The sequence below is a fragment of the Schistocerca gregaria genome, chromosome 6 (assembly GCF_023897955.1).
Source record: "Schistocerca gregaria isolate iqSchGreg1 chromosome 6, iqSchGreg1.2, whole genome shotgun sequence".
NCBI lineage: Eukaryota > Metazoa > Arthropoda > Insecta > Orthoptera > Acrididae > Schistocerca > Schistocerca gregaria.
In genome coordinates this window covers 36639237-37791966 of record NC_064925.1, presented here as the reverse complement: position 1 = coordinate 37791966, position 1152730 = coordinate 36639237, and the positions used below count along the sequence as shown (strand labels likewise).

Below are 1152730 nucleotides of genomic sequence, written 5' to 3'. Positions count from 1 at the left end.
AGAAGTAGTAGTAAAAATTATAGAATTCAAAACCAGAACATTTGTTAGGATGAGTGACTTAAAAGTAGATATCTCAGGTGTTGTGAAACAACTCAAATCACTTAAAGGCAAGTCTTCCTGTCCAGATGGTATACCAATCAGGTTCCTTTCAGAGTATGCAGACACAATAGCACCTTTCTTAGCATTCATATACAACTGCTCACTTGATGAAAGGTCTGTTCCCAAAGACTGGAAACTAGCACAGGTCACACCAATATATTGTATTCAAACATTATGAATCACCTTGAAGAAAATGACTTATTGATACATAACCAACACATTCAGAAAGTATTGTTCTTGTGAAAAAAAGTAGCAATTGGCATTAAACAAAGAAGTGTGAGGTCATCAACATGGGTACTAAAATCAATCTGACAAATTTTGGGAGTACAATAAATCGCACAAATCTAAGGGCTGTCAATTCAACTAAATACCTAGGAAGTACAATTATGAGCAACTTAAATTGGGAAGATAACATAGATAATATTGTGGGGAAGGCAAAACAAAGACTGTGCTTTGTTGGCAGAACATTTAGAAGATGTGACAAACCCACTAAAGAGACAGCCTACATTACACTTGCCCATCCTCTGCTGGGATATTGCTGTGAGTTGTGGGATGCTTGCCAGAGCACATCAAAAAAGTGCAAAGGATGGCCCAATTCATATTATTGCACAATAGGGGTCAGAGTGTCACTGATATGATTTGCGAGTTGGGGTGGCACTAACTGAAACAAAGGTGGTTCTCTTTGCGGTGAGATCTATTTACGAAATTTCAATCACCAACTGTCTCTTCCGAATGGGAAAACATTTTGTTGACACCCACCTACGGAGGGAGAAATGATCATCATAATAAAATAAGAGAAATCAGAGCTCAAGAAGAAAGATTTAGGTGTTCCTTTTCCCATGCGGCATCATAGAGTGGAATGGTAGAATGAAAATGGTTCGATGAACCCTCTGCCAGGCACTTAAGTGTGAGTTGCAGAGTAATGATGTAGATGTAGACATGTAACCTATGCAAAGCACAAATATACTATGTTCTGCATAGTAATATTGTAGGAAGTGTAAAAAAGTGATGAAGCGACTGACGTGTACACAGAGCACCTTCTGGCTGTATGAAAAATGTGTAGGAGTCAGCTCTCAATACCTGGATGAACTAAGAACCTCATGATGTGCTTTACACAGCATGGAAATTGCATTTTGGTAAAAATTAGATTTAGAAATGAAAAATAAATACTGGTAACTTAAGATTTTTGGAAACAGCTGATTCTTCAAAACGTAATTATACCAATGGGCATGTATGGAGTGTCAGTGTGAGGAATGTCATCAGATTTGAATGAAAAAAAATTCTCAAAATGGTGAATTTGATTGTGTTTCCTAAAGAATACAGTAGGTAAATCCCAGGAACATGACAACATCTTAGATTCTAATAAATCTGAAGTGCTAGACTTGAAAATGACAAAAAACTGTGAAAGTTCTGTTGCAAAAACTGTACATGTTGTTGTTGCTGTTGTTAATAATTATACAATCTACATATACATATACATATACATATATACTTTGCAAGCTACCCAATGGTGTGTGGCGGAGGGCACTTTACGAGCCACTGTCATCGTCTCCCTTTTCTGTTCCAGTCGCGTATGGTTCGCGGGAAGAACGACTGTCTGAAAGCCTCCGTGCGTGCTCTCATCTCTCTAATTTTACATTTGTGATCTCCTCTGGAGGTATAAGTAGGGGGAAGCAATATATTGTATACCTCATCCAGAAACGCACCCTCTCGAAACTTGGCGAGCAAGCTACATCGCGATGCAGAGCGCCTCTCTTTCAGAGTCTGCCACTTGAGTTTGTTAAACATCTCCGTAATGCTATCACGGTTACCAAATATCCCTGTGACGAAACACGCCGCTTTTCTTTGGATTTTCTCTATCTCCTCCGTCAACTCGATCTGGTACGGATCCCACACTGATGAGCAATACTCAAGCAAAGGTCGAACGAGTGTTTTGTAAGCCACCTCCTTTGTTGATGGACTACATTTTCTAAGGACTCTCCCAATGAATCTCAACCTGGTACCCGCCTTATCAACAATTAATTTTATATGATCATTCCACTTCAAATCGTTCCGCATGCATACTCCCAGATATTTTACAGAAGTAACTGCTACCAGTGTTTGTTCCGCTATCATATAATCATACAATAAAGGATCCTTCTTTCTATGTATTCGCAATACAATACATTTGTCTATGTTAAGGGTCAGTTGCCACTCCCTGCACCAAGTGCCTATCCGCTGCAGATCTTCGTGCATTTCACTAAAATTTCCTAATACTGCAATTTCTCTGTATACTACAGCATCATCCGCGAAAAGCCACATGGAATTTCTGACACTATCTACTAGGTCATTTATATATATTGTGAAAAGCAATGGTCCCATAACACTCCTCTGTGGCATGCCAGAGGTTACTTTAATGTCTGTAGACGTCTCTCCATTGACAACAACATGCTGTGTTCTGTTTGCTAAAAACTCTTCAATCCAGCCGCACAGCTAGTCTGATGTTACGTAGGCTCTTACTTTATCAGACGACAGTGCGGAACTGTGTCGAACGCTTTTCGGAAGTCAAGGAAAATAGCATCTACCTGGGAGCCTGTATCTAATATTTTCTGGGTCTCGTGAACAAATAAAGCGAGTTGGGTCTCACACGATTGCTGTTTGCGGAATCCATGTTGATTCCTACATAGTAGATCCTGGGTTTCCAAAAACGACATGATACTCGAGCAAAAAACATGTTCTAAAATTCTACAACAGATCGACATCAGAGATATAGGTCTATAGTTTTGCACGTCTGCTCGATGACCCTTCTTGAAGTCTGGGAGTACCTGTGCTCTTTTCCAATCATTTGGAACCTTCCGTTCCTCTAGAGACTTGCGGTACACGGCTGTTAGAAGGGGGGCAAGTTCTTTCGCGTACTCTGTGTAGAATCGAATTGGTATCTTGTCAGGTCCAGTGGACTTTCCTCTGTTGAGTGATTCCAGTTGCTTTTCTGTTCCTTGGACACTTATTTCAATGTCAGCCATTTTTTCGTTTGTGCGAGGATTTAGAGAAGGAACTGCAGTGCAGTTTTCCTCTGTGAAACAGCTTTGGAAAAAGGTGTTTAGTATTTCATCTTTACGCATGTCATCCTCTGTTTCAGTGCCATCATCATCCCGGAGTGTCTGGATATGCTGTTTCGAGCCCCTTACTGGTTTAACGCAAGACCAGAATCTCCTAAGATTTTCTGTAAAGTCGGTACATAGAATTTTACTTTAGAATTCACTGAACGCTTCACGCATAGCCCTCCTTACGCTAACTTTGACATCGTTTAGCTTCTGTTTTTCTGAGAGGTTTTGGCTGTGTTTAAACTTGGAGTGAAGCTCTCTTTGCTTTCGCAGTAGTTTCCTAACTTTGTTATTGTACCACAGTGGGTTTTTCCTGTCCCTCACAGTTTTACTCGGCACGTACCTGTCTAATACGTTTTTTATGATTGCCTTGAACTTTTTCCATAAACACTGAACATTGTCAGTGTCGGAACAGAAATTTTCGTTTTGATCTGTTAGGTAGCCTGAAATCTGCCTTCTATTACTCTTGCTAAACAGATAAACCTTCCTCCCTTTTTTATATTCCTATTAACTTCCATATTCAGGAATGCTGCAATGGCCTTATGATCACCAATTCCCTGTTCTGCACTTACAGAGTCGAAAAGTTCGGGTCTGTTTGTTATTAGTAGGTCCAAGATGTTATCTCCACGAGTCGGTTCTCTGTTTAATTGCTCGAGGTAATTTTCGGATAGTGCACTCAGTATAATGTCACTCAATGCTCTGTCCCTACCACCCGTCCTAAACATCTGAGTGTCCCAGTCTATATCTGGTAAATTGAAATCTCCACCTAAGACTATAACATGTTGAGAAAATTTATGTGAAATGTATTACAATTTTTCTCTCAGTTGTTCTGCCACTAATGCTGCTAAGTCGGGAGGTCGGAAAAAGGAGCTAATTATTAACCTAGCTTGGTTGTTGAGTGTAACCTCCACCCATAATAAGTCACGGGAACTATCCACTTCTACCTCACTACAGGATAAACTACTACTAACAGCGACGAACACTCCACCACTGGTTGCATGCAAACTATCCTTTATAAACACCGTCTGTACCTTTGTAAAAATTTCGGCAGAATTTATCTCTGGCTTCAGCCAGCTTTCTGTACCTATAACTTGAAGTTCCAGAACTTTACCAACGCAGCTTCGACAGTTTACAATTACAATACAGATTGCTGCTTGGTCCCCGCATGTCCTGACTTTGCCCCGCACCCTTTCAGGCTGTTGCTTTTTCTGTACTTTCCCCGAGGCCATCTAACCTAAAAAAAAACGCCCAGTCCACGCCACACAACCCCTGCTAACCGTGTAGCTGCTTTCTGCGTGTAGTGAACTCCTGACCTATCCAGTGGAACCCAAAATCCCACCACCCTATGGCGCAAGTCAAGGAATCTGCAGCCCATACGGTCACAGAACCGTCTCGGCCTCTGATTCAGACCCTCCACTCAGCTCTGTAACAAAGGTCGGCAGTCAGTCCTGTCGACGATGCTGCAGATGGTGAGCTCTGCTTTCATCCTGCTAGCGAGACTGGCAGTCTTCACCAAATCAGATAGCTGCTGGAAGCCAGAGAGGATTTCCTTCAATCCATAACAACACACATCATTTGTGCCGACATGAGCAACCACCTGCAGATGGGTGCACCCTGTACCCTTCATGGCATCCGGAAGGACCCTTTCCACATCTGGGATGACCCCCCCCCCCCCCCCCCCCCCCGGTATGCACACGGAGTGCACATTGGTTTTCTTCCCCTCTCTTACTGCCATATCCCTAAGGGGCCCCATTACACACCTGATGTTGTAGCTCCCAACTACCTGTAAGCCCACCCTCTGCGACCGCCCGGATCTTGCAGACTGAGGGGCAACCTCTGGAACAGGACAAGCAGCCATGTCTGGCCAAAGATCAGTATCAGCCTGACACAGAGCTTGAAACCGGTTTGTCAGACAAACTGGAGAGGCCTTCCATTCAGCCCTCATGAATGTCTTTTGCCCCCTGCCTCGCCTTGAGATGACCTCCCACTCTACCACAGGTGAGGGATCAGCCTCAATGCGGGCAGTATCCCGGGAAACCACAGTCGTAGTTCGATCGGGGGATGCATGGGACGAGCTGGCCATCCCTGACAAACCCCCATCCGGACCCCCACAGTGATGCCCACGGCAACAGCCTCAAGCTGTGTGACCGAAGCCAACACTGCCTGAAGCTGGGAGCGGAGGGATGCAGACTCGGCCTGCGTCCGATCACAGCAGTTTGTCTCTATCCATGCTAAAAACTGTTGTGCAAAGAACGTCTGAACTAATCTACAGAGAGTGCAAACAAATCGACACAAAATTTAAACAGTTATTAAAATACAAGATTGCCTAGTAAATGCAGCAATGCTGCTACTTGCGCGCTGCTGACACACTGCTCGGCGGCAGAAGGAGACTACGTGATTTTACACTATTCAGGTACTAAAACGCGATGCTGCAACTCTCAAATACCATAATATGTCCGAAATTTATGAATTAAACAATGCAAGTACCAAAAAAACGCAAAGAAATTATAAATTAAACTATGTAACAAATGAGTGAGCTAGGAGTATGACTTGCTGCTGCAGCTGCTTATCCTACGGCAGCAGGGCGCACACAAGTGTATTATCTAAAAGCAGTATGTATGTTGAGCAGAGGAATGGCATAACTGTAGTGGCAGATGGTCATTGACATGGATCTGCTCCTCTTTTTAACAAATAGCCCATGGTAATTGAAATTGCTTCATAAAGCTTGGCGCATCTATGTCCATAATTTGTAATCGCATGTTGTCTGAAGGTGTAATGGTTTTGTCTCTGTAGGGCATCAAATGGTATAAACAAAAAGGAAACTTACAAAGCAAAACTGGAATTAAAAAACAAAGTTCTTAGAACAGCTGAGACACACACATTTTTTGTGCTGAATATACCAGACATAATGTCATGGCCATGGGTGAACAAGGAAATTGCTGCCACCAATGAACAAATGTCAGTGATTCAAAACATTTGCAAGATGTAAAAATACTGTATGTTAGCAATGTTGGCCATAGATTCCATGCTTCACATAGGTTACACATGTGCATGTACAAGCCTAGGGAAAAAATAGCTTGTTATAAGCATAAACAATATTATCAACAGCAGGACTTAAACATCTAAAAGAGAAATCATTTTAAACTGTCACTTCCACATTACAGCTGAGACAGCACCAACACCTCCATCAACAATGCCAGCAGAAATAACACCACCTATGACATTCACAAGGAAGGAAACAGCATACTTATGGTGAGCCAATGAATGAAGGTGCAGGCTGCTTTCTGATGTGTTTCACTTGGGGCAGCCAGGTGACAGTTGTCATGAATTTTGTATGTACAATCAGCCAGACAAGCAGACAAAAAACATTAAGGGGAAAAATGTATTTTTGAATATTCATGTATGATAACTTAAAACTAAACTTACTGTAATGGAATACAGGTTGAAACAATTAAATTTCAATTTCGCTACTAAAGAAATATTGATGCACACATAGTGAACTTGAATTGAGCATACCTTGTCAATACCAACTAGAAAATTTTTAGTGTGGAACAAATATGAAGCATGGTAGTGGTTGTCTTTATCAAAGAAACAAATAATTTAGAATGTGAAGTGTTAGATGTATGTTATTTATGTATTGTAGCAGTTTTTTAAGATTTAGCAGTGTGGATACCAAATAAGAAACTAATAGGTGTATCAGTATACTACTTCCCTAGTATTAATGATTAATTATTTACAGAAAACATGAAAAACTGATAACTCCTAAAACATAAAAAGTGTGGAGTTGTGATATTTGATAATATTAACATAGTTGTTACGTATAAGACTAAAAAGGTGAGTCACAGTGCCTGCTTAGGTAATTTAACCTGCAACTTCCACCCAAATAAAATTGAATTTGGTATTGTACACTGTAGTAACACTTTCATTATTGTATCTACACCACTTCTAAGGTGGCATGTGTCACAGAATTTGAGTAGCACACAATTTGGCCATTCTGAGCCCACATCAGAGTTTGTAAGATGTGTTTGGAGTCAGAACATAAATATCAGGATTTCAGATCATGCAGGCCTGAGGCTTAGGAACCCCCTGAACAACAAAATGCGGTTCAACTGTTCTAGAAAGGGTAATCAGACCAACCTGTTAACATAAACTGAACCCGTTAAAAAACAAATCTTTACAATATAAATTTTGATAGCATGCTGACTAATGCCCCCATGAACCATAGACCTTGCCATTGTTGGGGAGGCTTGCATGCCTCAGTGATACACATAGCTGTACCCTAGGTGCAACCACAGTGGAGGGGTATTTCTTGAGAGGCCAGACAAACGTATGGTTCCTGAAGAAGGCAGCAGCCTTTTCAGTAGTTGCAGGGGCAACAGTCTGGATTATTGACTGATCTGGCCTTGTAACACTAACAAAAATGGCCTTTATGTGCTGGTACTGCGAACGGCTGAAAGCAAGGAAAAAGTATGGCGGTAATTTTTCCCGAGGACATGCAGCTTTACTGTATGGATAAATGATGATAGCATCCTCTTGGGTAAAATATTCCAGAGGTAAAATAGTTCCCCATTCAGATCTCCGGGTGGGGACTACTCAAGACGATGTCGTTATCAGGAGAAAGAAAACTGGCGTTCTACGAATCTGAGCGTGGAATGTCAGATCGCTTAATCGGGCAGGTAGGTTAGAAAATTTAAAATGGGAAATGGATAGGTTAAAGTTAGATATAGTATGAATTAGTGAAGTTTGGTGGAAGGAGGAACAAGACTTCTGGTCAGGTGAGTACAGGGTTATAAATACAAAATCAAATAGGGGTAATGCAAGAGTAGGTTTCCTAATTAATAGGAAAATAGGTATGCGGGTAAGCTACTACAAACAGCATAGTGAACACATTATTGTCGCCAAGATAGATACGAAGCCCACACCTACCACAGTAGTACATGTTTATATGCCAACTAGCTCTGCAGAGGACTAAGAAATTGAAGAAATGTATGATGAAATAAAAGAAATTATTCAGATAGTGAAGGGAAACGAAAATTTAATAGTCATGGGTGACTGGAATTTGGTAGTAGGAAAAGGAAGAGAAGGAAACGTAGAAGGGGAATATAGGTTAGGGCTAAGAAATGAAAGAGGAAGCCGCCTGGTGGAATTTTGCACAAAGCACAACTTAATCATAGCTAACACTTGGTTGAAGAATCATAAAAGAAGGTTGTATACATGGAAGAATCCTGGAGATACTAAAAGGTATCAGATAGATTATATAATGGTAAGACAGAGATTTAGGAACCAGGTTTTAAATTGTAAGACATTTCCAGGGACATATGTGGACTCTGACCACAATCTGTTGGTTATGAACTGTAGATTAAAACTGAAGAAACTGCAAAAAGGTGTGAATTTAAGAAGATGGGACCTGGATAAACTAAAATAACCAGAGGTTGTACAGAGTTTCAGGGAGAGCATAAGGGAACAATTGACAGGAATGGGGGAAACAAAAACAGTAGAAGAAGAATGGGTAGCTTTGAGGGATGAAGTAGTGAAGGCAGCAAAGGATCCAGTAGGTAAAAAGACGAGGGCTAGTAGAAATCCTTGGGTAACAGAAGAAATATTGAATTTAATTGATGAAAGGAGAAAATATAAAAACGCAGTAAGCGCAGCAGGCAGAAAGGAATACAAATGTCTCAAAAATGAGATTGACAGGAAGTGCAAAATGGCTAAGCAGGGATAGCTAAAGGAAAAATGTAAGGATGTAGAGGCTTATCTCACTAGGGGTAAGATAGATACTGCCTACAGGAAAATTAGAGAGACCTTTGGAGAAAAGAGAACCACTTGTTTGTATATCAAGAGCTCAGATGGAAACCCAGTTCTAAGCAAAGAAGGGAAAGGAGAAAGGTGGAAGGAGTATATAGAGGGTCTATATAAGGGCGATTTACTTGAGGGCAATGTTATAGAAATAGAAGAGGGTGTAGATGAAGATGAAATGGGAGATATGATATTGCGTGAAGAGTTTGATAGAGCACTGGAAGACCTAAGTCGAAACAAGGCCCCGGGAGTAGACAACATTACATTAGAACTACTGACAGCCTTGGGAGAGCCAGTCATGACAAAACTCTACCATCTGGTGAGCAAAATGTATGAGACGGGTGAAATACCCTCAGACTTCAAGAAGAATATAATAATTCCATTCTCAAGGAAAGCAGGTATTGACAGATGTGAAAATTACCGAACTACCAGTTTAAAAAGTCACAGCTGCAAAATACTAATGTGAATTCTTTACAGACGAATGGAAAAACTGGTAGAAGCCAACCTCGGGGAAGATCAATTTGGATTCCATAGAAATATGGGAACATGTGAGGCAATACTGACCCTACAACTTATTTTAGAAGCTAGATTAAGAAAAGGCAAACCTACATTTCTAGCATTTGTAGACTTAGAGAAAGCTTTTGACAATGTTGACTGGAATACTCTCTTTCAAATTCTGAAGGTGGCAGGGGTAAAATACAGGGAGCAAAAGGCTATTTACAATTTGTACAGAAACCAGATGGCAGTCATAAGAGTCGAGGGACATGAAAGGCAAGCAGTGGTTGGGAAGGGAGTGAGACAGGGTTATAGCCTCTCCCCGATGTTATTCAATCCGTATATTAAGCAAGCAGTAAAGGAAACAAAAGAAAAGTTCGGAGTAGGTATTAAAATCCATGGAGAAGAAATAAAAACTTTGAGGTTCGCCAATGACATTGTAATTCTGTCAGAGACAGCAAAGGACTTGGAGGAGCAGTGGAATGGAATGGACAGTGGTTTCAAAGGAGGATATAAGATGAACATCAACAAAAGCAAAATGAGGATAATGGAATGTAGTCCAATTAAGTCGGGTGATTCTGAGGGAACTGTGTTACAAAATGAGACACTTAAAGTAGTAAGAGTTTTGCTATTTAGGAAGTAAAATAACTGATGATGGTCGAAGTAGAGAGGATATAAAATGTAGACTGGCAATGGCAAGGAAAGCGTTTCTGAAGAAGAGAAATTTGTTAATATCGAGTATAGATTTAAGTATCAGGAAGTTGTTTCTGAAAGTATTTGTATGGAGTGTAGCCATGTATGGAAGTGAAACATGGACGATAAATAGCCTTTGAAATGTGGTGCTACAGAATAATGCTGAAGATTAGATGGGTGGATCACATTACTAATGAAGAGGTACTGAATAGAATTGGGGAGAAGAGGAGTTTGTGGCACAACTTGACTAGAAGAAGGGATCGGTTGGTACGACATGTTCTGAGACATCGAGGTATCACCAATTTAGTATTGGAGGGTAAAAATCGAAGAGGGAGACCAAGAGATGAATACACTAAGCAGATTCAGAAGGATGTAGGCTGCAGTATGTACTGGAGATGAAGAGGCTTGCACAGGATAGAGTAACATGGAGAGCTGCATCAAACCAGTCTCAGGTAGTCTCAGGACTGAAGACAACAACAACAACAACAACAACAACATCTACTACTACTACTACTACTAATACTACTACTACTAATGACACATCTGTCAATGAATCATCACAGTAATTTTTAGAATTATTTTTAGGAAACCTTGTCTCATATTGACCCAAGCATCACAGAAAATACACGAAGGAGAATCCATGTAATAAACCTCAATAACTCAGCAAATGCTACACACCACCCCTAAGCAAACTTAGGAAGGAAATATGGGTGCACTATGACATGTCAACAGTCAAAGTAAGAAGAGAACTTGCACAGCAGAGAGAAGGCTGTATAGATCAGAAAATAGAGCAGCCAAAAGGAAAGCTAATGACAACTATATACTCAATTTGACAAGTGTAAAGCAGCTTTGAAAGGTATTGAAACAGGTGTGAGCCCTGAAAATAAGCACAACAGCATTCCAATTCAGCCAGGCACATTAAATGCTAGCAGTGGCTCATATACGAAGCTCATAGAAGATCCAAATGAAGCTGCAATTTTGCTCCAAGCTTTAGATAGTGAGCCACATGATAACTTCTGCTGGTCTTGTTTATCCAACAGAAAATTAGTCAAACAATTTACAAACTTAGCATCTAAAAAGCAGAAAAATTTGTATGGGCTTCCAAATCACATACAATGAAATTCTGCTATCACTAACCAAAATCAGCAGCTAAACACTAAGGAATCTTCCCAGATTCCTCAAAAATTTTTGTTCTAAAAAAGTGTGCATCTGCCGGTCTGGAAACCACAGTTCGCTGTTCGCTACCTATAATGTATTTTCACAGTCCACTGCTATGGCTCCATTTATCAGAAGTCTCACTTCTTTGCTGAAACATTTATCCACACTGTGAATGTCTCTCATGTTTCACATCTACATTATTTTCTGGGAAAGACACACCATTAGAGCTATTAATTTTTATTCTTTTGTTCACTATACTTTCAGGACAGTCTTCGACTGTTAAACACAGTCACACATGTTGTGTTCTTGCACAGTTAACTGTTCACACTTTTATGTCGTTCCAATACATAGTTCAGTTCATCTGTTTTTTCACTATTTTAGCATTTGGATAGTCACTTTTAAATTGGAACATGGTTTATAGCATTTTACTAGAATATATTAAAAAACCAAAGATGATGTGACTTACCCAACAAAAGCCTTTAGCAACCAACGGTTGCTTCATCAGGAAAGAGGGAAGGATGTGGATTTTAAGGGAGAGGGTAAGGGTAAGGAGTCAACAGTCAACACACACACACACACACACACACACACACACACACATTGAATGACAGGTGAGGTATGAGCGGCTCCTACCCTTGTAACTGCCCCCAGTGTAAAACCTGTCCCATGCACCCTCCCACCACCACCTACTCCAGTCCTGTAATGTGTGAAAGCATCCACGTGATTTACCAAATGACCTGCGTACACTGTGAAGCTTTCTATGTGGAAATGACCAGCAACAAACTGTCCATTCGCATGAATGGACACAGGTAGACAGTGTTTGTTGGTAATGAGGGATCACCCTGTGGCTAAACATGTCTTGATGCACGGCCAGCATATCTTGACACAGTGTTACACCATCCGGGTTATCTCGATACTTCCCACTAACACCAACCTTTCAAAACGCCAGAGATGGGAACTTGCCCTTCAGTGTATCCTCTCTTCCTGTTACCCACCAGGCCTCAACCTCCGCTAATTTCAAGTTACCACTACCTCACCTTTCATTCAACAACATCTTTGCCTCTGAACTTGCTTACGTATGGGTGTACCTGCAAGCGCCTTCAAGCTGGAATCATTGTTGAAGTTAAGAGATATTATTCTGTTTGAAATTCTTCATTACATGAATTCTCGCATTTGTACAGTGATTCGCTGTTAATTTGTGCGTCCGACGACCATGCACAATGGTTCTTCCCTTTTCAAGTTTTATCCTGTGCAGAGCGTCCTTATGAATATTCATTTGCTAATCTCTTTTCTGTCATGGCACTTGTTTAAATGCAGTATTCTCCTTCTGTCACAACTCACTCATACATACACTTAGCAACTACTCTATATCTAAAAAGCACAAGTATAATATCAAATAAATGTCAAATAAATCTTACTAACTAGGCATACAACTTACATCAACCTTTACACACTACACATTTTAGACTTAAACTCTTAAGGATCCATGAATATAAACGGTTTTATTGTTTTCCACCACAGCATTCTCAGAATTTCTCTCCCCACAGTTTGTCTTTTTGACCACGGTAATGAATAGGAGGCACAGCAGAAAGTTTAGTGAGGTCTTACTTGCATGTCGAACTCTCACTCTTTTATAATCCCCTGTTTTTCTGAAAACTCTTGTACAAATTGGTTCAGCACTTGGCTCAAATCAGATTGCTGTGACAAGCTGAGGTACGAAGATTCGGCTACTTTTGATGCAATATTTTGCTTAATAATAGCCTTTTCCCATTCCCAAATGGGTTCCGTTTGCTGCTGTCTTGATTTACAACACAGTTGTTGTAGTTCAACGCGTCAAGATCCTGTAAACTTACCCGGACGTTCCAGCAGTAGTTCACATATGCATCCGGAGTCCTCATTAATGCCAGATCAATTTGTCGGTTTATATAGGTTAAGGTGAATCTGGCTCAGGGGAGGTCAATTTTCTGCCTTCAATTTCCTAACCGTGCCAAGGCCCAGTGAGATTTTTGACCACCAGGAATGAGCATAGTATGGCTTCATTTTCCAGGGCAATCTCTGCCTGCACCAGATTCTTTATTAGCTGCATCCTGCCCCGTAGGGCACCTACTATCCTACAATTTTCTACTGGCAGGCTTGGTAACTTTTTCACACGATCCATGCACTTGAATAACTGCTCATCAATACAAGAAGCACTTGCCCCTGTATCAAATATTATTATTACTTCAACCCCATTTATCTTTGCCACAAAGGCAGCTTGCACATGTTCTATTTCTTGTTGGTCTACAGGTTGCGGATCAACTGCCAGTTCATCTTTCATCTCACATCAGTCATTGTAGCGGAGCGTATTCACTCCCACATTCTGTCTGCCCACTCTTTCATATTGCTGACCATCTGGGAAGGGCCTAAAGAGGTTGGCCAGAGTTTGATGGCCTGTCGCACCCTGCCGACACGTCATCAGACACATCAGTTATTCAAACATTATCAGTCACAATTGGTGACGTGCAATCTGTTCCACCGCGCTACCGTGGCGCAGGGCGCGGACGGCGGAGGGAGCGTGCCGCTGGTGGAGGGTATTTAAGTTGGCTACCGCCGTGACCGAACCTAGTTCCCCCTGAGCAGCCATAGCGAACGGATCTCCGTGCTGGCGCGTTCACAGGAGCTCAGTCCGTCAGTTCACCTGATGATGGCGACATGTTTGATCGCCGAAATATTGTGCCCGTTGGACACTATAGACCGGCAGTACACCCGTGGATATTTTGAAAACAAGAGTTATTCACCTACTACATATACTATAAGTGAAGGAGAGTTTGCAGCATGTGGACAGTTAGCAGTATCTTATGTACAGCAGGAAACTATCCATGCATGACACCTGTAACTGTACAGCATATGCCTTCCCTGTCAACAATCTTGACAGACAAAAGCCTAATGAAACATAGATGAGTTCCATGTATTTTCTATAGAAACAAAGAAGGTACATCCTGCAGGTTTCATCAGATCATTTAAAGATATTCTATTTAGCTGGAATGAACAACAAAAGATTTGTTATGATGTAGGGTATACACAAGGATATGACATGCAATGGGTGTTTACATAGAAGAGAGTTGTGAAACCAATGATCAGTTTGCTTTTTTGGTCACCCATAGTACAAGAATGACTCAGATGAGAATTTTTTGACCCAGAACCATTTAATAACAGTTAAGGTAATGAAGAAAATATTTTGAAAATTATTTGAATAACAATCATTATTGTGCTAAATCTATATCACATTTCTTAAAATGTTAAAGTGTAGGCTACCTGCACACACTAAGGAGAAGTTATTCATTATATACCAGAAAATAAATTAGCTTATTTTTCTATCCATAGTTGTGCCATTGCCCTCATTTATGAGGAGGGGCATAATGAAACAAGAAACACAGATTAGCTATATGGTTTTCATAATAGTACTATGGCAGGGCAAAGCAGTAATACTAACTGCCAACATGAATGGCAGCAACTAACACTATATAATAGACCCAATAGTTATAATTTTAAAGCAAATGGAAATGCACAGAAAAGGGAATGGAACAGATGGTTACACCACCAGGCAAGGTAATGGTAATAACCAAAACAGACAAAACTGATATGGTGCACCTTCTAACAGGAATCTAAACAATAACAATGGTTATAATACAAGCTCAAATTGTTACACAAACCCTATATCAAGTAATAACATTACCAGTTCAAATAGTTGAAGCTGTTAATAATAATGAGAGTATACCAATGTCATCACTGAAAAATGATGAATAATGTTAGGGTCATAATGGTTTGGGAGCCTGTCTCTGCAGTAGGGATATTTTTTGAGAATGCACTCCATTAGCTAACAAGGTAAGAAATGTGAGTAAAGTAATCTGATGACAGACATGATTAATGAAAAAGATAACGGCATACAAACAAATGTGGTGTAACTGTCTTGATGATCTATTTTGGAACTAGGCAACCTTTGGTACTGTGTATATTTTGCAATTCATGACATTGCAGCTGGGAATGAGAGATTATCAGGAAGAGCAATATTTTAGTGAGGTACAAGTCATATAACGTTGCATCATTGGATCTATAGGTTATCTGAAAACTTCTATTTGTGTTCTGAGGAGTTATGGTCTTAAAGTGGTAATACTGGAATGAATAACAATAATTTTGCTGATTAAATGATAACTGTGGTACTAGACTGATGTTAATATTCTGACAGGAGTGAGGATTCAATTTTCTGGTTGAATGAGAGTAGTGCTCATAGTTGAGTGGAGAAATAGGGCAATGATTTGGCACAGCTTCTATCCCCTTAATTTTGATTTAAATAGTAATTAAGTTTTGTGATGGTGACTCTACTCTTTTTTCATAATGTAATGATTAGTAAATCTATGCTACTGCATATCTTGAGTTTTTACTAGAGGTAATGCACATCTTGAGTTTTTGCTATTTTTCAAATGCCGAAGAGATCCAAGTGTTTCAAGTTTAGCCAGTTTCAGACAGTTGTGACTTAGAGTAATGTTTTTTAGTGTAATGTACACTTGATTTAAAAATTTTCCTAGTCCACACCTTTCAGACTATAGTCAGATTTAGTGCTAATTCTTGTAATGTTTTGCAAACTATGTATTTACTTATGATGTAATGATTATCTTTTTCATTAGTATTAAACAATTTCTTTTCTTAGACTAAGTTAAAAGTAATAGTAAGTGTACTAAAGTAGGATTCTTTGTCTAATTTTTTCATGTACTGTAGCAGAGGAGAATCACCTCCAAGGGAATTGATAGTGCATTTCCTTATTAACTGCCACTTGGACTTGTTGAAGCTATTGAAAACTTCATGATAAAATGAGTAAAAGCTCATTAAAAGTGTGAAAGTGCATGTGAAAAATACTGAAATCTTCTGTATAAGAAAGTGAATTGTAATGCACAGTGTAATTTAACTTTTTGAAGCCCATGAGGATTCAATTTTTTTAGTAAGATGGATCTTGTATAAAGTGACATGTATTTTGAAATATAATCTTTGTTTACCCAAAAAGGACATCACTAATGATTAAGATGCCTAATTTTTATTAAGTGAATAACTTGTGGATATTTTGTGCAAATGTACAAAACGCTGCATGTATGGGGATTTTCATGTGGCCAGTTCATATAAGTATAAATTTGATATACTGTAGTTTTTTTATAAGATTTCATACGTAATATTTTTTTGTCTGTAGAATTTTAACCCACTTTCTGGGGTACTTGTGGTCATTGAATTGCCCAATTAGCTATTTGCAATATCTATCTGGTCAATCCAATGAGGGGGTGAAGTGATGAAGCAAGCTGGGATAGTTTTACTTTCCCCCTTGTTTTGCTATCTGCTTCCTTAAAATTCATTTTTCATGTCTGCCTTGTATAGTGAGTGAATATAATCTACTTTTTCATAAAAGAGAAAGGTTGGCCCTCAGTTTCAAAAGAATATAACACCTGATCTAATTTTGTACCTAGTTTTATGTATGTGATTGATTTTCTACTTTAGTTAACAATTCATAGTCAGTATCTTTTGTTGTAGGGTGGAATCAGTAATTGATTCATAACTTAAATTCAGTTGCTGACGTACAAACAAATATAAATTCTATAATAATTATAAACATCTGGAGGAACAACTAATAGTATTCTTAAAGGATCTGTTTGGCTCTATTTGAAAACGTGTTAGTAAAGCCAGCCCTTAATTAATTCCAGAGTTTTTGACAGTTTTGTCAAAAGTATTGTTTGCATAATGATATCTGTTAATTTCATAATTTAAACAAATAATACATTTTAACCCTTGTAGTAGAAGAAACTGTTGAAATGAACAAATTTTTTGATGTATTCATTTCACTTAATGAGTTAAGTTTTAATTGTAATTTCTGTAAATTTAACTTCAAACAGTACCTATTATTGTGAGGATATATAAGGGCCAGATTTTTTGGTCATGAAACAGTCAGTGCATGGCCAAGTTTCACACAAGGGACCCGCATTGGTTAGATCAACAACAATGCATTTGTGAAATAAGTGTAACATAATTAGGCCATGTGTTATAAAACAATAACAGTGTCTGTTCCATATGTACCTTGTTATTCTTCAAGAACTGTGTGGTTATGTTTTTACTGCTAGTAGATGTTCAATAGTAAACTATTGTAGCAGTATGTGGATGTCCCTCTGCAAACTATTAATTATTAATTATTGAAAGTTAAACAATAGTGCACTGGCCGTATTAAATGCGTATACGGGTAGATGTGAAGAGTAAAAGTAAACAACTGTGAAATACAAATGTGCACATGTTGGTTACATCATTTAAAGTGGTCCATTTTTGACTTCCACCTCCCATTTTTCAGCCAGTATAGCAACGCAGTACATCAACACCAAAGACAACAAATGAAGGGATAAAGCAGGTGAATGTCAGACATTGATTGGGTATATTGCTTTCGGAATTTAAAAAGGCCAAAAGTAGATATAGTGGGAATTGGTTTAGAGGCAGGAAGAACATAATTCCTTGTCAGGTGAGTGCAGGACTGTCTACACAAAATAAAACAAGAGCAGGAATAATTACGAACACAAAATAAGACATGAGTAGGAATAATGATGAACACAAAATAGAAAATGGGTGAGTTATTATAAACAGTATACTGAATGCAGACTTGTGGCCAAGATGAATACAAGACCAACACCCATTATTACAAACAAAGTTTGTATGCCCACTAGTTCCAGTTATGTAAAGAAAAGTTTGACACAATTTTTCAGCAGCTTACAGGAGACAAAAGTTTAACTGTCTGAAAAATAGAAATCAACAGAAGGATACACAAGCAAAGAAAAATAATAGAACATGGGCTGGTGAAATGAATGAAAGAAAAATCCAACTGGTAGAATTTTGCAGAGGGCACAGTTTCATCTTATCATAGTTAACAGGTTGTTTAAGAATCATGAAAGAACGTTGTATACATGGAAGAGACCTGGAGCCACAGGAAGGTTACAGGTAGATTATGTAATAGTAATACAGGTATTCTGAAACCACATTTTAAACTACAAATATTCCAAGGAGCAGATGATGACTGTGTTCATAGTATACTGGTTATTAACTGCAAATAAAATGTAGATATTGCAGAAATGTAGAAAATGAAACAAACAAGATGCACATAAATTGAGAGGAACAGAGTTTCTTGAAAGTTTCAAAGGCAACAGTTAACCAATACTGGGAAAAGGAATGCAATGGATGGCTTTGATAGATGAAATGGTGAATGTTGCAGAGACTCCAATAGCCAAAAACACAAGCCCCAGTAGAGATCCTACAATATCATAAAGAGATATTGAATTGAATTCACATAATGTAGAGGTATAAAAATGCTGTAAATTAAGCAGCCAAAATGGAATACAGACATCAAAAACTTGTTGTCAACAGAAAGGCAGAATGACAAAGCAGGAATGGCTACAGCAGGAGAAATATGATTCTGTAGAAGCCTGTATGGCTATTGGAAGGATAGGTGCCACCTATGGGAAATTTAAGAATACTTTGCTGGAAAAAGATATGGCGCTGTATAAATATTAAGAACTCAGGTGGCAAGACTGCATTAATCACAGAAGGACAGGCTGAATGGAGATAGGAATATATACAAGAGCAATGCAAAGGGAACAAGCTTGAAGACAATATTACTGAAAGGGAAGGTGAAGAAAACAAAGATGACATGTGGAAATTAATGCTGCAATAGGAATTTAAGTGTGCTGATGAGTGTGAATATTACAGTATCACCAATTTAAGAAATCATGATTGCAAAATACCTCTAAATATTATTTGCAGAAGAATGGAAAGACACAGAAGCTGGTAGGGAAGTTCAGTTTGTGTTCGAAAAAATGTAAGAACACATGACTCATCACAGAAAATTAAATGAAGAAAGGCAAACCTACATTTACAGAATTTGTAGATTTAATGATAAGCTTCAACAGTGTTGACTGAAGTACACTCTTCAATATTCTGAATGTAGCAAGGATGAGATATGGGGAATCAAAGAATATCAACAACTTCCACAGAAAGCAGGCTGCAGTTTTAAGAGTTGAAGGATATAATGGAAGGGAAGTAGCAGTTTAAAATGGAGCGAGACAGGTTTGTACCTATTCCCAGTGTTGTTCAATCTGTACACTGAGCAAGCAACAAAAAAAAACAACATTTGTCTCAAATTTAGCCTTATAAAGAAGTGAAACATGGATGGTTAACAGTAGAAATGCTATGCAAATGTGGTCTAAAAGACCTTGAATTGTGTTGCTACAGATGTATGGAGGTGATTAGGTGAGCAGGTTGGATAAATAATGAAGAGGTACTGCAAAAAATAGGGGAGAATAGAAATTTATAATATAACCTGACTAAGAAAAAGGGTAGGTCGATTGGGCACAAACTGTGGCTTCAAGGTAAAGTTAATTTGGTGTTAAAGGGAAAAACTGTTAATGGAGACTGAATATTGACTACAGTAAACAGGTTGTATTGGATGTAGATTGCAATAGTTATGCAGAGATAAGGAGACTTTCAAGGTACAGTAGTCTGGCAAACTGCATCAAAACAATGGACTGAAGCCCATAAAAACAGTAAGAGCAATCAGTAAGGCAGTGTTGCTGGCATAATGGAGGAGATAGTTTACTCACATTTAGGCAGTGCAAGTGGCTAAAAATCTTTCTGAGAGTGACAGGTACAGAAAAAGATAGGATTATCTTAAAGAAGATGAGAAAATCATAAATGATAGAATTCACCTAGCACAGCACAGTTAGCAGAGAGTGACACAACTGTTGACTTGTGGAAGAGGTCTGTGATGCCTCATGTTGGAAGATGCTCTAGGCTGTTGAGGCTATACACCATATTTGATTACCATGCGAATAATCTCTGTTAGTTTCAAAATATTGCCTTCTACAACTGGCACAGTCTGATCTGATAGCCTATAGCTCCCATTAGCCAAAGAGCATAATTTAATGATGCACTGCACATTGCCTTTTTAAGTATCAATGGAGACAAGTTATATTCTCCAAAGAATTTTGCTTAATTATTACTGCCATTTATGGTAACAACATTATTTCGCACTCTAATAGGAAAATTGTTTTTTATTCAAAACTTAAAAATTAATAACATAAAAACACACAAAATATAGCTAGAGATGTAGATAAGTTGCTTATTTATTCATTAGTATATTAAATACAACACTAAACCTCACTGAACACCAAACAGTGAATAATAATAATATTTTTCATCAGTGAGTGCAGAGCTGTATCTGTGTCTTCTTTAGGTTACTCTTATAGGTAATCCACAAATAGATGTATTCTGGTTCTACATCACATCTTAAGGCCTCATTTCAGATGTGTCTCCCTGCATCAATTAACTCCTTCAGTTATGTGGTTCAGTGCAGTCCATATTATGGTTCTCAGGTTGAAACTCAGAAGTTTTGATGCTACTTTGGAATGAAAGATCATTCACAACCTATTGCACATCACAGACCTGTAGCTCTTCTCTAGGTATAACCAGAGAATTCTAAAATCCATTAATTTTTTAGCATGGAGAGCTGCATCAAACCAGTCTCAGGATGAAGACCACAACAACAACATTAATTTTTTAGTCAGAAAATGATGATGAATGAGGATAGCAGGATCTCCACTATTTATATACACATCTCAACAATGTGCTGAAGTTGTTTGGGATTGGGTGCCTCTATATTTGTTACAAATGAGAACCAGATGTTCATAATAGTAAATATAGGAAAGCATCACTAAAGAAGGAACAGCATTCACTGCAGATACTGGCACTATAATTAAGGAGTAGTGAAGCTCCAATTTTGCCTTTACCGGTAAGTCATATCTTGCTTCTATCATGGGTTTGTAGAGAACATGATGGTATGGAAAGCAGGTTTTGCAACTCCATTTCCTGTGATTTGTAATAAAGTATGCATGGTTCTAATAAGCAGAAAATTATACATATTCACACACACTTTACAGTAAAAACCAAGAGACCTCTGTTTAGGACAAGGGATATTGCAGTTACAGTGTTTACTGCCAGGTACCTTCACTTATATCACATCTGAAGCAATAGAACTGTGTATGTTACTCCAGCAGCCATGACCTATGACACAGAATAAACATAAAGACATTAAGACTGTGGTACAAGTGATATTATTTTTGTACATAGTGAGTGTGGTTATTAGAAATAAATGCAATAATACTTACTGCTGTGAAGAGAGGCATGTCAATGGTGAATAAACCATATGCTGTAAATATTATTTTGTTGCTTGCAAAGTATGCAGAAAACAGCTGAATCTGGAACAATAGTTAACAGTACCATTTAAGAAATACTACTTAATCGCTCTTAATTTATTTTGAAATATGCAGTTCCTTAAAGATTGTTATGAAAAATTTAATAAATGAAATGTGGATCCCTGAAAACAAGTTTGCGTTTAGGTATAATAATGTTACTTCTTTATGTAAATACTGTAGGATTAAATGAGACCACTCACCAAAAACCAGAAACGTTTAGTTGTTGATAGGCACACACAAAAGAAGGAAAACTTGCTAGCTTTTGGAATTACCCTTTGATGAGCTAGAGTAAACCACACACACACACACACACACACACACACACACACACACACACACACACACACACATTATGGTAGGGATAGTTTCAGATGGGGTGGGTAGGTGGAGAGGGGGGCAAGAGGCAGTGAGAGGGGCTGAGGACGGGTGGCTATTGGCTCAGAGGGAGGTCAATTTGCTGGCTAGGAGTGTGGGAGAGAGGGGAGGCAGGTATAGTTGCAGCTGCCAGTTGGAAGCAGCACATGATGGTGACAAGATGTCAACCGGGATGGGGTGACAGGACAGAAGAAGGGGAAACTGTTGGCTGGAGGATATGGGAACAATGGGTTACCTGAGACTGAGGCCAGGAGCATATGATATGTTGTAAGGACAACTGTCCTCAGCATATTTCAGAGAAACTGGTGGTGAGGGGAAGGATCCAGATATCCCAGACTGTGAAGCAGCCATTGAAATTGAGCATGTTGTGATCAGCTACATGTTGTGCCACTGGGTGGTCAACTTCATTTTTGACAACAGTTTGATGGTAGCCACCTTGTTAGTAGCCATACCAACACAAAAAGCTGTGTAGTGTTTCCAGCAGAGTTCATATATCACATGGCTGCTTTCATGGGTGGCCTAGCCTGTGGTGGGGTGGATAAGCCTGTGACAGGGCTGGAGTAGCTTGTCTGAGCTAAGCATCCTCTCCTGCCATAATCATCCTGATCTCAATCTCAGATAACCCATCTTCCCCATACCCTCAACCCAACTGTTTCCCCTTCCTCCATTCTGTTACCACCTCACAATTCATGTTCCCTTGCTGCCTTCATTGTGTGCCACTTCCCATCAGCTGCTACAGCTACATCTGCCATCCTTCCTTTCTACATTCCTGGCCAGCAAACCAGACTCCATCCAAGCAACTAGCCACCCAACCCCAGTCCCTGTTCCTGCCTCTCACTTCCTTCTTCCTCTACCCACACCATGTGCCGTCCCCTCCACTATAACTGGCCCATCTGCTGCAGAATAGTTGACATTTCCAGTGTAGCTGGTACCATGTAGGGGGCAGAGGCATGTGTATGCTTGTGTACTCTAGTTCATCAAAGTATAACTTCAAAAGCTAGTAGGTTTCCTTTCTTTTGTGTGTGCCTATCAACAACTCAATTCTTCTGCTTTTTGCTGATTGGTCTCCTTTAAGCCTAAAATATTTATTTTCTGCATGATCTTATTAAGTTTGTATAGAGTCAGGAAACTGTGCTTGGAGGCAACCTAGGCATGATTCAACCAGTACATAATGAAGAAAATAACACTTGCCCTGCTGAATGTAGCATATAAAATATTACTAGTTATCATCTTCAACAGGTTAGCACTATATGCAGTAGGTATTTTGGGAGAATATCAGTGTTACTTTTTGTCTAACCAGTTAATCATACATCAAACAATGGAAAATTCAAGACAGAATAACAATAGGCCACAGTCCGTGGTGATGTGAGACCTTAAGACCAAAAGCTAAAATGTGTGGCAATCTTTTTGTTGTGCTTGTCTATGACTCATCAGCTCCATCTGTATAGTGAGTAGCACTCTTCAATAATATAGCCATTAACTTTATATCAGATATTTATCCTGAGCCAAATGCATGAAAAACCATATGAATATACAGGGTGCAGTTACATTAATGTGACCACATATCAAAAGCTGGAATAATCACCTCTTGCAGTGTGATGTCCAAGAAGGGAGTTAATAAGTTTCTGCAATGCTGGCTTGAAAATGTCTGCTTGTGTCTGTGTATGTGAGGATGGATATGTGTGTGTGTGTGTGTGTGTGTGTGTGTGTGTGTGTGTGTGTGTGTGTGTGTGAGTGTGTACCTGTCCTTTTTTCCCCCCTAACATAAGTCTTTCCGCTCCCAGGATTGGAATGACTCCCTACCCTCTCCCTTAAAACCCACATCCTTTCGTCTTTCCCTCTCCTTCCCTCTTTCCTGAAGAAACAACCGCTGGTTGCGAAAGCTTGAATTTTGTGTGTATGTGTTTGTATGTTTGTGTTTGTTTGTGTGTCTATTGACTGGCCAGCGCTTTTGTTTGGTAAGTCACATCATCTTTGTTTTTAGATATACACTAAGATCTTTTATTTATTTATTTATTTATTTATTGTTCCATGGGACCAAATTAAGGTGAAGTCTCCATGGTCATGGAATGAGTCAATACATAAAATTAGACACGATATTAGAAACAGATAAAATGAAATATAAAAAAACATATTCAGGAAACAAGTCTTAAGTTTAAATAAAGGAAATCAACAATGTAACACTGGAATTTGCTTAAGGTTTTAGCTCTTCCAGGAGCTCCTCGACAGAATAGAAGGAGTAAGCCATGAGGAAACTCTTCAGTTTACACTTAAAAGAGTTTGGGCTACTGCTAAGACTTTTGAGTTCTTGTGGTAGCTTATTGAAAATGGATGCAGCAGAATACTGCACTCCTTTCTGCACAAGAGCCAAGGAAGTGCATTCCACATGCAGATTGGATTTCTGCCTAGTATTAACTGAGTGAAAGCTGCTAACTCTTGGAAATAGTTAACAACAAATGACATTAAAGAAAATATATACTGTGAGGGCAACGTCAGAATATCCAGACTATTGAATAGGGGTCGACAAGAGGTTCTCGAACTTACACCACATATAGCTCGAACAGCCCGTTTTTGAGCCAAAAATACCCTTTTTGAATTAGAAGAATTATCCCAAAAAATAATGCCATATGACATAAGTGTATGAAAATATGCAAAGTAGACTACTTTTCGTGTTGAAGTGTCACTTATGTCAGAAACTGTTCTAATGGTAAATAAAGTAGCATTTAGTTTCTGAACAAGATCCTGGACATGGGCTTTCCACAACAGCTTACTATCTATCTGAACGCCTAGGACCTTGAACTGTTCCATTTCGCTTATAATATGCCCATTCTGGTTCTTGTTGAATTGTGAGTTAGAAGCTGTAAAAACTGAGTCTTACTGTGATTCAGCATCAAATTATTTTCCACAAGCCATGAACTTATTTCATGAACTACATTATTTGATTCTCTTTCAATATTACACACAAGATCCTTCACTATCAAGCTGGTGTCATCAGCAAACAGAAATATTTTTGAATCACCTGTAATACTAGAAGGCATATCATTTATATAAGTAAGAAACAGCAGTGGCCCCAGCACCGACCCTTGGGGAACGCCACACTGAACAGTGCCCCATTGGGATTTCATTTTATCTGTTTCTAATATCGTGTCTAATTTTATGTATTGACTCATTCCATGACCACTCTCAATATTGTGGAGAATTACCTTGTGCTTTCTGTTCTTAAAGTAAGAGGCGAACCAATTGTAAGCTACTCCTCTTACTCCGTAATGGTCCAACTTCTGCGGTAATATTTTGTGGTCAACACAGTCAAAAGCCTTCGTTAAATCAAAGATAACACCTAGCGTTCGCAAGCTTTTATTTAATCCGTCCAAAACCTCACAGAGAAAAGAGAATATAGCATTCTCAGTTGTTAAACCATTTCTAAAACCAAACTGAACACTTGACGGCAAACTATGTGAATTTAAATGCTCCAGTAACCTTGTATATACAACCTTCTCGATAACTTTAATAAATACCGATGGCATAGAAATAGGTCTAAAATTGTCAACATCATCCATGTCTCCCTTTTTATAAAGTGGCTTCACTACCGAGTACTTTAATCGGTCAGGAAACCGACGACTCCTAAAGGAAAAGTTACAGATATGGCTAAGTACTGTGCTAACATACATAGAACAATATTTCAGTATTCTACTAGATACCCCATCATATCTATGAGAGTTCTTGGTCTTTAGTGATTTAATTATTAACTCAATCTCCCTCTTGTTAGTATCATGGAGGAGCATTTCAGGTAACAGTCTCGGAACACTTTTTTCTAAGAGTGATATATGATTCCATGTTGGGACTAGGTTTCTATGTAGTTCATCTGCTATATTCAGAAAGTGATTATTAAGAACTGTACATATATGTGACTTATCAGTAACACTGACATTCCCACTATGCACTGATTCTATATCCTTGACCTGTCTCTGCAGACCAGCCACTTCCTTTACGATTGATCATATGGTTTTAATTTTATCCTGAAACTTAGCTATTCTATCTGCATACCACATACTTGCCTTCCTAATAATATTTTTAAGCACCTTACAATACTGTTTGTAATGGGCTGCTGCACTGAGATTTTGACTGTTTCTAACGGTTTGATATAATTGCCACTTTGTTCTACAAGATATTCTTATCCCTCTAGTCAGCCACCCAGGCTACCTGTTTGTGCTAGTACCTTGTTTAAAACGTTCTAATGGAAAGCAACTTTCAAAGAGCATGAGAAAAGTCTTGAGAAAAGCATTATATTTATCATCTACTGTATCAGTGCTATAAACATCTTGCCACTCTTGTTCCTTACTAAGGTTTACAAAGGTCTCTACAGCACCTGGATCAGCTTTCCTAAACAGCTGATGACTATATTTAACACGTGTTGCAGCACAAAAATCTTTTTAGAGTTAAAATTTGTGCATCATGAACTGAAAGGCCATTCGCCTTTTTGCTAACAGAATGCCCTTCTAATAACCTTCTGCAACTCCCATTTTGCTATCAATGTGTCAAGACATCATAAAACTTCCACATACTCTGTATTTCATTTAATCTCATGAAAAAAGAAGAAGAAGAAGAAGAAGAAGAAGAAGAAGAAGAAGAAGAAGGACACTGCCACTGGGTGTTGTTATGCCATGCCATTGTAAGTAGGGTCAAGTTATGTATTAGGTATACCCTTGCTGTGTCACTATGAGTGAAACTCTGAGACACTCTGAAGTTTAAAGCACTATAAGCCTCCAAGTTTTCATAACCACTATGTTGTTTAAGCAATGTTCCTTTCATTTCAAGTTTTACTGTTCTCAGATGCTATAGCTCTGCTGAGTTAAGCTCCAACCCTAGTCGAACATGAGGTGTGGGGAAAGAAGGAAGGAGAGTTTTGTTGCCACACTGAGAAGGGATGTAAGAGGGGGTATGCTATCTGTCTGCTATAAAATGATGCCACTTTAGGCATGTGTGTGCACATATAATGAGCAGCTATGGCACATGTTACACACAGAAGTAACAAGATTATGTGAAAGCATGTCATCATAGAGCTGTTCATCTTGAAATACACTTGTTATGCTATTTATTTCTCTGGTGATACATAACACAAGTTTGCCTTGCCACTATAGTGTTACAGCTGCTAGATCACTGAAGTTGGCAGCAGTTGTAAACAAAATAAGTCAACAAGAAGTGTATCAACATGTACCTATGACAAGTAGGGAGTGAAGCTCAACTTGGCATCAAAAACTTATGCCTAGGCAAAATTCCACTTCTTGCTGTTGCTAAAATTTGTACTCTAAGTCATTTTAAGTGTTCAAAAGTCAAAATTTAATCTCATATATATTGTAACAAGTAAGTGTCACATTTTAATCTGAGTGACTTTAAACCCACTTACAAAAAAGAAATCTTCATGGCTCAGGGACCAGGGACACAGAAAGGAGAGGGGGGGGGGGGGGGGAGTGTCACAGCACATCTAGAGCCTCTTCAAAAACCCCTCCCCTCCCCAACCCCTACATCCGTGTACATGCTTATGCACAGGTGACAGGGGTCAACAAGGGCTCTAGAGATGTTATGGGCAAATATATGAGCAAAAATGGAAATGAGCATACAGCACTACGGGCTGGGAGTCCCCCATTCGGGGAAGTTTGGCTGCCAAGGCCAAGTACTTAGTGCATTTGACGCCACATTGGACAACTTGCACTTCGGAGATGGGAATGAAATGATGATGAGGATAACACAACACCCAGCCCCTGAGCAGAGAAAATCACCTGCCTCAGCTGGGAATCAAACCCAGGCCCCTGGGAATGGCATTCTGCCATGCTGATCACTCAGCTGACGGGGGCAGTCATAGATGAGCAACTGCTGAGTAATCGACTGCCTCGGGGAATCAAGGGGTTACCAACAGCAACTCCTCTATGACCATTCAACAATCGTTGATGAGATGGGCCTTTGCAGAAGGGGCCTGGCTCATGCACCCATGCTGACTGTTGTTCATCAACAACAGGGGCTAGAATTTGTACTCCAATATCACAACTGGATGTCCACTGGGTGGCAACAGGTGGACTTTTATGTTTATGACATTTTATGTTCCATTGGACAGATGACCAATGGAATGTGCAGAATGAAACATTTGAAAGCAAACGCCCTGCAAGCAGGAAGTAGCATAGCTAGTAGGCCATCTAGTGCAGTTTTTATAAATTTCCCTGTGTTGTAAATATCAATTCAGATTTTAGGTTTATCTGATCAGCAAAAGTGTGATTGATGTTGTGTTGTGTCACTTGTCTATTTCACCTGAAGTGACATTTCCGGATAGGTTTTTTTTAAATTTATTTTGGAAGAGTGCAGTATTATTAAATTATTTTGTTAATTTAATCACACTAATCTTACATGACAATAAATGTAACTTTTGTATTATACATTCAGAGCATTTCCATTTAAATAAACCCTAAATAGTTTGTTACTAGTGGCCTTATAAATGCATTTAAAAAAAAGGGTAATGATCTGGAAGACAGACCTGTTGGAAAGAAGACACTTTAAAAGTGGAAATGTGACTTCAGAAAGCAACATTGTGTTTCAGAGAAGTCATGGAAGTAGCTGAGATCTGTTACTACAAACCTTTCAGGACTGGTTTTGAGAAAGCAAATGAAATTTTTCAATAGCTGGACATCTCAGTTATTGTTCCGAGGAGGCTAAGATCCAAAATGACAGACCAGGCTACTTGATGCATGATCCTGCTAGTACAGTTGAGGGGCGGTTTTTACTCCACCTTTAAAGTCTTTTATAACAGATTTAATGTTAAAGTGTACAGAACATAAGAAAGTGCTCTCTGGATTTTCTTCACTGTTCCAAATTTGAACTAGTGAAGTAATCTTAAATAGTGAAGAACAAGAAAAGTCCAGGTCTTAATTGAATTATACATCGAAGTTACTGAATGTGGAATTGAAGATATTCTCATTTAATTACACTTATGGAGAAGAAGATCTGTAAAAGAAGATTCCAGACCTTCATCTCCCATGGAAGCACTGTAGTTATGCAACAAAGACATGTATCCAAATGTCAACAGTCTTCTGAAGATACTAGTCACAGCAGAAAGGTCATCTCCACTTTAACAAGAATCAAAACATACCTAAAAAATTCAATGGGACAGGCAAGTTTTGAAGCTTATTTTCTCAAATTAAGTCATGTAACAATTATTAGATTTACAAGCTCTAAATAATATATGCTGCTGTACTAGTTGAATTAAGTTGGTATGTGTATTTTATCCTTTCAGAGAAGACTAAATGGATTGTTTCTCTTCTCCATTCATCATTCAATGTCTTTTACATCATTGGAGGTGATAGACAGCCTTGTCAAGAGAAAAAAAGAAATTTTACTTTTAATTATTTTAATCCACAATTTATTTACTTGTCTGTAGAACAATATATTTGGAATGGATGTCATCAATACTTCTCACAATGATTCTTATATTTAGTCCTAAAACACTTTCAAGAAACATTAATCCTCAGACTGACCCATGATTTGCCCCTTTATTCAGATCCATGCCTATCATTATAAAGTGGTTTCTTTCCAGGTCAACTATGCTGACAAAGAAAGCATTGAAAGTGGACTATCAAATTACATGCAATTGATAGATGCTAAATACCCAGGATTTACATGAACAGCAACACACATCAGAACTTTTCTACTCCAGTGCCTTCATCTCTGTTCATCTGTATCTGTGAAGTTTCAATTCCATCATGTCACCAAGCAAGTTTGAATGTGAACATCGTCTCTGCAGTTGAACTCTCAGTAATAAAACATTGTCTGTCATCACACCGATGGCCCGAGTATTCAGTGTGCTGTGTGCCTTGACCTGGTGAGGAGTCACGAGTGGGATTTGCCAGAGGCATATCACTTTGTCTCAGTTTCAGCACAGTTTGGTTTCTATGCAATAGAGCTCAGGGCTCAAGTGTATTGTATTTTTCACTCACTAGCAACTAGCTGGCTCTCAGGGACACTCAGTTATAGACATCCTATAAACTCTACTATCAACAACTTTACCAGGTGATTCTTTCCTTTATTTGTGCAAATGTTTTTTTGTTCATTACTGACATTATGATTGTTCCATGTTAATTTATGGTGCCATTTGCATGACAGTATTTGCATTTTTTTGGGGGAGGGGGGGGGGGGGGGTGCAGCCCTATTATGAATATTGGAAGCCATCCTATCCTTATTCCCAATGCTTTGTTACTATACTGTGTTTCTTAAACCCTCTGGTGATTACTGTCAGATGATGAATACATATTTTTCTTTTTTAATTGAACTGGATTTGAAATAATGTTTATTATGTAATTTTTAAAAAGGCAAATGTAAATTGTGCCACAGATCTGAGCTAATAATGTTTATTGAGTAGTTTTTGAAAAGGCAAATGTAAATTGTGCCACAGATCTGAGATTCTTAGGAAATTTTCATTGTGACATTGGCAACTGGCTAGTGTGAAAATTCACTTTCATTGATCTCTATCTAAGTAATTCTGTTCTGTGTTTTCTTTAAATACCTGTGTTTTGAGGTCATCCAGCAACAAAATCACTATATACCACTATAGCATCAGGATTTGCTGTAGCTGTAGCCTGTGTCCCAATTCTAAATGCTGAAACAGTTTATGACAGTTTAGCTGTTGACATTCTGCAGTACTGATGTGGATGAACATCTTGTACTTAAACAGAACTGGACCCCCCTCTACGCCCTGCATCTATGGCCTATAGTGAAACACAGTTGTCTCAGCTCCATTTTGGATAGTGCCATTTTGCTTTGCACAGTATACTTTAAACACAGTGCTATGCAAACAATTTACAAACTCAGCCATTTTGGGAATGCTTCCACCCTTGGTCTGAAAATCAGGCTGTGGATGTCAGAAAAAAATTGCTCCACTTCTAAATTACAACAACAACTGAACTGTTTTCTGCTCCCCCCCCCCCCCCCCCCCCCCCCCCCCCCCTGCCATCCGTCTGCAGCTTGCTTTATATAGCTTCCACTGCTAGTAGTGTCTGTCTCCTGCCATCTATGAGCGGTTATTACACATTAACGTCGATCACAGACAGTGGTCACATTAATGTGACTGGGTGGTTTAATATGGAGCATAATAGGCTGTGTGTGGGCTTTGGCAGTCTTAGTAGTGAGTAATGTTAAATTATATGCTAGATGGTATACCAACTAAATGTATGTTACTAACTCAAGAAACCTACATATGTTAGGCATTAGTAAAGAAAGCAGAGGGCTCCCCATCTGCAATGATAATCAACTTAGTTCTTGAAGTTACAATTAGAAGTTGAACTATCTGATTATCTATTCAAAATGACAACAAAGATGTGCATATGTATGGAAGTTATTAGAAGAAGAAAAGATTCACTAGAGAGAACAGCAAGATAGATAGATAAATAGTTAATAAAATAGAAAGAAACTTCCACATGGGAAAAATATTAAAAACAAATATTCCAAGACTTACCAAGCGGGAAAGTGCTGGTAGACAGGCACAATAAAATAACACACAAACACACACACAAAATTTCAAGCTTTTGCAACCGGCGGTTGCTTTGTCAATCACTGACTTGTTTAATTTGGTAGAGAGAAGAGTGAGTCTTTGTAGAATAGTAGTGGAGAACAGTTGTAGAAGGGTGCCCGTACAATAGTTTGAGGGGTGACTCAGACTTGAGGAGATGGAGCATTTTCAATATTGTTGGAGATGAATGGCAACTTTTAATGAGCTACAAAAAAGTTCATGTTCCAACCATGTTCAAAACCTACATAATACTGACATTCACATCATTTTCTTGAAAGAAAAATACCTGACCTATCTCTTTTTTTCGTTTCCGTAAGCTAAGGAAAAGGGGGGGGGGGGGGGTGATTGAGCTGGGGGGGGGGGGGAGTGACACTCTCCCCCCCTTACCACAATGTATGGGCATCTAGTCTCTATACATTTTTAATGACAAGAGAATTGTTGATTACATTGAACCTGTGGATATCCTACAATAACTTCTTCTGAACACATTAATTTCTTTTTAAAAATGTATAAACCCTGGATATCTTCAAGAATTATATCCCAAAATTTATTCGACAGTGATGTGACATGTGAGTTCCATCAAATAATCTGGAGGACTATTTTGATTGTTTTCTGAGTTATGCAACAGTTAACTTTGGAACAGATTCTATAGTGCCTAGTTAACCAGACAAAAGAATGTTACTTTGAAACTTAAATGTAATCATTTTATTAGCTTTTTATTTTTTGATCTGAGGGACTGTGTCTAATTAACAGACACTGTGTCGACATGAAGGGCCCAATAGATTCATTCCAAAATTTTGAAAGTGTTAAATGGGAAACAATGGGTATGATGCAACTTACTTGCCAGGATGAAACAATTCTTGCAATTGGAATAAGAATTTTATTGTCTTGAAACATACATGTTAAATCATTGATTTACCATACAGGAGACTCGCCATGCTTGTAACTATAATAGATTGTACATGAAATACAACATTTACTACACCTATGAAATATTTGAATATATACCATATTAGTTTTTATCCTGCTCATATGGTAAGATCATCATTTAAAAAATCAGCAGTAATGTAATAGCATTTTTGTACCAGAGTGATGCATTTTTGAACCAGACTGCTATGTAACTTTCTTTTTACTGAATCAGTTTAAGCTTTAAAAAAATTGTCTTCTTTAAGTTATTGTATTTTTTCATCTCCATATATTGTGGGGTCTGCATGAAAAGATTGAGTCTATGTGTAGGAAACATGAAACTTTCTTTGTTTCTAGTTTCATATCCATGCCTGAAGTTATTTGCTGCACATAGTTCTGGATTATTACTTGTGAAAAGAGTTATATTGTATAAGTACATTGAGAGAAACATTTTTTATGTTTAAGTCTCTCAATAGTGGCCAACCAGATTCTCTTGACTTTGCACTACACATGTTCTTTTTCTGAAAAGTCAATATTCTGAAAAATTGCTAACATTTCCCCAAAAGACAATGCCATATATTGCTATTGCCTTAAAGTAGCTATGGTACACTGCCTTTTTGTGTTTATAGCAGTGACATTGGCTAAGATTGACACAGCAAATGCCAAGCTGTTCAGTTTATTTATTTTTTAATAGCCTATATGTGAGGACCATGACAGATGTCTGTCCAACTGCATTCCTAAGAATTTAGCACATCATGCTTTGTTTAATACCAGAATTCTGTGTATAGTTTGAAAATGATTTATTTTAGACTGTTTTGTCTTAAACTGCATAATCTGTGTTTTTCAAATTTACAGTTTTAGATCATTTAGATGGAACCACACATCTAGATTTTCTAGAGTTTTTATAACATTTTTGACAATTTCTTCTGTATTTTTATTTTCTATCAGTATTGATGTGTCATAGGTGAATAAAAATGAATGATGATTTATATTTAAGGGTAAGTCATTTATGTAAAAAAGAAAAAGCATTGGGCCTAGAATTGAACCCTGTGCTACTCCCTGTGAGATAGTTCTCGATTTTGAGGAATATTTCCCTTTGTTAGATGTTATGAATACACTTCGCTATCTCTTTATCAAATATGATTTACACCACTGTAAGATACTGCCTGTAATTCCATATTTTTGCATTTTATATAATAATAGTGAGTGGTTAACACTGTCAAATGCTTTAGATAAGTCACAGAAGATTCCTACAGCTTTTTGTGATTTATCTAAGGTGAGACTAACTTCATTTATAAATTGATTGCATAAATTGCACTTTTGCATTTTTTGAAACCAATCGGACTTTTTGAGATTATGTTAAATTTGTGAGGGAAATTTTAAATTTGGATTGCAACAATCATTTCAAATATTTTAGAAAACACAGGAAGAAGGGAAACTAGATAGTAATTTCCCACATCTTCCTTAGAACCTCTTTTTTGAATAATGGTTTCACATCAGCACATTTTAGAACACCTGGAAAGCACCCTTCTTCAAGTGATTGATTAATTATGATTAATTATTTCAGACAGTGCTGCTTTGATGACTATGGCAGGTATTTCTGACATTTGACAGAATTTTTATTTTTAGGCATAATATAGCTTTTTTACATATGTGACTGCTACTTTCTCAAACTTAATCAGACTCTCATTCTTGCTCTGATTTGACAGAAACAAATATACATTACCTTGATAGGAGGCTATATCTACCTTAACATCAGATTTTGCTACTGTTAAAAGAAATTTGTTAAAATTGTCTGATATTTGAGCAGGATTTACAATTATTTTGCCTTGTATCCTTATTTTATAAATTTCCTGGTTGCTAGGGTTGATTCCAAGTTCAGATTTCAAAACAGTGCATACTGCCTTCGACTTATTTCTGTCATTTTCAATAAATTTAGTATTTGCCATTTCCTTTGCTGCTTTTATAACATTCCTAAATATTTTTTATATTATTTAACATAGTTTTATTTATTTATTTATTCATTCATGGAACAATAAATATTGTATGGATGTCGTCAGTTTATAATACATGAGCACACATTTACATTTACAATGAAACAGATTTCTCATATTTTGTGTAGTTTTTATAACTAGTCATACACACATTTATAATTACATAATATTTTAGTGATAATGTCATATGTTGCTAATAATCTACATCTATGTTAAATATTCTTTTACAGTATAACAACTTTTACTTACTAAGAGGTTTTAAGTTTTTGTCTGAAAATGAGGGGCTCATTTATTTCTTTAATTTCCTGTCATAATTTGTTATACAGTTTTATCCCATTATAAAATATACTTTTTTGCATCTTTGCATTGTTCTTTCTATCTAGATGGAGGTGGTGACAAGCTCTTGTTTCATGGTCATGTATTAGGCTGTTTGTGTTGTACATGTTGAGATATTTCTTAAGGAACATTATGTTCTGAAAGATATACTCACAAGAAACTGTTATTTGAATGCCTAGCTTTCTAAATAATTCTAGACAGTGGGCCGTGTTTTTGCTGTTTGTTACTATCCTTATGGCTCTTTTTTGTACTTTGAACACAGTTTGTATGTTACTGGCACTTGTTCCCCAAAACATGATCCCATAGCTGAGAACTGAGTGTAGATATCCGTAATATGTTATTTTAAGACTGGTGTTACTGCATGCCGGTGCAAGGATTCTAAGAGCATAGCATGCTGTGGATAATTTCTTTGCCAAAATGTTGACATGGTTTGTACATTTCAATTGGCTGTCTACATTCATCCAAAAGAATTTGGTACTGGCACATTCTAATTCATTATTATTAACTTTTATTCTAGAGGCATTGTGTTCTTTGTTCAATTGGAAGTTAATATAGTTAACTAACTCAGGACTGTTATTGCATGTCAGGTCAGCATATAGCTGTAGACAGTATTATGTCAGTAGTAATCCACTGTATTACTTGTCTTTCTGTGACAGGCTATGGGTGAAAAGTTTCATTGAAAAAATGCAAAAAGCTGTTTAAAAACTTATCAAAATTTTTGAACATGAGCTTCCATGTTGTAATGACTAGTTTTCCTTGCTCAACAAGTGTATGATTTCTTCACTGAACTGTCTTTTCATGAAATATCTCCTTCTATTTTCTTTACTTATTTTTAGTAATACAATAAGCAAAGCAGAGTGATCTGAGATTTTGTTGTTGTTGAAGTAGTCTTCAATCCAGAGACTGGTTTGTTGCAGCTCTCCTTACCATTCCCTCAGCATCACCTGACTTCATTCAACTAGATTACATTATCCTTGTTTTGAGTGAGCTCCCTGCCACCACTGGATAAGCAGCAGCCAGCAAAAAGTTGCACTATTGGCTCACTTATTTGTTTTATAGTTTAATTCTTAATTTCTTCATGTGTTTTTGGGTACTTGCATAGTTTAATTCACAAATTTCAGGCATATTAGTATTTGAGAGTTATAGCATCACTTTTACTACCCATATAGCGCAAATTTGCATAATCGTCAGTCATCTGTTTGTTTTGAAGTGCTTGTGGGATAAAAGAGAAAAAAAATTGTTAGGGATGGATAGGGACTGCACCTGTAGTGTACAGAATCAGCGGGAACTGGCCACCGTCCGTAAACAGCTTGAAGCTGTGTTGGCCATGGGCCGCAGTGATGTTGGGACACCCGAGATGAGTGGTTTGGTGCCTCTGGAACCTATAGTATCTACTTGGATCTCTGATGCCACTGCACCCTCAGATTCAGACGGTCCTGCCAGATGACACTTGCCTGATGATTGGCAAACTGTGGCGGGGTCGCTAATTACTGGGTGGAAGGCGAAAGTTGGTGCTGGCCACAAGGCTGTACCCTTATGCCTCCATAACAGGTGTGACATACTGCCCACTGCTGAAAGTACTTCTGACCAGCAAGGGCAGCCTCACCTGTTGTGGCAGTGGCCAGTCTCCCTGAGAGGTCCATACAAGTTCAGAGGGTGTGAGCTCCAATGTTAGGCATGTAATGGAGTCCCTTAGGGATGTGGCAGCTAAGGACAGGAAGAAAGCCAATGTGCACTCCATGTGCATACTGGGGGGAGTCATCCAAGATGTGGAATGGGTCCTTCCAGATGCCATGAAGGGCCAGGGTGCAGTCAACTGCAGGTGGTGGCTCATGTCGGTACTAATGATGAGTGTCACTATGGATCGGAAGAGATTCTCTCTGGTTTCCAGTTGCTATCTGAGTTGGTGCAGACTACCAGTCCTGCTAGTGAGATGCAAGCAGAGCTCACCATCTGCAGTGTTGTTGACATGACCGATTGGTGACCTTTGGTAGAGAGCCAAGTGGAGGGTCTGAATGAGAGGCTCAGGTAGTTCTGTGACAGTGTAGGCTGCAGATTCCTCAACTTGCACCATAGGGTAGTGGGGTTTCATGTTCTGCCAAATAGGTCAGGAGGTGGCTGCATAAGTAGTAGGGGCTGGGTGGTGTGGACTGGGTTGTATTTTAGGTTAGACAGTCTTGGGAAAGTTCAAAAAGGGCTCCAGTCTCAAACTGCACACGGCAAAGAAACGATGAGAATTGACCAAGCAGCAGTCGGTATTGTAGTTGTAAATTGTCGAGGCTGTGTTGGAAAAGTACCAGAGCTTCAAGCACTGATAGAAAGCACAGAATAGTAATTGTTACAGGAACAGAAAGCTGGCTAAAGATAGAGATAAATTCTGCCAAAATTTTTACACAGGCACAAACAGTGTTCAAAAATGGATAGATTAAATAAAGTAGTTAGTGGTATGTTTGTGTCTGTTGGTAGTAGTTTATCTTGTAGTGAAGTTGAAATAGATAGTTCTTGAGAATTAGTATGGGTAGAGGTTATACTCAACAGCCATATGAAAATAATAATTATCTCCTTCTACCGACCACCCCCCCCCCCCCCTCCCCATTTCAGATGATATAATAGCTGAAGAGTTCAAAGAAAACATGAATCTTGTTACAAATAAGTACCCCACTCATACAGTTATAATTGGTGGAGACTTATATCTACCCTCGATTTGTTGTTCAAAATACATGTTCAAAGCAGGCCGTTGTGGCGGAGTGGTTCTAGGTGCTATAGTCTAGAACCATACGACCGCTACGGTCGCAGGTTTGAATCCTGCCTCAGGCATGGATGTGTGTGACGTCCTTAGGTTAGTTAGCTTTAAGTAGTTCTAAGTTCTAGGGGACTTATGACCTCAGAAGTTAATTCCCATAGAGCTTAGAGCCATTTGAACCATTTGAACATGTTCAAAGCCAGTGGTAGACAGAAAACATCTTCCAAAATTGTACTAAGTGCTTTCTCTGAAAATTACTTTGAACAATTTGTTCATGAGCCCACATGAGTTGTAAATGGTTGTGAAAACACACGTGACCTCTTAGCCACAAATAACCCTGATCTAAAAGAGAGCGTCATGACGGATACAAGGATTAGTAAACACGAGGTCATTGTAGCAAGGCTCAAAACAATATCAACCAAAACCACTAAAAATAAACAGAAAATACATCTATTTCAAACATCAGATAAAAATTAGTTTGATGCCTTCCTTAGAGAGAGTCTCTATTCCTTCCAGGTTATTATGTAAGTGTAGACCAGAGATACAGTATAAACAGCAGTAGCTAGATTCATAACGCATTAGTTAATAAGAGATGATACTGATACACCATGGTACACAAAACATGCCAGAACACTGTTGCAGAAGCAACAAAAAAAAGCATGTCAAATTCAGAAGAATGCAATGTCCCCAAGACTGGCTAAGTTTCATGGAAGCTCGAAATTTAGTGCAGACACCAATCCTAGATGCTTTTAATAGTATCCACAATGAAACATTGTCTCAAAATATGGTAAAAAACCCAAAGAGATTCTGGTCGTATGTAAAGTACACAAGTGGCAAGAAACAGTCAATACCATCACTGCGTGATAGCAATAGAGATGTTACCGATGATGGTGCCACTAAAGCAGACTTACTAAATACAGTTTTCCATCATTCCTTCATGATAGAAGACTAAGTAAATATTCAAGAATTTGACACCAGAACAGCTGTAAGCATTAGTGACATAAAAGTAGACATCTTAGGTGTTGTGAAACAACTCAAATCACTTAAGAAAGACAAGTCTTCTGGTCCAGATTGTATACCAGTCAGGTTCCTTTCAGGGTATGCAGACACAATAGCAGCTTTCTTAGCAATCATGTACAACTGCTCACTTGACAAAAGGTCTGTTCCTAGAGACTGAAAAGTAGCACAGACAACACCATTATTCAGGAAAGGAAATAGGAGCAACCCATTGAATTACAGCCCCATATCACTGACCTCAATTTGCAGTAGCATTATGGAGCATATACTGTACTCAAACATTATGAATCCCCTTGTAGAAAATGACTTATTAATACATAACCAAGACGGATTTAGAAAATATTGTTCTTGTACAGCTCTTTATTCCTATGAAGTAATGAGTGCTGCCAACAAGGGATCTCAGATTGAGTCCATATTCCTAGATTTCCAGAAGGCTTTTAATACCATTCATTACAAGCAACTATTAATCAAACTGCATGCGTATGGAGTATCCTCTCAGTTGTGTGACTGGATTCAGGATTTCCTCTCAGAGAGGATACAGTTCATAGTGATAGATGATAAATCATCAAGTAGAACAGAAGTGATATCTGGGGTTCCGCAAGGTAGTGTCATAAGCCTTCTGCTCTTCCTGATTTACACAAATGATCTAGGTGATAATCTGTGCAGCCCCCTCAGATTGTTTGAGGATGACACTGTAATTTACCATCTAGTAAAATCATCAGATGATCAATTACAATTACAAAATTATCCAGAGAGGAATTCTGTATGGTGCAAAAAGTGGGAACTGGCACCAAACAAAGAAAAGTGCAAGATCATCCACATGAGTACTACAAAAACATCTGATAAATTTAGGGTATACAATAAATTACACAAATCTAATGGCTGGCAATTTGACTAAATACTTAGGAATTACAATTATAAGCAACTTAAATTGGAAAGCTCACATAGATAATATTGTGGGGAAGGCAAAATAAAGACTGCAGTTTGTTGGCAGAACACTTAGAAGTTGCAACAAACCCACTACAGAGACAGCCTACATTACACTTGTCCATACTGTGATGGAATATTGTTGTGCACTGTGGGATTCTAACCAGGTAGAATTGACGGAGGACATCAAAGAATTGCAAAGAAGGGCAGCTGATTTCGTGATATCACACAATAGGGGTGGAGTGTCACTGATATGATATGTGTGTTGAGGTGATAGTCACTGAAACAAAGGCAGTTTTCTTTGCAGTGGGGTCTATTTACAAAATTTCAATCACCAACTTTCTCTTCCAAATGTGAAAATATTTTGTTGACACCCACCTACATAGGGAGAAATGATCATCATAGTAAAATAAGAGAAATCAGAGCTCAAACAGAAAGATTTAGCTGTTTCTTTTTCCCACATGCCATTTGAGAGTGTAATGATAGAGAAGTAGTATGAAAATGGTTCAACGAACCCTCTGCCAGGCACTTAAGTGTAAATTGCAGAGTAACCATGTAGATGTAGATATAGATGCTTTTGTTGATGTTCATCTAATATCTTCCTTTCAAGACACCTTCAATTCTGTTTAACTGCTCTTCTAGGTTCTTTGCTGTCTCTGATAGAATAACAGTCATCTGCAACCATCAAAGTTTTTATTTCTTCTCCATAGATTTTAATTACTACACCAAATTTTCCTTTTGTTTCCTTCACTGCATGCTCATTAAACAGGTTGAATTATGTTGGGGATAGGCTACAGCCCTGTCTCCCTCCTTTCTCAACCACTGCCTCCCTTTCATGCCCATCTAATCCAATAGCTGCCATCTGGTTACTGAACAAACTGTAAATAGCACTTCACTTCCTGTGATTGACCCCTGCCAACTTCAGAATTTTAAAGAGAGTATTCCACTCAACATTGTCGTAAGCTTTCTCCAAGTCTACAAATGCTAGAAATGTAGGTTTTCCATTCCTTAATCTATCTTCTAAGATAAGTCATAGGGTCAGTATTGCTTCAGATGTTCCAACATTTCTATGGAATCCAGATTGATCTTCCTTGAGTTTGGCTTTTACCAGTTTTTCCAATTTTTTTTTTTTTTTTTTTTTTTTTTTTTTTTTTTTTTTTTAAGCTGAAATGACAGGGTATGAATATATACAATACATCATTTGTTTCTATTAAAAAATTCATCAATGGTGTAAAAGGAGTTGGCCACTAGTAAGTCATTCAGGCTCCTTTTAAACTGATCTTTATTTGTAACTAAATTTTCTTTTATGTTTGCTGGCAAATTATTGAAGATGAGTGTTCCTGAGTAGTGGACCCCTTTTTGAACTACAGTAAGTGCTTTTAAGTCCTTGTGCAGATCATTATTGTTCCTGGTATTGTGTGTATGAACTGAGCTGTTTGTTGGAAAAAAGAGATATATTATTTAGGAAAAATTTCATTAAAGAGCAAATATACTGAGAGACAGTAGTTAGTATACCCACTTCTTTGAAGAGGTTTCTATATGACGTATTACACACTTTTGTTTGACTTGAAGAGTTACCCCAAAATACCATACCATATGACATTATGCCCCCCCATGAACCATGGACCTTGCCGTTGGTGGGGAGGCTTGCGTGCCTCAGCGATACAGATGGCCGTACTGTAGGTGCAACTACAACGGAGGGGTATCTGTTGAGAGGCCAGACAAACATGTGGTTCCTGAAGAGGGGCAGCAGCCTTTTCAGTAGTTGCATGGGCAACAGTCTGGATGATTGACTGTTCTGGCCTTGCAACATTAACCAAAACGGCCTTGCTGTGCTGGTACTGCGAACGGCTGAAAGCAAGGGGAAACTACAGCCGTAATTTTTCCCGAGGACATGCAGCTTTACTGTGCGATTAAATGATGATGGCGTCCTCTTGGGTAAAATATTCTGGAGGTAAAATAGCCCCCCATTTGGATCTCTGGGCGGGGACTACTCAGGAGGACGTCGTTATCAGGAAAAAGAAAACTGGCGCTCTATGGATCGGAGCATGGAATGTCAGATCCCTTAATCGGGCAGGTAGGTTAGAAAATTTAAAAAGGGAAATGGATAGGTTAAAGTTAGATATAGTGGGAATTAGTGAAGTTCGGTGGCAGGAGGACCGAGACTTTTGGTCAGGTGAATACAGGGTTATAAACACAAAATCAAATAGGGGTAATGCAGGAGTAGGTTTAATAATGAATAGGAAATTAGGAATGATGGTAAGCTACAGCAAACAGCATAGTGAACGCAATATTGTGGCCAAGATAGACACGAAGCCCACACCTACTACAGTAGTACAAATTTATATGACAACTAGCTCTGCAGATGTTGAAGAAATTGATGAAATGTATGATGAGATAGAATAAATGATTCAAGTAGTGAAGGGAGATGAAAATTTAATAGTCATGCGTGACTGGAATTCATCAGTAGGAAAAGGAAGAGAAGGAAACATAGTCGGTGATTATGGGTTGGGGCTAAGAAATGAAAGAGGAAGCCGTCTGGTAGAATTTTGCACAGAGCATAACTTAATCATAGCTAACACTTGGTTCAAGAATCATAAAAGAAGGTTGTATACATGGAAGAATCCTGGAGATACTAAAAGGTATCAGATAGATTATATAATGGTAAGACTGAGATTTAGGAATCAGGTCTTAAATTGTAGGACATTTCCAGGGGCAGATGTGGACTCTGACCACAATCTACTGGTTACGACCTGTAGGTTAAAAATGAAGAAACTGCAAAAAGGTGGGAATTTAAGGACATGGGATCTGGATAAGTTGAAGGAACCAGAGGTTGTACAGAGTTTCTAGGAGAGCATAAGGGAACAATTGACAGGAATGGTGGAAAGAAACACAGTTGAAGAAGAATGGGTAGCTTTGAGGGATGAAGTAGCGAAGGCAGCAGAGGATCAAGTAGGTAAAAAGATGAGGGCTACTAGAAATCCTTGGGTAACAGAAGAAATATTGAATTTAATTGATGAAAGGAGAAAATATAAAAATGCAGTAAATGATGCAGGCAAAAAGGAATACAAACGTCTCAAAAATGAGATTGTCAGGAAGTGCAAAATGGCTAAGCAGGGATAGCTAGAGGACAAATGTAAGGATGTAGAAGCTTATCTCACTAGGGGTCAGATAGATACTGCCTACAGGAAAATTAAAGAGACCTTTGGAGAGAAGAGAACGACGTGTATGAATATCAAGAGCACAGATGGCAACCCAGTTCTAAGCAAAGAAGGGAAGGCAGAAAGGTGGAAGGAGTATATAGAAGGTTTATAGAAGGGCGATGTACTTGAGGACAATATTATGGAAATGGAAGAGGATGTAGATGAAGAAGAAATGGGAGATAAGATACTTCGTGAAGAGTTTGACAGAGCACTAAAAGACCTGAGTCGGAACAAGGCCCCAGGAGTAGACAACATTCCATTAAAACTACTGACGGCCTTGGGAGAGCCAGTCATGACAAAACTTTACCAGCTGCTGAGCAAGCAGACTTCAAAAAGAATATAATAATTCCAATCCCAAAGAAAGCAAGTGCTGACAGATGTGAAAATTACCAAACTATCAGTTTAATAAGCCACAGCTTCAAGATACTAACATGAATTCTTTACAGATGAATGGAAAAACTAGTAGAAGCTGACCTCGGGGAAGATCAGTTTGGATTCCATAGAAATGTTGGAACACGTGAGGCAATACTGATCTTATGACTTATCTCAGAAGAAAGATTAAGGAAAGGCCAACCTACGTTTCTAGCATTTGTAGACTTAGAGAAAGCTTTTGACAATGTTGACTGAAATACTCTCTTTCAAATTCTGAAGGTGGCATGGGTAAAATACAGGGAGCGAAAGGCTATTTACAATTTGTACAGAAACCAGATGGCAGTCATAAGAGTCGAGGGGCATGAAAAGAAAGCAGTGGTTGGGAAAGGAGTGAGACAGGGTTGTAGCCTTTCCCCGATGTTATTCAATCTGTATATTGAGTAAGCAGTAAAGGAAACAAAAGAAAAATTCGGGGTAGATATTAAAATCCATGGAGAAGAAATAAAAACTTTGAGGTTCGCCGATGACATTGTAATTCTGTCAGAGACGGCAAAGGACTTGGAAGAGCAGTTGAACGGAATGGACAGTGTCTTGAAAGGAGGATATAAGATGAACATCAACAAAAGCAAAATGAGGATAATGGAATGTAGTCAAATTAAATCAGGTGATGCTGTGGGAATTAAATTAGGAAATGAGACACTTAAAGTAGTAAAGGAGTTTTGCTATTTAGGAAGTAAAATAACTGATGATGGTCAAAGTAGAGAGGATATAAAATGTAGACTGGCAATGGCAAGGAAAGCGTTTCTGAAGAAGAGAAATTTGTTAACATCGAATATAGATTTATGTATCAGGAAGTCGTTTCTGAAAGTATTTGTTTGGAGTGTAACCATGTATAGAAGTGAAACATGGACGATAACTAGTTTGGACAAGAAGAGAATAGAAGCTTTCGAAATGTGGTGCTACAGAAGAATGCTGAAGATAATGTTGATAGATCACGTAACTAATGAGGAGGTATTGAATAGGATTGGGGAGAAGAGAAGTTTGTGGCACAACTTGACTAGAAGAAGGGATTGGTTGGTAGGACATGTTTTGAGGCATCAAGGGATCACAAATTTAGCATTGGAGGGCAGCGTGGAGGGTGAAAATCGTAGAGGGAGACCAAGAGATGAATACACTAAGCAGATTCAGAAGGATGTAGGTTGCAGTAGGTACTGGGAGATGAAGAAGCTTGCACAGCATAGAGTAGCATGGAGAGCTGCATCAAACCAGTCTCAGGACCGAAGACAAGAACAACAACAACATGACATTATGGAATGAAAGTAGGCAAAGTATGCAAGCCTTTTCATTTTTATGTCACCTATGTCAGCTAACACTCGAGTTGCAAATACAGATTTGTTAAGGCATTTCTGCAGTTTTGTGGTGTATTCCTCCCAACTGAATTTATTATCTAAATGGTTCAAATGGTTCAGAGCACTATGGGACTTAACTTCTCAGGTCATCAGTCCCCTAGAACTAAGAATTACTTAAACCTAACTAACCTAAGGACATCACAGACATCCATGCCCGAGGCAGGATTCAAACCTGCAACCATAGCGGTCATGCAATTCCAGACTGCAGCACCTAGAACTGCTCAGCCACCCCAGCTGGCTAATTTATTATCAAGTTGTAATCCCAGGAATTTAAGACTGTCAACCTCTTCTATCTGCTCTTCTTCATACTTTATGCATATGCTGGGTGGAAAGCTCTTACAGGTTCTGAATTGCATGTAGTGAGTCTTTTCAAAGTTTATCAGTGAGTTGGCTTCAAACCATTTATTAATATCCATGAAAATATCATTAGCAGATCTTTCTAGAACTACACTCGACATACTATTTATCGCAATACCTGTGTAATCTGCAAACAAAATGAACTCTGCTTCTGACAGTGTAACTGATGAGAGATTTTTAATGTATACAAGAAAAAGCAATAGCCCTAAGATGGATCCTTGTGGGACACCGCATGTAATTTCTTCCCATTCTGATGATGATTGATGACTTAATACACTTTTCCCTTGCAATGACACCATTTGTTTCCTGTTAGCGAGGGATTTGAACCATTTTGTAGCACTGCCATGACACCATAGAATTCTAATTTATTTAAAAGGATGTTGTAGTTCACACAATCAAATGCCTTTGACAAACCACAGAAAATACCTGCTGCTTGTAGTTTGTTATTTAATGAATTAAGCACATTTTCACTATAGGTGTAAATAGTCTTCTTGATATCAGAACCCTTCAGAAATCCAAACTGTGTTCTTGATAATATGTCCATGGTCAGATGGTTGAGAAGCTGCCTGTACATTACTTTTTCTAAAATTTTTGAGAATGCTGGCAAAAGTGAACTCGGACTGTAGTTTGATGGTATCTCTTTATCCTCTTTCTTGAATAGAGGCTTAACATCTGCATATTTTAGCCAGCCAGGAAATATCCCAGTTATAATTGACTGGTTACACAAGTAACTCAAAATTGTACTAAACTCACAAGAACATGCCTTAATTAACTTCGTTGAAATTTCATTGTAACCACTAGAATGCTTTGTTTTTAAAGATTTTATTATGGAAGTTATTTTTTTTTGGTGAAGTGAGTGACATATTCATGTACATGAAGCTATTTGTAAAGGCTATTTTCAGATATTTAAGGGCATTATTTACTGATCCTGACAATCCCATTCTATCAGTAACAGATATAAAGTACTTGTTAAACAGATTAGCCACACTATGCCCATTGGTTACTAATGTGTCATCTATCCTTAATACTATTTGCTCCTGTTCCTTTCTGGTTCTACCAGTCCCCTTTTTCACTATATCCCATATTGTTTTTATTTTGTTTCCAGACATTGCTATCTTATGTTGTAGTGCATTTGTTTAGATGTCTGAATTACTTTTTTAAATATTTTACAGTATTCTTTGTATTTAGCTAAATCATCATAATTGGAGCTATTCTTGGTCAACAGATACATTTTCCCTTTTGTCTTACAGGAAATCTTTATTCCTTGTGTAATCCATGGTTTTATTATAGACTTCTGTTTAATTTGAGTAATTTTTAGAGGAAAACAGTTTTCAAACATGGTACTGATATTATTCATGAATGTGTTATATTTTTAATTCATGTCATGAGCACTACAAACATCTTTGCAGTTCATATCTTTGAGCAGTTTTCTAAAACACTCAATTTTTGGTTGACTGGCTACTCTCCTGTACTCAGATTTAGCAGTCTTGATAATCTGCTTAGAATTTACATTTAAAACAAAGAGCTGCATGTCATGATCTAATAGTCCATTTGTTACAGGTTTAATGATATGATTTTGTTCCTTTGATTTGTCTATAAAAATGTTATCAATGGCTGTCCTTGAGGATTTAGTGATCCTAGCTGGAAAGTTTACAGTGTTAATCAGATTGAAAGACAACATTACTAACTCCAGTAAATGTTTACTGGAAGATTGCATTAGAAAATCTGTATTAAAGTCACCAGCAATCAAAATTTCTTCGTTTCTTCCTGAAATATAACCCAAAAGAGCTTCTAGATGATTTATGAATAGATTATAATTTCCTGCATTTGCTCGGTAAATAGTTACTATTACATAGGATCTGTTATGGATCTCTACTTCTGTTGCACATGCTTCTAGATGCTGCTCTAAACAGAATTTATTTATTGAATGTTCTTGAATTTATGGCAGTTTTTAATAAATGTGGCAACTCCTCCTCCATCCATATCTACTCTGCAGAAGTAGTTAACTTGATGTTCAGAGAGGCATCTTGTTCACCAGATGGTAACGTTTTGTCATGGATGGCTCTCCCAAGGCTATCAGTAGCTCTAATGGAACATTCTCTATTCCTGGGGCCTTTTTTTGACTTAGGTCTTTTAGGGCTCTGTCAAGTTCTTCACGCAGTATCATATCTCCCACCTCATCTTCACCAACATCCCATTCTATTTCCATAATATTGCCGTCTAGAACATCACCCTTGTATAGACCGTCTATATAATACTTCCATCTTTCTGCTTTCCAGACTTCACTTAGGACTGGTTTTAAAGCTGAGCTCTTGATATTCATACATGTGGTTCTCTTTTCACCAAAGGTCTCTTTAATTTTCCTGTAGGCAGTATCTACCTTACCCCTAGTGATATATGCCTCTACCACCTTATATTTGTCCTCTAGCCATCTTTGCTTAGCCATTTTGCACTTCCTGTTGTTCTCATTTTGGAGATGTTTGTATTCATTTTCACCTGCTTCGTTACTGCATTTTTTTATTTTCTCCTTTCATCAATTAAATTCAGTATTTCCTCTGTTATCCAAGGATTTGCCCTCATCTTTTTACTTACTTCATCCTGTGACCCCTTCACTATTTTGTCTCTTGAAGCTACCCATTCTTCTTCTGCTGAATTTCTTTCTTCTGTATTTGTCAACTGTTCCCTAATGCTCCCTCTGAAACTCTCTACAACCTCTGGTTCTTTCAGTTTATCCACATCCCATCTCCGTAAATTCCCACCTTTTTGCAGTTTCTTCAGTTTTAATCTACAGTTCATAACCAATAGACTGTGGTCAGAGTCCACTTCTGCCCCTGGAAATGTCTTACAATTTAAAACCTGGTTCCTAAATCTCTGTCTTACCATTATATAATCTATCTGAAATCTCCCAGTGTCTCTAGGTCTCTTCCATGTATATAAATTTGTTTCGTGATTCTTACCTATGATTAAAACACACAAACACACACACAGAATTACGAGCTTTCGCAACTGGCAGTTGCTTCGTCAGGAAAGAGGGAAGGAGAGGGAAAAATGAAAGGATGTGGGTTTTAAGGGAGAGGGTAAGGAATCATTCCAATCCCGGGAGCGGAAAGACTTCCCTTAGGGGAAAAAAAGGACAGGTGTACACTCGCACACACACACCCACACACATATCCATCCGCACATACACAGACACAAGCAGACATATTTCAATATGTTTGCTTGTGTGTGCGAGTGTACACCTGTCCTTTTTTTCCCCTAAGGGAAGTCTTTCCGCTCCCGGGATTGCAATGACTCCTTACCCTCTCCCTTAAAACCCACATCCTTTCATTTTTCCCTCTCCTTCCCTCTTTCCTGACGAAGCAACTGCCAGTTGCGAAAGCTCGTAATTCTGTGTGTGTGTTTGTGTGTTTTGTTCATGTGCCTGTCTGCCGGCGCTTTCCCGCTTGGTAAGTCTTGGAATCTTTGTTTTTAATATATTTTTCCCATGTGGAAGTTTCTTTCTATTTTATTTACCTATGATTAAGTTATGCTCAGCACAAAATTCTACCAGGCAGCTTCCTCTTTCATTCCTTGCTCCCAGTCCGTATTCACCTACTACTTTTCCTTCTCTTCCTTTCCCTACTATCATATTCCAGTCCCCCATGACTATTAAATTTTCATTTCCCTTAACTCTCTGAATAATTTACTTTATCATATCATATATTTCTTCAATCTCTTCATCATCTGCAGAGATAGTTAGCATATACACTTGTACAACTGTGGTAGGCATGGGCTTTGTGTCTATTTCGGCTACAGTAATGAATTCACTGTGCTATTCAGCAGCTTATTTATTATTAAACCTATTCCTGCATTACCACAATTTGATTTTATATTTATAACTTTTATTCACCTGACCAGAAGTCTTGTTCCTCCTGCCACTGAACTCACTAATACCCACTATAAATAAATTTAACCTATCCATTTCCCTTTTTAAATTTTCTATCCTACCTGCCCGATTAAGGGATCTTACATTCCATGCTCTGATCTGTAGAACACCAGTTTTCTTTCTCCTGATAACAATGTCCTCCTGACTAGTCCCACATGGATGTGGACTATTTGATCTCTGGAATATTTTACCCAAGAGGACGCTGTCATTATCTAACCATACACTAAAGCTGCATGCCCTCAGGAAAAATTATGGCTTGTAATCTTACCCTCCCACACATCACCATTAAAATTCTCAATCCTTGCACCAATTTTGAAAGCTTCGAGAGGCATGAGATATACAAAAGAATAATTTTTTACTTATCTTCATTATCTCATTGTTGTTGTCAATGGCTCAAAGTCTTGCCTAGGGATACATTCTTGCAGCTGAAATTTAGATTTCGTAGGTTCTTGATGACTAAATAACTGATGAAGATTTGCCTGTATTATACTTGAATATTATTCTTTCTCACATCTTTCAACATAACACCATTTTTACATTTTCCATATTCAAAAAACCAATAATTACATTGTTGTTGACAAGCTTAGAAAATTTCTGCTTTGTCAGAGGCATGTCCACCACCACTTACATTCTGTGGTACCCACATTATTCCAAAGAGTTTACAGAGGAAAAGAGGTAACTAACTTTCTTTATCAAAAAAGAATCTTCACTAAATGATATCATTATTTTGTAAATAAATCCAGAAATAAATTTAATAATTAGAGTTAGACTGTATAATTAATAATATGAATTTTAAGTATACCAGGAATTTTGTAATTTTAAATATATTTTTAAGAAGAGTAATTGTAATTGTTAGTATATATCAATTTTAACACATTAATTTCTTTTTTATATGTTTTGATCTGAAATATAATACATCATATACAAAGTCATATGAATTCTTTTAATGAAACAGGTGAGATAATTTTAACCTATGCAAGAATTGATAGAATCCAGGGTATGAGTTATCTCTATTAAAAAAATAAAAAAAGGTAATCTTAGAGGATGGTGATTCATTATAGGCTGTAGTTTCCCGTTGCTTTCAGCTGTTTGCAGAACCAGCACAGCAAGACTGTTTTGGTTACTATTTCAAGGCCTGGTCAGTCAGTCATCCATACTGTTTCCTCTGCAATTATTGAAAAGGCTGCTGCCCCTCTTCGAGAACCACACATTTCTCTGGCCTCTCAACAGATACCCCTCCATTGTGGCTGCATCTATGGTACGGCTATTTGTATTGCTGAGACACCAAGCCTCCCCACCAATGGCAAGGTCCATGGTTCATGAGGGGTGACCTGAGATACGTAGGTCTAAAGAGAATTTGGCTGTCATTAAATATATAATTCATTAAAATATTATCTATACACATTGCAGTTGACTCATGTACTCTGATGGAAACAATGAAATTTAGTATAAAGCCATATTCTTGAATTAAGTCGATAAACTTAGTTGACAAGTTTCTTTCACTCACTGTATCTTTGTTAAAATCAGCTGCAATTGCATTTTCACCCCCTTCTTTTCTTTTGTCAGTCTATGTAGAAGACATTGGAATTTCTCTAAAAATAATTTAGTCACTTCTCTACCTGGAATCCTATATGCTGAGCTAATAATAATATTATTATGTTCTCGCTCTGTACAGCAATTTTCACATTTAAGTTCTTCTTTAAGAAAATTAAAATTGTCTCTTTCTTTATTTTCTAATGTGTTGTTACCTGGTATACAGGAGCCAACATGGGTTCTGTTTTTTCTAAAGCAACTGTTAACTACTGTAAAGTTTTCTAATTTGTTTAAAACTGCGATTGAAACTTTTGTAACCCAATGTTTGTTTAGGCAAATGACTTTGATATTTCTTTCTTCCTGAAAGGATAATTTGTAGCTCATCAAATTACATGATTGTATCCTGTAGATACGTTGTACTGGGGCTGTTCATGTTGAAATTCATTAAGAATGGAGACACACTCACATACAGTTTTAATCACAGCTTTCCTTCAACATCAGTCTTCCTTCCTTTTATTATTATTATTATTATTATTATTATTATTATTATTATAGGAAAGATAGTTATTGGAACCGTTTTTTTTCTCATCTCATCAAGTTGTGCAGCATTAGTCGAAGTGAGTAGTCGCAGTATGTTTTCTATACATGACCAAGATGGAATCACAACAAGATCAGGTCAGCATCTGCATGCATCGACACCGAATCTAAACACTCAAAGCCACGAGAGTCCATCAAGTAGTATAATTTAACCTTTCCATGGATTTCAACAATCAGAAAATATATTACATCTACTTCCTAAATTATTAGATAGCAAAAAAATAAAAAAAAAGGGAGGACACCAAAAATAATTTTAGAAAAATAGACAATATTCTTGTAAAAATGGACCAGAAACTCAGAAACTAGAAGCAATTGCGGAAGATGTTAATAAGGCAAACAGACAAATAAACAGTTTAAATAAAAGAGTAGACAGCATAGAATCTACAATGGATTGTTTGAAGAACTAAGCTGTTACTGAATCGCAGCTAGTTAACAAATATGTTGCCGTAGTCAATGAACGAGTAAAGAGAACAGAAAACATTGTCAATGATGAACTTGACAGATGAAAATCAGAGTTGCATAACATACAAACTTGTACTGAAACTGAAAATAATTTAATTGATGAGAGACTAAAATGAAATCAGCAAAGTGATGAAGTATAAAATAATCTTCAAACAGTGAACTCTAAAGTTGAAAATCTAGACACTAATATGGTAATAACATGTTTCAAAACAATTGCAATAATGCTATAATGAAAATTTTTCTGGGTGATTTTAAACAACACCCTGTCAATTATTTGTACCAGTGCAAGGACAGCTTTGCACCAGGCATGCCAGAACATGCAAAACTGAAATTTGTCAAACAATATTTAGATGGAGAAGCATTATCCTTGGCTAAACAACATGTTAACCAAGAAATGACATTTGCAGAGTTTGAAAAATTACTTGTAGACAAATTTTGGTCAGAAAATAAGAAGGTGTGAATAAAATTGGAATTTTTGAATGGAGGTAGATTTCACAAAGGAGAGATGAGAATGTGAGAATTTTGTGAAAAGCAGCTTAGGACATCAGCACACTTAGAGAAACCACTAGATGAATTAATCCAAATTGACACACTGAAGTGGTGTTTATCTGGCTATGGCCAGTGGAGTCTTGTTTATGGACCATATGACACTATTGAGGAATTTCTGAAATATGTAGATAAATTATATAGTGCTTGGGAGCACAATTTTCTGAAGGGGGTCATCACACCACCAGAATAACAACAACAGGAACAATAATAATAGATATGACGGTAGTAGACATAATAATAATTTTGGTAACAACTATCACAACCAGAATAGTAATAATAATAATAATAATAATAATAATAATAATGAACAGGATGGAGGCGAAATGGTAACAGATCTTATGGAAATAGTAATCAGGAAAACAGGGAAGCGCTTCATCACTAGCCTGTTAGTTTGATGTGAAGAACAGTTACAGAAATCAGGCTAGAGGTAGGAGAGGAAGTCGAAGTTCAGGTCAGAGAGACCAAAATAGACACAATAATTACAAGATAAACAGAGCTGATTGTGAAAAAGCATTTTATGGGTTCATGCTGACGGAAATGGGTGAAGATACAAGTAAAGTAGAAAATAAATTTAATCTTAGTATGGATGATTCAACTAACTTATTTGATGAGAGTTGTGTGGTTAATAATAGTAACATTGCCTGCCTGTCTAGCCATGTGGTCTAATGCACCACTTCCTGAGCAGGAATGAGTGCCGGTCCGTGCCACAAATCTGCCTGGTGGATTAGTGTTGAGGTCAGGTGTGCCGGCCAGTCTGGTTTATAAGGTGCGAATGCAGGCAGGTTCCTTTTACTCCATCTCAGTTGCACTATCTCTGTGACTGCTGCACAAACACTGTCTCCACGTTTGCAAACATTGGGGCTACACTTGTCTGGAATGAGGCATTCCCAGGGGGCCCACTGGGGGCCGAACTGCACAATAACCTTGTGTTCAGTATGGACTGCTGTAGCATGTTGTGGGGTTGTGTACCATTGAGAGCTATAGTGGGAATGAAGTCTCTCCATCGTTTCTGGTCCCCAGTTCAATACATATATACATACATACAATAGTAACATTTATGATGATGCTGATGAGTATGTTTTAGTTAGCTTATTTTGTGATGATGACTTTTCAGTGTTGTGTGAAAAAGATGTGGAGGAAAGCAATGATCATATATCTAAGTTGGATTATGTTTATATGCCTGCTGACACACGTTCTGGTACTTTTGATAGTGACTGTGATGTAGTTAAAGTTGAGGTTCATGTAGGTGCAGGTGATGTATTTTGTGACCATTGATGATGACTCTGATGTTATATTTTATGATGAATTAGATGTTATAGTTTAAGTGTAAGTACTAGACAATGATATGAGTAATGTACAGATAGGATTGGAGTCAGAAAAACATGTACATGAAATCAGTTGATAGCCATTGAGGTCAATGAGATACTACAATGTTGTTACAGTATGGAGGAACAAGATAAGTTAATTAGTGATAAGATACTGAAAGTACTGGAAGAGAATGAGTCTGTAGGAAAAGGTGATTACTGTGATAGTATTAAACACACGAACTCAAGTTGTAAGCTACCTTTAAGTACTTTACAACCTAAGTTAGGAAATACTGTTCAAGTAAATACTGATTTAAATTGTAGAGTTCAAATGGCTCTAAGCACTATGGGACTTAACATATGAGATCATCAGTTCCCTAGACTTAGAACTACTTAAACCTAACTAACCTAAGGACATCACACACATCCATGCCTGCGGCAGGGTTTGAACCTGTGTCCATAGCAGCAGCATGGTTCCGAAATTGTAGGGCACTAAAGACAATTTATTGGCAGAAGAGGATGGAAGTGATAAGCATGAAATATTTGACAGTCCTTATATTGAAATATCTATAGGCAACTGGAAGGGAGTTTGTCTATTGGACACTGGTAGCCCAGTAAGTGGTGTGTCTGGTAAATTAAGAGATAGATTGAACACTGAATAGTATACTGAATTTCCAGTTACTGGTGTTAAACTAAAATGAGAAGCTGGTAAACTTAGTAAATTAATCAGTAGGAAAGCAATAATTTCATATGCTGTCAGTAATGTATTTGAACATGGATGTCTGGTAATAACTGATGACAAAAAGTATTTACATGAAGATAATGAGTATTTTGATAACCAAGTGGTTAGTGAAGACTTTTCCCAATTAGTACTGGACAAACTTAGTTCAGTGTATAATTTAAGTAGCAGTGAAGAAAGTGACTTGGAGGTATTCCTGTGGGAATATAATAGCATTTTCAGTGACAATCCAGGTGGGTGATAGATTACATGTGTAAGTTAAAACTGAGGCCACATGAACCATTTTTCATTAAGCCTTATGGAGTGCCTATTTGTAAGAGGAAGGTGGTTGTGAAGGAGTTAGAGAATTTGCTGAGTTGAGGGCAATGGAAAGCAACCCTCAACCAGGTACATTCTCTGTGTGTACCATGAGTCTGGCAAGTACAAGGGGCCAGTTAATGTAATTTCTGTTTCAACACTGCTGTACATCAGTAGTACATTCACATACATATTCATATATAAACTTCTCTCCTTTGGTTTTATGCTGACTTTGATTATCTATTTGATTCATTACATTGATTTGCTTAATACACTTTGCTTTCATGATATTTTCTGAGGTTTAATGTGATCAACCCTCAGGGGGGTTCAGTCTCTGTGTGTACTATGTGTCTGGCAAGCACAAGGACCCCAGCTAATGTAGTGTCTGCTTCAACATCTTTATACTTTGGTACTACATTCCTTATTTGCATCATTAATACTTAGTTTCTAGTCACATGTTTAAATCAATTCTTGGTATATGAAGTGCTTCATTGACTTGAAAATAGCATTTTATCTACTCTACACTGATAGGAACTGACAACAATAAGAATTTTGAAGTGAAGTATAGCCAACTGGATAATATACAGGCATTTGCCTACTTAACACTCTAGTAGATCAGCAGAAACTGTGGTATAACCTTGATCACTCATATAACATTTGGTATTATTTCACATATTTATAATTTTACAATTATTCAGTGTCACGTAAATCTGAAATACTTCATACATATATGATTGAATGTTCAGCATGATTATTATGGAGACTTTTAGTGACAATTGACATAAATTACATTGCATACACATAGCCTGTTATTTGAGGTTTATACATGACACAATTCTATGGATTGCAATGATTTACATATTATTTACTTTATCCTGTTATAATGAATCCCATTCTCTGCAGTAAATCTGGTGTTGTCTCTGAAAGCTTTTAATTTATGTGATTTAGCAGTATTTTACTTGCTGTTGTCCTAGGGTGACAATAGTATTATTAGTGGATTTTTGGCTGCATGGTTACAGATGACCACAGTCTTGATGAGATACAAGGGCTATTCGAAAAGTAAGGTGTGATCAATCATGAGATGGAAACCACAGTGAAAATCTGATGAAGTTTTGCATAGATGTGTTGGGCAATGTTTCTAGTACAGCCATCATTTGCATCAAATTGCTCTTTTCAGTTCTGAATGCACAGTGAGCACATAAAGATGCCTAGAACAATAGTGTCTCCCGCCAAGTCCGAGCGCCTGGTGAGAAACTTCCCCTGAAGCTATGTGGCCCACATAACATAACTGTCATGTATTTCCTTCTTCAATGCAATTCTCAGCTGCATTCTGCATGGGCAATGAAGATGCTCCTGCAGCATTTGTGATGGAAATCATTTGAATATCCACACTGCAGCTTGTAATTTGCTCCTTCTGGGTTTCATCTCTGTTCACATAAACTGCTGGCTATGAAGACAATATTTTTGCACAGACAACAAGCTGTATACCAGCATAGAGAATTCGTGGAAAGCACTGGTGGCTGCCTCTACAACCAGGGTACTGGAAAGTTGGTAGAACTGTAAATGTAAAACAACTAATATATGGAATTGCTGTTAATAATACTGTTTATGCATCTAATCTAACATATCATGGAAGAAGTTCTGTTGGTTCAGAATTATACTCATCACACTTGTATAGTATACTACAAATGGTTGCTACTTATTGGTAAGATGGTAGGTGTTACCTCATTCCCTCTGGGTCAAACCCTACACTGGTTCCCAACAACAAGTCCTCGAATAACTCCCAGAACCATGCATTTTTCCGAGCACCCTGATCATTAATCAGGTTGCTGCAGGAATTTTTACGATGGCAGATTTTGAGCTCTTCCAGGAGGTTGAGGGAACTGCCCTTGTCACACTTATGCAGCAACGTCACATTGGGTGTCAAAGTCATCATCTTGTAGGGATCAGATTTCGGACTTGGTCGTACCTCTTTCATCTGACTTTTTTCTCTCCAACCCCTCTCCCCCCTTGATGTGCACTGCTTGACAAATTTATTCATGACTGTGATATCCTGTGTCTTCTGTGAATCCATTCACCAAGAAAGAGGTTTCTTTGGCTTCTCTCATATTCAGATTCATAATGTGGCATAGGGACAAACATTCTGTACTTAAGACTGTGTCATTTGCACATGATGCTAGCACTATTTCTCAATTGTTCTTACTCTAAGAAGATTGGATTGTTTGGGTAAGAGACCAAACAGTGAGGTCATTGGTCTTGTCACATTAGGGAAGAATGGAGAAGGAAGTCAGCTGTGCCCTTTCAAAGGAACCATCCTGGCATTTGCCTGAAGCAATTTAGGGAAATCACACAAAACCTAAATCAGGATTGCCAGACATGGGATTGAACTGTCATCCTCCCAGATGCAAGTCCAGTGTGCTAACCAATGTGCCATCTCACTCAGCACACTAAGAAGAAGTGATGCTGATTTTCATTTACTGTTTTCTCAAGTTTGGCCTAAAATTTGTTCCAGCTTTGGAACTTCTCGCTGTTGTTCTTAAACCACTACTGGGCCATGTCATCCAAGTGAAAGTTCATATTTGATTAACATATAGTATCATCCCACCTGTTGTATTTGGTGGCTTTGTTGAATTCTTTAAAGCCATTTCATCAGGTCAGGGTCATCAACTCTGGAAAACACTGCTTGATGCCTGATGTGCATTTGATTTGTTACTGTTTTGTAATCCATTGCTTTTGTGAGTCTTGGGCACACTGCACTGCTTGTATTCTGGTTCCTGTCCATGTAGGCAACAGTTTTATGTGGTCTAATTTGATCTTTTCTAACATAACTACAAGTGCCAGAATGAAGATGAAGTACACAAGAGAAGAGAAGGGGTTGAAATGATGTCAGCCAGTGGTGCACTGATTTGGATCACACCCCAACAGGAGTGGAGAATATAAGTGCCATTCCTGCCTGCCTTGGCTGCTCAGGACTGGCTCATTATTCGGACAGTATATGGACAGTCCTAGCAGAGAGTGTTATGATAGCACTCATCAGTGATCCACAAAGTGTTTGACAAATGTGCGTGAACAATGTATATAGCAAAGGACTCTGACTTGGTTGCATGTTCCCCGTTGCTTGTGACACCTTTTAAATTCAAGTTAAGTATTGTCAATCTCCTTTATCAAAATAAAACTACTAATGTTATTTTCTTGAGTTGTTGCATAGCATTCTGAGAACACATCATCCTTTAGGGACCCTATATGAGACAAGTGGGTAGGAGTCCACATATGGCAACGAGAATCTGCTGTACCCAGTGCCAGATGGCTATGAACATGAACTTCTGTTTTTTTGCTGGCACCTTAATTTTCTCTTGTCTTTACTTTTGCAGATTTAACAGTTTCTTGATGTTTATGCTTATCACTGTTTTCAGGTGGGCATTGCAGAAAATGTCTTTGACTTTGTCATTATTTAAATTGCCTGCCTTGTGTGTTTGTTGCATTTGTCTCTTCCAAATGCTCACGCCTCCTGTCCTGCCAACTGCTCAGGTGCCACAGCTACAAGCATTAGATGCCACACAGCCAATTCAGACGTTTGAATTCCAGATGCAGTAGATTTCTGCACTACTTAACACAGTGCAGCAGCTACTGGGCAACACTGTGCACCTGACAGAACAAGCACCACCTACAGCAACACCTACTGCTATACTATCTCTTTGCCAATTGCATGATAAGAAGAGGAATGGCTCGATTTTTTGTCGCAGTCTGAAGCCGATACCCTTGCTCACAATGTACAGGGATAGTGTTATCAACCATGGGCAGTGCAGTGTTTAGGCTCCTACAAAAACTTTTTTGTACTGCCACTCTGAGTGAACTTAGTTATGAGCAGGCAATGCAGGCGCTAACTAACTATTATGACCAACAAGTGAATGTGGTGGCAGCTAGGTGTCAATTCTTTAATTGAAAAAAATGATCAGAACAAACTTGTGAGTGGGTAACAGATTTGTAGGAAGGAAATGCAAATTCAAATGTGCTTGCAGTGCTTTATATTCAGATGTTATGTTGCATGTTGTGATCATGTACAATGTACCTAATGTTATACTCAGAGAACAAATTTTGAAATAGTTTGATCCATTATTTCAGCAGGTAGTGCAAATACTGGATCAATACCATACCAGTGTCTTGTCAGCTCATACATTTGAGCAGCCAGCTATTTGTCAGGTTGAATCCCTTAGTTGTGATCAGCCCCTTCAGTGGTGGCAGCTTGTGCTAGCCAAGCTGAATAAACAACATTCCATGCCACTTATGACAATCTCAGTGTTATGCTCGTGGTAGGAATGGATATGTACACTTCATATGTTTTCAATGGAACAGACATAACGATTTGGCCCACTCACAAAAATCTCATCACAAGTCCCATGTTATTAATGTAGTATATTCAAAGTCTGCAACAAGCATTAGCAAAACTTGCAAGTGTGCAGTTTCTTCAGTGACATACCAATGAAACAATTTTTGTTCATGTACTTCTTTGTGGGAAATATGGGAAATTTCACTTGTGTACAGGTGATTCTGTCACATTATTCAATTGTCACTCATATGAACTGTTAGGCTCCCCACACCTATCAAAAACTAACATGCAACTGCTTATAATGGACAAGACATTCCCATTCTCAGAACATGTACTTTGCCTGCCATGTATCACTCACTTACACGAACAGTGATTTTTTACAGTGCTCCAATCACACAAATGTGAGAACATATTTGGTCTTGATTCTTTTGATTTGTTTGGCTTTAACATTCAGGACAAAGTGTTGCCAGTGTCTGCATTCAATGCAAATGACAGTGTAGCTAGTTTGCTAAAAGAATTCCCTGAACTCTATTCTGAAGATTTAGGCAAAGCTAACAATTTTTTGCACATATTACACTGAAAGACAATGCTCAGCTGAAATTTTCCTGGGCCAGAACTGTTCCCATTGCTTTACGGCACAAAATTTCTGCTGAACTTAAAGAGTTACAAGATAGTGGAGTTAGTGCACCAATATCAGCTAGTCAATGGGCAAGTCCAGTGGTTTTGTTCCCCAAACCTTCAGGTCACATTCGCCTCGTTGTTGACTTTATGTCTACAGTCAACCCACAAACTGTCATTGATACTTACCCATTGCCACACCCAGAGGATCTTATAGACAAATTAGGCATTGATTTCAGAGATCACAGAAGCTGGTTCAGATTTGAACATTTTGCTAAGCCACATTTGCACATCTTGGCCCCATTCCATGCATTTCATGAAGAACTCTGTACTGTGTAGATACTTTGGATGTTGGCATAGCCTCACTGTAAAGAATGACAGTGCCAGTCACATATGTTGATCCCAAAAGCTTTGCAAAAAGAAGTGTTACAGTTACTTCACCAAGGACACTGGGGGACTGTTTGTGTGAAACAGCTGGCACATCCATATTGTACTTGGCAGGGTATGGATGCCCAAATAGAACAGATGATGTCACAGTGTCACACATGTGTGGAAAATCAGCCCGCTCCACCACAAGAATTCTCTGTTTGGCCTAAGTCACAATTGCCATGGCAACGTGTGCACATAGACATCACAGGACCTTCTTGGAATTGATTGATTGGTTGATTGTGGTTGACTCGTATAGCAAGTTTCCTTTTGCTGTGTCTTTGACCTCAACGATGTCACATAGCACAATTTAGGTGTTGTCATCAACTTTTTGCCTAGAAAGTTTACCTAAAGTAATAATGTCAGACCCGAACCTCAGTTCGCATCAAATGAGTTTGAAACATTCTGTCAATGCAATGCCATACAGCATCTAACTAGTGCACCATTCCATCCACAGTCAAACAGCAGAGTGGAATGTTTTGTCAGAACCTTCAGGCAGCATATGGCCAAACTTTGCTCTCCATACAGCAAGGGTCAAGCATTGCAACTGTTCTTCACATCCATGAGACAGACCATTGCCGGAGGAATTGCTTCACAGCCACCACCATCGGACAGTGCTCCACCTGCTCCTCCCTCCTCAGCATCCATCGCCAAAGGAAGGTTTCAAGTATCACTTTGTGCCAGATGATATTGTCTTTCACACGGTTTTTAGTGGCAGCAAATGGTGGGTGCAAGACGAGATAGTCTGTCGACTTGGCACCTGCATGCACCTTCTTTCAGGTCGAGATGGCTTGAAACACCACCGTCAAAATCAATATTGCCTCTGTCATGTGCAGAATGATCTTTCAGTTGCATGTTGCAACGTTTTTGTATATTCAAGATAAGTATTGTCAACCTGCTTTATTGAAATAAAACTACTAATGTTATTTGCTTGAATTGTTGTACGGCATTCAGAGTACGCAGCATCTTTTAGGCACCCTATATGAAATGAGTGGGCAGGACCCCCGGATCCATGATGATGCAACTGTTCTGAGCTCCCATGCATTTCCAACAAATAATATCAATCATGATTACAATCAAGTCCAAATCTGAAAGCAGGCTCATCAGTGAAGTACAACACTTAGTTCTGGAAGTACGTTTATTATGAACACAACCATAAAGAGATAACAGAACTGAACTCCTGGACAAGAGTCCTGCTGTTTATACTGATGATCATACAAATCCAAACATTACGCATGTTAGAAATTTTGAGGACTTCCAGAAATGAGAACTACTAAATAACAAATAAGTGCTACTGAATTGGTAATGCTGAGTATGCATCAGTGATGCTAAGTGCTATACAACAATGAATGTGGCAATATTGAACTGTGAAAGAGTGCTGATGCCCATATCACCTCATATCTAATTCTCAAAATCAACATTAGGCCATACAAATATTGTCTTTCTGAAACAAATTATGTGGTTCTTTTGGACATAATCATAAAAATTGAGAAAAATAGTATGCATCACAAACAGTGAGAAACAAATTTAAAACAAGAAAATTCTATAAATATATGAGAACAATATATTTCTGGAAATTTTTCTTGGACTATATGTGTAATGGGGCAGAATCACAGTCTAGTCACAGGAAGGACTAAAGCAACTAACCTCCTCCTTGATATCTGGTGAGAGATGTCTGCTGTTCATTTCTTCAGTTAGTCTCCATGTATGTGCTGCCTGATAAAAATAATACTCTTGTTGTAGCAAAATATGATCACATATAACAAAACACACACACACAGTTTCTACACTCACAGACAGAGAGAGATAGATAGATAGATAGAGAGAGAGAGAGAGAGAGAGAGAGAGAGAGAGAGAGAGAGAGAGAGGGAGGGAGGGAGAGAGAGAGAGAGATCATGAAAATATTCCTGAAAGATCAAAACTGATTATTATCTTGAGAAAACTACAAAGAAGGGACTTTACATAGAGGCGCATATGCCACACTACCAACTATGATTCATTTTCACTAATGGTATGACTAACAACTGGAAGGAATAAAAATATATGAGAAGACTATGAAAAATTTGAAACTGCATTAACAACTCATCTCCTACAGATATTACGTCTTTCCTCTGGATCTACAACGCAGGCTAGAAATCTGAGATCAGTTACAATTATTTATTTATTAATTCATTCATCTTTGACAAATTTCTGTGCATGGATTTCATTGTTCTATGTACATATGAGCATTATTTATAGCAGAGGTGCATAACATAGGAATAATAAAAAAACAGAATACATAATAAATTCATTACACAGACATAATTATGCTATTTCTCGGTAAATTATATAAGATCTATTGATGTTTACTTTGCTTCAGTCAATTTTTTACCTAAGCAGACAGAGTTAATGTTTAGTTTCTGTTTTTGTAGGTACTCTCATGTACCGCAGGGAGACAGTATAGTTGTGTAACATTTTAATTTATGTTTGAATGCTAACAGTACTGTGATACTCTGCATATCACATGGGAGCTTATTGTAAAAGATACACACTGTTTCCACAGTGTCCCTACCTGGTATTTTGTCTTTTACTTGTCATATGGTAATCATTCCTGTTTCTAATGTTATATGTCTGCAGATCTTTATTCAAGGATATGGTGCAATGTTTGAGCATGTACATAATCACTTCATGAAACAATGGGAAATGCAGGATGGAATAATTACAGTTTTATGAAAGGAATAGATTGCTATTCACCTTATGAAGGAGACACTGGGTCCCAGACAGGCACAATAAGAAGACTCCTATACATTTAACCTTTCAGGCAGAAGGACTTCTAAACTAGAAATTGCATACACAATTACACAAACACAGTTCACAAACACATGACCACTACCTCTGGCTGCTGACAGTAGGTTGCATATAGCAACTACATTTGATGGTAGAAGCAATCTGATGGTGGTGGGGCTGAAAAGGAGGCTGGGGCATGGAGAGAGAGCGATAGCAGGATAGTGGTGGGGCAATTTGTACTGCTGCTTGTGGAAGTATGTGCGGTATGGGGGGGACAATGTAGGGATGCTAGGTGCAGTAAGCTGGTTTGCAGAGCAAAGGAGGAAGGGCAGAAGGAGAGTGGAAAAGGAGGGAAGTAGACAAGGGTAAAATGACTAGTGGGTGTTTTGGTGGAATAAAAGGCTGTACAGAGCTGGGTGTGAGCAGGGAAGGGGGGGTAGGAAGCTGAAGGACAGGGATTAGTGGAAATTGAGGCCAGGGGAGTTATGGGAATGTAGGATATATTGCGGGGAGTGTTCCCACATGTGGGATTAAGAAAAGCTGATGTTGGTAGGAGGGATCCAAATGGCACCATCTGTGAAGCAGTCACTGAAATGAAGCATGTTGTTTTGGGCAGCATGTTCAGCAACTGGGAGCTTCAGCCAACTCTAGGCTAGTTTGTCAGTGGTCATTCATGTGGACAGACACCTTTGTGGTTGTCATACACACATAAAAAGCAGCACAATAGGTCCAGGTTATTTTGTAGATCACATGACTGCTTCCACAGCTAGCCCTGTTTTTGATGGGATAGGTGATGCCTGTGACTGGACAGGAGTAGGTGGTGATGGGAGGATGTTTGGGACAGGTCTTGCACCTAGGCCTATTGCAGGGATATGAGCCATGAGGTAAGTGTTTGGGAGCAGGGGTGGATGAAGATACTGTGTAGGTTTGGTACACAATGGAATACTAATGTGAGAAGGGCAGATGGATAGTGGGTGGGATATTCCTCCTTTTGGGACATGATAAGCGGTAGTCAAAACCCTCATGGACAATGTCATTCAGTTGCTACAGTCCTCGGCATTACTGAATCATGAGAGGAATGCTGCTTTCTACCAAGATGATGGAAATGTGGGAGATGGCAGCTGACTGGATAGACAAGATGCAGGAAATCAGTTTTTGTACAAGTTTGGAAGAGTAATTTTGGTCTGTGACAGCTTTAGTGAGACCCTTGGTAGTACATTTGGAGAGGTTCTGCTTGTCATTACAGATGTGACAGTCAGTATGGAAGGGATTCTTGTTATGGAATGGGTGGCAGACGTTGAAGTGGACAATTGCTGCTGGCTGGTACATTTTACGTAGATGAAGGTACAGACGCAGCCTTTCTTGAGGTCAAGGTCAACATCAAGGGAGGTGACATGTTGGGTTGAGGAAGACCAAGTGAAGTGAATGTGGGAGCAACTGTTGTGATTCTGGAGGAAAGTGGATAGGGTGTACTCACCCTCAGTCCGTATCATGAAAATTTCGCTAGTGAATCTCAAACAGATGACAGGTTTTAGAATCTGACTGGTTACAAAGGTCAGGTACATGAATAGGTTAGTGTAGGATGATGACATGTAGATACCCAGGGCTTATCATGGAGTTATTTGTAGATGATACCTTCAAGAGAGAAGTAATTGTGGGTGGAAATACCAGGTAACCAGGAAGGAGGTTGTAGATTTGGAGTCGTTTGGGCACTGGGAAAGTTACTGTTTGACAGGGACAAAATATAGGGGTTAGGGAGGTGGCATCACTAGTGATGAGCAGATGTCATGTGGTAAAGGAACAGGAATTGTGGAGGAAACAGTTGGTCTTTTTATACAGCAGGGCAGCTTATGGATAACAGCCTGAACATGGTCCCAAGAGCAGAGCTTTTCTTAGGGGGGATGCAGTAACTAACCACAATGGGGAAATCCTGGGTGTTTGGGTTTATAGACTTCTAGAAGACAGGAGTGGGTGAGGTCTAGGGGTGAGGAGAGAGATAGACTGAGGGAAGAGGATCTGAGGTGGGCCTAATGATTTGAGGAGAGACTGGAGATCCTGTTGGATTTCTGGAATGGGGTCACTGTGGTAGGGTCTTTAGGTGGACGAATCTTACAGCTGTCAGAGTGTGTCTATGAGATAATCCCCGCAGTTCAAAACCACAGTGGTGAAGCCTTTGTTGACAAGTAGAATTATAAGATGGGGATCAATTTTAGGTGGAGGATTGTGGTTCTTTCTGTGGATGTGAAGTTAGTTTCTTTGTTGAGGGATTTGGGCAATGATGGTGAGGCAGTATTTGAGGTTAAGAAATACTGGAATGAAAACGGGGGAGATTTGTGGGGTAGTGGGGATTGATCACACTTGGATGGAGAAATAAACTGAGTCTGGCATGGTTTGACACTGGTTTTAGATTTAATCTGATTCGTAGGTTTGGTTGTGAATAATTGCTTTCACTGTAGGGACTGAGAGAAGGAGAGGCCTTCAACTGGTCCATCATACTGAATATGGGAGTAGGACAAAAGGTACGGTGTTCAGAAAGGACTGATACTTTTGGGGGACTAATCATAAAAGTAGTAGGTCTGTAAGGGAATGTGGGATAGGTTTGAAGGCTGTTTTAGGGCTGGTAGTTGCTGGTAGTCCAAGAATGGTATAGGAGGTGAACAGGTTGAAGAGTCTTTTGAGGTGGCATTGTGCATACTGTTCTAGTTTCTGGACAGCAATAGTTTCAATGTGAGAGATGAGCCACCTTTCTCAATGTTGACCTCAATCTCAAGAATGGTTACTTCAGTACCAACCACTGACAATACCTCCACTTCAACAACTGCACCCATTCTATACTGGAAGACCCTTCCATAGAGGCAAGCCACCAATCACTGTCATTTCTGCAGTGATAAATAGTCCATCTCCAGATATATCAAAGCTCTCACTGAGGCCTTTACAGATCGAAATTACCCTACCAGACTTGTACAAAAACGTATCTCTCATGCCTTTTTTGCTCAGTCAACTACCATCTCGCACATTCTCATCATCCAACAACAAAGATGACATCCCTCATGACCCAATGCAAACCAGAACTGGAGCACAGAATCACATTCTCCACACAGGTTGTGACTATCTCTCATCATGCTCTGAAATGAGGAATATCATACCCACTATGCTTCTCATCTTACACAGTAGAATTCTGCCACCCATTGAGCCCGCACAATATCTTCGTCCATCCCTATGCCACATCTGCTCTCAACCTTTGCCACATAGGTCATATCCCTGCAGTAGACCTAGCTGCAAGAACTTTCCTAGGCATCTGCCCACCACCACCTACTCCAGTCCAGTCACAGGCAGCACCTATCTTACCAAAAGTAGGGATAGGCATGAAAGCAGTCATGTGATCTACAAAATAAGCTGCAACTACTGTGCTGCTTTTTATGTGAACACACAATCAACAAGCTGTTAGTCTGCATGAATGGCCACCGAGAATGTATGGACAAGAGTCACCTGAGCCACCCAGTTGATGCACATGCTGCCTAGCACGACATGCTTCGCTTCAGTGACTGATTCATAGCCTGTGTCATCTGGATCTTTACAACCAATATCACCTTTTCTGAATTGCACAATGGGAGCTCTCCCTGCAATACATCCTATGTTCCCATAACTCCCCTGGCCTCACCCTTCACTTGTCCCTGCCCTTCACATATGTATCCCCTTCAGTACTCACACACAGCACTATGCAGCCTCCTGTTCCGCCAAAATGCAAAATGCCCACTAGACATTTTCCCATTGTCTGTTTCTCTCCTTTTCCATTCTCTGTCTGGCCTCCTCCCCCCCCCCCCCCCCAAAGCTATCCAGCTGATTGCACCTAGCATCCCTACCCTGTCCCCAACACACCCCAGCACATTCCCACAAGTAGCAGTACACACTGACACACTGCCGCACCCCTACCATCCCTCCTCCATGCCCCAGCCTCCTCTTTATTCCCACGAGCCAGAGATTGTTTTTCCCATCAAACACAGTTGCTGTATGCAGTCTGGCATCAGCGGCCAAGTGTTTGTGAGTTGTTTTTGTGTGGCTGTATACGCATTTTTTTAGTTTAGAAGAAGGCCTTTTGGCTGAAAGATTAAATGTATTGCAGTCTTTTTATTGTGTCTGTTTGTGACTCAGCACCTCCTCTATATGGTGAGTAATAATCTACCCTTTTCCTAATAGTGCCATTATCAATATGTCACTTGAGTTGTTAAGACTTTGGGAAACCTTACTTTTCCTCTGCAAGATTGTGTAGGCCAGAAATCTGCAACATACTTTACATCACTCTTTTGGGCTGGAACAATATCTCTGTATGAATATTGGCACCACTACCCCCTACTAGTACACAGTACAACAATTATGGATGAATGAGACCTCAGTAAATCTTTAGTAGTGTGCTGGGCATCTTTCCCATTACAAATACGTTTGCTCTAATTTTTGGACATACATTGAGTGACCAAAAAGTTCCTATTTGAGAGCATTGCAGCACTGATACGCAATGTAGAATGATTCCCATATGGGTATATAAACACCAAAATTTTCATGGCTGCCAAAGGGACAAACAATGAATCAATCAATTTCTGACAAAATAATTTAATTGGATAGATAAAAAATCTACTCACCAACCGAGGCAGGAGACACACATGAAGGAAAGTGGCACGGGATTCAGAATAGGACCATGCCATCTCCCTCTGTACCAACATCCCCCACCTATGTCGTGTGTCTGCTGCTGAACATTTCCTCAGTCAGTGCCCACTCGATTCCATATCTGTGACACCCTTCCTACTCACCTTAATCAGCTTTATACTTATCAACAACTACTTCACCTTTGATAGGCAGACATCAAAACAGATCAGGGATATGGCCATAGGAACCAGAATGGCTCCTTCCTATACCAACCTTTTCATGGGTCACTTGGAGGGGGCTTTCCTGGGGTCCATAAGTTTTCAGCCTCTGGTTTGGTTTAGATACATTGACGACATCTTTACCATATGAACTCATGGTGAGGCTGACCTGTTAAAATTCCTGGAATCTCTGAATACTTTCTCCCAATTAAATTTCACATGGTCCTATTCTGAATCTCATGCCACTTCCCTTGAAGTTGATCTCATGCTCGCTGGAGACCAGCTACACACTATGTCAACATGAAACCTACTAACAATTAACAATAGTTACATTTTAATAATTGCCATCCTTTCTACATAAAAAGTTCTCACCCACACTGCCTTGGCATTCGAGGCAAACATATCTGTTTGGATGCAGTCTCTTTACAGCAATACACCACCATTCTTGCCTCAGCCTTCATTGTACTGAATTACACCACCATCCTACAAAAAAATCCGATTTCCTGGGCCATCACATCCAATCCTAGTACTGCTGATCCCACCAAAAAGCAAGTGTGGAGCACAATACTGGTCACTCATCTTGAATGTATTAATAAGCTACTTCAACAAGGCCATGACTTTTTAAAATCATGTCTTGAAATGAGTCTGTCTGAAATTTTGTCCATAACACCTAGAATAGCCTTTCGTTGGCCTCCAGCCTCCACAATATTCTTGTCATGCCCTAGGCTGCACCACTCATCCATAAAAGTGTCCCCAGTGTTAACAGTAATAATAGTTAGTTACTTCGACATATCACGTATAATGACTTCTAAACCCTTTTAAATACCAAACTATCATCTCTGGAAAATCTATGATATGCAGTTGCTTGCAGTGTGGCCTCAGCAGCCAGAGACTGCAGTCAAGTGTGTGTGAGTTGCCTTTGCTTGAGAGTTTGTCTTCGTATGTTATATCTCCAACGAAGGCCTTGTTAGCCGAGAGCTCATTTTGTGAGATTCTTTTTGTTGTGCCTATCTGTGTCTCAGTATCTCTGCTATAAGATGAGTGGCAACTGTGCTTTTTGTTATATTGTTACAAGCTGTCATCTCTTAGTGACCATTTTGTATGATTACTTTATCTTTCTTAAAATTTGTCTGATCTGTTACATTTGGCTTAATGAAAAATTTCAATTGTAAACAGCCTGCTTTAGCCACTTGGGTTTGTTTCAGATACTAGGGTCTCAATAAGCCAATAAAATATGTCCAAAAATGAGAACAACAAACATGGAATGCTGCTGCGATATCAGCCACATTACCCCTAGGTAGGGAGCAGTGATCATTATGTAGGCCTTCAGAAACTTGCATGTGGTTTCTATATATTGTTTACTTTCTTGCATAAAAATATTTGGTATGATATTTTATAACATAAGGATTTAAAATATTTTATTTTATTTGAAGTATTATTACAATTTTATGACACATTAGAACTACATGCACTTCTGAAATCAGCCATTCTAAAAATTGCTTGTTTCAGGATTAATCTATATTGTTGAAAAGTTCTTGTTCCAGTCCTTCCTTTTCTGAATTGTCTGTCATTCAAAAGTTCTTCCCAATCAAAATTATTGTATTCCAGAATGTCTGAATGTTAAAATTTTCCCTGTCAATGTACCATTGTGATATTTTTGTGGCCCTATTTTTTCTGACTTCAAAAAAGTATACTTTTGCTGGAAGGACATGTTATATTATGAAATATTTAAATTTAGAAAATTTAGCTATCCAAAAATTTCTTAGTGGCCCTTTATAAATCCAAATGTAGACCAAAGCTTCTTTCTAATAAAATTGTACCAGTCAATTTTACCATTTTAAGAGGATGCAATTTACAGTTAAAAGAGTTTACCTCATTCCAAAATGGGTTTATGTTTCTTTTCCCCTGTCCTTTATGTAAATATGTAGAATACAATAATTTTATATTTTAGCATTAGCACAAAGCCCAACTCAAGTACAGCACATTCAGGGTACAACCATCACTGTGTAACTGAGTCTTGTGCTACAGATTTTCCTGATGTGTTTGCACAATCACCATGAGATTATGACAGCTAATAAATGTTAAAACAATGCTTTCATTCCTTTAATTGAACTGCATCAGAAACCAGCTTGGACAATGAAGTCATTAAACAAAAAGGAAAAATAAGAAAAAATTTGATGAAACTGAAATATTTCTATGATAACATCTCTATCGTGCTGGGTGCAAGGCAGTGCAGTGAAAATGTTTACTGTATACTGGAATGAACTTGCAATGACTGATGATAACTCCTTGAAGAAAAATAAAAAATTAAACTTTTAGAGGGATTTTATATTGTTAAAAAATCACCTTATAGGTAGGAGGGGATGTCATATACAAAATTTATTTTAGTCTTCACCTTGGCAGTGGAAATGTCTAGCAAGAGAAGGGACAGCTTGAACACTCTCCAACCTGTCCCCTTTACAGATGTCACTGAATTGTTTATATATAACATAAATGTGGTTAACTATGACAAAAAAGTGTCAAAATATTATATGATGGTTTTCATTACCTGAATTGTTGTACTGGAAGTGATAATTACCAGAAGTAAAAGACAAATTATGGCTGTGAAGCACCTAAGAATATCATTGGTGAGCAAAAGTGTATTATTCTTTATGTTAAATATCCTATCCAAGCCTGTTGGAATTTGTATAAAAACAACAGCAATCCAAAATATGGCCTGGAGTCCATACATCGAATTCAGTTTCTGGGTACTTTCACAGATCTGTCGATGAGATTTTCTCAGTAGTTCCAGCTTCGCAGCAATAATTTTATGTGACTCATCAGGATGTAGCACTGAAAGGGATCAGGAAAGAATATTTAATAATGAAAAGCTTATGTGAAAATGTGATTACTTACTGAAATAGCACATAGTCTCGTGTTTTATATTATTGTTTAAATGGTATTCTTACTGCAGGGCATACTAAAAAGTTTATAGTCTTGAAAATATTCACAGTTTTGTTATGTGATTACATCCAATTACAGTGGGGACAAATTACTTACTATCTCACTGAAATATTTATAGACATTTTTCATATAAAATATGTCACAGTTCAGTAGCAGAATAAAATTAATGAATCCCAAACACTGACAAAAACGTCTTTCTAGCTTACTTTAAAAAAGTAATGAATGAAATATTGAACCATAATAGTTTTTATCATCAATATTTTTCCAACAAATGAAGGTTATGTGGCAGCATGGGAGTCAAATTTTATAACAAGCTTTTAAAAAATTGATAAGCTCAAATGATCTAGAACTATATCTATATGACAACTTGAACTGGAAGTACATATTGAGCAAATTAATAAAAAATTAAGAACTTTTTGTTTTGTGTTGTGGAAATTAAAAAATTGTACCTACTACAACACTCTTTGGCATGTATATTATACAGTGATACAATCTCACCTCCAGTGTGGGTTAATGTTCTGGAAAAATTCTGGAGATGCCAACAAAACATTCAAAATTAAAAAAAAAAAAAAAAGAAATTAAAAGAATAATGGAGGGGGTAGATAGTGACAAATCATGTAAACCATTGTTTCAAAAAAGGATGATCCTGCCTCTTCTTTGTATAAAAATACTTGAAAATATAATGTATTTAAAATAAAACTTAAACACAAAAAGAACAGTCATCATTCAAAATCATGCAATACACAGCTATGATACAAGACAAAAATTGGATGTACATGTTCAAAGTGCCAACATGAAATTATTTCAAAATCCCAGTATTAAACTATACAATGAATTACCAGATACCATTAAATACATACAGAACATTGGTCACTTCAAATCTAAATTGAAGTCATACTTGGTTGATCACTGTTTTTACAAAATAAATGAATATCTACAATAATAATTTTTTCTATGTTAAACCAATGTCGTCTCATTCAGAAGAACATTTGAATATTATCTCCCTATACATAGCATGTAGTTGTTGTTGTGGTCTTCAGTCCAGAGACTGGTTTGATGCAGCCCTCCATGCTACTCTATCCTGTGCAAGCTTCTTCATCTCCCAGTACCTACTACAACCTACATCCTTCTGAATCTGCTTAGTGTATTCATCTCTTGGTCTCCCTCTATGATTTTTACCCTCCACACTGCCCTCCAATACTAAATTGGTGATCCCTTGATGCCTCACAACATGTCCTACCAACCAATCCCTTCTTCTGGTCAAGTTGTGCCACAAACTTCTCTTCTCCCCACTCCTATTCAATACTTCCTCATTAGTTATGTGATCTACCCATCTAATCTTCAGCATTCTTCTGTAGCACCACATTTCAAAAGCTTCTATTCTCTTCTTGTCCAAACTATGTATCATCCATGTTTCACTTCCATACATGACTACACTCCATACAAATACTTTCATAAATGACTTCCTGACACTTAAATCTATACTCGATGTTAACAAATGTACAGTAAAGCTGCATGCCCTTGGGAAAAATTACGGTCATAGTTTCCCCTTGCTTTCAGCCATTCGCAGTACCAGCACAGCAAGGCCGTTTTGGTTATTGTTACAAGGCCAGATCAGTCAATCATCCAGATTGTTGCCGTTGCAACTAATGAAAAGGCTGCTGCCCCTCTTCAGGATCCACATGTTTGACAGGCCTCTCTATAGATACCCCTCCGTTGTGGTTGCACCTACGGTACGGCTATCTGTATCGCTGAGGCACGCAAGCCTCCCCACCAACGGCAAAGTTCATGGGGGGATATATAGCATGACAACATTTATTTAAGTATTCATCATTAATTGATATATTAATGTGTGACATTTTATGTACAAAGGCATAGTTATATATAAAATTGTTAAAATTAACATAAAAATCCAAAGAACTCTTGTGCATGTGCAGCTGTAGATGAAATGGTTCAGTAAATCAAAGCAGAATTGGTGGAAGTTGATTTGAAACGGTCTTGAAGCCGTTTCTTGCCAATAAATATTTTTATATATTAAGGAATTTCTTTGAGAGGAGTAAAATACTATCATTTGTACAAATGACAAATAGTATTTATGTGTGCCAGTAATCATGTTATCATTATTGTTTGTAATTGTTCCCACAGAGTTATGAAGGAAGTGTAAAATATGGCCACAATCCAAAACAAATCCTGGTACTTCCTTATGGAAAATAAACAATAAAAAAATTTTAAAGCATTTAATTCCTTATCATATGATTGTTCTATGTTCAGTTGCAAACATCTGTAGTGTTTTCCATTGAGCACATGGATGCAGCATTTTTGATGATAATCTATTTGTTAGATGGGAACACTATGCTCTGCAGCAACCACAAATAGATTATTTAATACTTTCAAAGGCTTGTTTGAAGTCAATGACCAGTAGGTGTTAATATTTCTGCTCAAACAGAATTGTTAGTTTAAATATATGATCCACAAAAGATTTGTTTCTGCAAAATTTTGCTTGTGCACAACTGAATATTTCTTCAGCATAGGTTGTTACTCTTGATAATAGTATATTAGTTAAGATTTAGTATGTAGTTATTTATTTATATTATGTTATGATGAAAAAGCAATACAAATATGATATTACTTATGTTGCTATAAAAGAAATATTTAGACATTCCAGATATAAGCAACATATGTAAAGGAGTAGAATAGAATATAAAAACAACAAATTGTAAATAACATTTTGAAGTGTTCACTAACTGTTGTTATAGATTTCAAAATCTCATTTCTCTCACCTTGAAGGACTCAAAGTGCAAACATCCTCACAATATGGTTGAGCAGAGAACTCACCACAGTCACATAAAGATGTCTGGTCAAAGTCTCATTCATGATGAAAATTTGAGCATCTTCTGTAGCAAGTTTGGATTCTGTTCAGTCTAATACATTCCTTCCATGGTAGTTCTGGCCTTCACAGCAGTGTTCCTGTCCCTTGTAGATGAACTTCTGCAAATGTGTTTGATCAGTTGTACCACTGCTCTAATGAGTTGTAAACATTCTGGTTGAGTGTTTCTGCTTGCCAGTTTTGTGGCAGACTTGATTGGAGCTGGACGTGATGCATTTGAAGTTGTAAATCATTGGAATTTCTTCCATTGGGGTAAGTAGCAGTCATGCCATTATAGATCCTAATGGTAACCCAATCTTTAGTCTATGTTCATGGCTAGAATTTTCCTTAACAATCATTTGAAACTTTCTACCACAGCATGTTGTTGTTTGGCAGGAAATCAGTTTTAATATTTTAGGATTTCATCTACTGATTCATCCCATTGGCTCTACTCAGAATTATTCTTTTCAAGGCTTCAAACCGATTGAGTTCATCGAATGGTTTGTTTAAATGAATTACCATCCTAAGTCATTTTTTGTAAAATTAATTTATGCTTTCCTGCCCCTCTCTATAAATTGCCCCATCCAAACTGTTCATACTGTTTCTTCTGCTTGCTCTGTTTCAGATCAAAATTTATTTTTTAAAAAAAATCTCTCAAATGTATCACAAGACTTTTCAGTACTAATAATTTCATTTGTTCATGATAGTGCTTCCCCATCCAAAAACATCTTTACAAATTTGATTTTTAAATTATTAGTGATACTATTTACAAAGTTGCTGCTATGTTGTTGCAAAAAATCAACAGGGTAAGTTATACTGCCACCTGGAAATTGATTAACTGAAGTGACACTCCACAAGTGAGAGCTAGCATAATTATTGCTAAAGCTTTTAGCTAAAAACTTTTCCTGGAACTTAGCAAATTTCTTATCCATATTATACATTTCACTACTACAGGCATCTATATTGGTGGTTACAAGTTCTGCTACATTAGTGACTTTGGAGTCTAACTGCAATACTCTGTTATTCCAATGGTCTTTTCATTTTCAAATTTAAATTGTAAGTCTGATTTATTGCATTTTTAATGTAACACAATTATTTTTTACACATTTCTGAACTACTTTGAAATTGTGTTTGGTATGAGTAATTTCAGTGTTGAGTTCTGTTTTGAGAGTACCAGATTTGCTTTCCACAGACCCATCTTGAACATCAACCTGTTTCCAATCTCTTTCTACCTCATTTTTAAGCTCTGTTATCTCCTCTTTGTTTTTGGGTACTCTTGTGTTACTTTTTTTCAAACTGTGTTTTAAGGTCCATCAAAGCCTTGTTTGTTTCAGCAATTTGGCCACCACAGGTACAAGGCAAAGTGTTTGCTGTTTTGGTAATTCTCCCATCTGAAGTTTCAGTTATATTTTTGGTTTCAGCTAATAGTCCTACAATTCCACCGTTGGAGCCTGCAGTTTCAGTTACGTCAAGACCATTGAATAAGCACTCAAATTAACACTTCCTACTGCTTCATTGTCATGAATCTGGTTTTGTGCTACATCTGGCTCCTACACAGCAATTGAAATAAACCAGGCCAAGGGGATGAAATAGTGTACTGATTTATTTCTGTTTTTGTGGGTGTAACAGTTAGGAGGAAATACTCATTTTCATTTTTTGGCCAGCCCCAATGCTGCAGCATCTTTTAAAAAAATTGAGAGTATCTGTTCCATCAAATTTGCTGAAACTTTCCAAGCTCTTGACAGCATAGATAGCAACTGGGTACACCAAGAGATATTTTAAGTAATTTGGTTGACATGAAGTTTCACTTTTACAATTAGATATTTATTGCTTTAACTGGTACACATTTCGCACACAGAAACTGTTATAAAGTGGCACTCCTGTTACTGATTTGCCACTGCTTGTATATTTGTTTAATAATTACAGGAGATGTCATCCATTATTACAGAGAGAAAATTTGAGGATTACAACTAAAATCACATTGGCATTCACAAATTGTTAACACACCATTAAACACTAATTCATTTTTTATGTGGAATAATAAGTGGTGCTTGGTTCTTCATTTTTGGTAGCAAAATTTACAAAATACAATCACAAAAAAATATGTTTACAAAGTCATTAATATCATGAAAGTTAATGGCTGGGAAGTATTCCTTACATGGGCACAAGTTCTTTACATAAATGCAAATGAAGAGCTACTTCTTGTGAAACGAGAACTGTTTATGAGTTATGTTTAAGTATTGATTAGTACCAGTTGAACCAGAGCAGAGATTTGTTGCACTTGATGAAACTGAAATGATATTAATTACAAAATATGAATCAGATTAATAAATTTAGTTTCAAAATGAACAGATAAATTAAATGAGAATGTTCCAAAATTTATGTAAGTCTGTAAATGTGGCAATCTACACTTCATGTTATACTAACAATCAAATATTGCTACATTTCAACTCCTGTCTATGATCTTTCATGGTAGCTTGCCTCAGTGTGTGTGAGAGAGGCAGTACTTGGTCACTGCAGCTGTGAAAATATCTGAAGGCTGCTTCAGTTATTATGATGGGGCCATGTATTCTGTTGCAAACTATATCTCCAGCAAATGACGACAGCAGCTGAGCAGAGCTATAAGTCTATATCTCACAGACATCAACCGTTTCATGTTTACTTTGTAGTTAAGTGACATTTAATTTTAACATAATTTTGAGGACCAACAACTACAGACCAGTTTCACTGATATCAGGTTTCTCAAAAATCCTAGAAATGCTTATGTATACCAGATTAGTTAACTATTTGGACAAACATAACATTCTCATGCCCACACAACATGGTTTCAGAAAGGGCAAATCTACAGAATCAGCAATTGTCAGTCTAACAGAATACATTTTACAGTCCTTGGATGAGAAAAAGGTTGTCTCTGCAATGTTTCTGGATCTTTCAAAGGCATTTGACACCATTGACCATGAAATGCTGATACAAAAATTAAGCAACTATGGCATTCGAGGGCAACCAGGTGAATGGATAAAATCATACTTGTGCAACCACAAGCAGTATGTATCATTAGGAAACTCATACGAATCAGAAACCAAATCCATCAAATATGGAGTGCCGCAGGGTTTGGTAATGGGGCCATTGTTATTTAATGTATTTGTTAATGATATAGGTGTTGAGGAGGAAGAAAAGAAAATATTGTATGCTGATGACATGACAATACTAAATAGTGACCAAAGTATGGAACAGCTTGAGAGGAGAGCATACATATCTGCAAATGTCACAGCTCAATGGCTGTTGGAAAATGAACTGCTTATAAATCTAAAAAAGACTATGTATGCCGTGTTTAAAAACAAGGAAAAGGCTGTAGACATGGATTTAGAGGTTGATGGGACAAGGCTGGAAGAATTAGAATCTGCTAGATTCTTAGGTATTCTTGTGGATGATGAACTGAAATGGAAAAAAACATATTAATAATGTCTGTAAGAAACTGAGCTCTGTCATATTCTTAATGATGCAGCTATCACAGTATTCAGACAAGAACCTTCTGTGTACAGTGTATCATGGACTTTTTGAACCATACTTACAGTATGGAGTGACTGTGTGGGGAAACTCAAACAGAGACAAAACGAGTGTTCACATAAAAAAAAAAAAAAAAAAAAAAAAAAAAGCAATTAGGACCATTTTAACAAGAAAGACCTTTGAAACATGCAGAAACTGTTTCAAGAATTTACATATCTTAACTTTTTCATTGTTGTATATATACAAAACAATAATGTACATCACAAAAGGTAGTGAGGACTGGATTACAAATGCTAGTGTACACACCCACAATACAAGAAAGAAGAATGAAATATGGAGCATACCCCACCGACTGGCAATGCTAGAAAAAGGACCCCAGTACTTTGGTATTAGACTACTAAGAAGTCTGCCCAAAACCCTGAAAGATAGTGTACTTCACAATGACTTTCCAAAGAGACTATCTCATTGAAAAAGAGTTTTACAGTGTTGCAGATTACTTATGCCATTAAATTTGTATATATTGTTACTCATTATCAGTAATGTAAAAATGTAAGCTAAAGGTGTAGAAAAATAAGTGATAAGGAATGTTAACACTTTGACATGTCCTATATTACATGTACATTTACTGTACACAATGTAATCTTACAGGATCAAATAAAATTCAATTCAATTCAAAAAGGATTGTTATGTGTAATTCCTCAAATGAACATATCTATTTTGTACGTCGTATGCATGGCATGCATAGGTCCTTGAACTGTTGGGGCACATGTTGCATCTTTGTATATCTGTGCTATGTCTTTCTTCTTCTATCTTTACTCCATTAGTTTGTAGCTGAGAGTTAATTACATTGTTGATTCATGCAGTACAATATTTGAATGAATTGTGTTGGAGTAAATACCATTTTTGTGAAAACCTAGCTGTAAGAATGTTGCAGGATGTTAACAATTTACTTATTAAGATGCCTTACAAAATGTGTGCCAGCAGCCTATGTTAAAATTTCTTACTTTGCATTTTTTCAAAGTATTGTGGGAAAACTTGAGCCATGTTCAAAAAATTTACTTCTGCAGAAGAAAGTAGTTAGAGTCATTACATATTCTAACATAAAGCACATTGTTAGCCCAAGAAATAATCTGCATGAACTAAAAAATAGAGATAATACTCACAGTCACAGCCCAAGAAAAAATAAGTCCATACATACCTGATATATAGACTAACAAAGACATTCAATAGCTGTGAGCTAGTGGGACATAAACTATTTAATAAGTTTCTGCAAGCGATACAAGACCTTCCAGAATGTCTATTTAGAAAAATATTAAGTAAATGGCTTGTTGCCAACACTTTTATGAAGTAAAACAGTGTTTTTATGGTGACATGGAATGTAAGCTATCAACTGACAGGCTGTATTGTTCAGATTACTAGTGTAATGATTACACTGTGTAAAACATTTGTCTATTGCTGTGATGGCCAAATGACAATAAAATTATATTATTTTATCATGACACATAGTGGTTAGACAATTTAGAGACATTATGCCTAATTAATGAAAACCAACATGTAGCTTCCGAAATTAATTCCACATACATGTTTTGTTAATTGTTATGTTTCCCATTTAACTGAAACATCCCTTGCACTGTGATTATACTCTGTGTGATTTGAATGTCTTTTGATAATTATAGAGGTTATGCTTAATTTTGTGAAATTATATTTTGATTAAATAAACTAATGAAGAGACAATTCTGTCAGACTAAATGTATCTAAAGCCATCCTGTAATGATCAACTCAGTGTGTAATGGTCATTACTATAGTAGAGCAAAAGAGATTTCACATCTTACTGAAACATTTGGTATTGTAATAAATCAAGACCTGATTGAACTTTTATCAGTTACAGAAATCTACAATACCACCCAAGTTACTAACTAATTTGAGCACAATTTTATCTGTGAATTATGAAATCTGTGACTGTGGATGTTTACTACGTCTTCTAGTTTGAGGGAGCAAATTTGCCAAAAATATTATTCTTCATTTTTATATCTATATCTTTAAAATGTCACAATACTACAATAGAAAATATTAGTTCACAAATACATGACAGCAAATGCTATTAAACTGTTCTAACAAATAGCTAATGCAATTAAGATTTGTGGTATTGTGATCTGTTTTATGGTATTCTGCAATTTATGGTATTATGAAATTTTTATGATATTCTGTGATGGTGATGATGGCAATGATGATGATGTTAAAAATGATGACAATGATTATGTATTAGGCACTTCTTGGTGCTGTGTTTTATAATTTTATTGGCTCTCATTTGTGATGGTATGTTATAAACAATTTTGAAGAATGGTTATGGTGAATTAATGTTATATGTCGAAGTAAAGTTTGCTGAAGACTTCTATGCAATCCTTGAAAATGATCTGATGTCTTTGTGATGCATGAATTTCAGTCAGTAACTTGATTGTAATGAGACAGTTTTGGAAAGAGGAGTTAAGGACATGATTTATGTGAAATAATAAACATAATGTTGCTCCTGACTATCAAATTTTAATACCTGCTGAATAAATATTATCTGACATAATAAACATAGCTGAACAGAAATAAATGTGGAATAGTCATTTGTAAACAAAATTGGGGACTGCTCTTGTTTAAAGATATCAAAAATGTAACATGTTTGTAGGAAAAAATAGATTGCTACATACTGTAACGATAACACATTAAGTTGCAGGCAGGCACAATTAAAAGACACACAAACATTTCAGCCACAGCCTTCACCAGCAAGAGAGAAACACACATCATTCATACACACAAGGAAGCACATCTCATGGAATCATGACCACCAACTCCAGCAGCTTAGGCCAGAAAGTAACTATCACGTGGATTGGAAGCAGTGATCTGGAAGGGGCAGGGAAGAAGAAGGGTGACAGGATAGTAGTGTAAACTTGGGGGGGGGGATAGAGGAACACTCTCCGGCAGAGTGTGTGGGAACTGGAATGCCAACAGGCATAGCAGAAAGAGGTTGTGGGGCAGGGAGGTATGGAAAAAAAAAAGAGCAAAAAAGAGAGGAGAGGGGAAAGATGGGCTGGTGCATTGGCAGGTGAGAAAATAAAGAGGCTGGGAGATGAGAACTGTGTCTGTCTGCAACTTAATATGTCATCTTTACAATAAATAGTAATGTATCTTTTCCTGCATTGTTGATATTTCTACATGAATTTTCCATTGGTTGACTTTGCAGTGTTGACTAGAGTGGAGCACATCAACTGCTGAGAGCACAACACATTGTAGAGAGGAATCACTGGGTGGGCCAATGGATACACTATCATAACTGCACACTACAGTCAGACACAACATTTGACTAACCTGTTCATAGTTCATGTGGATGGGATCCTGTAGTGTGTTGATGTTCTCTGAGGTGGTTGACTTATGATGGGACTGTTGTGGATGTCGTAGGACAATGAGATGTTGCTTGACTGTGTTTAGTGTGGTGGCAGTGCCTGTGATGTACTGCTGGAAGTCTATGTTGTCACATTCTGTGATGTCATTTGCATCATATAGTGAGGAGTAATCCATTGTCAAATGGCAAAGTTCATTGAAGAATGTGGAACAGTTAAGCAGAAGGTCTAGTGGTGTTTCTCCCAGTGATGACCATGTGGGTGGCAGTGGAGCTTCTTCAGGGAGACCATTGACAATAACTCCAACAATGGGCTGCGGATCATTGTGGTGTAACAACAAACCACAGGCAAGGTAATGAAGCAGGTGTTAAGGACATAGAAAGTCCCCTTACAGGACCAATTCAATAGTCACAGTGATGAGGAAGGTCCAAGGCATATGTTTTTATGCTCCAATTATAAAGTAACAGACATAGTGCCAGTGACAGCTATGATAGTGTCATAAGTGGCACATAATTGAAGGTACAATGGAGAGAGAGTAAGTGATGCTCAAGATAGTGGGAGAGTGCTGATATCAGCTCCTGTGTCACTGAGGAAGTTGGTTCATGTGAGACAGTCATAAAAAAATAAGCGGGAGCTGTTGGAGTGGCCACATGAGAGGCAGGGCTGTGCTGGTGTGGTTGGTTAAGGCATCTTGAAATCATAGAGTGATCTCCTGTGTCTATGGCAGGTCATTGCACATGTTTGGTTAAGCACAAAGCATTCTGCAGCTGCTTGCCTCCTGTCCAAATCTGTTATGGAGCCAATAGTATCACTCGACTGCTGAATGAGCGGAGGCGGGCACCAGTGTTTTCTTTCATGTTGTTTGTTTGTAAACATTGCTAGAGAGGTAGTAGGATGTGGTCAAGTCTATTCACTGTAGTATTCAGCATTTGTTGGCTGTCCATACTGTGAAGGTCATGCAGGCAGGTGGCACATGGGAGCTTGGCCCTGTTTAGGAAGATTCACTGTCCTCGGACATTTTTCAGTTGCACAGAGTGAAGGCAGGATAAAGACAGCGCAGATGGGAGCTCGGGCAGGCTCAGCAGGAGACGGCTATCTCTGGTCATGCTTTAGCTAAACAGGGGAATTGGCTTGATGACGTCATACTGGCTGTTAATAAAGCAATGATGCTCAAGATAGTGGGAGAGTGCTGATATCAGTTCCTGTGTCATTGAGGGAGTTGGTTCATGTGAGACAGTCATAAACAAAGAAACGGGGTATGGATTCAGGGTATGGTGTCAATGTGGTCTTCCTCATGAGACAATATTGTAGTCTCGACTTGTGAGAGAAGTTTAAGAAGTCATAGTGTCCAGTGTGTGCAGTCAGGCACCAACATAGGATTGACCAGTGTTCTGAGGTGTTACCTGAGTGTAGAAGGAGAGCTGTCTTTCAGAGTTTCTTTGTGTATAATGAGGTGCAGCTGCTTCTCCAGGGAGCATGAGAGGTGCTAGAGCAACAGGGCCTTCATCATCTTGTACTTATTGTGAACAAGTGTTGCCAGGAAGAGGTCACTGTGATGGCTGAGTTAAGTCACAAATCTCATGAATATTAAAAACAAAGATTCCAAGACTTACCAAGCGGAAAAGTGCCAGTAGTTAGGCACAATAAATAAAACACACAAACACACACACAGAATTTCTAGCTTTTGCAACCGACGGTTGCTTCTTCAGGAAAGAGGGAAGGAGAGGGAAAGACGAAAGGATATGGGTTTTAAGGGAGAGGGTAAGGAGTCATTCCAATCCCGGGAGCGGAAAGACTTCCCTTAGGGGGAAAAAAGGACAGGTGTACACTCGCGCACACACACACATATCCATCCACACATACACAGACACAAGCGGACATTTGTAAAGGCAGAGAGTTCTGGCAGAGATGTCAGTTGAGGCGGAAGTACAGAGGCAAAGAAGTTGTTGAAAGACAAGTGAGGTATGAGCGGCGGCAACTTGAAATTGGCGGAAGTTGAGGCCTGGCGGATATCGAGAAGAGAGGATATATTGAAGGGCAAGTTCCCATCTCCGGAGTTCAGATAGGTTGGTGTTGGTGGGAAGTATCCAGATAACTCGGATAGTGTAACACTGTGCCAAGATGTGCTGGCCATGCACCAAGGCATGTTTAGCCACAGTGTGATCCTCATTACCAACAAACACTGTGTGCCTGTGTCCATTCATGAGAATGGACAGTTTGTTGCTGGTCATTCCCACATAGAAAGCGTCACAGTGTAGGCAGGTCAGTTGGTAAATCACGTGGGTGCTTTCACAAGTGGCTCTTCCTTTAATCGTGTAAACCTTCCGGGTTACAGGACTGATGTAGGTGGTGGTGGGAGGGTGCATAGGACAGGTTTTAGACCGGGGGCGGTTACAAGGGTAGGAGCCAGAGGGTAGGGAAGGTGGTTTGGGGAGTTCATAGGGATGAACCAAGAGGTTACGAAGGTTAGGTGGATGGCGGAAAGACACTCTTGGTGGAGTGGGGAGGATTTCATGAAGGATGGATCTCATTTCGGGGCAGGATTTTAGGAAGTCGTATCCCTACTGGAGAGCCACATTCAGAGTCTGATCCAGTCCCGGGAAGTATCCTGTCACAAGTGGGGCACTTTTGGGATTCTTCTGTGAGACCTTCTGGGTGTGAGGGGATGAGGAAGTGGCTCGGTTATTTGCTTCTGTACCAGGTCGGGAGGGTAGTTGCGGGATGCGAAAACTGTTTTCAGGTTGTTGGTGCAATGGTTCAGGGATTCAGGACTGGAGCAGATTCGTTTGCCACGAAGGCCTAGGCTGTAGGGAAGGGATCGTTTGATATGGAATGGGTGGCAGCTGTCATAATGGAGGTACTGTTGCTTGCTGGTGGGTTTGATGTGGATGGATGTGTGAAGCTGGCCATTGGACAGGTGGAGGTCAACTTCAAGGAAAGTGGCATGGGATTTGGAGTAGGACCAGGTGAATCTGATGGAACCAAAGGAGTTGAGGTTGGAGAGGAAATTCAGGAGTTGTTCTTCACTGTGAGTCCAGATCATGAAGATGTCGTCAATAAATCTGTACCAAACTTTGGGTTGGCAGGCGTGGGTAACCAAGAAGGCTTCCTCTAAGCGACCCATAAATAGGTTGGCATATGAGGGGGCCATCCTGGTACCCATGGATGTTCCCTTTAATTGTTGGTATGTCTGGCCTTCAAAAGTGAAGAGGTTGTGGGTCAGGATGAAGCTGGCTAAGGTGACAAGGAAAGAGGTTTTAGGCAGGGTGGCAGGTGATCGGCGTGAAAGGAAGTGCTCCATTGCAGCAAGGCCCTGGACGTGTGGGATATCTGTGTATAGGGAAGTGGCATCAATAGTTACAAGGATGGTTTCTGGGGGTAACAGACTGGGTAAGGATTCTAGGCGTTCGAGAAAGTGGTTGGTGTCTTTGATGAAGGATGGGAGACTGAATGTAGTGGGTTGAAGGTGTTGATCTACGTAGGCAGAGATACGTTCTGTGGGGGCTTGGTAACCAGCTACAATGGGGCAGCCGGGATGTTTGGGTTTGTGAATTTTAGGAAGTAGGTAGAAGGTAGGAGTGTGAGGTGTCGGTGGGGTCAGGAGTTTGATGGAGTCAGGTGAAAGGTTTTGTAGGGAGCCTAAGGTTCTGAGGATTCCTTGAAGCTTCGCCTGGACATCAGGAATGGGATTACCTTGGGAAACTTTGTATGTAGAGTTGTCTGAAAGCTGACTCAGTCCCTCAGCCACATACTCCCGACGATCAAGTACCACGGTCGTGGAACCCTTGTCAGCTGGAAGAATGATGATGGATCGGTCAGCTTTCAGATCACGGATAGCCTGGGCTTCGGCTGTGGTGATGTTGGGAGTAGGATTAAGGTTTTTCAAGAAAGATTGAGAGGCAAGGCTGGAAGTGAGAAATTCCTGGAAGGTTTAGAGAGGGTGATTTTGAGGAAGAGGAGGTGGGTCCCGCTGTGATGGAGGATGGAACTGTTCCAGGCAGGGTTCAATTTGGATAGTGTCTTGGGGAGTTGGATCACTGGGAGTGGGAGCAGGATTATTTTTCTTCATGCCAAAGTGATATTTCCAGCAGAGACTACGAGTGTAGGACAGTAAATCTTTGACAAGGGCAGTTTGGTTGAACCTGGAAGTGGGGTGAAGGTGAGGCCTTTGGATAGGACAGAGGTTTTGTATTGGGAGAGAGGTTTGGAGGAAAGGTTAACTACTGAATTGGGGTGTTGTGGTTCCAGATTGTGTTGACTAGAACTTTGAGGTGTTGGGGGAAGTGGAGCTGGAAGTGGGAGATTGAGTGGGAGATTGAGTAGATGGGAGTGGAAATGGGAGATTGAGTAGATGGGAGTGGAAGTGGGAGATTGAGTAGATGGGAGTGGAAGTGAGAGATTGAGTAGATGGGAGTGGAAGTGGAAGATTGAGTAGATTCACCTTGTCCTGCTCCAAATCCCATGCCACTTTCCTTGACGTTGACCTCCACCTGTCCAATGGCCAGCTTCACACATCCGTCCACATCAAACCCACCAATAAGCAACAGTACCTCCATTATGACAGCTGCCACCTATTCCATATTAAACGGTCCCTTTCCTACAGCATAGGCCTTCGTGGCAAACGAATCTGCTACAGTCCTGAATCCCTGAACCATTACACCAACAACCTGAAAACAGCTTTCGCATCCTGCAACTACCCTCCCAACCTGATACAGAAGCAAATAACCAGAGCCACTTCCTCATCCCCTCAAACCCAGAACCTCTTACAGAAGAATCCCAAAAGTGCCCCACTTGTGACAGGATACTTCCCGGGACTGGATCAGACTCTGAATGTGGCTCTCCAGCAGGCATACGACTTCCTAAAATCCTGCCCCGAAATGAGATCCATCCTTCATGAAATCCTCCCCACTCCACCAAGAGTTTCTTTTCGCCTTCCACCTAACCTTCGTAACCTCTTGGTTCATCCCTATGAAATCCCAAACCACCTTCCGTACCCTTTGGCTCCTACCCTTGTGACCGCCCCCGGTCTAAAACCTGTCCTATGCACCCTCCCACCACCACCTACATCAGTTCTGTAACCCGGAAGGTGTACACGATCAAGGGAAGAGCCACGTGTGAAGGCACCCATGTGATTTACCAACTGACCTGCCTACACTGTGACGCTTTCTATGTGGGAATGACCAGCAACAAACTGTCCATTCGCATGAATGGACACAGGCAGACAGTGTTTGTTGGTAATGAGGATCACCCTGTGGCTAAACATGCCTTGGTGCATGGCCAGCGCATCTTGGCACAGTGTTACACCATCCAGGTTATCTGGATACTTCCCACCAACACCAACCTATCTGAACTTCGGAGATGGGAACTTGCCCTTCAATACATCCTCTCTTCTCGATATCCGCCAGGCCTCAACCTCCGCTAATTTCAAGTTGCCGCCACTCATACCTCACCTGTCTTTCAACAACTTCTTTGCCTCTGTACTTCCGCCTCAACTGACATCTCTGCCCGAACTCTTTGTCTTTACAAATGTCTGCTTGTGTCTGTGTATGTGCGGATGGATATGTGTGTGTGTGTGTGTGTGTGTGTGTGTGCGAGTGTACACCTGTCCTTTTTTTCCCCTAAGGGAAGTCTTTCCGCTCCCGGGATTGGAATGACTCCTTACCCTCTCCCTTAAAACCCATATCCTTTCGTCTTTCCCTCTCCTTCCCTCTTTCCTGAAGAAGCAACCGTCGGTTGCAAATGCTAGAAATTCTGTGTATGTGTTTGTGTGTTTTATTTATTGTGCCTATCTACTGGCGCTTTCCCACTTGGTAAGTCTTGGAATCTTTGTTTTTAATATATTTTTCCCATGTGGAAGTTTCTTTCTATTTTATTTAAATCTCATGATGTCATTGACAAAGCCATGGGTGAAGATCAAGCACTCACATAAAGTGAACCATACTGCTAGGAAATTGGTATGGAACGGGTGCAGCTTAAAGTGCAGCCTTGTGCCGTTATGAGTGTTTAGAGCTGTGCACAAGGTACCAGCCACAGTGTGGCATAAACAGGCATGATTGACTTGGGAGCAGTGTAGCACATAGTATGCAGTTGCTGTGTTTTGTGGAAGGGTTTGTCAGGTGGAAACAAGAAGTATCACAACACAGTTGGTGTGGATATTACATCCTAAGAAGTTCACACCTGGGGCAATGTACCACAATGTTGAAGTGGTCATGGATGTAGGGTGGCTCAAAAATCAACACAGCAGGCACAGAAGTGATGGTTCACAGTCAATCAAGTGGATGCATCCTGGTTCCATGGGCAGTGTACAAGAGATCAAAAGCATGCAGTATCACTGGCATGGGTGTTACATGAAACACAGACTAGGCCCGCAGAGCTGAAATCTGAAGCAGTGAGGGCCACAAAAGTTCAGGTTTGTGGAGCATGTTTGTACTATACATAGAATGCACGTGAGAGGTGTGAGATTCAATGTGCATGGCAGTGGTGAAGTTGAAAGTGTGGTGTGGGAGGCACAGCTGGAATGGGGCTGAAGTCACTAACTATTGCAATGGTATCACTTTGAGCAGAACAGATGATGCAGAAATAGGTACAACATAAGACTCAGACACCATGTAGGGATGAACCATTTGAATATGCTGTCAATATACTGAATATATTAGAAACAAAGATTCCAAGACTTACCAAGCGGGAAAGCGCCGGCAGACAGGCACAATGAACAAAACACACAAACACACACACAGAATTACTAGCTTTCGCAACCGATGGTTGCTTCTTCAGGAAGGAGAGGGAAAGACGAAAGGATGTGGGTTTTAATGGAGAGGGTAAGGAGTCATTCCAATCCTGGGAGCGGAAAGACTTCCCTTAGGGGGGAAAAAAGGACAGGTGTACACTCGCGCACACACACACATGCACACATATCCATCATGTGCGGATGGATATGTGTGCGTGTGTGTGTGTGTGTGTGTGTGTGTGTGTGTGTGCGTGCGAGTGTACACCTGTCCTTTTTTCCCCCCTAAGGGAAGTCTTTCCACTCCCGGGATTGGAATGACTCCTTACCCTCTCCCTTAAAACCGACATCCTTTCGTCTTTCCCTCTCCTTCCTGAAGAAGCAACCATCGGTTGCGAAAGCTAGTAATTCTGTGTGTGTGTTTGTGTGTTTTTTCATTGTGCCTGTCTGCCGGTGCTTTCCCGCTTGGTAAGTCTTGGAATCTTTGTTTTTAATATATTTTTCCCATGTGGAAGTTTCTTTCTATTTTATTGACAATATACTGAGTAGGTAGATAAGATTATGACAGGATTGTTAGAGACAGCCCATTGTTGATGTGTCATAAAGGCATTGTTAGGAGCATCTGTATATCACTGTGGTCAGAGATTTTCACTCAAAAAGTCACTGGAATGGGCCAGAAGTCCACGAACAGACATGGGAGCTGATTCAGTGGAAAACCTAGGAACATGCAAGGTAGCAGCCCCAGAATACACAGGGTGCCATTGATTGCGATTCCACTCAGCACTGTTCCTGTCAGAATCACTGCACTGAATTTCACTAGGTCCAAGTCAGAAACTGTTTTGCAAATTGTCACACAGAATGTTCATAACACATTGTGGTACTGTATGTGAAATATCCTTGGTGCTGTCATGGAGGCGGTGCAGCAAAATGAGAAAGAGGGCAGGGCAGTTATGTGGAGTCAGGGAGTTAGATGGAGGGAGTGGAGAGGTGGGGCTTGAGGAGGGTGGGTTTCATTCCATCCTTGATTTTCCATTATACCATTTACTATTATTTTACCATGCAATTTTTTATATCTGAGAAATGTATGTTAATATTTGTATTTTTATTGCAATATTATCAATACACGACTGATGTTTCATTGTGACATGAAGTTATCAGCCTTAAGAATATTTTCAATGTTGTAAAAGTTTTAGCATCAGCTATTACCCTCAAACATCTTCACTGGAATTCACACCCTTGATGAAAATTTATTAAATTAACATTGAATTACAATATAAAATTTGAAGTCATACTAGCATTATATTGACTCAAATAACTTTCTGAAAGCATTCAGAATAAGTAGCATGGTTTATATTAACATTGCTTGGTGCATTTTAGTGCCAGACTTATTTCATTGTTGGAAAGGTTAATATCTTGTAAACCTCTCTGCAGATGGTGGTTTCCAGAAAAACATTGAAAATGTTCTCAAACCATTTTTTTGATGTGAATTTGTGTTTTCTTGTGATACTGAACGGTGATTGTGTGTTGGCTTACATATAATGAGTATAAAACCACATACTTGGAAAGTGAATATTATTGGTTCTTGCCCATCACAATAACATTGTGACTTGATCGTTGGAATTAATACAACACAGACACATAGACAAACTAACACTCTCTTGAAGTAAAGTAAATGTTTTTACATTTTGTGTGATGTCACCTTCCTTAAATATGGAAATATATTGCTTGTTTAGAAGTTTATATTATTTTGCAGTGCTGTCTTGAAGGAAAAGATGTGTTTTCTAATTACTATATCAAGGGAGGGGCATAACATTATGTACAACAGTTTGTAATTAATATTCCATTCACACTCTGAGGCATTATGTATTGAGAACTGGAATTGAGAGAAGTTTGCGTAAAGCAAGGCCATGTAATGTAATGAAGGATCATGTTACATGCATTGCTGCTGATGTTGAGAATATTTTGTGTGTGCAAAATTTTGACCAGATCGATACTGATACTATTTTATAATTTTGCAGGCAGGTAAGAGGTAACTTTGAGTCGATGTTGAAACATAGCAAAGTGGAATCAATCCATCTGCTGTTATTCTATTTCTTCTAACTAAATATTTTTTCTTACATATGGGAATCAAACTGAGAGAACCATTCCTGAATAATAAAAAAACTCCTATCTGTATGGCAAATAGATATATTGGACAATGCCAAAACACGCAGCTGGTGATTTCCATTCTCACCATGCAAAATTGCATTACTCAGAATACAACATGGAAGGCAAAAGACTGAATAACTGGGCTGAGAAGAGGACCCAAAAAACTGAGTGGTCTTTCAGTCAGGAGCATGGGGATCATAACAACCCCTGGCTTGACTATCATCACAAGGGGAGCAGCAGGAGATAAGCTTCAAGCACAAAGAAGGGTATTATCACATTTCCCCAAAAGCCAACACCAGCCTGTGATTGTCAATGTGAGACTGCCAATACCTGTTACACAAAGTCCATCAATCTTATGATCGAATCTAAAAAATGCTGATTGAGAGAAATACCAGAGTCCTACTGAGAGATCAGTGAACCATATGCATCCAATACCAGACAGCTATGAGCTGTTCGCATCTCTTATGTAGAAGTCTGTTCTGAAAAGTATTTCCTAAAGTGAGATGAAGGAATACACTCCAACTTGTTAAGAGAATGTGAATAATTATTGGAAGAATAACAAAAAACTGTGAGGTTTCAGAACAACAGCTTCAAACAATAAGTGAAGAACATGGAAGCATACAGATGATAATGTTAGAAAGCATGGACTTTACTCATTCTAGAGCAAGATATGGAGTCAATAATGATGACTGGGAAGAGCTAAAAACCTAGATAGAACTACTATGAGAATAGCACCCAATCAGTTGCCTTTACACATAAAACAGTCCTCAAAAAGCTATTCAAAAACTTCTTAAGATAAAAAAACTTCTAATATGATAAAAATGGTAACACAGAATAAACAAGTGAATATTGTTGTTGTGGTCTTCAGTCTTGAGACTGGTTTGATGCAACTCTCCATGCTACTCTATCCTGTGCAAGCTTCTTCAACTCCCAGTACTTACTGCAACCTACATCCTCCTGAATCTGCTTAATGTATTCATCTCTTGGTCTCCCTCTACGATTTTTACTCTCCACGCTGCCCTCAAATGCTAAATTTGTGATCCCTTGATACCTCAAAACATGTCCTACCAACCGGTCCCTTCTTCTTGTCAAGTTGTGCCACAAACTCCTCTTCTCCCCAATTCTCTTCAATACTTCCTCATTAGTTATGTGGTCTACCCAGAAAATCTTCGGCATTCTTCTGCAGCACCACATTTCAAAAGCTTCTATTCTCTTCTTGTCCGAACTATTTATCGTCCATGTTTCACTTCCATACATGGCTACACTCCACACAAATATTTTCAGAAACGAATTCCTGACACTTAAATCTATACTCGAAGTTAACAAATTTATCTTCTTCAGAAATGCTTTCCTTGCCATTGCCAGTCTGCATTCTATATCTTCTCTACTTCGACCATCATCAGTTATTTTGCTCCCCAAATAGCAAAACTCCTTTACTACTTTAAGTGTCTCATTTCCTAATCTAATTCCCTCAGCATCACCCAACTTAATTCTACTACATTCCATTATCCTTGTTTTGCTTTTGTTGATGTTCATCTTATATCCTCCTTTCAAGACAACTGCTCTTCCAAGTCCTTTGTTGTCTGTGACAGAATTACAATGTCATCAGCAAACCTCAAGGTTTTTATTTCTTCTCCATGGATTTTAATACCTACTAAGAATTTTTCTTTTGTTTCCTTTACTGCTTGCTCAATATATATATTGAATAACATTGGGGAGAGGCTACAACCCTGTCTCACTCCCTTCCCAACAACTGCTTCCCTTTCATGCCCCTCGACTCTTATAACTGCCATATGGTTTCTGTACAAATTGTATATAGCCTTTTGCTCCCTGTAGTTTACCCCTGCCACCTTCAGAATTTGAAAGAGAGTATTCCAGTCAACATTGTCATAAGCTTTCTCTAAGTCTACAAATGCTAGGAACGAAGGTTTGCCTTTCCTTAATCTTTCTTCTAAGATAAGTCATAAGGTCAGTATTGCCTCCCGTGTTCCAACATTTCTACGGAATCCAAACTGATCTTCCCCGAGGTCGGCTTCTACTAGTTTTTCCATTCATCTGTAAAGAATTCGAGTTAGTATTTTGCAGCCATGACTTATTAAACTGATAGTTTGGTAATTTCCACATCTGTCAACATGTGCTTTCTTTGGGATTGGAATTATTATATTCTTCTTGATGTCTGAGGGTATTTCGCCTGTTTCATACATGTTGCTCACCAGATGGTACAGTTTTGTCAGGACTGGCTCTCCCAAGGCCGTCAGTAGTTCCAATGGAATGTTGTCTAATCCGGGGCCCTTGTTTCGACTCAGGTCTTTCAGTGCTCTGTCAAACTCTTCACGCAGTGTCGTATCTCCCATTTCATCTTCATCTACATCCTCTTCTATTTCCATAATATTGTCCTGAAGTACATCACCCTTGTATAGACCCTCTATATATTCCTTCCACCTTTCTGCCTTCCCTTCTTTGCTTAGAACTGGGTTTCCATCTGAGCTCTTGATATTCATACAAGTGGTTCTCTTCTCTCCAAAGGTCTCTTTAATTTTCCTGTAGGCAGTATGTATCTTACCCCTAGTGAGATAAGCCTCTACATCCTTACATTTGTCCTCTAGCCATCCCTGCTTAGCCATTTTGCACTTCCTCTTGATCTCATTTTTGAGATGTTTGTATTCCTTTTTGCCTGCTTCATTTACTGGATTTTTATATAATTTCTCCTTTCATCACTTAAATTCAATATTTCTTCTGTTACCCAAGGATTTCTATTAGCCCTTGTCTATTTACCTACTTGATCATCTGCTGCCATCACTACTTCATCCCTCAAAACTACCCATTCTTCTTCTACTGTATTTCTTTCCCCCATTCCTGTCAATTGTTCCCTTATGCTCTCCCTGAAACATTCTACAACCTCTGGTTCTCTCTGTCTATCCATGTCCCATCTCCTTAATTTAGCACCTTTTTGTAGTTTCTTCAGTTTTAATCTACAGTTCATAACCAATAGATTGTGGTCAGAACCCACATCTGCCCCTGGAAATGTCTTACAATTTAAAACTTGATTCCTAAATCTCTGTCTTACCATTATATAATCTATCTGATACCTTTTAGTATCTCCAGGATTCTTCCATGTATACAACCTTCTTTCATTATTCTTGAATCAAGTATTAGCTATGATTAAGTTATGCTCTGTGCAAAATTCTACCAGATGGCTTCCTCTTTCATTTCTTCCCCCCAATCCATATTCACCTACTATGTTTCCTTCTCTCCCTTTTCCTACTGATGAATTCCAGTAATCCATGTCTTTAAATTTTCGTCTCCCTTCACTACCAGAATAATTTCTTTTATTTCACCATACATTTCCTCAATTTCTTCGTAATCTGCAGAGCTAGTTGGCATATAAACTTGTACTACTGTAGTAGGTGTAAGCTACATATCTATCTTGGCGACAATAATGCGTTCACTATGCTGTTTGTCATAGCTTACCCACATTCCAATTTTCCTATTCATTATTAAACCTACTCCTGCATTACCCCTATTTGGTTTTGTGTTTATAACCCTGTAGTCACCTGACCAGAAGTCTTGTTCCTCCTGCCACCGAACTTCACTAATTCCCACTATATCTAACTTTAACCTATCCATTTCCGTTTTTAAATTTTCTAACCTACCTGCCCGATTAAGGGATCTGACATTCCACGCTCCGATCTGTAGAACGCCAGTTTTCTTTCTCCTGATAACAACATCCCCTTGAGTAGTCCACGCCCGGAGATCCAAATGGGGGACTATTTTACCTCCGGAATATTTTGCCCAAGAGGACACCATCATCATTTAATCATACAGTAAAGCTGCATGCCCTCGGGAAAAATTACGGCCGTAGTTTCCCGTTGCTTTCAGCCGTTTGCAGTACCAGCACAGCAAGGCTGTTTTGGTTAATGTTACAATGCCAGATCAGTCAATCATCCAGACTGTTGCCCCTGCAACTACTGAAAAGGCTGGTGCCCCTCTTCAGGAACCACATGTTTGTCTGGCCTCTCAACAGATACCCCTCCATTGTGGTTGCACCTACAGTACGGCCATCTGTATCGCTGAGGCATGCAAGCCTCCCCACCAACGGCAAGGTCCATGGTTCATGGGGGGGTGAATACAGATCTAATAAAAGATGTGGAATTTTTTTATGTGTTCTGACTTGTTTGATGTGGCCCACCATGTACTCCAGTCTCTCTTTCTGTGCAGGTTTTGCCCTCTACAGCCCCCTCATGTACCATGGAAGTCATTCCCTGATGTCTTAAGAGATGTCCTAACATCCTGTCCCTTCCCCTTGTCATTGTTTTCCACAAATTTCTTTCCTCTCTGATTCTGCACAGAACCTCCTGATTCCTTACCTTATCAGTTCACCTGATTTTCAACATTCATATGTAGTATGACATCTCAAATGCTTCAAGTCTCTTCTGTTCCAGTTTCCCACAGTCCATGTTTCTCTACCATACAATGCCATGCTCCAATTCTCAGATATTTCTTCTTAAAATTTAGGCCTATATTTGATAGCAGCAGATTTCTCTTGGCCAGAAATGCCCTTTTTACCAGTGTTAGTCTACTTTTGATGTCCTCCTTGTTCTATCCATTATTGGTTATTTTGCTGCCTAGGTTACAGAGTTCTTTAACTTCATCTACTTCGTGGCCATCAATACTGATGTTAAGTTTCTCACTGTTCTCATTTCTGCTGCTTCTCATTACTTTCATCTTTCTTCAATTAAGTCTTAACCCCTTCTTTCTTCAATAGCAGAGTCATCAGCCAGTCACATCATTGATATCCTTTCACACTGAATTTTACTTCCACCCCTCAACCTTTCTTTTATTTCCATCATTACTTCTTTGTTGTATAGATTGAATAGTAGGGATGAAAGACTACATCCCTGTCTTACACTCTTTTTAATCCAAGCACCTCCATTCTCTGCCATCCTCTCTTATTATTCCCTATTGGCCCTTTTACATATTGAGTATTATCCATTTCTCCCTATAGCTTACCCCTCTTTTGCTAAGAAATTTCAAATATTTTGCATCATTTTACGTTGTCAATTGCTATTTCCAAGTCATCAAATCCTGTGAATGTGTCTTTATTTTTCTTTAGTCTTAATACTGGATCTCCTATCTCTTGTACACTGACTCCTGTTTCTTCTTATACCACACCAGACAAACCTTCCCTCTCATAGAGGCCTTCAGTGTGCTCTTTCAACCTATCTACTTTCTCTTGCATTTAACAGTGGAATTCAGGTAGCACTCTTAATGTTACCAGCCTCGCTTTTAATTTCACTGATGATAATTTTTACTTTCCTATATGCTGAGTCAGTCCTTCTGACAATCATTTCTTTATGAACTTGTTCACATTTACCATGCAGCCATTTCATCTTAGCTTCCCTGCACTTCCTGCTTATTTCATTCCTCACTGACTCATATTTCTGTATGCCTGAACATTTGTGTACTTCCTTCTTTCATCATTTTCTCCTGTTTCTTCTTCTATCACACCAGAAAAATCTTCCCTTCATAGAGGGGGTCACCCTTTTTAGAGATGTCCATTCCTCTTTAACTGTGCCGCCTACTGAGCAATTCCTTATTGCTGTATCTATGGCCTTTGAGAACTTCATGAATATCTCATCATTCCTTAGTACTTTCATATTCCGCTTCTTTGCATATTGATTCTTCCTGACTAATCTCGTGAATTTTAGCCTACTCTTCATCTTTGCAAGATGGCGGCATGTGTAAAAGTTATTTGTATATCCTCACGAAAAAAAGTAAATTTTGGTAGTTAAAAGAATATGTGTGTAAATTGTAAGGATGAGATCTCAAAGCTAAACGAATTAATATCCAGTTTACAAATTATAATCAGTGCTTTAAAGCTGGACATAAAGAAACTTCATGTGAAAAAAACGTGAGTCACTGAAGAAGCAAAAAGACTCGACCTCTGCAAACAAGTGGCAAACAATAATGAGAGAAAACTGCACTCAGAAAGTACAATCTCAAAGCAGCAGTAAAACTTCAATTTGTATAAACAGTGAAACTTTAATGCATAAAAACTGTCAAACTAGAGTGCATAACTACCTTGTGGGAGTATTCACTACTGAAGATTCAATGAACACGCCAGCCGAAGATGAAAAGTTATGAAATGAACCACAGAAAGTAAACAAACCATTGCTCGATGAGCTTCCGCCTGCTAACATTGTAAAATATGGAAAAATATGTGTGTTAGGTGATAGCCGTGCCATGGAATTGCCGCAGAACTAAAATAAAAATACAATTACATGGCAAACGGTGTCATGAAGCCTGGGGCTCCATTAAGTGAACTGAAAAACCTTACAAAATTACGCTAAGTAACTAGTTTGTGTAAGGATGACTTTGTTGTATTGCTGGGAGGATCAAATGACGTGTATAGAAATGAGTCGCTCAAGGCTAGCACAGAATTAAGAAAATGCCTCAATAATTTATCTCACACGAATGTACTCATTGTAAATATCCTGCACCATCACAATTTACTGAGGTGGTCGTGTGTAAACAGTGAAATTCATGCCGCAAACAAGAGTTTCAGTGAAATAGGTATTCTCTTCATAAATGCAGATGTTATTGACATAAACAGTTTAGAGCGAAGGCTCCATACAGTTCACAGTCTTCATTTGAATGCTTTAGGAAAGGAGGTACTTACAGAAAAATTTTTACTCGTATTTCGCGGTGCAATGAAGTACCCAGGACATCAGTCAGTGTCAAATCATGAAATGGTTTAAAGCCAATAGGCCAGAAAGTAACATTCATGCTGGGAAACAAACTCAAATTATGAAATGGTTCAAGCCAAAAAGAAATGAAGCACAAATTTTGCAAGCTCCAAAAATAATGGAAGACAAACAAGCTGCTGTGTCTTCCAGAACAAGGAAAGCTCCAGACAGGAACAGTGATTTTTTATGGTTGGCACCAGGGAAATCACTTCAGCACCATCCAGATCCAGTGCCATCAAGAACGTAACTACGGATGTAAGTACACAATGTCAAAGTGACAAAGAAATGTACAAGGCAAGTGAGCAAGCTGATGGGCTGCTACAGAAGAATTGAGACCTACCCTTTTGTGAGGATGGCTCATTATTAAATATTAGGTCTTTAAAAAATAAAATTGATGTTCTTAGTAGTAACTATATAATGCATTGTAACATAAATAGTTTAAGTGCTGAATACTCATGTGACAGAAGCTCTAAGTTAGATGAGCTACAAGTTTTTTTATCTGAATTTCACAATTTTAAAGTAATTTGTTTAAATGAATGCTGGCTTAGTAATGATACCATAAAAATCTTAAATAAAATTGAAAACTTCAAGGTAGCTACCAGCTTTTGTAGGATAAATAAGTCACAAGGGGGTACATGCATACTCATTCATTCTGATTTAGATTACCATGTAAGATGTGACTTCAATTGTTTTAATGAAGAGTGTATTTTTGAGGGTTGCTGTGTACAGTTAAAGGATTTAAATGTTGTTATAATATCAATTTATAGAATCCCAGGGAAGGTGAAAACTCAGCATTTCCTATGTAAATTTCAGAGTAAAGAAAAGAGGAAAAAATTATAATTGCTGCTGATTTCGACATCAATGTGTTGAACGAAACATGTGAGGTATCAAAATTTACAGGCTTGATAAAAAAAACGTGGCTTCAAACTAAATTTTTCTGAATCTACAAGAGAAAATGCTCAGTCAGCTCCATGCAATGACAATATTTTAATGAATTACATATTTGAAGATGGATATAAATTTTGTCCACATCTAGGAATTTCTGATCATTCAGCATTATTCATTGAGGTACCCAGAGCAGGTAGAGAAGTCCCATGTAAAAAAGCTTATGTAAAAAGGATCTTCAATCAAAAGACTTTGACTCTATTCCATGATAAGCAGAAGGAGACAGAATGGCACTTTGATAAAAATATTTCATGCACAGCAAATTTTGAAGCATTTCTAAGGGATTTTCTAAGTGTTTTCAATGAAATGTTTCCACAAAAAAATTACTTTAATAAAATGACAAAATTAAAATGGATCGCTAAAGGTATAAGAATCTCCAGTGCTAAGAAAAGGCAGCTACATAGGGAACTAAGACATAATTTAAAAAATTGAATTTATTGAATATGTTAAACAATACAAAAGTACATTTAAGAAAGTTGTCAAAGCAGCAAAGCAAATGACAAATAATAAATTGATAAAAAAATGTGGCTTCAAATTAATTTTTTCTGAATCTACAAGAGAAAATGCTCAGTCATTAGAATAAATCAAAGGCACTGTGGTCAGTTGTAAAACACGGATTAAGTATCAAAGCCTCTAGACATGGAATTGGTACAGCTTTACTGTATGGTTAAATGATGATGGCATCCTCTTGGGTAAAACATTCCGGAGGTAAATTAGGCCCCCATTTGGATTTCCAGGTGGGGACTACTAGAGAGGATGTCGTTATCAGGAGAAAGGAAATGCATTCTATGGATTGGACCATGGAAGGTCAGATCCCTTAATCAGGCAGGTAAGTTAGAAAATTTAAAAAGGGAAATGGATAGGTTAAAGTTAGATACAGTGGGTATTAGTGAAGATCGGTGGCAGGAGGAACAAGACTTCTGGTCAGGTGGCTACAGCGTTATAAACACAAAATCATTAGGGGTAATGCAGGAGTAAATTTAATAATGAATAGGAAAATAGGAATGCAGGTAAGCTAGCAGAAACAGCATAGTGAACTCATTATTGTGGCCAAGATAGATACGAAGCCCATGCCTACTACAGTAGTACAAGTTTATATGCCAACTAGCTCTGCAGATGATGATGAAATTGAAGAAGTGTATGATGAAATAAAAGAAATTATTCAGATAGTAAATTTAATAGTCAAGGGTGACTGGAATTCATCAGTAGGAAAAGGGAGATAAGAAAAAGTAGTAGGTGAATATGCATTGGGGGTAAGAAAATGAAAGAGGAAGCCGCCTGGTAGAATTTTGCACAGAGCACAACCTAATCATAGCTAACACTTGGTTCAAGAATCATAAAAGAAGATTGTATACGTGGAAGAAGCCTGGAGATACTGGCAGGTTTCAGATAGAATATATAATAGTACGGCAGATATTTAGGAACCAAGTTTTAAATTGTAAGACATTTCCAGGGGCAGACGTGGGTTCTGACCACAATCTATTGGTTATGAACTGTAGATTTAAACTGAGGAAACTGCAAAAAGGGGGGAACTTAAGGAGATGGGGCCTGGATAAACTGAAAGAACCAGAGGTAGTACACAGTTTCAGGGCGAGCATAATGGAACAATTGACAAGAATGGGGGAAAGAAATACAGTAGAAGAAAAATGGGTAGCTTTGAGGGATGAAGTGGTGAAGGCAGCAAAGGATCAAGTAGGTAAAAATACGAGGGCTAGTAGAAATTCTTGGGTAACAGAAAAAATATTCAATTTCATTGATGAAAGGAAAAAATATAAAAATGCAGTAAATGAAGCAGGCAAAAAGGAATACAAATGTCTCAAAAATGAGATCAACAGGAAGTGCAAAATGGCTAAGCAGGGATGGCTAGAGGACAAATGTAAGGATGTAGAGGATTATCTCACTAGGGGTAAGATAAATACTGCCTGCACGAAAATTAAAGAGACCTTTGGAGAAAAGAGAACCACTTGTATGAATATCAAGAGCTCAGATGGAAACCCAGTTCTAAGCAAAGAAGGGAAAGCAGAAAGGTGGAAAGAGTAAACAGAGGGTCTATACAAGGGCTATGTTCTTGAGGACAATATTATGGAAATGGAAGAGGATGTAGATGAAGATGAAATGGGAGATATGATACTGTGTGAAGAGTTTGACAGAGCACCGAAAGACCTGAGTTGCAAAAAAGCTCCAGGAGTAGACAACATTCCATTAGAACAACTGACAGCCTTGGGAGAGCCAAGTCTGACAAAACTCTACCAGCTGGTGAGCATGATGTATCAGACAGGCAAAATACCCACAGACTTCAAGAAGAGTATAATAATTCCAATCCCAAAGAAAGCAGGTGTTGACAGATGTGGAAATTACCAAACTGACAACCATGCCTCCATCCTTGCTACCCTCCCTGTTTTCCTTTCCCTGTTGCTTCATAACCTAGGTTGTGAGTAACTAAATCCACTTTCCCTTCTTCCCTTTCTTTCCCCTCTCTCCTCCCTGATGTTGTTATTGTTGTTGTTGTCTTCACTCCTGAGACTGGTTTGATGCAGCTCTCCATGCTACTCTATCCTGTGCAAGCTGCTTCATCTCCCAGTACCTACTGCAACCTACATCCTTCTGAATCTGCTTAGTGTATTCATCTCTCGGTCTCCCTCTACGATTTTTACCCTCCACGCTGCCCTCCAATGCTAAATTTGTGATCCCTTGATGCCTCAAAACATGTCCTACCAACCGATCCCTTCTTCTAGTCAAGTTGTGCCACAAACTTCTCTTCTACCCAATCCTATTCAATACCTCCTCATTAGTTACGTGATCTATCCACCTTATCTTCAGTATTCTTCTGTAGCACCACATTTCGAAAGCTTCTATTCTCTTCTTGTCCAAACTAGTTATCGTCCATGTTTCACTTCCATACATGGCTACACTCCAAACAAATACTTTCAGAAATGACTTCCTGATACATAAATCTATATTCGATGTTAACAAATTTCTCTTCTTCAGAAACGCTTTCCTTGCCATTACCAGTCTACATTTTATATCCTCTCTACTTCGACCATCATCAGTTATTTTACTTCCTAAATAGCAAAACTCCTTTACTACTTTAAGTGTCTCATTTCCTAATCTAATTTCCTCAGCATCACCCGATTTAATTTGACTACATTCCATTATCCTCGTTTTGCTTTTGTTAATGTTCATCTTATATCCTCCTTTCAAGACACTGTCCATTCCGTTCAACTGCTCTTCCAAGTCCTTTGCCGTCTCTGACAGAATTACAATGTCATCGGCGAACCTCAAAGTTTTTACTTCGTCTCCATGAATTTTAATACCTACTCCAAATTTTTCTTTTGTTTCCTTTACTGCTTGCTCAATATACAGATTGAATAACATCGGCCTGATGAAGGAACATTTATTCCGAAAGCTAGGAACTTAAATTTTCAGTTGTTTTTTGTGTTTCTATCGGCTGTACTGAGCTGAGGTAAGTACTGGCCAGCCCCTCTATCTCTTTGTTAGTAATTGTTTCACAAACTATCAGTTTAATAAGTCATGGCTGCAAAATACTAACTCAAATTCTTTACAGATGAATGGAAAAACTTGTAGAAGCCAAGCTCGGGGAAGATCAGTTTGGATTCCGTAGAAATGTTGGAACATGGGAGGCAATACTGACCTTCGACTTATCTTAGAAGAAAGATTAAGGAAAGGCAAACCTATGTTCCTAGCATTTGTAGACTTAGAGAAAGCTTACGACAATGTTGCCTGGAATACTCTCTTTCAAATTCTGAAGGTGGCAGGGGTAAACTACAGGGAGCAAAAGGCTATTTACAATTTGTACAGAAACCATATGGCAGTTATAAGAGTCGAGGGGCATGAAAGGGAAGCAGTTGTTGGGAAGGTAGTGAGACAGTGTTGTAGCCTCTCCTCAATGTTATTCAATACATATATTGAACAAGCAGTAAAGGAAACAAAAGAAAAATTCTTAGTAGGTATTAAAATCCATGGAGAAGAAATAAAAACTTTGAGGTTCGCCGATGACATTGTATTTCTGTCAGAGACAGCAAAGGAATTGGAAGAGCAGTTGAACGGAATGGACAGTGTCTTGAAAGGAGGATATAAGATGAACATCAACAAAAGCAAAACAAGGATAATGGAATGTAGTCCAATTAAGTTGGGTGATGCTGTAGGAATTAGATTAGGAAATGAGACACTTAAAGTAGTAAAGGAGTTCTGCTATTTGGGGAGCAAAATAACTGATGTTGGTAGAAGTAGAGAGGATATAAAATGTAGACTGGCAATGGCAAGGAAACCATTTCTGAAGAAAAGAAATTTGTAAACATCAAGTATAGGTTTAAGTGTCAGGAAGTCGTTTCTGAAAGTATTTGTATGGAGTGTTGCCATGTATGGAAGTGAAACATGGATGATAAATAGTTCGGACAAGAATTGAATAGAAGCTTTCAAAATGTGGTGCTACAGAAGAATGCTGAAGATTAGATGGGTAGATCATATAACTAATACAGAAGTATTGAATAGGATTGGGGAGAAGTGAAGTCTGTGGCACAACTTGACTAGAAGAAGAGATCGGTTGGTAGGAGATGTTCTGAGGCATCAAGGGATCACCAATTTAGTATTGAAGGGCAGCGTGGAGGCTAAAAATCGTAGAGGGAGACCAAGAGATGAATACACTAAGCAGATTCAGAAGGATGTAGGTTGCAGTAGGTACTGGGAGTTGAAGAAGCTTGCACAGGATAGAGTATCATGGAGAGCTGCATCAAACCAGTCTCAGGACTGAAGACCACAACAACAACAACAAGCTTGAAGATGATATCATTGTAAATCCGGGTCAAATTTCAGAATGTTTCAATGAGTTCTTCATTAATGTAGTGAAACCAGAGGTTAATGTTGCAGATTATGAGAACAATATATGTCCCTTTGGACTAAATCATAATTCTGAATGCCTCACAAAATTCAAAACAGTTCCAACAATATGTAGAAAAAACAAAAATTCTGCAGGTTGGGATGGAATACCAGCAAAAGTCCTTAAATCTATGTGTAAAATAATAGGAGACCCACTATCTAAAATAATAAACCAATCCTTTGAACAATGAAGCTTCCCAGACCTGCTGAAGTGTGCAGAAGTAAAACCATTGTTCAAAAACGGGTCAAGGAAGAATATGGAGAATTATCATCCCATCTCCATCCTTACAGTCCTATCAAAAATCTTTGAAAATTCTGCTGCTATGCAGATTCGAAATTGTATGGAGAAATATGATATTATTATGAAAAACCAATTTGGTTTCCAGTGTGGCAAAAATACTATTGATGCAATTAACAAGTTTATCAACAAGATCAGCACATCATTAGATAACCATAATAAATTTGTAGGAATCTTTAGTGATCTCACAAAAGCCTTTGTCTCTGCTCATCTATAAGCTTGACAAGTATGGGATCAAGGGTAATGTTCTAAATTGGTTTACTTCATACTTATTAAATAGGAAACAAAGAGTGATTGTCTCATCAAATACAGCAAATTACTATTCAAAATGGAAAACAGTAGCCCAAGGTGTCCCTCAAGGCTCAATTCTAGGACCTATTTTGTTTTTGTTCTATGTTAATGACTTACCGAACAATATAAATGTTCTATCGATTTTATTTGCAGATGACACATCTGCACATCTGTAGTAATTGAAAACCAGGAGCCAGAAAACATCTCTCTCTCTCTCTCTCTTTCTACATAATAAACGCAATGAACAAACTAGAAACATGTTTCAAACTGAATGGATTAAGATTGAACATCTTCAAAACCCACATGATCGAATTCAGAACAAAACAGTCCAAGCCCCAAGAAATTAAAATAACTCATAAAAATCAGGATATAGAAGAAGTGGATTCTCTGAAGCTTTTAGGGTTAAACGTAGATAAAAATCTAAATTGGAATAAACATGTTGACTACCTGTTAAACAAATTATGTAGCTTTGCATTTGCTATGCAAATATTAGCTGGTGCAACAGACACGAACACTAGGAAAATTGCATACCACAGCTACTTTCAATCAGTTGTAAGGTATGGTATTATTTTTTGGGGAAATTGAAGCAATATATTGTGCATACTAAAGTTACAGAAAAGAATAATAAGGAAAATGTGTACTGCCCCTCCTTATACGTGTATGATATTATCATCTTTCTACACAGCAATTTAGAGTTATTCAAGAAAAACTGTTTCAATCACACGTATAACACAATAAACAAAGACAATTTTATGCTTCCCACTCATTGCTTAAACCTCAGTATATGGCAATGAAAATTCATAACAAGCTAAAAGGAAAGAATGTTCTGAGTATGAACCTAGAGACACTGAAAACAAAGCTATATGATATATTTGCCAACTGCTGCTACTACACTGTTGAGAAGTTCATGAAGGATGAACTGAACATTTGAGCAGGATAAATTTACATATAGGCTTGTGTGTAGAGTAGCTGTCCTTCACAAAGGGAGGAAAGAAAAATAAAGTTTATATTAATGTTAAAACTCTTTGTACCAATTAGGCCTACGTTGTGTTATCCATTTTTTGGCATGTCTCCTGTACACTAAACATATGATTAGAAATTGTATGTTATGATACGAATAAAACACTATTCACTATTCATCACTACTACATTGTGATTTGAGTGTCTATCTGCTCCTGGGTATGACTTACAATCCAACATCTGATTTTGGAATCTCTGTCTGACCATGATGTAATCCAACTGAAACCTTCCTATACGATCTTGCCTTTTCCAAGTATACCTCCTCCTCTTGTGATTCTTGAACAGAGTAATCACTTTTACTAACTGAAATTTATTACAGAACTCAATTAGTCCTTCTCCTCTCTCATCCCTTGCCCCAATCCCACATTCCCCTGCAATGTTTTCTTTTACTCGATCCCCTACAACTGCATTTAAGTCCCATATGGCTATTAGATTTTCATCTCCCTCTACATATTGTATCATCTTTCAGTCTCCTCACATACTTTCTCTATCTCTTCATCTTCAGCTTGCAATGTCAGCATGTATATCTGAACTATCATTGCCAGTGTTGATTTACTGTCAATTCAGATAAGTACAATCCTATCACTGAACTGTTCACAGTAACATAATCTCTGTCCTACTTGCCTATTCATAATGAATCCTACTCCCATTATACCATTTTCTGCTGCTGTTGATATTACCCTATACTCATCTGTTCAGAAATCCTCGTCTTCTTTCCATTTCACTTCACTGACCCCTACTACATCTAGATTGAGCCTTTGCATTTCCCTTTTCAAATTATCTAGCTTCCCTACTACATTCAAGCTTCTGATATTCTGTGCCCAAATTAATAGAGTGTTATCCTTTTGTTCTTTATACAATCTTTTTCTCATGGTCATGTACCCTTTGTCATTCCCCTGCTGGAGATCCAAATGGGGGGCTATTGTGGAATATTTTGCCAATGGAGAGACCATCATGACTCTATTTCAATTACAGGCTGCATGTCCTGTGGATACATATCATGTTTCCTTAATGCAGTAGTTTCCGTTGCCTTCGGCATCCTCATGTTGTTGATCATTGCTGATTCTTCTGCCTTTAGGGGCAGTTTCCCACACCAAGAACAAGAGAGTGCCCTGAACCTCTGTCTGCTCATCCACCCTGTTTGACAAGGCCGTTGGCAGAATGAGGGCGACTTCTTATGCTGGAAGTCTTCAGCTACCGATGCTGATTATCAATCATAATGTAATCAATGATGGGTTTCAAATCTGGGCTGAAGACTTCTGATTACTATTCAAAGATACTGGACCTAGATCACAGGTGTGGAAAGTAGCTAATATAGTTGCTGTCCTGAAAGCAGAGAAAACAAGGGAGAACCCCAAACATTTCAGATAAGATGTCCTATTATGTTCTGTTTATACTTTATTTGAGACAATTTTGATGATCAGTCCCTCTCCATATAATGATTCCTTTCTACCAATGAAGCAAGTGATTTTAGGCCTAAAGAATTTGTTGTGGTCAAGTTCTTGCCCTCACAACTTCTATTGAAATGGGTTCCAGGATAAGAAGGTAACAGGCATTACCCTGATGGACCTAACAGGAACATAGGATAAAAAAACTCAATGCAACCAGATTTCTAAACCAATGAAGAACATTTTAATAGGGTAAAATATTAGAGTATCACTTAACAGCAAGCCCAGCTGATGCCTAGTACTCAGCAATGGACTCCTGCTGGGATTGGTACTGGCCTCCTTATTGTACAACTCATACACTGTGGATATTCCAGTTACAATATTCCATATGTTTATATTGTGGATAATCTGACAATAGCTTATGAAGATAAATCTTCTGAAAAAGAAGAGCAGTAACTGAACAATGATCTAGACCTGCTGCACCAATACACACTAAATGGAATGGACAACCCAGTCCAGACAAGACAGTCAGTTTAAACTTGCATCTTAATAATAAACAATGCAAATGAAATACTAGCTAATAAAGCACCAGCTGAAATCATAAAAATATCAGTGAATATATAAAATACTGTCAAACTGAAATCTCCCTGTACATCAGTGCCTGAAACCAAAACACCAGTTGAAATCAAAGACACCCCTGTGATCCAGGAAAAGATTGTGCAGTATAAGCAAAGTCATGAATAGAAGCCTGATTGATCAGCCAAACATACCAGTAGAGGGCGTTAACCTCTTGAGAAGTGAACAGACTACACTAAACAATATAAGGACAGATGTCACGAGATGTAGGGAGTTGATAACAACATGGGGCCTCTTGAACAACCCACAGTGCAAATGTGGACTCAACCTATTGATGGGTCACCTGATCAAGTGTATTGTTCATAGGTTTAGTGGTGAACTTGTGCACATACACAAACCCAAGAACAATGTCATTGACTGGCTTAAAAATATAAGTGTTATTTTGTAAAATTTAGTATTATGTAATGCTCAATGTGTTTTCTATTATGGTTGAATCTCTTTTTTTAATATTTTTAATATTCACCCTGTAAATGCCAAACCAATAAATAAATGAACAAAATAAACATGCAGTGAGTAATCATATTTGCAAATTTGTTAATTACATAATATTTTAGGTGATATTATTTATACCACAACGTTCAATCCACAGGCACGATACCATTGTAAGTTTTTCTTAAATATTTTTCTTTGCAATAAATTAGTAACTGGAGTTGCCTTATTAACACACAATTCATTAAAATGGTGTGAGTTCATCAGCAGCTTTGAGAGGCTTGAGACATCTTGTTAGAAAGCCCTGAGTCCATTCTTTCCAGTAAATAGTTTTATTCTTCCAAAACCTGCTGCACGTATAAACACTTAATTATTAAGTAACTTAAACAACATTTGTAATTATAGTTTGATCACACTTAAAGTTACTTTTACCAGTTGAGCCATTATGCTATTTTAATTTCCACATGTGTCATTATACTTTTGTATTTCTAGTTTTTGTAAACTTTAGCTATCTAATTAAACCACTAATTATAATAGAGGTAAACATTCCACGTGAGAAAAATATATCTAAAAACAAAGTTGATGTGACTTACCAAACAAAAGCGCTGGCAAGTCGATAGAAACACAAACATACACACAAAATTCAAGCTTTTGCAACCAACGGTTGCATCTTCAGGAAAGAGGGAAGGAGAGGGAAAGACAAAAGGATGTAGGTTTTAAGGGAGAGGGTAAGGAGTCATTTCAATCCTGGGAGTGGAAAGACTTACCTTAAGGGGAAAAAACGACAGGTATACACTCACACACACACACACACACATTTATCCATCCGCACATACACTGACACAAGCAGACATTTTCACTAATTAGGAACTTCATTAATTTCAATCATTAGGAATTTAACTAAATTATCAACATTTTAAATGTGAAAGCATACAATGTATCATTCAGTAAGTCCCCTGAACATTCACACTTTTGTAACTAAGTAGCATTTTGTTAAACCAGGTTATTGTTCAGCTCAATACATTAACTCTAATACTACTTATGAGCTTTAGCATTTTATAAAGTAATGTGTAATTACCAAAATCATATATTATTATGCCAGTCAATATATACTCCATCCCAAACAAAAATCCACAGTTCATGCCAAGTAAGCACACTATTAACATCTCCATGTATGAAATTTATACTCCATCCCAAACAAAAATCCACAGTTCATGCCAAGTAAGCACACTATTAACATCTCCATGTATGTATCCATATTTATGTAAACAAAGTCCTCACCTATCTGTTACATGGTTACCTCTTTGTTAAAGTAAGCATAAAATTCAGCTTATAGCTATCTTCGTCAAATATCTTTCTAACCTGTCTTTGCCAAATATCTTTATAAACAACTTTGATTATTATGACCTCAAACTGAATCAGCCTATCTGCCCTTAATATATGTAGTTTTACTTTGCCTTATTAACTTTTTTGGTGATTTACTTGGAGATGTCAGTGACTATTGTTTTATGAACTGCAAACAATAAAAAGTTGAAGTTTGCAAAATATGTTACCACTGATAATAATTACTAGTTGTAAATGATACCATGATCTTTATAAAATACTGACAGAGGTGATATGAACAAACCACATCATCACTCAGATTGGTTTAAGAGGAACAAAATGTGCATATAAGTCACCTTAAAAACTGTGAGACTACCGTCTAACATACTTTCTGTATATGAGACTTTAGTTTTGATTAAAAGTATTTAGAATTTTTATGTGATGATATGATTATGATGATGTTGGTAATTATATTGCTATGTAGTATTAAGGATGTTTATGAGTTATTATGTGTATTATTGATATATTATGGAGGGTACAATGATGAGGTTATTGTTAGTGATTAGTTTCATGAAATCTAATGCCCATGTTAATTGAAGTAATTGAAGTAATTTTTGTGAGTAATTAAAAGTATGTTCAGTGGGAATATGAATAGTAATAGGATATCTGTAGATCTGTTTGTATTTATGTACGAGAAAGAGTAGACGTTTTGAATTAAACTGTTAACATTCTTACAAGTACATGTCACAATTATTTAATGAAAATTAACTAAATAATTATTGAAGATGAAATGTCATGTTGCTGTTTTTCATTAGTACCATTTAGGGGTGATGTAGAAACAAGTTAAGACAAAAAGATTACAATTAATTATGATTTTAATAAATTAGTCTAAAGTGTTACTGTCACTGGTGTGAGGTGAAAAATTGTGATTATAATAGAATAATTCAGACAGTGAAATTATATTTGACCAATGAACATCTCTTTTTACAGTACATATTGTGAACTTTTTGTTACATCAAGGGGATTTCAATAAGTAAGTAAAACATTTCTTTTCTCAGTCAATTTTGGTTGAAAAAAGCGGAATTTTTTGTGGCACATTTCAGAATACTCCCTCTTCAGCCTCTTTAGTTTGATGAAGTTCTGAAAGGTGGCAGCGCAGTATGTAGCATTCAAAATAGTGTCTGTAATGGAAATGTGTTGCAAGCAGAATGCTGTCATTGAGATTCTTTTGGCAGAAAACCAGTGTGTCACAGATATTCCTATGTGCTTGCAAAATGTCTGCAGAGACCTGATTCATTGGCCGAGACATCTGTCATCGTTACAACAAGGTCATACAAACGTGTCCAATCTCCCACATGCTGGCTGGCCATACACAGATGTGAATTCTGCAATGTTGGATTGTGTGGACACTCTCATTCAGTGTGATCAATGGATCATAATCAAACATCTCAATGCTCAACTGGCTGTTGGTAGTGCTGGCAAGATTGTCCACCAGTTGGGGTACTCGAAGGTGTGGCCCATTGGGATTCTCGCCACCTAACAGGAGATCTTGTAGCTTCCAACTTCCATCTGTTTAGCACCCCATCGGATGCTGTACATGGATGAAGGAGAGGTTACTGATGCAGCAAGATGTCGACCAGTAGAATGATAATATATAGGCATACAGACCCCCCTCCAGTAAGTTGGCATATGGCAATCACATTGAACAGAGATTGTGTTGAAAAGTAGCCAAAAGATTGGGTAATAATATGGTGTACTAGGATTCTGAAAGTAGAAGAAGAATGGGTAGCTTTGAGGGATGAAGTAGTGAAGGCAGCAGAGGATCAAGTAGGTAAAAAGACGAGGGCTAGTAGAAATCCTTGGATAACAGAAGAAATATTGAATTTAATTGATGAAAGGAGAAAGTATAAAAATGCAGTAAATGAAGCAAGCAAAAAGGAATACAAACATCTCAAAAATGAGATCGACAGTAAGTGCAAAATGGCTAAGCAGGGATGACTAGAGGACAAATGTAAGGATGTAGAGGCTTATCTCACTAGGGGCAAGATACATACTGCCTACAGGAAAATTAAAGAGACCTTTGGAGAGAAGAGAACCACTTGTTTGAATATCAAGAGCTCAGATGGAAACCCAGTTCTAAGTAAAGAATGGAAAGCAGAAAGGTGGAAAGAGTATATAGAGGGTCTATACAAGGGTGATGTACTTCAGGACAATATTATGGAAATGGAAGAGGATGTAGATGAAGATGAAATGGGAGATACGACACTGCGTAAAGAGTTTGATAGAGCACTGAAAGACCTGAGTCGAAACAAGGGCCCCGGAGTAGACAACATTCCACTGGAACTACTGACGGCCTTGGGAGAGCCAGCCCTGACAAAACTCTACCATCTGGTGAGCAAGATGTATGAAACAGGCAAAATACCCTCAGACTTCAAGAAGAATATAATAATTCCAATCCCAAAGAAAGCAGGTGTTGACAGATGTGAAAATTACCGAACTATCAGTTTAATAAGCCACAGCTGCAAAATACTAACTCGAATTCTTTACAGGCAAATGGAAAAACTAGTAGAAGCTGACCTCGGGGAAGATCAGTTTGGATTCCGTAGAAATACTGGAACACGTGAGGCAATACTGACCTTACGACTTATCTTAGAAGAAAGATTAAGGAAAGGCAAACCTACATTTCTAGCATTTGTAGACTTAGAGAAAGCTTTTGACAATGTTGACTGGAATACTCTCTTTCAAATTCTAAAGGTGGCAGGGGTAAAATACAGTGAGCGAAAGGCTATTTACAATTTGTACAGAAACCAGATGGCAGTTATAAGAGTCGAGGGGCATGAAAGGGAAGCAGTTGTTGGGAAGGGAGTGAGACAGGGTTGTAGCCTCTCCCCAATGTTATTCAATACATATATTGAGCAAGCAGTAAAGGAAACAAAAGAAAAATTCAGACTAGGTATTAAAATGCGTGGTGAAGAAATAAAAACCTTGAGGTTTGCTGATGACATTGTAATTCTGTCACAGACAACAAAGGACTTGGAAGAGCAGTTGAACAGAATGGACAGTATCTTGAAAGGTGGATATAAGATGAACACCAACAAAAGCAAAACAAGAATAATGGAATGTAGTTGAATTAAGTCGGGTGATGCTGAGGGAATTAGATTAGGAAATGAGACACTTAAAGTAGTAAAGGAGTTTTGCTATTTGGGGAGCAAAATAACTGATGATGGTCGAAGTAGAGAAGATATACAATGCAGACTGGCAATGGCAAGGAAAGCATTTCTGAAGAAGAGAAATCTGTTAACATCGAGTATAGATTTAAGTGTCAGGAAGTCGTTTCTGAAAGTATTTGTATGGAGTGTTGCCATGTATGGAAGTGAAACATGGACGATAAATAGTTTGGACAAGAAGAGAATAGAAGCCTTCGAAATATGGTGCTAAGGAAGAATGCCGAAGATTAGCTGGGTAGATCACATAACTAATGAGGAGGTATTGACGAGAATTGGGGAGAAGAGGAGTTTGTGGCATAACTTGACCAGAAGAAGGGATCGGTTGGTAGGACACGTTCTGAGGCATCAAGGGATCACAAATTTATCATTGGTGGGCAGTGTGGAGGGTAAAAATCGTAGTGGGAGGCCAAGGGATGAATACACTAAGCAGATTGAGAAGGATGTAGGTTGCAGTAGGTACTGGGAGATGAAGTAACTTGCTCAGGATAGGGTATCATGGAGTGTTGCATCAAATCAGTCTCAGGACTGAAGACCACACCAACAATAACATGTGGTGAATAGCTATCTGCCCTTTCATGTTGTTAGTATTCCATTCTGGATTTGTAGAACCCAAGTACTGACAGCTAATTCTTACTGAAATGATATGTAATTTCTCAATATATTGAAAATATCCACAGCTTGTGGTCTCGCGGTAGCATTCTAGCTTCCCGAGTACGGGGTCCCGGGTTCGATTCCTGGTGGAGTTGGGGATATTCACCTGCCTTGAGATGACTGGGTGTTGTTGTGTTGTCTTCATCATCATCATTCATCCCTATTATGGTTGGAGAAACAATGGCAAACCACCTCTGCTAGGACCTTGCCTAATACTGCGGTGCGGGAATCCCGCATCATCCACTATGCTCTGTCAAGGAGTATGGGACTTCATCATTATTATCATATTGAAAATAAAAACTCAAACCTATAGAAATGTATTTGTACAAAGAAGATTAAACAAAATCTTGTGCTAATTTTTTTCATCTTGCAGCACTCATGAAGGTGACATTGTAATAGAATAGCGGAAACTATCTAGTGGTGCTGTTAGTTTATCAGTAGGTTTCATACCTGCTTCTTTTTGTTGGAGAATGAGTGAATTGATGGTTTTAAGCCTAAGGAAAAGTAGTATGCATATTGAAACAAACTGCATCTCATCTAGTTGTATCAAGAAATATGCTATGTCAGCCCACAAAAGAACTTCATGTCCTCTCAAAGAAACCTGTGTGCAAAGATAATAAAATAAGTTTCTTGTGACATTTAATCAGACAATAAAAATATATAGTATAAGATATTAAACAACATTAATTTTTATGGAAAGTATATCAGTCAGAAAGAATATCCAAATTAATTTAAGCACAGAGGATGTACAGGACAATCTAAGCAATAACAGATTGAGGCTGTACAGAGAACAAGAATGAGGTCTGTTCACAAAATTCTTGAACTTTATCCACAAAAATCCCCCCCAAGTGAACCATGGACCTTGCCATTGGTGGGGAGGCTTGCGTGCCTCAGAGGTACAGATAGCCGTACCGTAGGTGCAACCACAATGGAGGAGTATCTGTTGAGAGCCCAGACAAACGTGTGGTTCCTGAAGAGGGGCAGCAGCCTTTTCAGTAGTTGCAAGGGCAACAGTCTGGATGATTGACTGATGTGGCCTTGTAACAATAACCAAAACGGCTTTGTTGTACTGGTACTGTGAATGGCTGAAAGCAAAGGGGAAACTACGGCCGTAATTTTTCCCGAGGGCATGCAGCTTTACTGTATGATTAAATGATGATGGCGTCCACTTGGGTAAAATATTCCGGAGGTAAAATAGTCCCCCATTCGGATCTCCGTGTGGGGACTACTCAAGAAGATGTCATTATCAGGAGAAAGAAAACTGGCATTCTACGGATTGGAGCGTGGAATGTCAGATCCCTTAATCAGGCAGGTAGGTTAGAAAATTTAAAAAGGGAAATGGATAGGTTAAAGTTAGATATAGTGGGTATTAGTGAAGTTCGGTGGCAGGAGGAACAAGACTTCTGGTCAGGTGACTACAGGGTTAACAACACAAAATCAAATAAGGGTAATGCAGGAGTAGGTTTAATAATGAATAGGAAAATTGGAATGCGGGTAAGCTACTAGAAACAGCATAGTGAACGCATTATTGTGGCCAAGATAGATACGAAGCCCACACCTAATACAGTAGTACAAGTTTATATGCCAACTAGCTCTGCAGATGACGAAGAAATTGAAGAAATATATGATGAAATAAAAGAAATTATTCAGATAGTGAAGGGAGATGAAAATTTAATAGTCATGGGTGACTGGAACTCGAGTGTAGGAAAAGGGAGAGTAGGAAACATAGTAGGTGAATATGGATTGGGGCTAAGAAATGAAAGAGGATGCCGCCTGGTAGAATTTTGCACAGAGCACAACTTAATCGTAGCTAACACTTGGTTTAAGAATCATGAAAGAAGGTTGTATACATGGAAGAACCCTGGAGATACTAAAAGGTATCATATAGATTATATAATGGTAAGACAGAGATTTAGGAACCAGGTTTTAAATTGTAAGACATTTCCAGGGGCAGATGTGGACTCTGACCACAATCTATTGGTTATGACCTGTAGATTAAAACTGAAGAAACTGCAAAAAGGTGGGAAATTAAGGAGATAGGACCTGGATAAACTGAAAGAAACAGAGGTTGTACAGAGTTTCAGGAAGAGCATAAGGGAACAATTGACAGGAATGGGGGAAAGAAATACAGTAGAAGAAGAATGGGTAGCTTTGAGGGATGAAGTAGTGCAGGCAGCAGAAGATCAAGTAGATAAAAAGACAAGGGCTAGTAGCAATATAAAAATGCAGTAAATGAAGCACGCAAAAAGGAATACAAACGTCTCAAGAATGAGATCAACAGGAAGTGCAAAATGGCTAAGCAAGGATGGCTAGAGGACAAATGTAAGGAAGTAGAGGCTTATCTCACTAGAGGTAAGATAGATACTGTCTACAGGAAAATTAAAGAGACCTTTGGAGATAAGAGAACCACTTGTATGAACATCAAGACCCCAGATGGAAACCCAGTTCTAAGCAAAGAATGGAAAGCAGAAAGGTGGAAGGAGTATATAGAGGGTCTATACAAGGGCGATGCACTTGAGGACAATATTATGGAAATGGAAGAGGATGTAGATGAAGATGAAATGGGAGATATGATATTTGGTGAAGAGTTTGACAGAGCACTGAAAGACCTGAGTCAAAACAAGGCCCCCAGTGTAGACAACATTCCATTGTACCTACTGACAGCCTTGGGAGAGCCAGTCCTGACAAAACTCTACCATCTGGTGAGCAAGATGTATGAAACAGGCGAAATACCCTCAGACTTCAAGAAAAATATTGTTGTTGTTGTTGTCTTCAGTCCTGAGACTGGTTTGATGCAGCTCTCCATGCTACTCTATCCTGTGCAAGGTTCTTCATCTCCCAGTACCCACTGCAAACTACATCCTTCTGAATCTGCTTAGTGTATTCATCTCTTGGTCTCCCGCTATGATTTTTACCCTCCACGCTGCCCTCCAATACCAAATTGTTGATCCCTTGATGCCTCAGAACATGTCCTACCAACCGATCCCTTCTTCTGGTCAAGTTGTGCCACAAACATCTCTTCTCCCCAATCCTATTCAATACTTCCTCATTAGTTATGTGATCTACCCATCTAATCTTCAGCATTCTTTTGTAGCACCACATTTCGAAAGCTTCTATTCTCTTCTTGTCCAAACTATTTATTGTCCATGTTTCACTTCCATACATGGCTACACTCCATACAAATACTTTCATAAATGACTTCCTGACACTTAAATCTATACTCGATGTTAACAGATTTCTCTTCTTCAGAAACGCTTTCCTTGCCATTGCCAGTCTACATTTTATATCCTCTCTATTTCGACGATCATCAGTTATTTTGCTCATCAAATACAGAACTCCTTTACTACTTTAAGTGTCTCATTTCCTAATCTAATTCCCTCAGCATCACCCGACTTAATTCAACTACATTCCATTATTCTTGTTTTGCTTTTGTTGATGTTCATCTTATATCCTCCTTTCAAGACACTCTCCATTCTGTTCAACTGCTCTTCCAAGTCCTTTGTTGTCTGTGACAGAATTACAATGTCATCAGCAAACCTCAAGGTTTTTATTTCTGCGCCATGGATTTTAATACCTAGTCCAAACTTTTCTTTTGTTTCCTTTACTGCTTGCTCAATATATGTATTGAATAACATTGGGGAGAGGCTACAACCCTGTCTCACTCCTTTCCCAACCACTGCGTCCCTTTCATGCCCCTCGACTCTTATGACTGCCATCTGGTTTCTGTACAAATTGTAAATAGCCTTTCGCTCCCTGTATTTTACCCCTGCCACCTTTAGAATTTGAAGGAGAGTATTCCAGTCAACATTGTCAAAAGCTTTCTCTAAGTCTACAAATGCTAGAAACGTAGGTTTGCCTTTCCTTAATCTTTCTTCTAAGATAAGTCGTAAGGTGAGTACTGCCTCACGTGTTCCAGTATTTCTATGGAATCCAAACTGATCTTCCCCAAGGTCAGCTTCTACTGGTTTTTCGATTCGTCTGTAAAGAATTCGAGGTAGTATTTTGAAGCTGTGGCTTATTAAACTGATAGTTCAGTAATTTTCACATCTGTCAACACCTGCTTTCTTTGGGATTGGAATTATTATATTCTTCTTGAAGTCTGAGGGTATATCACCTGTTTCATACATCTTGCTCACCAGATGGTAGAGTTTTGTCAGGACTGGCTCTCCCAAAACCGTCAGTAGTTCCAATGGAATGTTGTCTACACTGGGGGCCTTATTTCGACTCAGGTCTTTCAGTGCTCTGACAAACTCTTCACGCAATAATATATCCCCCATTTCATCTTCATGTACATCCTCTTCCATTTTCATAACATTGTCCTGAAGTACATCGCCCTTGTATAGACCCTCTATAACCTCCTTCTACCTTTCTGCTTTCCCTTATTTGCTTCGAACTCGGTTTCCGTCTGAGCACTTGATATTCATACAAGTGGTTCTCTTTTCTCTAAAGGTCTCTTTACTTGTCCTGTAGGCAGTATCTATCTTATCCCTAGTGAGATAAGCCTCTACATCCTTACATTTGTCTTCTAGCCATCCCTGCTTAGCCATTTTGCACTTCCTGTCGATCTCATTTTTGAGACGTTTGCATTCCTTTTTGCCTACTGCATTTTTATATTTTCTCCTTTCATCAATTAAATTCAATATTTCTTCTGTTACCCAAGGATTTCTACTTCCCTGGTCTTTTTACCTACTTCATCCTCTGCTGCCTGCACTACTTCATCCCTCAAAGCTACCCATTCTTCTTCTACTGTATTTCTTTCCCCCATTTCTTTCAATTGTTCCCTTATGCTCTCCCTGAAACTTTGTACTACCTCTGGTTCTTTCAGTTTATCCAGGTCCCATCTCCTTAAATTCCCTCCTTTTTGCAGTTTCTTCAGTTTTAATCTACAGTTCATAACCAATAGATTGTGGTCAGAGTCCACATCTGCCCCTGGAAATGTCTTACAATTTAAAACCTGGTTCCTAAATCTCTGTCTTACCATTATATAATCTATCTGATACCTTTTGGTATCTCCAGGGTTCTTCCATGTATACAACCTTCTTTCATGATTCTTAAACCAAGTGTTAGCTATGATTAAGTTGTGCTCTGTGAAAAATTCTACCAGGCAGCATCCTATTTCATTTCTTAGCCCTAATCCATATTCATCTACTATGTTTCCTTCTCTCCCTTTTCCTACACTTGAATTCCAGTCACCCATGACTATTAAATTTTCGTCCCCCTTCACTATCTGAATAATTTCTTTTATTTCACCATACATTTCCTCAATTTCTTCGTAATCTGCAGAGCTAGTTGGCATATAAACTTGTACTACTGTAGTAGGTGTAAGCTACATATCTATCTTGGCCACAATAATGCGTTCACTATGCTGTTTGTAGTAGCTTTCCCACATTCCTATTTTCCTATTCATTATTAAACCTACTCCTGCATTACCCCTATTTGATTTTGTGTTTATAACCCTGTAGTCACCTGACAAGAAATCCTTTTCCTCCTGCCACTGAACTTCACTAATTCCCACTATATCTAACTTTAACCTATCCATTTCCCTTTTTAAATTTTCTAACCTATCTGCCTGATTAAGGAATCTTACATTCCACACTCTGATCCATAGAACGCTAGTTTTCTTTCTCCTGATAACGGCATCCTCTTGAGTAGTCCCCGCCCGGAGATCTGAATGGGGGACTATTTTACCTCCGGAATATTTAACCAAAAGGACGCCATCATCATTTAATCATACAGTAAAGCTGCATGCCCTCGGGAAAAATTATGGCCGTAGTTTCCCCTTGCTTTCAGGTGTTCACAGTACCAGCACAGCAAGGCCGTTTTGGTTATTGTTACAAGGCCAGATCAGTCAATCATCCAGACTGTTGCCCTTGCAACTACTGAAAAGGCTGCTGCCCCTCTTCAGGAACCACACGTTTGTCTGGCCTCTCAACAGATACCCCTCCATTGTGGCTGTACCTACGGTACGGCTATCTGTATCGCTGAGGCACGCAAGCCCACCCACCAACGACAAGTTCATTGGTTCATGGGGGGGGGGGGGGGGGGAGAATATAGTAATTCCAATCCCAAAGAAAGGAGGTGTTGACAGATGTGAAAATTACAGAACAATCAGTTTTAATAAGCCACAGCTGCAAAATACTAACACAAATTCTTTACAGACAAATGGAAAAACTAGTAGAAGCTGACCTCGGGGAAGATCAGTTTGGATTCCGTAGAAATACTGGAACACGTGAGGCAGTACTCACCTTACGACTTATCTTAGAAGAAAGATTAAGGAAAGGCAAACCTACATTTCTAGCATTTGTAGACTTAGAGAAAGCTTTTGACAATGTTGACTGGAATACTCTCTTTCAAATTCTAAAGGTGGCAGGGGTAAAATACAGGGAGCGAAAGGCTATTTACAATTTGTACAGCAACCAGATGGCAGTTATGAGAGTCGAGGGACATGAAAGGGAAGCAGTGGTCGGGAAGGGAGTAAGACAGGGTTGTAGCCTCTCCCTGATGTTATTCAATCTGTATATTGAGCAAGCAGTAAAGGAAACAAAAGAAAAATTCGGAGTAGGTATTAAAATCCACAGAGAAGAAATAAAAACTCTGAGGTTTGCCGATGACATTGTAATACTGTCTGGGACAGCAAAGGAATTGGAAGAGCAGTTAAATGGAATGGACAGTGTCTTGAAAGGAGGATATAAGATGAACATCAACAAAAGCAAAACGACGATAATGGAATGTAGTCAAATTAAGTCAGGTGATGCTGAGGGAATTAGATTAGGAAATGAGACACTTAAAGTAGTAAAGGAGTTTTGCTATTTGGGGAGCAAAATAACTGATGATGGTCGAAGTAGAGAAGATATAGAATGCAGACTGGCAATGGCAAGGAAAGCATTTCTGAAGAAGATAAATTTGTTAACTTCGAGTATAGATTTAAGTGAAACATGGACGATAAATAGTTTGGACAAGAAGAGAATAGAGGCTTTCGAAATGTGGTGCTACAGAAGAATGCTGAAGATTAGATGGGTAGTTCATATAACTAATACAGAGGTATTGAATAGGATTGGGGAGAAGTGAAGTCTGTGGCACAACTTGACTAGAAGAAGAGATCGGTTGGTAGGAGATGTTCTGAGGCATCAAGGGATCACCAATTTAGTATTGGAGGGCAGTGTGGAGGCTAAAAATCGTAGAGGGAGACCAAGAGGTGAATGCACTAAGCAGATTCAGAAGGATGTAGGTTGCAGTAGGTACTGGGAGATGAAGAAGCTTGCACAGGATAGAGTAGCATGGAGAGCTGCATCAAACCAGTCTCAGGACTGAAGACCGCAACAACAACAACTTCCACAAAATTATTTTGTGCTTATCTTTTACTTACTGTACATGGTCTCCTTCAAAATACTCCCCTCCACAACTGATGCAACAATCCCAGTGCTGATTCCACTTCTGGAAGCAGTCCTGGTATGCCTCTTGCTTTATCATGCAGAATGCCATCTGTGAATTTTCTTTTATATCATTTGTCAGTGCACATTTGTTTATCCATTCTGAGATAACTAGAAGCTGTTTTGAATGTCAAAAATGATTCTATATCATATTATGCTTGTAATGTGGTATGGTTTTGGTGTTCCAATATTTGTTATGCACCCCCTGTAGCTCACCTGCTTATCCCCATGTGGAAATCAATTGTGAAATACATTGATTATTTTATTGGTCCATTTCATCATTTTTTTACATAGTTAAAAATTGATATTGAACAAGTCAATTTTTTTGATATGATGATATGAGACAACATGAATTAATGTGATGATTGTATATCTACTACAGTCTAAATAAGTTTACATACGTAGAACACTAAGCAAATATATACACACAGATTACTGTTTCCATGCACTTCTCAAGAACTTGCATCAGTTTTCCAGTTAAAAAGCAGAAGGATTTTTACATCATTGTGGTGATCATAGCTTAATTTTTTTGTAAGAGGCACAGTAGCTTGGTGAGACACAAGCAGTCACAGGGAAGTAACCAATTTTGTGACTTTTATGAGTTCCTAACCCGGGGGCGAATTTTATAATATCATTTGTGTGCTTTAATAGTTTAGTTTCTTGAGTTTCTGCATGTCAATTTAATGTCTAATAGCCACAGTTCTCTCGTTTTTTGTTTGTATTGGAAAGTAAACCAATCTTGTGACACATTACAAGTTCCTAATCAGGGATGAATTATTTAGTTTCACCTGAGTTATGTTTTTGAATCTCTGCGTATTAGTCTAATTTATTAGACACAGTTCATGCATTTTCACCAGAGTCTACAGTAGAGTTGTGCAGCACATGCTGACATTCTGTTTATCTGCATAGTTTAGTTTTCCACCATCTGTAGTATGGACAGGGACTGCAATTGTTGTGTGCAGATGTGAACCGAGTTGTGACACTTCACTCTCAGCTTCAGGCTGTGATGGCTTCAGCTACACAGCTTGAGGCTGCAATGGATGGGCACCACTGTCGTGGGCCAGTCATGGGGATCCAACAGACGTCCAGCACATTTGAGTCCTCCGATCAGTCCTCACTGGTGGCCAGCCCAGTTACTGCTCACACTGAGGTTGACCCCTCACCTGTTGTCACGTGGGAGGTGGCATCTGGGGTGTATCAGGCAGGAAAAGACTTTCCAGACAGCCACATGTAAGGCCTCCCCTATTTGTCTGGCAAAAAGGTTCCAGGTGCTATTTTTGGCTGACACTATCACTGAGCCAGATGCTGTCGCCTGTCCTGTTTCAGAGGAAACCACTCAGCCTGCAAGATCAGAGCAATTGCAGAGGGTGGGATTATTGGTAGTTGGGAGCTCCACCGTTAGGTGCATTATGGGGACCCTTGGCTGACAAGGAGAGTAAGAAATCCAATGTACACTCTGGGTGCATACTGGGTGGAGTCATTCCAGATGTGGAAACGGTCTTCTTGGACGCCATGAAGTGCACAGTGTGCAGTCAACTGCAGCTGGTGGTTCACATCGGTACCAATGATGTGTGTCACTTTGGATCAGAAGAGATTCTCTCTGATTTTGAGCGGCTAACAGAAGTGGTAAATGCTGCCAGTCTTGCTTGGAATATGAAAGCAAAGCTGACGATTTGCACCATAGCCAATAGGACCGATTGCAAACCCCTTTGCAGAGCCAATGGGGGGTCTGAATCAGAGACTCAGATGGTTCTGTGACTGTGTAGGCTACAGATTCCTCCACTTATGCCAAAGGGTGATTGGGTTTCGGGTACTGCTGAATAGGTCATGTGTCCACTACATGCACAAGGTGTCTACATGGGTAGCAGGAGCTGTGTGGTATGCACTGGGCGGTTTTTTAGGATAGGGGGTCTTGGGAAAACACAAGAAGGGCTTCAGTGACAAAGGGTGCAGGCCAAACACGGGCAGAACATAGATACAGGAACCACTGGTATAACAGTTGTAAATTGTCATAGCTGTGTTGGTAAAGTACCAGAGCTCAAAGTGCTAATAGAAGGCACTGATTCTCAAATTGTTATAGGCACTGAAAACTGGCTAAAGCCAAATATAAGCTCAGCAGAAATATTTGTGAAGAATCAAATGCTGTTCTGAAAGGATAGGCTAAACACGGTTGGCGGTGGCATGTTTGTTGCTGTTAGAAGTAGTATATCTTGTCACAGGATTGAAATATATACTTCCTGTGAGTTCTTATGGACAGAGGTCATTGTTGATAACCAGATTAAATAATAATTGGATCCTTTTACTGACCTCCCAGTTTAGGTGATGCAGTTGCTGAAAGTTTCAAAGAAAACTTGAGTTTGATTTCAGACATGTACCCGACTCATACAATTCTAGTTGGTAGTGACTTTAATTTACCATCAATATGTTGGTGAAAACACATGTTTAATTCAGGAGGTATGCATAATACATCATCCCAAATTGTGCTATATGCATTCTCTGAAAATTATTTCAAGCAGTTAGTACATGAGCCGACACAAATAGTAAATGGTTGTGAATACACACTTGACCCCTTAGCAACAAATTGTAATATATTGATTATTCCTTGCTACTGTGGTGTTATCTTGAAGCTGTGAGAAAGGAGGACAGGAGTTCCAAGTCACGGAAGCAGAGACGATGGTGAGGGCAGATGAAACTAGGAGAGATATTGTTACATGAAGTAAACAGTAAAGGAAGAGCCTTGCAAAAATGCAGACGCCCCCAGACACAGTCTCAGGGCACTAGCTACTCTTCAAGGAATTAACATGTAACTTCATATGTCGTATAGATGCTGTAGTAGATTCTCACCATAGAACTTTGTAACCAACAGGCATGTACTAGTGTATAAAGCCAGCGTGATAGCAGCCCTGAGAAGAGCAATATCAGTAGACTCACAAGGGTTAGAAAGAGAGCAAAAATGCCAAAAACTGTTGACCCAGCAGCCCCTAATTCGGAGAGCCCAAGGGGTGGGGCTAAATGACGTATAACAATAATGTTGCAAGCCTTATTTGGCAGAGCAGTTACATTTAGATTTCAGCTGAACAAAGTTAATACCAAATACAGACTTAGTGCAACTGCATTAACATCCCCGCCTTAGGAGCAGTAGATGGGACCTAACTAAACCATGATTGGCAGGCACCTGCAACAGACCTATGGGATTGGCTGGATGGCTCTAAGTGGAAAAAACAGTGCCCCCACGTGACTCTTTAAAACACCTAGATTCCGCATTTTGGCAGAGGTCTCAGTCAGACAATCTGGGCACCAAATCCGCGTCCATCGACTCCAGTCTTGGTTCAGCTCCACGTAAGTCTGCTCTCTCTCACTTGGAGTGCCTCAGTGAACAGTGTCACATTCATTATCTTTTGTTTTGCAACTAAGTTGTTGCCTTAAGATGCTGCTAGTGTTTGCTACTGTGGCTAGCATCCACTCCTGGGACTTCTGCACTGGCTTCTGTTGTAACAGTGTTATTCATGCTTTTTCTAACCCTAGAACTAGCCTCCAGCGTATTAGTTAGTCCCGTCTGATGTAAAAAATTATTTCAAAACCCTGTTTGTCTGAGAGTCTCCACAACGAGTTCCTTACATAGTCTCACCACCTGAACTTCTAGTAAATGCCTGTACCAGTGCTGCCTCAGATAGAAGAAAACAATTAAACGCCTTCACTGTGAATTGTCCTTCCGCCTTCTGCTCTGTACCGCTCCAGAGCGCAGACTGACCAGCAACTCCTTTTTCCATCTCCCTCCTATGTCAGGACAGGACAAAATAATCTTGAGTTAATGAAAAGCATCAAGACAGATAAAGGGATTAGTGAACACAGGGTTGCCATAGGGAGACCAAATATTGTAACCCCCAAATCCTCCAAAAATAAACGAAAAATATATAGTATCAGCAGCAATTGAGAGGTTTATACCAAATAAATTAACATACGACGAAGCTGATACTCCTTGGTACACAAAATGGGTCAGAACACTGTTGCAGAAACAACAAAATAAACAGGCCAAATTTAAAAAGGTGCAAAATCCCCAAGATTGGTGATCTTTTACAGAAGTTTGAAATTTAGCATGGACTTCAATGCAAGATGCTTATAACAGTTTCCACAATGAAACATTATCTCAAAACCTGGCAGAAAATTCAAAGACATTCTGATTGTATGTGAAGTATGTTAGTGGCAAGAAACAATCAATGCCTTTTCTGCATAATAGCAATGGAGATACTATCAAAGACTGTGCTGCCAAAGCAGAGTTACTAAACACAGTCTTCCAAAATGCCTTCACAAGAGAAGACAAAGTAAGTATTCCAGAATTCGAATCAAGAACAGCTGCCAACATGAGTAATGTAGAAGTAATTATCCTCTGAGTAGTGAAGCAACTTAAATCACTTAATAAAAGCGAGTCTTCTGGTCCGACTATATACCAATTAGGTTCCTTTCAGAGTATGCTGATGCATTAGCTCCACACTTAACAATCATATACAACCATTTGCTTGATGAAAGATTGTACCCAAAGACTGGAAAGTTGCAAAGGTCACTCCAATATTCAGGAAAGGTAGTAGTTGAAGGCTACCACCATCAAAGTCCTGTAAAATCAAATTCAAAGAATTTAAAATTTATATGCATATATTTGAAGCTATCATGTCTCTCAGAATAAATTGGACAACAGTGCTAAGCAGAGAATTACATAATTACAGCAAAGAGTCAAAGATAACTATCTCATAAACAGTACCAACTACAACTGGCTGATAAAGATCCTACTAAAGTTGGGTTCTTATAATACAACAGATTACCAAGCAGATTAAAAAATGTAAAACCACTACCAGTTTTCAAGCAAAACTGAGATAGCACTTAAAAACAGTGTGTTTGTACACTATTGAGGAATATTTTGAAACTGTTCCAAAATAAATAGAAACAATTTGCAGTTCTGTAGCAGTACCTTGAGAAATGTACTACATACAAGGGGATACCACATAGAAAATGAACAAATTTTTTTATAGGCAGAACTTTGGTAGTACTGTGTTTTGCCACTAGAAGGACATAGAGGGAACATACCAGAGTCAGTAAGTGAAGTGCTGTCTGCTGTCGCTAAAGAGGGTCAGGACTAGTTTCAGCGGAGTTTATAGTGACAACTGATCATCATTTTTGCAATGGATGATTTATGAGAACAATGTGTGATGGTGAAATTCTACATTTTGCTCAGAGAAAGTGGAACTCGAACTCTTGAAATATTAAAATTGGTGTCCATAGATGATTCTATGAGGAATACTCAAATCTCTATTTGGTTCCCTGTTTCAAAAATGTCAAATGATAACAAACCTGATTCGGGTAGTCCTCCCACAGTCAAAATGCATGACAATGCTGAAGAGATTCCTGCAATCATCAACAAAGGTTGACAACAAACCAAACAAAAAGGCTTCTGAAGCTGATGTCATCGTAATTATGATTGGAACAAATGACATAGAGAAAAACAACAGCACAATCTTAATAAAAGGCTTAAGAAGCACGTTACCAAGTATCACATCAAAAAAGTGTTTGTTGTCAATGTTCCATTTAGATATGATCTTGCAAAACAATCCTGCGTTAATCGCGAGTTATTGGAAGTAAACAAACGGCTATATAACCTGTGTTCAAAATTCAAAAATACCTCAATCATTAAAGCTAGCGAGTTTGACAGAGAGTGTTATACATCACAAGGATTCCGCCTCAACAACCAAGGAAGAAGATTAATCTCGAAACTGATTAGCAAAACTGTGAGTAAAGAAATGGCCACCTTTACAGTAATACCGCTAGACAGGGAAACCTGTAAAGCCTGCTGATATGTTCCAGCAGGACCAAAATAATCTTCAAACCTTTCACTCTGAGCCCAGAAAACTAGGTGTATCCGAACATTGTCAAAATGGGGCCTGGCTACCAGCAGTAGACTTACAAACAACTCAAGATTTCAGCTGTATAGACATGCCCTTAAGAAGACAATCTGAGCCCTCTTCTTTACTGACCAGGGTTAGCAAAAATAGTCTTCTGTTCTTACATATTAATATACAGTCTTTAAGAAAGAAGTTGGGAGAATTGTAGTACTGGTTAGAAACTTCCAACTGTGGTATACTTAGTGTAAATGAGCACTGGCTGTGTTCATCAGAAACTGACCTCAATATTCCATTTGGTTACTCCCTAGCAAGTAGTTACTGCAGATCAACAATTGGACGTGGGGGTGTTGCAATATATATTAAGAATGGACTAAATCTACAATACTTTACTATTGATGTCACAAAACTGTGTATAGACACCATCTTTGAGGCTGCAGTTGTACATATACCTAAACACAATATTATTGTTGCATCTGTATATCGCACACCATCTTCTAGTGAATATGAAGTTATAGTAAATTTTAAAAAAACTGTTAGTCTTACTAACTAAGCCTAAATATAAATACCAAAGAATCTTAATTTTTGGTGATATTAATATGGATATCAGGGTACAGAGCCATATCATATTGGAATTCTTGGATAGCCTAAGAGATTTTGATTGCTATTGTCTAACAAGATATAATGCATGCTTAGGCAATATAATAAGTAATATCCATGAAAATAATGTTGAAATTGGAGTAGTCAAGTTAGGCCTAGCTGACCATGATGACCTATGGATTACAGTTCCAGTCAGCATTCCAGATGAACAACGCAAAACTGTTAGACCCATGAATGAATGCATCATAAGAGAGTTTAGAACTACATTAAGGTCAGTTAACTGGAAAGACATCTTATACAAAGATATGTGTGTGAATAATACAAGCAAATTATTTATAGAGGAAATTGCAAGAATATTTGATGAGTGTTGTCCCAGATTAGTAAAAAGACAGAATAATAACCAAGCTGATAAAACACAGAGACTAAATAATTGGTTTACACCATACCTAAACAACGTCAGGATTATACTTCTTATGTTTAAGGACAGATCTCATAACAGCAGCGAGTACAAAGAGATGTACATTAAAATAAGAAAAATTTGTAGATCTGAAATAAGCTTGGCAAAACATAGGGCAAATGATAACTATATTCTTAAATCCAGAAACAGCTGTAAAGCTGCCTGGGAAGTAATTAAAAGTGAAATAAATAGACCAACAACTCAAGTAGCTATACCCATAGCCCCAGATATCTTAAACTCACACTTTGTTAACTTCAGTTTACAACAAGATTTGTCTCCCCCCAATGCCTTGCTTGATGCCAAAACACTTTTAGGTTCAAATAAGAATGTAGTTCATAAATTCTGCTGGGCAACAGTAACTGAAAATGATGTTAGCAAAGCAATAGGCAAACTAAGTAGGGCAGAGGACTTCTATGGTCTGTCAAACTTTGTCATAAAGCAGATATCAAGTGATCTGTCCCCTCTAACCAGTCTCATTAACCATATGTTACAGGAAGGGATTTTCCCCAACTGTTTGAAAATAGCAGTAACTATTCCCATATTTAAGAAAGGGGAGAAATCAAATCCAAGTAACTATCGCCCTGTCTCATTCATCCCAATAATATCTAAAATAATCGAAGACTGTGTTCACCAACAAATGAATCACTATTTTTGAGAGGAATAACTTGTTAAGTAACTCACAGTATGGATTCAGGTCTAAACTATCCACAGTAAAGCAGTTGAAAATATTGTTAGGGATATATATGATGGCTTTGAAAATAAATTAATCTCTTGTGCTACTCTCTTAGACCTGAGTAAAGCATTTGACACTGTATCTCATAGTACTTGGATCATGAAATTAAGACACTACGGCATGGAAGAGGACATCCTGAAATTATTAGAATCCTACTTAAGCAACAGAGTACAATCTGTCAGTGTAAATGGGCAGCTGTCAAACCCACAAACAGTAAAAAGAGGTGTGCCACAGGGTTCCATACTTGAGCCCTTCTTGTTTGTAGTGTATGTTGATGATATGCCACAGTATTTACCCTGTAAAACAATCCTGTATGATGACGATACAACTTTTATCAATTCAGGACACACTCTTGAGTCTGTATGAGAAAAAATAATATAATATTTGAAAAATCGTTTCATTGGTTTAGTGCAAACTCCCTATACATAAATGAAACGAAAACTGAGGAAATATTCTTTGATTTGAAAGCATCAAACATAGAAAATAAGTCTGTTAAACTGTTAGGAATGATGATTGACCAGAAACTTAACTGGGATAAACATATCACATATGTCAGTTCTAAACTTGCACATGCTATGTCCCTACTTTATAAGCTTAGGAATAATGTCAGCCAAAACTTACTGCTGCATTCATATTTTGCTTATATCCACCCCCATCTTTCATATGGTATTCTGTGCTGGGGAAATTCTCCCTATTCAGTATCAATTTTCAGATGGCAAAAAAAAAGCTCTCCGATGTATAGTGGATTTATCTCCTAGGCATACATGCTGGGAACATTTAAAAAAAACTTAACATCATGACAATTCCTTGTTTGCACATCTATGATTGCTTATTACATGTAAAAGAAAACATAGCTCAATATCCCCTTAGGTCATCAATCCGCACCCATAACACAAGACGAAACCACACAATTAATCTGCCATACTCTAGATTGTCCAAGATACATAATAGCTATAAATATGCAGTCCTCGAACTGTTTAATATGCTCCCTTAAATTGTGCAATCTGTATCGAAAAATAAATTTAACACAACATTGGGTCAATGGCTCAAAGGTAAAGCATTTTACTCAGTTGATGAATGTAAAGACTGTAATATGGCCAATTTTCTGTTTTAACATAGAGAAAGCTACCTCTGCCTGTTGTAGGACCTAAATTTGGAAAAAAAAAAATGTGACATATAGGCATAATAGACATAATCTGAGTGCTTTATATTTGCATCAATATCTTAGGATAATGACAGTGTTATCAACATGTATATGACAATGACATAATGTCATCAACATGAATACCCCCCACTTAATATAAATTTGTATAATGTTTTCTTTTGTATTGTAAAATTAACAATGTATAAAATTCCAAATGTGTGCTATTGTACTACACTAACATTATGATTTATATATACATTTTTATGAGAATATAATCATCTTTATACTGTAATTGAACTTATTGACGAAGCCCATTGTATAAGAAAATACTGAACGGCTAATAAAGATTCTTATTTTTATTGAAGAAATTGTGGAGTTGTCAAGAGTGACTTGGAGTTCAGTGCAATGAATTGTGATGGAAGATTAGTGAATGAAAATGGTTCCAACCAAATTTTCCACAACTGCTGACTGCTGCACAAAAACAAGGTCACATGTAAGCATGTCGTGCTTTGAAAGATGAACGCCATGATAATTTTTTTTCCTTCAAAAATTATCACAGGTGACAAAACTTGGTACTATGCTTATGATCCTGCATCAAAGCAACATTGAAGCCAGTGGGAAGACTTCAAGCTCACCTCACCCCAAGAAAGCTTGTCAGGTGAACTCAAGATAGTTAACCAGGCTTTCTTTTTGGAAGTTTTGATAAGACTGTGCAGCAATATGGGGACTGGATGAGAGGTTCTTCCTTCATGACAATGGCCCAGCTCACAGTTCTTCCTTCATGGCAATGCCCCCCCCCCCATTACACAAACACTTTTTTCCCCCTAGAAAGTATATTGTTGATGTTTATGAGGTAAAGAAGAAAAGATGACAGTGCTGTCAAGAATCAAAAGAGATGAATTTAAACAATGTTTTAAAAAATGGAATAAAAGATCAGACCAGTGTATTAGAGGAAGTGGAGAGTACTTTAAAAGGCATTGAAGGTTTGTGCTTTAAATATGAATAAATAATTTCAAAAAAGAAGTCCAGTTTCTTTTGGGTAGCCCCCCCCCCCCTCCCCCCTCATACACTGGGCACTTCAAAATTAATAACTGGTTTTAAAGCTTTGTAGCATCTATTACATTCAACTTAGAATTATAAATAACACACCAAAGGAAAGAGCAACTCAAACTGTTTTGTAAGTGTACCTGTGAAACTTCTAAGGCCTACACACTACAGTTTACCTGCCAACGTTGCAAACGAAGTGTTGCTGCCTGATGAAAATTTTCTGGTAAGTGTCATCTTCAGTGACAAATTAACATTTAACTTTAGTGAAAATGGGAGTTGGCAAATCCCCATGAAATGGTACAGTTGCAATGAGACTTTCTCAGTGAATCAACGGTAACAGTTGCAACGAGACTGTGAAGAGTTTCAGAACGTTTACCGGCCTTTCTTTCTCACTGAAGCAACTGTAACAGGTGTTTCTTATCTTCAAGCACTAGAATGATGGGTCTATCCCCAACTGGAAGAAGCTGAAGCACAGAACTTTATTTGGCTTTAAGACAATGTGCCAACTCATTGTTGTAACTCTATGAGATTGGTTAAACAACATTGTCCCTGACCGCATGGATGGTAGGTTGGTTTGTGGGATTAAAGGGACAAGACTGCTACGGTCATTAGTCCCTTTTCCAAATACTAAAAACACCCACAGAGAATAAAAACGATTAACAGAATAGATCACAGATGACACAGGACAAGAGAAACTTAGACAAAGACCAGACAAAACAAACTAAAATCACAAAGAGTGTGACGGTGGTTGGCCGACCATAGAAATAAAAAAGGAAAAGCCAACCATTTAGAAACACATCAAAAAATCAGACTAAAATCATATGCCATAGGCCAGAATCAACACAGAAGGACATAACAAATGCTCAGATTAAACGATAAAAAACCCCTGCCCGAATAAAACGTAAAACTAGCCCAGCCACAGCAGGGTCATTAGTTAAAAGGGCAGGGAGCGTATCAGGCAGCGCAAATGTCTGCCTGACCACAGCTAAAAGGGGGCAGGCCAACAAAATGTGGGCCACTGTCAAAGCTGCCCCACAGCGACATAGAGGATGGTCCTCCCGGCTTAATAAATAAATGTGTGTCAACCGGGAGTGGCCAATGCAGAGCTGACAAGGGACTACTGAGTCCCTGCAGTTGGCTCACAGGGATGACCGCCATGCAGCTGTCCTCTCCTTGACAGCATGGAGTTTATTACGCGTGGTCAGTTCGCGCCATTCATCATCCCATAGCGCAAAAACTTCGTGGTGTAAGACTGCCCTCAAATCAGTCTCTGGGAGACCAACATCCAGAGATGGTTGACTGGTAGCCTCTTTTGCCAGGCGGTCAACATTTTCATTGCCGGGTATCCCAACATGGTCCAGGGTCCAAACAAAGACCACAGAGCGGCTGCAGCAGGCAAGAGTATGCAGGGACTCCTGGATAGCCATCACCAGACGAGAACGAGGGAAACACTTGTCAAGAGCTCGTAAAACACTCAGGGAATTGCTACAGATCACGAAGGACTCACCAGAGCAGGAGCAGATATACTCTACGGTATGTAAGATGGCGACCAGCTCAGCAGTGTAAGCTCTGCAGCCAGCCGGCAACGAACGTTGTTCGGAATGGTCCCCTAGAGCTAGCGCACAACCGACACGACCTGCAACCATCGAACCGTCAGTGTAAACAATGCCAGAGCCCTGATACATTGCGAGGATGGAAAGAAAGCAGTGGCGGAAGGTCTCTGGAGGGACTGAGTCCTTCAGGCCCTGTGCCAGTTCCAGCTGAACGTGAGGGCAAGGCACACACCATGGGGGTGTACACAGAGGTGCCCGGAAAGGAGGCGGAAGAGGTAAAGCCCCAAGCCCGGAGAGAAGCTCTCGGAAGCGGACCGCGATCGTACATCCAGCCCTTTGCTGGCATTCTGGAAGATGGACGTGTGACTGTGGAAATAGTAGCTAATAGTTAGGATGCCCAGGCAAGCTGAAAACATGGGCAGCATAACAAGCCAGCAAACGTTGGCGGCGTAATCGCAGTGGAGGGACACCCACAAGTATGCTGTCCACTGAGCTGGTCCGGAAGGCACAGGTGGCAAGGCATATCCCACTTTGTAGGATTGGGTCCAGCACCCGCAACACAGATGGGGATGCTGAGCCATAAGCCAGGCTCCCATAATCCAGACGGGACTGGATTAACACATGGTAGAGCTGTAACAGGGTAGATCGGTCGGTTCCCAGCGGGTGTGGCTCAAGCATCACAGAGCATTTAGATGCCGCCAACACGCCTGTTTAAGCTGCCAGATATGAGGCATCCAAGTCAACCGGCCATCAAAAACTACACACAAAAACCTGTGGGTCTCCACCACAGCAACAGGATGGACTGTTCGGCGCCAGCAGAAATGCATAACGCGGGTCTTGGCAGCCGAAAACTGAAAACCATGCGCTACAGCCCAAGACTGCACCTTGCGGATAGCTCCCTGTAGCTGACGTTCAGCAGCTGCAATGTCAGTAGAGCTGTCACAAAGGCAGAAGTCGTCTGCATACAGGGACACTGAGACAGACGTCCCCACCGCTGCAGCGAGCCCGTTTATGGCTATTAAAAACAGGTGGAAACTTAAAATAGATCCCTGTGGCACACCATTCTCCTGGACTCAGGAGGAACTATGGGAGGCCCCAACTTGCACACGGAAGGTACGATACAACAGAAAATTTCTGATAAAGATTGGCAGAGGGCCCCAAAGACCCCATCCATGAAGTGTAGAAAGGATGTGATGACGCCATGTCGTATCGTACACCTTCCGCATGTCGAAAAAGACAGTGACCAGGTGCTGACGGCGGGCAAAGGCAGTATGGATAGCTGACTCCAGGCTCACCAGATTGTCGGCGGCGGAGCGGCCTTTACGGAATCCACCCGGAGATGGAGCCAGAAGGCCCCGAGACTCCAGTACCCAATTCAAGTGCCGGCTCACCATCCGTTCAAGCCCACCTCCAGTGGGATCTTGCCTGGCTTCAGAATGGGGATATCAATACTTTCCCGCCATTGTGACGGAAACATACCCTCGATCCAGATACGGTTATAAAGGTCGAGGAGCCATCGCTGGCAGTCCACTGAAAGGCGTTTCAGCATCTGACAGTGGACGCGATTTGGCCCAGGAGTGGTATCAGGGCAAGCGGCTAGGGCACTGCGAAATTCCCACTCACTGAATGGAACATTGTATGATTCTGGATGGTGGGTGTGAAACGAAAGGCTCCGATGTTCCATCCGCTCTTTAATAGAGTGGAAGGCCTGGGGGTAATTCGCAGAAGTAGAACTCATAGCAAAATGCTCCGCAATTTCGACGGAGTCCGTACAAACTATTCCATTCTGTGAGAGCGCAGGGAAGCTGACAGGGGTCCGATAGCCATAGAGGCATCAGATCTTGACCCAGATCTGAGATGGAAAGACATGGAGGCCAATGGTGGACACATACGGCTCCCAGCACTCTTGCTTGCTTTGGCGGATAAGGCGGCGTGCTTGCGCACGCAGCCGTTTGAAGGTGATGAGGCATTCAATGCGGGGATGGCGCTTGTGACGCTGGCGCGCCCGCCGGCGATCTTTAATCACTTCAGCGATCTAAGGCGTCCACCAAGGCACAGTCTGCTGCCGAGGGGACCCAGAAGAACGGGGAATGGCAGATTCGGCGGCAGTAACGATGCCGGTGGTGACCGATTGAACCACCGCATCAATGTCATCACTAGAGAGAGGCTCAATAGCGGCAGTGGAGGAAAACAAGTCCCAGTCAGCCTTATTCATAGCCCACCTGCAAGGGCGCAGAGAAGACTGTCGCAGTGGCAGTGACAGAAAGATCGGAAAGTGGTCACTACCACATAGGTCGTCATGCACTCTCCATTGGACAGACGGTAAGAGGCTAGGGCTGCAGATGGAAAGCTCGATGGCGGAGTACGTGCCATACGCCATGCTGAAGTGTGTGAAGGCACCATCATTTAAGATCGAGAGATCGAGCTGCGTCAATAAATGCTCAACGATGGCGCCTCGACCTGTTGCCACTAACCCACCCCACAGAGGGTTACGGGCGTTGAAGTCGCCCAGTAACAAGAAAGGTGGCATCAATTGGGCTATCAGAGCAGCTAGGACATGCTGTAGGACATCACCATCCGGTGTAAGGTAAAGACTGCTGACGGTAACAGCGTGTGGCGTCCACAGCTAAACAGCAACAGCCTCTAAAGCTGTTTGTAGAGGTACAGACTCGCTGTGAAGAGAGTTAAGGATATATATGCAGACGCCCGCAGACACCCTTTCATAAGCTGCCCGGTTCTTATAATAATCCCGATACCCATGGAGGCCAGGGATTCGCATTGCTGGAAACCAAGTTTCCTGAATAGCAATGCAGAAGAAAGGGTGAAGGCTGATAAGTTGTCGGAGCTCAGCTAGATGGTGGAAGAAACTGCTGCAGTTCCACTGGAGAATGGTATTATCCATGTCTGGTGAGACTTGGAAGGCAGATTACGCCGCTGGGTCACCTGCTGCCTCCAATTGAGCACCAGTGCTAGCGCTATCCATGGTGTCTGAGGGACCGGCGAGATCGAGGTCCTCAGCGGACGCCAGAATCTCCACCTCATCCTCAGACACAGAGCTTGTAGGAAGCGGTGGGATGGGTGCCACCGCAATGTTGGTAGCCTTGGGGACTTTCTTCTTCTTCTGTTTCTCTCGCTGTGCCTTTGGTGGTTCAGGCAGGGAGGGCTTCACTGGGTCAGTGTCAGGGACAGAAGACGACCGTGAGGCCCTACGACCAGGAACCAGTGGTTGTTCAAGCCACTTGCAGCTGTCTGCTTTTGTACCGGTCAGAACATGCGAAGTGAGGTCCCCAAGGGACCCCTTCCTGGCGAGAGGAGCCGAAGAAGTCTTACGCTTCTCCGGCTGGGAAGGGGAAACTGATGTCCCCGTTGAGAAGGGGGGGGGGGGATGTGTTGCTCCTGAAGTAGATGGAGCAGGAGCAACAGGGAGTTTAGTGCCCCCCACCATCAAGAGGACAGGTATGGTCCTTCGACTCTGAGAGCTGACTGGAGCTGATGGAACTGTAGCAGGAGTGATAGTTGCGGCATAAGAAGATGTCATACACACCGGATGACGCCGATCATATTTCCGCTTCACCACAGTGTACGTCAGTCGGTCCAGGGTCTTGATTTCCATGATTTTCCGCTCCTTCTGCAGAATCAGACAGTCCGGTGAGCAAGGTGGATGGTGCTCTCCACAGTTCACACAGATGGGAGCCGGGGCACAGGGAGTATCAGGACGGGATGGTCGACCACAATCGCGACATACGACGCCAGAAGCACAGCGTGATGACATATGGCCGAACTTCCAACACTTGAAGCACCACATTGGGGGAGGGATATATGGCTTGACATCACAATGGTACATCATCACCTTGACCTTCTCAGGTAAAGTGTCACCCTCGAAGGCCAAGATGAAGACAACTCGGTGAACCCTCAGACACCAGTGGACGCGCCGGACGAAATGGACACCTCGTCACTCTAAGTTGCTGCGCAGTTCATCATCGGACTGTAAAAGGAGATCCCTGTGGAAGGTAATGCCCTGGACCATATTCAAACTCTTATGGGGCGTGATAGTAACGGAGACATCCCCCAGCTTATTACAAGTGAGCAAGGCTCATGACTGGGCAGAGGATGCTGTTTTTATCAACACCAATCTGGGCTACATTTTGGACAAGCCTTTCAACTCCCCAAACTTGTCCTCTAAATGCTCTGCAAAGAACTGAGGCTTAATGGATACAGCCAAGATACCTGGGCGAATACGTCTCACTTTCATTCAGTGCCTTTCGTTCCTCCCATGATGTGGCAAGGGAGGGGAATGATTTGGGGTCATAAATGTTACCTTTAAAATGGACCCTCGTAGGCTTAGAGACTGCTGGTGGCTGGCCACCAGCAAGAGAAGATGTGCCACGCTTCATTGCGTGTCATCCACCCTGATGGCACCTACTGAGACCAATGGCCCTCCCCACGGGTGCCACCCAGCTACAGCAAAGGCCACCTGGCAGGATGGCCATTGCCGGAAGTCCCGATGCCTCAGGGAGATGGGCACCTACTCCTTGACATACGTGGGGAGTTAACGGTGCAGGCATCAGTAGAGCAAACCCTGTGTGTTCAGGGGGCTACAACCAACAGGGTACATGGCAGTCCCACCACAACAGACTGGCTACTATGCTGGTTGTTAGGTGACATGTGGTCGAAGGTCACTATCAGTGCAGAAAGTGGCCCTGCACATTGCTTGGCAGAAAGTGCACGCAGGAGCATATCCATGCCCAAGAGATGAAGAGCGGGCAGGACTGCAATGCAACGCTGAATAAGCTGGCGAAAGTTCTCAATGCAAGATGGACACAATGCACCAAGTAAGTCGCTCTTCCCCAATTGGCTCGCTCTTCAGAAAAATTTTGAGATATGGATGTCAAACCCGACAGGGGACCATCACATAAGGCCGAAATGTTTGAGACTCCTTTTAGTCACCTCGTACAACAGGCAGGAATACTGCGGACCTATTCTTACCCCCGAACCCAGTGGGGGGCCTGCGTGGGTAGCTTCAAGGGATCAGAAAAGAGAGTTTATATAGCATGGCCTCTACATTTGTCCAGTCTGATGCCAGGATATTTTTACTTTTGGGAGTTCATAAATGATCATATGTATGAGCCTCCACTACCAGCTACACTCCTGGAAATTGAAATAAGAACACCGTGAATTCATTGTCCCAGGAAGGGGAAACTTTATTGACACATTCCTGGGGTCAGATACATCACATGATCACACTGACAGAACCACAGGCACATAGACACAGGCACTAGAGCATGCACAATGTCGGCACTAGTACAGTGTATATCCACCATTCGCAGCAATGCAGGCTGCTATTCTCCCATGGAGACGATCGTAGAGATGCTGGATGTAGTCCTGTGGAACGGCTTGCCATGGCATTTCCACCTGGCGCCTCAGTTGGACCAGCGTTCGTGCTGGACGTGCAGACCGCGTGAGATGACGCTTCAACCAGTCCCAAACATGCTCAATGTGGGACAGATCCGGAGATCTTGCTGGCCAGGGTAGTTGACTTACACCTTCTAGAGCACGTTGGGTGGCACGGGATACATGTGAACATGCATTGTCCTGTTGGAACAGGAAGTTCCCTTGCCGGTCTAGGAATGGTAGAACAATGGGTTCGATGACGGTTTGGATGTACCGTGCACTATTCAGTGTCCCCTCGACGATCACCAGAGGTGTACGGCCAGTGTAGGAGATCGCTCCCCACACCATGATGCCGGGTGTTGGCCCTGTGTGCCTCGGTCGTATGCAGTCCTGATTGTGGCGCTCACCTGCACGGCGCCAAACACGCATACGACCATCATTGGCATCAAGGCAGAAGCGACTCTCATCGCTGAAGATGACACATCTCCATTCGTCCCTCCATTCACGCCTGTCGCGACACCACTGGAGGCGGGCTGCACGATGTTGGGGCGTGAGCAGAAGACGGCCTAACGATGTGCGGGACCGTAGCCCAGCTTCATGGAGACGGTTGCGAAAGGTCCTCGCCGATACCCCAGGAGCAACAGTGTCCCTAAAATGCTGGGAAGAGGCGGTGTGGTCCCCTACGGCACTGCGTAGGATCCTATGGTCTTGGCATGCATCCGTGCATCGCTGCAGTCCGGTCCCAGGTTGACGGGCACGTGCACCTTCTGCCGACCACTGGCGACAACATCGATGTACTGTGGAGACCTCACGCGCCACGTGTTGAGCAATTCGGCGGTACGTCCACCCGGCCTCCCGCATGCCCACTATACGTCCTCGCTCCAAGTCCGTCAACTGCACATACGGTTCACGTCCACGCTGTCGCGGCATGCTACCAGTGTTAAAGACTGCGATGGAGCTCTGTATGCCACTGCAAACTGGCTGACACTGACGGCGGCGGTGCACAAATGCTGCGCAGCTAGCGCCATTCGACGGCCAACACCGCGGTTCCTGGTGTGTCCGCTGCGCCGTGCGTGTGATCATTGCTTGTACAGCCCTCTCGCAGTGTCCGGAGCATTTCCAGGAGTGTAGAATCAGGAGATAAAACCTTCTTGAACATATCTCATCAAATCCAAAATGAATTGATTGAAATTTACTACAATGTTCTAAGAAGCAAAATAATTGAGGAGGTGAAGCATGCTCCAGCTTTTTCAGTTTTGGTTGATGAGAGTGCTGGCATTAGTGGTAATACAGTAGTATTTCAAGAATTTCCATGTAAATTCTAGAACCTCTCGGCCTTCCACCAACTCAAACACATGATATTTTATATGTGAGTGGGAGAAGCGAAACCTATCTAGTGTGCATCACCTGTCTGTAAGTGCAGGTGTGAAATCAGTCGTGAGCAAAAGGTCAATATGGTAGTTGAACGGCACCAAAAAGTACCTGTCAGGTGATCCACATAAGTCATAGTGAAAGCACATAGAAGAACTGAGGAACTTCTGTGTTATTCTGTGCTGTTTGCAATTGTGGCTATTGTTAGTGACAAAAGAATAACTGAGATTCTGAATTGTGAAAAAATTCTCTTACCTTGGCCTTGCTGGGGGCAAGACATATTTTATGATATGTTTGTAGTAGAGACACGGTTGTTAAGCCAACTCTATTTCTAAATTGACTTAAATCTGGTTCTAATGTGAGACAATACGAGTTACTTATGAGAAGTTAAATGTTTATGTGCAAAGTGTGAATTTTGTTTTTATGAAGCTCAAATATACCAATAGTTATCAAAAAGTATTCTTCGAGTACCAAATTATTTTGCAAGTAGTGAGAGGGTCTTTAAGGTTCCCATAACTAGCATCATTCTTCAGAGAAGAAGTTTATAGTGATCCCAGATGCCAGTTATTCAGAGAAGAAGATCGGCCATATTCACCAAGCAAGTCAGCTCGTATAAGAGAAGTGGGGAGTCTGCACATACACGTCACACACTCTTAGTCATCAAAAACATTTGAATGTGGCAACCATGACAGGACCACAGAAAACAGGAATTTTGAGACGAAAAAGAGAGAAAAAGCTATCAAATGTCACCATAGCAACCGTGCATAACAAGACAAGAGAACTGTTAAGAGAAACTGGATTATGCCAGAGTATCCCTGGGAGAAAATTTGTAAAGCATGTAATGGAGTAGACGTAAGAAAGTCACAACATGAGAAACTGGAGATAAGACTCAATGTACTGGACTAAGAAGAGATACGCCTTGAACGATACAACTAAGATGATCTGGTGTGGGGAGTATACAGCTCTCACATGCATTGCAGAGACACAAATGTGGAAACCAGCCTACATCTGCTGCCACCAGCACCAGCTGCTGTTCACCGGTGCTGACCTGCTGTCACATCTGCTCACCTACGCTGCGAGAATTCTATAGTGGGTGAGCGCAAAACACAACTTTAGTACCTTAGCAAGAAGTGATACAAACTATTTATTGAACTTTATAATGTAGTTATTATACTTAAAGTTAATTTTTTAATGCTCACAAGGTCTAAAGCCTGTAAAATTATGGATCACATTCAGCAAATTGATAGACATCAGGACCAGCCGTGACTTTGAGAATTACTAAAGAAGGGCCTGACTGGTCTGAGGTAGTAAATCTAATCAAAGCTCAAAATGCTACTCTAAGTAAGGAACTAAATGCAACTCTAAGTAAACATTCTAGTTTAAATGCTCAGAATGAAACATTAGGACTATTAAATGCCAAAGTCGACTCACAGAGCAAAGAATTTGGTAATCTAAGTAACAGCATGGATGCTTTAAAGACTGAATTTGACACCTTGAATAATAAATTACAGGATTTGAAATTAAACTTAAAGAAATAATTAACCAGTTCATTTGACATTTGTGTAAATCAACTGTTCACTGACTTTAGTCAAAAACAGAATGATGAGTTACTAGATTTAGCATAAAAGTTAGAATTTGATACTGAGAAAAAATGTAATACTGTAGAATCAAGAAATCAATGAAAAGTTAGGATCATTTGAAAATGTATGCAATGTTAAGTTTGATGCCATAAAGCAGGGATTGCATACGTACTTAAACAGAGAGTGTTGAAAAGCAAGATAAGTTTATGCCAATAATCCAATTTCAAATTACAGGTGTAGATGTAGATGAGTGGATAATGTACAAAGAAGATTCCAAGAGAAGATAGTAAACTCTGAGATAGTAAATATAAGTAGTTTGGAGGAACAATTTGAAGGGATTATAGATTGTAAAGTCATTTAGAGAATGTCGATAATGTAGATCCAGGAACACATGAAACTGATTTAAAAGACAAAGTCAGTGAATCCCAAATATTAACCTGAACAAGAAAGACAAGATTTATATAAAATTCTAACTGAATATGAAATAGTGTTTTCCGATCATCCAGGTAACATCAGCAACTACATGTGTAAGTTCAAAATCAAAGATGACACTCCATTTTTTGTAAGCCATACCCATTACCTGTAAGTTTGAAAGAAGCAGTTAGGGATGAAATCAACAAAATGATTGACAATAATATTATAGAGCAGAGTTCTAGTGTAATGAATAATCTGAATATTTTTAGCATGGTGCAGCAGAGTCAGCAACTGTAAAATGTAATTATATTAAATTTCAGTCTCCAGTTGCACAAGCAAAGAAACTTTACCTAGGTTTTGGCTATAATAATGTAGCCTCCTTCAGTAATGCCACAAAATAAAATTAAAATTAAAACATTGCAGATATTGGCCTTATCGAACTTAAAATGTTAGTACTACAGTACACAGTCATAAGACTGCATTGTTTCTACTAATGTTTTGCTGACAGGTCACACAAACAGGTTAGACAGGTGGCCAGATAAGGCCAATATATGGCATATTTTAATTTTAATTTTATATTGCGACATTTCTGAAGAAGGCTACATTATTATAGTTGAAACGTAGGTAAAGTTTCTTTGTTTATGCAACTGGAGGCTGAAATTTAATATAGTTAATGAATAATCCTTTGATCATGGTAAAGAAAGCTACAGGCAGAGTATGCTTGTACACTGAGTAGACATATAAAGACAGAAAGAGACAGACTGATTAACATTGATAAATTGTTGTCCAAATTTGAAAAAAGTAAGGTTCTTTAGCACAATAGATTTGATTATGGGATATTGGCAAATAAAATTACACTTGGAATCCGAAAAATACATAGCATTTTTGTTTGATGGTAAATCATATCATTTTAATGTATTCCCATTTGGACTAAATATCTCAGTGTCCATATTTATATGTGCACTACATGATGCACTAGGGTGAGATCTGCTAAAGGACTTGATAATATATGTAGATGATATCCTAATAATATCAGCTACTTCGGAAGAACATTGTCGAACCTTAAGTAAGACTTTGAAAAGATTTAAAGAGAAAGGTATTATGCCAAAGCTATCTAAATCGTATTTCACATGCCAAGAGCTTAAGGGAATTAGACCGGAGCCTGAATGCATCAAAGCTATTAAAGAATGTCCACGCTCTAGAAATGTAAGACAGTTAAAGGGATTTATAGGTATGGCTGAGTATTACAGATGATACATACGAGGGCAAGAACTAAACAACACAAGAATTTTATGTTTATTAAGAAAGGGAATACCATGGGTTTAGGATCAAGAGGTAAATGATCTGTTTGAAAACGTCAAAAGAGCACTTGTCGAATCATCCATATTACACCATCCAGTTATGGGCAAACCATTTAAATTGTCAAGAGATGCATCCAATTATGGTATTACTGCAGAACTATTCCAAGGAGAGTGGGATCTAAATAATGTAGAATACCGAACCATAGCTTTTGTTAGCCATAGTCTAAATAAGCACGAATTCAATTAAACAGCTACCAAAAAAGAGATTTTGGCAATTGTATGAAGTATTCAGAAATTTCAAACACTGGTATGGGGATCAGAAATCCATGTTTAAGGTGATCATCAAGCTCTATCCTTTCTAATGAGTAGTCAAATGTTGCACAGTAGGTTAATGTGATGGATGCCATTCCTACAGGAATATGACTTTCAAATACAATATGTAAAAGGTTCTGTGAATATTGTACCAGATGCTTTGTCTAGGCTACCAATAGGAATGGAAGATTTAAAATGTATGGAAGGACCCGGCACTATTTTTGCAATTAATTTGATGTCAGTAGACCATCCGAATATCAGGGTAAAAGAGATGGCTCGAAGAACAAAAGAAAATATCCATTATGATCCCTATTTTACAGAAATGTTTTCTATGTGCATCAAAAATCCCTTATCTCCTAATCAAGTAGGAAAATGGAAAATTATAGGTCATAATTTGTTTTGGAGAGACAGTGTAACATCACAACAATGGCACTTATGCATTCCAAAAGCAATGGAAGATGCACTTGTGTGGTATGTTCATACAGGATATGGACACTTTGCAATAAAAAAGTGTATAGCCCATATGATGAAGTTATATTATTTTAAGGAGATAAGGCATAAAGTAGCATCTTTGATAAGAACTTGTGAAATTTGCCAGAAAGTGAAAGAGAATAATACTCATATGTAGAACAAAAAGTATCTGGTTATTCCTAAATCATTTCATGATCTCACAGGAACAGATTTTTTAGGACCAGTTCCAAAAGGAAAGGAAGGAGTGTCATAAATTTTGGTCATCATAGAGTGTTGGTCAAAATGTGTTAAACTATATCCAATCTAAAGAGCCAATATGCAGATAGTTATACACTGTTTACAACAATACTTTCTGGAAGTATGTGAGCCAAAATGGCTTCTTACGGATAATGGCCCACAATTCATGCATAACAAAATTAAAGAATTTCCAGCATGGCAAGTGCTAATATCCAACTATAGCCCGTCCTCAAATACGTGCGAACGAATAATGAAGGAAATTGGAATACTATACCGTAACTAATGCCATGAAAACCATACTTTATGGGCAACGAAAATTAAAGATTTTGAACTTATTCTAAATTAATTACAACATTTGTTGACTGGGTTGACACCATTAGAATTAATAGGCAAACCATTTGTAGGAGAACCTCTGAGTAATTGTTTTAATTGTTCAGAACAACCTATTGTTGATTACAAATTAAATCAGGAAATAGTGTCTAAGAACTTAGTTGAAAAGGCACAAAATGTAATGAAAAGGCTGTGGAACCTCAATACTAAGTTGATGACCTAGTTCTCATAAAACAACATCTTCAAAACTTGACACTAAGGAAAGACTCATAAATTTTTCGAAAAACATGAAGGACCATACCAAGTACAAACACTTCCCAAGACATCATTTTTGGTGGATCCTACAACTGAGTCAGAAAACCGAAAGTATAATGTGATGGACGTACAGTTATATATCCCCCAGGGACGTTAACATTCTGAGTTAACAGGCTTGTTCTCAGTGTTTCTTCTATAATAGTTTTCATGTATCAAATTCCTTCAAAATCTTGAACTATTCCACTATCCCACACTCAGACATACCATGGGGAAAAAAAATCGCACTAAATGGCGTTTGTGATTACGACCTCCCCAATGGTTCCTGGTGGGGGATTTCCTTGTTCCATTCAGTCAGACTACTAACAACCTCTGGCTCCCTATATAATCTCTCAGGGGACTAAAGAAGCTTCTGCATATGTGCTTCAGATACTACTCTTATGTACCTTGCAAAAGCATGCATGAGGTAGGGATTTGCACAGTGCATTCACACCAACCTGTCCCCAGTCTGGACTTATCCCGATTTCACTCAGCTGCAGTATGAGGTGGAAATTTGTACACATGTTGTCTCCAATGCCCATCATTTGGCACAGCTTTGGGACAAGATACATTAAGTCCACCTGGTCAGCTCTTCTCTGCCTAGGTTTCTATTGGCATGGTCTCCACGTATAATTAGGTCATATTTTTGCTTGAAATGGTCTTCATATGTAATCTCTTCACTAGTTTCTTTGCAAACCTGTGTGCAGAGGTCTTGCTAAAATCAACGTCATCAATTTTGTATGTTTTGTTGATATAAGGTGTCATTACAATGACTCAATCACTGGTTTTTTTGAAAGATGCATGGTAATCCCTTTATTTGTCACATCTTTCTGGGTAAATATGGAGAACTGTGTCCTGATGCATAACTTTCAAAATAATTCCTGAATTCGTGAGAATACTATTCTCATACTGAATGTAATATAATTGGACCACAGTTCTAATTTATACTTCCTGATGAATATTTTTCTTAGTGAACTGAAGGAAATATTAAGTTAGCAGAAAATATAGTATTGGATGACTAATTAAACAACTGTGATAACATAGTACATAGATTTTCTACTTTGTATAAAATATTTTATACCTTTTATAAGATGTGATGTAGATGGGAGAGTTTATATCAGTTCTGAAAGGGATGGGTATCGTAGATAAAAGCATGATTTATGAGAACACATAAACCATGACTAACACAAAACACACATCACACCCTTCAAACAACCCTCAAAAACAGGCGTGGCTGAGTCTTCATCATTTTCTGTTTCCATAAGGATACTGACAGGTTTCAGATAGATTATATAATGGTAAGACAGAGATTTAGGAACCAGGTTTTAAATTGTAAGACATTTCCAGGGGCAGATGTGGACTTTGACCACAATCTATTGGTTATCAACTGTAGATTAAAACTGAAGAAACTGCAAAAAGATGGGAATTTAAGGAGATGGGACCTCGATAAACTAAAATAACCAGAGGTTGTACAGAGTTTCAGGGAGAGCATAAGGGAGCAATTGACAGGAATGGGGGAAAGAAATACAGTAGAAGATCAATGGAAGCTTTGAGGGATGAAATAGTGAAGGCAGCAGAGGATCAAGTAGGTAAAAAGACGAGGGCTAGTAGAAATCCTAGGGTAACAGAATAAATATTGAATTTAATTGATGAAAGGAGAAAATATAAAAATGCAGTAAATGAAGCAGACAGAAAGGAATACAGACGTCTCAAAAATGAGATCGACAGGAAGGGCAAAATGGCTAAGCAGGGACGGCTAGAGGACAAATGTAAGGATATAGAGGCTTATCTCACGAGGGGTAAGACAGATACTGCTTACAGAAAAATTAAAGAGGCCTTTGTAGATAAGAGAATCACTTGTATGAACATCAAGAGCTCAGATGGAAACCCAGTTCTAAGCAAAGAAGGGAAAGCAGGAAGGTGGAAGGAGTATATAGAGGGTCTATACAAGGGCAATGTACTTGAGGACAACATTATGGAAATGGAAGAGGATGTAGATGAAGATGAAATGGCAGATACAATACTGCGTGAAGAGTTTGACAAAACACTGAAAGACCTGAGTTGAAACAAGGCCCCCGGAGTAGACAACATTCCATTGGAACTACTGACAGCCTTGGGAGAGCCAGTCCTGACAAAACTCTACCATCTGGTGAGCAAGATGTATGAGACAGGCGAAATACCCTCATACTTAAAGAAGAATATAATAATTCCAATCCCAAAGAAAGCAGGTGTTGACAGATGTGAAAATTACCGAACTAACAGTTTAAGTCACAGCTGCAAAATACTAACGCGAATTATTTACAGACGAATGGAAAAACTAGTAGAAGCCAATCTCGGGGAAGATCAGTTTGGATTCTGTAGAAATGTTGGAACACGTAAGGCAATACTGACCCTACAACTTATCTTAGAAGCTAGACTAAGGAAGGGCAAACCTACGTTTCTAGCATTTGTAGACTTAGAGAAAGCTTTTGACAATGTTGACTGGAATGACACATGCTGTGTATGTGCGGATGGATATGTGTGTGTGTGTGTGTGCGAGTGTACACCTGTCCTTTTTTTCCCCTAAGGGAAGTCTTTCCGCTCCCGGGATTGGAATGACTCCTTACCCTCTCCCTTAAAACCAACACCCTTTCATTTTTCCCTCTCCTTCCTTCCTTCCTGACGAAGCAACTGCCAGTTGCGAAAGCTCGTAATTCTGTGTGTGTGTTTGTGTGTTTTGTTCATGTGCCTGTCTGCCGGCACTTTCCCGCTTGGTAAGTCTTGGAATCTTTATTTTTAATATATTTTTCCCATGTGGAAGTTTCTTTCTGTTTTATTTACAATATGAGTTACTTATGATAAGTTAAATGTTTATGTGAGAAGTGTGAATTTTGTTCTTATGGAGCTCAAATATACCGATAGTTATCGGAAAGTATTTTTCGAGTACCAATTTATTTTGCAAGTAGTGAGAGAGTCTTTAAGGTTCCTGTAACTAGCATCATTCTTCAGAGAAGAAGTTTATAGAGATTCCAGAAGCCAGCTGTCCAGAGAAGAAGATCAGCCGTATGCACCAAGTAAGTCAACTCATATAAGAGAAGTGGGAAGTTTGCACACACACTTCACACACTCTTGTCATTAAAAATGTTAGACTAGCAGTTGGGATTAGCTATCTGCATTTTTATCAAGGTAACAAAAGGCCAGTAATTAATATACAACATGAACACTTCCACGGGACACACTCAACATTAATTTTATAAGGTTCATTCAAATGAAATCTGGTCAGTGCGTCTACCTTTGCCTTACACATAAGGTGGCACCATGTAACTGTGGGTACGATGGCGCCATCTATTGGTAGAGAGACTGATGCCTGCACACCATTTGATGTTGCATAGTGCCAGTGTGGTTTCATACCAAAGAGAGGGTGGTCACACAAGTTATCATCCACTACTGGACATGCAGGTGAGTAAGCAGGAACAATGAGGAGTGATTCGACTTTTGGCAGCAGAGGGAGTTGGAGGCCACGAAATGTATCGATGAATGAAGGCTGTGTGTGATGAGTACAGTCTGAGTCATTCAAGTGTTGTAGAATGGCACAAATAATTCCTTGATGGGTGTGAGTCACTGGAAGATGATGCTCATCCTAGACAGGCTCGTTGTGTCATCCCACTGGAAATGATTGCAGAAGTGAATGCTTTAGTCTTTGACAATCCCAGAATCACTGTAGATGAGATTAATCAACACATGACCTTTCAAAAATTCAGTGTGCAGTGGGTTTCCAACAAACTGACCACCAAAAAGTGAAACACCTAAATTGTGCTATCTTTGAGTCATCTGAAACATTATTATGAGGAGCAATATGGTTTTCTGCCACACACTGTCACAGGTAATGAAACATGGTGTCACCATATTGAACTGGAAAGCAAGCATCAGAGCAAGCAGTGGAAACATGCAACTTCACCACAAGTCTGCGCACACCAGTTCTGGTAAGGTCATGATGTCATTTTCAACCACTAGGGCCACCACCTGTTGAGTTCCTGAAATGGGGAACCACCATCAATGCCCAACATTATCAAGCCACTTTACAGAACCTCAGAGGAAGTATCATGTTGAAACACCATGGCGTGTTGTCCAATATCACTGTCTTCCTGCATGATAGTGCACGCCCTCATACAGACAATGTGGTGAAGATGACATTGCAGCAGTTTCAGTGGGAAATGCTGGAACATCCACTGTACAGCCCCAACCTTTCACCATGTGAGTTTTATGTGTTTGGACCTCTAAAACAAGCTATTTGCAGACATGGACGAAGTGTGTGACAGGGTCCAGGCCTGGATCTGGCAGCAGCCTACTAGCTTAGATGCAAGATGGCACCGACTGAACAGTGCAATGACACATCATTCTCTTACAAAAAGGAAATAAAAATCAGTTCATTGTTCAAGTTATGCATAAAACATGATATAAAAGGCATTTTATGTGCTAAGTGCAAATATTGGCTACATGAAAAGTGCGCAAAAGTGAACGTAAAATACATAAGTGATGACTCTCCCTAGACTTGTTTTGACTGTCTGAAGTGTGAAACAACAGATCTTGTAAGTACAATAAAATTGAAAGATGAAATAATAAAATTGTTACAAAGTGATATTGGTGGTCTCATAAAAGAAATTAAATCACTAAAAGATGCAAATGCTAAACTAGTAAGTGACTCACCATACTGTGTATGTGGAAATCCTTTGTCAAACAAAAGTAAAAACTGTGACGATTCTTGTGTGTGAACTTCAGAAATAAAGAATGCACAAAACGAATCATGTCGTGAAGCTGTAAACAAATATAGCTGGAAAACAGTGACATACGTGAAGAACAAGAAACGTGAAAGTGGTTCGTCTAAACAGGAAGACAAAAATGAATTTCTCGCAGTTGGCGACTCCATACTAAAAAATGTAGTAGTTTTGAACTGTGACATCAATGTTCCCCCTCGCATTTGACCACAACAAATTAATAAGCATTTTAAAAATATTATGTACACAAAACAGACTAACTTTAGGAATAGTAGCAATATGATGACAAACTTCAGAGGTGTGATAATCCATGTTGGGATAAACTCTATTTGAAGCAGCAGTGAAGAAGAAATCATAAACAATGCAAGAAATGTAGTTCATTAGGCAAAAAAATTGTTTACATGCTCCAGAATCATAATCAGTGGAATCATACATAAAAGATCAGTGAGTAACACTTATAAAAACAATATAAACTGCACCTTCAGAGAACAGTGCAATTTTTTCGTTGACCCTAACAAAATTCTGAGTGACAAATGTCTGGGCAGGGAAGGCTTGCATTTGAATAGACTAGGCACAGTGACCTTTAGTAAAATGCTCATGGACATACATAAAATTATTAAAAATAAGGGAAACTGATATGTTCTGAAAGGGGTGATGTTCCAAGGATACCTTTTGAAAATAAAAAATGAGAACGTAAACGAAATAATGAGGTACGGTACTTGAAGTAATTCACAAGGACAAAAAGACATGATAAGTGACAATGCTAATACAGTAATAATAATTTCACAATTGTTCACCAAAATATCGAAAGTTTAAGAAATAAAGTCCAACAGCTAGAAGTCAAGCTGGAGACTGTAAACAGCTCAGTTGTTTGTATCACAGAGCAATGGCTCAATGAAGTGGAAATCAATCCATTAGTCTTAAAATCTTACATTTTGGCATGTGCATACAATAGAAGTTCTATGAAGTGTGGAGGTTGTTGTATTTATCTTAAACAAAATTATCCATATAATTTCGGAAGTGATTAGTGTGAAATCAGTGAAGACAAACATTTTGAGTTGTCAGCAATAGAATTTAAAGACCAGTACAGACGTAGAAAATTAACTATTTTGTGTATATATGGATCTCCTATTGGACACTTAAGTAAGTTTTTGTCTAAACTAAATCAAGTACTTGATATGATATCCACTCCAAAGAGTAACATTTCATATATGGAGACCTAAATACAGAGAAACTGAATCCAGATCCTACCTGGGAATCATTCATAAGTGTCACCCAAAGTTTCAATTTAATGCCACAGGTTAACAGTGCAACAAGAATAACAAACCATTCAAAGACAGCTATTGCTCAGGTTTTAACAAATTTAGATAAAGAAAACTGTAGTGTAGATGTTGTTGAGCTAGGATTATCTGAACATGCTGGTCAAATTATAAATATAAAAATTACTACAGAAAGAATGAAATGGAGGCATGTGGTATCACCGCTTACGGTCATTAATGTGTAGTGAACCAGCTTTATTGCCGTTCCCATGCACTACGTTCAAGGGAGACGCTCGGTGACAGAATATTAGAGCAGTTTTGGTCGTGACTCATTTATTCTTCGGAAGTCTTATACTACGTTACAAATGCAATGCATCATTAACGTCTGTCCATGCAGGCACGTTGCCCTAGGAGTATGGCTTGATCACAGATCCCGGAAGGTATACACTCCAGTGATGACCATGGTCCGACCACGAGGACAGAGTGAGACAGAGGCCATGTAGCCAAATATCCAGCTCCTGGCACCAGCGAAAGCGCCACAATATCGGCAGAAGGGAGGAAGGCACTGTCAAACAGAAGGGTGCACTCCGCAAAACGAGTGACTGCGTTTCAGACTGCACGTACACGTTTGCGGGGAGTCATGCTGACTCGACGCACATGGTCGATGACGGAGAAGTCGGTGGAGTGGAGAAGTGTGTTGCATTGCACCGTTACCAAAATTCGGTGTAGCAGTATAGCTGCACTCGTGAATGCTGGGTGTCGCTTACTCATGTCGGCTGTGCCATGGTTCAGCCCTTCACACATTTGAATGGTGTGGCCGCCACACAGATCCCCCTTGGAGAGCGGAGCTCAATAGCTGCTAAAACGTGGCGATATTTCTGTGGTGCACATGTGTTTAAAGTTCGTGCACTGGGCGATGACAGTGCAGCAGCTTCAGCGGGGGTCGGTCAGCATTGGAAGGGCGGCGGCCCGTGACATGAGTGCGCCAGACCGGCAAGCTTGCGGTGGGTGTGTCCTTGTGCAGTCGGCTAGTGAAAGCGGCGTGAAGCACTGGCTACAACTGTCCGTAGCATGCAGGTCATTTGGTATGACGTCTCAAAGGCACTGACATCTTAATAACAGCACTGAGTATCCACAAGAGATACAGAAAAAGTTCACCTTTTACACTGTTCAGAGTGGCAAGTTCAAGTGTTCATACAATACAATGTTCCACAAGTTCACTGAGTGACTCAGTCGTGGGAACACAGTGCAGCATTCGAACCAACTTCAACACTCAAGACAATGGAGGTCTGGAGAATAAGCGTGGGAGTGGTACCATTGGGACAACAACGTAGGTCTGGGAGCCGTGACGGATGAGGTGTTCAGTGTGGAGTGCGATGTCTGGAGCTCAACAGAGGCATACACAGACGCCTCACTGGCCTCAGTGCCCAAAGCGGCGGAGCCAGAGGGGCGTGAATGCGGGACGGACACGGGAGGCACTGTCTGGGGCTCAGCTGGAGGTACCGGCCAAGGGCACAGCCAGCTGCAGCCGGATCTCTACACTGAATGGCGGCTCATGGACGCCAGATTCTGCCGGCGTTCGGCGACTCCGGTGCACGTCTGCTGTTTTGGGTGGCGCAGCACGTCGGTGATGCAGCACGGCTGTTCGAATCAGACGCAGTGGCTGGTGTGCGTTATGTAGTCTGCTGGCGACTGTGGTGTGGACGGCCGGTGCACTTGTGGTGGGCGCAGTGCAGGCAGCCGTGCCAGCTACCTGGGCATGGTGGTGGGAGGTGCACATGGCGACACGATGACAGCAGGCTGCAGCTGTGCTTCACCGGTGGCTACGTTGGGCACTCCGTCTGACCGCTGGCAGAGGGAGTGTCATCTGTAACCAGATCTTCAGCAGGGTCGAAGAACAGCGTGGTTGCTGGAGTGGGCGAGATGTAAGCTGGCTTGATGTTGTGGATTGACACTGCAGACGGCTTCCCGTTGTACTCGATGACTAGCGTTTTGTCTCTTCAGGCGATCACGGGATGTGGTCTGCTGTAGGGCTGCCGGAGTGGTGGCCGCACTGCGTCGGTAAGTGACACGATGTGCATGCAGCGCTTTAGGTCAGTGTGCACGAATACCTTCCCGGTACTGTGCCACGTTGGTGTGTGCGCTCGGAGGCTGGTCGTGTGAGTGTGCAGACGTTCTGCCAGAGTGGATGCCGCAGTGTTGTGTGGGAGTGGATTGTCAGAGGCTGTCCGTATATGAGGTCGGCAAGTGACGCATCAATCTCCTCCTTCGGCATTACTCACAGGCCGAGCAGCACCAGTGGGAGTGCCTCTGGCCACGAGGTGTCGTGGCAAGTTAGGGTGGTTTTGAGAGTCCTGTGGAGCCATTCTAAGCCGGAAGGTAGCTGGTTGTCCAGTGTAACCGGGTGCCACACAGTCTGGCGACGTGCGTGAACAACGCGCAGTCAAACTGGCGGCTGCGGTCAGTCGTCACGTGACTGGAACATCTGAAGTGTGTCACCCAGGTGTCGACGAATGCGGTCACGACTGTCTCAGTGGTGATGTCTGTGACGGGCGTTACTTCCGGCCAGCGAGTGAAGCAGTCCACCACAGTTACGAGGTACCGCTTGCCTCGAGAGAGAGAGGAAGTGGGCCGAAGAGGTACACATGCACGTGTGCAAATCAGTGTGTCGCGTCCGGGAAGGTGCCCACGGGTGCGTGGGTGTGCCTCCCAACTTTGGCACGCTGACATGCTGTGCAAGAGCGTGTCCATTCACAGCAGTCCTTCCAAAGCCCAGGCCAGATGAAACGCACAGCCACAAGTGTCGCAGTGGTGTCAGTGCCGGGGTGTGACAGTCCGTGGACGCGGTCGAAGGCACTGCACCTAAATTTCTCTGGAAGGAGCGGTCAGTGCGTGCCAGTTGAGATGTCACATCAAATCTTCCGTGGAGAGTCAGGGACAGGCCCCAGTTGAAGTTGCAAGCCGCTGGAAGTGTGGTGATGGAAGCGGTGCACTTCTTCATCACTCTCCTGTACTTGGATGACGTCCTCAAAGTTCACAGGGGGTGAGATGACAGACAAACAATCGGCGACGATATTGTCTATCCCCAAAATGTGTTGGATGTCTGTTGCGAATTGCGGCACATACTCCAATTGCTGGAGTTGGCGCGGTGAACACTTATTGTGGTTGTTCTGGAATGCATGGGTAATTGGTTTGTGGTCGGTGAAAATTTCAAATTGTCGGGCTTCTACAGACAGTCGGAAGTATTTCACTGGCACATGCACCGCAAGCAACTCTCGGTCATAAGCACTCCAAGCGTGTTGAGATATGGACAGTTTTTTAGAGAAAAAACCGAGAGGCTGCCAGCTCCCACTGACACGCTGTTCGGTGCTGTAGTGCCGCACTGATGGCAGCTTGGCTGTTTGTCCATGACTACAGCCAAGTCCACGTCATGGACCAGGTGCGCGAGCAGTGTCACTTCTGCTGTATTTCGTTTTGAGTCCGTGAAGCTCTGCTCCATTGCATCCGTCCAATTTACAGGGGTCTTTCCCTTTGAGATAGGACTGTGTAACGCCTTAGTCAACAGCTCTTTCACAGCAGCAGCGTTGGGGAGGTGTCGACGATATAAGTTCGACATGCCGAGGTAACGGCGTGATTCTTTGTGTGTCTGCAGATGCGGCATGTTCAGTTTCGCTTGCAAATTATTCGGTAAAGGCGTCAACCCAGTGGGGGTAATTAAGTGGCCAATGAACTTGATTTCCGTCACACCAAATTCGCATTTCGCTGGATTAATAATGATGCCGGCTTCACTAAGGCACTGATAGACAGTCGTTAGGTGGCGGCAGTGGAGCTCAGGCGACTCGGAATACACCAGGACACCATCGAGGTATGCGAAGCAAATTGGCAAGCCTCACAAGATGCCATCCAGGAACCACTGCAAAGTCTTACACTACGTTACAAATGCAATGCATCATTAACGTTCATCTGTACAGGTGTGTTGCCCTAGTGGTACAGCTTGATCACAGATCCCGAAGGGTATACACTCCAGTGATGAGCCATGGCATGACCGCGAGGACCAAGTGAGACAAAGGCTGCATCACTGAATGTCCAGCTCCTGGCGCAAGTGGAAGCACCACGGTGTCCTAGGAAGGGAGGAAGGCACTGTCAAATCAAAGGGTGCACTCCATGAAACGAGTGACTACTTTTCGGACTGCATGTATGTGTTTGCGAGGGAGCTGCTCAGACTCGACACATGTGGTCAGTGACAACGAAGTGGAGACGTGTGTCGCATTACATTGACCAGCTCGCACTGTCTACTTGCTTTGTTGCGTGTGTCCGGTGTGCGACGCACCATTGCCAAAATTTGGCGTAGCGGTATAGCTGCACTCGTGAATGCAGGGCATCACTTACTTGTGTCAGCTGTGCCGTAGTTCAGCACATCGCGCTATTGAATGGTGCAGCCGCCACAAGAACGAGGATGAAATTTTTCCAAGGAGGAGGTTGCTAAACATGTGTTTAAAGTTCGTGCACTGGGCGATGACAGTGCAGCAGCTTCAGCGGGGGTCGGTCAGCATTGGAAGGGCGGCGGCCCGTGACATGAGTGCGCCAGACCGGCAAGCTTGCGGTGGGTGTGTCCTTGTGCAGTCGGCTAGTGAAAGCGGCGTGAAGCACTGGCTACAACTGTCCGTAGCATGCAGGTCATTTGGTATGACGTCTCAAAGGCACTGACATCTTAATAACAGCACTGAGTATCCACAAGAGATACAGAAAAAGTTCACCTTTTACACTGTTCAGAGTGGCAAGTTCAAGTGTTCATACAATACAATGTTCCACAAGTTCACTGAGTGACTCAGTCGTGGGAACACAGTGCAGCATTCGAACCAACTTCAACACTCAAGACAATGGAGGTCTGGAGAATAAGCGTGGGAGTGGTACCATTGGGACAACAACGTAGGTCTGGGAGCCGTGACGGATGAGGTGTTCAGTGTGGAGTGCGATGTCTGGAGCTCAACAGAGGCATACACAGACGCCTCACTGGCCTCAGTGCCCAAAGCGGCGGAGCCAGAGGGGCGTGAATGCGGGACGGACACGGGAGGCACTGTCTGGGGCTCAGCTGGAGGTACCGGCCAAGGGCACAGCCAGCTGCAGCCGGATCTCTACACTGAATGGCGGCTCATGGACGCCAGATTCTGCCGGCGTTCGGCGACTCCGGTGCACGTCTGCTGTTTTGGGTGGCGCAGCACGTCGGTGATGCAGCACGGCTGTTCGAATCAGACACAGTGGCTGGTGTGCGTTATGTAGTCTGCTGGCGACTGTGGTGTGGACGGCCGGTGCACTTGTGGTGGGCGCAGTGCAGGCAGCCGTGCCAGCTACCTGGGCATGGTGGTGGGAGGTGCACATGGCGACACGATGACAGCAGGCTGCAGCTGTGCTTCACCGGTGGCTACGTTGGGCACTCCGTCTGACCGCTGGCAGAGGGAGTGTCATCTGTAACCAGATCTTCAGCAGGGTCGAAGAACAGCGTGGTTGCTGGAGTGGGCGAGATGTAAGCTGGCTTGATGTTGTGGATTGACACTGCAGACGGCTTCCCGTTGTACTCGATGACTAGCGTTTTGTCTCTTCAGGCGATCACGGGATGTGGTCTGCTGTAGGGCTGCCGGAGTGGTGGCCGCACTGCGTCGGTAAGTGACACGATGTGCATGCAGCGCTTTAGGTCAGTGTGCACGAATACCTTCCCGGTACTGTGCCACGTTGGTGTGTGCGCTCGGAGGCTGGTCGTGTGAGTGTGCAGACGTTCTGCCAGAGTGGATGCCGCAGTGTTGTGTGGGAGTGGATTGTCAGAGGCTGTCCGTATATGAGGTCGGCAAGTGACGCATCAATCTCCTCCTTCGGCATTACTCACAGGCCGAGCAGCACCAGTGGGAGTGCCTCTGGCCACGAGGTGTCGTGGCAAGTTAGGGTGGTTTTGAGAGTCCTGTGGAGCCATTCTAAGCCGGAAGGTAGCTGGTTGTCCAGTGTAACCGGGTGCCACACAGTCTGGCGACGTGCGTGAACAACGCGCAGTCAAACTGGCGGCTGCGGTCAGTCGTCACGTGACTGGAACATCTGAAGTGTGTCACCCAGGTGTCGACGAATGCGGTCACGACTGTCTCAGTGGTGATGTCTGTGACGGGCGTTACTTCCGGCCAGCGAGTGAAGCAGTCCACCACAGTTACGAGGTACCGCTTGCCTCGAGAGAGAGAGGAAGTGGGCCGAAGAGGTACACATGCACGTGTGCAAATCAGTGTGTCGCGTCCGGGAAGGTGCCCACGGGTGCGTGGGTGTGCCTCCCAACTTTGGCACGCTGACATGCTGTGCAAGAGCGTGTCCATTCACAGCAGTCCTTCCAAAGCCCAGGCCAGATGAAACGCACAGCCACAAGTGTCGCAGTGGTGTCAGTGCCGGGGTGTGACAGTCCGTGGACGCGGTCGAAGGCACTGCACCTAAATTTCTCTGGAAGGAGCGGTCAGTGCGTGCCAGTTGAGATGTCACATCAAATCTTCCGTGGAGAGTCAGGGACAGGCCCCAGTTGAAGTTGCAAGCCGCTGGAAGTGTGGTGATGGAAGCGGTGCACTTCTTCATCACTCTCCTGTACTTGGATGACGTCCTCAAAGTTCACAGGGGGTGAGATGACAGACAAACAATCGGCGACGATATTGTCTATCCCCAAAATGTGTTGGATGTCTGTTGCGAATTGCGGCACATACTCCAATTGCTGGAGTTGGCGCGGTGAACACTTATTGTGGTTGTTCTGGAATGCATGGGTAATTGGTTTGTGGTCGGTGAAAATTTCAAATTGTCGGGCTTCTACAGACAGTCGGAAGTATTTCACTGGCACATGCACCGCAAGCAACTCTCGGTCATAAGCACTCCAAGCGTGTTGAGATATGGACAGTTTTTTAGAGAAAAAACCGAGAGGCTGCCAGCTCCCACTGACACGCTGTTCGGTGCTGTAGTGCCGCACTGATGGCAGCTTGGCTGTTTGTCCATGACTACAGCCAAGTCCACGTCATGGACCAGGTGCGCGAGCAGTGTCACTTCTGCTGTATTTCGTTTTGAGTCCGTGAAGCTCTGCTCCATTGCATCCGTCCAATTTACAGGGGTCTTTCCCTTTGAGATAGGACTGTGTAACGCCTTAGTCAACAGCTCTTTCACAGCAGCAGCGTTGGGGAGGTGTCGACGATATAAGTTCGACATGCCGAGGTAACGGCGTGATTCTTTGTGTGTCTGCAGATGCGGCATGTTCAGTTTCGCTTGCAAATTCTTCGGTAAAGGCGTCAACCCAGTGGGGGTAATTAAGTGGCCAATGAACTTGATTTCCGTCACACCAAATTCGCATTTCGCTGGATTAATAATGATGCCGGCTTCACTAAGGCACTGATAGACAGTCGTTAGGTGGCGGCAGTGGAGCTCAGGCGACTCGGAATACACCAGGACACCATCGAGGTATGCGAAGCAAATTGGCAAGCCTCACAAGATGCCATCCAGGAACCACTGCAAAGTCTTACACTACGTTACAAATGCAATGCATCATTAACGTTCATCTGTACAGGTGTGTTGCCCTAGTGGTACAGCTTGATCACAGATCCCGAAGGGTATACACTCCAGTGATGAGCCATGGCATGACCGCGAGGACCAAGTGAGACAAAGGCTGCATCACTGAATGTCCAGCTCCTGGCGCAAGTGGAAGCACCACGGTGTCCTAGGAAGGGAGGAAGGCACTGTCAAATCAAAGGGTGCACTCCATGAAACGAGTGACTACTTTTCGGACTGCATGTATGTGTTTGCGAGGGAGCTGCTCAGACTCGACACATGTGGTCAGTGACAACGAAGTGGAGACGTGTGTCGCATTACATTGACCAGCTCGCACTGTCTACTTGCTTTGTTGCGTGTGTCCGGTGTGCGACGCACCATTGCCAAAATTTGGCGTAGCGGTATAGCTGCACTCGTGAATGCAGGGCATCACTTACTTGTGTCAGCTGTGCCGTAGTTCAGCACATCGCGCTATTGAATGGTGCAGCCGCCACAAGAACGAGGATGAAATTTTTCCAAGGAGGAGGTTGCTAAACAAATAGCAGATGAAACATGGGAAACAGTATACTCAGAGGTAGACGCAAATGATAAATTCAAGACCTTCATGATACTATTCAAACCAAAATTGGAAGAGATCTTTCTTAAAGTGTTACATCAATTCAACAGCTGAAAAAAGCAAATGGGTGACAAAAGGTATCAAAAAATCATCTCAAACACTGAAGTACCTCAGCTCTATCAAACACAGTCAAACAAATCCATCTTTCTCACTCTTTTATAAAAGGTATAGGAAAACATACAGGAAAGTGTTGTGTGCTGCTAAGAGGGCTCACAACTCCAAACTGGTGCTGAGTGCTGAAAACAAAAACAAAGCAGTCTGGAAGATTGTAAAACAGGAAACTGGCAACAGAAAGATGAATGTGTCAAACATAAAAATAAAAAAAGAAGGGATTATAATAAAAGATCCAAAATATTTGGCAAACTATATAAATTATTATTTCAGCAGTATAGGTACCAAATTACAGTAAAAATTGCTAAAAGTCCCTCAGATCACAAAGCTAAACAAAAGCGTACCACGTTCAATGGTGTTACTGCCCACAAAAAGGAAGAAGTCTACAAAGTAGTTTGCAAACTGAAAAATAAAAATTCAGCTGGTTTAGATGAAGTTGCAATTTTTCGAATTAAAGACTGTATAGAGAGCCTGTTACCACCATTAGTTAATATTATAAACCAACCATTCAAGCAGGGTTACTTCCTGACTACTTAAAATATGCTAAAGTACTGCCTCTCTTCAGAAAAGGATACACAGGAAATATAGAAAATTATAGGCCACTCTCACTGCTCTCATGCATAGCAAAAATAATAGAAGCTATTGTGAAAGATAGACTTATGAGCTACTTAAATAAGCACAACCTTCTAGCCAAGGACCAGTTTGGATTCCAAACAGGGAAAGGCACAGAAGCAGCAACAGAATGTCTCACTAAATATATCCTCGAAGCACTCGATAAAGGAAACTATACAACAGGTTTATTTCTTGATCTAACCAAAGATTTTGACACAATGGATGACAAAACACTGTTGGTTAATCTATATGAACTGGGAATAAGGGGGATTGTAAAAAAAATGGTTCATGTCATATCTGGAAAATAAAACACAGATGACTGAAATAATACATTTATCATGTAACTCCAACTGTATGGAAAACATTTTTCTGACCCCAAACATATAAATATAGGTGTACCGCAGGGTAGTGTCCTAGGTCCAATACTATTTCTAATTTATATTGATGATTTCTCACAAAGTATAAAGCATGGGCATACAATATTGTTCGCAGATGACTAATGTGCTAATCAGTGACACATAACATGTAGATCTAAAAGAGAAAGCTGAAGAAACACTAAAAAGTGTTTATGAGTGGACAGCTAACAACAAATTCATGCTTATATTAAGAAAACAAGTGCTATGAACTTTTACATAAACAAAAAACGTATTATAATAACCTGAAGTTAGGTAGTGAAACCATACAATGAGTGGAAAGCTCAAAATTTCTTGGCATGCAAGTTGATAGTTAGTTGAAGTGGGAAGACCATGTAAAAATACTTTGTAACAGAATCTCTGCAACATGCTATGCCCTCAGAGTTCTTAATTCAGCATGCGATATTTCATGTATTAGATCACTATACTTTGCGTATATCAATTCTTTTATTAGTTATGGGATAATATTCTGGGAAGTGAACAGGAAAAATATCGAAGCTATATTCATATTGCAGAAAAGAGGTGTATGTATAATGACCCATAGTGGCAGCATGGCTCACTTCCTTGAACTTTTTAAAATGCTGGAAATCTTAACTGTCCCATGTGAATATATTTTTCAGAATGTTACGTACATTAAAAAAATATATATATTGGACATTATGTTAACAATGTTTCTGTATGTGGTTACAAAACTAGAAACTGCAATAACTTGCATCTGTATAGAAAAAAATAAAGTTAAAACGCAACAGAATCTACTGTACAATGCCATCAAATTATATAATAAATTACCGCAGAACATAAAAGACATAGAGACAATCTCCTCCTTCAAAGAAAAACTAAAAAATTTTTTACAACATAAAAGTTACTGTACAGTAATGGAGTACTCGAATTAAAAAAGGTTACTTAAAATCTGAAAGTTCTGTGTTAAACTATAGGGAGAAATAATAATTATATAAGACTGAAAAATGTAAATTAGATTATAAGAAAATTTCACTGTCAACTATTGTGTAAGAAACAAATTTAAACTGTTGAATTGTCTATTATTCGATGAAAAAATCCATACAATGTAAATTGTTTCACGGATCAATAAAGAAATGAAATGAAATCAAATAAAATCTTCAGTCGAATGGCTAGTGTTGCAATGGGCTAATGTGTCAAAAGTTTTGGCGACTATTTTTGAGTGTGTATATTGTGTATAACTACATCTTTGAGTTAATAAAATCATTACTGTTACGTTACACTAGTGACCAGATTTCATTTGAATGCCCCTTATAGATTTAATAATGACTCTCTATCCAAGATAACATGTTGCATCCTCCCTACCAAAAAGTCACAAGCTACACTTGATACCCCATATGAGTGTACTTTTGACAGTAAGAGTAGGTGTGCTATTGAGTCAAATGCTGTTTGAAAATCAAGAAATACTGCACCTACTTGGTTGTCTTGATCCAAAGCTTTCAGTATCTCATGTCAGAAAAGTGCAAGATGGGTTTCATGTGATTGATATTTTCGAAATCCATGCTGGTTGGTACTGAGGAGGTCATCCTGTTCAAGACACCTCATTATGTTTGACCTCAGAAAATTTTCTAAGACTTACACCAAATAAATTTCTGTCAAGGATATGGGATGGTAGTTTTGCGGATCATTTCTACTACCCTTCTTGTACAGGCAGGTATGACCTGTGCCTTTCTCCAAGAACTTTGAGTCATAGCACCTTATATTGTGCACATTGAGATCACACGTAACAGTAGCAAATGGGTGTGCAGTATGAGTCACACACGGGACAGGGAGTGTCAGATGCATGAGTGGATGTGGTTTGCAAGCGATCTGGTAGCAGTCAGTAGCTGAGGGACATTGAGCTGCAGACAAAATACTGTCATTTTTATTTGCAGTTCTGTTTGTTAAATTTTCAAATTGTTTGTTATTTACTACTATAATTGTCTTTAGTTACAAGAGTGAGTGAAGGTGTGAATGCAAAATAATGTTTTATACTATACAGTGAAGTAACAGATCAAGAATGACATTTGTGTTAGTTGTTCATACCAGGAAATTTGTTTTAAACTATTTCATCAGTTCATGGTACTGGGGAAATGAGATTATGATTTTGATAAAGTATTTTTGTTAAGACAGAACTAATTTTAAATTTGCAGATTTTAAAAATTTACTTATATTAATTTGTTGTTCTGATTCAGTGAAAAATTTTGATTGATTCCGTATATATGTGCAAGTTTGATGCTGCTTTCTGATTGGCTGTGATGTTTCTCTCCCAGTCAGAAATTAGGATATTCATATGTATTTTGGAAACAAGAAATGTCTTTAGTATAGAGAGGAGTAGAGTCGGGGCTTGGCTCTCCTAGACATCAGACCTACTGATAGGTGCTCCAATGAAAATTATTAATACTGTGATATTTTGCTACTGGAATTGTGAAAAAGAGGTAGATTTAATGTACAGTGTGAAATTGGTGACATTTTTAATGCACAGTGTGAAATTGGTAACATTTTAAATAGCTAAATTCTGCATGGCATGTTGCTTACTCTTGAATGCGAACATTTTGTTACATTAGACCAATTATAACAACATTTGAGCAAGCTATTCTAAAAGAAACAATCCATTTGTAAGCTTTCTGTGAAGGATAACTAATAATTAATGTAAACTGACTATGGTTTGAATGATATATGTGTGTGGACTTTTCAGACTTTGCACAGATTGGTAGTAACTGGTGTATGCAAGGTTATCATAATAGATTGAAATTTTATGCACATAAATGCTTTCATTTGACTATTACTTCCACCAACAAAACAATTTTTTGTACAGCTGTTTTTTCTATAGCTCTTTCCGGCTGAGAACTGCTCTTCAGCAACTTCAAGGAGGCATGTGTGTGAGCTTGAGGTGAGTGGAATTTTGCAATCCACTGTGCTGCTGCAAATCGCTCATCAGCTGGGAAGTATAAAAAGCTGCAGAGAAGAGATCTGTGGTCTGGAATAAATGTGAAAATGAACAGTGTTGAACAAGCTATCTCAACAACTGCACTGATGATGTTGGCAGTAGATGGGAGCCCACAATACTAGTATAGCTGAAGGCAGAAGACAGACTACAGTTCCAATATGCAGATACAACAGTTGTCAAATAGAGGTAAGTTCAGTTTAGTTCATACGGTGTTTTCTTGACCAAAAGACTTTTCAAAATGGAAGGGAGAGATAATTTTGTAGTTGTGAAGGAAGATGATGTGATTCAGTTTGATGGAAGTGCTAGTCAGACAAGTACTACACAGCAGAGAATTTTGGGTGAATTAGAAATTAATGATGTCTTTGTTTCTAACTTACAACAATTACATACAATGGTAGGAGAGAAACAGTGACAAAATGTTTTAACAGATGTAACTTGGGAGAGGGTGTCAGCTCTTTTAATAACAGATAGGGTGATTTTAGTAATTCTGATTTATTTGACAGCCAGGGTGACATAAATGAACAGGAAATAAGAGAGGCAGTTGCCAAACTTGGTATGCTGCAATAAAGCAAATTGAACAGGAAAGTGTGTAAATGACACATTAGCAGCATTTATGCTTAGCATCAATGAAGCAAATAAAGATTTATCTGGGGATCTTAAGCAAGATATTAATAGGAAAATTGATCAAGAGTGTGGTACTATTAATGATTTATCTGGTGAGCTTAAACAATTCAGAGTTGAAATTTATACTAAGTTATAAAACCAGGCTTCTGATCTAAAGGAAATGTGGCAACAAGAATTGAAGGCTTGTGTTGAAAAGGTTGAAGTTAAAGTTTCTCAAGTTGAGGAAAGCTATATGAAATCTTCACATAGTGGAAGAAAGGAATTAACAGAGGCAACAAAAAGGGTAGCTAGTGGAAGCAAGCAAAGAATGGATCAGATTCCAGAAATCCAGCAGGATCTCCACCCACTCCTCAAATTCTTAGGCCCATCCCAGAACCTCTCACCAGAGTCCATTTCTCTGCTTATCCCTGTGACTCCCCACACCCCTACCTTCTACATGCTTCCTAAAGTCTATAAACCCAACCACACAGCCACACAGGACGCTCCATTGTGGCCAGTTAGTGTGCCACCATTAAGAGAATCTCTGCTCTTGTAGATCACCATCATCAACCTATCACTCAGAATCTACCCTCTTATAGAAAAGATACCAATCATTTTGTCCACCGACTATCCACAGTTCCTGACCCTTTACCGCACAGTGCCCTGCTCGTCACTATTGATATCACCTCCCTTTACACTAAATCCCTAATGCCCATTGCCTTACCATTATTGAACACTCCCTATCCCTATGCTCAATGGATTCCAAACCAACAGTCTCCTTCCCAGTTGCCATGACTAACTATACCCTCACTCACAATTACTTCTCCTTAGAAGGCATTACCTACAATCAAATCCAGGTTATGGCTATGGGTACCTGCACAATACCATTGTATGCCAACCTATTCATGGGCTATCTAGAGGAACCTTTCCTAAACACCCAGAATCCTAAACCCCTCACCTGGTACAGATTCATTGAAGACATCTCTGCAATCTCTGCAATCTGGATTGATGGTGAGTACATCATATCCACATTCCTCCAGAACCTTAACAGCTTCTCCCCCACTTGCTTCACTTGGTCCTACTCAACTTAACAAGCCACCTTCCTAGACATTGAGCGCCATCTCAAAGACAGCTACATCACTACTTCTGTCCGTATCAAACCTACTAACCACAACCAATACCTCCACTTTGACAGCTGCCACCCCTTCCATTCCAAAAATTCCCTTCCACACAGCCTAGCCACCCACGGTCATCACATCTGCAGTGATGAGTGGTCCCTTTTGAAATATACTGAGGGTCTCAGTCTTCACAGACCATCATTAACCTCCCAACATTGTTCGAAAACAAATCTCCCATGCCGTATCTTTCCAGCCTTCCGCCACTTTCCAAAGTCTCACCATCTGGCCACAGTGGAGCACTCCCGTCATAGTTCAGTACCACTCAGAACTGGAGCAACTGAATCACATTCTCCATCAGCATTTTGACTACATCTCATCTTGCCCTGAAATGAGAAATGTCCTGCCCACTATCCTTCCCACCCCTCCCACAGTGGTATTCCACCACCTAACAAACCTACACAATATATTCATCCATCCCTACACAACCCCTATTCATAACCCATTATCTCACGGCTGATGTCCCTGTAATAGACCTAGAAGCAATACCTGTCCCATACACCCTTCTGTAACCATCTTCTCCACTCTGATCACAAACATCACCTATCCCATCAAAGGCAGGACTATCCGTGAAGAAAGTAATTTAATCCATAAGCAACCACTGTGCTGCATTCTATGTTGGCATGACAACCGACAAGCTGTCTGTCTGCACAAATAACGATGGACAAACTGTAGCCAAGAAACAAGAGGACCACCCTGTTGCTGAGCATGCTGTCAAACGCAACATCCTTCATTACAATGACTGCTTCAAAACCTGTGCTCTATGGATCCTTCCTGCCAATACTAGTTTCCTGAACTGTGCAGGTGGGAACTCTCCCTGCAATATATCCTATGTTCCAGTAAACCTCCTAGGTTTCAACCTGCATTAGTCATTGCTCTCATCCATACAGCCCCTTCCCTGTTCCCATTACAGTGCTACACATCCCTCATTCCACCAACACGCCTAGTCTTTTTATTTATCTCCTTTTGCACTACCCCCCAGCACTCAATTCCCCTGCCCACCGTCTAACCTACCAACTGCATCTAACTGCCCTACCCTCTCTCCACCTCGTGCCTGTGTGCTCCCCAACAGCGCCTCACTGTCACCTAACCCTACCATACTATCCCTCCCCCTCCCTACCCCAGCCCCCTCCTAACCCTCACCCAGTTGCCAATCCCTTCATGCACTGCTGCTACTGCTCACAGTGTAGCTTCAGCTGCCACAGACTGCAGTTATGTGTGTGTGATTTGCATTTCTCTGTGTGTGTGTGTGTGTGTGTGTGTGTGTGTGTGTGTGTGTGTGCGTTTTGACAAAGGTCTTGTTGACCAAAAGCTTAATTGTGACAGTGTTTTGGTTGTGCTGCTCTGCAACTCAGCATCTCTGCTGTATGGTGAGTGGGAACTTGGTGAGTGGCAACTTTCCTTTTCATAATATTATTACATTCCATCCTGGATTTTCCATTGTTCGATTAACTTGGATTTAATATGAGTAAAATGTAAGGAACAATTCTTTAGTAGAAACAAGAATAGTAATTATGGCATATTGTAAAATATTTGTAAATGTAAAAAAAACATTACGTTGTTTACAATGTCACACATCTAGAATTATGTGTTATGAGCAGAAAATAAATTTAAAAACTGACATACAAATGCCACTCGACTGCCATGCCAGTGGGCCCTCGAGCAGCGCAGTACATTACGGGCAACCTCACTGCTCACTGACCGTCCAGATAACACCTGTCTGGCCACCCCAGCCCACCTCTGCCTGTGGTCACCCAACTGCCTGCGACTGGCTACCTGAGCTAGTGTCGGTTGACCTACAGTAATGCACTAGCAGCAATGGCTATGTTGGAGCTCACGGTGTCACATGTTGGGCTGATACTGGCAAACAATTGTGATCCTCAACATGCTGGTTAGTGCTTCATTACGAAATCTGGATGTAAAGCATGCATTACAGCATGTTCACCATAACCATAGTTCACATTTTTAGTACAAACTTTTTACTGAATTGTGGTGAAATTGATTCCAGTTTTGAATTGATGGAGAGATATTTTTCCAGCAGAGACTTCCAAGACGTTTGATTTTTTAGAGTTTTAATAGTCCTCCAAATTAAGTGACAGCAATACAGGATGGTTTGCATAAATGGACTGAGACACTTTTCAGTAAAATACTTTACACTAAATAAATCTATTCACTGACCTGTGGGATAAACTGAATCACCCTGGTGAACATGAAGGTTGTAGCAGTTCCTATTACAAGAACCATGCAATACTTCTTTGACTCCCTGTGGACACTTGAAGGTGTGTGTAGCTGGTGATCCACTGCAGCAATATTATCAAACAACTCAGGGATTTGTTGCAACTTCAGGAGATTAAGTAACTGTATGACTACCCCTGTTGAAAGAAAAACATAGTTTTTGATACAAAACAAGAGTTACAATGGTTTGTCATGCAAAATAAAAAAAAAAATAGGAACATCCAAGATTGAATGAATTGAAAAGTGATTTTGAAGTAATAGGTAAGGCATAGCAACACAAATATTTCTTCATGAACCTGATAATATTGGGATTTAAACATTCAAATAAAAAATATAATATTTAAATAGTAATTAAAAAGTGGATCCCATTAATGAATGAAATAAGCACAGAATTAGGCAAAAGGAAGTGCTGTACAGGCAAATAGAAAGCATCTAAAAAGTTATTGGGAAGAGTAGACTATTTTCTACAGTTCCCTTGTCATAGGAGACAGCATACGATTCAATTCAGTTACGTCCTCCTGAGTAGTCCCCGCCCGGAGATCCAAATGGGGGGCACTATTTTACCTCTGGAATATTTTACCCAAGAGGAAGCCATCATCATTAAACCATACAGTAAAGCTGCATGCCCTCGGGAAAAATTACGGCTGTAGTTTCCCCTTGCTTTCAGCTCAGCTGTTCGCAGTACCAGCACAGCAAGGCCGTTTTGGTTTGTGTTACAAGGCCAGATCAGTCAATCGTCCAGACTGTTGCCCCTGCAACTACTGAAAAGGAGCCACACATTTGTTTGGCCTCTCAACAGATACCCCTCCATTGTGGTTGCACCTACAGTACGGTCGTCTGTATCACTGAGGCACGCAAGACTCCCCACCAACGGCAAGGTCCATGGTTCGTGGGGAAATGACATTTCCATTTAACAATATTTGGAAATTTGTTCCTCTTTTTGGAGAACTTTTGTCTGCTGAGGCATCTTATCATGTCAAAGTGGGTTTGAGCCAGTTAAGGGATACTGTAGTATGTTTTCCATTTAACAATATTTGGAAATTTGATCCTCTCTTTGGAGCACTTTCTTGGGCCTGAGTATAGGATGTAGGGTAGTTTATGCTGTGCCATCTCTTAACATTATAAAGTTAAGTTGTGAATGCTTTGTGAACAAAGATGTTAGGTGCCAAATATGGGTGTGTGTGTGTAGGGGGGAGGGGGGGGGGATAATGGTATGGCACAGAGATGTATACATTGTGGTCCTTGATAAAAGTCCAGAATGTCTGGGGGTGCAACACTAAATATGCTGCCAGGAATAATGTCTCACCATACATAATTCTGGACAGTAAGACTCCAAGGTTGTGTTGTTGTGCTACAATATTCCCAGACTACCTTCTCTACCCAGCGGTTCCTACCCCTGTAACCGACCCCGCTGCAAAACCTGCCCCATGCATCCCCCCACAACCACCTACTCCAGCCCCGCTACTGGTAAAACATACACTATTCAAGGCACGGCCACGTGTGAAACTACACATGTCATTTATCAGCTGACATGCCTGCACTGCACAGCCTTTTACATTGGTATGACAACAACTAAACTGGCTGAGCGCATGAACGGACACAGACGAACTGTCCGCCTAGGAGATGTCCAATACCCAATAGCGGAGCATGCCCTCCAGCATAATTCTAGGGACCTAGGAACCTGCTACACTGTATGTGCCATTTGGCTTCTCCCACCCAACACCAGTCCCTCTGAACTGCGGAGATGGGAACTTGCACTCCAGCACATCCTTTCATCCCGCCATACCCCTGGACTGAACCTACGTTAAACAACCTCACTCCCATTTACTTTTCAGTCTTCTCCTCTTTTCCTTTCCTCTTTAGCCATTCATGCATCTTTTCATCCTACATCTTTATACTATACACCTCTTTACTTCTGTACGCGTCCTCTTTGGTTTGAAGGTGGCACAGTACCTACAGTAGAATATCTTTGGCTTCCCTCTGACAACCATGCCTCCATCCTTGCTACCCTCCCTGTTTTCCTTTCCCTGTTGCTTCATAACCTGGGTTGTGAGTAACTAAATTCACTTTCCCTTCTCCCCTTTCTTTCCCCTCTCTCCTCCCTGATGAAGGAACATTTATTCCGAAATCTAGTAACTTAAATTTTCGGTTTTTTTTTGTGTTTCTATCGGCTGTACTGAGCTAAGTACTGGCCAGCCCCTCTATCTCTTTGTTAGTAATTGTTTCACATCTTTATATGAGATTTTCCATTAATTAGTTAGGTGTCACTGTTCAAGCAGACCATTATTCTAAGGATGGTATATTGTGGTTCTGAATCACTTAGTGCCTGTCATATTTCAGTCATATTTCACAGTTTGAGGAAGAGTGCAAATTTAAAGTGCTTGCTGGTCAGGTGTGATGGACACAGGACAGTTGAAGTGTTAAATCCATATTTCAATAAATTCTTTGGTGATTCGGACATTATTTTTTCTAGCTGTATCACTTCAGTTCAACACAGGACCCTATTGATTGCTGAGGCAATATAATAGTAGCCATTGGAGACAGATAGTGGGTTAATGAGGTCAACATGTACATGTTGAAAGCACAACACAGTGTTAGTAACTTCAAGCTTGCTGTCGTCTGTGACAGGCTCCCAACTATATATTACAGCACTGGTTGTAGGGTGTACATTCTCCATTATTCAGATTATGCAACTGAAAGATATGACACAACAAACAATAACCAGTTATGTTCCATTAAGTTTTGGATGTGCAGCCACAAGAAATCTCCTTTTTCTTCTAATATTTCGGCTGTATAACGTTCAGCCATCTTCAGAATGAGCCACAAGACTGCCACTCCAGTGCTCACTTCGTCCCTTTATACTGTTGTACCGTGCAACTGCACATGCAGCCACAGATGCAAATGCGCCAGAGACGTTGGTCAGCGGCAGAGATGTGCATAATGCACGAGTTGCATCTATGACACTGCAGTTGATCTGTGTTGGCATATCAATATATCATTGTGAGCTACAGTGTGATGACATCTTTGCGAGTTTATTACAGCAAGTGCCAGATTCCATGATTTATCAAGATTGAAACCACTATCTCTATTAATTAAATTCATCGTCAAGCGAATTTCAATTGCCTCCTTCACTATTGAGTCCCAAAAGGATGATGTAGTTGCCAAAATTTCGACGTCGTCATACAACATACTGTGATCATTATCAATACAGTGCTCTACCACTGCCAACTTGTTAGGTTGTAAAAGTTTTGTGTACCTCTGGTGTTCTGTACATCTTTCTTGGACAGTACGAGTTGTTTGTCCAATGTAAGAAAGGCCGCATTCACATGGAATTTTGTAAACTCCAGATTTTTGGAGCCCACGAGTGCAGCTGTCTTGGGTGGAGGACGAAAACTCACTTTTACTTTGTGTCTGCTGAGAATGCGTCCTATTTTTGATGAGAGGCTACCAACATATGGCAGGAACACCATCGATTTAAAGGTTTCTTCATCTTCAAAGTTTGGAGAACACTCATTGTCTGGACAGGATGGTGGTGGCTATTTGCACGTAAATACAGATCAGTGTGCATTGGCTTCCTATACACTTCATGTCCCAAAGTGCCATCCTCTCTGCGCCGAACGAAAACATGAATGGAAAGTATCCCTCCTTTTGAATTTCCATTGTGAACTTTATTTGATCATGGAGGGAGTTCAGATGTCTTAAGAAGTCTTGCAAGTTGTCTTCACCATGGGGTCAAACTACAAAGGTGTCATCAACATACCTCCACAATACTGTGGGTTTCAAGTCAGCAGGTTCAAGTGCCTTCTCCATAAATAAATTGGCCACCAGAGGGGATAAGGGACTACCCATGGTGACTCCGTCCATATGTTCAAAAATTTCGTTGTTAAATAAGAAATATGTGGAGGTCAGAACATGTTTAAATAAAGCTGAAATCTCTTTGTCAAAACTTCTTTCAATAAGTTGTAGAGATTCTGGAAGGGGAACCTTTGTAAATAAAGCCACCATATGAAAACTAACTAATATATCAGACGGGTTCATTTTCAGTGATTTTAGTTTACTAATGAAGTCAGCCGAGTTTCTTATGTGGTGAGTACATTTTCCCATAAGAGGCCTCAACAATGATGCCAGGTGTTTGGCACTGTCATAGGTTGGAGAGCCTATGTTATTCACTATGGGGCGTAGAGGAACATCTTTCTTGTGGACCCTTGGTAGTCCATAAAGTCTAGGAGGCACCGGACCACTTGGTTTCAATCTCCGAACAAATTCTGGTGGAAAGGAAGAATCATTCAGAAGCGAAACAGTTTTCTTCACCACTTGATTAGTGGGATCTTTGCTGATCTTCTGGTACATACTATCACTCAATAAATTGTACATTTTATCACGGTATTCATCTCGAGACAATAAAACATTAGCATTACCTTTATCTGCTGGGAGTACCACCGTCTGAGTATCCAGGCAAAGCTTGCATAGAGCAGCCCTCTCTGCCACAGATATATTGCTCCTCTGTGGGTGAGCCTTCATAATTGCACGGCATGTTTCACATCTTACTTCCTCTGCTGAATCAGAGGGAAGTGATCAAACAGCTTCTTCAATGGCGCTGATAAATGAAGGCAATGGCAGAATCTGTGGCGTGGGTGCTAATTCAATCCCTTACTCAAAACCATCATCGTAGCATCGTCCAAATCTCTACCTGTCATATTAATTGGATGATGCTACGATGATGGTTTTGTGTAAGGGACAACAAGATCATGCAGAGTTGCCAAAAGTTACATGGTACATGGGATGTGGCATCTACTGTGCATCACCCAAGCTGCTTCACACCCTCCAGTCAGCCACAGGAGAAGAGCGGGAAGTGTGCGCTGGTGGTGTCAGTAGCTCACTGGAGGCATCTGCTGGGTTCACTGGCCACATGCATGACCTTTACCTGCCAGGTGAAGAGCCATCTCGACTGAGGTGAGAGCACTGCCAACCTTCAAATCCATGGGGAAGTTGCTGGAATGAGGAGCTGGTGACGGCAGACAATACTCTGGTCTCAGTCAGCAAGACGGAGTTTCTCTTCTAAAACAGCAGGTATGTGGAACAGGAGATGTAATTGATGATCAGATGGCAATTTAACCAGCCAAAGAGTCCACAGCAAAATGCCAGGTAGCTCTTCAGATGTCACTTGTGAGCAGAGGTGGTGCCACAATTGAGATGGTGTGGTGTCTATCTTGCGTTTGTACTTTGTGAATGACATAATGAATTGCATTGGCAAGGGGTAGACAGGCATTCAATAATGCAGGACTGAGTTGTATATTATTTATGTTGAGATGGCAGATCCAGCAGTAGGTCACCAGTGAGGTCTCGTTCATTGTGAAAGAGGCTAACCAATCATATGAAACGTGCATCATCACCTAGAATTCCACGAACATCCAACAGGTTATCAACTGGGGCAAACTACATTTTGGCATTCTATTTCTGTAGGTGAGGTAGTTTAGGGAAACATTCATTAGGCACCTTTTGTGGGATCAAAGGAAGAAGCAAGCAGCACTATTGTGATGGTAATGGGTGGCCTGTAGCAAGGAAGATGTATGTTGCTTGAGGTCTGCATGGAGGGCATAGTGACACATTGTCCACAAGTTGCCAACAGTGCAATTGTTGTGGACGAGCATGCAGTTGTCATGCATGATGTTACTATAGTCACAAATTAATGAATCAAAATGCTATCAGTATAAGGAATGCACAAAAGTACATGCCCATATCTATTGGAAAGACAGAACAAGTCCACATCATATATGCACATCTGCAGAAGTACCACTGTGATAAGCAAAGATTTCTCTTGTTTGATTTGGCATAGGATAAGTCAGTGTACTGTGGCATGTTGTAGAAGTGGACACGTTGTCTTGTACATGGTTCCCATCAAGGTGGCTGTGAACTGGGGAGGCTAGAGTTCACTATTTCTGGACAGATGTGAGCTGGTAGGCACACTCAATTGTGGGGTCAGTGTAGGTTGGATGCTAGGAGTGTCACTACAAGAATTCTCTGTCTGTACACCCATGGAAGAGTACAGGTCACAAAACTGTAGCTGGTCCATTGTGTAAGTGTAGGTACAAAGACTTAAATGAATCACATGAGAATACAATCTATCAAAAGACTTTAGTGGCCTACAGTGTGGTAGTTCCTATTCTCAAAGTGAATCGTTGGGCAAAGGAGATCAGCAACACACAGTCAAATGTAGAAATTAAGTACTTAAGTACTATTACTAACATACACCCATACAAGTGGGCACACACAATGGGCATTTGTACCAAACCGAGCCAAAGATCATAATATCATGAATCAAAGTAGTTCTTCTAAAGTCAATAATCACCTATTTGAGGTTAGTGGCCACTGCAAGGATGTAAATTGCACAAGGAAAGCTTTTCACTGGTAACTTGGACATGGCAACAGTATTTACACATAAGTGTTTCATACAAAACTTTCCTGAATTTAAAATCACTTTTTTATCTAACACATTCACTTCATTTATAATGTTTTATTGTACTTAATTTATTTTTGAATCTAATGTAGTTTTTTCCCCTCTATTTTAGTGCTTAAATTATTGACCTTCTCTTCTGCTGCTTTTTGTACAGTTTTTAACTCTTCAGTACCCTTTTACTGATCAGAACTTTCTTTAACAAACTAATTTTCTAAGATTAGAACTATTTTCAGCTATATCTATTCTGGAGTTCATACCCTTTAAGTCAGCTTATACGTTATATTTTAGTCCTGAGAGTTTATTGTTGAGTTCATTGATGTCATCCTTATATCTTTTTAATAGGTTACTTATTTTAGATTTGAGTTCTGTTTTCAAAAGAACACTGTTGGATATTACAGATGTTAACTATTGCCTTTCACTGTTGATTCTAATCCTCTACCTCAACTCTGCCCCCCCCCCCCCCCCCTATCCCAACCCAGTTCTGGATTCCACAGTTTCTCATTTAAGCCTACTCCTCTCCCCACTCAACCTAAAACAGTTCTCAGCAGTTCATCTAGATCTGGTTTTGTATCAACTTGCAATCTGTCTAAATCCTGACTCATATCTGATACTCCCTTATTGCTTGATTCACAGTGTCTTCTTTGATGGTCATTTTTGATCATGTAATCACAAACCAATCTAATCAAAAATGAAAGGTCTTGGATTTAGTATACTTATTTTGATTTCTGCTCATGTAAGCTGTTTGCAAATACTTTCTTAGGTTTTTAAATTTCATTCATCATTTCAATTATCCATGAAGTAAGAATTGTCCACAAATTTCACATCAACATTCAAAATTTTTTATGTCTCCTTGATGGAAAATCCCTTTTTTAAATCATATTTCAGAATAAATTATATTTTGTTATCTACAGTACAGAGCAAAAGTAATAGCTTCCCAACAGCAAAGGACCTTGGCATTTTACAGTCTCACCTCCAGTCCAATCAATGAAATATTACTGAAATGATGTTATTTAAGTACGAAAATATCTTCATCAGAAATATCTGACAGTACATACATAACAGTATGTGTTGGGAAACGATACTGTAGAGCAGCCCTTCCACTGATATTTGTTCCGTCAACTAGAAAACAATACTAATACTCATCTTGATTATTCAAAGTAATTTGTGGTTCAGCTCATTATCCACATATATTTTGCCATATAATTCATTAGGAAGCCCAGGTTTCTAGAGTTTCAGTGCAGATCTTAATTTTTGGTTAAAATAGCATCATGGTTTATTGCCAAGTCCAATTCTCTCAACATAATCAACATTTAAATTCACTTTTTTAAGTCCTTGGTAACCAACTAGAGAGTAGAGTATAACTTTTAAATAGACACAGATTCCATAAGTGATAGGATTCCACTGCTTTTCATACTTGTACATTTTTGTTACAAGCCAAGTTCACAGTCATCAGTTCAACAGATAAAACTGCACTCCATGAACATAGAAGTGAGTCCAACATGACTTTTCACAACTTTTCTCTCACTGTTGCTCCACTAAGACTATCCAGATGTTAAGGTGGGCTGTAATGGATTTGGGTAAAAAAAATTAATTTTTCAGAAATGTTATTTTCTTAATTTACAGTATTTAGTTTACGTTGTGTATGAATTTTACCATGATAACAGCGTTAGGAATGCCTTTAAAATATTAAACTGTTTAACTCTGCACTTGCTTCAGTCAAATTTTTGTGGGTGGGAAACATGGAGGGAAAAAAAAGGAGATGGCACTACAGATTTACGCTGTAAATTGATGTGAAGCCAAAGTGGTCAGAGTGTACCACCATTTTAAGTAGCCCAAAACATTAGCAGACTACTGGTTACAATTGCTTCTTCTTCATTATTTTTGTCGTATGCACACGATGGGTGTTTTAAGCAACATAAAAGGCCATTTAGAATGTTTTTCTGTTGCTGAATGAGTATTTCATCTAGTAGTTTGGCCTTGTTAATGTAACTGTTTGTTTTCTGCTTAGTTTTGGATAACCACAAACAGAAGGAAGTGATGTGAAAAGCATTCTTTTGTAATACATTTAATTCACCTTTTATTGTATTTGTCATTGTTGTTGTTGTTGTTGTTGTGGTCTTCAGTCCTGAGACTGGTTACATGCAGCTCTCCATGCTACTCTATCCTGTGCAAGCTTCTTCATCTCCCAGTACCTACTGCAACCTACATCCTTCTGAATCTGCTTAGTGTATTCATCACTTGGTCTCCCTCTATGATTTTTACCCTCCACGCTGCCCTCCAATGCTAAATTTGTGATCCCTTGATGCCTCAAAACATGTCCTACCAACCGATCCCTTCTTTTAGTCAAGTTGTGCCACAAACTCCTCTTCTCCCCAATTCTATTCAATACCTCCTCATTAGTTATGTGATCTACCCATCTAATCTTCAGCATTGTTCTGTAGCACCACATTTCGAAAGCTACTATTCTCTTCTTGTCCAAACTATTTATCATCCATGTTTCACTTCCATACATTGCTACACTCCATACAAATACTTTTAGAAACGACTTTCTGAAACTTAAATCTATACTCGATGTTAACAAATTTCTCTTCTTCAGAAACGCTTTCCTTGCCATTGCCAGTCTACATTTTATATCCTATCTACTTTGACCATCATCAGTTATTTTACTCCCTAAATAGCAAAACTCCTTTACTACTTTAAGTGTCTCATTTCCTAATCTAATTCCCTCAGCGTAACCCGATTTAATTTGACTACATTCCATTATTCTCGTTTTGCTTTTGTTGATGTTCATCTTATATCCTCCTTTCAAGACAGTGTCCATTCCGTTCAATTGTTCTTCCAAGTCCTTTGCTGTCTCTGACAGAATTACAATGTCATCGGCAAACCTCAACATTTTTATTTCTTCTCCATGAATTTTAATACCTACTCCGAATTTATCTTTTGTTTCCTTCACTGCTTGCTCAATATACAGATTGAATAACATCGGGGAGAGACTACAACCCTGTCTCACTCCCTTCCCAACCACTGCTTCCCTTTCATGCCCCTCGACTCTTATAACTGCCATCTGGTTACTGTACAAATTGTAAACAGACTTTCACTCACTGCCATCTTTAGAATTTGAAAGAGAGTATTCCAGTCAACATTGTCAAAAGTTTTCTCTAAGTCTACAAATGCCATCTTTAGAATTTGAAAGAGAGTATTCCAGTCAACATTGTCAAAAGTTTTCTCTAAGTCTACAAATGCTAGAAATGTAGGTTGGCCTTTCCTTAATCTTTCTTCTGAGATAAGTCATAAGATCAGTATTGCCTCACGTGTTCCAACATTTCTATGGAATCCAAACTGATCTTCCCCGAGGTCAGCTTCTACTAGTTTTTCCATTCATCTGTAAAGAATTCATGTTAGTATCTTGAAGCTGTGGCTTATTAAACTGATTGTTTGGTAATTTTCACATCTGTCAACACCGGCTTTTTTTGGGATTGGAATTATTATATTCTTCTTGAAGTCTGAGGGTATTTCGCCTGTCTCATACATCTTACTCACCAGATGGTAGAGTTTTGTCAGGACTGGCTCTCCCAAGGCCGTCAGTAGTTCTAATGGAATGTTGTCTATTCCCAGGGCCTTGTTTCGACTCAGGTCTTTCTGTGCTATGTCAAACTCTTCACACAGTATCTTATCTCCCATTTTGTCTTCATCTACATCCACTTCCATTTCCATAATATTGTCCTCAAGTACATCGCCCTTGTATAAACCCTCTATATACTCCTTCCACCTTTCCGCCTTCCCTTCTTTGCTTAGAACTGGGTTTCCATCTGAGTTCTTGATATTCATACAAGTTGCTCTCTTTTCTCCAAAGGTCTCTTTAATTTTCCTGTAGGCAGTATCTATCTTACCCCTAGTAAGATAAGACTCTACATCCTTACATTTGTCCTCTAGCCATACCTGCTTTGCCATTTTGCACTTCCTGTCAATCTCATTTTTGATATGTTTGTATTCCTTTTTGCCTGCTTCATTTACTGCATTTTTAAATTTTCTCCTTTCATCAATTAAATTGTATTTGTACCAATAGCAAAAGAAGCTGGAGCTCCAAAACCAATGCATATTTGCTTACTGGTATTGGTACTACTTTTTGTTCATTACCTTTTCAGCTTTCAAATTGTATCCACAACATTTGTAGTGTTCACATTTGCAAAAAACGTACCTTAATTATCTTTGCTAGCTCAAAAACATGTACAATGAGGAGAGAAGCAAGGCAAGGTATCAATTATATCTTGTGCATGCCAACAAAGTGAATCATTATTGAAATGTCAAAGAAACAGAATAGCATAGTGGTATACCTCCAAAGAGAATAGAGTTCCTGTTTTGTGAGATTGTCAGTGCATTGGTCTCACTTTGAAATATTACCTATGCTGCATCATTCAGTGTGTGGCTTACATTCTCTGAAAGTCTCAACATGAGTTTATGATGTAAATCCAAGCAAATGTACCCCTGTTTGTGCTACAGACAACCTTAATGTGACCTAATGAAGTCATCATTTTTCTTCTGTAATTATACTTTTTTGCATGATTTATGAAGAAGTGTCTATGGAAAGACAGGATGGAAATTAAAGCCTCGGTAATTTGGTTTAGATGCTCAAAAAGCACATACCATTGACTTTAATTACACAAAATAGTTGTCTGTGATGTAGATCTACATTTTAATGATGAAAATAATGGCAGAATTGAAGTGCTGAAGCGAGCTAGTAAACATCCAGGTGTGTTTGCAATAAAAGTATTTCACACCACCAACAAGAGTAGCATCAAGAAAGCTGACAGATCACACTGTCTTACCTACAAATACAGGTCAGGCAGATTCGAAGGGGAGAGTAGAGAAATTTGAAGATTCAGGAGTATAAGTATGGAGAATTTTAAAATTGAGGTGATCTTGTTACATGTAGAAGTATGAGAACAAATCTTTGAACCCTATTTTCTTGGTTTTACATTTTTTGCATTATTAGAAGCGTCTTATCAAAAAGAATGTGCACTAATGCTATGGAATTTTCTGGTGCCATTTGAAAAATGTTGCTGTCTTATTGGAACTAAAAAAATACAAGATCCTATGATTACATTCTGATTTTATAGGATTATATGTAGAAAAACACTTAATTTTGGATGTGCAACATTCAAAACTCTGCTAATAATACAGTTCCTATCATGAATTAATGATTGTGTTTCAGCTGTCTTCTAAACTTCTTAGAACACTACAATAACATTTTCAAACTCATTGCATGATTAGAATTTGTGTTATGGCTATTTATTAAGAATAGGAACTTCTGGCAAAACATTAATACTGCAGCTTTTATTATATTTTTCTGTTAAAATGAAGCTCTTTCTCTTTATCCATGCAAAACTTTATATCTGTACTGTAATAACTGTGGCTGTAATGATTTTTTTTAATAAATGTTTACATATTTTGTTACACCCACCCTTAAGCAGAGAATGCACAACTCATTATTGCAAAGCATCAAAGATACATTTTTAGAACATTAACATCACAACCTCTCTTGCTGCTTACAAAAAATTATAAAAGTTTTTATTTTTATATATAGTGAAATACTATCACAAATTTTCATAATTAAATATTTTGAAATGTGAAATATCATTATGTGCCAATTACAGTCAAAATAAATAAATTAATTAATTTAAAAAATGAAATTTATAAGACAATTAAAGTTCTTGAAAATCAAAGATAAAAATGGATTTCCAAACCATTACAGAAAATACGGAAAGAAAAGAAATTTCAAATAAATGTTCCCAGGCAAAATATCAACCACAAGGACTCCCTCGTAGAACATCAGATCTGCAGTTTTTGGGGAAAAAAAGAAAAGAAAAAAACATACATATAAAGTGATTGGAATCCAAACTTTCATTAATCATAATATGTATCATAAGCTTCTATTGAGCAGTGTTTGTTGGACTACAGATACATTATGGAGGTAGGATGCTGACAGTTCAGTTTTTGAAGCAGCTACTGAAGATGAGCATGTTGTCTCAGATGCACATTGTGCTTAGAACTTTCTTTGACAAATTCATTTTCTAAAAGTATGACTATTCCCAGCTACATCTATTATGGAATTCACACATTTTAACTGTCTCAACTTTCTCCTGAGTCAACCTCCCTTTTCACGCCAAGTACACCCCGTACACCCACATTCTAGATGCTCCCCAAATCCATAATCCCAACAACTTGAATTCCCCACTGTAGATGGTTATTGCGCTCCTACTAAAAAGATTTCCACTCTTGATGACTAATACCTCCAACCAATGACTGAAAACTCAGTCTCTCACATCAAAGATTCTAACCACTTCCTTCACTGACTCTCCACCATCCCCTCCACTTCACCACCTGAATCCTTACTCATCACTGTTGATGCTCCTTCCTACACACCAACATCAATGATGTCCACAGCCTTGCCCTTATTGAACACTATCTCTCCTACTGTCCTTCGGACTCCACTACCTCAACTGCTGTGCACCTTACCCAGTATATTCTGACACACAACTACTTCTCGTTTAAAGGAAAGGTAGCTAAACAAATATGAGGCACAGCTATGGGCACCAAAATGGCACACTCCTAAGTCAATATTTTATGTGCCATCTAGAGAAAACTTTCCCAGCCCCCAAAATACCAAATACCTTGTTTGGTTCAGCTTCAATATGATTTCTTCATGATCTGTATGCAAGACCAAGACAGTGCACCCTCCTTCCTTCACACCCTGAATATCTTCTCTCTCAACTGCTTCACCTGGTCCTCAACACAGCATGTCACATTCCTGGACCTTAACCTCCACCTCTCTGATGGCTCCATCCAAACCTCTTTCCATATTAAACATGTAACTGCTAACAGTACCTGCATTTGAACAGCTGTCATCCCTTCCACTTCAAAAAGTTCCTTCTATGCAACCTCACTACCTGTGGGTGGCATATCTGCAATGATGAGAATGTCATTGCCCAGTATGCTGAAGGTCTCATGAGGGCTACAACATACAGGCAAGCTTTGATCTTGGCTCCAATCTATGTTAACCCACTGTACCCAAAACCTACACCAACACTTTCCCCATCCTCTGTCCCTCTGTCCTATCCCCCTTCCCCATTCATGTCTTAGTATCACCTTCATTGTGTGCTGCTCTTCACCACTTCTGACACCAGTGCATCACATGCACAGACCATGAATATTTCAGCCCTCCCTCATGATTTCCTAGCCAGGTTTCCATGGCAGAATCAACAGACAGGTCCAATTATAAGGCCAGTATCCTGCAGTAACAACTTACAGACACATGCTTCTAGATTCTGATTACAAAAACAGCTTGTTCCAACTTTTATATATGTTGCACCTTGTCCTTTTTGTGTATTCACTCTAAATGAAAATATTGCTAGTTTATGATCCCATATATTTAACTTTTCTATGCTTCTTATTATATGGTGCTCAGAGGTGTGCAGAACGTCTATCACTTTAGAATTTTTCAAATTTTATAGACATAGAAAGAGCTCATCTACTAAATTTTTGAGACACCTAATGAATCTGGGAGGACATACAATCAGTCAGTCCAAAATTGTCATCAACAGAAATATCTCTCTTGACTACAGACTCAACTACTTTTATGTAACAGCTTTCTCCTTTCTTCTTCCAACCCATTTCTCAATCCTCATGCAGGACGAAACAAAGATTTAGAGTTTATTTGCCTTTTCTTTTTCTGTAATGCCAAAGTGTTCTCATGTTGTACAATTTTCTATAGTTTCATGTTTGTACATTTGTGTGTGTGTGTGTGTGTGTGTGTGTGTGTGTGTGTGTGTGTGTGTGTCCATTAGCTCTGAAGTAGTTCTTGTTCATAAACTTTTGACAACCCATTGCTCCTGCTCGACACTTCTTCATTTAGTAAGTTGCAGTCTGTGCTCACATAATATTATTTTGTATCGATATCAAATTCAGTTATAGTACTACGTTACAGTCCTGAAGATTGGTTGGTGGCTACAAGACAACTGAAGTTACAATCACACGATCAGAGCACTCCACTGCTGATAAAATAGTTGCTTTTATTATAGCAGTAATGTCAAGTTACAGTAAATAAAAATTTTTCTTCTAGCATCCAACCCTACATTACTGAAAATAAAAAGAATTTTACCTGAAATGCATACACAAAGGGGTTCAACTGATCCCTTTGTCATTCGATCAATATTGTGATTCATGCTTGTAACACAGACTATTTCACTGCACACAAAATAACACATTATGAGATTCGTGAAAAGCCATAGACAGCATGCTAGTAATGCAATCTTGCTTCTGCCAATATGTTTTTTGTTCTTCTTTCCAACTGGCAGTAGACCAAAAGCTTTTGACACAATGTACATAATGTTCCAGCATTGCACAACACCTGTTGGCAGAATTTGTCTTTATTACCAGTGCATATGTCATAATCATAATTTTACTATCATATTAATCACAAATGTAACTAATTCATTTGATGTACAGCACACTTATCAACATCGTAATGAAAAAACTTCTTACTGGATTATATGGGAAATGTTCTTAAGGTCTGGATAATAAAATTGAAGTCAAAAAAATAAATTAATATTAATTTAAGGGTTCAGCATAGATTCCTTCCAAACAAAAATGCTGGTGAAGTAGGACACTGAGAACCTAGGTCAAGAAAGAAGAGGGAAGAGGAAATGGATAATGGATAAAGCTAAAGGTGTTATAGGGACAGAAGGGATAAACATAAATATATCACCAATCATTCTACTGTCATTTACACAGATTCTATCTGGTGGAGTGTGCTGGGACTAGAATGCCAATCAGGACATTAAGGGCATGGAGATGAGGAAAAAGGAGAGTGTCAGGGAAAGATGGATGGGTGCATTGGCAGAGAGAGGCAGACATAGAGGGAGGGGAACGAGAATCAGGAGCAGATGATAGGACAGAGGGGATGGAAACTGAGGGTGTGGGTACAGTATCTTACTGTAGGTTGAGGCCAGGATAATTATAGGAGCAAATAATGTTTTGTAAGGATAACTCCATCTGGGCAGTTCAGAAAAGTTGGCAGTGGAGAGGAGGATCGAGATGGCTTGGGTAGTGAAGCAGGATTTGAGATCAAGCAAGTTACATTCAGCAGCATGTTATGTCATAGGGTGACTTCCTTGCTCTTGGCCACAATACGGCGGTGGCCTTTCATCCTGGTGGACAGCTGGTTGGTAGACTAAAAAGCTGTGCAGTGATTGCAGCAGAGCTGTTAAATAACATGTTTGCTTTCATTGGTGGCCCTGCTGTGATCAGGTAAGCTAAACCTGTAGCAGGACTGAAATAGAAAGGGTAGATTTGGAAAGTTTTGCACCTGGGTATGATTCTTGTGGCAAGGCATTGGGATTGGGGGTAGTGCATGGATGGACTAGGATGTTGGTGAGATTGGATGGGTGGTGGATCACCAATTTATGGGGGGTGGGATGGATCTCAAGTAGGATATCCCTCATTTCAGGGCAAGTTCGTCGTTGAGTACACCATTGCAGGTGCTCCTGTGTGTGATGCAGTGTCAAGGGTAGCCACAGCCATAGTCTCCGAGCCAATAGCCCATGCTGTTGCAATTGTTCTAAGTTAGAAACAAAGACATCATTAATTTCTAATTCACCAACAATTCTCTGTATTTATTTCTATAGTTCAGTGTTACAGTGTTGCAGTTTTGACTTTGTATAATGTGTCTTGTGACAATATGATCCACAGATCTGAAAATCTGAATACCATATCCTGATATATGTACAGGTTATGACTTGTATAGTAGATTTTTTCTTATGTTTTCTGCTACTTATCTAAATCTATATTCTACCTTTTTTGGTAACATTTTGTACACCTTTTGGTAAACCCGATAGTCTGTCACAAAATATTGTGTACACATTGTTCCTAAATTCTGTGAGGGGGATATTGTGAAGGGACACCCTCTGCTAACATTACCTTTATTCAACAGAAGTTATCGATACCAAAAATATTTTCAAATCTTGTATAGACTACTATTATATTATGTATTATATTTCAGGCTAAAATGTATGAAAAGAAATTATTTCATTTTATTTTTCACAAATGGTATGTACTAGCTCTATATGTACAGTTAAAATTACTCTTCTTTTAGAAACATTTGAAATTACAAAATATCTGGCACACTTAAAATTCCTAATATTAATTGCACAATATGATGATATGAATTACATTTACTTCTGGATCCATTTATAAAGTAATGATATGAATTGGTGAAAGTTCATTTGTCAATAAAATTTGTAAACTCTTTGGAATATTGTTAGCACTGCAGAATGAGTTACTAGTGGGCATGCCTCTGATGTGATCAGACATGTTATTATATTTGGCCATAACGATGTAATTTTTGATAATTAAGAGGAAACTGCAAAGACGGTGTGATATAGAAAAATGTGAGATAATAAAAAATAATGGAGGAGACATACTTAGACATTATTGCATAATTTCCAACCTACAAAATCAGAAAATTTCAGCCTCAATAACCAGCCCTTAGGCTTGAGCCAACTATGAGAAAAGTAGATGAGTAAAAAAGTTATTTGTACATCTTACTCCTCTAGAAGTTTATTAAAAGATTATATTCAACTGGTGATGTGAGGGAGAGTAAGATTGCAGGGCTTATTGTCCATTTGCCACTCCTGGGTTGCTGTGGTGTCACCAATGGGCAGCTACAAAGGCCTTGTGGTCTCATGAGACAGAGTCTGGGGAAGAAAAGCAGCAGAATTACGGGGCAAATGACATGCACAAATATGGTCTGGTGGCAGTGCTTCCAACCACTGGGATGTGCAATCAAACACATAAAACATCCAATGCGTTCCTGTATCGTGCCTCTTCTCCTGCACCCACGATTGCCATAATTTCTGAAAAGAATAAGATCATGGAGCATAAAGTGGTACTTGTGGACCATTGGCAGCAACAGATGCTGTGCTGAGTTTAGCAAGTGTAGCAGCATCCGATGGCAGCACCCATGCAGAAGTTCTGCCAGTGATTATCCATCTCGTGGGTGGGCGCGATACGTGGTGAGAAAGAGCTGCAGCTCCTGTTCCCATTTGTGGGTGGTGTGAAGCTTGGCCGTCTGCTGTTTGAAAGTGCATACAAAGCATTCTGCTTCTCCATTGGACGGTGAGTGAAATGGAGCTCTTGTTAGATGATGAATGCCATTTTGTTCACAAAACTGTTCAAAATCACCTGAAGTGAACTGTGGTCTGTTGTCTGACACACATACTTCTGGCAAACCTTCTCTGCAAAATGTAGAGGACAATACTTGAATGATGCTATGTGATGTGGCAGAAGCCACAGGCACCACAAATGGGCACTCACTAAAGGAGTCTACCGTTATGAGCCAACTAATATTCGAGAATGGTCCTGAAAAGTCTATGTGCACTCATTGCCATATGGATTGAGTCTTAAGCCAAGCTGGGAATGTCTGAGGCAGAGCAGATCGGTTTTCTGCACATGTGCAACACAGTGACATCATCTGTTCAATGTGGGCATCCAGCACTGCCAAGTACAGTGCCAGTGTGCTAACTGTTCAGTGCGAACAATTCCCCAATGTCCCTGGTGGAGCAATTGCAACACATCATTTTGCAACACTTTGGGAATAAGCACACGTGATCATCCACTGTCATTTTCAACTAGAATCACACCTTGTTGAACTTAAAGGTTATGTGACATGCAAAATACTAGTGCACAGCTGAGTTGTCGATTTGATCGATTGATTAATTTTAACAGGTGACCTGAAACAGCTCAGGTCTGACCCGCCACTGCCTGCACCGAAACTAGGTTTATTGTTGCGGTATCAGTCCCTCTATATCTAGTAAAGGCAACCAGTGCCCTTATATATTGCAAGGAGTCCCTCTACCAGTTTTTTGTTAGACACAATTTCTTCTGGTTTAGTAGTCCCAAAGATTCTGTATCTTTTACTCTCCAATGCCATTCAAAGATTATGAGTGATGCAGTTTCTTCGTCCTCACCACAGGTCCTTCATTTAGGGTCCTCTTTCATTATACCCATTGTGTGTAGGTGTTTTTTGAAGTTCCCATAGCTGCTCATCAGTTCAGTCATGAGTTTGATCTCTTTCCTGTTCAGTTCCAGGATTACAGAGCTTTTTTTAAAACATGGCTTGGGCATCATTACCTTACCATGTTTTTGTTTATGGACCTCGGTCCAATATCCTACGTGCTGTTTCCTAAGACAGTTCCATAATTCTAATTTGATCATAGCCCTGGTGATTGTCAAGACAGGTTCCGGTCCAATAAATGGAGTTGTTGCCCCCATCCTAGACAATCTATCAGCTTGTTCATTGCCACAGATCCCTGAGTGGCCAGAGACCCACACTAGGTACACCCTATTGCTTCCCCCTAGCTCCACCAGAACCCTGTGGCAATCTGCAACAATCTTAGATCTTGTTTCAGGAGCTGCCAATGATTTCTGGGTTGCCTGGCTGTCTGAATAGATGTAGATGCTACGGTCATTGTAGCACGTACTCATATTCTCCTCTACACATGCCCTGATTGCAGTAATTTCAGCTTGGAATACAGAGGCCAGTTTCCCTAGAGAGATGCTGCTCTCCAGTCTTGGCTGTACCCTGTACAACCCTGCCCCAACACCTTCATCTGTTTTTGACCCATTGGTGAACCAAACGATGTCCCCTGTACGGTGCCAAATTGTTTTCTCCCACTGCTCCCTACTTCCAATTATTATGTTGTAAGGCATTTCAAAGCAGTTGGGAGTTATTATATAGGTGAGCATTTCCCCAGCCATACCTATATTTACTTCACTCATTAAGTTAGTGTGTGAGTCTGGATATCCTAATGAGACCCAGTTTTGGGCAGTTTTAAGTTTGTATGCCCCAGCTGCTGCCTCCATCTTAACCAAAAGGTGAACTGGAGGCATATCCAGCATCGCTTCCATTACAGCAGTTGGTGTGCTGATAATTCCAACCATTATGGCTAAGCAGGTCAATCTCTGCAACTTAGCAAGCTCTTTAGCAGCAACCCACTGTTCTACCTTCTTCCACCACACTACGGCCCCATAGGAAATCCTAGGTCTAACCACTGTGGTGTACATCCAGTGCATACCCCTGGGGCTTAGGCCCCATTTTTTGCCACAAGCCCTCCTAGTACTCACTAAAGTACTATTTGCCTTGTAGCAGGTACTCTTAATATGAGGGGTCCAAATTAGTTTCTCATCCAAGGTTACCCCTAGATATTTCAGTCCCCTTCACAGGTAGAATTTCATCGAAGAGCTTTTGATTCCAACTTGCATGCTGAATATCTCTCTTCGTAAATGGCACCACAACAGTCTTCTTAGGATTAACTCTCACATCCTGTTTAATGCACCATTTTTGCACAATGTCCAACCCTCCTTGTGCCACATTCCTGACTGTGTCAGTGAATTTGCCAAGTATTACTATGACAAGGTCATCTGCGTATCTTTGGCTGCAGCATTGTCTGGAATTTAGTTCCTCAATGAGTTCATTCACCAGTAGATTCCACAATAGAGGAGACAAAACTCCTCCTTGTGGGCAGCCTCTAGTGGTCTTAATTACCATCTTTTCGTTCATCATGGTAGCCTCTACCTTCCTTCAACTATGCACGGCTCTGGTCCATCTACATATAGTGGTTCCCAGGTCATGCACCTCTGCTGCCCTTACCATGGAATCAAAGATCGTGTTGCCAAAGACCCCCTCAATATCCTGGAAGATGCAGAGCACTATTTCTTGTAAGTGAAGTGCTTTTTCCACTTTCCCAACGAGTTGGTGGAAAGCTGATTCACATGATTTAGCTGTTGGTATGTGTGTTGGTTCAGGTGTAGAGGGACCCTACTTAGCCTCCTCTCCCCAACGTATACATTAACCAGTTTTTCCAATGTTTTGAGAATGAAGGAGGACAGACTGATTGGTCTCATATCATTGGCCTTGGTATGATCAATTCTCCCTGGCTTTTGAATGAAGACAACCTTCACTGCCCTCCAAACATTGGGAATGATCCCTACTGCTAAGCTAACCCTGAATAGCCTGCATAGTACTCTTATAAGCTTTCCTCTTGCCTATTTCAGGAGAGCTGGAAAAATTAAATCAGTGCCAGGTGACTTGAACAGTTGGAATGTTCCCACCACCCACTGGATTTTTTTGAAGTTCACACATTCCTTGGCCGATTCCCAGTCCTCTCTTCAATTGCCTCAGAACTGTTGTCTCTCTGGGGTCACATACTGGTCTGTGTTATCCAGCAGAGCATATTGAGGAAAGTGAGTTTTGAGGAGCAATTCCAGCATCTCATGTGTTGATCAACACTTGATTTATCAAATAGGATCATAGTAATGATGTGAATGATGATCTGTATCAAAGTAATGAGGGTACACAGGAAAACTTGACAGAGGCCAAGGTACAAGCCACTATTAAAGCCAAAACACTTGACTTTGATGCACACATTGTGCTTGACACAGGTGTTATGACTAATTTGATGTCACAGAGGTTCTTTCAACAACTGAAGAATAATGGGTATACACCCACACAGCCAGTGCAAAATTGCAAGATACAAACTTTCACTGGACAGAAATCGAAATGGGTCAAAATATAAGACTTAATTCCTGTCCCATTGGATAGTTTTCTACATGATGTGATTTTTTTAACAGTAGAGAAATTAATAGTTGATTGTATAATTGGTATGAATAATTGAGAACATGCCAAGTAAATGTAATACATATCATAAGATTGCGCAATTAATATTAGGAATTTTAAGAGTGCCAGGTAGTTTGTAATTTCAAATGTTTCTAAAAGAAGAGTAATTTTAACTGTACATATAGAGCTTGTACATACTGGTTGTGAAAAAGAAAATGAAATAATTTCTTTTCATACATTTTAGCCCGAAATATAGTACATCATATATTATTAGCCTATACAAGATTTGAAAATATTTTTGGTATAGATTTCTTCTGTTGAATAAATTAACAATAGCGGAGGGTGTCCCTTCACTATACCCCACTCACAAAATTTGGGAACAATGTGTTCACAATATTTTGTGACAGACTATTGGGTTTACCGAAAGGTGTACAAAATGTTACCAAAAAAAGGTAGAATATAGATGTACATAAGTACCTTATACATATTACAGAAGACATAAGAAAAATACCAACTATACAAGTCATATATCAGGATACGGTATTCAAATTTTCAGATCCGAGGAGCATATTGTCACAAGACAAATGATACAAAGTGAAAACTGCAACATTGCAACATTGAACTATAGAGATAAATACAGAGACAGGGTAAAGTACTAGAACTAGAAATTGGAAGTTTATGTCCATGAAATCACACCTTCAAAATCATTGAAAGAGAAGAGAAAAAAATTCAGACCCTAAGTGTACAACACGTGAGCTGATTTGAAAATTTCACATCATCAGGAACAGACCAGAAGAATATACTCAACTGTGAGTAGTAACACAGTGCAAAATCAGCCACATAAACCAGAGTATTTAAGGATATGTTGACTTGTAGAAGGAAAAAATGATGAAAAATTGTTAGGATCTAAGTTAACTATGTGGGAATCAACCCATGAATCCAAACCACACTGGCTACAAACCAGCAAAGAAATATTTTGAAACAACAAAATGAATAAAGCTCACAATCAATTCAATACATTCAATCACTTGTAAACAGTAATTGTAGCCTTGACCAGAACCAAAATCAGTGTATGAAGCCAGACAATTCTTGTTTTATAATATCCCAAGCAGCTTTGCTCCTTCTATGTAATTTTCATAGGCAGCTTGTTTGGCAAGTTTAAGGCTGGCTTTGTAATTTTTTTTTAATTTTTTAATTAGTAGCATTTTTCTCTGTCCCACATTTGCCATTCTTTTTATATGTTTTGTATAGTGAATGCATCTTTTCTCAGATACTAGCAAGGTAATCAGTGTACTGTTTTAGCTTTTTACTTTTTCTATTTGATTTAGTACTGTTTCTTTTCATTGATGAACAAGAGTACCATAAGTTAGTATATATCTTACAAAAATTAGTAAATAGTGTTTCAACAGTTGATTGATCTGTGTCATATTCATACACAAAGTCCCAGTATACCTTCCTGAGGGAGTTTGTGATTAACTTAAGATATTCCTCTTTCTGACCTCTAACCCATGTCATGCTTGGTTTTTTATTTGCGACCTTATAATTCTTATCTGACTGTGTATACTAGTATGTTAGGAGTAGGGGATTGTAATCTGCAAAACATCCATCTGCAATACTTACACCATAAAGGTTTCTTGAAAAATTGACAACAATATTGTCCAAACAAGCATTACCACATGCTGGGCTATTGTTAGTATAACATAGATTTAGTGATCTGAATAGGTTTGAGAATGTTTTTGTGTTGAGTTCCTCTGTGTCTAGCAAGTCAATGTTGAAATCACCACATATTGCTACATTTGTTTTGAGTTTTAAGATTTTTCTCATTATCTGTTCAAATTTCTCAAAAAATAAGTTAACTACACCATTTGGAGATCTATACAAGCTAGCAATTCCAATATTTTGGTCTATCAGTCTTACACAAGTAAATTTGCTATCTAATTCTGAGGAGTATGAACTTACATCTATTTTAGAGAATTGTATACATTGTCTGATAAATATTGTGACATCTCCATTTTTCCTCTCGATTCTACAGATTGTAGCTGCCAGAATGTACTCATTAGGTGTGAACAAATCTACTTGATATTCTGTAACCCAATGATTGAGACACACAGTACATCACTTTTTTACTTTATTTTACTTTATTTTACAAAAATGTTCCAACTCTAACAGTTTGTTCCTAATGCAGCAAATGTTGACTTGCACAATGGTAGGTGGATCTACTTTACATCTATTTCGTTCCCTCTTGTAATGTAACGGACTACTGAAGAGTGCGATACCATCCTTATAGCCGCATCTGCCCTTGCAGGGTCAGTGCTCCAATTTCATTTCTATGATTTTTTTATTTAATATTATTGTATGTAGAATTTAATTTTGCCCATATCTTTTTTATTATATTATTCTATAATGTGAACTTTATTTGTTTATTTCTGGAGAATATGTTGGCACCAGTGTGAGCCAAAGACATTCGTGTGTGAAAGGTAGAGAGTCGGACATTGTTAAGGTGACGGTTGGAGTGAGTTAGTTGGACTGTTGTGGGGAGAGCATGGTTTTGTGAGGTGGACTGTTGATGGGGGTACGGAAGAAAGTCTGTCGTCTTATATAGAGAGTATCATAAATAGTATCTGATATGAAGATGGAAATTATTGTGAAAAAGTTAAATTAATAAAAATGAAGAATCAATAGTAAAACAAAAAGCGAGTACCAGTTTTCATTAGCACACAAAGACCCGGACCTAATATTAACAATGTTAGATGGATGGAACGCACCATGGCGAGAATCAAGACAATGAGACCAAATTCAGCATCTGAAGGTAAGGTATTTTAATTAGTTTTAGTATTCTGTGATGTATCATTCTTTTGTCTAAATATTAAGCTTAACATCGTCTGTTGTAGATACAGACCACTCAAGCTGGCGGGGTGTCGTCAATTGATCATCACAATCTCAGGGTTTGAAATAGCATTTAAATGAATTGAAAGTTTGTCGCTTGATATTTGATTTTCACCCTGGACGAAAGAGGGTACATTACACTCTCTGAGCCATTAAGATATTGTTTTTTACTTTTGTGTGTTTTAATTTCCTCTTTAGGAAGCTTGTCATTATTTAATTAGATTAGAAACATTTTTAAATTCTAACAACGTAGTCACATCATCCTAATATGGAGTTCAGAAAAATAGGTCACCACCACATGCATTGTATGCATTTCTAGAAAAGTGCTCAGGTTTCATTGACCATGAACAACCTGTTGTCGGTATATTTCTTGATCAGTCAATGGCATTTGACATGGCTGACCACAAGCTGCTTCTTATGAAACTCCAGAAGTATGATAGATGTGTAGCCCCCAATTGGTTCCATAGTCACCTTAGTGAAAGAAAGGAACTTGTAGAAATAAGAAAATCAAAGACATCCAGACACTGAAGGTCAGATACACTAGATACAACAAATGGTGTCCCTCAAGGCTCTGTTCCTGGCCCTGTTCTTTTCATATTGTTCGTAAATGATCTCCCAGATAACATAGCAAATGCCAGCTCCTTGTGTATGCCGATGACACAAATATCCTGATAACCAGTAGAGGTGACATACTGCAAGATGCAGTCAATGAAATTACTTGTCAGTTACAATCTTGGTTTGAAGCAAATAGACTACTCATAACGTCTCAAAAAGCTGTAAGTATGAACTTCCACACTAGACAAAATCTTACCCTGTTCATTGCATTTATAGATATTGGCAAAGATGACATTACAAACAGGCAGGACACCACATTTCTTGGACTTACTATCAGTAACACCATAAATTGGAAGCCTCATATTGAGGCACTGTCACAAAATTTAAATAAAACCTGTTACCTATTATGATCATTAAAAGACACCGTGAGTGTAGATACCTTGAAGCTGGTGTACCATGCCCTGTTTGAGTCTGTCTTGAGCTATGGCCTAATCTTCTGTGGAAATAACTTTGATTCTCTCATAATTTACAAGTTACAAAAACAAGTGGTAAGAATAATGAAATGTACAAAAGAACTGAACACTGTAAACCACTGTTTCAACAGTTAAAAATCCTGTCAGTTCCATGCTTCTATATAATGGAACTAGCTTGTTTTACAGTACAGCACTTGGAATCCCTCCACAGAAACGCAGACTGCCACACACATGACACTAGAAACAAAATGCAATTACAAATTATAGCTCACAACACAAAATTATATCCAAATGGGGTTAAGTGTATAGGAATTAAAGTATACAACCACCTCCCAACAGACATAAAAACAAGCAAAAACCCGAAAATAATGAGAATTAAATTAAAGGAATTGCCACTAAATCACTGTTTCTATTCCATACATGAATTTCTTGAAACAAAATTTTAATTGATAACAGAATCTTATGTCAGTTCTTGGTAGAACAACATTACAATAAATGGAAAGCACCAGTTAGCTTTTGTTCTACAATATTAATTTTATTGTAATATTGTAGAACAAAAGAAAATTTTAATTACTTGTAATTTGCTGTTTATTCACTTGCAGATATTCTACTTAGTAAGATAATTTAATTATGTATCTTATTTACATTATGTCTGTATCTCATATATGTATTCTGCTATGTGAAGTATGTACCATGAAATTTTAATTACTTGTAATAAGTTGGTTATTCACTTGTAAGTATTTCTACTTAGTAAGATAATTTAATTATTGTATGTTATCCATATTCTGACCTGATCTGTTACACGTATTGTATTGCATTGTATTTTATTGATCCAGGCAATCATAGTATTGTACAGTTGTACATATGATATTGGACAGGTCAAGAGAGCATATTTACAAGTAATTTTTACAAATTGATTTTTACATTATTTTGTAGTGAGAAAATTATCTATCTTTAACAAAACAGTAAATACGAGTGTTGTATAGTTAAATACAAACATCTGATACAAATGTAATAGTAAAACAATCCAGTATATTTCATAGACATGCACAGTATATAATTTTCAGACCTAATTGAACATTTATTATAAAATAGTTTACAATTTTAACCTCTCTCAAAAAAATGTTCAACTACATAAAAGCATTGGTCCAAGAGATATTTTTTTTTACTTATGTGTGAACGCTCTTGGGTTCTTTGTTGCTTTGATGTCTTTTGGTAATTTATTATACATTAGTATCCCAACATTTAAAACACTTTTTTGGTAGTACATAGTTCTGGACTGAATCATACGTAGGTCAGATTGCTGCCTTGTTGCATAGTTATGAATATCTCCATTGAATTTTAATGTGCAGTCATTGTTTAACAGGTATGACTTGACAAATTAGACGATATTATAAATGTAACCAGAGGGCAGTGTCATAATGCCATTTGTTTTGAAATGTTGTCTACATTATTCTTAGGTTACATATTATGCGTATTGCCTTTTTTGCATTTTGAAAATAGATCTAGCCCCAGGTGAGTTCCCCCAAAATATGATTCCATACTGTAATATAGAGAGGAAGTAAGCATAATATACATGCATGAGAACAGATTTTGTGACTGATTTTTTGAGTATCCTTAAAATGTAACACAAAGTTGATAGCTTTTTTGAGATATAATTTGTGTGAGTCTCCCACGTAATATTTTCTTCAAGCCATATGCCAAGAAACTTGACAGAGTCCACACATTTAAGCTCTTGGTTATTTAGAATCACATTGGGAATTTCTTGTTTTTGGGATGAGAGTCTGAAGTTGATGTACATCGTTTTCTGTATATTTATATCAGTTTGCTCTCGTTGAACCATTTGCTGACTGACAACATATGTAGTTTAATTTTTTGGTTGTGGTTCTCTGTATCAGTACCTGTTATCAGTATACTCATGTCATCAGCAAATAGTGTGGTATGTCCTGTAGCAATCTTCGTGTTTATGTCATAAATAGTATATTCGAAATGCTATTGGTCCCAGTATTGAGCCTTGTGGGGCACACCATATCTAATAGCCATTGTGGCAGAGGAGTGGACAGTACATTGATGGGTGGTTGTATTCTTTTTTTCAAAATTCATTTCAACTTTTTGTAATCTGTTTGACAAGTAAGATTCTAACCATATTACATCAAAGGCTTTGGATAAACCTAAAAAGATACCAATAGAGATTTCCTTATTATCCAGTGCTTTTAAGGTTTTGTTGCGATACTCATAAATAACTGTAGTAGTTGTCTTTTGTTTTCTAAAACCATACTGGTGTTTTGTTAATAAGGATAGTTTATTAGTAAAGTCTTCCAATGTGGTGTAAAATAATTTTTCAAATATTTTTGAGAATGAGCTGAATTGTGCTATGGGTCTGTAATTGGCTACATCATTTTTAGGGCCCTTTTTGTGAAGTGGAGTGATTTTAGAAGTCTTTAGTAGGTCAGGGGCTGTACAATGGATTCTCTACATTTCTTTACAATTAATTCAGGAATGTTGTCACTGCCACTGGAGTACTTATTCTTTAGTCCTTTTATAGCTGTAAGTACTTCAGTATTGGAGACTTTGTGAAGAAACATTGATGCCTGTACTGGTATGGTTTTCATTATTGTGTGGTGTTGAGTATTTGGTCTGTGGCAGTTTTCCTTTATCATGTTTTCTGCTATTTTGCTAAAATAGTCATTAAAACCCCCCATGAACCATGGACCTTGCCATTGGTGGGGAGGCTTGCGTGCCTCAGCGATACAGATAGCCGTACCATAGGTGCAACCACAATGGAGGGGTATCTGTTGAGAGGCCAGAAAAATGTGTGGTTCCTGAAGAGGGGCAGCAGCCTTTTCAGCAGTTGCAGGGGCAACAGTCTGGATGATTGACTGATCTGGCCTTGTAACATTAACCAAAACGGCCTTGCTGTGCTTGTACTGCGAACGGCTGAAAGCAAGGGGAAACTACGTCCGTAATCTTTCACGAGGGCATGCAGCTTTACTGTATGATTAAATGATGATGGCGTCCTCTTGGGAAAAATATTCCGAAGGTAAAATAGTCCCCCATTTGGATCTCCGGGCGGGGACTACTCAAGAGGATGTCGTTATCAGGAGAAAGAAAACTGGCATTCTATGGATCGGAGCATGGAATGTCAGATCCCTTAATCGGGCAGGTAGGTTAGAAAATTTAAAAAGGGAAATGGATAAGTTAAAGTTAGATATAGTGGGAATTAGTGAAGGTCGGTGGCAAAAGGAACAAGACTTCTGGTCAGGTGACTACAGGGTTATAAACACAAAATCAAATAGGGGTAATGCAGGAGTAGCTTTAATAATGAATAGGAAAATAGTAATGCGGGTAAGCTACTACAAACAGCATAGTGAACGCATTATTGTGGCAAAGATAGATATGAAGCCCACACCTACTAGAGTGGTACAAGTTTATATGCCAACTAGCTCAGCAGATGATGAAGAAATTGAAGAAATGTATGGTCAAATAAAAGAAATTATTCAGATAGTGAAGGGAGATGAAAATTCAATAGTCATGGGTGACTGGAATTCGGTAGTAGGGAAAGGGAGAGAAGGAAACGTAGTAGGTGCATATGGACTGGGGCAAAGAAATGAAAGAGGAAGCTGCCTGGTAGAATTTTGCACAGAGCACAACTTAATCATAGGTAACACTTGGTTCAAGAATCATAAAAGAAGGCTGTATACATGGAAGAACCCTGGAGATACTAAAAGGTATCAGGTAGATTATATAATGGTAAGACAGAGATTTAGGAACCAGGTTTTAAATTGTAAGACATTTCCAGGAGCAGATGTGGACTCTGACCACAATCTGTTGGTTATGACCTGTAGATTAAAACTGAAGAAACTGCAAAAAGGTGGGAATTTAAGGAGATGGGACCTGGACAAACTGAAAGAACCAGAGGTTGTACAGAGTTTCAGGGAGAGCATAAGGGAGCAATTGATAGGAATGGGGGAATGAAATACAGTAGAAGATCAATGGGTATCTTTGAGGGCCAGTAGAAATCCTTGGGTGACAGAAGAAATATTGAATTTAATTGATGAAAGGAGAAAATATAAAAATGCAGTAAATGAAGCAGGCAAAAAGGAATACAGACATCTCAAAAATGAGATCGACAGGAAGTGCAAAATGGCTAAGCAGGGATGGCTAGAGGACAAATGTAAGGATGTAGAGGCTTATCTCACTAGGGGTAAGATAGATACTGCCTACAGGAAAATTAAAGAGACCTATGGAGATAGGAGAACCACTTGTATGAACATCAAGAGCTCGGATGGAAACCCAGTTCTAAGCAAAGAAGATAAAGCAGAAAGGTGGAAGGAGTATATAGATGGTCTATACAAGGGCGATATACTTGAGGACAATATTATGAAATTGGAAGAGGATGTAGATGAAGATGAAATGGGAGATACGATACGGCATGTAGAGTTTGACAGAGCACTAAAAGAACTGAGACAAAACAAGGCCCCCGGAGTAGACAACATTCCATTGGAACTACTGACGGCCTTGGGAGAGCCAGCCTCGACAAAACTCTACCATCTGGTGAGCAAGATGTATAAGACAGGCGAAATACCCTCAGACTTCAAGAAGAATATAATAATTCCAATCCCAAAGAAAGCAGGTGTTGACAGATGTGAAAATTACCGAACTATCAGTTTAATAAGTCACAGCTGCAAAATACTAACACGAATTCTTTACAGACGAATGGAAAAACTAGTAGAAGCTGACCTCGGGTAAGATCAGTTTGGCTTCCGTAGAAATGTTGGAACACGTGAGGCAATACTGACCCTACAACTTATCTTAGAAGAAAGATTAAGGAAAGGCAAACCTACGTTTCTAGCATTTCTAGACTTAGAGAAAGCTTTTGACAATGTTGACTGGAATACTCTCCTTCAAATTCTGAAGGTTTCAGGGGTAAAATACAGGGAGCGAAAGGCTATTTACAATTTGTACAGAAACCAGATGGCAGTCATAAGAGTCAAGGGGCATGAAAGGGATGCAGTGGTTGGGAAAGGAGTGAGACAGGGTTGTAGCCTCTCCCCAATGTTATTCAATACATATATTGAGCAAGCAGTAAAGGAAACAAAAGAAAAGTTCAGACTAGGTATTAAAATCCATGGCGAAGAAATAAAACCCTTGAGGTTTGCTGATGACATTGTAATTCTGTCACAGACAACAAAGGACTTGGAAGAGCAGTTGAACAGAATGGAGAGTGTCTTGAAAGGAGGATATAAGATGAACATCAACAAAAGCAAAACGAGAATAATGGAATGTAGTCGAATTAAGTCGGGTGGTGCTGAGGGAATTAGATTAGGAAATGAGACACTTAAAGTAGTAAAGGAGTTCTGCTATTTGGGGGGCAAAATAACTGATGATCGTCGAAATAGAGAGGATATAAAATGTAGACTGGCAATGGCAAGGAAAGCGTTTCTGAAGAAGACAAATCTGTTAACATCGAGTATAGATTTAAGTGTCAGGAAGTCATTTCTGAAAGTATTTGTATGGAGTGTAGCCATGTATGGAAGTGAAACATGGACGATAAATAGTTTGGACAAGAAGAGAATAGAAGCTTTCGAAATGTGGTGCTACAGAAGAATGCTGAAGATTAAATGGGTAGATCACATAACTAATGAGGAGGTATTGAATAGAATAGGGGAGAAGAGAAGTTTGTGGCACAACATGACAAGAAGAAGGGATCGGTTGGTAGGACATGTTTTGAGGCATCAAGGGATCACCAATTTAGTATTGGAGGGCAGCGTGGAGGGTAAAAATCGTAGAGGGAGACCAAGAGATGAATACAGTAAGCAGATTCAGAAGGATGTAGGTTGCAGTAGGTACTGGGAGATGAAGAAGCTTGCACAGGATAGAGTAGCATGGAACTGCATCAAACCAGTCTCAGGACTGAAAACCACAACAACAGTCATTAAAACCATTTACTATTTTGTGGGGATCTTATGTGACTTCATCAGGTAGGTTTAGTTTTAATGTTTTGTTTATAACATGCTGCTTACTGTCCACAAGCCTTCCATTTTATTGTTAGATTCCTTTATAAGTTTATAATTGTGTAATTGTTTTTGCTTGTTGGATTACTTTTCTGTAGATTGCTAAATACGTCTTATAATATGACCTAAACTGATCATTGACTTCATGGTGTTTTGTGTGGATTTTTAAGTCATGCTTTTTTTGGCTGCAGATCCTTATCCCTTTTGTTACACATGAGTTTGTGTGTTTGTTTCTGATTTTCCTAAATTTCACTGGAAATGCAGTACTGAAGTGGTGGAGAAATGTTTCATGGGAGGAATTAAATATGTAGTTTACATCATTTTCTTTATAGACCTCTGCCCAGTTTTTTGCTCTTAACAGATAGTTAAAAAGCCTTATATTATCATCATTAAATTGCCTTTGCATTTTAGTTTTTGTGGGATATTGTCTTAGGTAATTATTCACTGTTAGTATTTGGGCTTCATGTTCACTGTAACATGTGCTGATGACTTCGATTGAGTGTTGTAGTTTGTCTGCATTTATGAAAATCTGAATTAGAGCTGTTTTTGAATTTTTTGTGATCCTGGTTGGTGTGTTTACTGTTGGGGATAGGATGAGTGAATTTGTAATATCCAACAATTCATCTTTGTTTTTTCCAGGTGTGAGGAAGTCAATATTAAAATCTCCACTTATTAATAGATTTTTGTTTAGTGAGTGAATTTTTGTGAGTAGTGCTTCGAGGGAGTGATTGAAGGTTTGGATGTTCCCATCAGGGGCTCTATATTCATTCAGTATCAATATGTTATAGTCTGATACGATAATTAAGGAGAATTCAAAGCCTGTTTCTATTTGCATACTATTGTACTTTGTGAAGCTTCTGCAGCTTAAATTTTTTTGACATAGATTGCTGTACCACCTCCCTTACTTTTGTTCCAACAAGAATAACCAGCTAGAGTAAATTCGCCAAGTGGCGTTTTTTAAATTTTGTCTTCTGTTAACCAGTGCTCAGTAATACAGAGAACGTCTAAGTGTGGCTTTGTTTTTTGGAAGAGATCTATTTCTAGTAACTTATTAAACACTCATTGCACATTATGGTGTAATATCTTAAAGGATAATAAGTACTGTTTTCAAATGGAATGATTTTTGACACCACTCACCAGGTTTTCTTGTAGTTTTGGTTCACAAAGATTTTGCTCTGCATCTGTTTTCCTTTGGTTTGCTGCTAGCAGTGAGCTACTGGTGTTCTTGCCCATAAAAAATCCTGGCTGTAGGCTGGAGGTCTGTGTTTTCTTGTTAAAGATCTTGTCACAGTTTCCAGTGGGACTGATTTGACTGGCTGCACATTTTTTGCTGTTTCCACTTGGATGTCCTGGACTGACTTATTTGTGCCACTTGATGAGATTTTTGCACAGGATGTTGGTGGTGACTTTGTGCTGACTGTGGATACCTTCTTCTTTTCTAAGACTGTTTGTGATGTTTTCCTTGATGATTCTGACTGCATATTCACTTTTGTTGTTGTTACTGATGGCTCTTCAGCTCCTGGTGTTGTTGTTGGTTCAGCTGCAGTATTACTCATTCTTCTGAGATTGTCCACCAAATTAGCTACGTTTGATGTATTGGTTTAACACATTTTATGGTACTTCTTATTACCAGTGGATTTTTTATGACATTCAGCAGGTTAACACACAGTTTCTTTTTCCCATTTTTATGTAAGTGAAGCCCAAGTCTAGTGAAGTCTTTCTGTTGGAGGAAGCTATTTACATCTAAAACTCTGATGTGTTCACTGTAAGATGCCTTCTGCATCAAGTGACTGTTCACTTCATAGATTTTGCAGTTTTCTGCTGTGGGTAGTATTTACCACCACTGTCATCTCTCATCACACACCATCTTTTTATATTTTGTCTATATATCCTATATGTATTCTGCTATGTGAGTTATGTACCATTACCATCATCTCTCATTATATACTGTCTTAACATAATTTTCAAATTTACTTGTCCTATATCATGATGTGCTTTGCTGTACAAATTGTATGATCTACAGAACCAATAACAGATAAATTAATAAATAAATTTTCAGACCAAATCCTATAACATTTGGTCCATTTTAGCAGTTTCCCTGTGAAGGAGCACCCAACACAATTATAGGCTTAATTTTGATGATTTTTTTTTCTCAAAATATTTCTGCTATTGCCTGGTTTATATTTGTGATAAGTTTCCTTTTGCATTGCAGATTCAGATGCTTTCCATAGCTAGTGAAACTGTTTCTGTCATAGCCACTAATATCAAATAATTTTACGTTTGTAAATTTAGCACAAAGATATCCCAGTTTACCATTAGTTTGCCTAATTTCTGTATTGACACATGACCAACCAGGCAGGTCATACCTCAGTGGTAGAGTGTCTACAATAATATTGGTGAAGCATAAGTGTTGTATTACTAAGATCAGTTTTCATTAACAACTTTAACTGACACCCTCTTAGAGTGATTAAACATGGTATCCCAAAACTTTTGATCAAAATATAAATGAGAAATCTGATGTTGCTTCTGTTCAACTTCAGATACATGTGCCAAATTATCAAAAGTGATATTATTGTCTAATTGTAAGTGTTAATTAGGTGTTGTGTGCTTGTGTTTCCTCACCCTAAAGCTGTGGACTTTCATTGAGATGGACTGCCATTTCCCAAGTAGTTACCTCTACAATTATTTCTTATATTTAATTGCCCATAGTTATAACCATTATTCCTATTCTGCTTATGTTCAAAAATTTTATCTCTGTTAACATTCTGACACCGATATAAGTTACCATCATCTCTGTTTCTGTAGTTATTCCCATTGTGATCTCTATCATTCCAGTTATTATTGTACATACTTCTTTCTGCTGCCATATGCAGCCTGTCAATGTATCATAAAAATTGTTCAAGGCCATCATTAGGTCCATGTACTAAATCCCACTGCAAACTTTCTGGTAATCACTTTTTAAGTGCATCAATCAATGTCATTTCATTAAATGATTTGCCAAGGTGTGTTAATTTCTTAAGCTGGTTCTTACAAAACTCTTTCAGGGTACCATCACTATTCCTATAATTAGGACCATTCAAAAATTCACTTTTAATTCTCCCCTGTTCAGTTTCTGACCATAATTTATTTAAAAACTTTTTTCAAAACTTTGATATGTTTCTCACTGACTTAAATTTAGATTCACCCGAGACAGATCTTCATCTTCAAGACATCTTTTAACAGATTTAATTTTTTGATTATCTCTCAGGTCTGACACAAAACTATCTCTACAGTGGCACAGAAAATCCACTGGATGTAAATTGTCTGATGGAAAACTTTTGATTGGAATGCTCAACCACATAGTACCATTGTTTGCATACAGATTGTTGTGAATGGAATTTTTGTGAACTACTGAAATTTTTTGATCTAAAACATTTACATTAATTTGCATATTGTTTTCAACATTTAAAAATTTTTGATCTAAACCGCTAATGTTCTGTTCCACTTTTCCTACTATGACCTTCTGTTCAACTCTGACATCATCAACATTCTTTGTCTGTGTTGCATATTTGCAACTAACTCATTTTCCGAAACAATAAATTTATTTTCTGACATCTACTTTTTTATTCACACCTTATAATCCCTCTAACAATCCTTTTTGTAGCTCTGAAACTTGATTCCTAAGTTGGTCTATTTTATTATTGTTTTCAGTTTTTAGATCATTGATAGTGAAGTAAATTTGCTATTGTTATTTGTTCTTATTTCAGTTAACTGTTCATTAACTGCATTAAATTTGCTATTGTTATCTGACTTCATGTCCTCTAATTTTGCCAAAATAGTTTTTATTGTTTCTTTTCTGAATATGCTTTCACTCAGCTCAAACACGTCCTTACTGGATCCCACAGCTTTCGCTTCTACATCACAACTACCCTCGTCTCTATTCATTTTGTTAACTAGCATGAGTCCACTAACAAATTAATTTCACAAATAGTTTGCACTTATATTTCATCTTTTTGATGTCACTCATTGTAGTTGTCCTGTTTCAATTGATCTGGTCCATCATTGTTGGTAGTATCTCATCACTGTTGTCAGACAGCTCTTGGTCTTCTTTCTCTGGGTGATCGGAAATCCAAGTGTGTGTGAATCACTGCCCCTTCTTCTTATGCAATGAACAAAACTTCATTATCAGTCAACTGATCCCAGATGACACCACCAATTGTAATCTTACCCTCCCTTATATCAAATGTTGATTGTCACTCTTCAAAATATAATCTTTTAATAAGCTTCTAGAGGAGTAAGATGTTCAAATAACTTTTTTTTTTTTTTCCAAATTACATGATAGAGTCTAAGTAAGTTGCTCTGTTATTTTTGTTATGTCACATTTTTCTATTCCACATCGTCTTTACAATTTCCTCTTCATTATCAAAAGTTACATTGTTATTACCAAATATAACAACATGTCTGATTACATCAGAGGCACAGCCACTACTAACTCATTCTGTAGTACTAACAATATTACACAGAGTTTACAAATTTTATTGACAAATGAATTTTCACCAATTCATACCATTATTTTATAAATGAATCCAGAAGTAAATGTAATAAATATCATCAGAGTGTGCAATTAATATTGGGAATTTTATGTGTACCAGATATTTTGCAATTTCAAATGTTTCTAAAAGAAGAGTAATTTTAATTGTTTGTATCAGTTGTGACAAAGAAAATGAAATAATTTCTTTTTATACATTTTAGTCTGAAATATAATACATCGAATACAAAATCATATGAAATTCTTTTAGTTAAACAGCTGAAATTAATCATATAGCAGAGATGCTGAATCGCAATAGGCACAACAAAAAGGTTCACACAATTATAGCTTTCAGCCATTAAGACCTTTGTCAGCAATAGACAGACATACACACACGAACACACACACTCACGCAAATGCAACTTGCACACGCATCTGCAGTCTCAGATAACTGAAACCACATTGTTACATTCCATCCTGCATTTTCCATTGATGCAGATAATATTAACCTATACAAGATTCAAAAATAGTTTTGGTATCCATTACTACTGTTAGAGGAGGGTGTCCTTCTGCAGCCCTCATCCCTACTGCCCCCACTCACCGATCCGAGCACACGAACCCGTCATCACCATCACCTCGGGACACACCTCTAGGCCTCAACTTGTGCCCTGGCAGCAGTTTTCCAGAGGACGTTTCTGTTGCCTCGCAAGTCAGATGGTGGAGTATGGTCAGGAAAATGCCATGCCCAACAGTCAGAGCTCCCAGCTCATCTCTACATCCAGCATCCTGCCTCCCTCCCAGTTGTTTGCATCTTCCCTACACAACAATGGTGTAGCATTTCATGGGGAAGGAATGTGCTGGCATAAGCTGTTGCCAGCACAATATAGATATAAATTTTTATTTTATTTTATTTTTTTGTCTTTTTCATATCTGATCTTTACACACACAGAAGAGAGATAACAATACACAATATTAATTATGTTTGATATTTTACAAACTTTGCTTTTTCATGTGCTCGGGCAAGGCATCATTGTCTGTTATGTTAATTATGACTGCGCTTTTGCAGATTCACCTTTTATATATCGGACTTCGTATTTGAGATCAGCGCCCGAAGACGTTGATGGTTTGTGCTGGATGACTATCTTTTCAATTTATGGATCGTTTCTTTGCAAAGCCAAGACACTCGACAATCTTACGAATAACTAGTGACACAAAATAAAACATACAAGGATTAGTAATAATTATATTCTAAGATAGAAACATAGTTTAGAAATACACTTACATCAGGCGATTACGAGTGCCGGTGATTGCAACTCGTGTATGAAATATTGAAATAATGTAATGTTAATGGCGGTGTGTCCCACACGTCCAATCTGTACAGGACCTGTCCAAAAATAAAAGTAACCTATACTTTTATCCTCTGATGATTGTAATTCTTCCTCTGTTTTGCAGCGGCTGCAGGCAATGCTTTCACAGCCATGGATTTCATCTGTGGTTTTTTAATATATCTTTATTTCTCAACTTATAACTATGAATTTTTCCTAAATAACCGCTCAGTGTGCCTTTAAAACACCATTAGGCAAAGATGTAGCGTGAAGATAAATAGTAGGCAGTGGATCAAACACGCCTATTACGAGAGTAGCCAGAGACACACACCAACAGGCGACACGCCGCGAACGCCCTCTGGACAGTCACTGACTCACTGACTCATTCAGGCTACAACAGTACATAGTGAACAGAGTAGCAATCATAGCACGACTACAGTGAGGCAAGAGGACTATTACTGAGGAGCATGTACCACAACTCGTGGGCTCTATTCAAGTTAAGCAGAAGTTATCACTTCCTGTAAATAAAGAACCGTGTTAATTCATGTGTGCATTTGTGTTGTAGAAAGGAGATACCAGCCACCTGTAACAACGTCCTCTCCATTGCTACCTCGGTACAAGATTCTATAGTAGCAACGAGGTTAGAACAGTAAAAGTGTTGCAGGTCAGTCTAGGCTCTGGATTCTGTTGGGTGGAGGAGGAAGTTCTGGTGGTATGGCTAATGTAGCAGATTTGCAAGGCAGGTTTTGGAAGCTACTGAGGGATGTGTGAGTTTTAATGGACACCCTTGTGGTAGTGGTGGTTGTAGTGGAGGGTAGTCGTTTGAGGTGGTGTGGAGGACAAGGGTTTCCACATGGGATGAGTGACCAAAAACCAGGGGGGTTTAATGGGCAGAGCAGAGGTAGTACAGAGCTGCTTGGGCCTACGGTACATGTTTTTGTGAAAATTTGTTTCTGATGGCTACAGAATTATGGAACTTAAACAGATATATGTCATTGTGGAAAGATAGACTGCAGCCAGAGATGAATAATTTGATGGTTGGGACATTGAAAGGATTCCCTGAGCTAAGCTACAATAAAGGATCACCAAGCAGTCCATGCCATACAGCCTATCTACCCATTGTTACCACATCTACAGTGACAAGTAATCCAACTCGAAACATAGCAAGTGCCCTCACCCTCCTCACCTCATTGGGAAAGAGTCTGCTGGCACTTTATCACCCCAGCTACCAACCATCCGCCGCATACCTGACTCAGTACCACATGGGACTGGAGCAACTGAATCAGGATTTCAACTCCCTCTTGTCATGTCCTAAAATGAGAAACATCCATACCATCACATTTATAGTGGTATTCCAGTGCCTCCCCCGCCCCCCCCCCCCCCCCAAAAAAAAAAAAACCTAGCACGGCCATATCCACCCCTGTTCCCAATTCTTTTCTCCAGGGCTCACATCCCTATAAAAGATCTAGATGCAAGACCTGTCCTATACATCATCCCACTATCAAATAATCCAGTCTTGTCACAGGTATTTCCTACCCACCCATGAAAGCAGCCATGTGGTGTACCATCTTAGCTGCAACCACTGTGCACCAAGCTACCTGGACATCATTTCACGTATACCTATCCATGCTGCCTGCCCTCGTGAATGGCCACTACCAAACTGTGGCCAACAGACAGCTAGACTACCACATTGCTGATCATATCACTAAACAACACAGCACAGTGTGCTTGACTCTGATGCCTGCTTTGCAGCCTGTGCCATCTTGATTCTGTCTGCCAACACCAGCTTTTCTGAACTGTGCAAGTGTAACTCTCCCTATAACAATCCTTCACTCCCATAACACTTCTTAGCCTCAACCTTTGCTAATTCCTGCCCTCCACCTACCTGCTCCCTTCCCTGTTCCCTCTCGAGCCTCACGTGGTGTCTTCTATCCCTCCTCCTCACCCCCAACCTCACCCAAACTCAACCTTTTCCTGTTCCTCTCCCTCCCCCCTTATTCCCCCCCATCCCTGCACCACAGCACATCCGCCTACATACTCCCACAGATAATGCTGCAGCATCTTCCTCCACCATCACCTTTGTAAGCCTCCATTTCTCTGTCTCATGCCTTGTTTGTACCCCATTGCCCTCCACTGCCAACATTGCCACTTGCCCCATGGGGGAGCCACAGATCTGAAACTGTTCATGTGTCTGTGTGAGCTTGAGTAATGAATGAATCTCTCTCTCTCTCTCTCTCTATATATATATATATATATATATATATTGTACCCCATTGCCCTCCACTGCCAACATTGCCACTTGCCCCATGGGGGAGCCACAGACCTGAAACTGTTCATGTGTCTGTGTGAGCTATATTAAAAACAAAGATTCCAAGACTTACCAAGCGGGAAAGCGCCGGCAGACAGGCACATGAACAAAACACACAAACACACACACAGAATTACGAGCTTTCGCAACTGGCAGTTGCTTCGTCAGGAAGGAAGGAAGGAAGGAGAGGGAAAAATGAAAGGATGTGGGTTTTAAGGGAGAGGGTAAGGAGTCATTCCAATCCCGGGAGTGGAAAGACTTCCCTTAGGGGAAAAAAAGGACAGGTGTACACTCGCACACACACACACACACTCACACACACATATCCATCCGCACATACACAGACACAAGCAGACATATTTAAAGGCAAAGAGTAAGGGCAGAGATGTCAGTCGAGGCGGAAGTACAGAGGCAAAGGAGTTGTTGAAAGACAGGTGAGGTATGAGTGGCGGCAACTTGAAATTAGCGGAGGTTGAGGCCTGGCGGATATCGAGAAGAGAGGATATACTGAAGGGCGAGTTCCCATCTCCGGAGTTCGGATAGGTTGGTGTTGGTGGGAAGTATCCAGATAACTCGGACGGTGTAACACTGTGCCAAGATGTGCTGGCCGTGCATCAAGGCATGTTTAGCCACAGGGTGATCCTCATTACCAACAAACACTGTCTGCCTGTGTCCATTCATGCAAATGGACAGTTTGTTGCTGGTCATTCCCACATAGAAAGCATCACAGTGCAGGCAGGTCAGTTGGTAAATCACGTGGGTGCTTTCACATGTGGCTCTAACTTTGATCGTGTACACCTTCCGGGTTACAGGACTGGAGTAGGTGGAGGTGGGAGGGTGCATAGGACAGGTTTTACAACGGGGGCGGTTGCAAGGGTAGGAGCCAGAGGGTAGGGGAGGTGGTTTGGGGATTTCATAGGGATGAACCAAGAGGTTACGAAGGTTAGGTGGACGGCGGAAAGACACTCTTGGTGGAGTGGGGAGGATTTCATGAAGGATGGATCTCATTTCGGGGCAGGATTTTAGGAAGTCGTATCCCTGCTGGAGAGCCACATTCAAGGTCTGATCCAGTCCCGGGAAGTATTCTGTTACAAGTGGGGCACTTTTGGGGTTCTTCTGTGAGAGGTTCTGGGTTTGAGGGGATGAGGAAGTGGCTCTGGTTATCTGCTTCTGTACCAGTTTGGGAGGGTAGTTGCGGGATGCGAAACCTGTTTTCAGGTTGTTGGTGTAATGGTCGAGGGATTCAGGACTGGAGCAGATTCGTTTGCCACGAAGGCCTAGGCTGTAGGGAAGGGACCGTTTGATATGGAATGGGTGGCAGCTGTCATAATGGAGGTACTGTTGCTTGTTGGTGGGTTTGATGTGGACGGATGTGTGCAGCTGGCCATTGGACAGATGGAGGTCAACGTCTAGGAAAGTGGCATGGGATTTGGAGTAGGACCAGGTGAATCTGATGGAACCAAAGGAGTTGAGGTTGGAGAGGAAATTCTGGAGTTGTTCTTCACTGTGAGTCCAGATCATGAAGATGTCATCAATAAATCTGTACCAAACTTTGGGTTGGCAGGCTTGGGTCACCAAGAAGGCTTCCTCTAAGCGACCCATAAATAGGTTGGCATACGAGGGGGCCATCCCGGTACCCATGGCTGTTCCCTTTAATTGTTGGTATGTCTGGCCTTCAAAAGTGAAGAAGTTGTGGGTCAGGATGAAGCTGGCTAAGGTGACGAGGAAAGAGGTTTTAGGTAGGGTGGCAGGTGATCGGCATGAAAGGAAGTGCTCCATTGCAGCGAGGCCCTGGACGTGCGGGATATTTGTGTATAGGGAAGTGGCATCAATGGTTACAAGGATGGTTTCCGGGGGTAACAGACTGGGTACGGATTCCAGGCGTTCCAGAAAGTGGTTGGTGTCTTTGATGAAGGATGGGAGACTGCATGTAATGGGTTGAAGGTGTTGATCTACGTAGGCAGAGATACGTTCTGTGGGGGCTTGGTAACCAGCTACAATGGGGCGGCCAGGATGTTTGGATTTGTGAATTTTAGGAAGTAGGTAGAAGGTAGGAGTGCGAGGTGTCGGTGGGGTGAGGAGTTTGATGGAGTCAGGTGAAAGGTTTTGTAGGGGGCCTAAGGTTCTGAGGATTCCTTGAAGCTCCGCCTGGACATCAGGAATGGGATTACCTCGGCAAACTTTGTATGTAGAGTTGTCTGAAAGCTGACGCAGTCCCTCAGCCACATACTCCCGACGATCAAGCACCACGGTCGTGGAACCCTTGTCAGCCGGAAGAATGATGATGGATCGGTCAGCTTTCAGATCACGGATAGCCTGGGATTCAGCTGTGGTGATGTTGGGAGTAGGATTAAGGTTTTTCAAGAAAGATTGAGAGGCAAGGCTGGAAGAGAGGAATTCCTGGAAGGTTTGGGGAGGGTGATTTTGAGGAAGAGGAGGTGGGTCCCGCTGTGATGGAGGACGGAACTGTTGCAGACAGGGTTCAATTTGGATAGTGTCTTGGGGAGTTGGATCATTAGGAGTGGGATCAGGACTGTTTTTCTTCGTGGCAAAGTGATATTTCCAGCAGAGACTACGAGTGTAGGACAGTAAATCCTTGACAAGAGCAGTTTGGTTGAACCTGGGAGTGGGGCTTAATGTGGCTCTCCAGCAGGGATACGACTTCCTAAAATCCTGCCCCGAAATGAGATCCATCCTTCATGAAATCCTCCCCACTCCACCAAGAGTGTCTTTCCGCCGTCCACCTAACCTTCGTAACCTCTTGGTTCATCCCTATGAAATCCCCAAACCACCTCCCCTACCCTCTGGCTCCTACCCTTGCAACCGCCCCCGGTGTAAAACCTGTCCTATGCACCCTCCCACCACCACCTACTCCAGTCCTGTAACCCGGAAGGTGTACACGATCAAAGGGAGAGCCACATGTGAAAGCACCCACGTGATTTACCAACTGACCTGCCTGCACTGTGATGCTTTCTATGTGGGAATGACCAGCAACAAACTGTCCATTCGCATGAATGGACACAGGCAGACAGTGTTTGTTGGTAATGAGGATCACCCTGTGGCTAAACATGCCTTGATGCACGGCCAGCACATCTTGGCACAGTGTTACGCCGTCCGAGTTATCTGGATACTTCCCACCAACACCAACCTATCCGAACTCCGGAGATGGGAACTCGCCCTTCAGTATATCCTCTCTTCTCGATATCCGCCAGGCCTCAACCTCCGCTAATTTCAAGTTGCCGCCACTCATACCTCACCTGTCTTTCAACAACTTCTTTGCCTCTGTACTTCCGCCTCGACTGACATCTCTGCCCTTACTCTTTGCCTTTAAATATGTCTGCTTGTGTCTGTGTATGTGCGGATGGATATGTGTGTGTGTGTGTGTGTGCCAGTGTACACCTGTCCTTTTTTTCCCCTAAGGGAAGTCTTTCCGCTCCCGGGATTGGAATGACTCCTTACCCTCTCCCTTAAAACCCACATCCTTTCATTTTTCCCTCTCCTTCCTTCCTTCCTGACGAAGCAACTGCCAGTTGCGAAAGCTCGTAATTCTGTGTGTGTGTTTGTGTGTTTTGTTCATGTGCTTGTCTGCCGGCGCTTTCCCGCTTGGTAAGTCTTGGAATCTTTGTTTTTAATATATTTTTCCCATGTGGAAGTTTCTTTCTAAGAAACTTCCACTTGGTCTGCTTGTGTCTGTGTATGTGCGGATGGATATGTGTGTGTGCATGTGTGCGAGTGTACACCTGTCCTTTTTTTCCCCTAAGGGAAGTCTTTCCGCTCCCGGGATTGGAATGACTCCTTACCCTCTCCCTTAAAACCCACATCCTTTCATTTTTCCCTCTCCTTCCTTCCTTCCTTCCTGACGAAGCAACTGCCAGTTGCGAAAGCTCGTAATTCTGTGTGTGTGTTTGTGTGTTTTGTTCATGTGCCTGTCTGCCGGCGCTTTCCCGCTTGGTAAGTCTTGGAATCTTTGTTTTTAATATATTTTTCCCATGTGGAAGTTTCTTCATATATATATACTTACCAAGCGGGAAAGCGCACATACACAGACACAAGCAGACATATTTAAAGGCAAAGAGTTAAGGGCAGGCCCTTTTCCCTCTCCTTCCCTCTTTCCTGACGAAGCAACTGCCAGTTGCGAAAGCTCGTAATTCTGTGTGTGTGTTTGTGTGTTTTGTTCATGTGCCTGTCTGCCGGCGCTTTCCCGCTTGGTATATATATATATATATATATATAGTAAATAAAACAGAAAGAAACTTCCACATGGGAAAAATATATTAAAAACAAAGATTCCAAGACTTACCAAGCGGGAAAGCGCCGGCAGACAGACACATGAACAAAACACACAAACACACACACAGAATTACGAGCTTTCGCAACTGGCAGTTGCTTCGTCAGGAAGGAGGGAAGGAGAGGGAAAAATGAAAGGATGTGGGTTTTAAGGGAGAGGGTAAGGAGTCATTCCAATCCCGGGAGCGGAAAGACTTCCCTTAGGGGAAAAAAAGGACAGGTGTACACTCGCACACACACACACATATCCATCCGCACATACACAGACACAAGCAGACATATTTAAAGGCAAAGAGTTAAGGGCAGAGATGTCAGTCGAGGCGGAAGTACAGAGGCAAAGAAGTTGTTGAAAGACAGGTGAGGTATGAGCGGCGGCAACTTGAAATTAGCGGAGGTTGAGGCCTGGCGGATATCGAGAAGAGAGGATATACTGAAGGGCGAGTTCCCATCTCCGGAGTTCGGATAGGTTGGTGTTGGTGGGAAGTATCCAGATAACTCGGACGGTGTAACACTGTGCCAAGATGTGCTGGCCGTGCATCAAGGCATGTTTAGCCACAGGGTGATCCTCATTACCAACAAACACTGTCTGCCTGTGTCCATTCATGCGAATGGACAGTTTGTTGCTGGTCATTCCCACATAGAAAGCATCACAGTGCAGGCAGGTCAGTTGGTAAATCACGTGGGTGCTTTCACATGTGGCTCTCCCTTTGATCGTGTACACCTTCCGGGTTACAGGACTGGAGTAGGTGGTGGTGGGAGGGTGCATAGGACAGGTTTTACACCGGGGGCGGTTGCAAGGGTAGGAGCCAGAGGGTAGGGGAGGTGGTTTGGGGATTTCATAGGGATGAACCAAGAGGTTACGAAGGTTAGGTGGACGGCGGAAAGACACTCTTGGTGGAGTGGGGAGGATTTCATGAAGGATGGATCTCATTTCGGGGCAGGATTTTAGGAAGTCGTATCCCTGCTGGAGAGCCACATTCAAGGTCTGATCCAGTCCCGGGAAAATATATTAAACGGTCCCTTCCCTACAGCCTAGGCCTTCGTGGCAAACGAATCTGCTCCAGTCCTGAATCCCTCGACCATTACACCAACAACCTGAAAACAGCTTTCGGATCCCGCAACTACCCTCCCAACCTGGTACAGAAGCAGATAACCAGAGCCACTTCCTCATCCCCTCAAACCCAGAACCTCTCACAGAAGAACCCCAAAAGTGCCCCACTTGTAACAGAATACTTATGTGCGGATGGATATGTGTGTGTGTGTGTGCGAGTGTATACCTGTCCTTTTTTTTTCCCCTAAGGGAAGTCTTTCCGCTCCCGGGATTGGAATGACTCCTTACCCTCTCCCTTAAAACCCACACCCTTTCATTTTTCCCTCTCCTTCCTTCCTTCCTGACGAAGCAACTGCCAGTTGCGAAAGCTTGTAATTCTGTGTGTGTGTTTGTGTGTTTTATATATATATATATATATATATATATATATATATATATATATATATATATATATATATATATCAAAAATAATGTGTGTGTGTGTGTGTGTGTCTGTGTGTGTGTGTGTGTGTGTGTGTGTGTGTGTGTGTGTGTGTGTGTGGGCGCGCGCGCGCATGTGTGCATTCTTTTCTTTTCCTGACGAAGCAACTGCCAGTTGCGAAAGCTCGTAATTCTGTGTGTGTGTTTGTGTGTTTTGTTCATGTGCCTGTCTGCCGGCGCTTGTGTGTGTTTGTGTGTTTTGTTCATGTGCCTGTCTGCCGGCGCTTTCCCGCTTGGTAAGTCTTGGAATCTTTGTTTTTAATATATTTTCCCATGTGGAAGTTTCTTTCTGTTTTATAACAAAAATAATGTGTGTGTGTGTGTGTGTGTGTGTGTGTGTGTGTGTGTGTGTGTGTGTGTGTGTGTGTGTGGGCGCGCGCGCGCATGTGTGCATTCTTTTCTTTCTCCTCTATATGATCAAGGACTTTATCCAATAGCTCAAATATAATAGTCTTCTATTAAATGTGCCTGTCTACTTCTAGATGCCTAATTATCCTATTATCTTGGTGTAAGTTATATGTATGAGGCTAAGATGACACCACCAACCACAAACTGATACAAACAATTCAGGCTGCTGCCAACAAGTAATCATTTCATGTATACCTATACAAGCTGTCATATGTAATACAAGAAACTGAAATTTTTCCAATGGTAACAGTACAATTAATAACCTATATTAAGACTGCAGATATATACATAAAATTTTCAGCCACAGCCTTCAACAACCAAAGAGAGACACACACCATTCATCACACAAGCAAGCACACCTCATGCCCATATGACTGCCAACTCCAGCAACTTGGGCCAGAATGCCAGAGTGGGCTGTTGTGTGTGCATGAGGTCTGCGTGTTTGTGTATGTGAAAGGTGTGGGTTTCCCTTTTGCTGATGAAGGCTGTGACTGAAAGCTTTATATAAGTGTCTTTTGATTGTGGCTGTCTGCAATGTAACGTGTTTTCTTTATCATAAGTAGCAGTATATTTTTGCCACACGACTGATAGTTCTACCAGAGTTTCCATTGTTTGATTTAACCCATATTAAAGTTTTGGATATTTGATGTAAAAATTAAATACAAATTTCTTTGTGTTGCATGAAAATCTTTTAAGTTCTAATAAACTGATTAATATCTATCTGTATTTACTACAGTAATAAACAAATGTCCAGTACCTGTTGTTGCTACCATTATATAAAACTTAGTGCTACACATCACATTGTCTCTAGATGTCTGCAAAGTAAGGGAATAATACCTTTCACAATACTTCAATGGGCTATTTCACAGTTTGTTTATTATGTTTCTATAAATCATCCAAATACACAAGCACTTTTCTGCCTCATTGCATCCTAATTCTCTATGGAATATTCTCAATGCATTTCATCATAAAATATGAATTTTCATGCTTCAGAGGCAAAACACATACAAATTACTGGAAGTGTTTGGCAACTAGATCAATATATCCAGGAAAAGTATTAATAAGCAACTGGCAGGGTCACACTTTCATCACACAGCACTACACTTGTTCATGCATCTTTTTCAAGTGAAGGATGAGACATCCTTACCCTTCATCATTATTTTCTTTCATGCATATGACACTTTTACCCACCAATGTAGCAATGATGAGTAATAAGGAATGAACTACAAATATTCTGCTTGAAAAAAGATAACTTCTCAGCCAAGATCACATTTGTAAATCTGTTATTTATGGCGTCTTGTTTTGGTAAACAGTGAATAGTGTACATAAAGTGTAAAACATTCAACATTTTGAGTACTAATGTACATGTCATAAATATAATACATAGAGTGAATTATTATGACACATACCTCAATAATGTTAATACATGTGCCTTGTTTGAGCTATAAATGTTCTCTATATCTCAGTTAGCTAGACAAAATCATCACCTACATAAGGGGCTCTGTACTGTGTAGTCTCACCAACTAATTTTCACTGTATAAGCATAACCAGCTATCGAGCTAATTAAGGTGTGGAGTACATTTATAGCACAAATTGATCACATATATTAACCAGTACTGAGGTATGTGTAATAATAATTCAATCTATGTATTATATTTATAACATGTAGACTAATTTTCATATTGTAATATGTTTTATACTTTATGTACGATATTCACAGATGAGATGATGGTAACTCTGTTTCCAAAACAAGTCACCATACATAAGGGTTTTACAAAAGTGATCTTGGCTCAGAAGTCTTTCTTCAAGTTGACTGTTTCACTGTACATTAATGCATTCAGGGTGAAAATTGCCAATGTCAGCAACACAAGATCTATGCAGATTATCTTGTATCCAAGTAGATCTCTCATAGTATTCTGGCCCCATTCAAGTACAATGATATCCTACCAAAACATAACAAGTAAACAATACTCCCCTGGACTATATTAGCTCTTATGCTGATAAGTGGGCATCTGCAAGGGAAGCTCTGAAATGAGAACGATGTTACTGAAAATTCTACCCCCTAATCCTTAAATATCCTTTCCCCTTTCACTGGCTCTCCATAATGAACTTGTTAATACTGGTACCACTTATAATTCATGTGCCTTGTCATAGTATATATGTGATACATCACCTGCCCTGCAACGTTGGTCAACATATTATACTCTAATATTCTATGGAAAATTACCAATCATTCAGAAAGAAAATCCACTGGACAATCAGGTCAGGTGAGTAACCATCAGTTTTCAAACTCTCTCTCTTTCTTCTTTTTTCTTATAACACTTTTTTAAATGTCACATGTTGCTTTCATCTTTAGCTCTTCCTTTGCTGAGCTGATAAACTGATTCAACACTGTGGCTGCAGGCATGAAGCACAGTGTACTGGCTCTTGTTTGGAAAGAAAGAGCTGAGAAGGGTTCCCTGTAGGTACATAATGCATAATATGATATCCAAAATCAAACTACACAAAGAATATGGACTGGGAATTATTTTACGATCCATTCTTTATTCATTAATTCATTCATTCAGTAAATCTCATTATGAAGGAGAATCTTTACATCTACATCTACATGATTACTCTGCAATTCACATTTAAGTGCTTCGCAGAGGGTACATCGAACAACAATCATACTATCTCTCTACCGTTCCACTCCCGAGCAGCGCACGGGAAAAACGAACACCTAAACCTTTCTTTTCGAGCTCTGATTTCTCTTATTTTATTTTGATGATCATTCCTACCTATGTAAGTTGGGCTCAACAAAATATTTTCGCAATTGGAAGAGAAAGTTGGTGACTGAAATTTCGTAAATACATCTTGCAGTGACGAAAAACGTGTTTGCTTTAATGACTTCCATCCCAACTCACGAATCATATCTGCCACACTCTCTCCCCTATTACGTGATAATACAAAACAAGCTGCCCTTTTTGGCACCCTTTTGATGTCCCCCGTCAATCCCACCTGGTAAGGATCCCACACCGCGCAGCAATATTCTAACAGAGGATGAACGAGTGTAGTGTAAGCTGTCTCTTTAGTGGACTTGTTGCATCTTCTAAGTGTCCTGCCAAAGAAACATAACCTTTGGCTTGCTCTCCCCACAATATTTTCTATGAGGTCTTTCCAACTGAAGTTGTACATAATTTTTACACCCAGGTGAATTGACAGCCTTGAGAATTGTACTATTTATCGAGTAATCGGATTCCAGTGGATTTCTTTTGGAACTCATGTGTATCACATCACACTTTTCGTTATTTAGTGTCAACTGCTGCCTGCCACACCATACAGCAATCTTTTCTAAATAGCTTTGCAACTGATACTGGTCTTTGGATGACATTGTTAGATGGTAAATTACAGCATCGTCTGCGAACAACCTAAGAGAACTGCTCAGATTGTCACCCAGGTCATTTATATAGATCAGGAACAGCAGAGGTCCCAGGACACTTCCCTGGGGAACACCTGATATCACTGCAGTTTTACTCAATGATTTGCCATCTATTACTACGAACTGCGACCTACCTGACAGGGAAATCATGAATCCAGTCGCACAACTGAGATGATACCCCATAGGCCCGCAGCTTGATTAGAAGTCGCTTGTGAGGAATGGTGTCAAAAGCTTTCCACAAATCTAGAAATACAGAATCAACTTGAGATCCCCTGTCAATAGCGGGCATTACTTCGTGCGAATAAAGACCAAGCTGATTTGCACAAGAACAATTTTTTCTAAAACCAAGCTGATTACATATCAATAGATCATTCCCTTCAAGGTGATTCATAATGTTTGAATACAGTATGTGCTCCAAAACCCTACTGCAAACTGACGTCAATGATATAGGTCTGTAGTTCGATGGATTACTCCTACTACCCTTCTTAAACATTGGTGTGACCTGACCAATTTTCCAATCTGTAGGTACAGATCTATCAGTGAGTGAGCGGTTGTATATGATTGCTAAATAGGGAGCTATTGTCTCAGCGTAATCTGTAAGGAACCTAATCGGTATACAATCTGGACCTGAAGACTTGCCCGTATCAAGTGATTTGAGTTGCTTCGCAACCCCTAAGGTATCTACTTCTAAGAAACTCATGCTAGCAGCTGTTCATGTTTCAAATTTTGGAATATTCCATTCATCTTCCCTGGTGAAGGAATTTCAGAAAACTGCACTCAATAAATCCGCTTTAGCGGCTCACTCATCGGTAACAGTACCATCCGCAATGAGCAGCGAAGGTATTGACTGCGTCTTGCTGCTTGTGCACTCTACACAACCAGAATTTCTTTGGATTTTCTACCAAATTTCAAGAGAACGATTCGTTGTGGAACCTATTAAAGGCATCTTGCATTAAAGTCTGTGCCCAATTTGGTGCATCTGTAAATTTTAGCCAATCTTCAGGATTTCGCGTTCTTCTGAGCTTTGCATGCTTTTTCCACTGCCTCTGCAACAGCATTCGGGCCTGTTTTGTGTACCATGGGAGATCAGTTCCAGCTCTTACCAATTTATGAGGTATGAAACTCTCAATTGCTGTTGCTACTATATTTTGAATTTGAGCCACATCTCATCTACATTTGCATAGTCAGTTCGGAAGGAATGGAGATTGTTCCTTAGGAAGGCTTCTAGTGACACTTTATCCACTTTTTTAAATAAAATTATTTTGCGTTTGTGTCTGGTTGATTTGGAAGAAATGGTATTGAGCCTAGTTACAACGAACTTGTGTCCACTAATCCCTGTATCAGTCATGATGCTCTCTATCAGCTCTGGATTGTTTGTGGCTAAGAGGTCAAGTGTGTTTTCACAACCATTTACAATTCACGTGGGTTCGTGGACTAACTGCTCAAGATAATTTTCGGAAAAAGCATTTAGGACAATCTCGGAAGATGTTTTCTGCGTACCACCAGTTTTGAACAAGTCTTTTTGCCAACATATCGAGAGAAGGTTGAAGTCCTCACCAACTATAACTGTATGAGTGGGGTATTTATTTGTTACGAGACTCAAATTTTCTCTGAACTGTTCAGCAACTATATCATCGGAGTCTGGAGGTCGGTAGAAGGAGCCAATTATTAACTTAGTTTGGCTGTTAGTACACCCTCCACCCATACCAATTCGCACGGAGTATCTACTTCAACTTCACTACAAGATAAACCACTACTGACAGACACAAACACTCCACCACCAATTCTGCCTAATCGATCTTTCCTGAACACCGTCTGAGACTTCGTAAAAATTTCTGCACAACTTATTTCAGGCTTTAGCCAGCTTTCTGTACCTATAACGATTTCAGCTTTAAGGATCTATCAATATCTATATCTATATCTACACCTACATCTACAATCTGCAAATCATTGTGAAGTGAGTAGAAGAGGGTACATCCCATTGTACCAGTTATTATGGTTTTTACCTACTCCAGTCACATTCGGAGCATGGGTAGAATGATTGTTTGAATGCCTCTGTGTGTGCAGAATTATTCTAATCTTATCTTCACAATTTCTATGTGATTAATATGTAGAGGGCTGTAGTATATTTGTAGAGTAATCATTTACAGACAGTACTTGAAACTCTATTGGTAAACTTTAGCAGGACAGTTTATGGCCATATTCAAGAGTCTTCCAGTTCAGTTCCTTCAGTATACCTGTGACATTCTCCAATTAATTAAACAAACTTGTTACCAATTGTGCAGCCATTCTCTGTTTCAATTCAATATCCCCTGTTAGTCCTATCTGGTACAGGCCCCACACACTTGAGCAATATTCTAGAACCAGTCACATGGGTGATTTGTATGCAATCTCCTTTGTAGATTGATTGCACTTCCCCAGTATTCTATCGATTTCACATTTTTGAACATTTAGTGCAAGTTTCCAAACTCTGTGCCACATTGAAATCTGATCAAGACCTGACTGAATATTTATGCAATTTCTTTGAGATAGTCATTTATTATTGGCAACTGCATCATCTGCAAAAAGAATGATTTTACTATCAATATTGTCTGCAAAGTCATTAACATATAATATGAATGGCAAGGGTCCCAATACGCTTCCCTGGGTCACATCCAAAGCTACTTCTATTACTGACAATAACTCACCATCCAAGATAACAAAGATAATGTATTATGTCCTATCTACCAAAAAGTCCTCAATCCAGTCACAAATTCCAATTGATACCCCATATGATGGTACTTTTGATGATAAGCACAGGAGCAGTACTGAGTCAAATACTTTTTGAAAATCAGGAAGTACCACATCTACCTGATTGTCTTGATACAAAGCTTTCAGTATGTCATATGAGAAAAGTGTGATTTGGCTTTCACATGATCAATGTTTTCGAAATTCATGCTGGTTGGCAATGAGGAGGTCATACTGTTCAAGATACCTCATTATGTTTGAGCTCAGACTATGTTCTAAGATCCTACAACAAATTGATGTCAAGGAATTTCGACTGTAGTTTTATGGGTCACTTCTACTACCCAACTTATAGACGGGTGTGACCTGTGCTTTTTTCCAAGAACTGGGCATGGTTTTTTGTTCAAGAGATCTATGATAGGATTATAGTTAGAAGAGGAGCTAACTCAGCCACAAATTTAGCACAGAATCTGACAAGGATTCCATTGTAGCCTGGAGCTTTGTTCAATTTTAATGATTTCAGCTGTTTCTCAACACACCTAACACTAACACTTATTCCATTCATCTTTTCAATGGTACAAGGATTAAATGGGGGCAATTCTCCTGTGTTTTCCTTTGCAAAGGCACATTTGAAAACGGGGTTAAGCATATCATATTTTGCTTTGCTACCCTTAATTTGAGTTCCTGTCTCATTCGTTAGGAACTGGACACTAACTTTGGTGCCACTACAGGCTTTACGTATGACCAGAATTTCTTTGGGTTCTGTCTAAGATCACTTGACAATAATCTGCTACAGTAACCATTGAAGGTATCAGACATTGCTCTCTTGACAGTCATATGTGTTTCATTCAGCATACCTCTATCTATAGCTCTGTGCTTTTTTTTTTACCCCTATTACGCAGTAATCTATGTTTCTTTACAAGTTTCTTTACAGTGACTGTATACCATGTAGGTTCCCTCCGATTATGAACTGTTCTACTGGGTACATATCTATCCACTCATGGTCAACTACTCTTTTAAACTACTACCATAGTTCCTCTACATGCTCCTGCCCTGAGCTAAAAGTTTCAAGTTCCTTAGTGAGATATGACACTACTGATTCATATCTAGTTTACTGAACACGTATACCTTTCTTCTTGTTTTAGTTGTCCTTTGTACTTCGGTAATCATTGTTGCCATGACCACATCATGGTCGCTGATACCAGTTTCAAGAGATCATGTCTAGCCGGCCAAAATGGCCGTGCGGTTCTAGGTGCTGCAGTCTGGAACCGCAAGACCACTATGGTCAAATCCTGCCTCTGGCATGGATGTGTGTAATGTCCTTAGGTTAGTAAGATTTAACTAGTTCTAAGTTCTAGGGGACAAATGACCTCAGAAGTTGAGTCCCATAGTACTCAGAGCCATTTGAAACAGTTTGATCATGTCTATTTCTTGCAATTAGATCCAGTATAGTTCCATCATGAGTGGGGTTCCTAACCATCTGTTCTAGGTAGTTTTTGGAGAAGGCATTTAGTAAAGTTTCACAGGATGTCCACTAACACAACTGTAATTTTCCCTTTTAATTGATGGTTACAGTATGACTGTTGCACTTACATTCAAGCGAACAGAAGTTTTCTCTTAAGTTTTTGGTTATATTAGGAGATGATGCATCTGGCAGGCAATAGAAGGATCCAATTAGCAATTTATGCCCACCCCTGATAGTGAGTCTTGCCCAAACGATCTGATGAAAAGCTCCAATTTCTACCTCAATGGATTTGAGTTCCTTGTCTACTGTAATAAATACACCCCCTCCACTTCTCATCTGCATATCCTTTTGATATACACTTAAATTTTCCACAAAAATCTCACTATTATCAATTTCAGGTTTCCTTTAAGGATGGGAACAAGTCAACATATGCATTAACATGAGACAAAGGATCACAGAAACTAGGTCTGTATGATGTATTAACAACAAACTATCACTGTCACGCTTAATGCTGTTCATGATGTTGTTGCTGTGGTCTTTAGTCTGTTCAAATCTGGAAACAAGCCTTGGATTACTAAAGGCATCAAAATCTCTTGTAAAACAAGAAGAGAACTATATGCTGCAGCCAGGAGTTCGTCTGATAACAGTAGGATTACACACTATAAAATCTACAATAAAGTTCTGAATAAGACAATTCAGGCAGCAAAGAACATGTGCTTGAAGGCAGAAATTGACAACTCGAGCAATAAAGTAAAAACTATCTGGAAATTTGTAAAGAAGGAAACGGGGAAAAATTCAGTTTGTAGTGAAAATATCCAAATCAAAAGTGAGGGTAATCTTGTTAGCAACCCAAAACCAGTTGCAGACACATTCAACAACAATTTTTTAACAGTAACAGAAAAAATAGGTTTACAAGGGTCCATGAAGCAAGCCATCAATCTTTTGAAAACTAGAGTACCTAGTTCAGTACAACACATGAAGGTAAAAACAGTCATCGTTCAAGAAATTGAAAGAGTTATTAAATCCCTGAAAAGTAAAAACTCTGCTGGAATTGACAACATTTCTCACAAATTATTAAAATACTGCTCCAGCCATGTAAGTAAAGTCCTTTGCCACATTTTTGATGCGTCACTTAAGCAAGGAATAGTTCCTGAGAGGCTTAAGTATGCAGTTGTAAAACCGCTGTATAAGAAGGGGGATAAGACGGATACTGCTAACTATAGGCCGATATCACTACTGACAAGCTTTTCAAAGGTTTTAGAGAAACTAATGTATGCTAGGATAGTTAAGCATCTCAGTGAACACAATAGTTTCAGCAAAAGTCAGTTTGGATTTCAGAAAGGTTTGTCAACAGAAGATGCAATATTTGCATTTACTGGCAAACTCTTGGAATCTATCAACAAAATACTGAAAGTGATTGGCATATTTTGTGACCTAACAAAAGCATTTGACTGTGTAAATCACCAAATTCTTTTACAAAAAGCTGCACATCTCAGTATAAGTGGTGTAGCAGGGAAATGGCTCAACTCATATCTGTCAAACTGAAAACAAAAAGTTGTAGTAGATAGTCAAGATGGTGTCTCAGTATCTTCAGAATGGGGTACCATCACATGTGGAGTGCTGCAGGGCTCAGTTCTGGGCCCCCTTCTTTTTATTATATTTATAAATGATCTTCCTCTCTCTACGGAACATTGTAGATTCACCATTTACGTGGATTACACTACACTACTTATTGACAATTCAGTAGATAAGCTTGAAGTAACGGCAAATAAGGTTTTAAATGAAACGGTGAACTGGTTCAACATTAATGGTCTTATTTTAAATTACTGTAAAACAAACTACATTCAGTTCCACAAAACATCCAAAGATGAGGAAATATTTGTAAAGGTAGGTGAGCAGACAATAACCAGGGTAGATTCCTCAAAATACCTAGGCTTGCATATTGATAGCAAACTGAATTGGTCAAACCACATCGTGGATCTGTGCAAAAGACTAAGTTCAGCAACATATGCATTGCGCATTGTTTCTTCTTATAGAAATATGGAAACCATGAAGTCAGCATATTCAGCATATTATAGTTACTTTCATGCAATTATGGCATTTGGAATTATATTTTGGGGAAATCAGCCACTGGCTAAAAAAGTACTGTGTGTACAAAAAAGAGTCATAAGGATCATGTGTGGAGTCCATCCTAGAGCCACATGCAGGAATCTTTTTAAGAAGCTTGAAATACTTACAGCCACTGCGCAATATATATTCTCATTGATGTGCTTCATAAGAAAAGAAAAATCCATCTTTAAGCTAAATAGTGCATATCACAGTCACAATACTAGAAGGAAACATGATATCCACTATGAACGGCCAAATCTAAGTATGGTGCAGAAAGGAGTCTATTTCAGTGGCTGTAAGATTTTTAATGCCCTCCCTTCAAGAATTAAGTGTTTAGTAGATGATGATCTGTTGTTTAAAAAAACCTTAAGGCAGTTCCTATTGCAAGGATCATTTTATACATTAGAAGAGTTTCTGAACTACAGTGTTTAACATCTCTTGTATTGTAAATTGCAAATGTATGCCCAATTTTTGATTGTAAACATATATTTTGCAATATTTATTTCTCTGTAACACTTATTATTTTGTAATCATTATCTCTCTCTAAAATGTATTTTTGTAGTGGGACCTAAGGAACTGTTTACTGTTTTTTGTTGTGTAATCTCTATCTGTATCTAAAATGTATTTTTTTGTAGTGGGACCTAAGTTACTGTTTACTGTTTTTGTTTTGTTTCATGTATTACCATAAATTCTGGCCAAAAGCTTGTAAAATTGACACGTTCCATATCCTGTGATAGTGTCACAACATGGATAACCGGAACAAGAGATAAATAAATAAATAAATAAATAAAATAGAGACTGGTTTGAAGCAGATCCCCATGCTACTCTAACCTGACGCAAGCTTCTTCATTTTCAAGTACCTACTGCAACCTGCTTGCTGTATGACAGATAATTTAACTGAGTAAATTAAGAGAATAGCTGCTACTCTGAGCAAAGTTGCCGCCTTCTCAGTTATGCTGTTTGTCTACTGTTATCATCACAGTACTACTTGATTATGGTAGTTTTAAAAAAATGATTCCTATTCACAGCACATCATTACTTATAGCTTTCCAACTTCTACTTGCCATGTGTATTGAACTAGAATTATGGGGACCTTTGATCCATACCAGATTACGTTATGAAACATATTTGATGCAATTTGTGATTTCATTATTTGTTCAGCTGTAACTGCAAGTCAGCAGTGCAAAATGGGAGCCTATGGGATAGGTGTACTGTATAGAAACATTTATTTAAATTTTTCACTTTTCTGAGTTTGTCTCTACTTGGAACTTTTTTTTTTAAACAGAAGTTAATTATCCTATAAATTCCATTTGTTCAATTTGACCATATGCCATATACTTCCTGCTTTACAGTATTTTTGCTACCAAATTTCTCATGATTCTTGATTATTCACTGAATCCAGAACTCTTATAATTTTTGAAATGCAAAACTTTTCATTGAAAAGAACAGTCAAATGGAAGAAAATACAAGATGTCCATTGTTTTTGCACTGTGGCACAGGCCATAATTTCCAAAAAGACTCTATTTCAAAATTATGTACAATAATATAAAATTGTTTTTATCTTTATAAATTTTGCTAACAGCAAAAGGTATGCTTTCATTACAACAGCTCACTCGTGTATGTGGAGGACTATGTAAGATAGCAAATTTGACCAATTACCAGTTCGGGAAAAGTCTATAACTTCATGCTATGTTATATCTTTTGGCATATGTGCCAAAACTTATTTAGTCTTTTTTTAAAGCTTGAGGGGCAGACTTTGTCTAAATACAGAGTTGTAAGTCAATATTTGTGCTGTGGATCGAATGTGTGTCATGTAAAGCTTTTACACTGGAAACTGTGATATGGATTGAAAATTCAAAATATTTTACAAACTTGTCACCTGAGGACAGTGACTTGTACAAAATCTGTGTATTCTCACAAGATGACACTTTTTAGTGATCTGCAAAAAAGCAATGCATAAGTCTCATTGTTTGTCATGTCTGAATGAGAAATAAACAAAAATGGGACAAAAATGAGAATAAGTATCTTCACTGATATTCAACAAATCTGGGTCTTTACATAATCCCCTAGAGAAGACAACAACACATGGTGCCACAAATACATCCACAAAATAAAATGAGCATTAAAATTTTTTGTTCATTGCAAAAACCTTTTCTTTTTGTGGATTTACATAGTCATATGACCAGCAGAAGAAATACAATACATTATCATCAAACTATGTAACAATGACTTTTAATTGGAAATAGAGAACAGCATTGTTAGACATATACTTAACAGAAGTTTCCAGCTCCCAAGTCTAGATATTCCAATGATTTTGTAAAGAGAATGGCTGATGAGGTTTGTTTTTCATTTTCTTTTTAATTGGTAGGGATTCCCTATTTCTTGCTTTGTGTTGGATAGGGGCATGATGAATACCTTCCCACAAGAGCATAAAACTCCACAGCAAACCATCCACAAGGATGTAAAATCTACATGAAAGATAATTTTTGTTTCTTGTATTGCTACTGTATAAATAGCAATTCAACATTAACTAATTTTTTACTGTAAGCAATGAAAACCATGAAGGAGTAAATTCAGTGGGAAGTGAGTATAAGAACTGGAAGATTCTTGTAAAGGTTTCTGCAAGGCATACAACATTCTTACTGCTCGCTTTTGATTTTGTTGCACTGACCCAAAATATAATCCATAAGACAACAGGAAGTGAAGATACACAAAATAAGCCAACATTTGTGTGTTTGGTTAAACACAATGGGAGATGCTGAACTGAGCTTCTTTGTTATTTTACCTCTGTGCTAACCATCCTTAACGCATTACTCAGCTGGATGAAAATTAGTTTTACACACAGTGTGTTTAATTTTCAGTATGACCATTAATGCCTATGTCTAGTGTTAATGAATCATCATTTCATTTAAAACTACATAATATGGGTCTTGGTGAGATTGAGACTATAGTGCTACCCATGAACTACTTATAGTCCAGCTCACATATCATTTGAGCTGTGTTTGGACCCTTGATTAGTATGCTTGAATCAACAACAAATATTACAGTTCTTGCACTGCATTAAAAGTCAATTTAAGATCATTTATGTGGGTTAGAAACAAGACTGAGCCCAGTACCAATCTTAAGAGTGTATCACAGGTTGTGTTCCCCCATTCTCAAGTTAGTTTCATGTTTAAGACATTGTATTGTATGTCAGTCCGGGGCCTAGAAACAACAGAGAGGCTCTGTCCCCACCGCAGCTGCAGTGGTGCACAACCCCACGACAAGTGCCGCAATCCACTTCACCCCTCCACCTCCCCACACCGAACAACTCTTTGAGGGTTATATTGCGGTTTGCCCCTCCCCCCCCCCCCCCCCCCCCCAAAGTAACATCTCATCTCACACCAAAAAAATGTAAGTGTAACCCCTATGTTAGCGTGGTAGAGTAACGGTGGTGTACACGTACATGGAGAACTTGTTTGCGCAGCAATCACTGACAGTGTAGCTGAGGCAGAATAAGGGGAACCAGCCCGCAATTGCCAAGGCAGATGGAAAACTGCCTAAAAACCATCCACAGACTGGCCGGCTCACTGTACCTAAACACAAGTCCGCGGGGTGGATTTGTGCTAGGCACCAGGCGCTCTTTCCCAATCGGGAAAGCCATAAAGCCATGTGTTAGACCACACAGCTAACCGGGAGGGCTGTTTGAGACACAGTCTATTTTAAGACCCTCAACTTACTATTGTGAAGGTAAAATTCCACCCACATAAGAAGGATACCATTAATGCAATAGCACTTTTACATTCTGAGTAAATTTTTGTGGTCCAAGGTCATAGAATATACCAACAGGATAATTTTTCTTGTTCATCTGTGCTAGCATATGTGTGAAGTCTTGTATTGCAATCTCAGGTAAATGTGTCAATGTTCTTTCATAGGCCACTTTCTCAGACAAAGATTATAAGCAGTGATACGTGTCTAGTCAGAAGTGGCTTACGTATCTAACATTTTGCAGGTGGATGTTACTTAGAAAAACCATGAGACATGGCAGAATTACAACTTTTTATGATTTGACAAATTCTGTAATCTCCTTAGGTGTTTTATTTTCTAAAATAATGTATGTAGGTGGTGCATTTGGTGCCTGTGTAAGTAAAGGTAATACCTTTGTATTTGTTGTAATCACTATGAGGTGGTAAATACTGAACAGGCTCACTGTTCCAAAACAAGTTTATAAGATACTATAAACAAAAGCAAACCAAGAGTAATGTTGTCAGATTAAACCAGCCAATTTTATGGGAATTACATTGGGAAAGATGCAAATGAGTTTTCCCATTTGGGGATAAAGAGACACAATTAATAATATAATTATTGTTATTGTTGTTGTTTGTTTGTGTGTGTGTGTGTGTGTGTGTGTGTGTGTGTGTGTGTGTGTGTGTGTGTGTGTGTGAGAGAGAGAGAGAGAGAGAGAGAGAGAGAGAGAGAGAGAGAATTATTTTACATGGGCAGTTGTAATGGTTTGCTTCAACATCTCATTTTCTTTTATGGTAAGGAGGAGACACACAATGTATGAACTTGAAATACTGATAACTCTGAGTTGAAAGCTGTGTAAAGGACATGTATTTGTCAAACTTTTTCTTTTTGTCTTTCTTTGTTTCTTCCTTCTGGTGTTACTTTCTTACCTGTTCTCTTCCTAGCATCTGTCTGTACAGAAGTATGTAAATGTATAAGTTATTTATGATAATAATAAATACCATCAAATAGGCATATCACATTGCACTTTTCATTTTTTCTGACACTAATGTCATGTATGTACTTTTAACAGCCCAGCTTTTGGAAGTGTCAGTGAGTGCCGTTTCGTGATCAGAATTGGCTAGCTGGGACATGATCTCTTTAGCTGTCATAGCTGTCTCACAGAGATAGCTACCAACTGTAGTAATTATAAAGAGCCTGATTGTTGGATTACATATGATGTCCAGACCATCAGTATAAACAAGACTGGCCCACTTGAGAAAATTAAAACTCATAGTTGAAGAATAATTAATCGAGCCACATACTTCTAAGTCACAATATTTTGCGTTCCCAATATCTGGTTTGAGCCATCAGCATAAAACATCATAAAAATGTGTTACATTGGCAACACTAAAATGTGCTGTAAATGTAAAGATACTACTGTGCTATATATGTAATTTTATTCAAAAATATGTATATTTCGTATCTGATAGTTTCTTTTTCATGTAATCATGCAATACACATGTTGCTCAAGATAAATGTTAAATGAATGAAGAAAGTGTTATAATAACATCAATAAGTGTTTTGACAAGCAACAAGATACAATACAATAAATTAAATTGGTAAAGTAAAGAATAAAGAAAATTGTACAGATATGGTATTGTCATGTACAACGGCACAACAGAAGGAAATGTTACACTCATTTAGTAGTAAATGGTACTTTAGCATTCTCCAGTGATAAAATCTGTTTATTTAAGTCCCTTGCTAGCTAGAGATTTCATTACCTACAAAACGTATCATTATCATATAATTATTATACATTTTGTAGGAAAACCACAAAGTGGTGGGTATAAATAATTAAGCACCTGCAATTCATGATAGCGATGTGGTGTTGTTTCAAAAGACATATTTTTCATTAATAACTGCTGTGTCCAACATAGTGAGATGCCTAAGAAATAATATGTTTGAAATCAACAAGAGAAATCTTTATTACAAAACAACGGGCCATTGAAAAAACAGAGAGTTACTTCTTAGAAAACTTAAAATCACACTCTCTCAGTCTTCTATTAGTCATTTACCTGTAAAAGAATGAAGTTAATTAAGATGATGGGATGTAGAAATTACTCCAACAAAGTTTCCCACTGGAAGGAAGGGTGTGTACTCAGCAGTAACTGGTCAAAGATACTCCTGGCAGACGATGTCAAAAAGATGTGATGTTGCACAGCAGTGGCTGCAACTGGGCTCTGATTGAAAGACTAGGATTATCTGACACACAAATTAGCACAGAGAATCAGCAAAGGCCTGCCGATGAGTGGAGACAGTGCAGGGTGGTATACTCGTGGATCTATTTCCATGCACATGACTCTGGAGAGGGAAGTGGATCTGCAGTGAGGAGGACCTCTGGTTGCACTTGCCCCCCTGTCTATTAGTTGAAATATGACATTCACTGGCAGCCAATATCCTGGGAGGTACCCAGCCTCGAAGTCAGGGTTGAACTCCACATTGTTGGCAGATGATGACCTAGTGTATGTCAGTCTGGGGCTCTCTGGTCGATTTCCATTGTGGTTCACCCAGGGATGGGTGCTGATCAGTTGCAGTCCACTGTTGAAGCTGCAGATGCTGCCATAAGTAGTGTTTGAGTGATGGTTTCTGGCTGTGCAGGAGATGAATCTGGAAAAGATGAACCATGAATGGCCTGGGAAAGGAGTTGTAAAATCCAGATGGGGTTGTGGCCACTGTGTAGTTACTCTGGCCACAGCAAATAGTGACATCCTTAGGCCGCTCACTCATTTTGGCAGGATGTGCAAGCTGCCATCACAGTGGCAATGGCATCAATCCCTTTCCGATACATATGTTCTTACGACAGGCGTTTCGATGGCATGATGCCTTGTGATCATGGTGAAGCAGGTGTAGGATCTGGTGCTAGAGGGAGTATGGAATGACAACCTGAGCCAGGCCATTTTTCCCCTGGAGCAGTAGGACACCCAATGAAGGCAGAGAATTCATAGTTGTGATGCCAATAACTTTGACCTTCAGGGTTGAACACTTTCTGGTGATGCAATGAGCATCCCTACTGGGCCAGGAGGAGGTGCTCATTAAGATTGGGGTCTTTTCTGAGCACTGAGCCACCATTTCGGCATTGATAGTATGTGAAGTGGTGGCTCCTTCATCAGTGGCATCTGACTGGAAGTGTGCTTCTGGATTACAGTCAAAAGAGGAGTTCTGATTCACAGGCAATCTCAACAATAAGACAGTGTTGGCATGGTGAGATGTAGAATGGTACTGGATAATGCAGGACTAACTGGCAAGAAATAGAGTCCATCATTGAAGGCAGTGAGTCAATTTTGTGGAGAGATCCATATCAGATAAAAATAAGGGTATGTAATTTTCCTTTTGAATAATTAATAAAATATGCCTCCAAAACATTAAATTAATGCTTAAATAAATCAATAATAATTTTTCTCTGTGTAAATAAATCTGTAACTTAAGGAGAAAAGGTCGTAATTTAAAATAAGAAATGTATTTTTTTAACTGTGGATACAAAGAATGTTACAGAGAAATGCTTATGTATCAAAACTTTACAAAAGACACTCTATAAAACAAGTTGAAGGCAGTCACTGTAATTTGTTTTGACTGTATGAAAGCAGGAGTCGCACTCCTGTTCCTCTCTCATTAGTTACTGATTACTTTATCATAAAATGTAAGTGTTGCTCTTATACCAGTAAGTTTTGATTAAATAATTACATTAATATAGTGCTAACAGCCATGTTTGAATCAAGAAACCTACTTTCCTCTTCCATTAACGCCACATCTCAATTTATTACATTGCACTTTAGAATTTTTTCAGGCTGCAGTAAAGGAGAGTTGCTAACAAATTGTTTGATGGCCATAGCTGAAATCTACTAGTGTTCGATCAGTATTTACTTATCTAACTTTTATTTCAGCTTCCCTGTGACCTCTTTTACTGATCTTTTCTATCACTATATGGAAAATGTCTCAAAAATGAGATCGACAGGAAGTGCAAAATGGCTAAGCAGGGATGGTTAGAGGACAAATGTAAGGATGTAGAAGCTTATCTCACTAGGGGTAAGATAGATATTGCCTACAGGAAAATTAAAGAGACCTTTGGAGAGAAGATAACCACGTGTATGAATATCAAGAGCTCAGATGGCAACCCAGTTCTAAGCAAAGAAGGGAAGGCAGAAAGGTGGAAAGAGTATATAGAAGGTTTATACAAGGGCGATGTACTTGAGGACAATATTATGGAAATGGAAGAGGATGTAGATGAAGATGAAATGGGAGATACGATACTACGTGAAGAGTTTGACAGAGCACTGAAAGACCTGAGTCGAAACAAGGCCCCCGGAGTAGACAACATTCCATTGGAACTACTGACGGCCTTGGGAGAGCCAGTCCTTACAAAACTCTACCATCTGGTGAGAAAGATGTATGAGACAGGCGAAATACCCTCAGACTTCAAGAAGAATATAATAATTCCAATCCCAAAGAAAGCAGGTACTGACAGATGTGAAAATTACCGAACTATCAGTTTAATTTGTCACAGCTGCAAAATACTAATGCGAATTCTTCACAGACGAATGGAAAAACTGGTAGATGCGGACCTCGGGGAGGATCAGTTTGGATTCCGTAGAAATGTTGGAACACGTGAGGCGATACTGACCTTACGACTTATCTTAGAAGAAAGATTAAGAAAACTCAAACATACGTTTCTAGCATTTGTAGACTTAGAGAAAGCTTTTGACAATGTTTACTGGAATACTCTCTTCAAAATTTAGCATTGGAGGGAAGCGAGGAGGGTAAAAATCGTAGAGGGAGACCAAGAGATGAATACACTAAGCAGATTCAGAAGGATGTAGGTGGCAGTAGGTACTGGGAGATCAAGAAGCTTGCACAGGATAGAGTAGCATGGAGAGCTGCATCAAACCAGTCTCAGGACTGAAGACAACTACAACAACATGGAAAATGTAATTATACAAACTGCATAATTTTGAGATTGGTCACTGGCCTCTGAATAATGCTTTTGGTCAACATTCTCATTGGTCTAACGGAAGCTTGATTTTGGATAGTGGAATACCAATCAATTAACAAGCAAGTAAATATTTTCTGTGCACTGTTTTACCATTTCAGAATATTTGCCACCAGCATGTGTGATTAAAAGTTCTTTTTAATATTACCAAATAACTGTTTACAACATAGTAAATGTCTTTTGGGTAGTTAAATTAATTTCATTCAGAAATATTTAATGAAGATATCAGAAATTAAATTCCACAGCTAATATTAAAGTAAATATTTAAAAATTAAGTCTTGCACCTCCAAAAATCATAATATAATATTTCAATATAAGTAATATTATAGGTAGCAATGGTTTGTGGCCTGTCAACAGAGTAAAATGGCATACTCATAGTCATGGATTTTTTTTAAAGTGAAGATTATGGCCAGAGCCTCCTTTTTGATAGGTCCACAGTTGCACTGGGACAGTGTCAATGTTTTTGAGATGGAAGTGACTAGCCATTCCATGCCATCAGTGATGTGAGAGAGGACAGCTCCAAATATATAATCAGATGCATCTGCTGTGACAATCGCAGGGAGTGAGGGGTCATAAGCCATCAGACATGTGGGCTGAACCAATGCTTGTTTGAGGTCCCAGGAGGCATGTTCACATGCTGTGTACCAATTCTATGCCACATTTTTATATAACAGATGGTGCAGCAGTTCCAAAGTTGGGCAGAATGGGGGATGAACTTACAATAGTACTTCAGTTGGTCTTAAATGGACTGGAGTAGCTTAACATTAATTTTGTCAGACGTGTCAAGTTATGTATAGCCTGGACATTTGTGGCATCAGTCACATACTTGTGACACTGGGGATATGCCCCAAATATATGATTTGAGGAGTGAAAGAGTAGCACTTGTCCAAGTTAAAGTGAAGATTTGCTGCCTGTAGGGGGGAAGAAAGTCGTCAGTGTTGTCAGTCATGTGTTGGAAGACCATCCTGTAACAGTCATGTCATCCAGGTAATTGGCTGTGCCTGACACTTCCTGTGTAAAGTGTTCTAAATGTCTCTGAAACACCAGTGGGGTGCTTGCAGTCCCAAAGGGCAGGTGATGGTAGCAGAAGAGACCAAAGATGTGTTTATCGCCAGCAGGTCTTCCAGTGCTGAATCTAAAGGAAGCTGCAAACATGTACCCTTGAGATCAATTTTTGCGAAAGTTTTGCCCCCAGCCAGCTGAGTAAGAGTCCTCCTTTGGGACTGAGTGTGATAATCGTGTTCTCGAAGTGACCACATATGCAGCAGAAGGAGCCATTCAATTTGTCAACCAGCACAATGGGTACTGCCCATTGACTGTTGGAAACAAGTATCAAGCAAGCAAACGTCGGAGCTCCACACATGACTTACCCACGGGATAAATGGGACATTCTGAGCCTTGAAAAAATGGGGCACGGATGTCAGTAGAGGGAGATGTGTGCTTCAAATACAATGCTGCCTGCAGTATAAAGCTTGATACTTTGATAATTCAAGTGCAGAGCTCAGTAGCAAGAACTGTCTATGCTGGGCTGGATGCTATTGGTTGCACCATGCACTTCTAGCCCCAAAGCATCATAGAGATCCAATCCCAATAAATCAGTACTCCCCTGGTGTACTGACAACAAGGAGCCACATCTTGCACGTTGTGGCACCATACTGGAAGAGGGGTGTGAACTATCCTATGAGCATCAATGTGTTGTCACTATAATTGCAAAGGTACTGGTCAAATGTTTGGAGTGGAAGAGAGCCCAACCACTGGCAGGTGTCACACACGATAATCAATGAGGTAGAACCAGTGTCCACCTGGAAGTCGACTGGGTAACCATTGACATACAGCCTTGGAGGTACACATGTACATGACACTTCTCCATCTACATGGTTACTGGTCCATTATGCATATTGCCGGTATGTGACAATAACATTTTGCTGTGTAATCAAAAACTTATATTGTTTATACATGCTATATCTGTTGCTCCAATTATTAGGGCCAACACCATATGTAGTTGGTTTACTGCTAATCACAATATGATCAGCTGTAACTTTGATCAGTATGGTTAAAACTAGATGACAAGTTACCATGATGGGATTGTCATCACAGACAGATAATCTGGCTAGTAAGCAAGATGATCTGACTAATGAGGTAGCACAGATTGGTGAACATGTTAAAATCAAATCAAGCAGTTGAAAACCAAAGTTGCTAATCTTGTAACTAGGTTGTGATGAGAAGACCTTGAAAAACATGACAAATGAAATTTCAGTAGTCCAAAATGTTATTAAGGGTATTCCTGAATAGGTAAAACATTACCTGAGAACTTTAATACTCTACAATTAGAATAAATACTTTAAAATCAACACTCAGTAAGTAGTAACACAATCTTTCTACCAAACACAAAAAGAGGGCGGATGAGCTTTTAAGAGAGAAAGATGATAAAATTATGGTAAGGTTAGAGGCAGAGTTACAAAAAATTGTGCAGTAATGAAGTTCACTGAAGCACCAAAGAAACTGGTATAGGCATGGATTTTCAAATACAGAGTTACATAAACAGGTAGATTATGGCACTGCAGTCGGCAATGCATACAAGACAACAAGTGTCTGGTGCAGTTGTTAGATCAGTTACTGCTGCTACAATGGCAGGTTATCAAGATGTAAGTGGGTTTGAATGTGGTGTTACAGTCAGCACATGAATGATGGAAACAGCATCTCTGAAGAAGGAATGAAGTGGAGATTTTCCCATATGACCATTTCACAAGTGTACTGTGAATATCAGGAATCTGGTAAAACATCATATCTCCAACATCGTTGCGGTCGTAAAAAGTTCCTGCAAGAACAGCACCAATAACTGAAGAGAATCATTCAGTGTGACACAAGTGCAACCCTTCCACAATTGCTGCAGATTTCAGTGCTAGACCATCAACAACTGTCAGCATGCAAAACACTCAATGAAACATCATTGCCATAGGCTTTTGTAGCCAAAGGTCCACTCATGTGCCCTTGGTAACTGCATGACTCAAATCTTTTTGACTTGCCTGGGCCTGTCAACACTAACATTGGACTGTTGATGACCAGAAACATGTTGCCTCGTCAGACAAGTCTGATTTCAGATTGTATCATCAATCCATGAACCCTGCATGTCAACAGGAGTGCCCAAGGAAAGTGTAACAGGATCATTATTATTTTCTAATGATCTGGCAGACAAGGTGATTACCATGATGTATGATAAGCTGTCAAAGTTGAGTGACTGTAGGAGAATACAAATGACTTAGGCAAAAATTCTGGTTGGTGTGATGAATGGGAGTTAGCTCTTAATGTAGAAAAAAGGAAAAAATAAGTCAGTTAATGCAGATGAGAAGGAAAAATACACCTGTAATGTCAGATGCAGCATTAGTATTGCCCTGCTTGAGACAGTTATGTCATTTAGGTATCTGGGCATAATGGTGCAAAGCAATATGAAATGGAACAAGCATATGAGTATTTTGGTGGGGAAGGCTAATGATCAACTTTGGTTTATTGAATTAATTTTGGGAAAGAGTAATTCATCTGAAAAGGAGCCCTATTCTTCAGTACTGCTCAAGTGTTTAGAATCTGTAAAAGGGTTGGATTAAAGGTAAACATCAAAGCAGCTCAAAGGCAGGCTGCTAGATTTGTTACCAGTAGCTTTGAACAGCATGCAAGTGTCATGGAGATGTTTTCTGAACTCAAATGGGAATCCCTGGAGGAACAGCAACCTTCTTCTTGAGGAACACCATTGAGAAAATTTACAGAACTGGTATTTGAAGCTGACTTCAGAACAATTCTACTGCCAACAACAAACATTTCACATAAGGGTCATAAAAATAAGATATGCAAAATAAGGCTCATATGGAGGGATATAGACAGTCACTTTAACCTCATTTTATCTGTGAGTGGAACAGCAAAGGAGATAACTAGTAGTACTACAGGGTACCCTCCATCATGCACTGTATGAATATAGATGGAGATGTAGACAAATCTGACCTCAAGGCATAACTGGAACCCGAACCAGAAATATGGTCCTTAAACATAATTTCACAAGTCGTTTCAGCTTGGTCTGTATACAGGGTGATTATAATTAAAGTTAAACTTTCAAACTGCTGTAGAAATAACACCACTGGTCATAATGATGTCAAATTGCAATGGAATATTTTCAGAGAAGGGGAAAATGTATAGCAGAAGAAAAATAAATAGTTACAAAATGTAGCAATAGATAGTGCTGTTAGCATCATAATTTAATAGTGGTCAACTATAAATAACAAACAAATCATACAACAATGCCTAAGGTGTATGTTTGATGTTAAACAAACTGTATCATTCAGTGTGCATGGGTGTACAGGTGTGATACTGTTAGTTACATAAGCCCTTCCACCACAGTAATGTCACACTGGATGGGGACAATTGGTTTTTAATTGTCCCGAGGGCAAAAACCACATAAAAAGCATCACTCCTATCGTTTTTTAATTGTTCTGAGGCCAAAAACAACATAAAAGGCATCAATCACATCAGTTTTTAATTGCCCCGAGGCCAAAAATTGCATAAATAGCATCAATCAAAATCAAATCAGATTATTAATTTCCATGTAATTGCCACAAAACGTGTTCAATATGTTGTCCACCATTTTCTCCAACAAGTTGAAATCGAGAAACAGCATGTTCCACAAGTGTTCGAAGTGTTTCTGGGGTCACGTTCAGGATGTGTTGCACAATGTGTGCATTCATTGCAGCTACGTTTGCAACTGGAACACTGAACATAACATCTTTCAGATAGTCCCAGAGCCAGTATTCACACGGATTAAGGTCAAGGTGATCAGGATGGCCAGGCTGTTGGGAAATTGTGGCTGACAATTCTAGCATTTCCCAAATGGCACTTCAGCAGCTGCTTAACTGGATTTGCAATGTGCGGAGGTGCGCAACCTTGTATAAAAATGATCCCATCCACACATCCATGCCGTTGGAAAGCTGGAATGACGTGGTTGCATAAAAGACACTCATAGCACTTACCAGTGACGGTACAGGTAAGAGGACCGGAAGCACCTGTCTCTTAAAAAAATATGGACCTATGATAAATGATGCCATAAAGCCACACCACACAGTGACTTTTTCAGGATGAAGTGGTACTGTTTGATTTTTGTGTGGGTTTTTCATTGCCCATATTCAACACTTCTGTGAATTGGCATTTCCTGTCAGATGGAAGCAGGCTTTTTTTGTCCACAAAGCCTTCCAAGGCCCATCACTGTTCACTTCCATGTGAGCAAGAAATTCTAAAACTAAGATTTCTCTTGCTGGCACATCAAAAGGAAGCAAATCATGCACATGGGTGATTTTGAACAGATAGCAAAGAAGGATGTTTCATGGGGTTTCACGCACTATACTCATGGGTATGTCCAATGTTCAGACAATTCTCCTTGCAGTGGCTGTGGCCACTGCTTCCACTGACATCGAATCAATTCATTTCCTCCGTCTACCAGGTTGCACACCAAAAGAATCCATCTTTTCGAATTTCTGAATCATTTTCTCCAGGCCCATGGCAGTTATCAGACCAATGCCTTTTTTAAAATCCTTCAGTGTCCAGAACGTCTGCAAAGGGACGTATGCAGAGTCATCATTCTTGTAATACAGTTTTATAAGCAGAGCATGATCTTGCATTGAGACAGTCTTGGCAAATGTCGCACATGTGAAAGGAGGAAAAGCCATGTACCCAGCATGTTTTTACCAACTTCAGTGGGTCGTGAACATGACAGGAGTTTTTGTTTTGAATTATGACACATATTGTATAAATGTAGATGTAGATGTAGATCTATTAATCAATTTTCACACCATTTTTTTTCTTCTGCCATACATTTTCCCCCTTCTCTGATAATATTCTATTACAATTTGATGTCATTCTGACCCGTGGTGTTATTTCTACAGCATTTTGAAAGTTTAACTTTGATTGTAATCACCCTGTATACTTAGATGTATTCACCTCAAGTGGTGATGTAAACACCTGTTGGCTTGTGGGTCTCCCATTTCATCTTCTACCTATGTTTTAAACCTCAGCCTATTATTTGTTGGAATGAAACATTCTGGGACAATATCTTTCATAGCAAATAATACATCTGCTCTATTTGAAAGTGTTCCACAGTATGGAATTCTATGACAAGAAATTATCCTAGGGCCATACTCCATCACAGGTAGCAATGTAGATGCAATATTCTGCTGATCTTGGCTGAAGCACTCCTATGGCTACTTTCCTTTTTCTTTTTTAAAAGGCTAACATTATTACTTAGGACAAAATCAACATGGTACCTATTACAACTTGCTACAACAATATGCTACAAATTGGATGACCTTATATTTGTATCATTCATATACTGCTTTAGATAATGGAGTGCTATGTAATCTATACAGCATTGACCAGAAAGCTACCTTTTTATACTGCAGAGGGTTGGAGGAAGAGCTGTTAATAGCCAAATCTGTGCTTGCAGGTTTCCTGTATATGTCAAAGTCAAAAGAATTCCCTGCATATTGACCATTATGTACAAAAATGCTAAGTTGCATTTACATTACATTCACTTATAAATTCTATATACTCATAGAAACTATTAAGATGATTGAGGAAATCATCACACTCCAAGGTGGGACACATGTATAAAAGAAAGATGTCACTGACATAGTGTGTGCACAGCAGGACTTTAGTATAGTACACAGGTAACACAGTGCAAATCCAATGTTGTACGTTAGTCATACAAGTGTTTGCCAAACAAAATGGCAAAGGGGAAACCATAGCTGGTTCATGGTTCTGAATGTAGATGTCATCAACAAACCTGAAATGGTTGAAATTTGAAACTAAGTCCCGGAGCTGCAGGACATCCTCAATGTACTCTAGCAAGTAGGCCTCATCTGTAGTGCTTGAGACTGTCCCTAACAATATATTTAACCATATCCAGGGGGATAATGGATCACATGTTTTTGACATGTAATGATATCATGGATGCACCTGGAGGCACGTGTAGACCAGAAAGTTGGCTGTTTAATTCATGTCTATTAGAGGTACTAAGATGAACCAGGTGTTTGAAATTTTTAGCTAATATTCAGCTAAAAATTTTTCAAAGAGGTAACATGGTCCACTTCTCACATTGGCAATGACAGCAGACTGGAAACACAGGCTTATGTGTCTTCACAGCACCATATAATCTGGGAGCACAGGTATTCATAGCCCACAACAGATCATAGGTTTTTATCCCTATGTCTATGAGTTATTCACTTGACATTTGCTGTCTTCATTAATATGTTTATTTTTTTATGTCCGAGTCCCAACCAATTCCTTAAATTTTATCATACATTATGTTTCTTCAGATGCATTAATTGCCTCAGGACTATGTTTTGACATCCTATCAGTTCATGTATGGCAGTTGCAGCTTTCCATCCTGGTGCAGCTTCAGCAGAGGTACTGTTTACTCACTACTTTGTCTTTTATCCTCTCCCTCCTCATTCTCCCTGCCCCCTGTTTCCAGTGCTTTTTACCACCTTACCTTTCATCCCATTTGATCATAGGTTCCAATTACAATGCCATGTTATAATCCATGGTTACCACTTACTGCAAAAATTTCCAAATTTTAAAGAAATGGTTGGGATTAGACTGTAAAATTAGCTTCATCATTATAATGTATGTATTCATTCTTAGGACTCTTTTTATCACTGTCATATGTTCTATGTACAATATTGTTTAGGGTGTCTCTGTTTTTTATTCATATTTGCACCTGATGACGTAAATCAAATTATGAAACTGTTTGTGTCTTTAATAAATGATTTACAATAGCTGCCCCAGTTTTTATTCAACACGTACATTTCTTTAATGATATTTTCCCTCCTCCTAGCCTCTATCTGTATGGACATATACAAATATATAAGTTATCTATGATTACAATAAATACCACTGAATAGACATATCATGTTGTACTTCTCATTTTTTGGTACTAATGCCATATATGTATTTTTCACAGCTCACTCTTTGGAAGTGTCAGTGAGTTTTGCTTCATGATCAGAATTAGCCAGCTTTGGTGTGATTTGTTTAGCCACCATTACAGCTATCTCACTGAGATAACTGCTAATTGTGGTAATTATATAGTGCTATGAAGTCCACGTTGCCAGTGGGAACAACTATGGCACACTTGAGATATTTAAAACTCACAGTCACAGAATAATTAACCAAGCCAGTTACTTCTAAATCATAATATTTTGTGTTCCCAATATCTGGTTTGACATGCCAGTGAAAACTGTGTAGTAAAAAATGCATTACAGGAAGCAAAATAACTGGTGATAGCAAAAGAAAAGAGGAGATAAAACGTGGACTGTAACATCTTACATAAGTTTGTTAGGAGGTGTTATCTGGAAGCAAAAGTGGTGCAAAACAGTACTGGCAAGCAGGAGGAGTCAATACCATCAAGATTCAGTAGCAACTGTGTCATGTGTATGGGTATGGGGGTTATGAGCGATGGTGGTGTGAGGGATTAGTGCAGATAATTCTAGGTCGGGCATACAGATATGCATGATCAGAATGGTTGAGGAAGACATTCAGATGTAACTGAGGGAACACATGCAACATGTTGATGAAATTGGGTATGAAAGATACCTGTTCACAATTTGTGAACTTATTGAAGATGCGCTTCATATTTCAAGGATGACTGTGTTTAACGTTTTCACGGAGAGATTAGGTTGCTATATGATTTGTTAATGATGAATACCAAAATATCTAACCCACGTTGACAAAATAGAGACAATTGGTCTGGCATTGATGCTCCTTCAGTGCTACTATGAAAAGAGATAGGAATTTCACAACATAATCCTGATTGGACACGAGACAAAGGTGCTCCTAATGATTTCTGAAATTACAGAACACTCCAAACAATGGAGCCATACTTATTTTCCCAATAAGCAAAAAAATTCAAGCAGATGCTGTCAAACAATAAAATAATGTTGTTTGAGGTCACAAAGGAATTTTGGCAACAGATATCATGAGAATACTGTGCACCAATATTTTGATATTACAGGTTTATTATGAGACTGTTGTTGTTGTTGTTATTGTGGTCTTCAGTCCTGAGACTGGCTTGATGCAGCACTCCATGCTACTCTATCCTGTGCAAGTTTCTTCATCTCCCAGTACTTACTGCAACCTACATCCTTCTGAATCTGCTTAGTGTATTCATCTCTTGGTCTCCCTCTACAATTTTTACCCTCCATGCTGCTCTCCAATGCTAAATTTGTGATCCCTTGATGCCTCAGAAAATGTCCTACCGACCGGTCCCCTCTTCTTGTCAAGTTGTGCCACAAACTCCTCTTCTCCTCTATTCTATTCAATACCTCCTCATTAATTATGTGATCTACCCATCTGATCTTCAGCATTCTTGTGTAGTACCACATTTTGAAAGCTTCTATTCTCTTCTTGTCCAGACTATTTATTGTCCATGTTTCACTTCCATACATGGCTACACTCCACACAAATACTTTCTGAAATGGCTTCCTGACACTTAAATCTATACTTGATTTTAAAAAATTTATCTTCTTCAGAAACTCTTACTGACCTCTAAAGATCAGTCCAAAAGGAAAGGTGCAGAATGATTACAGCCTGTCTCTTCTTCATCAAAATGTGTGACCACATATTGTGAATCAAACAAAGGAAAAATTCAGATTTTTTGGCTGGGAGATTTTTCAGTATCCATTCTATAGTCCTAACTTGGCTCCAAGTAATTTTTCTCTCTTCCCCAAGATGAGGGCCTGGTTGATTAGTAGAGCACATTGTACTTGGCAATGAACTCGTGGCTGCTGTCAAAAGCTGGCTGAAGCACCAAATCATACTATTCTTTGATGAAGGGATAAAGAATCTGGTGCCATGACATGAGAAATGTTTCAATTTTGGCAGAGAATATGTGAAAAATTAGTGTCAACATTTAAGTGAAGACTGTATTATTTTTTTTTAAATTGGTGTTTTAATAGCCAATCGGAGGTTCATTTCTGAGTAGCCTTGTACAACCTTTACAAATGAAAGAGAAATAGTGATGTAAAAAGGATGATTCAGTTATATAATGAGCCAATTTACAGAATGATGAATAAAAAGATAAAGAAACAAACCCTAGTAAAGTTGTATAAAAGAGTGAGACTATCATCCATGCCATATGAAAGTGATACTTTGACAGTAACAGCTGGAACTGAGCACAGATTAAAACCTGTCAAGTGATGTTTTTAAGTAGAGCAGAATAAATAATGCAGGAATCATAGCAGTAAAAACAAACAGGTTTAAATGCACGGAATTAAACTGAGAAACTGTGTCACAAGAATGAAGAAAACAGGGTACACTAAACAATAATAATGTACAGATAAACAGAAAACAGATCATTAGGTAGATCAAGAAAGAGGTGGACTGGAAAGCCACTAATATAACAGGCAAAAGCCAAACTTCTAAGGAAAGACGAAGAAACAAAACTAAATAATGTTTTCAAGTTCAGTCTTGTGAAGGAAATGCTCCTGGTATTGTATATTCATGTTGCACTTGCATCTGAAATCCTGCTGGTATTAAATATTTCTTGGTATTGTGTATTTCACTTGTACTGAAAAGAGGAGTACTACAACTAATACTCTCTAGTTGAAAGAAACAGTAAACACTGAAAGCAACATAACGAAGATGCCAACTTCTAATCGGAGATTCTGTAATGAGCTATTACAGTATATTTGCAAAGAACATTTCTTTTATATAAGAATGTAAGTGAAGGAATATAATACATTTTGAATTGTCTGTAATGAATTGAATTTTTAGGTTTCTTCATTATTTCATACAGTAAATATGTTTATTTGTTTAACTGCAATGTGGAACAAAGGTAAGGTCTTTTATTATTGTTGCAGCCAAAATTTTTGTAGGGAGGACTGTGGCAGGACATATTGAAATAATGTAACACATTGAAAGACAAGTTATAGTCTGGGATTACTGACATGTGTGTTAACTGGTTTTGAAAGTGAACAGTGAAATATTCCATTCTTGTGTACAGTATGATGAATTACTGCACATAACAAACACAGATGTGTTTTTATGCACAAAACAGTACTGCATTGCCCAAGGTGTAAACTGGAACAAATTCTAAGCTAAACAACACACTCTGCCTTTTCTCTGTATCCATAAAAGTCACCACAATTTCTCAGACATATTGTTCTGAATCAGACCGTAGAATATACAAGTTAAACAATGGATCAGTGCTATGAACTGGATGACTGTCTGCACACAAACATTTTGGCACAATTATTGGAAACATTATCAACAAATATCAGTTCATAAATACAACAACCGCACTATGTCATGCTCTGTCTTCCAAGTCTGTCTTCAGTTCTGTAATATTGTGAATGACGAAATCGACTGGCAGGTAAAAGACAAATGTTCCACCTTGTTTGCAGAGGTCACTGTGTATGATTTAAGCACCACAATTCTGATTCCTACTTCTTTGTCTCCTGTGAGTGGAATAATGCACCATTACAATCACCTGCATGAAATTTTTGCTCCTGTATCTTGTACAGCTACTCCATAATTGCATACATGCCCAAGTGGAGCACTGAGGAGAGGTATCGATATCAGATGGTGAGGTCTGGCATGAAGTTGGCATTCCACAACATCCCAAAGGTGTTCTATAGGATTCAGGTCAGACCTCTGTGCAGGCCAGACCATTACACACATGTTATTGTCATGTAACCACTGAGCCACTAGCTGTGCATTATGAACAGGTGCTCGATCATGTTGAAAGATGCAACTGGCATCCAAGAATTGCTCTTCAACAGTGGGATGTAAGAAGTGGCTTAAAACATCAATGTAGGCCAGTGCTGTGATAGTATCACGCAAAACAACATGGCGTGCAAGCCCCCTCCATGGAAACACGACCAAACTATAACACCACCGCCTCTGAATTTTTATGTTGGCTTACGGGAGGTTTTCTAATTTATATCTCTGAATATCTTGTACACTAGTGATGGTTTTATGCTCGTAATTTTCATCTCAAAGAAGTTGATAAACTTTTCCAAGTTGCCAGTTTTACACATATCATTCTGGTTACGACAATAGCATAGATACTCCTCCTATATTGATCATCATTATGTTTAAGTTTTTTCCCCTCTACCTGTGCCTTTGCTGAAACAGTCTGCCAGTCCAGATTTGGTTGTTCCTTGTCATCATGTATCACTCAATATAACACACACTGTGCCAAAGCTAGATTTTGTGGGGGTTTTCAGTATTCATATCAAATGTAAAGCTATAGGGTGGAACAAAAACATCATAAGCTTCTGATACTGGCTATTTCATACAGCTATTTTTCACAATTTATCTCATTTCTTGTTCATTTTAATAATATTTAAACAAAGCTCATAATTCACTTACAAATAACAGTTAAATTATAATGACAGAACAATCAATTATTGACAAAAATCAAACAATGGAAAATCTAGGATGGAATGTAACAATACCAGAGAAGGAAAGTTGCTACTCACCATATAGCAGAGATGCTGAGTCACAATAGGCACAACAAAAAGATGCACACAATTATAGCTTTCGGCCATTAAGGCCTTTTGTCAGTAGTACCACACACACTGTTGCAAATGCAACTTGCACACATGTCTGCAGTCTCAGAGAACTGAAACCACACTGTGAGCAGCAGCACCAGTGCATGACGGGAATGGCTGACTGGGTGAGTGTTATTGACAAAATTATTAAATTTTTATCTAAAATAATCTACTCACTATGCGGGGGCTGTACACACACATAAAAAGGCTCTAGTGACTGGCAAGCTTTCAGAGCCAGTGGTTTCTCCTTCAGGCAGAAGGGTTGAATGGAAAAGAAGAAGGGTGAAGGAAAAGAACTGGAGAGGTCTAGGAAAAGGGATAGATTTTGGGAAAATCATGCAGAACCAAAAGTCAAGGGAGACTTACAGTATGGGACGAGAAGGAAAGACTGATTGTCGGGGACTGCTTCAGACAAGATTTGAAAACCTGGGAGCTTAAAGGTGGAAGACATGGTAATATGTAAGACAGAGATTACTACTAAAACATTATGCTTAACTTAATAAGAGTGAGAAGCTAAGTGCATTGTACGTAACAGAGGTGGGAAGTGGTGGTGAAAAATAGACGTGACAGCCAATGAAAGATGTAGAAAACTAAAACGGAGTGAAGCGAAGAGCAGTTACAGTGAAAAAAAGCTAAGATGGAAGAAATTAAAGTAAATTAAGGTTAGCTGGGTGGTGAGAACTGAGGACACATTGTAGTGCTATAGTTCACATCACGTAAGACAGTGCTTCTGTGCATAGAGGTGGAGTAGTGAAGGATGAGAACTGTATACGCATGGAAGCGGAGAGCGGGCAAACAAAGTCCACACTGCCAAACTGCACTGCTGCAGACAACAGTCAGGCTCATTTGCCTGCAGTGCATTGTATTATACATTCAGATCTGTGAGGGGAATAGTAAGCATTAAAACCAATTTTGATCAGTCATCACAAGAGAAATATTAATTCGTGTCTTGATGACATTGTGTCCCCTGCTCCACAGATTTACTCTGAGTAAAGTTGGGAGGCAAGAACAGCTGACACAGCTTTGTGAAGACGTGAAGTACAATTTTTCTCAAAATGACACTTGTCTAATGACAAGATCATTGAAACTGCTTACAATAATTATCATTTATTGTGATTTGAACTGTATTATAAGTAAAAATTTAATACAACAAAATTAACTTCAAGCCAAACCATAATCATTATATTTGCTTGACGACTGCTTCTACTGAATAGGATTTTTAAAAATATGTATAACGTACATGTGTTGATGTGTCTGACAGTAGTTAAGTGTAATCACTGTGAGTAAAATAGAATTAGTGGTAGAAAAGACTAATGAAAAACCTATCATAAAAATATTCAGTGTGTTGTCATATTTTTCACTGTTAATGGGCATTATGTGTGCAAACTAACACATTTGATATTACAGTGAGAGAACACATTTATAATCCACTGAACAAGCAAACAATTAACCGTCATCTATGAATAACTCCAGGGAATGAACCACCGATATCTTGACAAGAAACAGTTACTGTCATTTTAGGGCCTTGTCGAGTTTGTGGCTCGAAAATGACAGGTGTTTACATGTGGAAATAGCAGACTTCTGACGAATTTACCCAGCTGCATTCTCAGGTGTTATTAGAGCGTACAACATCATGGAATAAACTTAACTTCTCCTTGGGCAATATGAACATTATAGTCTGTGTAGGAAGGATGCATTGGTAAACACACTTTTTACACCACGAGTCTTTAAAACTAAGAAATATTACTACTTTCTTCCAAAGTCTACATCACAATAACACCGTCACTTCTATTTGAATACGTTTTCGAACAATCTGATTGTAAATTTATGATGATAGGTTCAAGGCTTATGTCCATCATCACTTCCCTGTCAAATTATTCTTTCTGAAGCTTTCTGGCATGCCACACAGACTGTACCCACACTGCAGGTGGGATGTTGCCTATTGCCTCACGCACAAGCGATTCAGTGAATGTTATCTTGAATACTAGTTTTTTTTTTTCTTTTGTTTTCCTTCATCTCTTCCACATAGCCTTATCCTTTGCCCAAATTAATTCAATGTCCCTAAACTGACAATGACACGTGGGTATTGGCAAAACTGTGAGACCCCATTTGTGTGCAAGGAAGTCAAGTTTGTACATCCCGTCATGTGACTTGTATGAGTTTATGAACTGCAGGAGATCACCATGAGTCTGGTTTATACTGTGCTTAATAGTTTTATTTCTAAGCCAGGGAAAAATGTCCACTTTTCTGGAGTTTATATTGGGTGTTTTCTCTGTAACAGTTGAATCATAACTGGCAATGACCAGCTTTGAAGCAAGGTATTACAAGAATTGTGAATCATGTCACGAAACTGACAGCATTCATATCCAGATGGTAGTCACTGCTGTTTTTCTTACACATAAACACACGTTTACCCTCAGAAACAAAACCAGAAGAAGAGTCAGCATGCAGAATAAGTATATGAGAACCTATCCCTATGAAAACTTTAAAACCACCAGTACCATCACTCATTTTCCAGCAGATCTTCCTGGAATGATTCTAATTGACCCATGTTTCATCAAGGTAATACACTATTGAACTACCTCCTATTGTATAAAGAATCTTTATATCTTATGTAGTTCATGCTGCACCTATGTCACTTCTCTGAATGAAAAACTCTCCTCTTAAGATATCAGGAATCAATGTCTTTCAAAATTCTTTGTATTGACGAAGTGCATACCATTGAAGCTAATTTTCTCCTGCATAATTGTAACATGTTTTTGTGATGTCAGGCATTCACCAGTCACATGGAGCTCTTTCAAACATTGTTGTTAAAACCATCCATTTGTGTTACAGGCTTCTTGCGATATCGATGCTTCCCAGACAATATGAAACCGACTTTTTCTACTGTTCCTACAGCTCTGACACTTTCATTCACAACTCTCTTTACAGTTCTCTTGCTGACTCCACATGGTTCTGGAGTCCGTTCTTGTGTCTTCAGTTGTCAACAGTTGGAAACCTGCTTTCAAATTCACGTTTGAAAAAGTTATAAATGTGGTAGATAATCCCCCTCACCTGCTTGTGAAGCACTTCACATTTATTGCCATAACCTGGCGCTTTTTTTTATTGCACTAAAACATTTACAGATACACATTCACACATATACTGCTACAAGAGAAAAGAATGAATAATTCAGTTGATGTGAAGTACGCAACAGCGCAGCATGTAGGAGTGAGATTCTCACTGTCTCAACATAGCTAGCTGCTTGGAAAGAGAGTGAACATTATTGGCCGTCAGTGGCTACTGGAGGGGGATGGACAGAATGGCTGAAAACTGGGCAGTCTTCCAACATGACGCAGACTTTAGTTCCCACTTGCGGAGTTCTGAGAAACTGGTGTCTGGGGGAAACATCCAGATGGTGCGTGTGGTGAAAAGGCGCCAAGGTCACAAACGTCATGTTGTAGAGCATGCTCTGCAACAGGATATTGTGAGTTGCTAGGATATGCCGTCTACCTATTCTCATCCATCCTAACTTATAATGTGTTGCTAGTCATGCCAATGCAGGGTGCTGAACAGTGTTTACATATTAGATGGCACATGACATGTCGTTTCGCAGGTGACTCTCTCTTTGATAGTATATGTTTGTACAGTTACAGGGCTATTATAGGTGGTGATATGAGAGTGCAAAGGCAAATCTTTCAGTGGGGGTGGTCACAGGGGTAGGAGCCATAGAGTAGGGACATGGGGGCAGGAGGAGCATAGAGTTTGACAAGAATACTGTGGAAATTGGGAGGGCAACAGAAAGCTATTCTAGGCATAGGGGGAAAATTTTCAGACAGAATTGATCTCATTTCAGGGCATGATTTTAGGAAGTCATGGCCCTATTGAAATAGCTGATTAAAACATTTCAGACCAGGATAATACTGGGTCAGCAATGGCATGCTCTGAAGCTGTTTTGTGGAGGGATCAGCAGTACCAGGATTGGATGTGATGGCCCAGAAAATCTGCTTTTTAACTAGGCTGGTGGGGTAATCATGTGCAGTGAAGGTTGAGGTGAGAATTATGATGTGTTGCTGTTAAGAGTCGGCATGCAAACAAATTTGTTTGCCTCAGATACCATGGCTGTATGGGAGGGAACGCCTGACATGGAAAGGATGGCAGCTGTCAAAATGTAAATACTGTTGTTTGTTGGTAGGTTTAATGTGGATGAAAGTGTGTCGCTGGCCTTTAGTGAGGATGAGATGAACATCAACAAAAGTTGCATCAGATTTGGAATAGGAACAAGTGAAATTTAATTAGGAGAAGGTATTCAGAGATTCCAGGAATTTTAACAGGTCAGCCTCACCATGAGCCCGTATGGTAAAAATATCAGCCATGTATCTAAATCAAACCAGGAGCTGAAGACTTATGGATCCCACAAAAGACCCTTCCAAGCGGCCCATGAAAAGGTTAGCATAGGAAAGAGCCATCCTGGTTCCCATGGATGTACCCCTGATCTGTTTGTATGTCAGGCCCCTCAAAGCTGAAGTAGTTGTTGGTAAGTATAAAGTTGATTAAGATGAGTAGAAGGGGTGTCATAGGTTTGGAAATATTCAGCAGCAGACAGACCATGTACATGGGGATATTGATATAGAGGGAGGTGGCATCAATAGTGACAAGCAAGGTGTGTGGTGGGAGTGGGATGGGCATGGATTTTAAATTATCTTGTAAATGGTTGATATCTTTGATGTAGGAGGGGAGTTTTAGTACTATGGATTGCAGGCGTTTATCAACTAGGACAGATATATGTTTTAACCAGGATGATTTGGTTTGTAGATCTTAGGAAGAAGGTAATAGATGTGGGTGCGTGGTTTGGGTGGGGTGAGAAGTTGTGTGGATTGAGGTGTTAGTCCTTGTGAGGGGCCAAAGGTATTCAGGAGGGACTGCAGGTCAGTTTGAATCAGAGGCATGGAATCCTGATGGCAGACGCTGTATGTAGAGGTGTCAGTCAGGTGGCGTAGAGCTTCACTAACATATTTATATAAGTCAGGTACCACAGTAGTAGATCCTTTGTCTGCTGGGAGGCTAATGATGGAGTCACCAGCTTTTAGGGAATGTAGAACTTGGAGTTGAATTGAATTGAATTTTATTTGATCCTGTAAGATTACATTGTGTACAGTAAATGTACGTGTAATATAGGACATGTCAAAGTGTTAACACTTCTTATCACTTATTTTTCTACACCTTTAGCTTACATTTTTACATTACTGATAATGAGTAACAATATATACAAATTTAATGGCATAAGTATTCTGCAACACTGCAAAACTCTTTTTCAATGAGATAGTCTTTAAGTTTCTTTGGAAAGTCATTGTGAAGTACACTATCTTTCAGGGTTTTGGGCAGACTTCTTAGTAGTCTGATACCAAAGTACTGGGGTCCTTTTTCTAGCATTGCCAGTCGGTGGGGTATGCTCCGTACTTCATTCTTCTTTCTTGTATTGTGGGTGTGTACACTAGCATTTGTAATCCAGCCCTCACTACCTTTTGTGATGTACATTATTGTTTTGTATATATACAACGATGAAAAAGTTAAGCTATTTAAATTCTTGAAACAGTTTCTGCATGTTTCAGAGGTCTTTCTTCTTAAAATGGTCCTAATTGCTTTTTTTGTAATGTGAACACTCGTTATGTCTCTTGTTTGTTTGAGTTTCCCCACACAGTCACTCCATACTGTAAGTATGGTTCGAAAAGTCCATGATACTGTACACAGAAGGTTCTTGTCTGAATACTGTGATAGCTGCATCGTTAAGAATATGACAGAGCTCAGTTTCTTACAGACATTATTAATATGTTTTTTTTTCCATTTCAGTTCATTATCCACAAGAATACCTAAGAATCTAGCAGATTCTACTTCTTCCAGCCTTGTTCCATCAACCTCTAAATCCGTGTCTACAGCCTTTTCCTTGTCTTTAAACACTGCATACATAGTCTTTTTTAGATTTATAACCAGTTCATTTTCCAACAGCCATTGAGCTGTGAGATTTGCAGATATGTATGCTCTTCTCTCAAGCTGCTCCATATTTTGGTCACTATTTAGTATTGTCATGTCATCAGCATACAATATTTTCTTTTCTTCCTCCTCAACACCTATATCATTAACAAATACATTAAATAACAATGGCCCCATTACCAAACCCTTCGGCACTCCATATTTGATGGACTTGGTTTCTGATTGGTATGAGTTTCCTAATGATACATACTGCTTGCGGTTGCACAAGTATGATTTTATCCATTCACCTGGTTGCCCCCGAATGCCATAGTTGCTTAATTTTTGTATCAGCATTTCATGGTCAATGGTGTCAAACGCCTTTGAAAGATCAGGAACATTGCAGAGACAACCTTTTTCTCATCCAAGGACTGTAAAATGTATTCTGTTAGACTGACAATTGCTGATTCTGTAGATTTACCCTTTCTGAAACCGTGTTGTGTGGGCATGAGAATGTTATGTTTGTCCAAATAGTTAACTAATCTGGTATACATAAGCATTTCTAGGATTTTTTAGAAACCTGATATCAGTGAAACTGGTCTGTAGTTGTTGGGATCATCCCTACACCCTTTCTTGTACACTGGCACTACCTTTGTTATCTTCAGTTTTTCAAGAAAAATTGCATATCTGAAAGAACAGTTATCTATGTTCTTCAGTGGTGTTATTATCTCCTCACATACCAGCTTTATTACATGATTTGATATTTCATCATCACCAGCAGATTTCTTGGACTTCAGTTTCTGTATAGTTTTCCATAATTCATCTTCTGTGACTGGTCTTAAGAACATAGTTTGATTTGATTTGATTTCTTTATTAATCCATGTAACAATTTACATTGTGTGGATTTCGTCAGCAAAATCATATACAATACAATATACCTACAAATTATGCACATAAAATTAATATTTACACAAATTTTTAAAGTATGTTACATTAGTTTTATATCCTTATGTAATTTTCTTATAGTACTGTAAAATTTTGGATTTCATATTTTAATTATTTCCTCATGTATTACAATGCAGGCTACTTTAATTTCACTACATGTTTTAATTCAGATAGTCCGTTACTGCATAATAACTTTTATTTAATAAAAATTTTTTTAGTTTTGTTTTGAACTGTCCAATTGTGTCAATATCTTTTATATTTTGGGGTAATTTATTATACAATTTAACAGCATTGTACAACAAGCTCTGCTGCGTTTTAACTTTATTTTTTCTCTCTAGATGCAGATTGTATTTGTTTCTGGTTCCATAGCTGTGTACTAAAGAATTTTTAACATAGCCAGTCAATATTTTTCTTTACATACATAATACTTTGAAAAATGTATTCACAGGGGACAGTTAGGATTTCTAGCTTTTGGAAATGTTCAAGGCAGTGAGCCCTACTGCCATTCTTGGTTATTATACGAATTGCTCTTTTCTGTAATTTGAAAACTATTTGAATATTTTTACTGTTGACTCCCCAAAATATTATTCCATAGGTAATAACAGAGTGGATATAAGAAAAATATACAGATCTGACACATGTAGTATCACACACTGCAGTCAGAATTCTGAGAGCATAGCATGCTGTAGCGATTCTGTTACTAAGTATTTTAATATGTTCCTCCCACTTTAACTGATTATCAACATGCATACCAAGAAATTTTGTGTAGTCTACACATTCTATAGTTTCATCGTTTAACTTAAAGTTGTTATAGTGTGGTTTTTTGCAGACATAGAAGTTTACAGCATTTGTTTTTTTTTAAATTTAGTGTTAGTTTATTATTGGATGCCCACTCACGTACACTGTTTAGTGTTTGTTCGGCTTTTTCTTTCAGTGCATCTGGTGATTTGTCATTGATTAGTACATTTGAGTCATCTGCAAACAATATTGTTTGTCCATGCTTGATGCTCTGTGGGAAGTCATTTATGTAAATGAGGAATAGTATTGGGCCAAGGACACTACCCTGAGGGATACCTATATTTACATAATTTGGGTCTGAAGTATACTTTACAATATAGTTTGAGCGACTTGAAATATGTGAGATTTCAGTTATCTGTCTTCTATTTTTTAGATATGACTGGAACCACTTTTTCACAAGTCCCCTTATTCCCAGTTCATCTAACTTATTTAACAATATGTTGTGGTCTACTCTATCAAACGCTTTAGTTAGATCTTTTTGGTACCTTAATATCCTTCTGTTTTTGACTATTTCTTTCCAATTTTAGGTTTTCTACTACACTGATATAGTTATTATTCAGTATGTTTGCTATTTCCATACCATCTGTGACCACTGTGTTGTCTATTTTAATTGACCTAATACCTTCTTCTTTGTTTGACCCATCTTTCTTCTTTCTTTCTGCAGAGAACAGGTTAGGTTCATGTTGTAGGGACCTGAGGAAGGGTTGTGGGGCAATGCTGGATGTGTGGAATTCTAGGAAGGCTTGTAAGGGATGATTTTGAGATAGTGGTGGTGGATCAGGTTGGGATCTTGGTCTAAACTAATCAAGGCAGGGTTCAATATCAGGTTTGCTGTTGGAAAGGTTTTGGGGTTCGGTTGCAAAGTGATATTTCGAATTGATATTACATGTAAAGGAAAGGAGGTCCTTCACCAAAGCAGCATGATCAAATGCAGGTTTAGGGCTGACAGTGAGATCCTTAGGTAATACAGATAATTCAGGAGGGGAGACAAACATGACAGTGAACCCTGTCTTGAATAGTTCAGACCAAGATTACTGTTCCAATTAATAATTTGCCATCTTATGCTGGGCCTGAGTCACTTATCTGCTATGCAGATGATATGACCTTAATCTGCACAGACCGAGATTTATCAAAGCTACACCTGAAATCACAGGATACTTTCAACTCAACACTAACGTGATTCTCGGTTAACAAACTTCTATGTAATCCATAGAAAACTCAGCGTCTGCAGTTGGGACTGGTTAACAAGATAGAGGCAAAATATGTAAAACTGCTTGGAATAAACATTGATTCCAAACTTTGCTGGCAACCTCTTACCAACCAGGTCTGCACAAAGTTATCTAGAAAATGTCTGATCTAGTAACAAATATCTCAGAACAGCTTACTTTGGACTTTTTCAGTCTCATATATCTTATGGGCTGTTACTATGGGGCCACTCATCTCATGTCAGTGATGTACTACTAATTCAGAAAAAAGAGCAACAAATAATGTGCAAGGTTGGTCCAAGGGAACACTACTGTCCCTCATTTATATATATATATATATATAATAGAAAGAAACTTCCACATGGGAAAAATATATTAAAAACAAAGATTCCAAGACTTACCAAGCGGGAAAGCGCCGGCAGACAGGCACATGAACAAAACACACAAACACACACACAGAATTACGAGCTTTCGCAACTGGCAGTTGCTTCGTCAGGAAAGAGGGAAGGAGAGGGAAAAATGAAAGGATGTGGGTTTTAGGGAGAGGGTAAGGAGTCATTCCAATCCCGGGAGCGGAAAGACTTCCCTTGGGGGAAAAAAAGGACAGGTGTACACTCACACACACACACACACACACACACACACACACACACACATATCCATCCGCACATACACAGACACAAGCAGACATATTTAAAGGCAAAGACTCTTTGCCTTTAAATATGTCTGCTTGTGTCTGTGTATGTGCGGATGGATGTGTGTGTGTGTGTGTGTGTGTGTGTGTGTGCGCGTGCGAGTGTACACCTGTCCTTTTTTTCCCCCTAAGGGAAGTCTTTCCGCTCCCGGGATTGGAATGACTCCTTACCCTCTCCCTTAAAACCCACATCCTTTCGTCTTTCCCTCTCCTTCCTGAAGAAGCAACCATCGGTTGCGAAAGCTAGCAATTCTGTGTGTGTGTTTGTGTGTTTTGTTCATTGTGCCTGTCTGCCGGCGCTTTCCCGCTTGGTAAGTCTTGGAATCTTTGTTTTTAATATATTTTTCCCATGTGGAAGTTTCTTTCTATATATATGCATCACTGATATATGCTAAAAAGAACAGAATAAAATTTAACACCAGAGAGAACATACATTCCATGGCACCAGAAACAAAGAGACTACCGGTATTGCCATTCCTAGACATAGGCTGACAAAAACAGGCAACTCTCACAAAGTGAACTGTTTGAGATTATTTAACATATTACCACATACTGCAGTCAATACGCCATTCAATAATTTTAAAAGTAAACTGCATAAATGGTTAATAGACAATCCACACTACAGTCTTCCAGAATTCTTGGATACTTGTAACATAGAAATTGAGTTTTAAGTCCATGGTTGCAATACTGTACAATTGATTAATTTTTACTTGTAACTTAAACACTAACTAAAATAGTGACTTCTTATGCAGCTGGACATCATTATAAAGCCTATTCCACTGCATGTGGCCAACAGCAAATAAAGAATCTGACTCGGAAACCTCTGTTACGTACAATGCACTTAGCTTCTCACTCTTATTAACTCATGCACAATGTTTTAGTAGTAATCTCGGTCTTGCATCTTTAAGCTCTCAAGTTTTCAAATCTCGTCTGAAGCAGTCCCCAACAATCAGTCTTTCCTTCTCGTCCCATATGGTAAGTCTCCCCTGACCTTTGGTTCTGCATGACTTTCCCAAAATCTATCCCTTTTCCTAGACCTCTCCAGTCCTTTTCCTTCTCCCTTCTTCCTTCCCCTTCAACCCTTCTGCCTGAAGGAGAAGCCATTGACTCTGAAAACTTGTCAATCACAACAGTTTTTATGTGTGTATTCTGCCACCACTTGGTGAGTAGATTTTTTTTATCTATCCAATTAAATAATAGTCAAATTAGTATCATTAGAGCTGTGAATGTGTGCACATATGAGAGTACTGGCATAAATGCCATTGAATTGAAGTATTCACAACAATAATAGAGAAAAGACCCCCTCCACACCCGCCCACACACACAAATACACAACACCGTAATTTTTTATGCAGTTTTATGGTTATGAGCATTGGTACAATTTGTACCAATGATTGTTTAACAACTTTGTATGCATATCATAACTGACAGTAGAAAATTTGACATCTTATTGCTTATGAAAGATGGTAGCTATGTTCAAGCTGAAATGTTGAACATGGGAAACGCCGGTAGGCACTGTGCAAATGGTGGACAAAACAGGAAGGAACAAGAGCAAGGAGGGAATGACAGAGAGGATAAAGAAGATGAAGTCAGCCTTCTGCATGACAAGAGAGATATACAATAAAAATAATATACCCACAGAGGCAAAGCCACTACAAGGCAACGGTGAGGAATGCAGTGTTATATGCTGCTGAGACGATGACACTAGGAAGAAATGGGGCAGAACAGCTAGAGAAAGGAGAGAGAAAAATGGTGAGAAAAATAAAGGTGGAGAGAGGTGGATGCGAAGACCTAGGGAAGAATTATACCAGAACATGAGAACAATATCCGGGGAAATCAGACTCAAAAGGGCAAGGTTGGCTGCTCATGTAGTTAGGATGAGTATGCACAAAATGACAAAGAGAGTGTGGGAAACAACAAGGAGGACAATGGGAAAGACAGGAACCAAGTCGTCGTTGAACTTCAGAAGGACTGGTTGGAATTGGGGATCAAGGTCGAAGGAAAGGAAAATTGGAGTAACGAATATACACCGACCAATATGCCGGAGATCAATAACAGCAAAAATACAGGAAAAGATTAGAGTGGCACCAGTGGAGCCGACAGGAGAAACGGAAACTGAAGATCTTGGAAGAAGAGGAGGAGAGAAGAAGCGAAAGAATGAAGAGGTTCTGGGAGAAGAAGAGGAAAATGCAGTCCACGAAGGGGCTACCCGTGGTCCTACAGAGGCCGTAACACAAGAAGAAGAAGAAGAAGAATAATATATGTTCTTATTAAGTCATCTGAATAAATTAAAGTCTGAAAAGAGAAAGATCCATTCTTGTGATGCAAATTCTGTATAAAATCCATAAAACACTTTAATGGAATTTCTGGTCAAGTCTTATAAAATGACATAATTAAGTGTTCAGGCTGTAAACATTTAACATGTTGCTTGTCTTCAATATAATTCAAAATATTATTCTTTGTATAACATGATACCCTCCCAACGAAGGTTTCAGTTCTCCCTCAGGTGTGTGTGTGTGTTCTTAGCATAAGTTAGTTCAAGTAGTGTGTAAGTCTAGGGCCTGATGACCTCATCAGTTTGGTCCCTTAAGAATTCACACACATTTGAACATTTTTATAACATGATAAATCTTTAGCACTTGGGTCACTACCTCTGATGGGAATACATGAATTGTATTAATAAAATTCACATATTTTAACCCTTATTATTCACGTTAACAATTTTACGTACTGCAGCACAGGAAATATTTGTATTTTACAAAATAATTTATCTAAAATCTGTTATTTGGGTCTGCTGAATATGTTGTCACATTCCAGTTAATCAGAACAAACTTTTTCTCCATTGTGAATAATGTGAAACTACAATTACAACAAAATTATGAGAAGTGCCAATTGTCATTAACATAAGTAAGGTTCAGTGTTGGGCGAAAGGAGTTTGTAGTCATAATTTTTGCAACTGAACTACTTTGGACAAGCAATTGTTCAGTTAATGTTAAATGGAAGTCTGTGATTGTGTATTGGGCACATTTGAAGTGACAATTGTTAGTAAACAAAATAAGTATGGAATTTGAATATCGACATTTTTTGTACAGTTTAAAATTTTTTTCCACATCATGAACATAAAATTCACAAAAACAGAAAATCAAAGACTTTTTCTCCGTGAAAATGATGGTGAATAATTACGATCAACAATTGTCATTTGCATCAGTCCTTCAAGTTAAATACGCAAAATAATGTTCCTGCTGAAATACCTTTAAAATGAAGCAATAATTTTAGTTTACTAATTGAGAAAACTGCTATTTATAGTAAAAATTTTGAATCTGTTTTTGTCTATTTTGAGTGTGCAGCATACAGTATTCATGAGAAATTCTACAGCCCCCAATGAATGGCACCAAACTGCATGTTAACAACCCTATAGCACTTAATGTATTAAATATAACACTTTCACACAAAATTGGTAATGAGCCGTAGCATGCAAATCACTAATTTGATGGGTAAAGATAAAAGTCAACTGTGGACTTTGTCATCTCTTTCAGACAAACATTTGGTCTAACTGGTCACAGAAACAAAAAAAGGTAAGAGGAAATGAAAATGATATGACAAATACGATACTACATGGAGGATTTGACACAGCAGAGGCCTATGTTGAAATAAGATCCCTATAGCAGACGACACTCCCTCACAATTATTGAGGTACTTTGGAGAGCCAGCCACAACAAAACTATTCCACCTAATTTGCAAGACAAGGAAAATACCCTTAGACTCCAAGACGAATGTAAGTTCCAGTTCCAAAGCAAGCAGGTGCTGACATGTGAATATTACAAAATCATCAATTTAAGTTGTCGTGGTAGCAAAATAATGCCATGAATTATTTTGAAAAGAATGGAAAAACTGGTAGAAGCTGACCTTGCAGAAGATCAATTTGGGTTCTGAACAAATGTAGAAATATGCGACTTGTCTTGAAAGACAACTGAATTGGTAGGCATAAAACATCATTTGCGGTGGTAGGTGTAAAACATATTCTGACGTTGTGCTATGCGCTTTCTCCAAAACTTATTTTAAGCAATTATTTCAGGTCACTCAAAGTGTAAATGGTTGTGAAAAAAAATATTTGAACTCTTAGCAGCAAATAATCCCAAGTAAATAGGGAGCACCGTGAATGGATAGAGGACTAGTGATGATAAGGTGATTGTAGCAAGACTGAAATAGCAAGTCAAAATCAATACATGGAATGCATGATGACAGTGCCACTATAGTGGAGTTACTAAGTGCTCAAAAATCCCTTCAAATACGGGAACAATGTAAATATTCCAGAATTCAAATCAATAACTTTTGCCAACATGACTAACTTAGAATTAGATATCATCAATATTGCGAAGTCACTTGAATCACTTATAAAGGCAAGTCTTCCAATCCAGATTTATACCAGTTTAATTCCTTTCAAAGTATGCCGATTTAATAGCTCCATATGTAGCAATATGTACAACCACTCGCTCACCAAAAGATCTGTAACCAAAATTGGGAAAGCTACACAAATCACACCAATACTCAAGAAATGAAACAGGAGTAATGCACTGAATTACAGACGCATATCACTGATGTCGATTTACAATAGGATTATGGAATACAGACTCTGTTTTGATCATTATGAAGTACCTCAAAGAAGACACTATTGACACACATTCGGCACACATTCAGAAAATATCCTTCTTGTGCAACACAACTAGTTCTTTGTTCTCATGGAGTGGTTTCCACAGTGAATGTCAAATTGGGTCCATATTTATATATTTCCAGAAGGTTTTTGATATTGTCCATCACAAGTGACTATTAATAAAATTGTAGGTCTACGGAATATTGTCTCAGTCGAGAGACTGGAATTGTGATTCCCTGTCAGAAAAGTCACAGTTCATAGTAATCGAAAGAAACTTGTAGAGTAAAACAGAAGTGATACCTGGTGTTCTTCAAGTCAATGTTATTGGCCATTTGCTGTTCCTAATGTACATAAATGATGTAAGAGATAGTCTGAGCAGCCTCATAGATTGATTGTAGGTGATGCCATCATTTACCTTCTAGCAAAGTCCGCAAAAGATTAAAATGGCTAACTTTTTTGACAAAATATTTGTACAATTCAAACAGTGGCAATTGCCTCTAAATAATGAAAACTGTGAGACCATTCATATGAGTCTGAAAAGTAATCTGTTAAAATTTGGTTACAAAATAAATCACACACATCTAAATGCTGTCAGTTCAACTAAATTCCAAGGGATAACAATTACAAACAACTTAAATTGGAATGTTGTGAGGAAGGTGGGCTAAAGACTGTTTTATTGGCACAACATGTAACATGTCTACTAAAGAGACTGTCTATACTATGTTTTTCTAAACTCTACTGAGTACTGCTATGCAGTATGGGATTCATAATAGCTAGGGTCGATGGAGGAGACTGAAAAATTTCAACGAAGGGCAGTTTGTTTTGTACGATCGCAGAATATGGGAGATTGTGTCACGGATATGATACATGTGTTGTGGTGGCAATTATTTAAGCAAAAACGTTCTTCAAAAACCTAACCTAACTAAGATCTTTTAACAAAATTTGAATCTCCAACTTTCTCCTCCATAGGTGAAAGTATTTTGTTGAATCCCACCTAAATAGGGAGAAATGATGATAATCATAAAATAAGAAAAATCAGATGGAGAGATGTAAGTGTCCTTTCTCCCCATTTGCTGTTTGAGAGTGAAATGGTAGAAAAATAGTGTGAAAGTGATTCAATGAACTCACGGCCAGTCACTCAAGTGTTAAGTGGTGTAGAAGTAGATGATAAGTTGAGGAACAGCAAACATACTCTTATAGCATTTGAATGTTTAGAGAAATCTTTTGACAATGTGGACTGGTCTCTGCTTTGGAATTTTAAAAGCAGCAGAGATTAAATAAAGGGAGTGAATGATTGTTTATGAATTGTAAAGAAACCAAACTGCATTAAAAGAACTGAAACACATGGGAGGAAAACAGTGGTTGAAAGGGGCGTGAGGCAAGGTTGTTGTCAACTGCCAATATAATTCATTCTGTACAGTGACCACGCAGAAATTTGAGGTCTGTCAATGACATTATAATTTTTTTAGACACAGCAACGGACTTGGAAGATCGGTTGAATGGAATAGTGTCTTGATAAAATATAAGATGAACATCAACAAAAGTATAACAAGTATGATATGAAGCTCTCTGTTTGAGAAACAAAATAACTGATAATGCCTTAAACAGAGAGGATATAAAATGCAGACTGGCAACAGTAAGAAAAGCTTATCTGAAAAAATAAGTCTTTAACACCAAATACAAATTTAAGTGTTAGGAAAATTATTGTGATGGTATTTGTCTGAAGTGTAGCCTTGCACAGAAGTGAAACAGGATGATAAGCAGCTCAGAAAAGACACAACAGAACACATACTGAGGACTCGGAGACTAGTAGGTTTCGTGATTGGGGGAAGCATGGAGGTCAAAAGTGTAGAGGCACACCTAGGCATAAATACACTAAGTAGGTTCAAATTAATGTAAGTTGCACTAATTACTCAGTGATGAAGAGCTTATAAAAGATAGTGTAGCATGGATGTTGTTGTTGTTGTGGTCTTCAGTGCTGAGACTGGTTTGATGCAGCTCTCCATGCTACTCTATCCTGTGCAAGTTTCTATATCTCCCAGTACTTACTGCAACCTACATCCTTCTGAATCTGCTTAGTGTAGTCATCTCTTGGTCTCCATCTACGATTTTTACCATCTACTCAGCCCTCCAATACTAAATTGGTGATCCCTTGATGCCTCAGAACATGTCCTACCAACCGATCCCTTCTTCTGGTCAAGTTGTGCCACAAACTTCTCTTCTCCCCAATCCTATTCAGTACTTCCTCATTATTATGTGATATACCCATCTAATCTTCAGCATTCTTCTGTAGCACCACATTTTGAAAGCTTCTATTCTCTTCTTGTCCAAACTAGTTATTGTCCATGTTTCACTTCCATACATGGCTACAATCCATACAAATACTTTCAGAAAAGACTTCCTGACACTTAAATCTATACTCGATGTTAACAAATTTCTCTTCTTCAGAAACGCTTTCCTTGCCATTGCCAGTGTACATTTTATATCCTCTCTACTTCGACCATCATCAGTTATTTTGCTCCCCAAATAGCAAAACTCCTTTACTACTTTAAGTGTCTCATTTCCTAATCTAATTCCCTCAGCATCACCCGACTTAATTTGACTAAATTCCATTATCCTCATTTTGCTGTTGTTGATGTTCATCTTATATCCTCCTTTCAAGACACTATCCATTCCGTTCAACTGCTCTTCCAACTCCTTTGCTGTCTCTGACAGAATTACAATGTCATTGGTGAACCTCAAAGTTTTTATTTCTTCTCCATGGATTTTAATACCTACTCCGAATATTTTCTTTTGTTTCCTTTATTACTTGCTCAATATACAGATTGCATTACATCGGGGAGAGACTACAACCCTGTCTCACTCCCTTCCCAACCACTACTTTCCTTTCATGTCCCTTGACTCTTATAACTGCCATCTGTTTTCTGTACAAATTGTAAATAGACTTTCGCTCCCTGTATTTTACCCCTGCCATCTTCAGAATTTGAAAGAGAGTATTCCAGTCAACATTGTCAAAAGCTTTCTCTAAGTCTACAAACGCTAGAAACGTAGGTTTGCCCTTCCGTAATCTAGCTTATAAGATAAGTCGTAGGGTCAGTATTGCCTCACGTGTTCCAACATTTCTACAGAATTCAAACTGATCTTCCCCAAGGTCGACTTCTACTAGTTTTTCCATTCGTCTGTAAAGAATTCACATTAGTATTTTGCAGCTGTGACAAATTAAACTGATAGTTCAGTAATTTTCACATCTGTCAACACCTGCTTTCTTTGGGATTGGAATTATTATATTCTTCTTGAAGTCCGAGGGTATTTCGCCTGTCTCATACATCTTGCTCACCAGATGGTAGAGTTTTGTCAGGAGTGGCTCTCCCAAGGCCGTCAGTAGTTCCAATGGAATGTTGTCTACTCCAGGGGACTTGTTTCGACTCAGGTCATTCAGTGCTCTGTCAAACTCTACATGCAGTGTCGTATCTCCCATTTTATCTTCATCTACATCCTCTTCCATTTCCATAATATTGTCCTCAAGTACATTGCCCTTGTATAGACCCTCTATATACTCCTTCCACCTTTTTGCTTTCCCTTCTTTGCTTAGAAGTGGGTTTCCATCTGAGCTTTTGATGTTCATACAAGTGGTTCTCTTATCTCCAAAGGTCTCTTTAATTTTCCTGTAGGTAGTATCTATCTTACCCGTAGTGAAATAAGCCTCTACATCCTTACATTTGTCCTCTAGCCATCCCTGCTTAGGCATTTTGCACTCCCTGTCGATCTCATTTTTGAGATGTCTGTATTTCTTTCTGCCTGCTTCATTTACTGCATTTTTATATTTTCTCCTTTCATCAATTAAATGGAAGTGAAACATGGACGATAAATAGTTTAGACAAGAAGAGAATAGACATAACTAATGATTAAGAATTGAATAGGATTGGGGAGAAGAGAAGTTTGTGGCACAACTTGACCAGAAGAAGGGATCGGTTGGTAGGACATGTTCTGAGGAATCAAGGGATCACTAATTTAGTATTGGAGGGCAGCGTGGAGGGTAAAAATCGTAGAGGGAGACCAAGAGATGAATACACTAAGCAGATTCAGAAGGATGTAGGTTGCAGTAGGAACTGGGAGATGAAGAAGCTTGCACAGGATAGAGTAGCATGGAGAGCTGCATCAAACCAGTCTCGGGACTGAAGACCACAACAACAACAACCCAAGAATTTCTAATAGCCCTTGTCTTTTTACCTACTTCATCCTCTGCTCTCTTCACTACTTCATCCCTCAAAGATACCCATTCTTTTTCTACTGTATTTCTTTCCCCCATTCCTGTCAATTGCTCCCTTATGCTCTCCCTGAAACTCTGTACAATCTCTGGTTCTTTTAGTTTATCCATGTCCCATCTCGTTAAATTCCCACCTTTTTGCAGTTTCTTCAGTTTTAATCTACGTAGCATGGATATCTGCATCAAATCAGATTTAAGACTGAAGACCAAAACAGAAGCAATTACTGTGCACTTGGCTGATTAGAAATAAGTCAGTCAGCTGACTTAATGGCTATTTTCTACAACTTTAGAGCTACAATGAGAAAGCCTTTGACTAATAATGCTGGCTAAAGAGAAAGAAAGTTGTGAGAATCAGTATACTTTTATTCTGTTTACCACTATCTACATATTCGTTGTTTTGGGGAGGGGGAGGGGAGGTATATTGGTGTGTGTATATATATACGGGTGCTCTGTGACTTCAAATACAATAAAAGTAATTTTATGCTGTGACAAGTATAGTGGTTTCTTTAGACATTGTAGCACTGTGACCATCAACTTTCATACATTGCCTGTAAAATGAGGTTTTATGAACTCTGTGTGTTGTGTATAAAATGTCACTCCTTACTTGAACATTCTGTGTATTCTTCAACACACTATTGTATACAAAGGTTTTCTCAGGGACTTCAGAACCTTTACAAATAAATGAAACAAACATTTTATGTATAAAGACTTTCCACAAGGAACATTTATTTAAATACATCAATTACCACAATGACAGAATGTATACATTTTTCTTGGCTATTGAGAGTCACCCTCTAGTGTAATAAACTGCAGTCACATTTTACCCTTCACAGTTTCTCAGTCATTACAATACTGGTCACAGTTATAATTATTGCAAATTTTGTACATTTTGACACTATTACATACAAATATGAAAATGTCTGGAACAAAGGTACTGATCAGATGCTTTTAATCTTACTGTACTGGAACATGCAAGAAAAAGCCAGCAACTGCTATTCAGGATTTAAGCAAGACCTCATTATATGGTAGACAGAGACTGTAGGAGAGGACGAGAAAAATAATATTTTTCACATCATGTACTTAATTTAACATTTTTAGGATTGGATGTTGATGTTTTAACCTTAATACCATAAACAGCCTTGAAGCAAATGAAATGATGAATGTGAGATGTGATGTGACATTTTCAAATACACCAGTTGTTTACATATGCACCTCCTCTAATGACTTAACCCATATGAAATGTATTCTCAGCGAAACTAAAGTGGGATCAATTTAGATGGTAGTAACAAACCAAACTTTTTTCTGCAAGAAAAGGTTGCAACAAATCTGATCAGCAAACAGTCTCTTTATTTTCATCATTCTCACACTGATGTCTAATCATTTTTTGAATGTTTTTAATCTGTTTGTTTTGCTTACATGCTCTTTTATGTAAAACCTCCAAAAACTGAATGAAAGTAAAGTTCACTTATCTTTGTAAAGTTCGTACTAAGAGATTCCATTTAATAATCAACATCTTGGCAACCTGAGACATGTGTTTTCTTATGCCATAAGTTCTGTTCCTTGTGTCGCTGTATCAGAGTACAATAGCGACACAATGAATGGAAGAGTGAGACATCATAATTGTCCTCGACAAATCTGTTCGAAGAAATAACACCACCACATTTATTAAATTAATTACTAATTTATAAATTATAATACTGTCTTCATATACACTGCGGAAACCCCCAGATTTGTTTACCAATCTTACATAAAACATTTTCTTACAAATGTGTTTTTGTATGTACAAGGTCTATCATTTACTGAACTTTGATATGAATTTTCCTGAAAAAATCAGACTGAAGACTAATAATGTTTAAAATTTCCTGACTGATTTATAAATTGTGAGTGCAAAACCAGTACTTTGTATCTTTTAAAGTGTTTTCCTCAATATAATAAAGAAATGAGAATGATTACTAATGTCTGAACACATGACACAGTTGGCATTAAAAAAGGAAAGGATCTGTCCAAGTTTTAGAATTTGTAACAGAAAGATGTACATCATGAATCATTATTTGGAAAAATGCAGAGACCAAAGATCTTACTGAGGACTGGAAAACTCTCACCATACACTTTTACATCTCTCACCAGTCAACAAAGAGAGAGAGAGAGAGAGAGAGAGAGAGAGAGAGAGAGGGGGGGGGGGGTGCCTAGCTTTGATCCTACATGTCAACAGTGTGTGTAATTTTCCTCCACTGAATTGTTCATAAGAATGTGTACTACCATACTGTCATAGTTTCCAAGGAACTATAGGTATGAAACTGAGCCGTCTCATACTTCTTTTATCACACAATGAGAATTTTATAAATAAGATTACAATGGACTACTGAAACAATAAACAAGACCAAACCAGCAAATGGTACAGCTACTATCTGAAATTTTTAAAATCATAGGTACAAAGCAGATGACTGATTTAACAATAGCTGTCTCTAAATGCAGAATTTACCTTCATTAATTGATGCTACAGTGTGAAGCAAAATCTTCCTGTTTCTCTCTCACGTAGTAAATTAATTTACTCTTCATTGATTAAGTCAACAATATTTTAAAAATATGATAGCAAATGAAAGAAGAAGTAGAAAATTCTTTATGTAACAGACGGAGTCTTGTTTGATCACAGTGGAAAAGCAGTTGACTCCTAACTCTCTTGTGAACAAAAACACCTAAGGAGCTCCTACATAAAAGAACCATTCTACTTCCACACACTGCAATGAGTATGTATGGTGACTCACATATAACACTGAAGAGAACACACAAAGAATGAGAAATGTTTACTTCCTGTACTATGTATACACACTACGCATATATAGGCTCTGCAAAACTTGTTTCAGTTTGTACTACAAAATGGTAACTTCACACTGTTTTAAGTATCTTCCACAATCATCCCAAAGAATAAACACAAATGATTATCAGAATATGACACTTTTGGCAAGGCGGACATTGTTCTGTCTCTTGGTTTCACATATGGCATCTTATACGTGAATACTAAGTACTCACCCTTGTCCAAGCTGTGAAGAAAAGCAGTAGTGTTATGATGAAGAGGTTTGTGTTTCGGGAGAATAAATAAGATGACAAAAAAAAAAAAAAAAAATCGAACAATAGAAACTCCATGTTGGAATAACAACAATATTAAAAACAGGATAGATTGCTACTCACCATAAAGATGATGCACCGAGTTGCAGAAAGGCACAACAAAAAGACAGTTACACATGTAGCTATTGGCCAAAGCCTTCCTCAGCAAAGAAAACACACACACACATCCCACAGGCAAGCACACTTAATGCACACTTGGCCATCTCCACTGGCAGCTCTAAGCAGAATTCTGCAACTCAGGGGGTCATCGTTACAGTGAGTAGCAATCTATGCTATTCTTAATATTGTTAATAAAAAAGTAAGATGGAAAATTATTATAGGGGTAAAGACTAAAATGGTTTATATTACATGTAAGTAATATACCCAGCAGTCTTTTAATTCTTTACCATATCTATTTCCAAGTAGCGAATAATGTAATCTACGCTTCTTCTGTAAAAATATTTTTGAAGTATAACATCCAATTTCTGTCAATCAATTTACCCTAACGATGTTTTAAAGATACACCTTATAATTACTTTAAAGTATCAGAAAATTAGAGGCAGAACTGGCATGAAGAAATTGAGCAAAAACAAGAAATTGAAATAAATACATAAAATGTCAACCAAAAGCAGCAAGATGATGATAGTTTGCATCATACTTTTATACTGACACTTTATTATCTTAAATTAACTGCTAAAGTATGTTTATTAAAACATGATTTGAAACTAATGCACAATAAGTGAAGATGCAGAACATATTAAGGCAATTTTAGTATGTAAGTATTAATGTAGGCTAACATTGAAAGAAAAGACATGTTACAGTCCAAAATACTCTAAGGCTTTTGGATGTAAACAGAAATGTTATCTTTTGTTAAAATTTAAAATTGTCTATGCACTGGGCTACAAAGAGTCAAATTTTTCTCATAAAAATATAAACATAATTGTTGGGGATAGTAAACACCAAGTTCATGTCTTGAATGGAAAGAGAGACAAAAAGAGTCACAAATCATGTGTGGCCACATAGTAACATCAATACAAAATACACTCCACATTAAAAACTTCATGTTTCATATACAAACAAAAGTATTTTTAAATGCAATTTGTTTTATAACTGCTCTTAGTTGTCTATGTCTAGAAATAGTTCGAGCACTTGCTAAAAACTCCTCAATCTTATATTCATTAAAAAGTGCATCATCCAAAACATGTCTGTTTAGCACAATGACATTACAGTTTCATTTCACAAAACTACTTAAATGTCTTTGATGACATTAACATTTATGCTCCTGAGAAATAAACTGATTAAATGATAAAGCCACCTCCTCAACATTAACGGTACTTCTCATTTACTTAATTTAATTGTACTGACATAACTGTTGTTAAACATTTGTCACCCACAAATTTACATTTAGCATAACAGATGGAATACGCATAATATCGTTTCTGTTGAAATTTAATTTTCTGTGTTTTGAATTGCTGCTCTTGGCTTCTGCTACAAAGCCCACATTGCATCACAATTTTAGTATTTTGCAATTGTCTATCACATCTGTACTTCTTGAATCTTATTTTTGTACACATCCTGCTAATATTAAAATTGTGTAAGGTGTCCATCAGTTGTTTATATTTAGGGTGAGATCTAGAGAGTAGAGACAGACAAGAGGGTAATGAAAATGGAATCCGAATTGTGCTCTTGGATGCCATAAAGCAACTCAAGAAACACTACATGTTCCTAATACTCAGAGGAAAGAGAAGAATTTTAAATTTCACACTTAAACAACAGTAAGAGAAAGCATATGAAGAAATGCGGAATTATTAAACAGTCACCATGAAGAAAATGATGCTCAAAATGAATCCCAACCATACAGCTGCCACGTCGCAGATAGTTTTAGACTTAAGAGAGAGATAATGAAGGAGCTTTAAAACTTAATGTTATTATGCATATGACCAAAAAAATGCTCTTTTAGTACACCGACAATACATTTTCAGACTTGAAAAACTATTTAAGGCATCTTTGATGATAATGTGTTAATCAAGAGAATTAAAACTGATCAAATAATAAACCCATCGCCTCCAAGTAATTAACTACAAATATTTGCACAATCTCTCACAGAAAAGATTTGTCTCAGTATTTTTCAACACTGTACCAAAATGTAATGTCCTTTCAATCACATTAGAGCGAACAGTGAGTGGTTTCCAAACACTATTTTACAATACCAATATAATTTATTTAAATAGATCTTTTTGGTGACAGACAAAGCCAATTACAAATCCAAGAGGCCCTTAATGATGTGTAAAGAAACTCTTTCTTTGATGTCTGAAGTAAGAGATGTAATTAGTAACCACCAATAACAAATGCAAATTTATTGAAGCTTAAAAATCAACAATTCTCTTTCACACACTTACAAATGGCACTAGTCATTTATAAAATTTTAGGTATACATATCACTACATGCTTCAGTTGATAATAATTAGGCATTTCTAAACACAAGCAACCTAACTAATCCTTTTCAATCTTTGTTCACAAAATGCACAAAATTCTCTTCCATCTATGATCAATCATATTTGTGTGGTACTGAAATGCGAGGGCTATTCAGAAAGTAAGGAGCGTTTCTGTCTGACACCGTTAGGCGCATGCCAATAGCATATATTTTGGTTTGTGTTTGCTCAGCAGTTCAGTCGGCATCCATCCCTCACAGCAGGAACGTCTCTGCACATCTGGTTTTTCTGATATTCGAATTTGAAATGTGTGCTGCAAGCAAAAATCCCACCAGTTGTGAGGTGCAGTCTGTGATATGGTTTTTGTTGGCAAAAAACCTAAAACCTATAGAAATTTATCATGAACTATGTGAAGTGTACAGAAACAAAGTAATGAGTGAATATTCCACACGGAAATGGTGCATTCAGTTTGAAAATGGCCGAACCCATGTTCACGATAAAGAGAGGAGTGGATGCCCAAGCATTGTGACTGATGATCTCGTCGCTAAAGTTGATGAAATGATTCATGAAAACCGTACTTCACAATAATCTTTTCCACAAGTTTCATAGTGTTGTTAGAAATTGTCACTCAAAAGCTAGGCTACCACAGATTTTGTGCACGATGGATGCCCAAAATGCTTACGGAGCAGAATAAAGAACAGCGAATGGGAGCAACATTGACATTTCTGGAGGCCTACCACAAACATGGTGATTCATTACTGGATTGAATCATAACCAGTGACAAGACATGGGTGAAACACATACATTGCGAGACAAAATTACAGTCCATGGAGTGGGGGCGCACAAGGTACACCCAAAAACCAAGAAAATGTTTGCAAACGTTGTCAGCAAGGAAGTTGATGGTGACAGTGTTTTGGGATATGCAAGGTGTGCTTCTTATTGATTTTCTCGAATGTGGAGCAACTATAAATTGTGCCCGGTACTGTCAAACTTTGCACAGCCTTAGAAGATCAGTTCAAAACAATGACGTGGAACTCCAGGCTGGCGTGACTCACTGGCTGAAGTCTCAGCGGGTGGGTGTGTGTGTGTGTGTGTGTGTGTGTGTGTGTGTGTGTGTAACTGAAAACTTTATGTGAGTGTCTTTTAATTGTGCCTTTCTGCAATTTGAGTGTCTTCTTTATGGTAAAAACAACAGAAAACTTTGTCATACACTTTTATCCCACAAATGCATGGCTCTCAGTTCTTGCTCATGATATGAAAATAAATTTTACACCTTAGTAAACTATCATCCTCCATTAAACAAAGACAAGAAAAGGAATCCGGAAAAAGTTTAAAGCTCCTAGGGTTCACTGGAATATAAACTATCAAAGATTCCACAGAAGAATATTAAATTTTAATCAGGGAACTTCAATACACAGACTGCAAAAGAAAGAAAGTTCAGGAAAACTGTTGGAGAGTATCAAATAATAATAATAATAAATAAAAATGGAGAAAGACCAATAAAACTATGCACAGGCATGAACAATACCCACAAATTTTGAGAAACTGATGAGGAAACAAAAAAATTGTAAATTATTTAATACAAATCTAGGAGAATTTCAGATTGACCACGTAGGTGTATCTTTTAACAGTCAAAAAGAAATCATGAATGTGAAAATTAGAAAGTGTGAAAATATAGAATCAGACCACTGTCTAACTGCAATAAAAACAAATTCATTCCATAAACAAAATGAGTCAAAATGGCCCTTGAAATAGCACCACACAAAAGATACAAAAAGCACAGATGATGGAATGAACAGGGTAAAAGCATTATTGGCTAAAAAACAAGCCTATCAAAAGCATTACTCCACCATGACAAATGAAGATCTTATCAACTTCAAAGATCAAAAACTATAAATACAGACAAAAGCAAGCTACCACTAACTGAGGAAAACTTTCGAAAGAGCAATACCAGACACTAGAATAAAACTATTCAACGAAGTCTCCAAACTTTCCAAATACCTAATGTGTGCTTCAGAAATGAAGATTGAAAATTAGCCCTTGGCAACCAGAATACTGTAAAATATTAGCAAGCATATAAAAAAGTTGCTAAATTGAGAGCAACAAAGAGTAAAATTTCTAGAACAAAATCCAACGTGCACTAAAACAAACTCAGAACCTCCGAACATTAATGAAATCCAAAATATCATTAAAGACTTGAAGAATGGTAAGGCCCTCAGGAATGATTCAATAACTGCTGAAATGTGAAAAATACCAGGTGCTAGAACAAGTCAAGAGGCTACATGGAGTCCTTCAAAAAGTCTGAACAGCCAGTAGATTTGTAAACAGCATTAATTCACCAAAGCCACAAAAAATATGAGAAAACTGACCCCCAACAACTACAGATACTTTCCATCTTCCAGTGATTCACAAAGTTCTTTAGAAGCATTATAAAACCGGCTGAAAAGTCAGCTGGATCAGCAATTAGGAGAGTACCAAGGAGGGTATGGGAAAGGACACTCCTGCATAAAACAGATTTCAAATCTTAAATTTATAATCCGGTATAGAAGAATGAGATCCACAAGCATTTATATAGCATTTGTAAACCTCAAAAAGACATATGCTTCAGCTGACAAGGAAACATTATTCAACACCTTAAAAGAGTTTGGAACTGATTACAAATCAGTAGCAATCATAAAAGACACACTAAATAATACAAAATTAAATTTTTAAGTGAATCATCCAAGGATTTAAGAGAGAAAACTAGTATAATGCAAGAAGTCAAAATGGCCCTTGAAATAGCACCACTCCAAAGACACAAAAAGCAAAGATGGTGGAATGAACAGTGGGAAATGGCATTACTGCTTAAAAAATGAGCCTTTCAGAAATGGTACTCCATCAAATCGAATGAAAACTTTATCAGCTTCAAATAACAAAAGGGGTAAAAATCAAAAGGGTAGTCAAAAGGAAGTTTGAAAAAAACTGGTATCACTAATTGAGGAAGACATCCAAGAAGACTGCTGTTCAATTTTGTACTATACAAGGCAATAAGGGAATGAATGAAAAGAACAAAAGGAATTTAAATCATCACAACTGGGAGAAAAGAGCATAATCTGAGTTTTGGCTACCTGGCTTTTGAAAATAATCTTGCCACCTTATGAGAAGCTATAGAACATGCAACAATGTAGTTAAATCTCCTACAAGAGGCACCTGAACAGCAGGCCTACAAATAAGTTTGGAAGAAACAGAGTATATGATAGATGTGAAGAAGGCATCAAAACACATGGAAACTGATTATGGGAAAACAAAAGAGACTACAAATGCTTTGGACAAAGAAGCTATTTTAGTGATGACAATTAAAATGGATCTGGCTTTACAACTAAGAAAAAACCCGCATAACAAGAAATTTATTTTCATAAATGCAAAACTCTGGCACTAAAATGCTGTCAATAAATGAGAATGCCTTTACACTTGAATCTCACTGAATACAGCTAAACAATTATATGAAATAGAAATGAGGGAAAGAAAAATAATTAGGAAAGTCTTGAGAATGGGAAATGGAAATTAGAAAGTAGGAAAGAAGTTAATGAAGAAACAGAACCAATATAAGACACAATGAGAAAGACAAGAGTTGTACAATAAGGAGACCTAAAAAAGGCTAGATAAAAAAAAGAGGACAGCAAAAAGAATTTTTACCTCTTTTGACAGAAGCCCAAAATCACCACTGGCATGGGATAATGGAAGTTAAAGCAGACCTGAGAAAAATAAATAGAATACAGGAAGAAGTAGGACAGAATGGTCACAGCAAAAGAAAAAATGTTTCACAGGCTTCCAAGACAAAAGAAAGAAAAACATAGGTGCAATAAGAACAGAAGAAAGATGAGAAAAACATAGGGAACAAATGAAAAATTACTGAAAAGAAAGAAAGGTGAAAAGAAAGAAGACACAAGTTATTTCATGTTGTTCCTAGTAGCCCAAACCAATTAAAACATGAAATGGTAACACAGTGGGAAGGAACTAGGTTGTAATTGCAAATTCACCTGTCATAGATATTACACTCCGAATATGAAGGCTTAAGTATTTCAAGTACAGTAAGAATTATGAACAGCATACTGGTACTCAAAACTTTCAGTAATTAATGTTATACAATATGATCTCTATAGTATCCACTAATAATGTTCTGCACCCACAATCTTTTGAAAATCTCATTCTCCTGGACAAAAATAAACAAAGCAAAAACTGTATTTCAAGAAGGAAAAAGAGGAATTCCTTAATATATCTGTCAGACAACCCTTTTGGCCTCTAAAAAGTAAATGAGAGATGAAGATCTTACAGGGTCTGTCAATAAAAATATATGATATTAACTGCTGGTTAATTTGCTTGCCTTTATTTACAGATACGTAAACAGAAATAAAATGCTAAAGTAATCACTATGAAGGTTATTGCTGCACAGAACAACTAGTAACAATGTGCTCATAAGGGATTCAAAAGTAGGCTACAATGTGAGTGAGACAGAATTTTGATGAGGACCAGGTCCTCAGCCTTAGTGCAATTATTGAATGAAGTCATTCTGTACATGGCTGTTACAAATATGTATTGTGATTGCAAGTTTGGCACTTGCTCATTGTCAAGCACTCTGAGATATTAAAGCCCAGACTACATCATTAAGTTGTGAAATGCTGGAACATAGTTCCTAGCTCTCTGACACCAAATACGCCTACTTGTGGTGATATATACTGTCCCACATACAATGGGAACAGACACACCATACTTAGTACACTAGCAGTAACCATACACAATGTAGTGCAGTGCTCATGTTGTCAGTGTGACAGCTGGATTACAATAACCTGCTATCAGAATCCAACCGCCACATCGACTACAATGGCACTGCTCTCCAAATGTATACTGTGGATATTTGTTTGATTTCTGATGTACAATGTACTAAGTAATATGTGTGCTCGCATGGTATGTGGAACAGTGGGTCACCTTTATCACCACAAGTGTTTGGTTCCAGCCTGCTGTTCCATAATGTCACAACTTGAAGTTGTAGTGATGGCTATGACTTCTCATAATTCTTGATAATGGCCATGTGTCAAAATTGCATTTGCAATAAATATTTTTCACAGCTACATGTAGAATGGCTTTATTCAAAAAGTGCAATATATGCTACATGTTTTCTTCTCTGAAACAAGTCTAACACTTGCAGGTCTTCAATAAGCATTATTTCTTTGTTCACAGTTCTTGAAGTCTTTAATAATAACTATTTTTCTTTAAAAATAGTGTTCTTAAAATAAACACACATTTTGATGGACCAACGGGTACATGTTTAGCCAGTAACTTATGAAGGTATGGTGCTGAACAGCATTTGATCATTAGCAACAATCAACCAGCATATTATAATAATTCTTCAGGTATATCAGGCTAAAATGAGCACATGTATTGAGTCATTATTATTTTAAGTCCCATTACATAAATTTCCAGATTATCTGCAATGTGTACCTACAAGCTGACTTTACTATGGCAAAATTTATATAATTAGGTACACGATTTTTAAAAAAGCCCTGCAAGTGACTAAGAAGTAAAATCCAAATCAATTGGTGGTTTATAATAAGCAAATATTTATTTAAAAAATAAGTCTCTACCAAAATTCACTATGACATGACTCATTAATAGCGAAGTAATCTGGAACAGGTTACAATTTTAACAGCAAGTCTTCCTTAGAAAAGTACATCAGTTAACTCAATTATAACTACAGTTTGCATCAAATGTATGTAAGTAATTTCTTCCTAACTGTAGCAACCTTCTCTTTGCTCTGTACTAATATTCATGAACATGTAATGACTACCACAATGCAGATCTGGGAGCAGCTAGTACGTTACAGGCTTCACAGTTGCACAACGCATTCTGTGAACACGATGTCAAGACAAGATGAGGATATTGCACCAACTTCACTGGGAAGACATACAAATTATACTGAAAATATACAGTGTATTTATCTTATGTTTCTCAGTCAGGTACAAAATGTCTCCAATAATTAAATACACTCCTTAAAGTTGCAGCCATTTCCCATATAATATGAAGAAACTTTGGATATAGAACATCAAATCAACTTAAATATGGACAGAACATAAATCAATGTGCTTGGTAAAATACATTGACAATCAACCCAAGGTGAGGGGGGGGGGGGGGGGGGCAACAAGAGCCAGTCTGGAAAGACATCTATGACTATTAATGAAAAAATTAAACTGAAATTCTGAAATTAGTACTTTCATTCAGAGGCTGGTACTCAGTAAAGAACAAAATAATGGTTTCAGTTGCAGAATACTTGTTTACAGCCTGCACCAGCAATGAGATAGTGAGGTTCCAGAGCTGTTGGGAGGAAGTTGGCTAAAAGCATGCAGAAATTGTACATAACTGATTATTTTAAAGCACTTGTAGAATTATGACATTAATCTGACAAAAGTCTTCAACCAAAAAGTGAGAACAATACAGATCTGAGTTTCCAAAATATTGACTTAACAATAAGGTAGATTCAAAGTAATTCATATAAGTAAATATAAAGGGAACGTTTAATAGCATTGGTACTGTTATGGACAAATGAAATAATGTGGTCTTTCCTTGAAAATAAAACATTTTACTTTTTAGATTTTTCAACTATTATAAAGTACAATGCTTTTAGTACTTATCTTTTATGTGACTTACAAACAAAAATGATTAGTAGCAGGAAAATGAGTAGTGATATGGGGGCTGCGATGGACAGTGGTCTGAAAATAAACAGCAATTATTTGACATTAAGTAGTTAGGGGAAGCAGTTGTTTTATACACAAGACATGTTACGTGAGAAATGTTTATATGCATTCAGAATTTGATCTGTACAATAAGTAGTTTACATTTCAAAATTGCACATACAAAACAAAAGAAAAAATAGATTTTAAAGTACTATTTTTAACTTTGTTATTGTTCTTGTAAATATTCATTATGTACATCAGTCCTACACTATTGTCACAGGAAACTTGTGATTAAGTAGCACAATGGAGGAAAAAAGGAGAATATGTCATCAGTCACCTAGAACATAACGAGGTGAATGATAGTAGATCACAACACATCAAGGAATACTATTGTGCTCTAAAATCTTTGATTTTTTACACGATAAAGGAATGGTCACAAAGAAAAGGCATAAATGTGTGTATTCCACAAAGGCTTTGTGTGACTATTGCAACAAACACATTTCTTTTTTCCACCCCATCCACTGCTTCGGCAAGGACATTCATACATAGGAAACTCAGGTCATGTACTCTACAATCTATACCAGTAATTTATGTCACTCCCTTCTGTACGTGTCAGATGATAGCTATCTATTTTATGACAAAGATAAACTATATTACAACTTAAGCATGAAACAACCACTTCCCTAAAATTTACAGTGACTTTTCAACATGTCTTTGTATCTCAGATTGGCAATTAAAAATAACATTTGATCTCAAACGCATACAGGCACACATTTCCACTGCTCATATGAGAGACAAAGAATATTTTGAACTGACTGGCTCTAATACCCAAAGGGAAAAACTTATCACAGAAATTTAACATTGTATTAGGTTCTAACATATCACACTACCCTTACCTACTAATACAAAATCTGTCCTATGAATTAATACCACATATGAAAGCACTTTTGTCTGCACACACTCAATAAAAACAAACAATGCAGTATACTAAGTACTGAGTGCTGCTGATCACACACATTTATTTCTGCTCTTCTATTTCAGTTGATGCAAACACACATATACAAAATTGTTTCAAACAAGAATAAAGTACGAAATAATTTATCAGTTCTTGCAAATGTAATATTTTATTTGTATGAATATTAAAAGGAGGTGAGAAAATTTGTTTCTTTGTAACACATAGTGTATCATTAGACTTTTCAACTACTGTCCTGCTCTCTCAATTCATGCACTATTAATGTCACTATGTAGTCGTAACACAAAAATAACAGTTTTATAAAACATGAAAACAGATGTAATCTTGGGTTAATAAAACTCAGCAGTCTATTCTTTGTTGGAATTCTTACTTGTTATGCTCTGCCTGCAGACCTGATACATCAGAAATTCAAGATTGAACAAAATATCACACGTTAAATGAAGGCAGTGCTGTGTAGAGTTGTGAAAAATGGTAAGTGGAGCATAAATGCTGTTTTAAGAGCAATACTTAAGAGCAACGGAGTGGAAAAAAAAAAAAAACTGTGGCAATTACCTCATGTCATCAGGAAAACAGGCTTATTAGTGTAAAGCCCCTTCATTAGCAAATTTTCTGCAAATGCGTGAGATTCCAACTGCTATTAGGGATCTGAGGAGATGGCTGCAGCACCAGTCTAATGTGTATTCAACAGAACTGAGTGCTCTTTTGTCTTCCTCAGATGTCAACAATCCTTTCAGTTCTGGTCAAGGTGAAACAGGAATTTCTACATTCACAAAGAAAATTGCACATGGGGGCTGTGTCTTTTCTTAAAAATTCAAATTTTCATCATTTTCATCAGGATGCCCTACTGAAAGTGATCTATAAATACTATCATACTGAAAAAATACATAGAAGCACACGGACCGGATCTAAGCCTGCAAATAAGAGTTCTTACCACACACTGATGAATACTGTGGCCTACATGTGAAGGATTCACATAGGTAGACACAGTGAAATTAAATATTTAGGGTTTCTATGTTGTTATCAGTACTACATTTTCTAAGAGTCTTTCACAAATGCCCTGTGCTGTAAGTATCCAACATACTTACAGCAAATGTGAATGAATACCAAAGATTTGATCCAGACAAGCAAGCAGGTCTAGCAGAGGCAGTAATCTATGGTAACTCAGTAGCACTCTTAAGAGTAAGACATTTATAGAGGTACAAGGCTTTTCTAACTTTATCCTCTCTGAAGACCACTAAATTTAATTCTAAGCTTAAAATGATTCACTATATGATAATGAAAGGCAGCACACATACAATTCTCTGGTAAGACTGGAAAAATACTTCATATTGAACTATAATCTAATTTAATGAGAGCTTTCAAATAACTAATATAAAAACTCTGCATGACAGTTTGATTTAATGTGCTGCACAAATCTATGACTGTTGACTCAACACAAATTAGAAAAAAAGGTGATGAAGGAGATGGGAGATGGGTTAGGAAGGAATTTGGGATATGGGGGATGGAATTTGGGGTGGGCGAGGGTGGGGGAGGTCAAAGTTACTTCTGTAGTTGATAAAATGTAAATGAATATCACATTCTTTTATGATGGTGAACAAAACCATCAGCAGATACTACTTAATAAACACAGCCTGAGAAAAGGAATAAAGATAACATAACACTGTGTTCTGGAACACTGTATCAGACATCTTCCCTACAGTTTTGTCATAATGTATTTACAACTTTTTGTGGAGCACTAGTGTAAGAAGATACTTTATCTGACAACATAATGTAGCAATGAACTATTTTTCCAATCATCACTCCATTCACCTTAATTAACAAATACTGTTTTTTATTACATAACTACATAAAAATAGTCCTAAGTAGTTGTAATCTCACAATAACTTTTTACTGTGACAAAAATTCTGGAATATAAATCATCATATTAATAAATGTTTTGGTACAATGTTACAGGAAGAGTAATGTCAATGTAAAAGAAACAATAAAACAAATATTTTGAAATTAATAAAAATCCTTAATTTAAAAACTTTTGTACATCAAGCACCTTAAATCACTAAAAAATATTGTACAGTAAAAAGAATGTGTCCAAAAATATGAATTTCAAGCACATTCTTGCAGAACTAAGAGGGAAATGTGGAGTAACTTTTATCTTTCAGTGAACACTCATTGAATAGAATGATGGTCCCTGACACAAAAATATCAACAATTCTTTTTTTTTCTTTCTTTTTGCAATTCGTAGAACATTTATCATCATAAGCATTCTTGGCCAGTTAGTATCAGAACACACCGTGAATACCCCATAAAAATGTATACAGTAAGTAAACAGTTCCGTATGGGATGTTCACACTACAGATACTATGGATTTTAACAAATACTTTCCAAACAAAGAAAGTCATGCAAAGACACTGTTGGGCAATGCTCAAACAAACATTCACTTTGTTATACATATGACATTAATGTAAACAGAAGAAAAACTTCAAAAATTAAACTGTATACAAAACTGTTATCCCAATACAATGTGACATAGTGTACATGTTTTGTCATAACTATTGACATAATTCCAGAAATTTATATTCAAAATAGAAAAATTAACTTCGATCTGCTTTGTAACCGCCATAATCATTAATGATATACAGTTGCAAGATACATCATACAAAGTTTCTTTCATCACCAACTTGCCTTCAGCCGACACATTTATTGATATGTTAGGTGAAAAATGTTTCCTGTGATGGTGGATCCATTAAGTAATCAAATTTACATTTTATGAGAACGTAAACATGACAAAAGTAATAATTTATCTCTAATAACCTAAACAAGCATAAAATAGTTCCAACGTTCATAGCAACTCATTGTATCTGTCTTTAGTACACTGAGATCGAACTAAAATTTAATAATACAATATATATTTTGTGCTCATGCTGCAGGCATACAGAGAGTAAATGTCACAGTATCTAATATTTCCTATTAAGACATATTCAATGCCTATGCTTCATCAAATTAATAAATTAGGAAGCACATACTTCACAGTCAACACTGTAGCATAAATATCAAATATGCAAACTTAAAAGGAATAAAGCCATCTAAAAATAACTGTGACATTATCTCTCATTACACAAAAAATGTACATAGAACATTGCTCACTGAAATGTAAAATGAAATGAAAAATTTAATTGGACATATCATACTACAGTATAGGAGAGGAAATAACACTGTTTATAAAACAAGACTCAACTTATACCTGCCAAAGTGCTAATTAGCTGACATCAAGGAAAGTCATCTTCAATGTCAACCACTATTGCACAAGCTCAAAGCAAACTTTTAGACAACAGACAAGCAACATTAAAAGGGGGCAGTGGTAAGAGGGGTGTGGACAGAGGAACAGGACATGGGGGAATAGGTATAATGCTTGTTAATTCTGTGGTTTACAAATTAAACAAACTTCATAGGATACTTGTTCGCACACATGCTGAAATCACTGTTTATGTAAAAACTTCCATTTCACCTTACATATTCACATTCATTTTTAAAACCTCCTATAGATGAGCAACATGATACCCAAAGGGTTTTATTCATCTGATGACTCAGTCACAGTTACATCTCAGCTATGCAACCACATAGATTCTCAAATACAACTCTAAAAAATCTGTCTGTATGAATACTATCATATACTACATTGATTTTCACATGACGGATGATTTAAGGCTGCACATATAAGAAACTTTGGTAAGAGTTACACTACTTCACGAAAACTGAGGTGAATGGGAAGCTGTAAGAGACAAAGAGGTGTCAGACAGAAGTTGAACATGAAGGTCCAAAGTACACATTATATTTTAAATAACAATCAAAGCAATTTTTGGGAACACAAAACACTTTACCAGTGTTTGAAGTAGTGAAAATTTAAATCTCATTTGAGGAATGGAAGGGCACTATATCTAATTATAATGAATTGTGGTTATAGCAAACATTCCATGCCAATGTCAACTGAATCTACGTTAAAACTAAAGTTTCAAAAATATGGCAGCCTAAGGAGTTGCCTTGCTCAATAAAAGTAAAGCTGCCTCATTCCAGCTTTGTGGGCAGCATGAGATGAAAGACGGGTTCACAGTCTCTGGGGTTGCTTCCGCAAACTGGCAGTGCTTCCTGCAGGAACCACTCTGGGCTGCTGCTACCTGTGCGAGATCAGGCCGTTTGATGAGGGAGGCACAGTTGGGATCATCTCGAGCTCCACCAGCAGTGGAAAGTGATCTGGAATTCATAAAAAGCAAAATGCTAGAAAAGTATTGCCCAGAGAAGCTACGCAGGTGATTTAGTTTTTGCAAAACTGCAGTTTCTGCATTAATGTTGCTAAACTTTTCCCTTACACTTCACTAACTTGTGCCATCCGTCCTCTGTCTCATTTACATGGCATCTAATAGTTGACTTCTACCCTGTACAGCTTACAAGTATGTCCACTCAATCAGCATTTCAATCTGAGGCAGTCTGTAAAATGGTACAGCAGTTCTGCTACAATTTTCGTACCAGGTGTCATTTTTCTTTATAATGACAGGTCATTCGCATGCAGACAACAGTGTAGGAGTTGGGAACATTCTTCCAAGACTGCTTTTAATATTCAATACACAACTTTGTCTTAAATCATGGTCTGTGCTATATATTTCACCCAGGAAATATTTTATAAGTAACTGCAAGTTCAAAGACTCAGAATTAGCTCAGAAAATTGGCTATTGGCATTGACAGCAACCACCGTTTCATTTAGTGCTGGCTCTGCACACTCCTATGGTGACTGGACTGTTACTAAACAATGTAAGGAAAAGATAGATCGCTGCTTACTGTAAAGATGACATGTTAAGTTGCATACAGGTTCTGGTCCGAGGTGCTGGAGTCGGCAGTCAATGTGCATGAGGTGTGCTCGCTTGTGTGAATGAAATGTGTGTGTTTCTCTTTCCTTTTCTGATGAAGGCTGTGGCCAAAAGATAACTTTTAAGTGTCTTTTTAATGTGCCTTTCTGTAACTTAACTTGTCATCTGGCTTATTCCTGGAAGCCATACACAGTGTTTCCAACAGTACTTTTCACAGTTGTTTAAAGTTCTTGAAAGCTGAACCTAATCTGAGGAAAGAAGAGCATAGCAAATAATTTGTGTTAAAATTAAATATTGTCTGATGTAGCCAACAGTTAAATGTTATGTAGCAGGAAAATACGAGGCCCAAATATTCAAAGAGTCATCTGAGGACAAATCATCTGCTGAAAATTAATATGATGCTACCAAGCTTTAATTCGTAAAATAACAGTTAATATCCAAGTGAAGAAATTTGTTGGTACTAGTGCTTCTGGAACAAATCATCATAGATTGGATACCAGAAAAAATCTACAAATGGCAGTCACTCAAATACCCTTACTTAAATGTCTGTTTGTTTTAATGTTGTGATCTTATTTCACTCTAAAATCAGCATTTGCAAAGCACAGGAAAACAAAGAAATGACAACCTCGCCAAAATGACAACAGTTTTCTCCTCAATAGCTAATACTACCCACTTTTCCATTATCACATCATCATACAATGTCAGAAGGCCCTAAATGGAATTACTGAAGATCATGACTCATCATATAAAATAGGCACTGACCAGTAGATAAGCACATAAACAAGAACTAAAACAGTTACAAAGTTGTGTGTGCTCTAAAGAACAACAGAAGCTTTTAAGCTTACCTACCAGGTTCCAGTTTCATTTACCATACCACACTTCTTTACGCAGTGCATGGCATCTTTTGTTTCACTTTTTTTTATTTCACTTTTTCAATCCATATGGGTTAAGATTACACAACTGTTTAACGTTCTTGAGCTTTGTTGTTTTTCATCAATATTCTTCCACCCTCTTATTCACACTTGCCTGTTCTTCTATCAAGAGTGCTCCGTGTTCTTTCTTGTCAGAAAAATCCATCACTCCCAATATTTTTGTCCTGAAGCTCTCTCTGTTTCCTATATCTTCCTTGCTGATCCTGATGTAATTTTTTCACACATAGGGCTCATCTCATAACTCCTCGTAGTTAGTTGACAACTTACTAGAGACATTTTCTGGTTTCATTGTTTAATGTTTACCTGTTAATTCCTGGTTGACACTCAGTCATCCTATCATGTACTACTGTATGGTCTTGTGATTGTTGTTAGGAATAGATTTCACTTCAATTCTCATTAGATAGAGGTCTGAATCAAAGTTGGCTCCTCTTTGTACCTTTATGTCTACACATTTTGAAAACTATTGTAAAGTGTGTAGCAGAGGCTTCTTTTGACTACATGGTCAATTTGAAACTCTTCTAACATGAAGTTTGGTGACTACCATGTCTCCATTTGTTTTGTGTCTTTTTGTTCTTTGTGCAGATAATTTTCACATTGAATAGCTCAGTCATCCCACAGTCTCTCTCTCTCTCTCTCTCTCTCTCTCTCTCTCTCTCTCTCTCTCTCTCTCTCTCTCTCTCTCTCAATTTCAGTTTGTCCTTTTGTGGACTGGACGCATTTCTACACTTTTCTGAACTCTTTTCCTTTCCAAAAAGAGCACTGAAGCCTTCAGTTAGAATTATCATGTACTTATGTGGATCCCTGATCAAAACTTCGATATGTGATTTTAACTGATGTACAACTTCTGTTCTCATCAACTGAGGAATTACCATTAAGAATTATTTATGATTTGTATCCATGTATTATCATCAGTACAGGCAGTCTGTGCGATATATATCTGGCATCTACAACAGATTACACTACAAAGAATACTGTTCCAAGCATTAACATTGATAAAAGAAGGAAACATGTACTAACAATGTGTTTCTTGTTATCTCTTACTTATTGATGGCAGGTTGTCCCTTCACTGCTCTATAACATCACACAATTGTAACTTCATCTGAGGGTGATCTTTCTTACCGCCCCCCTGCAATCCTATGTAAGTGTGGAAGTGTACCATTACCGAAGCCAAGTTCTAAGATAACTTGGCAGACAGCTCCCTTGAAGTGCTGTCTGAAGCCATCTGGGTTCAGTGATATGAACACAGTTACTTGAATCACAAAAAAAAGCTGTTATTACTACTGACATTAGACCAGGTATCTGTTCAGGCCATTCCTGAAGACCACAGTGTTCTAACCATCTTACAGGAAATCTGTTGACAGTCCTTGCACAACATAACATGCAATATCTGCTGTATCCTCATACAGCCTCCAACACCTAGACTAGCATTATTAAGAACAGTGTCTAAACTGTCAATAACAAAAGCGCAATACATATCTCCTGCCCGAGAACCTGTAATGTATCAGGGACTGATGATTTCATCTTCCAGAATTTTGCACTACACATTAACAGACCATCTCCTTTGATGATTGAAATTGCATATTCACAAGATTTTCAGTGGCCCACTAATGCATATCATGACAGTTCACTGTACCATAATTTATGAACACAAATTAAAGAGAAAACATAACACTTGGTACAGCATCTAGAGCAAAACTTTTCATGGTGCATTTGCAGAAAGTAATTTTTCGATTGAAACTGTTTTGATTTAGCTCCTGTGGCAGTGACAGATGGCACAACTGAAACTTGTGATCGTGTACTATTCTCCCTACCAATGTAAGACTGATACTAGAGACTACAGCAACTTCTCATCAGCTGACATGTAGCTGAATCAAACACATCCACAGTCTCACTTTTTGCTGATCTTTGCCTACTACTGCCATGTCTCCTCAAAATACTTGTTTCTCAAAGTTGTCCCTCAGCACATAAAAACTACATGACTGATGGAGCTCTTCAATCATGCTGTCTCCTAGAATACGGCACAGCTGCTTCACAGGCACCCTGTCAGGATTCGCCAAGCATCAGCAATGTGTCAACATATACTGTGAATGTATATGCCACATTCATTCCATGTCAGTACCTGCTCAGTTGCACATTCTGAGCTGCACAGTATATGGCAGTGCACGGATACATATTACAATGTAACCGAACATGACTTCAAACGAAGTATCACGTATCAAGGAAGCTTGACACTCTACAACACCGGTAACTTTACATCTCATCCATAGGTCATACAGATTTGCCCACTCAGGAAAATGGGCACTCATTAGAATACATTTCTTTGTAACGCCCATCTGAACACAACTAGTTATATACGACATCTTGCACCCATCTCTGAAACCAAGAAAAGATAATGTTTCTTACATTTTACAATCTAAACAAATACCCCTTTCACTAATTATTTTGTAGGATGCAGAGAGAGGGACGTTTTAACTGAACTGATGTTGTTTTCAAGAAGAACAAACCACAATAATAGTGAGAATGAACTACAGTAACTACTGTGAAAGTGAATGGAACTGGAGGAGGTAGGGATTAAACGCCTGTCAAGCTAGTAGTAATGTTACACATTTAAGTATTTCACTGATTCTGAATTACTGAAAGTAAATCACCCACATACTAATATCTATTTGAGCAGAGATTAATAATAAACTGCATCAGAGTCAAAACAGGTCCATAGAGGGGGAACCAGGCACACAATCACACCTCTTACCTTCCAGTATTCCTTAAAGGAAATCATTTATGGAGACTGTATGTCCATACATAAAAAGACCTCCCACATTTACCTGCATGTGAGCTCTACCCTTCGACTAAATTAATTCAGATTGCCTTTAATTGAAATTGTGACTGGTAATATCCCTGAAACACAGGTCAGGTTGAAGGTGGAAACTGGCTACCAAACTGATGTTGTAGTCTCTGGGTACTTTAATGAGTACTGTTTGTTTACCAAGTTTCAAAAGTGTGTTTACATAAAGCACTTTAGTCTGCAGGATAATCAATCTTACAAATAATCCAAACATGATGGTGTGACAGTGACAGCCATGAGTTCATGGAAGGGAATTCTTGGCATGGAATGAGTGGCAGGTATCAAAGCGGAAGTACTGCTGGTAATAGGTATGTTTGACATGGATGGAGGTACTGATATAGCCATCTCTGATGTGGAGGTCAATACTGGGGAAGGTGGCTCACTGGACTGAGGCCAGCCAGGCAAAATGAATGGAAGAGAAGGTGTTGAGGTTCTGGAGGAATGTGGATAGGATATCCTCACTATCAGTCCAATCCACTAAAATGGCATCATTAAATCTGAATCAAGTGAGAGGTCTGGATTCTGGGAAGTTAGAAGGGATTACTCTAGATGGCACATGAACAGGTTTGCATAGGATGGTGCCATGAAGATGCCCATTGCTGTTTTGTATTTGCAAGATGCTTTCAAAGGTGAAGTAGTTGTGGGTGATGTAGATGGACATAGAGAGGTAGTGTTCAATAGCAGCAAAGCCATGGGCATTAGGATGTTAGTGTAAAGAGATATGGCATCAGTAGCGACAAGCAAGAGGAACATGGACCACAGAGTGTCAGTGGATGGCGTGGTTGGTGTCTTCTTTTATAGGAGGGTAAGTTCCGGGTAATCAGCTGAAGGTGTTGGTCCACAAGAGCAGATATTCTCTCAGAGGGAGCACAGTCATCTGCCAGAAAGGAGCATCTTGGGTGGTTAGATTTATGGACTTCGGGGAGCACAAGAAGGTAGGAGTACAGGGAATGGTAGGGGTGAGGAGAGAGACAGACTCAGGAAAGGTTCTGGTGTGGGTCTAAGGATCTGAGGAGAGACCAGAAATTCCACTGGATTTCTGGAATGGGGTCCCTATGGCAGCGTTTGTAGGTTGACAAATCTGATAGCTGGTGTAGTCCCTCCACAAGGTAATCCCACTTGTTCAAAACCATAGTGGTAAAACCTTTGTGGGCAGGTAGGATTATACAGTCACGATCAGTTTTTTTAGTGGTGTTAAAAGGTGTGATTAGGTGGCAGTGGGAATGGATAACATTTGGAAGGAGGAGTGACATGAGTGTGCTTGTCTGTGACTCGATGTCTTCTCTGTATGGTAAGTAGCAATCTACCCTCTTCATAATACTGTTGTTATAACATCCTGGATTTTCCACTGTTTTAAACAGTGAAGAAAGAATACGCAGAAATATAAGAAAAAGGAAACATTTGTTAAAGACGCGTAGGGAAAGATCCTAAAGAAAAACACTGAAGTAGAATGACAACAGACAGAATACCCTACAGAAATACTAAACTGTGATAACCTCAATGAGTCTCTTCCATGTGAGGTACCACACAAAGTACACAGCAAAGAAGAAATATAATTACTAATTAAAAAACAAAAAAAGAGTAATGTTTCTGGTGAAGATCAAACAGCAGGAGAGCTAGTAATGAATGTAAAACCAGTACCGGTACTGATAAATATAATTATGAAACTGTTATAGAATTTTTGGGAACAGATGGAATAGATCAGCTATAAATAAGTTTTTTTACACCCAGGCAGGTGACCAAGGAAGTTTTGGGACATAACTTTGATACTCACAAGGTTTTTGTTGACTTAAAAAAAAGCTTATGACAGCTTGTACAAGAGCACAGTCGCCAATGTTCTGAAAGAGTTGCAGTTACCACAAAAGTTAATATGTCTTATACATGTGTTTAAAGGAAACCTATTACAGGGTAACGATCAGTACAAGCACGTAAAAGCATTTTCAAGTCAGGACTTGTCTCTGACGAGTAGACCCATAATCTCCAATATCTTAATTGTAGAAAAGAGAACATGAAAAAATCAAACCCTACTAGAACAAAACTGGGTAATAATACAATAAATTGGCTCATATATGCAGACGACAGTTCCGATAAGCAACAACAAAGAGGAGCTGCAGCTCATGACAAACCAAACAAAAATATTGCATGGAAAGCATGATTATAAATCCAACGGGGAAAACAGAGAATATGGGCTTGACCAATGTACCCAATTATGGTACCCTACTGACAGTCAATGAATTCACTTCTGAAAGAGTAGGCACATATAATATTTGGGAAGCATCTTTAACAAACAGAACAGAATGGAAATTGAGATTAAGGCAAGGACTGCAGAAGCAAATAGAGCATATTTTGTTTACTGGGGTGTGGTGTGCAGTAGAACTGTCCAGAGAAGTTTTAAAATCGGACTACATTGGAGTGTACTCCTCCAGGTATCTCTGTAGGGAACTGAAACATTTACATGAAGGAAAGCAGATGAATACAAGCTGTTAGTGTCCAAGAGAAAGATATTACGGAAAATATAAACATCAAAAAAAGTTTTGTATCGCCCCAGTTCCCAGAACTCCTGAGGATAGACATTGACTGTGGATATTGGATCAAAGATGCAGGCCCTTTGACTGATCAGAGATGTCACCAAACCCGTCCAAAGATGTAAACAACCATGCATGAGCAGTGCCTATTGGACGGAGGGGGTCCAACAGCCGATCAGTTGCAGTCATTCACCAGGAAGGAGGTACATGGCTCGTGTTGTCTGTAGTTCAACCATGCCTAGGTGGTCATTACTGTGGTTCAATCACATCCACATTGTTACTTTGTGCCAGGAAGGGCTCTCAACAAGGGAAGTGTCCAGGCATCTCGGAGTGAACCAACAAGATGTTGTTCGGACATGGAGGAGATAACAGAGAGACAGGTACTGTCAATAACCTGCCTCGCTCAGGCCGCCCAAGGACTACTACTGCAGTGGATGACAGCTACCTACAGATTATGGCTTGGAGGAACCCTGACAGCAATGCCACTATATTGAATAATGCTTTACATGCAGCCACAGGACTTCGTGTTACAACTCAAAATGTGTGCAATAGCCTGTCATCCAAATTTCATTAAAGAGCTGAAGAAGGACCTCCTTCAAAAATCAGCCCAACTGTTTCAACATGCTGTAGCTTATCAGGTCGTTTCCAGGGGTTGTATCAGAAGGTTTCCAGGGGTTGTATCAGAAGCTACTGGCAATGCAGAATCCAGCTCCCATAGAGAGAAAGGATGGTTGTATTCCTCCATATTGGTGGAATAGAAATCAAAATCAGTCTCCTGTGTCTCCCGATATCAACAGAAAGTGGGTTCCTGGCTAGAATCAGCCATAATGGACTTATGTGATTCACCCATTGTCTTAGCTATGACTCTCAACAATATTATGAGAGACCCCTGTATTCGTACAGTTGCTATTGGTGGTCAAAAGTTGCATCTCGAGATCCTCCTAATGGCTTCCCATGCTTTACTTGCGAATGTGGACCTGTGATGCAGTTCAGGAACTTTTGCCAACACCTCTGCTTTCTCTACCGAATTATTTGCTTTGCCTTTGCACATGCCATTCAAAGGTTTGCAAGATTCTCATCTGTAGGCCACTGGTTGGATCTGCACATAGCTGCCCTCTGGTGCCTGACTGCAGAAAGACACTCAGCACTCCACCAAATTACAGGTTGCCTCCTGGGTGTTTCCACTGACTTTGGGATGGATGCATCTGCAGCATGGTGCATCACAGCTGTAATGTGACCTGCCCAGCTCTGGACACCGTCACACTGCTCAAAAACCACTAATTGTCTGTAAAGCATCCAGTTAGCCTTTTTGAACAATTATCTCAGTGGCTTCCTTTTCAGATCTGCTCCATCAAGCAGATGGATCCAGATAGGCTAGTGGTCGCTACCACGAAGGTCACTGATCATTGTCCAGTGTCCACTGAACACTGTCTGCAAGGGCAGGCAATAAGAAGTAGAGGTCTATGGCTTTAGACAAACTCATAACAGTACTAAAATGTGTAGCTTGACCCATGTTCATCAGCATGTTCTTCCTTGAAGATGACCTCATCCTCACCACAGGTCGGTTGTACACTTCTCTTCACATTAAACCTACTAACAAACAACAGTACTTACATTTTGAGGTTTTCCATTCTTTCCATGTCACACATTTCCTCACATATAGCCTTGGCATTTGAGGAAAATGTATTTATTCATATGTAGACACTTAACAGCAATACACAACCATTCTCACCTCATTCTTCACTGGACATAATTACCAAAAGCAGATTTCCCCAGCATCATCACATCCAATTCTGGTACTGATGATTCCTCCAAAGAATAGCTTAGGAGAACACTTCTTGTCACTTAGTGTTATCTGGTCTTGAATGTATTAATCAGCTCCTTTGACAAGTTATGGCTTCCTAAAATTGTAGGTATTATCCTATCATCCACCTATATGCTCTCACATTTTCCAATCTAATCCAGTATAGTCCCCAACAATCAGTCTTTCCTTCTCATCCCATCCTCAAAGTCTCCCCTGACCTGGGGTTCTGGATGACTTTTCCAAACTCACCCCATTTCCTAAACGTATCCAGTCCTTTTACTTCCCCTTAAACCTTTCTGCCAGAAGAAGGAGCCACTAGCTCTGCAAGTTTACAAATCTAAATACCTTTGTATATGTCTCCTCCTGTCACCACTTGGTGAGTGGATTTTTTATCTGCCAATTTTCAATATTTTATCAACAACTGATTACTTTTGTTGATATAAATAAAAATGCCTCCCCCCATGAACCATGGACCTTGCTGTTAGTGGGGAGGCTTGCACGCCTCAGCGATACAAATAGCCGTACCGTAGGTACAACCAAAACGGAGGGCTATATGTTCAGAGGCCAGACAAACGTGTGGTTCCTGAAGAGGGGCAGCAACCTTTTCAGTAGTTGCAAGGGCAACAGTCTGTATGATTGACTGAACTGGCCTTCTAACAATAACCAAAACGGCCTTGCTGTGCTGGTACTGTGAACGGCTGAAAGCAAGGGGGAAACTACGGCCGTAATTTTTCCTCTTGGCATGCAGGTTTACTGTATGATTAAATGATGATGGCGTCCTCTTGGGTAAAATATTCCGGAGGTAAAATAGTCCCCCATTCGGATCTCCGGGTGGGGTCTACTCAAGAGGATGTCGTTATCAGGAGAAAGAAAACTGGCGTTCTACGCATCGGAGCGTGGAATGTCAGATCCCTTAATTGGGCAGGTAGGTTAGAAAATTTGAAAAGGAAAATGGACAGGTTAAGGTTAGATATAGTGGGAATTAGTGAAGTTCGGTGGCAGGAGGAACAAGACCTCTGGTCAAGTGACTACAGGGTTATAAACACAAAATCAAATAGGGGTAATGCAGGAGTAGATTTAATAATGAATAGGAAAATAGGAATGTGGCTAAGCTACTACAAACACAGCATAGTGAATGCATTATTGTGGCAAAGATAGATATGAAGCCCACACCTACTACAGTAGTACAAGTTTATATGCCAACTGGCTCTGCGGATGACGAAGAAAATGAAGAAACGTATGATCAAATAAAAGAAATTATTCAGAAAGTGAAGGGAGATGAAAATTTAATAGTCATGGGTGACTGGAATTCGAGTGTAGGAAAAGGGAGAGAAGGAAACGTAGTAGGGGGATATGGATTGGGGCTAAGAAATGAAAGAGGAAGCCGCCTGGTAGAATTTTGCACAGAGCACAACTTAGTGATAGCTAACACTTGGTTTAAGAATCATGAAAGAAGGTTGTATACATGAAAGAACCCTGGAGATACTAAAAGGTATCAGATTGATTATATAATAGTAAGACAGAGATTTAGGAACCAGGTTTTAAATTGTAAGACATTTCCAGGGGCAGATGTGGACTCTGACCACAATCTACTGGTTATTACCTGTAGATTAAAACTGAAGAAACTGCAAAAAGGTGGGAATTTAAGGAGATGGGACCTGGATAAACTGAAAGAACCTGAGGTTGTAGAGAGTTTCAGGGAGAGCATAAGGGAACAATTGTTAGGAATGGGGGAAATAAATACAGTAGAAGAAGAATGGGTAGCTTTGAGGGATGAAGTAGAGAAGGCAGCACAGGATCAAGTAGGTAAAAAGACGAGGGCTAGTAGAAATCCTTGGGTAACAGAAGAAATATTGAATTTAATTGATGAAAGGAGAAAATATAAAAATGCAATAAATGAAGCACGCTAGACAGGAAGTGCAAAATGGATAAGCAGGGATGGCTAGAGGACAAATGTAAGGATGTAGAGGCTTATCTCCCTAGGGGTGAGATAGATACTGCCTACAGGAAAATTAAAGAGACCTTTGGATATAAGAGAACCACTTGTATGAACATCAAGATCTCAGATGGCAACCCAGTTCTAAGCAAAGAAGGGAAAGCAGAAAGGTGGAAGGAGTATATAGAGGGTCTATACAAGGTCGATGTACTTGAGGACAATATTATGGAAATGGAAGAGGATGTAGATGAAGATGAAATGGGAGATATGATATTGCGTGAAGAGTTTGACAGAGCACTGAAAGACCTGAGTCGCAACAAAGCTCCAGGTGTAGACAACATTCCATTAGAACTAGTTACAGCCTTGGGAGAGCCAGTCCTTACAAAACTCTACCATCTGGTGAGCAAGATGTAAGAGACAGGCGAAATACCCTAACACTTCAAGAAGAATATAATAATTCCAATCCCAAAGAAAGCAGGTGTTGACAGATGTGAAAATTACCAAACAATCAGTTTAATAAGCCGTAACTACAAAATACTAACACGAATTCTTTACAGACGAATAGGAAAACTAGTAGAAGCCGCCTCGGGGAAGATCAGTTTGGATTCCGTAGAAATACTGGAAGACGTGAGGCAATACTGACCTTAGGACTTATCTTAGAAGAAAGGTTAAGGAAAGGCAAACCTACGTTTCTAGCATTTGTAGACTTAGAGAAAGCTTTTGACAATGTTGACTGGAATACTCTCTTCCAAATTCTAAAGGTGGCAGGGGTAAAATACAGAGAGCGAAACACTATTTACAATTTGTACAGAAACCAGGCGGCAGTTACAAGAGTCGAGGAACATGAGGGGGAAGCAGTGGTTGGGAAGGGAGTAAGACAGGGTTGTAGCCTCTCCCCGACGTTATTGAATCTGTATATTGAGCAAGCAGTAAAGGAAACAAAAGAAAAATTCGGAGTAGGTATTAAAATCCATGGAGAAGAAATAAAATCTTTGAGGTTCGCCAATGACATTGTCATCCTGTCAGAGACAGCAAGGGACTTGGACGAGCAGTTGAATGGAATGGACACTGTCTTGAAAGGAGGATATAAGATGAACATCAACAAAAGCAAAATGAGGATAATGGAATTTAGTCGAATTAAGTCGAGTGATGCTGAGGGAATTAGATTAGGAAATGAGACACGTAAAGTAGTAAGGGGTTTTGCTATTTGGGGGGCAAAATAACTGATGATGGTCGAAGTAGAGAGGATATAAAATGTACACTGGCAATGGCAAGGAAAGCGTTTCTGAAGAAGAGAAATTTGTTAACATCGAGTATAGATTTAAGTGTCAGGAAGTCATTTATGAAAGTATTTGTATGGAGTGTAGCCATGTATGGAAGTGAAACATGGACGATAAATAGTTTGGACAAGAAGAGAATAGAAGCTTTCAAAATGTGGTGCTACAGAAGAATGCTGAAGATTAGATGGGTAGATCACATAACTAATGAGGAACTATTGAATAGGATTGGGGAGAAGAGATGTTTGTGGCACAACTTGACCAGAAGAAGGGATCGGTTGGTGGGACATGTTCTGAGGCATCAAGGGATCACCAATTTAATATTGGAGGGCAGCGTGGAGGGTAAAAATCGTAGAGGGAGACCAAGAGATGAATACACTAACCAGATTCAGAAGGATGTAGGTTGCAGTAGGTACTGGGAGATGAAGAAGCTTGCACAGGATAGAGTAGCATGGAGAGCTGCATCAAACCAGTCTCAGGACTGAAGACCACAACTTCCACGTCGAGAAAAGGCAATACCCCATTCTTCAGTCCTGAGACTGGTTTGATGCAGCTCTCCATGCCAATCTATCCTGTGCAAGCTGCTTCATCTCCCAGTACCTACTGCAACCTACATCCTTCTGAATCTGCTTAGTGTATTCATCTCTTGGTCTCCCGGTACGATTTTTACCCTCCACGCTGCCCTCCAATACCAAATTGGTGATCCCTTGATGCCTCAGAACATGTCCTACCAACCGATCCCTTCTTCTGGTCAAGTTGTGCCACAAACATCTCTTCTCCCCAATCCTATTCAATAGTTCCTTATTAGTTATGTGACCTACCCATCTAACCTTCAGCATTCTTCTGTAGCACCACATTTTGAAAGCTTCTATTCCCTTCTTGTCTAAACTATTTATCGACCATGTTTCACTTCCATACATGGCTACACTCCATACAAATACTTTCAGAAATGACTTCCTGACACTTAAATCGATCTTAACAAATTTCTCTTCTTCAGAAACACTTTCCTTGCCATTGCCAGTCTACATTTTATATCCTCTCTACTTTGACTATCATCAGTTATTTTGCTCCCCAAATAGCAAAACTCCTTTACTACTTTAAGTGCCTCATTTCCTAATCTAATTCTATATCTATAAATATGCATCAATTAATTATGGGGAAGAGTCAAAAAAATTCTTCTGGGTTTAGGATCACACTGTCAACTACAAAATTCTGATGTCTTGAGCCTATTGTAAGACACCTTCCTCAGGGTGTATTGCTAACTGCTGAATGGGTGCTCATTTGATTACATACACACTATGGAGGAGTGCTGTGATTGAATATGAGGGTGAGTAGGAAGTGTATTAGGTGTTCATTTACTGTTCTTTGCATTGCTTGATGTCATTGGTGGAAATAGGCACTTTTCACTGAAGTTTCCTTTATTGCTTGACATTGGTGGAAATCGGCGAATAGGAATTTGAGTGGCGACTGCAGCGTGGTGCTGTTTACTAATTGCCTAGTATTGACTAGGGCACATCAGCACTCTGTGTACTCTCCACTGCCTGTCGGTTTGTGAAAGCTGTCCTTCTGCAAAGCTGTGACTGCTGGCAGCCAAGATGCTGGAAGCCTGTGCCTGTCTTCTTTAGTCATGATGTTGGGTCACCTGGCTACTTCTATAGCCCCTCTGATCTTCCTCCTCAAGCTAACCGTTGGTTCACCAGTATATGGGCCTCTTGAAATTCAATTGTTTGAGATGGATATATCTCTAGTGATCAGATAACCTCTTGCTTGTTGGATGCCCAGTCTCACCTACATACACCAGTCCACATTCGCACCCGATTTCATAAACTTTGGCAGCATGAAACTTGTCAATTCTATCTTTCATCAAGCCCAGAATGTCTTATTTTGTTGTTGCTATGTAAAATCAGCTTAATACCTGCTTGATGAAGAATTTTGTTCAGACATTCAGTAACCCCCTGTATGTATGATAGCAGGATGGTGTTCTGTGATTTGTTCTGGATTTCCCTATTGCCCTCCTCCTTTGGCGTCATAGTTTTCTGTTTCATCCTCACGTCATAGCCATTAGCTCTAAAAATGGACATGAGGTTCTGTAGTTCAGCTTTCAGGTTGTGTTCAATGCTGATCCTGTAGGCTCTCTTAGTTAAAGTTTGCAGCATCGATTTATTTTGCATGGGATGGTGATGGGAGGATGCATGCAGGTACATGTCCATGTTGGCGAGATTTCTATAAACTCTGTGTCCAAGCTTCTCATCAGGCTTACGGTAAACTTCCACGTCGAGAAAAGGCAATACCCCATTCTTTTCTATCTCCATGCTGAAGAATCCTCCCACCACTATCCTACTGGGAATCACAAGAGGTGGAGCTGCAGATGCTCTATGACCAGTGCATCACCACTGAGATGATAATGAGGAAAGGGAAAGTTAGCTGTGGATCACTTTTCGAGATACTGCACAAGATTTTGATTGTAACGAAAGATGACCACCCACTTGGTTCCGTGACTGCTGCTGCTCATTCGAAAGTCCCACCCGAACAGGGTCTTGTGGAAATGTTAAAGCTGTGTGAGTTCATTCTGGTCAACTTCTTCACCCACTTAATCATCACAGACAAGTCTAGAGTATATCACTATGACTCTGAGACACAGGAGAAAAGTGAGGAGTGGAAACAAGTGTATTCTCCACTGCTGATAAAGGTGAGATCTTTTCAGAACATTTCTTTGGACTGTCAATGTGAGGTGTTATTTGCACAGGAGAATACTAGGGAAACCCCTACCATGGGCAATGATGGGCTGGATCATTCTGCATCAGGTACCGTCATGTGAGCTGCTACTTTGGGCTATCAAATCCTGCCTCACCATCCATATTCTCCAGACATGGCACCCAATGAATTCTTCTTCTTCTTCTTCTTCTTCTTCTTCTTCCATCAGATGAAGTGACCACTGTCTGGCAGGGATTTCCAGAATGACAGCAAGGTGATTCTCAGGGTGGAACATTTTGTGAGCATCCAAAATGTAGACTTTTATAATCGAGATATCTGCCAAGTCATCCACTGTTGCAGAAAACGTCTCTCATTGAATGGTGAGTAAGCATAGAAGGACTGATAATGTCACAGAGATTCATGGTCACAGTGTCCCCCCCTTTTTTTTTTAAAGATAATAACTGAAAAAATATATATTACCCTTCACACTCTGAGAATGTAATTTGAAACAAAAAACAATAACTCTAAACTGAATTCAAATATGCATAATAAACAAAATACACAAAACTGCAACACTATAACAGAGTCAACAACCAAGGCTGAAACATTCATTTAAAGAGAAGGGGGTATCTTGAAGAAATAGAAGACTGAATGAAAAGGAATAATTTAGATTAAATTTATACTGAAGAAATAACTTACAAACTAAGACTGAATAAAGAAGCTGAAAAGTATACCAACATGTATTGAATATAGGAGAACATGGGCTAAGAGGTAACTATGAGTGTAGGTTAATGTGATGAAGTGGAAGGCACAGTCTGAGGCTACTGGTAAAAGCAGTCATGTGAGCTGCAAACTAAGCTGCAACCACTGTGCTGCTTTTTACACGGGCATGAAAACTACCAAGCTGTTGGACCACATGAATGGCCACTGACACACTGTGGCCAAGAGATAGTTGGGCCACCCAGTTGTTGAATGTGCTGCCCCACAAAGTGTTCTTTTCTTCAATGGCTGCTTCACAACCTGTGCCATGCAGATCCTTACCAGCAACACTAGCTTTTCCGTAATTGTGCACATGGGAACTCTCCCTACAATATATCTTACATTCCCACAACCTCCTTGGTCTCAATATTTTCTGGTCACTGTCACTCACCCACCTATCCCCTTTCCTACTCCCACTCCAGCTCTACACAGCCTTCTATTCCACCAACGCATGTGCTATTCGTATTCCCCTTCTGCTCCTCCTTCCCCCTCCCCCCTTCTAATCTTCCAACTGCACCTAGCAGCCCCACCCCATATCCAATATATCCCTGCACGATCGTACAAGCAGCACTATGCCCGCCCATCCCTGCCCTGCTATCCCACACCCTCCCCGCCCTAGTCTCCTCCTTACCCCCACAACCCAGATTTCTTCTTCTACAATGTGCAGCGGCTCGCAGTCCAACCTTGGTGGGCAGAGATAGTGGTCGTGTGTGTGTGTGTGTGTGTGTGTGTGTGTGTGTGTGTGTGTGTGTGTGTGTGTGTGTGTGCGCGCGCGCGCGCATTTTCTACTTCAGAAGAACGCTTTATGCCTGAAATTTTAAATGCATTGTAGTCTTTTGTTGTGCCTGTCTGCAACTCAAAGTCTCCTCTATATGGTAAGTAGCAATCTATACTTTTCATAATATTGTCCTAAATCTAAAAATGTATCATACAATTTTGGAAAAAAACCTCAAAGTATAAGTTTCACTGAAATTTTGGAACTATTACTTGGAGAACGTCAAGAATAGATAAGATTGTATTTGCTGTTGCAATATACAAATTCACATTAGTAAAGAGGGAAATGTATCTATAAGTCAACATGAAAAGGGCAGCACTTACAAGCATCTAATTAAAATTTATGTACGGGCTACAAACTCTGGTATCATTCTTTTCTAATAAGAATACTAGCAAGAAGTTCTAGTAATTGTATGCAGCAAAATGTCAGAAAACTCTTTACGTCATAACTATGCTTACAGTAGATGATATGTAATGCTTTTTAACAAAGATGTAATGAATTTTGCTAATTTGTGATTTCCGCAATCTGCGCACCACAACTCCAAGAATGTGTATGATTGTACAAGTTATATTACAAAACAATACCTGATGGTACATGTGGATGTGGACAACCAACGACCTTGTTGTCTCTCAACCACTCAGGAGCAAGAGGACCCAGCAGGCCCAACGGTGTCATGCTCTGCTTCGAGTAGAAAATGTAGTCAATGATTCCTTTGAAATCAAACCTATGAATAAGAAAAAAATAAGTAAGTGTTAATAAAGAAATGGCAGAAAATATTACACAGACAATAGCAGCTAATTTCTGCATAAACATAAGGCAAGTTCATCTCAGAATATTTAAAACCTGTTTAAGTATTTTATAGACAATGAAGGTATTTAACATCTTACGTGTAATTTGTAAAGGGCATAATATCTTCACTGTATGCGGAAGCAAGTTTGAAGGAATGTGTGAATTCATTTGGTTTTTCACAGCCAGAAATCTTCTGCAGGCAGGCTTTGTATGCAAGTGACTTGAAATCCTTGTGATCAGCAGGAACTCTCCCAGATGTCAGGAATTCAATCACACCTGCAACAGGAAATACAAATGATTTAAAACTATGAAAAGCAGTTCTCTTTCCTGCGAAGGTTACACACTTTTACTGGTCCAACAAATGTGACAGATGTTTGGAACTACATTATATAATACACAGTTACACTGGTTCTTTACTGTAATTATCAATTTAATTCTACTGGATGATCAAAAAGTCAGTATAAATTTGAAAACTTAATAAACCACAGAATAATGTAGATAGAGAGGTAAAAATTGACACACATGCTTGGAATGACATGGGGTTTTATTAGGGGAAAGAAGAAGAAGAAGAAGAAGAAGAAGAAGAAGAAGAAGTAGTTCACAAAATGTCTGATGGATGGCGCTGGAGCGCAAAACTGCTACTGGGACGGGTGAGAGGTACGCCGATATGTTACAGAATCGCATCATCCCCAGCCTGGCTGATAAACACCTGCTGGAGCGTACGATGTTTATGCAGGATGGCGCTCCACACCATATTGCTAGACGCATGAAAGATCTCTTGTGCGCATCGTTTGTTGATGATCGTGTGCTCAGCCGCCACTTTCGTCATGCTTGGCCTCCCAGGTCCCCAGGTCTCAGTCAGTGCGATTATTGGCTTTGGGGTTACCTGAAGTCGCAAGTGTATAGTGATCGACCAACATCTCTAGGAATACTGAAACACAACATCTGACGCCAATGCCTCACCGTAACTCCGGACATGCTTTACAGTGTTGTTCACAACATTATTCCTCGACTACAGCTATTGTTGAGGAATGATGGTGGACATATGGAGCATTTCCTGTAAAGAACATCATCTTTGCTTTGTCCTACTTTCTTATGCTAATTATTGCTATACTGATCAGATGAAGTGCCATCTGTCGGACATTTTTTGAACTTTTGTATTTTTTTGGTTCTAATAAAACCCCAGGTCATTCCAAGCATGTGTGTCAATTTGTACCTCTCTATCTACATTATTCAGTGATTTATTCAGTTTTCAAATTTATTCTGACTTTTTGATCACCCGGTATATTCAGTCAGAAGAAAACATTTCTAATCTAAAGGATATGACTATACTGTGCACAGTGTCACAGAGAAACAAGCTGAAACATATTTACAAAATACTTACAAATTGCGTATCTTGTAAATGCAACTTCTATGATAATTTCGACGTTCTTGTAAACACATTGTCATAAATTTGAAATTCTCCATTACAATAAAGTCTGCAGAAAATCTGATTATTCAAACTTGACTTCACTACTCCATCTGCAGTGTGAGTTGAACTAAACCAGATGGCCTGTCTCCTGCTCAAAATAGTCCACAGACTCTACCCCACAAGCCACAGACATTCCACACACTATGAATGTTGATGCATATTTTCAAACAAAAATACAACAAAGCTAAGAAAACCTTTAAAAAATAACTTCCAAACCTTAGAAAATAGTTCTACAATAATATCACGGCCCACTAATGTAAGCAAGGCCTTCTGGAAACTGATCAATAAGTACCAAAAAACCTTCACAACTATGGATAGGAAACCCTCATGCATTATTTAGGATGGTAATATTATTTTACAGAAAATAAATTATCAACAGAAATATAGCTTGGCTTTAGGAAAGATTGCTGCACAACAACTGCAGTTACTGAGATCCTCCATAAAGTGTACAGCCTCCTAGATGAAGGAATGTAGACAACAGTGATATTTGTAGATCTTTCCAAAGCCTTCAACTTTGTCAACGAAGGGCTGCTCATGAAGAAACTTAAAGCATACACTGTCTACATACTTAACAAATCGCAAACACTGTACTAAACTTTCATGTAAAGCAGGTAATAAGGTCACGAAGATCCAGTCTTCTAGAGATACAGTAATAATGGGGAAGCTGCATGGGTCAATCCCTCGACCCTTCCTCTTCTTGGTTTGTGTCAATGATGTGACACAACCCTTCCACTCACATCTAGTATGCTATGCTGATGACACTTCCATCTTATATTATGAGAAAGACTTTAAGGCATTACAAAGCCTGTTGCAACAAAGGGTGTAACAGAAGTAACAACATATGCTCTACACTGAGGCCTGCAGCTATTAAAGTTTAAAGCAACTGGCTCCCATGACATTGAAATAAACAATATATGTGGTATTACATCAGTAGAAACAGATAACACTCAATTTCCTGGTGTCCACCTGGGCAAAAATCTTCATTGGGTAAACCAAATTAATTCTGTGTGCGAGAAAATCAGCAGTAGTTTGTTTTCAATATGCCAATTGGCAAAAATTATTCAACTCATACCTTAAAAATTGTATACTATGGGATTATTTATCCAATTCTTAGTCACGGTACTGAACTGTGATGCTGTGCAGCAGACCTACATCCTAACAGAGTACTGGTATTACAGAAGACAGCGATTAGGTTAACACATGGGCTAAGGTCCTGAGACTCCTATCTTAAAACCTCATCGAATGGTAAATATTTAATTATACCAGTATATACCTTGTATTTGTAGAAACTGATTATATTTTTTGTGAATAATAGAAACAAAGCAAATAAGTACAGTGATACATATAACTGTGCTACAAAAGTGAGGGTAACTACTTCAGACAGAACACGAAATTAAACATATCTGATGGTTGTCCTTATGTTAATGGTCAGATATGGTTCAACAAGCTGCTACAGACTTCGAAAATTTGTGAAAAAAAGCTGTTCCACAGGGAGTTAAAAGCTTCCACAGGAGATAATATTTGTGTTCAATCAGCGGATTCTATGCTGAATGTTCTCTATTGCAACATCTAATATATTTAGAATATTAAGATGAATATATGTACAACTACTGTATGTACATTTACATTAATTTATTACTCAACCAAGGTATGCCATTTGCAAAAGTCATCAGCTTGATGGCTAAATGCAAAAAAATGTAAATCAATAAATGTTTCACTACCACTAAGCGAAAGATGTCAAGTCTATCTATCTCATTATACAACACTGCAGAAGCTACACATGACATTAATTGTTTTTTGTAACATAATTGCAAAATTAAATAATTACTAAATTCATCTATAACTATATTTAAAACACAAATATAACCTTTCTAAGGTTCCATGCCTCAATTGGTAAAAATGAAACCATTATAGGATCTTTTTTTTTTGTTTGTCTATCTGTCCGACAGTTATAAACCCTTTTTCTCGTGAATGGGTATATGTATCACATTGAAATTTATGACACACACACACACACACACACACACACACACACACACACACACTTTCTCTCTCTCCCCCCCCCCCCACCCCCCCCCCCCCGCCTCCCTCCCTCCCTCCGAGGTATATGGTCCCTCGGCAATTGAAAAAATTGAAGCTTATTAGTCAATGCAGTCAAAAGATACTGCCATTTATGTCACATACTCTGATATTCCTTAATAACACTGCCCCAAAAGCTGGACGTGCATGCCAATATCTCGGTGTTATTATATAACATGGGGTGACCAGTATCCAAGCAATGTTCAGCAATAGCAGATCTACTTGGCTGCTGTAATCGTGTGTGCCATTTATGCTCAGTACATCCATCCTCCATGGTCCTGATAGTTTGACCATTATATTCCACGCCACAGCTACAAGAAATGTAATATACACCCACCTTATGCAGACTAAGATCATCCTTAACAGAACCCAAAAGCACTCTAATTTTAGATGGAAGTCAAAAAACACATTTCACATCATATTTCCAATTATGTACAAAAGATGCAATATTTACTATCTGATTCAGTGTATCGCAGAATCGACACTGACCCCACAAAAAGTGTTGAGAGGAAGACCAACAGCCTCCTGAAGAAAAGTGATTTGTTGCAGGACACTATCAAGAGTCTTAACAACTATGGTGCTGTTCCCCCTAGGTTATATGGCCTTCTGAAGGTTCACAAGGAAAGAGTTCCTTTCCATCCAATAGTGAGTAATATTGGTGCTCCAACATATCGTGTAGCCAAGCATCTTGCTTCCCTGTTGAGTCCACGAGTAGGTCAGTGTGATCATCATACCAGGTACTAAGCTGATTTTTTACATCGTTTGGAGAGACTGCGTTTGAATGACTCTTATATTTTAGTGAGTTTCGATGTGGTCTCTCTTCACTGGTGTTCCTCTGTCTGATTCATTGCGGTTAATTGAGGCTAGTTTTGCTGCTGAATTAACTAATCTCTTTTGGCACATGTTGACATCCAATTACTTTTTATTCAAGACCAGTACTATGAGCAGACAGATGGAGTTGAGATGGGTAGTCCGTTGTCTCCTGTGATCGCAAATTTGTTTATGGAAGACTTCGAGGAACGTGCATTGGAGTTGGTGCCTTTGAAACCCGCCTGTTTCTTTAGATATGTTGACAATACTTTTGTTGTTTGGCCTCGTGGTAGGAAGAATTTGGATGCCATTCTAAAACATCTGAACTCAATCCACCCGAACATTCGTTTTTCAATGGAAGTGGAAGAGGATGGTTGCCTTCCCTTTCTTGACAAGTTGGTTAGAGGAAAGGATGATGGATCATTGAAACACGCAGTCTACAGGAAACATACTCACACAGACTTGTACTTACAGGCTAATAGTTGTCACCATCCGGCTAAGCGTAAAGGGGTACTTCATACCTTGGTGCACAGGGCACATGTCATTTCCGATGCTGGAAGTTACGTTTCGTCAAAATGGTTATAGTGATAGACAGACTGAACATGCGTTGCGCTATTGACCAACTATACATTGGGTGATTGATGATAATTCTGAGTTGACACCTAAGTCTACTGCCTTTTTGCCTTACGTACGAAACACTTCCAACAGGATCGATTGTGTGAATCTTCAAGTTTTCGCGGCGCAAAGACTGCTCCATTAAGTTTCGGGAATGCAGCCGCATGAATTCTGCTTCTTCTAATATTTCGGCTGTATACCTTTCAGCCATCTTCAGAGAGTGCCGTATGACAGACACTCCAGCGCTCGCTCCATCCTTTTAAACTCTCGGACCGCGCCACTGCGCATGCGGCCACAGATAAACAAGGCGCCAGTGATGTTAATCGGCGGCAAAGATGTACAACATATGCATGAGTTACGTCTGTGGCTGCGCATTCGATCCATGCTGGGAGGTCGATGTATTACTGGGAGCTGAACTGTAGCGACGTCTTTATAAGTTCAATATTGAAAGTGCCGGATTCCATGATTTATCTAATGTGAAACCGCTGTCTCTATTAATTAAATTAATTAAATAGAGACAGAGCGTCAGTCGTACGGCACTCTCTGAAGATGGCTGAAAGGTATACAGCCGAAATATTAGAAGAAGCAGAATTCATGCGGCTGCATTCCCGAAACTTAATGGAGCAAGATCGATTGTATTTTACAGAAATACGGTGTGAAATGCGTTTTTCGACCTCCATCTAAAATTAGAGTGCTTTTGAGTTCTGTTAAGGATGATCTTGGTCTGCATAAGGCACATGTATATCACATTCCTTGTAGCTGCAGCATGGAATATATTGGTAAAACTATCAGGACCACGGAGGATGGATGTACTGAGCATAAATGGCACACACGATTACAGCAGCCAAGTAGATCTGCTATTGCTGAACATTGCTTGGATACTGGTCACCCCATGTTATATAATAACACCGAGATATTGGCATGCACGTCCAGCTATTGGGACAGTTTTATTAATTAGGCAGTTGAGATTAAATTAGAAAGCAACCTCGTTATTTGTCAAAAAACAGAGGGACAATGTCAAAGCTACCTCACCTGCGAATTTGTAGTCTCACTATTGATAGCTCTGACTTTGGTCATCTTTGGTGGCACTAGTGTTCAGTATGTGTTATCTTTCCTGCATCAGTCCGAGAACTGAGGTTTTTAAATTTGCATGTATGTTGCCTGTCCATTGCAGTTGCCTTGAAAATGGCGGGGTGTTCTCCCACCGAAATATCGGCGGTCGCTGAAAGTGTTACCTCGCTGAATTCCCGAAAGTTATTTGAAAGTTGTATACGCCAGGAGACACTCAGGTCTCACAAAATTTGTACATTTTGCATCTGAAGCATGGACTGTAGCATGAACCTTACATCAGACATTGCTCCATTTCTAATAAAGCACATTTGCAGATGTACACATGACATCGCTTAATTTTTGTCTTTCACCCACAACAGTCTCACAAAACACAGCTTCATTAAAGACCTTTTGCTCCTGACATTCAGTCATTTCAACTTGTCAATGCTACTTTTTTAGCACTAAGATTGTGTACACAGCTTCCATACTAAGACGTGACTAACCTTACACTCCTAAAAGCTCCAGTAAAAGAAAACAAGACAATGAGTATGAAGTGAGTGCAGCACCACACTTCTGAGACTCATCATACTCAAAGAACTAGTTTTGCCATACCTAACTGCAGAATTACGGTGAATAGATGTATTTCATAGTAAGGCAGACATCTTTAAAAATAAAGACTGAGAAGAGTGTTACAGTCCATAACCTTTCTCTTGGCTGCTTGGTTCCAGGTTTACGAAGTGATAGAAGTCTTAAGATTTCTAGCCAGTGTGTTTCTTGTTCAACCATAACCAACTCTGGCAATCAAACAATACTGTATGGAGTATCACTGTAACAGCCATTGTTTAATGTTGTTTAACTTGTATGTGCTGACTTCAGGTTGCTTTTATTGCGATAAGTAATGCAGAAGTTCCTGGTCCATCATGCGAGCTATTTACAACTCATCAGACAAAAAATCTGCACTGAGTGAGCATAGTGAGGCCCACCACTCCTCTCTCCAAGGAAGCCCACATGTTAGGCAGATTCTGCTTTCCTTGCTACTTGCACCCCACATCTATCAGCATCCAAGAAAAATTTTAGAAGCTGTGTGTCAGTCCAACTACCACCACTCTCCTTCCAATCCTACTTCATCAAACAAGTGAGGTATGTACTCAGCTCATTAATTACAGCAAAATTATATCATAATAAAGAGCAGAGCTGCTTACCAGAGTCTGGAAGAGAGTTAAAATCTCCACACAACAGTAACTGTATACTGCTTGGATCAGGTTTGTGTCCAGGCCTGAAGCTGTGGCTGGCATCCTCCAGGATACTGCGGAGTTCATTTGACAACATCATTGTCTGGATCAACTTTACATCACAAAATTCAGGATCCCAATGTATGTGGGCTGTGCATACTAATATAGGTTGATGAAACTGACTGGGGTCTGGTGGCAAACCTGAAAAATAAAAAGCGATACAGCTTGCAAATCCTGCCTACAAGTAAGTGAAAACATGTGGGACACACACACACACACACACACACACACACACACACACACACACACACGAGAAAGAGAGAGAATGACTGCAGGGGAGGGGGGGGGGGGTGTCTGATCATATGAACCTCGTGAAACTGCCTCTCCTTGTACATAACTTACAGTTCTTAATAATGATTAATTTTATCATTTGCCAGAAGGCTTTCAATGTCATATATCCTGTTCAGTTCTTGGACAATCACAACAAATCAGAATGTTACTGTTTGAGCCGTGTGCAACAGGTATCTACATTTCTCAGACAGATCACTTGTAGTCCTCCACAAAGAAGTAATCATAACAGGAATGTCAATGGCAAACACTATTTTTGGTTACCACGATAAAATAATGATGGATCAATTTTGAAACACCATGACTGACAACAATCAACAGTTGAAAAATCTGTGCTGAATGTTAGAGTGTTATAGGCTCTTCCCAAAAGATAACATTGTATCAATGAACAAGCAGTGTAATACAAAAAAGTAAATATGTCATCAATTCACAGACACATCACAGTGCTATATCGAGCATGAAGGCATGGTCGCATTGGCGGTGGTATGCCACTGCTTTCCTCCAACCTTCAAACTGTCTTACTCAACCAATTTTGAGGGAATGACACTGAACCAGTGTGTAACTTGACATTTTTCACATTGATAAACATGGTTAGAGGTGAAAGAAGTGAAAAGTGACACATGAAAAACATAGGACTGGCTGGGGATCGAATCTGAGACCTTTGGATTTGTTGTCTAGCACTTTATCACTGAAACACCTATCCAGGGCAACACATTTTCAAAGGCAAGAATCGTACCAAGACCGAAACTAGATTACAAAATTTGGGAGTTGGATTACATTTTTTCCAATCATGACTTTGAAGCTAGGTCACACATTCAGTCATCCCGCCATCTTGTTTGGCAGTAAATGCAATTGGGTGGTAGTGTGACTCAGCATTTTCCAGTTCTACATTAACCCCATAGGAATAATGTAAGGGACTACTATGAAAGGTTAAACACACCCCACTAATAAATATGTAGAAATCTCTGTAACAACATTATTTTTCCTTTTATGTGGAATTTGTGACATTTCAGTCCAAGTGTCACCTCTCTCTGTTTGTCTGAAATCTTTAAGTGTCTTTGCAAAAACAGACACAATATCTGATAGGATAACCGCAATCAGTGCTTTTACAATGTTACTTATAATCCATCTTGATTGCATAAAATGTTTATTCATATGACCGGTTTCAGTTCCTCTAGAACCATCTTCAGATCTGTAATGATAATGATACTAATTTACTATTTCACAAATGCAAACCTTTTTCATCCTATCCAATCACCATCAAATGTACCAGAATGAACCGGCAATTTCGGTTATAGGAGTCACGCTCCACACATAGCAACCTTCACATGCTGCGTCACATAAAATTGGTTGGCAGAATGCACGTCATTTATATTAATTATAACACTATTGCCAACAGGTGGTGTCTGGTACATTTGTTACATTACATATGAACATACTGTATAAAGTAGATTTTTGTAATTAACTTTTATCTTTAAGAATACTTAATTAAAATCTGTAGGTGTCCAGGTTAAAATCTATACTTGTCAAAATTAAAATACACAGTAAAATTATCATTTTTATAAAATCTAAAAACAAAGGGTAATTTCTATATCCATGGCACCAGTGCAGACTTGTTTTCCTCTATGGTCTACTTCCGTGGTTCCTGCCATTTCGGTGTTGTGCCGCGATCCACCCAGTCATCTGACGTCCAACGCCGTGGGCAAGAGGGTCACGCCGGAGGGTCCCATCAATGACTCCTGGAACTGCATGCATCTTCCAGCTTCCCCACCATGCACCATCTGTCATCCCTCGGCCTGGACCTCCTTACGCAACAGCTGTCATCTCAGTAAGTCATCATAAATACTAAAATAGGCTTGTTTGAACTCACTTTGCTTGTTGAGGATTAAATCTGGATCTTTCTTTTTGTGGGTGTATATTTCTATTTCTTCCAAAATGTTAAGAAAACGTCCCTTATGAGCTCTATGCAAGATGTCTAAATTTTGTTCAGTGTTCTTCACTGAATGCTTTAAGGCAGCCATATGTGCCCCAAATGCTGTTTTGTTTTGGGAGTAGGTGTGCTCCCTGAATCTGGTCTCAAAGTTCCTACCAGTCTGCCCTATATATTATTTACAGCAGCCATCACATTTGATCTTACATACAGCTGAATCCTGAAATTTATTACATATTTTATGTTGGAGGTTCAATTTTAGCATGTTATTTGTTCAGAACCCTATTTTAAAATTGGATTTACGAAAGCATCTTTCAATCTTGTCTGTAGTTCTTTCACTGTACGTGAGAACCACATATTTTTTCTTCTTGTTCCTCTTAACTATGACTTGACTTCCTTCTATTTGTTTCATTTGCCTCTTCCTTATCTTATTATAAATATTCATCACCACCTTGCACATAAATCCGTTCACTACGGCCGCTTGTTTTAAAATACTTAGCTCCTTTTCTACTTCCTGTTGGCTTAGTGGCAATCTCAGTAGCCCGTATACCATCGAAGTAAAATATGCCCATTTGTATTGTGGTGGGTGACAAGAGCGCTCATTGATAACTAAATCTGTACACATATGTGTTCTAAATATGCTAAATTCATGCTTCCCATCTTTCTTTATTAGTGTTAAATCTAAGTAATCTATAGGGTTGTCTTCTTTAAAATCCATTGTGAATCTAATTTTCGGGTGTTGAGAGCTCATTTTTTTGTGCTGCGTTTTCAATATCATTTTTATCTCCTTTGTATATTAAAAGAGAGAGGTCAACATATCTCCTGTAATATACAATATACTCGGCGATATCAGGATTTTCATCAAAGAATTTGTTTTCCAAGTGATTTACAAAAATGTCAGCCACCGTCTGTGGTGCTGACAATTTTGGTGGAAAGGTTAACAGCAGTGTTATGGGAACACTTCGGTTCTGGATTTGTTGGAATGTTGACAGGGAGTTTTGGGGGATGTGGCAAGTTGAAAAGTTCAGCTAGGCAGGTTTTAGGTACTATGAGGGGTGGACACGGAGGAACACACTGAAGGTAGTGTAGAGGTTGGACAGTGGTTTCCAAAGGCAGTAGTAGAATGTCCGCAGGCTGGATACCTTATGCAGGTGATGTCTGGAACATCCAAATTCATTCAACAGACATCCACAGCTTAAAACTTCATGTTGGCTGTATGATTACTTTATTTGAAAAGCGTGACAAGTTTCATAATGTAAGTTACATCATCAGGTGAAGTTTATACACGATTGTGTGTGACAACTGATATTAAGGTTTCCTCTGACTTCTACAATTTCACTCTATCGCAAAAATCATGTTGCAGCCTACCATCCCCCATCCCTCTGTCACCCTTCCACATTAGTTTACCATGGGCTGTGACTCAATTTATGGAATTGGCTGAATTACAGACATGAGGAGAAAGTTTAATATCAATTGTACTCCAGTGTCATGTTGTAACTGACTTCATCTGGCGATGTAACTAGTATTATCAAACCACTCGTGCTTTTTAAATAAAGTAACCATATAGTTGCAGCCATGCTTTCTACTCAACTTGGTGTCTGGACTGCTCTTCCAGGTGCTGGAGAGCAGGGGATTCTGATTTGGAGATGTGATATATGAAGTAGGGATAATACAGTGGCAGTATCTTACTGAAAGAGCACAGATGATTCTGGGATGTCTGTGACATGAAGATGTGTTTTTGCACAATCAGGTTTGTGAGGGACTCAGCTCCAGAGAAAGGAATTTTTATGTCTGTCCACTTAAAATGGGGGGGGGGGGGGGGGGGGGGGTTGGGTGTATATAGACAGCATTTAAGGAACAGAACATGGAACTCGGATTTGCCAGGGAAAGGGGTACTTTTACGAACTGTTGTAGAAAGTTGGAGCAGGGGTTGATTGTGACAGGGACAGGGTAGTGGAAGCGGTAAATGATGTAGAAAATGGGCAAATGAAGGTGTTAGGTGGCTTTGAGAGGAGTTGGATAACAGGAAAGAGAGACATGCAATATGTACAGGTATCCAAAAACATGCGCAAATACACACAAAAACGGAAAAACATGCACTTGAACTTGTGAACCTTGACCTAAACAATCCTCCTCCACCTCTCTCTCTTCCCTTATTGCAACACACGCATGCTCCCATTTCTCATATGAGCCTTTTTTCACATTTTTGTACTTCTTTTTAGATATTTTCGAGTATTTGTGCACATTTTTGTGTGTCTGTATGTATATTTTCATGTCTTTTTCTTTTATCCAGCTCCCCTCATAACCATCTAACACCATTTTCCCATTTCCACATCATTCCCATTTCCCCTTTGCCATCTCCATCACAATGGATCCCTGCTCCATCATTCTGCACCAACTAAGACAAGTATCTCTTTCCACGGTTTAAACCCAGTCCCACATCCTGCTCCTTCAACACTGCCTAAACCATCGAATTCCCCCAAATGGCCTAACCATGAAAATTCCTCTCTCTCGGGCCCAACCCCATTTCACAAAGACCTTCACCTCTTCAGATTCTGGCAGTCCATGTTCCTCACAAACCTTGTACTGCAAAAAGCACATCTCCATAGCAAAGGTATTCCAGAACCACCACCTCTGCTTCTTCCACAAGCTACTGCTATTGTGCAAAACATCACATATCTGCAGCAGAATCCCTTGTTCTCCAGCACCTGGAAGAAGATTCCAGACATCACCTCCAACCTGCTGACATCTGTGTCACCACTACCCCACTCCTATGTCACCCACAGTGTTTCTTCTTGTCAACTCCTCACAGCACTCAGAATCTGCCAAGCCTTTTCAGTTTGTCACATGTCCCAAAACTTCCTACCAACACTCCACTAAATCCTAACCTGGAACAGTCGCTGAACACTGTTGTGCCAATGACGATCCCACCAAAATCTTTAGCCCCACAGGAGTTTCAGTCCTATCCAAAGGGCACACCTTAAACCATACTGGACTAGTCAAAGACCTACTCTCCTTCTCCCTACCCCTGCAATGGGAACACTTCTTGACCAACAATCCCAACATTGAACCCTACCTCTTCCAGTTCATGCCACCATGCAACTGTGATCCTCTCCCCTCCCACCTAACCATACCTTAGTCACCTTCCAGGAATTTCTTACCTCCAACTTGGCAGCACCATACATCCCCTTGTCCCTTGCGAAAAACACAAAATGTTCAGCTAAAACAGCTGCAAAGATTCTACAACTGTGATTATAAATCATAGTGACTTCCTGGCAGAAGGCTTCTGCCTATTATCTGACTAATCCAACTATAAATTCTGCAAGAATCACCCCAACCTAGAAGTCAAACACAACCTCCAGATCCCTGCTTATCACTTTAGGCCCTTCCTACGTGGTCTCCCTGGAATTTATTTCCCTCCTCACCCCCGTAACATGCTTCACACACACCTATTACAAGCTCCCCAAAATGCACAAACCTAACAATCATGGATGCCCCACTGTAGCTGGTTATTGTGCATCCACTGAAAGAATTTTGGCCCTCACTGACCAATGCCTCCAACCAATCGCAAAAAAATCCAACTTCCAACATGAAAAACACCAACAAATTCCTTCACTGACTCTCCACCATCCCCACCCACTTTAACTCCTTGATTCCCATTCATAAATGTTGACACCATTTCCATATACACCAAGATCCTTTGTGCCCATGGCCTTGCTGCTATTGAGTACTAATTTTCTCAACATCCTTCAGACTCTAAATCCACTACTTCATTCCTCATACACCTTACTAACTTTATGCTAACGGAAAACTACAACTCCTTTAAAGGGATGATATACAAACAATCTGCATCACAGCAATGAGCATCTGCATGGTATCCTGTTACACATCCTGTTGATGGGCCATCTAGAGGAGACCTTCCTAGCCTTCCAAAACCGAAAATCCTGGTCTGGCTCAGGTTCATTGATGATATCTTCATGATCTGTACTCAGAGACAAGACATGTTGTCCTCATTTCTTACAATCTCAGCACCCACTGTAATAAAATGGAGCATCCACAACCGTCCTTCCGATGTTACTTATTACACGGTGCTTCAGCACAGCATCTTCAGACTTTAACTGATGCTGAGGAGGTTAACTCCAATAGTATACACAATTCATCAGTGGCCCACATCCATGGACAGTTTTCACAAACTACCTGCAACAATGATCTTGTGCCTCCAACCATAAACTACCAACTGTAATCAGTTGGTAATTGATGGCTGGGGCACATCACTGTTACAGGTAGTCTGTCAAAACCAGTTCATAGATGTTGGCCACTGATGAATTGTGTATAAATATGGAGTGAACCCGCTCAGCATCCATTAAGGCCTGAAAATAGTGTACTGAACAACCGAAACTTGTAGCCATTTAATAAACAACATTGTAAGGACAACTGTAAGTGTTCCATTTTATTACTTAAGTGAACGGCCGAGGCCCCTTAAATTTCTAATCAGAAGGATGAAAATATATCAATACCTTTTCTCTCATCTGCTCCACCTGATCCTACTCAACCCAGTGTCCACCTTCCCCAACATTTAGTTCCTCCTCTCTGATTGCTCCATCCACACTGAACATACCAATCACCAACAGTAGCTGTATTTTGACAGTTGCCATCTCTTCCACACCAAAAAAATTCCTCCCATACAGCTTGGCCACCTGGGGATGGTGCATCTGCAGTGACAATAACTCCCTCACCCAGTATACTGGAGTCTCACCAAGACCTTCACAGACACAGTAGCCCCCAAATCTAGTCCGCAAACAATTTCCATGCAAATTAATTTTCTGTCTCATGTCTCCCCACCACACCCAAGAAACAGCTACAAAGGAGTTTTCCCTTCATCACCCAGTACAATTTCAGACTGGAACAACTGAACCACATCCTTCATGAGGGCTCCGAGTATCATTATGCCCTGAAATTGTGGAAATTCTACCCAAGATCCTTCTTAATTATACTTAGGTGCCCATTTAACCTCCACAACATCCTAGTCCCTCCCTATGCCACTCCCAATCCCAACCCCTTGCCATAGGTGTCATATCATTGTTGAACACCTAGGTGCAAGATCGCTGCTTTCATTCTACACGGGAGCTGCAGCAACACGCTGGTCTGAGCTGCTGGAGATAGTGGTCATGGGTGCATGAGGTGTGCTTGTTGTGTGAATATCAAGTCAGTTAACAGAGAGAATAGTATCAGTGATCATAAGGCTGTGATAGCATCTAGGACAATGCATATCACAAAGAATGTTAAGAAAGGTAAGAAAATTTTTTGCTTAGCAAGAATGAGAGGATACAAATTTCAGAGTTTCCGAGCTGTCAGTATCAAATATTTGGTGATGAGGACAAAGATGTGGAAAACAAATGGAAAAAATTCAAAGGAATCATACAATATGTCCTAGACAAATACGTTCCAAGTAAGGCCCTAAGGGATGGCAAAGACACACCATGGTAAAACAGCCATGTTAGAAAACTGCTAGGTAAACAACAAGAACTTCGCCTCAGATTCAAGAGAAGTAAAAAACTAGTTGACAAACAAATGCTGAAGAAAGCAAAAACGAGCATAAAGAGAGCAATCGGTGATGCGTTCAATGACTTTGAAAGTAAAACTTTGTCAACCAACATGAGTAAATATCCTACAAGGTTTTGGTCGTATGTAAAATCAGTAAGTGGGACATTCATTCAGTGACCCTATTGGAACAGTAACAGAAGATGACAGAGAGAAGGCCAAAACACTGAATTCGGTATTCCAAAATTGTTTCACACCTCCTTATGATCATCACAAATGTCAAAATTGCAGATATTGAGATCACCTAGAAGGTTCTACAATGGCTATGCAAAAGATCTTGCTCCCTTTCTTGCAGTAATTTTTCATAGATCACTTGAGCAACAAAGGGCACCTAGTGAGTGGAAGCAAGTGCAGATTATTTCCATTTTTAAGAAGGGCCATAGGACAGATACATATAATTATAGACCTACATTGTTGATGTCTATCTCTTGCATAATTATGGAAAATGTTTTATGCTCCAGAATTATGACGTTCTTCGAGAAGGAAAATCTCCTCTATAAAAATCAACGTGGATTCCGCAGACAGAGATCTGCCAAAACTCAGCTTGCTCTGTTCCTCTATGAAATACACAGTGTCATAGACAATGGCACTCAGGTTGATGCCATGTTCCTTGACTTCAGGAAGGCATTTGACACTGTCCCAGACTGCCATTTAGTGAACAAAATATGAGATTATCTAGTATTGGAGCACATTTGTGACTGGATTCAAGACTTCCTTGCAAACAGAACTCAGCATGTCGCTCTTAATGGAACAAAATCAACAGATGTACAGGTAATTTCTGGTTTATCCCACGGAAGTGCAATAGGACCATTACTATTTACAATATACATAAATTATGTAGTAGAAATCATCAGAAGCTCTCTAAGGCTTCTCACAGATAATGTGGTTGTCTATAACAAAATAGCAATGCCAGAAGGTAGTAATGATTTGCAGAATGAACTGAAGAGAATTGATGAATGGTGCAGGTTCTTGTAGTTGATCCTCAATGTAAATAACTGTAACATATTGCACATACATAGGAAAGGATATCCACTACTGTATAGCTACACTACTGATGACAAATGCCTGGAAACTATGACCAAATAAAACAAACAGACCCTCCACCACACACCATTGGGTGGCTTGCAAAATATGATGTAGATATAGGTATAGGTGTGTGTGTGTGTGTGTGTGTGTGTGTGTGTGTGTGTGTGTGTGTGTGTGTGTGTGTGTGTGTGTGTGTGTGTGAGAGAGAGAGAGAGAGAGAGAGAGAGAGAGAGAGAGAGAGAGAGAGAGAGAGAGAGAGAGAGAGAGACTGACTGTTCTGTAGTTAATGTTAAGCAACACTTGAGCTGGTGTAAAGAGTGATGCCACTAGGCAATGGTCAACTGGTAATGGACGATTAGGGCAATGAATCATGCTGTACTCTGTAGCAACCCAATGGAAGGGTTTAGGTTGGGAGAATGTCTGGAGAAATTTACTTGCCAGTACAAGTAGTGCCAACATTGAAGTACAGAGGAGGTTGTGTCACAGTATTGTGCTCCCTCAATCAAGGCATCTTCCCTCACAGGATGGAACTATTGTGAAGCAGCTCTAAAAAAAAAAAATAGTGATACCTACCACAGATTTTACAAATTATTGCAGACTGTACACGCAGTGAAGGAAAAAAAATTCCCAGATTTACTGGTTAAAAATATACTTTCTCTCAGGTGAGAAAAACACTTTTTCCATGGTAAGTGACAGTACCCTTTCCCTCACAACTGTAAAGCTTATAAATCCTTTGAATGGTTATGGTTTCATACAGTGGCATCGAATTTCCCAGCACTTTAGAAAAATTCTGAACCTCAGCAAAACAAGATACATTTAATTCCATTCTAATCATGAAACCCACAGGAGATTGTTATTGCACATGAGATTCAACGGATGCAGAGGACAAACTGTCTGAAATTCTTAGGCATCCTTATAGACAACATATGCTTGACTACGAATGTTACAATTTGCAAACCTTAAAAAGGCTTATTTCAATGACATTTAACTCAGATTAATCTACAAAATCGGTGACATCAAAATCTAAAAACCTAAATATTTTGCTATTTTCATTCACTGATGTGTTGTGGGGTAATAATCTTTTCATACAATTTTGCCTACGTCGAAAAGAGTCTTTACCATTCAGGGACAAGGTTGCCAAGAGGCTTGCGTCACAATCTTTTTAACCAAATAGGGGGTTAGCCCCTGCCTCATAATATATCTATTGGATCACGATACTCAAGCTTCACAATCCTTCTCAATATAAAACACATAACATTAGAAGGAAATGTGGCATACATTTCAACCTGAAGAATTTGTCTCTGGTGCGAAATAAACTACAAAACGAAACTTTAAGTCAGTTCTAGGTGTTACTGAGTCTCAATGAAGTGGTGATTATTTGAACGTCAGCTACAAGAGTTCCTGTTTGAAAAAGTTTGTACTTTCCAGATGAATCCTTTAACAGGAGCAGATACGACAATTTCCCATATCTTTCTGTGTCTCCCTGTTTAAATGTCTGTTGCTGGTTTAATTACATTTTATAAATCACATTATTTGTATTCTTTCGGTCATGAACATTGTCTTCGTACTTTATAAATCAAACTTTAAATTGAAGTAATATTGAAATTTGTATTTTAACCTCTGTATGTGATTGTTAATGACACAAACATAATAATGAATTAAATAGTTTGATTCATTCCACATCCATTCAATAACACAAAATAATCTACAGAATAAGTATTACAAAATAAATAAATAAATTAGCAATGAAAGACTACAAGTAGGAGATGAGTTTTGCAACTTGGGCAGCAAAATAACTGACAAAAGCCAAATTAGAGGAGAGATTTCATGTGCAAACTTTTATAGGAAGAAAAGTGATTCTGAAAAATATATTTATTAAAATGTAATGTAAATTTGTACAGATGAGAAGAGAATACAAGATTTGAAAATGTGAGTGCTGAATATGAGATAGAGAGATCAAATATAAGGGGCAATCAAAAAGTTTCCACCCGAGGGCATTGGTGCAGTGATACGCAACACAGCAAAACTCCAATGCACATATATAAGCACTAATGTGCAGCAAAGAGATTAGTGTGACATTTGTGTTTCTCCAACATGTGTGTGGTAAATGCAGAGACACAAACTATGCCAACATTATCAAAATGCATCCCAACACAACCAACATGCTGTTTCTCTTTCCACGGCTGCTAAAGGATAAACACTGGTAGATGACCACTGCAGTTTGAAAATTGTGTTTGAGGCAGCATGTCTGTCAAAAACCATTGTTGTGCATTGCTACACCGAGTTCTGTCACCATATCGCAAATGTCATAATGCAGAAGACACACCACACCAACTTAAGTGTGAGAAACTCAAGCACCCACTCTACAGTCCTAATCATTCCCCATGCAGTTATCACACCTTTAAACCGTTAAAAAGGGCCTCAATGAGTCAATGATTCCCCTCAGATGAACATGTGTGATAGGCAGTTATAGATTTCTTCACATAGTAGGTCATGGTGTTTTACCAAATGTGTATTTTCAACATGGTGCATTGGTGGGATGATTGCCTCAATGCTCAAGGCAATTTTGCCTCATTGGCATATCAATTCTGGAATGTACGGCCTTCAAACAGAAACTATTCGACTGCCTCTTATAACTCACAAAAACATACTAAATAACACAGGGGGAAAAGGAAATTTGACTAAAGGAATGGATTGATTGATAAGATACATCCTGAGTCCTCAACGAACAGTGGGTTTGGTGAAGGAGGGAAGTAGGGGAGGGAGTAGAGATGGAAAGGTAAAAATTAGAGAGGGAGATCAACACTCGAATATGTTACGCAAGTCTGAATGGATGTAGGTTACAGTAGCTACGCAGAGATAAAGAGATTTGCACTGAACAGGTAGCAGCTGCAAAGATAAACAACATGCCAGTTACCAGTGTTCAATAATTTTATGACAGTCTCAGAATGTCAGCAGTGTGATCCTTTATAAGATTTTAACTATTCTAATGGACTTTATAGCAATTATTTATTAAGTTTTCTTGTCTGTTCCATGACTATGTTCTAATAGAATAACCATAATTCTGATTACTGTCATTCCTTTTGTTCCTTATTGATCTCTCTGTTATGTCAAATAATGTAGTTTCCACTTTTATGATTGTCTTCATGAATAACAAAGGTCAACAAAAAAAATCAGAATCCCAAAATGAAAATAATTTTTCAGTGCACACAAAAGTTTTAATTTAGTGTAAACGTGAAAACACCTCACTATTAAACAATAGTTATAGGTCAACTGGCTTATATTTCCTCTCTCTCTCTTCTCATTAAGTAATATAATATATGAGGGTAGTTTGATAAGTTTGGTATATAAGCAACGAAAAAATGTATACTTGCTTTGTAAACAGCTCACCTTACTTCTCAACAGTCTCCCTTGAGGGATACACACTTGATCCAGAAATTCTCTAGACTTTTCATCCCATGGGAAAAATAGGTTCTATCAACCTGTGCAAAATACTCATTGACTGCAACAATCACTTCTTCATTTGATAAAATTTCTTCCCAGAAAGCCACAGTTTCTAGTTAGGGAACAGGAAGAAGTCACTTGGGATTAAATCTGGTAAACAGTGAGGATGAGGAAGCACTTCAAAGTCCAGTTTGTGCACTTTTGCCATTGTTATTGCCGATGAATAATGCTGATAAAAGTGCACTTACTTTATGTGCCAACCTCAGACTTCTTTTAACCAAATGATCCAACAATGAAACATAACATGGTCCAGTTATGGTTCTTGCATTTTCCAAATAATTTACAAGAATTATTCCTTGGGTATATGAAAAACAGTGGCCATCATTTTAACAGCTGCCAAAATGCTTGTTGCCTTATTCGCTTCACTTTTCACCATGCTTTGTACAGTGTTTTAACAGCTGTTTTGACTCTGGTGCATGATGATGGATCCAGGTTTCATCATTAGCCACAAAGCCTAGTGGGTTGTGGCTAAACATTGCTGGAAATTGTTTTGAAATGTTGTGACAGACACACTTTTGGTCAACTGTGAGTAACTGTGGCACCCACCTTGCACAAAGCTCCCTCACAGCCAATTCTCCATGCAGGATATTAGGCACTTAGTTGAGATGCCTACAGTAAGCAATCTCGCAATTTTTTATCTGGAGGTCTTCAACTACCTACATGAATTTTGTCAATGATTTCCTTTGTGGTGACCTCGCCCAGACAGCTGGAATGCACTTCATTTTTGGTGATTGTGCAACCAGCTTCAAATTCATTAATCCAAGAGTAAATAGTCTTCAATGATGGTGCAGAGGCAGGTGAACTTCATCCAGTTCTGTTTTGATTTGTGTGGCAGTCCAAGCCTTCAAATGAAATAGTTTAGTAACAGAACAAAAATCGGTTTTCCTCATTCTCAATCACAATCAACACACTGAGCAATGCAGGGACTGTCAACAATGAATTGTGTGTTCTACATTTTGACATTCTTTATATGAAGCTTGGAATAATCAAGTTTACCAACCATGAAGGAACAACAAAAAGTTCCATTATTTCACAAAATTTATTATATTTATCCAACTGCCCTCGTAGGTTTCTGTTATGTATTTTGAAATGACCAACAGCCAACTGTAGCTCCAATCGTATTGGTATTTCCATTACCATGATACCTTATTTCCATCAATTTGATGTCTTAGCAAACTCAAAATGCCAAGTGAGATTGTCTAATTTCAAGCATTTTAACACACATGTTTAAGACCACAGAAATATAAAGTGGGTACTTTTTGTCACCTAAACACTTCCAATGCTGCTTATGTTTCCCTCCCAGTCACAATCATCTTTCTTCAAAGTTGGAATCAAACACTAATGGGACATGCAAACTGATGTCAACCATTTTCCGTTTACTCCTTGTTGTTACTGTTACTCTTTGGTAGTCATGTGTCAGTATATTTGTAGTCACTGTATTGCATTTACTGTTTTCTTCACTTAATAAAGCCTTCACTTGTATACATAAAATGCCTAACAAAAAGGTTATGGATCCAGGATCAAGAGAGAGTGAGCAAAATTTCATAAATGTTAATGACAGAGGTCATATGCAGAAATCTGGAGTTGGTTCTTAAGTCAGTCATGTGCGCTGCATATTTTTTTCTAATTTTCGTTGATTGATCATCTGCATACTGCCAGTTATTTTATACAGCCAAACTTAAAAATGAGTGATACAGCTTCATCTGGGCTTATATTAGTTAAAACATTGACTGGAAACAAAAACTACTCTGTGTGGAAATTTGTCATGAAGCCAAACTCTGGGATGTTTTAGAAATGCTTCCTTCAGATACAATGAAACTGAACAATTCTTAGAACAAAAGAGCCAGAAAAGCACATTCTCTGATCGTAATCTTCATGGACAAGACAAATTATTCCCATATAAGGGATACGAATATTGTACCAGAAGCCTGAATGACAATGGAAACAGCATTTGAAGACTGGACTTAGACCCAGACTTATATTACAATCAAATCATCATGACCTCCCCGTGCAAGATTAACTGATAATAATCAACCTATGATTATGACACTTGTTATCACAGATTCTATTTAAGTAAAAGCACTACAAGCTATCAAATCTGAAGACATGTGTGGAAATGAAGAATCATCATCATAACTAAATAAACAAAGCGATACAAAATGCAATATTAAATGCTACTAGTACAACACACCAAATCATGTTGCTTAATACTGTTCGAACAAGAGCAAAAAAAAGGAGAAAGCTCATCAAAAAATAATAATGAAGGGAACATAACTAAAACAAAACAAAAAAAAAAAAAACAGCATACAAGGGAGCCTTTCTTGCAGAAGATTCTAAACATTCTCACAGTATGGAAATGTGCTATTTAGATTCTTGTGCCTCAATCAGCATCACCAATGCTGGAGGGGAGCTTCTTAATGCCAAACAATGTAATAGCTCAGTAGTCACCATGCGAGGTTATGGGTTAGTAGCAGAGCCTTCTGGAAGTATAATCTGACCTCCTATACTGGTAACAAAACAGAAATACAGGCCTCTGATGCCATTCACATCCCCAACTCAGCCATGAATTTGCTCTCAGTTAACAAAATTGCACTTTAGTTCATATTCTCTATCATAGATGAATACACATTTCAGTTATTAAAGGTTGCTTTCTGGCTTTTGCTGAAAAGGCATAAAGCAACCTTTAATGACTGAAATGTGAATTAGTCCATGATGCACAATATGAACTAAGTGCCAAAGCATTTCTTATGAGTGGCACCTCCAGTCTGAATACAAGTGAAACAAAACAATGTTACTACCCAAAAGGTAGTGGATTAATGTGGCACCACAAGCAAGGACGAAAGAAGTCCAAAACTACACCGAAGTTCGCAAGGTTTCATTAATTGTGGTCAAGGTTCCCTGTGAGTTGTGCATCTTGCGAAAACAATCACATCTTTCATTTGAAACTAGCGAAAGGTCAGACAGTGTCTATTAGTGGAAATCTTTATTTTCTCTCATTTTTTGATGATTTTTGATGATACAAGTTTGTATGCTTTTTGAAAGACAAGTCCAAGGTCACAATGACGTTTAAAAACTTCAAAGTCTTGGTGGAAAAGCAGACAGACAAAAATGTCAAGAAATTGCACTCTGTCAACAGAAAGGACTATCTCAACAATGAACTAAATTTGAGAAAACCAAATTAATCACACACATGAAAGCAGCCCCAAACATAATGAAAACTGAATATGGAAACATTGAGAGAACTAAAAAGTTTAAGAACCTACGAGAAATAACTGAACATGACATTTAATAGAGAATCAAAAGTTAAAAAGATGAAGAGATCACCACCTCACTAAGGACATATATCATAAGAAGTCAATATCTATCAATGTTAAACTCGCATACTAATCTACAGCAATTAACACAGAAGCTCCCTGTGCAGCAGATTATTTAACTCTGAACAAAAAGGTAATGATGGAACACTGGAAATCACAGAAGGAAAAATACTAATGAAAATTTTGGGACCAGTTAAAAATTAAACACAATGCAAAAGACATCTCAATACTTAATACACATATTGAAAAAAATACACTAATGATTAGGATCCGAAGAATAGCTTTCTGTGGCCACATCCAAAGGCCTGATCCCAAGAGACTGGCAAAAAGACTGTTCATTTACTTCGGTCCATAAGGAGTGTTGAGCTGAAGCTGTCTCTGCAGCCACTACTAATCAAATCTTTCTCCACCCACCACACTTGGAGATAAAAGGCCCCATAAAGTCTGGTACAGGAGCGCCCTTGAGAATTTTAAGCTGCAGTGCAATGACTCACATTCTAAACCCCATCACAAGAAGTGGGATAAGAAGTCAAAGAAGCTGAGATTCATAGGCCACTGCCCCACAAACCATTCATCGACAAGACAACTTGACACACAACAGTCGGTAGGGATGTATTCCTGGAGTACGAGAATTTTCCACGTTCAAAGATGCAGGAGCGGAAGGTTACAAACATCACAGATTGGAAAATGATGTAGTTCTTCACAACATCAATACTTCACGTACAGGGGGGTTAGACAACAATGAACATTTTTATGGTTCTTACAGTGGTCCAATGGAAACTGAAGCTCAAGGTAAGGGACATGAGAAACAAAATATTGACCCTACATTTCAACAAGGGGTTAAACTCTAAGATCAGACGGATGTCAAAACGCACGGAGTGACCTGATCATTTAACTTACCACTTGCAAGGACTTCCAATTAAAGATATTGGTATCAAAGAGTTATTAGAAGGGATAAATAAGGAAGGATGGGGAAAGTGCAACAAAGAAAGAATTCTCACCTCTAGTTCGTAATGACAAACCTCAAGAGGTAGAGTTTACCAGGGGACAAAACCCTCGTAAGACTAAGAGGGTATTAAAGATAAAATCTGGAATTGGCACTACACCAAAAGCATTTAAGGCATGCCAAGTGGTAAAAGGCTGCTCTCACATTGTAGGTCCTCAAGTATGAATCCATTAGATATATCTCATCTATGGCTGCTCAAGAGAACTTTTAGATCACCACGCTGATATCACCTCAAACTTTATTTAACAAAAATCATGACATTCAATTGCTTTCCCATCTCACAACAAAACTATCGCCTTACCACCTAACCAACAACTCTTAGTAATACTAGAGTTCTGTCTGTTACCACAAATTCACCAAAATTTAATGCTTATAGGTCTGGCATACTACACAACCTGAAATGGATTGCCATCCTCAGTAGACCACATATATACATTTAGTGGAGATGGCGCCATCCGTTAGACCTACTATGTTCTAGTAAAAACACAATCTAAGCCACCATCCACAAAAAATAAACTGAACATATGAACAACACCTAGAACTTTAACATAGAAGGAAAAAACATTCTGTGTACACAACATATGACCACTCCAAAGAATATAAGGAAAGCACACATTATTCACTAGACCCAAAATTTTATGTTTCCTCGAAAATAAACCATATGACGGAAGTATTTTGACAATCTGTCCATAACACCACTTTCTGCAGGGGAGAGTAAATACTGCACTAATCATAAAAACAGGAATATTAAAACAAAAACAAAAAATGGAGTCAGAAAGAAACAAAATGTTCATATGTACAACAAACCTCTAGTATCTACAGCATATAAGCACAGCTAGATAAAATAAAATATATATAAAATAGTAAAATACAACCATCACGAAACCGTAGCAATCATTCCAAAACATAACTGACTAATAAATTGTTTGTCAGTATTAAGATCCATTCGAAATACAAACTGACTGACAAGCAATTTTAGTGTGAACTTTGTAACAGTATTAAAAGTACAACAATTCATTTCATATCACTTGTGAATTAAAATTATATGATCACACTTTTCATTTTACTTCAACATAGATCAGGGGAGGGGCGAGTAAGGCAATAATTATCTGCACAGCTGTGACTTCTGCTATTTTGGACATTATACTCAATTCTTTTAATCCATATATTGGTATTGAAAAATAAAAAAAAGCATATAACTTATGAATAAATACTGTTTTCTTAGTAGCATGTAGGCCCCCTACTTTAGTTTGTCCCTTCAGTGATACAGATTACCATAACTTTTTCCCCACCCTTGTCAGGTTATCGGCATGTGTGTCCATGTGGGGAGGGAGGAGAGGGAGCAACAGACAAGAGCAATTCTATGTCAACATTTGTAACACAAATTATTGAATGAGGCAGCTGCAATAAGGGTGAGTAACAAAACTGTTAATAGAAAACGATTGAATCTCGAATAAATAAACGTCCTGCAGGTTCCATAATGTCCCCACTAAAGTTAAACTTAAAAATTCTCTGTGATACAGTATAGGATACTCTGATTGTACCTGCCAATTTGGCACTTAGTAAATAAAAACTGTTTCAGTGCCACAAACACATCAAATGGGGGTAAAGGTAAGAGCAATCAGAAAACAAAAAACATAGGGAGGAATATTATTAACTTTATTATGAGTTTAGTACATATTATTGAAACATTTTGCACAGACTCACATTATTCAATACTCACATGTCAATGTTGCACACAACACCTAAAAAATTATTATAAGTGCAAAGGCACCATAAACGAGTGCACAGGGATAAGCAATTAAGGCTCTCTGATCCTGGTCTCCAAGTATAGTAACGAACAAACGTGATGCTGATAGACTACTGTATATAACTGCCAATGTAGCTATTAAAATACCAACAGTGTTTCCAAATAAACCAATGAAGGGTATCGTTAGTACTGGAAGTAAGCAATATCCCAGTACTGAAGCTACAAATGGAAATGGTATATTTGTTTTGGCTGCCATTAGGTTCAATAAGCAGTACATCAAGATGCAACTCGACACTGCTATGCCATAAATGTATCCAAAATGCGCTTTTCCGCCAGTGACGAGAAGCGAAACTGCCATTATAATACAAAATGCTAGTGGCCCAGCCAGGTCAGGATCCTGTAGCAAAAAGGCAGCATCATCCGTAGGTCCATAACGATGAAATGGGTTCAATGCAGCCACTGTTTTTTCCATTATACGAGTAGGGTCAATACCAAGTTCTTCCAGTAAAGGCGGTTCTTCTTCATCTTCGGCGTTGTTCCACGATTTCTGAAATCTCTGCCCAGTATACGATTCTTGATTGTAAAAATTTTGAGATGCTGTGGGGTCGAAGTACATATCTTTCGCGGCTGCATCGTTGCGTTCACCGCTGTCATAACTCTCTGGGAATGTTTGGAACTGGAGCTGATCTTGCACTTCGAAATTTACGTCACCCACATTGTAACCGTATTGGTTCTGAAACTGTTCATCATATGAATTCATGATTGAACTATTTACACACTTAACACAGCTTGTAATAACGTCTTTAAGCCGCAAGCCTTTTCCACAATTACAACATTCACGCCTCAATTCACTGTCTGCGAGCTCCTACGCACCGTTTACATTCTGCAGGGCTCTTGTCAGACACAGAGCGCTACCGCGGAGACACGAGAAACTACTATCGATTCATGACAATTCGGAGCGCTTACAATGGCTTTTTGCTAATCTAATAACAAAAATCGTAAACAGAAAGAAAGTAAATTTTGATACGTCTATGATATTTGAAATATCAAGTAACAGTATTGTGTAGTGACATGCACAAATTGAATATTTTTAGTACGTTTAGTATCTCACAATTCACACTGGCCGTCATGTCATGTCATGTCATGTCTCGTCTCAATGAAATGAAGTAATGAACTGTAACATGGCTGCAACATGAGAAAAAGAATCAACGCCGCCTTTATAGGTGGCGTTAGTAGAATCGGATTGATTAGAAGGTCGAATTTATTTGTATGTTGTAAGGCATTTTTAGTGTTATATACGGAAATGCACTGAAAGATGCAGATACAGCAAGTTCTTTGTTTAAATAAGCACTTGTGGCATGCCTATTTATTGTTAAGCAGCTCTCTGATTGTGTGTGAAATAGTCTAACAAGCATCAGTGATCAATATTTATGTGGTTTCACTAGCTAACCCAAACACTAACAAGGCACCTGAACTATTAAAAGCCAAATACAACATGTAAAGAAATCTATCTTGAAGGAAAATGTATTGAGGGAGATACGACTAACTCTCGAAAATTTGTACTAGATTAGCCCTCAAACCAAATTTTCACGGGATGTGATTGCAGCTGGCAACACTGTGTTCCTTCTAGTAATTCTGGGGGGTAGTTTGACGTAACAAATGAAAAAAAAAACTGAAGCTTCCACTTTCCAAAAAATAAAATGCGATTCCTCTTATTCAAGCTCCTCATATAATGCTTGCAATTCCCCTTATGTGCCACGTAATGACTTTTTCGCACCCACGCACTTTCTCTGTGTTGTTTTGCACTTCGATTTCCCTTCTCTAATATACACGCTATCCCTGCACTTGAATCCAATAAATGTCAATTTTGTACAAATGTTGATTCCAGCATCCATGTATATAAGCTACTGCATTGTGTATGTGCGCTTCGCGCATATAAACGGTAGACTTTCACTTTGCGAAGATCGCAATTCACGCGGAAAGAATAGTTGATGACACCAATGCAAGATGGGATCAAGTGCCTTGACGTGACATGACAGCACGTAACGGACAATATGAGTGTGTGAATCGGCCTTAGCCATTCACATATAGGACCTATCTTGACTATCCATCGTAGTGGGTTGGTAGCAACGCAACCGTTTATTATAGCAGTGACAGAAGAAATGGCCTCAGGCTGCAAGGATGATATTCTAAATTTGTTTTTAATTTCGATTTTTCACGTTACATCTTCAGATGTACGATATCCCTGCACACAGTTAATTTTTTTCCTAAAGTTGCATACGTCAGTACATACATAACAAAATAGTCTCTATAATTCTCATAGGGCATATTTTATAGATATCGTCTCTACCGGTTGTAAGGTTAACTGTTCTTGCGCCTATTTTTTAATTACAGAATTTGGCCACTTACAACCTAAGACAACGGTACATGCTTTGACTCAACGCCTGCCTCTAATCTTTAACATCACCCTCCTAGGTTGTGAATTTCGTTGTTAGACAGGAAACTTTGCAACACTGATCAGTAGCCTTTAACTTTCCGTTTTGTTTGGCGTCTTCTGCGATGTTAAGTTTTCTTACAAGGGAACCACCACATCGCACCCCCCTCAGATTCAGTTATAAGTTGGCACAGTGGATAGCCCTTGAAAAACTGGACATAGATCAATCGAGAAAACAGGAAGAAGTTGTGTGGAACTACGAAAAAAATAAGCAAAATATACAAACTGAGTAGTTCATGCCCAACAGAGGCAACATCAAAGTTAGTGCGAGCTCAGGAGCGCCGTGGTCCCGTGGTTAGCGTGAGCAGCTGCGGAATGAGAGGTCCTTGGTTCAAGTCTACTCACACATAATCAACTTCGCTCTCCAAAATTCCAGGACATGTTCAGATTTACTTGGACAAATGCAGGATTTGACGGTCTACACACGGAAAAATTTGAAAACGTTAAAGACACATATTTTGACAGAGCACAGGGAAAAGTGTGCGACTGTAAAACTGTTGCACTCATTTGTTGCAGTTTATGTGACAAACTCTTATGTTTTCTTCACTTTTTTGGGAGTGATTATCACATCCACAAGAAAACCTAAATCCGGCAAGGTAGAAGAATCTTTACCCATACGCCAAGTGTACAAGTTAGGTAGATCGACAACATATTCCTGTCATGTGACGTACATGCCATCACCAGTGTCATATGGAATATATCAGACGTGTTTTCCTGTGGAGGAATCGGTTGACCTATGACCTTGCGATCAAATGTTTTCGGTTACCATAGGAGAGGCACGTCCTTTCGTCTACTATTCACACGGTTTTGCGGTGCGGTCGCAATACACAGACACTAAACTTATTACAGTGAACAGAGACATCAATGAATGAACGGACAGACCATAACTTTGCGAAAATAAAGAAAGGAATCTTTTCACCCGAGGGAAGACTTGAACCAAGGACCTCTCGTTCCGCAGCTGCTCACGCTAACTACTGGACCACGGAGCTCCTGAGCTCACATTGTCCTTGATGTTGCCTATCTTGTGCATGGCCTTCTCAGTTTGCTTATTATTTTCATAGTTCCACACAACTTCTTCCTCTTTTCTCGATTGATCTGTGTTCAGTTTTTCAAGGCCTATCCACTGTGCCAACTTATAACTAAATCTGAGTGGGGTGCGATCGGGAGGTTCCCTTGTTAGGTATATACTTTCTTGTCTCTTCCAGACATCCTGTTTTTGTTGTTGTTTTTTTTTTTTAATTTTTTTTTACCGGTAATTTGGAAATGAAATTAAAAATTTTCTTTGTTAGCCTATTGTCATTCATTCTGTTCATATGACCATATTTTTTTTTTAATCTCCTCATTCTTATTGTGTCTGTGATACTTTCTATGTTTCTGTATAGATGTTCATTTCTCCTCTTTGTCCTGTTATCTTTGTTCTTTTGTGGACCTAAAATTTATCTGAGTATTTTCCTTTCTTTCTTTCTCACCTCTTTTATTCGGTGTTAGGCATTTGGATCTGTACAGTGTTTCCATTTTAATTACTGTTGCATTGTGTTTATTTTTTTTTTTTTTTTTTTTAATTAATGTATTCCATTTTCTCGTATGATACTAATAATTCAGTTTTAGCTACTGCAATTTTGTGAAATGTTTCTATAATTATCTTTGCATCTGTTTTGACCCTAGAAATTACTGTGATATCATCAGCAAAAGCTTAACATTTCACCTCAAATCTTCCTCTTCCTTTTCCTACGTGGATTCCTATGTTTCTCTATTGTAGTTCTTTGTCTTACTCTCTCATGACCTTGTCTAAGACAAGATTGAAGATAATCGAGCACCTATGCTTATTCTGAAGGATTCCAAAACTTCTCCTAGGCATTTAACTTTTGAAGTCATGTCTGTTCAACTAATTGTTTGGGTTTTTTGATGATATCTGCTTCTCCCAGTGTTAGGAATACTGTCTGATTATCTACAGAATCATATGATTTTTTTGAAATCCATGAGAGCAACAACTGTGTTAAGTTTCCATGTAGTTCTGATCCTGAGAATAATTTTCAATTTAAAAATTTGCTCCGGGCATGATCTGGTTTTTTCTGAACCCTGCTTGGTACTCGCCAATTGTGTATTTTGCTTCATCTTCTATTTTATTCAGTAGAGCTTTGGATATAATTTTGAAGGTGGCTGGAAGCAGAGATATGCCTCAGTAATTGTTGGTATCCATCCTGTAACTGTTTTTATGTTGTGGATGAATTATGGCTTGTTTCCAGCGATCTTTAATAACCTCATAAATGGTTTCAGCTGCCTTCTGCCCTCCCAGTTTCCACATCTCAGCTTATGTCCCATCTCCATCTGGCGCTCCACTGTTTTTCAGCTAGCAAATGTATCGTTCGATTTGATGCAGTGTTGGTGGTTGTGAAGGTGAGTTTTTCCTTTTGAAGCTGCCTGGAAATTAGTCATGTGTTGGTTCCTCACAGATTTTTCAATGTGAAGTATTTTGCTAGTTAACTCACAGTTGTCTTTGTCATTGCTAATCACTTTGCCTGTTGAATTGAAGTGTAGGCTCATTGGTTTGTAATGTGTTATTTCTTCTTTGAAAACTTTGTATGTGTGTGGTGGAGGGGGGGGGGGGGGCAGGGGGGGGGGGGGGGTGGGAGGAAGAAAAAAAAAGAAAAAAGAAAGTAAGTCTGCAAGGTGATCTCAGGTGGGATCCAGCTATCATTCTGATTGCACACTTTTGTGCAATGAATGCTTTTTCTCTTAATAATGAATTAGCCCAAAATATGATGCCATATGAAAGCAGTAACTGAAAATAGGCACAGCAGCCTAATTTACTGATATGTTGATCACCAAATAAGTAGCTTAACCTAATAGTTTCAGAAGATCATTAATGTGTTTCTTCCAGTTCAGTTTCTCATAAATGCACACACCCAGAAATTTTGAATATTCTGCCTTAGCAACAGACTTCCATTCAAAGTCTATATTTATCAATGGTGTTACATCATTTACTGTACAGAGCGGTATATACTGTATTTTCTCAAAATTTAGTGAGAGTCCATTTGCAGAGAACCATTTAATAATTTACTGACAGACATTATTTACAATTTCTCAGCTAATTCTTTTTGTGGGGTGTGATTACTATACTTGCATCATCAGCAAAAAGCTTTGCATCTTCATGAACACAAGAGGAGCAAGTCATTATTATATATTAACAACAACAAGGGAACCAAGACTGAATACTATGAGGTACCATTCTGGATACCTCCCTAACTAGAGGATTTCGCTGACTTTTGCAGACTATCTGTACTGTTAAATTCAACCTTCTACTTTCTTCCAATTAAATATGAATTAAACCATTTGTGCACTGTTCCACTCATACCACAATACTTAAGTTTATCTACAAGAATTTTGTGATTCACACAGTCAAAAGCCTTTGAGACATCACAAAATATGCCAATGGGCGGTGCTTGGTTATTCAGAGCATTTAATATTTGATCAATTGGTTGAACGTGGTTTGTCTTGGGACAGAGTTAAGGGAATTTGTACTGACAGAGTAGCAGCCATGTTAGGTAATGCTCTGGCTCACTAAGTATTGCCAAAGAAAAACTCCAACTAATCTTTATGAGACACAGACAAGCCCTTGAGTCTAAAACTTTATGAAAACTAACACTGCACTTAATGAGGCTATCAGTGTAATTAATAAAATTAAGTCAAGTGCTGTGGCTCTTTATTTCAAGGTCTCAGAGGTAGAACCACTGTATTTCTTTTGAGTCATGTGGGAGTTGAGCATCATCAATTCACTGATGATAGCTTTACAATTTTCCTAGCATATCTTGCAGACTTTTTTTGAAACATTGAATAACCTGAAAGTGGAGCCCACAATAACAGAGGTGAGTGACATCGTAAGTGCTTTCTTAGAAAAGACACAACTATGGAAGTATTGTCTGAATGCTCCCATTACTACATCTACAACATTACTCCACAATCCACTATACAGTGCATGGCAGGGGTACCCTGTACCACAACCAGTCATTTCCTTTCCTGTTACACTGGCAAACAGAATGCGGGAAAAATGATTGCCTATATGCCTCCATATGAGCCCTAATTTCTCGTATCTTATCCTCATGGTCCTTACATACAATATAATTTGGAGGCAACAAGATCGTTCTGCAGTCAAGTTCAAATTGCAGTTCTCTAAATTTTCTCAATAGTGTTCCTCGAAAACAACATCACATTCCATTCCAGGATTCCCACTGACATTCCCAACGCATGTCTGTAACACTTGTGTCACTCCACCTCTGAATTGCTTCGATGTCTTCCTTTAATGTGACCTCGTACGGATCACAAACACCCGAGCCGTACACAAGAATAGGTTGCACTACCGTCCCACATGTGGTCTCCTTTACAGATGAACCACATTTTCGTAGAATTTCCCAAAAAAACTGAAGTCAACCATTCACCAACTAACTTTGCATTATTCGCTCAGTTCAATGAACTTCTACAAAGGCAACACGATTTTGGGCCAGTTTCCTTCCAATTTATCCAGAAATGTCAAAGGAAGCCTTAAAAGTCCTTGTACAGTCCTTGTTTACATACCTATGTGAGGCCAGATTCTTGATAGTAGCCATCATGAAAACAAAAAACCACAATCACCTGAATGCAGAGAGTGAGCTGAGATGTGTTTTAACTAATTCACAACTGAACATTCAAGAGCTGCTTAAAGGAAAACAATTTCAACCCTGTTATTGATGTTCTGAATTTTTTTGAGAGTTTGATCACATAAAAAAATGGTATATGTGAAAAGTGTTGTTCAAGTGAAAACAATACCATTAGTTATGTAAGAAAGACAGAATGAGATTTAATTTTTGCTACCAATTTCTTTGAAATATTATAGTTTTGCATTGCTCTATGTTTGGTAACCCTCTTTTGTTTCATTAAGTGTAGATTGCAGATTACTGTCTGATAAACTTTTTCAAAAAAAGCAAACAAATTAATAAATAAACATATGTAGGAGGCATGAGAGAGTTTGGGGTTGCAAGGGGAGGCACCAGGTGTGTGTGTGTGTGTGTGTGTGTGTGTGTGTGTGTGTGTGTGTGTGTGTAAAAAACAATGCACAGGATTTCTGAGAGAAAGAAAATGTGGTTTTGTTTCCTTTCTTGCAGATTTAACTATGACAGCAGGGCACTTAAACTATTAGACCAACTGTTTCTCTCATGTATAGGGAGCCCATAAAAGAATGTCTCAGTGTCAACAATTTAATTTAGGCTATTTAGAACAAATCATACATTAAATTAAAGATAAACTACACTAGTTTTCCTTACAAATGTTCAATACGTGCACCTTCAGTTATATGCCCCGCATCAACCTAAACTCCAATTCTTCCCACACTTTGGTTAACAAGTCCAGAGTAACGAAAGCAATAACCTAATCAGTTCTGCATCTCACCTCTAGCAAGTCACTAGGTTGCACCAAAACATCAAGATGATATTTTATAAAGGCCCAAAGGGAAAAAAATGCATGACGTGATGTCAGCTAAACATGAAAGCCAGCAGAAAAGAACTCTGTTATATTGACCCTCTACGACCAATCCAACTGACAGGAACCTCAATACTCAACCACATTCATACAAAGAGATGTCAATGGGGAGGGGTTCCATCTTGTTGACAAAGTTTCCAAGTTCACCTTCTAATTGGGACAAGAGCAATTCTTGCAACATATCCAGATAAGCCACCCCCATAATGGTAACTGCAGTGAAAAAAAAAAAGATCTGACACAGCACAGTAAATATTTAGTTTTTGGGAATCTTTTTGATATTGTATAGGTTCATGAAGATGTACTGACCCCCAGATACAAACATTATGAGTATTTACATTCCTGCTTAGATGAAAGGTTGCCTCACCACTAAACAACGCATAATCAAGAAAGTCACATTCCTGCTGCAACACTTCACTTGGAAAGTTATATTGTACACGACAGTCATCTGGTTTTAAGCCATGTACCAACTATAACAGGTACGGATGTATGTGTAAATGTTTTGTTAAACCTTTCACATTGTCATCTTTGGCAACTGAAGTTTAAGACTTGCTTTCCAAACAGATTTCTTAGGGCTGTTTAGGAAAGATGTTGTGAAAGTGTCCACATCCTCTTCAGACATTTTTATTTTTGGTCATCCCATGCCTTTGTCTTTACACATGCATCCTGTCATTTCGAATTGACTATACCATTGAGAGATGTTTTTGCCACATGGGGATCACAAACTTTAAACAAAACATATCCTGAACTGAAGTTACAGATCTGCTCTTAGGAAACTGCTGAACACAAAATGCTTTACACTCAGAAATCACCAACAAGGCAGTATTTGCACATGTGCTTATCTGAAACTGAGAGATATACAATTGTAAACAAAAGTTGTATCCACACAAGTATACTTTTTGTTTTTTTTCATCACAGTCAGTTTTATCTTGATAGCAGGCATTTAAACAATTAGGCAATTTTTTTGCAGTGTCAGTTGTGCGTTATGTTTAGCAACCCAGTAATTCAGAAAACTAGTTCATGAAAAATACTGTACATTCTAAAATTCTGTAATTTTTCTGTGTAAAAAAATTTAAAAAATCTTAAAAACAATCAAAAATGAAAACAAAGGCATTTTCTTCACTTATATTATGCAATATAATTTTGAGTTACATAATTTAAAAATAGGTGAATTCACAATTAGGATTCGAAATTTACATCCTGATATAATTCCCAGGGATACTCCAGATTATGATATGTATCCACTTCCTACACATATTTAGCAATTATGAAGCATTGTAGCAATTACAAAGAATTGCCAGTTCACTAGTTGAGACATAATGAAAACTATTTTATGTCCCGTAGTTCATATGATCACAACATGAAATTAGTCTAATGCCCATCTGTTAGATCATCATATGATAAAGTAGAAGTTGTTCAAGTCACTATAATTATCTAGTCTGACCCATGGTGTCATCATTTATACACAAAAGTATTTTCTACCTTATGAATTACACTTTAACATATAATGTTTGCATCCACCATTTTGTTTACAATGAACATTTTAATCTCATTATGCAGGTGACCAGCCACAAAGAGTTAATTGTTAACAGTGCATACTAATTTTTAAGGAAAAATTTTTTTTTATATTTTCTCAGTATATAGGCACTATAAAAAACATGGTAAGTTTATAGTTTAAAATAAAGTGTTGCATTAAAGGGTTAAAAAATCTTTACAGTGGGATTATCTCTAAATACATAAGCCATTCATGTAATAGAAACCAGAATGAAAAGAGTAGGAAGGACTATAGTACAATAAAGTACTAATCTGGGCCACTTAATTATATTCCCACAGGTATGTAATAGTGAGAATGTCACAGGTAGACACAGATCAGTGAGTATTGTACGCCAGACTTGTGTAAGATATATTGTAAACTTGAACCATGCTAATATTTATTCACATTCTTACAGTGCACATCTGCAGTTCACTTGATAGCCTGCTGTGATTTGGGAGATTAATGTTTAACATAGCCCCCCATGAACCATGGACCTTGCCGTTGGTGGGGAGGCTTGCGTGCCTCAGCGATACAGATGGCCGTAACGCAGGTGCAACCACAACGGAGGGGTATCTGTTGAGAGGCCAGACAAACATATGGTTCCTGAAGAGGGGCAGCAGCCTTTTCAATACTTGCAGGAGCAACAGTCTGGATGATTGACTGATCTGGCCTTGCAACATTAACTACAACGGCCTTGCTGTGCTGGTACTGCAAACGGCTGAAAGCAAGGGGAAACTACAGCTGTAATTTTTCATGCAGCTTTACTGTATGATTAAATGATGATGGCGTCCTCTTGGGTAAAATATTCCGGAGGTAAAATAGTCCCCCACTCGGATCTCCGAGCGGGGACTACTCAAGAGGATGTTGTTATTAGGAGACAGAAAACTGGCGTTCTACGGATAGGAGCATGGAATGTCAGATCCCTTAATCGGGTAGATAGGTTAGAAAATTTAAAAAGGGAAATGGATAGGTTAAAGTTAGATATAGTGGGAATTAGTGATGTCGGTGACAGGAGGAACAAGACTTTTGGTCAGGTGAATACAGGATTATAAATACAAAATCAAATAGGGGTAATGCAGGAGTAGGTTTAATAATGAATTAAAAAATAGGAGTGTGGGTAAGCTACTACAAATAGCATAGTGAACACATTATTGTGGCCAAGATAGACACAAAGCCCATGCCTACTACAGTAGTACAAGTTTATATGCCAACTAGCTCTGGAGATGACGAAGAAATTGATGAAATATATGATGAGATAAAAGAAATTATTCAGGAAGTGAAGGGAGACGAAAATTTAATACTCATGGGTGACTGGAATTCGGTAGTAGGAAAAGGCAGAGAAGGAAACATAGTAGGTGAATATGGATTGGGGAAAAGAAATGAAAGAGGAAGCCGCCTGGTAGAATTTTGCACAGAGCACAACTTAATCATAGCTAACACTTGGTTCAAGAATCATAACAGAAGGTTGTATACATGGAAGAATCCTGGAGATACTAAAAGGTATCAGACAGATTATATAATGGTAAGACAGAGATTTAGGAATCAGGTTCTAAATTGTAGGACATTTCCAGGGGCAGATGTGGACTCTGACCACAATCTATTAGTTATGACCTGTAGATTAAAACTGAAGAAACTGCAAAAAGATGGGAATTTAAGGACATGGGCTCTGGATAAGCTGAAAGAACCAGAGGTTGTACAGAGTTTCAGGGAGAACATAAGGGAGCAATAGGCAGGAATGGGGGAAAGATATACAGTAGAAGAAGAATGGGTAGTTTTGAGGGATGAAGTAGTGAAGGCAGCAGAGGTTCCAGTAGGTAAAAAGACGAGGGCTAGTAGAAATTCTTGGGTAACAGAAGAAATATTGAATTTAATTGATGAAAGGAGAAAATATAAAAATGCAGTAAATGAAGCAGGCAAAAAGGAATACAAACATCTCAAAAATGAGATCGACAGGAAGTGCAAAATGGCTAAGAAGGGAAGGCTAGAGAAATAATGTAAGGATGTAGAAGCTTATCTCACTAGGAGGGAATATAGATACTGCCTACAGGAAAATTAAAGAGACTTTTGGAGAGAAGAGAACCACTTGTATGAATATCAAGAGCTCAGATGGCAACCCAGTTCTAAGCAAAGAATGGAAGGCAGAGAGGTGGAAGGAGTATATAGAGGATTTATACAAGGGCGATGTATTTGAGGACAATATTATGGGAATGGAAGAGGACGTAGATGAAGACAAAATGGGAGATAAGATACTGCGTGAAGAGTTTGACAGAGCACTGAAAAAACTGAGTCGAAACAAGGCCCTGGGAGTACACAACATTCCATTAGAACTACTTACAGCCTTGGGAGAGCCAATCTTGACAAAACTCTACCAGCTGGTGAGCAAGATGTATGAGACAGGCGAAATACCCTCAGACTTCAAGAAGAATATAATAATTCCAATCCCAAAGAAAGCAGGTGCTGACAGATGTGAAAATTACCGAACTATCAGTTTAATAAGTCACAGCTGCAAAATGCTAACGCAAATTCTTTACAGACGAATGAAAAAACTGGTAGATGCGGACCTCGGGGAGGATCAGTTTGGATTCCGTCAAAATGTTGGAACACGTGAGGCAATACTGACCTTATGACTTACCTTAGAAGAAAGATTAAGGAAAGGCAAACCTACATTTCTAGCATTTGTAGACTTGGAGAAAGCTTTTGACAATGTTGACTGGAATACTCTCTTTCAAATTCTGAAGGTGGCAGGGGTAAAATACAGGGAGCAAAAGGCTATTTACAATTTGTACAGAAACCAGATGGCAGTAATAAGAGTCGAGGGGCATGAAAGGGAAGCAGTTGTTGGGAAAGGAGTGAGAGACAGGGTTGTAGCCTCTCCCCGATGTTACTCAATCTGTATATTGAGCAAGCAGTAAAGGAAACAAAAGAAAAATTCGGAGTAGGTATAAAAATTCATGGAGAAGAAGTAAAAACTTTGAGGTTTGCTGATGACATTGTAATTCTGTCTGAGATAGCAAATGACCTGGAAGAGCAGCTGAACGCAATGGACAGTGTCTTGAAAGGAGGATATAAGATGAACATCAACAAAAGCAAAACGAGGATAATGGAATGTAGTCAAATTAAATCGGGTGATGCGGAGGGAATTAGTTTAGGAAATGAGACACTTAAAGTAGTAAAGGAGTTTTGCTATTTAGGAAGTGAAATAACTGATGATGGTTGAAGTAGAGAGGATATAAAATGTAGACTGGCAATGGCAAGGAAAGCGTTTCTGAAGAAGAGAAATTTGTTAACATCGAATATAGATTTATGTATCAGGAAGTCGTTTCTGAAAGTATTTGTATGGAGTGTAGCCATGTATGGAAGTGAAACATGGACGATAACTAGTTTGGAGAAGAAGAGAATAGGATTGGGGAGAAGAGAAGTTTGTGGCACAACTTGACTAGAAGAAGGGATCGGTTGGTAGGACATGTTTTGAGGCATCAAGGGATCACAAATTTAGCATTGGAGGGCAGCGTGGGGGGTAAAAATCGTAGAGGGAGACCAAGAGATGAATACACTAAGCAGATTCAGAAGGATGTAGGTTGCAGTAGGTACTGGGAGATGAAGAAGCTTGCATAGGACAGAGTAGCATGGAGAGCTGCACCAAACCAGTCTCAGGACTGAAGACCACAACAACAACAACATAGCATACATATGCACTAACGTCTTTTTTTTTTAAATTTCAATTGTAATTAATAGAACTTCACCATTTACATTCTACTCACTAATAATATCACCCCCATATGATTCACATTACACAGTGAACATACACAGTGAACATTATGTTCTATCAACTACTGACCAATAGACATTTAGTACACGGAGTGTATGTACTGTTCAGACATTTATGCTTCACCTAACTAATCTGGGATGCATAAATTGTCAGTAGGATACCAGATGTCTCTCCTCCTCCTCCTCCTCCTCCTCCTCCTCTTGGATAGTATCTGTACCACATGATTCAGTTGGTCACCAAACAGGTGTAGTAAGAGTAGGTATAATACTATGGGTATTTGCATCCATTTGTTTCCAAATTCCAGTCTTTCCATTGTAACACAATACTTACTGTTTTTGAGTTATTAACTCAATTCCTGTGCTTGCAGAAAAATAGTGTTGTTACAAATATACTGAAAAAAGCACCTTGATAATGCCTTAATGGAGTAATGTAATGTCACCTTCCTGACCCACGATCATCTAAGTGAACACCCACCTATGACAGACTGGATTGAGCATCTGGTGTGGGACGACTATACTGGTTACTCACAATTTCTTACAATCCTAGTAACTATACACATTCTTTCAATTACATATCTCTGAGAATATGATTATGTGGCCAATTGTAACAGTCCTCTCTAGTTTTGTCACATTAATTTCAACTGTGTGAATGTTTTTATGTGTTTAGAGATATTAGCCCAGTCAATTAAGGCCGCAAAGGTAAATAGAAGAAGTCATGCGGCCACAATTTTTTATACAATGGTCGGAGGGAGTGTCATAAAAACATAGTAAAAATCTTGACCAGTGAGGTGCATGTGTGTGGGTGGAAACAGTCTCATTTAAAGGTTGATTTTTTATTTTTTTCTTGAGTAACTAAAAAACCACTGCTTCTAGCAAAAATGTTTCCCAGCGCAAAATGAAACAACACTAACTTTTCCATAAGAAAGGTCCTATTTATTTTAGCTCTAGGACTAATAGCTTCCGTGTGCAGGGAATGGAAAAAAATTGCAGATTATTAAGGGTATGAAATTAATGTTGTCGTTGGGTTGTGGTCATGCACTTACCTCCTTTACACATATGCAAACTGAAAAGGGAGCAGGTGATTCCTCATGCTCTCTACCTGACTATGTAATATGAAACTACCACAGGGTGATTCACACAGTTATACTGACCCTTTGCTGTGCACCTTATGTAATCACTGGCAGAGCAGTGTGCAGACATGCCCAGGGTGGTTATTTTGCACAGAATGCATTAACGTTACATAGAATATATATAGGAGTTCCTAATAATATTAACACAAGAAATAGATAAGGACAGAATCTAAGTAAATCTTTGAACATTGTTCCTCACTGCTAGAGGGGAACTTTATTCTTAGTCATACAGTAATGCGGTGTATAAGGACAAGGATAGACTGCTACTAACACAAAAGATAACACACTGTGTTGCAGACAGGCACACCGAAAAGGTTGTTACACATTTACCCATTCCACGAATCCTTCTGCAAAAAAGGTACCACAAAACCCTTCTTCAAAAAAGGTAACACAAAAACCTTCTTCAAAAAAGGAAACACACACATGCATTCAGCCACATAAGTAAGCACACCTCACACATGTATGATCATCATCTCCTGCAGCTAGGAATGAAATGCAAGTGTCACACTGAAAAGAATCAGCAATCTGGAGGGAGTGGGGGAAGAGGAAGGGATAGCAGGGGATGGGTGGAGGGAGAGAAAAGCGTTGTCTTGCAGACACTGGAAGGAGGCATGATGAGATGCCCACCATGAGAGGAAAGGGAAAGGGGAAAGAAGGGGTGGGTGTACTGTCAGAAGGGGCTCACAAGGAGGGTGAATAGGGAGGATGCAAATGGGCAGAGAGGGCAGAAACTACTGGGTGCAGGGTTTGGTGAAAGTAGGTTACCATGGGTTAAGGCCAGGATAATTTCAGAAGTAGAGAATGTGTTGTATCCTTACTCTCTTCTGCACAGTTCAGGACAGCTGATGGAGGGGAGGATCCAGACAAGCCACATTGTGAAGCAGCCACTGAAACCAAGCATGTTACATTCAACTCTATATTTATGCCACAGGGTGGTTTACTTAGTTTTGGTCACAGTTTGACAGTAGCCATTCATCTTGGTGGACAGGTAGTTGGTAGTCACACCCACATAAAAAGCTGTACAATGATTACAGCAGAGCTGGTATACAACATGGCTGTTTTCATACACGGCCCAGCCTCTGACGAGATAGGATAAGCCTGTGATAGGGCTGGAATAGAAACTGCTGAGTCGGTGGATTGGACAGGTTGTGCACCTGGGTTTTCCATAGGGCTACGGTCCCTGCGGCAAGGACTTGGGACCGGTAGTGGCATAGGGATGGACTAGGATGTTGTGGAGGTTGGGTGGGTGATGGAACACCACTTTAAAAGAGGTAGGGTCAATCTTGGGTAGGATGTCAATCATTTCAGGTCATGATGAAGGATGTGGTTCAGATGTTACAGTCCAGAGTGGTATTGGTTGACAGCTTTTGTAGCTGATTCTTGGGGTGGTGGAAGGATTGGTAATTCCACAAACCGATCTTCCATTCCATTTCCCCAGAGACCCCCAATCCTCCCACCAACCCAAAGAACCAGCTACAAAGGAATGCCCCCTTCATCACCCAACACCATCTGGACTGGAACAACTGAACCACATCCTTCATTAGGACTGTGATTATTATCATGCCTTAAAATTAGATACATACTACCCAAGATCCTTCCCACTCCTCGTAAAATGGTGATCTGTCACCCACCTGACCTCTACAATGTCCTAGTCCATCCCTATGCTGCTCCCAATCCCACAGGGGAAGACCCAGGTGCAAGGCCTGCCCAATCCACCCATGCAGCGCTTTCTATCCCAGTCCTGTCACAGGCTTATCCTAAACCATCAGAGGCTGGGCCACCTGTGAAACCAGCTGTGTCATAGACTAGCTCTGCTGCAATTGTTGTACATCTTTTGGTACGACTACCAACCACCCGTCCACCAAACCTGTGGCCAAAAGCAAAGAATACCACACTGTGGCACAACATACAGCTGAACAAAGTATGCTCAATTTCAATGGCTGCTTCACAACACAGACCATCTGGATTCTCCCCTGTATCACCAGTTTTTCTGAAATGTGAATATTGGAGTTATACTTACACCACATTCTCTGCTCCATAAATAATCCCAGACTTAACCTACAGTAGCCTACGTTAAAAGTTTGAACAGGCCAGGAACATTCCAGACATTATTAGACGAATTAGATAGATACGATGTAGACATTACATCTATTCAAGAAACTCAGTGGCAGGGGGACGGTAGTATAAAGAGGGGTAACTATACATTTTTCTATGGAGGTGCGGAAGCTCACAGTTTCGGAACAAGTTTCGCAGTACAGAGAAAAGTACTTCATGCAATCAGAGATATAAGGTTCATCCGTGACCAACTATCAGTTATAGTGTTGTCCGGCAGGTGGAATAGACTAGTAGTAATTAATGTGCACGCACCAACTGAGGACACTGAAGAGGTTGTTAAAGACGGCTTTTATGAAAAACTAGATCAACTGTGGGATGAGTTCTCTGCATATGATACAAAATTAACCATAGGTGATTTTAATGCAAAGATAGGAAAGGAGGAAGCATTCCGACCTACAATTGGGAAAGAAAGTTTGCATAACATTTCGAATAATAATGGCACAAGGGTGGTTAATTTTGCTGTTTCAAAAGACAAGATCATTGAGAGCACATATTTCAAAAGGAAGGACATTCATAAAGCAACTTAGGTCTCTCCGAATGGACACACCCGAAACCAAATTGATCATGTTGGTTGGTTGGTTGGTTTGGGGAAGGAGACCAGACAGCATGGTCATCGGTCTCATCGGATTAGGGAAGTATGGGGAAGGAAGGTGCCCTGTGAGAGGAACCATCCCGGCATTTGGCTGGAGTGATTTAGGGAAATCACGGAAAACCTAAATCAGGATGGCCGGACGCGGAATTGAACCAAGATGGCACACTAGTATAGAAAATATGAGGACTTTTAGGGGAGCAGACTGCAATCTGGTCATTTTCTTGTAGTTGCCAAAGTTGACCAACAGTTATCTACAGCAACATCAAGGTGTCACAATGCAGAACTTGTTAGGTTCGACACTGACAAGCTAAATGATGAAAACTTTAGAAGACGGTACATGATAGAAATTTCAAATAGGTTTGATGCTCTCACGACACATGAAGATCAAGACGAGGATATAAATAAACAGTGGATCACTGTGAAGAATAATATCAAAGAGGCAGCGAAGGTCACAATAGGTACAATTAAGAACCACAGGAGGAAACCATGATTTGATGAGGAATGCAAGAAATTGGTAGAGGAAAGGAGAAAAGCGCGATTAGATTGGGATAGAATGGGAGACAGAAAACGAGAGTTCTTGAACTTGAGAAGGGAAGTTGATTGTAGGCTATGGGCAAAGAAGAGGGATTATTTGAACAATCAAATTACAAAAATGGAAACAAACAGTAAAACAAAAAACATTAGGGAACTCTACCTAGACATAAATGGGTATAGGAAGGGTTTCAAGGCTAGGACAAATGCACTCAAGGGGATGCTGGGGGAATACTGACAGACCCCAGTGCTGTATATCAAGTAAATGGAGGGCGTATTTTGAGCATCTATTAAATGTACACCAGGAAGCAGGAAATGAGCAGGTGTATGAAATACATACAGCAGAACACCACATACCTGAGCCAATGTTAAAGGAAGTAAGAGATGCAATCAACAAATTGAAAAACCATAAAGCACCAAGATCAGATTGCATAACTGCAGAATTAGTTAAAAATGGGGCACAGAAATTGGTGGAAGTAGTTCACATAGTGATAGCTAAAGTATGGAACTCAGAGATGATGCCAGAAGAGTGGCAGGAGTCGATTCTGATCCCCATTTTTTAAGAGAGGTGACAAAATGAATCTTAGTAATTTTAGAAGGATATCGCTATTACCAGTATGTACCAAAATTTTCTTGAATATTCTGCTAAGTAGGCTTACACCATATGCAGATGAAATTGTGGGGAATTACCAAGCCGTCTTTTGGAGGAACAGATCAACTATTGACCAAATATTCACCCTGCATCAAATTTTGGAAAAGAAATACGAATACAATAAACCAGTTCATAATCTTTTCATAGATTTTACAAAAGCATATGATTCAGTATTGCAGTCAAAATTGTACAGAATTCTTTTGGAACTTGGAATACCGAAGAAGCATGTTAGACTTATAGAAGCGAGTCGGAAAAACACAAAAGGTAGAGTACGCGTGGGGAAATTGGAGTCAGAAGAATTTCTAATAAAGAATGGACTTAAGCAGGGAGATGCCATGTCTCTGCTACTTTTTAAATTAGTCCTAGAATATATTGTACGAATGGCAGCAGATAATTCAGAGGGTGTGGAGTTAAATTGAAATATTAAAATATTAGGGTATGCAGATGATCTAAACATCATTAGCAATAGGAAAGAATCTGTAACAGCAAATGCGAATGCATTAATCAAGGCTAGTGGAGATTTAAGTCTAAGGATAAGTGAACAGCAGTAGATCAGGAAATTTTACGAGTTGGAGACATGCAGTTTGAAAAACTGAAGACATGTGAGTATCTAGGTGTGGACATCACTCCGAGAAATGAGATTGAATCCGCACTGAAGAAGAGATTACGAGCGGAAATGTGTGCTATTTCTTACTGAATAGATTACTTTCATCATGGATATTGTCTAGGAATTTAAAGATTAGAATATACAAAACTATTATTCTACCAGTTATGCTGCATGGGTGTCAGACTTGGTCTCTCACTGTGCAAAATGAAAAGCCATTTTGAGTATTTGAAAACAAAATTTTGAGGAAAATTTTTGGAGCAAAAATGGATGACATTGGCGGAGAGTGGCAAAAACTGCATAACGAAGAGGTTCACGTACTCTATTCAAGCCCTGACATAATCAGTATTATTAAATCATGTAGGCTGCAATGGGCAGGTCACGTAGCTCAATGGATGATGGCAGGGCACCTAGAAGGAAAATGTCCTGAGGCGTAGATGGGAGAACAATGTGAAGGCTGATTTGAGGAGCCTAAGTATTGAAAGTGAATGGAAGGAAATAGCCCAAGACAGGGACAGATGGCAAAAATACGTTGCTGCGGTAATGGACTCTCGAGTCCGGTATGACCAGTAACCTACTTTCTCCTCACCGTCCAAGTAACGTACTTTCCCCATGCCGTCCACCCAACAGTGCCCTATCACCCCTTCTCCCTATTCATGTCCCTTCAACCTCTTTGTGTGCCACTCTGTCAGCACACCCATCCCATCTTTCCCCTTCCCTATTCCTTTCCTATTCTGCTCCCCATTTTCTCCCCCCGTACCCACTACTCTCCCCACCTCCCTGCCCCAGAGCCTCCCAATGCTGCACCTAGTGGCAGTCTTGTCATGACCCTGCACACTCCACTGGACAGGACTCTTCTCTCCCTCCATTCACACCCTTCTATCTGTTCCCCACCCCCTTCATATTGCTTTCTGGTGCAAGCTGCTGGTGGCAGCGGTTGTGTGTGTGTGTGTGTGTGTGTGTGTGTGTGTGTGTGTGTGTGTGTGTGTCCCATTCCATCAGAAATACTGATACCCGTCTAGCAAGGCATACTGTGAATGAGTGGTAAGTATGTCTATTCAGTGCAGCCCACCTACAAGTGCCAGGAATTCCTGAATGCAACAGATTTATGCAATTAATGGTGAGAGAAGTTCAGTAACTTTCAGATCATTAATTAATTCACCACCAAGTGACTAGAACAAGGTTACATGGCTTTACAATATGATGTCAATGATAAACAGCTGCCAGGCACCGCGTTTATCAATCCATTTCCTACCAACATTACGTAGAGCATGGATAACATCACACAAATTAAACACTTCTTAACCATTGTGTACACAAATGTATTCTACATTAAAGCTCACTTAACAACTGGAACTACGTACTCATACAATAAAATGAAAATAACTCCACTATATAAACACAAGCTCAGTAAAGGAATTTTGTCTACTTGCATAAGAGAAATGGACAGTAAATGCTGGGGAATGCAAGCAGTATTCCTAGAAAGACACAACAGCTGCTGTACAGGATCGTTAAGAATCAATCTGTCTTTAGCACTGTTCAACAGTGTGCAGAGATTCACATAGATTTTGTCCACATGCATTTGTTATGTCAATACTGTTAGCGATTCGTATCTGTATTCCATGTAATGTTAATGCAGTTTGTAAAAAAATATACACCCTTGACCATATCTGTGCACTGTCTCACGAGTGATCCTTAAAACACACTGCAGAAGGTCAGTATAACTTTGTGAAACACCCTGTAGTTTTTCTGCTGGTTACACTGTGGGGCAGATAGAGTAGGGAATCGCCTGCTCACTCTTCAGCTTGCAGACCTATGAAGCACAGAAGGGCATGACCACAGTCCAGGAACCTACCTTCCATCACACCTCTAATCTTCAGCTGCCATCTTTCCATTGTTTTACACCCCTGTGGTGTAATAGAGTGGAAAGATGGCGGCTGCAGTTTAGAAGTGTGATGGAAGATAGGTTGCCGGAAAGTATTAAGGGATAAGTACTGTCTTACTGCATTTAGATGCAACACGAACTTTAATATTTGTTCTTAGCCCATGTAGTTTAATAACAAACATTAATTTTATGCCATTCACACACTACTTTAAAACTATTACTCCTAGAGGAAAAATGAGTATGATTTTTGTGTAGAACATTTTGTGCTGGGAAACATTATCTCTATAAGCACCAGTTTCCAAGTTATTCTATATAAACACGAAAAAGCAACCTTTAAACTACCCACACCGGTGGGAATTTTTAGTATGTTGTTCATAACATGACCTACTACCATTGTACAGAAATTTGAAACTATATGATTTTTTTCCTTTAACTTTTTTCTGAGTTGGCCATATTCCCACTGTAAAGGTTCTTAATATGAAACAAAAAAGTTGGATGCCAACATCAGCTGATCCACATCTACATTTATACTCTGCAAAGGTTTCTTCCTGTTCCATTCAGGTACAGAGCATGGGAAGAATGGTTATTTGAATGCCTCTGTGTGTGATATAATTTTTCTGATCTTATCCTCACAGTCCCTGTGCAAATGATAGTAGGGGATTGTACTGTAATCCTAAAATCATCATTTATAGCCAGTTCTTGAAACTTTGTTAATAGATTTTCTAGGGATGTTTAGATTTATCTTCGAGGATCTTCCAGTTCAGTTCCTTCAGTATACCTGTAACACTCTTCCACAGATTAAATAAACCTATGACTTTCCACACTCGCCCTTCTCTGTACATGTTCAATATTCCCTGATAGTCCTATTTTGTACGGCTCCCACACACTTGAGTAACATTCTAGAACCAGTCACATGAGTGATTTGTAAGCAATCTCCTTTGAAGGCTGATTCCAATTCCCCAGTATTCTACCAATAAGCCAAAGTTTACCACATGCTTTACCCGCAGCAGAGCCTATGTGATCATTAGGGCCTGGATTTCAATGACAAGTCATTTTTTTCTGAACTATAGGTTAAATTTTAGAACAATTTATACACAAATCTAGGCATTTTATTGTCGAAAAATGTCGAAATGATTGTGTGTATAAAGTCATATTTCAACAAATTTTAGTAATATGTCATATTGCGGCTAACTTTTAATATCATAGGTCATATTTCCGTCAACTTTTGTCTAAAATGCATATACCGTTTTTCTCGTATCTTACGGGACACATAAATAAGAAAATTAATATATTGCTCATGAGACAATATTTAACATGCTATTATGAAAGATAAACAGATAAATTAGAACACAGCTTTATTTCTCAGGACTGTAGCAGAAAATCGGTGTACCACAACAGTCGTTTTGCGAACATAAAACATTGTTGCGCAGAGTTGACAATACACTCTCAGAGCCAACAAAGGCGACTTCTGCTGTAATAATCATCGCAGTCACACAGGAGTTCCCAGTAACCAGTTTGAATACAGCCTTTGCCTTGTTCAACATGCCTAAAGCAAAGTGCCCCGACAGTGTGAAGTTGCGAGGATATGTTCGAGAATTTGGGGAGAAGTTCTTTAGTACTGATGGGAAAATATTATTTTGTAAACTGTAAAGTTAAAGTTAGTGCAGAAAAACACTTTAATGTGCAACAACACTGTAATACTGCTAAACACAGCAGCTATGTGAAACAAAGTGCTGAAAATAACAGCAGGCAAATGCTGTTATTTGAACAGACAGGTCAATCGTCAACCGTGCAATCATTCTGCAAGGGTTTGTGTGAGATGATGGTATCCTGCAACATCCCATTGGAAAAGCTGAAGAATCCACACTTCAGACGGTTCTTGGAGAAGTACACAACACATCCAGTTCCAGATGAATCTACACTGAGAAAGAACTATTTATCTGTATGCTACAATGATGTGCTCAACAAAATACAAATTCCTATTGCTGAGCAAAAGATCTGGCTGTCGATAGATGAAACTATGGATATTAGTGGGCGATATGTATTGCAAATAATGTGGTTGGTGTTCTAAAAGTTGATGGCCCTGGAGATATGTTCCTACTAATGTATGAAGCTCTCGATAGAGTAAACAATTCAACGATTGCTATTTTGTTTGACAACTCTCTGAAGTTACTCTGGCCAGCTGGTGTGAAAAGAGACAACATTTTGCTGCTTGTAACAGATGGTGCTTTATATATGGCTAAAGCAGCCAAAGGGCTTCAGATTTTCTACCCCAGTATGGTGTACACCTCTTGCCTTGCACATTCGTTGCACAGAGTTGCCGAAGAGGTGCGATCAAATGACCCTGACATGGAAAAATTAATTTCCTGTGGCAAGAAAATCTATGTGAAGGCTCCAATACGGGCGCAGAAATTCAAGGAACAAGCACCTTCAACGTCCCCCCCCCCCCCCCCCCCCCCCACCTAAACCTGTTCTTACATGATGGAGTTCTTGGGTTAATGCTGCACCAACTACACCCAAATAACGACAATCTTCAGTGAACTTGGTAGTGATGAATGAAGTGCTATCAAAATTGTGAAAGAAGTTTTTACAGATACATTGTCTTGCAACTTGGCATACATCAACACCAATTTTTCAGTGATATCAAAAGCCACCATCGACTGGAAGCTGTTGGAACTCAGCTACGTGAGGCCCTGAGTATTGTGCAACATTTGCAGAGTAAGTTGGGTTGAGCTCATGGCCATGTAGCTGACAAAGTGAAAACCAAATTGCAAAGTGTTCTCCAATGGAATCCTGGATATTCTACACTGTGCAGAATCAGTGACAGTCTTCCAAGGAATGCCACAATATTTGAAGATACTGAAACAAAGCTGAACTCAAGTGACCTGGCGGCCTTCAAATACGCTCCAGTGATGTCATGTGAAGGAGAGGAGCTTTTCCAGGTACAAAACTATCCTCAGTGACAACCATAGGTCTTTGACAATGGAAAACCTGAAAATGCACCTTGTGATCCAGTGCAACTTTGCACACACTGAAGATTGACCTGTGGTATTAAATAATGTGAAATGCTTTAAATATTATGTAGAAATAAAAACATTGTTTTACTGTTTTGATAGATGATCTTTTCACTGTAATTTGTGTTTAGAAAATAAAACATTCAGACATTCAAAAAATAGCTGCAAATTAGCCACAAACCCTATAGAAAGAAAGAACTATACTTACAATATTTTGAGAAGTGAATTTTGTATTACTTTATAGTGAATAAAAAAATTAAATAAACAAACAAGAATGCTTTAAATAAACTTCTATTAAGTCATATCTTATTTTTAATGTCATATTTATGTAAATTTTAGGTCATATATGCTTGCATATTTCACTGTTTTCTGGCCCTAGTGATCATTCCATTTCATATTCCTGTAAAGTGTTACAGCCAGGTATTTGTATGAGTTGGCCAATTCCAAAAGTGACTTACAGATATTATAGTCATACGATACTAATGTTTTTCATTTTATGAGGTGCAAAAGTGTACATTTCTGAACACATAAAGCAAGTTGCCAATCTTTGCACCACTTTGAAATTTTATCAAGATCTAATTGAATATTTATACAGGCTCTTTCAGATAGCACTTCATTATAGATAACTGCATCATCAGCAAAAAGCCTGATTTTACTATTAATGCAAGGTCATTAATATACATTAACAGCAAGGGTCCCAACACACTTCGTTGGGACACATCTAAAGTTACTTCTGCATTTGACAATGACTCTGCATTCAAGATAACATGCTGTGTCCTTCCTGCCTAAAGTCCTCAATCTAGTCACAAATTTCACTTAGATGGCACATGTGATAGTACTGTTGACAATAAGTGTAGGTATGACAATGAGTCAAATGCTTTTTGAAAATCAAGAAATACTGCCTATGCCTGACACCTTGAGCCAAAGCTTTCAGTCATGTGAGAAAAGTGCAAGTTAAGTTCCACATAAGTTGACATTAAGGAGGTCATTCTGTTCAAGATATATCATTGTGTTTGAGCTAAGAACATATTCTGAGATTCTACAACAAACCGATGTCAAGGATATTTGACAATAGTTTTGTGTATCACTTCTACCATCCTTCTTGTAGAAAGGTGTGACCTGTGTGCTTTTCTCCAGAAGCTGGGCACGGTTTTTTGTTCAGCAGATCTATAATAGATTACAGTCAGAAGAGGGGCTAACTCAGCTGCTAACTGAGTATTGAATTTGACAGGGATGCCTTCAGGCCCTAGAGATTTGTTCAATTTTAACAATTTCAGCTGTTTTTCAGCACCAGTGACACTAATATTTATTTCATTCACCCTTTCGGTGGCACATGGATTTAATTGGGACAATTCTTCTGGGTTTTCCTTTGTAAAGGAACATTTGAAAATGGAGTTAAGCATTTCAGCTTTCACTTTACTACCCTCAATATCAGTTCTTGTCTCATTTGGTAGGGACTGGACAGTAACTTTGGCACCACTAACAGCCTTTACGTATCACCAAAATTTATTTGGGTTTTGTGAAATATGATTTGACAAGACTCTGCCACAGTAGTCACTGAAGACACCACACACTGCTCACTTCACAGCCAAACAAATTTCATTCAGCACATCTTTATCTACAGTCATATGCTTTGTTTTTACCTATTGTGCAGCAGTCTCTGTTTCTTTAGAAGTTTCTTTACAGTGACTGTACACCACAGAGGTTCGCTACCATTATGAACTGTTCTACTTGGGTACACATATCTGTCCAGAGTATTATCAACTATTCTTCTAAACTTGAGCCATAGTTCTTCTACAAGCTCCTGCCCTGTGCTGAAAGTTTTAAGTTCCTCATTGAGATATGACACTAATGATTTTTTATCTAGTATCATAATGTGTAACATGTAAGACAGAAAATGCTTTTGCATCGGTATTTTTACTTTATCTGTGAATGATGACACAGGTCAAATGAGATAATTATAGTGCTTCTTGCAAGTTGTAACTTATCATGCAGGTCATAAAATAGTTTTCATTATATTTCATTGTACCTCTCACATTAATATCCAATCGTGTTCAGTATAGAGTTTGATGTAAATGGCCTAAATGTTTTTGCTTGTGGAGAGCAGTTATACACTGCAATTATAACTAGGTCCAACTCAATTGGAAGTGCCCCAGGGATCAGTGTGGGGACCATTCGTGTTCCTTATTTATGTAGATGATACGGCCTCTAGTATTACAGGTAATTCTAAAATATTTCTGTCTGCCGACGACAATAGCTTGGTAGTAAAGGATGTTGTGTGGAACATTGGTTCTGTTTCAAATAGTGCAGTTCATGACATAAGTTCTTGGCTTTTAGAAAATAAACTAATGCTAAATCAAAGTGAGACTCCGTTTTTACAATTTCTAACACACAACTCAACAAAACCCGACCTTTTAATGTCACAGAATGGGCAATTGATCAGTGAAACTGAACAGTTCAAATCTCTAGGTTTTCAGATAGACAGTAAACTGTTGTGCAAAGCCCACCTTCAGAATCTTGTTCAAAGACTTAATGCTGCCATTTTTACTATTTGAATGGTATCTGAAGTAAGTGATCGTTCAGACAAGAAAATTAGTCTACTTTGCTTATTATCATTCGTTTATGTCATATGGTATTATATATTCGGGTAACTCTTTCCATTCTAAAAGGATATTTTTGGCTCCGAAACAGGCAGTTTGGGCAATAAATGATGTAAGTTCGCAAATCTCTTGTCGCCCTTGTTCACTAGTCTGCGTATTTTGACATTGGCCTCTTAATATATATAGTCTTTACTGAGTGAAATTTTCACTCTGCAGTGGCGTGCGCACTGATATGAAACTTCCTGGTAGATTAAAACTGTGTGTTGGACCAGGACTCGAACTCGAGACTTTTGCCTTTCACGGGCAAGTGCTCTTCCAACTGAACTACCCAAGCAAGACTCACGACCCGTCCTCACAGCTTCAATTCTGCCAGTACTTCATCAGCTACCTTCTGAACTTCACAGAAGCTCTTCTGTGAACCTTGCAGAACAAGCACTCCTGGAAGAAAGGATATTGTGGAGTCATGGCTTAGCCACAGCCTAGGGGATGCTTCCAGAATGAAATTTTCACTCTGCAGTGGAGTACACGCTGATATGAAACTTACTGGCAGATTAAAACTGTGTGCTGGACTGAGACTCGAACTCCGGGACCTTTGCCTTTTGTTGGCAAGTGCTCCACCAACTGAGCTACCCAAGCACAACTCACAACCCATCCTCACAGCTTTAATCTATCAGGAAGTTTCATATCACCACACTCTGCAGTGCAGAGTGAAAATATCATTCTGGAAGCATCCCCTAGGTTATCGCTAAACTATGTCTCCGCAATATCCTTTCTTCCAAGAGTGCTAGTTCTGCAAGGTTCGCAGAAGAGTTCTGTGAAGTTTGGAAGGTAGGAGACAAGGTACTGGTGAAATTGAAGCTGTGAGGACAGGTCGTGAGGCGTGGTAGGGTAGCTTAGTTGGTAGATCACTTGCCCGCAAAAGGCAAAGGTCCCGAGTTCAAATCTCGGTCCAGCACACAATTTTAATGTGCCAGGAAGTTTCATATTCTTTACTGTCATTTCTTTTTAACAATATCAGCTTATTCCCAAGAATTAGTAGCTTTCATTCAGTTAATACTTGGCAGAAATCAAACCTGCATTTGGAACAGACTTCCTTAATTTTGTTTTTTAGCAGAGAGGTGTGTAGTATACTGCTGCATCCATTTTTGACAAGCTACCACAAGAATTCAAAAATCTTTGCAGTAATCCATGCGCTGTTATATTGTTGATTGCATTTATTTAAAATTATGGCTTCACATTTTTTAGATTCATAAACATTTTACTTTTTCTATGCTGTAATTTCATGCACTGACACTTTCCATTACCTTTGTGATTTGCTCCTCAATTTGGTCCTACAAAATAGAGGTGTAAATAAATAAATAAAAAAATGAATAATAGTTGCACGTTCCAGCTTTTAGCAATGTACTTGATAATCATATAACAACTGAAATCTAGATATTACAGAACATAAATATAGAACAATTTAATTGGATAGATAAAAAGTCTACTCACCAGGCAGCAGCAGAACACACACACTCAAAAGAAGGTTGTAGCAAGGCAAGCTTTCGGAGCCAACAGCTCCTTCTTCAGGCAGAAGGGTTGAAGAGGAAGGAAGAGGGGTGAGGGAAAAGACTGAAGAGGTCTAGGACAAGGGGTAGTTTTCAAGAAAGTCACCGAACACCATGGGTCAGTGGAGCTATTCTAGGTGTGGTGAGCAAAATTTCAGACACAATGGATCTCATTTCAGGGCATGATTCTAGGAAATTATGGTCCTGTTGAAGTAGCTGGTTAATACTTTCCAGATCAGATAATAGTAAGTCAGAAGTGGTGCTCCGAAGTTGTTTCTTGGTGGGGTCAGCAGTACCAGGATTGGATGTGATGGCCTGAAAAATTTGCTTTTGAACAAGGCTGGTGGGGTAATTACGCGCAGTAGAGGCTGATGTGAGAATGGTGTTGTATTGCTGTACAGAGTCTGCATCTGAACAAATACATTTGCCTCGGATGCCAAGGTTGTATAGGAGGAAACGTCTGACATGGAAAGGATGGCAACTGTCAAAAAGCAAGTACTGGTGTTTGTTGGTAGGTTCAATGTGGATGGACGTGTGCAGTTGGCCCTTGCTGAGGACGAGATCAATATCAAGGAAAGTGGCATCGATTCAGAATAAGACCACGTGAAATTTAACTGCGAGAAGATATTCAGAGTTTCCAGGAATTTTAACATGTCAGTGAGTTCCAAGTACAGAAATCTCTTGCTCTCACCCACTTATCTGTGACATGTATGGCTCATCAGCCACTTTCCACACCACCAGACTCCTCTCCTTCTACAAAATACTGCAGTTATCTGCCCCTCATGTTTCCTTGGATGGTATCATCCACCAAACCGACTTCAAACTGCAACAACATGCCATATTTCACCTCAAGAAGCTATCCCACCTTCTCCTAAACTACCTGAACACAGGTGTATTCCTTCTTGCCCTCTGTGGCTCCCTAAACAGCCACACCGCCAATCACTTCTCTTCTCCTACAAGCCGAGCTTGGCTAATCTCCTTAACATCCCACAGCCATCACCACTGCCACCCAGACCAAGAATAACCCATAATCACAAGAACCAGCCATAACAGTACAGTATCCTTAACCTCTGATCTAAAAAACTCTTCTCTTCTGAATTATCTGTATTATATCAGGGTCTCATTTTCAACCCTAAACCTGCATTTGAGCATGCTGCTTTCATGAAGGATTTACTTCCCTTCACATGTAATATCAATTGGAAATATCAATTTGCAGCACCCAATCCCAAAACCTTTCCAACAGCAAATCTGACATTTAACCCTGCCTTGAACATTTCAGGCCATGATCCCAACTTGATCCACCTCCACTATCTCAAAATCATCCCTCACAAGCCTTCCAAGAATTCCTGATATCTAGCATTGCTTCACAATTCTTCCTCAGGTCCCTACAACATGAACCTAACCTGTCCTCTGCAGAACTCCAGGCTCTACATTCCCTAAAAGCTGATGACCTCATCATTATCCTCTCAGTAGACAAAGGACCTACCACTGTAGTACTAGCAAAAACTATTAACAACTGTATGTACATGGCAATCAAAATACATAAGAAATTGTCTAAACATGCCCCAAGCATTCCAATCAAATTATTTAGGAACAGCTTCTCACTAGCTAACACATATTTTCATCAGAATTTTTTTTGGAAACGTCCAAAATGAAAATAAAAATGTAAAAAGCTTTTGGATCGCACAAATGAGAATGAGACATTCCTCAAGAGAATCATAACTGGTGACGAGATGTGGGTCTATGATTATAATGTTGAGACCAAGGTTCAATCTTCACAATACGTTGGGAAAGGCTCTCCACAACCAAAAAAAGCTCATCAGATCAAATGTCAAAGTCGTGCTGATAGTTTTCTTTGACTCTGAATCATTAGTGCATCATGAGTTTTTGCCAAGAGACAAACTGTTAATCGATGGTACTATCGGGATGTGTTGCAACACCTGTGAGAAAATGTGATATGGAAAATGACCTGAAATGTGGTGAGACAATTCACAGGTATCGCATCACGATAACACAGCCACACATTCATCCCTGTTCGTGCATGACTATTGCACAAGAAATGAAATTACTGTGCTGCTTCATCCTCTGTACTCTCGAGACCGATGCATTCCAAAGTTAAAACCCCATTGACAGGAAGAAGATTTACAATGATACAAGAGCTAAAAGAAAATTCGCAGACGGTGTTCCCTCCTTTCCAGCAAGAGGCATACCGAGACTTCTTCCAGAAGTGGAAAAACGGTGTTCAGAGCAGTGTATCAATTGTGCTCTTTTTCAAAGGAGATAACGAACAATACGTAAAAAGTACGAACAGAAAAATTTTGTGGACAATGTTCCAAATTTTTCTGAACGGAGCTCATATATTACCAGCCAAAGAATACCATTTCATGAAAAGGATATTCAATAATTCAGGCTCAAAATTAGCCAATGCACTGCCAAGTATAGTTAAGTGCCAACACCATAATCTAAATAGTACAGCAACTTAAGTGGAAAGGTCATAACTGGCACAGAACCAAAAGAAACAGAGAGAAAAGAACAGTGCATATAATAATTTACAGAGGCACAATACATTGCAAAAGAAAATGGAGACAAGCAACAGGTAATACCAATATAAAATCTATATTGGTAGGCATTAGTAATACACATAAATATCTTGAATATGAAGTTATTTGACTGGATAAAACAGAAGGCATGAGATACCAAATACAGCAAAATGAATTAGGTAGGATTCATATGGAAACTAATATTACTCAGGACTCTCAGCATTTTTGTAGACAACTGATTAGTGAATACAATTTTTTATCATTGTTCACAAGACTATATGTATAAGACATCCTCTGAATATTCTCCAACAACCACCCTTCAACTTCCACTGCAATGCCCAGTTCTTATGACACAGCAGTAAAACATACCATTTGATCCAGCACCATCACTTGCAGATTGATTGCTGTGTGGAAAAAAAATATATACTTTATTTGTAACTATCTTCACAAACAGTGTTTACAAAGCTACACTGGCAGCGACACAACCGAGTTCCTGACACAGAGTAGTAACAATGAATGCTCTACACAGCTACCCATGAACACCTTTCAAGAGGTGAAAATTAACAAAACCAACAAACTGCAGAGATAGATTCCTGACTGGAAATGGAGGAAAAATGTCCTGTGAATGTGTGTCCTGAAATAGATGGTGCAATGACAACAAATTGTCCCAAAACATAGTACGGAGCTGTATAGCATTCATGTCACAATTGGAAGTGCACACATCAGGAAATCAAAAATCCTATCTCACAACTGAGACAATACTTCACTAGCACACAATTTAATTAGAAGTCACTTGTGAGTAACAGTGTCAAAAGTCTTCTGTAAATGTAACAATATGGAATCAATTTGATGTCCACTGTCAGTAGCACTCATTACTTCATGGAATTAAGAGCTAGTTGTGCTTTACTAGAAAAATATTTTCTAAGTTTGTGTTGCCTATTTGTCAATAAATAATTTTCTTGAAGGCAATTCACAACATTCAGGCACACACACATTCCAAACTCCTGCTGCAAATCAACGTAGTGATACGGACCTGTTACTATTCTCGGCTGGTGGTGCGACTTGTGCAACTTTCCAGCCTCTGGGTACGGATCATCCTACATGTGAGGGTGGTTACGTACGACTGCTAAGTATGGAGCTATTGTAACAGCATATTCTGAAAGGAACCTGACAGGTAAGCAATCTGAACTGGAAGCCAAGCATTTCTTAAGAGTTTTAAGCAGCTTTGCTACACCAAGGATATCTGCTTCTAAGTTACTCATGTTGGTAGTTGTTCAAATTCTGGAATATTTGCTTTGTCTTCTTTTGTACACGAATTCTGAAAAACCATGTTTAGCAATACTGCTTTAGTGGCACTATGGTCAATAACATCACCACTGTTATCGCACAGTGAAGGTATTGATTGGGTATTGACACTGGTGTTCTTTGGAAACTATCAAACGCGTCTCACTTTGAACTTCGTGCTAAATTTTGAGATTCTGTAAAGCTTCGACAATCTTGGCGATTTGTTGCAGTGAGAAAAGAACTTTTACTTAGGTTGTAACTTTGAACAAACTTTGTTAGCTGTTCTAATACTTGTATCAAATTATTATGAAATATCACATTTTACCGCTTCAGTTTACAGTGATAAGAACTCAAAACATGTTTCATCTTGTGCAGTAGTATTTTTGAGTTTTCTGAATTATCTCCGTGTCTGGGAGCAAGCAGTTCTCCAGAAGAGGCATTTTTGTTCACCCTAGAATCACATTGTGTTCTTCATGTAGAAAGATACAGGGGTAAGTTTTACTGCAGCAAGACTATGTGCACCTCTACCATCCTTGACATATCTTCCAACTTGATAGAATGAGATTTTCACTCTGCAGCAGAGTGTGTGCTGATATGAAACTTCCTGGCAGATTAAAACTGTGTGATGGACCGAGACTCAAACGTGGGACCTTTGCCTTTTGTGGGCATATGCTCTACCGACAGAGCTACCCGAGCACAACTCACGGCCCATCCTCACAGCTTCAATTCTGCCAGTACCTCATCACCTACCTTTCAAACTTCACAAAGCTCTTCCAACTTGTTTGTCACTATTACCAATCTGTGCATCCAATCACTGTAAATTTCATCATTGTTATATCTCTGTACAAACCCATTCTACTTGTACATAAATTTGGCAACATTTTCCGAGTACTGTAAGCACGTCACATGCCTCTTTTTTTAGAATATGCCATACATGAACTGTTACCATAAACCCATACCACAGAAAACTTGACAATATACTACAGAAACACCTCTTGTTAGAAACAGGTAATGGAACTAACAGCCAAGAACCACAAGTAGTATCTTGTGCCAGCAGTCCACACCTGTTCCAAGTGAGAGATGCTGCATTGCCAGGAAGAGAATTCTGATGACAGCAAAAAACAAAGAAACTTCTTAGACAAAAGTGTTCTGGTCTGTGACCTTTTTGCAGAAGTACTATTTTTTCCCATATTCCCATTTGGAATGCTGAAGTTGAGTTTCTTTTCTCAATTTTCCAGCATCTTTCAAGGAAGATAAGGTTTACAATTCTGTTAACTGTTAGACTTTTCACACCAGTGAATGGAAGGGGCAGAAATGAAACTCACCATTGTCCCAGGCAGCCTCCTTGGTGTGCAGAAGGGCTGCTAGTCCAATGTTGTCTTTTGGCATGACACGGTTCAGCATGTTGTCTGAGCCCTCTGCATTGGCCATCGCCAGCTGCGTGAATTCCACCAAGTGCTCCTTTATCAAGGTGAATCTGAAAGAAGTCAGTAATATATTTTAGTTTGCTTACACTTGGAAGGGGAAAATGTGTGTGTAAATGAAAGATCAGGTATTATGGCACATACATGTCAGATAACTATTCTCATCTGCATAAGCGTTACATCAAATTACAGTGTGGCATATAAAGACACCTGCCATCAATGAAGCCAAGTCACCTGCAAATAACTGCTACTCAACAGACCACCAGCACAATGGCCCACACTTAATCCAAATCAGGGGATCTAGCGACCACCCCAGTCATCCCGGTCACACCAGACAATGGCTATCAGGAACAGACCCGATTACTTTGTGTGTGTCATCTGTGCAAAATTTTCATGTACTGACTGACCTATTTATCTTATAAAGAAGGAACAGTTCCTAATTTTCTGAAAAATTTTGCAGAACCTAGGAACTGTTTTTCCTTTTCAATATTATTATCATGTTCTGACAAGCACCAATGTAAAATTCAGTAAATGTCCTATTTATTATACTAACTTGTGCAACTCTCATACTGGATTCAGGTATCTGGGCTTCACTGTTCTAAAATCCAGTGCAGTGTAAATGCCTCATTACAACTTTCGACCTCACAGCACTTCTGCATAAATGTCCATTTGAAATAAATACCCCCACGGTAATTTACTCACAGGTATTACAATGGATGAAGGAAACACAGATTAACATAGTGTCGACGATACACAAATGCTTACCAAGAGGAGATAACACTGTCGACTAATGACTAATCATCCTGTCACATAGTTCTTTGAAATTTCAGAGAAAACTTCAAATATCGATGACATCCAGTATCAGGGACAAGTCTCAGCACTCGAAATGCGAAAATTATATGCGATTTTTGTGCAAGGACAGTCTGACAAGTTTCTGTAACAAAGCAAGAAATTTTGCTGAGAGATGTGCTAGATGAAGGGAATTGACTAGATCAGTTGTACCATGACACTAAACTGCAGTAATTGGGCCATGGCAAGTGCAGCAGTCAGAAAACACTTTGCTAGGCTCAGACTGCATGTCACTCAGTCTACATTCCCAGGCTTGCCTTGGCACCTAGGACTGCAGCACACTGGTTGTGCTGTGCCTCCAGAAAATTACTTCATGAGAGAATACAAATTATTTTTAAATATGGTTATGTGCCTGTTCCACTAGTCACGAATGTAATTGATCTGTAAAAGTCTGCATTAGTGTACAGTTGATGTTTGAAGATGAACAAATCTACAGACTTCACAAGTACAAGTTGCTGGAGAAACAGTCACAAGTGTCACATAAGGGAGGCATTGTTCAGCTAACAAGCTAATCATTTACTTGGAATGATATATATTAACACATGCAGTATCACATATTCCCCAAAAGAGACACTGCACTGTCTCTGTGGGTGCAACTGTGGATTTCCAATGAAGTAACTGAAACAAAGCAGCCAGGAACAGCACGCACACCTGACAAGGGCAACACACGGACACAGTACATCATACTCAGTGTATATATGCTGCCATAGTCTGACATTAAAAGCCACAGTGATCACATTAGACCATTGCCACGAGCTGTTCCATTCCACTGTGTTCTAACCAATTCACTGAAACTCTCATTTGCACCTCAATAGCAAGTAAAGGAGGAACATACGACAACACACCAACTTGTATGCTTCGAAATATGACACTACATGCTGCTGCTTATGTTAAGATATATATTAACTTCCTGTTGTAAGTGTTCGCAGCAGTTGTTTAAAAGATGTCACTTCCAAAGAAGAAAATGTCTAGAGACATATATGAATAGTGACATCATCTGGTACAAGGTATCATTTCTTCAGCATCTGACACTGCTGTAATCTTTACATTTGCTGACCATCAAACATCAACTGCAGGACATTGCAGTGTGTTACAGCTAAATTACTTGATGATCATTTGAATAATGGGTTGTGCAATAAGCATATTTCTGTATTTTACAGTCGTTTCTAACATGTTTCAGCCATTCAGACTGAGAGACCTCCTGTACCGAGCGGAGCCGTGCCAGGTGAAATGTCTGTAGGCTCGATCTCACTGTCACAGGACTGGGCTGCGAGGCAACGAGCACTTTGCCACTCCAGCTGCCACCCTGCCCAGCCGTTTGCATGCCAGTGTATAGCTAGGTAATAGCTGCAGCTAGTAGGTAGTACACGGTAAACACTCACTTGGCAGTGCGGTAGAAGATGGCGCAGCCGTCGACGAACTTGCGTTCGTTCTCCGTCATGGTCTTGGCACGCGACTTGGGTGAGAAGATGCCGTCATAGCCATCCATCTTGAGTTGTGGTAGGAAGAAACTGTAGAACTGGTTTGTCTCCACTTCCTGCAGATAAGTATGCAGGGATCAGTGACACACATATACATAACATACGGAAATTTCATCTTTTGTCTACCTAGAAACAGCAGGCAACCAAGATTGCGATTTGGATTGATGATGCCATTAAAGATGGAGAACGAGATTCAAATTGGGGAATGACAGGTGAGGTAATCGATGGTGTCCTTTTGAAGGAATCATTCCTGTATTTGCTCTGAAATTTAGGGAAATCGTGGAAAGCCTAAATCGAGATGGCCATATGGGAACTTGAACTGATGTCCTCGTGAGTGTGAGTCCCATGCCTTATTAGCACTTACCACTGTCTCAGTCAACTCGCTCGGTGTTTGTCTTGCCATGTCACACACTGTCCACTGTAGAGAAGATTTCTCCTGGAGATACTTTATTTCACCTCATATGAAGAAGACTGTCACAGACAGATTGGAATTATTTGTTCACAGGCAGAAGACATCTGGCTCGGATATACAAATGGTGGGTAATGGGACCTTAGAATAATGACCCTCACTAACTGGAAGGCTTTCAACATGTGAGATACAAGTTTGGTCAAAACATAAACTGTCACAAGTGAGTTTGTACCATGTGTGCATAATGCCTACCATTCACCAGCACAGCCACAGAAGGGCAGTCAGCCAGGACGACACATTCCGAGTTCCTTACATAAGCTCTGGCTATCTGGAGCTGTGACTGAGTTCAACCACCACAGTCAAAATCAACACTGTCACACTTTTTGAAATACATCTACAACTACTTCACTCAGTTGATACCATGAAAAATCCATAGTTCTGTGCTTGATCAGTTGTGAACTGCAATATTTGTCACAATGAACAGCCAAGAATATAAATAAAACAAAGTTGTATTAAAAACAAAGATTCCAAGACTTACCAAGCGGGAAAGTGCTGGTAGACAGGCACAATAAAATAACACACAAACACACACACAAAATTTCTAGCTTTCGCAACCAATGGTTGCTTCTTCAGGAAAGAGGGAAGGAGAGGGAAAGACAAAAGGATGTGGCGCGCACCATACATATACAGACACAAGCAGACATATTTAAAGGCAAAGAGTTTGGGCAGAGATGTCAGTCGAGGCGGAAGTGCAGAGGCAAAGATGATGTTGAATGACAGGTGAGGTATGAGTGGCGGGAACTTGAAATTAGCGGAGATTGAGGCCTGGTGGATAACGAGAAGAGAGGATATATTGAAGGGCAAGTTCCCATCTCTGGAGTTCGGATAGGTTGGTGTTGGTGGGAAGTATCCAGATAACCTGGACAGTGTAACACTGTGCAAAGATGTGCTGGTCGTGCACCAAGGCATGTTTAGCCACAGGGTGATCCTCATTACCAACAAACACTGTCTGCCTGTGTCCATTCATGCGAATGGACAGTTTGTTGCTGGTCATTCCCACATAGAAAGCGTCACAGTGTAGGCAGGTCAATTGGTAAATCATGTGGGTGCTTTCACACGTGGCTCTGCCTTTGATCGTGTACACTTTCCAGGTTACAGGACTGGAGTAGGTGGTGGTGGGAGGGTGCATAGGACAGGTTTTACACTGGGGGCGGTTACAAGGGTAGGAGCCAGAGGGTAGGGAAGGTGGTTTGGGGATTTCATAGGAATGAACCAAGAGGTTACGAAGGTTAGGTAGACGGTAGAAAGACACTCTTGGTGGAGTGGGGAGGATTTCATGAAGGATGCATCTCATTTCGGGGCAGGATTTTAGGAAGTCGTATCCCTGCTGGAGAGCCACATTTAGAGTCTGATCCAGTCCCGGGAAGTATCCTGTCACAAGTGCGGCACTTTTGGGGTTCTTCTGTGAGAGGTTCTGGGTTTGAGGTAAGTCTTTCTCCTCCCGGGACTGGAATGACTCCTTACCCTCTCCCTTAAAACCCACATCCTTTCGTCTTTCCCTCTCCTTCCCACTTTCCTGAAGAAGCAACTGTTGGTTGCAAAAGCTAGAAATTTTGTGTCTGTGTTTGTGTGTTATTTTATTGTGCCTGTCTACCAGCGCTTTCCCGCTTGGTAAGTCTTGGAATCTTTGTTTTTAATATATTTTTCCCATGTGGAAGTTTCTTTCTATTTTAAAAACAAAGTTGATGTGACTTCCCAAACAAAAGCGCTGGCAGGTCGATAGATACACAAACAAACACAAACATGTGTGTTTGTGTTTGTGTATCTATCGACCTGCCACCTCTTTTGTTTGGTAAGTCACGTCTATATATATATAGGGTGAGTCACCTAACGTTACCGCTCAATATATTTCATAAACCACATCAAATACTGACGAACTGATTCCACAGACAAAACGTGAGGAGAGGGGCTATTGTAATTGTTTAATACAAACCATACAAAAATGCACGGAAGTCTGTTTTTTAACACAAACCTACTTTTTTTTAAAAATGGAATGACATTAGTTTTGTTAGCACATCTGAACATATAAACAAATACGTAATCAGTGCCGTTTGTTGCATTGTAAAATGTTAATTACATCCGGAGATATTGTAACCTAAAGTTGACGCTTGAAACCTCCGACGTTCAGTTGCATGTTGTAACAAACATGGCCCACGGTCAGCGAGGAGCATCTGCAGGGACATGTTTACGATGATGACTGTGTTTACGAGTGTGGCTGTAGTGCACTGTTGTGGTTTGGTCTAGCTGTCGCAGTGTCCGCATGTAGCGCTTGGTGCTATTGTTATTCTGCATTTGTCGCCACACGCAGACCAACTGTAGTACACCGTGTTACCAGACATCTGTGATAGTGTAGTGCTGTAGAAACTGTGACCATAGTGTATTTGAACTCTGAAAAGGCGGAGAGTGTCGACGAAATGCAGCTCAAGCCTGCAGGGTGTATCCACAACGGTACCCAGACAGAGAGCATCCAACATACCGCACATTGCAAAACATCTACCGCCAACTGTATGCAACAGGTATGGTCGTAGCACGCCAACGGGTCCGTAACAGGCCCGTCACAGGAGAAGCGGGTGCAGTTGGTGTGTTAGCTGCTGTTGCCATGAACCCACACATGAGTACACGGGACATTGTGAGAGCCGGCGGACTGAGTCAAAGTAGTGTCATGCACACACTGCATCGTCACCACTTTCACCCGTTTCATGTGTCGCTACATCAGCAATTACATGGTGATGACTTTAATCATCGAGTGCAATTCTGTCAATGGGCATTAACAGAGAATGCGTTGCAGTTCTACCTGTTTACCGATGAAGCGAGTTTCACAAACCATGGGCCAGTGAATCTACGGAACATGCATTACTGGACCGTGGACAACCCTCGCTGGCTCAGACAGGTAGAGCGACAGCGACCGTGGACTGTAAATGTATGGTGCGGAATCAGTGGCGACCACCTCATTGGTCCTCACTTCATTGGAGGGGGCCCAAACAGCTGCAACATACATCATGTTTCTACAGACGTTGCTCAAAAATGTCCCAATGGAAACACGACGACGTATGTGGTATCAGCATGATGGTGCACCTGCACATTCCACAATTAACACTAGTCTGACCCTTGACAGGATGTTCGACGGGCGTTTCATAGGACGTGGAGGACGCATAAATTGTCCAGACCGTTCTCCTGATCTTCCACCTCTGGACTTCTTTCTGTGGGGTATGTTAAAGGAGAATGTGTACCTTGATGTGCCTACAACCCCAGAGGATATGAAACAACGTATTGTGGCAGCCTGCGGCGACATTACACCAGATGTACTGTGGCGTGTACGACATTCATTACGGCAGAGATTGCAATTGTGTGCAGCAAATGATGGCCACCACATTGAACATCTATTGGCCTGACATGTCGGAACACACTCTATTCCACTCCGTAATTGAAAACGGAAACCATGTGTGTACGTGTACCTCACCCCTCAGGGTAATGTACATGTACGTCAGTGAAAAAGACCAATAAAAAGGTGTTAGCATGTGGACATAATGTGCTGTTCCAGACTTTTCTGTTCCCTTTGGATCCCTACATAATTCGGTGCTCTCTGATACACACGATCGAACAGCGGAGGAGTGGTACTCAAGCGCCAACTTTAGGTTACAATATCTCCAGATATAATTAACATTTTACAAGGCAACAAACGGCACTGATTACGTATTTGTTCTTATTTCCAATGTGCTAACAAAACTAACGTGGTTCCATTTTTTAAAAAAATTTTGTGTTAAAAAAACATACTTCCATGCATTTTTTATGGTTTGTATTAACCAATTACACTAGCCCCTCTCCTCACGTTCGGTCTGTGGAATCGATTCGTCAGTATCTGATGTGGTTTACGAAATATATCCACCGGTAATGTTAGGTGACTCACCCTGTGTGTGTGTATTTATATATATATACCGTGTGTGTGTGTGTGTGTGTGTGTGTGTGTGTATAATAAAGAAACTTCCACATGGGAAAAATATATTAAAAACAAAGATTCCAAGACTTACCAAGCGGGAAAGCGCCGGTAGACAGGCACAATAAATAAAACACACACACACACACACACACACACACACACACACACACACACACACACAATGTTTGCTTGTGTCTGTGTATGTGCGGATGGATGTGTGTGTGTGTGTGTGTGTGTGTGTGTGTGTGTGTGTGTGTGCGCGCGTGCGTGCGTGCGTGTGCGCGAGTGTACACCTGTCCTTTTTTTCCCCTAAGGGAAGTCTTTCCGCTACCGGGATTGGAATGACTCCATAAAACCCACAACCTTTCGTCTTTCCCTCTTTCCTGAAGAAGCAACCGTCGGGCGCGAAAGCTAGAAATTCTGTGTGTGTGTTTGTGTGTTTTATTTATCGTGCCTATCTACCGGCGCTTTCCTGCTTGGTAAGTCTTGGAATCTTTGTTTTTAATATATTTTTCCCATGTGGAAGTCTTACCAAGTGGGAAAGCGCCGGTAGACAGGCACAATAAAATAACACACAAACACACACACAAAATTACGAGCTTTCGCAACCGGTGGTTGCTTTGTCAGGAAAGAGGGAAGAAAAAGGAAAGATGAAAGGATGTGGGTTTTAAGGGAGAGGGTAAGGAGTCATTCCAATCCCGGGAGAGGAAAGACTTACCTTAGGGGGAAAAAAGGATAGGTATATACTCGCACACACACATATCCATCCATTGATGGAATCTTTGTTTTTAATATATTTTTCCCATGTGGAAGTTTCTTTATATATGGCTTTCAACTATTTTGCTCAGTGCACAGGAATTCTGTAGTTAGTTTACTTGCTTCTGTGCTGCTGAGTACATTCCGACACAGTGTGAAGGCTTGCAATTATACTATACAAAGAAAATGAACTGGCTCAACATTTTTTGTCCATTCTCACCATCACATTCCCTTAAGAAAGATGATATTGCTGCAACAAAAACATGTTGCAGATACAGCAAAGCTGAGAAATAACAAAATGATAGTCATGGCTCAGAAGCCACTGACAGCCATAACTACTGAGGTAAACAAACAAGAAGCAGGTTACAATGCCCACCAAGATGACAGGAGAACACTAGAAGATATACTTACCCCAGGCAGACAAAGGGAACATTGCATAAAATGGAGGAAGAAGAATTTTAAGGAAAACATTGGATTTATTCACAGAGAACATTACTGAAATACAAAAAGATGCCCCAAAAATATTTCAGACAAAGCTCAAATCACAGCTGAAGAACAAACATTGCTTCCTAAATTACTGTAAGAGAAAGTATAGCAATATTATGATTTCTCAGGCATCAAAGACAAAATCACCACCAAAAATACACAAAGGAGATTGCATCACTAGATCCACTGTGGACCCAGGAAGCAAATAATAGCCAAGACATATAAGAGTAAAAACAGATGAAACAAATCAGTAAAAAATAGTCAGCAGCTAACTGGGGAAATTAAAGACATCAAGAGTTCCATTATATCCAATTAATATTATGTGACATTACAAACCTAAACACAACATACCCTTCCCAGTATCATTCAAAATCATTATGTCAAATTTCCTGAGACATAAAAGCTCTCACTGTCACAAACTGTTGAATTCAGAGACCTACTTGAACTAGTACTGTAAACAACTATTTCACATTTAATAGTAAAATTTACATACCATATAAGGTCGAGCAATAGGAACAAATATAGTAGGTGCAATTATCAATAAACAGTTAAGTAGTAAACAATACTATATCAGACTAGGCAAATTCTTGAAAGATCAGGAATAAACGTTAACTGTGAAAAAATTCTACTAGAATCTAGATAGCTAAAACAAGAAAATTTACATAAATTGCAAACATTACTAAAGATAGAAGACGGGAAGGAAACACACTCAATACATTATGTCGAGGAAAGATGGGAATATTTTGCTCAACACTAAGTTATTAAATAAATATTGCTTGTCCCGTTGTATCCAGAAGTCTAAATATCGGAGTTACTAAGAAATGGATCACCTTAGATATTATAAAACTGAGGGAGGATCTAAAACTAGCATTGAAAATTGTTGGATAAACACAACTATGACTAACATTGGCACATATAACAAGAAGGAGAGAGTCTATAGTACAGTTATAAGAGAAACTAACTCCAGATTTTACCAGAAACAAATTTCAGCTTCTAAAAACATTTCCAAGACTGTATGGTCACACGTAAAAGGGTCTGTTAGGGAAGATAGCAGTAATATAATTTTAGAGAAAGATGTAGGGATCCAAATTACATCACGAATATTTTTATGTTGAAGTTGCAGAAACACTTTTTAACAACAGGTCTCGAAAGCCAAGTAATATGTATAACATATCCAACACTGCAGATTGCATTTTTCTGACAAGTGGAACAGAAGTAGCATGTGAAAGCAAAACAGGGTGCGGCAGAACTGACTGCTTCTGTCGATTGCCGCTGGAGCTGTGGTGGGGGTAGGCAGTTGCACATGGTCTGCCTTTGTTCAGTTGTTGACCCCATTTCTGGACCGGTGCACATCGTAGTTTTGCCTTTCGTGCTTATTATGAAAATAGCAGATCTGTGATCGCAACACAATGAGCTTTTCAGCAACAGTTCAACATTCCACACAACAATGCCATTCCTAATGCAAACACAATTCGGTCCTGGGTTCAGCAGATGGAGGAAACTGGCAGCACACTAAGAATAGATACACATGGCCAATGCAGGTCCTTCAGAATGCCAGAAAATGTGGAGCGGGTGAGAACAGCAGTTCGATAATCGTCGCAACGATCTGCTCGACGACATGCTGTTGCATTGGGGATTTCAGACCGCAGTCTGAGAAGGATTCTGCAATGTGATTTGAAGTTTCATCCTTTCAAATAATGATTACTCAAGAATTACGTCCAGTACACTACACTAACAGTCAAAATCTGTGTGAGCAAATGCTTGCTCAGATCCCTCCAAATGCAGATTTCTTCAGTAGTGATTGGACACCTTTTCATCTTAGTGGGTGTGTGCATAAGTAAAACTTTCGCTACTGGGCTGAAAATAACCCCCAAATTATTGATGAAAGACCGCAACATTCTCCTAAAGTGACAGTGTGGTGTGCCGTATCACAATCTGATGCGGTAGGCCCCTACTTTTATGAGGAGAAATGTTTCTGGGAGAATGTCGGGTGGCCTGCGCAATCACCACACTTGAGCATTTGTGACTACTTTCTTTGGGGATATCTGAAGGAAAAGGTTTTCAGAAGCCACTCTCACACCCTACCAGAGTTAAAAGAGCGGATTTTTGATAAAGTGAATGCCATACCCTGCGATATGGATGCGAGAGCTGCTAGAAATTTCAGGAATTGTCTATAACAATGTATTGATGCTAATGGCCACCACCTCGAGGACATTATTTTCAAAATTAAATGAATATAAAACGGTATATTGTACTAATTTAGAAAAATAAGAACTTTTTTCCTATACATCCAGATTTACTTTTTATTGCTCCTTAAAACTGCTTAGTCGGTTCTGCTGCACCCTGTACTATCCGCTTGAATAGAGAAACAGATAATTATTGTACAAGAAATAGGGATGATTATCATCTTCACAGGAAGCCAGTCAAGTTATCCAAAAAAGATCCTATAACTGCTGGACACATTTTACAAGCACACAATAAATTGCAACCCAGAATAAGAAGCATTGAAAAGACATGTCTTCACAAACAAATTGAAAGGTTATTTAGTTTCCTTAGCCTTTTCTAGTTTAAAAGAATACCTAAAAGCTAAACAGTAGGAGGAGGATCTTGTTCAAGTAAGGAGGCCACCATAAAACGTGTTGTAAACAGAAATGGAAAACTAATGTACTGTCTTACATAACAAGAATGATCCTGCTGTTGATTGCCCTTTTTTGTTTGTTTCAGGGGCCTTGAAACACATGCTGCTATAAAGAGTGGCTTCCAGAGTGTAAGATGGGGGAAATTATTCAGTGCATAGTTTACACTACTGAAGTGTGATAGCACAAGCATAATATTGTGTAAAGGTGAAAATGAGCATGTAATTATCGTGCCGTCACGAAAGTTTTTATATCCTTGTTATCATCTCTTTTAGATTATGTAATGTACTCTTTATTTTACTTGGGGGGGGGGGGGGGGGGGGGGGGAGACATCGTAGAGTCATAATTTACTTTTGTTAATTTTGTGTGTGTGTGTGTGTGTGTGTGTGTGTGTGTGTGCGTGTGTGTGTGTGCGCGCGCGCAGCTCACATTGCCATCCTACAACACACAAAATATGTTGCCTCCAGAGCACTAGTTAACAGAGTCATTAACATACCAGCAGATAAATATGTGAAGCACGAAAACTCAGCATGATAAAATAAATAGTTGCAGAAAATGGCAACCATGACACATTTATTGGCATCACACAGAAAAGAATAATCATGGTGGTGGTGGTGGTGGTGGTGATGATGATGATGATGATGATGATAATAATAATAATAATAATAATTCCCCGTGGAGGCCTAGGAAAAGAATAGGCCTTCGGTATGTTCTGCCAGTCGTAAAAGGCGACGAAAAGAACAAACCACTAATAGGGCTAACCCCCCTTTTAGTGTAATTAGTTGGTTCAGGACACAACTAAAGAAGCCTCGGACAAGCGCCATCATGGTCGGGGACGACGCTTGAACCCTATGCCCGCCCACAATGGTAACGACACTGCTGGCCAACTGGAAAATGATTTAAATCCAAATAGAGGTAAATGCAGACTTTGCAAACAACAAATAGAAACAGTAGATCACATCACAAGTGGATGTACAATACTAGCAAATACAGAATACCCCAGAAGACATGACAATGTAGCAAAAATAATACGTCAACAGTTTGCCTTACAACATAAACTTATAAAACAACACGTTCCCACATACAAGTATGCACCACAAAATGTACTGTAGAATGATGAATACAAATTATACTGGAACAGAACCATTATAACAGATAAAACAACACCACATAACAAACCTGACATCATACTCACCAATAAAAAGAAGAAATTAACACAACTATCGAAATATCCATACCCAATACAGCAAATTTACAGAAGAAAACAGGAGGAAAAAATTGAAAAATACATCCAACTGGCTGAGGAAGTCAAGGATATGTGGCATCAGGATAAAATTGACATTATACCAATTATACTGTCAACTACAGGAGTCATACCACACAATATCCACCAGTACATCAATGCAATACAGCTACATCCAAACTTATATATACAACTACAGAAATCCGTAATTATTGATACATGTTCAATTACCCAAAAGTTCCTAAATACAATATAACATATACCATACAGTTAAAAGGAAGTCACGCTTGATCAAGGTCCGCGTCACTTTCCACTTTTGACCAGACATAACGTCTGAGATAAGAAAGAAATAACAATAATAATAATAAAGCAACAGCTACACAGAAAATAAAAAAAGAAATCCACTTTCTACATTCACAGGCAAACACTCTTGAAGGACAGCAACAATTTTCGAACCACACAACACTGGCATCGCTTTCACTCCATATTAAGTGCTACGTACACTGTGACACAACTGAGCACACATGCATATAAACACACACAATCAGACAGTCACAAAATGGTATGCAGTACTTGAAAAGCTCTATATGTAGCAGAAACTGGGAGATCTCCAACACAAATGTAATAAACACGGAAATGCCCAACACACAAACAACTACACTAAATCAGTAAGAGACACCTGCATAAGGGACACTGGATACTCATTCTCTCTATTGCATCCTCAATTACCTTCATGTATTACATAAAATGAACAAATTTTCATTCATGACACAGCACATGGAAACCACTGACTCAATTAAATGTGAAAGTAGATTTGTCTGCCATGATTTCATGGCAAAACTGCTGATCGATTTCAATGAAATTTCGTACGGAGATAGCCTGAACCCCAAGGAAGAACATAGACTACTTTAACAACTTAAAAAAAAGAAAAAAGAAACATGGAGGATGGAACATCTTTTTTGACATCAGTCAACTGAACAATGTTAAAAGATTATTAAATTTATTGCAAAACACTCTCGTCATATAACACATACATACTTGTGGACAGATGAATGCTGCTGCACATACACTGCTTGGCAACAATGCTGCATTGTCATGTTGTGCATTGTGGCAGTTGGCTGCTTGGCAACAATGCTGCATTGTCATGTTGTGCATTGTGGCAGTTGACGGTGGCTTTGCTTACCCAGATGGGGAGACACGTGAGAGTTATTGGACACACAATAGCTTACTTGCTGACTTTCATTCATCATAACAGACTTATTGGTATGAGAGTGCAGCCGCAGCTACACCTTTACAGAAAATTTTCATCTTAATTGTTTGTACACCTTAGAACTTGAAATTATTCTACAGCCTCTGACTTCGGTTAATGAAGTCAGGACGGTCGATTGGGTAACACTGGTCACTCACAACACTGTACGTGCGAAGTGGCCAGTGTTGACAACCTGCCCCCACTGTAGTTCAGTCGAGCATCATGTGTGTTCAATGTTAGACCTGCTGGATGAAGTGCTTGTTGAGTGTGTTGGTTCTGAACTGAGAACAGACAATGAACGAGCAAAGGATCAATTTAAAGTTTTGTTTTAAGCTTGGCAGGACACCAACAGAAACACGTGCAATGCTGATGCATGTTTACGGGGCTCAAGCACTGTCCATGAAGTGTGTGTACAAGTGGTTCACCCATTTTTGAGGAGGCCGGGAAAGTGTTTCTGACAATCACCATAGTGAACAACCAGTGATCGCCGTCAGTGATGAAAAAATTGAGAAAGTGAAGACATTAATCACAAACAACCATCGATTAACTGTGTGTGTGATAGCAGATGAACTGTGAATCCATATGACAAATCCTTACCCAGGAGTTAAGGAAAAGGAAAACGTGTTGTCGTGTTGTGCCACATCACTTGACTGACAATTAGAGGCTTCACAGGATTTAGTCGAAATGATGGATGCAACACAAAATTTCTTGAACCGTACTGTCACTGATGATTAAACCTGGTGTCTCTGTTACAACCCTGAAATGCAACAGCAAAGCATGGAATGGCATTCTTCGACATAACCTCATCGGAAGAAGGTCAGAGCCAAAAAATCACGCATCTAAACGATGCTCATCACCTTTTACGATAGTCAAGTCATTATCCACAAGGAATTTCTACTTGTGGAAACAACATTGAACGCTGCATGGTACGTTGAAATTTTGACCCGTTTCAAACGTCTATGCAGGATATGAACCAAGTATACACAACAAGGTTTCTGGTTTTTGGTTCACAACAACACTCACCCACACACAGCCAATATCTTCAAACAGTTCCTGGCAAAAAAGGTGTGGTGCAACTTGAACATCCACCATACTCACCGGATCACAATCCTCTTGATCTCTTCCTATTCCCATTACTCAAACTCGCTTTGAAAGGAAAGATATTTGATGCTATTCCTGACGTCCAACGAAATGCGATGCGGCTTTTGAACACCATCCCAAAGGAAGACTTTGTGCAAAGTTTACAGGACATGTAACGCAGAGCACAGCAGTGCATAGTTATGGGAGGTGACTATTTCGAAGGACAGTAAGGAAACTGTAGTTCATAGTTCATCCACATTAATGTTACAGGACTATTCACTGAATTTTATTGTCAGAGGTTGTATATTAACAATTAAGAGTCTCTGGAATGATGTAAATATCTTAATGTGATAGTGTTAAGTAAAAATGCATTTGTTACAGTGCTCTGTATCCCAGATAAATAAATTTCCAGCAACAATGTAAATAACAGTACTAATGATTTAATTGTGCAACTCACTTAAGGTACACACTAAAATAAATTTATCTTTGCGTATGGGGTAATGTTTCATTACATAACCTGACTGGCAGACCTAGCAAATGAACCTCATCAAACTTCAGATTAATGTACATGTAACTCAATGTTGTCAAAGTGTCTCATGACACTAAATGTTAGTAAAAATGAATTGACACAGTAGGATTTATTTCATAAATTCATTCCAATGTAACTCATAAGAAAGGGGCTAAGTGTCTATTGTTTCATTTCCAAAATAAGTGAGGTCACAGGTCAAGAAATGGAATAAGTTTCCAAACAGGTACATTTGTTAGAACAATATCTTTTGTATATACTGGTACTGTGAATTGAACAGCTGCTATGAAACAGCATATACAAAAAGCTACTGATGATTACCTTATGAGGTACTGGGTAACGGGATCAAGCACCTAAGCACCTTCAAGCAAATCGTTAGAACACTTGAAAATAAGGAAATTTTGCTTCTACATTTCAGGCCCACAGCCTAACAGTGTCCGAATAATCAGAGTCGGTGATTTTAATCCAGTGTGGGTTTCCTGAACCTAACTTATCAGAGCTATAGGACCAGCGTTCAGATCACAATCGACTACTGTCTCATTTTTCCTGGACTCCATGCTGTGTCTTCAAGTCGGAAATGTCAGTGGTGATAAAGAGTGGTTGGATCTTGACCCTCCCTTCACTGGATGGAATGTGTGTATGCCATGCCCCAGGTGTCTGTGCGTAGTGTGGGTACCATAACATCCCGTATTCACAAAGTCAGGTGCAGGAAGCTGCCTAAAAACCCCAACAACGGTGGCTAGCACACCACTCCTCATCGTTTAACTGCCACATGGACCTGACTGAGGGTAGATGAGCCTCCCTGAGTCCTGAAATTGGTGTGTTAACACACGCAACTCTCCAGGCGAGACACAATCAACAGCAGTGTGTCATCAAATTGAAAGTCTTGCCATACTTTTCACTCTTTGGAATTCATATAGTCTTATTGCAAACAAATTAAATTTTATCACAACAAAGGGAAGGGAGTATACAGCATGCATTTGTAGAAACTTTGGTGAAAAGTGTTTGTCAGTAGCTCATTAGCCCCTCCTCCCCTTTTTTAAGGTGATGTGATGGTGAGAACAGACAAAAAGTGTTGAGCCAGTGCATTTTCTTTTCACAATGTCCTTGCAAGCCTTCACTCTACGTCAGAGAGTAGTCAGCAACACAGAAACAGGAAGACTAGGAAATTCATGTGCACCGAACAAAATAGTTGAAAGCCATTTTGCTGCATGTAATATGCCATAGGCTGATGAAAAAAATTTTCTCAGCTATTCATCATATCAAATGTAGCAGCTCACTATGGAACATGCACAAAGCTATGAATTTTGGTGATATCAGCTGGATGAAGTAGTTTCGAAAAGCATGTGACAGTGTTACAGTTTCATAATGAAGATCGGAAATTGGCTAAAGAAATAAACATCAGAGGACTGTAAAGTGCGTACACAGTAAAATTTATTTTATTTAAAATAACAATATAAAATAATTTGGTATCAGTTTTCATTCTGTTTTGAAAGAGAAAGAAGTATCACAAGAAGGGTGATTTGAACTCATGCTCATGGATTTTGATTGTGCTGGTTGGACTTTGTCCCAACTCCAGTTAGCCAGAGCTTATGTCAGAACATCTGGAGCTGACTGAAATCATTAGTTCTTGTATATTTGGGAAACTAGTAAGTTCTGAGCATCATAAACATAAATTGCCATTTCCTTATTTTTAAGTGTTTTAATGATACTGTCTGGCCCAAAACAAATACTGCACCATGATGTCTGACCTTGAATTTTTTTCTAAAAATGAAAGCAAAGTGAGCTAAGCTGTTTGACAACAGTTAATTAGTGGTTCCTAGTAAGATTTACAAGTCTGTGAAAACGTAATCCAGTTAAGAAGCAAGCGGTTTGCCAAATTGTTGCTCAACCAATTCTCGAGCATTGACTGTAAGTGTGGGGCTGGACCATTAGCCCTGAGCATCAATCGTCAGTCTGGGACCCTTACTCGGCTCAACTAATGGCATGGCTAGAGCAGGGGTGACGGTCAGTTCTGCCAACGTAACGGTGTTATTGTATTAACAAGTGTGGAGTTTGAATGAAGTGACTAAAACACTGGAGTGTGAAACATCTCGAAGTGCCAACTCATTCCAACTTGTTTGCAAGGCCACTATTATTTTGGCTGTTCTGTTCTGAACTGAAGCCAACCACCCCCTGCAACAGTGTCGCGTCCAAGTAACAGGCTGCAGCGCACTGCAGAATGCAAGGTGAGGCACTCGCGTTCCATGTGAGACTCACTGTCTGCTTCCAGAATGAATCCTATCATTTTTAAAACTATGTGACTGTGCGCTGGACGGACTCAAACTGGGGAATTCACCTTCCGTTGTTAGCATTGTTACTGCTCCAACCATCCCAACTTCCAACACCTAGCAGCTCAAATGGCTCTAAGCACTATGGGACACACCTTGCAGCACTACAGCTCCTGGACGAAACTATATTGGGGACAAATGTCTTCAACACAGCACAGATTCCCTGCAGAATAAGAAACTTTCGCCAGAGCTGGGGAAAAGTAATTTTTCTGCAGCTTTGTTCCTTCCCACAAGGTATGCATGAGAACTTCTGTCAAGTTTCAAAGGTGTGAGTGGTACTACAAGAACTGTAGCCAAAAGAGTGGGTTATGGCCTTTTTTTCCCTTCCCGCAAGGTACCATAACATTACGTTGCAATTTTTGGAGTTTTGCTCTTTAATTTCTCTACTTTATATCTAAAATTAGTTCAAGTTACATATCAACATAACACAGAGAGACTGTTTGGCATAAAAAATTAAAACTAATTTATGATGATGTAAATAAAATAGAAAGAAACTTCCACATGGGAAAAATATATTAAAAACAAAGATTCCAAGACTTACCAAGCGGGAAAGCGCCGGCAGACAGGCACATGAACAAAACACACAAACACACACACAGAATTACGAGCTTTCGCAACTGGCAGTTGCTTCGTCAGGAAAGAGGGAAGGAGAGGGAAAAATGAAAGGATGTGGGTTTTAAGGGAGAGGGTAAGGAGTCATTCCAATCCCGGGAGCGGAAAGACTTCCCTTAGGGGAAAAAAAGGACAGGTGTACACTCGTGCACACACACACACACACACACACACACACACACACACACACACACACACACACACACACATATCCATCCGCACATACACAGACACAAGCAGACCTGTCTGCTTGTGGATATGTGTGTGTGCGAGTGTACACCTGTCCTTTTTTTCCCCTAAGGGAAGTCTTTCCGCTCCCGGGATTGGAATGACTCCTTACCCTCTCCCTTAAAACCCACATCCTTTCATTTTTCCCTCTCCTTCCCTCTTTCCTGACGAAGCAACTGCCAGTTGCAAAAGCTCGTAATTCTGTGTGTGTGTTTGTGTGTTTTCTTCATGTGCCTGTCTGCCGGCGCTTTCCCGCTTGGTAAGTCTTGGAATCTTTGTTTTTAATATAAAACTAATTTATGTTATTTAATAAAACTTATATTATTGCAGATACAAGAATGTACATTGCTACTGTCACTTTTTTCTTTTCTTTTTGACCGCTTTATCTATTTAATGAAAACAGCATTACAGATGTGTTGATAACGGTTGAGCTTTGTATCAACACCATCTAAGCACCTGGCATTGCCCAGTCTTCAACTAGTCTGCATTCTTCTCGTCCCTTCACTGTCCAACTCTTCCTCGGCCAAGTCTCTGTCTACCTATGCCTGCCCTGTCTGTTTGTCCATCTCCTACTGCTCTCTATCGCTGTCCCTTTACTCCTCCCCACTCGCTCTCTATCTCCCCCTCTCCCCCTTTCCTATCCATGTTATCACCCCCACCCTAATGGACACTGTTGGTTCTCACCCCTCCCATCCACTGTGTTTCTTTCAGGCAGTAAGAGACATGTGTATTGAGTTTGGTTGAAACCAATCCAGGGTTTTGGGAGAAGATATTTTTAACCCACGAGTTCACCCACATACGCACTTGTTACATGTATAACGAATGTTTGGAAAGTATCTGGCTTTGTTCTGTATTGCCAGAACCAACAATGGTATCGAGTCTACGTTCTAAAGCATACAAAGTGGGCATGTCTGACTTTCTTCACCGGTGTGAGAGCACCAGTTACTGGCCAGCCACTGCAAACTGACAGAATAAGTGCAACAACGTTATTGCCTCAAATTTTGTTTTAAGCTTGGCGATTCTCAAGTTGAAACAATAACCAAGATTCAACAAGTGTCTGAGGATGAAGCAATGGAGACTACATGGATAAGTACAATCACTTCAAAGATGGCCCCTCATCAGCAAATAATGAAACACATTCAGGTAGGCTCTCAAATCTGCAAATGAATTTGTTCTTAATCACCTAAGGACCACAGTGATTCAGGATGGATCAATCACGATCCAAGAACTTGCACACAAGATTAAAATTAGTATTGGATCGATTCATTCTACTTTAACAGAACATTTTAACCTGACCAGGGTCTCAGCAAAATTTATGCCCTAACTGCTAACAACTGAACAGATGCAACGTCATTCTGAGATCACACAGGACACGTTGGATACTGCAAACAGTAATCCCAAGTTTCTTAGCACAGTGATCACTGGTGACGAATCCTGGGTTTATAGACTTGACCCAGATACAAAGTTCCACTCATCACAATGGAAGTATCTAGCATCTTCGAGACCCAAAAAAAGCGAGGCAGGTCCACAGCAATGTAAGAGTCATTCTGACCCTGTTTTTTGACTCAAATGATGTGATCCACGACGATACGCCCGGAAGGTACTAACTTCAATAACGATTACTGGTAACAGCTTCTGCATCGTGCTTGTGAAGCAGTAAGACGTAAACAGCGCAGCTTGTTGGCAGCGGATAGTTGGCACCTTCACCACGATAACACACTCTCTCATCATTCTCAATTAATTCAGAGTTTTTTGGCCAGACACAAGGCAGCTGTGGTTTTTCACCCTGCTATTCCCCTAACCTACCACCAAGTGACTTCTGGTTTTTGCCTAAACTGAAAAAGACTCTGAAATGGATCAGATTTCAGATCCAAATTCTACAGAGCACCCGCACACCATACATAAAGAGGCTTTCCAGCGATGCTTCTTCCTGCAGTAACAGCAAAAATGGTTCAAATGGCTCTGAGCACTATGGGACTTAACTTCTGAGTCACCAGTCCCCTCGAACTTAGAACTACTTAAACCTAATAACCTAAGCACGTCACACACATCCGTGCCCGAGGCAGGATTCGAACCTGCGACTGCAGCGGTCGCACGGTTCCAGACTGTAGGGCCTAGAACTGCTCGGCCACCCCGGCCGGCCAGAGACAGCAATGTTGGAGGAGATGTGTAAAAGCGGAAGGGGGCTACTTTGAAGATGACTAGTGTCAAACAGTTGTATCTGAAGAAGGATAGATTTTATTTTTAAAAGTAGGATATTTTTAGCACAGCCTCCATACTTAACCTCTATATCTGTTGAATTTCCCCCAGGAGTTTCGTTTCTAAGCAGCTCAATGTTTATGATGTCATATTTCGTGAACTGTGTGAGTACAACGACTTACTTTTTGCAAGTACATTCTCTGGTACATGTGAATACTCTCTGTAAAATGTGCTACAAATAGAAATAAAAATTAAGAAATAATAAAATGAAACATCATGCCTGATACGGCAGTTTTACTGCACGGGCAGCGAAAATGCAGGAATATGTTCACCTTTTGTGTGAGGTGTCAGAAATGCGTGATAGAGGTTCGAAATCACGTGTGAAGTCAGTTGCAAGGAGGCTATTCGCGTAGTGTGAGGTTCGCTTGCGACCACCACCCCTTCGAGTAGCAGGTGGTTCTTAGCCACTGAACAATTCTTTACAGACAGTAACCGGTATGTGTACCATATTTGACTGGAATCGATCCAGTGGTTTAGGAGATGTAACACATACGTACGTACGTATGTACACACACACACACACACACTTTTGTAATATATATGTATTTGTGCAACGGTGGAACTCATTGTAATTCAGTAGAATAAAACACTTTTGCGAATAAAAAATAGGTCAGTTAATACGAGTACTGACCGCTAAAGGTAAGGTACTGTCCAGTACAAAGTTTTAATCTCCAGGTAAATTTTAGCTGGGATATTGGGTACACATAGGCTTCGAATTCGATGCGGCCACGGCGACTAATATTGTATTTTGTGTTCCATATAATTAGATCAATGAAACGCCACAGCCTTGTGTTGCTTTCCTCCCGCCCCTTCCGTTCCGTCCGCTTGTCGTCACTGCGTCCACACGGAGCTCCCTCCACAAATGACTTCGGCCACTAACTTACCTCGGAACAGATAGACAGGCGCATCCACAGCCAGTCCCATCCGCGAAGACAACAGGCCGACAATGGACTCGGAAATTACGCAGCGCGGGCTGACGCGAAAGTGGTGCATTATTGAGGCTCAGCTAGGCAGTGCGAGTGAGGGTCGGAAAGCAGTGAGCGAGTGAACGGCGTTCTGCGTCTTCGTGGGCGCGCGCTCCCGTCCCGCGCTCTGACGTGTTTCGACGAGCCAGCGCGTCAACAGACCTTGCGGCTAGGCAGTTGGGAGCCGCCGCACAGCTGGCACAGTCGTCCCGTGTACTGCTCCATAAGGTCGTCGAGCAGAGGTCTGTTAAGGTCGGAATATCCGCTCGGGTGCGGGCTCCTACCCGCAGAGCAGTTATCAGTTCGTGACTAAAAGTTAACAGTGTCAGTATTAGTCTACCATTTTCATCTATTAGTGTTACACACGATCGACGAACACGATTGCACGAAGCAGCACCACATGTCGATTGTGAGAGAGCTGAAAACATACTCTGAAGCCATTCTCGGAATGTTCTTCGTGTCCAATTTCTGCAGAACTCCTTTATCTTGTGGCTACTTTAGATGCACCTATTGACAGTGTGCTGCCGAGAACTCGTCTACCGTATGCATCTAAAGGAAGATAACGCTCACTGCTGGCTGCCAGTGACACTCGAGTTACTGCTATCCTTACTCAGTTAACGCAGTGTAACGAAGCAAGTGACACAGTTAGCTCCCTCTGCGCGCCCACTGCAGGGGCAGCGGCGCGTCACTCGAGACGCACAGTCAATGCCGCGACTCACCGTCCAGCCTCAGCCGATCACAATCACCCTGCCAGCGGACAGGTGGCAGCCCCCTACATACTTCTCAATCTGCTTAGTGTATTCGTCTCTTGGTGTCCGCGCTGCCCTCCAATACCACACTGGTGATCCCTTGATGCCTCAGAACATGTCCTACCAATCCATCCCTTCTTCTAGTCAAGTTGTGCCACAAACTAGTCTTCTCCCCAATCCTATTCAATACCTCCTCATTAGTTATGTCATCTACCCATCTAATCTTCAGCATTCTTCTGTAGCACCACATTTCGAAAGCTTCTATTCTCTTCTTGTCCAAACTATTTATCGTCCACGTTTCACTTCCATACATGTCTACGCTCCATACAAATACTTTCAGATACGACTTCCTGACACTTAAATCTATACTCGATGTTAACAAATTTTTCTTCTTCAGAAACGCGTTCCTTGTCTTTGCCAACCTACATTTTATATCCTCTCTACTTCGACCATCATCAGTTATTTTGCTCCCCAAACAGCAAAACCCCTTACTACTTTAAGTGTCTCATTTCCTAATCTAATTCCCTCAGCATCACCCGACTTAATTCGACTACATTCCATTATCCTCGTTCTGTTTTTGTTGATGTTCATCTTATACCCTCCTTTCAAGACACTGTCCATTCCGTTCAACCGCTCTTCCAAGTCCTTTGCTGCATCTGACAGAATTACAATGTCATCGACGAACCTCAAAGATTTTATTTCTTCTCCATGGATTTTAATACCTACTCCGGATTTTTCTTTTGTTTCCTTTACTGCCTGCTCAGTATACGTATTGAATAACATCGGGGATAAGCTACAACTCTGTCTCACTCCCTTCCGGACCACTGCTCGTCTTTCATGCCACTCAACTCTTATAACTGCCATCTGATTTCCGTACAAATTGTAAATAGCCTTTCACTCCCTGTATTTTACCCCCGCTACCTTCAGAATTTGAAAGAGAGTATTCCAGTCAACATTGTCAAAAGCTTTCTCTAAGTCTACAGATGCTAGGAACGTAGGTTTCCCTTTCCTTAATCTTTCTTCTAAGATAAATCGTGGAGCCACTATTGCCTCAAGTGTTCCAACATTGTTACGGAATCCAAACTGATCTTCCATTAGGTTGGCTTCTACAGTTTTTCCATTCGTCTGTAAAGAATTCGTGTCAGTACTTTGCAGCCGTGACTTATTAAACTGATAGATGTCAACACCTTCTTTCTTTGGGATTGGAATTACTATATTCATCTTGAAGTCTGACGGTATTTCGCCTGTCTCATACATCTTGCTCACTAGATGGTAGAGTTTTGTCGGGGCTGGCTCTCCCAAGGCTATCACTAGTTCTAATGGAATGTTGTCTACTCCCGTGGTCTTGTTTCGATTAAGGTCTTTCAGTGCTCTGTCAAATTCTTCACGAAGTATCATATCTTCCATTTCATCTTCACCTACTTCCTCTTCCATTTCCAAAATATTGCCATCCAGTACGTCGCCCTTCTATAGACCCTCTATATACTCCTTCTACCTTTCTGCTTCCCCTTCTTTGCTTAGAACTAGTTTTCCATCTGAGCTCTTGATATTCATACAAGTGGTTCTCCATTCTACAGGGGCCTCTTTAATTTTCCTGTAGGTAGTATCTATCTTACCCCTAGTCATATATGCCTCTACATCCTTACATTTGTCCTCAAGCCTTCACTGCTTAGCCATTTAGCCATTTTGCACTTCCTGTCGATCTCATTTTTGAGACGTTTGCATTCCTTCTTGTCTGCTTCATTTACTGCTACACCACGACAGAAATCAATGGGGGGGGGGGGGGGGGTATATGGTTCACAAATTTCCTATCTGGCTCAATGGAAGGAAATACTGACGATGATGTAAAAATGATGGATGCGCGAAGCAAACGACGACCTCTACAGTCTTGCATTAGCGCAAGTTTTTCAAACGGTACGTCGCTGTGGTTGCACATAAACAGTTATTCGGTTCATTTGCTTTCTGAGCAGAGGAAAAACATGTGCGCTCGTAATTATACCTAACGGGCAGTCGAGTTGTACTGTGTGGTTCATTTGGTTTTATTCAGTAAGTCATTATGGAAGTTAGTTTTTGTCAAATGTAGATCGTTTTTAATTGTGATTTGCATTCTCTGATTTGTGTTTATCTGTCGTCACAGACAAAGTTTTAAGTGTTACTTATAAACCGTCATATTTCATATGTATCACGCACTTCTAAAGAAACGAGTAGGCGAAAATGTAGTAAACATGAGCAGATACTCGAATTTCAGTTTTAGTTAGATTGCTGTGGGAAATAAAGAACAACCACAATGTGTCACTTGTTTCAAATTCCTAGCTTCCTAATTAAATGTAACGACATTTTGAGTCAAATCACGACAATTTTATAAACCAAATCACGAGAATCATTTCCCCACAAGTTAAAAACAATGACAGAACAAAAAGTCTTTTACTAAACAGGTTACGCTTCCAACAAATAATTTTCTTTCATCTTACAAACATACATTCCTACCGTGTAGCACAGTGCAACGAATCTCAGACCATAGCTGGGGAAGACATTATTTCACCAGCTACTCTGGACATAGTACCTATTATGAAAAGTGAGTCAGCTGCCAAGTCACTAGCAAGTGTGCCTTTATCAGAGAAGTCTACTACAGTCGTCAAATACTCTATAAATCTGACGACATTAATAGTCAGTTGACCTAAAAACTCAAAGATAATGATGATTTCAGTATTAAGTTGGGTGAAGCTACAGATAACCATAACGATGCGCTTGTAATTTGTTACATGTAGTTTATATATGACAATAATACTCAAGAAGGTGATCTTTATCCGCACTGAAAGAACCCTTGTAACAAAAGCAGTAGACCTGTTTGAAACGCTGCACTATCTTCTGGAAAAAAACGACACCAATTGGGTACACACATGGACGTCGCGATATTAAGCCCGATACGTACTGGACACACTTTTTTTCAGAAGAGGCACTGACCTCAAAAAGCACGACCCCTCCCATCATTAGGTTCTTCAGTCATTAAAAGCTGGCCGCTTAATTTGAGATTTTCAAACAATTGGGAGCTGCACGCATTCCTTATTCCATGACAATTAACTTTCGCTGGTTCCCACGTGGGAATGTCTTGAAAAGGGTGTATGAACTCAGGAATGAAGTTTTACTTTGTTCAAGAAAAACATTTTAATTCCGAGAAGTTCGTAGACGGTGACCTTATTTTCAAGTTGGCGTATCTTTGTGATATCTCTGATAATTTCAAGTCATTGAATGTGTCCCTTCACGGTAAGGAGGACACCTTCTGCAACTGTCAGACAAAACTTCATCCAGCAAAGAAAACAATTATTGTGGAAGAAAAAGTTCGATAATAAAGATATACATTACGTTTTCCCCGCTCTTCACACAGTTTTACCAGACAATGACTACCTGCTATAAACGAAGGACTGAAGTCTATGTGAGGGGGTAGTTTTAACTGAATTCTGTAATTACTTTCTGAATTGCTGTCCAGAATAAGTTAAAGAACACAACTGGCTCAAAGTATCTTTTGTACATCAACACTTACCACTCAGGAACAGGAACAAACTCTATATAAGGCAATGTCCGACTAATGGACTCATCGCTCAGCCCAAACTGCTATGGACACGAACTTGAAATTTGTAGAAGATGTTGATCTTACACTGTAAGCGTCATTTAAGAAGGAATTTTTCAAAATTCCACGCCTAAAGCGGTGAAACAGGGGATGAAAGGTTTTTTGAAAATATGTCTATATTCAGGAAATTTTGAAGCCAGACCTTCGAAAATTGGTATTTGGTTTTTTGGCAAGAAATAAAGAATTATTTGTTTCAGCATTTCTGGAAATTTAACCGCTATGATGAAATAATGGATGATAATGTCTTTAAAAATAAATCTTCATTAAAGAACTACAAAAGTATTTTCAAAGCAACATCTATGAAAACTGCTATTTGGCTTCTCAGTCATATATATCACTGTTTTTGGAAATTCAACCCGTAAGAGGGTGAAACATTTCATTGTGAAAACATTTTTAAAGCTAAATCTATGACATTTAGAATTTGGCTTCTCAGCTGTAAATAAAAAATACGTGTTTCACTGTTTTTTGAAATTTATCCCCTTCAGGGTGAAAGAGGGGATGAAACTTTATATGCAAATATTTCATTCTGCAAGTATTTTTAAGGTAAATTTACGAAAATTTGAATTTGGCTTCTCTGTTCGAAATAAAAAAAACACGAATTTCACTGTTTATGGAAACTAAACCCCTAAGAGAGTGAAACAGGGCTAGAATGATTCACTGGTTCATCATCGCCCAACACAAACTGCGAAGGACAGAAACATGAAATTTGAAGAGGGTGCGGATCTTATATAGCATAGATCGTTTAACACCTAGAGATCGTTCGAAATACCATTCCTGACGGGTGTCATAGGGGATGAGAGGCATTTTAAAAATACGTCGCTATAAGGCAGTTTTGAAGCTAGAACACGAAAATTAGTATTTGCTTTGTCAGTTATAAACAGAAAATTTTGCGTTTCAGCAATTCAGTCACTAAGGAGGTAAAATAGAGGGTGGAAGTGTTTTTGAAAATAAATCACTAACAAAGAACTACTACAGCAATACTGAAGCTAGTTACATAAAAACTGGTATTTAACTTTTCATTTGAAATAAAAAATACAAGTTTCAGTATTTTTAGAAATTCAACCCGCCAAGAGATTGAAATAGGAGAAGAAAAGTTTTATGAAATTATTTCATTATGAAAGCATTTTAAAAGCTAAACCTATAGGAATTTGTATTTGACTTCTAGGTTAAAAATAAAAACATACGTTTTCCACTGTTTTTGGAAATTCTACATACAATGGGGTAAATAGAGGGTGAAAATTTCTAAGAAACTATTTCCTTATATTGAAATAAATTTTAAGCTAAATCTATGAAATCTGGTATTTCACTTCTCCGTTAGATATAAAGAAATGTGTATTGGGAGATGAAAGTTGATACGGAAACATCACCACAAGAACGCAGAAGGTAAGGTGATAAAAAAAAGTCTTGGAGTAGACCTAACAGATTCGCTTTTTGGTCAGAAGTACATTCGTAAAAAACGATGCTTCTGTGGTCTTAGCGTGGAAAGTTTAGAAGGTGTTGCAATCTGTGAACAACATAAAAATTCGATTAAAGAAAAACAAAGAGAAATCTATGCAGACCACACATCATACAATCCATAATATTATGTTTCTTCCGACGTCACAATGAAATCGAGGTTTATTTCCTCGTCACTGCTTAAGTTTTGGGGCTTGGTAGAGGAGTATCTGCAAGTAGGAAACAAGGTCGTACCAGTTTTGATACCTTTTGCACGGCGTACTTACGTGTGGTAGATATTTCAGCACTAGTAGTCACCTACTTGAAATACGAATCGCGAATGAATGTTGAGAAAGACATGTGAAAGCAATATTCAATTCTGTGGTAAAATTTGTAAACTGATTATGAAGAAACAAGCTCATCGTTACCACTGGTTTCGTTACACGAACAGGATGTAATGACATTAAAAGTTGGTTAAAATGTGTTTGTCAACAGTTAATAAAGAAATAATCACTCTTATTCATTTTTTCAAAACTTACGTTTATTTACCCCACAATTCGAGTCGGGTGTTATGTGCGAAAAGAGCCGCCAGTGTTTACGTCCAGGTCAAGGGAGCCGCGGATCCAAGAAGATTGAAAACCAATGTCGTAGAGAAAGATCTGGCCGGGAACGCGAGAAAATTCTAGTCCCACGCGAGTCCACCATGCGGGTCGAACACAACCATTCAGCCATCCGTCGCCCAGTCTGGTGACAGCTAAAGGAAAGCTCAAGTTTGAAATTTCACGCGTAAGAAATTGTTCACGCAGGAGTATCGTACAAATATACCGTCATCTGACCATCGCACAGAATCCTGTATGGAGGACATGGGAAATAGGCACCCCAGGTCCGGATGGAAACCCAATTCTTTTTTTACAACGACTACTCTACGGCATTGGCCCCTTACTTCGCCTGCATTTATAGTAAATCTCTCAATCAGTACGTGAAATCGCAAAAAAAGCACCGGTGACTCGAATATATAAGATGAGTAGAAAAACGAACTCGTAAAATTACAGACCAATAGCCATAACATCCGTTTGCTGCAGAATTCTTGAACATATTCTCAGTTCCAATACAATAAATTTCCTTGTCTCCACAAATCAGCTTGAATTTAGAAAGCATCGCTTGTGCGGAACTCGGCTTGCCCTTTTCTCACACGATGTACCGTGAACCAAGGATGAAGGGTAACAGGCAGATTCCAAAGTCTAACATTCTCGGAAAGCGCTTGAGCATACAGAATAGGTTCCCAGATATTTGAGTGGCTCGAAGAATTCTTAAGTAATAGAACACAGTACGTTGTCCTCGACGGCGATTGTTCATCAGAGACAAGAGTAACGTGAGGAGTGCCCCAGGAAAGTGTGGCAGGTCCTTTCTTGTCTTCTGTAGTCACAGTAAACGATCGGATAGGCTGTTTTCTGACGGTACTGTGGTGTTTGGGAAGGGTACAAGGTGACTTTATCAGAATTTCTAGTTGGCGTGATGAATATCAGTTTGCTCTAGAGGTAGAAACAATGTAAGCGAAAGCGTATGAGTAGGAAAAGCAATGCCGTAACGAGCAGTAGTGTTATGATCGACTTGGTTTCACTGAAGAATTTTGGAAAAGTCTGGCTGATCGGTCAAGGAAACCTCATATGAGACGCTAGTGCGACCCATCCTTGGATACCGCTCAAGTGTTTGCGGTCCCTAGCAAGATTTGATAAAAGGAAGTAGTCGAAGGAAGTCAGAGGCGGGCTGCTAGAACTGTTGGCGGTAGGTTAGCTCAACAGGCAACTATTAAGGAGATGATTTTTTTTTTAATTTTTGTGGACTCAAATGGGATTCCCTGGAGCGAAGACGACCTTCATTTTGCGAAACATTATCGACAAACTACAGAGAATGTAAGGATCACGAAGACATACAGGCAGTCGCTTTTCTTTCGCTCCACTTGTGAGTTGAACAGGAAAATAAATGACTAGCAGTCGTACAAGGTACCCTCCGCCATGCACGATATGGTGGCTTGCTGAGTATGCACGTAGATGTGCTTCCGCGACCAGCTGAATTCTGCATCGAGTTCAAATTACTGAGAGTGCATTTATGTTATTAGCAACATTGATTTAATTTTTGGTAAAAACAAGGTGACTGCTCACTGATACAAGAAATCAAATTGATATTGATGACTGAACAGAAATTCGGCTACGTTTTTAATAGCGAGCAGAAAAATATAGAGTGGGCTGCTTTATATGTGTGTAAAAAAAAAAACAAAAAAAAACTCAAAGTTTGAAGACTGACTGCTCTAGTCCACAATACCACCACCACCACCACTACTACTACCAGAATGTGTTCGAACCTGTCCTACAGTCACACCCACATGCTGCTACTTCCTACTACTTAGTGCCCCCGCTTTTGCCAACCGCATGTGTGCATATTTTCACTGTGGTGTGCACCCTATCCGCGATTGAGACTGATATTTTGTGGGATATGGCCTCCTCGCGACAAAACTTTAGACGGCTCCATGGAAGTGACTTTCATCACTGGCCACCTGCTCCAATGGACCAATATGTGTATATTTAATAGCATTATTAAAAATGTTCGATGTCAGCATGTGGACGGCATTTGTTTTCGACGTATCAGAAGAGAGAGACATGTAAAAGCTCTCCAGGTGACTTTAGCAATGTTTTACTCTGTCTGACGTTACAAAATAACTTGCTATTAACGTAAAAATGACAGTGTTTTTCTTTTTCCGAATGGTATCTCTCCCACTTTCTGTACCGATATTTCTTGCATCTGAAATTCTTGTAAAACCCACATGCATGACAATTTATTATCGAGACTTCCACAGACACAAATTCTGAGTGCTCGGAGTCTACGAGAGTGCGCCGGCCTACGGGAGGCGACCGGCTGCAGCAGGGGTCGTCAGCGCTGGCACACTGGTCAGAGTACTCAATGTAAGGGACACCACTAGCTACAGGTGGATCCAGTTGCAGTCTGAAAATAGTATATAATTGTCAATCCAACACTGACCAAAGCAGAGCACTGGTAATGGATGGACCTGTTTATGTATCATCAGTGACGGGTTAGAACAGGCCTGTAAAACCAGTATGCCTCCCTACGCAGGAGGAGAGGAAGTGAGGAGGGGAGGTAAGATTGGTTCTAAGTTGCTTAGTCTGTATCCAAGCATCGAGGTAACCACATGTGCAGGAACCACCATTCTCTCCTGGCAAGATCTTTTGGGGTCAGTTTTTGCGGTAGTTGTGTTATTACAACGATTCTTCTCAATTCCCAGTGGATATGTTGCATTATGATCAATTGCTTACGAGTGCTGTTTTTTCGTGGCAATTTTGATGTATGATTAGAGCAGTGAAGCATTTTTCGTCAATTGTGAAGGATGTTCCTTCCTACATTGCCCTATCCCTTCTTATCATGTATCTGTGTACAAGCTCCTCAACAGCTATTTCAGTTGTGTATCAATAGGAGACAACTATTCATACACTTCAGTGATATTTTGCTGCCGTATACCTTCTTTGGTTGGCTGGTTGGTGGGTTGGTTGGTATGGGGGAGGGAACGAAACAGCGAGGTCATTGGTCCCATCAGATTAGGGAACGTTTAGGAAGCAAATCAGTCATGCCCTTTCAATGGAAAGATTCCAGCGTTTGCCTGAAGCGAATTAGGGAAATGACAGAAAACCTAAATCTAGATGGCCAGATGCGGTTTTGAATTATTGTCTTCTGAATGAGTGTCCGGTGTGCTTAACAGTCATGCCACCTCGCTCGGTTCGCCCTTCTTTACTTTGTATGTTTGTACAAGTTCCTCATGAGCTATACACTTGTAGATCGGTAGGAGGCAACTCTTCCTATATTTCAGTGATAGTCTGTTGACCTGCCCTTCACACAACTTATCTGTGTACAACTTCCTCTGCAGTTATACACTTGTAGGCCAATAGGAGGCAATTCTTCTGGCAGCAGTTGCACGGCAGTTTCCCGCCAATTTCGAGTGGTACTGTGGACTATGGCACATAGCAAGGTGAACATATACATAGACACGACTGGCAAAAGCTGGGGCGAGCGGTTACGGAAATAGGGGGTGGGGGCAACGGAGACTGGAGGCAGCTGTAGGACAATCCAGCACCGGGATCACACCCTCAAAAATAAATAAAGACAGTAACTTACATCACTCCTCTCCAGCAACTCGGCACAGCCTGTGTTCTTTTGCCACCAATTCCCAAGTGGGGAAGGGCAAGTGGCTGGAGGACAATCAAGATATAAATAAATACAGACAGTACCTTATGTCCTTCCTCTCCAGCAGCTCATTACAGAATGTCTCTTTTTTCCCACCAATACACAAATGGAGGATAGAGAACAGGGGGGGGGGGGGGGGGGGGACGCTCAGAGAGAGCCACCAGTTGAATAAATTTGGAAACAATGCAGAGTGCACTCACTTCGGCTTTCTCCCCCTCCTAAACACACCAGTTCTCACCCGAAGCGCTCCAGGAAAACCTAAACACGGTTGGCCAAATGGGGACGAGAAACCCAGCGTACCATAATTCCTACAAAGTACCGTCACCTCCATCAGCGATGAGCTAGTAGGTGCCTCTTTTAAAAATACAAAGAAAACTCTGTAATATATTTGTAGTTCGATAATTTTCTAGGCCACAGTGTGACACACCACACCTCGGAGTCAGCGTCAGATTACAAATCGAAAGACTGGATGAAAAATAAAAATAAACTTTTCAGATACGCCTGTCAAGCTTGAAAGCTGCGCACAGGTGGAGTGGCGCGGCTCGGCGCTGCGTACCTGCAGGCTGACGATGTCGGCAGAGTAGTGGCGGATCTCGTCCAGGATGCCCTTCTTGCGGTACTCCCACTCCAGCGCCCAGCTGGGGCAGTAGCCGTACATCTGGCGCGTCGCGTACTTGTCGCACAGCACGTTGTAGCACATCACCGTGAAGATGCCTGCAACACGCACACGCACGTAACACCTCACCACAGCCCATTCACATCGCTGCGAGGGACGTCGCTCTCGGGCAACGCTATGGAGTAAACTCACACAAACGGAATTCATGCATAATGACGCTCATTCTCACTTCATCCTTACGCAAATACTACAGGAGATGTCAAATATTGCTTCTACACTGTACAGTAGCTTTCGGAATACGCATACAGACATATAGATGTGTACTGAACGTACTGTGACTACAGAAATGTTAGGTACCCCTAAAGGAAAATTAATGAAAGCTTTTCTAAAAGATAAGCTGATGTATGAATACCAACAGCTAGCAGTACTAAACAGGGAAGGGGAGAATGAACGGTACAAGGAATGTACAAAACTGCTATATAAGGAAAATAAAACTGAATATAATATGTTGGAAAGGAAACAGGATTTGTGTGTACGTGAGAGGCATGATACGACACTATCACAAGATTTTAAAAGAAAGTAGAAACATATGAGAGAGCCAACTATGACGAATCTGTTTCACTCTGCAGGCTGTATGACACAGGAGATATGCCGCAGACTTTAGCACCATGTACCAAGAGCACATAAGCGAAAAACATTAAACAGCATTTTCAAAAAGTGAAAAACCTTAACAATAAATTGTCCAGAGAGATTAAAGAGAAAGCAAAAATCAAAGTGTTTAAAAAGTGAGTTGTACGATAGCTATGAAATAATTCACACTACAAAGTAACAAAGAATATAAATAGACCACAGGGAAAATAAACGTTACTTGACAACAAGCAAGAGTTATTCTGCACTAAGCTCTCATAGTTTAATGAATTTTACTGTGCCCTGTCTTGGATCTGTGATGGCTAATTTTAACCTCTTTCCAATTTCTTACGCTCAACATCTCATTTTTTTGTGGCGAGATGCTGGTTCAACGTTTTTCAGATGGATCAACTAAAATAGAGTGTGTGTGTAATCAAGACCTACATGAAATAACACTATATTTTAAAAGATTGCTTCCTTTTTAAGTTAGGATGACATGTTTGATTTCACTTTGTAAGAAATGTGACGTTCCGTACAATACTGCAGTGGCCGTGTTCTTAGGAAGAGCGACGCAGTGTTCCTTCGGACGTGCATGTGATGACAGTGAAAATATGTGCTGCACCGAGACTCGAACCCAAATCTCCCGCTTTACACGACCAGTCGCAGTCGCCTTGGCCATCCGTGCACGACTCACGGCCAGACGCAGGCTTCCGCATGTCGTCCTTTCAACCTCACAACCTGTACCTCTTTTTTTTGTGGTAAAGTCTTAAGGGGCTAAACTGCTGAGGTCATCGGTCTCTAAGCTTGCGCACTACTTAAACTAACTTACACTAAGGACAACACATACACCCATGCCCGCGGGAGGACTCGGACCTCCGACGGGTGGCGGAGCCGCGCTAACCGTGACAAGGCGCCTCACACCTCGCGGCCAACCTGTACTCGTACACACAGCATGTAATTCCCGTACAGGGGAAGACACTTTTAACTGAAGGTCGATGCGTGATGTCACTGGATGTCCCGGTCTGACACAAATTTTAACTGTTGTCATTCCCTTACACAGCTGGCGGTTATTCGTATTTGCAACTACGAATACATTTCATGTATTTGCGGCTTTATTTGTGTGTAATTTAACATGTTCATTTTAGGGTATGGTTGACAGAATCGGATCGGGACAACAAAAATCGAGTCAGTTTTACAAATTTCCGCCCGGTCCGTCACGAACGAAGTGATATAGAAAGTGCTGCTACATAGCGGTGACTGTTCGAACTCTGAGTTGGAAAGTGGAAAACATTGTCAGGTGTGATCTACTGTGTAAAAAAATGTGTTGCTTGTGTTAAGTTCTGAAAATATTCCACTTTGTAAAATAGTTTTGGATCCAAATTTCTGTATCCCTGATAATCCGTTTACTAATTTGTTAAGTATTCGTTACACAAAAAGTTTATGCACTGGAGAAGAGGTTATGGTGTTACCGGCGTGTAAATAGGCTTGCACAGGACTACCAATGTAGGGAAAACATATTCTGCATTTTCGGCGAATCTCGTCAATACTTTTATTTCCATTCATTGCAGATAATACATATTTTTGATCTTGTATTATTTTGTTTTGTTTTTAATAGCAGATGCGAAAATATAAAAGGAAAACTGTTACTTTGCGGACCGAGGATGACACGCAACATTCAATTAAAGCTTTCCGAGAGGGTAGAATCAGCGCCATGCAGCGGAATTCTTTGGAGTGCCGCATTCCTGGCTACGAAGATGACTGCAAAGTGGGAAAGAAAGAAAGAAAGGTAAAAGGTGGTCAAACAATATTTAATAAGGGGCAAGAAAAAGAACTCGTTTCAAGAATCCTGAGATTACGTGCATGTGGCTTCCCGTTGGATTCAGATAAAAAATTTAAAAAAGCATACATTTTTAGACGTCAGCAAAATGACAGGTTAAGATTAACTAAGAGGGCTCAGGGAACGAAACCAAAATTTGTCATAGAGAAAAGCGAAAGAGCTTTGCCTAACCAGATGCAGTAGCTTCTTTTTCTTGTGCAGAAAAATTATGGAGGATCTTGATTTACTGGACAAACCTCAGTTGATTTATAACACAGATGAATCAGGCTGCCAAATGAACAAGCCCACAAGAAAAGTTTTTACTGAAAAAGGGAGCAAAGCTGTTTATGCATGGACTTCCCTAGAAAGAGGAGAGCTTGTCACCATCTTAGCTTGTGCTAAGGCTGCAGGTCACTTTATCCCACCTATGGTCATACTTAAAAGATCTCTACCTGAATTTCGTGACGGTTTCCGAAATGGGTCCGCGATAACAATGACAGATTCGGAATGGATTAATGAAGAAGGATTCCTCAAATGGCTGAAACGTTTTCAATCGCTCTGGGTTCCTGAGCACTGCATTTTACTTGTCGATACTCATGCGTCTCGCAAAACTTTACAAGCGCTCCAGTTTAGCGAAGAAAACAACGTAGGTATGATATGACTACCAAGCCACAAAACTCACCGCCTGCAGCCACAAGACATGTCATTTTTAACCAACTAAAACCGTTATTACGACAGTGAACCTATGAACTTCATTCGTAACACAGGAGGAACAAGAAAGACCAACAAACTTACATTTGGAAACATTTTCAAGGCTGTACGGATGAAAGTGTCAACACCAACGATTGTAGAAAACGGATTTCATTCAACCAGCTTTTTCCCGATGGACGAAAACGCAGTGGCCGAACACGAGTTCTTACCGGATAGTATATCGTCGAGCAAAGAAAACACACCAAAGGAAACTGAACTTCAGTCTGTGTCTCCTGCCGCGAGTCCAGTTCATGACGGGCCAAACAGTGGCACGCCACAGCCTTCGTTTCATTCCCACGACTTACTGCCATCTTCAAACAAGACTACAGCAGAATCTTATGCCAGTGAACAGAAAGCACTAATTTTACACCCCCATAAAATATAAATGCAACAAAAAATGATCGAAAACAAAGGAAAATTCGTCCCAGGTCGACAGTTTGAAGAAACGCTAGCTTAAGTACAGACAACACCTGCAAGCATGAATCATCAGTGTCAGGTTCATCAGAATCCTCGAAAGAAACATATGACGGTAATGACACGTCTCGTAAACTCTGCATGATTAAATACAGCGATCCAGTATCGGCGAAACCTGGTGACTGGTTTCAGTGTCAAGGCAATGGCAGTGAATAGTACCATGAGAACTGCTTTGGTGTGGTGGGGAAGAAGAGGTTTATTCGCGGAAAATGTGTTGCTACTTTAAAGTGATGCATACATTCTGACTGACCCTATATACGCCAGATTTACAGCCCTTACTTGAAGAAGGAGAACAGGGTCACGCAGCTCATCCTTCAAATCAGTTTTGAGAAAAATGTTCAAATGTGTGTAAATTGCTAAGGGACCAAAGTGCTGACGTCATCGGTCCCTAGTCTTACACACTAATTAAACTAACTTATACTGACAACAACACACACACACACACACCCATGCCCGAGGGAGAACTCGAACCTCCGGCGGGGGAGTGGGGGGGGGGGGGGGGGGCGCAGTCCGTGACATGGCGCCTCATATCACGCGACCACTTCACGCGGCAGTTTTGTGAAAGTATAAACAACATTTACGTAGTGTTATATATTACAATTTTTAGGCAAAAGGACATAGTTCTTAAGTATTTACAATGAAAATTTGTTCACGTGAAAACCTGTTTCCTTTGCTCAAGTCGCCTATGTCTATGGATTTCCCCATCTACGGCCCGTCTCATTGCTAGAATGATTCCCAGTTTTTATCTGTCATGCTAGTTCTAAGGTATGAGACCATAACAATCTTTCCTTTGTTCAAGTGGCCTATGTCCATGAATTCCCCCATCTGCGTGCGGTCCATCTCATGGCTAGAATGATTCCCAATTTGTCCCTGCTCTGCTTATACACTTTCTTTGCCACATCAAGTGCTCACAACGCCACCATGTGGTATTCAGTTTTGCAATGGGCAGTGGTCGTAAGGTTTTTGCTCGAGAATATAGACAGCTGTCAAGGTGCTTTCAGGGGTACTCTAAGGGAATGGTACATAGCCATTATTGTTTACAATGTCTCTTACCCAACGATGAGAATATGTATGCATGTTCAGTAACTCCTCCCAGTTGACTAAATGTGGCACACAAACTCCTTGCCCAAAGATGACCAACACAGAGTTTATAATGCTCTAGCTCTAGTATTTATAGAGATACAGACATGCAAAGTTGTTTAAGCCCCTACCATACAGGCTGCCCCATGTGACAGGTGCGTTGTGTGGGAATAATATTGACTTGCATATTCAACCTCCTCCGCAGGGCAGCCTACAGGTCAGGACCATTAAGTCCAATTGCAATCAGATAGGCATACAGCTGTGTTACCTCTGCCATGCACACACCCATACTTCTGCATACAATGTGTCATTTCATTTCACAGGTGATGACCTACAGTACATCACAGCAAACACGTTGCGTGGATTGCATTTACACACCCAGAGTGCCATGTCATGAGGTCACCGAAGTATGCCCGGCTCTTACTGCAGGTGTGGACCACTGCATTTATCCAATTATAAATACCTACATGTTTCCATCCCCACATGACATATATTCACAGAGTTTGCAAATACATAATTCTACATACACCCTCCCCCCACCCCCCATGAACCATGGACCTTGCTATTGGTGGGGAGGCTTGCGTGCCTCAGCGATACAGATGGCCGTTCCGTAGGTGCAACCACAACGGAGGGGTATCTGTTGAGAGGCCAGACAAACGTATGGTTCCTCAAGAGGGCAACAACCTTTTCAGTAGTGGCAGGGGCAACAGTCTGGATGATTGACTGATCTGGCCTTGCAACATTAACCAAAACGGCCTTTGTGCAGTGGTACTGCGAACGGCTGAAAGCAAGGGGAAACTGCGGCCGTAATTTTTCCCGGGGGCATGCAGCTTTACTGTATGATTAAATGATGATGGCATCCTCTTGCGTAAAATGTTCGGGAGAACTGTAGATTAAAACTGAAGAAACTGCAAAAAGGTGGGAATTTAAGGAGATGGGACCTGGACAAACTGATTAAACCAAAGGTTGTACAGAGTCTCAGGGAGAGCATAAGGGAACCATTGTGACAAATTGGGGAAAGAAATACAGTAGAACAAGAATGGGTAGCTCTGAGGGATGAAGTAGTGAAGGCAGCAGAGCATCAAGTAGGTAAAAAGACGAGGGCTAGTAGAAATTCTTGGGTAACAGAAGAAATATTGAATTTAATTGATGAAAGGAGAAAATATAAAAATGCAGTAAATGAAGCAGGCAGAAAGGAATACAAACGTCTCAAAAATGAGATCGACAGGAAGTGCAAAATGGCTAAGCAGGGATGGCTAGAGGACAAATGTAAGGATGTAGAGGCTTATCTCACTAGGGGTAAGATAGATACTGCCTACAGAAAAATTAAAGTGACCTTTGGAGAAAAGAGAACCTCTTGTTTGTATATCAAGAGCTGAAATGGAAACCCAGTTCTAAGCAATGAAGAGAAAGCAGAAAGGTGGAAGTAGTATATAGAGGGTCTATACAAAGGCGATGTACTTGAGGACAATATTCTGGAAATGGAAGAGAATGTAGATGAAGACGAAATGGGAGATATGATACTGCGCGAAGAGTTTGACAGAGCACTGAAAGACCTGAGACGAAACAAAGCCCCCGGAGTAGACAACATTCCATTAGAGCTACTGACTGCCTTGGGAGAGCCAGTCCTGACAAAACTCTCCCATCTGGTGAGCAAGATGTATGAGACAGGCGAAATACCCTCAGACTTCAAGTTGAATATAATCATTCCAATCACAAAGAAAGCAGGTGTTGACAGATGCGAAAATTACCGAACTATCAGTTTAATAAGTCACAGCTGCAAAATACTAACACGAATTCTTTACAGAAGAATGGTAAAACTAGTAGAAGCCGACCTCGGGGAAGATCGGTATGGATTCCGTGGAAATGTTGGAACACGTGAGGCAATACTGACCCTGCGACTTATCTTAGAAGCTAGATTAAGGAAGGGCAAACCTGCGTTTTTAGCATTTGTAGACTTAGAGAAAGCTTTTGACAATGTTGACTGGAATACTCTCTTTTTAATTCTGAAAGTGGCAGGGGTAAAATACAGGGAGCGAAAGACTATTTACAATTTGTACAGAAACCAGGCGGCAGTTACAAGAGTCGAGGAACATGAGGGGGAAGCAGTGGTTGGGAAGGGAGTAAGACAGGTTTGTAGCCTCTCCCCGACGTTATTGAATCTGTATATTGAGCAAGCAGTAAAGGAAACAAAAGAAAAGTTTGGAGTAGGTATTAAAATCCATGGAGAAGAAATAAAATCTTTGAAGTTCGCGAATGACATTGTCATTCTGTCAGAGACAGCAAGGGACTTGGACGAGCAGTTGAATGGAATGGACACTGTCTTGAAAGGAGGATATAAGATGAACATCAACAAAAGCAAAACGAGAATAATGGAATGTAGTCGAATTAAGTCGGGTGATGCTGAGGGAATTAGATTAGGAAATGATACACTTAAAGTAGTAAACGAGTTTTGCTATTTGGAGAGCAAAATAACTGATGTAGTCGAAGTAGAGAGGATATAAAATGTACACTGGCAATGGCAAGGAAAGCGTTTCTGAAGAAGAGAAATTTGTTAACATCGAATATAGATTTAAGTGTCAGGAAGTCATTTCTGAAAGTATTTGTATGGAGTGTAGCCATGTATGGAAGTGAAATATGGACCATAAATAGTTTGGACAAGAAGAGGATAGAAGCTTTCGAAATGTGGTGCTACAGTAGAATACTGAAGATCAGATGGGTAGATCACATAACTAATGAAGTATTGAATAGGATTGGGGAGAAGAGAAGTTTGTGGCACAACTTGACCAGAAAAAGGGATCGGTTTGTAGGACATGTTCTGAGGCATCAAGGGATCGCCAATTTAGTATTGGAGGGCAGCGTGGAGGGTAAAAACCGTAGAGGGAGACCAAGAGATGAATACACTAGGCAGAATCAGAAGGATGTAGGTTGCAGTAGGTACTGGGAGATGAAGGAGCTTGCACAGGATAGATTAGCAAGGAGAGCTGCCTCAAAACAGTCTCAGGACTAAAGACTACTACAACAACAGCAACGTACACCCTGCATGCGAGGCAGTGCGTGTTCTATGAAACGTCCAAGACCACTGCTCATGGGTATTACTTGTGGATATGATGGCAGACAGATGCTGTAGCCCCCAAAAATAGTGATTTCACTACTACATGCAGTACACATATATCGCAAATTGCTCAAACAGACCGCCATTCGATTTTCCATATTTTCCTTTAATGTTATCGACACTATGAATTATTTGTGTAAGTACGCTAATAAGGGTAATGACATGGCCACTTTTCGTATGTCTAATGGGTGACATGAAGAAGAGACCTAGCTGCATGACATCAGTAGATATATTTAAGCAATAAAGATGGTTTAATGCTGGGGTTTCCCATAAATGAGCACTACCTCTCTGTGACAAATCTGAGTGTCCACTAAGAGAATGGTCTATGTGCGAACATCTCAAGAGATACCCAGGCTGTGGTCAACATTCCACTGCAAACAAATTTAACAGCATTCTTCAGCTTATATTGGACACAACCATGGACATTGGCGAGTGTGTCTCGGGCACTAATGCAGTGAGAAGTGATATGTTAGGAAGAGTGTACACAGCACACACTACTCAACATGAATGTTACATCCTATGCATGTTATTGCAATTGGTTCATGGACCACTTAGCAACAAAGACATCTACACAACCAACAAAGCAGTATGCACCAACTCAGGGGTTCGTGTTACAATTTGGGATCACTGAAGGATGAGCAGTACTGAGAGGATGCCTCCTGAGATGCCAAATATGCGGCCATCCCATGGCAAATGAGACACTTATTCTCTATGTTTACCACTCCGGCAAGGCCATTGGCATCCAATACAGAAGTCACATTTAAAATCTTTCCAGGTAACACCGTCGATACCTGTACAAAGCTCAAAACACCAGTGAAAGCAACCAATGCACTAAATCCAGGTCTTTTTATAAATAACAGTTGACCACAGTTTTTGATCCTCTTCACACTCAAATAATGTGTGTTTCAGCATGGTCTCATCAAATACTTGGACTTTCCCTCACCATGATCCTTCTGCTTCATAACTCTCTAGTTCTTTCTTATGAAGAGATTCCTTTTTGTATCCCCAGGTGATGAAGATGTACTATAGGGATCAAATGAAGCTCCTGGAAAAGGTGTTGTTGAAGGTAATGACTTTCTTGTAGCCTTGGTTCCTGCTTTCTTTGTCCCCTTTGGCCAGGGCTTGTTCGAATACCTTTTTGAAAGGATATTGCATTAACAATGTTGCTTTGCCAGCTCTTGGTGTTGGGCGTTGGGTTTGATGGTGGGAGTTGAGGAGGTGAGCTGGTTTCAAAAGCAGAAGCCGCTATTTCTTTAATTTCCGTAACTGTAGTCCATAATGCTCCTGCTGTAGCTCATGCTACAGACTGTCGAGGAGGAAAACTCACAAATGGGAATCACATGGATAGATCCCATATTTGTTAAAACCACTTCTATTGTTTTGAGTCAGCAATATGTCCAACCTATTAATAGCCCGTCTCAAATATTGCAAAGGTAACACCTGGAATAAACTACAGAGCATCTGTTTGTATAAAATCATGCCAAATCCCAGGTACACAACATCATACAACCTATTACTGCCTCCTATGACTATCTCTTACATCCATAACCTAACCCTTAAGTGAGTAATGGATGAAACTTTTATTTATTAGCTAAGGAACAACATGTTTCTAATTACTGTCTCATATCAAATACTTTGAAACTACATATTGTGTGGTTTGAGGAGGGACTTTCAGCTGAGCTCTGTAGAAAATGTTTAGCTTGATCACAAACAGCACCAGCACCCAACTCACAATGGCCCCTCAGAATGAGCCCCACAACAGGTTGTTGGAATGAGCTACGGAGTGCACCACCAAGCAAGGGAGACATCGAGCTACACAGGATTAGGCACCCTCCTGAAACACACGGGCAATTTATCTTATGCATACATCGCAAACACTTAATCACTTCGTAGATTACAGATCACAGTAAAATTGCAATTTGCCATCATAATGAATAAAGCACCAAGCCAAACCATGGAGACATGAAGCAACAACTGTACGACATTATGTTTCACACAGTGCCAGCTATACATGGCATGTAGTAGAGTGACCTCATTAGTAATTCATGCACCATGGCACCTGGGCATAGTACACCTAATATTGTACTCGTGTATAAGAGTGTATGATCATGAGTAAATATATCTTCACATACCATCTGTTATATCTGCATTTCATACCTATATCGATTTCTGACAATTGCTAGAGGCTGGTAAAGTTTGGGACATGAAGATGGCTGTGTTGGAGTGTCAGCACACAAGTGCAGATGTGATATTTATGGAGGGAGGAGGAGATTGACAGATAGGGGGGTGAGGGTGCGATGGGCAGAGGGGTGGGGGTGGGGGCGTCCAAATCTGACATATGAATTCTTTGCCCGAAGACCAACATACGGGGGTTCATAACAACACTCTGGATCTAATATTATGGACAGACAAATATGCGTGCTTTTTAAAGGTTTCAGAGTCCACGACATATAGACTGTGCTGCACGAGCAGTGTGTCATGGGAACAGTACCAGTCTGCAGTATATGTGACACATTTACACAGGCAAAGCTGCACGAAAAGATATAATGTGTGTGTGTGTGTGTGTGTGCATGTCCAGGAACACCTCCCAGGCCCCCGTAGTGAAGTGGACCAAGTTTCTCGACACAAAATCCTTGCCTCAAAAGGACGAACATAGTTGGGTTTATAATGCTCTACCTCTTAATATTTACAGCAATACAGACATCAGAATTTTTAAGCCCCTTCCTAATAGACTCCCTGCACAACATTTGTGCTGTTTAGAAATACTATCAACCTCTATCTCAGCAGGAAAGCCTACATGTCAGGCCCTTATGGGCAACTGGATAAGCAACCTGCCATATTGCCTTCCCCCCTAGAATACGCCGATCCATTACTGGCCACCTGCAGACAACAATGTGTCATTCCTGAAATGATGACCATCAGAACATTACAGCAGGCATACTACAAGCATTGTGATTTCACACCCATCGGACACCACAAGTCATTAGGTCGCCAGATGTATGGCCCGGTCTTAGTGCAGGTATGTACAACTGTATTCGTCTACAGTCAAACAATTATTCTGGTATCTCAGTCTGACAATTTTGACAGCCCACCGAAGGGATGATCATAAACGACAGCCGATACATGGGAATCCTATAATCTGCGAGTGCTGCTGTTGCAGCCACGGCGTTACGTGCATACCACATCCGCAGTACTGGCCAATTGGCGCTCATGGCGGTCTTCCAAAGGCAACTTTGCAGGGACTCAGATCACAGTCGTGCTCCGACAGCACCGCCAATCATTTTATCTATTCAACATTGCACTAGTCGCTGTTAGTTGTTGTGTCTTATTATCCAATTTGGTTCTGATCTCTGGCCTTGGTATTTCGCCATATGGCCTGCATTGCCAGTCACCCCTCTTGTGTGTGTCTCTACATTGTACCGCTGATTCAATGTTGACGACATCGGCCTGTCGTCCGGTGCACTCTGGTCTCACTCGACTTCAGTCACTAGAGCTGATGATGAGATAAAAGATTAGCAGTGCACTATGGATGCAAAACTTCTACAGCTAGTGAAACAGCAACGGCAACCACTGCTCCCACAGAAGCAATTGCAGCAGCATTTCCAGCAGCAAATGGACCATTTGCGTCAGAAAATTCAGTTTATGTCAGAGCAGTTACACGTACAAGGTTCACAACCCATCCAGAATGTGGTCACCTCCCAGTCCCACTCACCCTCATTTCTAGCATTTAACGATACCAAGGAGGATTGGGACGCTTATTTGCAACGACTGAAACAGTAGTTCCCCAATTTTATGGTGTCTGTTGATGCTCTGTAAAGGTTGCTCTTCGTTACTTGGGCTTCCCCACAGACATTGCTTACTAAAGAACTTGGCTCCCCTCACAAACCTGGTTGCACTCACTTTCCAGGAAATATGTTCGTTATTGTTGAACTATTATCCGCAACAGTTTCACATGGTAACATAATGCTTCGAGTTCCATCAGTACCACAAGCAACTAGGCCAGTCTTATCACTCGTCGGTGACGGATTCACAAGGTCCGAGTCATCGTCGTGATTCTACCTGTGTCAACCCGTCTTGCAAAACGTCATATGCCGACTCCCTGATTTCTGACACAATGGTCCAACTGTCTTCTAATCCAGTAGTTCTCACTGCATCCCTCAAACTAGACAATCTTTTCTTGGACGACATACTGAAAGGCACACACGTTTTCGAGATCACGCAGGCTGGAAACGAACGTCTTATGGGCCAACCCCAGTTTACAGCAGCTCAACCACCACCATGAGAACGGAACTCGCTCAAGCCTTCTTGCCGATGGTGGCGTCATGATTCATCACTTTTGGACATATCAATGACCTCTGTGCAGCCAGTCCAGCCGCATTAGCACAACAGCGGGGTCTGCCTACTTGTCCCAACTGTTTTGCGATGCACCAACGTAGAGACTCCATTTTGAGGAACATATTTCTTTACATCCAGATGCAGTGTTCTGTTTCTGTCGAGTATGTCCTTAGCCAGTCTCCTTAAGGAAGGCTGTTAAGCTCTAATTCGATCGCCTTCACGACGCTGGGGACTTAAACTAGGGCGTGGGCCACACGTGTGGTCATGGTCCAGAAGCCAAATGGCTCCCTCTGGCGTTGTGGAGATTTTAAGTCGATGATCAAGCCCAAGCTCTAGTGCAAAGCTACCCTATATCATGTCAAGAGGCCCTCCTCTCAAAGCTTGTTGGATGTGAATTTTTTCTCAAATAGACCTTGCTGATGCTTATTTACAGATTCCACTAGATGAGGAATCTTAACTTATCGTTGTCATAATGCGCTTTTTGACTTATACAAATACAAGTGTTTTTCTTTTGGGATATCTTCTGCTCCAGTGATCTTGCAGACATACCTGGAACAGTTAACCATGTCCATACCAGATTGTACTGATTACTTTAATGACTTAATTGTTAGAGGTACTATGATGTAACATCACCTGCATAGCCTGTATACCGTCTGTCCTACACTGCATACTGTAGAACTCAAGTGCCATCTCCACAAATGTCATTTTTTCCCAGAACAAGGACTACCTTTTCCACTTGCTCACAAAAGATAGGATTCAGCCCACTGACCATAATGTTTCTGTTATTGACTCTCTCTCACATTCCAAAACCTTCAGGAGTTGCAGGCTTATTTCAGGAAAGTGAATTATTATTCGAAGTTTCTTCCGCAGCACACATTATGCATCCCCTCAAACAGCTGTAGAAAAAAGATGTTCCATTTCAGTGGTCGCCATCCTGTGATCAGGCCTTCACACAGCTGAAGCACATGTTACATTCCGCACACTGCCTTATCCCCATTTCCCCATAACGCCCCCTTTCGGCTAGTGATGCTTCTCCCCATGACAATGGTGCAGTGCTGGTACACAGTAATTATGACAGTACGGTGCAACCAATCGCCTATGCATCCAAAACGCTAACAGCTCCCCAATGCAATTACTCCCAGATCGAGAAAGAGGCGTTGGCGATCGATCATCTTTGCAATGAAAATATTCCATGTGCACCTATTTGGAACCTGGTTTACCCCCATTACAGACCATAAACCGGGTGTAGCACTCTTTAGGCCACACTCTTGGCTTCCAGAGCGGATAGCCCCAAAGGCTCCAGCATTGGGCTATGCTCCTTAGCTCCCACATAATCAAGTACAAGCCTAAGGCACAACATGTAAATGCGGATGCCCTCTCATGTTTATCCTCAAAATAAGACCCGGAATTTGTCCAACTGGTGAGCTCCTGTTTTCACATCGACATAGAATGACAACACACCTTGGATGGGTTTCCCATTACTTCCACTCACGTTGTGGTTGACATATGCTAAGACCTTATCTTGTGGCACGTCATACTCTATGTACTCCGTGGGCGGCACACTTATGTTTCGTTGTCAGCGGCTCCCAAGCTCCAAGCCTGGTCTTGCCTCTCTCATAATTTATCCATTATCTCCTGCTGGATATGGAGGTGGGTACCCACTGTGTTCTCATCCGAACTACCTTACACACTTGTGTCAGGCGACATGTCTACTGGCGAGGACTGAATAAGTATGCTGAGGTTATGGTGCGCTGCTGTTATGTATGTGTTCACCCTCAGGCTGCTCCACCTCAGTCTTTCGCCTCCTGGCCCACTCTCTGTCAGACTTGAGACTGCATTGATCTCGACTTTGGTGGCCCCTTCCTCAGCTCTATGTAGTTCAGTGTCATGGACGCTTATTCACACCAACCTTTTGTGGTCCTCATGGCATCGACCACCACAGCTGCCACACTCAATGCCCTTCTGTACATTCTCTCCACTGAAGGGCTACACCAGCCCATAATAACTGGCAATGGGCCCCAATTCACAGCTATGGCCTTTGAAAAGCTCTACAAGACCAATGGCATCAAATACCTTCGTAGCTCTCCATTTGATCCCTCCTCCCATGGCGAAGAGGAGTGGATCATGTGCACATTTAAGCAGCAAATGTTGAAGGCCATGGGTGCATCGACCACAACAGTGGCACTCAAAATGTTCCTGAGCACCTACAGGTCCACCCCTGTCCATGACCAAAGTCCAGCACAACTCATCCATGGTCAACAGCGGCATACCCTCCTCCATCTCACGGCACCCCAACCCAAGGAACACCAGGCCCGACATGCTGGTTTAGCTGTTTGGAGACATTCCTATAGAGCCAAACCCTCATGGATGCCAGCTACACAATGGCCACTCATGGGTGGTACCTTACTACCAGTGTACCCCTCTGGGTTGGAGTCCCCAGCCTCACATGTCCCTGAATGTCACAAGTACCATTTGCACTCCAGGACACCGTCAGCACCTACCAGAGGCACAGGTAGGAAGGTCGAGATATCATCACAGCCTCCATCTGCTTTGCAGTTATCTTCCACATTGCAGTTCCCCAGCACAGTGCCCAAAGCCCTTCATTTCTTCTACCAGCTGGCGGCCTCCACTGACATGACAGCACCTGTCCACCTCCCAAAACATTTTTAGTGCGCTTCAGGCCCTGCACGCCCATTTCGGGGGTTAGAGGGATTTGTTACTTCAGTCTGCCAATTTTGGAAGCCCACCAGAAGGCACGGACAGAAGCGACAGCCGCTAGGTGGCACCCCTACAATCTGCGAGTGCTGCTGTCACTGCCGCAGTGCTACGTGTGCGCCACACGTACCGTGCCAGCCTATCGGCGCTCACGGTGGTTCTATAAAGCTGACAGTGCAGGGGATCGGACTGCAGTCATGCTCCAACAGGGCTTGTGATCATATCTCTATTAATCGTTGCTCTGGTTGCTGATAGTTGCTACATTCTGGTATCCGGTTGGGGTTTTGCTCTCTGGCCATGGTATTTCGCCGTGTGGTCTGAGTTGTCAGTCACCCCTGTTGTGTGTATCTACACCGTATCAGCGATTCCCCGTTGACACCGTTGCCCAATGCGCTCTGGTCGCACTTGATTTCAATTACTAGAGCTACATGTTACCATCCCCATTACACTCACATAAAAGAGCTTCCTTCTCATTTCTTATCCGACAAGAATGTCTTTGTACAATGTGTGACATGGCATTAACATATCATGTCACTGGATCTGAAAACCCTTCGCTACTCCTCTACTGCATACACACAATGTACGAGGCGAGACGAGGACATATGCCAAAAGGTCAAGTGCGCCCCTGTGACAAACGAAAAAAAAAATTACATGCGCAGGAATGTCTTGAAGACACTGAACAAAAAGGTCGTGAATACATGTGATCAACTGTAGCAAACACGCAGTGACCATACTGTGAAGTTTCAATGGCTAAGACAGTATACCTGCCAATCATGAGAACATGAGACTCTGCTACAGTGTGAGACATGCCTCGAAAACATGAGACATTGTCAGGCAGAGGCACATACCTTGTGAGATATATGGAGTGGTTCCAATTATCTGTGTGGGTGAAATGTCGAAATTCTGTTCATATATCAGCGCAAACCAGTGCCTGCTGAACCATCTGGAATGTGTTGTAGGAACGGCCAAGCTAAACTGCCACAATCCAGTCAACCACCAGCCAAATTACACTAATTAACACAAGGCGACATGCCACAGCAGGAACATTTCTTCTGGCACCAACGAAAATATAAGGGAGTGTTTCCAATGACATCGTTCAGAACAACACACCATATACTCACCCCACAGTGAGCAACACATTCAAGATCTCGGGGCAGACATATCACCTGGTAGAGACCACTAGAATGTAATGCACCCAAATACCTACAACAGCTTTTTTTTACTTATCTGGGTCCGTTGCTTCATATAACGTCATATAAGGAATTATTACAGTATGCTGTGGGACTAAAGACGCTACTGTGTTTGTTTATATTGTTTATCACTGTCGGTGTATTTCAGCGTAATTGCTATCTTCAGGTTATCTGTTTAAAGTGCACAGTCTGGTACAATATTTCAAACTTTTAAGTATATAATTTAGACTATTACAGAATTATGGCTTGCTACATACATAAGGTGGTCTTGATATCCATATGACAATGACGTCCTAGAAGCTTTCACACCATTTTATACGGTTCCTCCTTTGATGCTGTTGGAGCTACAGTAGACGTTAAATTATTGTTTGAATTGTTATTTATGTAACTATGGAATTATTAAAGTTTATTTCACAATGCTGTTTCGTATAGCTTTGTTGATGGCTGAGTCAGCGACGTCACTTGGTTACAGGCAGTTTCCTTCTTTGGTATTCCCATCAGCTATATTATACAGGATGTACGGAAATTCCCATTATAAACTATTAGGACTTGAAGAGAGGAGTGAGTAGACAATATTTTGAATTGGAACCCATTTCCATTCTACAACCATTCAAAAAAATGGTTCAAATGGCTCTGAGCACTATGGGACTTAACATCTGTGGTCATCAGTCCCCTAGACTTCGAACTACTTAAACCTAACTAACCTAAGGACATCACACACATCCATGCCCGAGGCAGGATTCGAACCAGCGACCGTAGCAGTACAACCATTCGAAAACATTTTGGTAAGGTGACTGCTTTCACAAGTAACTGATTAGGCGTGACCCAGTACATCGCTTCTTTTACAGTTCCACACATTAACAGACAAAGAAATTGCCCGTATACGCGTTGACGCATTCTCTTCAACATGATGCAGCACGGCCTCATCAAAGTCGGGTTAATGGTGTCTCCTTGGACCACAACAGTCATGACTGCTGATAGGTTCCCTTCGTCAAAACCGTTGCGTTACTGTGGTGAAAAATGTATGCGATGCAGCAGGACATTGTCGAGACCGGTCTTGATAAAGGCAACAGGCAACTCTTCCATCACCGTGAGCTTAGCCATTCAGAAGGATCAGATTCATGTATTCTGCAAACGTGTACTCTAACACTCAGAGACACGTGACTGAGATCACAGAGGAAGGGCAGACGTCAAATGACATCAGCCCATCTAATGTAATCCCCCCACCGTGACTACGCTGTTGAATACCTACCTAGGAAACATGTTTACAAACAGCTGCACCACACAAACGTTAGATTTCCACACATGGGTTCCTATTCAAAGTATTATCTACTCACTCCCATCTATATAAGTCCTAGAAGTTCGTAACAGGAATTTCTGAACACCATTTATTGCTAGTATGATTCATGTTTATGTAGTTCTGCCATCATAATTATGTAATTTAATCCTATTGTTGTTTATAAAATTGGTTACGCCATATAACGTTGTGGTGCGCAATTTCCCAATGTCGTTTACGTAAAGGCATGCTTTCCAGAGCTTACTTTTAATTTTGTGATAATACGATATTTGTAGATTTTGATTGATTACACAAATCCTTTTTAGAATGATAATTTCAATAGAATTCTCTATGTGTTGTGAAAAGACAGCGGGTCATTTCATCACCTTCACTTTTTCCAATCGAACGGACAATCACAGGCTGTATGGTCAGTGGTCAGTGAGAGGGTTGACAGTGGTTGTGTTGCTAGACTCGGCCTCAGCCACAGGGGGTCACCGGCCGTAGGAAGCGTAGGGCACGGAACGGGAAGACACTGTATTGTCCCCGAGATCACAGACAAAAGTTTTTATGACTGCTTTCACTAAGCCGTGACGGACGTGAAATGAGTGAAAATTACTCCCGGCCGAGGCAAAGTTAATTCTGCCGTTTCGAGAGGGGTCCTCACGTTGCTTTATTTGAGGCTTGTAAGATCAGTATCAGCTAGACCAGTGAAAACGTTTCTCCAGAATAGATAAAATGGGGCGACACTGCAGGAAACTGGAGAGCCGTGTGGCTTTTTTTTTCTTCTCCTTGAGATCACATAGTCAAACGAGCCACAATGTTTACTGTGCAGACAAAATAACAGTGCGATCAAAAAAATTTTCAAATGTGCGTGAAATCTTGTTGTTGTTGTTGTTGTTGTTGTTGTGGTCTTCAGTCATGAGACTGGTTTGATGCAGCTCTCCATGCTACTCCATCCTGTGCAAGCTTCTTCATCTCACACTACCTACTGCAACCTACATCCTTCAGAATCTGCTTAGTGTCTTCATCTCTTGGTCTCCCTCTACCATTTTTATCCTCCACTCTGCCCTCCAATACCACACTGGTGATCCCTTGATGTCTCAGAACATGTCCTACCAACCGATCCCTTGTTCTGGTCAAGTTGTACCACAAACTTCTCTTCTCCCCAATCCTATTCAATACTTCCTCATTAGTTATGTATCTACCCATCTAATCTTCAGCATTCTTCTGTAGCACCACATTTCGAAAACTTCTATTCCCTTCTTGTCCAAACTATTTATCGTCCATGTTTGTCTTCCATACATGGCTACACTCCATACAAATACATTCGGAAATGACTTCCTGACACTTAAATCTACACTTGATGTTAACAAATTTCTCTTCTTCAGAAACGCTTTCCTTGCCATTGCCAGTGTACATTTTATATCCTCTCTACTTCGACCATCATCAGTTATTTTGCTCCCCAAATAGCAAAACTCCTCTACTACTTTAATTGTCTCATTTCCTAATCTAATTCAATCAGCATCACCTGACTTAACTCGACTACATCCCATTATCCTCTTTTTGCTTTTGTTGTCCATTCCGTTCAACAGCTCTTCCAAGTCCTTTGCTGTCTCTGACAGAATTACAATATCATCGGCGAACCTCAAAGTTTTTATTTTTTCTCCACGGATTTTAATACCTACTCCGGATTTTTCTTTTGTTTCCTTTATTGCTTGCTCAATATACAGATTGCATTACATCGGGGAGAGACTACAACCCTGTCTCACTCCCTTCCCAACCACTGCTTCCCCTTCATGTCCCTCGACTCTTATGACTGCCATCTGGTTTCTGTACAAATTGTAAATAGCCTTTCGCTCCCTGTATTTTACCCCTGCCATCTTCAGAATTTGAAAGAGAGTATTCCAGTCAACATTGTCAAAAGCTTTCTCTAAGTCTACAAATGCTAGAAATGTAGGTTTGCCCTTCCTTAATCTAGTTTCTAAGGTAAGTCGTAGGGTCAGTATTGCCTCACGTGTTCCAACATTTCTACGGAATCCATACCGATCTTCCCCGAGGTCGGCTTCTACTACTTTTACCATTCGTCTGTAAGGAATTCGTGTTAGTATTTTGCAGCTGTGACTTATTAAACTGATAGTTCGGTAATTTTCACATCTGTCAACACCTGCTTTCTATGGGATTGGAATGATTATATTCAACTTGAAGTCTGAGGGTATTTCGCCTGTTTTATACACCTTGTTCACCAGATGGTAGAGTTTTGTCAGGACTGGCTCTCCCAGGGCCGTCAGTAGTTCTAATGGAATGTTGTCTACTCCGGGGGCCTTGTTTCGACTCAGATCTTTCAGTGCCCTGTCAAACTCTTCACGCAGTATCGTATCTCCCATTTCGTCTTCATCTACATCCTCTTCCATTTCCAGAATATTGTCCTCAAGTACATCGCCCTTGTATAGACCCTCTATATATTTCTTCCACCTTTCTGCTTTCCCTTCATTGCTTAGAACTGGGTTTCCATTTGAGCTCTTGATATACAAACAAGAGGTTCTCTTTTCTCCAAAGGTCACTTTAATTTTTCTGTAGGCAGTATCTATCTTACCCCCAGTGAGATAAGCCTCTAAATCCTTACATTTGTCCTCTAGCCATCCCTGCTTAGGCATTTTGCACTCCCTGTCGATCTCATTTTTGAGACGTCTGTATTCCTTTTTGCCTGCTTCATTTACTGCATTTTTATATTTTCTCCTTTCATCAATTAAATTCAATATTTCTTCTGTTACCCAAGAATTTCTACTACCCCTCGTCTTTTTACCTACTTGATCCTCTGCTGCCTTCACTACTTCATCCCTCAAAGCTACCCATTCTTCTTCTACTGTATTTCTTTCCCCCATTCCTGTCAATTGCTCCCTTATGCTCTCCCTGAAACACTGTATAACCTCTGGTTCTTTTAGTTTATCCAGGTCCCATCGCCTTAAATTCCCACCTTTTTGGAGTTTCTTCAGTTTTAATCTACAGGTCATAACCAATAGATTGTGGCCAGAGTCCACATCAGCCCCTGGAAATGTCTTACCGCCGGCCGCGGTGGTCTCGAGGTTCTAGGCGCGCAGTCCGGAACCGTGTGACTGCTACGGTCGCAGGTTCGAATCCTGCCTCGGGCATGGATGTGTGTGTTGTCCTTAGGTTAGTTAGGTTTAAGTAGTTCTAAGTTCTAGGGGACTGATGACCACAGCAGTTGAGTCCCATAGTGCTCAGAGCCATTTGAACCATTTGAAATGTCTTACAATTTAAAACCTGGTTCCTAAATCTCTGTCTTACCATTATATAATCTATCTGAAACCTGCCAGTATCTCCAGGCTTCTTCCATGTATATAGCCTTCCTTTATGACTCTTAAACCAAGTGTTAGCTACGATTAAGTTGTGCTCTGTGCAAAATTCTACCAGGCGGCTTCCTCTTTCATTTTTTAGTCCCAATCCATATCCACCTACTACGTTTCCTTCTCTCCCTTTTCCTATTACCGAATTCCAGTCACCCATGACTATTAAATTTTCGTCACCCTTCACTGTCTTAATAATTTCTTTTATTTCATCATACATTTCTTCAATTTCTTCGTCATCTGCAGAGCTAGTTGGCATATAAACTTGTACTACTGTAGTAGGTGTGGGCTTCGTATCTATCTTGGCCACAATAATGCGTTCACTATGCTGTTTGTAGTAGCTTACCCGCATTCCTATTTTCCTATTCATTATTAAAGCTACTCCTGCATTACCCCTATTTGATTTTGTGTTTATAACCCTGTAATCACATGACCAGAAGTCTTGTTCCTCCTGCCACCGAACTTCACTAATTCCCACTATATCTAACTTTAACCTAACCTTTTCCCTTTCTAACCTACCTGCCCGATTAAGGGATCTGACATTCCACGCTCCGATCCGTAGAACGCCAGTTTTCTTTCTCCTGATAACGACATCCTCCTGAGTAGTCCCCGCCCGGAGATCCGAATGGGGGACTATTTTACCTCCGGAATATTTTACCCAAGAGGACGCCATCATCATTTAATCATACAGTAAAGCTGCATGCCCTCGGGAAAGATTACGGCCGTAGTTTCCCCTTGCTTTCAGCCGTTCGCAGTACCAGCACAGCAAGGCCGTTTTGGTTAGTGTTAGAAGGCCAGTTCAGCCAATCACCCAGACTGTTGCCCTTGCAACTACTGAAAAGGCTGCTGCCCCTCTTCAGGAACCACACGTTTGTCTGGCCTCTCAACAGATACCCCTCCGTTGTGGTTGCACCTACGGTACGTCTATCTGTATCGCTGAGGTACGCAAGCCTCCCCACCAACGGCAAGCGCCATGGATCATGGTGGGAGGTGTGACATCTTATGGGACTTAACTGCTAAGGTCATCAGTCCCTTAACCTAAATTATCCTAAGGACAAACACACATACCCATTCCCGGGGGAGGAATGGAACCTCCGCCGGGATCGGCCGTACAGTCCATGACTGCAGCGCCTTAGACCGATCGAACAGTGTGTTCAATGGGCTATACGGCACATGGGACATGCCTGGTCTGCTAGCTTTCAGTTGGTTGTTTTAGCTCTTTGGCGCAATCTTCATGCGGACCTTTTGGCAACTACGAGACAGGATCTTGAAGTGTGGAGCGGAGTAGTTGATTCAGTATGTAGACTGGGCGTGGGGCGCACAGGTGGGTCCGAAAGAGAGGGGGAGACGTCCCACTGTGCACGGCAGCTTGCTGGGGATCTTCGGAGCGGCATCTCCTTAGTTCACGGCGCATTCACAGCAGCCACGGTCGCTGTCCAGCTTAAGCACGGCGTGGTAGTTTGTTTCAGGATACAGTCAACAGTCACTACCATTTGTATTAACCCGAGTCGGACCGCGTTATCCGTTTTTTAAAGTCAGAATTAGAGATCCAGTCACCACCCTTTGTTCAATTTTGTCAACTGTCTATCACAACATTTTACTTTAATTCACGTCTTTTAGAAATAAACCTGTCGTGATATTGAATTGCATCCTATTTTCTAGTAATCTAGATCCCTTGATTACCTTTAATAATTTTAGTTAACTATGTGGGAAGTGATAGGAGTCACCTTGGAATAAAAATACAATTTGTCATCTTCAGTTTCTCGATACAGGGCTACTTCTTTTCATTTGAGTTTAAAATCCGTTGCGCATAATTTTTACCGTACTGTGACTGAAGGTGTGGTCTGTATTAAAAATACCGAGACACTGAAGTTCATTATAGGTACTCACAAATCTACCCGCCAGGGAGTCGTTTTGTAATGTTAATGTTTCAAATCGATCTGTTGATTTAGAATTTCTTAAGGGTAACTTTGTGTGTGGGAATATATGCCCATTTCTTCAAGATTACTCATTAGCTGTCCTCCTTGTGCAATGTCTAGGACGTCCACAGGCTGTTATATGTCGTTTACCGTACGTCGTAATGTTTTCATGTAGTGGAAGAAAGTTGGCGGTTTACTGCCGCTATTTCTAAAGTGTTCTCGGCATCGAATACTGAAATTCCGTTTGAGGATTGAATATTAATGTTTAAGAAAAGTCTACAGTGAAAGAACAGATGTAAAGACGTTTTATATCTACTGCAGTCTCTACTTTTACAACATCACGGTTTAAAAAAAGATAATTTTCTGAACTCGGCGACTAGTTCCTTCAAACAATTATGTTGCAGATTACAAACTATCTGATGAATTAATGAACATCATATAAAAGCTAACCTTCGAGGATATAAGGTAACGGTTACAGCAGGTAAAACATTTTTAGCCGTAAATTTTCACACAGGAATATCTGTAATGCATTTATATTTTTAGTCTTCAGTGAAATATGACCCGTTAACGATGGCAGTAAGACTTCCCGATTTCCGTAGTAAGCCTGAACCCAATTCACGCCGTTTGCATTTCTTACCGCCAAGGCAACGCCACTGAATACATCCGTTCAGCCAGTCCACCTTCAAGATACAAAATCTCGATCAAAACTATCAGGCAGGGTGTCACTCACTGAATATAGACAGTAACGTTGCAACGGGAACAAGCGAATGAAGATGGAAGCAGCGCACAATACGCCTTCCGTGGGTCGAGAACACACAAGTCGGTGTTGCTCTCAATTGGAATACTACTCCTTTTTCCTCCGACAGGATGAGGTTATCGATGCGGAGCGCACTTGGAACTACGACACATGGGAAGCAGATACGGAACTGTCTGGACTGAAAGACAGACATACGCAAAGAGCTACAACGATTTTAAGCTGGCAAATCCGCCAGTACACGAAGTGCGATGTAGCCCTTCTTTGCCCGTCGGTTCTGCTCGAGATGCCGCAGGGCTGGTGAGGGGGAAGAGGCCGTGAGGGAGGGGGGGGGGAAGCAGTTGGTAGTACCCGCCGGCGCGGTCGCGCCAGGTTTACTAACGTTAAGTCGGCGTGACAGTTAATCATGAGGTGATAGACGAAATGGTATCACGTGCGACTTAAGCAGAATGTTAGCTTACGTGAATATTTCACGTAACTTGAAGGTATTTAACCTGTATGAAAGGTAACGCTGGTAAAAGTAACTTGCGCTGTTATTATCTAGTAACATGTCAGTCAGTGGCAGCAAATACTAATGATAATGACTTGAGCCGTGGACTTACTGGTTAGGACATACGGTCAGGATTATTAATAAATTAATACGACCACGTGATACGAGCTGTAGTACTAATTAAGCAGCCCGACTGCGTTCACTGGCAGAGAGAGGTGTGTGTACTCACACGTCGGCCTGTTGCGGTTTGGCCTCGTAAGCGGGATCCACGGCCTCTGCGGTGGCTGCGTCGCTGTCACTGCAACAGAACAAAGCAGAACGGGAGGCGTCAGAAAGCACGGACACAAACACAAACACACACACACACACACACACACACACAGACGCTGCCTTCACACCGCACCCACCGCCTCACCCGTGACTTGTCTGGCCAACACGTCGCCAGCAGAGCAGCCCGCTGGGCCGCCGCCCTAGACCCTCGGGAGCCGCACCTTGTCGCGCTGTGGTCGTGCAGCGCCACTACGTATTATCAACGAATACTGCGAGTAAATGCGTCACGGATCCTTTCAGAACCAACTGCAGCGAACATTACCCAAAAGAAAGCCATTCCTTAAGCGCGGCACGTAAAGTGAGTTATCGTTTCCTTTTCTCCATGCTCTGAGTTATCGCCGACCATCCTCTATATTTGGTCCCTACTGTGTGCGTTTCTGCAATCTTCTACGCAGCTATACAGGGTGGAGAAAAATTCTGTCGCGAAATTTTAACCGTGGATAGCTGATGCCAGTATGAACCAAAATTACTAATGTCGTGTATGTCGACAGCGCACAATTTTTAAACTACGCAAACTTGGCGCCACGCGCTCCGATTGGCCGTGCGACTGCCCTCTTGCCAGATGCTCTGGATGACGCGTGACCGGGAATGCTTTGCCTGCCGGCGATTCCGATGTATCCGAGGCGGCCCGCACGCTCGGTGGTACCGCGCCAGCCTTCCACTCTCGGGGGCCTGGAGGAGAATCCGCCGAGGTCCCGAAACATTCACTGTAGTTTCACGATGAGGCATACCGGGAAAGTATTTTACAAATTTTTGTAGTTAGAACATTGTTTACTTAAAACAGGTGCTCGAATTGGCGACACTCTGAGGCGGCACGAGCTACGTAACATCGAACGGTCTTTTGCCGAACTCTTTCAAAGATTCCTGGCATCACCCTGACGTGGTTGGCGGCATGTTGAATGCGATCCATTAATTCTTCTTCGTTTGTAGGTGGTTCGCATCCAGGTGGGTGAACTAGAAGCTTGAATAATCCCCAAAGGAAAAAGTCCCGTGGCGTCAGGTGTGGTGATCGCGGGCGCCATGTCCAATTACTCGGCCGTCGAAGAGTTCACTCAGATATCCGCGCACAACGTGACTGTTATGTGCGGCGGCCCACCATGCTGCAACCACATGCGTAGGGGAACATCTTCCAGCAGGGCGGGTACAGTTTCTTGCAAAAAGTGAAGGTAATTTACCCCGGTAAGTCGAGGCCGTAGACGGACTGACCCGATAAAGATGGTCACCCACAATGCCTGCCGAAATGTTGAGCGAAAATCGTTCCTGGTGTCCGTGGAGGTACGTGACGCGAACATTTCCCCTTGTCCAGTAATGAACGTTTCGAGTGTTGTAAAGGTCATCCCAATGAAAGGTGCACTCGTCGGTAAGCAACACAATGGCGGGGAAGTCGGGATCTCGTGCAACGCGTCGCAGAAACCGCAAGCCTGTGTTCATAGTCCACCACAGGATTTAGATCTTGCACAGGGTGGAAACTAAATGGATGCTGGCCGTCGTCCCAGACTAACCGCTGAGTGATCCCCATGTCGTGCCCAACCGCTAGAGTACTTGTCATAGGTGCCTCCTCGAAGCTCTCGAGAATAGTCCCTTCAAATGCAGCATCCCGTCATGTTCGTGGTCTTCCAGCACCACCGTGATATCCCGCTAACGAGCCTGTTTCGCCAAGTCGCCGATGACTTGCTGCAAACGTTTGCGGGTGTGGGTGGCGTCTTGCTGGGTACCGTTCCTCATACAACCGTCGAGCTTCATGCGCATTACCGTCGGCTAGTCCATAAACAAAAACCATATTTCGTTGTTCTTCGAACGAATACTGCGCCGCCGTGCTTTCTGTGTTACTAAACGTAGTACCAACGTCGTCCGAGTTAAATGAACTTCAGACATCGTGGTTTGCAGCGCTGACTGAGAGGCAGGCAGGGGACGCGAGAGCGAACGCCACCATCAGATGTGCTCGTGTAGCTTCCATATGGATGCTAACGTGCGTATTCTACCTGAAAAATTATGTTATCGTCGTAAATTAGTAACAATCTGTGATTTTGATGTATAAGCCCTAGAATTCACAACTGCTTTGTATCTCATTAGTAATGCGTTAGTGAATCGTCTACAAAGCAAAAGACGCTTAAGCAACTGTGACAGGTTTTCAGTTTCTTCAGATAATAATTAGCGCTGATGCTGTCGTCGATGTTACTGATTAATAAAGAAGCTGAGAACTGTGACTCTTTAATACAATTTTGAGTTTTGGTTATTGCACATAATCTATACAATTCGACGGAGAAGTATAGTTTCATGAACACGAGAGGAAAATTTGATCTGGTGGTATTACACAGTTTTTGAAAGTCGTGAATAATCCGTGTGATAACGACGCCACGTGAATATATATTTCTCCTCATTTAAAAGTATAGATGATCATAATTTTGTAAACCGCTCTGTCGCAGTGTGGTAACGACCCAGTGGATAAAGGACCACTGTATATTAGTCAAACTATTATAATATCTCTGCAATTTAACACCTTTTATAATGTCCACTCTTGAAGTTGGGGCTGAAATCACTTTCCGGAGCGGTCTTTCTGTTTTTGAGTTGTGACTACTAACTAGCAGTATTATGACATAACTGCGCAAGAAGAAGGGTGAAAGTTGCTCGATGTGTGTGTTGGTAGCACCTGTTGCGGCACTCATGGCAAAGCAAAATGGTGGAACAGCTCATTTCTCTACCCAATTGTGTTGTTTGCTCGGTCGCGGGACAAATATTAGGTACTTTATTTAACGTGACAACAGTCTGAACATACCAGATGCTAGAATCCCATCAAACTGAAACTCTGAAGGAAAAAATAACTTTTTCCAGAGGGACTTGTAAGACATAATATAACAATCAGTTTTCATTGTCTAGCTTTGCCCAACGTAGTGTTTAAATTAACTGCAAGTAAACTGAATGTAACGGAAAATGAACCATCACCTTCCAAACTAAGACGGACAGATTAGTCTGCGAGCACAACCTAAATTTCACATCCACATTCGTTGGCTTCACCAAATCACCATCAAATTGCTACCTATCTACATAAACTAGACATCTGGATATGCTACAGGTCCGTCAGTCACAACAGGGCAGTTCCCGCGTTTGGAAAGAAATCATCAATAACACAGGGTGTACATTAAGTCCGGGAACACTTTCAATTATTTACTGCACAAGAACCGAACATTGTACAGATATCATACATATATCATTTTGAAGAGAAACCCCGAAAGGTTTTTTTCCCCCATGTATACCGCCACAGCGTAGTTTGGTAATTTGCCGATAGTCGGCGCTAGTCGCACACATGTCGAGTTCAGGTGCGCAGCGAGCTGTCTGTGTGCTGGATTTCGACAAAAACGAGTGTTGCAGCAATGGCTGATGCCTCAAATGCATCGGACACTCTGTTCATCTTTCATTAGGATGGAGCTCCACCCCAATTTCATCACGAAGTTTATAGGTACCGGAACACGGAGCTGCCAGCTTCTGCATCGATGGATCGGCCGTGCTACAGAAGGGGGACAGCTGTTTCATGAAATGGCCTCCCCAATCACCAGATCTCACTCTGTGTGACTTTTTTCTGTAGGGATACATTAAAGGTCTGGTGTATATAGCGCCTATACCACGTGATGTAGCAGAGCTCCAAGAGAAAATACGGTAAGCTACTGCCACAGCTGACGATGCCACGATGGGACGGATATGGCAACAATTCTATTACCGTATTGACGTCTGCCGGATCACGCATGGTTCGCATATCGAATGTTTGTAGAAACAACTTCCAGAGTTTCTCTCCAAAATGCAATATGTATGACATCTGTACAATGTTTAGTTCTTGTGCAATAAATAATTGAAAGTGTTCCCGGATTTTATATACACCTTGTATTTCGACACAGAGCGCTTGAAACTACTGTAAATATCAGTAAAAGAAACGGCTGCCAGCCACACTGGCCCGTGGCTTGCTGCGCCACGCTCTGCATGGTCCAGTATTTTACTTCGCTTTTTTCGCTCTAACAAACACGGGCGGGCTACCAGTGACCACAAAGAGTGCTGCGTACTACGGCGCCAGTTAATATCTTTCCTTTGCCTCCAGCCTCATACAGTATCCAGACAGGTATTTCATTACGATCAGAAAAGTACACGTTGCTGTGTGAACCACGGACCTTGCCGAGGTGTGACGGCTTCCGTGTTGCGACTACACAAATAGCCGGACCGTACGAGAAAACACAGCGGAGTGGTCTCTCAGAAGAGGAGATATTTCACACACAGAAGACGTGTGCTCTATAATTTTCATCGCTATCAAGATTTTAATACCTTGACCTTGTGGATAACATCGGAAGTTCATTGAGGCTATCTGCGGATGAAGCTGTAGCATATCGAGAGGTTGTAACAATCGAAAACTGTATTGAAATGCAGGAGGATCTGCACGAATTGACGCATGGTGGAGTGAACGGCAACTGAATCTCAATATAGACGAGTATAATGTGCTACGAATACATATAAAGAAAGATCCTTTATTATTTAGAGACAATATAGCAGGTCAGCAACTTAAAGCAGTTAATTTCATAAATTATCTGGCAGTAGGCATTAGGAGTGATTTAAAATGAAATGACCATATAAAATTAATCTTCGGTAAAGCAGATGCCAGACTGAGATTCATTGGAAGAATCCTAAGGAAATGCAGTCCGAAAATAAAGGAAGCAGGTTACAGCACACTTGTTCGCCCACTGCTAGAATACTGCTCACCGGTGTGGGATCCGTACCAGATAGGGTTGATAGAAGATATAGAGAAGATCCAACGGAGAGCAGCGCGCTTCGTTACACGATCATTTAGTAATCGTGAAAGCGTTACGGATATGATAAACTCCAGTGGAAGAATCTGCAAGAGTGACACTCGGTAGCTCGGAACGGGCTTCTGTTGAAGTTTCGAGAACATACCTTCACCGAAGAGTCAAGCAGTATATTGCTCCCTCCTACGTATATCTCGCGAGGAGACAATGAGGATACAATCAGAGATTAGAGCCCACACAGAGGCATACCGACAATCTTTCTTTCCACGAACAATACGAGACTGGAATAGAAGGGAGAACCGATAGAGGTTCTCAAAGTACCCTCCGCCACACACCGTCAGGTGGCTTGCGGAGTATGGATGTAGATGTAGATACTTATGTCGACGTCTGTGCATTAAGTTTTCTCCTAAAGTTTACGAACATGCATACATAAAGAGATAGATTAACCATCCACCCATCAGTCGATGTTCAGATGCAGTGCCGTATATTCTGACTTTAAAACAACAATCGTCAGTGTTACGCGCGAATTACTTCCCATCAACTGATTTAAGCAACATGGAGTGAAGTGTTGTGCTGATAGGGCTGGAGACATAAGAGCATTCATAATATCACAGAGGCTAGCAGTGAACTTGATCTGGAAATTAATGGTGGAAAAGAAATTGTGAAAATAGAACGTGGTACATACGATATTGACGGCTTAAACGAAGTTTTAAAACGGCCTGAAAAACTGATTGCACTATCTGTAAACATCAATACAGTTAAATGTGAAATAAAGACAATGAGTGAAACGATTGACCTTAACCAGAAAGATGATGATGATGATGTTTGGTTTGTGGGGGACTCAACCGCGCGCTCATCAGCGCCCGTTAGCCAGAAAGAGTCTACAGGACGGCTATTGGGTTTCACAAAAGGACGGGTTTTGAAGAAGGATGTTAATAATTCTACAGATCCGACCAGTCAGTGGATACACTCCCTGTCAGTACAATCCGTGTCGAGTGTAGCATTGCAACAAAACTCTCATCTCAACAACAGATTGATTCATGCGTTTGTAGATTCTTCCCATCAGTGGAAGAAGTGTGTAAGACCGCTGAGACCCCTACCGACGCTATTTGCCTGCCAGTAACAGTTCAAGCTTTGAACTGCCTGAAGCTGCTGGGAAGTCGTCGTACGGCTACACCTAGAGCGAAACCAGCAGTGACCTTGAACGTACACACACCCAGATGTGGTGGCGACCTTCAGCCGGCCGAGACCTGTTGCAGGAAAAATCGACAACGTTTGACTTGCCGGGTTGGAAGCATCGGTAGCGAGGTTCGACCAGTCTGGGATCGCAGCAGCCCCGTATTGTCAACGAAGACATTGTGGAAGTGAGGTCTAAGGCCCAAGTGCGCAACAGAACAGCAACATGTGCGAACTAATACGAGTCCCTTAAATCAGGGACTCTGAAGCACACAGTGATGCCGTTCGATATAACTAGCCTAGTGTAAATTGGTAACGGCATCCCAGGAATAATTCTCGCATAAACCTTACGAATCAACCACATTTAACAAGAATTTGACTGTCATCCGACACCAACATGCTTTAATCCTCGCCTCGAGTTTCATACATACTGATCGAACATTATTAATCGGTAGATGTCATACGCTAAATAAAATAACACTGAACGTTTACGAAAAGAGACAGTACTGCTACACTGGCATCAAACCATACACCTAATGCTTTAATGTTCCTGTTTCAAGACATAATATAAATTTAACGCACTCGAGACTGACCATACACGCAATCTTGGTATAACACTAACTCTTACGTATGTCTCTGCTTCTCCCTCGGATTTGAACGATTTGGGAAATGCTGGATGGTTCACTAACGAGCCAGTGGAAAGAACAGCGGAAGAGTACAAGAGTTTACTGCATGTAAACCATTAGAACTACTTATGGGATACTTTGAGGACATAAGGCGAACACTAAACTGAACTTATTCTGGTACGGAGTGCAGCCGATGCCAACTCATACATTCGAGGTGAAGTATGCTAGAACACGAAAGACTGCAAAGCAGTTAACACATTTCTACCGTGGAATTCACTGGGATAATCCTGGCATACTCTATAAAGATATGGTGACATTCCTTCGATTATTCGACCACACAGATATCATCAACTACGTGAACGGGAAGGGGAAGATCCCATGGATGCTTCGAACCTTAAAGTTTGGTGTTACTCAAGCCTGCGAGTCCTACAGGTGTCCTGTTCTACACTAATTCATAGAGAATATGTGAGGAAATAGTGTTGCTCTGTCTGCTTATGAAAATGTAAAATTATTTTTAAGTCGGATGGGAAATAAATGAATTTTTACCTCACAATACGTGTGCGCTTCTGTTACTGATTTCACCCTGTCCCCCCTTTGACAGTATACAGTTTTACCCAGTTACTACGCTGTGCTTTTCTTCAAGTACATGAGATACAATTTTAGACATGTTTGCTACATGTCTTTGAAAGTGTTCACAGTTACGTGCTTCCTGCTCTCGTGAGCCAATTCGTGCTGCGTGACAGGCATAATCTCATGCAACCACCCTACATATCCCTATATATATTTTGTTATCTTCCATCTAAAACTTCACCTCCTCAATAGTAATCCCATCTTCAGAGAAACTAATGTCATTTGTGTCCTTTACATACGCACTGCAATAACGGATAGGGGTTTTTGTAAATAGCAGCAAAAAAATACATATGGTAACCAATTTTTTCATTTATTCAATTCGCACAGATACAATTTGATTTTTGAGATACAGCTCAGTTCCTGAGATATAATCTGACTCTGATATTTCACTGCAGAGATATTTTTAACTTATACGCTGTTACCAATAACTAGGGGGGAAAAAAAGAACCTACCACAGGGAGACTGGTTGAGAATGCTTTTATACTGTTTTCCATTCGCACTGATTACAATATATTTACATTTTTTTTCCAGTAGTACTGTATGAGCAACTACAATAATTCTGATGGAATATGTACACTTTCAAACCAGTCAGTCTAGTGGCAGATGAAACTTAAAAACTAATGACACACATGATGCACAGATAGATATTTACAGAGTACACACATACTGTGTAAGAATAAATAAATATACACATTTTTTGTTCGTTTATGCTTTCCTTTACATTTTAAACTTTACTTTTTTCACACACATTTTTCATTTTTATATTTTTTCCACACATTGGATGCATATATAACATACACAGTACACCGCCCTCCCCTCAGACTCCCGTACCCCTTCTCTAGCTACAACTGAATAGTGTGAGTATAGGAGACTTGCAGCAGAGTATTGCCCTCATGTCCTCTCGATCAAATATTACATTGCCGAACCACATGCGGAAGCTGCGGTGCAACACTAGGGGCACCGCTGCACAGACACCGCAAATAGCCTTCGATAGAGAGGTCTCTCGATGTCATACGACCACACCCTTAGTTCGCCTCTGGGTCGCACCTTCCAATGTGCGATACACATACACTGTTGCTCGCAGACCTACAAACTCCACGATCGGCTATCCATTCACCTCGTCTTTCATAAGGTCGACAACCTTCTTGTTCTCTGGTACAGTACCATAAGGATTATCAGCCGTGTATGAGGACGTGTCGAATTCATTATCATGCTACCTCATTACTTAATATGGATCACAGTTCTTCACCCAATAAATGAAGCTATCTGTATCCATATAAAGTAATTTAAAATCTGAGAAATGAGTTTTCGCAAACTCATAGTGGAATTGGTATATGTGGACTTTGGATAGGCTTAGTGTGCTCATCCCCACATAAAAAAGCTTCATAAACACTACTGTAGTCTTCCCCATTAAAAAGCAACGAAGTTCTAATTGAATATGGTGAACCACTTAAATTATTGTCTGTGAATTCATTTTCTTGAGCCATAACGCCCGTCCCATTCGATTCTAACCAAAATATCACGCCCTTCCTTCAAATTGTCAATTGGTTTATCAAAAACTGAATTATTCATTAATTTAAAAATCTATCTGAAAATCACATGTCGCAGAAGCCGTCAGGTCATATTCAAATCAATATATTCCTTCAATCAGGGAGTTGCTTGAAGGAGATAGCCCGGGTGATTCTAGCCAGTTGCGTCCCCAAGCTGATACACTGCTGAAGATTATGATAACTCTGCTTACTCCCCAGCTCAAAAATGGCTCAAATGGCTCTGATCACTACGGGACTGGTCATCAGTCCCCTAGAACTTAGAACTACTTAAACCTAACTAACCTAAGGACATCACACACATCCATGCCCGATGCAGGATTCGAACCTGAGACCGTAGTGGTCACGCGGTTCCAGAGTGAAGCACCTAGAACCGCTCGGCCACACCGGCCGGCTATTCCCCAGCACTGTCATCAGTTTTTGAGTGGATCCTCCTCACAAAACTACTTGTTCTGGACACAGGAGCAAATCGGCATGCACATCACGCAGACTAATAGTATATGTGAGTTCTGCCTCCACCACACATCCCACATCAGAATCAGCCGCCATACTCCCCTTGATTTTTCCGCCTAATCTCTTGCATTCGTCTTCAGGCACCCATCGATACTCTTCAAGTGGCAGTGATTATTGCATGACATGCCCATATACGTTATTTACATCCAAATACACGAAGTTGACCCAAACCGAGGGACTTGTTGAACCTGGTACCCATCCATGGGTTACTTGGCTCGGCGTGCAAATCAATGCATCGGCAAAGTCTCCCACATATCCCTCGCTCAAGTTGATTCCGTATTTCTAGATTTCCGGGAAGCTTTTGACACCATTCCTCACAAGCGACTTCTAATCAAGCTGCGGACCTATGGGGTATCGCCTCAGTTGTGCGACTGGATTCGTGATTTCTTGTCAGGAAGGTCGCAGTTCAAAATAATAGACGGCAAATCATCGAGTAAAACTGAAGTGATATCAGGTGTTCCCCAGGGAAGCGTCCTGGGACCTCTGCTGTTCCTGATCTATATAAATGACCTGGGTGACAATCTGAGCAGTTCTCTTAGGTTGTTCGCAGATTATGCTATAATTTACCGTCTAGTAAGGTCATCCGAAGACCAATATCAGTTGCAAAGAGATTTAGAAAAGATTGCTGTATGGTGTGGCAGGTGGCAGTTGACGTTAAATAACGAAAAGTGTGAGATGATCCACATGAGTTCCAAAAGAAATCCGTTGGAATTCGATTACTCGATAAATAGTACAATTCTCAAGGCTGTTAATTCAACTAAGTACCTGGGTGTTAAAATTACGAACAACTCCAGTTGGAAGGAACACATAGATAATATTGTGGGGAAGGCAAGCTAAAGGTTGCGTTCCATTGTCAGGACACTTAGAAGATGCAACAAGTCCACTAAAGATACAGCTTACACTACTCTCGTTCGTCCTCTGTTAGAATATTGCTGCGCGGTGTGGGATCCTTAGCAGGTGGGATTGACGGAGGACATCGAAAGGGTGCAAAAAAAAAAAAAGGGCAGCTCGTTTTGTATTATCACGTAATAGGGGAGAGAGTGTGGCAGATATGATACGCGAGTTGAGATGGAAGTCATTGCAGCAAAGACGTTTTTCGTCGCGGCGAGACCTTTTTACGAAATTTCAGTCACCAACTTTCTCTTCCGAAAGCGAAAATATTTTGTTGAGCCCAACCTACATAGGTAGGAATGATCATCAAAATAAAATAAGAGAAATCAGAGCTCGAACAGAAAGGTTTAGGTGTTCGTTTTTCCCGCGCGCTGTTGGGGGGGTGGAATAGTAGAGAGATAGTATGATTGTGGTTCGATGAACCCTCTGGCAAGCAGTTAAATGTGAATTGCAGAGTAGTCATGTAGATGTAGAAGAAAAGAAACACGTCAAGGTCGGTCAACACTTCGATGCTGCACTCTCTTTTATTGATTGTAGCATCCAAAGACAACCCAGGTGCTGTGTAACAAAAGGCAGATCCAGAGAATACGTTGTCATGCACAGACTCTGGAATTTCTTGTAAACAGCCGCAACCAAGTGCATGTTTGTGTCCATGTAAAGTCGTGAATCTTCCCTAAAGTGGAGAAGTGGAATTACCGCCAAACTTTCATGGCATGCTCATACTCTCCATCCGTTATGGCGTCGCCTGTAATGTTGCTGGAGAATGCCGCTATGACGGGTAGCCTGGTTTCATAGTGTTTTGCAATACTATTCGGATACTCGTAATGGAAAACCACCTTCCCAGTCACAAATTGAACCTTCCCGTCGTCGACAGGTGCAGCTTGAGTGGTGTGCGTATCCTCCCGAGGTTTCAACGAGCTTCTGGAGCGGTGCCTGCATAAAATGTAGCGAGTCAAGGAAGTAAACTGTGATTCTTGACGCCCTTCATTTGGAGAATGAAATACATTTTCGATGCTCTCGGGTTCAGTAGTCACCTGATTTTTCTCCCAGCCGAAATCAGCCAAACGCTCACCAAGAAAGTGAGCATCATAGCCGCTTAAATTATGGAAGAAAAAGGGTATGTGCCTTGGCAGCCATTACTTCAAACTGTACATATTGTGAGCTGCGCCACGGAACTTCCTCGTTGATGACAGTGATCCCGACGAGGTGTTTCCACTTTTCTGTCTAACAGCAGCCCACAAATGCGACAGTCAAACGCATTTTTGTACAAATCTTCAATTTCCTTCGATTTGGTTGGACGGTCTGTAAAGTCTTTCTCTGTGAATGATAGAGGATCAAATGCTGAAGATTCGCCAAGAACATTTTCCGAAATAACTTTATCCCTACAGCATCAGGTGACGTGAAGGACTACAAAAATATGTTTCCAAACAAACACTGTATTAACAATGCGGAGATTCACAGCTCTGTTCTGAAAGATAAATTCGGTGCACTATAAGACAAAAGGGGAATTGCGAACTGCATAAAAAATATCCCGAAGAAAGAATTCGTCACGTCAGAAATCGTGTTAATTCATTTCCTTGCTACAGGACCCACTATTATCGGAAAGACAGTCCCGTAGGAAGTATTCGCCCTGCATGTTGTGACCGTGGAAAATTTTAACTTTTATCTTGCTTTTGTGACCATAATAAGAGTCCAGGATCCATAGGCAAACAGCCAGCTGACATTAAGAAATAGTCCACCAGGACGTAGGGACAAGATAAGCGGCGGAGGCTGTCAAGTGTGGCTTGTTGATCAAATAACTTAGAGTTTGACTTCCTACCAGAGGAAGCAGCACGAATCAAACTTCCGCAATGGAAGACGCAAACACCAAAGCGATAATACAGCAAGAGAGAGTATCAGTCACGTGCGGATAAGACTCAGGTGGAACCAAATTAAGTTGTGTGCAGCTAGGAACGAAAGTGTCGTGTGGAACTGAAGGCATTCTTGCGCAAGCCGACCAATTAGAAACGAGAGTGTCGTGTGGAACTGAAGGCATTCTTGTGCAATCCGATCACTTAGAAATGAAAGGGTCGTGTGAAACAAATTAAATCGTGTGCACCCAAGTACATGAGAAACGAAAAAAAAGGCTAGGCAGCGGAATAGCTAGAGGCAGAGATTCAGATGCAGATTCAGAGCCAGTGCCGGCAGTTTGGAGATTCCGCAGCGAGACGCCAGCGGGGCTGAGTAGGCCCATAGCAGCCGATACAGCGGATAAAGACTTCAACTATGAGAAGACGGTGACAGACTCTAGTGGACTCTCAGGAACTGCAGGTCAAGTAGGATGTTTAGAGTTTCATTGAAATAGTGTTGAACAGGGGCTGTCAGTCTTTGTCTCAATTACTTAGAGAGATTTCAGTGCTAACCAAGAACAAGTGATTGCTTTGTACTTGTTTCTTATATGTACCGGCAATTAGCTTTGAAGTAGCAAGTCCGAATAAATAGACTGAATCTCATTAAGGGCTTTATGGTCCAACACCTCACATAAGTATATGTGAGAATAAACTTGATAGAAACTAACCAATCTTTTCTGCCTATTGCTATTATGTAACTTGTTTTCAGGAAACATATTTGCTTCAAACCAAGGAGATTCTTTCCCTCTCATCTCCGATATAAAGGTTGACAGCAATCTGTAACCAACCCATCGTCGTTAACGTCCCGATTGCGCCACGCAGTTCGCACTTACTACATTCTGGTATAATGAGGCTGTGCCGGGACGCGACATGCAATCTCAATTTAAGCATGATGTGCAAGCTGTATAAAGAGCAAATGACAGCAGAAAATGCAGAGTCTGAAACTGTGTCACAATTGCTGTAGGAAAAAGTTTGCAAAAATTGAGGTCAACCTACATTTAAATCACTACAAAAAGGCATAGCAATAAATGTATCAGCCAAATTGAAACCCACTCAGTGCACTAGACAAAACGTCGAAAAATGTGAAAGATCTGGAAGTTGTCAACTTGGAAAGAGAGCGACATCATCTACAGGCTGACCTTGGATTGGCAACATCGCGAAAATACTAAGGAAAAATAAATAAATAAATAATTGTGAGGGCCCAGTACTTCCTCGTATCTAAAAAACGTTTCACTTCCGAAAATTCTTGCTGATTTGATTTTGTGTATTACAAACGCCAACTTTCTTGCTTCATTTTAGGTATCCATGTCATTTCAAAAGGAACTATGCACCTAAAGCACCATGAAACACTTACTTGTTATTCCTACAAAAGAAACTGCTGAGCTTTGGTTAGATTCGTGTGGTGGCAAAAATAGAAATTTCAAACTTGTAACGATTCTAAAGCGTATTCCCAAAAGTAAGGTCTCCTATTTTTTTACAAGTACACAGACCTATTTATTTCTACAATGGTTTACATCAGTTTACAGCTTGAACATTGAGCTAATTCGCACTTGACGGTAACATCCAACGGGAGCTCCATTCTCAAAGGCTGCCAAGCCAAGACTGAGCGTCTCTGCTCAGCGGGCGCAAGTTTACACACAATGCGTGAAGCACTCTTCATAACAGTGTGACCAACTGCCATACAAACATAGTTCTGTACATATAAAAAAATAGGAGACCTTACTTTTGGGATTATCCTCGTAATTTAGGATCCTGCTCAGCACGCAAAACAGATCATTCAAAAAATTTTCATCTGAGGCCACGGTTATCTGTCTAATGACACTGAATTCAGTCACAATGAGAGCAGTATGACATGCAACCAAAACATTACACGTAATCCAGAACATAAAACACAGAGAATCAAGAAATAAAAGTTCTCTGTGTTGGAAATGAAAAATGACGATTTTTTCAGCTCTGAAAGTTGAATATCAGAAGAAAATTTATGGACTGACTGCATATCGGATGAACATAAGAGGCACCGGGTTAAGCAAAGAGAAGGCCACTGTAAATCAGTTTTAAAGTTTTAAGTACGGACGCTCACGATGATGTAGTATACTGTGGAGTGGCTCTGTAAATGAGCTAGACTTGCCTCGCTGACCTTCACAATATTGCCCTGGAACTCAAGTACCTCAGAGGAAGACCACTTATCACGCCAAAAAAGAAAGAACTTCAGTCAATGCTATGTTTCATCCCCCGCATTGACCATGATATTTACAAGAACTTACCAGGAGCTGCACAGATAGCTGGAAATTGCAGTGAAGCTAGGTTGTCAGAGGATGGATGAGACAGCCTACAATTCTGTTTAAAAGACATGGCATTTTCCATTGATGAATGAAGACTGTTATACAAGTAGCATCTGCGACACCACAGTATAGTTGTTCAAATTTTATTCCACTTCCTCGCAATCTCCAACTTTTTGTTGCTTGTAATTTGAACATTCAGTTTGAAAAGCCAATAAATAAGATTCAGCATATGTTATGACTGTGTGGAATATATGTTACTAGCCTCAATATTTCAATCCTTTTTTTCTCCGAAATATATCGTAACATTTTGTTTTTAGCTGGTTCACACAGAACACGGAATAGGAATTGTCAAACCAAGTGAGCATATTACAAACGATAACGTGTTAAAGGATTTATTTACGTTACATTCGCGATGCTGGCGTATGTCTGATTTTCCAGTGGTAAATGTATCTTTATGTGAAAACTCTTGTGGCACTCAATGCGAATACCGTAATCTTTTTATCTCTGCACGCAACCCATTACACAAGCATATGGAAAACTGTTAAGGAAGTCCCTTCATTGTTTAGAAACGTGTCTAAACAATACTCATCCTTTGTATACGAAAGAGCATGCTGAACAAACGGCGACTGATCCTAAACGAAAGTTTCGAGTTCGTATTTTTTCCTTGTGAACGTCATTAGGGTTGATTGGGTTGTTTTGTTTTGAGGGAGGGGACCAGACAGAGAGGTCATCGGTTTCATCGGATTAGGGAAGGACGGGGAAGGAAGTCGGCCGTGCCCTTTCAAAGGAACCATCCCGGCATTAGCCTGGAGCGACTTAGGGAAATCACGGAAAACCTAAATCAGGGTGGCCGGACGCGGGATTGAAGCGTCGTGCTCGCGAATGCGAGTCCAGTGTGCTGGCCACTGTGCCACCTCGCTCCGTTGTCATTAGGGACTTGGTGTATTTATGTACATATTACGAACTTGTAAGAGTGGAAGTATGTCAAATACTTGGCCAGTCTAATACAGAATAGTTTAGTTCAGTAATTATTAAACACCACCAGATGAGTGTTACTTGTTCGCTGTTTAGAGTGCAGCTGCTGCAGACCATCTTACAGCTGTGAAGCGCGGGTGGTCTACCAGCCAGGCGGCGCCGCGGACACGAGGCGCTGTGGAGCAGGGGAGCTTGCGGTTCGTAACCGCCCGCCGAGAAACCAAAATGTAGGTGACGGAACACTGTCGAAGCGCGGTTTACTCGCGTCTGGATTTCTCCCTTTCTGTGTCTCCCCCCCCCCCCCCCCCCCTTCTCTCGGGTCTGTTTCCCATTAAGTTCACACGTGGCACAACTTGCGGAAGAGAAAAATTGAATTTCGGAAATATTTTCACGGTTGTATTCTCATGTTAGGCGAGATTTTATTTTATCAGCCCGATCAAATATCAATACTGTAGACGGCATTTGTTGTATACGAATTGTGTGTGTAAATTACGATGAAGTGAGGTCATCAGTGCCTTCTCAACCTATTTTGACGGAGAGACAGCAAGATCTCAGTGAACTCGTGTCAAGGACGAGGAAACTATCCGACTAAAGATGTCTAACAAACTTACACACGGTAATAAATGAGAAACTTTTAGAACACCCGTGTAACTCGCGCGTTTTGTACAAGTTCAAAATGATCACAAGTGTAACTCAAACGTTTTGACGACTGTAAATGGTTAGAAGCTTTCGTAACGAATATATCAATATTCCTATTCATGTGCGCAGAATTAGACACGACTGTAGCTTCTGTCTGTCAGAGAGAGAGAGAGAGAGAGAGAGAGAGAGAGAGAGAGAGAGAGAGAGAGAGAGGTTTACAGATCACACAAGGTTGTAGTGCAGCATTTCTATCTTTTACTAATTCGACAAATTCATCAACATTTCTGTATATTTCCCGTGTAATAACAGTAGAATGCAATCGAATAAATGCAATGAACAGTGCGGTGATCAGTTCAGTACTACTAGTTTTCTGTGACAAAATCTGTCCAGGCTCAGAACCGCAAGCAGCAAGCTGAAAACAGCGACGACGACACAGCCAGTGCAGGTGAGCGGAAGCCACGGTGGGAGGTGAGGCTGGCTGCTGTGCCCGCCGCTGACCTCAGACCACAGGCAGCTCTCCGGGCAGGCCTCCCTCGCTGTGCACTCACCCTCCTCGCGATAGTCGGACACCGGTACCGACGTCGGCTGTAAATCACTTCACTCGAAGACACACAAATGATCTTTTGTTTCAAATTTGACTCCTTCGGATGCGCGTTTAAGACTTGCGGCAGACTTCGACTATCTTCAAACAGGAACACGCTTATCGTCAGTTGACACAGCCTGCAGCATTTAAAACAGAAACGGCAAACCGGCGGTAAACATCTGACCGTATAGAGTGAATGGGATGTGGCCAAAGTCACCAAAAAATAGCATCAGCTGCAGAGTAAGGCCGACTGCAGCGAGTGACACAATTATACCTTTGTACGGCGCCTTTCCCCGCTCGCCTGCCACGGCCCGCCCTCACAGTCTCACAATCACAGTACGGGCCTCGCTCTATGCCTCGCCGTGTTGCCCGACCCTTTTCTTAGGGAGTTTACAGCTTCCAGAAGTGTCCGATACACCGTGAGGAGGCAATCGGGCACTTTATCAGCTTTCGGACAATACAAGTGCGAGCGTGCAGCTACCGATTTTCTGCGCTGCAGAACGCACAAGTTCAGTGCTGGAAAAAATGCAGTCGTGGTGAGATTACTACTACTACCACCACCACCACCGAAAACTTTACTTACGCGCAAGAAATGTAACGTCTTCGAAGGCCTAAGTGAGTGTAAGGAGAATCAGAAATCGTGGAAAGAAAATGTCCTGTTATTAGGCACAGCAACCTGCGAACGTCCCTCGGTAGGATGCGAGCGCAGTGGGTCGGCGACGGGTGGAGAAAACAGGAGAGCGTGTCAGAGCGACAACGGCGGGACGCCGCTCGCAGCTGGTGCCCCCGTCCAGGCGAACGGCAGCAGCAGCCGCACTGCAAAACGCGACCTGGGACAGAGCAAGGTCGGCGCGAGCTCTACCACCGGCTTCATCTTGCATTCCTGTCCCCTAGCTCCGCGTTACCCTACAGCTTTTTTTTCTCTCTCTTCCTACTACGGAATTCCAGTTACCGATCGAAATTAAATTTTCGCCTCCCACAACTATCTGCATAATTTTCATCATCTCATCACGCATTCTTTCTCTCGTCATCATTTGCAGAGGGTATATAAATTAGTACTACTGCGGTGCGTCTTGTCTTCGTGTCTATCTCGGCTACCATAACGCTGCTCATACCAGCTTCCCCGCACTGCTGTTTTTATTCTTTATCAGACCACCTCTTCCATTACCCTTATTTGACACTGTATGATTATAACCCCCATACTCAGGTGACCAGAAGCCCTGTTCATATTGCCACTGACAACAACTCCCCTTCTCCATTAAAAATTCACCTCGCGGCATGGGGACGCTTTCGCCTGTCAACGATACCACAGCTACACCGCAGGAGCAACCACAACGGAGCGCTACCTGCCGAGAAGGCAGACTAACTTATGGTTCCTGAAGAGGGGCGGCGGCCTTTCCAATAGCTGCAGAGGCGACACTGTGGATAATTGCTTGACTGATCTAGGCCTGCGCCACGGTCTCCCTGTGCCGGCACTGGGAACGCCTGATACCGAGGGCAAACTGCAGACCCCCAAAACATGCAGCTCTACTTAATGGCTTCCTGATGACGCCAAACTCTCGACTAAAATATTGCGGAGGTCAAACAGTCCTCCATTCCCATTTTCCCTCCCGAACCACGACTATTAACAAGAATTATTTCGTGAAGAACGGAGGAACTGGCAGAAGCCGACCTCTCGGAAGATCAGTTTCGGTTCTGGATAAATGTAGCAACATGTGAGGCAATACTGACCCTACGACATTTTGTAGAAGATTGGCTGAAGGAAGGCAAACCTAAGTTTCTAGCATTTATGTATTAGCGGGAACCTTTTGGTTGAGTTCACTACAGTAAACTCTTTCAAATTCTGAAGTTAGAAGCGACAAAAATGCACGGACGCAAATTATAGTTCAGGGAGAACAATGAAAACTTCCTGGTTTGCCGATGACATTGTTAATTCTTTCAGAGGCACCAAAGGTTTTGGCAGAGCAATTGAAAAGAACTGAATAATGTCTTCAAACGAGATTATAAAGTGAACATCAATAATATTTTTTAAAAAAAGGGTAACAGACTGTAATGGAATTAAATCATTTATTGCTGAGCGAATTAGATGACGACATGAAACACTAGTAGTAGTTCACTAGTTTTACTGCTGAAACGTGGACAATACTCTGTTCACACAAGAAGAGAACACAAACTTTTGAAATGTGGTGCTACAAAGGAATAATGATGATTAGCTGGATAGATCGAATAACAAATGAGGGGCTATGGGGCAGCAAGTAATTTGGTAATGGAAGGAAGTAGTTACGCAGGGAGAAAGATGATAGAGGAGCATGTGAATTACTTGAAAAGACTGAAAACCACAACAGGGATACATCTACATCTACATCCATACTCCGCAAGCCACCTGACGGTGTGTGGCGGAGGCTAAATAACAGGAGCACTGGTTTTTATGTTATACACAATGGTTTGGCTGTAATCTCTGGTTTTCCCGAAAGATGCAGTTATATATGACGACATTATACCGCAAAAATTGCATTAATTTGCAGTTAGATTCCAAGAAGATATTAATATGTCTCAGGACCTTTGACTGCCGGGCTAGAGAGTAACAACCGCATTCAGTCATGATACCCCAACATTTCGGATTGACAAATTGTAAACTGAACTGGAATGATAACGACGGCAAATGCCAGGTACGGCTCTGGCCAACTGCGGCACTTGTACAGAGGATACTGTTCACAACACGACTGCACGTGAAGTAGATGAATACTGCTCGAGCGGTGCACCCCGGACCAGCTACGACTGACAGGGGAAATACGAGAACGAAGGGCGTTCAATGAACAATGTAACACTTTTTGTTTCGGGCCAATTTCGGTTGTAACAAAAGTGGACGTTGTTGAGGGACAAAGTGGAGGTTCAAAAATGGTTCAAATGGCTCTGAGCACTATGGGACTTAACAGCCGTGGTCATCAGTCCCCTAGAACTTAGAACTACTTAAACCTAACTAACCTAAGGACATCACACACATCCATGCTCGAGTCAGGATTCGAACCTGCGACCGTAGCATCCGCGCGGTTCCGGACTGAGCGCCTAGAACCGCTAGACCACCGCGGCCGGCCAAAGTGGAGGCGCTATAAGTAGCCTTCAAAATGGCGTCTGTGACAAAGTTAATAGAGCCGCGACTGAGTCTTTTGTTGGAAAACCGGAGCTTCACAAATATTCACAGGCGCTTGCGTAATGTCTATGGAGACCTGGCAGTTAACAAAACCACGGTGGGGCGTGTGTCGTCATCGCAAACCTGTCCCATCTCCCGCGTGCGGGCCGGCCGCACACAGCTGTGACTCCTGCAGAGTTGGAATGTGCGGACACACTCATTCGAGGTGAGCGACGGAACACAATCCCACACCTCGCTGCACAACTGGACGTCTGTCGGTACTGCGTTCCGAGCTCACAAAACTGCATTAGATTGTTCCTCCTCATCTACCCAGACTTCCGTTAGGGCCGATAAAGGATGCACTCCGCGGGAAGCAGTAGGTGGACAATGCTAGGGCAAGACGTTGGCTCAGTCGTCGACCAGTATAGTGGTTCCGTGGGGGTGCACAGGCCCTGCTGGCAAGGCAGCGTAGGGCCGTCGCATTGAATGAAGATTATGTCGCAAACAGGGCTCTATACACACACAAAAAAGGAGAATAATGTGGTGTATTGGAATACTGAATAAAACAAACCTGCTTCCAGAAAAACAAAATGTGTTGCATTACTCACTGATCGCTCCTCGCACACAGTACACGAAAAAGAGCGGTGGCAATGGCCACATGTGCGAGTTTGACTGCCGGCTGAGCGCAGCAGAAAAGCTGACAAATCCTAACTAACAGAGACTCGAAAGAAAGACGCTGCCAATGTTCCGAGAAGCTGCTCGGAAAATTTAAGGAACAGAATTTCGGAGAGGAAATTAGGCGTCAGCTGGCTGCACTCTAGCCCGTAAAGGGCGCCGCCGCCGAATGGGGAGCTTGAGGCCCGTGGCGGGGAGCGCCCGCTGCGGCTGCCGCTGCGGCTGTGGCTGCCTGCTACTCGCAGCTCACGCCACGCTGCAGCGCACCCTGGCTGACGAGGCTCTGCTGCCCTGCGGCACTGCTCCCTACCCTGGAGGGCCACGCACGTCGCGCCTCGCCCAGCACCCGGTTCCCAGCTATAAAAATGTGAACGACCGCTCACACCTCTCACTTGTCGTACTGGGAGAGGAACACTCTGCGTCGGTTATCAGCGACTAATAGTGATTTCCCGACGGTGCATTCTGCACCTACAAACGTGTCGGGGAGGGTACGAGGTGAAAAAATAAACTCGGCAGGCCCACGTCTCTGTATGAGCGAGTGTCCAACCTTGCATCTCTTCCAAGAGAGTTCTCTGCTCCTTCCGTTAATTCAATTTGTCTAGGCTCTGAACAGACCAAGAATACTCTAAAATTGGGCGGAGAAAGGTTCTAAGTAATGCGTTCAGTGTGTGACTTAGACTTCATTACATCTCCTCGACGGTTACAAACCGAACTACAGTTGTCCGGACTCCACCGTCAGGAGGTACTACAATCACGCTACACGGTTCCTCCTACCTACACATTTCGTAACTAATCCTTACAGTTAAAAATGACATCTCGCATCGTTGTTCCGAGTCTAACGTAACGCCTAACAAGGGTACTCTGCCTGGTGCGAGTCAGAGCAGTAGTTGTGGTCGGTAGCGCTGCGCGCTTACTGTTACAGCTGCCCACATCAACTATTCCATTATTTCTTACTCGAAAAACGATGGATAAATGGACTCTTCTCTTGTCGTTTGATTATAAAAAGACATATACGAAAACACGATAATCGAGGACTGACCGAGGACACACTTCAAAATTCTGAAGGTAGTAGGGGTAAAAAATAGGGGACGAAAGGTTATATACAACTAGTGCAAAAACCAGACGGCAGTAGAAATAGTCGATGGGCTTGAAACGAAAACAGGGGTTTACAAGGGAGTGAGGGAGGCTTTGTAGTCTATCCCCGATGTTAAGCTAGTCTGTACATACAGCAGGCAACATGGTAAACCAGGAAGAAATGCGGTGTAGAAATTAAAGTTCGGAGAGAAGAAATATAATGAGATTGTAATTCTGTGAGGGATAGAGAAGAACTCGAAAGAGCAGTCGAACGAAATGGAAGATGTAAGATTAACTGTAACAAAAGCAAACCAAGAATAAAGCAATGTAATCGAATTAAATGAGGCAATGCTGCGGAAATTCGATTACGTAATCAGAAACTAAGAGTAATAAATGAGTTTTGGTATTTGGGCAGTAAAAAACTGATCATGCACAGTCGAGAGGAGATAACATGTAGACTGACAAATGGCACGCAAAGCGATTCTGGAGAAGAGAAATTTCTTGGCATCGGATATAAACTAAAATGTTAGGAAGCCTTTTCTGGAAACATAGTGTTCCATAGTCGTGGACCATAAGCAATGTAGAAAAGAAGAGACTATAAATTTTGGAAGTATGGTGTTAAAGAAGAATGATGAAGATTGTAGGGCTAGATTGGCTAAAGAAGTACTGAGCAGGATTGGGGAGAAAACGAATCTGTGGCATAAACTGACTTTTAGACGGGCTCAACTGAAAGACCAGATTGTGAGCCATCGATGACTCATCAATTTAGCGTCTGGGGAAGTGTGAAGAGAGCTGTAGATGGAGGCTAGGAGATTTGATAGGAGAAACAGATTGATAAGGATGTAGAGTGCGGTATTTATTCGGAGATGAAGACGTTTGCGGAGGCTTGAGTAGCATGGAGAGCTGCACCAAAGCAGTTTTCACAATGAAGACTACAACAACAAGAACAGTTTCTTCAGAATCGTTTGAGAGAGACTGCAAGCAACAGCTGGGCGCGCGAGAGCTGTCTTGGCTCGCGGGTTACCCAGTGTTTTCAGAGGTACCGCGGCTGCCAGGCTGCTACAGAGCTCCTGTCCACGACAGCTAGCGTTCAGGAAACATATCAGCGGGGCTATCACGGCAAGCAGACTGGTAGTCGGCGCAGGGGTGAACTTACTGCCGCAGCGACCTCTAGTCCCCTAAACACTAGCAATAAGAACCACGTACACCTCTCGATAGTTAGCGTAGACTCCCTCATCCACTCTTTTTCTTACGCGGATTCTGAATATTCCCTGCAGCATTTCTGCTTAGCATTTCCTGACACAGTTGTGTTCTGTGTATAAAAGACGAGAAGTTGGTGATTAAAATTACTTGTGCGCCTATTTCAGTCCGGTTTCGCGATTGCGTAACATTATGTAGGACTTAGGTTGTCACTGCTGTCAAAAACGCATAGAAAACGTAACAGGATAGGCGAATAGTGTGTAGGTATTAACCTACAGCCCTAAGTGGTTGCTTTTCGACACTGACTTTGTTAACGTTGAGGAAAACGTTTTAAAACATTTTACAAGTCAAAATTGGTTCACAAATCACTGCCTGTTTCTATGTGCGTATATGCAGAAAGAGATCGGTGGGAGAGAGGGATGACTGGTGGGAGGGAGGGAGAGTTGGAGGGAAGGGGGGGAGAGGGAGGGGGAAGTGGATTTCTTACTACCAAGATTGTAACCCCTCTACCTGAAACGCTATGCTGAACTGAAATCCAATTCCAAACCGCTGCTACGTTAAGCAGCGCTGTGTCGTACGGTCGTACGAGTGACTGAAAGCCGGTCTACCACAGCACCACCCTACACCACATCGAACGCAAGCAACACAGTGCCAGGGCAACGGTAACGAATGTACACCAGTACTTGACACACGCCAAGAATATCGCGGCGTGCATGTGGGTTTCCTCAGCACGCTGGAGTCGCCTTTGAGGGGAGCGGTGGAGTGGCAGAAGGGAGGGAGTACACACCCCTGCCGGGACACGCTCCCTCGAGAGGTCCGTGGCTCCCGTGAATCTACTGCGGACAACGCCGGCTCAGGACCCATCTCCTGCGTCATCCCATTTACTGCACCGTATTTTATGATCTGTTGTCCACAGAACACTTAATCTTGAATCTGCTGTCTCTCCCGCGTCACAGAGAAATAGCACGCAGCTGGTATACACACACACACACACACACACACACACACACACACACACACACACACACACAAAAACGCGCGCGCATATTACACACAGCCTGATTCTAAATACGGGGTCTCGTTCTAAAACTCTTTCCACGTTTCGGAAACGCCTCTGAAAATGTGCTCATAACATTGTATACGCAGAATACTACCAATGCTTAAAGGAATGATGTCCACCCTTTCAGCTTACCTGAGCCGCACTGGAAGAAGAGGAGTATTTCAGGCAGACATAATATACTCAACAATAACAAAAGCCGTCGAGGAAAAACTGTGTAGTTGAGAGACGTAAGTGATTTAGAATTTGACTCTTTATCCAAAAAAAGTAAGATGGAATTAATTTGACATTTTATTTATGAGATTCCATTAACAATTTTAAAAATAAGTAATCACGAATCACAGAATTAATGTGACATTTGATTTTGAATTTGGGAAACTAATGTATCAGTATCAAGTTCGACTGAAGTGGTTACAATTCTCAGGGTATTCTGAAGCCGTTATCTGAGAGTTTATTTCCAGTTTTAGTCTTTCTTGCATGACTGTACGGTAAGAAAATTTGTGTGTTGGCAGGCATGATTTATGAAAGTCCAACGACGATAAATGATGAAATTTTTCTTTTAGTTGGGTTTTAGACTGCAACTCCATGCATTCCATCTGAAAATGTTCTGGCAACATATCTACGCTATTTGTTAAAGGTGCCACACAAACACAAAAATTCTCATTATTTTTTGAAAATCCTGAAATCGATTCTAAAACTACTGCATCAAATCGAAGAGGTACCTGTGCGCATTATTTTTCTACATTTCCATATTCGCAGTTGCAGCTGATGTAGCCGTGGGGTAACAGAGCAGCGCGTCTGACGAACTGGCCGACTATAAGAGTGATACTCTAGAGGTTCAAGTACATCACGGGCGGCGACGGGACGAATGACGGAGTATCACAATGAAAATATTCAATTTATCGTAGCTTTACATAAAAGGAATTTTATGTTTTTTGGTCTTCTTTTTACCGATCGTGTGAAGAAAGGCCGCATTTATACTTACTTTGCGCCGTCCCTGGATTAAACGTTAGGGGTACCGTGAGATACCGTTTGGAGAATGACTGTTGCGTTTTACTGAAAATTTAAATAAACCTTTTGTGGAAGTACATGGGAATTTCCGACGAATGGACTAACGCGCGTTCTAAATCGTGTGGATTGCAGTGAGGAATTAGTTTTGACCTTCGGAGCGCCAGAGTTCGCAGTGCCACCGTCCCTGTCCGACAGTACAGTCCGTATCGCTAAACGGCTAAAACGGTCAGTCGATCGCAAATGGAGCTGGCCTGTCTAATCGTTTCCCGAGGTAACAAAAATTTGATTTACAGCGTTCCATATAATTATTCACCGCATTTGGAAATTTAACATGCTGTCATAATCTGTTGATCGGTAGGTATAATCGTACGTCACAGATTAGCCTCAGTAAGTTAGGGATTTAAGTTAGAAATGCTTTGTGTGTCTCGAGGCAGCGCAGGTGGAGACGCGCAGATTACCCAGGCTGTATTCTAACGACAGCGCTTAGGGACTTACAGCGTGCTTCGCGCATAATTTCAAACCTTTTCGCAACTACTCGTCGCCGAAGCTCCCTACAAAATGAAGTGAGGGGAAAAAGCTTTTAGCGCTTACTACATTTCCGGTGTCCGTGCAGCCGAACAGACACGACGGCTTCTCTGCTGCGCCGGCCTGCCTGCCTGCTTCTGCCCGGGTCCCGCCACACCTCGCCTCCGCTCGCCGGCAGCGCAGCGCGACTGCGGCCCACCCGCCAGCGCCCTCTGGCCCTGGACTTCACTCCAGTTCCGGAAAAAGATTCCAGCTGCTGCCGTCATTCTCAACCGTGACCGCAGACCACGGGTCACAGGTCGTCCGACGTCTTCTACGAAAACGCTACAGGCCGTTTCAATGTTCAATACCGTTCTGTATCTTCTTCAGCATTCCACACAAACCACTTTCACGTTTATCACGCTTCACTACATTACCAAATTAATTATATCTTGGTGTCTCAGGGTACGTCCCACCATCTTTTACCCAAGTTCTGCTGAAAGTAGCTTTTCTCCTCGCCTCCATACACTTATCTCCCATCTACCCATATGATCTTCGGCATTCTTCTGTAACGCCACACTTCGACACTCTATGTGTTTCAGTCTCCTACAGTGTTCCACTCTACGCAAATACCTTCAGAAATATATTAACACATTTCTCTTTTTCAACATAGATGTTTCTCCCTACTATCAACATTTATACAGAAGTGAAAAAAGACATGGGACAGCGATATAGATGGCACTAGTTTCGTGTACACAAGTTATTAAAGGCCAGCGCATTGGCGCAGCGGCCGGCCGCGGTGGTCCCGCGGTTCTAGGCGCACAGTCCGGAACCGTGCGACTGCTACGGTCGCAGGTTCGAATCCTGCCTCGGACATGGATGTCTGTGTGATGTCCTTAGGTTAGTTAGGTTTAAGTAGTTCTAAGTTCTAGGGGACTAATGACCACAGCAGTTGAGTCCCATAGTGCTCAGAGCCATTTGAACCATTGGCGCAGCTGTCGTTTGTACTCAGGTGACTCGCGTGAAAATGGTTGCAACGCGGTTATTGCCACGCGACATGAATTAACAGAGTTTGACTGCGAACGGTAGTCAGAGCTAGACGCACGGGACATTCCATTCCAGAAATCGTTATAGAATTACATATTCCGAGATACACAGTGACTGTAGTGTGCCGATAACAACAGATCTGTGGCATTACCTCTCACCGTGGACAACGCTCTCGCCGACGGCCTTGAGTTGTCAGTGCTAACAGACATGCAACACTGCACGAAATAAACGCAGATCAATGTTGGGCTATGGCAGTAGAAGATTGAAAATGGTTCAAATGGCTCTGAGCACTAAGGGACTTAACTTCTGAGGTCATCAGCCCCGTAGAACTTAGAACTACTTAAACGTAACTAACCTAAGGACATCACACACATCCATGGCCGAGGCAGGATTCGAACCTGCGACCGTAGCAGTCGTGCGGCTCCAGACTGTAGCGGCTAGAACCGCTCGGCCACTGCAGCCGGCGCAGAAGACTGATGCGAATGCTTTTGCTAACAGCGCGACATCGGCTGCAGCGCCTCTCCTGGGCTCGTGACCGTATCGGCTGGACCCTATACGACTGCAAAACCGCGATGTCGTCATGTGGGAACCGAGTTGAGTTGGTAAGAGCTGAAGGTAGGGTTCGAGTGTGGCACAGATCCCATCAAGTCATGAACCCAAGTCGTCAAGAAGGCACTATGCAAGCTGACGGTAGCTCCATAATGCTGTGGGCTGTGTTTACACGTAACGGAATGCGTCCTCTGGCGATTGGTATAAAGAACATTCTGGACAACTGGAGCAAATGGACAACTGGAGCGACTGATTTGGCCACCCACATTGCCCGACACTAATCTCAGCGAACATTTACAAGGCATAATCGAGAGGTCAGTTCGTGCACAAAATTGTGAACCGGCAACTCTCGCAATCATGGACGGTATACAGGAGCAGCATGGCTCAGTATCTCTGCAACGGACTTCCAACGACTTTTTGAGTCCATGCGACGTCCAACTGCTGCACTACGCATGACAAATGGAGGTCCAACGTGATATCCGATCATTTTTGTCACCTCAGTGCACTTCGTGAATTGTTTTGCTCCTCAAATAGCAAAGCTTCCCTCTCACTCATTTTCTAATCAAACTACCTGCCTTCCCCTGATTTAATTCCACCGCAATTAATTACAAACGGTTCTCCTCAAACGCTGCTTTCGTCCCTCCCTTCACGCGGTTTCCTCCCGTACGCACAAACACTTTGCGATATGCGGCGCGCTAGACAATCAGGCGATATATTCCTCTGCAGATATACTCGGTCGACATCGATTAATTACAAAATGAGGCTGAGTAATGGTCGTCAGCATCACTTTGACACGCGAGTTAACTTCTCACAATTCCGAACTCAACCATTAAAGGGTCCGGAGCCATCTAACTGCTCTCAAGGTAGGGTGTAAAGAGTAGTCGGCCTGTCCAAGTACCAACCTCACCGGCCCATGGTGCACATTGCTCTGTATCAGAGTTTCCCAAAATGAGTCCCGCAGAATACCGGTGTTTCGCGGGAAATGGATAAGTGCTCTGCAAAAATTATTAATAATTAACATTTTGGAGATACTGTTTTTTAATTTCATTGTGGTTTCTGTATTATTAATTACTATTTAAACTGAAGTAATCACTGAATAAAACAAGTTTTCCTCATTTTTTAAAAATATTCTTTTACCTTCGAAACAAACGAAGAGTTCCATCCAAGTACGGGACTGTCAAAGTGTTGGGTCAGAGGAGAAGTTTAGGAAGCCTTGTTCTAGACAAACGAGGCTGCGCTGAAGGCGATATCTATTCCTTCGCTACAGTGCCAGCAGCTCTCGAGGAAGGAGAAAGGGTTGGTGTCATCTAGACAATCTCCTGCCCTCGCGGTGGCCAACTTGCCCTATGGATAGACGAAGCGCTCAACAGCACGTCGAGTGCCCAACATCTGACCGACGTTGGGACAGTAAGTCCCACCTCGGCTGGAACTGGGGTTGGATGCTGCACTCACTAGGAAGCGTTCAGCTGTCTTGCACCTGCTTGCCACAGACTATCGTTCCTAAGTTATCACGGAAGTTGCATTTGGCGAGGTGCGGCAAATCTGTCACCCTGAAAGAAGTTGCGTCCAGCTGTCTTCCGACACAGTAGTCACTCTTTTGCAGCATTCCTCCGACGATTGAGAAGGTACGGCGAGGGCAGGAGCGTCATGTCTCAAAGCCTATAGTGACAGTTTTGCACGCAGGCGGCACGTCTGTTATCGGTCATCCGCGTTAGGGTTGTGGCTGCAGAGCAACTGAACTGCTCATTACGACTCAGCAGTCCCACTTACGATTCACACTGTTCACTTCACATGTGGTAGGGGAATAAACACAGGCAGCGTTTACTGCTGACTGGATAGCAACATCTAATGGTGTCATATCAGTGCGGTCGAACAATAAGAAATATTTTGCGCAACACAATATAAGAACACTTGCTGAGGAGGACAGCTGTTATGGATCGAGGATATCGGAACATCTAACACTGACACAGCAAGATTCACTCAAGGATATTCGTCTTCTAGATGAAGGCGAACTGAATGGTCTAGGTGCAGCATACAGCTTCTGCTGAAAGAGAAAGCTACCACTGAGCTTTGCCATCAAGAACGAGCTTCTCAGGGAAGTGTGCAGCCTCCCCATTCGGCATAACGAACGCCTCGTGACATGTTTCTGCGCAAGCTTTCATTTCTCCTATTTTATTAAGGTGATTATTTCTCCCTACATAGGTTGGTGACAATAAAATATTTTCACATTCAGGGAAGGACTATGGTGTTTGAAGTTTCGTGAAAAACACATTTGTTTTATTGATGGTCATCTCACTTTGCTTATCATATCAGTGACACCCTTCCCCATATTCCGCGATAATACAAAACCAGTTGCCTTTCTCTGACAGTTTCAGATGTCTTCCGTCAGTCCTGTCAAGCAGGACGGTCAGACACAGTGGAGGCAGTATCTCTAGTAGACCTGTTGCATCTTCCGTTCTGGCAATGAAGCGCAGTCTCTGGTTTCCTTTCCACATAGGATTATATATCGTTCCAATCAAAATAGTTTCTAACTCTTATCCGTAGATATTTAGTTGAACTGACAGCCTTTGGATTTGTATGATTTATCGTGCAACCGAAATTTAACGCATTCCTTTTAGTACTAATGTAGATGACCACACACTTTTCATTATTTAGCGTGAATTGTCACTTTTTGGACCATACCGATATTTCGGCTTCATCACTTAGCAACTGGTTTTGATATTCTGAAGACTTTACTAGACGACAAATGATAGCATCACCTGCAAACAATCTACGACAACTGCTTACACAGTCTCCTAAATCGTTTATACAGATTCCTTGGGGAACGCCAGATATCAGTTCTGCTTTAATCGATGGCTCTCCGTCAATTACTACGAAATTTAACCTTTCTGACAGCAAATCACGAATCCATTCGCAAAACTGAGATACTATTCCATAGCCACACAATTTGATTAAAAGCTGCTTTTGAGGAACAGTATCTAACGTCTTCTGGAACTCAAAGAAATACGGAATTAATTTCGTATACCTCGTCGATAGAACTCATTGCTTCATCAGAATGAAGACCTAGTTGTGCTGCGCCGGAAAGATTATACCGAATCCGTTATTACTAAGTGTCAAAGGATACTTTTGTTTGAAGGTACTTAATAATTTTCGAATACAGTATAATTGTGTTCCAGAGTCCTAATGTAAATCGACGTCAGTGAGAAAAAGTAGATGTTATAAATGAGATTAAAACACAAATAAAACAACAAAGGAGATAAAAGAAAGACACAGGGAAATGTGACTGGCTGACAATCTACAAAAAAAAAGGGGATGAGCCAGACATCCTGTTAACACATTAAAATGTAGGACAAATCACAAAACTTTGAAACTGTAAGCACATTCGGTTGAATGTTACCTAAAACAGAAAGCAAATCTGCCGTGGCCCGCTAGTCGGAAAACAAAAGGCAGTCCAATAAAATGCAGCGCACAGAAGACTGTGCACCACAAGCACCGCTCACTGGAGAGTCCTCTCGCCGGAACAACAAGTTAGGTCTATGGCCTATGCGAAGACGAGTAACGAGGACCTCTTCCCGTGGACGTGGCTGGAAAGAGGAATTCCATGGCCGCGTTATGGACTTTACTAGACGAAGCTTATTACCATTCACTCCCAGCCACATATCATCCCACAGACGTAAGACTCTGGGTCTCAACACCGGGGCTACAGCATGCATCGGGATGGCACACTGAAATAACTGAGGATCATGCCACGCTTCCTTGGCTTCTCGATTCCCTTTTTCGTTCCCCTCAATACCCATGTGCCCTGGAACCCAGCAGAAAGACACCTCCTTTCCCATTCGTTGTTGCTGGAGGAGGGCATCCAGGATATTCTGGACTACTTTATCTGCTGGGTAGAGACGTTGTAGAGAGCGAAGAGGAAGGAATCTCATCTGCTCCAGTGCCCGCAACATTGCATACAACTCTGCGTCGAAGACAGTAAAGGCTTGAGGCAGTCGGACCTTGAGGACACGAGTAGCCAACGGAGTCCCACTGTTTAGACCCATCCGTAAAAAGCTACATAGCTGCGGTACTCATATAAAATATCAGAAAATATCGCATTAAAAACAAAAGCAAGACTTCAGTCTCTCCTGTACTGCACCAAATTTAAAATCACACTGGGTCTCTGCAGTAACCAGGATGGCAGGCAGTTAAAACCCTGGATTGAGTTTTGTATGTGCTCCACGCCATGTGACTCCAGCATACGCTGCACGCGGATCCCAGACGGCATTGTTTCTAGTGGACAATTGGAGAAGAGGCGCTCCAGAGGCGGAAGAGCGACAGTATGGTATGCGAGAGAATTCGGAGCATACTTACATGCCTGACGAACCATGAGCAGCCGTCGCCGTATGGCTAGTGGCGGTTCGCCCGCCTCAGCGCAGAGGCTGGGTATGTGGGTGGTGCTATGAGCACTCGTGGCCAGCCTGACGCCCTCACTGTGGATACCGTCGACAATGTTCAGGTTAGAAGGCCTCGCTGTGCATCCATACTGTAGCCGTGCAGGACGAAAGCCCTATATAACTGGAGCAGACGCACCCTGTCCGCTCTACTAGATCTGTCGCCAAGGCACTTTGCGATATTCAGTGCCTTCTGGTTTCTGGCTTTCAGGTCTCTCAGGTGTGATAAACAGGACACTTCGAGTAAAAATAAGTCCCAGAAGCCTCACTGGGTCTTTGAAATGTATAATACTGTCGTGCAAGTCAGATAAATTAAAAATACGGCAAGAACGATTGAAATGAGCACACACACACTTATACACTTATCTGCAGAAAACTGGACTACAGTATCAACGAGTTCACAACTGGAATCGGCCAACTCATACGAATACCTGAGTGTAACACCTTGCAGGGATATGAAATGAAAGAGCACAGAAGTTGAGTCGTACGGAAACCAGGGGTTGACATTGGTTCACTGTTAGGATACCAGGGACATAGAATTAGTACACGGAGGAGACTCCACACAAAACACTCGTCCGACCCACCCTAAGATATAACTGTATACACCCCGTACCAAATAGGATGAATAGGGAATATTGACTGTCCGGAGAAAGAAAGTAGCTATTAAGTTTCAACAACCAGTTTTAAACTATGAATCTATGAATATATTACAACCAGCAGCCTGACGGTGTCGTAGGGATCGTAGGAACAGTTTAGAGTAATTACAGCCGCTACTGAAACGTTTAAGCAATCACTCCTTCTCCGCTTCATACGTGAATGGAAGGGGGAGAGATCTTAATAACTGGTGCAGTGGGAAGTACTCTCTACCATGTAATTTACACTGTTTTGCACAGCGCGGATGCAGATGTAGAATTATTCTTACAAAGAAAATTGTAAGTCACATATAGAGGATGCAGACACGCAGCGCTAAGAGTGGGAGAAGTAGCCACAACAAGAACTCCACCGACGGATGCGTTCTGTGTATCTGGTTACAAAGACCCGTAATCTCCGGTGGCACGTTAAAAAGTAATAATTATGAGATAATAGGCTTTGTCAGTACAATTATGTTTGTTTCTGAGGGAATACTTTGACAACATTGAAGAAGGCTGTACTGTGCAATCATCATCGGGACGTAATGACGCTATTCGTCGGCGCCTGCGTGCAGCTGCAGAGCAGCTGAGCAGCTGAGCAGATCGTCGTCGTGCCGTTGCTCCGCTGTGTTCAGTGAGCTCTTCAAGACTCAACCCGTCCACAGCGTCGTGTCACCGTCAATGCATAACTAACTCGACGCTGAACCGAGCAGTACCGAATGCATGCTTGAGGAGAAAGAGTGTAGTAGGCCTTACTGTTGTCTACAGTAAATACCATGAGGGAATGTAATACGTTAGTCTCCAAGCACGAGACAGACAGGGCATTCCGTCAACAATGTCACTGTTGTGCAGATACGAGGGTAAGACTATTATTATCCGAAATTTAGTTATACTTTTGTTTATTTTGGTAGTACTGTCGTTTTATGTTCATGACGCACGCTTTGTTTATTTGTTGTTATATCTTTGCAGTTTTCAAGCTGTTAGGTTAGTTACGTTATCGCTGTCGTACTGTTAATCACGGCTGCTCCGCTGTCTATTTGCACCAAAGAACAGCAACGTCTAGTGATCCGTTTTTTGTGCTCGGAAGGCGTATCAGGGGCCGATATTCATCGAAGACTTTCGGTACAGTACGGGAACAGTGTTTTGTCACAACGCAATGTCTACGAATGGATTGAAAAATTCCACAACGTTCTCACAAGTGTTACGCACGATGACGAAGCCGGACGGCCGTTTACCGCCACAAATGAAGAAACCATTGAGCGTTCACGTGAAATTATTCTCTTAGACAGACGATTAACTCTTCAAGTGGCACATCGTCTGCAAATTAGTCACGGTTCTGCCGACGAAATCATCCACAACAGACTTGACTTTCATAAAGTCGCAAAACAACTCACACAGTTGCATAAATAAACGCGTTTGGATATTTGCAAAACACATTTCGATCGCTATGGTAACGAAGGGGACAACTTCTTAGAAAGGATCATTACTGGTGACGACACATGGATCCATTATTACGAGCCGGAGAATAAACGGCAGAGTATGGAATGGAAACATTTAAATTCGCCGTGCAAGAAAAAGTTCAAGACCCAATCGTCCGGAGGAAAACTGATGCTTACGTTTTTTTGAAACGCACAAGGTCCAGTACTGGAACATTATGGAGAAAGGGGACAACAATAAACAATGTACGTTACAGTGAGATGCTTACTGCCAGGCTAAGGCCTGCAATTCGAAGCAAACCCCGAGGATTGCTGCCAAAAGGCGTTGTGTTGTTGCACGACAATGCCCGTCCGCATACTGCTGCCCACACTGCTGAAACGCTCCAGCAACTCTAATTTGAAGTACTGGATCATCCTCCATGTAGCCCCCATCTTACCCATGCTATCAATTGTTTGGTCCACTCAGACAGGTTTTAAGGGGCCGTCGATTTGCCTCGGGCGAAGCAGTGAAAGAAGCGGTACGTTCCTTCTTTTATGAGGCCATCAGGAAGCTTGTAAAACGATTGACCAAGTGCGTGGAAACGCAAGGAGACAACGTCGAAAAATGATGTTCTTGAAAGTTTACTATTTGATTATAATAAAATTTTATAACTACTTTGCAGATAATAGTTGACTTACCCTCGTATTTTGAACGCTATACCGCTAGAAGGGGTAAGAAAACAAACGAAATGTAATTACACTGTAATGAACCACTGGAGATCACCCTCATACCAAAATAGTGGGATAAATATAGCTGGAAAACCTGCAAAATTTTGTCGGTGAAGTTCTGGTTCACACTGTGTACATGCAAAATGGCCTTTTTGTTAGAACGACAACGCATGTTATGCACATTACATGTAGCATGGGAGCAGATCACATTTCATTTTAAAGTACGCTTTGTCGAGTAGAAGAGATAAGATTTTTAAAATCAGTGTTTGTAACTCGGGTTTAATCTTTTATACCGAATATCAGCTAGTAAGTAAAAAATTTATTATTGGGTGCGACAGAAAATAAAAAATCTATAGTCGGTTCCGACTCTAAAAATTTAGGCATTACAGTTCTCGTTCGATCTTCGCAGTCGTGTTCGTGAAGACGCCGCCTAAGGGATGGCCGGCGCGGGCGCTCGGCCCTTCTGTGAGCCGTGGAAGTCGCGGAGTTGGGACGGGCGGATTAATGGACCCTTCCTCGACCTTCTACGGGTGCAAATTTCGGTGGGCGTAAATCACAGGACGCAGACGAGACACCTGCAAGCGACGTACTCGGCGGCCGCCGTCCGTTGAGCAGGCAGCAGGGGGCTCGGCCGGCCCGGTCCTGGTCGGAACCTCACGCCACAGACCGTGGCGGCAGGCAGTGACCGCGCGGGCGACGCCCCGCTGCCCGCTGCCCGCTGCTGAATAATTCACGAGTCGGCGCGGCCCACGTAATAATCAGCGGCCATTGCCGACGAGGCGGGTGCGTGACACCTCGACAGCGCGAGCAGAGCGCGGGACGAGTGCAGCGGGCGGGCACCTGCGTCCGGCAGGCGGAGCCTACCGGGGGTGGGCTACCTGCCGCATCGTGTGCTGTGCGAGACGCTTCCGAATAGTCACAGTGTAGTGCAAACACTGACAGCTATACTAGGTGATCAAAAGTATCCGGACACCCCGCGTTTTTCATATCAGGTCCATTGTACTGCCACCTACTGCCAGGTACTCCATATCACGGACCACAGTAATCATTAGACATCGTGAGAGAACAGAACTGGTCGCTCCACGGAACTCACTGACTTCCAACGTGGTCAGCTGACTGGGTATCACTTGTGGCATACGTCTGTACGGGACACTTCCACACCCCTAAACGTCCCTAGGTCCACTGTTTGCGCTGTCATAGTAAATCGGAAACGTGAAGGGACACGCACAGCACAAAAGCGCACAGGCCGACCTCGTCTGTTGACTGACAGAGACCGCCGACAGTTGAAGGGGGTCTTAATGTGCAATAGGCAGACATCTATCCAGACCATCACACAGGAATACCAAATTGCATCAGGATCCACTACAAGTAATATGACAGTTAGGCGGTCGAGCAGCTGCTCAGAATCCACACATCAAGTCGCTAAGTGTCAAACAATGCATCAGTTGGTGTAAGGAGCATTAACTTTGGAAGATTGAACAGTGAAGAAAAGTTTTCTGGAGTGACGAATCACGGTAGACCATGTGACGATCCGATGGCAGGGTGTGGGTATGGCGAATGCCTGGTGAACGTCATCTGCCAGTGTGTGTAGTGCCAACAGAAAAATTCGGAGACGGTGCTGTAATGGTGTGGACGTGTTTTTGATGGAGGTGGCTTCCACCCTTTGTAGTTTTTGCGTGGCACTGTCACAGAACAGGCCTACATTGATGCTTTAAGAACCTTCTTGCTTCCCACTCTTGAAGAGGAATTCGGGGATGGTGATTGCCTCTTTCAACATGGTCGATCACCTGTCCATAATGCACGGTCTGTGGCGCAGTCGTTACACGACAATAACATCCCTGTAATGGACTGGTCTGCACAGAGTCCTGACCTGAATCCTACAGAACACCTTTGGGATGTTTTGGAACGCCAACTTTGTGCCAGGCCTCACCGACCGACATCGATACCTCTCCTCAGTGCCATTCCCCAAAAAACCTTGCAGCACGTGATTGAACGTATGCCTGCGAGAGTGGAAGCTGTGATCAAGGCTAAGGGTGGGTCAATACCATACTGAATTCCAGCATTACCGATGGAGGGCTCCACGTACTTGAAAGTCATTTTCAGCCAGGTGTCCAGATACTTTTGATCACATAGTGTACATCACAAACGTACCTTCCTCTAAAGTAAAATAATGAAGACAAATTACGTCACAGAAGAGGCAGACGAGGTACACAAAGAACTTAAGTAAAAAGTGTTGCGAGTGACGGAGAAATGTAAAGAGTAAGGACCGTAACAGGCACAAGGTGGATTCATTGTTTTACACATTGTGCGTTAATTTCCGGAAATTTTTCAAGCTGTAAACAGCAAGTGTTTCGGTTTATTTTTGAACACAGCACGATAGTTCGTTGCGAGGGCGAGCAGCAGCGATGGAGAATAAGTTCAGAAATGCTTCTGTTTATGGGATCGGCACAGCTAGTGAGGCTTTAGGCTGCAATGCGAGAAAACTGGTTCCGTGCACTGTGACGAGCCCCCTCAGACACGACGTCTCATATTCACGTAACATATTTAGCCGCAAGCGACCTGACCAGCCGTATAAAGCGATAACACGGTCAAACAGAATGATGACGTAACGCACACACGAATTCGACGTTAACTATAACCGTCTAGGGTTTTCACCGCTGCGCCGTAGTCCGTGACACCGCAACAGCTGAGGAACAGCGGCCGAGTAAGTGCACAAATTTCCGTTTCACATCCCCTGGAAATGAGGCACGAAACCTTTGGAGGGCGTAAAGTCAAGTAGCAGTCTTACTCGACGCAGCGAATGTATTTTCTGCCCAGTTGGTGTCCTCATCCAAAGTTACACGAAATTTATTTAACGTTTTGTAGTGAAAAATTGGGGTACTGTTCAGAGCAGTACGGGGTAATTGTCCGCGAAACACAGATCCCAGTATCAGCATGCTTCCATATTAAATGTATTTCCTATCGCTTTATCTCGGAAATGCGTAATGGCTCTGAGCACTATTGGACTCAACTTCTAAGGTCATCAGTTCCCTAGAACTTAGAACTACTTAAACCTAACCTAAGGACATCACACACATCCATGCCCGAGGTAGGATTCGAACCCGCGACCGTAGCGGTCGCGCGTTTCCAGACTGTAGCGCCTAGAACCGTTCGGCCACCCCGGCCGGCCACGGCCTGAATGAAACTCAAAATGAGACTATCAGGAAGCGTCTTTTACATCGGAAATCTCTAGCCCTTATATTGATTAAAATCGCTCTATTATGAAATGTGGTCTAGAGGAACTGCCTACCTAATGGATCAGAAAGCAGAGCGATAAATCAAGCGCATACGCTCAGACTCGACCTGCGGCAGGAGTAATTTCACGAGTTGGAGCTCAGAAAAGGTGTTAGTCTCGATCATTAGAATGAATCTACAGCGTGATAGCTTTACGAAGCACTCGCACAGACGAAAATTTGGGCATGGTCTGTATTGCTCTGAAGCACCTCGTATGCAAAATTTTCAGAATGGAGCAAAAGGACTACCACTTTTACAAAGCAGTAATAACAACAATAACAACGACAACACGGAAAATTTTATCTTTACTCTGAGGTAAACAATGTTTGTAAATTAAAATATCCGTCCCGAGACCAGTTACAACCAATTACGTCAAACTGATGCAAAGAAAATCAGCTGATTCACATTTTAATGGTATCTTAGCAGATTCCCATAAACCAACAGTTCACTAAGAGTTGTTATTGCGTAACTACTTGCCCTCTGCGGAGTTACCTGCGGTTAAACACTACTTTATTATAAACGTTAATGCCGAAAACCACTGTCCATGCCTATGCGCATGGCGGCGCAGCAAATAGCAGGACATCGGAAAGAAACACCAAATTTTGAGACGATGGGAAAGCTGGACGAACTCATGTCGCTCGCAATTCACTAGTTTCCTTCACGGAAAATCTTTTTACACGGTCGATGCCATACGTTAATACTTCATTTCATTTTTCATGGGAAAGATCGTAACTGTCTCGGTGTGTGTGGAGAGACAGAATTCTACTGCGATACGTCTGTGTGAACAACGTTCCGACACTTCTCGTTCTCGGCGTATCTATCGAGTACCTGGGCAACGCCAGGTACGTATTTATTCTATCATCTTTTAGTCAATCTCCTCCTCGCCCTCTCTCTGCTCGTCTCCTCCTCCGCCTCTCTTCCTGTCCGCCTTCTCTTCTCCTTGTCTTTGTAAAATATGTCGCGAATACAGTTAGCAGTAAAGAAGTACTAAACTGAAACGTCAAGCTTCATGTGGCAATTTTAGTGCGTGAACAGCGAAAATGTAAAACTTCCTGGCAGATTAAAAGTGTATGCCGGACCGAGATTCGAACTCGGGAGCTCTGCATTTCGCCGGCAAGTGCTCTACGATCTGAGCTACCACTGTGTGCGGTGTGCTCAATAACTGCAGAGTGGCAGCTCGTGAGTCGTCACTAATCTCTGGAGGATGGCTGGTACTTTGCTAGTTTATTTCTTAAGTGAGAACATGGTGCTCCTTCCCGATCTACCAGTTAATTTCTTGCAGTAACGAAAACGGAGAGAATCCGAATGTGGGTTTTGTATGTCTAGCTGAACCTTTTCAGTTTTCAGACCTCGAGTTAGTTAGCGCAGCCAAGCAGCTTCCTGGAGCGCGGTCGTCACTAAACGAGATTCAGTTTACCAAGTTTTCATTTTAACTCTGTTTCACGCAATTCGCACTTAAGTGCTTGACAGAGGGTTCCTGAACCACCTTCAAGTTATATCTATCACCAGCAAAATATTTTCAGATTCGAAGGAAAAAGCTGACGAGTGAAATTTCGTGCCGAAACGGAAATCGCCCTCGTTTTTAATGGTTACCACCAAAACTCATGTATCGTATCCGTGACACTGTCTGTGCAGGCAGTCTTTAGTAGATTTGTTGTATCTTCTAAACAGGCCTTTCGTTCGCTTTCGGCACAACATTTTCTACGTGATCGTTTTAATTTAAGTTCTTCGTAGATGTAAACCCTAGGTATAGAACTAAATCGACACTATTTCTATTTGTGTGATTTATCATTTTCCGTACGTGGATGATCCTACATTTTTATTGTTAGGGCCTGTTGCCATTTTCGGCTCGTTAGTGATGTCTTCTCCAAATCATTTTCCAATTAATTTTGATTTTCTGATTACTATACTAGACGGTATACGGCTGTATCATCTGCAAACAGAGGGCTGCTCCCATTGCCTCCTAAATCGTTTACATGCATTAAGAACAGCCCACAGCCTATGAGACCTCAGTGGGGAACTCTTCACGCAACTTGTGATTACTTCCCGTCAAACAGTAGGAACTGTGATCTCTTCGACAGAAAATCGTGAATGCAGTCGCACAACTGAGATGATACCCGAAAGCTCTGGTTTCACGACTCTCCTCGTCGTCGTCGTCATTCCGCTAGCGGTATGCGGGTGGAGGTAGCATGTTATGCTCTCTCCAAATGTCGATAGCTTACCTCTCCGCGGTGCACAACGCCTCTCTTGTAGGGCCTGCCGTCAAGAGTCCGTTCAGCACCTCTGTCACGCTCTCGCGTCGATTAAAGAAATCCGTGACGAAATGCGCCGCTCTTCGTCGGGCTTCATCTGTTCCATCACTTTTACCTTATGATGACGAACAGTACTCAAGAATCCGTCGAAGAAGAGCCTTGCAAGCCGCTTCTTTAGTGGACGAATTACATGTCCTTAACATTATTCCTATTAATCTCAGTCTGGCACTTGCTTTTCGACTTAGGGTCGACAGGGATCGTTACTCCTTGATATTTTATGGTCGATACTGCTTGTAACGCCGGAAATGCATATCCTCCTATTTCCATTTATTGTACTATAAATTTTTTCCTTATTTTGCTGCCTGAATATATGACATTTCTGTGCCTTTATATATTGTAATTGTTTTATAATTGGTTTGTGTTGTGAATATTATTTGTCTTTTACGCTGGGTCTTGCCTAGGGGAAACTATGCTATCGCACGAATACATCGATAGGTGGTGTGGAGAACCAAAGTGTTTAGGATCGTTGGTAGTGTTAACTGTGCCGCGTGGAGCGCGGGCAGAGCAGGGGGAGTCTGGCTGGAGGAGGGCGGTGGGGCAGGTGTGTTGTGTGACGCTCCCGCGAGCGCTTTCGGGGTTTGGCAGCATGTAATTGCGCTCGACTTGCTATCACAGTTTATGACACGGTGTCGCGGACGGGAAGCATTAGCTGGCGCACATCAACAGCCCGTTTCGCCTGGTGACCGTGTCGAGAAGAAGGCGCACCAACATCCAGCTTCTGCAACAGCGACGGCCGACAATGAGTGACTGTCGCCACCTCGATCGAACCTTCAAACAACCAACAAGGAAAACTGGTAGCACGTAAAGTTTTAGAACTGTATGGCAGACCTCAGCTTTTCAAACTCTTACATTTTTCTCACTAAATTACAGCAACGTAGCATGAACCTTTGTTGCTCATTGTCCCAATTGCATTACCAAGCAGGGTCCCTTCCTTTTCCGGAATGAAGCCGAGTGTCGTTGAAATTCAAACGCCAGCATTAAAGTAATATTATTCCATTTCGCTGCTTTAATTTCAAAGTTTAGTTAAAGTATTCATAGCTGGCTACAATATTTAGATTACACAAGCACAAATGAAGAGTGCGAGTTTTGTTACCGTATTTTAGCTTACCTGTGACTGCAGCTCAGCTTCGCACGTACTAAATTTTACTATTGTTAATTGTTCAGAATCATTTAATGAAAGTTCAAAGTTAAATCTCTTATTTCTAAATTGCATAGATTCAAGTAGCTTTTGAAATGATTGTGGAGGTAGCGCAAGACTTACTGTATTTTACTGAATTTCGATGTGCTTCAGAAACAAAGCTCACTATTAATTTCAGTCACTAAATTAAATTTCAATCTTCCGGTTTTATTAATTCTTTTGCTAAATTAAGTCAGAGCGTAGCGAAATTTATTACTTCTGACAAACTTTCAGTTTTCACTCTACACGTGTCAACCTTCAGTTGCCATGCTTCTAGTGCTGATTATATGTGCAATAACCTTTGTTTTTCGGTTACTATAGTAATTGTCCATAGGACTGGCGACCGTAATTTCCCCCAAATCTCAAATATCTAATTACCGCTAGTTAATTGTTAACGTAACGGCCGCACATTTACTTTCTTTATTAACTTTACCCATTTTCAAAATTAATTTCCACCAGTTTCATATGCATATTTCCTTTCATTTAGATGTAACCCTTTCCTCCCTCTTTCCCGACAGATTAACTTCGGTGACGATTGCTTTTCCCAAATTTCTATTAGGTGCACGCGGTTTAATTTTTCACTGTCATTAAGGTCGATAAGTGAGGGGGAGGTTACATGCTCCAACAATCTGTCGTCAACAGCGTAGTAGTAGCGGATTTCTTTTGCTACGTATGCACAACAGGTTACATTTATTGACGTTCACGATGAAGCGCCAGCCCCGACATTTGTTGCAGCGCAGTGGAGGTACTGACTGCGTCTTGTTGTTGCTACAAGGTCTCCGTGGATATGCGGGTATGAGGTATCTGTGTGACAGCGGCGGAAGTTGGTAGAAGGCAGCTGGAAGCGCTGTGCGTACAGTCGGTGTCGTCGTGGCATCGGTCGGAAGGGCGGCTTCAGAGCTGTCATCTTTTGACTCCGTCTCCCGGCTCACACCGGCACTGGTTTTGTTAGTGGGGCAGAGCAGACGGTTAAACGGGGTCCGCCAGTACGAACCGGCCGGGTCCGAGCCGCCGGCCATCGCCTTCTACGGAGGGGACGTCCGCCTCAGCCCGTCGGCGATCCGCCGGCCGGCAGTTACGCTGTGGCGTCCATACACGCGCGGACCGCACCACTTCCAGTTGAGAGCCATTGAGCCCGCAGTAAGAGAAGAAAGGGAGTGCACACGTGTACATGTGTCTGTAGTGAGTGCCCCGAGATGATATCTAGCCGAAATATAATAGCACGTTACGTACGACTTATACGTTTGCTAGTTAAACAACGAGATGAGACTCAATACGAGAATTAGGACTAATTTATTAGAGCTGTGCGATACGTCACACATGTTTTCTTCCTGAACCTATTAATCGTTTTTAACACGCCATGTATTATTACTGTACCTTTTGTGCGCTCGCAGGAAGAGCGGCAAGTGTAGGCACTTGACGTCTTGTGGAGAATGTTTCCGAACAAACACTCGGAGCGCTACGCCTGGATGCGGACCGCGCACGCCGCCTCGCCTCTTCGTTCCGCCGGCCTCTCCCGCGCACCCGGCTGCGCTCAGACACTACGGCCGATCGCATCCGACGAGCAACTTGTGAGCGGTTTCTGCCAGAGTACTTCCGGAGTCTTACAGACGGTCAGTGCAAACGGCTGCCTGGGGCGTTTTTCGAGGGAGCAGCCTCGGCCGTTTAATTTCCGTCATCTGTCTCACTGAGAAAAGCGTCGCTGGCGACATCGAGAGGCTATACTTGTGGTCGCGGTAAGACACTGCAGTCGCATTCTGGAGAACGGCGGTTCAAACTGCCATCGCGCCAGAGAGTTTTACATTTCGCGAGCTCTTCTCTAAATCGGTTGAGAGAAGTGCCCGGACCGTTCTTTTGAAAAACACACGGCCGATTGCCTGCCCAACCGAGAGTGTGTCTGTTGTGTCTTTCATCTCGTTTCCTGCCTCTGCCCCTCCGTGTCCGAGAAGTGCGGCGTTCAGATCCCATTCGAGCCACCGTCACTCGCCTTCGCCGTCATTCCTGTGAGTAACGTCAGACGGTCGCCGAGTGGTGTCGTCGAGGTGGTCTCTCCCTAATCGTTGCGCCCGTTGCGCGTTTCGGAATCTGCCGCACAATTGCAACTTTCCCTCCGTTGTTGCTGCATATAAGCGTACCTCACTCGGGACAACCTAAGCACAGCAAATGGACTGCGTAACGCAGCCTCGAGCGTCTAGTGTCACCCGCACTGGTGTTGTTCCTCAGACGGGATCTTGCTGCTGCTACTCGGAGCGAAAGGCGGAACATCTGCACGGTCTTCTCGCGGGCACCACACTGCCACGCTGGTGCTGGAGACGGCCAGAGCTGCGAGCCGTGCCCGCTGGCCCGGTTCGCGTGCCGCGCTTCCCCGGCGTTACGCAAGCGCTGCCCAAGCCGGGCTTCCTGTTGCACAACGAGACACTCCGGCCTCCACGGCGGGGTCACCTTGCCGGCCCGCCGCGCCGTATCGCAGTACTAGCGCCTAGCGCCTAGCGCGCTCTCGCCTGCCGAGATTTGTTCCACCGAGCCTACGGCTACATTTCCATCAGATCGATCCTTCTGGCGCCTTACGTCTCTTGCCGCTGCCCGGCACTGGCTTCAGATATCTGATGAGCGAGTCTGAAACGTGTCCACGATTTGTGTAGCTGTGCCTTTCCCGGTAAGACAGAGCAACTGACGGCAGATGATGCGGCGTATGTGTTAGCCGCGTTCACTGGAAGGCGAGCGATGTTCCTGGCGCGGTGCGCCGCCAGCAAGTGCGCTGAGACGGCGACAGCGACAGCTCGAGGCGGCAGGCGTGCAGAGGCGAGCCGCGCTGCGCTGCGCCGCAGGCCCAGGCACCGGCGACGGCGCGTTCTGCCGGGCTGACTCGAGAAGCGTGGCAGCTGGCGGCTGGTCGACGTTACGCCATCCACCCTGTCTTCGGGACGAGCGTCCCAGTATTGCGTCGTTTCCATCAGCTAATTCCGCTCCTATTTCATCCGTCTACTTTCCCATAAATGACACATATATATACCCGATACTCGACGAATATATATTGCTTCATCTTACGTGCATCCCGCAGAAAGACCGCGAAGACAAAATCAGAGAGATCGCGGCCTGCACGCACATTTACTGCCAATCGTTTTTAACGCGAGCCGCAAACGAGTGGAACACGAATTGTTACACAAAGTGTTCAGCGACGAACAGTGTAATGTGTCTTCAACCAAAAGCTCAGCTCACAGAATCAACAGAAGGAACAAAAACGATCTTCACAGAGTTTGTCACTATCGTGTAGGAAGCTGTCTACTACTTACCAAAACACATTTTCACTAGTTTCGCAACAATCGTAAAACCTTTAGTTACTAATAAGGTAAGGGTTAAGAGGACCGAAGGGCAACTTGTCCAGTGTAATTGATGAATTTCTTAGCACAACCAGCTTTCGCTGAAGAGCCAAGCAAACTCGTACACCTGCCTAACATCGTGTAGGGCCCCCGCGAGCACGCAGAAGTGCCGCAGCAAGACGTCGCACGGACTGGACTAATGTCGAAGTAGTAGTGCAAGCAACTGACACCGTGAATCCTGCACGGCAGGCCATAAATCCGAAACACTAAGAGCGGGTCGAGATCTCTTATCTCTTCTGAACAGCACGTTGCAAGGCATCACAGATACGCTCAACGATGTTCATGTTTGGGGAGTTTCGTGGCCAGCGGGGTTAAACTCAGAAGAGTGTTCCTGGAGCCACTCTGTAGCAATTCTCAACGTGTGCTTTGTCGCATTCTCCTCCTGCCATTGCCCCCATCCGTCGGAATCCACAATGGACATAAATGGATGCAGGTGATCAGACAGGATGCTTATGTACGTGTCGGCTATCACACTCGTATCTAGACGTATCAGGGGTCTGACATCACTCCAACTGCACACACCTCACGCCATGCAGAGCCTCCAGCAGCTTGAACAGTCACCTGCCGACATGCAGAGTCCGTGGATTCATGAGGTTGTCACCATATCAGTACACGTCCATCCACTCCATACAATTTGAAACGAGACTCGTACGGCCAGGCAACATCTTTCCAGTCATCAGCAATCCAGTGATGGGCCCATACGAGGCGTAGTGTCCGTGTTGAGGGGTCCAGACGAGGCGTAAAGCTTTGTGTCGCGCAGTCATCAAGGGTACACGAGTGGGCCTTCATCGGCGAAAACACAAATCGATGACGTTTCGCTGAATTGTTCTCACGCTGACAGTTGTTGATGGCCTTGCATTGAAATCTGCAGCAATTTGCAGAGGACTTGCACTTCTGTCAAGTCGAACGATTCTCTTCAGTCGTCATTGCTCTCGTCCTTGCAGGATTTCTTTCCAGCCGCAGCGATATCGGGAATTTGATGTTTTACCGGACTCCTGATTTCACGGTACACTCGTGAAATGGTCGTACACGAAAAGTCCCCGCGTCATCGCTACGTCGGAGATGCTGTGTCCCATCGCTCGTGCGCCGACTATAACATCACGTTCGAACTCACTTAAATCTTCATAACCTGTCATTGTAATTGCAGTGACTGATCTAACAACTGCACTAGACACCTGTTGCCATATATAGGCGTTACAGACCGCACACCGTATTCTGCCTGTTTACATATCTCTGTATTTGAATACGCATGCCTATACCATTTTCTTTGGCGCTTCGGTGTATTTACTTTGAAACTGACTTATGAGCCGTGGCTCCCTCGACTTACGCTTGTCTACGGTTGAACCTTGGTTGCACTCCTCTGGTTTTATTTCTCCTGCGGTTACTGCGTTAACGTTCGTGTCCTCTCCGTGAGTGGCAGCAGCAGCGTGTATCGATACTAGTACTGCTGTACTATCTTTGGTGTGGCGGATATAGTTTCCGGCTGCGCAGTGTGTGACCAGGCGGTCGGTTGTCGTGGAGCAGCGAGGAAGTCTCCGTCGCGCGTGCTCTGGCCGGGGCCACTGGCGACGTGCACGCGCGGTTGGAGTGTGAGGTCCTGCTTGCAGGTGCTACCAATTTCGTCACCCGCCCATCTTCGACATTAAAGTTGAGTCCTCAATTAACCTACTATCGAGCCTCACCTGTTTACATTTCTTCATTTGATCCTGGTTGTCGCTTTTGAGACATAACCCACGAACAACAACGTGTGTGTATTCGTGTTGGCTAAAATTCCAGACGTCTTCCTACGGACTTCAACTTAATTTATTCCCTGTTATTGAAGTTGACCAGCGGTATCTTCTGCCTTGTGGCCGTTGACGATCCGGTTACCTGCCCTTGTCGTTGACGAAATTTTCGGCAGTGTATTCTCCTCGTCATGTTGTTGCTGTCCAGTACGGCATGTACTTCGACAGCTGAGGTGTTACTGGTCGTTGTGGGTGCCAATATTCTCTGTGTCGTCGTATTGAAATCTTGTTCTCGTTTTGCTGGTTGCGTGAAGCGGAACTGATTTGGTTGATTGGTCGGTCGGCTGTCTGTCGGTTGGGTTGCCTCCACATTAAGAAGTCGTGGGACAGGCTGCCTGTCTCACCTAAACTGGCGTTAATGTTACAATCCCAGGCCAACGCTTGGAAACTTCTGAACGCCGTTCCTTGTGTGTTATGTATAATTTCCCCGTTTGGATTTTAGTTATTTCATTGATGTGTGGTTTTCAGCAGAGTGTCAGTATCTCTTAAATTAATTTTCTTGTCTTGCCCTTAAGGCATGAGATTGTTATTCTTTATTTTATATGAACTGTTGTAAGATACGGCCTTCTGTCTTTTAAAATTGAAACTCTTCTTTCTAGGGCTTAGACGGTTAAATTATTTGTTGATGTGCGGCCTGCAGCCAAGTTTTAATACTTCTTCAGTTAGTGTTCTTGTCTTGGCCTTAAGGCATAAGATTTTAATGCTTTTGTAAGGGGCCTTCAGCCGAATTTTGCGTGAAATGTTTTAAGATAAAGCCTTCTGCCTTTGATTGAAACTCTTCTTATTGCTTAATATGCGGCCTCCAGCCAAGTTCCATTAAAATCAAGTTGCTAAGGCCTTCAGCCTGTTTTGATTGAAGATTTAGAAAATATTTTGAGTGGAACCTCCAGAAGAATCTTGTATTTTAATTTCTTGCTTAGGCCTCGTGTCTTGGGTTTTGAGTGTGGCCTTCAGCCGATCTAAAGTTAATTAAAGGAGGTCGATTAAAGTTTTGAGTGTTTTGCATTCTTGTTGTAATATTGTCTGCTGATAAATAAAGTTTGTATGTTGAATGCAACTGACAGCAACTTATTTTGGTCCCTTCCCACAACCTAATCCGCTCTGTCCTGCTAGCCCAGGCATTCACCCTAACTGTTCAACTGTGTGTGAACTCCCAAGGGACCAAACTGCTGAGGACATCGGTCCCTATAATTACTTGAAGTAATTTAAACTAACTTATGCTAAGAACAACACACACACCTCTGTTCGAGGGAGGACTCGAACCTCCGGCGGGAGGGGCCGCGCAATCCGTGACATGGCGCCTCAAACCACGCGGCCACTCCGCACGGCTCATACTACCTAACTCACATCACAGTGATGCAACGTAATGTACATTTTGACACAGCATTCTTGCAAACTCCTTTGTTTTATTAATGCTCGACTACAATATAAAGGAATTATCTGGCGGAATACACTATACAGCGTATACCAGGAACTTTCTGGTGTGAGCTTTAATGTGTACACGCAAGAGTCTATAACGTTTTTCACTTTTTCCATATCCCTGAGGGCCATTCCACTTAGGATACGGGAAATCAGTATTTGCGCATCAGTTTCTCTTTAAATATGAATTAGATGCCTATTTCCCTGCCTAGCACGTTCCACTTGTTCTGAGACGATATCTCAGTGGATCTTCCGAACCAGCCGCGTACGTGCAGAACGGAATGTATGGAGTGAGCCAAAAATAATAAATCGATGTGTGGGTCCGGTCTGTCACGTTTTCTGCCAGAAACGTTCGCTGCATGACACACAATCGTCGCGCAGTCCCCCTAGGACAACCATCCGCCCCCCCCCCCCCCCCAACCACGCACACAATGGATGTTCTCCAGACTGCCATCACTTATAACCACACGCTGATAATATAGCATCACAGAAAAAAATTGCGAACGTATTTTATTTGACACAAGCTGCACAGGATCGCTCGGACATTCAAAGCAAACAACGAAATGGCCAAACGAACGGCAGCAAACGGAACGAGGGAAGCAAAAGAAGCCAGTAACACAATATTGGAACGAGAACTTTACTGCAGAACGGAGCAGAAATTTGGAGAAGTAATTAAGACTGAGGGACAAGTTACAAAAATGCTTGCTAATGGCACTGTGACTCCGTCATTGTCAGTAAAGGATATGCAACACACATGTTGAACGGTATAAACAGCGTCTCAAAAATAGGTTATACGTGTAAGGAGGACGTGAACAAACTTAAAACTAGAGCTGTAGAGAGTAATTTTTTTGATGAGCTGATAGCAAGAGCCGTAAATTAGGAACTGTGACGTGATAGACCTACAAAAGTTTTGCTCTTTGGGCAGCCAAAACTTGGCGGGAACAGAAAAAAAGAGGGCGTAAAATGCAGACTGCCAAAAGAAAGAAAAATTTCTTCAGAAAAAGAGAAATATATTAACGTAGAATTCAAATTTAAATATTAGGAATTATTTTCTGAAGGTGCTTGTGTAAAGGGTAGCGTCATGCGAAACAGAAACGTGGACGATAAACAGTGAAAACAAGAACCGAAAAGAATCATTTGAAGCGCCTCTGCTACAGAAGACATAATGAATCGACTTTAGAAGAAAAGAAATTTATGGCTAAAACCACAGTTGGACTGATAGATCACACCAGGATAGGTCAACTTGGTTATGGAGGAAAGTGTGGGGGTGGACGATCATAGAGGGAAATCAAGGTTTGTCTACAACAGCGTTTCATAAACTGTGTACCACGGAACACTTGCGTCCCGCGGGAAACGAATAACAGCTCCGATATCTTTTCCTAACTTTAAGAAAAATTATTCTGGTTTCTGCGTTATTAGTTATGATGTAAAAATTATTCTGGTTTCTGCGTTATTAGTTATGATGTAAATTTAAGTTATCATTTAGTAAAACGAGTTTTTTTTCATTTTCTTAAAGTTTCGTCAATTTTATTAGCTTTCAAAATAAACGAGGTGTTCCATCAAAGTGCCAGGACTCTCAAAGTGCTCCGTCATATGACCCGGCTGCAGTAACCAGATTTGAGTGACCCGCGTTACAGTAGCTAAAGAGGAGACAAACAGGCTTGCAAAGGATAAGCTAGCCTCGAGCGCTACGTCAAACCAGTCTCGGCACCGCAGGCTACAACGATCCTGGTAACAAGTTGGAACACTTGTCCTCGAGCTAAATCGCATTGTAATCCGCGTCTGTTGGCTGGAACAATAATAGCGGTTTACAATGACGCACGTGTTTACTGCCTTTCCTACGAAGTACATAACCTGACAACGATGCCAAAGTTCACATGAAACCTATTGGGTAGCACCAACGTCTCAATGCACGACTTCGGGCACTGTTCAGAAATAAGTGCCTCGTTTACGAATGGGGTGGCGAACAGAGTGCGGCAAAGTGATGACCGTTGTGTCAGCCAGCAGTCGAGGGAGACTGTCAGACGTGATACTGCACGTTCATTCCTTTAGTGCTGGAGGAAACTGCTCGCTTCCGGAAACGGGTTCCTGCTGAAATCGTTCTGCAGCGAAACCTCCGTACACGTACAGCCGACGCCCACACTGTGTGCCGTAGAACAGCGCCCGGTAGGAGGTGAAGCGCTGCAGCTATAACGGAAACTGCTGTAATGATGAAAGCTCAATGTGTCGATGAAAATTTAATTATATCACACCTATTATATCAGATCTAAATTAAAATATTTGAATTCGAAGACAAGCAGAGAGGAAGGTGACGACCAGGTCTGACATGGAAGCTTCAGGCAAACCAACTCCTGGCAGTTCCGTCCTCCAGACAGAGAAAATATTGGGGGGAGGCCAAGTGCCTTCTTAAACACAATGCAAACAAGTCTTATCAGAGCAGTGTCCCACGCACAATGCGGATCTTACCAAATTCCAAAATATACAACGTACCACACATGTTCGACTTGTGTACGAGAGTAATAACAATATGAAGAGACCGTCGAAAGGATATCACCTCTCGTTCACCTACGTGGCAGGTACAAGTGCACGCCGCAGCGCTTTCCCGCAGGCTCGTGTGGGCGCCATGCAGTGCAGAGCACTTTTCGCTGTCGCGAATACCGACAGGTAATGTGTTGTGGCAATTCCTCCTCCTGGTTTGAGGCTAACTCCTCCGATGACCACTTGGAGACGATCCTGTCCTTGTACTCTCATACAAACGCATTCCTACGACCTTCCACAGTTATCGGTTTAACGCAATGTTCGCTGCCACGCCTCGCCGATTGCTGCAACAACTGCATATATAAAAAAAAATTCCGGACCTGGGTGGCAGGGAGTGTGAGTAGCACCGGCCGGCCCATCCTGGACACGAGGAACGGCAGCGTGGACCGCGCTGGGCCACGAGTCGAGGTCCCGTCACCTCACTTCGGCGACGCTAAAGCGTGACAGTTTAGTTTCACCGACATTTCCACGCCACCCGAGCGTAGGAAAAATGTGAAAGAAACAGAAACACGACTTCCAATGGTAACAGGTAACTCAGACGGCCGCCAATACGCCTACATTTTATCTTGTGCAAGGCTCGTGGAAGGTTTCCATTTGCAGAATAATTCTAATAAATACTTACCATCAGCAACTAGCTGTTAGTCAGCACCGGTACCCACCTGAAAAAGAATGAAAATTTATTAGTTTATAAAAACAAAACACACACACAGAGTTCATCAAATTACTTCTACAGGCGGCACTCATTTAAGGCAATAGCACTTGATCACAACTAAAACTATGTACTTAGAACAACTCTCAGACGAAGGAATAAAATTTAACTAGAATTTTTTCTTCTCACACGTAAACCCTTCCGGCGTGGCGTCGAATCTTCTCTTGCAAGCTGGGACGTGTCGCAACGGTCTCTTACGAATCGAATACCTCTAGCGCGTGACATCTGGACGGCTCCAACCAGCCGAACGTGGGGAAGTGGAAACCTTCATGTCGCAGCATAAGAAGCCCTGCCATGTCGCCCCATCAACTGCACAGGCTGCTTCTTTTTACACCAACGGCTTTCTCAAAGGAAGACTGCACGCCCCACGAGTCTCTTCCAGCGGTATTACCCCCGGAGCACTGGATAACCGACCTAACGGCGTGCGATAATTGCTCTGGCAGTGGGGAGGGATGTCGACAAATAGCGCAGGACTGCGGCCACACAGACGACGCTTCTGACGACCCGCCCACCGCCGGCTGGCTTCCAGCGTCTCGTTCACCTGCACCGGGGGTCTGGTCACCGTCACCCAGACACTGCCCGCACAGGCCGGTACGCATTAGTAGCCTGAGTAATGGAAATAATTACAGTAACGAAAGGGAAGCCGTTTCTTTTCGAGTATACGAACTGGTAGTGCGTAAATGACGGACGGAGTAACTTTCGAAGCTGTTAACAAACTGCGAATGACAAAATCGTGGCTCAACGGGAGACGCTAGATTGACCCCGGTGAAACTTCACCGTAACGTCACTATCATGCGTACCTGTCCCGTTTCAACTGTCGAATATGTCTATCACCTTTCGGGGTAGTATCGAGTGTAAACGCTGTGAGCCTCCCATATCACAAAGCCCACGTCTGCTATATTTGCTGCCGTAACTTAATTATTCTTAGAAATAATGTCGCTGGTCGCTGTTTTCAATACATAATTACTTCCAATCATGACAGTAATGTGTGTGTAACCAGGAGATGTTCATTTCAAAAATGCTATCTGGAAATGCACAATCACCTCTGTGCCTCATTAGTATTACTTGGCTTGGCTTGTTTTAGGGAAGGAGACCAGACAGCGAGGTCATCGGTCTCATCGGATTAGGGAAGGACGGGGAAGGAAATCGGCCGTGCCCTTTCAAAGGAACCATCCCGGCATTTGCCTGGAGCGATATAGGGAAATCACGGAAAACCTAAATCAGGATGGCCGGACGCGGGATTGAACCGTCGTCCTCCCGAATGCGAGTCCAGTGTGCTAACCACTGCGCCACCTCGCTCGGTATTAGTATTACTAAATAGAATCATATTTATAGGCTGCGCTTCAGTGGATAAATCACATCTTTCCTCATCTTGTTCCATTTGACCTGTGTCATTTAGTTTTAATTGATCGTTTATTCATTGGAGAACCATATACATATTATATCGTCTAATAACATATATAAAATTGAACATGCTTTGCACACCGGAATAATGAACATATACTACTGGCCATTAAAATTGGTACACCACGAAGATGTGCTACAGACACGAAATTTAACCGACAGGAAGAAGATGCTGTGATACGCAAATGATTAGCTTTTCAGAGCATTCACACAAGGTTGACGCCGGTGGCGGCACCTACAACGTGCTGACATGAGAAAAGTTTCCAACCGATTTGTAATACACAAACAGCAGCTGACCGGAGTTGCCTTGTGAAACGTTGTTGTGATGCCTCGTGTAAGGAGGAGAAACGCGTACCATCACGTTTCCGACTTTGATACAGGTCGGATTCTAGCCTATCGCGATTGCGGTTTATCGTATCGCGACATTGCTGCTCGCGTTGGTCGAGAGCCAATGACTGCTAGCAGAATATGGAATCGGTGGGTTTATGAGGGTAATACGGAACGCCGTCCTTGATCCCAACGGCCTCGTATCACTGGCAGTCGAGATGACTGGCATGTTATCCACATGGCTCTAACAGATCGTGAAGCCAAATCGCGATCGCTGAGTGGACGTTAAATTTCAGATGTGTTACGACCCGTGGCTCTACCTTTCATTCGATCCCTGTGAAACCCTAAATTTCAACAGTATAATGCACGACCGCATGTTGCAGGTCCTGCACGGGCCTTTCTGGATACAGAAAATGTTCGACTGGTGCCCTGGCCAGCACATTCTCCAGATCTGGCACTAATTGAAAACGTCTGGTCAATGGTGGCCGAGCAACTGGCTCGTCACAATACGCCAGGCACTACACTTGATTAACTGTCGTATCGTGTTGAAGCTGCATGGGCATATCTACCTGTACACGCGATCCAAGTTCTGTTTGACTCAATGCCCAGGCGTATCAAGGCCGTTATTACGGCCAGAAGTGGTTGTTCTGGGTACTGATTTCTCAGGATCTATGCACCCAAATTGCGTGAAAATGTAATACGCCTGGATTTCCACAGAAAAAGGCGATGCTAAACTTTGAAACCGCAACAATTAAAGCTATGAAAACAGTGCACGCCTCCCCGTCATAATTTTCGAACCAATATCTGTGGAAGAAAACACAAGAACTTGGATTAACAGATGAATTCAGGGACAGAGACTGTATTGTAGCATGTGTGCTGCAGAGCCACATCTTCCCCCAATCACTGTGGGTGGTAACAATGCGGGAAAGACCCAGTGGAGAAAGGGTCGGGAAATTTGCACACTGTGATGTAGTCACTAAATAGTTTGAAACCCCAAGTACACCAGCTGAAATGTGGAATGTCGTTAACCGCCGCACAGGACTACGATTCGTACCGTCGAAGGCTGACATAGGAACCTAAACAACTGAAAAAAATAAAAACAACCGATCGTATACTTTCTGATAAAGAAGCTGAAGGAGGAAGCAGTAAACGCTATATTTCAAATTAACAGGGAGACCACTGGCCTGCCTTTCAGAAAGAAAGATAGATCTTGAGAAAAGGTTAGAAGATATTATAAGAACACACAACGACTAGGGGGATTCTTTCGTTGTGTCGTCCTTCGGTCTCAACACCTCACCACGAGGGAGAAGCAACGAACTTTGTCCTACAAACATAACGAAGAATGAAGGAAAGGTGCAGTGGCGGCGGCACCGAACTCTTCATACAGTTCCTTCTCTAGATTGTCGGACAGATGACAGAGGGATAGAGAAACAATTAAAATCGCTCAAAAGAGGAAAGGCCGCTGGACCTGATGGGATATCAGTTCCATTTTACACAGAGTACGCGAAGGAACTTGCCCCCCCCTTCTTGCAGCGGTGTACCGTAGGTCTCTACAAGAGCGAAGCGTTTCAAAGGATTGGAAAAGGGCACAGGTCATCCCCGTTTTCAAGAAGGGACGTCGAACAGATGTGCAGAACTATAGACCTATATCTCTAACGTCGATCAGTTGTAGAATTTTGGAACACGTATTATGTTCGAGTATAATGACTTTCCTGGAGACTAGAAATCTACTCTGTAGGAATCAGCATGGATTTAGAAAAAGACGATTGTGTGAAACCCAGCTCGCACTATTCATCCACGAGACTCAGAGGGCCATAGACACGGGTTCCCAGGTAGATGCCATGTTTCTTGACTTCCGCAAGGCGTTCGATACAGTTCCCCACAGTCGTTTAATGAGCAAAGTAAGAGCATATGGTCTATCAGACCAATTGTGTCATTGGGTTGAAGAGTTCCTAGATAACAGAATGCAGCATGTCATTCTCAATGGAAAGAAGTCTTCCGAAGTAAGAGTGATTTCAGGTGTGCCGCAGGGGAGTGTCATAGGACCGTTGCTATTCACAATATACATAAATGACCTGGTGGATGACATCGGAAGTTCACTGAGGCTTTTTGCAGATGATGCTGTGGTGTATTGTGAGGTTGCAACAATGGAAAATTGTACTGAAATGCAGGAGGATCTGCAGCGAATTGACGCATGGTGCACGGAATGGCAATTGAATCTCAATGTAGACAAGTGTAATGTGCTGCGAATACATAGAAAGATAGATCCCTTATCATTTAGCTACAAAATAGCTGGTCAGCAACTGGAAGCAGTTAATTCCATAAATTATCTGGGAGTACGCATTAGGAGTGATTTAAAATGGAATGATCATATAAAGTTGATCGTCGGTAAAGCAGATGCCAGACTGAGATTCATTGGAAGAATCCCAAGGAAATGCAATCCGAAAACAAAGGAAGTATGTTACAGTACGCTTGTTTGCCCACTGCTTGAATACTGGTCAGCAGTGTGGGATCAGCACCAGATAGGGTTGATAGAAGAGATAGAGAAGATCCAACGGAGAGCAGGATCATTTAGTAATCGCGAAAGCGTTACGGAGAGGATAGAAAACTCCAGTGGAAGACTCTGCAGGAGAGACGCTCAGTAGCTCGGTACGGGCTTTTGTTAAAGTTTCGAGAACATACCTTCACCGAAGAGTGAAGTAGTATATTGCTCCCTCCTAGGTATATCTCGCGAAGAGACCATGAGGATAAAATCAGAGAGATTAGAGCCCACACAGAAGCATACCGACAATCCTTCTTTCCACGAACAATACGAGACTGGAATCGAAGGGAGAACCGATAGAGGTACTCAGGGTACCCTCCGACACACACCGTCAGGTGGCTTTAGGAGTATGAATGTATTTGTAGATGTAAAGGTAGATATCAGCGCATGTAGGCGTGCGACAAGAGCGTTCGCCGACTTCCTTGCAAAGGTCTCAGCGAACAACGGGCAACTGCTAATCCCCATCATATCCCTGAACTTAGACCGTAGGCATATATCGTGGTGAGTGAAGAGTGGGAAGGCACAATCTGCAACTTGCTTCCCCCACAAGAGATTGCTTTACGAGTGGCAGCTAAGGTCCACATTAAGGGCGTCTTTTCCAGAAAGTAAACGTTCAGTCCCCCAACTCGTTTGTCCCAAAGGACATCATTGGTGTCGGTTAGCGCAGTTCTAGCTACTATGTGCAGTAATATGCTCGTGTGAACAGCTTAACAGCTGGATTGTGTAACGAGACAAAGTGCTACAGTGTCTGCCCGGTGTGCACGCATCTGCTGGCCAGTCTGGGCTCGATCGAGCAGCCTCACCTCGGTTGTGTTTCGAAGTGAAGCTGTGTCGACAACTTAACACGATCTGGCAGCTTCTCGCACGTATGGAGGAACACAAGTTGTGCCTGTCTGCGAACTGTGGAGCCGAGCCACCTGCTGCAGCAGGAGGAGTTATCACCAGACTCGGGACACCAAATGAGTGGGCAGCTGCGCACAGGCCATCGTGCACACGCCCGTCTCCAGCTCACTGTCCCTGAGCAACAAAACGCTGCACTAAGAACATGGCTGTTAGATGAACATCTGAGAATTAAAGTCTGCCTGATGCGGTTTTACGATAATAAGTAGCTACCTACTTTGATCATGCATCGCTACGATATTAATAAACTACTTCAATAGTGCTTTTAGACATATTAGCTAGTGCACGAGTCTTGGAGGAAGTCTTGTGTGTGGTCTCGTGTTTGTGGCCATTGGAATGCGAGCAGGCAGCATTTCAGATTGGTAGTGCTTTAGCAATCGGCAGTTAGATGCTGGTCTCCTGACCTCGATTTCAAATCCGCGGGCACAGTGTATTCCAAATACAGAGCAGACGACACACTGGCATAATTCTTTCCGTCAGTGACTGTACAGGCACACGGTGAACCGGTTCCGAAAGCTCCGCATTACGAGCCGTGAAGTCAGCAAGCTACCAGTATTCCACCAGAGCACCTTGTTGGCATGTTTCTCTCATTTATGTCGGCAGGAACCCGAGAATCACATCCAAGTCTGGTTATGGTGCCATCTACTGTCTCTCTCTCTCTCTCTCTCGCTCGCTCGCTCTCTTTCTCTCTCTCTCTCTCTCTCTGTGGTGTGTGTGTGTGTGTGTGTGTGTGTGTGTGTGTGTGTGTGTGTGCGCGCTAAATGGGCGGAAGCCGGCGGCAGAAAAGTCGTTACAAAGAGATAACCGCAGCAAGTCAGCGAAGACACGCTCTGGCCGCCATGCTCCGACCTCATGACGGCGATCGTAAGCATTTGTATGACGTTATTTTACGTCATAGGACAATGTTCTCGCAGGAACTTGCTCGTTTGTCGTCATACCAATTGCCATTCGCCGCATTTGAAATTTGTTTAGAACACGAAATATTACGAACCATAATCTCTTCTTATCTCACAACTCTTTGTACTGTCACAGTCAACGCTGGTTTACTGTGTTTTACAACAACACTGGTGCAGTTATTCCAATACTTCTTTCACTTTTGCCGTATTCTGCTTCTATCGTGGCATAACTAGATTCATCACCGCGGGCAAATTCGTAAAACCACAGGAGAAATGATTCACGAATTTTTTTGTCGCATCAGATTTGAATGTACGTCGTCGTAGTCAGGAGTTACACGTAAGCTATGTGGTATTTTATTAAGTTGGTGGAATTACGTATGAACATGCCACGAAGTCAGTGAGCTTGCGAATACTACCAGATGTTATTTCGATGTCTCTGATGGAGAAACACTGGTAGCGATGTTGATTTCGTTAGGAAGTACATAATTCATTTTATTTGTCTGTAACGTTTCAGCACCAAGCGCCTGTTCCCGTGCACCACTACCGCTGTAGAAGCTGTTCAGAATAATTTTTTTGTTGTTCATTCGATCTCAATGGCTTCTGTCGTGACACAATGCCTGAGGCAGAGGCACAGGATAGTATTTTCGTTTCACCAAACAAAATCGTATGCTTGTTCCTAAGACATCAGATGTCAAAATAGCGATATTTAATGTGGAGGCGCGTCCCGAATTAGTTCGCACTGACTAACCAATTTGAGTAGTACCCCTTTACCTAGCAATTTGATACTTTCCTGGTACGGTGGGACGGAGCCTGGCTGTTACTGGACGCACAAACTCTCTAATTTTCTTAGGTTCTAAGAAAATATATTGAATACTTACCGCACTGTGGTTGCTATACAGAAAGTAAGGTGTGCTCTACGGTGATCATGTGATGACCGAGTATGTTTTTGTTACTTACGGCTAACTTAAGATTTCGTTGGCTAGAGCTATACTTCCGGTACACATTTTTCGATATCTGACCTTAGAATGCATGTATTCCTCGTCACAAACCGTTTTAGTTACATGTATCAGCGTGTTTAGAAATTCTTTCTTTTGAGCTGGATGATCGGTGAGTGTACCGTCTTCAAAGATTTGGAAGTTGGCACAGGGGCACGCTTGCCTCCCCATAGCGTAACACCTGGACCATCAGAGGGATCAAGTACGACCATGTTGCTGGGTTCGTTCCGCACTGTCAGCAGGGATTGTCGCAGGCATTGGTTTGCTATTGTGGGCCAAATATGGTTGCCCCGAATTCCGTTTGTGTTTCTTCGCATTCCTCTTCCATTCACTATTCTTAATTTTCCGTTTCAGGCCCCTATTTATATCTTCGCAAATGCTCTGACTTAACGTCACATGACGTTCCTGCTCCATGTTTACAACGTTTAGCCTCGCGACAAATAGGAAACAAACTAAAAATGGCGCTTCATGTACATGTTTGCCAACATAACTTCATACACGCCTTTCTCTTGGCACATACAATGTTTATACGTGACAAACCGGTTTCTAAGAAAAGTGAGGGTTACAACGTTTTTGGCGGCAGGAATTCATTTGTCCATTTCCTTTGACACTCCACAAGTGGTACACCAACTGTATGCGAAACTTGTTTCAACGAATCTTTCCTTGCAGAATCAGAAGGATCCTACAGAGGTTCTCTCATTTCCATTTAAAACAAAAACCGAATTGTTGGATCTGTAGACGACTAGTGAGTTGTCACTGTGGAAGGAAACACAGCAGACGAAGAAACACACAGCAGATGATGCGGCAAATGTGCATGCGCAAGTCACACAGCTCTGCCGTGTTTTTCTGACCATAAAGTAAAAATTCGAGACATCCCTCAACTAGTTGTTCAGACTGGCGACTTCAAAGGACTGTTGACAATAGTTGAAAACCAAGTCAAACTTTGAGTTGAAAACGGTTGTCAACAGAGGCAAATGGCTGGCTCTGAGCACTATGGGACTTAACATCCGTGGTCATCAGTCCCCTAAAACTTAGAACTACTTAAACCTAACTAACCTAAGGACATCACACACATCCATGCCCGAGGCAGGATTCGAACCTCTGACCGTAGCAGTCGGGCGGTTCCGGACTGAACGCCTAGAACCGCTAGACCACCGCGGCCTTGTCAACCAAGTCTGTTGGTATTCGTTTTCAGTGTGAAGGTACCTTAACGCGCTGTTACACAGTTTTCACAATTTATCAACAGCGCAAATAACTCCGCGAACAGTTACAGCCGCCACGGTCTTTCCAGAACGAGAAAGCTTCGTTATCTGAGGCACTACAAAAACATAGCCATTCACTTTACTGCCACACACACACACACACACACACACAGACACACACACACACACACACACACACACACACACACACACACACACACCTCTATTTTCTATCTTCGCGCAAACAGTGTAAAATGGTTTGTCGCGAACAGTGGTTGTACGGAGGTTTCCGTTTGTCGTAACAATGCCTAAAGCCACTGGAAACCCCCTGTGCCACGTTGCCAACTCGCTGGGCGGGCCTTAAACCGGACGTTGTGAACATGCATAGCTGTTTCCCCGCGCGTAACTCAACATAAGCACGCCACTCAAAAAATGGTTCAACGTAACTAACCTAAGAACATCACACATATCCATGCCCGAGGCAGGATTCGAACCTGTGACCGTAGCAGTCGCGCGGTTCCGGTCGCGCGGTTCCGGACTGAAGCGCCTAGAACCGCTCGGCCACCGCGGCCGGCCACGCCACTCAACGTCTTAAAAGTGCGTTGCGACGAATTCTTTCTCGAAATTAACCATAGCAACTGAAACACCGACAGATAAGAACGCAGATTTAAAAAAAAAAAAAGGACCAAGTTGGGTGCTCCGCAACTAAAAGGGTAACTCGCGCCACAGCCCCAGATGATGGTTGACTATCTAATGGCTTATAGGGCAACAAAACTTTTGACTTTTAACATTTCACATAGTTATGGATCTAATATAAAAATTAAAATGGTGCCGTAACCTGCTATGATCATAAGGTAAGTATCTAACAGGACGAATTAAGTACTACAGTTACAAACTAGGTTGTACGTCTCGAAGCAGCGTAACTTGGGGCGCGCCGGTGGTGCAGACTGTAACGTCCACCCAGTATATGACATGGACACCACTGAGGGACTTCTAAAAATCTTCACACATAGTTTGAGAACTTTATGAAACCTTTTCTCGCAACCCCCCCTCCCCCCCAAGCCAAAGAAAAATGATGAAACGAATGGATTTACTACACTTCCACTGTTCAGGCAGTAATCTTTACTACTAACTGTATTCGCAAAAAGTTTCGGGACGGTATTTAGACCTAAAAGTGAAAGAACTCGCAAAATTTGTAAGTAGGCTGTTTAGGTTTTCTTATTGGTAACGCCACGTAGCGCTCTGTATAAAAAACAATGGCTGTGCTGTGTGCAGTCAGTGGCTGGTTGGCATTGTTGTAATGCTCGCAATTGTAGTGTTGGGCAGCTGGATGCTAACAGCGCGTAGCGTTGCGCAGTTGGAGGTGAGCCGCCAGCAGTGGTGGACGTGGGGAGAGAGATGGCGGAGTTTTGTAATTTGTAAGACTGGATGTCATGAGCTATCATATATATTTTGACTATTAAGGTAAATACACTGTTTGTTCTCTATTAAAATCTTTCATTTGCTAACTATACCTATCAGTAGTTAGTGCCTTCCGTAGTTAGAATCTTTTATTTAGCTGGCAGTAGTGGTGCTCGCTGTATTGCAGTAGTTTGAGTAACGAAGATTTTTGTGAGGTAAGTGATTTGTGAAACGTATAGGTTAATGTTAGTCAGGGCCATTCTTTCGTAGGGATTTTTGAAAGTCAGATTGCGTTGCGCTAAAAATATTGTGTGTCAGCTTAACCACAGTCGTGTATAAATTGTTCTAAGGGGACGTTTCATATGTCGACCCTTAGCCAAGGATACCTCACTGGAATCTTCTGATTTTTCTTGTAGTTTGTGTAGTTAGTGTAGCCTTTGTTTATTGCTAGCGCGTAATCATAGAGAGAATTTCCTTTGTAGTTGCAGTCTTTCATTGTTATACAGTAAAACAGTTGTGGCATGCTTATAGATTTGCACCAAGTATTTCGCAGCTTCGCTTGCAATTAACTAGATATTATTTTCAGTGCTATGTTAATGTGTTCTCTTATTTTTGCTCTTCAAATTGTGCTTTTATGTGTTATCGTGTGAAATATTGTGACAATAATGGCGTGTGAAAAACGTAACACTAGGCTCCAAAGTAAACTGAGAAATAATAGTTACGACGAGCGTCGCTTATCAGCACCACTGTGTAGTGAATTAACAGACATTCGAAGTAGTAATTTGGTAATTGTGCATAGGGAAATGGAGCGGGCGGCAAACAATGGTGTAGACAATGAAACAAGTAGTGAACAGAGAACAATTATCGATCGATCAGTCGGCAACAGCTCGCCTCAGGTATCCGAAATGACAGAACACAATACTGCAAATACTGTAGACTTAGGTTATGGGTCCTCACCGTTTTCTCAAATGACTCAAGACACATTTTCTGCTTGTCAAAATGTGAATGTTGCCGGTGAAAATTCACTGCCAGAAAGCATAGAAAAACAGATTCCAGACACTAATACATTATTATTGCAATTAATGCAACAAATGGAACAAAATCAGAAACAAATGGGGCAAAATCTTCAAAAGTTAGACACAATGGAACAAAATCAGAGACAAACACAGCAAAAGCTTCAAAAGTTAGACACAATGGAACAAAAGCTTCAAAAGGTAGACACCACGCTTGAACAAACACGTGAAGATTTAACTACTGAATTACATAAAATCGAATCGAAATGTCAAAAAGTCTGTAATGACGTAAAAACACAAATTTGTGAGCATTTCCAACCTATTTTTTCGCGGCATGAAAATGCATTACAGAATCACGAAGCAGCCATAAAAGAACTGCGAACTATTGTTCATGAAAAGCATGAGACCTTGCAAGCTAAAACTGACTCAGTTGCATCTACCGATTCGGTTATGCAACTTGCAAAAACTCAAGAAAACTTAAAGGACACAGTAGATAATCTAAAAATTGGTGCAGAAAGGACATTAGTTCATTATCAGAGAAAGTAGTTGCACTTTCGGATCAGCTAAATAATTTGTTTACGAAGGTAGATGACAATCTGAATGACACAAAACCGGTAGTCTTTAATGACACAGAGGAGTTCGAACAAATTAGGAAATTCAAACAAAATCAGAATCAAATTAATACGCAAAAGAGAAATCTGGGAAGTACAAGATCAGCTGACACAGGTAATACAAGAATTACATATTTCAGGACACTCGCGCCCCAGTACGGGAAGAGGGACATAAAAATACGGAACTGCCACAAAATAATAACACAGGGCACTTCGGAGATTATGAAAGAAATTGGCAAAGTACACCGAATTTTGAGATGGAACCGCCGAAACGACGTAACAATGACCAACATGCGACTCGCCGACATGATGATTTTGACTATAAGCTGTTCATTACTACACGTAAATTCAAAACATTTAAGCATTCTGGCAACGATATTCATCCACAAGCGTGGCTTCATCAATTCTCTCAGTGTTTCCTCCCCAACTGGTCATTAGAGCACAGATTATAATTTATGTGTGGCTACTTAGAGAATGAACCAGCTGTAAGAATACGATCGGTCATTCACGATTGCCACAGTGAAGGAGAATTTTACCATGCCTTCCTCTCAGCATATTGGTCCCAAGCCACACAAGACCGAGTAAAACATGGCATCATGATGATGAAACATTTCGAACAATCTGAATTTTCCAGTCTTGTGAAATATTTTGAAGACATGTTGCACAAGAATCAGTAACTGTCAAACCCATACAGCCCCTCAGAACTCATCCGCATTTGCTTAATCAAATTACCGGAACATTTACGGCATATTATTTTGGCAGGCCGTTGCAACGACGACATTGAAGCTTTTCAGGGACTCTTACAAGAATTAGAAATTGACACTGACAATCGCGGAACGCGAAAACATGAACACAACAATTACAGGTCACATCCGTCGCAATTCCGCGACGAAAGAAATAATAACTGGACACGACAAGGCTATTCTCACAATACAAATCGTGACCAAAACAGACACCACCCGTATGACAACCGTTGGCAGAGTAGTAATAATTACAGGGAAAGATCGCATTTCCGTAGTAATAAATATCACAGACACAATCAGAGAAACAGACAATACGGGAACCAAGGGAGACGGAGTAACTTCAGAAGCAACGGTCCAGCGCGCAGTTACGATTCAGGGAGAAATTCTCCACCACGTGACCAACAAGAAATTAATTACAGAAATTACCGACATGACGACAGACGATATGATCTTAACGACAGACCTGAATTGCAGCAGAACTGGCGGGATTCAAACAGATCAGGGCCCTCTCGACAAGGTGAATTTGTAGAAGTTAGGTCTCCTAATCCCAATAACGACGCGCGCCAACAAAGAAACAGACAATGACTCTCACCGCAGGCAGCCGCGTGCGCCGGCGGGCTCAGAGAAAAATAACATAAGCTGACCTTGAGCAAAATTCCAGTGTTCCTTACCGACGTAACCACATGATAATTGTTTTTCAGTTGACAATCTGCGTACTAGGAAGAGTAAAGGTTTACACCACATTTTACATGTAAAACCGTTTATTAAGAGATAATCTGCTTTTTAAGTTTGTCTTTGCCATAAAACATTTCACTTCACATTTGTAGTATGTTTTGTCACACTGAGAAACTGTTAACATGCAACAATGTTTTGTAGTTAACTATCCAGTCTACAACCTAGGGAACATTTTTAAACAGAAATTACGAATGCATTGTTATAGTGTTGTTATTTGTACATTCTTGTTGTTAGTTGCACGATTACGTAACGACTATAAGGCTCACATACTTAGAACATATACTGTTAATGAGGTTTTAATGCAACATTTTGGTTTACTTGGGAACACATTCTGGATTTAAAGTACTTTCTGTGAGATTAAAGATGACTTAGCATTTGGTTTCTTTGATAGCTACACGATTATATCACGATGCTACTAATGTGTGACACAATTTACATTGTGCTTTTGCGGTGTATCTGTTTTATATCTGCACAGTTTTTCTGAATTCTTCTGGAAAGGAAAACATGTTTTAGTATTAACTTTGTGGTATAGCTACAATGAGACAGCCTTTTCTGTAGCACAACAATACGTTACAGTACAGTACTTACTTCATCACAGCAATAAGCGTAGTAACTACGATATCTATACGCAAAGCATTTCACTTTTGTTTATCATGAGGTCAGTACATTGACTTCTGCAGAACTTAGCTTTCGGAGGACGATAACTACGACACTTCCACAGCACAGAGATTATCTTACAACAAGACACACAGTTTAGCGCTACAGTACACGTATTTGAGTGATTAATTTTGTACTTAAAACATTTATTTTTCAACATATTTGAATTACAAAGAAAGTTATCCGTGATACGTTTCATTCCATTGCTGTAATCTGTAACACCTGAGGGTATAATTACATTAATCCTCAGGGGGGTACACGCTTACTTTGTGTACCATGTGTTTGGCAAGCACAAGGAGCCCTAGCTAATATGGTATTTGCTTATACAACTTTACACATCGGTACCATATTTCTTTAACACATAAATTACACAGCTATCTGATCATTTAACTGAGAGGGACAAATATTTCTTTTACTACAACAGTGACAGATGTTTACGTAATTACACCGTTGGATAAATTCAAACTTATGAAATTGTATTTTGTCTGTACTTTGTGAAATGTTCATATTTTTTCAGAACCATTGTGATACTATGAGAGCTTTGAATGATGTATTTGGTATGGGATCATGATTTTTAAAGTACATTTGAGGCAGATGACACTTGACATGAGCAGAGAATTTTTTTTTAGGTTTTGAAATTATTGGAGGAAGCTACGACGATTTTGAGAGTTGACTGAGGTGTTATGATGTTATTATTACGATGACTATGTGTATTATGCTGTTGTGGTATGTTTATGGTCAAATGATATTAATACGATGACTATGTGTATTATGCTGTTGTGGTATGTTTATGGTCAATAAGCCGATGCTGTATGAGTTATTTGATTATGCTATGTATCTGTTATCATGAAATATTGAAGAAGTGTCAACGAATAAGGTAAGGAATAAAGAGTAGTGGTTAGGGACTCTGGTTTGTGAAAAAGGATGTTGGAAACCGAGAATCGTACTTTAAGAGTTATGAAATGTGTGTATATGCGTGAATGTATCACTATGCTGGCGAAAATTTTTTGGACACTGTTATATCAATAGGATTTTGTTTCTACAGATTTGAAACGCAAATTCTTGACCTGTGAATTTTTTTATATGAGACTGCCACTGCAGCGGAAACTGGTGTCGTAAATATTTCGGTATGGAAGTTAAGTGACCACCTGTGCGTAATGCGTCGTGGGCACCCAGCTGCGCGACAGCCACCTGGAAACAAGCCATTAGTGTGTGCCTTTCAGAGGCACAAGAAAAAAAAAGAGAGGCCATAATCCTAGCTATTGACAGTCTTTTGTAGAAAGCACCGCAAATACGATACTTTTTTACGATACGATACGAATTTGTACTAACTTATGAAATGTCGCATGACTACTGAATGATATTTTTATGCTTTGTACATAGTTGCTTATTTCATCTGATATCTGTTTTCCAGCTGTGTTGCAGCATTGGTTTTATAAAATAAAATTAAATGCATTTGCTAATGTGAACACTTTCTGTCAACAGATCTATTAAATAATTATTTTATGATCCACATTCTTTGAAAAAGGAGCTCTTGGAATGGAAAGAGCAATAAGAAGCGTAATTTATTGTAGCATTAGTTTTCGTGGTGCACCACTTTAATTACATAGACATTAAGATGTGAATAGACATTGTCCTTATCTGCATTGTTGTCTTTAGTGTAACATTTTTTCTGCTTGAGCTTTGTCATGTTTCGGTATAAGTTATAGCATTTGCTGCTGCTGTTTGCCATGCATAGTGCTACTGAATGTCACTTTGTTTTACTAGGTTAAGCCAATTTTATTACTGATTTATTTTTCTTGTTTGCTGCGCATTGCCTTATATTAGTTGTAATATTGCTGCCTTTTTTGCCAATTTCCATTTTTTTATCATTGCTGTTTGTGTTAATTGTTTTGTGCTGCTGCATTTCCTCGTCCCTTAGTTTAGCATCTGAGCTCAGTAGATTTAAGTTAGCTTAAGAGGGGGTAGCCTATATAAAAGAATGAGTTGCGACGAATTGGAAGAAATGCACTGAGAGGATATACGAAAAATGTACAGAAAGCAGGTATAGGTAGGATTCTCTTGGAAATAAATAATGAGGTAAGATACTGGAAAATAAATGATGAGGTAAGATATATGTAAACATACAAATACAGAAAGCATGCTTTGATAGGATTTTTTTGGTGGAAACAAATGTTGAGATATGACGAAAGATTTACAGAATGAAGTTTTGGGTTGGACTACAGTACCAAATGTTACACTGAAAACAAACCCTGTCCTTTCCTTGTGTTATCCCACTATGTGTTTGTGTATTTATGTTCTACCGGTCTTTATATGTTTATCTGATAAGACTTATGTTGCAGAATATTTATAATACTAAGCTACATTCACTATGATGAGGAATACTGTTATCCTCAAATATAATTTGCATTAATAACATGTTATTTACTTTGTAAAGATGTTTACACATTATTTATTCTGTTTTGTTGTAATGCTCATGTGTGAAGTTGATGTTTCAAAAGTTATTCTGATCTTTTATGTATGTACTTATGTCGTAACTTTTGTAACACTGATGTATTTGCTATTTAGATTCTTTTGTAAAGCCTGTACTACTGCAAATGTTATCTGTATTGTTATGTTCTTTAATGATATATTTTGAACCTTTGTTATTGTATTCTTATGTTATAATATTGTAATTGACACCAGTTCATCAAATTAAGTAACTTGTAAATTACATTTCACTGCACACATTTCTGTTGGCCATAGTATATGGACAATATGTGAGAAGCAGGGACTGATAGTGTTTGCATGTGTGTTAATAATTCAGTAAGGGACTGGATAACAGCATTGCTGGTTCTAAGGACATTTCAAAAACAATTTTTGTGAGTGCACAAGTGGTGGTTATGGACTTGCTGTATTATCCTATATTATCTGCAAGACTCTTCAATGGTGATTGTGCGCCTGCACAGTCAAACAGATGGCTGCTGGCCATCTCTACAAGGACTACAGTGGGTCTACACCTTTGATGACCCACCAAAACCATTATCTCTACAAGGACTGCAGTGGGTCTGCACCTCTGGTGGCCCACCAATACCATAATCTCTACCAGGACTACAATGGGTCTACTCTGTGTTGACCTACCTACCAATATTCTTCAAAACTTCGACTGACTCTGCTGTGGGTTTGCTCTGTTGTGGCCCATTACCTGTCTGCATGTCAAGAGTCAGCACTGTCTTTTCGTTGGAAGGACAACACTACTTCTTCAAGACTGCATGGAAATCCACTACTTCCGTGTGCATTTTCTTTTATTGCTCAGTCTTTGAGAAAAACACTGCTATTTTACTGTGATGAATTATAAGGACTGTGAGAAAATTTTAGCTTTTGACCAACATTGTATCAATAAGTGTGTGCATTTGATTTCTTTGCTATTGTAATCATAATTATGAAAAAAAATTTCAAATCTGTATTGGCCACTGCCCAAAACAATTTGTAAATTTTTTTGTGGGGAGCATGGGGGCTATGTAAGTAGGCTCTTTAGGTTTTCTTATTGGTAACGCCACACAGCGCTCTGTATAAAAAAAAAACAATGGCTGTGTTGTGTGCAGTCAGTGGCTGGTTGGCATTGTTCTAATACTCGCCATTGTAGTGTTGGGCAGCTGGATGCTAACAGCGCGTAGCGTTGCGCAGTTGGAGGTGAGGCGCCAGTAGTGGTGGACGTGGGGAGAGAGATGGCGGAGTTTTGAAATTTGTAAGAATTGGTGTCATGAACTGATATATATATTATGACTATAAAGGTAAATACATTGTTTGTTCTCTATTAAAATCTCTCATTTGCTAACTGTGCCTATCCTATCAGTAGTTAGTGACTTCTGTAGTTTTATTTAGCTGGCAGTAGTGGTGCTCGCTGTATTGCAGTAGTTCTAGTAACCAAGATTTTTGTGAGGTAAGTGATTTGTGAAACGTATAGATTAATGTTAGTCAGGGCCATTCTTTTATAGGGATTTTTGAAAGTCAGATTGCGTTGCGCTAAAAATATTGTGTGTCAGTTTAAGCACAGTCTTGTATAATTTTTCTAAGGGCGTTTCAAATTATATCGACGTGCGAATGCAGGAAAGGAGGATTCCGTTCATGGTGCTGGAAGCACGCTCCGCCACACACAGTTAGGTGGCGTAGGTGTGTGTACACACACACACACACACACACACACACACACACACACACACACACACACACACAGTTCCGTAGATATTACTTTTCTACAAGGCAGTGCTATTCGTCAAAGATTAAGAAGTGGGCATTTACTGACTGATCAGTAATCAAGCAGGAAGACGCCAGAAGTGCTTAGGGAGGTACCTAATTACTTACCAGTTTGCGTATGTTCCCGGTTTCTGACTGAACCACAGTTTTCATTTGGCAATCGTCACCATTCTGCCACGGTTAACATGTGAATTTTCTTCCACCGTCTCACGAACCACCAGCCATAGCGCATAGCGTCCGCAACCAACTAGTAGGTGTCCGTCTGCCTTATTCCCTATTATGATCTCTCTACTGGAAAGGAATTCGCCCGTAGTCTTCCATTCGGATCCCGTGAAACGAATTTCGAGAGGTGGCCATGAGAAAACGATTCAATAATCAACAAAAGAGAAGCTAGAAAATCTGAAAACGGAAATGCATAGGCTCAGTCTAGCTACAGCGGGACTAAGTGAAATGAAACATAAAAAATGCGATAATTCATAGTCAGGCAAATACAGGGTATTATCAATAGCAGCAGCATAAGGAGCAACACCAGCAGGATTATCAAGAACAGGAGGGTACAGAAGACATCTAGTTACTGTGGACAGTTCAGTACTAGTATTGTTCGTACCATCATTGATATCAAACCAAGAGCAGGAAAAATAATTAGGTATAGATTCTCACGTCACACGCAGAAGGTAAAGAGAGAGAAAAGTATATGAGGATACTGAACGTGTAATCCGTTATGCGTCTGACTGGAACGCTGAAGTAAGGGCTGGAATGCGAGACAGATTTGTGGGACGATTTGAGCTCGGTAGGAGAAATGAGGGACGAGAAAGCTTAACCATGTTGTGCAATGGGCTTTCTGCTAGAAGTAATGAAATGTTCAGAAATCACAAGATGACACGATTTACATGGGAAACTCCAAGAGGCACCGATAGATTCCAACTGGATTACATCTTGGTCAGACAGACATTCTGAAATCTGATACTGGTTGTAATACGTACATAAATGCAGAGACAGAGTCTGATAACAATTTTGGAATGATGAAATTAGGCCTCTGTTTCAGCAGACTACTTCGGAAGAACGAATGAGCAAAGACGTGGGATGCTGAAGTGTGAGGAATGACCTGGTGCTTCCTGAAGTTCTCTAACGTTGCACATACTGCGATATGAACACCACAGCTCACCTGGAAAGCAGTAGATATATCTGAAGCTGCGGCGCGGAGTATAGTTACACGAAAGGTAACAGAACTGATCGAACGAGTAAGTACAAAAACGTCCAAGAAAAGAAAGATATACAGAAATATAAGTGACTTAGGAATGAAATAAATGGAAGTGCAGGGACGTCAACTCGAAATGGACGCAGCAAAAATAACAAAGAAATAGCTGTCGGAGTACGTCATCACACAGAGAAGTAAAAACAACATTCGATCAAAGGCGAGGCGTCAACATTAAAAGCGCAAGAGGAACTCTGCTGTTAAACGCAAAGAGTACACTGAAAGTCTGTGGGAGGGACAGGAACTGTCTAATGACGTGATAGGAGATATGAGAGTTAATGTGGATGACTAGTGGATCTGGTATTAGTCAGAAGTTAATATAGCTTTGGAAGACTTTACAATCAGAGAAGGGGTAGGCAACACAAATAAGGGGGAAGGCATAGATAACATTCGTTTGGATTTCTGAAATCATTTGGAGACGTGGCAACCGAACGACTACTCAAATCAATTTGCATAATAAGTACCGGCTTCGAATCCCGGTAAAGCAAAATTTTTTCGTATAGTCATTTCGGTTTGTCATATCACTCCTGATGAAAACATTCGGTATGTAATATTTGAATGTGGTCAGTTAACAATTCGATAACGTTCTCGTGCAACACAAAATTTACGTAAAGTAAAGTTTGTGGTGGTTGATTTGTGGGATTAAAGAGACCAGACTGCTGCGGTCATCGGTCCAAAGTAAAGTTTGGAAGGTAGGTGAAGTTTGGAAGGTAGGAGACGAGGTACTGGCAGAAATAAATCTGTGAAGATGGGGCTGAGTCGTGCTTGGGTAGCTCGGTGGTAGAGCACCTGCCCGCGAAAGGCAAAGGTCCCGAGTTCGAGTCTCGGTCCGGCACACAGTTTTAATCTGCCAGGAAGTTTCACAAAGTTTACGTTTCTTCATTTCATATTTGAACACATGCACACATTGCTACTTGACATACAAATCTTATTTGAGACCCTACATGCTTTGATAAGAGGAACAATGATTGCTGGGAAGGAGACCTGGATCTTGGTGCAGTACAAAAATTTTCGTCACGCAAATTCAAGATGAAACTTGAATTCTCAAATGTCAGTTATTGTAATAAATTAGGATTTACAAGCGTTATAGTGTGTGTCATCTCTAATAACGTGTTTCTTGTTATTTGCATAATCACGCTATTAATTTGTATCTGGATTAATAAACACGCGGGAGCAGTGTTTTCTACTAATCTCTTGTAGTACCAATTTTGTATAGTCAAACGACGGTTCCGGAAAGGGGTTAGGACCTGTAAGAGGGTTACGGTATCTGGGCTGCATACAGATGAGGCGGGACGTACCTAAGGTCGTTCGGATACTTTTGTGAACGATAGGACACGTTCACTGCGTGACTAAATTACGTCACATCAGTATTGTTCCACAGAAAAACCTGCGGTGTTGTAACTTACAAGACGGTGCTGGACCCGGCACGAATCGGACGCGACCGCTGGTGTGCCGTTCTTCGTATTCATAATGCTACCCCTACACCCCATTTTTTCCAGTTACGAAAGAGTATTCGCTACGAGACAGGTGCTCGATAAATAAGAACTAAAACAGACTAATTACATTGTGTACTCGATACAACGTCTAACTTGATTTGCACCACGGCTTAGCACATTCTTCACTCTAAATAGTTACAGCGTGTGATCGTTCTAGTAACACCTATTAACAATTTACTGGTATCAAGCACAACAAATACATACAAATGAATCACTCCTTTTACCAGTGTACTCAACTCTCATACTACGCAAGAGTCAACTTGAAAGGGCATAAAATTAACGCTCAGATTTCTCGGTTTACATAACATTCCACCACATTTCATAAATAAAGTTACGGGCCACTGCCACAAAAAATACTGTTACGTATATAAATATACGTGAATAAAATGCTGCACCACGCACTCAAAATGGTCTTATTTTGCTAACAGGTGACAGAATTGCATCCTAGAGGTTCACTGTACGAGGCAGCACGGCAGAGCGAGAGAGAGCCCAGCAGAAAGCTGCTTACACAGCAGATGCCGCTGTTTCGTGAAAGCCACGTAGGAACGCCCGCCAAGTACGCACCTATTTAGGAAACCCAGTTCACTGCGACACCGTAACTACCATGTAACTTCTCATCTGCTGTCGAGATGGTTGGAGATAATACTGATTTACAAGGCGACTGGAGAAAGGGGATTTTACGAGCAGAGTGAATTTAAATGAATGGCTTACAAGCAATAATGTCAAACAAAATTGAAACACGTTTTTCAGAATTTCAAAGACAATACTCCGGAAAATATGTAAGTTTCAATGTAGGATTGAATGTTGACATTCATAGGTTCGAGCCCGTAAGCATTGGAGCAAGTCTATCTCCTTTACCACATAAGATAGCGACTACGCGCCCTACAGTGAACTTTCAAACTCCTATAGACACTGATAACCTCCAGGCAAAGGAGTGTCAAAATCCCCAGTCTACGAGATGTTAACAAGATACCACCGGTGTTACAAAGGAGTTTACATGGATGTGGCAGGCACCACCTTTACAATTAAATCATTTCCATTCACCAATTTGTTGCATTTTATTTTATTACCGCAAGAACTAGTAACAGATTTTAGTCCCAGAATAGCTTTTAATCTAATTTTATGTTTTTCACCAAACTGTACGTACGTCCTACACATGTACAGTAGGACACTTGTCACGCGTACGCAACGACCAGGTTTCGCGAGTCGCAACCGCTGCCCAGTTCGTCGAGAACAGTAGTAACGTTAGTTCACATTATGACCTGCTCTGTGCAACCACACCTCTTCGACGCTGTGCAAGTTAGCTTCGTTTATGTCTATTGACGGTATTAAGGTTTTAATCTGGCCTGTTTCATAACATTTTTAACCTTGTGTTCTTTATCTACAGAGTGTTTAACAAATCCTGTTACAGTTTCCAAGATATGTAGTGGGGACTTAGTAGGTACACTATGTGGTCAAAAGTATCCGGACACCTGGCTTAAAATTACTTAAAAGTTCGTAGTGCCCTCCATCGGTGATGCTGGAATTCAATATGGCGTTGGCCTTGATGACAGCTTCCACTCTCGCAGGCATACGTTCAATCAGGTGCTCGAAGGTTTCTTGGGGAATGGCAGCCCATTCTTCACAGAGAACTGCACTGGGGAGAGGTATCCATCTCGGTCATTGAGGCCTGGTACGAAGTCGGCGTTCCAAAACGTCCCAAAGGTGTTCTGTAGGATTCAGGTCAGGAATCTGTGAAGGCCAGTCCATTACAGGGATGTTATTGTCATGTAAACAATCCGCCACAGGCCGTGCATTATGAACAGGTGCTCGATCGTGTTGAAAGATGCAATCGGCATCCCCGAATTGCTCTTAAACAGTGGGAAGCAAGAATGTGCTTAAAACACCAATGTAGGCCTGTTTTGTGACAGTGCCACGCAAAACCACAAAGGGTGCAAGGCCCTTCCATGAAAATCACTATCATACCATAACATACAGCCTCCGAATTTTACTCTTGTCGCTACACACGCTAGCAGATGATGTTCACCGGGCATTCGCCATACCAACATCCTGCCATCGGATCGCTACAATGTGTAGTGTGATTCCTCACTCCACACAACGTTTTTCCACTGTTCAATCGTCCAATGTTTACGCTCCTTACACCGAGGGAGACGTCGTTTGGCATTTACCAACGTGATATGTCGCTTATGAGCTACCGCTCGACGGGGATAACCAAGTCTTCTCAACTCCCGCCTTAATGTCACAGTACTTGTAGTGGATCCTGATGCAAATTGGTATTACTGTGTGATTGTATAGATGTCTGCCTATTGCACATTACGACCCTCTTCAACTGTCGGCGGTCTCTGTCAGTCAACAGACGAGGTCAGCCTGTATGCTTTTGTGCTGTACATATCCCTTCACGTTTGCACTTCACTATCACATCGGAAACAGTGGATCTAGGCATGGTTAGGTGTATGGAAATTTCACGTACAGATGTATGACACGTATGACAGCGAATCACCAGACCACTTTCGAAGTCCGCGAGTTTCGCGAAGCACCCCATTCTGCTCTCTCACGATGTCTAATGACTACTGAGGCCGCCGATATGGAGTACCTGGAAGTAGGTGGCAACACAATGCACCTAAACATGTTTCTTGGTGGTGTCCGGATACTTTTGATCGCATAATGTAAAGATCTGGTAAGGGAACCGTGACCAGAAATTTATAATTCATATGTAAAATAAGTTAAAGATCGGACCACTTTGAAATCTGTAGGCGTACAAATTGAGATGAGATGAACAGGTTCTATTAGGATAACCGAAGTTTTCCCACAGCCACTGGATCAGCAAATGTAGTTCCAATATAATGGCACTGCCAAGGGTTTAGCACGTCATGGCAAAAATGAAAAACATATGGAGAGAGGGTAATATATACAAATGTGTGATAAACTCCTTTGCTTGAAAATTATCTCCATCGTACCTCCTCTGTGTAACCACAGATGACGTGTCCCCGATCTCGTTTGTACTACATTGCAGTACACGGAAGGTACCTATTTGCTTCAGCCACCCTGTACTGAATGCGCTACTGTGGTTGTTCTCTGAGCAGAAAATAGCACGTAGGTCGTCAATCCGTCATCGTGATGCTGTAATAAACTCGTAGCGAGGAACTAATACTTTATTAACAATAAAATTTTGAATTAGTTTGTTTATACGGGATGTCACTCGCTTTTTATTAACAGTGTACGAGAAACTGCACAATTATATTCCAGTTCAATTTTTCACACGTTCATAAAAAATAAAGAAAACATCAACTGCCTATTTACGTAGTTACCATCAAATTGTTTTCAGTTACATACCCAAAAAACCAGAGATTGCTAACAAAATTCTCAACCGATATCGTCCAAGTCAGACGACATGTTTGTCTTCCAAGAACACGGAACCAGCTATGATCTTACAGCTGGGCCATTTAGCCCCCCATCCAAGTTAGGCGCGATCCGAAGGTATCTGAAAATGCTTCGTCTGCCTTTTGGTTTAGCAACTGTTCACTATACTGCTAGTAAGTAACACTTTCGAAATAACGGAATGATAGCCTGCTATTGAGTGATGCTTTAACATTAAATGCACGTATATGCACTGTTTAATTTTTATGATTCAACAGAAGATTATCATTTTGGGGCTATACTCGAAAACGCACCAGCCAATCGCGGAGGGCCATAGTTTAGGCGGTCTCAGTCACGATGCCCGAACCGAACAAACCTTGGATCATCGGTACCTCACACCACATTACGCCACCTTGCAGCTGCAGCCTTCTCAACTGCTCTAAGAAGAGCTTGTTGTAGCCGAATATGATGGCTGTGAAGCGTGGCAGCGACGACCAGGCCTGCCAAACACAAGGTGGAAGATGGGCAGGGCGAGGCGGACCGCTTCCTCCTGTGGGGTCACACGAAGAGCCTAATGTACGAGACTCCGGGAGCAGCAGCCGTGCGACAGTCGTGGTGGTCTGTGGCCGCAGATTACGGGAGCAGACACAGCTGGTGCAGCCACCAGCAGGGTGGCCACGCAGCGCTGCTGTAGTGTGCGGCGTGAGCGTGCCGAGAGGCGCCACATTTCACAATGATCCCATTTCCAAACTTATTTTACATCTAAATCAGAAATTTCTGGGGATGAGAGACTTACCAAAATTTTATGTCCCGTCCGCGGCCTGTAGAAGACTGTACATAGGGATGCTGAAACGCCTTTTACCAACTTAGTACCTTTTTCTTACTTTGTTTAGAATACCTGTATTATCCAGCAGTTGTATTTCGTTTTCCTTTTCTTGACAGATATGAAGATGGCTATTATTAACCACAAACGACAGTCGGAAGGAAATGTGTTTATCATTATTAAATGTAACTCCTGTTGTTGTTGTTGTTGTGGTCTTCAGTCCTGAGAGTGGTTTGATGAAGCTCTTCATGCTACTCCATCCTGTGCAAGCCTCTTCATCTCTCAGTACCTACTGCAACCTACATCCTTCTGAATCTGCTTAGTGTATTCATCTCTTGGTCTCCCTCTACGATTTTTACCCTCCACGCTGCCCTCCAATGCTAAATTTGTGATCCCTTGATGCCTCAAAACATGTCCTACAAACCGATCCCTTCTTCTGGTCAAGTTGTGCCATAAACTTCTCCCCAATCCTATTCAACACTTCCTCATTAGTTATGTAATCTACCCATCTAATCTTCAGCATTCTTCTGTAGCACCACATTTCGAAAGCTTCTATTCTCTTCTTCTCCAAACTATTTATCGTCCACATTTCACTTCTATACATGGCTACACTTCATGCAAATACTTTCAGAAACAACTTCTAATACTCAAACCAATACTCGATGTTACCAAATTTCTCTTCTTCAGAAACGTTTTCCTTGCCATTGACAGTGTACATTTTATATCCTCTCTACTTCGACCATCATCAGTTATTTTGCTCCCCAAATAGCAAAATTCCTTTACTACTTTAAGTGTCTCATTTCCTAATCTAATTCCCTCAGCATCACCCGACTTAATTCGACTACATTCAATTATCATCGTTTTGCTTTTGTTGATGTTCATCTTATATCCTCCTTTCAAGACTCTGTCCATTCCGTTCAACTGCTCTTCCAAGTGCTTTGCTGTTTCTGACAGAATTGCAATGTCATCGGCAAACCTCAAAATTTTTATGTCTTTTCCATGGATATTAATACCTACTCCAAACTTTTCTTTTGTTTCTTTTACTGCTTGCTCAATATACAGATAGAATAACATCGGGGAGAGGCTACAACCCTGTCTCACTCCCTTCCCAACCACTGCTTCCCCTTCATGACCCTTGACTCTTATGACTGCCATCTGGTTTCTGTACAAATTGTAAATAGCCTTTTGCTCCCTGTATTGTACCCCTGCCACCTTCAAAATTTGAAAGAGAGTATTCCAGTCAACATTATCAAAAGCTTTCTCTAAGTCTACAAATGCTAGAAATGTAGGTTTGCTCTTCCTTAATCTAGCTTCTAAGATAAGTCGTAGAGACAGTATTGCCTCACGTGTTCCAACATCTGTGAATTCGTGTTAGTATTTTGCAGCTGTGACTTATTAAACTGATAGTTCGGTAATTTTCACATCTGTCAACACCTGCTTTCTTTCGCATTGGAATTATTATATTCTTCTTGAAGTCTGAGGGTATTTCGCCTGTCTCATACATCTTGCTCACCAGATTGTAGAGTTTTGTCAGGACTGGCTCTCCCGAGGCTGTTAGTAGTTCCAATGGAATGTTGTCTACTCCGGGGGCTTTGTTTCGACTCGGGTCTTTCAGTGCTCTGTCAAACTCTTCACGCAGTATCGTATATCCCATTTCGTCTTCATCTACATCCTCTTCCATTTCCATAATATTGTCCTCAAGTACATCGCCCTTGTATAGACCCTCTGTATACTCCTTCCACGTTTCTGCTTTCCCTTCATTGCTTAGAACTGTGTTTCCATTTGAGCTCTTGATATACAAACAAGAGGTTCTCTTTTCTCCAAAGGTCACTTTAATTTTTCTGTAGGCAGTATCTATCTTACCCCTAGTGAGATAAGCCTCTACATCCTTACAATTGTCCTCTAGCCATCTCTGCTTAGCCATTTTGCACTTCCTGTCAATCTCATTTTTGAGACGTTTGTATTCCTTTTTGCCTGCTTCATTTACTGCATTTTTATATTTTCTCCTTTCATCAATTAAATTCAATATTTCTTCTGTTACCCAAGGATTTCTACTAGCCCTCGTCTTTTTACCTACTTGATCCTCTGCTGCCTTCACTACTTCATCCCTCAAAGCTACCCATTCTTCTTCTACCGTATTTCTTTCCCCCATTTCTGTCAATTGGTCCTTTATGCTCTCCCTGAAACTCTGTAAAACTTCTGGTTCTTTCAGTTTATCCAGATCCCATGGCCTTAAATTTCCACCTTTTTGCAGCTTCTTCAGTTTTAATCTACAGGTCATAACCAATACATTGTGGTCAGAGTCCACATCTGCCCCTGAATATGTCTTACAATTTAAAAACTGGTTCCTAAATCTCTGTCTTACCATTATATAATCTATCTGAAACCTGTCAGTATCTCCAGGCTTCTTCCATGTATACAGCCTTCTTTTATGATTCTTGAACCAAGTGTTACCTATGATTATGTTATGCTCTGTGCAAAATTCTACAAGGCGGCTTCCTCTTTCATTTTTTTGTCCCAATCCATATCCACCTACTACGTTTCCTTCTCTCCCTTTTCCTACACTCGAATTCCAGTCACCCATGGCTATTAAATTTTCATCTCCCTTCACTATCTGAATAATTTCTTTTATTTCATCATACATTTCTTCAATTTCTTCATCATCTGCAGAGCTAGTTGGCATATAAACTTGTACTAAAGTAGTAGGTGTGGGCCTCGTATCTATCTTGGCCACAATAATACGTTCACTATGCTATTTGTAGTAGCTTACCCGCATTCCTATTTTCCTATTCATTATTAAACCTACTCCTGCATTACCCCTATTTGATTTTGTGTTTATAACCCTGTAGTCACCTGACCAGAAGTCTTTTTCCTCCTGCCATCGAACTTCACTAATTCCCACTATATCTAACTTTAACCTATCCATTTCCCTTTTTAAATTTTCAAACCTACCTGCCCGATTAAGGGATATGACATTGCACGCTCCGATCCGTAGAACGCCAGTTTTCTTTCTCCTGATAACGACATCCTCTTGAGTAGTCCCCGCCCGGAGATCCGAGTGGGGGACTATTTTACCTCCGGAATATTTTACCCAAGAGGACGCCATCATCATTTAATCATACAGTAAAGCTGCATGAAAAATTACAGCTGTAGTTTCCCCTTGCTTTCAGCCATTTGCAGTACCAGCACAGAAGGCCGTTGTAGTTAATGTTGCAAGGCCAGATCAGTCAATCATCCAGACTGTTGCCCCTGCAACTACTGAAAAGGCTGCTGCCCCTCTTCAGGAACCACACGTTTGTCTGGCCTCTCAACAGATACCCTCCGTTGTGGTTGCACCTACGGTACGGCTATCTGTATCGCTGAGGCACGCAAGCCTCCCCACCAACGGCAAGTTCCATGGTTCATGGGGGGAGGAAACTAAGGAAAGGAATTCTCTAAGAGACGGAGCAGGAAGATCACGACATTTCTATTGATGTTTTCAGACTAGAATAAGTTGGAGAAGGAGAGAAGCAACGAGACGCTGCAGTCTGCAGTTACGGACAGAGGGTACCACGCAAATTTGACAGCTGGCTGTCGATGAGACCCTCGCTTGCCTGAGAGCCGCGGCGCCGCCCGCCGCCCCGGTGACCCAGAGGAGCGGCTGGTCGGCGCGTGTAGCAGTGGCGGCAACCCGCTCGTTCACTCAGCTCGGCTGAACCTGTTGACTCGCATCTGGGCGTGTACGTCGAGTACCGATAGTTACACCTTCTACTGGAATCTGCTATTAGGAAATCTTACTTGAACAGTACTACAACAAAATTTAATTGAAGGTCAGTACTCCATATAAATGGTATAACGGCTTGTCTGTAGCATTTAGTCTCTTCTGCCTACCAGTCCTCATTTCATACAAGAAGTGGTCCCTTATGGAAATGATAATCATTTTTGCGAGATTTTAATTATGTTGTACTCCAGTACAGCCGTAACAAATTATAAGTAGGCCTATGGACTTCCGATCATTGTAGGACTAAGAATCCTTATTAGCATATTCAGTAGAAGATGCAATTCTCGTTTGTACTTACGCACCTAGTTACGAGTGAACAGGAGTAAGAACGTGGTTTGTCTGCTGAGTTGAGCGAGTGAGCGGAGACCTATCTTCGTGACAAGGCGCCGCGACTCGTCTTTCTTGTAGGCCTCGTGGCGGATGGATATGACGTTATAGGCGGCCAGCGCTGGGCTCTGCTGCTTGTCGAAGGAAAATAGAAAATCCACAGACACCACGTCAATTTTGCCAACAAAGAATCGAGCTGAGGACGTGACCTATTTCGGCTAAACTATTGACTTAGTACGATATGCTCTCGATATGCAATATGAACGTCACGTGTGTTTTGTGCCGGAGAGGCAATGTTGCTAACAGAGAACGTCTAGCTTTGCCCTAATTTTTTCAGCATTTGACGGAATGTATATGTATTTGTGATACGTATTACGTAGTGGTTACGCACAGCCACGTCTGAGGTGGCAATGTCTGGATGCTGAGACGCTGCACAGGAATCCGTCGAGTTGCATAAGTACCGACGGCGGCCACTGACGTCGCAGACGACACGAAATGTGGCAGCACGAAGAGAGTCTGGACGTTTTCGTCAAAAGCGCAGTACGACGCGGCAACAACAGCGACGGTGTCTTCTACGAGGAAGCCGTCGCGAGATACTGGCAGTTTCGAAACTGTGTGTGGTGAGGCAGTGTTTCAGCTGAGACACCGGCCGCTCCCCGGGGCCCGGCCTTGACTTTGGCCGCCGTCATTTGCGCAGCGCAGCGCGGCACGCCTCGCCAAGAGCTGCGTACGGCTCGTTTGCGCAACGGCCGCCTGCCGGCCCAGCCAGTCACGTGGCGAAGCGAAGCCCGGCCGCCCGCCCGCCCAGAGGCTCAATGTCAAGCGCTCACCCACTACTAACCGAACACTGACGGCCGCGCCGTACGTGGCTGCCCGGTCACGCCCGCTGACGTCACGCCGCACGTGCTACCTCGTCACTTTTTGACGCGCTACCCGCTGCCCGCCTGCCTTGCTTACTGCGCAGGTGTAGCGTCTATATCCACAACGGCGTCCCGACAGGAAGAAGGCGTCCCGATCTGTGCTTACAGTCGAAGTAGAGTTTCTTGCACGCTTTACGAAAGATCCACCACACAAGAGTAATGATAGTGGTACCGATAGTTCGTGGAAACCGAAGGCCTTTCTAAGGGGAAGAGAGTCCCGGTCGACTTCCTCTTTCTCGTGCAAATGTCCGAAGAATGAGCGAGGCAGTTATACGAGTCCTCGCAAATCACTTAGTAAAGCGAGCAGGGAACTGTTCGAGTCGACGATTACGGTGTGCATGGTCTCGCGTATGTGGGTACATTTTTAAGTCTCTCAAACTGGGATTGTGAAGCCCCTTGCGCCAGCAAAGTGAAAAGGCGCGACTTCTGTGAAGAGCTGAGCTTAAAAATAGAGCACTCTGGTTTTGTAGAAAGCTCATCCTCAGCGATAAAGCCAATTTCAATCCAACTGGCAGAGTGAACATACACAATACCTTGCACATCACCAGGACGGCACGCTACGTCGGGTTTCGGAAGCACTTGGCTATTGCGTACATCTGCCTCGTATCGTAAAGGGATCATATCCTGCGCGATTGTGATTAATGTACCAAAAAATTGCACAGTTACCGCCATTACATATGGGTCCCTTCTCACGTAAGTCCAATAAACATCGATCCGGAAATGGATACTTTTTGCTATTAAAAAAGTGCTTAAAGTGTTCAACGTGGTGCCCATTTATGACAGTGCATCCCTCTGCCTTCCGACGTAGGGAATGGCATACCCCTTTAAGTATACGCACGCACTGATGATGCGACTGTGTAGTGTACGCTCATCCTTGATTTGCGTGACGAAGACCAATTCCATCGAGTATAACCAGGTTTGGGGAACGAGCAGGCCAAGGTGTGCCCTATCCCTCTCCCCCGACCAATTCAGCGGTCCTCAAATATCTGCGTCATATGTTCGCGCACCAAAGTGTGCTGGTGCGCCATCGTGCATCAATCACATTTGTGTTCGTTGCTGCAGTGGCACAGTGTCTAGCAAGGTAGGCAATACATTAAAGAGAAAGTCCAGTTAATGCGCGCCAGTTAACCTTCGTGGCAGTTCGTATGGCGCTATTACTTTATCTCCAAGTACGCCTGCCCCATACGATGATTGAGAGTCGGTGTTGATGTCCTCTTTCCTGAATTGCTTGGGAACTTATATCTGCACATACCAGCTGGTTATGGAAATTAACAACACTATCGCTTGTGAACCCTGCCTCATAGGTAAATAAAATCTTGGATGTGAACAGTGGATCTGCGTCACACTTCTGCAACAACCACCGACAGAACGGCCGCCGCCTGCCACTATGATCCTGTGACCTTATGGCCTGAAGGAGCTGTAGATGATGTCGGTGCATCAATTGTTCATGAAATACCCCCCCCCCCCCTCCCCCCCCAAGGCCAGACAAGAGAGTGAGACACGCCTTCTACTGCCGCTAATCGTCGCACACTGGTCCCAGGGGTTTCTTTGCGCCGAACGTAGAACACGCTCCTCCGTGTCAGGCGTGCAGACTTTGCGACAATCTTTCCAGGTGGAAGGTATCTGTGTCCCTCAGAAGCTGCAAAAGTCTGCTGAAAAGCTTATCGGACGGCACCCTGCACCATGGATTATTTTTAGCGTAGAGGGCACGGGATCGCAGGCTACGCCCATTTGCTAAACGACAGCAGACTATCATATCCGCCATTTCACTTGTCGAATAGTAGGCTTCAGATTCTAACAAGTGGCGGAAGAGAGGAAGTGTAAATGCACTACACAATGTGTACGTACAAACAGCGTAGTAACAGTAACCGCATCGCATCAGTGAATGCACATTTGGAAGAAGATAAGACACCACGATACGTACCCAGAGTTCACAGTACTGTACAACAAGGCACAGCTGGCTGCTGTGACCGAGCGGTTCTACGCGCTTTAGTCCGGAACCGCCCTGGTGCTACGGCCGCAGGTTCGAATCCTGCCTCGGGCATGGGTGTGTGTGATGTCCTTAGATTAGTTAGGTTTAAATAGTTCTACGTATAGGGGACTGATGACTTCAGATGTTAAGTCCCATAGTGCTTGGAGACATTTTAATTTGGACAAGGCACACAAACACAACGAAAACTAAAGTAGCCAACAACACGACTCGGACCACACAACTGACTGCAGACCACCTAATGGTAGGTAGAGTAGCGTGCGTAAGACGACATAACATCTGACAGAATGCCAATGCAACGAAGCGCAGCCCTTACTATAAACACGGGTTTATTTCGGAAAGTATGCTTTTCTGGAACCATGTTTATTGGACTTCTTTTCCTTTTGGATAAGTACTATCACCTCTCAAAGTGTTTGATTTTTTATTTGACATATATATAAAAGGTCATGAGGAATTTGTTCAATCTCTTAGAAAAACGGGGACTCGACCCAGAAACACTACGATTAATCAGACAGGCATTAGCTGATACAACATCGAAAGTTAAATTGATTGGTGAAATCTGTGATCCCTTCATTGTCAAAGCTGGAGTGCGGCGAGGCGACGGACTGTCCCCACTATTACTATTATTCAACCTAGTTCTGCACAGAGTAATGAGGCAATGAGAAAAATAACTGGAAACTCAGGGACACTGGAAACCAACACGACTACGAAGATGTCGGGACAAAATAGAAATATCAAAGCTAGCTTTCACAGACGACCTGGCCTATCAGGCAACGAAGCATCAGCAACGAAACACACAGAGGCACTAAAAGAATGCGGGGAAAAAGTTGCGCTGCAAATCTCTTTCGAGAAGGCTGAAGTTTTCTGCTCAAAATGAAACATAAGAGAATTAGACACAAAATACGGCAAAATAAACAGAGTTGCTGACTTGAAGTATCTAGGTGAAATACTCGAACCTATAGGAGTAGAAAAGATCGCACAGAACACTCGACTACAAAAAATGAAGACAGCGTACGGCAAGTCAGATTACGTATATAATAAAAAATGCGTGTCTATTCACACAGAAGTCAGACACTACAACACAGTAGCCGAGCCTGAAATACTATACGCAAGTGAGACGCTGACACTGCATGTGAAAAGTGACATGGAAAACATACTGCAGGAAGAAATGAAAATCGCGAGGAAAATTATCGGCCCAAAGCCGACAGAAGAGGGATACAGATTGCACTCTAAGGAAATCTACATATTAGATGTCAAACATAGCAGCAGATGTGAGAAAAGGAAGGTTGTAGTTCTATGGGCACATCATCAGGCTATCAGGAAAACGACTCACCAAGAGAATTCTAACATACATTCAAGGGTTGATATCAACAATACCACGGATCACACAAGTCAAACTGGACCTAGAAGCAGCAAAAATGGATGCAATACAAATTGAAGACAGAAATGTATACTGGGACAAGATACACAATTGGAATGTGAAGTTGAACGTTCTGGTTTGTACATTCTTCAAAGCTCGGCAACAGTCCGCAAAGGGCGGACAGCAGCAAGTGTGCAACTCGTGTCGATAGCCACACGCCTTCTGCTGCGTGCTCGACTGGTGCACCAAACGTCACCGAGTAACTGTCGCCGTCCAAAAACCACAACCGCCGCAAATTTCAATGAGCACTCAGAGCCCGGTCGCTGGCAAAATGTGCCGCTTCCTGATGCGGTGCGCGCGCCGTCAGTGGAGGCGGTGCCGGTCGGGCGATCACTGTGCGCCGTTTCTGAACTCGCTAGCCGTCCACCCGGTGACAGGCACGACAATCAGTGTGCGACACCCGGCAGAGTGCTGAGGAAAGCCCGGTGGCCACCACTGTGGCTCCACTCGGGTCGGACGTGTCCTGGACGCCGCGGCTGCTCGTTAATCACGCGACGCCGTCCTTGGCGCGGGCCGAAGACCCCGGCGCTCGGCATCGCAGCCGCCTCGGGCGGCGGTGACGGATGTGCCGACGTGTTTCTGGTCATCCCCCCCTCTCTCCCCCCCCCCCCTCGTCGCCACTCACCAACTACTGCCTTTGTGCGTGCGTTACTACTCTCTCGGCTTACCCTTCTCCCATTTCTAATAGGCTCTCGCGCCATTACCGGAAAGCTGATTCACCGACGTCGCGCTTATTGCGTTCCGAGTGAGATTACGAATGTGTGCATACGAATGAATAGTGAACGCTTGGAAGCCATTATGTTCAGAGATAATCTTAAAACCTATATTGAGATTAAGCTAGTGACTTTTTTTATGTGACTTGCAATTTTACAGTCCACAAAACAATCGGCATCATCAGCTATTTAATTCCTTCGACCTTTTGTTTTTGAATAAATAACAGTAATAAACGTAAAAGAAAATATTATCAGCGTTATTGGCAAGCAGCTGAGTAGAAATGGGTACACCGAGTCTTTAGAGCTGAGGCGACACTGCGGCAGCAGTAGGACGTGCGCCGTGCTTCTGGTCTCTAGTTTACTCGTGTTGCTGTTTGGTCGAGGGCTGCGGGCCGTTTAAGAGGGACCAGAGGTTTTACTAGCACTGGAAAGCTCCGACTGCGGCTCGTGCATCGTGTCTGGAGAGCTCAGTTGGCTGGAAGGCGAAGCTCTGGGTCGAACCGCAGTGTTGAAGACATTCCATAGTTGTCAACAAAGTCTCTCTCACATCGCAAACTCCTCTGCAGGGTAAACGATCATTTTCTCAATTATGGGTGTTTTATGCGTATTTGATGAAGTCCTTACATTTACGAAGCAAAGCACGATTTACCTATCACGAACGCTGAGCAGTATGAGTAACTGTTCATTGAGAGAGACAGAGAGAGAGAGAGAGAGAGAGAGAGAGAGAGAGAGAGAGAGAGAGAGAGAGAGAGAGGGGGGGGGGGGGGGTTACCGAATTCGTGTTATAGTTATCAATGACAGTGTGTGTGTGTGTGTGTTGAAAATTCTGACTATAGAGATATCCTTTGACAATCCATTGCGGCCTGCGGTAATATCGGCAGGGTAATATTGAGGGCAGAGGAAAGATCTTCGTATATTCTATAAAGCGATAAGGCCTACAGCAATTACGCACGATCCAACCATGTTCGATGCAAAGTCGAGGGTCGATACGTGTGAGCTATGGAGGTCGGTAGGAACACCGACCTACCAGAGCGAGCGAACCTTGACGCAGCTGGTTTCTACCAGAGAAAATGTCTGAAGACAGAAGGAATCACATCTTGTTAACGAGAACCACTGCGTTCCGTCTCCCGTCTGGTAAAGTCTTTTAGAAATACGTGGTACGGTCCGACGGAAATGTAATTTTCTTTAATTCTTTTTCTTTTGGGCGACGATATCAGATGGTCTTCACGGTGACAGGTAAAACCCGTCATTTCGCAAACGACATCGTCGCCATAGTAGACTTTGAAAGCATAAGGTTGGCTACGTGGGATCGGATGACTGCAGTACTAATGGCAGAATCTACTGAAATTATCCAGGGTGGTCTCTGAGGCAGATAAATTTTATAAGTAAGTTCGCAGCCGACAGTTGTGTGTCTTTCTGCACGACCGTGTACTTATCAAAGACGACAGCAGCATGCACGTATCCAAAACGAGGAGCGAAAGGCTGAAGAGACCTCACGAAAATTCCGCGTCAGAAAGGGATGCAAAGGATACATACTTTAATGCAGTCGACCATGTTTGGGCATTTATGGTTCGAGACCGAAGGATGCGTTCAGGAACGTGCCGGAGATGCTCCCGGTGTTCTAGTTTTTAACAAACGGGAGAGCAATGGGAGAGGTGAGGTCCTGTGCAGGTTTCGTGAAGAGTGGTTGCCGACAAAGGCGCGGCGGCTTTCGTCGAAAGCGTCGTCCGGCTGTGGTCCGCCCCACGGCGTGCCGAACCTGCGGTGAGAACTTGTATGAACGGGTGCGCACGTTCTGCAGGAAATGGGCGCGTGAGAGAGGGGGATGCCGTCCCAGCAGCAGCGCGGTGCACAATTGCACTGGCAGCAGCGCTTTGCGAAAGCACTTAGCGCGGCGGTGAGAGCCAGCCGGAGATGGCGCAAGGCGTGGGACACCGGCCGCCGGCACCCAACGAGGAGTCCAGGGGAACAGACTGCTCACTGCGCTCATTTACCCCAAACAGGTTTCACCACTCGGCTGCTTTCCTCACTCACTCTTGTTTTTCTTTCCCATTTCGCATTGTTTCAACATGCTTTCGAAGAAAACGATAATACACCTACCTATAAGGTGTACGGTCAAAGCGAGCACGTAGAAGTGCCGCAACACGACGTGGCATGGACTCCATTAATGTCTGAAGTAGTGCTGCAGCGAATTCACACCCTCAATTTTGCAGGACTGTCCATAAATCCGTAAGAGTGCGAGGGAGTGGAGATCTCTTCTGAGCAGCACGTTGCAAGGCATCCCACATTGGCTCAATAATGTTCATGTCGGGGATGTTTGGTGGCCAGCGGAAGTGTTTAAACTCTAGAATAGTGTTCCTGGAGCCACTCTGTAGCAATTCTGGATGTGTGGGGTATCGCATTGTCCTGCTGGAATTGTCCCAGGACTATCGGGATGCACAATGGACACGATAGTCTTATCTAGATGTATCAGGGATGCCATATCACTCCAACTGCACACATTCCACACCGTTGCAGAACCTCCACCAGCTTGAACAGTTCCCTGCTGACACCCGGGGCCCGTGGATTCCTGAAGTTGTCTCCATACCCGTACACGTCCATCCGCTCGATACAATTTCAAACGAGACTTGTCTGTCCAGGCAACATTTTTCGAGTCATGAACAATCCAATGTCGCTGTTGACGGGCCCAGGCGAGGCGGAAAGCTTTGTATCGTGCAGTCATCAACGGTACAGGAATGGGACTTCGGTTCCGAAAGTCCATATAGATGATGTTTCTTTGAACGGCTTGAACGCTGACTGTTGCTGATGGCCCAGCATTAACATCTGCAGCAATTTGTGGAAGGGTTGTATTTCTGTCACGCTGAACGATTCTCTTCAGTCGTTGTTGGTCCCGTTGTTGCAGGTTCTTTTTCCGGCCGCAGCGATGTGTAAGATTTGATGTTCTACCGGATTCCTGATATTCACGGTACACTCGTAAAATGGGCGTACGAGAAAATCCCCACTTCATCGCTACCTGCGAGATGTTGAGTCCCATCGCTCGTGCGCCGACTCTAACACCACGTTCAAACTCACTGAAACCTCGATAACCTGCCATTGTAGCAGCAGTAACCGGCGTAACAACTGCGCCAGACACTTGGCTTGTATAGCCGATGACGACCGCAGCGCCGTATTCAGTCTGCTTACATATGTCTGTATTTGAATACGCAAGCCTGTACCAGTTTCTTTCGCGCTTCAGTGAAGTACAGACATTCACACCACACGCTATTCTATTACTACTGTGCGCGGCGAAGAGCTACAGTGCTGCACTACGCTGTGCAAGAGCGTTCTGGTCGCTCATCTCCCGCACACCCTGCGGTCACTTCCTGCCCTCGCTGCGAGTACCGTCGTTAGAACTGCTCGCTCTTACGTTTACACTTCAAAAATGACACGTACACACGCCGACGGATATTCGCTTTAAACGTTTTCTCTACCACGGGGCGTTTTTCTACTTTCTTCACGAATTTCGTACCGTTATAAATTTACTTCGTCATTTTCGGAGTCAGGTAACAGGAGTGCTAGTGAATGACGGGGGGAACATGGTGGGCCAGATGTTTCCACAGTTTCGTGTTTTCGGCTACACACAAACTGAGACGCGTACGTCCTGCGCATGCTCAGCGTGTAGATTTCTTCGCACGCGCCGGTTGGCGAAGCGCTCCGCTGACAGAACAGAAACGCACACCTTGTAACTTTTCCTGAAACTATTCAGTAAAAATGTTTCATTTTTGCGATACTTGTGGCGTTGTGTGTCAGCTTCGTGCTGATGTGTCCATCATCTCGCTAATGGTCATACTTATTGTGATACACGCATTTCAGTAAGACACGGCGCAAAATTCGTAAAGTTTACAGTGAAAAAAAGGGGTTCTTATGATTTTGCGTTTGGTACATATTACACCAAACATTGCTGCGTTTGAAATTTAGCGAACACATTGAATTTTTCTTTAGACGTGGGAGGAAGTCTCTATCTGACTCCGATCGCGAGAAAATGGATCGGATGTTGCACGGCCACGCCCGATTGGGCACCCGCGAAAATGAAATACTCCCGACACCCCTCATATCTCCTAAAACACTCGAGGCATCGAAACGGGATTTTGGCGAGTGATAAAAACACACAAGGACAAGAGTACTTTGCCAGTGAAGTTTCTTATCTACGCGGGACGCAGTTCTAGGCGCTTCAGTCCGGAACCGCGCACCGCTACGGTCGCAGCTTCGAATGCTGCCTCGGACATGGACGTGCGTGATATCCTTAGGTTAGTAAGGTTTAAGTAGTTCTAAGTTCTAGGGCACTGATGACCTTAGAAGTCCCATACTGCTCAGAGCCATTTGAATCATCATCAGTACAGAGTACAAACAGCTAGACTCGTGCAATCGTTCAAGAGGAGGAGTTGTAATTATTATGCTGCTACAAATTGTAAGTGTTGGAATATGAAGACCTACACTTATAAGTCACGCAGCTAACTACTTACTATGTGTAGTTACATGTGGACTGCAAGTTTATTTTCTCCAAGAATGGATGCACTTAGACATCAATTTACGATACGCAGATACACATCAGCATATGGAGTTCAATGTTTTGAGCAGGTACACCTGCATTTTGACCTACCTAACTATCAATATGCCATTTGTACCAATTTCATGCCAATTTTTACAACTTATTTTAGAGCTTATCCTGACAATTTTCCAGCCAATTCGCAAATTAACAGCGTTAATTATGATCCTCTCACTACAGAGAAAGGACTTGGAATGATCTTTAGTAGCTGAAAGCAATGGGGCACCACAGCTATTGGCCGAGAGCATCGTGACGGAATCGGCCAAGAGCAAAATGAGGAAGGGAGGGAGGGGAGGGGAGAGCGTGGTGTGGGGTGACCTTTCATATAGGAAGAAGCCTCGGGTGTAATTTGACACAGGATGCAAAAAGTGTTCACATGAGCGATTTTAGCCAGTACTCTCCTCGCTTTCTTACTAGGTCGTATGTACTGATGTGTTGACTTTGGAATTTGTCAAAATCTCTCCCGTTCGTCAGCTACCAGTAGACCGTTATTTTTCGAAGAATCGAACTACCGTATCCAAAATAGCTTCAAAGTTCTAATTAGTTTCTAAATGAGTTAATGCGTCAAATATTTGGCGTGAATAATGTAAGCGAGAAAAAGTTCAGAAAAGGTTTGGAATTATGTTTAACGTTTGTTGGAAGTCGCTAAGTCCTCCCATTCTCAAACACTGGAGAAATACAGTTTGGTTATCTGTGTGACGCGACTACGCTGCCTCAAGATATGTAAACAGTTTGTAACTTAAATACTGAACTTCTTGTGGTACGTGTCTGACGTTAGATTGTACCTCTTCAGATTACATTTTAAATTCACCCAATATTATGTCAAATACTGTAAGGGGAATTTCTGTTATTCCTGTAAGGCGTTAGACACCGTGGCCCACGAACCAGCAATCGAGTTAACTCACTTACCTTTAGATATAACATTTAAGGCATATGTAAATGAACAGAATAAAGTACAATGTTTTTTCCCCCCTGAAGAAAAGTAGAAACAGAGTGTATCCTACTTCGACGCAGTCTCCCTGTCGTTCAACAGACTTCCTCCGGGAACTGCGTGGAGTTCTCTAAAAAAGAATCATTTGCTGGTGTGTGCAGCCACTCGTGCACCGCCTGCTGCATCTCTTCATTACACCGGAATTTCTTTCCTTCCGTCGCCTCTCCGAGTGGGGGAAACATATGGTAATCGCTCGGTGTGAGCGGTCAGTATGACGGATTTGGCACAGTGTTCTGGAGTGAGCTGCCGAGGCAAAAATCCTGCAGGCACACTGCGAAACTTGAGCGAGTGATGTCACGCGCTGAGTAGAGACCAATGCTCAGATCTGCGGCTCCGCAGCTGCCGCAGCGGACTCCGGTGTCACAAACAGGCGTGCCCGAAGCGAGCGTGAGTGGCTATCAGAGTAGGCACGCCCTTCTGCTCCGTTCGTACGCCTGCCGCAATGATACACATGCATCACCATACCGGACCTTCATTCGCCGCTGGATTTCAATAGGTTTCCTATCTTCACGGCTCAGAAAACGAACGCAATTCTTTCTCAGTGCATATCGCAAGCAGGGCAGCGATTATCAACAGGTTCTGTGGCGGCGTTTCGACTTTAGTATGCTGGGTTTCTAGGGCATTCCTTACATCAGACTTTTAAGATTCCCTCTCGAATGCAATAAGTCGCAAAAATATTCGGACAGCACGTAACGGCGCATAATTTTGCAGCTTGCAGCATGAACAAATACCGAAATTGCACTTTGTAATGTATTTGGGGCTCTGGGTACGATGTCGCAACGTGAAACACGCGTTAAATACGAATTGCTGTTGGACACGTGTCTGTTACGTAATATTTCCTGAAAACGGCATGGGAAGGTGCAACAAAAGTATTCGGACAAAGGCGGACAACGTGAGAGAATAGTTCATTCCGAGACGCACAGAGGGTGAAGCGACAGCAGTGTCTCCGACATTGCCGCGAGACCATAGCGATTATTAGTAAACACGTACCGCGAGCCTGTGCAGGTCGACGAAGGGACGCAGAGGGAAGTAAGTGTTCTACGTTCGAGCAAAGGCAAGTTGTCGTTTATCATCACGCGAAGGGGAAAACCTTCAGGGAAATTGCCGCAATAGTGAACATGAAGAAAAGTACAGTTCACGACATTACTAAACGGTTCGAGAAAGAAGACCGATTGGAATTCCGTTGCAGTACAGGACGGCCATGGACATTTTCACAGAGAGATTAATGTGTGATTGTGTGAGAGGTACAACAGAATCCGAAAATATCTGCCACACGAATTGCAAGTGAGGTGGAGGGAGGCCTCGGTGTAAAAGTTCATCCCGAAACAGTGGTCGAGTGGCACGGCGAAAGCCCTTCATAAACGCAGTGAACCAGGAGAAAGTATGCAGTTTGCGAGGGAATACGCCGAGGACTACCAGGCTTGCTGGAATCGGGTGATATTTTGCGACGAATGTAAATTTACATTATGTCAAAGCGACGGAAAGGCAAACGTGTGGCGAAAGACCAATGAAGAGCTGAATCCCAGGAACCTCAAACCAACAGTAAAGTTTGGAGGTGGGAGCACCATGGTGTGGGGATGTATGTCCGACGATGGTGTGGGTGATTTAGAGTTCATTGATGATACGATGAACAAGGAAGCGTATTTGAATATACTGTGAGGACATTTGAAGCAGAGTGCACGACATCTAGGTATTGCGAACAACTTTCATTTTTTATCAGCATAGTGATCCCAAGCATACCGCGCATATTGTACAAATGTGGTTGCTCTTCAATTCCCCTCCCCAATCACCAGACCTTAACCCAATCGAACATTTGTGGGATAAATTGAAACGGAGCCCCCGCGCGGACAACATCCACTCCTGGAAATGGAAAAAAGAACACATTGACACCGGTGTGTCAGACCCACCATACTTGCTCCGGACACTGCGAGAGGGCTGTACAAGCAATGATCACACGCACGGCATAGCGGACACACCAGGAACCGCGGTGTTGGCCGTCGAATGGCGCTAGCTGCGCAGCATTTGTGCACCGCCGCCGTCAGTGTCAGCCAGTTTGCCGTGGCATACGGAGCTCCATCGCAGTCTTTACCACTGGTAGCATGCCGCGACAGCGTGGACGTGAACCGTATGTGCAGTTGACGCACTTTGAGCGAGGCCGTATAGTGGGCATGCGGGAGGCCGGGTGGACGTACCGCCGAATTGCTCAACACGTGGGGCGTGAGGTCTCCACAGTACATCGATGTTGTCGCCAGTGGTCGGCGGAAGGTGCACGTGCCCGTCGACCTGGGACCGGACCGCAGCGACGCACGGATGCACGCCAAGACCGTAGGATCCTATGCAGTGCCGTAGGGGACCGCACCGCCACTTCCCAGCAAATTAGGGACACTGTTGCTCCTGGGGTATCGGCGAGGACCATTCGCAACCGTCTCCATGAAGCTGGGCTACAGTCCCGCACACCGTTAGGCCGTCTTCCGCTCACGCCCCAACATCGTGCAGCCCGCCTCCAGTGGTGTCGCGACAGGCGTGAATGGAGGGACGAATGGAGACGTGTCGTCTTCAGCGATGAGAGTCGCTTCTGCCTTGGTGCCAATGATGGTCGTATGCGTGTTTGGCACCTTGCAGGTGAGCGCCACAATCAGGACTGTATACTACCGAGGCACACAGGGCCAACACCCGGCATAATGGTGTGGGGAGCGATCTCCTACACTGGTCGTACACCTCTGGTGATCGTCGAGGGGACACTGAATAGTGCACGGTACATCCAAACCGTCATCGAACCCATCGTTCTACCATTCCTAGACCGGCAAGGGAACTTGCTGTTCCAACAGGACAATGCACGTCCGCATGTATCCCGTGCCACCCAACGTGCTCTAGAAGGTGTAAGTCAACTACCCTGGCCAGCAAGATCTCCGGATCTGTCCCCCATTGAGCATGTTTGGGACTGGATGAAGCGTCGTCTCACGCGGTCTGCACGTCCAGCACGAACGCTGGTCCAACTGAGGCGCCAGGTGGAAATGGCATGGCAAGCCGTTCCACAGGACTACATCCAGCATCTCTACGATCGTCTCCATGGGAGAATAGCAGCCTGCAATGCTGCGAAAGGTGGATATACACTGTACTAGTGCCGACATTGTGCATGCTCTGTTGCCTGTGTCCTTGTGCCTGTGGTTCTGTCAGTGTGATCATGTGATGTATCTGACCCCAGGAATGTGTCAATAGTTTCCCCTTCCTGGGACAATGAATTCACGGTGTTCTTATTTCAATTTCCAGGAGTGTATATACGAAGGAGACCTTGAAAGGAAACTGCGCCAAGAATGGGCAAATATAGGCCCAGATTTCACGAAAAAACTCGTGGAAAGTATGACTAGCAGATTGGAGGCGGTATTAAAAATGAAAGGTGGACCCACAAGGTATTGAAATTTTCGTCGTACAACTTATGAACATTTATTGGACAAGGTCCGAATACTTTTGTAACAGCAGGGTGTGCAAGATGTTTCATTTTTCTTGTTAATTTTTCTGTTATTTATGTTTTGGAAACGAAATAATACAATAATTCTTTGCTAATTAATGTTGTTACGCATTCATATTGCTAATAAATATGTTTATGGTTTCATAGTCAAGAGTTTCTCGAGTACTCATTGTGAAACTTCCCACTGTCCGAACACTTTTGCGACTGAGTGTAGCTCGCGCAGCACACTGTGGCCGAAGCGCAGTGGCCAGTTTTCGTCCAAAGGGCTGGGCAACTCCATTCGTTTGTTCCGCAGGGGAGGCCGACAAGGCGTTTGCTACCTTTCAACCGGTCGGCCATCACACAATCGATGCGCGTGCCCTGCAATCTTTCTCAAGCGATTTTCCACAGAAACTGTTCGGTTGTAGATTTATATGCCAGGTTCATTATCATGTGCTCATCATTTCATTAGTGGTCATAGTTATTGTGATATTTACGTAGAAGGAAGACACTGCAAGAAATTCGAAAAAGTTTGTAATGAATAATAGGGGTATCTATGACTTTGCGTCTGGTACATATTGCAAAATATGTTACTGCGTAGGAAAGTTAGCAAACATATTGAATTTTTCTTTACACTCGATTGGAGTTATATATCTGCCACCAATCTCGAGAAAACTAACCTGACGTAGCGCGCTCATTCAAGATCGCACCGCGCCAGCGATAAAACCAGAGTGAAATATCCACAACATTCCTCATATCTCGTAAACGGTTTGAGATATCGAAATGAGATTTTGGCAAATGATAGTACACAAAGAAAAGAGTATTTTGTCGTATGGTCGTTATGCAAAACTTCATTATCTATCGTGTTATTCAACTAATTACTGTAATTTTTAGTAACATCGATAGCTGGTGAAATGAGAATTGCTACAGTTTTGGAACAACGTACGTGAAATCATTATACGTTTATTTTTTACCGAGGATGTGCTTTTTCATAAGATGCTGACCTTACTTTACCTCAGTACCTCACTTAATACATTTAATAAACCACTGTTGCAGAATTGACTCGAAATTGTGCCTGCACAACCTGTTAGTGACGTGATGTGTGTTAACTCGGCTGCTTTCGCAAAAGAAGCAAATTTTGACATGTCGACCAGAGAAATGTGTAGGTTTTAATTAAAACTCGTCACTCACGACTCTTCTCTGAAAGTAACGAATGGTTAACAAGCCAGGCGAAAATAAATCGCCGCATTTCCGGGGAAATTCATTTAGATGCAAACCAAAGAAGAGGTAACATGTCTTTCTGAATGGTCAATAGGTAAGTGTTGGCGAGGAGGCGCCCCGCTTAATATTTCACTTCAGAACGGCAGTTCCCATACAGCGCAGCGTGCGAACCCCACCACTGCCGCTGTCCTCGGATCAAGCGGCCACGTCATTTTTCATATGGGTACCTGATAATACCCCCCATGAACTATGGACCTTGCCGTTGGTGGGGAGGCTTGCGTGCCTCAGCGATAAAGATGGCTGTACCGTAGGTGCAACCACAACGGAAGGGTATCTGTTGAGAGGTCAGACAAACGTGTGGTTCCTGAAGAGGGGCAGCAGCCTTTTCAGTAGTTGCAGGGGCAACAGTCTGGATGATTGACTGATCTGGCCTTGCAACATTAACCAAAACGGCGTTGCTGTTCTGGTACTGCGAACGGCTGAAAGCAAGGGGAAACTACGGCCGTAATCTTTCCCGAGAGCATGCAGCTTTACTGTATGATTAAATGATGATGGCGTCCTCTTGGGTAAAATATTCCGGAGATAAAGTAGTCCCCCATTCGGATCTCCGGGCGTGGACTACTCAAAAGGACGTCGCTATCAGGAGAAAGAAAACTGGCGTTCTACGGATCGGAGCGTGGAATGTCAGATCCCTTAATCGGGCAGGTAGGTTAGAAAATTTAAAAAGGGAAATGGATAGGTTAAAGTTAGATATAGTGGGAATTAGTGAAGTTCGGTGGCAGGAGGAACAAGACTTCTGGTCAGGTGACTACAGGGTTACAAACACAAAATCAAATAGGGGTAATGCAGGAGTAGGTTTAATAATGAATAGGAAAATAGGAGTGCGGGTAAGCTACTACAAACGGCATAGTGAACGTATTATAGTGGCCAAGATAGACACGAAGCCCATGCCTACCACAGTAGTACAAGTTTATATGACAACGAGCTCTGCAGATGACGAAGAAATTAAAGAAATGTATGATTAAATAAAAGAAATTATTCAGGTAGTGAAGGGAGATGAAAATTTAATAGCCATGAGTGACTGGAATTCGAGTGTAGGAAAAGGGAGAGAAGGAAACGTAGTAGGGGGATATCGATTGGGGCTAAGAAATGAAAGAGGAAGCCGTCTGGTAGAATTTTGCAGAGCACAACTTAATCATAGCTAACACTTGGTTTAAGAATCATAAAAGAAGGTTGTATACATGGAAGAACCCTGGAGATACTAAAAGGTATCTGATAGATTATATAATGGTAAAACAGAGATTTAGGAACCAGGTTTTAAATTGTAAGACATTTCCAGGGCAGATGTGGACTCTGACCACAATCTATTGGTTATGAACTGTAGATTAAAACTGAAGAAACAGCAAAAAGGTGGGAACTTAAGGAGATGGGACCTGGATAAACTAAAAGAACCAGAGGTTGTACAGAGTTTCAGGGAGAGCATAAGAGAACAATTGACAGGAATGGAGGAAAGAAATACAGTAGAAGAAGAATGGGTAGCTTTGAGGGATGAAGTAGTGAAGGCAGCAGAGGATCAAGTAGGAAAAAAGACGAGGGCTAGTAGAAAGACTTGGGTAACAGAAGAAATATTGAATTTAATTGATGAAAGGAGAAAATATAAAAATGCAGTAAATGAAGCAGACAAAAAGGAATACACACGTCTCAAAAATGAGATTGACAGGAAGTGCAAAATGGCTGAGCAGGGATGGCTAGAGGACAATTGTAAGGATGTAGAGGCTTATCTTACTAGGGGTAAGATAGATACTGCCTACAGAAAAATTAAAGTTACCTTTGGAGAAAAGAGAACCTCTTGTTTGTATATCAAGAGCTCAAATGGAAACACAGTTCTAAGCAATGAAGGGAAATCAGAAAGGTGGAAGGACTATATAGAGGGTCTATACAAGGGCGATGTACTTGAGGACAATATTATGGAAATGGAAGAGGATGTAGATGAAGATGAAATGGGAGATACGATACTGCGTGAAGAGTTTGACAGAGCACTGAAAGACCCGAGTCGAAACAAAGCCCCCGGAGTAGACAACATTCCATTGGAACTACTAACAGCCTCGGGAGAGCCAGTCCTGACAAAACTCTACCATCTGGTGAGCAAGATGTATGAGACAGGCGAAATACCCTCAGACTTCAAGAAGAATATAATAATTCCAATCCCAAAGAAAGCAGGTGTTGACAGATGTGAAAATTACCGAACAATCAGTTTAATAAGCCACAGCTGCAAGATACTAACACGAATTCTTTACAGACGAATGGAAAAACTAGTAGAAGCCGACCTCGGGGAAGATCAGTCTGGATTCCGTAGAAATGTTGGAACACATGAGGCAATACTGACCTTACGACTTATCTTAGAAGAAAGATGAAGAAAAGGCAAACCTACGTTTCTAGCATTTGTAGACATAGAGAAAGCTTTTGAGAATTATTACTGAAATACTCTCTTTCAAATTCTGAAGGTGGCAGGGGTAAAATATATGGAGCGAAAGGCTATTTACAATTTGTACAGAAACCAGATGGCAGTTATAAGAGTCGAGGGACATGAAAGGGAAGCAGTGGTTGGGAAGGGAGTGAGACAGTTGTTGTAGCATCTCCCCGATGCTATTCTATCTGTATATTGAGCAAGCAGTGAAGGAAACAAAAGAAAAATTCGGAGTAGGTATTAAAATACATGAAGAAGTAATAAAAACTTTGAGGTTCGCCGATGACATTGCAATTCTGTCAGAAACAGCAAAGCACTTGGAAGAGCACTTGAATGGAATGGACAGTGTCTTGAAAGGAGGACATAAGATGAACATCAACAAAAGCAAAAAGATAATAATGGAATGTAGTCGAATTAAGTCGGGTGATGCTGAGCGTATTAGATTAGGAAATGAGACACTTAAAGTAGTAAAGGAGTTTTGCTATTTGGGTAGCAAAATAACTGATGACGGCCGAAGTAGAGAGGATATAAAATGTAAACTAGGAATGGCAAGGAAAGCGTTTCTGAAGAGGAGACATTTGTTAACATCGAGTATAGATTTAAGTGTCAGGAAGTCATTTCTGAAAGAATTTGTATGGAGTGTAGCCATGTATGGAAGTGAAACATGGACGATGAATAGTTTGGACAAGAAGAGAATAGACGCTTTCGAAATGTGGTGCTACAGAAGAATGCTGCAGATTAGATGGGTAGATCACATAACTAATGAGGAAGCATTGAATAGGATTGGGGAGAAGAGAAGTTTGTGACACAACTTGACCAGAAGAAGGGATCGGTTGGTAGGACATGTTCTGAGGCATCAAGGTATCACCAGTTTAGTATTGGAGGGCAGCGCGGAGGGTAAAAATGGTAGAGGGAGACCAAGCGATGAATACACTAAGCAGATTCAGAAGGATGTAGGTCGCAGTAGGTACAGGGAGATGAAGAAGCTTGCACAGGACAGAGTAGCATGGAGAGCTGCATCAAACCAGTCTCTTGACTGAAGACCACAACAACAACAGCAACAACAACCTGATAATAGCACTACCCCGCTTAGCGTCAGTTAACTTGACTGGGACAAAATGGTGTCTTTTAGAAAATGTGTAGAGCGTGGGCGAGGCTCGTGGAGTTCCACGGGTTCGAGACGAGACACAGGTTAGGAGGCGGACGCCGTTCGCACGCCGCTGCCGCTGGCCTGCCTGCAACTGTCCGGCAACCGGCGTCCGAGCGCACCGTTAGCGCCGCGGCTGCGGCTGCGGCCGCGCTCGCGGAAGTCCCGCGTTTGACCCCCGATCGTGACCACGGCGCACGGCGCACTCGCTTCCGGAGGCACGCTCCCGCGCAGCCTGAGCGCTTCTCTCGCTGCCGCTGCCGCTTCCGCTGCGCCGTCACTCACTGAACTCCAAACGGTCCACACGGGCAGCGCTCAGGCACCAAACAGAGCTCACTATCTCCCTGAACGAGTCACAGTGAGGTCCGTATCAGCGGGCAGTGTCCTGACTGTGCCTCCTGCCCCGGCTTGCGCATGTCTGAGCACGCGAGCCACCGCACGGTGGGTGAAGGAGTGCACTTCCTGCGAAAAGCAGCCGTTTCGTCCCCAATTACATTAACTGATTATAGAGCCTTTGTACATATGCATGTGTGCGCACGCTAGTATGTCTCGTCTTACACCAACCATCTCTGACTACAGACGCTAGCAACAGAACTTTCGCGTGGTCTACGCTGAACAACGCCTAACCAAGTCTACGATTTAGCGACAACCACGACGTAATGGTTCCCAGCATTGCCATTTAATTCCCTGAGCATCTCTCTCACACTTCCGTATGGGCTGTACCGACATGTCAGCATCCGAGCAGCACGTGTCATAGCTCTATATCTTTTCATATGCCTAACTAATAATGTTTCTGCTTTTAATTTTACAATAAACGAAACGATTGTTTTCAAGCGCATTTCGTAACAAATCAGATAAAAGTACCTGATAATGACTGTAACCGCAAGAATGCCTCACACTGCGCTCGTGAACACAGCCTCCTCTACTTTCCCAGACGCAAGTATTCCATTTCCTTCCTTAGCACGATTCTACGTCATCTTTCTATTTCATACTGCTTCTTAGTGTTACGCCAAAATATTAAGTACTCTTAGCAAAGAATGCAGAACTACGAAATAAGTTGTTGTGAGTAAGAGCACTGACGTTCTCCGCATCTGTTATTTTATTTCCGTATGGAGAACCGTGGAGCCAGATGGCGTGTGTGCTGGAGATGGGGCGGTGGTCGCAGTAACTCCGCGACAGGGACTACCAGTGCGGACGTGAACAAGAGAATTCAAAGTATCGCCGGCCTACTTCAGAGAACCGCCAACTCCTCACACGATATGTAATTTTGACAACAGTTGTGCTCCTGATCAGATAAATTAAATATTACATTCAACCGAAATTCCTTGATACAGTAACAGTCAGAATAAAGGAAAGGCAAACACTCAACTCGTGTGTGGTGCATGGGAACACACGGAAAGGAACAGTACGCACAGTATCTTTCCACATATTTGTCTTTCTCTAGAAGCAGCACACCAATTCACAACCAAATTCCCCAGCGGTTGGGTGTCTGTGTGGTTGTGTGCGAACCGTCTACTTCTGCTGCAGAACGAGAAGAGAGCGCGAAACATAGTGTGGAATGCCGTGTTGTGCTCCGCACGCCACGCCTCGGTGAGCTGCAGGTGAGTGCACGTTAACATTCAGATTTATTTTCGCTATACTTGCTGAAAATGACGCAGCACCCTCCACGACTGTGTTCGGCGGCCACACCTCGGGACTGCTGCGCCGGCCATCGACGAGAACACGGTGCTCAGCAGGTCCGTCCGTTCCGACTCTGCACGCAGTAACTGTGGTCGTGGTTAGTGCTTAACGTCCCGTCGACAACGAGGTCATTAGAGACGGAGCGCAAGCTCGGGTTAGGGAAGGACGGGGAAGGAAATCGGCCGTGCCCTTTCAAAGGAACCATCCCGGCATTTGCCTGAAACGATTTAGGGAAATCACGGAAAACCTAAATCAGGATGGCTGGACGCGGGGTTGAACCGTTGTCCTCCCGAATGCAGTAACTGTCCTCAGCTCCGTGATGAACAGTGTTTGCAACACTCGTACAAGGGTACAAACAACCTCAGCTATTTTTCCTTTTTTCTCCTTAAAGAAATTTAATTTTAATTAACAACGTTCAAAAATATAGTGCATAGTGAATTACAATAAAAAAAATGAACATTCCGAATTATAATACATCTGGGCTGCAAGATGTATGAGACACTCGAAATACCCTTGGACTTCATGCCGAACATAATAATTCCAATTCCAAAGAGCGCAATTGCTGACAGGCGTGAAAATTACCAAACTATCAGTTGAATAAGTTATGGTTGCAAAATACTAACACTAATTTTTTACGGAACAATTGAAAAACTAGTAGAAGCCGACAACGGGAAGGGTAGGTTAGTGTACTTTATTTATTTTAGGTAGGAAACTGAAGTACAGATCGGTCCTCATTATAGAATTAATCGTAAAGATCGGACCTGATTACACTTCTGCGATATATTCATAGCGCTACACAAGCAGCTGCTAAAATCGCAATACCGATCAAAAATTGACGATGTCATACAACTGATGTTGTCCTGTTGGGGAAAAAATTATCAATACCACTCGAAACTAGTGGCAAACGTACTCAATCTCTACACAGGGTGACCCCTTCACCTATAACCTGGCGGGAAAGAGGTTGGAGTGAAAGGCACTATCTTTATTTTTGGTGGTTAATGTGATCAACTGATGACACGCTGATGTTGAACAGAGAGGAGTTTAATAAGTGTATTACCTACAAGCAAACAGGTGAGGACTGTATCTGTCACTGCGACGTCGGAGTTCGCTACAGACGCCTTCCACTGCGCTGCTCAATACCCCGGTGCTCGAAATTCAAATAAACAGTGTTGCCTTTATTTCGGCACCTTTGTCCAAATTCCACTGTCCCCGAGAGGTTTCCTCGGTATAGATGCAACGTAACTTGTACATGGTAAGAAAGGATAGAGCAGCAAACCATCATTCAAGTGTTAGGGAGGCCACTAAATGCTACAACAACCGATAGAAAATGATTCATTGCTCTATTTACACGTCGAAATTGTCGCGAAAAAAAAGCAGCAGTCACAAACAATATTTCAAAATGCAACACATGCACTGGGGACTGGGAAATATCATCGTAATAACAAAATTACAGCAAAAAACGACCCCAAAAGATCGCACCAGGAGAGAGGGGAGGGGCAGCTGCACTATTCTCCTCGCTGTGCAATCTCGCACTAACAAACTTAGCGCCAGTCTTACCCCTCATCCCCCCCCCCCCATCCTCATCCTAAGCACGGATACAGGCCAGTTCTATCCTGTCGCTGATGTTTCAGAAAGAGATCCATCTGGTGGCAATGGTATACTGTCTCCGGTCTGCGGACATCAGCCACAGATGTACAGAAGACTCAAGAAGCCCATGCATCCTGCAAGATGTTCTCGGAAAGCCCCCCACCCCCACCCCGGAACATCACCAAAACTCCGGAGGGCTCACCAGAATGTTTTTCCTAATGCCCGCTGATTGGGAAACAGGCAGCTGCCTTCGCCTTTGCTTCCGGCAGCCCCGCCCCGCCCTTTCTGGGAGCACGGTCTTATCCAGACGTAGCTCGGGGATGTGCCTCTCCAGCCGAGAAGGTGGTCGGTCCGACCGGTCAGCGCTATCGATGTCGACAACAGGCCGCGACGCCAGCGGGCCACAGTACAAAGCTAGATAAATGACAGGCTACCCCGACAGTGCAGCTGCTCCAGCAATACCTCTGCGCGCCCAACTCCTCATGTTGGTGCCCACCATTCTGCGAGAAACAATTCACTGTAATAATCGTATTTCACATCAACACACCTCTTATAAGTGAGCATCTACGATAAAAATAATTACAATCGCGGCGACTACAAAAAGCAGTATTGTTTCCACGAAAATAGGTGCCGTCCATTTTCTTTTAGGTTTTTGAGCAAAATCGGTATTGTTTGTGAGCATTATTCGCGAACAAATTATAAATTGACACGTACGAGAGCATTACATTAATTCCAGACAACTGATTTATGAATATACTCATTCTTTTACATTCGACTGAAGGTTACAATTCACATCTCTCTCTCTCTCTCTCTCTCTCTCTCTCTCTCTCTCTCTCTCTCTCTCTGTGTGTGTGTGTGTGTGTGTGTGTGTGTGTGTGTGTGTGTGTATGTTGGGACATACAGCGATATCAATAAGAAAACTACAGTACTGCCTGCGATTACAGATGACCAAAGCGTAGAGGACGCAGCTCTATAGCGATACAACTAACAGATGCATTAGCTTATCTCACATATTCTATTCATTTCCATCCAACGTAAAATCGAAAAAACCTCCACTATTTTGATGCAAAAACTACCGATCATTGCAGAATGTCGTCGTTCTTTCAAAACTTTCATCGTAGTAAAGAAAAGGTGACAATTTAAACTATTAAGGACTAAAAACTACGTTAAACGATTTCTTTTTATGGACAAAATTACATGGTTTTTGAGCGCCCCTGTCGTTCATATCAGAGTACATAAATCGTCATGTTCGTCGGTATTATAAAAATTTAAAACACTTGAAATAACATTACACAATAGAGGTTGTCACGCTTTCTGTACATATATCGAAAAAAATTTTTTATATACGGTGATCCATTGATATTGACCGGGCCAAATATCTCATGAAATAAGCGTCAAACGAAAAAAACTACAAAGAACGAAACTTGTCTAGCTCGAAGGGGGAAACCGGATGGCGCTATCGTTTGGCCCCTCTAGATGGCGCTGCCATAGGTCAAACGCATATCAACTGCGTTTTTATTAAAATAGGAACCCTCATTTTTATTACGTATACGCGTAGTACGTAAATAAATATGAATGTTTTAGTTGGACCACTTTTTTCGCTTTGTGATAGATGGCGCTCTAATAGTCACAAACGTATAAGGACGTGGTATCACCTAACATTTGCTTCGCGAGACATTACCCGTGTTAAAATGGGCCGTTTACCAATTGCGCAAAAGGTCAATATCGTGTTGACGTGTGGCTATTGTGATCAAAATGCCCAGCGGGCATGTGCTACGTATGCTGCTCGATATCCCGAACGACAACATCCAAGTGTCCGGAGCGTTCGTCGGATAGTTACGTTATTTAAGGAAACAGGAAGTGTTCAGCCACATGTGAAGCGTCAACCACGACCTGCAACAAATCATGATGCCCAAGTATGTGTCATCCACCGGTGGGAAGATTGTACAATGCAGAGAAATCGCGTGGCGTATTTTCTAAGCAGCAGACGCTTGAAAAAGTCATCTGGAGGATTCTCCGGAATTTCAGTGAAGTTACAGGGAGTCCAGTCTTTCCAAAAAGCATGTTTAAGCGATTGCATGAAGCGTCCTGTCGTTACCTTTTGTGTATCAATGACTGATTTATACAGACTGGAGACAGTATATCAATGCCACCAGAAGGATCTCTCAGTGGACCATCAGCGACAAGACAGAACAGGCCTCTATCCCAAGCTATAGTGAGGAGAGGGAGTGATGAAAGGTAGTAGGAGAGGAAGGGGAGGGTAAGGCTGCCTCTAAGATGGTTACTTCGTGACTGCCCATTGAGGAGCGCACAGCTGCAACTGACACCACTCTCTCCTGATGCAATCTTCTGGGGTCGGTTGTTGTGGTAGCTGGGTTATTACGGTGGTTTTTTTCAATCCCCCGTACATATGCTGGATTAGGACCCATTGTTTACAAGTGCTGGATCTTTTTTTTTCTTCAGGACGATTTCGATGTGTAATTAGAACTGTTAAGCATTTTCCATCATTTATTGTCGCGTGTATTGGCTTCCTGAATTTATAGCACCTCCCTTGCAGCGTGATTATCGAGCAAAACATCAGGAGACATCTGTAGCGAACTCTGACGTCAAACAGCGATGGAAACAGTCCTCAACTGTACCCTTACAGTTAATACTCCTCTCTGCCCATCACCACCATCTCATCAGATGAACATATTTCCCACTGTTCCTGATAGTCCACTTGAGCACAGGTTCTACTATCTCGAAACAGTTCTGTAATAGGTGTATGCACATTTTCGTTGTTCTCGCTAAGTACTTTACCATTTTCGGTACCTTGCAAATGTCAGTAGCCAGATTATTCCCGTTCTGCTGTAATAACCACGACCGAAGTGTTGTTCTTGTCTTTCTCCCTAATAGCTGAGGGATGTTTAGTACTTTGGAAGAATCCATGTTGACACTTTCAGTTACCATGGAAGACTGATCAGACCTTCTTTTATACTCCAAAGGTCCAAGATGGTGGCACTTCCGGACACGAGATTTCCAGTCATGCACTCTACGTAACTCCTAGCCCAGCGGTGATATCTTGTGTACAAGGTGTGTCTGGCACTGAGGGAGACTACCCTTCGCGAGCACCATCCTTATGTATGGGACAGAGCCAGCATATTCGTAGAATGGTATAATATAGCACTGTACTCGAATGCACGCCAGTCACCTTCAACCACACATGCTACAAATGCAGTGTATTTGTTCTTACCACCCTATCCCACGCCGCATAGCGAAGATACAGAAATAGGGACGCATTCTGATGGAGCTCTGGCTGGAGTTGGAATTACACAAAACTGGTAAAATTGCTACAATTGATCTCGCTATCAAGTGAGGTACTTACTACAGTACATTGCCCCACATTGATGTGTCTTTTCCATCCCATCCATCCACTGGTACGCTGTTTATTACCACCCCACAGCTGAATAACAGCACTTGTTTCAGCTCGATAGAGTCTTGGAGAAATATTACACACCTGCTACTTGTCAATGTGCAAAATGTCCGCCCCCGGTAGCGAGAGAATGTCAATGCTAAGACCCGGGTTCGATTCCCGGCGGGGTCGGAGATTTTCTCCGCTCTGGGACTGGTTGTCGTGTTGTCCTAATCATTATCATTTCATCCCCATCGGTGTGCAAGTCGCCGAAGTGGCGTGAAATCGAAAGACTTGCTCCCGGCGAACGGTCTACCCGACGGGAGGCCCTAGTCATACGACATTTACATTTTTACTGTGGAACATGGGATTAATTATACAGATCGTCTTCTTCGGACAGCTGTTTGAGAACGTTCCACAATGGCGCAAACTCTTCCAGTTTCCACATGTTATCTTCCAGGTTTTAGTCAATAAGAAACATCGCTTCTGTGTTTCATTTCTACCACTAAGTTGGGCAGGTTGTTATCACCGCTTCTATAGGATGGTGAAGTGCTTTTTGAGCAGGAAACGGTTCTAGGCGCTCTAGTTCGGGACCGCGCGACTGCTACGGTCGCAGGTTCGAATCCTCCCTCGGGCATGGATGTTTGTGATGTCCTTTGATTAGTTAGGTTTATGTAGTTCTAAGGTCTAGGGGACTGATGACCTCAGATGTTAAGCCCCATACTGCTCAGAGCCATTTGAATCATGATCAGGAAACTGCACATCCACATATGGGCGCTGCAGTGGAAAACACAGCGCACAGTAGGGCTGAGTCCCCAGGCTAGAAGGATCACCAGGTCTCTCGCCAACTGTACACGTATGGGTCAGGGTCAAGGGAGAAGTAACTTGTTCTCCAGAGCCTGCAAGAATCAGAATTTCGGCAAAGGTTGCAAGATTCTTGGGAAATTCTATCCCAAGATGGCAATCGACACCTTTACGATCGTTTGGATGTGAATATTACATGCCTGTGTTGCAGCGGGAAGGGGCACACTGTTTGCTGATGCGACGGTTCGGACACCCTTTACGGTGACATGCTTGTTTCATTTGATCTGAAACTGTTATTGTGTACTCCTACAACGATATACTAGATGTCACTAGTTGTCAGTGAAATGATCTTATTCCTGATGGTGTTGCATTTGTTCCGCTATGTGCAGAGATTTCGTGTTGGACGTTGATGGAAGTTTTATTTTGCCCGTTCAATAGCGTGTATCTTTACAGATAATATATGGGTTATAAGTACGAATGGTCTTCACTTAATAATCAAGAACTGTCAGACAAGTACTTCAAAATGGTTCAAATGAGTCTGAGCACTATGGGACTTAACATCTACGGTCATCAGTCCCCGAGAACTTAGAGCTACTTAAACCTAACTAACCTAAGGACATCACACAACACCCAGTCATCACGAGGCAGAGAAAATCCCTGACCCCGCCGGGAATCGAACCCGGGAACCCGGGCGTGGGAAGCGAGAACGCTGCCGCACGACCACGAGCCTCGGAGAGACAAGTACTATTGAGTCGTCGGCCCGCTGCAGCCGAACGCTCTAACCCGCTGCTTCCCCGGCGCGAATCCGCCCGGCGGATTAGTGTCGAGGTCCGGTGTGCCGGCCAGCCTGTGGGTGGTTTTTCAGGCGGTTTTCCATCTGCCTCGGCGAATGCGGGCTGGTTACCCCGCCATGATGGCGACTTAACGTTTGCGTCCACAGTGTAGAACAGTGGTTTCCTTTGGGCGAGGTGATGACTGTCTTTGAACTGCTGGCCGTACTCATCTATGATGTCACTAAACTGGAAGTACGTCGAAACAAGAAAACTTCTGTGGCTATCAGTAAATCGACGCAAGTCACGTGCTCATTACAGTATTCCGCTGCTTTTACAGCTGAGATTTTCTTGTTGAGTAATGCAATTGTTGCCATCGGTTTTTGACCGTGTGTGAGGGCCCCAGCTGCGACCGGGGTTCAAGGGATTGTTACAATTCGCGTGTATGGTTCCTGTAAACACAGACTATCGAATTTCGTTTCCTCGGCTGCCCTGCGAATTGTTACTATCAACATTCGAAGGCTGGTAATTACGAGGGAGAAACGTCGCAGAGGCTCGGCTGGAGGGCAGAAGTGTGACCGGCCCCCCCTGACCGTCTTCCTCTCCGCGCTTTCCAGCGCCGCCGTTAACCAGGCCGCGGCCCACTTGCTCCGTCGCCCTGACAGTCGGCTTTCCCTCGTCACCGACGCAGTCTCCGCTGTCATTCAGACCTCGTTGTACAACCTGGACGGAACCGTTCAGAACGCAGAATATGAACCCTCTGCAATGTCCTCCAAGCAACACGGTCCGGCACCGCTTTTCGGCGCATACTTCGTCCGGCTCACGAGAGCTCGGTTACTTCACGTTAACGAAGCGGGAGAAATTAAACACACTATACAAGAATTTTCGTACCTTTGACTTGCGTCATTTCCGGGTGACCAGAAACTACTTCGGCGTATTGTTTTTCGTCCATTTTACTCTACAGAACATGAAACAGCGTATTACAAGCGATACGTGATTTTCATTTTCTTCCAAAGTGTATAAATCTACAAACACGAATATACTCGACAAACCAGAGAACACAGCAAAGTGGAAGGTACATCGAACAATACGGATTTTTTGTCGCTTTCCGTCTGCCAGCTGAGTGAGAAGTAAATGGCTGTCTAAATGCCCCTTACTCTCTCTCACGTTTTCCGATGAGCCTGCGGCAGCAGAATTTTATTGCAGCCTTCCTCGTTTCCTTGAGCACAACTTAGCCTTTCTTCCACCATTTCTAATCAAGTTTCCCCGAGTACAAACGTTACACTTTCGTATCAGCTGTACCAAGATGCCACTATCTTAGGAGCACTCTGTGAATTCATTCCATCTCCGTTACCACGCCTAAAGGAAAAGGTATCCAAACACTAGAGCAGTATTCTAGAATTGGTCGCACGTAGCTTCCCGCATGTGATTTCCTCTACATCTGCATCTGTACTCCGCAAGCCAGATTACGGTGAGCGGTGGTACGTATCTCGTGTTCCACAGTCACTTTCATCATTTTCTGTTCCCGTCGCGGATGGTTCTAGAGAAGATCTATTGTCGGCAAGCTTTGGTGTGAGCTCCAATTTTACTTTCGTGGACTTTTCGCAACATATACGTAGGAGGAAGCAATGCATTAGTTGATTCTTCTAGGAAAGTACACTCTCGGAATTATAACAATAAATCACAGCACTGTGTAGGTCGCTCCTCCCGCAGCGTCTGCCACTGCAGTTGGTTCATCACACCCGTGACATTTTCGCGCTTGCCGGAATGCACTGCGGCTCTTTGGATCTTCTCTATTTCTGTATCTATTCTGTATCGTACGGATCCCAGACCGACGAGCAATATTCACGTATCGGTCGAACAAGTACCAACCCTCCGACATCTCTGCGGCCGGAAAAAGATCCTGCAAGAAGGGGACCAACGAAGACTGAAGAGAATCGTTCAGTGTTACAAAAGTCCAACCCTTCAGCATTTGCTGCAGATTTCATGCTGGGCCTTCCACAAGTGTCAGCGATCGAACCATTCAACGAAACATCATCGATGTGGACTTTTGGAGGCGAAGGCCCACGCTTGTAGCCTTGATGACTGCACGACACAAAGCTTTACGCCTCGCCTTGGCCCGTCAACACCGACACTGCACTGTTGATGACTGGAAACATGTTCCCTTGTCAGACGAGTCTAGTTCCATACTGTATCAAGTGGATGGACGTGTACGGGTATTGAGATGACATCATAAATACATGGACCCTGCATATCAGCAGGGGACTGTTCAAGCTCTGTAATGTGTGGGACGTGTGCCGTTGGAGTTATACGGGACCCCTGATACAATGAGATATGACTGTGACAGGTGACACGTACGTCAGCATTCTGTCTGATCACCTGCATCATTCCATGCCCATTGTTCATTCCGACGGACTTGTGCAATTCCAGCAGCCCCACACGTCCTGAGTTGCTACAGAGTGCCTCCATAAACACTCTTCTGAGTTTAAACACTTCTGCTAGCCACCAAACTCCCCAGACATCAACATTACCGAGCATATCTGTCATGCCTTGAAACGAACTGTCCATCAGAGATTTCCACCCCCTCGTAGTCCTACGGATTTATGGACAGCCCTGCAGGATTCATTGTGTCAGTTCCCTCCAGCACTACTTCAGACGTTAGTCGAGTCCATGCCACGTCGTGTTGCGGCACTTCTGCGTGCTACACGATATTAGGCAGGTGTACCAGTTTTTTTTTTGGCTCTTCAGTGTATATAGTCTGAAAAGTAATTGTACTGTAACATTCCCTTGAGGTACACCCGAGCAGCTACAGCAAGCAGTAAGACCCACAGTATTTTGACAGAACCGATGGAACAAATCTAGGTCTTCCATTACCCTTCCCTAATCAGTTTGTGCACGACAGTTAACGGTACCAATAAGTTCCAAAATGCCGTGCTCGAAAACGCGATTTTTCACGGGGTCATGTCTAGGATTCTATTGACGACAGAGATAAGGGTTCAACTACTCTGAATAGCCCATGTCATAGCGAACATATGTATTCCTACCCGAAGAATGGGCATTCTATAGCTTTCTTACAGTACACGGTCAAAATTTAAACATTACACACTTCCTGCAGCCCACGCAAATTGAGCAAATGGCTGATTATTTTGCATGGTGTGTGGTTTAGGGTGAACCTTAGGCGGCTTATAAAAGCACTATTGGTTCGTGGACGGTTCCTGAGAAACCATGATTCTTAGGCATGAAAAGTGGCAATTATGGGGATGGCCATTTATGTAATTTGTATCCATGGTAATTCGTCGAAATTTTTACCGTACGTTCTTAAGATGGTGTTCTGGGGAATCTTGAAATAATCCGTTACTAAGATACAGAGCTTCAAAGTTAAGCTACTTACGGACTAAAATAGGCATGTAACATCCGGTCTGAGGCGTAAATGCTGTTTTAACTAAGGAAGTGAATAAATGGGAAGGGTGTTGGGGTTATCGGAAGCACTCTGAGGTCATCAGACTATGTTTTAGTCAAGAAGACTTCATGAAGCGCCTTCTCTCTTATAACGGGCACTTCACACCTACAAAGGCTGTCTTCACCTGGCAATTATTCGATGCTGACACCTGACACCGTATGCACGTTAAAAAAATTATTCTGTCACAAGAAATTTTTTTGTACCTGAAAACCAAACACCGAACTTTTTGTAAACTGTAGAGGTAGACTAGTAAAGCGAAGTAGTATAAAGTGAACTTGCGTTGGATGGAAGGTGATTTTCTGTTAACCTTATTCGACTTATTTGTTGTTTATACGTGTCGACGTATGTAAATGTGTCTGTGTACAAATAAACTGTCACAACTTTACTGACCATAGAATTCGTTTTGTGTAAGCAGCACACCTCTCTTTCCCTTTCACTGGCACTGCCTCCTGTTTCGTCCACCGTCACTGTCTCTCAGCACAATAAACCGCGAATATGTTTGCATCCTAAAAATTTTGACGGAGAAGACGGAACGAGGATTGACGCAACTTGTTCGGCACTTTTATGTTAAATACGTTGAAAGAGGAGCATATTCGCCTTTTGTCTGCATATTTCAGCTGGGTTACTGATTATATGTGATCTTCCCGTGGTATGTCGCTTCTTTGCATTGTTCCGAAACCCTTATTTGCTGTGACGTGCTTGTGAAGTTCGCCATTAATCTCGAAATCGGGTCTATCTGGTTCTCTCCCAATTACATTTATCCACATTTTAAGACACCTGTCATTCGTTACACCAAGTGGGAATTTTGGGCAAGAGCATTCAGTTGTTTCTGTGACTACTTGTTGCATAACGAACACATAGCTCTGGCTTCTCTCATAAGGTGAATGTGCAACGTCCTTATCATCGGCAGTTAAAACGTACGGTGAATAATGATACTCCAGAGGGACTGGCTGGAAGGGATGTGAATACTCATCTTGTGTACACCGTGAGTATGCTTGGAAGCCTCATCCAGCACGTTGCAAGACGCTGTTATGGCAGCCACTGATAAAATAGGTTGCAGCCAACTGTAGGTTGTGCTGGACGGTGGACCGAATTAAGCTTGTCTTGTCGCCTGGGGCTTGAGATTATTCTCGGGTCATTCCAGCGACTGGCAGAGAGGGCTAACAAGACCAGCAAAGCTCCCCATCTGCCGCACTGACCCCAGAACAGATCAGCCCTCTGGCTCTAAGACGCGTAGAAGGCCTGAACTAGGGACTTGGAAGGTTCTGTGACAACGCGGGCTGCGCCTTCCTGGACTTCCATCACACCGTTGAGAATTGTAAAATTCCCTAAAAGTGTAGCGGTGCAGAGGCTTACTGTGTAAGGAGTACACACAGGGCATTTTCGCTTAGACGATTCTCCACTCATTCCAGACAATGATAGCTGTATGAGACCCCAAACTGTCAGTAAGATGAAAAGATTGGTTCAAATGGCTCTGAGCACTATGCGACTTAACATCTGTGGTCATCAGTCGCCTACAACTTAGAACTAATTAAACCTAACTAACCTAAGGACATCACACACATCCATGCCCGAGGCACGATCCGAACCTGCGACCGTAGCAGTCGCGCGGTTCCGGACTGAGCGCCTAGAACCGCGAGACCACCGGGGCCGGCAAGATGAAAAGAGATCCCCCCGCAGACGTAACGATTAATGTCCTACAGATCAACTGTCGAACAATGTCCTAAAAAGAACTGGATCTCAAATAACAATAGGTACGCAAACAGAATCTGACAGTAATATATATTTTGAATTAAATATAAATGTCAATCGAAAGGATGGGATACTAGGAAATGGAAGTCGTCTATGTATTGCAGAAGACAACTTCAAATACACCAACATGCAAATAGAAAGTGCTTACCAGATGGTTTGGCGAAACTCGGTATCTACGATGGGCATAAATTTATAACTGTATATTTCTATTTATTCCTGGATGCAAACCAGATGTAAACGAAAACATTAAAGAAAGCCCCAGTTTGCTAGAGCTTGCGTTGCCCGGCCATACTGCCATAACGGGAGGAAACTTTAATAACGTAACAGTCGAATCGGATAGCTACACATTTGTAAGTGGCGGACCTGACAAGGCATCCTGCGAAACGCACACTTCAGAAGACCACTCAAGACGAACGTACATGAGACCTAATAGCAACAGAAAAACTGGACTTTTTTGAATAAGCCCTTGTTAAAACTGGTGTCGTGTCCGTGAGATAGTTGTAACAGCAGTGATCATTAGAGTACAAAGAGCAGCTAATACAAGCAGGAAGATTTACATCCTTGAGAAGTTAGATAACGAGGGTGTAGTGTGGTATCTCAAAGAGGAAATAAAAACATTTGCCTCTCGGCAGGAGCATGTAGAAGAACTGGACCATGTAACAGATGTATACGTAAGTAGGAGGTCAGCTCATGATGGAACTGACTGTCCACGGTATATAGTTAATGTAAAGAGAATACTAAATAAACAGAGAATGCTGCATAGGCATACAATAAAGCACAAGGCCAGAAAACGAGGAATACTGAATGAAACACGATATCTGTCAAGAGCCTTCAGTGAATACCGTAGCAGAAAGTTATCGACGGATGTCTCTGAAACTCCAACGACATTACCGTCATACGTAAATGATGCCAGTGGCATCACAGTTGGTGTACTGACAGGTGGATGACACAATATTTGCAACTGACTGCAGCAAAGGGAAGCTGAAATGCTGAACTCCGTTTTCAAATGTTCCTTTATTAAGGAAAATACAGAATTATGGCCAGAGTTTAATTCTCGCTGCTCTTCGGTACGTGTTAGTGTCATTCTCGTTGAGAAACAGTTAAAATAAGTAAGAAGAGACAACAAGGCTCCAGGACACGATACAATCCCTATCAATTTTTACACACACCTTACAATTGAGTTTGCTTCCATTTCAACCACAACACACGATATATTCCTCTAACAAAAAACTGAACCCAATATATGGAACGAAGCACAGACGGATCCTTCTACATGAAGACTACAGATAGCGATTCATTAAACAAGCTCAATCTCAATCACGTCTGTCTCTTGATGAATACTACTGTAACTATGATCTATCTTTTTTTTTCTCTGGTCTACATAAAGGCAATTTAAATTCTATATTATCACAACTATGTGTAGCTGGCTACTGGTTGGTGCTGGTTTCGGTTGCGGTCTCTGCGGTGGTGCTAGATGGATTGTGGTTTGGTTTTGGCCGGTGATTGGGAGACATTTGAACATGTTTCCGGGTAGCCACCCGGTTACACTGTATTTTTTTCACCTTTTCACTGTATTTTTTTACCTTCACAGGTCTTTCACTGGTGTTGGTGGTGCTTTCTGGTATAGTATTAGCGATGGTGGTGATTTGTGTTTAACTGACTGTATGTGTCGTGGAGTCTTGGTTGATGTTTTCGGTACTGGTATTTCTATATACACGTTGACATCGTTGAAAAGGTCACGTGTGTCTCCCTCAAATTCTTATTCGTCTAATTTGTCTACTTTTATAAGTCCGGGTTCGGTGGTTCTGGATTCTGGTTGTTTCGGCTACTCCTACTTGCTTTTGTTCGTGACAGAGATTGCCGCCGAAGACAAATGTGATTGGGTTAAGACAAATTTGATTGGGTTGTTGTATTATCCACATTTAGACCTGAGTGTGTAGCAGGGTTCTCCACGTGATCGTGATTCCGTGTAATTGTGATGTGATGTACTTCGGTTGGGTGAAATTTTGAATGTTTGTATCGGTTGTGTTTGTACATTTTGTCGTGTGCAATATATGTAAGCTCGTCTAGCACGTTATCTATCCTTTGTGTACATACTGTTTGGAAGTTTATCCTGTAGTGTAGGAGAAAAGAAAGACGTATCGTCCTCGTGTCTGGAAGTCAGCCCCGTAACCTCCGTCCACCCCGGCACATCACCTCAACCTGTTCGTAATGAGCCACTTAATGTTAGATGGGGAAGGTAGGCAGCACTACAGTGCGGGCTAATTAACCAACTTGCGCTTAGTCGGGAAATGCCCGCCGCAGCTCGTGCATCCGTCGTAGTGATGGGTTGTGTCGGGCACACCCCGGCTCATCGCAACAGCCGCACTTGGTTTGTAACCTGTGTTCGCACTACACGATCCGCCCACACGGATTTATTTATTCGTTCTGGATTCGTTTAACATAACTTTTGCCACCTTTCGTTTTAATCCAAGTTTACACATTAATCTTTAATGTTTCACAAAGTAATTTCTATTCAGCTTCAGTAAGCTTCAGTCGCGAAATTCGACGAGTTATTCACATCGTGAAACGAAGTATTTGCCGACATCGTGTCTTCATTCTTAGGCAAACTTCATATACAAATACTTACACCTTCTCGTAATAAAACAGAAGGCCTCTTACAGTATAAAATATCGTAGCAGTGCCCCTTAGGATGACTTAGTAGTAAAATATTCGCATGTCGGGAATTCCCACACCGTGTTTTCTGCTTACGCTTTCCGAGTAAACATGTCGTGCTTGCAGTTTGAAGCGCAGTGTATGAAACCTAATTAAGACCGCAAACGTTTCGCTGTTACGTTCCCTGTGAACTAAAAGGAATTCACCTGAGTCCTCTGCGCAGCACCATTCTGGCCCACGACAAAAATGTTCGTGCAACGAACAGCCTCATTAATGCTCATACTCGTAGTCCGCGTTTACCTCTCTAATACTTGAGAAAGATTGCAGCGGAATGCATCAGTTAGTGAGGCGACAACCGAAATGGTATAAAGGGGCCGAAAGAAAAGTACACGTGGAAAAACAACGATGATTTTGATAGGACGGCGGCGTACGCTGATTGGCGGATAGTAGGTGTAGTCGCGGTCGCGACGTCGTCCGCCGCAGCACAGACAGCAGAGCGCCACCGGCGCCTACCTTTCAATAGGGACTGCTCACAGGCAGCAGCTGAGTGCGACGCGAGCAGGCAAATGTGCTACGGAGGCGCAGTCGTGCTTCCTGCAGCCGGCTGGGCGGGTCTGGAAGGGCTTCCGGGTGACGGGACGGTCGTTTCCCGACAACTGCCGTGGAAGAGGGACGTCCTGCGACAGTGCCGCAATCGTGCTAGTATCAGTGGTCCCGTAAATACTCTCACGTCTGTAAACGAGGTTCTGGATGTCCGTCCGGCACAAGCACTCCCCAGGATCTTCGTGTTGTAAGCGCAGCAGTAGCACATCGTACAGCTGCCGCAGCACAGATAAGAGCAGCTGTGAGCTCAGATGTGTCAAAATGTGTTATTAGCAGTGGGCCAACAAATACGCTGGCCCGTCTTCCACTCACGCCACATCATCTACTTGCATTGCTCGACTGGTGCCGTCAGAGGATCACTTGGAAGATGGAATGGCGCGCAGAGGTCTTCCGCGATGAAAGCAGATTCTGCCTGAACGCAACTGATGGTCGTTTTAGCGTAGACGCGGCAAATGCTGCCTCGTAGAGTGCATTCTTCAGAGACACACTGGCCCACACCAGGCGTTATGGTCTCAGGTGCGGTAAGCTACAACTCTGGTTCACCTTCGGTGTTTGTGGAGGAAACGGTAGTCAGTGCTCGGGACGTGCAGAATGTTTAGACCCGTTCTTTTGCTGTTATTGCAACAGGGAGGTGATGTACCGACAGGATAATGCTCGCCCACACACAGCCCGTGACACTCAATGTGCTCTGCAAGACGTAAAGCATCTCCCGTAGCCAGCGAAACATCCGGACTTGTCTCCGGCAGAGCACGTGTGGGACGAGATGCGACAGAAAGTGACTCGTGCGAGTCGCCCGACAACAGCTCTCGGAGAACTAAGTGGACAAGTAGAGCAGGCGTAGCGTAACGTACCGCAGGGCAGTATTCGCCACCTGTACGGTCGCGTCCGTGCCAGTCAGCTCCTGCACTGCCACCTGTGCAGACTACACCACTTACTAATATGGATGTTACACCTAGTATCGCAGAAGCACTTGTGCTACTGATCTGTAAGTGCAATCACTTCCTGTGCTCCATATGCACTTTCGCAACAATAAATTTGAGTGAACTGGAAACCTGCAAAAGGGGTCTACTATTTTTTTCGATAGTGTATATACACAAACTTTAAATTTTTTTAAAAAAGGAATTATCTCAATTCGACCTAATTCGTTAGGTTTGATGAACACATACAGGGAAACAAATGATGACAATTTCAGCAAAAAATGGGTGATTTATTCGAGAGAGAGTCAGCCAATAACGGGTTGGTGCGCCTCTGCCTATTACGCAAGCAATTATTTCGCTTGGGATTGATTAATAGAGTTCTTTGATGGAGGCAAATTATGACCAAATGGTGCATTACTTCGTCAAAGTCCCTGTTGCAGAGTCCTCCCCACAATGCTCTACACGTTCTCAGTTAGGGACAGATCCATCGAACTTGGTGGCAAAGTGAGGGTTTGGCAAGCACGAAAACAAACAGTAGAAACTCTCGCCGTGTGCGGGAGGGCATTATCTTCCTCAAATGGAAGCTCAGGATTGCTTGCCACGCGGGACAGCAAAACGGACCGCAATATATTGTCGACGTACCGGTCTGTGTAACTGTGCGACGCATGGCAACCGAAGGAGTGCGAGCTGTACGCCCGGCAACACTGAGGTCGGTATGCCAGCGCTGGCTCGCCCTCTCCAGACGCGTCTTCGCTTCAAAGCGGAACTGACCACTGAAGACAATTCTACACCAGTCAAAGAGATTCCAAGCTGTCTCACGGCCAGATAACCAAGAGTGGTGGTGTGGGCTGCCATATATTTTCATACGAGAAACTCTTGGGTTATCATCAGTGCCACCCTTACATGACAGAACAGAAATTCTATGTCCTAGGTTGTTACCCTCGATGGGAAGCCATCCCGGGCTTACATTTCAGCACGATAACGCCCGACCGCACACGGCGAGAGCGGAAAGTTAGGTGATGTGGGCTGCATACAAATCAGGCTGAAAGCAACTATAGGTCGCTGGCATAGTACAGAGCAGAATAATATTTATCTGCGAAGCGACCACGACGGGAACACTGCAGAAATTAGGAGCTCATACGAAGCCTTACCGGCGTCATCGTCTCGACGTGCTACTCAGGAATGGAACAGGGAAGAGTCGGAATTGATAGTGGCAGTGAATACACGTCGTAGGGCCGCTTGCAGAGTGTGTGTCAGACGTAGACGGCGAGAGGCGCCGTCGGAACGGCAGCACCGTCGACACAGCCTGCTGGCGCTAGACACGCCAGTGCTGTTCCGGGTGCTGACGAGCCACAAGCAAAGAGGCCGGCTTCGATTACCGCCCCAGGCTGGATCGGCGTGGCCGCGGCCGAGCCCTACGCCAAAATTGTGAACAGAAGACGAGGAGAACGCCGATCTGGGTGAGGGGGCGGCCGCGGCCGACCCCGTGACGCGCAGGCCTTCAGGGCAGAGCGCAAACCTACGCCGGCAGTTTCACTCTTCAATCAGAGCTACAGTAGCAAATTACTAGTATCGTGTGGAAGCCGCTCGGTGAAGTTGACTATCTCCGGACTACTTAAGAATTCATTGAACGCCCAACGTTCGGAGAAGCCTCCTCTATTCACTAAGATAATTACACCAGGCTTCAGATTTTTTGTTGCCGAAAATTGACCCCCAGCGCCCCACAGAAAAATGTGTGCCGTCTGACGGGGCGGCCTGGCGAACGGGTGCGAGGAATCAGTTATCTGCGACCAATCTGTACACTCGGAAAAGTATCGGCACGTTATCCCAACTGCAAAATTTCATTTCCTCGCATTTAGCATAAAAGGGGAAGGCGTGCACTTCTGGCTCCTCCAGTGAACGCGACCGTTCGCACACAGTTACACGAGAGCGTGCATCACATATTTAGTTCTGAGATGTTTCTGGTAAATTCTCGATCGACGTGAACGATTGCGTAACCCCAAACTGGGCTCCTTACCGTGCCGCACACAATGAAAGTTGCCACGCGGCATTTCCGTGCCTCCCTGTCAGCTCGTTCGCCACACGGGCACTTGCGGCTGCTGGATGACTGGGACGAGCCCCACTGCCGGCCTGCTAGCGCAACCTCGGCCGCCACGTGAGCCGCTCTTCTGTGGGGTGTCTCGGTGGAGCAGGCTCAATGGCCTACGGGCCACAGCTGCCTCTTCACCGTGTACAACGACCAGCTGCTGCAGGTGGCGAGCCGGTGCTACGCTAACGCCGCCACCACACAAGGAAGAACGCTACACACGCGGTCAATGCCCGACTGGACAGCGACAAGTGGTATCCGTTTCGGAGGATCGGGAAGTGCCGCGCAGCCTTCAGCGAGTGGGCGGCGACTCCAACACATCACTGATTCGGCGCGACTAATGCGGGGCGCCGCTGCAGACGCTGTGGCCGGGTGTCCGTCACGATCCACAGGGCGAGCACAACAGTGCGGGCCGGACCACAGCACGCGCCGGCGCCCCCACCCGTCCTCCTCCTCTCCTCCGCCGCGCGCCGTCCACCGGACATGAAACATGCGTGTGGTATCGTCTTGCCTGCCACCTCAAACACTAACCTTACCGCAGGCTATCGTCTGTGTACGAGCCTCTCCACAGTACTCCCGAGTGTAATAAATCCGCCTGTTCCCACCTCAAAAGCGCGTCTGCGTTTTCCTAACGACTACTTCTACAGACCGACCTCATCGAACCTGTACAATACAGTAACAGATAGCGTCAGAATGGCATCGGCCACTTCCGATAAAGACCAACATCTTCCACCACAATTATTATATCAAGATTTTTGCATTAGCTCACGCTGCCCCTTCATTACCACATGCTCGTTGCACTGAGCAACAATCTTCCTGCCCTTCCAGAGTAACCGACTTGTGACAGCCCACATGTGTATCGACTACTGCGTTCTACAATATCTTGGAATTTATTATCTTGTTATACAGTCCTAAGAGATTAAAAGATGACATGCTGCTACTCTTCATACACGGAAAAGATCTCAAAGAACGCCTGAAAAATTAAATCTGCCGCGAAGATTATGGAATGAAAATAAAGGCAAAGAGAGCCTAAATAATTACTTTAGCAGGACATAGAAGGGCTAAAGATAATGCTCAGAGTAGACAGACTGGATTATCTCCTTATTTCAAGCACACTATTTGATAAAAAGTATTCGGACACCTAGTTGAAAATCACTTGGTGCCCTCCACTGCTAATGCTGGAACTCAATATGGTGTTGGCCCACCCCTAGCCTTGATGACAGCTTCCACTCTCGCATGTTCAATCAGGTGCTGGAAGGTTTCTTGGGGAATGGCAGCCCATTCTTCACGGAGTGCTGCACTCAGGAGAGGTATCGATGTCGGTCGGTGCGGCCTCGCACGAAGTCGGCGTTCCAAAACATCCCAATGATGTTCTATAGGATTCAGGTAAGGACTCTACATCTACATTTATACTCCGCAAGCCACCCAACGGTGTGTGGCGGAGGGCACCTTACGTGCCACTGTCATTACCTCCCTTTTCCTGTTCCAGTGGCGTATGGTTCGCGTGCCGGAAAGCCTCTGTGCGCGCTCGAATATCTCTAATTTTACACTCGTGATCTCCTCGGGAGGTATAAGTAGGGCGAAGCAATATACTCGATACCTCATCCAGAAACGCACCCTCTCGAAACATGGGCAGCAAGCTACACCTTGATGCAGAGCGCCTCTGCCACTTGAATTTGCTAAACATCTCCGTAACGCTATCACGTTTACCAAATAACCCTGTGATGATCGCGCCGCTCTTGTTTGGATCTTCCTTATCTCCTCTGTCAACCCGACCTGGTACGGATCCCACACTGACGAGCAATGCTCAAGTATAGGTAGAATGAGTGTTTTGTAAGCCACCTCCTTTGTCGATGGATTACAATTTCTAAGGGCTCCCCCAATGAATCACAACCTGGCACCCGGCTTACCAACAATTAATTTTATGTGATCATTCCATTTCAAAAATCGTTCCGTATGCATACTCCCAGATATTTCACAGAAGTAACTGCTATCAGTGTTTGTTCCGCTATCATATAATCATACAATAAAGGATCCTTCTTTCTATCTTTTCGCAATACATTACACTTGTCTATGTTAAGGTCAGTTGCCACTCCCTGCACCAAGTGCCTATCCGCTGCAGATCTTCCCGCATTTCGCTGCAATTTTCTAATGCTGCAACTTTTCTGTATACTAAAGCATCACCCACGAAAAGCCGCATGGAACCGCATCCGAATTTTACTGTTGGTACTATACACGCTGGAAGTTGACGTTTACCTGGCATTCGCCATACCCACACCCTGCCATCGGATCGCCGTATTGTGTACCGTGGTTCGTCACTCCACACAACGTTTTTTCACTGTTCAATCGTCCATTGTTTATGCTTCTTACACCAAGCGAGACGTCGTTTGGCATTTACCAGCGTGATGTGTGGCTCACGAGCAGCCGCTCGATGATGAAAATCTACGTTTTCTCGCCTCCCGCCTAACTTTCGTAGTACCTGCTGTGGATCCTGATGCAGTCTGGTATTCCTGTGTGATGGTCTCAACAGATGTCTGCTTATTACATACTACGACCCTCTTCAACTTTCGGTGGTCTCTGTCAGTCGACAGAGCCTGTCGCTTTTTGCTGTACGTGTCCCTTCACGTCTCCGCTTCACTATCACATAGGAAAGAGTGGAACTAGGAATGTTTATGATTGTGCAAATCTCGCGTGCAGACGTATGACACAAGTGACACCCGATTACCTGACAAGGTTCGCAGTCCTCGAGTTCGGCGGAGCGCGCCGTTCTGCTCTGTCAAGATGTTTAATGACTACTGAGGTCGCTCATATGGAGTACCTGGCAGTAGGCGGCAGCACAATGGATCTAATACGAAAAACGTATGATTTAGGGGAGGGGGTGTCCGGTTCCTTTTGATCACATAGTGTACGTACGAAGTAGAAACGAGACGAATTGCACGCACAGTAGCGACACCGAACCGACAACAGTAATGGCAAAGTAGGCATAGTCCAAGAAAGGTGATCTTCGGCCCTACGGAAATACGGAAATGGGATTAAGCAAAAGGTGGACGAATTCTTTTTGTGTTCTTTTCGTTGTTTTATTGGGACGTCCTAAGGTAAGATGCCAAAATGATGAAGACCGAAGTTAGGTAGCGGCTGATCGCTTTTGCAATGTGGATGTGGTGGGGAAAGAAGCGTAAGACAGTTGAACACACGGGTAAATTTTTGTGAGGTGCTGACGGAAAAGAAGGGCAATGGCCTTACGCAGGTGAGCATAGGAAAAGGAGCTGTATAGGCCACAGACAAGACACGGGGGGCAGTATAAGGACGGGAGAGGAGACAGATCCAGAGCGACCTGCTTAACGGATTTAAACATAGCGGTCCGGAGGAGGACGCGATCAGCTCCTAGGCCCCGCGCACTCAGCGGAACACCGCGACCGCCTCACCGCCCCCTGGGAGTCGCAGCGTACCGGCGGCGTTCCACGTAACTGACCAGACCAGCGCCTGGTCTAACAGGCCGTAAAGACACGGCAGCTCCGGGCCGTCTACTGCCTCCACGTTTCGACGCGATACTCGGTTCCCGCCTAGTATGGCCCTACGACCACAGAAAGAACCGGCGTGGAGAAACCGTGGCGACGAATATACTCCCACTGTGCAATTGTGCCCCACAATTTCGTTTATAGTGCGGCGAGTTAAGGGGCACCGCATATTACAGGAAAGCAGTTGCAGCAGCACCCATCCTGCAGCTTCGAGAAGCCGCTGCCGACTCTGAGACGAGGACGACCGTGGACGCAGTTGCCCGCAGGACTCGTGCCAGTGGCTACGGCCGCGGGACGTTGGCAGGACAAACCATAAAACAGAAGCGTTCCAAAAAAAGTACCTAGCTTGCCTGTGCGGAAGCTACTCGCAAACCACGCTGGGATTTGCTGTCAGTGTAACGCATAAAATGTTCAGTGAGCAGTTCTGTTATCGCAAAGTGTTTTGAGTTTGGTCTGAAATAGTGACAAAAATACATCTGAAAGGAGAAACTCAACTGTGAAGTCAACTTCCACAAGTTGAGATGTGGGTGATATAGTATTATACATTGCCATACGTCGGGCGATCAGTAACTTACACGCCTTTGCGATGCACGCCTGCTCACCGAACTCTCTCTCTCTCTCTCTCTCTCTCTCTCTCTCTCTCTCTCCTTCTCTCTCTCTCTCTCCAGCCATCTGCAGTTCCCCGCAACAATCACTCCTCTTTTGAAAGAGGAGACCTGGAATGGCACCTTCGTTGTTCGAAAAGAAGCCGCCAAGAATGAAGTACACAGACCAAGAAAATACAGATTCTGTCACGGACACGTGAGTAAGGTGCAGGCTGCCGATGTTGTGTTTCTCACTAGCGTGACTTGTATTAACTTCTCAGTTCCACGTGTCTGCGGCAAACTGTACACAGGATACGGCCACTATTTCGCTCACGTTCCCCAGCCTGTTCACACAACTCACGCTTTTAGGTCACGCGTGGACGACGGATTCACAACTAGCCTGAGAGTACAGAGGTGCTACAAGAAAACCTTAAGTTGGTCTTGCCAGTGACAACTACGCAATGACGTGAACACCGTCGCTTCCGAGAAAGTAGCGACGGCAATTCTACAAGGAGACATTTGAACAGCTCACCGATGAAGCAATACTAACGAATTTCATTCTCGACTCAATAAATGTAGTACAACTGGTTAACGTCTCAGCCCCGGGAATTTTATGAGACTGCGGAACTTGCTTGTAAAAATCAGACGAAATCAGCGGAAAGAATCACTTGCGAGTTGTAGAGTGGCAAGAGCAGTCCAGCTAGCACGATGGGTGTGTGAAGAGAGTTAAAAAGAATTGAGTACAATGGTTGAGCAACGCCTCACAAGCCGCACACTTCTAAGAGACGGTTGAGCTGGTGTAAAAGAGTGACGCCAGTGGACAGTGAATACCTGGAAACGGGTGATTTGGCGTCATGAATCACAATACACATTTTAGCAACCCAATGCGAGGGTTTGGGTTAGGAGAAAGCCTGGAGAATTATAGGTACCATTATGTGTTGTGCCAGCAGCGAAATATGCAGTGGTGGTGCTGCTGCTGCGGTACGGAGGTGTTTTTCGTGGCTACGGTCTCGTCTCCGTATTACAGCAGAATAGGAACACATTTTGCAGATCTGTGTACTGCGTTCAGTGAACGAAGAGTCTAGAAACGACGACTGATTCTACCAGCATGGCGATGCAGCGTGTCACTGAGCAGCATCTGTGAGGTTTGAAGACACTGACATTCCTGAAATGGATGCGCCTGCCAAGAGAGCCGACCGAAAACCGAGGAAGACCTTTGTGACGAATCAGAACGTCGGCTCTGTTCGAGACGCCAGCCTCCGACATCGCCGCCTTCTTCGGTTTCGCCTCTCGGGGAAGAATCGGATGCCATTTCTTCAGACACCTCGTCGAATGTGTCCCCACTAGGGTTCGAGCGCCATAAAAGACGAAGGGTGGACCACCCCACATTACTGACCACGAATAGGAATTCGGATTGTTCCGATCATATACTGTGTCAGTCAATCCTGGACAGTCAAAAAAAGAGAGGAAAAGTGCTTTCGTAGTTTTGAGACGAGGTTGAGGTGAAAAATACTCGATGGCAGATGTGCTGACTGAATATGAGACGAAGAGTGCTCGACGAACAGGACAGAGAAGAAAGCTAGTAGAAGAAATAACAACGAGATGTACGCTGCGAAGAAACTGCTCTGAAAGATTTCAGGGCAGAGAGTAAAAGGAAGAAGACGGTTCGAAATGCTGGATAGCATTGAAAATGGAATTAGTCGCGGATCGAGGAAGAGACACAAAGCAAAGTGAACAGCGTCCAGTTGATGGCTGTGGAGAGATATGTTTACCAAATACCGAGCAGAGCCTCTTATTGGAGGTAATTCCAGAAACGCGGCGTACTCGAATAGACAGTCCCGACAGGAGCGCAAGGCGTACAGCTCTTGGCGGGAAAGGCGAGAAGACGCGAACACGCCGGTGCATTTGCAGACGGGTTGTCGAGGGCAACGCTAGACGGTGCAGTGGCAACTGTGCCCGAGCCAGGCAGAGGAGCGCATCCGGAGCCAGCGAGGAGGCGATGCACTCGACCCCGTTATAGGGAGAGAGGGAGAGAGAGAGAGAGAGAGAGAGAGAGAGAGAGAGAGAGAGAGAGCGAGCGGCTGTGGGTCAGGAAAGTAAGGCAGCGTCGTGTCCCGTTAGCCGCCACCGCCGCACTTTCACGAAGCAATGCCAAGTTCACACCGCAGCCCGCGCTCATCCCGAGGCGTCGCCGGCGCTCACCACTCGACCCTAAGAAAGGCGCCGCACGCACAACGCTCGTACCTTCACGCCGTGTTTCGATTAGTCTTTTGTTTTCCGCTTTCCATCAGGTATAAGCCCACACTTCTAGGGACGTTCACACGTTTCCGGTACGAATGTGTCGACACTTTTGTTTCGGTTCCGATACCGAACACTGCTGTTAGTATCGTCGAAAGTACTAGTGTATAAGCATCGTGAGTACTGAATAGTGTGGGTGTAGATAATAACCGTTCACTGCAAGTTTAAGAAGTGTTACAATGCATGCAGTATCTACGTATACAGTCTGAAAAGCTTGAAAGGGTGTTGCAGCGTAGCTTATGCTGAGAAGGAATTAGTATCTGTTGTTCTCACGGCACAGGTGATGGCGCACGACACTGCTCAAGCTGTGGCTCTGGTTCGATCCGTACTACTAACTCGTGTCCAATTTCAGTATCGCTCTCCTGTTTGGTATTAGCAAACCAAACGAAGTGCACGTTTGGCGACACCGTCTTTCGGGCGGATCGCTCGAATCTGCGCACAATCGTCTGATTGGCTAACTTCAATGCTAATTAACTTCGAAACGCCGAAACATACCTATTTTTTCCCTTAAGAATTCTTATCTCAGCAGAATCTTCCGTGCAACACCTTACAAGTTCTTCAGGTTGTTTCTGATCACACTCCATAACTCCTGTAGCAAAAAGTACATACGTCGGGTCCTGTGCAATCAAGGTACCAGTGTCCAGTATCAGTAGCACATCAAGGTAAAATCGAGCGTACTTTGTTTACACTGCTCATTCTGGCGCACTTTGTTTACACCACGTGATCTACGTAATCCACGGCGGCAGCAATTCCCTTCATGTTGTGACAACAACGCGCCTCCCTCCTCAGTAAAGTCATCGAGTCACCGCCCCTCTTCCCCCCCCCCCCCCCTCCCCACCTATCACCAATCACTCGAAGGAAATTATGAGAAATGGAAGGGTCAATTAAAAAAATTCAAGAGGGTCAAATTAACCGAAATCTGTTAGTCGGAAATTAGGGACCACCTCTTCTTCCCATTCCCCCCTTCTCCCCCCCCCCTCCCTCTTTCCAGCCAAGCTGGGCGTGACATTAAAATCATGCATACACATGACGCCAAATTACGTTATTTCTATGCCAGTCAACGATAGTAGTCTGCATAAACATATCACCGGCATAATATCAAAATCATTCCGAGGTCGAATATACGCACTATTTACAACTGGATGCACATACATAGCTCAGCCGTAATATTAAATGTTAACAACACATTCTCAAGGAAGGAGGTCTCCCGCCTAGAGACTTCCCTACAACACTACAGACGAGCAGGTGTTCAGTCGCTTGGAAACAGCGGGAAACAGATCGTGTGGACCTCGCTTCTCTGTGCCGCAGTTTTGCACGGAAGTAACTGCATTACCCATTGTCTAGCACACATAAATGGTAGTCGCGCGCACGTCTTACGAGCGACGGTGACGCAAGCCCACGCCGCGGCCAACTGAGTCTGCGAGACAACACACTAACTCACAATCAAGTGCCTGACGGAGGTTTCATCGAACCACCTCCAGGCTATTTCTGTAGCGCGCCCGGAGAAACTAACACATAAATCTTCCCGTGTGACCTCTCATTTCTCCTATTTCACTGCTATGGTCATTGCTACGTACGAGAACGCCAAAAAAATATTTTGCATTCGGAGGAGAAAGTTGGTGGCTGACATTTCGTGGTGAACATATCGTGCCACAATGATGTTCGCCGCTCTCTCAATGACTGCCGCCCCAACTTGAGACTTTCTGCCCTAGTTCGCGTTAATACGATGAAACGAGCTGCCCTTCTTTGAACTTTTTTGATGTCCTCTGTCAATCCTATCTGATGCGAATCCCACAGCGCACAGCAATACTCCAGAAGAGGGCAGACAAGCGTGGTGTACGCTGTCTCTTTAGCACCCTTGTTGGATGCTCTTAAATTTTCTGCGAATAAATCGCTGTGTTTTGTTAGCTTTCCACACATCATCATCTATGCGATTATTTCAATTTAAGTTATCCGTAATAGTAATCCCTAAGTATTTATTTAGTTGAATTCACAGCCTTTAGATTTGTGTGATTTATCCTGCAACCGAAACTTAGAGGATTCCTTTTAGTACTCATGTGGAAGACTTTACGCTTTTCCTTATTCAGAAACAATTGCCACTTAACGTACCGTACATATGTCTCGTCTAAATCGTTTTACAATTGGTTTTGACGATCTGACTACTTTACAAAATGAAAAATGACACCATCATGTGCAAACAATCTACTACTCATATTTCTCGAAAATCATTCATGCAGATTACGAACAACAGAGACCCTGTAACACTTCCTCGGGGAACGTCAAACATCACTTCTGTTTGATTCGATGACTTTTCTTCAATTAGTATGAACTGTGACCTTTCGGAGAGGAAATCATTAATTGAGTCACACAACTGAGATGATACTCCGGAGGCTCGTAATTTCATTAGAAGGTGCCTGTGAGTAACGGTGTGAAAAGCCTTCCGAAAATCTAAAACTTTGGTACCGATATGACATTACCTGTCCTTAACACTCCCTACTTTGTTTGAAAACTGAGCTAGGTGTGTTTCAAAACAACGATATTTTCTGAATCCATGCCGGCCGCGGTGGTCTCGCGGTTCTAGGCGCGCAGTCCGGAACCGTGCGACTGCTACGGTCGCAGGTTCGAATCCTGCCTCGGGCATGGATGTGTGTGATGTCCTTAGGTTAGTTAGGTTTAAGTAGTTCTAAGTTCTAGGGGACTAATGACCACAGCAGTTGAGTCCCATAGTGCTCAGAGCCATTTGAACCATTTTTCTGAATCCATGTTGCCTGTGTGTCAATAAATCGGTTTCTTCGAGGAAATTCATAACGTTCGAACAGAGCATATATTCCAAAATTCTATTGCCAATTGTCGTTAGTGTAATGGGTCTGCAATTCAGAGGTTGACTCCTATTTTCCTTCTTGAGTACTGGTGTGACCTGTGCACCTTTCCTGTGTTTGGGCACGGACGTTCTGTTAAGTGAGCGATGAAATATGGTCGCTAAATAAGGAGCTATTGTGTCAGCATACTCTGAAGGATACATAAAGTGATTTAAGCTGCTTCGCTACACGGCGGATATCTACTTCTAAGTTACTCATGTTGGCAGCTATGTTCGATTTGAATTCAGGAATGTTTACTTTGTCATCTTTGGTGAAGGAATTTTGAAAAACCGAATTTAGTAGGTCGTCTTTACTGGCACCGTCATCGTTGCGTTAGCAGTGTTATTGCGCAGTGAAGGTCACGACTGTGTCTTGCCCCCTGGCATCTCTGTGGATTTTCTTCCAGACTTCCAGACAGAGTTTCGTGGTGGAAACTACTGAGAGCCTAGCGACGGATCGGTCACAGCTTTCTGTCACGCGGAGCGCGCTCCGCTTCCCACGTTCCACACCCTGGGCGGGATTATTTGGTCAATATTTTCAATTCGTCTGCGGAAGCGAGTACTATCGCCCAGAGGGGACAAATATTTCAAACTGACAAATATAATTCGTAAGACTAAACAGAGATCTAACCCAAGGCGTACAGTCCGGCACTCTACCACGCGATTTTTTTAAAGAATCCACATTTATTTACTTAGTTAATAAAGGACACATATAGACTTTATTAGAACTACAAATATTTTATATAGTAAAGGTTCCAACTTGAGAGAAACTGTCTGTTCTTGAGTTATGTACAGGTTCAATACGAACTGAAATACAGACAGACCACAAACATTTGAAATATACTGCATGTATGTTGAAAGGAGGATATAAGATGAACATCAACAAAAGCAAAACGAGCATAATGGAATGTAGTCGAATTGAGTCGGGTGATGTTGAGGGAATTAGATTAGGAAATGAGACACTTAAAGTAGTAAAGGAGTTTTGCTATTTGGAGAGCAAAATAACTTATGATGGCCGAAGTAGAGAAGATATAAAATGTAGTCTGGCAATGGCAAGGAAAGCATTTCTGAAGAAGATAAATTTGTTAACTTCGAGTATAGATTTAAGTGTCAGGAAGTCATTTCTGAAAGTATTTGTATGGAGTGTAACCATGTATGGAAGTGAAACATGGACGATAAATAGTTTGGACAAGAAGAGAATAGAAGCTTTCAATATGTGGTGCTACATAAGAATGCTGAAGATTAGATGTGTAGATCACATAACTAATGAGGAGGTATTGAACAGAATTGGGGAGAAGAGGAGTTTGTGGCACAACTTTACAAGAAGGAGGGATCGGTTAGTAGGACATGTTCTGAGGCATCAAGGGATCACCAATTTAGTATTGGAGGGCAGCGTGGAGGGTAAAAACCGTAGAGGGAGACCAAGAGATGACTACACTAAGCAGATTCAGAAGGATGTAGGTTGCAGTAGGTACTGGGAGATGAAGAAGCTTGCACAGGACAGAGTAGCATGGAGAGCTGCATCAAACCAGTTTCAGGACTGAAGACATCAACAACAACAATATTCTTCTTGAAGTCTGAGGGTATTTCGCCTGTTTCATACATCTTGCTCACCAGATGGTAGACTTTTGTCAGGACTGGCTCTCCCAAGGCCGTCAGTAGTTCCAATGGAATGTTGTCTACTCGGGGGGGCCTTGTTTCGACTCAGGTCTTTCAGTGCTCTGTCAAACTCTACACGCAGTATCGTATCTCCCATTTCATCTTCATCTACATCCTCTTCCATTTCCATAATATTGTCCTCAAGTACATCGCCCTTGTATAGATCCTCTATATACTCCTTCCACCTTTCGGCATTCCCTTCTTTGCTTAGAACTGGGTTTCCATCTGAGCTCTTGATATTCATACACGTGGCTCTCTTTTCTCCAAAGGTCTCTTTAATTTCCTGTAGGCTGTATCTATCTTACCCCTAGTGAGATAAGCCTATACATCCTTACATTTGTACATTTTCATAGGAGTACAGTTTTCTTGGATTCTCTGCCAGATCTTTTGATAAGGTAATGACGGTGGTAGCTGTTGTATGCTGCGCGCATAGACCTTTTCACAGAGTCCCGAATCTCTGATAACCATTGCCTGCTGTCATTTGAACCGAGAGTGCAACAGTCTCTACTTCCTCAATATTTTCAGAGTTAAACTACGGTGGGTGTTTTCCGTCCGTAATCCACTTACTAGCCACATATTTATCCAGTGCACTATTTACAGTCTGTTTAAATTTTGTCCGTAATTCATCATACTGGAATTAACTTCCCCCCCTCCCCCCGGCGGAGGTTCGAGTCCTCATCGGGCGTTAGTTAAATTAGATAGTATGCAAGCTTACGGACCGTCTACCTAAGCAGCATGGTCCCATAAGATCTTAAAAAAAAATTAAGTGATGTCAGTTTATTGTCGAAGTGAAACGCTAACAACTGCGTATTTACTCCTTCTAACAAAAACACTCTCCCAGCCTTCTTGGCTGTTTTATTAACTTTCGTAACCGTAGTCGCTGTGACGACATCCTGACCACTAATCCAAAACGTTAACATCAAAAGCACAGAGGAAGAGACGAGGGTATTTCCTGTTTTATCTGCTTTTTACCCAGACAAAAATCAAAATACATTTTACAGACGTTCTTCTGGGTTCTAAAATAAGATGCCTGCATCGTCACAGGAAACTGTAGTGACAGACTTTGAAATGGCTAAAATTAATGTTACGAGAACAGTGTTCTCCGATACATCCATTTCAAGCTGGCATTTTGACTTTAACCAGTGTATGTGGAAGAAAGTACAATAACTGGGTTTAAGGGAGGAACAGAATGGTAGACAAAAAGTGCGACTGTTTTGCCGCATGTGTGCTGCAGTGGCACCACAGTGCCGTTGAAGCGTAGATCACACTGGCCAGTAGGTTAAAGGTCAAGAAATTCGCAGAATGTAAGGTCAACCAATGGATCCAAAATCCTGGTTTACCAGCTGGTATGTGGAATGTTTTTCACCCAGCGGCACACAACTAGGAATAGTGACTATAGTTAGCATTTACCAATAAATAAAAAACATCCGAACGTATACTTACTGGTAAAGAAGCTGAAGGAAGAATCAATAATGCTGTATCTGAAGTTAAAAATGATTCCATTCATCTGAAGAAAAAGATATACACATCTTGACAGAAAGGTAAAAGACATTATAATAATAACGTCTCGTGTGATTTAAGGCGATGCTCAAAATCTCTAGTTTTCTTACTCAAAACTAAGAAATTAAAATAAACAAAATAAGTCAAGAATTTTAATCAACTGTTGCAGTAATGCCGCAGAGAAAAAAAATTAAAAATAAAAACCTAAAAGTAAAACATTAAGACATGCCTATTTACTACGAGCATAGCCAGTCTTAAACCTGGGTAAGATGTGAATGGATGTTCTTAGCTCTTTAAAGGTCGGGGAACCCACAGATGAAACGTCCGACGTCGGAAACAACGTCGATGTCAAGGGTCACGAAACTCACGACACCAGGAAGAACAACCGCCCCAACACTACACTCTCTCCACGTCCACCCCCGTTCTCGTTTCCCAGAGACACCTGCACGAAAATCAAAACACCTTCCTCGACGAATTATTTTACGAAACCTCCCCTCATATCTTACTTTAACTTTCCTTTGCAAGTTGGCTGACTTATTACAGGGTCATTTGCCAGTGACAAGTCTTCAGTCGTACAGGATATTCACGAACGACGTGTAAGAAACGGCCGCAACCCGAATCGCAGTTTGGGGGGAGAGAGGGGGTACCTTGGAGCTCGCTTCTTATTTGAGCTAAGGTTTTTCGTTCGGACCGGACCACCGACCATTTGTGTAGCCGTTGTAACATCTGCCTTACTATGTCTATGTTACAGTGTATGAAGCAAGGTTTGAACAACGAACCGGTGCTGGCGCTCAGGCTAATTGTGAGAATAGATTAATTCCTTTTGAAAAAGATTTTAGTTGAGCTGAAATTAATGCTCAGCTAGTGGCAACATTTGTATGTGCACCGTTCGCATTTTACGTGCAAAAACAGACACCCTAATGTAACTCCAGACTGGAGCGACACTGGTGGTTTGAGGAGCAGGATAGTGACCTAACGCTGATAATTTGGCCACGTAATTCGCCTGCTCTGAATCCGATGGAATTCGTCTGTGGCGTTATTGGGCACCCCTTCTCCGCGTACACAAACAAATTGCTCGTAATGTACACGCACTGCACACCTGATGCGGCATACCTCCGGAAGTCTAGCAGCGTGGACCTGGCGGACCTAAACCACAGGTGGTCTGACGCGCTCTTAAGGGGCCTGCCACAGTATTTTGGTTCATCACTGAACACAAACCTGGCGAGTTTTGTATACAACTCTCAAGGACATGAGAAATGTTCACAAGTACCACATCTGATGATGAGACTAGGAGCCTCGAAACTGACCAATGCTCAACAGAAGTTTGGAATACTATCGCAAAATGTAGTGTACGATACTAGAGGCCTCACTGATTTAGGCACTTCATACATCATCCAGTTACAGCCCATATATTGGACGGTGTTTATTGCTGGCATGTTTTGTGACAGTTTCCTAGTCATGTAAGCATACCGCTGCCACAGAAGCACACCGCGAGTAGTCCAGTATCAACAACAGCTTCATTCAGTTTGCACAGCAGTAACATGTCATACACAGCCGCCCGCATCTCGTGGTCGTGCGGTAGCGTTCTCGTTTCCCACGCCCGGGTTCCCGGGTTCGATTCCTGGCGGGGTCAGGGATTTTCTCTGCCTCGTGATTGCTGGGTGTTGTGTGCTGTCCTTAGGTTAGTTAGGTTTAAGTAGTTCTAAGTTCTAGGGAACTGATGACCACAGTAGTTAAGTCCCATAGTGCTCAGAGCCATTTGAACCATACAGAGGCATACAACACTTTGACAGAGTCAGGATAGTGGCTTCATTTCAGCAGGTGATACACAGCAAAATGTTGCCGATCGCTTACATATCACTCAAAGTGGAGTGTCTAAGGTGTGGAGAAAGTACGGAGGAGCGGAAAACGTAAACAACAGAGCTGGCAGTGGTCGCCCTCGTTTGACCACCAATGCAGGATCGTTTTCGCCAGCTGTCGGCAAATGCCAGAAACAATGGAAATGAATCTCTGGGTAACAGGGATTCGTATCTCAAACCGAAAAGTGCGTAAAGATTGCATCATGGTGTTCTTCATTTCAGAACACCAGTGAGAAGTTTTGCACTGAACCAACGGAACGGACACAATCGAAGGACCTGGGCGGCTCTTACACATCAAAGTTGGACCATTTGCAGAATGGAGTTATGTCACGATTGCTGACGAGACCAGTACTGGTTTGCGACTGCACACTAGACGTGTTAGGATTTGGTGAAGTGCTAGACGACACCAGGAACTCCGAGACGTTCAGGAAGTCCACCGTTTGCAGGTGGAAGCGTAACGTTCTGGGCGGTCGTAATGATGGGACAACGGACCCCTCTCATTCCCATCTACACCCTGGTAGGAGTCATAAGAGTGAATTAAAGAGATTTATCAGGGTACAGTGTCGCAGTAGCTTTCACGTGACGCCAAATGAGCACGTAATAGTGCTACGCTAGTAGAAAGTCACCCTCTGCCAGTGGCTTGCACGACAAAATACCGGAGCAGGTACGGACAAAGTGCAGCGCGCGGCTAGCCGACTGGACCAGGCCGTGAGCGCAGTGCACGGCAGACACAGGTGGTGAGGGTCGGGACAGGTGGCCAGCGGCACCGGCCGTTACCCCAATTAAAACGGCCGGCGGCGCGCGCTCTTCCGCGAACCGTCCGAGAGTCGTCTCCGCCTCACGTTCTGCGGACTCGGCCCCTCTCTCGGCTTTACCCCACCAAGGCAGCCCGAGCGCCACGGTAGGTTTTACACCGAGTCTAATGCAAGCTTGTTTCACCACTAAGAGAAAGGGCAATTGACACAAAGTCAACACCGATTCGAAAACGTCGTTCTTTTGAAATACAACTAGCTCTTTACACAGAACAAGTGTTACTTATTATTTAATTATTCGTACGGCTCTGATGCAGATTGAAAGTACAGGTACCTAACATTAGTAATACTACACACAGTGTAACAGGAATATGACAATACAAAACTACATATAAAAACCAACTAAACGTCAAATTCTAGGTTCCTAATTCATAAAAGATCCGCATCATCAGCTTTCGTGAGGTTACTCCAACTTTACTAGTATGAACACAAGAACCATTCATTTCTATTGTGCTTCAGTGTCTGGTTCGGAGCCCCACACTGACAAATCGGAGACCCAGTAGCCTGCGCATCGTCAGTACCCAGAACGAACTCTGTTCAGTTTGACCCACAGTTTCCTGTCACGTTCTGTGTCAGCATTATCGCAGATATACAGTATATGATCAAAAATATCTCGACAGCAACAAAAAACATACCTTTTTCATATTAGGTGCATTGTGCTGCTACCTACCATCAGGTACTACACACCACCGACCTCAGTAGTCATTAGACATCGTGAGAGGACAGAATGGGTCGCTCTGCGGAACTCACGGGCTTCGAACGTGGTCAGGTGACTGGGTGTCACTTGTGTCGTACGTCTGCACGCGAGATTTCCACACGCCTAAACGTCCCTAGGTCCACTGCTTCCGATGTCATAGTGAAGTGGAAACGTGAAGGGACACGTGCAGCAGCACAAAAGCGTACCGGCCGACGTCGTAACGTGAAATAGGCAGACATCTATCGACACCATCACACAGGAATTCCAATCTGTATCAGGATCCACTAGAAGTACTATGGCAGTTAGGCAGGAGGTGAGAAAAATAGGATTTAATCCCCAAGCGACTGCTCAAAAACCATACATGACGCCGGTAATTGCCAAACACGTCGTCTCGCTTGGTATAAGGAGCATAAACACTGGACGATTGAACAGTGGAAAAACGTTGTGTGGAGTGACAAATCACGGTAAACAATGCGACGATCCGATGGCAGGGTGAGGGAACGCCGAATGCCCGGTGAACGTCATCTGCCAGCGTGTGTACAGCCAACAGTAAAATTCGGTGGTGGTCGTGTTATGGTGTTGTCGTGCTTTCCATGGAGGGAGCTTGCACGCGTTATTGTTTTGCGTGGCACTATCACAGCACGGGCCAACTTTGTTATTTTAAGCACCTTCTTGCTTCCTACTGTTGAAAAGCAATTTAGGGATGGCGATTGCATCTTTCAACACGACAGAGCACTTGTTCCTAATGCACGGCCTGTGGCGGAGTGGTTACACGACAATAACATCCCTGTGATGGACTGGCCTGCACAGAATCGTGACCTGAATCGCATAGAACACCTTTGGGATGTTTTGGAATCACGACTTCGTGCCAGCCCTCCTGACCGACATCGATATCTCTCTTCTGTGCAGCACCGCGTGAAAAATCGGCTGCCATTCCCCACGAAACCTTCCAGCACATGATTGAACGAATGTCTGCGAGAGTGATAACTATCATTACCGATAGAAAGCGTCAAGAACTTGTAAGTCATTTTCAGCCAGGTGTCCGGATACCTTTGATCACATAGTGTACCTTCGGGACCACTAATGCTCTTCAGGATTTTCAATAAGTTGATACGTCTGGTTCACAGGTATCTCACCCCCGTATTACTGGCATCTAGCTGTTCTTCTTGCCGTAATGACGGGTTTCTTAAACGGCGTCTATTTCGTCGTAAGGGTAATTCCAGGTTCGCCTTTATCTTGCGGTATTCCCTAAGCAAGGCCTCACTTCTGCGGGTTGCAGGTGGACAGATGCTGCTGAGCGCAGGGAGCCAACAAAGCGGTGTTGGTCGGACTATTAACAGCACAGTGCGGCTCGACTTGGCGTCGATCAAGCTGGTGTGGCGTCTGTTTCAACCACACCAGAGCACAATACTCGGCTGCCGAGAACACCAGCACAACGGGTGATGTGCGAAGGTATCTGCTGCCCCTCCCCATGTCATTCCACACAGTTCTGAATAATACAGCTACGAGTGCGGTCGAGGATGACATTAAGGTACCTAGGGTCCTTGTTATGGCAAAGAGTGTTTCCGCTAAGTTTAACTCTGAGCTCCGCATTAGCTTGTTTGTCTCTCAGATGGAATGTACATACTTCAGTTTTACTTGTCCTGGGTTGATGTCGCCACTTGCTAAATAGGCGCTCATAACAACTAGATCTTCTGTCAGAATTGTCTCCACACGTCCTAGGTCCTTGGTTTTACAAGCAGAAGTGATATCGTCCGCGCAACAGAATTTTGTTGACCTAGTACTGGGGAGATCGGAGACATGTAGGTTGAATAATAGGAGGGGGCTAAGACGGAGACCTGTGGTAGACCATTACTTAATTTCTTCTCGTTGCTCACATTTTCTCCCACGTAAACACGGAAATATCTATTATTTATCACGGTATGGATGAGAGTTATAGTTTTTCGGTATCGGATTGTTTTTAGCAATTTGAATACCATCCCTTCTCTCCAGACATTGTCATATGCCGCGGCTAAGTCTACGAGCGCGACAGGTGCCTCCACGTTTTCTTGGAAACCAGTCTCTATAAGAGTTGTTAGGGCCAGATGTGAGTTCCTGTTTTAGTTTGGAAGTATGTTGTTTGTCACGGGGATGATCTACATGTTTCCAACTATATGGCTAGCTATTTCGTTACCTGAAATACAGGTTTCTGCCCGTGTATACTGGAGGCTCCGAGCCGGCCGCGGAGGCCGTGCGGTTCTAGGCGCTTCAGTCCGGAGCCCCGCGACTGCTACGGTCGCAGGTTCGAATTCTGCCTCGGGCATGGATGTGTGTGATGTCCTTAGGTTAGTTCGGTTAAGTAGATCTAAGTTCTAGGGGACTGATGACCTAAGAAGTTAAGTTCCATAGTGCTCAAAGCCATTATTTTTTATTGGAGGCTCCGACAAGCTTACACAGAAGGCTCCGTGCCTTTCTGCTTCAATGAGTGAAGTTTACATTTTATACCATCTCATACCATCGTACTCTTTTAGCAGAGCGAACACTTTCAAGGAGCTCGTCTACAATATCGCCGCCGTCAGTTTCGCTATACTGTTCATACAGTTGTCCATAATGTTCATTCCAGCCAGGTATATATTCCTTGCTGTACTCACCAAGAATCAACATAGCAGCAAAAGACCAGCCTCGACGAATCGAGGGTAGTTTATTTGCCTCTGGTGGAATAAAACATTTATTTATCTAGGTGGACAATAAGATTCCGCCAATCAGCCCTGCGGAAATTCCATCTGGGTCGCGGTACAGATCTCGCCATTGCGACAGAGAGCTCCATATCGAGGATTACTGTCCTGTGCTGGCTGAGTGGGCAATTAGGTATGACTTCTTTGGATATAGGCACTGAGTGCCCTCTGCAGTCCCGGGACACAAAGCAGTGATCCGGGTTGTAACCTCTTCGGCAAGCGGCCGATTACAAAATTCCCAAATCCTTTGCATCATAGATCAGGCGTAGTTTTCCATCTTCAGGCCGGTCGTTAAGCGCAACACCACTCACTGGCACGCGCACAGCTCCAGTGGCTGTGGTGACTGTTAAAAATCTTCAACATAAATCGATGAGTGGGTAACTGGCAGTACATCCAGCCGCCGCGACATACACTCCTGGAAATGGAAAAAAGAACACTTTGACACCGGTGTGTCAGACCCACCATACTTGCTCCGGACACTGCGAGAGGGCTGTACAAGCAATGATCACACGCACGGCACAGAGGACACACCAGGAACCGCGGTGTTGGCCGTCGAATGGCACTAGCTGCGCAGCATTTATGCACCGCCGCCGTCAGTGTCAGCCAGTTTGCGGTGGCATACGGAGCTCCATCGCAGTCTTTAACACTGGTAGCATGCCGCGACAGCGTGGACGCGAACCGTATGTGCAGTTGACGGACTTTGAGCGAGGGCGTATAGTGGGCATGCGGGAGGCCGGGTGGACGTACCGCCGAATTGCTCAACACGTGGGGCGTGAGCTCTCCACAGTACATCGATGTTGTCGCCAGTGGTCGGCGGAAGGTGCACGTGCCCGTCGACCTGGGACCGGACCGCAGCGACGCACGGATGCACGCCAAGACCGTAGGATCCTATGCAGTGCCGTAGGGGACCGCACCGCCACTTCCCAGCAAATTAGGGACACTGTTGCTCCTGGGGTATCGGCGAGGACCATTCGCAACCGTCTCCATGAAGCTGGGCTACAGTCCCGCACACCGTTAGGCCGTCTTCCGCTCACGCCCCAACATCGTGCAGCCCGCCTCCAGTGGTGTCGCGACAGGCGTGAATGGAGGGACGAATGGAGACGTGTCGTCTTCAGCGATGAGAGTCGCTTCTGCCTTGGTGCCAATGATGGTCGTATGCGTGTTTGGCACCTTGCAGGTGAGCGCCACAATCATGACTGTATACTACCGAGGCACACAGGGCCAACACCCGGCATAATGGTGTGGGGAGCGATCTCCTACACTGGTCGTACACCTCTGGTGATCGTCGAGGGGACACTGAATAGTGCACGGTACATCCAAACCGTCATCGAACCCATCGTTCTACCATTCCTAGACCGGCAAGGGAACTTGCTGTTCCAACAGGACAATGCATGTCCACATGTATCCCGTGCCACCCAACGTGCTCTAGAAGGTGTATGTCAACTATCCTGGCCACAAGCTCTCCGGATCTGTCCCCCATTGAGCATGTTTGGGACTGGATGAAGCGTCGTCTCACGCGGTCTGCACGTCCAGCACGAACGCTGGTCCAACTGAGGCGCCAGGTGGATATGGCATGGCAAGCCGTTCCACAGGACTACATCCAGCATCTCTACGATCGTCTCCATGGGAGAATAGCAGCCTGCATTGCTGCGAAAGGTGGATATACACTGTACTAGTGCCGACATTGTGCATGCTCTGTTGCCTGTGTCTATGTGCCTGTGGTTCTGTCAGTGTGATCATGTGATGTATCTGACCCCAGGAATATGTCAATAAAGTTTCCCCTTCCTGGGACAATGAATTCACGGTGTTCTTATTTCAATTTCCAGGAGTGTATTTGGTGGCTTGTAAATAGTACCTACAAAGGTCTCCTCCTTTTTTGTAGACATAATGGATCTCATTTTCTGTATTTGTCGAAATGAGATTAGCATGCTCGATACTGTTCTTTATATAGGTGGCTACACAATATGCACTGTGACATGTAGCACCCATAAGTTCGTTGCCATGGATACTTCCTCTTTTGAGCAGGTCTTCCAAAGTTGGAGCATGTGTTCCCTGGATTAGAACTACGTCACTATCATTATCTACAAGTAGTTTAGATAGGTAGTCGCTTTAACTCGGCTAATTCTTTCTATGTTTAAATGGTAAACCCGGATTGAAGGGTTAAGTCTTTAATCAACTGATTCTGAAAGGTCCATTTTTTAAAGCACTTTGATTTTGATTTGTCTGCATGTTTCTAGCCAGGACATCCAGTATCTGGTCTGGATGCCTATTCGTTCTATCTTACTTAGCGTTACCCGGGGTGCACGTGTAGTAGTTGTATTACAACACTACGGACACGAGCTAGTTTACACCCCAGGTGTTGAGTGCTATTGTCAAGGCATTTCTAATTGACTCCGTATTTATGTACTTCCAAAAGTCTTGAGAGTGTATCACACGAGCGGGTTGTAGTGAAATTACGATATTCCATGGGAATATTGTCTCAGTCATGTTACTGGATTCGTGAGTTCCTGCCAGAGGGGTCACAGTTCGTAGTAATTGACGGAAAGTTATGGAGTAAGACAGAAGTTATCTCTGGCGGTCCCCAAGATAATGTTATAGGCCCGCCTGTTCCTTATCTAACGACTCAGGAGACAATCTGAGCAGCCGTCTCACGTTGTTTTCAGATGACGCTGTCGTTCATCGCCTCGTAAACTCATCAGAAGATCAAAACAAATTGCGAAACGATTTGAAAAGATATCTGTATGGTGCGAAAATTGTCAGTTGACACTAAATAATGAGAAGTATGAGGTCATTCAAATGAGTGCTAAAAGTAATCCGTTAAACTTCGGATACACGGTAAATCAAACAAATCTAAAGGCCACAAATTCAACTAAATATCTAGGAATTAGAGTTACGAACAAGATAAATTGCAACACCACATACAAAATGTTGTGGAGAAGGCAAACCAAAGACTGCGTTTTTTTGGCAGAACACTCAGGAAATGAAACAGACTGTCCAGACTACGCTTGTCCGTCCTCTTTTGGAGTAGAGCTGCGCAGTCTGGGATCCTTACCAGATACGATAAACGGAGTTCAAAGAACAACACCACGTTTTGTATTATAGCGAAAAGGAGAGAGAGAGAGGGTCACTGGGATGATACAGGATTCGGGATAGACATCATTAAAACAGAAGCGATTTTCGTTGCGACGGAATCTTCTTAGGAAATTTCAGTCACCAACTTCCTCCTCTGAAGATGTTACATTTCGTCTCGATCTCCTTCAGTGACTGTCTGTCACGACCAGTCGACCCACACTTTCGTTCGCGTTGTAACTTGCCAAACGACGTTTTTCCACTTTTCCTATATGCGGTACAAATTGTCGATACGGTGCCTGTGAAACATCGAGCACTTCACCTTCCTCAGCACCCACCACACTGGCACCCACAATTTGCCCACGTGCTCCTCACGTAACACTGTTCTGACGACGGCCGACACGTGGGACGTACTAAAGGCGTGGCTCAGGTGGCCACAGCAGCGCCGCCAGCGGCCGTGGCTAGCATGTCCATTTGTCGCGGGGTGTGCGCATTCTCGTCCAACGGCAGCGTGTCGCGCCCAGTGAAGGGCCCAAGTTGGTGGAAAGTGCGGCGCTGCACTCGGCCCGATGTGCTGTGGAGCAGGTGTTTCGGCGAGGAGCGCACTGCCGGCTCGTAACAGCGGCCACTCGCGACAGACGGCCAGCGCGGCGCTCACGAGAGCTCACCGCCTCGCTGAGGGTCCTACTGGCCGGACCTGCAGCAGCACCATGTACTACGCCCAGAAATTTCGAGACAAACGAAACCAATGGATGTTCTCCGAGGAAGGCAGTTGGTCGGCCAATGCTTTCAGCATATGGACACGTGTTACCAAGTAGTGGCATCAGTACTGTAACGATGCTCTGACGAGGAACCCATTGAGTGTGAGGTCACAAGTTCAATCTTTATTAGGGCTCATTTGAAAGCGTTGTGTTAGCAACGACACGACAGAATTACAATGTCATCAGCGAACTTCAAAGTTTTTATTTCTTCCCCCTGGACTTTAATTGCTACACCAAAATTTTCTTTTGTTTCCTTTACTGCTTGCTCAATGTGCAGATTGAATAGCATCGGGGGAGACTACAACCCTGTCTTACTCCCTTCCCAACCACTGCTTCCCTTTCATGTCCCTCGACTCTTATAACTGCCATCTGGTTTCTGTACAAATTGTAAATAGCCTTTCGCTCCCTGTATTTCACCCCTGCCACCTTCAGAATTTGAAAGAGAGTATTCCAGTCAACATTGTCAAAAGCTTCCTCTGAGTCTACAAATGCTAGAAATGTAGGTTTGCCTTTCCTTGACCTTTCTTCTAAGATAAGTCGTAAGGTCAGTATTCTCTCACGTGTTCCTACATTTCTCCAGAATCCAAACTTATCTTCCCTGAGAGTTTTTTCCATTTTTCTGTAGAAAATTCGTGTTACTATTTTTCAACCGTGACTTATTAAACTGATAGTTTGGTAATTTTCACATCTTTCAACTCCTGCTTCCTTTGGGATTGGAATTGTTATATTCTTCTCGAAGTCTGACGGTATTTCGCCTGTCTCATACATGTTGCTCACCAGATGGAAGAGCGGGGCTGACTCTCCCAAGGCTATCAGTAGCTCTAATTTGAATGTTGTCGACTCCCGGAGCCTTGATTCGACTTAAGTTTTTCAGTGCTTTGTCAAATTCTTCACGCAGTATAATATTTCCTATCTCATCTTCGTCTACGTCCTCTTCCATTTCCATAATACTGTCCTCAAGTACATCATTCTTGTATAGACCCTCTATATACTCCTTCCATCTTTCTGCTTTCACTTATTTGCTTTAGATTGAATTTCCATCTGGTCTCTTGATATTCATGCTGATTGTTCTCTATTCTCCGAAGATCTCTTTAACTTGCCTATAGGCAGCATCTGTTTTGCCTCTTCACCCTTACATTTGTCTTCTTGTCATTCCCGTACGTATACAACCTTCTTTCATGATCTTAAATCAAGCGTTAGCTGTGATTAAAATATCCTCTGTGCGAAATTCTGCCATGTGGCTTCATGTTTCATTTCTCTCTCTCTCTCTCTCTCTCTCTCTCTCTCTCTCTCTCTCTCTCTCTCTCTCTCTCCCACCCGCCTCAGTCCATATTCACCTACTATTTTTTCTTCCCTTCATTTTCCAGTCTCCCATGACTATCATATTTTCGAATCCATTAAATATCTGAACAATTTCTTTTATCCCATCATACATTAATTCAGTCTCTTCATCATCTGAAGACTCCATATAGAATCATTCATATTGGTGTAATGGGGTGGTGGTAACTGGTGGAATGTGATGGCATGAAACCGAATGCGAACCGATATGTCGCAGAGCTTGTCGAGGAAGTGGCTATCCACTCAGACGTAGCTTCAGATAATGCGATAATAAGTTGTGTAAGCACGGGAAAAAACAAACATTCAGAGGCTGAATTTATCCAATAGTTCCAGGTGGTATGGGTTACAATGTCACACACTTTTCGAGAGGGATAGTTTGCTCTAAACTTCTCGGAACAGAACAGCTAATTTTCCAAATAATTTACCATCCAGATAAACATTTGGGATAATTATATATGTTAAAGCATTGATGTCAGTTGATCTTTATACAGTTCTCTTGATCCCTCTAATTTCCAGTGTTTCTTTACATGCATTTCCTCTCCAAATCCCGATTGGTCGTAATTCAAAACAAATTCCTTACTGAACGATGATATAAGTTTCTTTATTTTATCTACAAAGTTTCGGGACTTGGTGGAAAAAATTTGCAGTTGCCTCGTCTAAAGCATAAAGACGGCCACGAATGTGTCTCCCCATAGCTCCAAAAATATGTAAATCACAAGGGGAGAGATTGGGGCTGAATGAAGGTTGTGCAAGGGCTTCCCACCCAAACTTCCGTAGCTTAGTCGAAGCAATAGTGGCAACATGTAACATGTGGGCCGCACCATTCATAACAACACAATATTCCCACAAACTTTTAAACACCTACGAGATTGCTTATGGAGGAATACAAGCGCGTGCGTAATTCTGATACCACATGCTCGCTCGCTGACGGAATGCGCGCTGATGGAGCTAATATTCCTCCCTTATGTTGGTAATATTTCGTCGAAATTACGCAGAATCTTGCGCCCACCTAAATAGACCGTGCTCTCCTCTGTTCCACAAAGGACGATCTGGAATCGCGAAGGGTCCGAATCTATAGAATATATTGCCACTATGGAAAGCCTACATTGGTCAGACAACACGCACAGGTGAGAGATACGTTTAACTTGACGCCACACTCGCCTATAGCCCAGTAAGACGGGCGTAGTCGGGAGCTTTGTATCTCGACAGGAGACTCCAAAGGTTTTCCTGCCACAGTAATCCTGGCCACGACGAGACCCTTCTGAGACTGAATTATTACGGAATGAGTGGAAATACGTCTGGCGGAAGGTCTCAAACATGATGGCGGCTTTCTACTTAATAAGGCGAGGGACCCCGTAATTTCTTTAATTTCTGCAGGGAGAAAACATTTATGGCTAATGACACGTCTAACGACAGTTACTTTTATTAGTTGTGGCATCTGAATTTGAGCTTCGTGAGTGCGCATTATGAAAGAGAGCGAGCATTTAGTACCGCCATTAAGCAAGCGCTTATGCGCCATAGCTGGAGCAATATTCGAAGGGGACGCAAAACTCGACAGAAGTCGCCCATGTAGTGGCTACCTTTGCGCACGAGTCTCCGCGCCAATTTTTGGTATAAACGTAGCGATGTGATTGCCTGGCCAAAACACTCACCTCTAGATGGCTGAATGGTTCTCAGCAGAAACATCGTGACAAGAAGTCGACGTAATCCGGCTGCAATTCCAAAACTTGATAGAATATCTTTACGCCGGGAAAATTTCAGGAATGACGTGTTTATTGCACTGTTGGATAGCGGATATAACGTTAGCATTACTTTGCACAATGGATGTGTGTGCATACATTCTGAGACGACTGAAAGTTGTTTGGAATACCAACGGATTTCCTCCACCGTTTGGCAATACGTCGTGTCCGGGGTTTGCACGTTTCTGTCCCGCCTCTTCACTTCCACCTGCGAGTGCCACGTCGGTGAGTGTACCCAATGCTTCCGCCCAACGACGCGAGACAGGCGGCGTTCGCGACAGCGAGCCGAGCGGGGCCCGGAGCCGCACACGGCCTGCCCGCGGAGCCGCGCGCTTCCTCGCTGTGCGGAGACACTCGGCGCCTCTACTGCGACTTCGTCCGACGCAGCCTGCGCAGCATCCGAACGAACGCGGGAAGGGCCCACAGCTGTGCTCTCAATTACTGTGGCCACATCCTGAAACACGACTACGAAACGAACCAAGTATCGTCCTGCACGTTGTACTCATGCAAAAGATTCACGAAATATCCGACGCACTTTCCTGACCAAAGTCGGAGCGAGGTAACAAATTACTCTACACTACTGGTCTGTGGGGGTGCGTAGTGACTAAGAGACACAAAAATTGCGGCAGGAAGAAGAAATTTTATGGTTTAATGTACCATCGGCGGGGGGGACAGATCATCACACACGGATCACAGGATTGAGCTGGTCGAGGATGGCGGACGAAATGGGCACAAAACAACAAAGGAAAATATAAATTATGAGCAAAATCATATCTTAAACGAAACTAACAATAAAAGAGTCCTTTTGAAGGAACCATCGCGCCATTTGCGTAACCACAAGTCTACGATTTTCTGGAAGCAATAGTCTAAAGCTGTCAAGTAATTTGTCACAAGTTGCTGTAATGATTAGCAAATACTGGAAAAGCCAAAAATGGTTTTAATGGCTCTGAGCACTATGGGACTTAACATCTGGGGTCATCAGTCCCCTAGAACTTAGAACTACTTAAACCCAACTAACGCAAGGACAGCACACACATCCACGCCCGAGGCACGATTCGAACATGCGATCCGTAGGAGCAGCGCGGTTCCGGACTGAAGGCGCGTAGACCCACTCGCCCACAGCGGCCCGCTAAAGTCAAAACAGAAGCAAGTTTAAAGTAAAGTGCCATTGTACCGATGCGTACGTGTAAACCACCAATTTCCGGCTAAGTTTCCAATGATGATGGTTTTATGAACCGAAACCTGGTACAGATGATGGTTTGTAATGCATTATATAAAAATCTAAATCTAGTTGGTGAGTCAGGGATCTGAACCGACGTCCTCAAGAATTAAGAATGCAGTGTCTTTCCATTCCGCCAACCAGCTCGATCCGAAAATGACGGAAAGTATAAAGAGACAAGAACATATTCATTTTCATACCGCAAACATTGGTCTAGCGTGAAAGTGTGTTGCGTATTATTAATAACGGATAAATATGGACCTTGTTTTCAAACCTTCGCGATATATCTCTCTTATTTGTCGTGATAAATCTTCACAGATTTAAGTATCACTTAGGTTAGAAAAATAAAATGCGTATGGCGAAGAATACAAGGGGAGCACACTTAGCTCTCACGAAAAACCATTCTTTCGAGTACATAAGTGTACGGTCAGAAGACTAAGACTTGAACGTGAGTTCAGTTCGTATTTCGGGTAATTTGCCAGCCCGCACTTGGGACAACTTTACCACACATGAGTATTTCCCAAAGAGTTCAGTCTTTTGCGTGTGATAGTTACAAACCTAAGTCTAAGAATCGTCTTTCGTGTCATCTCTCTAAGTAATTTATTTAATGACGAAAGGAGCCGCAGCCGGTTTTGTACGCGCATGTCTTCCTCGCCTTTGAGAAGTACGACGTTTGAGTAATGTGCCTTACAAAGCCTCCGAAACGACGGAGTTTCCGTATTAACGAAGAACACCGCTCGACGTTTGGAAAAGCAATTAAGATTCTATTAGCGATTAGCAAGGAACAGGTGGGATTCGTGTTCACCGAGTTGCAGTGCGGCTCGCGTCGTCTGGCTCGCCGAAGGCATTCTGAAACACTTGTTCCGTTTAGTAAGTCGGGCGTCTCCGGCAGGACTGCGCGCTATGTCGACGTCGCCGATAGGACAGAGACGTAACCGTGAAGGCTGCGGCGGTGAGTCAGCCCGCCAGCTCTGCCACCTTACTGTCGTCTAGACCGCGCTAACTGGTGGCGTCAGCTTTTGTCAAATCGAGGTGTACCTGTTGCAGAAAAACTGGCAAAGTCAGTCGGCTTAGCAGAAACCTAATCGAATTTGTGCTGTGGCAGGTACGCTTCACATAATTGGTAAGAACAACCCGGGACTTCCTGTTCCTCATTCACGCCAGCATGCCGCGCAACCACAGCCACGCACCGTGCCTTCATTGTCGAGCACAATTAGAGAACTGTCTCCCTTGCGCCTTTGACTGTTCCACGCACAAACTGATATTTATCTAATAAATTCTTCATTTTCTTGTCCTTTCTTCCGTATATTATTTTTGACAGTAACTGGGATCTACGAGATCTTAAGATGCGTTTACTATCTTCGGTATTCCATGCACGATTTTCTTTCAGAAGTCCGACGGTACGTCTCCTGACTTATATTTTCTATACCGCAAATTGCATAACCATATAAATAATAATTGGTTGGCCCTGCCACCAATGATTTTAGACATTCGGAAGGAATGCTCGCTGTCCCTTTCCCTGCTCCCATCGTACTTGACCGAAAGTTGTCTTCGCTCGAGTGTGTCGTCACTGACCGCCCTGGCGTGCATTAGAGTTGCACGAGCAGATACGGCGGAGCGACTCGTGGAGTTCGCTTAGTCACCAGCGTCCTCGGAATCAATGAGAAGCGGAGCTTGCAGCAACCGAAACTTGTATGTAGTGAGGAAATTAGAAATGACGAGTGTGCGCAGCTTACTGCAACAATTAAATTTGCAGTTCTTTGCACAAATCGACTGACGCCACACATTTTGCGCAGCCGCACTCATATCTCAGGTTCTAATGTGCTGAGGTTGTGGACACGGACTATTTCGTCACTAATTAGTGGGCGATATAGAAACTAATAACATTTTTCGAAGAGTTAACTACTTTTTCAATTAAATTGCCTCGAAATGGAATAAATTTGTCGAAATATGTACAGACAGTGCGCCGGCCGCCGTGGTCTCGCGGTTCTAGGCCGCGCAGTCCGGAACCGTGCGACTGCTACGGTCGCAGGTTCGAATCCTGCCTCGGGCATGGATGTGTGTGATGTCCTTAGGTTAGTTAGGTTTAAGTAGTTCTAAGTTCTAGGGGACTGATGACCACAGCAGTTAAGTCCCATAGTGCTCAGAGCCATTTTTGTACAGACAGTGCAACGTTAATGAGGAAAAGAATTTCTATATTCTACGTCTACGACCAATTTCCAAGCAGCGGTCCAAGTACTTTCACTCATTGCGTCGTTCATTCAGAAAATTTACTGGCTAAGAAAATTCGCAAATACTGTATAACAGGAAGTTAACAATCCCGTTAAAAATCGCCCACTTAACAGTAATATTTTCTTAAATTTCTAAGATATGGTATCGAATTTCAGCACACTTTCAGAACTTTTGGAAGAGCGATGGCTATTAAGATGAGTCGGCAGGGAGAGACCGCTGTCTTCAGGTTTTTATGAAGAAATTCATATTTGCAAGTATAAGGGGGAAGATAGTTCATTTCAAATATTTTTATATACAGTCGTCTTTCTTGCTTATAATAAGTTTCTTTTTGCTTTCGTTAACCGTACCATAATCGATGATTCCGTATCGTTACGAAATATTTTCAGAAGTATTTTCTACCATAACTAATTAATCAGTTGAACTGTTTTCTCGAATACTGTTTGTGCGTAACAATTTAACTCATCAGCACTTCAGCAGACACAATAGATGGGGCAGTTAATGGAGAGAAATACACATAGCAACTGGCATCTGTGTTGTTCTTATACACTGTTGGTACTAATAGCATGTGAAACAGCAAGAAATCGACGAAATGCGCCGGTACAAAAGGTGGTTTTCTGACGAAAACCCGCCATTCTGGTGCTCTTTGCTGTCTCTTGGGCCACATGTTCGTTGTGGTGAGCTGGAATGTAAGGGGAGGGGAGGGGAGGGGAGGCGATGTAAAGCAAGTTCTCGCGCGCAGTACGGTTTGCCGCAGGGCTGCTCAGTTGCCCGTCTGGCTGTTGGAGGGGCAAGGGCTATCTCGCCGCCCTGGCTCTCACGCGGTTTAAGATCCGCCGAGGAACGGCTGTGTGACTAGCAACGTGCTCTATTCTGCAGTCTTTCTGAAAATATTGTAAAGAAACTATTCGGTTAGAAATATGATTCTTGTATTTCTCACAGCTTCATTTGTTCATCTTTTACTTCCTATACCTCTACAGAGAGGAGATTGTACTTTACCACCACAAACATCTTTTAGTTCGTCAAAAATATTGATAATCTGTTTACGTATTAACAGGTAATTGACAGGAGTCTGCAAACTGAAATGTTATGATGTTTCTCAGATCGCTGACATACAGAAATTAAATCTTTTGGCAAATATGCATGCCAATCATTCACTATTAAGAATAAACTTAGGTACAGCATTCCATCAAAATTTCATCAGAGGTAGCAGTTTATCTTCCCCAGACTTCTTATTGCCTTCTATTCATTAGGGAGCCGTTATCAGTCACGAGCTTTGTCTAATAAGTAACTTCTTTCATGCTAAAATTGGTTTCTTTTACGAAAACATAGAATAAATCACAAACATTCTTCTCAGTAATATTATAATGAAGTTGAAATTGCGACAGACCCCTGAAACAGTGTATTATTAAACCAGCAATTGAGGGCAAGAAAGGTTACCAAAAGCCTCATTCTCGGTATAAAACTTCTTCACTTAAACTGTTGCAAAACTCACAGTAACTCTCGTTTCATAAGCTACCAACTGCCCTTAAAAATTAAATTATTCCATTGTTCAGCTCGAAATAGTGGTAGATTTTCAAGTCTCGCATATTAATCATGTGGAAAATTACTCTTCTAATTGCACGCTATCATTTGCCAAAATCTTCTTTCTGTAAGTCAAACCGTTTATCAGATACAACGAATTTACGAATGCTTCATTCTAGCTTTTTCGCCGGAATGCAGTGCTGTACGTACACTGTATATTCTAGAGATTGGCGACAGATACCGACATCTTTCCCCCTTTACAGACTAATTCAATATGTTACGTGCATCTTATACACTGCAATGTATGTCATAACATGCACCAAATGCAAATTCATTGTGACTCGTATGTTTCGAGGAAATTTTTTAAATTTCTTGCAGTGGCTTACTTAACTTCAAAATACCACAATAATTACGACCTTTAAGGAAATGACAGGCATTTCCCACGAAGCTGACAAACGAAATTTCGATACGTACCATCCGGCCGCACACCGTCAGGCAGCTTGCCGAGTGTCGATGTCGACGTGCGAGAATCTTTTTTTTTCCGGAAAGTTCCTTTAAAATCGTTTGAGGAAGACTGCAGGTCGGCCGGTGGGTGCTTCAGATTCTTGTTTCGTCTCGTGTGTTAAAGGGCTCTGCAGGCGGCGGCGTCAGATGCCAGACAGGGCCCCCTGCTCGGCCGGTGCAGAGAACCTTACAGGGAGTTACGAGAAAGACAGGGTAGCAGGGCAGGAGCTGTCACGGAAAACGCGCGCAGTTTCCTGTAGGGCAGCCGGTTGGCAGAGAACGAGGCTGCGGAAGGGCCGTCGCGCGAACCGACAGGCGGGCTTACGGCGAACTTTACTCCAGGAAGGTCCCCGCCGTTCCTGCCCCGAACCGAGACGCACAGCTCGTAAAGCAGCAGTGTCGCAGCAGAAGAGCAGAAGCTTTCCGTACTGGCTCAACTGACGCGAGTAAGTGAGAGTGAGGAGGTGACGTATTTTGTAAGCGAGAACAAACGTTCAAAACAGTTGACGTCCCTTCTATCATTTGAACAGGAAAAACACTTTAGGCATCGAAAAGTAACCTGTGCGGTAAACTTCAGCTCGACGTTTTTGGGCTACTTTAATGTTACGTGTAACAATTGCAATGGATAACGTGCCCTTTCGTATGTTATTTTCTTTTACGAAAGTCGTCAGCACAGTGTGTCGCAAAAGACTCTGCCGCCGCCTCCCTGCCATCACGAGTCGGACGGACTTCCCACGTTGCCGTAGCGCACCGCAGCTCGCCTCATTTGTGGGAACAGGCTCAAGGCCGCGCGCCGCTCCGCTACGCAGTACCTGCCAGTCCTGCGTGCCCAGTGCCACCGACTACGGTCCTCAGTCACACAACGCCGCCAGAGGTCGCCCGACACTGTCGTCATAGTGCGTCCGACTTCCTCCGTCATTTTGTGGCAGGGTCGACGACATTAGGTTAGGTTAACATCTATTCTATGTATCAAGTAGGTTACTTGTAGCCTCTCGAGATGGGACCGATATCACGACGCCTCCGTGCTCGGATACGAGTGCTGCACAGCGTCTTCTGCGATTAAAGAGATGCCGAATCCGTGTGAATGAACCTTCCTGTCTCGTAAAGAACGTACCATACTGTCCTCAGTTATCGGAATAACCAGACAACTTTTACGAATATATGAGATGACGGGAGAAACGTTGTGTTACACACTCGAGATAATTCCTGGTGAGCTTGAAAAGCCAGTTATAAACACTCTGTTTCGATGTATTTGTTTAGAGTTGTGTCGACGTACGTCAATTAACCCTCAGTGGTGGTGGTAAGTTCCTATGGGGGCAAACTACTAAGGTCATCGGTCACTAGGCCTACACACTACTTAATCTAACTTAAACTAAACTACGCTAAGGACAACACACATACCCCTGCCCGAGAGAGGACTCCAACTTCCGACGGCGGCAGCCGCGCGAACCGTGGCAAGGCGCCCTAGACCGCACAGCTACCCCGCGCAGCTAACCTTCAATGACTGTCATTTAGTACGCGAGTGAATGACGAGCATAAAGTGTAGCGTAAGATCCTTTGGAAACCTAAAGCATTTAAAAGTGGAAATTCACACCGTACGCCACGTTTCAAATCACTTTATATTAACGGTATCACTACTCTACCGGCATAAAACGCCAGTAAGCAGTAATAATAATGTGTAGCCAACTAATCAGAACCTACCACAAAAAAAGGATACAGTACAGCAGCATATAGGATACGCCACACTCTTCACTTGAACAAGTTAATTCTCGAGATTATAATCTATGCCTAAACTTTCCAGTAAAGATTTCACTTATTTGAGGTTTCGAATAAACCTGCTACTTCATTCCAGAGATTCCGAACTATATCCCGATGATGACATTTTCACCCTCAAAATGCCACAAAGTCACTCTTTGTTGAACAAAACTTGTTTCTCACACTCCATATTTCGTGTACGAGAATGTCGGTCGATTTAACCAAAGAATACAAACTTATCTGAATTTCACGGAGCCACGTCTGTACGTTCCGGAGATAGGATGGGCTTTAGTGTGAGCGCACACGTCGGCGGGATCCGCAGCCTTCCCCGAATGCGCTCCTCCTGCCCTACGCACCGCTTCAGCTTCAGCCTCGGATCTCGCGGGCCTCGCCATTGCTACGCCTCACTCACTATCCTCAGTATCAGCAGATGAGGAAACCGTGGGTTTGCCATTCTGTCCTACACGTAGTTAATAGGAAGACAACGGAAGCGTACTGAAGGGTGTCCCTAGCGTATAAAGCGATTCGTCGTTTCAGGTTTCTGGGATATCGACCTTCCAAACACCACTAGCGACTCAAACAAATAACTTTTGTTGTAGCTCGTTTATTCTGAAGTAATGAATTGGAAACGTAGTTTACACAAAAAAAAAGTCACGGATGATGGGCGCAGAAATATTTATTTCTGTGGATAGTTGTGTTTGGATAGCATAGCAACAGTGACCCCTAAATGGGCTGCTTTGTAGAGGAACTTATGCCGAGCGCAAAACCGTTACTGACGCGGAACGTTTCTCAGCCGATCGACGACAAGTTACAAAAATTCCCACCCAGTACGACAGCGGCGACGAAACTGATTACAATCGGGAATCGTGGCGCCAGGTAATGACGACGACACGTTTGCAGCCAAAAGCGGTCACACGATAAAAACGGAAAAAATAGTTATTTGGTGACCAATCCTGATGCGGACACATTCCGAGCTTTCCCCCTGGATGTGCGCTACAGCTCCTAATTGTTCACTCACTCCGACGCGGTTCGGTAAAAGAGATTGCCGTGCCCGCGCGATTCAGTTGCAGTGAGTCGGTTGGATAGTGTCACATTTGAGGAAGTGGAGAAAATGGTCAATAGATTGCAGTGCAATGAAGCAGCTTGGGTGGATGAAATTAAGTCGGAACTCATCAAATACAGTGCAACGTCAGGTCTTAAATGGCTACACAGGATAATTGAAATGGCGTGGGAGTCGGGAAAGGTTCCATCAGACTGGACAAAAGCAGTAATCACACCAATCTTTAAACATGGAAACAGAAAAGATTGTAACAACTACAGAGGTATCTCTTTAATCAGCGTTGTGGGTAAAATCTTCTCAGGTATTGTTGAAAGTAAAGTGCGAGTATTAGTTGAGGACAAATTGGATGAAAACCAGTGTGGGTTTAGGCCTCTTAGAGGTTGTCAGGACCAGATCTTTAGCTTACGGCAAATAATGGAGAAGTGTTATGAGTGGAACAGGGAAGTGTATCTATGCATTATAGATCTAGAAAAGGCATATGACCGGGTTCCTAGGAGGAAGTTATTGTCTGTTCTATGAGATTATGGAATAGGAGGCAAACTTTTGCAAGCAATTAAAGGTATTTACAAGGATAGTCAGGCAGCAGTGAGAGTTGACGGTAAATTGAGTTCATGGTTCAGAGTAGTTGCAGGGTAAGACAAGGCTGCAACCTGTCTCCACTGTTGTTCATATTATTTATGGATCATATGTTGAAAACAATAGATTGGCTGGGTGAGATTAAGATTTGTGAACACAGAATAAGCAGTCTTGCATATGCGGATGACTTAGTTGTGATGTCAGGTTCGATTGAAAGTTTGCAAAGTAATATTACAGAGCTAGATCAGAAATGTTAGGACTATGGTATGAAGATTAGCATCTCCAAACCGAAAATAATGTCAGTGGGAAAGAGTTATAAACGGACTGAGTGCCAAATAGGAGGAACAAAGTTAGAACAGGTGGACAGTTTCAAGTACTTAGGATGCATATTCTCACAGGATGGCAACATAGTGAAAGAACTGGAAGCGAGGTGTAGCAAAGCTAATGCAGTGAGCGCTCAGCTACGATCTACTCTCTTCTGCAAGAAGGAAGTCAGTACCAATACTAAGTTATCTGTGCACCGTTCAATCCTCGACCATCTTTGCTGTGTGGGAGCGAAAGCTGGGTGGATTCAGGTTACCTTATCAATAAGGTTGAGGTTACGTATATGAAAGTAGCTAGGATGATTGCAGGTACTAGTAGATGGGAACAATGGCAGGAGGGTGTCGACAATGAGGAAATCAAAGAAAAACTGGGAATGAACTCTATAGATGCAGCATTCAGGGCGAACAGGCTTAGATGGTGGGGTCATGTTACACGCATGGGAGAAGCAAGGTTATCCAAGAGACTCGTGGGTTCAGCAGTAGAGGGTAGGAGGAGTCGGGGCAGACCAAGGAGAAGATACCTGGATTCGGTTAAGAATGATTTTGAAGTAATAGGCTTAACAGCAGAAGAGTCACCAATGTTAGCACTGAATAGGGGATCATGGAGGAATTTTATAAGGGGGGCTATGCTCCAGACTGAACGCTGAAAGGCATAATCAGTCTTAAATGATGATGATGTATGGCAAACTACAGAAAACGTGACATGTAAAACAGAAAAAATACAGAAAATGAGCGAAAATGTTACCGAAGTAGTACAAAATAATGAGGTTATTAATATTGCACGTCCGCCAGCGCCTTGTGTCTAGGGAAACGATAGCAATACCCTTTAGAAAGGCGTGATAGTCCTCTCGTAACGTGCTAGCTGGGTTTTCAGTAACAACGTTACCCCATTAATGAGAGGACGTTTTGCCTCTCGGATCCACGTCTAGATTTGGCTGTCAGGTATGAACATTTCTCGCTGCAGCCGCACGTCTTAGGCAGTATAGTCGCGCGAATGTACAGTTACATCACTAGCGGTCTTCTAAATCACAAGGTTATGGGTTGCCAGAGGGTACTGATGATCCTTAAAGGGTCCAAAAATGGTTCAAATGGCTCTGAGCACTATGGGACTTAACTTCTAAGGTCATCAGTCTCGTAGAACTTAGAACTACTTAAACCTAACTAACGTCAGGGCATCACACACATACATGCCCGAAGCAGGATTCGAACCTGCGGTCGGCTAAAGGTTCCAGATTTTAGGATTGTTGTATCGTCTGAGATCAGGTGGAGCTACATTTGATACGACGTTAAGCCATGAAATTGGTGTAGATCTGCACACGCCACTGACAATCGCGTGTCGCTTAGCTGGACAGTGATATGCCCGGAGATGATGCTGCCCGCACGTTGACTGCGTATGAGTTAAAGAAACCGATCCTTGGGGTAGCTTATATCATACAACTCTCTTCTACATTCACGTTCTGTGACCCTGAAAGAGCTGTTTATAAGATGTGTCCTGCAATTTACTTAGTACCGCGTATGGTCCGTTTCTCTTTAGGCGGTAGTCCATCTAGCCGTACACTATCCTTTTTGCAGTTAAGGCAACATAAGTTTTCTGGCGTCTTTAGAAGCTCGTTTCAATAATGAAGTTACGTCTAAGAACGGTAAAAACTACTGCAGTTTGATGTAAAAGCAGCTCGGCTAGCGGGTACAGTGATGTTAATCACGGTACAGATTCCGTTGTAATTTAAACTTCCTACTTGTTGCTAGTGTACATGAGCAAAGTAATGACCTGTGACAACAGAACGGTTGAGTGTGTACGCACGCTGCGGCAGCGTCTCTCCGGCCCAAAGGCCCAGAAACGAGGTAGCTCGACAGGCAGCTAGATACTTGGGCGACTGCTAGTGTTACGCTATGTCCAGCAGACCTTCCGTGAGGATCAGAAGCTACTGGCGGTGTTCTTCCGCGTCTTGCCCTGCGGCAGCTCGTTCCCCAGGGCCTGCCTGCCTGCCACAGTCCACGAGCTGAGCGCTGCGTGCGCCACCTGCTGCTGACGCTCTGTTCTGCAGGACTCGGTGAAGCCGGCAGCGGGCCCCGCCCACCACGTCCGGGCTCCCTCACACCCCTACTTAACTCCTCAGCCTCCTACACTCTGCCGTCACTGTCCGTCGAGTATTACGCCACTAATGTCGCCTCTCTCCACTAACAGCACCGTACGGGAGACCGAGTGAACCGAAGACTTAGATTTGGTGCAGCAGTGAACCTGTGAAGCAAGCCGCACACGAGACACTAGTACGACCGACTGTAGAGCATTGAACCAGTTATAAAAACATTTCCTCTTACTGGCTGACAAAAACCATTTTAGCATGTGGATGCGACACAGAATGGAGAAACAACACAACGACCTAACCTCCACAGATTCATCCACCACGAACCTTGCCTCGACGATGCACGTAGCCCTACTGTAAGTGCGTGCAGAGGCCACACAAACATAATGGTTCCTGAAGACGGGCAGCGGCCCTTAAGCTCCTTTTACATGATCGACTTTCTTGTCTCCACTGACTTCTCGTGACAAGTGTGCAGCGCCCCTGGTGTTCTATTTCCGTACTGAGTCTCGTCTGTTTGGAGTGGTCATTTTCGTTTACACGTCATCGTCAAAATTGCTGGAGTCGAGACAGCTGTCTGCCGTGCAGTTTGGCATCCGAACAGTGCAGGTGAGGTTTTTCCTTCTTAGGAAAAACTGGAAATATATATATAGAAATAAAATGCAGGAACAAGCAATGAGAGTAATTAATGACCAAAGCAAAATTCATAGTGCAAGTTCTTCTCAAGGTCGTGTGGCGAATTCCCTACACCTCCTGAGAACTGAAAATGCTTTTTCCTCTCAGATATTTCCTCTCTGGTAGGAGAAAACTTGAAGGTAAAAATACCAGGACCTTAAGTAACTTTCCATTGTGCCGTGAAAACAAAGTAAACAATATAATAAAAATTAAGAAAATACGAAAGCACAAAATCAATTTCTATAATACGACTGAGTGAGCTCCAACACGTCGATACAGTCGCCTGTCTCTGCGCATGCGCAGTATGCAGCGTACTCGGAAATTTAAATCTTTACACTCGGCACAATCTAGAGATCAGTGAGGTCACAGACACACTCACTTTTGCTAATTTACACGCAGGCATGAAAGGCGCAAGCACTTTCAGTAGTCCGTTTAGAACAGAACGTCGCTCGTGTTAAACGGGCCGTACAGTAGCTCCAGGGGCAACAGCTCGGATGACTGACTTGGCTACAAAACCAACGGAGCCTTGCAGCTACGTTGCTATTGCGAACGGGTCAGAGCGGGGCGAAATTACAGCCGTTATTTTTCCTGAAGGCTTGCAACTCTACTGAATGGCTTCTCGATGACTCCATCCTGCTTGGCAAAATGTTCCGAAGCTAAAACAGTCTCTCATTCGGATCTCTCAGCGTCACTACTCAAAAGCATGACGTCATCAGAAAAAACACGAACTGTCGTTCTATGGGTCGGAATGTGTAATGTTAGATCCCCTAATACGGTAAGTCGGTTACAGAGACTAGAAAGGCAAAAAGGAAAACTAGATAGCTGATAATGTATTAAAAACGAAAATTTCTCATTTTATATGCCTAAATTAATTTTGAACCACAGAGTGTGTTTCATCTTCTGTTCCTCTGTTTTGCACAGCCGTCACTATTTTACCTTTATTATCATTATGTTTACAGTAGTAAAACCCAAAGCAATATTCATTTGAATTTTTATGTAAAATTAATATGTTTCTTTTAAATAATTGTTTATTTTAAAACTATATAATTCAATATAGTAGACATCATAAAGAATGCCACGTACTGTCCTGTGTTTCACTATTTGAAACTATATACCATCCACATGCACGACATACGAACTGCTAAGTTGAATGTTTAGAATAGACTGCTTAACCTGGATGACTTCTAATTGTACAGCAAAAACATATTATAAATTTATACACACTTGCGGTGCAGACAGACTTACCACAGAGCACTTTTACATTGAGCACTGGGCACAAGTGATATGTGTACACATTGTACCTACATTGCTCATCGACATTACAGAAATGTGCGTTGTAGTTTTTCAGGTTTGTTATAACGCAGTTGTTAAGGACAGCTTTCCTTTTATATTTGCTGCAACACGTATAAATAGAGCTAATGCCGAAACTGCATCCACAAACAGTGATAATTTTTGCCGAAGCTTATAGTGACTGATAACATGAAGCAAGAGACCGGAGTTGTCAATAACAAAGACGAAAAGTAATGTCAAAGACGAATAAAAGGATCCTGCTTTTTGGAAAACAGTACATCGAGGGAGGAAAAACTTGTTGACTGCTTCGGTGTAGAGGACAATACGACGCCAAATCTACGCGAGTGGGAAAAAATGGTTCAAATGGCTCTGAGCACTATGGGACTTAACTCGAGTGGAAACAAACGGCAGGGAATACAAAGTGTATATAATAGGAGGTCCACCGTATGACACCAGAAAAGAAAAAGAAACGAACAAAAAAAATTTTTAGAGACTTTATGGAAACAAGGAGAGCGTTTAGGTAAAAATCATCAAGAGAAATCCACGAAATTACAATACGATTTAGGAAACTAGAGCGGCATGACGTTAACCAAGCATAATAAACGTACAAAAATATATCATCCAAGAGAAAAATGAGAGAATTCCACTAGTAAAAGGACAATTAACAGCAAATACCATGGACCAGATTAAATTCCTCGCAACCATAAATGATGCACAAAAACGTGTACAAGTAACACAATCAAAAATAGAGGAAACACTCTGGGAAAACGACGCAAACATAGTGCAGTAGAAAAAAACACTCAACATGTCCACAACTGAAGTGGCAATAATACAAAGCACGAACAAAGACGATATAGTAGTCATGGCACTTGACTATGTATAAAAGAAAGGGCCTGAACTGAATAATAAGCATGTAGGAACGTTATGCGAACCATAGGTGGAATTTTTATACAGGATATTTCACTAAAGAAATTTAACTCTGATAATCGCTTACACCTACAAGTATTCACTTTTGTGTCTGCAGTAAGCGCTACAGTCTGGAACCGCGCGACCGTTAAGGTCGCAGGTTCGAATCCTTCCTCGGGCATGGCTGCGTGTGATGTCATTAGGTTAGTTAGGTTTAAGTAGTTCCAAGTTCTAGGGGACTGATGACCTCAGAAGTCAATTCCCATAGTGCTCAGAGCCATTTGAACCATTCTGCTCTAAGCTTCCAGCATGTGTAAACCGTAGCAAAAATTGCATATTTTGTGCTCTTTTAAATCTGGAATGCCTTCTTCGTTGCTTCTGCAATAGTAAACTGACCTGCTTTTTGTACCAAGTGGATTATGTTAGGTATCTGAAAATTTTCCGGTATAATACTATCAATTAATTTCTCTTAGGAAGGTGCAACCGAATTATTACATGCTTTTTAAAAGATTGTTCATAACTTTTTAGTGCTACGAGATCTAGTACATTATCGCAACCACTTACACTTCATGTAAGCTCCTGAATTAACTCTTCAAAATAATTTCCGCAGAAAGAATTTGGTACAGTTTTGGATGACTTTTAATGTTTGCAACCGACTTTGGCCATACATTTCCACTAAGATACCGCGGGCTGACTGAAGTCTCCACGACCTGTAACTGTACTCGTACGAGTCGGGTACCGTCCGAAATGATAGAGCAGTTGTCTTTGAACCTTTCAGCAGATATGTGATCTGAGTAGGGGGTCGGTGCAATGAACCAATTATTAATTCATTTCCGGCGAGAATAACCCCTACCCATAGTAGCTCATAGCTAATTATGTGCTTCAAATTGACTAGAAGATAAACTAGCCCTACCAGCAAAAAGTACGCCACTACCAACTGAATTTAGTCTATCCTCTGTACACGCTTTTAAGTGCTCAGTAAAAAGTTGGCTGAACTTATATGTGTTTTTGGCCATCTTTCAATAGAAATACGACTTCATCTTCAGTGCTGTCTGTGTGTGCATGGTGCTCTGGTTCTTTGCCAACACATCTAGGACAATTAGCACCAATAATACCGATATTTCCTAGGTCTAACGTCGTCCTAGGATCGAACTGTTCCCTTTGCGACTAAACCCCCGTTTGCACTTCTTCGAGAGCCTCTAATCCAAGAAAACTGCCCAGTCCTCTCGATACCGCCCCTTGTACCCGCGAAGCCGCCTATTGTGTGTAATGAACCCTGATCTATTTAGCGGATCCCGAAACATGTCAACCCAATGACGGAAGTCAAGGAATCTTTAGTCTGTTCAGACCCTCCACTCAGTTCCGTACCGAGGGTCCGCAATCGGCCCTTTTCGAAATAGGTCTTGTCGACGGTGCTACGGACTGTGAGCCCCGCCGTCACGTTGACAGCACATCTGCTATTCAGATAGCCGGCGGCATCTGGAAGGACCAGTTCCACCGCTGTGGTGTTTCCCCTCGGTATGCACACACAGCGCACACTAGAATTCTTCCCCTCCTCGACAGCCGTGTGCCTAAGGAAGTACATCTCGCGCCTAGCATCGGAGCTCCCAGCTACCAATGACCTCGCCCTTTGTGAGTGCCCGGACCCTGCAAGCTGCGAGGCATCCTCCGGGACAGGGCAGACGACTGCAACCGGCTCAGGCTCCCTGTGTCCGTGAAACGTTTTTGTCGGACAAAACGGATAGGCCTTTTGACCGAATTCCACTGAAAGTCTTTCACTGCAATTCACACTACGAAACGACCTCGCACTGGACCGCAAGTGAGGGGCCAATCTCAAAGCGCCCATAGACCGGTGAGCAAAGGGATTGCAACACAGCATGGCAGTCTCTAGCCACACAAAATGCTATGGAAATGTGTACTTACAGGACGTAACACATTTAAGATTAAACTTAAAAAGGACACATACAAAAGTAAATAAGTAACTCGTGCCTCCTTTTAAGAATGAAATATAATGAAGAATGAAAGAGTGTTGACTGATGGTGTAGTCGGCGCCGCTGCGCGGCTGTCGTGTGCAGCGCCCCCTCAGTGGGCCTCGCGGTTGACGTGAACATGACGCGAACACGCGGGTAGGCACCCTCTTCCCCTTAATTTCCTTCCCACCCCCCACCTGTCTCCGCAGCGGCATTCGTTATACTCGCGGGGCACACAGCGCAGGGAATTGCCTTCCACAGAGAGGACTGCTGGCTGCCGTTCAACTATTTGGCACTATCTTTGCAGACGGCCTCCTGCTTCATTTGCCATTCTCCGGCCGTCGCGATCTCGCGGCAGACACTGCACCAGCGGCGGCGTGGTACGCGCCTCCGTACACTTGTACACGAGATACAGGGGCCCTGCAACGAACTGGGAACGTCACACTACTAAGCTCGTCTGCTACACTTCGCGAACACTTGTCTCCGTGCAGGGCCCATCGGAAACCAGTGTTTAATTGGAAACGCACCCACTAAAAGTCTCAATTTACTTGTGTTGTCGAGAACCTGCACGCATTAAACACGCAGTCAAACAGAATAATTAAACTCGTCTGAAATAGTTACTCGCTCCCCGCCGGAGACGGCTGCTGGCGCTCGTAAGAGCTACAGTGTCACTTGCTGTGACCTACGCGCCGTGGCCGGGAAATAACGCAGCGCACGTGACGTATACATTCCACCGACGCTCTGCTGTTTGCACTCGCGAGTTGATACTAGTACATTAGGGCGGCTCTTAAGTTCCAAGTTTCACTCTTTCCATTGCACTCCACTTTGGTTCCACTGCTTGAAAGCGAGAATTGTGTATAATTTGGGCGCCACAGAACCAAGGAAAGTTGTGTCCACAGATACCTGCATCTGAAAAACAGCGAACAATCACATAAAAATCTCATTTGCATGTACGTATGTATGTACGGAACTGGGGACCTAGAAACGACGGAGAGGCTTCGTCCCCGCCGTAGCCCTCAGTGGTACACAACCCCACAGCAGTCCGCTCACCCCACCGCCGCCCCACACCGAACCCAGGATCACTGTGCTGTCCGGCCCCCACACGAGCGGACTTCCCGGTCGGGCCAGAAGCACAGGTCTCCCTGGCGTGTCTGGCCCGTCGACAAGAGACCCGTCGCTTCCCTCTGACGTTCAGTCCCCGCCCGTCGGATCTAGCTGTCAGATCTGCCGGCAGACCGGGTCCGTTCGTGTGTACGGGTAAGACTGGAGGATTTTCCTGACTTATCCGCGGACCCAGGACTGCTGTGCAAGCATAACAAGCCAGAGGCCATTGGCGACACGTTTCAGGAGTTGCGACGGTGTCTAACCGCAAGTATGTCGTAACGTGCGACGGTTTAAAGGCATTCTATTTACCGTAGCACATTTTATTGGCGCTCAGTCCAGTGTCGGTTTCTAGAACTCATTATCCCCCACCAATCCTTTTACGGTACCTTATAGAGACCTAGACCTTCCTGAGATTATTTCTGAAATCACTGAAGGTATTTTAAATCAGTCTTTGCAACTACAACAAAATAACGTTTTTGTCACCCAATGAGTTTCGTTTGATTGAAATAAAGCATTATCAGGGGTCTGTAATGCAACATATTTAGAATATGGCATGGTTTCTTCGGCTAGAAATACTTCTTTACATAAGGCATTGATGTTCCTTGCTATATATTGTGTCCAGTTTTCGTCGTCTGCTTGTATGTGTTTGACGTATTCCCTCGGTAGGCACTGTTGTTAGTTTATACATCACTTTGGTCCACAGTTGGAATACTGTCCAGAAATGCTTCAACCATCTCTCTGTACGCCCTATTTTTTGCATTGTTGTTTGTATAGTGTTCATGCCTCAGTCTTCAGAAGCAAGGTCTTTCGCGGTATAAGTTTTTCGAAGTGGTCACTGATCAACTCCCTGCACAGTATTTCTAGCGACTAAAACTTGTTGTCACCTGGTAACTACTCATTCGTCAGTGGCAATTTGGAGTATAACTTAGACTTCCCTGATTCCCATGTTAAAATTTGCTCTGTTTGGTTAAATAAAGAGGAATTTGTACAACAGCACTTCAGAAACATCCTAACGCAGCTGCAACTGCGACAGAATCCTCGAACAGTGATTTATTAAACGACGAAATGAGGTCAGATCAGCCCAAAAGTTAATGAAACTCGACATTCTCCGTATGAATGTAGTCTCATACAAACGTAACGGCGCAGTATGAAGGATTATCCGGATGGGACTGAAATTGGTAGATGGGATGTACATGTACAGACAAACAAAGAATTACAATTTGATAAAAATGGATTATTTATTCAAGAGAAGGAGCCTCAGAAACTGAGCAAGTTAATAACGCTTTGGTGCACCTCTGGCCATTACGCAATTAATTATTTAGCTCGGTATTGAGTAGCAGAGCAGTAGGATGCCAAATTCAGGCGAAATGCTACGTTACATCGTCAAAATCTGGAGATGGTTGTAGGGCCCCGCCCATAATGCTCCAAATCTTCTCAACTGGGGAGACAACCGGCGATCTCGCAGGGCAAGGTAGGTTTGGCAAGTAGGAAGACAGGCAGTAGAAACTGTCGTCGTGTGTACGCGGACATTGTCTTGCTGAAGTGGGTTGGGACGAAGGACGACAGAGCAGGGGTGGAACACGGCCGACGCCCCGCTGTGACGACCAGAGGGGCCCCACAGCCCAACTGGGGGACGCGTCCAGGGACGACTTGGCCGGTCGTGGGGCTAACTCTACTCCAGTCAATAAGGTTTCAGGCGCAGAAGCCGCCGCAAATGTCCGTGACCCGTCGCTAAAGTCCGCTCGTATGTGGCGATCTGCGACGTAAGAACGCGTCCAGTTAACGAGGCTCAGGCAAAACAAACGCCTTTATTGAGTAATACACGAGTTTATCGGCAGAAATCGATGGTTTTAAGACCCTACCCACCGATTTGCCTCATCCCAATTAGTCCAAAATTCACGAATTTCAGTTCTACACGAGATGCAATCGAAGAGGGGGAAGAGGAGGAGAGCAGATCAAATCTTGAAAAGTGCACTAATAAGGGCCGTCGTACAGAACTTGGCGCATAGAGTGGCGCTCGTTCAGAACAAGACGACAGCAAAGCAGGGCCTACTGGTGGGGGGGGGGGGGGGGGCGAGAAGGGCGCTCCCCTCCCCCCTTTACCCCAGAGGATCAGCCCCCTTGTACCTTGTGCCTACGATATTAATGATTCAAGAGTCAGTCAACACGCAGGAAAACGTCGTTGTGAAATGACGACACAGGCTCTCTCACAGGTAAATCTCCGGTCACTGGCAGGGTACTGGGACAATACAGTCACCGTACCAAGGGGACTCCTTCTGTATCACCTGTCTACACCATCTTAGAACATTGCTCACGTGTGTGGGAGGCATAAGAAATAGGAGTTACAGTGGGTACTAGACATATACTAAGAAGGGAGACCACGAACGGTCAGGTTTGTGTCACAAAAATGGAGAACAAGCTAAATCGGCAGACACTTGCAGATAGACGAAAATTATCCCACGAAAAAGTACTTGGAAACTATCAAAACCCAATACGGAGTGCCGGTCGTTGTGGCCGAGCGGTTCTAGGCGCTACAGTCTGGGACCGTGCTGCCGCTACGGTCGCAGGTTGGAATCCTGCCTCGGGCATGGATGTGTGTGATGTCTTTAGGTTAGTTAGGTTTAAGTAGTTCTAAGTTCTAGGGGACTGATAACCTGAGATGTTAAGTTCCATAGTGCTCAGACCCATTTGAACCATTAGCCAGTATGGAGTGCGAAATCTACAGGTGTACTTCACACTCCTACGTATCGCCCACGTTAGGAACAGCAAAAATATAAACAGGTTAACTACAGCACGCAGTGGGAAGTCATTCTCGAAGCGCTCTACGCGCGTTTGCAGAGGGAAGAAACCGTAGCACGTCGTCGCATGCCAAGCACCCTGTGACACACACACCGTGAAGTAGACCTGCTCTGTTGCAGGGGGCGACGTGCTCCAGGCAATAACACTAGTCTGTATTCGGGGACAGCTAAACAACGTCTGATGTCGGCTATTGGCAAGTGCGCAGACCAGCATCACGGAAGGGAATGCCCGTCTCCAAGAGCGCGCACACAAATCGCGACATTCGCAGCCACCTGAGGCACAAACAGAGCTGCAGTACTTAATCAAATGCCCGATGACCACGTACAGCCCGTCATCTGAGAGTGGCACTTACTCTCAACGTCCTCAATAATTTGCTGTAAGTTTCCAATCTCTTCTTGGCTTGCAATTTTTAGCCTAAGCGACCCGCTCTACAGGGGTGGAAATCATTCGCCGATGTCTCAACGACAGCTGTATAGTTGGTGTTCTGTCAAATATTGATTCTCTTGACGATTCTGGAGAGAAATGACACGGTTCTCAGCTAATCGGACAAATTTTAAGTAGTCTTCTGAAAGTCGACATCTCTAAGGCCCCGATTCTCTTCTTTTCCCCGTTTTCCCACAGTCCGAGGCCACTTCTAGACAAAGATGTAGTCTAAACGCAAATGAAAGCCTTTCTTCGATACTGGTACATTTTGGCGAGTAAAAGTCTCGTTGTCAGCTTCTCTCGTACCTTCTTCGGTCAGTCGTGCGTTACTTTGCAGAACTCGTTCGTTTCGCTACAGTGCGTAGTTGGAGTACAACTCGGGACACACAATGGGGGTTTTCTTATCGGCGACGAGTGCGAGTCTGCGACGAAGCCTGCCGGCGACAGCTGCTTACAGTGATGTTGCGGGGAAGCTCGCACGTTTACGACACGGCCGGCAGAGTGCAAGTTGAAAGACGTAACGGGCGCCTGCACACAACGAGCGCATTCGAGCCAGCATAATGCGTAGGCCCCACCACATCCAGCACGCAGAGAAACTCTGTTCAGGTGTAGACACCGGCAAGTGGCTGGGAAACACCGCGGCGCGGAATCTGAAGTGGAAGCTAGGCACGGCTGAGCGCGGCCAGGCTGCTGCCGTGACGGCTCACACCTCACCAGACCGCAGCCCACGCGCAGCCTTCCGAACAGTGATAGTTCACACATGTCCCTTTCGAGCACACATCACACAGAAGGCGAGCAATTTTCAAGTTGCTACTACGTCATAAAATCGACTAAATGCGCGATGCCGCGTCTCACACGTTACAATGGCCCATCGTTTGCGAGGTCAGTAACCTTGGCGGCACGATCCCTGGTGAGGGCGGGTTTCGCACTCTAGCTCACCTCTCCTCATTGGCATTATCAGCCGTAACACGGTACAGTGCACGAGTAGTGCGGACGACACGGTAAGAGGTCCTCGGAAGTCAAGTGCAAACCAATTGCATTACAATCACACAAAGACAATAATGATCCCCCTTCTTATGACACTGGGTAATGAATAATTTACTAGAATTCTCTATAAAGTTTCAAACCACAGAAGTGTATCGTAAAAGAAGTCACGCATTCACAACTTTGGCCATTAAGAAGGAATATTTTACTTATTTACTTCAGAGATCTATCTGTAATCTGTGAGCTGGGTACATGGAAACTGCGCCCAGCGAAATTTTCCGCCATACAAAAGTATGTGAGGTGTATCCACAACACTCCTGTTGAGTACGTCGCGGCCTGCGCGCACTCCCAGGGTCCTCCCCGGCCACCGGAAACGCCCTGTCCGCCGGCCATCAGGTGCTGCACCGCCGTGCAAATGACCAGCAGGGCAAACGTCACACCCCTCTGCCACAGGGAGGGCGCCAACAGTGCTCGGCAGGCGCACACTGCACTAGTTCCAGGGTTTTTTTTCTTCCTTCTTTTGTGATGATTACTTAATCTTAATATGGGAAATCGTTACGCACTGTCTTATTAATTTTTGTTTGTTTCTTATTATCTGAGTTATATCCGAATCAAAAAGCCTCATTTAAGGTGAGAGGAGGAAGTACAAACTGGATTGCACTAGGAAAAGGAGTGAGACAAGGGTGCTGCCTACCACCTACCCTTTCCAACCTTCACTTGGAAAACATGACTCACCAATGGTCATTAGTTGACAAAGGAGTAGAAATTGGAGGAAGAAGAGTAGGATGCTTGAGGTTTGCTGATGACATGGTCCTTCTAGCCACAGGAGAAAAAGAATTACCGGATTTAGTGGACACCATTCAAGCTAACGGAAAAAATTGTGGAATGAAAATTAACACAAAGAAAACAAAAGTATTCTACTAGGAGGAAATAAAGAAATAAAAATTATGGTGAATGGAGAAAAATTAGAGCAGGTGCAAAATTTTAAGTATCTTGGAAGCAGTATAGACACCGACGGGAAGTACAATGGAGGATGGAAAGAATAAGCTGGATTGACACAGTAAAAAAAAAAAAAATGAAGACGTACCGAGCAGAGAGGGAGAGAAAAGACAGCTACTAGATGTAATAAAAAGAGCCTTAACAAGGAAGCAATGGATCGCACAAAATGGAGAGCCAAAGGACCTGCTAATATAGCAGAAAACTGATGATGATGATTGTTACGTAAGTCATTTTATGACGCATAGATTATTCTTTTAAAGTATATCTCGCTTTCTACGTAAATTTATAGAGCATTCGGCTTAATAATGATAATGTCAATGATATGCAGAATTACAATAATAAACAAAACTGTTTTCAAGTTTTGAAGTCCAATATTCAAGGTGACTCCGTGATGATGGTTTAAGCTTTGAAGGATGACGCACAAGCGTAAATGTGCGAAAATGAGGTAACGCACCCTGGTCCTTAAACGACAGTGTCGAAAGCTATAAGCGACAACCGTTGTCATACCTCTGACAGTGGATCTCTTCCAGTGCAAGCTCTTTGTTGTCAGCGTCTTGGGAGAAGGTAGTATCTCGAGTAAAAGCGTGCTCTTAAATGCATACTTTACGAGTTATGCGCACTCGTTCACCTTCGCTATTATCAAAAAACACTTTTCTTCTGAACAAGTCCTCGTAGGTCTTGAGGTATGCATTTTACAGCCCATTTTTCCTTGTTTTCGTCCAGACTACATCCCGTGGAAGTTGCCTACCCTACAATCTAAGCAACAACAGTAACAGTGGAGCTATTCCACTGTTAAGAGCATCAGAACGATTTTAACTTACAACTTCCTGTTCGGTTGTTTCTGGGCCAGAACCCTTATCTCAAATTTATAGACAGTATTTATCCCTCTGCTTCATTCCTGAAAGTTTGTAACTTCATCACGGAATCACCCTGCAGAACAAGAGAATCTGCATTGGTAAGAGTGGGAGGATAAGCTTTGTACAACCTATGTGACCTGTCTACGACGCATAGTACTGACTCATAAGTTACTATGACAACGCATCTTATATACATTTTACGTGCCATACGCTGATCCACGCGTATGGACCATATGTCAAGTTGTAAGTAGGCTGTTTAGGATTTTTTTATTGGTAACGCCGCCGCCACGTAGCGCTCTGTATGAAAATCACTGGCTGTGCTGTGCGCAGTCTGTGTTTAGTTTGCATTGTTGTCTACCATTGTAGTGTTGAGCTGCGGCAGCTGGATGCTAACAGCGCGTAGCGTTGCGCAGTTGGAGGTGAGCCGCCAGCAGTGGTGGACGTGGGGAGAAAGATGGTGGAGTTTTGTAATTTGTAAGAATTGAAGTCATGAACTGATATATATACATTATGACTATTAAGGTAAATATATTGTTTGTTCTGTATTAAAATCTTTCATTTGCTGACTCTGCTTATCAGTAGTTAGTGCCTTCAGTAGTTTGAATCTTTCATTTAGCTGGCAGTAGTGGCGCTCGCTGTATTGCAGTAGCTTGAGTAACGAAGATTTTTGTGAGGTAAGTGATTTGTGAAACGTATAGGTTAATGTTAGTCAGGGCCATTCTTTTGTAGGGATTATTGGAAGTCAGATTGCGTTGCGCCAAAAATATTGTGTTTCAGTTTAAGCACAGTCGTGTATAAATTGTTCTAAGGGGACGTTTCATAAAGTCATATTTGTTTTAAAGTGTAAATTGTGAAATAGAAGATTTAAAATTCATATTTTTCATTTGGTTTTTTTATCTTGCTTTGTAGTTTTTGAAGATCCAGTCATAAGCAGAAATATTATCATTGCGTCAGACAGAAAATAAATTACGATCGCTGCTGACTGTAAGAATTTTGACATCACAGGTCTCAATCGATCATCTCCACTCCTCTTCATCAGAACACCACGTACGACCCTCTACTCTTCTACCGGCTAAGCAAATTGCGGAGTTGCAATGGGGGGATTAGTGGACCTTCCCTAGACGTTTCCTGCACACAAATTTCACCGAGTCCACTGCAAATGACTGAAGAATTGCCTCTGCCCAGCAGTTGATACGACTTCCTCTGTCCAACAGTTGATACTCGGTGAACAATTGCTTAGCAGTGTTACGGACAACCACCTCTCCAGGGACCACTGGCGTGCTCTTTTGCCAAAGCTAACCTGCGCTCTGTGACGTGTGCACGCCTTAGTGAGATTGTCAGTAGGCACCACTAACAGACCTGCCGGCCTCGGCCAGTCCTCCACGCCGGTCTTTCCTGTGAACTTCCTGTATTTTCATCTATACACTCAGCAAATCGCTGCGACATGTGTGACAGAGGGTACACGTCACCAAGTATCGAGGTTTACGGCTGCTGAAATGCCTCTGTGCACACTGTAACTATTCTTGTTTCGCGGTACGCGTTCCCTGCGAGAGTGACACGTAGACATCTGCATCACATTCTACATTCTCGAGACTTTGTAAGCTGACTTTCACGGAGGAATTGGCGTATACCTACAAGCACCCGACACTTGAGATATTTCGGCATTTCAGTCACGCCCTCCCTAGGATCAGGTAAAATTGGTGGGTTGCGTAGCACACGAGGACACTTCTTTAAATGCTTGCAGAGGTAACCTGGTTCAGTTATTAATGTAACAAACATTACAGTGCGGGTAAATGTTTCACTCGGAGCAATTTAAGCTGTCGTTTTTAGGCTTCCTACCGACACCCTTTGACATCGCAACATATTGGGAAATAAACAGACAAATGTGTGTGACAAGCAGAACATAAATGTCTTCGTTTCCTGATCAGAGACAAGTCACAAAACCGGAGAAAATAATTCATCTTACCGCTGTTTCATTATTAGGATATAGCGGGACGCGAACTTACTTCTTTTGACACAATAACCGCGTCGTTAACTAATGTGCAACAAGTGCGAGGTGGAAGTTTGAACTTGAGTGTTGTACGACGTATTATGTCTTCAAACTTTTTACCGCCCATGCGTCATAACTGGCGCCTAATTATACGAAACCGTACTAAGAGTGACGCCTTTGTGGTAAATCTTCAAACTTCCGACGTCTGGAAACGACATACGGCATGTTAGAACACAAAAGGACCATACGGCGCTCGCCTGCCCACACGGCCGCCACCAGCCAGCCACTGCGGATTCCACGACGCGTCGCGTCCCTCCCTCCCGCCCTGCTGCTGCTGCCGCCACAGCCGCCGCCACACGCCGTCCAGTTCGCTGTGGGAGTCTCTGAGAAGGGATCGGACCGCACTGTGTATTTGATACCAGACATTACGGCCGCTGCGTTACAGAGGCTCTGTGAGCATCGGAAAGAAACATACCCGCCCGCTCTGAAACCGTCCTCAAGTGCTACAAACATACGGTAGGAATGAGCCAAAGTATTGCCTCTGCAGGTACTTACTCTTTGAGGGCGGGATGCGTGCAGCATTCGGCTTACCTGTAAAACAGAAATGGAACAATTAGTTCAAATACAGCCCGTACACAGATGAGGGCAATGCTGCTCATACCAAACACGAACCAGCAGCACCACTGACACAGCACATACGAGCAAGCGAGCAATTTCTTTCTTACGTTATTTCAACAGTTAAAAATCTCAATATGGTGGTCTTACGGGGTTATGTCGATAAAACCACGGCCACGTAAAATAATGTATAAAATCCGACGACACGCATCATTATCAGTTGCCAACTAAATTCTTTGCAGGAGGGCTCTCGTCGAAGACACTTGGACAATTTGAACAGTATCACTACCGCATGCACTTGTCTGCCAAATTCCATATTGACCACGTAGTAATCAGTAGAGATGTTGCTTTCTGAATAATTAGTGTAATATGCTCCAAACGTTTAACTAGGGGGGAAAAAAGGTCATGATTTAATAAAGGGGATCTAATTTTGTGCTGTTCCGATAAAGAATGTTCCAGAGAAATGTTTATATATCGAAACTTTACGCTCTGTAAAGCAAGCTAAAGGCAGTCGCCGTAATTTTTGGACTATATAAAAACAGGAGCTGTGATATCTCTCTCTCTCTCTCTCTCTCTCTCTCTCTCTCTCTCTCTCTCTATTTTCTTTTCTATGGCAATTGTCGAAAAATGTGAGCGTCGCTCTCGTAACTGTAATTTTTAATTAAATAATTCCGTTAATTTAATTACACTACACTATGTGATCAAAAGTATCCGGACACCCCAAAAAATACGTTTTTAACATTAGGTGCATTGTGGTGCCACCTACTGCGAGGTACTCCGTGTCAGCGACCTCGGTAGTCATTAGACATCGTGAGAGAGCAAAATGGTGCTCTCCGCGGAACTCGCGCACTTCGAACGTGGTCAGGTGACTGGGTGTCACTTGTGTCATACGTCTGTACGCGAGATTTGCACACTCCTAAACATCCCTAGGTCCACTGTTTCCGATGTGATGGTGAAGTGGAAACGTGAAGGGCCACGTACAGCACAAAAGCGTACAGGCCGTATTCGTCTGTTGACTGACACAGACCGCCGATAGTTGAAGAGGGTCGTAATGTGTAATAGGGAGACATCTGTTCAGACCACAGACCATTACGCAGCGATTCCAAACTCCATCACGATCCATTACAGGTACTATGACAGGCGGGAGGTGAAAAAACTTGGATTTTATGGTCAAGCGTCTGCTCAGAAGCCACACATCACGCCGGTAAATGCCAAATGACGCCTCGCTTGGTGTAAGGAGGGTAAACATTGCACGATGGAACAGTGGAGAGAAGTTGTGTGGAGTGACGAATCACGCTGCCCAATGTGGCGATCCGATGGCAGGGTGTGCGTATGGCGAATGCCCAGACAACTTCATCATCCAGCGTATCTAGTGCCAACAGTGAAATTCGGAGGCGGTGGTCGTGTTTTTCAGAGGGGGCTTGCACTCCTTTTTGTTTTTCGTGGCACTATCACAGCACTGGGCTACATTGATGTTTTAAGTACCTTCTTGCTTCCCGCTGTTGGAGAGCAATGCGGGGATGGCGATGGCATCTTTCTACACGATCGAGCACCTCTTCATAATGCACGGCCTGTGGCGGAGTGGTTAGACGACAATGGTTAGACGACAATAATATTCCGGTAATGGACTGGCCTGCACAGAGTCCTGACCTGAATCGTATAGAACACATTTGGTTTGTTTTGGAACGCCGACTTCGTGACAGGCCTCACCGACCGACATCGATACCTATCCTCAGTGCAGCACTCCGTGAAGAATGGGCTGCCATTCCCCCAAGAAACCTCCCAGCACCTGATTGAACGTTTGCCTGCGAGAGTGGAAGCTGGCAACAAGACTAGCGGTGGGCCAACACCATACTGAATTCGAGTATTACCGATGGAGGGAGCCATGAACTTGAAAGTAAGTTTGAGCCAGGTGTCTGGATACTTTTGATGACATACTGTAGCTGTGTTTGAATCAAGAAATCTACTTTCCTCTTCCATTAATGTCAGATCTCAATTAATTATGTTGTATTTTAGAACCTTTTCCGGCTGCAGCAAAGGAAACTTGCGGAAGAATTGTCTCGTGGTCTCAATCGAACGTTACTAGTGTTCAACTGGCACTTACTTTATCAAACTATTATTTCACCGTTCCTGAGATCTCTTTTAACGACCTTTCATGTCAGTATCCGGGCCACGTAATTACACAAACTGCGTAATTTTGAGATCTGTCTTTGGCCTCTAAACAATGCCGTCGGCCAACGTTCTCGGATGCCTCATGAGAATCTGATGCTGGATGCCGGAATGAAATTTCATTATTAATAAGAAAAAATTTTCTACGCACCATTCCATCATTTCAGCAGTTTGCCACCAGCTCAAGTGATTAAAAACAGATTTATAATACTATTGCTTTTTCTTAAAAATATCAGTTATATTATGCAGTCGGTTAAACATTACAGAGATCAACACCAGTGCCAGAAAAAAAGGTAAGAATACAATCGGATCACTATCTTAGAAAAGCGAAGTGTCACTGGTTTCCAAAAATGGGTAGACAGCCAAAGACGAATAGAGGACCCGCAAACATGAATATAATCATAGACTAATAAAACGAAATCGACTGAAACGCGGGAATGTAACTGAATCATAAATGAATCGAAAGACATGAAGCTGAAGGAGGGTAAGAAGGTGTAACTATGGGGAAAAGAAGACAAGAAAAAGAAGCACTGGTGGTGGAAGGAGGACTGTGAGCCCGTAATGGAGAAGCGAGAGAAAGCCTGGACCTACTGCAGCAGTAAAAACCAAGTGGGAAAAAAATGAGACGTTTTCCTAAGAACAAGGAGGGAAATGGCTAGAACAGTAATTTGGAGCAGAAGATGTAGGATGGAGCAGAAAGTGGACAACATTCAGAAACAACAGAAGTTCTCAATGGATACAATGGCAAAGAACTGAGTACAATAGATAAGGAAGGGGGACTGGCCGTCAGTGCGGAGGCGGACTGCAGGAGACTTGCAGAGGACGCGACCCGCTGAGGTGCAGACCACGTGAAGACGAACTGCACGCCAATCACAAACGGCACTGTCGCCGGGCGACGAGTGGCAGGCAGTTACCCTCCCGGCAGCAGCACAGACGCTGGGTGTGGGGCTGGTCAGACTCATTCTCTCACGGTGGTCAGCGGCGGTAATCTTCTGGTAAGGCGGCCACACTCTACCCGTGAACACACAAAACCCCTACAGATCTCGAACACACGCACCCTGACCTGTGGCTACGGCACTTTATGCTATTCAGTGCATACGAGGTTTCGACTTTCAGGTCTCTCAAATGTGATAACTTTCGAGCCAAAAACGAGTCCCAGAAACCTCACTGAGTCTTTAAATTATAGAATACTGAGATGCAAGTCAGATAAATTAAAAATTACGGCAAGAACAATTAATACGCGTGCAAACACACACACACACACACACACACACACACACACAAACTTATCTGAAGAAAACTGGACTACAATATCAACGAGTTCAAAATTGGAATCGGCCCAACACATACGAATAACTGAGTGTAAAACTTTACAGGGATATGAGACGGAAAGATCACGTAAGCTGAATCGTAGGTAAGGCAGGGATAAACACTGGTTCATGGTTAGGATATTAGGGAAATATAATCAGTACACACAGAAGAATTGTTCAAATGCCTCTGAGCACTATGGGACTTAACTGCTGAGGTCATCAGTCGCGTAGAACTTAGAATTACTTAAACCTAACTAACATAAGGACAACACACACATCCATGCCTGAAGCAGGATTCGAACCTGAGACCGTAGCGGTCGCGCAGCTCCAGACTGTAGCGCCTAGAACCGCTCGGACACTCCGGCCGGTCACAGAGGAGACTCCACACGAAACACTCCTCCGACCCATCCTACAATATTGGTCAGGTGTGTACGACTCGTACCAAATAGGATTAACAGCGAATATTCAAAGAAAATGAGAAAGACAGCATCAATGGTCACAGATTTGTTTGACCAGAGGAAGATTGCGACGGAGATGGTGATGAAACTCTACTGAGAGAAGTTTTAAGATGGAGGCAAACTGTCCCGACAAAAATAGCTATTAAGTTTAAAGTAACAGTTTTAAACTATGATTCTATGAATAGACTACAATCAGCAACGTATCGGAACCGTAGGGATTGTGAGGACTGTTTAGAGTAATTGCAGCAGCCACATACGTGAGTGGAACGGGGAGAAATTTTAATAAGTGATACCTTGGAAAGTACCCTCTGCCATTCACTTCACCATGTTTTGATATAAGGAAAATTGTTGTCATGTTTTAAGTCCCATATAGAGGACGCTGATACGTAGCGCTAGGAGTGGAAGACGAAGCTACAGAGGATAAAGCAGAACACCGACAGAATTTCACAGTTTGTTCAGGGATATTTCTAGTATTTATGTATAAAGACCAGTCGTCTTCGGTGGCGCGTTACGAACTAATATTGTAATTGTGATGTAACAGCTTTTGCTACTTCAATTACCTCTGTTTGTGAGAAAACACTTTCACAACAGTGAGAAAGGCTGTAATATGCCATCACCAAGGTGTAACAGAACTAAAGGATCAAGTTATTCGTGGCTCTATGTCCAGTTGCAGAACTGCTGTTACGGGGTCGCCGCCGCTGCGGATACAACTGGCCAAATCGCCGTCATGCCCTTTCTCCACTGTGTTCAGCGAACCCGTACGCGAGATGAATATCGCCTGATTTTTCACGACTAAACCTGTCCATACCGTTGTGTATCACTGTTAACGTACTAATACTAGTGGAAAAACCGAGTCAGGACTGCACCGAGGAGTAACGAATGCATGCTTGAGGACCAAGTGTACAGTAGGCCTCGATGTTGTCAACAGTAAGTACCATAAAAAAATGCAGCAAGTTTGGAGACAAACAAAAGACACAGCTCATATCGTCAACAATGTCACTGTTGTGCAGATGCACTGAAGCGCCAAAGAAACTGGTGTAGGTATGCGTATCCAAATACAGATATGTAAACAGGCAAAAGACGACGCTGCGGTCAGAAACACAGTTGTTAGATCAAATACTGCAGCTACAATGATAGGTTATCAAGATTTAAGTGAGTTTGAATGTGGTGTTATAGTTGGCGCACGAGCAATGAGACATAGCACCTCAGAGATGGTGATGAAGTGGGGATTTTCCCGTACTACCATTTCACGACTGTACCGTGGATATCAGAAATCCGGGAAAACATCAAATCTCCGACGTCGCCGTGGCCGGAAAAAGATCCTAAAAGAACGGGACCAACGAGGACTGAAGAGAATTGTTCAACGTGACACATGTGAAACCCTCCCGCAAATTGCTGCAGATTTCAATGCTGGGCCATCAAAAAATGTCAGCGTGCGAATCATTCAACGAAGCGTCATCGATATGGGCTTTGGAAGCCGAAGGCCAAGAAGTGTTACATCTCGTCTAGGCCGGTCAACACCAACATTGGACTTGCTGGTTACTGGAAATATGTTACCTGGCCGGACGAGTGTCGTTTCAAATTTTATCGATCGGATGGACATGTACGGGTATGGAGACAACCTCATAAATCCATGGGCCGTGGATGTCGGCAGGGGACTGTTCAAGCTGGTGGAGACTTTGTAATGGTTTGGGGAGTGTGCAGTTGGATTGATATCGGACCCCTGATACGTCTAGATACGGCTCTGACAGGTGACACGTGCTTAAGCATCCTGTCTGATCAAATACATCCATACATGACCATTCTACATTCCGACGGACTTGGGCAATTCCAGCAGGACAATGCGACAGGCCACACATCCACAATAGCTACATAGTGGCTCCAGGAACACTCTTCTGAGTTTAAACACTCTCACTGGCCACCAAACTCCCCAGACATGAACATTATTGAACGTATCTAGGATACCTTGCAACGTGCTGTTCAGTCCTCTTGGGGATTTATGGGCCGCCCTGCTGGGTTCATGGTGTCAATTGCCTCTGTCATTAGTCCAGCATTAGTCGAGTCCATGCCACGTCGTGTAGCGGCACTTCTGCGTGCTCGGCTGGCCGTGTGACCGAGCGGTTCCAGGCACTACAGTCTGGAGCCGCGAGAACGCTATGGTCGCAGGTTCGAATCCTGCCTCGGGCATGGATGTGTCCTTAGGTTAGTTAGGTTTAAGTAGTTCTAAGTTCTAGGGCACTGATAATCTCAGATGTTAAGTCCCATAGTGCTCAGAACCATTTGATCTGCGTGCTCGCCGGGCGCTACACAATATTAGGCAGGTGTGCCAGTTTCTTTGGCTCTTCAGTTTATTTTGAACGGAATACCGGTACAAGGGGTAAGAAAACAAGCGAAATGTATTTACATTGTAGTGAACCGCTGGAGACCACCCACATACTAACACAGCGGGAAAGTATCCGTCAACAACCTGCACAATTTTGTCGGTGAAGTTCTGGTTCACACTGTGTACAAGCAAGGCGGCCTTTTCGTTAGAACGACAACGCATCTCATGCAAATTTCATGTATTATGTGCTGATCCACGGGAACAGACCATATTTTATTTTCAAGTATGCCTTGTCGATTAGAAGTGATACGATTTTAAAATCGTGTTTGCAATAAGGGTTTAATGTTTTCCATTATATTTTCTGAACATTTGGTCGTAGGCGAAAAAAAATATTATTGGGTGCGACAGATTCTAAAAAAATTAGGGACTGGTGTTCTATTTCGAGCATCTCCAATCCTCTTCAACCGGACACCACGTAAGGACCGGTTGGCGCTGGCCCTCGGCCCTTCTATAAGGGGAGTTGAGACGGGCGGATTAGTGGACCCTTCCTCGACATTTTCTAAGTGCAAATTTCACTGGATGCAATTCATAGCACGCCACAAGTAAATGATTCAGGATGTTGTGTGTGATATTTCTTTCCTAGGATAATAAGAAATACGTGCTTGCCGCATGAAATGCACTGAGTTAAAGGAACATTAGTTGACAAACTTTTCTTTCCAAAAAAGGTGCAGAATGAGTCTGTGGCTCTGCTGTATTGTATAAAACTTTGGATGGTGATACAGAGGTGAAGACAGAACGGAAGCTATGGGGGCGGGTTACGGGTCTCGCCCCGCCTTCTGGGCTCGGCTCAGACAGTTACGAGCGTTCTCAGTAACAGGAAACAGTTACAGCAGAGCTCACAGCTTTAACGTGGACGTAATTATCAGATCCATTCAGTCGCCTCTGGGCTCTCATTATACAGTACTGCCTTACACACTAACTCCTTTAGAGAATGTTGACTGGTTTCTTTGGTATCCCGCTATTCCGACCCAGCAAGCTAGTTATTTTCTACAAAGCTTTTATTGTTTTCTATTTTATCTGTACTGAACTCTTACTTCTCCCTATCTTTGTGTCCTTATTCCAAAAAATGGTTCAAATGGCTCTGAGCACTATGGGACTTAACATCTATGGTCATCAGTCCCCTAGAACTTAGAACTACTTAAACCTAACTAACCTAAGGACATCACGCAACACCCAGTCATCACGAAGCAGAGAAAATCCCTCACTCAGCCGGGAATTGAACCCGGAAACTCGGGCGTGGGAAGCGAGAGCGCTACCGCACATGTCCTTATTCTACACATGGACTCCCGTCTGTGTGTTCTCTTTGATTACGAATACCTCATTTGACCTCTTATGTGCCCATTGAAAAGCAACCTCCTTTTCTTCATTGTGGACGAGATACCTTACATCATTTCTTGTTATTCGTAATTGCAACCCACGTGAAGCACAAACTTTACTTCGAGTTTTTTTTTTTCAGCTCCAGGATCTCCCTTAGGAATTTCCTTCTTCTTTTGTTTGTGCTGTAGTTCCGCAGTTTTCGCAGGGTCGGCATTTTTACAATCATATGAGGGAAGGTTGTCAGATGCCCTTCCTGCCGCCGCCCCATACCCCCCGGGACACAATCAGTGTACCCCAGCTGTCTGCGTCTAGTGTAAACCATGAAATAGTGCGTACGTGTTTCAAATGTCAGCGAGTCGGGTAACGGAGGCGGGATGTGGAACCAGTCTGGTATTCGCCTAATGGGACGTGGAAAACCGCATAAAAACCACATCCAGGTTGGCCGGTACATCGGCCCACATCGTTAATTCGCCGGGGCCGGCACGCCTAGCCGAATCCAGGAAGCAGAATATTAGCGCTCTCGGCTAATCTGGCGGGTCGATCTCACTTAGAAATCTCGTTTCTTTTTTCTGTATTTCCGTTGCAATATGGCAATAAACAAACTGCCTTCAATTATTTGCATAGACGGAACACACCTCCACGAATTTAAAGTAACTAAGGAAAGACGGAACACAGAAAAATATTACTGTGAATAATATTGTTATTAATCAATTATACTATTACACAAATTTAATACCCCTCATGATTTTCCAGATGTAGTTTGCACGATGACGTTTCGCTGTCCTTCGTATACCATCGTCATCATAAAGAACAAAACATTATGAACGTGGTAGAGAAAGAAGTATTTCAAGTTAAGAAAATAAGTGTTCAAACAATTTGAACAGTTTCATTCATGTTGTCATATTATCCAAAAGGAATGATACATGTGAAGCATATTGCAATTGGCTTATACAGAATAATAAAAACCAGTTCCATTTGGCTCTTCCTCGAGAAAGGCATCCAATACTTCTCAATTTTCTATCATGTATTAATTGATAATCACTTGGTTAGTGATTAAGGATGATTAAGTGCGAGCAAAGAGCGTGGAAAAGATACTCTATGTTCAAAAGTATCCGACACCTAGCTGAAAATGGCTTACAAGTCCGTGGCGCCCTCCATCGGTAATGCTGGAAATCCGTATGGTATTGGCCCACTTTAAGCCTTGATGACAGTTCCCACACTTGCAGGCATACGTTCGACCAGGTGCCGGAAGGTTTCTTCGGGAATGGCAGCCCATTCTTCATAGAGTGCTGCACTGAGGAGGTGTGTCGATGTCGGTCGGTGAGATCTGGCACGAAGTCGACGTTCCAAAACAAACCAAAGGTGTTCTATACGATTCAGATCAAGACTGTGTGTAGGCCAGTTCATTACAGGGATGTTATTGTGTAACTACTCCACCAGATGCCGTGCATTATTAACAGGTGCTCAATCCCGTTGAAAGATGCAATAACCATCCCCAAATTGCTCTTCAAGAGTGGGAACTAAGAAGGTTCTTAAAACATCAATGCATGCCTGTAATGTGATAGTGACACACAAACAAACAAGGGGTGCAAGCCCCCTCCATGGAAAACACGACCACACTATGACACCACCGCCTCCGACTTTTACTGTTGGCACTACACACGCTGGCAGATGACGTTCACTGAGCATTCGCCATACCCACACCCTGCCATCGGATCGCCACATTGTGTACCGTGATTCTTCACTCCACAGCCCGCATCTCGTGGTCGTGCGGTAGCGTTCTCGCTTCCCACGCCCGGGTTCCCGGGTTCGATTCCCGGCGGGGTCAGGCATTTTCTCTGCCTCGTGATGGCTGGGTGTTGTGTGATGTCCTTAGGTTAGTTAGGTTTAAGTAGTTCTAAGTTCTAGGGGACTGATGACCATAGATGTTAAGTCCCATAGTGCTCAGAGCCATTTGAACCATTTCACTCCACAAAACGTTTCTCCACTTTTCAGTGGTCCAACGTTTACGCTCCTTACACCAAGTGAGGCGTCATTTGGCATTGACCAACGTGATATGTAGCTTCTGAGCAGACGCTCGACCATAAAATCCAAGTTTTCTCACCTCCCGCCTGTAATAGTACCTGCAATGGATCGTGATGGAGTTTGGAATTCCTGTGTAATGGTCTGGATAGTTGTCTGGCTACTATACATTACGACCCTCAGCCGGCCGGAGTGGCCGTGCGGTTCTAGGCGGTAGAGTCTGGAACCGCGAGACGGCTACGGTCGTAGGTTCGAATCCTGCCTCGGGCATGGATGTGTGTGATGTCCTTAGGTTAATTAGGTTTAAGTAGCTCTAAGTTCTAGGGGACTGATGACCTCAGAAGTTAAGTCCCATAGTGCTCAGAGCCATTTGAACCATTACGACTCTCTTCAACTGTCGGCGGTCTCTGTCAGTCAACAGACGAGGACGGCCTGTACGCTTTTGTACTGTGCGTGTCCCTTCACGTTTCCGCTTCACCATCACGTCGGAAAAAATGGACCTAGGAATGTTTAGGAGTGTGGAAATCTCGCGTACAGACTATGACACAAGTGACACCCAATCACCTGACCACGTTCGAAGTGCGTGAGTTCCGAGGAGTGCACCATTCTGCTGTCTCACTATGTCTAATGACTACTCAGGTCGCTGACACGGAGTACCCTGCAGTAGGTGGCACCAAAATGCAGCTAATGTTAAAAACGTATGTTTTTGGGGTGTCCGGATACTTTTGATCACATAGTGTAGATCTTCTTGTTAAGGAGTTTTCAGAGAAGCGGACCATCCGGGTTTGGGTCCCGGCAGAAATGTCCTGTGTGACTGAAATTAACAGGTTTGCACCCATACTTGCCGTTTTCTTCTCCACTCTCTGTTATATTAAGAAAGGTTTTGGCTATCCTACTTCTCTTTCTACACGTAGTGTATTGTGCAGCGTGATGGTTATTTGGAGGTGGAGAAAATGCTATGGGTGGTGAGCTAATTAATGACTATTAACTCAAAGTGCATATAACTTGCGCTACATATGTAAATGCATGTATTACTTACAGAAAGTGCAAACGTAGGAAAACGATTAAATGACTTTTCTCTGAAGGGAATGTCAAAATCCTAAAATCTTGGATGTAACAAGGGCATTGCCTCCATGTCAAAATGGTTTTCGCGGAGATAGTCACTCTAAAACAGGTGCACAGAGTGGCAATTTCTTAAAAACAACACAGTTCCTCTACAGATACGATGCTACTCCGAGGGCACGTCTTGGAAATGAACACACTATAACAAAATATTTGGGTTCACAAGTTCAAAATTACATAACTGTTAAATAGAGAGTATCGTTGGTGAAATTAAACAGCATTCATTCTTTTCATTTATTTTTCCCGATGTATCAAGAAAGCACCAACTTAGTGTTGTTGCAACTTATTTGCATTTAAATTAAAGCAAACCAGATAAAATAATCTCTCGATCTGATTGAATTACGTTTTGGTTGAGACATATGAGTCCCGATTTTAGTGCAGGATTTAGTGGGGATTCCGTACAAAGATGGGTTGCGATTCCAACAACGGAGACCGTCGGCAATACTGACGACCTAAGGAGGAGAAAATGGACTAAATATGCGAACTGAAGTCTGTGTTAGCGAGCTGGGCAGTTCGTGCAACCGTACTACCACTGACAACACACCTGCCTAGTACGCACGGGGCGTGTATTCAAGTCCTGGACGTATCACAAATTTTAATCCATTTCTTCAGTTTCTATCGTTATCGAATATAAATAGGAATATGAAATAAAAGAATCGTTTTTAGCGTTCCGTGGGGTAAGGTCGAGGCTGCGATGGTGCTGCACGTACGAGTGGCAGATACTAATAGATAAGTTAGAAAACGAACACTAAGGGAAGAAGTGCAGGAAAGCTGGTTAGGAAGTATGATTGAGATTTTACGATAAATACTTAACACGAAGTTATTAGCTAAAAAACGTCGAATGCATTGGGAAGGAAAGGAAACATGTTGTCAATTAAATCTGTCTCAAAATATTTGTTTCTTGAAAATATGTTTCTAGCAAGTAGTCTCCCTCATGAATACGCACCTCTTCAGCCTTACTTGCTTCTGTCAGTCAATTCTGCTACGGCAGAGAGATCATTTTCTAAACCTAAACTAATCGTGACTCAGTGTCTGAGTCCAAACTAAGTGTTTTAGCAGTTCTAAGTGCTGAACATGAAACATGTTATCGTGACTTTGACGACGTTGCCAAATTTTTTTCACATAAGTAACGACATTTGTTGTTCTACAAGCAGTGCATCAACAGGTGAGTTTATTTCACTTTTAACCTGAATTAAAGTGTTTGAATTTATAATATTTTCGTGTTTATTAGTAAACAAAATCCCCAAATTTTAGCTGCGGGGGGTCCTCAAAACGTTAGTTAGGCCACCGTAAATAACCACAGTGTAAACTCAGTTTATAATGGTCTGTGAATATTTTAATGAACAGTTATAGAAATTAAGTGAACGACGTATTAGAAGTTGTGTGTAACTGTCAAATAGTCAAAAGGTAATTTCGTATCTGAAACAGAAACTAGAGATATATTCTGATTCCTGTTGGCAACAACCTAAAATGCTTCCTCTATAGGTTTTACAGTGTGAACTTTTTTATTGCGTAAAACCTCAAAAATTTACTGCGCAGTTTGTATTTGTAACGGGCTGCAGTTTGATGAAGGAAACCTGTTCTGGAAGCCCACCACCGCCGTCTGCCGGAGCGCCCCTGGGCGGGCGTGTGACCTCTGGCCGTGCACCACTGCAGCTCTACTGTTACGCATTTAAGGCGTTACGACCGGTTTCGTTCTTTGAACATCTTCCCGCTGGCTGCAGTTAAACGAGACAGGAAATCAGGTCAAAGCTACAGCATCTTAACGAATGAAACAGCCAAGTGGTACTCATAACACCTTTGCAGTAAATCCTCGCCGAGTCATGACGCAAATGGTCTGGTTGTGGCACGTAATGTCAAAGACGAAATGCAACAGCAGTGGCGACCGGGTGGCCGAAGTACGGCGAGCAGACGCGCCGCATCGCGTACAGTAAGACTGACTGCCCGGGCAGGACCGCTCCGCGATACGACTAGACGTGTGAGAGCAGTGTTTGGCGTCCGTCGAGTGAGGCGGTCCACTGACCGATCGTTATAGGCAGCGACGAAACCTCAGGTACAGCACTTGTAGTAAACAGTGGACAGTTCATCGAATAGTCAAACCGAACAAAATTTAACAACAGCATTGCGCACAATCACAAAGAAACACCAAACTACATCGTCACTTGTCTGCTATGTTAGTAAGTAAATAATTATTAAGTACAGTTGCAATATAATTATGTGCCGGCCGCGGTGGTCTCGCGGTTCTAGGCGCGCATAACGGAACCGTGAGACTGCTACGGTCGCAGGTTCGAATCCTGCCTCGGGCATGGATGTGGGTGACGTCCTTAGGTTAGTTAGGTTTAAGTAGTTCTAAGTTCTAGGGGACTAATGACCACAGCAGTTGAGTCCCATTGTGCTCAGAGCCATTTTTTGAATAATTATGTAAAACGTATCAGGAAAGACAGTTATTATCTCACACAATGATCGTAAGTTATTAATACCGCAGTTGCAAAAGAGTCATTGTCTTTCAAAACGTGAAGGTGCTAAGACAACCAAACTTTGTGATTATCGTCTGCTATTAATAGAGTTACAAGATAGCTTAACTATGTAGAAAGGAAGAGAACACATGCCAGTGGTTACATAAACCTGTATTATCATTTGGTTGACAACGCCATTCGACTTACTATAAAATCGACTGTGAGGTAATTACACATAATGCAACAGAATCCTGGTATATTTTACATAATTATTTTGCACCTGTAATTAATAATTATTCACCTTTCTACGTTGTGCAAAGCAGCCAAATACAAAAAAAATATATTATCCAAGTGTCTTGAGCTCCTCAGAAGTAATGTCAACACACTCCATCCCGCACAACTGCCACAAACCCTCGTGTGGCTTTTTGATGCTTTCCCTAAATCGTTCGACGAACGTCTGAATGCTCCCTTTGAAAACAATAACCTTATTCCCATCCCCAGTCGCTACTTTCACTTTGCGCCTAGTCATCTGTACCCCGAGAAGACACTACACGCTCATCTCATTTCTGTTTCTCGACGTCTCCGCTGCACCTACAGCTAACAACGTCCGCAGTAAGCAGGAGGCCTCGAGAACGCTGGTGACTTGTCGTCCGCAAGGCACATCGGCTCTTCCCCAGTCGACGATCGCGTAGCTGCACGCGTCAGACGCACAAGTTACAGCTGGGTCCCTGCTCTTCTCACAGGCGGCTCATTTCCGTTTCCACCTATTATACTACACAGTATTAGTCTCCTTCGGCAGTATTCCCTTCCTCACAATTGATGGAAAAAAAAACACGGAATACGACGGGGTAGTTAACTTAAGGAAGAGCAAGCCTGATGAGGTGGGCGATTCAGTTATTAGTATAAAAGGTACAGAGAGCAGCTACGGAAAGCTACTACACAGTGATGCTTTATAAAATCCCGTGTAGCGCCCTTCTTATGTCCGTTACGCCCATTAAATGTTTTATTACTGCTAAACTGAAATAAGACACTCTCTCTAATGTTGCTTGACAACAGCAGTGAGAAGAAAGGCTACCGTCGTAACTAGCCCACTCTTAAACTTGCGGCTGTGTATAGTTCCCACATGTATGCAGCAACGCTGGGAGATTTCATAGAGGCGCTACCTTCTTTCTGTTGATATTAATGTTAATCCGCGAACAGCGCCTGTCCGACTGTACACCTCTTTCACCTTAAGCAGGAGCGCAGCAGGCAGAATTTACACAGGCACTGCGAGCCTCCGGCACGCTCTTCCACGCACACACATAAAAAAAAAAGTTTTGCATCACCCCGGTTCCCAGAACTCCTGAAGATAGAAGTTCACTGTGGATACTATATCACAGACACAGTCCCTTTGACTTTTCACAGATGTCACTAAACCCGTGCAAACATGTAAACAACCATGCATGAGCAGCGCCTATTGGACGGAGGGGGTCTGACAGCCGATCACTTCCTGCCATTCCACCAGGAAGGAGGTACACGGCTCGTGCTGTCTGTAGTTCAACCATGCCTAGGTGGCCAATACCGCGGTTCGATCGCGTCCGCATGGTTACTTTGTGTCAGGAAGGGCTCTCAACAAGGGAAATGTCCAGGCGTCTCGGAGTCAACGAAAACCATGTTGTTCGGACATGGAGGAGAGACAGAGAGACAGGAACTGTCGATGACATGCCTCACCCAGGCCGCCCACTGGATACTACTGCAGTGGATGACTGCTACCTACGGATTATGGCTCGGAGGAACCCTGACAGCAACGCCACCATGTTGAACAATGCTTTCCGTGCAGCCGCAGGACGTCGTGTTATGACTCAAACTGTGCACGATAGGCTGCGTGATGCGCAACTTGACACCCGACGTCCATGGCGAGGTCCATCTTTACAACCACGACACCGTGCAGCGCGGTACAGATAGGCCCAACAACATGCCGGATGGACCGCTCAGGATTGGCATCACGTTCTCTTCAATGATGAGTGTCGCATTTGCCTTAAACCAGACATCCTCCGACCGATAGTGCAACCGTATCTTCAGCATTTTGGCGAGGCATTCGTCTTTACCGATGAGTGTCGCATATGCCTTAAACCAGAAATCCTCCGACCGATAATGCAACCATATCTGCAGCATTTTGGCGAGGCATTCGTCTTCATGGACGACAATTCGAGACCACATCGTGCACATCTTTTCAAAGACTTCCTTCAGGATAACGACATCGCTCGACTAGAGTGGCCAGCACGTTCTCCAGACATGAACCCTATCGAACATGCCTGCGATAGATTGAAAAGGACAGTTTATGCACGACGTGACACACCAACGTCTCTGAGGGATCTAGGCCGCATCGCCGTTGAGGAGTGGGACAATCTGGACCAACAGTGCCTTCATGAACTTGTGGATAGTATGCCACGACGAACACAGGAGTACATCAATTTAATGCTACTGGCTATTAGAGATACCGGTGTGTACAGCAATCTGGACCACCACCTCTGAAGGTCTCGCTGTATGGTGGTACAACAAACCATGTGTGGTTTCCATGAGCAATAGAAAGGGCGGAAATGATGTTTATGTTGATCTCTGTTCCAATTTTCTGTACAGTTTCCGGAACTCTCGGTACCGAGGGGATGCAAAACTTTGAGCTGTATAGTGTATATGGCGGCGCTGCGGACGGTAGGTCAGTGCACAGTGGGCCGTTCCCCAGTTCCCCAGCGTCCTCTGCACAGCCTCGGCGCGCCGTGGGAGGCTGCGGGAGCAAAAAGCGGACAGTCGGCCGCCCCGGGCCCTCGGCCAACGACTTGCGTGAAGCACACAATTATCCACTATCCCAATGGAAAAGAATACAGGATTCTTCTTTCACCTCGAGTCCTTATTTTTAAACGACATTCGAAATTATCATTAAATTACTGTACAATATTATGTACAGCACCAATCTTTCACAAACATTTACAGAGAAAAATCCGACTGTTTTAGTCAAGAGTTGATCTCCTTAAGGGAATCTTTTCCCGAACTCTTGTCTTCATTACCAAATTAACTGAAGTATTACTTGATGCCACAATTTGTGAGTAGTTGGGTTTGGGACACTTATGACGCTAAATATATATGCTATTTAATTAAACTGATCAATTACACCACCCGCTCCCCATAACCTGTTGTTCTGTTAAGTGGTTTGTAATTCCTGAGGGTTGATTTCGACTCACTGGGAACAGCCAGTCATTCTGAGAAACCCTCCAGTCCTCCCTTCCCCCTCCTCCTCTCACCACCTGGAAACTGACGGTAAAAAGACCTAATCTGTGCTCGAGACGAACGAACGCATCACACGAAATTCAGATCCATTTACTGCTGCATATTCTTTACTTAATCTGTTTGCGGGAGGCAAGGCTCCTCTCTGGTGGGAACTAACTCAACTGCAGTACCTCAACTTGTATGACATCACCTCACATCCTATTGGCGCATACTGGTGCCATCAGGTCAAAATCCTAACTGCATTCATTCCACAATGCATCGGTTTCCTGGAAATACTGAGGTGCTTATGATTGATTGCTTGCATAATTGGTGGGAAATATCTCAACAAATTGACTGACTGTGTGGAATATTAAAATGGGAAAAATAAACAGTCATCCTATATCCGAGGTCTTACATGCACCGACACAAAATTACACAAACCCGATCCTCCTCCACCACAACCAATATCCTGTGAAAAAAAAGGGAGAGCAATTGTGATAAAAATGGGGGTGGGGGGGGGGGGGGAATAGTCCATTTGCACTACCATATGACATTAACTGTTTAATAATTTACAGGAGTCGAACAGATCACAAATCACTCACCACCACCTTATGTTGATCCTTCTTCGTAATAAAACATATTTTCAACGTTTGAGAATCACACACAAATATTATCCAAATAAAGCAATTAAATTTCCACCACAAATACATCTTAGCAATAAATATGACTGAGGTCTCGTACACATCGACATCTGAGAACACAGGCACCTTCCTCCACAACAATGTTTCCACTAGTCGTATCTAGTAAAAACAACCCTCCGATCACAGACACTCGCGACCGCAAAGCGCGCATCATCGGACGACTTCCTTTACGGCTATTGTCGCACTGAAATCGCAATTTTCCATGTCAAATCTATACCTCCCTTATGACCGGACATAGTCCCACCCACATCAATTTCCTTGCACATGTTGGACACTAACTACAGTAACTTTACGCTCGAAAACATAAATATTTCAGTAGCAGTGTAAATATTGTTTATATGTGTACAGACCACGAACAAATTATATAATGTCCACACAAACGCTGGCTAGGTGTCTCGCTTATCCTCATTGACATTTAGGTCTTCCAGCCAATCAGATTCCAGAACAATGTTGTAAGGTACAGGCGCCCAGTACTAAGTGATAATCAATAGCACTGCTGTGTATGAAAGGGTTGAAAACGCAGCACCGGTATGGGAAGATGTACTGTAAAAAACATAGCAGTCAGCAGTGCGACAAAGGACATGTGAGAATATGCGTAGGGGAGTCGATGAGAGGAAGTTCTGCATATCCACTATGTTACAACTGTATTGCCTGCCCTTTTTGTATACCATAGCGGATCCAGTTGAACTCCTGCATTACCATGTTGTACAGCTGTTTGCAAAATGAATCTTTAACCCCTCGCAGTTGGATATTCTCATCAATACGTCGAAATCACAATTCCTCGGGTGAAATCTGTCCCCCTCCCCCATTATGGCTAGACATACGTAATTTGACTTTCCAAGAACATAACATTCCCAACACGTGCTCTGATTATCATTTACACGTGTAGAGCTTCCGGAAAATTATAGCATGTCCTCACTCAGACCAGTTGGGCATCATTTTACACGGCCTACGGTAGCTTCCCAGCAAGTAAACCCTCTTGCTCACTTCGTAAGTTATCACATATATGTCGAGGGATAAACGACTCAATCACAGTTAAAAAGGCCTCTAGTCTTTTATTTATGTTATGTACATTCTTGCACAATAGTCAGCATTTGCAAGAGCAGGAAGAACTTATAACACCAGCCAAGTGACAGACCCCTGATAATTCTCTCGAAATCCCTTCACATTCTCAAGCACTGTTCAATAATTAGAAGGCTGTCTACTCATCCACGTATCATCACTGATTACACAGAGAGCTATCACAATGAGAAAAAATAGCACACTAAATTATAGGAGAAAATTCACAACTATGCAGAGTACACATGGACTGCAGAGAAAAAAATCAGGAACAGGATATTGAATGACAGTCTATAAATATCCCTCTGTACATGTCCTAATCTCCTTTCTTATATTGCTATGAATCTCACGCTAGAAAAGCGCTCTCTCTCTCTCTCTCTCTCTCTCTCTCTCTCTCTCTCTCTCTTTCTCTCTCTCTCTCTCTCGTTATTTTTGTAACATCCAACATCCAACAAAAACGTTCACTAACGTCACCTGGTAGAGAACTCAATATGATTTCACAGTGTCTCTCTCTTCCGATACATCGCAAATAAATACTGTATGGGAGTACCTGGCTACTGATCGAAATCAATACTATGGACATGTGTAATGTTTTGTCGCCTGTACTGAAGGAAGACCATACCCACAGACTATCAGTGACAAGAGAGGGTTCTTGTGTTGTTTCATAAGCAGTTTGATACAACACATCGAAGCAATGTACGACTACAGCTACGTTTTGTTTTTCTACCATGACTGAGGTCTATGTCAGATGCTAAACCAACATTAACACGTTTCGACCCATTGCCTCTAACCAAATGCTGGACATTGCATGGTAAATTGCTACCACATCACTCAGACAGAGACGGTGTCTCTTACTGATAAAAATGTGGAAGAGATTGCAACATGCAGAAACTGAAAGGGTTTGAGACACCGTGGAACGTTTCCAAACAGCTGTCCGAAGGTGATGGCCTCTACATTTAATCGTATCTTCCACAGTGACGGGATGCCAGATGTCACGGTGTTCTATTTTTAAGGAGACGAAGAGAAGTGATTCCTCGTATTGGTGGTGCATAATGCACCCAGGTAGACGATCACAGTTTCAGTGTTTTAGGTAGTATTCATCCTGGCCTCCAAATCTTTGAACATTGTGTATTTCATTTGTATGACTTACATGTGGCAAAAGCGGCCGTTCTGCAGGACCTACACCTACAGAGCAGGGATACTGTGCGCCATCAGTTGTCAGTCCCCCCTGTGGAGGAATGGAATGATTGTCACACACCCAGGCGAGGATGTAAGTATCTTCAGCCCTCCATATATTTAATTTATTTTCATCAATTTTACATACACTCCTGGAAATGGAAAAAAGAACACACTGACACCGATGTGTCAGACCCACCATACTTGCTCCGGACACTGCGAGAGGGCTGTACAAGCAATGATCACACGCACGGCACAGCGGACACACCAGGAACCGCGGTGTTGGCCGTCGAATGGCGCTAGCTGCGCAGCATTTGTGCACCGCCGCCGTCAGTGTCAGCCAGTTTGCCGTGGCATACGGAGCTCCATCGCAGTCTTTAACACTGGTAGCATGCCGCGACAGCGTGGACGTGAACCGTATGTGCAGTTGACGGACTTTGAGCGAGGGCGTATAGTGGGCATGCGGGAGGCCGGTGGACGTACCGCCGAATTGCTCAACACGTGGGGCGTGAGGTCTCCACACTACATCGATGTTGTCGCCAGTGGTCGGCGGAAGGTGCACGTGCCCGTCGACCTGGGACCGGACCGCAGCGACGCACGGATGCACGCCAAGACCGTAGGATCCTACGCAGTGCCGTAGGGGACCGCACCGCCACTTCCCAGCAAATTAGGGACACTGTTGCTCCTGGGGTATCGGCGAGGACCATTCGCAACCGTCTACATGAAGCTGGGCTACGGTCCCGCACACCGTTAGGCCGTCTTCCGCTCACGCCCCAACATCGTGCAGCCCGCCTCCATTGGTGTCGCGACAGGCGTGAATGGAGGGACGAATGGAGACGTGTCGTCTTCAGCGATGAGAGTCGCTTCTGCCTTGGTGCCAATGATGATCGTATGCGTGTTTGGCGCCGTGCAGGTGAACGCCACAATCAGGACTGCATACGACCGAGGCACACAGGGCCAACACCCGGCATCATGGTGTGGGGAGCGATCTCCTACACTGGCCGTACACCTCTGGTGATCGTCGAGAGGACACTGAATAGTGCACGGTACATCCAAACCGTCATCGAACCCATCGTTCTACCATTCCTAGACCAGCAAGGGACCTTGCTGTTCCAACAAGACAATGCACGTCCGCATGTATCCCGTGCCACCCAACGTGCTCTAGAAGGTGTATGTCAACTATCCTGGCCAGCAAGATCTCCGGATCTGTCCCCCATTGAGCATGTTTGGGACTGGATGAAGCGTCGTCTCACGCGGTCTGCACGTCCAGCACGAACGCTGGTCCAACTGAGGCGCCAGGTGGAAATGGCATGGCAAGCCGTTCCACAGGACTACATCCAGCATCTCTACGATCGTCTCCATGGGAGAATAGCAGCCTGCATTGCTGCGAAAGGTGGATATACACTGTACTAGTGCCGACATTGTGCATGCTCTGTTGCCTGTGTCTATGTGCCTGTGGTTCTGTCAGTGTGATCATGTGATGTATCTGACCCCAGGAATGTGTCAATAAAGTTTCCCCTTCCTGGCACAATGAATTTACGGTGTTCTTATTTCAATTTCCAGGAGTGTATTTTTCATTAATGTTCGTAATTTTGACTGGTTTTCCATAATTTGAACACATTTTACCCAAATCCTTCGGTCCAAGCCACCACTCTCGACGAGTTGCCAGTCAAGAAAACGCCGCACTGAGTTGACCTCGTGACGCTGTCAGCCAATGACATTGCAGCATGGTTCTCAATTTCCATTGCTTTGTGAGGGTCATATACATGTGGGGTATCACGAAACCTGTTACACTGCCTACATCACATAACACATATATTGTTTCTTCGAGTAGGAAATAGCCATCACCATCACCAGAGAGGAGGTACAAGAACTACGTTCCTTAGCCGAGACACACTATAAATTTGGAAAGATATTATTTTGCCATCTATCCCTATGTGGATGGGAGTGACAAAATAGGATGAAGTCGTAGATTGAAAGATCTCACCAACACCTTTGATGATTATCAACCCCAAGAAACGAATCACTCTGCTCTCTATTCGGAAATGAGATGGGCTTGGGCTTTCACCATGACTGCTGTATCACACACGATCTCTCTAGATGCATGCGTGCTGGTGATATTAGCGCTCCTTACTGGTGTATAGTAGATATGGGCCTCATACATTTGAGAGTGTTATGGAGATGAAGAAGAAGAAGAATAAGAATAAGAAGAAGAAGAAACGTATGGTTTATGCATGATGCAGCTCCAGAAGGAATTTGAAACATTTTACGTAAACCACTTGTTTTATCAATTCTGGAGTATTGTTCTGGTGTTTTAAGTCCATAACGAGAAGGTATTAGAAAGAGAGAAATTATTGCAGGATGTAAACGCACACTCCTAAGGCTACACGGTTCTGAACTTAAACATTCTATAAGGTTAAAACGGTGTGGTTTCCGATATATTAGTCGCGTGGAAGAAATGCTGTTAACACTCCAATGCAGGAAATATATTCCCAACACCTGACGTACGTTAACAGAGCAAGTTTTCTACCCCACTCACCACGGTGACAACCTTTAAGACGATACGACTACTAAGAGAGAGGAAAAAAAAAATTCTTTGTGATACATTCGTAAATACGCGGGTGTGGGGACCGAACGACGTTGAAATAGTGGGAGCTCGTTGAAATAGTGGGAGCTCACAAGTTCTGTATGAGAATGGAAAGAATGCAATCAATATATAGGACTCGACGCCGAAAAAGCATAATAATACATTACAATAGATTAGCGTAACCCACGAATGAAAATCAGAGACGGTGTAACACACATCTCGTAAAGCTAATGGGTCTAAAGCCTCTTTAAAAGAAAAGTAGCAGCTTGCGTCGTAACTAAAATGAACCACGTAAAATTGACCACCGTAATTACCTGACGAAAGAGAACTTTAACCAAGTTCGAGAAACGAGTGCCGAGAACAACTTTAGCAGGAACTGGAACAGCGTGTTCCTTTCCTTCGAAGGAAAACAATACGGAAGACAAAAGGTCGGGTGCCGGGTGTAGCTGTGGCTGTGTAGCGACCTGGGCGCACCGCTCCCCTGAATTGTGAGAGAATGCAGATTCGAGAGGGCGGGGTGGTCCGCCGGTACTCAGGGTCCGTAACGGCCAATCGCAGAGGTGTGAGGGCTGCGAGTGACCGGTCGCTGGCGGACGCGGACGAGCCCTCCACAGTTCTGGGCTCTCGCGGCGCGCTCCCTGCGACGCTACGGGGTGCCACACGTTGCCAATTGCGTGTCTGCTCGCGAATGCAAATGGAGTGATCTGGAATGTAGCGAGTAAGACCGCAGCGTGTCATTTCCCATACGAAGGCAGGCACCTGCGTGACCCCGGAGCGGCCTACTGCGCGATGGCCACCGCAGCCGGTGAACGCCTGCCGGCGCCTTATACGGCACGCCGTCATCGAGCGGCCTTGCGTAACGAGACGCCTAAAGACCCGGCGCGAAGGCCGGGCGGTGCGTGCGCTACCCACCACGCATAAAACGCGCGCCGTACCTGCGGCAAACACAAACAGCTGCAGACGGAGCAAAAAAGCAGTTCATGGGTGCACTCCGGAGAGAGGCACACTGCTGCACGTGTTGATTAAAATGAGGCGAAGAGAGGAACAGGTGAAACTCGCTGCTCGTAGCTGACCCACTTCCAGCGCCTGAGCCCGCTCCACAGACGACGGTCCTTAGATGCCTCAGGTCTCAACTGCACTCCAAATGACATCCTGGTGTTAATGTACTCTCTGTCATTTCTCGATGATAAACAACGTAAAGAAAATGTAGACCAACGTCTTTATGATTAGGTAGAAATGAGTCGGCATTACGGTTCACACCGGGATTTACTACTAGGGACACGCTGTTGCGTTTACGCCATATCATTGCCCACGTTTATTACATTTCTGTTACTATGTTTTCATTGACAGCGTGGGAAGATCTTGCTACGGGAGGCTAGAGAGTAGGTAGGGTCACAAGGCAGGTCGATCGACGCGCCTTATGGTCACGCAGCGCGAGAATGGCCGGGCGAGCAAGGGGGGTATTGTAGTGGCTCATGTAGAGACAGGAGTTATTCGTTGAAAAATTGCCTCGGATAATGGACTCGTGCTACGTGGTGTTAACATGTGCAAGACGGCTCAACGGCGCCAACGCTCCTATCTTCGCCCGGGCTTGCAGGCTGAAAGGGACACTCTGGCCAGGCCCTCACTTAGGCTGATTCGCCAGTGAGTTGTAGTGCGAAGTGAATTGATCCATCTGACGAAGATTCATCTTTATTACTCCAGCATTTGTATATTTTTCTCTTTGTTCTCAAGCTAATGATTTAATTAATTTCACGAAACCAGTTTCTCAATAACATATCCAAGAAAATTGAGCGGGGAGGAGGGGGGACATCTTTTGGCTACGTCTTCGTCTCTTTCAGATATTTTACAAAACATACTGCGATTTCATGTCAGTCTTTTCACTTTTAAGAATGCTTTCCGAAGCGAATTGAGTTCTTAGCGCTTGGCCCGTTATAGGACTAAAATTTTGTCAAAAATAAATAAAACTGTTATTTCTCACAGTAGCTAACAAATGTACACTAACGGCATTACTTTTCTCTCTATGACAACATAATAACGGTGTACTAATTCACACTGCAGACGAAGTCCTTAGCCGGTGAGTTTGTGGAAACTGGACGGACGATGAGTCACAACTTTTGTCGCACGAATCGAGTTCAGATAAGGGTAAGAGGAGCCCGCTAACTTTCAATATGCATCCGGTGCTACAGAAGTACCCGGCGCTACTGAAGAACCAGGTGCTACATCAGACATGGCAATGGCACGGCCGGGTAATGAGGCTTCGGAACCCGGCACAGTTTCTCACCCCTACCATGACCCTTCCGTTATTCTTCCTGAGACAAGTGGAGTGAGGAACCACCTGGTTCTCCAGGACTTTTGTCGATTCCCTCTCCTGTTAAATACCATTTTTCTTCTTGTTATTTACACAAAACTTCGTGGAACTAATCGTGAAAGAGACTAACGCTTTTGCCTTGGAAGCGGTTTTTTTTTTTTCAGCGAAAACGAATGTGCCAATATAACTTCTTGAAAAATACCCCATCGGAGACATAAAAACATTTTTGGACATAATATTTTATATTGCACTCGTGTGGAAGAATATGTTCAAGGACTATTCGTAAACACACTACCTAGTTAGATTGACCACCACTAAGTATATGAGCAGCGATAGGTATTTTTCACTGACGACATGCCTACATTAAGAGAGAAATTCTGCTGGAATGCCATCAACAGATAAAATTATGCCAGTGGTAAACATTTTCAATAACATCATGGGGAAAAACGTCTCCATAAGTCAGTCAATGGTCGGTTGCAGGGGAAGGCTGAAGTTTCGCCAATACTTACAGGGAAAGTGCCAAAAATCTGAGACGAAATTATATTTGTTTGAAAACAAGGAGAGTCAGTTACTCGTTTCAATGGATGTGGCGTTAGTGTTTGTGAATGGAAGCACAGGGAAGTGCGATCATAACTAGGAAATTCGGAGGCGAAGTGGTGCAGACGAGAATTCGCCGTTGGAGATCAGTAAAAAAAACCAAACATGACTACATAATACAATAAACGTACACTACGTGATCAAAAGTCTCCGAACACCTGGCTGAAAATGACTTATAAGTTCGTGACGCCCTCCATCGGTAATGCTGGAATTCAGTATGGTGTTCGCCCACCTTAAGCCTTGATGACAGCTTCCACTCTCGCAGGCAAACGTTGAATCAGGTGCTGGCAGGTTTCTTGGGGGAATGGCATCCCACTATTCACGGACTGCTGCACTGACGAGAGGTATCGATGTCGGTCGGTGAGGTGTGGCACGAAGTCGGCGTTGCAAAACATCCCAAAGGTGTTCTGTAGGATTCAGGTAAGGACTCTGTGCAGGCCAGTCCATTACAGGGATGTTATTGTCGTTTAAACAGTCCGCCACAGGCACTGCATTATGAACAAGTGCTCGATCGTGTTGAAAGATGCAATCCCCATCCCTGAATTGCTCGTCAACAGAGGGAAGCAAGAAGGCGCTTCAAACATCAATGTAGGCCTGTGCAGTGATAGAGCCACGCAAAACAACTAGGCATGCAAGCCCTCTCTATGAAAAACACGACCACTTTATAACACCACCGACTCCGAATTTTCCTGTTGGCACTACACACGCTGACAGGTGACGTTCTCCGAGCATTCGCCATACCCACACAGTGCCATCGGACCGCTTCTGTACCGTGATTCGTTACTCCACACAATGCTTTTCCACTGTTCAATCGTCCGGATACTTTTGATCACATAGTGTATGAAAGCCGTTGACAGTAACGATCAAATGCCCATTAACTACAGGAGGTTGAGATTGAATAAGAAGGCCGGACTTCATGCATTCGATCTCATGTCTGTAAATGCGCTTTATTTATATCTGGAGTGTGAGAGAGAAAAAATGATCTTCAGGATTTCCAGTTGGTCACAGTTTCAAATTTTCTGCCACAGTAATATGATCAGCAAACGGACCAACCACGCAAATTCACCTCTCACAACAGATGAAAAAACTCCAGGTGAAAGAATACGTCTTAAAAGGTGTAAAAATTGAATGGAGAGGAAGAAGAAACGGGTGGACTCCATTTTTTCCCTCAATGTTCAGAACAAACAGGATTTTATCTTTCTCCGTCCTTCAGGGGGTACCGTAAGTACTAGCTTCTTTTCATTGCTGCTATCACATGTGTTATTTTTATTATTAAAACTTTACTGTTGATTCATTTAGTTAAGTCTAAAAAAAGGCAGACCGAGTGGAAATAAATCACCAGTAGATCTTTACGAACGTGTTAATCCACGGCAGTGTGTGACGGTCAGTAATCGAGTTTGTGCTAAGTGCGGCTCCCCGTAAAGACGGAATTAATTGTCGAAGTTGCCTCGGTAAACATATTCTTGCGGTGCTCAGGAAATAATGACCATTGACCGTGAATCTCGTTATGAATGTTAACGAAAGACTGGCTGTAGCAATAGTTTTAGAAATGTTGCGATCGGACAAATAATACAAAATTAGTTGTCACTCTAACATTTTACGATTCTCACTATGGTTAAGCATTTAAACCTACACATTTGCCACATTCTTTGAAACTATTTATTACAGAAGCCTTAGAACTCGCGACCGACGGAAAAGAAACCAACTGGGACAAAGTCTACAAGACGCGAGGTAAGCAAATTGACTGCAATTCATTACGAAAAATGGGGAGCGGACGCAGTGGACTTACATATGTATATCACACGTGGCATCATAATACATACTGTGGCAGACGATATTTCGAACATTCATTCCCCTGTTTGCTGTGGTAGCGTTACAACGCACAGGTTCATATAACAACTGCTCACTGCTGTCTCTTCGCGATGAACGCGGTACCACTTGGAATACAAACGTCACTAAGATGCCAGGTAAAACGAGAGAGAGAAATCATTAGAAACATTGTTAAGCCCAAAAAGAGAGGATAATGGTGAGAGTAAAGATAATGACAAAACTTTACTCGTCTTCGGGACGATACCACACGAAACTAAATTGAAAACGCGTTGTAATCTGGGTCATCAGGAGAGTACAGGGCATAATACATGAATATAGTGAGACAAGTGGACTGACCTGGGGAGGGGAGGGAGGGAGAAGAGCAGGAATGGGTCAGGAATCGAGGTGTGAAAGGGAAGACGAACTGGAGGAATAAGCAGAGACACAGGATTGGACGGCTAAAGGGCAGAGTAGAGGGCGACGACCGCAGAAGACGCAACAAGACTGTGTAAAACACTGACGTAGGCTACTTGTTATTGCAACTGAATCCAGTTTTTAGTACCATTTGCTTACCTATTTTATTAATTAGTATGGGCATATGTAGTGCCATTTGTGCGTAGCATCCAGACATCAGGTTAAAACAGTATGTAACTTTCAGCTATTCGCTGCTTTTGTATGAGGTATTATGCTTTTAAGTGTTGGGATGTATTTTCTCAAAATATTTGTATGGAGTGCAGCCATGTATGGAAGTGAATCGTGGACGATAAATAGTTTAGACAAGAAGACAATAGAAACTTTCGAAATGTGGTGCTGCAGAAGATTAGGTGGGTAGATCACGTAACTAATAAGGAAATACTGAATAGAAGTGTGGAGAAGAAGACTTTGTGGCACAACTTGACTAGGGATCGATTGGTAGGACACATTCTGAGACTCAAGGAATCACCAATTTAGTATTAGAGGGAAGCGTGGAGGATAAAGGTCGTAGAGAGATGAAAACACTGAACAGATTCAGAAGGAGTAGGTTGCAATAGTTATTCGGAGATGAAGAAGCTTGCACAGGCTAGAGTAGCACGGAGAGCTGCATCAAACCAGTCTCTGGACTGAAAACAACAACAACAACATATGAGGTATAGATCCTAAATGGTTCAAATGGCTCTGAGCGCTATGGGACTTAACATCTGAGGTCATCAGTCCCCTAGGACTTAGAACTACTTAAACCTAACTAACCTAAGGACATCACACACATCGAACCTGCTACCATAGCGGTCCCGAAGTTCCAGACTGAAGCGGTTAGAACCGCTCGGCCACAACGGCCGGCGTATAGATCGTAGAAGTACCTTACACGGTATTCAATATATGAAACATCTAGATCATAAGCTAGATGTGTATTATATACGTACTTTACGGCTTCTGGATTTCGGTCTTTGAATGTGATTGGTGTCACGAACATGTTACAAAGCAACATTATTATTCATTGGCTTATTGTATCATGACATATGTTGTACATGTCTGCAGTTCACGCTATGTTCTATAACAAACAACTAAGTATAAGGTTCCTTAAATAAAATCCTTGTCTTTCGAGATCGTATGCTATCTTCGATATTACACAATGACTCAACTGTACCACTCTTTGTCAGACACACAGACATAAATTCATAATACTGAATCTCAGAAGGAAGTATTGTCTTAACCCGACGTTCAGGAGCCAAATGCTACCAGATCGATCAGTGGCTGACAACCAACCAGTATGTTTTTGATTAGTAATATTGACGTATTTTATGCATTTAAAATAATGTTCTATCTACACTCGTAATTCCATGACATTCAGTAGCTCCTGTTTGTTTATTATTTTTATTATTTAATGAACAGTGTTTATTTACTACAAATTTACTGATCTGAATATAATATCTCACATTTATGTAATATAAATTTATATAAAAAATCATTGCATTAACATCCTTCATATTACTGGAGTCACATCTGCATTAAACTAGTTGGATGGTAACGGCTGGTCGGTGTGGCCGAGCGGTTCTAGGCGCTACAGTCTCGAACCACGCGACCGCTACGGGCGTAGGTTCGAATCCTGCCTCGGGCGTGGGTGTGTGTGACGTCCTTCGGTTAGTTAGATTTAAGTAGTTCTAAGTTCTAGGGGACTGATGACCACAGATGTTAAGTCCCATAGTGCTGAGAGCCATTTTTTTTTATTAACGTTGTAAATGTACATAACGTTTCACTTTAGGTAAGGTACTTCATATTACTCACCATATATTTTGCATTTTTTATTGTGTCACGTTTTAATATTTTCCCGTTACGTTTAAATATTTTTTTATTTAACTGGGGCGTCTTAGCTCTAAAAAATACGACGATTTGTAATGAGTGTCACACACTCAACATCATTTCAGACTGGTATGTACTGCATGATGGAAATATAATTTTTTGTTGTTCACCTTTTATACGCAATTTTCTCTATTTTTAGTACCTAAGATGGCTCGGTAATAAGCGTAAACGGATACTCTGTAAAGATACTTTGCGATCTTAATGTAGGATTTTTATCCAGACATATTACTTGAAATGACGAAACGTCGAGTATCAGTAAAAACGGCTGCGTTAGTATATTGCAAAGACTCGAGAAGCAGATTGCAAATGAAGTCTTTGCTTGGAAACAGGTACGAGGACGGTTACCTGATGTAACATATGTGGTCAAAGAGGTTTAGCCTTTAGAGGTTTGTGTCAGGAATTCGGAGGTCCAGATAATGGAAATTTCCTCGAAATATTAAGAGTTCTTGAATCATTATGATCAATTTCTTGAAGAAACTCGTTAGCAACGTCAAAGAGCGATAAGACGCTGGAAAGAGTTTACAAGTGCATTAACTATCTAGTTATGCTCACAATGAACTTATGTCCAACTGTGTCCATCAAGTCAGAAGCGCAATCTTGAAACAGAGAGAAAATGCGAAGTATTACTCAATCTTTGTTGACACAATTCTGATTCAAACAGTACTGGGCGGACAACATTCAGTCTCTAGTTATATTTATGTTATGTTAACCGGGGACCTGGAACCGACGGAGAGGCTCCGACCACTCCGGAATCGCAGTGGTCCGCAACCTCACGACGACTACCGCAGTCCACTTCACTTCTCCGCCGCCAACACCGAACCCAGGGTCATTGTGCGGTTCGGCCCCCGGTGGACCCCCTCCCCCCCAAGAAAAGTCTCACACCAGACGAGTGTAACCTCTTTGTTTGCATGGTAGAGTAATGGTGGTACGTGCGTACGTAGAGAACTTGTTTGCGCAGCAATCGCCGACGTAGTGTAGCTGAAGCGGAATAACGGGAACTAGCCCGCATTCGCCGAGGTAGATGGAAAACCGCCTAAAAAACATCCACAGACTGGCCGGCTTTCCGGACCTAGACACAAATCCGTCGGGTGGATTCGTGCCGCGGACCGGCGCTCCTTCCCGCCCGGAAAGCCGTGAGTTAGACCGCACGGCCAACCGGGCGGGCTGCGTTATATTTACTTCAGTAAGGAATTTTATAAATATAAAGTAAATGAACGTATTTTTCTGGACTTGGTAGATTGTAATCCGAAAATAGGAGTTACTATTGCACATTTAATTCGATCAGTGCTAGTGCAACACGCAATTCCTATCACTGCATGCCGCGGACAAGAATGTGATAACGGAAGTAATAAGTGGGGCTTATAAAGGAGCTCAGGCACATTGTATTTAGTGGAACCCCTTGCAAAAGTTTCTCCGTGTGCTCATCATGGCCTTAATTTATGTAGAGTACATGCAGCTGAGCGTTATCATGAAGCGAGTACTTTTTTTGGGAGTGGTTCAACAGCTACACAAAATCTTTAATTCCACTACAGAACGATGAGAAAGTCTGAAACAGAGTGCTGAAATTTCTTTGTATTACATGTCTGATGCCTGTTGGCGTTCACAGGTTGTCGCTGTAAGACCAGTTGCAGCTCACTTCGTAAGTTAAATCTCTCATTTGAAACAAGTTCCGCGGTACGGGGCCCAAATTTCGGAGTTGGGCACTAACAGAACATTTCTTAATGAAACAAGGAATGAGACAGTTGTGAATTCAGAAGGTTCATTCACGATAAATGCTATTTACGTCATTATTGACAACCCGGTGTCTAACTCGAAGACCCTACATGAAGCAGTTAAGATCTTCGCTCACAGACGACTGACGAGCAGGCCGCTCAGTCACGCACGTTATTTGTTAGTTAATACCATGACGATCGCTGAACAGATTTTGAAGAAGAAATTAAATATTTGAAGATAATTCATGTTTCAAACTTTGGAGACATTACTTCAGAAACATTAGGCCAGTCGAATAAGAGGCACGGACTTAAAATTTCTCATTAATTTCCGAATGTATCCATACCTTTGCATACCCTTTGCATTCTGAAGAAGAAAGGTCGTATAGCACTCTCGTTGGTATTAAAAAATGTTTCAAATCAACTATAAGGTAACAATGTCTCACGGATTTGGGGACACTGCTAACTGAATTGTAATTTGCAACGCAACTACACTTTGGTGATGATACTCAAACATTTGCTGAACATAACGTCATTGGTGGTGTTATAGGCAAATAGGCTATAATACACAGGGACATTCAAAAAGAAGGAACGGATTTCAAACATTTATTGCTTCCATACTACAAAAGATAGAAACACAATTCCAAAGTTCCTGGAAAGAGAAAAGTTCAAATTTTTATGCACTCAAACGTGTTACACGACAAAAGGTGGCTCATTTCCTGCCACACGCGAAGCATCTGGTCTTTCGTTATAAAATTCACCACTTCGATAATCCGATGTCGCAGACTTTCGAGAGTGGCAGGCATAGAGAGGATAAAAACGCAGACTTTTATGCAACCCCACAGTAAATGTCACAATGTGTGAGGTCTGGAGACCTCCCAGGTCACCGGCAATAACTCTCCAGATATCACACCTTGTGATTATTCTGTTTTACTACGTTCCAAATGATTTTGACTGGAAAAGAATATTTTACAAGATGTATCATAATAACTGCTCCTAGTATTCTGACATAACAGTGAGAGTGAAATTAAACCTTTATCTTAATAAAGGAATGTCCAGAAACGCGTCGTTTTCGACTTATACGGGGATGAAGGAAACTGTTTATTGTAATAACAGTGGTGGAAGGCCTTCACTGTGAAATTGTTGTGAAATTTAGAGCACGACCTAAGCAATGGCACATGACGCAAGTGTGCTGTCACAAACTGCATTCCTTCTACGAAATTATTACAGCTAGATACAATGAAAATTGCAAATGTGTCTATAAATGTAACTTAAATTTGTAGCTATCACAGTCTATTCAAATTGTGACAGAAAATTTGCGTGGAAATCAGAAACGTGAATGAAGAAAATGGATTAGGAAAGAACCTAAGTACTGAAGGGAGTAAGTCTAAGTTCCACTCCCAGTTTTGTAAGTAGGGAGCTAGCCTTAAGAACTTTCGTAGGAGCACAGTGGAATGGATCATAACACTTGAAACTAACTAAAGAAATTTCACAGAAGTTACTCCTGTTGCTTACAATAGTAAACTAACTTGAGCAGTTAGTTATTTCCGTGGTAAGAATACCAGCGGTAACAAAAGCTTCCAAAATCTGGGTGATGAGAACTGGCTTTTGTGCTGAAAATGAAGTATTATTGATAAGTGGGGTTTATGTTCATGTCCTCTACGATATCTGAAAATTAGGATTTGTTACTCTGATGCATCTGTATATAAACTTTCTGCTGTCTCGCAAAACTTGAGGAGTTTTCTACGGATGCGTCTGCCTTCTAAATACAGTGACATATCACAGTGTGTATAATTTCCTTAGATATTAGTTAAGTTGTTTAATATTTTCTTGGTAATCCAGTCTTACAGAATGGGGACACGCCACTATTATGATGTTATATATTTCTTCCGAAGACCAATCCGAAGATGCCTAAATAAAAATGAAACCCGTCATTGGGAAATTAAAATAAATAAATAATAAAAACTGCAATCAAGACTGCTTGCTTCTTCTTGTCACATCGTTCGATCCAAACGAGTATTTTTCTTGTATTCACAATATTCCCCGAATTATATTATGTTAAAATCATGTGAAACCTTCTTTAAAATAACAGTGAAATTGGAGTGCTACATTTGTAAACGGGGCCCAACCGCACATCCTGCTCCGGGGAAGCAGTAGTTATAAGCCCATGTTTCTTAAATTCGCTTCTGTAGGACGCTCGTAAGTTGAGGCCACAAATTATTGTTATCTCGGATGTAGAATTCTCTGCAGCATGCCTCACACGAATGCGACGGCCTGTTCGACTCGGCACACGTAGTCACCTCTGCCAAACCCACACACGTGTTCTCGTGTCATTACACGTCCTCCGTAAACTTCCACGTGCTGGCGTTGAGTTGAAGTAAGCGACTTTTTTATTTAAACGCAAAAAAATGTTATTACCGTTCGCACTTTCATCGCCGATAGTTTATACGTCAACGGCTCAATTGTTAAAACTATTTTTCGAAGCACAACGACACAGGTAACCCATCCAGCAAAGGCGTCTGAAATCTTGACGTCTCTGCTATCTAGACATGAGACATATTGTTAGCACCGTCGCATCCTCACGCGTGAACGTTCTGCAGTCTGGTTTCCCAAGTCAATTTCACTTCCTGTAACCTGAAGTGAGCCTAAAAGTCACCGGCTGAGTTCGCTTACTCCGGCACGGTCAGCATTCTTCGGCGCGGACTGGGTCAGCTGTTGCCACGGCCGCACCAGCGCCAGCAGTTCTCGATGCCCACAAGGTCGACCCGTATCTACCTTAAGGTGGCATTCTGCTGGTCTTTACTTACGCAACGGTAATCTCCGGCGGACACAGGATTATTCCGAGGTGGTCGTCGATCGCAATGGTTTTAGGAAAGTCGGTCTTCCCAATTAATAAAATAAATGACTAAACAACAAAATATTGGTAGAAAGTTACAAATACGGCATTCTGTCCAACTGGACACAGCAAAAAGTAGACTGTCCGTCACTAATAGTCACGGATCACTCATTAGCACGTACCGTGGTTGAGAACTGTTAGTATCCGTAGAGCCTCATGCTCTGTCGCGTTTTAAGGCAAATACGGTCTTTTCCAGTTACATATTAAAAAAACTTATATCTACTCAGTTTTCTTTTGTGAAACCAGAGACAGGGCGAAAAGCGAAGAGTCTCTTAAAGGTAGACCTCAACGCCAATTTGGTAATGGAGACAATTTTATATTTGGGGGAGGGGCAGGGGAGAGGGAGATTGTAGTGGGCAGGCCAAGATGTGATCACAGTAAACACGTTCACACGGATGCAGCCTACAGTAGTTAAGTTATGCAGAAATGAAGAGAGTTGCAACAGATACAGTAAGTAGTGTTGACAGCTGAATCAAACCAGTATTCGAAATGGACAAGCCATAACAACAGACCTCAAAGTTGCATACTAGTGAGATTTCAAGAAAATCATGCGTGATCATGAACAGTAAATCTTAAGGTATCAATTCAAATAATGGAGTCGAAGGTATAGGCCTATAATTATTTTGTAGGTGTACTTATTACCATATCTCAAGTTTCAGAGATTTATGTTGCTATGTTTTCCAGTGTTTTTTATTGGCAGAGAGCACACGTAGGGGATTCCAATACAGCGCGCTTCACGTCTGGGCAGTCTATGGTATGTGCAGTGGACGCTGAACTGAACCCTTTTTTCTGTTATGCTGTTTGCCAGGGGTGTTCCATTTCCAGCTGTGTCGTTTCTTCAAATGTTGCGAAAATCGTAATACGAAAAACGCTATAGTAGTTCGTTGGCTCAACTAAGTGAATTGTCGTTTCACCACAGTGAATCGTGTGTGTACTGGAGAGGAACAGTTGTATCTGTAGGGCAGTGGGCGGGTCATATCTCTTTTGGACAGCTGCTGGTGACAAAATTGTTCTTACATCATCGAGTGGCTGCTTCTTCCAGAACCGTTAACCAAGTACGAACTGTGAGTCGCAGGTTCGTTAGGACAGAGAGTCGTGTAATAGGGTACGCTCTTTTGCTTTCAATCGTACAGGGAGTGACAGCTTTCTCGATATCGTGCGGAACAACGAATGTTCAAAGCTGATGCGCCCTGCCTGAAACAGTTTAGAAACTGACAAACGTTACTAAAAAGGGAAAGAAATACTTTTGTGTTTGACAGTCAGAATTGTAGTACCCTTTACAAGAACTGCGACAGCAAAAATACACGAGCAACTCGAACCGAATAACTTTACCAGGACCACCACTATGTCCACAAATCTGCGTAGACGACAACTATTCCTGCATCAATTCTTTACGACGAGTCGCTGTCCGATGACTGTCAAGAGAGCACGTGTCGAGTTTCCTCCTACCGGAAAGAGCGTCAGCGGAAACGCAGTTACCGTAGTACGAGTCACGTTGCAGGTAGCGGAAAAATGTCTATTCTGTTAAGAAACGCTTGTGCTGCCAGGTAGTCTCGCGCTTTACTATTACATTCGAGTAGTGCGGTGACGTACTGAAGTGCACGGCAGACGGATACTGGTTAAACGACATTGTTTTCCTTTAGACAGACACACAGAAATGAGTTACCGGAGAAATGGACAAACGAAAAAACGGCAACCAAACTTGGAGCGAAAGCGAAAAATAAAATCGCATTAGAAACGGTCGACGTTTTTGCTCTTGTGGCTAGAACGGCAACTTGGAGAGAACGCTATTCAGAGACTGAGACGGCAGATATCCGTGTCTACAGCGTTCGAGTCCTCCCCCGGGCATGGGTGTGTGTGTTTGTCCTTAGGCTAATTTAGGTTAGTGTGTAGGCTTAGGGACTGATGACCTTAGCAGTCATAAGATTTGATTTCACGAGTACGGCAAACGACCGCAGGCGCCACGCCGTCCGGCCCGACCGCAGAGGTGTAGGCCGGTGCGTTCCGTCCCATCCCCGCACCAAACTTGCCTCCCGCCTCGCACCGGGCGGTCTGGAGAAGCTCCGTAGGAGAGGCGGAGAGCAGCCGAGGCGAGCCAAGAGCCAGGGCGAACGGTCCGCGGTTTCACGCGACACCGGCGACTGAGCCCCGGTCCAGGCCGTCCTCAACTGTTCTCTCCAGCGCAGCTTCAGCCTACACCGCGCCGACGCTCCTTGACTTCTCGCAGATTTGGGTCTATTTCGCGAACGATCTCTACTTGTGTCGACATTCGTCTTTTATGACCGCCAGTACGCTGGAAACAGGTCATTATTTTAGAATCAGTGTACGCCAGTTCTTATGCATAACGCAAACACCACACACAAAAATCGATAAATGCGACACCAGGCGAGCTGCGAGGTTCCACCGGAACAGTGTCTGCGATGCTGCACACACGGCGCGGCACCACTTCCCACACCACGAGGCCTGCCACTCGACCACCCACGTCGGACGTTCATTCTCAGTCATTCCCACTACTGTCTATTCATCGTAAGAGCAAGCCTGATGTAAACATTACGCTGCGTATCCTGCGGCGTCTCTAGTTACGCGCTGGGTTTTATTTTCCGTAGAGCTTCAGCTGTGTGCACGTTTTGTGCGGCAGTGCAGTCCGCCTGCACTACTTAGCTAAGGTAACCCGTAGCACAACTCTTTAGTGCCGCACCTACACAGGGAAGCCGGTCCGTCGAGCCCGCAGTGACGTGAACGGCTGCAGATAATCGTCTGGAAGCTTCAACTCTATAATGTTTCGTTTAACACGTTTCCAATTGCTTTAACAATTCTCAAAACTAGGTATTTAAAAATGCTGGAACACTGAAATCATTCGCCAAAAGTATTAAAACAAAACAATCTGAAGCGGATTGAAATGCAATTCAAATTTTAAAACAGATAAATTAATGTACAGCAATACTATGGCAATATGGTTTTGAAGGCAATAGGTGCAAACCATATTTTACCTTAGAAAAATAGCGACAAAAATACTTTCGTACACACACTATAATATATCTGTGAGAGCTGAAGCCACTTAATATATTAATTCCCTCTGTTGTGTGGTTACCTCTGAACTCCATCCACCTCTGAGTCTGAATGAGACATTTCATCACTAGAACTGCCATCTTCAGTACTGATGGGTAGCCGATCAGAAACGCAATCTTCAAAACCACCCGACTGCTACATTTTGGCTTCTTTTATTACATGCTGCTCTGCTGCACACCAGTGTTTGGCAGTCCGACAGAACTTCGAGTATTAACTTAAGCACGTCGGTCAGGTTAAATGTCGTATCATTTCTACCGCTATGTCCTTTAATTTGGCTACAGATAGCTCCTACGAGGTTCATCTTGCACTGGTACAACGGTAACCAAACGCGGACTGCGCTGTTCCATCAATAAAGCACTGACCTACAACATCAGCATCTCCCTGTTTCACTAAATCAGGGTTGACCGGAATAGGATCGACGTGTGCTCCCTTTCCCGCAACCCAATTTAGAATGTCTTCCTTCCTCCAAAACTTCTGCCCTCTCCAGTCAACCCTAGCACTTTGATACGAAGCGGTGTCCATAATTATACCACTGTTGGGCTCTAATGTGCTTGAAATATCTTTGAACCATTTTAGGAGCAATTCACCATTCATGTCTTCAGCATTATATCCAGTCTTTGATTCTGAAAACAATTTAGCACCTTCTTCAAAATCATAGTTACTTCCTACATGAACAGATGCTCGATCGTGTTGAAAGATGCAATCCCCATCCCCAAATTGCTCTTCAACAGTGGGAAGCAAAAAGGCGCTTAAAACATCAATGTAGACCTGTGCTGTGATAGTGCGTCGCAACATAGCAAGGGGTGCAAGCCCCTCCAAGAAAAACACGACCACATTATAACGCCACCGCCTCCGAATTTTACTGTTGGCACTACACACGCCGGCAGTCGACGTTCAGCGGGCATTCGCCATACCACCCCCCGGTGCCATCGGATCGCTTGTGTACAGTGATTCATCACTCCACACAACGTTTTTCCACTGTTCAATCATCCAATGTTTACGCTCCTTACACCAAGCGAGGCGTCGTTTGGCGTTTACCGGTGTGATGTGTGGCTTATGAGCCGCCGCTCGACCATGAAATTCAAGTTTCCTCACCTCCCGCCTAACTGTCATAGCACTTGCAGTGGATCATGATGCAGTTTGGAATTCCTGTGTGATGGTCGGAACAGATGTCTCCCTATTACACATTACGAGCGTCTTCAACTTTCGGCAGTCTCTCGGAGTCAACAGACGACGTCGGCCTGTACGCTTTTGAGCTGCACGTGTCCCTTCACGTTTCCACTTCACTATCACATTGCAAACAGTGGACCGAAGGATGTTTAGGGGTGTGGAAATATCGCGTACAGACGTACAAGTGACACCCTGTCACCTGACCACGTTCGAAGTCCGTGAGTTCCGCGGAGCGCCCCATTCTGCTATCTCACGATGTCTAATCAGTACTAACGTCGCTGATATGGAGTATCCGGCAGTAGGTGGCAGCAAAATGCACCTAATACGACAAACGTATGTTTTTGGGGATGTCCGATACTTTTGATCACATAGTGCATTAACTTGTCACACAAACACTGGCAAACTCGGATGTCACTGTTGCAGAGTCCCTTTATGGGTAGCGACGGACATTTTTCCGGTAACTTGGGAAAACAGTGAGAACTATCGATATTTACCGTTTTTAACGATGTTCGTCTTCTAGGTTTCACACCGTGCACGTGGGAAACAAACGAGTGAGGAGCACCGCAACGACTGACAAGCGAGACGGGGGAGGGGGAACTTTAGGCAGGGGTTGTTTACACCCTCCTACCCTCCGAATGTTTTTTTCAGAATCGTGTATATAACTGAGCGCTCATGTACAGGTCACTATTTACAAACTGAGGAATGGTGAGAAGTGAGTAGTCACATTCGAATGTTGATTTTCCTCCACACATTCCATTTACTCTCAAGTGTACAACACAGCATGTCATTTCGATACAAATTAAAAAGTAACAGGGTGGGAACGACCCTACAACCTTGCGTATACAAGTCAGTTTAATCCACGCTACACCTGTGTAGGTTTGGTGATATTTTTATAATGATAGTGTACCATGTTTCTAAAACTTATTAAAAAGGTGAAAACTTAGGCGCTTCTGCATTTCATGTTCACAGAAGAAAGTGAGGGAGTACTTACAAACCAAGCTGACACGTACCGATCAGAACTAGTCATTATGTCGTGCAGAGGACAGTTCAGAGAAGCGACTGTACATTGGAATTTGAAATAAGAAATACATGACGTAAGCATTTAGCTTACTGATCAGGAAAACCACTGTTGTCTGTTAATACATTAGAACGTGTTATAGTTTCATTAGCGGCAGTATAACATAATTAGGATCCACTTCCAGTGACGTATCAACAGCCACGAACATGTGCTACGGCCGCCGACCAATCGCCGCACACGTATTCGCCTGACGATCAACAAAGTACACACACAGTGCAGTACACTTGTCACAGAAACGCTAGTAAACTCTTTTCCTCCTCACATCCTGCAAAGTGCTTCTGCACGAGACGCTGCATACTCGTTGAACGGCGCCACGTACCGCCTTGCATTGTTACCTGACGTAAGCGGAAGACGTGCTTCGTTATTGCTCCACATTTTTCGCCTTTTTGACTGAAATAAACTGACACTGCAATGTTCATTTTCGGCATTCCAGTGTAAAAGTTGTCACAGATCCAGCTAAGTACAAGAATCATGCGATTCGCAACTTTATTTGCATATAAAAGGCGCCTTAACGAATTTTCCTATGTGTGGGGCCGCTTGTGCCAGGTACAAGGGTTGCCCAGAATGAACTGCACGCCATTTTTTTTTTCAACAATTCTTTACTGAACAAAATGAGAATCACACGAACGAAAGAATGGTGTTTTTTCATCTACACACCCTATTTTTCCACGTAGTCTCCATCCCGCTCTATGGCCTGCCTCCAGCTCTAAACAAGGGCGTGTACGCCCCGTCGGTACCAACCCTTGTCCTGGTGGGGGAGCCAGTGCTTCACTGTGTGAATCACCTCCTCATCCTCCTCAAAATGTGTTCCACGAATGGCATTCTTTAGTGGGAGTCCGAGGGAGCTAGGTCAGAGCTGTCAGGTGTCAGCCGTGGATGGTCCCCCTGGAGCGCTGCGAGGAGCTCCGCCGAACCGCTTTCTGAAGACCTCAACGTCCGTGCACAGCGACTAACCGTACTTCTGTCGACAGCAGATATTTCATAGACTTTGCGCAAGCGTTTGCTTGTATTCCCCACAGTTTCCTTCTCTGCAGTAAGAAATTCAATGACGGCACGTTGCTTGTAATGTACATCACCTACAGACGCCATTTTGAAACAGTCCTGCAGCTACGCTGTCTGTCAGAAGTGACGGTAACTTGACGCGCTCACTCATGAGACTTCAAGTAATACATACGCAACATATAGCATTCGTAGCATTGTTCTCGGCCTAGAAAAAAAAAAAAAAATGCGGCGCTTTACTTTCTGGGCAACCCTCTAAGTCCGGTTCGAAATACTAGATTCTAATAGTCTACAATCCTGTTCGTGACGCTTTCACATTACCTTTCACTGATTGTGACATTTCTCTCGTGTTTCGTAATGTATTGTTTGTTTCCAAACGTTTGCGAGTGCCGCGAAAAACTCTTATCGCATCGTCAATTGTAAACTTAACTTGTGCATTTTAGAAACTATTGGGTACAGCAGTCTATTTTAGAACTACCACTTCCCCAATTTCATTATATCTTTACGTGAAAAAGAGGTATATTTCTGATAAACTTGAAAACTTATATTTTAGACAATTTTCGTAAGTTACGAGTGTTGTGAATAATATATTTCGTAGCAAATCGGTGTTTGTGATTAACAGTTACTGTAAATAACTGACGTATCGTGTCACATTGCTTGTCTCTTTTAATGGGAATGTACAGGTCTATTATCTGTATTTATCGTAAATTAACAGTATTTTTACTTACCATAACCCGACAAACGTGTCACAGAAACAGCAATTTCTTTTTCATCTGGTTTCTCTGTTATTATAAGATATTAATCGCTTCAGTTCTAAATGGCTGCTGGTAATATTTGTAACATACCGAGCCCATAAATTATCAGCAAACCTATTTACTTTTCTGTAAAATATTGCTCTTCGTAAGCGGTTGGAAACAGTCGTAACTCCTGTCAAGCCATTAAGAGCAGCTGCGAATGGATGCGCTGGAAGGGTTACCACGAGTTATGCACCAGAGAAACCAAATGTACTGAACTAATAACTTCTTGTATAGCTACTGTCTCTGCTTGCCACTTACCGCGTATGGCGTGCTGGTACCTATCCAGATGCCGTGTACAAGGGAAACTACTCAGAGTAATAGCCCCATCCTCCCAACCCAGCAACGTCGAGTGCTGACTTCCACTGAAACCAAACTCAACCACAGAACTCACTTCGCCGGTTGGCAAACGTCAAGACCGGGCAAACACAAATGGGTAAGGATATATTACTCGTCGGCAGCACAAACTTACGGCAAATAATGGTACGCATTCGGGAAATGGCAGCAGTGAAGGGAAGAAATTGTTGCCCATGAAAGTGTGATAGGATCGCTATTATTTTCTACATACATAAATGATCTGGTGGAAAGCGTGGGCATCGATCTGCGGTTGCTTTCTGATGATGCTGTGGTGTACGGCAAGGTGGTGCGACCTATACTCGGGTAGTGCTCAAGTGTTTGGGATCCGTACCAAGTCGGATTAAAGGAAGAAGTCGAATCAGTTTAGAGGCGGACTGCTAGATTTGTTACCAATGAGTTCGAACAACACACAAGTGTTACGAAGATGCTTCGGGAAGTTAAATGGGAATCCCTGAAGAGAAGGCGACGTTCTTTTCGAGTAACGCTATCGGGAAAGTTTATAGAACCGGCATTTGAAGCTGACTGCAGAACGATTCTACTCCTGTCAACAAACATTTCGCGTAAGGCTCTATTTGCGAGTGGAACACGAATTCTATTAGTGGTACGGGGTACCCTTAGCCATACACCGTACGGTGGCTTGCGGAATATGTGTGTAGAACACCATGTGCACTCCATGTGTATGCCTTGCGGCCTCAATCAATATGCTGAAGAAGCTGTTCCGGCAGCCACTGGAACTACACGATACAACCAACTGTGCACTGTCGTGTATGGTGGCACACACGATGCTTGTCGTCTGGGCTCGCAGGCCAAACTTGAAATGGCTTCAGGAACTGGCAGAGAGAGCTCAGAATATCAGCCTTGCTCTCCGAGTTTCGACAAAGCTCACAATCTGCTGCATTGCCCCGAGAACAGATTGTGGCCATCTGGTGCTGAGTCGAGTGGAAAGCGTGAACCAGACTTCGAAGGTTCTTTGGTAAGATAGGTTGTCACTTCCTAGGCTAGGACATAAGGTAGAGAATTTTAAGGTTCCTGTAAATGGGTCAGGTTTGCACCAAATGGTAATATTGCTTTTAGATTAGGCGATACTTCATCCGTTCCAGATAATAATTTCTGTAGGAGATCAGAAAGTATCAGTGTAAGATAGTAAGAAATGCGAAATGCCCCCCTCCCCCACCCAAATGGAAGAGTGTATTGAAATTCTAGTGGTTAACTATGAAAGTATTCGAGACAAAGTGGCAGAGGTTGAAGCTCTCCTAAGAAGCGATGAAGCTCGCGTAACACTAGGCACAGGAAGCTAGTTAAAACACGAAATTGAGAAAAGCAAAAAGTACAGGCAAGTGAAGTGTTGTCACAGTAGAAAAGAAACTCTCACTCACCGACAAGTAAAGTGCACGCGAGACTGGGAAACCGATTCACCTGCCGATGCAACCAATAACTTTAGAGAGAACCTCAGTTCGCTTGTAACCATTAGAGATGACTTTAGTCGTGCAACAATCAACTTGGATAATTAGAGTTTTGTCAGTGGTGGGTATGAAAAGACACACTGTGGAACATGCCTTCTCTGCATGCATAACAGCAATGAACATCAAAGTATAAATGGCAATCAAAACAAGTAGTAAGAATTATATGTTAGGTGAGCCAGACAAAGAAGCAGTGATCTTGTATCTCAATGAGGAACTTGATGCTTTTAGGTAAGGACAGGAGCATATAAAGGATGTGCGGCTAAAGTTTAAAGAATAGTTTACCGGGCAATGGACAGATTCTACCCAGTAGAACAGTTCGTGATGGGAGACATCCTCCACGGCATACGGTCATTGTAACGAAACTCCTCAACAAACAGAGACTACTCCATAATAGCTATAAAAGAAAGCCTAGGACTACAGACAGAGAGATGCTAAAGGAAAACTCACGAGTATTGCCCAAATTTAACACTCGTGCCACATAAGAGATGAGTGAAATAAATGTCATTGCCGATGAGACGCATGTGAAATCATTAAAACTGAACGAAGGTCCAGCGTCCAATGGAATTCCTAGCAGAATCTATACCGAATTTGTAGCTGAGTTGACGCTGTTTTAATTGCAATCTACCGTACATCCATCGGGGGGAAAAAAACCACGCGCTGCAGTTGGGCGTCCGCATACAACAATGGAGGCGCAAGTGACTCCCGAAACTACTGCCCAGCCTCCCTGACATTCGACTGCTGTAGAATACTATAACATATTCGAAGCTCAAACATGATCAGACATGTAGGTATGCATGCTTTCGCGGCGATATCCATTAATTATTCTGGGGTTGCAAGCTGCGTCAAGTGGTTAATTGCCCGCGAGCTTTCGGCAGAGCTCTCTTTTGCCGTTGTGAAGTGGTTGACTTTCAACGACTTGACAATGGCAGAGGAGATCTCTGCCGAACGCTCGTGGGCAATTAACCACTTGACACGGCTTGCAACCCGAGAATACATTATTAATAATCAGATATCTCAAACAGAATGACATCATCCGCAACGAGCACGGATGTCGAAAACGTCGACCATGTGAAGCCAAACTCCCAAATTCCTCACACCACACACTGAAGGACATCGATGGAACCAGTCGGGTAGACGCGGTATGTATTTGACCCAGTACCACATAACGCTTATTATCATGAAGAGTCATCGAGAACTGTAGAAGTAACTTTAGATATACGTCCAGGGAAGTGTGTTGGGCTCCTTGCTATTCATGTTGCGATTAATGACCTCGCGGACAATAATAATTGTAAGCTGAGACTTTTTGCAGATGATGCAGTCATCTGTAATGAAGTACCATCTGAAAGAAGCTCCATAAATATTTAGTCAGATCTTGATAAGATATCGAAGTGATGAAAAGATTTTCCAACTTCCTTTAAATATTCAGAAATCTAAAATTGTGCACCTCACACAACGAAAACTCGGTCAATTCTCATTAGTCCCTGGGAGTAGCAGTGTGCAGGGAAATAAAATCGATCACATAGTCTCATTTTGTTCCATCCGTCACAGACATGCTGAAGAAACTGAACTGGTAGTCTGTTGAAGATAGACGTGAACTATCCCGAGATGCCTAATGATTCAAGCGCCGAGTTTAAATGACGACACTAGGAACATACTACAACCCACTAGTTATCGCTGTCCTAGGGCTCGTGAGGACAAGATTAGATTTATTATAGCACACACAGAGACTTTTAAGCAGTCATTCTTCCGCCAGGCATACGTGAATGGAACGAGAAGCCCTAATAACTGTTAGGGCTTCTCGTGGGACGTACGCTCTGTGATGCACATCACAGTGATTTGCGGAGTACGGATCTGGATGCTGATGTTGATGTGGATGTAGATGCAGGTAAGACGCTCAAATGCGGATTGACGAAATATTACATCTACAAACAGCTGCTGCACTCTATATGAGCAGAAATTAGAAACGAGGAAAATGCTTTTCTAAGTGTAACGTTGACCATGTTAGAACGCATATTATTTGATCTAAAACAGATGACGGCGACGGCGACAGCGAAATCACTGGATGGCACACAGAATAGAAGAGATGTGCGACTGAGGTAAAATAGTGTTGATTGTGTTGTAAGGGAGCGCAAATAAATATAAATATAAATGAGTTCTGGATTGTCGAGAGAAAAGTGAGGGGCCAGAAGCTCGAATGAAAGAGAGAGAGGAAGCGCTCGGAACGAGAGTGTAGGCTAGCCGGCGGACGCGCTGTGACTCAGCTGCACCGCACCGGTGCGCCACACACTGCCCCGAGCTGAGGTCACGACGCTCGCTGCCCTCACTGCCTTTCCCTCCACAGCACAGCTATCCGCCGTTGTCTAAGAAAAAAGGGCTCAGCGGCGAAGCAGTTTCCCCGACTTTTACCCAGTTTCAGACCCACATCATACAGCCAACTCACTGTATCTCTAAAACTGTGACGAAATATTTATTTCTTTCGTTTCCCTTCCACCTGTATAGACTGAACAACGTGGGTTACAGGCTACAACCTGTCTCATTATCTTGTCAACTTGCGCTTCTCCTAACTGTCTGGTTTCTGTACAAGACCCAGATATCCTTTCATATAATCCCTGCCACCTTCAAAATTTCAAAGAATGTTTTCCCGTAAAAGCTTTCTGTAAGTCTACAAAACACACAAACGTAGTACATCGTCATGTTTTCGCGGCGTAGACTGTTCCATAAAGTTTCGGGCATGCAGCCGCATAAATTCAGCTTCTTCTAATATTTCGGCTGAATACCGTCCAGCCCTCTTCAGAGGGAGCCGAGGTGACTGACGCCCCAGCACTTGCTCCGTCCCTTCGTATTTCTGTCAAGTCAGAGCGCTCGGCAGTCTCCCACAGTTCCAAATGCCCAGGACCGAGTGTCCACTATGCATCGTAGGGATGTTTATCCTTTTCTGTGGAAATGACGAGCTTTCGACATCTAGTATACGAAGCCGCATTCGAGCTGAAGAGTGCCTGTTGTGTCACTCCATTCCTGGCATTCCTCCAAAGGAGACGCGAGCTTTGTTCCTATCTGTGTCCCTAGTCATCCCCTCGCAATACCTTTAACGTCTCTCACTGCTACACCACATGCAAATATGAGATAAAAATAAGAGAACAGCAAGAATACATCAAGTGTCAACGGACAATCATTAGTACTGTGGTATATCAATTTTAACGAAGTATATTAAGTAATCCCATTAAATGGAAGATTGAAACTTCCTGGCAGATTAAAACTGTGTGCCCGACCGAGACTCGAACTCGGGACCTTTGCCTTTCGCGGGCAAGTGCTCTACCATCTGAACTACCGAAGCACGACTCACGCCCGGTACTCACAGCTTTTCAGTTCTGCAAGGTTCGCAAGAGAGCTTCTGTAAAGTTTGGAAGATAGGAGATGGATACTGGCAGTAGTAAAGCTGTGAGTACCGGGAGAAAATCTGAGGGCCCAATTACAGGTGAATAAGGTGGGTGCGGAATGACTTTCCAACCCAACTCACGCATAGTGTTTTTTGTCAGTCTAGCAGAATGCGGGCGGTCGTTATGGTGGAATAGCACCACTCCACTCACGTCGCTGTTCCTGGACTGCGTCTGCAAGACGTCTCAATATAGGTCAGCAGTGACGGTTACACCTCAGGGAAAGCAACTCGTAATACACCGCACCGTCACCGTTCCACCACAGCCATCACATTATGTTTTGTGGATCCGCGCAGATCGTTTGGGATCAACTATTCCTTTCTTTTCCTTATGTTAGCACAAAGGAACTATTTCTCGTCACCGGTAACGATACAGTACAGGAATAATCGGCACTGTTGACGAGCCAACTGATGGCGGGGAAGCTGAGTTGCAGATATAGCCACCTGCTGATTTGTATGATTTTGGCTTAGAGCATGTGGATTCCATTCGTCTGATTTTTGAACCTTCCACATTGCATGCAAATGTTGCACGATGTTGGAATGACCACAATTCATCACATTTGTCAATTGTCGAGTACACTGACTAAGATTAGTGTCGATTAATGCCTTTAAATGATCTCCATCAAACCCCGAAGGTGTTCCTGAACGCGGAGAATCATTAATGTCAAAACTATCAACCTCGGAAAGAGAAAACCATTTTCTTGCACTGCTCTGTCCAATAGCATTACCCCGTGCACGGCGCGGATGTTTCTGCCTACCTCCGCTGCTGTCACCCCTCTATCGAACAGAGGTAGAAGAATATGTCGGAAATGTTCCGATTTGCCCGGTCAGCACTGCATTTTCTAACGTCCACACCTCGACTCCCTATCTCCAAATGACAAAATGATAACAGCACAGCAACACGCTAAAGAAAAGCGCTACCAAATTATGAAGGAACCTAATAATTATTTACATTAAACGAGATCTGCCATTTATTACACCAAGTAAAATTTTTGTCCGTGTCTTTCAAAACCTCCATACCATGATCCGACGAAGATAGTATCCATGACAATAGCATCGTCAGCGAACGGTCTTACACTGCTACTAATCGTTACTGATAATACTTGCACGCCGGCCAGTGTGGCCGAGCGGTTCTAGGCGCTTCAGTCTACGGTCGCAGGTTCGAACCCCGCCTCGGGCATGGATGTGTGTGATCTCCTTAGGTTAGTGAGGTTTAAGTAGTTCCAAGTTCTTGGGGACTGATGACCTCAGAAGTTAAGTCCCATAGTGCTCAGAGCCATTTGAAGCAATACTTGCGAATGTTTAGAATATTCGCGTTTCTAAACCGCTTCCTTGCGGCGCTTTGTTTCTGTTGAAGCTTACTTGTGCAGTTAAACATACTGCGTTCTATCATTCAAATACTCGCCAGCCAGTTACTTAACTGTGTGGACGCTCCGTACAAGTGGATCGCGGTGATTTGAACACGATGTGCTAAATGTTGAACGGACTTTGGAAATGCAGTGAGACGGAATCTACCTGATCACTGGCATATGGCGTGCGCAGGAAGGCCTTTTCTTAACGAGCAATCCGTGTTTCTCGCGAGTGTTTTCTGCCGAGTCCGTGCCGCTTGGATTTTCTGCAAGAACGTTATCAATTTAGAGACTGAATTACGTTCTAAGATCCTGCAACATATCACCTCGAACATGAACTGTGACGTCGAGGCCAGCTCTGCCCAGCTACGTATAGCCACCGTCGTGGCTCACTGACGCCACCATCAGCGCGGCTGCAACCGTCGCCTCAAAAGATGAGCGGTGACGTCAGCCACGAGCAGTCAACACATTCTGCGGCAACTGTGGCAGAGTCGTCAACACTCGTGGCTGCTACAGCATAGGAGCGTCGCCTTAAGCCGCCCATTCACACCCCGACCGGTCCGTCGAACCGCTCGCTTACGCTAGCCCCGACAAGTCGGGCTGTGTGTGTCCACCCCCGACCGCCGGGCGGCCTCTAGCTGCAAGCGCACAGTCGTGTGGCAGTGTTCGCCATGCCAAAACAAAAAGGAAAACTTGCTGTGGCTGCAGCAGTCATGTGTAGATAAAGACAAGAAAAAGAAACGTTTATGGATGAAAGAATGGTTGAGAGATAAATTCAAGTTTTCTCACACAAATGTTAAATACCCTCCACGTTCAAGAGCCTACAGACTATAAAAACTTCTTACGTATGCATGACAATACGTTTTGTGAATTACTGGGTCTCATACGGCCTAAAATCGAGAAGAAAGAAACGCATATAAGAGCTACCAACACTGCTGAGGAGCGACCTATTACTATAATTACAAAGGTACTTTCAGTTGTCCTTTTCGCTGTTGTAGCCGGCCGGTGTGGCTGTGCGGTTCTAGGCGCTTCAGTCTGGAACCGCGTGACCGCTCCGGTCGCAGGTTCGAATCATGCCTCTGGCATGGATGTGTGTGATGCCCTTCGTTTAGTTAGGTTTAAGTAGTTCTAAGTTCTAGGGGACTGATGACCACAGATGTTAAGTCCCATAGTGCTCCGAGTCATTTGAAACTTTTTTTTTTCGCTGTTGTAAATGCAAACTATGAGTTTATATATGTTCACACCAGTACGAATGGTCGAGTGTCAGATGGTGGTATTCTAAAGCTTACAGATTTCTACACTTCACTAGTATCTAGAACTCTAAATTTACCAGATCCCGTTTATCTGGAAGGAGTGGATTCTACAGTGCCATTTGTGTTTGTAGGTGATGAAGCTTTCCCTTTGATGCCGAATTTAATGAAACCGTATCCTCAAAGGAACTTACCAAGGGAGAAAATTCAATTACAGGCTTAGCAGAGCTCGGCGGGTAGTTGAGAATGCTTCTGGAATAATGGCAAACAGATTTAAAGTGTTATTAACGCCAATAACGGTTGACGTAAAAACTGTTGATGGAATCGTTCTTGCATGTACAGTTTTGCACACCTTTTTAAGGAAGAAAATCTCTCTAATTACATTCATACTGCCGGTGATTGCAATAACTCACGAACTCTAAACCTTACTGATAAAAACTTGCAGTCAGGTAGCCAACAAATGTTAAGACTCGATACGACACGACAAATCAGCACAGTTACTGCAGAGGAAGTGCGACGAAAATACAAGCAATTTTTCAGTGACGTGAATGAATTAGAATTGCAAGAAACTTTGATCATTTAGAGTTTATGTGCAGTGCAACATTTATTTATACTTTGTATACTTAATAAACAAAACATCTGACTCATCATTTACTTCCTCAGTCTGGTCATCCTCCAGAGTCCTCCCCTGTGTTAGTCAAGATATCCCACATCGCACCTCTTCTCGATCCAGGGTGAAGTGCAGGAGATCGTAGTACCAAAGCGTCGGTTCTGGCACGTTTTCAGCAGCACTTCTAGGTGGTCATTCTCTGTACATTATTAATGAAACACGCCCAAAAGGCTTTGTTTTCCTCGAACGACGTTATCATAAAAGCAGCGGAAAAGAGTGACAACGAACGAAGTAGTGAATATCAGAGAGTAGGACACCGTGGGCTAGGAGGAAGCGGCCGGCCTGAGCTGTGGCCCGGCTCAGCAGGTGGCGGTCGGGGAAGCAGGCAGCGGCTCGCCGGTGGAGGCGACGCACCCCAACTTCGGACACGAGCGCGAGCCCATCGCTCACACACAGGCGAGCCGGTCGGGGCCAACCCTCTCAACGGGTCGGTGGGCGGACCGGTCCGGCTGTGTGTGGGCTGCTTTACATACGTGTGTGGAATGTAGGGAGAGCAGCCACAGCTGCCTGCAACACGACCTGGGCAGCGGGCGACCACGACGGGTCGCTGTGGCAATTGGCCGCGTACGTTCGCCAAACACGAGTCAGGTAAAGGTGCTACGCGGATTTAACTGTACAAGGGTTCCGCGAGTTATGAGCACTTAGATCGACGTTCCGGGCGCCAACAGCTTAGGAGTATCTTGGAGTACGAAATAGATGCTACTGTAGCTGGGAAACTGTGCATTGTTGTTGTTGTTGTTGTTGTTGTCTTCAGTCCTGAGACTGGTTTGATGCAGCTCTCCATGCTACTCTATCCTGAGCAAGCTTCTTCATCTCCCAGTACCTACTGCAACCTACATCCTTCTGAATCTGCTTAGTGTATTCATCTCTTGGTCTCCTTCTACGATTTTTACCCTCCACGCTGCCCTCCAATGCTAAATTTGTGATCCCTTGATGCCTCAAAACATGTCCTACTAACCGATCCTTTCTTCTAGTCAAGTCGTGCCACAAACTTCTCTTCTCCCCAATCCTACTCAATACCTCCTCATTAGTTACGTGATCTATCCACCTTATCTTCAGCATTCTTCTGTAGCACCACATTTCGAAAGCTTCTATTCTCTACTTGTCCAAACTAGTTATCGTCCATTTACACTTCCATACATGGCTACACTCCAAACAAATACTTTCAGAAAGGACTTCCTGATACATAAATCTACATTCGATGTTAACAAATTTCTCTTCTTCAGAAACGCTTTCCTTGCCATAGCCAGTCTACATTTTATATCCTCTCTACTTCGACCATCAACAGTATTTTACTTCCTAAATAGCAAAACTCCTTTACTTCTTTAAGTGTCTCATTTCCTAATCTAATTCCCTCAGCATCACCCGATTTAATTTGACTACATTCCATTATCCTCATTTTGCTTTTGTTGATGTTCATCTTATATCCTACATTCAAGACACAATCCATTCCGTTCAACTGCTCTTCCAAGTCCTTTGCCGTCTCTGACAGAATTACCATGTCATCGGCGAACCTCGAAGTTTTTATTTCTTCTCCATGGATTTTAATACCTATTCCTAATTTTTCTTTTGTTTCCTTTACTGCTTGCTCAATATACAGATAGAATAACATCGGGGAGAGACTACAACCCTGTCTCACTCCCTTCCCAACCACTGCTTCCCTTTCATGTCCCTCGACTCTTATTACTGCCATCTGGTTTCTGTACAAATTGTAAATAGCCATTCGCTCCCTGTATTTTACCCCTGCCACTTTCCGAATTTGAAAGAGAGTATTCCAGTCAACATTGTCAAAAAGCTTTCTCTAAGTCTACAAATGCTAGAAACGTAGTTTTCCCTTTTCTTAATCTTTCTTCTAAGATAAGTCGTAAGGTCAGTATTGCCTCACGTGTTCCAAAATTTCTAGGGAATCCAAACTGATCCTCCCCGAGGTCCACATCTACCAGTTTTTCCATTCGTCTGTAAAGAATTCGCGTTAGTATTTTGCAGCTGTGACTTATTAAACTGATAGTTCGGTAATTTTCACATCTGTCAGCACCTGCTTTCTTTGGGATTGGAATTATTATATTCTTCTTGAAGTCTGAGGATATTTCACCTGTCTCATACATCTTGCTCACCAGCTGGTAGAGTTTTGTCATGACTGGCTCTCCCAAGGCCGTCAGTAGTTCTCATGGAATGTTGTCTACTCCGGGCGCCTTGTTTCGACTCAGGTCTTTCAGTGCTCTGTCAAACTCTTCACGCAGTATCTTATCTCCCATTTCGTCTTCATCTACATCCTCTTCCATTTCCATAATATTGCTTTCCCATCTTTGCTTAGAACTGGGTTGCCATCTGAGCTCTTGATGTTCATAAAAGTGGTTCTCTGTTCTCCAAAGGTCTCTTTAATTTTCCTGTAGCCAGTATCTATCTTACCCCCAGTGGGATAAGCTTCTACATCCTTACATTTGTCCTCTAGCCATCCCTGCTTAGCCATTTTGCACTTCCTGTCGATCTCATTTTTGAGACGTTTGTATTCCTTTTTGCCTGCATCATTTACTGCATTTTTATATTTTCTCCTTTCATCAATTAAATTCAATATTTCTTCTGTTACCAAAGGATTTCTAGCAGCCCTCGTCTTTTTACCTACTTGATCCTCAGAGGAAGGTAGGCAGGCGCAGAGGCCTACTTCATCCCCCAGAGCTACCCATTCTTCTTTTACTGTGTTTCTTTCCCCCGTTCCTGTCAATTGTTCCCTTATGCTCTCCTTGAAACTCTGTACAACATCTGGTTCTTTCAGCTTATCCAGATCCCAAGTCCTTAAATTCCCACCTTTTTGCAGTTTCTTCAGTTTTAACCTACAGGTCATAACCAATAGATTGTGGTCAGAGTCCACATCTGCCCCTGGAAATGTCCTACAATTTAAAACCTGATTCCTAAATCTCTGTCTTACCATTATATAATCTATCTGATACCTTTTAGTATCTCCAGGATTCTTCCATGTATACAACCTTCTTTTATGATTCTTAAACCAAGTGTTAGCTATGATTAAATTATGCTCTGTGCAAAATTCTACCAGGCGGCTTCCTCTTTTATTTTTTAGCCCCACTCAGATCCCTTAATCGGGCAGGTAGGTTAGAAAATTTAAAAAGGGAAATGGATAGGTTAAAGTTAGATATAGTGGGAATTAGTGAAGTTCGGTGGCAGGAGGAACAAGACTTCTGGTCAGGTGATTACAGGGTTATAAACACAAAATCAAATAGGGGTAATGCAGGAGTAGGTTTAATAATGAATAGGAAAATAGGAATGCGGGTAAGCTACTACAAACAACATAGTGAACGCATTATTGTGGCCAAGATAGATACGAAGCCCACACCTACTACAGTAGCACAAGTTTATATGCCAACTAGCTCTGCAGATGACGAAGAAATTGAAGAAATGTACGATGAAATAAAAGAAATTATTCAGATAGTGAAGGGAGACGAAAATTTAATAGTAATGGGTGACTGGAATTCGAGTGTAGGAAAAGGGAGAGAAGGAAACATAGTAGGTGAATATGGATTGGGGCTAAGAAATGAAAGAGGAAGCCGCCTAGTAGAATTCTGTACAGAGCACAACTTAGTCATAGGTAACACTTGGTTTAAGAATCATGAAAGAAGGTTGTATACGTGGAAGAACCCTGGAGATACTAAAAGGTATCAGATAGATTATATAATGGTAAGACAGAGATTTAGGAACCAGGTTTTAAGTTGTAAGACATTTCCAGGGGCAGATGTGGACTCTGACCACAATCTATTGGTTATGACCTGTAGATTAAAACTGAAGAAACTGCAAAAATGTGGGAAATTAAGGAGATGGGACCTGGATAAACTGAAAGAACCAGAGGTTGTACAGAGTTTCAGGGAGAGCACAAGGGAACAATTGACAGGAATAGGGGAAAGAAATACAGTAGAAGAAGAATGGGTAGCTCTGAGGGATGAAGTAGTGAAGGCAGCAGAAGATAAAGTAGGTAAAAAGTTGAGGGCTGCTAGAAATCCTTGGGTAACAGAAGAAATAATGAATTTAATTGATGAAAGGAGAAAATATAAAAATGCAGTAAATGAAGCAGGCAAAAAGGAATACAAACGTCTCAAAAATGAGATCGAAAGGAAGTGCAAAATGGCTAAGCAGGGATGGCTAGAGGACAAATGTAAGGATGTAGAAGGTTATCTCACTACGGGTAAGATAGATACTGCCTACAGGAAAATTAAAGAGACCTTTGGAGAGAAGAGAACCACGTGTATGAATATCAAGAGCTCAGATGGCAACCCAGTTCTAAGCAATGAAGGGAAGGCAGAAAGGTGGAAGGAGTATATAGAAGGTTTATACAAGGGTGATGTACTTGAGGACAATATTATGGAAATGGAAGAGGATGTAGATGAAGACGAAATGGGTGATACGATACTGCGTGAAGAGTATGACAGAGCACTGAAAGACCTGAGTCGAAACAAGGCCCCGGCAGTAGACAAGACAACATTCCATTAGAACTACTGACAGCCTTGGGAGAGCCAGTCATGACAAAACTCTACCAGCTGGTGAGCAAGATGTATGAGACAGGCGAAATACCCTCAGACTTCAAGAAGAATATAATAATTCCAATCCCAAAGAAAGCAGGTGCTGACAGATGTGAAAATTACCGAACTATCAGTTTAATAAGTCACAGCTGCAAAATACTAACGCGAATTCTTTACAGACGAATGGAAAAACTGGTAGATGCGGACCTCGGGGAGGATCAGTTTGGATTCCCTAGAAATGTTGGAACACGTGAGGCAATACTGACCTTACGACTTATCTTAGAAGAAAGGTTAAGAAAAGGCAAACCTACGTTTCTAGCATTTGTAGACTTGGAGAAGGCTTTTGACAATGCTGACTGGAATACTCTTTTTCAAATTCTAAAGGTGGCAGGGGTAAAATACAGGGAGCGAAAGGCTATTTACAATTTGTACAGAAACCAGATGGCAGTCATAAGAGTCGAGGGGCATGAAAGGGAAGCAGTGGTTGGGAAAGGAGTGAGACAGGGTTGTAGCCTCTCCCCGATGTTATTCAATCTGTATATTGAGCAAGCAGTAAAGGAAACAAAAGAAAAATTTGGAGTAGGTATTAAAATTCATGGAGACGAAGTAAAAACTTTGAGGTTCGCCGATGACATTGTAATTCTGTCAGAGACGGCAAAGGACTTGGAAGAGCAGTTGAACGGAATGGACAGTGTCTTGAAAGGAGGATATAAGATGAACATCAACAAAAGCAAAATGAGGATAATGGAATGTAGTCAAATTAAATCGGGTGATGCTGAGGGAATTAGATTAGGAAATGAGACACTTAAAGTAGTAAAGGAGTTTTGCTATTTAGGAAGTAAAATAACTGATGATGGTCGAAGTAGAGAGGATGTAAAATGTAGACTGGCAATGGCAAGGAAAGCGTTTCTGAAGAAGAGAAATTTGTTAACATCGAATATAGATTTAAGTGTCAGGAAGTCCTTTCTGAAAATATTTTTTTGGAGTGTAGCCATGTATGGAAGTGAAACATGGACGATAACTAGTTTGGACAAGAAGAGAATAGAAGCTTTCGAAATGTGGTGCTACAGAAGAATACTGAAGATAAAGTGGATAGATCACGTAACTAATAAGGAGGTATTGAATAGGATTGGGGAAAAGAGAAGTTTGTGGCACAACTTGACTAGAAAAAGGGATCGGTTGGTAGGACATGTTTTGAGGCATCAAGGGATCACAAATTTAGCATTGGAGGGCAGTGTGGAGGGTAAAAATCGTAGAGGGAGACCGAGAGATGAGTACACTAAGCAGATTCAGAAGGATGTAGGTTGCAGTAGGTACTGGGAGATGAAGAAGCTTGCACAGGATAGAGTAGCATGGAGAGCTGCACCAAACCAGTCTCAGGACTGAAGACAACAACAACAACAACATGTTTCCTTCTCTCCGTTTTCCTACTCTCGAATTCCAGTCACCCATGACTATTAAATTTTCGTCTCCCTTCACTACCTGAATAATTTCTTTTATCTCATCATACATTTCATCAATTTCTTCATCATCTGCAAAGCTAGTTGGCATTTAAACTTGTACTACTGTAGTAGGCATGGGCTTTGTGTCTATCTTGGCCACAATAATGCGTTCAGTATGCTGTCTGTAGTAGCTTACCCACACTCCTATTTTCCTATTCATTATTAAACCCACTCCTGCATTACCCCTATTTGATTTTGTATTTATAACCCTGTATTCACCTGACCGAAAGTCTTGTTCCTCCTGCCATCGAACTTCACTAATTCCCACTATATCTAACTTTAACCTATCCATTTCCCTTTTTAAATTTTCTAACCTACCTGCCTGATTAAGGGATGTGACATTCCACGCTCGGATCCGTAGAACGCCAGTTTTCTTTTTTCCTGATAACGACGTCCTCCTGAGTAGTCCCCGCCCGGAGATCCGAATGGGGGACTATTTTACCTCCGGAATATTTTACCTAAGAGGACGCCATCATCATTTAATCATACAGTAAAGCTGCATGTCCTCGGGAAAAATTACGGCTGTAGTTTCCCCTTGCTTTCAGCCGTTCGCAGTACCAGCACAGCAAGGCCGTTTTGGTTAATGTTGCAAGGCCAGATCAGTCAATCATCCAGACTGTTGCCCCTGCAACTACTGGAAAGGCTGCTGCCCCTCTTCAGGAACCACATGTTTGTCTGGCCTCTCAACAGATACCCCTCCGTCGTGGTTGCGCCTACGGTACGGCCATCTGTATCGCTGAGGCACGCAAGCCTCCCCACCAACTGCAAGGTCCATGGTTCATTGCATTAAGCAACATTATTCGGCCCTCGTACCCAGTTGTAGCTATTTTACCATTATTATATTATGGGCTTTAGAAGATAGCCGATATGACAGCTGGGCTGTGTAACCTTTCGAGGGCAGCTTTCACGCATACGGGAGCTCTTCCGTGAGCTGCTTATTGCGGTAGCCCACCGGCAACAGTTTAGGAAGTTCGAGTGAATCGTATATATAATCGTTTGGTGCTTCTGAGGGCAGCAGAGCAGGGACGCATAGGGCAACAACAGCACGTGGCGGCCGTTTCGACGCTGGTGGCAGCTGCAGTCGTGGCAGCCACAAGCGTCCCATCAGCCGGAGCGGGGCGGAAGTCGCTGCCAGGAACCGCCTGCTTCCAGTCCCCCGGCAGACTGCCCGTCTCCTCGAGCAGGTGGCCCCAGGTCTCTCCCCCGGACTCGGCCGGCGCCCGCTCCGGGGTCACCGGCAACAGCGGCGCACGGCGCCCCGCGCCTCGCCATCGCCCGCTGGTTGCCAGCCATGGCCAACGGCCTCTGCGCCTGCCTACCTTCCTCTGTACCGAGGACATCACAGGGCCGTGTTCCACATTCAAGTTCATCGAACCACCTTCACAATTCTCCATTATTCCAATCTCGTATAGCGCGCGGAAAGAACGAACGCCTATATCTTTCCGTACCAGCTCTGATTTCCCTTATTTTATGCTGGTAATCGTTTCTCCCTATGTATTTCGATGTCAACAAAATCCTTTCGCATTCGAAGGACAAAGTTGGTGATTGGAATTTCGTGAGTATCTTCTGTCGCAACGGAAAACGCCTTCTTTTAATGGTTTTCAGCCCAAATCCCCTATAATTTCTGTGACACTCTCTCCCATATTTCGCGATAACACAAAACGTGCTGCCCTTCTTTGAACTTTTTCGATGTACTCCGTCATTCCTACCTGGTGAGGATCCTACACCGCGCACCAGTATTCTAAAAGAGGACGGACAAGCGTGGTGTAGGCAGTCTCCTTAGTACATCTGTTACTTTGGTTAGCCTTCTCCACAATATTTTCTGTGTGTTTTACAATTTAAATTGTTCCTGATGGTGATTCCTAGGTATTTAGTTGAAATTACGGCCTTCAGATTCCATTGCTTTATTGTGTAACTGAAGGTTTACAGATTCCTTTTAGCACTCATGTGGATGACCTCACACTTTCAGTTAATTAGGCGATTTAAAAAAAGAAACCTCCGAAAACCATTTGCAGCGGAAGTCGACGTGTAATTTTAACGATGGCCTAACAGGCGTTATGGAAGTTATGAATGTGCTCCACCTTGAGATCGGACCAAACTCCTGCAGCTCCTGAACAAAGACGGACGAAAGGCGCGCCCGGCGAGCAGAGCAGTGGGCAGAAGGAACACGGCAGCGCCTTGGCCACCGAGGAGGAGGAGGAGGAGGAGGACCTCCTGTTGGGTCACCAGCGATTGCTGTATGGTATGTTTAACCTAACTACAAAAATATAATCGTCAGCTTTAAATGCGTTTTTCTCCAAACTGTACTTTTCAAATCGGTGGAAACCTAACTTCAGAACCGTGCATACCATTTGACCGTAATTTGATGCCGACATTCTAATTCGAACTCTCAATTAGTGCACATAGCCGTTTTCCCATATGTACAAAAGTCTAGTTTTGTTACGCGCCTTTGTCCCTATTTTTTGGGGCAAGACAATGATACCTGACTCAACACATCACCGTCTTGTTAGAACTTGATATTTTTGAATCATCTTATTTATGGTGATAGAAAATATATTGCAAATGAAGTGTACAAAATTATTTTGTCATAGATCCAACGGGGGGCCTTAGGTAATTCCCGCCTTTGAAACACGATCTGGCTACAAGGGCTTTTTCCACCTTGCAGAGCTGTAACTGGGAGCGTTCGACACGAAAATGATTTCTTAAACACAAAGGTATAACGAATAAAAATCTGTCATCACATTCAGCATTACTTTCTATTTTACTAGTAAGAAAAGATCTCCAAAATCTCCAATTTCTCATGCCCTCAAAGAAGGGTACCTCCTTCACTGTGTAAAACGGACGTTCCTACAATTATCTTTCTAATTAATGTACACTGAAGAACCAAAAAACCTGGTGCAGTAGTGCGTATTCAAATACAGTGATATAGAAAGAGGCAGAATACGACGCTGTGGTCGGCAACGCATATACAGGGTGGTCCATTCGTTGTGACCAGGCCAAATATCTCACGAAATAAGCGTCAAACGAAAAAACTACAAAGAACGAAACTTGTCTAGCTTGAAGGGGGAAGCCAGATGGCGCTATGGTTCTCCCGCTACATGGCGTTGCCATAGGTCAAATGGATATCAACAGCGATTTTTTAATATAGGAACCTGCATTTTTTATTACATATTCGTGTAGTACACAAAGAAATATGAATGTTTTACTTGGACCACTTTTTTCGCTTTGTGATAATCACAAACATATGGCTCACAATTTTAGACGATTACAGAACGTAGGTACGTTTGAACATTTTATTTCGGTTGTTCCAATTTGATACATGCACCTTGGTGAACTTATCATTTCTGAGAACGCATGCTGTTACAGCGTGCTTATCTGTAATTACCACATTAATCTAATAAATGCTCAAAATGATGTCCCTCAACCTCAATACATTTGCCAATACGTGTAACGACATTCCTCTCAACAGCGAGTAGATCGCCTTCCGTAATGTTCGCACATGCATTGACAATGCTCTGACGCATGTTGTCAGGCGTTGTCGGTGGATCACGATAGCAAATATCCTTCAACTTTCCCCACAGAAAGAAATCGGGGGCATCAGTTCCGGTGAACGTGCGGACCACGGTATGGTGTTTAGATGACCAATCCACCTGTCATGAAATATGCTATTCAATACCGCTTCAACCGCACGCGAGCTATGTGCCGGACACATCTATCATGTTGGAAGTACATTGCCATTCTGTCATACAGTTAAACATCTTATAGTAACATCGGTAGAACATTACGTAGGAAATCAGCATACATTGCACCATTTAGATTGCCAACGATTAAATTGGGGCCAGTTATCCTTCCTCCCATAATGCCGCGCCATACATTAACCCACCAAGGTCGCTGATATTCCACTTGTCGCACCCATCGTGGATTTTCCGTTGCCCAATAGTGCTTATTATGCTGGTTTACGTTACAGCTGTTGGTGAATAAAGCTTCGTCGCTAAATAGAACGCGGGCAAAAAATCTGTCATCGTCCCGTAATTTCTCTTGTGTCCTGTGGCAGACCTGTACACGACGTTCAAAGTCGTCGCCATGCAATTCCTGGTGCATAGAAATATGGTACGGGTGCAATCGATGTTGATGTAGCATTCCCAACACCGACGTTTTTGAGATTCCCGATTCTCGCGCAATTTGTCTGCTACTGATGTTGTGATATACCTTTTGCATTTCTTACTTTTATGTTTTCATCCTCTTTAAAAGCAAAGAGAAAAGATGAGGTGGTAGTAGCCCAGCGTAGAGCCTGTGCCTACCGTCAGGTATTTTTGACTTTCAGATGTTAAAAGACAGAGTAGTTTTTGTTCTGGTACGAGTTGTTGGAAGGAAGGTTTCACTCAGTGAGTGAACGAGTGAAAACCGTCATTTTTTAGCGAGTAATTGCAGACCGCCATTGTGTGTATTTTCTATGTGCATCGAACAGAAATATAGTAGTGTTTTATTAACAGAATATTTGTGAGAGTTATTATTATTTCAAGTAGTAATGCAATAAGAAGAACGGAAGCCCACCTGTGTACTTCGGAAAATTTACGAAGATCCGAATATAACAACACGGCCACAGTCAAGGAGACGGCGATCGGACATAATATTAATAATTGGTACGCATAAAATACTATGAAGACGATTTATTTATATAAATATAAACTAAAATGATTCCTTTCCCGTTACAGGCAATGCCTAGCTTATTGTGCTTGTCCTTCATGCCAAAGAATTAATCTCTTTAATTCATCCATTTTAAAAAAGCCACACATTCCAACATTTTATCATCATTCATTCCTTATCCTATTATATTATCATTTTATTATATTATAATGTGCAGATTAGCTGCGACAGCAGCTAAAACACCTACTGGGGCATCATCATTTGTTGCAGGTCGTGGTTGACGTTTCACATTGGCTGACCACTTCCTGTTCCCTTAAATAACGTAACTATCCGGCGAAGGGTCCGGACACTTGATTGATGTCGTCCAGGATACCGAGCAGCATACATAGCACACGCACGTTGGGCATTTTGATCACAATAGCCATATATCAACACGATATCGACCTTTTCCGTAATTGGTAAACGGTCCATTTAACACGAGTAATGTATCACGAAGCAAATACCGTCCGCACTGGCGGAATGTTACGTGATACCACGTACTTATACGTTTGTGACTATTAGAGCACCATCTATCACAAAGCGAAAAAAGTGGTCCAACTAAAGCATTCATATTTCTTTACGTACTACAGGAATATGTAATAAAAAATAAAAAATGGGGATCTCTGTTTAAAAAAAAGTTGTTACCCGTTTGAGCTATGGCAGCGCCATCTAGCGGGCCGAACATAGCGTCACCTGGTTTCCCCCTTCAAGCTAGACGAGTTTCGTTCTATGCAGTGTTTTCGTTTGACGCTTATTTCGCCCGGTCACGATCAATGGACCACCCTGTATAAGACAACAAGTATCTCCCGCAGTTGGTAGATCGGTTACTGCTGTTGCAATAATGATGATGATGATCATGATCATTGGTTTGTGGAGCGCTCAAATGCGCTGTCATCAGCGCCCGTAAAAAGTCCCCTTTTTTTTTTTTTTACACAGTCCAACTTTTCACACAGTCAAATCCAGCCACTGTCATGAATGATGATGAAATGATGAGGACAACACGAACACCCAGTCCACGGGCAGCAGAGAAAATCCCCCACCCGTGCTGCTACAATGACAGGTTATCGAGATATAAGTGAGTTTAAATGTAGTGTTAATAGTCGGTGCACAAGCGATGGGACACAGATCCCCGAGGTAGCGATCAAGTGGGGATTTTCTCGGACGAGTGTACCGTGAATATCAGCAATCAGGTAAAACATCAAATCTCCCACATCGCTGCGGCCGGAAAAACATCATGCAAGAACGGGACCAACGACGACTTAAGAGACCCTTCCCCAAATTGTTGCACATTTAAATGCTGGGCCATCAGCAAGTGTCGGCGTGCGAACCACTCAACGAAACATCATCGATATGGGCTTTCGGAGCCGAAAGCCCACTCGTGTGCCCTTTGCTGGACGACACAAAGCTTGACGTCTCGTCTGGGCTCGTCAGCACCGACATTAGACTGTTAACGACTAGAAACATGTTGGCAGGTCGGATGAGTCTCATTTCAGATTATATAGAGCAGATGGACGTGTACGGGTATGGAGACAACCTCATGAATCCAAGGACCCTGGACATCAGCAGGGGACTGTCCAAGCTGGTGGAAGTAATGTAATGGTGTGGGACGTGTGCAGCTGGAGTGATATGGGACCCCTTAAACGTATAGATATTACTCTGACACGTACGTAAGCATCCTGTCTCATCACCTGCATCCATTCGTGTCCATTGTGCATTTCGACGGACTTTGGCAATTCCACCAGGACAATGGGACACCCCCCACGTCCAGAATGGCTACAGAGTGCCTCCAGGACCACTATTCTAAGTATAAACACTTCCGCTGGCCACCAAACTCCCCAGACATAACGTTATTGAGCCTATCTGGGATGCCTTGCAACGCACTGTTCAGAAGAGATCTCCAACCCCTGGACCTCTTATGGATTTACGGATAGCCGTGCAGGATTCATGGTGTCATTTCCCTCTAGCACTACTTCAAACATTAGTCGAGGCCGTGTCACGTCGTGTTGTTGCACTTTAGCGTGCTGGCCCTACACTATATAAGGCAGATGTACTAGTTTCTTTGGCTCTTCAGTGTAGCTATGAAATCAGAGTATTCTTCATTTAGTGAGGACTTTTTCACTGTTAATTTGGTTGAAAACAGAATTAGGATAGGTTAAATGGTTCCCGACATACCGGACCTGAGCAGCTTCGGTGAATCACCGCGTAGTTTCCAGTGTGTGTCGGCTCCCGCGTCCTCTAGCCTGAAGATGGGCGTCGTTTCATCGAAACAGATAACACTTGGGCTAGTAAACAATGAGTGGCTAACCGGTGTGCAAGCAATTGTTCGCGAAGGAAGTTGTCGGTAGTGGTGGCTTACGTAAGGCAGCTGACAGGTGGTGTCGTCTGTGAAAGTGAGCGCCGCCGTGTCCTTGGGCAGGTGCGGCCTTACGTGACGGGCGCGGGAAGTAGCCCGGACTGCCTGCATGTCTGCCTGCCTGCTGTCCCTGCCGCGGCGCGGCGCGGATGTCTCGCAGCCGGCCACAGCGGGGACCACTTCAGAGGCAGCGCGAGGGCCCCAACCCGGTGCAAGAAGCGTCTAGCCTCTCAGCTGTTTATACACCGGAGCCGACTGGGCGCACAATGCACTCCCTCAATTTGCAACTCGAATCACGCTGTACTCCCCTGAAGTCACAGCCGAGTGATCCAGTACAATGCTTACTTCCCTACGACGCAACGAAGAGAACTCAAAACCATTGAGTACCGGTGGCGCACGTGAGAGCTGAATATTGAAATGTAAGAAAGGACCGCAATCAGCCGCAGAAGCCGTAATTTACTGCAGGTACAGATTTCGTCTATAGCATAATCATCATCGGCGCTAGAACGCGAAAATAAAAAGCATAAAGGACAGGCAAACATTTTGTATATGACGCAGCCATACGAGTTCATGTAAGGGGGAATATAGCCATAACATACAATTACCGGAACAGTCATACGGACATAAGCACGTAGAGCATAGACATTTGACAACAGGTTGTTTTCCTACATTGAAAATACGGTTAGAAATGTTTTTATTCTATTTGATTATAAGATTCGAATAGCATTTTCGGTAAATATTCTTACAAAACATGTGTTCTTTTTATGTAGTTAAAGCTTAAAAATCACTAATTTGGTCACGTGACGGAAAACGCGGGGTTATTTACTGGCAGATGCTCAGTTGATGTCAGGGGCTAGGCGTAAGACGAAGCTGTACTTGTGTTGTACAAGTGTCAGGACAACTTATTATTTTTTTGTATTTTTTCTACAATCAATGTAGTTATTTAGTAATGGAAAACGCATTTACAACTTTTAAGTACCAACTGAAAGAGATTTTGTTAAGGTTGACAATGGAACCTTCCGAAAGTTGATGCATTTATGGTCTTTTCGTTCTGCAAAGACAACCCAGGAGCCGGCCGCTGTGGTCGAGCGCTTCAGTCTGGAACAGCGCGACCGCTACGGTCGCAGGTTCGAATCCTGCCTCGGGCATGGATGTGTGTGATGTCCTTACGTTAGTTAGGTTTATTTATTTATTTATTTTACCTGGCAAGATTAGGGCCATCAGGTCCTCTCTTACATCTAACCAGGCATTCTACTTATTTTACATTCATATGTTTTTAGTAGGCATGTTAAACTACATCTAGTACAAAAAGTGAAATAAACAATTAGAAGGGTACACTTGGAAAAATACATTATTGAAAAGAAAGATTTTAGATAGGAGTGCTGGCAGCAGGTAGTATGAGGGAGACTCATGGTGAAGGGAGGAGGAGAATAAAGAGACATGATGAAACAAAATTAAGGAAATATAAAGTAAAAGAAGATTGCGTGGCTAATAGAGATAGATGAAAAGGAAGGCATGTCAGGAGCAAGATAGGAGACGCTAACTTTGCTATTTGACAGATGAGAGGATTGGCCTTGTACATTAATTTTGTGGTGAACTTTATGAGGATGATAGTAGGAAATGCTTCAACTTCTTCTTAAAAGCAGCAGGAGATTGAATTTTCCTCAAGGTAAGGGGCAGTTTGTTCCAGAGACGGACAGCGGCAACTGAGAAGGAGTTTGCAAAAGTTTTTGTTTTGTGAGTGGGCACAGTTAGGATACCAGATAAGAGTGACCTCGTGTTTCGATTATGATGGCATGACAGGTTTTTAATCTCTGAAGCAAGGTACTGGGGTGCTTGCCCGACGAGGAGTCGGTGAAGTAGACATAGAGTGTGGTAGTCACGCAATTTGTACGGCCGCAGCCACCCTAGCTCGGAGTATGAAGCACTAACATGATCATAACGACGAATTTTGCAGGTGTAACGTACACAGGCATTCATGGTTAGCTCTAGCCGTCTCTTGTTTTCACTACTCATGCCTTGTTGAATCACATCACAATAGTGGAGGTTCGGTAGAACGAGTGCTTGCACGAGTTGGCGTTTCAAGTCCTGCGGAAATATGTTCCGAAACTTTTTGAGAGCATAGAGACAAGCAGACGTCTTTCGGCACACTGCGACTGTATTCTCCGCCCAGTTGAGACGCTCATCCAAAGTTACACCTAAGTTCTTCACTGTTTTCTGATATGGTATTGGAGTACCGTCGAGCAGAATAGGAGGTAGCCGTTCGCGGAAATCTGAACTTATTAATTTCTGATGGGCTATTAAGATTACTTGCGTCTTTTTTGCATTTAGTTTAAGCCCCAGGTTTTTCGCCCATGTCACTACTGAAGACAGATCATCATTCATCAGAGCGCTTGCAGTGTTTACATCTTCAGGTCTGACGCTTAGGTAGAGCTGGAGGTCGTCGGCATAGAAATGATATTTACAGGAGGACAGAACCGATGAAATATCGTTGACATATAACGAAAACAAAAGTGGTCCCAAGACTGATCCTTGTGGCACTCCCGAAGAAACCTGTTTCCAGGAAGATTTTTCATTTACGCAGACAATACATTGCTGTCTGTCTTTTAAGTAGCTTTCAAACCATCTCACTGCACTATCAGAGAAATTAAGCTGTTGCATTTTTCTGAGCAACATTTCAAAGTTAACAGTGTCAAAAGCTTTGCTGAAGTCCAGTAGCGTCAATATTGTTGCCTTTCGATTGTCGATGGCATATTTCAGGTCATCAGTTACTTTAATTACAGCAGTGTTTGTGCTGTGATGTTTACGGAAACCGGATTGAAAATTGTCATATAGACTGAATTTATGCAAATGTTCAGTGATTTGGTCATGAACAATATATTCAAGTGCTTTGGAAACAGCAGGCAGTATGCTAATTGGTCGGTAATCACTAGGCAGTTGCGGGTTTTCGATCTTAGGGATGGGTCGAATTAAGCTTCTTTTCCATGCAGTGGGGTATATTCCGTTCACGAGGGAAAAATTAAATATGTCAGTTAAGACAGGTACTAAGATATCGGCAACATTCTTAATCATGGTTATACCGATACTGTCGTTGCCTATTGCATCAGAAGAGATTCTCATTATTGCTTTTCTTGCCGTATTTGTTGTTACATGTTTTAGATGGAAGGTATCGTTGTTAGTTATCCTGTTTGGGGATTCTTGTGGACGGTAATTATCAGCCGTGCTGGTATTCAGAGGTGCACAGAAGAATTCATTTAATTCGTTAGCTGACACATGAAAAGTAGTTTCCGATTTTGCCTTTCCGACCCCCAAGCTACGGATATTCTTCCATAGAGTCGTGGGTGTCAAATCGCTGCATACAAGGGAGCGAGCTTGCCTGATTTTGGCATTGCGAATGCATTGTTTCACTCTGTTCCGTAGCTTTCTATATTCTTCGAAACGCTCGGGTTTTGGATCTGCCTTGAAACGACTGTGGGCAGAATCCCTATTAGTCATCATTTGACGTAATTCAGCTGTCAGCCATGGACCAGGAGATTTTCTTACATGGACTGTGCGCACAGGTGCATGTTTGTCATAGAGGGCAGTGAGTTTATCACCAAGTTCATTAATTTTGCCGTCGATTGTAGGTTCTCTGATTATTTGATGCCATGAGATTTCTGAGTAATCGGCTGTTAGTGCGCCAAGGTCAATATGTTTCATGTTCCTACAAGTTATGTAACGCGATTTGATCCTTGGGGGCTGCACAGAGTAGGCCAGGAAGGTTTAGGTAGTTCTAAGTTCTAGGGGACTGATGACCTCAGCTGTTAAGTCGCATAGTGCTCAGAGCCATTTGAACCATTTTTGAACAACCCAGATTTTTATGCTCCGGATATAAGAAACGTGAGAACGGCATTGCGTTGCGGCCGTGGCGAAAGCAAAAATTAGGGAATCTGGAACTGGATTGTTTGCTCGGACGATGCTGAAAAAGTTTTTCTGGGAACCTTGTGAAAGCTTGCACAATAAAACACAGTTGCAACTTTCTCATTCAGCGGCCGGAAATTTATGTCTATAAAATATACAGCTAACTCAGCAGAACCTCACAATGCCTGTTGCTCTACTGTGTACTTAACTGCTGTTGCTGCTCAAAAACTATGATTTGTAACTGCTTAACCAGGACCAACTTTCATTTTATCATAATGCTCTGGTCTTACTACATTTCCTAGTACGTTCTAATCAATGTTCAAATTTTCTCTTTGTCAAAGTAGTACAGCTTTACAAAACACAACGACTTGTTTGGGAGGAATTATGTGGTCAGAGATTGTTAAGGGGTTTCTGAGTTTCTTCATAGTACGAGCTGCATCAGGCATAAAATACGGTTCATTAACACTATCATAGAATTCACCTCAAATTGGAAAATTGGCATTAAAATGTAATGTGATAAAGAATTTAGTGGTCTTATACGACTGTATTTAAGAATAAAGTAAACTTAAAACGACATACACTTTAAGCGAAGAGAGCGAAGGAAAAAGATCTTTCTCGGAATGAGCATCGATCTTCGGAACACTGCATTAGAAGCCCAGCACGCCACCTACTATACTACAAGCGGCGTGTGGATTTGGAGTCTCTACTTACATCGCTATGATCCTCACAGAAATAAACAAAAGTGGTGACCACTACCTCATTTGCATCCCTACGAGTAAGTTGTAACGGGGTTTTACTCGTGTTCTCATTCTCTGAAACACTCAAAAACAACTTTTCAGGAGTTTTTATTGATGAATTTGCACAATGTGGTACCATTTGTAAACCATTTTACGAAACGTGAATCCCAAACCAAGATACAACTGTGAATAAACTTTACAGCAGTAGGGGCAGGGTTCTAGCCAGCGACGTCACAGGTATCACGTGATTCAAAAGGAGCGTTACTGATATTTACGAGGAAAAAAGGCATGCTGTGTGAGTAAAACGATAATCAGCGTTTTAAGTCTATTTCCAGAAAACAGTAAAATACACTACTGACGCTAACATTTATGTGGTCGAAACAAAACTGCAGCCGTTGGTTACAGCCTGCACAGATAGTGAGAACACAACCTGCACAGACAGTGAAAATATGAGTCATTGAGGACGTGTAGTGCCTACGCTCTATTGGAAGTATACATCGTAGAAGCTACAGCTCCACTTCATTGAAGACCATAGCCGTTAAATGAATCTTAAAATACAACATATCTGGAATAAGCAAATTACATAATGAATATACACTCTATCCACTAACATTAATGTGACCACCTGTTAGAAACCTGAATAGCCGCCTCCCGGACCGCAGCGAGACGCGCAGGAAGAGCCTCACTGAGGCCCTGGGAAGCAAGCCGTGCCGTGCCGTGTCGTGGCGCGGGTAGCCCACGGAGTTGGCTTCACACATTCTGGTTTTGGGTTTAAATCCAGGGAGTTTAGTGGCCAGCGTAGTACAGTGAACTCATCCTGATGCTCTACGAACCACACTGATACAATGTGAGTTCGGTGACACGTTACCGTGCCCCGCTGGTAAAAAAAACCAGCGTGTGGGGGTTGACATGGTCCCAAGCACACATACGTACTTGTGATGGTCCTTAATGCCTTCGAAAATGTCGAGTTCCCCCAGGCAATGGAACTAAAACATTCTCCAGACCATAACGCTTCCTTCTCGTTTGCTTCAGACGTCCGCTAGAGCATAAAACCGTGATTCACAGGGAAAGGTCACCTTTCGCCACTAAGTGGATATCCCGTCGCTCTGCTGGCGTTCAGAATCCAGTCATCGCCGCCGATGAAAAGCAACTAGCGCGGGTACAAGAAACGGCGCCTGCTTCAGAGACCCGTACGCAGCAATGTTCACTGAGCGGTCGATAAGGAGACACAATTAGTGGCGTCCTTCTCGCATCTGGCCCGTCAGTCGCTCGACAGTTGCACGTCTGTTCACCCGTACACATCTCCGGAGCCCTGGTTCGCCCCTGTAATGTATGGGCTGTCGTGCATCACAGTTGCCTCTGCGCCGGTTCGAGACACAATATTTTCGTGCACGGTGTACTTTAACCGAGGCCGCACGCCAACAGTTTACAATGCTTCCACCCGTGCCCTTTTGAACGTCAGATAAATTGCTCCGTTTCCACATTACGAGAGTCCTGCACCTGCAACAAGCCAGGCAACGGTGCTGCTCCATCCAGCCCCTGCTAGCTGGCAGGCGGAATCGAAGGAGTGCCAATGAGGAGCCCGTTTGTGATAGCCGTGCACTCGGTCACAATTTGTCTCTATACGGATGCAAATTTTAAGTGCTGAACAAAAAGGACAGGTGGCGTCAAGTCTGTTGTAGAACTGAGTGGTCTTACAGCGCGCCCTTGCCACTATATTTGCGCACACGTGTATGCCGCATCCCCCTGTTATCACGCCACAGGAGAGCTGAGAAAACATAAACACCTTTTGCTGCTTCGGATCAAGTTGAGATTTCGTCGTATGTCTCAGAGCGGTCCCTAGTGGTTCCAGCCTCCATACCGTAGCAAAAATTGCAGCCACACTGTACTCCAAAGATGGTTAGAAAACATCCGATTAGGTTGATACCCCTCGATGTCCTTAGAGTAGGGCTGAATCGTCCGGGGGTGTTAGCAATGTCAAAGGCTTTTAAGAAGTCGTCTTGTTGCTCACTACAGACACAACTGTCGTCTTCGACTGCGAAATGTGTGGCAATCAGCGCCCCCGAGGATAGGGCTGGTTTCAATGACGCCCTTTATGCCACCACCTAAGGTGGGTGTCCAATTCTGAGCGACAGTGTGTCAGAAATGTTTTCCTTGGCCACTCGTAAGAAAACGGCCGTCGCTGTTCTGGCCTATGTCGCAGGGACGTCAAAAGACAGGGCGAAATGTGGGTAAAATGGGATGTGATGATCTTACCATCGAGTGACACGTTAACGTCGACGTTCAGCACAGTTGCGGTGAAACTTTGCGACAATGTGACATTATTAACCCACTTTACACGTCGCACAAATTTCCGGGTTCTGGCCCTTTTTTCACATGCGCCGACACCTCGATGAGTCCGAGGGCGACGTCGTAGGGCGGCAAGCTTCTCCACCATTAAGGGGCACCTTCGGGCCAAATTTCAAACTTGTGTGTCACAATGGGAGACAATTATGTAGTTTAGACAAAGCTATTCTTTAATTGTGTTGCACAGTGTACGTGAAATGACACAGTAGAAAGGGTTGTACGCAGTCAGGCCATTGAGTTCATATCTTCTATTTTGAGAAATAACTTGAAAATCTTTGACAGTAAACAACAGAATTGGAGTAACAATACGGAAAGCACAGTGACCGGCCACTGTGGCCGAGCGGTTCTAAACGCTTCAGTCCGGAACCGCGCTCCTGCTACGGTCGCAGGTTCGAATCCTGCCTCTGGCATCGATGTCCTTGATGTCCTTAGGTTAGTTAGGGGACTGATGACCCCGTATGTTAAGTCCCACAGTGCTCAGAGCCATTTGAACCATTTGAAAGCACAGTGCAGTATAGTTTATACTTGTCACGAGCAGTCACTTGTGTTAAGTAGAGGCTGTCTGAGGTGAACCAGTAGCGGTGGAGTGAAGGAGGCCTGGGCTGTGATCGCCGCCTGTGCTTCGGCCCGTTGCTCGGACGCGTTGGAAAATGGATCAGCTTTAGCTCAACCACACACGTTAGGTGTGGTCTTGGAAAAAAAGTCCCAGAGAATCATTCCACCATTTAGCACTTTACTTCAATCTGTCGCCAACATCTGCCAACACAACAGCACGAAAACTCGGACTGAAATACTACAAAGTAACTGAAGAGCACTGACTAACAAATTCAGACACTGTTACCGACTTAACTAGAAATTGCAATCTGTCCAAGATGAAGCGCTCGATCCTCAAATGGGATGTGAAAAGATGCTGAGCAATGCAAGAGCGCACACCGTTGGTCTCCACCTGCCTCTGTCGACAGCTGTGTTAGCAGATACTGCGCAGCACTGCTCCCGCAATTGTTTCCACGTCCGCTACCCACCAGTCAGCTGCTACAGTACGCTCTCGCCACTACGGACCCTGTAGAAGCAGCGGCTTCAAGCCACCACTACAAATCTCCACTGCTGTGCACGCACATTTTCTTACGTGTGTGTGTGCAAGAACTGGTGCCAGCACCCGTACCACTGGATGACCGCTACAGAATGGACCGAGTGTTTATTCCCTCTGCGAGGCTAGGTACTCGATGACTTGTATCTTTCTTTTCGACTACATTGTTATGAAATATAAGTACACTATTTTTGGCAATTATTAGCATTGCCCCACTGTCCCCTGCTACTGTAATCACATTATTTCGTCTCTCTTTTCCGTGTATTACGACGTCGATACTTTCGTCTTTGCTAACCAGTATTGTCATGTTGTTACGCTGCAATGTAATATTTAAACCCATTTCGTTTAGCATTGGAGGGTAATCATAGTAAGTCCTGCGTTAGGCTTATTTGATGGCTCCTTGTATTTTGAGTTATATTACGATAAACATGTGAGTTACACACACAATTTAGATGTGGCAATATTTAATTTGTGTTGGAGAGTCAGACATCATGTAATGTATTATGATAACCCATATTTTCTGAGATATTGACTCTGATATTGTCTTTGGATACCTTACATTTTTCAGTGTTACTGTCTTTGGTCACATGTTTATAAGCTGTAGGCTACATGTTGTTCTGTAATTTAAATAATATTTTTGGTAATAAAATCACCTTGTTCTTTCCTTCCTTCCATAATAACACGTACGTGTGTGTGTGTGTGTGTGTGTGTGTGTGTGTGTGTGTGTGTGTGTGTGTGTGTGTGTGTGTGTTTTTGTTGTAGTGGGCTACAGGTCCATCTAAAATGGTGCTTGAGAACTTTTCTAAATCATTCATTATATACTGTGACGGTGTGTTGTGGGTAAACCTAATTAATTAAATTTAGCCTTTCTGTCTGTCAGTCTGCTTACCTAACACTTATTTTTCCGCAATTATAAACTACGTCTGGGTAGTTTCACAACATTGAATACTAGCCCTACGTTCTCACATGTTAACTGTTGTTACTTGCTGAAATCTATTTTTTGAAAACATACCTTAGGATTTTTACCCCTAATTTGTTGAATATGCTTATATGTGGAAATTAACGTGCGCAATCTTTTACAATGAAGGCATTTTTTCTTGTAATACTATGACATTAAACACTTTTTTTATGTTTTTGCAATACTCTGACATCAAACAGCGATTTTCATAAATTAACCTCAACCAGAAATGTAAAGCTCGCACTTTTTCGCGCTGCTGACATATTATGCAGATATTTTAGATTTTTTCAACATCGTAAATGTGGAAAAATAATTCATTTACTACGCTGATACGTTTCTTAATTGTGCAGCAATATACTGGAGGCAGTATGAAATCGTGCTCTAAAAATTGAACTTCCCCTCAAAGAGCTGTGTAAAAATCACACTTTCCACTTTGCTCAAGTATTCTGCCGACTGTTTGGAATTTCTTCTACATCTTAGATGCGGGAAATAATAAATTTAGATCTATGTTGCATTTTTAATTGCAATATTGTGACATCTTATTAACTGATTTGATTCTACAGCGTTTTCTCATGTATTAAGCCGTCAATGCTCGGTGAAAACCTAGCACTTTTTGCGTTTCTGACGTATTTTGTCGATGTTTTAGAATATCGTAACATTCTAGCTGTGGAAAATAATTAAATTAAGACTCAGACGTGTCTTTACTGTACAGCTATCTGTCTGTAGCAGTGAGAACTACTTACTCGTGGTACAGCGAACGACCTAAAGACGATTTTCAACAGTGGGGACATCGATTGGCGTGGTAGAGAGATGAAAGTAGGGAGGCCGGCCGGAGTGGCCGAGCGGTTCTAGGCGCTACAGTCTGGAACCGCGCGACCGCAGGTTCGAAGCCTGCCTCGGGCATGTATGTGTGTGATGTCCTTAGGTTAGTTAGGTTTAACTAGTACCAAGTTCTAGGGGACTGATGACCTCAGAAGTTAAGTCCCATAGTGTTCAGAGCCATTTGAACCATTCTGAAACTCTGGTCACAATTTTTCAGTGCAGCCATCGATTAGTGACAGCAGGAACTCGGATGCGAAACTGTAATTGCTAATATTTCGAGTTTTCTGGGTTTGCGGAATGCTATTTGCCTCTCCTAACTCGTTATTTTCACTTTATAAGCAATTGTTATTTTTTAATTATTTATAGATAATTATGCTATCTTCCAGTATTTAATCGCGAAAAATATATAGCTTCAAATGGAAGTACCCACGTGAAGATAGGTGAGCCAGTCCTTAAACGAATTTTTGTAGTGAGCAATGCAAACATAGTTGACGAATTTTTCGTCAGTTCAGCTACGTAGTAACCATATTTGGCTGCAGAGCATGGTAGTGTGGGCGTACAGGACGCGATGGGCGGAGGGCGGGGGGTACTTCAAGCAAACTTCGCAGAAGTGCAGGGGAGTAGGGGGGGGGGGGGGGGCGCCTCCTTGACCTTGGGATGAGGCAGGATGTCACGATTGCTGGAATGAGCTTGGAGATAAGGAAGTACAGATGCTGGCGACAACAAAATATGACAACAGAACGACCATGGGGACACGGATACTGATATCAGTGAGATACGACACGTGCAACGGAATGACTTTGAAGGTAAGGAAGTACTGATGATGGCATCCGCGAAATGTGTTGTGTGCAACTACCTCAGCTGCAATACGACGCCACTGACAAACAAGAACTAATACACAGTCATTTTTGGCCAGAAAATACCCTGCCCTAATGTTCAGATTGCAAAAAGTGTTTTTTTTTTTCTCGAAGAGACACTGTATCAAAATTTTCATGCTGGTAATAAGAATTAAGGGTAGAGATGTGACTGGGTGTGTTGCATGACCCAAAAAAAAAAAAACTTTTCAAAAATGTCTGACGAGAGACGGGAGTAAGGGTGACTTTGAATCTACTTCACAACACTTCTAAACGTAATTGGTGGCCCTGGCTGCAAACACGAGTATTGCTAACATTGTGGTAAATAATTATCACGATTGTGTTTCGTTCCTCGGGATGAATCCTATTGAAGCGACATGGGCTACATTATATTTTCTCTAGATTAATGTCGATTTATTCCTAATATTTGGCCGATATTTCTTGCTAACGAAAACAACAGCATCTGTGTATATTGTCATCAACTGTGTGTATTGTTTGAAGGAGGTTCGAGTCAAAGAATAAGCTCTAGGGCAACACTTATCTACGTGCCTTCAGGAGAAGGGGATTCTAGTCCCCGTTCGAACATGCGGTGGTTGCCACGTATCCCGATTTAGGCGACGTTCTTTCTATTTTCCCGTTGACAACCGGACTCCGGATTAAACTGTGTCGAGATACGTAAAAATAGCAGTTACACGAAAATGGATAATTTTCACGCAACACAATCTGTTCTTCAGTATGCCATTTTCTCATGCGTCGTATCCTTAAATGTGGACACACAATTTTTGGCTTATCTCTCTCCTCTTTGAAATCTAATGTGGCAGTAAAAACGCAGAATCCTTATGCAAAGACAAATAATAATTTTAACGATGTCTGCAAGTCGTTGGCGCTCAGGAGGGTTACTTTTGTCGCTGCATTCTTGGCGTAGCCACGAAATCTTACTGTGAAATTTTACATTAATTTCCGGATGAAGTACTGCAGCCTTCGCTTAGGTAGGTATTGTAATTCGCTTGTTGCTACTTACGGATTAATTATTTAATAATGTTTGCGGGTATCTGAATCGTATGAAGATTGATTTTTGTTATAGTTACTACTGTCCTCACATGGGGCCTTTATCACAAGATAACTTCCCGTTACTGTGTTCAGCTTACGTGGAATTTTGTCTTTCACATTATGCTTTTTCAATACTGTATTTTATTATACGCAGCACTCAGTCATTTCTGATAATACTATATGTAGCTAGGGGTTGCAGCAAAACCACAAAAACTTAATTGCATACAACCATGGAAAGAATCGTAAGCTGTACGCTGGCACTCTCTTTAGTAGCATTCCCATGGTACTAAAACTGAAGAGTCAAAGAAATTGTATGTTGCTAACATTCGCAGTAATAGACTTCTGAGAGAAGAAAGTAAACTGCACTGAGCGGAACTGCAGAAGGAGAGACGTGGCAGTTCAACAGCTGCAACGGAAAGCGTTATTGTCACAAGATGGATCGGGCAACTATCATTTAACTGTTGTACTATACTATCCTGTAATACCATTTTCAGGGATCGCTAGCCATATTAGTTGAAAGCGAAGAAATTTACTGACATCGGAATACCACAGTGCATTGGAATTTACGGTTAGCACATGGGAGAGGTTGACCTGACCTGATGCATTCTCTAGTTGCCCTCTACAGAAGTTGAGGCGTTTATGCTCGAGCTATGCGTACACTTTCTCGCATTTTGTCGTTACGCTTTAACGTATAGTGTTGAAAGATTCACGTCGCTGTGAGCTACCAAGATGTTAAGATCACCGGGTCTGTGCATCCGACTAAGCGACGGGCAGTCTGAGGGCGCGAGCAGCAGCACCCGCATCGTGCAGGCAGCGGCCGACGAGAAATCGCTTTTAAATGCGGATTATACAATCACAGCTGGAGTAATTAACAAGCGCTTTACACCATGCACCGCTCACATCACAGGCCAACAGCAGACTTGTGCTTTTAGAAGGACGATTTTACAAACTACGGCTTTGTATCGCGATATCATTGCGCTGCAGGCAAGTGACATAAAATGTGGACTGCTTTTCATAGGCTTCCATAAGGCATTTGATCAATTTAATCGCAAATACCTAATAGAGACAGTGCGCCGAATGGACTTCGCGCCAAAACCCATCGACATCATCAAGAACATGGCAATGGCAATGGATGTTACTGCACAAATCTCCGTGAACTGTCAACTGACAAAACAAATTGAAATAAAAACGGGTGTTATCCACCCAAGGAAGCCCCTTAATAGTGCTCCTGTTCGTTATAGCGCTGGAACCTTCCCTGAAACAGCTACAGCACAGGCTGACACGCATTGCCATTCAAGAAACAAAGACGGTGGAAGGTGCTTACACGGACGATGTAGGCGTAATCATCAGAGACCAAGCAGATGCGACACAGCTAGAGATGGTACTTGCAAAACGCTAACTTGCGCACCGAGTGAGCGAAGCATGTTAATGAAAACAAAGCTCTTGGAATAGCACTGACAACTTCCCTTTTAAAAATGATAGGAATTAATAGGTGGGATGTGACAAGAAATATCAAGGGAGCTTTGATTGAAAACTGTTAACGTAGCATACAATAGTTCCAGAGAGTACTGTTTATCAACACGTATATTTTATCCGAGGCCTACTACATAGCACAGGTTCTCCCTATTCCGCCAATGGTGGCGAAGACGATCATGTCCACCTTAGCAAAGTTTTTTTGTGGAAAGGGGAATTGTTTGGAGTGCCGGTGAAGACAGCAGTGTTGGATCCAAGCTATGGAGGAATGGGGCTAACCGACATCACGTCTAAACGAACATGGAGCATAATGTGTAACGATCCAGGGTGCATTACACCAAAACTATACGACATTGTCAGGCCAGAAAGTGTAGAGCCGCCGATAAATATACAAAAAATAAGTTTTAAACTAAAACATATTAGGGACTATTACCTTGAACTAAGGAACATCAGTAAAAAGCTTTTAAACTCCAAAAACGTTACAGCAAAGGAGATTTTAGCTGAAAGGCGGAAACATGAAAGGAAAAATAACATAGAATCAAATATGCTGGAATAACATGGAATGGCAGGCCGGTGTGGCCGTTCGTTTCTAGGCGCTACAGTCTGGAACCGCGTAACCGCTACGGTCGCAGGTTCGAATCCTGCCCCGGGCATGCATGTGTGTGATGTCCTTAGGTTAGTTACGTTTAAGTGGTTCTAAGTTCTAGGGGACTGATGACCGCAGATGTTAAGTCCCATAGTGTTCAGAGACATTTGAACCATTTAACATGGAATGCGGTCCGGAAAAACATCAGTAATGATGTTCATTCGTCTGACTTGAAACGGCGTGGAACAAGGTAGTCAGTAACATCATCAGCACTAATGTGCGCCTCTTTTGCCATCGGTTTAAGTGACACTAACCTCTGCAGCAAATGCAACCTCGTTGATAGTGTGCCTCATCGTTAGATATGTGGAGATCGGATTATCAACTGCAGGTGGACAAGGGAGAAAATTGCTCAAATAACAAGAATTTCAGCAAAAAATGTACCGACTAACATTTTCTTCATACCAGAAGAAAGTTACTACCCTCAGGCAAAAGATAACGCAGTGATTTGGTTAATGGGCAAATATACAAGTTACATTTTTAACCATATTGAGAGTGATGAACATATTGAATACAAGTGTATATGGAAAATGAATTCGAGAAAACACTTAAGTATCTGAATCACAATAAGAAATTGGTAACATGCTACGAATTGTCTTCGACAGAATGGGTATAGGTTAGGAACTGGATTCCTCGTGGAGAGGGGATGGGTTGTGTCACGTTCCCGACCCTAACCTCACCTGCAAGTCACGCATGAAAAATAAATCAGTGGTACAGAAGATATAAGAATATGACGACAAACATCTGGTGTCTGTCATAAAGGAAGGTCTTGAACTCTCTAAGGATGCGTTTAGAAGGCTGGAACGGACAAAAACAACAAGGCAGTGAAGGTATTTGCGATGTCACTGTTCGGGACTGCTCTTCTGTCCACGTAAATTACCCTGCAAGGAACACACATCAAGGATTTACTGAGTGATTAATTTGGGTCTGGGAAATGATGACGAGGAATCTCAGGCTGTACAAGAAGAAAATGTGCATGCTGAACTGCCACCAGCTGAAGGTGACAGTGGAGGTGCTAAATGTGTGCTACTGCTAAAGACTGCACATCATTCCTCATTCTCTGAATGCTGTAATTTATACTGAATTTATCTGTCACATTATTCATGTCATTTCATTGTAAGCTAGCCATTTTTGTTACTGTTTTGTGGAATATAAAAAAGAAGCATATACTCCTCCTTTTTCATTTTCTGTTTCAACACTGATATTCTATACAACCGTGGTGCTCAGTTGTCCGCAGTAAAATTTAAATTAATGTCGATATCACCACGCCCTGAGCGGACATGTTCCAAACAGTTCAGAGGGCTCGCTAGCAGTCTACGACTACTTCCGAAGAGGCAGCACGTGATCCGCTGTTAACGAACAATTTGTTAAAAGTTGTCTCCGAAAACGTACGTGCCCGATCTCTGATAATAGTGTGAAGTACTTTTTATGACTTCTGCGGCGTTAGAGAAATGATGATTAATATTTGGGAACATCGCGGCGAACATTAACGTAAAAACTGGCTTTAGAAATCTTTTTACTGATTTTGTAACTTTATGGTTAAAAGAAAATCAGTTAACATCGTATTATTTCGCAATTGTCATTTTATTGACATTAAGACTTCCACTTTTAGTATTCGGGCAACGGCCTTACCGCAGTGGTTACACCGATTCCCGTCAGATCACCGAAGTTAAGCGCTGTTGGGTGTGGCCGGCTCTCGGATGGGTGACCATCCGGGCCGCCATGCGCAGTTGCCTCGTGATGCCAACTGAGGACCTACTCGATCGAACACTAGCGGTTCCGGTCAAAGAAAACCATCGTAACGAGCGGGAGAGCGTTGTGCTGACCACACGCCGCTCCTACCCGCATCCTCAGTGAGGATGACACGGCGGTCAGATGGTCCCGATAGGCCAGTTGTGGCCTGCCGACAGAGTACTTTTACTATTCCGTTACGCACTGGTTATTGCATGCACGTCAGAGTAAGCAGCCGGCGCACAGGGGAGCATGCGCAACAAAGACAACGACTCGTCATTACAAGACAAGAGGCATGCAAAACGCCTCCAGTGGTGCTCGTAGAAGTGGATGTTGATGTTACATTCAGAATCCAGCGTGGATCTTGCACCTGGCATTCGCCTTTCTGAAAAATTTTACAATGAAACACCCGCCGTGTAGCATAGTACTGTTACATTTCGCATTCCTTGTGTACGAATATTATACTTGGCAGTGCTTATGTAGCAAAGTGCCACAAGAAATCTTAGGTGGTACACGATCATTTCCTACCACATTCTAAACGTAGCTGTAGTAAACGGCTAGATATTCTGGAAGGTGGTCGCACAAGAAAACATGGATGTGTTATTGTTTAGAAGTAGAGAGGCCTCCCGGCTAATACGAATATACAAGGTGAAGCACAGATTACACGGAAGGATAGAGGTCGACGTTCAGGTCAAAATACAATGAGACGACAAAAGTCGTGGGATAGCGAAATGCACATACACAGATGCAGGTACTATCGTGTATACAAGGCATTTGTACTTAGGTTACTCCTGTGAAATGGTACCCGACGTTATATGAGGATGCAGGCTTTCTCAGCGAATCTCAATGATAAAATGTTCTCGGGTTGACAGTCGAGTCAATGTGTTGTTCTCCAGCAACGTTTTAGCAAGTTTCTTACTTGCCATCTTCAGGTGAAGTGTCGGGTTCACGCCAATGAGAATGCAGGCGACACTTCGCCTGAAGATGGCAAGCAAGAAACTTGCTGAAACGTTGCTGGAGAACAACACATTGACTGGGCTGTCGACCCGAGAAGATTTTATCATCAGGTACCCGAAGTGATTATGGTCGCACGGCGGGAATTAACAGTCTCTGAACGTGAATGGCCATTGGAGATAGACGCATGGGATATTCCACTTCGGAAACCATTTGGGAATTCAGTATTCTGAGATCCGCAGCGTCAAGAGTGTGCCGAGAACGCCACATTTCAGGCGGTACCTCTCACCACGCACAATGCGAGCGCCGACGGGCTCTACTTACCGACCGAGAGCAGCGGCATCTCCGCAGAGTTGCCAGCGCTAACAGACAATAGATAATGCGTGAAACAATCGCAGAAATCAATCTGACACGTACAACGGACATATCTGCTCGGAAAGTGCGGCGGAATCTGGCGTTAATGGGCTATGGCAGCACACGATCGATGGGAATGGTTCTGCTGGCAGCACGACACGCCTGCAGCGTCTCTGCTGGGCTCGTGGCCGTATCAACTGGACCCGTGACCTGGTCAGGTGAGTCCCGATTTCAGCTGACAGAAGGTGACGATACGGTTCGAGTGTGGCGCAAACCCCACAAAGACATGGACCCAAGCTGTCAACAAGCCATTCAGCAAACTGTTGGTGCTCCGTAAGAGTGTGGGCTGCTTTTTCATGGAATGGAGTGGGTCCTCTGGTCCAGTGGAACCGATCATTGACTGGAAACGGTTATGTTCGGCTGCCTGCAGTCATACAAGAACTTCATTTTCCCACACTGTGATGTCATCTAATGCGGCCACAATTGTTCGCGATTGACACGAATATACCGGACAATTCGAGAGAGTGATTCGGCCACCCAGAACGCCGAACATGGATCTCATCCAACAGTTATGGGACATAATCGAGAACCAGTTCGTGCACAGAATCATGCACCGGCATCACTTTCTTAATTATGGACGGCAATAGCTCAATATTTCTGAAAGGGACTTCCAACGACTTGTTGAATTCATGCCACGTCAAATTATTGCAGTACGTCGCGCATAAGGAGATCAGAAACGATATTAGGATGTATCCCATGACTTTTGTCGCCTCATTGTACACTGTTGTCTGGATACTCAAAAAAAGAAAACGTGTAATTCGAAATCCCTTGAACAAGCTTCGAAGGTAGATCACATGGGTGCGCCAATTCCAGTTGTGCAACTACCAACACACGTGATGATCCGTAAAAAACGTGTCTGTGAGGAGTGTAATGTTAGTGCGGACCGTGAGAGAGTGAAACAATTTCATTCCATAAAATAAAATTGAAAACTCACTCAATGCAATTTTTGATATTGCAACTAGATGTTTTCTGTAACCTGTAATCCATTTGCTCCTTCTCACTGTCCTCATAATTATCAGGAGAACTTCACTGTCTTCTGCCTTTGTCCCGCATCGGCTCAGGATCGGAATTTTAAGGAGCGATCGGATGCACGTCACCACCCTGTTACCCCCGGGACGGAATGGAGTGTTATTCGTGGGAAAGTAAAAGGTTGTCCAAGTTCGCTGAGGTGGGACTTCACCTACTGGATGTGGGAGACCGACTACAAAGCACATGCATGCTGGCCGGCACACCAACAAGCGTCGTTGATCGACCGGGAGGGCGAATACGATCCGTAGCGGGCGCACCTCTCCGACCCGGAAGCGGCGCTTTTACGGCCACGGCTATCCGGCGGCTATGCTTTCTTATCACGCCTTTCTTCTGGCCTACAAATATTTATCTTTCAGTTAACTGTAACGAATTATGTATAAGACAGGTCTTACGGCACAAAAAACGTATCAGACACTATTTTTAAAAATTGATATTTCGTACGTTAGGGGGTTTCATGACGAGGAAATCTTGCGAGAGAAATTAAAAATTCCGCTTTTAATCGAAAGAAAGTGAAGCTGGAAAATCTGCAGTCAACAGCTGTTTCATTACTCGCATTCCCTGTCGAGTGAGAAGTCGATCAAAATAATTGGTTGTTTTGTCTGTGCATTTTACAGTTCGTGAATAATGTTTACACACTGATTCGTCATGTGACTGCGAAACAATTGGTGTGGCAGTGGCGAAACTGAAGATGATGGGCAAATTGAAACCCAAGTCTAATAATGAGTGGTAGCTTAGCAGACGTACAGAGGATTATATTGCTTTGTGGCTTTATATTTCATTGTGTCTCGAGGAGACGAGAACGATACTAACAAACTCGCAAGCACAGAAGCACAAAGAAACTGTGCAACGCATTTTCACTTCGTTCACGTCGGTAGCGTTCCTTCGCGAAAAGTGGAGTGTCCCGCGCTAAACGTACATGTTGGGGGTATAATACAGTACTGGGGTATTTTTTGTTTGCAAAAACGAGAGAAGATTTATTTTTTTATCTTGTGCACATAGTTGAGAGTATGTTGACTCCAAGTTTTCGACCTCCAAAACCCTCGGGACAACTTTTTGTGGCCAAAAGAACACTAAATTTTGGCACTTATTTCAGGTTTTCGTCTATAACTAGGAAAGTATGCATCCTACTGAAAATTTTACCACTCCCAAAATGAAAGAGCATTCAATTTTGTGCCGAAAGATGTACTTAAATGTCAAAATCGGTGCAGCCGTCTGGCCGGAATAAGTTGTCGAAGTACGTTCATTTTTATCAACTTGCCTAAAATGTCGGCTGCACGCCTGTGACTGAAGAACGGCTACTGCAAATGAAAAAATTTCTTGTTATCAAAAATGTAGAGCTGAAATTTCATGTTACAAAAAAATCTAGTTTTTCAGTTTTAGGCACTACTAAGCGGTCATACACTTTAAAGAAAAAATAATTCCATTGTGATGTTTTCTGTACGTTTATGTTATGCAATGAAATGGAATTTCGAATAGGAAGACATAAATCTGCCCCACGGATATCTATAGATCTGCCTCGACTGACATGCCACAAAAAGCTGAGGCTGCCATCGCCTCCGTTCCTTTGATACTGTTTACATTATTAGCCGCGCCCACTCTTCCTGCGTCGTGCGACAAAAGTACGTAAGCGGAGCAGGCTAGGACGGGGGATTGCCCTAGCGAAGATATGAGCTGCATATGGGGAAATCCATTGAGATAAGCGACTCTGACAAAGGGCAGATCGTTATTACGCGGAGCCTGTGGACGATTATCTCGAAAACGGAGAAGCTGGTCGTATGTCCAAGTGCTGCCACCGTGGGCGTCTACAGAAAGGGGAACAAGTCCCAGTGAACTGTGACTAGGTGCTAAATGGTTGGGCGTCCACGGCTCTTCACAGAATGTGGGGTTCCGAAGTTTGGAAGCTTTTATGTTCTGTACAGTAGGACAGATGCTGGTCTGTAGAGCACAATGCTGGTAATGTGGGGTTCCGAAGTTTGGAGGCTTTTATGTTCTGTACAGTAGGACAGATGCTGGTCTGTAGAGCACAATGCTGGTGCAGTCACAAATGTTTATGAGCACACCATTCATCGTATATTGTTGAACACGGACCTCTGAAGCAGACCACCCCTACGTGTTCACATGTTGACCCAACGAAGTAGTCAGTTACGATTGCAGTGGGTACGGAACCATCGGACTGGATCGTAGATGAGTGGAAAGGTGACAGCTCTTCGGGCAAGTCACATTTTTGCTATAGCAGCTCGATGTCCGTCTCGAGAAGCGCCGTCATCGATTTGACCGGCGGCTCGAATCGTGCGGACGCAAGCTTATGGCAGCAGTATTACGCTAGGGCAGACTTTCTCGTGCGCTTGCGTGGGACCTTTCGTAGTAACCGAAGACACGATGACAACTGCGAACCAGCTGTATCCCTTCGTACTTGACCGCAATGTCATCTTTCAGCAGTGTAACTGTCCACGTCTCGGAGCCAGAACCGTACTAGAGTCGTAGCAGGATGCTTAGCTTTCGAGTAACAGGCTAAATTCCAAAACAGTGCGATAATTTCGTGGTTTTTTGCCCTTTAAAAATTGTCGCAATGGTTTTGGTGGTAGAAAACTTGGATTCAACATACTCTCAACTGTGTGCATAAGATAAAACAACTAAAATCTTGTACTCGAATTGCTGCAAGCAACGAACCTTTTTTGCGACGCCGTCACTGGACTCGTAGGTGAAGCGAGAGTGTCGAGTGTGCGACAGTGAGGGGAAAGGGGCAGCGTGAAAGCCGCTGCCGGCCCAACTCTGCGTTCCCATTCTGCGGGCGGATCACCTAATACAGGACGTACCGATTAGGAAGAGCACGCCACAGGCGCTCCGTCCCGCTTTGCCCCCTTTCAAAACAGATCTGCCGCCTCTTTCGCCGACCCCTGCTGGAGCCACTCAATAGAACAAAGGCGGACCGCCTGCCCTCCAGAGGAGACCGGAGGCAGCGAGACTGAGCGCCGCTGCCGCCGCCGCCGCCGCTTTCGCTTTCGGCCGGCAGGAATAGCGTCACGTAGAGAGAGCGGCGCGCCCAAGGCCGCGGGCTTGGCGGCGCGCTAACGGGACGACAGCACAGCTGGCGGCGTCACCGTGCCCTGTCCGGCCGCGTCGCAACGTCTGCTCCCCCGACACGGAACAGTGCACGAGTCCCGACAGCCGGGGCGATTTGCCCGACTCCATATAGTGCACCCGACTTCGTGCGCGTTACATTCTATCAGATTTGTTGGCGACATATTCTGAAAAACTAAGGCCTGCGCAGAATGCAGCACGCTGTGAAACGAAACTACTCGTCATGTAAGTAAGCAAAAAGTATCGATACGAGAGATTGTATTGTTACATTCCATCCTGGATTTTCCATTTTTCGATTTAAGGAAAAAGTATGGGAGACATTAAAACCGACATAAAAACTGATGGCGTCTGAACCGATCAGTTGAAACAATTTCGTTTTCTCGGTACTATAATCATATGCTTAATGTAAATCAAAAGAACGACTACACTAGCAAAACAACCATGTACGACGAAGAAAAACATTTTAACGCGCAAACATGTGCATATAGGTGTCAGAAAATCATTTGTATGGAGTACAGTGCTCTATGTGTAACAACAACAACGCTGTACTATTGTACATATAAGTAAACTTTTTTCCATCTGATTTTTCTATAAACTAGTGTACCTGATGTCCTGATTTCATTTGTTTTTTGTTTCCTGTCATTGTGTTAAGAAAACTGTAAACAAGTTTCAATGTGAAGATCAATGATTATGTCAAATGTCAAGCAATATTGTAATAGAATTGAAATGCAACAAATGTTGAACCTATTGTAAGATGTTCAAAATTGTAACTGTGCGTTTGGTCAATACGTAGGCAATGTGTTAGGATATGTAGAATGCAAAACCTCGGGTGAATACCCTGTCTGTAAGGGAGCGGTAAAGGGTGGATGGCAGGCGAGCGCGGGAAAATGCGCACGGCACTGTACGGCACAACGGGCTCAGCAGTAGTAGTTGGAGTTGGGCATTGGTCTGAGCAACACCTTCTGGAGCGAGGAGGCTCTCCTGCAAGACGTAGCTGCACTCAGCCTCGAGTATGCCGTTTCAACGCCCACACAGCATAGCAAAAATCCACAGGCACTAAATAGAAAAGTATTGCGACGCTAAGAAGAATTACAGTGCCGATGCGTCAAAAGCCATAGCTGTGGTTGTATGTGCGCTCTGTGCCTCGCCATCTCGCCGCCCGCCAACCGCCGCATCGATACAAGCAGATTGAAACTTTTAGTACTGTATTTGTATGGACCAGAAAGGGAACTGTTCAATAATAACCTAAATTTTACCACAACTTTCCCTTCATTTAATTATTCACACAACTAACCTAGACAGGATCCTTTCCAAATGTTGTGATATCCGAGTGTCCCGAAATGCAAAATTAAATTTTGTGTTAATAATAATTACTTGTAGACCTATTTATGTTAGAATGGTGTTTAAAGAACTGTTTTGCTAATGAACCAGTAAATGAATAACGAAGGTCTGACGAAGTTGAAGATAACTTTAATATTGATATAGTTTGTTGTTGTTGTGGTCTTCAGTCCTGAGACTGGTTTGATGCAGCTCTCCATGCCACTCTATCCTGTGCAAGCTTCAACACCCAGTACCTACTGCAACCTACATCATTCTGAATCTGCTTAGTGTATCATCTCTTAGTCTCCCTCTACGATTTTTACCCTCCACGCTGCCTTCCAATACTAAATTGGTGATCCCTTGATGCCTCAGGACATGTCCTACCAACCGATCCCTTCTTCTAGTCAAGTTGTGCCACAAACTTCTCTTCTCCCCAATCCTATTCAATACCTCCTCATTAGTTACGTGATCTACCCATCTAATCTTCAGCATTCTTCTGTAGCACCACATTTCGAAAGCTTCTATTTTCTTCTTGTCTAAACTATTTATTGTCCACGTTTCACTTCCATGCATGGCTACACTCCACACAAATACTTTCAGAAAAGATATCCTGACACTTAAATCTATACTCGATGTTAACAAATTTCTCTTCTTCAGAAACGCTTTCCTGGCCATTGCCAGTCTACATTTTATATCCTCTCTACTTCGACCATCATCAGTTATTTTGCTCACCAAATAGCAAAACTCCTTTACTACTTCAAGTGTCTCATTTCCTAATCTAATTCCCTTAGCATCACCCGACTTAATACGACTACATTCCATTATCCTCGTTTTGCTTTTGTTGATGTTCATCTTATATATTCCTCTCAAGACACTGTCCATTCCATTCAACTGCTCTTCCAAGTCCTTTGCCGTCTCTGACAGAATTACAATGTCATCAGCGAACCTCAAAGTTTTTATTTCTTCTCCACCGATTTTAATACCTACTCAGAAATTTTCTTTTGTTTCCTTTACTGCTTGCTCAATATACAGATAGAATAACATCGGGGAGAGGCTACATCCCTGTCTTACTCCCTTCCCAATCACTACTTCCCTTTCATGCCCCTCGACTCTTATAACTGCCATCTGGTTTCTGTAAAAATTGCAAATAGCCTTTCGCTCCCTCTATTTTACCCCTGTCACCTTCAGAATTTGAAAGAGAGTATTCCAGTCAACATTGTCAAAAAATGGATAGTGTCTTGAAAGGAGGATATAAAATGAACATCAACAAAAGCAAAACGAGGATACTGGAATGTAGTCGAATTAAGTCGGATGATGCTGAAGGAATTGGATTAGGAAATGAGATACTTAAAGTAGTAAACGTGGATTTGCCTTTCCTTAATCCCAAGATATGTCGTAAGGTCAGTATTGCCTCACGTGTTCCAGTATTTCTACGGAATCCAAACTGATCTTACCCGAGGTCGGCTTCTACTAGTTTTTCCATTCGTCTGTCAAGAATTCGTGTTAGTATATTGCAGCTATGGCTTATTAAACTGATTGTTCGGTAATTTTCGCGTCTGTCAACACCTGCTTTCTTTGGGATTGGAATTATTATATTCTTCTTGAAGTCTGAGGGTATGTCGCCTGTTTCATACATCTTGCTCACCAGATGGTAGAGTTCTGTCACGACTGGCTCTCCCAAGCCCGTCAGTAGTTCCAATGGACTGTTGTCTACTACGGGTGCCTTGTTTCGACTCAGGTCTTTCAGGGTTCTGTCAAACTCTTCACGCAGTATCGTATCTCCCATGTCATCTTCATCTACATCCTCTTCCATTTCCATAATATTGTCCTGAAGTACATCGCCCTTGTATAGACCCTCTATATACTCCTTCCACCTTTCTGCTTTCCCTTCATTGCTTAAAACTGTGTTTCCATTTGAGCTTTTGATATACAAACAAGAGGTTCTCTTTTCTCCAAAGGTCACTTTCATTATTCTGTAGGCAGTATCTATCTTACCCCTAGTGAGAAAAGCCTCTACATCCTTACATTTGTCCTCTAGCCATCCCTGCTTAGCCATTTTGGACTTCTTGTCGATCTCATTTTTGAGACGTTTGTATTCGTTGTTGCCTGCTTCATTTATTGCATTTTTATATTTTCTCCCTTTATCAATTAAATTCAATATTTCGTCTGTTCCCCAAGGATTTCTACTAACCCTCGTCTTTTTACCTACTTGATCCTTTGCTGCCTTCACTACTTCATCACTCAAAGCTACCCATTCTTCTTCTACTGTATTTCTTTCCCCCATTCCTGTCAATTGTTCCCTTGTGCTCTCCCTGAAACACTGTACAACCTCTGGTTCTTTCAGTTTATCCAGGTCCCATCTCCTTAAATTCCCACCTGTTTGCGGTTTCTTCAGTTTTAATCTACAGGTCATAACCAATAGATTGTGGTCAGAGTCCACATCTGCCCCTGGATATGTCTTACAATTTAAAAACTGGTTCTTAAATCTCTGTCTTACCATTATATAATCTATCTGAAACCAGTCAGTATCTCCAGGCTTCTTCCATGTATACAGCCTTCTTTTATGATTCTTGAACCAAGTGTTACCTATGATTAAGTTATGCTCTGTGCAAAATTCTACAAGGGGGCTTCCTCTTTCATTTCTTAGCCCCAATCCATATTCACCTACCACGTTTCCTTCTCTCCCTTTTCCTACACTCGAATTCCAGTCGCCCATGGCTATTAAATTTTCATCTCCCTTCACTATCTGAATAATTTCTTTTATTTCATCAACATTTCTTCAATTTCTTCGTGATCTGCAGAGCTAGTTGGCATATAAACTTGTACTACTGTAGTAGGTGTGGGCTTCGTATCTATCTTGGCCACAATAATGCGTTCACTATGCTGTTTGTAGTAGCTTACCCGCATTCCTAATTTCCTATTCATTATTAAACCTAGGCCTGCATTACCCCTATTTGATTTTGTGTTTATAACCCTGTAGTCACCTGACCAGAAGTCTTTTTCCTCGTGCCATCGAACTTCACTACTTCCCACTATATCTAACTTTATCCTATCCATTTCCCTTTTTAAATTTTCTAACCTACCTGCCCGATTAAGGGATCTGACAGTCCACGCTCCGATCCGTAGAACGCCAGTTTTCTTTCTCCTGATAACGACATCCTCTTGAGTAGTCCCCGCCCGGAGATCCGAATGGGGGACTATTTTACCTCCGGAATATTTTACCCAAGAGGACGCCATAATCACTTAGTCATACAGTAAAGCTGCATGCCCCCGGGAAAAATTACGGCCGTAGTTTCCCCTTGCTTTCAGCCGTTCGCAGTACCAGCACAGCAAGCCCGTTTTGGTTATTGTTACAAGGCCAGATCAGTCAATCATCCAGACTGTTGCCCTTGCAACTACTGAAAAGGCTGCTGCCCCTCTTCAAGAACCACACGTTTGTCTGGCCTCTCAACATATATCCCTCCGTTGTGGTTACACCTACGGTACGGCTATCTGTATCGCTGAGGCAGGCAAGCCTCCCCACCAACGGCAAGGTCCGTGGTTCATGGGGGTAGGATTCATATAGTAATAAAGTAACCTCGAGGTCTCGAGAGAACCCGAGGAAGAGAGATTATTAACGCAAATTCTAACGAGAAAAATAAAATTTATTGAACACGCCACTAGTCGCAACACTTTCACCGTTAACATTCTTGAAGGGAAATTGCTGGCAAAGAAACGAAGAGGACAGCCTAGGGAGAAGTTTTCGGGAGACATAGGGATGAGAATAGGATATGATCATTCTATGCAATTGGAACCAACGGCCAGTGACAGAAGACAGTGATTACATCGACAAGGCAATGGCCTTTACAATGTATGTCCGTATATGTGTATATTGGAAAGAGGGAGGAGGATCAAGAATTTCCGTGTCATTTTTTCACCACTGGCGTACCATTCCTTCATCAACTTATATTGGCTGTAATACAGCAGTGTATAAATATAAATGAAAAGCTTATTTTTTTGGCTTGTCCTCAGTCTGTCAGAGCTTTTATTCCGTCTCTAATGGCCTCGTCTTCGACGGGGGCCTCAACCACAATTTACCTTTTAGGTTCAGAGTCTGGACATCACACGAATGACTGGTTTTCATTGAGAACTTTCAATCGCCTTAGACGTCGCGCACCATGCCTATATGGCTGTATTATTTTCGACAGTACAACTGGCTATACAAATCACATAATTACAGTCTCTCCCACAGTCTCAAAGTAATCCAACTTACAAAATCAGCAAGAAACTGAATGAGATTGTCAACAAAACTTTGAAATTTGAAGACAGAGTAATTATGAACTAATTAATTGTATGAACGATATTCACATTCCTAAGACAGCTTCGTTCGCGTTATCTGAGATTACAAACTTCTACAAAAACATAGCATTGAAGGAAACAATAGAAATTATTAAAGATAACTTGCTAAAGCATAAACACTTGACTTTCCCAGAAATATGTGAATTCATTGATTCGTCATTACTAGCATATCATACAATTACTTTTCCTCTAATAATAAAATGTACCAGCAGAAAGATGGCATAGCTATGGGCAGCTGTCTTGCCAGTTTACTTCCTGATATCTTCATCAACAATTTACAATCTAAATTCTTTACAGGAAAACTCAGATAGTTAACAAAGTACTATATTATAAAAGATACTTAGATGATATATTAATCTCACTTGACCGTACGACGAACAAATAGAGGATCTTTAAGAAGTAATGAATACAATGCATCAAAATATCGTCTTCGCTGCTGAACACGAGATGCCCAAAGGTTGAAATTTCCTGGATCTGTCCATATGTACCTCCAAGAACAGATATAAATGTCGAGTATACAGGAAGCAAACGTACACAGATGTCAATATCAATAACACCTCACGCCAACCAGACAAACACAAAATGGCTTCATACAGAGCAATGCTCAACAGAATGCACAAAATCCCACCAGAAACAGCTGACGAAACTGATGACTTAAACGTCATTCAAGCAACAGCTGACGATAGCGCCTACAGTCCAAAATCAATGACTGAGCTAACCAGTAAAATGAATTCATGTACAGCTAACAACAAAGACAAACCAACACAAAATAACACCACATCACAGATAACAGAAAAATTTGTGGACATGTCATGTTTTACAGAAACAGTTATATGAAGTAGCGAACTTGTTTCAAGGAACAAATGTCAGAATCATTTTTTACAGAAATACTAAAATAAAAATATTAGCAAGCCACACAACCGATACAGTACATACAAATGCAACTGTAATTAATACTCGAATATATACATTGGAACTTCAATATCCGTTTTTGGAAAAAAACTTCATTTAAAAATTAGGAATATCCACATTTGTTTTTTATGCAGCTGAAGATGAACACCAAGCGACATAGTTCACAGCTCACAAATGTTCCGACTGGCCAAAAGAAAAAAAATAATAATAATACTGGAACAAATTGACATTTATTTTAGAAAATTTACATCGCCAAGTGGCACTCTAAATGACTAAACAGAGTTACCGAACAAATTTTTTGTAGGAAATTTTCGTAATTTACTTACACAGTCATGCGCTAAGTGCACTCATGCAAAAACAATACAATATGAGCCCCTCTAAGGCATACAGTAGTTGTTCTACCTTTATTGTTTATAAATTTTACTTGATGTGCGAATAAAACGTGTAATATCAACACTTTTATGGAAAATCTGCTACTATTTTTTGTAGTAGTAGATATAGTGTAATTAGCCAGTGACAACTGGATTTATTAAGCAGCCATAAACAGCACTCGGCACATTGACGCAAAACTTATAGCAGAGACAGTACTTTCAAAACCTGTAGCTGAAATATAACTTTGACCACTGATGTAGCCAGCCGGCGTGGCCGAGCGGTTCTAGGCGCTTCAGTCTGGAACCGCGCGCCCGCCACAGTCGCAGGTTCGAATCCTGCCTCGGACATGGATGTGTGTGATGTCCTTAGGTTTAAGTAGCCCTAAGTTCTATGTGACTGATGACCTCAGCAGTTAAGTCCCATAGTGCTCAGAGCCATTCGACCCATTTCAACCACTGATGTAACTTTGCGAAGTAAACAAATGTGTTAATGGGGAACATGGCGCATACGGCACTATTTTTGTACAGTGCACATTGGAAAACTGTTTCTGCCACAATTATAAATGAGAAAATCAGAACAAAAGCAATAAGGAGAGTAGAATGTAAGAAATAAACAAGTCGCGAAGTGTAGCAGTTAAACAAAATTCTTAATTTGCACGGCCAGCTGCAGCTTTGAAATTGCTGTCGATGTTTTCATAACGTACTACCTGAAGATTGAAATACGTATTCAGCCAATCTAGGACGTGTTAAAGACCAAAATGCAAATGGCATAAACAAAAATGCATAGAAAAGTGACCGATACGTGTATTGCTCACGGTAGTCTCAATACGCCACCCTCACAAATTCTGAACTGGCGCGCGTTTTCCATCTTCCTCCATCGCCAACTTGACTACGGCCGCGGAGCCAGACGTTCCCTAGGGGCGGTGGCGGTTTGATGAACGCCGAGCACGGGGTCATTAGAGGCGAGACTGGAAGAAGCCGTGGCCTTGTCAAGTGGCATCATCCCGGCGTTTGCTACAAGCTATTTGGAGAAGCTCCGACGGCCGGGTGTTGTGCAACTGGAGCAGACGGCGACCCGGACAGCAGACAGGTTGTGCAGACAGCGCGGCTGCGGCTGGCACGGTGACCGAGTGGCCGCGCGCGGCGGGAAGGCGGCCGCCCCACTTGTGGCCGTGACTCCCCCCCGCCCCCCCCCCCCCCCGCACACGCCCGGCATCCTTACACTCCGGATCAGCTGTCGCCCCTATTCTCTCCGAGGCGGGATAGAGTGGCTCCCGCTCCCAGTACCAACTCGTATACGGATACGCACCGTCTGGACGCTGCACGAACAACGTGCGGAGCCGTACCTTCCGCTCTCCCACGCTTGCTGGCTGGAGTATCGATAGTGTCGGGCTCGCATCGAGAAACGTGCTATATTACACATTTCGCAAAAAATATTTACAAGATCCCAATAATCCGCCGCGATGTCGCTTCCGTAGACGCGGGCGTGGTAAAGCAATGACTCTTGCCACGGTCCGTCAATGTACGAAAAGCTAAGATTGTCCGAATAAAAAGTGCCTTCTGCCAGTTACTGTGTTTATTCTTACTAATCAACATTATTTACGTTATCTCAAATACGCGGATTTTATATGCGTATAAATATTATAATTGTATGTGTGTTGTGATGTAAGTACTACGTCCAATGAAATTAATGTAAATGTCCACTCAGACGAACGACGGCGCCGAGACTGATGGAGGCTGGAATGTGCTAGAGAGCTGACTATTCGCATTGCACACTTTCCTAGTGCGATACGTGACAACTAGAAAAAGGTGGTTACTAAGAATTAATTATGCGCGTAAAATAAAGAATACCAGCACGAACAGCTGCAGTGATACAAAGAAAAGAGTAATGGCGTTTGTGACATTAGTTGGTGACATATTGAAGAAGAAATACCTAAAGCTACACAATTTTTAACTTGATCTATGTAGAAAGTGGTTTAAAGCGAGCCTAGACTGTACCGGTTCAAAGGCTAACATACAACAGGGCAGACCAAACTCCGCGTACATGCAGTGCGCTACTCGTAAACAAGGAACAATATTGCTTCACAACTCTGTTGTGGAAGGAAGGACATGTGCGCGTCATTACACTGTTAGCGTTTAGTGAGCTTTATAAACCATTAAACGCTCGCCGATACCATGGTAACGAAAACTGAATGTGAGGACTATGCTAATGGGACCGGTATTAGTCACAATATTAAACTGATGCAAATTAGTATAAACGGATAATATATATTATTTTTGTTTAAGTTTTGGCACAGTTAACTTACACAATTCCTTTCAATTCTTCTGTTTTTCTTTTCAACAAGGTAAGAACAGCGTGTCCATTCAATGTTACGTCCACGTTTACGGCAAGTAGCGTAAATCTAAAGTGTTTTGATTTAGAAACTTTTGAACTTGTAGTTCGTTCACATACAGTTTCCATGCATTAAAGTTGCATTAAAGTTAAATACTATTGTGATTAATTTAATTAACAGATACCGCAGTTAAGAGACTGCCGAGTTCTCATTGCAAGTGGAAATAATCAACTTTTTATATCGTCTCATAGATCTGAAGTGCTAATGTTTTGGCCTTATTTTTCTGGATAGCGAATAACGAAAATTAGTGTAGCGTAAAACGTGTTAAGTGAATTTATTCTATTTTTAAGTATCTGATCTACTTTTCAAGCAGTGGTAAGTGTGGATGTTGCTGTAGGATAGTCAAAGACGGAGTGGTATGTGTAGCCTGTGGGTTGGAACTTCATTTGCGGTAACAGAGGTTCGGAACTCAATGCGGAACTCAATCAGGCTCTCCCATGGAATTGTAGTCTCTGCAGATAAAGACAAGACACTCGCTGATCACGAGGATCACGAGGCAAAGATGTTTGCCTTTCAGGCAGAAGCAGGACACGTGAGATTTGAGCTGGACAGGTTGAAGGGGGAAAATATCGACGGAACAATGGGAGAAAGGAGAACAGGTTTTAAACTTCATCTATATTTAAACATAGGGTATCGATAAAACTTGACTTGTTATCAGGAGTATGTGGGGAAGAGCCTTGTCCATATCTAGGTCATAGTATAGTACAACAGACTTTTAGCAAAGGAGATCAGTGTAGGTTAGTAACAAAAGACTATAGGAACAAAAGTGTCTTGCTGCCACCTAGCAGCCGTAGGAGGGGGTGTATACCAGATGGTACGGGACAAATCAGGAACAGTATTCCATGTCAGAAACATTGTGAAGCCCAGCGCTAACATTAATCATGTATTAGAGGACACATGGAATTTGAGCAAAGGTTTTGGCAAAGACGATCAGGTTCTTGTAATGCCTCGAGTGGGGAACAGCCTGGCTAAGGCGCGTTAGGGGCGACTTGAATGAAACAGGAGTAGCCGTGACCATCCCTGGATTAACACTGTTGTGAGCCGTCCGATCACTGAGTCGACCAGGCTCCTGCTGACTGAAATGAAATCTCACACGAGTCCAGTGACGCGATACAATTGGCGGATGGTTCACACCAGCGTAGGAGAGAGGAAGATAGGTTGGCTGAGCTTTTTGACGATGTTACACAGGGGGTCACCATCACACAAAGCCAAATACCTGTGGTTACTGGCGTCAGAGAGGCACCTTTTTCAGGTAAGAATCAGGACCCAGGCACCCTGTTTTTAAAGCAATCAAAATAACAGAAGATCTCCATAAAATTATTAAGAACGCACAGCACAGTGAGGCTAGCTGATTTCATCAGACTATTTATCGAGTAATAAGACAGAAGAGCTTCTTGTCTATCTGGAAAATTTAGAGACATCCCGTGCCTATCTGAAAATCACGTAACCTGAGGGTTACTTCAGTTACATATAAAACATTACACTGAAGCATTTTGGTCATGTGCAACTAATACAGGAAAACAAGGAGTTATTACGTACATTAAGAAAGAACCAAGTTCAAAAACTTTGAAATACAGTAGGGCTCAAAAGTATTTTGATACATAAATTTCGTTATTATTTCTCTTAAAATAAAACACTATCAAACAGTGCCTCGAGTGTAGTCGACAGCAGTGTAACTTGTTTGTTTACACTTTGCGCTGCCGGCCGAATGCGACTTTCAGCGAGCTCAAAAGTATTTCGACACGCAGTTTGCTCCGTGAATTCGTGGACGTTACTTGCTTCTTAGTTCTAATTTCTACTGATGTTTACTTACAGTGATTCTTTCAATATGCCGAAACGTAAGGAATATCCCAGTGACTTTAGAAACGCTGTGATAAATGTACAAAAACCGAAGTTTCTCGTATTTTTAAAGTTACTCGTCAACTCGTTAGTACACGGAAAATATTGTATAATAAACGAAAGACTGTCGAAAATAAACCTCTCAATGTCCATTGTATCATAAAAAATTTATCAACACGTCATGTTCGCAAATCAGCTGTAAAGATACAAAGAGAATTGAAAGAAAAATATAATGTCGACATTCACGTTTCCACTGTCAAACGACGCTTGAAACTCTTTGGAGCCTTTAGTATCTACGAAAAATAGGAAGGGTCGACTTGCGTTTGCAAAACGGCACACATCGTGATGAAGTTCAGACTGCTCTAAAGTTCTCTGGAGTGCCGAGAGCAAATTTAATTTGATGTCATCTGATGGTATCAAGTATGTTCGACGTCCTCCAAATAAAAGGTATGACTTTATGGAGGTACCAATGTGATGTTTTTCACGCTCTGTGGTTGGACCGTTAGTTTGAACTGAAAGTAATATGGACCGGTTCGTTTACGAAAAAGTACTGAAGGCTCAAATACTACCATACACTAAACACCATATGCCAGCTGCACGGTATTTTCAACAAGATAACGATCCCAAGGAGAATTCCAAGTACATTCTGATTTTTTGAAACGCAAAAAAGTCAATCTTTTAGATTGGCCAAGTCAATGTCCGGATTTGAATCCTATAGAACATCTGTGGGAGGAGTTGGATCGCAGAATAAGAATAAAAAATTATTCGAACAAAAACTATTTTTTTAAGCTCTCAAAACTGAGTGGGACGAAACTGCGTAGGATCGATTCCAAAAATTGGTGGACTCGATGCCGGCGCGGTCATGAACGCCAAGGGGTGTCCCACTGAATATTCATTTTCTTATTACGGTAGATGATAATTATGTATTAAAAATGTATTTCAATACTTTCACAATACTTTTCCTCTACTGTTATCCTCATTAAAAACAATTACATTCTATTACGTTGTAACAAGGGCTCCTTCATCACTATTCTCTAGAACATTGAATATTCATCAATGAAATAATTTACTGATTTTCATGTTTCACATTTGTGTAAAATTAATCCGATTAATATGTTGGTCAAAATAATTTATAGGGCTACTGCATGTAGATTTTGTAGTCATCGGCACATAGAAATGTGTGCTTGTGAATTAATACCGAAAAATAGTAATCTTTTAATTAAAACACTTTTAATTAAACACTTTTAATTGAAACTGACTACAGGCCCCCACTGGGAAATCTTGAACTCTTTACCAGGAATTTGGATTCCTTTCTGTTCTATCTGTCAGGCAGCAGCAAGCATTTGATAGTATGTCGGGGGAGTTTCTAAGATACTCTGATAGGCAAAATGGTCTGCAAATCTTATCTGGCTTCTGCAATTCGTTCTCAGTAATTAATTTTCCAACATGGGTAGGACCGCAACTGTTTTGTTTGGTGAAGCTCAAAGCACGGAAACAATTGTTTACGCACTAACAAAGGCTCTCTCTGATAACGATGCACAGCCAGGATAAAAAAAAGGGATAGTACTATGCAGTATGGATATCAATGGACACCAGTTACAATATCTACTGACTACAGGACCCATGTTTTAAGAATATTTTACAAGAAATGATCGGGGATTAAACCATACATCACTAGAGGGATTAAAGCATATTTTGCAAAAAGAAAAGGGAAATATATCTGTTGGCAAGAACAAGTAGACACAGTACGAAAACTACTCAAAATTAATAATAAATGTTATTAAAAATATTAAGGAACATGCACATAATATCAGAAAGAAGACTTAAGGTTAAACGCAATGTAGTGAAACGAGACACAGAACAACCAGACACAGATCAGGATAACATCACTATTGAACTGAATGGTCTATGTAGCAAGCGTTTAACAAACGTTTCAGAAATGTACTGGGAAGTATAGAGACGAACAATTAAAGAGACGAATCACAACAGTATGTTGAAAAAGTAAATCTCATAAAATTCATTATGACCCTGTATCACCAAATTCTACTTCTGAAATTAAGAAAATTATATATTCTCTCAAAAATAAAAGCTCATCTGGTTTTGATGCTGATTCCAATACAGTACTAAAGATTTGTTCCCATATAATAAGCTGGTCTTATCTGAAACTTGTAGTGCATTACTAACTCAAGGCATTTTACCAGAGATACTGGAAATGCTGTTGTTAAACCCCTCATTAAGAAAGGTGATAAGAGAGATGTCAATAGCTACAGACTTGTTTCGCTTCTGCGGGCATCATTTTCCAAAATTTTTGATGTGGTAATATGTATTCTAGAACAGTGTCTTACCTTAGCACCAATAACCCCCTCAGCAAATCGGAGTGTGGATTTCACAAGAGTTGCTCTAAGGAGAATACCATTTACATATTCACTCACCAAATTTTACACGTATTACAGAATAAAATAGCGCCAATTGGTATTGTCTGCGACCTATCAAAGTCATTTGACTGTGACAATTACAGTATTTGCTAGTTAAATTGTTTATTGTGTTGATGGTGTAGCCAACCAATGGATGACGTCATACCTGACCAAACGAATGCAGAAAGTTGTACATAGTAATTCAACTAAATATAATTCGGGGCCGTAATTCTGATTGGAAAGAAATAACACATTGGGTTCCAGAAGACTGAATTTCAGTTGCACTACTGCTGCTCCTATTTACAAACAACCTCCCGTCTAATTTACAACCATCAGAATTAGTTCTTTTTGCAGATGGCACTAGTCCATGCACATATACAGAAGCAGAAGAAATGGTAAATGATGTTCTTAAAAGTATAATATACTGGTTTTCTGCGAATAGTCTCACACACAATTTTCGGTTGGTAGGACATGTTTTCGGTTGGTAGGACATGTTTTGAGGCATCAAGGGGTCACAAATTTAGCATTGGAGGGCAGCGTGGAGGGTAAAAATCGTAGAGGGAGACCAAGAGATGAATACACTAAGCAGATTCAGAAGGATGTAGGTTGCAGTAAGTACTGGGAGATGAAGAAGCTTGCACAGGATAGAGTAGCATGGAGAGCTGCATAAAACCAGTCTCAGGACTGAAGACCACAACTAAACAATATATTTAGTTCGACACATCTAGGGGTGCTGCACCGATGATAAGTGTAACACATGGTGAGCAAATGATATATTGTGGAGAAACTTCAAAATTCTTAGGTGTCCATATCGATGAGAATGTAAACTGAAAAGAGAAGTCAAGGGAAGTGTCCCATTCTAATTTTTGTTGTCTTGGGTGTTGGTTTTGTGGTATCGATAGCTGTGGTGTGATTATAATTTTTGGAGTAGTTGGTAATTTTGTGGTGTTTTTATGTTGTCGTTTTGTGTGGTTTGGGATCGTAGCGTGTGGCTGTATGTGTTTTTATTTAGTTTGTCCCCACTCAAAAACCCACAATTTCTCGCGCTGGTCCCGTTAGTTTGATTATATTTTTGGAGAGAGATGTGTGTGTTGGTTTTATATGTATTGTCGTTAATGTAATGACGTCATAGGCGCCATATTGGAAACGTTGAGAATGGTCGTTTCCACTATATTGGTGACGTATGGGTCAAAGCAGACGGATAGAATCGTACGATTCTGTATTCCCGAAAAAAGCACATTTTGGGACTGTTATAACAACTTAGTTCAGCCACATTTGCACTTACAATCACTGCAAATGTTGGGGAGAGACATATCGGTAAGCTGCCATATTTCGCTTATTTTCATTCAATAACGTTATGTGGAATAACGTTCTGCGCTAACACGTATGTAACAAAGAAAGTCTTCATTGCTCTAAAAGGTGCCGTAAGAATGTATGTGGTGCTCACCCACGATCATCTTGTAGGCATCTAAGTAAGGACTAAGGCATTCTGACTGTTGCTTCACAGCACATTCATTCCCTCATGACGTTTGTTGTAAATGACCCACTGCACTTCAAAAGAAGCAATGATGTACCTGATTACACTACCAGACGGAAAAACGGACATTCAGTACTTCACATCAATGTCGCCTTTAGCACAAAAAGTGATACACTACGATGCTACTAAAATTTTTGATCACATGTCCAGTGATATAAAGTGCCTGACAAACAGCAAAGTAAAAAATTTGAAAACAAAATGAAAACGTTTATCCTCGACAGCTCCTTCTACTCCGTAGGATGATTTCAATTTTTGTGATATGTAAAAGATGGTGAGAATGAATTAGTACCACACATCTGTATATCTACGAAATAAAAGAACCTTATAAATGTTCAGCATGTAGTCACATTCACAAATTAATTTGCGATGTGAATGTAAAATGACTCCTCATTAGCCGCGCGGGATTATTCGAGCGGTCTCGGGCGCTGCAGTCATGGACTGTGCGGCTCGTCCCGGGGGAGGTTAGAGTCCTCCCTCGGTCGTTCGTGTGTGTGTGTGTGTGTGTGTGTGTGTGTGTGTGTGTGTGTTTGTTTTTGTCCTGAGGATAATTTAGGTTACGTAGTGTGTAAGCTTAGGGACTGAGGACCTTAGCAGTTAAGTCCCATAAGATTTCACACACATTTGAACTCATCATTACGATTTGTTGTGCAAAACGATCAAAGGATATGAAATTAACTAATTAATTTTCATTCGACAGTATCGTTTCATCTAATATATGATTTGACGATTACTGGTTCGGAATTCACTGAATACGTCCGCTGTTCGTTACAGAGTCATCATTATTCCGATGTCGTTCTTTAGACAGGCAACTGCTAATTTCGAATCTGATTGAACGATTATCATAAAAAGTTTTGTTGTGGATATAGATTTTCTTATATCGTTCACGGGAATAAAGAGTACAAGCTGGTTGAGGAGGGCGTTAGATGAGGGGGGCAAACGAAGGTGCTGACTGTCATCTCGTTAGGCATCCGACCGAATCTGCAGAGGCAACGTACAGTCCGCCACCGGTAACGGCACGCCACCCGCGGTACTCCACCTTGTCGAAATCATAATGGTCGACAATGATTGGACATGCGCTTATTCTCGTGCAGTGGACTTCCTTCGCAGCTGTCTCTGCAATGTTCCCTGCGTGTCAGTACCAGGGAGGAAGTCCTACAGTTTGTAAGCCGGAACATAGGTTCGTAGTTCTTCTAATGCCGAGCACAGAAGTGGTCTTCCTCCTCAACATCTGTGTTTTACTTTGTATTTCGCCGTGGGTCGCACGCTACTGGAAGATGACTAGCTACGGTCCTGCCACAAACAGCAGGTTTTCCACTACTCGGCGTCGAAAGTCACTCGGACGCCAAAGCGACGAAATACCCAACAGCTGCCAAGCGCACCTCCCGCTCGCCCACGTGCCACGAGTGCTGCAGACAAGTTACCGCTACGCTTAGACCAGCTAACGTCATCCTAAAGTGCACACCTTGTTTCCTGCCAGAGGGAACCTGCACTTTCACGAGCATGTTAATTCTCTACGTGGTACTGCTAACTGATGATTCTGAAACTAGAGTCCGAAGCCGCTAACTTCTTCAAATGTTGTGTGACCCTATTCCCGGACAGCGTCTTGCAACTACGTGACGATCGAAAGCATCATCAGAGTTTTACACACCCCATATCGGCTGCCGAGTGCATTCCGCCCCACACAGACCTATCTTCAAGTTCCTCAGGTTTCACCTTTCCTTTCCTGACGTTTGTGCGTGTTCTGGCGAGCGACGATGTTCTAGCAGCTAACCATTCATAACAAAGAATAACATCCCCCCCCCCCCCCCCATACGAAAGATCAGGTGTATATAAACTCAGATGCCAAAATTTCCCCTCCTCCTATATCAGACAGACTGGGAGAAACTTTGGGATTCGATTCAAAGAACATTTAGATGCCATACGTTGGAACAATCAATTGCAATGCACACAACTCTCAGTAAATATGGAGTAAAAAACATTGAAGGCCACATCCAAATATTGCATCATGCAGAGAAAGGTAGCCTCATGAATCTGCTTGAAGAGACAGAAATATATACACGTAAAAGCAAATCATCACACCATATATTCAGTGAACAGACAGAGTTAGCCAATGCAATATTTCTACAAAATTTCGCTCACCTATCTTCCAATTAATAGCATAAACAAACACTACTCCTTTTTGAACAACATGCAATCAATAATTTAAACAAAAAATGGCTGCCTGCCTTATCACACATTACTGCAAATGTAAAACTGATATAAAAAAATTGGTGAGCCATACTATATTAATATAATTTCTACTGTCACATTATTTATTTTACCTCACCTGTATGTTGTTGCTTGTTTATGGCACAGTATTTACACAATACCATACAAGCAACTTTCACACTAACTGGTTACTACATTTTTCGAATTTATTTGTAATTAATGCCCACTGAATATTGCATGCTCACAATGTAACGTTTATTCTTTGTAATCTGAATACTTATTATGTTACATTAATTCTTTGTAAAAAATTCCACAGTCAGATCACAGCAATGTATATATTGTAATACATGAACTTCTTTGGCACTGTTTTACACCAAAATATAGCTGCCTGCTCAGTCACACATTATTGCAACTGTAAAATTGATTCAAAATTTCAGTGCACCATAATATGTTAATACAAATTCTAATGTCATATTATTCATTTTATCTGACCCCTATGTTGTTCCTTGTATATAGCACAGTATTTAAGTAATACCATGTACGTAGCATTCACACAAACTGGTTATTACATCTGTCAACTTCGTCTGTAATGTTATATGCTCACAATGTAAGGTTTAACTATGTATTTTAATTGTTCATGATGTTACGTTTCTTCTTGAAAAACATTCATACTGTGAAATCAAAGTAAACTACACTCCTGGAAATGGAAAAAAGAACACATTGACACCGGTGTGTCAGACCCACCATACTTGCTCCGGACACTGCGAGAGGGCTGTACAAGCAATGATCACACGCACGGCACAGCGGACACACCAGGAACCGCGGTGTTGGCCGTCGAATGGCGCTAGCTGCGCAGCATTTGTGCACCGTCGCCGTCAGTGTCAGCCAGTTTGCCGTGGCTTACGGAGCTCCATCGCAGTCTTTAACACTGGTAGCATGCCGCGACAGCGTGGACGTGAACCGTATGTGCAGTTGACAGACTTTGAGCGAGGGCGTATAGTGGGCATGCGGGAGGCCGGGTGGACGTACCGCCGAATTGCTCAACACGTGGGGCGTGCGGTCTCCACAGTACATCGATGTTGTCGCCAGTGGTCGGCGGAAGGTGCACGTGCCCGTCGACCTGGGACCGGACCGCAGCGACGCACGGATGCACGCCAACACCGTAGGATCCTACGCAGTGCCGTAGGGGACCGCACCGCCACTTCCCACCAAATTAGGGACACTGTTGCTCCTGGGGTATCGGCGAAGACCATTCGCAACCGTCTCCATGAAGCTGGGCTACGGTCCCGCACACCGTTAGGCCGTCTTCCGCTCACGCCCCAACATCGTGCTGTCCGCCTCCAGTGGTGTCGCGACAGGCGTGAATGGAGGGACGAATGGAGACGTGTCGTCTTCAGCGATGAGAGTCGCTTCAGCCTTGGTGCCAATGATGGTCGTATGCGTGTTTGGCGCCGTGCAGGTGAGCGCCACAATCAGGACTACATACGACCGAGGCACACAGGGCCAACACCCGGCATCATGGTGTGGGGAGCGATCTCCTACACTGGCCGTACACCTCTGGTGATCGTCGAGAGGACACTGAATAGTGCACGGTACATCCAAACCGTCATCGAACCCATCGTTCTACCATTCCTAGACCGGCAAGGGAACTTGCTGTGTCAACAGGACAATGCACGTCCGCATGTATCCCGTGCCACCCAACGTGCTCTAGAAGGTCAACTACCCGGGCCAGCAAGATCTCCGGATCTGTCCCCCATTGAGCATGTTTGGGACTGGATGAAGCGTCGTCTCACGCGGTCTGCACGTCCAGCACGAACGCTGGTCCAACTGAGGCGCCAGGTGGAAATGGCATGGCAAGCCATTCCACAGGACTACATCCAGCATCTCTACGATCGTCTCCATGGGAGAATAGCAGCCTGCATTGCTGCGAAAGGTGGATATACACTGTACTAGTGCCGACATTGTGCATGCTCTGTTGCCTGTGTCTATGTGCCTGTGGTTCTGTCAGTGTGATCATATGATGTATCTGACCCCAGGAATGTGTCAATAAAGTTTCCCCTTCCTGGAACAATGAATTCACGGTGTTCTTATTTCAATTTCCAGGAGTGTATATATTATTGTATCTCAGAGAGAACATCTCTGGCACTCTTGAATTTGGCCGTCCGGGGTGGCGGAGCGGTTCTAGGCGCTACAGTCTGGAACCGCGCGACCGCTACGGTCGCAGGTTCGAATCCTGCCTCGGGCATGGATGTGTGTGATGTCCTTAGGTTAGCTAGGTTTAAGTAGTTCTAAGTTATAAGGGACTGATGACCACAGATGTTAAGTCCCATAGTGCTCAGAGCCATTTGAACTGTTGAATTTGTGAAACCGCACTCTTTGTGTCAACTTATGCGGCAAATACTTTTTGGTGTGTGTGTGTGTGTGTGTGTGTGTGTGTGTGTGTGTGTGTGTGTGTGTGTTGTTTACTCTGTATTACATGGATCGGAGCTCAGCTATGTGGATACAGGGCGCTTCTAACATTGTTTTCCACCGTAGTGCACCACACACCAACAATATTTCGCTACAATGGGAGAATAAAAATCGAAAACTTATGTAACGTGCAAAATCTTGTGATCTGATGATGATGAACCTGTCAGTTCGAAACCGGTTACAGCGATATTTTCTTAAATAGATAGCATTATTAATAGTGGCTGGTTGCTGTCTTCTTCTTTGTAAGAATAAACCTACATTCAAGGTGCACTTATTACCAAAACTGTTTTTTGCGCATTTCAAGGATACTTAATACAATTTACATGATGTGTATGATAGCGACCTACTATGTTACGCACATGAAAGTGCACGTGTCACAGGTTACAGTGATCTCAAACGAAGCTATGGATAGTTGCATAATTCCAAACAACGCTACAGAATTGGATGACGTAAGATATAAAAATTTCAAACAAAGCATCAATTTCACGATGCACTTCAGAGTGTGGATGGTTCAAATGGCTCTGATCACTATGGGACTTAACATCTGTGGTCATCAGTCCCCTAGAACTTAGAACTACTTAAACCTAACTAACCTCAGGGCATCACACACATCCATGCCCGAGGCAGGATTCGCACCTGCGACCGTAGCAGTCGGGCGGTTCCGGACTGAGCGCCTAGAACCGCTAGACCACCGCGGCCGGCGCTCAGAGTGTGGAATCTCATCGTTCATTAAGGAATTTGAAAAAAAAAAACATGCCTATAAAAGAAACCGTGGAAATTAAAGGTACCAAGAGAGTTGTATCGAGATCAACTGATGTCAATGCTTAAGTCAGTCATATAGAGTCATGCCGACTTTTAATTTGGGTGGCAAATTGGCTGGAAAGTTATTTATTGTGCTGCGAGATGTTGAAGGTACTCTGCCCTCTAAGATTCATCCTCGTGTGCGTGATCTGCAGAGGCAGTAGGGAATATTTACTTCAGTGCAAGGAACAATGGGAAAATGGTTGTAACGGAACAATGGTTTGAGCACTCCTTTTGGTCTAAACAACTCGCTTTTGCTTGAGTGCTGGTCTGTGTATAAAAATCATACTCCTTTACAGCAAACTATCCCTCCTGAAAAATGTGTCATTGTAATTCATACGGTCTGGAACCACTGGACAAATTCAGCCTCTGAACGTCTGTTCTTCGAGTGCCCATACAACCTGCTTTCGCAGTATCTGCAGCTACGACTCAGACGACAGCCAGTGTCTCGGTAAGCTGCACGACACGACAGGCTGTTGCTCTCTTTACGTTCCGTGCCATCGCTTTCCGTCAGTTCTCATCACCTCGTTACACCAATACGATTATAAACGCGTTCTTTAAGAGCGGATGCCTAGCTGGACGTCCTGGACGGATTATTTGCGTTCGATCTTGAGGGTGCTCACCTTTGTGATCAGTGTGAAGCGGCATTTTTCATTCAGTGTTCAGGGTGCAAGTTATGGTTTGTCTTAAACATTTCTTGGATGTCGACGATGTAATTTTTGTGAAGTGTACTACACACAGCCCACAGAAGGTCGATCTATGCGCCTCCCGGACACTCATTTCCTGTCGTCCTACTGATGCACACGGTGAGTCACTACAGCTAATTTTTTCCTGTCACATTTGTTAACACAACACTTTTGAGATGAGCTTCACTAAGTATCGAACTTGCTACCGACACTAGAAAACTATCGCGGTGGATACTTCAGCGTGCTTCTAAAAGTAAAACCTATAGCGTAATACATGTTTCAGACATTGCGCACCCGTGTACACGATTCGCGTAATCGCTTATGTCATACTACGCTGAGAAATGATAATTTTACTTTACTGTGTCAAATGGCGTGCCATTAGGTTTTGTGTGGGTATTGCCACATACAAATAATGATTCCAAATAAATCGTGCTGAAACTAATAGCATAAGTTTGCTTGCGAATGATTACTGCCATTGCTAAGCAACACGCCCTTCTGTAACTATACGATTGGCGAAATTTGAAGATACAGGCCGACGTTCTCCGGCGTCACACTCACCTGATTTGGAGTGTGCGTCGCCCGATCGTCCCAGCACTACGCGAGCTGACTCACCTGCAACAGCAAAGAACGAAAGAGGACCGTTAATATAGCAAATACATTGGCGGTGCACTAATGGTTTCCGTATGCAAATAATTCAAATGCGCAGTTCACAACGAACTAGGTTCTATCTACCCCAAAGAGCTGTCTGAGCCAGTTACTAATCTAACGGATAACCTGAGAATAAAGTTGTAACACACGAGTGCTTCGGTAAACATGTCATTCTAATAGAAAATAAAGTTCCTGCTGTGCCTCGATGTAGTTTGTGGTCTCAACGGTGCCAAGTTTTTTGGTGCCACAGGTCAAGTAAAACTGAAAACTGCCAGTTTAAGCTTTGTCACAGGTTGTGAATCTGCAGGATAAAATCCTACATGATGGAAGGTTGGCCCTGCAATAGCGGTAGCGTTTCATAAAGGAAAAATGAGGAAGCGGTCAGCTTTTATGTACGGTAATTAATAACTGCAACGAACAAATGCATAACAACGAAACCGTAGTCAATCGACGGGAGAGAGCCTCGTCGTGGTGCTCCAAGTTCACTCCAGAGACTCCTCCAGCGCGGAAGGCACTGCCGTCGACTCGCGTCCCCGGCCGGCGCCAACACGCCTGTGACGAGGCTGCGAACGACGACTTGCGAATCGAGATTCAACTGCCACACCTGTGACGCGATACCAATTGGAAGCTGCACTTCCAGTTGCCTCGTCCCTATTTCACGCGCTACACTATCCGCTATAAGGCGAATTTGTCTGTGCTCTGGCTATTACTGCGTACTCGCACATTCTAACTACGTGCCAGATCCGACAGCTAGAAATGCGCTTGTACTATTTCGTTGTTGAACAAACATTGTAATGCACGAGGATCGTAAAATAAGTAATGCCCCACTTTTTTTAATAAAAAAGACGTTAATATACGTAGACAAACGTCCTTGTCGAAGCTTCACATTTGATGTCTGTTCTGTGCGCCGGTCAAGATTCGAACCTTTGTGGCAAGATGGCAGTGCCGTAGTACAGCGTCAAAATGGAGACTACGTAGAAATATAGAACACGAACAAGAGACGTTGATTTATATTGGTCAGCAACTTCTGACTCACGTTACAAGCACCGTGCTGTTATTGAATTCTTGTGTGCACAAAAAGAAACCGTGGTGAACATCCATAAACGTTTGTGTGCAGTGTATGGCGATGCTGCTGTTGATAAGAGTGAAGTTGGGCGATGGGTAATGAAAGTTACAGCCCCAGGAAAGGCAGAAACAGTCCTCCATGATCAGCCACGCTCGGGACGTCCTGTCACAGCCACTGCTCCACGCGTGCCGAATCATACACCCTACAGTCCGGACCTGCCACCCTCGGACGTCCATCTCTTTGGGCCACTTCGAGATTCTCTACGGGAAATGCACTTTGAAGATAACGAGTGTATCACTCGTGCAGTAAAAACATAGCTACGCTTTTACCAGCAGGGAATATATGCTCTTCCACAACGTAGGCTAACGTGATGGAGACTACGTAGAAAAATAGAACACGGACAAGGCATGTTGATGTATATTGCTCACCAACTTCTGACTCTCAACATTAATCATTTTTCTGAGAAAAAAAAAGTGAGGCATTACTTAGTGAACGCCAAATCTGTCACTCAAGTTCACAAATCCTCTTTTTTTTTTGTTAAAAACGAACGATAACTGATATATTTTCTTTTAGGCGATTTTTCCCGCCGCTGCGTTTCTCACTAGAACTTGAAAGAAATATTTGTTAAGACATTTGACTTTTTAACATGTGACACAGTAAAGTCTTATCTTCGTAACAAACGCTTTACTTTATAATTGTTCATCACGATTATTCTGAAATTTCACTACAAGTGAAGTAAGTGCGCATCATTTACACACATGGTATTGTGAAAGTGTGATTGCGTGTAACTATCTCTTCCCTACGTCTTAGACATACCCGTACAAACATACGCATACAAGACGCAAACAAACGCATTCAAAATGTAAGTATGCGTTCGAAACTTTTTTTTTAAATTTGTAACACACTGATATGTCACGAGTAACGGGAGATAATGTAAAAGCGATAGCGTCGCGCTAGCTCCTTGTTTGGTGCTGAAAAGCACGGTCAATTACCCTAGCCCAGAGCCCACAGATACGTGGAATACACTTTTGGTATTTAGGGTGACAAAGGCTCGAGTAGTTATTAACAAATATTTTCGTGGCAGAAATGGATCTTCATAGAAATTAACAAATATTTTTTAAGAACGGTAGATGTATGTAGTAATGAAATAATACAAGGGCGCCTACCAGAAACCCGCATTAGAAACGTTACAGCCCATCACTTGTCGGTCCGAGGCGGAGCTGTCAAATGGTCAATGCAGAAATAATTTTCAGAAATTTTTATAAGATAATTAGATTTTTGTATTACGTTATTTCTGTTTGTATCTTGCACCTGTGGAACACGTGTAAGAACTCAGCTTTGCGTCTGAATAGTTTTGTCGCCAGTGCTTCTAAGGAAATATTAAAACGGCAGATTATTAACTGTCTGTACACTGATTATAATGTAATGCACAGTGCTGTTGTGAATCACTAAGAAATCGACGTAGGCGTTTGCGAAAGAGAAGCTGGAAAAGGAGAGCCTATGCAGTAAGTCTCTACGTAGTACCTTTCCTACATCGAACCCTTAGATCAACAGTATCATTCCTCGCCGCCCTTCTCCGCACCTCACATAATACTTAACTAATGTTTTAGATATAATCTGCGATGAGGAACAATATGCAGCACGGTATGAGAAGCAGAACAACTTGATATATTAGATTACATGTCCTGAATCGAATGAAAAAATACGACGAGCCTTACAAGATGGCGATGCTAATGAGTTTGCAACTATTTCCTGCTTCCCTGTCGTTCATCATGGCAGTTTATATACGCATACGCCTGAAGAGATTTACCTAGGGCACAGATATTCCGCTAGGACGACAGTTAATTCACATTTCCTGCACTGGTATTTGTGTTGCTTTCAATACAGTGCTACCTTTCTTTGTTGCATCCAGCACTGGACGTGCGCCAGTAACGTGTATGACCAGGAATGAAACTCGACATTTTTTGCAAGGGAAAAAAATACTTAGGGCTTCGCACTTCCTGATAATACGTTTAACTCTCTGTGGGCAGTCGTTTGATTGTAGGCATCTGCATCTGACCGGGATGCTATTCTTGAATAGTTGGGAGCACTTTGATAGAGAGAGAGAGAGAGAGAGAGAGAGAGAGAGAGAGAGGCGACTGGTGGAGGAAGAGAGAGAGAGGAGGGAGAGGGGAAGAGGGGGCGGAAGCGCTGAGAGAGCGGGGACGCAAGCTGGGAGAGCAGAGAAGGGACCGCTAAGGTAATGACGCACTGCGGACGTTTAATTTGAATAGAAGCGGGGCCGGCAGCGGCAGCGGCAGCCACACATCGGGCGCGTGTGCCAGTTGGCGGGCCTCGCTCGCTCCTCTCGCCGCGGCTGTCGGTGGGCCCCCACGCGAGCCGACGTCCTACCATCATCACTGCACTTTTTCAAATCGCCAAACGAGAAGTCGTTGCAGGAGTAATCTGCTTTTTTCCAAGTTGATCACCATTCCACGATCACGAGAGCGTATGTTCTCGAACGCGATACGAGCTGCTTCGAGGTGGAGGATCGAGCGGTTCAACGCAGGGTTATTCGAGAGGTAACGTCAAGTTTTAGTTATTATCCCGAAAAAAAAAAAATACGTCCCGTATTTGGTTTTTCTTCGTTTAACAGGCATACGTCCGCAGTGCTGGCACCGCCGCACACTGCAACTACCGCACTCCATCGATAAAGCCAAGTACGGAGCAGATAATCATTTTTCTTAACAGCGGAGAGAAACTGAACAGAAATTTCGAGTGTGTCCCAACATAGTGTCATACGGCCTTCACTGTTTACAATATACGGTGCTACGTCAATCACCGCTGGGTAAGATCGGGAGTCTCACGAGGCTTTTCGTAGACGATGCTGTCGTCTGCACGAAGGCTGCAACGCTAAGGCTGTTGCTAAATGCAGGAATACCTAGGGCAGAGGGGAGACTGCTGTGGGGACTGGTAGTTGAAGCTGAACGCAAATAAGCGTAACTTGGTGCACGAAAACAGGTGGAGAGGTGCGCGAATCAGTGGAAACAGCAGAGAAAATGTAATCTAACAAAGAAACTTGTGGCTAAAATGGCAATCGTTCGACCGATTCTTGAATACTGTCATCAGCAAGTTGGGTTATTAAGAGAGAGAGAGAAGATCCACCGAAGAGCGGCACATGTCGCCGCGGGATCGTTTCGCCGGTACGCCAGCTTTACGGAGATTCTCTAAAAGCGGAAGTGATTACGGAGACGTGTGCTGTTGAAACTCTGAGGGTGTACGTTCCAAGAAGCGTCTGCAAACACATCGTATCCTGGCACACACGTCTCGCGAAACGGCTACCACCAGGAAATTCGAGAAATTAGAGCTAAGACGAAAGTTCGTCCACAATCGTCCTTCCCAAACAAAAACAGGGATCCAAAGGGTGAAAATGGTTGTGGACTGGGGTAAGAGCAACGATAGTTGGAAAAGTACCTTCAGTCGCACACTCTAAGGTGCCTTGCGGAGCATACATATGCATATTGAGGGGGGACAAAGTAAAATGGGTCCGGAAAATATTACCAATAAACCGTTGAAGAGACAGGAATTGGTCACGAATGACGCCGATGAGTGCTCGCTCACTGTTTATGAAACTGTTAAGACACGCGTAGCAGCTTCGCCTCTGGGGTAGAAGCGCTTTTAGCGTTGCGTTGTAGCTCTTGCAGCGTGTTCGGGTTATCTGAGTAGATCTCACCCGTCAGTTTGCTGCGAGGTAAAAATCGAAGGGCGCGAAATCAATCCGCCCCACGGGAGCCTGCCACCAACTGCTTCTGGCAGTTCGCCGTCGACCATTGCTTTTATAGACAAAAACGTGTAATCTCGCGTAAAACACGTGTCCAGTGACCCAGGCAAGCCTCCCTGCAGAACCAATAAACTGCTGTATTTCTTTTTCTTGGCCAATCATTCAAATGTTAAAATTTCTTTCTGGAATGTTTCTTTTATTTCAATACATGTTTATATGACGTGATATGAAAATCCATGTCAGATTCCTAAGCTACGTACATGTATACTTTTTTATGTGTGTATATCAGAAAAAGTTTTGTATCATCCCAGTTCCCAGAACTCCTGAAGATGGACGTTGACTGTGGATATTGCATCACAGACACAGTCCTTTTGACTGTTCAGATGTGTCAATAAACCCACCCAAAGATGTAAACAACGAACATGAGAAGCGCCTACTAGACGGAGGGGGTCCGACAGCAAATTCAAATGGTTCAAATGGCTCTGAGCACTATGGGACTCAACTGCTGTGGTCATCAGTCCCCTAGAACTTAGAACTACTTAAACCTAACTAACCTAAGGACATCACACACATCCATGCCCGAGGCAGGATTCGAACCTGCGACCGTAGCAGACGCACGGTTCCGGACTGCGCACCTAGAACCGCGAGACCACCGCGGCCGGCTCCGACAGCAATCTCGACCACCACCTCTGACGGTCTCGCTGTATGGTGGTACAACATGCAATGTGTGGTTTTCATGATCCATAAAAGGGGTCAAAATGAGGTTTATGTTGATCTCTATTCCAAATTTTCTGTACAGGTGTACCAACACTTGCATCTGATTTCTTTCACTCTAGGCGTGCGCGGTGGACTCTGCCAGCATTTTGTGGGCTGGCTCTTCTCTCAGCTGCAGTGACGCCACCGGCGTACGCAAACAGAAACGCTAACAACTCGCCTTCCGGCCATTCCTACACCGGTGACCGCTTCTACCGATCGCAGCATTGACTACAGTCTATGTCTAGGGCCATGAAAGTCACAAACACTCTTACGAAACGAGTCCAACTTTCACATCACGTCATTATTTGCAGCCACTTTCCTTCTAAAGGCCTCAGCAACAAAAGCGAAGCAGCCGACCGGTAGATTCTAACAGAAAAACGCTGCACCAAAACCCATCAACTTTCAACACCATTTGCGTCGGGAATGTTGTCAAGCTGCAATTAGATATCTTCCAGAGCTATAAGCTGATCATTACCAAGGCAATCCGCCTCCGGCCACGTCTCTGATCTTCGCCGTAAAACTTTGCTTCGAACTAGATCGATATCCGCCATTCGCTGTACAACTAGGTATCTAAATAATAATAATAATAATAATTGGGTCTTCTGTGTGAGCGGCGATGAACTACGCCATGAGGGTCAAACAGCAAACGTCATTATTGAAGTTATCTGACTTCTACTTTTTATTGGTGACTTCGCTGGAGGAGAATCAATCATCAAAAACCGCGAATAACTGTATGGCACGACACTATGGAACAATCCACATTTAACCTGTAAGAAACTACGTAATGCGAGAAAATAAGAATCACCTACTGAAACGAACGTTACGTGCTCATCGACAACTCCCGAGCGGCTACAACAGAAGAATCCAGAGCGGGTAGCTCTGCGCAGTGCCAACCCAGAACATGTTGTAGGGGAGTAGACATTTAATTCACTTGTTCTCCCTCCACATGGCGACATCCTATTTGTCGATCTGTGGCACATGTGGAGGTCGAAGGCGACAGCGAAACAGCCACAGCCACGAGAAAGCTCAGTACAGTTCCTCAACAGCCGTATGCCATATAGTAGGTAAAAATGGCTCTGAGCACTATGGGACTTAACATCTATGGTCATCAGTCCCCTAGAACTTAAAACTACGGAAACCTAACTAACCTAAGGACATCACACAACACCCAGCCACACGAGGCAGGGAAAATCCCTGACCCCGCCGTGAATCGTACCCGGGACATATAGTGGGTACCTGCATTCCGCAGGCACGAGGCGACGGTCTCACCAGAACACGAACTCCTTCACCCTCCCGTCCCTGCACAAACTGTGACCAATTTGCGGCAACAGCTTCGGGCAGAACATTCAGCTCGCTTTACGGCTGAGTTTGAGAAATCTGAAATAGTAAACGGTTTTCCAGCTAAAGGAAAGGTGGAATATATAGCTCGAGACTTAAAATAATCGTCAAAGTCGAACAACTGAATCGACGTTCGAGGCCACATCGATTGTGACCGTGCGTGCGGAAGAAGAGCTGAAGGTGAGTGTGTGAGCGACCCCCGTGTCTACAGGAGAGCAGAAAATGGAGACATGTCGCGAGTCGCCTCACATCTATCTTCGCTGTCGTGATGAAAAAACGAAAAACAATGTGTGTTTGTTAACACCGTTTTAAAAATGCAGTGTAATTCTACGCTTATAATTTGTTGTTATTCGTGTAGGTTACAGGTGTCAGCCAGCGAGCAACTTGAGAACGAGACCAAATACATCGAACGACACTTCATATCAGCTGCGCTTTCGCGTACGTGTGTTATCTCTAACATCTAGTACAAACTCGAAAAAGTGACTAAATTGTGGAATACGGATTGTACGAGAACTGATATTGTGAGTGGTCACTAAAACGATTCAAATGGCCTTGCGTCGAATGTGAACAGTGTGGTCGCAAGGTACGTAATAATTCACTTTAAAGTGCGCTATTGTAAATTAATATTACGTCACCAAGACTGGCTTTATTTTAATTTCAATAGGCTGGTCATTGTTGACACCTAAAAACCCAGAGATATTTCGTGCTGGTAACGTTCTTTTGTTTGGACATGTAGTACTGAGCACAACGTATGAACTAACGTGATTAAGGACAGTGTGATGGAAATAGACGTCGAATGCAAAACCAGCTTAAAATGCTAAAGAAAAACGTTTTTCGAAGGCATACTTCTCGCCAGCTGCTTAAGACATTTAGTGATGGACAGAGTGGTGAACTTCCGTACGTTCTGTGGTCGGCTGATTTAGGGGTGGGGACCAAACAGCGAATGATCGGCCCCAACGGATTAGGGGAGGATGGGAAAGGAAATCGGCCGTGCCCTTTCAAAGAATCCATCCCGGTATCTGCCTAATGCGATTTAGGGAAATCACGAAAAACCTAAATCAGTATGGCCGGACGCAGGTCAAACCGTCACCCTCCCGCATGCTTCTCCAGTATGCTAACGTTCTGTGAGACAGAGTATTTAGCGACAGAAGGACGTTTTTCGAATAACGTACTATTACTAACACTTTGGGCTCGCAGTCATACTAAGAAAGGTAGCGTCGAAAGACATACTCGGCAGTACTGCAAAAGGATGATGATGATGATGATGACGATGATTGGTTTGTGGGGCGCTCAACTGCGCAGTTATCAGCGCCCGTACAAAGTCCTAAATTTGACGCACTCCAATTTTTTCGCAATCCAATCTAGCCACGGTGACGAATGATGATGATGATGATGATGAAATGATGAAGACAATGCAAACACCCAAATCCCGCGGAGAGAAAATCACCAACCCGGCCTGGAACCGAACCCGGGACCTCACGATGCAGATGTAGCAACGCTAGCCACTAGAGAACGAGCTGCGGACTTCTTCAAAAGGAAAGACATATTTTTAATTGCTTGACATGAAATGGGTAATGGTGTATAACTACTGCGACATCATAGTTATTCCGCTTGAAGAGAACCATCACATCTAACTACTAGAGATTTCGCAGGTAAGTGATGTGGTGAAAAGCATACATATGACTTTCCTTGCAACGAAACTTTTACTGTGTGTGAATTTGTATCGTTAGAATGACTTTATATCTGTCCCACATGTGTATGGCCCTGTATTTACCAAGCTTTATTAAACAACAAATATTTACGTAAACTACTCAAGACCTTTTCTATTTAAAGTTTTTGTGTAAGGTGAGTAAGGAAAGCTCTAACAGAATATAATCATTAGTTACCTATATAAATCTCAATGGCTACTTGAGAAATTTACGTAAGAAAATGGGAACAGAATAATGTAGGAAATGTCTTTACTGCTTGAAATGTAGAATAAATTTTGCGAAGAAACTTACTTTACAGCCGTATCTTTTCACTGAATAGTCAAAATAAGAAATAAGTCATTTTGTTGGAGTACTGTATAATTAGTAATTGAAAGCTTATTTGTATTAAACATTCAAATCATTATTAGCTTTCGTACTTTTTCGTAAAAAATGAAGTTACTCGACAGTAACGAATTTTGTTACTTAAATTAGTTTCTAGTAAAAGATTGCTTTCACAGTGGATTTACTGGCACAGTATTTAATATTTTGCAATACCTTTATGCAGTAACAACTCTCATATGGTGATATTTGGTGAACTTAGTGTGTGGCAATGAGTATTTATCCGCAAGGTTGCAAAACGGCTCCAGAACTGAGTACTGTAACTCCATTTAGTCTCTGTTTCACGCCAATACGTCGTATTCCACTGTCTGCGCTTCGGTTATTTCAAACTTTCAATTCCTTTTCAACACCATTTGCAAAATAAACATCTACTTTTAGATCAATTTATTTTCTGAGCCAACATTCCGCATTATTTCAGGAGTGATAGGGATTTGTGACAAGAGTGCCACTTTGTCGGACAGTTAAGATTTCCTCCCCGATTAATTACAGACAAGTCGTAACTGGGAAACCTCGTGACGACAGCAACTTTTCAGGCCCGCGAGATGTGTGAACCAGACCACGGAGAGCAGTCACACCGCGCGCCTACACAAAGTTCAAATTCCTCACCGGCGCGTCTTCTTTCACATCATCAGGCACTGTCTCCGGCCGGTCTCGCGTACAGTCGCATTTCATACCAGCAGTACTGCTAATCTCATCCCGGGCGAACGGCTAACAACCGCAGCGAAGGCGTTTCCGTGGCGCAGGCTGGCGGCAACCAGTATGAATATGCATACGCCATTGTTCACGGGGGCTAATGTCCCGCATAATACGACGAGAGGCGGCAGGATGCGTGCCGCCGCGCCGGTGAAAGTCCGACCACAACACAGGCGAGCGGCTGGGGCCGTGTGTGTGTGTCGTGTAGTAACGAACTAGCATCGCTACGGCTCGGAAAGTCGTCGGCTCCAGACAGAGGCTGCCGCCGGCACACGTCTGAGCTGAGGCCAGCGGCTTCAGGACGGCTCGGGAATCTCAGACGGTCACAGCACCGGCAACCCGAGACTGCCACAACGGTACCGTGTAAGTGGCGTCAGCTCAACCACTGCAGTCATCGCTTGGCACGGCTCACACATTAATTTATCAACAATTTCAGCGTTCACGACTTACCTTCAAGTATGGCAAGTCGCAGGCATGTTATGTCCGTCATATTCCGTATCTCGATTTGTCTTGAAGAACAAGATGTGAACTTAGCGTAGTCTTGCGCGGCGCTGACAGATTTGCTACGGTGTTGAAACGACAGTCTTGTAAATTACTGCATCGGAAAAAAAAAAAAATTCGCACCATGTGCTACAGACATGTGCCACGTGGCGTGGTATTTGTCTGCCACTGAATTTTCGACCGAGACAGGATTACAAAGATGTGAATCGACAAACACATCGACGTCGAGACGCAATGACTAACAACAGTGATTTAGTATTTTTCCTTTAATTAGGGTCACAACCCTGCAGTATTTTATAAATGACAACACTTTCCACCGGAGCTGTTGTAAAATGTACTTATTTACAACGGCGATTTCGGATATTGTAAGGAAGAAAACAGTGAACATTTTTTTGAGAAAAAAATGTCTTTTACAAATTCTTCAGTACAAAATCTGTTCTCGGAGCTTCCTTTCTTTTCACCTACTTTTCGGGTCGTGCTCAAACAGCCATCTCGAAATTGGAAAGGCGGCACAACATTGTGTGATGATGGTTCAGAATATTCATTAGGGTCAGGCCGTACTCTGGTACGAACTTACGGAGGCTTCGGCTCGTCCCTGATGCGACGCGGCCAGACGAGTCCCGTCCTGGGTTTGACCATTGTCCTGCAAAATGATGGTCAGCTCCTCCAGAAAGAGTCATCACTTCTGTCTCTAAGCTGGTCGTAGGTTCTGTTCCAAAAATGAACAGCACAGAGACAGAAGTGATGACACTTTCTGGAGGACCTGACCATCATTTAGCAGGACGATGATAAAACACGTACAGTGCAAGCTGTTACTGATTTGTTTCACTGGTGGGGCTGCTAAGTCCTATACCACCTACTGCAATCCCCTCGTGAGTTCAACTCGATTTCTAAACTGAAGGAAACTCTTCACTGCATTCGCTTCAGAAACGCTATAGATTCGTCGGGCAATAGACGGCGCCGCTCGAAATGTCAACACAGCTTGGCTCTGCTGAGAGTATCCTACGACTTCCACATCGCTGACAAAGGGTTTGCACAATTAGTAGACGGAGCCCGCGTGACCAGAACTCTTGCTCTTTCCTCCTTCAGAACACTCATTCATCCACATGACCAGAAGGCTGCTGGCGCAAATTTGTAGCTAAATACTTTCTTCTTCTTCTTTCCTTTTATGTCCGTAGGGTAATTCATTTCTGTTGCCAATTTTGAATTTAGCTTTATATTTTTCGCCATTCCTTCGTATTATAATTTATTAAAGAACAGTTCGATGTAAGTGAATTGAAATGACGAAATAACTTTTGTGACGTACACATTTCGAGCACTATACGTAGAACATAATCCGTTGTAGCTAAATAGGGGGTAAATAAATACACCAACATGTACCACGCCTGCGCACGCCAGAATGTCGACCATTTCCTAGAGTCACGTACGTAGTGTAATTATCACCCCCTTTCAAGTGAAACAACGACAAACATGTTACACAAAGAGTTTGGGATTTGCAGATAACGTCGCTTTCACAACGGTATACATCTTAATTTTGCATTAATCACTGAAAATGGTTCGTCCTTTTTAAAGCTATAGTAACATATCAGTGAAAACTGAATTATGTTGCTTTGGGATTGCCTTGCTATATAACTGAGAAAAAATCTTACACATGGGGATAGAAATTCTATTAAAACAACGTTGAAAATCTTAAACGTTCGTAACGAATGATACACCATGAGGGAGAACTTAAGGTCTAAAAACATAAGTGTCGGGCCACATCACGATAAACGTAGTTATCACATAAATCTTTCCGAACTGTGTGTTACAAAATACATAGCATAAAGTAATGATTGTTTTTTAGTTGATATCGGCGTTGAAAACCCAAGTCTACAATCGGACTGAATGAGTCAAGCCACATAGATGGTACTCTTTACACACATGCAATGATGATGAAAAGCGCATGTACCAGTAGAGTACTTAATGTCTGAAGGATGTCAACTCACCTTGTTTCGCTGCGCAACATTATCATCGCCATCAGCAGTATGTCAAAGAACTTTACAGTGATTCCTCTTTTGTTTTTTCAAATACAGCTGACACCGACAAAATATTAGCTGAAGCATGCAACATGCCATACAAGACAGTCACGAACACTCACCAGCTCTTTCGTATGGTAGAGTGGTGAACCTGTTTCCTGGGGAGCAGACGAGGCGTCTTCTTGTTAGAAAACGCCACTCCCCCCTGCGCAGAGGTGACGCCCCTAACGGACGGTGTTTGCTCTAACGCGGGTTTAAGTAAAGAATACGCATGCAGTGCTCACCGGTGTCCCGTGCTGAAGCGGTGTCGATGACGTCGACTGCTGGCTCTCCTCTGTGGTCCAATGGTGGGCTTGAGTTGTATAAAATTGTTTCCAACGGCAGCCGCTGAAGTGCTCAACTCAAACCCACCATTGGACCAGAGACGACGAGCGAAAACGGGTCACGTCACCTCCTGGAGTCACATATCACTAACTCTACATATCAACTCTCACCGACCACCTGAGAGCTGCCTTAGTACTTCTGTGGGTGTTCTTTGTAACTTGCAGCTCATAAGCGACATTCTTCCGTACTCTAATGATAGAAGCAAAATCTCTCTTCTGCCTGCAATGCTCTTGATGCGAAACTCATTGCCCCCATCGAACTACGGACGAGTGCACAAAATACTGAAGCAAATGTAGGCAACGTTAGTTAATCTCACCATCAACATCCTACGTTCTGTACAAGTACTTTTGGAAAAACACTGGCAGCCATGCAGTTTTCAAAGTGCAGTTCATGCCAGCACCGCGCCAGGAATAAGCAGAATAAATCTTTTAACTGGGATATGAGGAAACAACTTTTTTTTTGCTATGAAGAAGCGCAGGTAACTCACCAGTGTTGGCACTGCAGTTCACAGAAGTGCTTCATTACTGTCCAATGGTGGGCATACCTCGCTTCTGTGGTCCAATGGTGGGCTTGAGTTCCATCCTCCACTACCACGCAGACTCGCTTGCGCTGAACTCAGTACCACCATTGGACCGCAGATGACGAACGGTGTAGAAGGCCTCCACTTTGCATTTATGGATTATATGTAGAAAATAGATAAAATTCTCACCAGAGCGACCAGGACGCTGCATAGCAGCGAGCGACTTCCTTCTGCGGTCTGATGTTCTGTCGAATATTAGCTCGCTTCTGTGGTCCAATGGTGGGCTTGAGTTTCATCCACTCCCAAGCAGACTTTATTGAGCTCAACTCAGTTCCACCATTGGGCCATAGATGACGAACGGTGCAGAAGCTCTCAGGCGTGTATTTGATGTAGAAAATAGTTAAAACTCTCCCAGAACGACCGGGACTGCAGCGCTGTAGCAAGTGACCTCCTGTTGGGGTCCGATGTGCTGTCGACTGTTAACTCGCTTATGTGGTCCAATGGTGGGCTTGAGCTCCATTCTCCACTCCCATGGAGCTTTCTTGGGCTGAACTCACTCCCACCATTGGGCCACAGACGACGAGCAGTGTAGAAGCTCTCCACAATGGTTTTTTACGTAGAAAGTAGATAATACTCTGACCAGTACAGCCACGACTGCAGTGTAGCAGCGAGCGACCTTCTTCTGTGCTCCAATCTGTTGTCGAATGTTACTTCGCTTCCGTGGTCCAATGGTGGGCTTGAGTTCCATCCTCCATTCCCAAGCAGAATTTCTTACGCTGAACTCTGTCCCACCATTGGGCCACAGACGACGAGCACTGCAGAAGCTCTCCAGATTGGATTAGATGGATTATATGTAGAAAATGTATAAAACTCTCACCAGGGCAACCAGGATGTTGCGCAGCAGCAGACGACTTACTTCTGCAGTCCGATATGTTGTCGAACGTTTGCTCGCTTCTGTGGTCCAATGGTGGGCTTGAGTTCCATCCTCCACTCCCACGCAGACTCGCTTGCGCTGAACTCGGTCCCACCATTGGACCACAGATGACGAACGGTGTAGAAGGCCTCCACGATGGATTTTATGTAGAAAATATGTAAAATTCTCACCAGAGCGTCCAGGACTGCTGCGTAGCAGTGAGGGATCTTTCTTGTGGTCCGAGTATCGTCGAATATTAGTTCGCTTCTGTGGTCCAATGGTGGGCTTGAGTTCCATCCTCCACTCCCACGCAGACTCGCTTGCGCTGAACTCAGTCCCACCATTGGACCACAGATGACGAACGGTGTAAAAGGCCTCTACGATGGATTTTATGTGAAAAATATGTCAAATTCTCACCAGAGCGTCCAGGACTGCTGCTTTTTACGTAGCATGGAGGCACCTTTCCTGTGGTCCGATGTGCCGTCGAATTTTAGTTCGCTTCTGTGGTCCAATGGTGGGCTTGAGTTCCATCCTCCACTCCCACGCAGACTCGCTTGCGCTGAACTCAGTCCCACCATTGGACCACAGATGACGAACGGTGTAGAAGCCCTCCACGACGGATTTTATGTAGAAAATATGTAAAATTCTCACCAGAGCGTCCAGGACTGCTGCGTAGCAGTGAGGGATCTTTCCTGTGGCCCGAGTGTCGTCGAATATTAGTTCGCTTCTGTGGTCCAATGGTGGGCTTGAGTTCCATCCTCCACTCCCACGCAGACTCGCTTGCGCTGAACTCAGTCCCACCATTGGACCATAGATGACGAACGGTGTAGAAGACTTCCAAGATGGATTTTATGTAGAAAATATGTAAAATTCTCACCAGAGCGTCCAGGACTGCTGCGTAGCAGTGAGGGATCATTCCTGTGGTCCGAGTGTCGTCGAATATTAGTTCGCTTCTGTGGTCCAATGGTGGGCTTGAGTTCCATCCTCCACTCCCACGCAGACTCGCTTGCGCTGAACTCAGTCCCACCATTGGACCACAGATGACGAACGGTGTAGAAGGCCTCCACGATGGATTTTATGTGGAAAATATGTCAAATTCTCACCAGAGCGTCCAGGACTGCTGCTTTTTGCGTAGCACTGAGGCACCTTTCCTGTGGTCCGATGTGCCGTCGAATTTTAGTTCGCTTCTGTGGTCCAATGGTGGGCTTGAGTTCCATCCTCCACTCCCACGCAGACTCGCTTGCGCTGAACTCAGTCCCACCATTGGACCACAGATGACGAACGGTGTAGAAGCCCTCCACGATGGATTTTATGTAGAAAATATGTAAAATTCTCACCAGAGCGTCCAGGACTGCTGCGTAGCAGTGAGGGATCTTTCCTGTGGCCCGAGTGTCGTCGAATATTAGTTCGCTTCTGTGGTCCAATGGTGGGCTTGAGTTCCATCCTCCACTCCCACGCAGACTCGCTTGCGCTGAACTCAGTCCCACCATTGGACCATAGATGACGAACGGTGTAGAAGACTTCCAAGATGGATTTTATGTAGAAAATATGTAAAATTCTCACCAGAGCGTCCAGGACTGCTGCGTAGCAGTGAGGGATCTTTCTTGTGGTCCGAGTATCGTCGAATATTAGTTCGCTTCTGTGGTCCAATGGTGGGCTTGAGTTCCATCCTCCACTCCCACGCAGACTCGCTTGCGCTGAACTCAGTCCCACCATTGGACCACAGATGACGAACGGTGTAGAAGGCCTCCACGATGGATTTTATGTTGAAAATATGTAAAATTCTCACCAGAGAGTCCAGGACTGCTGCTTTTTACGTAGCATGGAGGCACCTTTCCTGTGGTCCGATGTGCCGTCGAATTTTAGTTCGCTTCTGTGGTCCAATGGTGGGCTTGAGTTCCATCCTCCACTCCCACGCAGACTCGCTTGCGCTGAACTCAGTCCCACCATTGGACCATAGATGACGAACGGTGTAGAAGACTTCCAAGATGGATTTTATGTAGAAAATATGTAAAATTCTCACCAGAGCGTCCAGGACTGCTGCGTAGCAGTGAGGGATCTTTCTTGTGGTCCGAGTATCGTCGAATATTAGTTCGCTTCTGTGGTCCAATGGTGGGCTTGAGTTCCATCCTCCACTCCCACGCAGACTCGCTTGCGCTGAACTCAGTCCCACCATTGGACCATAGATGACGAACGGTGTAGAAGACTTCCAAGATGGATTTTATGTAGAAAATATGTAAAATTCTCACCAGAGCGTCCAGGACTGCTGCGTAGCAGTGAGGGATCTTTCTTGTGGTCCGAGTATCGTCGAATATTAGTTCGCTTCTGTGGTCCAATGGTGGGCTTGAGTTCCATCCTCCACTCCCACGCAGACTCGCTTGCGCTGAACTCAGTCCCACCATTGGACCACAGATGACGAATGGTGTAGAAGCCCTCCACGATGGATTTTATGTAGAAAATATGTAAAATTCTCACCAGAGCGTCCAGGACTGCTGCGTAGCAGTGAGGGATCTTTCCTGTGGCCCGAGTGTCGTCGAATATTAGTTCGCTTCTGTGGTCCAATGGTGGGCTTGAGTTCCATCCTCCACTCCCACGCAGACTCGCTTGCGCTGAACTCAGTCCCACCATTGGACCACAGATGACGAACGGTGTAGAAGGCCTCCACGATGGATTTTATGTGGAAAATATGTCAAATTCTCACCAGTGCGGCCAGGACCGCAGCATAGAAGCGAGCGATGGTCCGATGGTGGACTAGAGGTTTATGTAGCGCGAAATTCTGGCGCCCAACTCATTACCATCATCGGATAGTAGGTGACGGTCGAAGCAGTCTTCTAAGCGGCCACGGCCATAGAGGCTACTACTGTACCAGAAATCGTTTCGCTCACTTACCACCTGGAGAAGAAACTTTGTGAAGCTGTGTGTCCTCTCCAGTACTGCAGGGTTCTATTCTGTGGTCCAATGGTGGGCTTAAGTTTTGCAAATGGTAGGAAAGCACTTCTTTCCGCAAGCAGTCAAGCTACTGCCGAACGCAATCCCACCATCGGACCCCAGATGACGAACCACGGAAATAGTCAACCACCTACAACAACGTAAAAGTTCCACAGGTGCTTCTGTGTCTGAGTCGTGTACACACTGGTTTTTGCGATTTGGCGAATAAGCAATATAAGTATAGTCGGTCGAGAGAAGCAGACGTGCGGCAGGGCACAACAGCCAAACAAAATGCTAGGAAGACCATAGAGAAAGTAATGGAAAAGTAGTCACAATGTGTTTCCTAAGTGAAGTCAATGAATCAAAAATGAAAGTTACGTGAGTACCTCTTCCTCTACATAAATATTCGTCCAACCGGCACCTTTCATGTAGAAAAGGATAGGAAGCAGAAGCAGTGTGGTGTCACTGAATTCTTGAAGAAGGATGGTTGCAACATAGAAACAAGACTTGACGAATTCTGTGGTGACTCCCCTGATCGGATTTATAAACTTTCCACTCGAGGAAAAGCGGCGTTGAATATAAGCTGAGCTGACAGGCAGGTGTGCATAACCGTTGATGTAGAACTGCTGTAGGATTGTGGGTCGTGTACTGGCTTTTTTGGGAAGCGATAATACTCTCTGCCACAGTTAACACAGGTGTGGCAAAGAGTGATCTTGTGAGGCTAAGGTCGATCGGTTATGTCAGGAAACCCAAAAGCCATAAGTTGATGTCCAAGTTAAAGCTGGTTTCCCTTCATTCCGAAAGGTGTTTGATATATTCTGCACTGTCGCCTAACGCAACATGAGAGAGTATCGCGCGCGCGCTGTGTGTGTGTGTGTGTGTGTGTGTGTGTGTGTGTGTGTGTGTGGTGTGTGTGTAACATCAGACAAAAATGAGCAGAAATATTTGGAAAGGTCCATCACTAATTTATTTCCCAATTCACAATCAGTCATTGCAAATAATCACAGCGGTAGCACATCCACAAGTTCGTGTCCGGAATGGAAATACCGTACAAAATTAGTTACTGAAAAAAAAGGCCACGTAATTTCATTGGAAGAAGCGGACACGGGAATACGTTAGCTTAAAATGCGTCTCTGACTGATTGCTGAGCAGTGCTCACGAACCTGGGATCCTGAACAGGTAAATTAAAAGAGGAGATGCAAAAGATCAGTAAGCGCGACAGCTTCACCGAGACCCGCTCAAACTCGAGGAGCAGCCGCTGCCAGACCCACGGAGAGGTCTGCTGAACTAGCCACATGACGGCGAGGGGAGGACGAGATGAGCCGCCGCCTGGCGGGGGCCGGAGCCGCTTGCTTACGCCGAGCACACACGCGCACCGCCAGCACAACTTCGCACGTGGCGCCACCTCCTCGGCATGTGCAACTTTCACTCGCCGCTCTGTGCACGTTATCCCACCGTTACTATCGAACACGCTCTTCGCTCCAAACCGGCATCCGATACAGCCTTACCGACAAACTATGAGTCAACAGTTTATGCACACGAGTACGGTTAAAAGTCATCGTATGCAACGTAAACGATTTGAGGTAAACTCTTCCAGGTTGTTCCGGAACTAGACATGCCAAAAATTATTGTTCGTGTACACATATAAAAGTCTCTCTTCCCGCTCTTTTTCGAAATAATAACAGTTAGTGCGTACAGATCTTCAGAATACCACTGGAAGGCAATGGTCAATGGTAAATACTGGAACAGAAAGGGAAGGGGGTGATGATGTATACCGCCTTCGTAATAGTCGACTGCGTTTCTCGCGCGCCGTAGCCACGTAGTAGTTAAGTGACACAGCGAGCCGCAGCGGCCGTAGCACCAAGTGATCCCCTGTCGTGACTATGTGAGACATCATCTCCGTGTACTCCACTGTCATCGCTCAACATCTGAAGCTGTTTACGGGCACTTGCGTACCTTACTAGGTACGGCTTATCCCGTAGGAGGTTCGAATCCTCCCTAGCGCATGGGTGGGTGTGTATTGTCCTTCGCGTAAGTTAGATTAATTAGTGTGTAGGATTAGGTAGTGTGTAGGTCTAGGGACCGATGACCTCAGCACACAATTTCTCTCTCTCTCTCTTTGGTCGAAAGCGGTACATAAGAAAACGCCGTCTTAGGTGCTTCAAACCTAATGTTCGTTCTCCGCTTGTGCGAACAATGGCAGAGACGTAGTGAACCATCAAAATTGCGTCTACAGAAGATACTCATTATAACAGCGTACTGTAACTGAGTTGTCGGTTGCGATAAGTGCGCGTGCAGTGATTGAGATTCTCGGATATTCAAAGATGTGCTAGTGGTCGCTTCCGTGAATGCAACAGGTAGCGAGCTTCGAAGAAAAGCCATTTCGTATTAACTGCCGGAACACTTTGAAGCAAATAGAGAGGCCTTTCTGCACAGATGTTTACACGTTAGAAAACGTGGGTGCATCATTTTTGATCCGGAAACAAAAAGCAGTCACTGGAGTGGCTTGAGCCACAAGCACCAAAATGAAGGACATCGAGACAGCTCATTCTCCCCGCTAAGGTATGATGACAGTCTTTTTGGGATACTGGGTGTGTTGTCAAAGTAGTCGACCATTAATTCAGTCATACATATGAAAGAGTTAAACTTAAGAACTTTCGGCATGTTCGGTCTGACAAGAATCGAAGAGAAATTTTGACTCGTGCTAATTCAAAGCCTATGACCTCGCCTCTCTAATAGTCAGGTTCAAATTTAATCGTGGATGTTTCTGTAAACATTTTTGCAGGTTTGCCATCATAGGGACACCTTCCCGTTCTTGGGGTAAGAACGGGATCACAGACTTTTCTACTCGCTGTACAAACTAAATAATGCCGCCGTATCACCATCTAAGAGCAGCCTATCACTGACAACAGACTGCACAAATGTGTTATGTAACATTTGATTTTACAGTTATCACACGGCATTGATCTGAACTACGTACGTTCTGTCTACAAAGTGAGTGTGGATGGAAAACAAACAAATATTCTGACACCAGTTCTCTGTTAATACCGCCATATTTTATGAAAGAGTGAGCGGCCCGTATGAAGTAAGCTAAAGGCGCCCGCCCGGTTAGCCGTTCGGTCTAACGCACCGCTTCCCGAGCGGGGAGACTTGCCGGTCGCCGCCACGAATCCCTGCGGCGGATCAGTGTACGGTGTGCCGGCCAGCCTGTGGGTGGTTTTTAAGGCGGTTTTCCATCTGCCTCGGTGAATGCGGGCTAGTTCCCCTTATTCCGCCTGTTACCCTATGTCCGCGATTTCTGCGCTGACACTGCCTCCACGTACGCATACACCGGAATCACTCTACCACGCAAACATTTGGGGTTACACTAGTGTGGTGCGAGTCGTTCCGGTGAGGGGGGCGGGGTCCACTAGGGGCCGAACCGCACAACAGCCCTGGGTTCGGTGTGAGGGGTGGACTGCTGTGGGCTGTTGTGGGGTTCCGACCCACTGAGGGCTGTGTCCGGGACGAAGTCCGTCGTTTCTAGGTCCCCAGTTCAATAAAACATAATACAATACAAGCTGTAGGACAATAATATCGCTTTAAAAAATAACCAAATCTGGTTGGACACAATCGCTCCACGTGCTCTATAGGGCGCACCCGGCGTCCTCGTACTTTCATCTATTTGGACCACTTAAGGATTTGAAAATATGGCTGCGAGCACTGGGCAAGAGCTTCACCAAAGTGGAACACTTTCTCTTACACAATCATGGTGTAAGGCCATAGAACGTGCGTCTTAAGAACAAATACATTCTGAGGGAAACATAGTAGTAGGACTTTATTTATTGAACGATCTTCGCAGAACTCGACTGCTTCTCTGACAGTTACTATAAATATTACTTTCAATCAATGGATTCTACTCTTTGTTGTAAGAATTCACTTGGGTGCTCCGTTACCGGATATTTTGGGATTAGCCGAGCGGTCTAAGGCTCTGCAGTCATGGACTCTGCGGCTGGTCCCGGCAGAGGTTCGAGTCCTCCCTCCGCCATGGGTGTGTGTGGTTGTCCTTAAGATAATTTAGAGTTCGTAGTGTGTAACCTTAGGGACTGATGACCTTAGTAGTTAGGTCCCATTAAGATTTCACACACATTCGAACATACCAGATATTTTACACTTTGTTTTGCACGTGTGCAGTGGTGTAGCTGGGGGTGCAACGTGTGGAGGAGAGCAATTGCACAAATGAAAGTGATTCAAACTGGAGCTGTAAGAAATGCTGTAAACAATTATATTGTAAACTAGGGTTACTCGAATCCTAGCGATTATCTTCAGCCCAAAAAGGAAAAAAGTTTCGGTCTATCGTCAGACGCAACAGTTACTGACGAGACTGTTCGAACTATGATAGGTAGCAGGAGGGTCTTCAGAGTGGGTAGATTTGTTTGTTCATATATTGGCCTCCGGCAGCTTTATTCCGTCAACGTGAAAAATTATTGTCTCGTTTACTCCTAATTTTTTGTCTCCACAGGCACAATCAAAGGATACAGATTGTTGGTAAGCGATTTTTTTTTTCAAATTTCATACCTTTCACAGCTTTATCAGCACTCATTTTAATAATTTTACAAAGTACACCATTTAAACACGTTGATTTAAAAACTTGTCAATACAACGGACAAAAGTAGGCTAGTTTGGCACATTCTTTCAGTTATATGATTGGGGCTTAAGTCACATTAATCACTTTCTAATCGTCAAAACCTCACTGCTGTTTGTAAAACGAAATTTATTCAAGGGTTTTCGAGTAATTTCCGAACACTATACGAGACTTTTGTAATCAAATGCATGATGCCCACCAACAAGTTCTGGAAAAGGCTACAATCAAAGGCTATTTTGCTCTTCAAATGGGAAGCCATTGATGGAAAAATAAAACTTCAAAGCTTGTGAAGAAATTTCTTTCGACAGTCATTCTGAAGCAGAACGTATCAGGCCCAGCGGTTCATGTTAGTCGATTTTCTACATTTACACGGATACTCTGCAAATCACATTTAAGTGCCTGGCAGAGGGTTCATCGAACCACCAAAATTGTTGGTATTTAATAACAGTTTAATGGAAGTAAGAAAGAAAAAGTTATTCAATAAAACAGGTAGCAAATGAATTGAAATAAGCAAACCACAAAGTGCCCAAACTCTTGGAATCAGCCGCCTTGTCCATTCACATTTTTTTAAAGAACTCAACAACTTCCCTAAAGTTCTTTTCCTGCCCTTTTTGTGTCGTCAAAAGTTGCAAAAACCTTTGTCTATGGCTTATCAGCCTCTCGTCATCAAAATCATTTGGATAATATTTTACGATTTTATCGCCACCCGTAGGATGCCAAACAGTAACTTTTTTTCGAAGAATCTAAAAATTTGCACAATGACTGTCGAATCTACTCTTGAGTGGCGAAATCGTCTGTTTGAAACCGCCAACATACGATTTCCTGAAAAATTCTTGAAGCGTTTTAAATTTAATATATTCTTTATTACCTTGAAGTTGTTCGTCAAGATTAAGATCAGTGAGATTTCCCCAAACGCAAATTAAGATATAAACACTCACACTCGAATATCAGAGCTGCAAAAAATAAATAAAATAAAAGAAGATTAAATCCATCGCCTGTTCCACACACGCCGCAGGATGCCTACCTGCGCTCTGGACTCCCCAAGGGTTTCTTACTGGGCCTTCTAAATCTCTAGTCTGGAGAACATCCATTTCCGCTTAAAAGGTCCTGCCAGTAAGTGACTGATTGTTTTACGCTCTGGCGTTTAAAGAGGATTCAGGACAGACGTTGGAACGCAAGAGGCGATGCAGTAAACTTGACACAAAATGATTAGAAAGAAATTTCGACAATCTAGAGAACGAATGGACGCAAGCTTGAGCACAAGAATGAACGCAGAAGTCCAGTTAGTCGGGAAACAATCACTTTTGTTTCTTGAGTCTGTGGCAACCGGTGCTGCATGAATTGACTGATGTTTAAAATTATTTGCAAAGAGGGCGGGGGGGGGGGGGGCGGAGGATATCACGTAGGTCGGTGTGCTGAGGAAATAAGTGCCTTACAGATAGTGTAGGAAAATGCAAAAAAGAATTGCGTGATGGCATTCCTACCGAATTTCCAATACGTATTAGGATGCGTCATATTTCTAGCTATGGATTAGAGATGCCGGCTTGTCGCATGAAGACGATGTAAAACGAAAAATGTTTTCTTCATTAGGTAGAAAAATTGGTGAAATTAGAGAACGTCCCCAGCAGCAACAGAATTTTTGCCGAAAAATATGCCTTCCGTAAGGCCTGTAGTAACACTGGGCACTGATGATGAGGAATTGAGCGTTGACCATGTTTATGCAGATGCTGACAGAAGAGCTTACGCTTGCGTGCGTCTACGAGTTTTGGCAGCTACAACAGATTATAAAAAATAATTTACTGATTTCGGTCCAGTGGGTTTAAATTTGAGTCCAGATTTGAAGAAAGGTTTCGTAATTTAAAGCTAAGCCACAAATATATCTAGCTGTGAGAGAAGCTTCTCTAAATTTGAAACTGAGTAAAAATTATTCAAGATCTACGATGTCCACGCTGAGATTAACAAATTTATTCTGGAAATCGAACAAGAGAAACTGGGACTGACAAATGTATTAGAGAGTTTGCATCGAGAAAAAAAAGAAGCCCAGAACCAAAATATAAGAAATACCGTACGTTTGATTCAGAACTCAACCGAAATAATCGCAGAGCATCATACATTCTTTTTATCTCCAATTCTTCACATGCATTTTACACTCAGTATAAGGTAAGTTAATGCTTTCGATGTTTGAAAAGATAAAAGATTACTGTGTTTGTGAATACATTCTAATGCTTACACGTTTAGGTCTTACGTCCTCGTGTCACGTGACCTTTCTACAAAGAGGGAAAAAAAAAGACAGACAGATTTGGCAGGAAATTACAAGGGGTAAGCATAATGTTGCATTCTGTTAAATTTAGTTACTTTCAAGCTCCCTTTATATTTATCGTTGGTCTATGAACACACTTGCTACACCTGCCGTATATCGACCACATCGAAGTCAGATCAAATTGGTGTAAAAAGGAAATATTTTCAGGACAATTTGATTGAGGTCTTCGCTATTATGAAATCAGTTTTGTTAAAAAATGAGAAGGCTTTCGGACTATAAAACGCATTTGTGAAATATAAACTGAAAATTTGTACACAACACATTCAGTATCAATGAAAAATTTAATGTATTTTCTAAGGTAGCCTGCAGTTTCCTGTAAAAGCGTTCCAAAACAAAGTTAATGTATTTAATACGGTTATTATTATTATTAATATTATTATTTGCAATTACTGGTCAATATACGGAAATCAACGCCACTGCTGCTAAACAAAGTAGTTCATTCTCCAAGGCACTAGTGAAAGACACAGTGAGATTGGAAATAATTGTTGAAATTGCTTGCCGAATAACTCTTGAGTGACAGGATCAAGGAAAGCGGCCGACTGCAGGAAACACTGGTCGATGTGTTTCTATAAAGCTGACAGATGTTACAAATGATCTAAGTCATTAAGTACTTATAAATACAATATAGACAGTTTTGATGTCAGTAGCACAACTATGACTTGGTTGTTCTCTGCTGGATAAGATACCTAGGACATTAGATGCGAACGAATCCAAAACGTAGAGGAACTTGTGTCTTTGCCCCGTCCGTGAGAACCTCCTCTGCCCTCGTCCCTTTGCTCCGACGTGAGACGCCGTCTACTCCGTTACCCAAAGTAATCTTAACTCCAATACGACCGTTAAAGAAGAAGTTCATTACATTTTATCGACCGCTCTAAAAAATGCACAAAGATTCGCTTTATATATATATATCTGTACAAGGATATTTCGTCACAAATACTATGCGACTGATTTTAGCCCTAAGTGTACATATGAAAAGTCTTCTTTAACAACTATTACGTCTACAGCCTAGAAAATAGTTGCCAACGAATAGTTGCTTAAGGTAGCACGTAAGCAGTCATCCTCGAAAATCTGAGCTGCGAATTAAAAAAACACTATGACGTGCAGGATGTCTGCGCGTGTTCTAGGCTGCTCACCGGCTTCTCGTTAGGTGCTCTGATCCCTAGTCTCGACAAGTGCTGCCTGCCTTCTGCCACAGACTCCTCCCCCACCCCCCTCCCTCTCGCCGGTGTCGCTTATTATTACTTTCAGTCTACCGTTACGAAAAGTTTATACGGGAGTGCGAGCAATTGTGAGTGGCGATATTCTCCTGAACCTTACAAAGCCTCGTTTAACTGAAATGATCCTGCCAGCTAGTGATAAGCCGACGAAGTGGAGCATGCCTGTCCTCACAGAGACCGGTTGCAGTTCGTGTGATGGGCGGCGGATGTGCCTACAGAGGTCTTACTGACTTGTTATACATAAAGATACTCCCCAAACTAAAATCACAACAGCGTAATTTATTGCTATGAAAAGCCATTCCTTATATGTTAACATGCAGCAAATTATTTACTTCATAATGCGTCAATAAACAGATTTTCTTAGTTGAAACTTCTCTCTCTCTCTCTCTCTCTCTCTCTCTCTCTCTCTCTCTCTCTTAACGATTTGTTCAGAGTAACGAAAAGTGTAGAAAACATTAAAAATTATGCAGGAAAAATCGATTTTTAACATCGCTATCATTTCATGCTGCGCCACTGTGCTTTACAATACTCGCGTGTTTGAACGCGTTGTTCTACCGTCGTGCCACATTCGTCTACATACATTTTGCCACAAATCGCTGCACGGGCTTCCGCAACCAAGTTGGAGGGATGTAGGTAGACAGGACAAGGCGTTATTTTACGAGTGCTCGGTGTTGGCACCTGGTACGACTGCTGGAGGCTCTTCAGCCGCAACACGCAGATTGGCCGCCGCGCTCGGTAAGACAACAGGCGTAGCGCTCGGGAACAAAGGCGGCAGCCAGCGCCTCGCCCTACACACCGCGAGCTCTGGCCCCTTAACTCGACAAATACCAGAGAACTAAGAAATTTATAAAATTAAGTCGAACAGTGTTCAGTAGCATTTTATTATTCTTAATTGCTAACGTCGCACACTGTTGCTTATGTGCGCCTTACCTTTGTAAATCCAGCGAATAAGAAAATGAGGTAGGCTGACATTCTCAACATAAAACTCTATGAGGGGAACGAAGGATGTGGAGAGGTGGTGTCTCATCTATTACTATCAGTTTTCGAAATCCTTCGCTTGTAAGTGGCGCTTCTGACACAGGCGAGAAGTGAAAGCCAGTCGAGTAGAGTCTTCATCTCGTCAACATTACAGGCGATCTAAGATATCCGAAATGGGAACGCGAAGCAGGAGTACCAGTTAAGGCTGTAAGTATCAACTACCTATGTTTTGGAAATTAGGTCGAACTGTTCACGCCAATTGCAGATACATTTTAACGAGAATTTAATGTAGGTGCTTTCAAAGAAGACATGAAAATAAATTGCTGTAAGATAAAATAACGTACGACGTCCATATACATAAGAAAACAGTTACGAAATAATAATGAAGTCGCAAAATCAACTGTTATACACTGCTGTCTGTATTTCCAGCATCTGCAGCGAACCTTCAGGTACTAAGAGCTTCTTTCATGGGGTTACAAATGTGATAATTGAAGGTGGCAGATCTGGAGAACACAGGGGAGGGGGGTGGGGGTGGGTGGAGTAGGAGGGAGGCAAGCAGACTAACTCTTCAGGCCTATCTGCTCACATCCACGAGCTGTTTTTTTGTTTGTTTGTTTTTATTTCTGATGTCAAATATTGGGAACTCACCACATACACCCTTTCCCGAAGATCGGCACGCCACGAACAGTATGGTGACCTGATCCGACACTAACGTTCACCGTTGCTGCAGTATCATTCACCGTTTGCCGTAGCACTGCGAACTGTCGTTTTCGACCGCGACATCAACGTCCCCCTATACACTCCCTGAGGCGTTTTCGTTTCGATTCCGAGAGGCGGCGTGTCTGACACGTTGTCTCCAGCCACCCGCAAGGAAACCGCACTATTTCCACGCCGGAGGCTGCGCTTCTGATCTCTGCCGTACAGCAGTGTGGGCGAGAGCGGCGGTTTCTCACTGTGTGACACGTCCACGATGGCGTCAGGCACAACTGTGCTGAAGTTTTGTGCCAATGTGACGTCACTAATCAACCTTACACACCATACCAACTCGTGAGCTCTGGAGTTTCCGCCGCACGAGGCAACGCCCTACTGTCTGGACTGTGTACGAGACGGAACCTGACACTTTGGCACCATTACGCAGGAAGACTGTAAGCACCTCTGGGACAAACTTCAGAGTTAGGCGTCGGAATGGGAGACAATTTTGGAGTTTCGAAAAAACGATCATTTAATTCTGTTGCGCAGTGTAGTTCCTGGAAGTCACGAGCGAATGCAGAATAATGATATCGACACTGGGATAACTGAAGCTAAGCAAGAGATTTTAGCAAGATGGATATTGAAGCGCAGACAAATTGGTCGGTCGATTGATAGATTCGGGTGAGGGGCTAAACAGCGAGGTCATCGCAATAGGGAGGGACGGAGAAGGAAATCGGCCGTGCCCTTTAACAGGAAGCATCCCTGGCATTTGCTTGAAGCGATTTAGGGATATCACGGAAAACCCAAATCGGAACGGTCGGACGCGGGTTTGAACAGCCGTCCTCGCATTCGCGCGTGGAGTCCAGTGTGAGAGCAGAAAACCCTGCAGGACAGAAGAGATATAAATCTATTTCAGCGCAAGAATAAGCTCAGGGAGGAAAGGAGTCGACTAGAAGCTGCTGAAATGTGGCACGGCGGAAAATGATACGAACGAGCTGCGTGGAGACGAAAACCGACCTGAGATTTTTCAGAGAAATCAATGAAGAGAGGAATTATTACAAGAAGTGGAAAAGAAAAAAATAATAATATTCGATGTTTAACATTCTGGAAAGGAGAGTGGTAATAAGAAAGCCGTTGCCGCCGCAGCTGAGGCACGCGCCAGGAACGTGGGTGGCTGGTTACTTTGAGGAGGGCGCGTGGCGCGGAGAAAGCCGCGGCCGGCTGGCGGCCGCGCGCTGCTCGGGCTTCCGCGTGCTACAGCGAAGTAGTGGCGGGCCGGACAACTCGTGCCAGCTCCGTCACTGCGTAATGCCGGGCACAGATACAGCTCTAGCCGGCGGATCCGCATCGACCTGTTACGCCTCAGGCAATTACTGCTCCCGCAACGCTCGCAGCCCTGGCATTGGTCACAAAAACTAGGTATATTGTTCAAATGGCTCTGAGCACTACGGGACTCAACTGCTGAGAGTTGAACTTAGAACTACTTAAACCTAACTAACCTAAGGACATCACACATATCCACGCCCGAGGCAGGATTCGAACCTGCGACCGTAGCGGTCCCGCGGCTCCAGACTCAAGCGCCTAGAACCGCTCGGCCACAACGGCCGGCTGGTATACTGTCTGCAACTCGTACAGTCGACACTTAACCTGCCAACTAGTTTCCCACATATTCCCACCAAAGATAAATCCTTGGGGCACAAACTGAAAGACACAGAAGTTTAATAACTGCGCAAAACACTACACAAAACTTTATTTACACTTTAAAATATCTCCAGAGGTGCATTCCAGCGTAACGGTCTCGAGAACCAATAAAAAATGATCAAACAAACCCGTCACAACGAGCTACAAATTAATACAGGGCTGCAACTAAAGAATGGTCCCTGCCTGAGCTAATAACAAACCGCACAAAAATATATCTGCTCCTCCCTGTTCTGCCTCCAAAACAGACGTCACAGTTTTCGGAGCCGGAAATTATGGTACATTTGCCTTTCAATCAATGAGCACTTTGGATGGTGATGTGATAAGGTTTATACTCTGTTACGGGTAGCCGCTTGCTGCCACCCGGTCTCCCGTTTACTGAGTTTCTCTGTGCCCTTACAGCATCTCATTTACATTCTATAAAGTTCTACAGATCAGAACACAACTGACACTTAGGCCAGCTCGGAAAACTGTAGCCGCAGACCAATTATATCTACTTTTCAGCTACACGGTACGCCGAAAAAGGAGCAGAAACCCGGCAACTGCGCCTCAGTCTGATACCTCTCGGCTTCCGGACTGGACCGTTTGATGATACCTAAGCTGGGAGGACGCTTGTGGCAGGGTTGCCAGTGGCAGAGTAGTGGAGTTGGCATTGCAGAACACGGCGATTCAAATCCTGCTATACTGATTTAGGTTTCAAGTGGATCGGCAAAATTTAATCGAACCAAATGCGACAACGGTAACTTCGAAATGAGGCGGCCAGTTTTCTTGTGCATTCTTTCCATTCCGTGTCTCCTGTACCCCGAGTGTCGGGGAAGAGCTAATACACACGATGATGGGATGCTACTCCCTTCCAAAGGCTAACGGAGACTCTGCTACGACTAACGTTTACTGCTAGCGGATGCTACCGTGAGGCCCACACTCAAATACGCCTGCCCAGTCTGGGCAGACAGTGGTGCTGCAGAGGGTCCAGACCAGGGCGCACGTCCCCACCTCCCTCCGACACACACGACGCCGCGGAAACAAAGACGCTGACAGATAACCAGCGGTAGAATTTTACGACACCTCTATTAACTCGACCAAAGCACACACAAACTCATTAAGGAATTGCACCCAGCAACCAGAACTGTACGAATCATCAAGGGGATTTGTGTCTTACATAGAGCCGACAGTGTTCAAACCGCATAAAAGTTAGGTTGTGTTGCGTTGATTTGGGGGCAGAACCACACAGCGAGGTCTTCGGTCTCATCGGATTAGGGAAGGATAAGGAAGGAAGTCAGCCGTGCCCTATCCCGGCATTTGCCTGAATCGATTTAGCGCAATCACTGAAAACCTAATTCATGATGGCCGGACGGGGGATCGAACCGTCGTCCTGCCGAATGCGAGTCCACTTCGCCACATCGCTCCGTATAAAAGGAAGAGAATGCCAAAAAATTAAGAGCATACCCAGTATGCACGAAAAGTAAAATCACCAAGTTCCTCTCACGGAAATGTCAGCTGACAACAACCTTGTGGAAGGAAATGATCACGGGCTGTCACCAGGAGCCACAGCAGCCTCGCGACGGCGACTGCCCTGCCACAAAAGCGCGGCGCTACCCAGCCACCTCCTGCTCCTCCTCGGGCCGGCGCAGAACAGGTTCTAATCAAACGAGACAGGGCGCACACTACACTCAAAAGTCAGCTAACTAATACGGCAGACAAATATAGTTACAGAAGGATACACATCCACTCATTAGAAAAACGTCGTGTATTGTGTTAAAGGCAAGTTCTGAAACACAAAACCAAAGGTGAGGAATTTTACAAGACTTAGTCCGTGGTGCAGGTTTTAATGATGGAGAACACTGAACTGAAGAAATACAAAGTTCTACAACTTCTTTTGTTCTCCTGTCGCCATCCGATGCGCGTAATGTTATGCTAACAATTGCCACTTTGGGTTCGTCTTATTACAACTGAATGAAGCCAATTTTTCGTGCCGTACGGGTTTCACTATCATTTGAAAGGAATTATCAGTAGGATGAAATATCCACATATTTGGGTTTGCACTATTTTGTTTGAAGTTTCTGATATTACACATTGTGGTTAGGAACAGATCTCATTACCTACGACGTCATAATCGTTTAAATTTCTATTAAACAAATTCGTAGATGCTGCTCTGCATTTGTTCCTGTTCGGCTACTCTGCTTATTGCCACCTGCTCCATATATTGTACCAGTGTTGCCTTCAGAATTTGAAACAGTGTGTTCCAGTCTACAGGTATACTGTCAAACGTTTTCGCTAAATCTACAAGTGCTATAAAGATAGCTTTGCCTTTCTTCAGTCTGTGGTCTAAGACAAGCCGCAATGTCAGTGTTACCTCGCACTTTCCTATATTTCCCCTGAAGTTGCCTTTGACCTCATCCTCCACTTTTCTATAAAAAGGTCCTGCTGGTATTTTGCAAACATAAGTGATTGAGAAGTAAAAAGAATTTCGTGTGGCTCGACATTCTGAAGCAAGACTTTCAAACGGATGCCACTTCGATGACCAGTGTGTGGCTAACGTAGCTCAGTTGTCCAACAACAGCAAGGACACAACATTTAACGTGGAATCATAATCACATGTTGTTCCTGACGAGTCTCTACATCACAGAGAGGTGAATGCTCTGTCACAATGCCGATCGAAAAACGCCTGCTTCGACTGGCATTCGATCGCCTGTCCTTTCGGTTTTCAGGCATTCCCTTTGCCACAGATCGCCACCAGTCCCAAGACTGATGGTTCGATAATACGCACACCTGTCAGCAACTGCCTTCTTTGGAACTGAAATTATATGAAATATGAAGATTGAACATTCAAACTTCAATATACAGTGTGTCCCAAAGTAATGTATACACTATTTCAAACAGAATATCTTTTTAAGTAAGGGAGACAGAAATACAATTTTTATGGGTATTAATTTAGAAGGCGGTGAAAAACGTAACAATGCTTTCTTTTGTTTCAGGATTGTCACCAAACATGAAGATATCCTTTGAACACCGGAAATGGGTGCTAAAGTGCTACTGGAAAACAGAGAATGGGAGTGCTGTACGCCGACGTTGGAGAGTTGAATTTGGAACACCACCACCGACAAGAGTAACAATTACATGAATCAGAGATAAGTCTGAAGTCGAAGGAACGGTACACGAAATGAAGAAGGGACATAGCGGACGAAAGGAAAGTTCAACAGACAATGAGAGTGTCGATGCAGAAATCCAGGCACACTCACGATCCCTGAAGAAATGTGTGAGGCAATGCTCTCGTGAGACTGGGATCTGCACAAGCAGTGTTCATAGAATTTTGCAGTCTCAGAACTTTAAGCCTTACATTCCAGGACTTCACCATGCTCTTAACGAGGATGATCCTGATTGTTGCTGCTGTGGTCTTCAGTCCTGAAACTGGTTTGATGCAGCTCTCCTTGCTACTCTATCCTGTGCAAGCTTCTTCATCTCCCAGTACCTACTGCAACCTACATCCTTCTGAATCTGCTTAGTGTATTCACCTCTCGGTCTCCCTCTACGATTTTTACCCTCCACGCTGCCCTCCAATACCAAATTGGTGATCCCTTCATGCCTCACAACATGTCCTACCAACCGATCCCTTCTTCTTGTCAAGTTGTGCCACAAACTTCTCTTCTCCCCAATCCTATTCAATACTTCCTCATTAGTTATGTGATCTACCCATCTGATCTTCAGCATTCTTCTGTAGCACCACATTTCGAAAGCGTCTATTCTCTTCTTGTCCAAACTATTTATCGTCCATGTTTCACTTCCATACATGGCTACACTCCATACAAATACTTTTAGAAAAGACTTCCTGACACTTAAATCTACACTCGATGTTAACAAATTTCTCTTCTTCAGAAACGATCTCCTTGTCATTGGCAGTCTACATTTTATATCCTCTCTACTTCGGCCATCATCAGTTATTTTGCTCCCCAAATAGCAAAACTCCTTTACTACTTTAAGTGTCTCATTTCCTAATCTAATTCCCTTAGCATCACCCGACTTAATTCGACTACATTCCATTATCCTCGTTTTGCTTTTGTTGTAGTTCATCTTATATCCTCCTTTATACACACTGTCCATTCCATTCAACTGCTCTTCCAAGTCCCTTGCTGTCTTTGACAGAATGACAATGTCATCGGCAAACCTCAAAGTTTTTATTTATTCTCCATGGATTTTAATACCTACTCCGAATTTTTCTTTTGTTTCCTTTACTGCTTGCTCAAGATACAGATTGAATAACACCGGGGAGAGGCTACAACCCTGTCTTACTCCCTTCCCAACCACTGCTTCCCTTTCATGTCCCTTGACTCTTGTAACTGGCATCTGGTTTCTGTACAAATTGTAAATAGCCTTTCGCTCCCTATATTTTACCACTGCCACCTTTAGAATTTGAAAGAGAGTATTCCAATCAACATTGTCAAAAGCTTTCTCTAAGTCTACAAATGCTAGAAACGTAGGTTTGCCTTTTCTTAATCTTTCTTCTAAGATAAGTCGTAAGGTCAGTATTGCCTCACGTGTTCCAGTATTTCTACGGAATCCAAACTGATCTTCCCCGAGGTCGGCTTCTACTAGTTTTTCCATTCGTCTGTAAAGAATTCGTGTTAGTATTTTGCAGATATGGCTTATTAAACTGATAGTTCGGTAATTTTCGCATCTGTCAACACCTGCTTTCTTTGGGATTGGAATTATTATATTCTTCTTGAAGTCTGAGGGTATTTCGCCTGTCTCATACATCTTGCTCACCAGATGGTAGAGTTTTGTCAGGACTGGCTCTGCCGAGGCTGTTAGTAGTTCCAATGGAATGTTGTCTACTCCGGGGCCCTTGTTTCGACTCAGGTTTTTCAGTGCTCTGTCAAACTCTTCACGCAGTATCGTATCTCCCATGTCATCTTCATCTACATCCTCTTCCATTTCCGTAATATTGTCCTCAAGTACATCGTCCTTGTATAGACCCTCTATATACTCCTTCCACCTTTCTGCTTTCCCTTCTTTGCTTAGGACTGTCTTTCCATCTGAGCTCTCGATGTTCATACAAGTGGCTCTCTTTTCTGCAAAGGTCTCTTTAATTATTCTGTAGGCAGTATCTATCTTACCCCTAGTGAGGTAAGCCTCTACATCCTTACATTTGTCCTCTAGCCATCCCTGCTTAGCCATTTTGCACTTCCTGTCGATCTCATTTTTGAGTCGTTTGTATTCCTTTTTGCCTGCTTCATTTATTGCATTTTTATATTTTCTCCTTTCATCAATTAAATTCAATATTTCTTCTGTTACCCAAGGATTTCTACTAGCCCTCGTCTTTTTACCTACTTGATCCTCTGCTGCCTTCACTACTTCGTCCCTCAGAGCTACCCATTCTTCTTCTACTGTATTTCGTTCCCCAATTTGTGACATTGGTTCCCTTATGCTCTCACTGAAACTCTGTACAACCTCTTGTTCTTTCAGTTACCCAGGTCCCATCTCCTTAAATTCCCGCCTTTGTGCAGTTTCTTCAGTTTCAATCTACAGGTCATAACCAATAGATTGTGGTCAGAGTCCACATCTGCCCCTGGATATGTTTTACAATTTAAAACCTGGTTCCTAAATCTCTGTCTTACCATTATATAATCTATCTGATACCTTTTAGTATTTCCAGGGTTCTTCCATGTATACAACCTTCTTTCATGATTCTTAAACCAAGTGTTATCTATGACTAAGTTATGCTTTGTGCAAAATTCTACCAGGCGGCTTCCTCTTTCATTTCTTTGCCCCAATCCATATCCACCTACTACGTTTCCTTCTCTCCCTTTTCCTACTGACGAATTCCAGTCACCCATGACTATTAAATTTTCATCTCCCTTCACTATCTGAATAATTTCATTTATTTCATCATACATTTCTTCAATTTCTTCGTCATCTGCAGAGCTAGTTGGCATATAAACTTGTACTACTGTAGTAGGTGTGGGCTTCGTATCTATCTTGGCCACAATAATGCGTTCACTATGCTGTTTGTAGTGGCTTACCCGCATTCCTATTTATTATTAAACCTACTCTTGCATTACTCCTATTTGATTTTGTGTTTATAACCCTGTAGTCACCTGACCACAAGTCTTGTTCCTCCTGCCACCGGACTTCACTAATTCCCACTATCTCTAACTTTAACCTATCCATGTCCCTTTTTAAATTTTCTAACCTACCTGCCCGATTAAGGGATCTGACATTCCACGCTCCGATCCGTAGAACGCCAGTTTTCTTTCTCCTGATAACGACATCCTCTTGAGTAGTCCCCGCCCGGAGATCCGAATGGGGGACTATTTTACCTCCGGAATATTTTACCCAAGAGGACGCCATAATCATTTAGTCATACAGTAAAGCTGCATGCCCCCGGGAAAAATTACGGCCGTAGTTTCCCCTTGCTTTCAGCCGTTCGCAGTACCAGCACAGCAAGACCGTTTTGGTTATTGTTACAAGGCCAGATCAGTCAATAATCCAGACTGTTGCCCTGCAACTACTGAAAAGGCTGCTGCCCCTCTTCAGGAACCACACGTTTGTCTGGCCTCTCAACAGATACCCCTCCGTTGTGGTTGCACCTACGGTACGGCTATCTGTATCGCTGAGGCACGCAAGCCACCCCACCACGGCAAGGTCCATGGTTCATGGGGGGGGGATGATCCTGATAGGTGAAGCGAATTTTGTGTGTGGTTCATTAACAGATGTGAAGAAGAGCAACGTTTCCAAGATCGAATTCTTTGTCAGATGAAGAGACGCTCAATCTTGATGGAACAATTAACCGCCATAATTGCGTGCACTGGGCCGGGGAGAAACCATATGTAACCGAGCAAAGGAGTAACAGTGTGGTGTGGTCTGTCTTATAGAGGGTTAAACGGGCCGTACGTCTTTGACAAAACTGTCACGGGCGACACGGAAGACTCCTGGTGTTAGCGTTGTGTTTGGAAATGAAGATTATTACTTGCAACAGGATGGGGCGCCACCACACTTTCACCTGGATGTGAGGGCATTTCTCAATCGTACATTCCCTGCCGGATGGATAGGACGAGGAGGGAGTGTGGAGTATCCCGCTCCATCTCCAGATTTAACTCCTCTAGACTTCTTTCCGTGGGGTACTGTCAAGAACACAGTTCACGCTGCGGAACCCCGCACACTGGATGATCTTAGAGAGCAAATTCCGTTGTCGACGGTGTATTGCGATGGACAGACACCAGTTCGAACATTTACAGCCTTAAGTTAGATCATGAGGCATCCAGCACAACTAAAATTGTATTTCTAATCCCTTTCATTAAATAGATGTTCAGTTTCAAAGAGTGCATACATTATTTTGGGACACCCTGTAATTGCGCCAGACACGTATTTCGCATACCAAGTGGAGCACTTTTGTGCTGACAAGGAGCTCAATACCTGTGAGACGACGTCGCGTACTCCAAGGGCCTTGCCTCGCTCAGGCCTTTCAGTGTTCTCTCAGTCCTCGCCGTATCAAGTCTGTCACGTCACTTGTCCCACTAACATTTCGTCCGCCTGGCTATTCGCTGAAAGGAACTGCGATCCCGCAATGGTCCCGATCTCAAACAAACCCGTCCTACTCATTGGAATGGAGAGAGAGAAAAGTAACAAACAAGAGCGACGTTTAAGGATTTCGCGGCTTGACGGACTAGCGGTGTACTTTCGTGTATTCAGCCAAGCTCCTATTTCCTTTTACGCGACGATGGAAAAACACACTCGGATTAAAACCTGGAAGTATACCGTTAAATAAATATCTGTAATGCTATGAAGTTACTTTCCCTTGTATGGCTCTTGTATGTATTCCTTCCACCTGTCAGCCTTCTGTTCTTCGGTTAGTATTGTCTTTGGATCTGAGCACACAATATTCATAAATGAGCTTCTATTTTCTTCAAAGGGCCCCTAACTTTCCTACATGCGGCAGATATCTTCCCTCTAGGAGTGTTTGTTTCTACTGCCCTGAATTTAACCTCTAGGCCATTCCTACTTGGCAATATATCTAGTGCTATCCAAAGATTTCTACTGTTCCATGCCCTTTAGTCTATTTGACGCTGTCCTGCCTTCATTACTTCCTCTCTCAAAGTTGTCGATTCGCTTTCTACTGCTGTTCTGCAAAACATAAAGGCAAGGTAGATGAAGTACCACATTGACAACCCTGTGGAAATAAATGAAAGTGTTGGATTATGTTGCCGCACGTCTCACAGCCATTCACAGAAAACTGGACGTCACATGGCGAGACGACATCGTGACTACAGAGCCAAATGCGACTGCCCCACATGACGTGGCTATTGAACGAACGGGAAAAGATAGTATGTGGCAATCGCCGAGCAGTTACAGGCCACTGTGGTGCTGTTCTTCGTTACGGCACGTCCCGGAAACAACAGCTGATTACTTCACATGAGGAAGAATCACCGGGAGTAGGAAGAAAGACGAAGTGCGACGGGTGTGGCCGACGAGTCTGGCGTTGCTCGTGGCTTTGCTTCACGTGCGTGTGGGGCGTTCCGAGTCACAGGCACTGCTGGCCGTGCACGAGGCCGCTACACTGTCAGACAAGCTGGCAGGAGGAAAGAGCGCGTGCAGTTGCAACCGCATTTAAAAGGACTGGAAAGCACGCAATCTCTCGATCCGGAGTAGTACGGTGACTGTATGAGGGAGCGGTCTCTCTCCTTTGACACCTGCATATCGGCGGCACCGTTTGCGATGGTGCCGTGAATATACGAATTGGACCAGCGAGGAATAGCGGGAGAACAGATTCAGTCAGAATAGTGTTTCTGCAGGTCCCCTCGTATGACGAGAGGAGGGGACACAAAATGCACGCAGGAACACTGTCGCTTTGGTGGTCCTGTTGTTACGGGGCGCGCACGTGTCGAATTGTACAGGCAGAGGAGCTCTTGGGGAGAATGGATATTTGTCGAAGTAACTAGCCTGTTCGTTGCCCAACTGACGGGCACGTACGTAGGACGTCGACAGCCACCCGGGAGGTGCGGACAGTGCTGGTGGAGGAATGGTACAAACCTCGTGGCCAGCACGGGAGCACCTGGCGACCACACACGCTGTTACGAACCATCTGCCTTCTTTTTTATTGTCCAGTGGGTCATCGTGAGATCCGGTGACTTCGAACAGAAGCGACATTTCTGTCCGTCGCATTACGCATTTTTGTCAGTAAACGTCTGTAGTATGCTGTAGCAGTCACACATCGTGGGAAATTTACTTTTATCATTAAGTTTTGCAGACCAGTGTATTTCTCGCCCTCGTTTCCTGAATCGTGTCTAATGCCGCCTCTGGAATTGTCAGAAAACTCTGCTACTTTCAGCTTTTGCACGTCCCACCGTCTTAATTTCCTGGCTTTACGAAATTTCTCCTATTTCCGTCTGGAGTTCGAAACGAGTAAATTACGGTGATAGTCCGGGATGGCCGACCGAGTGTTCTAGGCGCAACAGTCTGGAACCGCGCGACCGCTACTGTCGCAGGTTCGAACCCTACCTCAAGCATGTATGTGTGTGACTTCCTTAGGTTGGTTAGGTTTAAGTAGTTCTAAGTTCTAGGGGACCGATGACCTGAGAAGTTAAGTCCCATAATCCTGAGAGCCATTTTTTTGTCTTGACTAACCATTATCATCAGGTGTCAAGCGTGCTGCTGTACCTTACGGATTACTCTTAACTGTTTGTGCATGTTATTTACTGAGTGTTATTAACGGTTAGTACTGTGTGGAAGGAAGAGAGGCGGAGCAAACAGAGAGATGGCGGCGTATGGGACAATTCCGTGGAATGTCGACAAGAAACGCGGTCACCACGTAACTGACGTCTCTCAGTCGGGGAGACGACGCAGAGAGAACTGGACGCAGGAGTGTCTGAGGAGTTCGGTCGACGTGTCGGACATGAGTAGCTCCGAAACAACGGCGACGGAAGTCTCCGCTACTAGGGCACAGCGGGCCGGGCCGGTCTGTACCGGCTGGCTGCGAGAGCGCCGACGCGGACAGCCTACTTGGTCGCGGCAGCGGCTGCGGCAGCTTTCTAGCCGGCGAAGCGCCTCCTGCCCGCCCCGCCGCGCCGCGCCGCGCCTCGCAGCACCGCGTCGTCACGTGTGCCCCTTTCCGTCCCCTTCCCGGTGCTGGCTGCTGCTGCTACTGCTGCTGCTCAGCTTACAAACACACTTTCTCCCCGGTATCAGTGCCGATGCGGAGAACGGGCGCACGAAGCCTTTCTAGGGAGGCCGCACTGCCTGTTTGGCGCACCGTTTACTTCCTAGAGTCATGCACGGAGCTTTGAGGGCGCCTCTAACTCGCAGCTTCTGTCGTAGAACGAAGCAAAATGTCAACGCGGGAAAACGACATCTGCTTGACCTAAAACTTTTCATTCGCTAGTGCAACGGTATTCGAGATTCGAAATCCGCGTAGTCCACGTCCTAACCAGGTGGACGATTGGCACAACGAAAGTGCATTATTTGCAAACACTTTCTATACTAGCTATGCACGCACCTGTAGCAAATTACTAACGTAGCAGTGACAAGCTCCTCCCCCCTCATCCATTCTCTGCACAAATTTCTGATCCTAGGCGGGCTGCACGGCAACCGAGCTCACAGACTAATGGACTGTAGGTTCTGTCCAGTCAATTTCAGGAAAGCTATCTGACTATCGCAATTTAAAAAGATGACGTTCAAAATGGTTCAAATGGCTCTGAGCACTATGGGACTTAACATGTATGGTCATCAGTCAATTGAACTTAGAACTATTTAAACCTAACTAACCTAATGACATCATACAACACCCAAAGATGGCATCAAATAAGGAACAAACACGACGTGTTTTTTAATGGATCCGACGCATTAGCACCAAACATGCACGCTGACTGACCCCTCTCCGGGACGACGCAACACTAGCCGGCTCTGTGCGAAGAGGAGATAAGCGCCGCGCACGACTGGTCGCGACTCCGCCACCGAGAAACTCGGCGACTAGCCACCTCAACCGAACCGTCAACTCTATTACTTCGCTTGTATTAGGAATTCTAAGTACTGAGGGAAGCTTCTTTATTCTGTTTCTCGCCCTTTGCTTGCGATACATCTATGCCATTCTCAAAGTTATGTACTGTCATTTACTTTTTGTAATGAAACTCATTAATACGATTTGCTTGAGTTACTGTCTACCGATCCGAGAAAGCATGCTTCTACCGACTAGCCTTGGGAGAGCCAGCCCGGTCAAATTCTACCATCTGGTGAGCAACATCTATGAGACAGGCGAAATTCTCTCACACTTCAAAAAGAATATAATAATTCCAATCCCACATAAAGCAGGTCTTGACAGATGCGAAAATTATCGAACTATCAGTTTAATAAGTCACAGCTGCAAAATACGAACACGAATTCTTTACAGACGAATGCAAAAACTGGTAGAAGCCGACCTCTGGGAACATCAGTTGAATTCCGTAATGGAAAAACTGCCGACCTCTGGGAAGATCAGTTGGATTCCGTAACAATGTTGCAACACGTGTGCCAATACTGATCCAACCACTTATCTTAGAAGGTAGATTAACGGTAGGCAAATACTGGAACACGTGAGGCAATACTGACCTTACGACTTATCTTAGAAGAAAGATTAAGAAAAGGCAAACCTACGTTTCTAGCATTTGTAGACTAACAGAAAGCTTTTGACAATGTTGACTGGAATACTCTCTTTCAAATTCTAAAGGAGGCAAGGATAATATACAAGTAGCAAAAGACTATTTACAATTTGTATAGATACCAAATGGCAGTTATAAGAGTCGAGGGGCATGAAAGGGAAGCAGTGGTTGGGAAGGGAGTGAGACAGGGTTGTAGCCTCTCCCCAATATTATTCAATCTGTATATTGAGCAAGCAGTAAAGGAAACAAAAGAAAAATACGGAGTAGGTATTAAAATCAATGCAGATGAATTAAAAACTTTGAGGTTCGCCAATGACATTGTAATTCTGTCAGAGACGGCAAAAGACTTGGAAGAGCAGTTGAACGGAATGGACAGTGTCTTGAAAGGAGGATATACGATGAACATCAACAAAAGCAAAACGAGGATAATGGAATGTTGTCAAATTAACTCGGGTGATGCTGAGGGAATTAGATTAGGAAATGAGACACTTGAAGTAGTAAAGGAGTTTTGCTATTTTGGGAGCAAAATAACTGATGATGGTCGTAGTAGAGAGGATATAAAATGTAGGCTGGCAATGGCAAGGAAAGCGTTTCTGAAGAAGATAAATTTGTTAACTTCGAGTATAGATTTAAGTGTCAGGAAGTCGTTTCTGAAAATATTTGTATGGAGTGTATCCATGTACGGAAGTGAAAAATGGACGCTAAATAGTTTGGACAAGAAGAGAATAGAAGCTTTCGAAATGTGCTGCTACAGAAGAATGTTGAAGATTAGATGGGTAGATCACATAACTAATGAGGAGATATTGAATAGAATTGGGGAGAAGAGGAGCTTGTGGCACAACTTGACTAGAAGAAGGGATCGCTTGGTAGGACATGTTCTGATGCATCAGGGGATCACAAATTTAGCATTGGAGGGCAGCGTGGAGGGTAAAAATCGTAGATGGAAGCCAAGCAGATTCAGAAGGATGTAGGCTGCAGTACGTACTGGGAGATGAAGAGGATTGCACAGGATAGAGTAGCATGGACAGCTGCATCAAACCAGTCTCAAGACTGAAGACCACAACAACAACAACAACGAGTCTCTCTCTTCTGTTCATCGCATTCCTGCTCTACAAGAATAAATTGGGCATCTCGATAACCTTACTCCCGTAGCTTATTCTAATATTAACTACTAAATTTGATTTTCCTTAGTTTTCTAAATCGGGTCAAAGATAGCAACAATTACTGACCTTTTAGATTTTTTCCCCTATATGTACAATTCATCCAGGCCATTGGTAACATATTCTCTTCTTCATACATAATTAATCTGGAAACATCAGTTTCTATATTCCATTGTTAGTGGGGTACATATGCAATTCGCATTCTCTTTATCTTGCCCTAAACGATTTCGTTATCAGCAAACAGTAACTTATGATTATATATGTACTAGCATACTGTCCACCTTGTGCTATGACGACTTGGTCATCAGCAAAATGGTTCAAATGGCTCTGAGCACTATGGGAACTTCTGAGGTCATCGGTCCCCTAGAATTTAGAACTACTTAAACCTAACTAACCTAACGACATCACATACATACATGCCCGAGGCAGGATTCGAGCCTGCGACCGTAGCAGCAGCGCGGTTCGAGAATGTAGATCATCAGCACAAACGTAAAATGGTACAGGTATACTCCATCTCCAGTCCCTACGCCATTCTCCTCCTTTTACGGGGCTATGTCCTGAGATTACTATCTATGCGCATTTTGAACAGCACTGGTGAAGTTGGGTACCCTTATACTAAGTGTCTAACTGTTCAAAATTTTCCTCAAGGTATATTACCAGATTTTATTTGGCATGTATCATCTTTATATAGTTCTTGCATTATTTTAACTAAGTGATCCTCTTTGTCTGCCTCTCCAAAGCATTCTCCACGGAACAGGGTCATCTCTATTCTATGAAAACTATCCAACGTCTCTCTATTTTTCTGTACATTTTTTCCGGTGTCTGTCGTAATGTGAAAATATGGTCTACAGTTTGAAACCGAATACCTATGGAAATGAAGCCATTATTCGTTACCTGTTTATTGTATCTCACAGCACTAATACTATGTACTTACCATAAGATGGTCACCTACTGCTACAGAATTTATTTTGACCTTAGATGGCGACTATTTATGAATCTATGGATTTCAATAGCGAGGCTGTTAGACAGCCAAGCGACTTGTAACACGAACTGAGTTCCACAAAACTTAATGTGGCTTATCTACTAAGAAAAAGAAAATCGTGTTTAATTCAGTATCTTGTATTGCAGTTGCCTGGCCTGCAGAGAGGTTGAGGAGTAATCGCTGTATTTTAGATAAGGAGAAGTTATGAGTGCTGCCACTCTCCCGCTTCTCCTAATACGCCTTTCATTTACTCGCTTGCTGCACCGTGGCAATTTTGGGCCTTTGTGTTTTCTCCTTGAGGAGACAGCAGAACACATCCGTATTAACTTCAACATAACAAAAACATGTCTATGAAGAAAACCCAAGCACCGGTATTATGATAACAGAAAGAAACCGAAGAGAATAAAGAATAGAATTTAGGGTCTCTCTACTGGAAATCTGGAGCAGGGGCCGCAGGAGCCAAGCGTTTCACGGCCTCAAAAACGGGACCCATGCCTCCAGGACCCTCAAAGGTCCCTTGGGACACAGGACCGAAGCCTTTTGCGGTCTTAAAAGGAACCCTGTCCTCCCATTCAAAGCAGTCACAAGTGATCTATGCAAAAACGACTCTGATTATTCTGGTTTTGCTTAAATATGAATTAGTGATTTCTGTGCCAGTTTGATTAGCGTTACCGTTGGTGCACTGCGAAGAGGTAAACTGTCTGGCACAGGCGGCTCAATTCAAAGAGGGAATTATCACTGAAAACAATTCTAATGCAATAAATGACATACTAGGCCGACGCCCCAGACAACTGTGCGATGCTAGCGTCTGTCACCCAGCCACGATGCGGCCCCACAACCAGGAGGGATGGTCCGCGGTGCCATTTGTGTTCCCTTCGGTGTTGTCCGCGGGGCACCCTTACAACACGGCGGTACCTTTACGACAGTCTACACCCCGTTTTGCTGCTCTTCGTGGCAAGCCATCCTGAGCTTAAATTCCAGCAAGATAACGCCGCTTGTAGACCGTGAGAGTTTCTACTACTTCCTTCTTGGTTGACAAGCAATGTCGCCTGATCTCCCCCGACTGAGAAGTCTGCTGCATTATGGGAAGGGCCCTTCAACCATCTCCGGATTTTCACGAACTAAGGTGCCAATTGGACAGAATTTGGCACGGCCCCTCAGGAGGACGTCCAACAACTCTATAAATCAATGTCAAGCATAATAACTGCTTGCATAAGGATCGCAAGTGGACCAACGCGTAATTGACTAGCTCAATTTCTGAAACTTTTTCTTAAATAAATCGTCAGTTTTTCTTAAATTGTTATCATTTTTATCTCTACATGTACATCACATGTACGGACTTCGTCCCATTCGGATAATTCCTTCGCGGTGTTTTTTTTTTTTTTAATTTTTTTATTTTTGTGTCAGACTGTATTTTCTGTAGCTTTCCTCTTCAGATTAGAAATTATTTTCCACCGTCAAATTTTATCGCCAGCTATTGCTCGCAGCCGTCTTAACTTTCTATCGCGCGAGAGTTTTCGAAGGAGGCAGTTTATTAAAACTTTGGCAACTCTTAATGATGCACATTCATTGCACTACATAAAATTTCAACAATATTTGGAATGCGAAAGCGTAATCCCCCTAAAGTAGCATTTTCTTGCCTGTCGTATTGATAGCAATTGCAACGGGGCTGGAGGAGAACTTGAGTACCGAGCGAGGTGGCGCAGTGGTTAGCACACTGGACTCGCATTCGGGAGGACGACGGTTCAATCCCATCTCCGGCCATCCTGATTTCGGTTTTCCGTGATTTCCCTAAATCGTTTCAGGCAAATGCCGGGATGGTTCCTTTGAAAGGGCACGGCCGATTTCCTTCCCAATCCTTCCCTAACCCGAGCTTGCGCTCCGTCTCTAATGACCTCGTTGTCGACGGGACGTTAAGCACTAACCACCACCACCACCACCACCACCAGAACTTGAGTAGGAAGCGACCTGCTGTGGACAGAAACTACCACTCCGAGGCAGCACGGGAGGCCTCGGGGCTGCTGCTGCTACGTGTTGGCAATCAGATATGTTCGGGAGGCACAAGTCCTCGTAACCGCCAGGCCAACCTGCATAGGAGAGGCTCGGGTTCTGCGCACGGAAGAGGACGCCACGGGTAGAAAAGGAGACCAGGAAGGAAGGGAGCAGATGCAAGAAAAACGAGAAAGGAAGGAAAAATAGGAAATGTTGTTGCACGGTGACCCGAGTCGGTCAGAAGGGAAAGAACTCTTGTCTAACACATGACATAATCTCGAGAGCGTTGACTGTGGTTTACATGGGCGCAATTGGGCAAGATGCAGCTGTGACAGGCCGGCAGTGTGTCCGTAGCACAGCACTTTGATGAAGTGGCGCAGCTGAGCTGCTGAGCCCCACCGTCCCGTGGCTGCCGCGGACGCCTGCCAACCGACCGGTTCCTGCTGCAAGTATGCGGGGACGCTGGCCACACGGCAGCTAACAAACAGGTAGCCGACTGACGCTGGCCGAAACGCCAGCCACCTCGATTCTTCCCAATCCCTCACCAGGCAGGGCCTCTTTCAGTCAAATGTGGCAGGATGCTCTGGCTGTAAAAGTTCCACTCTCGGGTAGATGGGAAAACTAATTAACCGATACCGAATGGAATAGCGGTTAAAAGAAATTTATAGCAGAACTTGGTTTATTCACACTTTCGTCTCCTCCTAAAATTTTTAAACTGGTTCAATTAGATGTAGGCTGCAGTAGATATGCAGTGATGAGGCTTTCACAGAACAGATTACCGTGGAGTGTTCGTCCAAACGAGCCTACCACTGAAGACAGAGACTGACAAGAGAGCACAGTAGTGCACAAAACGGAAGAGGCAAGAAAATTTGCACACAGCGAAATAAGGCTTGTGCAATACGTTATACTGATGTGTTTTGGAAGAAATAATTGCCGAAACTATGAGACGGATGTGTTATATGGGAGAGAAATTTGGTCCGTCCAAAAAGTGGCGCTACGGTAGCAGGTTGGAATCCTGCCTCGGGCATGGATGTGTGTGATGTTCTTAGGTTGGTTAGCTTTAAGTAGTTCTAAGTTCTAGGGGACTGATGACTTCCGATGTTAAGTCCCATAGTGCTCAGAGCCATCTGAACCATTTGAACCAAAAAGTGGAGAGGAGAAAATTGTTAAGAGTTTCAGTTCTGTTACAAAATGAGTACTTTATAAAATACACTGGACAATATACATATGAAAGGATGAGCAAACCACTGCCGTGTCCGAGGATTATTGTTGTCTAAAATTATTGACAGTTTCAGAGCGAATGGGGCGGAGCTACAGACCACTGTTAACACAGCAATTTCTCTCTCTCTCTGATTCTACATTAAACACTTAGCTTTGTTTAGTTCTCTTATAAATCAATGTTTTGCCTTTACCTACACTCACGATTGCACTGCAAGTTTGTTGTTGGTGGTGGTGTGGTCTTCAGCCCGAAGATCCGTTTGATGCAGCTCTCCCAGCTTGTGCACCCTCTGCAGACCTGCTTGGTCTCCTCCTAACACTCTGCAGCCGAGTTGCGAGACACCAGCCCCCCCTCAAAATGCCCCCCGAACCGTGGTAGCAATGGGAAAGTCAAGCAGATTAGTTCCTCATCAACATCGACAGCAATACAATGCCAACAACACAAGTCGTAGAGAGAGAGAGAGAGAGAGAGAGAGAGAGAGAGAGAGAGAATATGAAGATACAGAAAGAGTAACTCAGTATGTAAGTGATTATAACACTGTAGTGGGAGAAGAAGTCGACAGAGTTACGGAACAATATAGGCTCGATAGTAGGAATGAGCGAGAAGAAAGACTAATACGGCTCTGCGATAAATTTCAGCAAGTAATACAGGTCACTTGGCAACATCACGCTCACATAACATCGAAATGAGATGTTAATTGTAAGACATACTTATGCGCATATATAGACTCGGATTACAATTTAGTAATGACGAAGAAGATGATGATGTTTAGTGTGTGGGGCGCTCTACTGCGCGGTTATCAGCGCCCATACAAATTCCCAACCGTTTACTCAGTCCAATCTCGCCACTTCCACGAATGATGATGAAATGATGAGGACAACACAAACACCCAGTGATCACGAGGCCAGTGAAAATCCCTGACACCGCCGGGAATCGAATCCGGGACCCCGTGCTCGGGAAGCGAGAATGCGACCGCGAAACCATGAGCTGTGGACAGTAATGACGAAGAACAGACATTAAGTTTGAGATAAGCTGCAACAATCAATATTGAAAGAATACTGAAGTACTGAGGAATCACGGGATGCGTTTGAAGGTCTCTCCGGCTGTAGAGACTGCGATAATGAGTACCACAGTAGGCAGTTCAGTTGAAGAGAAATCGATAGCTCTAAAATCGGCAATCACACTTGTGGGGCATGCATACATACATACATACATACATACATACATAAGTGCGGAGAAGCCTCGGTAACACAAGAAATACTTGAGCTGACCGACGAAAGAAGAAATTTCAAAACTGCTCGAATAAATATAGGACTACCGTAATGTAAGTCACTTAAGAGTGAAAGAAATACGAAAGCGTAGGGAAACTAAGTCAAAATGGCTGCAGGAAAATCCTAAGAAATTAAAAAGTAATCGTCGTTAAAAGAACAGGTTCAGCATGTAGAAAACTCGAAACAACGTTACAAGCAAAGGCGCCAACGTAAAGAGCGCAAGAAGACTTGCAATGTTCAACGCAGAGGTGATAGCCGATAGTTGGAAAGAATACGCTGAAGGCCTCTACGAAGAAGAGGAACTGTCTCATGACATGACAAAATAGGAAATGGAAGTCGGTATGAAAGACAGAGGATTTCCAGAATTGTCAAACATTAAAAAAAGCTCTAGAAGAGATGAGATGAAACAAAGGCAAACAGATGGAAAACAACTCTTCGCACTTGTAAAATCATGACTATTACAGTTGATTTGTGGAATCGGTGAGTCTGAAAAGATACCATCAGATTTTCGGAAAAACATCATCAACATTGTTCCGAAGATAAGAGCTGACGAACGAGAGAACTATCGCAGAAAGATATTAACATCTCATGCCTCCAAGTTGCTTAGAATAACAACATACAGAAGTACCAAAAAAATTGAGGAGAGAGGCAAGAGTGAAAAATCGAGACATATTCATAGGATTTGTACATCAGGAAATGGTAAGACATCCTAATTTAAGTGTAAATTCTACGATATGAAAGGGAGGTGTAAAATCTGTTGCGGAAGACACAGACCGGTATATATCCAACAAATGTTTTAAGGTGTTCTGTGGAAGTACTCGTCTGAGATGAAGAGGATGGCACAGGAGAGGAATTCGTGGCCGGCCGTATCGAAGGACTCAGAAGTCTGACGACTTAAAAGTCTAAGCAGCGCTGCTTTATCGACTGTAAGCGTCAATAATCAAAACCTCCTTCGCGAACAGATTAAAAGTGTTTACGATGTGAATGTAGCGCCATATGTTACGATTCTCGACGACAGTTCACGTAACCATCGACAAAGGACTACACAGTGCTGGTAAAAATAGCTTCGAAATCGTAAGTATCATCTAAGGCAGGAAAGTAACATATTTTGGAGATACTTTTCGAAGTGGAAAGTGCAGCTTCGTGCAATCTTTATATTGAAAGAAAGCTTCGTGCAATCTTATATTGAAAGAGAGGCAGAATGGAAACGTGGGACTGGAGAAAAGTTGGTTAGAACAGCTGAGAAGCTAAAAGAATACTAGACGGTGGGCGACAGTCTAATATAAGAAGTGTACACACACACACACAAAATATGTACACTCCTGAGGTCACTTTACGGTGTGTGGTAGGGAGGGGGTATTTACAACAGCACTACCGCCATCCTCTCCCCTTTTCCGTTCCATTTACGAATAACGCGTAGGTTGAGCAAACTGGTGGGATGCAGCACGCGGTCTTTCCTGTCGAGATGTGGGCTGGCAGCACGATTAATTAATGCACAGCACGGGAACCTCGGACCGTTAGCCTGCGTAACGCGCCGCGCTGCGTCCCGCGACTGGGGCAGCGGCGGCAAGAAGCTGGCTGGCCGGCCCGTCCCTGTAACGGTGGCGGCTGCGGCTGCGGCTGGGTCACTGTGCATCCAGGTAAAGCCGTGGGGCCGGGGCCGGTTCCAGCTCCAGCTGCCGCCGCTTTTTGCGTCCACCTGCCGCAGCCGGGCAGGCCAGGCCACTGCACAGCGGCTGCGGGGACTGTCACAACTGGTCGAGGAAGACCCGTCGATGCGTGTGCACCACAGCAGTACCACGTGTGCTTACGAGTCAGTCCAAGTTTCCGACCCACCTTAGGCAGGCAAGTTGGGGCACCTGCTCAGTGGGGCACGAAAGTGGTGACCACGGCTCGTTCTCTAACGTCATATATAAAATATGTGGACAACGTCGAAGCGAAATGGATGAAAAATATGACAATCACACCTTGGCGTTGCCTTCGGATGACGCAACAAGTTGCTATCCCCATTTCGATGCTCAAACTGGACGGCCGCCAGGTCCAGGTAGAGTCTACGCTGAGATCGGGAGGGCGGTAGGTCCAGTACCTTATTTCACACAATCACTTAGCGAGCCGTTCCGAACACGTAGCAACACGTAACGTGGAAAGCAGCTTGCGCAGTGCTGATTAAAAGTGGAAACCATAAAGAGCCTGCACCACGGGAAACTACATCCTTGTACTTATTAAACATCTCGGCCGAGGTCCACGGCCGTCTACTTTGTGACCTTTTGCGAGAGCCTGAGCTCTTCGGGCTGGGCTAGTACCAATATACGTTGAAAATAGGGAATTTTACAGACGACGTGGGTGAAGAAAATTCGACTCCGAAGCATACGAGAGCACTCGTGACTGACACGTACAGCATTCGAAATTCTTTGATAGCCGTTTGCAGGTCTCTGAGATCTCCGAGATTATTGGAGTAAGCGTCCTGTCCAGTGGCTTCCAGGGTAGAGCAAGGTCTTCAAACATAGCCGAGGGCCGTCATAAGGAGTCTATAAGTGTCTGTTGTTCTGGAATCTTTGTATTGAACCCCTATTTGCAGTAGACGAGTGAGATACTGTTGCGTACGTGGATGATGTCCACGTAGTTGTGAGTGCGGACTCTAGAGCGAGAGTTAAGGACATGACGAATGGCGTGCTCGTTCAGATGCACGGACGACGAACTGGCTATAGCTGTCCATAAAACCTCTCGAGGGAAGACCTTTTCTCAACAGAAATCCGTCTTTCACGCTTGACGGCACCCTTTGCATGTATCTAGGTGCTCTTCTAGATCAGAAAAGGAACACCGCAGAACATGTAAAATCTGTTACTCGGGCACCGACCAAAATTACGCATTAAAGCTGCCCGTGCTGCCTCTGACAGCTGCACTATGTGCGATCGTATCGTGAAACCACTGTTGACTTCACTGCCAGCGTCTGGGCATATCGTTTTTGATTACACTGCTGTAGAAGAACATTGAAACGAATATAATGCAACACACTCCTGATGCTCACAGATGCCTTTCAAACTGCACCTGTCGGGGTTTTACTGGTGCTTCTGGGGATGCGTCCGTTTGATATCGAGGTCAGCCGTAGGGCAGATCGTATTTGTTGAGACGCCAACAATGGGTTCGAGTACGCGAGATAACGTAAGCTCATACTTGTAATAAAAGACGCCTACGGCAGCAGGTCGACTGTACATCACACGTATTGCCAAGCACTGGCAACACGGTGAGTAAGCGCAACACTGAATCTGCTCTAGGTAGACGCATAATGGCTATACCCGACATGTTTTCATCGATTGGGATGTAGACCAATCTCATTAAGTGGAGATGATACCACCGATCATGTTGTTTTTAATTCTCCCCGTTTCTACGTAGAGACAGAAAGCAGAAAATTATATTTTGGTTTGGAATAATAATGTCCTATTCATATATTACAAATACATCTATAGGAACACAAATGTTTCGTTCCATCTTTACATTTCTGTGTACAAGAGGGCCTGTTTGGACTATCGAAAACGAACAATGGAGAACTTTAGGTCGGTAAGGACGAGGCGTACTATGTTTACGTAAGCGCACGACTGTTGGGACGTCTTTCCGCGTGTCAGCACAAGAACAAGACATTTAAACTGATACGTGAATCGGAGAAATGTGAACTGCAAAAAGATAGCCATTGCTAGTGAGTGAACTGTGCGCCGCAGTTTCATTCCCGGATGAATTAAAGACAGGGATTAATATCGGTTGGAGAATGGCGGATCAATGCATGTCCATGATATCAGATTTGAATATTACTAAAACTGTGCTGTGATCTAAGTTTATGAACAAACTGTTTGGCAAGTGCCACGGAGTACATAAGAAAACATACTCCGTAAATGCCGTATGGTCGCAGCTATGCGCGGAGGTTCAGTGTGGCCTGTAATTATCGTATGGCAGCGAGACTTGGTAGGTACCTAACGCGCTAGTGCGAAACCGATTTACGCTGGAAGAAAATTAATACCAATTTTGGCCACCACGTACAAATGTAGCGCTGTTCAGCATCTCATCGACGTCTCCGGTGCTGATATTCAACAAATTGTGTAAGCAGCGGTTAATAATAAAATCAACATTTTGATTTTCTCATTTGTTTGGCCTTTTTTGCCCACGTCCCGTTGCTAAACCATTAACTTTTTTAAAAAAATATCGACATAATTTCATAAAAGTTTCCATCCCCTACTTCACTTCCTTAGAAGCTGACTACATAAACACTGAAACAATTATTTTTTTATCTCTGACTGAGAAAGCTAATGCCAATTTTCGTATTCTATCTTCAAAATTGCCTTAATAGCGATATATTTTGAAAACATGCCATAAAGGGTGATTCGCGAAGATATGAAAATATTTTAATATGTTATTCTACAAGTAAAGGCAACGGCCTTTGCATCCAAACAATTTTTTTAACTCTTTGCTATTCTGGCAACGGCCTTGCCGCAGTGGATACACCGGTTCCCGTGAGATCACCGAATTTAAGCGCTGTCGGGCGTTGTCGGCACTTGGATGGGTGACCATCCAGGCCACCATGCGGTGTTGCCATTTTTCGGGGTGCACTCAGCCTCGTGATGCCAATTGAGGAGCTACTCGTCCGAATAGTAGAGGCTTCGGTCAAGAATACCATCATAACGACCGGGAGAGCGGTGTGCTGACCCCACGCCCCTCCTATCCACGTCCTTCATGAGCATGACACGGCGGTCGGATGGTCGCGGTAGGCCACTCGTGGCCTGAAGACGGAGTGCTTTTTACAAAAAAACCTACAACTAAAACTAAAGCAAAAAGTTCATATAAACGCAGGTGCGCAAATTTTTAGTTACAGAGTAACGGTTAATAAAAGATTTTCCCGGAAATTTAGCAACTTCGCTAATATGAAACTATCGTAAACCTGTACTAGTTTAAAGTAAAGCACGATTCCTATTTATTTTGTTGTTATTGCCTGGTGAATCTAATAAAGTACGTCCCAGATGGGTCTCTGCAGTCGTTTTCGAGAACGGTAGGTGGAGAAACTATCTCCCGTAACATTCGAAGTACTCCCCTAATGGTTTGTGCATTCGGAATCCTCCGAGTTGGATAACGTACGCGATATTCGTTAACTGCAGCCATAGGATTACTATCACATTTGCCATAAATGAACACCAAGTCGGCGTATTCCTCTGTCGTAAATTTGAAAGGCATCCCTATTTCTTAAATAATCTAAAAACTGCAACAGATGCTATGTGGTTTCATTTAAATATACTGTTGTTATTGTTCCTTTCATGGAAGAAGACAGATAATAATCTTTGCTTTTCTGCACGTTCTCGGAAACTACTGCAGACGCACGTCAGCGACATGCTTTACTAGATTCACCAGACCGGTAACAGCAAAATAAATAGGAATAGTGTTTTACTTTAAAGTAGTCCAGTTTTGCGATAGCTTCATATGAGCGAAGTTTTTAAATGTCAGGCAATATCTTTCATTAGCGGTAACTCCGTAACTAAACATTTGCGGACCTATGTTTACATGAACGTTTTTCTTTAGATTTACTTGCAGGAAAAAATATTAAAATATATGCACATCTTCGTGAGTTATATATATACACGAAGTGGCCGAGCGGTTGTAGGCGCTGCAGTCTAGAACCGCACGACAGCTGCGACCGCAGGTTCGAATCCTGCCTCGGGCACGGATGTGTGTGATGTCCTTAGGTTAGTTAGGTTTAAGTAGCTTTAAGATTTAGGGGACTGATGACCTCAGAAGTTAAGTCCTATTGTGTTCAGAACCGTTTGAACTATCTGACAGAAAATCACGAATCCAGCCGCACAACTGCGACGAAAATAACAAAAAATATATTGCCAGAGGGGAATAACTGGTTAATCCGCGGCTTTTTCCTACTGCCGCATTTACTCTGATAACAGCCACCTGCCAGAGGACTGCGACAACAACGCCGGCCGGCATTGACCCACTTGCGCGGGCCCTTGGCGGCTGCCTCCCTCATTAGCCAGCCCACAGCCCACGGCCGACCTTCCGCCGCGGTGTTCAGCCTGCGTCACTCAATTGCACAGCTGCTGGCCGCGTGGCGAAGCGAGCCAGGCCTCGAGGTCTGTACGGCCTGACATCCCTCCAACGACGAGTGTTACGCAGCAGAATTGGCCAATTCGAAATATGAGTCACAGACAAATTAGGAAAAAAAAAAGCTCTCCGTCTTCAATTCACGAGTGCCCTACCGCGACCATCCGACCGCCGTGTCATCCTCATAGAGGTTGCAGATAAGAGGGGCGTGCGGTCAGCACACCGCTCTCCCGGCCTTAAGATGGTATTCTTGACCGAAGCCGCTACTATTCGGCCGAGTAGCTCCTCAATTGGCATCACGAGGCTGAGTGCACCCCCAAAAAATGGCAACAGCCCATGGCGGCGTGTATGGTCACCCATCCAAGTGCCGACCACGCCCGACAGAGCTTAACTTCGGCGATCTCACGGGAACCGGTGTATCCACTGCGGCAAGGCCGTTGCCAGAATAGCAAAGAGTTAAAAAAATTGTTTGGATGCAAATCTTTCATAGCAGCTGTTACGTAAGTAATATTATTTTCCCATTCTTGTCTGAACCGTATTCCATCTAAGAGTATTTTCCACCGGTGCGTTTCTTTTCAGTAGTGATCTATCATCAGCGATGATTCTGTAAATATTTTTGCGTACCTAATACTTCCTTAACACAGAGAGAAATACACCCAAGCCCCGAAGAAACTGGTATAGGCATGTGTATTCAAATAAAAACATATGTAAACAGGCATAATACGGCACTGCGGTCGGCAACGCCTATATAAGGCACCAAGTATCTGGTGCAGTTGTTAGATCTGTTACTCCTGCTACAGTGGCGGGTTATCAAGATTTAAGTGCGTTCGACCTTTGTGTTAGAGTCGGCGCACGAGCGATTCGACACAGCATCTCCGAGGTAACGATGAAGTGGGGATTTTCCCGCACGTCCATTTCACGAGTATAGCGTGAAATCAGGAATCTGGGAAAACATCAGATCTTGGACATCGCTGCGGCCGGAAAAAATATCTTGCAAGAACGGAATCAACGACAACTGAAGAGAATCGTTCAACGTGACAGAAGTGCTACCATTCCGCATATTGCAGCAGATTTCAGTGCTGGACCTTCAACAAGTGTCAGCGTGCGAACCATTCGACGAAACATCATCGATATGGGCTTTCGGAGCCGAAGGCCCACTCTTGTATCCTCGATGACTGGACGACACAAAGCTTTACGAGTCACCTGGGCCCGTCAACACCCACATTGGACTGTTGATGACTGGAAACATGTTGTCTGGTCGGACGAGTTTCGTTTCGAATTGTATCGAGCGGATCGACGTGTACGGGTATGGAAATAACCTCACAAATCCGTAGACCCTGCATGCCAGCAAGGGACTGTTCAAGCTGGTGGGGGCTCTCTAATTGTGTGGCGCGTGTAGTGTTGGAGTGATATGGCACCCCTGAGACTTCTAGATACGTCTCTGACAGGTGACGCGTATGTAAGCATTTTGTCTGATCACCAGTATCCAATCACGTCCACCGTGCATTCCGACGGACTTGTGCAATTCCATAAGGACAATGCGACACCCCACACGTCCACAACTGCAATAGAGTGGCTTCAGGAACACTCTTCTCAGTTTAGACACTTCCGCTGGCCGCCAAACTCCCCACACATGAAGATTTTTGAGCATATCTGGGATGCCGTGCAACGTGCTGCTCAGAAGAGATCTCCAGTCCCTCGTACTCTTACGGATTCATGGACAGCCGTGCAGGATTCACGGTGTTAATTCCCTCCAGCACGCACTACTTCAGACATCAGTTGAGCCCATGCCACGTCGTGTTGCGGCACTTCTGCGTGCTCTCGGGGGTCCTACACAGTATTAGGCAGGTGTACCAGTTTCTTTGGCTCTTCAGTGTAGCTCTGCATTCAAATGTTACGTGCACGTACTGACTAGCTTCCAGTGATCTGCACGTGCACCCCTCGTGCCTTCACCAAATCAGACGCCCGCCATTCGTATCGACGTAAGCAACGACCTGCAGCCGGGCGTACCGAGTGCGCTGGACGGCCGCCAGCAGGGCTTCCCCCACATCCCGGACGAGACCTTCCGGCGAACATACCGAATGCACACTGGCGTTCTTTCCCGATTTGCCTGCTGCTTCTCTGTGGGACACCATTACGCGCCTGCCGTTGAACTTAGCAATGACTAGCACAACGGCCCTCTTCAATTGCCCGCACTTGGCAGAAAAATGTATCACTGGAACAGCAGGCGAGGCATCCCATGCTGGCTCATGTGTGTCATCAATTCTACGTAGCACCCCGTACCTGTTACTAACGCGTCACGGGAAAGCGGTGTGGCCAGCTACCATTGTCGCCCTCCGCTAAGAAACACGCGAACCCACCACTGTCTGCTATTAAACCTCGTACGAAGACACGTTCATCAGTAAACGCTGCCATTGCAACAGCAGCGAAGATGTCGTTGCTTTCGCTGCTGTTGCTCCAATGATTATATATATATATATATATATATATATATATATATATATATATATATATATATATATATATTCCTGGAAATTGAAATAAGAACACCGTGAATTCATTGTCCCAGGAAGGGGAAACTTTATTGACACATTCCTGGGGTCAGTTACATCACATGATCACACTGACAGAACCACAGGCACATAGACACAGGCAACAGAGCATGCACAATGTCGGCACTAGTACAGTGTATATCCACCTTTCGCAGCAATGCAGGCTGCTATTCTCCCATGGAGACGATCGTAGAGATGCTGGATGTAGTCCTGTGGAACGGCTTGCCATGCCATTTCCACCTGGGGCCTCAGTTGGACCAGCGTTCGTGCTGGACGTGCAGACTGCGTGAGACGACGCTTCATCCAATCCCAAACATGCTCAATGGGGGACAGATCCGGAGATCTTGCTGGCCAGGGTAGTTGACTTACACCTTCTAGAGCACGTTGGGTGGCACGGGATACATGCGGACGTGCATTGTCCTGTTGGAACAGCAAGTTCCCTTGCCGGTCTAGGAATGGTAGAACGATGGGTTCGATGACGGTTTGGATGTACCGTGCTCTATTCAGTGTCCCCTCGACGATCACCAGAGGTGTACGGCCAGTGTAGGAGATCGCTCCCCACACCATGATGCCGGGTGTTGGCCCTGTGTGCCTCGGTCGTATGCAGTCCTGATTGTGGCGCTCACCTGCACGGCGCCAAACACGCATACGATCATCATTGGCACCAAGGCAGAAGCGACTCTCATCGCTGAAGACGACACGTCTCCATTCGTCCCTCCATTCACGCCTGTCGCGACACCACTGGAGGCGGGCTGCACGATGTTGGGGCGTGGGCGGAAGACGGCTTAACGGTGTGCGGGACCGTACCCCAGCTTCATGGAGACGGTTGCGAATGGTCCTCGCCGATACCCCAGGAGCAACAGTGTCCCTAATTTGGTGGGAAGTGGCGGTGCGGTCCCCTACGGCACTGCGTAGGATCCTACGGTCTTGGCGTGCATCCGTGCGTCGCTGCGGTCCGGTCCCAGGTCGACGGGCACGTGCACCTTCCGCCAACCACTGGCGACAACATCGATGTACTGTGGAGACCGCACGCCCCACGTGTTGAGCAATTCGGCGGTACGTCCACCCGGCCTCCCGCATGCCCACTATACGCCCTCGCTCAAAGTCCGTCAACTGCACATACGGTTCACGTCCACGCTGTCGCGGCATGCTACCAGTGTTATAGACTCCGATGGAGCTCCGTAAGCCACGGCAAACTGGCTGACACTGACGGCGGCGGTGCACAAATGCTGCGCAGCTAGCGCCATTCGACGGCAAACACCGCGGTTCCTGGTGTGTCCGCTGTGCCGTGCGTGTGATTATTGCTTGTACAGCCCTCTCGCAGTGTCCGGAGCAAGTATGCTGGGTCTGACACACCGGTGTCAATGTGTTCTTTTTTCCATTTCCAGGAGTGTATAATGTGTGTGTGTGTGTGTGTGTGTGTGTGTCTATATTTATTATCTCTCATATTTATGGACAGTCTGCGTTGTCTGTTTCGTATTATTGCTTTAACGGGGTGCCTCTTTGGATATAGTGTTGTAGTTGTTCATAATCTGTTTTCCTTCTGCTATTGAATTCAGTATTCCTATGCTAAGTTTTTGCTGCAGGTCGTGGCTAGATTTTAGTACAGCATTTTTAAATGTGTGTCTGTATCAGTTGGATGAAGGCTGTAGGCCATTAATTTATCAGCACATGTTCTATGCGAGATATTACTTTTTAAAGATCCGAGGTAACTCTGAATATCTTGCCTCAAAAGATTTTTCTCTGTCGTCCCGTTATGATGTACTATTTCTCTGAATTAACAGCTGGTTTAAAATGTTTTTTACTCTGTGAACTATCTTATAGGTAGGTGTCATTTTCTTCCGTGTCCAGTGCGATCTCATTCACTGCGTTTTGGGTTTTTCTTTGGTGTTCTCTTGGGTTTAGTTTAGTTTACCATCCCCCATTGCTATCCCTTTCATTATACATATTGTCTCTTATGAATGTTGTTCCTGTCCGTGGAGCATCAATGGATCTGAACGTAACTGAATATCCTTTTGGCAACAGTGTTCCTGTTGCTTTGCTTACAGCACAGCATTTAAAACCGTTAACATCTGTGCGTACCGTTTTCAGAAATTGGCGATGCTTGACTACGGTGTATTCGTTCTACACTCAAGGACCAATGGTAATGGTAGGTGGTTGGCGGGAGAAGCACAAGCACCTCTAAGAAGACTTCTTCCGCTGATGACGTACAATTCTCCAGAAAGAGGCGCGCCATTACGTCCTCGTGCTATTTAGCCTACTTCACCACTTCGTTCTGCTATTTCCCACGAGCTATCTGATCGCCAAAGCAGATCCAACGGCGATTCGCCGATGCAGTAGTCTAACGTAATACTATATTGGCAGGACAAAAATAGCCCCATAGATAGGATCGTGAAATGTTGGATCCGGTAGGTAGGTTGGAGAATTTAAAAAAGGTAAACGAATTGGTTGATAATGTCTGTGTGTCTTCTGGATGCGTAGAGAATCATGAGTTTGAAACAATGTATACAGAGGTAAAAGAAATTATTCAGATGCCGGAGGAATACGAAGATTTAGTTGTGATGAGAGACTGGAATTCGACAGCTGTAAAAGGAAGGGAAGGAATAATGGCAGGGCAACATGGACTAGCAGAAAGGAATGAAACTGCACGCCGCCTGGTAAAATTTTGTATAGAGCATAATTTAATTAATGCAAAAACTTGGTTTAAGAATCCTGGTAAGAGATGGTATAGGCTGAAGAGAGTGGAGACACCGAAATATTTCAGATGGACTACATAATTGCGCTACAAAGATTTTGAATCCAGATTTAAAACTACAAAAAATTTCCAGGAACAGACGTGGACTCTGGCTATAATTTATTGGTTATAGACAGCAGATCAAAAGCGAAGAAATTGCGGAAGGTGGGAAATTGACAAGATGGGACCTGGGTAAGCTGAATATATCAAAGACGATGATGTTTAGAAGGTAACATTATGTAACAACCGACGGAAACGGAAGAAAGGAATCAATAGAAGAACAACACGCACTTTTGGGAAATGAAATAGTTAAGACAGCAGAGGATCAACACTTGGATAACATACGAGACACTGAATGTAACTGACGAAAACATAAAAATGCAACAAATGAAACACATAAAACGTGATATAGACGTATAACATATGTGACTGACAGAAAGTGTAAATGTTTATTTAGGAATGGCTAGAGGACCAATGCACGCTTATAGACGCTAGAAAGAATACGAAAAAGATACATGCTACCTTTAGGAAAATTATAGAGGACTTTGGAGGAAAGAGATGCAACTCTAGGAATATTAACACCTCAGATGGCAACACAATGCTAAGCGAAGAAAGGAAGTCTATATAATGGATGGAATATACAGAGCTATACAATGAATGTGATGGCAGCATTACAGAAAAGGAAGCGGAAGTAGATGAAGATGAGGTGGGAGATATGATAATGTACGAAAAATTAACCATGGAATTAAAAGACCTAAGCCGCATCAAGAGCCCTGGAAGGAACAATATCCCCCCAGAATTATGGAAATCTCTCCGAAGCCAGTCAGCCAGCCATGACAAATGTAATGTACCTAGAACGAAGGATACGCAAGTCTCTAAATTCTCTCAGATTTCAAGCAGAATGTAATAATTCAGATTCCAAAAAAAGGTGGTTGCTGACAAGGGCGAATATTACCAAACCAATAAATTAATATGTCATGGATGCAAAAGACACGAATTATTTGTATACGATTGGAAAAACTGGTACAAACCGAATATAAGAATATTCGTTTGAGTTCCAGAGTACGTAGAAACACCCAAATAACAAACAATACTGACTCTAGAAGTGATCATAGAATATAGGATGAAGACAAACAGAACTATGTTTTCAGCATTTACTAATTTACATAAAGCTTTCGACAATGCTGACAGGAACATACTTTTGGAATTCTGAAGGTACTAGTGATAACAAACGCGCAGTAGATCTTTTACAGAAAGCAGAGGGCAGTTAAAGCAGTCGAAGAGCCTGAAAAGGAAGTAGTGGTTACGGGAGTGAGAAAGACTGTAGTCCATCTCCAATGTTATTCAATCTGTACGCTGACTAAGCAGTAAAGGAAACCACAGAAAAGTTTCCAGACATAACTGAAGTTCAGGACGATGGAGCAAAATATGCCATTCTCTAACGGATAGCACAGGGCTTGTACGGCAGTTTGAACGGAATGGAGTCTTGAAAAGTGGTTAGAAGATGAGCATCAACAAGCAAAACGAGGGTAATGAAATGTAGTCGAATTAAATCAGTCGACACAGAGAGTTAGACTGACACATTGCAAGTAGTAGACGAGTTGTGCTATTAGGGTCGGAAAATGACATATGATGGCCGAAGTAGAGAGGATATATGTCGAATGGCAATAGCAATAAGAGCATTTCTGAAAAAGAGCCATTTGTTCATACCGAATATAACTTCGTGGGAAAAGTATTTTACTGATGTGTAGCGCTGTATGGAAGTCAAACGTTCACGTTTAACAATTTAAACAAGAACATAGAAGCTACTGAAGTATGGTGCTACGGAAGAATGTTGAAGATTAGATCAGTAGATCGAATAACTAATACGAAAGCGAACTGGCGGAAAAAAATTTATGACACAACATGACTAGAGGAAGGATTCGGTTGATAGGACACATCCTGCGGCAGGAAGGAACCTTGAGTATGGTTATGGGGGGGAGGGGGGGGGTCAATAGAGGGAGGGGGAAAGATTGAGTGAGAGAGAGAGGGGAAGGGGGGGAGGCGGAGGTGAGGAACATGAGATAAATACAGTGAGATTAGGAAATGAAAAGGCTTGCACAGGATGGTATAGGGTGGAGAGGCGTGTCGAACTATCCTTCTGAAGAGAGGAAGGAAGATTAGTGTTTGACGTCCCGTCGATATCAAGGTCATTAGAGACGGAGCACAAGCTCGGAATGTTGTGCGAATTGGGAAGGAAACATCCAGGCCATTTGCCTAGAACGATTTCGGGAAATCAATTCTAATGGCTTTTTAGAACTCTTGCACATTCGATTTTAGCTACAAATAGCCATCTTCAGGTCTAAAATACAAGGAAATTACAGAACCAGAACAGCTTTACATGAAACAATAAGTAAAGCACAATGTTATCCAGTAGCAATGATTCATTATACTAAACATACCATTTCGGTGAGCTATAATTCAACCAACTCGCACCATTACATGCCATCATATGACTTAACTTGTGTGTAGTTAGAAGAAAAACGGAAGCGGTTGTTTAGAACTACAGCAGCTTCAATTTGCGTCAGACAGTGTAGGTAACGCCCCTCTGTATTACAAACAACGTAACGTTATGGGTAGAAGGAAACTGGGACGGTTCGTTAAAATTACAGTAGCCTCAATTTCCGTCAAGCTGTGAAGGTAACGTTCCCTACATTACAAATTAAGTAAAATTGCTTCTTTCAGACGAACTAGTTTATTATCTTTTCATAATAAAATGAAATCATCAAATATTCCTATTTAAAAAAGGAGTTTAAAACTACTTCAGTGGAAGGAATCACAGTCAGTTTGTAGAGGGCGTTACTTACACCGAACGACGCAAACTGAGGCAGCTGTGCTTGTTGTAAAGAACAACGTGAGTCTCCTTCTGCGTATACACTAGTAAAGTCATGTGGTGACGTGTGTTGCTGGAGTTTGTTGGATTTTTAAAAATTCCGCCCCTACGAGAGTGAAATAGAGGGTGAAAAGCTATTAACGCAAGTTTGAAGCCAGACCTGGTATTTGGTTTCTCGGCTATAAATAAAGAAATACATGTTCGAGTATTCTTGGAAATTTAACGCCTTTGGGGCTGAAATAGTGGGTGAAAGATTTTTGAAAATAATCTTTATTAAGGAACTACTGATGCAATTATAAAGCTACATCTATTTTTTTGTTTCTTTTGTTTTAGGGCGCAGAAACAACTGGGGTCATACGCGCCCATGTCAGAGCCGTAGAACACAAAGATGAAAAAGCAGTTAAAAGCGACTATACCTTACGACTAATCCACGGAAGGAAAGACAGTTAAAACCAGGGACTTTCTCTTGAAGAGAGGGCCATAAACTACGCCACATCAACAACGGAAGTCCTGACCTAAAGGTTAAGTGTCCTTCACCATACTGCTACAAGGCATAAAAAGTAAAACGCGGTCGACAGACCGCGCGTTGTTTGCTAAAGCGGCCGATAACTCAAGACGGCAAACATAAAATAGAACGTCAATGGTTAGAAAAAGAGCATTCCGTCATGACATGGCGAAACGTCAAAGGTTGACGACATCGATCACAAAGTGGTGGGGGGATCACTATTTAGCAAATGGCGATGGCTAGACAGTGCCAAGTACGCGATCTCGCGGCGAGAGGGCCAAGACAAGGCCGGCCGAGCCGCAGGGAGAGGTTTAATTCCCCGGAGCTTGTTCCCATCGAGGGTACACCAGTGGAGATGCCAAAGTGACACTACCTACCGACAGACGACAACACAGAGGTCATCGAAGGGAATGGACGAACTGGCTGGCCGAGGTACGAGGACTGCAGCCTTGGCAGCAGTGTCGCCGGCCTCGTTTTCCGTCACACCGACGTGACCAGGGACTCACATCAACATCAAAGTGGCTCCATCGACAGTGAGAAAGTGACAGCTTTCCTGCAATCGTTGCACTACGGGACGGACGGTGTACAGAATACACAGAAGCTCTGAAGTCGGAGCAGATGATGCAATTGAGCCTGTGTCTCCGGATATAGTGCGTGACCTGAGACAGGGAGAATAGCTCTGCTGTAAATACTGAGCAGTGTTCAGGAAGCCACACCGTGAAACGTCGGTGCCGGTGACGGTGGCACGCCCGACACCACGGTCAGTCCGAGAGCCATCAATGTACGCAAAGGTACTACCGCGACGTTCGTTGCGATTGTCGTGAGACTGAAGGCGAGAGGGCAAAGCTGGAGTAGTGTCCTTCAGACGCGAATCAAGGCCAAGGCGAGAACGGGCCGCCACAAGAAGCCGAGGCGGTGAATGGTTCACACCCACCGGGAAAGTTGCAGGTAGCGTCAATTTAAGCTGCCGGGGCGAGAACCGAAATCCAACGCCAGGAGGTAACAGAGAAGAGGGACGCGACCCGTACTGGCAATCAGAGGAGTCATAGAAAAAGGAGGCATAGGATGGGTTGCCACGCATGGCACACAAACGGCATGCATACCTGCTGAGGAGAAAGTCACGGCGGTAGGATAGCCGTGGTTCGCCAGCTTCTGCATACAGACTCTCAACAGGGCGCCAGTGGCCCAACAGATGCCACGATGTTGGATAGTATTGGGACGGCGTACGAGGAACGGCCGTGCAGATGCATCCGTAGTCTAGGGATCGGTACAAAAGGAGGAGGGTGGTTCGATCTGCTCCCCAGGAAGTAATACTGAGGACACGTCGGACATTGAGGGACCGCATACATCAGGCTGCCAGGTAGGAGACGTGGGAGGACCAAGAAAGTTTCCTGTCGAGCAATGAGCCCGGCAATTTTGTAGTTTCAACGAACGGAAGAGCAAGAGGGCCAAGATGTAAAGACGGTGGAACAAACGGTTTTGTACGTGGAAAAACGATAGCCACTGTCGACGCTCCATGAGTGAAGACGATCGAGACATCGCTGAAGACGTCGCTTAATGTGACAAGTCCGCGGAGAACTGAAACAGATGGCAAAATCGTCGACGAAAAGGGTGTCGGAGACGTTCAGCGGGAGAGGGGCCATAATAGGGTTAATGACCGTAGAAGAGACGACGACCCTCAGGACGGAGCCCTGAGGCACACCGTTTTCCTGGATAAAGGTGTCCGAAAAGGCAGAACCCACGGAAGCCCCACGTATACAGAGCGCGGAGGATACCAGACCTCGAGCAGGTGCAGGGGGCCTTCCTCCAAATCGAAAAACACGGCCACAGTCTGGGATTTCCGCAGAAAACCATTCGTGACATGGGTTGGCAAAGTGACGAGATAGCCAACCGCAAAACGGCGCGCTGCAAATCCACGTTGTGCAATGGTTAGTAAATTGCGAGACTCGAGCCACCATACCAGCCGGGAATGAATCATACGTTCCATGTTCCACCACCTTGCAAACACAGCTGGTGAGAGGGGTTTGACGGAGGCTTCAGGCCAACATCCGGGAAACGTGCCCTCCGCTCTGATGCTGTTGTACGTATTAAGCAGAAAGTGCTTGTCCCCAAGAGAAAGGTGCTGCAACATCTGAATGTGGACAGCGTCTGGCTCTGGGGTGGAGGATCGGGATGAACTGAGAGCACGATCTAGCTCCCTCATAGTGAAGGCGGCATTGTAGCGCTGAGAAGGGAAGGGTATCGCCCGAGCCTCCTCCACTCGTTTGCGATGGAGCAAGACAGGGTGATAGTGGGTAGAGTTCGAAATCTCTGCGAAACAGCGGCCCAAGGTGTTGGAGATAGCAATGGGGCCCACGATGACATCATAAAGTTATAGTTAGAAATAAAAAAACATACTTGTTTCTTTGTTTTTGTACATTCAATTACCTAGCGAATGAAAAGGGGGACGAAAACTTTATGACTTTATTTCATCACGAAAGCTTTTTCAAAGCTACATCTATAAAAATTTGTATTGGCTTCTCTGTCAGAAAGAAAACAATGCGTGTTGAATTGCTACTGAAAATTCAGTTCCTAATGGGTGAAGTAGGTGATCAAAATTTTTAAGAAAATGTTTCATTACATTAAGAAAATTTTAAAGCTAAGTCTATGACACCTGGTACTTCACTTCTCGGTTGGATATAAGGAAATGGGTGTTAGCTAAGGCATGAAAGATTCTACGGAAATACCACCACAAGAGCGCAAAAGCTATCATTAACAAAAATCTTGGACTCTAGCAACCACAATTGCTTTCTGATCCGTAGTATATTCGGAAAAGACGTGAACGTCTATAAGGTGTAGCAATTCGATTAAGAAGATAAATCCCTGCAGACCATACGGAATACGCGAGCGAAGCAAGGGGTGCTGGTCTAGTATGTCTACATGTTACACAAAATCATACTAATCTTATTAAATGTGAGTGTTAAGAGGAGAAAAACTTTTCACAACGTGAAAGACATGGTTTTGTACGACTAATTCTATGAGCAGGTTTAAATGTAAACTTTTATATACGTTTCGTAACGTATTCTTTAGAGAGAGTTGGGTGGTATACCGATGAAAGTACTTGTTAAAACATAGGTACAGCAATCATCTCGCTAACCCAATTCTATAGGTAAGAGATATTATTCTGCCACTTGAAGATCTGGATAGTTCCTCAACAGTGTTCGAGCAAAGAAAATAATTCGTACGATGACGATTACGAGTTATTTGGTTGAAATTTTGCATTGCCGAGTGTTCCAGAACGAAGTTGAAGAAATTACTGACTGGGAAAAATTGTTTTCGAATATTTCTTTTTTATAATCGTAAAGCAGGTAACGGGTGTTTTTGTTCATTGACTAGCTACTGGAGTAAAATGGAAAAACTCTGTAAGAGGTGTTTTTTTCTATAAATTATTAGCATTTCTTGTATTAGTGTGATAAGAAATGTGAATTTCTTCTGTGGTAATACCTGTGAGTGCTGGAAGCACAAAATGGGAAGATGGATAAGGCTGCAGGTTACCCTGCAAACCCACCAATAGTTGGTTGGCTGCGTGAGCTGGTTCTTCGAACGGCAGCCAGAACACAGGCGGACGTCATATTTGCAGTCTAGTATTATAAATGTGAAACTAACTGTGTCTGTTATGCTTTCACGACTGAAATGCTGAACTGATTTTAATCATATTTGGTATGGAGATCGCCTCTTCAAATGGCTCTGAGCGCTATGTCCATCAGTCCCCTAGGACTTAGAACTACTTAAACCTAACTAACCTAAGGACATCACACACATCCATGCCCGAAGCAGGATTCGAACCTGCGACCGTAGCGGTAGCGCGGCTCCAGACTGAAGCGCCTAGAACCGCTCGGCTACTTTGGCCGGCGGAGATAGCCTGTACGATGAGAAAGAACATAGGCTACTTTACAACACGTGTAGTACAACATATTTATTGATTTGAAGAGTATAACGAGACATAAAACTACTTACTCTTTGACTTTAGCATATTTGAAGAAATGCATTTATCGTTTGATATATTCTACGTTATACGATTCAACATAATGAATGCAATGCTTATACAACCCTTTACGCGTTTAATCCATGTGTCTCCACTACTCTAGCGCCATCCACGTCCGTGCACTGACCGACCAAGTGCAATAGGCGGTGATGCGCCACTGCGCAAACTGACACCCGGCACCTGTGCCAAACAATGTATGCAGTTGCATGCTCGCATCAACATTCCGGCGGCTACACCGGTTACTGAAATAACGATATTTCGCACTTGCAATGGCTTAACCTGTGATCTTGCAGTGTTAAATATGTTACCTAGACAAATGGATTCCCGAAATTTCATTACTTTGCGTTAATTATTTTTTGGTGTTGCGACTTATCTACTATTGGGAATGTGTGTTATAGCTAAATTTCAAAATTTTTGGTTGCTTAGTTCCATACAGCGAATACTATTTGTATGAACGCTTCCCGAAAGCAAATTACGGTCATGAAATTAGAAATTAACTAATTTTTTCAGAATAATAAAAATATGAACGTTCTTAACTTAACCCCGCCCCCTCACCCAGTGACAAGGCTGTCACATTTTAGCCGCCCCGCGTCTCGACTCTGTCATTACTTCTAATACGCGAACCTGCTCGCTCAAACGGGTCGATGATCATGTGGTTAGCGGTGTAAAATGCCAATCGTGGGGCCTCGGTTTCAAATCCCTGCGAGCACGGATTATTTTCGGCTCACGATTGTTATACGTGTGTTGTCCACATAAATTTATCACCACCGACGCTCAAACCGCCGAAGTGGTGTCAAATAAAAAGACTTGCACCAAGCGCCCCGGAAGAACTGATAAGAACTTTCCTTTAAATTTGTTCTCAGGCCAAATTCGGCTGCTACTGCTCCTGCAACAGTAGCGTCCTCTCAACAGCTACCACGCTTTTCAATGCTGGCCGACCGGCGCACTCAGTACTTAGGCTGCCGTTAAATTTACCTGGCGCAGATATAGCTGTTCGTAACATCAATAAAATAGCAATCGTGGGCGGAAGTTGCAGCAATCTAAGCTGTCGCTTTGGGGCAAACGTACTGTGTCTTGACAGGCTCTACCCGTAATAACTAAAGGAACACCAGCAGATGAAGTAAATGCACGTTGACAGACAACACGTTACAAACTTTAGTTTAACAACGAATACGCACATGTAACTCCATAATATGCGGGATGTTCTTACGAGAATCGGCGAAGATCGTCCTGATACAGATGCTAAGGGGATTATTACATTACATCGTGAAATCCGTAATACTGTTCACAGTACATAAGAGTTAGTGAGCAAAGTTTATCACGAACTACAGGCAAATATGGGAACTAACGAATGGTTCTGTGAAAGGGCAATTATGGCGGTGACAAATGTTTTTGTAGGACAGCTAAATGAACAATTTGTGACACAAGTAGGAGGAGATACTATAGCGTACGTCTATGCCGACAATATTATTGACTCTGAACAGGTCACCTATTATACTGTAGAGTTGCCTAACTCTTTGGAATTGTCAGGACTGCCGTCTCATAAACTGGAGTTAATGGTTAGTGTTCCAGTCCTATTAATCTCGACGCGGCCAGAAAATTACTCTCCTGGTCCAAATTATTCTTAGGGCTAAAATAATTAGCAGCTCAACTGCAATTCCCACTAAAAATTGGTTTTAGAATGACTATAAAAATGGCCCCAGAGCACGAACTCATAAGTCGCCGGTGTGCTTTCAGAAAAATATATTTTTTTTCTCATGGACAGCTCTGTGTGGCGTGGTTATGTTTACCCAGTATAAACACAGATATTTACAAATTACTAACCTATTTCCTCGGCATCACTCATCACAACAGAACTACTGATGTGCGAGCGCAGCTGCGGGTGACAGCTAGTATTTAACAGAACAGCGAACGTTGTGGTGGTGACAGAAAGAAATTCTTAAATGACTGCTAGACTCCAATGCAGTGTGTTGAACACGAATAATAAGTGTATTATATTAGTAGTAGTAAGTATTTATTCTTCCCGATGTAGCCTGTAGGAGATTTCCCTTTCATTTTTGTAAGCCTCAGGGAAATGAGACTGGGAATAGCACAATAAGTGAAAGGTGAGTATTTGGATGTTGCCAATGCAAACGCAGACGGCTGTCACCAGTGAGAGTGGACGTAGCGGTGCTGTTGGGCGCCGGACGTGCTGCAGCGCGTGTCCCGCCAACAGAGCGGCCACCGCACTGGTCAGCTGCGCCACGCCTCGCGCTATCGGACGTCCTCAACCTCAGACATAAGTACCCTATAAAAAAACACTGCTGCTACGATTGTCCTGTAGGGCTTTACGAGTTTTCACCGTGCTGCGAGTGCGAACTAAAACTGTGTGCAAGGTTCGGAGCTGCCGGCTCACGTGTGACAGCGCTCGAGAAACGGCTGCTTCCGCTACGCTGTGCGGACGGCAGAGTCAGTGTCGGCAGTCGTGCGTGAGCTCCACCAACCGGTACACCGGAAAGCTACGTCCGAGTACCTGCCCGTGCAACTCGTGCCAACGACGTTTGTTTCGCCTGTCGTCTCAGTGCAGAAGCATTTCGGCAAAAACTGGAACGAGTTGATAAGAGTAAAGTGGGTTTGAAAATAAGTTACAATAAGACGACAATACGGTTACGCTTAATCGACATATTGGGAGAAAGGCTAAAAATAACAACAATGTCATAGTACCGACACAGGTAATTTTTATATTTTGACCGGATGAAGAGAAAGCGTGTTTGTACAAGAAAGGAAATAAACATAAGCGTAAAAATGGCCTGGAAAGGGGAGATTAGAGTCTTCGACGTCCTGTCAACGAGTTGTGATGGACACTGAGCACGGGCTCGGACTGCGAAGCCGGAAAGGAGTGAATATGACCGTTTGTTCTTTACAGGAATTATCGCGATATTTACCTTAAGCTATTTTGGGGAGATACGGAATATGTAAATGTAGTTAGCCGGACGGGACTCGAGTCACTGCAACCCCAATCGGGATCGAATGCTCAGAGTACTACGCTTGCTTGCTCGGTAAACAACCTGGAGCGCTTTTGCTAACGCAAACAGGGTTTTCGTTGTTTGTTTTCCGATACGGCCGGAAAAAAGAGGTAGGAATTAAGGCGTACAAACATTGTCGATTGTGGCACAGAGGTACAGACTTGTAATGGAAACACAATGAAGGAGGCGACGAAACTGAAATGCAGCCAGGTGAATGGAGGACAAAGGACGCAGTGGTGGAAGGCGGGATGCGCCGGCCGCAACTTTCTCCGGCCGCGTGGCCGACATCCGGCGCGCCGCCTAACGGGACTGCGGGAGGCGCGCTATCTGGGCCACCGGGACCCGGAACCGCGCAGCTGCCTGCCGCCTGCCCGCTGCTCGCTGCTCCTCCGCCCGCCCTTCCTTTGTCGTCGACAGCAGCGACCGAGACCGGTTCTGTGCCTCGACGTTTCATTCCGCTGTCCTACACTCACCACCAGTCTTCAGCCGACGGGGTGCCGCTCTGGCGAGCCACTATACTCGCAGGTTGCAGTACGGCGGTTCGAGCACAAGATGAGGTCTTTCCCCGAGTTTCCCAAGTTGCTAACGTCAATAGCAGGATAGTTCCTTCGTAAGGTCACGGCCCACTTCTCCCCGTCGGAGCTGTCGATCAGAGAGGCAGAGTACTGTGGCCCACACTACGCACATATTCTTCCTCTCTACAGCATCTACGAGGGTTCTAGTGGTGTAGAACGACAATAATAAATTTGTAAGTTACACAACTTCCGGATGAAAGAAACTAGTAAAAATGTGTTTTTTAATTAGTATGCCACACCCCATAGTAGAATTGTCCAGGCATGCCGACACTTCTGTAATTGTTGGTATCGTTCCAGAGATGGATCACAACACACACACATTATATATATACTGCGAGACGAAACATAAGAATCGCCCGCCCGATGTCTGATGCTAATGCGTGCACGGAAAGTGGTGAGAAAAGACAACGGCCTAAATCCACGTCCGACAATCGCGTGTTTCAGAACACATTCTTGAACACGGGATCCGCTGCTGACGACCCTCACATACTCCCAACGACGCAGTGCGTAAGGGGACACGCAGACTGCACCGTGGGTGAATCGAAACCTGTCGCCCGGTCGAATGCGTCATTTACACGGTTTCAGTGGTCGTGTTCGGGAACGCTGCCTTACAGATCGACGGCTACAGCGCGCCACAGACACACGCTCGTGCTATGAGACAAGTCCTGCCGGCCTAACTTGTAATTTGCGGCAGTAATGGAAGGCACCACACGGCTCTCGACTACATGAACTTAATTGCTGACCACCAACATGCCTTCATCCCCCGTCGGCGACGTTATCTTCCAGCAGGGAAACTATCTGTGTAACAATAGTTTGAGGAACATGACAGAGCACTCACGGTGATAAATTGGCTACCAAATCGATCGAACACATCTGGAATATCATCCGTGTGTCACACGCATCTGGAAACTTACCGACGAGATGACTCTAAGCCACGTGGAACGCTACTGTATTGCGTCCTGGTGGACAAACAGCCTATCAAGCAGGTGGTCCTAATGTTTTCGCTCATCAGTGTAGACAGACAGACAGACAGACAGTAACTAGCATCACAGCATTCAGGAACCATTGCCAGATGAGACAAACACCCATTCGCTCTTCGAATAAATGAAAGGCGGACAAAATTATGCTACTGTTTTTAATACAACAGTTCGTAGAAGATGAGAAACAATGAGTCTAACAACATCTTCAAGTCTTCTGCTATCAAGGCTACATTCTGCTTATCCCAACACTAGTAGGCAGTTTGTGCAGCCAATTGTTGGCCACCACGCAAGCATGTTTTTATCTGAAATATTACAATAATGTATTTCTAAAAATTTTACAGCGTTAAACAAGTATTAACTTTATTAGGAACCGTTTTTAAAAATTAGTTGTTTCGCTACACCTATGCAATTAACATACATTCTTGAGGAAATCCGATGATACGTTTAGATTCTCATTAAGCAATAATGCAGAGTTGAGGCCAACACCTGAAAACAAGTTTGTTTGCGTGTCCATCCTCCGCAGCAAGCACAGAAATATTTGTTTCGTATATATAGCCGCATTTTCTTGCTGCAACTGTAATTTATTTCTCCGAGACGACAAAACAAACGAAAAACAAGTTGTGTCGATTCCCTGGCGTTCGTGACTTTCTCGCCTGGTGGGTAGAAACGGACACATATTTCGCTATTACGCGTCCTTCATTCACAAGTTGGTCTAAGAACTGCTCGCTGCCGTTAATAAACCACACAAATCACATACGGCAGGAGCCTCCATTAATCGGAAGAAACGCGAAGCTACCAGTACTATATGGCTGCAACAAGCTCACAAACAACAGATTGCAGACAAAACTGCGATACTTCTACAAACGAGTTTTTCAATGTACTGAATTCCAAAAGTATGCTGTCCACGATAGCTTTACCCTCAACTCAAAAAAAGAGTGTATAACTTGCGTATATCTGGAAAAGGCACTGGAAAATCACGAGGAACAACTACCTCAAGTGACTGGTAGTATACAAATATTGCGGTTTCTCGGAACAATTTTTTTTCCTGGTTACGTTTCTCTTTAATGGTTGCGGGGAGCAGCAGCAGCTGCTGCTATCACCACCACCGCCACCACCACCATGCAGTCGACAGTCCTGTACCAACATCTTCGGTTCGAATCCCTTAACGACTCCCGATCTTAGTTCCCGTTGCTGCCGATCTGTTATAAAAATTACCAGGTTAGCGGTTTAACTTCGATACGAAATTATCAGTGTTTCAATTATCGTTGTCCGGCCACTGAACCATCGTTCCAGCCGGTGTTTGCGTTGAACGCTCATGCAGTTTTACTTTCACACGTCCAGTTGCGGAGTTTCGGCAGAAAGATGCCAGGTGGTCGTCGAAAATGAGGGTCAACTAATGCACGAAAACAAGAAGAGGGGAATGCCTCAAATAAACGGAGGAAAATATGTCTTTGTCTGTGGTATGTTTTTGAAGGGTTGTCGACTGGAAGGGTTGTAACATAAGCGAGTGAAATAACGCAGAAACTGCCTCGTAATGGTAACACTGGATGGGAATTTAATAGACACGAAACCATTTGTATTAAAAGCTAAAGTAAACGGGAACATTTATAATAAGGCTACCGCCATCTACTCAGATTAAACGTCGGCGCCGACAAAGAGAACAGGAGGCCATCACTCCGTGTGCGTCACACAATGCGCGAGCGCTTTCCGTTACGAGACGTGACTCAGGGAGAGTGAGAGCCCACAGCGTGCACTGTTTTTTGTTACTGCAGTTTCCGGAGCGGCTGTTCGCCGCGGGCACCGCCTCACAGCTCGTCCGGACTGCGGTCGACACTACGGATGTTGACAAAATATCGATGCTTTCCGAAAGATGTCGACGTAAATCGACCAAGTTTCCTCCCGCGATATATCGCATCTAAATGGCAGTATCCAGTGCCGATATTTTCATTTTGTATTAAAATATTAACGCAGTTCTCGGTAAAAATTTGTTCTTTTTAAATTTTAATAGAACATAATTTTACTTTTACTGTGTGAAGGAGCCTTACTACTTTTTGAGCTTTCATCACTTCCAGTAGAAGTCCGATCCCACTTGGAAAGGGGTGGGGGGATGGTGGCGGCGGCATGACTGGAATAAAATAATTTTCAATGTGAAGAAATAACATACCACTTTCGTTAAAAAGCGATACTTAACGCAACTAGTGTGCTATTACTTCACATAGACATTTTTTCAAAAACAACTGCAAAAAATGACGAACAAAAATCTAAATAGCAAGACTGTCCTTTGCCGCGGGCCGGAAAATGCTGGTGCAATTGGCGCTACTAAAAGCACAAAATTCGTTAGGCAGTAAACAGGTAACATTAAAGTCGCTTAACCTCCCAATATTAGCACACGAAGCCACTGCATCCCGCTTCCGCGCATGCACCATCTTCAACACACTCACGATTTCAGAGCTCCGAACTCGGCACAGTCAGTTAATGATTCACATCTCCGACCCTCACACGATGTGCTGGAGCCTGATTTACAAGCTGGTACGGGAGGCGCCAGAAACTGCAACGTTTAGCCTCACCACGCAATGTTGACACATCGACTGTTACGTCGCTAGCGTTGGCAGAAATGAAATAACAGGCAAGTCGACATGAACTGTTCCGGAAAAATTCAGTATGTGACGAAACCGGACGAAGGACCCATCGGACGCGTTCTATTGTGCCACTTACATGTAGTGACAAGGGAAAATTCAGAATGGAATGTAACAATATTACGAGAAGGAAAGTTGTTACCACATAGCAGAGATGCTGAGTCTCAGACAGGCACAACAAAAAGATTCTCACAATTAAAAACCTTGCGGACATTAAGGCTTCGTCAACAACAACAGACACACACACACACACACACACACACACACACACACACACACACACACACACAGAGTCGTGTGTGTGTGAGTTACATTTGCGTGAGAGTGGACTATCTGCTTAAAGTGAAGCATTCTGATTTTACGAAAAAGCTGTTCACTACGTCACGTTCGAGTAACGCCTGGTGAAAAATATTTGCTGGTGCCTCCGATAACTGTCAAGGCGGCGCTGGGCTGTGTTTCGCTCTTAGGCTGTGTTTCGCTCTTAAACCAGTCAACCGTCATGCATGTCCTTTGGGCTACTTCACTCTTTTTGTAAGTCGCTTACTTTGTTGTAGTGCGCTCCAGCACTATGTGAACAGCACTTCTGGGAAACTAAACCTACATTGGCGCAGTGGCAGAGTGTCGCATGATCTGATGGATCCCGCTACCTTTTTCATCATGTCGACGGGAGAACAGCTCCTTGACACCTGTACTGTGGGACGGAGGCGAGCTGGCGGCAGCTCCACTATGTCCTGGGGAACATTCAAGTCGGAATCCATGAGATTCGTGTTTGCCCATAAAGTACTTGCCGATGCATGATACAATGATATGTAAAGAAAGGAGAAAAAGATTCGTCGTTGGCACACTAGGTGACAAAACATCTGGGTCTGGCTACCAATCAAAGCGCTTTATCAGCTGTAATACACACAAGTTTCTGAACTGGAAAATCATATTGAGAAACGAACTTTTCAATGCAGTGCGAAAAACCATGTCCTTATGTAGTGTCTTTCAAGGTCGAAATTGTAAGCAAGATGTCTTTTACACTGAAATCCCAAAATATCAATATCACAAAAACCTTGTGCCCCTTAGGGGGCTCCCTGCTAGGGAGTATGTGGGTGGCAATCTCACGGGCCCTTAGCTAAGTCGATGTTACTTCCACTTGCTTGTGTCAGGCTGCTTCTGTTTTGTTTTCTATCGTCCTTCCTAGGCCAACTCTTGTTTCTTCGACCCTGAAGAGGCCTGAGGATGTCTTTCCTTTTCCATTTTTATCCCTAACGTCGGAGGCGGCGGAGAAGATGGACTTCGGTACAGTGACGAGGACGGAAGAGGGAAACTTTAGCGTCTGTTCTCGGAAATGCGGCTAGAACCACATCCTGACTCATACTGAGCGGTTGAATTCGGCTGAACAACCCTCTGCCTATGAGGAAAGGAACGGGATACTACCACATTACTTTTTCCCCAGGAAACAAATGGTATTGCTCTCTTTGTAAAAGAATCCGGAGGTAAAACTTTCCCCTCAATCGGATCTCCGGTAGGGGATTATAATGAGATCAAACACGCAAGCACCGGAGGAGGGTGAAGAAGGAAAGAGGAAACTGAGTAGGGAGAGGGAAAGGAAGTTAAGGACTGGAAGACGGAATGTGCTCAACTCTATTACAAGCTGACAAGCTGGAAAATTCCAAACAGGAAATGAGGAAGAATAGACACGGTGTAACAGGTGTGTGAAGTGAGATGGGGGAGATTTGGACAGCGGAGAGTACAAATTGTTTTACTCAGGCAGGGAGAAGAGAGGCAGCTATGGTGTGACAGCTATGACACGAAAGCAGATGATGAAAAATGTATTGAGAGCTCACTACATAGATGAAACACTGATGATGATGAGATTAAGAATTGAGAAGAAGGATGTCGTTTTAATACAAATATACATGCCAACATGTCAACACACTGATAAGGAAGTAGAGGAATATTACGAAAAGATTGAATAAATTATGGATAAAGAAGAAAGAAACGCCTGTATCATCGTAATAGAGGATTTGAATGCAGTGATAGTATTATGTTAGAACAAGTAAGTCCTCGGTCACAAATATTAAGTCAAAATTGACCAGATTTCGACGCTAGTATGAGCGTCGTCTTCAGAATTAGACTAACTGTTCTGAAACATTTTAAGTATATAATACATTAATAAAATTAAAGTTTGTACTGACTGGAAAAAGATGCAGTAGTTGTTAAGTGAACAAGAGTCTTGTTGTAACCCTTGTTCACTAAAGTACGAGCACCCCTTAGCGGCTCGCCATCTTTCTTAGAACTATTCATGACGTCGCCTTTCCGGCTTAGATATTTTTTAATATGTGACTTGTAAGTACTGCATCTTTTTCCAGTCAGTACAAACTTTAATTTTATTGATGTATTATATTCTTAATATGTTTTAAAACAGTTAGTCTAATTCTGAAGACGACGCTCATAGTAGCGTCGAAACCTGGTCAATTTTGACTTAATATTTGTGACCGAGAGCTTATTTGTTCTAATATAATTCTGACACGGTCACTGAACCTTAGCAGCTATGTTCAAAGCAGTGATAGGATTTGCTAAGGAGGGCTTTAGTAAAGGAAGAGACTGGCAAAGTGCTTCATACAGAGCGTGGCATTGTACGGAGTTCAGACATGGACACGGAGGAAAGAGGGAAAAAGGAGAACAAAAGAATTTGACATCTGGATTTGGAGACGGCCTGGGAGGTAGAAAAAGTGAGAAATGAAAAGATGTTTAGAAGAGTGGGGGAGGGGAGAGAAATTTTAAAGGTAATCAGGAAGAGGAAACAACTGTTTGGGACACTGGCTGAGGACAGATTATTTACTGATGGCTGCTATGGAAGAAACGGTGAATGAAGTAAGAAGAACAAAAAGAAGAAGAAAAGGAGGAGGACGCAGAAGATACCAGTTGGTGGATTATATAAGGATAGGAAATGATTATAAGGAAATGAAGAATGTAGCAAATGGCAGGCTTGAATGGAGAGCTGCACTAGGGCAGAACACTGATGATGTAAATCGACGCTACCTATTGAGTCGTCTAACTGCAGTGAGAAACACAAGCTGGACTGCAAATCTGTTGTATAAAAATCATTCATATTTTCCGCCATTAATTCTATTTTACGTGCTACAGTAGGTCTTGACAGCGGCATGTCTCCGATGGCTGACACTATCTCTTACTTATTTTTAAACGTGGAAAGCAAGGACTCACCAGTGGCTCGAAAGCACTCCTTGACAACTGTGCTATCTTGAAGTGGTGTCGAGTAGTTCATCAGTACTTGCATGTTTCTCTGCGTCATTTCACAAACACGTTACTAAGTGAGAACCGTAGCCTGGCACACGGACACACTTAGTTTGAGCCGTAGCACTCGGCAGCGGTCGGGAGACGTAGCGCCGTAGCGGTTTGGAGACGTTCGATGACAACATCGAGTTGACTGCATTGTCGCTGAGCTGTGCTGTCGCTGCGTTGTCTATTGTTTGGCTATTTTGATCGCGATTGTTTTGAAAATGAGCGATGAGGCGATTATCTGACACGTCAATGCAAACAGCAATCCCGGTTTCGGTTACACGAAGTATTTAACTGATTACTACCTCGGTTGTGCACATTGTTCTTTCGTGGAGGCTCGACAACAGAGATTTGTGCTGCTTAAGGAGGCGGAGGTCGCCTGATTCCACAGCAATCCCAGAGTGCTCTCCTCGATCGCTGCATCCCACGACGCAATGCGCCGCGTTAAAACAGGTAACGAGTAGCAGTCTCACCGTGCACGAGGAAAGACTGTTGCTTGAAGCGAATGTTAAAGGTGGTGAAAAGCAGACGGAGTCGAAAGAGACGGACACACTGTCGTCATATTTACTACCTACAAATAAGGCGCGATACACGTCAGTCAACAAGCTGGTATTTTACAAAAACAACTCATTTAAACAGTTTTCGGACGAAGGTTTAGGAAGGTCGACTCACGAAGGCTGTGTGGTCGACCGGTCGATCACGAGCGACGGGCTGAGAACTCCTGATGCACATCTAATCCAATGCTCCGCGTGTCACTTACTGAGAGTAGTACTGGTGCCACTAACTCATCTCCCCTTCCCTGTTCCACTCTTTTTTTCCATCGAGGTCATTTCGCGAGATGTATGTGGGAGAGAATTAATATGTTGCCCGACTCTTCCCGAGGATGAGCTCTCTCGAAATTTCAGAGATAAACCTCTCTGATTCATAACGCCTTTTTTGTAGCGTCTGCAACTGGAGTCGAAAGCATCTACCGAGAGGTGTAATAGAGAGAGAGTCGGCAATCTGCGTGGCGAGTCACCACGCAGGAAATTTGTGGTAAATTTCTATGGGACCAAACTGCTGACGTCATCTGTCTATAGACTTACACACTACCTAATCTGACTTTAACTTACGCTAAGGACAACAAGGAATTTCTAAAATCATTCGGGGAAGTGGAAACAAAATGATTATTCACGTTGGTGTGTAGAATGTATCAGTCTGGCGACATACCATCTGACTTTCGGAAAAGCATCATCCACACAATTCCGAAGACGGCAAGAGCTGACAAGTGCAAGAATTATCGCACAATCAGCTTAACAGCTCATGCATCCAAGTTGCTTACAACAATAATATACATAAGAATGGAAAAGAAAATTGAGAATGCGTCAGATAACGATCAGTTTGGCTTTAGGAAAGGTAGAGACATGGGAGGCAATTCTGACGTTGCAGTTAATAATGGAAGCAACACTAAAGAAAACTCAAGACACGTTCATAGGATTAGTCAACCTGGAAAAAGCGTTCGACAATGTAAAACGGTACAAGATGTTCGAAATTATGAAAAAAGTAGTCGTAATCTATAGGGAGAGACGGGTCGTATACAACATATACAACGGCCAAGAGGGAATAATAAGAGTGGACGACCATGAACGAAGTGCTCGTATTAAGAAGGGAGTAAGACAAGGCTGTAGCCTTTCGCCCCTACTCTTCAATCTGTACATCGAGGAAGCAATGATGGAAATAAAAGAAAGGTTCAGGAGTGGAATTAAAATACAAAGGGAAAGGATATCAATGATACGATTCGCTGAAGACATTGCTATCCTGAGTGAAAGTGAAGAAGAATTACATGATCTGCTAAACGGAATGAACAGTCTAATGAGCACACAGTATGGATTGAGAGTAAATCGAAGGAAGACGAAGATAATGAGAAGTAGTAGAAATGAGAGAAGCGAGAAACTTCACATCAGGATGGATAGTGACGAAGTAGATGAAGTTAAGGGATTCTGCTACCTAGGCAGTAAAATAACCACTGACGGACGGAGCAAGGAGGACATCAAAAGCAGACTCGCTATGGCAAAAAAGGCATTTCTGGCCAAGAGAAGTCTACTAATATCAAATATCGGCCTTAATTTCGGGAATAAATTTCTGAGGATGTACGTCTGGAGTACAGCATTGTCTGGTAGTGAAACATGGACTGTGGGAAAACCGGAACAGAAGAGAATCGAAGCATTTGAGATGTGGTGCTATAGGCGAATGTTGAAAATTAGGTGGACTGATAAGGTAAGGAATGAGGAAGTTCTACGCAGAATCGGAGAGAAAAGGTATATGTGGAAAACACTGATAAGGAGAAGGGACAGGATGATAGGACATCTGCTAAGACATGAGGGAATAACTTCCATGGTACTAGAGGGAGCTGTAGACGGCAAAAACTGTAGAGGAAGACAGAGATAGGAATATGTCAAGCAAATAATTGAGGACGTAGGTTGCAGGTGCTTCTCTGGTATGAAGAGGTTAGCATAGGAGAGGAATTGGTGGCGGGCCGCATCAAACCAGATGACAAAAAAAGTACAGCACACACGTAGCCATCACGGAAGGAGGAAGCCGCGCTAGCCGTGACAAAGCGGTCCAGCCGCGCACTACGCCGCGCCGCGCTGTCCAGCACAGCTATATCACCTACGCACAGAACGCAAGATAGTCAATGACCTCCAGTCCTATTCAAACTCCAAATCAGGAATTTGATGAAATGGACAGGAACATTCCTATCATTAATGTTGATAGGAAGAGAAGTAGTGCTGTTACGACTAGAACGTCGTCTCCATGCGCGCTCCCTTAACTCTGCACTCCCTCTCACATGATTTAAAGCAAACTATTCACGAAAAAAATTTGATTTTTACGGTATTTACAGTTTTATATGTCAATTTCATGGTGAAGTGCCCATCACTCGCTAACGGTCACGCATACTGTGATTTTCCCATTAAAATAAGACGCTGCGGGAGATTCGAAGAAGTTTGCAGTGAAAAAAATGGGTCGTTACGATTTTGCGTTTGGTGTACACTACACCATATGACGCTGTGAATGAAATTTAGCCTATATATTGAATTTTTCATTCGTCTTGGGAGGCGGTCTCTGTGTGTCTCCAGTCTCGGGGAATTGGGATTTCTGTAGCAAGTTCACTTCCGACCGTAAGCGAGCGAGAATGAAATATTCCTGACATACCTCATAGGCCTTAAACCGTTCGAGATATTCGTAAACGACAGCACACAACGAGGAGAATATTTTTGCAGTAGGTGAACATGCGGAACTTTCTTAACTACGTCAATGCAGCCGAAGATAAAGTTTCTGTTTCACTTTTTTTGCTGAACCAGTACTATAATTTTTAAAAAGTCAGTGATATAGTGCAAAGAGAATTTGCTAGTACGAAAATAAACGTGAAATATGTTGTCTTATGCTACAGCAAACCGACACAATGAAGTTTTCCGTAAGGTAATTAACCTATCCGACAGCCTTGTACTTCTTTAATAAGGCACTCTATTTCAAAATGATGTCGCAATAGCTGGTGCAAAGCGAATTTGTGTAATTTATACTGTGTTTTGGTAAAAAAAAAGGCAAAATTTAACCTGCCAACACGAGAAATGTAACCGTTCCTCGCAAGTGATGATGTTTCTTCAAATGAGAAACGGTTAACAATTTAGACAAAAATTCTAGTGCAATTTCAGAGGAAACCTATCACCCCGTATATCTTTAATGTTGTTGTTGTGGTCTTCAGTCCTGAGACTGGTTTGATGCAGCTCTCCATGCTACTCTATCCTGTGCAAGCTTCTTCATCTCCCAGTACTTACTGCAACCTACGTCCTTCAGAATCTGCTTGGTGTATTCATCTCTTAGTCTCCCTCTACGATTTTCACCCTCCACACTGCCGTCCAATGCTAAATTTGTGATCTCTTGATGCCTCAGAACATGTCCTACCAACCGGCCCCTTCTTCTTGTTAACTCCTCCCCAAATTCTGTTCAATACTTCTTCATTAGTTATGTGATCTACCCATCTAATCGTCAGCAATCTTCTGTAGCACCACATTTCGAAAGCGTCTATTCTCTTCTTGTCCAAACTATTTATCGTCCACATTTCAGTTCTATACATGGCTACACTCCATACAAATACTTTCAGAAACGACTTCTAATACTCAAATCAATACTCGATGTTAACAAATTTCCCTTCTTCAGAAACGCTTTCCTAGCCATTGCTATTTACATTTTATATCCTCTCTACTTCGACCAACATCAGTTATTTTGCTCCCCAAATAGCAAAACTCCTTTACTACTTTAAGTGTCTCATTTCCTAATCTAATTCCCTCAGCATCACCCGACTTAATTCGACTACATTCCATTATCCTCGTTTTGTTTTTGTTGATGTTCATCTTATACCCTCCTTTCAAGACACTGTCCATTCCGTTCAACCGCTCTACCAAGTCCTTTGCTGTCTCTGACAGAATTACAATGTCATCGACGAACCTCAAAGTTTTTATTTCTTCTCCATGGATTTTAATACATACTCCGATTTTTTCTTTTGTTTCCTTTACTGCTTGCTCAATATACAGATTGAATAACATCGGGGAGAGACTAAAACCCTGTCTCACTCCCTTCCCAACCACTGCTTCCCTTTCATGCCCCTCGACTCTTGTAACTGGCATCTGGTTTCTGTACAAATTGTAAATAGCCTTTCGCTCCCTGTATTTTACCCCTGCCACCTTTAGAATTTGAAAAAGAGTATTCCAGTCAACATTGTCAAAAGCTTTCTCTAAGTCTACAAATGCTAGAAACGTAGGTTTGCCTTTTCTTAATCTTTCTTCTAAGATAAGTCTTAAGGTCAGTATTGCCTCACGTGGTCCAACATTTCTACGGAATCCAAACTGATCTTCCCCAAGGTTGGCTTCAACTAGTTTTTCCATTCCTCTGTAAAGACTTCGTGTTAGTATTTTGCAGCTGTTGCTTATTAAACTGATTGTTCGGTAATTTTCACATCTGTCAACACCTGCTTTCTTTGGGATTGGAATTATTATATTCTTCTTGAAGTCTGAGGGTATTTCTTGCTCACCAGATGGTAGAGTTTTGTCAGGACTGGCTCTCCCAAGGCCGTCAGTAGTTCTAATGGAATGTTGTCTACTCCCGGGGCCTTGTATCTTTAATAATTAACATCAAGGACTGAAGCTTGGCAGAGGATTTTCTTTCCACACTTCAGTTGTGACACACGAAAAAGTTCAGTCAAAAGCATGCCATCTTTCCGCTCCTATCCTGCATAGAGTGAGAGAGTGAATCTTCTTACCACTAATATCTATTAATTCCATCAGTGATACTGAATTTTACAAACAGCTGGTAAGGTACTGCAAGTCGTCAGTATGTTCACAGAGCCAGAGTTACGGAAGAGTTTTATTGGGTCAGTTCTATTCTGCAGCAAAAATGCTGCATTGTTGTACTAAAAATAACATATTTGATGCCTGCCTATATGTGGATAACAAGATTCCGAAAAGATGATAGTCATTACTTTACGAAACGCTTGAGACTACTCACTAAGGTAAAAATAGATAATAAATATATATAAATTATCTTTCATACTTCAAAAAACAATTCTGGTGAAGAAGATCACCACTTCACTCGCAATATCGGATAGGAAAAAGAAGATGGTGTACTATTCGCTGCGAATTACTTTCATACTTATCAAATAAAAAAACAGGGAGAAAATGCTTTGCTAAGTTTCCATTCGAGTTATTCACTATGAAAAATACGATGAGTTACGTGATCCCGCCACAATTACAACACAACTGCCGAGTTACTTTTGTCTGAAATGTTAAACTTTTACCATATGAAGAAGAGCCATCAATTATGAGGAACGATTACGTTTCTCTTGACAGGTTTTATGTTGTCTCTGTTGCACATACTCACCTTGCAACAGCTATTGTGACGGAATTCTGAAACAGTGTGTCTCTTTAAACAAGCAACTGGCGACCAGAGAGGTCGATAGCTTTACGGAAAACCTCATTGATTCGGTTTGCAGTAACATAACAGGACAAACCTGGTGTTTATTTCCACACTAGCAAATTCTCTTTTCAATAGACTCTTCAAGAATTATAGTACTGGATTGAAAAAATTAAATAAAAACGACAGCTTCTCTGTATCGCAGAGGATAAGAAAGTTCCGAATGTTAACCATGTGCCAAAACACACTCCTCTTTACATACTATCACTAGAGTCCTGTAGCGATGTCTCGAATAGTTTAGGATATATGTTGGATACTACAATAAATATTTCATTCTTTCGCGCATGAGGTCGGAAGTGAACATGCTACATAAATTCCGTTTTCTTGAGATAGGAGAGAAAGACAGATTAGTTTCCGTAAAAAAGTATGAGGGAAGACTCTAGGACTCTGTCAGCGTAGCGCGTCGCCCAAGGGTGAGCCGAAAGCGGGTAAAGAAGAATGTCTCGTTCATTCCGGGGCCAACAGGGCCGGGTCATTGTGCGCTGCCCCGTCTGATAATGGGATATCTTCCACGCTGGGTACGCCGGTTTGGGCTTCCCCCCGTCCCCCACCCTTCCCCCACTGCACAGGTAGCCCGCTTTCTTCCTGTGCGCACGCTAACGCTCTCGCGCCGAATAACTCATCCTGTTACCTGTGACGAAACTCGTTGAATCATCTTCTTCTTCTTCTTCTTCTCCTCCTCCTCCTCTCTCTCTCATATATATATATATATATATATATATATATATATATATATATATATATAATGGTTCCAGATTGATGCACAATCCTAGAGAATCGGTCGGACAAGCGCCTTTAAACCACTTCTTTCGTGGAAGACTTGTGTTTTTTTCTTTCTTTTTTTTACATTCTTCTGAGTAATCTCAGTCTGGCGCCTGGTTTTCCCACTATCTATTCTGTGTGGCCATTCCAATTAAAGTCGCTCTGGATAGTTAGTCCTAGATATTATACAGTAGATTCTGTTTCCAGAAATTTGCCTTCAATAGTGTAGTTGCACAGCAGTAGATTTCTTTTCTTATCTATGAGCAATGAGTTACATTTATTCACGTTCAGGGTCAACCAACAGAGCCCGCACCATTCACGTATCTTCTGCACGCTCATTAGGCCAATCTTCTGGCGTTGCTGGTTTCTTGCAGACAATCGAATCATCTGCGAACAGTTTTAAAGACCTTCCGACGCTTTCTACTAGATCATTTATACACAGTGAAACAATAACGGTCCTAAAACACTTCCTTGGGTTATACCGTAAATTACCTTTACATTTGCAGATTTTATTCCCTTAAGAGGGCAATTTAAGTTCTATCTGCAAGGAAGTCGTGAATGCAGTCGCCAATCTCGTCCGATACAAGGTAAGTATGTATTTTTTCACTGATTGGCAGTGCAGGATGGTATCAAGTGCCTCCCTGAAATCAAGGAACGCGGCATCAACCCGAGCGCCTTTGTCTACAGCGATATCGATCTCACTGAGGAATTAACGGAGCTGCATTTTGCAAGATCTCTGTCTGAGGAAATGTTGATTTTTATAGAGATTTTCGTTCCCAAAAAACGTTCTAATTTTCCAGTGTAAAACATATTCCAAAAGTATGCAACAGACTGGTGTCGATATATAAGCAACTAATTATATCCATCTACTCTACGATCTTTAACGGGAAAGACGCTGCGCTTTTTTCCAGTCGCTAGGTACCCTTCGTTGCTCCGGCGACTACGATAAACTGCCGTTAGAAGGGAAGGAAGTTGTTTCGCATAATTTTTGTAGAATCTTACAGGTATCTCATCTGGTCCTGATGCCTGTCCACTTCTAACCGACTGTAGTTGCTTTTGTACTCCGCGATCGGATACGTCAATATGCGCCATTTCGGCGTTCGCACGATGAATGGAAGGCGGGGCTGTATTATCAAGGAGGAAGTGTTACAGCTAGCGGGAATATGGCTATGACCCTTGCAATTCTACTTCCACTAAACGCTTCAACTGCACACACAAAAAGTTGTGTGCATGCTTTCTACCCGCCCCAACCTCACCTTCCTTTGCCGTAATTATACACATTGCAAGTCACGAAAACTCAATTATTGCACTTTCTCTTATACGTTTCAGTGTTGGTTGATAATATCACTTATTACGTATTGTTTGTGGAAACTGTGGTCGTGCAGTTGGCTTCTTTCCTCGTTAAATTTGAAGGATTTCGAATTCAGCCTGAGATTTCCCGTTCTCTGTCAGAGACGTTAATCCAGATCCGCCTCATCAAATACAAGCACCGACTACACATCTCACCGTAGTACTGTTGGAAATTATGTCGGAATACTCATTCTTTGGTTTTTTAATACGGGGTTCAAATTCCGTGTCGCTGGTGGCAGTACCCGCCATCCCGATACCTTCGGCAAAGAATGGAGCGTTGCGTAGTGAACGATCGCCATACAGTCTGGAGCAGTTTGTCCTCTCCCGCTCTGACAGCGCAGCGCGCCCGGCCGGCCGGCAGACAAAGCGCGCTTTATCGGCGCTGGCTGCGCAGAGCACACAAAAGGCGCGCCCACAGCCTCACACACTGGCTGCCGGATAACTACTGCACCTGACGCTTACGGCCTCCACACACTACGTGCGCTGCATTCTCTGCACAGTCCCATCAGCGAGGTAGGTCACAGCGAGGACAAGTCAAGGCACTCGTTTACCATAACCGTGGCGGAATTCCTACGTAAGATCGTATAATTAGACGGATATACACAAGTTAAGTACTATTCCGCCGACAGTATTTCAATGGCACATATCTCTTACGTATGAATATCAAAAGCTCGGATGGCAAGCCAGTAGTAAGCAAAAAAGGGAACGCTTGAAGGTGGAAGGAGTACATAGAGGGTTCTATGTAAGTGGTGTCCAACCTTTTACCTTACCCGGGCCACACTGGAAGAAGGCGAGTATTTTTGCTCACTACTAACAATAACTGCTGGCAAAAAAAAGGAAAAGGATGGACCAATGAGTGAATAGCGGTAGGTTGAGATCAAAATATTCAATTTATCGTAACTTTACACAAATGGAATTTTATGGGTTATTTTCTACAGGTCGTATGACGGATGCTCGCTCCTTGGACCGCACTGATACTTGGTGACTGGATACCCGTGGTCTATATAATGGAAAAAAAATATGAGCACTGTACGTCACAGAGAGAGAAGCGTAGATCAAGATGATACTCCGGGAAGAATGTGACACGGTGCTGAAAGGTCTAAGCAGAAACCACGCCGCTGTAGTAGACGACAAACTGTCATAATTTCTGTTACCTTAGCGGGAGCCTGTCACTACAATCTTATTTCAGTTTGTATGCAAGATATATGGGACAGACATAATACTCTCAGACTTCAAGATGAATGCAATTATTCCAGTTTCAAAGAAAGCAATTGCAGAAAGGTGCGGACATTAACGAACTATGTGTTCATAAGTCACGGTTGCAAAATACTGAGACCAATTTTTTGCAGAAGAACGGAAAAGTAGTGGTAGAAGCCTTCGTAGGGGAAGATCAGTTTGGGTTCCAGAGAAAAGTACAATCTGACCCAGCGACGCCTCTTAAAGGCAAGGTTAAGATAAGTGAAATATACGTTTATTGCATTTGTAGACTTCGATTAACCTTTGACAATGTTGAGTGGAATACAGTCTTTGGAACTCTGAAGATAGCAGAGGTTAAACACAGGATGCGAAATATTACATACAAGTTCTATAGAAACCAGACGGCGGTGATAAAGAGGCGAAGGACAGGAAAGGAGACCAGTGGTTGAGAAGTGAGACCAAGTCATAGCCTACTCCCGATGTTTTTATCTATCTCTATACTGAGCAGGCAGTAAAACAAACAAAAGAAAAATTCGTTGTCGAAATTAAAGTTCAGCCGATGACATTTTAATTCCGTCACAGGCGGAAAAGGAATTGGAAGAACAGTTGAACGGAATGGTCAGTTTCGTGAAAGGAGGATACAAGATGAACATCAACAAAAGCAAAGAGGTACAATGAAATGTAGCCTCATTAAATCAGGCGATGATGTGGGACTTAGATTAGGAAATGAGACATTTTAGTTCTGCTATTTGGGCAGTAAAACAACTGGCTATAAGCGAAGTACAGAGGATATAAAATGAAGACTCGCAATGGTAAGATTAGCAGAAAACTTCGTGTTACTTTATCATTGCCTTTGTATTGTGTGTGATTTGCACTCCTTCATAACGTTTATTAAGAATTTACGTAAGAAGAGAGTGGAATACGTTATTTCTAAAAATAACTTCTTATTCAATTTTCCTCATCAATGAGTAATTCACTTCGGAAACGATTGCCTTAAATATTCTGATACAATTTGGGTCATGTAATCACTGTATTTTTTGCATAACCTGTTGCAGAGGGGAAAGGGAATAAGAGCATCGCCATATACTATATCCAACCCTGTCAGATGCTCCTAGTTTGCAAGTACAATAATTACTTAAATCGAGAAATAAAGGACAGGCCGAACACCAGACTTTTACTGTTGCGGTACATTACAATTGAGAACGATAGCTAATTTACGAAAATTGTTGTTCGGAAGCAGCCGCATTCTTGGGAAAATTTATTTGTCTCGCCAACTGCCACAACGTTAATTATAGTCGTATTGGCTCTCAGAAAATTTTGTATCGTATCCGTAGGTTACACAGAGTAAAGATTCTATTTAAACTAATGATACTGTGTCACCCACCGGCTGTGGACAGTTTTATTCCGGGTAAATTCAGTGTTTTGTAAGTCACTGGGCGCCAGCCGGTTGCTTCGCACAGTGAGAAATGTACCGAGGGAGTCAGCCAAATGACGAACAAAATAAACAGTCATATGGCAGTCCACGGAATCTGCTGATTAACTTTTCACTGACGTTATTCCTCCAAACTCAATGGATCGTCTGAGTTTAGTACAACACTTTTATCCACGAGGGGATGTCAACTGCTTGAAGCATGACGTCGTAACTGAATTTAAAAGGCGTCTAAACACTTTCTTACAAAGGTTATTCATACTGAAATAAATGTGAGAAAATGTTTGACGATGGGCCCAACACGAACAACGAACAGAGCACGACGTTACTAGTTTCTGACTATGTTCAAAACTGTTATTAAGTGATGTGCGACTGATACACACTACTAGAACAGTGTCAGAACTTCGAAGTTCACACATTTCAATTTCTGTACATAATGTACGAGGGTTGACTGAAAAGTAATGCCTCCACCTTCGTAACTCTTCAACAGTTGGCAGCATTGGTATGCGGCACGTACTGGCTTGTTCCATAGCCTCTTCTCTACAGCTCCAGTTGGTGGGAAGCCTTAGCATTGAAATGTTGTGCCGGCCGGAGTGGCCGAGCGGTTCTAGGCGCTACAGTCTTAAGGCTTTCGTGGCCACTTGTTGACAAACTGCCTATTGGCTTCTGTCTCGGGTTCTTCGGCCGACATTCATCTAATGATTTTACTGACGTTTCGCCAGCACGAGGACGTTGGCGCGCCAGGTACATGTAGTCTGCTGCCGCGAGCTCGGCTCCAGTTCACCACCGGCAATGGAGGGTGAGGCTTTGATAATGCCAGCCACTCGTGCTGGCGAAACGTCAGAAAAATCATTAGATGAACGTCGGCTGAAGAACCCGAGGCAGAAGCCAATAGGCAGTTTATCCTCCGTACAGTCTAGATTTAGCACCGTCAGACTTCCATTTGTTCCAGATATTGAAAGACGATCTGCGGAGACATCATATTGCTTCTGATGAAGACGTTGAGAGAACTGCGAGACTGTGGTTGCGGAAACTAAGTATCGACTTCTTCCGTGACGGCTACAGAAAACTTGTCCATCGTTGACAGAAATGTATCCGACTGGCTGGTGATTATGGGGAAAAGTGAAATTTGTACTTAAAGATCACACTCTAAGGATTATTTCTGCGTTTAATTTATTAAAATATTCCCATCGAAACCCAATTACTTTTCATTCAACCCTCGTAAATAAAACTGACTATATTTTGCTCATATGCTAAATTGTTTGGAGTGTTCATACTTGGGCAATCCACCAGGTACAAACTACGGACACAATACATCCTCACACACGTTTTATAAAGAGTAATTCTCTGCGGTCTTTCTCAGTTCCATCGGAGTATTTTCTGTACCAGAAACGGTATTTGCTGGTGCTAATATCAATGTGATTTCTCCGGAGATGAAAAAAAAATATAATAGTGGGCAAGAACTGTGTGGGTGTTTTGGGTACGCCCCTTATGGATCCCAAAGGATACCACCATCCAGTACACACCGTAGCGCGACAGACCGGCCGATTTTAACTTAGTCGAGGAACAGTCATTCGTGTATGAGTAAAGAATGCGGTTTATGTTTTATGTCCCATCAATGCTAACTGGACACTGTGTGTTGGTGTGCGAATCGTATGGGAATTAAGTTCGGAAACATTATCTTGTGCGGCGAAGTATCACAGTTAAGTGACAGGCTAAATCACGCGAATAGGCAAATTAAACTATGTTTTTGTATGCATTTGATAATCTAATCCGGTTACCGTCACTGCCGACTAAGCTCTAGGGTTCTAACGTTTCATCTAGCCATATTGCTTTCCTACCGCACGGACACAATTGCCCGAATCAGTCTTAGTACAATTATACCACTAACCTTAAAATCCAAATCTGAAATAATTACTAGGAACAAATTTGTTACTACAAAAGGTATTACTGTTTTAATGGCTTCATTTGTGTCTCTATCCTAGGCCCACCCGCTAAATGGTGGCTAGAAAATGTATCCCGAAAAAGGGATACTTTTGCGGTCTTACGGTTATATCTCGTTAAGGACTCAGAGTATCAAAAATATGGGCCTATTAAAATTTGTAGGGCATTGAATTCCGCATTAACTTGAGACCAGACGTACATTTTTTTTCACCATACTGGTGGCCATCAAAGTTGGAACGTTTTACGTACGAGGGCTATTCGGAAAGCAGGTTCCGATCTGCTGCAAACTACTGTGAAAATGAAAAATGTTTTATTTGCAACAGTTAGCTACAACTTGCAGCTATTTATATAGTTGCCGATTCGACGTAGACTTTTGTCGCAGAGTTGTACCAACTTTCATAGCCTCGTCACAGAATGCAGCCGCCTGTGCTTTTCGCGAATTCTCTTCACAGGTCAACAGCTCGTTGTCGGTGCCAAAATGTTGTCTTCATAGCCAACAGTTCATAAGAGCAGAGATGAAACTCAGAGAGAGCCACTGAAGGGCTGTGTTTTGGAAGATCAAACACTTCACACTGAAAACGTTACAGGAGCATCTTCTTTGCCGATGCCGGAGGAGCATCTTCACTGCCCCTGCACAATGCGACTGAGAGTCAACTTTCATAAGCGTTTGTATTGGAAGGGATCTTAAAAAAATAAATGAAAAATAAAATAAAAATAAAAAATAAAAGAATGCGCCTGGTTAGTGTCCTATAACTTTTTAATAGGACCATGTTCTCGACATTGTGAGTCGTTCGAGAAAATATTGCCTTTGGGGGTACATTTTTAGCCTCATTACTTACGCACAATTACGCCAGCGGGTGGAGTGCACACTGGACCACGAATGACGCCATTAAAACAATAAAACCTTTTGTAGGAATTATTTCTGATTTGTCTAGTTTTCTGGTTTAACACTGTCGGCCTGAACGGCGAAATACGAGTATAAACATGTCATGGATGTTGATATCGGACAGAAAAGTGGAATTTTCTTGTAAGTATGAAGAAAACGGTTTAATTATAGTTTAGTCACTTAAGTAAATTATTTCAAAATCTTTCTTCTATTATTAACGATTTATTATCTAGACTCTAATATTATTAATTACATACATACGCAACAACTACTCACCGTTTCAAAGTAGGAGCAACAGCGAATGGAGCGATGTGACAGGGAGCAGAGCTGAGCTCAACGTAATTAAGAAAATCAACCACTACGAAACGCTTGCGTGTCGATGCAAAATTGAGACCTTCCCCTGGCGCAGATAAGTCTGCGAAGTCAAAAGCTTCCTCCGTGAGATCACAGCACGTCGAGATGTGGTCTTAGATTCCGAGTCACAGAAACATTCATACTTCGGCAAATACCTGCCACTTACAGAATGAAACACCCATTCAGTCTGCGACCACGAAGCACTGTTCAGCCGATGTCAAGAAAAAGCCGACATTTTGAAGCGGTTATTACATGAAGTTAGGGTGAAAAATCCTGTGAGAGGCACTGGGTCACGAACCTAGAACACCTGGCCGTAAGAGGGCGGGTCGTGAGCCGTGCCACAGCAAGCAGGTTTTCATTTACACGCTGGACACCGGCAGTCTGCTAGTCCTGCGTCAGTGTCGGCGTTTTCACGGAGGACGCCCAGCGTGGCGCTTCAGCCACGAATGAAACAGGAAGAAAGCCCTAATATATGGTACAATGCAAACTGCCTCTTGTTGTTCGCTTTACAGTGATACTAGACGTATACGTGTTTTCGCTGAAAATTGAAACGAATTTCCTGCGTCGTTCGTAATTAATGGCCCACACGAATCATTCCTCTGCCGCAAAAGCCAAATGGGTAGCAGCCGAGTTGATGCCAGTTATCCGGCACGCCTCATTGGGCAGCGAGTTTCTCCGTGGCTTCTCTCGTCAGGAAAGCGAGCGGATAGAATTGAGCGAGGTGAATGAATTTGTTCTTCCTGCGGGGCTTTCCACTTTCCGCTCAGCACAGCATTCACGGCTCAGACCCACCTCCTCCTCGCAGTACGGTTAGTGCCATGGGGCAGCTTCCAGTGAGACGTGCAAGGTTCTATTCTCACTACGCGTCCCTAACTTCTAGTGTGCTGGATACATCATGTAACAACACTCCCACTATACTGTGAGTTTGGAGTTCGATCGTGTTGAAGGAGCTACTATATATAAGGGGCAATGAGAAAGTTTCTGTTAGAGGACGTTGCTGCAGCGTGTATGCAACATAGCGCGACTCTGATGCATTATATAAGCACCGAAGCACCGACATGTAGGCATTAGTGTAGCCTTCGTGTCTTTCCGACGTGCATGCGGCCAAAGTGGAAACATGAAACTATAGCGATGTTATTATCAATGAGTCCAAACAGGATCAACGTGCTGTTATGCCTTTCTTGGCTGCCGAAGAAGCCATCGGAGAATGAAGAATGTGTATGCAGAAGCTTGTCTATCGAAAACAACAGTTGTTCAAGAAACCCGAAAAAAAAAAGTTGCTGCTTCATGATAGCAGAAGTTACGCCAACTCAAGCGGGACACACTTCAGCACCCGCCCTAAAGCCCTTGGTCAACTTTCATCCGACTATCACGCCGAAGGTCCCTTATAAAAGGCCTTGAAGGATCGACTATTCTTGTCGGACGAGGATGTGTAACACGCAGTTACGGACTTCTTCACGCAGGACAGTGTTTTGGCATACCAATTCTGATCGCCCCTTCTACTTGACAACGTACATAACTACATTGTTAAAACAGGTAGGAAAATGATACGCGCAGAAAGTCAAAGGCGATTTAGAGTTCAGAAGATAATACATCTTATGTGCCATCACAAACCTTTTCCACACGTTTCTCTCTTCAGATGTCTGCAGCCATATTGCTCCCGCATGGTATCTACATCGTCTGACAATCGCTAAAGACCAGAGACATTATGAGGCAGGAATAATCACAAGCAATCATGGACGGCATGGAACACCGTACGGACGTAACAGAGGTGAGTTGGTCTATTTATAACGAAAACTGGAAAAGATTTCACCACATTAGAAAGCAGGATAACACATATCAGTGACGATCACACACCCGGTAAAAATATTCATAAAATTCCCTTTTTGAAAAGCTATGATAAATCGAATATTTTGATCTGAAACTCCTGCCACACGACGCTGTTCGCTCGTTGGTGCATTCTTTTCTTTCTTTTGTCAGTAGTGAGTACTGCTAAGTACATTATGTGCGGCCCAAGAATACTCGCTTTCTACAAATTTGTCCCAGGTAAGTGATCACACCGGCGATGCTCACGAATATTCTGTGATGTCTAACTCGTCCCTCCCTCTCACCACACCAACTTGAGACCAGGATCGCTCTGGAGAACTATTGCTGACCCCAACCAACATGCTCCCTACACTTACGACCTCTTTTTCACGATACTGTGGTTGAAGTGGGACACATTTAAGAGGCTTCCGATCATACAAATCAGCTTGATTTGAATCGCCACGAAATGGTTCTGGCAGGGACACGTGTACCGCCAGCGATTGCAAGGTATATAGCGATCTGCCTCGGAGTGAGATGTGTGTTTTTCTTTCGCCACTAGCGTTACGTATCGACCTTCTAGCGGTGTGGTGCTCCGCGCATGGCCAACGCAATGTTTTTCCATAGCGTTTTCGTATTCAGCGCCGTTTATTAATCGCGGGATGAAACGTTTGGACACATCCATTACTGTGGCCACAGTAATGACAATCAGACCATCTCCGAGCCATCCAACCACTCGTCCACGATCGTAAGCAATCAAACAATATCGTGCAGACATGCTGCTGTACCACACGGAATGTCGCAATAACATATTCCACAACAACCTACGTCAAACACAGCATTGCATGAAGTGCATGTGTAGTGTGTTTGTGCACAAGCTTCGCTGCAGTTAACACATCCTATCTTCTATATTTCCTTTTATTATCATTGGTCTGGTGTTCTACAGCAATTGACGGTTGTTCCGTAGCAACTGGCAGCTGTTGGTTAGCAAGTTTTAAGCAGTATATATAATGTTGCTTATCCATCTGCCATTAGGATGTTCCCTTATCTCTTGCCATTCTTCAGTATAAGGCCAAAGATAGAACTAGATGATCTTCAAAACTCCTTTGTTGTCATATTATAACTGAGACAATTGCACCTGTCACCTTCCGCTGACGTCACCATCAGGAATGATGACATACCGGCATGTGCCAAGGTCAAGGAGGAGAGGGCCATATGCCAAGGTCAACGAGCAGAGCACCTCCCCATCCCCCACCCCCATCGCCCATCCAACCTGCTTTTGTAGCAGCGAGACTCTACTGCAGTTCGCATGCATCTCATATTTCGCTGAAATCAGCACCCACCCACCCCTGGCACGTTCACAGATTTTGCACGGAGCACCCTCACTCTGCGATCACTCCTTCGCTCTGCAACTACGTTAGCATTACTGTTTCTTAAAAAACTGCTTTAAGTACTGGCTCACCGCTCCTCATATTGGTAACTTTTATTTGTAGCTATATATCATTCGGTACGGAATATTGGAACGAGTAAATAGCATATTTCTATATAAAATATTAATAACGAAATATGAATTCTTATTTGTTGATATGTTCAGACATACTTGTACTCTGCCCAGTATTAAAATCTGATGTTATTTCCACCACAGTTGCCGCCTATGCTGTTTCACAGCCTGTCCAACCCAGACGTGTGGAAGTGTTTTCACTTTGTCGAAGACACTAACCACAGCACTCCACGAACACAAGCAAGCCACGCAGTTGCCGAAATGGTCGTGCCGAGCCTCTGGTCCATCAAAATCTGCCCTCGGTCAAACTCGGATAAATCGCGCGCCTTCCCAGTTCTACAACGGACCGCACGCTCACCGATACTCCGTGCGCCGTGCGTGTGCCTGGCCAGCAGTCATTCCTCTCCGGGTGCCCGGCCCCCGGTAGCTGAATGTTCAGCGTGACGGACTTCAGTCCTCTGGGCTCGGGTTCGATTCCCGCCCAGGGACAGGCTGTTGTGCTGTCCTCATTCCCATCGACTGCAGGTCGCCGAAGTGGCGTCATGCTGAAAGACCAGCACGCGGCGAACGGTCTTCCCGACGGGGGTCCTAGCCGTACGATTAAATTAAAAATTTCTCGCCAGGGGACACTGCTGTCACTGGAAGGGTTTATATCGATAGTAGGTCGGTGGATATAACGTTCTGGCTGATCAGTATATTTTAGGGGACATCAACGATACAAAGCCCGGATAGAGAGTGTGGCAACACTTAGTACCACTTAACTGTAGTTCCCAGTCAAGGATGTTATTGCATTGCACAACATTCTAGTTGGGTTCAGCCAACAGTTGTCACGAGGTTCAAGTTGGCGTTATCTTCCGACACAAAGTATTTTGTCAGGTGCACGAGCAAGTGCTACAGTCAAGTCACCACCACCATCAACAAACACTGTTAGCCGAGAAGATGTCACTTTCGATCAGCTCTGAGTCCGGAGGTGACTGTACAGTCCGATGAGTGACGTACACTGTCTGACGCAGTGATGACAGCTAATACCGCATGGAACAACTTCTATCCTTCCATTTTGTCTCAGCAGTACCTGTTCTTTTCTCCACTGCCTGTTACCAGTCGCTGTTTTCTTCAGAAAGAAATGCCCCACTATGGACTAGTCACCACCAAGATGAATGGTCAAGGGCTGAGGGCTCCTAGTCGTTATCATTAATGTCACGCATCTTCGTATTAGCCTTAATTGCATCTTTAAATCGTTGCCTCTACCCTCCTATACACCGTTTGACCGCTGTTAACTCAGAGTAAAACATTTGTTTGGAAATGTGATTACTGACCAAGTAGACTACATGCCCTGCCCATCGTAACTGGTGTCTTAAAATCAAACCTTTTATACGGGTTGCATGTGTCTCTTTCAATGAAGAATGCTGGACATTTGTGCGCCTATCTTGTCATGTTACTCCTCTTCAGGCATCGCCGGTGATACTGTTCCAGGTTTTCGAGGTACCGTCTGTAACGTGTTCAGCATTCAGACCCATAAAAGACAGTGGGAATTACAAATGAATTGTATGAGGATATTTGTTGCACCATTGACATCGTGGTTGTCAAATAGTCGAGATCTTTGTCTGGCAAAGGATACTCCAGCACGGTTAATTCTGTACCGAATTTCCGAATCTACACTTTCAGTTCACGAGATGATGTTGCCAAGGTAATGAGTTAGCTACTTGAACACTCACTTCTTCCATGGTGGCACTGATATTTTGTTCTTCCCGGGATGCTGGTTGGTTTGGTCGGTAAAGAATGTGTGTTTTTCCGATACACAGTATGAGACCAATCTTTTTCTATGCTGCAGAGAAGGCATTCAGGATTAACACTAGTTCTTTAGACGGAGCTACAAGTGCATCATCACCAGGATAATTTAATTCAACTAGTGTTGCAGGAAATATTAGAGTCTTTGCTTTTAGATGACGCCAGTTAAACACTTCTCATCCATTCCGTAAGTTAGCTGTATATCTGGAAGAAGATTATCTTTGGCTAACTGCATGACAGTGGCAACATACAAGGAAAATAATGAGGGGCAATGGCACCTCCTTGCTTAACACCATTATTGATATGGAATGGCTCCCCAACGCAATCATTACCAATGACAGCTGCTATCATTTCTGTGTAGAGCAAAGACTTAACAATTTACGAAGTCGAATACCTTAGATAAACAAAGGCAAGCCGCGCGGCTCCCCCCGTCGGAGGTTCGACTCCTCCCTCGTGCATGGGTGTACGTGTTTCCTTCGTGTAAGTTACATTAAGTAGTGTGTAAGCTTAGGGACCGATGGCCTCAGCAGTTTTCTCCCATAAGATCTTACCCAAACTTTCCAAATAAAGGCAATGTAAGGAGTTTTGTTTCCATCTGTGGTTCCTCTAGAAGGCCAGAAGTCACAATGACTGACTGGTGGTAATTCTACAACTAATGGCATGACACGATTTGCGAGAATTGGAGTAATTAGCTTTCCTAAACAAGGCAGCAACGATATTCCGTGGTAGTTATTGCAGACTGTGCGATCTCCTTTGTGAAATATGGGAATCACCAGTCTGTATCTGAAATCTGGAGGCATTTATTCAGTTTCCCACATTATGTGCCTTTTGAGTTCCTCACTACATTCTTTGAGAGCTTTCGCTGAGGTACCATTAGGACTAGCGTCCTTTGTTGCTTCGCTTGGTTGAGAACACATTCACTTCATCTAATGTTGGTGGGTAGTCAAGTTGTTCTTTAATGGGTGCTCACTTTATTATGACGTACACTTCCCATGACTAACTCATTCCTGATTGAGGTCTTCAAACTTTTCTTCCTACTACTAATGCTTGAGCAATGGCCCTTTAGAAGTCTACGATTGCCAGTGGACCAAAGTGGATTTCTACAAAAGAAGGTTCGACCATAATTGCTTTTGTGGTTTGGAAGAGTTGTCGCGTATCTTTGTCTGCAAAATATTCTAAATCTTTAGCTTTTGTTCTTCACCACACATTCTTCAGCATACAGTTGGATTACGTGCTCTTGCTTTGGCAAGACGAAGGAAAGGCTTCTTTCTTAGCGATGGCGTTCCCGTCCCTTACACATGTTTGCATCTTCTCTGAGAGCAATCCATCAACTGCTTCATTGTTTTCATCAAACCACTCCTGATGCTGCCTGGTCTTATGTCCTAAAGTTTCTTTTTGCAGGCATCTAGAATAGTGGTCTCCAGCTCTCCCAGTGTTGTGTTACATCACGACGTAATTCCTTTGATAGCGTTTGATGAAGCCGTTTCTTCTGCCGTGAGGCATTTTCGGTCTGGCCAAAATCCTCAGCATCAAATTCGTGTCTACAGTTCTTTTGTTTCCTCCTCTAAGTGGAGATTGACAAATGCACAGCGGATCTAATAAGTAGGTGGCCTATCCAACAACCATGGGCTCCTGTCATAGCTTTAGCGATGAAAAGATCGTGTAGATGTCTTGCGGACAATTACATAGTTGACGCGACGTAGTAAGTAAGTGCTTTGATCTAGGGTGCTCTCATGATGTTTTGAAGCGACCTTTCTGATGAAAGATGATGTGCTAATTGTTAATTCCTGTTCATTAAATTCTGAGAGGAGTGTAATACCTTTAACTGCCGACACCTTTCTTGCCAATAAGATAACTGCACACTTTGTGCTCCATACCTAATATGGCATTAAAATCTCCAAGAAAGATTATTATATATGATGTTTGAGAGGATGTCATCTAGATGCGAAAAGAATGTTTCTTTAACATCGTGAGAGTCAACAGTGGGGGCATACGCGCTGATCACTGTGACATGCCGACAGTCATTCAGTCGAAGTCTTGTATACGAAGCGGTCGTTACGCTGAGTTTGCAAGCTCCGCCATGTCCCTAGGAAGCAAAGCCGCTGCTTGTGGTCGATGCTCACGAGGACCTGCCTCTTCCAGAAGAAACCGTATCCTGCACCCAGTTCGTTCTGTTGACCTACACTATGTGATCAACAATATCCAAACACACGTTTTTCACATTAGTCGAATTGTGCTCCCACCTACTGCCAGATACTCTCTATCAGCGACCTCAGTAGTCATTAGCCATCGTCAGAGAGCAGAACGGGGCGCTCCGCGGAACTCACGGATTTCGAACGTGGTCAGGCGATTGGGTGTCACTTGTGTCATGCAACTGTGCGCAACATTTCCACATTCTAAAACATTCCCAGGTCCACTGTGTCCGATGTGGAAACGTCAAGGGACACGTACAGCATAAAAGCGTACAATCCGACCTCGTCTGTTAACTGACAGAGGCTACAGGAATTCCAAACTGCATCAGGATCCACGACAAGTGCTAGGACAGTCAGGCGGGAGGTGAGACAACTTGGATGTCATGGTCGAGCGGCTGCTTAGAAGCCACATATCACGCCAGTAAATGCCAAAGGGCATATCGCTCGCTGTAAGGAGCGTAATCATTGGACGACTGGACAGTGGTAAAACGTGTGGCGATCCGATGGCAGGGTGTGAGTACGGCGAATGCCCGGTCAACTCATCTACCAGCGTGTGTAGTCCCAACAGTAAAATTCGGAGGCGGTGGTGGTACGGTGTCGTCGTGTTTTTCATGGAAGGTTCTTGCACCCCTTGTTGTTTTGCGTGGCACTATTACAGCACTGGTCTACATTGATGTTTTAAGCACCTTCTTGCTTCCCACTGTTGAAGAGCAATTCGGGGATGGCAATTGCATCTTTCAACACGATCTAGTACCTGTTCATAATGCATGGCCATTGGCGAGAGGGTTACACGACTATAACATCCCTGTAATGGAAGTTGTTTAGTAGAGATCGGAAAATATTTTTTATATTGTAACGTGCACCGAGTTGTGACCTGAATCCTATAGAACACCTTTGGGTTGTTTCGGTACGCCGACTTGGTGCCAGGCCTCACCGACCAACATACATACCTTTCCTCAGTGCAGCACTCCGTCAAGAATGGGCTGCCATTCGCCAGGAAACCTTCCAGCACCTGACTGAACGCATGCCTGCGACAATGGAAGCTGTCATCAATAGGCCCGGATTTTAATGACAAGTCATATTTTTTTCTGAACTATAGGGTGAATTTTATAACAATTTATACACAAATCTGGGTATTTTATTGTCGAAAAATGTATTTCGATTGTGCATATAAAGTCATATTTCAACAAATTTTAGTAATAGGTCATATTTCCGTCAACTTTTGCCACAAATACATATACCGTTTTCTCGTATCTTACGGGACACATGAATAAGAAAATTAATACACTCCTGGAAATGGAAAAAAGAACACATTGACACCGGTGTGTCAGACCCACCATACTTGCTTCGGACACTGCGAGAGGGCTGTACAAGCAATGATCACACGCACGGCACAGCGGACACACCAGGAACCGCGGTGTTGGCCGTCGAATGGCGCTAGCTGCGCAGCATTTGTGCACCGCCGCCGTCAGTGTCAGCCAGTTTGCCGTGGCATACGGAGCTCCATCGCAGTCTTTAACACTGGTAGCATGCCGCGACAGCGTGGACGTGAACCGTATGTGCAGTTGACGGACTTTGAGCGAGGGCGTATGTGAGTAGTAAAAAGTGACTATTTTAGAGCACCTTTTCTGGGCTCTTCCCCAAATGATGTTACAGAGTAGTCCCTAAATAGCACAACTGAGTCGTAAATCAGCAACAGGATTGCTGGACGGCCAAACTTTAAGGAAGACGACCGATGGTACGCCTCCCGCCTACATGCCAAGCTATCACTAGAATCTTCCCGTCCCCCTCGCAACTTTTTGATCGGCATAACAGGACTTTTGGCAGAGAGTAGGTTATCGGAAGACTGCTGTGCGGCTCTTCTTTTAGGGTGAAAGTGTAGCTGCACTTTATTGACGAATCAGACAATGGTAAGTAGGTGCAAGACAACTCAAGGACTGCACGTCAGTTTAGCCTTTATGCGCCATTCCAGCCGAGGCAGGACTTAAAAGTTCTCACGTCTGGTCCGCCTGGGGACTTTCTACGGCGTTGATCACAGGTACTCAAGTATTAAATATCTGTTTCAGCCGTTGTTCTGTGTAGTATTTAACACGGTGCAGATGTGGCTTTCGAAGTACACTGTAGGAGTGTCATTTAGAGATGATGATGGGTTTGATGGCGAACACAGTGCGACGAACTGAGTGACTGTATGTAACTCGCCCGCTGTGGAGACGAGGGCAGCGACCAGGGGTCAGTGCCCTCCCGCCGGCACGGCCCACTTGTCTTATCTGCCGCTCGTCCTGGCCCACAAAAAACATCACGCAGCTGCTTGAGCCGGGGCCGGCCCCCTGCCGCAGCACGCACGTACAGCACGCACCACCACCGTAGTCTGCAGCGACACTCATGCCCGTTCCACGACTCGTTGGACGCATACTGACTCACCCCCCCCCCCTTTCCTGTCTATCTTTCCAATGTCGTAAAACAATTGTACAGTTTTCTCTCTTTACTTATTCATAAAACACATTTTTTGTGACACTTTAGTGTCCCAGTGCATTTCTCTACTTATCTCCACAGTATAAACATACTGAACAATCCAAGATAGGACGGTAGGCAGATCGATTTCATCTTCTCTACAGCTATCTTTAATGCAGTTGTATTCAAGTCACGATAACACATCGTTAATTAATTCGCACAGGGTACCAAATTGCCATTATAGATATAAACAACAGTAATTTAGTTGTTTGCTGTTTGTTATTTGTAATGGGAATGTGGTGCCATGTGCGATTTTATTTACGATGAATCATCGTCAATTGACTGTAACTGCACTGCAGATACCTACCCGGCAGCTGAAATCGATCTGCAATAAACAGATTTAAAATTTACAACCGATGGTGCCATTCCTTCTACCTTGCATCTCACCAGTACGGTCGTGGGCACGCTTTTTCTAATGGAAACGTGCCTGAAGAATATTTAATCATTGAATTCGATGTATTTTCTGCGTTTTGCAGACTTTACTGATATTTGCAGTGTTTTTACAAATGCTGGGGTGCATACCACCGTTTTAACTGCCAAAAGTTATATCTGTCCACCGTCTTTGAGTGGGTGCCCTTCACAGCTTGCACTTAATCTTCACTCTCAAGGTTACTTAATTTTCAACTCCCGTGCTGTGTCGCTTACGAGCAATGCGCTAGTGGTTCTGTCCGAGCATTACCGGCAGTAATGTCACTGAGGTCCATAATGCAGCAGGGGGCTGCAGAGAGCTGAACAAAGAAACAACATACGAAAGCCTCTTTCAATATGCGGCAGGACGGTCACGAGATGGAATTTAGTAGGTACTGTTTACAGCCACATTGAAACTAATCCCAATTCCGTATAAGTTTTCTCCACCAACTCACGTAATGAAACTGTTCGTATAGCAAACGTAACAATCGCGATTTGATGAAATGGCAATACTTACAAGCAACAATCGTTTTCACTATGGAACGGCATACGCCACTTGTTCCAGTGTAAAAGAAGTGTTGTCCGACAGAACATCGAACTACACAGACAGGAAGAACTCAGAATATGTGCCTGGCAGCACGACGTACGCCGGTTTTCCTCTGTTCCTTCCAGTACTGCGGGAAATTCCTCTTCAGTAACCTATTACAAACGGCTACCTCTGTGACTTGCGCCCCCTAATCCTTGCATTCCACGGTGCGCCCGAGTCTGGCACAGCCATGCGGACAGTCTTTTCCGACTGTTGGCAAAACTTACTACAACCACCAGTGCAGCGTCGAAATTACAAAATGAGGCTACTCGTCGCTAGTGTGGCTTAAAGAGGAAATGCAAAACACTAGCCGCTGGGCTCGTCTGTCCTCGGACCCACCGTGCCGCAGCAGCGCCCAGCCACAGACCAGTCCAGAAAATTGAAGGATCCGACGAATAGGTCGGAAATTGAGCACCGCCAATAGTCGCTATATCGTCTCAACTGGTTTCTAGCAAATTCTACTGATAATCTGTACAACAAAAATTTAAAAAATAAAATAAAAACGGAACAGGACGACAGTCTACAGGCAAAAAAAGGACACACACATGCTGCCATTGTAACAAACTGAACCTTTCAACTCGTATTACACGTCGGCAAGTCCGCCACGTTCGTTACACACCTCCAGCCAGCTAACGGCTCCGCGCACTCTCAGGCTGCGCCTTCCTATTGAGTGCGTGTAGGTCCGGTGAACTGCAACAGTCAGCCATAAGACCGGCAAATGACAAGGGAACGCACTTGCAAAATTTTGTGAAGTTTTCGGCGTAGTCAGAGCGGCTTTATTTTAAAACACCAGTTCCGCTCCACACGGCCTATTACTCGCGAGGGCCAGCCGTCTGTCTTTGCCTTTCGCGAGCTACAAGCAACTGCTCTACGAAACTGTTCTTAACATTCATCGCTTTTAGTAACACTCCCCTTGAGAGCAGAATGTAGACATTTTCAGTGGCCATGCCAATGCAACCTTTCCCTAAAATTGACTCAGACTACAACTCAGCCCCCCATCTCCAGGTCGGAGAAAAGCTCCCGTCCCAAGATACCTGAAATCTGCGCCGTCGTCGTGGCCGGGAATGACACGTTACAAATTGGTAAACAGCAGCAGGCGGCAAAACGGATAGCAGCAGCCGAAGCCGAGACCAAATAGGCATACGGCGAGGTTCAGATTCGACCATCTGCGTCAACACATTGCCACTGACCTAGTACAATTAGTCAATAATCAGAAACCACGCTTTCATAAGAACACAACGGATCCAAATTAGTAGCGCTGCACTGTTAACTCTTGTCTTCCCGCCTAAATTATTTTCTCGGAGACAGGCACCGAAGAGAAACCATTTGTGGCTTGTTTTCATAACCTGTACATGCCAGCCAATTCGGATTAGAAATTGCCTCACTGCAGGAAAGTCCCACTATGTTCCTGACTCAGGAACACCACAGCCATTTAGAGACGTACTTACCGACCTGTGTCTGCAAACTTTGCACCAACCGGCACTCACCTGAAACAGATAATACATTATGTAGCTCTCAACATGATGTAGAGAAACACGGCTTATTAAACACCGCACTTTTACAACTGGTGTCGGAGAAAAATAATGCAAGCATATTGGGGGGAAATAAAAGGAGGTTCAGTTATACACAGCAAAGGTAGCACGATCGACGAACAACGATGGCGTAAGAGTTGTGATTGGCAGATTTGTCTCCTCCTTCACGGTACGAGTATATGAGAACGACACTGACAACAGCTCTAGCAGCATCTTACAACTTAACGCACTTTGTGTTTACTATCTTTAAGGCTGAGACCTACACTGAAGAGCCAAAGAAACTCGTATACCTGACTAATATCGTGTAGGGCTCCCGCGAGTACGCAGAAGAGCCGCAACACGACGTGACATGTACTCGATTAATGTCTGAAGTTGTGCTGGAGGTAATTAACACCATGAATCCTTAGAGGCTGTCCATAAATCCGTAACAACTCGAGGGGGTGGACATCCCTTCTCAACAGCACATTGCAAGGCATCCCAGACAGCCTCAATAATGTTAATGTCTCAAAAGTTTGGTGGCCAGCGGATATGTTTAAACTCAGAAGAGTGTTCCTGGAGCCACTCTGTAGCAATTCTGGACTTGAGGGGTGTCGCAACGTTCTGCTCGAATTGCCCAAATCCGTCGGAATGCACAATGGCCACGAATGCAGGTGAACAGACAGGATGGTTACTTACGTGTTATCCGCCAGAGTCGTATCTATACGTATCAGAGATCCCGTATCACTCCAACTGCTCGAATTGCCCAAATCCGTCGGAATGCACAATGGCCACGAATGCAGGTGAACAGACAGGATGGTTACTTACGTGTCATCCGCCAGAGTCGTATCTATACGTATCAGAGATCCCGTATCACTCCAACTGCACACGCCACACACCATTACACAGCCTCCGCTAGCTTCAATAGTGACCTGCCGAATGCACGGTCCATGGATTCATACCGGTACATGTTCAACCGCTCGATAAAATTTGAAACGAGACTCGTTCGACCAGGCATCATGTTTCCAGTCATCAACAGTCCAACAGTTAACGGGCCAGGCGAAGCGTAAAGCTCTGTGTTGTGCAGTCATCAAGGATACACGAATAGGCTTTCGGCTCCGTAAGCCCATATCGATTATGCTTCATTCAATCGTTCGCACACTGACACTTGTTGATGGCCCAGCACTGAAATCGGCAGCAATTTGCGGAAGCGTAGCGCTTCCGTCACGATGAACGATTCTCTTCAGTCGTCGTTGTTCCCGTTCTAGCAGGATCTTTTTCCCGCCGCAGCGATTTCGGAGATTTGATGTTTTCTCGGATTACTGATATACACGGTACACTCGTGAAATTGTTGTACGGGAAAATCCCCACTTCATCGCTACCTCAGAGATGCCGTGTGCAATCGCTCGTGCGCCGACTATAACACCACGGTCAAACTCACTTAAATCTTGATAACCTGCCATTGTAGCAGCAGTAACCGAAATAAAAACTGTGCCAGACACTTGTTGTCTTATATAGGTGTTGCCTACCGCAGTGCCGTATTCTGTTTACACATCTGTGTACTTGAACGCCCACGTCTATATCAGTTTCTTCGGATCTTGAGTGCATTATTAGGTTCTCGAGGTTGGTAAACGTGCGACAGATCCGGTGTGACCTGGAGGATACCCTTGAGTCGCATGGCAGAGATGGTGAGACGTGTCAAGGTCCCATACTTGAGGAACGTGGGAAGCATGATCAGTAGTCTATGGGGCACGCATCCTCGTCCATAAATATCACACTCCTATATTTATTACAGCATTCCGGATGGATATGATCTGGTTATTCTCAAACATTGCAAAACGGCGTAGAGGACTAGAAATCCTAAGAAGCCTGATGAGAAATGAGACCTTACAGGAAGAACAATTATTTTACATACATAGTGCCATATTTTCCTACTGGGGAGCAGGTTGTACCATCAAGAGTACCTGTGCTATCAATTAATTCTCTCGTCGCTGCTTGGTACAACTACTTCACAATTATGGACAGTGACAAGACAGTGAGTGTTATTGTTTACATCCAATGGGACTCATACACCAACCAGCTAAAACTTCAAAAGTTTATTCAAACCTTTACCTTGGTTTTGGCACATATAAACCAGTGTTCCTAAGAAGAATTAATTAAATGTAAAATTAGGATATGTTACCACCAGTACATGAAAGTCAGCGAATATGGAAATTTTCTAGGTGCAGAATTCAGGAATAGAATATCGGCTGTAAAACTTAATGTATGGAATATCGGTGGAACAGCGAGGTCAGAGAGTGGACACACATCTTCATCGCCACAGTAAATACACTCCTGGAAATTGAAATAAGAACACCGTGAATTCATTGTCCCAGGAAGGGGAAACTTTATGGACACATTCCTGGGGTCAGATACATCACATGATCACACTGACAGAACCACAGGCACATAGACACAGGCAACAGAGCATGCACAATGTCGGCACTAGTACAGTGTATATCCACCTTTCGCAGCAATGCAGGCTGCTATTCTCCCATGGAGACGATCGTAGAGATGCTGGATGTAGTCCTGTGGAACGGCTTGCCATGCTATTTCCACCTGGCGCCTCAGTTGGACCAGCGTTCGTGCTGGACGTGCAGACCGCGTGAGACGACGCTTCATCCAGTCCCAAACATGCTCAATGGGGGACAGATCCGGAGATCTTGCTGGCCAGGGTAGTTGACTTACACCTTCTAGAGCACGTTGGGTGGCACGGGATACATGCGGACGTGCATTGTCCTGTTGGAACAGCAAGTTCCCTTGCCGGTCTAGGAATGGTAGAACGATGGGTTCGATGACGGTTTGGATGTACCGTGCTCTATTCAGTGTCCCCTCGACGATCACCAGAGGTGTACGGCCAGTGTAGGAGATCGCTCCCCACACCATGATGCCAGGTGTTGGCCCTGTGTGCCTCGGTCGTATGCAGTCCTGATTGTGGCGCTCACCTGCACGGCGCCAAACACGCATACGACCATCATTGGCACCAAGGCAGAAGCGACTCTCATCGCTGAAGACGACACGTCTCCATTCGTCCCTCCATTCACGCCTGTCGCGACACCACTGGAGGCGGGCTGCACGATGTTGGGGCGTGAGCGGAAGACGGCCTGACGGTGTGCGGGACCGTACCCCAGCTTCATGGAAACGGTTGCGAATGGTCCTCGCCGATACCCCAGGAGCAACAGTGTCCCTAATTTGCTGGGAAGTGGCGGTGCGGTCCCCTACGGCACTGCGTAGGATCCTACGGTCTTGGTGTGCATCTGTGCGTCGCTGCGGTCCGGTCCCAGGTCGACGGGCACGTGCACCTTCCGCCGACCCCTGGCGACAACATCGATGTACTGTGGAGATTTCACGCCCCACGTGTTGAGCAATTCGGCGGTACGTCCACCCGGCCTCCCGCATGCCCACTATATGCCCTCGCTCAAAGTCCGTCAACTGCACATACGGTTCAAGTCCACGCTGTCGCGGCATGCTACCAGTGTTAAAGACTGCGATGGAGCTCCGTATGCCACGGCAAACTGGCTGACACTGACAGCGGCGGTGCACAAATGCTGCGCAGCTAGCGCCATTCGACGGCCAACACCGCGGTTCCTGGTGTGTCCGCTGTGCCGTGCGTGTGATCATTGCTTGTACAGCCCTCTCGCAGTGTCCGGAGCAAGTATGGTGGGTCTGACACACCGGTGTCAATGTATTCTTTTTTCCATTTCCAGGAGTGTAGATACGACGAAAAGAATCTTGTGCGACGATAACGTTTTTCCTCCGATTAGCTAATTTCAGGGAGACTCCGACAAGAACATTTGAAAAACGGGTGAGAGGAATTAGGTCACATATACGATTACGAGAGACGCGCCCAGTAATAAAATATGACCGAACCTACGTAGTGTACACGCGAATAGAGTTTGCAATGCAGTAGCACACAGCCGCGGAAGAGCGTGAAACAGAGAACGATTCCGGTGGCTTGTGCAGACCAGGGGCGGGATCTCGCCGTCTGTTTGAGTGCGGTCGAGCTGCCTCACAGTGATCACCACTGGCAGGGGCACGTGATCCGGGAGCGGCTTGCAGTAAGTGGCACGGCAGAGTCACCTGTTGTTTGCTGAGGAATCGCCTATCGCGAAGTAAGTACCTACAATCGTGCTGTAAGTGGAGAAGGTAGTGGACAGAGACAAAAGCTGCCAGAGCCACGCCGACGCCCTGTCTAGAGAAAAGGCTCCTCGCCTTAAGAGACCGCTGACAAACCTCGCACAAGGAGGCCGACGCTTAACTGAAATGCCTGCTCGGCGACTACTGTTCGGTACATCGAGAGGACATCTGGGGAACAGAGTGTAATATGATTTCGCAACCAGTTGAAGAGGTGACACTTTACGCTACTCGCGGCGATGCGCGGCCCGTAACTTGGAGTACTGCAGCCTCGGTATTAGTGTCGTGTCATATCGGAACGGCATTTGGAGACATTTCAGTGCCGGGAGTGGGCGCCGAACGCCGGAGAGAGCGCTGCCGAGTCATTTCGTGCGGCCGTCGCCTCCACGGGTGAGTCAATGCCGCGGGCCGCCAACTTTCCCCGCTCGGGCACCGGGACTGGCCGTCGCATTGTCTTCGCCGTCATTTCCCACTCGTCGACACGCACGAGCCGCGGACTCGCACAGGGCGAGCGCACACTTTCCTGGGGTCGGCTGCCCCGCTCCCTCTGTTAGCGAACCTTCGGCGTCGGCTACGTTTCCCCTCAGCCCGACAAAGGCGGCCACCAGAGAGCGGCTGCTCTCCAACCGGGCACTTTCCCTAGGCACCTTTAACAATTTTTGCAGACGGTGCCACGTAAATAACAGTAACAATAACAAGATGTCCGCACGCATCTCGTGGTTGTGCGGTAGCGTTCTCGCTTCCCACGCCCGGGTTCCCGGGTTCGATTCCCGGCGGGGTCAGGGATTTTCTCTGCCTCGTGATGGCTGGGTGTTGTGTGATGTCCTTAGGTTAGTTAGGTTTAAATAGTTCTAAGTTCTATGGGACTGATGACCATAGATGTTAAGTCCCATAGTGCTCAGAGCCATTTGAACCATTTTTTTTAACAACACGTCCAGCGGGGAGACGGAGCTGCGACCGACGGAATCGAGAACAAAATATTTTTTTCTTTTCTGAGGCAACTATTGGTTGAAGGCATAAAGGTTCCGCGCTCTTCCTGAAGCGCTTGAGAAGTGACTTCAGCTGTTTACTCACACAGCGCATCGGAACAGTCAGACATCCGTAGACACCGAAAAAAAAAAAAAAAAAAAAACCAATAATTAGTGACATAGTTTGCTTGCGCTTAAAAATTTTTTTTCTCGATGCTTCTGTGACAACCTATAGCCCACAGGAGTTATGCTTGAACGATACGTACATGAAAATAATAAAATATTCAGTCTGAACGCGTGGAATTGAGGTGGCGGGACCCGACGGGCACTGAGCCGCAGGGCGGAACTCTAGAGACTTTCAGCCAGAGGCGACCTCTCCCGCACGGATCTGGTATCATCACGGCCCCGTTCCGCCGTAACTGAATACAAAGACCGTCGCGTCGGGTAACGTTACCGGCTCCAAGGACACCTTCAAATCGGCATCCCAGATTCACGGCAGGTACAAGTTCTCCTCGCGCATTAAGCCGCGCCTAATTCGTTTCATTGTGTGACGCAGTACTCCCTAATGACATAAGGCAACGAAAGACCCGTCTATCGACTGTGAAGTGTGGCGGGCTCTGACGAACACGCAAAAACTACTACTATACCGCGCACGTTCTTTGAAGTCGCTGCACGTGAAACACTATTATTGGAATCATCTCGACACCACAGCGGAGAACGCAAAAAGAAAGAAAATGCCGGCTGCGGTTTTCTTCGAATTCACTGGATGCAGGTGCCAGCTCTACGCAGCACTCATCTAGAAACAAACACCGTATCATTTTGATTCGACACGGAAAGACAAATTGATGTTTCTCTGAAAGCGCTTTGACGACAGTGGTAAATTAGCATGTGTTACTGAGAGCCTATTAGCTCGATCGTGCGCGAAAGCAAATGTAAATTATGGAGCCGCTAGATAGGTGTGGAGAAGTATGAAAAAACCGCGTTCTGCCACGGCCTTCACCCTGCTAGGATGGCCGTCAATAATAAACTGTTGGCCAGGCACTCGCGTAACAGGTTATCACAGGCTGCCCCTCACCGGCCCCACGTGGGGATCCACGCTCTGCAACTAGCTCGACGGCTCGCTCCGAGACTCCGTACTTGTCCAGGCGGGCACTACACGGCGCTTACGATGGCAGCCCCGCACCTCATCCAACTGCCTAATTCGGCCATCACCGTTCAACCTCCCTTTCTTTTATATTGCAGTAGCTGACAAACACGACACTGCATTCTTCCAATCTTCTATTAGAAACTGAAATAAAAATAAACTGTGTTTGTAGCGTAATACCGAAGAAATTTCATTTCCATGTATTCGTTAAAAAAACCTTTGAATTTATGAAAAGGTCGTGTAAAGAAATAAACATGATGGACAAACGTATAAGAAGGGCTGCTTCGCGTGTCTACAACGCGATTTTGTGAACGTCTCTACGGCAACGTCACTTCATTGCTTTACAGATGCCTACGCTTTTTGTCTACATCGCTTTGCGCTTCGCAGTTGGAAGCTGTCAAAAACCTTGAGCAGTGTCAGGGATTTCTGTACGTTCACTCGACTGTAGGACTGTCTTATTGCTAAAGAATAAATGTATTAAAACTTCATGAACGACACGGCAATTTTTCACGCATGTCAGTGGTTATGACGTGCTATCTCAACTGTGTGGGGCACCATGATATAATTTTTTAGGTGCATTAGCGCTAAATATGGACACAGTTATCTGTAGCGCTGTAACTTTTTAAAGAGACTCGAGAAACAAATGAGAATTTTATTTTACGTAGCACGTGTAAACACGGTCTCACCCGGGCATACACTTTAAGAGATAGCTTATACACTCAAGAGCCAGAGAAACTGGTACACCAGCCTAATATCGTGTAGGGCCCCCAAGAGCATGCGTAAGTGCCGCAACACGACGCGCCGTGGACTCGACTAATGTATTAAGTAGTGCTGGAGGCAAATGACATTATGAATCGGGCGTGGCTCTCCATAAAGATCTCTTTGAACAGCACGTTGCAAGGCACGTTCATGTCTCACCAGTTTGGTGGCAAGTAACTGTGTTTAAACTCAGAAGTGTGTTCCTGAAGCCACTGTCGCTATCGCAATTCTGGATGTGTGGGGTGTCGTATTGTCCTGTTGGAATTGCCCAAGTCCGTCAGAATGCACAATGGACATGAATGGATGCAGGTGATCAGACAGGATGCTTGTGTACGTGTCACCTGTCAGAGTCGTATCTAGACGTACCAGCGGGTCTCATATCACTCGAACTGCACACGCGCTCCACATCATTACAGAGCCTCAGCCAGCTTAACAGTCCTTTGCTGACATGCAGGGTCCATGGATTCAAGAGGTAGTCTCAAAACGCGTACACGTCCATCAGCTCGATAAAATTTGAAACGACACTCGTTCGACCAGGCAACATTTTCCCATTCATCAACAGTCCAATGTGGGTGCTGACCGGCTCAGGCAAGGCGTAAAGCTTTGCATCGTGCAGTCATCATGGGTACACGAGTGGGCCTTCGGCTTCGAAAGCATATATCGATTATGTTTCGTTGAATGTTTCGCACGCTGACACTTGTTGACGGTCCAGCACTGAAATATGAAGCAATTTGCGGAAGGCTTGCACTTCTGTCTCGTTGAACGATTCTCTTCAGTCGCCGTTGGTTCCGCTCTTGCAGGGTCTTTCCCGAGCAGCACCGATGTTGGAGATTTGAAGTTTTACGGGATTCCTTATATTCACGGTACACTCATGAAATGGTCGTACGGGAAAATCCCCATTTCATGGCTACGACCTCGGAGATGCTGTGTTCCATCGCTCGATAGCCGACTATTACACCAAGTTCACATTCTCTTAAATCTTGATACCATGCAAATTTAGCAGCAGTAACCGATCTAACAACTGCGCTAGCCTTATTATGCCTGTTTACGCATCCCTGTATTTGAATACACATGCCTATACCAGCTTCTTCGGCGCTTCGGTGTATATAAATATGGTAATAAAATATACGAATAAAAAAAAGGAATACCCAGTTAGTCCACAGCGTCGAGTACTGACACTGCGCCTTCCCACTCCAGCAGGCACGCTGCAGATGAGTCTCCAGCGGCATGACAGGATGACCAACGTAACGCGGTTTCCTTCACGAGCAATTCATTTCGCTGCAGCGCCAAGTCTGAGTGTGTGTCCGAATCCCCTCTGGTCCTTATTTCCTTACACATCGGAGGCGTACAGGGGGTGAATAAACATGTGGACACATTGCGTTTCAACACAAATGCACATGCTACCCAAGCCTGCAGGCTACGCTGTTAAATTTGACCACATACAGCGTCTGTGCTAAAAATACATAATCCGCTAAGACAAAATGGAGACGAAATTATGTGTCTAATGATCGTCACTGACGAGGATTGTGATTAAAAAATAAGGTGGCGACTACAGCAGAATTCACTCCTGCCCGAATGTCACACCCGCGAACTGTGTCGTACCAAAGCAACACGGCCGCAGCACCACGTGCAGGGAACTGCACGGCGGGCTGGAGCTCCAGGGACGTAGGTGCCCGTAGCAGGAAAACGTGGTGCGGACGCCACAAAATCTGAACTTCATTTGGTCGAACGAGTGTTGTTTCACACTGTTTCCAACTTCTGGCCGAGATAACGTTCCAAGAGTGAAACGTGGCGGGGTTTCGGTGATTCCACGGGCTCCACGTTTACTCTGAAAGGTCGCATTACTACCAAGTACCCTACGACCATTCTGGCTGATCAGGTTCATACCACGTTCCCAAATGTTTTCAAAGACGACAGGGCCCCTGTTAACACAGCTCACGCCGTGCAGGACTAGTTTTGCGACCACCATGTATTGTCTCATCTCCCCTGGCCAACGCAAGTCACCAGCTGTCAGTATTACTGACCCTTTATGGAGTAGTTCGGACAGAAGGGTGCGTGACCGCTGTCCACCCGAACTTGCCACTATTTTGCAGACAGAATGGCTTATATGAGATTCCCTCGAAAGGCACGCAGAGGCTGCATTCATCCATTCCAAGATAACGGGAAGCTGTTTTTAATTACTGCGGGTTTCCTGCGCCGTTTTAGGCACGGCAATGTCTCGTGTTTTTCTGTTTCCATATTTTGGCTATCCCCCGTACATATTACGAAGCAGGGCAACGACCGCAGTGTTAGGTTTCGTGGATTCGGCTCCAGATCCACCATACTGAGTTCACTTTATGAATGTTCTGCGCGGTGCATAGTGAGCTATGTACAGTTCGCTGCACTGATACGGTCCTGTATTTTATCACTTAGCAGATTTGTAACAACAGAGCTTTACGATCGACTCTTTATGGCGTCAGAAGGCAGTAATGACGGTAACGTTACAATTTAAATGGAACGAAAGTAACATCGAGAATTATTTTTGCTATTCTGTCAGGAATTCCCTCATTATTTTTCACGACAGAGAAACATTTTAAAATTCACGTTGTGTGTCATCCTTGTGAAATCCAGTTTATTTATTATTACCTTGAATCTATACGACGCGCCTCGACACACCAAAACATACAACACAGCACTAGCTATGGTTCTAGTTTGCCTTTAGAGAGTGACGAAACGCTAAAACCACGTTCGTCGTTAGTCTTAGGTTCGTTCGAAGACAATGTTTGCTAAAACTAGTTAGTAAAAAATAAATAAAAAACTAAAAAACTGCAACATAAGAAGTTGCTAACAGTACTTCAGTATGGACGTTTATTGCGCTGGGAAGCAAACTCTGGGAGATTTACTCTCTCGCCCCAACATTAACAATCTGTCCGCATGACATGACAAACGAAATCACGGTTGGCAGTCTAAAAAGCGGAAATGTATTGTTACAGTCAGACATTAACGGCACCGCAGAAATCTGTAGACGTTTGGCTACTAAAGTGCACAAATGCCGTCATTGTTGAACGGACAATTTTTTACAAGCACCGCTATCTGGATGCTTCACATGTTTCTGTACAACAATACTGTTAAATATTTCTTGCTCAATGACTTCACAAGCTATCTTTGTGACATGTGAGGATGTGAGCTGAACTGTAGACACTGGTTCTATATTAAATTCGTGGCATAACTGTAGCTCTTTCGAGGTATCCAATACCCAGAAATGAATATTTTTTGACATCGTAGTCTTCCGTGGCGACATTTTTGAATAAATTATTCACTCTAGTTGGCCCAAATTACTAAAGTACCTAGCGGCCTACTGAAACAGTCTCCTGGGTACGACGACGGAGGAAGTAGCCCAAAGCTCGACACTGACAAATGTGATGCAGCAAGGACTCCGTGAAGAAGGGGTTCATGAGTATCTCCTCTCTCTTCCACCGTCGCTGTCTCTCAGCTACTCTCTTTCGGCACAAGGAAGTGCGAATGTGTTCGAATGCCAAAATGTTTGGTGAGAAAGGTAGAACGAGGATTGTAGCAGTTGGTTCCTCACTTTTCAGTCAGGGTCATTTAAGGAGGAGGCTGTTCGTATTTTTTGTGCTCCAACAGCAGCATTTTTCTGCTGGTTCTCTCCTTTTTTTCTATTACAACAAACCGTGCTGCTTATACACAACAAATTCTGTAGGTCAGTGAAGTTTTGACAGTTTATTTGTACACTTACACACTTTTGCATACTTTGACACACACAAACAACGAATAAGTACGCAAAATAAAAGGTTAACATACAATAATTTGCTTTACATGTTTTCTGGATACTTTGCTCGTCGATCAAAATTCATCGCAAAAGCCCAGCTTGTGATTTGCATCCTACAAGAGTAAAAATGTTATTTGAAATAATTTACTGAACCTGCAGACTTTCCAGTTTTACATAATTTTGATAGTTATTTTAACTTATTTTCAGACATGTATCACTTTGGGCATGTTAGTACAAACGTGAAGAGCCTATTATTCAGAGACGGAACGTCATTAAGTTTTACTAGTGAAAAAGTGGACATTATGTGCATTTTTACGTGCGTGACTACGGTAACTTTGAACCTCTGCATATCGGTAAAGAATAATGATATCGAAAAAGTTTCACGCTTCACCGAGATCACCATCTTAACAACTTCTGGATAAAATTTCGAAGATTTGCCATGAATAGAAATTATGCAAGTGTTCATCCCATCAATTGCTAAAAATCTTGGTTTTTCGTGTGTATCTTGATAACGGATACACACTTGACAAATCAGGAAAATGGCGTTTCCAGATTAACGTCTATACAATTTACAGTTAAAATTTGAGTCATTTGGTACCGTTATTTATACAAACGCGAGTCACGGTGCAAAGACGGCTAAAATGAGATTTTGCGGTTTTCTGTATAAATACGGTAAATTTGAACACCTGGATCTGAGTAATGGATAATGATGTTGAAAGAAGTTTCGAAGTTCCTCGAGATCATTATGCAAAATTCCGGATATCTGCAATGAATAGAAATCATGGAAGTGGTCATCCCCATAGCTGCTACTCTTGATACAGAAAAATCTTGGTTTTCGGGGTTTTCCCAAAATTTCCATCAACAAACGGTACTTTTATAAGCCGCCAAAGGTCCACTCCAGATCATACCAAATGCAAAAGAACCAGCCTATTAGCTCAATCTGCTTGAGGTGGGGAATTGCGTAATGGTCGCCAGGCCTTGGACTATCCAAAAAGTTTCGTGCGCGGAACCGAACAAAGTCGCACACGAACCGAAAATACGGCCAGGCGGGGAGTCGAACCTCTCTCTTCCCAGCTGTGACGTCCGTGCGTTGACCGCATATCCGCACTGAGCAGGTCACAGGAGGATTACTCACCTGGAGGAACTACCCGTGTGAGGGCCGTTACGCAAACAGTCTCGCATGTCGACAGGAACCCACAGGAAATATGAAGCCGCGTGTGAAAGCGAAACCTGTGCTTTCTGTCCCAGGAAGCCAACTTAGTGACAGCAACTTCCCTCCTTTCTCTTCGTCTTTCCGTTATTGCTACAAACCTCAAAACAAGTACTTTGGCTTATCTGAGTAGGTAGCAGTTAGTCACTATCCACTCGACCTAAGTTACGTACAATGAATAACTACAGTTGCCAGTAAAACAAAAAGATATCAGATTTGTAGCTGTTAGCTAAATGAAATAAAGACTATCAGTATGCCTATCCTACTGACAAGAAACAGAACGTGCTGTTGTTTAAAACCGAGCTGTGTGGTGTAGGCTCTAGCTGTCCCCGGCACTGGACGTCCCCAGTCATGTCTTATCTGCTGCTTCCACAACAACAACCTACACACAATGGTGTGGCGCCAGATTCTTTCCTCCAGTCTCGCCTGATGAACAATGTCAGAACAAACGGGGATGGCCTTTATACAGCTGCAACCTTAGCGAACAACAGAAAACACCGAAGACCTAAATCCAAGCGGATTTTAATCCTTCATCCTGCGAAACCGAGTCCACGGCTTTCAGCAGAAGCCAATGCGATCACTACGTGATGCACAAAAAAGCTTTCACATGCTGCCTCACATAAAAATATTATGTGACGCAGCATATGAAAGTTGCTGGATTTGGAAAAGTTACTCCAGTAACTGAAATATCAGATCTGAAGATGGTTCTGGATGAACCGAAACCGGTCATATGAATAAACGAATTTTTGCAGTCAAGACGGATTATAAGTAACATGATGCTGAGGGAGTTACATTAGGCAATGATATAGTTCAAGTAGTAGATGAATTTTTCTATATGGGAAGCATAATAACTGATGGTAGAAGTAGAGAGGATATAAAATGTAGACTGGAAAAGGCAAGGAAAGCGTTTCTGAAGAAGAGAGATTTGTTAACATCGAGTATAGATCTAAGTGTCGGAAAGTTCTTTCTAAAAGTATTTGTATGGAGTGTAGCCATGTTTTGAAGTGAAACTTGAATGATAAATAGTTTAGACAAGAAGAGAACAGAGCTTTCGAAATGTGGTGGTACAGACAAATGGAGAAGATTAGATCACGAACTAACGAGGAGGTACTGAATAGAATTGGGTGAGAAGAGGAATTTATGGCACAACTTGACTAGGAGAAGGGATCGGTTGGTAGGGCGCGTTCTGGGGCATCAATAAATGGTTCAAATGGCTCTGAGCACTGTGGGACTTAACTTCTGAGGTGATCACTGCCCTAAAGCTTACAACTACTTAAACCTAACCAACCTAAGGACATCACATACATCCATGCCAGAGGCAGGATTCGAACCTGTGACCGTAGGGGTTGCAGACTGAAGCGCGTAGAACCGCTCGGCCACTCCGGCCGGCTCTGGGGCATCAAGGGATCTCTATTTAGTATTGGAGGGAAGCGTGGAGGGTAAAAATCGTAGAGGAAGACCAAGAGATGAATACACTAAGCAGATTCACATGGATATAGGTTGCAGTAATTAGTCGGAGATGAAGGAGCTTGCCAGGATAGAGTAGCATGGAGAGCTGCATCAAACCTGTTCTCTTCCTTTTTCCTCGTTTCATTTGTGAGTGGAAGAGTGGTACAAGTTAACCTCCGTCATCCACCGTGTGGTGACAGGCGAAGTTCGTATGTCGATGTACATTAAGATCCCTAGCCTCTCGGCCTCGAGTTGTGTGAGCATCATCTTCGACTCGCGGTTCTTAAAGCAAACGCGTTAAGAAACGCGCGGAGCTTGTCTGGATCTTCTACATGTCTTTTACTAACTTTATGTTGAGTAGGTTCCATTTTGACGAACAATACTCCTGAACTTGTGGAAAGCAGGTTACGTAACGCACTTTCGTAGGTAAATATTCTCCAGCGTGAAAACAGGTTTTTAGCCGTTTGATTTTAGGTCGTTGATGGCGGATCACCCTAGCTGTTTTATGTTTGTTACTGTTTGTAGTGTTTAGTTGCCTATGACACAACCAAACAGTGATTTTTCTCTGATTCCATTGACGCGATATAAGTTACATTTATTGACGTTCCTGGTGAATTGCCAGGCACGATACAAGCGTCTATCCTCTCCAGTCCTTGCGTTTTGCGACGCAGTTCTCAGTGTTGTGACTTTCCTACATGAAGTGTTCAAGAAGGGCGTTTCACAATCCTAACGACTCGCACAGTTACTGTTTCTTTTCTTTTTTTATTTTCCTTGTTCGGAAACCTTTTTTCAGTACTCTTGTGACCGCAAGGTAAAAGTGAACCTGCACTTTGAGCGGAGCACGCTGTGCGTCCAGTTGTGAACGGGACGCCGAGGTGAGTGTGCACCGTGCGGTCTGCCTGTGTGTGTCTAATGCTCACTTCGAACTCAGGTCCATTACTGCGAGGAGCACTGCCAGCACGGCAAGTTGCCTGCCCACTGCGTGTACACCGCACTGGCCCCACTGTTAAGACACAAAACACTCAACATCGGCATAGCAATGGCCGCCGACCGTCAACAAGCACCACCCGCTGACCGCTACCTGCAAAATAACAGTCTTGGGTACGCCGAGAGAACGCAACACCACTGCGCTCAGATTCTTTCCTTTTCGTTGGGGAGTTTGCGTCGCCTGTACGCCATCAATTTGACATTCAGGCTCCCACTGATGTCAACGGTATAGAACCCACGGTATTTACACCTTCGGCGATCAGCGCCCTGCCGTTATCTGCCTGACCAGCAGGCGGCCCGCAGGCGCCGTCGCGCCGGACCGCGGCGCTCGCACGCCCACTTTCTAACCGCGACCTTTGCCGCACGCCCTACGCGTTTGATATTCCACTGCACCGCTTCGCCTCCAATTTCGAGACACTTTCTACCCGCGAGCACTGGCGTACCTGCTCCGGCAATTCCGACTACGCACTAGCTCTCACTGATAGGAATGGGCACTCCACGTCAGAGTTATACACAATCGTTCACCTGCCACTACAACAGCAACTGATAAAGAATATATTTTATGGCCATTTGCTTGTCATATGACAGTACAACACTTTAATTACCTCATATTTCTTGTGTGAGCACTTAGCTTAAGGTAAAAAGGAAATGGCGTCACAAACCAAACACTACTGTACTTCAGTAGGCACGATATGTCCTTTGGCCTCCTGAATTGCTCAATTACAAGAGAACCGACATTATAACGTGAACTCTAAGCCATGGCACATCTCGCCATTTTCCTCATTAACTAACCACTGAAAGATCTGGAAGAACTGAGACGTAACACAAATTGCTCGTGTTTGGGCTGACAAGCACTTAACCACTGACCCCGGCTTAGTCTAACGAATTCGGTATTAATTTTTCCAGTTTATGTTCTTTTCAGTAGACAGACTGAAAAATTGTTACTTCATTATCCGATTACTTTTTGTTGTGTTTTACACAAATGGCATATGCGGATATTTGGCTGAGTGAAAAAACGATGACTGCAAAGCTAAAGCAATTTCTGAGAAATTGCTAAGTAGCTTGGTAATATAATAAACTATTTAGTCTGTTGACACTTCTTTCTCCGTTCTGACAATAACGGTCTCTGAAACCCTGATTAAAATAAAACGGTTGATCTATAACGTACGACAAGAACAGCAATGGCCCCACAGTCACCCCAGTGAACTCCGCAATGTAAATACAGCCCCTATCCACGCGGACAAGACATCGCTTCCCTATCTCAGTTATCCTACTGCACTCAACGAGTCAGATAAGCAGAAAACTAGATATGTGATGAATCACATGTCCCCTAAAATCAGGGGAAACAGTAGAAGACAAATAGGTAGCAGGTAATGAAATTGGTAAGAAAACATGACCTACTAGAAATCCTCGCATATCAGGCGAGATTTTTTAATTTAATTGACACAAGGAGACATATAAAAATGCAGCAAATGAAGCAAGTGAAAGTGGATACAAACGTCTGAAAATGAGGTGGACAGAAAGTGTAAAATGGCTAAGCTGGAATGGCTAGAGAAAAAATGCAAGTGTAAGGAAGCATGCATGGAGGTATGTTCTGTCTGTACAACTAAATTAAAGGCAGTTTGTTTTTTGCCATACGCGTTTCCCTTCTTATATTTAGGAAGCATCTTCAGTTTACTGTAATACACGTTTCTTTTTATACATGTAAAAATGTATTACGTAGTAGTTGCAATATGTTACTATGTTACGTTTTGTCGTGCTTTTCTCTCGTTTTACAGATTAGAAACAACTTTTGTAGCACGAATTTCGAGAGGTGATCCTTCGCTTAGCATGCTCCAGCTGGCCGATATCCGGCATTTTTTCAGCAACTTTTATTAGAACACATCACCTGCATTTCATTCTGTGATCAACATGTGTGTGTTTACAGTGCGTATACTTAAGATTACTGTTTGTTAGGTTTTAGTGGCTAACATGGACAGTGAGATATTGATTTGATCATTAGTTAGTTTCTTTTTCATTGCAAGGGCTCTTTGTATGTGAAAGTTTTCTTGTTATTTCACGAGTTTTTTGTTGTGATTGTTCACTCTGGTACAGTGTCTTGCTCCATGGTGGATGGTTCATGTCCATGTTTTATCAGGTGTTCAGCGAAGAAAGAATGGTTAATTTCATACTTACAGCTTCTTATTTATAACTAGTTTCGAAATTCATGCCTCTCATCCCCAGATACACCTGCTCCTTGGTATCTACCCAAACATTCTCATTATCCTTATTATTTTGTACCATCCAACAAAGAAAAACTATGACCTATAAAAACAACGCTAACATCGCACACAAGAGTACTTTACAAGATATTAACGCATGCCTCTCTTCTAATATATCAGAAACAAATACCGTCTGCGTGCTGATATCGAGCACATGTGGCGATATACAGGTATTGGTCCACTGGAGCAAGTGGCCAGTCATGGAATTCGCTTGCACAGACTGGTGTAAAGTTATGTCACCCATACTGTAGGAATACCATATACCCCAGACTATCAATGGCAAGAGAGGGTCCCAGTGTTGTTCTTTCACACACTGTTTTTCTGCCGTAACACATCCAAGCACTGTATGACTATGGCTTTCTACAATGCCATACTTTTTTTTTTCACTTTGAAGTCTGTGTCAGGTGCTAGACTGACATTAACACGTTTCGGCCCACTGCCTCCTAGAGAAGGCTGGACATCTCAAAGTGTCAACTATGCTGCTCCCACAACACACAAAATGGTTGAAATAAAAGACTCAGGCAGTGTTTCTTAGTTACAAAAAATGAAGACATTGCAACACACGAAAAATGAACGAGTTTCTGTCACTGTCGAGTGTTTCCAAAAAACTGTCTGAAGGTAATCACCTCTATATTTAATCACATTTTCCACAGTGATGGGGTAGTAGATGTCCCTGTGTTCCATTTCGATTGATTCCTTATATCGCAATCACGTATACGATCACTATTTTCATGCTGGCCAACCCCAGAAGGTATTGCTCCAATCGAGACTCTCACAATCTCAAACAAGTGGTATCAGTCAATCATGTGGTGATCAACAGCATACCAGTGGATAGACGGGATAGAAAAGACATGGTTGATATCAGGCAATGTACTATGACTGTAGTTGAGAGTTTTCGCAATTTCAAAACCAACTGATGACAAGACACCATCCTTCCCAATTTCCGTATCTTCACTAAATCACTCCTCTACTGCTTTGCATGTATCATTTACTAGATTGCAAATGTAAACAGATGACCGTGCGGTATACTTACATTCATTGTTACTTCTCGAACATATACACTGATGTATGCAAGACAGTGTCCTATACCGATGCATTTAGGTTATTTACATATTTCCAAAACTTCGATAATAGAGCGTAATTTACGATTACCACTACCCATCTTTCCCTATCTGGTTGGGAATCACACACCATTATTGCATTCTTAGGATAATGTTGGAGATTGAAAGATTTTCCCTCATTGTTTTTGACCAACCCTCCCTACGACACTGTCACCAATTTAATTTGCAACTGATTAGAAGCAGGAGGGTACTATACCTGTTACAGAGCGACCCGAGTCCCCAACCGCTGTTCAGCGAAGAACGTTCCGCACCAGTCTTACTCATACCATCCGGCAAAAGATTCCTCCAGGTGCCTGAATGTTGCGGAAGTTAGAACCCTTTGACAGTGTACAATAGATATGAGAGTGTTGTGATGATGCAATAGACGGTTAAGAAGAAAGATGTGGCTTATGCTTAATGGAGGTCCAGACAGATGGAGTTTGAAGAATTTTACATCAATCACTTGCGCTATCAATTCTAATGCATTGTTCTAGTACCTGGGGTCAGTACCAAGAAGGTAGTAGCAAGACAGAAAAGATCGTAGAACATAAACACATGCACTCCCAAGGCTACACGGTTCTTCACTAAAACACGCTATATAATGTTGAAGTCAGGTCATTTCCGAAACATTAGTCATGCACAGTGGAACACACTTAATATTCTATTGCAGGACATACATGTCTAACATCTAACACAATCCACCCTGCAAGTTTTCTATCCCACTACTCACTATGGCGACAGGCTGTAAGATGATCAATCTACTTCCTTCTACAGTAAAGAGAAACAGAGTGTTTCTGATACTAGCACAATATAGCTTACCAGAGGTGTATAGTGCCCACTGTTAACATCTAATCATGGTTCAAAAATTATACTATGCTCGCATCAGTCCTATAAAATGATCATTATCAACGGAGAATACCTCGTACAAGGAAACAGACAAATGCACAGCAGCGGTGTTTGACAATTGAAATTACATACCATGCTGTTCTAACTCCAAGAGCTGAAGACAGTCTCTGCCACACACGTCATCTGTCAAGCAAATTATATACAGGGATTGCAGTAACTTACAGGTACCTGCCACTAACTTAGAACCACGCAGTTATGAAACTAAAGACTCAATTTATGTCCAAGATGCAGCAGGGGAATGGAGTACATCACATAAATCTTCGTTCATCAAGGGAGGTGTTGGATAGGTTTTCCATTGATGGACATGTTTCATCGCACATTCATTGGAAGTTGTCTGCTGACTGTGGTATGAGACATTTCCTGTCAACGATCGCAGGTTGATGATTCTCTAAGTCACACACAGAACACGCAATTGTATATGAATGCACGTTATACCACATTGTTATTTGTATAGAAATAAAGGACAAAGCTATCCATACCATTAAAAATAATACCAAACCGCACAATCAATCAGGAATATAGAAACTTAACTGCAAATCATGTCCAAAAACATACATAGGTCAAACAGGGAGAAACTTCAGCATACGGTTTCGAGAACACATGGATGCTCTTCGTTTCAAAAACTTAAATAAATCCACATTCGCCCAACATGTAGCAGAAGAAGAACATCAAGTAACAGACATATCCCATAACCTACAAGTTCTCCACTTAGCCAACAAAGGAAAAAGAATGAACCTCCTAGAAGAAATCGAAATTTATTCACATAAACATGCATCTCCTTCTGACATACTTAACGACCAAACAGAGCTGCCAAACCGAATATTTCTAAAAAAACTTCCACACTCTAGTTGTCAAACCACTTAACTAAGCACAATCAAGAAATAACAATCTATTATAAACCCAACAAATGCATGTAATAATATAAAACATAAAAATCTTAATTCTAAAATCTTAACTCTATCTTTGTTAAATTGGAAATGTATGAATTACTGCTTTGTATAAATGTGTTATGTTAGTTTATTATCTTCAACACTACAAAAAAAAATTGTATACATCATACTTAGAATATTTCTATCAGCCAAGTCAATATTTAGAAAACAGTAGCTTATCTTAGAACCTCAAAACTTTCGTAAAAATATAACTCTGTCCATAGATAAACCATTTGTACGTGAACAAAAACTGTCAGTCGATAACATGGCAGATAACGCGATAAAAAGTGTTTCTGTTGTTGAAAAAAAGAAGAAAAGCCAAGAAAAAACAAGGAGAGGAGAATGTAAGTAAAATGAACAACCGATAGTGTGTGACTTTAAGCTCGCAAAATTGAAGTAAATGATTGGAATCGTTGCTTTTGCACAGGCCTGCTGCAGCATCCAAACTGCTGTCGAGATTGTACTACTGTAGTAACTGAAGATCCATGTAATTTGCCAGCTGAAGATGGGTGCAAACCCGAAATGCATATTGGCATAAATAAAAACTCATTAAAAAGTGGCTGGTTGCCGTATTTTTTCAGTGAAATATCATTATCCACGGCCACGGAGCTCAACAGTCCAAATAAAATGGACAAATTGTTATTGATACAGAGAATGTTTTGGTGACGGACATGGACACACCCTGAGGGATGTAGATCATCTTCGAACAGCAATACCTGTATATCGTTTAGGGGCACACTGCAGTGCAGTAGCAAAATCCTAGTCCTGCATACAGTTCCCTATGACTTGGAGTCTTCCTAATTTTTCCAATAAGAAACCTCACCATAACAGCTCATACTCTCTTCTATACTACCTCAAGTTGCAAGAGAAAGCTTCATTTGGTGCTTGTCTTACACAATGTACATAGCTGGCGCAGCTGTGACGAAATTTCCCATTTTCACAGAGTGGTCAAAATACGGTTTCTCACATTAGCTCAGCTCACCCTGCTTCTCTCTGGGATGCAGAAGGTGATGGCTATAGTGCTGTCTAACTTGTGATAAGTTTCAACTTAAACTGGAACGCTCACATGGACAAAGCTGCAAAGACTGAGGAGCAGTTACAAAGATGCTGAGAGACAGTCTAAAATAACGCTGGAGTTCCACAGCAAGGGGCTCTTAGCAGATTTCGAGATAGGAGAGCGCCACGAATATGATTCACCAGTGACTGTAATCATTAAAGGACATCTCCATAGGATTCAATGCAAGTGTGTGGTTGAATGGAGAGATTTGCTTCAAAACCGTAAAAAGCGTTTCAACCAGAAAGGGTAACACTATAGATCTGAAAAGCCAGTGTATTGGTCAAAGGATTTTGTACATTTGACAGTCAATATGGTCTTCCTCCAGTATAGGAAACAAAATTTGACACGAGTCCATGCAGAGACTTCGATCACTGGCCGCCTACTACAGTGAACCAATGCACGTGTGTACTTAACGGGATCACCACATATGGTTGGTGCCAACACGCAGGTGGTGTTTGGTTCCTGATATATCGCAAGAGAGAGATGCGGCAAAATCTGATTGTTCTCTATGAGGTGACGTCATAGTTTTCTTCAGGTGTGTAGTACAAAAATAGCACGGAGATCATTACTGTGCTGTCAACAAAGTTTCTGACACCATCCATTGTCGTACTTCTAGCATGGAAATAATAATACAACAAAGTTTCTGACACCATTCCATTGTCGTATTTCTAGCATGGAAATAATAAGAATACAACAAAGGACATTAGGTAACGTAGGGGGCAGATATTTTTAGTCAGCCATTCAATATTGATCAATTGTAGGGTGTTACGCTACTAAATGTCTTTGCGCATTCCACGGCTACTCTCCATGGTTATGAATTTCCTCCTGTATGTTAGTGTGCTTTTTACTCACTCTGATAGCTCTCTACTTATCAGCCTTCTAACTAATGGAACAGTGCTGTCGGAATGTGATGGGATTCTGAGAGAATTAGTAGGGTCTGTAATCTGGCTCATGGGACATCTCTTACTCATCGAAAATAAGTGGATCAAATGCTATACAGGGTGAAGCGAAATTCGCGCACTCGGCCTCTGCAGCACAACTCCTCACATGCCAATGATAAAAAAATGTCTTACTCGAAATTTCGTCTGGTGGGTACATCCGGCAGAAAAAGAAGGTTAATGAGTGGCAACCTGGAAACACTGTAGCTACACGTATGATAAATACCTCTGGTAGTGCACAGTTGGTGCAGTGGATAGAGTTTTGGTTTAGCACGCAGGAGGTTGATGGTTCAATCCTATGTTGAGGCATAAATTTTATTTGGTAAATATAGTTCAGGTGGTACCGTATCTGGCATCTTAATCGTCAACAGCAATTGCAGCAGGTACTCTAGAAAACATATGCACTTACATACTACAGTCGTAGAAATGGAAGATTGCTCAACTTTGAAAGAAGCCCCTTCCACATCATGGGCGTGAAATTATTCGCACCACTTCACCTACTAGATGCAAAACGTGTTTTCTTTGTACCCTCTTCCACTGGTTCTACAGATGAGTTCCAACTATTATTCTTGCCTTGTTCAGGTCCATTACATTTAGTTAGGGCCTTATGTTACAAGTAGGACTAGCAACGTGCTTTGCAAATAATCTACAAACTCGATTACTTTTTGCATGTGTTATCAGCTTGGTTTGCACGAACTCGAGTAAGGTATGCGAGCAGCACCTGACTTGGTTCGCACGATGGGACTGCTACCCGGTAATAGAAATGATGATGATGATGAACCATGGACCTTGCCGTTGGTGGGGAGGCTTGCGAGCCTCAGCGATACAGATAGCTGTACCGTAGGAGCAACCACAACGGACGGGTATCTGTTGAGAGGCCAGACAAACGTGTGGGTTCCTGAAAGGGGGAGAGGGGGGGGGGGGGCGTCCTCTTGGGTAAAATATTCCGGAGGTAAATAGTCCCCCATTCGGATCTCCGGGCGGGGACTACTCAGGAGGACGTCGTTATCAGGAGAAAGAAAACTGGCATTCTACGGATCGGAGCGTGGAATGTCAGATTCCTTAATCGGGCAGGCACGTTATAAAATTTAAAAAGGGAAATGGATAGGTTAAAGTTAGATGTAGTGGGAATTTGTGAAGTTCGGTGGCAGGAGGAACAAGACTTTTGGTCAGTTGACTACAGGGTTATAAACACAAAATCAAATAGGGGTAATGCAGGAGTAGGTTTAATAATGAATGAAAAAATAGGAGAGCGTGTAAGCTACCACCAACAACACAGTGAACGCATTATTGTGGCAAAGATAGACACGAAGCCCACGCCTACTACAGTAGTACAAGTTTAATGCTAACTAGCTCTGCAGATGACGAAGAAATGTATCATGAAATAAAAAATTATTCAGTTAATGAAGGGAGACGAAAATTTAATAGTCGTGGGTGACTGGAATTCGAGTGTAGGAAAAGGGAGAGAAGGAAACGTAGTAGATGAATATGGATTGGGGCTAAGAAATGAAAGAGGAAGCCGTCTGGTAGAATTTTTGCACAGAGCACAACTTAATCATAGCTAACACTTGGTTCAAGAATCATAAAAGAAGGTTGTATACATGGAAGAATCCTGGAGATACTAGAAGGTATCAGATTACATAAAGGAAAGACAGAGATTTAGGAACCAGGTTTTAAATTGTAAGACATTTCCAGGGGCAGATGTGGACTCTGACCTGTAGATTAAAACTGAAGAAACTGCAAAAAGGTGGGAATTTAAGGAGATGGGACCTGGATAAGCTGAAAGAGCCAGAGGTTTACAGACTTTCAGGGAGAGCATAAGGGAACAATTGACGGGAATGGGGGAGAGAAATACAGTAGAAGAAGAATGGGTAGCTTTGAGGGATGAAGTAGTGAAGGCAGCAAAGGATCAAGTAGGTAAAAAGACGAGGGCTAGTAGAAATCCTTGGGTAACAGAAGAAATATTGAATTTAATTGATGAAAGGAGAAAATATAAAAATGCAGTAAATAAAGCAGGCAAAAAGAAATACAAACGTCTCAAAAATGAGATCGACAGGAAGTGCAAAATGGCTACGCAGGGATGGCTAGAGGACAAATGTAAGGATGTAGAGGCTTATCTCACTAGGGGTAAGATAGATACTGCCTACAGGAAAATTAAAGAGACGTTTGGAGAAAAGACAGCCACTTATATGAATATCAAGAGCTAAGATGGAAACCCACTTAAAGCAAAGAAGGGAAAGCAGGAAGGTGGAAGGAGTATATAGAGGGTCTATACAAGGGCGATGTACTTGAGGACAATATTATGGAAATGGAAGAGGATGTAGATGAAGATGAAATGGGAGATATGATACTGCGTGAAGAGTTTGACAGAGCACTGAAAGACCTGAGTCGAAACAAGGCCCCCGGAGTAGAAAACATTCCATTGGAACTACTGTCGGCCTTGGGAGAGCCAGTCCTGAAAAAACACTACCATCTGGTGAGTAAGATATATGAGACAGGCGAAATACCCTCAGTCTTCAAAAAGAATATATTAATTCCAATCCCAAAGAAAGCAGGTGTTGACAGATGTGAAAATTACCGAACTATAAGTTTAATAAGACACAGCTGCAAAATACTAACACGAATTCTTTACAGATGAATGGAAAAACGGGTAGAAGCCGACCTCGGAGAAGATCAGTTTGGATTCCGCATAAATGTTGGAACACGTGAGGCAATACTGACCCTACGACTTATCTTTTAAGCTAGATTAAGGAAGGGCAAACCTACGCTTCTAGCATTTGTAGACTTAGAGAAAGCTTTTCGACAATGTTTACTGAAATACTCAGTTTCAAATTTTAAAGGTGGCAGGGGTAAAATACAGGGAGCGAAAGGCTATTTACAATTTGTACAGAAACCAGATGGCAGTTATAAGAGTCGAGGGACATGAAAGGGAAGCAGTGGTTGGGAAGGGAGTGAGACAGGGTTGTAGCCTCTCCCCGATGTTATTCATGTATATTGAGCAAGCAGAAAAGGAAACAAAAGAAAAATTCGGAGTAGGTATTAAAATCCATGGAGAAGAAATAAAATCTTTGAGGTTCGCCGATGACATGGTAATTCTGTCAGAGACAGCAAAGGACTTGGAAGAGCAGTTGAGCGGAATGGACAGTGCCTTGAAAGGAGGATATAAGATGAACATCAACAAAAGCAAAACGAGAATAATGGAATGCAGTCGAATAAAGTCGGGTGATGCTGAGGGAATTAGATTAGGAAATGAGACACTTAAAGTAGTAAAGGAGTTTTGCTATTTGGGGAGCAAAATAACTGATGATGGTCGAAGTAGAGAGGATATAAAATGTACACTGGTAATGGCAAGGAAAGCGTTTCTGAAGAAGAGAAATTTGTTAACATCGAGTATTGATTTAAGTGTCAGGAAGTCGTTTCTGAAAGTATGGAGTGTAGCCATGTATGCAAGTGAAACATGGACGATAAATAGTTTGGACAAGAAGAGAATAGAAGCTTTCGAAATGCGGTGCGACAGAAGAATGCTGAATATTAGATGGGTAGGTCACATAACTGATGAGGAGGTATTGAATAGAATTGGGGAGACGAGGAGTTTGTGGCACAGCTTGACTACAAGAAGGGATCGGTCGGTAGGACATGTTCTGAGGCATCAGGGGATCACAAATTTAGCGAAATGGTTCAAATTTCTCTTTGAGCACTATGGGACTTAACTGCTATGGTCATTAGTCCCCTAGAACTTACAAATTTAGCATTGGAGGGCAGCGTGGAGGGTAAAAATCGTAGAGGTAGGCCAAGAGATGAACACACTAAGCAGATTCAGAAGGATGTAGGCTGCAGTAGGTACTGGGAGATGAAGCAGCTTGCACAGGATAGAGTAGCATGGAGAGCTGCATCAAACCAGTCTCAGGACTGGAGACCACAACAACGACAATCACATTGGTCCCACTAATTATGGCTTTCAACACTGAGTCTGGTAACCACATACTGTTTAGTACGTATCTCAATGCATTATTATTATTATTATTATTATTATGAACATTTCACAATTAGCAGTGTTGGGATGAATCACGCATAACAATACGTGCCAAAGCGGTAATGCACGTTAGGTGGAACAGCACACAGGACTGACGACGTGTTTATACTGCGTGCGCTGTCCACCAGACAGAGACTAGTTGCGAGAGGAGTAACAGCCTGTGACAGACTCCAATGTACATTCGTACACGTATCGAATTTTCTGATTGTAAATCTCTAAACCAGTGTGGCAGACGCATGTCATACAGAAACGATGAATATGGTGATATGCTTCTAGTCCTCGGTGCATCTGATAACAGGGTTGGTATTGCCGCTATGTTAGATATCCTCATCGACGCCATTGAGATAAAAATGTGTTTCGTCATCTGGAGCTGCGCCTTCACGTATCAGGTTCTCTCCTTCGACCATTGCGTGACAAGAGGTTGTCCACGAACTCGCCGTACGCCAGCTACTGAGGAAGCCCTTCTGGAGGTCATACACCAAGAACCTCAGCAAAGTACATCTAGTGTAGCAAGACAGCTGCGTGTCTCGCAACGCACGGTCGTTAACACGCCACATGAGCACGGGCTACAACCCTATCATTATGCTTTCATACAACACCTGCATCCTGCAGATCGCCACCAGCGGATGCAATTCTGTGAATGGTTCCAACAACAGGAAGCCAACGATGACTTCGTGAAGACCGTAATATGGTCGGACGAAGCAGCATTCACTCGTAAGGGTGTCTTCAATATGCATAATGTCCGTCATAGGTGCGAGGTTAACCCGCACGTCACGACTGTGGATATTAAGTTCACTTTGGTATCAACGTCTGGGCCGGAATATTGGGTGACAGGTGGTTGGGGCCCTATATGTTGCCCGTCGGTTGGCCTCATGAATGTATCATTTATTCCTCTCAAACTATGTGTCTGATGCGCTGGATATTATTCCACCACATGTTCCGCAGAGGATAAGGTTCCAGCAAATAGTGCACCTCCACACTCTGGAATTAATGTTCGACAGTATTTGGACAGAACATTTCCGGAGAAATGGCTCGGACGATCCAGTTGTATGACCACAGTGTTTACGTGACCTAAATGCCCTGGACGTATTCCTGTATGGACACCTGAAGGAGCACGTGTAATATACTCTGCTGACGAATGTGGAAGAATTGGTAGCGCGTGTCATGCTGCTCTTGATACTGTGGACGCAGCTTTGCTGCGAAGGGTCCGGAGCTGTATGATCTGGCGGGTTGTGCAATGTTTGGACGTGCAGGGAAGTTGCTTTGAGCATCTGTTGTTCTGAGGACAACGAATTCTGTTCTGAAGGTCATGTGGTCATTAAGATGGACATTATTATTGCCACCGGTTGCTAATGTGCGACATCTGAGCGCTCATATTACATGTAGTATAAATGACACATAGATGTCGTGTTATTGTAATGTGCTATCATCCTTACCATCTCGAAATTGATATTGTTCTTGTAGTTATTCTGTCCTACGACAGGTGATTTGTTTCAACAATGTTATAAATTTAGGATACATGGGACCCAAGAAACAGTGTACATTATAGTATGAAATGTCAGAATGAAATAAGCAAATTAAAAAAACGCGTCCAAACCCAGGATCGGACCCTCGACCATGCTAACCCAAAACTCTAACCACTGCATCAACTTTGGTGCTGACAGACGTATTTACCGTACAAGTGGTTACAGACTGCCACCCTTTAACGGCCTTTTTCTGTCGGATGTACTCTCTAGACGAAATTCTGTGATACATTTACCAAGTGCGTAAATTTCGCATTACCCTGTATATCGTAGACTGGAAGAGTATTGACAATACGGCAGGTAAGCAACACAGTGTCCACTGGAGGAGTTGGGGGGTGCACTCTATACAGTTTCTTGTAAGAACAGCATTCTTCCATGAATCTTGCGTGCCTATAAACTGGTGGTCTGACATTTTAGTATGTAGACTAAACTTACATGTATACGCTTTGTTCGCAAGTCATCGTATGGTGTGTGGTGGAGTGTATCCTGTACCACAACCAGTCACTCCCTTGCCTACTCCACACACAACTAATGCGAGGCAAGAAGACTGCCTACATGTATCCCTGTGAGCGCTAATTTCCCGTATCTTATCTTCGCGGTCCCTATGCAAAATGTATGCTAACAAAAGTGGAATCCTTCTACGGTCAGCTTCAAATGGCAGTTCTTAACAGCGTTCTTCGGAAATAACATAGACTTTACTGCAGGGATTCTCATTCGTGTTCTCGAATCATACGCCCACTAATTTGGCAGCAGGCAATAGGAACGCTTCGACAGGACTACTTTCTGAGGGAAACCTAGGTCCGCAGATGTTTAGTACTTGGCGGTCACTATACTGTTATTCTGTTATTGTTCACTGTGTCAGCCTTTTCGGGATGACAGATCTCAGTGGGGTTGGCAACATCACAGAATCCTAAGTGACTTACTTCCACCAGCATGAGACAACCAAGAGACAGAACGCAAATAGCATTGTGCGTCTTCAGCTACTCGGCAACAGTTACCACACACTTCGGTACTGCAAGAAACGTGTACCTAGTCTGTGGGAAGCATCCAGAGATGTCATGGAAGCACCTGTAAAGGTTACCTTGAGAGTATAATTCGATTGCAGGAAAACAACAAATTACTCACCATGCAAAGGTGCTCTCGTGGTCAAATTAATAAATTAGCCCATCAATCTGATACAAATGAGGTGCCGCTGGATGCGTGGATGGGAGGGTGAGAGTACCCCGGATATGATTCAAGAGTTGGAGGGTTAATCAGACATCTTTCGTTGTGGTGAGTTCTTTTAACAGAGCATGCACAGGGCGAGACGATCGTCGTAATAAAGTCAGGTATATTATCTTATATTAGCGAATCTATAAAGTGATATCTAACACAAACCTGGTAGTTTAATCTTCTCTGTGTTGTTACCTAGAGAGACCGTCTTATGTGGCGAAGCATTTGCTGACTTTGAGAGAGAGTTCGAAGGTGAAGAGGAATCCTGTGACAGAGACTGAGCATCTTCTAAACATTCCATCATGAGCAAAAAGTGACTTTAATATTCTAGTCCTGTGATGCAAGACCTGGCAGGTAGGAAAATAAATATCTTTCCATCATGAGATAGTTCTTAGACCAAACATAGCTTATGTCATAATGTAGTACAGGATTTTCACAAGTAACGGTACTTCAGAGATGTGATGACGAATGTATGGCTTGATTTCTTCTTTCGAAAATAATTCATATAAACGGGAGGACTCTATATTTTACATGATATATTATAGATGTATTGGCGTAACATCCCTATCTCGGATTTTTTAAAACTGAGGAGTCTGTGTCAGAGATGGAACTAATGTATACATCCCAGAGTGAGCGGCAGAGCTTAGACAATGACAAGAAGTTGTGGCTCAGCTGGGCCTCCGGCGACAGCGGTTTCTCGGCTGGCTGGCTCTTCAGGCACACAATACACCCGGTGGCTGACGCTGGATTAGACTGGTGGTGATTTATCAGTTCTGTTTTTGTCTAGATACATCGTATTCGATACATTCGTAAAAGATATCGTATGATATATTTCCCATTTTTGTATTGGCTAGGATGTGACGTGTGACTGGTAATAAATAGGTACAAGCGTGTTTCGTTCTCAAATGATGATGATGGTGCAGGAGTCCTGCATATAGGGGCAGGCTGTTCAGGCGCAGTGTGACACTGGATCGCTGTTCCATTATTATTGTTATTTATTTCCTTTCTCAGACGTTATGTCTGGTCAAAAATGGAAAGTGACGCGGACCTTGATCAAGCGTGACTTCCTTTTAACTGTACGATAGACATTACATTGCATTTAGGAACTTTCGGGTAATTGAACATGTATCAATAATTACAGATTTCTGTAGTTGTATATACACGTTTGGATGTAGCTGTATTGCATTGCTGTACTGGTGGATATTCTGTGGTAGGACTCCTGTAGTTGATAGTCTAATTGGTATAATGTCAACTTTATCCTGATGCCACATGCCCTTGACATCCTCAGCTAGTTTGATGTATTTTACAATTTTTTCTCCTGTTTTCATTTGTATATTTGGATTAGTTGTGTTAATTTCTTCTTTTCATTGGTGAGTATGATGTCAGGTTTGTTATGTGGTGTTGTTTTATCTGTTATAATGGTTCTGTTCCAGTATAATTTGTATTCATCATTCTCCAGTACATTTTGTGGTGCATACTTGTATGTGGGAACGTGTTGTTTTATAAGTTTTTGTTGTAAGGCAATCTGTTGATTTATTATTTTTGCTACATTCTCATGTCTTCTGAGGTATTCTGTATTTGCTTGTATTGTACACCCGCTTGTGATGCGATCTACTGTTTCTATTTGTTGTTTGCAAAGTCTGCATTTATCTGTTGTGTTATTGGGATCTTTAATAATATGCTTGCTGTAATATCTGATGTTTATTGTTTGATCCTGTATTGCAATCATGAATCCTTCCGTCTCACTGTATATATTGCCTTTTATTAGCCATGTGTTGGCTGCGTCTTTATCGATGTGTGCCTGTGTTAGATGATACGGGTGCTTGCCATGTAGTGTTTTCTTTTTCCAATTTACTTTCTTCGTATCTGTTGATGTTATGTGATCTAAAGGGTTGTAGAAGTGGTTATGAAATTGCAGTGGTGTAGCCGATGTATTTATATGAGTTATTGCTTTGTGTATTTTGCTAGTTTCTGCTCGTTCTATAAAGAATTTTCTTAAATTGTCTACCTGTCCATAAAGTAGGTTTTTTATGTCGATAAATCCCCTTCCTCCTTCCTCCCTGCTTAATGTGAATCTTTCAGTTGCTGAATGTATGTGATGTATTCTATATTTGTGACATTGTGATCGTGTAAGTGTATTGAGTGCTTCTAGTTCTGTGTTACTCCATTTCACTACTCCAAATGAGTAGGTCAATATTGGTATAGCGTAAGTATTTATAGCTTTTGCCTTGTTTCTTGCTGTCAATTCTGATTTCAGTATTTTTGTTAGTCATTGTCTATATTTTTCTTTTAGTTCTTCTTTAATATTTGTATTATCTATTCCTATTTTTTGTCTGTATCCTAGATATTTATAGGCATCTGTTTTTTACATCGCTTCTATGCAGTTGCTGTGGTTATCCAATATGTAATCTTCCGGTTTAGTGTGTTTTCCCTTGACTATGCTATTTTTCTTGCATTTGTCTGTTCCAAAAGACATATTTATATCATTGCTGAACACTTCTGTTATCTTTAGTAATTGGTTGAGTTGCTGATTTGTTGCTGCCAGTAGTTTTACACCATCCATGTATAGCAAATGTGTGATTTTGTGTGGGTATGTTCCAGTAACATTGTATCCATAGTTTATATTATTTAGCATGTTGGATAGGGGTTTCAGAGCAAGGCAGAACCAGAAAGCACTTAATGGGTCTCCTTGGTATATTCCACACTTAATCTATATTGACTGTGATGTGGTATTATTTGAATTTGTTTGGATATTAAGTGTGGTTTTCCAATTTTTGATTACTATGTTTAGGAACTGTATCAATTTGTAGTAACCATGAGTGGTGTACACTATCAAAAGCTTTTTGGTAATCAATGTAAGTGTAGTGTAGCGACCTTTGTTTGGTCTTCTTCATTATTATTATTATTATTATTATTATTATTATTATCCATCCTTACGTTCCTCCTAGCTGCCGCTGTTCCCCTGTAGATCGGCATGAGGATGCTCCCTGTACTTTATTGATAGTTTTCTCTCCTATTACCGCCATCACCCATCCTTCCCATGTAGATCTATTGGTTAGACTGGCTGTATCAACTGTCCAGTACTATACAAATATCGAAAATATGCACTCCACATCTAGCAGTTATTGACAAAACTGGTTCGAGCTATTGTCTAGTGACTGGTCTATGGAAGCTCAAATGCTCTAAATAAACAATATGCTGCACTGCATACAAAATAATGAAGACTTTCGTCTGTCCTGTCCAGCAGCCATCACAGACTGAGGCCTCTTTCCGAGGGGAGTAGAGTCGTGTTGGCAAACAGAGCCCTCTGGTGGTGGTGCTGTGAAGTTGGTATGTTCATCTCTGGACCTCAAGGTGAAGACACAAAATCTGACATTCCTGTCAATAAATTTAGATTTCCCACAATTTTTTCCCAGGTCGCCATTTTGGACCACGCCACAGGAGGCGAGGGGGCTGGGACTTCACTGAGGGGGGGGGGGGCACGCGCCGGCTACGGAAAACCCACGACGTGAACATGGAGGGAGGGGGGGAGGTAATTTATTAATCAATTAATTAATTTGCATAAATAATTTAGTAGCAAAATTGGCTCGGAGCCCTCTTTGTACCACTACTTGTGTTTGGAAGAGCTCTTGGCAGGACTGCCATCGTATTTCCTTGACGAACTACACACAAGCCTGCCGTGTGCCTCAGTTTGATGGCTACGCCAGAATGCGACCTACACAAGCGAGCGCTTTATGTAAGTGATTTCTCCTGGTGTCAGAACAGTGAGAGAAACGCAATGTCCGCGTAAATACCTCACCTGATCTAATTACCTTACCTGGGAGATATCGAAAGTGACTTCGCTGGGTGCCGAGTGGTGTTGGGCTGACACTGAGGTCCACGTCTCGTGCTGCCGTTGCCGTCATTTGGGCATTGTGACGTACTATCCCCCCGTGAGCGTAAAAGGCTCCATACTTTCTGTGATGTCCGTCTCCCGCAGTGTACAGCTGCAACGCGGCTCTCCCGTAAACATGTTGGCGGCACTGTGCTTAGCTGAGTGAAGGGCGACTGAACTTCACCTGTCTCTCTCGACGTTATAAAATACACTGCGTGTTTCCGTTCAGGGAATAACAGCGATGTATCAATAGAAATCACTTCGGAATGAAATAACTACCACGTGCAGAGAAGCCAAGGCGAGACGAACGCAGAAAGAACGTGAGGAAATTACAGAAGAAATTATGGCGCTTTCAGGCAGCGCAGACTCTGCTGCACCGTGGCGCCACTACTCGCTGCTGCACGTCGCCCAGCTAGGCTCGTCAACTGTATGAATTACATGTCAGAAACAACAGGCACCACGCATTCCTACGTATGATCGAGAGCCCCCTAAATCGTGGCGACAGTGTTACCCTTTGGCGGTGTGGCACACGAAAAGGCAAATTCAACTGAGAAGTCCAAAGTGTACATCGAGCAGCGGTCAGAGGCGCCAAAGGACTAGCAAAATCACTTCGAGCGAATGACTAATCTCTCTAAAAGAGGGCAACGAAACGTGGTTGAATTAAATCAGGCTCTGCCGAAGGAATAGATTAGGAAACGACACACTAGAAGTAGTAGACGAGTTTTCCTATACGAGCAGCACAATAACAGATGATGGCCAAAGTTAAGACCGCACACAAGCTACAGAATGAGAAGCATTTCTGAAAGAGAAAATAATTAACGTCGGATATAAAGTGAAATGTTTCCAAGTCTCTTCTTAAAGTATGTGTCCCAAGTGCAGCCCCGTTCAGAAATGAAAAATGGATGATGCACTGTTCATCCAAGAAGAGAACAGAAGCTTCTGAAAAGTATTGCTACAACATAATGCTGAAGATCAGATGGGTACATCGCGTAAGCTGAGGAGGTTCTACATAGAATTTCGAGCAAAAAAATTAACCACACAGTTTGACTACAATTTCAAACGTGGAAGGGAAAACACCCATGTCACTTATTTGCTTCAGAGAGACGTAAGTGGTCAATGAGATGAAAGACCGTTATTACGTCACAAACATAACTTAGGGAATGTGTTGATTACAGTTGGAGCCCGCATTTGCTGGTTTTGATTTGCAGCTTACGTGCTGTGAATGAATGCTGTTTCAAAGTCCGTTGTAAGCTCTAGAAAACACGTCGTCTTGGCACGATTTGTTATAACTAAATGTCAATTAGTGACAGATCGAAGGTTAAAGCCTTGAGGAAATGGTAAAATAAAATATATATAGACTTAAACTCACACGTTTAGCTGCAGTTTAATGAACACCGATGAATGGAAGGCAGTAAGATCATAGTTTGACGTCCCGTCGACGTCGAGAGGTTTAGTGCCAGTGTACAAGCTCAGACTTGGGACAACATCGCCCGTGCCGTTTCAAAGGAACATTGCCGGTATTTGCTTTCAGCGATTTTGGGAAACCGCGGAAAACCTAAATCTGGACGGCTGAACGCAGATTTGAACTGTCGTCCTCCCGAACGCGAGTCCATTGTGCTAAACACTCCGCTACATCCCTCGATACACACAACGGCAACGATTGAAGTGATGAAATTTGTTGCTTGGCGTACTGTTTTCGACAAACTTTCTTTTGTTGTTTTGTTGACCTTCATTCTTTCTGAAAGATTCTGCGACTTTCTTATAGATCACTAGATGTAGCCTCTGTGTATTCCACGTTACACACACACACACACACACACACACACACACACACACACACACAGTACAGAAAATTTAATAGTAACAATGCAGTAAATACATCGTTTTGTTTTGAGAGTATTTTGTACTTGCAGTGGCAATTCTCTTATATATCAAATTTTCTAAAAATTTTGTTACTCAGAATGATGTAAAAAGAATGTTCCAAGGATTTGAATACAAAATGAGAATGATGAAATAATTCATATCGCAAGTTGAAGGGAATTGGATATTTGTGCTGAACTACCAACGGAAATGTGAAATAGTAGCTGTCCTTACTGACCGGACATGGAAGCGTTATTTTTGTTTCTTAGTCTACATTCATGAATAATGAAGTTTTTGTATATGATTTTATATAGGAAACACTTCCCCAGTGCTTTCAGAAGATTACGAAAAAATGTCCTATTGTTGTCAGTTAGTGCCATCAGCGAAGGAAAATTCTGTTAGTATTTTTACTATGTATACAAGACGGCACAACATGCTGTTAAACGGACAAGGAAGCAAAGACGGACTTTAACAGCGATAAGTGTAGTTAATGTACTCCCATTGTGCTCACAAAGCAGTGCGGTGTGCGCTCTGGCCAGATAGAGCACTGTCGTCGCATTTCGCGTTGTGTTGTGTGCTATGTATTACCCCGAGCACTCTGTAAACCACGTGTGGCGCACTTCACGGTGAGAAATGCGGACATCCTGACATGCGTCCCGTGTGAGGACAGCTTCAGCTGGGGATCCTAAAACGCAGGTGAGGGCGAGCCACCCTGTTGGTAGGAAGGGGCTGCAGGTAACGGGACCGCACACGCCACGGCCACAAAAAGCGTGCCCCCCAACCCACCCGTCGCAGGCCTAACGGTCGGCCACCCCCCCCCCCCCCCCCCCCTCGCACCCCCCGTCGGCACCAGCGGCGGCGGCGCAGCGCTACCTGCTGCCCTGATCTCGATCTCCACCTGCCACCCTACTAGTGATGGGCTAAACTGCGATTTTCCGATATCAGTGATTTCTGTGAATGCTACTTTTCAGTATCTGCTATTCTTAACTGAGATTTGTTGCAGTTAAAGAGTCGCAGATAAGGAACGTAGGTCGCGTATCCCTCCGCCACTGCGATTTCTGCGACTCCAGCGATTTCTGCGACTTACCACCGTATGAAGAAGTTACATGTGCCCACACAGAAAATTGCATCTCAACAAACCTGTCATTGGTAAGTAAGTTTTACGTTTGTTCTTCCGTTGGCTTTAATTATGTATTAAAAAACAACTGTGAAAATATTAATTGTGTAATTAATATGTAAGTAGCCACACAGTAGCGTAATAGTTCGTGTTTAGAAAATGAATTCTAACATATTGTTATGTTCACAGGTACCCGAACTACATTTCAGTCACTCAGTGATAACTCAACAGTCTGGAGAAAATACCACTGCGTCTTTAGACCGTTTTCGTCAGCCGAGAGGTTAGTTTCTAAGTGTTTCGATGGACTTAATTATTTCAGTGAGATCGTTCTTACAAATGTGAAATATACCCCATTGAGTGGCTTTCATTACAGCAAATATTAGCAATCTACTCTGTCAATTATATTGCTTTTAATTAGTGACAGCAAAAATTGTTTAATATCCTTGTGATTTTGCAGACACAGTTCTGACTCTTGATTACTGGTTGCTGTACGTATCTATCCACATCAAGGCTGTTGAGAGAGACTCGTGAAGATTCAAGACAGCTCTTAGAGGATTTGCAGTTTAAAAGTGACATAATTGTGAAATAAGTGTGCAGATGAGTGATTAAACTGTGTTTTATTGAAGTTGTTATGCGATTTTAAAGGAATAATAAATGTTAAATACAGTGAGTGAATAATGAAAATCTCATTTTCCACATGTTTAAGCCGTCCTATACCGGTAATTTTCCGCCACTTATTTACTGGTAAACACTAGTTGGAGAGTGACATGCCGCCCCCCCCCCCCCCCCCCTCTCTCCACATTCTTGGTGTGACACTGACCTGTCACTTATCACGAAGTCTACAATATGCATATTGAGGCTGTTGATATGAAAGTGGAAGTAGAGATCTTCCAGTTAAATCAGGAATAGCTTAAGTGCAGTACTTGAAAGTAACACAGGAAAAGCTTCTGTAGGTGGTGGTATTGTCGGCAAAAAGTTCGTGTGTGTGAAGTTGCTACGTAGAACACCAGGTGCAAGACTTTTATCCCGAGTCTTGAACTGTGCCGGAATAAAAGTGCGGCATTCATATGACTCAATAATCCTGTTTTCATTTCACTACACTTATACAGATGTCTGAGTTCTGCTGTGTTAACATTGCAAAGTCCTGTAGGCATGTGGAGTATTAACCAAAATTAACTCTGTACAACCTCTGGTTCTTTCAGTTTATCCAGGTCCCATCTCCTTCAATTCCCACCTTTTTGCAGTTTCTTCAGTTTTAATCTACAATTCAAAACCTGGTTCCTAAATCTCTGTCTTACCATTATATAATCTGATACCTTTTAGTATCTCCAGGGTTCTTCCATGTATACAACCTTCTTTCATGGTTCTTAAACCAAGTGTTAGCTATGATTAAGTTCTGCTCTGTGCAAAATTCTACCAGGCGGCTTCCTCTTTCATTTCTTAGCCCCAATCCATATTCACCTACTACGTTTCCTTCTCTCCCTTTTCCTACACTCGAATTCCAGTCACCCATGACTATTAAATTTTCGTCTTCCTTCATTATCTGAATAATTTCTTTTATTTCATCATACATTTCTTCAATTTCTTCGTCATCTGCAGAGCTAGTTGGCATATAAACTTGTACTACTGTAGTAGGTGTGGGCTTCGTATCTATCTTGGCCACAATAATGCGTTCACTATGCTGTTTGTAGTGGCTTACCCGCATTCCTATTTATTATTAAACCTACTCTTGCATTACTCCTATTTGATTTTTTGTTTATAACCCTGTAGTCACCTGACCACAAGTCTTGTTCCTCCTGCCACCGAACTTCACTAATTCCCACTATCTCTAACTTTAACTTATCCATGTCCCTTTTTAAATTTTCTAACCTACCTGCCCGATTAAGGGATCTGACATTCCACGCTCCGATCCGTAGAACGCCAGTTTTCTTTCTCCTGATAACGACATCCTCTTGAGTAGTCCCCGCCCGGAGATCCGAATGGGGGACTATTTTACCTCCGGAATATTTTACCCAAGAGGACGCCATCATCATTTAATCATACAGTAAAGCTGCATGCCCCCGGGAAAAATTACGGCTGTAGTTTCCCCTTGCTTTCAGCCGTTCGCGGTACCAACACAGCAAGGCAATTTTGGTTATGTTACAAGGCCAGATCAGTCAATCATCCAGACTGTTGCCCTTGCAACTACTGAAAAGGCTGCTGCCCCTCTTCAGGAACCACACTTGTCGGGCCTCTCAACAGATACCCCTCCGTTGTGGTTGTACCTACGGTACGGCTATCTGTAGCGCTGAGGCACGCAAGCCTCCCCACCAACGGTAAGGTCCATGGTTCATGGGTGGTGGGGGGAGGGGTATATTTGCATAACATTGATTATTATAGGATATACTTATATTAAACTAATAAGAAAGTATCAGAACCTGTTAACCGAAGGTCAGAAGAAAAAAATATTTACGTGTAGTGGGATGCGAACCACCAACACTACCGCGATCACGGCTGCTTAAGGACCGTATCTCGCTTATTATTATACCTGAAAGTTTTATTATAGCTATATCACTAACTGAAATTTCATTAGAACAAGTTGTACCAAGAACAAGGCGTTTTTAATGGATTCTCAGGACACTGTTTATTTCAAATGGCCTACACTCATAATACGCAAGTTGCAAAAATACTTTCCCACGAAGATGACGTTTCTTGCCACTTTATTACAGCGAATCATACAATTAACGGAGCGTTTCCAAGGGCTCCCCTTCAACTGCAAGCCAATATGGCGCTTCACAACTCTGCATGTGACGTAAGATGGCTTTCTGCCCTTTCATTGGCCAACGTTCAACCGCATGCTAGATGTTGCTCGGCACGTTGGGAAGGACTTCGCACCGTGCTGTTCCACGCTATGTCAGAAACTCGGCACGCTCGACACTCAGCATTCGGATGAAGGGTCCGTATGCCGACGGCTTTACGCAGCGAGCATCACAGAATCTTGGAGCGTGGGCTGGTCGGCTCGGGCAGGAGCTGGCAGCTGGTGGAAGCGAAGCGACGCAGCGCGACTGCGGAGACGGTCGCGGCTAACCGCTCAGCTGGCTCGGTAGCTCAGCGTGTTCGGTCAGAGGGCTGCTCGCCATCTGTATCAAGAAAACTGAGTAAAGGAGTCAACGACCAACCTGAACGGATGTCTTGTGACGTCAGTCCAGACCAAACACAACGAACAATACCGAACAAAAAACCGCTCGGCGCAGAGGTCGTCCTCCGTGCGGTGGCCTCAAGTTTCCTAAGCAGCCGCGAGTTTGCGGTGTGCTATTCACACTATGTAGGGCAACAGTTGTCTTCTTAGCCTGTGACTTTCTCGCCTACAACTACATGCATACCTCACGTCGGTAGCTCGGATCAACAATTTACTCCACATCACTCGAAGAACGGAGTTATTTTTTATTTATTGATTGATTTATTTAGCACGGCAAGATTAGGTGGTGGTGGTTAGTGTTTAACGTCCCGTCGACAACGAGGTCATTACAGACGGAGCGCAAGCTCGGGTTAGGGAAGGATTGGGAAGGATTGGGAAGGAAATCGGCCGTGCCCTTTTCAAAGGAACCATACCGGCATTTGCCTGAAACGATTTAGGGAAATCACGGAAAACCTAAATCAGGATGGCTGGAGATGGGATTGAACCGTCGTCCTCCTGAGTGCAAGTCCAGTGTGCTAACCACTGCGCCACCTCGTTCGGACCAAGATTAGGTCATCTCACACATCGAAGGAACCATTCTGCGTATTTTACATTATATTCAATGAGACAAGCCTGCTACAAAATTACGACGAATAGAGAATCCAACGTTTAGAAACTTCGATGACATAAATAGTACAGCAAAAGAACACAGTTTATATTAGTTTCCAACAAATTAAAAAAAACACACACAGTGCAGACAGTTATACAAACTATGAACGACAATGGGCATGAGAAATTGCAGAACGGAGAAAGCAAGAGGAACGTGATAACGACAGGGGAAAAGAAAGCGGCGTAACTGAGAAACGAAGAGAGAGAGGAATGTCTTTGGGAGAAGGTTGCAGAGTTTCCTTAACTGTCTGATGCGAGGGAAATCAAAACATTATGACCAGCTGTTTTATAGCGCGTTGTTCCACTTTGCAAACACAGTACGCAACAGAGATTCTACAAGTCGTTGACAGCATTCAACAAGTATGTGGCACCAGATGTCTACGCACAAGTCTAGCTTATCCCGCAAATTACGGGGCGGTGGTTTACGGGCACGCAGCTGGCCCGCGGTAAGTGTTCCAGTGCGTACAGATCAGGCACATTTGCTGGCCAAGGCATCAACGTGAGTTCTCTGTAACGCCCCTCACAGCACTGTAGCACGACTCTGACCTAGCAACACGGACCGTTATCCTGCAGGAAGATGTCATCGCCATAGGGGAGACTTCGAGCACGAAACCACGCAGGTGCCCCACAATAATGTACACTTAATCCACTGCTGTCACGATGCCATCGATTACCGCGGAAGCCCAACTCAGTGTACGCCACAGCGGAGCTCTGCCCTCACCGGCCTGCACCTGTGGCGCGGTGCACGTTTCGTGCAGCCATTCGCCTGGATGACGGCGTGTAAGGACCCGACCGTCGACAAGGTGTACAAAGGAATGCGTTTCATTCAATAGGCGAAACATTTCTACTGATCCACGGCGAAAACTCAGTGGTGATGTGCCCTCTGCAATTATTAATTGACGTTGTCGCTGTGTTAACACAGAAATATGTACGGGTCGTGTCACGATCAGCTCCATGTTCAACAACGGCCTTCGAACGGTGTGCTACAAACAGTTATTCCTACAACAGCGTGGTACTCTGCCGTGAGATCTGACACAGTTCCTTGCCTACTCTTGATTACATAGGGGGGGGGGGGGGGTATCCTCCGACCACTACGGTTTGAGATAAGACGTGATTGTCCAACACCACAGGTCGTACTCGTTATTTCACCCTCCATCAACCACTTTACGTAGTTGCTTACGACGTAGCAGTACGCTAACAGGTGACCAGTTTCGCCGTTTCGGAGATTCTTGCTTCCAGCTGCAGGGCCATAACAAGGTGCTGTGTGTCAAAACCGCTTACATCAGTGGATTTCCGTCTTCTCGTTCTGTTATTACGGCCTACTGATACTTGTGACCACATGCCGCTGTTGACTAGTTTAACGATGTTTTTCATATTATCCGTATGCAGCAACATGAGGCATAACCTGAATGGGATACATCCCACTCAATGGAAAATAAATCTAGTCCGACCCATCGCAAAGAATGGAAACGAACCATCACTTTGTGATTACCGACCAGTCGTCCTTACCTGCTGTATCCGCAGTCCTGGAGTGTGTTGTCCACAGGAAGCTGACTGATTACTTAGGCTGATTTGACTTATTTGAGAAATATCAGGCCGGCTTTTATAAGAAACACAGCACAAAAACTTGTTTAATAAGGGTTACTTGTAGCCAGAAATGTGCTATGGAAAACTGTGTGACCACAATACTGACACTACGAGACTTGAGCGAAGCATTTAACACCGCCACCTTTGGCACAGTGGTCAGAAAAGTACGACAAGTAAAAAGTTTCAGGTAGAATAGGGATGGTTCTAAAGCCACTTGAAAAACAGGCGGCAGCGTGTGTGGTGTGTGGCAAACACGTTCCCTAAGGAGCTCTACAGTGGTCGGTCGTGGGTCACTGTTCTCCATATATCTTACCGACATCTCGTCGTTCCCTCCCCCTGTCAATTTCTGTGCCCACAATCCCCAGCTGTACCAAAATGCCCCAGGTGAAGCTATCTGTGCTACCATCACCCAGATGAATTACGATGTGGTTTCCGGCGGTCAGATGCGAGTCGAACTTTGGGCTTATACTGAATGCGAAAATGTCTCAAGCGCTTTTCATACTTCATTAAAAATACATTTCGGAACGTATTTCTACAGCATGTGAAACGTAAATTGTGCAATTAATCGTTGTACCAAATCTCTACTACTGCAACGCACACTAGGGTGACAGAAGTCACGGAGTACCTCCTAACATCGCGTCGTACTCCTGTTCTCCGGTATAGTGCAGCAACCTCACGTGGCACGCACTCCGAAAGTTGTTGGAGGCCGCCTCGGCAAACACTGAACCACGCTGCCTCCGTATACAATTGCGACAGTGTCACTGGTGCAGGGTTTGTGCACCAACTGACATCTTGATTACGTCCCACAAATGTCCGATGGGATTCATGTGGGATGCTCTCAATGACCAAATCATTCGCTCACCCAAACTAATCGCGAACAATTGTGCGTCTTGCTCCAACCACCATTCCGCGTTCACAGTCTGTTAGTTGCCGTCTTGCGGCCATAATCACGTCGGACATCTTTTCGAATAAATCACTTCAGTACGAACGACAGCTATTCCAATACACTGTCCCCTTTTACACCTTATGTACGTGATACTAGGGCCATCTGCACACGTGCACATCGCTACACCGTGACGTTTGCCGCCGCACTGTAATTGAGCACAGCTTGAACAGTGACACTGTACACGGCTAAAACTGATCGTAAATTCTAACGTGCAGCATCCGTCTGTTTGGACCTCGGTGGTTAACACTCCCCGTTGGGGCGGCTGCGACCAGAGCATTTGTGTGTCTACCCCACGCTGTCTCTATTTTATTGGTTTCTCGGTGAGCAGCATCTCGGTAACTCTCATCCGAGTTTAAGCACCTGTTATCTCATCATAATCAAAACATAAGATCCCAGTTGGCTAGTACCCTGGCTGTGCGCATCCACAAGACTCTTTCACAGACTGCTATTCCTTTGCTGGCGCCCACCTCAGTACAAGTTGCCCTGAACTCTAATGCCATGCTACACCCGCATATCCCCTGCACAAATGGGGGAATAGCGCAACTCCAAAATGTGACTACGAAGCCAAGAAGCAACAATTGGACACTCGAGCATAGAGTCAACAAGAGTCCTTTCACAGGTTTCGTTCAAGCTACAGGTGACGCAATTGACTACATCCGATGGTTGGCCGTCAATCTGTAATTAAGTTTGCAACACAGTGTGTGCATGCGCATCTCAGTAATGTTGACTTCATTGTTATATGAATATACATCTATTTCGATGTAAATCATAAGATAAATGAATCTTAGTCAGTACTATTATTTACACTTTCATCAGGTACATTCAACTCATTTTTATTATGTTAATACTATTTTATTATTATTTACCACGTTGAAGGTGTCATTTCTTAAGCAACTATGACGTAAAAAATAGTGTTTGAGGGGAAGCCACTGTTCGATATAAGAGAGGGCGGGCGCTATCAGGCTAAATAACTGGTCGAGTACGTCGGGAGCCGCGTGAGGCAGCTGAAGGGCGGGGCTGTCGTCCACAGCCAGGTAGCAACGCCGCGGAAGATTGTAGTGGCACTCGGAGAGGGACTCCGAGCTGAACATGGAAATAATATTACGTATAAATACTTATTGTTCTATTACGCTACTGGCGATGAATAACAACATTAAAATACAAAGAATGAACTGTCTGGAACGACCTGAAGTTGAATGAATAAGTAAAAGTAACTGCAGCAAAAGGTAATAGCAAGCTGAGATCCACACGGAGAGTGTCATGGAAATTTAATTCATCTACCAAAGAACGGTCATACAAAGCACTTGTAAGAGCGATTCGTGAGTGTTGCTGGTCGCTTCTGGCCCGAGACAGAGAGACAGAGAGAGAGAGAGAGAGAGAGAGAGAGAGAGAGAGAGAAAGCTCTGGTGAAATTCCGAGTGTGTTCTGTGAAGCCTTTTGGAAAATTTTTGCTAGCATGACCACGACGAGAGACAGAAAGCATTGGGCGTTTACTGACAGTCTTCCTTCGATGCGTTGTGTGGAAATGCAAGAAGTTGAAATGGCTCTGAACAGCACTATTGGACTTAACATCTGAGGTCATCAGTCGCCTAGAACTTAGAACTACTTAAACCTAACTAACCTAAGGACATTACACACATCCATGCCCGAGGCAGGATTCGAACCTGCGACCGTAGCAGGAGCGCGGTTCCGGACTGTGGAGCCTAGAACCGCTCGGCCACAGCGGCCGGTTTATGAGGAAGTTGACAGAGTATACTTGTAGCTATGCTTGTGTACACCGCATCTGCGTAAAAGCCGACACGAAACGCTACACAGGGGGCTGTCTTCAAGTACAGGGAAGTTGGGGTCCCGCCCCCCTGCGCCCTGCCTAGTGGCGCTATCTTCACGTGACGTACTAGTTGCCGCGCACGAGTAACACCGTGCCGGCGCAGCTTATTGGCTGGATCCCCGTTATTCGTCGTATCACCCACACGACTAACAATACCGGGCGCAGCACACAAATGCCCTTTGTCGGCTTAAGCAGAACGAAGTAAGTGGTGGGTGTAGCGCACGAGCCGTGTAATGGAGCGCCCTGGCCGTAACAGCCGGAGAAACGCAGCCCACTGTGCACAGAACTGGGACGGCGCCCGCCGCCCCGCCACGCCAGCCCGGCAGTACGCGGCGCCGCCCCGCCCCGCCCTGGCACACTCGCCTTCCGCTCTCGCCACCTGTGGCAGCTGGTTTCCACCCCAACATTCCCACCCTCAAACAACGTTCCACGATTCTCCTACACCTCAACGCCGCAGTTTATTTCCGGAACGAGGCAACGCATCGAACTGACGCTACCAAGAAGGAGCTCTTAAATCTGTCACGTCAAGTGACACTGTTAGCTCGTGCGTGACACTCAGGTAACTATATCATTTTTTCTCCGTGAATCCTCTCTTTTCCGGTAATTGAGTCCACGTTTTCTTCGTAGTTTCGTTCTCTGACTGCATTTCAATATATATGTCAATTTTTTTCTCTCTACGTGGCCGCCAAGGTATTTATCCGGGTTCTTTCTAGACTCGTAGAATCCGGGGTATATTTTTCAGGCGTTCCGTGCACCTTAACGTTTTGTAAGTCTCGTCGCTGGGAGCTTGTGGTATGTGCATAAATTCTAAACTTTTTTCAATAACTCCAGCGAGGCTGTATAATTTTTCTGTCGCCTTCCGGTTTTTTAATCTGTTGTCATTTCTCATTCTGTTTGGACCGAGAACAGTTCTCACATTTTGCATTCCTCTTTCACGCGTTTTATGCGAACTGTAAGGGCTTCTGGTTTCATAGCTGATGTCGAGAATTGTACTGTGTACCCTCTAAAGTTTCTGCAGCTGATTTTTGTGTGCTGTTTTTTCTCCGCTGCTACGTACGAGGATATCGCCTCGGCACTTGAGGTACGCGAGTTCTTCGATTTGATTATACTTTGTGGACAATTTTCGGATGTCGAGTTCTCACTCGGCCGCTGTGACCGAGCGGTTCTAGGCGCTTCAGTCCGGAACCGCGCTGCTGCTACGCTCGCAGGTTCGAATCCTGCCTCGGGCATGGATGTGTGTGATGTCCTTACGTTAGTTAGGTTTAAGTAGTTCTAAGTTCTAGGCGACTGATGACCTCACACGTTAAGTCCCATAGTGCTCAGAGCCATTTTTTTCGCGTTGTCAGTGCACGAAGTGAGCTTTTACAAATGAAATTTAGAAGTAAACCATTTCGGCGCATCCACTGACAATTTCTGTTTTCTATTTGTTTCAAGGCAATGATCTCGTCATTTGCTCAGTAGTGAGCAAAGGCGAGGTACGAAACTGTGATAGTTTCTGTAGTCCTAGCTGTACGAGTTTCCAGTATCTTTAAATTTCCAGTTCTTTTTCCACTATCTGATTCGACTTTGTCCAGGAAGGTGTTAAAGGAGAATAGAGGTAGACCGCCGGCCTGTCGAACGCGGGCTGTGATCGGGAGAGGTCCGAAATGTTGTCCACGCATTCGAGTCTATAACTTGCGGTGGTAAGTGTTTAAGTACGTTCAAAGTTTCCGGACCGAGTACTCGTTATCTGAAGACCGAAACGAGATTCACGTGGTCGAACAGGGTCCAAGCTGGCCTGGTATTCATAAATTTTGTATTGCAATGTTTGTTGTGTTGTTTTGAGGGGACAGGCTCAGAAAATGTTATACGAGTCTCGAAAGGGGGGGGGGATTTCGTAATTAACTGTTCATATTTGTTTCGACCCTCTTTCTTGTAGAATGGACGAATGAGGGGGCGTTTCCGGCCATTCGATGTTTGGTACGTCCACCACGTTTCTGCGAAGACTTCTGAAAGTTCTTTGAAAGAATTCGGTCCGATGTTGTCCAGTAATTCTGCATCTTTGACATCTGCCGACGTGGAGAGGCGAGGCGGCTGGGAGCCACTACTGCGGCGAAGCTGGGCTGTCCCGCCGGGCTCGCCGCCCGTAACCCAACACCTCAGCAGAGGCGCCCTAGGACGAGGCAGCGGCGGACTGCAAGCGACCACGCCGCTCTGGACGCTTACCAAGTGACAACTGGAGGTGGGGACGTCAATAACTCTGTCTGTACATCTTGCGCACTGTAAACAGTCGTGTGCGAGTCGAGTACGCAGATGACAATCGACGAGGTATTTTTGACTCAATAGATGAGCTTCTTCAGCCAGCCTATGACACTCGAAAGACAGAGTCACATTGACGTGAACCGAGCTGGCATTAGAGCACCCAGTGGCGGCCGGTTATCGTGTGTGCATGTGCTACAGCACACTCTAGGTATCGCGCTAAAATTATGTTCAAAAAATGTTCAAATGTGTGCGAAATCTTATGGGACTTACTCCTTAAGCTTACACACTACTTAACCTAAATTATCCTCATGCCTGAGGGAGAACTCGAACCTCCGCCGGGACCAGCCGCACAGTCTATGATTGCAACGCCTAAAACTATGCAGTTTCTCTCCGAAAGCGATTCGAATATGACATTACATTTACGCCATTTCTCTTGCAATGCGTGGTGGTGCGCAAACAAAACGAACAAAAACATGTTTTGCAGGGCTCTCTCCGCGATAATCAGAAACCGGTGTAGAGCGCTGAAATGATGGACAGCCGTACAAAGACCAACTCAGAGAAGGAACGCCGCAGTCTGGTTTTGACTGTTTATGTTCTGGTGTGACATCATCCCTGCCGGCACTAAGTGTAAAACGTTGCTCACAGTACCAGGTTAATATTTTTATTTTAAAGTGAGTGTTAAACATTGTGCAATCAACACGGCGAATTCTGTAGATGATATGCTAAGGAGACCCTTTTCTGGCAGATCTTTGGAGCAGAAAGTAAAAGTTACGCAGAACTACTCTAAATCTAAGCAGGGGAGACGGTGCGACGACGTTCAGCGATCTGACTCAGAGTGTGGGAGTAGAACCAGGTGCGTGCCCCTTTCGTGTTCCTACAACGTTTCGCCTCAGTGGGTCGTAGAAAACGGTAACACGTTCTCTAAAGATTTACGAGCAGAATATGAGGGACCTTTTAGCAATATTTCCACTCATCTGTACTGTGGTTCAGTACTCAAGCGCAACAACTGGCCATTCGTCAGCTCTAGCTCAATTCCTGCTGCTGCCAATTTTTCCACTTCATTTTAATCCTCGCAATGTTAAATGATCAACTCCAAAATTTAAAAATATTTAAACTGTACAATTTCCATACGTGGAATTAATATACTCAATTTAGTTACGCTTACTGCCCTTGTAAGTCAGGAGGCTATAGGTCGCTACATTGTAGGTGACTGTCAAAATTTTGCACGAGCTAGCACGACTGTACCACAAATTACACACCGCTAACTCTGTCAGTTCGACTTCCCATGTTCTACCATAGTTTTAATATAACAACCCTTGTATAAATTTGGATCGGCTTGACAAATATTTGTCGTAATAAGTCTAGTAAAACTACTACTTGTACTAAACACGTCTATTGAAACACACAGGTTACCATCCAATACAACAGAACGTAACCTCGTGGCTGCAAGAAATAGAATTTGCTGCTCTTAGTTATGGCGACCTTTCCTCGCACCCACAGCGTCACAGCAAGCCCGCCAACTACAGCGCATGCGTACACTACCTCACTGTAACTTGAAATTTTCCTCTCACCATATATCCAACTATTTATTACACTTCAATGGAAGCTGTTACTCGTACTGTTCCACCTTCGACCGTCCTCAGTGAAAGAAAAAGTGTCGAAACACTAGTTGAAGGGTAGGAGCTTCATTCGAACAATTGAACTGCACACGAACGCCACATTTTGAAGTCGCGTCCTTCGGCGTTTGCTCTCTCCATCTCGCTATCACCGCTGGAGCCCAACAGCAGCAGTCGACTGAGCTGAATCTCTGATCTGTGAATATCGAGATGCTACAAAGATGGCGAGGACAACAATCACGCGCGACAGGGCTCTCACACAACTTTCTGTCAATGACGAGTGATCTCTTCCACAACAGCAACGTTTGAAGGATAGCACGCAAACACAGTCCACGTGCACTTGGAACTTATTCCATCAATTTCCAAACAAGAAAATTTTCGCATTGAGAAAGTATGAAAAAAAATCTGATAACTATTACAACAGCTACGTTACGTGTGAGCACACACAGACGCGCGCGTGCCAGGGATCCGCCGGTTCCGCTCGCCACAGACGAGATGCAAGACTGCCGCGTGTCCTGCAGCCTGCTAGTACGGTCACTACGCGCTGCTAGATCGGTCGTCAGCAGCTCCGCCGGCGTCACGGAAAACAGCCCTGCCAGACTACAGGTCCTTTTGACAGACGACTGTATAACTCGGTTTTGTGTTATACCGTGCGCTCTCTAAAGATCGGCTCACTGTGTGCGAAATGGACCGCAAAAGAGTGTAACCGCGAGCATTCTCGGGAAGGAAGTCTTGTTGACGGTGGCGACGAGCTCTAACACAGGAAGTTAACATATCCCAGCCGCGTCCGCCCGCTTCACAGGAACCCATTTTGTGCTGTCGCTTCTTGTTAATCTTCGTTTTATTGCTTCCTTTGTTTTAGTGAGACGTTAAGAAGGCTGCACGAGAACGAAATTGTTTGTACAAATGTTCCACGAAAAAGATGAAAATCGACACGCGGAAAACAAAAAAGATTTCGTTTGCCCAATATCAGGACAGAGACTGCATAACGAAGAAGATGAATAGATAACATCACGTTTCAAATGGGAATTATAGCTTTATTAACGTTATATTGCAAAACGAGCGCAAACAAGAGAAAGGATAAGTGTCTTGTAAAGGTGTGTGTGTCCTGGTGGTAGGTATTGTCTATGTGAGCTGCGCGCAGTGGGTCGTTCGCAAAGTGTAGCGCGGACACTTGTTGTCGGACGCTACCGGCCCGCGCCGCGTTGTCCCTGTGAATCGCGGCGCAGGTGAAAGGGAAGGCGAGCCGAGGCGAGGCAGGCGAGGAATCTCAAGGCGGGCGAGCCATCGCCGCCTGCCTATCCTTGACTCGGCTCGGCTCCGCTCCGCTCCGCCAGCTCAATGGCGCCGCACTCGGCGGCCACGCCTCGCGCCGTTCACTCGCCGCTCCTGCTTCCTGCTGCCTGCTGCTCGCCTTTGTTTCCTACTCTGCTGGGCTTGCTGCGCTGCAGCTCGCAATAGACTCCCTCTGCAACGCCTGAGAGCCTCGTCAAAAACTCTGAACGAATCGCAACCTTTTCCGTCTAGCCTGTCTAGGGGAGCGACATATACCAGTGCTCTGCGGTTTTCGAAGTAACCAGACACACAAAATACTTCCTGCAAAATAGTGCCAGTTCTCGTAACGGTGCTGGAGGTGGACAGCGATCACGCACCCTTTTCTCCGTTGCAGATCACAGGGACTCGATAAACATTGACGTCTGGTGACAGTGACGGCCAGGGCAGATACGAGAATTCATCCTCGTCCACACAAATGCAATCCCGGACGATGCGAGCTGCGTGAACAGGGCCCCGTCGCCTCGAAAAACAGCACCACAACTGGTGAACAAATATTGTACCGTGGGCTGAACCCGAACGCAACCCTCGGCAGCAATGCGACATCGCAGAGTAACCGTGGGATTCGTGTACTACAGCGACGTGGCTGTCCAAATCGTCACCGACTCACCGAACCTCTGTCAAGGACGAAAAGTCGGACAGAAGCAGGAAACAGTGTGGAAGAAGACTCGTGCAACGATATGACTTTGCTCCACTGATCCGTAGTCAGGATTGATGCCTTTGGCACCACGTTTCACATTTACGGGCTTTCGATTACTGATAAATAGTTTTTCATTTCTAGCTCGCCATCCTATTCTATACTTGTGGAGCTCCCTAGGTGTTGTCTTGTGACACGGTTCCCGAGTACGCTATTTAATTCTGCAGTGACTTTTACAGCTGTCGTCCGCTGATTTTTCACCACAATACTCTCGAATCACCATCCATCAAAATCATTCCACACACACTTTCCTCTACGTTGTGACTTGGCGGGTGATGTTTTCCACTTTCCTTGTGTGCGTTACAAATCTTCGATGGTACGGATCTCGAAACAACCAATAGTAGGGGCAGAGGCGAGGAGAACATGAACCCACATTGCGGATTGCCTACATCAGGGGAAATTATACATTCAGGGGCAAATCTATTGTTCTCTTTTGATTGACAGGACCTTAACCTATTGTTCAGTTAAGTGTTTTTCCATGCCATCCCTCTCTCTTCCCCGTTCTAAGAAACTGAGCACCACTTCTGATATCAAATTGACTAATTAATTAGAGTGATTGAAAAAATTGGCGGAAAATAGCTCAATTGTGCCACTTTCGGTATTCACGTGCTGCTTCAGGTTTTTCGAATAGTCTGATCCTACAACTGTATGAATTTGATTGACTAATTAACCAAATCGATGTCCTTCACTTTTCCTTGCCCCCTCCCCCCCCTTCTGGAAACACTGATTGAATGACCGATTGCTGTTCATGGAATACTGTTTGTTTAAACAATTTAAGGGATACAAGGTGGTTTACGCAATATAGTTTACTTAACGAATTTGTCAGGAAACCGATTGCAATGTTTGGAATATTCAAACAATTGTGGTGCCTTTTCACTCCAGTCGTGTAATGAAACACATGATTACACTGCCACAGATCGCTTAAATATGTCTGAAGAAGTTCCACGCCTCTCGCCATCCACGCAGGCTGCCCTGGCCCCGCACCGCAGGTCCCACAATGGCTGTCGGCTGCCTCACCGCGCAGACCTGTGCAGCAGCGCATTCGGGCTTACCCGCCGGAGGACTTGGAACCCCCAATATCCGTGCCGGCCGCTGCGAGTAGCAGCGAGCTAGTCCCTATGAACAAAAGCACGCATCCAGTCGGCGTCCCGTGCTGTTTGAAGTGGTCTGTATGCGTCACCTAACCTTCGCATACTAACACACACGAGAGACGCCTTCCTTCCAAAGCAAATGCCTGACTGCGAATCGATCCAGAAGTATCGCAGAAATTAATAATTAATTTCCGGTCACATGGTTGTGATTAGGGGATACAAGGTGGACGCAGTAGCTATTTCACACACACACACACACACACACACACACACACACACACACACACAATTGACAGCGTCATGAAACTAGGAGCAGGCTGAGTCGAAATATACTTAAAAAAAGGATCTTTGCATACAGAGACAGACAGAGAGAGAGAGAGAGAGAGAGAGAGAGAGAGAGAGAGAGAGAGAGAGAGAGAGAGAGAGAGCACCGCACTTCGCTAAAGAAGGCGATTGGTGATAGTAAGCAGATCTTTGAGTCCAACGAATCTTCAAAGGTACATTCTACAGTGTAAATCTTGCGTGATACATTGTAATTCAGAGGAATGTCAATCTATAACAAATGGCTCTGAGCACTATGGGACTTAACGTCTATGGTCATCAGTCCCCTAGAACTTAGAACTACTTAAACCTAACGAACCTAAGGACATTACACAACACCCAGCCATCACGAGTCAAAGAAAATCGCTGACCCCGCCGGGAATCGAACCCGGGAACCCGGGCGTGGCAAGCGACAACGCTACCGCACGTCAATCTATAACATTTATCCCTAAATTGTAAAGGTTTGAGAGGCAAGATTTAACAATTCCCATTGCTTCTCCATTGTCACATTCTTGGTGTCGGGGTTGTAATTTCGCCGACATCTGTTCACCACTCTAATTTACTGGATCACGAAATTAACCGGTTCTGATATCGAGTTTAGAGGTGCACCCAGGACCTGCAAAGCTGTGCCCACGTACCAGTGAACAACCGTGAAAGGTGCGGCGGCAAGACGAGGGAATTCGCAGTGAGCCCAGCCCTCTGACCAGTTTAGTCAGTTGGCTTTATTGAGAAAAGGGGTGCAGCTCTGCGGCGGAAAGACGTGCCTCGAATCGTTACTTACCAACGTTACAATTTCAAACAGTATATCTCAGCGAGCACCAACATCAGCAATCGCCATTTAAAATTCACTAGAACTTGCGTGGTCCATCTCCCGCGAATTCGCCTGGCTACATGACCGACCACTGTATGTCTCGCGTAAGGATCATCAGAATGACGTGAGAGATTAGGGAGCCTATAGAGGCACACAGTTCTTTATGTTTCCCTCGCGCATTTCGCGAATGGAATAGGACACGACGTCGGTAATATTGCTACGGTGCGCCCTCCACCATCCACAGCAGAATATATATGTAGATCTATCCAGAGTGGTCCATGTTATATCCGGAAGTTTCTAGGCTGCGCGTAAAGTGAGGCATTTCCGTTCGACGCACCGACAAAAGTTGTGTAAATGCTAGAACGCGCAGCCTCGTTCTACTTCTTTCGCCTCGCCTCGCCTCGCCTCGCGCGGTTTGTTAGAAGTAAGTCGTAAATATCTGCGGAACAGTCACCTTCAAATACCGCATCGCCACGCCATGCTGGGGTGTACGCTCTCATCGACCTGAGCCCACAGGGAAAGTCATGGTAACGCTCTAAATCTCTGCTCGCCCTATCAGTGATTTGATATGCGAGATTTTTTTTTTACCAGAGTTCAATAAGGTCGTGAATAGGTGTCATTACTACGGACCGTTGGCTCATATCTCTTGTTCCATTTTTGCTCTTGATAGTTACAGAGCGAGATTTAAATGTGAATTATTTACTGTCATCATTCTCATCAATGTACTCTGAGTACCACAATATTATATTGTGCTATGAAACCAGATTCTTCGCATTACCGACCTGTTAGACTGCTCCCTCCCGCTGGTGCTATATGCAAGGGTCGCGGTCAAACTGGACTTGGATAGCCTAGAAGCAGGTGACGTCCAGTATATGCTGGCAGCTTGTCCAGTTAACGTAAAGTGCGCCACCTCAAACGATGATGTGCACCTTAAAGACAGTTGCAGACGAACAGTTCGAAGCAGGAGCACTTGAGCAGTTGGAGAAGGAACAGTACAGTCAAGGTGTGGATGAAGAAGTCTAACCAGGGAAAAACCACTATTAAAGACAGCAGGCAAAATGGCGTCAACGGGTAGCCACTAGTGGAGAGTATTTTGGGTACCGACTTCATAGAGGACTCATTCATACCACATGCGCGATACACATCACTTCACAAAGACGTTTCCTCCGTAGTGATGTCTATTCCCGATCCACTGGTGGAGAGTCAGTGGGCCGAGTCCTATTACGGCCCTCTACGAGCTGTAACTACTCTCTTCTTCACCATCCATATGTACAGAAGTACGGTTCTCGCCGTTTCCTCGAAGCTTCTGGCCAAATCTAATTTTATTTCTTCAGAATACTGTCTCAAGTCGAAAATTCTGAGTTAATTGACATTGTTCTTATTTATAAAGTTTGTCTACCCACTTGGTCCATATAACTCTATCTCATACAATATACCAGTAGTGTCTAATAACATTTGCTTTTGTAGGCACTATATATTTTCCCAGTATCCTGTCTGAATTTTGTTGTAACCGAGACCGAATCTACGTTATTATTTATGCAGCGTACTTATGTAATTTTATCCTCTGTATTCATTGTGACCTGCACTTGATGGTTGATGTTACACTAAAAGGGCGTACAGTTTTATATTTCATGCAATGCACAAATTCACATAATTGTATTGCATTTAGGATCAACTGATTGTGATAGAAAATTGAAAACATATTAATGCAATGTAGATAATCTTTCAGCAGTGGAAAGCCTCGCTGCTTCTTCCGAGGCACTTGCTTGTGTCCGCGCACTTTCGCCGGAAGGCGGCCCAGTTCCATTGCGCGCTTTCACTGTCGCTGTCGCAGCTCACGCCGCCTCCGGAAATTACTTCCTCCCGCCGGCAAGTACCCCCCCACTTCCTCCCGTGTCACCAAACACGAGGTGAAAGCCGCCGACTGTGGCTGCTCTTTTGCAAATACGACGAAAATCCTCAAACTAATCAGCCTGAGGCGCTGAGCTGTATGGGACTTAACTTCTGAGATCATCAGTCCCCTAGAACTTAGAACTACTTAAACCTAACTAACCTAAGGACATCACACACATCCATGCCAGAGGCTGGATTCGAACCTGCGACCGCAGCGGTCGCGCGGTGCCAGACTGTAGCGCCTACAACCGCTCGGCCACCTCGGCCGGCTAACCAGCCTGGACGTCATTGTGCAGAAGCATAGGTATACGTGCATCGAAGAGAAAATGTGTTGCAAAACTAGCTCAGCTTAGAACTGTAACCACCTATTAGATACAAAGGCAAGTGCGAAGAACGCACAGTACATTAACTGAGACAGAAAAAAAATACTTTGATGGCTTTCACTATGTTGTGACTATTGTTAGTTAAACCGACATATGTTTGTATGTACAAATTCCACATGCCAATGCAACACAATAATGTCCTGTCCTATTTAACTCGCGTACACGTACAGAGTACAGAGTAAAGTTGTGAGGACGGGGCGTGAGTCGTGCTTGGGTAGCTCAGTTGGTAGAGCACTTGCCCGCGAAAGGCGAAGGTCCCGAGTTCGAGTCACGGTCCGACACACAGTTTTAATCTGCCAGGAAGTTTCAAGTTACAACACAATGTTGTTTGGATTTTCTAAAGTACTGTACCTTCAAACACTGTGGAAGGGATCTGAAAAACGGACCGGTTAAAACCGACACCAGTATTTTGACTTCGAATAACAGGTATTTGTCGGTATTTGTTTTGTCTCGGGTACAACAGGTATTTTTTTATTTTCTTACTAATGAGAGAGTAAAAATCCCACCTATCAATTAGCAAATAGCAGCAATGGTAAAACTTGTTTTTTTAAGCAATTTTTTCGTAAAACTTTCATTGTTTTGAAATACTGCGTTATTACGCTAAACAGTAAATGGGTTCACTGCTGCTTCAGTAACAATGCCGACAGAACCGAGCAACAAACACGTGGCTTTGCTGAGACAATAATCATGTGGCATGGCCTACTGCAACTACGAGGGTAAGTCAATTATTATCCGAAATTTAGTTATATTTTTGTTTATTTTGGTAGTACTGTCGTTTTACGTTCATGACGCATGCTTTCTTTGTTTTTTGTTTTATCTTTGCAATCTTCAAGCTGCCAGATTAATTTACGTTAGTTTCGTTATCGCTGCCGTGATGTTAATCGTGGCTACTCCGCTGTCTATTTGCACCAACGAAGAACAAATTTTCAGTGATCCGTTTTTTGTGCTCGGAATGCGTATCAGGGTCCGAAATTCATCGAAGGCTTTCGGCACAGTACTGGGACAGTGTTTTGCCACACGGAGCGTCTACGAATGGATTGAAAAATTCCACAACGTTCGCACAAGTGTTACGCACGATGACGGAGCCGGACGGCCGTTTACCGCCACAAATGAAGAAACCATTGAGCGTTCACGTGAAATGATTCTCTTAGACAGACGATTAACTGTTCAAGTGGCACATCGTCTGCAAATTAGTCACGGTTCTGCCGTCGAAATCATCCACAACAGACTTGAGTTTCATAAAGTTTGTGCAATATGGGTCCCAAAACAACTCACACAGTTGCATAAACAAACGCGCTTGGACATCTGCAAAACATATTTGAATCGCTATGGTAACGAAGGGGACAAGTTCTTAGGATCATTACTGGTGTCGAAACATGGATCCATCATTACGAGCCGGAGAATAAACGGCAGAGTATGAAATGGAAACATCCACATTCGCCGTGCAAGAAAAAGTTCATGACCCAATCGTCCGGAGGAAAACTGATGCTTGCGGTCTTTTGGGACGCACAAGGCCCAGTACTGGAACATTATGGAGAAAGGGGCACAACAATAAACAGTATACGTTACAGTGAGATGCTTACTGCCCGTCTAAGGCCTACAATTCGAAGCAAACACGGAGGATTGCTGCCAAAGGCGTTGTGTTGTTGCACGACAATGCCCGTCCGCACACTGCTGAAACGCTCCAGAAACTCTAATTTGAAGTACTGGATCATCCTCCATTTAGTCCGTATAGTCCCAATCTTGCCCCTTCTGACTATCAATTCTTTGGTCCACTCAAACAGGCCGTCGATTTGCCTCGGACGAAGCAGTGAACGAAGCGGTGCAGTCCTGGTTCGCAGCTCAACCGAGAACCTTCTTTTATGACAGCATCAGGAAGCTTGTACAACGATTGGCCAAGTGCGTTGAAACGCAAGGAGACAACGTCGAAAAATGATGTTCCTGTAAGTTCCCCATTTGACTACAATAAAGTTTTATAACTACTTTGCGGATAATAGTTGACTTACGTGTGTGCCGTACTCGCCGAGTCTTGTCTATGTGGTAGGTATCGCCATTGTCGTCGGGCATCAGTAGTAATACAGATGGCAATACTCGTAGTCTGCAAATGTTTTACGGAGAGTGTAGAAGTAACTAACTTGCGACGTCATATGACACAAGGAGGAAACTTATCAATTTATTCATTATTTACAATAAAAATACTTAGTGGCTCATTTGTTGCCTATTTGTAGACAATATGCTTTCATCTAATTGCAGCTTTTGGAAACTGGCTACTAACATGAAAAATAGAGTGCCACAACCTAAGTTTTCACCCTTCAGCACTGAATATCCTTAATGTCCAAATAAGCATACGACACTCGATTATACTTTTTTTTCTTTTTACGTTAGGTCCGCCAGTTATGCAAAAGACCCTTTTTCTCAATACCCAAACATGTTTCGGCACCACTGTGCCATCATCAGTGGGTTTTCGCTTTTATTTATTCTGCAATGTGAACGTTTTTTTAAGTGATTATAAAATTATGTGCATTTTTCGTTCAAACAAAAGATCGTTTCCTTTCTGTAAATACCTTTGCATTGGGTTGCATCAATTTTCTGGATCACTTTTCTGTTAGTTACTACACGTAGCTTGTCATCTGCAACCAAACGATGTTGATGAGAAAGTTGGGAGTTACCGTATCTTCTAGAATGTAATTTAGTTTTTCGCGATGTTTTCGCGCCTATTTTCGTATTAACTTATGTTTTCGTGTGGCAACCACTTCCATTCTCCGCAGCATGCTGAGCTGTTGTGATGCAAACGTAACTGTTACAAGTATTTTCCACAAATAACGTAGTAAAATACTTTTCGCTGCACCAGAACACAGTGTGATTGTGGTTTGTTACGTGTCGCAGCCCAATTAGTGTTCATTTGAGTTCGGTGCCAAATTTTAATTTTATTTGCATTTTGTGTGTGTGTGTGTGTGTGTGTGTGTGTGTGTGTGTGTGTGTGTGTGTGTGTGTAGACTTTATCTGTTTGTGCTGTTTCAATTTGTTAAGTTCCTTTAATGTGTTAAATAGTGTGCCCTTGCAGAGTGCAGTGTATTCTTTTAAGAATTGTTTTCCTTCTGCTATTGCTTTCTGTATATAGAAGTTTTCCTCGATGGTCAGTTTCCTGTATAGTCTGTGTCTGGGTTTCGGTATTCTTAAGTCTGTTTCTATTGTGGTTGGGTGGTGGTTGCTGGCTATAAGGTGGTCAGCAAATGTGCTATGGGAGCTGCTGCTTTTTAAAGCTCTGAGATGTTCCGAATATCTTGTTTTGAAGTTTCTGCATGTTTGTCCTATGTATACTGACTGGCAAGTGTTGCATGTGAGTTCATATATTCCTGATATGTTAAATTTATCCATGGGTGTTTCTTGTGTTCTGATCTTTTTCTGTGTTGTGTTCTTCGTTCTGTATCCTATTTGAAGTCCCTGTTTCTTTAATATGTTGCCTATTCTGTGAACAATCTTGTTATTGTATGTATGTGCCATTTGGTTTTGTGTCTGTGTGTGTTGTTGCTCTGTTGTGTCTTGTGTGTAGTCATTGTTTGTGTTTTGTGTTGTTCTGTTCTGGGTGAGTAACTTTATAGCTCCCTTAATTCGCCGACAGATAGTGCTTAGCTCTGCCTTTTGTCGTTGCAGAGTTTTAAATTCCTAAAGTTGTGGTATTCTTTTTGAATCACCCTGTATAACTTTGTAGTTCTTTGGTTTTATTATGTTTCTAATGATCATGTTCTCCACGTTGTTCATGGATATGTCAGCTAGGAGGCCACTGACTGGTAATCCCATTGACAGTCCGTGTTGAGAATAAAATTCTTTGTTGAATACAAATAACTTTGTGATGTTATGGTCTTGAGTATGTTTGTTATTTCATTGATTTGTGTGTCTGGTATGTTTCCTTGTTGTTTTAATCTTTGTGTGATGATGTTGATTGTTTCATTTATTGGAATGCAAGTGAACAATGATGTGACGTCGAATGAATGAGGGTTGCTGTGTCCGGTATGTGTATGTTCTTGATTCTGTCTATTAACTCCTTTGAGTTTTCCAGATTACTGTTGTTATCAAACGTGTACAGGTGTTCCAGTAGTGTGTGTGTGTGTGTGTATGTGTATGTGTGTGTGTGTGTGTGTGTGTGTGTGTGTGTGTTTGTTGGATTAGGTCGTAGGATGGAGCATTTCGGAAGTTAATGACGGGTCTTAATGGGATATTATCCTTGTGAACCTTTGGTAGGGCATTTAGGGTGGGTGCTTTTGGATTTTTCTGTGTCATCCTCTTTACCTGGCCTTCTGAGAATGTATTATTGATGTTTTTCAATGTCTGTTGAATAGGTTTTTTTTCTGTTGGGTCACTGATCAGTTTTGTGATATTGTTGTCTTTGAGAAATGTAGTGTTTTCCCTACGTATTCCTTTTCATCCACAATTACAGTACATTCCCTTTGTCTGCCCTTGTTACTATGTGATTGTCCTGTTTCAATTTTTGTTTAAGTTTGCTGGCTGTGATTTCCTCTGATGTTTCTGATTAGAAATAATTGTGGATTTGTGTGTTCTGATTATAGGTGTTATTTCTGCAACTACTAAGTCTGTTGTCAAGTTTGCATTAAAATTTAGTCCGCTCAGTTTTTCTTGTTCCTGTATCTTTATCTTTCCGTACATCAACTTTGGTTGAAAAGCCTTTCAGTTTATTCCCTTTGTAAATTGCTCTTCACCAAATTACATGCACCACGTAACAGCAGTCTTTTATACGCACTTTTTGGAGATGAGCCACAAAGCCACAAAACCTTTTCTGTGAATAGCTTTCTGAACAGCGGTCTTCTGTAGTTTAACTGCATAGTTTTAATTAAGGATAGGCCCGCTGGTTGAAATGGACTCATTACGCTTCGCGGCAGGAAGAGTGTTTTGAAACGTCCATTTTTATCTATCAAGAAACCTTTTTGTAGGATGAGTGGACGCATTGTCCACAGTGAACATCCTTTCCCTTTGGCTGTCGCTATTTTTTTACTTCAGGTACGAAAATTGAATCGTATCTTTGGTTTATTCTAGTAAAAAATGGCATCTTTTCTCACATTTTCTTATCAACAGAAGGGGTCTTTTGTAGCTTGCCGCACAGTTAGCATCGTTCAGCACGGCAACACGGTCTTTACTTACCCTTATGGCCAGGAGCACTAGTTTCCCTTTTTGAGGCTAAAGTCATTTCACGCAAAGCCTTCCAAATAACGCTTGCCTCATCTGAGTTGTATAAAAGTTCAGGATCATAAGATTCTGCCTCAATTTTGAATTTTTCAGTAAAATCTTCTGCTGCTTTTGGGCCTGCCGATAGATTTTCACCACTTAAATCCAATTCACATTTACCGTGGCTTGCCATTTGTCTGCTTTAAACAAAACAAACTGTCTGTTTTCGCCACTAAAAATTGTCCTTTTTCGCAAGCCACCGGTCCTGAAAAGCGTATTCCAGTGCTCGACGTCGAAAAAAACCACTTCAACACCGCTTCAAACATGTTCAAATGTGTGTGAAATCTTAAGGGACTTAACTGCGGTCAGTGCCTAAGCTTACACACTACTTAACCTAAATTATCCTAAGAACAAACACACACACCAATGACCGAGGGAGGACGCGAACCTCCGCCGGGACCACTCGCACAGTCCATGACTGCAGCGTCTGGGACCGCTCGGGTAATCCCGCGCGGCTAACACTGCTTCTTTAAGCTCTTTGTTTTCTGCTGCGTTCGTCGCTTTTCTCGACTAATTTCCACCTGAATTTTCAAGGACGGAAACAAACTTTAAAACTGAGGACTTGCTTTTTTATGTCTGATTTGTTTATGTCCTCGCGGTAAACATCTTAGCTAACTACTTACCATTCACGCCTTTGCCTAAGTGTTCAAAGACATTTCTTTTGCCCTCAAAGCTAATACATCTTTTTTTTTTGTATTTTAGAAGAAATATGCCGCACAGTAAACTCTCAGAACAAAACAAAAGATACTGAAGACGGAGAGTATAGCGACAGATCAATGTATCCGTTGCAGTCACACTGACCAATGTAGGCCGCACTGAATGACGGACACCACGACACAACAATGTTAGTGGGGGATTGCTAATACAACAACGCGCGTACTGTATTCGTTGCTCATTGGAAGGTTGTCTTTTAATACATCCGCTCGGGATGGATTTTAGAATCATAAAGAAAAGTTTACTGCACTGTATACTGTAATAATTGTCGAACAAAATCAATTTCATTGAGACAGTACATTTATGTTCTTCCTCAAAGCGATCTGGGTAACTCATGATCCGGGTAACTCATGATCCGGGTAACTCATGATCCGGGTAACTCATGATCCGGGTAACTCATGATCCGGGTAACTCATGATCCGGGTAACTCTTGATCCAGGTAACTCTTGATCCGGGTAACTCTTGATCCGGGTAGTTGGAGTTCGGGTAGTTGGAGTTCGGGTAACTGGAGGTGCACTCTAATTATATCGCCGCGCGGAGTGGCCGCGCGGTTCGAGGCGCTAGGTACGGATTGCGCGGCCCCTCCCATCGGAGGCTAGTCCTCCCTCGTGTGTGTGTGTGTGTGTGTGTGTTCTTAGCATACGTTATTTCAAGTAGTGTGTAAGTCTAGGGACCGATAACCTCAGCAGTTTGTTCCTTCAGAAATTCACACACGTTTGAATATTGTTTTTGTATTTAGGTCGGAACGACAGAAGCAGAGGAACTGACGCACACTGAATATCGAACACACTGTTTACAAGTATACCAGAGTTTCGTGAGGATAGCGCCGTTTCGTTTCCCGTTCAACGAATCTCATCTACGTTCCCATCGGTGCTTCTCTGAATTTCTTCAACACCTGTATTCAGGTAGTGAACAATCGCAACAAACCACTCATCTTTGCTAACACTGGTTTAACACTTCACACAGAGACACCATACCCTGCGACCCACACATTTCGGCGTGGTTTTCGGGTGCTACACCAAATAAGCTCCCGTGAAAGGGATTTATATTTTGTGACTGACAGACTGCAGTTGCTGGGGTGGCAGTGTTACCGGGGCGGCGCTGCGCGTACCCACAGATCGACAAACAGCGATCACTTGGCCCTCGGGAAAGAACTACTAATACTATTGGACGGTGGCTGGCTCCTGCCACAGACGCCCTGAACCGTCAATCACAAGGTAACATTAAACACAGTACATTTCACTGCCCTTCCGTTGCCGAGAAACATACAGGCTAAAGATCACGGATCAGATTCGAACCGGCACGCGTCGTTACAACATGCAAAACCGAGGACATTTTATTTCTACCCATCATACCAGCAAACTACTTTCCGAGAGATCTAAGAGTTTAGGATTTCGATCTGAATGTTCAAATTATCTTACACCAATGCCACGGTGAAACTGACGTAGGCAATTCACGTAGGAACATTCTACCAGTTCCCTGAAGTCAAATGTCCTCGATTTAGGTCAAACCATCTAGTCCCTAAATATCGGCAGAACTATCAGGGATGCTTACCGTAGACGCGTCCTCCTGGTCGAAAAACCACTGAACGCATACAGCGGCCTTAAGAGCGCGAAAATACGCCACAACTGTAGCGCGAATGAATGAAATCGCTCGCGGAATGAAAGGAGCAGTTCAGTCAGACACGAGAACAGGCAGAGCTGCCAGGTTCAGACCAGCAACTCCGTCCGGTAACGGCAGGCGCGGCGCAGCAGCAGGCAGTCACCTCCGGCGACGTCGGCCGATTGTGGACGCCGTAACTAACCGAGGCTCGTGGCAACCTCCTCGTTACAAACGTTGCACATTGTACACACAAAATATTCTGTGCACACTTAGCGCGTCAAATTACAATAAAAACTCTAGCTTCCGACCAAAATTTTCGTCCTCTTCGTGTGGAATAACTGTCCGTCGTGATGCTGTTCTTAGGGGTCGCTGGATTTCTCTGCAACCACTCAACGTCGAGGGCTCGTTTCCGTGCAAGACTAAGACTGTGGCCACTATGAGGTTAAAGTTCCTCGTGATCTCTAATGGTTCTTCGATGACAGCCGGTACTTTCTTGGGACAGTATTTCTGTTCACACAACAATTTCATGTTCAATCGTGTCTGCGCTCAGCAAACGACGAATTCGTCTAAAACGTCATTTCTGATGTGCCGCTGCGTTCTGCAGAACATTGGGAGATGGTACGAACTGGCAGGCCGATTCGTTGCTTCTGCTCTGACAAGGGACTCAAATCCCAGAGATTGTGGGGCCGAAACTCTTCTTAACTGGACGCAGGATTTCTCGTGCCTCCTTGTGGACTGGCCTACGGAAGTTCTGTGCGCTGAGATGTAAGTCATTGCGGTACACAGAGGCCGTTCTACTGAAGCGAGAAGAAACAGCAACGCTCGTTTCGTCTGAGTGCTAGGGTGCGTGCTGTCCACTTCATCCGAGAAGTTTCGAAGAGCTTCCATACCTTGCGGCCAGGTACCAGACTGTCCAACTGCAATTACAGAAGAGACGGCGGCCCTGCTCCGTGGCGCACGGAAGCGAGCTCTGGGCGTGCGGGACTGCAGAGAGAGTCCGTCGCCGCACACACACGCCGTCACGATCTCTGGCAACGCGGCAGTCTGACCGAGACCCTCACATAACCAATGAGGAGGTATTGAATAGAATTGGGGAGAAGAGGAGTTTGTGGCACAACTTGACAAAAAGAAGGGCCCGGTTGGTAGGACATGTTCTGAGGCATCAAGGGATCACAAATTTAGCATTGGAGGACAGCGTGGAGGGAGACCAAGAGATGAGTACACTAAGCAGATTCAGAACGATGTGGGTTGTAGTAAGTACTGGGAGATGATGAAGCTTGCACAGGATAGAGTAGCATGGAGAGCTGCATCAAACCAGTCTCAGGACTGAAGACCACAACAACAACAACAACAACAACATACACCACTTTCCCCTATAACACTACGGACATTACACTTAACAATTAAAACTCTTCAGAATTCTGTTTGAAATTATGAGAGAGAGAGAGAGAGAGAGAGAGAGAGAGAGAGAGAGAGAGAGAGGGAGAGAGAGATGGGAAGATATCTAGCTACGCTCTTTTTAGTCGAGTTAGCACCCTCAGTGATTACTTGCGATTCCGCAATTAGACCAACAGTAATGAAAACCTCTTCTCGTCTTGACCATGTTTTGTGTGCATACAGCACGCAAATGTACAGACAAGTTGTACAGTGTATGCACATAAAACGCGATCAAGATGGAGCAGCGTATTAATCAGTGCTTCATGTTTCGTCACGTGCTGCAGTCGTAGCCTCTCAAGAACGCACGATCCCAGTGCACACTCCCTTCCTGACCTCCTGCGGCCTGGCAGCGACAGAACGCAGCCGCTCAGTGCCGCCCACGTGAGCGACGGCTCCGGCACATGTACAAGTTTCCGCTGGCTTGCCGACACCGAGTCCAGAAACGGGCTACGGTTCGACACAGAAATGTAAACAAGCTGTCGGTGTGCTGCACAGTTGCTGGCCGTAATGACACAGGCGGCAGTTAGCCAGTGGTAAACAAAAGTGATATTCCAACCTAATGACGTCCCAGTGTGTCTGAACGGCGTCGCAGTAGTTCAGCTGTGACGGAGCAAGAGCCGCACGTCCACACCCGGAACATGGCAAAGCTGTAGAGGCAGAATCTAGAGTTACTATTCCGCGGTATTTCCACCCGTAACGCGTGTAACTACCATGGAAGCGAGACACAATGCTTCTGTACCGAATTACATGTCTGCATCACGTTTCGACAGCACATCTACAAAATTTTACGAATGTTAGTTCAAGTACAGGGGCATCATTTCTTAATATTAACTGAAACTGAAGACTTTACATTGATCGTAAAGGAAACCAAGTTCTAAATTTCCGTAATATCCATATTACTGACGTTTAAGTGCCACTATTCACACGATACTCTTATGTATTCTCACCTTTTGCAAAAAGGGTTCGGTGCGAATGCCGACGACGTTAACTTAGTAATCCGCCAGGACGTTGACTAAGAAGACTGCGCCGTGACTGCACGGCACCAATACGTGTTGTACTTATCCTCTGAACAGCTACTTGAGGATCTACACCTCGCTTGCTGCTACCGGAGTTTCAGCAAGGAAAGGAAGAAAACAAAACAAGATAAGTCAGCACGGGAGGTACATGCCTTGAGTCGTGTTAGTATTGGTGATTCTGAACAAAAAAATTCATATGGACGTAAGCCCTATTCCGATTGATTTCCGAGATAGAACGCCTGCGACGTTAGTTTTGTATGTTTTTCTTGAATAACTCGAAAACTGCTGCCCCTAGCGAAAATGTCTACCAGTGCAAAATTAAGCCATCATTAAATTTCCTACAAAAAGATCCTACTCAGTTTTTCTTTAGGGCTAACAGTCTGCACGGAGAGAGCGAGAGAATACTTAAATTCTCGCGCAACGCTCATGCGCTGGATCTTGGGTAGTTGTTGTGGGCCAATTCGAAGTACTTCCCCGGCTTGATAGACTACAAGTGTCCTGCGTGAAGCCGTTCGCCTCACATTCCTCTACACTAATGAGGTACATAGTAAACAATGACAATGTAGTTAAAACACAGAAACATAAATAACCATGTACATCTCGCAAACCATTCGGAATAGACTTTATGTCCATCAGAAGATTTTTGTTCAGAATAACCAATACTATCGCCGCTCAAAGCATGTACGAGGCGTATTCAAAAAGTAAGGTTCCATTAGGCGCGAAATGGAAACAACTGTGAAAATCCGATGGAAACAACTGTGAAAATCCGATGGAACTTTGCTCAGATGTGTTAGGCAGTGTCTTTAGCATGCCCGTCGATCGTTTTACGTCGCTCTTTCCAGTTCACAGTGCAAACTGATCACGCAGAAATGCCCACCAAGTATGTGAATCTGGTGAGAGATTTCGCCAGAAGCAATGCAACCCACATAAGATAAATGTCATGCGTCTATTTCTTCAAGACAATTTTCAGCAGCGTTCTGTAGGGCAATAAAGACCCTTCTCGAGCGTTTTCGATGGCAAGTGTTTGATCACCCACAATACTGCCCTTAATTGACACCCTCCGTTGTTCATATCTGCTCATATGAACCGCTGGCTACGAAGAACGTATTTTGGCACAAACAACGAAAGGCAGACCAGCGTAGAGATTTGGTGGAAAGCACAGGTGGCTGCTCTCTGTGACCAAGGTACTGGAAAGTTTGTACAACGCCAGGGCAAATGTCTCTGTCGGAGCGACGACTATTTAGACAGGTAGCCCGAAGGTGTGGCTAACTGTTGCGAATAAAAAAAAATTCTGATTTATCTTGTACACTGTGGTTTCCATTTCGCGACCGATCGGACCTTACTTTCCGAACTGCCTTCGTACCTCTCCTCATGACTCACCCTGCATACACTGTAAGAACGCTCAATGGAGGCGCCCAAGCTGCTTTGCCACGACCGCTGAAGGCAATATTTTATTGACGGACATCAACAACTTGGAAGATTAACATAATCTATTACCTCCAGCAACCCACTGATCTCAGAAGGCACAAGGTTCCCCCCTCTCTCTCCCTCCGCCGCCCCCCCCCCCCCCTCTCTCTCTCTCTCTCTCTCTCTCTCTCTCTCTCTCTCTCTCTCTCTCTCTCTCTCTCTCTCACACACACACACACACACACACACACACACACACACACACACACACACACACACGTAACACTGTTTGCCTTGTCCGACGAACCAAATATGTAACAAAAAGGGAAAACACAGGAAAACAACCACAATTGCAGCAAGGCTTAGCTCGGAAAGAACAAATCTTGCTGCCAGTGATTGTACCATACAAACAAAAATAACGAGTCGCTTGTATTATATGGCACAAAAACTGCACAAAAAACCTAACGCAATAGCGACGAACATCCAAACAGCTCTGATTTGCTTTGTAGTGAGAAATCATATTTTTAAGATTGAATTCGATGCATTCCCATTGGCAATGAGAAACGTGTGATGCGAATTAACAAACGTGGCGGCAAAATTTAAACGTTACTAATTACCAGCTGTTTGAACCAAATGCGCAGCCAGCACCTGCACATGCGCGAGTGTTAACACCAAAGAACTCTCATAGTTTCACACTATCGGTGAATCCGAATGATATTCCGCCGTCATACACAACGTGAGAATACTGTATGTTCTTCAGGGACGACGTTTTCCGGAAAGGATGGACGACAGACAACTGTCTGAAAACGAAATATACCTGAAACTGACACGCAATTAAGAAAGTAATGTAACAGAAAATTGAAAGCCGCAGATAAGGAGAAACACTGCGTGGTGAAGCAGCTACAGCAAAAATCTGTCGGAATAGTCGTGGGTGACTGGAATTCGAGTGTAGGAAAAGGGAGAGAAGGAAACGTAGTACGTGAATGTGCATTGGTGCTAAGAAATGAAAGAGGAAGCCGCCTGGTGGAATTTTGCACAGAGCACAACTTAATCATAGCTAACACTAGGTTTAAGAACCATGTAAGAAGGTTGTATACATGGAAGAACCCTGGAGATACTGACAGATTTCACATAGATTATATAATGGTAAGACAGAGATTTAGGACCAAGTTTTAAAATGTAACACATTTACAGGGGCAGATGTGGACTCTGACCACAATCTAATGGTTATGACCTGTAGATTAAAACTGACGAAACTGCAAATAGGTGGGAGTTTAAGGAGATGGGACCTGGATAAACTGAAATAACCAGTGGTTGTACAGAGTTTCAGGGAGAGCATAGGGAACAATTGACACGAATGGGGGAAAGAAATACAGTAGAAGAACAATGGGTAGCTTTGAGGGATGAAGTAGTGAAGGCAGCAGAGGATCAAGTAGGTAAAAAGACGAGGGCTAGTAGAAATCCTTGGGTAACAGAAGAAATATTGAATTTAATTGATGAAAGGAGAAAATACAAAAATGCAGTAAATGAAGCAGGCAAAAAGGAATGCAAACATCTCAAAAATGAGATCGACAGGAAGTGCAAAATGGCTAAGCAGGGATGGCTAGAAGAGAAATGTAAGGATGTAGAGGATTATCTCACTAGGGGTAAGATAGATACTGCCTACAGGAAAATTAAAGAGACCTTTGGGGAAACGAGAACCACTTGTATGAATATCAAGAGCTCAGATGGAAACCCAGTTCTAGGCAAAGAAGGGAAACCAGAAAGGTGGAAGGAGTATATAGAGGGTCTATAAAAGGGCGATGTACTTGAGGATAATATTATGGAAATGGAAGAGGATGTAGATGAAGATGAAATGGGAGATATGACACTGCATGAAGAGTTTGACAGAGCACTGAAAGACCTGAGTCGAAACAAGGACCCGGGAGTAGGCAACATTCTATTAGATCTACTAACGGCCTTGAGAGAGCCAGTCCTTACAAAACTCTACCATCTGGTGAGCAAGATGTATCTGACAGGCGAAATACCCTCAGACTTAAAAAAAATAAATATAATTCCTATCCCAATGAAAGCAGGTGCCGACAGATGTGAAGAGTACCGAACAATCAGTTTAATAAGTCACGGATGCAAAATACTAACGCGAATTCTTTACAGGCGAATGGAAAAACTGATAGAAGCCGACCTCGGGGAAGATCAGTTTGGATTCCATAGAAATGTTGGAACACGTGAGGCAATACTGACCCTACGACTTATCTTAGAAGAAAGATTAAGGAAAGGCAAACCTACGCTTCTAGCATTTGTAGACTTAGAGAAAGCTTTTGGCAATGTTGACTGGGGTAGTCTCTTTCAAATTCTGAAGGTGGCAGAGCTATGCCAAAGATTTTGCTACACCGTATTAGGCATGGTAATGTTGTGAGTCTTTGGCATTTCCATATTTCTGTCCACACCCTGTAATAATTCCACTTCCCGAAAAGGAATCTGTTGTCAGGTGTCAGTATTAGATAACCGTTAGTTTAATACATGTTGGTTGCAAAATACTAACGTGTATTATTTACAGAGGACTGAAAAAACGTAAAGGCCAATCTCAGGGAAGATCAGATTAGATTCTGTAAAAAAGTGGGTGGCTATGTCGAACCTATGAGTAATCTTAGAAGATAGGTTAAAGAAACGTTGTGTCTGAACTCCTAAGGGACCAAACTGCTTAGGTCATCGGTCCCTAGACTTACACAATACTTAAACCAACTTAAACTAACTTAAGCTATAACAACACACACACACACACACACACACACACACACACACACACACACACACACACACACACACGTCCGAGGGAGGGCTCTAATCTCCGGCGGGAGTGTTAAAGAAAAGCAACCACGTTAATGCCATTTGTAGACTCTTGAGAAGGTTGACTGGAACACAAACTTTGGAATTTTGAAGATAGCAGGGGTAAAGCAGATGTATCAAAAAGGTTATTTACTACTTGTGCAGGAACCAGATGGCAGCTGTACGAACTGAAGGGCACGAAACGGAAGCAATGGTTTAGAAGAGAGCGAGATATAGTTGTAGCCTATGCTCGATCTTATGAGATTTGTACAATGAGCAAGAAGTACAGGAAATGAAGGAGAAATTTCGACGCGAAACTGAAGTTCAGGGAGAAGAAATAAAGCGTTTAAGGTTTGCCTATGCCATTGTAATTCTGTCAGAAGCACCAAAGGATTTGTAAGAGCAGTTGAACAGAATATATAGGCCCTTGAAATGAGTTTATAAGAAGAACATTAACAAAAGCAAAAGACGGGAAAGAGAATGTAGTCAAATTATATCAAATATTGCGGAAATTACATTAGGAAATGAGACACAGAAGTTGGGAGACGGTTTTTACTATTTGAGCAGGAAAATAATTGATGATGGCATAAGTATACAGGATATAAAATGTAGACTGGCAATCGTAACAAAAAGCATTTCTCAAAGAGAGTGCATTTGTTACCGCTGAATTTAAAACTGAATGCTAGAGTATCTTTTCTGAAGGTCCCAGAATGAGATTTTCACTCTGCAGCGGAGTGTGTGCTGATATGAACCTTCCTGGCAGCTTAAAACTGTGTGCCGGATCGAGACTCGAACTCGGGACCTTTGCCTTTCGTGGGCAAGTGCTCTACCATTCGGATTTCGAGTCTAGGTCCGGCACACAACTTTAAACTGCTAGGAAGTTTCTTTTCTGAAGGTGTTTGTCTGTAGTGTATCCTCGGCTGAATCTGCTGTTCAGAGAAGGAGAGAACAGAAGCTTTTGAAATAGGTGCTGAAGATTAAATCGGTAGATCGGATAACTAATGAATTACTAAATGGAATTTGGGAGAGAAGAAGTTTATTTGACTGGAGTCCAGTGAATAGTTTCAAATGTAACTTGCAGTAGTTATTCGGAGACGAAGAGGATTGCCAAGGTATACATTCGGTGAGGACTGCATCAAATCGGGCGTCGGACATGAGACGACAGCGGCTATTTAAGACATTAGACGACGCTCGACCGTCAGCTGGTAACTTGAGCCAGCGGATCGGAGCTGAGACGGAGCTGGTGTGCCGGAAGAGCGGCCACTTGCCGGGACAATGGCGGCCGACGTTTCTAAATCGGAGGCGCGGCCTGCGAGGCGGATTAATTGTTCAGATACGGCGGGACGGCGGAGCTGGGCGGCGCGGACCTGCATTCGCTGGAGGGGCGGGTTCTCTCGGCCGTAGCGGCTTCCACCGCAGAAATGCTGGAGAGCCGACTTAACTAGCAGAAGCAGTAGCGTAGCAGTGTACACTCAAACAACAGTCATGACTGCCAAGGATGTGACGCACTTGACAAGTTATGATGCCGAACCTTTCACATCTCTAAAAGGTACCTAGTACGTACAACAACTATTAACTATTCAGAATTTATTTCACCACTAAATTACTTTTATTATTTACGTTTCTTATGTCGTCTCATTTTAACAATTTCAATTCTACTACCTATGTATGTACTGTTCACTAGCATTCATTATCACACTGAACAGTGGCTTCTATAACATAATTCCAACATGTATGTGTGTTTCCTGACATACCAGACTGAAGATATCGTGATAACACGCCGGAAAACAAAGCTAGAAATGAGAACAACAACATCATCATGAATTCCACTGGAGAGGATGTGGTATCGATAGCTGCAATGCCACAGCGTAGATCCGCTCTCTAGGCTGGTACTACCAGAGACACCGACGACAGCGCCCTCCAGCCAGTGCTGTAGAGACCTACGAGCACCGCGACAGCTTCAGCCTATTTCATCAGGTGCAGCCAGCCAGGGCACTTCGCTTCAGTTTGCTCTCCATACGACGGGTCTAACACTTCGCATCTGTACAAAGTTATATATTCTTTTTTGCACCAGTAAAACATTTTCTTGCAGTACCGACTTGTATTACCCTTTCCCGTTCCTACCCACGCGCCGCCTCCCAGGCGGGATGCAAAAGAGGACACGGATGGTACAACTGAAATCTTAAGAGTGTGACATAAAAAGAAGTTTAATACTCTTAACTACAATAATCAGTTCCGAAAACACGTCTGCCAACAAATCGGATTATAAGTTTCATGAAAAAGTTGCTAATTATGTAAGGTGTCAGGCAAATCCAACACCTTCCATGAAAACCCTGATATGATAATGAAATCCAGTAGTATGTCACATAGCTCCGAATAAATCGTGACATTAAATTAACCAAAGTTATACGAGTAGAGTGAGCAAATGGAATACCACAGACTAACACAAGAATGCCTAAATGCATGTTATACCTTCCCACCATAAGACAGTCGCAGTTCCGAGGGGAGAAACGAGAACAGAAGCCGAGAGCAGAACCATGTTAAGCTAGAAGGCCCTACGATAAGAGACGGACTGGACACCCACGTCGACAGCTAACCACTAGGACAACGCCAGCTGCAAGTTTTAGCGTGAGACTTTTTTGCGTCTCTGTTACGTTAGGACCACCCCCCCCCCCCCCCCCAGCCCATGTTAAAAGATAGAGCCCTTCAGAAGAACAGTATAGATCTTACGATAACGCTAAAAGGACCACACCAGCTGCAAGTTTTAGCGTGAGACTTTTTCGCGTCTCTGTTGCGTTGCAAACCTTAAAAACATTGCCCCAAGACGAAAAGTATAATGTTTCTGATTGGATAGACAGAACTTTTGTAGGCAGACCTTAAGGCCTTGACTGGTCAGATGAAAACACAGCCAGATAGTTGTTTTTTTTAAACCAACTTCGGTAATTGGTAGTAAGGAGAAGCGAGGAGAAGTTAGTTAGTTCCGAGACGGCGAGCTGGATGGCTGCTGCGCCAGCCGTCGCCCCCTGACGAACACCGACAAGGTAATGAACGCACGCGATGCCGCACAACAGCGCATAAAGCTTCACTCAGAACTGCAGAAGTCTCATCTGTTACACCCCCTTTTTGCGTAATACTAGTGTCGATCGTAAATTAAAGCTCATGGTGTTCACATTTGCCACTTGAAGAACAGATCTGAAACGCGATGATTTTTCTGTTATATAGTTATTGAGAAGCCACATCAGCCACTGTAATTTACGACAAGTTAGATAAGTAACTAAAGATAATTGAGGGTCACTGTAGACCATTTTGATAGTTTTCTCTTTTGTGAAATTTAATTTAAACCTAGATTATAGATGTGATATGGCATAGGTCATCCTTCGATCCATTGTAGAACTTGCAAACCCATTCAGGGAATATTCGTTCACATTTTTGTTGAACACAGTTGGTTTTTACCATCCTGCATTAAAACACTTCCTTTTATCAATAGTGCAATTTATAAACAATGTTTTGTGACTAGAATAAAATTTGCAATGGTAAACGTAACTGCTTTCTCGACGTTATTTTACCAGCTAACTAAAAATAGGAAAGCCTTGAACCCCTTCCACTAACTTTAGTTAGTATTAAGATTCTTTTACAGGGAGTGCAGTGGAGCTGACGCTGAAATTATTAAGTATTTGATTATATCATCGCTAGTCTCACTGAACTTCTGCTTCTGAATTCTACATGTCATGTGTGGTCTGGCGTCTCCTCACCAGCAACAGGTCCCAGGTTCAAACTAGTCAATTCCCTAAAAAATACGCTCAGAGCGTCGTTGCGCAAAAGTGGTAGGGAGACACGATATAGAACAAACAGACAGCACCATGAATGTTTAGAATTAAACAAATCGTGCCCTTAATAATAATGAAATGAATTTGTTTACTCAAATATCTACGGCAAAAACCTCAATCCACCAATGTAGTTTCCATGACAGGCCGCAAAAAAGTAACACTGACACGGTGAGACTTCCTACGATAGAGCAAAAGAGTATAGCTGGCAAAATTGGCAACGCCAGACTCTTATTCAGCAGGTAATATAAAAAAGAAAAATAACAGAAACAAGAAATACAACATAAGCACAACATTAACAAAAAACTAAAACCATGTAATGCCTTAGCATTAAAAGCATAGAAAGGTGACAGGATTCTATTGATGAAGAAAAATCGGTGCTGATATTGAACAAATTGTGTAAGCAGCTGTTAGAAATAAAAACAACGCATTAGAATATGTCCAGGTTTCGCTGCCACAGTATAATTAAAGGCCACATTGGACCTCCGCGAGTAGCTGCAATTTAATTATAAACGCTAAGTGTATAGGAAGACCCCACAAACCGCTTCTAATCATTAATTAAAAAAATGATCAAGAAATCTGAATCTCTCTTGACACGAAAAAGAACAGAAGAGATATACAGTCATGAACCAAAATGCCTCAAGATAAGGGCGCAACTGGAAGTACACAAACCTAAATGTCTCAATTAGATCGATTGTAAAGTGAATGAGGAGCACTCTTCACTTAATTGAGAAAAATCTAAACAAAATTGTATGCAACAACTATACACAGGATAACCAAAATACTGTCAAAAACTGGACAAACTTACTTAAAAAATTAAAGGCACAAATATCCCAGAAATATTACACTCTTTTCTTTGGACATAACTAATCTATATACGATTATGTCCATTGATGAGATTACCGACACAGTAAAATAAAACCTCCTGAAAGAGAAAAAGAGTCACAAGTGGAAGTCTACGAATTAGTGGACTTACTAACCGTGTTATTATTCCAAAATATTTTAGCGACAATGGCCAATATTCGCACAGAAACATCGTCTTGGAATGGGTAGTTGCTTGTACTGACATACTAGGAAATATACTTAGCAAATATATTTCTAAACCACCAAGAAAATAAATTCTTTGAAGAATAAAATCACTGAAAGGGGACAGTAATACACACATTCCAGTAATCTTAGTGTGACCACGTGTCAAAAGCGTGAGTAAGCACCTTTTGCAGTACCGTCATGCAAGAAGAGAGTGAATGAAGTCCTGAAAAGTACCCACTGGAATGTGGAGCCACTCTGACTCCAGTACCGTGGTCAGCTACGCTAGGTTCCTCTGTTGAGGACCCACGGCACTAACAACCCAATCGAGGTTGTCCCACATATTCTAGCTCGGGTTTAAATCTGGCTAGTTTGGTAGTCAGGCTCTTTGAACCACACATATATGCTGCCACTTGTGTGATGCACTGTATCGTACTTCTGGCCCTCATCCCGAGGAAAAAATAAACACGTAGCAGCGGACGTGATCCCCGAGGACGGATGTATTCTTGTGTTGATCCACCAAACTCGATGCTTCCAACGATTGTTTCACGGCCGTGTACATCAGTGGCCGCCTGTACGATGGACACGCTTCTCCTCCACCCCAGTGCTGGTGCGGCCGCCGCCGTCTGGGCGACGGTCACATTAATGAGACTGGACCGTGTACTGTCTGAGATATGTAGATGACATCACCATTCTGTTTAATGAATCAGTGGAGAAATTTAGAAACTTAGATCAACGGTTTAACAATACGCAAAAAATATCACTTTCACAATCGAACACAAACTGAAAGGCAGCACTAACTTCTACTGAACTGACGCACTCACTGATTCAGCACTTACTAGATAAATCTTCCACTAACCAGAACTACCAACATTATTTTATAATAGCCTTTGTCAGCAATGGGCCCACGAAGATGCATACTTTAGATCAGCCGTAGATATAATCACCCAATACCCACTCGGCAACACCGATGCTAAATCAGAACTAAACAAACAGGGCATTGCCAATAACTACTGACTACAACAAAGAGCCAGTCGGCGGACTATGTAAAAAGAAATTAAATACCAAATGAAGAACATTTAAACACTAAATTACGCTGATGAAGACTGAAGAAAAGAAGAAAGTTATACTTACAGTACTTCAATACTAAGGCCAGACGATAAAACAGAAATTAAAGAAAGCAAACGTCAGTTCTATATCAGAAACACTTTAGGAGTAAACATCACTTATAAAATAGTCAAAACACAACGACATAATCTTTCTGGTGTTTACAAAAACGAATGCATCGAATGTACGAAAGCCTACACTGGACAGACAAGCAGAATTTCTCTCACAACTTCTAGAAAACACACGAATGTAAGCAAAAACAACGATTCTGCTTTCGGCAGGCTCCTAACAAATAAACACTCCACTGAAAATAAGGAGAGAATACTCACTACTTTTACATAAATCTTACAAATGCCAATCTATAGATATTTTAGAAGAAAATAGAAATGTACTTTCATAGGACTGAGCTCCGAAACAAGTATAAGCAAACAAACAGAATTTCACAGCAAAAAACTCAATGAAAATTTCAATAGCACCTTAATCAGTATATAGAACGCACTCCATCATCTATTAACCACTCGCTAAATACGCGACTGCATACTACTCATTGAAAATATGGTTGTAACACCAGGACAATACTGTAGTATGTAGAAGTAATGATAGAAAATTAGGAGGGCAGTGAACTTTTCACGTCAAGATTTTCAAATACACCTACACCTATAGTCTGCAGCTCGCTGTAAAGTGAGTGACAACGGATAGTTCCGATTTACTGCCTATGAGGACATCTACCAGTTCCAGACGCATATGGAATGCCGATGGAACGACTGCCTAAAAGCCTTTGTTCGCACTGCAATTAGTCTAATCCTGTGTCTTTTATTTGTTCACTTTGTAGATGATGCGCTTCCCAAGATGAAGTTGCTTTATGTAATCCTAGGAAGTAAAACGGACAGAAAATTCAGTACAGTCACATGAGTATCCAAAACACTAAAAAGGATGCTGCCTGGCGTACAGTCTCTTATTTCTGTGGTCGGTAATTTGGTGTCACCAACTGAAAGACATCACTTATACTGTGAGCTAAAACTACTTGTATTTTCCCGGGAAGGACTGTAGAGATTGTGGTGGTCTCGTAACCGACGTGCACAGTAAACTGAACATCTGCTGCATCCGAGACGTCAGTAGTGGGGTAAGTCAGCTCTGGCGCAATGTTGATATCAAATTAATTATCTGATCAATTAATTACCAGTGAACCTTGATGACGCCGTGGGTTTTTCGCAGCCAGCACCTAGGTCTCCTCAGGGAACACCTACCACTCCTGTAATGCAATCCTAGATGCCTGCCTGCGAAAAAATGGCGGGAAATTCTCATCATGTAGAAAAATATCTGTTCTTACCCGCCACGCTCTGCATCACAGGACTACAAGGTTAAACTCATTTTTTAGCCCACGAAGAAGTGTAAGAACATACTCTACCTCTGTCAAAGGATGCCTCCTCACCTTCCAACTCTTTCTGAAAGTAAAAAAATCCGTCGCTGCATAAGAAGTCTCCCAAGAGAACGACACAGAGTAGTTGAAAATATCAGGTTTATACTACGTAACACTTTATAAATTCAATAATACAGCTGATTTTATTACGATGATCATGTTGCCCTATGCAGGTTCTCTTACAAGATCTCACCACAACAAAAAATGCGCTATTGACACCTCTCCAGTTTCCTTACACACTCTCTCTCTCTCTCTCTCTCTCTCTCTCTCTCTCTCTCTCTCTCTCTCTCTCTCTCTCTCTCTCTCGAAGTAAACAAATGTCTCGTCACATATGAAGTCTCTCTCACAGTAACAGCACACAGAAGTCGTAAATATCAGGTTTATAGTATTTGTCACTTCATAAATTCCATAATACAGCTGACTTTTTTCAATGATCATCTCGCACTGTGTAGGTATTGTCTTGTACTGAACTGAACTAGGGACCTAGAAACGACGGAGATGCTTCATCCCCGCCGGGGCCTCAGTGGTACACAACCTCACAACGGGCTACAGCAGTCCACTCACCCCTCTGCCTCCCCACACCGAAGCCAGGGTCATTGTGCAGTATGGCCCTCAGCGGACCCTGCGGAATCATTTCACACCAGACGAGTATAACCCCAATGTTTGCGTGGTGGAGTAAGTATGGTGTACGCGTACGTGGAGAAAGTGTTCGGGCAGCAATCGCCGACATAGAAGTGGTGTAACTGAGGCAGAATAAGGGGAAACAGCCTGCATTCGCCGAGGCAGATGGAAAACCGCTTTGAAAACCACCCACAGGCTGGCCGGCACACCAGACCTCGACACTGATCCGCCGGACGGATTCGTACCGGTGACTGGCATGCCTTCCCGTCCGGAAAGCAGTGCGTCCGACCGTGTAGGTTCTGTTAAAAGATCTCACTACGACGAAAGACACCTGATCGATGCTCGAACTCTCGAAACATATCTGCGATACTCTCTCCCTCGCATCCACCCTTCTGGAAGCACCTCATTGATATCAAATTGACGGGCTAATTAATTAATTCGATCATGAGAGCCCCTTTACATGGTGATTATTTATTTATTTATTTTACTGTAACTGGATTACACTCGGCAGGTAACCGCTACAGATGCTTCCCTCACATCTCTGGAAGCGTCCCAGAGATCAGGCAAACACTTCCTCTGACAACAAAATGAGTAGTAACCAGCGTCAAATAGCTGAAGACAACCAACGCTATTTGCATTCTGTTCCTCAGTTGTCTTGTCATACTACGGAAGTAAGTCACTTAGAACTCTGGTCTACTGCTTCTGAACTAATCCTGCTGAGACCTGCTGGTGTATGGGGGCAGTAACATGTTTCACTGTCTTTCATGTGAAGAGCTGTCACCGGAGCGTGAACCTACGCCCACACATCAGGGCTGTACTGCTCGCCATGCCGGACAGTTGTTAATGATTCCAGACTCGCGAAATTTGCCCTATCCTTCTCCGAAGGAATGGGCGCTTAAATGCCACTGGGGTAAATACCAGGATGTCCTGCAAAGACTGACACATTGAGCAATAACAAAATACCAGTATACTGACAGGCACATCCCAAACGTGGTCACGTCTGCAGACCTGGGTTTCCCTCAGAATACAGACCTCAAAAGGATTCCTATCGCCTCTCGCTAAATTACTGATTCGAGAACTTGAATGAGACTCCCTGGAGGGAAGACAATGACCTTTTTGAGGAGCACTACTGAGAACTGGCATTTGAAGCTGATCACAGAAGGATTCTATTTCCAGCATGGAAAGGACCAAGAAAATAAGAGTAGCGCTAATAGGGAGACATATAGGTAGTCTTCTTCCCCCACTGTATTTGCGAGTGGAATATGAAAGGGAACAACTAATAGTTGTACAGCTACAGGATACCCTCCACCACATACTGCACGAAGGTTTCCGAAGTTAGCACTTAGGTGTAAATGTAGTGTTTATAGGCGCACAAAACTCGCGGAAGAATGTTGTCTCTTATTTATTGACAAAACAAAATGCGGAACTTCAGCCGCTGATTGTCTTTCCAATTGCCCCCCGTTTCCGCACTGCAGCCACTTCGCAAGACAAATGTGAGAGGTTGTAATATGTTTGCCCAGGATACTTAGAAGAAACATTATAGAGCTCATCTCTCAACTTCCCTTTCATCACAGTACCGCTTACCTACTGCATTCTCACAAATCTTTCAGTCTCTGATATATAGCACTTGAATCCGCCTGATTTCGACAGGTAAGAGATGTCCCCGCCCCCCGCAGCCAGGTTACAGACCCCTGCTAGGTATCTCATAAATGAGACATTTCTTCTTAACCACCTGTTGTATCATCACATACTCTCATATCTACATATCTCAATATGCACATAGCTGGAGAGATCTTGTGCACTAGAATGGACTCTATGAGTAAGACTGGTGTGGAATAGTATTTGCTGAAGAGCAGTTACAGACACTGCTCGCTGTTCCTTCATGAGACGTGGAATGTAGTGGGTGTAGTGCTCTCCTACTTCTGGTCAGTTGCAAATTAAATTGGTGACAGTGTTGTAGGGAGGGTTGGTCAAAGACAATGCGGGGAGATGTTTCGACCTCCAACCTTATCCTAACGCTACGAGAATGCTCTGTGACATCCACACCGGGAAAGAAGGGAAACCGTAATCACCACTGTGACTGAAGTGCTAGAAATATGTAGATAACCTAACTGCATCGGTATAGGTCGCTGTCTGGTATATGTGCAAGTTTTAACCATGAATGGACATACTGCGTTGTCATTTATCTACTTATGAAAGCCAGCATATGGTACGTGTTAAGCAGATGCAGAAACTGGGTAGCCTGCCGTTGCGTCACTGGTTGATGATGAAGTTACGGAAAAACTGATAAAATGCTAAAACTAATCACACTATCAACTGGGCTGCTTATTATGACAGTATATCGCCTCATATTGACGATGTCTTTTCCATCCCAACCATCCACTGGTGCGCTGTTGATAACTACATAATGACAAAAGATACCTCTTGTTTGAGATTATAAGAGTCTTGGTGGGAGCAACACCTTCTGGAGACCTGCATGAAATGGTGATCATGTACATAACTGCAATATGAGGGATCAGTCGAAATGGAACCCTGAGATATCTCCTATCCCATCACTGTGGAAGGTGAGATTAAATGTAGAGGTGATCACGTTCAGACAGGTGTTTGGAAACGTTCCACGATGCTGCAAACTCTTCCATTTTCCATATGCTGCGAGGTCTTCCACATTTTTGTCAGAGGAACACTGTGTCTCCGTTTTATTTCAACCATCCTGTGTGTTGTGGGAACAGCTTAGTTTACAACATGCCATGGCCAGCATTCTTTGAGAGCCAATGAAGCGAAACATGTTAGCACCCAACACAGACCGCAAAGTAGTGGTCGAAAAACAAAAATGTATAGCAATGTACAAAGCTGCAGTCGTACACTGCTTGGATGTGTTACAGCAGATAAAACAATGTATCATACTACTTATGAAAGAATATCAAGCACCCTCTCTAGTGATTGATAGTGTGCAGGATATTGACCTCCTACAGAACGAGTGAGGAAGTATACACTTCTCGGTGCAAGTGACTTCGATCACTGGCCACCTGCTCCAATGGAGCAATACCTATCTATTCAATTGGATCATCACATACGCTCGATGTCGGCACAGAGACGGTGTTTGCTTTTGCTACAATGGAAGGGAGGGGCACACTAATATCTTAATGAACTCTGTAGTGGCTGATGTTAACAGAGTTTTTATATTTTGTAGTTTTTCTCTGTTGGTTTGCACAACAAACGAGGATAGAGAGAATGTTTGGGTGACAGGCATGAATGCACCTTGAGGGTCAAGATCTCCTTTGGACTGTAGTACCTGTATTTAGTTTGCAGATGCATTGCAATTTAGTAGCAAAAGCCTCATCCTTCTTCCAGTTCCCATTTGATGTTGAGTCTTCCTAATTTTCCTGGTCAGATACACCACTGTAACTGCTCATACTCTCTTCTCTATTATCTTGTGTTACAGGAGAAAGCTTCGTTTGGCGCTGGCCTTTCACATTGTACATGGTTGGTGGAGCTATGATAACATGTTCTCATTTCCGCCGACTGGTCAAAACATGGTACTGTAGAATTAGATCACTTCAATCTCTTTCTCCATGGGATGCAGAAGGTTTAGGTATAGCGTTCTTTGAGTTCCACTCTGTTCTGACTATAATTGGAAGGATCAAACGGACAAAGCTGCAGGGAGAGTGGTGCAGAGAAAGAGGAAGAGTTGCAAGATGCAGAGGGACTGTCGAAAACCACGTTGGAATTTTGCTGCATGGGGTCTTTAGGAGCCAAGTTCAAAAAAGGTGGCTCGTTTCAAGATATGGCAGTGCCACAAATATGATTCACCAGTAGCTGTAATCATTAAAAGACATCTCCATAGGATCCATCGCAAGTATGTTGTTGAATGGAGAGACATGATTCCAAACTGCAGACAGCGTTTCTACCAGAATGGGTAACACTATACAGATAGATCTGAAAAGCCAGTCTATTAGTCATAGGATTTTGTACATTTGATAGTAGATCTTCCTCCAGTACAGGCTAAAAAAACCTTACATAGGACCGTGAAAGTGACTTCGATCACTGGCCGCCAGCTCCAGTGGGCCATTTCATGTACATTTATTGGGATCTCCACACATGGTTAATGCCAACATGCAGACATGCGACGATTGCAAAGTTTTTATAGTTCATAGTTTTGTTCAGTTGTGTGATACAAAAGTAACGAGGGGAGAGATACTGTGCTGTCAACAAAGACTCGGAGACCACTAGGCTGCTGTATTTCTACCATGAAGATCAGAGGAATACGATACAGGACATTAGGTTATATACAGAAGGGATGTCTACAGTCAGAGATTCGGTATCTATGAACGTAGGTGTGCTATTTTTCTCCTTGTGATAGCTCTCTACCTGTCAGACCTCTAACTAACAAACAATGGGTCAAATGGCTCTGAGCGCTATGGGACTTAACTTCTGAGGTCATCAGTCCCCTAAAACTTAGAACTACTTAAACCTAACTAACCTAAGGACATCACACACATCCATGCCCGAGGCAGGATTCGAACCTGCGACCGTAGCGGTCGCGCGGTCCCAGACTGTAGCGCCTAGAACCGCTCGGCCACACCGGGCGGCCCCTCTAACTAACACATTAAAGACTGAAACATTTATGAGAATACAGCAGATAAACGATACTATGAAAAAAAGGGGCATTAAGAGGTGAGCTCTATACCGTTTATTCTAAGTACTGCCAGAAAACATATTACAACCTCTCACATTTGTCTCGCAAAGTCACTGAAATGAGAAAATTAGGGGCAATTACGAACGTTTTTACACAGAGACAATAAGCAGTTGAAGTTTCATCTTTTGTTTTCTCAATAAATAAGACACAACATTTTCCATGAGTTTGATGCGCCTATAAATTGATGGACTGATACCTTTATAGGCCTACTTCGGAAGCCTTCATACGCTGTGTGTGGTGGAGGGCATCCTGCGTCACTACTAGTCATCCGTTCTGCCGGGCAGTCGGATGTGTGGCTCAGAGTAACGTGGATTTGATTCGAGAGTCTGAGCACGAATCAGGCGGTTTTTCGTTGTGGTGACATCTTTTAACAGAAACTACATTGGGGAAGATCATCATCGTAATAGAAACAGCTATATTTATAGCTACATCGATAGCTATATTTATAAAGTGACACGTAGTATAAACCTGATTTCCAACTTTCTTTCCTGTTATCTTGAGCGACTTTGTATGTGTTGAAGCATTTGTTTACTTTAAGAGAGAGTATGAAGGTGAGGAGGCATCCTTTGACAGAGAAAGAGGATGCTTTAACACTCCGTCACGAGCCAAAAATGAGTTTAATATTCTAGTCCTGTGATGTAGGGTGTGGCACACAGGAAAAGATGTATTTATACCTGATAAGGAAAAATTGGAGGGAACATAGCTTATGCCATTGTGCTGTACAGGATTTTCGCAAGAAGTAACTATACTTTTAGCGAAGTGAAAATGTGTGTACGGTGCGATTTCTTCTATCTTCGAAAACATACTCATATAAAGGGTAGGAATCTACAATTCCCGTAATTCTAGGTGTACTGACAAAAAAAGTCCCTATCTCGGTTTTTGTAAACTGAGGAGTGTACATCACGATTGTGACTGCTGTATACGTCCCGGCTGCTGGTGAGTGCGCGGCGGCTGGGCTGGCAGCAGGAGCGCTCACGCATCGACAGCAAGTTGCATGCAGCTTAACTGGGCCTCCAGCGACCGGTCGTTTCTCGGCTGGCTGGCTGACTCTTCAAGTGCACAGTACACCCAGTAGATGACGCTGCACTAGACTGGATGTCTACACTGAGTACAGGTAAGATAATGAGCACTACATTCATAAAAGTATCACTGTCTTTCTGCTGTCTAGGTTGTAACTTGCGACTCTTAAATATGTATAAGTGTGTTTCGTTCTCAAATGACGATGTTACAAGGCATCCCGTATAGGGCAGACAGTGAAGGCACAATGGGACAGTAGGTCACTGTTCTAATATTGTTGTTCCCCATCCACAAGTTCATCCAGGCAGGGGATATTCTTTGTAGATCAGGCGAGGCTGTTACCCTCCATTTCAGTGATAGCTTGCTGTCCTGCCAGTATTTCCCATATACAGCTATTGGGTAGAGCAACTCTCCATTGCTAGACCAATAGTGAAAATATCCAATCCACATCTAGCAATTACTGATGAAAGTGGATGGAGATATTGTCTAGTGGTCGACCAAAGGCAGCTCAAATCGTTTACGTGAACAGTATATCGCAGTGTGCACAAAATAATAAAGACCAGCCCCCTGTGGTGGTGTGAGCTACATCTGTTGGTCTCTGGAGCTGAAGGTACACACACCGACAATTTGATATTCACCCCAATAAATGTGAATTTCCCGCCATTTTTTCCTGGGCAGCCATCTTGGAATGTCACTGGAGGGGAGGGGGCAAGGTGTTCCCTGAGGGGACCCACGTGCAGGATGGGGAAAAAACCCATGATGTAATCAGGGGTAGGTAGTAATTATCTGATCAATTAATTTGCCTAATTAATTTGATATCAAAGCTGCGCAAGAATCGACTTAGTCCCACTGCTGACTTCCCGGATGAACAGGTGTTCCGTATAATGTGTACGCTAGTTACATGGTCACAATTGTTTTAACCAATATCTCAACAGCCCTTCCCAGAAAAATACGAACAGGTTTTAGCTCGCGGTATAAAGGATGTGTTCCTAACCGTCAGGTAGTGACACCGATTTACCCACTACAGTAATAAGGGGCTGTGCGCAAAGCAGTATCTTGTCTCAACGCGGAAAGTTTACTACCATCCTTATTTACAAACAGAATAGAAAGGTATTTCTAAAGCAATATTATGTCCTTGAAGGAAAATCATCAAGAAGTGTAGGTTAAGTTTGCCAATAAAGAATCTGCAGTGAAATACAGTAGTTTATTAGTCTCTTACACTCTTGACAATCGAGTATTAATAATTATGAAGAATGACGACTTGGTAGCTTCTTCTCCTTGCCGCTCTATTATTCCTAGTATGAACAACATTATGCAGTTTCTCACTAAATGAATGACACTACGTGGTCACGTACGGAGCAGCAGACTGTTCACAAGCTGGCACAGTGAGGAAGTGTGACATTGGCAGGCCCGCGGTCACGAGGTATTATTCGCTTAAGGAAAGAGGCTACAATACAGGAAACAACTTACCAAACCGGTTTCGATATTGCTGTATTCTGCCTGGGGCTTACCTGGAACAAGAGAGAGAGAGAAGCAAGGTAAGTCAGAGAGGCTAACAACACGTTTTGACAGTGCTACACAAAATATTTTGCACACTAAACCTACTTCTCTTATATTTACGAATGTTTTCCTTACGTCTGCACTAGCCTACAAAGTAAGGCTAATATCGGATACGGACCACTATGTGGACATGAAACGATGCTGTCCAGTGTCTAAGGCTCGTACTTACAATTTGAAACGTTTTCGACAAAACATTTATAAAACTAGAATCACTATTCAAATGTCGTGGAATGAGTTTCAGAACAGTCCCAGCAAATCGACCAAGACATTAATATACACACCTTTTTTTGTTTGTGGCCTCAGAGACCATCTCAAGTAACTGTAAGACATTTCTGGAAGCCTATTTAGCAGCCCAAATGTGTTTCAATCTTCCTCTAACTGGTTGCCTTCTGTCATCTGTTCAGCGGTTGTTTTCTGCACATCGTGGAAGCCCTCACAGTTGTTGATCAGTGATTTCTACTTGGATCAGTTAGAGGTGTCTTCCAAAATTAGTCTAGGGCTCTCTAGTTACCTCCTTACTTTCTTGAACCATTTATTGGAGATTTTAGGTTTATTGTTCAGCGTATTAAAAAATCTGCTACGGCAGTCGGTTTCCATCTGTCACGAACAGGTTTCCGTACAACTGGAGTTATTGTTTCTCTACTGACTACATCAGCCGTTTATGATGCCTGCACAACTCTCTTCTTCCTTGCCGGGTTTGTTATTCGCATATTACGTATGTTATCGTGGAGCTCATTATCTTCCGAAGTATCTTGCACTTAAAGTTCTCAGCTTTTCTCAGTCCGACTTTTTCCGAAGCATTCAGTTGCGTGTAGACATTCAGTTTCGATAAAACATGCTAGTAAATGCTAAAATAATTTGCTCTCTGCTGGCGGGTGAAGTATCAAGGTAAAACTGGAAACGAATTTCCTGAACCCCGATTACCCAACTCATATGAGTATGTGTGTTATAGGCAGCCATGTCGAAGGATTAGAAACATACATGTACGCTAATATGCAACATGAAAAACCTTGAAAGAAACAAATATCGGCAAAACACACACAGTGCTGAGAAGGAAGCACAGTACATTCATTTGGCCACGAACATACCATTACTCAAACTGTGCAGTATGAACTGAACAAAACCTTTTCAGTATGACTTAACATTTTGGTCCATGGTAAACTCCATAGACACATGTAGTCTAGAATACGTGCGGTGTGTTCTCCTACAGAGCGTACTACAGGCTAAAACTAAAAGGGGAGTTCCTATAATGATGTGTACAGAAAGGAATAGCTATTGAGTTTGGCGCAAACTGTCGTGCCACTCCCGTCTGTTTGTTCCGAAAGACGTAGACGCTATAAGCAGCGTCGTTACCTGCCATGCTTCGGATTGAATCGCGCACTCTAGGCACACACCTATGCTGTAAACGTCCTACAGCCAGGAATCCAACGGATTCAGTTTCGGTGAACTGGGAGGCCACGCACCGAATCATCTCGACCAATTCATACTTCATGAGACTTTTCCCTGAGGTAAATGATGAGTAAGAGCTGAGTCCTGTTCACCACCCACGATTAAAACAGTGTACTCAACCTGTCTGCGCATAGAATAAACTGAGAGTGCGAGTGTTACCAAACCGAGGGTGGCCCTGGTCGTTAACACGCACGGCTGCCCGAGAGGTTACAGTGGTAGAAAATGGGATGCTGCTGTCTTCCTGCAACAGTACTGGTAGTTCATCAAACGCTGCAGCTGATTACCTGTTTGGGAAAGCGCTTGGCTTAGTCAGTCAGTCAGTCTCCAACAGTTCCTGCCGATACTCTGATACGGAAACGAACCTTAGCTCTCACTTTCATGACTGCTCCTGGATTTGCATCTGTCCACAAATGCGTAATGTGCTAATTTACTCTTGTCACGGCCCACACCACAGAATGCTACAGATTACTTGTCAAAAAATTAAACGGCCCGTATATCAAGATGTAATTACTTGTACTTACTTTTCTTACAGTTTTGAACTCTACCTGACACTTTCTTTCAAACACGTTCTGCAATCTTGTAAACCCGGTTCATCAGCTGCAGTTAGTGAATAGTAAAATGACGCAATATAAGCCATTTCATTTTACTGCTGAATGGGTTCTCAGAAAGCACGCTATCGTAACAGTTATGCGATTAAGCCATATCTGACACGCGGGGAGGCAGCTGCGAAATCACGAAAGAATGACGGCTCATATGGGTCCACAAGGTAACAATTAGGCTCATGTAGAATAGTTATTCATACCTCATTGCTAAGCTACATATGGTACGTGACATGGCACGTTCTCAAGTTTCCAGGTTTTACACGATTTGATATTAGAACTACTTTACAAAGAGGGAGAGAGTGACACCTTAGAAGTTAATGGCCTATTGGTATTTACTTGGTACTAGTGTTTCCTACGCTTTTAAGGAGGACAGAATGAGGACATGTCAACATACAATTTCTCTGAGAGACTCGTACTCTGGTTCCAGGACAGGAGCATCATCAGGGGCTATAACTGGTATGGGCAGCACCTCCTGAGCTAGAATGGTGATATACTGAGGATGGTGTGCATGTTCAGTCAGTGAACGTCAGGGTTTGGCTGTGTGGACCACGGTGGAAGGCAGCAGCCACGGACACGCGACGAGTCTGCAGCAGACAGTAGTGCCACTGTGCACACACGGCTTGCCGCAGTGGCGGCTAGCGAGCTCAACATTTAGTAGGCGTACGTCTGTTGCGGCTGAGCGTGCGTTAAACGAGCTCGCGCCAGAAGCGGCGTATTGGAATGAAGGAAACTGGCGCCATTCCACACGCAGTAATTACTCCGCATCGCCCTGCTGCAAAGCGCTCGCTGCGTGACGCACAGCGGTCGACCCTGAGTCGGCGGCCACGTATCTGCCACTCTTCATGCTCACAAGGGCGCAGTGAAAGGCAGACTGCTTCGTGAAACCGTGTGTCTCGGGTAGGGCTCTGGAACAATGGAACGAATGCTGGGCGGCTACTCCACCGATTAGACGCTATTTGCTGTTCGTGTGATGATTGTCGGGAATCGAACCTGTGCCTTCGGCACAAGATCTCTTCTCCACTACGAGGAGCAGTATCTGAAAACACGAACAGGACACACACTAGAGGGTAATGTTCACGGCTATGGTCGTGCGCGTGGTCATGATGAGCGTTTGGGGCAACAGCTTTTGCGAACAGAAAACTGCTGTGACGGCGAAAAAAAAAAAAAAAAAAAGCACTGTGTGGACGGAGAACAGCAATTCATAGCATTAACATAGGGGTCGCATCACTACGGAAGATGTGCTACACATACGGACTGTTGGGTAAAATAGTTTACATTTAGTACTGTTTCGGGACGCAAAGAATATACTAATTACGAAGACATATTATCTACGATTGATGGCGACTCTTTGTCAATTCAAATGAAATGCAACAGGGTTACAGACTATAATAACGTAATGTTGAGTACTGTGGTTCGATGGGTAAGTGGGTAACCGTCATAGTACGAATTAAAAGATTTGGTGCGCGGTTGAATGGTCATTCAGTTCAATGATTTTTCCTGTGATTTATCGCTTCTTCCACCTCCGTCAGTTGTGTGTGTGTGTGTGTGTGTGTGTGTGACAATGGCTATTCTAACGTCGTTCCGAGTCCATGTGAAATGCAGGTCCTTATATAAGTGGCTACATAGGCCTGTTTAAAGGTGAGAGCTAGGCAACGGCATACCACCGCCAATAGCATCGTATCCAAACAACCACTGTTACATTCTAAGAAAACTTCGATACGAAGACAGGTTCAGCTTGTTGAATGTTAAGTGGAGTACTGAAAATGGAAAATCTGAAACTAGAGGGAGGGAATACAGTAGATGTGTAAGAACTCGATCAGCTCAGTTTGTAACGCAAGCTGAATGGGCAAGTATGTATCCTTGGGTTTAACCTGTAACCGCAGCTGCTAGCTATTCTAGCTTTTCGTAATAAACGTCAACACCCCAGACCATGTCATGTTGAATAATAGGGGTTCTGCCGGTTATTTGGGTCTTTCCTGCACGCAAACCCATTCACATCAACTTTTACCTGCAAGCCAGCAGTTGCCATCGCCCGGCACAGAAAAATGGTGTACTCCGAACTCTGGTTCAGCGGGCACCAACTCTGTCAGATCCAGATAATTTGGCGACGGAGATAGAACATGTACAATCTGTGTTCTACAAAAATGGACTCTCTTCTCGAGCTGTTAAAAACGCATTGCTCCCTGTTCCTCCGACAGAGTTTCCTGAGGAAGTACAAGAAGAATCGGCAGAAGACAGCATATTTGCTATACGTCGGGCTTGTTTCTGCAAAAATTAGCAGAATTCTCCTCAAATATTACATTAAAAGCGTGTTCCATACACCCACGAAGATTAAGGCTCAGACAGGGTGTAGGATGACCCACGTCTTCAGAAACCGGACGTTTACCACGTAGCATGTGAATGTGGTATGGCATACATACCATTGAAACAGGCAACCAAGTCAGCGATTGCCGAGCATTGTTTGCAACTCAATCAACCTACGAAGTATAATGATGCCAAAATTTTAACACGAACGTCGAGATACTGGGACAGCGTGGTCTAAGAATCTATTGAAATTAACGTCGCGGAGATTCTCATTAACCAGGACACCGGTTTCCAGCTGAGCTCGGTTTGGAACCGGGAAATGGATCTTCTGGAGACATAACGGAGGCAACATGAAGACCCCAAGGGGCACAGGTATGAAGAGTTAGAGATAACAGCCCAGTACATGTAACAAAGAACGCACGTGAAATGGTACCGCCGACAACAGACACAATAAGTGAGGACATTCTCCCGAGTTTGGAGTGGCAATTTGAACATCATCAGTCTAAAAATGCCACTCCACCACTGCAGCCGCTCCTGGATGACGGAGGGGGGGGGGGGGGGGGGCAAGGACTTCGGACGGAACGGCTAATACGGGAACATGCTAAATCACAGAAGGTCTTAAATGACCACAATCGGAAGATAAAACGTCTAGCATGGCTTGGACATCATTCGGAACTTAATTCAGCAATACTGACAACAGATAATAACCACGCAGTGTCAGCACAGCGTTCGGAAAAGACGGAGCTAGAAGAAAACGCTAGAGCCGCTGGTATTGCTCGGCGCACATCGCGCACAGAGCGCCTAGCAAGACATACACTATGTGATCAAAAGTATCCGGACACCTGGCTGAAAATGACTTACAAGTTCGTCGCGCCTTCCATCGGTAAAGCTGGAATTCAATACGGTTTTGGCACACCCTTAGCCTCGCCGACGGCTTCCACTCTCGCAGACATACGTTCAATTAGGTGCTGAAAGATTTCTTGGGGAATGGCAGCCCATTCTTTACGGAGTGCTGCACTGAGGAGAGGTATCGATGTCGGTCGGTGAGGCATGGCACGGCACGAAGTCGTACAAAACATCCCCAAGGTGTGCTACAGGATTCAGGTCAGGACGCTGTGCACGCCTGTCCATTACAGAGATGTTATTCTGGTGTAACCACTCCACCACAGGCCGTGCATTATGAACAGGTGCTCGATCGTGTTGAAAGATGCAATTCGCATCCCCAAATTGCTCTTCAACAGTGGGAAGCAAGAAGGTGCTTAAAACATCCATGTAGGCCTGTGTTGTGTCCTGCAAAATAACAAGGGGTGCAAGCTCCCTCCATGAAAAACACGACCACACCACAACACCACTGACTCCGAATTTTATTGTTGGCACTACACACGCTGGCAGAGGACGTTCACCCGGCATTCGCCATACCCACACCCTGCCATCGGATCGCCACATTGTGTCCCGCGATTCGTCGCTCCACACAAAGTTTTTCCACTGTTCAATTGTCGAATGTGACCAGTCGCTCGACCCTGAAATCCAAGTATTCTCACCTCCCGCCTAACTGTCATAGTATTTTCAGAGGATTTTGAAGTAGTTTGGAATTCCTGTGTGATGGTGTGGATAGATGTCAAACGTATTACACATTACGACCCTCTCCAACTATCGGCTGTCTCCGTCAGTCAACAGACGAGGTGCGCCTTTGCGCTTTTGTGCTGTACGTGTCCCCTCACGTTTCCACTTGACTATCACATCGGAAACATTGAATCTAGGGATGCTTGAGAATGTGGAAATCTCGCGTACTGGCGTATGATGCAAGTGACACGCAATCACCTGACCACGTTCGATGTCCGTTCCGCGGAGCGCCCCATTCTGCTCTCTCGCGATGTCTAATGATTGCTGACGTCACTAATATGGGGTACCTAGCAGTACGTGGCAGCACAATGCACCTAATATAAAAAAACGTATAATTTTGAGGGTGTTCGGATACTTATCATATAGTGTAGGCATAAACACGGGATTCGTTCCGTAATGAAACCAATATTAGACAGCACCTGGAGAAGATTGGAGTCGCGCAGTTGAAACGTCGTGGAGTAAAGACGCGAATAACCGGCAGAAAGCTGATTTTCAACATGACAACGCCTCGCCGGGAAATCTTGAAGAATTGGCCATGTCTCACCGGAGCAATCCGGGGAACACTCGTCCGTTCTTGTCGCCAGTGAATGCCGTTTTCCTCCACTTTTTCTCGTAAACTACGAGGCGAGACCGTCCACTGTCGACAGTGCGGTATCCGACGCAGAGCACGCCACGTCGGCTCAGGCCCTCTGCCGCGCACCACTTCTGCGGCCGACTGCTCGGCGCGGCCGCAGGCGTAGGCGGGGGTCCGGCTACGGCGGCCAGACTGTCCACCGTGCGACGCGTTCCACGGTGTGACGATCGCTTCACGCCAAACACGAGACGACTTTCCCCACATTTACCTGCTACATCCATAAAAAGAGGCAAAAACTCAGATCTCCGAAGGTAGGCTATTATTTTCTGCATAGAGTGCTTAAGCGAAATTTAGTAAAGGGACAGTAGAACTCACTCACACCCCGTGTAAACTCCAGATTTAATATACATTACTGTGTAACCCACTGTCCGAGGATATCCCACGAAGTCAACAAAAACGTCTAAATCTCGATGCTTATTATTTCCTTTAACTTAAAAACATATCGTTTTCTGCAATGTAAAACTGGCAACATAATTAATTCCACATTATCGACAAACAGTAATTAGAGGGAATAGACGTCTGGAAGTTTAATTAAAAAAGTTTATAGCAGCCTCTTCCGTACCAGTTTTAACATGTCAGTTTCCAGTTTTTGTAATCAGCCCTCAATTCTGTACCGGGCAACATTTGCTCTTTCTGTTTGTTTCCACACACTGCCACCGTGTCACAAAGCCGGCCGGGGTGGCCGAGCGGTTCTAGGCGCTACAGTCTGGAACCGCGCGACCGCTACGGTGACCTCAGATGTTAAGTCCCATAGTGCTCAGAGCCATTTGCACCACCGTGTCGCAAAGCCTCGCACCATCTCTCTTGTTTTTTTTGTGAATTTGTGCATCACTGACTGAGCGTATACTTGCCCGTTTCTCGTCCCTGCAAGTAAAACAGTTGAAGTGGGCGCGCAGGCAGTTTACTACTGCAAAGCAGCGGCGTGCGCCTGCGATGAGAGTCAGACTCGTTAGAGGCAGCGGGACAACCGTCCGGGAAGACTTTTTCCGACTTCGGGATCGATATAACAGCGTAGGTTACTTAAACACCCATAACACCTAGATCTGCCCCCAATAAGCGAGTAATGTTTGAGAAGACAAGCTAACCGAGCGGAAGCAGCGACCAACTTTGAGTTATGGGAAGAAGAACACAACAATCTCTACACAGACCTAGAAAGTGTACTAAAGACTTTAGAGGGCAGTCGCTTTCCGCTACAATGATATCACTGTGGCGTATGACAGCAGGTCAGAATGGCGTAGCCTGTGAGGCAAGAGGCCTTAACCGTGAATATCATTACAAAACAATCTTCAGCAGAGCCTTAAACCTCGGTTCACATTTCACATCAGATGGTCTTAAACGTAGAAGAAATACACTGAGACGGTAATTTGCAGATAATCTCTTTAGATTTGACTACAAAACGAACCACCAGTGGCATACGTGATGTCAATGAACCGGAAAAACTTTCAACGACGCAGGATAGAAAAACTAAAAGTTAACATGGCACGAATTGATTGCAGGGGTATCCACTATAGCACAAATGAATTATTGCGACTTTCTGACTGTAATGATGCACGTATGTACCCGCGAAAGAAAGCTCGGTGAAAACAGGAGAGAATAATAGCTCATTCCTAAATTTCATTTGGAATGTGTTCCCGATCAACTAGGTAAATGCCAATGGTGACACTGTACTATTTTCGCAAAGTACGGTATTCGATAGTATTCGATGAAGTTATTACACATGCCGAATGTGATATAATCGCGGTAAAGATAACAGTCCAAGGTCGGTCGAACATGTCAGTCCACTGGCCTCAAGAAGTTCAGTGGCAGGAAGCTTCTGGGACTCTTCTCATGTCGACAACGCTGGCCTCCTTCCTAATCGTGCTATTACAACAGAAGACTCCGACTTGCCAGCTAAGCAATAGGAGAGCGACGCCATTAAAACCGGTGCCCGGGAGAGGGATTCATGTGTAATTTCTTGAAAGTCTTTCCAGAAAAATTACTTAGCAGCCAGTTACGTACCACATCTTAGATCTCCTGCTAACGAACTTACGCGAATATTTACATTCAATAAATGCAGAGGTAAGTGAAAAAAAAGTGCAGCAAGGAAAGGCAAGAAAATATTTCTGCTTACTTAATGTGACAGCAAACAGATTGAAGATATTTACTCAGACTATAAGACAAGGTATCAGATAGATTATATAATGGTAAGACAGAGATTTAGGAACCAGGTTTTAAATTGTAAGACATTTCCAGGGGCAGATGTTGACTCTGACCACAATCTATTGGTTATGAACTGTAGATTAAAACTGAAGAAACGGCAAAAAGGTGGGAATTTGAGGAGATAGGACCTGGATAAACTGAAAGAACCAGAGGTTGTAGAGAGTTTCAGGGAGAGCATAAGGGAACAATTTACAGAAACAGGGGAAAGAAATACAGTAGAAGAAGAATGGGTAGCTTTGAGGGATGAAGTAGTGAAGGCAGCAGAAGATCAAGTAGGTAAAAAGACGAGGGCAAGTAGAAATATTTGGGTAACAGAAGAAATATTGAATTTAATTGACAAAAGGAGAAAATATAAAAATGCAGTGAATGAAGCAGGCAAAAAGGAATACAGACGTCTCAAAAATGAGATCGACAGGAAGTGCAAAATGGCTAAGCAGGGATGGCTAGATGACAAATGTAAGAATGTAGAGGCTTATCTCACTAGGGGTAAGATAGATACTGCCTACAGAAAAATTAAAGAGACCTTTGGGGAACAGAGAACCACTTTTATGAACATCAAGAGCTCAGATGGAAACCCAGTTCTAAGCAAAGAAGGGAAAGCAGAAAGGTGGAAGGAGTACATAGAGGGGCTATACAAGGGCGATGTACTTCAGGACAATATTATGGAAATGGAAGAGGATGTAGATGAAGATGAAATGGGAGATACGATACTGCGTGAAGAGTTTGACAGAGTCGAAACAAGGCCCCCGGAGTAGACAACATTCCATTCGAACTACTGACGGCCTTGGGAGAGCCAGTCCTGACAAAACTCTACCATCTGGTGAGCAAGATGTATGAAACAGGCGAAATACCCTCAGACTTCAAGAAGAATATAATAATTCAAATCCCAAACAAAGCAGGTGTTGACAGTTGTGAAAATTACCGAACTATCAGTTTAATAAGCCACAGCTGCAAAATACTAACTCGAATTCTTTACAGACGAATGGAAAAACTAATAGAAGCCGACCTCGGGGAAGATTAGTTTGGATTCCGTAGAAATACAGGAACACGTGAGGCAATACTGACCTTACGACTTACCCTAGAAAAAAGATTAAGAAAAGGCAAACCTACGTTTCTAGCATTTGTAGACTTAGAGAAAGCTTTTGATAATGTTGACTGGAATACTCTCTATCAAATTCTAAAGGTGGCAGGGGTAAAATACAGGGCGCGAGAGGCTATTTACAATTTGTACAGAAACCAGATGGCAGTTATAAGAGTCGAGGGACATGAAAGGGAAGCAGTGGTTGGGAAGGGAGTGAGACAGGGTTGTAGCATCTCCCCGATGCTATTCAATCTGTATATTGAGCAAGCAGTAAAGGAAACAAAATAAAAGGTCGGAGTAGGTATTAAAATCCATGGAGAAGAAATAAAAACTTTGAGGTTTGCCGATGACATTGTAATTCTGTCAGAGACAGCAAAGGACTTGGAAGAACAGCTGAACGGAATGGACAGTGTCTTGAAAGGAGGATATAAGATGAACATCAACAAAAGCAAAACGACGATAATGGAATGTAGTCGAATGAAGTTGGGTGATGCTGAGGGAATTAGATTAGGAAATGAGACTCTTAAAGTAGTAAAGGAGTTTTGCTATTTGGGGAGCAAAATAACTGTTGATGGTCGAAGTAGAGGGGATATAAAATGTAGACTGGCAATGGCAAGGAAAGCGTTTCTGAAGAAGAGAAATTTTTTAACATCGAGCATAGCTTTAAGTGTCAAGAAGTCGTTTCTGAAAGTATTTGTATGGAGTGTAGCCATGTATTGAAGTGAAACATGGACGATAAATAGTTTGGACAAGAAGAGAATAGAAGCTTTCGAAAAGTGGTGCTACAGAAGAATGCTGAAGATTAGATGGGTAGAGCACATAACTAATGAGGAAGTATTGAATAGGATTGGGGAGAAGTTTGTGGCACAACTTGACCAGAAGAAGGGATCGGTTGGTAGGATATGTTCTAAGGCATCAAGGGATCACCAATTTAGTATTGGAGGGCAGTGTGGAGGGTAAAAATCGTAGAGGGAGACCAAGTGATGAATACACTAAGCAGATACAGAAGGATGTAGGTTGCAGTAGGTACTGGGAGATGAAGAAGCTTGCACAGGATAGAGCAGCATGGAGAGCTGCATGAAACCAATCTCAGGACTGAAGACAACAACAACAACAACAACAACAACAACATCAGACATTCGTCTCTACGGACGGATATGTGAAGTATCAACAAACAGAATTTAAAAATGTAAAGGGATAAAAATCATCTGAACAGACTAACTTTGTATTCGTGTGCTGCCGAGTTTTTATTGTTTCGTACGGTCACTTAAGTTTTGCTTGAAAAAATGGTTCAAATGGCTCTGAGCACTATGGGACTTAACTTCTGAGGTCATCAGTCCCCTACAACTTAGAACTACTTAAACCTAACTAACCTAAGGACATCACACACATCTATGCCCGAAGCAGGATTCGAACCTGCGACCGTAGCGGTCGCAAGGTTCCAGACTGCAGCGCCTAGAACCGCACGGCCACACCGGCCGGCTAACGTTCTACAAACATTGCGTTCGTGAGAACTCAGCCTTAAGGTGCTTTGAGTTGCATACGTATCCCGCTTTCCTGAGGCCACACTACCATTCGAAGAATTGTGGCTAAAACGTCAAAGGCAATATGAGAACATATTCAGCCAGAAAACTAACCAACCAACTCAGTAATCTTGAAAAAAGAAAAAAAACTGATAATTGCTCGGCACTATACGATTTACCAAAACGTATCGGTAGCTTCGTCGGAGATCACCTGAGGGTTAAAGCTGCTGCTAAATCTGCACCAACATTTTGTAGTTCCAGTCCACAGCCTTGTTAGATGTTCTTATACGATTTTTTTTTATTTTTTTTTTACAAGTTGACGTTAGTGAGAATGACTGTAACTGCGATTGCAGAGTGTTAAAAGAAAGGCCCTCCAGTAAAGCACTGTTTGGAGGCCCGTTTCCGCTTTCAAAAACTAAACTCTTGCCGGAAGAAGAGCGAAAATTTCATTATTATTTTGCTGCGTTTGAAGCTTTTCATCTCTCAAAATACACCATGAGACTATATTGTCGTATATAATTAAGCAATGAAAGTCGTATAGTCAATTACGCATTATCTATGGACAGAAGATCTGTAGAATGTTCTTTTGATATGTTAGCGTCTAAATTGGCTACTTCAATAGACTGATGTGAATATACACGGTGTGATAGTTTAAGCTACTCGTTAGTTTCATCAGTTCATACAATTTCATCATGGTGTATATTCCTTCTGTGAAACATTCACAGGGTACCAGGTTCGATTCCCGGCCGGGATGGGGATTTTCTCTGCCTCATCATTGTGACAGTGGCTAGATTCGACTATGAAAAAAATTGGAGCTTTGTGCGGGCGCTGATGACAGCGCATTTGACCACCCCACAAACCAATCATCATCATCATCATCATCATCATCATCATCATCATCTGTGAAGCACGACGTAGAGCACTCTATTGAGAACCCGTATCAAAACCCATAAAATCAACAGGGACCTACAAACAATGCTATGGAATAGAGTAATACACTCTGTAGTTTCTGTTTTAGCCCAAGTGGAACATTATCTATTCAGAACAAAGTATGTACGCAGTTAAATACCGAGAGGATCTGATGTTACATTACGTCCAGAAAATCAGTAAAAAGATTGGCGCACACGATTTATAGAAAACCATCTTACACAGCTGAATATTTTACACGCTGACACTTGATGGCCCCGCACTGAAACCTGCAGCCATTTTCGGAGGGGTTGCATTTCTATCATGTGGAGCGATTTTCTTCAGTCGTCGTTGGTCCCGTTCTTGCAGGATCTTTTCCCGGCGCCAGATATGTCGGAGATTTGATGTTCTGCCGGATTCCAGATATTCACGGTACACTCGTAAAATGGTCGCACGGAAAAATCCCCACTTCATCGCTATCTCGGAGACGTTCAAACTCGCTCAAATCTTGATAACGCGCCATTGTAGCAGCAGTAACCTATGTAACAACTGCGTCAGACACTTCTTGTCTTTATATAGGCGTTTCCGATCGCAGCACCGTATTCTGCCTGTTTACATATATCTGTATGGCTATACCAGTTTCTTTGTCGCTTCAGTGTAGTCTGCCTCCATCATCAATGACCGTCCACGTACCAACCGGCCTGCGAGCTCTCGGGGGAGTATCGCTTTCCTGTACTACGCTCGAGACGGGTTTTGTATTTCCTAAGCGATTCAAAATTATCATCTGTAACATAAAACATCACGTCGGAAACTTTTCTCTGGAAGCTCCCAACTTATGTAGGAAACTGAATGTCCGTATAGTATCACACTCTAACGAAACTAGGGCGACCGTTAATAGATAGAGAAAGAATACGTACAGGCTAAAGACTACAGAGGACTATTCGAAGTTTGCCGTACAAATTGTTGTGTATGTCACATATGCTACAGTATTTTTCAAACAAAATGCCTGAAAAGATAAATCCCTCAGTATACACCACCATAATGGAGAAAAGAGCAAGAAACTTGATTTACTGAAAGACGGGGGGTTTACACAAATTTCAGCAGGCAGCAAAAATCAACTGGACAACTAATTAGATATATTCACGTGTGTCGTCTCTAAAAGTAATAGGAATGCATATTCGTTGATATACTAACAGTTTAGAATTCAGCGAAACCTCGTATCTCTAAATGTAGCATGTAATTTCATGTAACTTCATACATGAAATTTATCTTTGTTTCGCGATAAGTAACGTTCGTATTGTGTGACATCCTAAATTTGTGGTTTTCCTATGTTACACAGTACAGTTATCTGTTTTTTGGAGGCATTTCACATGGACACACACTTTCGAAATGACTGTATATAATAACAATCACTTTCTATCGTAATATTCTTTGTATCAACACCATATTACATGTTTCGTACAACGCTGAAGGGCAGCATATAAAAAGATGTGCAGATATTTTAAGGGGAAAAGCACCTGCAGCCAATCCTCGGTCCAAAATTTCATACGCTGTAACGAAGTACGGAAACCCACCATCAGAGTCTCACAGAGACAAGACGTAATGATGAAGTGAGCATAGGTGTGATTAAAAATGCCGGCGGTACTATGATCCCAGTTCTCGCAGACGTCTTAAATTTCTCTTCTGTTAGTGGTGCTCATTCTACTGAGTGATAGCGAAGTCTCTCTGATCTGCTAACCTTATCCCATCATTTCATGTTCTTCTGAGCAGTCAACACCTTCACACTAATTCCCCATGTAGTGTCATCACATTTTTGTGTTAAATGTCACTACTCTCATTCGAAAAGAATATAATGCGGAAATTGGTTAATGTTAATAATACTGATATTTCTTAAACTCCACATTAATGACTATACACATTGCCGCTGTAATGAAAAATTAAATATTGCTCCAGTAGTAAACAAATTGTAATATTGGCCCTAATTTTGTCAGATGAAATAGATGCATAAATGAGTAAATAATTTTGTGACTAACTACGGACTTTATACAAATATTCATTTGAATTAGCACTGTCACGGTCATTTGCAAAATAATGGATGAAGTTAAATTTGGAAATGGACCCTAGGCAACGTAACGAGGCTTTCTACAAACGTTTCACGCAATGACATACAGGTGGTTTTCGAAAATACTTCTATCCACAGAGATACAAAAGTATTCTGAATTTTGTCTCCGGTCCAGTGAAGGGAGGAAACTTTTACCTTAACGCATTCGTTAGTTGTGGGAGACTGACCGATGCACACGCAATTTGTTTTAATCTGATGACTTTAGAAGCTGGTAAATTTGCAAACAGTCTAAGCTGATTGCTCAGATTGTATCCTATGTCATTTTATGTAAATCAAGAGTGACAGAGGGCCTACAACACGCCCTTGGGGAATCCCAGACATTACTTATGTTTGAGTTCACGACTTTCTTCAGTTATTACGTACTGTGACTTTCCTGACAGGAAATCATGAATTCAATCGCACAACTGGGACGATAGTCCATTGGCACGTATTTGGTTACAAGAGGCTTGTAAGGTACGGTGTCAAAATCCTCGCGGAAACCTAAAAATATGGAATCCATTTGAGATCCCCCGTGAATAGCACTCATTACTTCGTGAGAGTAAAGAGCTAGTTGTGTTTCACAAGCAGGATATTTTCCGAATCCGTAATGACTATGCGTCAACGAATCGTTTTCTTCGAGGTGATTTATAGCGTTCGGACACGGTATGTGTTTCAAAATCCTACTTTAAATCGAGGTTAGTGATTCTGCGGATTATTCCTAATTGCTTTCCTGAGTACTAGTGTGGCCTGCGCAAGTCACCAGTCTTCATGGTATGGATCTTGTCATCAAGTCAGAGGTTGGACATGACTGTTAGGTATGGAGGCATTGCGTCAGCATACTGTGAAAGGAACCTAACTGGTATGCAGTCTGGACCAGAAGCTTTGTTTTACTGAGTGATTTAAATTGCTTCGCCACTCCGAGGGCATCTACTGAACGTTACTCATGTTGGCAGCTGTTGTTGATTAGAATTGTGGAACATCTATTTTGTGCGGAAAGCTGTGCGTGGTAACCCTGCTTCGGCAGCACTGTCGCCAGCGACGTCACTACCGGTGTCGCGCTGTGGAGGTGTTGATTGCGTCTTGCCGTGCTGGCGTTTACATACGACCAAAATCTTTTTCGTTTCCTGTCACATTTCAAGACAAAGTTCCGTTGTGGAAACTATTAAAAGCATCTCAAACTGAAGTTCGCGCTAAATTTCGCGCATCAACGGGCCAGTCCGAGAGTTTTGTTGTGGTATTCAAGTGACAGCAAGTTCTAGGTGCTTCCGATACGGCGAAAGAATAGACCACTGACAACATCGAAACACTTATTATTTGTACTACAAAAGACCTTTTTGTGGAAAATGAACCAGAAGTATAACATGAACAAGAACACACATACCAAAAAAGACAGTGTACGAAGAGATGGCTAAAACATTTCTAGACGATACTCCAACTGTGGGGTAAAGTTTAGTGAAAACTTAGTTACGAAATTAGTGATCAGGTTTCAGAGAGAAGCTCAGAAAGGCGGAGGCGGAAGGAAGGAGCGGAAACAACAAAGGATGAATTGTATAAATCAATAAAAGCCCGCCAGGTTAGCCGTGCGGTCTAACGCACGGCTTTCCGGATTGGGGAAAACCGCCTGGTCCCCGCCACGAATCCGCCCGGCGGACTTGGGTCGAGGTCCGATGAGCCGGCCAGTCTGTGGAGGGTTTTTAGGCGGTTTTCCATCTGTCCTACGAATGCGGGCTTGTTCCCCTTACTCCGCCTCAGCTACACTATGTCGGCCATTGCTGCGCAAACAAGTTTTCCACGTAAGCGTACACCATCATTACTCTACCACGAAAACATTGTGATTACACTCGTGTGGTGTGACACGCTGCCTTATCTCCTTCCCCTACCCCTCCCATGTTTTAAACAAAAAATATTGATTCACTTACGCACGCTTTGCGCGTGACCTCGAGCGGGAGTTAGTCGCTGGCGCTGTGTCGGCTGGACTTTATGTCGATAAGATAAAAGATAAAACTTTTAAACATACAATACACGCGAAAATTTTTTACATCTTCTCCTGCAACTTCATATGCTTTCCTTTCCCTGCTTGGAGTATACATAACGTTTAGAACTGCTGCCTGCTTCAAACGGGAGGATTCGGTCCCATCGTTTTTCAGACCCTTGCGGGATTGGGAGTATGCGGTACCATTTTTCTGACCCCGGTAGGATTCGGGGCTGCACCCGGGCCGAGCCGCACAATAAACCCGAAACAGTGGTTCGGCGTGGGGCGGCGGAGGGGTGAAGTGGACTGCGGTAGTCGTCGTGGGGTTGCGGACCACTGCGGCTGCGGCGAGGACGGAGCCTCTGCGTCGTTTCTAGGCCCCCGGTTAACATACAATAGAATAAAATACAATCAAAAAAAAGGTGGCTGCAGTACGTTCACGCACTGCTGCGTTTCTTCCATTGCTTTACACTACGAGTTATTTTTCTTCACGAAGCATGCAGAAGCGCCCGTTCCCCTCTGTCTCGCCAGTGCGGCTGAGCTCGGCTGCCCACAGCACAGCACAGCACAGCACAGAAGAGCGGAGCTGCCTGGCGGCTCCGGCCCGGCCTCCTCACGCTTTCTAGACACGGCCGCCGACGCGCCGCGTCCGCTAGCAGCGCCAGACACCGACGCGAACGAAACTGTCGAATGCCTCCGAGAACGATATCCGTGCAATCGGGGCTGATGCTGATTACCAGGGACTGTGACAACGCCGTCATTCTCCGTACGGGTCAGTGAACGTGTGTGCTGGTTGGAACTATCTGGATATCTCATTGACGCTCTTCGCCGAGATTCCTTTTCTCTTAAAACCATCACAATACAGTATGACACGCAGCTGGTGTTAAACTCGGAACGATGGCGACAACGAACACAGTCGCATTATGAACAAAACACAAATCAAACAATGGCGGATTGAAAACTGGCGTAGAGAGTGGGACGCATCCGACAAGGGTCACTGAGCACACTCTTTCCTGGCGTACGCGAAAGATTACAACTGAAACGTGGATGGTCCACTTCCTGACAAGTCACTGGCCGTATCCGGTACAATTAAACCGCATGGGACTAACTAACGACGAAATGTGCCGTTGTGGAGAAACTGGAACACCAGATCGTGTCACACCACTATGCAACACGATTGCACAAGTGAGACCTGTACAGAACGACAATGACATCACCAGAATAATACGTAGTTGCGATGATTGGAACACAATAAACAGCTTAGACGACGCCGTATCGAACACACTGCATGAAGAATACAAGCGCCAAAACTCATGTGGAAGGAGACGTGGACAAGCACAAACAACACAACAAACTACTTGGGAAGACACAAGCACGACCACAGATGCCGAAATCGAGGAAGGAACCAACACAGTAAGTGAACACGTAAGGCAGCCAAACCAACAACGCGTGACACTGCATGCCACAACACAGATAGAAACAACACGATAGGCAGTAAGAATCACACTCTAAGACTCCAGTAATAACGTAACGTCGCTTGGGAGGCAAAGGCTCGAAGAACTTTTCTTCCCTGTCTCCTATCCCCAACGACATATTACATAGTGTTTGAAGTATACTGCATACAAGCAGCAATGTATTGTTCGTCTTATTACGTGTAGATAGAAATATATTCTCTTCTCTATTTAAAGCTACAATGAATTAATTTTCTACATCAAACGTATTTTCTGTATAAAGTATGTATAAAACTAAAAATGTAAAGTATTAAGTTATTGAAGGAATAATGCACTCAAGTTGCAAAGAACTACATTGTTTTTCTACTAAAAAATTTACAAACCTAAGTGTATTTCTCATGTGAAGCTAAATTTTATGTATTCCACGTATCAAATACTCAGTCACTACTTATCTATGTAAAATATCACATAGAATATACCGCAACTACCAACAACAGGACAAACACACACCTGCTGAAGATCATGTAGTGCCCTGGCATGCAACACTGCCAGTAATATAGCAATACACACAAACACAGTAAACACACGTGGGCACAAACCATTTCAGATGAGAAAATCTGGAGCTTCTACCGAGATCTTCTCACCTGAAATAGGTAGAAATAGGCTATTACAAACGAACATGGTACATATTACACATCCAGATACATTACATCACTTCGCTCCACATACTGCAAATTATTTCCACCATACTCATTGCATTAAATTATCCTTTTTATTTTTATTTCACATTTGCATGTATAAATTATATTCTCATCAGCTAGGCAAAAACAAATTGTATAGAACCACTTTAACAACTGTTAAGCACTGAATTCGCTGCAACGTTAGAGAATTTTTTTATTATGTTCTTTCTATTTTTTAAAAAAAAAAGCATTAGTAACTGTATACCTATAGCACTGTGACACAGAGAAATTTTTGCTGTTGGATCCAGAAGTATGCGACCCACGTTACATTTCGAGGCGGTGGGTCACTCGCCATGCACAACTGTCTTGCATCTCGTTTAAACGGGCATCGGAATGTGTATAAAATGAACGCTTTTGAGAGATCCCCAACGAAGCCTCACCTGACATTTGCCTATGGCCTAACAAACGTTGCCATAAAGTGTATAGCAGGGAAACAAGAGATTTACCTAAGGCTGAGCTAAGGTAGTTTCTTTCTTAGAGTCCAGTTTTGTTCATGATGCCATTGACAGAAATGTTCGGATGCTGGAAGAGGCCAAACGCACCGCCGCCCGGCAGCCGCGCCTCGTGCTGCGTTCGGTCCGCGTTCGCACGGCAAGCACGGAGCAGCACAGCCTCTGCTGAACCTCGGTCCCCCGCGCCTGGCGCTACAGCGATGCTAATTGCCTCCTCAATTCCTCACAGCTCATCACCATTCCGTCGAAGCCAAATGTGCCGGGCATGCATCGTCGGTCTACATATGGACCTCGCTGACGCTTCGCCAAGCAATGCCGCCTTTTGCACAACAGAATTCACGTGTCGTAGCTTGTGTGACACGAATTCCCGTACTGGTGGCAGTATACCCGCGTAATGCTCCGAATTTACAAACAATATTCGGTCAAAACCGATTAAAGCTGTGATTTGTCTGTTTCATATTAACGAGACGGAAAAAAAAACACGGATAACTTTGAACGCAATGTCATTACAGATGAAAAAACGTTGTGTGCATGCTATAAGAAAAAATTAAACATGAAATGACAGGCGACTAGCTTCTAGAATATTGTGACGCAGCTGTTCTCCAACACCACGTGTTTATTTATGAGCCTCAAAGTTGATTTTCACGTTAATAACATGGAAAGAGGCATGAATAAAAAGTTCTCGGTTTTCCAGCCGCGTCATTTCGAACAAAATGCTCGAGCTTTCGATGGCCATCTCCGCCATCGTCGTCAGGAGTTCACTGACTGCCGGGGCTGTTATGGTCTCCCGCTTATATAGGCACGGTTCCTTCATCAGCAGCCAATCAGATCGATCCAATGTGGCGCGCGCGTAAGTCGACACGGGCAGCTATAGCGAGCTGTTGCCCGTGTGAGCAACAGTGACGTCAGGTGGCGTCAGGGGGCAGGCGCCACGTTTGAAATTGCGGCTCCCGCGTCGCACATATGCTTTCTTTCCATGTCCAACGCCCGTCTCCATGTCGTGCTGAGTGTGTATCCCTGGTCTCTGTTGAAATTGTTGTTGTTCAAGCGAATCTCGGCCGCTTCCTTTATAACCGATTGCCAATATGTAGACGCATGAGCCAACACTTTTGTATTTTCCAACTGTATTTTACGTCCGTTTTCTAGGCAATGCTCCGCTATGGTCGACTTGTCGAGCTCCCTTTGTTTTATATGGCGCTTGTGCTCAGTACAACGCTCCGCAACCGTGCGAATTGTCTGTCCAATGTACATGCTGCCACATTCACAGGGTACACCATACACACCGGACACTCTGAGAGCAACGTCGTCCTTAACAGGGCGCAACATATCTCGTATCTTGGGGGCGGGCCGGAACACTGGTCTTAGTCCATGTTTCTGCAGCAGACGTACTAACTTACTGCTAGTTGCCCCACAGTATGGCTGGAATACAGTCCGTTTCTTCTCCTTCTTCTTCTTCTTATTCACCAGGTGTCTCCGAGGACATGGAAAGAGGCAGATTATATGGGATTTACGTAATCTCTTTATTATACATGGCACATGCAGGCATTTTGCAGATGAGTAGATACTAGTGAAAAATATTTAAAGAAAGGAAGGAGTTAATTCGTGAGCGGAGAATCTCTTAACTTGGAAGCTACCATCTAATTAAAGATTGTTGAAGGCCGCAACCTGCCACAATCGTTTGTTAAAAGCTTTGTTTTATCACTACTTACCCAACTTCAACTGGGCAGCCGTAAGTTTTTTACATAATCAATTTCTTTTGCTGTGCTGCGTGAGGACATTTTCATGTATTTAGCGTTAGTTTTTACGATTTCCAATGCCACGAATCTAACAGCTTATATGAAAGCCTAACAGCTGATGTCAATAGAAGATAGCACGAGGGAAGAGGTTATCTGACTTCTAAGCCGCGCACCAACTTTCTTTGTTCGTACGAGGGTGGCCATTTTTATGCGGCGGCTCCATCAGAAGCTGGCGGCAATCAAAGAGGAGAACGTTTACGGCAAGGCGCCTGCCGTGTGCAAGCCACGGTCTTCGTACTCGGACGCTCGCTCAAGTGCAGGCTGTAACGATTAACACAGCACCACAAGCGGCTATTGATATCGGAAAGTCCAGACGTATAAGCACTCTGTTTTGCAGAATCTCGCGAGATATTTGCGACCACATGTGTTTCGTCTCTAAGGCAATTCAGAGCAGCAAGAATCAGAAACCATGTAATGACTTTGCGATGTGTACGAACACATCACTTAAACAATGCCACGAAGCAAGTAACGTAATATGAAAACGTCGTACACATCTAGAATTAACAAACGGAAATAAAAAGACTGTCACCGGACAGACTCGCATATGAATGAGAGACTAACGCTCCATCCACTGCACCACACCAACACTGCAACAAACTGTACTACAGCGTGTACTGGTACCGTCGGGGCAGCTGAGACCTAGTGTCGCAATGGATACGCACGGTGAGTGAATGTCGGCAATGTGTCGGCAAAAAAGAGTCGAAGTTGTGCATCTAAGTAGTTTGTACAAGAAAGAGCAGCGTTAAGGAATGTAGAGTTACTGGACTATAGGAACTGAGATAAGAAGCTACAGTTTTTAAAACCTCCACTTTAACACTGAAGAAACATTTACCGGAATATCCGTAATTCATGGATTCATGCAAACCAGTTTTATAACACAGATTAATTAACACAGGAAAGAAGTTAGTCTGAAAGTAATTGTTTTGAAACTCGGAAAATTGCCATTTACCTTTATGTAATCCAGCTACATTTATAATTTTATGAAGATGTATGTCCGAAAGAACAGATACCATCTTCTTATATATATGGTTAAGGCTCACCATCATCTGTGCGGATGCACACACATTTGCCCGAACTCTCGCGGGAATCAGTAAAGTCGCGAGTGATGAGCGTAATGGGCAGGGGCAGTACAAGTATAGTGCGGGACACTAAGTTGGGAATGTGGGTCTCACGGGAGGCGTGCCAGAGACAACACTCTACAGTCGCTCTATCCTCTGTGTCCTCGGTGGCTCAGATGGAGAGAGCGTCTGTCATGTAAACACGAGATCCCGGGTTCGAGTTCCAATCGGGGCACACCTTTGACGTATATCAACGCCTGTATGCAGCTAACGGTATTCATTTCATGGTATTGATTTAATTGTAAATTCATACCATTTGTTGCTTATATTATTATATTGAGGATTGAACAGACGGTCACAAATTTAGTCAGGTATCCGCCCTATTTAGCTTTTGAACGTCTATGGGTATCACGATGAAATCAGTGTAACGTTTTTATACTGGAATTGTTACTTCTGCAAATATTAAAGAGAATATACGTAGGTGACGCTAGAAATGTTAGTGTCAGTCACGGTCTGTCTTTAGCTCTAATTGATTTACGCTTAATAGTATCTAAATTAACAATTTTGGGTCCAACTATAAAGAGCATTTCTTCCATTTTGGTCGCTGCCGTTCTCGTAAATTTTCGATATTGTTGTGGATTTCCCATCACAAGCTCTACGGTGAGAGTCTTGCCTGAGTCAAAATCATCCCAACGCCTAAACCGCTCTCTTATCCCACACGAACACCGCAGTTTACTTTTTTTTTTGTGCCACTGAAAGTATGGAAAGTGCAGTTGCAGCCCGACGCTCCCCCATCACGCACAGAAACACAACAGAAAAATTTACGCTTCCGACATCTGCTCTCACACGACTCTGAGACACTTACAGAAAGTACTCGGAAGGAACTATCGGGCAGTAGCTATCAGCGAAGATTGCCTCTAGTGTAAACAATTCTACGACTGTTATCTGAGGGAAAAGAGAGAGAGAGAGAGAGAGAGAGAGAGAGAGAGAGAGAGAACAACCTCTCATATGTATCCCAACTCACGAAAATTTTACCTATGTTGTGGTTGCTTCCAGTGATTTTTCTGCAATTGTGTAATCATACAGTAACAGGTCTTTCTGCTTTTTTTAAGATAGAATTTTTTTTCACGTTGAGGTCAACTGCTAATCCGTGCAAGAAGTATAGATCCTCGGCAGGTCTTCCGTGCATTTGACAATTTCCAGAGATGGGGCGTCTCTGTGTACAACAATACCAGCCGCGAAAAACATCGCTGAACTTCCGACGTTATCCGCCAGGTCATTTATACATACTCTGAACAGTCCCTTGTAGTACACCCAAAGTAACTTTTACGTCTGAGAGAATGACACTGCGTCCTTTTTACTAGAAACTTTTCAGTCCCGTAACGCAGCTGTCCGGTATTCCGTACGCATCCACTTCGTTCATTAGGCAGCAGTACCCAACTGTGTGAACGCCTTCCGGAAGCATGGGAACAAGGCGGCAACCCGGGTGCTAGCGCCTACTACTTGCTGGGTCACGGACAAAGAGAGCGAGTAGGGTTTCAAAAGATCGTTGTTTTCGGAACCCACGTCGACCCCTGGAGAAGAGGTTTCGATCTCTTAGAAATGTAATACGCGGACATACAAGAGTTCTAAAATTCATCGACAGATCCAAGTCAGCAATAGGCACATAGTTTTGTGCAACTGTTGGACGAACCTTCTTTTTAACGGGAATAATCTGTGCCTTTTTCCAAACATCAGTAACGTTTCGCACTGCAGCAACCTATGGTACAGTGCTTCTAGAAGAGGAGCACGTTCTTTCGCATATTCAATGTGGAGTCGTATAGGTATAGCACCTTATAAGGTCCACTCTCTTTTCCTCTATTGAACAATTTGCGTTGTTTTTCTATCCCGCGTTTATTTATTTTCACATCGCTCATTTTTATACTCGATGTGATTACACACAATATCTAGACTGGTTTAGTATACGACCAAAACGTTTTTAGATTATCTGGAAGACCGAATTTTACCATCTAATTCGCAAACGTTTTAGGCGCATGATCTTCCTTTCAGTAATCTTGGTTTCGAGTACTTCTTGTTTTCCTGTGACGCTTTGGCTATGTCTCAATCTTCGGTGAGGATCTCTTCGTCTTCGGAGCAGGTTTCTAATACGGCAATCAAACCAAAGGGATTCTTTCCCATCTCTCAGAACGATGCTAGGCACACAACTGTCTAAAGTATACCGCACAATTCTCTTCAATTTTGTCCTTTTATGTACAACATATTAAGTCTCGCAGATGAATGTTTCGTGTTGACTGCTCAGGTAATCTGAAATTTGTTCCTTACGACACTTACTAAGTATTCACCTTTCTTTATTTTCCCATTTACAGCCCTAATCAGTGAGGCTGTAACGACAATATGATCAGTGAATTCTGTCCTCTTCATGACCAGGCGGTCCTATTCAATAGTTGGCTCAACGATTAGTTATACAACGTAACTTTCCGACAAGGTATATGGAAAAAATGTACACGATTCCGCGTCCCTAGTGCCCCCGTGTATCACGTTAGTTTCCAAGTCTGTAATTGGTAAGTTGTAATCTCCACGGAATACTATAACACGTCCAACAAATTTACGCGACATATTCTCCAGATTGCCTTCGAATATTCTTCCCCTACTGTTCCTGAGGCAGGGTGTCTATAAAGCTTCCGATTACCACGTGTGATTCACCTTTAACACTGCCTTATCTTCACCCAAATTATTTCACTTGGTATCTGCTGTTATGTCACTAGGCTTTATCGTATTATTTACGGCTATAAATTCCCCTTCATCATCGGTGTTTAATTTGTCTTTGCAATACACGTTCCAATCGGAATTTAGAATTTCACTGCTGTAACCTCTGGTGTCGTCAGATTACTGTACCTAGCAGCATGTGGGCACCGTTACCGTTTATAAGTGAGACTATGCAGTTATCTAGTACTATATTAAGATTTTCTTTCTCTGATCTGCCATGACGAATGCTACTCTCTTTAAATAATAGGAATGCTGTTCATCCCTGTGTGAAATCAGAACCTATACTACTGGCCGTACGGAAACATTCTCCACCTTAAAAAAACAACCTACACCACACTTACTCCGCAGCCACAGCAGCCGCTTTCTGCGTGCACTGTACGCCTGATCTATTACGTAAGTTCCTACAATACTCCAGCCGTTAGCGGCGGTCGAGAATTAATAAAGAAGGAGAAACCAGAGATTTACGGGGTTTGTTTTTGCTGTACACTGTTCTAGAGTGGAACAGTAGAGAAATAACTTGAAGATGGTTCGATGAACCCTTTGCCAGGCACTTATTATAAATTGCAGAGTTATCATGTACGAGCTGCGAGATGTGGCAACCCTGCAGGCTTGCGTAGGCACAGTATCTTTCACGTTGGTCTATAAGCCGCTTCTAGCCCAAGCGGCACATCGATGCAACTGCTCAGTCGTGAGTTGTGCTGCAAAACGTTGTTAACACGTGTTTGTGTCTCTCGTCACGGAAATGGAACCGCATAATATTGCGCAATGGTATGTCATTTCTATTTGCGTTACATTGGGTGAAAACGCGACGACAACTTACGGTAAGCTTCAGAAGGCTTTTGGAGAGGTGGTTATGTCAAGAGCTCAAGTTTTTCGTTGGCATAAAATGTTTAGTGAAAGCAGAACGAATGAGATGAAGACCGCAGTGGACGACCATCAACCTCACGGACGGATGTCAACTTGTTCATAAAGAGTGGGTGCCTCCTGGTAAAAAAGTTAACCAATATTACTACAGAGAAATTTTAGAAAGACTTCGTAAAAGAGTTCTTCGTGTCATGGCCAACATTGGTGATAATAGGATTCTGCATCACGAAAATGCGCCATCCCATACTGCTCTGTCAGTACAGCAATTTTTAACCTCAAAACAAATTTCAGTACTACTACAGTCACCTTATTCACCAGATATCGGTCTGTGCGACTTTTTTCTATTTTCAAGAATCAAAACGGCCGTCATGGAACACCATTTTCAAACAACACAAGATGTCCAAAAAGCTGTGACGAGAGTCTTGGAGGATATTACAGAAGATGAGTTCCAGATTACCATCAATGGCAGCAGCGCTGGGAAAAGTGTGTGCAATCAGAAGGGAACTACTTTGAAGAAGACAACACTAAACTTGACTAAAACGGTAAGCAACATTTTTTTCACATCAGTCTCGTTACTTTATTGTCGCGCCTCGTAGATGTAGACGAACACTCGCCGTCGAGGGCCACGTACTGGATTCTAATACTTGAAAAGTCTTCGAGTCGCTCACGTATCTGGGAACGTAAACCGCGTGCTGGGACGTTCGTCAACCATCTGCAGTGGGCCACCGTTCCTCGGGCTCACTCGCGGGTATGGCGTACACGGCTAGTGTGAGCAGTGGGAGAGGCAGAAAGCCGCGTCGCTATCCGACTGCCCGCCGTGACCCACCGACCTATCCCCTCTGGCTGCATCCTCCTACGGAGTCCGCCGTGCAATTACGCAATGCAAATCCTCCGGCGCTTACGCAAGCTAACGGTACAGACAATAGAGTCCTACTGCTACCGCATGGACGGAGAACAGTGCAGCACCGCTCCGCGCCGATTAAAAGTGTGGCGACGCAATTAACAATGCTACAATGTTGCACTGCCGACTTCCTAGCAGTTCTTAATCATCAACTGGTTTACAACTTAAAGCGTCAACCTGGTTAATTATTTATCGCACTCTCACATTAGAGTATCGTCTGTTACCGATTTTTTTTCATGCCAGACCATTCCACTCCTAGGAGTGCTACGAGCAGACATCGATATCAAATTTACTCATATAATCAGTCACATACGAACAACGTTCGACTATTACGCATGCTGTAAATACACACACATTATAGGCACGCAGATTCTATTTTGCTACCACTGCTTTTTTTGTAATTCTATTTGTCGGGTGAAATTCTAAACTAGCGTAGTCTACACGCATGATTTTCCATTGCGGCCATCGAGCAAATAGCAACGGCACACTGAAAATTAACGCCCACGAGCGATCCGGGAGTCGAATCCACAACCCCATATCACGTGCCGGAGAGGCACATGGAACTGAAAAGTGGGTAGCGGCGTGGAGGTCATTCAGTAATTGAATCAGAAACAGTATGATCTGCGGTGCTGTATTCCTGATAGTTTCTGGGTGAATCGCGTCGGGGCTTGAGACTTCTTTTAAGGTTTTTGTTCGTTAACTGCAAGGACGATTCCACCTGAGCCAAGGGGATGACTACTTGGTCAGTAGCGTAGATAATTAGTATTAGTCGGTGCAGACTGATATGTAGCTGTTGGTCATCGTCTGGGGAGAAGCTTTTGTGGAAGGTATTCTGCAGGACATCACCAGCCTCGCGTAGTGGAGACGTTCTCCCCACGTATTATTTTGTAACAGATTCCGCACAAAATTGTCCCAGTGATCCTCTTTTGTCAAGTTCGGTTTTATACCTGCCTTTAACGTCGCGTTATATATGGAGCCTAATTTCTCGTTCTTGTGCCGTTTTGACCTTTGACAGTGTCGTATTTTGTCTCGTGAGCCTTTCCGGACTCTACTAAACGTTGTGGACCACGGTATTTCCTGTTTCCGTTTTTCCTTTCCTACTGGTACGGCAGCGGATTGAGCTTTTTGTAATATTTGTGTCTGCGTGTAAACTCTGAAGTAAGTGCTAGTGTGTGATGTACGGAGGCTCGAGTTATTGATCTGCGCGATGAGTTTACCAAGTTGTCTTGTGTAACAGCAACTGTGGGTGCTGTGTTGTACGTGAGTGTGTCGGTGTTTGCGATCACAGAGTGTTGCTTTGTCTACGACATATACGGTCGAGCCGCACTGTTGTCGGTCTCTGGTGGACCTTGTTATCTGCCTCACTTTATTTGAGAATTGTTCTGTTTCGAGTGAGTATTGAGCATAAATGGAAGAGCTTACCGCGTGTTCCCAGCCTAGGGTGTTCCGTGTTCAGGTGTGAAATTTGTGTGACTCTTACGTGTATGTTCGGCACAACGATTGCTTCCTTTGCATTTGTGAAACCGTAGGTTACGGTGCATTGCCTCTGAACGCCAGGTATTTTCCCGTTGCGCATGTATGGTTCCTGTAGACAAATTACGTCAGCTGCTTCGTCGTCTATCCGTTTAATTCGTTCTGTTTCCACTACGGCACTTGTCGTGCAATTTAGTAGGATAATTTTCATATTGCTAGTGGATATTTAGTATAGATGTAGGTTTTCTTCCCTATCTCTTTAGGGTCATAGTAAACACGCCCCTGTGTCCTTACGAAATCCTTATTCGTTTCCAATCTACTCCTTGACCCACTCCTGAGCATGCCTGTGGACAGTTTGATTGCGATTCGCGCCTGCCGTTAAGGATGGCGGCATCGTGTGTTTTCCCCGGAGCGGACGGCCGAACTCTGCGACATCGCGAGAGCGGAACGAACCTACCGTCAGGTTTAACAAAACCTTACCTTCGTTGATCCTACTGAAGCTTACCAACAGTTTCTAAAAGATTGCTTTCAAGGCATAGCCTCCAGCTACGAAATTACAGTGTGTCCGAGTGTTTCAGTTCACACACGACTTTCGGTTTTGACAGTCGCACAGAGACCACTCTGTACCGCAGAAGAACGAGTCGCTAATGAGTCGGCGCGGGGCCTCTTGCTAGTAGCGACCTGACCTTGCCGAACAGCGAGCACACAAACGCCGCACGTAATGGCGTAGGAGGGAGGGAGTGAGTGAGCAAAAAGCGCTCCCGGCCCTCACAGAGGCCGGCACTGCAGACAAGACTGGCCGGCCGTGTTTTTCTTGCGGCTCCATTGAGAGGCGGCCTCCGGCGCTGTCACACGGCTCGGCGGCTGCCGCGCACCCCCTTAACGAGCAGCCAGCGGCCGGGTAAACGCACAGCACACAGCACACAGCGCAGCCGAGTAGCCCCGTTCGCACCACAGGCAGTCGCCTTTGTCCCGCCTGCAACTCGAGCAGCCCTCTTACAAGTTTTCCCCCTCTTCTTCCCTTACAGTACGGAAGGCACATTACCGCAGTGTTCTGCAGCCCGTTCGCTCGCAGAAATGATCTTTCTTTGTTCCATATCATGGTCGTTGTGGTCTTCAGTCCGAAGACACCTTTCGTGCGGCTCTCCATTTCACATTGTCCAATGTCTTCATCTCTGTTTAACCACTCCAACCTACATCCTCTTCTACACCTGCTAGCTGCCTTACTTAATTTCTCTGCCTTCAAATTTTTTAGACACAACAATCCTCTCCAATAGGAAATTAATTCTGCGGGCAGCACACACTGTCCATAGAGAGAATGTACAGACACGGGGCGTCCCAAGCAACCTGACGCCTCAATGTGTCAAATGTTTTTCATTCCAGTCTTTGACCATAATATCATTCTTTAGACGAGGACCGGTTTCAGTCCGTAATGAACATCCTCAGATGTTTTTTACACCATGTCAAAGTGATAAGGCCATAATGGCATCGTCAAAATATATAAATACATGGTGTTACAAAAAGGTACGGCCAAACTTACAGGAAACATTCCTCACACACAAAGAAAGAAAATATGTTATGTGGACATCTGTCCGGAAACGCTTACTTTCCACGTTAGAGCTCATTTTATTACTTCTCTTCAAATCACATTAATTATGGAATGGAAACACACAGCAACAGAACGTACCAGCGTGACTTCAAACACTATGTTACAGGAAATGTTCAAAATGTCCTCCGTTAGCGAGGACACATGCATCCACCCTCCGTCGCATGGAATCCCTGATGCGCTGATGCAGCCCTGGAGAATGGCGTATTGTATCACAGCCGTCCACAATACGAGCACGAAGTGTCTCTACATTTGGTACCGGGGTTGCTTGGACAAGAGCTTTCAAATGCCCCCATAAATGAAAGTCAAGAGGGTTGAGGTCAGGAGAGCGTGGAGGCCATGGAATTGGTCCGCCACTACCAATCCGTCGGTCACCGAATCTGTTGTTGAGAAGCCTACGAACACTTCGTCTGAAATGTGCAGGAGCTCCATCGTGCACGAATCACATGTTGTGTCGTACTTGTAAAGGCACATGTTCTAGCAGCACAGGTAGAGTATCCCGTATGAAATCATGGCGGTGAATCGAGGAAGTACAGTACACACTGACAAAACTAAAATGAGCTGTAACATGGAAATAAGCATTTCCGAACACACGTCCACATAACGTCTTTTCTTTATTTGTGTGTGAGTAATGTTTCCTGAAAGTTTGGACGTACCTTTTTGTAACAACCTGTATAATCAGCACAGCATCGTTACATAGATCTAAAATAAGGTGTAGCATTGCGCCATCTTTAGGTCCCATACACATCTATCCAAATAAACGACCTTGTCGTATAGCACAGTAAATCACTGGACAGCGTGTATTCAATCGTTATACAAAATATGAGTTGCTATCATGCCTTCGAATGAAGCAATTGTATAGCGACTGACTTCACGATGTCCAGTGATTTATGGCGCTATACGGCAAGTATATGACAGGCAGGACTGATCGAAGACATGAACGAAGAGGGGCGCGTTTCGTCAGGGGTCAGTTTAGCTGCCGAGAGAGCGTTACGGAGATCTGCATCTCCACTGGCAAACGTTACAAGAGAGGCGTTGTGCATCACGGGGAGATTTACTACTGAAATTTAGGAACAGCATTTCTCAGAAGGGGTCGCACAACCTATTACTTCCCCCCACATACATCTCGCGTATTGACCACCAAGAGAGAATTTGAGAAATTAGAGCCAATACACAGGCTTACGGACAATCATTGTTCCCACGCACTATTGGCAGGTGGAACAGGGTTGGAGCGATCAGACAGTGGTATCGAAAATACCCTCCGCCACACACTGTTAGATGGCTCCAGAGTGTGATGTAGATATTCGTTTATTTGGATGCAGCCCTGCAGGGGTCTGAAGATGGCATAATGAAATACCGAAATTGGTTGGCTTCACAATAAAAGTACATAGTATCTTAAAGTACACGGGTGTCGGTGAATTTTATCGACACTGACACTCGGTAAATTGCAGCGCCCTTTTTGTAAGAAATGGTGCAAACAATAACTGGCGATCCGTACACATTGCAGCACGGGTCGACGGGTGCCCAGCGCAGTGGCAAAGTGCGGTGTGCCTGCTTTGAGAAACGGAAGGTAGGTCGATGCAGCAACTAACGGGGACGTAAAAGCGCCCGACGGTCACGTAAGAGTAAGTGTTTCCACCTGAGCAATATGTCGGAATGAAGGCTGGGGAAGTGTGACGACGTTAATGTGTGCTTCCGGAAAGGTGGCAGGCGTCGCCATACCGCGGCCGGTTCTCGGCCTCCCGGAGCCGCGGCGCGGCGCGGCGGCCACGGTCCCCTCCTGCCCTTCCCTCATGTGCTACGCTGACCGGCCCGCAGACAGACAGAGGCCCCCCAGCCCCTCAGGTCCGGCAGGCGGCCGCTTACCTGCAGACACACTTCGCCGAGTGTCTTCACGCGACGTGCTTAATCGGTTTCGACGTTGCACAATCTTACTGCGACAGGTCGCACAAGCTTACTGCTATACGAGCGACGACTGTCCCCTCTACTCACTCAAACACATCGTGACAGTACCACAAGTCGACAGTCACTTCGCATCCACCCTCACAATTCATCCAAACTTTGTGTGTTCACTTAACGCTACGATGAACAACAGCAACCCGAACCTCTTCACAAAACCCCTTTCACGCCACATTACCTTCACTTCCAGTTGTGAACTTGAGGCTGTCTATCTGAATGTCAGATACACGGAGTGAGCGTGACACCTAGGTAGAAACTTTTACGTTTCCTGCTGTCCGTGTAGGTATTCGACGATAGATTTGTTTGATGCACTAGTGACCGTAACATTTTTGTGATCATTCAAACACTGACCTCAGTTGTTTCCAGCCAACATTCGCTGGCGGTATCCTACAGAAGAAACTAAGGAACAAAGCAAATGCAACGTTTCACTCTCGTCTTACAGAACTGCCAATACGAATCGATGCGTTCTTCCGTGTGTAGAGAAACTACCCGACAAACCTCTTCATTTGTGACTGACAGAAATCAGTTGACTCGTGCCGAAAGATAACCTCATCTCGAGAAAAGTTCAGCTACAGAATAAACTTGCAGAAAATCTCTCGTCTACATAGGCGGGACGGAGGTATCAAACGTCTTGAGACCAGTTAATTGTGGTAAGACTCAGTTACTATCTGACATACGCAAACACGTACATAATACACTGCATCTTGCTGCCTCTCTCTGGAGCATTCCCTGTAGGAGAAAAAAATTAAACTGTGGACCTCAAACAAACGATCCCTTCCTGATATTAATTCCAGTGCATCTATCTTTAGAGAAAATACAAATAATTCTAACTTTTTGTTACAAATATTTCCGCTGTTACTACTCCTTGGGGCGAAGATGGACTTAACTCAGCGAAATGATTCACTAGAAGACAATGCAGACCATTATCTGGCACTGTATTTCCTGTAGCAAAGTTATTGTCACAAAATGGGACATCATGTTTGTGATACGTTTCCCACAGAACTGAAGGTCTGTTAAGGTCTCTTTAGCTGTACTACGTCTGACTTTATGCCTTTACACTACTTAAAATGAACACTCAGGAGTTGCTAAAATATGCTAGAGTGACTGCATAAAGAGTGAGCACCTCGCAGTAGATTGTTGAGGCATCTAAAACTTTAGCATCACACCACGCCGCTGGCTAGGATTCCCTCCTAAGCTGTGTCTCGAGTGGTCAGTAGATCCTACATTAACTCAATGGACATTCGCGGGACCAAAACATTACGACGCGTAATCAATCATATTTCATCATAATTGATTCTAAGTTAATTAACGACGGTTAGATAACACCGAACGCAAATATAAACATAAGAACAAGTCTGTTTCACGCGTTACTTCTCACACAAAGGAAACACACAACGACAACTTACATTCCAGTGTCGGGTATCACGAAGACGTGATGCATCGCGGTTATAATGGATAATCTCTTTGTGCAATGGCTTCCTTTCAATTCGTCAACAACACTGTCACTGTGACAAGAACCAAGGTGAGTATCTAATTTCTTCTGCCTCTCAAGATTTTATAAAATTCGTTTGTAAAATATGATAATGGCAAAATAGTACCATTGAGACCATACGAATTTCAGATTCATAAATAAGCTTACGCCGAATGACTTTCACTGCACACTATATACTGCTTTTCAATATAGCTGCAGCTATGTAATTAGTTAACTCATAAATTTTGTTAATTTGAAATATTTTTTATTCAAAAAGTCCATGCAGTACAACCTTACATATCCAGTGAGTTGTAGGAAACATAGTTCGGCATATTAACGCCTATCATTTCAAAGTACATATCTCCAACATTTCCTTAAATTATCTAAAGATGTTTGAAACTAATAATCTTCCAAATTAATTAACACTAAAACTTTAGACCAATCTACATTTACATCTACATGGATACTCTGCAAATCACATTTAAGTGCCTGGCAGAGGGTTCACTGAACCACCTTCACCTTCACAATTCTCTATTATTCCAATCTCGTATAGCGAGCGGAAAGAATGAACACCTATCTCTTTCCGCCCTATGTAGGTCGGTGTCAACAAAATATTTTCGCCTTCGGAGGGCAAAGTTGGTGATTGGAATTCCGTCGCAACGAAAAACGCCTTTCTTTTAATGATTTCCAGCCCAAATTCCGTATCATTTCTGTGACACTCTTTCCCATATTTCGCGATAATACAGAAAATGCTCCCTTTCTTTGAACTTTTTCGATGTATTCCGTCAGTCTTACCTGGTAAGGATCCCACACCGCGCACCAGTATTCTAAAAGAGGACGGACAAGCGTGGTGTAGGCAGTCTCCTTAGTAGGTCTGTTACATTTTCTAAGTGTCCTGCCAATGAAACACAGCCTTTGGTTAGCCTTCCCACAACATTTTCTGTGTGTTCTTTCCAATTGTAATACCTAAGAATTTAGCTGAATTTACAGCTTTTAGATTAGACTGATTTATCGTGTAATCGAAGTTTAACCAGTTCCTTTTAGTACTCGTGTGGATGACCTCACACTTTCCGTTATTTAAGGTCAACTGCCACTTTTCGCACGATTTAGATCTTTTTTTCTAAATCGCTTTGCAGTTCGTTTTGATCTTCTGATGACTTTATTAGTCGATAAACGACAGCGTCATCTGCAAACAACCAAAGACGGCTGCTCAGATTGTCTCCCAAACCGTTTATGAAGATAAGGAACAACAAAAGGGCCTATAACACTACCTTGGGGAACGCCTGAGATCACTTCTGTTTTACTCGATGACTTTCCGTCCGGCCTCTCTGACAGGAAATCGCAAATCCAGTTACATAACTGAGACGATATTCCATAAGCATGCAATTTTACTACGAGCCGCATGTGTAGTACAGTGTCAAAAGCCTTCCGGAAATCCAGAAATACGGAATCGACCTGAAATCCCTTGTCAATAGCACTCAACACTTCATACGAATAAAGAGCTAGTTGTGTTTAACACGAACGATGTTTTCTAAAGCCTTGTTGAGTGTGTTCAATAGACCGCTTCCTTCGAGGTAATTCATGATGTTTTAAATATGTTCTAAAATTCTGCTGCATATCGACGTTAACGATATGGGCCTGTAACTTAGTGGATTGGTCCCTAAGTGGCCCCATAACGCGCCTAACGTTGGAGCTCCCAACTACCAATAGTCCCACCCTCTGCGATTGCCAGGACCTTGCAGCCTGAGTGGTTTCCTCTGAAACAGGACGGGCGACAGCATCCGGCTCAGCGACAGTGTTAGCCACAGACAGCACCTGGAACCTGTTTGTCAGACAAACCGGGAAGCCCTTACGTGCGGCCGCCTGGGAAGTCTTTCGCCCGGGGCAACCTCCCACTCGACCACAGGTGCTGGATCAGCAGTAACTGGGTTGGCCACCGGTGAGCACGCGCTGCACGTCCGCTGGATCCCCACGGCCGGCCCGCAACAGTGGTGCCCATCCACTGCAGCCTCAAGCTGTGTAACCGACGCCATCACAGCCCCAAGCTGAGAACCAAGTGTCACCAACTCGGCTCGCATCTGCACACAACAATCGCACTCCCTGTCCATACCAAGGACGGTGGAAAACTTAACTATCCAGATAAACGGACTATCGGCACGTGCTGCGCGACTCTAATGTAGACCCTGAAGAAAACGCACGAACTGTCTAGTAATACGCAGATATTCAAGAACCTAACTACCGAAGCACTCAGGTGAAATTAAATAATTTGCTCCCGACAAGAGACTTGTAATATATCACAAAATCGGTTTACTTTCTGACGCAAACGAAAAGGCGAAAACTGTGGCTATTAGATTTTAAATTTACACGCAGAAACTCAAGAAACTAAACTATTAAAGAACACAGATGATATAATAAAATTCGCTCCTGGTTAGGAACTCGTAGATGTCATAAAAGCGGTTTACTTATCTGTTGCTGCGTCTGTCGCGGTCGGCTACTGCTGCCTGACTGACATCGATTATAAATTATGTCATAAATGATGACTAACTGAAACTCTCAGCTGCCGATAGGTGTTGTCGGTATATCTCGATGTGGACAGTTGAAAATGTGTGCCCCGACCGGGACTCGAACCCGGGATCACCTGCTTACATGGCAGACGCTCTATCCAGCTGAGCCACAGAGGACACAGATGAATAGCGCTGCTGCCGGGACTTATCCCTTGCACGCTTCCCGTGAAACGTATACCAACAACACCTAACGGCAGATGAGGGTTTCAGTTAGTCATCATTTATTCCAGAGAAAAGCTGCACGGTCACCAACAGTATTCTGTTCTTTCGAGAACAGTTGCTGTCTTCATATATATAGTCAAAGGATACCCAGCCATTGACCTTCGTCTGTGCGAATGCGCACAGGTTGCCCAAACTCTTACGGGAATCGCCAAAGCGTGCGCGAATATTGAGTGAATGGGCAAATGTCTGTAAGGTACATTGCATATGTAGAATTGTTGACAGTTGGGAATGTGAGTCTCACGGTGGTACAGTGTCAGCCTTCCTACAGGATTTTTATGTAATTTTTGCAGAACGCTAATTTAGTTAATCCTTGTCTATGGGCAGATTAGGAAGGAAACCCGATACTGTTCGTTTGCCAATTAACATGCCTGGTTCCGATCTTTACTTCTAATAAATAAAGGTCTTGCACATGAACAACAGTATATGATTACTTTTTTCCAAGACTGTGTGTGTCTTGTCGTGAGCAATAAGGACTAGACGGATAACTAGCATTCTGAAATATTGGCAGATATTGCGTACAGTTCGTTTTCTTCACTCGTGGGTTTAATTCATGACCTCTTTGATAGTAATTACTAATTAATTCCGAGTGAAAACTTATCAGGGGACTACAGTGATTATTGACACCTATGAACAATGACTGGTTAGCAGTTCAGTGTTGACGGAGCTACTGATTATTTTTTGTGCACTATCTTCAATGTTTCGTGTTCCTTAAATGTGTGTGAGGATAGGTCCCGAGTTCGAGTCTCCGTCCGGCACATAGTTTTAATCTGCCAGTAAGTTTCAGGATAGCGATATGGTGAATTGATGCGTTCAGTTTTTGCCACATGTGAATCGCCTTGAATCACTGAGTTGTGTTGAGTGATTACTGTACTAGGACAATTTGAGAATCCATAAACTAGTGCAGTAGGCAACAATATGCTTTCCTGTAATTCGAACGTTATGTGAGACCCAAAATTGATCAATCAGTGAATCCTTTGCACTAACAGCGTAATTAAAGTGTTTTAAATCTACCTCTGGCGTCGACCTCAATATTGTCATAGACTATTGGTAGAACTAATATCTCTCTGCCGCTCCGGACGTAGGTTCGAATCCTGTCTCGGGCATGGATGTGTGTGATGTCCTTAGGTTAGTTAGGTTTGAGTAGTTCTACGTTCTAGGGGTCTGATGACCTCAGCAGTTAAGTCCCATAGTGCTCAGAGCCATATGAACCATCTCTCTGCCAGTTTTGGAGCCAGCGCAGCCACCGAGAGGAACAGAAGAGGCTGACTGGAGGTCAACAGCTCGAAGGAAGGAAGATTATGGTTAAGGGGGCCACACTGTGGTTCAGGTCGAAAAAAATCGATTTTCGGTTTTCATCATATTTCGTTTAATTAAGGTTTTATTTAAGTACTCTGAAAAGAATTTTGCTGAAAATTCTTTTTTCGACCATTTAAAGAGCATTTTCCTACCACGTGCGTTTATGTGCCACGCCCACTTTCCTGTCGCCCACTTTTCTGCATATATATATTACTCCCGAGTGTTTTGGCTATCCTTGAAATGCAACGGTCGGTATTCTTTTGTTTCTGCTGTTTGTAAACAACATGCTTTGAAACACGTGGTAGTTTTGTTCAAGTATGATTGCGAGTAGTTGTTAGACTTACGTTTGCACTGCTTGTTTACGTGTGTTTTGTTGTGTTTGTTGAAGTGACGAAACGTAAACGCATTTTCCAGAAACGACAATTTAGAGGAAACAAGTTTAGAAAGCTTTATGTACAAAAGGTTATATCGCCTGGCAACTATGTTTTTAATTGTAATTCTTCAACAAGTGCGTCATCAACGAAGCTCTCGCCAAAGTGGGAGAAAAGGCCTAATAATTGCTTTGGATTTAATTTGCACTAAATGCTCAGCTGTGATTTCATTTATGAGTTCCTCAAAACCAAGTGCAAGTGGCCCTTATGAAATCAGTACTAGATTAGTTTATGCCTTACGATCGATTGGCAAGGGCATGGCTGCAGGGAGAACATTTTGTTCAATGATGAAGTTACATGAACCACCAAATAAATCTGAAAAACTGACTGCAATATTAGAGAAAGCTGTATGTGAGGTCAGTGAGGAAAGCATGAAAGTGGCTGCTAGGGAAGCATATTGCAGTTGCACTCGATGGAAGGTGGCAGAAAAAAGGACATACTTCTTTGAATGGAGTAGTGACTGCCACGAGTGCAGACACCAGTGAAGTGTTAGATGTGGAGATAATGTCTAAATATCTCAAATGTTGTAAAGTCAATGAACATAAAGAAAACGCCTGTGTGGCTAATTTTAGAGGAACAAGTGGTGATGTGGAAGTTCGTGGAGTACAACAAATATTTCATGATTCCGTAGATGCAATATTCTTAACACAACCAAATTTTATTTATATTTCAACTTGAAATTGTCATCTTACAAAATATTATTCTTTGTCATAAGTTGTAAATAAAAAGAACACAAAAAACAGAAAAGGTGACAAACGAGAACTGTAAGATTTACGACCTGTTTCAAACATCAGGTACCAGGTCTTTAATTTTGCAATAAATAAATAAATAAATATTTGCAAGATCCTGGCATGAGTTCTACGAAACTGATGTGGTTGAATTTGTTTCCGTTTAAACGTGTTTGCATGTATTGTTTGCTGAGTTACTTTTAGTTGTGATCCTCGGACTTGCCAAAGAACCAGTGGATCATTACGTGAAGACAATGTTCGACGTCCAAAGCACTAGTACGTCGTTAGTTCTCAGGGATCCGCTCGATGATTTACAACTGTCTCACGAGTCACGGCAAGGCTACTACCGGCGCTCACAAAAACAACTGTACCAATACAGCAGCGTATGGATGAACACAGGAATCCGCACCTGGGCTACGCGTGGTATTAGGGCAGGGAACTTCGAGCAACAGCCATTTGGCGCAGTCACAAATGTTACGGAGCTCTGGTTAGCAGGGCCCGACTGAAGGCATGGGTGCGGCGCTGCGAGGGCAGGCGGGCGAGCGGCGAGCGTCGTGCCTTGGAGCCGCGCAGTATCTGGGTCGCCACGGTCCGAGACCGAGGCGTGAGCCACCGGGCCACAGGTGAAGGAACGAGCGTAGAAGCACCCTTGCTCCAACATCCCTGTCTCCCTACTAGTCTACCGTCGCTGCTTCTCGCAACAATAACCGGTTTAGTTCCATTGCAGAAGTGGGCTGTGTTAAAAATAAAGAAACGGAATCCTGAGGGTAATCATACCCAACTAATCTAATTCACGGCGTAATATAAACCTGTGTAGATGACACCAATAGCAGTTTCATAACGAGTAATTTTCAGATGCTGTACAAGGCATCAGAGTGACACAAAGGAATACCTTAATATAATAGCAGGATTTATGAGTGAGTTAAGAAATACATATAACGAAGTAAAGTGCAGGGTTCGACCTCTGTATGTGGTCCATCAGTACGACAAATTCACTACGCCTGAAACGAAACCGATACAAGGGTAAAACTACAAACAGTTGATTCACTACACACACAAAAAGTGAGGCCTCTGTATACTTCACGACTCGTCGACGGCTCGTACAGCACCCGAATCTCACTGGTTGCTTTAGCAGTGTGACGTAGGTAGTTTCATCACGGTCGTGAATTGCATCAATTTTGTATTTATTTTGGAAACATACGAAGAGGTTCCGTAGTCGAAGAAACTGGTCATCACTGCGGAATCGGACCGACAGTATACAAGGACAGAAGGCATTGCTCTGCTCCACTCAAGACCCTTTTCCTTATCTGTATTACAAAGTATCCTGCCACTATTCAGCAACACTGCTGTCCTGGTGCAACAACCGACGCCAGGTGTTGGTCGTTCTGCTGTCCCCGTAACGAGAGTATCTTACCTGCTGTCAGAGGAAGCATGTATCTCGCGTTTTTGTCACTCCAGCGTAAAGTAGAGTCAGAGTTTTCCTCGCAGGAAACCGCACTTGGTAGTTACATCTTTTTCGGCACGACAAGACTTTGGTTCTCACCTCTGGCATACTTTCAGTTTTTTCTTTCTTTTCTTCAACAAGTGTTGACCTCGCTAAGAGGCTTAGCATTAATGGATTCGGGGACTAGAGAGTTGATGATTATGTACCGTGTCACTGAATGTGAATGAACTGGTCTGATACAATCAGCAATGTCTGAGAGCAAAGTCGACTTGTTTCTTATGACACGAACAGCATACCATGGCGCGGCCGAGCGGTGTCCCCATCAATACACGATACGATCCCTCATTACGCCAGTCAAAATTTGCAGCAAGTTTCTTGTTTTCGTCTTGTTTCTAGTGTGAAAACAGCATCGACTAAATGTAAGGAAATGCCACATCTTTTGAGTACAAGTTCCGCTCACGTCTAGGCGTGAGTAGTATGGAATTGCTGATACCAGATAGCCTTGGCCCTGACCTAGAGGTCATTCTGGGAATCCTAAAACCAGCAAAAACGGTTTCTAATCTGTGGTATCGTATTACAGTTGCGCATGTCAAATTTTTCTGGAATGTGTTTGCATTAGCGACTGAAAAAGATTTGTTAATTGGCTCACTAGGCGTCTTGGTTAGTTTCATTTGAAGATATATATCATTCATCATTGATACTGGAACGTGTGAACAGCATATTTCTCTACAAATAACGAAAAAACCAACATTCCCTTTCCAAATATAAAGAATGAATTAGGAATTCATATTGTTTGAAAATGAGTTTCACTTTAAGTACAGTCCCACAAACCATGAAAACACGAAAAAAATCAAGTCCTGATTCGCATCCCGCTTGCTCGTGTCACCGCCACATGGCTGAACTGCAGAAAATAACTGCTACTGTCGCCAGCAGATGTCTGCACTGTAAGACGAGCAAAGTTCAACCCGTGAACCACAATTTCGTACTGCCACCAGTAGAGATTCCTGCACATTTAAAAGACCCAGCAGAGTCGTAAATTAACTACTTCCCACATCTAAGATGTTAAAAAATTCTAAAATATCTGCAAAATACGTCTGTCGCGCGGAAAGTTCGATATTTACATTGCTGGTTCAGGTTAACACATGAGACACACTGGAGGAGTTTATTCAATTATGTGATGTCACAATATTGTAAAAATACATCTGCAGTGCGGAAGAAAGTGTGAGTTAATTTCCACATATTCACCAAATCAGAGCCCGAAATTCTAACGTATGTATCGTAATGCTAGATTTGAATGCTTACTAACAGTTGACATTTGAGAATGTAGGCCTAACACGTCGATGTCGCAAAACTAACCTCATCATGAGTACATCTTCAGAGAAACACGTGTTGCCTATTTAAAGAAAAAAAAAAAAAAGAGCTATACTAAGCAGGCAAACGGACGGACTGAATGTAACTAATTAGGCCTACTACTGATGTAAGTTCCTAAAACTTACATAGGTTTTAAGTTGTAAGACATTTCCAGGGGCAGATGTGGACTCTGACCACAATCTATTGGTTACGACCTGTAGATTAAAACTGAAGAAACTGCAAAAATGTGGGAAATTAAGGAGATGGGACCTGGATAAACTGAAAGAACCAGAGGTTGTACAGAGTTTCAGAGAGAGCATAAGGGAACTATTGACAGGAATAGAGGAAAGAAATACAGTAGAAGAAGAATGGGTAGCTCTGAGGGATGTAGTAGTGAAGGCAGCAGAGGATAAAGTAGGTACAAAGACGAGGGCTGCTAGAAATCCTTGGGTAACAGAAGAAATATTGAATTTAATTGATGAAAGAAAAAAATATAAAAATGCAGTAAATGAAGCAGGCAAAAAGGAATACAAACGTCTCAAAAATGAGATCGACAGGAAGTGCAAAATGGCTAAACAGGGATGGCTAGAGGACAAATGTAAGGATGTAGAAGCTTATCTCACTAGGGGTAAGATAGATACTGCCTACAGGAAAATTAAAGAGACCTTTGGAGAGAAGAGAACCACGTGTATGAATATCAAGAGCTCAGATGGCAGCCCAGTTCTAAGCAAAGAAGGGAAGGCAGAAAGGTGGAAGGAGTATATAGAAGGTTTATACAAGGGCGATGTACTTGAGGACAATATTATAGAAATAGAAGAGGATGTAGATGAAGACGAAATGGGAGATACGATACTGCGTGAAGAGTTTGACAGACCTGAGTCGAAACAAGGCCCCCGGAGTAGACAACATTCCATTAGAACTACTGACGGCCTTGGGAGAGCCAGTCATGACAAAACTCTACCAGCTGGTGAGCAAGATGTATGAGACAGGCGAAATACCCTCAGACTTCAAGAAGAATATAATAATTCCAATCCCAAAGAAAGCAGGTGCTGACAGATGTGAAAATTACCGAACTATCAGTTTAATAAGCCACGGCTGCAAAATACTAACGCGAATTCTTTACAGACGAATGGAAAAACTGGTAGATGCAGACCTCGGGGAAGATCAGTTTGGATTCCGTAGAAATGTTGGAACACGTGAGGCAATACTGACCTTACGACTTATCTTAGAAGAAAGATTAAGAAAAGGCAAACCTAGGTTTCTAGCATTTGTAGACTTAGAGAAAGCTTTTGACAATGTTGACTGGAATACTGTTTTTCAAATTCTAAAGGTGGTAGGGGTAAAATACAGGGAGCGAAAGGCTATTTATAATTTGTACAGAAACCAGATGGCAGTAATAAGAGTCGAGGGGAATGAAAGGGAAGCAGTGGTTGGGAAAGGAGTGAGACAGGGTTGTAGCCTCTCCCCGATGTTATTCAATCTGTATATTGAGCAAGCAGTAAAGGAAACAAAAGAAAAATTTGGAGTAGGTATTAAAATTCATGGAGACGAAGTAAAAACTTTGAGGTTCGCCGATGACATTGTAATTCTGTCAGAGACGGCAAAGGACTTGGAAGAGCAGTTGAACGGAAGGACAGTGTCTTGAAAGGAGGATATAAGATGAACATTAACAAAAGCAAAACGAGGATAATGGAATGTAGCCAAATTAAATCGGGTGATGCTGAGGGAATTAGATTAGGAAATGAGACAATTAAAGTAGTAAAGGAGTTTTGCTATTTAGGAAGTAAAATAACTGATGATGGTCGAAGTAGAGAGGATATAAAATGTAGACTGGCAATGGCAAGGAAAGCGTTTCTGAAGAAGAGAAATTTGTTAACATCGAATATAGATTTATGTATCAGGAAGTCGTTTCTGAAAGTATTTGTTTGGAGTGTAGCCATGTATGGAAGTGAAACATGGACGATAACTAGTTTGGACAAGAAGAGAATAGAAGCTTTCGAAATGTGGTGCTACAGAAGAATACTGAAGATAAGGTGGATAGATCACGTAACTAATGAGGAGGTATTGCATAGGATTGGGGAGAAGAGAAGTTTGTGGCACAACTTGACTAGAAGAAGGGATCGGTTGGTAGGACATGTTTTGAGGCATCAAGGGATCACAAATTTAGCATTGGAGGGCAGCGTGGAGGGTAAAAATCGTAGAAGGAGACCGAGAGATGAGTACACTAAGCAGATTCAGAAGGATGTAGGTTGCAGTAGGTACTGGGAGATGAAGCAGCTTGCACAGGATAGAGTAGCATGGAGAGCTGCATCAAACCAGTCTCAGGACTGAAGACAACAACAACAACAACACTGATGTAAGTAACAATATACCGTCAAAGTATACTCTGACAGCCGAACTTCACGACCAAGCCACCCTCCCTCCCCCTCCCCTCTCCCCAAACGTTGGATGCCGCCTGATGGCGTTGCGGGCACGTGACGCGACAACAAAAGTCTGTGCGCTGAGCAGACACTAGCGAATACGTGGGCTGCAAATGGGCAAATCCAAGCGACGCTGTCAAAGGACAGGTTATTATTACGCAAAGCCTGTGGACGAGTAACTCGAAAACGACGAACCTGGTCGAATGTTCACATGCTACTGTCGTGAGCGTCTATGAAAAGTGGGAGGTACGCCTGTTGTCTAGTTGCACGAAGAGGCCCCAACAGGTACAGTGCCAGTTTGACAACCTTGTGTGATACCAACAAGAGCCTTGCGGGCCTGCCCTGTCTCGCAGGTTGTACCAGCACATCGCAGCATGTTTGGTACTTCTGTGCCGAGTCGCCAGTTCTCCGACTGCAACGCACCTGCACGTGGTGCAGCAGTATGCGTTGTGGTCTCAGTTCACGGCAGTCGCACGTCGATCATAGTCGTGTAACGATCCTGAAGCAAGTACGATTTTTTTAACAGAATGATACACTTCTTTGGATAGTATCCGAAAGTACTTGAAAAGACGAGTGTAGTGATATAATGTTTGTTAATATTTAGGTTAAAACACTTCGAGAAATGTTCCAACACTGAAAGGCAAGTGCGCCGGAATCGGCTACTGGCTCTGAACACGCTCACGGCAGCCAACGTCATTGTATCAAGCCTTTCGACTGTTCGGCTGCAATCTAGAACTAACAGGAGCTGAAGCGGTATATCGGCAGATCGCTCCTGCTTCAATATTCCTTGCATACAGACATGTAGCCTACACGAATGAGGGGGGAGTTAAGACGTGCTACTTTTATGGACCTACGTGGGGTCGGCCAGAGGAGTATCACTCGCATCAATGCCACCTCATCACCCGACACTCGGTGGACGTAATTTCCAAAGTCATACAGAATTCTGTTAGGTTTTCCCTGCATGGATTGGGAGATAATGATACGATTTTCCAACGTGTGGTCTTTACCGACGAAACAAACTTAACGAACCACAGTAATGTTCTACTGGACAGGTGGAAATGCACGCCGGCTTTGTTGGGTACATCAAAAACGATGGTGAAGCGTAAACATATGGTGCGGTTCCATACGAAATTCCGTTGTGGGACCTTACTTAATCTCAGGGACGTTAAGTGGAAAAAAGCATGCACACTTTCTTATGGACGTACCATCTGGTCTTCTAGAAAAGGAACCATTGGATAAGCGACAGTGTGTGTAGCTCCAGTACGACGGCTGCCCAGCTCTCTCTTTCCATGTTGCAACGCAAATACTGAATGAAAAATATCCCCACCGCCTGACAGGACGGAATACTGCAGTACGACAATGGCTGGGCAGGTCTCTTGATTTGACTCCACTCGATTTCTTTCTATGGGGAGCACTGAAGACGCACTTTATCATACAGCCCCAACTACGCCAGACCACAGTCGAATCGCCGCAACACGTAACGACATACTATCCAACCACTTATCTCTCGAATGGCGGCTGCAAATGTTCCTTGCAAACAATTTGAGCACATACTTAAGTGTAAAACAACGTCTTGTTAGGAAAAGTATTTTGTGGGTGACATGTCAGTCATTCTGAATAAACTGATTAGTTTCTTTAAAATATATCATGTCTAATTACAATTTCGAGTAGTAACTGTAGACACATTTGTTCGACAGCAGGTGGTTTACTTTAAGAAGCGTTCAGGAGTCTCCAGACAAAGAAAGGTCGCGTATTTTTTCATTTTTGTCCAAATCTGGGATAATATGGTAGTTTCCTTTTTCCGTTGAATAGGGCTGTTTATCATTATGAAGTACGAATGAGCGACGTTTCTGTTTCGATTTTCAAATCAAATGATTCAAATGGCTCTGAGCACTATGGGACTTAACTTCTGAGGTCATAAATCCCCTAGAACTTAGAACTATTTAAATCTAACTAACCTAAGGACATCACACACATCCATGCCCGAGGCAGGATTCGAACCTGCGACCGTAGCGGTCGCGCGGTTCCAGACTGTAGCGCCTAGAACCGCTCGGCCACTCCGGCCGTCTGTTTCGATTTTGATAAGCAAGCACCAACCGGGAGGGTTGAAATGGAAAACTGCCTTGCGAAACGGTAGTTGTTTCCACAAGAACCAGGAAACGTACAGGTATGCGAAACAGTTTTTATAAGCCTAATCTGATGCGCCAGAAGCTAGTATATGCCATAGTTCCATACATAAAACACATAGCTGGCCCTGTATCTGTGTCGCTTTGGAGATGAGGTTCCTTCTTAGTAGCGCAGCCAGGTGCTGCTGCATGTAAATAAAGATGGAGCCTCGCATAAGCGCTTTGTTTGACTGTTTATTCACCGCAACAGCTGACTTGCTTTCCAGTTCCAACACATTTCTCAGACTTTTTTTGCGAACAGTTTCAGCCTTAACATTAACAAACATTGCATCAATGTACTCGCCTTTTCAGGCGCTTTCGAATGTCATTAGAATAAGTAAATCGCTCCATTAAAAAAAAAAAAAAAAAATTTCAGACCGTCTTCATTTGTACACGAGCTAAAACCCGTAAAAGATAGCAAACACATACCCACTACTGTACTACCATTTTCCGTAAACCTCATTTCAGTACCCGGAACAATTCATGGCACAGGTGGTGTGTGACGTCGTAAGTGACTGATTTCATATACACAGGTAGACCTGTGCAGAATGGAAATACGTCGCAACTCCTTTCCAGAGCCAATGCCTCGATACAGTTCGCCTGAAATCGTCCCGGGACCATTGTGGCCTAAATACAGCACGCAGGAGGCTAGATTAGCATCATTCGATGAGAGGCCTACTGCTAAGGAGGAGGGACCAGATGAGTTTACACAGCTAACTTTAATCAGGTCATGGTGGTGAAAGTTTGTTTTCATTGCGGTGGTGGTGGTTTGAAGCAATGGCATGAGAGGGATGGTCCATGAACAGTACGCTCTGTGGTTCCCCGAATGTATGAGTCCCATTCGTGTAAAGGGAAATGACTGTGGATACTATCTGTCGAACGAAAGATGTGATAATTACAGCAAACGATGAATTAAATATTAAACTCGGGGCAGATATTCTGAACAGAGCAGTGTCACAGGAACAGCACGTGTTTGAATGTACTCGCCTCTGTAAAATTTGCTTCCAGGGCGAGATGGGTGCAATGTTCCAGACTTGTGTACACATTACTGCCAGTGTCACATGTGCACTCTCCATTGGTTAGTGTGTTGTATTTGGGAACCTATAGCATATACAGTTAAGAGTATTAATTCAACATCATGAAGACAGTGTATTTTGGCCTTTGCAACGTGTAAACTTCACAGTTTACAAATTAATATGTATGTGTTGTAATCACACTATGTGTTTTCTTTTTTGTAAGCAATTTTAGGTATCCAGTTATATGCAATTCATAACCCCACCCACGAACTTCATTTTGTGTTTTAATAGTGCCATTAGTGAACGTCTGAATCATATACAGAAAAGTTCAGACCATGAGGTACAAATGTTGCTTGGAAATTCGCTTTGGCAAACAGTATTTACATTACATGCTACTACTGTGACATAAGCTGGTAGGCTTGCTAAAATGCGCTATAACACACACACACACACACACACACACACACACACACACACACACACGCGTACGGCTTGTTGTTGATCACTAACGTCACTGCAGCTCCCCTTCCTCCTACATCAAATCGTTTACAACACATGACAAATGTACAGCAGGTGACAGTCACTCAATTATACACTACTGACCATTAAAATTGCTACACCACGAAGATGACGTGCTACAGACGCGAAATTAAACCGACAGGAAGAAGATGCTGTGATATGCAAATGATTAGCTTTTCAGAGCATTCACACAAGGTTGCCGCCGGTGGCGACACCTACAACGTGCTGACATGAGGAAAGTTTCCAACCGATTTCTCATACACAAACAGCAGTTGACCGGCGTTGCCTGGTGAAACGTTGTTGTGATGCTACGTGTAAGGAGGAGATATGCGTACCATCACGTTTCCCACTTTGATAAAGGTCGGATTGTAGCCTATGGCGATTGCGGTTCATCGTATCACGACATTGCTGCTCGCGTTGGTAGAGATCCAATGACTGTTAGCAGAATATGGGTTCAGCAGGGTAATACGGAACGCCGTGCTGGATCCCAACGGCATCGCATCACTGGCAGTCGAGATGACAGGCATCTAATCCGCATGGCTGTAACGGATCGTGCAGCCACGTCTCGATCCCTGAGTCAACAGATGGGGACGTTTGCAAGACAACAACGATCTCCACGAACAGTTCGACGATGTTTGCAGCAGCATGAACTATCAGCTCGGAGACCGTGGCTGCGGTTACCCTTGACGCTGCATCACAGACAGGAGCGCCTGCGATCGTGTACTCGACGACGAACCTGGGTGCACGAATGACAAAACGTCATCTTTCGGATGAATCCTGGTTCTGTTTACAGAATCATGATGGTCGCATCCGTGTTTAGCGACATCGCGGCGAACGCACATTGGAAGGGTGTATTCGTCATCGCCATACTGGCGTATCACCCGGCTTGGTGGTATGGGGTGCCAGTGGTTACACGTGTCGGTCACCTCTTGTTCGCATTGACGGCACTTTGAACAGTGGACGTTACATTTCAGATGCTAAAACCTACATTTCAGCAGGATAATGCACGACCGCATGTTGCAGGTCCTGTATGGGCCTTTCTGGATGCAGAAAATGTTCGACTGCTGCCAGCACATTCTCCAGATGTCTCAGCAATTGAAAACGTCTGGTCAATGGTGGCCGAGCAACTGGCTCGTCACAATACACCAGTCTCTACTCTTGATGAACTGTGCTATCGTGTTGAAGCTGCATGGGCAACTGTATCTGTACACGCCATCCTAGCTCTGTTTGACTCAGTGCCCAGGCGTATGAAGGCCGTTATTACGGCCAGAGGTGGTTGTTCTGGGTACTGATTTCTCAAGATCTATGCACCCAAATTGCGTGAAAATGAAATCACATGTCAGTTCTAGTATTAATATATTTGTCCAATGAATACCCGTTAATCATCTGTATTCCTTCTTGGTGTAGAAAATTTAATGACCGGTAGTGTAGTAAGGCCCGAGTCGTCGTATTCGAGCACCCAATCCGGTAACGTCTCTGCTGCACTTGTACGGCCGTGCTACCACTGGATCGAAAGCCCCCCGGGCGGTGATGGTTCGGGTATCACCACGCTGTGACTTGGTAGTGGCAGCTGCAGACTGCACCAGACGTACCACTAGCCTCTCCTGGTTGCTTCCATGTGTCGTCAACTAACGAAAAACTTACAGAACCGTCAGTGTATTGTGCTTAAGACAATTTCGACTATTTGTCTACACGTAGACTTAACTATATTCTACATGCATATGGTTATAACAAGCTACTCTGACTCCGGTAGAAGTGCTATACTGCAACAGGGCGACAGATGTCCTCCACAATACCGTAATGCTACAGTCGGTCGCGATTTGTTACTCGATCACACAGATCTCGGAATCTACCATTAAATTATCCCATTACGTTATTATTCACCGCCATTCTGTTGTTGCGGAATATGTTACACCACCATCAATTTATAAACAGTGCACCTGAGACTCACATACTATTCTCTTAAAACGACACTATAACCCTACAGTAACGGAACTAGCCCGCTTTGGTAGTTGTATAAAGTCTGTTCTAAGTAAAGGCAAATGTTCGCTTGGAGATAACGTGTCGCATATAGAGCGACAACTAGCATTATACTATACGGTAAGACAGTTGTGGTTGACTGTTTAATGTGGGTCGCCATCAACTGTGCAATAAAACTTTATTAAATAATACAAATGTCAAATCACAAGTCCAGGAGAGGGAAACGTTATTTGTAATCAACTTAAAGATTTTATAATTTGACCAGACACGTGACTGCACATGGTATCGTCTAACTGAAGACCATTACAGATTGGAGTGTGTTTGATCCCTGCGCAACACTGTTTAGGTACGTACATATCCAACAATTATGTTGTGGAATGTAATTACATCACTTGTTAGTAAGCGATGTCAGGCCGTGATGTTAAGCGTATATTCCACTCAATTGGTAGAGTCTGTAAGGCCGTTTCCGGTTATGACCCACTAAATTTTAGACCAAGATGGGCAAGTTAGATATATCTAAACATCACTGTGTTATAGAGAACAGCATGACTTTAAATACTCGTTGTGGCATTTGTTTAGCACTTTTAGCAACGGAGGCTGATGACACAAAGCTAGGCGTCAGGCATATTTCTGGTGGTCCATTATGCTTGCGAGGCGTGCGAATCCGGATTTTCTTAGGATTTTGCCTATATTGAGATAAACATGTAATTTAATGAATTATGCAGGCAATTCAGATGCGGCAATACTTAATTTGTGTTTCCAAAATGTGAGACGTTTCATAGTGGTAAGTAGTTTTTCCGACATACTGATTCTAACGTCTTTGGGAAAGTCGTATCTCTGTCACTATTACCGTCCTTGGTCGTGTTTGGTCGAAGCGCTTCTGCAATTTAAGTGATGTTTGGTAATAAAAACACCTAATTCGTTCCTTCATTAATAAGGCAACTGTGTTATGTATTTATTTGTGGTGTAGTTGGTTAAAGGTTTTTATTTTTGGGAGTCATAGTTCGTATAAATTCAATTGTACAACTTTACACATTTTACATATTTAGGTACCACTACAACATGAACATTCCACTTCTCGCAGTGCAGGTGTATTTTTAGAATATTGTTAACAATGATATTGAACAAATCCAGCCAATAACGCTTTTAAAGATCCTTTTTGATTGCAAGCTATTGTTATACACATATCTTGCGGTAGGCCTGTAGCAGTAATTTTCTATCAATATAATGGATATATATTTATTACATATTTTTTTAAGTGTGTGACACGATGTATTATCTCTGTACCTCTTAAAACTGTGCTTGAGAACAATTTAAATGCGGGAATATATACTGTGAGGGCGTGTTGTGACTTACAGCATGAATAGGCCTAATTAGTTACATTCAGTTCGTTTATCTGCCTGCTTAGTGGTTTTTTTTTTTTTTTAATAGGTAACACATTTGTTTCTGCAGTCAGAAACCTGATGAGGTTACCTTCGCGACAAGGAACTGTTAGGTCCTCGTTCTCAAACGTCAACTGTCATTGGACGTTGAAATCTAGAATTGGGACACATACTTAAGACTTCTGGGCACTAATTTGGTGAATATGTGGAAAATAAATATTAAATAATATTTTAGAATTTTTTAACATCTTAGATGTGGAAAGTAGTTAATTTACGACTCTGCTGGGTCTTTTAAATGTGCAGGAATCTCTACTGGTGGCAGTACGAAATTGTGATTCACGGGTTGAACTTTGCTCGTCTTACAGTGCAGACATCTGCTGGCGACAGGAACAGTTATTTTCTGCAGTTCAGCCATGTGGCGGTGACACGAGCAAGCGGGATGCGAATCAGGACTTGATTTTTTTCGTGTTTTCATGGTTTGTGGGACTGAAAGTGAAACTCATTTTCAAACAATATGAATTCCTAATTCATTCTTTATATTTGGAAAGGGAATGTTGGTTTTTCGTTATTTGTAGAGAAATATGCTGTTCACACGTTTCAGTATCAATGATGAATGATATATACCTTCAAATGAAATCGGAGTAGAGAGCCAGTGAACAAATTTTTGGAAATCAGTAATGCAAATATAGTCGTGAAATGTTTTAATAGTTCAGATTTTCAGATTTGGCTGTCGAGCAGGAGCTCTGCGAGCACTGGGAACCTCCCTGTAGGTGCTGTTGTCATGCGGCCGGATGCGATGCTGGTGCTGCTGCCGCGTTATGCTGCTGTCAGGATTCCCACATGACTCGTAGGTCAGGGCCAAGGTTATCTGCTACTAGCAGCGCCAAACTGACGATTTCATCACTCCGTTTGGTCCACAATTACCGACTTTGAAAGCAAAACGATATGAATAATAACCTTTACCTCGTTCGCTTCGTCAAGCAGACACGCTTTGTAACTATAATTTTACTTTCCAGCCTGAACTTACTATTTCGTACTATTCGCTTTCTACTGCTGGTACGCCTTCGGACTACATGCGGACTCTAAGGGCGCCGGAACAGCTGTGTGCGCATCCACTTGTCGGAGGCCACGCGGAATGTACACCAGTCGTTGCTGGACCGGCTTTACGGGGCAGTACTAGCAACAACTCACGGCCCCACGCTGCACTGGCGTACATTTAGAACCGACCGGCCGTAATTGAGGACCATTGCTACGTAAGGGCAGCGGTAATGGCTGGCAGTGGCACACTATGTGTGGCCGCAAAGGACAGCGCCAGAGACCGGCAGGTGCGCCGCCGCCCACGCGTTCGCCTCGCGCTGGCCGCTGCAACATCCTCCGCCCCCGCCTATTTTAACAGCCTGTTTATTACTCGAATGTTGTGTTTGTTCAACTACTCCATCCTGTGATACTCGATCGCTTCCTGCACTGCCAATACGGATAACTGGCCTCAAAGATTGGCCGTGCATCGTGATAAGTTTCACGTAGTCGATGATACTGTATTGGCACATACGCGAGTCACTGTAAGAGACTGGTGCCGTGATCGTGGCAATTGCCACGCTCCTGCAGTGGCACCGTCCTGCCTGTACTATGGTAATGTGGTTGCCCTAAAGTTTCCGTTATCTGAAAGCAATGGAGCGCTGTCGTGAGTTGATGGCCAGGGACCGAGAAGATAGAGATTATTTAATTACGTAAATGAAGCGTTTGCACTGACGCGCGTTGACTGCTGCTGCTGAGTGCAACAAATAAGGCACACGCGCCGCGTCAGACGCCTATCTCTCACATGAGAGCCTACGGATTCACAAGGCCAAGACAATGAAATTCTTAACCATTCAAGTTGACAATAAGCTACAAATTATTGTACAGAATTAGTAACGGTAACAAACTTTAAAAAAATGTGTGTCCGTCGCGTGGTTTCTTATACCTTTCTCCACACTCCCTACAGCTGTAGATAAAGACTCAGTGAATAATGCTGGGGTTTTATCACCCTCTTCCTCTGGCATAAAAAATGTACTGGATGCATTCTTTTGTTTACGAAACACACCACCTTACAAAAATTACTTCGGTGCAGATAAAAAACTTACAGGTCCCAGCTTGTACACACAATCCGTGCCAAAGCGACTCCTCATACTTACGAAACTAGTCAGTGAACAAACTTATGAAATCTCAAACACAGAAATGATTAATAATCTATAGACAAAACTATCAAAAAGCAACGACTTACTATTCATGGATTGTATTGGGCAATGATACTTTATGCTGTTAACGTTCTTGTTGTCCCAGCTTTTCGTGTAGTTGACAGTTCTTTTCTATTCTCTGTTACTGCTTGTATTATTAATTCACAGACAGCCTGTGTGCTTGTTGGACAGAACTAAGTGTATATTTAGTAGACTACTATCGTTTAGTGCGCTGAGATTTCACGAGTGTTTCATTTGCAAATTTCCGCAATCATGATCAGCAAATTATGTTTTCCTTTTGTTTGTACTGTGTATAGTCCACGTTTCGCTTCTATATAACGCAACACTCCAACTACTAACTGTTCGGAACTATCAACAAGTTATAATCGGACTTTCCGTTATAAACAAAGAGAATGAGGAAGAGTAATGGTTAGGAAACTAAATTTAAAGAGTGAGAGTAATTTTCATAGAAGAGTCCTCGCACTTGGGCACGTAACTCTCATGAGAACGCACACCTGGCCGCACTGCGACAGCCTGTTAGTTGAAACTTCCTGGAAGCCTCTCAGTTGTTCTCTGGTGCGTCAGTATGTAGCATATCCACGTGGACGTAGTTGTGTACAGGTCACTTTTTTGGTATTTACGATGGTCTTTTTAAACGGACCATCTCATGAAAAGCTAGCTGGAAGAGGTCGAAACCAGACGTGTGACCCGAGGCCGAAAATTACAATAAAAGAAAATTCCTTTTCAAGAAAATTCCTTTTCAAGAAAGTCGCCAAGCTGCTCCTAAGGCACTGTGCCTAATCCGCGTAACTTGCAGAGAAGACACTCCCAACATATAAAATTACATTTCGTGTTGGCAAGTTTCTTTGTTCAAAACCACTTTCTTGCTACTTCCATTCTGCACCTCATGTCCTTTTCACTTCACTGCCGCCAATTATATTGTCGCTCAAATAACAGAACTCTTCTATTACTTTCGTAAAATAAAGAACGAACCGCCTGCAGTCACAGCTGTGATTTTACTTCAAAAGCCCGACGCATTTCGAGCCACAGGGGCTCTATTTCAGCTCCTCTGACTGGCTCCATCAATTTGTTTTCCAAATTTAGTTTAATTCTGGCCCTGCTACGATGACAATGGTGTATTACAAAGGGGCACTTCGAGAATATAAGATTCTAGTTTCCCGTAGTACGCGCATGCTTTACAAGTAAAGTGTGAGTAGACATGACTATGTACATATATACACTTTCGATTCTACAGCACTTTTGTAAACACAAGTCAACGAATTTCAAACGTAAGAGGCTGCATTTCTGTAAACACACAGGTGTTATATATATATATATATATATATATATATATATATATATATATATATATATATATATATATATATATATAACAGAATATTTTCACAATATTAATTATACATAGATATAATTTATAAAACAAATGTTTCTGAATGAGTCAAACGAAGCTGCACGTTACCAAATCGTTGTGCTATTAAGTATTTGTTTGTTAAGGAAAAAAAGCAAATTTTAAAATTACCAGAAGAACTGTGGTTGCTGAACTCTGTTCATCCAACATGTTTTCTGAAGATTTTTCTAGATTCAACCACTGAAAAATCTACAATAGCTAACCACATGCACCGTAACAAACATAAACTAAGTGACATTCACAATATCATAATCCACACACAATACCACCGTAAAAAACTTAACCCACTAGAGCAATTAGAAAAAAAGTGTTATACGAATGAAAATCTTCTGAAAATATGACGAATAAAAAAATAAAAAATAAAAAAAGGCCAGCAGCCACAGTTTCAGTCATTTTAAAAGTTTAATTTTTCGTAACGAAACAAATATTTAATATTGCAACCCTTTGATAACATACTGCCAAATGTAACAGTCACAATACATATATACACAGGGTGGTCCGTTGATAGTGACCGGGCCAAATATCTCACGAAATAAGTGTCAAACGAAAAAACTACAAAGAACGAAACTCGTCTAACTTGAAGGGGAAAACCAGATGGCGCTATGGTAGGCCTTCTCGATGGCCCTGCCATAGATGAAATTGATGTCAACACGCGTTTTTTTTTTTTTTTAAATAGGAGCCCACATTTTTATTAGATATTCTTGTAGTACGTAAAGAAATATGAATGTTTTAGTTGGACCAATTTTTTCGCTTTGTGGTAAATGGCTCTGTACTAGTCACAAACATATGGCTCACAATTTTAGACGAACAGTTGGTAACAGGTAGGTTTTTTAAATTAAAATACGGAACGTAGGTACGTTTGAACATTTTATTTCGGTTGTTCCAATGTGATACATGTACTTTTGTGAACGTATCATTTCTGAGAACGCATGCTGTTACAGTGTGATCACCTCTAAATACCACATTAATGCAATAAGTGCTCAAAATGATGTCTGTCAACCTCAATGCATTTGGCAATACGTGTAACGACATTCCTCTCAACAGCGAGTAGTTCGCCTTCCGTAATGTTCGCAAATGCATTGACAATGCGCTGACGCATGTTATCAGGCGTTGTCGGTGGATCACGATAGCAAATATCCTTCAACTTTCCCCACAGAAAGAAATCCGGGGACGTCAGATCCGGTGAACGTGCGGGCCATGGGGTATACGATGTCCGAATTTGGGAGCATTTCCTGGGATTCCTTCCAGTGGCCGATTGTTCAGGCTCCACTTTGACGCAGGCCATACTCAAGTTCTTGGAAGATAAAAAAATTCTATTGTGTAATATGAGAGAGCAAGGATACGACAATGGAGCAAACATCAAAGGAAAGGAAAGAATTTCAGATATGAACAAGAGAGCATTTTATATACCGTGTAGCAGTCATTCATTAAATCTTGTTGTAAACGATGCTCCTATGTCTTCTAAATATGCTGTTTCCATGTTTTCGACAAGCTTATATGACTTCTTCTCGTCCTCCATATGATGTTGGGATGTCTTGAAGAAGTATCTGCCTAACATATTGCTGAAGCCATTAAATGATACAAGATGGGAAAGTCACATCGATGCACTTACTCCCCTGAGGTTTCAAATTGGAGGCGTTTATGATGCACTGGTCCAGATAGCAGAAGAATTTGATGGCATGACCGCTGACGAAGCAACATCACTTGTGAGTCAAATAAAAAATCACACCTTTCTCACTCCTCTGGTAATCTGGTACGACGTTCTGCTTCACATTAGTGTAGTCAGTAAGACCCTCCAGACCATTGACATAAATGTTTCTGAGGCCGTGGAAGCGCTTGAAAAAATGAAAGCATATTTTGAGACCTGCAGAACAGATGAAAAGTTTGTGTCTTTCTTGATGGATTCCAAAGAACTGGCTACAGAATTAGAGCTAGAAGATCTAACGTTACCACGGATAAGCGTTTCCCGGCGACGAGGTAAGAAGCCGATACACTTTACCTATCAAGGAAGGGATGAGACAATAGATGACCCAACAAAACGTTACAAGATTGAATTCTACTATTATCTTTTAAATATAGTAACCACATCTTTGGATGAGAAATTCAATCAACTGAAATCTCATTGTGACTATTTTGATTTTCTCTATGACATCGGTGACCTGAAGAATGCACTTTCTGACAGCCTGGCCACAAAGTGTAGAAACCTCGCAGCAATTTTGCAAGATCATGAATCAAGTGACATTGATGCACTGGAGTTGAGGGAAGAACTATAAGTGCTTTCAACATTGTTGAAACCTGGAATAGGTCCAAAAGAGACTCTGAAGTTTATAGGAAGACATAATTTTTGCCCTAATGTTATCATTGCTCTGAGAATTCTCCTAACACTCCCAGTGAGAGTTGCGAGTGGAGAGAGGAGTTTCTTCAAACTGAAACTGATAAAGACATATATTTGATCAATGATAGCCAAACTCATTTGAATGATCTTGCAACAGTATCGATTGAGCACGAACTTGCAGCGGACTTAAATTACACAGATCGTGTGAAAGACTTTGCACAAGCAACAGCCAGGAAGGTTCGATTTGCCTAGGATTTTTTTGAATTTTTATATTATGATCAGCGTCTTGGTCATTTACTGTGTTCTTTCTTATTTTGTTCAACATTAAATAGTTATTGTAAATATTATTATTCAAACCAAATTATCGTTAAATTGTAAATATATTTTGTTTTCCGTTGAATACATAATCTGTTAACAACCATTGAAAAATTGTTTATTTACGTTAGCTGTAAGTTCCCGACCCTAACCTCACCTGCAAGTCACAGATGAAAATTAATCAGTAGTACAGCAGATACAAGAATATGACGGCAAACATCTAGTGTCTGATGTAAAGGAAGACCTTGAACTCCCTAAGGATGCGTTTAGAAGGCTGTAACTGACAAAAATAAAAAGGCAGTGAAGGATTTTGCTATGTGGCTGTTCGGAACTGCTCTTCTGTCCACGTAATTTACCCTGGAAGAAACACACTCTCTCTCTCTCTCTCCATCTTCAGGCTACGAGTGGCCTACCGGGACCATCCGACCGCCGTGTCGTCCTCACAGGAGTATGCGGATAGGAGAGGCGTGGAGTCAGCACACCGCTCTCCCTGCCGTTATTCTTGACCAAAGCCGTTACTATTCGGTCGAAGGAACACACATCAAGGATTTACTGAAGGATTAATTTGGGGAGTTGGGGAACGATGATTAGGAATCTCAGGCTGCAGAAGAAGAAAATGTGCATGCCACCAGTTGAAGGTGCTAAATGTGTGCTACTGCTAAAGACTGAACATGATTCCTCATTCTTTGAATGCTGTACTTTGTCACCTTATTTATGTCATTTCATTGTAGCCTTTTTGTTACTGTTTTGTGGAATAAAAAACCAAAAAGCGGTCTAAGGCGCTGCAATCATTGACTGTGTGGGTGGTCCCGGCGGAGGTTCGAGTCCTCCCTCGGTCGTGGGTGTGTGTGTTTGTCCTTAGGATAATTTAGGTTAAGTAGTGTGTAAGGTTAGGGACTGATGACCTTAGCAGTTCAGTCCCATTACATTTCACACACATTTGAACATTTTTGTAAATTGACAAGGCTTATTAAAATTAGCTAGATTTCTCCAATCAGGTTTGACTCCATTTTTGAGCTGAGGCCCAGCTACTGTTTTGTTCAAATCTGTAGAGACTGTCACCAATCAGTCACAATTTTTGTTTTAATATTCCAGATCTACATAGATTTCAGGCACAGTGTGGCTATTCTCAATGCTTTTAGTTATGTATACATCTATACCGTCATGCTGAACGTAACTGTTAACATGACGGTTTACATGTAAGCACATATTAAAAGCTTTGAGACTGGCCACTCAGTGGCGGAAACCTATCTAGAGCTGAAAAGAAAAAAAAAAGCTGCGATTGATTGTCGACATTTCCTACAGATTTGTTTAAATAAAATGCCACAAATGTTTACTAAAAAACAACGGGGTGTGTGTGTGTGGGGGGGGGGGGGGGGGGTGCAATTTAGTAGCTCGCATGGGGCGGCATTTGGGTTTGCGCCAGCCCTGGGTCCTTTATAAATTGCTTCACACGTTTCAGGTATTGCTTCAGTTAATGTGCACTGTGGCATTCGAGTACTGTACTGTAAGCTAGAGTAACTCTCTCCTGTAACGAGAAATCTGAGTGTTACTGTGAGCCCTGTATTCTGCAGATATAGCAGTTCTTAAGTGAGTATTGTGCTTTGTGATATGACGAGAGACATCACTGAGCAAATACTGAAAACTCATCCACTTTTAAGTAATTTATGTACGACTAAGTCCTAGATTATAGGTTCAAGTAAAAAATTTTGTTGAATGCTTTTATCGTCTCTTGGCTTCCCCCAAATACGTTTCTTTTTTTCCCCGCTTCTCTTCGAAATGGTACATGCAATTGCTGCCCATAATAACAAGTTGTTGTTGTCAGCCATCTTGAACTTCGACGAAAAATGTGATGACAATGTCATACCCCTTTTTAGCGCCAGGCCAAATATCTTTGTCAAACAAATTTGACGAATATTTGATCATATCTTTGTAAAAGAAATATGATAGTGTAATACCGACCTCACAGTGATAAAAGCCCACTTCAAAATTTGGTTGGACACCCCCGATGTTGACAAAGGAACTGAAGATGAGCCACTGGGGCGCGAGGTGCTTCGTGCATTTGGGTGTAGCTGAAGTAGACTGTTGTTTATTTTACGAAAACAACACAGACACAGAAGAAACAATGACAGCAATGGAGAACATTAAAACTCTTACTAATACTGATCTCTCACTTTCTAATCTAGTTTCCTCAGCTCCACTTCTTTTCATTCGGTACTCTTCCGCTATCCATTCTGCAAAATTATATTTCAAGTATTTGGCTTTTCTGACAGTTTTTTACAGTTGATCATTTAAGAATGTGACGAGCACTCTCACATGGCAGAAACCACATGTAGAATATCGGCAGTGTAGTTTTCCACAAAAAAGGTTGGAGCGTCGAGGAACTTATCTGCAAGACACGTGGTAATCTGTGTGTTGTTCCCGTTGCATTATTAGTCAGACGGAGCGGTCGGTAGCGACAGCAGCTCGGTCCATTTAGCGATAGTCTGTGGCGGGATGGGAGTGTAGTGATTACCCAGGCTTCCCACGTTCCACTGAACACGAGACGCTGCGAACGAGGACGTGACGGTTAGCATTCGACTCGCCGAAACGTCATTCACAAACTTATTTCCATCGACGCATCGTGGAAAGTGTACAAGCAACTCCCAACTCAGTTTGTTCTGGAAACGTGTGTGTGTGTGTGTGTGTGTGTGTGTGTGTGTGTGTGTGTGTGTGTGTGTGAGAGAGAGAGAGAGAGAGAGAGAGAGAGAGAGAGAGATACTCTCAACACTTTCACCTGGTTTCTGATCACACCTACTTGAACAGTTCCCGCCTTTTGTTGTGAGCAGAGCGTCGCAGGAGGGCGTGGTCAGCTGTTAGGCGCAGCAGACTGAGCTAGGCGCCAGCACCGGCTATCATACTTCAGTTCTTGCACCTGCCTCTTTTCGGCAGACTCACGGCCGGTTAGAGCTACTGTTCGAGGCGGTGAAGATGTTTGTACGCCCCACATCGGTTAGACTAGAAGCGTGGATGCGTAACCAGAAAGATCTTAGAAGTTTCGAAATCAGTCTGTGAATGTGCTTTTAGTAGTTCAAACAAAAAAGTGAAATTGTAAATTTATGGGCAGCTAACAGATACAGTTGCAATCTTACGGTGAGAGTAAATGCGCTGTTATGGGAGGAAATCACGTTAGACCCAAACGGCGTGCACATCAACGGAGTGATGGACTTTGAGGATTACCTCATTAGAACAAACACAGCATACAAAACAAAAACAGTATGCAGTAGGGAATTAGCTGAAGTCGTCTTCGTGCAAATATGCTGACATTCACCTGAACGTGATTTACAAAGACCCGAATATGATCAGACTGTTTTTTTACACTAATAGAAGGTAGAAGTATCACAAGCATTGTTCAACTTTCTCAAAGTGGTAAGGAAGCGGTAGTATTCGCGTGGCCAAAAACCTGTAAGCTGTTTAGTAGCTCTAGGATAGGCGAGGTCCGAGGTAACTAAAGGACAGGCTGAAGACTCTGTAACATATTTCGGGCCATCTCTTGGTAGTGGTTTCGGTGGGACACAATTCCCTGCTTCCACTGTTCGTCCTTCTGTTTCCTTCAACTTTACTTTATGGCATATTACAAAAAGTATAAACTACTACTTAAGCACAAATCTGCTAACACTTACAATAGTTCCTATACTTAAATGTGCAATCTATTTTTTCTAGCTTTTTCAAGTGTCATATACTGTACTTTGGTTTAAAAACTAAGGAAGGAAATATACATGCGCAGAATTTAATACTGCGGAAATAAATCAGTGTTGGACATTAGACGACTGATCACGGGTAACTGACATCAAATACAATAAAAAAATCCTAACCAAAGATTGTTTCAATTATGCTACGAAATCACACTTAAATCCAGGTGCAAATGACACCAACGTCGTCAGCACCTAACTAAACTCGCGTGCTTTCAGTGTGTCGAAGTTCTTTTCTGGTGTTCATTCTTTATGCTGATTATTATTAGCGTTTAAATTTATGTATTTAACTGTGATATACACATTCAACAGATATAAATTGCTACATTTATCGGCTTTGTTTTATTTTCCGACTACCTTATGAAATCACTATATCCACTGTTTAGATGAAACAATGTAATCACCAAGTAAAAAATATATTCAGACGAAAATTTCTTTAATGTAACTTGAAGTAGGAACCGATTAGAGAGCAACTTTACGACAGTATGTTGGTTATGAGACACTGAGTTACAAAGATACTAAACCAGACGGTGAGCTACGGGTCCTCTTCTCTGAATACAGAGCAAAACTCAAACGAGGAACTGGAGCTCTGACAGGCTCTCCGAGACCGATGGATCACAAACGACTCAAAATAGAACAGCACAAAACACTCGCCGATAAAGCGGTTTCGCATATGCAAAGCCCCACTTACGTCGCAACACTTCAGTACTAATCTGTCCGAGAGTCTCGTGGATACTTTTAATGTTGTATTATACGGAGTGACGGTCCATATTCCTTACACAGAAACGTACAACCATCACTGAAAAGTGCCTCAAAAAGAAAATTCTAGCATTCGCGCCAAGCATCCTAAAATTTCTGCCAAAACTCATCCAGCCAGTATAGCGACAGCTACGTACCACTCTTGTCTGCTTCCTATACGGTCGCGCACGTGGTTACACCGGGATAATTCTAGACTTGGTAAAAGGCGTCACGTTAGAAATACAGTCAAAATACTCGGTATCTGCTCAACAGCCTTGTTGGTGAGAGCAGTATCAGTGCGATACACACAAGTGGAAAAAACGTTACACGTTATTAATACATAATTAACAGTCACTCGACATAGCTTCCGCCCCTACAACTATTGTCTGATCCAATAAATCATTCTACAAGTACTTGTTCTACATTAATGTCGGTGTGTATCGATTGCCTACCTTAAACGAAGATTCTGTTGAACAGCAAACGCGGTAGAATGTTTGGTCCATATGTAACTGCAAGTGCTGTTCAGTTTTGTTGTGACACCGAGTGCACGTCATACAGTCCCCTTACCCGCATTATTAATATCACTGTTCATTCTTAATAAATTCGATAACAATGTCAACAGTAACTTACCACAGTATAGCAACAAAGTCGCATATGCGAATTCTGTCTTACACAGTGTCACAGTCCACGCGTTAAAATCACATAAAACTTCGCCTGGGTATCGGAGCTTGTTTCTCTTCAATGTACTTACCGAAGATACAAGTTTAAAATTATACAAAACATACAGAAAACACATCACCTTTTCTCTTCTGACACGATTCTTCGAATATCTGTGCTAACTTAGTACATATAAGCCACATTTAACAAAGTGAACTGATTTTATTTGAAATCACTGGTTCGAACACAAGCGCACAGTTAACGCAATATTCTGAGATTACTCTTCAGCTTAGAGCAACTACAGCACGGCAATGATCACCAATATAAGCATCCTAAACGTAATAACAGCAACAGCCAAAACGTGGCTGCGTTTCACAGAAAAAAATAACATACCCACCATAATTTCTTACAGACGTACAGAGAGTTGTGGAAGCGAAGGAAAAAAATAAAACACTCTTTCACAAGGAACAAAGTGTATTTAACACTGCTAGAAAAAAATAGTACAGCTTTTACAGTCTCTAGTGAAAGAACACACAAATCCAATCCCAAATGTGCACACACATACAAGTTGCGTTATGAAGGAAACAACACATGAAATGCACAAGTGTGAATACAAGCAAAGATGTGAGAAAAAGGCGCCTCAAAATATAGTCGCTATTGGTCATCAGAGATCGTCACGCAACCGTTACATTACATTTAATGTCGTTAAGAGCGGGACACAGCGCAGCCCGAGTGATGAGCGCTAGCAAGAGTTTGTGCGCGAGAATCCGCAGACAAATATGTTGTCCAGCGACTGCCGCGGCTATGTCGCAACGTTCTTTCACGGTTCACTTACACAATGAAGATGGTGCGGTCGAAAGGCACATTTTCACGGAAAACGTTAGCGGATATTTCGGGGTCATCTGACGAACAAATGAGCTCTAAATTAACTAACTAATGAAACGATTTTACCATATATGGTGTTCTCAGGGGATATAACTTAAAACAGTGAACCGTGCGTGTCAGAAAGGTAATTGGGTAGAGTTAATGTAGATACCGCGCGCAAGCTATTACACACGTACTGGAGGCTGCAATGAATCCAACTCTTAAATGGTGATCGCTCAATAAAATCACAGTAACACAAATACAATTACACCATGAGTTTAGAGCGAATTGTATGTTAATTGTTGTTTTATATCTTAAATGGAAAACCCAGAAAGAAAAATGGGAAGGCAGAGAACTTATAAAGTAATTTGTGGAAATGCTCGGTATCTAACGAGATACGGAAGGATGAAAGAAGTGTGATAATTTGCATTGAGACTGGCCAACACCGAAGCTAGCGAGAACGACGATATACCGATATTAAATGTGCAATAAATATATCGAAACGTTGTGTGGTTTCAAGCAAGGCACATTGTCAATGAGAAAAATTAAGTTTGAGCTCCGCTGTGGTGAGGTGACGACTACACTGAATGCGTTATTATTGAGAGATGTGATCGAGGAAGCACAGACGTGGACTTTCAGTCAGGTACAGATTGTCATCTGTCACAAGCAGGTACACTCATTTCTGCAGATGAGTCGAATACGAATACTTGTGAAAGAAGAACGATACGAGGGTGAGAAAGCAAGAGCCGCAGCACTGACCAGCACAGCTGACACTGTGCCAACTAGCCGCCGGCGTTCCGCCTGACGTGGCGACTGCGCCACTACTGTAAACACACGTGGCCCCGGTAGTGTCAGAGGGGAGCACGTCTGCACGCCGGGGTCGGCAACTTGGCGGCCTCCCCGTCTAAACTACAAAGCGCAAGAGGTCCCCATTCTCCCACGCCCATAATGGAATCACTACTGTCGCTACTAACCTATTGAAGCTCCACCTGGTCTCAGACAGGCGCGCACGCACTCGATAGATGGGTAGGCAGAGAGAGAGAGAGAGAGAGAGAGAGAGAGAGAGAGAGAGAGAGAGAGAGAGAGAGAGAGAGCGAGGTGATCTTGTCATCAAGTAACTCAAAAACACAATACTGTTATGTCCTCGAACAAGTTAACATCATACTCAGAACATGAACGCAGCGAAATACTGCGTTGTCTCACACTTTGGGATCCGTTGTTATCCGATTTGAAAATGACACCGTAAATTACAATTATTAACTCGAGACCCCGAGGTGTTCTCCAAAGATCATTGATTGTGCCAACATTAAACCTGTAGGAAGTGTACGACGAGTAACATCCACGGGGAATTCGGGTTACGCGCCAGAGGCTGACTTACGTCGTAACCCTGCGGTTCGACGATAATTCTGTCAGTAGCGACTTTCCGCGAATGTACCGCAGCCAGACTGGAAGTATGAAACCACCAGTACCTACGTACCTTCGAAATACTGCTCCGAACGAGAAACATTTGCACGTAGGTAAATGTTTTGCAAGCCGAAACGCGTTCTGTCACCGACTACGGTTTCTACGGCGTGCTAGGAAGAACGGATGAGCCACTACCGAGTTGCGAGTGACGGCGACCGAAAGCAGTGCGAGCAGGAGACGAGTAGGTGAGGTTGTGAAGTGCCTAGCGGTGTTCACACGCTACTCCTCGGCTCGTATGCTGAGCTGCAGCACCTCGTCGCCGAGCGCCGCTGCGCCGTGCTCGTCCGCCTGGCCGCTCCGCCACAGGCCGCCGCCTCCCGGCCGGCTCGCGGGCCACGCCGCCTCGGTCCGGACGCGGGCATCGCTCGCAGCCTGCCGGCCCGGCGGCGAGCTCGAGTAGAACCTGATCTCGAGGTCGCGGTGGCCGTTGGGGGAGGTGACTATCTCGGTGGACACCTGCAGCCCCTGCGAGGCGACGGTGACGGCCGCAGTGTGCGCGCGGCCGCCAGGGTCAGCGGCGAGCGACGGCGGCGATGACGACGAAGAAGAAGACGAGGAGAAGGAAGAGGATGAGGAAGAGGAGCAGCCGCTCCAGCTGCGGCGTAGCGCGCTGCCGCTGCCGCCGTCGGCGGGCGAGTCTTCGGCGTCGCCGGACAGCGAGAAGGGCGACGCGGACGTAGGCAGGTCGTCGCTGAAGAAGCCGTCGTCGGTGTCGGCGGCGTGGCCGGCGGGCGGCGCGCTCAGGAACAGGGGGATGCTGGCGAACGGGGACTCGTCCGGGGCGGGCGCGGTCAGCACCGGCGAGTAGCAGTGCCGGTGCACGTCCCAAATGTGGCCGCGAGGGTCGCAGTAGCGGCACTGGCACACGGACGGCGACGGGGACGCCGAGGGGGCAGGCGGCCGCAGCTGCAGCTGGGGGGCGGCCTCGCCGTCCCCGCTGCGCGCCGCCTGGGCCTGCAGCTGCAGCTGCGGCCTCGGCTTGCTCCTGGGGGGCTCGCTGCGCTTAGGCTCGGCGGCCCGGCGCGTGCTTGCCGTGGCGGTGGCGGTGGCGGCGGCTGGGGGCGGCCGCGCGCCGTCATACAGCTCGAAGCAGAGCGGCACGTACGGCCGCAGCGTGACGATGCTGGAGCCCTCCGGGGCGGCCGCCTCCGGCGAGGGCGGCGCGGCCGGCTGGGAGGCGGCGGGCGCCGGCGGCGGCTTCCGATCCTTCTTGCGCCGCTTGCGGGGCTTGATGATGCGCGGCAGGCTGTTCTCGGACGGGCCCGAGCTCTCATCGCTGGCCGTGTTGAGCGAGTCGCTGCTGGTGGCTCTTCCGCCGCCTGCGCCTCCGGCCGCGGCGGCCTCCGTGGCGCCTTCGGCGGCGCGCGCCACGGCCGGCGCCAGCGCGGGCGCGCGCCTGCGGGCCGCGGTCTGCGGCTGCGCCGCCCCCTGCCCCCGCTGCTGCGGCTGCTGCTGCTGCCGCTGGCCCTGCCCCTGGCCCTGCTTGCGGGCGCCGTAGCGGCCTGCCAGGATGAGCGGAGCGCCCTGCGTGTGCATGGCGAGTCGCGAGAAGGCGCCGGGCCGCGCCGCCAGCGAGATGAGTGGCAGCCCGCAGAGCGGCGCCGGCGCCGGCCCCGCCACCAGCGCCGCGCCGCCCTCGGCCGCCGCCGCCCCCCTGCAGCCGCCGCCCGTCTTACGCAGCGCCGGCGCCGAGATGAGGCAGCTGCCGATGTAGCGCTTCAGCTCCAGACCGCCCTGCGAGGCGGGGCTCATCGTGGGCTCCGCCGCTCGCCAGCCCGCCCCGGACTTCACCCCATCGTGAGGCGACAGCGCGCCGACCTCGCGTATCTCTGTCCACCAGCTTTGCGCGATCTCTCTGTGCTGTCTGTGTCGCGTTCTGTCTCTCGTCCTCGCTTCGACGCGTACGGTGAGGCGTCCCGGCGAACACTGACTGAGCCGACTGCTGCGCCCAGCTGCTGCTAACCCACATCGCCGCAGCGCTCCTGGTGGCAGCGCGCTCAACTACGGCGCCGCTGCGTCTCTCTCTCTCTCTCTTCCCCGCCGTGAAAACGAGGCTACGTCACTCTCGTGAAGGATTTAGGTGCACTTCTTCGGTTTTCACCTTCGGCACCTACTTCTGCTCTGCTCTCGTCGTGGAAGTAGGTCCTCACCGACCCACCGGAGAAACTAGCCCGCACTTTTAGCGTGACACACAAACGTCGTCGCGAAAGTGCCGATACGCCCTTTTACTCTGACGCCTTTCTTATCCGTTCGTGACGTCCTGCCCGTACGCGAGGCGGACCGGCTCGAGAACTGCGGCGTAATAAACTAAACAGATTATTTCGCCTGCTTGCTCCTAGTTCAATCGACGCTCTACATCGACGCAGAAACTTCAGGTTACAGCCAAAACGGCATTTATGTCCGCTCCCTCATCAGCTCACTCCATTTATTACAGCTCTCTCTCCGAAACAAGATAACGTAACTAGAAAAGTGTTACGAAAAGCGAGCAACTTGCAACTAAACAGCGCTTGCTGATAATACTACGCGCGATCCTTTCCATAAACAAATTTAATACCGTGTAATGTGTGCAAAAAGGGGACACCAGATGTTACTTCAATTCTGTATCCATCCCAGGAGTGGAGAAAGATACCACCTCTTCCAGTACACAACTTGTACAATCACAATAATAAAATCATAACAGTTCTGCTTACTGCGGGTAATAGTTTAGAAAGGAAACGTGGTAGGGGATACTGCTTGTAGTAGCGGCCTCCATTCGCTCTACAATTTGCTACATAATCGGTGGCTAAGAAGTTGTACAATGTATATTATCTTCTAACACGTTGTACAATATATATTATCTTCTCAAACGATTTCCTGTCATTTCTAAATTTACATCTATAGTTTGGCAATCAGTAGGGAGTGAGTGAAAGCAAACACTTTTTATTGTCCATTCACGGACGCAGCATGCGAATAAAGAATGCTTACTCGATTGTGCGCGAGCTGGTCGGTCGGATGGTTCATTTGCGAGAGGGGACCAAACAGAGACGTCATCGGTCCTATAGGATTAGGGAACGAAATCGGCCTTCCCTTCGAAAGGAACCATCCCGGCATTTGCGTGAAGTGATTTAGGGAAACCACGGAAAAGCTAAGTCAGGATGGCGGGATGCGGGTTTGAGCGAGCTGCAATTTGCCGATTGTCATCTGTACGGTCGTTACTATATAGATACGTACTTGGCTGAGAGATACAATCAAGAAACGTCGTTCACTGAGCACATTCACTCGATATGTTGAATGTGTTTTTTGTGTGTCTGCCAATTAAAGTTTCTTCATCAGTCCCGTTGCACTACACACCCGTCAAATACATCTCTGACCATTAGAATCGCTAAATAAAACATGTTAGTTCATATTGATACTACTTGTACCACACACTTCACAAGTTGAAAAAACTCTGTATGCATTGTTGTTTTAGGCAAGCTATCATTTTCCAATTAATCGTTGTTCTACCTACAACAGAATCTGCGCGGTACTTCCATTTTATATGTTAACACAGCGTTGGTCCTAGATATTTGTACGACGCAAGTCAGGTTAGTTGTGACCTACCAATTCCCTACACAAAGGAGACGTGTTGAGTTTCGACACGTAAGCACAATTTTGCACGTCTTTACATTAAGACCAAACTGCCAGTGTTTGCAGCGGGCCGAAATTTTGTGGAGATGTAAGTGAATATGTGTGGAAATCTTAGCAGAAACGTAAGTGAAGCATCTCCGGAAACCGCGAGCCTGCCCGCTACCTCGTTGCTGTAAGTCACGAGACACCCCCTGTACGGGCGATAGGTGTGATCGCCCAGCCCCTCCACCCCTGCACTCGGCGGTCACGGACTTACTCCCACAGGGGATTGCACGCGACTCTTTCTGCAGTTAATTTCAAATTAAGAGTAGTACAGTTTGATCCTTTAGACTTACAAGTTTTTGGGTTTACAGCTTCACGTGATATACGTGATATACCTCGGAAACTAGCAATACGGTGATTTTCCGCTAGATAACAATGCTCCGACGACAGGCACCAACATAAATTCGCTTAGAACGACGAAGTATGTATTATGTTGGTTCTAATAAACTAAATAAATACATTTTTCGTATCATTAAATGCGAAATAACGTCCAAGTTAATTTTTGCACAAAAAGGTAAATTTACCGATAGGTCGCCTTGTGAGCTGCGGCACTGCATCTCTCACGTCCAACTACTAGTGCCACACCGGCCTGCACAGCACCGGGTCGCTGCCTTCAGCGCCGTGTGAGCACGCTACCAGGTGAGCCGTGTGGACACGCCTCCGAGCACAATACTCAGACTTATAACAAAAACATTCTCCTCCACCGGGACACGCGTGCACTCCGAAAACACGAATCACGAAAAAATACGCTAATCTGCTCACACACGGTAACATCAAAAATGGTTCAAATGGCTCTGAGCACAATGTGACTTGACATCTTAGGTCATCAGTCCCCTAGAAATTAGAACTGCTTAACATTACTAACGCAAGGACATGACACACATCCATGCCCGAGGCAGCATTCGAACCTGCGACCGTAGCGGCCGCGCGGTTCCAGACTGAAGCGGCTAGAACCGCTTGGACACACCAGTCGACCACGGTAACGTCGAATCTAAATCAAATTCCGTGCGCGGGCAGCATGACAACCGGTCTGAGGACAAGCAGCGGCCAGTGGCCAACACCTCTAAATGGAGAGCTGATCTCAACTAGGTGTGAGCCACACTTTGCAGTGTATACTTAACAGACTGACGTAACGATATACATTTGCGCCAAGCCAGTCTATCTGAATGAACATCACATTAATATTCGAGGAAATTATTTAGATAGCTGAGGATTTACGAGGCAAAGCATTGTTAATCTTTATTACCAAGAATACGAGTTGTGTAATTTCAGCATTAGGTCGTGTTTCTTAGAATTTTAAGAAAATATAACTCTGAATTTCCAGATTATAAAATGCAGCGTAAAATGCAGCGCAGAATTTTACTGAGTGAGCAATATTACGTAAAACTAGACAAGAACATGTATTCATTGGAACTGATGTAGATTCTACCACTTCAAACTGTTACGGCGGGAAGAGGTCTTTTTTCTAACATGCAGTCAGATGCACCTTTAGGGCCACAATTAGCCAGTTTAATTAATTACTCGTTACGTATGTTGGCGGATTTTCAGTACCCGTCCCCATTTGATGGACGCTTCACCTGAGTTAGAACATTTATTCGAGTGCTCAGAAGAAAGGCGAGTCTGGAACAGATAGACTCGGCATTCCAAATAATCGCACCGAATATGAGAAATGCCACAAGACATTTCTCTGGAGACTAGCCATGTGCGGAACTGAAACGCGAACGATAACCAGTTCAGACATGAAGATAACAGAAGCATTAGAAAGGTCACGGCGTAAAGTCAAGCGCCGCAACGTCAGTCGTGATGGCTGTGAAAAGACGTCGGCCAATCGCACGCCGACCTGCCCCTCTCCAGGACGAAAACGCGACAGCAGCGGCCCCTACGTGGAGAGGACATAAGCGCCGCTCCCAACTGGTCGCGGCCCAATTCGATAGCAGTTTCAAGTGTAGCTACTTGGACAGAAGCGTCAACTCTAGTTAATACGCGGGTAATCTCTACGTATCACCGACTTGGAATAGTATATACTGAAGAAGCTTGTTTATTTCGTATTTCCCCTTTGCTAGCGACTCTTTTGTGTAATTATCAAAGTTATGTACTGTTTCTCTTCATTTCGTAATAAAACTCATTAATACGATTTGTTTGAATCTTGTCTAGCGATCCGAGTAAGAAGGCTCTCTAAATAGCCCACATTTGACGACGAGCACGGAGACATAACAAGAAATATGTTGCTACAGAAGGGTGCTCAACATTAGATCGGTACTCGCTAATTGGGGGGAGGGGGGGGGGGGGAGTCGATTTTGATTTGAACGAGGAAAATAAGAAATTTATGGCACAAAGTGATGAAATAGGGGATCATATAAAGCGACAAATGTTGAGCCATCAAGGAATCGTAATTCTGTATGGGAAGACGTGCGGAGGAGGGACTGCAAGGTTTTAATGCAGTATGCAGGTTGTGGTAGTTATGCAGACACGAAATTAAATTAACTACTCACCCGAAATCGATGAAACTGACGTTACTTCTCGACGTAATCGCCCTGCAGACGTACACATTTTTCACAACGCTGACGCCATGATTCCATGGCAGCGGCGAAGGCTTCTTTAGGAGTCTGTTTTGACCTCTGGAAAATAGCTGAGGCAATAGCAGCACGGCTAGTGAATGTGCGGCCGCGCAGAGTGTCTTTCATTGTTGGAAAAAGCCAAAACTCACTAGGAGCAAGATCAGGTGAGTAGGGAGCATGAGGAACCACTTCAAAGTTGTTATCACGAAGAAACTGTTGCGTAACGTTAGCTCGATGTGCGGGTGCGTTGTCTTGGTGAAATAGCACACACGCAGCCCTTCCGGGACGTTTTTGTTGCAGTGCAGGAAGGAATTTATTCTTCATAACATTTTCGTAGGATGCACCTGTTACCGTAGTGCCCTTTGGAACGCAATGGGTAAGGATTACGCCCTCGCTGTCCCAGAACATGGACACCATCATTTTTTCAGCACTGGCGGTTATCCGAAATTTTTTTGGTGGCGGTGAATCTGTGTGCTTTCATTGAGCTGACTGGCGCTTTGTTTCTGGATTGAAAAATGCCATCCATGTCTCATCCATTGTTACAACCGACAAAAAGAAAGTCCCATTCTTGCTGTCGTTGCGCGTCAACATTGCTTGGCAACATGCCACACGGGCAGCCATGTGGTCGTCCGTCAGCGGAGGCCTTAGAACTTGAATGCACGTCGTACTTTGTCACTGTAAGGAGATTACCGAGAGAGAATAAAAATTTTCATGGAGAACAGAAAAACATATCAATCTGTTGCCTAGGATTTTCATATTGTCTTAAGTCTCCAGCATCGCTAAATGTTTAAAGCGACTGTCTCGACATCCACACTCAGAACCAATACAAACTGTGTAAATGACGAGTTTCAGACATCTGTTACTTTCATTTCTCTTCCCGAACAATGTTTGGGGCCCGAGTCCACATTTGACAGTGTTCGTGATAAAGATATGAGAACGTACATCTGCTTCGTGACCTCACATCGGAAGTACGTGTACCGTAATCGTCAGTGGAATGCGAATGTGAAAAAAAGGGTCTGCAGTAAAAATAAAGTCGAGAGCAGTCCCCAAAAAAGTAAAATATTTTTCTTTGTGTTCATGCTTTGTCTCAATGTGTTCTTTATTGCCCACCCCTTTTTCGTATGCGAATTATAGCGATGTTGGCGAGAGACGAAGAAGTTTCTTGTGTCTCAACACGTCGTTTTACACAACCATCCAAATGCGACACGTACGTCCTCCCTGCTGGTGCACCGCGCTCGTTCTCCAGAGAGCACTGGGCTGTGATGTACTCGCCGGCTCTCGTCGAGCAGCGCGGGTTGCCGGCCGGCCAGGGCGGCCGTCCTCACGGCCCAAGGCCCCGGCCGTAGATCAGCGGCGCTCTAGAAAACACTGCAGTCGCGCTCCCGCCAGGTTCTCGGCAGCGGCGCCGAGGCCGACCTGTACGGGTCTGAACTGCGGGTCGGCATCATCCTGTACAATAACACGCGCGGCGCACTGTACTGGCACAAGGAAGACAGTTTTGACTTGTCGACGGAGAGAGCGCCAAGACTGCTGCAGGGGTGTTCTAGTTCGCGTCAAACTGGAGAAACCCATCCACTTCGACGTCTGCCCGCGTAGTTTAGGTGAAGACCTATCTGAATTGGGCTTTAGAATATCAAGATTTCGTAGTCACTCCAGAAATTGCACCTCGTGCCGTTGTGGTTAAGTACTTACCAGGCGATTTCACAACACGCTCAGGTTAACTGTCAATGGCTGAATACGCATTTGCTACGTGAAAAAGAATTATGAGTGACATTAACTCTCCTGCCTATATTAAACACACTATTTCTCGCAGAACAAAGTCAATTTTTCTATTACATTGAGCAACTTACAACATGTTCAGCTTGCTGATAAGCCACATATTCGCCTCAAATAAATAAACCTCTATGTGAGTGCATGACTGTAGAAAAAGAAAAGAAAAAAAGGTTCGAATGCACCTGAACGTTATTGATAATGAAAGTGTCGATGATCGACATCGCTACTGCGGACGTCAGCAGAACCGACGAAAAAAAATTTGGAAAAAATGACATGTTACGAAGACCGCAAATTCCGACTTCCGGGGCCCTGAAAAACTAGACCTTTGTGGAAACTTGAAAATAACTGACATAATAAAAAATGAAATGCATCACAGGTATCTCTTTTGCTACTGATTTTATATTAGCACTGTGGAGTAAGAACAACCATTTTTCTTTTTTACAATAAGTGGTGAGACAGTTGGTGGTTATTTAGTAGTTAAAATATTATCCACGGAAACTCACGAGTCACGTCCCTAACGCAGCTGCCGCGATGTTTACAATATATTGCGGAAACAGAAAATGTGTTATAGGTTGACTCTTACACAGAAGATTACAACTACCAGCCACGTTTTACAATGCTATTTGTTTATTAAAACAGCGCCGTTACCGGTTTCGAACCGACAGGTTCATCTTCAGACGGCTAGTTCACGTTTTACGTTAGATTTTTCTTTTTGTTTCCCCACCTGACGAAATTTCCTTGTGGTGGTGGTGCTTTACAGCCAAAACAAGATGTGAGACAACGTCTGTTTAGCTATAACTGTGCCTCACAACGATTTTAAGTGATGTAAACAAACTGTTGTTATTAAAGGGAAGATGTTTGCGATACTTACGATGAAGAATCCGCGCCATTATGTTCCAGTGCAGGTTGCTCATCACCCTGAAGCAGTGAAAACTGTATAATGCACTCTTTGTGTACATACATGCACATAATGCAAGGCACTACTCACACACTAAGAAGTTTTCGCAGGTAGCAAGAGCTCCAGGCTCGAATCCTGGTCTGGAACACATATCGATTGCCACTCTACATTACTATTATTCGGCCTTGTCGCAGTGGTAACGCCGGTTCCTGTCGGATCACCGAAGTTAAGAGCTGTCGGGCTGGGCTAGCACCTGGATGGATGATAATCCGTCTGCCGAGTGCTGTTGGCAGGAGGAATGCACTCAGCCGTTGTGAGGCAAACGGAGGACTACTTGGCTGAGAAGTAGCGGCTCCCATCTCGTAAACTGACATACGGCAGAGAGAGCGGTATGTTGACCACATGCCACATGCCCCTCCATATCCGCATCCAGTAACGCATGTTGGCTGCGGGTGACACAGCGGATGGTCGGTACCGGCGGGCCTTCGTGCCGTCTTCTGTTACATTTATGTTGTTACAGTAATACATTTGAAGTATGGGTAGTGGTTTTCTGTTTGTGTATTATCATCTACGGTATCGGACGCCATCCCGTCGGCCGCACTTTAAAACACGCACGCCGGCAGTCACGCCGCCCGGTTTCCTACAGCCGCCACCGCTGTCAATGATCCCCTCTCCGGAGTTCCAACTATATAATTTGTGTGTTAGACATTTCATAACATTCACAGACTTTCATAGCGGCCAGGGCTCTTCATCTATGCAATAGTCGTTATACTGAAGGTTGACAGAATTGTAAACCTTTTTAAGTGTATATGTGCATATAGCCGGCCGGAGTGGCCGAGCGGTTCTAGGCGCTACAGTCTGGAACCGCGCTACCGCTACGGTAGTAGGTTCGAATCCTGCCTCGGCCATGGATGTGTGTGATGTCCTTGGGTTAGTTAGGTTTAAGTAGTTCTGAGTTGTAGGGGACTGATGACCACAGCAGTTAAGTCCCATAGTGCTCAGAGCCATTTTGTCATTTTTTTTATGTATACCGCCCCAGCCTAGTTTGGTAATTTGGCGATAGTCGCGAACATAGCGAGTTCAGGTGCTGAGGGAGCTTTCTGTGTGTTTAAGTTCGACAGTAAACCCGTCGTAACGAATTTGAACTGCCAGTGGTAAACGGCCCTCCTTGCTGGTGGCTTCTTACCGCACTTGGTTCTAAACATCCGCTGAACAGCTGTAGCACACTTGTTTTTGTCGAACTCCAATACACAGAAAGCTCGCTCCACACCTGAACTCGCCATGTTCGCGACTAGCGCCGACTATCGGCAGATTACCAAACTACGCTGTGGCGGTATACGTGGGGGAAAAAAATAAAATAAAAAATATAAAAAATCTTTCAGGGTTTCTCTTCAAAATGGCATATGTATGATATCTGTACAATGTTTGTCTCTGGTGCAATAAATAATTGATAGTGTTCCCGGACTTTATGTACATCCTGTATATTATTTTTACTGTATGATATTAGATGCAGAATAAATTGATATCTGAATTGTCTGTCCACGAACGGCACTTCTTCCTAGCCCCTGCATCCACTGAAGGGTTCCAAGGCGTGGTCACAGCATCATCTGCAGCAAAACTGCATTCAAGTGCTTTGGCCTCCTGGTTGGAAGGAACGTAAGCCGGGTGACCAGAGTGGGGCAGGCAAAGTGACTCGTGTTTCATTCTTCGGGACACTTTACAAATCCCACTTTGTCTTCTGGATATTACAGCTATATCTTAAATGGCACATTGATACAATAACGGAATCTCGAAAACTTTGCACTTCTGATGCTACTACACAGTCTCTGTGGACGTCCCTTCTCGAGACTTGCGAGAGAGCTCCTCATATTTTCTTGGAACGTATATTCTCGGTATTCGCCGTGATGAACGACGCCTCTGCTGGAACGATTGCCACTGGAGAATGCTGAGCATCTCCGTAGCGCTCTCGCGCATTCTATACGTGACGTAATGCCGCTTTTCGTTTTATCATCTCTATTAATACAACCAGATACGGATTAGATAATGACGAGCAATACTCAAATACAAGGTCAGGTGAATGTTGTGAAAGCCACTTCTTTTATTGACGAATTACATTTCATTAACATCTATCCAACGAACCTCAGTTTCGTATCTATTTTCACGACACAACTGTTTTGTTTGCCTCTACTGATTTATCACTAATAAGTTACATTTATTTTTCATGTATTGGTGCATTTCGCAAGTCTCCTAGTGTTGCAATCAGTTTTGTACGGAACATTCGACGTTATCGATTAGATACTTTATACTATATGTTGCAAAAAGTGACCATTCTGCAGCACTCCCGAAAGTGGTATATTCGGTTCTACCTGTACGGAAGTCCTAATTGCAGTCACGTACTACGTGAAAAATAAATTCAGCACTGTCTCTGCGGAAACTATTGGCGCTTTATAACCTTGTACAAAAAGGTTTGCACTTTTCGGATGGTTCCACTTCCAGTGCGTCTGATTTCAAAGATACATTCTACAACTTAAAGTGTTAAGTTGAAAGGTTTCCTTTTAGCAGAATGTTTTTGTGATGTAACGGCTCTTTTGCTGTGTACAGATTAGAGATTCACTTGTTGCCAAATTGGTGATATGCAGAAACCGTATTTGTCTTGAAGACAGCCAGCTTCCACTCCCGCAGGCATACGTTCGATCAGATGCTGGAAGGTTTCTTGGGGAATGGGAGCCCATTCTTAACAGATTGGTGCACTGAGCAGACGTATCGAGGTCGGACGGTCAGACCTGGCACGAAGTCGACGTTCCAAAACATCACAAAGGTGTCCTGTGGGTTCAGGTCAGGACACTGTGCAGACACGTCCACTACAGGACAGCGACCCACACCAATGTTGGGCTGGCGCCTGCTTTCGTTCGGCATGATCAGCCCCAGTTTAACCGTTCTGTCAGTAGGGTACATATGGACCTGGATCAGTTGCGTAGGGCGGCCACTCTGTCAGACATTGGATTGGTTTCTGTTGAGGCTATTGATAGGAGGGATTTCACAATTGATGGCCTACACCTCAGTAGGAAAGGGAAGGGTAAACTGACAGTGTAGTTAGCGAAATCCATAAGGGGGGACACTAGTACTCATGGATGTACCTTTTTTTTAGACTAATATCAGAGTCCAATGAGAAGTTCAGGCAGACAGGTGCTAAGGAGGTCCAAAACTCACAAAATTCTCACAACAGGAAAGTAAATAATAATGTTACCATATTTCACCAAAATATTGGTGGATTAAAGAAAAAAGTAGATTCTCATAAAAGTAAAGTAAAAAATAATGTTACCATTTCTCACCAAAATACCTCGGGATTGAAGAATAAAGTAGATGAGCTCCTAGTTTGTTTAGATGACACTGAATCTTATAATGTAATAGATATACTATGCCTGTTTGAGCATCACATTGTGTCTGATATGGAAAAGGTAAATATCAGTGGTTATAATATAGCTGCGCCTATGAGTAGAGAGAATAAGGTGCGAGGAGGAGTTGCCATATATGTTAAAAGTTATCACTGTGTAAAAAGCTTAGATACAAAAAGTTTTGTCTAGAGCAAGATATAGAAGCATGTGCCTGTCAACTTAAAATGAAGAAGGGCTCTTTTATAATTGTAACAGTATATAGGTCCCATCAGGAAACTTTCATTTATTCCTGGAAAACTTGGATGCCTTGCTATCTGTCAGATAGGGGAAAGAAGATTATTATCTGTGGGGACTTCAATGCTGATTCACTGAAAGAGTGTAATAGGAAGAATGACCTGGAAGTCTTTCTGGGTTCTTTCAATTTGACATCGGTCATTAATTTTCCTACTCGGGTAGTAAAGGAGAGCAGCACATTGATAGATAACACTTTTATAGACCAATATAGGTTTAAAAACAAATTCTTGTCCTGTTGAGAATGGCCTTTCCGATCATGATGCGCTGCTAGTTACAGTATATGACATAGCTCCATTCAGTAATTCAAAACTACCCTCCAAAGTTGTGCGTTCAATTAATGACTCAAGAATTAGAAATTTCAGAGAAAATCTTCAGCAGTTAGACTGGGATGAGGTGTACAAGGAACCTGATGCTAATTTAAAATATAACTTATTTCATGATACACTTGTAAGAGAATTTGAAAACTGTTTCTACATCTACATCTACATGACTACTCTGCAATTCACATTTAAGTGCTTGGCAGAGGGTTCATCGAACCACAATCATACTATCTCTCTACTATTCCACTCCCGAACAGCGAGCGGGAAAAACGAACACCTAAACATTTCTGTTCGAGCTCTGATTTCTCTTATTTTATTCTGATGATCATTCCTACCTATGTAGGTTGGGCTCAACAAAATATTTTCGCATTCGGAAGAGAAAGTTGGTGACTGAAATTTCGTAAAAAGCTCTCGCCGCGACGAAAAACGTCTATGCTGTAATGACTTCCATCCCAACTCGTGTATCATATCTGCCACACTCTCTCCCCTATAACGCGATAATACAAAACGAGCTGCCCTTCTTTGCACCCTCTCGACGTCCTCCGTCAATCCCACCTGGTAAGGATCCCACACCGCGCAGCAATATTCTAACAGAGGACGAACGAGTGTAGTGTAAGCTGTCTCTTTAGTGGACTTGTTGCATCTTCTAAGTGTCCTGCCAATGAAACGCAACCTTTGGCTCGCCTTCCCGACAATATTATCTATGTGGTCCTTCCAACTGAAGTTGTTCGTAATTTTAACACCCAGGTACTTAGTTGAATTGACAGCCTTGAGAATTGTACTATTTATCGAGTAATCGAATTCCAACGGATTTCTTTTGGAACTCATGTGGATCATCTCACACTTTTCGTTATTTAGCGTCAACTGCCACCTGACACACCATACAGCAATCTTTTCTAAATCGCTTTGCAGCTGATACTGGTCTTCGGATGACCTTACTAGACGGTAAATTACAGCATCATCTGCGAACAACCTAAGAGAACTGCTCAGATTGTCACCCAGGTCATTTATATAGATCAGGAACAGTAGAGGTCCCAGGACGCTTCCCTGGGGAACACCTGATATCACTTCAGTTTTACTCGATGATTTGCCGTCTATTACTACGAACTGCGACCTTCCTGACAGGAAATCACGAATCCAGTCGCACAACTGAGACGATACCCCATAGCTCCGCAGCTTGATTAGAAGTCGCTTGTGAGGAACGGTGTCAAAAGCTTTCCGGAAATCTAGAAATACGGAATCAACTTGAGATCCCCTGTCGATAGCGGCCATTACTTCGTGCGAATAAAGAGCTAGCTGCGTTGCACAAGAGCGATGTTTTCTGAAGCCATGCTGATTTCGTATCAACAGATCGTTCCCTTCGAGGTGATTCATAATGTTTGAATACAGTATATGCTCCAAAACCCTACTGCAAACCGACGTCAATGATATAGGTCTGTAGTTAAATGGATTACTCCTACTACCCTTTTTGAACACTGGTGCGACCTGCGCAATTTTCCAATCTGTAGGTACAGATCTATCGGTGAGCGAGCGGTTGTATATGAGTGCTAAGTAGGGAGCTATAGTATCAGCGTAATCTGAAAGGAACCTAATCGGTATACAATCTGGACCTGAAGACTTGCCCGTATCAAGCGATTTGAGTTGCTTCGCAACCCCTAAGGTATCTACTTCTAAGAAACTCATGCTAGCAGATGTTCGTGTTTCAAATTCTGGAATATTCCATTCGTCTTCCCTGGTGAAGGAATTTCGGAAAACTGCGTTCAATAACTCCGCTTTAGCGGCACAGTCGTCGATAACAGTACCATCGGCACTGCGCAGCGAAGGTATTGACTGCGTCTTGCCGCTTGTGTACTTTACATACGACCAGAAAGTAATTAAATCTAATTATGAGAAACCATGCAAAATACCTTGGCTTACTAAAGGAATAAAAATATCTCGTAACCACAAAAGGGAACTATATCTAACAACAAGAAAAAGTAATGACCCAGAAACAGCCAAATATTATAAAAACTAATGTGCTACATTAAGAAAGGTTATTAAAAAGTCCAGAAGCATGTGCATCACGTCTGAGATTAATACCTCTGATAACAAAATCAACACAATTTGCAATATTATTACAAGGGAGACAGGGCAACCAAAATTACAGGATGACGGCATCACCATCAAAGCGAATGGAAACTTGATAAACAACAAGCCGGAGGTAGAAAACATTTTGAATAATCATTTTTTAAATGTTGTAGGGAAAATAGAATCTAAATGTTCATTAGAAGAAGCAAGGCAGTTAATGGAAGAGGCCTTACCCACACCATTTGATACAATTGAAATTCCACCCACCTCTCCTTCTGAAATTAGGAAGATAATAAACTCTCTCAAGAATAAAAGCTCACATGGAATTGATGGAATTCCAGCAGGATAATAAGAGCTTGTTCCCAAGAAAGAAGTGGGATTCTTAGCCACATATGTCATAGCTCTCTGAAGCATGGTATTTTCCCAGATAGACTGAAGTATGCCATTGTTAAACCACTGCATAAAAAAGGGGATACGGCTGATGTCAACAACTACCGCCCAATCTCTCTTCTGACTGCCTTATCCAAAATTCTTGAAAAAGTAATGTATTATAGAGTACTTCACACCTATGTAAAAATAAAGTTTTAACAAAATGTCAGTTTGGTTTCCAGAAGGGGTTTTCAACAGAAAATGCTATATATATACTTTCACTAATGAAATATTAAATGCTCTGAGTAACCGGAAGTCACCCGTTGGGATTTTTTGTGATCTATCAAAGGCTTTTGATTGTGTAAATCATGGAATACTTCTAGATAAGCTCACGTACTGTGGTATGAATGGGACAGTGCTCAAATGGTTTAAGTCCTACCGAACTGGAAGAGTGCTGAAAGTTGAAATAAGCAGTTCACATAAAATCCAAAAAACTGGTGATTTCTCAAACTGGGGAACAATCAAGAATGGGGTGCAGCAAGGTTCGATCTTGGGTCCTCTGCTGTTCTTAATATATATTAAGGACTTGCCATTCTATATTCATGAAGATGGAAAGCTGGTACTTTTTGCCGATGATACAACTATAGCTATCACACCCAACAGACAAGAATTAACTGGTGAAGTTGTAAACGATGTTTTTCAGAAAATCATTAAGTGGTTCTCTGCAAATGGGCTCTTATTAAACTTTAACTAAACACAGTATATACAGTTCCACATAGTAAATGGAATGACACCATTAATAAATATAGACTTCGATCATAAATCGGTAGCTAAGGTAGAACATTCAAAATTTCTAGGTGTATGCACTGATGAGGGGTTGAACTGGAAAAAACACACTGAAGATCTGCTGAAACGTTTGAGTTCAGCTACTTATGCTATTGCGGTCATTGCAAATTTTGGCGATATACATCTCAGTAAATTAGCTTACCACGCCTATTTTCATTCTCTGCTTACGAATGGCATCATATTCTGGGGTAACTCATCACTGAGTAAAAGAGTGTTGATTGCACAAAAGTGTGTAACCAAAATAATTGCTGGAGATCATCCCAGATCATCCTGCAGACACTTAAAAAAGCTAGAGATCTTCAATGCAGCCTCACAAAATATATATATTTTTCACTTAAAAAATTTGTTATTAACAATCCGAGCGAATTCAAAAGTAATAGCAGTGTACGTGGCTACAACACTAGGCGAAAGGATGATCTTCACTATTCAACGTTAAATCTAACTTTGGCTCAGAAGGGGTAAATTATGCTGCCACAAAAGTATTTGGTCACTTACCTAATAGCATCAAACGTCTGACAGATAGCCATATAGCATTTAAAAGGAAATTAAAAGAATTTCTTAATGGAAACTCCTTCAATTCATTAGATGAATTTTTGGATATAGTGAGTGGGTAATTTCGCCAACCCCCACAAAAAAAATTAAAAATATTAAGTGTCATGTAATATTTTGTGTAATGTAATTTCTTGTATAGACACCTTTTATTAACCTGACACGTTCCACATCATTTCGAAGTGTCTTATTCATGATCTATGGAACAAGTACTAATCTAATCTATGGAACAAGCACTAATCTAATCTAATCTTGTCGCGCAACCACTCCGCCGCAGGCCGTGCATTATGAACAGGTGCTCGATCGTGTTGAAAGATGTAATCGCCATCCCCGAATCGCTCTTCAACAGTGGGAAGCAAGAAGTTGCTTAAAACATCAATGTGATAATGCTACGCAAAACAACAAGAGGTACAATCTCCCTCCATCACAAACACGACCACACCAAAACACCACCGCCTCCGAATTTTACTCTTGGCACTATACACGCTGGTAAATGACATTCACCAGGCATTCGCCATACCCACACACTGCCATCGGATCGCCACATTGTACGACGTGATTCATCACTCCGTACAACGTTTTTCCACTGTTCAATCGTCCAATGTTTAGGCTCCATACACCAAGCGAAGCGTCGTTTGGCATTTACAGGCTTATGACCAGCCGCTCGACCACGAAATCCAAGTTTTCTCACCTCCCGCCTAACTGTGATAATCCTTGCAGTGGATCCTGATGCAGTTTGGAATTCCTGTGTGATGGTCTGGATAGATGTCTGCCTATTACACAATACGATTCTCTTCAACTGTCTGCGGTCTCTGTCAGTGAACAGAAGAGATCGGCTTGTACCCTTTTGTGCTGTTCGTGTCTCTTCACGTTTCCACGTCACTATTACATCGGAAACAGCGGACCTAGGGATGTTTAGGAGTGTGGAAATCTCGTGTACAGGCATATGACACAAGTGACACCCAATCACCTGACCACGTTCACGTTCGAAGTCAGCGAGTTCCGCTGAGCGTCCCATTCTGCTCTCTCACGATACCTAATGACTACTGAGGTCGCTGATATGGAGTAGCTAGCAGTAAGTGGCAGCAACAATGCACCTGATATGAAAAACGTATGTTTTTGGGGGTGTCCGGATACTTTTGATCACGTATATGTGTTATATTGGTACCAGTCACTTTCTTCATTTTTTTAAACTGCGTATAATTTATCTGAGGACACGTTCCAGTTTCAATTCTCCTTCCCGTATGCTTTCATCTGTTCGCTATGTTTCTTCTCTCTGGCTTCTAACCATTTTGAAGAAAGTCTTTTTATCTACCCAGTTTCCAATACTTTTCCCTGAAGGCTTCTCTGTTGTTATCTCCTGTTTTTATATTGTTTCTTGCTAAACCCTTTTTCACTTTGCTAACGTAGCTTGTTGTGGACTTCTTACTCCCTAAATATTTGAAAGTCTTATTAGTTAATCTACTATCTTGCGCTCGAAATAAATAGCCAAAAACATGAATCTTTTTCTCATTACGTTTGAATTTTTCTCTATATTTTGGTATATTTCACCCTTACTTTTATACAAATTATAAAATTCCTTAACCGGAATGGTATAGAAATACTACAGCTAGAGTTTTGTGCACTTTTCTGCTGACGAAAAGGCTATTGACGTGAACGTGTTATTGATGACATGGCTTTTGAGGTGTGTGTGTGTGTGTGTGTGTGTGTGTGTGTGTGTGTGTGTGTGTGTGTGTGGTGGGGAGAGAGTCTCTGTCCAATGGTATCTGCTGATATTGTTTTTATTTGGAGCTGGCAGAATGTACCTCCCCGTTACACTTTAGACACGTCAATGTAGACGCCGAATTGTGACGACTCACACCATACCAGGTACGGATTCGTCTTACCTGGTCCACAGTGACAACGTGTTGTACAATTTTTCGAGACCCACGCCTGAAAATGCGACATCGCTGGGACAGTTCTTTTTAAACGAATGTAGGCTGTCGACGCCGTCCGTGCTTGCCTACAGTGTCCATGGATGAAGCAGGATGCCCTGAACAACATACCAAACGTCCAACGTCAGCGACATTTATACTATGACAAGGTTGCTTGCGTTAATTACATGTCTTTACTGCCAGTTTTCAGGGGCTCACACAAATAAGGCTCGTCTGCGTCAGAGCTTACTACTGCGTCTGTTTTCGTCGGATATCGGTCCGGTGCAACGTGACCGCGGAACAATGGCAGCAGTTATGGCGGAGCGTTAGCAGATCGTCATGAAGAAAGGCCCAGCCTAATAGACGAGTTTCTCGAGATAAGGTTTACTTAATGCTGTGTTCTTTGTTTTAACTGTCACATTGGGGTGAGTGTTCGACATCCTGGCTCTTACATAAGCCTGATGTGACGGGTTAATTCACGTGCTGCTCGAATGAGGCTAGTTAACGCTAATTTGTAGATCTAAGCCACGACATCAGGCTCCTACAGGTTGCTGCGAGCGGATCTGGGAGTTACACAAAAATGATGGCGGACGACTGGGGTTCTCAGTAAGCGAGTACGCGGATCTCTGCGCGAGAGAAACGCCTAGGCAACAGCACACAGTTTTTAGTCCGCTAGAACTTCTTATTTCTACCAACGCTTTCCCTCGCATTATAACTTTCAGGCACAGAGGCTATCGCCGTATTCAGGAAGAACCTCACGATTCAACCACAACAGCCACAATGGAGCTTTCAACTCTTAAGCGTCAACAAATGCAAAAGACACTTCTGTACTGATTGATCATAGCATGTCCCAAGCCGCAAGAATTAGTGACAACGTGGAAGTCAGCAGAGGGAGAATGTTTTAACTTTCTGACCAATACTTACGCCTTTACTGCAAACTAGAAAACATGTTCGTCTTAAAATTAATCACAGCCGCTTCGGTTAATAACTAAATCCATGCAACTTGCGTGAGTTTCCCTTGACTAATTCACAAAACAGTGTCATGGCCCATGTGCAATGTAGTTTCTTCATTTTAATATTAGGGTATCGTCACGACCACACTGCGTATTTACTTGGAATATTTGCCTTATTGCCACGGAGCAACGACGCATAATCAAACCGTCGTGTGCGCGTTGTTTGTCTCTTTAAGTTTTAACAAAAATAGTAGACGAAAAGCAGTTTTCTTCAGAGATGATTTTATTTTTCATCAAAACATAAGCCATTAACACATTTCTGCAGGTATTCGAAATAATTTTGGAACTTTTTCCATCCTGATGGTGTTGCACGAAAAAGACAGTTTTAGAACAATTCAGCTTGTTCAGTGATCAATTGATTGGGGAGCTTTGAGCCCCCTGGGCACTGTCCAGATTACACACGATTCAACATCTTCCCGTTTTCATTATTTCAACGATGATTTGTGGCAAAGTAATTGGTGTATGCTAATCAGCACTGACTGTCCTTCAATCCGTGGCATGTCAAGTGTCATCACCGATGCGAGCAGTCATTTTCCTGGCACTTTTGTTAGTTTCAGTGAATCTTCAAACCATCAAACAGTTACTTGCTGCTTAGTTTCGGTTCTGCTGAAAATATCGAACTTTCGACTCCTGTTCCGGTGTAGTACACGGATTTTGCATTCCCTTCATCGGAGTCTTTACCAGCATCCCTTCGACCACCTGGCAGGGGCATGCTTTTGTGCTTTGGTGGAACTGTATTCAAATCCATCGGGAACAGATCTTCCTCGCAGCTAAACATCCATCTACAAAAGAATTTACTGTACTCTTCGACGACCTGTATTTCATGGTGAGTCACTTAATACCCTACAATTATGCTGAGCACACCCGGTTTTTGTGGATCTTAACGCATCTATCAATTTCCGCTAACCAATCGCGAAGCTTTTTACACGGAGCACATCGTTAAACGAAGAGAGTTGATGCATTGTTCTTCAGTTAAGCATTTACGAAAATGGTAGACATTTCTCAAAAATGACGCTGGTTTATACAATTACCTATTTGTATAATTTCGGTGATCAAATTGGATTATACTTAGTAGTTTTCTTTTGAGTTTGCACACTGACGTCAGTAACAGTAAGTTTTGTCTTATTTAGGGAAACTTGACGTCAGAAAGTAGTCCTTTGGTAAATCTTACTTTGGGTGTGAGCTACTGTACTAGAAAACAGGTCCACGTAATTATGCGTACGTAGCGGCTCTCGGCTCGACGTTGGAGACGCAGACGCCTGTGGGCATCGGCAAGAGCTCCCCCACACCCACAGGCTGGTAACTGGCAGCCGGCAGCCGGCAGCCGCCACTCGGCTATCTCCTGCCGGCTACATTTGCGACACTTATCACTCGCAGCAGCCCCGCAGTGAACGCTCCACGATGATTTATCTACGGACACAGCTGCTGAAGACCACGACCACGATTGCGGCAGACAGTGCGCCGTGCCGGACCGGGATAGAAAGCGTCGCCGACAACTTCACAGAGGGAAGCAGCCGGTGCTTCTGGAGCGCGAAGACGTCGCGCCAGGGGTCGCTCGCTTTCTCCTCGCGCTCGCAAGTGCCGCAGCGCCTCTGGACAATGGGCGCCAGTGCCACAACCGCTCTTCTTTTTTGGGTCACCGGTCTTCCGAGTAGTTTCGTGTGGCTCGCAAGGATTCTTCTCCGGTGCCTCCGTCTTCATCTCGGAGTAGCATTTGCACCCAGTGTCCTAGTTATTTGTGGAATATATCACAGTCTCTAGCTTCCTCTACGGGTTTTATTCTCCACATCTTCACCAGGTAGCACGCACGTTATTCCTCGGTGCCCGAACAAATATCCTACCGTCCTGTACCTGCTTCTTGTAAATTTCTTCCCCAAGTTGTACAGTGGGGAAGTCGACATAATTTTCAACGCCCTTCCATTTCGCCACCTCTCCAATTCGAATCTTTTCTTTTCCATTTTTCCCCACAGACCAAAATTCAATTTCTATACAATTCTGCGCACCAAACACAGACGTTCAGAAATTTCTTCTTCAAATTAAGGCCAATGTTTGGTATTCCGAAATTTCTTTTGGCCAAGAAGGCTCTCTTTGTCTGCGTTAGTCTTATTTTCACGTCGTCCTTGCTTCATGCATCTTCTATTATTTTGCTTCCAAGTTAACAGAATTAATTCATTATGCCTGATTCACTGTCACTAATTTTTATGTTAAGTTTCTCGCTATTTTCGTTTCTTCTACATCTCATCTCATCTCATTACCTTGAATTTTTCTTGCGAACTCTCAATACTTAATATGTAATCATTACACTGTTCCTTCTGTCGAATAGATCCTGTAATACTTCGTCAAGTTGATTGAGAATAGCAACGTCGTCAACGAATTTTATTATTGATATCCTTTCACTCTAAATTTTAATCTCAGTCCTGAACCTTCCTCTCATTGGCGTCATAGGTTTTTCGATGTACAGATTGAGGGGTAGGGGCGAAAGACAGCATCCCTGTGTGACGCCCTTTTTCATCAGAGCACTTAGTTTTCCATTTAACGGTTCCTTCTTGATTCTTGTACTTACCGTATACAACGTGGTTTTGCCTATAGCTCATATCTCCTTTCTTGAGAATTTAGAGCATTTTTGCCACCCACATTACACTGTTAAATGCTTTTTCTAAGCCGACAAAACCTCTAAAAGTCTCTCGATTTTTCTTAAGTCTTGCTTCCTTTATGAAGCTCAACGTCAGAACTGCCCCTCTGGTACGCTTGCCTAAAGTCAAATTATCGTCATCTAACAGATCCTCAATCTTTTTTCAACTCTCTTGTATATTGCCAGCAACTTGGATGCATGAGCTGTTAATCTGGGGCTGCGATAGTTCTCGCACCTATCTCCCCTTGCTATCTTCAGGATTGTGGGGGTCATATTTTTCCCGAAACTGATTGTATACTGCCCCGCTCAATGATTCTATAATCGAAACTCAATAAGATATTGGTTGCCACTTCCTCCAACGATGTTAGAAATTTCGAAGGAGTGTTATCTCTCTTGCATTTAACAGTGGAATTCCCATTTCACTCTTAAAGCCTTTGCTTTTAATTTCACTAAAAGTTGTTTTGAGTTTTCTATATGCTGAATCAGTGCTTCTGATGACCATTTCCTTTTCAATTTCTTCGAATTTTTTCTACAGTCACTTCGCCTTGGCTTGCCCGTACTTTCCATTTCTTGCATTCCTAAGTGACCTGTACTGCCATATTCCTGTCTTTTCTTGAACGCTTTTGTATTTCCTTTTCTCGATCAGTGGAAGTACTTCTTTTGTAACCCTGGTTTCTTCGCAGATATGTTCCTTGTGTCTGCATTTCTATGTTAAACTTCTGTGTTTGTATTTTTAGATAGACCCATCCTTTTCTACTGAACTACCTGCTGTGGTATTCACTATCGCAGTATTTGTAACCTCAGAATATTTCAAGCATATCTCATCATTCTCCAGTACTTTAGTATCCCACTTCCTTGCAAATTGATTCTTCGAGACGAGCCCCTTAATCTTTGCTCTACTCTTCATCACTGCCACATTTTGAACCTAATCTCTATCTGCTAATGAGTATGCCTTACAATCCACAGAAGAGCAGAGCACTTCGTGATAGATTCATTTAATAAGCGCATTAAGCACGAAAACCTCACAGACATGTTCATCCGACTCTAATGTCAGACCTTGCAGGAGAAGCGTTCTGAATTACGGTACAGTTTACTGCTGAAGTTCCGAGATCGTCAATTCCTAGAATAGTCGAACAATACAAAGCCGCCTCCTATGAGTAGCTCGCGAAAAGACCATGGAGAGATATATGCTCACACCTAGAGTAGCCAACAATCGTTTTTCCCGCGAACTAATTGGAACAGGAAAATGGAGAAGTTAAAGTGATACATAAAGTACCCTCCGCCACACACAGTAAGGTAGCTTGCGGACTCTAAATGCAGATTCGATTTCAGAATCTTTTTTTGACCATGATGTAACCCAACATCTATCTTACAGTGTCTCGAGACCTTTCCAATCGTACCATCTCTTGTCATTCTGAACAGTGTAAGAGTGCTCATTAGCTGGATTTTTTGCAGGACTGAATTAGTCCTCTTTTCATTCCTACTACCGAGTCTACAGTCTCTCGTAGTTCTTGTCTTCTTTTATCTTCTTGTACTACAGCCTCATATCACTCTATTATTATTATTATTATTATTATTATTATTATTATTATTATTTCTTTCCTTTCTCAGACGTTATGTCTGGTTAAAAATTGAAAGCGAATCGGACCATGATCAAGCGTGACTTCCTTTTAACTGTACGGTAGACATTACATTGCATTTAGGAACTTTCGGGTTACTGAACATGTATCAATAATTACAGATTTCTGTAGTTGTATATACACGTTTGGATGTAGCTGTATTGCATTGCTGTACTGGTGGATATTCTGTGGTATGACTCCTGTAGTTGATAGTCTAATTGGTATAATGTCAACTTTATCCTGATTCCACATGCCCTTGACATCCTCAGCTAGTTGGCTGTATTTTTCAATTTTTTCTCATGTTTTCTTTTGTATATTTGTTGTATTGGGTATGGATATTTCGATTAGTTGTGTTAATTTCTTCTTTTTATTGGTGAGTATGATGTCAGGTTTGTTATGTGGTGTTGTTTTATCTGTTATAATGGTTCTGTTCCAGTATAATTTGTATTCATCATTCTCCAGTACATTTTGTGGTGGATACTTGTATGTGGGAACGTGTTGTTTTATTAGTTTATGTTGTATGGCAAGTTGTTGATGTATTATTTTTACTACATTGTCATGTCTTCTGGCGTATTTTGTATTTGCTAGTATTGTACATCTGCTTGTGATGTGATCTACTGTTTCTATTTGTTGTTTGCAAAGTCTGCATTTATCTGTTGTGGTATTAGGATTTTTAATAATATGCTTGCTGTAATATCTGGTGTTTATTGTTTGATCCTCTATTGCAACCATCAATCCTTCCGTCTCACTGCATATATTGCCTTTTCTTAGCCATGTGTTGGATTCGTCTTGATCGATGTGTGGCTGTGTTAGATGATATGGGCGCTTGCCATGTAGTGTTTTCTTTTTCCAATTTACTTTCTTTGTATCTGTTGATGTTATGTGATTTAAAGTGTTGTAGAAGTGGTTATGAAATTGCAATGGTGTAGCCGATGTATTTATATGAGTGATTGCTTTGTGTATTTTGCTAGTTTCTGCTCGTTCTAGAAAGAATTTTCTTAAACTGTCTACCTGTCCATAATGTAGGTTTTTTATGTCGATAAATCCCCTTCCTCCTTCCTTCCTGCTTAATGTGAATCTTTCAGTTGCTGAATGTATGTGATGTGTTCTATATTTATGGCATTGTGATCGTGTAAGTGTATTGAGTGCTTCTAGTTCTGTGTCACTCCATTTCACTACTCCAAATGAATAGGTCAGTATTGGTATAGCGGAAGTATTTATAGCTTTTGTCTTGTTCCTTGCTGTCAATTCTGTTTTCAGTATTTTTGTTATTCTTTTTCTATATTTTTCTTTTAGTTCTTCTTTAATATCTGTATTATCTATTCCTATTTTTTGCCTGTATCCTAGTTATTTATAGGCATTTGTTTTTTCCATCGCTTCTACGCAGTCGCTGTGGTTATCCAATAAGTAATCTTTTTGTTTAGTGTGTTTTCCCTTGACTATGCTATTTTTCTTACTTTAGTCTGTTCCGAAAGCCATATTTATATAATTGCTGAATACTTCTATTATCTTAAGTAATTGGTTGAGTTGTTGATTTGTTGCTGCCAGTAGTTTTAGATCATCCATGTATAACATGTGTGATTTTGTGTTGGTATGTTCCAATAATATTATATCCATTATTTGTATTATTTAGCATGTTGGGTAGTGGGTTCAGAGCAAGGCAGAACCTGAAAGGACTTAATGAGTCTCCTTGGTATATTCCACGCTTAATCTGTATTGGCTGTGATGTGATATTATTTGAATTTGTTTGGATATTAAGTGTGGTTTACCAATTTTTCATTACTATGTTTAGGAACTGTATCAATTTAGGATCTACCTTGTATATTTCCAATATTTGTAGTAACCATGAGTGGGGTACACTATAAAAAGCTTTTCGGTAATCATTGTATGCGTAGTGTAGCGACCTTTGTTTAGTTTTAGCTTGATATGTCACCTCTGCATCTATTATCAGTTGCTCTTTACATCCTCGTGCTCCTTTGCAGCAGCCTTTTTGTTCTTCATTTATAATTTTGTTGTGTGTTGTATGTGTCATTAATTTCTGTGTAATGACTGAAGTTAACATTTTGTACATTGTTGGTAGGTATATTATGGGGCGATATTTTGCTGGGTTTGCTGTGTCTGCTTGATCTTTAGCTTTCAGATAAGGTATTCCTTGTGTAAGTATATCAGGGACTGTGTATGGGTCTGCAATGTAACTGTTAAATAATTTAGTTAGATGTGAATGTGTTGAGGTGAACTACTTTAGCCAGAAATTTGCTATTTTATCTTTTCCAGGGGCTTTCCAATTGTGACTAGAATTAATTGCTCGGGTGACTTCATGTTGCAAAATTATCACTTCAGGCATTTGTGGTATCATCTTGTATGTGTCTGTTTCTGCTTGTATCCACCGTGCATGTCTGTTATGTTGTACCGGGTCTGACCATATGTTGCTCTAGAAGTGTTCCATGTCTGTTATGTTTGGTGGTTTGTCTATTTTAATGTATGTGTTATCTATTGTCTGATAAAATTTCTTTTGGTTTGTGTTGAATGTTTGGTTTTTTTCCTTCTATTTTCACTTTTTTTTGTATCTTCTAAGTCGTATGGCCAATGCTTGTAATTAATGCTTCTTTTCATCTAATTGCTCTATCGCTTCTTCTTGTGAGACTTTACGTAACCTTTTTCGTTTTTTGTCTAATATTTCATTCCTTATAAATTGTGTTAGCTGTCCGATGTCTTTTCTCAGTTTTTCTATTCTGATCTGTAGCCTGTGTTGCCATGCTGGTTTTGTGGATTTCTTCTGTGTGTTGGTTGGTTCTGATCTCTGCCTAGTGTGTATATTTAGTGTAGTGAGTGCTCCTATATAAACCAGTAGTTGTAACTCTCCCCTAGTTGTATTTTCATTTACTTTGTTGGGTATGATTGTGCTGATGGTTGTTATTGTTGTTTCGACTTGTGGGTTATTTGGTGGTCTATGCAAGAATGGTCTAATGTCCGTATTTGTGCCTTTGTATTCTATATATGTCAGCTGAAATTTTTCTTCGATATCTAACATGTGTGTCACTTCGTGTTCTATTTGTGCTCGTTTTAGTGGCTGTCTTAAGATATCGTTTTCTTATGATTGTTTAACTGATGTGTGTTGTTCTTTGTTTGTTTGCTCTGGGATGTTTGAGTCCATTACTGTTTTTTCTTCTTCTTCTGATTGCACATTATTTTGTTCCAGTATTGGTTGTACTTTTTGTTTGATGTTTTCTAATTCTGACTGGACTATCCTGTTATTTTTGATTATTGCAAGGATCTGATCAGGTAGTCGTTGTTCTGTTAAAAACTTTAATTCCGGGTATCTGGTAATAAATGTTGTGTATACTAGTGATCTGTGTTGCTTGGTAATAACAGAACATGAGGTGTCGGTTAACTTCATCTGACCATCTCATCCTCTGTCTTTGTTTTCTTTGTAGTGTGGTTGCAGGAAGCATATCCTGCAAAACACCTCTATTTGGATTTAAATCATTTTCCGTGTGGCTAGCAGTGTCGTTACCATTGTGGACGGACATAGGGTTCAAGCGCCGTCCCCGACCATGACAGCGCTTGTCTGAGGCTTCATTAGTTCTGTCCTGAACCAACCAGTCACACTAAAAGGGGAATTAGCCCTATTAGTTGTTTGTTCTTTTCGTCGACTTTTACGATTGGCGGAACATACCGGAGGCCTATTTCTTTTCCCGGGCCTCCACGGGGTTTATTATTATTATTTGACTTCGTTTCCCTTTTATTACTGAATTACGCATTCAATGTCCTTAAATATGTCATCACCTTGTGCTTGCGGCGACACCTGATTGTTGTTGGTGTTGGTTTGCTGTCGATTCTGAAGAGAAAAATCCTGTCCCTATCACGGTAATTCTCTCTCTGCCCTATCTGCCTTTTCATGACGAAACCTACTTCCTCCTGCTGTTGATATTACCCCACATTCATCTGACTAGAACTGCTTTTCCCTCTATTGTATTTCACTGAACACTCATTTCCCAGATTGAGCCTTTGCAACTCTCTTTTCATATTTTCTGTCTTCCCCAGCGCATTAAGACTTCTCAAAGCTCGCAGAATGTCACTCTTTAATTTGTAATCCTTACTAATAATACAAATGCTAAAGTAAACGTTACACTTTCAAGAGTAGACCACTGCATCGATTTTGATGAAAAACGGTATGGAGATAGCTTGAACGCTGAGGAGGAACGTATCGACTACATTAGAAACTGTGTAGTATAACATATTTATTGATATGAAGAATATAATGTGAAATACGGAACAATAATTTACCTATCTATTCTTTGACTTTTGAACTATATCGTATTTGTCCAAAAGCATTTATTGTTTGATATGTTCTACATAATACGATTCAACGTAATGAATACAACGCTTACAAGGCTCTTCCTGTTTAATCCACACTCCCATACTAATATCAGTGACGAGCTCGTCGCATTTTAACCCCTCAGCGTCTTGTTGCTGTTGTAACTCCGAAGAAGCGATCATAATTAAATAATATAAATAGGTCGTGCTCATGTGCAACGTATCTAGTTCGAATCCTGTCGAGGTCTGATTTTTTTTCGCTTGCGAGTGAGTGCGTTACGTGTGATATCCACATAATTACTTTTATCATTATCGATGCGCAAGTCGCCGAAGTGGTGTCAAGTACGAAGATTTTCATCAAGCGCCAGGGAGAAACTTCTTTTCAGTTTGCTCTTAGCCCAAATTCTGCTGCTGTTGCTGCTGCTGCAGTGGCCTCATCTCAATAGCTGCCGTGCTGTTCAATGGGCGTCAAACGAAGCATTCAGTACTTACGCTGCTGTTGAACTTAGCTCACTCAGATATACATATTTGTAACAGCAATAAAAATGGCGATCAAAAATGGTTCAAATGGCTCAGAGCACTATGAGACTTAACATCTTAGGTCATCAGTCCCCTAGAACTACTTAAACCTAACTAACCTAAGGACATCACACAACACCCAGCCATCACGAGGCAGAGAAAATCCCTGACCCCGCCGGGAATCGAACACGAGAACCCGGGCGTGGGAAGCGAGAACGCTACCGCACGACCACGAGATGCGGGCAAATGGCGATCGTGGACAGATGTTGCAGCAACGTACTCTGTTGGATTGGGACGAACGAACAATGTCTTGACACACGCTGCCCGTAGTAACTAAAGGCACACCGGCAGATGAATTAAATGTATGTAGAAAGGCAACATATCACAAACTTTTAACAACAAATGTGAGCGTGCAACAGCATCGTGACACACAACCTGCACAATATGCGGGATGCTCTTCTGAAAATCGGCGAAGATCGTACTCATAAATATGCTAAGCGCACGGTTATATTGCATCGTGAATTCTGTAATATTGTTAACAGTATATAAGAGTTGGTGAGCAAAGTTTATCGAGAACTGCAGCCAAATATATGAACTAACGGATGAATCTGTGAAAGAGTAGAAAGGCAACATACATGGTGCTGAGTAATGATTCTGTAGGACAGCTAAATGACGAACTTACATCGCAAGTGGGAGGAGAGACTGTTGAGTTTCTCTATGTCAATAATATAATAGAATCTGAACAAATCACCTCTTATCCTGTGGCAACTGTTGACTCTTTGGAATTGACAAGAGTGTCTTCTCATAAAATGAAGTTATAGGTTAGTGTCCCATTCCTATTAACGCGAAATCTTGATACGAGCAGAAATTATAGGTGTGTACGGTTACAGCCCTTACCCACTGGACCCAAATATTGTTAGGGCTTAAATAATTGGTGGCTCTGCAAAACGAGAAAATGTTTCAATTCAACAAATCTCAATTATACCAACAGATGCGCGTTTTCAATTTAAAAGATTGCAATTCCTAACAACAACTGCTTTTGGAACGAAAAAAAACAAGGGCACACACTCGAAGTTGCCGGTGTGTTTTTCTCATGGACAACTGTGTGTGGCATGCTGATGTGTGCCCACTATATGCCCGGATATTTACAAATTACTACCCTACTGCTCAGCATGATCCATAACAAGAGGAGCGCGGTCGCGGGTAACAGCTAGTTTTATTTCCGATGGCCGTCTCCCCTTCCCTGTCCCGTCTCGGAAATCTGTCCCCTCCTGGAAATCGGTATGAGGAACTAATCTGAAATATTGCTGCAAAGGAGATGTGGCACTTTTTCAATTGCAGGCCACGTGCCCTGGGAATACACATTATTTATCTTTAATGCACTGCTTTCCATTGCCTTCTGCATCCTCGTAACGGATACTTGCACCTTCCAGGGTTTGTTTAGCAACACAAGGGCAAGTGAATCTCTTCCGCTCCTCCGCCGTTTTGGAAAGCCTTTGGCTAATACCGAGAAGTCTTGAGCCGCCATTGCCAACGATTTTTATTGAAAGTCTAAACAGTTGACCCAGCACGTTCCGATTAGTAGTGTTAGACGCTGCCGATAGACCACAGTGACAGCCACAATTACCATTCAGCTGTAAATCACCCAACATGTGCGGTGAACACGATCCCGAAACAACGTAATCATATCTATGTTTTTATGTACTCTAAATGTCGCCGTACAGTGCATGGCGGTGTGAACAGCAATACAGCGTGCTACAAATACCACGTTAAGTGGGTTAATATCCACGAGCTTTCGGCCGAGTACTTTTCGGCTATTGTAAAGTGGTTACCACTTTAGTATAAGTATTTCGATAGCATATATTTATTAAAGTGTACGACATACATGTGTAAAACTTTGGACACACATACGTGAACTTTAAATTACAGATGTCCTCCACCAGCGACACGGACAATATCACGTAGATACTCGGAATTCTCCCACACTCGGGCAAGCATGTGCACTGTCACTGGTGTTATAGTAATATGTATCCGGTTCTTCAGCTCCCCTGAGTTCTGTGGCAGTGTCTGCGCATAAACGCTGTCCTCGACGACAGCCCACAGCAAGAAGCCACACGGCGTCAAATCCGGCCGCCTGAGTAGTGCTAAGTCACCGGCTGTTCGATGACCGGGCCCACGGCTCGGCAGAGTTTCTTTCAGATATTCACGCACCTGACGACTCCACTGACCGAAGTGACCCGTCCTGCTGAAAAATGAAGCTGTTCTCGTTCGGCGTCGGAAACAACCTGTTTTGTAGCACAGCGAGGTACGGCTGACCGTTTACCCTTGTTTCCATCAAACAAAAATGGACCGTAAACAGCTGAGTGCTGTTGTTGTTGTTGTCTTCAGTCCTGAGACTGGTTTCATGCAGCTCTCCATGCTACTCTATCCTGTGCAAGCTGCTTCATCTCCCAGTACCTACTGCAACCTACATCCTTCTGAATCTGCTTAGTGTACTCATCTCGCGGTCTCCCTCTACGATTTTTACCCTCCACGCTGCCCTCCAACGCTAAATTTGTGATCCCTTGATGCCTCAAAACATGTCCTACCAACCGATCCCTTCTTCTAGTCAAGCTGTGCCACAAACTTCTCTTCTCCCCAATCCTATTCAATACCTCCTCATTAGTTACGTGATCTATCCACCTTATCTTCAGTATTCTTCTGTAGCACCACATTTCGAAAGCTTCTATTCTCTTCTTGTCCAAACTAGTTATCGTCCATGTTTCACTTCCATACATGGCTACACTCCAAACAAATACTTTCAGAAACGACTTCCTGATACATAAATCTATATTCGATGTTAACAAATTTCTCTTCTTCAGAAACGCTTTCCTTGCCATTGCCAGTCTACATTTTATATCCTCTCTACTTCGACCATCATCAGTTATTTTACTTCCTAAATAGCAAAACTCCTTTACTACTTTAAGTGTCTCATTTCCTAATCTAATTCCCTCAGCATCACCCGATTTAATTTGACTACATTCCATTATCCTCGTTTTGCTTTTGTTGATGTACATCTTATATCCTCCTTTCAAGACACTGTCCATTCCGTTCAACTGCTCTTCCAAGTCCTTTGCCGTCTCTGACAGAATTACAATGTCATCGGCGAACCTCAAACTTTTTACTTCTTCTCCATGAATTTTAATACCTACTCCAAATTTTTCTTTTGTTTCCTTTACTGCTTGCTCAATATACAGATTGAATAACATCGGGGATAGGCTACAACCCTGTCTCACTACTTTCCCAACCACTGCTTCCCTTTCATGCCCCTCGACTCTTATGACTGCCATCTGGTTTCTGTACAAATTGTAAATAGCCTTTCGCTCCCTGTATTTTACCCCTGCCACCTTTAGAATTTGAAAAAGAGTATTCCAGTCAACATTGTCAAAAGCTTTCTCTAAGTCTACAAATGCTAGAAACGTAGGTTTGCCTTTTCTTAATCTTTCTTCTAAGATAAGTCGTAAGGTCAGTATTGCCTCACGTGTTCCAACATTTCGACGGAATCAAAACTGATCCTCCCCGAGGTCCGCATCTACCAGTTTTTCCATTCGTCTGTAAAGAATTCGCGTTAGTATTTTGCAGCTGTGACTTATTAAACTGATAGTTCGGTAATTTTCACATCTGTCAGCACCTGCTTTCTTTGGGTTTGGAATTATTATATTCTTCTTGAAGTATGAGGGTATTTCGCCTGTCTCATACATCTTGCTCACCAGCTGGTAGAGTTTTGTCATGACTGGCTCTCCCAAGGCTGTCAGTAGTTCTAATGGAATGTTGTCTACTGCCGGGGCCTTGTTTCGACACAGGTCTTTCAGTGCTCTGTCAAACTCTTCACGCAGTATCGTATCTCCCATTTCGTCTTCATCTACATCCTCTTCCATTTCCATAATATTGTCCTCAAGTACATCACCCTTGTATAAACCTTCTATATACTCCTCCCACCTCTCTGCTTTCCCTTCTTTGCTTAGAACTGGGTTTCCATCTGAGCTCTTGATATTCATACACGTGGTTCTCTTCTCTCCAAAGGTCTCTTTAATTTTCCTGTAGGCAGTATCTATCTTACCCCTAGTGAGATAAGCTTCTACATCCTTACATTTGTCCTCTAGCCATCCCTGTTTAGCCATTTTGCACTTCCTGTCGATCTCATTTTTGAGACGTCTATATTCCTTTTTGCCTGCTTCATTTACTGCATTTTTATATTTTCTCCTTTCATCAATTAAATTCAATATTTCTTCTGTTACCCAAGGATTTCTAGCAGCCCTCGTCTTTTTACCTACTTTATCCTCTGCTGCCTTCACTACTTCATTCCTCAGAGCTACCCATTCTTCTTCTACTGTATTTCTTTCCCCTATTCCTGTCAATTGCCCCCTTATGCTCTCCCTGAAACTCTGTACAACCTCTGGTTCTTTCAGTTTATCCAGGTCCCATATCGTTAATTTCCCACATTTTTGCAGTTTCTTCAGCTTTAATCTACTGAGTGCTATATTGCACAAAACGCATTGGCTTTCGCTGAATCTCGTATATGTTCAGTATGTGGACGTGGGTTCTGTTGGCCCCAAATTTCATCACTTAGGATGATCCGTTGTGCGGAAGTGTTATCATTGTCAATGGTATTCTGCAGTTCGTCAGAAAATGCTGCCTGCTTGCGAGCAAACTGTTGCACAATTTTACATTGTCGAACGCTTTTTGTAGGTCGACAAATCCTATGAGCGTATACGTATATCGATTTCTCTTCAACCTTGGTTCCATTATTAAGAGCCAATTCAGAACTGCGTGTCTCGTTCCTTTAGCGTATCTGGAGCCAAACTGATCGTCACATAACAGATCCACAGCCTTCTTTTCAACTTTGCTGTGTATTATCTTTGTCAGCGGCTTGGGTGCATGCTCTTTTATGCTGATCGTGCGCTAGTTCTCGCACTTACCTGCCATTGCTTAAGCATTTGTATAAAAAAAACTGATTCTCCCTGCTCCCCCAAAAATGATTTGATTGCATGTAGTTGCTGTGTGTACCGACCGGGAGGGGAAGACAAATCTCCGCCCGATGTGCCAAACTGCCTAGCTACGCTAAACGGTACGTGTGGAACGATTGCAAGTAGTCATTAGGTGGTTACGCTCAGTTGTCGGTGATAGAAAAGCGTAATTTGATATCCCTCGAATAAGTTATGATTCTGTTTTTAAAAGTATTAAAAATGTTAAAAGTGCATCATGCGGTGATTGATGTGATACCAATTGACTTCAATACGAGAAGACAGTCGTACTTTACATGCGGTGCTCGACACTGTGGTTAGAACTGGGAATCGTAGTATTAACTGTAGGATTTTTACTGGCAGTCACGGCATTGACTTCACCAAATGTCCGAACAGAAGTGGTTTTCTTTCAAAATGAACAAATAAAGGTAGTGTCCGTTTTTCTTTTAAATCAAACAGCAGTGAATGTTCTTTTAATGGCAAGTGTAGCTATCATCATATGCACACTCATTTTCACTGTTCAAAACGGCTACGACAGACGCTGCGACAGACGATAACGAGACATCTCTAGAAGACTCGACGTAAGCAGAGCAGTCTACCAACAGTGAACCACCGAGTCCAGATTGTCGGGATATACTCTCGTAGATTATCCAATGTACCCCTCCACACGCAACTTCAATTAGTGAACAACTTCGCAGTTAGCGTACGTATTTGCAGTAACCTGTTGCGGTAGGGAAGTATCCTTTAACAGACACCACATATTGCTACAAAATGACCAACACGAGGTCTTGCGTTTTCCTGTTGAAATGCAACGTGACGCAGCACACAGTGACAGGCCAAAGCTGGCGGCCCGTGAACGAGGGATGATCGTGTTGTACACGCCGTACTACCGCGTCGGAGCCCTCGCACACGGACTCGCCCCTTGTGGTGCTGCAAGGCAAGGCGGGGACTGGCGCGTACAGCCGGCGTGGTGCCGCGGCCGAGCTGACGCCGCCGCCCCTGTCTTACGCCTCTTCAGCCGGTGCTAGCAGCTTGCATCGAGAGCAGCACATGCTTATAGGCGTTTCCCCTTCTTGTATATACAGAACGTAGCTGGCATTCAGCCTACCCACTTTGTGTTGAGTTGAGATGCTAATTATTTGCATATCCCAGCATGCGGTACATTTTGTGGCAATTTGACGTTTCCTGGAAGGTGTCTTCTCGGCCTTTACATCTTAATGGCCAGCAGTATATTTTGAAAACACCATACTGTACACAGACTAGGCACGAAAGCCAGGGCAACAAATTAAATGGAGCGACCATCTACCCCAATTAGCGTCCAACAGCAAATTAGTTATGAGACGAATAAATTGCTCGAATTTTAAACGGAAGTTACTGGCAGGATATTTTGGATATCCAGAACAGTCAATGTGGCTCCGCTTCGCTACTCTTTCGGACCTCAATGGAGCTGTGTGCCGACAAAGGAAACGGCGGTGACTGGCTCTTTCGGAGCCCACGATCTCTTCTCTGTAGAGTGGGAGGGTAACTGCCAGACTGGAGATTTCAATCGATTCTTCAGCTGCGTCCATACTCTTTTACAACATTAATGAGCAAACCACACCGCCAGCAGATGCTTGTATTGTTTTACATTTACGGTTTCATATAGTTCAGAACCCAAATACATTGAAGCGCCAAAGAAACTGGTATAGGCATGCGTATTCAAATACAGAGATATGTTAACAGACATAATACGTTGCTGCAGTCAGCAAAGCCTATGTAACACAACAAGTGTCTGGCGCAATTGTTAGATCGGTTATTGCTGCTACAATGGTAGGTTACCAAGATTTAAATGAGTTTGAATATGGTGTTAAAGTCGGCGCACGAGCGATGGGACACAACATTTCCGAGGTAACGATGAAGTGGCGACATTCCCGTACGACCATTTCAGGAGTGTACCGTGAATATCAGCAATCCGGTAAAACATCAAATCTACATCACTGCGGGCGGAAAGGAACGAGACCAAAGACGAGTAAAGAGAATCGTTCAACGTGACACAAGTGCGACCCTTCCGCAAATTACTGCAGATTTGAAGGTTGTTCAAGCTGGTGGAGGCTCTGTAATAGTTTGAGGCGTTTGCGGCTGGAGTGATATGGGACCCTCGATACGTGTAGATACGAATGCGATAGGTGACACGTACGTAAGCATCCTATCTGATGTTCTGCATCCATTCATGTCCATAGTCCATTCCGACGGACTTGGTCAATTCCATCTGCAGAGTGGCTCCAGGAACACCCTTCTCAGTTTAAATACTTCCACTGGCACCAAACTCCCCAGGCATGAACATGCCTTGCACCGTGCTGTTCAGAAGAGATCTCCAGCCCAGCTCTGCAGAATTCATTGTGTCTATGCCCTCCAGCACTATTTCAGACATTAATCGAGTCCATGCCACGCCGTGTTGCGGCACTTCCACCTGCTCGCGGGGACCCTACACATTAGGCAGGTGTACCGGTTTCTTTGGTTCTTCGGTGTATCAATGTTCCCAATCAGAAATATGTAACTTTCAAAAATTCTCGAGGAAATGGACTTTGCAGTATTCCGAACCTTTTTAACAGTTAAATACCGAAGACAGTTTTTCCAACAGGACTTGCGAATCTGCTGCAGAGTTCTCGCCTAACACTAGGGGCTTCAGCTTCCATTTCCAGACGACGCAAATTTCTAAGGAAAGACTCGTCTTCTATGAGTATTTCCGTGAAGCCCAAAATTCAGAGAGATTAAAAATGTAATTTATAAAGTTTTTTATTCAAACAGTCTTTTATATAAGATCGTTAATGAAGACTTTTAATTTGTAGTTGAAACTGGATTTTTGTGTGCAATAAGTCACGTATGAGGACACCGGCATTTTTCATAAAGAATGATAATTGGATATGTTTCGGCACCCGTTTGATGAATTTGATATTTGTATGATGTAGGTGTTGGGAATCTCCCTGCGCGCTGTTCTCCGGCGCGTGTGCGACGTCTGCCGGAGAGTGCGCTCTTCCAGGCGCCAGGCTAAGCGGCCGGCAGTTTGTGAACGGTGCGAGACGGAGCTGGCCTCAGGCGTACAGTGGCACGCGGTCCAACTGCCGCTCGGCCGAACGAGGGCCTGCCCGTCCTTGCACTTTAGATACGGAACAAGTTCGAGACAGAGATCCCGAGCCGCAAGGCTGCAGTCTCGCCATTACCGGAGGGCAGGAAACCCGGAGACCACGAAATGGCCGGGAACAAAGGTTAATCTCAGAGTCACGACTCGCCCGGGGCAACAGAACGAGTCCGGCAGTGGCAGTGGAGCGCAAACCGCGCAGCACGCCGGCGTCTGGCTGCGATCCACACCAGCGCCGCACGCACCGAAGGGCAGCGATCCAGCCGTGGCTGTCAGTCTCACCACGGCACTGTACCTGCCGACAACTCTGCAGAGTGTCCTGGGAAATGACCGACTTTCAAGAAGAAATGCACAAGCGAGAATAAAATCATTAATGACTTATTCCAGTGACAGGGGAGAACCGACTGGCTGCCACGAGGTGGGCGGCAAATCGAGTGACAAATGGAAAAGCTGAGGTAAAATGCAAACTTGTACGTTTCTTTGCGAACTCCACAGTGATGTACGACTGTTCATTGGAAAATCTAATTCGGAGACTGATCGTGTTGAGGATACGCAAATAACTCTTTACTCTATTCGGCGTGTGCGCAAGTAACACAACGTGCACGGTGAAACACGGGAACAATATCACGGAGCGCTTAAACGTAATTGCGGGGCTGAGGTTTAAAGATGTTTATCACCAGCGGGTTTCGGTCTTTCAGAAGATAATGGGAAAGACTTTCGAGAAGAAGATCGACAAAAGTCGGAGGTACGACTATCTTTCCTCTGGAATATACTGACGACGTACTCATATTACCGAGATCCAAGAAGAAACTGGCACGAATGAACACGGACATTTCATCAGAAGTCTCGCAAACGAATCAAACACAAAATATCGCCTCCATCTGCAGCAGGCGAGCAACACGACCGATCCACTTCGCGGACTGGTAGCGAGAAGGGTCAGAGACTTCGAGAGGATGAGAGCAATTTTGACAGAGAAGCGTAATTCCAGACAGCCATCAGTGCGACGATGCGATGGCCATTCTCAGTCAACAATGTAGGGCACTTACTCTGCCGAGGAAAAGAAAGCATCTTATGTACAGGACAGGGATCCGAGGATCATACTGCATCGATGCGACACTCCTCCTAGTATTCTGTCTTGAGACAAATGTTATGTGCTGTACAAGAGATTAGCGGATCGTGAACTGGATGAAATCCACGACAGCTTGAATACTGTAGGCGTGATGTGTGGAAGACGGAGGGGGGAGTGCAGGTGGGGGGTGGAGGGGTGGCGGCAGGCCCCAGGACGGGGCCACGTCCACACTGTTCTGGACTCCAGGGCGGCCTACTTCCTCTACAAGCGGCTGCTGGGCGTGCCCGCTCTGAGGAAGCTAGAGGCTACCTTTCGCACCATTCAGAAACTTACTACTAAACGAGTAGTAGGATATTACAGGGTTTGACGGAGAAACACCCTGACAATCATTGAACTATACGAAATGAAATCGTCGTAACTTTCCAACGGTTTGAGTTACGACTCCCGAACTGCACGGTTGGCCGCGGGGCATGATGGGAATTAGTATGCGCATGTGTACGCGCCTTCTTCTTGTCGGCCATTTGCGCGTGAAAATATCAGGGTGTAGCGCCTGTGAAGGCCTGTTATGCGGGCAATAACAGCCTAATTGCGGCCCAAAGCAAGTTTGCAACCGAGTACAAGCTGAACACAACCGGTCCGAGTGTGCTGAGATGATGATGATGAGGTTCCGTACTCCGAGCAGCCTAGGGGACAATGGCAAGTGTGCTGACAACGAACAATTTGATTCGCAAGTTTGTATAACGGATAGTGTCGGTAATGACAGTGTTAGTAATGTAGGTTGTCCAAAAAGGGTGAAAACGCCTTAAAACATTGAGAAGACGCGCGCTGTGTTTCAAACCGGCCCCAGAAAATCGATCGGACGAGCTGCGCAACAGGTATGAATCAGCTGGGAGACACTGCGACAAATTGTTAAAGACCTGCACACAGAATACAAACCGATCAGCCACTAAGCCCCAGGGCCAGGGAACAGAGGCTGTCCTTCGCCGACACTATCGTACACAGAATTCACCAACAGGACTTTGATGTGAATACGGTTTGGTTTAGTGATGAAGCTCACTTTCACTTGGATGGATCGTCAATAAGCAAAATTTCGCATTACGCGATAGAGAAGTCTCTTCACTCTCAACAGGTGACTCTATGGTCTGCAGTGTCCAGTCATGGAATAATCGGTGCCATATTCCTTGATGGTACGGTCGCTAACGAACGGTACGTGAAGGTTTTGGAAAATAATTTCATCGCTATTATCCAAAGTGACTCCGATTTCGAAGAGATGCCGTTCATGCAAGACGAAGCTCGACTCCATACAAGCAGAAGACTGTTTGATGTCCTCAAGGAGCAGTGGGGACCGCATTCTGGATCTGGGGTACCCAGATGCTACTGGATTAGGCCTCGATTGAACGCAATATTCTCCTGATCTGAACTGATGCGAGTCCTTTTAGCGGGGTCATGTTAAAGGCAAGGTGTATAGCAACAACCCCAAAACATTGATGAGCTGAAAACAGCCACTGAAGAGGTCATCGACAGCATCGATGTTCCGACACTTGAACGGGTCACGCAGAATTCCGCTATCCGTCTGTGCCACATCATCGCCAATGATGGCAGGCATATCGAACGTATGGTAACCTAAACCCGAATATGTGCAGATATGTTGAATGATGTGTGCGCGCGCGGTAGTTTGTAACCAACTGTTTCTTTCTTTTTTTTCCATACCGTTAAATGACTGCCACCGTGCAGTTGGAAATTCCGCTAGTACTCTTTGTACTTCAGAATCTGCTCTTGTTCCCGACGAGTTAAGCGTTCTTAACTATTTTCGTGGGGTCGTCGAAAGTGGAGAGACGATGTAGCAGTAACTAGGAGTTAGGCATTTTAACACGAAAACTAAAGGATTGGTAGAGTCGAACGATCCGTCGAACTAATTAGAATTGGTTAAATGGGGAACGAACTGGCCTGCTATAAAATGGATGTACATAGCAATAAAAGAAGACTTTTCTGCAGTTTCTTACCACTGTAGCTGCCATTTTTCCAGACGTCACGTAATGAAAACAATTTGTGTGGCATAGGACAAATTGTGTAACAACACTGTCTCTCTGAATCAAAATCGCATTCGTCGTCGTCGCTTCGACGAGTGGGTAGATCCGCAGGCAGTGCCATGCTTTTGTCAGGAGTAGTGAAAGCTACGATTGAGTATCTTGTGGACGAGGATGTACATAAAAATGAGGAAAGAATATGAAAAACACTACACTTCTGGAAGCTGTGATGTGTTAAATATGTGAGGAATGGGTGCAGGGTGGGAGAATGGCTGAGAGGGAGGAACTGTGCATTGTCACCTTCCTGAAAGTACGGAACTACGGAGCTCTCACTGTAGCGTCGTGCTCGTAACGAGACGAGCTTCTGCAATCAACGAGCACAGGTTGAGAAAAGCGAGCGCGGTGGGGGCCGGACGTGTCATTACTACACGTTCGCCTGAGCACGGGGGAGGACATCGTACGCGTGTGCCGGGGGTAATCGTGAGACCGTCTGCTTCTGGAGAAGCACAAGAAGCGGCCAGGGCCCAGCGGCTGATTGGCCGCTGCAGCAGCGGCGGCCGACGCCCAGCGCCTCCTCCCTGCGATCGATGCTGCGCTGCTGGTGCCTCCCTCGCCGCGGCCAGCCCGGACGGACAGCGCCTCACCAGCCGACTCTGACCCAAGCAGTAGCTGGCACGAACAGGGTGTGTCAAACAGGACACAGACACAGAACCAGTCCAAGAAACGCGTCGTTCACATGCCGTCGTCGTAATAGTGCGAAGTATCCGTAGCTTTGCTCGATTCTTTCCGAAACATACCGTGCACATCAGCAGCTCCAAAAAGGAACGCTGAACTGACGAAGTTACGTACAAAAGATAAGATCCGCTGAAGCGAATTATAAAAGCTGACCGACTTTCTCAGACGCTGAAAATTTGTCAAGACTGTTTACGTAATCACGGAGGTTCCGGGTTAGGGATTTTCTCTGCCTCGTGATGACTGGGTGTTGTGTGATGTCCTTAGGTTAGTTAGGTTTAAGTAGTTCTAACTTCTAGGGGACTGATGACCATAAATGTCAAGTCCCATAGTGCTCAGAGCCATTTGAACCATTTGAACGGAGGTTCCAATAAGAGTATTCGATTCTTTTGTTTCGACACCGAGAAGTTTTATAACTGAATCATTCTTTAGATAGTTACACGGTATCGAAAAAAAACTAGAGAATCGAATTCATTCCTCGTTACAGTAGCGCAAGTTTTTGAAAATGAACACTCACTAGGCACAGATGTTGCAAGGACGCAAGGCATTGTTCAGTGTATTTGTACAAAAACGGGAAAATCACTCTCACGGCTTTCCTTTATGCACATGGGTTACTTTTTGAAGACATCGCAGGGTTTGACACACAAATATGTCGTCACTTTGGTGTGTTCCTTTTTGCGCCCGTGCGCTACCTATTTATGACGTTTCCTGAAGTGATAGTCCTGTGTTACGGTAAACGAAGCTCAGTCTTCCTCCGATTCACTTGGGCTATTTTGTTGCCCACAAATTACACTTACGAGTATTTGCATGGCACTTGTGCACAATTTTAGGTTTCGAAATGCACGTTCTGAAAACTCCAATCCAATAGAGAAGCGATAGATGCGTGACCGTGTAATTCCATTAACGCATACCTTTTCTCAGCTCTCTCAATAAACCGCCGTTCCAGTCTTTGAAATTTGACGAGATTCCTGTGATCCTATTAAGTTCTGTTGACGGTCACTCATTGCTATAATGCTGGATATTGCTACACAGTTTTGTCTAGACGCTTCTCTTGTGACATATTCAAAATCCTTCAATAAAGCTTCAAGTTGGTTCAATTTTTCCATTTCTACAGCAGTGTCGAGAAAAGTTATGTCGTAAGTATTTACACCAATACAATTTTCGGGACACTTTCCAAAAGGGAACTCACTATTAAAGAAAAAAGTAATGTTTCTTATTAGACTACATAAAATAAGCAATCAACTAAAATATGTTTCTTATTAGACTACAAAAAACAAGCAATCAACTAAAATATCATGTACAATCACCGTCAATTCATTTGCACGAAAAAGTTCAGGAATTATGTTTACTAGTAGATATCGATACTCTGGGAGCACTCGTATTAGTATCGCAGGACGACTAGATTACCACACATCTCAGTAGTTATCGGGATTTTGGTGGTATCTAAATGTCCCTGCACGAAAGAGATACTCATATGTGTATGTGTGTGTGTGTGTGTGTGTGTGTGTGTGTGTGTGTGTGTGTGTGTGTGTGTGTGTGTGTGTGTGTGTGTGTCAATACATTTAAGGTGTTTGCTGAGCAACCAGCCACAAATCTGGATCAGCGCATGCAGACTTGCACACTGTTCCTCTGGAAAGCCAATCCCGTATGGTAACCGCTGCTTCACGGCACTCGGCTTCATCGGAAGAATTTAATTAAGTGTAACTCCTGCATATACGAGACAGCTTGCGAAACCCCCCTCGAGTAATTCGCGAGTACGATCCCGTAGCCGATTTAGACTGACGCAGAAGGTGAAGAGTTTGTGTAGCAGGCAGGCAGGCAGCGTGAGCGAGCCGCAGGGCACTTACGTGTCGGCGGCGGCAGCAGCCGCCAGCCGCCAGCCGCCCCGCCGCGTGTGGCCGCGCCGACGTCTGGTCGCGCTCTGCCGCCTGCGCTGCGCCCTCCTCAGCCCTGAGCCCCGGACCGCAGCCCGCGGGGTCGATACTGCCCAGCCACGCCCTGCCCAACCCTGCCCGGGACCTGTCCTGTATCGACCGCCGTGCAGACGCCTCTGGAAGCCCGCCGCGCCAACGCCCTTCCACCCCTCGCCCAGAAGCCTCCACTCTCTACCCCTCTTCTCGGAACCCTGCACTATCCGGGAGAACAAATCAAACCCTGTAGTTACACCACGAACAAAGACCATCACTTCTTCGAACACGTAATTGTTTCCCACTGCGGCGCATATTGCAGTTGTCTATACCGAAGTAGCAACGCCTGAAGATAATAAATTGTAGACCGACGTGCAGAGAATTGCTGAACGGTACGGGCTCTTAAAGTTGACCCTTTACGTAAATAAATGTAACATATTGCGCATAAATAGGCAAAGAAATCCACTACTGTACACCTACACTATTTATGACAAACACCTGCAAACAGCGTCTGCGGTAAAATACATTACGTGATCCTGGACACCTGGCTGGAAATGACTTACAAGTTCGTGGCGCCATCCATCGGCGATGCTGGAATTCAATATGGTGTTGGTCCACCCTTAGCCTTCACTACAGCTCCATTGTTGCAGGCATACGTTCAATCAGCTGCTGGAAGGTTTCTTGGGTCATCGCAGCCCATTATTCCCGGAGTGCTGCACTGAGGAGAGGTGTCGATGTCGGTCGGTGAGGCCTGGCACGAAGCTGGCGTTCCGAAACATCCAAAAGCTCTTCTATGAGATTCAGGTCAGGACTCTGTGCAGGCCAGTCCATGACAGGGACGTTGTTCTCGTGTAACCACTCCATCATCATCAACACATGCTCGATCGTGTTGAAAGATGCAATAGCCATCCCCGAATTGCTCTTCAACAGTGCGAGGCAACAATGTGCTTAAAACAACAATGTAGGCCTGTGCTATGATAATGCCACGCAAAACAAGGTGTGCAAGCCCCCTCCATCACAAACACGACCACACCATAACAGCACCGCCTCCGAATTTTACTGTTAGCACTACAAATGATGTCAGATGACGTTCACTGGCCATTGGCCATACCCACACCCTGCCATCGGATCGCAATATTGTGTGCCGTGATTCGTCATTTCACACAACGTTTTTCAACTGTTCAATCGTCCAATGTTTACGCTTTTTACGCCAAGGTAGGCGTCGTTTGGCATTGACGGGCGTCATGTGTGGCTTATGACCAGCCGCTCGACCATGAAATCGAAGTTTTCTCATCTCCCGCCTAACTGTCATAGTACTTGCAGTGGATCCTGATGCAGTATGGAATTCCTGTTTGATGGTCTGGATAGATGTCTGCCTACTATACATTATGACCGTCTTCGACTGTCGGCGGCCTCTGTCAGTCAACAGACGAGGTCGGCCTGTACGCTTTTGTGCTGTATGTGTTCCCTCACATTTCCACGTCACTATCACATCGGAAAAAGTAGACCTAGGGATGGTTAAGAGTGTAGAAATCTCGAGTACAAACGTATCATACAAGTGACACCCAATCACATAACCACGTTCGAACTCCGTGAGTTCTGCGGAGCGCCCCATTCTGCTTTCTACTGAGCAGGTCACAGATATGGAGTAGCTGGCAGTACATAGCAGCACAATGCACCTAATATGAAAAACGTATGTGTTTGGAGGTGTCCGGATACTTTTGATCACATAGTGTATCTACGCGTAACTATCCACAGCGGACTTAAGTGGAAAGACTACATAAAACAGATAGCGGCAAAAACAGACACCAGACTCAGATTCATCGGAAGACTCTTAACAAAATGTAGCTCATCCACGAAAGAAGTGGCTTATATGGCGCTTCTTCGCCCGATTCCTGACTACTGTTCATCTATCTAGGTTCCCTATCAGGTAGGACTGACAGAGGAGATAGAGAAGATCCAATGAAGAGCGGCGCGTTTCGTCACGGGATCGCTTAGCTGGCGAGAAAGCGTTACGGAGATGCTAAACAAACTCCAGTGTCACAAGAGAGGAGTTTGCATCACGGGGAGAGTTACTTTTGAAATTTCGGTACAGGACTTTTCAGGAGGAGTCGGACAACGTATTACTCCCCTCCACATACATCTCGCGTATTGATCACGAGGAGGAAATACCGAGAAAATTAGAGCCAATACAGAGGCTTACTGACAATCATTCTTCCCACGCACTATTGGCGAGTGGAACAGGGCTGGAGGGATCTACTAGTGGTACCGAAAGTACCCTCCACCAAACCATTAGGGGCGTAGGGAGTATGATGCAGATGTAAATGAAATTCAAATCTGACTCTAAGTTGACTACATCGTTCCCTCTGTAATTCCGCAAATGCTTGGCGCACTGTAATGTCACCCTCGGACTCCGAGACACTTCGAACAGCGAGACGTCGACACATGCGAAAACATGAGATCCGCTCAGAAGTTCATGAGAGGTTGACGATGTCATATTGGCACCAAGTTTCACCACAATTCTGCCCAACACCGTAGTGTGTGGATCACACCATGGGAAGGTCGTCGCACCCCGTCTTACCCACATTTCACCCCTTCCTTCGATGCATCTGTGATGGAGATGAGAACCGCGACACCCATCGTTAGAACGGGAAGTTTCCTTATGGGTGGCCGAGGATAGCATTGCAAACAGACTGTCGCTCAGAATCGACACGAAAAGTCCTCAGGAGGTGACACAGAATGAGTCAACGAAACCACTCCTCGCCATTGGCTGCTTGTTCCCACATATTTCGCAGTGGAAAATGATGTTTTGCAGTGCGAAGAGTAAATCGACGGCGTTCTTGACAATCTTTGACACGCACGGACGATTCAACCCTACTCTAAGGGCACAGCGGAGACTGCAACATAATTAGTTGTGGTCTCATTCCTTGGGAGTGTAGCACGACTGCACCTTTCCCTCTCGTATACAGGGTGCAGGCACTAGTGACTGTTCAAAATCATTCGATAAAATTTGAACGTGGTCCAAAGCAGCAAAAGATATTTACGCTTTTTCAGCACTTCTGTTTCGCGCCATCTTTTGAAATGATCACGGGCAGGTGACACGTGCGTGAACATAAGAGCAAAACGTCCCTGTAAGGCATACGTTCCCAAACTTTTGCTCTGACGGAACACTTTGACAATCCTGGTTCTTTGGTGGAACGCCTTTATTTTTTTATGGTTCATAAAATTAAAGAATTGAGAAAATGAGAAACTTGTTTGAGCCAACGAATACTTCAGCGATAATTATAACTAATAATATTAATGATAATAAAATTATAAAAAGTAAACTGATTACTTATTTCAAATGTATTTAACAAGTAATAATTATGTTTTTTCCCTTGACAATGTACAATGAAGTTTTCAATGTCTTCGGTGATTTCATATCCTTAAATTACTCTTACAAATCTTCTTCCATCACGTACAACAGCAGACAGTCGAATTCTAACATCTGGTTCGCGGTCAAGCCTGTTCCTGAACTTTGTCTCCGTTGCAGCATAATAGGAAAATCCTGCTTAACATACAAATGTAGAGCTAAATGGAAGTGAAACCAACAGCAGCTTGTTTCCATAAACTCAAATAATCTTCTGGTACATTTACCCAGAAATTACATAATGGCTGATATCTGTGCCTTTGCTTTAAGTCAGAGTCACTTATAAAGCCGATTAGTTTTTCTTGTCTCGACGTTAAAGCCTGCTGGTTTAGCTGTTGCAGAAAATTGATTTCGGACCAAAGAATAATGCTCACTAGCCCCTGGAAAATATTGCAGACGAGTTTTTGCAAGTCATGTAAGTGCTCTACAAATGGCTTAGAAACTTCATCTATTTTAAAATTGTTTTCAGTCAAACATTTACGTGAAATGGGAAAGCAGTTAAAATTTTTTTCTTGAACTGAATAAACACAGAACTTCAAATTTTCTTTCAAAGAATGCAATTTCGTTTCTTGTATTAGAAGTTGTAACTCTCTCTCCTTGCAGTGACAAGTAAAAATGTCTGCCACATGTCCGCGTTTTGTCAACCATAAAGGATTTCTTAAAAAGTCAATAAAATTTTGTTCTGAATTATTTTGCGCATTAAAGAAGGTCGGTACCTCGGTACGGAGTTCATAAAGCCTCGTTAGTGCTTTTACACTGGGTAGGCATCTAACTCGTGTATGTAAGCCTGATAAATTTCATGAGCAAGCTGGTGTGGAAACCTAATTGCACGATACAAAATTTTGTCATATATGATTACCTTTCTTGTCACTTTAAAAGTAAATCCAGAAGTCAGGTGATCTATTATTCGTTTATATTCTCGTATAATTGTTCAACGTGAACAACCAGTGGAGAATTCAGCGTCGACCAGCTGATCCACTTTTTCATTCTACACTGACTTCGTTCGCCTTGAACATTTTATTCGGCCACATTCACCTTCAGAAGCTCAGCAATGAACAGTGACAGAATTTTATGTGTAATTGTGCTATTTACTCATTCATACTCCAATTAATAAACTGTTCAGAAGGTTGCACATGGAAAGACGGTAAAGTATTTGACGCTCTACGTTTTCCTGACTTTCAGTTGGCCATAATTCACTTTAATTTTCATAATTCATGTTTTTAAGAGTAGTCCCAGTTACGTTATTTCAAGAAAGCCATTTTAAAGCACTGAATATTGTACTGAGGCCGAGCGAATGTAGGTATAATTCAAGTTGCCAAATCTGGTTCTGACATATAGGCACGCACTCCGCTGACTTCTATAGTACAGTTACAAGCAAACGGAAATTAAATAGTACTGGGGAATAGATGATGATCTATTTTGTTTCTCTGCATTAGCGGAACTACCAACACTTAATTTTAATTATTTCACAGCACTTATTAAGAGTGATATGGTTGTGACGTCCCATATTTTAGCTGTACAGGTTGCGAAGTAACATCTCCCGTACCCAACCACCATCTCATGGCATTATTGTAACACAAACAATCATAAAATCCTGATGGCACTTATGAATAAACAAAAGTATATAGCGAACATACACCTGTGCTACCCATCTTACGCCATGTACGAAACAGAAATAAAATCCTAAAGAAAAATTATTAATTTGACCTAGCGTTAATTTATTTCAGTTCGCTTAAGTTAATCAGCCCACTCTTTTCACATGTAGCGACCACAAGCATAGCATCGACATTCAATTTAGCAATGCGAATACAGTGATTTTATTAACTGTAATCAACCAAACAACGCGCAATTGCTTCTGAATTATGTATTCTTATCGCAGATTTTTTTCCTCTTGAATTTGGGCGCCCATAAGCCGAACACGTAACAAGCTCACTGACGTATTTCAATCACATTTATGAAGAATGTATTAGCAGTACTCTCAACACTATTGTGCAGCAGCGATGACTAGACTTCGCTGCGCAGAATGCTGGCAGCAGAGGAAAGAGACAACACAATCCCTCCATAAACACTATGTGATCAAAAGTATTCGGACGCCTCCAAAAGCATACGTTTTTCATATCATGTGCATTGTGCTGTCACCTACCGCCAGGTACTCCATATCAGCGACCTCAGTAGTCATTAGCCATCGTTAGAGGGCAGAACGGGGCGCTCAGCGGAACTCGCTGACTTCGAACGTGGTCAGGTGATTAGGTGTCACTTGTGTCATACGTCTGTACGCTAGACTTCCACTCCTAAACACCCCTAGGTCCGCTGTTTCCGATGTGATAGTGAAGTGGAAACGTGAAGGGGCACGTACAGCACAAAAGCGTACCGCCGACAGTTGAAAAGGCGCATAATGTGTAATAGGCAGACATCTATCCAGACCATCACACAGTAATTCCAAACTGCTTCAGAATCCACTGAAAGTACTATGACGAGGTGAGAAAACTTGGGATTTCATGGTCGAACGGCTGCTCATACGCCGCACATCAAGCCGGGAAGTCCCAAACGACGCCTCGCTTCGTGTAAAGAGCGTAAACACTGGATGATTGAACAGTGGAAAAACGTTGTATGGAGTGATGAATGACGGTACACAATGTCGCGAGCCGATGGCAGGGTTTGGGTATGGCGAATCCCTGGTGAACGTCATCTGCCAGGGTGTGTAGTGCTAACAGTAAAATTCGGAGGCGGTGGTGTTTTGGTGTGGTCGTGTTTTTCGTGCAGGGGGCTTGTACCTCTTGTTGTTTTGCGTAGCACTATCACAGCACACAGCTACATTGATGTTTTAAGCACCTTCTTGCTGCGCACTGTTGAAGAGCAATGTGGGGATGGGGATTGCATCTTTCAACACGATCGAGCGCCTGCCGATAATGCACGGCCATAGGCGGAATGGTTACACGACTATAACCTCCCTGTAATGGACTGGCCTGCATTGAGTCCTGATCTGAATCCTATAGAACACCTTTTGGATACTTTGGAATGCGAACTTCGTGCCGGGCCTCCCCGACCGACATCGATACCTCTCCTCACTGCAGCACTCCGCGAAGAATGGGCCGGGAACCCCCAAGAAACCTTCCAGCAACTGATTGAACGTATGCCTGCGAGAGAGGAAGGTGTCATCAAAGCTCATGGTGGGCCAACACTATATTGAATTTCAGCATTGCCGAGGGAGGGCGCCACGAACTTTTAAGTCATTTTAAGCCAGGTGTACGGATACTTTTGATCACACAGTGTAGATCAGCTGAGTTTCGTAAAAATCCATTACAGATATGTTGTTGAAAAGTGGTGCTACTTTGTAGTGGCCATATTCAATGACTAATACGGAGACACTTGTAAATAAGTTACTCAATGAACAGAAGTGAGTTGACATTTTGAACGTGCAGGCAGGCAGTGTGTAACCACACTATTAGATCGCATAGGTTAGCAGTCATTGGACGACATACAACTTTCTACTGACCATTATCAGTAAAAGGAAAGGACCATGTCAATGGCAGCAGCACAGTAGCCCATAAGCATAAAGGATATAAACTGGAAGAAATGCTTAATGTTATTGGTTATCACGCACACATGTCTTTTGTGGCGCCAGCAGCGGTCAGCTATGAAACTTACATCCGTTAAAGTAGTATCGTCAGGACATCCGTTAAAGCAGTATCGTCAGCGTGTCGAAAAAGCCGTCATGTTTTTAAGTTTTTCGCGGAGAACTGCTCTCCTCCCGCAGAACACCAGTGTTTCGTGGAACACAGTCTGGGAAACACTGCTCTAAGCGCCCCCCTCCCCTCCACCAAGCTCGGCAACACCATTGGTGCCACCCTCACACCTTTGTTGTGCACGTTATAAATGTACTATTATATTATCACAGACTTCGGCATCCATTCAGCTGAGTGGTGTCTCACAGCCGTTCTGGCACCCGAGGGCAGGCAACACTTAAGGCATTGCTTAGGTGGGGTTGACTGCCCTCAGGCGAAAGAACAGTCGCGAGGCACCAATCAGCTGAATGGCTGCCGAAGTTTCTGACAGTACATTTTTAATGTGCACAATAAAGGTGTGAGGGAAGCACCGAGTATGCGGCCGGACTGGCAGATCTTAGTTGACCCTATGCGTTCTATTCACACGCGTGTCAGTGTTGCGCCTCTCCGTGATCGCGTCAAAGGAGGGCTGAAAAAGCATAAATATCCAGTACTGCTTTGGACCACGTTCAAATTGTGTAGAATGGTTTTGGAGTCACCAGTGCCTCCACCCTGTATACTGGAGCGAAAGATGCTGTCGTGCTACACTCCAAAGGAAACATATCATTATCAAGGAGGGTTGCAGTACCACTATGCTCTTAGAGTAGTGTTGAATCGTCTATGAGTATCAAAGATTGGCAAGAACGTCGTCCTTTTACTCATCACACTGCAAAACATCATTTGCCATTGCGAAATATGTGAGAACAAACACCCCAAGGAGGCGGGAGGTTTCGTTGAGGCTCTTTATGTCACCAACAGAGGACTTTTCGTGTCGATTCGGTTTGCAGTGCTATCCTCGGCCACTCACCAGGAAACTTCCTGCTTCAAACGATGGGTGTCGCGGTTCTCATCTCCGTCACAGATGCATCAAAGGTAGGGCTGAAATGTGGGTAACGCGGGGTACGACGACCTTCCCGTGGTGTGATACGCCCACTAAGGCGTTGGGCAGAATTTTGGTGGCTCTTGGTTCCAATATGACACTACATGAACTTCTGAGTGGATGCCTTTTCCCGCATGTGTCCACACCTCGCGTTTTAAGTGTTGCCGGGCCTGAAGTTGTGTTAAATGTATGTCAGATCATAAGGAGAGAGGTGAGCCGTATTTTGTATGCATGACGCCCCAGGGGCGTGATGCAGCAATACCAAACAGGATATCGAGAGCAGATAATGTTTCCCAAAGCAGCCGGACACTATTTGGTCTTTGAGGCATTTGACACCTCGCCAGCGGTGGAGTCGAGCTCAACAGAATAATAGGAACTGCGTAATGGAAAAATCCCCAGTACGCTTTAGAGATAATCAAACATTAAGGTGATCACATGTCGTTTGAAGGTGGTCATGTGCAAACAGAGACCGTTGAGCGATACTAAAGAGTTATCTAGTAGTGAGTAGGACCGGGTTCAGTTTCACTACCGAGCATCCACGGGACAATGGTGTTCGCAGCAGCACCTGACGGAGCGATAAGCACTGCAACTTCGAGAAGACGGTGGCAGGCTCTGGTGGACACACAGTAACTGCAAGCCAAGTAGTGTTCACAATAGTCAGTGGAATACTGCCGAACAGAGACTCACTGTTTGTCTCAAAGCGTTAGAACAGCGGAATTTCAGTGAACAGTAGGAAAAAGTTACTGTTTGGTGCTTGTCTCTTTTACAGTAGGCAAAACGACCTGTGAGTACAGGTGAAGTAGTTAACAGTGCTGCTGATTTATTAGCTTGGCCACGTAGATGGTAGTTAGGAGGCCGCGTGGCAGTTAAGGACTTGTGTCTGACAGAGGTCCTTTCTAATAATCTGAAATTCTGATAAGGTGTTGTCGTCCGGCACCTCACTAAATAAATGTGTCTGTCACAACAATAAATTGATTAACGAAAGAGTAATAACTTGCTACTTCAGCAAACCATTCCTGCTGACTCGACGGGAATTATCAATCTTCAGTAGCCTAAACCCCTACAACCAAGGAGATTTTCTTCCTCTCATCTGCGCTATAAGGGTTGATAACAAAGCAAACTAAACCCAGAATGTGGTTAGAGTCGTGACTGCGTCACGCAGGGGTACGGAACCTGCTCCGGGACGCGACAGACGTTAAGAGAGAGATAGGGAGGGAGGGGGGGGGGGGGGCTTCTGCACCATTACAGAGAAAGGTTCTCAGTTTCTAAAAAGTAATATTTTTTGCGCAGAGTAGCTGCTCACTATCTATGGTGATGTGCCTGCATTCCTCTTATTGTTTACCATACCAGTGTTGCTGCAACCCATCTCTCAAACACACATGACCACTATTTCCATTTTATTCCAACAAAAAGGTCTTGAAACTAATGGAACTGCTGACTCCATCTTGCTTGGTGACGACTGACATTTGATCTCCCGCCGGGTTTATAAGAATACGATTGCCACGGACGGCGTTATTGTGTCATCCGTCGTAAGCGTGAGAGTCCTTCCTCTGGTAGTTTTACAGATCATTGATAAATATATTAAAACGGAGTTAGTTACAATATCGTAACAGTTTATTTTATCTCGTAAATTCACTCTCTCGGTCAGTCAGAAACATTGGAAACGATATTTTTTTTTAACTTTTTCTCTTGGTGCCGAAATAGCCATGTCTCACACAAAACAGAACAGGTTACAGGTTATAATAAATACTGATTTTGATATATTTCCTAACGTTTTGGTGATTACTTATGCTATCCTTCATTTAGACGTCTGTGACACGTGCATTCTTCCAGCCACTGGGCATGGTGTTTTGTTCGAGGAATCTATAGTACATTATGAACTTCGGTGCTGCTAACACCTGCATACGACCAGAATTTTTTTACGTTTTGTAACAGACTTTTTTATATTATTCTGCTACAGTATTCGTTGACTTCTAAACGCTGTTCACTGAGCATGTCTCACCACCTACAGCCCTATACTTTGATTTACCCTTATTATGTAGCAGTGTCTTTTTTTAGAAGTTTCTTTACGGTGGTTGTATACAAAGCAGCGTCCATCCCATCATACACTTCAACTAGGTACAAATTTATGTAGTGCATGGTCAACTATTCTTTTAAACGTCAGCTGTAGTTTCTCTACACGCTTCTCTCTGGAGCTAAAAGTATTAAGATGCACATTGAGATATAAAACTATCGGCTCTTTATCTAGTTTGATGAACGTTTGATCTTTCTACTTTTTTTTTAGTTGTCCTCGCTACAAGTGCCTCGTGATCACTAATATCAGTTTCAATACGGATGTCCTCAAAGAGGTCAGCTATGTTTCCTGTCATTAAGTCGAGCATATTTTCATCATGAGTGGCGTTCTGATCTATATGTTTTACATCTTTTCGGAAAAGGCGATTAGTAATGTCACATAACGTATTGGTCAGCACACCACTAACAAAACTGTAATTATTACAAGTGATTATTGAATGTTTAAAGTTGTTCTGATGGCTGGAGTACTTGCGTACAAGCGCACTTAGGTCACCTCTAAAGTTTTCTGTTACATCCTGGGAGTGAGTCTGGTGGTCCACAGAGAACTCCAGTAACACGTTTACGCCCACCCTCGATGCTAAGTTTGGCCCAAACAGTGTCGCATGCTGCTTCAATTTGTATCTCAGTAATTTTAATTTCTTGTGCTCTAACATAAATACATGAACTCCATTCCACATTAATCCGTCCTTTCGGTGTATAAGGTGAGAGGTGCTCTGCTTCAGACTGTGACGCTTTGTTACGAATGCCGCGGCGCGGCGGCTGATCACAGCGGCTGCAGTGCACTCTGGGGCCAGTGACGTCAGCGGCAGGAAGCCGCGCGTCAGCCGCCGCCAGCTCGCGCGCTGCGCGGCCCCACAGCTCGGCACGCCGCAGCGCCGCGCGCCTACAGGAAATGCCTTTGGAATTGCGGGCGCGGCAGGCAGCCACCCACGCGGCACCTGCTCCCTCTGCCGTACACTTCACGACAACACGGCCTACCGCGACTGTCTTGTTGACCCGTGACTTAAAATTACAGTTTCCGCGGTTCTGTCACTGTTCACTTCCGCTGTCGAAACACTCCAGACACGAAAGAAAACCGTATCTCCAAAATATCTACTGCTAACTTAAGACGCACGGCCAATCAAATACAGACAACTGTAAATATTGCCTGTCGTCTCCAGTCCGACGACAAGTTCGATGGAGCACTCACCTCTAATCTGTCCTGAGCGAGTCTATTCAAATGTGTATAGGTCCTGACTTTTCCAGCTCTAGTTTATTTGATATCGCTCAACGTCGTCAAGTCGTGGTCTCCTCTACAACTTATAACCCCCCTCCCCCTTTCCTCCAGCCCACTCACTAACACGCACCCTTCCCTCCACTACCATTTTCACAATTTTTATTAAAAGTATTTAAATTCCGTCTATACAACTTCCAAAAAAATGTGGATCCATATAACATATGGGTTTAGTTTTAGAGGTATAAAAAAATCGTCACCGGACTGCAGTGACATATTTACAACTGTAGTTTGTTTTATAGATTTATAAAACGATTGTTACAAGAGAGTGGGATGTGACTTTTTCCTTCCAGAATATCACGTCAGATTTTCGTTTATATTGTCGAGGTACTCCTTCACTTGGCACTCATATTTTATTGCATTCTCGCGCCTGTTTGCAGCGTTACATATCGCTTCAAGTGAAACAGGACAGAATACACCACCGTTAGGTTTTTTCCATACTCGTAACTAAGTGTCTCTGTCGCTCTCGCTCGTGTATGTAGTGTTGTCAACGTAACTGTTACCTCTGGTTGTCAATTTAAATATGTATTTTGTCAACTCTGTATTACGTCATTGTTTTAATTATGTTAATATATATTTAAGTAATATGCAAGAGCAGTGTCGAAGCTGAATACTGAATGGAGAGAAGACGGGAGGGGAGGGGGGGGAGGGCGAGAAGGAGGGGGAGGGGGGAGGAGGTGGCGGCGACAAAGATGAGTGTAGAGCCGCCCCTCACGCTGTGTGAAAACGCACGTAGACGGGCAGTTGGTGTGACAGCGTGCAATTCCACATCCCACTGCCACGATATATCAAAATCGTCTCTTTTTTGGTACAACTAGCATATTTAATACCAAATAAAGACATTTGTAGATTTTATACAGCGTATGTGATCCATATAGGGACGCCGAATCGGCAAGTTGAAGATGTAGCGTAGTTAACAGCGTCGTGAGTGTAACGTAGGGAAAGGGAAGGTAGCCAGTTCGCGTCCAATTCCATGCAAATAAATTGTTTTCACCTTTTGTTTTCTAAAATATTCTGGGTCTTTCTCCCTTAATGGAAGCATTATCTCAAAAGTCGACGTTGTTTATTATAAATAATGTATTTGCCGTAATTCTTCTTGCAAAGACCAACGACTGGACCGCAATGTTTCCGCAGTGGCCAGGAGTCTTAACGTGACTGTCAGTCTATGTTTGAAAATAAACACAAGTTACACAATGTAAGTTTTTGCTATTATGTAACTTTCTGTAAAATGTATATATCTATGCCTGGGTTTAAGCAATGACTCATATTTGAATCCTGCTGGTAAATATCTTTTACAAGGACTGTGAGCAACTTTGAAAAAATCTCCTCTTCCATTGGAATGAAATTACGAAACGAAACACGACTTTGAAATCTATGTGATGAAGTACGTTGTTTCCGAGTGTTGGCAGCCAATGCAACTTCGAGAATATGGATATTATGCACGCGTAGACTGACGTTAGATACTATACCTTAACTATATTCAACTTAAAACCGGGCAACTTCTACAAGCATGTATCGCAGATTGTTGTACAGCGTTACGTACCGGTGATTCGCTACTCAAGCCATCGACTAGTCCAGATTTTCTTCACGGTTTTCTCCATTTTTCTTCGAAAATCGCTGACATAGTTACTGCAGTTATTTCACGCGCGTCCATTTTCGTAAAAAACTGCGTGGTTCGCCAGCCAAATAAAGCGGACAGCGGCAGCTGGAGAGCGCTGACAACGCGAATCACGCTGACCAGCTCGTTCCGTGAGCCGGCGGCGCGGTCTCGCGTGAGGTCTGACAACGCCAACGTTAGGTACCTCGTCCCGGGTAACAAAAGCTTAAGGATGTTGAACATAGTGGAGGTAATGAGGTGCAGAAATGGATGGAGGTGGCTAGCGTGACATGGAGGGAAGCTGGGAGGGACGGAGGGAGGTTTCTCCGCGTCATGTTTTCGAAGATTTTGAATAGTGTTTAAATTCCAACAGTTATCCTATCATTGAATAGCTGTATATTCTGTGTTAATTCTTCGTGTATGTTGTAGTTTTCTAAGAAAGAGTGGCGATGTCTGTCTGAAATGATTTTTATGATGCTCATTTCTTTTTCTATAATGTTTGGCCTACGTCTTTCCTGTTGAAGGTAGTCTGCAAATGTCCATAATACGGTGTGTTCGTTATATCTTCATGTCAAATATCTTGCGCCATACCGATGTACGTTTTGTCACAGTCGCTCCAATTGAGGCGGCAGCTACAAAACTGCTAGTTTCTCTCTGGTTTGGGTTTCAGTTCTAGTTCTGGGATGCGATTTTGTATAGAATTATTCGTTTCGTACGCAATGTTTGTACCCCGCTTTTTTCAGTGTATTATCATTTTGAATATGTGTGTCTTGTTGTAGATGATTTGGTGGCTCTTTCTTATGCTTGTGCTGCTTTCATCAATTTTTTTTTATTATTATTTATATATGAGTTTCCAGGGTATCTCCACGTATGTGGTGTTGTTTTGGTTTGTTGTTTTATCTTTCGTATCTCACCTTTTGTGAGAAGTTTTCCTATTATCGTTTTCTCGTATCATTTTTATTGTTGTCTGGTTACTGGTTAGTTCTTCTCGGCAAACAAAAGTTAATTGGGGCATCTTATGGAGCCCATTTAGCATTATCTGACTACAATTTGTTTGGAACTGTACGTGGCTGAGCTTGCATCTGTTATCGTATTCTTTGCTGTGGTTTATGTAAATCAAAGGCGTTGTTGCGGCTTGAACCTAGTAAGTTAGGTTCCACGATGACTTCATTTCTGAAATTGTACAACGCAGCACAAACTACTTCTCCAACAATGCGATGACTAGTTCACGAATGCACTGAAATATTTCAGCATACATTTGACGAAAGACAGTTTCTGCGTGGAGCAAAGGATACCCTCGGTGTTCATCAAGGACTGGAACAAGAATGGCTCTCACGTAAGCGTAGCGCAGAACACAGCACCCCCCCCCCCCCCCCTCTCAACCCCTTCCCGCGCCAGGCTGGTATACACTTCAAGGGGATGGTCAGACTTGCGTAAAAGACTTGTATGTTCGATCGGCTAGGAACTGGTGCGGAGCCGGTGAAGACCGGCCTAACAAGATGTTACTTCAAGGATGAGGAGAACATCCTCTGGCATAGCCCTCAGCTCCGAGACACGAGTCATATTGCTTGCCTTGCTTGTCCGTTCCAGTTTACCGTTGAATGTACGTGGGAACGAAATAAATATACCAATGATGCTGTTCAGTATTGGACTGAAGAACGGCAAACGTGAATAGAGGACACGAAAAATAGGAGAAGAGATATGGGAAATGTGTTTTATATTTCCGTCGGAAGTGGGTATGTGAGCCTACTCCTCCTATTTTCGCAAGTTAACTTTGCGAGCCGGTGTGTTTATTTCCATTGAGTGGGAGCGGAAAATTAGTTGTATAGGGTAGGAATGCCAAGCCATAGCCCCCAGTTTTCAGAATGCGGTTTCATCGACAGTTGCTGGATAGCAAACCTTCGTGAAGTGGAGGAATACGTTTATTTACTTCGGAGCAACCTGGGAACTGATCAGTGCGAATGAGACTTCTTGTTTCACAACGAGTGCCAACCACGAAACAATTTCGGTCTTTCAACGCACAGTAAAATCCACGGTAGCTGTGAGGTCTCAGCTTGTGCCTTGAGACCAGTAGATTTTGTATTGGCACCTTGAGCTGTAATAGATAATTCTTAAAATAGGCAACGGACGAAAGGTTTATGGATACTCCTCAGCCATCCATGTACGACCTGTTTACATCAAGCATGAGTATTTGTCGGAATGTGGCACTGGTGAGAGTCGCACAAGCAATCGTCCTTCCAACGCTTCATCCGTGAATGCAAGTTAAAGAAACCTTAATATACAAAGTACCTACTGCCTCGCACTTCACATTCATTCGCAGAGCTGCTGCTTCTTTTTGTATAGAAACCACGATGGTTTACCAAAACATCCATCATGCGAAATACAATGAGCAATCTTAAGAAACGACATGTTTAATGTTGTAGACACAAAGGTAAGCTGGTCGATTCTACGTCTCTAAACTTCCAAAATCGTTACGCGATTCAGTCCACACAGACGTCTAATAAACAAAATAAGCTCACATTGGATTTCTGTCCATGTCTTCTACTGGATTCAAAATTTGTTGACACGCCGGACGCAGCACATTAGCCTCTTTACGCAAACATCGCCAAAGCCGTCTCTTTGTCAACACCTGCACCGGACAGTTAACTGCTTCAGACACACTAATACAAGACATGGTCAATGTCGCCCAATGACGTGGGAACACGCGAAGCCGCATCATTGGCAACAACACTTGGGAAAATCTGATCAGCACTCCATCTGCAAACTGTTGCAATCTTTCTGTTCCGGAACACCTGAACAGCAGTATAAAACAGCATAGGACCAGCTACGCCTTCTAGGCCGATGGTTCCCGACCTTGTGGACAGAACAAAAGGGTTTCACTGTGTTTCGTTAACTAAACTAAATTCTTTTCAAAAACACATTTCTATTATCTCTATTTCTTAAGACTGTAATACTGATTACTTAAGTTAAAATAATTGCGTTTTTTGATATACTAGCAAATAGTCCAACTACACACACACGCACTTTGCAACACGCGTCTGTGATAGTGAAACATACATACATGACGTATGCTTCAATTTTCTCATGAAAATGCTTTCTCCGAGTTGTAGGTAATACCCGCAACAGACCATAAATTATTTAATCAATCACAGGAACTATGTGGCAGAACAACAGTAACTAACAAGGGAACCTCCCCATCGCCCCTCCCCCCCTCAGATTTAGTTATAAGTTGGCACAGTGGATAGCCCTTGAAAAACTGAACACAAATTAATCGAGAAAACAGGAAGAAGGTGTGTGGAACTATCCAAAAATAAGCAAAATATACAATTTGAGTAGTCCATGCGCAACATAGGCAACATCAAGGATAGTGTGAGCACAGGAGCGCCGTGGTCCCGTGGTTGGCGTGAGCAGCTGCGGAACGAGAGGTCCTTGGTTCAAGTCTTCCCTCGAGTGAAAAGTTTAATCTTTTATTTTCAGTTTATATGACAAACTCTTATGTTTTCATCAGTTTTTTGGGAGTGATTATCATATCCACAAGATAACCTAAATCGCGCAAGGCAGAAGAATCTTTTTACCCATTCGCCAAGTGTACAAGTTAGGTGGATCGACAACATGTTCCTGTCATGTGACGCACATGCCGTCACCAGTGTCGTATAGAATATGTCAGACGTGTTTTCCTGTGGAGGAATCGGTTGACCTATGACCTTGCGATCAAATATTTTCGGTTCCCATTGGATAGGCACGCCCTTTCGTTACTAATCGCACGGTTTTGCGGTGCGGTAGCAAAACACAGACACTAAACTTATTACAGTGAACAGAGACGTCAATGAACGAACGGACAGATCATAACTTTGCGAAAATAAAGAAGGTAAACGTTTCACCAGAGGGAAGACTTGAACCAAGGACCTCTCGTTCCGCAGCTGCTCACGCTAACCACGGGACCACGGCACTCCTGTGCTCATACTATCCTTAATGTTGCCTATCTTGCACATAGGCTACTCAGTTTGTATATTTTGTTTACTTTTTCATAGTTCCACACATCTTCCTGTTTTCTCGATTGATGTGTGTTCAGTTATTCAAAGCCTATCCACTGTGTAAACTTATAACTAAATCTGAGGGGCGTGCGCTGGGGAGGTTGCCTTTTAAGTAGTGGCCAGTGTCGCTAGGATGAGAAGTGGTGCAGGGGATGCATGATTTCTGACCAGTGTCCACGCTTAGGGTGAATGTTGTTGTTGTTGTTCAGTCCTGAGACTGGTTTGATGCAGCTCTCCATGCTACTCTATCCTGTGCAAGCTGCTTCATCTCCCAGTACCTACTGCAATCTACATCGTTCTGAATTTGCTTAGTGTATTCATCTCTTGGTCTCCCTCTACGATTTTTACCCTCCACGCTGCCCTCCAATGCAAAATTGGTGATCCCTTGATGCCTCAGAACATGTCCTACCAACCGATCCCTTCTTCAGGTCAAGTTGTGCCACAAACTTCTCTTCTCCCCAATTCTATTCAGTACCTCCTCATTAGTTATGTGATCTACCCATCTAATCTTCAGCATTCTTCTGTAGCACCACATTTTGAAAGCTTGTATTCTCTTCTTGTCCAAACTATTTATCGTCCATGTTTCACTTCCATACATGGCTACACTCCATACAAATACTTTCAGAAACGACTTCTTGACACTTAAAGCTATGCTCGATGTTAACAAATTTCTCTTCTTCAGAAACGCTTTCCTTGCCATTGCCATTCTACATTTTATATCCTCTCTACTTCGACCATCAACAGTTATTTTGCTCCCCAAAAAGCAAAACTCCTTTACTACTTTAAGTGTCTCATTTCCTAATCTAATTCCCTCAGCATCACTCGACTTAATTCGACTACACTCTATTATCCTCGTTTTGCTTTTGTTGATGTTCATCTTATACCCTCCTTTCAAGACACTGTCCATTCCGTTTAACTGCTCTTCCAAGTCCTTTGCTGTCTCTGACAGAATTACGATGTCATCGGCAAACCTCAAAGTTTTTATTTCTTCTTCATGTATTTTAATACCTACTCCGAATTTTTCTTTTGTTTCCTTCACTGTTTGCTCAATATACAGATTGAATAACATCGGGGAGAGACTACAACCCTATCTCACTCCCTTCCCAACCACTGCTTCCCTTTCATGTCCCTCGACTCATAACTGCCATCTGGTTTCTGTACAAATTGTAAATAGCCTTTCGCTCTCTGTATTTTACCCCTGCCACCTTTAGAATTTGAAAGAGAGTATTCCAGTCAACGTTGTCAAAAGCTTTATCTAAGTCTACAAATGCTAGAAAAGTAAGTTTGCCCTTCCTTAATCTAACTTCTAAGATAAGTCGTAGGGTCAGTATTGCCTTACGTGTTCCAACATTTCTACGGAATCCAAACTGATCTTCCCAGAGCTCGGCTTCTACTAGTTTTTCCATTTGTCTGTAAAGAATTCGCGTTATTATTTTGCAGCTGTGACTTATTAAACTGATAGTTCGGTAATTTACACATCTGTCAACTCCTGTTTTCTTTGGGATTGATATTATTATATTCTTCTTAAAGTCTGAGGGTATTTCGCCTGTCTCGTACATCTTGCTCACCAGAAGGTAGAGTTTTCTCAGGACGGGCTCTCCCAAGGCTGTCAGTAGTTCTAATGGAATGTTGTCTACTGCCGGGGCCTTGTTTCAACTTAGGTCTTTCAGTGCTCTGTCAAACTCTTCACGCAGTATCTTATCTCCCATTTCATCTTCACCTACATCCTCTTCCATTTCCATAATATTGTCCTCAAGTACATCGCCCTTGTATAGACCCTCTATATACTCCTTCCACCTTTCTGCTTTCCCTTCTTTGCTTAGAACTGGGTTTCCATCTGAGCTCTTGATGTTCGTACAAGTGGTTCTCTTATCTCCAAAGGTCTCTTTAATTTTCCTGTAGGCAGTATCTATCTTACCCCTAGTGAAATAAGCCTCTACATCCTTAAATTTGTCCTCTAGCCATCCCTGCTTAGCCATTCTGCACTTCCTGTCGACCTCATTTTTGAGACGTTTGTATTCCTTTTTGCCTGCTTCATTTACTGCATTTCTATATTTTCTCCTTTCATCAATTAAATTCAGTATTTCTTCTGTTACCCAAGGATTTCTACTAGCCCTCGTCTTTTTACCTACTTGATCCTCTGTTGCCTTCACTACTTCATCCCTCAAAGCTACCCATTCTTCTTCTACTGTATTTCTCTCCCCAATTCCTGTCAATTTTTCCCTTATGCTCTCCCTGAAAGTCTGTACAACCTCTGGCTCTTTCAGTTTATCCAGGTCCCATCTCCTTAAATTCCCACCTTTTTGCAGTTTCTTCAGTTTTAATCTACAGGTCATAACCAATAGATTGTGGTCAGAGTCCACATCTGCCCCTGGAAATTCCTTACAATTTAAAACCTGGTTCCTAAATCTCTGTCTTACCCTTATATAATCTATGTGAAACCTGTCAGTATCTCCAGGCTTCTTCCATGCATACAGCCTTCTTTTATGATTCTTGAACCAAGTGTTAGCTACGATTAAGTTGTGCTCTGCGCAAAATTGTACCAGGCGGCTTCCTCTTTCATTTCTTTTCCCCAATCCATATTCACCTACTACGTTTCCTTCTCTGCCTTTTCCTACTCTCGAATTCCAATCACCCATGACTATTAAATTATCATCACCCTTCACTATCTGAATAATTTCTTTTATTTCATCATACATTTCTTCAATTTCTTCATCTGCAGAGCTAGTTGGCATATAAACTTGTACTACTGTAGTAGGTGTGGGCTTCGTATCTATCTTGGCCACAATAATGCGTTCACTATGCTGTTTGTAGTAGCTTACACGCATTCCTTTTTTCTACTCATTATTAAACCTACTCCTGCATTACCCCTATTTGATTTTGTGTTTATAACCTTGTAGTCACCTGACCAGAAGTCTTGTTCCTCCTGCCACCGAACTTCACTAATTCCCACTATATCTAACTTTAACCTACCCATTTCCCTTTTTAAATTTTCTAACCTCCCTGCCCGATTAAGGGATCGGACATTCCACGCTCCGATCCGTAGAACGACAGTTTTCTTTCTCCTGATAACGACATCCTCTTGAGTAGTCCCCGCCCGGAGATCCGAATGGGGAACTATTTTACCTCCGGAATATTTTACCCAAGAGGACGCCATCATCATTTAGTCATACAGTAAAGCTGCATGCCCCCGGGAAAAATTACGGTCGTAGTTTCCCCTTGCTTTCAGCCGTTCGCAGTACCAGCACAGCAAGCCCGTTTTGGTTATTGTTACAAGGCCAGATCAGTCAATCATCCAGACTGTTGCCCTTGCAACTACTGAAAAAGCTGCTGCCCCTCTTCAGGAACCACACGTTTGTCTGGCCTCTCAACAGATATCCCTCCGTTGTGGTTGCACCTACGGTACGGCTATCTGTATCGCTGAGGCACGCAAGCCTCCCCAGACGGCAAGGTCCATGATTCATGGGGGGGGGGGGGGGGGAGGGAAGGTGCAGAGTGAATAGCAACTTCCTTTTCTGAGCAGGAGTTCCAGGTACCAATCGTAATGCTTCAGCATACTGTAAAAATGCTGTAAGAAATATGCAGTACCAACTGTCTCAATGTCTCATTAGTTCATAGTTTTACATAGCATCTACAGAAACTAAATATTTATCTTTCAACATTTTAAAAACGAAAGTGTTCAACGATAACACCTTTAACGCGTGTCTATTTGGTCGCTTTCTTGTCTGTCTGGTGCAAATTTTGCGATTGATTTTAACATAACTTTCCGATGCGCTAGAGACTTAACTTCGGACACAGCTCTCAGCTCGATGGCAATGCAATATTAACTGGCTTTTTGGTCTGGTGTTTGGGGAAAGGTGCCACTTCGCCCTCTTCCTGCTCGGATGTCGAAAGTTCCGCGACTGCTGGTAAGCCTCCGTTTGACCTCGAACCTTGATTTCGGAATACATACGTAGGAGGAAGCAATATATTTGTTGACTCAGGCGAAGAGAAACTGAAATGAACCTCAGATTTACCGCATGTCTTTTGTTTGAAAACGATCTAAAATACTCACACACGCATGACTAAAAAGCACAAAATAATTATTTATATAAATTTTTAATACAATACACTTTAAAATGGACTCAAAGTATAAATGAGTTTACCTTAGCCAAATACACAGTCCTTGAAAATTCATGCTTGTGATTTTTGTCATTGCTATGACAATACTTGAAAAACTTTAAATGAAAAACATGAGGCGCACGCAGTAGATAATAGTAAGGAGTGTGGAGAGTAGTTTTCATCGAGAAAAATCACGCAACAATTCACGTCACTTGCAATGTAACGAAATTGGATGGATCTTGGATCTTTAGAGGGTGGGGTGATTTGTGGGGAGGAGACCAAAGTGCGAGGTCATCGGTCATAGGGAAGGATAGGGAAGGAAATCGGCCGTGCTCTTTCAAAAGAACCATCCCGGCATTTGCCTGAAGCGATTTACGGAAATCGCGGAAAATCTAAATCAGGATGGCCGGACGCGGGGTTGAACCGTCGTCCTGCCGAGTGAGAGTCCAACAACCTCGCTCGGTGTAATGAAATTGTTCGAGACTTAAGTGAACTATTCATACACGCAGTCCATGATTTGTATATGGCTGAATACTCTGTTTCTTAACATTCAAATTTTTTAATTCCGAACTTGGCCGCAGAACTGTTTGAAAACAGCTACATCCTATACCGTCAAGCGTATGCTGGTAGAAAGTGTAACATCCTGACAGTCTCGAAAAAGAGAAAAAGATAGATAGAGATAGAGAGAGAGAGAGAAAGAGAGAGAGAGAGAGAACGATTTTTCCCCTATAACACATCTTACGAGGACACGAGTAGTATTTAATTTGAAACCCCCCCGAAACATGTGGACTAATGCACAAGGGACGTGCGAAATCGAGTGTGAGTAGAATACTCTTCTGTGAAATGTCATTAGAAAAAAAAATGGAGGTTCCCTCATGTCCGTTGTAGAGATTCCTTTGTAGTAATATTTCTCAGGGTAGACCTCATGGTCTTAACTTAAGGGCGTACTACTGGACGAAAATGCGGTTCTTTCTTCGTATAAAAGCAGACATCGTCGATTCCTGCGATGGAGAAGTGCTCGGCACAGCTTCCGTTATCGGGGATGCTGACTGTGAAAATATCAACATTCGTAGTTCCTTTCTGGGTCACTGCGCTATGTTCAACGCTCTTTCTTGCGGTTAATTCTCGGTGTGACTAGTACGGAAAATCCATGGAATCAGCCGCGCCACAGCGTAAACTCCGACTGCGTTTTCAGTCCGTGGTCCGTCGTCGGCGGCAGATTGTGATGGAAGGGTCAGACTTGTTGGACACACTGGGAGCCCGCGTCAGCCCACGCCGTTTCGGTGCCGGCGGCGGCGGCGGCCGCGCGACGCAGAATCCTAATGAAAATCCACACAGCCGGCGGCAGAGGTTTACGACCTCATGGACGGCAGGCGTGCCGACCACGGGGGGACGCCGAATGCTGCGCGAACGCCGACGCCGACGCCGACGCCGCTCACTCCCTGCCTACGAGCGCTCTCAGCTCTCCGGAAAAAAAAGGTAAGGCACCGCTGCCACGATTTCTAGCATCACAACTCGTGGCGCGAGTACAAAATAATTTCTTCTCTCCAATCCGGTTGCAACAACATGTAGTTGGCTGTACCTCATGTGAGAGTGACTATCTCCCGACAGTATGGAAGAGTATCGGAAAATTATGTTAGAGTAGAGGTCCTGCTATGAGGTAGCACAAAGCAGAGCGAATGAGTGGGGCATAGCAATCTTCCGTTTCCTATAGACTGTAAACGGTACACGTAAGATGAGGCTTGCTCACCATCCACGCTTACTGCATTCATACACAAACTTTACTTTAAGTGCTATTGACAAGAGATTTCAAATTGATTCCGTATTTCTGAATTTCCGGAAAGCTTTTGACACTATACTGCACCACAGAAGCGGCTTGTAGCGAAATTATGCGCTTATGAAACATCGTCTCAGTTATGTGACTAGATTCGTGATTTCCTGTCAGGGAGGTCACAGTTCGTAGTAATTGACGGAAACTCATCGAATAAAACAGAAGTGATCTCTGGTATCCCCCAAGGTAGTGTTATGGGCAATTTGCTGTTCCTTTACTATATAAACGATTTGGGAGACAATGTGAGCAACCGTCTTAGGTTGATTGCAGATGACGCTGTAGTTTATCGACTAATAAAATCATCAGAAGATCAAAGCAAATCGCAAAACGATGTAGAAAAGATATCTGTATGGCGCGAAAATTGGCAGTTGACCCTAAATAACAAAAAGTGTGACGTCATCCTCATGAGTGCAAAAAAGGAATCCGTTAACATTCTGTTACACGATAAATCAGCCAAATCTAAGGGCCGTAAATTCAACTCAATACCTAGGTACTACAATTACCAACAGCTTAATTTGGAAAGAACACATACAAAATGTTGTGGGGAAAGCTAACCAAAGATTGGTTTTATTGGCAGAACCCACAGAAAATTTAATTGATCTACTACAGAGACTGGCTCTACTACGCTTGTCCGTCCTCTTTTAGAACACTGCTGTGCAGCGTGGGATCCTTCCCAGATGGGATTAACGGAATACATCGACAAAGTTCATACAAGGACAGCTAGTTTTGTATTATCACGAAATAGGGGGGAGTGTGTGTCTGAACTGATACACCATTTGGGATGGACATCATTAAAACAAAAGCGCTTTTCGTTGCGGAGCAATCTTCTCACGAAATTCCAATCAACAACTTTCTCCTCCGATTATAGAACTATTTTGTTGGCGCCGATCTACATAGGACAGAATGATCACAATGATAAACTAAGGGAAATCAGAGCTCATACAGAAAGATAGAGGCATTCGTTCTTTCCGCATGCTATACAAGATTGGAATAATGGAGAATTGTGAAGATGGTTCGATGAAGCCTCTGCCTGACACTTAAATGCGATTTGCAGATTACCCATGTTGCTGTATGGTTCAAATGGCTCTGAGGACTATGGGACTTAACTTCTGAGGTCATCAGTCCCCTAGAACTTAGAACTACGTAAACCTAACTAACCTAAGGACATCACACACATCCATGCCCGAGGCAGGATTCGAACCTGCGACTGTAGCGGTCGCGCGATTCCGGACTGTAGCGCCTAGAACCGCTCGGCCACGCCGGCCGCTCATGTTGATGTAGAATCAGAAATCTGGACCAGAAGATACACTATAATTAATCACGTTCACTATTTTAAAACAATCCACATTTTCGCTTATTTCAAGGTCTCAGTAACGATCGAGTTTCATCTTGCCACTCAAATAGTTCCCCCACAAATACCATCGCGTGTGGAAATTCCCCGCCCGGTTTGGTTTGTATGCATTTATTTACAATATAGACATTAACGCCATATAGGCGAGTCACACTAGGATGTCAAAATTAAATTTGAATTGCGAAATCGGTTCTGCTAAACAAAGAAGGCAAAATACTTATTCAAGGAAAGTAATTTTTTAAAAATGAAATAGACACCTCATTCTACACGACATAACAACTGACCCAGTTCTCGGCAAATACTGGGGAATTTGGAAGCGTATGCGCGACATCAGGTACAGTGAAGTTTTCGCGGTGAGGTCCCTATGACGTTGCCGGCTTATTATTATTATTATTATTATTATTGTTATTGTTGTTGTTGCAAGGTTAGAGCTGCGGTGCAAAGCGATTGGTGATTTAAGTACGTAGAGGCAGTGGGAAACTGTGTTTACGATTTATATCGCATGTGGGTAATGTAGAACCAGCATTTGTAGAGACTCTGATGTCTATTAACCAAATAGGTTGAACGTTTACGGAGGCAGATCTACGTAAGACGGCGAAATGGGATGCAGAGTTCTGCTAACGACACTGACAAGACTGTAGCCGTCCTGAGGGCAATCAGACCGCGACAGGCGACGGAGTAGTACTCGAGGCAAATCAATCGCGTCTCGCGAGTCTAAGCGGGATTCTTATTCGCACAATGAAATTTGGACAGCAGTGAAAGTGGAGCCGGTACCGCTAACGGAAAGCGCAGAGAAAACGCTGGAGAAAGGAGAGAGCGAGTGCCGTCTCTCCGCGATCGCCTTGCTGGAGCGTGCCGCGGGCGAGGGCGCGGGCGCAGCACCTCTGGATGAGCAGCAGCACCCAAAGACACACTGTCCGACTAGTACAACCCGGTTTGGAATTACGTGCTGATCTACTCAGCGGTAACGACACGCCACGTAACGATAGAGTCACCAAGTGGCTCTACAGCCCGCGAACACACAGGGGCCTGTAATCTCCAGTGGCGGTCCCCGTACACCTTAAATGGTAGTGCGACGTTGTAGAGCAGAGAGAGGATCATCTCCCTTGCAAGAGCCATCGTAACGTCGCGGTGTCGAGAAAGGAAGATTAGTGTTCGAGGTCCCGTCGACAGCTTGGTCATTAAGAGTCCGAGCACACACTAGGATCGCTCAAGGGTGGGAAAGAAAATGGTCCGCGACCATTCAGAGGAACCATCTCGGCGTTTAGGGAAAGCACGGAAAAGCTGTTTGGATGGCCGGTCGGGGATTTGAACCATCGTCCTCCAGAAAGCGAGTCTAGTGTGCCGATAAATGCGCCAACTCGCCTTGTGCCGCGTGTCGTACGCATGGGTTCTTACATTCCGAGTGGGAAATTCTTTCCCATCAACAAGCGACTTCTCAGCCACAGAGTTTATGTAGCAGGAGCTTGTGTAGCGGCAGAATCTGGCGACACGCTCGGCTCGGCTTACTAGAAAGTGACTGACCTGTACGAGAATATACGTAATGGATGTGCGAGTTCAGGTCGCAGATGCATGACTGACGACATATGGAAGTTTGGGTCTGGCCATGAGTCGTGCAGGGACAACGAAATGGTAAGGAGGCCGCTTGCGATAAGCGGGTCCCGGCCCGACACAAATTTTCAATGTCGTCATTTAAGTCTACAGCTAATGGTAGTCCTTATTCGCAATTACGAGTTTATTTCATGTGTTTTGTAATGGCTGTGGTCGCGGCTCTGGTTCGTAATCAGAGTAACAAAGGCACTGCAACATCGTATCAAAATAACTTGCCACTCTCTGTGACCAAGCGACAGACGCCATACTTATATGTCCTGTTTCGCAGCTTTGGTATTATAACTTGCAGTATTCGGTACGCAGAACATTTATCATAAAAACTTCACACTGGTTCGATTTCTTAAAATTCAATTTCATTAATGACGCATCAGCGGAAAAACATTCTTATTCTTGCATGTCCCAAATACAGGATGAGAGGGAAGTAACTAGGTATCATTAAATGGCTGCTAAGTTTTTAATTTGGTGAAATAATACTGGAAATAGCGCATACACACAGAACATTAAATAGGACGCGGATTTTTTGTGCCGTGCAGTACCGACGGTGCCCGCGAGATGCGGTACACTCCACAACAAAAATGGTCGCCGCCTTACAGTCAGAGAACGTTCACAGATTGCTCCAAGCTTTGAGGTGTGGAATTCGATCGTTTTTGTGCAAAGACGGTGGCGTATGTTGAAGGGAAGTAGTGCCATAATTCACCAGGAGACAATAAACAATTGTCAGACGAAGCTGATGACCACACGATCGGTAAAGGATGCAGGAAAAACAGGTCGTCCATACACGCCTCGGTGTCCTGAGAATGTGAGGATTGTGCAGAATGGGGAAACCAGCAAGCCACGCAGCTCGTGAGAGTGGACTCACAAGGCACACTGTGTGTCAGCTGTTGCATAACGAACTGAGCTTTCGAGCACGAAAATCCCATTACGTGCAGCAACTTCCACCAGAAGACTGATCGCAGAAAGGAGTATAGAGAGTTGTGTTGGGTTGACACTAAGATTGACCTCAACTCTTTCACAACTCCCTCTGGAGTGACGAGGCCTTATTCCTTGTGAGAGATTTTGTCAATCGCCGCAACTGCCATTGCTGGGTGGCACAGGATCCTGAAGTTACTGTGGAGGAGATGCATTCTCGTCCAAAAGTTGTCGTGTGGTATGGAATAACAGCTACAAATGTCGTCGGCTCGTATCTCCTGCTTGAGATGATGAACGGGGAACGCTTCCTTCAAATACTTCACGATTACGTTTGGCCCACGGTATCTGGAGGGGAAAATACCGACGACGTTATCTTCGTGCAATACGGCGCACCGCCTCACGTTGCAAATGTCGTGTGGAACTGGTTAGATGACGTTGGCTGAAAATGTCGTGATTTCCTGGGTGTGCCTCGGCAGGTATTCCTCGCTTGCCACAAATACTTGGCTATTTATTCCCCAGTATGTCGCGATTTCCGAGGATGTGGTTAGACAGGAACCTAAGATGACAGATGAAATTTCTTTTGGAAATTTATACGCTCAGAACAATATCTCCTGCCAGTAACACGACGTCTGTCTTGAAATGCTTTACTTCATCAAAATGATTCTTCCTAATAAGTGCCTCTGGCTGGAAAAATACATCGCAAGGAAAAATTTAGTTTCGGCGGTTTTGGCTGTTTGCCTCATGGAAGCAGGGAGTGCCTTTGCCCGAAAACAGCTGAGAAGGCGCGGTCGAGTGGAGGGGAGGAGAGGGGAGGGGAGGAGAGGGGAGGAGGCATCCTCCTCCTGAGCTCTTCCGCTGCCCGACAGCCGTCCGGCGTGCGCAGTTCTGTGCATAGTGATCCAACAACTGTGGGTGCCCAAGGCAATGGGGAGAACTCATTCTCCTAATTAGTTTAACACAATATTGTTTTATACACTTCTCGTGATTCCCAGAGAACAACATGCCCAAATGTTAACTGCCTCTACTCAGAAACGATTGGGCACACCATTGCCTAAGTTGTGCTGTTTTTTCCCCGAAGGCACCAATTACAATTATCGTCTAAATTTTTAGCTGCTCCATATACACGGGATGACTCTGTAATGATGTTACAAATTTTTAAGGATGGTGGACTAGGCTAAATGAATCAATCTGAGGTAAAAGGACCCTTGTCCCGAAAAGACAGAGTCGAAAGTTAAAAGAGAAAATAGTTCGATACCTCTGACAGTGGATCTCTTTTAGTGCAAGCTCCTTTCCATATCTTGGGAGAAGGTAGCACGTACTAAAACAAGAAAAAGGGTCCGGTAAACGTGAGCCCGAAAATGTACATCTGGAAAGCTATGAGCAATTTTTCATCTTTGCTGCAATGAAATACAACTTTTCTACCGATCTAGTGTTTGTAGCTCTGAAGGTATGCATTTTAAATCCCACGTTTACTACCCAATTTATTCTTGTTTTGCTCTTCACTACCTCCTCCCAAGACACGGAAAGAAGGCACTTGCACTAGAATAGATCCATTGTCAGAGATATCAGAACGATTTTTGCTTATAACTGTTGACTCTCGTTCGAAGACTACGGTCCAATATCCCATACCGGAACGTTTGCACTTCTTCATCCCTGAAAGTTTGTATCGTCATCACGGAATTACACTGTACAAGGTGATTCTCTTGCCCCTTTCGCTGGGCTTTACACAACCGGCAAAGCCAAGATTTTCGTATTCTCTCACTCGCTTCGCACAAACTATTAGTCTTACAGAAAAATGAACAGCACTTTTTTGTACGAATTTTAAGGCAGTTAAATTTTGTACTAGGATCTGTTTTCGCTAGAGATTGTAACTTTCGAATTATTCAAGAAAACGTACGAAACTTTCTTCAAACGTGTTTTTCTTAAATAACTCGAAGACCGTGGCCTCCAGCGAAAATGAATGCCAGTACAAAATTTAACTACACTGAAAAAAAGATCCGGTACATTTTTTTCCCCGTAGGACTAAGTTTGCGTGTAGAGAGTGATAAAATCATGCGCGTGGTATTTGAAGCTGTTCCGGGCTGCATAAAGACCACAGGCAGGGCAGCTGGACCATCTTGTCTATTCTGGTATATCTAACGAGGCTTTTTCAGAGCTGCTTTATCACTGGTGTTTTCTGTGAAAACGGACTCTGAAGGGAAAAAAACAGTACAATGTTGTGTATACAATTTCTGATTAAACAATATACACAATGAAAAAAAAACAAGTACGGGAGAAACAATTTTCTAATGACTTCAATGTCCTGCTCTCGTAAGCAAAATTGATTGCGAGAAAGCAAACAAAACCGCACATTTTCACAGCAGAGCAGAGCACACCAGTTTCTTTCTCACAGTCGCTTTTGACAGAAAACCTGCTACCGACGTAGTACGTTTACCATATTCATACAAGCCTCCGTCCTGTGTGTACGCTGGGCCGGTACGGCGGAAACGACGAAAGTCCGCTTCCTCGATTTTCACGGTGTAAAAACCATTGTCGGCCTGAAAGACTCAGCCAATCGTTTCGTCGACTCCGTTTTCCCCAAAAGCTTTCCTTTCTTCGTTCATAAATAAAACGTGTACTTTTCGTTTCTGGTGACTTTTTAGTTCTGCAACGTTTGTAATTAGATTTTGAAAAAAGTACGCGATTAAGAAATCTGATTTTTGTACACTGGGTAGTGCAGCATCTTACGTTCTTAATGAACCATTAATATTTTCATAATTCGTAACAATAATTGAAAAATGATGCTATATGTCAAACATGTGCATTTGATTTACAAATTTTCTAGTAAAAAAGTTTGAGCACACATGATGGCGATTGAGTTGTAGCTAAAAGTAAAAAAAAGTTTTTGAAACGGCAGTTTTCACTGAGATCTGTCTCTCACAGGTTTTGTGTGGTGCCGATACCACGATTGCGAGCCTACGGAGATCGCATGTGTTTACCGTGGTGTCGAACACTGCGGGATAGAAAAACTATCTGGTGACAAATAAAGCGGTCTCTCGTATTATTTTCATCGTCCACCTCCAGTAAACTCCAAATATTTAATATTTGTCCCTCGGCGACTACCGATTACACGCACTATGCTTTTACTATAGGCCACACATATGCAAGCAATTAATTGTTAACATCCTACATTTAGTAGAAGAATAAATTAATCTGAGACTTTACTGTACATGGACTATACCAAAAGCTTGCGACATTCTACTTAATTGCTTTTTCGTTGGAGATGAAAAACGGCTGATGCCAAAAAATTATATTTATAAACGTTTCTATGTCTACGTTAACTAATGCACAAAATGTAGTTTTGAACTTTTCCCTTTCCTGTATCTGTGATAGTAGTACCACAAGTTGTAAATAATTGCATTGCCTCTCCGTCCCTAAGGAGTTTCGATTTTTCTGTTTTGACAGACAGAAGGAGGGAAGTTTTGGATTTGATGACCTGTCGATACTGAGGTCATTAGAGACGATTAAAAAAATAATAATCGGCAAATTCGAGGACACGGGAGTGGAGAGAGGACTGGGAAGAACGGAATCAAAGAGAAAGAGAAAGAGAGAGAGAGGGAGAGGGAGGGAGGGAGAAGCGCGGAGGCTGCACAGGCGCCCTGCTGGGTAGCGACACGAAAGCTGCCACAGGCCCACACAGCGGCATCCCCAGTTCTCAGTAAACTGTTACTCATCGAATAACAACTAATTTCACATACAAACCACCGTCCTTATTAATTTGATATCTCAATATTACAACTTACTGTGAGCCTTTCGCAGCAGAATTGAGACGACTGAACAGACCTCGATAGAAGTATCTGTAGAAGTCTTCCCCTGGCACCGTAAGATACCTTACACGATGTGCCGCTGTCTCAAAGCCGATATTTGTCCAACATAAAACAGGTCTCAGTTATAATTTGTTGTTTTATTTCTTACATGCATGTAAGTCCGTCACTTAGTGACCCAAAGCGGTTGAACTACACATTAGGACTTCTCGCCAGTGGCAGCAGCGTACAATACAACAAAATTACACTCCACCACACGGTAAGCCTAGTCACCGGTCCTCCCACGGGCGGTCCCCTGACCACGTGTCCACGTCTATATACCAAGTATTAATTAATACTCACTCAACATCAGTTACTCTCACAAAAGTAATTCCGAACCTGCCGAGGCGCGCGCTCGGAGAAACGCCTGGGATTTTGTGTCCCTCTGTTGTCTCAGCTGTTAGGGTATCTTCCGCGAGCTGCGTGCGCTGCTGGCTCGACCTTGGCACCAGGATCTGGTCGGCTGGTTTCCCGTTATGCGATTAAAGGGAGCCGCAGGGCACATAAACGATACACACTGGACGCCGTCGTCCGCGTGTGCTACGCTTGCTTCGCGGTTACAAACTTTCCCATAACTACGGCTACCCTTCCAGCAGCATTTAAGTTGGGAAGTCCTGCGTGGAGGCACCGCTTCACAAAGAGGTTCTCTAAGTGGCGGATTTAGCTGAGAGCCTCGCAGATCACCAAATCTAGGAGCCGGCCGGCAGCCGCGCAGGGCCTCTGGAGCAGAACACACTTCCACGTGCTTCCGGTATCACACGTTACATTTATTATTGCAATACGAAAAGCTTATAAGAATTTGCAACTCCTATTTTGTAAGTCGGCGTCCAATTGTGGTAAGTTTTTTTTCCGATTTTTGGTGGAGAGTATTGCAGTTTAGTAATGTCTCAAGTGATTGGAAGCCGATTGTCTCTTATTAGATCGTGAGAGGCGAACCGGGCGAGTTTAATTATCGCTAGTAAACGAGGGGCCAGTTTAAGGCCCTAGCGACGCCTAGGTGAGAGGGGCAAGTAGCAATTCTACGCGTGACGTGTCACAATTAGCAGCAATTCGCCTGGGGCGCCAGATTCCCGAAGTGCAAGATTTGTTTACAGTGTGTACTAGAATTAGTAGCGAAAACTGACTCGCGAGAAAGAGCACGAGTGGTAAGTGCGGGGAACGGGGACGGAGGGGTGGAGGAACAGGGGGGTGTGGCGAATGTTGAATTGCTTGTGACAGAACATGTTCTCACATCGGCCCTGAATAAACAGCGCTGATTTCTTTAGAAACTGCAGGCACGGTTTTATTTTGTTGAGACACTAGATCGCGGAGTTCTTAACTGTTTTGCGTTTTGCCTTTGTGGAGATTTCTGCGAACGTTACCAGGACCGAATTGCAAGCGAAATACTGACAGTTAGTGCTGCACGTTAGTCGGGTCTTCAAATCGTCAGCAAGTAATTACATTGGTGTTGAGCAATTATCAGTGCTGTCTGAGTAGCTGCCTGACAGGTGATAAGTTCTTAAACGGCACAGCAGTCCCGAGAATAGATCCGAATTCGCCTTTTCTAATCGACTGTGCTGCACTTCACCTCTTGTGGGACTTGGCGCCCAGACGAGGCTTCACCCGGGGACGAGTCGAGGGAAAGCGGCCTCTGCCTGCCAGCTAAAAACACAGCCCTGGTGGCCAACCTCTGCGGGGCTGCGCATCTACCTGCTAAGAACGATGCCGCCATGTGCGAGCAGCTGACCCTAGCCCTGACGAGGCAATGCTGCAGGTAGGCCGCAGAGCAGAAAACTGTCCCAGACAGGCACTCCAAGCCTCCTTCCCCTGCACACCGCACAGATCCCACCGACTAGCCCGCCTGTGACGGACGTCTTGCAGCAGGAGGTATCCGATGTCCTGACCGTTTGGGATCTTCATACGTGATGACAATCGTGTGGAGTCTTTTCGCTTTCGTAAAGACCACCGTTTCGGTTCGCCTTTGCCATCTATACAGTGTTTCAACGTTTGGTTCAAACATCACGTCATGGGGAACAAATTATGACCGGGACAAAATATTCAATGACGCTTTCCGGCGTCTATAATTATTGCTTATGCCCTTCGTAGGCGGCAGGGTATATGCACTATGTAGTGAGTGTACGCAATGTGTGATGCGTATAATTTAGGCCTATGCTCCGCTTGAAAGGGGCCAAGCCAGAGTTGTCGATTAGCTTCTAAAATGTCTTTTTCCGCTTAGAAACATTCTTAAGGTTTTCTTCTTGAAAACCACTATCAATATGTAGGGAAACGTACCAGTCGAATGCATATTCAGCTCACCTGATTAGCAGAGCCTGCTAGTTCGGACGACCCAAGGCCGCGGAATGCAATAAAAAGACGCCGGGAAGTATCAGATAACTTTTCTCACTATCACACTTTGTTTCCCACTACGTGTGAAACAAATGGGCAAAATATTCAATACAGGGTTATTACAAATGATCGAAGCGATTTAACAGCTCCACAATAGCTTTATTATTTGAGATATTTTCACAATGCTTTGCACACACATACAAAAACTCAGAAAGTTTTTTTGGGCATTCACAAATGTTCGATATGTGCCCCTTTACTGATTCGGCAGACATCAAGCCGATAATCAAGTTCCTCCCACACTCGGCGCAGCATGTCCCCATCAGTGAGTTCGAAAACATCGTTGATGCGAGCTCGCAGTTCTGGCACGTTTCTTGGTAGAGGAGGTTTAAACACTGAATCTTTCACATAACCCCACAGAAAGAAATCGCATGGGGCTAAGTCGGGAGAGCGTGGAGGCCATGACATGAATTGCTGATCATGATCTCCACCACGACCGATCCACCGGTTTTCCAATCTCCTGTTTAAGAAATGCCGAACATCATAATGGAAGTGCGGTGGAGCACCATCCTGTTGAGGCATGAGCCAATTTTCCAGCATGTCCAGATACACGTGTCCTGTAACGTTTTTTTCGCAGAAGAAAAAGGGGCCGTAAACTTTAAACCGTGAGACTGCACAAAACACGTTAACTTTTGATGAATTGAGAATTTGCTGCACGAATGCGCGAGGATTCTCTACCGCCCAGATTCGCACATTGTGTCTGTTCACTTCACCATTAAGAAAAACTGTTGCTTCATTACTGAAAACAAGTTTCGCACTGAACGCATCCTCTTCCATGAGCTGTTGCAACCGCGCCGAAAATTCAAAGCGTTTGACTTTGTCATCGGGTGTGAGGGCTTGTAGCAATTGTACACGGAAAGGCTTCTGCTTTAGCCTTTTCCGTAAGATTTTCCAAACCGTCGGCTGTGGTACGTTTAGCTCCCTGCTTGCTTTATTCGTCGACTTCCGCGGGCTACGCGTGACACTTGCCCGCACGCGTTCAACCGTTTCTTCGCTCACTGCAGGCCGACCCGTTGATTTCCCCTTACAGAGGCATCCAGAAGCTTTAAACTGCGCATACCATCGCCGAATGGAGTTAGCAGTTGGTGGATCTTTGTTGAACTTTATTCTGAAGTGTCGTTGCACTGTTATGACTGACTGACGTGAGTGCATTTCAAGCACGACATACGCTTTCTCGGCTCCTGTCGCAATTTTGTCTCACTGCGCTCTCGAGCGCTCTGGCGGCAGAAACCTGAAGTGCGGATTCAGCCGAACAAAGCTTTATGAGTTTTTCTACGTATCTGTAGTGTGTCGTGACCATATGTCAATGAATGTAGCTACAGTGAATTTATGAAACGCTTCAATCATTTGCAATAGCCCTGTACTTTGTATCACCCATATTCAACTGCTTTCAGTTCCTGAATCACAGTTAGTAGTAACTCACTCACGAGCACGATGTTGGCAAGTACTGGCCAAAGATTCTAATCTCTTTCTACTATCCCGATTCAAGTCATTCGGTACATCTATCTCGTTCACAAAATTCAGATACGGTAAGCCTTCTCTTTGATGTTCCTCAATTTTCATTTCAAGCTGTCCAAGAGATAAGGCACAAAATTCATGTCTGTTAGGATAGTTTAGGTGCGTCGATATTTAGTGTGAAAGAGCACTTTAGATGTCACTCATTTTTTAAAAACTGATTGACGTTCACTATTCAATATGTTACTACACGAATTTTTCTATTATTGCTATCTCATATGTTGCCAACGTAACATCTGAATCACAGTTGCTATACAAACTGTCACACGGTTCTCCACAGCTGATCCCTAGCATCACACACTGACAACTGGCCACCCTGGCAAGGACTGTGTGCTTACCACACTTTACTGGAGCTAATGAGGCATCTATCATATCAGAGTATGAACTGAGTGGTATGTTCTTATCCCCATATAATAATTAGGAATTGTAATCTTTGTCCCCTACACAATTTTCTTAGGTTTTTTTTTTTAATTGTGTCTGATAACAATGACTTCGTCCTAGATTTAGAAAAACGACAATCGACATTTCAATATAGAAATAGCTAATGAAGTATACTTGTTAATCTTGTAATGTGGACAGTCGCTTGCTCTTCCTCTGTACATCAGAATCTTGTTTGAGTAATTAGTAAGTTTTCGGAAAAGACGAAAGCAGTCGTAACAAAAGCTTACGGAGCACGGACGAGTAACGCTACGCAGCAGACACCACGGTTTTCCGATAAGCGGGGCTTGGCAGGCTGTCTTCACCCAACTTCTCGTGCTTGGCGCCGTCGCTCTCAAATTTCTTCACATGGCTATAGCAAACTAATTGGAGGTCGCTGTCGTTTGCGTAGGAGAAATCATAAGCAAAACAAAAATTTGTAATGGCAACCAAAACACTTTACGCTGACAGCCGCAGACACGTGAAACACCGCACGAGCATTGTTTGAGCTGGCTACAGACACACTTTACAAAAACGAATCTGAGAAACGTTTCATCGATGGCAAAAAAGGAGCCCGATTTCGTTAACGAAGATGATAAGAACAAAGTTCCTCGAGATGCTCGGTACAGGAGCATTTTTTTTTTTCACTCGACGTTATTTTCCGGACGATTTCTTTCGAGTCTACGAAGAGAGAGAAGTGGCAATGCCCCACTGTCACGCATAAACTGAATGATGTTGGCCGTTTTGGCCACGGCACGTGCGAACCACTGTTCTACTGAGAAGGGAATTTTATTATTCTTAGAAGGAGCCCTATGCCTATAAATTTGCGTTGGATTTATCCAATACAGAGGGCACTTTTGAAGATAGTTCATTTCTCTTCAGAAGGAATCGATACGTGCTAGTTGCGATGGTTCACAGGAAGTCTTTTACTTTTCTCAAAGTACGGTCTCAGGCGAACTCGTCCCCTCGGAATATTGCTTTTTCCCAGGGTGGCTTTGTTTCTCTAACGTCAACGAAGCACCTCGAAACCGCATACGAATTACACCTGAACACCTCCAAAGATGGCTGGAAATTACTCACGATGTTCCACAGAGAACAACAGATTCACCCATCTAGCCGATAATTCAATCATTGCCGTATGTCGCTCTGCGACCGTGTAACAGGACGCATTAAGTCCTCTACGTCCATCCCCCAGTTGCTGCATCGAGTTGTCCGTGTCCGTAAGAGCGCAGACGAACTTAATAAATCAGGGCGAGGATCCCGGAGAAAAATTTGCGACTTTTCATCTGTGGAAGATTGAAGAGCGTGTCGTGGAGAACAGTACGAGAACGTTTAGAGACGGGCCAGAGTGGAGCAGCGGCCAGGCGCCGCCCACGGCACGGCACGGCACCGCACCGTTACACACGCGGGACGCCGGCCGGCACTCGCCTACGTCTCGTAGCTGTCGGCCCTGCCTACTCCCGCTGGCCATCCGCAGCCCTCCCGACCTGGCCCACACCACACAGCCGCCAACTGTACAACGGTCCAGTCCACTCTTCCTACGCTCTCGACACGAGGCGACAGAAAATGGGGCGCGGGGGAAGACGACGTTTCGATCTGCGCAGTTACTGTCGGCTGGCCTGATTCTTCTAACGGTTTGGCACACGATTTCCAAACAGAGGTAAGACGAGTTATAGTTTGGCATCTACTTTAAATGATCGACTTCGTGCCTTTATTACATTGTGTCTCAATATTAAACAACACTGAGTGACTCTTTCTGAAACAAGGGGTTACCCAACGGGATCCAAATTGATGTAGCAGAGGGCAAAGCTTTTTTACTACCGCATTCTGCCACTAGGAGGGTATTGGGCTACGATTCTCTAGAGAGCTTGTACAGAAGCTCCCTAACATATCCGAGTTAGTAAGCCGAGCGACACTGCTAAAGAAGCTTCCATTTGTTTACCGATAGTTTTTTAATTTTTTAAAGGGCCGATCCTCGTGAATAGTGCACAGCCGTGAAGTTATACGTGTGCTAGGAAAAATGCATACACACTCTCGAAATGTTAAAAATGGCTTACGAGGCTGATACGGTGGCAGAAAATTAAGTGCCCGAGTAGTCTTCCGGTCAAATACACGGTACCACAGAGCGAAAAATAAAAAGGGATAAAATCAAACAACGGAAAAATACAGGTCGAAATGTAACAATATTATTAGATAAGGATAAAATGCGCAAAGCACAAAATGTGCAATCAAAAGGAGGAGTAAGTGCTGCAAAATTCAAACAAAACATCTTTTCCAAATAAGAGACATCTCTGTTTCTGTAGCAGAAAGTACAAATAATCCCAATACATCTGGCGACAAAACTGGAACGGAGACAAAGTTCTGAGCAATATTTGATTGCATTCGGTGGTTGAAGTCGTCCTTGCTACACATTCTTTGTTCCCGTAATCCACCTGGTCTCAGTCTCGGGTAGCACCCTGCCCTGTGCTTGCCCCATCCTACCCCACAACCTTATTCTTACTCATCCTGCTACACCCCACAGTCTCTCCTTCCTCTGTTCCGTCACCCACTTCCAATCCACTCCCCACTATCATCACTGTGCTAGCTGTTCAGGTAGTCACTCTCCTAGTGTTCGTTTTCAGTCTCATTTGCGTGTCTGTCTGTCTGTAATTCGATGCCTGTATTACTCAATTAGTTGTCTTTACTCTTAAATTATTTACCACAACACAGAAGTCTGCAGTGGTAAGAATTAGATTGTGAATCAGAACAGATCCTCAAATACTTTTGGCACAAAATAATATATAATAATGCGCCTACAACTGAACCTCTCTATGGGCTGAACAGCACTAGACAAGTGGAGGCCATTGTGGGCTCGTGCTAACTACAATTTACCACACCCGACTCTACACAAAATCATCATCGCACAGCAAAGTGGTTTCTGTGAAAACGAAAGCAATATTTGGCAAGCAATGACACTTTTTGAGCACACTTGCTTAGCTTTGAAAATTAATCACAGCACAAAACCTGTTTTCCTCAACATCGAAAAACCGTCTGATGAAGAATGGCATTTAGGACTTATCTATAAATCACTTCAACTCAACTGCCCATGTCATTTAGTCGAACATTTACCACAGCATTTTAAAATGCGTCCAACCCTAATAAGCAGAAGAGGGGTGTGTGAATGATATAGCTACTTACAGAAGCACTTCAAACCTGAAGTTCACTGACACCAAACTACAAAAACATCTTTAAGAAATTCAGAACTGTGCTCTTCTTTAAAAAATTATTATTGCCATCAACAAAACTCCAGCTATTTGGCTTACCAACAAATAAATAACACAAGTTGTTGAATTATTACAAACGGAATCGTCCTACTACAGAAAAAAATTATCAAATATGTAGGCATCTTCATTCACACACTGAATTTATCCAAAATTCTTCAAAGTTTCTCTTCTATCTATGCTCACTTTTGGCTCTGAGATTTGGTCATTGGTGGCTAATACGAAATATAAAAAGGTTAAAGTTACAAAATAAATTTCTATGAGTGCACTCCATAATCTTGCAAACACAATCACTCACACAGACCTTCAAATTCTACACAAAAATCAATTCTTTGTCCCATCAGCTTATCCATTTCAAAGGATAAATCCATAATGACTCAAGGCTGTAAATTCAACTTCTGGAAGGGGAAAAACTGATCAATTCAAAATCCTCATTTTCAAAACCTCAAGTTGTGACATAATGAATGAGATCTTGCTGCAGTGGTCTTAATGGGTCTTTAACCAGTCAGACAGCCCACCGACTTAGACAACACAAAACATTATGAACACCAACATCAGTTCTACATAAAATACAAGCACACTGTGCAACATTTTCCTGATTAACTTTGGAAGGGAACACTTGGAGCAAAAAAAATAAAGTCCTGTTTCAGAACAAGTGTTTACTATATTCACCAAACAAGTTTAGCACCCAACATAAAGGTAGCAGGAAGTGGATCCCCAACACAAAAGGCAGTTGCTGTATTTGAGGTGGTATGCTTGTACACTGCGGATAGTCTTGTCACGGGACAAAACTAGACTATAAAAAAACAATGTTGCAACACAATAAATAACAATCTACAATCATTTATTAAAAACACATATATACAAATATTTCAATTCAGTGTGACAGTGATAACGACGATGATGTGGAGCTGTGGTAATATGTTTAAGTTTTGAACACTGGTATACATTTATCGCAGTGAATGATGACTACCTAATCTAATGGCAGTTCCAGTACGGCTCTGCTGTCGGTGACAGTATCCGAGTTCTGTGTCTGTTAATAATGCACACTGTGCCACTCGACAGTCAATAAATATTCAGTGGTAACTGGTAAATGACAACTGGCAACTGATAACAACTCGAGGAGCAAAACAGTGCAAACACTTAAATTAATGGTTGGTAGATGAATATTCATTTGCATACTGTTTGCCTACCATCATGCAGGATTTAGCCCATGTTAGGTCTGTATTCTGTGATGCCAGAGCTTAACTATGGCAGCTGGATCGAGCTATCTTTGTGACATGCATAATATGGTCCTCAGTAGGTGTGCCCTCTAACTATAACTATTTGGTACCATGCCAGAGAGTGATACTGGCATATGGATTCTCCTGTGTACAGTATCTGTCAGTAGACTTACCTTCTTTTGTGCTCAGATTTGCAGATGCACTGAATTTATCCAAAGGAATTTTCTTCCTTTGCAGTGCTTTTTTTATTTGAAATGAACACTATTTCACTGGTGAATAGCTAATTGCACCATCTCAAGCATAATTATGCAACATCACACTAAATTTAGGTAGCACGCTTTCATGAGACTGTGTAAGGATCAATAAGTAATGGAGCCTATATTTCCATTTAACTGTATTTTCAGTTCTGAGTTACTGTGCAAAGAACTAAAAAAAACTGCAACCCATATGCCTGTTTAGCCAACCACCATACCAGAAAACATTAGGTCAGTGTCTTGCAGGTCATCAAACAATGCACACATGGTGTAGGCAACTGTAGTTATACACTGACTTATTTTTTCATACACTGTGTCTGGTGGTATATGACTAAACCAGTGCAGGAATTTCACTTTTTTAGTCCTACATACAGAAATCTGTATATCTCATTGTATAATATTACATTATTTGATATGAATACAGGAAATATTACATACTAACCTTTCCACAAAGGTGTGTGGATCACTTTACAACAAATGGACGTGTATAACCTGACTTTTGTGTGATATTAAATGAATATGTCCAATGGTACAAAATTAACTAATTGCAGATGAAATAAAGTGTTTATTTCAAATGAAAGAACAGGCTCACACAGGGAAATTTCTACTTTAAAGAAATTTCATATGTAAATAGATGTGGTAAGAAGCTCCATCTTTTCTCCATCAATAAGCATCACTCTTCAATATCTTATATGAAGTTAAAATTGGTTTTTAAAGTATTAAATTCATACAATGGTATAAATTGCTAAACTATAAATATCAGTTTTCACACGAATTGGAAATTAAGAATGAAATGGCTGAAAATGGCACTGCGGTGTTGTTTGTCTGTGAAAAATGGCAGATAATGGTGCAGCTATGTTAATTGACTAAAGTTATCCAGATTGCCTAAGGAGCTACGGTGCCAAAGATACTGGAAGTGCACACTGTACAATACAAATAAAATGTCGATATAAAATTCATTACATTTTTTAAATAATTTCTTTGTAACTGAACAATTTGGTACAACACTGACCAGGAAATTCGTAGTTTTAATGCTGAAACTATGAAAACTGCACTTTTATTTCCGTATGATCAATTGAGCACAATTCATATCTATATTTTAGAGGTTCTGGTGTATCCACACACATACATATTGCGTACATTTGTACAGCAAAAGAATCTGGTACCCAGTGATAAATAAGACTGCAGAATCTTCCACTTTGCAGCAGACAGTTGTAATATAAGTGTAGTTCCACAAATGATGGTGCTGACTCTCCCTGAGTGTATAGTCTTCTTGTTATGTTCATGACAGGTATGTGAATTCCATACAGCACGTTAGTAAATAGAGCCACATGGGACACACATGTCACGTTGCCTAAAGATGACTAACACAGATGGCAATTTTGCTTAGAAGTATATGATCAGTCTTAGATGATGATGATGATGATGATGATGATGAGGAGGAGGAGGAGGAGGAGGAGGAGGAGGAGGAGGAGGAGTATATGATAATTGGCTGCAATTCCAAGACATCAAGTATTCATTTCCTCAGGAAAACTGTCAACATCATTCTGTGGATTCTTACTTTCATAATAATATAACATTATACTATTAAGTTGTTATATTGTTTCTGTAGGAGTACACCAGGGACCTGCTCTTTCACCTCTCCTCTCATCTTAGTCATGAATACAGTCAGAAGAGATATGCAGAAAACAACAACCTGGACATGATGTGCTATCAGTCTCTGAAGATAAGACTAACTTGGAATGTGAAGTCCAAGCCTGAGACGACCATCTCACAGAATTCAGTGTATGACTCAATATAAAGAAAAAATAGTAACTCATCACAGATCTAAATTACTCACATTCCATCAGAATCAATCGCGCTGACCTCCAAACAACAAGGACTTTTAAGTACTTGGGCTTGACAACTGCTGCTGTCTACAGAAATCCATAACCACCTGAGCATTATGTGACTTAAACGGATGATTGGTTAGGTTGACTGGGGGAGGGGAGACCAAACAGCGAGGTCATCGGCCCCATGATCTAAGATGGCAGAAATCAGGGGAGGAACAACACAAACAGCACAGTCCAGTGAAGGGAAAGGGGAAGGGATAACAGGCAAGCAAAGAGGGAGGGAACAGGACTGTCAGGGTAGCGGGAAGAGGAAAGGGTGGAAACATGAAGAGCAGGGGTGCCCCAAAAATGCTCTGTGTGGTGGGCAACCACCGCTGCCACCAACCCGTCTGGATACCCACACCATACCATAATCACAATGCAATCAGGACAATAGCAAAGGGAGAAGACACAAGAAAAGGATAAACAAAACTGCACAACAAACCAGACAAAATGTAGGGAAAAAGGCAGGGAGAACCTGGCCAGTGTGGAGGCAAGGCCACGGCCTCCATAGTCATCGCGTACGCTAACTGGGGGACTTGAATTCCAGAGCAGAATTCAAGTACTTACACCTAAGAAGACAAACCATTTTTGCAAAGAAAATCGGGTTCAGATGCAGTCATGTGATGGTTATCCGCTAACCACTGACACAAGGAAGGTGGGAGGGCATATTTAATGTGAAGGAACAGAAAGTGGGGGCAGTACAGCAAAATATGGATCACCTTGAGGTTGAACTAAAAAGGAGGGGGGCACTCATTCTGGAGGTAAAAACCATCACTCAACCTAGTACAGCCAATGCAAAGACAGCAGAGTATAGTAGATTCCGGCCTGAAGAGGCAGATGGGAGAACACCATATGGTAGGAATATCCTTGATTGTGTGAAGTTTGTTAGATGGGGGGATAGGTGGACCACATCCCACCTCCCCCTCACCCCCCCCCCCCCCCCCCTCCGATCAGCAAGGTCATTTCCCAGTTTCCCAGGATACCCACGTGACCGGGTATCCAAAGGAAATCAACCGAACAAGAAGGATCACCAAGATCAGTGAGAAGGTCACGGATGGCAGGGATCAAGGAGCGGCTGGAAAAAAATCTGAACAGTAGCCTGAAGGCCACTCACTGCGTTTATGCATAACAAAACTTGGGTGACTGAGGACCATTTAAAGAAAGCAGAAGTCCCAACACATGGCTGTCAAATATGCTGTAAACACTCCACACATGGCATGCAAGAGATGATGTGCTATGCTAACAGAAAAAGTGAAGACATGATCAGAGGATTTAGAGCCATCGATGTGAACAACAGTGGCATCCTGAAACTCCAGTAAGAGCACTTTGAAGAAACAACAGGACACCACTGGAGAAATGGTGGATTATGGATGCCAGAAAAGATCCATCTGAATCAAGGGCAGAGGAAATAACAGTGTGGTGGGGGGGGGGGGGGGGAGGAGGAAATGGCCAGGACAGAATGTGGGGAAGAGGACAAGGAGGGGAGATGGAAGCCAAGTCCTGGCGGAGAGAATCAAGGTGGAGCTCAACTGTTAAACAAACCCACCCAAGGGGAAGCAGTTAGTAGGTGAAAGCCCAAATTCATGAAAAGAATGGAATAGGAGTGCCGGGCAGGCAAGAGCAGATAGCGATGGCAAAAGAAACCAATAGCTGGGACCTGTCAACCAAAAGGGGAGGGATCACAGCATCAACCATAAGACTATTGACAGGACTAGTGTGAAAGGCACCCAAGGCTAAACAGATACCATGATTGTGAACTGGATCCAAGAGGAGCAGTGTGGAAGGGGCAGCTGATCCATAAACATTACACCCATAGTCCATGTGACAGAGCTAATGCCTGATAAAGGTGAAGAAGGGTTGAAAGAGGTGTGGGCAACAAAGCAAACGATACTGAGTTTATGAAAGCAGCCAACATTCAAATGATGGATATGGGGAAATCAAGTAAGCTTGTTGTCAAAAAGAACACCCAATGAACGGAACTGGGGGACCACTGTAAGGTGTTGGATGTCGAGTCAGAGCTTCTGATCAGGATGGATCACAGTATGGCAACAGAACTGCACTACCCTCGGCTTACGGGGACACAACTGAAAACTGTACAACAGAGTCCGCATCGAGGCATGCCAGGCGGCGCTTTGGAGCTGCCATTCCATGGAGGCCACTGAGTGGGAGCTAGCCAAAATACAGATATCATCCACATATAGAGCTGGGGTGACCAAAGGTCCATCAGAGGCCACAAGTCCATGAATAGCGATGAGAAAAAGAAGGACACTTAATATGGAGCCCTGTGGAATACCATTCTCCTGAGTCCGCAGAGAACTGAGAACAGAACCAACCTGGCCTCTGAAAGACCAATGGGACAGGAATTGGTGAGTAAAAATCCGGAGGAGTACCCAAAGACCCTACTCGTGGAGCATAAAGAGGATGTGATGGCACCACAGTGTGTCAAGGCCTTACGAAGATTGAAGAAAACTCCGACAAGATAGTGCTACTGAGAAAAAAAACCTGCCAACTGCAGTTTCCAGTCGAACCAGATTATCAATCAGAGACCATCCCTCCCAAAAGCTGTACTGGTAAACAGATAAAAGGTCCTGAGATTCAAGGACCCAACTGAGCTAACAAGCTGTCATCTGTCCTAGTAACTTGCAGGGGATATTGGTCTGGCTGACTGGCCTGTAACTAACAAGGGACGATGGGTCCTTGACGGGCCTAAGGATAGGAACCAAAATACTGTCTATCCATTGAGAGGGGAAAATGTCTTGGAGCCAAATACATTTGAACACCTGGAGGAGATACTGCCGTTGTGGAGGACTGAGGCGTAGAGGCAGTGGGTTATGGATGGAATCAGGACCAGGGGCTGAATAGTGGGAAGAAGAGAGGGCCAGAAGTACCTCCTATTCAGTAAAAGGTCCATCTGACAAGGGGTGAAACATAAATGGATTTTCGGAGGAGTAAGGTGGCTGGATAAGAGGCTGACATCCATGCCATTGCAAAATGAGTCGCAAGGTGTTCAGTGAGAACTGATGGTCCATACAAACGTCATCTGAAAGAGCAAGGTCCAAAACGGAAGACTGTCACTGACAACCTTGGAGAGTGTGGAGTATAGACCATACCTGTGACAAACGGACAGAAGAACTTAGTAAGGAGACAAAGCGTTCCCAACATACCTGCTTGCTCTGATTCAGTTACAGGTTTTGGCGCAAAGATGTTTAAAGGTAATAAGACTGGCAGAGGACTGGTGCTGCTTAAAATGTTGCAAGGTGCAACGATGATTGTAGTAACCAAAACCAATCGTGGTAACGAATTGGGCTGCGGATCGGAACTGCCAGGCGGGGATGCCGCCGGCGGTGGAGCACGCACCATCGGGTAAACACAAGGACGAGTCGGATGACAGACCAACGACAACCTACAACGACCGACTATGACCGACACAACAAGGAAGAGATAAACAACGGAGGCTTGTAGAAACCACAACACCAAACACCAACAGTAAATCCACTCGGAACCAGAGCCAGGCAAATGTCAACAACGAGCAACAACCAGAACGCAGTACTGCTGAGATAGAGACGCAATCCAGAGTGAGTACCAGACTGCATGTGGTGTAGTGGTGGCACCCTCGCTGCGCTGAAGAGCCGTCGCGGACGCGGAGCCCTCTATGGGCTGGCCACGTCCATTTGTTCTGGCGCGTGTTCGACTTACGCGGCGGGAGGTACTAGAATGATCACGGATGGTGGTGGCAATAGTTATGCTCGACCAAGGAATTGGTCGATGGCAAACACGGCCTGTTGCGTAGGGAATGGCAATGCCAGCTGCGTGGATTATCTTATCGAACAGATCATGTTCGGGATCATCAATGCAATATGACAAAAATAGTATGAACATGAACTGGGAGGTATATAGAGGCTTATCGGCACTATGGAAAGCCCAGCAGCATAACCAGGTGATTAGGAGGTGAGAAGGGAAAGTGGGAATCAACAGGAAGTGGTCACTAACACAGAGGTCATCATGTGATGACCAATGTAAAGAGGTAAGGAGGGGATGGGAAGTGAGTGAAAGAGCAACAGTAGAGATAGTGACACAGGTGGCACTAAAATGAGTAGAGGCACCATCATTAAGAAGGCACAGGTCGTGGTCAGCATGAAACTGTGCTATGAAAGTTCGCTCCTCTGTCAGATCCTTTGCACTCTATGCATTCTGTTGATCAATTACCATTCCCAGAGGTACTATGTGGTTGCCTCCAGGCTAGAGTTTCATTAATATCACAAACTGCTGGGAAATCATACTGTTTTTGGGTGACTTACTGGCTTGCAAGGTCTCAGTCCAAATAAGATTTAACTTGCACCAGACAAGGCAGCAAGACTTCATATGCAGACTGTGATGTGGTGGTCCACCTTGCATCAGATCTGAAGGTCCACATTGCGGTTTTGAAACTACATAACCCTTGTTGGAGAACATTTTGCACATCACACACTCATTTGAAATCGCACAGGAGGCTAATGAATGACTGGTGGTGAGGCCACAAGTTGCAGTGGTCCACACACCCCACAGCTGCACTGCAAGTGTAAGACAACCTGCAGGGAGCACCCTTGTGATGTCTGTGTGTGACATTTCTACGGCATCTAAGTCTCTGGTCGCACCTCGTTGCAGACCACGGGGACCACTTCGTTTGTGCCAACAGTGTTTCTCCAATCACTCATGGGCTGACTGTCGAGACTGCTGGAGAACCTGCGTGCTCAGTAGCAAAGAGGATCATCTTCGATTGGTGTGTTGCAGCCACACAACCTGCCCCCGTCCTGTACCATGTGGGTATCAGGACATTGTTCATGCACTGCAGTCAGTAGCTCTACTGGACCCTTTCATGTAGATGCTCCACATTTATAATAAGGATGTCCATTTTCAGATGGACAAAGGAGCCACTGTCTGATCAATGTGGCAAAGTATGCCTGACTGGGCTCCACCGAGTTTTTTCTGGCCTCGCGGCATTTTGTGGCTTAGGGGGACATTTCTATTCCCTTTGTGGGCAGTTCTTGGTCACAGAAGCCTATGAACACATTAAATGGCTCATTACATTATTTGTTGTCCACCACACATTGGCTACTAAACACTTCTGGCCGATGCCTTTTAAACTGTTTGGATTTTCTATCTCTGACAAAATCATGGCTGTATCCACTGAAGCCCCTTTCCACAAACTATTTAATACATATCTCGGATGCACCTACGATTTTCAGGTTCACATCACCCTTCAGCCAGATGCCACACCTCATTTTCACCATGCAAGACCCATTCCAGTAGCCTTACAAACTGCAGTGAAGCAGGAGCTTTATCATCTCCCGGCTGCTGGAGTATTGAGCCTGTGAGATCTAGAGCATGAGTCACCCCACTCCTTATAAACAGGAAGCCCAATCGTTCTCCTCAATTTTATGGAGATTTCGAGGCTACCATCAATGCTCTATCACTCATTAAATCTTATCCTATTCCCAAAATGGAAGACCTCCTTACCAAAATTTCTGGTGGGCAATACCACTCAAAGACTGACTTTGCCAAAGCTTAGCTTCAGTTGTCCTTAGATGATGACTCTCAGAACATTGTTGTCGTCAACATGCCTTTTGGTTTATATAAGTGCAAGTGACTCCCATTTGGCACTGCTTCAGCCCCCACAAAATTCCAAAGGTATCTGGAACAACTGACACACACATTTTGGGTTGTGTGAATCTCTATTATCTCACTGTTACAGGACCCTTTCACCAGGAGCACTTGCAAAACCTCTGCAACCCTGCAGGACATAGGTCTGCATTGTAATTTGGACAAGTGGCGATTTTTCCAGCTGGAAGTGGAGTATTTAGGGTACTGGCTCGCCAAAGATGGAATCAAGACTACTGACTGAAATGCCACCACCATTGATTCCTTTTGCCAACTGAGGAACTTACCAACTGCAGGTGTTTTTTGGCAAAGTCAACTATTACCCCAAGTTCTGACCACAAGCAGCCCACATTGCACAACCCCACAATCATCAGCATAAAAATAGAGTGCCCTACCACTGGACCCTTGCCTGTGACCTAGCTTTTACTCAATAAAAAATCATGCTGAAATCCAACCCCTGAATCCTACCTTCATTTCCAGAAAATCTGGTGGATGTGGTGCCTGACACACCCGCCTATGGCATCAGGGCACACAGTAATGAAGATAGCTCCAAACAATCAGTTGCATACTCATTTGAGATGTTGCTCCCTGCACAGGGCACCTCCTCACAGATAAAAAAGAAGCAACCGGCAATTGTGTTTGCCACTAAAAAATCTCATAAATGTTCCTGGGCACATAAAATTATACTACTCGCCACTGTGTCCTTCAAACCACTTCACCAAATTCCTAACCTCGTTTGACATGACGCATTATCTTGTTGAAAAATGAGTCACTGCCGTCGGGAAACACAATTGTCACGAAGGAGTGTATACAGTCTGCAACCAATTTATGATAATCCATGGCCATCACGGAATCTTGCATGAGCTCTACTGGGCCCATGGATTCCCATTTTAATGACCCATAATGGAGCCAGCACCAGCTTGTTTCCGTCCTGCAGTACAGGTGTCAAGGAGATGTTCCCTGGAAGATGACAGATTTGCGCCCTCTCGTGGGCATGACGGACAACATATTAGGATTCATCAGACCATGACATGCTCGGCTACTATGGCATGTCCAATGCTGATGATCACTTGCCTAATTCAGTCACAGTTGCCAATGTCACGGTGTTGTATGGGTTATCAGCTGTGAAGACCCATCATTACGAGTGTTCAGACACATTTGTACTCTGCCCAGGGTTAAAGTCTAATGTTAGTTCTGCCACAGTTCGCTGCATGTCTTGTTTTACCAGTCTGCCCCGACTATGACATCTGTCACCTGTAATGAGGGGTGACTGCCCACCTCCATGACATATGGACAAGGTTTTGCCACATGTTGAAGACACTCACCACAACACACACTGAACACCCAGCAAGTGGTGCAGTTTCCAAAACGCTCACGCTTGGCCTCAGGGTGATCACAATCTACCCTCGGTCGAACTGAGATAGATCACACGCCTTCCCCATTCTACACACGGACAGCACACCAGCCGATGCCACACGTGCCGTGCACGTGTCTGACTATCTGCCATTCCTCACCAGGTGATGCTGCTGTCACCTGGGTGGGTTTATATCAATTGTAGGTCAGCGTTAATTAGTGTATGTTGTCATGCAGTATCCCTGTATAAGCAGGGGATCTGCTTTACTCGAAATCGAGGTCCAGGACAGCAGGTAGGCACAACAAGACATCATCATTTGAATGTTGTGCTGTGAGCTTCATCTTCAGATGTAACCACCGCCCATGTCCCGTTCATAGCCGTTCCATCATTATGCACCTGGCTTTACTGAGTGGGCCAGCAGCTAGGATGCTGGAGGATGGTACTAGATGCCAACACCAGTACCATCTCCAGCCTGGAGTACAGGAGTCATACCCACTGCACATCCTACCCCTCCACCTTCCGGTGACCACGAGGCCACAATGTCGGCACCGCTTGTGGTGGCTGCTGACAACTACCCACAGGCGCACCGGCACTACCTTCTGCATTCGTAGGGATCAGGGGAACCCTGTGGCACACTCTCCTCCAGCAATGTCGTGATGGACACTGCTGACCACCTTCCCTTTCTATAATTGACAGTTGAAGGGAAAGGGTCTTCATCCATACCATCTTTCCGCTTCCCGTGGCATCGTCTGGGGTGTCCCTGTTTAGGGTGGGAGGGATCTGATATCAGGTGCCAAAGAGGTTGGTGGACATAGGTTGCTGTTAGAGGGCACCCTAGCCACACAGTGCTGCGCTTGTACGGCTGCCACGCGAGTACGGCAGTTAATATCATTCCACACGGCTGTTGTACAGGCAGCCACCCAGGGAACAGCCAGTCAGTTCACTGCTCTCGTGCTCGATAGTGTTGGATCTACCTTCAATGTACTAGGACTGATCGATAACTACCTCGCTCGTCACCCAGTTACTCTCTTAGGTTTCATCTCAGATTTGTCTCTCCACTGCTCTTGGACTCATTGTCATCATTGTGACGACGGCTTTGAGTAGTGTCATGTTGTCATCTAGATTGTTTGTCCTTTCCTGGTTTGTTGTTTCATCTGCTGTCTGTCTGTTGCATTTCATTCACCTACCATTGGTTTGGGTTACTCTCCCACAAGCAGTCTTCCACCCCGTACCTACCTCTATTTATCCTTTTCTTCTGGTTCTCCCTCATGCGGCAGTCTGGGGGTCACTGTTTGTATGCACCCTTGCCTGGTGAACTGGTACAAACTGTTTTAGTGCACAAGGCAATGCCAGCCTATAAATGGCCACTGTAGAAGATATGTGTCATTCCACAATGACTTAAACACTCATATCTATTCATTTATTAAGTGATCACGTGTTCCTTTTGTGAACAGTGGACCTTTCATCTGCCGTTTTCACATTTTTTTTCCTGGCAATCATTGTCCCACAGGCTCCATGGCCATTGCACAATTATGTCGACAACCACATTGGTCAAGCTGTTCCCAATGCCACTAGTGCCCTATCGGTACCACAATGCCGCATCACACTGCTGCGCCATCTCCCAGAGCCATACACACCTGCCGATGCCCCACCACCCCATTGGTAGCTTTGCACCTCTGCTCCAGTTGGTCACGAGTACGGCCTCATGGTGGCACCAGTTGGCCCACACCAGGCTGTGCTGCCATCGTATCTTTCTCCAACAGTCTTTTTCTTTTCAGACATATTTCTGCCACCTTTGTTCGTGCCTTTGATAGGCTTCTTTGGTTGAGCCTTGTCTCCCATTGGCCACAGGCATACCCCAGTGTCAACTCTCTTGCCCTCCGAAGTCATTGTGTCTCAGGTGACTGTAGTTATCAGGCTCCTGTCTCACACTGGCCACCAACACCCACTAGTCTATCATCATCAGCAGCAGCAGCAGCAGCAGCAGCACCAGCACCAGCACCATCACCACCACGCTCTCCTTCAGTCGCTGGGCACCACTATCTCCATCCCTCCCCTCACCCCATGGAGAACACACTGACCTCTGTCATGATCACTACTCTGTCATCTTGAGGGGGCAGGGATATTGTACCTGACCGTCCATTGGCTACTTCCAGCACAACAGCCGCATCCAGCAGGTAATCTGCTTCAGGGCCATAAGTGCTTATTCTCGGTAGACTGTTTAAAATATCACATGTACAGCCCACATTTTAACACTGTACTGCTGATAATCTGTTGACACGCTGATCACTACCACGTGCCATCATGGGCCAGTAGTGCTCACAAGCAGTGTACTCATCAGCAGAAGCAGTTCTGGCATCACAGGGCTAAGTTGCATCCACCGTCACGTGCTAGCTGACTGCCACTGTCATATTCCTCCACCTGTGTTATTCTTGTGGGCCCGTCTATCAGAGCTCCTGCCGGGGCCCAGCCCGAAGACTGTATCCACACCCCATGTGAAATGTGATGTGACTCCAGCAGACACCAGGGATGGGACTTAGTAAATGAAACTTGTGTCAGTGACTGTCACAACCTATGCCATGGAAGATTCTTGTTCATATTGGATCAGGACAATCATTTAGTTGTGTCTTTCCACCGTTGCATCATACTGGACTTAACTTCTGCATATTGTGCTAATAAACTAAACTGTCATACTATACGGGAATCGTTATTTGTGTCTCAGCACTCGCTCACGTACGTGCTCCAGACGGGGATATAAAATAAGTGAAACAATGACTTGCTGTCACAGAAACTGAGATGCTCAGTTGAATATTTGAACTAACACTGCATTATCATGTCCCAAGTGATAAAGTTCATAAGTTACATGGATCAGCACCAATAGCAGATACAATGGTACAGCCATGTTCTTAGAGCAAACGTACCAACTGTAGCGAAAACTGTTTTTAGTTCGCTAGTAAATGGTAAATGGCCAGTAGAACAATCCAGGCAGTAATTGCTTGAAACTTTGCACGAAGATAAAGATCTCTGGCCTGCACTCTGATCAAGCACAATATCAGCTAAAATGGCAACCAGTGAACGACACCAGCATGCATTACAAACATTAAGAAAGAGGAAAAGGAAGATGAAGACAATTCTGTCATTATGATATATGCTTTCAGTATGAGATCGATAATTGCTGACAAATAACACTTTAAATGAAATATTTCTCTGAATCAGCTTTGGTAAATAAACATGACACATGAATTCTTTGCTCCACATCAACGTCAACTTATGGGCTTAACATCAATTTCTTTTAGTGAAAACTTCACTACTATTTCACTTTGTTACTGCTCAGACCAGTGTGCATTTGGCGACCATTAGATAGAGATTCTGCAGCAGGACAGGCAATAATTCTGTTGCATGATTTCAGGCAGTTAAGTTACAAAACAGAATGTCTAGAAAAAAGGCTTATAACAATATAATAAAAAGGATAATTGCTACTCACCAAATAGTGGAGTTGCTGAGTCGTAGAAAAGTGCAACAAAATGACTATTTGAAAGTTAGCTTCCAGCCAACAAGGCCTTTGTCCAAAATAAACACACACATATATACACACACACACACACACACACACACACACACACACACACACACACATGACCAGTCTCTAGCAGCTGGAGCCAGACTGTGAGCTTATAAACAATGAATCAACAGGGTTAACAACAAATTGCAGCAGCACACTTTAGCAACCATTAAGCAGTCATAATTTGGGAGTTTTCACCAATCATCAAAAGTGTCAGTCACTTTAAACAACATGAAATTGAAGAGTCATGGCCTACCTTGTAAGTTGTCCAGCATGTAGGTCAGCAGCCGATGAGTTCCATTAGGTTCCCCATACATGGCTAGGATCTCCTTTGTCAGAGGATTACCCTGGAGTCCTAAAATATGCAGCTGGAAGAGTTTCCCCAACTCGTATGGGAGAACCCGTAGATAGTTGTTGTTCAGCAGAAGTTCCCTGCACAAAGCAAAATAATAATAAAAAAAATCTTATAAAACTGAGTATAGTCTCGATATTGAAATAATGCTATGTTAAGTTAGGAGTAAACTGAAAGACTTTTAACAATGGCTGGTAGAATATGGACATGAAAATCTGCTGTGTATGTTTTAAGCAGGTTTAACCTCATCATTCTTTGTGGCTATATGAAATGCAAACCTGCTATTATGGTGCTAATGTTTGTTTAAAGAGAAATGTTTAATGTATGGTGGATTGTTGCAATCTTTGTTGAAAGGGGAAGATAAATAGATTGATAGTGAACAGTTAACAGCATATCATATATTTATAAGAAATGCTATCAGAACCATACACTAAGTTCATCTAATATTAACAACAGATCCTTCAACAAAGTCCCAAAATATCACCTTAAGCAAACAGCTGCATATTACAAAAAGCTGTGGCATCGTTGATCACTTTCTGCACACCTATATGATGATGTGTCTCAAGACTTAAAAAAAGAAAAATCACACTCATAAAATCAGCAAAAGTTTAGGAAACACTATCATTTATGCAAACCCCTACTTGCTATTTTCACAGGTGATATCTTAGATTTAGTGATTCAAAATTTCTAAAGGCACCTGTTGCAAGAAAGTAGTCCTGAATGTGTGACTACATTGACATGAAGGCAAAGCAATCAGGGGAATTAAGATTGACGCTGCTAGCAGTAGTTTATATAGAATCAGTATCAATAAAGGAGAGTAGGAAAGTTAATAGTACTATTACAAGGTAGGTGTTTCAACTTAAAGAGTCATATTTGGATGAGAATCATGTGTCAGGATCATTTCGAGTTGGTGAATGCAGTGGTGAGAAATCCTCTGTTAAGAGGAAATACCTAGTTTTTGAGCAATAAGGTCATGCATTCATGAGCCAAATGTCTGTCTTGCAGACAAACAGCAATTTTATTCTGTAATGAAAATCAACACAGTATTTGTGTAGCATGTAATGGAAAAGACTATTAATTTTTAAACACTAATGGACACATTTATTTTTCCTTTAACATACATACATATGTAAACAAATAGCTACATAATTGTGCTAAAATACGGATTGTACTTTTCTATTGTAAAGTGTCATTTGTACAGGGTGGTCCATTGAAAGTGACCGGGCCAAATATCTCATAAAATAAGCATCAAACGAAAAAACTACAAAGAACGAAATTTGTCTACCTTGAAGGGGAAAACCAGATGGCACTATGGCTGGCCCGCTAGATCGCGCTGCCATAGGTCAAATGGATATCAACTGCGTTCCCCCCCCCCCCCCCCCCCATAGGAACCCCCATTATTTATTACATATTCGTGAAGTACGTAAAGAAATATGAATGTTTTAGTTGAACCACTTTTTTTGCTTTGTAATAGATGGTGCTGTAATATTCACAAATGGTATAAGTACGTGGTATCACATAACATTCCACCAGTGCACACGGTATTTGCTTTGTGATACATTACCCGTGTTAAAATGGACCGTTTACCAATTGTGGAAAAGGTCGATATTGAGTTGATGTATGGCTATTGTGATCAAAATGCGCAACGGGTGTGTGCTATGTATGCTGCTCGGTATCCTGGACGACATCATCCAAGTGTCCGGGCTGTTCTCCGGATAGTTAAGTTATTTAAGGAAACAGGAAGTGTTCAGCCACATGTGAAACGCCAACTATGACCTGCAACAAATGATGATGCCCAAGTAGGTGTTCTAGCTGCTGTCGTGGCTAATCCACACATCATTAGCAGACAAATTGCACAAGAATCAGGAACCTCAAAAACATCGGTGCTGAGAATGTGACATCAACATCAATTGCACCCGTACCATATTTCTATGCACCAGGAATTGCATGGCAACGACTTTGAACGTTGTGTAGAGTTCTGCCACTGAGCACAAGAGAAATTACGAAACGATGACAGATTTTTTGCATGCATTCTATTTAGCGACTACGCATTATTCACCAACAGCGGTAACGTCAACCGGCATAATATGCACTATTGGGCAATGGAAAATCCACGATGTCTGCGACAAATGGAATGTCAGCGTCCTTGACGGGTTAATGTATGGTGCGGCATTGTTGGATGAAGGTTAATAGGCCCCCATTTTATCAATGGCAATCTAAATGGTGCAATGTATGCTGATTTCCGACGTAATGTTCTACCGATCTTACTACAAGATGTTTCACTGCATGATAAAATGACGATGTACTTCCAACTTGATGGTGTCCGGCACATAGCTCACGTGCGGTTGAAGCGGTATTGAATAGCATATTTCATGACAGGTGGATTGGTCGTCGAAGCATGGTCCGCACGTTCACTGGATCTGACATCCCCGGATTTCTCTCTGTGGGGAAAGTTGAAGGATATTTGCTATTGTGATCCACCATAGTGCCATCTGGTTTCCCCCTTCAAGTTAGATAAGTTTCATTCTTTGTGGTTTTTTCGTCTGACGCTTATTTCGTAAGATATTTGGCCCGGTCATGATCAATGGACCACGCTGTATAATTGTGTATTTTGTTGAATCATACAAAAATGTTCAAATGTGATGATGAAATCTTATTACAAAATGTTTGGCAGAGAACTTTTCCATTCTTCATTTCCATCATAGAAACAAAGCTTGTTATTTTTCAGGAATGAATGTGGTTTTTTCTTTTAGTTCTATCTACAAAACTCCTTGTCCCAAGGCATTTACAACTGAGTTTTTTGTAGAAATAATACCCCATTTCCTTAAGTTGTAATCATGGGCAATCAGACTACAAAATGGGCATTCTTTAAATTTCTCAGACATTTCCCTTTGCAAAATATTACCACTCATAACTGCATTTGTAGTGCAATTAAGCTACTTTGCTGTTTGCACTGAACTTCTTTTGTCCCTTTTTTTGCACAGGCAAACATTTTCTCATTGGCTCTCTTTCTAAAGCAATTCCATTCAATTTGTTTCATTTAGTTCTGTGTGGTGATGATGGTTCATACTCGCTTGTAGAAAAGGTATACTCATCGTCAACACCTAATGTATCACCTAGTCAGAGATATTTCGCCAAATAACTTATCATTAATGAGTTCAAACAGTGCATTCTCAAAAAAATCTCTTCATTTTCATATTACACAGCTATTACATTTTAAAACATATCTGAATATGTAACAGCATGACACCAGAATATTCTGCCTGGGCGAGCATACCATGAAGGTCCCACTTCATTATACCATACAGCATGCAATCTTTATAGTCCAAAAACTATGCATTTTCTCAACAAAAAAACACCACCACTCCAACCAGTGACACACAATGAGCCCAGAATTTATCATTATCATCATCATCATCATTTAAGACCGATTATGCCTTTCAGCATTAAGTCTGGAGCATAGACCCCCTTATAAAATTCCTCCATGATCCCCAATGCAGTGGTAACATTGGTGCCTCTTCTGATGTTAAGCCTATTACTTCAAAATCATTCTTAACCGAATCCAGGTACCTTCCCCTTGGTTTACCCCGACTACTCCTACCCTCTACTGCTGAACCCATGGGTCTCTTGGGTAACCTTGCTTCTCCCATGCATGTAACATGACCCCACCATCTAAGCCTGTTCGACCTGACTGCTACATCTATAGAGTTCATTCCCAGTTTTTCTTTGATTTCCTCATTGTGGACCCCCTCCTGCCATTGTTCCCATCTACTAGTACCTGCAATCATCCTTGCTACTTTCATATCTGTAACCTCAACCTTATTGATAAGGTAACCTGAATCCACCCAGCTTCCGCTGCCATACAACAAAGCTGGTGAAAAGATTGAACGGTGCACAGATAACGTAGTCTTGATGCTGACTTCCTTCTTGCAGAAGAGAGTAGATCGTAGCTGAGCGCTCACTGCATTAGCTTTGCTACACCTCGCTTCCAGTTCTTTCACTATGTTGCCATCCTGTGAGAATATGCATCCTAAGTACTTGAAACCGTCCACCTGTTCTAACTTTGTTCCTCCTATTTGGCACTCAATCCGTTTATATCTCTTTCCCACTGACTTTCATTTTGGAGATGCTAATCTTCATACCATAGTCCTTACATTTCTGATCTAGGTCTGAAATATTACTTTGCACACTTTCAATCGAATCTGCCATCACAACCGCATATGCAAGACTGCTTATTTTGTGTTCACATATCTTAATCTCACCCAGCCAGTCTATTGTTTTCAACATATGATCCATAAATAATGTGAACAACAGTGGAGACAGGTTGCAGCCTTGTCTTGCCCCTGAAACTACTCTGAACCACGAACTCAATTTACCGTCAACTCTAACTGCTACCTGACTATTCATGTAAAGACCTTTAATTGCTTGCAAAAGTTTGCCTCCTATTCCATAATCTTGTAGAACAGACAATAACTTCCTCCTAGGAACCTGGTCATATGTCTTTTCTAGATCTATAAAGCATAGATACAATTCCCTATTCTACTCGTAACACTTCTCCATTATTTGCCGTAAGATAAAGTTCTGGTCCTGACAACCTCTATGAGGCGTAACCCACACTGATTTTCATCCAATTTGTCCTCAACTAATACTCGCACCCTTCCAGCAATACCTGAGAAGATTTTACCCACAATGCTGATTAAAGAGATGCATCTGTAGTTGTTACAATCTTTTATGTTTCCATGTTTAAAGACTGGTGTGATTACTGCTTTCGTCCAGTCTGATGGAACCTGTCCCGACTCCCAGGCCATTTCAATTATCCTGTGTAGCCATTTAAGACCTGACATTCCACTGTATTTGATGAGTTCCGACTTAATTTCATCCACTCCAGCCGCTTTATTGCACTGCAATCTATTGAATATTTTCTCCAGTTCCTCAAATGTGATCCTATTTCCATCATCATTCTTATCCCATTGTACATCGAAATCTGAAACATTACTGATCATATTTTCACCTACATTGAGCAACTCTTCAAAATATTCCCTCAATCTGCCCATGGCATCAACAGGATTCACCAGCAGTTTTCCTGACCTGTCCAAAATACTGGTCATTTCCTTCTTACCTTCCTTTCAAAGACTGCTAATTACATTTCAGAATGTTCTAAAGTCTTCCCAAGATTTCTTCTTGGATCCTGCAATTAACTGTTTGGCTTTGTTTCTTTCTTCAACATAACTTTCTCTGTCTACCTGAGTTCTAGTATGTAGCCATTTTTGATACGGCTTCTTTTTCTTTTTACAGGCTGCCTTGTCTGTGTCATTCCACCAAGCTGTTTGCTTCATCCTACCTTTATACACCACTGTTCCAAAACATTCTGTAGCCACTTCTAGAACTGTGTCCCTGTACCTTATCCATTCCTTTTCCAATGACTGTAATTGACTACATTCAACTAACTGGTACCTTTCTGAGATCGCTGTTATGTACTTGTGCCTGATTTCCTTATCCTGAAGTTTCTCCACTCTTATCCTCCTACATATGGACCTGACCTCTTGCACTTTCGGCCTCACAATACCAATTTCACTGCAGATTAAATAGTGATCAGTGTCATCAAAGAATCCCCTGAATACACGTGTGTCCCTCACAGCCTTCCCGAATTCCTGATCTGTTGTTATATAGTCAATGACAGATCTGATTCCCCTGCCTTCCCAAGTATACCAGTGAATGTTCTTATGTTTAAGAAAAGGAGTTTGTGATTACTAAGCCCATACTGGCACAGTAATCCAAGAGTTGTTTCTGCCCAGTATGTATGTTTTACTCAAATATGACTCATACAGTTTAAACACCTATTTTGTCCGAGTGCTGATTTGAAGGGCAAAATGGGAGGTCATGTTGCTACTTATAAATGCATACAGAAAAGTCTTTTTGACTCACTTAACAGTTGTAATAGTAAAGGGACAAATTTATATCCAAATAAGGCACAGTCCAGTAAGAGCTTTAACACATCTGGAATCCTTTGGTTGCCCTCTTAATGACTTTCAACATTATTTCCAAGATTTCCCACTACCAGAACAGAATTAATAGCTGTTATGGCTCTGAAGCAATGGGTGATTTCTGATCCCTATAAATAAATAGTAGAAGTAGAGGAGGGGGGGGGGGGGGAGAGCAAAAGCACACTCAATGTTTCACTTGTTACCATACGCTTTATGTAAAGTTCCATAACTACACAGAGGTCAAATCTTACAAGACAGTTTATTCACAGATTGACAAAATTCTGAGCATATACTGGGTCTTATGCTTATCATTAGTTACAGCATTAGGAAGTACCTCCAAGAAACTTATCTTTTGACACATCATCAGTGCCGATTCATAAAAATATTGTTCTTACGAAACACGACTGGCTCTATACTCACACAAAGTAACAAGTGCTATCAATAGGGGAATCTCGAGATGACTCCACATTTTTAGATGTTCAAAAGACTTCTGACAGCATTCTTCGTAAGAGCTTATAATCAAATTGCATGCCTACAAGCAATTTTCACAGTTGTGCAATTTGATTTATGACTTCGTATCAGGTAGGCTACAGTTTGTGGCAACTGACAGGAAGTCATTGAGTGAAAAAGTAATGGCTGCCATTCCACAAGGAAGTGTAACAGACCCTCTGCTGTTCCTGATCTAAATAAACAATTTAGGAGACAATCTTATCAGTCTTCTTTGATTATTTGCAGACGATGCTTTAATTTGCTGTCTAGTAAAATTATTATGATGTAACTGCAAGTGTCAGAACGAAAAGGAAGAAAGTAAGACCAGAGAAGGTAATGAGGCAATGTCAGCCAATAGACCGCTGATACGAACCGCGACACGACAGGACTGAACTCTGCAAGCAGTGAATATAAGCACTGCTACTGCCAGCCTCGGCTGGGCATTAGTGGACAGTATTAGCACGGCCTAGCAAAGAGTAATAAAGTATCAGTTATAAGTGATCCAAATCCATTGCTTGTCTGGACATTGTCTACAGAGGACATTACTGTTTACGTGTAGCCCATTGTTTGCAGCATCATTGTTATTTCAAAGTTATTGAAATAAAACTACTAATGTTATTTGCTTGAATTGTTGTATAGCCTTCCGGGAACGCAGCATCCCTTAGGCATCCTATATGAGACGAGTGGGCAAGACTCCACAACTGGCGACGACAATCTGATGAACTTCGTTGGCTGACGGCCACAGACTTTCTTGTATGTTGTGCTAGTGCCTTAATTCTCTCTTGTCTTTACTTTTACTTTGCAGGGGTGCTCATTACTTTACCAGTTTCTTGTCATTTTTGCTAATGAGTGTTTTCACGTAGGTGTTGCAGAAATGTTCTATGCTTTTTTTGTCTGTGTGTTTCATTTTTGCCTTCGAACATGTCTCCCCCCCCCCCCCCCTTTTGCCACCCTGGCCAGCCCCCTGCTCAGGCACTGCAGCCACAAGCACATTAGATAACACACAGCTAAGTAGATGTTTCAGTTACACACACAGCTGATTGCTGCACTACCCAACACAATGCAGCAGCTACTGGCCAACACTGTGCACCCAACAGAACAAGCACGACTTACTACAGCTGCTATACCACCTTTTCGACAGTTTCGGGAACAAGCAGAGGAATGGCTCGAGGGGTTACACCAATTCGAGGGACATTTACTAGCTCACAATGTACCAGGTACTGTGAAACTTCCTATCTATTAACTGCAGCAAGAAGTGCAGTGTTCAGAATAATTCAAAAACTCTTTCCTAATATCACTCCTAGTGAAGTTGCGTACAACAATGTTACCAGCTCGCTACCGAACTATTATAACCAACAAGTGAATGTGGTAGCAGCTAGGTGTCAATTCTTTAATCGCAAAAACTGGTCAGAACAAACTATCATGAGTGGGTAACAGATTTGCAAGGTATGAAAAGGAAATGCAAATTCAAATGTGCTTGCGGTGCTTTATATTCAGATGTTATGTTGCATGATGTGATCGTGTACAATGTGCCTGATGTCAGACTCAAAGAACAGATTCTGAAACAAACCAATCCATCATTTCAGCTGGTAGTGCAAACATTAGGTCAGTAAGATTCCGGTGCCTTGTCGGCTCATACATTTGGGCAGCCAGCTATTTGTCAGGTTGAGTGCCATGCTCGTGACTGCCCCATTCCGCACCGGCAGTGTCTGCTAGCCACGCCAAATAAACAACCTTCCACACCATGTAAGCAGCTCACTACACAGGCAAACAGAATGAAGTCTTACCAAGACTGCCCCTCCCAACAAGCTCAGTGTTACGCTTGCAGTAGGAAAGGACATGTACAGTCCGTATGTTTCCAACAGAACAAACATACGAATTCAGCCCACTCACAAAAATATCATCACAAGGCCCATGTTGTTAATGCAATATATTCCAAACCTGCAACAGACATTAGCAAAACTAGCAAGCATGTAGTTTCTTCAGTGATATGCCAATCAAACTAACTTTTTATTCATTTACTTATTTGTGGGAAAAGTGGGAAATTTCAGTTGGACACAGGTGCCTCCGTCACATTGCTCAGTCAACACACATATCAACTATTAGGCTCCCCATGCCTGTCTAAAACCATCATGCAACTGATGGCTTATAATAGACAAGACATTCCTGTCCTCGGAACACGTACTTTGGCTGCAATGTATCTCTCGCATACGTGAGCAGTGACTTTTTCAGTGTTACAATCACGTAAATGTGAGAACGTATTTGCTCTCGATCCTTCCGAGTTGTTTGGCTCTAACATTCGGGCGATGTGTTGTCAGTGTCTGCATTCAATGCAAAAGACAGAGTAGCTAGCCTGCTAAAAGAATTCCCAGAACTCTTTTCTGGAGATTTAGTCAAAGCCAACAAGTTTGTTGCAAACATTCCTCTGAAGGACAATGGTCACAAGAAATTTTGCCAGGCCATAACTTTTCCCACTGCATTACAGGACAAAGTCGCTGCCAAACTTGAAGAACTGCAGGATAATGGAGTTATGTCCATATCAGCTAGTCGGTGGGTGAGTCCACTGGTTTTGCTCCCCAAACCTTCAGGTCACATTTGCCTCTGTGTTGACTAAGTCTACAGTCAACCCACAAACTGCCACTGATACTTATCCATTGCCATGCCCAGAGGATCTCACGGGCAGATTAGGTACTGGACATTACTTTTCAAAAACTGATTTGCGCGACATTTATCTTTAAATCCTGCTTAATGAAGAATCGCGAGAAGTGTGTGTAGTAAATACTCATTTCGGTTTGTTTAAATATTTTTGTTTGCCTTTTGGCAGTCCTTCCGCACCCGGCATTTTCCAACAGTATTCGGAACAGCTGACTGTGCAAGTCCCAAACTTTTCAAACTATATGGACTGGATTGTCATAGCAGGACGTACACCTGAAGAACATACTGCAAATTTACGTGCTCTGTTTTGTGTGTTATTGGATGCAAGACTGAAGTGTAGACTGGACAAGTGTGATTTCTTTAAAACCAGAGTTGCAGTATCTTGGTCATGTAATAAACAGTCAAGGTGTACATCCACTTCAGTTGCATTTGTTAGACATACGAGACTTGCGAGTTCCTCGCAATATCACAGAACTGCAGTCAGTTTTAGGGAAAATTAACTATTATATTCACTTCATACCAAATGCTGCACACATCACAGCTCCATTGCATCGCTTGCGTTGCAAGAATGTCCCTTTTGTTTAGGCAGATGAGTGCCAAGTGGCTTTTCAAATGCTTAAGAATGCATTGCTCAGTGATCGATGCTTAGTTTACTTTGATCCTGACTAACAAGTTGTTTTGCAAGTTGATGCTTCCTCTTAGAGAATTGGTGCAGTGCTTTCGCAAAGACTTGATGATAAAGACAGACCTATTACTTTTGCTTCAAGAGTGTTATCCAAAGCTCAGTGCAACTATTCACAAATTGACTATGAGGCTATTTATTGTGTACGGTTTCACCAAATTCCACCACTATTTGTATGGCAGAAAATTCAGCTTAGTAATGGATCACAAGCCTTTGCAGCCCACGTTTCATCCGATGAAGCCAGTTCCTGTATGAACTGCCCAAAAATTGCAAAGATGGGCTTTGTTCTTGTCTCAATACCAGTATGAGATTGTGTTACGTTCGACAGATAAACATGGTAATGGGGTCACACTTTCACATCTTCTGCTTGGCCCTGATACACACTTTGATGCTTTTGATGCTTCTGCTGCATCTTGTTGTCACATCGATGCTCGGGATTCTGAATTGCTTCAGTCTTTTCCGCTGAACTGAAAGCAAATTGCACAGGCCACGGAAGTGAACCCCGATTTGAACAAAAGAAGGCCGCAAGTATCGCTTCACGTCACATGATATTGTCTTTTACGGGGTTTTTAGCAGCAGCAAACAGTGAAGTGCAAGGCGAGATTGTCCGTCACCTTGACGCATGCATGTATCTTATTTCAGGTCTGGATGTCTTGCACTGCCACCATCAAATAACTTCGCCTCTGTCATGTACACAATGATCTTCCAGTCTGTCTTCCTCCAGATTCACAGATCCAGAGGACAGCGCGGCTGCAGCAGCTGCCAGAGTGTGTCATCACGACACCGCGGGGACGACCCCATGGAGACAGAGCCTTCACCTTCTCAGCTTACTCTTATCCTACCAATGGAGTTGGACCTGCCCACATTGCACTAGTCACTGCCTTCTTCATCTGGTTCATGGCAGCAGGAGGTCGACGCGGGGACATTTCCACCAGAGAGCAGGCGGATGGTGAGGCCCAGGTAGAAGTTTGACATCCCCTGCAGCCACGGCTTTCGTCCCCAATGTTGCGCCTACACTCCTGCATCCCCTACCACGGTCACACTCAAACGATGATGGTCCATCACTTTGGGGAATAGGAATGTTCTGGTGGGACCATAAGCGCCGGAATGAAGAGGAAGAACACCGACAAGGACCCACAACAGGAGCGACCTCTGCAAGAAGTGAATATAAGCACCGCTCCCGCCAGCCTCAGCCGGACATTAGTGAACGGCATTAGAGGGTGCTACAATATCAATTATTAATGATCCATATTAATTGCTGATGATGGTCGAAGTACAGAGGGTATAAAATGTAGACTGGCAATGCCAAGGAAAGCATTTCTGAAGAAGAGAAATTTGTTAACACCGAGTATAGATTTAAGGGGCAGCAAGTCCTTTCTGAAAGTACTTGTATGGAGTGTAGAGATGTATGGAAGCGAAACATGGACGATAAATAGTTTAGACAAGAAGATACTAGAAGCTTTTGAAATGTGGTTCTCCAGAAGAATGCTCAAGATGAGATCATGCAACTAATGAGAAGGTATTGAATAGAATTGGAGAGAAAAGAAATTTGTGGCACAACTTGACTAGAAGAAGGGGTTGATTGGTAGGGCATGTTCTGAGGCATCATGGGATCACCCATTTAGTATTGGAGAGAAGCATGGAGGGTAAAAACCGTAGAGGAAGACCAAGAGATGACTACACTAAGCAGATTCAGAAGGATGTAGGTTGCAGTAGGTACTGGGAGATGAAGAAGCTTGCACAGGATAGAGTAGCATGGAGAGCTGCATCAAACCAGTCTCTGGACTAAGACCACAACAACAACATCCACTGTTTGTTTGGACATTGTCTATAGAGATGAACATTACTGTTAGCATGTCGCCCATCACTCGTGACATTATTATTATTATTTCAAAGTTAAATATTGTCAATCTGCTTTACAGGAATAAAACTACTAATGTTATTTGTTTGAATTGTTGTACAGCATTCCGAAAATTGCAACATCCTTTAGGCAACCGAAACGATATGAGTGGGTAAGAACACACAAAAATCACCAGAAGATCAGAAACAATTGCATAATGATTTAGACAAGATATCTGTATGCTGCAAAAAGTGGCAATTGACTCTTAAATAATTAAAACTGTGAAACCACACACACGAATGCAAAAAGAAACCTGTTAAATTTCATTTAGACAGTGAATCACATAAATTTAAAGGTTATTGATTGAACTAAATACCTAGGGATTACAATTATGACTAACTTAAATAGGAATGGTTGCATAGAAAATGTTGTGAGGAAGGTGAGCCAAAGACTGCATTTTACGGGCACAACATTTACCTTATGCAACAACTCAACTCTAGAGACTGACTACAACACTAGGTTTTTCTGCCCTCTTCTGGATTATCGTTGTGCGGAATAGGATTGAAAAAGTTAAAAAAAGGACAGTTTGTTTCATATTATCGGAAACACGGGACAGAGTGTCATGAACATGATATGTGAATTAGGGTGGCAATCATTGAACCAAATGCATTTTTCACTGGAGCAACATCTTTTGCCAAAGTTCGATCACTGACTTTCCCCACCAAAAGCAAAAATATTTTGTCACTTCCCTCCTACACAGGAAGAAACCAGAGCTCCACAGAGTTAGGTGTTCATTTTCCCCACATACTATTCGAGAGTAATAAGTCAGAAAGATACCATCAAAGTGATTCTATGAATTTTCTGCTGAGACCTTAACTGTGAACTGCAGAGTCATGAAGTAGATTTACATATAGATGATTTAATAATGTTGAAAGGGCCTTGAAATAATATTTATGTCTGCTCTGTGGTTCTCTCATTCATTTCATTCTCTTTGTTGCCACTGGACAAATAACGGGTATCCTTGGCACCAGCTTTTCTGAACTACCTATATGAGAGTTATTCTGGCAGCACATCTTTTGTTCCCATAATTGTCCTGGGTTCAATCTCTGGTACCCTCCTGCGCCACACTCATCACCCATCTGCAACTTGCCCCAGGACCTAACTTTACTCATCCTCCACCCCTAAACCTCATCTCCTTCCTCCATTTTGTCACCCCCTCCCAAGAAAGACACATATAATGCATGAACTCACCAGCACTGGTGCCCATGCATTGCATTCCTGACCTGTGCACCTACTGCCTCCCTCCAAGATGTCAGCCCCCTTCTCTGATCCCCTCTCCTGATTCACACCTTCTTTCTCCCCTCTCCCAATCCGTCCAATACAACCCTTTAAGCCAGTCACCTCCAGAACTACAGTCCCTGCATTGTGTATTCAGCTACCACAATGTAACTCACAGGACAGAGAGAGAGAGAGAGAGAGAGAGAGAGAGAGAGAGAGAGAGAGAGAGATGGGGAGGGGGAATGAGCACACCCCATGTTCTCAAGTTATTTGGGTAACAGCGTCTGACACGCAGAGCACTCTTCACCCACTCAGGGGACTCTTCAGTATTTGGATACTGTTGAACTTACCACTCATTTTATCTCAGCTGCTAGCAATGCTGTTTATCTTGTAGATAAAGGTTCTGCATTTTAGCAGCACTTTTGTGAAGTGAGAAATCGACTAAAAATGCTGGTAAGAAACATAACATATCTAAAGAATACGTTAATATTCTAGAAAAAAATCATTCAGTAAATTACCTGAGATAAATTAGGTCTCCTAATTCAGCTGGCAGGCTGCGTAATTTGTTGCTTGAAAGATCGAGTGTACGAAGATTCACTAGTTTTGAAATGTCTGGAGGAATTCGAGAAAGGCAATTATCATTCAGGTACAATGCTGTAAGGTGTGTGAATGTCCATAAATTTGGACTCAGGTTGCGAATAGTCCCTGCAAAAACAACTTCACATTAGTGTCACTGGCAATGAGAATAAAGTTTAATGTTTATTGGGAATAGCTAAACTTAAGTTTTACCACAACAGATGCAATCAATAAAATAAGATTAACATGAGTCAAATCAAATGGCAATATCCTGCTCATTTCAACTTTTACAATACAATAGAACTGAATACAGTACCACAATTATCCCATTAAGTTGAAAACATTGACAATATTATTTTTTATGTTATAAGGAGAATGCCTTAACATATTTCTATCTTGAGCTGGGCACACGCATTCAAATCTCCAGCATAACTACAAATCTTACATAAACAATGAATACCACATAAGAGCAACTTATTAGCTAAATGAAAGTCAGAACATGCAAATTGATGACCTACCGTCAAGCAGAGTGATTTTGGACACCGGGTGGGATTTCGGACAGTGTGATGTATTTGCTCTTTCCCACTGTGTAGCAACAATTTGCTGCTCATTTTCACTTCCACATGCCAGTTACTTTAAGCGAAACGTAATAGTTATCACATTCCGTGACTTTTATTTTGGGTTGATTGTTTACCTAGCTAAATATCTGATGAACAGTCTCGTTGTTGAAAGTTCGTGCAGTATCATCAAGTAGAAACTTTCTATTATTATTGCAACTGGCAGAAAAGTATTGTAACTGCAATTTTCAATGAGTTGAGCAGACTACGGCTTTGAGACAATTCTTGTACAAGTTGTCAAGATTTTCATGTAAAGTTATGAAATAACGATGGTTTTTGCAAAATTGTGTACTGTGTGGGGTGACTTCTACAATGTCAACACATACAAAACCAGAAAAGGTGCTAAAGCATGGTGGAATTATGACTTGAAACTTTTAGATAAAGCTGTTCATGATATTCAGTATAGCAAATTATTGTACAGAAAACCATGCATATTGTATTGTATACCTAGATCAATCCTAAAAAAGAAAGTGTGGGAAATATGACTATAAAAAAAAAAAAAAAAAAAAAAAAAAAAAACTGGGAGGACAACGACTACTAAATGAGAAGGAAAAATGTTGAAGCAAGGTATCTTGAGGGCTGCACATTGAGGATTTTATTTCACTAAACTGTATCTTAGATACTTAGTGAAAGGCTACCTTGATGAATCTGACCAAAAAGAGAAGAAATTTTCGATCTATCTACTGGGAGAAGAACGGGAAGAATGGGATGACAATACTGAATGAGGAAGAAAAATGACCTTCAATACATAAAATTCATTGTCTCAATCCTTATCACTTATTCGTAATAATAGACAACTTAAAAAGGTGTTAATAGTCATGAAAATTGAACAGGAAGAATGTCCAAATTCCCCCAAATACTTTGAAACATTGGACAGAAAAAAATTAAAAACCTCATGTCCAAAATCACACTGATCCATGGGGTGATTTCAGACACTTTATTTGTTTGTCTCAGATAAATATAGGTACACACAGAATTTCTCTTTTTAGGATATTACGCCCCCCCCTCCTCCCTGAGCCATGGACCTTGCCGTTGGTGGGGAGGCTTGCGTGCCTCAACGACACAGATAGCCGTACCGTAGGTGCAACCACAACGGAGGGGTATCTGATCTGGCCTTGTAAAATTAATCAAAACGGCCTTGGTGTTGTGGTACTGCGAATGGCTGAAAGCAAGGGGAAACTACAGCTGTAATTTTTCCCGAGGGCATGCAGATTTACTGTATGGTTAATTGATGATGGTGCGTCTTGGGTAAAATATTTTGGAGGTAAAATAGTCCCCCAATCGGTCTCCAGGTGGGGACAACTCAAGAGGACGTCTTTATCAGGAGAAAGAAGACTGGCATTCTGCAGATCAGGGCGCAGAATGTCAAATCTCTTAATCGGGCAGGTAGATTAGAAAATTTAAAAAGGGAAATGGATAGGTTAAAGGTAGATATAGTTGGAATTAGTGAAGTTTGCTGGCAGGAGGAACAAGACTTTTGGTCAGGCGAATACAGGGTTACAAAATCCAAAATTAAAAAGGGGTAATGCAGGAGTCAGTTTAATAATGAATAAAAAAAAATAAGAGTGTCGGTAAGCTACTACAAACCGCATAATGAATGCAATATTGTGGCCAAGATAGACACGAAGCCCACACCTATTACAGTAGAACAAGTTTATATGCCAACTAGCTCTACAGATGAAGAAATGTATGATGAGATAAAAGAAATTATTCAGGTAGTGAAGGGAGACGAAAATTTAATAGTCATGAGTGATTGGAATTCGAGAGTAGGAAAACGGAGAGAAGGAAACATAGTAGGTGAATATGGATTGGGGCTAAGAAATAAAAGAGGAAGCCGCCTGGTAGAGTTTTGCACAGAGCACAACTTAATCATAGCTAACACTTGGTTCAAGAATCATGAAAGAAGGTTGTATACATGGAAGAACCCCGGAGATACTAAAAGGTTTCAAATAGATTATATAATGGTAAGACAGATATTTAGGAACCAGGTTTTAAATTGTAAGACATTTCTAAGGGCAGATGTGGACTCAGACGGATTAAAACTGAAGAAATTGCAAAAGGGTGGGAATGTAAAGAGATGGGACCTGGATAAACTGAAAGAACCAGAGGTCGTACAGAATTTCAGGGAGAGCATAAGGGAACAATTGACAGGGATGGGGAAAGAAATACAGTAGAAGAAGAATGGGTAGCTTTGAGGAATGAAATAGTGAAGGCAGCAGGGGATAAAGTAGGTAAAAAGACGAGGGCTAGTAGAAATCCTTGGGTAACAGAAGAAATATTGAACTTAATTGACGAAAGGAGAAAATATAAAAATGCAGTAAATGAAGCAGGCAAAAAGGAATACAGACGTCTCAAAAATGAGATCGACGGGAAGTGCAAAATGGCTAAGCAGGGATGGCTAGAGGACAAATGTAAGGATGTAGAAGCTTATCTCAGTAGGGGTAAGATAGATACTGCCTACAGGAAAATTAAAGTGACCTTTGGAGAAAAGACAACCACTTTTATGAATATCAAGGGCTCAGATGGAAACCCAGTTCTAAGCAAAGAAGGGAAAGCAGAAAGGTGGAAGGAGTATATAGAGGGTCTATACAAGGGCGATGTACTTGAGGACAATATTATGGAAATGGAAGAGGATGTAGATGAAGATGAATTGGGAGATATGATACTGCGTGAAGAGTTTGATAGAGCACTGAAAGACCTAAGTTGAAACAAGGCCCCGGCAGTAGACAACATTCCATTAGAACTACTGACAGCCTTGGGAGAGCCAGTCCTGAGAAAACTCTACCATCTGGTGAGCAAGATGTACAAGACAGGCGAAATACCCTCAGACTTTAAGAAGAATATATTAATTCCAATCCCAAAGAAAGCAGATGTTGACAGATGCGAAAATTACCGAACTATCAGTTTAATAAGTCGCAGCTGCAAAATACTAATGCGAATTCTTTACAGACGAATGGAAAACTGGTAGAAGCCGACCTCGGGGAAGATGAATTTGGTTTCCGTAGAAATGTTGGAACACTTGAGGCAATACTGACCGTCCGACTTATCTTAGAAGAAAGATTAAGGAAAGGCAAACCTAGGTTTCTAGAGAGACTTAGAGAAGGCTTTTGACAATGTTGACTGGAATACTCTCTTTCAAATTTTGAAGGTGGCAGGGGTACAATACAGGGAGGTAAATACTATTTACAATTTGTACAGAAACCAGATGGCAGTTATTAGAGTTGAGGGACATGAAAGGGAAGCAGTGGTTGGGAAGGGAGTGAGGCAGGGTTGTAGCCTCTGCCCGATGCTATTCTATCTGTATATTGAGCAAGCTGTAAAAGAAACAAAAGAAAAGTTTGGAGTAGGTATTAAAATCCATGGAAAAGTCATAAAAACTTTGAGGTTTGCCGATGACATTGCAATTCTGCCAGAAACAGCAAAGCACTTGGAAGAGCAGTTGAACGGAATGGACAGTGTCTTGAAAGGAGGATATAAGATGAACATCAACAAAAGCAAAACGAGGACAATTGAATGTAGTCGAATTAAGTCGGGTGATACTGAGGGAATTAGATTAGGAAATGAGACACTTAAAGTAGTAAAGGAGTTTTGCTATTTAGGAAGTGAAATAACTGATGATGGTTGAAGTAGAGAGGATATAAAATGTACACTGGTAATGGCAAGGAAAGCGTTTCTGAAGAAGAAAAATTTGTTAACATCGAGTATTGGTTTGAGTATTAGAAGTCGTTTCTGAAAGTATTTGCATGAAGTGTAGCCATGTATAGAAGTGAAATGTGGACGATAAATAGTTTGGACAAGAAGAGAATAGAAGCTTTCAAAATGTGGTGCTACAGAAGAATGCTGAAGATTAGATGGGTGGATCACGTAACTAATGAGAAGGTATTGAATAGGATTGGGGAGAAGAGAAGTTTGTGGCACAACTTGACTAGAAGAAGGGATCGGTTGGTAGGACATGTTCTGAGGCATGAAGGGATCACCAATTTAGCACTGGAGGGCAACGTGGAGGGTAAAAATCATAGAATGAGACCAAGAGATGAGTACACTAAGCAGATTCAGAAGCACGTAGGTTGCAGTAGGTACTGGGAGATGATGAAGCTTGCGCAGGATAGAGTAGCATGGAGAGCTGCATCAAACCAGTCTCAGGACTGAAGACCACAACAACAACAGGACATTATGCCACCACTTCTGTAATAAACAATGCAATGTAACAAAAGCTATGCAAGTTAAGGTGAAAATAACACAAAACCTTCCGAATTCACCACATTTGACGGTACCTGAGTTCTAAAACGATTTCCAAGATTTACAGTTTTGATATTATATTTGTAAGGACTAGATCAAACTTTGCGAAATAAGACAAAATGAGAGTAATGGCATTTCAGTGTTCAGAGCCAATATGTTCCAAAACAGTATTGTCTGATAATATTCTCAAACTACTGTCACACCACACATACTACAATGCAATACACAACAGATGTACCTATTTGATGACCAAAACCATGACTTCAGAAAGATACATGAAACAGTAAACATTTTTCAGGGGCAAAACAATGAAAAAATAAAGATAATGTTCAACAAAACAATGGCCTTCGCAACTTTGCTGTAAGGAAGCTTGACATAGAAAAAGAATCTCTAATAACGCAATCCACTAAAATGTGATTTCTTCATGTTGTTGGAGGCATGATTTTCTAAATGTAACTTATGGAACTAAGACATACAGAAAGACCTTAATATATACAGTGTTGTGGATAAATTGAGTACAGAAAACAGAGTGATTGTCTAACCAGTATGTCTGCAACCCACGTTCCTTAGAGCAGTTCGAGATACAGACCTTTTAGTTGGAGACACTCAGGATGACCAAGAAAACTATGGACACCCAGAATAGACTATTTAGTTGAATTCTTCAATGAAGGTGAATGCATTAATGTTTTACAATAACATTAAATAGTTTTCAGAAAACTCATCTGTGCTTTAAACTTTTATGTGTGTGTGAGTGCAACATACCAAATATTTTACTATAGAGCAAGTGACAGATTCAGTACAGGAACCACCTAAAGGCTATGACTAGGCCATTTTCAATCATATTCTTTCGCCCCAGGTCACTCATCCAGCAAATACCAAGTACAATTTAGAAAGAAGTAAGGTGCTAATAGCAAAAGCCAAGGTTTCACATTTGAGTCAGATATGACATACAGTTTTAATCTTTCAAACCACTGCAAGGTGAAGGTCATGTCAAGCCATCTAGAATCAGCTGTTCCCCACAAAGTAAGAACATGTGTTACAATACAGTTTCTTAACATGTTTATTGTAGTGGTAAATCCTGTATTAGTTTTATGGGATCCTTAACTATGAGAAATTTAATGATGAGAAAACAGACAGTATGTATTCTTATTCTTAAATACGAAAATATTCTGCCAAAAAGTGAAGGTTGGTCAGTCAGTTGGTTGATTGATTGTTTTGAAGTGAAAGAGATGGAACTGTAAGGTCATCAGCCCCTTCATCCGTTTAGTGGCAAACTAGGAGTAATCATCAAAGGAAGGATATGAACGGTAAATCCTGGAAAGCCTAAGAGTAACTAACACAATAAAAATCAGATAAAAGTCCAGAAAAAAAAAAAACAGCACAGACAAGTCATTAAAAAATCAGTCAAGAGAAGGCTTTAAAACCAAGAAATAATAAAGAATAGAGAGAATAGAAAGGTGGAAAGGGTAGAGGCCAGGCTAGGTGATCCAGCAAGGGCCCCCGAGGGGAGGAGGGGGGGGGGGGAGAGGGGGGGGGGTGCTGGAGAGGAAGTCTCACCAACCCCTCAAGTTGTCTATGAGGCCAAAAAGCTCTAGCTTACAGGGATGAAAAGAAACCACCTTCTCAAGCAAAATTTAACACCAGATCAGCTGAGTTGACATCATCTGCTAGCACAAGAGGTAACGTGCTAAGAAGATTAAGATGCCACCTCAAAGTAGCCAAATTAGGACAGCCTATGAGCAAGTGGACCACTGTCAGGAGGGCTCCACATCAGCAGTGAAAGGGATCCTCATGTCTGAGATTGTGGCCACGGGGCTCAGGCAAATTTGGCCCGTTCACAGTCTACAGAGGATGGTGGATCCCTGGCAAGAAGCATGCAGAGAAGACCACCATGCAATCGCGGTCTCCTTAATTGTCTGGAGGTATCAGGGCATACCAGTTCCAGACTTCCTGCAATCTATGGCATCTAAAAGACCGAAGGTCCAGTTCTGGGATCCCCTTTCCAAAATCAGCATCCTTGGCCAACCTATTAGCTCATTCATTTCTTGAAATCCCAACATGACTGATGAGATGATGACGTTCCATACTCCGAGGAGCATAGGGAACAATGCGGGAAACCCGCACCGCCGTCTAGGCAAGCTCCTAGCGGAGGTGGTTTGCCATTGCCTTCCTCCAACCATAATGGGCATAAACAATGATGATGATGAAGATGACACAACAACACCCAGTCACCTCGAGGCAGGGAAAATCCCTGACCCCACTGGGAATCGAACCTGGGACCCTGTGCGCGTGAAGCGAGAAAGCTACCACAAGACCACATGAAAATGATTAGTCATAAGAGTCACTACAGATTAGGATACTCTTGCCAGTGCAAGAACAAATATGGCTAAGAGCTAATTTAATGGTTATCACTTCAGCAGTGAAGACAATGCCTGCACCATGCACGTGTGTATGCGAAGCCCGTTCGTCCCTCGACTGTTGAGCCATCAGTAAATACCACTTCTGAACTCGGATGCTTCTCAAGGACAGCCGAGAACAAGCGGTAAAAAATCATGGGGTCAACAAATCTTTTGGCCCAAAGGAGACTTTGAGACAAACCAAAGGTTGGGGCACAAGCCATGGGGGACAGGTGCAACGTCTCCCGGACCCGTTATGACAGTTGTAGAAGTTGCAGTTCTGAACAGAGACACTGTAGGCATGCAGCAATTTTAATCCCAGTTCTGTGTTGCAATGTGGGAGGTGGAGCTCCCTTCCAGGGAAAAGGACACAGTAGTTGAGATGTTCAGGGAAGCTACAAATGTGTGTAGCATAGTTCAGCAGCTGTTGTTGGCACCTGATAGGTAATGGAGGGACTCCAGTCTAGACTAGCAGGCTGTTCACAGGGCTAGTTCCGGAGTCTCCTGTCGCGAGTTGGACCCCACGGTAATGAATGGGGTCCAGTATCCACAAAGCTGAGGGTGATGCGGAACCATATGCGTGACTCCCATAGTGAAGACAAGATACTTAGGGCTATGTAGAGCCGCAAAAGGGTAGAATGGTCTGCACCACAGCTAGTGTTACTGAGGCAGCGAAGTGTACTGAGTTGCTGCCAGCAGTTTTGCTTCAGTTGGCGAAGGTGGGAAGCTATGTCAGCTGGGAAACAAAGTATAGTTTCAGACAGCTGTGCATCTCAACTACAAGTAATTGACTGTCTGGGTAAAGCTCTGGGTGAGAGCAGGCAGTATGGCAGTGACAAAAGTGTGTGACATGAGTCTTGGCAGCTGAAAACCGAAAGCTATGAGTGAGTGCCCATGACTGTGCCTTTTGTACAGTGTTCTGCAGGCGACGCTCAGCAACAACCATACTACAGAAGCAATAATAAGAACAATAAGGAGAATAATACCGCAGACCCCACAGCCATCGCTAGACCATTGATGGCCACCAGAAAAAGGGGTATGCTCAGTCCAGAGCCCTTGGGGTCCTGTTTATTAAATATGGGGGGGGGGGGGGGGGGGGGGGGAAGGGGGGGTGCTGAATGAAGCACCCATTTGAACCCGGAACATTTGGCGTGACAGGCAGTTCTTGACAAAAATCGGGAGTGGACCCTGGAGACCCCACTCATACATCATAAGAAGAATGTGATAATGCCATTGTAATCCCAGTTCTGTGTTGCAATGTGGGAGGTGGAGTGAAAAAGACAGCAATGAGGTGCTGATGACATGCAAAGGCAGTCCCGATGGTGGACTCCAGATGAATCGAATTATATGCAGTGGAGTGGCCTTCGCAAAAAGCGCCTTGAGATGCAGCCAAAAGGCCCTGAGACTCAAGGTGTGTCGGTAAGGCCGATGGGTTATAACTGTCAATCTCAATAGGGTTCTTACCTGGTTTTAGTAACTGAACTATTGCCATTTTATGGCAACACAACAGGACGTCATTATCAGGAAAAAGAAAACTGGCGTTCGATGGATTGGGGCGTGGAATGTCAGATCCGTTAACCGGGCAGGTAGATTAGAAAATTTAAAAAGGGAAATGGACAGGTTAAAATTAGATATAGTGGGAATTACTGAAGTTCGGTGGAAGGAAGAACAAGACTTTAGGTCAGGTGAATACAGGGTTATAAACACAAAATCAAATGGGGGTAATGCAGGAGTAGGTTTAATAATGAATAAAAAAATAGGAGTGCAGGTAAGCTACTACAAACGCATTATTGGGGCCAAGATAGACATAAAGCCCACACCTACTGCAGTAGTACAAGTTTATATGCCAACTAGCTCTGCAGATGATGATGAAATTGATGAAATGTATGATGAGATAAAAGAAATTATTCAGGTACTGAAGGGAGACGAAAATTTAATAGTCATGGGCGACTGGAATTTGAGAGTAGGAAAAGGGAGAGAAGGAAACATAGTAGGTGAATATAGAGTGGGGCTAAGAAATGAAAGAGGAAGCCACCTGGTAGAGTTTAGCACAGAAAGTCAGATGTGGACTCAGACCACAATCTATTGGTTATGAACTGTAGATTAAAACTGAACAATTGCAAAAAGGTGGGAATTTAAGGAGATGGGATCTGGATAAACTGACTAAACTAGAGGTTGTACAGAGTTTCAGGGAGAGCATAAGGAGAGCAATTGACAGGAATGGGGGAAAGAAATACAGTAGAAGATGAATGGGTAGCTCTGAGGGATGAACTAGTGAAGGCAGCAGATGATCAAGTAAGTAAAAAGACGAGGGCTAGTAGAAATCCTTGGGTAACAGAAGAAATATTGAACTTAATTGACGAAAGGAGAAAATATAAAAATGCAGTAAATGAAGCAGGCAAAAAGGAATACAGACGTCTCAAAAATGAGATCGACAGGAAGTGCAAAATGGCTAAGCAGGGATGGCTGGAGGACAAATGTAAGGATGTAGAGGCTTATCTCACGAGGGGTAAGATAGATACTGCCTACAGGAAAATTAAAGATACCTTTGGAGAAAAGAGAACCACTTGTATGAATATCAAGAGCTCAGATGGAAACCCAGTTCCAAGCAAAGAAGGGAAAGCAGAAAGCTGGAAGGAGTATATAGAGGGTCTATACAAGGGCTATGTACTTGGGGACAATATTATGGAATGGATGAGGATGTAGATGAAGATGAAATGGGAGATACGATACTGCGTGAAGAGTTTGACAGAGCACTGAAAGACCTGAGATGAAACAAGGCCCCAGGAGTAGACAACATTCCATTATAACTACTGATGCCCTTGGAAGAGCCAGTCCTGACAAAACTCTACCATCTGGCGAGCAAGATGTATGAGAGAGGCGAAATACCGTCAGACCTCAAGAAGAATATAATAATTCCAATCCCAAAGAAAGTAGGTGTTGACAGTTGTCAAAATTAGCAAACTATCGGTTTAATAAGTCACAGCTGCAAAATACTAAAGCAAATTCTTCACAAACGAATGGAAAAACTAGTTGAAGCCAACCTCGTGGAAGATGAATTTGGATTCTGTAGAAATATTGGAACACGTGAAGCAATACTGACCTTATGACTCATCTTAGAAGAAAGATTAAGAAAAGGCAAACCTATGTTTCTTGCATTTGTAGACTTAGAGAAAGCTTTTGATGATGTTGAGTGGAATACTCTCTTTCAAATTCTAAAGGCGGCAGGGGTAAAAATACAGGGAGCAAAAGGCTATTTACAATTGAAGAGACAGTTGAAGAGAGTGCAGGGGCCACGGTACCACCAGCGGGAGAAAGTTTAAGTCACTTTATGTGCCATCTATCCGCCATGGTGCCACCCACTCTGAATGGGGGCTCTCTAATGAGCACCACCCAGCCATAGCAAAAGCTACCTAGCCAGTAATCCTTTGCCAGAGTCCCCTTGCCCCAGTCATAATGGGCACATACTCCATGGTATACAATGGAAGTGTGTAATGCAGGTGACCCCTGCATTGTCAAGGGGCTACCATTGTGCAGGTACATGATGACCCCCCCCACCACCACCACCGCCACCACCACCACAGGATGGTTATCATGCTCGGTTTTGTGCATACTACAACAACAGGAAAGATGGGTGCCAGGTTAGAAGAGCACAGAGACTGTACACACTCCATAATGGGTGAACTTCCCTGTATGACATGCACTGTTTGCAGAATTTAGAAAAAATGGCAGGTCAAACTCAATAATAGGGCCATATAATTGCTAATGGAAGGTGAAGATAGAGCTGGGAGTGAAACTAGAAATCAAGACCAAACTCATTAACCAAGTCCAAGCATGAACTGCACCAAAAGAACCAACTGACAAAGTCAGAGGAGGTAAGAGGTAGACGAAGTGTAGGTTAGCAGCACTGAAAGAGGAAGCAATGCTGCAAAGGCTGGGACCCTGTGGCAGTCAAGCACATACTCACCAAAGAATGGTGAGACCCCTGGTGGGCCAAAAAGTGAGCAAATAACTACTCATCATTGGTTGTCTGTATAGTCTGCAGTGTTTTAACACAGGAAGATTTTGAGTTCGTCAGGCAACATTTGGAGTTACGATTACAGCAGTGGGCATTGGTAGTCCTTTTACAGCCCAGAATTGGGCAAACATAGTATTAATTCCATCAGAGTTCCCATTTGGGTGACTGTTCTTTGTTACCTGGCCAGAGATGAGGTTAACTGTTAGGTGGCAATAGCTAAATGTATCAGATCAGCTTAATGGCTCATTCTATGTTTGGACATCTGTGTTCAGGGGCTACTGTGTAAGAAACAATGTAGCCATAAAGTTATGTTGTGCTTGTAGGTAAATTCTGATTGTTGGGCGTGCAATCTCCGAGTTGTACTAAATCTCGGTAACAATGTCAGTCTTATGGAAAGACAGTGGTGTTTAACAAAAGACGGTTTCAGGGCCTTCTGGCATCTTATTGCAGAACAAATAGCAAGCTGAAGATTGTAAGTAAGGGTTCTCACAACTCAGGAACAGAGATTCAGTGTGGAATTTTAAAGACAGAAAGTATTTGTTGGTCATGACAAGTGTCTTATAAGAAATCTATGCACAGAAGTTATTGTTGATTTTAGTACGAAATAAGAGGTTCAGTGCCTAACTCGGATTTCAATTTGAGCATTGAATGGCTGTGGCACAGTTTATGACAATGCTGTGAATAGATTGTAATGGATGGATAGTTAATATTGTATCACCATCAACTTATATTTAGGTTTCAAGTTCTGATTTCATGAGACAGTTTCTAGTATGAAATATGAGTGGACCAGGTAACAAATTGTTGAGAGATAATAACTTTACACTTGTTAGAGGAGTTCCTGTGGAACACCATGTGAAATAAACACAAAAACAATAATAAAGAACAGTATTTGGTGTAGGAAATTGTTGTTGTTTTCAACTGTGTCAAGAAAAAAATGTGGTACCTACAAGAGAAACAGAAGGCAGAAGTGAATGAGAGACTGGGCAGAGGTGCAGGCACAGTCAGTGAACCAATATATGTGAGAAATTTCAAATAAAAATTCAAAAGAGCATGCATTTCAACAAAACTTATTTCATTAAGTTAACTTTAAATTCATATAGCACTTCAGGCCTTCAAAAGGAGTTCCACTGACATCAGCTTCTATTTGAAATATTGTTTGCTTCAAACTGAGAAATTAATATGCAAGCGACGAATGAATTTCTATTGCTAAAAATAAAGGCATAACAGTAAGCAATGAAAACTTGTTTCTAGTGCCAGTTTACATGCAGCTTTACATTTTAAGAGTGATCAATGAGAGCTGCCAAACAGGCTGCAACAACAAAAAGAAGAACCAGTCACATCGACACAAAAGGCAGAATTTTGGCATGTAAGCTAGTTACTAAAGTACAGCACAGAATAATGTCTTCAGGTGATGAGTTTGTCATAATGCAGCACTTCAATTTGTACATTGTGTACCACTATGGCAGAGATGTATTTGTGGAAGTAGTGGACAGAAGAGGGTTGCGATGTAGTGGAGAAATGCCAAGTATGTTGGTCTGTGTCTCTCTGGACATGACACAGAGACATTAACTCCTATGTACAGCAGCAATACAAACAGCAAATATTAGAGTGGGGAGGTCTTCATGCCTGAGACAGTGCTCATCCTTCAGGCAACTCCACATGGCATACTGCAGGAAGACAATGTGAGACCACACCACTTTGAGGAACACACTATTCCCCCCCCCCCCAAATCACAAAGGGTACTTTGTGCATTATAGGGGCGGCAGCCAGTCTTCATTTACTTCTGAGCATATTTCAACTGTCCATTTGCTAGTCACTTCCAGGGAAGTCAGCAAAGGCTGTCCTCGGCTTCCGGAGCCTTTCTTATCAGCATCCTGTACGAGTTTTACATATCTCAAAAATGTGATATTGCGACTATCCACACTACCATTGATGCAGGCATTGTCAACCTGGCTGCCCAATTAATTGCTGCTTGCCACAGCTTTATTTCTAACACAATGAGAGAAGGTAGTGGAAATAACACAATTCCGTACACTATCAAAATGACAGCCACAACAGCTGTCAAAAGGTTTCCCACATCTATCTCCACAGAAACCAAATTGTTAGCGATAGAGTTAAGGTGCTATAAGAATTCCATTAATTTTTCTTTTCTATGGGCAAGATTATGAGAGTATAGTCAATTACCATTAGTTTATGGGCAGATGATTTAGAGAAACCCCCACAAAATACAGTTCACCATAGAAACAGGAACATATGGATTTTTTTAAATTCATGGATGTTTCCATTAGGCGTCTGATTATCATTAAGCCTATTCACACCAACTTGTATTTCTCCAAGTTATCATCATCTGTCACTAACCAAGGGCATGGCCAAAAACATTCGTGTACAGAATACACACTGTTTCCAAAGCAGACAGTTCAACAACAAAAAAACTATATTAAGAGAAAGATGAGTGTTCCCTCTAGCACATGAACAGGGCACTATCAGTCGAAACTAAATGGCAGCCAATTGATACAGGGAACAGTAAGCCAGCAAAATCCACAGATTCTGTCTGCATTTGTGCAGTAGTTTGTAGAAATTTCAGATTAAAAGTAATTGTTCACCCAATATCCAAGAACACAAACATTTTGAGATCTTAAATCATAATTTACTGCTGCAAAAGACTCGTGTTTATTAAATACCTTTCCATAGTGGTACAGCCTGTACCAGTGAACAACACAAAATTATAAAGGGTTACTGCAGGAATAGATCTAATAATGAATAATAAAATAGGGATATGGGTAAGTTGGTGAACATACACACAGTGGAAACATTATCAAAACCAAGATAGACATGAAGCCAACACCCACTTCAGTTGTGCAAGTTTATAGACCCGCTAACTCTGCAGATGATGAAGATAATGGAAGGAAGGATGGTGAGATAAAAAGAAGAGAGGAAGGAAGAGAAGGAGAAATAGTAGGAGAATATGGACTTTCCAATCCCTTTCTTCACTCATCTTCCTTCTCCTTCAACTCTTCTGGCAGAAGAAAAGCCACTGGTTCCAAAAGCTTGCAAACATTTAAATCATTTTGTGTGTGGGTTCCCCTGCCGCTGCTTGGTGAGTAGATTTTTAATCTATATGTTTATATTAAAATATATCCAGGGGCAGCTATGAATTGAGCATAATTTATTGGTTATTAATTGCAGAAAGATAAGATATTGAGAAGATGGAATAATGACTTTTTCTTTAAAAAAACATAAGTGGATGCAACAGAAGATCCATGGACAGCTTTGAGAAATAACAGTGATAGCAAAACTGAATAATTTGCAGAAAGGTGTAAATTAAGGAGGTGCAGCTTGAATAAATAGAAAGAACAAAATGATGTTGAAAGTCTCAATACAAGCATTAAGTAATGACTGACAAACATGGGAATACAATACCATAGACAGCAAATGAGATGAAGCAAGAGATGAAATAGTGAAAGCAGAAAGGTGATCAAATATTCTAAAAGACAAAGTGCCGTAGATATCCCTGATAGCAAACAAGATGTTGAATTCAATTGATTAAGGGAGAAAATCTAAAAATGCAGTTATTGAAGCAGGTGAAAGGGAATACAGAGATCTACAACACAAGACTGACTAAGTATGAAATGGCAATTCGGGATGGTTAGAGGAGAAATGAAGTGCTGTTGAAGCAGTTATTACTGTGGTAAATACCGATTTCATCTACTGGAAGACTGAAGAGGCCTTTGGAGAAAAGAGAAGCTCCTTTATCAGTAGCTAGACTTCAGATGACAAGTCAGTTCTAAGGGGAAAAGGGGAGACTGGAAGGTAGGAGGAATACTGAGAAGGGCTATACAAGGAATTATGTGTATTTTTTTTTAATAACAAATGATCTTAAACATGTCAACTGTTCCTTTAAACAACTGTTAGTGTATTTTATTCTCTCTACCCTTACAATAAATTGACTTTAGGACAGTATTTTAAGTAAGTGTGCTAGTTTTGTTTACAGTCTCAGGCATTCTCTATAGCCTTATGCCAGCATTGTAAAAGCACTTGCCAAGTGCTTGAAGCCATGTTTTCACTGCACTAATTGTGCTGTAATCTTCAAAGTGCATCCTGCAAGAGTAATCTGAAGTGACTGATTGAAGTCTGAGGGCACCGAGTCTGGGTTAAAGGCTACACAAGGCAATGATGTCCAACCCAATTTGGTAATGTGTTTCTTGGTCCTGAGGCTTGCGTGTGTCTGTGCACTGTCATGTTGGAGGAAGATTTCTTTTGGTTGTCAGACCGAACACATCGGCAACCACAGTCGAGTTTGTTAAGAGTCTCCACATATACCTCTGAATTATTGGTCAATCCCTTTGACAACACATCCACGAGAATGACATCATCACTATCAGACTGTCATCAAAGCTCTTCCAGCAGAGGGAGCTGCCTTGACTTTCTTCTTTTTTGGTGATTGTGGGCTATTCCATTCCAGACACTGTCTCTTTGTCTGTGGCTCAAAGTAATGCAACCAGGTTTCAACACCTGTAAGGATCCATGACAGAAAGGCCTCTCCATTTGCTTCAAATTGCCCCAGCCGTTCAGATGAAATGGCTTTGCTTTCAATCTTGTGGTCCACTGTGAGCATTTGTGCAACCCTTCTTGAACATACCTATGAATATCCAAGAGTCTCGATCACTGCGCATGCGCCCCCAATGCTCACTCATTGCTGTACTTCACTTCATCAGCAGTGGCAGAGACAGGATGTCCCTAATATGGTTGATCACAGAACTCAGTTTTTGCACTTCCTGATGCATTAAAATTCTTTAACGTCTAACAGTACTTTTACTAATGGTTTCATTACCAAACACTGCACACAAACAGTTGCTTACGTTTTTCTTTCTTTCTTTCCTTTTTTTTTTTGCAACCTAGAATTCAGTTACAGGATGTCCCTTGTAACAAGTGTCTTGTGTAGAGCCCATTTTAACAGTTCACCACAGCTCTGCCATCTGTCGGAATTGTTCAAAAGTTTGCAAAGATGCACAAGAAATATCAAATCTGATACTTATTGGGCATAAAAAAATTGGGACATTGCTTATTGAATGGCGTTTGCACAAACCCAAATAAATAACAGTAACAATTTCATTTGACAGTCTAGTACCTGTATGTGACACAATGTAATTACAGGCTTTGGTCTATCCAAACGTTTAGGCATATGACATCACTGTCCCTCCATATTTTGCACTAATATTATCTTTAACTGTGTGCACTCTTTGCAGAAATCCCACTGAAAAAGAACACACAGTTTAGGGTTTTCATCTCTACACATGATGCTAAGCTAGACTCAGTTCTTAAGAATAATATGAAGTTGATTTTGTGTAGCGATTTCAATCTCAACTTCGTCTGATTCTTCAGAGAAAAGAATGTTAATTTCACTTGAATTGTACTACCTGGTACAGAGGGTATACTTTGCAACAACAGTTATTGGAAACAATATCAACATACACTGTTCTCTAGTTGATGAGCACAGAAAAAAATTTGTAATGTCTCATTAGATCAAGATACACAGTAATAATACTGAAAGGGAGCAAGGCAGAATGATACCCCAAACTAGTGAACAGATTCTAAGATACAAGTCCACTTGCAACGTAGATATTTAAAGCAAGTCCTTTACACCAGAGTGAACACAAGCAAATTAAATATTCACTACCATCTGCCTGTACCCATGAAAAAGTGTTGACATTGGAGGAAATTGAAAAGAGAGAATGAGCATAGCGCATCAATATAGGAGCATTGTGTGTGCCGTTTTTTGGTGCTAATAATCTTCACACAGGTTTCCCTCAATAAAACACTAGTTCTGGCCACTATCAAACACAGCGATATTCAGACGGGATTAGTTTGTATGTTGAAAGCATTGATTTTTACATAGCAAACTAAATTGTGTCAGAAAAAGAAGAATGTACACTGATCAGTCAGAACATTATGATCACCTACCTAAGCCAGTATGCCTACTTTGGCACAGATAACAGCAGCAATGCATTACTGCATGAAGCAATGAGGCCTTGGTAGGTTGCTGGAGGGAGTTGGCACCACTTCTTCAAAAACAAGTCACCTAACTCCCATAAATTCAGAGGAGGGGAGGCATGAGCTCTGATGCCACGTTCAATCACATCCCAGATGTGTTTGACCGGGTTCAGGTCTGCCAAATTGGGATAGGCGGGGTGGGGCAGGGGAGGGGGGGGGAGGCGCACAGCAATTGGAAGATGCTACTGTGTTCCTCAAATCACTAGATCACTCTCCTGGCCTTGTGAAATGGTGTGTTATCTTGCTGAAAATGCCACTGCCATCAAGAAACATGATGATCATGAAGATGTGGACGTTGTTTGCAACCAGTGTACAATACTCCTTGGCCATCTTGGTGCTTTGCATGAGCTTCACTGGATCCACGGATGCCATCTGAATGTTCCACAGAGCACAAATGGAGCCACCACCAGAGTGTTTCCTTCCTGTAGTACAGGTGACAAGGAGCTGTTCTCCTGGTAGATGACAGAGTGACACCCTCCCATCAGCACAAAGAAGAAGGTAATAGAATTCATCAGAAAATGCAACACTCTGCCACTGCACCAACGCCCAGTGTCAATGGTTATGTGCCCATCTCAGTTGTAGTTGCTGATATTGTGGTGTTAACACTGGCACATGCAAGGGTTATCGGCTGTGGAGGCCCCTTGTTAGGAGTGGTCAGTGCACTGTGTGTTCAGAGATGCTCGGACTACACGCAGCATTAAGGTCTGCTGTTAGTTATGTCACTGTTTTACCAGTCTGCCTATTCTATGATGTCCAAAACCTGTAATGAGGAGTGGCCACTCAAACCCGTGACATCTGGATGTGGTTTCATCTTGGCTTCACCACGAGTTGAAGACACTCATCACAGCACTCACTGAACATGCGACAAGTGATGCATTTCCAAAATGCTCATGCCAAATCTCTGGGCCATTCAAATTTACCCTCGGCCAAATTCAGATAGATCATGCACCTTCCTCATTCTACACATGGATAGCATGCTGACTGATACTACGTGCACCAACCGCATGCCTGGCTAGCAGTCACCCTTCACCAGGTGATGATGCTATCGCCTGTACAGGTTTATATCAATGGTAGGTCAGTGGTCATCGTCTTCTGACTATCAGTGTACGCATAGGTGTCTGAATTTTTAAATGTGTGTGACACTGTTTGAGGTAGTGCATTTAACACTGAATTGCAGCTCCATCCTTTCTTAGCATTGCAGCAATACCTAGGTTATGCTTCTTGCTGGTTTCTCATTGCAATTGAAGGAAAAAAATGTAAAGCAGCTAAGTGACATAAATTAAAGAAAGATTTGCATTTATATTATGGTTACTGGCAATTGAGACATTGACGCTTAAATTGTTTTGCATTTCAACAGGTGCTATACCTGAGACAGTTCCCGATATCTGCAGTATGTATGGCAAGAACTTCCAGGATTTTATTTAAGTACAAATGGAGAAGACAATGTCAGTAAAGTATGAGTAATGAAATGTGAATATGCACGCAATGTGTGATGTAAGCTACCTTATAAAAATTTTATATAAAGCTTGTTAGAGAGCAGATAGTGTTATCACAGGAAACTGGTTTTTACTTATTGTGTTACTACATCCAAACCCTCTAAAATAAAAGTGATACACCAGCCATGTAATTACAGCTACAACAAACATAAGCAATGAGAATGATCATGTCTTTCACATATTTTTAATTTCAATCAGCATAATACACTGAAGTGCCAAAGAAACTCATATAGGTTTTTGTATTCAAATACAGAAATATTTAAACAGGCAGAATATGGCGCTGTGGTTGGAAACACATTCTTTAACACAACAGGTGTTTGGTACAGTTGTCAGATCATTTACTGCTGTTACAATGGCACGTTATTAAAATTTAATTGAGTTTGAAAGTGGTGTTATAGTTGGTACACAAGTGAAGGGACACAGCATCTCTGAGGTAGCAATGAAGTGGGGATTTTCCCGTACGACCATTTCACGAGTATACCATAAATATCAGCAATCCGGTAAAACATCAAACCTCCGACATTGCTGTGGTTGGAAAAATATTCTGCAAGAAATGGACCAATGATGACTTAAGACAATCGTTCAGTGTGACAGAAGTGCAATCCTTCTGCAAATTGCTACAGATTTCAATGTTGGGCCATCAACAAGTGTCAACATGTGACACACTCAACAAAACATCATCGATACAGGCTTTTGGAGCCAGAGGCCCACTCATGTACACTTAATGACTGCACAACACAAAGCACTACGTCTCACTTGGGCCCGTCAACACCAACATTGGACTGTTGATGACTGGAAATATGTTTCCTGGTCAGACGAGTCCCGTCTAAAATTGTATTGATGTGGGGCATGTGCAGTTGAAGTGATATGGAACGCCTAATACATCTAGATATGTATGACTCTGGCAGGTGACACGTATGTAGGCATCCTGTCTGATCACCTGCATCCATTCACGTCCATTGTGGATTCTGACAGACTCAGGCAGTTCCAGCAGGACAATGCGACATCCCATATGTCTAGAATTGCTACAGGGTGGCTCCAGGAACACTCTTCTGAGTCTAAACACTTCTGCTGGCCACCAGACACGATCATGCCTTGCAAAGTGCTGTTCAGAAGAGATCTCCAATCCCTCATATTCTTGCAGATTTATGGAGAGCACTGCAGGATTCATGGTGTAAATTCCCTCCAGCACCATTTCAGACATTAGTAGGCTCCATTCCACATCATGTTGTGGCACTTCTGCGTGCTTGCGGCGGCCCTATATGATATTAGGCAGGTGTACCACTTTCTTTGTCTCTTCAATGTACATATATATATTCATACTTGTTTGCCCGAGGGAATTTATTGTACTGTTACACTTTAATACAGGTAAAGAAAAAATCTTGCACTTATTCACTCTGTTTGAAAGTATTTAAACAATTTTTCCTGTCCTCACTTGGACCTTTGAATGCTCTGCAAACTTTCTACCAATCACTTTTCTGTCGGTACGACATTTGTGATTTTAATCTCACAAGCACTTACAACACCTATATTCTGCTGTATCACAAACATTACATTCTCTTCAGATCGTTCCACCACCTACATAACTTGTCTCATTCGCAAAAGAGCAGATAAATACTCTCTACACTGCTAGCACCAATGAATAGAAGTTGCGAACTTCCTTTGGAGGTATGCTGAAATACTGACAACCAGTGGAGCTCCAGCAAACACCTATGAATGTGAACCAGTCACAACTGAACGGTGTTCGTTCACACTCACCTACCATTTACACCAGAAACGATTCTCATTCCCTGATACCAGTACAGTTGTGTTCATTCCAGGCTTTATGCTAAACCTGACAAGAAGTTTACAATATGAGTAACACGAACAACTAAAAAACTTCAGGTAGATATGCAGTACTAATAAGCAACTAATTTGAATAGCTAATGGTATCGTAACATCACACAGGAGGAAACAGATATTGTACTGTAATATGAAGGGCAGTGAGAGCCCAGTAACAGTGAAGAATCCCACAAGTATGATGAAATTTCAAGTAGGGTTATGAACATCAGTGCACCATATATTAGTTCTGTTCACCATCACCTATGCAGTGCAGCTTTCATGTGTGATCATTTTCTGACAGAGTGAAATACTTGTCTGCGGAAACACTTTATAGAAAAATAAAAGAGATAATGTATAAAATTATCGGCAAATTTGTTTGCCACCAATGTTTTCAAAAGTTTTGAGACTGCAATATATAGGAGAGTAGTGGAACATCACAGTACACATAATTTTTTGTCACAGTTTGTCATCCAAAAAGGAGGAGTATCCACAGAAAATGCAATTTATTCTTTTATGTGCAAAACAATGGATTCTGGGCAGGGGATATTTTATTTGATTTAACAAAATCATTTGTCTGTGTGGAGCACACAATACTTTTACAAAGTTGGAACTTTATGGAATTAGGGCAAAAGCTCAATAATGGTTCACTTCATATCTACAAAGCAGGAATCATGAGGCTCTCCTTCAATGTGAACCACCAGGGTAAAGTTTGAATCTGATTGGGACCGTGTAGTGTGACACAAAGTTCTGTTATCGGTCCAATGCTTTTCTTGATATATGACACGATTCTGTGATGATATAACAAACTTTCGGGGTGATGGAGAAGGATAAATGAATCTATTTGAGTTGAGAGACCCTGGTCTGGAAACAACAAAGTTAAAACTTATAAAGGAAAATCGTTATGGCATCTATGACAGTGAAATAAATGTAAAGGACTGTTGTTGCAAAGACTGTTAGGTAGTCAACTTTCAGAGGTGGTGGTATGGAGAAAAATAAGTCTGATAAACATGGGATCTTAAGAGCTATGAGCACTTTTTCAGCTTCAGTAGTGTGAAACATCTTTTTTATTGCAAACTCTTTGATTACACATTTTTCCAGGGGCAGTATGGAGAAAAACAAGGAAAAAAGCTCTAAAATGCATACCTTAACACCTAAGGAAGTGCCTGCTTCATATAAGAGATAAGTTCCACAGCAGCAAAGATGAACAAGTGCTCACAGCTCTTAAGATATGCATTTCACAGCACGTATTTACATTACATTGTTTTGATCCATACTACAACCTCTGAAAGCCGTCCACCCCACAATTTTAGCAACAATAGTATCGGTACATTTACTCCACTCTCAGTAGTATCAGAACCATTTTCACTTCTAATTTTTGATCAATCATTTCTAGACCATGGTTCCTTACCTCAAATAGATACATTTACCCTCTTCTATCATCCCTGAAAGTTTCATCCTTTGTCATGGAGTCACCCCATATATTTGACAGATGCCTCAAATATTTTTCTCTCTTTGTAGTTGCATATGCTACTGTGAAATGTAATATAAATCATACAGCTAATATGGTAGCCAATAAAAATCAGCACATAGGATTTACTGTACTTGTGCAAATCTAATATGCCACAGACTGTAATGTGCACCCCAATCTTAAAAATTAAAATCGCAAATAAAGAGTTTGCTGACATATCATTGATATGCTAAATTTATTTCCTCAACAATGGGTGTATACACGACCTAACAGAACAACAATTTCTAAGAGATCCACTGTTATGTGACACAGTCATTATTAAAAAAGAATGTCTCACTTTATTAACTACGAGGTCTGTTCAAAATCTTCCAGAACTTTGTCCACAAAGTTTTTCTACACTTACCTTTTACTTATTGTGCATGGTCTCCTTCGAAATACTCTCCTCCACAAGCTGATACCCTGCTGCAAACTGCTGGAAGCAGTTTTGGTATATCTCTGCTGGATCGTGCAAAGTGCCATCTGTAAATTTTCTTTCAGCTCATCTATTGCTGCAAATTTTCATCTTTTCAATGGAGTTTTCAACTTTGGAAATAAAAAAAATATGTCTGCAGGGGTCAGGTCTGGAGAGTATGGAGAATGAGGCAGCACAGTGATTTAGTTTTTTGAGCAATAGTCATGCTCCAACAGGGCAACAGGATGAATGTGCGGGTGCATTTGCATGATGCAAGAGCCGTGAACTGTCTCGCCACATTTCAGGCCATTTCCTTCTCATATTTTCTTGCAGGCATTGCAACACGTCCCGATACTAACATCAATTAACAGCTTGTCCCTGTGGCACAAATTCATGACGAAGATCACAGAAAACCATCAGCATGGCTTTGAAATCTGACCTGACCTGAAGAGCTTTTTTTTATCTTGTAGAACCTTTCCCAACCCATTGTGAAGAATGAATCTTGGTCTCAACACCATCACCATAGACCCACATCTCATCACCAGCTGTGATTCTCTTGAGGAATATCTCATTTTCATTTGTGCGATCCGAAAGCTCTTCGCAGATTGTGAGGCACAGTTCTTTCTGGCTTTGACCCGATGCTTTGTCAGGATTTCATGACATGATCCAATTGAAATGTTACTGTCTTCTGTGATCTCTTGGACAGTCAGTCTTTGATTGGTATGCACAATTTCATTGTCATTCCCGACACGAGTGTTGTGCGTAGACATTGAAGGGCATTCTGAACGAGGGTTATCTTCCACTCCATCCGGCCATTTTTAAACTGAGTGAATCATTCATATTACCAAGTATGGCTAAAGCACTCATCACTATAGGCTTTCTGTATCATTTTGTGTTTCACACAAAATTTAATGCAGATGTGTTGATCCTCTAACTCTGCCATCATGAAATTCGAGAACTGTGCGACACAACGTTCTACTCAGGACAGCACTGAACAATAAATGACAGACATATTACAATTAAACTTCTGCCAGTTACACACTAAACATAGGCATGTTCACAGATGCCAGCCACATGGTGCAAAATTACAAATGTTCTGGAATTTTTTGAACAGACCTTGCACATGACACGCAAACAAATATACCATCAATTACAAGCACTACCCATCATTATTCACTAATTTCATCACTACTGGTATCCTTGGAGGATTCGAGATCAGAAATATATATATTTCTTCTTTTCCCACCATCCTCGCATCATCTTTATTGCCGTCCGGAGTATATTAAAGTACGTTTCAAATGATTTTATGATCGTTGGTGCTTTAACGCTTTTCCAGACAGCTGAAACCAAGTGGGCAACAATGTGGGGTGCAGCACGCTTAGTTTTATTTGTAGTCAGTTCACGGTTCAGTTCACAAAACCATTTTTCTTGATGTGAACATAATCTTTGAAACATTTATTTATACTAATGTCCTGGGGTTGTAACACAGAAGTCATTCTTCCAGGAATAATAACATGGTCACTGGCTAGGCTGTGGATCTTCTTCTTTATGTCATCAGTGAGATGACCACGAAATGTATCAAGACAAAGCATTGAGGGTAGTTTGGAAAGTCCACCTGGACAAACTTCTCATGTGTTTTGGAACCAATCGAGCATTTAATTTTCAGCCATCCATCCCGTCCCTTGATTATTAACAATGACATCATCAGGAAACAGTTTTGCATTTGTAATCTTGTTTTCTGCTCAGAGATTATGAAAGGGGGAAATTTGCGCCCGTCTGCTGTGATTGCTAGCATTATAGTTACGCACTGTTTCTCACACCCTGATGGTTTGATAGTAACTTATTTTGTCCCCATCTCATCAATCGTGTGATAAGGTACCATATTAAACCAAATAGACACCTCATATGACCCGTCATAAAATTCTTTTTTGTAGTGTGATGACATACCACAGCAGTTCTTTAAGTATTTTCTCAAACTCCTATGGTAGCTTCTGGTGTAATGTTGTACAGCATTGTAGAAATAAGCCCGGCCATTTCACAAAGCAGTCAACTCATCAACTGCTAGCTTTAAACTCCTACTTCAGTACATTAAAAGCTGCCACCACCTCTTTTGGCTTCGTTTCATATTGTGTCACTAGTCAGTGATACACTTAAAGTAGTAAAGGAGTTTTGCTATTTGGGGAGCAAAATAACTGATGATGGTCGAAGTAGAGAGAATATAAAATGTAGACTGGCAATGGCAAGGAAAGCTATTCTGAAGAAGAGAAATTTGTTAACATTGAGTATTGATTGTTAGTGTCACGAAGTAGTTTCTGAAAGTATTTGTATGGAATGTAGCCATGTATGGAAGTGAAACATGGACGATAAATAGTTTAGACAAGAAGAGAATACAAGCTTTCAAAATGTGGTGCTACAGAAGAATGCTGAAGATTAGATGGGTAGATCACATAACTAATGAGGAGGTACTGAATAGAATTGGGGAGAAGAGGAATTTGTGGCACAACTTGACTGGAAGAAGGGATCGGTTGGTAGAACATGTTATGAGGCATCAAGGGATCACCAATTTAGTACTGGAGAGCAGCGTGGAGGGTAAAAACCGTAGAGGAAGACCAAGAGATGACTACACTAAGCAGATTCAGAAGGATGTAGGTTGCAGTAGGTACTGGGAGATGAAGAAGCTTGCACAGGATAGAGTAGCATGGAGAGCTGCATCAAACCAGTCTCAGGACTGAAAACAACAGCAACAACAACAACAGTCGTGATTGCCCATTTTTACTCCTTTCACAGATGAATTAAGAAACTTCTACTTCAACATCAGGGCATTTCCCTTTTTGAGGGCCAGTGTATTTCTTTCTGTCAGCAGTAGTTGCAAATAATGCCAATTTCTGTTTCATCCATAAGAAACATTACCTGCTGCTATATTGAACTCTCTTCTTGCCCCACTGTTACCATATTTTTGAGCATGAAGAATTACTTTATGACCGAAAGCAGCATCATAGATTGTCATTCTCTGCTTGCCTTCCATTTTGTAACAACAAACACAATGCGCAGAAATAGGCCAACAATAATGTAATGAAGTTGAGAATACAAAAATGCAATGTGATGTAAGGATCAATACCTCAATTTCACCAACATTCCTGGTGAATGATGCATTCATGTTGTTGTACTCTAATGTAATGCACAACTGAATACCATGCACATCCCAATTTTGAATACTGCATATGGTAAAACAGTATACATTAGATTCAGAAAACTATGATATTAATGCTTAACTGCAACAAAATTCTGACACAGAACTCTTGTTGTAAAAATGAAACTGTATTTTTCAAAGATGATCAGTCAGTGAAGTCAACCATTTTATTTTCTTAAGAATTGGGTGGATGGCAGTGATTTTTCGAAGTGCCATGTTCAAGATCTCACGCAGAATTTCAATGTTGGTATCATCATTATTAGAATTATGTCCAATGTCTCACACTGAAATACAAAGCCTTCCTGACTTCCCTTTTATTATCTCCTATGGTGTTGCATCTTGGGGAAACTCTGTGAATTCACAAAGAACATTCTTAGCTAAAAGAAGGGAGGTCAGACTGATTTACCATATCGGTTTGGCTATTGTTCACGAGTCTCAAATTTCTAAGTCTCCCATCCTTGTAGACATATTCCATTACGATGTGTTTGGTTGACAATACTGACTTATTCGTAAGAAACAGCAACATTCATTCAGTGAACTCTAGAGAGAAAGAAATGTGCTTGGGTAACATCTGTTAAGCATTGTGAAGAGAGAGAGATGCACTACTCTGAAAATTTCATTTTCAATAGGTTTCGAACATAGCCAGAAAAAAGTTAGCAATAAACCCCAAGTATTCAATATGTGCACTCTGCCAAATGCCATATAGGTCACTGAGGGTAAAAATCATTACCTGGATGCAAGCTGACTATATTATTCCAATATTACATGTTTCAGACGTTGCCATAATTGGACATCGAAACATCATGTTGCACATATACATTATTACTACAACATGTAACTATTTTATCTATGTGCAACATGATGTTCCCCAATGTCTTGTGATGGCAATAGCCGAAGAAATTAATACTGGGATTATGACTGAAACTCATCAATGACACTATTTCAGAGCATAGTGATCACATAGGCTCAGTCACAGATAAATCAAATTGGCAGAGTTTGGTTCATTAGCATGACTCTAGGAAAATGCAATCAGGCTATAAACGCAGTTGCTTACCAAACTCTTGTGTGATCCATTGCAGATGTGCGATCCATTCTAGAATATTGCTGAAGTGTGTGGGACCAGCACCAAATAAGACTTACAACATACAGAATGTATAAAGAGAACGGCAGCATGTCACTGGTTCATTTGAGCCATGGAAGATGATGATGGAAAAATTAAACTGGCAGGTTCTTGGAGATAAACACAAATTACTACTTATAAAAGTTTCAAAAACCAGTATTAAGTGATGAGTCTGGTTATCCACTACAACCCCTATTTATTGCTCTCTTAGAGATCACTAAAACAAAATTATGATTGTTGCAGTGCACAGGGAGGACTTTAAGCTATCATTCGCCCCAGTCTCCATACATGGAAAGAACAGAAAGAGGCCATAACAAAGAAAGTACCCTGTTTCATGAATTTCACAGTGGTTCGCGCAATACGGATGCAAACATAGATCATGGACATTGCAGGGTCACTCATCACCAAGGTTTCTCAAACACATTATGGAATTGTTTACATCTGAGCAAGAACACTGTTTTTATTTTATGCCAAGAAGTGTGAAAGAGCAAATGGTAAAAACTATACACAAAAATTGTATTATTAAAGTGAAGACAGTTACGAAAGCGAAGTAAAATGGTTTATAACTGAAATGGGTCTATAACAGTGAATAGTACGGTGCTCCATATTAGTCATGACAGTTATGGAAGAATATTAAACACAAATTAGGAAGAGCTGCAACAAAAGCCATGTTGTTTGCAAACAGCAATATGATATGAGGTGACAATTAAATGGAAGAGCAAAGGCAAGTAGATGCGTGGAAAAAAGAGAAAGGAAAATTTGGGATGAGAGAAACAACAGATTGGGCTGAATATAAAAATTTTTGAAGTGATCAAAAGTTTCAGTTACTTAGAAAGTGTGATCACAAACGATGACAAAATTTCTGAGAAAATTGAGAAAATACAACAAACAAACAGTTTCTACCAGAGTGTAACAGATATTCTATGGAAAAGAGACATCCTAGGATATACAGCTGGTATGTGGACTACAACAAAGAAGTGACAGCGCAGAATGCAGTTCCAGAGGAATTGGAGTCAAGACAAGAAGGATACAATCAAAAATCAAGAGATCGGCAAAATGATCAGAATCTCAAAACCTCAGGACATGACAGAGCAACAAAGCTGATGTGGTATGGACACACATGAGAGTGGAAGAGGAGAGAGTGCCATAAAAAGTATTTTCTGAAATGCTAAGTGGAAAGAGATCACAAAGAATACCCAGGAGATGGGATGGTGTAATGAGCAGTCCATGAGAAGAGCGGTTGAAAACTAGAAGGCATGCTTAAAAAAGGAGTTAGGAAAAGATAGGCAACAGTGTAGGTCCTTGATTCACAACCTGACCCAAAAAGTGGAAACAGGCAATAATGGAAGAAGAGGAGGAGGAAGAGGAGGAGGAGGAGGAGGAGGAGGAGGAGGAGGAGGAGGAGGAGAAGGAGGGGGGAGGAAAAGGAGGAGGAGGGGGGAGGAAGAGGAGAAGGAGGAGGGGGGAGGAAGAGGAGAAGGAGGAGGGGGGAGGAAGAGGAGAAGGAGGAGAAGGAGGAGGGGGGAGGAAGAGGAGAAGGAGGAGGGGGGAGGAAGAAGAGGAGGAGGAGGAGGGGGGAGGAATAGGAGGGGGAGGAAGAGGAGAAGGAGGAGGGGGAGGAAGAGGAGACGGAGGAGGGGGAGGAAGAGGAGAAGGAGGAGGAAGAGGAGAAGGAGGAGGGGGAGGAAGTGGAGGAGGAGGAGGAGGAGGAGGAGGAGGAGGAGGAGGAGGGGGGGAAGAGGAGAAGGAGGAGGGGGGCGGAAGAGGAGGAGGGGAAAAAGATCTAGAAATGTATTCTCATAGTAAAACAGGGTTGTGTCTACAACCAATAACATGTGATATGTTTATAAGCATAACAGAGCTATTCCTTAAAGGAAAAAAGATTCGAGTGTCACACCAACAGTGAGGTCACTGGACATGGAGAAGCAACTCTGATTGTGAAAGGGTGGAAAAGGAAATCAGCAGAGGCCCTTTGCCTTAAGAAACTTAGGAAAATGATGGAAAAATTTAATCTGAAGGGCCAGATTTTGATTTGAAGTGATGTCCCCCTGAATAAGTTAATTGCACCTTAGGCTGATTTAACTGTCTCATAAAAGTAATTAGAACCATTAATAAAACCTATGCAGAAAGCTAGGAAAAAAGGAATGAGGTGGATAGTGATTTGAATGGATGAATGATTAACACCAGAAATTACTAGATGACGAAAACTGTAGTTACTGTACTGAACAAATCTCATATGTACTACCAGACAGTGAGTGTGTGTCCCCAACATTTAGCTATACTTGCAGCACTGCATCACCTCCCTGATATGCACAATGAAATTCTTCTTTAAAATCACAAACACACAGATTCTGATTATAGAGGTGTGATCAAAACTGTGTGCCCGCAGACTGTGCTATGTGCACATAAACAGGCCTTTTTGTCACAGCTATTGTGTGATCCGCACAATTCATCTACTCTGCATTGCATCTTCTGGATTATGTAAACACAATGCTCACTGATTTGCACCTCATATAAAAAGATTGCCTTTTAGATACACACAGTCCTGAGTGTCTTGCACACTGCGGAATGGCCTTGGTTTTTAGTTTCCATTAAAATAACGCTTCCTTACTGTATGTGCAGCCTCATTACTGCCAAGTTACTAAGAAGAAATGAAGTGGCAGCCCATTTGCATTAGGAGCTACATAGACTTCCAAAACTATTTGTTACCTGGATTTTGCACAATTTGTTTTTACCAATAAAGTACATTTTAGTGTTTATTTTCCATAATTTGCACCATGTAAATGGTACTAGTGTCTGAACAGGATAAAATTTATAAGGAACACTGAAATAAAAACTAGACAATTAGAAAAAAAGTTTGCAAAACATTTATTATTTCAAAAGAACTCACCATAAATGTTAATTCATTTATCCCACTGTGAGACAAGATGGACAATGCTTTCATGAAAAAATGTTTGCACTGGCCTACAGAAGCAGAACTACCCAGGTATACACCTCCTCCTCTGAAGCAAATCGATGGCCACAAATTTATTTCTTCATGGCTCCTAAAATAGGAAATCCCATGGGAAGAGATAGGAACTGTATTGAGGATGTGTACAGGCTCCCCAGCAAAACTTCTAGAGCACGTCAGCTACAGGAAGGTTGTGATAACCTTATTCTTTAACTGTAACAGCCCACTGTTCATTGACTTTCTGGAACACAGGGTCGCAATCCATGCACAGTGGTACATTGACAGTTTGCAAAAATTGAGTGTGCCGTGAAGACCAAATGCCCAGGAATGTTGACAGAGGGCACCATTCTGTTGCAGGATAATGCCCGCCAACATGTTGCCATAGTTGTTTCAAGTACACTGTAGAAATTCCTTAGTGAAGCCCTTGAAAATCCTCTATACAGTCCTTTCAGAGCACTGATAACCTTGCTGTTGAGTGCCTGTAAGGTACAAATGCACACACATGCTGTCCTGATCTCTCCCAATACAGTGTCCATATTTTTGAGACCTTGAAAGAAGAGACTTGTGGCCGTCTATTTGCTTTGGAATAAGACATGCATGGCTGTATACAATCACGTGTAGTGCAGCAGGACAGATTATCAATACTCTGTTCCACTTTTAGCAACTGTACCAGCTAAAGATGACCGTGGTAGCAGGTAAATGTTAAGTAGTGTAGAAAAAAGTGTAGATACTGTGTGCCCTCGCCCGTGTTTGCATAGTGTGTGCATGAGCAATAATAATGAGGGGAGCAGGTTGTTGTCAGAGGATGAGTGCACTCACTTGCTGCACATGGGTATAGAAATGCTTTGACACTTAAGTTGGTAGCATCATGGAAGGCTTGGAGTAAGAGGGCCACCGGCAGACGTACACACTGCCGTCTTCAGGTGCCTGAAGATGGCAGCGTGTACGTCTGCCGAAATATTGTGGAGAAATTACGACGCTGCCCGGTCGGATACCAGAGAACTGTTCAAATTGGAAATACAACAAGAAAACTTCAGATCGTCTAACTTACGACTTGTCAAAATCATCTTCATAGTCTCTCGTCACCAAAAAGACGATGTTATGGGTGGTATGTATACATTCATATTTAAGGCAGTTAAGTGCCACTAGATGCACCATAAAGGAAATAACCAAAAGACTAGAAATAATCTGATGTATTTTTGGCAAATGAAACAGTTTTAAAAACTAACATTTCAATGACTCTAGAATGGAAAGATTATAAACAGAGTTCTGACTTGTGACAAATAATAAATGCTTCTATTTTGTGAGCATATTTTTAAGACTTTCACAATTAATACACAAGGCCAAGAAATCACACTGCTTCTAAATTAATTACTATGAATCACTTGCCAATTGTTTTTGCCTAACATGTTAGGAAGGTTAACAATATTAAAATGGTTCTTGTATGACATTGGTTACCAACTTGCTACGTGAGTGAATTACTTAGTCTCAACCTATCTCTGACTGGTTGCTGTTTCTAGAATTACTATGCTGACACCGCTATTTAATATACGATTAGAGCGATCATTTTTGTCAACATTAGAAACACAGAGATATCTTGCAAAATAAATTACAGTGCAGTCCTATGATGTATACCTGTTATCTCCAACTCCGTCCAATCAGATCTCTTTCCAGAAGCTGCGTCCTCTGGAGACATGATTGTGTGTGCTCTCCGTGAATTGGTGCCTTCATACTTTTCCTTGTGGTTTCGTGACATGTTAAAACCTGTACAGTAAGATGAAAGAATCAATTTCTTTAGCCTGTATGGGGTACACAATAAAATATAGTAACCTAGGAGAAATAACAACCAGTAACATAATTCATGTATGTAAACTGCTATGAGCTGCTTTATACAATATGACCATTTCAGTCACAGGATGTCTATCATAGCAACACTCCCCTTCAGTCCAACATTTACATATTTGAAATATCATGCAGAACCTTAAGCTTAATTGGTAAATATACTTTCACTCTCATTTCTCTTTTCCTAGTACAAAAGTAGGTCTGTTCAATGTTTACAACCAGGGCTCATTTAAGCCCCAAGTGACAATTAGCCACTTGGGGTGCAAAGCTGACAGGGTACCTGGGCACCCGAGTGCAATATCTGTACACAGGTTGTATTGTAATTAGAAGCTAAACCTGACATGAGTGAATGTTAAGATAAGAGAAGCAAAAATGTTCTTGTAAATTGGGATCTACAAACAAGCGGTTTGTGAAATATTATGTTGGCGGATAAGTTCGTAGTGTTTTTGTTTTGCATGCTGGTATTTTCTTTGACATGGGTTTATTTACTGAACGAATTTCTTTATTTATAGTTTACTATTGCTATTTGAGTTTACATAATGCCATTTTGTTATTTGGAGATAGTGAGTGGAGCTGTGGGCACTGGAAAAATAGAGTGCCAAGTGGAGAAACTGGAACATGTCTGACATATTCTTCTGTTTGAGTTCAAAAGAGGGATGACAGCAGCGGATGCATCAAGAAACATTTGTGCTGTGTATGTGGATAACACTATTGAACAGAGCATACCAAGAAAATGGTTTTCTCACTTTAAGGAGGATCGTTTTGACATTAGTGGCTCTACATGTTCAGGAAGACCTTCGGATTTCAATAGGGATCACTTAAACAAATTAATCCAAAATGATTCAAGTTAATGTACTCAAGAACTGGCAAATGTGTATAATTGTGACCATTCGATCATCATGTAACATTTGTGTGCAATTGGAATGTTCAAAAATCGGCTGTATGAGTACTGCATGCTCCAAGACAAGGAGGAATGGTTGAGCCCAAACAAAGTAACAACTACCTGTACAATAATTTGTGCGCATTCAAAAAACATAATGTTATGTATCTGGTAGAACAGTATTGTGTGGTGTACCACAAATTGCTTCCCTGAGGTGTAACCATCACTGCTGACATTTACTGTCAACAGCTGAGACGTCTTACAGACGCAATCCAAGATCAATGACCAGGAATGCTGCATGAAAGGATGCTATTCCACAATAACACCAGCAAGTCTAACAAAAAAAATCAGTACAGGAACTGGATTCGGAAGTTTTCCACAGCCACCTTTTCCATCTATCTTTGAGGCTCAGATTTTCACCTTTTCCGCTATCTGTCAGACAACCTTCCAGGAACTTCCTTACTGGGTAAAAATGCACTCCCAACATGGCTCAATGAGTCCTTCGTCTAAAAATCATGTTACAGCCATGGAATCAAAAAGTCACTCGAGCACTGACATACTATTGTAAATAGTGAAGGAGACTATATTATTGCTTTAAAGTCTCTGTTATGTCTATTGTTGTGTTAAAAACTTATACACCAACCCAATAATTGCAAATTTGTGGTTACAAACTGCCACTAACATATGTATGCAGAACTGTCCTAATGAGCACAAATGATTTTGAAATTTTAGCTAAGGCCTACTTTTGTAAGAAATACAATACTACTTCAGCTGTTCAATGTCCAATGTCAATTTACTGTACATCCTACCAGTAAACGGAGATGTTCTCAATTTACTGTAGACTCTTACCAGTCAAAGGATACGTTCCGCATGTTATTGTATTTTGAGACATACTGCACTAGACTCTGCAGAGGAATGTCAATTCCTTCAAATACCACCTCCATGTTCATCTGCTAAATCTTGACAAGACATAGAAGTTTCTGTTCCAATTCTTCAACCATACCAACAGGAGTGCTGTACACTTCACTTCTGAGGCAAGTCCACACACAAGCATAAAGATGATTCAGCTCAGTTGACCTCTAAGACCAAAGGTACTGGCTGTGCTCGACCTATCCATCTTAGACCATATGATTTTTCTGATACTTCACCAGCACAGGGGGGCTAGCATTGTCAAAGCTTCACCCTCCCTTACTGGCAGTGAACTGGAGTTGAGCTTGTGGCTGAAGATTAAATAATCAAATCACTGGAAGCTGAAGTTTTGACAATGCCAGCCACATGTGCTGGCAAAATGTGAGAAAAAATCATTAAACAAGCATCAACCAAAGAACCTGAGACAGAAGTCAACAGGCCAATGCCAGTTATGGAAATTTCTTGAGTGAATATTGAGGTTAATTTATTTGTTAAGGCAACTTGTGCAATCTATGTTAAAACATCCTTTCTTGTGGTCTTTGCACTGGTATCAGTAGCCATGAGGCAGTTACAGGAGCAATTATTACTGCAATACAGGGATAACTAAAATAGCTTGGAAGATTTGTGTATTCTCAAACTTGATAAAGAGCCATTAGTGTCATATCCCAATGAGTAATTTAAAGCAAACAGTTCTGGACATGAGTACATAGCAGAACTGAGGCTCCAGTTTAAAGAATAGTTGACCATGCACTTGATAGATATGCAGTGGTTACCTGAAAGACCGGAGTCAAAACAAGGCCCCTGGAGTAGACAACATTCCATTAGAACTACTGACGGCCTTGGGAGAGCCAATCCTGACACAACTCTACCATCTAGTGAGCAAGATGTACGAGACAGGCGAAGTACCCTCAGACTTCAAGAAGAATATAATAATTCCAATCCCAAAGAAAGGTGTTGACAGATGTGAAAATTACCGAACAATCGGTTTAATAAGCCACAGCTGCAAAATACTAACACGAATTCTTTACAGACGAATGGAAAAACTGGTAGAAGCCAACCTCGGGGAAGATCAGTTTGGATTCCGTAGAAATACTGGAACACGTGAGGCAATACTGACCTTATAACTGATCTTAGAAAATAGATTAAGGAAAGGCAAACCTACGTTTCTAGCATTTGTAGACTTAGAGAAAGTTTTTGACAATGTTGACTGGAATACTCTCTTTCAAATTTTAAAGGTGGCAGGGGTAAAATACAGGGAGCAGAAGGCTATTTACAATTTGTACAGACACCAGATGGCAGTTATAAGAGTCGAGGGACATGAAAGGGAAGCAGCAGTTGGGAAGGGAGTGAGACAGGGTTGTAGCCTGTCCCTGATATTCAATCTGTCTATTGAGCAAGCAGTAAAGGAAACAAAAGAAAAATTCGGAGTAGGTATTAAAATCCATGGAGAAGAAATAAAAACTTTGAGGTTCGCTGATGACATTGTAATTCTGTCAGAGACAGCAAAGGACTTGGAAGAGCAGTTGAATGGAATGGATAGCGTCTTGAAAGGAGGATATAAGATGAACATCAACAAAAACAAAGCGAGGATAATGGAATGTAGTCGAATTAAGTCAGGTGATGCTGAGGGAATTAGATAGGAAATGAGACACTTAAAAAAGTAAAGGAGTTTTGTTATTTGGGGAGCAAAATAACTGATGATAGTCGAAGTAGAGAGGACATAAAATACAAACTGGCAATGGCAAGGAAAGCGTTTCTGAAGAAGAGAAATTTGTTAACATCGAGTATAGATTTAAGTGTCAGGAAGTCGTTTCCGAAAGTATTTGTATGGAGTGTAGCCATGTATGGAAGTGAAACGTGGACGATAAATAGTTTGGACAAGAAGAGAATACAAGCTTTCGAAATATGGTGCTACAGAAGAATTCTGAAGATTAGATGGGTAGATCACACAACTAATGAGGAAGTATTGAATAGGATTGGGGAGAAGAGATGTTTGTGGCACAACTTGACCAGAAGAAGGGATCGGTTGGTAGGACATGTTTTGAGGCATCAAGAGATCACCAATTTAGTATTGGAGGGCAGCATAGAGGGAAAAAATCGTCGAGGGAGACCAAGAGATGAATACACTAAGCAGATTCAGAAGGATGTAGGTTGCAGTAGATACTGGGAGATGAAGAAGCTTGCACAGGATAGAGTAGCATGGAGAGCTGCATCAAACCAGTCTCAGGACTGAAGACAACAACAACAACAACATACCTAAAATAACAGTTCTTGATGGGAGGGACACTTCCATACTAGCCTATACGTTAACTGTTATGAAAGAAAGAGACACTCCTCTCTAATAAGTGTAAAATAAAGTATAGAGCTATGAATACAGTTGATTAAGACACATTTTTGGTTTTGAAGAGTGCAATGCGCAGTGCCTACTGTAGCAGAATATTATCAAAAGATCTCTCACAAAACATGAAAAGTAACAAAGGGATAATCTACTATCCCACTGACATCCATCTGTTGTAGAATCATAAAACATATTCAGAGTTCAAACATGTTTAAGTATTTCAAATAGAATGTCTTCCTCCATGAGATCCAGTACCAATTACAAAAACATTGGTCAAAATCTAAGTCGCACTTTCTCATTTGCCATCAATCAAGACAGTCTTGTAGATATAGTACTTCGTGACTTCCAATAAGCATTAGAGATGACTAATCAATTGTTCAACCCTTCTACAATATGAAGGATTTTATTATTGTTATACATTGAAGCAAAAATATGTGACAAACAATGCAGCTCCTAAAAAAAAAAAAAAAAAAAAAAAAAAAAAATTATTCTTAAGTCTCAGTTATCTACATATGCAGCACAAATCACAAGTTTTCAATCACCTGAATTCTCATTGTCTTTCCATTTCTTTAAACTATGTAAGAATATTGCCTTTTTATTACACAATTCCATCACCCCATTCCCTCTCCAAATTCCCCATCTCTGCACTCTCTTCACTATGTGGATTTTGACTGAACTGGAAATGAGTGACTTAATCAATATGGTTCACAACAATTTCAGAAACATATTCCATTTAAATCAATATTTCTACCTGTACATCTATATCTATATACTCTGCAGACCACTGTGAGGTGCACAGCAGAGCATACATCCCATTGTACCAGTTATTGGGTTTTCTTCCTGTTCCACTCATGTACGAAGTGCGGGTAGAATGATTGGTCGAATGTCTCTCTCTCTCTGTGTGTGTGTGTGTGTGTGTGTGTGTGTGTGTGTGTGTGCAGTAATTATTATGATCTTACCCTCATGATCCCTATGTGAGCAATATGTAGGTGACTGTAATATATTCCTAGAGTTATAATTTAAAACTTTCACTGGACCTGATACATATGTTTCTATAAGTCATAGTAAGTAGATCTTATCTGCCTTAACCTGTATTAACTCAAAGTAAGGCTGTGCACCTGTATTAACTCCATGTAAGGCTGTGCAGAAAGTAATGCAGAATCTATGCAGATAATTTAGGAATCTGTGACCAACAGCAGGATACTATTTGCAATTTAATTTAATTTTGAACATTATTACTGCTTTCTGAAGTGCTAAATAACGCCTATTTACGTTGTTGTAAGTGTAGATTAAGGTTTGCTTATGTTTATAGGTAGAGGGTCAGTAAGTACAACAGATAAATCCTCTTTAATTAATAGTAAACCAACGAGGCAAGAGTGGATGCGATTTTTGTTGTATGAATGGTCATGATGAATTAGACCATACAAGTGGTTTACACTGAGGGCGCACGCCCACCCTAATCAACACTTGAGAAAGACTGAAACATGAAACATACCGAAGTGTTACTACTCAGAATCCAGGTATTATTAAGGCATTCAATATTAGCTACAGTACCCATGTGCGAATTGTATATAGAGAGAGATGTTACGCTCTTCCTAAAAGGAAGAGGGGCATGAGGGTGTACCCTCACAAAAATTTATAAATTCTCTCAAGACAACCCAATCGGAGGTGCAGTTTACCAGCTTACTCTCGTGTAATCCGATTAGAGATTTTAGCGAAACTTTTTTTTTTGTAACACCCGAGTAAAAACAACATTTTACCTTCTTTTTTTGGCAGTTTTGTGATGAGCCATCCACAGGAGTAAAATGCTTATTTTGATTGTAATCTTCACGATATTTAGCGTCCAATTTCAAAATTATCAGCGGAATGGCAATAAGATGACAATTTATGTGACTGGCTTTCCCGTGTCAGCTGATCGTTGTGCACAACTCAAACACATGCAGCATTCCGTCTGCTGTTAGGTTATTCAACATTCCACAAATATTTGTATACTTCATTTCGTTATATTTTGCTTCATACGATGCACTATATGTAACTGGCCTTCTAAATGGCTGTATAAACGCTTGTAAGCACTCCTCGAGCCTTATTACACCGATCTAAACACGGGTGAACTGCAATAAACTAAACAGACTACCATATCCGAAAAGATGCTACTTGATGTTTCTCATCAGGTTCATGCAAACTAGTTGGGTTTTGTGTACTAAGAGCATAATTTCACGTTAGGTACAGCATGCGGTAACGTAACCACTTCACGAAACTACAACGCACCTTCATCTACCTCCGAACAGACACCAAAATCCTCTATTGCTGGAGTGCACCGATATTACTTTCTTGTAAACAAAACTATCTTGACAAACACTGCTTCGCCATTTATCAAAAGTGTTCGCTACGAGAAATATTCCTCGTTGGATTGGTTGTTGACCTGCGAAATGCTCCGTACTTAGACGAGTGCTGCCGACGGGAGACGATGCTGAGGAATATGGCAGCGACGTTGGGAGGTTAGTAAGCACGGAGAGCCGTTGCTTATTGTATTTTGGCGTTGTTCGAAGTTATTCTTCTGACAGTTGGCGCTTTATACACTAGTCATGCGAATCTGACAACTCAACTAATACAACGCAGTCGATACATGGTTTAAGAAATTATTATAATTTTTGTAGGTTATGTGTAAACTCTGGCCTAAGCAGGTAAACTTCGTGCACAGGTATTCGTGCCGTGACTTCAAGATTTCTGGTTCCAATTTGTTATGGGCAGGCCAGAAATTTTGCTGCGCGAAAGGGAACTCGCGAAAAAGCAAGAAAAAAGAAAGTTAAAGTGGAGATCAAAAAAGTTGCGTGGGTTCCGCCAAAGCTGAGAGAAAAGAAGTAAACACATTGCGTTTACATTTTCTTTCTATTTCTAAATATTACATGTTACTCAGGTTGATGAATTGCCACATTTGCCTTGTTACAGAGATAAATTGCCACTTATTTCTAAACGTCTGAACGACAGCCACAAGCCAGTTTCCTGTGACGATGTGTGGATTGGCAGGTATTATCAGTGGAGGGTATACGACTTTGTTGAAGCTGTACAGTGCCATCGAGAAACCCACCACCCAACAATGTACAACGTTCCAGATGCACCACTCTTCGCCTTTATTGAACTGGACATGTCCACAGACAAGAAAGTAAGACCAAATTATGTTAAAAATACTTGTTTTAATTTGAAGTAAGTGGATCATGTAATATATTGATTTTGTTGCTTGCTGACCATGCAAGCACCACAATCTATTGTGTTCCTTGCTGCCAATGTAAGCACCATAATCAAGAAAACAAAAGGAAAAACTGAAGTTGGGCCATAATCATAAATATTATTGATCAGGTCTGGGTAGATAGTGTATGATTGAACTTAAAAATATTGTTCATTCAGTTCTGTATAACGCAAGAGATAACATCATCAGTAACAATATGACACAGAGAAAAGAGGGTGTGTAAAATTGATTGTTCTAATTTCCTGGATGTGTCAATTGACCGGGACATAAATTAGAAATCACGTATTGTAGATCCTCTCAAATGCTTGAGTTCAGCTAAATTTGCTCAATGTGTAATTGCTGATATTGGGTGTGACAGTATTAGAACTCTTTATTTTCTTGGAATGTCCATTCATTGATGTCATATAGAATAAATTTATGGGGGAAATTCCATGTGTAAACAGAAGTAACTCGTTTCACAAAAATGTGCTATAAGTATATCTAGGGGCCATCATCATGCTTCGTGTAGACAATTCCTTGAAAGAGTAAAGAATATTATTAACATAATTTTATGTCACAGCGGAACAACAGCAATCGTAGTTAACAGTACAACTGGAAAAGGCACTCGAGGTCGCAATAATGATTTATTCATTAATAAACTTATTAATGAGTAAATCATCATTGCAACCTGGATTGCTTTGTAGCAACATCCTCACAATATGTATACTCTCATGTGACATTTTTTGTTCAGATTGAGGCCTTACCTAAAAATATAGCCAAATAGTAGTATTCATAAGTGTAACACCATGAACAAAATTAGCCTATGCTATCCATAACTTAACCTTGCTCATGCACAGACTGGAACAAAGTATGCAGCCATGAAAACAAATTACCAAGTCCCTCATGAATTAAAGGTGATGTCAGATAGTAAGTTAAATTAATATATTTTCTACTTGACGACTTTTATTCCTTACATCAAATTAGAAGTAGGTAGTACGTATATGGTTAGGTTACCTTTATCAAATTTTGTCACAGATTAAAACAAAAAACCCAGTGGTCAGCATGTTGCCATGTTTTTCACAAAGATAACTTCTAATTTATCCCCTCTGACATTCCGCATAATAGTTAGTTGTCGTGAATATGATCAACATCACATGGGGAAAAAAAATCACCTAAAATTAACTGAAACTAAACCATATTATTTATTATGTGTTCTTACTGCCATTGGCTTGACAAGCCATATGAAAAAATGCAACCCATAAACGCACAGACACTGCAACAATCATCTACGAAGATGTCGTGGCCAGGGAAACGTTCCATGTGGGAAAAATATATCTAAAAACAAAGATGATGTGACTTACCAAACAAAAGCGCTGGCAGGTCGATAGACACACAAACAAACACATACATACACACAAAATTCTAGCTTTCGCATCCATAGGGAAGGAGAGGGAAAGACGAAAGGATCCACACCGACCTGCCAGCGCTTTTGTTTGGTGAGTCACATCATCTTTTTTTATATATATATGAAAGATTTCTACTGTAACACTCTTTATTTTACAGATGTTAGCAATACCTCTCTCTACAATTTATTCCACAAAACTTCTTTTCATACTAATTTTTCCAAGTATTTTTCAACACCTAAATACGTTCATTGTGCCATAGTTCCATAGTTTGTCAGCTACAAAAGAATAATTCCTTTGTAGAGTTGTCATCAGAACTGACAGATGTTTACAGTTTCGAATCCTATTGAAGTTGTGTATCAAATAAAAATTCCTGACGGTTTTAACATATCCTCCAGGCAGCTCATAACTCTTGTATGAGTACATTTGTGGCAAGCATGGCATTCGTTTGGCCACTGGCACATTTTACACAACCACGATTGAAAGTCTGTTTGCAGAAGATGCCACACTACTAGATATACGTGCCGTTTCTGTGCCATGCATGGCCACCCATTCCATGCTGCCTCCTTCAATTTGTCCTTTGATCAACAGTATGGGGTGTGTCGGTCTTCTCTGTCACCTTCTGGAGTTCGCTTTCGGTTCTTGCTCTGGCAGATTAACTTCACGCTACCTGCAACTGTCCCGGTGGATGTAAACCCTTCACCACCTTGGCTTTGTGCAACAGCCTGTGTTCACCTTTGCCTTCATTCACTTCCTAAGGACACTACACCATCCTAGCTCAGGAGCCTTCAGTACCTTTGTATACACTGATGGCTCTCAGACTGGTCATTGTGTCAGGTGTGCCTTCATCATTCGCACCAACATTTTTTGGTATCGGCTTCCAGAACACTGCTCAGTATTTACAGCAGAGCACTTCGCACTGTATCAGGCCACGTAGTACATACAGCGGTGACACAGGCTTTTCTATTTTGTCATCTGCTCAGTCTCTCGGCACCCTTCAGAGCCTCTTGAGTGCTGCAGTGTCAATCCCTTAGTGCAACAGGTCTGGGATAGCTGTCACTTGCTCACTCTTAAAGAGCCACAGTGCTGCTTATGTGGTTTCCTGGTCGCATCAGTCTGACAGGAAATGGGGCTGTTGCCAAGGCTGCAGACTTCGTACCTCAGCCCGCTAGTTCTTACATTCCTTCTGATGATCCCTGAGTTGCCGTCGGTCAGCAGTGGTGTTACTTTGGCATCATCAATGGTCCTCGCTTCATGAGAACAAGCTCCAGGATATTAAGGCTCTCCTAGTGGCTTGGACGACCTCCTCTTGCTCCGAGGAGGTCATTTTAACTAGGTTTCATAATGGGCACTGTCCTTTTAGCCATCACCATTTGTTAAGTGATGCTTCCCAACACTTTGTGCATGTTGCGCCCAACTTTTAACTGTCCACCATTTCCTGATGGAATGCCCTTATTTAATTGTTTATGTTCCTCTTCCCTTTCCATGCTGCACTTTGTATTCTGCTGTTCTTTATCCCTCCCCTGGGGATCATGTCTACAATATTTTTGGGAATGTGTTCTGAGCTTTTAACAGCCTCACATCAGAACAACCCATTGTCTGTTTTTTCTTTATTTCTTTCTTTTTTTGTAATCCTTCTCCTAACCTTCCTCTGCTTTGGCATTTCAGATTCCTCTGGTTCTTCTTTCTCCCTGTGCACTTCTGAAGGCTGTCCCTACATTTGACATGTAACAGGTGAACTGGTAACACACAATTCCCAGCCCTGGATCGACAGGTAGGGTTCACCCATACCCCCTGATACAGGCCAGGCCCTTGGAAGGGTGATTGCCTGACCTGCTATCTTTCCAAATTGCCAATTGATCCCTCTGTCAGGAGTTCTAGACCCCCTGCGAGTACAGGAGTTAGAATAGGCCTGAGGTATTCCTGCCTGTCGTAAGAGGTGAGTAAAAGGAGTTTTTATGTGATGGTCCTCTGTCGGGTTTGACCTCCATCTTTCTAAATTTTCCCAATTGGGGAAGGGCGCCTTAAATAGTGCATTGTGTCCATTGTGCAGTTAGATCTTTAGCCCGCTTTCTCGCTGTCACATTGCAGTCATGCTCATTCTCCATCTCTTGGGCAGGGACACCTCCTTGGGTGCGTTTTCCACCGTGCACCTTGCAGTGTTGCTTTCTGCGTCAATAATGACCGTGGACTTCAACACCTCATATCCAGCATGGTAGCCTGTCCATTGTGGTGGGATCGCCATGTACCCTGTTGGTTGTAGCCCCCTAACAACACAGGGATCCTGCCAAGTGGCCCTGCTGATGCTGGGTGGCACCCATGCGGAGTGTCTCTTGTCTGAGTGGGTGGCATCAGGGCAGATGACACGCCATGAAACATAGTATGTCATCTCTTGCTGGTAGTCCACCACCAGCAATCTCTAAGCGGGCAGTCTAACTTCAATGTTAAGAAATATGACTCCAAATTGTTCCCCTCCCTGGCCACACCATGGGAGGAATGCCAGGCTAAGGATGGTAGTGAAGCTTACTCGCCCCGGTACCTTGTATGTCCATGAAGCCTCAGTTTTTTGTGGAGCATTTGGAGGACAAGTTTGGGGAGGTGGGGGGCTTGTCCAAAATACGCTCTGGGTCAGTCTTGATAAAAAAAAAGCATTGTCTGCCCAGTCACGAGCATTATTAGCTTGTGATAAGTTGGGAGATGTTTCTGTTTCCATCACACCCCATAAGAGCTTTAATATGGTTTAGAGTATTATATTCCACAGGGACCTTCTTTTGCAGTCTGCCGACGAGCTGTGCACGCCAATTTAGAGTGGCTAGGTGTTCATTTCGTCAGGCGTGTCCATTGGGGTCCGAAGGATAATCAGGTTGCCACCTGTGCCTTCGTATTGGCCTTCGAGGGTGACACATTGACCGAGAAGGTCAAGATGATTGTCTACTGCTGTGACGTCAAGCCGTATATCCCTCCCCCAATGCTGTGCTTGAAGTGTTGCAAGTTCAACCATATGTCTTTCCCCTGTACTTCCAGTGTCACATGTCGAGATTGTCGACATCCGTCACATCCTAATACTCCATGTGCCCTGCCTCCAATCTGTGTCAACTGTGGAGAGCATCATTCAACTAGCTCGCCAGACTGCAGGATTTTACAGAAATAGAGAAAAATCGTGGAATATAAGACCGTGGTGGACCAACTAACCTACACTGAGGCTAAGACAAAATTGAGTGCGTACATTCTGTGGCTATAACCTCCTCATACGCTACAAGAACAGTTGTTGCCCCATTAGTTCCTCGCATTCCTGCCGCCTTTCAGAACCAGAAGATAACACCTGCCCCCTTGACAGTGGGGAGCACTTCCCTCCCTGTTGCTCCTGCACCACCTACTTCGGGAGCAACAGACCCTAATAGGTGTTTCTGGTATTAACATAGATGGCGTGTTATAAACCGATGCAAATACGATTACCGAGCAGTTTGCTGAGCACTATGCCCGAGCCTCTGCGTCGAATACTTACCTCCCAGCCTTTCCCACTCTCAAACGGCGGCTGTAAGAGGAAGTACTCTCGTTTACTACACGCCACAGTGAATCCTATAACACCCCATTTACAGAGTGGGAGCTCCTCAGTGCCCTTGCTCATTGCCTCGACACAGCTTCTGGGCCAGATAGGATCCACAGTCAGATCATTAAACATCTCTCATCTGACTACAAGTGACATCTCCTCGTCATCTTCAATCAGATCTAGTGTGATGGCATCTTCCCATTGCAATGGTGGGAGAGCACCATCATTCTGGTGCTCAATTCTGGCAAAACACCGCTTGATGTGGATAGCTATTGGCCCAACAGCATCAACAGCGTTCTTTGTAAACTTCTGGAAACGTATGTTGACTCAGCAGTTGGATTGGGTCTTGGAGCCACGTGGCCTGCTGGTTCCAAGTCAGGGCGGCTTCCGCTAGGGTCGCTCTACCACTAATAATCTTGTGTCCCTAGAGTCTGCCATCTGAACAGACATCATATCCTTGCTACCTTATATGAGTGGGGTCTCCAAGGCCCGCTCCCGATTTTTATCCAAAATTTCCTGTTGCTTCCTACTTTGCATGTCCAAGTTGGTGCCTCCCATAGTCCCCCCCCCCCAATATCCAGGAGAATGGGGTCCCACAGGACTCTGTTTTGAGCCTCTCTCTGTTTTTAGTGGCCATTAATGGTCCAGGAACCACTGTAGGGCCATCCATCCCACCTTCTCTGTACGCAGACGATTTCTGTATTTCGTGCTGCTCCACTAGTACTGGTGTTGCTGAGTGGCATCTGCAGGGAGCCATCCACAAGGTGCCGTCATGGGCTCTATCCCACGGTTTCCAGTTTTCAACTGCAAAGTTATGTGTTATGCACTTCTGTTGGCATCATACCGTTCATCCAGAACTTTACGTTATGATGGTCCACTCGTTGTAGTGGAGACATATCGATTCTTAGGACTGGTTTTCGATGCCTGATTGATGTGGCTTTCTCATCTTCATCAGCTGAAGCGGAAGTGCTGGCAGCATCTCAGTGCCCTCCACCGCCTGAGCCACACCAACTGGGTTGCAAATCGCCCTACACTGCTGCAGCTCTACAGAGCCCGTGTTGTATCCCACCCTGACTATGGGAGTCTGGTTTATGGTTCGGCGGCACCCTCAGCATTGCGTTCACTCGACCCAGTGCACCACTGTATCATTCGCCTAGTGACAGGAGCTTATAAAACGAATCTGGTGACCAGCGTCCTTGTGGAGGCCGGAGTCCATTGCAGGTTACATGTGCACAACTGCTGGCCAGTTACATTGCACATGTTCGTAGTTCTCCTGCGCATCCGAATCACCGTCTCATTTTCCCACCCACGGCGTTTCATCTCCTGCATTTGCAGCCCAGGTCATGGCTTCCAATTGCAGTTTGTGTCCGATCCCTTCTTTCTGAACTGGAGTCCTTGCCTTTACCATCTATACTTGAAGTCCATTCACATACACCTCCATGGTGTACATCTAGGCCACAGCTTCGACTGGACCTTTCACGTGGCACTAAGGACTCAGTTAACCCCGCGACTCTCTGCTGCCACTCCCTCTCGATTCTTGACATGTACCGAGGCCACAAAGTGGTTTACACCGACGGCTTGATGGCTATGTCGGCTTCACATATGTCCTTGAAGGACATATTGAACAGCATTCCTTGCTCAATGGTTGCAGCAGTGTTTCCACTGGTGAGCTGGTGGCTATAACTCGTGCTCTTGAGCACATCCATTCATGTCCTGGGGAGTCGTTCCTGGGGAGTCGTTTCTTCTGTGTACTGACTCCTTGAGCAGCGTGCAAGCTATCGACCAGTTCTACCCTCGTCATCCTTTGGTATGGACTATTCAGGCCCTGGAACAGTCCAGTTGTTCAGTGGTGTTTGTCTGGATCCCAGGTCACGTCAGAATCCCAGGCAACGAACTTGCCGACAGGCTGGCCAAACATACTACACAGAAACTGCTTATGGAGATCAGCTTCTCTGCAAGTGACCTGTGTTCAGTACTACGCCGCAATGTTTTGCGGGTCTGGGAGATGAGATCGCATAACCTCAGCATGCACAACAAACTGCATGCCATTAAGGAGACTAAGAATGTGTGGCAGTTCTCCATGCGGGCCTCTCACAGGGACTCTGTGGTTCTCTGCCAGCTCTGCATTGGCCATGCTTGGGTGACACATGACTACCTCCTGTGACATAATGACCCACCTCAGTGTTGGTGCGGCGCCCAGCTGACAGTGGCCCATATCTTGGATCTAGGTGAGCTGTCCTCCTTTGGCTGCTCTGGAATGATCTCTTCAGCTACTGGACTCGTTGCCATTAATGTTAGCTGGCAGCGCCTCATCGGCTAATTTAGTTTTATTTTTTATATGTGACAGTGGGTTTTATCATTCTTTATAAGTTTTTGCGCATGTCCTTTGTCCCCTTGTGTTCTCCACTCTAATGCGTTTAGGGTGGATGTTTTAATGTGTCGCAGAGTGGCTGGCTTTTCCTTTTTATTCTCGTGGTCGGCCAGCCACGGTCACAGCTCTCTTGTTTTTACCCCTTCTACCTGTTTCTTGCTTCTCTCTGTAGTTTCCTTTTCCTGTTTTGTCCATAGTAGTGTTTGTTGTCCTTCCGTCATTCTTCTGGTTCCTCCTTTCTCCTGTTATTGTGCTGTATGTCTCCTTTCTTTTCTTTCCCTTGTGTAATTATTTTACCTGGAACAAGGGACCGATGATCTCGCAGGCTGCCTGCCCCATTTACTTCAGCAGTTTTTAGAAGACCAAGTTTTCAAAGTATGTATGGGTTTGGCCTTGACAGACATCTTTATCCAGGAGAATGGAGTGTCTGAAGGTTCCTTCCTGAGTGTCATCCTGTTAGCTGTAGCCTTTAAATGTTATTATGGTCTATCTCCAGCTCCATTTTCATCAATGACTTTGCGAACTATTGCAGTTCTTCATGACCTTGTCTCCTTAAGCGGCATCTTCAGCACTGTCTCGATCATCTTTACTTGTGGAGTGTTGACAGTGGCCTGCACTTTTCCACAGACAAAACCATTTGTGTGGTGGCAGTGCAATGGGTTTCTTACACCATCTTTACTTCTTGGTCCTGTTGTTCTACCGTTCACTGAAACTATGAAATTCTTGGGGATTAAACGTGGTAGAAAACATTCTTGGTCGACACACGTGTCTTACCTGGCCACACGCTGTACTCAGTCCCTCAATGACCTACGTGTTCTAAGTGGTACTTCCTAGGTAGTGGATTGGACCAACCTCATCTGTTCGCACCGATCCTTTGTCTGTTCAGAACACAACTTACGTGTTCCTTATTTATCTGTAAGTCTGTCCATCTTATGCCATCTTAATACAATTTAACATTTGTGGAATACGTTAGGCCACCAGTGCCTTTTACACTAGCCCAATTGAGAGTCCCTATGCAGAAGCTGCCGAACTACTGCTGTCAGACCGGCGTGCTGCTTTCCTTAGCAGATAAGCATGCCGTTTGTCTGCCACGTGCGGCCCACCCATCCTATGCAGCAGCAGTTTGAAGAGGACAAAAGTGGCTTGCTGTGTGTGTCTTGGCTGGTGTTGATAAAGAGTGAAATAGTTGTAGAAGGAAATTGAAAATATTTTCGCTTGACAACTCCTACTCCACAGGCCCAATTACTAAATTTAAATGTAAGTATAGATTACTGTGAAACCATCTATGTAAATAGCCATAATTTCACTGAGAAAATATTTCATATTTCAGCTCAGTGTGAGATATTGCAAACATGTGTAACATGCAAATATTTGTAAGGGTCAGTATTATTGCCATTGCTGCTTCTCGGAGCAATACTGCTGACACCTGCACACTTTGTATGTCATCTGTATTACTAGATAGCTATGGTCACACAGTCCCAGTTGCCAATCTAATGACTTCCAGGGGCAACAAAAATTTGATTTTCATTATTTCATATAGTTATTGATCAAATTACAAATTTAAAATGCTGTCATCAACTCATTAACAGGTATAATGTTGCGCTACAGATTTAACAGTAGTTGAGTATTATTCTGGGTAATTTAGGTGCCTGTCTTAAGACCTGTAATCTGTTTTTACTTTTTTGGTATTCTTTGATCAAATAATCTGAAACTAACAAGACCAACATAATTATGGTTTTATGTCTTCATCCGTAAAGGTTTACATCAGGGCCAGCCACGGCATGCCAAAGTTCACGCATGCAGGGTCTGTGGGTCGCAAGTGGGCCAGGGTACAGTCTGTCTCGGCTTTGCTCGTTTGTTCCTTTAAGTACCTGGTACAGCACAACATTTCGTTTAGTATTGTGATGTTGCATTTTTCGGACAGCACAAATGTCTTCAGTTCAGCAGCCTCGTGGTGTTAGTGCTGTTTACCTTTCGCTTTTTGTTAGTGATATGAATGACATTCACAAGTCCAGTGGCTGTTTGCACAAAAATAAGTAGACTAGCATCTTTCGCCACAAAAATGACAGAAGAGAGGTATGACACTTCTTGACGTATATTCTGCACTCATATAAGCAATGGGTAATTCTAATTTGCTTTGAAATGACAGTGCAGCACCATGCAGAAAGAATTTAAAGATTTAGTTGCCAGTAAAGGAAAAAAATTTCCAAAGATCGACAAATGAGATTCGTTGTTCTCTACGTCAAAAGCACTTTGTGCTAAATTTTCAGGCATGGAGCATGTGAAAAAAATTAGTGGTATGCAAAGTAAAATTTCTGAAGTCACACGCAGGGTATCAGCTGCAACAATGTGGAACAGCTGTAAATCAAAAAGTCATTGCAGGCATACCCTTGACTTAACCAACTTGTTTTGCAGTAATATGCAAGGTCTCCATGAGATTTTGTGTGTTACTGCAAAATAAGTTGATTAAGTCAAGGGGTATGCATGGAATGATTTTTTGATTTAAAACTAGGAATTCTTCAGTTTATCAAGGAAAAAGGAGTGCAGGAACAATAATTGGAACATCTGGAATAGAATGACGAACTTGCATTTTAAGTGAGCTTCAATGCACACTGGTCATAATGACATTGCAGGATGTTCTATACTGCTCTCCTCAGGCACTTTCAATGTCTGCATAATGAGGTTGCAAAAGTGCTACAATATTTTGACCAATACATGTGTGAAAGATGTTCTTTCAATTATGAAATTAAATAAATCACTATTACGTGGCAGCCTGAATGTGAAAATATGTGAAACTGTCTGAGTGTGTGTCCGTATGCTGACAGTTTGTACTAGATAAAAATTATAGGTCATCAATGCGCCAAATATAATTCAGTAATACTGAAAATTGGTTTTGTTTTTTATCCGATTGTTGAGAAATGGGAAAAATAAAACCAAGTCATACGCAGTGCTGTGCCATTGCTATTGATATCTGGCACGTTCAGTCTCCCCTCCCCACCTCATGCTGTGACAGCATGGCGTGGCAGTTAGGAAAATGTGCCAGCCAAGCTGAACACTATGGCACTCGTGCCACAGCATGGGCCACATGCTGAATTCTTGGCCAAACACAATTTACATGTTTAACTGCAACTATTTAACACATTAACTCATTTGTAAAGTAATCAGGCAAAACAGTCTTACACTTGAGAGTTTGATTCTTTAAAGAATTGGCGGGGAGGGGCAGGTTACTGGTGTTATTCTAAAGAAATACTTATTTGTTTGGCACAATTATTATTCCTAAATGTAAAGTCATTGCTGTAATTGCCTGTTCAGTTGTTTCATGGTAGCATATTTTATATGTTATGAGAGAAGAACACACAAACACTTTTCATTTAGATATGTTGCTAATTATATCTAAAAACAAAGATGATGTGACTTACCAATCAAAAGCGCTGGCAGGTCGATAGACACACTAACAGACACAAACATGCACACAAAATTCGAGCTTTCGCAACCGGCGGTTGCTTCGTCAGGAAAGAGGGAAGGAGAGGGAAAGATGAAAGGGTGTGGGTTTTAAGGGAGAGGGTGAGGAGTCATTCCAATCCTGGGAGCAGAAAGACTTACCTTAAGGGGAAAAAAGGATAGGTATACACTCGCGCGCGCGCGCGCGCACACACACACACACGCACATATCCATCCGCACATACACAGACACAAGCAGACATTGTGTTTGTGTGTGTGTATACCTATCCTTTTTTCCCCCTAAGGTAAGTCTTTCCGCTCCCGGGATTGGAATGACTCCTTACCCTCTCCCTTAAAACCCACATCCTTTCATCTTTCCCTCTCCTTCCCTCTTTCCTGACGAAGCAACCGCCAGTTGCGAAAGCTCGAATTTTGTGTGCATGTTTGTGTGTCTATCGACCTGCCAGCGCTTTTGTTTGGTAAGTCACATCATCTTTGTTTTTAGATATTTTTTCCCACGTGGAATGTTTCCCTCTATTATATTCATCTCATTAATTTGTTGCTAATTATTATGTTATTATTTGCAACTTTAAAATGTTCACTCTTAATTTCTGCTCATGGTTTGGTGACTATTTACTTTAGATTCCAGCACTATCTTATTCATGCTGTAATGTATAAATTGTATTTTTCAGACAAAATTTGTTGATAACTTTACCAGAGTTGCTGGTATTCCACATCCATTTGAACATGGCGAAGACAGATCTGTCATAGTTTTTGCAAAGACACAAGAAGAACAAAAGATTGCCCTTGAAGCCGGAGCAACAGTGGCTGGTGGAATGGAGCTCATCACAGATATACAGGTTATTTGCCTCCTATTTTCTGTTTAAATTATTTTTCTGAAAATCAGAACAACAATGAAGTTCTGTTTTTCATGTGTGTTTATACAGCTATGTGGAAATGAAGAAAATTCATAGATTTATTTAAGCTCTTTGTAGGGTAGAAAGTTATCTGGAACTATTTCCAACTGGTATTTAAGGTTTTGATGCTATTAAATTACCACATTCCAACATAGGATTCATCAGTCATATATTCCTTTAGAAGTTCATTTGTTTAGCATTTGTGTGCTAAGGTGATATACTTCTCTAGAATACATCACCTTCTCAAAAATTTTGGTAAGTAATGTTAGCAGTGAAACAGGTCAGTAGTTATTGACATCTCTCACATCACCTTGCTTGAAGAAGGATTTAACAACAGCTTATTTCAGTCTCTCTGGGAAAGATACTGAAGTTATATATTTCAGGTAAGGGGTTATTATATGGGAACAAATTTTTAGTACTCTATAGCAAACACCATCAAAACCAAATGAGGTTTTATTTTTGGAGAATGTATAATTTTCTTAATTTCAAAAGGAGAAGCTGGTGATACATTCATATGATTGAATTTCATGAAAGTTACATTTTCAGCATATTGCTGTGATTTTTCTCATGATCTCTCCGTCCCTATGCTTTCTGCCATATTTAAGAAAAGATTTTTAAATACATTTGTTAGCTGCGACTCATCATTTATAGCCCTTCCATTCAGTTTAATAGTAATGTTATCCTGTTGTGCAGATGGTTGTCCCGTGTCTCATTTTACTACATACCACATAGCCGTAAGTCTGTTGTCAGAATTACTGATTTTTGACATTATGTGGATGTTCCTAGATTTTTAATAACCTTTTTTAGTAATTTTGAGTAGTTTCTGTAGTGTGCAACTGCTGCAGGATCCTACTTGTTCTTATCAACAGATATGTTCCACTTTTCCTTTCACAAGATAATTTAATCCTTCCAGTGATCAATGGTTTTTTCAAGGCTGTTTATTGTCCTTTCTGATTAGCTTATGTAGAAAGCTATTTTCAAATAATGATATGAATTTACCATCAACTAGATTAAATTAAATGTTAGCATTTGGCTCATTGTAAATTTCATCCCATTTCATCTCCTGTGAGCTATTCTTAAAAACATTTGTCTTGGAGTAATTAATTACTCTAACTGATTTCCACTGACGAGTATCCATACTGTAAGACTTAAGCTTTGATCAGGGGTATGGAATCAGGATGGCTCCTCCTAATGCTAGCCCTTTCATGGATCACTTGGAGGAGGCCTTTCTGGGATCCATAAGCCTTCATCTCCTGGTCTAGTTTAGATACATTGATGCATCTCTGCCAAATGGACTCATGGCGATGCTGACCTTTTGAAAAATTTTGGTATCTGCCTCACATTAAACCTACAGTTCTTAACATTTTGTCAGATGCCACCCTGCTTTCCTCCTCCTACAACCTTGGCATTTGATGCATACATATTTGTTCAGTCTCTGCAGTATCCTGATAAGACTCTACATTCTTTCTTCGCCCATTGCCTACTTTCGGGCTTCTACCACTGTGACCATCCCCACTGAAAAACTTGCGTGATGTACTCTCCTACCACCAGCTGTAATTAGCAGAACAGGGAGAGCCACCCGTAAAACGACACATCTTGTGTACCAGACGTTATGCAAACAATGTCAGGCGTTCTATATTGGTATGACTACCCATCTGAATTTCTCCCTCCAGGCATCAGTTTCTCAGAACATAACAATAGGAACTATCTTTATAATATGTGCTTGGGTCTTGTCACCTGCTGGCCTCTAGCAGTGCTAATTTCACTTGTCTCAGCATTTATTTTCAATAACTGTCCCTTTTCTTTGTTCCATTTTACTGTTTTGTTTTCCAACCTGTCTTTTTTTTTCCAGCTATCCCTGTCTCACTTATTATCCTATTTTCTATATTTAACTTCTCAGGTTTTCAAATCTCATTTGATGCAGGTACCAACAGTCACCATTTCCTTCTCATTGTGTCCAGTAAGTCTCCCTTGACTTGGGTTTCAGGGTGACTTTTCTAGTTTTCTGTAACTCTTCCCATTTCCTAAACCACGCCAGTCCTTTTCCGTCATATCTCTCCCTTTCCCTGGTAGAAGGAGACACTTGCTCTGAAACCTTATGTATTTCCACAATCACAATCCCCCATCCAGCCACCATTTGGTGGTGAGTAGATTTTCTATCCATCCTATTATTTTATATTTCCATACATGTACCACATACATAACATTTTGGTGGCTGTTTGCTATGTACCCCAAATGATGGGCATCACTGAAGTATAAAAAGTGGTTCAGTACCAACAATTCGTTGGCCTGTCTGATTGACGCGCGCACACACACACACACACACACACACACACACACACACACAAACGCGCGCGTGCAAACACACACAAACAAATCCAACTCACGCACACAAATGCAGTCTCGGGCAACTGAAACCTCACTGTAAATAGAAATACCTATATTCAAAGTTCATTGTACCCTGGCTTGATTTGTCAGTTAAGTAACCTTAATAAAATATTGTGTATCTGAGATGGTAGCCCTGTAAGAGCCATTGTGGAAGAAACAGTAGTATTTCTTTTACAGAAGTTCAAATAACACTTACTGAATGTCATGTAATTTGTATAACGTATGTTGTTCAGTTTCAAAGACCACTCAGAGCTGATATTCTTATTGTGATTTGCAGAATGGTAATTTGTCCATGCAAGATTTCAAGTACGCAGTTGCTCATCCGAGTATCCTACCTGAGTTAGCATCTGTCAGAGGACTCTTTAGGCGGAAATTTCCAAACATTAAGAATGGTAAGGAAACATTTTTCTTCAGTTTATAGACCATGTTTTTGTTACACTATATGCAAAACAGTAGAATAATGTGATGTTTAAAGCTTTCCCGGCATACTGATTGTTCCATAAAAAACACAGGAGAACTGCCGGATATCAGTAACGTTCTGCTACGATATTTCGGCGCAGTCTTCTGGCCATCTTCAGGTGAATGCCACTATAGTAGACTCTGCGCCGAAATATTGTGGCAGAACGTTACTGATATCTGGCAGTTCTCCCGTGTTTTTATGGAACAGTAGAATAATGCTTTGGAATTCATGGATACTCTGTCAATTTACACTTAGACTACAAATCCAATTGGAAACTCAATCCACAGCCAGTGCTAGGACTTTTTATGTTCCTAATTGCTTTATCCACTTTTGGCAATTGTTTGTATATGCAGAAAATACCAATTTGCACTATGCTGTGAGGTCATTATTAAACTGTAGGTCCACAGTAACTGGCTGGGTAAATCATTTCAAAGATTCGTGGAATGAAGATCATACCACCTCCAGTAGCATCACATCTGCTAAAGCACTCTGTCCACGCCACATTACTGGAGCTGCTGTAAACTGCGGCAGAGGGTGCGTCTTGTTACACCGTACATTGAGGCTTCATTCCCTTCCATTCCTAGATGTGAACTGTGAAGAGCATTACTGTGTGGCTCTTCATGAGCTACTGATAGTATGGCTGTATCTTGATGGTTGCTTTAGAAACGATATGAACTATTTTTTTGAATCTTCTGTGTGGATTTCAATTTGACTTTAGTGTGTTCAGATTTTGCAGTGTTTATATTGTTCTGCCTCGAGCCAAACAACTGGTGAACGTTTACACTGCTCACCTTTGTATAACCTCACTGCCCACAAATGTTCCAACACATTAAGGATTCATCATGTAAGTATTATAGTATAGTTCATGCAAGTGTTTTATAAGGCAATTCATCATTGCTGCTTCTTTCAAGACATTTACACAAGTGTCATACTTGTGTAAGAGTCCCAGATGCAAGCTTGTCCCGTAGAATCTCCCAACACATCTTATTAAGAGTCGTAATACTTTAGGATTAAGGAAGACCACTCACTGAATAGCTAGCAATACAATGACTATTCCACAGATGACTAGCCCTGATAGCTATGAAAATCTGTAAATGTTATGAAATGGTCAACACACAAAATGGGCTCTGTGCATCATTATTTGAACTTGAGTAGACCCACCACTGGAGCTCCAGAGAAGGTGTGCTCACATATCATTAGCACTGGCACTGAGCTTTCATGACAGGACCCTCACGCTGTGGTGGTGGCTGTAGGAAATGCAGCAGTGTAATTGGCAACACACATGCTTTAAAGTGCGGGCAACCGTATAGCAGCTATATCGCAGGAGGGAGGCCGGTTTGCCAGCTAGAAATGTGGGAGGCATGGGTGGAAAGTGGCACACACTGAAAACAACGTGAATTGGGAGGAGATGACAGGACAAAGGAAGGGGAAGCAGTTGCATGGAGGGTATGGGGGCAGTGGGTTACCTGGGATTGAGGCCAGGGTGATTCGGGAGTAGCCTCAATCTCAGGTAACCCACTGTCTCAGCCTCGTCCATCCTTCAGAGCTCACGTCGCCTTTAGCATGTGCCACTTTATACCGGTCGCTACAATTGTGCCAGCCCACATACCCGACACCACTCCCTTCCACATTCCTAACTGGGAAACCAGCCTTTTTCCAAGCCATTAACCACCCATCCCCAGTCTCTCTCCTTGCCTCTTGTCTCCCTCTCCCTCTACGCCCTCTCCCAGCACTACCACCACCTACTGCAAAATATTGTTAGCACTGTCACTGGCACACCATAGGAGCATAGGCACATGTGAGAGTGTGGTGTGTTTGTGTATTTTACTCTATCTCGTTGAAGTATAACTCTGAAAACTAGCAAGTTTTCTTCCTTTTGTGTGTGCCTGTTGGCAGCTTGACACTTCAGCTTTTCTGTAAGTGGTCTCCTTTAATTCTAAAGTATTTACATTCTTTGATAACTTTCCACAATATTTATTAAGAGGCTTGTCATAGGCAGATCATATCATAGCAGATGGAGGACCAACTGTTAAAATGGCCATATCACTTACCAACCCAACTGGAATTTCTGTAGAAGCTCACCTGTAGGTGAGCATGGCTACTAACAAGCTGTCTACCCAGATGAATGGTCAGTGTCAAACTGTTGCATAGGCTAGGTTGGCTGGTAAGCGGCATAGCATGCCACTGAGTCCTATGGGGGACTTCAGTGGCTGTGTGTCAGCTGGATGCTCATGCCAGCAATCTCTCCTCTCTCTTCCAGTTGCCACAATTTTCCCCTCTCCAGGTGCTTCACCCAACTCTACCTGTCATCTCAGATAGGCTGCATTGCTAGGGCAACATAGCTGTGGTTGTGTGTGGTGGGGGTGGGGGGTAGGGGGGGAGGAGATGCAAAGAGGAGGTACATGCGCACACATGCTGATTTTAAAAGAAAAGCATAAGTTCATAAACTGAGATACCAAATTCCAAATCTTGACATGTTGCCAAGTGGAGATTAATCTATGTCAACTGAATACTTATTGTAATATTTGATTCCAGTCTGTCATTGCATTTGTCTTTGTAATGATTGTCAGTTTCGTTCAAATATTGAATGTCTTCAGATTTGTTAAGACAAATGACTGACATTCTTTTAAGTTTGATCTTACATTGCTAATCTGTAGAAATAAAATATAATAGTGTATACAATACTCATTGCAGTTGTGGAGTAGCCCATCTGTTTTATGTGCTGTGTCCCCAACATCCTAATCCACCCCTATGCCACTCCCACCCCCAGACCCCTGCCACAGGGATTATAACCTTGTGGAAGACTCAGGTGCAAGACCTGCCCAGTCCACCCACCCAGCACAACCTACTCATGTCCTGTCACAGGCTTATCCTACCCCATCAGACGCTGGCAACCAACCAGGTGTCAGCTAGAATGAATGGCCACAACCAAACTGTTGCCAAAACAAGATGGACCACCCAGTGGCACAACATGTAGCAGAGCAGAACATGGAAGATTTCAGTGGCGCTGCTTCACAACCCATGCGTGTGTGTGTGTGTGTGTGTGTGTGTGTGTGTATTTCTCGTACAAGCTTGAAAAAGGAAATTCATTCCAAAAGCTAGCAAAGCTATAGTCATTTCCTTTATTCCTAAAAAATTTGTAATTCTCAACCTAAACTTTCTTTATATTATTTTCAAAAATTGATTATTTTCGTTGACACATTGGGAATAGATTTTTTTTTCTTTTTTTTTCCCCCTTGTAAGACCTGGTGGTACACTTGTAACATTTTGCAGTGCTGGACTCAGTATTTCTCTACGATTTCTTTACTTCTATGTCAGAATTCACAATCGTGTATTCAATAGCAGAAAGTGGTAAATCACTACTTACAAATGGTGCTGAGCTTGATTTAAGTAGTAATGGGTGAGGTCCAGTATCCTAGAATTTTAATGTAGTAGCAGGAAGGATTTAATCTCTCAGTGATATCCAGCATTGTGTCTTGTGACTGCCCTTTTTTAAATAATTTTAACCTTGGAATACTAACATAGTGAGTGAAGAACTGAAAATAAAGATGCTATGGAAAGTTCAGTTTAATATTGCCACTGCGAGGACTGTTTCTATGAATCTTCGTGGAAATTGGAACTCCTGTTCCATTGATGAACAGATGATTTCTTTTTCAGGAAAGAGTCATTTGAAACAGTTTGTCAAATACAAATTTAGGCCTGTGGATTTGGTGGTGGGGACTATGATTACATCAACTTTGGGTCTTGTAATGGATTTAAAAGAAAATGCTAAACTGCTTCAACAAATCTGGAAGGTACAGAGCTGGGACTTGATTTGTCCATGGTTCTTTGGCTTTAACAGGCCATTCCTCATGGGAGCTGATTGCATTTAGACAGATGTTTCATTGTAATTCCCTTGTTGGAGAAAGTAGTAGACACGGAACATCATGGAAAGGGCAGATTTATGACAAATAGTTTAGGAGTAGTAAGCTTCTGTGGTATTTCAAAATAAAAAGAGGAGAACCGATATAAACTGCTCGAAGTGATGCAGTTATTTTTAGTACGGAGGAAAGATAGTAATTGCTTTTTAATGGCATCTGTGTGTTTTGTAATTCACCAAGAACTCGAGATACAGCACTTGTTCAATAAGGGGAAGAAATACCATGTTCTCTCTTTTGTAAGTGTATGTGACCAGTCAGTGTGTGGAGAGAACATCTGACATGAACAAGTAGGTTGCTACTTCATCTGGTGTAGGACAAAGAATTTGACTTTTAACATCATTCTCCACTTCCTCAGCTTTGCTACACTGAAAATCTGGATGAAATACAGAATAGCCACAAGAAAACAGAATTTTGCAGAAATTTTATTAATTAAGATTGTTAAGGAATGGACGAAATTTTGATTGGAAATTGCTGAAGCTTTACTGGCAAAAGGCCTGAATTGGACAGGCCTCTACCTGGGACACGCAAAAAATCTGAAACTGCAGTTGTCCAAGCCTGGTTCCTTGTAATGATAAGAGATTAAATGGTTAAAATCATTTCACAGTCATTGATGGTGTAATTTCTCAACAAATACATAGACTGACATAATGTATTAGCAGAACCAAAACCCACTGCAAAAAAATATGGTGTGCATTTGTCTTTTGAAGATCAAAAATGTTTCAAGCAGTTTATGATTTAGAAGTAATGTGCTCTTAATCTGTTAGATAATTGTTAGGCATTTTTCATTGATCGTTTCCCAGTGACTTCAAATAGTTATTTAAATTTATGCTTTAGTTTACTTGTGAGAGAATAAAAATGTTTCAGGCAGTTTCAGTCACAGAAGTAATATCCTCTTAGGCTGTTACATTATCACTAATGATTTTTCACAAATTGTTAATCTTTGGTTTTCAGTTTGTGTTCTATTATACACACAAGCTTATGATATTGACATTTTGGCAGTGATTTCATTAATGATTCATTGTGGATAATCTACAGTGGAGGAACACTATGTGGTCAATGTGAAGTGGAACTGATTCTTGGAAGAAGCTGGGCAAAGAAGGTTGAGAGTATATATCATGTAAATGACAGAATATTAGTGGCAAAGACAACAGCATCAGTTTGGGACATGTACTTTACAAAATCGAACAATGAAGAAGATGGGGTTGAAAGATATTTGAGTGTATTGATGATCTAAAGAAATTAATAGGTGACAGGGCAAACATTGTCTGTTATGGGAGGTTTCAAGGCTGTAGTTTGCTCAAGGTCAGACAGAATAGGACTAGGAAAGTTTGTCCTTGGAAAGGGAGACAGTCGAGGTGAATAGCTACTAGATTTTTGTGAATGGTATGATATGGCTATAACTAAAACTTGGGAAAATTCCGGTGACAATAAGGATACCAAATCGACTACCTATTGCTTGAAACTGTGTATAGAAATTAAATCACAGCTATTCTGGCACTGAAGTAGATAATTACAACAAATTTGTGATGGTAAAGTGCAGTTTGAAATTTAAAAAAGATGATAAGAAGAAATAAAGCAAGAAGAGATTCGAACAAATGGCAAAATGAACAAACAAAATAGAATTATGCAGAGGATACCAATACATGTGTGGAAACTAATAATAGTGATGTGGACTGGGGTATGCTTGAACAAGGAATCCTTGACGCAGCAAAAAGGACTTGGGGCAATAGGCAGCTAGAACCAAAAAAACCTTAGACTGCATAAGAAATGCTAGACATCCTACACCCAAGAAATCAATATGAGAGCGTAAATACAAAAAGACATCCAGATGCAGTACGGAATATATAGAATGCTATTGTGACAAAAAGTAGAGAGACCAAAGAAGAATGGATGAAGGAAGGTAAGCAAACTATAATAGTATGTGATGTAACAGTAAGAGGAAGAACAGGTAAAGCGTATACAGCATGATAAAATCACTGCAATACAAATCTAAAACAAAAAATGACTGTGATAAAAGATAAGAATGGATAATCGGCAAAGATATCACAGAGTGCTGAGAGAAAAATGTTGAGGACATGTGCTACAATGAGTAAGTGTTGGAAATTACAGACTATCTTGAATCTAAGGAGATGTTGGAAAAAGGTAATAAAGGGTTGATATAATCACATTAGAATAATTTGGTCTAATGCTTTAGAAATTGAAGGACAAGAAAGCAACAGGACCTGATAACATACCAGTAGAACATCTGAAGGAAATAATTAAAAAAAAAAAAAGTAACACAAGAACCGTACAGCATTATTGTAAGATGGTATTACAATGGTGAAATTCTGGAAGACTTTACTAAAATCTGGCAGTTATCTTACTGAAGGAAAGAAATACCACTGAATTCTCTAACTGTAGAATACTAACACTACTGCCATGTGCATTTAAAAAATTGCTCAGTGTACTTAAGAACAGGATTAAAAATAAAAGCAGCTACTTAAAACCTTGAAGAACTTAGGACTGGACAGAAGACTCATTGTACTCGGATACAAAAACCAAAGCACAAAGATAGGCATGAGTGCATATTTAATGAATACATGTATTAAAAGGGGAGGGGCAAAAGGTTGCACAGCATTCCTGTACTTCATCAGCATGTCCATTGAGGAGTCCATATCCAAATTTAAACAAAAAAACCAAGGTATCAAAATAAACTGATAAGAAATACATAGATCTGTAATTTTTATCAACAATACTGTTGTTGTTGTTGTTGTTGTCTTCAGTCCTGAGACTGGTTTGATGCATCTCTCCATGCTACTCTAACCTGTGCAAGCTGCTTCATCTCCCAGTACCTACTGCAACCTACATCCTTCTGAATCTGCTTAGTGTACTCATCTCTCGGTCTCCCTCTACGATTTTTACCCTCCACGCTGCCCTCCAATGATAAATTTGTGATCCCTTGATGCCTCAAAACATGTCCTACCAACCGATCCCTTCTTCTAGTCAAGTTGTGCCACAAACTTCTCTTCTCCCCAATCCTATTCAATACCTCCTCCATAGTTACGTGATCTATCCACCTTATCTTCAGTATTCTTCTGTAGCACCACATTTCGAAAGCTTCTATTCTCTTCTTGTCCAAACTAGTTATCGTCCATGTTTCACTTCCATACATGGCTACACTCCAAACAAATACTTTCAGAAACAACTTCCTGGTACATAAATCTATATTCGATGTTAACAAATTTCTCTTCTTCAGAAACGCTTTCCTTGCCATTGACAGTCTACATTTTATATCCTCTCTACTTCGACCATCATCAGTTATTTTACTTCCTAAATAGCAAAACTCCTTTACTACTTTAAGTGTCTCATTTCCTAATCTAATTCCCTCAGCATCACCCGATTTAATTTGACTACATTCCATTATCCTCATTTTGCTTTTGTTGATGTTCATCTTATATCCTCCTTTCAAGACACTGTCCATTCCGTTCAACTGCTCTTCCAAGTCCTTTGCCGTCTCTGACAGAATTACAATGTCATCGGCAAACCTCAAAGTTTTTAATTCGTCTCCATGAATTTTAATACCTTCTCCAAATTTTTTTTCCCTTTACTGCTTGCTCAGTATACAGATTGAATAACATCGGGGAGAGGCTACAACCCTGTCTCACTCCTTTCCCAACCACTGCTTCCCTTTCATGCCCCTCGACTCTTATGACTGCCATCTGGTTTCTGTAGAAATTGTAAATAGCCTTTCGCTCCCTGTATTTTACCCCTGCCACCTCTAGAATTTGAAAAAGAGTATTCCAGTCAACATTGTCAAAAGCTTTCTCTAAGTCTACAAATGCTAGAAATGTAGGTTTGCCTTTTCTTAATCTTTCTTCTAAGATAAGTCGTAAGGTCAGTATTGCCTCACATGTTCCAACGTTTCGACGGAATCCAAACTGATCCTCACCGAGGTCCGCATCTACCAGTTTCTCCATTCGTCTGTAAAGAATTCGAAAGGAAGAAAAACTGAAACGGAACACTTGAGCATCCAAAGAAGAGGGAAAAATAAGTCCTGTGTCTTAGGAAGCATTGGTATTCAAGACAGTAGTGCACTATGGAAATTGGAAGGAGAATTGCCCTCACCAAACAGGCTTTCAGTAACAAGAAACAGCTTCAAACAAGCAGACAGATAAGTATTAAAATTAGAAAAGAACTCATCAGAACATTTTCCTGGAGTGGTTTGTTATATGGCTGTGAAACAATGATCCTAATGCAACAGGATGTACAATGGCTGGAAGCAATGGAAATTTGGATGTGATGACGGAGGCTGAAAATAAGGTGGAGAGAGAAAAAGTTGAAGGAGTGGGTCCTTGAGGAAGGAGATGAAACCAAGGAAATTGATCATTACCACAAAAAGAGGAAAATAAAAGTCATTGGCCACACAGAAGGAAACAACGAAATATTGACTGAAAGTTGCAGAAGAATCATCTGTATTCTCTGATCGATGGACGTAAGCTCAAGTAGTAAACTGAATCGAAACATTTGTAGAGGAGAGACAAATACCATTGCAGTGACAAGGTGTAGTCTACGACCTGAGCACAGTGGTGGTAATGATTTGCATGTAAATGAGTAATAAAGTGTGTAATTATATTCAAATGAAATAAATTCAAGTGTCAGTCACAGTCCTACACAAGACATATATTTTATAAACCAGAATGGAAAATGCTCATATTATTGCATAAGAAAATGCAACTATGCCCTAGGTAGATGTAAGGATGTACAAGATGGGAATTAGCTTTTCGACTAATCTGGCAGCTTTAAAGATATTTAAATCAAAACATTTTGACATATTTGCGCTTTTTGACTTGATGGTATTAGTACCCACATCATGTAATACAATGCATTAAGTAACATGATACATGACTTTGTATCTCAGATTCTAGATGCAGCCCTCTCTCTAAAAGCACATAAATTCGGTTTTATTTGTACTTATACCCTACACCCTACATGAAACAGGGGGTGGGTTTGGAGGAGAGATAGTAAATTTGAGGGAAAAATAAGTGTCCCATCCCCACAAAGAAATGAAAAAATTGTTTTAGCACCTCCTCCCCCTCCCCCCACGAACAAATCCATCCTCAGAAATCTGACAAAGGCTGTGAAGCAGTCGTTGCACTGAAGAACATTGTGTTGGGCAGTGTGCTGAGCAACTGGCTTCTCTGGCTGTCACTTGGACACAGTTTGTCGGTTGCCTTTCACGAGGACAGACAAACTGTTGGTTGTCGTGCCCTTATAGAACACAGCATAGTGATTGTACAAAGGTGAGTCAAATAAAAACCTTAAATTTGTAGTAACAAATCAAAATTCTGCGCCGTTAACCTGTGAGTAGGTAAGCGTGCTACAAACAGCGTGCAGAATGGCTTGTAGGTGGCAGCTTAGTGCAGATGCTCGCATACCGTCGCAGTATCAGTATAAAGATGACTGCCCCACTTGCGACTTGCACCAGAGTAGAACAGCATTCTGTTGTTTGGTTTTTGTGTAGTTAAGGTGTGAAACCTACTGAAATTCATTGACGAATGATGGTTCAGTACGGTGATGCATGTTTATCACAGCAGCAAGCCTACGAATGGAATAGCAAGTTTACAAATGGTGTGACTTCAGTGAAAGATTCTCTTCGTCCAGGTCAGGCACAACGAGTTGTGATTCCACAGAACATTGCAGCAGTTGAAGCCATAGTGAAGGAAAGCCGCCGAGTGACACTGAACGACATTGCAGCATGTTTACAGATTAGTCATGGGTTAGCATACCACATTGTGCATTATGTGCTCCAGTTTCACAAAGTGTCTGCAACATGGGTGCCAAGGCAGCTGACTCCTGAAATGAGAGAACAACGTGTTGATGCTTATGAATTACTTCTTTGGCGCTTTCAGTGAGAAGGTGATGGCTTACTTGCAAGAATCGTTACTGGGGACAAAACCTGGGTTCACTTCCACCAACCGGAAACAAAGAGAGCGAGCAAGGAATGACGCCATTCCTCATCACCAAAACCAAAGAAGTTTCGATTGGAACCATCAGCAGGGAAGGTTATGCTGACTCTGTTTTGGGATGAAAAAGGCGTCAGTTTGGAGCATTACGTGCCTAGAGGGGCCACTGTCACCAGTGCATCATACACAGATCTAAAAAATCATCTGCGGCCTGCAATCAAATCAGAACAAAGTGGATTGCTGTCAGCAGGTGTCCTTTTGCATCATGACAATGCAAGGCCCCACACTGCCCGTACAACAGTTGCAACAATCACAGACCTGCATTTTGAGTGTCTTCCTTATCCACCATATTCACCAGACCTTGCCCCAAGTGATTTCCATATGTTTCGACCATTCAAAGATGCAATGGGAGGAAAGAAGCTCTGTTCTGATGAAGAGGTATGCCACACAGTGCACGAGTGGTTGCGTGGACTACCAAAAGAATTTTTTTCTAAAGGAATTTATGCACTTTGTAAGCACTGGAGGACTTGCATTGAGCATGGGGGAGATTATGTTGAAAAGTGACACAGCTTTGTACCACTTCTGCACAATAAACAATATTTTTTTTAAAAAATTTAAGGTTTTCATTTGACTCACCCTCGTAGCTTAACTTGAAGGTCAAATGACTGCTTTCATAGGTAGTCCCCCACCCTTGATAGGACAGGTGACACTTGCGACCAGACTGGAGTAGGTGGTGGTGGTGGTGGTGGTGGTGGTGGGAGGAGGTTGTATGGAACATGTCTTGCATCTATGTGTATTGCAGGGATATGAGCCATGATGCAAGATGTTGGGAGCAGGCTTTGGAGTGGGGGTAAACATGGATGTTGTGTAGATTGGCTGGGTGGTGGAATGCCACTGTGGGAGGGTTGGGAAGGACAGTGGGGATGAGATTCCCTACTTCAGGACACAACGAGAGGTAGTCGAAACACTGTGGTCGGATGGTGGGACTTTGGGGGTGGTGGTGGTGGTATGGAAAGCTTCTTGGTATGGAATGGATGGCGGCTGTCAAAGTGGAGGTATTGCTGGTAGGTTTGATATGGACAAAGGCACTGATGTCGCTAAAACGGAAACTCCATTAAATCCTATAGGCCACTTGAGTTGGTTGATCAGGAAACAGGGCTCCTTTGGTGAATGCTGCTGAACCTTCTCTTGAGATATTAGATTTATTATTCAACCCTTATTACAGTAAAGTTTTCATTCCATGGTACTTAAGATGTACATTAGTAAAACTTCAGCTCAGTAAAAACATTAATTTAAAAGAAACACAATAGATCATACCACAATAACCGACAATCATGTAAAAGGCAATAAAATAATCAAAGAAAACTCTTAGCCTACAGCTACCTTTTCCTCTTATATCAATGAAAAAGGACAATTTCGTTTAACTGCTTGTGTAGATCAACGCACATAAGGTATCTTCAAATTAAACAACTTGCATGAGACCTCTATCCATAATATGAAGTTGCTGCCAGGAATTCAAGCCATTGACCGAAAATTTTTATCGTCAACATACATCCACAGACCACCTTGCGAGCATCACTCATCTTTTAAGTAATACCTTAGTTTGCTAAACACATAAATAGCAATCTAAGAACTATATACTGGTATTAATCAAAACTCAAGAAATATTAAGCAAAAATGATCTTTCTAGAAATTTCAGTCCCCAAAAATTTGGGTCCACCATTACAGAACTGCAGCCAGAAAATGTACCATTCCATCACCTGAACTATTCCCTTATGGGAATAGTCACCTTAGTATGTGCGAGTAATGAGGGGATGGGCAAATATGTATTAGGTACATTACATATGTAGATTGTGGACAGTTGGGAATGTGGGTCTCACGGGAAGCACGAAAGGGATAAGTCCCTGCAGTCGCACTATTCATCTGTGTTCTTGGTGGCTCAGATGGATAGTGCGTCTGCCATGTAAGCAGGAGATCCCGGGTTCAAGTCTCGGTCGGGGCACACATTTTCAGCTGTCCCCATCGAGGTATATCAACAACACCTGTTGGCAGCTGAGGGTTACAATTAATTATCATTTATTCTAGAGGAGCAGCACAGTCATCAGTGGTATCTGTTCTTTTGAGAGCTGTTACTATCTTCATATATCAACTGTATCACTTTACACTGTTTCAGCATGCACTATTCACATAAAACTGTATTTCATGTGCAACTTTGGCCTGCTATATCATGCCAACAGATAAAGCTTTCACAAAACAAAAGGGTTACATGTCTTGCTGTCTTTGTACAAAATTTGAACTAATTCACAAATGAAACTTAGATTCTTGAAAGCAAGTTTTCAGTTTTATCATAAGAATGCATTTTGTTCATTTGCTGCACTATAACCCGATTCCATGCATTCATTTGACATAAGACTGAATTTTATGCACTGCATTTAGCTCGATTTTAAACCTTCATATCCCAACAATGGGAAACGATTATTGGATAAAAAAAATCTTATTTTAACTTTAGCCATTTAACTACCTTCATGCAAATTTTTAACCAATTCATTCAACTTTAAGTATAGTCATGGCACACTTCAAAAACATCCCAGTAAAATGTCTTTGTTGCATGTAAAATTCAAACAACGCAATCTTTTTTCAAACTGTTAAAAATTATTGTAGACCCAGGTCCAATACACCGATGGACCAAATCTGGATCATCAGTCTTGATCCAGTCCAGAGTTATTTTAGGGTGACTGTTTCCACATGTAAAATCTGAATGAGGGTGACTGTTTTCACATGTAAAATCTGAATGCTGCACATACAAATTGTGCTGTGATCTGAGCATTAATTTCAGGCCAATTAAAATCTTGTGCAAAAGGAATTAATTGATTCACACAATTTGCGTGGGTACCAGCTCCGATTTGCCTTGCAAACCTCACTTAATATATGGGTAACGTAGGTACAGCAAGACAGGTGTTAGATTGTCTATACAGATGGCACTGGTCTGTGCTAAACAGAAAATATTTTACCCCTTGTTCCTAGTTCAAATAGCAACCAAGCACAAAGACCCCCCCTCCCCCTAGACCAAAATTCTTCGTTGTAATGTTAAACCCTAATCTGAGTGTTCTTACCAGGTGATCAAAAAGTCAGTATAAATTTGAAAACTTAATAAACCACGGAATAATGTAGATAGACAGGTAAAAATTGATACACATGCTTGGAATGACATGGGGTTTTATTAGAACCCCCCCCCCCCCTCCCCCCAAAAAAAAGGTTCACAGAATGTCCGACAGATGACGCTGGACAGCAAAACGTCAGTGACTGTGCATGACAATCATGTACAAAAGGAGCTGTAATGAGAGAGAGAATCAGATGTGCCAGCACTAACGGCATGTTGACGTTGCATGAAAAGGCTCTTTTAGTGAAGCTGTATTATCAGAATGGGGAATGTGCTAGTTCAGCATTACGATCCTATCGCCATAGGAAGGGGATTTGAACGGGTAAAGGTCCATAGACAAATGCAGCTGTGGCGTGAATGATTTCGAAGTTCGAAGCCATGGGTTGTTTAGATGATACACCCCATAGTGGCTGACCGAGCACTGCTGAAACAGTTAAGGAAGAAATGGAGACTGTAGCGGGTTCGTCTATGCATGGGGAAGTCAGCGCTCGTGCAGTTGCGCGTCGCACCGGCATTCCATACACTACTGTTTGGTTGGCACTATTTTTGGTTCTAATAAAACCCCATGTCATTCCAAGCATGTGTTTCAATTTGTACCTCTCTATCTACATTACTTCGTGATTTATTCAGTTTTCAAATTTATACTGACTTTTTGATCACCCGGTGTATCTACTTTTTTTTGTAAACTTAATGAAATAAGGTTTTTTAATATTTTTTGCTAATGTAATTGTACACTTTGAATCAAATTAAAACTAGAAGTTAATTCAATTAAAATGAAAATAAAGTTAAAAAACAGAAATGGAGAGGCAACAGGTGAGCTGGGGAGGATGGGCTATCCTGGGCTTTGAGCTGTGGTGCAATGTATTTTTTTATATATACAAATCACTGCTAGAGGTGGCAGAAGCTATAAATGGCAGAATAAATTGCAGGGTAGACTTTAATTTGTAGTGTGTCAGTATAGACAATAAATCACTAAATAGACTATAATCACATTTAAAGTTTGCACTTTCAATTATGTTCTAAGCAGAGTAACAGAAGCCTCTATATCTTTAAAAAGTATGTAGTATTGTATATAGAGAATAAGCCTAAATTTATCCACTTTCATTTGTGCATATGACTATAAGAGCTATCTGGATTGAAGGTGAGGACACCTTACTCACATTCCTCCAGAACCTCAACAACTTCTCCCCCATTTGCTTCATCTGGTCCTACTCAACCCAACAAGCCACCTTCCTAGATGTTGACCTCCGCCTCAGAGATGGCTACATCAGTACCTCCATCCATAACAAACCTACTAACCACCAGCAATACCTCCACTTCGACAACTGCCACCTGTTTCATACCAAGAAGTCCCTTCCGTACAGCTTAGCCACCCGTGGTCGTTGCATCTGCAGTGACGAGCAGTCCCTCTCTAAATATACCGAGGATCTCACTGAAGCCTTCATTGACTATAATTATCCTCCCATCCTTGTACAAAAACAAATCTCCCGTGCCTTATCTTTACAATCTCCCGCCACCTCCCAAAGTCCCACAGTCTGGCCACAGAGGAGCATTCCCCTCGTAACTCAGTACCATCCGGGACTGGAGCAACTGAATTACATTCTCTGCCAGGGTTTCGACTACCTCTCGTCGTGCCCTGAAATGAGAAGTGTCCTACCCACTATCCTTCCCACCCCTCCTACCGTGGTATTCTGCCGTTCACCGAACCTACACAATATACTCGTCCATCCTTACACAACCCTTGCTCCCAATCCCTTACCTTATGGCTCATACCCCTGTAATAGACCTACATGCAAGACCTTGTAGGTAAAAAGATGAGGGCTAGTAGAACTCCTTGGGTAACAGAAGAAATATTGAACTTAATTGATGAAGGAGAAAATATAAAAATGCAGTAAATGAAGCAGGCAAAAAGGAATACAAATGTCTCAAAAATGAGATCGACAGGAAGTGTAAAATGGCTAAGCAGGCATGGCTAGAGGACAAATGTAAGGGTGTAGAGGCTTATCTCACGAGGGGTAAGATAGATACTGCCTACAGGAAAATTAAAGAGACCTTTGGAGAAAAGAGATCCACTTGTATGAATATCAAGAGCTCAAATAGAAACCCAGTTCTAAGCAAAGAAGGGAAAGCAGAGAGGTGGAAGGAGTATATAGAGGGTCTATACAAGGGCAACCACTGTGCTGCATTCTATATAGGCATGACAACCAACAGGCTCCATGTCTGCATGAACGGCCACCAACAAACTGTGGCCAAAAAACAAGTGGACCACCCTGTAGCTGAACACGCTGCCAAATATGATACCCGTCATCTTAACGACAGCTTCATAGCCAGTGCCATATGGATCCTTCCAACCAATACTAGCTTCTTTGAATTGCGCAGGTAGGTACTTTCCCTGCAATACATTCTATGTTCCCGTAACCCTCCTGGCCTCAATCTTCGTTAGTCACTGTCCTCACCCATCCAGCCCCTTCCCTGTCCCCATTCCAGCACTACACAGCCGTCATTTCACCGCCACACCCAGTCTTTTAATTTTTTGTATTTTTATTTCTCTCCTTTCTGCTACTTACCCCTCCGCACCTTCTCTCCTACGCTTCGTCTAAACTGCAACACTTCACTGTCCGTCACCCCAGCCTCCTCCTTACCCCCACCCAGTCGCCACTCCCATCATGCACTGGTGCTGCTGTTCGCAGTGTAGTTTCAGCTCTCTGAGACTGCAGATGTGTATACAAGTTGCGCTTGCACTTAACGTGCGTGCGTGCGGGTGGGCGTGCGCTCGTGTGTGTGTGTGTGTGTGTGTGTGTGTGTGTGTGTGTGTGTACTTTTGACAAAGGCCTTAATGGCCGAAAGCTATGTGAGTGTGAATCTTTTTATTGTGCCTATCGCAGCTCAGCATCTCCTCTATATGGTCAGTATCAACTTTCTTTCTCTCATATTGTTACATTCCATCCTGGATTTTTCATTGGTTGACTATAAGAAATGTTCTAAAAGAATCATCTGAGTTTGCAGTCGTAGAACAAAATAACACTTTCTTGAAACAGCTTTATGTGTACTACAGTTTGAAATAAGCAAATCTGAATTTTTTTAACAATTCAGTTTAATCTTTTTACCACTCTGATTATGTTGAAAAACAGTTCAAACGCAAGGGTTGTCAGTACAAAGGGAAAATAAAAAGTCCATCATCTTGTTTCACACAAAGATCAGAATATCATACAGTGAAGCTTGAGTAGACAATTCAGGATTCCAGTTACCACTGTCTCGTGTTTGTTGTGGCAACGTCTGACATTTAAGAATTTTAGGAGGCCATCTGCATTGGTTCTAAAATACACTGAAGAGCCAAAGAAACTGGTACACCTGCTTAATATCACATAGGGCCCCCACAAGCACTCAGAAATGCTGCAACATGGTGTAGCACAGACTCGACTAATGTCTGAAGTAGTACTGAAGGGTATTGACACCATGAGTCCTGCAGGGCTGTCCATAAATCCATAAGAGTATGAGGAGGTGGAAATCTCTTCTGAACAGTACATTGCAAGGCAACCCAGATATGCTCAATGATGATCATTCCTGGAGAATTTGCTGACCAGTGGAAGTGTTTAAACTCAGAAGAGTGTTCCTTGAGCCACTCTATAGCAATCCCGGATGTGTGAGGTGTTGCACTGGCCTGCTGGAATAGCCCAAGTCCATTAGAATGCATAACGGATGTGAATGGATGGAGGTGGTCCTACAGGATGCTCACATACATGTCACCTGTCAGAGTCATATCTAGACGTATCAGCAGACCCATATCATTCCAACTGCACGCACTCCATGCCATTAGAGCCTCCACCAGCTGCAACAGTCCCCTGCTGACATGCAAGGTCCACGGAGTCATGAAATTTGAAATGAGTCTCGTCCATCCCAGTAACATGTTTCCAGTTATCAACAGACGAATGTCTGTGTTGACGGACCCAGGCAAGGCGTAAAGCTTCATGTCATGCAATCATCAAGGGTACACAAATGGGTCTTCGGCTCTGAAAGCCCATATTAATGATGTTTCATTCACTGCTTCACACACTGATGCTTGTTGATGGCACAGCATTGAAATCTGCAGCAATATGAGGAAGGGTTGCACTTCTTTCACATTGAATGATTCTCCTCTTTCGTCATTGCTACTACTGATCTTGTAGGATCTTCTGCTGGCCACAGCAATGTAGAAATTTGACGTTTTACTGGATTTGTGATATTCACAGTACTCCCGTGAAACGGTCATACAGGAAAGCCCCCCCTCTCCCCCCCCCCCCCCCCCTTCATCGCTACCTTGGAGATTCTGTGTCCCATCATTCGTGCGCTGACTTTCAAATTCACTTAAATCTTGAGAACCTGCCATTGTAGTTGTAGTAACTGATCTAACGTATATTGGGGGAAATTTTATACTCACCAGGGAAGAAGGCCAAGAAATTTTCTGTTACAATTGGTTTTCAGTGACAGGCAACAGTTCATTTTAATGTGGAAGTAGGAGACAACTGCAGTACGAGAACCTCCATCTCATCGACCCCTTTCTGGAACCACATAAGAAACAGTATTTATGTGCCTCAACTTCGGACTACTGAAGACGATCTACAAAACCAGATAATGGCTGCAGTGGCAGTGGTGAAGCCAAACATGTGGGCACATTTATAGGTTAATTTGTTCTCTTGTACCTATTGTCTGACAAGGTTGTGCACTATCACCTGTTATCTTTAACGTATACATTGAAGAAGCGCTGAAAAAAGTAAGGGAAAATTCACAGAGAGGTGTAGTAATTCATGGCCAACGAATAGATAAGATAACATATGCTGATGATATAGCTGTCCTAGCTGAAACGGAAGAAGATCTTGTAGTCCTACTGAATAGAATGGATAAAGTTATGGGGGAACAATATAATATGAGAATTAATAAAGCAAAAACAAAAGTAATGGCGTGTGACAAGTCCAAGTTCATGTAGGCAATGAACTGCTTGAACAAGTTGATAAATTTACTTATCTGGGCAGTAATATCACCAGGGATGGAAGGAGCAAGGCAGAAGTGAGAAGTAGAATATCTCGAGCAAAGGCTGCTTTTAACAAGAAGAAAAACATATTAACATTTAATAGCATCAGCCTTGAAATCAGGAAAAGATTTTTGAAATCATATTTGTGGAGTGTGGCATGCTATGGGTGTGAAACATGGACCCTCGGGACGGAAGAAGACCAGAAGCTAAATTCTTTTGAAATGTGGTGCTATAGACGCATGCTCAAAATAAAATGTATCGACAAGGTCACAAACGAAGTGGTTCTGGAAAGAGCAGGTGAGAAGAGAAGCTTCTGGAGTTTCATTGTTAAAAGAAGAGTGCAATTTACAGGCCATCTATTAAGACATAAAGGGCTCCTGAACACAATCATAGAGGGATATGTTGAGGGGAAAAAGACCAAGAGGAAGACCACGACTGAGGTCCATGGATCAAATCGTGAAAGATGTGGGATGTGACACCTATAAAGAAATGAAGAGAAAAGCTGAAAGACGCACAGAATGGAGACAAGTTGCCATTGTAGCTGCTGCAAACCAATCCTTGGATTGACCACTACAGAAGAAGAAGAAGACCTATTATATGTGTCAAGCATCCATAGGTGCAACACTGAGCAGTTAGTAACATTTTAAAAGTAACTTCAAGTATCTAGTGAGATGATTAAAAACCGTATAACCATATTTAGCATGTAGAGCTGCATCAAGCAGTCTCTGGACTGAAGAGCTTGACAACAACAACAACAACAACAACAACAACAATCACAACCATTTTAAAAATTGAAGATTCCTATTGAAACTCTGGTGTCTAACGGTAATTAACTTACAGATTCAGAAATTTTGTATCTTTATTTTAATTTTACAAGTTATGAAGCATTTTTCTCTTGCCATACCAAGCATTCAGCAGTTTCTGTAAATACACACTCTTCTTGATATACCAATCGTTGTCTGATTGAACATGAAGTAAATCGTAAAGAAGGAAGGGTAGAGTTTAATATAGCACTGTTGTTCAGGAAGTCATTAAACATACAGCTTAATGATGAAGTGTAGAGGAGGAAAATGGTTGTATGATGTTTAGTGAATCATCTCGCATTTGATGTTAGCAATTAGGGAAACTGCAAATTTTATGTACCTTCACAAATGATATTTGATGCGATGTACATTTCATCTCTAGAATAGCTGACTTAAGTTTCGTGTCCAATGCGTACAAACTTATGGTCTGCTGTGTTATTGTAAATGAATTTAATTATGGTAATGTCTTATTTTCATTTTTAGGTACCCTTGGGCCAGATATAGCTGAGATTGTTAAAAGATTTGCACATGGGATTTGCTATACAGCTTCAAGAGATGAACGTGAACTGGATTATGGTACAATAGAAGCACAGATTGGAATTGTGAGTACTGCAGAATCTAATTTGACCTTAGAATACAGTGGAAGCCATTTTTGTTAGAAGCCCATTTTCGTTCTAGGTGACCATTGTTTCTAGTGAAGTAAAAGTACTGGTACAAAGCCAAAAATGAAGCAGACAGCATGATGATAGCAGTATGCTCACTAGGCACTTGTGACCATATTGCTCTCACTCCACCCCACCCCCCAACCCTGCCCCCACCCTCAGAAATGGTACTTTATTGCTTTGGAAATGTCAGTGGGCACACTATTTAGAAGTTAATTTTAATATATGAGGATTGATCCAGAAATAAAGTTGCATGGGAAACTGCTAAGCGAAATCTGTCAGCACCACTGTGTGTGTGTGTGTGTGTGTGTGTGTGTGTGTGTGTGTGTGTGTGTGTGACTGTTCCCCCACTCTTGATTCTGCCCGGCTGCACTACACTGCAATGCCACAAAGTATTGGCATCTGTCCGCGATAAAGGTGGCCATTGTTGTTCCTACCAAGTGTGAGATTCATTCTGTAGTTTGGTTTCTGCATGCGAAAGGGAGCCCACCTGCAGATATTCATCATCAGTTGACACAAGTGCATTGCGACAAGTGTATGTCCATTCAACATGTCCGAAAATGGTGCGGAGAGTTAAGTGCTAGTCAGAAGAAAGCCCACGATGAAGAACGGAGTAGATGAGCTTTAGTTTCAGAGATGGCTATTCCAATGGTCCAACACAAAATGCTTGGACAGGAGTTTCACCATCCATTCACTTTTACTCGGATTCCTGGGAATTCGTGCAGTGCAGTTGAGAGCTTCAATGGCAAAATTGAAATATCACAAGTGTTGCGCTCGATGGGTACCGCTTATGCTTATAGCAGAGCACAAGGAGAAATGCCTTCACTGTGCTCACCAGTTTCTTCAAAAGTGTCAAGAAGATATGGAAGGATTGTTGGACTCCATTGTTAGAGTAGATGATAAGTGGACATTTAATTTCACTCTCGAAACAAAAGAAAAATCCATACAATGGCATCGCTCCGGGGCTGCAGTCATAAAGAAGTTCAAACAAACCTCTTCTGCTGGCACATTTGTAAACACGAAGGAAGCCTTCCTTCTGAATCAACGCTCATAGATTATAAATGTAAAGACAATAAAATGAAAAGGGTAGGTAGCTTCTCATCATATAGGAGAGATATTGAGCTGCAGACAGGCACAACAAAAAGCTGTCAAACAGTTAAGCTTTCAGCCAAAACAGCTTTCATCCAAACTAGAAAACAGCATGTGTTTGTATGTTATCTAATTTGGATGAAGGCTTTTTCGGCTGAAAGCGTACTTGTTTTTGTTGTGCCTATCTGCGGGTCGCCATCTTCGTTGTGTGGTGAGCAGCTATCTGTCCTTTTAATAATATTGTCATTGTTCCATCCTTTATTTTGCATTGTTAGAAATGTAGTGCAATTTTTTAATTTTATTTTATTCATTTCCCAAACTATTCATACCCATTGTATCATTCTGTAGTATGGTAGGAAGATTATAGTATAACCTTGAAAGATTACAATTCCAGCATACCACATGAGGGCAAAAACACTTGGACAGAAAATCACAGCTAAAGTTGAAGTCCAGTAAAGCACTGATAGAAATGAAATATACCATGCCATTTTTTCATATTGTGTTGAGAAAGCACAGAAGACCTTGAAATATTAAGCAGAAATGGTCTTATATGAATTCTAGACCTATTCCAAGATGGCAGAAAAGCTTTACTGTGAATACAGTATGCTGTTATCAGCTGTAAATGTTTAACATAGACCTTTTAACAGAGAAATGATTGCAGATCGCCACTGCAGCTGATTGATGAACATGTAGCCTTTCGATGTATGGGGCAGAAGTTCGATTCTGTGTTAAGTTGCAACAGTTGTTTTGTTTTTCTTCCTTGCCGTAAGAGTAATGTTTTGTACAGAAAACATCCCTATCTTTGGTTCCGAACCAATGGTCCACAAAAGCTAAAATATGGTCCACGAAATCTAAAATATTGTCCACAAAAGATTTAAAATTACAAACTTTTACTGGTTGTAAATTATTAAGCCCTCGTTACACAGGCAGCGCAACGCCATGTGTCAGTTGAGTAGTGTCGAGCCTGGTTGGTTAGGGCTGGGCTAGTGATAGATGTCAGCATTGCACATGCCAGTCAGTCAATCGTAATTTGCGACCATGATACTGTGACACTTTCACTGGTGCTACCAGAATCGGAGAAAATCAGCCTTAGTTGAAAGGTATTCATTTGTCTCTGAGTGCTGCCAAAGTTAGCCTGCCCCTAAATGTGATGTATTACTGTACACATTGTTAAGGGTAATGGTGCCAACACAGTGGGAAGCAGCCAAGGCTGACTTCTCCTCACTGTTCCTCTCCCCTCAGCAGTCCTCATACAGGGCACACTTGCTGCCACTCCCAACAACCATTGCACAAATTGTAAACTTACCGTGGACAAACAGTAAGTTTTCTTTTGTCTTGCTCGGCTATGTCAGTGATTCTATTTGACTGTTTAGTAATTTGATGACGAGTAATTTAACAGACCATTAGTTCTCAACATACATACAAATTTACGACATAGGGAAAAGTACACATTTTTACATGTTAAATTCTTTTAATCAAAACCAGGTATAACAAAAGGAAATATGAGTATATCTGTGTGTGTGTATTATGAGAAAGGTACATTCTGGTGACTGCCTAGTAGCAGTTTGCAATTAAAAATATGGTAAAAGTGCGCATGTGTGCGTGCACGCACATATTTTTAATTTTCGTATTGACCTCCCAGGGCACGTAACAACCTCAATTTCTCTTCTTCCCTTGTTGTTTTCTATTTTTCCAGTACTCCGTCTTCTTTCCCTGTTGTTCCCAATTCATTATTTCATCTGTATTGAAACTCATTAAATTTAATATTCTATTCTCAAAGAAGATATGTGTCTGGTATTTCAGAGTCTTTCATGTTGTTTCTTTGTAGATCTTTCCTTATTTCTGTAGTCCATGGTGTTGTCGATATTTTCTTTCAGATCCATATAAACATTCTGGTCATACCACAGTGGTATAGTGTTTGGTGTTGTTTTTCTGGATATGCATTTCTTGTTGTAAGTGTTCTTTGTCAAACCATATGCTCTCTCCATTTTGTTAACTCTTACATCTACTGCAAATTTTTGTAATCCTTTCATTTGTGTAGTTTGTCCATGATATTTGAATTTATGTACTCCCTCTATTTTACCTATTTGTGTTTCTATGAATTGTGGTGCATTTTTTATGTTTGTCATGAATTTTGTTTTCTCAGCTGAAATTTTGAAACCAATTCTATTTACTGTTTCTTCCAGAAGATTTGTTTGAATCACTGTGTCTGTCAGATTTTCTGAAAGTGTTGCAAAATTGTCTGCAAAAACTGGACAGTTTGCCTTAATTCCATTTGTTTTACTTCCTAGAATTATTGATTCAGTTTTGTGATTCTTCAGCTCCAAATTCCAGATTCTTACCATTTTCTCTAGATTGTTGTTAAACAGTAAAGGTGACAGACAAAATGTGCAATTGTCTAATACCAGTTTTATTTCAAACAGCTGAGATACTTCTCCCATAAATTTAACTTTAGATGTCCTATTTGTAAGTTTCAAAAATTATGTTTGCTAATTTTGCTTTAACATCAACTTCTCTGATGACTTTTATCTATTGTTATTCTGCCTACCAAATCAAATTCTTTTTTGAGGTCAATAAATGATACTATTATCTCTTTGCTCGTTAACATTCTGTGGTGAATTATTGATTTTAAGTAAAAAATCTGTTCTGTGCAGGATCCTCTCTTTTGAAAACCTCCCTGATATTCTCCAAATTGATTGTCTAAAGTTTCTACAACTCTGTCCAGGAGAGTATTTGCAACATTTTGCTTCCCACTGGCAGAAGTGACACTCCATGATTTTTGAGTGATTTGATGGCTTCATGAATTTCTTGCTGTATTGGTGGGAAATCATCCTCCAGATTTTGTGGTAGTACTGGAAATTCCAGTGTAACTGTTGGAACAGGAAAGTTGAAGGGCTTCTCAAAAACTTTTGCACTTATTCTGCAGTTTTCTTTGTTGTTTAATCCTACTTTCCAATTTTCATCTTTGAAATAAATATGTGGCACTTGACACCTTTTAAAAACCTGTTTCAAAGTAAACATTACTAGTATTATTTTTGGTAAAATTTTCTTGCATTTCCATAAGCTGAGTTTTTAAAGGCAGTTCTGATTTTTTTGGATTATTTTTTATTTTTCTTTTCTTTGATATCTGATTTCTTCTAATTTTTTAAAAAGGTCTCCATTTTCTTGATTTTTGAGCTCTGGTTTTATTTCTTCTTCACACTCTTCATTTCTCCAAGTCTTCTTTTTGTACTTGGCCAGTACTAAAGTTTTCCCCTCATCCACATTAACATACATTTTTCTACATTTAGAGTTAGCTGCCGTTCATCACACCAACTAGAAATGTTGTCTAATTCATCTTGTATCCTTGTACAGTCACTCAACTTATACCCCTTACCATAAATTACATCATCATCAGCAAACAACCACAGATTGTTGCCCTCCCTTTCCACCAGATCATTTATGTGCATAGAGAATGATAGCTGTCCTGGACACTCCTGAAGATATCCTAGTCTGTGATGAATGCTTGCTGTGGACGACAACATATTGGGTTCCATTAAGAAGTCCTCGAGCCACTATTGTGTGGGAACCTATTCCATATGCTCGGACCTTTGTTAAGTCTCCAAGGGAGAAGCGTGTCAAATGCTTTGCGCTTAATACTTTAGTAATTTGTTTGTGTTGGAACACATTCTTCTCTAAATTGTTGTGTATTTTCTGTTTTAATATTAGCTATAGTGGAGTTGTTTTACACTACTTTCTTCGTTGTATTGTGTGTTTTAGGTGGGTGAAAAATATTTCAATCTTACAGGGTGTTTCAAAAATGACCGGTATATTTGAAACAGCAATAAAAACTAAACGAGCAGCGATAGAAATACACCATTTGTTGCAATATACTTGGGACAACAGTACATTTTCAGGCGGACAAACTTTCGAAATTACAGTAGTTACAATTTTCAACAACAGATGGCACTGCAAGTGATGTGAAAGATATAGAAGACAACGCAGTCTGTGGGTGCGCCATTCTGTACGTCGTCTTTCTGCTGTAAGCGTGTGCTGTTCACAACGTGCAAGTGTGCTGTGGACAACATGGTTTATTCCTTAGAACAGAGGATTTTTCTGGTTGGAATTCCACCTCCTAGAACACAGTGTTGTGCAACAAGATGAAGTTTTCAATGGAGGTTTAATGTAACCAAAGGACCGAAAAGCGATACAATAAAGGATCTGTTTGAAAAATTTCAACGGACTGGGAACGTGACGGATGAATGTGCTGGAAAGGTAGGGCGACTGCGTACCGCAACCACAGAGGGCAACGCGCAGCTAGTGCAGCAGGTGATCCAACAGCGGCCTCAGGTTTCCGTTTGCCGTGTTGCAGCTGCAGTCCAAATGACGCCAACGTCCACGTATTGTCTCATGCGCCAGAGTTTACACCTCTATCCATACAAAATTCAAACGAGGCAACCCCTCAGCGCCGCTACCATTGCTGCACGAGAGACATTTGCTAACGATATAGTGCACAGGATTGATGACGGCGATATGCATGTGGGCAGCATTTGGTTACTGACGAAGCTTATTTTTACCTGGACGGCTTTGTCAATAAACAGAACTGGCGCATATGGGGAACCGAAAAGCCCCATGTTGCAGTCCCATCGTCCCTACATCCTCAAAAAGTACTGGTCTGGGCTGCCATTTCCTCCAAAGGAATCATTGGCCCATTTTTCAGATCCGAAACTATTACTGCATCACGCTATCTGGACATTCTTCGTGAATTTGTGGCGGTACAAACTGCTTTAGACGACACTGCGAACACCTCGTGGTTTATGCAAGATGGTGCCCGGCCACATCGCATGGCCGACGTCTTTAATTTCCTGAATGAATATTTCGATGATCGTGTGATTGCTTTGGGCTATCCGAAACATACAGGCGGCGGCGTGGATTGGCCTCCCCATTCGCCAAACATGAACCCCTGTGACTTCTTTCTGTGGGGACACTTGAAAGACCAGGTGTACCGCCAGAATCCAGAAACAATTGAACAGCTGAAGCAGTACATCTCATCTGCATGTGAAGCCATTCCGCCAGACACGTTGTCAAAGGTTTCTGGTAATTTCATTCAGAGACTACGCCATATTATTGCTACGCATGGTGGATATGTGGAAAATATCGTACTATAGAGTTTTCCAGACCGCAGCGCCATCTGTAGTTGACAATTGTAACTACTGTAATTTCAAAAGTTTCCCTGAAAATGTACTGTTGTCCCAAGCATAGTGCAACCAACGATGTATTTCTATCGCTGCTCGTTTAGTTTGTATTGCCGTTTCAAATATACCGCTCATTTTTGAAACACCCTGTATATAGATAATGGTCTGAATCAAATTCTAAGTATCTGATTATTTTGACATCCATAATTTTATTGCTAGTCCTTTTAGATATGGCCTCATGATTCAGTTGAAATTCTCCTATGTTTGGTGTTGGAGATATCCAAGTTTTGGCTTTTCTTGGTAGTTCGCAAGAAGGTGTGGACATACGTTTAAACTAGAACATTTTACACATATTGATCAGTTTTCACCATTTTTGGTTGTTCTTAAGTGTGCTGGATTATTCATGTACAATATTCTTAAATTGCTTTTCTTTCCCAAATTCCGCATTGAAATCAGGGAGACGTATTTTAAAGTTGTTTCTAGGTACATTGGAGATTTCAGACTCTAAAACATCCCAAAACTGATCTAATTTCTGCAGATTTCTTTTGTCGTCATCATTTATAGGTGAAGGGCAGTTTATAAGAGTGTAGCTTTTATTCTTGTACTTTATTGTTGACATGCACATTCTTTCTGATTCTGACATAAATTCTATTATATTGTCAATGTTTTTTTTTGATTACATAAAATGCTGTTCTAAACTTTGGCATGTTTTCCACTATTATTACTGCTTTTTTCCCTTTATAAATTCTGTAAAGTTGTGTGTCAATTACAGTCACATCTAAGGACCTCGTTTCCTGCACTGTTAAAAATTTTATATGGGTCTTCTGTAGAGAGAATTCCAATTCCATCTGTCTCCCTATTTAGTATTAAATTATTTACTTGTTTTATTATGAAAATAAATTGTTTTTTTATTCGTTTGCTTGTTATGCTATATTAGATTGCATTCCTGTTTTATTTTTAACTAACTGCATCTGAGAGAAATTATTACAGTAGTTAATTAAAATTTGTTTTACTTTGATAGAAAGTAGTGGGAAATAAATCCACAACTGTTGTCACAAGTGACTCCTCGAAACTAGTGATGTGTTCATGAGCGACAAGGATCTCTTCAGGAGTCCCCAGGAAAGTGTGGTAGGACAGTAAGGTGTTTTAAGTTGACTGACTGTTGGAGGATTCAGAATGAACTAGACAAAATTTCTAGTCGGTTTGATGAATGTAGAAATGTATGATAAATGTAGAAAAAAGTAAGTTCATTTGGATGAGTAGGAAAAAAAAAACTGTAATTAGTAGCGTCCTGCTTGACACAGTCATGTCATTTAGATATCTGGACATAATGTTGCAAAGCAGTGGACCGAGCGTGTGAGGATTGTGGTAGGAAAAATGAGTGGTCAACTTCAGTATATTGGGAGAATTTTGGGAAAGTGTGGTTCATCTGTAAAGGAGTCTGCATGTAGGATGGTAGTGGGACCTATTCTTGAATACTGCTAGAGTGTTGGAGATCAGTACCAAGTCAGACTAAAGGAAGTCATCACAGCAATTCAGAGGCGGGCTGATAGATTTGTTACCGGTAGGTTCAATTAACGTGCAAGTGTTACGGTGAAGCTCTGGTAACTCAAAAAGGAAAACGAAGTTGTTTTCAAGGAACATTGTTGAGAAAATTTTGAGAGCATTTGAAGCTGACTGCAGAACACTTCCACTGCTGACAACATGCGTGTCACTTAAGGACCACAAAAATAAGATACAAGAAATTAGGGCTCATATGGAGTCACTCTATTTGCAAGTGTAACAGGAAAGGAAATGGCTATTAGTGGTACAGGGCACGTTCTGCCACCCATTGTATGGGGGCTTGCAGAGTATGGATGTAGATGTAGGTGTAGATGTAACTCCACTAAAGTAAATATCTCGAAATCAGCAATATTATTATTGGATATGGAAATTCAAATCAGAAACAAATTAAGTACAGCCTCAAACCGGGATCTGTAAAATGTTAATTTTACTTTGTAAAATTTAAGCAGACAAGAATGAACATATTGTATTTCAGTTATTGTGATTTTATGTAATGTACTTGGTTGAAACCGAATCGCTCAGTTTTGGTTCAGTCTTTGGCTCATGCACTGAAACTGACTCCCACCATGCGACCTGTCTCCACACATGTTAAAAGGCAACATGCTGGGAAGATTATACCAACTGAGAGTAGAGGTTCAGTTGTTTCTAGTTTTTGGGTGGGGGTGGGGGGGGGGGGGGCAAGACTAGACTTATTACATCTCAGGTGCATTTGGCTTACTTTGTGCATATTTTCAAACATTTGAATAAGTTGGACCTACAATAGCATGGTTCTGCAAACAGATATTAAGAAGCCATTGCAAATATACTTATTTTTGAAGACAAACTTCATACCTTTATTTGCAAGCTTCAAGTATGGATGGGTATAACTGGCTAAAACAATTATTCTGCTTTCACAAAATTAAAAGCACTCATTGGTAATAAAAAGTGTGACAAGATTAGAGCAAATATACAAGAAAACATCAAGAGTCATTTGCAAATGTTGGCTTGTGAATTCAGTCTTTACTTTCCAGAATTTTGTAAAACATAAGCTAAAGTTGATCAAAAATTATATACAACCCTTCCAGCTGTAAGGCTGGAGAAGTTGCAGAAGAAATCCAGGAAGAGCTCATTGAATTCCATGATGATAGAACCTGTAAGGATGCATTTGAACCTGATTTTCTAGAGCATTTTTGGAATACAAGGCAGTTTTACACACTAAAATTCAAGAAATTGCCTAGCTCTGTCTTATGATTTTCTCCACAAATTATTCATCTACATCTACATGACTACTCTGCAATTCACATTTAAGTGCTTGGCAGAGGGTTCATCGAACCACAATCATACTATCTCTCTACTATTCCACTCCCGAACAGCGAGCGGGAAAAACGAACACCTAAACCTTTCTGTTCGAGCTCTGATTTCTCTTATTTTATTTTGATGATCATTCCTACCTATGTAGGTTGGGCTCAACAAAATATTTTCGCATTCGGAAGAGAAAGTTGGTGACTGAAATTTCATAAAAAGCTCTCGCCGCGACGAAAAACGTCTATGCTGTAATGACTTCCATCCCAACTCGTGTATCATATCTGCCACACTCTCTCCTCTATAACGCGATAATACAAAACGAGCTGCCCTTCTTTGCACCCTCTCGATGTCTTCCGTCAATCCCACCTGGTAAGGATCCCACACCGCGCAGCAATATTCTAACAGAGGACGAACGAGTGTAGTGTAAGCTGTCTCTTTAGTGGACTTGTTGCATCTTCTAAGTGTCCTGCCAATGAAACGCAACCTTTGGCTCGCCTTCCCGACAATATTATCTATGTGGTCCTTCCAACTGAAGTTGTTCGTAATTTTAACACCCAGGTACTTAGTTGAATTGACAGCCTTGAGAATTGTACTATTTATCGAGTAATCGAATTCCAACGGAGTTCTTTTGGAACTCATGTGGATCATCTCACACTTTTCGTTATTTAGCGTCAACTGCCACCTGACACACCATACAGCAATCTTTTCTAAATCGCTTTGCAGCTGATACTGGTCTTCGGATGACCTTACTAGACGGTAAATTACAGCATCATCTGCGAACAGTCTAAGAGAACTGCTCAGATTGTCACCCAGGTCATTTATATAGATCAGGAACAGTAGAGGTCCCAGGACGCTTCCCTGGGGAACACCTGATATCACTTCAGTTTTACTCGATGATTTGCCGTCTATTACTACGAACTGCGACCTTCCTGACAGGAAATCACGAATCCAGTCGCACAACTGAGACGATACCCCATAGCTCCGCAGCTTGATTAGAAGTCGCTTGTGAGGAACGGTGTCAAAAGCTTTCCGGAAATCTAGAAATACGGAATCAACTTGAGATCCCCTGTCGATAGCGGCCATTACTTCGTGCGAATAAAGAGCTAGCTGCGTTGCACAAGAGCGATGTTTTCTGAAGCCATGCTGATTACGTGTCAATAGATCGTTCTCTTCGAGGTGATTCATAATGTTTGAATACAGTATATGCTCCAAAACCCTACTGCAAACCGACGTCAATGATATAGGTCTGTAGTTAAATGGAATACTCCTACTACCCTTCTTGAACACTGGTGCGACCTGCGCAATTTTCCAATCTGTAGGTACAGATCTATCGGTGAGCGAGTGGTTGTATATGAGTGCTAAGTAGGGAGCTATAGTATCAGCGTAATCTGAAAGGAACCTAATCGGTATACAATCTGGACCTGAAGACTTGCCCGTATCAAGCGATTTGAGTTGCTTCGCAACCCCTAAGGTATCTACTTCTAAGAAACTCATGCTAGCAGATGTTCGTGTTTCAAATTCTGGAATATTCCATTCGTCTTCCCTGGTGAAGGAATTTCGGAAAACTGCGTTCAATAACTCCGCTTTAGCGGCACAGTCGTCGATAACAGTACCATTGGCACTGCGCAGCGAAGGTATTGACTGCGTCTTGCCGCTTGTGTACTTTACATACGACCAGAATTTCTTCGGATTTTCTACCAAATTTCGAGACAATATTTCGTTGTGGAACCTATTAAAGGCATCTCGCATCGAAGTACGTGCCAAATTTCGCGCGTCTGTAAATTTTAGCCCATCTTCAGGATTTCGCGTTCTTCTGAACTTCGCATGCTTTTTCCGTTGCCTCTGCAACAGCGTTCGGACCTTTTTTGTGTACCACGGGGGATCCGTTCCATCTCTTACCAATTTATGAGGTATGAATATCTCAATTGCTGTTGCTACTATATCTTTGAATTTGAGCCACATCTCGTCTACATTCGCATAGTCAGTTCGGAAGGAATGGAAATTGTCTTTTAGGAAGGCTTCTAGTGGCACTTTATCCGCTTTTTTAAATAAAATTATTTTGCGTTTGTTTCTGATGGATTTGGAAGAAATGGTATTGAGCCTAGCTACAATGACCTTGTGATCACTAATCCCTGTATCAGTCATGATGCTCTCTATCAGCTCTGGATTGTTTGTGGCCAAGAGGTCAAGTGTGTTTTCGCAACCATTTACAATTCGCGTGGGTTCGTGGACTAACTGCTCTAAATAATTTTCGGAGAATGCATTTAGGACAATCTCGGAAGACGTTTTCTGCCTACCACCGGTTTTGAACAAGTATTTTTGCCAACATACCGAGGGTAGGTTGAAGTCCCCACCAACTATAACCGTATGAGTGGGGTATTTATTTGTTACGAGACTCAAACTTTCTCTGAACTGTTCCGCAACTGTATCATCGGAGTCTGGGGGTCGGTAGAAGGAGCCAATTATTAACTTAATTCGGCTGTTAAGTATAACCTCCACCCACACCAATTCGCACGGAGTATCTACTTCGACTTCACTACAAGATAAACCACTACTGACAGACACCAACACTCCACCACCAATTCTGCCTAACCTATCTTTCCTGAACACTGTCTGAGACTTCGTAAAAATTTCTGCAGAACTTATTTCAGGCTTTAGCCAGCTTTCTGTACCTATAACGATATCAGCTTCTGTGCTTTCTATTAGCGCTTGAAGCTCAGGGACTTTTCCAGCGCAACTACAACAGTTTACAACTATAATTCCGACTGTTCCTTGATCCAAGCACGTCCTGTAATTGCCAAGCACCCTTTGACATTGCAGCCCATCCCGCACTTTCCCGAGGCCTTCTAACCTAAAAAACCGCCCAGTCCATGCCACACAGCCTCCGCTACCTGTGTAGCCGCCAGCTGAGTGTAGTGAACTCCTGACCTATTCAGCGGAACCCGAAACCCCACCACCCTATGGCGCAAGTCAAGGAATCTGCAGCCAATACGGTCGCAAAACCGTCTGAGCCTCTGATTCAGACCCTCCACCCGGCTCTGCACCAAAGGTCCGCAGTCGGTTCTGTCAACGATGCTGCAGATGGTGAGCTCTGCCTTCATCTCGTAAGCAAGACCGGCAGCCTTCACCAAATCAGATAGCCGCTGGGAACAAGGGTTTTCCACTTTGCTGCTAATTAAAAACAGAACCAGGAATCAACTGAAAGTAAGTGATGGTATGAGTGTAACTTTGAACAGTAATATTAGCCTCAGGATTACTGAACGTGTACAGTAGACACAAGCCCAAAAATCGCATTGATGTAAACCAAATTTCATTTTCTACCAAAAAAATTTCTATTGATATCATTATCTTAATGCACGTTAGTTTTGGTTTTAACAAATATGTTAAAAAGTTTTGATTAAAGTTTATTTTTAGATTGATGCAATTTATTTTCCTTGGACACTTGTGTTCTCTGTTAACAACAAAGATATCAAAGTGGTCACTGGTCAAATAAATAAATAAATAAATAAATAAAAAATATGAACCACAGCACTATTGCGATGATTTGTAGTCAGCGTTGCTCAGTTGATATGAGAGGTTTTGTGCTGTAATTCAATGATCACTTGTGGCTGCAAGTATGATGAAACTATTAAAAACATTTGCTGTCAGCCAACCTATATGGGATGGCTCTGGCTTTTGAAAAATGTAATAATATAATGATGATTAATTCCATCTTATTCTAGCATAGAGGTGAAGCTTATCAAAATCTGGTTATTTAAACTACTCAACAACAGAAGCTTGGAACTGTATGGTGTTCTTATGATTATGTTACTGAATTATGGCAAGGTGAAGCAATTCCCAATTGCTCAATCAATTTCGATATTCATTAACACACTGATGGTGTCTGTGGCAATTTGGACTCCAGGTGTTCCTGTGGACTTAAAAAGTCCGTTCACACGGCAGATTATCTACTAGATGCTTGCAAGTATACTCACATAACGGATAATGTTAGTAGGCCATCAGTGTGACAACTGTATCTTGAGGAATTTGTTTCCAGCACGATGGGTGCTTGGGTTGTTTAAAGATATCAGCACCATTCAAAGTGTGTGGGTAGAGGCAAAGTGGACTTGTGAGAAAATTGGGTTGACCCTGAGCTGAGAACCCATGATGATCTTTGGAACATTGCCGTATATGTGCCTGGGAGGAGACGGCACAAAATGAAACATTTATTGCTCACTTCATAGAACTCTTCCCTCACAAGATGCATTTGCTTCCTGAAGTGGGACATTAAATGGTAAATACATTACTGAGAAAAATGGAAGACAGAATATGCTTATTAAGAACTTTGGATTTTGCTAATTATTTGTTTTCTAGAGATGAAAGAAATTGATGTAGAAAAATGAAAAAAAATTGCCAAAAATGGAATTTGATCAGAATCTTGTTGGTATGCAGTTGCTTATCAGTTTGTTGACTGTGCCAATGAACAAAGAAGGCATTTCTTACTGTTGTTCTACCTTTTACACCACCTCACAACATTGAATGCATTTTCCACACTGGAATCCCAGGAGCAAATTTTCTCAGGTTTCTTTACAGGGAGTGTTCTTTAGGCTGAGTTTCAATAAACTTGCTCATTATCCTAACAGTTTACAAGTGCTCTTTACTTTTATGAGTAGTGCTATATCCTCTGTAATATGATTGGCTCCTGTGTAGCCTTCTGGGCAGTTCAAATTTCAGCCACTACCACTCTTTGTGATGTCAGATGTAGATAATTTATAAAATGTGTTCATAATTCCAAGATTTTTAAAGTTTTAAATAATTAGTCATTTTTTCAGTGTACAAAGTGGAAACTTTACTATAACTTAAGTTTTATACCCCATCTCTCATTTGTTGGATTAAAGTTTGACACACACACAGAGGGAGACAGACAGACGTGCGCACATACACTTTTGCCCCTGCTAAATGGTGCCTGCCTGATGAAAGTGGTAGTGCTGCATTTCATTAGGTGGTCTAGTAGGTTGTGTTGGGGATACTGTCAGGTGGGGTGGGTAGAGGGGGAGAGAGGAGGAAGGTGGGGAGAAGGATTGGGGTTGGTTGGCAGTGGCTTGGTGGGAAGGAGATGGCATGCTGTCTAGGGGTCTGGTAGAGAAGAGTGGCAGGTACAAGGACTAGGCATATGACACACGGTTGACGGAGCAATTGGGGAGCAGGGCAGGGTGATGTGGGAACATGAATTGGAAGGGGGTGTCTGGACGGAGGGTGGAAAAACTGTTGGGTAGTGTGTGTAGGGACAGTGGATTACCAGAGATCAAAGCCAGAATGATAATGGGAACAGTGGATGCATTGTGAGAATGACTCCCATTTGCCTTGCAGAGAAGCTAGTGGTAGAGGGAAGGATGCAGATGACCTTGGTTGTGAAGCAGCCATATAAATTGAGCATGTTGTGCTCAGCTTCATGCTGTGCCACCAGGTAGTCAACTTTGTTCTTAGGAACAGCTTGGCAGTGGTCAGTGTTCATTCATCCTAGTGGTCAGCTTGTTGGTAGTCATACTGATAAAACAGATGTGAAGCAGAGTTGGTGTGAAGGGCTTCACAGACACGCACTCCCCGCCCCCCAACCCCCCAAACTTAGTCCACTGACACATTTTATGTGACATATCCTCATACACTTTCAGTACTCCCACCACCTGTAAGGCTCAGTGACAAAGGAGTGTTCCCTTTTTTGCCCAATATCACCCTGGAATTGTTTTTTCACCAGGGCTATGAATATCTGTCATTGTGCCCTGAAATAAGGAATATTCTACACAAGATCCATTACCCACCCAGCCTATACAACATCCTAATCCATCTTTGTTACTCCTAACCCGTTGCCACGGGGATCTTATTCTTATGATAGACTGAGGTACAAGACCTACCCTATCCACCCACCTAGCACCTTCTACTCCAGTCATCACAGGTGTGTTGTACCCCCTTAGAGGCTGAGCCATTTGGGGAAGCAGTCATGTCGTAGACCAACTTTGCTGTAATCACTACACAGCTTTTTATGTCAGCTGCCCACTAGATTGAATGGGCACTGTCAAACTGCTGCTGAGAACAAAGTTTTGGTCACTTGGTAGCACTATATGCAGCTCAACACAACATGCTCAATATCAATGGCTGCTTCACACTCCAGGCCATGTGGATCATTCCTTTGAGCACCAGCTTCTCCTCACTACACAAATGGAAGTTATCCTTACAAGAAATGCTCTGATCCAGTAATTGTCCTGGCCTCAATCTCCGGTAACCTACTGTCTGACACCCTCTATCCAACAGTTTCCCCTTCTTCCATCTTATCGCCCCTCCCAATCACATCCCCTAGTCACCTCCAGTATGTGCTGCTCCCAACTGGCTCTGAAAACCATGCGTCTTTTGCATAGCCCATGTATCTGCCACTCCTCTTTCCCGCATTGCTAACCAGCAAACCGACTGCCTTCCTCTAAGCCACTGCCACCCACCTCAAGAGACACTACTCCCACCACAACCTAGTCCTTGTTAGGCTGGAGCCATACTGGGGTATGTGTGTGTGTGTGTGTGTGTGTGTGTGTGTGTGTGTGTGTGTGTGTGTGTTTGTTTGTTTGTTTGTTTGTGTCCTCTAGCTTGAAAAAGAATCACCCTGAAAGCTAGCAAATGTTCTTTCATTTGTGAGGTCACTCAGACCCAGGGTAAGAGGGTCCTGCCTGTAGTGATGACGAGGGGAAGGCGGAGGGGTGTCAGAGTAGGTAAGAGGCCAAAGCACTGTGTCACCATCAGTCCAGATATGTTAATGACAATTTGAGAGGTAAAGAGAGACGAAGAGGGAAAGAAATCAATACTGCAATTCTGAATTATAGGTGAGGAAATGAGAAATTATGGAGGTAAACAATATTGAAAAAGTAAACTCAATAAAAGCAACAAAAGGAGACATATTATAATGACAAGAGTGAGATTTGTATTTTTTCAGGCTTTGAGATTAATTTTTTAAACTACTACCGATTAATGCTGAGATAGAATGAGATTTTTACTCTGCAGCGGAGTGTGCGCTGATATGAAACTTCCTGGCAGTTAAAACTGTGTGCCCGACCGAGACTCGAACTCGGGACCTTTGCCTTTCGCGGGCAAGTGCTCTACCATCTGAGGTAGGAGACGAGATACTGGCAGAAGTAAAGCTGCGAGGACTGGGTGTGAGTCGTGCTTCAGTAGCTCAGATGGTAGAGCAGGCATGCGAGGACTGGGTGTGAGTCGTGCTTCAGTAGCTCAGATGGTAGAGCAGTTGCCTGCGAAAGGCAAAGGTCCCGAGTTGTAGTCTCGATCGGGCACATAGTTTTAATCTGCCAGGAAGTTTCAATGCTGAGATAGCTTCCTGAATGAGAGGATGGCCAGTTTTCTGTAGCACAATAGTGAAATTAAGACACTGGACCTGCATTCAGCTTTTCACAAATAATTTAAGGTGAATGCTAGGCTGGATTCTGTGAGCAGGCCTTTGGCCACACATTGCTTATTTGTTCTCATACTGGGCTAACACTCCCTCTTATCACTTCACTGTTGACAAGATACTAAGCTATAACTTCTGTTCCTGTTAATCCCCGTGATTCCTCAGTTGATGAAATTAGCTGTTTATAATGAATATTATAGAATGAAATATTAGAACCTTCCCATGAATCTCTGCTGTTTTCTCTATTTCTGATTACTGCATAATGCATCAAAAATTTATATCGAAGCTTCCAGTAACTATAATTGTCATAATACATTCAATTTCTTGAGGTTTCTGAGGAATGCATGCATGTCTGTGTTCTTGCTTGAGCATCTACGTTGATATATAGCACAAGCTCATATCAGTAGGCTTTTACATAACTTGCCAAATTATGGGAAACAAATGAATTAAACATTTGAGGGACCCATTTCTATAAATAAAATGAAAGCCATAAGTATTTTCATTGAACACATGTACATTATTACTGTCTTAACTATCTAAATATTGCTCTCTTTCAGCTGACAATGGATCCAAAGCATTTGGAAGAAAATTTTGCTGCGCTTCTACAAGATGTTCATGCTGCACGAACTCGCAAAAAAGCAAATTTTATTACAAGGACTCTTCTTACCAGTCCCCCATCTCGAGAACGGTTTAAGATTGACCATGGACTATATGTTGAGGTCTTCAGGGATGTCAGAGAAGAAGAATCAGAAGCTAAAACACAAGATGAGTTTGAAGAAGCTGATGTGAAACAAAGCACTGCTACAGGATGATGGGTGTACTGTTGTTTGTCAGTAAGATAAACAAATTTTTTGTCTTATTGAAAACAGTGTACAGGATTTCTCGAAGATAATTCGCCCTTTAATTCTGATACCATTTCAGAATTTCTGAACTGGCCAAATTTTTCTAGTAATTATGATTTTTGTAATTTATTTTCCCCATTTTTTTCAACATGTTAACTAAATTATATTTGTCATAGAAAATAATAAGTTTTTGAAAACATAATGTAATTGGATAGATAAAAAATATGATCACTAAGAGGTAGGAGAAAAATTATATAACAGGTAATTACATTTCTCATATCATTTTCTAAATCTTCTCAGAAAACAGTGGCCCTGTTATTTATGAACATGGAGAATGGTGCCAGGATGTCTGTCAAATGGAAAAGCATTATCAAGGCAAATGAAGTACCTCAATATTGTCTGACTACTGCTGGTCCTATTAAATATTCCTGGGGAAGTAACACACTTTACAACAGTACTTTCAAATGCAAACAGAAGAAAGAAAAATCTGTCAGTACACAAAGGAATCAAGTAAATGAGTAACCTAATACTAAAGAAAAGTAAAGAATGATACCTAAAAATATATTCTTCCAAATTTCCAGCAATACTTTGCCTGAGGAACACCACTTTGTAAGGACTGGCAATAATAAAAAAAATTGATATTCAATTTTATCCAGGAAGAAGTCCAAATATACATTCAAAAAAAGTTATGGAAATAACTTTTTTACATTCTGTAAGATGTTAAGATATCAGTATTTCTTGTTGTACAATATCATGATAGTTCTTTGCCCTATTGTTACCTAAACAGACATGCTCTTCTTTTAACATCACTCAATAAATCAAGGAAATTGTCATCAAACATCAATTTGCTAATTTGTGAACCTGCGTCACTGATCATGGGAATTACGTGAATCGTCATGAAGTTTTGTCCTTGAAGTTTTTGATGAGAATCAGTTTAGTGTGCAATGAAGATAGATACTCATTTTTTAGGGTCAACGAGATCATTTTTCATGACATTGTTTTCCTTGGGCAGCAGTACATTCCAAGCAATCCATTTTCCCCATAATAGTGGCTTTTTTTCTGTCTTTGCTGCCCCATTCACATCGAAAGCAGCAGTGTTTTGTGTAGCTGAGCTGCATGTTGAGAAGAACTGCAATTACCTTGTGCTCCACACACACACACACACACACACACACACACACTCTCTCTCTCTCTCTCTCTCTCTCTCTCTCTCTCTCTCTGTGAAGAAAATGCTAAACAAAGACTGCCAAGTAACCTAGAAGCATGTAGAAGATACCTTAGGGCTAAATGCTCCAGCAGTTTGTTTGAATCTACAAATAAAGAAATTTGTTGTGCTGCATAGGCTGATGGAAGAACAAATGACACGATGTGTGACTCGGTGCTGTGAGATGATGAAGTTTTTTAAGGGACAATGTCATTATGTGAATAATATCGTGACAGGTGACGAGACGTGCTCACTAAGACTGGAAACAAAGTTTTATTCTTTGAAGGTAATGACACACCTTTAGTTGTCTAAAAATCCCAATCAGTAAAGAATAAAATGATAGCTTCTTTCCAGATTGTGTGGAATTGTGGGCATTGTTATTTTGGACATGCACAAGTCAGTCACAGCTAAGTGGTACACTAAACAGTGCCTGCCCAAAGTCATCCAGTCTTTGAAGAACCTCCGACTGAAGTCAAGAAGGCCACTCGGTTCCTTTATCACAACAGTGCTCCATCTCACACGCCAAAGTGTGCATCGAATATTTGTTGAGGTACAGGACTGAAACTTCTCTAGAACCCTCCTTGTAGTCCAGACGTTGCTCCTTGTGACTTTGCACTGATCCTGCATGTGAAAATGAAGCTGAAAGGAGTGCAGTTTCCAGGTAATGAAGACCTCCTGACGGCTTGGTACGAGTGTGCCTTACTCCCTACAGAAGCTGGGGGGAAGCGGTTTAGGGATGGTGAGGTGTACTCAGTGTGATGGAAATTACTTCAAAAAAGTTAAATAAACAAAGCTGTACTGCAAAATTTTCCTAATACCCTTTGTGTGTGGGTTTACCAATTCTTGTGCTGGCCACCAACCTTACACTTGAAATAAAGTTCGTAGCACTTATATACGAGAAGACAAATTTTCGTATTTGTGTTTTCAAAGTTAACTCTGCACAGATGTAACGAAAAGGATTTGTGCTATTTACTCAGGTATGAGAGATTTCTTCTTGTGAAGTAATACTGAACACAAATGTTCATGAACTTGGAAAACAGGCAGTCACTTCCAACAACAACAGAACTCACAATGCGCAGTTGCAAGGTAAGCTACAGAAGAATAACGAATGTGCAGTGTTTTCAAGGATTTCAATTGATAGGGCTAGTGTGTTGCAAGAGAACTGAGACTGATTGCCAACACCTGATTTCATTCTTTAATTCAGCACCCACATCTTAAAAAATAATACCTTTCACACACATTATAACAAAATTCTTGTTGATAAGTGAAATTTTAGGTAAAACCTGCATCTCTTGAAGGAATGTTGTCATGGTCGTGCAGCCTAAATGTTCTATAGTTTGAATACACACATAACTTGAAGAAACTGATATTCTATAATTTTTTGTATTATTTAATCTTAAATCCACTCTCTGTGGGACTTGACATTCCTGTTATTCATGGAAGATACAATAATAACAATATCTGTACAAATCATCAGTTGTATGGAAAAGATAAACTTTTGCACATAAATGGTGTCATCGTCGTTTGTAGTAAGTGATAAATAATTGGTTAAAAATGAAACAGATGTATTTATTAAAATAAGAGGTTCTATTTATTATGAAACATTGTATAGTTCAAACAAAGTCTGACATAATCACTAAATACTTTCAGATTAAAGGAGACTACTCACCAAAAAGCAGAAGCATTGAATTGTCGATAGGCACAAACAAAAGTCTTTTGTGTGTGCCTATCAACAACTCAACGCTTCTGCTTTTCAGTTAGTGGTCTCTTTAATCCAAAAGTATTTACTTTCTACAAGAAGTTTCCACCACACACAATCACTAAATATTATTGTGATGTTTCACTTCTTCAAATTCATACCTTCCACATAGTTTTGCACTAATAAGAAGATACTGTTTCAAACGGAGATTAGTTTTGTAAGTATTCTGAGAAATCTCCATGTCAATGAAAATCATTGTCACTTTTGAAATCCATGGAGGAAACATTAATATTCTAGTAGGTGACTGAAACGTTGCATCAAAGCAAATTATTTATATGTGGTAGCTATTGTTCTACTCACAAACAACAGACATTAACAAAGTGGGCTGTCTTGTGTACATCTATGATACATGTTACCATACTACCAATCACCATAACAGGTAGTATCTATGGGGAGACTAAACGAACATGTAGTTCCTTAAGAGGGGCAGCACCCTTTTCATTAAATGCAGGGGGAATAAATAAACTGGATGATTGCTCTGGCCATGTAACATTTGCTATACTGCCTTGCTATGTCAGTACTGCAAATATCTGAGAGTAAATGGAAATAACCCCTTTATGTTTCCTCAGGACATGCAGCATTACAGCGTGGGTCAATTATGTGGCACCCATTCAGATATCAGAATGGATATTACTCAGGAGGATGTCATCTTTAGACGAAACAGACCTGGAATTCTATGAGTCAGTGTGAACAGGTAGATCCCTTAATTAGGCAGTTAGATCCCTTAATTAGGCAGTTAGATCCCTTAATTAGGCAGTTAGATCCCTTAATTAGGCAGTTAGATCCCTTAAAATTGGAAAAAATATGGATAATTTGGAATTACACATGGTAGTTGGTGGTAGGAGAAAAGGACTTGTGATCAGGTGAGTGCGAGGCTATTAATACAAAGTCAAATAGAGACAATGCAGGAGTAGGTATAGTAATAAACCATACTGTGTGTGTTTGTGTCTGTGTTTGTGTCTGTGTCTGTGTTTGTCTACCGAACTTTGTATGCTTACCTTTTATTGTCTGGAAAGAAGTAACATGGGTGTAAGAACCACCTGTCATCCATAGGAGGGGCAAGTGGCAAAGAGGGTTCTTTCGAAGGCCTGACGTGTTGTATAGGTATTAGTGGAATGTGTTCCAGACGATATATGAGAGACAGGCATGGCTGAGTAGAGGGGGCAGAGGAGAAGACGGACAAAGAGAGGTGGAGGGGGAGGAGGAGGTGATCTAGATCTAAATCTATGTCTAACGCGTACTTCACAAGCCACCCTGTGGTATATAGTGGATAGAATTATCTACAAGGGTCACTCCAAAAGAAATGCACACTATTTTTGTAAAAATACAGTTTTCATTCTGCATGTGTGAAAGTTTTAAAGTGTGTAGATACATCCTTCCCGCTTGTTTTCAAACTTAGTTCAACCTCTTCCTGTGAGTGTCACTGTCACAGAATGTCTTCAAGATGGCTGCTACACTTGACGTTTGTCAGAAGCAACGTGCTGTCGTAGAATTCCTATGCTCTGAAAACGAGACAGCGGGAAACATCCACAAGAGGTAGAGAAAGGTGTATGGAGATGCTGCTGTCGATCACAGTACAGTTAGTCAGTGAGCAAGCAGGTTACGTGATGAAAGCAGGCACGGAAATATTGAGGATTGTCCTCGCAGCGGCAGGCCTTTTACTGCACACACTCCAGACAATGTGCAGAGAGTTAACGAATTGGTGACTGCTGACAGATGCATCACAGTGAACGAATTGTCACACTACGTTGGGATAGGGGAAGGAAGTGTTTGTAGAACACTGAAAGTTTTGGCATTAAAAATGTTTGTGCCAGGTGAGTTGCCAGGATGTTGACAGTGGCTCTCAAAAAAACTAGAAAAACGGTATCCAGCAAACTTTTGGAACAGTACGAGAATGGTGGAGGTGAATTTCTTGGAAGAATTGTGATTGGTGATGAAACAATGCAAATTCCCCCCAAAAAACAATTCAAAATCACACCTTCTGCTGGAAAAGTTATGGCTACGGTGTTTTTTTATTCCGCAGGACTCTTGCTTTTGGCCATCATAACAAGTGAGACCACCATAATTTCTGATTCATATGTGAAACTTCAAGCTTGACTGAGTCGTGTTCGACCACATCAGCAAAAGCAGGATGTTTTGCTTTTGCACGACAAAGCACAGCCACATGTCAGTCAAAAAACCATGGAAGCGATCACAAAACTTGGATGGACAACACTGAAACACCCGCCTTACAGTCCTGACCTGGCTCCATGTGACTATCATCTCTTAGGGAAACTGAAAGACTATCTTCATGGAACAAGGTTTGAAGATGATGACCCCCTTGTGCAGGCTGCCAAACAGTGGCTCAACAGGTTGGTCCAGAATTTTACTGTGCGGGTATACAGGTGCTGGTTCCAAGATGGTGTAAGGTAGTTGAGAGTAATCGAAATTATGTGGAGAAAAGGAAATATTGTTCCTAAACGATTTATCTACACACTGTAAAACTTTCAAACATGTAGAATAAGAGATGGATTTAAAAAAAATAGTGTGCATTTTTTTTTTGTAGTGAGCCTCATATCGCTGCTAGTCATTACCTTCCCTATTCGTACATTGGCAGGAGTAGAATCGTTATGCAATCGGCTTCAAATGCTGGTTCTCTAAATTTTCTCAATACCGTTTCATAAAAAGAATTTCGTCTTCCCTCCAGGGATTCCCATTTGACTTCATGAAGCATCAGTCTGATTTGCCAGTAGCAAATCTAGCAGCACACTTCTGAATTGCTTCGATGTCTTCCTTCTAATCTGAGCTAGTGCGGATCCCAATCACTCTAGCAGTACTCAAGAATGATTTGCACAAATGTTCTGTATGTAGACTCCTTTGTAGATGAGCTACACTCCTAAAACTCTCTCAATACACCAACATTGACCATTTTCACTCCCTACTAACATCTTTCCTTTCTGATATCACTTTGCAACATTATGCCTAGATATGTTATCAGCAATACTTTGCTAAGCAGCACACTATCAGTAAAGAATTTGAACCAGATAGAATTGTTTCTCCTTTCATCTGCATTAACTTACATATTTCTACATTTAGAGCAAGCTGCCATTCATCACACCAAACACAAATTCTATGTGTAGCCTTCTAAAGTCAAACAGCAACAAGACCTTCTCGTATACCACAGCTTCATAAGCAAACAGTTGCAGACTGCTGCTTACCCTGTCTGTCAGATCATTTATGTGTGTAGAAAATGAGCAGTTCTGTAACACTTCCCTGGACACTGCTAACAATACGCTTGTCTCTGATGAACAGTCCCCTTCCCTCGACTAGGTCAGGGATTAGAATAGGCCTGAGGTATTCCTGCCTCTCGTAAGAGGCAACTGAAAGGAGTCTCCTACTTTTCTGCCTTAAGTATTATGGTCTCCTATTAGGGTTTGACCTCTGCATTTTCCAAATTTTTAAGATGTGCGGGCCATCTGGGGAAGGAGACCTTAAGTGGTGCATCATATATCCATCGGTACACTTATTAATTGTGTGCTGTTTTGGCTCTGAAACTCTACCCATGATCAAGCTATTTGGATGATGAGACATTAAGGTGTGTGTAATGCACATCCCTTGTCCACTGTCATCTTCTGCACCCATGAGTCTTTTCGCACCCAATATCCAGCCCATCATGTACGGTCTTGGTTGTAGGCCCCTGACAACACAAGAATCACACTGTTGATGTCCAAGCTGCAAACTCCCCATGTATGCCAAGTAGCAGATTCCTGTCTTCTTGGTGCATCAGGCCACCTGGCAACAGCCATCGTACCAGGTGGCATTTGCTGTGGCAGGGTGGCACCCATGGGCAGAGCTCCTCGTCAGAGCAGGTGGCATCAGGGTGGATGACACACAGTAAAGCAGACCAAGTCGTGTTTTTGTGGTGGCCGAGTGGCCCCAGCAGTGTCTTCAGTACTGAGAAATACGATCCCAAATCATTCCCCTCCATAGCTATGCCATTGGAGTAGCATAGGTCTACATTCACCTCAATATTTAGTTTGCAGCAGAACCGATGGGGATGCTTTTCTGGCCACAAAGCCTCTATTTTTAATTGAAAACCTCAAGGATAAGTTTGGGGAAGTGGTGGTACCGTCCAAAATGAGAAATGGGTCAGTCCTGATTAAGGCAGCATCCTCAGTCCAATCAAAGGTGCTGTTTGCCTGTGACAAGCTGGGTGATATTCCCATTTCAATCACTCCCCACGAAAGCTAGGGGATAATTTTTCATCAAGACCTTCTATTGCAATCTGGTGATAAACTATGCACCATTTTAGAACGCCAGTGTTCACTTCGTCCGGCGCATTCATAGGGCACCAAAAGATAATAGGATTGTGACCGGTGCCTTCATCTTTACCTTTGAGGATGAGTCGTTGCCTGAAAACAAGGTGGTGATCTGTCAATGTGACATACATCCATATGTCCCTTCCCATATGTGGTGCTTTAAGTGCTGCAAATTCAGGCACATCTTCCAGGTGCATTTCCAGTGCCACATGTATAGATTGTGTATGTCCTTTGCATCTGAATACTCCTGTGCTCCTCCTCTCACCTGTATCAACTGTCGACAGTACCACTGCCCCTGCTCGCTGGACTGTGCGGTTTTTCAAAGGGAGACGAAAATTGTGGAGTATAAGCTGCCTTATCATTAGGCTAAACGGAAATATGACCGGTTGAACCGTAATTGACATCCTATGCTGCAGCTGTGATGACATAGCCCTCACTGGCGAAGATAGTCCCCTTGCGTCTGCCTCCATTAGTGAGCTGTCAGGGCCGCCCAACTGCATCGCTGCCTCCCCCCTCGGTTGTTGGGGCAGTTCTTCTTCTGTTGCCCCCAAAGCACCTACTTTGGGAGTAATGGCTCCCCAAATGCCAGGGACACTGGTCCCTTCACGCCACCTGGAGAAGCAACAGTTTCCTTAGGCCCCTATCACACAGAAGGGGTCCCTGCAGACAATATGTAAAGCTACTTTAGAGAAGTCCTCCCAGCAAGCATTATACTTGCTATATGTGAACACTTCAGGAAACATGGTTTCCAACAATGTGGAGCCCCGCCCTTCATGGCTATCAGTGGTATTATAAAAATCGTAATGACTGTAATAGTGTGTCAGGTGCACTATGCACATATGTCCTTACCTCTGTCTATAGCAAACCTGTGCTCCTTGAAACAACTGTAGAAGCTGTGGGTATCAGAGTGAGGACAATGCAGGAAATTACCATCTGCAACATGTACTTTCCTCCAGATGGTGAAGTACTACAAAATGTATTGACTGCCCTAATCTCTCGACTTCCCCCAACTTTGCTACTTGTGAGTGATTTCGGAACTCATAACCCATTGTGGGCGCAACCAAGATCACTAGCCGTCGTAAAGATGTCAAGAATCTACTAACCCAATTCGACCTTTGCCTCCTAAATAAAGATACCCCCACTCATTTCAGTGTGGCACATGGCACATGCTTGGCCATTGATCTCTCCGCTATTGATCTGGCCTTCTGCCATCTATGCACTGGAGAGTTCTCGATGACTTGTGTGGTAGTGACCATTTTCCTCTCTTCCTTCCTCCACTGGCGTCTCTCACATGGACATGTGCCCAGTTGGGCCCTTACTAAGGCTAACTGGGATACTTTCATACTTGCTACCACCATTGGATCTCTATCGCACGGCAAAATCGATGTGGTGATCCAGAATGTTACTACAATCATCGTTGCTGCAGCTGAATCAGGAATCCCTTTTTCCTCGGGTATCCCTGGCAATGGTGGTCACCGGAAATTGTTGCGGCCATTAGAGAATGTAGGTGGGCACTACATCATAAGCTGCATTGATGAATGGAGCACCTCATTGCCTTCCAACAGCTCCATGATCAGGTCTGTCAACTAATCAGTTGAAATCAACGTGAGTGTCGGGAATGGCACATCTCCACCATTGGAACACAAACGTCTAGTTCCCAAGTTTGGACTAAGGTCAAGCACCTTTATGGATATCGGACCCCCAGAAGGTATACCTGGAATTTCCACGAATATTCCAACTCAGATGCAATTGCATAGCATGTTGCTGAGCACTATGCTCGAACCTCTGCATCTGAGAATTACCACCCTGGCTTTTGTACAGTAAAACAGCAGGTAAAACATGGCATCTTGAGCCGTACAGTGCTCAGTTGAGTGAGTGGGAATTTCTCAGTACCCTTCCACGTTGTCTCGACACAACCCCTGGGTCTGACCGCACCCATCCCCAAATGATTAAACATCCGTAATCGAGTTACCAGCACCACATCCTTACTGGAGCGATGGCAAATTCTTGTCATAATGGCGAGAAAGAATCATCATTGCAGTGCTAAAACGTGGTAAGACCGCGCTAGATATGGATAGCTGTCATTCTATTAGCCTCACCAACACCATGTGCAAGTTGCTCAAATTTGTGGTGAGCCAGAAGTTGTGTCGGCTTTTTGAGTCTCGGAGAGCGTTCCATCTCAGTGCAGTTTTCGCCAGGTCACTCCAGCACTGACAGGTTAGTATGCCTTGAGTCTGCCATCGAAACTGCCTTATTCTGCCATCATCGCCTTATTGCCATATTTTGTGACCTGAAGAAAGTCTATGATACCACTTGGTGACACCACATCATCGCTCTGGGCCTCCTGATTTTCATACAGATTTTTTCCTCTCACCACACCTTCAGAGTTCTTGTCGGTACTTCACACAGATCGCACTGTATCCACGCAGTGAAGTCCCACATGGCTCTATACTGAACATCTCTCTCCTTTTAGTGACCATTAATGGTCTTGCAGCACCTGTGGGGGGTCTTCAGTAACACTCTTCTTATATGCTGGCGACTTTTGTGTTATGTTTCGCTCATCTACTATTAGTATGGCTGAACTTTGACTCCAGGGAGCCATACAAAAGATGTAATCGTGGTCCCTCACCCACAGCTTTCAGTCTTCAGCCACCAATAATTGGCGTCAAGCACTTCTGTCACTGTTGTACAATTCACCCACAACTTTATCTTGATAACCATCTCCTTAATGTAGTGGACTGTTATAGCTTTTTAGGACTGGTTTTCGACATCCACATGGCTTCGCCAGCTTAAGCAAAAGTGCTGGCAGCATCTTAACATTCTTCGTTACCTCTGTGACTGGGACGCAAATCACTGTACATTTTGTTGCAGCAATACAAAGACCTTGTATAGTCCCATCTTGACTATGGGAGCCTGGCTTATGCTTCAGCATTCTGGATGCTGTACCCTATTCACCACTGCAGAGTTCAACTTGCGGCAGGAGCTTTCCAAATGAGCACTGTGAACAGCTTACTCGTAGAAGCTGACATTCCTCCATTGCAGTGCGGTGACACTAACTGCTTGCCAATTATACTGCACACATTCATAGTTCACCTAAACATACAAATCGCCATCTCCTTTTTCCTAATACAGCAATTCATCCACATAACACCTGCCCAGACAATTGCAGTCCATGTCCAGTTCCTTCTCACTGAACTCAAGACTTTCTCTCTACCACCTCTCTTTCAGGTCCACTAACATACACCTCCATTGTGCATAAATCAACCACAGCTTCATCTGGACCTATCAAAAATCCCAAAAGACTCAGTTCATGACGTGGTCCTCAACCACCGATTCCTCTCTGTTCTTGATGCGTCCCAGGATTCAGACTAGTTACATGGATAGTTCAATCATTGATGGTCATGCCGGGTTTGCTTGTACTCATGCAGGACATACTGACTTGCACTCCTTGTCAGATGAATGCAGTGTTTCCACTGCATAGCTGGTAGCCATCTCCGGCGCCCTCGATTGTATCTGTTCCTGTGCTGGGAAGTCCTTCCTCATTTGTAGAGACTCGTTGAGCACCATATAAGCTATCAATCAGTGCCATCCTCACCCTTTTCTAATGGCCATCCTAGAGTCCATTTACATCCTCAAACAAAGTTGACGGTCAGTGGTATTCGTATGGACACCAGGACACATGAGAATTTTGGTAAATGAACTTTCAGACAGGCTATGCAAAGACGTTACTTGTAAACCAAGTCCGGAGATCGGCATACCGGGTCTTGATCTTCAATTGGTATTACACTGCCAGGTTTTGGTCCCTGGAATACAGAATGGTGCTGCCTGACTTTGCCAAATAAGTTACATATGATAAAAGAGATGATTAATGTGTGGAGGTCCTCCATCGAGCCTCTCGCAAGAACTCCATCTTGGCCTTACTTACCTGAGTCATGGTCACCTCCTACAGTGTGAAGACCCTCCTTAGTGCTGCTGTGGTTCATGTTTGACAGTGGTCCACGTCATGTTGGATTGACCAAATTTAGCCACCCTGAAGTGGACATTTAATCTCTCTGAAAGCACTCTCTTCGATTTTAGGTGATAATGCCTCGACAGCTAACAGTTTTAAGTATTATCAATGAAAAGGATTTTTATCATTCTGTTTGAAGATGGCCATTTTACCTTCTTTCAGGCGCTTACTCTACTGTTGTTTCAACTCTTCCTAATTCCGTTTGGGGTCTGCAGTTCGTGGTGAAGTGGCTAGTGTTGTTGCCTCTGGAGGACGGAGTCCAAGGTTTGATTCCCAGCCAAGTTGGGGATTTTCTCTGACCAGGGACTCGGTGATTGTGTTGTCCTCATCATTTCATCATCATTCATAAAAGTGGCTATATTGGACTGTGTAAGTTCCAATCTTTACATACTGCAGCCATCTGACAAGGAGTGCAAATCAGTATGTCCAGCATGAGCACAGGCAAAACCAGCATGGCCATCAGTGATTGAGCCATCTGTGTAACTATTGTGAACCCTGGGATGCCTCAAGAACAGATACAAATAGGTGGTGGAGGATCACAACATGAACTGAGTCTTTTGGGATTTGTGATAGGTCCAGATGAAGCTATGGTTGATTTATATACAATGGAGGTGTATGTGAGTAGACCTGAGAGAGAGATGCTCGAGAGGAAGATTTGAGTTCAGAGAGAAGTTACCACACATGAACTGCAATTGTAATCCCTGAACTGGGCAGGTGTTATGTGAATGAATTGCTGCATTAGGGAAAAGGAGATGCTGATTTGGACGTTCAGGTGAGCTGTGAATGTGTGCAGCATAATTGGCAAGCAGTTGGTGTCACCTGAACTGCAATGGAGGAATGCCAGCTTCTACGAGTAGGCTGTGCACAGGGCTCATTTGAAAAATTCCTGCCTCAAGTTGAACTCTGCAGTGGTGAATAGGGTACAGCATCCAGAATGCTGAAGCATAAGCCAGGCTCCCATAGTCAAGACTGGACTATACAAGGCCTTTGTACCGCTGAAGAAGAATGTTAAGATGCTGCCAGCACTTTTGCTTAAGCTGACGAAGATGGGGAATCCAAGTTATGTGGATGTCGAAAACCAGTCCTAAAAAGCGATAACAGTCCACTACATTAAGGAGATGGTCATCAAGATAAAGTTTTGGGTGTGGGTGAATCGTACAACAGCTACAGAAGTGCATGACATCAAGTATTGGTGGCTGGAAACTGAAAGCTGTAGGTGAGGGTCCATGATTGCATCTTTCGTATGGTTCCCTGGAGTCAAAGTTCAGCCACACTAATAGTAGATGAGCAAAACGAAACACAAAAGTCGGCAGCATACAAGAAGGGTGATACTGAAGACCCTCACAGCTGCTGCAAGACCATTACTGGCCACTAAAAGGAGAGAGACGCTCGGTACAGAGCCCATTGCGTGGTTACAGTGGGAACTGTGTGGAGTTCAGACTCAAACTCTGAAGGTGTGGCATGAGAAAAAAATGTGTATAAAAATCGGGAGGCCTGGAGCGAGGATGTGGTGTCACCAAGTGGTATCATAGAATTTCCTCAGGTCAAAAAAGGATGGAAATATGATGTAAACGGAAGAAAAAGGCCGTTTGGATGGCAGACTCCGGGCGTACCAAATTGTTAGTGGTGGAGTGATCTTGGCGAAAAGTGCACTTAGGTGCAGCCAGAAAGCCCTCTGAGACTGAAAAAGCCGACACAACTGCTGGCTCACCACAAATTTGACCAACTTGCACAGAATGTTGGTGAGGCTAATAGAACGATAGCTATCCATATCTAACTGGGTCTTACCAGATTTTAGCACTGGAATGGTGATACTTTCTCGCCATCATTACACGAATTTGCCATCGCTCCACTAATGATGTGGTGCTGGTAATTCGATTATGGATGTTTAATCATTTGGGGATGGGTATGGTAAAAGATAAGTACTTTTGTGCCACCTGCTTTTTTAGTGTACAAAAGCCAGGGTGGTAATTCTCAGATGCAGAGGTTCGAGCATAGTGCTCAGGAAAGTGCTCTGCAATTGCGTCTGAGTTGGCATACAGAGCTCCATTTGTGGAAAACCGAGATATCCCTTCTGAGGTCCGATATCCATAAAGGTGCTTGATCTTAGTCCAAACTTGGAAAGGAGAGGTTTGTGTTCCAATGGTGGAGATGTGCCATTGCCGACATTCATGCTGATGTCATCCAATTAGTTGACAGACCTGGGCACAGAGCTGTTTGAAGGCAATGAGGTGCTCCATTAATCAATGCAGCTTATGATGTAGTGCCCATCTACATTCTCTAATGGCCGCAACAATTTCCAATGAGCACCATTGCCAGGGATGCCTGAGGAGAAAGGGACTCCTGATTCAGCTGCAGCAACAATGATTGTAGTAACAGTCTGGACCATCACATCGATTTTGCAGCGAGATAGAGATCCAATGGTGGTAGTAAGTATGAAATCATCCCAGTCAGCCTTACTAAGAGCCCAACTGGTCCTGCATGGATGTGAGAGACGCCAATGGAGGAAGGAAGAGCGGAAAATGGTCACTACCACACAAGTCGTCGAAACCTCTCCAGTAGCGTACATGGCAGAAGGCCATATCAATGGCTAAGCATGTGCCGTGTGGCACACTGAAATGAGTGGGGGTATCTTTATTTAGGAGGCAAAGGTCGAATTTGGTTAGTAGATTCTTGACATCTTTACGACGGCTAGTGATCTTGGTGTTGCCCACAGCCGGGTTATGGGTGCTGAAATCACTCAAAAGTAGCAAAGTTGGGAGGAGTCAAGAAATTAGTGCACTCAATAGATTCTGTGGTACTTCACCACCTGGAGGAAGATACGTGTCACAGATGATAATTTCCTGCATTGTCCTCACCCTGACGGCCACAGCTTCTACAGTTGTTTCAAGGAGCACAGGTTTGGTATATGCAGAGGTAAGGACATATGTAAATAGTGCATCTGACATTCTGTTGCCGGCCGCGGTGGTCTCCTGGTTCTAGGCGAGCAGTCCAGAACCGTGAGACTGCTACGGTCGCAGGTTCGAATCCTGCCTCGGGCATGGATGTGTGTGATGTCCTTAGGTTAGTTAGGTTTAAGTAGTTCTAAGTTCTAGGGGACTAATGACCACAGTAGTTGAGTCCCATAGTGCTCAGAGCCATTTGAACCATTTTGACATTCTGTTACAGTCATTACGATTTTTATAATACCACTGATAGCCATGAAGGGTGGGGATCCACATTGCTGGAAACCAAGTTTCCAAATGTGCAACGGAAAAAGCAGATATAATGCTTGTTGTGAGGACTTCTCTAAAGTAGCTTCAGATACAGAAGAAGAGCGTGAAGCCCTTTGACAAGCAGCTTGTGGCTCCTTCAGTCCCTGGCTGGTATGCACTTTGGCACCGGGGGACTAGTTAAGTATCACATTTATGTTGCAGTCCAAAAGTATTGACACAATCAGTCAACGTTATACTGGATAAGAAGCGAATTATTGCAGTCAGTTTCGATGTGGATGGTTGGTAAATATTTTACCCTTCTCTATATTAATTGAAGCAAATAGAGGTGTATTATTGTTAATATTTTTGAACTATAAATTGCCAATTAAAGCAATGTAAAGCCAGTATGAAAGCTGCTAACTTTTTATATTAGTGATTAAATTCTGTTAATATTTCTAACATTTACATAGTTTAAATGAAGCATTACATTTTCAGTGTAATAAAAATAATTCCTGCACATCTTGAGGTGTAAGGAAAATAATAGTACTAAAATAAACAAAAAAATTAAAAGTTAAAAATAAATCTTAAAATTTGTGTATATCAGCCTTGAATATAAACAAATAAATAAAAAATTAATCTATATTAACCCTGATCACCTGATGATAGACATCAACAATTAATCAAAAGATTTTGTGAATAATAACCAACTATAAAGGTAAATATGTAGCAAATTTAGTTGAAAGAGAAGGTATAAATCACATAGAACTAGCGAATTTACCAAATAATTAAAGAAAACATGTTATCAGAAAACTCAAACTTAGAAACTATAAAACCTAAATAATAACTATAAATGACAACAGTAATAGTTAAAAATTTCAAAGAGTAAGGTAAATCATTTATAATAGGAATAGGAAAAATAAATAAGGGGTAAGAGACTGAAACTAGCAGTAGCATACAAAATTTTGGGTTTGAAGATCATTTACCAAAAAACAGAATACTTGTCTAATGATTTAAATGAGCTAAATATACATTGAACAAAAGAAAATCAAAAAGATAAACACTTTGTTATCTGGGATCCATTTTAGAAGTCGAGGGAAAATCAGAGTCAGGAATCAATAAAAGTATTAGTAGCGGAGGGAATGTCTTTGGGAATGCTTAACTGAGTCTTTTGGAGGAGGAATTTAATGAGCAGAACTAGAAAATTAATATACGAGTCTATATTCAATAGTGTGGTTCTGTATGGTACGGAGTCCTGGACAGTTAACCTGGAGCAAATCAAAAGAACAAGCTCTAAGGTTTGGACTCCCGCAGAAAATCGGCAAGACTCTCCAGGAAAGAGAAGATCAGGAACACCAAAATAATAGGGAGAATGGAAATAATAGAAAGAATATGTGACATAATGGATAGGAAGAAATTACAATTGTATGGGCATGTTCAATGAATGGAGGAAGCCAGAATACCAAAATTGATACTGGAGTGGGAACAGAAGAAGAACAACTATGACAACCTGGCTCCAAAATGTACAGCACACAATGAGGAGAATGGGCACAGAAGAAGAGCACACAATATCGAAACACCTGGAGGAATAAGTTTAAGGTTTATTCGTTGTATATTAATTACCGAGTAAATTATCATGTTGGAGAAATCCTCTGTAATGAGGAAAAGCTCAAAATAAAACACTGCCACCAAAAATGGTAACAAACAATAAATAATCTATAGCAAAGGAGATATAATAACCCTTACATGAAAGAAAACCTTGAATAAAACTTGTCACCAGACATTGTGAAATAAAATAAAAGAAAAAAGCTGTTAAACCCGTAGAAAAATCTGAAAAAACTTACACTTAATTCCTCTTGAATAAAAAATTCCATGAACTAAACCCTTTGAATCAAATCCAGCTAAAAAGGCATATCACACAAATACAAACTTGAAATAATAGAAAAAACAGAAGTTAAAGGTACAAAATTTACAATAGAACCTGTCAAACAAATATCCAGAGAATCTTAAAAAAAATGAATTATTGAACCTGCACATATAAATAATAATGCCTTAAATAAAGGGTGAGCCTACAAATGTAAAAAAAAAGACTTTTGAATAACCTATCGTCAAAATTCTTATCATCAAACCAAGCTGTCTTAAAAATTGAAAGAGAAATAACTTTTTTTCAAATCAAACTCAAAATTACCCCAAACAAGGCATACAAATAGTTATACAACCAATTAATAGTAAGTTATAATTATCCAACATTGGATAACAGTGATTTAATAAATGAACAACTGCAGTAACAAGAACAGATGAAGGAACAAAAGCTGAAACAGGAGTAGGGACAGCCATAGTTAGAGAAAACCAAAAGAGAAATGAATATGATCGCTCTTAGTCACAGCCACTAAAAACTGAATATAGTATTAAGTGTTATTTCAAATAAAATCATAATATTCATTCATATAATATTAAGAGAATAAAAATCAAAAAAGGAACATCACCAATCAGATTAGATAAACCAGTCAATATACCTGCTCTATAAGACTTCACATTTTGATAATAAATAACCAAATAATAAAAAACTAAGCCCAATTCATCTCAATGTAATAAAATTCTAATCAAAGTTTAAGCAATAATTAAATATCCTATTGTAAGAATAAATATTAAAACAATAATAACAAAATGATTAATATTATTTTCGCCAGACATATAATCTTCTCCCTAATAAATTACCAAAGAAGATATAAAAACAAAAGATATTCATCTGAAATTAAAGTTGTAACAACCATAGAACCATTTAAATTAAAAAGTTCCCAAAACTGTGCAATAAACTTTCAAATAATAAATACCCAAAATAAAAATTATTTTAGAAAAAATGAACAAAAAAGATGATCAAATAGAAAACCAATATACAGTCTAAGATGAAAACCTTCATATCATTGATTCCACAAAACAGTATTTTAAATTAAAGTACTTAATCAAATAAAAGCAAAGAAATAGTCGCCATTTAAACAAAGCATATTAAAAAATAATCAATGTAAAAGTAAAAGATGATATTCCTGTAGATAACAATGAGATGAAGTATAAACACCAGAATAATAATTAAAGTGCTGGAAATAAGAATATATATATATATATCTGTGTGTGTGTGTGTGTGTGTGTGTGTGTGTGTGTGTGAACAGCTTGTGATGTCCGGAATTAAAAAAAAAAGGGGTGATAGAGATTTTTTGTTTTTGTTTTGTTGAAAGGAAAGAAAGAAAAAAGGGTGAATAAAGGTGAAGGGAAGTGGTTCTATTTTTATTGGAATGAACTTATTGATGGACATCACAAAAATTTATTTTACCTATATTTTTTTTTTACTCATCGAAGAAGACAACACAACACATATAAAAGAAATTATCACACTAATATTATTCACAGAATGATCGTTTCACAAGACACTTTCTAGCTCGACTGACTCTTAAGACTGAACAAGACTCGACTGACCCTACTCTCTCTCTGGACCACAGCCTCTTCACGTCCCTCTGGACCAGAGATTTCAACTCCGATTATTTAATTAATCGTACAGCCGCTGGGCGCGCTCTTGGCGCGTCATTTAAATGGGGTTAAACGCACACCGCGAGAGGCGTGGGCTAGCGGTGTCTTACAGGTATCGCCACACGGCCCCCTCTACTGGTGCGTAAGTTTTTCAAACTTCGCGGCAGTACCAGATTTGAGTTGACGAACAAGGTTGTGCAGTGTTTGCACCAGCATTATACAACATTTTCAAACATATGACAAGTACATACATATATAAAGAATTATAGCCTAAAGTACAAAGTTTAAGTAAATATACATAAATTGTTGCACATTACAAAATAGCCACTTTGAAATTGATCAATGGATGATTCATTTTTTTTAGAGAGATGCCTGCATCGTTGGCAGTCCTGTTATTAAAACAATAGCTGCTACCCTGTATTCAACAGTTCTTATTGTGTCGACCAGTGAGCACTATGCTTTGCCTCAGTTCAGTGTGGTGCGTCGTGCGAAGCACAGTAAAAGTCACAGCACCACAACTTTGTTTACTTTACAGTTTGCACATCAGGACAATAGGTAATGAATCTGCTTACGACAAAAGAACACAAAAAGTCATACAATTTGGTTTTAAGTTGTCGATGACAACAAAGTTCATGTCAGTATTGTTGGTGTTTAATAGTGGCTGTGCGTGCACGAGTGCAGTAATTTTGATAAAGTGGTCCATCCACCACGCACCGCGGCACTGTGTACAGCCTCGCGCTCGGGTCCGCTGTTGAGGTATAATAGGCGGTGACACGTCTGGCGGCGCCACCCCTTACGACGGACGCGACAGTACTGGTAGCCGCATCCGAAGACCGTACAACGCAGACTTCCAAGCACTTTCCAAGGTAGGGATCACTGTGATACGCATCATTGCACTTTATCGTAGAATTTGAGATTAAACTTATCACTTTGTACGGAAAACACTTTTCTATCATATTTTTACTCTTGAGTGGTTGATTTCTCTTTATCAACACTATTTGATTTTTTTTTTTTTTTTACACTGTTCAGAAGGGAGGTTCGACGTCCTGTTCCTTCTGAGAACACATTTTCACAGACACTTCACTTTTGAGCAAAATTACACTTTGCATCTTTTCTCCTTTTATATTAGGTGCACATAGTAAGACTGTTTTGTGTGTAGCCTTCACAAGAGGACATTTAAGTTTTGAATAGGCAAGTTCAAAATTACATAGAAAAAATGGACATGTACATATACATAAAATGATTACCTACTATAGACATGAAATTCAATATACATAATACAAATGAACTTCTTCGTAGCTAAGTTGCTACATAGCCATTGAAATACTTTGCTAGTCGTGACGTGTGAAACTCTCCCAAAATTGATATTTATATTGAGAATACTAGTTGTTTACATCTTCAAAAACTTACAATTAGACATGTTTTGCTAGTCGTGTCCTGTGAAACTTTACAAAATTCAGATTTATATTGAGATTGCTAGTTGTTTACATTTACAAAATTTTACAATTAGACATGACATGACATATTTATGTACACGAAATTCAGGTTGTGCCATCTATTTCTTGCTGTGCATGTGCACTAACGGAGTACTATCTCCTTCTTTACAGAATATTGAAATCTATGGCATCTGCCATCAAGAATTCTGCAAAACTCGACGAGAGACCCTAAGTGCTGCAAATTATGAATGGACAAAATATACAAAAGAATAGTGCAAAAACCTCACTACCCCACTATCCATCGTCCAGCAGTGGGCAAGGAGGTGGGAGTAGGATCAAGATAGAAGGATTGGGTTATATTCATATTTACAAAATCTTCATCAATACAGTAGTGTTTTCACACATGTGTGCGACGAATAGTGTATCTGTTTGCGTAACGTATGCATCATAAACTTTGCCATTGCGCAAGTGTCACTGACTTTAAGCCAATTCATGTTGTATTCAGTTTCATCCTTTAAAGTTGATCCGAATTGCTGTTTAAGCAAAAAGAAATTCAATGATCATTGTCAATCACTTCCTGTAAATCAGTCAAAGATTTTTGCAAGAATCAATGTGAGTACCGTATATGGTTTAATTCACTCGTTGAATCAGTCATGTTTAGGTAAATACGCGCTTAATGACACGGTAGTTTATATTCCTGAAAAAAATTCGGTCAGTAAACGTACTAATAAATGACTATAGGATCCTTCAATAAGAGGTGTACTTTAGTGAGTATCACGTAGTAAAATAAATATATGAATTTCCTGTAGGTAAAGGAAAATGAATGCGCTTTAGTTTCCATAAAGACAAGAAAATCGCTGCGTCCACGAAGACAGCTGCGTCGTACTGCTTCACACACAAATCTTCAAAAACTTATCCACTTTGCTGAAAGAGAAAGAAAAATCTCATACACTAAAGTATGTTTTCTTGTAATCGTGAATTGTACGTCGTACCGGTAGTCGTGTAGTTTTTGTTTCCTGGTCGAGAACATGAGCAGAGAGCGGGAGACTTCGTATCCTAGCAACTGTTTTATGAGAGTCGCATTTTCTTAACTCTGGTCCAGACAGAACGACATAAAATTGCATAACTTATATACTATCCCACTTACACAAATACATATGTCCATGTCCTCACAGTATCAAGTAATGAGTGCTAGATTTCACCTAAATTACTTCACAGGATAAAAACATTTTTTTAGTGTTAATGTTAGTGAGTTCATAAGTTCGTAACCATTAAACACGACCTTCGTAAATGTAGAATACGAATCGTACGAAGGCAGCCTGCATGCATGGTACTACACAATTAGCCTGTGTAAAGAATGAGATTCTATAACGACAGCAATTTTTATTCGCTACGTAAGCAGATTATTTATTTCGCTGTGGCTGATAAACATTTTTCCTCCACAATGACCTATGTACAAAATTTACGTTTGTTACGATGGAGAGCACACAAACTCTTTATGCCAAGCGTGAGATAATGGTTTTTTAAATAGGGCACATACCAAATAAGTTTTTCTTTCTCCTTTTTTATTGCCTACACGGCGAATCATTTCTCATTAACATCTATCAGTATTCATACACACGTATCGTTTTCATTCATACAGCTTCATATAATTAATATTCACCTTTCTTCTCATAGAACAGCTTCAATATAAATCGCAAATCATCTAATAATACTACGTGGTGGCATCATTGGCTCACACACAACGAAATCCTCATCATCATCATAAAAACTACCTTATAAACTAAAATTCACATTCATTCTTTCACACTCATTTCAGCACAATCATTCACTCATGCTGGCGTATAGTATAGCATTCTGGTGGCTCTCAAATTCATCACAGTTATTAACATAATAAAATCTTTTTTCTTGTACATAGTTTCTTGTTCTAGAAAATGCCCGTTTAAGGAGTAAGTTTGGTCGCTAACTTCGTTGTCCTTGGCTAGTAGTCAAATTATTCGTAGCATAGTAAATATAACGTAGATTAAATAGTTCTTGGATTGCATGTAATGTTTAACGTAGATTTGCTATAGTTTAATGCGTTATGATTCTTTGCATTGGCTAACAATTAACACTAACATTTTAGCTGTAACTAGCACATCCTTTCTCTTACTTAACACTTCTTCAATGGATTTC

At 42.4% G+C, this 1152730-nt stretch overlaps 4 protein-coding genes and 1 long non-coding RNA gene across 9 annotated transcripts; 2 read left to right on the top strand and 3 right to left on the bottom strand.

The window, feature by feature from the left end:
- Window positions 1-267667: 267667 nt before the first annotated feature.
- Window positions 267668-1078888, bottom strand: LOC126279128 (CCR4-NOT transcription complex subunit 6-like). 5 transcript variants are annotated; one of them, XM_049979619.1, is made up of 13 exons: window positions 1078776-1078859; window positions 1072174-1072302; window positions 1040664-1040850; window positions 1027122-1027297; window positions 682269-682322; window positions 407727-407795; window positions 383532-383689; window positions 354039-354193; window positions 351709-351860; window positions 300077-300307; window positions 292948-293125; window positions 292645-292784; window positions 267668-275905 (listed from the first exon to the last, which is right to left on the bottom strand). In XM_049979619.1, the coding sequence occupies exons 2-13, from the start codon at window positions 1072292-1072294 to the stop codon at window positions 275826-275828; spliced, it is 1701 nt and encodes a 566-aa protein (XP_049835576.1). In that variant the 5' UTR covers window positions 1072295-1072302; window positions 1078776-1078859; the 3' UTR covers window positions 267668-275825. The 5 variants fall into 5 exon arrangements, with proteins under 5 accessions (XP_049835576.1, XP_049835574.1, XP_049835577.1 ...); XM_049979617.1 differs by having other exon boundaries at window positions 1078268-1078845; XM_049979620.1 differs by lacking the exon at window positions 682269-682322 and having other exon boundaries at window positions 1078268-1078888.
- Window positions 318474-319459, bottom strand: LOC126279131 (protein YIPF5-like). Its single transcript, XM_049979625.1, has one exon. It carries the CDS (start codon window positions 319343-319345, stop codon window positions 318581-318583), a length of 765 nt encoding a protein of 254 aa, XP_049835582.1. The 5' UTR covers window positions 319346-319459; the 3' UTR covers window positions 318474-318580.
- Window positions 819806-820511, top strand: LOC126279132 (uncharacterized). Its single transcript, XR_007550789.1, has 3 exons — window positions 819806-819878; window positions 820036-820126; window positions 820304-820511. It is a non-coding gene; the product is annotated as an uncharacterized LOC126279132 (long non-coding RNA).
- On the bottom strand, window positions 930255-934048 carry LOC126279129 (trinucleotide repeat-containing gene 18 protein-like). The gene has a single exon (XM_049979623.1). The coding sequence runs from the start codon at window positions 933876-933878 to the stop codon at window positions 932346-932348; it is 1533 nt and encodes a 510-aa protein (XP_049835580.1). The 5' UTR covers window positions 933879-934048; the 3' UTR covers window positions 930255-932345.
- Window positions 1078889-1078924: 36 nt separating the features above from the next.
- Window positions 1078925-1133155, top strand: LOC126279130 (39S ribosomal protein L1, mitochondrial). The gene is made up of 7 exons (XM_049979624.1): window positions 1078925-1079005; window positions 1079209-1079368; window positions 1079457-1079670; window positions 1091191-1091358; window positions 1094081-1094195; window positions 1113580-1113698; window positions 1130852-1133155. Exons 1-7 carry the CDS (start codon window positions 1078975-1078977, stop codon window positions 1131104-1131106), a joined length of 1062 nt encoding a protein of 353 aa, XP_049835581.1. The 5' UTR covers window positions 1078925-1078974; the 3' UTR covers window positions 1131107-1133155.
- Window positions 1133156-1152730: the final 19575 nt, after the last annotated feature.

Excerpts from the sequence above, each read along its gene's own strand:
- LOC126279129 (XM_049979623.1), bottom strand. The coding sequence starts at position 933,878 with ATGAGCCCCGCCTCGCAGGGCGGTCTGGAGCTGAAGCGCTACATCGGC.
- LOC126279128 (XM_049979619.1), bottom strand. The coding sequence starts at position 1,072,294 with ATGTCACGAAACCACAAGGAAAAGTATGAAGGCACCAATTCACGGAGA. Across the intron at positions 1,040,851-1,072,173 it reads GACGGAGTTGGAGATAACAG|GGACTATTCGCAACCTGAGT; the intron begins GTATACATCATA and ends TTGTTTTTGCAG. Across the intron at positions 682,323-1,027,121 it reads CATGCTGGACAACTTACAAG|GTGAGTCAGCTCGCGTAGTG; the intron begins GTAGGCCATGAC and ends TTGCTGTTGCAG.
- LOC126279131 (XM_049979625.1), bottom strand. The coding sequence starts at position 319,345 with ATGAATTCATATGATGAACAGTTTCAGAACCAATACGGTTACAATGTG.
- LOC126279130 (XM_049979624.1), top strand. The coding sequence starts at position 1,078,975 with ATGCTGAGGAATATGGCAGCGACGTTGGGAG. Across the intron at positions 1,079,671-1,091,190 it reads ACATGTCCACAGACAAGAAA|ACAAAATTTGTTGATAACTT; the intron begins GTAAGACCAAAT and ends TGTATTTTTCAG. Across the intron at positions 1,094,196-1,113,579 it reads ATTTCCAAACATTAAGAATG|GTACCCTTGGGCCAGATATA; the intron begins GTAAGGAAACAT and ends TTTCATTTTTAG.